The sequence below is a fragment of the Schistocerca americana genome, chromosome 6 (genome assembly GCF_021461395.2).
Source record: "Schistocerca americana isolate TAMUIC-IGC-003095 chromosome 6, iqSchAmer2.1, whole genome shotgun sequence".
In the NCBI taxonomy this organism is placed as follows: Eukaryota; Metazoa; Arthropoda; class Insecta; order Orthoptera; family Acrididae; genus Schistocerca; species Schistocerca americana.
The window spans coordinates 511,530,347-512,683,779 of NC_060124.1; the positions used below are offsets into that span (position 1 = coordinate 511,530,347).

Sequence of the window (1,153,433 nt, forward strand, 5' to 3'; positions counted from 1 at the left end):
ACGTCGAGAAATCTAAAAAGATATGACTGTCGGGAGGACCATCTCAGAATACAGAAAATACAAAACAATGATCGGTGAAATTTAAAGCAAGGGTGATAACACTCAGAGAACAATGCGAATTCCACTGTTAAATGTAGAAGAGAGGGCTGATTCGTGGAAAGAGTACATAGAGGGCCTACTTGAGAGGGAGGAGTTACTTATGACGCGATAGAAGGAACAGGAGTCGATAGGGAACATACTGCGTATCCGGTATTAGAATCGTAGTATATTTGGATGACTTAAAATCAAATAAGGCAGAGGGTATAAATATTGTTACATGAGAATTTCTATAATCACTGTTGGAAGTGGCTACAAAATGACAGTTCACGATGGTGTGTAGAATGTATGAGACTGGCGATATGCCGTCAGAATTTGGGAGAAACATTATCCACACCATTACAAAGAACGCAAGAGCCGACAAACACGAGATTTATCGCACTCTCCGCTTCAAATTGCTGACAAGAATAATATACAGGAAAATGGAAAATAAAACTGAGGATCAGTTACATGACGATCACTTTGACTTTCGGAAAGGTAAAAGCACCAGAGAGGCAGTTCGGACGTTGCGGTTGCTAATAGAAGCGAGACTGAAGACATATCAGTACACGTTCGCTGGACCTGGAAAATGTGTCCGACGCTGTAAAATGGTGCCAGATGCTCAAACGTCTGAGAAAAACTCTAGGGAAAACGAGTAGTGTTCAATAGGTACAAGACAGAAGAGAAAACAGTAGGTATGGGAGATCAAGAACCAGGTGCTCGGATTAAAAAAGATTTCACACAGGAATGTAGTCTTTCATCTGGACTGTCCACCATACAAATCGAAGAATCAATGACGGAAATAAAGGAAAGATACAAGAATAGGATTAATATTTTAAGTTCAAATCAATGATAAGCTTCATTGATGACATTTCTGTCCTGAGTGAAAGTGATAAGGAATTACTGGCTGTGTTGAATGTAATGAACAGTCTAGTGCATAAAGGATATCAGTTGAGAGTAAATAGAAGGAAGACAAAAGTAATGAGAAGCAGCAGAAACGAGAGTACCGGGAAACTCAACATCATAATTGCTAATCACAAAGTAGATGAAGTTAAAGATGTCTGGCACTAGGCAGCAGGATAAACCATGATGGGTGGAGCTACGAGGACATAAAAAGCAGACTAACAATGGCGTAAAGGGCAAGCAGAGTCTACTAGTATCAAACATAGGAAGAAATGTCTTAGAATGTATTTTGGCCACAAAATTGTATGGTAGTGCATTATGGATTGTGGGAAAACTAGAACAGAAGAACAATGAAGTATCTGAGACGTGACGCTACAGGAGAGTGCTGAAATTTTCGTGGGGTGATCATGTACAGAAATGAGAGGTCTCTCCACAGAATATATGGAAAACGCTGAGGAGTAGAAGGGACAGAATGATAGGACACCCGTTAAGAGACCAGGGAATATATCCATGGAATTAGAGGTATCTGTGAAGGATAAAAGCTATAGAGGAAGAGAGAAGTTGAAATGTATCCCGCAAATAACTGAGTATGTGGGTTGATAGTGCTAGTCTGAGATGAAAATTTTGGCATAGGAGAGGAATTCGCGGTAGGCCACATCAAATACTCAGAGAACTAATGACTCAAAAACAATAATAGGAGTATCATATCTATCCTCTCCACTCTTACTACCCCTCTACAGCTTCCACCTACCTCCTGCATTTCCCCCTGCTCTTCCATCTCTTTGCCCATTTCCTCCTCTCCCTCTGTCTCTCCACCATCGCGCCTCTCTTCCTGTTCATCTCCTGTCCCCCCCCCCCTCTCTCTCTTTCTCTCTCTCTCTCCCTTTCTGTCCATCCCTCCATATACATCCCTTACTAACCTCTATCCTACTCACCCTATTCTACCTTTAACCCAATTTTTCTGTCCATTCCCTCATCTATCCATCTCAACCTTCCCCCAACCATGTCCTTCTGCACATGTTGCGTCTGCAGAACTGGTTGATAAGGGTTGCCAATTGTACTCCAACAACACACTGCCAGGCAGGGCAGTCTAAAAGTCAGGGGACACAAACCTTCATCACAAATCAGTCCATGCATTAGTAAAAGCTGCAGTGTGATAGGCATGTGTGTGCATGCATGTGTGCATGTGTGGATGCATGGTGAGAGTGTATGTGTGTGTGTGTGTGTGTGTGTGTGTGTGTGTGTGTGTGTGTGTGTGTGTGTGTGCGTGCGTGTGTGTACTTTCAATCGAAAAGGATTCATTTGAAAGCTAGCTCTCTTTTTGTGTGTGCCTGTCGATGACTCAACATCTCTGCTATTTGGTGAGTTGTCTATTTGAATCCAAGGGTATTAACGAAAATCAGAGCATGATTCCCATACAGATAGAGAGCCTCTACAGTACTGTTCGAGTTTACGTGGAATACAAACTGAGCTGAGATAAGAATGGAAATTCGGATTGCGGAGGGAGGTGTGCTGGAGTAGTCCATCCTGTTGTACACAGACAATATGCCGGGGTGGCGCAGTGGTTAGCACATCAGCCTAGTAAACATGCGTGAAAATATTTAATTGCTAGAGAACTACTAAAGTATTTTTAAACTACATCTCTGAAAATAAATATTTTTCTTATCGGCTCCTAAAAAATTCATGTCATATTTTTGGAAAAGCAACCCCCATAAGAAATGAAAATTTTTTTTTAAATTTCCTTATAACTTTTTCAAATCTATATCAGCGAAAATTAGTTTTTAAATTATTGGTTCGGTTTAAAGATATATGTCTTAGGGGACGGAAGATTCTGTAGAAATATCACCTCAAGAACTCGAAAAGCGTGATCAACAGAAACCTCAACAAAGAGCTGACGGTATCGCTTTTAGCAGAAGTACATTAGGAGAAAACCATGCTTTTGTGGACTTAATAAGCGTGAAATGCTTAGAACACGTGAACCGCATAAAGATTTGATTAAAGAACCACAAAATAGTAGTCTGTGAAGACCACACAGTCTACAAGAGTGAAGCAAATAATGGTTCAAATGACTGCGAGCACTATGGGACTTAACTTCTGAGGTCATCAGCTCCGTAGAACTTAGAGCTACTTAAACCTAACTAACCTAAGGAAATCACACACATCCACGCCCGAAGCAGGATTCGAACGTGCGACCGTAGCGGTCGTGCGGTTCGAGACTGTAGCACCTAGAACTGCTCGGCCACCTCAGTCGGCAAAGTGAAGCAGCAGGCACTAAAAGAAAGAGAAACGATGTTACTAAAAGTGTCGGTAAATTCTTGCACAATTTCCATCATATTTTACATGACATTCTAATAAATGTTCTGCGGACGTAGGTTTCATATTTTTAGTATGTACGGCTGAAGCGTTGCTCGATTGACAGCTCGTGCCACGTTTCCTGGAACACAATCCTGGCTCGGCACGTTCGCCGAGCGTGGCGCTGAGGCCGTTTTTCCGGCAGATGCAGTCAGTGAATCACAAAGGACAGCGCATGTCTGCTGGCAACGGACCGGCTGTTCGTTCTACCGCTCGCGTGACGTACAAGTTTGTCCGGCTGAGTATCTTCCGGACACAAGGGACGTGTACCGAAAATGGGAGTGGATACATTATTTGTTCGGTCGACCCAGTCTGCGCGTCGAGCGATTGGTTGTCGTCATCCGCACATCTCCTAGCGACTCCAAGCTTTTCCACTGTTTGTCATCACCCAGCGGCTTTTTATTCTCAGTGAGCTAACTCTAGTTCATTGCTTCGGTTCCGATAGTAAGCGGCATTCGTAAAGACTGATTTTGCTCCCCGCTGTTAGCGTCATAGTTGTGACTGGTTCGCTTGCTGCAGCTGTTCGTGTTCTGCTGCTTCTGTATTGTACTCAGTTCAGCCTTCCATTACTGTTCTACCTTGTTCCTGTGTCTGACCAGGCATTTTGAGGAGCGTGTAACTCGTATCGAAACATAAGTGTTTCCATCTGGTAATTGTCATAGAGCTATGATTTCATTGTTTGTTGAAATTATTGGGCCTTTGTAAATTTCTTTTATGTTCAATGTGTCATAAGTCATGACGTTCAAACCACTTTGTTGCGTCATTTGGATCCCAAAAGCTAATGCGCCTTGTGGGCGCAAATCTTAAGTATCAGGTGTAAGTAAGTGTGTGCGGTTGCTTTAGTCATTTACCTCATTAACATTTAGCGACTTTTCACAACTGTTTTGTCTACCCTGCCAGAGTGTAATCTGATGGCTTAAGTTTTTTCGTGTTTTACTTTAAAGTTACTTCTCTTTCCTTCACATTTCTTCAAATTTCTCTTCAATACGCGTTCTTTAAAATATGCGTAAGTTTCTTCTAACGATACTACCGTAAATCTGTTCATCAAATATTTACATGTATTTGAACTTTAATTGCACTGAATAACAAATTTGAAGTGAAAGTTTGTTTGTGCCTTGGGGCGTGTTCCCGCTGGTTGCTATAATACTAACGTGCCTTGAAACATACTAATCATATCCTCTGAGAGGATTTCGAAGTTTGACCGCGCGTGTGTCTAACGGACAATGGTATCGGAATATAATTTCGAATTTGGTGCAATAACATATAAAAAAACGGGCTTTAATGTTGCAAGTTAACAAAAGTGGTAAAATCATAAATTAATGAAGAAAATGAACGTTCGCCAGCACAATGGTACATTAATTTGCAAATATATATTTGAGAAAATGAAAAATTAGCTACTGAAGTTACTTTTGTTGAGATTTCCCTTTGAATAACAAGCAGGATACCAACTGACACAGTGCACTCTGTACTGTGTGTAGCAACAGTTACTAATAACACACACACCAGTAAATTGTGGAGAGTAACTTTGGACAGAGCTCATACTAATGACAACCACACTCAAGAGCATTACTTAACAAATACTGAAATGTCACTGCATGAATTTCGGAACTAAATTTGGACATGAGGGACTTTCATCTTCATTAACATGAAAAACACAAATAAAGATGACTAACGTCATAAATACACTGTTTAAGCTCCTCTAGATATAGCAGTTTTTCTTAGTAACAGTAATAGTTCAGTTTTTTCTTAATAGGTTTAGAATGTCATGGTGGTCCATAAATTAGTATAGTTTCACTAGTCAAAGCTCTTGGATTATTACAGTAGTAAAGACTAACTATAGAAGGTAATAATTCACTTCACTTGGAGTAGTTCATAAATTACTTTGCAAGACAATAAAATACAACACTGGGATTAATTAGCTTCAGAAAACGAACTTTTCACGATGAGGAGCAAAAATACACATTCTTTAAAAAGTGCAAAAGTTTACTCTAACAATAATATCGAAAATCTGGTTATCAAAGATTTACATGTATTTGAACTTTAACTGCACTGAATAACAAATTTGACATGAAAGTGTGTAAATTGAATGATTTTCAGTTTCTTACGTTTATTTTGGTATAAAATGATACAAAATCATCATCTTCATAATTATTTAGCTCTAGTTTTTTCTAAAGTAGTCTATATTTTTGTACAAATAACTCACTAACTAATATATGCATTCATGTTGCAAGATTCAATATAACATACTTTAAGTGAATAATTACTTGAATTACATTATGTGTTATGCGTTGATAAATTTCAGTGCCATTCTTGATCTACAAAAGGAAATTATTTAAAAAGTTAAGATAATATTACATGAATGAAAATACTTTGTAAGTCTACTTCGTACCAGAACTATGTAAAGCACAAAAAATATATATAAATTAATCAGTCACAAATGTACACTCCTGGAAATAGAAATAGGAACACCGTGAATTCATTGTCCCAGGAAGGGGAAACTTTATTGACACATTCCTGGGGTCAGATACATCACATGATCACACTGACAGAACCACAGGCACATAGACACAGGCAACAGAGCATGCACAATATCGGCACTAGTACAGTGTATATCCACCTTTCGCAGCAATGCAGGCTGCTATTCTACCATGGAGACGATCGTAGAGATGCTGGATGTAGTCCTGTGGAACGGCTTGCCATGCCATTTCCACCTGGCGCCTCAGTTGGAGCAGCGTTCGTGCTGGACGTGCAGACCGCGTGAGACGACGCTTCATCCAGTCCCAAACATGCTCAATGGGGGACAGATCCGGAGATCTTGCTGGCCAGGGTAGTTGACTTACACCTTCTAGAGCACGTTGGGTGGCACGGGATACATGCGGACGTGCATTGTCCTGTTGGAACAGCAAGTTCCCTTGCCGGTCTAGGAATGGTAGAACGATGGGTTCGATGACGGTTTGGATGTACCGTGCACTATTCAGTGTCCCCTCGACGATCACCAGTGGTGTACGGCCAGTGTAGGAGATCGCTCCCCACACCATGATGCCGGGTGTTGGCCCTGTGTGCCTCGGTCGTATGCAGTCCTGATTGTGGCGCTCACCTGCACGGCGCCAAACACGCATACGACCATCATTGGCACCAAGGCAGAAGCGACTCTCATCGCTGAAGACGACACGTCTCCATTCGTCCCTCCATTCACGCCTGTCGCGACACCACTGGAGGCGGGCTGCACGATGTTGGGGCGTGAGCGGAAGACGGCCTAACGGTGTGCGGGACCGTAGCCCAGCTTCATGGAGACGGTTGCGAATGGTCCTCGCCGATACCCCAGGAGCAACGGTGTCCCTAATTTGCTGGGAAGTGGCAGTGCGGTCCCCTACGGCACTGCGTAGGATCCTACGGTCTTGGCGTGCATCCGTGCGTCGCTGCGGTCCGGTCCCAGGTCGACGAGCACGTGCACCTTCCGCCGACCACTGGCGACAACATCGATGTACTGTGGAGACCTCACGCCCCACGTGTTGAGCAATTCGGCGGTACGTCCACCCGGCCTCCCACATGCCCACTATACGCCCTCGCTCAAAGTCCATCAACTGCACATACGGTTCACGTCCACGCTGTCGCGGCATGCTACCAGTGTTAAAGACTGCGATGGAGCTCCGTATGCCACGGCAAACTGGCTGACACTGACGGCGGCGGTGCACAAATGCTGCGCAGCTAGCGCCATTCGACGGCCAACACCGCGGTTCCTGGTGTGTCCGCTGTGCCGTGCGTGTGATCATTGCTTGTACAGCCCTCTCGCAGTGTCCGGAGAAAGTATGGTGGGTCTGATACACCGGTGTCAATGTGTTCTTTTTTCCATTTCCAGGAGTGTATATAAAGGATTAAAAATGTTAAATGTCCATATCTACATAATATACAATTACATATTCTGTTCAGAGATAAATTTAGAAGATTAACGTTTTCGCTTGGCGTGACGTTCATACACATACTCGGGAACATCCCCTATAACAGTCCAATAGTAACCTGCTAAAATAGTAGGGCTCCACTTTCCGGCATACCTCTTCTCAAATGTGCCAATATCCACATTAAATTGCTCCCCATGTTGGTCACTTACTGCACCACAGTCTTTGGGGAAGAAGTCAAAATGACATTGTGCAACGAAGATGTTCATAACATGACATGTTACCTACAATCTCCTTGTAATTTATTGCTCGTTAGCTCCCTAAGATCTGTAAAGAGACTGTTTTAAAATATTCCCATGCATGCTTCTCATTACCTAGTATGATTCCGTCAAAGGTACGGTATCTAAAATGCTTTGGAATCTGTGGGCCTGCAAAGATGCCCTCCTTTACTTTGGCATCACTTCAGTAATGGAATTTTTGCCTTAAGTACTTAAACGTGTCACCATCGTTCATTCCCTCAACGAAGTTTTCCATAAGACCCAACTTGATGTGCAAGGGCGGGAGCAGAATCTTTTTAGGGTCTACTAGAGGTTCTTTATACCAGGCTGAAGAGATTTAGTGGTGGGCCATTCCTGTTTTGTGTAACGAGATGCACGAGCTATGCTATCCCATTCAGAGAAAGCAGCAACATTTATTATACCCTAACTGCATACCTAATTGCAGTGCAGCCACTTTCAAGTCACCACAGATCTGCCATTGACAGTTATTATACTTGATGGCTTCTAGGACAATTTTCATGTTTTGGTATGACTCTTTCATATGCATGCTATGCCGAACGGGAAAAGAAGGAAGCTGATTACCAATTTGTAAAAGCACTGCCTTTAAGCACTACTTTGACTCATCAACATTGTAATTAGTTCTGATAGCCTTCATTAGACCATGTATGCCTACACATGTCACAAGACAATCTTTCATGTTAAAATAGGAATAAATTGTTGCTCTTTTATGTGGTAGAATGAAACATTTAGATTGCTTTCCAGAAAATTGAGATGCTGCAATCTTGATTCTAAAGTGTAAGCCTCATTTTTAGAGAGCTGCAAATCTCTAATGAGATCACTTAACTCATTTTGAGACAATTTTTGTGCATCATCAGTTAATGATATATTTGGTAGAAACTCTGGATCTTGTGATGTACATGGTTTAGGACATTTAGAATCTCTATCAGAAGTAATCTCGTACTCTGTTAGTGGTTCAAGCTTTGGCAATCCTTCACCAGGTACAACAGGACGTATGGCAGATGGAATGTTAGGATAGATCACTGTCCGCTTCTTCTTCCAAGATATTCCCTTTTTCATAGGAGAAACCATACAAAAAGCAGCAGTCACTGACAGGGTTAGTTGGCTCACACTAGATCATGGGGACTGCAAAGGGCATTGAATGTCATTTCCCATACATCCAGTTCCTGAGGTTGCTGGCACAAGTGTTGCAGATCCTATGTGGAGCCAAGAGTTTATCCTGATCACCTATTTTGCACCCAAAATAACAACTGTAAGCTTCTTTAACCAATGGAGTTATTTGCTTTATTTGTGAAGCAAATGTCACTTCTCCACACACATATTAAGTGTGCCATCACTGTTAACACAAAATCGTGGCTTCCTTGTTAACTTCAATAGCAGTCAACTTGAACAATTGGTAGTTAATCAGAAAACAAATGTGCAAAAATTATTACATGGATTAATAAAGTCACTGAAGTTGAAGAGGAGGGAGACAAGAAGGTCACTAAAATTGGTATCAAAATGTTTATATCCAAAATACTGCACACAAGTAGTACCAGGGACAATAGCATAACCCATTGTTAATAGTTACTATGACTTTGACAAACCATTAAATATTTGATTTTAAACTTAATATAAAAATCTGTATATAATGATCCCACTTTAATAGATCAGTGTAAATGAAAACTAGAGTTAATTTTCAATTGTCTTTGTGATATTCGCGATCAGCATATTAGAATTGATAGGAATTGGTTATGTCCATGCGATTTACATTTTCATTGCTGCACAGTGTTACCTGTGAAGCAGGTATTCTTTGCAATAATATTTACGAAATCTTGCACTGTAATCCTGCAAAACTAAATTTTATAATAAACTAAGGAAACTTTAGAAAAAGCCTATCTGACTTCAATTGACAAAAAATCACTTTTAAACACATGAATGCAAGAATTGTTCATTTAAGTCAGGATACTCGGTTTAAGTACCACGTAGGTGAGGACACTATGTAGGTTGTGATCAGGATTGAAAATATGGTTGCAGGCACGAATTTATATTATATGTGATTATTATTGAAACCACACTAAAATTAACTCGTCCATGCCCATTACTTAGTGCATGAAGTTCATGAAGGAGGGGCGCAGTTTGGTGGCAGGTGCAATGGCAGCTAACTACAGCTCTTGTTCGAATGCTCTATAAAGTCGATTCTGGCGTCCGATTTTCAAAATATTAGAGCCATTCTATAATGCTGTGAATACCAAATAATAGTGAGATCCACATCCGAGGCAAATCCCTTACAATGCAGCTTGTAATTGCCTCTCTCAGCACCATCGAGGTGTACCACGATAAAACTAGCCACATACTGTTTGTCGTTCACACAAAGGAGAAGCTCAGTTCGACCGCCAAACCCACGTCTTACATCGCGCCGTGCCACATCCGTTTCAGAGGGACTTCCTTACAGCAATTACATGTTACAAATACGATTGCTCTAAGCATGAACCAATCTTCAACAAACATATTCTTTTACAAACATAATCATGTTATAATAATTTACAATTCCAACATATTCTTTTGCTTTTTGCATATATACATTACAAAATTATAATTTTGCTCCCATGGATCAAGGAGTTAAAACAACAAAATACACACTTCATAAATTGCAGATACGCAGTTACATAAAATAAACCTACTCCCAAGCGATATAAGTGATACACATGCCCCATTTTTATTTGAGGTTTCCTGACAGGGATACAGCAATGAAACATCAGTAACAGTTCAAAACGATGTTGAACGCCAAAAAGTTTTCTTTCTTCAAATGTATTACACAACAAATATTTCACGTAACTTTTTGTATAAAACACTGTTTCGTCAAGTGCTAAAACATAATATTTGTCACATTCAGAAAAGGTGTACTATTCTATACATATGTCCATGTTGTGAAAAACATATATAGGAATTTACATATTACTTACATTACACAATATTTTCATTTGAATGATAAAATGTGTCAATATTTTTAATGCTTTCTTTTCACATGGTTTGTCCATACCTAGCTTTTACTGTATGATCGTTAAGAAACTATGTTTTGTCTGCTTTAAATATTCATGCAGTTCATCATGAAAAACTTAACACTCAATACACTATATAAACTTTTTATCACTGCCTCTTCAATATTCTATGCAGTTCACTTTTATTTTCAATTTCAGCTCTTGTCTGCTTATAGACATATTTGGCAGTCCTCGTGACTATGCTGCAAGTATTCGATCTATACAGTCCTTATGTATGTCATAATCTGAGCTTAGAGAGATATATCAGTAGTTTAACATTTTTAATGTTGCCACTTAATACTCATTTATGTGGATGTAAGGTTTTAAATCTACAATGTTATGAACACCTAATGGCTTCTTTGACTTAGGGTGAACAAGATAAGAAAGATTAGTGTGCGGAGTTTCTAGCACCATTCGAAATATATTTGAACTTCGAAATTTCTTGGTTTATTTCGCTAGATTTTTCGTGAGCTATTATGAGAACAAAATCGCCAATTTTGAATTTGCTCACTTTAAAGCCCTTATCGTACCTTTTGGATCTGGCTCAGCTTCTAGTTTCAATCTTTTTCTTATTAAGTCTTTTTTCTACCTCAGATCGAGTTCTACACGGGTTGGAAATTGTTTGTTTAATTATATTTTTGCTATTACGATTAAGTAGAGTTTCCTTGGGTTTAAATCCTGTAGTTTCATGGTGGAAAGCATCCATTACAATTTCAAAGTCTGCAAAAAACCTGCTCCATGCCTTATGATTGTGGTGACAGTAAGTTTGTCACAATTCACATAGATCGCGCATATAGTGCTTCAATTGATTGCTTGCAGGATGGTATGACAAAATGTATTTCTCTTGAATGCCATTCTGTTCCATCCCTTCCATCCATATTTTTTAAATGAATTGGGGTCCATTATCTGACAGTACTTCCTTTGGTTTTCCCATCGCATTGAAATATTCAGTCATTCTATTAAATACTGGTTTTGCAGTACCTTTCCTAATGGGAAAAAGTTTCATAAACTTCGAAAATACTTCTTATTCCACTAAAATGTAGGTACAATTTCTGGAATTTCCACAGACAATAAGTCAAGAGTATCTTCCAGTACATTGTTTTGCATGTTACCTTGGTTGGTTCGATTGTGACCTTTGCCATCTGGCAAATATCACATGACTTAATTCGATCTGTTACTTTCTTTGTTGCACTGATATTTATTGTTATGTTAAAGAATTTTTCGCTACTTTTTAAGACCACAGTGTCCTAAGGCGAGGTGAAAAAAGTAAATTACTTCGGTCTAAAAATTGAGATGGCCAACACACTTTCCACTCCTCTCTTTTCACATCTTTGCATTTGTTTAGAATATCTTTGAAGCTCTTAAAAAATGGTTCAAATGGCTCTGAGCACTGTGGGACTCAACTGCTGTGGTCATAAGTCCCCTAGAACTTAGAACTACTTAAACCTAACTAACCTAAGGACAGCACACAACACCCAGCCATCACGAGGCAGAGAAAATCCCTGACCCCGCCGGGAATCGAACCCGGGAACCCGGGCGTGGGAAGCGAGAACGCTACCGCACGACCACGAGATGCGGGCAATGAAGCTCTTATAATACTTACTAATTTCAGGATATTTGGTATTATTAAAATTTACTTTAACTGACTTCCTGATTTCTTCATTTTGGTAGTACCTCAAATTTTTGCAAATCTGCTAGATTTTATTTTTCCCATGCACTTCTTTGAGTAACCTCCTACGGAAAGCGCAGTCTTCTACTTTGGCACAGTGTCTATCCCTTCGCGTAGTCTGGATAGAGCTTCTGCTATATGAATGTCACTTCCTTCAACGTAGAAAATTTCGAAGTCAAACAGGGAAAGGTAAAGTGCCCAACGGCTAAATCTGCCGGTAAATAAGCAGCAGTCTTTGGAAACCTCAACATTTTGTGATCAGTATGTATAATTGCTTTATGCCCCCACAAATATTTTCGAAACTCCTTCAAACCCCATATGCCGGCTAGAGCTTCTTTTTCTAAAATGGTTTAATTTCTTACGTAGTTAGTCAGGGTTTGACCAGTAAAAGCTATTGTCCTATGTTTCATTTCTACTGTATCTATGTTTTCTCTGATTATTTCTATGCCGATTCCATATGCGTTGCTACCAGTACTCAAAACAGGGTGATGGAAGATATTGTTCCTTATCAATTAATTTTTCAAATGTTTGAAGTCTTGTAGGCATTCCTCTGTCCACATAAATTCACTATGTTAAGTAACCCATTTGAATGAGGGCTATTAAATGCTTGCCCCTTCGCAAATTTGCGGTAAAATCCGCAGAGATTTTAATTGCTTTCGGTTCTTAGGTGGTGGGCATTTTTCCATGGCATTTAACTTCTCTGGGTCCTTCCTAGTTCCAGAAGCGGTAATAATATGTCCCAATAATTTTTTTCCTGTTTTACGAATTCGCACTTCTTCAGTTTCAGTGTCATCCTTGCTGCTTGAGGAGCAGAAAAGGTTTTCTCTGATAATTCGCAGTGTTCTTTCCAATTTTCCGTGGTGATCAATAAGTCGTCCACGTATGTGGCCGGTCTGGCACTTAGTTCCCTTCCTAACACGGAATCGAAAGCCCTAGTAAAGACTGAGACGCAAATACTAATACCAAAGGAACACCTTTGTATTGGTAACACGTGCCTGCAAATAGAAATCTGGTATACTTCCGAGACTCTTTATGCGATGGAATTTGCCAATACCCCACCTCAGATCTAAGCTAAGCAAATACCGCACATTGTGGAACTCTTGCAACAGTTCATCAAAATATTCTTGACGATCTGCTTCTCTTTTGACCATATTGTTTAGTGTTCGTACGTCGATTACTACTCGCATGCCTCCACCTTTCTTGTTTCTAATAGTGAGAGGGGTATTATACTCACTATAGCTCCTGTCGATAATTCCCAATTCAATTGTTTTGTCGATTTCCGCCTGCACAGCTTCTCTCTTAGCTTGAGGTACTGGATAAGGTTTCAAGAAAAATGGTTCACGTTCTATTGCTTCAATACAGTATTCAAAATTCTTTGCTACTCACGGTTGATCTGAAAACACTTCCTGGCTGTTAAAATGTTAAACAGACCGGCTTTCTGTTCTGATATAAGTACCTGCATCTCTTCAATAATTTCTCTGAAAGTTTCTAATTTATGTCATGAATTATTACGTTCTTTACATGGTAGATTTCGTATAAATTGGAGAATCCATCATTTCCAGGGTCTAATTCTAATAGCAATGAATCAGCTTCGGTGTCTTGTGAAATGTCGTTCTCCTCAAATCCAACTTCCAGAATACCAGATTTGTCATTAATTTGCCGGCCGCAGCGGCCGTGTGGTTAAAGGCGCTGCAGTCTGGAGCCGCGAGACCGCTACGGTCGCAGGTTCGAATCTTGCCTCGGCATGGATGTTTGTGATGTCCTTAGGTTAGATAGGTTTAACTAGTTCTAAGTTCTAGGGGACTAATGACCTCAGCAGTTGAGTCCCATAGTGCTCAGAGCCACTTTTGTTATTAATTTCGACAGTCCCACTACTGCAGTCAATGAATAACTTCTCGTCATCTAACCAGTTGATACCTAAAATCATCTCAGTATTCGATTCAGGAATGCCCAGGAAGTCTGTTCAAATTGTTGCCCATTAATTTCAAATTCCACCAACACTTGTCTTCTAATAGGCTTGCTGGATTTGTCAGCTGCCCCTACAACTTTCACGCCATTTACTGACATCATAACTAACCCAGGTTTATTGGATATGGGTTGAAAGGAAGATTGTGAAGTGGCACTGATCTGGGATCCAGTCTCTAAAAGTACTTGCAATTAAATACTGTAAATTGCGACTGGGATTGTAGTTTGTTTCATCATCCTATTTTCTGAATTATCGTGTTCCTCTCATAACAAATCTTGTTCGACCGTCCACTTGCTTCAAGATATATTATTTACTGGCAAATCGCATATGTCTGGGGCTTCTTCGGTTTTCTGATTTCTACGTGTCTCACAGCTCTAATCATACCCTGCCATAGTATCATATCATTTGGTGGTTCTTTCTTTTTTGGTTCGGTATTTACTGCCAGATTTTATTTGGATAAGAATTCATTTTGCTTTTCAGGGACATTTTCCATTTAACTCTTAGACGACGAGCATGCTCCTCTTTTTAACTTTAGTCACTTTTCTTATTTTCAAAATTTCGATTCTTTCCAAAAATTTCTATTTCATTTTCAGTCACAGTCATTTCTTCAATATCGGATTTGATGACATCAACCGTAACTTCATATTTAGTACAATCGTCGTGGATTTCAGTGGTTTGCATATACTCATCTGAATCTATGGTGTCTTGACCATCAACAACAGCTAATTGTGAAAGTCTTTCGTCAGCAGGATCACCTCATTTGCAATACCGAGGATTCATCCTTCTCCGGATTCCTATGTATACTGACCATTTTTCTGTTTCTAGCACCAGTTTCTTTAACATCAGCAGCTCGTGAGCTTTCTGTGACACCTTCCCCCATCTTTTAGAGGTTTCCACTTTAGTTTCTCCCATTTATTCATTCCCCGGTCATATAATGCATTTTAAAATCTTCCCACGCATATTGCTTTAAAAAGTATAACAAATCATTACAACACTCTGCGATCCCTGAAGACTCTTTTTATCACAAATTGTCTGTCTTTGCTTGGTTGTCGATGCTTTCGCTTTTACTTAACAATATGTCCGATTCCTTTCCCATTTGCGTGATATTTCCCACGAAAACAGGTCCATTGAATTCCTTTGTGCCCCTGTAGCAAGCTTGCCCGCACTGTTGTTCTGCATATACTATTCTGTGGCACTGCTCTGCCACTTACTTGTGTCTTAAGTTCACTTTGTTTTGGCTGGTATGGTTTCTTTAGTTTGGGCCTGTAGTATTTGTCTGCGCAAATCTGGTCCGTAAAACACGTAGACCTTACTTTTCCACGTCATGTTGGTTTTCATAGTTTTGCGGTGCAAATCCTCTACCATGGAACGACATGTTACCGCCATCTCTCCCTCTACCTCTATGCATTATATTTATGCAGTAACGACCCTTCTCACACGGTTCATTACTCTTGTGATAATCACGATTCGGGTTGTTATTATTTTGACGATAATGATGGTTCCCTCTTCAGTGCCCCTCGTCTTCCACCCATCCCAAAAACGACAAGAAGCTTATGTGATTACTTTTCACATAATGTTTCGAATCCTCTGGGAGCTTTATCCATAGTTCCCACACTATTTCAGGTTCCGTTTGTATGCTTCTCAAGTGTGTCAGTTTCCAATAACACATTTCACAAAACTCTTCTTTGAGTTTCTGCCTCTGTTGTCATATAACCTGGTCATGATAAATTCCCGCCATAGGCAGTCCTGTTTATGTTCTGACCAGTATTCCTCTATACATTTCTGGTTAAATTCGCCAAATGACATTTTTTCTGTATCCAAATGTAGTCCCCATTTTTTCATATCAACGGCTTATGCGCTAATGACCGCACTGACCTTTCTCTGGTCTGTTACATGAGAGGGACAGTTCCTTACACCGTTTTTCAAAAACTCTTATGGGTGCCATCCACTATGCCTTTTTGCCAGATCGAATCGTTCTTCGCCCTCTAGCAATTTGCTATACGTTATTCTATCAGTGGCATCATTGAATGTTTCTTTTACTTTCCGTTCAAGGTCACTCACTTTACTTTGAATTTGGGAAGAATTCTGTTCCACTTCTTTTCGCATGTTTTCACTCGTATTCTCAGTTCCTTTTCTGAATCATTAACCTTGTGTCTCAAATCAGAAATGTCGGTTTCAAATTTGTTTACTAATTCCATTTTGAAGCCGAAAACGTTTTCATCAACTTTTGTTACAACCAGAGGTTCTACAGTGTCTTGAATCTTCATTGTTTCGGTACTGAACCAATTGTTGACGTCATTAATCTCTCCCTGCATAGTGGCGACATTGTTACTGATAGTATATATTTCAGTTTTTAAGTCCTTGGTTGCATTATTCACAACACCTATTACTGAGTCAACTGTTTCGATATGTTTACTGATTTTTAACACCTTCAGTTTTAATTTGATGGTTAAAATTACTATCTTGTGCTGCATTATGTCCAGATAACAGTTTTAACAAATCGTTCATGCACATTGGTTTCTTGCTATCTTGTTCTAAGGTTTCCTCATACCCACATTCTACCTCTCGTGTTTTGCTCGACCCACTTTCGACTTTCGATGAATTGAACATATCGATCAAGTCATTAACATAACCACATACTTCATTCGTGTCGTTCTTAATATACTATATGACCAAAAGTATCTGGACACCTACAAAAACATACATTTCACATATTAGGTGCATTGTGCAGCCACCTACTGCCAGGTACTCCATATCAGCGACCTAGTCATTAGACATCGTGAGAGAGCAGAATGGGGCACTCGGCGGAACTCACGGACTCCGAACGTGGTCAGGTGATCGGGTGTCACTCGTGTCATACGTCTGTACGCGAGATTTTCACACTCCTAAACATCCCTAGGTCCACTGTTTCCGATGTGATAGTGAAGTGAAAACGTGAAGGGACATGTACAACACAAAAACGTACAGGGCGACTTCGCCTGTTGACTGACGGAGACTGCAGACACTTGAAGAGAGTCATAATGTGTAATAGGCAGACATCCATCCAGACCATCACACAGGAATTTCAAATTGCATTAGGGTCCACTGCAAGTACTATCACAGTTAGGCGGGAGGTGAGAAAACTTGGATTTCATGGTCGAGCGATTACTTATAAAGCACACATCACACCGGTAAATGCTAAACGATGCCTCGCTTGATGTAAGGAACGTAAACATTGGACGATTGAACAGTAGAAAAACGTTTATGGAGCCACGAATCACGATACATAATGTGGCGATCCAATGGCAGGGTGTGGTTATGCCGAATGCCTGGAGAACGTTATCTGCCAGCTTGTGTAGTGACAACAGTAAAATTCGGAGGCGGTGGTGTTATGGCGTGGTCCTGTTTTTCATGGAGAGGGCTTGCACTCCTTGTTGTTTTGCGTGGTACTATCACAGCACAGGCCTACATCGATGTCTGAAGCACCTTCTTCCTTCCCACTGTTGAAGAGCAATTAGGGGATGGCGATTGAATCTTTCAACACAGTCGAGCACCTGTTCATAATGCACAGCATGTGGCGAACTGGTTACACGACAACAACATCCCTCTAATGGACTGGCCTGCACAGAGTCCTGACCTGAAACCTATAGAGCACCTTTGGGATGTTTCGGAACGTCGACTTCGTGCCAGGCCTCACCGACCGACATCGATACCTCTTTTCAGTGCAGCACTCCTTGAAGAATGGGCTGCCATTCTCCAAGAAACCTTGCAGCATATGATTGAACGTACGCCTGCGAGAGTGGAAGCTGTCATCAAGGCTAAGGGTGGGCCAACACCATACTGAATTCCAGCATTACCGATGGAGGGCGCCATGAACTTTTAACTCATTTTCAGCCAAGTGCCAGAATACTTTCGATCACTTACTGTACCCTGTTCTATATTCGACAAGGACAGCATCTGAATTTGATCGTTGACGTACGTATGGTACTCAACGTAAGCCTTTTGCCGTCCCGCTCGGTCATTGTGCTCTCATCTGGTGAATTACTGTCACCTATTTCAGATGGTACTTTGTTTCGCTCGTTCTGACCTACTGTCGCCTTCTTATCCATTTTAATTTTGTTAACACTGTATATCATACATTTTAAAGACCTGTCAGTTTTTCTGTTCATTATTTTCTCCGATCTGTTCCAAGTTCGCGCTGCTGGACATTCAATGCAAGTGTTATAGTTATTTTACGGTCATATTTATGCTACAATCTGCATTTTAGTGATTAAAACTGAGGAACGACCTAAGAGGCGGCGCTACATACAATACTAACGTGCCGTTAAACACGCTAATGTTAACCTCTTAAGTATTTCGAAGGTTGACCGCTCTTGTGTCTAATGGACGAGGATATCGGACTATAATTTCGAATTTGGTGAAATAACAGGAGATCCAAACGTGATTTACTCTTGGGAGATAACGAGAGTGGTAAAGTCATAAATGAACGAAAGAAATGAACAGTCGCCAAGCCAATTAGCCACATTGATTTGAAAATATATACACTCCTGGAAATGGAAAAAAGAACACATTGACACCGGTGTGTCAGACCAACCATACTTGCTCCGGACACTGCGAGAGGGCTGTACAAGCAATGATCACACGCACGGCACAGCGGACACACCAGGAACCGCGGTGTTGGCCGTCGAATGGCGCTAGCTGCGCAGCATTTGTGCACCGCCGCCGTCAGTGTCAGCCAGTTTGCCGTGGCATACGGAGCTCCATCGCAGTCTTTAACACTGGTAGCATGCCGCGACAGCGTGGACGTGAACCGTATGTGCAGTTGACGGACTTTGAGCGAGGGCGTATAGTGAGCATGCGGGAGGCCGGGTGGACGTACCGCCGAATTGCTCAACACGTGGGGCGTGAGGTCTCCACAGTACATCGATGTTGTCGCCAGTGGTCGGCGGAAGGTGCACGTGCCCGTCGACCTGGGACCGGACCGCAGCGACGCACGGATGCACGCCAAGACCGTAGGATCCTACGCAGTGCCGTAGGGGACCGCACCGCCACTTCCCAGCAAATTAGGGACACTGTTGCTCCTGGAGTATCGGCGAGGACCATTCGCAACCGTCTCCATGAAGCTGGGCTACGGTCCCGCACACCGTTAGGCCATCTTCCGCTCACGCCCCAACATCGTGCAGCCCGCCTCCAGTGGTGTCGCGACAGGCGTGAATGGAGGGACGAATGGAGACGTGTCGTCTTCAGCGATGAGAGTCGCTTCTGCCTTGGTGCCAATGATGGTCGTATGCGTGTTTGGCGCCGTGCAGGTGAGCGCCACAATCAGGACTGCATACGACCGAGGCACACAGGGCCAACACCCGGCATCATGGTGTGGGGAGCGATCTCCTACACTGGCCGTACACCACTGGTGATCGTCGAGGGGACACTGAATAGTGCACGGTACATCCAAACCGTCATCGAACCCATCGTTCTACCATTCCTAGACCGGCAAGGGAACTTGCTGTTCCAACAGGACAATGCACGTCCGCATGTATCCCGTGCCACCCAACTTGCTCTAGAAGGTGTAAGTCAACTACCCTGGCCAGCAAGATCTCCGGATCTGTCCCCCATTGAGCATGTTTGGGACTGGATGAAGCGTCGTCTCACGCAGTCTGCACGTCCAGCACGAACGCTGGTCCAACTGAGGCGCCAGGTGGAAATGGCATGGCAAGCCGTTCCACAGGACTACATCCAGCATCTCTACGATCGTCTCCATGGGAGAATAGCAGCCTGCATTGCTGCGAAAGGTGGATATACACTATACTAGTGCCGACATTGTGCATGCTCTGTAGCCTGTGTCTATGTGCCTGTGGTTCTGTCAGTGTGATCATGTGATGTATCTGACCCCAGGAATGTGTCAATAAAGTTTCCCCTTCCTGGGACAATGAATTCACGGTGTTCTTATTTCAATTTCCAGGAGTGTATTTGAGAAAATGGAATATTAGTTATTGAAGTTACTTTTGTTGAGATTTCCCTATGAATAGCAAACAGGATAGGAACTAACACAGTGCACTTTGGACTGTGTGTAGCAGCAGTTACTAATAAAACACACACACACACACACACACACACACACACACACACACACACACACACTAGTAAATTATGGAGAGTAAATTTGCACAGAGCTCATACTAATGACAGCCACACTCAAGAGCATTGCTTGATCAGATTCTGAAATATCACTGCATGAACTGCATAATTAAATTTGGACATGAGGGGCTTCTATCTTGACTCAAATGAAAAACACAAATAAAGATTACTAACGTCATAAATACACTGTTTAAGCTTCTCTACATATATTAGTTTTCCTTAGTAACAGTAATAGTGCAGTTTCTACTTAATAGGTGTACAATATGATGGGCACCCAGAAACTGGTATAGTTTCACAAGTCAAAGCTCTTCGATTATTAGAATAGTAAAGACTATCTCTAAAAGATAATCATTCACTTCACTTGGAGTAGTTCATAAATTAATTTGCAAGACAGTAAAATACATGACTGGGATTAATTAACTTCAGAAAAGGAACTTTTCGTGATGGATACAAAAAATACACTTTCTTTAAAATGAGCATAATTTTTCTTCTAACAATGCAAACGTAAATTTGTTCATTAAAGGTTCATATGTATTTGAACTCAAATTTCCTGTGAACCAGGTATTCTTTGCAATGATATTTACACAATCTTACAGTGTAATCCCACAAAACTATATTTTATAATAAACTAAGGGTACATTAGTAAAAGCCTATTGAACTTCACTTGAGAAATAATCACTTTTAAATACTTGAATGCCAGAACTGTTCGTTTAAATCAGGATACTCAGTTTTAGTAGCACATAGGTGAAGACCCTGCGTAGGTTCGTGATCAGGACCGAAAATACGGTTCCAGACACGAATTTATGTTTTATGTGACTGTTATTGAAACAACACAAAAATTAACCCGTCCATGCCCATTACTTAAAGTATGAAGTTCGTGAAGCGGTGGCGAAGATTGGTGGCAGGTGTAATGACGGCTAACTGTACTCAGGGCACTTGATGTTCGAATGATCTATAAATTCTATTTTGGCGTCGGATTTTCAACATATTAGAGCCATTCTATAATGCTGTGAATACCAAATAATAGTGAGATCCACATTCAAGGCAAATCCCTTATAATGCAGCTTCCAGTAGCCTCTCTTAGCACTGTCGAGGTGTACCGTGCTAAGTGTAGCCACATACTGCGTGTCGTTCACACAAAGGAGACACTCAGCGCGACCGCCAAAACCACGTTTTACATCGCGCCATGCCACTTCCATTGCGAAGGGACCTCCCTGCAGTGATTCCATGTTACAAATACGATTTCGCTAAGCATGAACCAGCTTTTAACAAACATTCTTTTTTATAAACATCTTCATATAATAATCATTTACAAGCTCTTTTCATATGTACATTACAAAACTCAAATTTTCTTTCCATAGGTCAAGGAATTTTAACAGCTAAAAATGGCTCTGAGCACTATGGGACTTAACATCTGTGGTCATCAGTCCCCTAGAACTTAGAACTACTTAAACCTAACTAACCTAAGGACATGACCCACATCCATGCCCGAGGCGGGATTCGAACCTGCGACCGTAGCAGTAGCGCGGTTCCGGACTGCGCGCCTAGAACCGCTAGACCACCGCGGCCGGCTTTTAACAACACATAATACACACTTCATAAACTGCAGATACACAGTTACATAAAATAAACCTACTCTTAATCGATCTAAGTGTTAAATTGCTTAGAAAAAACGGAATGTGGTGAACAGCCTATCGATCCTGCCCTAAGCAGTTTCGAGTCCTTCCGTCTGGACAGCAATTACCGAAAAGTGTTGGTTTCATATCAAACAGCTCTAATAGTTTTTTCTTTCCGTTTAATGAAATCCTTTTTCGATACATCTGAATTATTTGTTGTATTTAGTTGAAAATACTGTAAACGCTTTTGTGATCTGACTTTTTTGATGACTGTTTCTTAGAAACTTTGAAAAGACTTACGTAATTTCTGTTGATGAATGTTATCGTCCTTCTCTTACTGAAATTATCTGTAATCATTTCGACAATAGTAACCAGTGACATCCAAAGTTTGTTTATTTTTGAAAAGAGAATAACATTTGTTGTAAATTTTTATTTTATGTGTCTTGTTCCCACGAATGAGTTTTGGAGCGTTGAGAGATAGTGTATGAATTACTATTGTAACTCTTCTGTTGTTTGATCTCACTGAAATGTTTCATAACAGTGTTGATCGGTTATCAATAGTTGCTCTGAAATTGTTTTACCTAATTGCGTAGTTTTGTCTTAATGTGTCAGGTTCCTGTTGACCTAAAGGTTAAACTTACTTTTCTTGAGGATTGTTAGTAAAAATATTGATGCGAATGATGTTCAGTCCCTATTTTGCCTGCCCTTCTCCCAGGAAACCTGACGTCTGTAGCGCATGCATTCTGGTATCAAAGTGTGCCTTCGCGCGCTCAGCTGTACCGTATGCTGACGCAAGTTACCAATTGGTTGCGTAGAGTTGAAGACATAGCTTCCCACTTCTAACCAGCGGCTGATCAACATAATAGAGTGATAAATTTTCAGATTAGTCTGGGTGCCTTCGAGAAAGGGATTAGTACTCAGTGAACTGCAGTATATGGCGGTTACCGAAAACGATACCATTTCTCCAGGGCCCAGAAGTGGCGATACAGTGAACCCGCAGTCCCTGTTTGTTAAATTACCTAATCCGTTCTTGATTGTGTTGTGAGGAATACAATTCCTTGCTATCGATAATCAACGGGAATTGATGTTCTTTTTCTTTTTTTTTTTTTTTTATTTTTTTTTTATTTTTACTGCTACCTTAGAAGTTTTTAAAATGTCGTGGGAAGCAGTTTCTCAGCTGATTTATCCCATGTGTTAATGGTCCTTGGCAGAAATGGTCGCTGAGGTTCCAGCGAGGAAAGGTTTTTAAGTGAATTTGGCGCCCACGTGCTAAGTAGAGCTGTACAAACTCCTAGAGCTGTACAAACTCCCCTTACAGCCTGCTTGCCCCTAGCTCCTCTGCAACCATTCATGCAGGTAAGCCTGCCGCGACGTAAACACAAGAGTGCGCGTGTACTGAGGCATAGTGGGTAATGCGGCCGACTTGGTATCCCGCAAGCCCGGGCTACCTGGGTTCCCGCGGGCCTGCCAAGCTTCGCGGGACCCGCTCAGCTTGCTGCGCCTGACAACAGGTTGCGCTGTCAAGCTACTGTGACTAGAGTAGCCAGGCAGTTAGCCCGCAGTTCATTTATCGCAACGGTGGGGGCAGCTCAATGAATAGGTCGAACTTTAGTGAGGTTGCAAAAAAAAATGACAACTGGCGAATACATGCTGGTAACGAAACTGAGCATGAGTGCCGCATGGGAAACGTTTTCGTGGGTTTATGAGGCCGCTTCAAATAAATCGGTAGGTGTGTCTCAATGCAAACTATGTAAAAAGCTCTTAAGTACTTATTCGGGAACCTCGAGTATGTTACGACATGTGTGCAAATTTGACACGCAGTTCCCTCACTTCGTAAATATCTTGAAAGAGGACAGAGATTTAGTGGCCGGAAAGTGCGTCGCAATGTGTGCTAAAGACCTGAGACCATTTAGCAGTATAGCGGGGGAAGGATTTCTTAATTTAGGGCAGACACTGATCGACATTGCTAAAAAATATGGCTCAGTTGATATTAAAAATATTATGCCTTCCCGAGTGACAGTAGCTAGGAAAGTTCAAACCTCAGCTGATAAAGTGGACAGCAAAATGCTGCCAGATATATTGCATGCGATTCGTTCTGGTATATGTGCCAGTACAATTAATCTATGGACAGACAATTACAAAGGGGTGAATTACATGTCCGTGACAATTCATTACATTAATTCGGATTGGCGTTTGAATAAATATGTACTGGTGTGCTCTGCGTTTCCTGACTGGCTAGAATATTTGAAAAGAGTTGGAAAATCGCTTAGAAACTATGGGTGTTTCTCGTGAAGACATTGCCAAAATTACGTTAGTCGCAGACCAGGGCAGTAACATTGTCAAAGCTCTCGAAATATTACAGCGTCTTCCATGCATGGCTCGTAGTATAAACACAGTCTTGAAACATGTTCTGAGTGAACAGTTTTTGAAAGAAAATGTTCCATATACACTCCTGGAAATTGAAATAAGAACACCGTGAATTCATTGTCCCAGGAAGGGGAAACTTTATTGACACATTCCTGGGGTCAGATACATCACATGATCACACTGACAGAACCACAGGCACGTAGACACAGGCAACAGAGCATGCACAATGTCAGCACTAGTACAGTGTGTATCCACCTTTCGAAGCAATGCAGGCTGCTATTCTCCCATGGAGACGATCGTAGAGATGCTGGATGTAGTCCTGTGGAACGGCTTGCCATGCCATTTCCACCTGGCGCCTCAGTTGGACCAGCGTTCGTGCTGGACGTGCAGACCGCGTGAGACGACGCTTCATCCAGTCCCAAACATGCTCAATGGGGCACAGATCCGGAGATCTTGCTGGCCAGGGTAGTTGACTTACACCTTCTAGAGCAAGTTGGGTGGCACGGGATACATGCGGACGTGCATTGTCCTGTTGGAACAGCAAGTTCCCTTGCCGGTCTAGGAATGGTAGAACGATGGGTTCGATGACGGTTTGGATGTACCGTGCACTATTCAGTGTCCCCTCGACGATCACCAGTGGTGTACGGCCAGTGTAGGAGATCGCTCCCCACACCATGATGCCGGGTGTTGGCCCTGTGTGCCTCGGTCGTATGCAGTCCTGATTGTGGCGCTCACCTGCACGGCGCCAAACACGCATACGACCATCATTGGCACCAAGGCAGAAGCGACTCTCATCGCTGAAGACGACACGTCTCCATTCGTCCCTCCATTCACGCCTGTCGCGACACCACTGGAGGCGGGCTGCACGATGTTGGGGCGTGAGCGGAAGACGGCCTAACGGTGTGCGGGACCGTAGCCCAGCTTCATGGAGACGGTTGCGAATGGTCCTCGCCGATACCCCAGGAGCAACAGTGTCCCTAATTTGCTGGGAAGTGGCGGTGCGGTCCCCTACGGCACTGCGTAGGATCCTACGGTCTTGGCGTGCATCCGTGCGTCGCTGCGGTCCGGTCCCAGGTCGACGGGCACGTGCACCTTCCGCCGACCACTGGCGACAACATCGATGTACTGTGGAGACCTCACGCCCCACGTGTTGAGCAATTCGGCGGTACGTCCACCCGGCCTCCCGCATGCTCACTATACGCCCTCGCTCAAAGTCCGTCAACTGCACATACGGTTCACTTCCACGCTGTCGCGGCATGCTACCAGTGTTAAAGACTGCGATGGAGCTCCGTATGCCACGGCAAACTGGCTGACACTGACGGCGGCGGTGCACAAATGTTGCGCAGCTAGCGCCATTCGACGGCCAACACCGCGGTTCCTGGTGTGTCCGCTGTGCCGTGCGTGTGATCATTGCTTGTACAGCCCTCTCGCAGTGTCCGGAGCAAGTATGGTGGGTCTGACACACCGGTGTCAATGTGTTCTTTCTTCCATTTCCAGGAGTGTATATTAGCCATTCTTAATACAGTGCGGGCTACGGTTTCCTACTTCATGAGAAGAGTGTGTGAGACTGAACTCATCTTTAAAGGAGTGGGTTTCAAATCGTTGGAATAGTTATTTTGACATGTTTGTATCAGTCCGTTCTCAGATTGATTCAGTGAAGGCTGTCTTACATAACGAAGGTGCCTCTGATAAGATGCTGGGTTATGACCACCATATAAATGGCCAGCTTATATAATTTCTTAAGCCGTTTAAAGAAGCCACAGTTGATCTAGAAAGTGAAAAGTAGCCAACCGTACATTTAGTTCTACCGTGGTTTTATGCCTTAAAAGCTCACTGTACTGTACGGGATAACGATGAAGAGGTTTGTAATTTTAATCCATCTGAATATTATAGAACCACTTGTGAAATACGTATGTTGATTAAATGTATTTTCGGGACATGAAACCTTTGAAACAAGCTGCCGGTGCCTTCCTAGAACAGAAAATGTGCGTTAGTATGTTGCATAAAACTGCAATGTTTATGGTGCCTAACTACCGCACATTAAGAAAGTTAACCCAGGATGAAAATATTGATGTTTACCAAGCAGCACGACAGATAAGGTTCAAATGGCTCTGAGCACTATGGGACTCAACTGCTGAGGTCATTAGTCCCCTAGAACTTAGAACTAGTTAAACCTAACTAACCTAAGGACATCACAAACATCCATGCCCGAGGCAGGATTCGAACCTGCGACCGTAGCGGTCTTGCGGTTCCAGACTGCAGCGCCTTTAACCGCACGGCCACTTCGGCCGGCCACGACAGATATGTGCTGAAGGTAAGCTCCTAATATAATGCATATATTCTTCATCTACATGTACATGGGTACTCTGCAATTCACACGCAAGTGCTTGGTTGAGGGTTCCTCGAACCACTTTCACTTATTTGTCTCCTATTCCCGAATTTCGCGCGGCATAAAACACCTACATCTCTCCGTCTGAGCGCTGCTTTTTTGTATGTTATTCTGATGGTCATTTTTTCCAATGTAGAAGGGACTCAACAATATATCTTCGAATTCGGAGGTGTAAGTTGGTGATCGCAATTTCATATATAGATAGATACCACCACGTCAAAAAACGCCATTGTTGTAATAATTCCCACCCAAACTCCTGTATAATATCCGCGACACTCTTTCCCCTGTTTCACGATAATACCAAACGAGCTGCCCTTCTTTAGACCCCTTCGACCTCCTCCATCAATCGTACCAGAAAAGGCTCTTCAACTGCGTAGTAATGCTCCAAAAGAGTGTTTTGTCATTAAAACGCCTAAAACATTTTCTGTGTGTCCATTCCTATATAAGTAGGTCGTAATTGTAATCAGAAGTATTGAGTAGAACCTACAGCCTTTAGATTTGACTGGTTGATCTTGTAAACGAAGTTTAACGGATTTAGTTTAGTACACACACGGATGACCTCGCTCTTTTCATTATTTATTGCCAACTGCTAATATTCACACCAAAAATATATATCTTATTTAAATCGTCCTGCAGTTAGTTTTGATCTTCTGGTGACATTACTGGACGATAAATGATAGCATCATTTAAAAACTATTATAATTTCAGCTATGTATGGTATGATCTTCACACTATTCTGCAAATATTAATTGGAACCTGTATAGTTTCAGTACAAATGCCCAATCACAGCACCCAAGAAATAAATCCAGGACCGTACAAAATGGCGAAATTTGAGGACCTGGCAGAAGAGTCTCCTCTCCTACATGATGAAGTCAGCAGATACTTGCAAGAACACTGTGTGAACGACGGAGATATTCTACAGTGGTGGAAAAATAACTCCCAACGACTTCCTCGACTTGCGTGTGTGGCAAGAAAGATATTAAATATACCAGCCACTAGTGCCTCTAGTGAGAGAATTTTTAGCTGCACTGGAAATATAATTAGCGAAAAACGATCACGTCTTAATGCAGACAGACTTAACGATCTCGTCATAATTAATTCAAAGAATAATCAGCAGCACATTAACAATACAGTAGAAAATTAAACAGGAAACTATGAGCTTAGTGCTAATTTACTAATTAAGAGTGCAGTTTTTCTTTCTTGTGCTTTCTGGGCGTCAATTTCTGAGATAGAAATTTTGTAATGCATACAGTTCATTTTTATTTTAGACTAAGCTTTTTGATTTCAGTCCTCCCAAGTGACATTTATTATTGTTTATAAACCACTTTCTGTTACTTGTGTTTGCAAAAGTAGCCCAATATTTTTCGGAGTATCTGGATTGGCCTAAATAATACTTTCAGGGGAACTGAAGGAAAATTTGTAAATATTTTATATTGAAAAGTGTACTGCAAAATAAAACATTTGTGGATTAAGGCAATACACATTATGAGTTTAAATTATAATTTATTTTGTTGAGTTCCACACACACTGCGAAATGTAATTTTATTCCTGTATTTCTATATTAAGGGGAATCCCGCAAGCAGGGTCAAGATGCTGATGACCTAGACACTAAAAATGCTTTTAAAATGAAGAGCGTCTTTTTCCACGAATGTATTGTAGTACGAATACAACGGAAACTCTTAGCCACTCTCCACAACGTCTACGTCTGCGTCATGAGGGTTCAGACTCGTCGTTTACGACTGTGTTGTGAGGGTCTACAGTCGTTGTTTAGGTTTGTATCATGCAAGTAAACACTCGTCGTTTAAGTCTGCATCATGACGGTCCGAACTATGGTCCCTCATGATGGATACCTATACTACAAGTGTGGACTCTCATGACGCAAACGTAGACGCCGCGAAAAATGGCTCAGAGTCGCCATTATATTCCCCATACCATAGTTTTTGGACGAACTGGATACGAAACAAGTGCTTCGATTTTGTTAAAAAGCATTTTGGGATTTTAGAACGATTTTGCAACTTCGAATGAATTCACAGAACCAGTAAAATACATCCTGGAAAAGTAGTTAAATACATGTATAACATATGTCATACTTGGCTGAAACGTACTATAGTTAAAGAATCTAGACTTCCAAAATCTTAATTTGGTTCTCACTGCAGTGCAGTGGTTATCAGGGGCGTAGATAATTTATTCTTCTGGGGAGGGGACCAATCTTCATTTTGGTCGGTGGAGGTTCACTTCTTTAGTACAAATATCCATCCGTTTCAGTGTTGAAAACTGCAACACAGACTGCATTGCGTTCCACTAAAACAAAAAACACTATGTTCATGGGCTCGGGGGGGGGGGGGGGGGGGGGGACACCCCTGCTCCCCCACCCCGTTATCTACGCCCCTGGTGGTTGTCTGTATAGCTTTTAGTGTACAAAGGAGCTCCAATTTCAGTGATTGTTCTGTGAATATCCAGCATTGGGAGATTGTGAAGTCTCGAAGAAATCCTTTTATATTTGACAACTAGCTGAAAGCGTTGCCTGGGCATTTATTTATTCCATATCCTCCTAGTCCATCTCCCCTCCCCTATTTTCTCTCTATACATTTATTCCTCTCCCATTATCTCTCTGTTCACCTCACCCCCCTCCCCACCCCTTGGCCCATCTCCCCCCACCATCTATCCTTCTCGTCATCTTTCTGTCGGACTCCGCCACCGCAGTTCATCTCCTCTTCACCTATCTATAAAAACTCATATATATCTGTCAACTTTTGTGGTGATCAGTGAATCAGTGTCAAAGTTTAATGCTAGTTAGCATTTGTTGTAATACTTTTTGATACGCAACATTGAAAGTTTTGTTTTCTGGTGCGTAAACAAATGATGTTGAAGGTGTCCCGAGAGGGGAATATGCGACATACAATTGGTCATGTGAAAAACATGATTTTCAAGATTGATGCCACAAACATATGACGACTGCCCTTGCGATTTATCTATGGACATGGCAAATGCAAGCTGCACTGGAAATTATAACCGTTTAAAGTCAAATGCCACGTCGGTCGGAATCACAGTGATACGTGGAATCAAACTGTCTTCACATTTGTACTTTTCTTTAAAAATTGTCGCTTCGATTACGTTGTTCTTTAATTTCTTCACCGCAAGCCGTGGCTGGTTTACCTTTCGCAACATAATGATTGCCTATCCGACTTAGTTGCAGATTGGGAGGCGGTAATGCGGGAAAACCCATCGAATTTAAAAATTCCGTAGGATAGTTGACTACATCATCTTGGTCAGTAACGGAATAAACCGACTTGTATGTCATCAATTCGCCAGGTATCATATTTTGAATCTGAAAATTCATTTCGTTAACATCAAGGATTTTGCAGCCAATATAACACGTTCACTCAACCATAAATGGTTTGCGACTGTTAAACGACATTTGCTGCGCACGAATTGTCAAACACGATGACTGTGAATGTGTCAGACATCTCTCAAATTTAAAAAATATCATAAACATTTCGTTTAAAAAAAGTATGTATATATACATATATACACACATAGTATACAGAGAAGTTGCAGCATTAGAAAATTGTAGCGAAATGCAGGAAGATCTGCAGCGGATAGGCACTTGGTGCAGGGAGTGGCAACTGACCCTTAACATAGACAAATGTAATGTATTGCGAATACATAGAAAGAAGGATCCTTTATTGTATGATTATATGATAGCGGAACAAACACTGGTAGCAGTTACTTCTGTGAAATATCTGGGAGTATGCGTGCGGAACGATTTGAAGTGGAATGATCATATAAAATTAATTGTTGGTAAGGCGGGTACCAGGTTGAGATTCATTGGGAGAGTGCTTAGAAAATGTAGTCCATCAACAAAGGAGGTGGCTTACAAAACACTCGTTCGACCTATACTTGAGTATTGCTCATCAGTGTGGGATCCGTACCAGATCGGTCTGACGGAGGAGATAGAGAAGATCCAAAGAAGAGCGGCGCGTTTCTTCACAGGGTTATTTGGTAACCGTGATTGCGTTATGGAGATGTTTAATAAACTCAAGTGGCAGACTCTGCAAGAGAGGCGCTCTGCATCGCGGTGTAGCTTGCTCGCCAGGTTTCGAGAGGGTGCGTTTACTGGATGAGGTATCGAATATATTGCTTCCCCCTACTTATACCTCCCGAGGAGATCACGAATGTAAAATTAGAGAGATTCGAGCGCGCACGGAGGCTTTCAGACAGTCGTTCTTCCCGCGAACCATACGCGACTGGAACAGGAAAGGGAAGTAATGACAGTGGCACGTAAAGTGCCCTCCGCCACACACCGTTGGGTGGCTTGCGGAGTATCAATGTAGATGTAGATGTAGATATATATACAAATGGAAACATGTGTACATGATCCAACTTTCATGGTAACCCGCAAAGGATGTCAAAATCTTTTGTAAGGTGCTCTATTCCATGTACTGTCCGAAATATTATGTAGACATTGATGCTCCTTGTCCTGAGAATTACGAACACAGCAAAAAAAAAATGAATAAATAAATTGCCGAATTGGTCCAGCCGTTCTCGAGTTTTGCGCTTATCAACACAGTTGGCAATTCATTTTTATTTATATAGACAATAAGCCCGAAATATACGCGTGAAGGAAGAATGTACAAATAAAACCCAATACTTTTTGACCTGAAATTAATATATATGATGCTGGGGTTTGTGTTTTGGTGCTCAGGTAAAATAAAAACTTTTAATTATCGTTCATAATACGTCAATGACGCGGACAGACTAAACGGCTGCGTAGCGCAGCTCAGCAGTAATATGGGCAGGCAAGCAAGTTTCCCGCAACCTGCCCGGGTTGGGCGTGCTCCTACCGGTTGCTTAGAAAAGAAGTAGTGTGGTGAACAGCGTATCAGGACTGACCTAAGTAATTTGGGGTCCGTTCGTCAGGACCACGTTGCCCGACGCGTGGCGATTTTTATATCAAGCAGCTTTAACTGTTTTTCTTTCCCTTTAATGAACTGCTTTTTACGTAAACCTGATTTATTTGTTGTATTTTAGTCAAATTCTAAAGAGGTTTGTGACCTGCCTGTTTTAAAGACATTCTTCTTAGAACCCTTCAACAGATTGTTATGCAATTTCAGCTGGTGAATTATTCTCTTGCTTCTCTGACTGAAATTTGCCACAAACATTTTGACAGTAGCAACCAGTGGCACTCAAAATTTGTATATTTTTGGAAAGAGTATAACATTTATTGTAAATTTGAACTTTAACACTTCATATTCCCATGAATGACTTTTGGAGAGTTGACAGCAAGTATTTGAATTAACACTGTAACTTATTAGTTGTTTGATACCACTGAAATATATGATAACTTTGTTCATCAATTATGACTAATTGTTCTTGAATTGTTTTATCTAATTGCATAGTTTTGTTTTAATATATCAAGGTCCTGTTGACCTAATTGTTATACTATTCATGAGAAGTGTTTATAAAAATCTTGGTACAAATGTTGTTATTTTGACCAGTCCATCAAATCCCAGGCAACATGGTGCCAATTTTATTTAAAAGTAAAAGTTACGAAACCTTCTTGACTGATTTTCTTTACGATTTTATCCAATACTCTATTAAACGTTCAGGGGCTAAAAAAAATGGCATGCTCTTTTAATATTTGTTTGTGATACACCATTATCTATTTAATAATAGATGAAGGAGTAACGTCTTTGGAATAAATTTCGCGAAGTTCTTCACAGACGTACTTTAAATTTTGACTCTACACTCTATGAAAAACTTGGATGCACATGGCCTATATCCTCTTTCATATATGTACAATACAAATATATATAACAGAGAAATTGTTATTAGCAAAAACCTCTAAATATCCTGACTGAATTATATAAATTTTTTACACTGTAGTCTAATAAATACCTGGACTGATATTGGGCTAGATACTTTTAAAGATATATGGTAAAAGTTTTGTGCAAAATTCTCAAAAACTTCTAGACCAGTTTACTTCATATTCTTACACAGAACCCTACCAGATTTTGGGTTGGCATAGACCACATATCTGCAATATAATACGTAATGTATCTGTACTTCTGTAAACAGACAAGTCCTTCTTACCAAAACCCTCGAAAATTTCTTGACAGGTTTACCTCAAATTATTACACAACGCTCTACTAAATGATCAGACGTGCGTAGTCTATGTATTTTTAAATATATAATGTATGTAAATTGTAAGACATTTCCAGGGCAGATGTGGACTCTGACCACAATCTATTGGTTATGAACTGTAGATTAAAACTGAAGAAACTGAAAAAAGGTGGGAATTTAAGGATATGGGACTTGGATAAACTGACTAAACCAGAGGTTGTACAGATTTTGAGGGAGAGCATAAGGAAACAATTGACAGAAATGGGGAAAAGAAATACAGTAGAAGAAGAGTGGGTTGAGGATGGGATGAGGTAGTGAAGGTAGCTGAGAATAAAGTAGGTAAAAAGACGAGAGCTACTAGAAATCCTTTGGTAACAAAAGAAATAATGAACTTAACTGATGAAAGGAGAAAATATAAAAATGCAGTAAATGAAGCAGGCAAAAAGGAATACAAAAGTCTCAAAAATGAGATCGACAGGAGGTGCAAAATGGCTAAGCAGGGATGGCTAGAGGACAAATGTAAGGATGTAGAGGCTTATCTCACCAGGGGTAAGATAGATACTGCCTACAGGAAAATTAAAGAGACCCTTGGAGAAAAGAGAACCACTTGTATGAATACCAAGAGCTCAGATGGAAACCCGGTTCTAAACGAAGAAGGGAAAGCATAAAGGTGGAAGGAGTATATTGAGGATCTATACAAGCGCGATGTACTGGAGGACACTATTTTGGAATGGAAGTGGATGTAGGGAGATATGATACTGCGTGAAGAGCTCGACAGAGCACTGAAAGACCTGAGTCGAAACAAAGCCCCGGTAGTAGACAACATTCAATTAGAACTACTGACGGCCTTGGGAGAGCCAGTCCTGACAAAACTGTACCATCTGATGGGCAAGATGTATGAGACAGGCGAAATACCTTCAGACTTCAAGAAGAATATAATAATTCCAATCCCAAAGAAAGCAGGTGTTGACAGATGTGAAAATTACCGAACTATCAGTTTAATAAGTCATGGCTGCAAAATACTAACGCGAATTCTTTACAGACGAATGGAAAAACTAGTAGAAGTCAACCTCAGGGAAGATCAGTTTGGATTCCGTAGAAATGTTGGAACACGTGAGGCAATACTGACTCTACGACATACCTTAGAAGAAAGATTAAGGAAAGGCAAACCTACCTTTTTTGCATTTGTAGACTTAGAGAAAGCTATTGACAATGTTGATTGGAATACTCTCTTTCAAATTCTGAAGGTCGCAGAGGTAAAATACAGCGAGCGAAAGGCTATTTACAATTTGTACAGAAACCAGATGGCAGTTATAAGAGTCGAGGGACACGAAAGGGAAGCAGTAGTTGGGAAGGGAGTGAGACAGGGTTGTACCATATCCCCGATGTTATTCAATCTGTATATTGAGCAAGCAATGAAGAAAACAAAAGAAAAATTTGGAGCCGGTATTAAAATCCATTGAGACGAAATAAAAACTTTGAGGTTCGTCGATGACATTGTAATTCTGTTACAGGCAGCAAAGGACTTGGAAGAACGGTTGAACGGAATGGACAGTGTCTTGAAAGGAGCATATAAGATGAACATCAACAAAAGCAAAACGCGGATAATGGAATGTAGTCGAATTAAGTCGGGTGATGCTAAGGGACTTAGATTAGGAATGGAGACACTTAAAGTAGTAAAGGAATTTTGCTATTTGGGGAGCAAAATAACTGATGATGGTCGAAGTAGAGAGGATATAAAATGGAAACTGGCAATGGCAAGGAAAGCGTTTCTGAAGAAGAGAAATTTGTTAACATCGAGTATAGATTTAAGGAAGTCGTTTCTGAAAGTATTTGTATGGAGTGTAGCCATGTGTGGAAGAGAAACATGGACGATAACTAGTTTGGACAAGAAGAGAACAGAAGCTTTTGAAATGTGGTGCTACAGAAAAATGCTGAGGATTAGGTGGGTAGATCACATAACTAATGTGGTTTGGGGAGAAGAGAAGTTTGTGGCACAACTTGACTAGAAAAAGGGATCGATTGATAGGACATGTTCTGAGGCAGTTTAGTATTGGAGGGCAGTGTGGAAGGTACAAATCGTAGAGGGACACCAAGAGATGAATACACTAAGCAGATTCAGAAGGATGGAGGTTGCCGTACTTACTGGGAGATGATGAAGCTTGCACAGGATAGAGTAGCATGGAGAGCTACATCAAACCAGCCTCAGGACTGAAGACGACAACAACAACAATGTATGTAAATATATATGCAATATTGAAAGAGGAGAAGTTGTCAGGTAGTCTCGAAAAGTTATTGAGCAATTTACTTCAAATTTTTGCATAAGACTCTATTAACGATTTAGGTAGAGAAACAGAGCCTCTACATATTTTGAAATCTACTGTACGTGTTTTCTGTTAAAACTGACTGTGAGAAAAAAACTTAAGCCAATAAACAAATTGTTCTACCTTAGAATAAGTTTGAACAAATGTTTTATATCTTGTAAATGACATGCACACAATGGTGAGGAGAAGTGGGCTTCAAAGTCGTGCAGCAACTGTCATTGTGGGAGAGGTGGACAGGAGCAACGATAATTATGGAACGAGTTAACATGATAAAAATGGAAAATATACTTAAATTGTATTTTCCAAGTGCATGAAGATTCATTACAAATAAAGGAGCAAGAAATATGTCCAGCTGCCACAATGTCAATAGGATGAGGCTCTCTCAAGTATGACCAAACGGTGGTGTCTGAGCTGTCACTAGATGGTGTCAGCATAGCTCCATGTAGCCAAGAGCCCCCAAGTACGAGTGTTGTGTCTGTCTGCTGCCAGACATCCTGCATTGCGGTGGCAAGATGTGCTCATAGTCTGACAGAAACTTGCAATTCTGCTGTCAGTGTTGACGCCTGTAGGGTGGAATGAGACATGCGATAGTGTGCCGGCGTACACTGGTGCCAGCACACCATGCACCACAGAGACCAATGACAAGATTCGCTGGAAACGCGCCGCGAACACCCTCTCAGCCGTGTCGGACTGGAGGACCAGTTGGTTCGAGTTTGCAGGTTAGTCAGTTAGCTCGAGCAGGTTACGTCTGGTAGTTTGCGTCCGTTCCCCGTAGAGTTCCAGCATATCACTAGGACTGAGCCATAGACTTAGTGTCTAGCACAGAGACAGGTATTACATGGAAGCATTGCAGTGAACACAACGAACATCTACCTCAACAGCAGGCTGCGTGCACTATACAGAAGAGAGCTTGTACCTCAGCACACAGAACATTAAATATCTCTTTGTTTATGAATAAAGAACCCTGTTATTAATTGCGTGCAATTTGTGTTACAGAACGAAGATATCCGCCACAAACCAACATCCTCTCCTTGGTTCCCATGGTACTGCTCTACAGAGAGACCGAGACGACACAAAAGCGACTAAAGAGAATACAGCAGAAACCACAGCACACGCAACAATGTGCCACTTCGCTTTGTTTCTCGAAATCGGTTTTAACAAAATCAGGGCAGTTGAGCTAATGGCTTATTGGCTTTTGATCAGAGCACTACTACAGAACCTGAATCGTCCCAACTTTCAAAATCAGATTAAAACCTTGTGAAATACTGTCATTGACGTCACTATCCTTACAGATCGACCAGTTGGAGAGGTCTCTCTCACGTCACGTATACCAACGATCCCAATCGATTTAATCACAGCAGTCAATTCTGCCTTTCCTGCTGCACTAAACCACCATCCTGCTTGTAGCGCGGTTCTGTGTTTTAAATAAAGACTGCCGCATTTAGCGCACTATTTGTTTACGATATTTTGGGAGTGCATATAAGGCACTTTCGACGATGACCTGTTAAAAAGAATCTTCATCACCAGAGGATACATCTTCCAGTGGTGTGAAACTGGTCGTGACTTAATAAAAAGTTTTCTACAGCCATTGCTGAATATTTCTTTCAAAATATGGAAGTTTGACTGCGGTTGCCACAATTTAAAGTAACGTATCACTATATTGCCTTTGGAGTACTTTTTCTTTTTTCGGGCTCGATGGTTTAACCACTTGCACTCAAGGACAGACTACTCTGTACAATGAGCGTATTCACACAAAAACTGTTACAGAAAAATACTGGTATGGGTATCACAGTACTAGGACTCTTGCAGAGCACAGTTGTGATAAAACAGAGCCGAAATACTCGAACAGCTCAAAGTCGGCGCTGGAATAACAATATCGTTGAGATCTGAAGTACTGTATAATTGTCTGACAATGTGTGGGTTTTCTGGAGGCGAACGAAAAGAGTAATAAAATTGAAGAAGCAGCTATAAATTGGCAAAAATAAAAATCACAAGACAGGGACATTTTTGATAATTCCCCGCATTTTAGAGAAAAGCACGTAACGCCAGCCGTACACAAATGTTGCGGTGTTACAGTACTCTCTGTATAGCGGCATAGACAGTGTAGTGGTACAGGCGAGAATACAGTTACCGTAAGATAAGGAAAGTATCGGGACTATATTAAGTAAATAAGTTATATTTAATTACCGTAAAAACATATCAGTGTTTTAGGCCATATTAAATAATTGAAAAATAAACAAGCACTTACTCAAAATCGAAAGACGTAAATTACATTTAATTTCTTTAAAAATATGAATATTCTTGCGTGTTTGAAAGATAAATCCCTTAATTTCTTACAGTAATATGTAAATGTACGCTTCACACTAACCTCTTTGTGGCTACATAGCATTAAGCCACACCAGACCCGTTGCGAAACACTACTCTGCCGCACAGATGGAAGTTTTAGTAACTATGGAGTACTGCTCATGTGCACAGCGCGCGTTTGCAACGATGGCATATTACAAAAGATTGGGTAATTTTGTTTGAGCTGAACGCACTTCACTGTACGGACTGGAGTGCCATCTTACAAACTAGATGAAGAAACATTCTTCTAGCAGGATGGTGCAACAAGCCATACTGTTGCATTAGGAACGGTTTGATTTAGAGTCGTATTCCCTGATCGTTTCATCGGCATAAACATTCCATTAGCACCACGTTGACCACATTTATCGGATCCAGGCTTTTTCCTTTCGGATTACCTCAGGTATATGGATGATTTGAAGCAGCAAGAAATAAACAACATTCCGTTGGAGATACTACGCCATGTCATCGGCGGAATTATCCAAAGACTCTGACAATGTATGTGAAGCCAATAACGCCATCCGAGTGATAGAGTACTGAACAAGCAATGGCATTCTCAGTAAACTATTCCATCCCAATAACATATCTGGAATACAGGGGACTAAATTCAGTTATATTGAAGAAATCAGTCTTGATCAGTAAATAGAAGATAATGTATTAGCGCCGGCAGGTGTATCTCTATGCGGATCATCTTCAGACCATAGGGCATCTCCTCCTGTGATTGGTGGAGGCGCTGAGCGGAGCCGAACTGTACGCCAAGAGGCAGCAGTCAGTGCATGTGTCTCTTGGCATACAATTCGGTTCCGCTCAGCGCATCCGCGCATCACAGAAGTGGATGCCTTATTGTCTGAAGATGATCCGTATAGATTTAAAGTGGTTGCCACTAATAGGCTACCTTCAATTTTGTGTTAAAGATAGATTTTTTCGATAAATATTAGATATTCACCTGATGTAGGGGAGAGTGTTGTATTTTGGAACTTTCACCTCAATCCAGTCCGCAGTGGAGCCCACACAAATTATATAAATTGGTGTATTTGTGTGTGTGTGTGTGTGTGTGTGTGTGAACCGATTTCAACAAAACGTAGTACACATATGCCTTACTGGGAGGCAACAATTGCTGTGCAGGTAAGAACTACCTACCTGTCGTAGTTCAGAAGATATGGTCTCATAAATAATGAGATGCGTGGATATCTGCCGCATCGTGCATGACATTTAAATGCGTTACATCAAATTATAAATGGTTCAAATGGCTCTGAGCACTATGGGACTTAACTTCTGAGGTCATCAGTCCCCTAGAAATTAGAACCACTTAAGCCTAACTAACCTAAGGCCATCATACACATCAATACCCGAGGCAGGATTCGAACCTGCGACCGTAGCGGTCGCGCAGTTCCAGACTGCAGCGCCTAGAACCGCTCGGCCACTACGGCCAGCTGCGTTACATCTTTGCTACTACATGTATTCCCAACAAGTTTCGCAGACAATATCCACATGTGCCGCTAAATGCACCTACAAAATTATATTATGGTACCACATACGCGAAAGAACTTGCCCCCCTTCTAACAGCCGTGTGCCGCAAGTCTCTAGAGGAACAGAAGGTTCCAAATGATTGGAAAAGAGCACAGGTAGTCCCAGTCTTCAGGAAGGGTCGTCGAGGAGATGCGCAAAACTGTAGACCTATATCTCTGACTTCGATCTGTTGTAGAATTTTAGAAGAGGTTTTTTGCTCGTGTATCATGTCGTTTTTGGAAACCCGGAATCTACTGTGTAGGAATCAACATGGATTCCGGAAACAGCGATCGTGTGAGACCCAACTCGATTTATTTGTTCATGAGTCTCAGAAAATAATAGATACAGGCTCCCAGGTAGATACTATTTTCCTTGACTTCCGGAAGGCGTTCGATACAGTTCCGCACTGTCGCCTGATAAACAAAGTAAGAGCCTACGGAGTATGAGACAAGCTGTGTGGCTGGATTGAACAGTTTTTAGCAAACAGAACACAGCATGTTGTTATCAATGGAGGGACGTCTACAGACGTTAAAGTAACCTCTGGCATGCCACAGGGGAGTGTTATGGGACCACTGCTTTTCACAATATATATAAATGACCTAGTAGATAGTGTCGGAAGTTCCATGCGGCTTTTCGCGGATGATGCTGTAGTATACAGAGAAGTTGCGGCATTAGAAAATTGTAGCGAAATACAGGAAGATCTGCAGCGGATAGGCACTTGGTGCAGGGAGTGGCAACTGACCCTTAACATAGATAAATGTAATGTATTGCGAATACATAGGAAGATGGATCCTATATTGTATGATTGTATGATAGCGGAACAAACACTGGTAGCAGTTACTTCTGTAAAATATCTGGGAGTATGCGTGCGGAACGATTTGAAGTGGAATGATAATATAAAATTAATTGTTGGTAAGGCGGGTACCAGGTTGAGATTCATTGGGAGAGTCTTTAGAAAATGCAGTCCATCAACAAAGGAGGTGGCTTACAAAACACTCGTTCGACCTATACTTGAGTATTGCTCATCAGTGTGGGATCCGTACCATATCGGGTTGACGGAGGAGATAGAGAAGATCAAAAGAAGAGCGGCGCGTTTCGTCACAGGGTTATTTGGTAACCGTGATAGCGTTACGGAGATGTTTAGCAAACTCAAGTGGCAGACTCTGCAAGAGAGACGCTCTGCATCGCGGTGTAGCTTGCGCGCCAAGTTTCGAGAGGGTGCGTTTCTGGATGAGGTATCGAATATATTGCTTCCCCCTACTTATACCTCCCGAGGAGATCACGAATGTACAATTAGAGAGATTCGAGCACGCACGGAGGCTTTCAGACAGTCGTTCTTCCCGCGAACCATACGCGACTGGAAAAGAAAAGGGAGGTAATGACAGTGGCACGTAAAGTGGCCTCCGCCACCTACCGATAGGTGGCTTGCGGAGTATAAATGTAGACGTAGATGTAGATGTAGAACGGAGGAGATATAACGTCATAGGCACCGAGGTACGTAAAAAACTGCCGCATTATGCATGATGTTTAAATTTATTACCTCTATTCTACGGTCTCTATTCGCCGCACCTTTTGTAGATAGTATCGACAGGTTCCGCTAAATGTACCTACAAAATTGTATCATTTTATTATACAAAGATGAACAGATATGACGTCATAAACTCTGAGAAGCGTGAAAAGATGCCGCATCATGCATGGTGTTTTCATTCATTTGTTCTTTACGTCCATAGTCGAGTCAACTTAAATCCCAGACAGTTGGCAACGCTTTTAACATCTTTCAGTCCCGAAGCGCAAACGTAGAACTGTGCGGAGACGTTATAATAGAGATGTTTAAAAAACCGCGTTGTAGACATGTGAAGCAGCTTTGCCCGGCCTAAAGCAAGTGTCCAGTATTACGTTTCTCAATTTGAATACTGTGCTTGTACATTTGTACATTACGTTTTTTCTTTGAACGACTGATTCATAATTTCAAAGGTATTCCCACGAATACATGGAAACGAAACTTTTACGATACTTCACTTCAAATACAGTTCGTTGTTTGTTCCGTCTCTAATAGAAAAGTAGCAAAATAAATACTTGGGTAATGCCGGGTGTGCCAACTAGTTTTAATATATTTTCAGTTCCATTTTGAAGTTATGGCATTCATTTTCTGTGTACTGTAGCGTTTTTCTGACACTACAAAAATTACTCTTTAAAAGTAAGATACTTCAAGTTGTGAAAAACCATTCCAAGGGACATCATGGTCATGTACCTAGAAACACGTAATCTATTCAAATTTTAAAATGTTACAGTTGATAAAGTCTTTGCAACACAGCATTTAAGAGTCTATATATTACATATTAATCTACTCACATCATTAAATATTATGTGATATCAAATTAAGGGTAGGTACCATCAAAAACTAATTATAATTTAACCAAGTTTTGTAACAGTAGCTTTTAATAACGAACACAAATTTCGACGTACGTGACACGGAAAATTGACGTTAAAGGAAACTGTCGACACATGGAAGAAACTCAGTTAAATTGCAAATATTACGTGTTCCAGAAGAAGATCCTCTTCTGCTTCAAGGTACGAGTACAAGAAGATGCATTACAGACGAAGTGTGGTTCAATGGTCCACAAGTTACGTACCTAGCTTTAAGAATATACTGAAAAATTATCCATATTCCCCAGTTTGCTTAATGTATTGTACGGGACTTAAATATGTGAAACTCGTAATATTTACAAACGCAGCCTAAAACGCCTCATGTGTCACAACAAAATGCCTGAAACTCTTTATGACGGTGTCCAGTGCGCATTTTCATCTTATTCTAAAATCAATCACTTGATTGAAACACCGATGAGACGCCCGCTAAACCCGCTGGGCAGAATAGATAATAGGACTGTGGAAAGGTGTCAAAAGTTGAGGTCAGATTCTTCTTCTAATTGTCATTTATTGTAATTTAGCAGCTCTTTCACGGCTGAAGGCCTTCAACAAAACATCGTAACAAAATAAAATTCCAATTAAGATAGCAATAAAATAATTCAATAAAAAACGACATACGCCATGTCCAATACCATTGGCTGAGGTCCACAATTAAACTTCAAAATTTCAAAAATATATTAGCATAATCTTTACAGGAAGAAGGCCGCAGTGTTTAAGCTTGAAAGATACATTTAAATATTAATTTTGCAACATTTTAAGATAACAAAACAAATAACAATAAGTCTAAAATTTAAAGTATCTGACAACAGATGATTAAACACCGGTGGCACTCAGAAAGCCTCCAGGGAGGTCGGTCTGTCCTCATTCACTTAGGCGAGACAGGTGTTACGCCCAACTATACTTGATCCGTCGGAACCCAACCAGGGGTCAGCCACTTGCTTGCCGCCAATCGGTACATGAGATTTCGAACACCAAATCTCCCCAACAGCGAACCACCGAAACGAACCACCACAAGATGAATGGACGTGGCTAGGGTAGTTTAAACTACTACTCAACCCTGACGTCCTGGGTCGGCGAACCACGAAGCTAGTAGCGATCGGACAGCTCCACACACGCTGCTACATTGCGTAGGGCCCGGCAGCAGACCCAGGCGACTGCACCGCACGGAGATGTCTTCACTGGCTCGTACGAACCGACCGACTGCCTGCTGGTCCGTCGCGACTGCTGCCCCGTCGCCATTGCACTGCTGGTGCGCCTCCGATTCACTTGCAGACACACACGACGGCGGAAATACTGACTCGGACCCAACCATGCAGAGGAAACACCCCCACTGGCTAAACGACATCCCTGCACAGGAAAGGAGCGATCCAGAGCCAAAACGCGTCGTCCGGTAGGACGACCGACTGACGATCCAGCAAGACCGTGGCCCGGCTCAAGTGACGCGTGACGGCAATGGTCGGGCGAGCCATGTCGACGCAGACCTCACTGCTGTTCCAACCCGACTGCACTAGTGCCGCATTGCAACTCCCCGTCTGGCAGGTCCGAACTGCGCTGCAGACGCGTTCCAACTGACTAGCAGACCCGAACTCACGACGCGAACTGACGACCAACTCTATTATAACAGACCACGAGCGGGAAGTAACAGCAGTCAAGCAAAGATACTACGAGAGGGGACATGGCGATACGCGCTGCTAGCGCCGCTCACGATCAAGAAAAGCAGCAACTCAGTGACAGTAGTACTTTAAATTAACGTAGTAAGGTGGAAGTACGTTAAAAACAGGGTGTAAAATAGGTGATTGCGGGAACACGAGCCACACACGGCTCAACCGACTAAGTAAAGTTATGTGTCCTGGATAGACCGCCCTCCAGGTAAAGTACTCTTTCCTTCAATAGATTCATGTAAACAGCAAAGTTATTTAAGCTTCCTGTTTGTGTGCATGCATCTAATCTTCCCGTTCGACTACCTCAGCCTTTTATTGCTCGTGTTGAAACAAATGAAAAGTAAAAAGTATCAGTACACGTGCCTTATGGATCCGCGGGAATGGATTAAAATGCCATGTATAGTTTTGCAGTGGACCTACTGCAGAAGATTTTTACGTCTTAGTGGAATCAGTCTCGATCAGCTCTGGAATATCCCGATAACAACTACCATATCTAGGTGTGTTGATCACAAGGGATGGTGAAAACCTGGGACACAGCGTGTATCGAAAACTAACACACACGGACCGATACCTGCACAAATTGTCAAATCACCACCATAGCCAGAAAAAAAGGCATGATTAATACGCCTGTAACGCGAGAAGGACGAATATACGAACCGCAAAACCTGAGAAGCGAAATCTGCATCTACATCTACGTCCATACTCCGCAAGCCACCCGTCGGTGTGTGGCGAAGTGCACCTTGAGTACCTCTATCGGTTCTCCCTTCTATTCCAATCTCACATTGTTTGCGGAATGAAAGATAGTCGGTATGCCTGAGTGTGGGCTCTGATCTCTATGATTTTATCCACATGGTCTCTTCGCGAGATATACGTAGGAAGGAGCAACATACTGCTTGACTCCTCGGTGAAGGTATGTTCTCAAAACTTCAACAAAAGCCCGTACCGAGTCTTGCAGAGTCTTCCAATGGAGTTTATCTATCATCCCCGTAACGCTTTAACGATTACTAAATGACCCTGTAACGAAGAGCGCTGCTCTCCGTTGGACCTTCACTATCTCTTCTATCAGCCCTGTCTGGTACGGATCCCACACCGGTGAGCAGTATTCAAGCAGTGGGCGAACAAGTGTACTGTAACTTACTTCCTTCGTTTTCGGTCTGCAATTCTTTAGGATTCTTCCAATGATTCTCAGTCTGGCATCTGCATTACCGACGATTAATTTTATATGGTCATTCCATTTTAAGTCACTCCTAATGCTTACTCCCAGATAATTTATGGAATTAACTGCTTCCAGTTGCTGACCTGCTATATTGTAACTAAATGATAAAGGATCTTTCTTTCTGTGTATTCGCAGCACATTACACTTGTCTACATTGAGGTTCAATTGCCATTCCCTGCACCATGCGTCAATACGTTGCAGATCCTCCTGCATTTCAGTACAGTTTTCCATTGTTATAACCTCTCTATATACCACAGTATCATCCGCAAAAAGCCTCAGTGAACTCCCGATGTTATCCACAAGGTCTTATGATACTCCACAAGGTCTTATGATACTCCCCTGCGGCACACTTGAAATCACTGTTACTTCGGGCCGCGCGGGATTAGCCGAGCGGACTAGGGCGCTGCAGTCATGGACTGTGCGGCTGGTCCCGGCGGAGGTTCGAGCCCTCCCTCGGGCATGGGTGTGTGTGTTTGTCCTTAGGATAATTTATGTCATGTAGTGTGTAAGCTTAGGGACTGATGACCTTACCAATTAAGTCCCATAAGATTTCACACACACATTTTTTTACTTCGGAAGACTTCTCTCCATTGAGAATGACATGCAGCGTTCTGTTATCTAGGAACTCTTCAATCCAATCATACAATTGGTCTGATAGTCCTTATGGTCTTGCTTTGTTCGTTAAACGACTGTGGGGTACTGTATCAAACGCCTTGCGCAACAACTGGAAAGTGTTCTGAGGAGCAATGGATACCCTACCAGTTATATTGTAACAAAGTCAAACACTATGTGAAGTGACACATACGGAAAAAGAAATGTCTGATACGGCCTTTCTGCCATATGTTGCCAGAGCGATGCACGGAAAAGGCGTCATATTGCTCAAACAAAGCGTAGAGGCTATTTGCACACCAACAAATAAGATCAAAGAGTGTCTCAGATCGGCATAGGAGAAAAGGGACCCACTTGCAATGTCAGGAATATACCGCATACCATGCAGATACGGGAAAGCTTATGTTGGAATGACTGGACGATATATCAACAACAGGATCACGGAACATTGCAGGTTGGGGCAGGTGCAGAAATCGGCCGTGACAGAGCACGCGCTGTGTGAGGTCGACACGGGACTTCTGGCTGTACAGAAGATCTATTACACCCATTTCTTCAGAAACGCTATAGACACTAACACTAGAATAGCTTCAACAAGAAAGAAGAAAGCCTCAAGGTAAACCCATCCAGGATTCCCGTCCTACACAGAACGTCCTTTGCAGATAGCAAGAGGAGAACCGCACCGGAATTGACCACGAAGAAGCTCTGGATGTTGGCGCTCCAGGTACATATAGTCTGCGGCCGCGAGCTCGGCTCCAGTCCACCACCAGCAATGAAGGGTGAAGCTTTGACAAAGCCGACCACTCATGCTGGCTAAACGTCAGCAAAGTAACCACGCAAATTTCGGCCGAAGTACCCGAGACAGAAGGCACATTGTCAACAAGTGGCGACGTAAGTCTTAACAATTTTGTAACCTAGGATATAATTGTGTCAAAAGGAAACCTATGTGTACCGGCGCTGAGACCTTTACGCAACAGTGCCCGACCATCCAGTATAGCTAATTCAGACGCTTAAGTACCTAGGACTAATGGTCACAAAGAAACACCTCAAAAACTTCGCTCCCCACCTACTACCTATCTAAAACATAGATTGCAGTAGAATAGTACTACTAACTGGCATAGCAAGTGGGCTAATTACCACGACCATAATATCCTCATTTGCGCCCACCGCACCTATGCAGTTTAAGTATGGATCTCTGATTTTTGTAAGTTCTTGAGCAACATGTTGTGCCGTCGCTACCAGCATGTGCCTTCAGGCACCTCTACCCTGTACCAGCTTTTAGGTTCACACGCCTACACAATCACCTTGAATATCTCTGTCTAGAGCACATAATCACACATGCCTCAATATTATCTGTCAGCGTCTCCCCTTCAAATATGCCAATTCCCTTATTATTACAGTAAGCGCTCGTTTTTCCGAATGCTTATCAGCCGTAACCCTTCTTTCGTCCTTTCCCACTGCTTTTCCTTTTCTGTATCAACGCCAGTATCAACAACACCAGGAGATTCTGAAACAGGAACAACAGCAAGTTTACCAGCATATGTTGTGTTCCTAGACACATACCTTAAACCAACTCCTACCATCTAAACACCTTTTTTGAGCCAGGGTAACCGGTTTCGGTCTGCAAAACCATCCTGGGTTCACGGCTGCATCTGATGTGAGGAGAAGTGCAATTTGGTACAGGTACCAGTGGGCGTTACACCGCGACTCCGTGCATCGACTTCTCATTTCGCCTGCAGCTTTGCTCAGAGGATGTTCTTATAGACAGAAAACCGCTACCACAACTACAAATAAAATTTATCGGCATGGAAAATGTTGTTGTTAAAACATTAGGTACGATTTCTCACGTTCCAAAATTAAAAATTGTGATTCTAAACCGGCCAGGGTGGCCGAGCGTTCCTAGGCGCTACAGTCTCGAACCGCGCGACCGCTACGGTTGCAGGTTCGAATCCTGCCTCGAGCATGGATGTGTGTGATGTCCTTAGGTTAATTAGGTTTAAGTAGTTCTACGTTCTAGGGGACTGATAACCTTAGAAGTTAAGTCCCACTGAGTCCCATAGTGTTCAGCGCCATTTGAACCATTTTTTGCGATTCTATATATTATGAGGAGAAACTTCTATATAATCATACTCTCTGAGAATTGATCGTTGATGGAAGTACCATTCCCAGACCCAATGCCTTCATATATCTGTGTCTCTCAAGTATAAGCCATAATCATTCCAGCAGAGACAACAACCCATAAATATGAGAGATATCTACGAATATTTTCTAATCTCACAATGGTCGCTTTACAACCCTTTATCATTTGTATTGTTTTGAACTTAAGTTTTTGAGAAAGCCTGCATACGTTTGTCCCCATTCGTAAGAAAATGGAACTTGGGAGGAGAAGGCGAATTCATGGCGCAGTTGTTCCTTCCGTGTTTCCAGAAACGACATGGTCTTCATAAGCAGCAGTTGGAAAATTCCTTTCTTCGCAGATATTCATGAGGTAAGGAACTTCCGTAAACGTCTGAAAGTACCTCCTGGATGTGAATGCAGTACAGAACGTAAACCGCGCGCCGTCTCACCTAACTTTTGCGCTGCGGTCTTGCAGCGACGCAGCAAGTTTCCCCGGCGGGGACTTAATTTAGGCCCGAAAAGGGCGACAGCTTTGTGTTTACGACTCATTACCTGCCAAAGGACGTTCCCCGGGAGCGCGCCATTCACCGGCCACAGGCGTGGGTGTTTCAGCCGCTGCGCTGCCCTCTGCACACTCATCTCCAGCCGCAGCTACTCTGGAAAGTGGTGCACCTGCTGCATCGTAAGATGGAAAACTCCACGTCTCTCACGACTGTGTTTTTCTTGCATTAGATTTGTAGTTATAAATCATTTCCAAATGAGTGACTATTTAGACTTAATTACTTATGTCTTCTGCTCTATTCATCGAACATACTTGGCTTCCACCATAGTAATGTGGCACTAAGAGAACCCATTACCACTGAAAGTACAACCAAATCAAAAACACTCTCAGACGCTTATATTTGAAATTTTCTTTTCTTTTTGCTTATGTGTAAGCAAAATAAAGTTTGAATTATACATGGCAGAATGCGTTTTTGGATTCACGTTTTAAATTACACAGCCGAATTCAGTCTACCATTCTGTATAAATATGGACTTACAAAGACTTGAAAGTCTTATCAGGTGGTTTGATGGAATGTAACAACTGTGTAGCCTCGTAACAGGATCAGACAGTGCTAAGCAAGTGCTGTGGTTAGCTGATGGAGACACAGATTAGCACCAATTTAAAATTATTAAAGGCTTTATAATATTTCACTAAACTAAGAAGACGGCGCATGGCAATGGTTTCATGTTCAGTTTCACTAATTTGTTGTCCGCCACCGTAGCTGAGTGGACAGCGCACTGGGTTCTCATGCCGGGGGGCTCGGGTTAGATTCCCGGCTGTGTTGGAAATTTTCTCCACTCAGAGACTGGGTGTATATGTCGCCTTCCACCTCACCGACACGCAAGTCGCCGAAGTGGCGTCATCGCAAAAGACTTCCACCAGGCGAACAGGTCTATCCACCATGAGACCCTCGCCACACGACATATCATTTCACTAATCTGCTTTTAACTCTGGTCTAGTCTTGAACACAGTGAACGACAACTACGATCACTTGTCGAATGTCCAGTTCGACTCTTCTAGGCGGCGACCGTAGGCTCTCCCGATAGTGTCTTAAGGTACTATTGATAGTGTGTTATACTAATTGGTGATGGTGCAGCGACGTTGATAGATCAGATATATATACCGACGTCGCAAGCCGACGATGAAGAGGTAGAAAAAGTATATAAGGACATCGAACGGCTAGTTCAGTACGTAAGGAGCGATGAAAATCTAACAGTTATGGGGGACTGGAATGCGGTTATATGGGAGAGAGTATAAGTAACGGTTACGGCAGATTATGGGCTTGAAATTAGGAATGAGACAACAAGAGGACTAATTGAGTTCTGCAGAAAATTTCAGGTAGTAATAGCAGATACTCTGTTCAAGAATCACAAAAGGAGGACCTAAGCTTCTACAAGGGTGAGCATGGTCAGGCAAAGATTCCGGAATCAGACACTGGACTGTAAGCCGTATCCAAAAGCATATGTACACTCACATAACAATGTAGTAGTGATGAAGAGTAGGCTGAAGATTAAGAGGCTAGTCAGGCAGAATCAAAGTGCAGAAAGATGCGGCGTGGAAGTACTAAGAAACGAAGGGATAAGTTTGAAGTTCTCTGAGGTTGTAGGTACTGTGATAAGCAATAGCTCAGAAGGCAATTCAGATGAAGAGGAATGGATATCTCCGAAAAGGGTGATCACTGAATTTGGAAAGGAAAACATGGGTACAAGGAAGATAACTGTAAAGAAATAACGGATAACTCAAGAAATTCTTCAGCTGACAGATGAAGGAAGGAATTAGAAAAATGTTCAAAGAAATTCAGAAATGCAGAAATACAAATCGCTTAGGAATTAAATAAATAGGAACTTCAGGCAAGCTAAGGCGAAACGGTTACATGAAAAATGTGAAGAAATCGAAAAAGAAATGACCGACGGAAGGACTGCCTTAGAGTAATCAAAACAACATTCGCTTAAATTAGAAGTAAGAATGGTAACATTAAAAGCACAATGGTAATCATCCTGCTAAATGCAGAGGAGAGAGCGGACAGGTGAAAAAAGTACATTGAAGGCCTCTATGAAGGGGAATACATGTCTGATGACACAAGAGAAGAAGAAAAAGGAGTCGATAGGAAAGAGATAGGGAATCCAGCACTAGAATCAGACTTTAAAAGACCTTTGAAAGACTTAAAATCGAATGAGTCGCTCAATGGCTCTACTACCGAGGCACCTCGTAGTGTATCCGACGCAGTGGATCCGCTCTCACAGAAGAGTGAGTGGTGGGATGGTAACGTTCTCGCGGAACTCGAGGCGGAGGGCCAATGTGGAGACTGGTCGGTCGCCTGGGCTCCCCCATACACCCTGTGAGTGGAGAGGTGGCTGCTTCTTCTGCAGGGTCCGAGCACGCACAGTGGGGGCGGTGGTTGTTAGTTATCGGATTCTCCAACGGTAGGCACGTCATGGAGCCCCTTAGGGTGATAGCGTTCAGAGCTTGAAAGAAAGCCAGTGTTTACTCCGTATGTCGGCCGGGGGGGGGGGAGGGGGGGGCTCTTCATCCAAGATGCAGAGGCGGCCATGCCTGCAGCTATCGAGCGTGCAGGGTGCAGTCGTCTGCAAATTACGACTCACGTCGGAACCAACGTAGCCTGTTACACGACTTCTGAGGCCATCCTCAGTTCATACAGGTGGCTGGCGGAAGTTTGACGGCTGCTGGCCCAATGTGTAGGGTGCAAACAGAGCTCGCAACTTGCATCATTGTTCCCAGAGTTGATTGGGGTCCTTTGGCTTAGAGTCGACGGGACGATCTCAACCAAACGATTCAACGACAATGCTACGGTCGTGGCTGCAGATTTCTAGACGTGCGTTACCGCTGGGGATTTATACGAGGTGCGGCTAGAAAAAAACCGGACTGATGCTGGAAAAAACATTTATTTACAATTTCATGTTATCTCCTTCAATGTACTCTCCTCCTCGGTCTCTACACCGCTCCATACCAATTTTCCACTGTTCATAGCAATGCTGCAGATCATTTTCGATAAGTCCATACATTACCTCCGTCGCTTTTTCTTTTACTGCTTCAACAGTCTCAAATCTAGTTCCTTTCAAAGCTGACTTGACTTTAGGGAAAAGAAAAAAGTCACAGGGGGCCAAATCAGGTGAGTAGGGTGGATGATCTAAGATGGGAATGTTGTGTTTTGCCAAAAACGTCTTCACTGACAACGCACTGTGAGCTGGGGCATTGTCTTGGTGAAGGATCCATGACTTTTTTCTCCACAAATCGTTCCGTTTTCTCCGTACTCGCTCACGTAGGGTAGCCAGGACGCTAATGTAGTAATGCTGATTCACTGTTTGTCCCTCTGGTACCGAATCAATGTGCACAATCTCTTTGATGTCAAAAAAAAAAAAAAAAAAAAAAAAAAAAAAAAAAAAAAAAAAAAAAAAAAAAAACAATCATCATTGCCTTGAATTTCGATTTTGACATTCGTACTTTTTTTTTGTCTTGGAGAACCAGGAGTTTTCCAATGCATCGATTGGCGTTTAGTTTCGGGATCGTAAGTAAAAAACCACGATTCATCGCAAGCAATAACATTTTGTAAGAAGGTGGGATCACTTTCAATGTTTTCCAGGATGTCAGAACAAATCATTCTTCGGCGTTCCTTCTGTTCAATTGTGAGACACTTTGGAACCATTTTTGAACACACTTTGTTCATGTTGAAACTTTCATGAAGAATCTGCCTAACACTTTCCTTGTCAACTCCTGTTAACTCAGACACTGCTCTGATTGTTAAACGGCGATCTTGTCGAACAAGTTTACCGATTTTTTCAATGTTTGCATCAGTTTTTGCTGACAGTGGTCTGCCAGTGCGAGTGTCATCACTGGTGTCTTCGCGGCCATCTTTAAATCGTTTAAACCACTCAAACACTTGTGTTCGCGATAAACAATCATCGCCGTACACTTGTTGTAACATTACAAACGTTTCACTTGCAGATTTTCCTAGTTTGAAACAAAATTTGATGTTAACACGCTGTTCTTTCTGTACACTCAACATTTTCCGACGCACAGACAAAACGTCAACTACTTAAAACAGACGCCACGGGCAGACTGAGTGCAGGAGGCAGATGAAACTCGAGCAGTAGGCGGAGCGAGAGTCACGTGACAGGCCACGCGACTTTCAGCCTTATTGCATTCGTTTTATTGTTTCACCAGTACTAGTCCGGTTATTTTCTAGCCACACCTCGTAGAACTCCCCTTGATAAGTCCGGAATGCACTACACAAAGGAAGCAGCTACTCGGGTAGCAAAGTACTTGTGGAGAGCACATAAGGGTTTTATGGCTAGGCCGTAGTTTTACATACTCTGATGAACACTCGCCACTCGATACGCAGCAAGATAAGTCAGACCGTGTTCGGAGTAAAGACAGTCCAAATTTTATCTGTACACTCTCGAACTATTCGTAACAAAGTGCCCGAATTTACCGCCCTCAATGAAAGCTCTCCCGCGAAAATTATTCACGGGACTGTGAGCTGGCTCAGATCCGGAGTGGAAATCTCGGAGATATTTAGCGAGTCATGGAATGTGTATCGAAAAGACTGATTAGAAGCCGGAGTCGGGGGAGTGTTCACTGCAGCTTAAAAAAATAGTGTCTCTGTTGAGGTCGGTGTTGAGTGTGACAGCGAACTTACCTGGTCACGTAGAACAGTTCTAGGTGAAACTAAGCTAATTGGTGGATATTTTTAACATCTAGCCGATTCTGCTGTGACAGTTCTAGAACCATTTGAAGTATACCTACGGTCAGTAGCTCGTAAAAACCCAGATCATGCATTACTAGCTGGAGGTGACTTTAGCATAATAAGGACAGACTATCATGGCTATGGATTCATTACAGGGGGTACTGGCAGACAGCCATGTGAAGTGCTTTTGAACAAGTTCTCTGAAAACTGTCTTGAGCAGCTAGTTTGGCAGACCATATGCAATGGAAATATCTTAGACCTTGTAGCTACAAATAGGCCCAACCTTATTGATAACCTTAGTATAGAAACGGGGATTGGCGATCATCACGTCAATATTTTAGCTGTGCATACTAAACATAATAAACTAGTTAAGAAGGCTACAAGAGTGGGTTATTAGCAAATTACTTAGACAGTGAACTGATACCACTTAGTTCGAGTAAGATTGGTGAAGAGCAATTACGGACAACGTTTAAGAAGGCTGTAAATCGTAGTCTGAATAATTATGTGTACCAGTAAGTGGATTAAGAACGGAAAAAACCAGCGCGGTTTAAAAACGAGATTCGGAAAATTTTAAGGAAGCAGGTCCTGTTGCACTCTCGGTTCAAAATACATCTGGCAGCGAACCCGTAAACATTCTGGTCGTTTGTAAAATCGCTAATTGTGTGTAAGGCTTCCATCCAGTCACTTGTTGAACAGTTTAGAGTGGCAGTTGAAGATAGCAAAACGAAAGCTGAAGTTTTAAATTTCACGTTCAAGAAATCGATCTTGCGATAAGAATCGTGAAAACATACCGTAGTTTGACCAAGGAATAAATTTCTGTCTTGACGACATCGTAAGAAGCATCTCCGGCCCAGAGAAACAACTGAAGGAGTTGAAAGCAAGTAAGTCACCAGGTCGGGATGGAATACCAAATCGGGTTTTCAAACGGTACTCTACGTCCGTGGCCCTTACTTAGCTTGCATTTATCGTGAATCTCTAGTCCAGCGCAAAGTCCAAGAGAAGAAAAAGGAGCGGGTGACTCCATTGCATAAGAAGGACAAAAGAAGGGACAAGCATAATTGGACCAACATCCATAATATCTGTGTGCTGCAGAATCCTTGAACATATTATCAGTGCAAATATAATTAATATTCTTGAGACCGAAGAGCTTTTGTCCACGAATCAGCATGGTTTTAGAAACCATCGATCGTATAAAACTCAGTTGCCCTTTCTTTACGTGATATACTGCGAACCACGAATGAAGCGCAACAGGCAGATTCCATATTCCTAGTCTTCCGGAAAGCGTTTGACAGGGTGCTCTATTGCAGGCTGTTAAAGAAGGTACGAGCATATGGAACAGGTTCATAAATATGTGAGTGGCTTGCAGACTTCTTAAGTTACAGAACACAGTAAGTTGTCCTCGACGGTGTATGTTCATCGATAGGAGTGCCCCGGATGATGGATGGATTGAGAGGGTTGTATGGGCGCACTACGGCAAGGTCTTCAGCGCCCGCTCAGTAACAGATTGAGACGGGTGTCAAGAAAATACTCAGAACAGTAAGTTAAAACAGAACGTAAAACACAGGTAACAAGCTTGGAAAAATACGTTCCTACCCACACCGAAGCGTGGGACGAAGCATGCCGTCAGCAGTAAATCATGGACAACACAGGAAGAAAGCGGCAGAGGGAGATAAAACAATATAGCAGACGGAAGTGGCTGGCTGACCGCAAGGAAAAAAGGGAGGAGCCAGCCACTTTGTAATACACTAAAATCTCCAGCCTAAAAGTTTAGGCCAGAGTCCTGACACATCACAATACTTTAAAACCCTAGACACACACATCTTATCCTTAGCTAAAACACAGGGCAGATCCCCATCAACTTGTGCTTCTGCCCTTGGATCACGGTATAAAATGCAGTATGTTCAAATGTGCCGGACGGAGATGTGCACACCACAAGTATCACAAAACGGGGGATCCTCCCGCCGTAATAGAAAGCTATGTGTCAGAGGACAGTGCACAATCCCAAGACGCGTGAGGGTCACTTCTTCCCGCCTGAGCAACCGGCAGGAGGAACGCCACGGCCGAGTTGTCGACTTTAACAACTGCAGTTTATTGGCCGTCACCCCCAGCCATTCTTCCTCCCTCAACTCCATGAACTTCTTGTGGAGTGCGGAAATGACAGACTGCAAGGGAATAGGATACTGGACCACATCCTGCTCTCTGCCGGTCTACTTGGCAGCCCGATCGGCTTGTTCATTGCCCCATATTGCTACATGCCCAGGCACGCAGCAGAAGGACACCTCCTTACCGCGCCATTGTAGCAAGTACAGTTGGTCATGTGTCAGCTGGACCATCTCCTCAGTTGGGTACAGATTCTGCAATGACTGTAAGGCACTAAGAGAATCGGAGCAAAGGAGAAATCGATTGCCCCGAACACAATTCATCTGCTCCAGTGCCTTCAGAATCGCGTGGAACTCGGCTGCGAAAACGGTATATTCATCAGGGAGGTGAATCCGGGTAACATGATCAGGGAACACAACAGTACAGCCAAGTAAATTCCCTTGTTTGGAGCCATCACTGTAAACGACGGTAAAACCGTGATGCATTTCTAAAATGTTAAAAACCCGAGATTGGAATGGAAAATCTGGAAGCTGGGGAAGCTTAATAGAATAGCTGTTATTTCCTGAATACAAAAATGATTCACCTGACGGGGAGGGCACCAACCTGCGTTTGTTTTCTAGTGATGCTGTGTTGTACGGTAATGTGCCGAAGTGGGAAAACTGTATGTAGATATAAGAGGAATTGGACCAAATTTCTAGCTGGTGTGATGAACTGCAGTTAGCTCTAAATGTAGAAAAATGTAATTTAGTGCCAATGAGTAGACAAAACAAACCCGTAATGTTCGGATACAGCATTAGTAGTGCCCTGCTTGACACAGTAACTTCCTTTAAATAACTGGTCCTAACGCTGCAAAGAAATATGAAATCGAACGAGCGTGTGGAGATTGTGGCAGAAAAGGCAAACAATCGACTTCGGATTTATTAGAAGAGTTCTAGGAAAGAGTGGTTCTTCTGAAAAGGAGACCGCATGTAGGACCCAGTGCGACCTGTTCTTGAGAGCTGCACTAGTGTTTGGGGGCAGTACTAGGTCAAATTAAAGGAAGACATCGAAGCAGTTCAGCAGCCGGCTGCTAGATTTGTTTCTGTCAGGTTCGAACAACAGTAAATATTACGGAGATGCTTCGAGAACTGAAGTGGGAATCCCTGGATGGAAGCCAACGTTCTTTTCCGGGAATGGTACCGAGGGAATTCACAGAACTATCATTTGAAACTGACTGCAGAGCGATTCTGTTGCCTTTAACATACACCGCTCGTAAGGACAACGAAGATAAAATGCGAGAAATTAGGTCTCATACGGAAGCATATAGACAGCCGTTTATCCCTCGTTCTATTTGCGTGTTGAGTGCGAAAGGGAATGAGTAGTAGTGGTACATGGCACCGACCGCCACGCGTCGTGAGATGGATTGCGGAGTGTCGATGTAGATGTAGACCTAAACGATTTTTCAAGTTGCTATGTGAAATCTATGATACTGGCACTGTACATCATGCTTTCGGATTGGTGACGTCCTGTCTGATCGCTTTGAGCAGGAGAACGGTGTCGCTCAGGGTAGCGCTTTAAGTGTGACTCTCTTTGCATCGCTATTAATAGCATTACGTCCATAGTGAAAAGTCCTGTCCAGTGTTCCTTGTTTTTGGATGATTTCTCTTTGTTTTGCTCGTCTTCAAGCCTTGCAACGACAACGCGTCAGTTGCAACTTACTATTAGACGTTTGGATGACTGGGCGCGGGCGAGTGGTTTTAAGTTTTCCACCGAGAAGCCTGTATGTGTTCTTTTTAACCGTTCTCGTTCGATTTTAACCTTTCCTGAGTTGAGGATGAGGGACACTATTCTTACTTTTAAAGACACGGTGTGATATCTGGGGCTCATTTTTGACTCAAAGCTCACGTGGTTACCTCATCTTAAAGGCCTGAAACAGCGGTCGCTTCAGGCTTTAAGTATTTTAAAATATCTAAGCCACAGTACATGGGGAGCTAACAGGACTTGTCAACTCCAGTTTTACAGGGCGTTTGTGCGATTTCGGCTCGATTATGGGTGCACGGTGTACGGGTCTGCGAGGCCTTCTTACTTAAAGATGTTGGACGTTGTGCGCTATGAAAGGCTTCGGTTGGGCACTGGGGCATTCCGAACTAGCCCCATACCAAGCCTCTGTGCAGAGGCTGGTGAACCGCCACTTCATATGCGGCGACGGCTACTTACAGTACGGCAGGCGCATAAAACTTTGTCCACACCATACACACCTGCATACCACACCATTGCTCATCCTCCTCTGGCACGGTTCTTTCATAACCGGGACCGTGCGACGAAGCCCTATGGGATTCGGGGACAGGATTGCCTCGCTGCGATGTCTATGGCTGGTCTTCGTGTTTTACGTCGCGGTTGGAGCAGATCTCCACCTTGGCTCCTCCGGACACCCAAACTTATTTTAGGCTTGACTAATTTTAAGAAAGATAGCACACCAGATTTTACATTTCAGTGTCTGTTTTTTAACATTTTAGATGTGAATCACGGTTTCACTGTCTTTACACCGATGGCTCCAAACAGGAGAATTTCCTTGGCTGTTCTGTAGTGTTCCCTGATCAAGTTACCCGGATTCGCCTCCCTGCTGAATATACCGTTTTCGCAGCGGAGCTCCACGCGATCCTGAAGGCACGGGAGCAGATGAATCGTGTTCGGGGCGATCGATTTCTTCTCTGCTCCGATTCTCTTAGTGCCTTACAATCACTGCAGAACCTGTGCCCGACTGAGGAGATGGTCCAGCTGAAACATGACCAACTGTACTTGCTCCAACGGCTGGGTGCCTGGTTATGTAGGAATATGGGGCAATGACCAGGCCGATCGGGCTGCCAAGGAGGCCTGCAGAGAGCAGGATGTGGTCCAGTGTTCTATCCCCGTGCAGTCAGTCATCGCTGCACTCCACAGGAAGTGCATGGCGTTGTGGGAGGACGAATGGCTGGCGGTGACGGCCAATAAACTGCGGTTGGTAAAGTCAACCACTCGGCCGTGGCGTTCCTCCTGCCGGTTGCTCAGGCGGGAAGAGGTGGCCCTCACACGACTTCGGATCGGGCACTGTCCTCTCACACATAGCTTTTTATTACGGCGGGAGGATCCTCCGCTTTGTGATGCTTGTGGTGTGCACATCTCTGTACAGCATATTTTAATAGACTGCATTTTATACCGTGATGCAAGGGCGGAAGCACAAGTTGATGGGGATCTGCCTTCTGTTTTAGCTAATGATGAGACGTGTGTGTCTAGGGTTTTTAATTTTTGTGATGTGTCTGGACTCTGGCCTAAACTTTTAGGCTGGAGGTTTTAGTGTATTGCAGAGTGGCTGACTCCTCCCCTTTTTTCCTTGCGGTCAGCCAGCCAATTCCATCTGCTACATTGTTTTAGCTACCTCTATCATTTTCTTCCTGTGTTGTCCATGATTTACTGCTGACACCCTTCTTCATCCCACGCTTCGGTGTGGGTGAGCACTTATTTTTCAACGATTGTTCCCCGTGTTTTATGTTCCGTTTTATATTCCTGTTCTGGGATTTTTCTTGACACCCGTCTATGTTACTGAACGGGCGCTGAAGACCTTGCTGTCGTGCGCCGAAAAAACCCCTCTACTACTACTACTAATATCATCCACTAAGTTCCGAATATCACAAGGGTACATAAGTAAGTAAAATATCGCACAATCAGCATAACATCTCATACATCCAAGCAGCTGAAGAGAACGGCATACAGAAAACGGAAAAGAAGACTGACTATCTGTTAGATGGCGAGCAGTTGGGTTTTACGGAAGATAAACGCACCAAAGAGGCAGTTATGACCTTGTGCTTTATAACGGAAGCAGTTCAAAAGATCTGTCGATCTAGAAAAACCGTTCAGTAATGTGAAATGGTGCAAGATGTTCGAAACTGCGACAAAAGTAGGGGTAACCTCTTGGGAAAGAGGGTAATACACAATATCTATGAGTACCAAGAGGGAACAATATGACAGTATGACCAAAAACAAATTGCTTCAATTAAATAGTTTGTAAAACAGGGATGCAGTTTTTGCCCTTACTGTACAATCAAAGACGCATTGGAGGAAAGATTCAGGAGCGCAATTGAAAGTCATGGTGAAATGTATCACAACCTTAGTGAAAGTGAAGAAAAATTACAAGATCTGCTGATTGGAATGAACCGTGTAATCAGTACAGAATATGAGTTGAGAGTAAGTTGAAGAATGATGGAAGTAATGAGAAGCAGCAGAAATGAGAACAGCGAGAAACGTAACAAAAGTTTTCCTGGTCACGATATAGATGAAGTTAAGTAATTCTGCAACATAGGCGTCAGAATGACCCATGAGGGATGGAGGAAGGAGGACATATGAAAGCAGCCTAGTACTGGAAAATTTGGCTTTCCTAGCCAAGAGAAGTTTACTAGTATCAAATCCAGGCCTCAATCTGAGGAAAATTTTGTGAGAATTACGTTTGGCGCGTAGCATTGTACGGTAGTGAAACATGAATTGTGGAATAACAAGAAAAGATTAGATGTATTTGAGACTTGGTGCTACTGCAGGATTTTGAAAATTAGGTGGACTGATGATGTAAGGAATGATAGGGTTCTCCGGAGAATCGGTAAGAAAAGGAATATATCGAAAACACTGACACGAAAAAGGGACAGAATGGTAGGACATTTATTAAGACATCACGGAATAACTTCAGTGTTACTAGAGAGAGGTAGAGAGGATAAACATTGTAGAGGAAGATAGAGATTGAAGTACATACAGCAAATAATTCAGGATATGAGGTTGCAGATGCTTCTCTGAGATGAAGAAATTGACGAAGGAGAGGAATTCGTGGCGCCTGCATCAAACCGGTAAGAAGGCTGATGATCCAAGAAAATGGCGGAAACACAACAGGGATCCTTTCCTGTGGGCCCTCTGCTGGAGGCCAGCCTTAACACAGATCCACCTGAGACCTGGGGAGCTTGGCGCTCTTCTATGTAAGTGCATGGTGATATGTTTGTCAGGCAAGTTATGTCACAATGACGTTATATAACCAGGCATGTGTAACTTACGAACTGCATATATTACAACCTTCTCAATTAAATGGCGGAGAATAGAAACATGCACCTCAAGAGTAATGAAGGCATATTACTCTCATGTTTAGCTTGGCTATGTGTCAGATATTTTAAATCATTAAAGTATTAGAGATCAGAGAAGTGGCTTCCAGAGATAGTTACGCCCTGACAAGCTTAATTAAATGTTGTTGACATCATCATAATAGTGTTGTGACTGTGGTCAAAGTCGTTATTTCTCAATGGTTGTGTAAGGTATAAAACAAAAGTTTTTAGTATATATGCAAAGTGACAGTATAATAAAAATATCTATAATCGCTTTCTAGAACATGATTAAGAGTGAACACCATATGCTGTTGTACTGGAACCTTTTGTAATATGAAGGCTTACAATCATAAATATAACTTAGGCCTGAATATAGTTAGAAATTAGATGCTGGGATTAAAGTATTAAAGTATGTTATTTCTTTGACCTGCTGTGTCACAAAGTACAAAATTACTCATAATTATCTTTTGTACCATGAATTCAATTCAATAATTTGCTTTTAATCTGCTAATGCATCGTGGAACATTTTAAAATCTTATTTTCGGTAGATGTTCTTGCAAACCGTTGGCAAATATTCCCTAATCTACAAATATAGACTAAGATATGTCATGAGCCTATTATTGAGTACACTCCCCAATATGTCAATCTTACTACTTTTCTTGCTTGTAACTTGAAATTACCACTGAAAGTATCAACTTTGGTACCAGTGTATAATTCACTGCTTTTTATTTATTCAATGTCTTTTAGTACACGAGAAAAGAAAAACAAGTCATATTACTATGAAAGATTTGACGCCGTCTGAAACAACTGTCCTATAAAAGTATGCACTGACATGTATGCTATTTTCTCTTGTGTTTCGAATGTCTGTATTTACACTACATGAGGTGCTTGCTGTAGTTCTGCCCACTTTTACACAACGTTTGGCCCACCTCAACAAATCAGAAAGCGTCGCGAACACAAATTTCTGTTCTCAAATCAGATTATATGAACGAGACAGACCAACACATTTAAATTTTCGCATGACCTTATATTTACGGTCAGTTTATCTGAGAGGCCAAGCTAAGAAATTTTCTTGAACAACTGTTTTTTACGTAGCCTCATATGATGCATAGGAAATACGTGCCCATCAGGTATAAAACACCTGTCAGATGCATAAATTGGCAATACTTTACTTTTTTGTCATCTTCTTTACTGAAATTAGATGTTTCAGTCAAACAACAGACTATCGTCAAACTACCATGGACCGAACCTGGATACAAAAGTGCAATTGAAAAAACTGTGGCTATTGTTTTTTTTTCACAAACAAGTATCCAACACAACCAAGTTACAGTAGCATTCTCACAAAATATGAAATTGTACATCAGTTGCATTTGGTGATATTTGTTGGAGAGAGCTGTATGACTCACTTTATCTATAATGTCAAATACTTAGGAGTTGCCAGCTAAAGAAAACAATGATCCGTGATACAAAAGCAATTGTGCAATGCAACTCATATCCAGACAACAGAAACTTCTGTTGGAAGAAAAACTATCATTGAGAGAACACAGATCTTCGACTTTGCAATCTTAATAGAATTTAGTCGTTGTGTTATTCTCGAAAGGACTTATCGCAGGCATCTGAAGCAAACATAGAATGTGGAAGATCAGAACTCGATACTGACGAAGCAATTCCTACAAGTACTTATAACAAAAATTCCTCTGGCTGCTTTTCCCGTTGAGGACATTGTTATAGTTCCATCGTAAATTCCATTTGTCAATCGAGATGCCCAGCTAAACTGCGAAGCTTAAAGCGATTGCAAAAAGATGCTCCCAGCAGTGATGTCATAAGCATAGCGGGCCGTCATGGAGGACTTTGGACCATTAACTGTCAAAAGCAATGAGAATTCATCAATAAGGATACGTGCGTTGGGCCAGCCAAACCAGTCCAGCGTGGACAGTGTAGTGCCATCGATGAAGAATTGCTCTCCACTGCCACTACTGACAACGCATGTGAGGAAGCTACTATTGCTAGTTCTGCATGTATCTTGTCTTCAGACTTTAAAAGACTAATACCTCTATAACTGACACTCATCCTGCAGTCCCCTATTTTAAATAATGGCACACCAACTGCAGTGTGATGATCTTATGGTGTGTTACTGAATTTAAAATTAGTATCCACAAAATTTAATAGGCTTTAGAGTAATGAGTCAGTTTTAGAAGGTTATGTAGAAGGGAGGAGGAAGCGAGGAAAGAAGAGATTTCAGATACTGGATGACGTGATGGACGGTACAACCTACAGCAGCCTTAAGAAGGAAGCAATGGATCGAAGAAAATGGAGAGACGAAAGACCTGCTAATATAGCAGAAAACTGATGATGAGAGTAAAGTCCCTGAAGAATATTTAAATAGTTCCATACTAAGATTGTCCTCCCCTGAGGATTATCTGCTTTATGATGCCTTTAACACAGACTTTAGTTCTCTCATTGATATAAGTTCAACACTCTCATCACTAAACGCAGATTTCACATTTCCCTCATCAACTATCAACAAATTTCGGAAATAAATCAGCCACCCATTTCTCGAAATGGCACTAATCTGAGCCACATCTCTTTCATATTAAGTAAATTGTTCTTGCATCTTATAGTTTATTTCACCCATAAAATTTTCCAAGTTTTATTTTATTTCCCTTCCCTCTCTTCTGATAACTGTTGTGTGCCTCTTGTATACGATGTAGTCTACTTTGCCCGATTGCAGATTTTTCTAGAATGCTTGTATCTTACATTTTACGGGGAAATATCAAGGGCACCGCAGGACTTGTCAAACACATTCTGAGTGACGTTAAAGAAAATACTAAGTATCCTAAATTATCGGAAATAGTTGAGGTAAATTATGTTTCCGTTAACATAACTTGTATGACAAGATAATCATTCCTATTTTCAATTACCACTGAATCAAAACATAATACGAGTGTACGAGTGGAGATACGTTGAATACATTGTCCCCTAAGAGTGAATTTGACAGCACGGGTCTTAGGAACAGAGCATTACTTGCATTACGTTTATCGTCTGTGTGGGTGGCGGATTCTACGTTCACAACTGGAACCGTGGTTGTATATATCTTTTGAAGCATCCAGCGGCTCCAGCAGACTGTCATGTCTGCACCGTAACCAAGTCAATATGCAGAGACTGCATCTACAGTGAAGATCAACACCCACAAGGAGAACGCCTCAACGTAGAGCAACAGATTTGCCCTAAATTTGGCAGTTTGCTTTGTACAACCAAAAATGAATAATGATAGAAACTTAAAAATGAACTGAAATTTGTGATGCAGCTGGGACCTGAACCCAGGTCTTCGTGTTCACTAGGGAGATGTATTAGCCACTACACCACGGCAGCAGTATGACTAACACAGCTCCATGGACAACCCTGGTTCAACGTCCTCCGTAACGCAAACTTCAGTTCACGTCTTGAGCACATTTTCTCCTCTGTGAAACATCACTACTGCCGAGGCTCTCCAGTATTGGCATAGCACGCCAGCATTGGATATAATGGGGGTAATCCTGCCTGTACCTCAGGCGTAGGTCTGTTATAATTAAATTTTCCTTGAGACATTTGAGTCTCAACTTTACCTACGATAATGGCAGAAGTTTAAGAACCAAGCTTAAATTTGTGACACAACCGGGGATTGAACCTGGCTCTCCTTATTTACTAGGCAGATGTGTTAGTCATCACACCACGGCTGTTTGTACGCTAATGTACACTGAGATTCATGAGATATTTTAGTTATTCAGTTAGGCAAGGGGAATGTTTTCTTCTTACTTTTCCGGGCTTTAAGGGGCATATTTGTCATATAGTTGAGTAAGTTTGTTAGTAAGCCCATTAAAGTTTTTGTTTATATCGAAGAAACGAATATCAAACGTCCCCCAAACCACTTTTTGCATCTCAGTTGCAAGTCCAGAAAAGTTTATGAGTTTGAAGTCTTGGTATGATATCAACTGCGGTTTCTCTCTGGGACATTCTATCGAGTACGTCAAGAAAATTATGTCGTAGGATCTCATGCCAGTTGCCGAGATTTGAGAAGTACTCTCTTTGGGGGTTTCGCTGCAAATATATCTATGAGCGTGTGACTACTATTTGTAAGGTAGGTAGGAGAAAGCCGAAGTAGCACCCGCTTAAATTTTGCACTGGGTGGCTCACTGTTAGGAAAATTTATGTTCGAGTCACCAACTATAATTATATACTCTTATCTCGATTCGAGACTTGAAAGAGCAGTTGTAAAGCTGGCAATCCGCCTTCTTTAGAAGGTTAGTATAGCACACATAACAGGAACGTTCTGTTAATGGAAGTTCTCTATGAATGCATATTCCACTTGTTTCTCTTGATTGTTGTTGGATGAGCGTGGCGCAGTACGTGACAGTTCGGAGCGTATATGCAGCTCTCCATCATCTGCTACATCTGTATTAGGAATGTGTAGCCGTCTAAATTTACCGAACTTGTGAGAATACTTGGTTTGAGCCAGGTCTCCGAATGAAGTGCCATATGGATTTCTATATACTGAAATGTATGGAAGAGCTCGTCGAGAATAGGTGGCACCTAAAAGACATCTGAGTGTGTAATATGTAGCTAAGTCCTTTCGGGCTCGAAGCTCGCTAGGATGCTATGATGCTAATGGACTTTGGCGACGCTGGGCATTGAGGGTGGGGAAATAATGTATTCCGGAGTGTGCTCTGTTTAAGAACATTAATTATTTACTCCACACGGAATTTTCCTCTGTGCAAATTTTTCCACTTAAATAAAACAATGAATCACTCAAGTAAAGAAGTATCTCTCTTGTATGGAAGTAAGCCCTTAATCGCTCTTAATTTGTAGGGCCTACTCATGAAGCCACTTTTCCAAATCAATGATGCAGATTTAAAACACTATAACCAGTCAGAAAAGTCAAATTGTATACACTAAATTGAATGAATGTACGGAATTAAAAGTGTTTGTATTCAAATATGTCTCCCTCCCCCCCATTAACCATGGCACTTGCCTTTGGTGGGGAGGCTTCCGTGCCTCAAGCGATACAGCTAGCCGTACCGTAGGTGCAAACAAAACGGAGGGGTATCGGCTGGAAGGCCAGACAAACGCGTGATTCCTGAAGACGGCAGCAGCCTTTCAGTAGTTGCAAGGGCGACGTTCTGGATCACTGACTGATGTGGCCTTGTAACACAACCCAAACGGCCTTGCTGTGCTGGTACTGCGAACGGCTAAAAGCAAGGGGAAACCACAGCCGTAATTCGTCCCGAGGGCATGCAGCTCTACTCTATGGTTAAATGATGATGGCATCCTCTTAGGTAAAATATCCCGGAAGTAAAATAGTCCCGCATTCCGATCTCTGGGTGGAGACTACTCAGGAGGACGTCGTTATCAGGAGAAAGAAAACTGGCGTCCTGCGGATCGGAGCGTGAAATGTCAGATCCTTTAATCGGGCAGGTAGGTTAGAAAATTTAAAAAGGGAAATTGATAGGTTAAAGTTAAATGTGGTAGGAACTAGAGAAGTTAGATGGCAGGAGGAACAAGACTTTTTGTCAGGTGAATACAGGGTTATAAATACAAAATTAAATAGGGATAATGCAAGAGTAGGTATAATAATGAATAAATAAAGAGGACCGCGGGTAAGCTACTACGAACAGTATAATGAATGCATTACTGTTGCCAAGATAGATACTAAGCCCATGCCTACCACGGCAGTACAAGTTTGTATGCCAAATGGCTCCACAGATGATGAAGGAAGAAATGTACGATACGATAAAAGAAATTATTTACATAGTGAAGGAAGACGATGTAAGTAGGCTGTTTAGGTTTTTATGTTGGTAACGCCACGTAGCGCTCTGTATGAAAATCACTGACTGTGCTGTGTGCAGTCTGTGTGGCTGGTTGGACTCATTGTTGGAATATTCGTTTGTGTAGTGTTGGACAGTTGGATGTGAACAGCGCGTAGCGTTGTGCAGTTGGAGGTGAGCCGCCAGCAGTGGTGCATGTGGAGACAGAGATGCCAGAGTCTTGAGCGGACGATCTAGACGTGTGTCCATCAGAAAAAGGAAATTTGTTTAATTGGATGTCACAAAAGTATTTTTGAACGCTTTTAAGGTAAATACATTGTTTGTTCTCTATCAAAATCTTTCATTTGCTAACTATGCCTATCGGTAGTTAGTGCCTTCAGTAGTTAGAATCTTTTACTTAGCTGGCAGTGTTGGCGCTCACTGTATTGCAGTAGTTCGAGTAACGTAGATCTTTCTGAGGTAAGTGATTCATGAAAGGTGTAGGCTATTGTTAGTCAAGGCCGTTCTTTTGTAGGGATTATTGAAAGTCAGATTGCGTTACGCTAAAATAAAAATTGTGTGTCAGTTTAGTGATGATCAGAATAAGTAAAGAGAGAACTGTCTGAGTACGTTCAGTTTTTCTCAGCTGCCTTTGTATCAAATAACGTAGAAGTTTACCAGCACAGTAATTTATAATTTTTCTAAGGGGACGTTTCAACGAAAATTTATTAATCATGGAGGGACTGGAATTCGATAGTAGGTAAAGGAAGAGAAGGAAAAGTAGTAGATGAATGTGGAATGGGGTAAGGAATGAAAGAGAAAGCCGCCTGGTAGAATTTTGCACATAGCATAACTTAATCATAGCTAACATTTGTTTTAAGATTCATGAAAGAAGAATGTATACGTGAATAGGCCTAGAGACACAGGATGGTTTCAGATAGATTATATAATGGTACGAAAGAGTTTTAGGTAGCAGGTTTTAAATTGTAAGACATTTCCAGCGGAAGATATGTACCCTGACCACAGTTTATTGGTTATGAATTGTAGATTAAAACTGAAGAAACTGAGAAAAGGTTGGAATTTAAGGAGTTGGAACCAGAACAAACTAAAGGAACCAGAGGTTGTAGGGGGTATCAGAGAGAGCATTAAGGAAGATTGACAAGACCGGGAGAAATAAATACAGTAGAAGAAGAAAGAGTAGCTTTGAGAGATGAAATAGTGAAGGCAGCAGAGGGCCAAGTAGGTAAAAGGACGAGGGCTAGTAGAAATCTATAGGTAACAGAAGAGATATTGAATTTAGTTGACGAAAGGAGAAAATACAAAAACGCAGTAAATGAAGCAGGTGACGAGGAATACAAACGTCTCGAAAATGAGATCGAGAGGAAATGCAAAACAGTTAAGCAGGTATAGTTGGAGAACAAATATAAGGATGCAGAGGCATAAGTTACTATAAGTAAAATAGATACTGCCAAAAGGAAAATTAAGGAGACCTTTGGAGAGAAGGGAACAACCTATATGAATATCAAGAGCTCATATGGAAAACCAGCTCTAAGCAAAGAAGGGAAAGCAGAAAGGTGAAAGTAGTATATAGAGGTCAATACAAGGCAATGTACTTCAGGGCAATATTATGGAAACGGAAGAGGACGAAGATGAAGATGAAATAGGAGATATGACAATGCCTGAAGAATTTGACAGAGCACTGAAAGACCCAAGTCGAAACAGCCCTGGGAGTAGACAACATTTAACTACAACTGCTGACAGCCTTCAGAGAGCCAGCCATGACAAAACTCTACCACTTGGTGAGCAAGATGTATGAGACGGGTGAAATAGACTCAGACGTCGACAAGAATATAGCAATACCAACCCCAAAGAAAGCAGGTGTTGACTATTTTGGAAATTACTGAACTATCAGTTTAATAGGTCACGGCCGAAAAATACTAACGCGAATACTTTACAGACGGATGGAAACACTGGTGGACGCCGTCCTGTGGGAAGATCAGTTTGGATTCCATAGAATTGTTGGAACATTCGAGGCACTACTGCCCCTACGACTTATCTTAGAAGACAGATTAAGGAAAGGTAAACATACATTTCTAGCATTTGTAGACTTAGAGAAAGCTTTTGACAATGTTGACTGGGTTACTCTCTTTCAAATTCCGAAGGTATCAGGTAAGATACAAGGAGCGAAGGGTTACTTACGATTTGTACAGAAACCAGATTGCAGTTATAAGAGTCGAGGGGCATGAAAGGGAAGCGTTGGTTGGGAAGGGAGTGAGAGAGGGTTGTAGCCTATCCCTGATGGACAAAAGAAAAATTTTGAGTAGGAAATAAAATCCATGACGAAGAAATAAAGACTATGAGATTTGCGGATGACATTGACATTCTGTTAGAGGCAGCAAAGGACCTGGAAGATCAGATGAACGGAATGGACCACGTCTTGAAAGTAGGACATAAGATGAACATCAACAAAAGCAAAACGAGGATATTGGAGTGTAGTCGAATTAAATCAGATGATACTGACGGAATTAGATTAAGAAATGAGACACTTAAAGTAGTACATGAGTTTTGCTATTTGTGCAGCAAAATAACAGATGATGGCCAAAGTGGAGAGGATATAAAATGTTGACTGGCAATTGTAAGGAAAGCGTTTCTGAAGAAGAGACGTTTGTTAATATTGGCTATAGATTTAAGTGTCACGAAGTCTCTTCAGAAGGTGTTTGTGTGGAGTTTAGCCAAGTAGGGAAGTGAAACATGGACGATAAAAGTTTAGATAAGAAGTGAATAGAAGCTTTTGAAATGTTGTGCTTCTAAACAATGCCAAAGATTAGATGAGTAGATCACGTGGCTAATGAGGAGGTACTCAGTAGAACTGGGGAGAAGAGGGATTTGTGGCACAACTTGACTAGATGAAGGTATCAGTTGGTAGGATAGGTTCTGAGGCATCAAGGGAGCATCTACTTAGTATTTTAGGGAAGTGTAGAGGGTAAAAATCGTACAGGGAGACCTAGGGATGAATACACCAAGCAGATGCAGAGGGATGTGGGTTGCAGTAGTTACTCGGAAATGAAGAGGCTTGCCGAGGATAGTCTCTGGACTGAAGTCCAAAACAGAACAACATATTCAAATGAGCATGCTAAATGTGAAAGTTGCAAACATAATAGCCCAATTATTATTAACCATTATGTTTATTTACTACACCAAATTTACTACACATATGAACTGCACAGTGACAGCTGGTCTTTGTACATATTTTTGTCCTGCCTTCCGTAATTTATTGGCTCTAAACAGATCATTTTGAATTAAATATTTGGAAAAATAGCTTGTATAACTGTTCTCACTTTCTCATCTAATAAAAATGAAATCAACAAAAATCAAGTTTAACTAGGTGGATCCTGTTCCGTGAATTAAATTATAGACGTAAAGCCAAGCTGATTAGGATTATCACTACAATGAGATACAAAGGCGGTTCCCATTTATTGTGACAGTAATGTCATACTGAAATGGGTAAAATTAAATAGCAGGCCCCATTACATTTGGGAATTGGTTCCTCGGTGTCCAGGACATAACTGTTGGAGAAACAGACTATTAGCGACAGAGGAAAATCTTAAACGTTTAAACACTGCTCTGCAGTGAGTATGAATGCCAGCAGCCCAGGAAAGAGAAGAAAAGTGCGACTTAGGAATAAAATATCCGACTACATCAGCTAGATTGTGTAATTATTTACATGCTATTTGAAAGCACTCATTGCTTTTAAACTGTTCGAGACAAGTTGGCAATTAACAGTATATTCCACACCTTGCAGAGTGTTCTATGTTTGGTGAATAAATCATGATTCAGACTCATGTACAATGTCACCATTAAACCATTCCGTGACAAAATATTTTTTGCATCTTTGCATCAAACTCCTTTAAAGCATAATTTCGGAACAGTTCTTTAGGGGTGCATATTAATCAGGCTTTTGACAAGACTCAATAACCACAAAGTTTAGACAACAGTATTTAAGCGCCATTAGTACTGTTTTGTCCAAAGGAAAGAGACGAAGAACTGCGAGGCAGTTTTGCGCCCCACCTTTAAGCCACTGGGATATATTACCTAGCATTTGTAGACTGGCAAAATAAAAAGAAGTCAGACTTTGTTGTTAGTTCACTTCATGCGATTCTGTCGTCACAAATAATACTGTTTCCACGATTTACAGGAAATATTAAATCTGTGCTACAAAGGAGATTATCTGTCTCTCCACTGCACCAGAGGAAAAATGAAATGCCTCCGGCTCAGGTGACAAATTGCATTCTGTCTGGCAAAGGTAAGGTAAACCTGCCGCAGGAGTGACACACCTTTGCTCTGCTTGCCCTGGCGCACAATTTTCCTGGCGTTCCACGTGCGTCGCTAGTCGCACTCTTGTCCGCTGTGTGCCGGGTGGTATATACTGACAGGGGGCTACGTTACGCTTGTGTCCGGCGCGAGCCACAGGGCAGCCGACCGGCCGTGTAATCTTGTGTTGCGCTACAGTGCTATTGATCTCGGTCCCCGCAGCTTCCTGGCCCACCTTTCGGATCATACTGAATCGCGCTGGGGACGCGTACTGGCAGCTTTTTTGACACTGTGCTCTACATTCAGTAACAGTTTGTGACGAACTGATAAATTAGTCCCTGTGCATCAAAGAAGCTGTAACAATACGTACTGTGCAGACTTCTGCCTCACAAAGGTCATTCCTGGTATGAAAGACGGCTTAATAATTGACTCATTAGCAAATAACGGTGTCACGGAATGGATAACTTATTTTCAATTTCTACCTTACACCGACTTTGAAGCTACAATAAAAAAGAGATATTGGAAGAAAGGAATTCGTTCTGGGAAATCTTTCAAGTGAAGAGAGAGGACGCCGCTTTTTCAGGGACTCGACCGCTCATTACTAAAGGACCATAGCATTAAGAGTTCAAATTTGCCCGTAATAATGGACATCGTTCATAAGAATGCGAAATCTCTGAGGATGCTACTCCTCACATAAGCATAGAATCAAAATGTCAACCAGTCCATATTCCGAAAGCTTATCCTCCAGAGCTTGCTGATCTGTATCACCTAATGCTCGGTATTCGCCGTTACCCCAGTTAGCAGGTGGAACAACACAATGAATTCTTCAGACCGGGCATTCCTGCACCCACACGTGTCGCGAACCGCAGGCGACAGCCGAAAATCTATTAATTGTACTAGAAGAAACAAACATTTGTCCGTAAAACCTGATTGTTTGTTATCTCAGCTTTAAATCTCGACAATCTCCTGTGGTTCAATGGCCGAACGAAGTCTTTCAATTGGACGCCACGGCAGCGACTTGTATGTCGCTAATCTACCATATTTGAATAACTAGGGAAAGGGGTCTTGCAGTTTAAACTCAACTTCGAACCACCTGTCCCCACTGCGAACTCCTCACGTCTGAGGAAATTTCTATATTTCTTTATGTTGTCCATCTCAGTTGGATGATCTACAGTTTTTGGTACAGTGGTCATCGGTTTCGGGCTAACACGCCAATTCTCGAAGCACTCACCTTGTTATAAACCGTAACTATGCACAAAATGTGACGCCAAAAGGTACGAATAACTGCAGAAAGTCAAACCGTCGGCAACAAGTAAAGTCATTGGTATTAGCCAATGTGTCTGCTGTTCCTAGCTAGTTGCTTGCCTTCGGAACAGGAGTCACAGAGGTTATTATCAACGAGAGTACTTGTTGCCCACAGTTTGGCTTTCTGGACAGAAGTTATTCGTGCCTTTTGGCATCTTACCGTATGAATAGTTACGGTTACTAACAAGGTGTGTGGTTTGAGAATGAGCATGTCAGCCCCAAACGGCTAACCACAGCAGAAAAATGTCAGTATTCATGCAACTGAGACGGACAAAATAAATAAATTACGAAGTTTCCTTAGTACTGAACAGTTTCGGAACTAATATCCCATGGCAGTATTCCTCGAATCAGCAACTCGTCACATCGTTGAGCGGTGAAGGCTACATGAAAGAAGTTCTAACAGGATTCTGTCCCATGACATATCAATTATCAGGCATGCGCATCACCATGAGATCTACATCTACATCTACAGGAATACTCTGCAAATTCACAATTAACTGTCTGGCAAACAGTCCCTTGAAGAACTTTCAAGCTCTTTCTCTACTGTTACATTCTCTAACAGCGGTCACGAAGAACGAACATTTGAATCCTGCTGAGCGAGATCTGATATCCCTTATTTTGCCACGATAATCTTTTTCCTAAGTGGGTTGACGTGAGTAAAATAGTTCGTTTTCGGAAGAAAATGTTGGTGATCGAAATTTCCTGAAAACATCTCGCCGCAACGAAAACTGCCTTTGTTTTAACGATTACCACCCCAACTCACTTATCATATCCGTGGCGCTCTCTAGTCTATTTCGTGATAATACAAACCAACTGGCCCTTCTTTTCCTCTGTCAGTCCTATTTCATACGGATCCCGCACTGTGCAGCATCACACAAGACTAACAGGCAAGCGTGGTGCAGGCCGTCTCTGCAGTAGTCTAGACCTGTTACACCACCTAAGTGTTCATTAACCGTGTAACCGAAATCTGACGGATTTCAAGGCCATTATTTGTATTGTGAGCCAAAAATCTGCTATATTCAAAACTATTCATTGAGATGTTACTCTCTGGTGCTATATTTCGGCTCCATGGCCATTGTCAAGCTATCTGCAAATTATGTCAAGTTGTTAGTGTATTTATCTATGTCTATTCGTAACTATTAACTGGTTTGTATACATTTGTCGTAATACTTACTTCCATAATGCATCGTTAACGCTGTCGCTGTCTAATATCTTCCATGGCAGCGTAACATGGGTATAGCACATAGTAAGTTGTTCTCTCGATATGTATAGTCTCAGCAGTGTAACTTGTTCCTGAGCAGTATTCGCTAAGACCTATTTAATATTTACACGCAGTAATACAAGGTATTGCCAATAGCCTTGCCGCGGTGGTAACATCGGTTCCCGTCACAGCACCGAACGTAAGCACTGCCGAGGGCTGTTGGCAAGCGGGGTGCACTCAGCCCTTGTAAGGCAAAGTGAGGAGCTGCTTGATCGAGAAGTAGCGGCTTCGGTCTCATAAACTGACATACGGCCGAGAGAGCGGTTTACTGACCATATGACCATCCATGTAAGATTTCAGTGACGTCTATGATCTGAGGATGACGTGGCTGCCAGGCGGTACCGTTGAGCCTTCATGGCCTGTTCGGGAGGAGTTTAGTTTAGTTTCACTACAAGGTATTCGACAGCGACAGTGTTAACGATGTACTACGGAAGTAAGTACTACAACAATTATATATAAAACTCTTATTAGTTACGAATAGACATAGATAGATGCACTAACCTTTCATTGTATGCAGATATCTTGACAATGACCACGGTGCCGATATAAGCTTATAGCGACCAAAAAATAATATCTGAATGAAGTCTTAGAATATACATATAATGTCCTCACATCTCTAGCGCTGCAGACCCAAAAGGATTTAGAAAGGATTCCTTTTAGTACTCACGTCGATTTCACAATTTTCGTTATTCAGATTCTGTTGCCACTTTGCACCCTACGGATAGCTTGTCTAAATGATTTTGCAATCGGTTTTGATCTTCCCATTACTTTATTTGACGGTAAATGACAGCATTACTTGCAAACAGTCTAAGAGGACTGCTCGAAGTGTCTCCCAAATCGTTTATATAGATCAGGAACGACGGAGGATCTAATCGTTTATATAGATTAGGCAACATATCACTTCTGTTTTAATCGATGACTTTCTGTCAATTACTACTTTCTAACAGGAAACATTCAATCGAGCCGCACAGTTGAGAGGAAACTTCATAGGCGCGCAATTGGTTTAAAAGTCTCTTGTGAAGAACGCCGTCGAAAACCTTCTGGAAATCTAGTAATGTGGGAACAGTTTGAGGTCCCTTGTCGATAGCGCTCATTACTTCGTGTAAGAAAAGGCCAAATTCTGTTTCACAAGAAAGACATTTTCTGAATCCGCGCTATTTGACAACAGATCGTTTTGTTCGAGTCAACACATAACATGTTCGAAAATCATCCTGAAAGTTTGTCTGCAATTCAGCAAATTACTCCTCTTTCCGATCACCAGGCCCGACATTTGTCTCTAATGACCCCATAAAGCGAACTGTTACTCTCAGTTAAGAACTTCGTCAGCTGAAGTCTTAGGTTCACTTCTTAGAGGAGAACACAATGATTTTATTTCAATATTCTTCGGAGGGACGATATGTAATTAGAATGATGAGCGGTAGGTGATACTGTCTTTAATTGAGCGGATTATTCCTATAACCAGACCCTATAAAACGTACTAAGACTGTGTTGGCCGGCCGAAGTGGTCGTGCGGTTAAAGGCGCTGCAGTCTGGAACCGCGAGACCGCTACGGTCGCAGGTTCGAATCCTGCCTCGGGCATGGATGTTTGTGATGTCCTTAGGTTAGTTAGGTTTAACTAGTTCTAAGTTCTAGGGGACTAATGACCTCAGCAGTTGAGTCCCATAGTGCTCAGAGCCATTTGAACCATTTTTGAACTGTGTCATGAACTTCGTCAGCACAAGACTAGTGTTCAGTTGGTAAAGGAGAAGATAACGAAAAATTATATTTTCATGTTCCTCGTGATTCCGAATTATGCGAACGATGTATCAAAAACAGACGGAAATGTATAACAGAATTATTAAGCGTGTAATCACATTAAATAAATTTGTAATTAGCTAAATAGGAGAATAATTGTAGATTTCTGTTCATTCTTCCTCTACCGTAATTCGCTTTCAACTACATAGGGCAGGCTAGCTACAGCTGTTTTGCCATTCTTGAGACGTACATAAAACGCAATATTTTCAGAGAGATATGTGATTTCAAAAAATGGTTCAAATGGCTCTGAGTACTATGGGACTTAACATCTATGGTCATCAGTCCACTAAAACTTAGAACTACTTAAACTTTACTAACCTAAGGACATCACACACATCCATGACCTAGACAGGAATCGAACCTGCGACCGTAGTGGTAACGCGGTTACAGACAGAAGCGCCTAGAACCGCACGGCGACAACGGCCGGCATATGTGATTCACTTGGGATTATTTCTTCCTCTACTTGTAACAATACTATGAGACTTGGTTGCCAACAACAAAAGTTCTTGCTGCTGTTGTAGTCTTGTGAAAATGTTGATGGTGCTGTTGAAGGAACTCGGACTGATGCTAATAGTAATACTGTGACAATTTCTTCTGGTGGCGATTGTGATCCAAGCAGCAAATTTGAAACAGGTGTGTGTCAGACTTTAATTACCTACTGGTAATAATAAAAAAATCTGAACATTTCTGAATGGTTTGATGCGGCCCGTTAAGAATTCCTCTTCTGTGCGAACTTTTCGTCTCAGAATGGCATATGCAACCTTCACCTCAAATATCTGCTGGGTATATTGCAGTCGCAGCCTTCGTCTACAGCTTTTATGCTCTTCGGCTCTCTCTAGTTCTATGGAAGTTATGCCCTGATGTCTTAATACATCTCCGATCATCCTGTCTCACCTCGTTGTCAGTGTTTTTTATAAACTCCTCTCATCGCCGATTCTGCGGAAAACCACCTCATTCTTTATGTTATCAGTCCACCTGAATTACAAAATAGTCGCACCACATCTCAAATGCTTTGATTCTCTTCTGTTCTAGTTTTCTTAGAATCCATGTGCCACTACCATACTGTTCTCCACTGTTCTCCAAACATACATGATCAGAAATTTCATCCTCAGATTGTCTTACATTTGATATCATTATGTTATCTTGGCCAGGAAAACCATTTTTGCTAGTGGTAATTTGCTTCTGATATCGCCCTTGCTCCATCCATCATAGGCTACTTTGGTTCCAAGTTAGCAGAATTCGTAAACTACTTCCATTTCGTGATTCCAGATTGTCATGTTATGTTTCTCGCTATACTCATTTTTCAATTTTTTATCACTTTCATCCTCCTTCGATGTACTATCAGTAAATATTCTGGTTTCTTTGCACAGTTAATTCTATTTGAAAAGTACTGTTATTTTCCTTCACTTTCATTGAGGGCAGCATTGTCATCAGCGAATCTTATCACTGATATCCGTTTACTTTGAATCTTAATCCCAATCTTGAAACTTTCTTTTGTTTCAGTCATTTCTCCTTCGGTGTATGGAGTGAACAGTAGGGCCAAAAGACGGTATGCCTATGTTACATAACTTTTAATCCGAGATCTTCATTCTTGGTCTTCCATTGTTATTGCTCCCTCTCGTTACTTGTACATGTAGTATACTTCCGGTTTTTCCCTATGGTTTACCCAAATTTTTCTCAAAATTTCTCATGTCTTGCAGCATTTTACTTGACCGAATGATTTTACCAGGTCGAGAAATCTTGTGAAGGTGTCTATTTTTGTTCAGTCTTGCTTCCATGATCTACAGCAACGTCTTAACTACCTTTCTGATGCCTTTACCTTTCCTCAGCCAAACTGATCGTCTTGTCACAGATTCTCAGTTTGCCTTTGAAGATTTCTGTATCTTATTCTTAGCAGCAACTTGGACGCATGGTTATTAAGCTTATTGTGCGATTATTTTCGCACAAGTCTGCTCTTGCTATCTTCGGAATTACGTGGATGATGTTTTAACGAAAGTCTGACGGTACATCATCAGTCTCATACATTCTACGAACCAAGTGAATAGTTGTTTTGTTGCCGCTTTCTTGATTTATTTTACAAATTCCGATGCAGTATTATCTATCCCTTCTGTCACCATTAAATTTGAATCCGTCCAAAGCCGTTTTAAATTCTAGTACTGGATCCTCTCTTTCCCGTCGACTCCTGTGTCTTCTTCTTCACTGTTCCCTTCCCTGTACCTATGTCTTTTTTCCCAATTCTGTGACTGCGCTTTTTAGACATATTCATTCCTCTTCAACTGAACTGCCACCTGAGGTATTCATTATCGCTGTATCTCTAGCCCCAGAGAACTTGAAGCGTACCTCTTCATTCTTCAGTACTTTCGTATTCACTTCTCCACGCGTTGACTCTTCCTGAGTAATCTCTTAAATTACAACCTACTCTTCATCATTACTAAATTGTGATCTGAGTCCATATCTGCTCTGGATACGCCCTACAGTCCAATATCTGATTTCGGAATCTCTGCCAGAACATGATGTAAAGTAACGGGAAGCTTCCCGTGTCCCCCGTTCTTTTCCAAGCATAGCTCAACCTCTTGTGATCCTTCAACAGAATATTCTCTATTACTAATTGAAATCGTTGCGGAACTCAATTAAGACATGCGCAGAAAATCGGGCTTACCTTCAAATGCGAAAGCTTACAGATAAATGTTGCCATCTGCTGCTGGATACTGGAACTATCAAAACTGACATTGGTCTCACCCCTAAATATCGTACCCAGCAACAGATGGCAACACTTATCTAAGCTCTTACATTCGAGTGTTAGCCCCTTTATTCCTTGCATGTTTTCAATTAGTCTTACTCCTCTCTCATTCCTGCTACCATGCCCATATTCTTCTGCAATCCTTTCTTCTGCTTCTTCCCTTAGAACACCATTCCAATCCCCCATGACAATCACATTTTCGTCTCCCTTTACGCACTGATTTGCCCGTTGCATAACATCATAACTTTATCTCTTCCTCTTCTGCTTGTGACGTCGAAATGTGTAATTGAAATGTTGTTGTTGGCGTTCGTTCACTGTCGATTCTGATGAGAAGATTCTTACCACTCAGTTGTTCACAATAATACATTCTCTGCCCTAACTCCCTATTCATAACGAATCCTACCCCATTTATACGATTTGTTGATGCATCAACATGTGGTCCCCAATTACACAATAATTTTATATTCAATCAAAAATATGAAAGATATACTCATTTCGGGAGTAACATAGGTAATCGTTAATGGGTAATAAGCGTTTCTGTAGGTTACCATTCACTGCTGTGAAACACTGCTGACATAGTACCGAAGTAACACCACCTAACGCAGAACTGGAGGTCTATGAAACTATAATAAATAAAAACATCACTGTCAAGCAGAAATGCTCAGAGGAGGTCTACGAAACTGTAATAAATAAAAACATCACTGTGAAACAAAAATGCTCAGACGAACACGTCTACTGAGTCACCCAGTTCAGCTAGAAGTGATTCTAGAACATCTCTGCTAGCGCAGAACACTCCTCTGTTCTTAAGAGTGGGGAAAGAGAATTGTTGAGTTTTAAAATGTACATAAAAATTTTCTGCTCCCCTCCTAAGTTTCTCATTCTTGTCTGAATCTGTCTCTTTCTCCCTCGTCTCTACCACCATGCTATACAGAGAACAGCTTCTCCGCTCAAAAAATATGGGTGGGGGGGGGGGGGGGGGAGATTCTTTCTGTTTGAAGGTACCATGCACTCTCTCGCTTCAGGTTTGGCCCCTTTGTACCCTTCTTGTTGTTGTTATATTCTCTGTCGTCTCTATAACGACGTTGACTATTGAACGATTCCTCTTTTAAAAAAAAGGATTCGACGGGTTTGAAACCCCCACCGAAAATTCCGTCCCGTGCTTACTGTGGCCTGTTCCCTTCTCTGTCTTCACGCTGCTTTAATTTTAGGACATTAACACAGTCAGCGACGATGCTCATGGAATGCAGAATAAAGGAAATAAAAAATGCGTCCATAGGAACAAAGGAAATAAAACACAAAGCTTGGGCCATCTTCTCCCCAGAGATTATCGCACAGTCTTGCCAGAATAAATAATTAGCGTGGCAGAATAGATAACGGTGCATGAAACAAGATGCGAAACTGGCAAATTAATTCGTTATACGAAGGGGACCGACAGACGCCTTTCAACACAGTCCATCTGGAATCGTAGACGTATACTGTTCTCTTCCGCAATCACGTTTCTCAATGTCTCGTTTCGGCGGTCATAGAAAATTGAGAGAAAGAGCAGTAGTACGATTTGACACTCATGTATTTTTATTGGTAGTTTTATTTTCAACAATTTTGGTTTAGGCTGAACTGTATTGACTCCGCACCAATTGAACATATAGCCATAATTAATTTTGGCACATCTACTAGGAGCTGCACCACGTTGTACAGGAGAGAGAGAGCATTTGGACGGGACAGGCATGGTGTTGACATCCTTTAGGAGCCGTTGAAATATTACGCTTAGGATTTTATGAATATAGAGGTACAAAATTTCTTGTTCGGAGTACAAATGGCCTCACCAATGTTGGTTTGTTAGGCAGTGACGGCGGTCATAAGAAGGTTTAATTTTGTTGTGGAAACAAACTCCGATGAAAAAAGTACATGAATAAAACCACGTTATTGCTATGTGAAACCTGGTGCCAGAGACAGTTCGTGCTTCGAGCCGAAGAGTTTCAGCGACAGCCAGCAGTAAATTTCTGATTTGACCTCCATTGCTTGCTATTGGCTACGCAGAACGGGCGTAAAGTCTGCACGCTGTCAGCAGATCGTGTTCCACATAAACAAACTTTGGTAAAGCTACTATTCTTCTCGGCATTTAGGCCACAATGAATTGAACATTACAGGATAATATAAAATAAAACATTAAAAATAAAATAATCAACTTGAAATACCTTCCAAACTGGCTTAGTGTCCTGCATATGCACCATCTCACTGCTAAAACAGTTGTAAATTGTTTTGTACTGTTGCCGGATAATTAAGTCAAAACTGTCTGAAGGTGTGTACAATTTGTTCGAAACTTGTCACAATATATTACATTGTTACAAACGCTAATTTTACAGGTAGCAATACAAAATGGTTGGTTCAAATGGCTCTGAACACTATGGGAAATAACTTCTAAGGTCACCAGTCCCCTAGAACTTAGAACTACTTAAACCTAACTAACCTAAGGACATCACACACATCCACGCCCGATGCAGGATTCGAAACTGCGACCGTAACGGTCGAGCTGTTCCAGACTGTAGCGCCTAGAACCGCTCGGCCACCCCAGCCGGCAGCAATACAAAACAAGTAATTTATTGGTATCGGTCACGCTATACAGACGTAGAAACGCTGCCTCCAATTAATTAATCGAGATTCACCTGTCAATGGCCATTAAAATGGGGATTTGAAAATAACCAGCACAGCCTTTTTTCATAACTTCAGTCTACAATAATAAAAAATCGATTTATCTGAGCTTTTTTTTGAAAGCGGGACATGAGCACTGGAAGGAGAGATCGAAAATTGTGGGCTGTAACTGAGAGGCACGATTGGATGCCGCCCTCTTCCACCAACACCTTTCACGTCGCCGGTATTGCCGTGGGCACTCTATATAAGACAGGGTGAACGACGGTTATTGGCGGCTGCCTGGGCGACCGCCACACGTTTGCGCGAATACAATAGCGCCGCGCAGCGACGAGGCAGCGGGTGATAGAGCATGCGCCGAGGTCTCAATATTTCAACGATAAATGCTACACTACTGGCCATTAAAACTGCTACGCCACGAAGATGACGTGCTACAGACGCGAAGTTTAACCGACAGGAAGAAGATGCTGTGATATGCAAATGATTAGCTTTTCAGAGCATTCACACAAGGTGGGCGCCGGTGGTGAAATCTACAACGTGCTAACATCAGGAAAGTTTCCAACCGATTTCTCACACACATACAGCAGTTGACCGGCGTTGCCTGGTGAAACGTCGTTGTGATGCCTCGTGTAAGGAGGAGAAATGCGTAGCATCACGTTTCCGGCTTTGATAAAGGTCGGATTGTAGCCTATCGCGATTGCGGTTTATGGTATCGCGACATTGCTGCTCGCATTGGTCGAGATCCAATGATTGTTAGCAGAATATGGAATCGGTGGGTTCAGGAGCGCCATGCTGGATCCCAACGGCCTCGTATCACTAGCAATCGAGATGGCAGGCATCTTATCCGCACGGCTGTAACGGATCGTGCAGCCACGTCTCGATCCCTGAGTCAACAGATGGGGACGTTTGCAAGACAACAACCATCTGCACGAAAGTTTGACGACGTTTGCAGCAGCATCGACTATCAGCTCGGAGACCATGGCTGCGGTTACCCTTGACTCTGCATCACAGACAGGAGCGCCTGCGATGATGTACTCAACGACGAACTTGGGTGTACGAGTGGCAAAACATTTTTTCGGATGAGTCCAGGTTCTGTTTACAGCATCATGATGGTCGCATCCGTGTTTGGTGACATCGCGGTGAATGCACATTGGAAGCGTGTATTCGTCATCGTCATACTGGTGTATCACCCGGCATGATGGTATGGGGTGCCGTTGGTTACACGTCTCGGTCACCTCTTGTTCGCATTCACGGCACTTTGAACAGTGGACGTTACATTTCAGATGTGTTACGAGCCGTGGCTCTACCCTTCATTCGATCCCTGCGAAACCCTACATTTCAGCAGCATAATGCGTGACCGCATGTTGTAGGTCCTGTACGGGCCTTTCTAGATACAGAAAATGTTCGACTGCTGCCCTGGCCAGCACATTCTCGAGATCTCTCACCAATTGAACACGTCTGGTCAATGGTGGCCGAGCAACTGGCTCGTCACAATACGCCAGTCACTACTCTTGATGGGCTGTGGTATCATGTTGAAGCTGCATGGGCAGCTGTGCCTGTACATGCCATTCCAGCTCTGTTTGACTCAATGCCCAGGCGTATCAAGGCTGTTATTACGGCCAGAGGTGGTTGTTCTGGGTACTGATTTCTCAGGATCTATGCACCCAAATTGCGTGGAAATGTAATCACATGTCAGTTCTTGTATAGTATATTTGTCCAATAAACGCACGTTTATCATCTGCATTTCATCTTGGTGTAGCAATTTTAATGGCCAGTAGAGTACATGACTCCTTGCTTGTCGCGTGGAATGTGTAGCCTCTTACTAGTCAACGACTGCTGTCCCCTTTTAAACCCGTTTGGATTTAACGATAAATGCTTCTAAACTGAAACTGTGTAGCAGATATGCGTAAACACATCTAGCTATTAGCTACAGATCCTCCACTTATTGCTCCTGCGCTAGAGACCATGACGACGCATGCTCAGTCAAATACGTTATGAAATGTATTATTACAGTATAAAGATATACAGTATTAAGATATAGGAATATGTAAACACATGCTCTGAGCTACATCAGAATACCGACGTCAATGTAAATCATCCATGTAACTTTTATTGAGGAGTGTGCCACTTTCTTCGCAGTTAAACTAGTCTGTCGCCATGTAATACAATCTCTACATGCGCATCGTGCACAGTGCTTAAAGGTCAGTTCGTTTCGAAAAGATTCTCCCGCTTTCACAACACTTTCTCTTAGATAAGAAGTTGTATGCTGCTTGATCACGTGATTACTGGAAGAGGCCTCCCTTGGCCGGCCGAAGTGGCCGTGCGGTTAAAGGCGCTGCAGTGTGGAACCGCAAGACCGCTACGGTCGCAGGTTCGAATCCTGCCTCGGGCATGGATGTTTGTGATGTCCTTAGGTTAGTTAGGTTTAACTAGTTCTAAATTCTAGGGGACTAATGACCTCAGCAGTTGAGTCCCATAGTGCTCAGAGCCATTTGAACCTTTTTTTTTTTTTTTTTTTTGAAGCCTCCCTTGTGCAACAATCTCGTAGGCTCGTGCATCTACATTTTTCCACAGCTGCTCCAAGAACGGATTCACCAAAAGATACGAACTGTTCTCGCATTGCATCGTTGACCTCAAAAGTAGCCGAATCTCACGATGTGCTATTTTTTTGCAGGGTTTTAGAAAGACTCCGTGTATGTGACTACCCTGCCGGCCATTTTGGGTGAAATCATTAACTTGACTTTAATTGTCGCGAGGATGTTTATCGCGCGATTGTTGTGGGTTGCTCAGAAGAGCTTCTGTGAACTTGGGAAGGGAGGAGACGAAATACTGGCAGCTGTACTTAGGTAGTTCAGTTGGCAGAGCATTTGCATGCGAAGAACAGAGGTCTCGAGTCTCGGTTCGGCAAACAGCTTTAATCTGCCAGAGTGAAAATCTCGTTCAGGTTTATGAGACATAGTTTTGTAAAAAAAGATAAATTATTTTTAAACGCCTATTGCTGTAATCCAAAAACGTGAAATTTACAGATATCGGCAAAAAAATTGTGTTGTTTAGGGTCACCCAAAATAATTTGAATCCTCCTGGCGATTGGTGCATGTGAATCATTCATTGTGGGGTGGATATCTTTTGCTGTTCCAGAGTGAATGAGGGAGCGCTTTTAGAGTTACGGGACGAGTTTATCCACATGCATCTACACTAGACAAAACACCTTACCGTTTGTCGTGGAGCATTCTTATGTTACCAAAACCATTTCCCTCTATCCTAATTAAACTAGCAGATTGTGCGACTGATGAACGACTTTATTAAGTCTCCAATATTAACTCAAATTGCGCCGTTTTTTGTCGTAGTTTTTTCCCAAAAAATGTGTGGACTAAGTAACATGTTGCACTCTTTTCTAGCAACATACCAGCAGTATATCTACAGGGCCTTGGGAACAGTTCAGGCTTCCGCGACTAGTTGGTAATTTTCAAGTGACACCACAGAATTTGACCAGGCGATGGGGCTGGGCTGGAATTTAAACATCTAAGACGACAGCAGCCACGCTCCTTATCGGTCACGTGACCAGCCGCACCCTACTCGTCTGCACGTGACGTACCATATGCTCCCCTTCTCCTCCACGATCCCCATCCTGCTCCCGATCAGCTTTCCGGCCAGTTTGAGAGTAGTACTAAAAACAACAAATGGAGCCTAGTATTTCAGCGGGGATTAAAACTAAATCACTATGTAGCACTAGAGCACTCATCTCGGCTGTGTTTAGAGGCAGCCAAATGATTCTTTTTTTTTTGTTTTGAGATACTGGCATTTCATCTCTGTCTCTTTGATGATAATCTTTGGTTCTGATTTGTCTGTTTTTGTTCCAGCAATGTCTTTAGTCATGTTGGGTTGAATGTAAAAATAGCAGACTTTCTCCTTGTTTATGACGGAAATATGCAGTTTAAGCGATGCTTCGCAATCAAAAAATCGTGTCAAAGAATGCTCTTCTCAGAACGAGTTCTCATTCTGCAGGGTAGTGTGCACTGATCTGAATCATCCCGGCAAACAAAAACCGTGGATCCTCAAAGCAAGTGCTGATCCCCTCACAAGGAATGAAAATGAACTTCAGCCAAGAGCGGAAAGTAGGCGATGTGCTGCCGGAAGTAAAGATGTGAGGGCGGGTCATAAGTCGTGTTTGAATAGCTCAACCAATACAGCACTTGCAAACGTTATGCAGGGATCGCAGTTGTGAGTCAGTGTCCGGCCCACAGAAAATTTGCTGAAATCGTCTTTATCAGTTTGTTTGCCTGTTGGTTATGTTGCGTAAATGTGTTTTTAACATCACACACAGACACATACACTCGTGCATACACACACACACACACACACACACACACACACACACACACACACACACAATTATGTGAACTCTCCAATTAAGCACTTAGGACAAAGTTAGTTAGCCGGCGGGGTGGCTGAGCGGTTTTAGGCGCCACGGTCTGGAACCGCGCTTCCGCTGCGGTAGCAGGTACGAATCCTGCCTCGGGCATGGTTGTGTGTGATGTCCTTAGGTTAGTTAGGTTTAAGTAGTTCTAATTTGTAGGGGACTGATGACCTCAGAAATTAAGTCCCATAGTGCTCAGAGCCATTTGAACCCGTTTTGAACAAATTTTGTTAGTGTAGTAATCCTAGCCTGACTGAGCTTACAACTGCAGAAAAGACATGTTGGCTAAAATACACGCTTAGCATTCGAACAGAGGAGCAAATAGGCAGTCTGTCGCTTGTTGTTTGTTGCTTATCTTGGAAGTATTCCTTGCTCGACACGTGTGCAAGTTAAACATTAGAATAGAACTTCGGAATGTGGGCAGCAGCAGCCGTCAAACGTCAGCGTCAACGGAAGTAAAAGGAACCACAATACAGTGGTGAATGTTGATTCCTTTATTGTAATAACCGGTTTCACAACATTAATACAGTAATCGTAGTCAAAAATCAAACCCCTAAAGATGGTGAACCGTCAAAATAAATAAAACATGACGTCGTGGTGGATAGTGTGGTAGCAAGATACGTCGATAGAGTTCAAAGAAAGGCAGCACGTTTTGTATTATCGCGAAACATGGGAGAGAGTGTCACAGAAATGATACAGGATATGGGCTGGAGATCATTAAAAGATCTACGGGATCTTCTCACGAAATTCCAATCACCAACTTTCTCCTCCGAATGCGAAAATATTTTGTTGACACCGACCTACATAGGGAGGAACGAACACCGCGATAAAATAAGGGAAATTAGACCTCGTGCGGAAAGATATAGGTATTCATTCTTTCCGCGCGCTGTACGAGATTGGAATAATAGAGAAGTGTGAAGGTGGTTCGATGAACCCTCTTCCAGGCACTTAAATGTGATTTGCAGAGTATCCATGTAAATGTAGATGAAGATGTAGAACGAGCATTTTTTGTGGAAAGTTCATCTGCCTTTCGCAGGACATTTTGAAGTTGGCTCTAATTTTGCTTACCAACAATCTCGGGTGAACAATCTGTCCGAAGATGGCTACAGGAATTTGTGGCACTTACTTTGTAGGTATCTGTAACAGTGTTCTGTGTCATCGTAACCTATATCGCTACTCAACAAAGGGGTTTTTCTTTTATTTAGCCGAGTACAAGTTGTCACAGTAAACTCGTTGATGATGCGTCCCGCCAAGACGAGATCTTCTTACGATGATACAGCAGCATATATTGATGAACACTGTGCAATATTTTCTGACGTTTCCAATGGCTACGCCAGATGCTGCGGCCATGATGTTAATTGAGAAGTTCAAATGGTTCAAATGGCTCTGAGCACAATGGGACTTAACTTCTGAGGTCATCAGTCCCCTAAAAATTAGAACTACTTAAGCCTAACTAACCTAAGGACATCACACACATCCATGCCCAAGGCAGGATTCGAACCTGCGACCATAGCGATCTCGCGGTTCCAGACTGTAGCGCCTAGAACCGCTTGGCCACTCCGGCCGGCAGTTGCGAAGTGTTTACAGTAATTGTGGTTCCCTTTCGGGGTTGAAAGCTCAATTTTTAGACGCGTAATTATATGTCCAGTGATCAGAAGCCGCTATAAAGGGTATACAGGGAAACCTTTAATTTGTTTCATATAAACCCCGGTTTATTCATAGTTTTCTAGATATTCTGGGGTTATAACAAGAGTCGCTTTTCTCAGTTTCGGATTAAGAGCGCACTGTCCGTCATTTCTGTTCAGCATACTAGGCGTATAATTTTCCCATCGAGTTCAGCGTCCGAGGACTTTGGTCCAGGTAGTCACATGCACACTTCTGCCCAGGGACACCCGCCACGAAATAGAATACGTGCTTCGCTTCATGAATGCCGCCCACGCGGAGATGCGCTTCCTCCATTTTTCTCTGGCAGTTCTCGGCCAAACTCATCCTCTGGGTTGGAATTTCTACGTCTTTCCAAACAATACTATTAACTGTTCGTAGTTTTCACAATTGTTTCGTACACTTTTCATGGTTTCATACATTACACATTTTTACCTTAACCAATACTTTTGCGTCTGTTTAAGATAATGTTGATGACTGTCTGTGCCCTTAACAGAAGTGTTGATTGCGGTACAGAGTAATAGCATGTCATACACACAGTAGCAGAGATGTCCCCGTTTTTTCCTCTACTGTTCTTCCAACATCAGTATAGGCACACTGGGAAAAAATTAGATACAGCGGACGTAAAGCTCATTACTTGTAACAATGCCGCTGGTCTTGATAATTCGCTCAATTTGTCAAGCAAGAGAGTTTTCACGTGTCTTCAGGTGTGCCATATCCATCTGCAACTCATTGATGTTTAGAAGCCATAGCACCACCGGACTGTGTGGATTCTGATTGCTGTTTTCACCTGCAGATCTCAGTCGACCCAGACATTCGCTATGGGATTAAGTTCGTTTGGTATAGAGGGAAAGTCGAGATGTGGTAGTGCGCCCGTGTGTCTCTCACTGAGTGGCCGAGCGGTTCTAGGCACTTCAGTCTGGAACCGCGCGACCGCAACGGTCGCAGATTCGAATCCTGCCTCGGGCATGGATGTGTATGATGTCCTTAGGTTAGTTAGGTTTAAGTAGTTCTAGGGGACTGATGGCCTCAGATGTTAAGTCCCATAGTGCTCAGAGCCATTTGAACCATTTTTTGTCTCTCACTGAACCAACACCGACTCCCTACCGCTAGCATGAGGACGCTGTCACCAGATATCACGCCACTCACTTGCGTCTACGGACCGGAAGAACTTCTCATAAAGCGTCCCACTCCCTATTGTGTACCGTTATCACTCTCTTTCCTACCGAATCTAATATTCGTACGTCAGGGGATGTTTCCAGATGAGTAAACCGAACAACAGTACTACAGTTCTTTACCCAGTTCTTAGTTTATTTTCAGTACAAAAACTCTGCAAACCAAACTCACACCTTCAGCTGTCAAAACAAGACCCACGGGGCTTTAAATGTATTTTCAGTCCATGTAACAACTGTTGCGATTTTACTGCTACAGTTTGCTATAATCGACCCATTTCCGACTTTACGTAGCACTGCATAGTCTATACAAGACAGTGACAATATGCTACGTAGCACATGGCCAATAATTAGTAGCACAGTAGTAGAACAACATGACTGTGCTGACTGGTGTGCGAACGCCATCTACGAAGTCCCAATAAATTATAATAAATTTCTTAGGGTCCTAGACCGCGTCATATTGTCAAGCAAACAAACGTTTTGGGAATTTTTTCAAGTACTTAGCGATACTACCTATAAAACACAAATATTCATGCTAGTAACTGACAATTAATTTGTTAAAAATACGAGACAGGCTAAAGTTAGATAATATGGTTCAATATGATGAGAATTTTAAGTGATTAAACACTATTAATAACACGCACGGAAACTTTAGAATTGTAGTGTTCTGAATTCCTGTTTCGGAAGCTGGTGAATTTTGCATTATTGCCAATGTTATAATGAATACAATAGAGGCGGTAGTATCTTTGATTCCGATTCTGTAAGGATTCTCTGTATCTGTGGATTTTAAGATAATTGTAGGATATAAAAATTGTGCAAACGTCTGTTAATTATGGGTAAACATGGAGGCAGCAAAGTACATAAATTAGAGAATCAGTCCGAAAACAGGTAAACTGGTGACATGACAAAATAAACTGATGTTTAAAATTAATAAGTTCCTAAAAGAATTAAATCCACATCAGATACAAAAAACAATGAACTACATATTCAACATTGTTTCATTAACCAAGAAAAAGGTAGCGCTAAGAACACTCCCAAAAGACTAGTGCGAAACTCGTAAGCATGTCGATCGTTAAATTTCCTACTGAAAGTAAGATAAGCCCAGAATGCGTTACTTTCCACATCCTCAACGAAAAACTCTACAAATATGACATTACATACGTTTGTGTTAATGATAGCTACTAATTATACAACAGTGTAAAAATCCTTGAAAAGCTTCAAAAAGTACTGAAAGTGACGCCATGGTTAAATAGTCACACGGGTGCCAAGTCTTATTAAGAAACGCTTGGGTACTTGTCAAACTGCGGTTTGACTGAGTTCTTTTTCTCACTCTTTGGTTTTGAAGTGGGAAACACTTCGGCATGAGCAACGTATTTGTATCCAACTTTAAGCCAAAGCTAATTTCTTACGAGTCACAACGTTTACGACGACATACTCTCTGAACTATGTATCATCCAATAATATAATTTTGCAGGTGCATCTGCTGTGGAACCTGTCTGCAGAATAACTTGTAAATGCAGTTAGCAGTAAAGACGCAATAAAGCGTCATGCGTGATGCTGACGTTTTGGCTCACGAACAGCCAAAATGTAGTAAGAATCTTCTCTCCTATCGTTATCTTTTTGGAAGCTATTACCAAGAAAAACTTTCATCTATGATTCAAATTATGCGTGAACGTTTTTAAAGGTCGCTAAGTGCTCTTTTTTTCAAATATGGGATGAATGATTACCGTGAGCCGGCCGCTGTGACCGAGCGTTTCTAGGTGCCTCAGTTCGGAACCATGCTGCATCTACGGTCGCAGGTAAGAATCCTGTCTCGGGCATGGATGTGTGTGATGTAATTAGGTTGGTTAGGTTTAAGTAGTTCTAAGTCTAGGGGAATGATGACCTCAGATTTTAAGTCCCATAGTGCTTAGAGCCATTTGAGTTTTGCTAACACTTGGTTCAAGAATAATAAAAGAAGGTTGTATACATGGAAGAATTCTGGAGATACTAGAAGGTATCAGATAGATTATATAATGGTAAGACAGATTTAGGAACCAGGTTTTAAATTGTAAGACATTTCCAGGGGCAGATATGAACTCTGACCACAATCTTTTGGTTATGAACTGTAGACTAAAACTAAAGAAACGGCAAAATGGTGGGAATTTAAGGAGATGGGACCTGGATAAACTGACTAAACCAGAGGTTGTACAGAGTTTCAGGGAGGGAATAAGGGAACAATTGACAGGAATGGGGGAAAGAAATACAGTAGAAGAAGAATGGGTAGCTCTGAGGAATGAAGTAGTGAAGGCAGCAGAGGATCAAGTAAGTAAGAAGAGGAGTGCTAGTAGAAATCCTTGGGTAACAGTAGAATTATTGAATTTAATTGATGAAAGGGGAAAATATAAAAATGCAGTAAATGAAGCAGGCAAAAAGGAATACAAATGCCTCAAAAATGAGATCTACAGGAAGTGCAAAATGGCTAAGCAGGGATGGCTAGAGGACAAATGTAAGGATGTAGAGACTTATTTCACTTGGGGTAAGATAGATACTGCCTACAGGAAAATTGGGGAGACCACCGGAGAAAAGAGAACCACATGTATGAATATCAAGAGCTCAGATGGAAACCCAGTTCTAAGCAAAGAAGGGAAAGCAGAAAGGTGGAAGGAGTGTATAGAGGGTCTACACAAGGGCGATGTACTTGAGGACAATATTATGGAAATGGAAGAGGATGTAGATGAAGATGAAATGGGAGATACGATACTGCGTGAAGAGTTTGACGGAGCACTGAAAGACTTACGTCGCAACAAAGCTCCGGGACTAGACAACATTCAATTAGAACTACTGACAGCCTTGGGAGAGCTAGTCCTGACAAAACTCTACCATCTGGTGAGCAAGATGTATGAAACAGGCGAAATACCCTCAGACTTCAAGAAGAATATAATAATACCAATCCCAAAGAAAGCAAGTGTTGACAGATGTGAAAATTACCGAACTATTAGTTTAATATGTCACAGCTGCAAAATACTAACACGAACTCTTTGCAGACGAATGGAAAAACTGGTAGAAGCCGACCCCAGGGAAGATCAGGCTGGATTCCATAGAAATTTTGGAACACGTGAGGCAATACTGACCTTACGACTGATCTTAGAAGAGAGATTAAGGAAAGGCAAACCTACGTTTCTCGCATTTGTAGACTTAGGGAAAGCTTTTGATAATGTTGACTGGAATACTTTCTTTCAAATTATAAAGGTGGCAGGAGTAAAATACAGGGAGCGAAAGTCTATTAACAATTTGTACAGAAACCAGATGGCAGTTATAAGAGTCGAGGGGCATGAAAGGGAAGCAGTGGTTTGGAAGGGAGTGAGACAGGGTTGTAGCTATCGGCGATGTTATTCAATCTGTATACTGAGCAAGCAGTAAAGGAAACAAAATAAAATTGCGGAGTACGTATTAAAATCCATGGAGAAGAAATGAAAACTTTGAGGTTCGCTGATGACATTGTTATTCTCTCAGAGACAGCAATGTACTTGGACGAGCATTTGTACAGAATGGACGGCCTCTTGAAAGGAAGGTATAAGATGAACATCAACAAAAGCAAAACGAGGATAATGGAATGTAGTCGAATTAAATCGGGTGATGCCGAGGGAATTAGATTAGGAAAGGAGGGACGTAAAGTAGTAAAAGAGTTTTGCTATTTGGGGAGCAAAATAAATGATGATGGTCGAAGTAGAGAGGATATAAAATGTAGACTGGCAATGGCAAGAAAAGTGTTTCTGAAGAACAGAAATTTGTTAACATCGAGTGTAGATTGGCAGGACATGTTCTGAGGCATCAAGGGCTAACAAATTTAGCACTGGAGGGCAGCGTGGATGGTAAAAATCGTAGAGGGAGACCAAGAGATTCAAGACCAAGCAGATTCAGAAGGATGTAGGTTGCAGTACGTACTGGGAGATGAAGAAGCTTGCACAGGATAGAGTAGCATGGGGAGCTGCATCAAACCAGTCTCAGGACTGAAGACCACAACAACATACCGTGAATTAGGCTGCATCACGACGTTTGTAAAGTGTCTAACAGAAATACTTAACTTACTGTGTTAAAGTCCGCAGCTCGTGGTCTAGCGGTAACGATCTCGCTTTCGGAGCACGGGGTCCCGAATTCGATTCCCGGCGGAGTCAGGGATTTTTACCTGCCTCGAGATGACTGGGTGTTGTTATGTTGTCTTCATCATCATCATTCATCCACATTACGGTCGGAGGAAGGCAATGGCAAACCACCTCTGCTAGGATCTTGCCTAGTACGGCGGTGCTGGTCTCCCGCATCGTCCCCTACGCTCTGTCAAGGAGTATGGGACCTCATCATCATTGTGGTAAATGTTTATCGCAGGATTATATCTATTAAGAATAGATTTTAACGCCACATTAAATTTTTAATTTCGGTCAGTAAACATGTAAGAAAACGTAAAAAAAAATTGTGAGTCTCTGAAGACCTCTGCATGGGCAAACTGCAACTTGAATTTCGTTTTAGCAGTCTAGTGATGTAGATTTGTTTTCCCTTCTTGATATTAGAGTTGCCATTTGTATAAAGACCCTGTATTTATCCATGAATGTTGATTATATTCTTTTGCCGTTCAAGTTTAATATAGTTACATAAGCACGAATCGTGTTTTAAAGAAGCGTCTATTAATATGGCTTGGTGTTGCAAAGGTACGTCAGGACGGCGTACATGCCACAGTATACGATGGAATTAAATATCACATCACATTCATTACATTTGCCTGGTGGAGATATTTTCATTTCAAATCTCTAATTATTCACTCGTGAGTTCTACGAGTCGCATTCATGCAAAATTTCCAATTTCTATTAAATGTAGCTTTCTTCTAATATACATGCGTTCTCAACACTAAGGTTGAGCCACGCGGGGTAGCCGCGCGGTCTAGGGCGTTTTGCCACCGTTCATGTGGTTCGCCCCGTCGGAGATTCTAGTCCTCCTTCGGGTGTATATTGTCCTTAGCATAAGTTAGTTTAAGTTAGATTAAGTAGTGTGTAAGCCTAGGGACCAATGACCTCAGCAGTTTGATCCCACAGGAACTTACCACTACCTACCTACCACTAATGCTGACCACTGCTTTATTTTAGTAGGCATTGGAGATGTTAGGTTTTTACCTTCGTGCTACTGTTGATCTGTTCGTAACTCAAACAAGTCATTGTGAGAGATGGAAGAAACGGTAAAGGACAGAAAAATTCCTGGAACACACCGTTGCTTGAACCAGTGTCCTTCATATTTATAGTCACGTAATTACCGATTTACTTTAATAGTGGCAACTATTTATTGACAGCTCATACAAAATAGATACGTTACTGGCCTTCAAAGTAGTCACCATCATTGTGTATAACCCGTTGCCAGCGATGTGGAAGTCGTAGGAGACTCTTAGCAGGACCAGTTGTGTTGACAGTTGGAGCGGCTCCGTCTGTTGCCCGACGAATTTGTAACTGTTCTGAAGGGATGACCTGAAGTGTTCTCTTCAGTTTAGAAATGGAGTTGAACGTACGAGGGCTTAAGTCAGGGGAGTGCAGCCCCACCAGTCAAACAAATCAGTAACGGCTTGCACTGTACGTGCTTAAGCATTGTCCTGCAAAATGATGGTCAGGTCCTGCAGATAGTGTCATCACTTCGACCTCCTAGAGACAGACGGAGCCATATCAGGTGAATAAGGCGGGTGTGGCAACAATTTACACCTACGTTCGTGTAATTTTGGCATGGCGATGGCACGTGCGCTTCTGATCCAGCGTCAAGAGTCGCGGCACCCATTTTGCAAATATTTTTTTCATTTCTAATTCTTCAGTGAAAATGTGATATACCAACGCTTCATGCAATCACAAATTCATGGAAGCAAATAGACAAGAATTGGGAAGTGTGACACATAAAACGCAGATGGGTCACTCATATCCATAAGCACTATTTCGTGACTGTAACAGTTGAAAAATTTTGTTGCCCCACGTGGTACCATGACAATCAATCTGGTGACGTTATAACACTACTGATATGCAAAGTTTTTAAGTGGAGTGTGTTGACAGTACTTCTCCAGTTCCACCGTCGATTCTGCGAAGAACAACATCTCAATCGTTTCGATTCACTTCTATTTCAGTTTTCCTAGAGAAAATGTTTCCTTGCAATACTGTGCTGTGCTCCGAAGTCATATTCTCAAAAATATCTGCGTTTGGTACCAGTAAACTTCTTTCGGCCAGAAAACGCCTTCTTTGCCTGTGGAAGGCTGCTTGTTATATCCTTCTTTCTTGGTTCGTCCGTAGTTTTGCTTTCAAGGTAATGGAATTCCTCCACTTCGTTCATTTTGTGTTCCCCAATAAACTTCTCGCTAATCTTGTTTTTGCTACTCTTCGTTACATTCGTCTTCCTTCATTTTACTCTCTGTCCATATTCTGTACTCATTACTCTGTTCTATCCACTCAGCAAGTGCTGTAATTGTTCTTCACTTTCACGGACGGTAAATATACCTTATTATATTATCATTGATATTCTGCCAGCCTGAATATGAATTCCACTCCTAAACCTTTCTTTTATTTCCGTCATTGCTTCTTCACAGTATCGACTAAACACCCTTCTTAATCCGAGCACTCGTTCTACATCTACGTATGTACTTCGCACTCTACCGCACGCCACATGGCGGAGGGTATCACATACCAATAGTAGTCATACCCTTTCCCGTTCAATTTGAAAACAGAGCGAGGGAAAACGACTATCTATGAGCCCTGATATCTCTTATCCTCGTGGTCCTTACGCTCAATGTATGCTGAAGATATTAGAATGTTCTGCAGTCAATTCCAAATGCTGGTTCTCTACATTTTTTATATAGTGTTCCTCACAAAGGATTTCGTCTTTCCTCTAGGGATTCTAATTTGATCACACAAAGCACCTTGGTAGCACTTGGGTTCCATTCTAACCTACTAGCAACGAATCTAGCAGCCTGCCTCTGAACTGCTTCGATGACTTCCTTTACTCCGACTTGGTACGGATCCCAAACACTGGAGCAGCACTCGCGAACAGGTGGTAGTAGCGTCCTATATACGGTTTTCCTTTACACATGAACACTCTTCTCTATAATTCTCCCAATAAAGCGAAGTCCACCATTCGCCTTTCCTACTACAGTTCACACAAGCTCGTTCCATTTCATATCGCTTTGCAACGTTACGCCCAGATATGTAAACGAAGTGAGTGTCAAGCAGGACGCTGATAACGCTGTATACGAAACACAAACTAGAAACTTCGATCCCTTACCGTATATCACAACGTCATCAGCAAACTATCGCAGATTGCTACCTACCATCGTCGTGTATATTTCATTTTTATCGTGCTTACAAAGCTACGAGCAGTTTTTCGGCGGTTTTTACGTGCTCTGTGGTTGGAGACTCGGAGATATTTCTCGCAGGAAGTGTGTCAGGGAGCGACTCCGAACCTCCCCACGCGCTCCGGGCCGCCTTTCGCAGAAGCTCTCAGCGTCCGGATCGTAGACAGGAGCGTCGCGACGGCGTCAGACGAGCCGACAGCCCGTCACGTGGCTTATGACGTCATGCAGTGTGACCTGCATCCTCGCGGCCGCCGCCACCGCAGGTGGCGCAATCGATACCAACGGCGTGGCTCGCCCCACAGTTGCACTCCGCCCGGCCTTTGTTTGCTTGTTTATTGGGCAGTCACCTGTCGCGGAGGTTGACAAGAACCTCAGCGAACGCCGTATGAACGCTTTAATAGCAGCGCTAGGCAACTGGTACCAGAATGTCTCGGCTGTTTTGTACCCAGAGCGCATGTCGAATGTCTTACGCCCACAAGTACGAAAGAATTAACGCTTCGATGATCGAGATTCTAGTTTTAGCAATTCAGTGTCTTTTAAAACTTGCTAACTGTCTTCAGTTGGCATTGTATTAGGTTGGTGCATAAGGTCGTTGCGATTTTTTTTTTCCACGTTGGTATTCGGTTGCTATGGGTTTACTTATCGAACGGCATTTATTATTTTAAATCCACTGTTGCTGTTTGAGTTCGAATATTGTCATTTTGTCACCTGGCAATAATGAGCGGAGCTTTATATGCTATAAAATGGAGGGTCATAACCATTTCAGACATTTTCTTCTGTTTGAGCACGTTAGGGCGATGACAGCAGAGGGGGCAGCCAGAAACATTTGCGATGTGTGTGGGGTGAAAGCAATTGGACAAAGCAAGGCAAGGAAATGGATTCCTCGTTTTAAGGAGGATCGTGTGGACCTTGCTGACAATGTTGAGGAAGACGTTCGAGTTTTCATGAAGACCCTTTAAAAGCACTAATCCACAATGACTCACATCATTGTATTCGAGAACTGGAAGATTTGATGAACTGTTATCATTCCACCATCGTGCGACATTTTTCGGCAATGGGGAATGTCCAAAGACCGGATGTATGTGTACTCTAAAATCACAGTAATCATAAGGTGGCAACATATGCATCTCCGCTAGCTCATCATCAGTTGGTTCTTGAACACCGACCATTCCTATCCTTTATTGTTACTGCTGTTGAGAAATCGTGTCTTTGTGCCAACATAATGAAGGAAAGGAATGGTTGAGCCCAAAAAAACAGCAGCTTTCAGTACAACAACGAAAGATAAATGTTATCGGCTGGTGGAACAGCGGCGGTGCGGTGTAATACGAATTGCTTCCCCCGAGGTGTAACCATCACTGCTGACATTTACTGTCAACAATTGAGACGTCTTACTGACGCAGTCCAAAAACTACGAGTAGGATGACTGGGCGAAGTGGTGCTGTTCCATCCCACCCGCATTATGCAAGACTGACAAGAAGCACTATACAGGAGCTGGGTTGGACGTCATTCCACACCTGCCTTATTCACCTGATCGTGTGAGATCACATTTGCACCTCTTCCTCTCACTAATAACCTTGAAGAAGCTACATTTCCACATGAAAATACGTTCCAAACGTAGCTGGACGAGCTCCTCGCCTGAAAACCACGTGATCTCTACACTCGCACAATCGAAAAACTACCCCAGAGGTGTAAGACGGTTCTAAATAGTGAAGGAGAATATGTTGTTGACGACGAAAATCTTTGTTATCTGTAACTGTTGTGTTTATTAAGCTAATGGGAAAACTCTACCAACTTATGCATCAACCCAGTAGATACCGTAACACCTCTCCCTACCTTCATTGTTCCTATACATCATTTTCTACATTTCTATCTACACGTTCGCGGCCACTCAGCAATTCACACTTCAGTAATTGACAGAGGATTCATAGAACCAGTTTCTCCATCGTTTGACTATTGAATTGTACGTACGAAAAAATGAACATTTAAATTTTTGCGTGCGAGCTATGGTTTCCCTTATCAAATTACAATGCTTTGTCCCTTTGCAGGTGAGTCATTTAGCCCTATGAAGGTGAAGCCCTACGTCAGTCGTAAATGGTAAGGAATCCATACCGCACAGTAATAATCCAGAAGAAACCGAACAAGCATAGTGCAGGCACTCTCTTTACTGAATATAATGCATCTCGTAAATGCTGTGGCAATAACATGCAAGCTTTAGTTCACCTTCCCATAACATTTCCTGTTTGATCCTTCTAATTTAACTTATTTCTAATTGTAACGCATAGGTATTTATCTGAATTGACAACCTTTAAATATGTATGATCTAACGTCCGCTTACATCGGCCATCCATGAATCTCTTTAGTTTCCTGCTGCCTATAAGGAAGTGGTCCTGTCCGACATATCGGAACCCATCCTGAAATTTTTTATGCAGAAAGAAGCTTGTGATAGCGATTTTTACAGCCCTTCTTGCTTACTGCGCGATAGGCCATGACAAGAGAACGTTGCACCGCGTAGTGCTAATATCTGGAGTGAGTCACGCGAATTAGAAGCACCTAAACGGTATAAAAAAGTCATATATCTTTCTTGTTTCTAACAAGACTGATATCATATAGATAATGAAACTGTGGCATAGGTAATTCCTACAAATGTGACTTATGGGGTAAAATAAATCAAGGCAGTGTTTGATGCTACGTTACAGACGACTTCAATCAATTGGGCTTTCAATTTACTGAAATGAAATATTTCTTACCCACGCACCAGTTTACAACAATTTCTGTAGGACAGCTTTTGTGATAATGTTTGAATAGTGCATGTTTTACTAAAAATGAAACATTCCTTGTTTATTCCCCATAGTAGCCACAATAAAGCTAAGTATCATTCGGAAAACGAAAACAAATGTTTTGCTTACACGTGGAAAATTAAAAATTAATGCCTTCAGGAACATCACAGTAATTACTAGTGTTCTTTAGACAAAATTCCGGTGGAGTGAGAAATAGTTCTGGGTTTTGATCTTCTTATTGATCCACGTACCGAGAATACTTAAAACAACCCATAAAATGTGCAGATGCAAATTGACAATGTAAAAATAATAGAAATTTAAGAATAATGTTCTCCTGATAAACTTCAAATGTAAATTTTATTGTGAACCAATTCCTTAAAAGTACTTTTCGTAGTCTAAAAAATTCTTTATTGGTTGTTCCACATGGAATCTAACATTTATCAATAGTATTTTCGTCATCCTCCTGAAAGACGTATTCTTGTGTACAGGCTAAGAATCCAACAAAAACAGTTTCTGCAACTGGCTAGAGACCATTTCGAATAAAATGTTAATTATTCTTTCCTATTTTTCCAGATTGTGACTGATCGATAATATTTTTGCCACTCATCAGTCCTTTTCTATATTTTTGGCCCTAAAATCGAGGCCTCTGAAGACAGATATAAAACTGTGGAAACAATAATCTTCTCACACTTGTCACTCACTGTTGTATAGGAATGTTTCATAACATTAAGCGATTGCACAACAGACCAGACTCAGTTTTTTTGACCTGAAAATGATAATGTGCGATATGCCCGTAGTTCTTTCATGAAACCAAACTGATCAGCACTCGACACACCAAAGATGGGGATAACAGCAAGCTTTGTCTTCACTACAGCTCGGGATTAATGTCATCTCCCGTACACTTCTACTTGAAGCAAACACCGCTCTTTAGCGGCTCCCTGTACGAGTTCTTTAGTTTGTCTAAACATGTGTCAGAATACTTGAAATCAGCAGTGGTTCGGAGGGCCCAGTGCCATAGATCACCATAGGTAAAAATGCAGTGCCTATCATGATAAGCTCTATAAGGTTCATATCTCAAGAAAACTCGAGAGGACCGTAATTCATGTTGTTTATTCAAGTTTACGTGGTTAGTAAATGGTGTGGGGGGGAGGGGAGGCGGGGAGACTAGGGGTGGGCTAACAGGACTTTGTGGCAATACTGTGCAGTAAATTTTTGGACAGTTTTGCGAGTTTCATTTTGTGAAATGTTTATTTTTTCGAGTAACCTTTCCAATTACACAGCTTACGGTCAGATTTAACGAAGGAAAGCCGTGTTATCACAGTGTTTAATATTTGTTAATTAGAAATAATATTAACATTAATATTAATTCAGTCAGGACAAAAGCAAGTGGCAATTATGATATTATGGATATTATATAAGTTCCAAATCTGAGTAAACAGTAACTTAGTATAATTGTTTCAGAGAAACTAAACTGCAATTCGCTTTACAGATTACGATCGCATCGAGTCATATTATCTGTTTACCGATGCACCGTCAACCAAGGCTACGCACTTGCCATGTTGAGCATAGCTAGTTCATTATGGTTCCAGTAAGGGTGTACATTTCTCCATCTGCTTGGCAACCTATGAATTTCGCAATGTTCAACATTTTTGTAATATACTTGTAGTGTGTCCTAGCAGCTAAAATACTGACTGGTTCTGTCTTTAGAAATATTGTTTCTGTATGAAGAAAAACGTACGGGTACATTTCGACATGTAGGTATGGACCATATCCTTGTTAGCAATAAGCTTAGGGTGATTTGAAGAAGAAAATACAGGTGATCGACAGAATAAAGCTACAGTGGGGGAGAAACCTTATATAAATATTTTCGAAAATTGTTTTAGTAAAGCAACTTCCCGCCACGCAGTGTTACGACTCGCTAGGCCGTGCGCGGCGGCGGCAGCATGACAATGGGTCTGTGGCAAAAAGCGTCCAAAGACCAACATAATCTTGTAAAGATCTCATTTTAGCTCCGTATGCATCAGCTGCTGATTTGTGTAAGTACCAGACAGTCGTAGTGATATTAGTTGTACTTGGCCAGTGTATTTAATATCGCCAGAAATATTTAATAGTCGGGGATTATAGGGCGCCGCGCGGGATTAGCCGAGCGGTCCCAGGCGCTGCAGTCGTGGACTGTGCGGCTGGTCGCGGCGGAGGTTCGAGTCCTCCCTCGGGCATGGGTGTGTGTGTTTGTCCTTAGGATAATTTAGGTTAAGTAGTGTGTAAACTTAGGGACTGATGACCTTAGCAGTTAAGTCCCATAAGATTTCACACACATTTGAACACATTTTTGATAATATGGCGCAGTGCTTGTAACGTCAATTTAATGAATACACGTTCAAGGATTTTTATTGACTTCAGGAATATTACTTGAGAAATTATTTACTTTTTGTAATTGGCAGTGAAATCTGGTTTCGCAGGACAGAGCGGCTCAGGTTCTGGAAAGGGGCCAAGGTCAATTACTGTTAGTTATAGGAGAGCACATACAACTTTATTCCTCAAACCAATGCACAGTTTTCTCTTTAAAAACGACAAAGATCAGTTCACGGCTGAGATCCCAAGTAACTTTTCCAGAATATGTTTAAATGAGTGCCTTTAAAACACCCGGATTTAGAGTAACAGCTGAAGGCCTTACTTAAGTAAAATTACATTATCTTGTCGGCAAAAGGCCGAAAAAATATTTCAGTTCAACTAAGGAAATTCTTTACAAGCCAAGCATTTACAAATTCCGGCTGAAGACCATATTAAGGAAAATTCAAGTTAATTCTTTCGCTGACAGCCAATTATAAAAAAAATTTCTTTACATAATTAAAGAGAGACTTTAAATAAAAGCTTTTACACATACAACAGAACAACATCATAAAAAACTTGAAGTACCTTGTCAGCTGAAGGCCAAAACAATTACTCAAAAATAATTAAAGACAACTTTAAGATTAACATTTACAGAACACGGCTGAAGGCCATTTCAAGAATTCAATGTAATTAAAGAGAAACCATACAGACATGGATTTACATATTAAAGCCACAGATTCTGAAACAAACGCGGCTGAAGGCCTAAATACTGAGAAACAAGAGTCTTCAATGAAACACGACTGAAATCCTAATCTTAAAGTTGTTATGAAATTCGGCTGAAGGCCACATACTGAGCACAAAATAGAAAAAATTGATACACGGCTGACGGCCCGGCACAGTACCTCCGACCAAATAAATTGACAATCACAAACAACAAATAGTGGTGCTCAGAAGTGTTTCAAGCTTCGGTCAGGGGAGGAAACTGTAACCACAGTTTAGGTGAGACAGACAGCCAAGCATCACACTGAACCATCGGCTTGCAGCACAACGACCTACGGACGGCTGATGAACCAACCAACAGCCTAATTAATTCCCTTACACCTAACCAACAGCATGGCAAACCAAAGTAACGACGAAGACAAGGATCGCAGCAAGGTTATGTCTTAATATGGTTCAAATGACTGAGCACTATGCGACTTAACTTCAGAGGTCATCAGTCCCCTAGAACTTAGAACTACTTAAACCTAACTAACCTGAGGACATCACAAACATCCATGCCCGACGTAGGATTCGAACCTGCGACCGTAGCGGTCGCGCGGTTCCAGACTGAAGCGCCTAGAACCGCTCGGCCACTCTGGCCGGCACCACTCTCTTTCTCTAGGAGGTCCTATGTGAAAATAGCAATTTCTATTTGCATGATATTGGAAAATGAACGTGTGTGTTCTTTTCTACTTATTTGTTTTTTCTTATTTCTTTTGCTTATTGCTATAATTCATTCCTTGGATTATATTGCTGCGGTATGAATATCTGAGGATGTACGTCTGGAGTACAGCATTGTATGGTAGTGAAACATGGACTGTGGGAAAACCGGAACAGAAGAGAATCGAAGCATTTGAGATGTGGTGCTATAGACGAATGTTGAAAATTAGGTGGACTGATAAGGTAAGGAATGAGGAGGTTCTACGCAGAATCGGAGAGGAAAGGAATATGTGGAAAACACTGATAAGGAGAAGGGACAGGATGATAGGACATCTGCTAAGACATGAGGGAATGACTTCCATGGTACTAGAGGGAGCTGTAGAGGGCAAAAACTGTAGAGGAAGACAGAGATTGGAATACGTCAAGAAAATAATCGAGGACGTAGGTTGCAAGTGCTACTCTGAGATTAAGAGGTTAGCACAGGAAAGGGGAAAGGAATTCGTTTAGGGCCGCATCAAACCAGTCAATAGACTGATGACCAAAAAAAAAAAAAAAAAATGAATATACAAAGCTGATTCCGAATTCGACATTACGAATTCCGCCGACACTTGCAGATTTATTACTTTACTTTTTTGTTTGGCTGGGGGTGTGGGGGTGTTTGGGGGGGGGGGCATCAACAGACCTGTTCACTTATTCGTCTAATGTGAAGTAAACGTGCATCTTTCAACAAAACCGCTAAGCATACTTGTAAATCGATAGTGTGGGAAGGTGTGTCGGATTATCAGTGCTATGTAAGATGTTCTTCCATAAAGTACATTTCTCTGGAGTAGAAAACAGAAAACAAAATTATCTCAAAGGTTTACTGGAAGAAATGCAGGAACCTCTATGTTTCAACATATTCACCACCGTAAATCAGGCATTTGTCATAACGTTGGACCTACTTTCGTATCCTTGTGTCATAGAGGACTTCTGTTTGTGACTGGAACTGATGTGTGACACCACATCTCTGCCTCTCTGTCAGTCTGAAAATTCTGATTTCAACCGAGAGGAATTTTCAGAGATCAGATCAGAACTTCTCAGTCACTGGAATGAACTAATTCTTTTTCAGGACTCACCACTAATCATTCATCCACAAAAATAAATGAATGGAGGAGGCTCAGGAGGTGGATGGAGAGAGGGCGAAGAGAAGATGCGCAAAAGGAGTTGGTCAGAGAGATGAGGATGAGGGTATGGACAGAGTATGAAAAGGGGGAAATGGGTAGCAGGGCAGTTGGGGGAGATGGATAGAAAAAGAGAAAGAGAACTTGGACAGAGAAAGGGGAGGAAAATATGGTCGGGAAGATAGGTGGAGGATGTAGATAAAGAGATGTGGTAGGTGGTGATGGAGAGAGAGAGGAAGTGGAAAGTAGGCAATTACAGGCACAGGTGGGAGTCAGAAGTGGACGGAGAGTCGGGTGGAGTAAGAGTTGGAAACAGTTACGGCGATATAATTGTGTCAGTCATGTACACGAGTGAAGTTGGAGGCAAAGGCTATGTATTAGCCTCTTGACGTAATCGCGAATAATAATTAATCATTGTTTGTACATTCACAGACACACAATCCTTCTGGAAATATAAATAGAATATTGTTTTAACATAATAGCTGATATATTCATTTACTTTCCTTAAATCTAATGGACTTTAGTTAGTTTTACATTGTCTACTGAGCAACAAATATACTAAGAAATTTAGAAACTCGTGATCAAGATGTTTGAGACAGACGAAATACCCTCAATCTTCAAGAAGAATATAATAATTCCAATCCCAAAGAAAGCAGGTGACGACAGGTGTGAAAATTACCGAACTATTAGTTTAATAAGTCATGGCTGCAAAATACTAACACGAATTCTTTACAGACGAATGGAAAAACTGGTAGAAACCGAACTCGGGGAAGATCAGTTTGGATTCGGTAGAAATATTGGAACACGCGAGGGAATACTGACCTTACGACTTATCTTAGAAGATAAATTAAAGAATGTCAAACCTACGTTTCTAGCATCTGCAGACTTGGAGAAAGATCTTGAACATGTTGACTGGAATACTCTCTTTCAAATTCTGAAGGTGACAGGAGTGAAATATAGGAAACGAAAGGCTATTTATAATTTCTACAGAAGCCAGATGGCAGTTATAAGAGTAGGGCTGCATGAAAGGGAAGCTGGGGTTGAGAAGGGAGTGAGACAGTGTTGTAGCCAATTTCCCCCCCCCCCCCCATGTTATTTAGTCCGTATATTGAGCAAGCAGTAAAGGAAACAAAAGATAAATTTGGAGCAGGAATTAAAATCCACGGAGAAGAAATAAAAACTTTGATGTTTTCTGATGACACTGTAATTGTGTCAGAGACAGCGAAGAATCTGGAAGAGCAGTTGAACGGAATAGACAGGGTCTTGATAGGAGGATGTAAGATGAACATCAACAGAAGCAAAACGAGGATAATGCAATGTAATTGAATGAAGTAAAGTGATGTTGAGGGGATTCGATCAGTAAATGAGACACTTAAGGTAGTAGATGAGATTTGGTATTTGGGGAGCAAAGTAACTGATGATGATCGAAGTAGAGAGGATATAAAATGTAGACTGGCTATGGCAAGGAAAGCGTTTCTGAAGAAGAGAAATTTGTTAGCATCTAGTATAGATTTAAGTGTCAGGAAATCTTTTCTGAATGTATTTGTAGGGGGTGTAGCCATGTATGGAAGTGAAACTTGGATGATAAATAGTTTAGACGAGAAGAGAATAGAAACTTTCGAAATTTGGTACTACAGAAGAATGTTGAAAATGAGATGGGTAGATCACGTAAGTAATGAGGCGTTACTGAAAAGAATTGGGGAGAAGAGGAAATTGTGGCAGAACGTCACTAAAAGAAGGGACCGGTTGGTAGGACACATTCTGAGGCATCAAGGGATCACCAATTTAGTACCGGAGTGTATCGTTGAGGATAAAAATAGTAGGGGTTGACCAAGAGATGAATACACTAGCGAGATTCAGAAGGATATTGGTTGCAGTAGATACTCAGAGATGAAGAAGCTTGCACAGGAGAGAGTAGAATGGAGAACTGCATCAAAGTAGTCTCCGGACTGAAGACCACAACATCAACAACATTAATCCTATTAAAAACATGTGTTAAAATTTCCCTGTTTAAATCCGCCGATGCCAACAATGTTCTCAGTATGCTTTATACACAAAACGTATAGTGAGTGCCACACATCTGTGTTTGTAGGGCCTTTTACCAGCAGTTACCAGAATAACAGGCCCTTAAAGGACATACTAGAAGAATAAATGCAATGGGTACGCTGGATGAAAATTGACCTTTGATCTTTAGGTTGCCGCATGCCGTGTCAGGTCTGTGGTGAGGACAGCGGCTGGTTTGTGGTTTGGGGACAAAAAATAAAAGAGGCAATTGTTATTTACCCCAAGGCTGCCTTGTTGACCTAGTACGTTTATCTGTGTTCTGTTCTGGAAAGTTTGATCCCTGCCATGGACGAATATTTGACCCCTGCACCGAAAATATTGCACTTTATAGATGGAAAACACTGTCAATGTTATTTATCAAAATACGTAAAGATTTATTAGATAATCGTATTGAACAGACGTGGCTTTGTTATTGACACTGCTGGTGTTCCTTAGAGGTTAAAGTACTCTTACCGGCCAAATTTGACTGAAGTGCTATCTTTGAACCTGTTTGGAACAATGGGTCTCTCAAACTAAGTACCACAATCTTACATCTACGTCTAAATTGCATTCCGATTGGTGCCAGGACTTAAAATTTCTCATTACATAATAGAGGGCCGTACAAACTCTTGGGAAGTTGTTGTAAATTCTCAAACAAGGCAGCGAATTCCAATACCGCGGTGATTCCTGTTCAACTGTGACAGGATATCTTTCCTCAATGTGGCTGACTTGGGTGGTTACCAGTGCCAAGTTGACTGACTTGTTGCTAGCGTCTGAAGTGACGGTTTCCTGGCTCAAAGCCCTGTGTGTGACTGTAGGATCACCTAAACCCTCACATGCCCACTTGAACCACGACTAGGACTATTTAGCATGAATGTCAACAAGCACATCATCTTATCGTTTCCATAAAAATCTAATAAAATTGATGCCATCGCCACAATATTTCTATCCATCCAGTCCTATGTACAGCTTGTCTTACTAGAGATGTGTGTACCACATCCACTAGCAGTCAATAATGAAAGACTATTCGTACTTGGTACTATAAAATAAATAAAATAAAATAAAATAAAATATTAATTATTTTTATCTGTATGATTGGCTCTCCTATGAGTCGTCAGGTTTTGATTATTCGGTATCAGACGCTTGACAATGGCTTTTTCGTAAAGGCAATGTTACTCGTACTTGACCGTGAAATAAAACTGAAATAATCGGACTTCGTAATTAAATCGTTTCCAAAGACTGCTGCGGTAGGTGCGGACTCATAAACTAAATCTCAATATTACAACAATTTGCCAGCCATGCCAAAACGTCGTACAGAGGTGATTGTCTACTAAACAAAAAATTACACAGTTAGTTAAATCAGATATATTCAATGAATAAGCCTACAGTTCATAATCCTACTTACTTTTATAAATATAAATTCTTTACAGAATCGAGTGCCTAGTATGGTTGCAACTCGCAGTAATTTTCTATATCATGAAATATGGCGGTGTGCCAGACAATAAACTAAAATACGTGCTTCTCGCAGCACTTCAACGAGAGCTCTTCCTTTTTTTTAATCAAACATACGAGTAACGTAAATGTACTTTTGTTTTATCAGCGACACAGCGCTGCAGTTGTGTGCCATAGGCTTTATTTATTTGTCACTGATTATTTATTTAATTAATATCTCGCGTTTCCGAGGAAACTCACGCTCGGCATGCAAATGTGCCTTTATATTGCCCCCTGAATTGCGAGGCGAAAGGACACACCCGCAGGCGAGCAATTCACCTAAAGGCACAAGAAATTCTAAGTTATCTACAACTATTTACATGACTTACATTATACTGTATATTATATACAAAATTTGAATGACGCGCGTGCGCCGAAAAAGTTCTTATGTTGGCAAAACAGAGTGCGCGCATGCGCAGAAGCGTCTGTGTAACTACGGCACTGCCATTATTTCGTAAATTTAGATCACGCGGCACAGTATTGCAGTTCATATTGTTCGTGTGCGCGCGCATTTCTTAGTCGTTGCACAAAGAAAATATTCCACCAAGATTACATATGAAGACTACATTCTATGACAGGTAACTTAGTTTTAAAATTACAATATTTGTTATGATACAATACAACTTTAGATTGTTGAATGTTCTTAGTTACATAGCATTGCAATGAAATGCTTCAACGAAAAATGTTCTGTTGTTTCAGGTGCGTTGACCTATACACATGGTGTCGTTATCACAGTTCATATTCATCTGCTGCACAATAATTTTTTATAGGTTAGTATCGTCGTGGTAAAGTTTTTTGATCACAGTAACATCGTTGTATAACAACGTGATTAATACATAAGCGTGTCCATTTCCTATTTCCATTATAGTCGTTGTGATGCAGTTCGTTGTGACAAAAAGCATTGTTTGTTACAGATCAGACGTGACCCGTCGAGTAATTGGTCCACGTGCAGTTCGTTTTTTTTTTTTTTTTTACATTCCGTGGAAGCTTGGTTGCAGAACCTCGGACGGCACATAGCTGGCGTCGATCCTTGGACAGTCCAGGTAAGAGTGTCCGTCACATTTCGAGAACATTTCATTCCCTGAAGTTCCAACCAAAACTCTCCCACCCGTCGTGTTGTTTTCTGGACAGGCACTTTGTGTCCATTTAATCCAGTTAACATCTTGAAGTTGGGTACTGTAGTAATGTCACTAGACGATGCACGAATTATTCACTTCACGTTTTCAGTTTTTTTTGCTGAATATAGCTCACCTAAATGTTCGTTAATGTCCGTGAACAGAGGTTCACTATGCAATGTCTTTTTGGCACTCGTTTTGTTCAAATTTTTACATGATACATCAGTTAAAAAAAATAAGTAATTATACATACACACGTCACATATTTTCTTAGCATAAACATAATACAGTTGCACATAAACATGTTTACATCATCATTACATAGCTATAGGTTATTACATTGTGTCACATTTGATTACATGAATTGCATCCTCTTTAGCGGTTTTGCTGGGATATTATCGATGTTTTTTGTGATGTCATCTGAAATTAAGATAGGTTAGACACAACATTCATTACATCAGTAGGCAAGACCAGGCTTTTTCGCTACTCAATAAATATTCAAAATAGTAAGAGAGAGAAAATGTTCGATTCCTCGCGTTTTGTGCGTGTGTGTAGAGTGTCTGTGTGGCCTTGACTACTGATAGATGCTTTTCGTGTTGAGAGATGTGCGTCTAATCTATTTCTCAAAGTAAAAGATCGCTTCACAGATGACGTCTGTCAGTTCGTCAGGTGTCATATCAAGTCAGTGGTACCTACAATAACAAATGTTCCGTGAAAAATTATCATGTCATTCACTGCTACGTAATCATAAATTTTACTTTAATATTCAGTCTTCTCGGTGGTGCCGCGGCGTTGAAAGAAAAGTTCTTCTGTCTTCAACTGCGTCACTGGAACCGCTGAAATGAAAATTTCTATACTACTTATAATCTATGTTGTAATTTGTTTTAGTTCTTGCCACACAGCAGGTCGTTGAGATAACGGTACGTTATATGTCTTATGGTAGAAGATCTTGTGAGGCTTAACTTCAATCTTGTACACATACGTGTTGATAACACCTAATCGTTTGGTAAAAACTTGTAAATATTTGGATAACACTTCCTGTAGTTTTATACGTTCATGTACACTGAGAGCTGTAGCTTCACTTATCTTATGATCAAGCAATGTTTTCAAGTCCATTAGCTCTGTGTCAGATGGGTGTGTTTGCATGTCTTGAATGTCTTTGTCAAGTACTAACTGAACCTTGTACCCTGTACAGTGTTTGTCATGCTTTAGAGTTCTCCTGTCCAAATCAATAATAATTACCCTGCTTTTATCATTTAAAATACATTTACCTTTGGAGAAGTCTATAATGCAGTCCTTCTCGCTCATAATATCTATTCCTAATATGCAATTAGTCACAAGGTTTTGTACAACCAGGAATGGCCATTGTACGGTTCCATTACCTATTTTAACGTTTACAAAAACTTGCTTCGTAACCCTACATGACTTATTACCTAGTGCAGTAGTTATTTTACAGTTTTGGGCAGGAAACTCAGGCACAGGTTCCAATTCACACATCTTTTTATAAAAATTAAAAGATAAAACGCTCACAGCTGCACCTGTATCTAGGATAATAGTAGTTGGAATCCCACCTACTACACCAGTAGTGGATGCTAAAACAATTTCATTTGTGTTTAAACGACATTGTGTACTGTCTTGTAAAAGTTCATCTGATATATTGTTATTGTGGTTGTATCTTATAAATAAAACAGGTAGTTTTTGTTTAGAATTACTCGGCATATCATTATTCTGTTGTTCAAGTGTGGTGTCAAATAACTGATTAACATTGAAGCCGCCCCCCAAGGATTCTTCAGCCACGACCTGGGGCAAAGTAGTGACTGTTTCTAGTTTGTTGGATTAGCATTTGTACTAGGTACTGACACAGATTGAGGTTGTGCATCAGGTGTCATTTCTATTATATTCACATTCGGATATTGCCTATTATGATCTCCAAACTTTTGCGGTTGTTGTTGCTGTTGCGCATTATAACTTACCTGTCGGTCGTAAGGTATGCTCCAATTTTGACCTGGTGGCTGCTGTGGTAAAGCAGAGTTTGAATGAAAGTACTGATCGTTACGAGTCCAACCTTGATGCTGTCTTGGCTCGTAGTTATTATTATTTCTATTTCTGTTTGTGTTTTTGTTATTACCTTTGTATCCGTTGTTACCGTTGCAGTTATTACCGCGGTGCCTTTTGTATGGATTGCCGCATGAAATGTTATTACTGTTGTAACTATTGTTCGTATTGGAATACGCGTGTTGATTTTGATTTCCGTACTGAGACGGCATGTGAGTTTGCTGTTTTTGTTGTACCGCGTATCCAACTGTGGGCGCGCCAGAATTGTGTTGGCAAGCCTGCATGTTTTGCATACCACTAGTGTAAACATTGTGGCTGCTGTTTTGCCGCGCGAAGCGCTGATCTTCAAGTAACATGTCAACCGAATCTAAAGCTGTTAAAAAATAATCTGAATCGTCATCCGGGATATGTAGAAGTTTTTCCTTAATGTTGAAAGGCAATTTGGCCTTCAACGCTCGGAGTACATCACGTGTTGCGACTGGTTCGTCTAAAAAATGACCCATGTTCAAGTATTTTTCAAAATATCTACGTAAGTTACCATTTTTACTGTTAAAAGTTTCAGGTTCTAAAATTTGTCTTCTGAGTCGCTCCTGGACGGACTGCGACCAGAATTTGTTCAGAAAAGCACGCTCAAACTCACTGTACGTGGTACATACGTCAGCTTGACTGTATGCCCAGACAGCTGCATCGCCTTGGATGTAACCGACAATATATGAAATCTTTTTCCGGTCACTCCAAGTGCGTGGAAATGCGTTACTAAAAGATTTGAGAAAAATCACCGGATGAATGGTTCGTTTTTCTGGGATAAAAATCTGAAATTGCCTGTGTTTTATTAAGCTTTCTTCTTCCTTTGCATTATGATATGGATTTGTTCCACTGTAATTACTGCAATGCTCAGCTGGCGAGTAATTACGATAATGTTGCTGTGGTTTACCATGATAATAGCTTGTGTTTGTGGTTGCACGTCGTGGTATGTGTTGTAGTCGTGGTGTGTTTTGTTCTTGTGTGTTTGTGGTGTGCGGTATGTGTGCGTCATACTCGAATGTATATTGGTTTCTGAACTGTACATTTTGACTGATATTTTCGTTACATTCAGACTGTGGTTGATCGGTGAATTGTCTCATGGGTGCAGTGACGGATTGTACTGCGTCACTAATCAGCTGTTTGTTATTAGTGATGTATTCCGCTACGGAGTCGTGCACAATTGTTGGTAAATTTTCACGTATGCATCTATCAAAATGTTTGTCTTTGTTCTCTACCCAATCATGAAATTCTTTATTAATATTTTGAAAATGAGCTGTGGCATCAGATTGTAAGATGTCAGTCAGGTGTTGTTCAACATCGTCAAATTTATTCTGCACGTCAGTAATTCGTTTTTCAAGGTTGTCGTGTACTGAAGGATATGTTTGAATTTGTTCAGTAAGAGCTTCACACGTGACATTAAGGTTTTTTAATTGTGTCTGTAAAAGTGCTACGTCATTTGTAGTCTTTTCTTGTCTCGTATTAAGCTTGGAAAATTTCGTACTGAGTTCAGTCATCTGTTTGGTCAGTGTGGCGTCTATAAGTTCCACACGCTTACATAAAGTGTCATTAGCTGTCTTGAGTGCTATGAGATCAGATTTGATTCCGTCATTTTGTGTCTTTAACTGTTCATTTTGCATCTGTAAGGTTGCCATGTTTTCGGCGTTTTGCTTCATTAGCATTTGTAACATGTCGGCAATGTTTACCGTTTGCAAGGTCTCTGCCCCCGCCGCGTCATTAGACGTGACGTCATGCATTAACATGGGCTCTGATTGAGACTTTGAAATTTTTGTGGTGGAAGGCCTATTGTCAAAATTTTCGTCAACACTCGCGTCAATGTTTGATGAATCGTCACTACCGGTTGCTGTCGTAAAGTCATTTTCTAACATTTGTCTCTCGTCCGAGTCGGATTGCGTCTGAATAGTACGTCTTTGCTGTTCCATTTTTGCGTATTGTTTTCTAGTTATTACCATGCCACACGTGATATATGTTTCAAGAAAATATTTGACACTGATTTTAAAATAAAATACAGTTGAGTATGAATCGATCGTAGCAACAATGGCTGTCTGTTAATTTAAAAATATAAACTGAATTTGAGATTATTGGTAATGGCTGCTGGCCATGTTACATGATATCGTACAGAAGTCGGCCATATTGTACACTCGTGTATTGGTATTGTTGCATACGTTATTGTTTAAGGAAAAATACTGAGAATGGAATTTATCACTGAAACTGTTATGCGGAAAAGAAACACTACAGAATTTTACTGAAAAGCTAATACACTGAATTATACGTCTGGTCAAGCCTGCTAATGCAAAGATGCTGCGTCTTACCTTATTTTGCTGGAAGCTTCTTTGCGTCTTCCTGCAAAATTTTATAATTGGCAAATATCTTCTGATTTTTTTTTTATTTCTCATATAGTCAAGTCCAGGACCAGAAGGTTGATTTTTCACATGAAACAAAGAGAACAATGTAACAAATGACAAAATAACAAGTCCGACACGCAGTCGCCAATATAAAATAAATAAAATAAAATAAAATAAAATAAAATATTAATTATTTTTTATCTGTATGATTGGCTCTCCTATGAGTCGTCAGGTTTTGATTATTCGGTATCAGACGCTTGACAATGGCTTTTTCGTAAAGGCAATGTTACTCGTACTTGACCGTGAAATAAAACTGAAATAATCGGACTTCGTAATTAAATCGTTTCCAAAGACTGCTGCGGTAGGTGCGGACTCATAAACTAAATCTCAATATTACAACAATTTGCCAGCCATGCCAAAACGTCGTACAGAGGTGATTGTCTACTAAACAAAAAATTACACAGTTAGTTAAATCAGATATATTCAATGAATAAGCCTACAGTTCATAATCCTACTTACTTTTATAAATATAAATTCTTTACAGAATCGAGTGCCTAGTATGGTTGCAACTCGCAGTAATTTTCTATATCATGAAATATGGCGGTGTGCCAGACAATAAACTAAAATACGTGCTTCTCGCAGCACTTCAACGAGAGCTCTTCCTTTTTTTTAATCAAACATACGAGTAACGTAAATGTACTTTTGTTTTATCAGCGACACAGCGCTGCAGTTGTGTGCCATAGGCTTTATTTATTTGTCACTGATTATTTATTTAATTAATATCTCGCGTTTCCGAGGAAACTCACGCTCGGCATGCAAATGTGCCTTTATAGTACCAGTCTGATATCAGTAAAATCTGTACTTGTACATCACGTTAAAGAAATTTCGGCGAACGTTTAATCAATTTTAAGCTTTAACCAGCAATCATGACATCACACGGGCAAAATCATGTCATTCCTGCAATGGAGTTTCGGCTTGGTGTTCTGGATGGTCCGAGGCACCCAGAATTTTACCTCATTTGCTTATTAGGTACCGTGCCTTACTGAATGTGAAGTTGGAAGATGCAATTCTGCGTTTTATCAGGTTATAGATAGTGTGACTTATTTATGTTTCCATATTCTTATCTGCTCTCGTTTAACTTGTTTGTTTGTAGATCTAAAATGCTGAGTTCATTTAGAAATTTCCCTTATTAATTAGAGAATGCTATCTGGCCAGGTGAGAAAAATTATATTCCTTCAGTCTTCCTAACGAGTTCAGTCAATATACCATAAAATTAGTTTCAGTTTTTGGTGACAGCTTTCTGTTATTTACAATTAATGAAATGATGCGGACTATTATTCCATGGTCGATTTCACCTAAAAACCCAACGTTTCGACCCAATCTGTTGAGAACATATTGAACTACAGACGACCCAGGATGTGAATAGGAAATTCAAAGAAGCTACGGTCCCCCTTGGGAACGTCCTGAGCAGATGGAAGGATGGGATAGAGTTTCAGAGGCCGATAAAAACAGTGGAGGATGTCTGAAGAATTTTGAAACACTGCACAAAAGCAGTGATTGGATATTAGACTTAATTGACGAGAAACTGGGCAATATGACAGAAATGGCTGAAAATGACGCTTAATGGCTCCAACAGACTGAATCTGACTTGGACACACTAGATAAATAAGTAGAGGGACCAGACACATCCCGGGCAAGGAAGCGAGTTCTGCCCATCCGCGTTTACTGCCAAGCTGTAACAGGAAGCTGTCCTTACGACATGGGTGACAGACTTGCGAATCTCCAGGGACAAGTTGCAGCAGGTGATTGCGGAATTCTGAAGTGGCGGTTTCATGGCTCTAATCCTTACGCATGGCTGTAGTAGCACTGAAGCCCACAAGTGTCCACTCGAGTCGTGAGTACACCGTCCTTTCTTTTCCATAGCAGTGTCAGGAACTCGGTACCATCTCCCCAATACTCGTATTTCTATCGATCCAGTCCAGAGTACTGTCCTATTTGACATTGTGTGAGCTACATCCACCAATAATAAAAGACTGTTCAGACTTGATCCCAACCAGATAACAAATTGCGCATTTGTATGCCATATCAGAGAAATTTTGTCGGCGTTCCTGTCACTTTCAATATTAAAAGCATATTAAAATCGTCACTTGGCAACAGAGATTGAGCTTGGGATGGAGTACAGAGAATATTTTATCATTCGCGTCCTGGCTTTCGTCGCATGCTGATAACGAAGTTTGAAGATGTGTCACTTTTGCTGTACCACAGCATGCGTAACGATATTTCAGTCAGTATTTTGAGCAACCTCCACGAGAACTCATTTATTCGTGCTTCGAAGTTATGTAAAGCCTCTCGTTAATTGGGAAATGCGAGCCGCTCGTATGAGGAACTCATATTTCAGTGTCCCAAGGATTTCAATCAAAGTCTTGCACAATAGCTTCATTTATTTCATATTAGTTTTCTGTGTTTTTTTCATTTGTTTTTTAAGAGTAACGTGGCAGCAAGATTTCATGTTGCTCTTTACAACTAAACAAAAAACTGGTAATTTTTAAATCGACTTCTACTTGTGAACACTATTTTCTACAGCTTCTCCCACGTTTAGGCGACTTATTAACAAACATAACTAGGTGTGCTCTGAGTAGATGATTTCATTGTAGTTGTATTTCCATTGTGCAAAACGGCCAAATACTGATGGCAGTGATACATAATATGTAAATATTTTGAACAAAATGACGAGAAGGTGGCAGTCACACGTTTTATTGCAGAGCTGAAAATAACCTATTGATGAATTGCTTTAAACAAACAAACACACTGTCACGTATAGTCTCCGAGACACATTGTAGGGATGTCATTGCAGTCATCAGGTGGAAGGCTTGATGCTGTGCTATGAGTGTGAGTAGTAGTTTTGTCGTTGGACCACTTTCCACACCGATCTCCACAGATCTCTCTAAGGCACACAGATGTATGATCTCTAACCAGCTGATGAAAGTTCGATCATTCACCAAAAGTTGAACAAATCTTCAAAGAAACCACAAATTGTTTACATTATTTGTCAAAATAAGTGAAGATAGATTCTATCAAGAATACTACATTAACAAAAGATAAGTGTAAAAGATGAGCCAGATAATGGTTCAAATGACTAAGCACTATGGGACTTAACAGCTGAGGTCATCAGTCCCCTAGAACTTAGAACTACTTAAACCTAACTAACCTAAGGACGTCACACACATCCATGCCCGAGGCAGGATTCGAACCTGCGACCGTAGCGTTCGCGCGGTTCCAGACTGAAGCGCCTGGAACCGCTCGGCCACACCGATGAGCCAGAAGTAGGGGATTTTACTTTATTATGTGAGCTTTCAAACGGCAACTTCATTTTTCTTGTTACGGCCAAGCCACGGTCGGCAGTGTTACCTGCCCGTAAATTCTTTTGTCTCACTGTTTAGCAACAGGAAGTCAGCACCGAGGAAGGCCACCTTAGCCACGCGCTTCCCTCACATGCTGACGAGGTAACGTCACCCCAGGCGTCGCTTAGCAGGCGACGCTCTGGAAAATTCCATGCCGCCGACACGGTTTGCTCGGTCCTGACCAATCAGGCGGAGGAAGCTGCATGGTGCGTCGAATATACCCGGCCGCCAGTCGCCGGGCTCGCTCTCATGTATTCTTGCTCACCCGCGAGTCGGACGCGCGCCCTGTAGCAGTGAATATCTCCCGCTTCTCCCGGTGCTGCGGCACTGAGGATTTAGTTTTGGCAGACGACAACTTTCGTAAGCTTCGCGAACTATGTCTCGCCAAACTCTGGCTCACCCTCACCTCCCTAGGCCCATGTGACCACCTTTCTAACATGCTTTCGCTAATAGATGGCCTTTGCCTAAATTATGTCCTATTCATTTCATAGCGCCCACCGTCTGCCCATACGCCCATCCTGTACATAAGGTAAGGTAGAAAATGTCTGTTCACCTGACATAGACATTATAGTAACATAATTAGAAAATGTCAATCAAACACTGTTAAAAAGGAATTAGAAACAAAATGATGCAAATATGCCTCACAATATTGATTCAGAGCGTCTGGTGGAAGGAACCAGCACCGCAAAAGAATCAAGAACCAGCAAAATATTCTTGCCCAGGGTGCACTATTTTAAAAAGAAATGAGAAAGCTTATTCGACTGTTTAGTAGTGCTATCACTAACATTTCACTTTCATAGAATATAGTCAAACACGATCTGCACTCCACACAAACATGAAATTCTGTTTTTCCCACAAGAAAATCAATTAAATAATCACTGTCACAGACTGAATTATAAAGGGATACTACCATCCATCCGTGTGTGTGTGTGTGTGTGTGTGTGTGTGTGTGTGTGTGTGTGTGTGTGTGTGTGTGTGTATCAAAAAAGAATATTGAGTTCCCGCAGTAAATCGAAGGAACACGCAGCATGAGAATATATTATGATCATATAACACCAGAAAATATAGATAACATATGAGAAGCGTGTGTAAGACGCAAATGAAATGCACAGCTGGGAGCCATCTCACCCTATCTGACCAAGTTACATATTACGACTACATGAATGCCACATCCATCCACATAGTACAAGATAAAACGGTAAAGCGATCCCTTCTCTTTCGAACATGTGGTTTCCAACCGAAATTTGGCTACTAACGATATTGGCTCCCGCAGGTCAAAGTCCCTGAACCAACCGACATATGGCATGCTAGGCGGAATAATGACAACATGCAATGGCCGGTCAAAAGGGACATCTAGTTGGTGCTTCGAAATACAAACGACTCACGCGGGGCGTGACTGCGCGCTGAATGCATTACAGCGACGCAAGGTATCCCCAAAACCAATGTAGGCGCAATCTACATCGTGGTGAACTAATGATCACCGTTGTGGCACCTCCTTTTCTTTTCTCCCGGTAACTCAATGAAACATCTTAACACAAGCTTTAATAAAAATTTAATCCTAGCGTTATCGGCGATGAGGAACCGGAGAATATGAATCACCCACAAGCTTCACTTAAATTTGTATCTATTGCAACACAACCAGTTACGACACCAACAATTATGTGTTGCAATTGGTTAGGTAGGTCACAGCTATACTGGCAACAATTCACAGAAAACAGATTAAGGCATGCAATTTTGAAAATTTAAATTCTGCCAAAATTAGGGAATAAACAGTTAAACTGAACAACAACTTGATTCAGCTTTGACTGGTATACATCACAGCACTGAAACATTTTTTGACGAGATAAATCGTAGAACACGGAGATCTAAGCAAATTCACGTGTTACAGGAAGCCAGATCAGTTAGTTTAATTTGAAAGTGATATTTCAGTGGGATTACTCAAACACTAAATAAGACAGTATAAATCTAACAACCATTAAAAAGGGGCATATACGTTAAATGAGTTTTGCATTAAATTTGCATACATTAAATGAGAAAGTAATAAATGAATTTTGCTATTTGGGAGCAAAATAACTGATGATGGTCGAAGTAGAGAGGACATAAAATGTAGACTGGCAATGGCAAGGAAAGCGTTTCTGAAGAAGAGAAATTTATTAACATCGAGTATAGATTTAAGTGTCAGGAAGTCTTATCTGAAAGTATTTGCATGGAGTGTAGCCATGTATGGAAGTGAAACGTGGACGATAAATAGTTTACACAAAAAGAGAATAGAAGCTTTCGAAATGTGGTGCTACAGAAGAATTCTGAAGATTAGATGGGTAGATCACATAACTAATGAGGAGATACTGAATATAATAGGGAAGAAGAAAAATTTGTGGCACAACTTGACTAGAAGAAGGGATCGTTGGTAGGACATATTATGAGGCATCAAAGGATCACCAATTTAGTATCGGAGGGTAGCGCGGAAGTTAAAAATCGTAGAGGGAGACCAAGAGATGAATACACTAAACAGATTCAGGAGGATGTAGGTTGCAGTAGGTACAGGGAGATGAAGAAGCTTGCATAGGATAGCATGGAGAGCTGCATCAAACCAGTCTCTCGACTGAAGACCACAACAACATACATTAAATCATAGAAAAGGGACAATGAAATTAAAGATATCATAAATATATATAAATACGCTTCTAAAACAACTCTGTTTCGCCCTGAACAATTCAGCATATAACAGGGGTTACAAATTTGCCGGCCAGTGTGGCCACGCGGTTAAGGGCGCTTGAGTCTGGCACCACGCGACCGCTACGGTCGCAGGTTCGAATCCTGCCTCGGGCATGGATGTGTTTGATGTCCTTAGGTTAGTTAGGTTTAAGTAGTTCTAAGTTGTAGGGGACTGGTGACCTCAGATGTTAAGTCCCATAGTGCTCAGAGCCATTTACAAATTTCTCCTAAAAACCATCACTTTGGGATCACATTGGCCTTACTTATACTCTCAAATCTATATAAAATTGTATATAAGATCAATGGAATCCTAATGTACTAGCGATGGCCTAAAGCAAGCTTGAGGAATTAAACCCCTCCCTAAAGCTGAGGCAGGTAAAGAAAGGGTAAGATTGACCTCCACAAAGTACTAAACTCATTAATTGACCAGAGCCCAAAAGAAACAACGCATGTCAAAACCTCATTTCCTGGGCGGGACAAACTGTACATAATGTCAAGAATAAAACAGTTATGTAACTAATTACTTAAAATCTCATAGAAAACTGCATAAACAAGTTACACAAATGAAAATTAAAAATCACCTTTATCTTGGTTGCTGGACGTGCGTCTTGAGTGGTATGGGACGTCGAGGTTATCGACTCAAACAAATCCAAGGCGCAACCACAAGACAACAAGATTTCATTTCTAATACATTGGGCTGAATGTTAACACTGAAATGCACCCAACAGCACACAGTGGAAGAAACGGAAGAGAATACTAAAGCATCTGATAGGAACAGTCAACCGTAGTCACGACGACTAACTTCGGCAATGTGGCCGGGTTACTGAATCACCGTTTTAGCGGATTGTTAATGTCAACTATCGCTGAACAAAGCTGTATGATAGGTCTTACTTTGATTGATGCCCAATCCGACGAATAGCTATCGGTACCGAGACACAGTCTTGCTTCCACACCAGCAAAATAGGGAAAACAGCACTGATAGAATTTCCATAACGCCTTGAATCAGACACCTTTATTCAGACCCGAAGCTAGTAACCTTATCGTGGCCACGTCCACTCTAGGCATATAACGTCGACAACCTTCTTCGCACTACTCCCGACCATTCGCCACTCCACGCCCCCCGCTGCATGTGCAATGAGGAACCGCTTCAAGCAGAGTACACAGCGCCCTCTTGGGATCGCTAGTGGCTGGAATTGAAATTAACGCTGCAAGCGGCATTAAGAGGCAGAGGAATCGAACTGTGAAGAACACACAGTTCAACAGTCTCCTTTCTAATATGGTATTCCATCACCTGGATTAAATCTTAATTGAAACTCCGCTACTGAAAACTGCGAGATTTACTCAGTTTATCCCAAGGATAATATTGCTCTCCTGAAACCAATTATATTAGTATAATTCGCTGACCAGTACATCAATCGACTCCAAACTCAAAGCTCAACTACCTTAAAAAACCGGCATTAACTATAAAGGAATACAATGGAAGAGCATATTTGCATATGTTAACAATATTCTGTTATACTTTATGGCTATCTACATGATACACAGTAGCCAGCATCGATGCCGTAGTACTTCATTTCTAATTTCACTTCATTTCTCTGTACAGAAAAGTTGGGAGTGTTGGGAACTCCTTCGTCCCCCACGCTTCTGTGACATTATAATCAAATTTTCAGACTAATTCACAACGTATAAAAATCACATTTCACATCATTTAGGCAGTCATATTTTCATTATTATTCAGTGTAATGTTCATCTGTACGTAATTTTGTGTGATCTCTTAACTACGTGGAACATTATTATTATTTTAAGCTGTGTATAGAGAGGTGGGCTCACGCTTTCCAACACATTTTGTTAATAACCTGCGAGTTTTAAAATATGTTGATGTGGACTACGTCACTTCATGAACTATTCAAAAGAATCACGTCAAAAAAAAAAAAAACAAAAAAAAAAAAAAAAAAATGAGAAACAAAGTATATTTTCTTTTATTACGTGATAAGGCACAACCAATCTATGAAATGTTCAGCAGCCTAAAAGCTCCTTTCTACATGTTTCTCCGTTACATAATCCGCTTAAGACTTTCCGTTGTCGCCTGGTGTCTTCCACGAGCACAGAATTCATTAATTACTCTTAACACACGTATTCACAATGATCATTCTTTCAAAAAAAAACGGCTCTGAGCCCTATGGGACTTAACATCATAGGTCATCAGTCCCCTAGAACTAAGAACTACTTAAACCTAACTAACCTAAGGACATCACACACATCCATGCCCGATGCAGGATTCGAATCTGCGACCGTAGCAGCAGCGCGGTTACAGACTGAAGCGCCTAGAACTGCTCGGCCACTCCGGCCGGCTCATTCTTTTACCCCCTCCATGTTCTCCATATAGTATTCCTTTCTTCTAAGCTATTAACATAAGTTATCAAGCTAAACGGTAAGTTCTTGCTCACAAACGAGTGGTTATTCTATAATAGAATAACGCGAATTGAATTCATGATTGTAAAAGAAAAATTTAGCGATTAGTTTAACAGGAATTTCGTTCTCTCGTTATTACCATCGAAAAGTTTCCACGAAGTGAAAGCACTAGAGCAGCCTTAGGCGTTATTATTGTGTACTCGGAAAAGAAACATCTGTCGCTGCGCGTTAGTATCATGGGAATTATGGCTCTCCAACGCGGGTGATGGTGCTTTTGCGACAGAAATAGCTTTTGCACAGTTCCCCGCTTTACAAAGTCAATTTCGCTCCATTCTACCAACACCACTTAACTTAATGCTGATTACGTACAAGCAAAATTGAATTATGCTCTCACTTTAATTAATTAATTGAAAGCACTTTACTTAGGCGATGTGAAAGTAACTTGCCATTGTTGTACTGCTCTGCACAAGACATAGCCCCTTGCTTGAATGAAAACAGAATTAAAATGATATCTTCGCTGCAAAGTTGCATTCACGAAAATGAGGTAACTGTTTCCGCACAAGAAATATTCCTTCCCTTGTAAGTCAGCCTCGCTCCAAAATTTTTAGTGTTATTAACTCAGCGAACGCGAGTATCTGCCTCAGGTGGCACAACGACCTTTAGGGTTTAGTGTACAAATAAGCCACCACACTCTGCATGTTATACGCTTTATTTCACTTATTTTACTCTACAGACGAGATCATCTTGAGGTATTCATTGCCCTGATTTATGTGGCATTATTTAAAGTTTTGTTTAGGGGAAGAAAAATGGTGTTTGCTTGCAGAATGGATCCGAAAGGAGCTGATGAAACAAGACGGTTTGTTGTGTGAGAAATATATTTTTATGTACAAATATCTTCCACAAAAAATTTAATATTGTAACTTATTAAAAATAACGTGTAAGGTTTCACGCATGTGGTGTATTAGCTTTGATTTCTCACATAATTTCTCGGAGTTTCACTGTCGTACAGAGAAAAGCATCCTCGTTCTCCGATGCTTGTTGCCTCCGGCTCTCTGTAGTGTTATATACTTCTCGTAATTTAGCAAGATTAACTGTGGACGATGAGGTGTCGTCTAAGAACAGAGGAATTGGTCACCTTAAAGAATTGCTCACCATAACGAACGTAATTAACAAGTATGTCCTTCGAGCTACCGTTGGGCAATAAAGGTGCTTCCGATATTAGAGGGCTGTCTTACTTAATGCTATTCAACCACAAGAAAAATATCAGATGCTAATTTCGAAAGATGGGTTCGCAGTAGTATCACCGTATTGGCGAATCAGAGATATAATTCTCATTTTCACAAAACTTCGCAATATTCAATTTGACGAAGGCAGATGGATATTATTTTTTTAATAACAAATACCAAAAAGGCTCCCTTCTCCAGTGACTGACAAAATCGTGCAATAAAAAGTAATAATTAAAACAAATAAAAGTTGGAAATTATAAAAAAATACAGTTCCTACAGCCCAGTTGAAGATGTTTGTATCTATCTACGTATTTCTCATTACAGCGAACCTTCTCGTTACATATGCATCTTTGAGACTCTTTCTGCAGGAAAACCACATTTCTCTCTCCATTAACTTTCAGCAAAGTTGAATAAAAGTCAGCAAATCATCCCATAAACACTATTTGGCAGAATTTGAAATAGTCACTTCGCAAAATGGGAGAACGGAAGAAAGCAGATAACATAAAATAACATTAAAATAATTTGTAGAATATACAAGTCCTCAATTTTTCTGCTTTATAAAAAGGTGACTAAACGGCCTGGTATTTCTTCCACCTCAGCAACAAAACTTTGAAGCACTTTATATATTAATATATTTCTTACGAATTTTAAAACATATATTTTAATTTTCAAATAAATTACATTTTACCCTCTAGCATTCCAGATAATTGCTATAACGATGGAGAAGTGTGTATGGTCTTTAGAGAAAGAAAAAGTCTAACAAGGAGTCGAACATCAGATCACCAGGTAGTTCAGTGCAGGTTGAATGAAAAAAAAAAAAAAAAAAAAAGCACATGCATAGAGGAATGTACATGAATCAATTATATTTTCTAAGTGAATGACACGCGAAAAGCAATTGCAGCAGCATAAGCGCTCGCATATAAATGTTTCTTGTTTAGCATGATAATTTTTATAATTTCAAGATTATTAAAATACTGATTTTTGTGTTCCTCTACAAAATCTTATCCAAAGTACCGACCCCTGATAACGTATTTCAAGGATCAGCTCGTAGAGGTTTACTTGTACTATCTGGGTGAAGCAACTCGTGTGAAAAGCGTGTAGGTTCGCGACGAGATCAGTTAAATTTTGCTTGTTGAAGCCAATTAGAGTCAAGCCACTTGTTTGGCTTACAATTGAGTTTGTTGTCTTTGAAACGCGCGATTAGTTAGTGATCACCCGTATATTTTTAAGAGAATAGTATTCCGCATGAAAAAGGAGGCAGTTTCTCTGTCCGGAGGCTGCCATCAATTTAAATAACACAGTAAACACAAGTTAATGGACAAATAAATGAAAAGAGTGATAAGAAGAGGCATGTCCTCAAAGAAGAAGTCAATTAGTTTGTCTTTGAGATAATTAAAAATTTAATAAGAATTTGACGATAAAGAATAAATGAAACTTGTAGCTGACTTTATAAGAGGAGACTGAAAAGCAGTCTGAAGTGGAAGACGTAAATTTTAACTGGTAGGCAAGAGAGAGCCATAAGGAAAATGATCGACAGCAGTCCTGTACCGGGCGTGACCATTAGATTAAGAATATACATGTATATATAAGCAAGTTTTGTAAATATTATTAGTCAAGGTATCTTGTTATCCTTCTGTGAAATTGTTATTTTTGCAAAGAGAAAGTGAGATGAAGGACGACGTTTATTTCACGAACGCCTATCAAAGTCAATGTGAAAATTTGTGCGTCAGAATCGAGTCTCTGTCACGACTCTTTATACCACACCTTGCAACGTGTGCAACGATCAGTGAATAAGTATCGTTCGCCATGCAGCCCTCGCAAGCCAGCAAAATAACTTCTTTCCACTTACCTGTGAGTCCTTCACGGACAGTTGACAAGTGGTACGACGAGATGATTTCGTGCAGGCTTCCTCGGTGAAGCAACAGCAGCAATCCTCAAACAACGTGCTTTAAACGCAGCACGTCATCGGCACATTCGTTCGTCCTCTGCGACAGAAGCTGTTGTAGTACCTCCGCCCTTCACAGCTGTTTGTTCTTCCGTCTCTGAGGACTGAACTGCCATTGCAGAACATTCCATACGGAACAAAGTCCTTTTGGTGTTTCCAAGGCCCTTTGGCGGCCGCACACACAATGTCTGAAAGCGACTGCACGATCCCCAGGCGCATACCTGGATGGTGTTACACTGTCGACCTCCTGCCGAATATAGCATCGCTTCACAATTCGCCCCTCAAACAGAGTAGAGGGAACGAAAATGTTACCCTTGCATACACACGGAATCTATGAATTCTAACTGCATGGAAGTGCTACGAAAAGAAATCAGTGAAGAAACATTACCCCAGAAACTCATACTCAATCAAATATTGACTGAAAACCAAACCGCAGCTAATATCGAAAGAAAAACTCATTAACTCTAATATGATTAATGTCCATGCGAAATTTAATGTGAGGAGAACACAACACACCATAACAAGTAAAAGATATACACACATCAAAAAAAGCTTTGCTTCACCCTATTTCCCAGAACTCCTGAAGATAGACGTTGACTGTTGATATTGTATCACAGACACAATCCCATTGACTGTTCAGAGACGACACTACAACTGCTCAAAAATGTAAACAACCATGCACGAGCAACACCTGTTACACGGAGGGTGCCCGACAGCCGTTCAGTTAATCATTCCACCAGGAAGGAAGTAAATGGCTAGTGTTGTCTGTACTTCAACCACGTGGTTCGATCGCGTCCACATTGTTACTTGGTGCCTGGAAATGCTCTCAAAAAGGGAAGTGAACAGGCGTCAAAAAGTGAACCAAACTGATATTGTTCGGACATGGAGGAAATACAGAGAGACGGGAACTGTCTATGACATGCTTCGCTCAGGCCACCCAAAGGCTACTACTACAGTATGGAATATGGCGTGGAGGAACCCTAACAGTAACGCCACCACATTGAATAATGCTTTTCGTGCAGCCACAGGACGTCGTGTTACGACTCAAACTGTGCGAAATAGGCTGCATTATATGATGTGCAGCTTCACTCCCGACGTCCATGGCGAGATCCATCTTTCCAACCACGACACCACGCAGCGCAGTACAGATTGGCCCAAAACATGCCTAATGTACCGATCAGGATTAGCAACACGTTCTCATCACTGATGAGTATTGCGTATGCCTTCAACCAGACAATCGTCGGAGACTTGTTTGCGGCAACCCAGTCGGGCTGAATGCCTCAGACACACTATCCAGCGAGTGCAGCAACGTGGGAGGTACCCTGACGTTTTTGGTGGCATTATGTGGTGCCGACGTATGCCGCTGGTGGTCATGGAAGGCGCCGTGACGGATCTACGATACATAAATGCCATCCTCCGACCGATAGTGCAACCACATCGGCAACATTTTGGCGAGGCATTCGTCTTCATGAACGACTATTCGTGCCCACATCGTGCACATCTTGTGACTGACATCCTTCAGGATAACGACATCGCTCGACTAGAATGGCCAGCATGTTCTCCGGACGTGAAACTTGTTGAACATGCCTGGGATGGACTGGAAAGGGCTGCTAATGGACGTGACCCACCAACCACTCTGAGGAACCTACGCCGAATCGCCGTTGAGGAGTGGGCCTATCTGGAGCTTCAGTGCCGTGATGCACTTGTGGACGGTATGGCATGATGAATAGAGGCATAAGTTGTTATGTTTCTATAAAAAATATTTATATTTTGATAAATTACTATTCTCTTGTGATGATTAAAAATCTTTTGTGACTTTTGCACCACTTCTTGGCGGGAAGAGCAAAGACTTTTCTAAAAACTGAAGTACTGTATGTGATAGTTTATATGTCACCTGAAATCGTTTGCAGAAGGCGTAGCGATCTCAAGATCAAGAACAGAGTTCGCAAATGCTTTTATTCAAGTCTTTGATCACAATATCATTTCTTTAGACGATAACCGGTTTCAGTCCGCAATGATCATCTTCAGATCTTTTTTACACCATGTCATAAAGTGATAGGGCCGTAATGGCATCGTCAAAACACGTAAATAGCACAGCATCGTCACATAGATCTATGTAACGATTCTGTGCTGATTATATTTACATGTTTTAACGATGTCATTATGGCCTTATCACTTTAGGACATGGTGTAAATAAATTCTGAAGATGGTCATTACGGACTGAAACCGGTCATTGTCACTTTAGAACATGGTGTAAAAATGATCTGAAGATGGTCATTACCGACTGAAACCGGTCATTGTCTAAATAATTTCTATTGAGATCAAAGACTGGAATAAAAAACATTTGGTAGTATTGGATCACTGTTTGTATACGTGACTATGTCGTAGTTGGTGAAACAGAGTTCGCATGGCCACTTAATTTATTTGTGTCGTGATCATTTTAGATCACGACCGGATATGAGACGTAGCACCTACGAACAGAGAAACCTAAGGGACCAGACAGAGCTGCAAATTTTCTTTGCTATACTACACCACACGTTAAAAGAAATTTGATTTAAATCACAAACAAGGTAAATGGCAATGCGCCTTCTGCCTTAACTACGACGTTTGCCGACATACAGTTGGTCCCTGGTAGCTGTATGAAAACTGTAAGAAAACACCGTTATTTCCGTTGTCATTAATAGGGGATGGATAGCATAGAAATACTTTAAGTAATAAGCAGGCACTGGAGCATTTGAGAGCACAATAACCAATTTAATTACCTTAGTCAGTATTGCTAACAGCAGGCTCCGTACAGTTTCAATGTTCTATCTTGCTGGCTGTTTCTTTAAATAAAGTCTTTTAACATTTTCGACATTTCATCTTAGCTGCACACATAAATTCTTACATAGCACTGAACAAGAGTAATATTTTATAATAACAAATTAGTGATTGCGGATCACGCCATTCGTGTCCGCAGTCTTTAAAAAAGATATCAGGACTATGGTAACAGAAGAGGATTACAGTTCTTCAGCTACCAAAAAATAAGAATCACAAATTATCGCTATCGATATAATTTATGAACAGTTCGTATTCTGCGCCGTGGCGCGTAAGATATTCTTTGAAACATCAGGTGGTCGCTGCTCAGCGACGATCTGAGAAATTTTTACACAAATTGTATTGCTTTTATGAGACTGCATGGTTAGATTATCGAATGTAAGTTTATTTAAGCTATCAAAACAGATACTAATATTACACTGCCTCCCGTGAGGAGGGGAGTAACCCGGAGGTATTACTTCCGTCCTCATGTCACTTGTAATATTAGTGGCTTTTAATACATGTCTATTGCTGAAACTGGGTAGTCATATAGTACTATACACTTGAAGTTTCATAAATTTACCATAATAGAAAAAATGTTCATTGTTAAGAGTATTGGAAAAAATTGTCTTTGTGCAGTTCATCTGCATCTATGTTTTCGTCACAGGGTTTCTTAACGTCTATAACAACATGGAAAGTATTACTATTCACAATAAAGAGCTATATACATTAAGTGGGGATGACGGGCATTGTCGCAGAGAAAAAAAATACATGAACATAGAAGTACCTATATAATCCTAAAATGCTTACAAACTAAGAAATTGATATGACATTTTCATTATTCTTTCACATGTTTTCCAAATGTTCAATGTCTCTACAAGCTCGATTGGCTCGCGTTTATTTCATCGTAATATTCCTTCTTATTTTACACACATTTTACACTGGTTTGTGGATCACACTACGTCGTCGAATTGTCTGTCAAGAATCGCTCACGATGGGAGTCTATTTTCTATCACTTCACTGAACGGAATTTGCCATTCTCCCTCAACTCATGGAATATGGAACATAAATAGAAAATACTCTCCATTAGCATTACTTAAAATTATCGGTTTATTTACAATGGGTTCAGGGTGGGTCTGGATCATTTCTTTCTTTCTTTCTTTACGCATTGATTTCTGCTCTTGTTTATGACAGCAGTTAAGGCAAATATCAACCTCGTTCTGACCGTGACGGTTATTTATTCTAGTCGTGACCATTTTATTCTTTGCCTAATACAAATCGTTCTCTTTCAGTCTCTAAAATATGATGTTTGCTATATATATTATAGCGTCCCCAGTGCTATATTACGAAAAGACTTAATAAACAGTATTTATAAAGAAGAGACATTTAAAAATTGAATAATATATTTTTATCATGTAGCAGTAAAATAATAATTTCTCTATTTAAGTTTCGATTGCAAAGAAATAATTTATGACAAAATGATCTAAAGAGGTGACAAGATACGCTCTTTTGTCAATTTTTTAGTCGTCTTCACTTCCTCTCTTGTCTTGGTTGTGTGTAGACGGACATCTTGCGAGTGCTGGCAAATGTAAGCATATTTGTATGACTAAAGCAGATAATACATTGATTCAATATTACTGTGCACTTTTAATTTGTAACAAGTGATCCCGATTTCATGTCCGCCTTCCTTGAATTAACCTGCATTCAAGTAATTTACAGTTCAACAATCGCAGCGGCCGATGCAGCCAACGACGCCATTACGTGGCGATATTAACTTATGAAAAATTTACGGAAGCAAAATACTCGCCCGCTATTAACATAATATTAATTTTTCTCCACAGCCGCACGAAGTTGCAGAAAATACGTAGCTTTAAGATTCTTATTTTCAGTACCATAGCCGAGAGCCAGAGCCAGGACTCCGACTACAATACAATGGTTAACGGAGGTAAGAAAAATACTCTCGCGCGTGTGTGGGCCGCAATTGTAATTAATAACTAAAGATCTTTTGCTTTAAAGTGAACTAACTAGCCGAGGAAATTAATATAGAAAGTTTATTACATTGTTCAGCTTGTATGCACATACTTTAAGATTCAGCGAGTCTAACGTTCATTAACGTAGCAAATAATTTGAGATTAATATTGTTAAAAATGAGAACTTCAGGAAAGCATTTAACCGTAAATCAAATTTGAATGAAATATCATTTTTGTTAAGGCCCACCACGTAAGTCGGCAACAATCAAAAAATTATAATAACAATAATAATATACACTCCTGGAAATGGAAAAAAGAACACATTGACACCGGTGTGTCAGACCCACCATACTTGCTCCGGACACTGCGAAAGGGCTGTACAAGCAATGATCACACGCACGGCACAGTGGACACACCAGGAACCGCGGTGTTGGCCGTCGAATGGCGCTAGCTGCGCAGCATTTGTGCACCGCCGCCGTCAGTGTCAGCCAGTTTGCCGTGGCATACGGAGCTCCATCGCAGTCTTTAACACTGGTAGCATGCCGCGACAGCGTGGACGTGAACCGTATGTGCAGTTGACGGACTTTGAGCGAGGGCGTATAGTGGGCATGCGGGAGGCCGGGTGGACGTACCGCCGAATTGCTCAACACGTGGGGCGTGAGGTCTCCACAGTACATCGATGTTGTCGCCAGTGGTCGGCGGAAGGTGCACGTGCCCGTCGACCTGGGACCGGACCGCAGCGATGCACGGATGCACGCCAAGACCGTAGGATCCTACGCAGTGCCGTAGGGGACCGCACCGCCACTTCCCAGCAAATTAGGGACACTGTTGCTCCTGGGGTATCGGCGAGGACCATTCGCAACCGTCTCCATGAAGCTGGGCTACGGTCCCGCACACCGTTAGGCCGTCTTCCGCTCACGCCCCAACATCGTGCAGCCCGCCTCCAGTGGTGTCGCGACAGGCGTGAATGGAGGGACGAATGGAGACGTGTCGTCTTCAGCGATGAGAGTCGCTTCTGCCTTGGTGCCAATGATGGTCGTATGCGTGTCTGGCGCCGTGCAGGTGAGCGCCACAATCAGGACTGCATACGACCGAGGCACACAGGGCCAACACCCGGCATCATGGTGTGAGGAGCGATCTCCTACACTGGCCGTACACCACTGGTGATGGTCGAGGGGACACTGAATAGTGCACGGTACATCCAAACCGTCATCGAACCCATCGTTCTACCATTCCTAGACCGGCAAGGTAACTTGCTGTTCCAACAGGACAATGCACGTCCGCATGTATCCCGTGCCACCCAACGTGCTCTAGAAGGTGTAAGTCAACTACCCTGACCAGCAAGATCTCCGGATCTGTCCCCCATTGAGCATGTTTGGGACTGGATGAAGCGTCGTCTCACGCGGTCTGCACGTCCAGCACGAACGCTGGTCCAACTGAGGCGCCAGGTGGAAATGGCATGGCAAGCCGTTCCACAGGACTACATCCAGCATCTCTACGATCGTCTCCATGGGAGAATAGCAGCCTGCATTGCTGCGAAAGGTTGATATACACTGTACTAGTGCCGACATTGTGCATGCTCTGTTGCCTGTGTCTATGTGCCTGTGGCCTGTCAGTGTGATCATGTGATGTATCTGACCCCAGGAATGTGTCAAGAAAGTGTCCCCTTCCTGGGACAATGAATTCACGGCGTTCTTATTTCAATTTCCAGGAGTGTATTAAATTACGACGGCCGACGGACGCGAGAACATATAGAACAATATCCTTCAAAGTAGTATGATGTCTCAATTATTGTCGAAGCGAGTCACGCGGACCCTGCCATAAAGTTTCAAATATCCATTGTTTCGTCATACGCCGCTGCACGGCAATGTTGACGGACCAACACCGGCCAGTATCGCGCGCGCAAATGTCTATTTGGGTGTGTGTTGTGTTGTCAGCCGGTGACGTGCTGCGTTTAAAGCACGTTGTTTGAGGATTGCTGTTGTTGCTGCACCGAGGAAGCCTGCACGAAATCATCTCGTCGTACCACTTGTCAACTGTCCATAAAGGACTCACAGGTAAGTGAAAAGAAGATATTTTACTGGATTGCGAGGGCTGCATGGCGAAAGATACTTATTCACTGACCGTTGCACAGGTTGCAAGGTGTGGTATAAAGAGTCCTGAAACAGACTCGCTTTTGACGCACAAATTTTCACATTCACTTTGATAGGCGTTCGTGAACTAAACGTCGTCCTTCATCTCAATTTCTCTTTGCAAAAATAACAATCTCGACGCTTTATGATTAGGCTTTTCTGTGAGGATCTGCTTAACTTTTCTCCATTTTGGATCAGTATCTTGGAGATCTCGGATATCTTTACACAACTGAAGAAAATATTTTCTGTGGATCGGGTCTTTCATTAAGAGTATCCGGTAATTAGACATTTTTTCCACTAACTCGATGGTTTCTGGCAGTCCTCCCGGTGATCGGGATAAAGCGTCGGCAATGATACCATCAACGATATCGATTTGGAACAAACAGGATCCAATGCCCAAAAACGAAGCATCGGACGTAATATCAAATTCTTTATCCATCTTAGGATGATTAAGAATATTGCTTTTAAAAAGACCAATCTTAATTTGTTCAAACCCTTTCCGACACTCAGAATCCCAATTCCAAAACACATTCTTTCTTAAGATGTTATGAAGAGCTTCATTGTTCATTGCCTGACAAGATATGAAACGTCTGAAAAATGACGCAATGCCTAAAAAACCTTTCAACTGTCTTTTCGTTGTGGGTGTGGGAAAATTCTTAATCGCTGCCAACTTCTCAATATCGGGCCTAATCCCTATCGCTGTGATATGATACGTCCTAAGAACTGGATCTCACTCTTACTGAATTTTGACTTATGAAGATTGACTGTGACTCCATAATTTATAAATCTCTTAAATACTTTCTTCAGTGTCATCACATGGTCTTCCCATGTTTTCGAAGCTATTAGGACGTCATCCACATACACAGTTACTTCATCCAATAACTCCGGTCCTAAAACATAGTCTAACGCTGAAATAAAAACTCCAGAACTGACATTCAGTCCAAAGGGCATGACTGTAAAGTGATAAGATCGGCCTGAAAATATGAATGCCACGTATTTTCTTCACTCAGGCGATAATCTTACCTGCCAGACACTTTTTTAATCCAATTGTGCTGATCAATTTAACTCCATTAAAGTTCTTCAAGGGTTTCGGGTCTCGTTCGAATCGACACTATTATTTTGTTTATCAGCCTTGCGTCTAAAACTAATCTCACACTTCCATCAGATTTTAAAACTGATAACAAGGAACTCGAATACGGAGGAAGTGACGGCTCAATCACATTCCAGAGTAACATTTTCCTAATCTCACGTTCGACAGTTTCACGTCGTGATTGGGGAACTGCGTAGCTCGTTTTGCAGTAGGTCTTACGGGGAGGTACGTCCATACGGTACTCATATCCCTTTATTACTCCAGGTCTGTGTGAGAAAATCTGCATATGACTAACTAGCAAGTCTAAAAGATCACTCCTTTCATCCTTAGTCAAACCAGTCGCTTCAAAAGCTTTGTGATCTAACTCAGTCGTGTCAGGTAGTAAGTCAACATAATCGTCCTCACAAACATCTACAAGACTGGTTTCGTCATCTGCCCGCCCGTAACTTCGTCTGTCAGTGAAGTACCGCACCTTAAATTGACTTTTGCTAAGCACTGGTTTCACCTTGCTGCGTAACAACGTTATTGTTACCTCCTGCTGGTTCACCGTTAATCTACAAGTCCCATTTTCACTGTCAGTTTTTGCTTTTGTCAGTCTGAGAAACTCCATTCCAAGGACGCATGGTACCGATAGGTTCTTTACTATAAGAAAATAGCACATAACAGAAATAGAGTTAATACTTACTTGAAGTTGCGCTTACAAGATTACACGCTGTGTCATAGGCCCTATTGCTCCAGACACTGTACAGCCTTGTATAGGGAGCGATAAAACCTTGCTCACTGAAGAAATTTGTTGAACAAAAATGAAGATACCCATGCGGAGTTGCTAGTCTCCCATTGGGCACCTCCCCAGGTGGCGGATTGGGGAATGTTCACCTGATATGGTGGACACTGGGGAAATAATATACCCGGGGCGGACCAAAACTAGCAAAACAATAACTGCTGCCTTGCAGTTGGGAGTTGGGTCTCCAAAGGTTAAGGGAAGAAAACCCTGTTAAAAATCACCCATCCCCTGGTAGGGGTTGGACGCAGGGTTGACAGCCCGCTCTGTAAAAAACAACTGTTGCGAAACTTCTACAAAATATACCCGGACAGATGAAGGAAGACGGACCTGGCATGGTAAAGGACAAAGGGGATGGAATACATGTAAATGAAGGAGGGAAAATAAGGAAGAAAAATAAAAGGCGTAGATCAGATCTATATAATGGTACTTGGAATGTGAGATCCCTATATCGACCAGGAGCACTGAAAGTAATACTTGATCAAATAATGAGTCTTAAGCAAAGTATAATACCACTACAATAAATTAGATGGAGTTATAGAAAAGTGGCGAATATATTCTATAGCTGCAGTGAAAGAAATCACCAGCTGGGGAGAGGATTTGTTGTACATCATCAATTAAAGCATTTGGTAATAGGGTTTACACCCATTAGTCCAAGATTATCAACACTCAGGATAAAGGGGAAATTCTTTACCTATTCCATAATTAATGCCCATGCACCAACAGAAGGATCCGAAGAAGAAGAGAAAGAAGTATTCTATGAATCTTTGGAAAGAGTATATGATGAGTGCCCAGGGCATGATATTAAAATAATAGCTGGAGACCTAAATGCTCAGGTGGGGAAAGAACAGATTTATAGACCGATAATTGGCCCCCACAGCAAACACGCAACAAGTAATGATACCGGAACAAGGCTTATACAGTTCGCAGCATCTAGAAATATGGTAATAGGATCAACAATGTTCCCACATAAAGAAATTCATAAGGTAACATGGAACTCACCTGATGGAAACACAGTAAACCGGATCGACCATGTGTTGATAGATGTGAGACACAAATCGAACCTATTGGACGTGAGGAGTCTCAGAGGCCTAAACATAGATACAGATCATTTTCTGGTTTGGGCACGGGTGAGGGCAAGGATATCTAACGCAGTGAAAGAAGACCGACCCTGGGCACAGAAATATAACAACTTTAGAATCAGTGGAAGTAAGAGAACAGTATCAGGAGAAGATAACTCGGATTCTGGAAAACGCTGGAGAATATAACAATATTGAAGATCAGTGGGAAGCGATAAAAACGACGGTGGAGACATCGGCAAGAGAGATACTTTGAATTGGTACAAGACAAGTAAGACCATCGTGGTTTGATACTGAATGCGAAATAATAACTGAAGAAAAGACCAAAGCATATAGAAGGACACTGCGATCACACTGTATGAGGAGGATAGTAGGAGAATACAAAGTAAAATGGAGGATTGAAAAGAGGACTCACCAAAGAAAAAAGAGAATGGATGAAAGCAAGTGTCAAAGGAATGGAGCTCATGAGAAGCAAAAATGAAATAATAAAGTTCTATAGAGAGCTGAATGCGGCACGGAAGCCTTTCGGTAGCAAAACAAACTTAATAAAAGAGGAGACAGGGAATATAATAAGTGAAGGGAAGGGAATATGCGAAAGATGGCGCAGATATTTTGATAGTTTCCTGAACCCTAGATTAACTATTACCAGGAACCCAACAGACACGAATGGGGAAGAAGACCTAGACAACAACACCCCCCCACCAAATGTAGAAGAAGTGAAAACTGCCATGAAGAAATTGAAAAACAACAAGCCGGCAGGGATAGATGGTATTCCAGCAGAACTGTTTGAGCAAGGAGGCAGAGAGCTGCAACGAAGCCTTCTGAAAATGGTCACCAGAATATGGGAAGAGGAGAAAATACCCCAGCAATGGAAAGAGGGTATGGTATGTCCTATATATAAGAAAGGAGATAAGATGGAGTGTGGCAATTACAGAGGGATCACACTACTTAATTAGGGATATAAAATACTCTCTAATATACTATTCGACACAATACTCCCAACCATACAGAGGGAGACGGGGCTTTACCAATGCGGTTTCCTTCCTGGGAAGTCAACCATAGATCAAATATTCACCTTTAGGACAAATCCTGGAAAAAGCAAACAAATACGGAGTTGGCATGCATCACCTCTTTATAGATTTCAAAGCAGCTTATGATAGCATAAGTAGAGAGCAGTTACATCAAGCTCTAGATGAACTGGGTATCTCTAGAAAGTTGGTAAGGCTGGTGAGAATGACAATGAGCGAAACACAAGGTAGTGTAAGAATAGGAGGAATGATGTCCAACACATTGAGTACTAAAAATGGAGTGCGACTAGGGGATGCATTGGCATGTCTTCTCTTTAATGCCGCCCTGGAGAAGGTGATGAGAAACGCAAACCTTCTGAACAGAGGAACGATGTATGAATCGGTGCAGATACTGACCTACGCAGATGACAGATATAATAGCAAGAACCTAAAAAGCAATGGAAGAGACATTTACAGCTCTTGAACAGGCCAGTAGGAACATGGGGTTAATCATTAATGAACAAAAAACAAAATATATGGCAGCTGGAAAAGCACATAGAGAAAATATGCCAAATGTAATAAAAATGGGCAATTAGACATTTGAGAGAGTTGAACATTTCAAGTATCTGGGCTCGACAGTTACACATCTAAATGATACCTCCTTTGAAATTAAGCAGAGATTAATACTGGCCAACAGAGCTTATTTTGCCCTAACAAGACTTCTATCCTCAAGGCTCCTGACTCGTACCTCTAAATTAGCTATGTATAAATCACTTATACGACCAGTGCTTACATATGCCTCTGAAGCCTGGACATTAACAGCTAAAGACATCGAAACACTGGATGCATTTGAAAGAAAGGTACTTATACGATTTATCGGTCCAATCTGTGAAAAAGGAAGATGGAGGAGGAGATACAATCATGAGTTGTATACAATATACAAAGACCAACCCATCAGAAGGATAGCGAAATCATCCAGACTGAGGTGGGCGGGACATGTGGCTCGCATGAATGATACAGAAGTACCAAAAAGAATATTACAAGGAAAGCCAGGAGGGCAGAGAGGACGTGGTCGACCAAGAGCCAGATAGGAAGATGGAGTAATCGAAGATCTTAGGAAGATGGGCTATAGAAACTGGAGAGTGTTGGCAAAGGACCGAGAGAGATGGAAGGAAATTATAGAAGAGGCCAAGGCTCATCATCAGCTGTAGAGCCAAGAAAGAAGAAACATGAAGATAAAACATGAACATTGGCTCCCGTATCAATAATAGTGGTTATGGGCATGTTGACTATTGGAGTCTTGGTAGAAGCCTGAACTGCATTTGGGTTATGAGTGTTGGTGGGTCGTTCATTTCAGTATGGTTATGCACTGTCTCTGTCGGTCTGTGGTATGACGTGTGATCAAGTGGAGTGCTGTAATGAATTTTCCTGTTGTAATTTCGGTATGGGGAGTGATTCCATTCGCTACCCATCGTATGTGAGGGACTTTCCACTTTGTTTTTTAGTGTCTGCACCTTTTCAGTGACCTGCTGCTTCCATTGAGGAAGGTTTTGGGCCAAAGTTCGCTTTAACTGTCTTAGCTCAGATAACACGGTGTCTCCCGATTTTTCTGGTTTCGCCAAAAGATCATAAGTAGCTAGTTCCTTCAGTTCTGTCTTTACCTTTCTTTCCTATCAGATGGTCTTTGGCTTTTACCGATTCTGTGTAGTGGTCGGATAACGCCTGGGCGTGAGAATTTATCGTCATTTTTACCTGCTGCTCTATGTCAAGTGATTCTACTTGTTTCGTGAAATCATCTATCTCCTTTCCCATATCTCAGCCTCAACCTGTTTACGGATCTCAGTTTTTACTGCTTCGATTTGCCCATTTATTTCCGATTTGACCTCGCCCAATTGCGTATTCAGATCAGTTTCCAAGTCGGTAGTTATTTCAGTGTCAAATTTTCCATTTAGCACTTCACATTTTTCATTTACCGCATCAAATTGTTTATTTAAATCGCTGAAAGCTCGCATTAGTTCTTTTTTGTTTCCCTCCTCTCGTTCAGCTCTCTCTCTTGCTTTTCGTTCCTTTTCTAACCACAATTGTTCCTTTTCCTGATTTCTCTTTTCCTTTGCTAATCACAATTTTTTCTTTTCCCTATCATTATTTGCTATCCAGTTTTGGATTTGAAGGAGCGTTGCATTCGTATCTACAGTTGGGTTGCTACCCGCGGGAATCGTTTGAATTGTTTAGTCTGTGCCAATCATATCACCGGCGTTAGCCTCCGCCTCCACTCGCGTGCTAATTGCAAGTGAGCGCAACGAATATTGAGTGCTGTTCATATCGTCGCTGTCACCTGCGTCGGGATTAATTTCTGTTTACCCTCCGCCATCCCGCGTTGTCTGTTTGTCAACAGAATTACGTCAGCTACAACTGATCTGCAACGCGGTTCGTCTGCCTTGCTTGTGACGTCAGGTCATATGCTGTCTGTCAAGTATGGGAGTTGCACTCGCCTAACAAACGACTGTGAACTGAAGCGGAGAAGACAAGATGGAAGACGAACACACTAAACAACTGAATTAGCATAGAGCGCTAGCATTTTACATGTAACACGACGCCATATGTACACATTGAAATCGGTAATGGGATTTAGACATTACATTGCAAATCTTACTAAATTTTGACTAAAAAAGAATTTCAGCTGATTTTTAAATGTGCAGATGGAAATATAAAGAAGAATACCAGTGTAGCTCGAAAGACAACTGTACTACTCAAGGGTCACAACTGCATGTGAAAATTTTTTCGTAACTTATGTTTGATGTCTTGAAAGTCGGCAACTGGGTGTAAAATTTCTCCGTTATCCGCCGTCGGCTTGTCTTCCGTCTTTAAAATTTTCGTCCACAATTTTTTAAGCGCGTTGCGTGCAGATGAAAAATAAATCTATAGTTAGATACAGCAAGAGGATTGATTTTCAGCCGAGTCCCTGTTCGGGCCAATTGTGGTGTTTAATATATATATATATATATATATATATATATATATATATATATATATATATATATATATATATATATTCTCTTGTGAAGATAAAAAAATCTGTTGTGAGTTTTGCACCACTTCTTGGCTGGAACAACAAAGGCTTTTCAAAAAATTAAGTACTGTGATAGTTTATATGTCACCCGAAATCATTTGCAGAAGGCGTAGCGTTCTCAAGATCAAGAACAAAGTTCGCATTGCCACTTAATTTATTTGTGTCGTGATCATGCTCGATCACGACCGGATATGAGACATAGCAACTACGAGTAGAGAAACCTAAGGGGCCAGTCAGAGCTGGAAATTTTCTTTGCTATACCACACCCCACGTCAAAAGAAATTGGATTTAAATCACAAACAAGGTAAATGGCTATGCACCTTCTGCCTTAACTACGACGTTTGCCGACATGCAGTTGGTCCCTGGTAGCTGTATGAAAACTATAAGAAAACACCGTTATTTCTGTTGCCATTAATAGGGGATGGATAGCATAGAAATACTTTAAGTAATAAGCAGGCATTACAGCATTTGAGAGCACAATAACCAATTTAATTACCTTAGTCAGTATTGATAACAATAGGCTCAGTACAGTTTCAATGTTTTATCTTGCTGGCTGTTTCTTTAAAGTCCTTTAACATTTTCGAAATTTCATCTTAGCTGCACACATAAATTCTTACATAGCACTGAACAATAGTAATATTTTATATTAACAAATTAGTGATTGCAAACCACGCCAAATACGCGTCCGCAGTTTTTAAAAAATATATCAGGACTGTGGTAACAGAAGAGGATTACAGTTCTTCAACTGTCAAAAAATAAGACACACAAAATATCGCTATCGATATAATTTATGAACAATTCGTATTCAGCGCCGTTGCGAGTAAGACATTCTTTGACATCAGGTGGTCGCTGCTCAGCGGCGATCTGAGAAATTTTTACACAAATAGTATGGCTTTTATAAGCCTGCATGGTTAGATTATCGAATCTAAGTTTAATTAAGCTATCGAAACAGATAATTACAACATCAATGCAAGAGGACGTGCTGCTGGGTATTAGAGGTACTGTTGTGTACAGCAATCTGGCCCTCCACCTCTGAAGGTCTCGCTGTATGGTGGTACAGCATGCAGTGTGTGATTTTCATGAGCAACAAACGTGCGTAAATGATGTTTTTGTTGATCTCTTTTCCAATTTTCTGTAGAGCTTCCGGAAATATCGGAACTGAGGTGATACAAAACTATTTTTATGTGTGTATACAAGGTTAACTAATACAATATTGTTACCAGTTATGTATTTTCTACTTTGATTACATATAACTTTTAGTTAAGACAAATGATTATTTGCGTCAATTACACTGCTATGAAAAATTATAACTGGCCCGGTAGCCATGCATCTTAAACAGCCACTTCTGGGAGGGGGATATGTGCTGGCCCAGATCGATATAACGAGGAGGGTTGGGGACCCAGCCAGTCTGAATGTGGTTTTTAGGCGGATTCTCAAAATTACCTCTCTGTAAAGTAGGATAGATGGTGACCTTTAGCGTCTCTGCCGAAAAGCACAATGCTGGAGCACGCACAAATACTTCGAAGCACACCGTTAATTGTACACTATGTGATCAAAAGTACCCGGACACCTTGCTGAAAATCACTTACAGGTTCGTGGCGCCCTCCATCGGTAATACTGAAATTCAGTATGGTGTAGGCTCACCCTTAGCCTTGATGGCAGCTTCCACTCTCGCAGGCATATGTTCAGTCAGCTGCTGGAAGGTTTATTGGGGAATGACATCCCATTCTTCACGAAGTGCTGCACTGAGGAGAGGTATCGATGTCGGTCGGTGAGGCCTTGCACGAAGCAGATGTCCCAAAACATCACAAAGGTGTTGTATAGGATTCAGGTCAGGATTCTGCGCAGGCCAGTCCATTAAGGGATGTTATTGTCGTGTAACCACTCCACCACATGCAGTGCATTATGAAGAGATGCTCCATCGTGTTGCAAGATGCAATCGCCATCCTTGAATTGCTCTTCAACCGTGGAAAGCAAGAAGTAGCTTAAAACATCAATGTAGGCCTGTGCTGTGATAGTACCACGCAAAACTACAAGGGGTGCAAGCTCCCTCCATGAAAAACACGACCACACTATAACACCACCGCCTCCGAATTTTACTGTTGCCACTACACACGGTCTGAGATGACGTTCACCTATTATTCGCCATACCCACACCCTGCCATCGGATCGCCACAATGTGTACCGTGATTCGTCACTCCACACAACGTTGCTCAACTTTTCAATCGTCCAATGTTTACGCTCCTGACACCAAGCGAGGCGTTGTTTGGCATTTACCGGCATGATGTGTGGCTTATGAGCAGCCATTCGACCATAAAATCCAAGTTTTTCTCATCTCCCGCCTAACTGTCATAGTACTTGCAGTGGACCCTGATGCAGTTTGGAATTCCTGTGTGATGGTCTGGATAGATGTCTGCCTACAACACATTACGACCCTCTTCAACTGTTGGCGGTTTCTGTCAGTCAAGAAACGAGGTAGGCCTGGACACATTGGTGCTGTACGTGTCCCTTCACGTTTCCACTTCACTATCACGTCAGAAACAGTGGACCTAGAGATGTTTAGGAGTGTGAAAATCTCGCGTACAGATTTACGACGCTAGTGACACCCAGTCACCTGACCACGTTCGAAGTCCATGAGTTCTGCGGAGCGCCCCATTCTGCTCTCACGATGTCTAATGACTACTGAGATGGCTGATATGAATTAAATGTCAGTAGGTGGCATCCTAATACACCTAATATGAAAAACGTATGCTATTTGGGGGTGTGTTGTTACTTTTGAGCACATAGTGTACATCGGTGAACACGGAGCTCCACAGCAGATCACCGCTATGTGTTCACATGTTGACTCAATGATATCGTCAGTGACAATTGCAGTAGGCGGAGGAAAATCGGGATTCGTCTGTGAAGCAGTGGAAGCCTATCACCTCTACGGAAGAATCACATTTTTGCTGTACTAGGTCGATGGCCGCCTTCACAAACGCCGTCATCGAGGTGGACAGCGGCCTCCAACATGCAGTGCGCCACGGATGCTGGCTGGTGTGAGCATTATCTACTGCACTTACATGGTGGTACCTGTGGTAGCACCCGGAGACCTGCTGACAGCTGCGAACCACCTGCATTCCGTCATGCTTGATGTTTTCCCCGAAGGCGATGTCATCTTTCAGTAATGTAACTGCTTGTTCGGCTCTTGCGTACGTTCCAACAGCGCTATGACTCGCGCTGAGGGTTCATCTATACCTTGAATACCGTCTGCCATAGCGGACAACAACCGAGCAAACAAGGGAAACTCGTAAACGAACTGGTCGCCACTGAAGTATCTGTGCTAGCAGAATAGAAATGCGGAAAACACAAGTACGAGAACAATTTATTGGACCCCCCCCCAAACGCAACAAAAGAACAACAAATATAAAATCGCAAATAATAATAACAGAAAACACTAGACTCTTCACAGGGAGCAAACACAATTAACAATTCCGCAGTGTCAAGAGGTTCATCGACTATACCACGTTCATCTACAAGAAATCAGCCAAATAGAAGAGGCATATGGCCGTGGCTACCGGGGCGGCAGCTCGTTATCCTTCCAAGTGGTGCGTCGAACTGCCTTGCCGGCAGTGCGCCGCCTTGTAAACCCCTTGGCGTATATCTCTGCCGGAACTATCTGCGATCACATGCCTGGCGTATCAAAGTAGTTCCCGGGCTAGCTGCGACCTCTGATGGGGCTGTTCTACATCTACATCTACACGGATACTCTGCAAATCACATTTAAGTGCTTGGCAGAGGGTTCATCTAAACACCTTCTCTTTTATTCCAGTCTCGTATAGCTCGCGGAAGGAATGAATACCTATACCTTTCCGTACGAGCTCTGATTTCCATTATTTTATCGTGGTGATCGCTCCTCCCTATGTAGGTCCTTGTCAAAAAAACATTTTCGCATTCGCAGGAGAAAGTTGGTGATTAGAATTTCGTGAAAAGATTTCGTCGCAACGAAAAACGCCTTTCTTTTAACGATTTTCAGCCGAAATCCTGTATCATTTCTGTGACACTCTCTCCTATATTTCGCGATAATACGAAACGTCCAGCCTTTCTTTGAACTTTTTCGATGTACTCCGTCAGTCCTACCTGGTAAGGATCTCACACCGCGCAGCAGTATTCTAAAAGAGGACGGACAAACGTGGTGTAGGCAGACTCCTTAGTAGGTCTGTTACATTTTCTAAGTGTCCTGCCAATAAAACGCAGCCTTTGGTTCACCTTCCCCACAACATTTTCTATTTTTTCTTTCCAATTTTTAGTTGTTCGTCATAGTAATACCTACGTATTTATTTGAATTCACGGCATTTAGATTGGACTGATTTATCGTGTGGATGACCTCACACTTTTCGTTATTTAGGGTCAACTGCCACTTTTCGCACCATTCAGATATTTTTTCTAAATCGTTTTGCAGTTTGTTTTGATCTTCTGATGACTTTATTAGTCGATAAACGACAGCGTTATCTGCAAACAACCGAAGACGGCTGCTCAGATTGTCTCCCAAATCGTTTCTATAGATAAGGAACAGAAAAAGGGCCAATAACACTACCTGGGGGAACGCCTGAAATCACTTCCGTTTTACTCGATGACTTTCCGTCAATTACTACGAGCTGTGACATCTCTGACAGGAAATCGCAAATCCAGTCACATGACTGAGACGATATTCCATAAGCACGCAATTTTACTACCAGCCGCTTGTGTGGTACAGTGTCAAAATCCTTCCGAAAATCCAGGAATACGGAATCGATCAGAAATCCCTTGTCAACAGCACTCAGCAATTCATGTGAATAAAGAGCTAGTTGTGTTTCAGAGGAATAATGTTTTCTAAACCCATGCTGACCGTGTGTCAATAGACCGTTTCCTTCGAGGTAATTCGTAATGTTATAACACAATACATGTTCTAAAATCCTGCTGCATAGCGACGTTAACGATATGGGCCTGTAATTTAGTGGATTACTCCTACTACCTTACTTGAATATTGGTGTGACCTGTGCAACTTTCCAGTCTTTGGGTACGGATCTTTCGTCGAGCGGACTGTTGTATATGATCGTTAAGTATGGAGCTAATACATCAGCATACTCCGAAAGGAACCTAACTGGTATACAGTCTGGACCAGAAGACTTGCTTTTATTAAGTGATTGAAGTTGCTTTACTACTCCGAGGATATTTACTTCTACGTTACTCATGTTGGAAGCTGTTCTCGATTCGAATTCTGGAATATTTACTTCGTCTTCTTTTGTGAAGGCATTTCGGAAGGCTGTGTTTTGTAAATCTTCTTTGGCAGCACTGTCTTCGATAGTATCTCTATTGTTATCGCGCAGAGGAGGCATTGATTGTTTCTTGCCGCTAACATACTTCACATACGACCAGAATCTCTTTGGATTTTCTGCCAGGTCTCGAGACAAAGTCTCGTTGTGGAAAGTGTTATAGGCGTCTCGCATTGAACTCCGCGCAAAGTTTCCAGCTTCTGTAAAGGATGTCCAATATTGGGGATTTTACGTATGTTTGAATTTGGTTTGTTTGTTTCGTTGTTTCTGCAGCAGTGTTCTAACCCGTTTTGTGTACCAAGGAGGATCAGCTCCGTCGTTTGTTAGTTTATTTGGTATAAATATCTCAACTGCTGCCGATACTATTTCTTTGAATTTAAGCCACATCTGGTCTACACTTATGTTATTAATTTGGAATGAGTAGAGATTGTCTCTCAGGGAAGCGTCAAGTGAATTTGTATCTGATTTTTTGAATAGGTATATTTTTAGCTTATTTTTCGAGGATTTGGGGCTTACAATATTCAGTCTCGCTACGACAACCCTGTGTTCACTAATCCCTATATCGGTTTTGATGCTGGTTTTTAACTCAGGATTATTTGTTGCTAAGAGGCTCTACGAATTGGTAGTGATCCCTGGCGACTGGTGTTGTGTTGTGGTCGCCGGTAAGTAAGTGTTTTGACAACACAGACTACGTTGTTTTTTCTGTTGAATGTATGCCCTGTGTTGCAGGCATCCCGTGTTGGTTGCACGTGATGTGAGATGCCAGTGCAGTTGAAGCTATGATGCATGATGTAGGCGGCCATAACATATACCTCATAGTCTTAATGCTGGTGTGTATGATTCAGACACTCACTATAGCGCTGTTTAATAGCTATACACAACAGATCTTAAAGTTCATGAGTAGGTTTATGAATTACATACAGCTACTTATGTGAATTTGATTACAGAAAAGGACATTAGTTGTGGTTTCAAAAGAAACATTTTAATTTGTGAACAGCGTAGTTTAATATGTTTCAAAGGCACCAAAGCACAATTTTCTGGTATGGTCATAGTCACATTCAATCAGTACCATAGCGAAACTGTGGATGCTATAGGCATCCAAAACGCAACACTTGAGGAAATGCAGAGTGCACATTTAACACATACCCCACATTGCACTCACCTAGTGCTTCATCTAGATCTACCTCTACATGGTTACTCTACAATTCACACTTAAATGCCTGGCAGAGGGTTCATCGAACCATTTTCTTGATACTTCTCTACCATTCCACTCTCGAAATGCGCGTGGGAAAAAGGAACACGTAAACCTTTCCGTTCGAGCTCTGATTACTCTCTTTCTATTATGATGATGATTTCTCCCTACGTAGGTGGGTGTCAACAAAACATTTGCGCATTCAGAAGAGAAAGTTTGTGATTGAAATTTCGTAAATAGATCTCGTCGCAAAGAAAACCGCCTTTCTTTCAGTGACTGTCACCCCAACTCGCGTATCATATCAGTGACACTCTCACCCCTATTGCGTGATAACACGAAACGAGCTGCCCTTCTTTGCACTTTTTCGATGTCCTCCGTCAATCCTACATGGTAAGGATCCCACACCGTGCAGCAATATTCCAGCAGAGGACGAACAAGTGTAATGTAGGCTGTCTCTTTAGTGGGTTTGTCGCCTCCTAAGTGTTCTGGTCGGTCTTAAATTGCTCGTAATTGTTATTCCTAGGTATTTAGTCGAATTGACAACCCTTAGAATTGTGCGATTTATCATATACCCAAAATTTAACAGATCTCTTTTAGTAGTCATGCGGATGACCTCGCACTTTTCTTTGTTTAGTGCAAATTACCACATTTCGCGCCATTCATAAATTCTCTCTAGATCATTTTGTAATTGTAATTGATTGTCTGATGATTTTACTAGACGGTAAATTACAGCGTCATCTGGAAATAATCCGAGGGGGCTGCTCAGATTGTCACCTAGATCATTTATGTAAATCAGGAACAGCAGAGGGCCTATGAAACTACCTTGCGGAACGCCAGATATCACTTCTGTTCTACTTGATGATTTGCCGTCTATCACTAAGAACTGTGACCTCTCTGACAGGAAATCACGAATCCAGTCACACAACTGAGACGATACTCCATATGCACGCAATTTGATTAATAGTCGCTTGGGAGGAACGGTATCAAAGCCTTCTGGAAATCTACGAATATGGAATCGAAATGAGATCCCTTGTCGACAGCACTCATTACTTCATAGGAAAAAAGAGCTAGCTGTGTTGCACAAGGACGATATTTTCTGAATCCGTGTTGGTTGTGTGTCAATAAGTCGTTTTCTTCTAGGTGATTCATAATGTTCGGGTACAGTACATGCTCCAAAAAATAAAGTTCAAATGTGTGTGAAATCTTACGGGACTTAACTGCTAAGGTGATCAGTCCCTAAGCTTACACACTACATAACCTAAATTATCCTAAGAACAGACACATACACCCAAGCCCGAGGGAGGACTCGAACCTCCGCCGGAAACAGCCGCACAGTCCATGCCTGCTATGCTCCAAAATCCTAATACAAATTGAGGTCAGTGATATGGTTCTGAAATTCGTTGGGTTACTCCTACTTCCTTTCTTGAATATTGGTGCTAAGAAAGGCTCTATTGTGTCTGCATACTCTGAAAGGAACCTGATTGGTATAGCATATGGGCCGGAAGACTTGCCTTTCTTAAGTGATTTGAGTTGTTTCGCAACACCTAAGATAGCTACTTTTATGTCACTCATGCTAACAGCTGTTCTGGTTTCGAATTATGGAATATTTAGTTTTTCTTCTTTCGTGAAGGAATTATGGAGAACTGCGTTCAGTAACTCCGCTGTAGTGGCACCATCATCGGTAACATTTCCGTGACTATCGCGCAGTGACAGTGTTGACTGTTTTTGGCCACTGGTGTACTTTACATACGACAAGAATCTCTTTGGGTTTTCTACCATATTTTGAGACAATGTTTCATTGTGGAAACTATTAAAAGCATCTCGCATTGACGTCCGCACTAAATTTCGAGCTTCCGTGAGACTTAGCCAGTCTTGGGGATTCTGCATTCTTCTGAATTTTGCAGGCTTTTTTCGTTGCTTCTGTAACAGTGTGCTGACGTGTTTTGTGTACCATGGTGGATCAGTCCCGTCTCTTATTAACTTATGCGGTATGAATCTATGTACTGCTGTTGATACTGTATCTTTGAATTTGAGCCATATCTGGTCTACACATACACAATTAGCTTGGAAGGAATGGAGACACTCTCTCAGGAAGGCATCAAGCGATCTTTTATCTACTGTTTTAAATAGATATATTTTGCGTTTATTTTTAGTTGCTTTGGTTGATATGGTTTTGAGCCATGCTACAATGACCTTGTGTTCACTGATTCCTGTATCCGTCATGACGCTCTCTATTAGATCTGTATTGTTTGTGGCTCAGAGGTGAAGTGTGTTTTCGCGCCCATTTACAATTCGTGTGGGCTCATGAACTAATTGTTCAAAGTAATTCTCAGAGAAAGCATTTAGTTCAATTTCGGAAGATGTTTTCGGTTTTCCACGGGCTTCGAACATATATTTTCGCCAACAAATCGAGTGCAGATTGACGTCTCCACCAATTATTGCTGTATGAGTGGGATTCTTATCCGTAATGAGAATCAAGTTTTCTTTGAAGCGTTCAGCTATTATATAATCTTTGTCGGGGGATCGGTAGAGAGAGCCAGCTATTTTTTTTTTTTTTTTTTTTTTTTTTGGTACGGCTGTTGAGTGTAACCTCTACCCAATTCGCAAGATTTACGTATGTCAACTTCAATACAACATAAACTGCTACCAGGAGACACAAACACGCCACCACCTACTTCATTTAATTTATCCTTTCTGAACACTGTTTGCCCCACTGTAAAAATTTCGACAGAATTTATCTCCAGCTTTAGCGAGCTTAATGTTCCTATAACGATTTCAGCTTCAGAACTTTCTATCAGCGCTTGAAGATCTGGCACTTTTCCAACACAGCTACGACAATTTACAATTTACAACAAATTTGGCCGATTTTCGTCGTTTCTTAGCCCTGTACCCTTCGAGACTGGAGCCCTTTTTGATCTTTCCCCAGACTGTCTAACCTAAAAAACCGTCCAGTCCACGCCACATAGTCCCTAGTACCCGTGTAGCCGCTTCCTGTGTGTAGTGGGCCCCTGACCTATTTCGCGGAACCCGAAACCCCACCACCCTATGACGCAAATCGAAGAATCTGTAGCCTACACATGCGCAGAAACGTCTGAGCCGCTGGTTCAGGCCCTCCACTCGGCTCTGTACCAAACGTTCGCAATCGGTCCTGTCGACAATGCTGCAGATGCTGCATGAAGCAAATTTTACACAGACAAGTACCCTCAATCACGTGGTGTTCAGCAGACACTGCTTTGTTCAGAATATCTGCCTCAAATTTAATACTCAATACATCGTTTGCTGTAAGTATAACATTTTTAGTTTTACAGATTGTATTTGCAAAGACTGCCCTTTACATGAATCAGAGTCTTACATCTGGAGCACCACAGAGTGTATGCTATCCACGGATAATCTTTTTCACGCCAATGGTTCAAACCATCATCATAAAGAAAATTCAATGTTTCATCAACATTACCAGTGTGGAAGTACCCCTTTGCACTTATCTCTTTTGGTCGCTGCTTGGTAACAACAGCCTACTAACACACACACACACACACACACACACACACACACACACACACACACACACATTCCCTTCCGAGGAAGGCTTGTGTACTAGTTTAAGCATTTAGATTTTTGTCAAAACCTGGGTGCTATTGACTTGTTTATCTTTCCAAATATTTATATGGGCATCTTCAGTGTTCATTAATATACTGTCCAAACTAATGAAGCATCTGATTATTTGGTTCTGACCATACTGATATTTGGGAAACGCCCACTTGCAGGCCATTGTTCAGCAAACAGCTTCCTCTATCTTTGCTTCCGGGCCAGTTTGTTCCATTACCTCTCACACCGCAAGCTTGAGCTCTTCTTCAATGAAAAGCAGCTATCCTCTAACAATTTTATACTTATTGTCTCGCCAACACTTGTATTTGAATGCTCTATTCGTTAGGATTCTGGTATTATATCGATCCAACGAAGACTGGGCACACTACCCCCGGAGTTTAGCTTGCAAATTTCTGAAGTACTAAGACAACGGATTCATATTTAAGATGGTGGTTCTAATCACCATCCAGCTTTCCAGTGATTGCTATAAACCCTTGAGGCGACTCCTGGGATTTTTCCCTTGGAAAGACGCTGTCTGCTCCCCTATAAATTGTTTCCCAATCTGAGCACGGTCTCAAGTGTCTTCGTAGGTGACAGAGTGTTGAATCCAAATTGTATATCCGCAAGAACAACACCGAAACGAAATACCCTCACAAATATTATTTACAACTTTACATCATCATTCACTTAGCAATAGCTTCATTCCTCACAATAAAATGAAACAACTGATCTACTGCAGTTATTAAGTACTAAGTTATAGAATAATGCATCAAACTGGAGAGAAAGTATTGTATAATAATAAAACAGAGACATCTGACGAACAGTTGTGTCCACGTTTCTCATTCGTGGAACATTTCCAATGACTATGAACTGCTTACTAATTCACACCCATAGGAAAGAAAAAACCTAAAAGTTAGTGGGAGGTGTTCATTTCGGTTTCAGAATAGATAAAATCAGTTCTGAATTAAGATTTAGTGATATCAGCGTCAAAAAGGAGATTTTTAATACATTCATTATATTTGTGAACAAGATGGGCCGGAATAGGATGTTAGGAATTCTGAGATGAATGATGGTGACGGAAATGTCAGTGTATATTCCATATATTCCACAACAAATTGGGAACGAAGGAATTTCGACGACAACGAATTCATTTTCAATGACATTGGACTACAGGATGAAGCAAAGGATGCAATAACGTTCATTAACTGTCACGGAGTGTGCAGATGGAGCGACTTACCATGGAAAGATCACATAAAGTCCTGTCAATGGGTACATCAAAGCTGGCGCAAAATCATATGCGACAATTGTTGTTCATAATGGCATGTTCCAGGACTGTCTTTCTCAGCGTCCACCAGTCCACCATGGAAAACACGTTGCCGACTACATCAAAACAAAGTCAGCGTCCTGGTGTTTGCGATACAACTTTTCCAGGTGCCTTTGAAGCACACAGTTGCTTGTGTACAGACAGGAATCGGCCCATCGTTTGTCTTTGAAGCTGTGGGTACGGTGCTGGCTTGAAAATGCTGGGTGATTGCGGGATGCCGTGGTTCACAAGGAAAGAAATGTCCTTCGTACTAGGCGCAGGAAGTATACTTTTAAATTAACAATCTATCCAGAAAATGCTCTTGGTGCAAAAGGTGCAAGCTCACAGATCGCGTCAATGTGAGACCAACACAGGGGCGACAAGATGCTGCTTCTAGTCTGCAGGTTATCAGGGCAGGAACAAAAAAAGGCATTCCAGGCAGCCACCGACTGATTGAACATTTCGTTCCAGGAAATACACATAACGATCTGCCGGTGGTCAGCTACCAACAAAGAAGAAAGCCAGTAGCGTAGGTTTCTACTTTTTTTTCCTTTATTGAGTTTCGACTCCCCCCTAGTGGGCGAGGGGGGAGGAGGGGGAGGGTGCACCAGCTTAGCACGCCGCTCTTCAGCATACAGATTTTTTAAAACAGAAAGAAGATAATAAATAATCAAAGCAGGCTATTAAAATTGTGACTTAAATTGTAAAATGGCGGAAAATTGTGGAAGTTAAAACATAAAAGAAAGGGTTGGCGATTCTAATAAAATTCACAGGAAGCATACAGCTAAAATAGTAGACAGATAACTAAAAAAAAAAAACAGGGCGACATTCTGGTTTCTGTTTGCAAGAGATATAAAAAACACACCCAGCGACAGTATGATTTTTGTTTGCAACACTTTGGAAAAGACGCTCAACACTTAACACTCACTTAAAACACTGCACTAAAAAGTTGGCACAAAGATGACACACAACAGCCAAGGGCAGATGGGGAGGACCTGGACAGATGAGGGGAAAAAAGCGGATAGGGGAGGAAAACTAAAGTGACAGAGGGGGAGGACTCATAAGGGGGGGGGGCACAGGGCAGACGCGAGAGGGAGTGGGGAAAGGCGGTGAAGGGGAGAGCAAAAAGGACTCAGGGGAGAGAAGGGAGGCAGAGAGAGGGTAGGCAGTGGAAAAAACAGGATGGAAGGGGGGGAGAGGGAGCCTGGGGAAAGGACAGAGGAAGGGAGGGGGAGTGAGGGTCAGAGTTGATATGAGGGATAAACGGAGGGAGAGAGGGCATCATCCGGGAGGGGAGTCGACGGAGTCCACCTTGGGGAAGGAGATGAAGGGTGTAGAGGTGAAGGGCAGGAGGGACACAACGGTGAAGGGGCAGCAGAGGGTTGGGATTGGAGAGGAGAGAAGCAATCAGGGGATGAGGGGGATCAAGGCGGTGGGAGGTATACGTTTCTAGAGGATTACAACTATCCATGGACTTGAGCAGACTGCCTTAGCACAGGGGAATGAAACACACATATACCCATTTACGAATCGTAACTCACATCCTAGCCAACAGAAACGTGAGAAATACATTTTACGACATTTTATGTGAGTGTTGTGCTCATTACCTTATTTGAACACGGCATCTCAAGACGAAAAACTGGCCAGTCACCTCCAGTCCAGCCAAGTGCCATTTACCAAGTGTACCGTGTACCTGCAGAGCAGACCAGCCAGAGCCTTTCTTGTACCAGTCTGGTCACGATAGGCCAAGCTGCGGCTACCGTTCGGTCGAGTCCTTTTGACCACGCCTGTCGCTGGCCATGGACCAACGTCGCTAAATCCCAGCAAACTACAGACAAGCACACACGGCTTGGACGTAGAGCTCTAACTGCAATTCCAATTTAGATTCCCTCGTTTCAAAAATCCACTTTCCACAATTTAAGGCAGGATGATGGTGCCCATACACACCAAATTTCACAGGCAAATTGCAGATTCCTCCCTTTTATGTGCGTTATTTTGAACACTGAAGAAAATGGAGCATACACGCATTTTCACGTCGCTGACCCATCGTTAGCTGTTGTTTCTTAATGTGATAATCATGTACAACTGTATGGCACAGGCTATATTTTCCTTAAGCATTTTCTCATTTCTTAAAATATCTGTTCATGTCAGCTTAATGTCTATTACACCTAGCATCACAGAAATAGAATATTAACCACATTTTAAGTTCATGACAGAGTGCTAAGGTCAACTCTGTCATAGGATACCTCCTCACTTTCGGACTCTCTTAAGATAATCAAATTCCTTTTCACCTAAAAAGTCTCCTAAGGCTGCCACACAGCAACACAGATGAGTTGTAAATATCAACTTAATTCTATGTGTCACTTTATAAATTCGGTAACGTAGTTGATTTTGTTATCATTCCGTTACAAGATCTTGCCACAACGAAAACACGCCTGATAACCGCTCCAACTCGCGAATCACATCCGTGGTGGTCTCTCCATCACTTCCACCCAGCCAGCCGCACATCATTGATATCAAATTGATAGAATTATTATTAAAATTGATCATAAGAGTCATTCTACATGGTAAGCAACTTTTTTCCTTCAGTCGGATTACAGTCACTAAGTAGCTCAAATCGAAATCTCTGAGGGGAAGACGATGTTCTTTTCAATGAACACTATTGAGAAAATTTTGTGTTCAGGTTTCGACAGGTTGTCCAACGGGCCGACTTACCACTAAATCTGAGGGGAGGGGGGATGGGGATTTTCCCTTGTAAGAATAAGCAGTATCGCTTACCCGCCATGTTCTCACGAATCACCCAGTCTTTGATACACAGCATTTGAATCCACCAGATTTTGACGGAAAGGGACGTCCCCCGCCAAGTCTCATAGCTCTGCTTATTCTGTCTAAGTCCCGTTATGTTCTGACAACACTGTTTCCTTAGTTACAAGGGTGTCTTGCTCTCCACCCTTCACTGACGAGGTAGAAGCTATCACAACGAGAATAATAGAAACTAATGTTCAGGGAGGAATTCACCACCCTGTTGATGCTTCCGTCCAGATACACTTTTTTATGATTGGTGTTGCTTCTAGTGATTTGTAGTCAATGATGTAAGAGAACAGCAGCAAGTTTTTCGGCTGTTTTAGATTCAATAGTTACATGTATCACAACACACACCTATCCTCAAATGATGTGTAGTTTGCTGTAGCTTACCGGTATCATAACCATGCTATAGACACTAACCTACATCCGAATACGTATTCCGCAAACCATTGCACGGTTAGTGCTATGTCGTAGCAGTATTATCGGTTTCTTCTTTCCGTTTCCAGTCACATGCGTGACGACCGAGTAAAAACTAATGTATGTGTGCCTCTGTAAATGTCATAATACCCTCTATGATCGCTACGCCGGATATACGTTTTAAATGACCAAGAAATCCTTATTGCTTCACCTTTACTATAGAAGCACTGCTACAAAGAAAGACTGGTACATCTGCAACTCTTCGATGCCGAATGACTGTCTATAAATATGTCCCAATACGTGTCCTAATCTCATTTATACTATTATAATGATCACTATGCTGGATATGCGACAAAATCATGTATTAGCATCTTCGTTGAATGCATAGTGTGAGCTGAAGTGTTGGCAGAAGAACCAACACTTGCTAGGGGAGGCCGAAATGCACGCGTTTAATTACACGCTGACTGGCGTGAGGTCTGGAACAGTTAAGGGAATTAATAGTAGCAAATAAAGTACGTAGTTGATATAATACTTAACTTTAATCCACAATTGGTGTACACCGCTCTTGACGGTACATGTTATAATCTCAATATCAAATGCTATGGCGCCTTGCTAGGTCGTAGCGAATGACGTAGCTGAAGGCTATGCTAACTATCGTCTCGGCAAATGAGAGCGTAGATGTCAGTGATCCATCTCTGCCTAAGACGCCTGTACAACTGGGGCGAGTGCTGGTAAGTCTCTCTAGACCTGCCGTGTGGTGGCGCTCGGTCTGCAATCACTGACAGTGGCGACACGCGGGTCCGACGTATACTAACGGACCGCGGCCGATTTAAAGGCTACCACCTAGCAAGTGTGGTGTCTGGCGGTGACACCACATGAGCCATGGCCGCCTTGATTCATGCCGTTTGTTCTTTGGCATTGTGCCACCATCGAGTGCAGGATACTACTACTGCTGTACTATCTTTGGTGTGACCGCTATATTTCCGTGTGGTGGTGCGTGCGGCAGTCAGCCGGTTGGGACAGAGCATAGAGGAAGTCCCCACAGCGGGAGGTCGGGCCGGGACCGCTGGCGTCATCCACACACGGTTGGATTGTTTGGCGGTAGCTGCGAGAGCTACAAAGTTCGCTGCCCACCGAAACTGGACACTAAAGTTCACTGATCAGCTAACCTATTATGAAACCACAACTGCTGTGACATCTCTTCGTTCATTGCCCGTTGTTGCTCCCTGGGCCGTTGCAGCTAGCAGCAACATATGGTGTGTTGGAGTCAGCGAAATTTTGCAGCCATCTTCCAGTATGGTCTTTAACTATTAAGTTGGTTGTTACTTATCAGTGAAGTGCACCAGCGGCATTTTCTGCCTTGTGGCCGTTACCACCCCCATTACCTGCCCTGGTCATTAGCGTTGTTTTCCGGCAGTGTGTTTTCTTCGCTGTGTTGATGCTGCCCAGCACGGCATGTAGTTCGACAGCCTTTTAGTTGTTTGTTAATTTTCTTTCCTTAAGAGTGGTTATTGTGCCTTGGCTGGTTTTATATGCCAATTTTGAAGACTTAGTGTGGTTGGTATATTTGTCCTCAGCTGACATTTTCCATTGTCGTACCTTTGGTCGTGCTGAAGGGAATTGATTTGGTTTTTGGTCGGTCCTTCAGCCGTCCCTGGGTCGGGTTGCCATCCAATTATTCAACCTTACTCTTGGCTGCCTGTCTCATCTCACCTTACGTTAGTGCTACATACTCAGGTCGACCCTTGGAACACCTCTGAGCACGACTGTTCTTTTGGTTTTAGATTGTGATTTTCATTTTAGTCTGATGCACTCAGCCGGCTGGTGTGGCCGAGCGGTTCTAGTCGCTTCAGTGTGGAACCGTACGACCGCTACGGTCACAGGTTCGAATCCTGCCTCGCGCATGGATGTGTGTGATGTCCTTAGGTTACTAAGGTTTAAGTAGTTCTAAGTTCTAGGGGACTGATGACCGCAGATGTTAAGGCCCACAGTGCTCAGAGCCATTTGAACCATTTGTGACGCACTGTGCAAGGCCTTCAGCTGTCTATTGATTTAGTTTATTTTAATTTTACAATAAGGCCTTCAGCCACCTAAAATTAAAATTTGAAAATTGAGTTGTTTAGAAACTAAATTTTGAAAGTTTGTTCTATCCGAAATTAGTGTTATCCAGGCCTTAATCCCTGAATTGTTCAATGTCCAGTGTGTGGCCCTCATCCGAGCTTTTACTTGAATATTTTTAAGATAAGTTGAAGATTGAGTTGTTGAATAACTAAAATTTTGAAGGTTTGTTCTATCTGAAGTTCTTGTTATCCAGGCCCTAAGTTCTGAGTTGTTCAATGTCCAGTGTATGGCCTTCAGCTGAGGTTTTACGTGAAATATTTTTAAGATAACGCCTTTTTTTAGGCGTCTTAAATTAAAATTTTGCTAATTGATTGGTTTAAAACAAATTTTCTTAAAAAATTTACTCTATCTAAAATTCTTGTAATCCAGGCCCTAAGCCCTGAGTCGTTCAATGTCTTGTGTGTGGCCTGCAGCCGAGTATTTACGTGATATATATATATATATATATATATATATATATATATATATATATATATATATATATATATATATATATATCTTGTTTCTTGTTTTTGGTGTGGTTTTGGGCCTTCAGCCCAAGAGGTATTGCAAGTTTTCTTAACTAGGCCTTCAACCGTATTATTTTAATTCGATCCTTTTAAGGCAATGTGTTCTTAGGAAAATAAAGTTTGTGTGTTTTGTGCACCTAACAGTAACTGGTTATGGCCCTCTAAACAACCATAACAACTCAATCTTGCGAAACCAGATTTCAACTGTTTCATGGGAAATGCATTACCCGTTTTTCAGTTGCGATATAGCTCCATAACACAATCCTAACAGCATCACAGAGCTTACAACACGCACACTATCCATTGAATCGTTTACATTGGTGTAACAGCCACGCACCTCCATGCACATTTCAGAGCTACGAAAAGAGTGGCGAAAGATTCAGCGTGTAATCATAATTTCGTTCAGTTTTCCTCCTTGTACTCTTCCGGAGTGGAACGGCAGTATCTCGCCAATAACAGTTTTTTTGTATGATTTGAATTCTAAATGCTCTGTGATGATTTTCGAGGTGTTGATTTTAACTTAGCAACACCTAACCCCTACATAAACGATCTCCCAACCACACACAACGATGGCAATCTACACGGATGACACAGCCATCCTCGCGCAAGATTGGAAACCATCCAACATTACGTCACGCCTACAGACTGCACTCAGAGTGGCTGAGCCTTGGTTGGAGAAATGGCGTGTTAGAGTAAACGTCGACAAGTGCGAAGCCGTTCTGTTCACTAGAAGACCGAAGCAACTGCGCAAACACCGCTACTGCAGACCAATAACTCTACATGCATGCCCAATACGTTTCCGTGAGAAAGTCAAATACCTCGGTGTCTGGCTGGACCGGAAATTACTCTGGGGGGACCACATACAACACATGACCAACCGAGCTAGCGCGAGGCTCAAACAGCTCTATCCTATGCTCAACAGGCGTAGCACACTGAACAGAAGGGTGTCGAGGTCCATGTACACGACACTTATCCGACCCCTGATGACGTACGCAGCTCCTGTCTGGGGAGACGCTGCGCCTACACGCCTGCGCCGTCTGCAGCTCATACAAAACAAAGTACTCAAAATCATAAGCAATGCTCCACGATACACACGCATCACGGACCTTCACCGGGAATACCGACTTGAGACTCTCACGGAGGTAATCCACAAACTTATCACAAGACTATACAGAAACTCCAGACATTTGCAGAACCGGTTTATTCTGAATCTGGGGAACTACGACCACAACCATAGATGGAAACATGAAAGACCAAAAGACATACTTGTAAGGACCTAACATCTATGGCCAAACATACGCAAACATAACGGTACAGGCGAGCCCCTCTTAATCAGACGCCATTACTGGATATCCAGCTGGAATAGACTGCCGAATAACTGGCACCACGCAGGGAAGCCGTACCGTACACCGCATGCAGACAATCTCCACACATCCCCCATCTATGGCTGATCTCCCACTACTGTATAACGATCTTGATTGTTCCAGGAATGTAGCGGCTGCAGCAACTGGGATAAATCACCATCGCTTGCCACGGTAATGATGCATGATACCTTCACTAACAAATCCAACCTTGCATGAACTATCGCAGCTAGTAAGCCACTACTGCTCTTACTACCCATCCCACTGTCGCAGAGGTTTTTTTCCCACGGCACGAGCCATGGCACTTGTTTCCCTCTGCTCTTCAAATCGCCACCCTCACTCGCGTTTCGTCCACTATCTATCACCTGATGGACCGTGTTAATGCGTAGTCTTACCCAGACGCACGGATAACATCACAGCCCAGCATCCTGTGATCTACTTGCTAGATAACTAACATGTTTACGGAGGTGACAGTAGAACGTTTGGTTTGGTCACCACGTTGGTGCGGGCGTGGAGGGGCCCCATCTCTTAAAAAACCAAGCACAGTGAATTATGACGCATTATCACTGTTGCTGTTGGAGACAGGAATGTCAAGGAATAATGTGTACTTTATGTTTAACTGCCCCTCGATCTACATGGTAGTTTGCCACACAGCTTCTCCCATTCCATTTGAACGAGTCTCACATTCATACCTCTCATTCTCCATCTCCACAATAACTTTGAGGCCCAATAGCTGTTAAATGATATGTACAGGTGAACTGTAACATCGATTCAACAGCTCAAAACACCATAGTTACACATCTGTATGTCCCTCTTTTCAGAGAGGGAAGCGGTACTCGGCTGTTCGGTACAGGATGCCAAATCAGACACATTTCAGCCGTCTAATTTCCAAAATGTTATTTTATTTAGCTACCAGTTTTGGTGATTTACTACACCAGCAGCCGATATAAGGCAGATGATGGTTGAAGTGATCGCTACATCAAGCAGAAATCTGCAGATACCAGTATTCGAATGCTGGCCCCTATTTTGACCGGAACCGTCGTTGGAATCTTCCAACACGTCAATCAGGGGGCTCAAAATGGCGTAGTAAATCACCGAAATGGTAGACAAATAAAATAACTGTTAGGAAATTAGACAGTCGAAAGGTGTTTTATTCGACATCCTCTACATAGTCACTGTCCACCAATCATGTGAGCCCACATCAGTTCATGCTACATGGCTTAGCCATGAAGCAAAAGCATCATGTGGATGCTGCTAGGATAATATAGGATGGCACACTCCATTCGAATATGTAACAAAAAGGAAATTAATCTCTGAGAAAGACGACTTGCTTCTCTCAGAAGCATAAGGATGGATTGGGATATGCGTTGAAGTTCACAGAAAACCTTTTTTTGCTCAATCAGTGCATGAGGTGGGGATGGAAGGGTAATTTATAATACTGGTGCGATATATCGATAATCATGCACTTATGACGTATATGTTTTATCTGTAGGACGTCCGCAAGTGTTACAGTTGTCAGAAGTACGCGGAAAGATCTGGTTTGACAGATACTCTTAATGTAACTAAATTTGTGGCACATAAGTAGGACTAGAAATGCCGCACACCGTCGACGGAAGCATTAACCACAGTAAAATTCCTAGCGTTCAGCATATGGAGCGACCTGAAGACCCTTACATATGTTGTCGTCAGGCTCATTTGCTGGAATTTTACAGAAAGCAACTCTATACTGAGGGCTGATAGCCGATAAGCTAAGGCAGAAGAATATGTTAGGCCCAAATTCATTTGCATGGTATTTTAAGGAGTTTAATCCACTCATTAAAAAGTGGAAGTGTTGTAGGCGAGTGACCGTAATTCCCGTCGGCATGTCACCTGCAGACTGTGACACTATAATACGGATCGAGGTGTAAGATGCACTACGGTGAGAGCTGTTGCTGATGGAAATATCGAGACTGTCATGGTCTGGCGTATTTGCTGGCTAATTCGCTTTCGATGTAAGACAGTCGAATAAGCGTGTAGGTATTGGATTTTCTTCTAAAAAATTAACTGTGCTGTGCATGCGCAAACTACCAAATGGATATATACATTTCTAGATGAAATACTGTATCATGGTCGGTCCACTCTCGAAGAGCACGTGGGTGGAAAAATGAGCAATGTTATGACAGCCCTGAAATCCTCAGTGAATTTTTTATGCCTATAAATGGACAGACTGACATCTTAATAGGTAAACTAGATGTACGTGTACCTCTACGTGCTTACTTCCCAAGCCATGGTATAGTGCCTTCACTTGAGCGCTGAATTTTCGTATTTTATGTTTATGGTCGTTACACAAAATGAATGTTGGCAGCAGTAGAACCCTCTTCCAGTCAGCTTCAAATGTCGGTTCTCTAAATTTTTGTAATGGTGTTCCTCGAAAGGAACATCGTCGTCACTCCAGGGACTTCGATTTATCTACCTGGTGACAATAATCTGACTGCAGGTGAAGAAAAAATTACTCACCATGCAGAGGGACTCTTGTGATCAATTTGAATAATCAGTTAATCAACTTGATATTAATGGCGTGCCGCCGACCGAGTGGAAGCGATGCTGAGAGGGTCACGGATATAATTCGTCAGTTGGTGCAGTTATCAGGCGTGTTTATTTTATTTTCATTTTTTTTTCGTGAGAACTTTTAACAAAATTTCAATCTACCACGTGCACAGGGAGATCTCGTTATCGTAATAAAATCAACTATATTACCGAGTGTATAAAGTGACAAATAGAACTGACCTAATATTTAAAAATGAGTTTAATATTCTAGTCTTGTGATGCAGGACATAGCAGATACGAAGTCGAAATTAACAGATATTTTTAAGGAATGAGACAACGCTCATAAGAAATGTAACCTCTGCCGTACAGTTGTACGGGAAATTCACTCTAAGAATCAACACGTAACGATACTTCAGCGATGTGAAAATGCTTGTATGCTCAGATTTCTTCTATGATCGAAAATAACAGGCAGAAAAGGGAGGAAATACATTTTGCATTTTAAATTTAAGGTGTATGGACAACAAGATCCCCGTCTCAAATCGAGTAAAGTAGTTTCTTAAAATGAAGAGTGAATGTCAGATGCAGAATTGTACCTGCTTATCTCCCAGTGAGCTAAGAGTTAGTGTCGTCAGTAGAGAGATAGCAGCAGATGTGGTCACGAGAGTACGGCCGACCAAAAGCCTGTCATGACCAAGCAGGTACAACGAAAGGCTCCTACTAGCTGGCTTTGCAGATACATGGTACACTTAGTAGATGGTATTGTGTTGGACTGGAGGCGAAGGCCAACTTTTTTCATATTGAGATACCGTGTTCAAGCAAGAAAACGAGCACTACAATTGTAAATCATACAACGTATTTCCCACTTTTCTTTTGAGCAGGTTGCAACTGGCTTCCCCTAGATAGGTAGAAGTGTGTTTCACTCCCCTGTCCCTCGAAATCCCGCTCGGGATCGTGGACAGAAGTAATGCTTTAGACACGTGCACTGCCTGTTTTGTTCTTTGTCGGCAGATGAGCACCTGCATTTCGCTATTTTTATTTCCCAGACTTAAACGTTCACTAACGCAGTGGCTGCTTCAAAAGACCTTTCCAGGAAGACGATGTCGCTCCGTGCACAGCGGCCCTGGCCAGTCTTGTTTTGTTCCAGCCCCGACAGCACACAGACCAGAAGCGGCGCCTTGTGGCCGTTGTATCACACGTTCTTTGATGTGACCTGTGCCCTTGAAGCGGTTGCATCAAAGGCATTTCCTGGAAGGAGTGCTCAATTAACAATATACATCCTGCGTTCTGTTTTAAGAATGCTTCTCGCTTGTGTACTACTCCATCACCTGCGTGTTTGAGCTAGCTGACCTGTAGTGGCAACCTCAAAGACCTTCCCAGAAGGACCAACAAATATGGGGCATTTACTGCGTCCGGACACACATCGGCGCCTGCTTCAAAGGCATCTAAAATGTTACATGGCAGACACCAGGACGCTGACCTTGGTGCGTATGTAGCCAACACTCGAAAATATAGGAAAATCACCCAATGGCCTTCCAAACCAACAGCAAAGCACAGTCTGAGCGGTTGTTCCCGCCAATTTCTGAGTTGTGGATCATGGGGAGGGGAGGGTTGGTGTGACAGGAGAGAGGACTGGGGATTTTACAAAGGATGAGTGGATTTCCCAGATGGGGTGGATGGTAATTAATTGATTAGGGGGCAGGCAGCGGAAGTGGGAGGGGGTTCCACGGTACTGAATAAATTGAAACTAGTGTAGAAATTGCTTTATTTCAATACGAGCATCACAGAATGGTTTACTGTGAGAATTCAGTGAGTGTAATTTCCTAGAAGAGTCGCTCAATTTCTGTTGCTCCTTCATAAGTCTAGTGCAAATTCTAGGAAAGGAAAAGTAGTGAGATTGGACCTCACACGAAGATTTGCCATCAATCCTCCTTCCCTCACTGCTTTTGCGTGTGGAATACAGAAGCAGTGAGGGGAGTGGGGGGGGGGGGGGGGGGGGGGGGAGGTGGAAGTGACTGTGCTATACAAACTCTGCCACAAACAATATTGTGGCTTAGGGAGTATAGACATAATGTAGACTTGTGTATAAAAGTAACACGTAACAATGATATGTAACTGAAAAGAACAAAATAGCTCTTTTAATATGAAAATTATGGAAGATAGGTTGACAGGAAAAATGAAAGTACTGGGTTAAGTAGGAAACAATCTACATCACTCAACTGCTGCGAACACCCAGCTAAAGATTGTCTAATAGCTTTCAGGTGCAACAGAAATTTGATTTTCAGAATTTTTCATGTAACTGTTGACCAAATTAGAAAAATTTAAATGCTGTTGTGGTCCACACGTTAATAGGCATAACCTTAGGTTAGAGGTTTAACACAACGTACAGACATCAAAAAATGTATTACATCAGCTCGGTTCCAGGAGTTCCGGAATCTGAACAGAAAATTGGAATAGAGGTCAACATAAATGTCACTTCTGCCCTTTTTATTGCTCATGAAAACCACACATTGCATGTTGCACCACCATACAGCGAGACCTTCAGGGGTGGTGGTCCAGATTGCTGTACACACCGGTATCTCTAATACCCAGTAGCACGCCCTCTTGCATTCATGCTTGCCTGTATTCGTCCTGGCATACTATCCACAAGTGCATCAAAGCACTGTTGGTCCAGATTGTCCCACTCCTCAACGGCGTTTCGACGTAGATCCCGCAGATTGCAGATTGGTTGGTGGATGACGTAGATCCCGCAGATTGGTTGGTGGATCACGTTGTCCATAAACAGCCCTTTTCAATCTATCCCAGGCATGTTCGATAGGGTTCATGTCTGGGAACATGCTGGCCACTCTAGTCAAGCAATGTCATTATCCTGATGGAAGTCATTCACAAGATGTGCACGAAGGGGGCACAAATAGTCATCCATGAAGACGACTGCCTTGCCAGTATGCTGCCGATTTGGTTGGACTATCTGTCGGAGGATGGCATTCAAGTATTGTACAGCCGTTTCGGCGCCTTCCATGACCACCAGCGGCGTACGTCGGTCCCACATAATGCCACTCCAAAACAGCAGGGAACCTCCACTTCTCTGCACTCGCTGGATAGTGTGTCTAAGGCGTTCAGCCTGACCGGATTGCCTCCAATCACGTCTCCGACGATTTTCTGGTTCTAGGCATATGCGACACTCATCGGTGAACACAACCTGATGCGAATGCTGAGCGGTCAATTCGGCATGTTGTTGGGCCCATCTGTAGGCGCTGCGTGGTTGCGAAGATGGTTCAAAATGGCTCTGAGCACTATGCGTCTTAACTTCTGAGGTCGTCAGTCGCCTAGAACTTAGAACAAATTAAACCTAACTAAGGACATCACACACATCCATGCCCGAGGCAGGATTCGAACCTGCGACCGGAGCGGTCGCTCGGTTCCAGACTGTAGCGCCTAGAACTGCACGGCCACTCCGGCCGGCTGCGAAGATGGACATCGCCATGGATGTTGGGAGTGAAGTTGCGCATCATGCAGTCTATTGTGCATAGTTTGAGTCGTAACACGACGTCTTGTAGTTTCACGAAATGCATTATTCAACATGGTAGCGTTGCTGTCAGGGTTCCTCCGAGCCAGAGTCCGTAGGTAGCGGTCATCCACTGCAGTAGTACCCCTTGAGCGGCCTGAGCGAGGCATGTCATCGACAGTTTCTCTATCTCCGAACAATATCGCTTTGGTTCATTTCGAGACGCCTCGACCCTTCCCTTGTTGAGAGCCCTTCCTGGCACAAAGTAACAATGCGGACGCGATCGTGCCGCGGTAATGACCGTCTAAGCATGACTGAACTGCAGACAACACGAGCCGTTTACCTCTTTCCTGGTGGGATGACTGTAACTGATCAGCTGGGAGCCCCTCCGTCTAATAGGAGCTGCTCATGCTTGGTTGTTTACATCATCGGGAGCGTTTAGTGACATCTCTGAATAGTCAAAGGGACTGTGTCTGTGATACAAAATCCACAGTCAAAGTCTACCTTCAGGAGTTCTTGGAACTGTGGTGAAGCAAAACTTTTTTTGGTATATGGATAAGGTATTAACCTGAATATCGTGTATTGAGGCAAAATAAGTAACGGCGCGTATAGTTCCAGTACCTTTAGTGGCTTCCTACAAACGTTACACATGATTTATAACCAATTAGAAACATTTACTTGCTCACAGACCACATAAATTAATGGAAGGGGAAAAGATTAACGCTTACTAAATTGCTGCTGAAGTATAGTTTCAGGCATGACATATTAACTTGTTATTTCATTACTACTAACAGTATTAGCTACACTGTTTCCAGATAGTACCCATACAAAAGGCCGTAAAGAATATGCGACAATCTCAAGGACAAGATTAGTCTATGCAACCGAGCGAGGTGGCGCAGTGGTTAGACGCTGGATTCGCGTTCGGGAGGACGACGGTTCAATCCCGCGTCTGGCCATCCGGATTTAGGTTTTCCATGATTTCCCTAAATCACTCCAGGCAAATGCCGGGATGGTTCCTCTGAAAAGGCACGGCCGACTTCCTTCCCCATCCTTCCCTAATCCGATGAGACCGATGACCACGCTGTCTGGTCTCCTTCCCGAAAACAACCAACCAGATCAGTCTATGCAGACGTTACGAAACACCTATGTGACAGCAAAGGGTGCCAAAACATCCTCTGGTGGCAGCTTAGACATGTATTCTGGCACGCTACCGATCATACAGGTACCGAAAGACATCGTGCAATAAACTGTTCCAAGCATGTTACGCGGTTTCTTGTAATTCGGCAATGGTCCTTGCAGACCACAGAGTAAGAGTAAGACCCCACTTCAGTTGGCGAGAGATATAGTGATCCGCCATACGTGTTCAATTGGCGAGAGATAAAGGGATTTTGCTGGCTACAGCAGTTGTTCTACAACATGAAGAGCACGACTCTGAGAAGCCGTATGTGGACGTGCATTGTCCAGCTGAAAAAGCACCTTCCTGTGGAATAAATAGCAATAGCATGAGGACAACAGTCCATGCATTCATGCAAGTACTGGTTACTTCACCCTCCAGAAATATGACAGCTAGTTGCAGCTATGCCACTCTCCAGATATCGATTCTGACATGTGCATGGGGGCTTAATTAAATTTTATGCAAATAATTTTAATTTTAGTAGCTGTCTGTCCGATTGCGAAGTCTCGTAACCGGTTGGCCCTGACTGGTATTTGTACGCAATCTGACTGCATAGAACAACAACAAAGAATGAAACGAAATTTCCGTTAACACAATTAATTAATTAAGTCCCCAGCAACTATGAAACAACAAGGCGCAAGTGTCGCTGTTCTGTGTGTGGAAGTGTGATTCAACGTACACATCTGGCACGGTTCTTCCTCAATACGACAAGATATTTTAAATACCATTTATACTGAAGTAATTAAAAAAACAGAAATACTATAATTGCACATAGAAACCAAAAATACAGTGTAATACAAGAACACGAGCCAGTTGCTTTGTTGACTGAACCTGTGACAAGAGGCATTATTGTTTAAGACATTGAAATAATACAAAGAAAAGGAATTTTTTTACCTTCATATGTATTGACGAAAAGCACACTCTGATCATTACAGCATCCCCAATCCCACAATATTTGGTGTCTAGCCCATCAAAACAATATGACAACATCTGAACAAGCACTCTCCATGGGAACATCTCAACAATGACTCACCACTGCTACTTCTCTACAAGCACTGCCTACTGCTACTTTTCAGCACTGCCAGTGGAGGTGGCGGAATAAAACTCTTTGGCGCAATCTCTGGCGCTGTGGCTCAGTGTAGCCACCTTTCATATGCCCCTCCTCCACGGGCCAGAATTTGATGGTATTTTTGCCAGCATTGGTGGTGAAAATACCACCAAATTCGTCCAAAAAATACAGACAAAAATTAAAAAGTAATATTATGAAGTAAATATCACATAACTAAATAAATTTTGGCTTTGCACTGACCCTTCAATAACCTAATATATAAAATACAGCAAGGAATACAAATGCTTGCATACATGTGATTTTACATAATAGTTTACACAAGCATCATGTGGTTAAACAATTCAATCAATAGCGTCAGCCATGACGAATAGGTGCGGGTAAGAGTCTCATAATATCTCATAAACAGTAAACACACAAAAAATCAGTTCTTACAAATATTCACATAAAACCCTTTCAATAGTTCAATAAACAAGTAGGACTCAGAGTAGTTGACAATTCCAACAGTAGCACCCAGCAATGATCAATAGGTGCAAATAGCAGTCTCATAACATTTCATCAGCAGTATTTAAACAGCTTCAACAGTGGCACCCAAAAATGGCGAGCAGGCGCAGATACCAGCAAGTGATATTATTTCAGTAGAAGCAGTCCATCAGTGGCACCTAGCAATGTTGAACAGGTGCAGACACCAACAAGTGACATTATTTCAGTAGAAGCAGTCCATCAGTGGTACCCAGTAATGTTGAGCAGGTGCAGACAGCAACAAGTGACATTATTTCAGTAGAAGCAGTTCCATCAGTGGCACCCAGCAATGTTGAGCAGGTGCAGACACCAACAAGTGACATCATTTCAGCAGAAGAAGTCATCAGTGGTACCCAGTAATGTTGAGCAGGTGCAGACACTAACAAGTGACATCATTTCAGCAGAAGCAGTCCATCAGTGGCACCCAGCAATGTGGAACAGGTGCAAGTAACAGTCCATAATATTCACTATCACTAATCAGACAGTTCATCAGAATTTATCAGCAGAAATTAAACATTTCCAAGTGGCACCCAGCAATGTTGAATAGGTGAAAGCACGAACAACAGTTTGAAGGCACACACAATTGCTTTTACACAATTATTATCAATGCTCTTACACTAAACATACAAATTATAATAAACACACAAATGATATCAGATAATTGTCATATTAACTATTACAATACACAAATGACAGTAAACCTATAATATTTATGGGTGTCAGTGCAAGCCACAACAAACAAGTAAAATAATATTTAGGAGATAGGTCGGTACCAATTATTAGGGATTAGGAAAGGAAAACACACAAAACACACTCACTCACCTCTCATCCACTTTAAGTACTACTGTGTAATTGAATAGTGTTAACTGTGTAAATGCAATTCTGTCAAAGATTTGATGTTCGACATGTGTATCAAGTAGTAGTGGCAGCAGTGTATAACAGTCAATAATAGTTAGTCAACGTCATAGTCATCATGTCAAGGCCAATGTTTGCCAAGCCAAATCAAATGTACTGTTGCTGAACAACTGTCAGTGTGCCAAGATATGCAAATACTTCCTATCTCCAAAAAAAAGTATATACTGCTTAGTGATTTAACAAAGTGTGTGTGTAGACAATCTTCCTTCTACTTGAGTGTTCTAATCTGCCATCTTCATCCTCCTTGTTCCATATAAACCAACAAAAGAAAATATGCTCCTCACTTACTTTACCTCTTATCCACCAAAACTCCAATAATCATCAGCATCACATAATCTCAATTCTTTAATAATACCTCTTGCATCGATACATATAAACCTTATCGTCAATATCATTTACCTTACCTCTTGTCCACCGAAACTCCAATAATCAACTTCACACAATCTCAATACCTCAATAATACCTCTTCAATACGTCGACACATATAATCCTTATTACCAATATCATTTCACTTCCATAACAACTCTTTCCTCTAGTCAGTCTCCTCGAACAAGTACAGACAAAATCCTAGTGCAAACTTCAATTTATCATCCCATGCAATCCTAAGACACAATGTCCACACACAAACTCTGTGTAGTCCATCAGACCCAAATCTTCTGCTCATTATGAATTATAAAATAAATTTTGGTTACCTTGTCCATCATTAAATAAAAGAAATGCATACATGACCTCTAACAGTCTTTAGTTTGGATAACTCTCAGTAAGTAAGTACGAGTATGGAGTGTTAATGATGGTAATATTTCACAGTGTGTACACCACTTCAAGAATCATGGCAAAACAGAAGCAAACATGTGGAGTTTTCTTGTGTCAAGTGTCACTTGCTATTTCAATTGCTCGCGAAGAATGCAGTGTAATAACTGTCAATGGTCTAAACCTAGTGTTGGTATGTCATGTCGTTAGCCTCCTTCCTATTAGCATAAATTTATACAGCTTCCATAAAACCTCCAGCTCATGTGACTTCAATGAAGTTTCCTGTACCAATGTCGTTCGTAGAATTATAGTAGTTCATTTTCTTATCTTAAAATATAAGACACTGAGCGTAAGCAAAACATGCAACAGTGAGACAATATACCAGTAGAGAACATAATGTCAACAAGTGGATGCAGCACAATTCCTACAACGAGGCTCTGCCAAGCGAACAATCTATAATTAATACCATAGTGTGACATAAACTCCATGTACATACACCGTATATCAGCATTTATATACACCAAATTAAAGAGTAGTTATGACAACAAACAGAAATGTATAAATATGCAATCCACACGCAAAACAGCAAATATGTATCTTACATAATAAACAGGTCATTAGCATCACATCAGCATAAGCAAATAAATGTCCATATGTAATCTTAATAAGTAAACATGAAGGCGCAAGCAGATACATCACAAAGTATAACCTACATACATAACCATATCAGCACAACTAATCAGGTGACAATTATAATTTAAGTAAATCAGCACAGCAGGCACATAATAAAAAAAATGTGACATCAGTAAAAAAGCATAGCAGCCAAGCGATGCATAATATACATAAGTAACAACCCTGTTCATTAATCAATCATTGTCAAAATCAGTTAATGTACGCAAGCACGTCGCTTCACAAGTAAATTCATAGAACATAAAATTTAGCACAAAGTATGAATCACGTAATCGCGAGCAGCAAATTACGTCTAAAGTACATACCTAAGTGGAAATATGTTATCTGAAAAATAAAGTCAATTAATAGTTACCTTTTTAGTTTACTAGTTTCTTCTTCGAAAATACATTCTCCCTGAAATTTTCTCGATAGCAAGTCCTCTTAACGTCGGACACACACAGAATTTACTTGAAGGTCTCAAATATTTTATACAACCGTATCCTGAAAAATATTGAACGTTAATAACATAATTTATCTAGCCTCTATAGCTTTATACTGAATTTATTCGGAGAAATTAGGCTGTGTATTTGTTTACGGCTGTCAGTGCATTCGCACTGAGCGCTGGATCAGCTACGCGTGACGTAGGAAGTAATTGTTTGCTGTCAACGACTGCCTTGTGCGCCGCGCAGACTTGACTGTTGCTTTGAGTATGTACTCCCTTAGAGCGCCGAGATTTAAGAGTTTCTACTTCCACAGCGTTATCATGAATAATTTTGCGAACTCTGTATGGACCGTTATAAAGCAGAAAAAATTTGCGACACAAGCCTTTTCCTTTGTGAGACAAACGGTGAGACTTAATTAACACCTTTTGACCAACTGACAAGGTTTTTAAACGACCAGGACGTTTAGCTGATTTCTCTCTTCTAGCAGCCGCAGATGCAATATTTTGTAGAGCCAGGTTGACAACTTCAGAATGCCGCAGTTTCCGTGAAGGCGGAAAAGGAACGATTTCAGAAATGCGATTTGTTGGTGCTTTATTTTTTAATATCAATGTGGGCGGTAAAGAAGTTGAATCATTAGGGAGTTCATTCAGAATGTTTTGAAAAATATGAAGATACTGATCCCAAGTTCTGTGATTCTGATGACAATAAAGTCGACACAATTTATTGATTTCCTTCATCCATCTCTCTGAAGCGTTAGATTGAGGGTGAAAAAGTGAAATGAAAATTGGTTTAATTTTACGACGCCGTAGAGTACGAAGCCAAATTTTAGAGCAAAACTGTGATCCATTATCTGATATAACCTTATCAACATGACCCACTTCTTTAAGAAAATGTTTGATGAAAGCGTTAGATACTGAACGAGCTGTTGCTTTGCGTAAAGGTGTAAAACATACATATTTTGATGTAAATTCCACTGCTACTAAAATGTACGCAAAACCGTTAGTAGAACGAACCACTGGAGAGAACAATTCGACTGCAGCCATGTCCTTTAATTTTGCTGGAATGATAGGAAACAACGGTGCTCTGTGAGAAATAGTTGGCGGCTTAGCCTTTTGACATAATTTGCATTTGACAAGAACAGATCGAATACGTTTTTCCATATTACTGAAGTAGCAATTTTCTCATAATTTATGAAAGCATTTTCTGGGACCAAAGTGTGCGTAACTGAAATGTGTATACCAAATCAATTTATTAACCCACTCATCAGGAATGCAAATTATCCAAACAGAGTTGTCGACCGATTTTCGTTTAAAAAGAATATCATTGCGAAATAAATAATACTGTCTAATCGCTACGCTTTCCTTTGTCCTCCACTTCTCCTTAATGTCCTTCCAGATTGGATCCTTATCTTGCTCCTTAGCGATGTCCTGGAGCGAAGACGAAATAAAATTCTCAAACGCAACACCTTGAATATACATCAAAAAATAATTTTCTTTGCAGTCCTCTTCAGCACTTTGTTTCAAACCCATAGGTGCACGTGATAAAGCATCAGCAATAATATTTGAAGATCCCTGAATGGAAGCAATACTAAAGTCAAATTCCTGTAGATACAGCGCCCATCGTGACAATCTTCCATGAGTTAATTTTGTTGACATAAGAAATTCCAGAGCTCGATGATCGGTGTAAACCGTAGTATGTCTGCCAAACAAAAATATGCGAAATTTTGTGAAAGCCCATACAACAGCCAAAGCCTCAAGTTCCGTAATCGAATAGTTCTTTTCTGATTTAGAGAGAACACGACTTCCAAATGCAATAGTTTTCTGTACTACAACGCCGTTTTCTTCTGTTTCTTGAAATAAATGTGCACCTACGACTTTGTATGATGAGTCCGTCGCCAAACAAAAATCTTTAGATAAATCCGGATGTGAAAGAAGTGGAGCAGCAACTAAAGCATCACGAAGTTGTTCAAATTCTGACTGAGCTCCCTCATCCCAACACCAATTAGAATTCTTTCCAGATAGTTCACATAAACGAGGTGTGGCCAAATCGTCCAATTTAACAAAGCGTTTAAGAAAATTACAGACACCAAGGAAACTACGAACATCACGTTTTGTAGTAGGAACAGCATAATTACGAATAGCATCTAGTTTCTCTGGATCAGGAAGAATACCTTCTGTAGAAATAATATGACCAAGAAATTTCACCTGAGAACGACCAAATTCAGATTTTTCCAAGTTCACTGTAAAGCCAACTCTTGCAAAAATACGTAATAATGAATCCAAAATTTTGTTATGCTTACTCCAAGAACGTTTAGCAATAAGAATATCGTCAACATATGAAGTAATATTGTCACGAAGATAAACAGGTAAAATTTCGTTTAAACTACGAATGAATGCCGCTGAAGATAGAGTAAGTCGAAACGGTAATTTCCGAAATTGATAACAGTTACCAAAGGCTAAAAAGGCAGTGTATTTTCTACAATCCGGGTGGAGGTCTACATGCCAAAAACTTGCGCGCATATCAATCGTGGATTAAACTTTAATTCCATGGAAATGTTGAAGAAGTTCATCTAAATTTTGTGGACGGTCAGTTTCAGGAATGAAGATATTATTTATCTGCCTGGAATCCAGAACCAAACGAATTGACCCATCCTTTTTAAGAACGACGTGTAATGGGCTGGTATAAGGACTGACTGCTGGCTCAATAATGCCTTGATCTAACATGTTTTGAAGTTCACTCTTAACCTTGTCTCTGTAAGCCAAAGGAATAGCGTACGTTTTCCCCCGAAGTGGTGTGTGTCCTTTTACTTTAAATAAATATTGTAAGCCTTGTATTGTTCCTGTGTGATGACTAAATACTGTAGCATGTGAAGTCAAAATTTGGTGCAGATCTTCTCTTGCAACGTCATCTGGCACTTCAGCTTCCTTAACCTTTTCATTAATTAATTCTTCGCTATTAATTATATCATCCATCGCTTCTCTGTATCTATTGTCATTGTCATGAATGAACACATTGTCGTCATAATGCTCAGCGAAAACATCAGAAGTAAAAAACCTTAAGCATTTTGTGTCTGATACAGATTTTGTTAAACACTCGAAAAATTTCAAACTTTTCGGCATTCCGGCAACAGTCAAATTCACACTTCCTTCTTTAAAGTTTAAAATTGCCTTATGTGCGTTAAGAAACTCCATACCTAACATAATTTGTGTACTGAGTAATGGAACAATAATAGAATTAGCAGAAAATTCGTATCCTTGACAAATGAAATTTAAGTTGGTCTGTTGTTTGACTTCCACACTTTTTCCAGAAATAGCGCCTCGAATTGTAGTTTTAGAAACAGGTAACACAGGACAGGCAATAGATCTTACACATATACGAAAAACTGATTCACTAATGACATTCAATGGGCTCCCAGAATCTAAAACTGCAGTGAACTTATTCTTACCCACACATACTTCAATAACAGGATGTAAAAATGCGTCTACATTATTTTCCTTTTCGTCTAGCAAAATGTCTCTCATGTCTTCCAGGCGTACGTAGTGTAAAGTCGTAGTGTCATTACTTTCTGAACCGTCTATATTGCTGCCAGAAGCCGAAGCTACAAGTCATTGTCGATTTCTTGCGTCATGTCTTTGATTATTCGCGTCATTTCGCGGATCAATTTCTACGATTTGCACTTGTCTCTCTGAAGTTCTGTCACGTGGAGGATGCCAATTAGGTCCTTCCTGTCTGTTGGATGCAAATTCTTGGTTGTGTCTGTTATTAAAATTTCTATTTTCCTGTCTATCTGCATGACTGCTTCTTGTGTAATTTCGACTGTCACTTCTGAAATTATTGTTGTATCTACTACCCTGGTTATTTCTGTGTTAAGAATTTCTATTACTGTATGAATAATTTCTGTCTTGATGATACCGATTACTGTTTCCGTATGATTGATCATTCCGGTAGGAATTACCGTTATTATAATTGTCTGTGTAATTTCTGTTAGAACGTCTGTTATTGTCATAAGGCTGGTATCTATTGTCCTGTCTGTTTCGTCTGTCATTCTCAAAATTACCCACATAACGTCCGTTCCGATCACTATCCCTTTTCTCTGAAAATCTATTGTAATTACTGTTACTGAAAAAATTACAAGAAGTCTCGTCGTCGTTGTCATACTCAAGTTCTTGTAGCAACGTCTTAAAAGTCTCAATGTCGTCTTTACATCTTCCGGCTAAAGCAATTTGTCTTATCGATTGTGGCAGCTTAGTTAAACAAATGCGAATTAATTCAGTCGGGCTATAAGGGTTGGACAGGAATTGATTCTTTCGAATCATGTCTTCAAAGTATTCTGCTGGCGTGCGGAACTCAGACTGTTTAAAATTACGCTGCATAATAAGACTATGTTTGACTCTGTCTTGCGTGTTTTCGGACCAATATGCCGATAGAAATGCATGATAAAAATCATTTAGTGGCCAATTTGGTGAAAGTGCGTACATAAATTGATCTAACCATGAACATGGATGTATGTCGTTCTTAGAATCGCGAAAGATCTTAAATTTCCGAACAGATAAGAAGTGTTTATAGTCAAAGTTTTCTCCTCGTGGCGACAGAGACCTACCGCGTCTGTCCCATTCCTAATGACGATTATTGTCAAGTTCGCGCGCCTGGCGCTCTCTTGTTGCATCTCGTAAATGAAACAAATAATTTTCTTCAAACCCCTCTGCTATCTGTGATTCTAATTTCTGCTGCTGTCTTTTCCTACGATTTCGCCTTCAATTTGTTTGACTTGCTTTTGTAATGCCTCAAATTCCTTTTTAAAGCGTTCATTAAATTTTCCTTGATTTTCAACATGTTTATTAATGTTCTGGTACTCTTCGGTTTCTGCAAATGGCAATGGAGCTGTATCATCTGAATCTCTGTTCCCATTTAAACTAAGACTTGTCAACTTATCTGAAATCTCCTCAACTCTTTCCGATAAGTCACCTATTTTTTCTTTCTGTTTATTTACGTCTTCCGTAAGTGTCGTGACTCGGGTTTCAGTATTGACACATTTAGTAGTTAACTGTTCATACTGTTCTGTTAGGTTATTTATTCTGTTATTTGGTACGGATTCCTCGATTCTTTCAAATATTTCTTCCTTATCGTGTGCACGTTGTAAATTTAACTCTGAAAATTTTTGTACTATCACGCGATCTCTTTCTTCCTGTTCTCTATCCTGTTCCCTTTGTCTGATTTCTATTGAAATTAATCTGTTATTGTGAGCATTCAAAATCGGTTGTACTTCTTCTCTAATTTCTTTCTTTAATTCATCTTTCATGTTTCTGAAGTATGTCCCTATCCATGAGTCTAACCGTGTTTCCATTGTTCCCATATCAGTTTCTAACCGTGTTGCCAAAGTTCCCATCTCCCTTTTTAATTCAGATCCCAACTGTGTTTCCATTGTTCCCATATCAATTTTAATTGTTCCTATCTCTGTTTTAATTGTTCCTATTTGTGATCCCAGTGAGTCTAACCGTGTTTCCATTGTTCCCATACCTGTTGTAATTGTTCCTATTTGTGATCCCAAATTTAATATTGCACTTATCAACTGCTCCATATTAACTGGTTCGAAACTCTTTTCACCCCTAACATTTCCCGCAAAATCAACTTCTTTCGTCATAGCTGCAAAGCTATCTTTGTTCGATGCTATTCCAAAATCTTCTGTCGTTAATCTCGTATTCTGAAAATTTGTTGATTGTGAAAAATTTTGAACTGTTTCCGGACTATTTTCCCGACTTATTAAATTGTTTTCCACTTCATTATTCATCATCCTGTTCTCCTGTGTTGGCGAGTTCGCCATGTCAACAATTTCGTTATTCTGACTATCCATCATTTTTGCCTTTTTCATCGATCGCGTAATCACTTACAAAACATACAAAACTCGTCACTATACGAAAATTACACACAATGAGACTTTATCTACAACAATACCATTCACACGAAATGTTGCCCGACAAACACGCCTAACGAACAATTAAAACCTTCACAATTGCACAAAATTGTCAGACCTGTATACAAGACATCAAAAATTAAATTCTGCCAATATACCATTAAAAGAATGACAAGACAACTACAAATGTTCAGTTACCAAATCTACACATGCAATATAGACTACAGTTACTAAATTACAAATTACTTCAACAATACTACTGTCTGCTAATTTTACTATCAGAATAATTCCAAGGGACGATCCGAAGCAGCGGTCGCCACGTGCATGGGGGCTTAATTAAATTTTATGCAAATAATTTTAATTTTAGTAGCTGTCTGTCCGATTACGAAGTCTCGTAACCGGTTGGCTCTGACTGGTATTTGTACGCAATCTGACTGCATAGAACAACAACAAAGAATGAAACGAAATTTCCGTTAACACAATTAATTAATTAAGTCCCCAGCAACTATGAAAGCTATGAAACAACAAGGCACAAGTGTCGCTGTTCTGTGTGTGGAAGTGTGATTCAACGTACACATCTGGCACGGTTCTTCCTCAATACGACAAGATATTTTAAATACCATTTATACTGAAGTAATTAAAAAAAATAAACAGAAATACTATAATTGCACATAGAAACCAGAAATACAGTCTAATACAAGAACACGAGCCAGATGCTTTGTTGACTGAACCTGTGACCAAGAGGCATTATTGTTTAAGACATTGAAATAATACAAAAAAAGGAATTTTTTTACCTTCATATATATTGACGAAAAGCGCACTCTGATCATTACAGCATCCCCAATCCAACAATATCTGGTGTCTAGCCCATCAAAACAATATGACAACACCTGAACAAGCACTCTCCATGGGAACTTCTCAACAACGACTCACCACTGCTACTTCTCAGCAAGCACTGCCTACAGCTACTTCTCAGCACTGCCAGTGGAGGCGGCGGAATAAAACTCTTTGGCGCAATCTCTGGCGCTGTGGCTCAGTGTAGCCACATTTCACATGGGACCTGTGTATTGTGGACGAATGCAATCTTGAATGGCAGCTCATCAAGCATACTCCATACGCGTTTACGTCTATCATTTGCAAACAGACAGAACCTAATTTCATCACTTAAGACAGCAAAGCTCCGTTCCACTCTCCAGTTTTTCACGACAACATTCTAGCCATGCTCGGCGATAACGTGGTGTCAGTAGTAGCCTCGCCAGAGGCCCATGTGATCTTAATCCTGCTGGAGGCCGGCCGCTGTGACCGAGCGGTTCTAGGCGCACCGCGCAACCGCTACGGTATCAGGTTCGAATCCTGCCTCTGGCATGGATGTGTGTGATGTCGTTAGGTTAGTTAGGTTTGAGTAGTTCTAAGTTCTAGGGGACTGATGACCTCAGATGTTAAGACCCATAGTGCTCAGAGCCATTTGAACCATTAGAACCTGCTGGAAGTATATGATGCCCAATGCTCCCTGGTGACACAGCAGGTATAACATGTGCCAGGATATGGCCAGTTGATCACATTCGAGCGGCCACTGCTGGCCGCACATCCCGTCGATCTTGACGTACGTCTGCACTACGCTGACAACCAGAATGTGGTCTACAGGTGTTGGAATGTTCCACAGACCACTGTTTAAAACAGAGCAGCAGTACCCCACTGGTACATTGTGCGCAACATCCAGCTTCCTGCAGATCCGCAATGCGACCCCGATCAAATGGCTGAAGCTGTTCAACAGGAGTAGGTACACATCGATAAACTGTGATTGCACTCTATAACGAATGGTGCAAACACTGTTCGCCAGTGCACTCATCATCACAGCTACTGCTTGCCGGGAGAACAGAAAGTCTACAGACGGGACCCCTGAGCGCCGTGTGATCGCCGATCCGGTGACACGTTAATCACCTACTCTATAAACCCTCAGTGTCGAAATAACATTCCCTGATGTCGCTCAACATGGTCCTAGAGCGTGCTGCATTTTTTACCGACACTACATATCACTGAATGTGCTTGCAAAATTATATCATTGTGCAACACATAGCTCAGGAGATACCAGGTCACGAACATCGATATGCGTGATAAATTAGGCTTTGTACATGGAAGTTCGATTCCTTAAAGAATCGGGCGTGGGAGCGTTACTGATACACATACATTGGCTCAGTCATATATCAATGGAAAAAAGGCTTTCTGGAACGAAAGATCCCTACAGCTTTGTATACCAACATGTAGATGAGGAAGATAATCTTGACAGTGTACAAATAGAGAGCAGGTTTGTGGATGTGGTGTCACCGCAAGACACCACACTTGCTAGGTGGTAGCTTTAAATCGGCCGCGGTCCGTTAGTATACGCCGGACCCGCGCGTCGCCACTATCAGTGATTGCAGACTGAGCGCCGCCACACGACTGATGAAGTATTCAACTAAAACTAAATAACAATAAAATAATTGTAACTTCGCCATTGCCGGTCCCAAGCCCGTATCCTCATCTTACAAGTGATGAGGGAGGAGAAGGGGGAGGAGTACCAACCTCGTAAAAAAAACCTGGGTCCATCTGGCTCCGGATGGTAGCACCCTGTGAGGGCCCCTGCCTAGGGTTACGGGTGAAAACCGGTCAACGGTCTCATAGGCGGATGAGGAATTTTTAACTCCCAACGGCTGAGAGAGCGGAGGAACCAAAAATCTATAACTGCAAGCGTCTGTACCCAGATTGGGCGGCTTGTGGGCAGCGTCTGTTACTCATGTTAGAGGCGGCTGTTTCAAGAAACCTTCTAACGCTAACAACGTTAGTCGTATTCCTGGTAGGTTACGCAAGTAATCTCCCCAACTTTGAAGAATTTCAACAGTTACAATCTTAACGCATGATGGAAATGTCTTTCAATAACGAAACTACCCCAGGTGGCCAATCCACCGTCGGCAACGACGCAAGCAGACCCAAGGATTCCGGGGAGTCTGCAACACCATGCAAATCCAACAAGATTAAACCCAGAAAAATATTCAACATAGCAACTCTCAACATAAACTCCCTTCTCAAAGTGGGAAAACTTAAGCACCTTACAGACCAGTTACACACTGAAGACATACAAATTGTGGCGCTACAAGAAACTCGCTTCACTGATGAAAACACATCTGAATCAAACAAATTCAGAATATTTATAGGAAAACCTGGAAAAATTGTAATGAAGAAATGCCGTCAGCTTGGCACAGCTTTTGCTGTAAACACAGAAATTCTTAACTCTGTCGAACATTTTTGGTCAACATCATCGAGAACATCTTTCCTCACTTTTCGATGTGCAAATAAAAAATACACATTAATCAATGTTCACGCTTCCACAAATGACAAAAATAATGCTAAAAATGGGGAAGAAACAGATGAATTCTGGGAAAACCTTAAGGATCATATATCAGAAATCCCAGAAAACAATGCAAAAATACTTCTAGGAGATTTTAACGCTCGGATTGGAAAAGAAAAGAAATTCGGCGATATTGTCGGCAACTTTCCCGCACACAAACGAACCAACAAAAAAAATGGAGAAAGGTTAATTATGCTCTGTAAGCAGTTTAAACTCAAGCTAATGTCAACACGTTTTAAACATCTTCCCAGAAAACAAAAAACCGTGGTATCTCCAATAAAGAGTATCGGAGAATTTCAAACAGATCACGTTGCCATCCCCTCCAAATGTGAAAAAGTAATATTGAACACACGTGTCCGAAAATCTCTAAACCTGGATTCCGATCATTATCTCACGAAAATAAAAACTAAACTAATCCCACAAAACAAACAGAAAAGCAGAAACGGTGAATATAAAAACAGAAATAAAATAAATTTTGATCTTACAACCCTGAGAAATTACAACCTTAAGTCCAACTCTAACCTCAAGGATTTTCAGAAAAAAGTAAAGACATTCTCCCCTTCACAAAACCTCCAAGAATTTCAGAACAACTTGATTGAGGCAACAGAAACAACCTTTCCAAAAAAGAGCAAACCGAGACACCCGTGGTGGAACAGCAACTGTAATGAAGTTCTGCATGAAAGACTTAAAGCCTGGAAAAAGTGGAACTCACATAAAACTGAAAACAACTTTGATGAATTTAAGCAAGCCAGAAAGAATGCCTCGAAAACTATTCGCAACACCAAGAGACAATATGAAAAAACAACAACCGGACTCAATCGAAGAGAATTTCAAGAAATGCAACACGGCAGCTTGGTACAAAACATTCAATCAGAAACTCCGAGGATACCAGTCCCCTTGCCTAAGCCTTATGAGAAATAATAAGACTCTCGCCACCAACAATACTGAAAACTGTGAAATCCTGGCTGAATATTTTGAGACACTCCTAAACTGCCAAACACCCATCTAGACTCTCAGTTTTACGCAACCAGAAACATTACCAACACATTCAACACCTCCGACACTAGAGGAAATCACAAACGCAATCAAACAGGAAAGCATGTGGAGAAGACACTATTACAGCAGAAATGCTCAAGCTTGGGGGAGAAACATCAGTAGAAGCACTACACAAAGAACTTGAACAAGTATGGGAATCCAAGAAAATCCCAAGTCACTGGAAAACTGCCCTAATTCACCCTTTGTTTAAAAAAGGTGACAAAAGGGATGTTAACAACTATCGTCGAATATCGCTTCTCCCAGTCCCATACAAAATTCTATCAAAAGCCCTGCTCAATCGTGTATCACCAATTATAGAGAGAAAACTTGGAGAATATCAACCCACAACTCACATAAAACTGAAAACAACTTTGATGAATTTAAGCAAGCCAGAAAGAATGCTTCGAAAACTATTCGCAATACCAAGAGACAATATGAAAAACAACAACCCGACTCAATCGAAGAGAATTTCAAGAAATGCAACACGGCAGCTTGGTACAAAACATTCAATCAGAAACTCCGAGGATACCAGTCCCCCTGCCTAAGCCTTATGAGAAATAATAAGACTCTCGCCACCAACAATACAAAGATCGTGCGCCGAACAAATTTTTAACCTCAAAACAACAATGAACTATTTATCTACAAGGAGCAAGAAATATTTCATGACATTCATTGATTTCAAAAAAGCTTATGACTCAATCGATAGGGACACACTCATCAAAACACTTCGAGAATATGAAATAGATGAAACAACAATCACCATAATCAAAGAAACATTAACAAATACAACATCAAAAGTAAAATTCCAAGGAGAAATTTCACGGCATTTCGAGGTCAAAACCGGCGTCAGACAAGGAGATGCGCTGTCCCCGGTACTCTTCAACTGTGTTCTGGATAAAGTCATAGCAGAATGGAGAAAACTCACGCAAAAACATGGAGTTGAGAAAGTCCAAATTGGAGGGAAGTGCTACAAAGCCATTGAAACCAACTGTTTTGCCTTCGCTGACGATCTCGCCTGTTTAGCTTACACACAAAAAGACACAATAAAACAAATAAAATTACTTAAAGAAACCGCTGAAAAAGCAGGCTTGCAAATTTAATTTGAAAAGACAGAAATCATTACAAATATCAAAAATCCACCAAAGAAAATAACTACGAAATACGGGAAAATACAGGTATCTAAACATTTTAAATATCTTGGTGAACTAATTCAACCTCTGGCAAAAGGTCATCCAGCCTGCAGGGCTAGAATACAAAAACTAGAGACAGCAACTCACTACTGCAGACAAATGTATTCAAAAAAATGTATATCCAAAAACATTAAACTCAGACACTACCAGACTGTCATTAGACCGCAGATACTATATGCATCAGAAACACTGGCAAATTTTACATACGCAGAACACATAGAAAATCGTGAAAGAAGAATTGTGAGGACAATTCTTGGACACAGGAAAATAACAGATGATCAAGGCAAGCCTATATACAGACTAAAAAGCAACAAAGAAGTGTATACGAAGTGCAGCAAAATTACAGACGAAATTAGAAAAAGAAGATGCTCCTTTTATGCTCACATCATGAGGATGAACCCGAATAGGCTTACAAAACAAATATTTTCGTACATCGCAAATCTAAAAAATAAAAATATATGGTTTATCAACACAGAAAGAGATCTAAAAGAAATGGACATAGATCAGGAAACAATAATTAACAGAAACCTTTTTAGAAAAAAACTGAATTCATTCACGGGTTTCGGTGTGAAAATTAAGAAGACTTGTGGAACTAAATGGTCTGAAGAGAGAAAAGCCGCCTTCAGCGCAAGAATGAAAGAAGTGTGGACTGAGAGAAAGAAGACTTCCCAGAAGCGCAAGAAATAGCTGTTTTCACGGTCTTTAACGGCCAAATTTGTATAGTAATAATAAAATAATTGTGGTAGGAACTCTTGTCAGAAGGAATGATAATAATGACCTATCCACAGTGCTGTCGAGAAACAGTTAACAAGATGCCGGAAGGAGCATCAAAGGAGAACAATTATGGAAGTAGGGAAAGAATAGGAAAACCTTCCGTAGAGTGTGTGTAGAAGTCATATAACATAAAAAATATTAGCGTCGTATTATAAGAATGAAGTCGCATCAAACCAGCTAAAAGACCAATTAGCGAAAATATCCATGCAATCTTGTACTAAACGTTGTAAGTTTCCTTTTTTAATTTATTTTTTATTTTATGCGTCTAGTTCAGTAGGATCGAATTGAGGAACAAGTCTCCAAAGTCATCAAACGTTTCAGAACGTGAAACTACAACTTGAAAGTAATAACAGATAAAATAGAATGTTTATGAATCCAAAAAAAAGAAAAAAAAGAAAAAAGAAAAAGAAAACACGCCACAGATTTATGCAAACGCAATCAACAATATAACACAGTAATCAGCTTCATTTTTCAAGGAACTCCTCGACAGAGTAGGAGTGACCCATGAGGAAACTCTTCACTTTGGATTTGAAAGCACCTGGATTGCTGCTAAGATTTTTGAATTCTTGTGGTAGCTTGTTGAAAATTGATGCAGCAATATACCACACAACATACAGCGCAAAAGTAAAGTCCTATCCAGATGCAGATTAGATTTCTGTCTAGTGTTAACTGAGTGCAAGCTGCTAATTCTTAGGAGTTAACAAGAAATGACAATAAAGAATATTGTCGCAGAAGAAGGAACCCTTAGGGCTGATGAATGCAGTGTTCTCACGACCAGCCGCATCTACTTCGATCTGCCAGTATCCGGAGTACATGTCCATGGTTGAGAAAAACTTAGCCCCCTTCAGAGAATCTAGTGTATCGTAAATTCGTGGAAGAGGGTAAACGTCCTTCTTAGTTATCTTATTAAGCTTCCTGTAGTCAACACAAAAGCGCCAACTACAATTCTTCTTCCTGACGAGGACCACTGGTGACGACCATGGGCTCTGCAAAGTCTGAATGATGTCATTCTTCATCATTTTCTCTACTCCGTCGAGAATTATTCGACGTTCCGTTGCTGACACACGGTATGCTCTCTGGCTTATTGGTTGATGATCTCCAGTGCTAATCCGGTGTTTCACCGTCGATTTGTCTAATTTGCTCTTCACCTGTGGACTGAAGCATTCAGAGAACTCTTACAGAATGGCAAGTAGCTTCTTCCGCTGTTCCTTAGCGAGATTTGGTGATAGCATAGGTATAAGATCTTGTCTCTTAGTGGTAGCACTAATTTAGCCCACATACTCGGCATGGGAGGATTCTATGACGCTCAGCTGTTCTGCAATTAACGGCTCAGCGTTTGCTACGCACATGCGTGTTGTAAGGATCTGCGGTTCTCGGCAACAGTTAACTATCTAGCCAATCCGTTCTTAAGCGTGACGACAGAGGCTGGGTGACCAAGTTACTCTCCAGTGGTATGCTTCTCTTACATTCCACTACCAGACGCATGGCATGACACATTTCAGTTACCTTCTTAGTGCTGACAGCAGGAATGATCACTTCATCCAGCACATACTCTCCACACACTCGGATGCACATCTTCCTGTCCACAGTATCTCGTCTAATCTAGCTTAATCTTCGAGCGAATACAATCTAAAATTGCCTGAGAAGCTTTCAAAAAGTCCCATCCGACAATGACGTCATGACTACATTCTTGTAAGACGATGAATTCTAAGGGCTGTGTATGGCCACTTATACCCACACGAATGGTACATCTTCCTGTAGGTTTTAAATATTTCCCATTAGCCACCTTCAGCAGAGATTCTTTGTTGTTGGCGAGTGCGGTTTTCTGCAACTGGCGACGGTACTTCTCCGAAATGACTGAGCATGATGCTCCAGAGTCCACAAGAGCTTGGGCTGGTCGGCGAACCATGAGGATATCGACGTAGTTTCCTATCATTTTTGTAGTGATCGACGGCGGTGGATTTTTCTCTTCGGCGGCCTCGCCTCCAAGGAACGTTGCACCCATTAGTTTTCCAGGTTGTGGCGGCTTGGTAATTGGCTGGAGCTTCTAAAAGGCGATGGAGACCTTCATCGGCATGTTGGGGAGCGTCTTCTCCAGCGGCTAGCTTGCGGCGATGGTGACCTACGTCGTCCTGCACCCACACCTTCTTGTCACTTCGTCGTCCCGAAGTTGGCATCGGCTAAGATCGGTCTGCTGTCTTCTGGCGCGGGCGTCATCAAATATCCGCCGCCTTTCTCGTCAATAGCGCACTACGTGTCCCGGTCGCCCGCAATGGAAACATACTGGTTGGTTATCCTGGGTCCTCCAGACGTCAGTCTTTCTTGGCGCCCACACAGGTTCCTCGTGCGGCATTGTAGGAACGTAACTCTGCCCGGGTCTTGAACTTTTCACCGATTTAAAGGTAAATGAATAACGAGAGATTGGGTTCAATGTCTGTTCCACTTCCTCCCTTAAGACCTCTTGAAGCGTTTTGGTTTTTTGCTCGCTGTGCAATCCGAGTACCTTCTCAACTTCCCCTCTCACTATCTGACGAAGAAAACTGAAATCGGCTGTTTCCTCCGTCACAGACATCGGTACGACCTTTGGAAGCCGTTCAAACTCCTTGCGTGTGATTCTTTTTTGATGCATTGTCTCGATATACTTGCACCATTTTATGTAATCGACTGCTGCCGAAACTTCCTTCATGTGTAGGGCTTCAACATGTCCTCAGCAACATTCCTCATGAGATGTGCCACTTATCTTCCTCCTTCATTCTAGGATCCTCTATTTTACACGGCTCCAAGACGTTTTGAATGTAGGATGCTGTAGTTTCTCCTGGACGCTGTGCCCCGCACTTTAATTTATCTTCCGCCTTGCACTTCAGTCGTTGTGTGTCGCCGAAATACTTGCGCAGTTACTCCTGGAATACTTCACAGCTTGTGAACTTTTCCTCGTTGTTCTCCTACCACTGCTTAGCAGTGCCCTCCAAGTAGAAAAATACGTTAGCCAAACACACAGTGCCATCCCATTTGTTAAATTTGACTATGACTTGTTTCGATCTTGGCCATCGTCACCAGAGAACCCTAAATGATGTCTCATGTGGTGGCAGACAGTTGCTGTCATCGTAGCGTCCTCCTCTTCTTCTGTCTCCGGTAGACTGCGATCTGCTCAATATGGGTCGAACTCGGGTTTCTCGGCACATAAACGGCGGCTCTGTCGTGGCCTGATGGTCGTCGATAATGTGCGCTATCACAAGTTCGAATACCCGGCGCCTCCACCAGAGTAATGTCACGTAGAAGAACGTGTAATTAGATGAATGACGAATACTAACTTCACTTATCGAAGGTTTATTCAGCACTTGTACATACAAGAGCACGGAGCGAACTGCCTCCAGCTAGGCAACTTTCGAACGGATGTTGGATAATCTTCTACGACACCTGAAGTGGACGATGTGTCTTTGTTATTAAGATGACATTATAGTGTTCTCAGAGACATTTGGTGAACATACACTCCTGGAAATGGAAAAAAGAACACATTGACACCGGTGTGTCAGACCCACCATACTTGCTCCGGACACTGCGAGAGGGCTGTACAAGCAATGATCACACGCACGGCACAGCGGACACACCAGGAACCGCGGTGTTGGCCGTCGAATGGCGCTAGCTGCGCAGCATTTGTGCACCTCCGCCGTCAGTGTCAGCCAGTTTGCCGTGGCATACGGAGCTCCATCGCAGTCTTTAACACTGGTAGCATGCCGCGACAGCGTGGACGTGAACCGTATGTGCAGTTGACGGACTTTGAGCGAGGGCGTATAGTGGGCATGCGGGAGGCCGGGTGGACGTACCGCCGAATTGCTCAACACGTGGGGCGTGAGGTCTCCACAGTACATCGATGTTGTCGCCAGTGGTCGGCGGAAGGTGCACGTGCCCGTCGACCTGGGACCGGACCGCAGCGACGCACGGATGCACGCCAAGACCGTAGGATCCTACGCAGTGCCGTAGGGGACCGCACCGCCACTTCCCAGCAAATTAGGGACACTGTTGCTCCTGGGGTATCGGCGAGGACCATTCGCAACCGTCTCCATGAAGCTGGGCTACGGTCCCGCACACCGTTAGGCCGTCTTCCGCTCACGCCCCAACATCGTGCAGCCCGCCTCCAGTGGTGTCGCGACAGGCGTGAATGGAGGGACGAATGGAGACGTGTCGTCTTCAGCGATGAGAGTCACTTCTGCCTTGGTGCCAATGATGGTCGTATGCGTGTTTGGCGCCGTGCAGGTGAGCGCCACAATCAGGACTGCATACGACCGAGGCACACAGGGCCAACACCCGGCATCATGGTGAGGAGAGCGATCTCCTACACTGGCCGTACACCACTGGTGATCGTCGAGGGGACACTGAATAGTGCACGGTACATCCAAACCGTCATCGAACCCATCGTTCTACCATTCCTAGACCGGCAAGGGAACTTGCTGTTCCAACAGGACAATGCACGTCCGCATGTATCCCGTGCCACCCAACGTGCTCTAGAAGGTGTAAGTCAACTACCCTGGCCAGCAAGATCTCCGGATCTGTCCCCCATTGAGCATGTTTGGGACTGGATGAAGCGTCGTCTCACGCGGTCTGCACGTCCAACACGAACGCTGGTCCAACTGAGGCGCCAGGTGGAAATGGCATGGCAAGCCGTTCCACAGGACTACATCCAGCATCTCTACGATCGTCTGCATGGGAGAATAGCAGCCTGCATTGCTGCGAAAGGTGGATATACACTGTACTAGTGCCGACATTGTGCATGCTCTGTTGCCTGTGTCTATGTGCCTGTGGTTCTGTCAGTGTGATCATGTGATGTATCTGACCCCAGGAATGTGTCAATAAAGTTTCCCCTTCCTGGGACAATGAATTCACGGTGTTCTTATTTCAATTTCCAGGAGTATATAAAAAGGTTCGTTCTTAAATGTCTCCATCAAGGCGGACTGAAACTTAATCCAAGAAAGTGTCTCTTTGGAGCAAAAGAAATCATAATACTTGGACTCCTTGTGTCAAACGAAAGTTTGCAGTCAGACCCAGAAGAGGAGAGAGCTATAACGGAATTTCCTGTTCCTAACAGTATTAGAGATTTGAGAAGCTTCCTCGGATTACTTATTACCGTCGTTTTATCAAAGACTTTTGTATCAAAGCCAGGCTACTCCAATAGTTGTTAAAAGCTGATGGTAAATTTATCTGGGGTTGTGCTCAACAAGATTCTTTCGATGTTCGAAGGTCTGACGACTGACCCTGTACTTGGTCTGTATGATGAGAGATCGCTTCAGAACTACACACAGATGCCAGTGGGTATGGCATCGGTGTTGTTCTGATGCAAATTTCGGATGGAAAAGAGAAGGTTATAGCCTATGCTTGTAGGACACTTACAAAAGCCGAGAGAACCTACTCAGCTGGAGAAAGAGAATGTCTTTCTGTAATCTGGGTCATGTGCAGATTTCGACACTATCTCTATGGAAGGCCATTCTCAGTTGTTACAGACTATCATTCACTTTGTTGGTTGACAGGTCTTAAGGATCCAACTGGATGACTCGCCAGGTGGGCACTATGTGTTCAAGTGTATGGCATTACCATAGTGTACAAAAGTGGAAAAAAACACTAAGATGCCGACTGTCTCTCAAGAAACCCTGTGCAAGACCATCAAGTCTTTGATAAAGATAGTGACTGTCTCGCTGCACTCCAGGATCTCTCTGCTGAGCAGAAGAAGGACGCCAAGATACCTACAATTATGCTTGCCTTAAATCGGTCAGAGGATGTGAGAGGACAGTTTTAGGTATTTAATGGATTACTTTGCAAGAAAAAATTTGATCCGTTTGGAAAGACGTGGTTACCAGTGGTTCCTAAACACATGCCCTTAGATGTTCTACAGAAATTCCAAGACACACCTGAGGCCGGACATTTAGGATTTATTAAGACATACGATAAAATCTGCTAGAGGTTTTTCTGGCAAGGTTTATTTAGGAGTGTCCGTCATTATGCGTCGCACTGTCGAGAGTGCCAGAGGAGAAAGGCAGTTCCTCAGAAACCACCTGGCCGGCTCTTACCAATTCCTCCAGCCGAAACGCCTTTCCAGCGTGTTGGGATTGACTATTTCGGACGATTTCCAACGTCTGCTAGTGGCAATAGATGGATTATTGTTTGCACAGATTATCTGACACGCTATGCCATTACAAAAGCCGTGAAATTAGCCGACGCATTCAAGGCAGCCAAATTCATTGTAGAGGACATTGTATTAAAACACGGTGCCCCAAGATCGTTAGTTACGAATAGAGGGAAAGTTTTTCAGTCGAATCTTGTGACAGAGATAAACCGTCGGTGCAACATTACTCGTCACATGACGACCGCCTACCGTCTTACTCACTGAACGCCCTAATAAGACGTTGGCCGACTTGCTATCAATGTTCGTCAATGCTGAGCAGAGCAACTGGGATGAGGTGCTACCATTCGTGACTGCCTACAACATCGCCAAACATGACACCACAGGGTTTACGCCATTTTTCCTGGTGCATGGGTGTGAGGCGCCGACGACGATGGACACTGTGTTTCCGTTACATCGTGATGACGTGGTTGACGACTACATCGGCCAGCTGTTAACCAGAGAGGCGGAAGATCAGCAGTTAGCTCGACTTCGCACGCTGCAGGCTCAGGAAAACGATTACCTGAGGTATGACGCGAGCCACCGCCCTGTTGTCTACCAGCCTAGTGACCTCGTCTGGATCTTCACTCCTGTTCGGTAGGTTGGTCTCTCTGAGATACTCCTCAGGCGCTACTTTGGACCTTATATGGTTGTAAGACAGTTGTCTGATGTTACGTATGAAGAAGATTTCGAGTCAGATACAAGACTAAGAAAGATAAGAGATACGGTCCACGTCCTTCGAATGAAGCCCTACAAGGATCCTGCAACATAGGGCAAATTCTAAGCCCCAGAAACGGGCAACAAGCAGAAAGGTGGCGAAGAGCGGAGCGGCAAAGGAAGTTCTAAGAAGGTCACCGCCAGGGCGAACATCAGTCATCGGGAGTCGGAGTATGCAGGACGGATGACTCGTTCCCGAAGTAGGAGGACACCGAGGAGCTGTTCTCTTATGGACGCAGCAATGTCACAGGAGACGCTCTGTAGCATTGTCATTGTGGTGTAGCGGTTATAATACTAGACCGTTGCATGGAGGCTCGTGAGTTCAAAAGTCATCTGAACTATAAAATTTTAATTTCTACATTAGGTTCCAGGTCCTTCTAGAAATATCAACAAATATCAAGAATCATTATACTGGAATGTTCTGTAACTGTATATATACCGTATGTGTTCTGGCCGGAGGCAGTTCGCTCCGCGCTCTTGTATGTACAAGTGCTGAATAAACCTTCGTTAAGTGAAATTAGTATTCGTCATTCATGTAATTATACCTTCTTCTACGTGACAATATATATATTCAGAGGCCAATGTCAAAATATCCAGACTAGTGAACAGGGCCGACAAGAGTTTCGAGAACTTACAGCACTTATTGCCGGAACCGCCCGTTTCTGAGTCAAAAATATCCTTCGAGAATGGGAAGTACTACTCCAAAATATAGTACCATACGTCATAAACGAATGAAAACAAGCAAAGTAGACTACTTTTTGTGTCAAACTATCACTTACTTCAGATACCATTCGAATAGCAAAATTGGTAACATTAAGTCTTTGAAGAAGATCCTGAACGTGGGCTTCCCATGCCAGTTTACTATTTATCTGGACACCGATAAATTTCAACTCTTCAGTCTCACTAATCATATGCCCATTTTGTGAAATTAAATCGTCGGCTTTTCGTGAAGTGTGTGTTAGAGCCGGCCGCTGTGGCCAAGCGGTTCTAGGCGCGTCAATCCGGAACCGCGCGACTGCTACGGTCGCAGGTTCGAATCCTGCCTCGGGCATGGATATGTGTGATGTCCATAAGTTAGGTTTAAGTAGTTCTAAGTTCTAGGGGACTGATGACCTCAGATGTTAAGTCCCATAGTGCTCAGAGCCATTTGAACTTTTTTTTGTGTGTTGGACGTCAATATATCAGGAAATGTCTACTGTTTTTCTTCAACCGGTTTATATTCATCTTCCAGTCTAATCGTTCGTAGCTCATATCATTACTGAACAAATCCTTTGTTTTCTGTGAATCTTTTTTTTGTGCACTGTACTTGTCATTGGTGGAGACTGAAGGTTTAAAAACATCTGTTGGCTCTGTTTACTCTTACACAATAGAGACGACATTCTGATGCCACTCTGCTGCATCGTAAAATTCAAGTGAGCACCCTCCCGCTCTCCTGTATGTGACCTTATGACCTTTGGTGCAGCCTGTTTAAAGAGGTAAGTACATTCGCTATCACAGTCTGATATCTCATTCGCAAACTGTTATTCTTTCCCATTTTCTTCCAATCGAACCCGCATTCTCTGCTACCATAATAATTGTTTTTATGTAGAAGAACAAAGTTTTTCGTCAGCAGTCATAATTGTTCACGAAAGACCGTTTGTGTTCCATTCGAATCTTTCCGAAGCGCTCTGAAGCCGCATTGAAAATTGTGAGGGGGCGTTCCATTTTCAGTGCTGGTAAATTGCGATATCTGTCGTTTCATGCAGCAATTACTGTATTCAGAAATTTTCTATTGTAAGTCAGGAATATGTAAATATTTTGCTTTGTTTTCGACGTTACGTCGTGGCTACAAGGTATGACACACTTTGTTCTTATTTTACGCAGAAGACGTTGTTATACCGTTGAATCACGCATTTCTACACGACGAGAGGAAGTGCTATTAGGTTTACCGTCCACTCGAGGAAGAGTGTAGTACAGACAGAGCGTACGTCCGAACCGAGGGAGGGTGGTGAGGAAATAGGTAGTATTCCGTTCAGAGCAAAACACTTCGCATTTCCTTACACGATTTAGGTAAATTAGGGCAATCCTAACTCTCGGTAGCCGGAAGGAGCCGAAAGGCCGAGTGTGAACAGCTGGGAGTGGAAACTGCGGGTAAGATCATATTTACCCAGAAAAGGTCGAAATGTTTCATTTTCCTCCAGGTCAGCGCACCTAGTAACAGAAAACAATAAAATTTACCCATGTTTATAGCCGTCTGTCTTAACACATATACATAAAAATAAAATCAATTTTTTGATAAGCGCTAAATAATTTACAAAACTTGCATTAGTGCAACTCATTTGCAATACGCAGCTAGAGTCTGTCATCATCAGTCTTGACATGCACACCGCCTGGTAAGGTGATGCAATTTTACAGTTTTTCCAGGGCATTTCTTTGTTCATACATGGCAACTGATCATTTCTAATATCTTCCTTAATATATACACTATTATACACAGAACTCTGAATAAAAAAATTGTAATCCGGTATAGTATGATAATAGTAAATGGAAGAACTATTAACATTATAGCTACAGACTACACTGAGGTGACAATAGTCTTGGGAAATCTCCTAACATTCTGCCGGAAATCCTTTTGTCGGCGAAATGAAACTCAACGTTGCATGGACTCAACAAGTCGTTGGAAATTGTCTGCAGAAATGTTCCGCTATGTTCTCTCTATAGCTGTCCATAATTACGAATGTGCTACTGGTGGAGGATTTGGTGCATGGGTCGGCCTCTCGATTACGTTTCATAAATGTTCAACGGGATTCATGTTGGGCAATCAGCGTGGCCAAATCACTCGCTTGAATTGTCTACAATGTTCTTCAAACCAATCGTGAAAAAATGTGGCCCGCTAACATGGTGCATTGTCATCCATAAAAATTACATCGTAGTAAAGTCCATGAATGGCTGCAAATGGTAGCCAAACATAACCATTTTCAGTCAATGATCGGTTCTCTTGGGCCACAGTTCACTCCACGTAAACATAGTCTACGCCATCATGGAGCCATCACCAGCTCGTAAAGAGCCTTATTGATAACTTGGATCCACGGCTTCGTAGGGTCTGCACCACACCCGAACCCCATCAGCAGCTCCTACCAACCTAAAATGGGACTTATCTGACCAGGCCACGGTTTTCCAGTCGTCTACGTTCCAACCAATAAGTTCACGAGCCCAGAAAAGGTAGTGCCGGCGATGTCGTGACGCTAGCAAAGCGCTCGCGTCAGTCATCTGTTGGCATTGCATATTAACGCCAAATTTCTAACGGATACGTTCATCGAACGTCCCACGAAGGCTTCTGCGGTTACAGTGTTGCTTGCCTATTAGCACAGACTAATCTACGCAAACGCCGCTGCTTTCAGTCGTTAAGTGAAGGTCATCGGCCACTGCATTGTCCGTGGTGAGCGGTAACGCCTGAAACATGTTATTCTCGTCACACTCTTGACATTGTTGATCTCCTAATACTGAATTCCCTAACGATTTCCGAAATGGAATATCCCATGCGTCTAGCTCGAACTACCATTCCGCGTTCAAAGTCCGTTAATTCACGCCTATCGGCCATAATCATTTCGGAAACCTTTTCACGTGAGTCAGCTGAGTACAAATGACAGCTCCACCAATGCACTGCCCTTTCGTTCCTTCTGTACACAGTACCGCCGCCATCTCTAAATACCACATCGCCATCCCATGACTTTTGTCAGCTCAGTGTACAACTAAAACCACTGTAGTCACAAAAGAGACTAACTTTAGACTAAGCTATACAGAACAAACACTTAAAGAAAATAATGCCGACACCAATATCGGTACACATATTGGGTACATATAAACGTACATATGAATCAGCGACTTCTGTTGACATTGATTTAATGTCTAATATTTTTTCCGAGTTTAGGTAAGGAAAGAGTGAATTTATATTTCATAAATAAGCTGTCATTCTGAAATCCACTTAACTGAAGTTGTTTACGACGTAAGAGGAAATATATATAAGAGAAAATAGCATGTCTCAAAATATTGCTATGATTATGTACGAGGATTTCCTTGCATGACAGGTTCGTTAAGCGGCATTTGCCGATATAGAAACCTTAAATGAACTTTCATCGATTGTGGCGGATCCGGTTTCGTGACTTTAATTACTTATAAATGATATTTCATGCAGATCAAAAAAGTATTTAAAACCAGTTACCTACTGCCAGTGTAACATATTGTTTGCTCTCAAAAATGATTATTCCGGATAATATTTGACACTCTGCTAAAGAAATCTCCACTAGACGTTGTGTATAAATGTTGTCTGTAAAGTCGTGTGAGTGGCACTAAATTGCATATCATTTTTCAGATTTTACATAACTATTACTTAAGATGGAAGCGCATTTCTCTAGCAAAGGGAACATTTAGTCACAAAATGCTACCCGCGAACAACACTGACGTATGTCTCCTATTAATAAATCGTCCGAAATAATTAGGCTCCATACATTAGCAAACAAGAAATTGATATCACGTAGCGTGCTGTGAACACTATTTTTAAAGATTCAACCTGAGCTGAATTCTGTGTTTTAAAGTAGATTCGGGATCTCCGTTGCACATTTATTTCCATTCATTTATATCTAACAACACTTATGTTTGTTAAAATTCTCGATTCAAAACTGCCGCGGAGATATTTTTGCTAAGATGGCGGCAGACCGACGATAGTCAGTTTGTCTATTGTTAGTCTTGAGTCCTTTTATGTAAAGTTAGCATAATCAGATAAAAGTCTTTAAGCCTTTTGTTCTCTATTCTTTAGCATTTAAAATTATTCTCAATGAAAAGTGTTTCATATGTTTATACGAGCTACTAGTAAACTCCGCTGTAAGTTACTAGCGCTAATGGCTGCGTTCCTAATTGTGGAGCTGAAAATTAACACTTAAAAACATTCATTAGATTGGATTACACTTGAAATAAATACAAATCCGCGTCTAGACAACAGCGAGGCTATTTTTCAAATAATAATTAACAATATAGTTATAGGTTTTCTCTTTGCAGACCTCACACGTCTCACGTCCGAACAGTTCATCGGTTAGCACAGGAAGAACAACTGAACCACAATTATCACAGATAACAAAAGAAGATTATAATTGTCGTTGTCTATGAATGTAGGTCGCTGATAATTGTTGTAATTCACACATAAATTAACTTATCAGAGAAATAATGAAATAACTATTGTCATTTTTACACGATACAGTCTTTTTTATACGTAGTATCGATAATATTTGTTGAAGTTTGCACACTTAGTTCATTTTAACATCTTGTGGCTAGGACATAGTGTCGTGGATATTACACGGTGTAATAAAATTTCTGTGTTCCTACCTGTTTGTATTCGCTGATCACTAAATGAATGCATCTGATTCAGTGTTTAATGCGGTAAAACCGTAAGCCATTATTATGATACAAATTAAATGTGATACATATTATATTACTAAGGCGAACATGGTATTTGTAAAGCGAACGTCTGATTTTCTGATCTAGTAGTTCCTTTACCTTCTACAGAAATTGGGATGATTAAAAACGATTCCATTTCAGCAGCTGAAATTTGTTTGTAAACATTAATAATAAAGGAAGTAAACAACAATTCATGTCACTATCTTTTTCTTCCCATTTTTCATTTCTGAAGACCAAATAGCAATTTCTTGTGTCTTCTGTACTAATCGCACCATGTGCACTACAGATATATCACGTAACCCTGTCTACATTAAACGTTAACCTTTTGACACTAAATTCGTATTGAGGCATGTGACTGACAATCTTGTCAGAAAACAATATTCGCTTTCATTAACACTTATTATCATTTGTGCTAATGGACGTGAATGTTACAAACGAAATCGAAGAAGTATCCTTTTCACACGATGGCCATATGACCCTGAATTTATTGCTTCACTTTTCTCTGTCGCTTGCTGTTTTACGCCGATATTTTTGGAGAATTAACAATAGCTCCCAATACATTTTGTCACATGTGAGTGACCTCTTCTTCATTGCTCAGAAAGTGTGCGGTAGTTGAGCTCAGACAGTGACCAAGATCTTTATCACTAAGCTCTACTGCTACTTCAATGTCCTATTTTGAAACTGAAAGCTCCAGTGCTCTTCCGGAAAGGTGACAATAATCTAAACGGCTCTTTCATTTGAAAACTTCGTTACTAAGATGTTGATTTGAACACTGATTTTCTGTGTCGGAATACGAAATGCGTGCCACCTTGTGAAAATTTGAATATGGTCAGAGGTGTAAACAACGACAAATAAAGATATTTTTCTACTTTCACATTATTAGAGATTATTTTTACTTCCACGGACACAGAAAAATTAGCTATGGAAACTGAAAAGGGTACAGGAAGTTAATTGATGATGAGAGAAGAAAGTTCTCTGAACCTTTCTTTCATCGATGTTGCAAAAGTTCTAATGATAAAGCAGATTCCATTTTTAGCCACTTTTCTCATAAAAAGGATAATTTGTTATTTCTTGAGCTGTGGGACGAAGTTATGGATAGTAGTGCGAGAAGCAGGATATCTCTGTCTTTCTCTCGCGGTGTCTGAAAGGTTAAACTCGCTCGTAAAAGGAAATATTAACGACATAATGTCACAGGAGAAGCACTCTGCCCTCTCCTTTTCTTTAACGCCAGGCTACCGCGGGAGAAATGTCTTCATCCGATTTAATGGCCACCACAAGCATTCTTCTCACGTTTAGCCCTGCTCCCTTCTAGTTCTCTTTCTTTCTATATACCTCGTCCCTCCTCGCCTCTCGATCTCTCTCTACCTCTCTTTCTCTCTCGTTCCCTCTCTCCATTTCTCCCCAGTCTTCCTGACTCTCGCTCTCGTCCATTCTTTCTCCCTCACTTCCAGTTTCCTTGCTCAGATCGCCACGGTTCGCCGAATTTATTTCCCTGCCTTCCACCCCTCTTCATCCTCACTCTACCCCCCTCCCCCCACCACCACCACCCACCTCTTCACGCCTCCCCACCCACACTTTTCTCAGATGTACCCCTGAGAGCCACATCTCATAGTCGAGTTTCGCGGGCGATGCAAAACTCCTAAATGGTCTTTTCGCCTTTGGCGGACTCCGGCCCTAGATGCGGGAGCTGGTGTGAATACGCAGACAACAGCCTGCCAAATGGAATATTTATGGATGAGCCTCGCAGGGTCCAGCGATGGGCTTCTTCGCGAAGCGGGGCGTCCCTGGAGCCGCGAGGCTGCGAATTTGCAAGTTACAACAATTCTGGCGGTGATTCATATTCATGTCCATCTGGGACGGCGGTATTCAATACTCGTCCCCTTCTCCCCGCGTGGTTTCCATTGATATAGGCGCTCCCTACGGGTAGAGGTGGGAAGAAGCACACGGTTGGGGCGGCCTGAAAAGTCTGCATTGTCTTCAGCTGCGAACTTCGCGAGGATTCACTACAAGACTCTTCAGAATGTATTAAGGAATGGCTATTTAGGGAAGACCGAGAGGAAAATGTAGTTTCAGCGTGATGGGTCAGTATGGGCTCTTTATAAAAATTTCACAAAATGTATGTACCCGATTACCAGTTAGATGAAAACTGTTTAATAAAGATACGCAGAAACTTCGTTTTAATATTTATCATTGACTATTAACAATCCCGTATTTCGCTGCTTTCACGGCCTACTTCTATTATTTTAAGCTTAAATCTCCTGTTTTACCATTTTATATATCTTTCGTTGTTACAGACTGTTAGTCGCTAACATGATTATTAATGCCTTCTCAGTACATTCGACCGGTACCTGCTAAACACATTCACTTCTTTAAATAATGTTATTTGTTTCGTCATGTGTGTGTGGTGAAATTGTACGTAGCTGCTTTGCAGTTTCTGAGGGTTTGCTCATTTCCTCGTTACAGCTGCAATAAAATACGTTTTTCTCACCAGACGAGTTTCGCTTTATTGAGGTAAAACACCATCAGTAGTCTGTAATGAAAGATACTTACAATTTGACTTGTTTTTCAGATCGAAAAACAGTTCGGGAAAAATTCGTTGTTTTTTGCTTACGGCGGTTTCTGCCTGGTTTCTCGCCTACATCAAGAGATGCACTTTTATTTACAAAGCAGCGTACGAGGTGGTTCTGTAAATGTAGTATACCCAATGTGATTCCACATCTGCTATTTACATATTAAAACAAATTTTCTTCGTGAATTTGATGTAAAACTTACTTGCTGTCTTTGTTATTCATTTTTACTTGTTTTGAAGTTAGCTGGTTTTTGCCTTATTATTGATAAAATGTAGAAACGTACTATATAAACTACATTTGTTGAACCGCTGCTAACGATGCTGTGTAAATAAAACAGAAAAGCATATTTTCTAAATTTCTTTTAAATTTCAGTAGGTTTCGGACGAAAAAAAAAATTATACGTAGAAGCTATTCCGGAAGATGATAGTCCAACAGCAAATAAATTAACTGTAAGCATTAAATTTATGAAGTGCAGCTGCTGTTATCATCGGATGTTGTAACTTTATTAGACGTATACGCTTTTAGCAATGTTGCAACATACTACGGTGACAGCGTAGATCCGTCAACACAGTTAATAGTAATACAAAGAATTTCTATCGATCTTGAAAACTTGATTCTTCAAGAATAGTGTAACTCTAATATCGCCCCCAACTACTGACACTATGTCAATGTCAATATATGAAACCATAGTACTCGTCAGTCACTTTAAGCCAGGGATACACATGCACCAGAGACGTTGATCGGCGGCACTGAAGATGCAGAAATCGAACTGTGGGACGCGTTCGATCCATGCTGGGATATCGATATATCATTATTAACTACAGTGTAGCGATATTTATGCGAGTTCGATAAAGGAAGCACCACATTCCATAACTTGTCCCCGATGACACCGTTGTCTCTGTTAACTAAATTTTTCGTTAAACGAGTTTCAGCTGCTTTTTCACCACCGACTCCCAAAAACAAGATGTCGACGCTAGAATTTCGCATAGAGTGCTCTGCCACAGCAGATGTATTCGACAGTAAGAGCTGGCTAAGGTAGTGAAAGAGGCTGCCGAAATTTTCTTGGCATAGAATTTCATACACATACCACCATGGTTTCAACCTGGGAAAAAAAACAAACAAAAATAAACAATGGAATCTGGCGGTTTCTTTAATAAACTGACAATGACGTCGCTAGAGGGCAGCTTTCAAAGATACAGCGATATCCTACCATGGCACAGTTTCAATTATGAATACACTTTTCCACTGATGAACGTTTCTGGCGTTTGAGTATCTGTGGCTTAAAACGACGGAACGAATCTGTCAGACAGTCTGTCGTCTCAGTCTGAAGATAGCCGGAAGGTAAGCCGCCGAAATATTAAAATAAGAAGGAACAGTTTGCGGTGCTTTCACTCCCGAAATGTAGTTGATCAGCTATAGCGCCGCAAGAAATGAAGGTGAGAATAGTTCTAAACATGTTTGTGTTTTTGGTTTTAGCGTCAGGCTTCTACTAGTAAGTTAATATTAGTCGTTGGCACCCCAGTTACGGAAGGATTTGACAGTTTATGGCAACACTTATGATTTTATGCGGTACTTTCCTCACATTTCTGTCGAAAATAAACTGTATTATTTGTCTTCTACAGTGCTTTGTTTTCTACGTTTTCCATGTTTGCACGCACATTTCGTTGCGTAAACTTTACATGTTGGGAAGTGTATGTTTACTCTTTTCTCTCTCTCTCTCTCTCTCTCTCTCTCTCTCTCTCTCTCTCTCTGTAGAATTGCCAACTGCCTCAGCTTGTTCTTCTGACGTCATTTAACTGTGTTATGACGACTGTACCGTTGTTCACTTATCCTTTGTTCCCTACGTGGTTTCTTATCTGTCAATGTGTGGTGTAGGCGAACACCGTAGGAACGGGGTACCACACGGCGAGAAATCAGTAGCAATAGTCGTCACAGCATTCTGTCTATCTCTAACATATTTGATACAAATGAAAATGTCTGTTTTTAGTATTTTCGGAAATTCGTTTTAGATTCTTTAGATGCCGCTAGCGGCAACTGCCTGTCCTATGTCAACCTTTTCATCTCAGAGTAGCACTTGCACAACCCACCAGTTATTTGTTGCTTACATTCCTATATCTGTCTTCCCCTGCAGTTTTTACCATCAGCTACCCTGATGTTACTCCCCAACGTATCAACACATGTCCCATTGTCCAAGCCCGTTATTCTTAGTACTATCTTCCACTAGTTCCTTTCCCCGCCGTTTTAGCGGGAACATCCTAGTTTCTTAACAAGTCATGCAATTTTCCCCACCCTTCTATAACGTCACGTCTTAAAATCTTCGATTCTCATCTTTTGTGGTTTTTCCATAGTCTAACTAACATAAAATTGGGCTCCAGGTGCACATTTCTCAGAAATATTTTCCTCGTATTAAAGCCGATGTTGTGGCCAAGAAAACAATCTTTTCCTAGGCTAGTCGTTTTATGTCCTCTTTGCTTCATCCATCACGTGTTGTTTCACCTCCAGGGTAGGAGAACAACTTCTTGGTCCTCAATTTTGATCTTCGTTGTATCTTTAATCTCTTTTTTATCAGTCCTCGTTACGTTGGTGTTTCTTCCGTTTGTTCTGAGTCTGTACTGTGTGTACTTGTGAATGTCCATTAATTCAGCTAGTCCTACAATTGTTCCTAAATTTCACAGAGGTTGGGAATGACATCACCGAATCCAGTCGTTCATATCATTTCTCCCCGAATTTCAATCTCATTTCAGAAGCTTCTTTATTTCCGTCATTCCTTCTTCGGTGTATAGACTGGGCAGTAGGGGCAAAGACTGCATCTCTGCCTTTACGACCATTTTAAGCTGACAACTTCCTTCTTGATTATCCATTCTTAGTCTGTCGTTTCGCTATTTGTACATATTGTGCAGCCGACAATTATGCTTCTGAAATTTCAAATACCTTGCAACATTTTTAACTTTGTTACGAGTTAAATGATCATTCACCTTTCTGATACTTTATATTTTTCCTGAATCAAGTTTGCTTTAACTTCCCAGCTTTTCCTAAGTTACGTTGCTCTAGGCCTCTCTTTTCATGGATGTTTCTCCGTGAATCATACCTGCATTTGAAAACTCGTGAGCAAAATACTCACTAGTATACATCTGTTAATACTGTAGGTGGAATGTGGTCTAAGAATAATTTCAGATGGACTTTGAATTTAAAACACATCCGGTACTATAAAAGTGGCGAACAATATTAATTGAGTGTTGACGCTCTCTATTGGTTTCAGCCGGATTTCATCGTCCTGACGTGGGGTCTAAAAGCCGCTGTATCTGATGTTACCTCAGTACTGACGTGATTTTGCATCTCGAAGATGGCGGCCAGTTTCACTGTTTAAATATAAAAAAGAAAAAAAGTCTAGCCAGGACAACGAAATGAGGCTGCGTACCCGTGAAGAGCATCAATATCATCCCAGGAAAATATACCTAATCACAATAATAACTGGTAACGAACTGCCGTGTTTGTCTTTAGTACGTCCTTGCAAAACAAAATATGAGATTAAGCATTTAAATGAATGGCTTGCCCACCAGCAAATTCTTAACAAAGCAATCATCGAGCGGAGCACCAGCATCGCTTACTCATCTTAATGCAGCGGCATCTTGACATAAGAACGCGCTTGAAATGCCCTAAATAGATTCACAGACAAATATTTTAACTCTTTCATTCAACAAAAGTCACTGCCATGCGAAGACGCTACCACTGATTAGTTGTTTTGAACGCTCGGCGTAATGTCCAGATAGTGCTAACACTTGCGATAGTACTTTGTTAGCACCGACGCTAACATTTCGCGAGGGTCAGTTTACGCACCTTTCAGCGATTAGTCACCTGACGGGTGCGGCTGGACTGCATGTCAAGGCGTTATCTGTCACGCTTCTCCAGTCTCGTGTGCTTCCTTGATGTAAACTGCGCACGCCAATCCCAAACTAACAAACTAATGAATTTTTATTTGTTATTAAGTTGCAGTTTACATGCGTAGGTCTCATTCTCTAATTTATGCTTTAATTTGCGATTAACACAGATCTGCGTACACTGAAATTTTAATAAACTGTTGTTGTTGTGGTCTTCAGTCCTGAGACTGGTTTGATGCAGCTCTCCATGCTACTCTATCCTGTGCAAGCTTTTTCATCTCCCAGTACCTACTGCAACCTACATCCTTCTGAATCTGCTTAGTGTATTCATCTCTTGGTCTCCCTCTACGATTTTTACCCGCCACGCTGCCCTCCAATACTAAATTGGTGATCCCTTGATGCCTCAGAACATGTCCTACCAACCGATCCCTTCTTCTGGTCAAGTTGTACCACAAACTTCTCTTCTCCCCAATCCTATTCAATACTTCCTCATTAGTTATGTGATCTACCCATCTAATCTTCAGCATTCTTCTGTAGCACCACATTTCGAAAGCTTCTATTCCCTTCTTGTCCAAACTATTTATCGTCCATGTTTCACTTCCATACATGGCTACACTCCATACGAATACTTTCAGAAATGACTTCCTGACACTTAAATCAATACTGGATGCTAACAAATTTCTCTTCTTCAGAAACGATTTCCTTGCCATTGCCAGCCTACATTTTATATCCTCTCTACTTCGACCATCATCAGTTATTTTGCTCCCCAAATAGCAAAACTCCTTTACTACTTTAAGTGCCTCATTTCCTAATCTAATTCCCTCAGCATCACCCGACTTAATTAGACTACATTTCATTAGCCTTGTTTTGCTTTTGTTGATGTTCATGTTAAATCCTCCTTTCAAGACACTGTCTATTCCATTCAACTGCTCTTCCAAGTCCTTTGCTGTCTCTGACAAAATTACAATGTCATCGGCGAACCTCAAAGTTTTTATTTCTTCTCCCTGAATTTTAATACCTACTCCGAATTTTTCTTTTGTTTCCTTTACTGCTTGCTCAATATACAGATTGAACAACATCGGGGAGAGGCTACAACCCTGTCTTACTCCCTTCCCAACCACTGCTTCCCTCTCATGTCCCTCGACTCTTATAACTGCCATCTGGTTTCTGTACAAATTGTAAATAGCCTTTCGCTCCCTGTATTTTACCCCTGCCACCTTTAGAATTTGAAAGAGAATATTCCAGTCACCATTGTGAAAAGCTTTCTCTAAGTCTACAAATGCAAGAAACGTAGGTTTGCCTTTCCTTAATCTTTCTTCTAACATAAGTCGTAAGGTCAGTATTGCCTCACGTGTTCCAGTGTTTCTACGGAATCCAAACTGATCTTCCCTGAGGTTCACATCTACTATTTTTTCCATTCGTTTGTAAAGAATCCGCGTTAGTATTTTGCAGCCTTGACTTATTAAACTGATAGTTCGGTAATTTTCACATCTATCAACACCTGCTTTCTTTGGGATTGGAATTATTATAGTCTTCTTGAAGTCTGAAGGTATTTCGCCTGTTTCATACATCTTGCTCACCAGATGGTAGAATTTTGTCAGGGCTGGCTCTCCCAAGGCCGTCAGTAGTTCCAATGGAATGTTGTCTACTCCGGGGGCCTTGTTTCGACTCAGGTCTTTCAGTGCTCTGTCAAACTCTTCACGCAGTATCATATCTCCTATTTCATCTTCATCTACATCCTCTTCCATTCCATAATATTGTCCTCAAGTACATCGCCCTTGTATAGACCCTCTATATGCTCCTTCCACCTTTCTGCTTTCCCTTCTTTGCTTAGAACCGGGTTTCCATCTGAGCTCTTGATATTCATACAAGTCGTTCTCTTATCTCCAAAGGTCTCTCTAATTTTCCTGTAGGCAGTATCTATCTTACCCCTAGTGAGATAGGCCTCTACATCCTTACATTTGTCCTCTAGCCATCCCTGCTTAGCCATTTTGCACTTCCTGTCGATCTCATTTTTGAGACGTTTGTATTCCTTTTTGCCTGCTTCATTTAATGCATTTTTGTATTATCTCCTTTCATCAATTAAATTCAATATTCCTTCTGTTACCCAAGGATTTCTACTAGCCCTCGTCTTTTTACCTACTTGATCCTCTGCTGCCTTCGCTACTTCGTCCCTCAAAGCTACCCATTCTTCTTCTACTGTATTTCTTTCCCCCATTCCTGTCAATTGTTCCCTTATGCTCTCCCTGAAACTCTGTACAACCTCTGGTTCTTTCAGTTTATCCACGTCCCATCTCCTTAAATTCCCATCTTTTTGCAGTTTCTTCAGTTTTAATCTACAGGTCATAACCAATAGATTGTGGTCAGAGTCCACATCTGCCCCTGGAAATGTCTTACAATTTAAAACCTGTTTCCTAAATCTCTGTCTTACCATTATATAATCTATCTGATACCTTTTAGTACCTCCAGGGTTCTTCCATGTATACAACCTTCTTTCATGATTCTTAAACCAAGTGTTAGTTATGATTATGTTGTGCTCTGTGCAAAATTCTACCAGGCGGCTTCCTCTTTCACTTCTTAGCCCCAATCCATATTCACCTACTATGTTTCCTTCTCTCCCTTTTCCTACACTCGAATTCCAGTCACCCATGACTATTAAATTTTCGTCTCCCTTCACAATCTGAATAATTTCTTTTATTTCATCATACATTTCTTCAAGTTCTTCGACATCTGCAGAGCTCGTTCGCATATAAGCTTGTACTACTGTGGTAGGTGTGGGCTTTGTATCTATCTTGGCCACAATAATGCGCTCACTATGCTGTTTGTAGTAGCTTACCCGCATTCCTATTTTCCTATTCATTATTAAACCTACTCCTGCATTACCCCTATTTGATTTTGTGTTTATAACCCTGTAGTCGCCTGACCAGAGTCTTGTTCCTCCTGCCACCGTACTTCACTAATCCCACTATATCTAACTTCAACCTATCCATTTCCCTTTTTAAATTTTCTAACCTACCTGCCTGATTAAGGGATCTAACATTCCACGCTCCGATCCGTAGAACGCCAGGTTTCTTTCTCCTGATAACGACATCCTCTTGAGTAGTCCCCGCCCGGAGATCCGAATGGGGGACTATTTTACCTCCGGAATATTTTACCCAAGAGGACGCCATCATCATTTAATCATACAGTAAAGTTGCATGCCCTCGGGAAAAATTACGACTGTAGTTTCCCCTTGCTTTCAGCCGTTCGCAGTACCAGCACAGCAAGGCCGTTTTGGTTATTGTTACAAGGCCAGATCAGTCAATCATCCAGACTGTTGCCCTTGCAACTACTGAAAAGGCTGCTGCCCCTCTTCAGGAACCACACGTTTGTCTGGCCTCTCAACAGATACCCCTCCGTTGTGGTTGCACCTACGGTACGGCTATCTGTATCGCTGAGGCACGCAAGCCTCCCCACCAACGGCAAGGTCCATGGTTCATGGGGGGGGGGGGGGGGGGGGGGGGATAAACTGTTAGAACAACCTTATGTCAGCGATACTTCAATATATTGTTCAACAGCCCACCTCTGGTCATTCATCTACGACAGTGTCATTCCAAGTGTTTCCCACGCTACGGAAGGTCTATATGCGTCAAGCCTCTTCAAGAAAATTCGAGAGAGAAGCTTTTTCCCCGCGCATCTGGTACCCTAACCCAGGGGCGAGCACATGGGCAAGAACGTTCGCGGGTGCCCCGGTGAGCCCTCATTGCACGGCTGCGGACGCTATGAGCCTGCAGTGCCCTCTCTACCTCTCTGCTAACATCGTTCGTTTGTTAAGGGGGGACGTTGATTTAAAACACACACTATTTCAACAATGCACCAAATCCACAGTTTTGGAGATATGGTAATGAGATGTTGTACCACACTTTACATGAATGTAACACATTTACAAATAAAATCCTTTGATTATATGTATTCAACACTTTTTAATGATATTTGAAGTTTTATTTTCAAAAAATGAAGTATATACCTTTTTCTCAGAAAGTATTCAAGAGATTTCTACAAAAAATTCTCTGTTTCAGAACTTTATATGTTGTAAGCTTCTCTCAAGAGGTTTTTGGAATAGGTCAAATAGGAGAATTTTCATACTTTTTTAATTGTAATTCGACAAGTACAATTTTAAATTCATACAAAATTCCAAGCACTTTGCAACATATCTCAGCTGGCAATTAGAATTTCAAAATTTGCTCTTTGCGACAACGTTTATTGGGTTTACAGAAATGTGTGTACAAAATTTCATAACTCTAGCATTCATAGAATCTAAGGGAAAGGTACACAAACTTTAAAAAACAAACTTTCCAGGAAACACAATTTAAAGTTCAACCAAACTTTTTTCCTTATGTCACTTCTTCAGAAGGCACCACATATGTACTCTGGGTCATCTTTCCCTTCAAGGCTTCTCGTCTGGTTTCTTGTTGTCTGTCTTCTTTCCTTTACCAGGTCTTCAACTGTCAGCTGCAGAGACGCGCTGTAAATCTGTTTTTCGCAGGATGTCTTGAGTAAAATTTCCTATCATGAAGCCCATTCTTTCTAATACCTTCATCCTCCCGACGTTCCCATCATTATATTCAATAACTGCATCATAAGTTGCAATTATGACAACTGTAGCAGATGCAAATGTGTTTTTAGGGCATCGTTTCCATATGAGTGAATTTAGAGACTCATATGGATTTTGGGTTTTGCCATGAACACACTATTTGAGAAGTACAGAATAGGCTAAAGGTGAACTGTAAAACCAAAGAGTATGTATCACGGCTATCTAGATGTATCCCGAACACGTTTGGTTGAAAGTAACACACACAATCGTTGTTCACTAAGCTGGTATTGAACGGCTGCTTCAAAACGTGGGAGTGGCGGAAAGGCCGCATCACACTTTTAATTAATTTTCAGGCACTTCGGATGCGATTTCAACATTGAAACTTTGGGATCCTATTGTCCATGAATTGTACTAACAAATAAAATGTAAATCGAAAATTGACATTTTTGGTCAATTTCATCAACGTCCCTCATTAATGACACGCGAGCCGCAAGACAGTTTTTTCTTCTTCGCGTTGTTAGTGTTGTCAAGTGTCGAAATCCCATTGGTAATAGTGGTAGAACCTAATTAGCGAGAAGAAAATAGCTGAGGAGTAGGTTAGATCCTCGACAAGAAAATTATGACCCCCCCCCGAGGATGTTAGATGTCTCATGTCCAACTGATCTCTCAAAGGAACTGATCCACTTGCGTACTGCTTAGACATCGACGAACGATGCTTTCGAGAACGTTCTTTTTGTTAAAATAATATTGCTGTTGTGGATGAAGCTACTTTCAAAAAGCTCAATCCTGCGCTTTTCGAATGTTACAGGAGTTACAAGTGCACAATGACCGAATGCTTCAATAACGTTTTTACTGTGCTACAGTCTTTATTACAAAACTTCAGTAACATATTTAGTGACTTAAATCGATTTGAAACTGATTTTAGTACACTACTGGCCATTAAAACTGCTACACGACGAAGATGACGTGCTATAGACGCCAAATTTATCCGACGGGAAGAAGATGCTGTGATATGCAAATGATTAGCTTTTCAGAGCATTCACACAAGGTTGGCGCCGGTGGCGACGCCTACAACGTGGTGACATGAGGAATGTTTCCAACCGATTTCTCATACACAAACAGCAGTTGACTGGCGTTGTCTGGTGGAACGTTGTTGTGTTGCCTCGTGTAAGGAGGAGAAATGCGTACCATCACGCTTCCGACTTTGATAAAGGTCGGATTGTAGCCTACCGCGATTACGGTTTATCGTATCGCGACACTGCTGCTCACGTTGGTCGTGATCCAATGACTGTTAGCAGAATATGGAATCGGTGGGTTCAGAAGCGTAATACGGAACGCCGTGCTGCATCCCAACTGCCTCGTACCACTAGCAGTCGAGATGACAGGCATTTTATCCGCATGGCTGTAACGGATCGTGCAGCCACGTCTCGATCCCTGAGTCAACAGATGGGGACGTTTGCAAGGCAACAACCATCTGCACGAATAGTCCGACGACGTTTGCAGCAGTATGGACTATCAGCTCGAAGACCATGGCTGCGGTTACCCTTGACGCTGCATCAAAGACAGGAGCGGCTGCGATGGTGTACTCAACGACGAACCTGGGTGCACGAATAGCAAAACGTTTTTTCGGATGAATCAAGATTCTGTTTACAGCATCATGATGGTCACATCCGTGTTTGGTGACATCGCGGTGAACGCATATTTGGAAGCGTGTATTCGTCATAGCCTTATTGTCGTATCACCCGGCGTGATGGTATGGGGTGCCATTGGTTACACGTCACCTCTTTTCGCATTGACGGCACTTTGAACAGTGGACGTTACATTTCAGATGTGTTACGACCCGTGACTCTACCCTTCATTCGATCCCTGCGAAACCCTGCATTTCAGCGGGATAATGCACGACCGCACGTTGCAGGTCCTGTACGGGCCTTTCTGGATACATAAAATGTTCGACTGCCGCCCTGGCCAGCACATTCTCCAGATCTCTCACCAATTGAAAACGTCTGGTTAATGGTGGCCGATCAACTGGCTCGTCACAACACGCCAGTCACTACTCTTGATGAACCGTTGTATCGTGTTGAAGCTGCATGGGCAGCTGTACTTGTACATGCCATCCAAGCTCTGTTTGACTCAATTGCCCAGGCGTATGAACACCGTTATTACGGCCAGAGGTGGTAGTTCTGGATACTGATTTCTCAGGATCTATGCACCCAAATTGCGTGAAAATGTAATCACATGTCAGTTCTAGTATAATATATTTGTACAATGAATACCCGTTTATCATCTGCATTTCCTCTTGGTGTAGCAATTTTTGTGGCCAGTAGTGTATTTTTGCATCTCCTTTTGCAGTGGGCGTTCGAAGTGCGCTCCCAGATCTCAGTTGGGGCTTAGTGCCGTTTGTAACATTACGTCTATGTGAGCGAGTTATCCATCCACCTAGGCATGATATTGAGGAGAGATGAATTTGTTTAACAGCTGAACGAGAGCCCAGGGAGCAGGGGTACCCCAACGATCCTGCCTAGTTGATGGTTACTTGCCAGCCATGTGCAGAGACGAACAGCGTCATCAGAAACGGGTCAATCCCAGCGCTGGGAATTTGGACGGCTGTCACCCGCACGCCCTTTGTGCAACAGATAACACTAAGGAAACGGTGGATTGTTATACGGTCTCAAAGATGACTAAGTTACAGACCTCTGAACACCGACAATGTCACAGTAACGGACTAAAGCAAATTTGAATACATCGGCGATCTCAGATGAATGGGGCGCATCTAATGACACAACAGTATTTCAGTACGTTTAAACCTACAGAAGTTAATTTTTCACAGTGAATAAACATTTTCACAAGGAACTTATGAATTAACAACTACCGAGCGACGTGGCGTATTCGGAAGGACGACGCTTAAAACCCGGGTCCGGCCATCCCGATTTAGGCTTTCCGTGATTTCCCTAAATCGCTTCAGGCAAAAGCCGGGACGGTTCCTTTCAATGGGCACGGCCGACTTCCTTTTCCATCCTTCCCTAATCCTATGGGACCGATGACCAATCCCCTATCCCCCAAACCAATCAACTCACTGACCAATTAACAACTTTTAAACACTTCACGTGAGTTTCTACAAACGTTACATCAGATGATAGAATTGCACTGTAGCTAACGTATCTGAAAACTATTTGTATTTTCATTATTGATTTATGTTTTTCATAACATTGTCATTACGCAATGTTTATCAGAATATCGTATTCTTCACATTAACGTAGCAAATGAAGACAGCATGAATCCCTCATATTTTTTCGTACTTGTTATATTATTTAATGATCAGTTTACTATTTTGCCAGTAACTGCATTTAAAATGTTGTCTACATTTAAATTTTGAGTGTTATTAAGAAACTGCGCTAATTTTAAAAGTGATCAATTGCATGTCTTAGCGGACACTGCAATTGAAAAGAGAAGGTGTGAACAATTGCTTAAAAATATTTAACACTAGTCTGTTGTCGTTTACTGTGACCACACTTGCGAAGGAATGGTGGCTTATTTATTTATGAACTAACTGTTACTTGTATTTAAAGTAAATGATGTGAATGCGACCGAATTCTTATAACATGCCTTTTATTTATGTATCGTTGTTTATATAATAGTTTAGTACGGATAAGTGTTCATGTTGACTCAGTTCATGTCTCTAGAACTTGAGAACGATATATTTTAGATGCTGATGGTCTTCAGCCAATGGAAAAGCAGCGGAACACTGCGGGAGTGAAGTGGAGACTGGGACTTAACGAGTGAAGAAAATGGCTCAAATGGCTCTGAGCACAATGGGACTTAACATCTGAGGTCATCAGTCCCCTAGACTTAGAACTACTTAAACCTAACTAACCTAAGGACATCACACACATCCATGGCCGAGGCAGGGTTCGAACCTGCGACCGTAGCAGCAGCACGGCTCCAGACTGTTGCGCTAGAGCAGCTCGGCCACAACGGCCGGCTTACGAGTGAAGAGCTCAAGCGAGTGAGCCTGCCGACTTCGTGTCGAATGTTTCAAGAAGACAGACCTGCCTGGCGTAACGTGCCTGATTCAGTCATATAGGTGACTGATTGTGGCAGGTGAATGGCCGCTACCATTCGAAGAGACTTTATTTTGTGAAGAGTCTGAATGTGCTCCCAATTCAGACTAACTTCTGCCGCTTTATTTACAGAACTGAGAGCAGACCGAGTGTGAGTAACTATTCTTTGTATCATACGTGTTTATTTGTGAATCATAATGTTCAAGTTCGAACTATTTTGAGGTGGTGGATCTGTCGTGTACAGTGATCACGAAACTGACTTAGTCTTTTCGTATCTTTGATGGCTACTAAGTTTAGAAATTTTGCCACCATTTTCGTTACGCTCTCAGCATAACTTTACTGAATTTAGTGAGGGTATTTTCTGTGTTGTAACTGAATATCGTAGGACCACTTCCATTTTATTTGAGATGTCCTTCCTTGAATAAACATTATTCAACACAAATATCAGTATTTTACGGACTTTGGAATAGAATATTTATATAAAATTATCCGTTTATCTTTTATTTCGTATGTGTGTATATTTTATGAACTAGCAATTCTAGTCCGTACATAGACTATTCGATCGAAGGATCACGGCTAAGGGGTTATTATTTGATTATTTGCAGAGAATTAGAAGGGGGGGTGGGGCATCAAAGGAGATGAGCGCCGCTCGACCCTAAGACTACAGCGAGGTATTCTTTTAAACGGAGCTGTGCGTAGCCCACATACCTAGAATACAAGTAACCACAGGCAGAGACGCGACTGGTTTGCTCGTATGGACTGCTATTTAGAAGAGCAACTACAATATGCAGTAACCGTTAGGTACTATCGGACGTTCAGCGTAGTCGTGAGCTCAGGTAGACGTTCCGCACTGCACAAAATATTGAAATGTTTTACAAGAACGCCTGTCGAGAACAGTTCCCGTAGTTTTTTCGGTATGATCGAGACCACATATTTGGGTGAAAGTATTTTTTTAACGTTCAAATGACGAAAATCGAAGCTTAGGAGTAGTCTTACTGACGTTCATCTGATTGCAACAGTTTGTTTGACGACACGTCGTATCACTCCAAAGAACGAGACGTTCCTTTTAACAGCTGTGTATTGAATTATACTGCTGCTCTGCAGCACTGTACTCATGGTTCCATATTTGTTTGTATGTCGCCGTGTTGTGACTCTACCGGACTGTAGATGGTCAACCGCTGTTCAGTCATCTGCTGGTCTCATCTGAACTTGCCTTCATTTTTTCTTCGAACGAAGCTATCAGACGGCAGTCGAACATAGCGTGCGAGCTGATCGAACAGGGAAAAACGTCAAAAATAAAATTTCATGCACTGACAAACACACGAAGACACGACTGTTTTACGGCCTAATAAATGGCATGCAAAGCCCTATGTGAATAAATGGCGCATAAAAGCATGCACAGTAACGTAAATTCATTAGTTTTGCTTCACGAGAAAAATGTTATATGCTAAATGTTATTATTTTCTTTATTCGATGCCACTTTTGTAGAACACAAGATTGGTCCTTTTAGGCTCCACTTCATCAAACACCATGCACATGTTGTATTGCGTCGTAAGGATTTATTGCGTTGCCATCCTGTGATAACTACGACAGTGCGAAGAATACATCTCGCTTCCCTACAACATCGAGCGTCAGCTGTCGGTCGTGTATCATCGGCAGTCTTCCGTTCTGTACGCGGGGAAGAGAGAGAGAGAGAGCTCCACGCGCATCGTGCTTGCACGGCGGCACACTTCTGTGTGTAGTTCTGTAAGTGTGCAGTGTGTAGTTCTGTAAGGTAATAGAAGGGAGGACGACATGTTTACACACACATCAGAAAAAGTTCGGCATTACACCGGTTCTCACAACTCCTGAAGATAGACGTTGACTCTGGATATTGTCTCACAGACACAATCCCTTTGACTGTTCAGAGATGTCACTAAACCCGTCCAAAGACGTAACATCCATACATGAGCAGCGCCTATTAGGCGGAGGGGGGTCGAACAGCCGATCAGTTTCAGTCATTCCACCAGGGAGTAAGTAAACGGCTCGTGTTGTCTGTAGTTTAACCATGCCTAGACGCTCGATACTGCGGTTCGATCCCGTCCGCATTGTTACTTTCTGGCAGGAAGGGCTCTCATCAAGGGAAGTGTCCAGGAGTCTCGGAGTGAACCAAAGCGATGTTGTTCCCAGATGGAGTAGATACAGAGAGACAGGAACTGGCGATGACATGCCTCGCTCAGGCCGCCCAAGGGCTACTACAGCAGTGACACAAATGCAGCAGTGGATGACCGCTACCTATGGATTATGGCTCGATGGAACTCCGACAGCAACGCCACAATGTTGAATAATGCTTTTCGTGCAGCCACACGACGTCGTGTTACGATTCAAACTGTGCACAATAGGCTGCACGATGCGCAACGTCACTCCCGACGGCCATGCCGATGTCCATCTCTGAAACCATGACACCTTGAAACGCAGTACAGTTGCGCCCAACAACATGCCGAATTGACCGCTCAGGATTCGCATCACGTTCTCTTCATCGATGAGTGCCGCATATGCCTTCATCCAGACAACCGTTGGAGACGTGTTTGGAGGCAACCCGGTCAAGCTGAACGCATTACAGACACATTGTCCAGCAAGTGCAGCAAGGTGGAGGTTCCCTGCTATTTTGGGATGGCATTATGTTGGGCCGATGTAGGCCGGAGGTGGTCATGGAAGGCTCCGTAACGGTTGTACGATACGTGATTGGCATCCTCCGACCGCTAGTGTAACTATATTGGCAGTATATTGGCGAGGAGGTTGTCGTCATGGACGACGATTCGCGCCTCCGTTGTGCACATCTCGTGAATGACTTCCTTCAGGATAACGACATCGCTCGACTACAGTGGCCAGCATTTTCTACAGACATGAACCCTATCGAACATGCCTGACATTGATTGAAAAGAGCTGTTTATGGACGACATGATCTACCAAACAACTCTGACGGATCTACGTCAAATCACCGTTCAGAAGCGGGACAATCTGGACCAACAGTGCCTTGATGAACTTGTGGACAGTGTGCGACGACCAGTACAGGCATGCATGACTGGAAGAGGGCGTGCTACTGGGTATTAGAGATACCGGTGTGTACAGCAACCTGGACCACCACCCCTGAAGGTCTCGCTGTAAGGCGGTGCAACATGCAGCGTGTGATTTTCAAGAGCAATAGAAGTGGCAGAAATTATATTTATGTTGACTCTATTCCAGTTCTCCGTACAGGTTCCGGAACTCTCGGAACCGAGGTGATGTAAAACATTGATGTGTGTATAATACTACAGCGTAGCTGCTACGGTTATATCTTCGAGACTACATGTCAAAATTCTGTGGCTGCGCTTTTTTGGATGTCTATTGTTCTTCAACTCAACGGAGGTATTCATTATCACTTTATCTACAGAGAACTTCAAACACACACACACACACAAGTCCTTAATATTTCAGTGCCTCACTTCCTTCCATACTGATTCTTGTGTAAAAGACAAGATATCGAAGGAAAACAACATTTCTGACGATTGAGACACCTTAAGGCATAATATAATGGCTTTGCTGAAGAATCTGACTGATGAGAAGGATGTTAGACACTTGATGAAGTAATGTTGGCATGAGCTTGGAATTCCTATTTCAATGAAACATGGGATTTAGACAGCCTTAAGATAATGATGATGGTGCAAAAGGTCTGGATTACTTGTGGGTATTCGACCCTCATCCCATCGAATGCAGCTATAGCAGCATAGCTACTGCTGCCCTCCATTTAGTACAGAGGAACGATCCTGCCCTTGCCAAAGACAATGCATCGCATGGCAAAGCTCGATAGTTTCTTTATAGGATTGGCAGCAGCTGGCAGCTAATAGCCATCCACAGTGAGTCCATTATCTGCCCTGAAGAATGCATTTGTGTCATGGATTTTCCCCAGGTGGGACATGGCTCCCCACCCCCTCCCCAACCTACCTCTCCCCCGCCACCCACTTGCCCCTTTGCCAGGAATTTCGAACATTGATGGTAATTTCAAATTTTGGTGGTGTACCGAGGCTGTGCTGACGTCCTATCGCCCCTCCCCCGCAGGAATCGGAGGGAAATTCAAAATGGTGGGTGCCCTTTCCAGGAGTCGAATCACAGTCCTTTTCGGCAGAAAGCCACAGTGCACCTTCCTCCCTCCCCCCCCCCCCCCTTGCCACCACCACTACACAGGGAAACGGTCAGCCGCTGTCCAGCTGCAGGAGAGATAGGTTACGTTAATGTATTTTACTTATGTTGGATGGGAAACTCAAGGTCGGTCTTAAATGCGTAATTAATCATAAAGATCCGTGGTACAAATCTTTATGATTAGCGCACCTAAAGTCGCAATACAGTTTAAAAACTGGCGATGTCATACAACAGATGTTATCCTGTTGGGAGAAAACTTCACAACAGCGATCGAAACTAGATGTACACACACTCATAATAAATGGTAACTCAACATCTATCTTCTCCACTTGTAAACTGGTGGTAAAAATACTGGAGTGGAATGTACTATCTTCATTTTTGGTGGGGAACATGTTCAACTGCTGTGGTCTTGGTGTTGGACAGAGAGGAGATTAATAAGTGTATTTTGTGTACGCACACATCTGAGGACTATGTCTATAGGAAGAGGGTGATAAGGGACGAGTATAGGGAAAATACTTTTCAGCAAATAATGGTGATGCCGCAGGATGGACTGATTATGCATTTGACACCTCATAGAGGCTACTGCCTGTGGTGGAGCTGTTTGCCTTTCTGGAATGGGCAGTCAATCCACAATGCAGGAGACGACGTCGCGCCCCTGCAGCCATCCGTTTTTGCTAACCACATATGTGTCTCGTTGTTTGCCATCGGAGTTTGCTACAGACGCTTCCCAATGCATTGCTCAACAATCACCCCGCAGCCCTGGTGCCCCAAACTCAAATACTCAAATAAACGGTGCTCTCCCTATATCTCGACAACTTTGTCCTATTCCATTGTACCCGAGAGATCACCTTGGTATAGCTACTGAGTAACGTGTGCTCTGATACACAGTTGGGAGGGATATAGCATCAAACCACCTCTGAAGTGTCAGAAAGGCCAATACACGCTATCACATCAGATGGAAAATGATTCACCTAATTACACATCTCAACTCTCATGAAAAAACATCAGATATCTAAACGACTGTTCGTAATGCAACACATGTACTGGAAAATGAGAAAAATCATTGTAATAATACAACTACCGCAAAAACCGAGCCCAAAAGGTGACGCTATGAGAGATGGGCAATAGCCAGACGGATGGGTTTCGAAACATTTTACGTAAATCAACTGTGCTATAAGTAGTTGAATATTATTTCAGTGTCTGGAGTTAGTAGCAAAAACGTACCTGGAAGAGGGAAATGATCGTACAGCATAAACACATGCGCTTCTAAGACTACACAGTTCTGCACTTAAAAACGATGTGATGTTAATGTCATATGCTTTCCAAAGTGTTTGTCATGCGGAATAGAACGCTCTTACTGCTCTAATGCAAAACATATGTGTCCAACATCTGACATATATAACCACCATGCAAGTTTTGTACCACAGTCACCATGATAACAAACTTTAATTTGATAAAACCATTTCCTTCCATACTATTCTCGTGACCTACAAAGTAACCAAGCTCTTCTGCACTAAGAAGGTATCGTCGGTGCAAATACACCGCTCTAACTGCTTATAAACCATCTAGAACGAAGTCAAGAGAGAGCTGTTCTGTTTCTTGGGAAATTAACGGATTTTAAACGTCTTTTTAAGTCAGAAACGTACGTACCCTGAATCACATTTTCCATGACACTCGTGCTGATTAGTGGCAGTAGCAGTTCTGACGGATGCAGCCATGCTTCGCTAGGAAATACAACGAGAAAGAACGACATGAATATTTTCGTTAGTTGACACACTGAATTACCTTCCGCATGAAAATGCATACAAAGAAACAGCATCTTCTTATGAGGGAGTAAACACCACTAGCAGCAGCCAAAGGAGATGCCACAGTGCTACTGCTGTTCACAGTAAGAAAACCATGGCCCTCGTAGCTTTCGTCTTGCACACAGAAGCAAGGTAGTTTTGTTCATGTGTAGGATAGTATGGCAATTTCGTCTTAACACCACGTCTCTAGAGTATCAACTTCTCAAACTGTTAAGGCAGTATATGTGGCATCATTCCTACAGAACACGGAAGGGAGTGGCTTAAGTTGGTTAAACACAATGAGTCATCTCCTTATCAGTTAAATATCATTGCTTGTGAGAACCAACCCTAATTCTGTAATACCCATATTCGACTGTATGTGTGAGAAGACTGTCCTGGATTGGTGGTGGTGGTTGGTGGTTAGTGTTTAACGTCCCGTCGACAGCGAGGTCATTAGAGACGGAGCGCAAGCTCGGGTTAGGGAAGGATTGGGAAGGAAATCGGCCGTGCCCTTTCAAAGGAACCATCCCGGCATTTGCCTGAAACGATTTAGGGAAATCACAGAAAACCTAAATCAGGATGGCTGGAGACGGGATTGAACCGTCGTCCTCCCGAATGCGAGTCCAGTGTGCTAACCACTGCGCCACCTCGCTCGGTCCTGGATTGGTATACATACGTTTCACCTGGCTTGGTTCAGCGCTTCTTTGTAATATATGTATCGCCTTTGTTGAAGTATGTGTTACAAAAGCCCACGTACTTGATAGGGGAAGGGGGAATTAAAACTGAATGCAAATATAGCATAATTTTTTATCGTTTCGCGGTCTTGAGCGCCTGGGTACCCCCAACCCACCTCAACTCCCAGCATTTCAGTGTTTTTTCTCTTTTTATGTATTCTCATTCTATTAATGTAATTTAGCTGGGTTTTCGCGATTTTACATGTTTCTTCGTTTTTCCCTCAATTTTACACATTCGCCATAAATTTACCCTAATTATATCAAATTTTCTTAGATTTTTTAGGATTTTGTGTCATTTTTAATGTGTTTCGATAGTTTTACATATGTATATGGTAATATTGCTGACATACCAATGCGTTGTTTGATTTCATAAAAGGATATTTGCTTGTCTTATACACGAACCTACCAAACAATCCTAAGACCTTCCCTCTTACCTGTGCTCTACATGCATGCATTTTGGATAGCACGATCATGGGAAGCATAGTAACACTCGCTTTGTACATTGTTGAGTTTCAGCGAGTGGTGCAGATGACTAATACAAAGGACACTCTAACTCCGGAAATAATTCCGTGTAGTACTATGACACGTAAGAGAGCTTGTCTGCAGACTCATATAGTGATGCAGTTCATGCAAACTCGAAGTCTGCAAACAGTTCTACATGAATATTTCACTTCCACTCTGACGCCTAAGAATCTGCAACAGGGAGTTAACATGTGTACGGGGTTAATTTCTGTTTCTGCTTGGATCTCTTTCCCGTAAGTACGAGGGTTGGAACTTAAGTAGTGGCAACCATTTATTTACAGCTCGTATTCAGAACAGCTACGTTCCCACAACCCTGCCAGAAAATCTATAAACTTCAGATTTAGTGCATATTTTTTACCCTGGTAGTAAGTTATTCGTTAGTTTACAGTGTATCGACTGCACTTAGCATCCTGGATCGTAAGAGTTCCCTTCCCCTATTTACAGAATGCGTCTCCCTAGCAGCATAATTTACAGAAGAACAGCTAGCAACTTCAAACATCCGTCACTGACGTCTCTACACACATACACACAGAGCTATACATGAATATTGCCAATCACGAAGTCTCAATTTCAACCACTTTCACGCTATTTTCGACAGTGCCACAACCCTGCCAATAGCGAAATACCCTCCACAAAACGGTTCTGTAGGGGCTCTAAGTACATTCAGATTCCTCTTTCTAAACAGTATAAGACCTTTGATGCAAGTTACATTACCGATATTTTGTAAAACTATATTCTAGATTCTCCAGTATCAACAACTGAACAAGGCATCCTGCTACAGCTATCATATCTCCATTTACTCCATCGGTGTATTTCCAGGTGAAGTATGGCTCCATCCATCAAAACAGCCACTACCACTAATAAGTGTGGTGTCACCGCCAGACACCACACTTGCTAGGTGGTAGCCTTTAAATCAGCCGCGGTCCATTAGTATACGTCGGACCTGCGTGTCGCCACTATCAGTGATTGCAGACCGAGCGCCGCCACACGGCAGGTCTAGAGAGGCTTCCTAGCACTCGCCCCAGTTGTACAACCGACTTTGCTAGCGATGGTTCACTGACAAAATACGCTCTTATTTGCCGAGACGATAGTTAGCATAGCCTTCAGCTGCGTCGTTTGCTACGACCTAGCAAGGCGCCATTATCAGTTGCTATTGATATTGTAAATAATGTACAGACAAGAGCTACGTTCAACATTAATTGATTAAAGTTAAGTATTCCACCAGCTACATCCTTTTTTTCTAATCTAACTTCCTTGTCCTGTTCCAGACCTCACGCCAGCCTGCGTGAGCTAAAACGCGTGCCTTTCGGCTTCCTCCAAACTCCGTGGGTTGGCTCCTGCCAATCCACAACAGAACGACTGACTTAGGAAATGTGACTGAGGGTACCTACGTTTCTGACTTACAATGACGTTTAAAATCCATGAATTTCCTAAGAGACAGAACTGCTGTCTCTCGACTTAGTTGTAAATGGTTTATAAGCAGTTAGAGTGGAGGATTTATAGCAACGATGTCTTCGTAGTCAGGAAGAGCTCGCTCAGTTCCTAGGATACCAGAATCGTGCAGAAGGAAGTAGTTTTATCAAATTAACGTATGGTGACTGTGATACAATACTTACAGGGTGGTTGTATGTCAGATGTTGGACATATATACTTTACATTAGAGAATTAAGAGCGTTGCATTCCGCATGAATAATACGTCGGAAACCACATGGCTTTAAAATTACATCGTTTTTAAGTGCAGAACTATGTAGCCTTAGGAGTGCATGTGTTTATGCTCTACAACCGTTCTCTTTTGCCAGTACCTTCCTGCTACTGACCTCAGACACTGGACTCATACTCCACTATTGATAGCACAGTAATATGTTTCGATCTCCATCCCTCTGCATGCTGCGCATCTCTCCTGCTGTCGCCTTTTGGGCTCGGTTTTTGCGGTATCTGTATTTCTACAATGATCTTTCTCAATTCCCAGTACATGTGTGGCATTACGAACCGTCATTTACGAGTTCTGATGTTATTTACGACAGTTCAGATGTGTAATTAGGTGAATCATTCTTCTCATTAGTTGTGGTAGCGTGTATTGGCCTTCCTAACACTTCAGTAATAGGTTGCTCCTATATCCCTTCTTACTATGTGTCACTGTACGAGTTACTCAGCAGCTTTACCAAGGTTACCTCTCCAGGGCAGTGGAACAGAGTAAAGAGAGCACTGTTTATTTGAATTTTGAGCACCGATTGTCGAGTAATGGAATGGGAGGCTTCGGGAACGAACTCTGATGTCAAACAGTGAGACACTCACGCGGTCGGTAAAAAATGATGGCTGTGGGTGCGCAAAGTCATCTGCTTCATCGTGGATTCTCTGGCTACTTCAGAAGGATAAACAGCACCAGAACAGGCAATAGTCTCTATGAGTTATGAAATGCATTTTCAATCTGTCTCGCCACATCACCATTATTTGTTGAATATTCCCCCCTACGCTCACCTCCTTCCATTCTTCATGTAGGAGGCTATAGACACAGTCCTCAACTGGGTGCTTAAAGGTAATACACTTATTAAACTCCTCTCTGTCCAACACCAACATCTCACCAGTTGAACACATTTCCATTCCAGTTTCTTTCCCCACCAGCTCACAAATGGGGAAGAGAAATGTATTTCGACGTTCAGAGTTACTATTTATTTGGGTAAGTCTGAAATTAGTTTCGAGTGGTAGTGTAAATTTTTGTTCCCAGTTGTATGATATCGTCAATTTTTGAGGTATATTGCGATTCCAGGAGCTCCTTGTCTAGCGCTATGGATATAAATGTGTAATTATCACGGATGTTTATGATTAATTACTTAATTAGAGCCGACTTCTACTTCAGTTTGTCACCAAAAATAAATAAAGTACGCTAACCTAACATCCCTCTCCTGCAGCAGGGACAGAGGCTGACCTCTTCCCTGTGTAGCGGGAGGGGGTGGGGGTTACTTTGCTTTCCAGCCGGAAAGACCTGGGATTGAGGTACGATATATTTTGAATTTCTCCCGAAGTTCCCGTTGAGGGGTCGGGATGGGACGTCAGCATAGCCTTGGGATAAAGAAATTCACGTCAATTTTGAAATTCCCACCATTTTTTCAATTTCTCGAAAATGCCGGAATTTCCGCCTGAGGGCTGGTGTGGGGTGAGGGAGGGGGGACAGGGTCGTATCGAAGGGGAGGGGAGTGGAGGGAGGGGGAGAGGTCGGGAACCCATGTGCCGGCTGGGGAAAGCTGATGACGTCATATGTGGTTGGGGGTAATTAATCGATGAATTGATGACTTTGATATCAACTTGAGGAAGTAAGGCCACCCTGAATATATAGATAATTTTATATGTGGTACCCTAATATGAACAAACATTAGTGTGTTGGTTGCTTTTCCTCTGCGTTCAAAAGTCTCCCGCAAAAATGCCACTACAAACTTTATGACTTGATGTTTCCGTCATGGTCGTAACTGCTCCACTAAGTTGACTACGCCTCTCGGTGTGGGCTAGCCGTTTTGCGTGCACGCTTCTAGTACCAGATGTGTTGTCCAGGGGAAACTAAGCAATAATGGCTTGCAGCGGAGTATGCGTTGACATGAAACTTCCTGGCAGATTAAAACTACGTGCCGGACCGAGACTCGAAATCGGGACCTTTGTATTTCGCGGGCAAGTGCTGTACCAACTGAGGTACCCAAGCACGACTCACGGCCCGTCCTCACAGCTCTCCTGCGAAACCCTGCAGAACTAGCACTCCTGAGAGAAAGGATATTGCGGGGACATGACTTAGCCACAGCCTGGGGGATGTTTCCAGAATGAGATTTTCACTCTGCAGGAGAGCTTCTGTAAAGTTTGGAATCTAGGCGACGAGATACTGGCAGAAGTAAGGCTTTGAGGACGGGGGTGAGTCGTGCTTGGGTAGCTCAGTTGGTAGAGCACTTGCCCGCGAAATACAAAGGTCCCGAGTTCGAGTCTCGGTCCGGCACACAGTTTCAATCTGCCAAGAAGTTTCAATAATGGCTTGCTCTTTCCACAGGTACTAACCAAAGAAAAAAATATCACCCGTAATAGCCATAATTAATAGTCTGAGAATGAAGTAAATACTGATGAAATGTTGTTCAGTACCATTAGAAATGTGACCATTACACTCTGTGTATTTTAAAAATGAAGTAAATACTGACGAAATGTTGTTCAAAACCATTAGAAATGTGAGAATTACACTCTGTGTATTTAAATTATTTTTCAGAGAAAATGGGTCATTTGTTCCAGAGAAAAATCTTCACATATTGATCAGTTCAATAGCGCGATGTGAACTTCGGGCCGTTTTGCAAGGAGTTACTCGGTTTGGCATTAACTGATAGAGTCGTTCGATGTCCTTCGCGCGGTATATTGACAAATTGTTTCCAATTGGTGCGTTAGATCGTCAAAATACTGAGATGATTGGAGGGCTCTGCGGCATAACCCTCCAAATGTACTCAACTGGGGAAAGCTTTGAGTATGTCGGTGACCAAGGAATTATTTGGCAACGAGAAGACAAGCAGAAGACACCCTCACCGGGTGTGAGCGAGCATTATCGTGCTGAAATGTTAGCACTGAATAGCTTGCCACGAAGGGCAACAAAGCGGGGTATAGAATATCGTCGATGTACCGCTGTTCTGTAAGGGTGCCGTGGATGACAACAAAAGGGGTTGTTGATGTTCGTCATATAATCTCCTTTCCGTACGCTATCCTTCTTCCTCCTCTTCTCCTTCTTCTTCTTCTGGTGACTAGGGCTTCCCACGTTTGTTGGCCTCATTACATGGATATACTGGACCAACTATCCATTCTGTTCAATTTCTCTTCAAAGCCTTTTTCGCCTATGACAGAATTACATTGTTACAGACAAACATAAAATTATTATTTTCTCTCACTGAACTTCGATTCCCTTTCCAAATTTCTCCTTATTCTCCGTTAGTGCTTGCGCAGTGTACAGATTGAACAAAATAAGAGGTAGGCTACAACACTGTGTCACTAGCTTCTCTACTACTGTAGCTTTTTCATGACCTTCGGCTATTATGATTCCAGTCTAGTGTTTGTGAAAGTTTTAAATAACCTTTTGCGCCATGTATTGTATTCCTGCTACCTTCAAAATTTCAAAGAGGATATCCCAGTCAACACCGTCAAAAGCCTTATCTAAATCTACTACTGCTTCCTTCAATTAACATATCTTCTCAGATGAGTCTTGCGGTAATTATTGCCTCAAGTGTTCATACATTAGTTTGGAATACAAACTGATCTTCCCTGAATTTCTATTCTGCCAGTTTTTGCATTATTTTGTAAATAAACGAAGCCCTGAGTTTCACAACTGCTCAAGTCCGATTTAGTAAGCCCTCATATAATAAGTAAACACTTCATAACTTTTCAAAATTGAATCTTAGCACTTTAATTTCTTTTCTAATAAAATGTGTCCCTTTAAGAATTAAACACAAATGACTAAATTTAGTGATCATTTGCACCTTTTGTACAATAAATTAATATGGTGGACTAGTGTTGTGAAACGCCAATACATCGTGTTTACGTCCTAGTGATACAAGTCGTGGATTAAGTGGATTGTTGGTACGTACAGCAACTAAAGAAAACAATAAAACTAAAAGAGAACAACATGGCAATAATTTTTATAGTATACAGAACAATAGACCGGACGTCAGTCACATCTCACAGTAAAACATATCCACATTTTAAGAGTCCCAGTCTTCGTTTCTTGACTCTTCAACATTAACACTTTTAATCTGTCCATAAGATTTTGAAAGTGAGGACGATGTTCAGGGTTAACAGAAGGCAGGTATTTTATGAACATTTTCGCTTTATGAACTTTGATTGGGAGTTCAGTCTCAAATGCCTTCTTCAACTAACGTATTTCAACGTTGCCTTTCAAGAGAAACGTTTCACTTAGAAAACGATGCTGTGCTAGTAGTTATGAGGCTTTATCTGTATTCCATTGATCTGTAACTGATCACCTTACATTGCCTTTGAGAGGGGGATTCAGTCCTTCGTTTTTAAAAATTAATCTTGGAATCCTTTGTCACATGCTGTTCTACACCAATAATGTTAACGTTCTTAGAGGAGTTCTTCATCATCGTAATTCCTCTGCAGTGTAAACAACGTCCTGTTTTCGTTTCGTGTGCGCCATTTACGCAAAAGATATGTCAGAGGACGTGTAAGAATGCCCTCTTGTGCCCACAGGTGACGAATGTAGTTGATCCTACCCTTTTGTGTCAAATGGCCGAAGTATTTCACGACAGTGTATTTCTGTCTTGAGTCACACATGCATTTGTAAACACATAGTCTTTTGATACTGATGTCGGTTATGAAGTGATCCAGGAAGGAGGTAACTTCATTTTAACCTTTCTTTCCAAGTAACTCTTTATGTGAGAACGTTGTAATGATCCCATCAGAAAAGCGGTGTATTCCAAAATTGATGACTCACAACTTTCTTGCGTAGAACATCTCCGTAATAGGAAAGTGGGTATTAGGAATGAATAGACACAACTGTCTTGCGTAGATCGTCACCGTAATAGAGATGTGAGAATAAGATCTATTTAGCATAAATTCAAAGACTATAGCTTCTGACTTGCAATGATAATTCCCTCCTTCCGTTACTAATATTTCACGTTCCTTCACTGCACTCATGTTGGTATCCCACTACCATTCTGGGCGTCTTTGCTGGTCACCGGGGCTCTGTTCGAAGTGGGTGTCATCGCTCCAGATAGTTTTACTTCAATGAGATTTCACGCTCAAGAAGTGTCGTCCGCCATATGGTCTGGGCTGTCACCTCTTTTCATAGAAGGACTCGTTTAGTCGTCATACGCAAAGCGCTTACAGAACAGCGCTATACCGCTGATATTCTACGCCCCGTTTCGTTGACCTCCTTGAAAGCCATCCTGGTGTACATATCAGCAAGATATTGCCTGCCAGCAAAAGGTGAGGGTTTCCACTGCTTACCATCGGGCATGTCAAGCCCTGCCTTGGCCAACACGATCTGCGGATCTCTCCCCAAAATGCACAAAATGAGTCTAGTTTATCGACACAGAATCAAATAGGTGTAATCCAGGAGGAGGTCCAACAACAAATAATAAAATAGGAATGCAGGCAAGTTACTATAAACAGCGAGTGGAAGAAACTATCGCATCCACGGCAGACGCGAAGCCAACACCCGCAACAATAGCACACATTTATATGCCAACCAGTTACACAGATGAGGAAACTATTGAAAGAATGAATTTTGATATAACAGAAATTATAGTTAAGGGAGGCGGAAATTTAATTATGACTGCGTAAGAGAATTCGAAAGAAGGGAAAAGAAGCGAGGGGAAGGTAGTAGGAGAAAATGGTCTGGGGAAAAGAAATGAAAGAGGAAACTGTTGTGTTGGCAGAAGAGCCAACACCGTGTTACAACTGGAGGCCGAAATGCACGCGTTTTAGCTCACGCAGTCTGGCGTGATTAGGGAAGAACTATACTGACGTGAGGTCTGGAACATGACAAGGAATGAGAGTTCAAAAATCTGACATACTTAGTTTGATACTTAACTTTAATCCGTTAATGAGGAACGTCGCTCTTGACGGTACATGATTCACAATATTATCTGTTCAGAATAGTAACTGAATATGACGCCTTGCTAGGTCGTAGCAAATGACGTAGCTGAAGGCTATGATATACTGTCGTCTCGGCAAATGAGAGCGTATGTAGACAGTGAACCATCGCTAGCAAAGTCGGCTGTACAACTGGGACGAGTTCTAGGGAGTCACTCTAGACTAGACCTGTCGTGTGGCAGCGCTCGGTCTGCAATCACTGATTAGTGGCGACACGCGGGTCCGACGTATACTAACGGACCGCGGCCGATTTAAAGGCCACCACCTAGGAAGTGTGGTGTCTTGCGGTGACACCACAAAAACCACTTAGTAGAACTTCACATGTACATTAATTTAATCATAACCAAGCATTTTGTTAAAGCCCAAGGTTAAATTACCAAGAATTATTACCTAAAGACAAAAAATTTTGCGCGAAGGTAATTAAATTCTTCAGGAAACTCGGTCCAAGAAGCAGAATACAGCGAAAAACGTTCCCAAACTTCGAAAATTGTTTTTTTTTTTTAATTCATAAAAGATTCTAGCTATAAATAAAATGTGTTCAATAAGAAAGAAGTAGGGTTAAAAACGATGTATCGTTTTATTGAAGTATAGATTTATTTGCTACGTTTCTAGATATGTCGAGAACATCGTTAAAAATCTCCTTAACATGCACGTTGACATGTCTTTAGTATTAATTTTTCCGTACTTTCTGTTTACTTTAAGTATAGCCCATGGTAAATCAAAAAAGGACCAGTTTGAAAAATTAAAATATAGCAATTACTTTTAGAGATGTATCTATTTATTCAATGGAAGGCGCCCTCGGTAATTGGCCAGACCTTCTCAGCGGATGGCCCTACACTAACAGTTCTCAGATTGTTTCCTGTAAAGTTGTTTTCATAAAATAGTGAGGTAGTTAGTTTCAAAAAGCACGTCCAACGAAAGTTCCACTCCTTCCAAGTTTTTATAAAGCACTACAACTAACGAAATCGTAAAAATTATTTAACAGTATCGTACCAAAACGCTTCGTGAAGGAAATAAGCGTAAAGCTTTTACTGTAGGGCCATCCGCTTAGAAGATCTGGCCAATTACAGAGAGCGCCATTTCTTCAAAATTTTAAATATGTCGAAAAATAATTAATATATTTTAATTGTTCAGATGGATACTTTGTTGAGTTACACAGAGCTATCCTTACAGTAAAATATAAACGCCGTGTGGCTAGGGCCTCCCATCGGGCGACAGTTCGCCTGGTGCAAATCTTTCGAGTTGACGCCACTTCGGTTACTTGCGTGTCGATGAGAACGAAAGGATGGTGTTAAGCACAACACAACACACAGTCGCTGCGCGGAGAAAATCTCCTACCCACACGGGAATCGAAACCGGGACGTTAGGTATGAAATTCCGTCGCGCTGACCACTCAGCTATCAGGGGCGGACATCGTTACAGTAAAGAGCAAGTATGGGTACGTGAAAGTTAACTAAGTTTTGGACGTGAATATTAACAAAACTTATAAAGGCTTTCTCGAAACATCTAGAAACATAACAAAAAACTCTATTTAACATTTAATTTCCTATGAGCTCACATATTTTGTTGTTGGGTATTAATTTTTGCAATCACTTTTGCATAATACTTGGATTGGCACCGTTAAAAGTTAGTTTAACAGTAATAAAAGAAGGTTGTATACGTGGAAGGGATTTCACGGCTTCATACGGATTATTTAACGTTAGCAGAAAGATTTAGAAGTAGGTTTTAAACTGTGATACCTCTACAAGGACAGATGTGAACTCTGACAATAACTTGTTGCTTATGAACTGGAGATTAAAGCTGAATAAAATATTATTAAATGTAGGAATGGAATGAGACAGGATCTGGATAACCTGAGAAAATTTAAGGTTTTCGAGATTTGAAGAGGGATCATTAGACAACTTTGGTCTGCACCACGGGATAGGAATACAATCGAAGTCGAATGTCTGAGAAATGAGAGATGAACTAAGGAAGACGTCGTGGGATCACGTAGGTAAAATGTCCAAAGCCACAAAAATTCTTCGATAATGAACGAGGTAGTGAATGCGAAGAAAGGAGAGAATGTATTAAATCAAGAAATGAAGTAAAAGTTAATAAAAGTGCCAAAAATATTTAAATTGGCAAGAAATGCAAAACGATTGAGCAGCAATGGCTTGACAACGAAAGTTAGACTCTAGGAACATGCATACCCAAGGGACATATAGATGTAACCTATAGAAAACAAAAGAGCCCTTTAAAAATAAGAGTAGCTGTTGTGTGAACGTCAAGGGCTCAGTACTAAGCAAAGAAGAGAGAGGAGAAAGGTGGAAGGAATCTATAGAGGATGTCGATACGAAAAACCAGCTAAAGGACGATACACACTGAGGCGACAAGCTCTTGAGTTACCGATATGCGCATATGTACATGGCCGTAGTATCGCCAACACAAAGTATAAAAGGGCCGCCGTCTGGCAGAGCTGCCATGTGGATTCAGGTGATTCCTGTGAAAAGGTTTCTGACGTGATTATGACCGCACAACGGGAATTAGCAGACTCTGAACGCGAAATAGTAGTTTCAGCTAGACGGATGAGGCATTCCATTTCGGAAATCGTTAGAGAATTAGATATTCCCCAATCAACAGTGTCAAGAGTGTACCGAGAGCAACATATCTGAGGTATTACCTCTCACCACAGACAACGTAGTGGCCGACAGCTACCACTTAACGACCGAGATAGCGGCGTTTGCGTAGAGTTGTCAGTGCTAGCAGACAAGCAACACTGTGCGGAATACTCGCAGAAATCAACTTGGAACATACAATTAACGTATTCATTATGAAAGTGTATGGAAATTAGGCGTTACTGGGCTACAGCAGAAGACGACCAGCCCGTTTGCCTTTGCTAACAGAACATAACCTGCAGCGCCTCTATCGGGCCCGTGACAATATCGGTTGAACTCTGGACAACAGGAAAACCGTGGCCTGGTCCGATGAACCCGATTTCAGTTGGTAAGAGCTGATGGTATGCCTCGAGTGTGGGCACACCCCATGAAGCCATAGACCCCATTTGTCGACAAGGCACTTGATGGCTCCATAATGGTGTGGGCTGTGTTTACATGGAGTGGACTGGGTCGTCCGGTCCAATTGAACCCATAGTTGACTGGAAATGACTATGTTCAGCTACTTCGAGGACATTTGCAACTATTCATGGACTTCATGTCCCCCACACGGCGACTGAATTTATATGGGTAGCAAAGTGACATGTCACGAGACCACAATTACTGTTCGGGTTTGGTCTGAGGAACATTCTGGACAGCTGGCCACCCAGAGCGGCCGACATGAATCCCAACGAATATTTGTTGTACATAATCGAAAGGTAACTTCGTGCACAAAATCCTGCATCGGCAGGACTTTCGTAATTATGCACGGTTGTAGAGGCACCATGGCCCATTAGTTCTGCAAGGAACTTCCCACGGCTTGTTGAGTCCATGTCACGTCAAGGTGCTGCACAACGCCGGGAAAAAGGAATTCTCACACGATATTAGCAGGTGGCCCAAGACTTTCGTCACCTCAGTGTAATACGTATAACAAAGTTTTTGCATTACCACATTATTTCGAAATTAGTGTCACGGGAAACAAAACTTTGCTCTAAGGGTTTCGTTTACATTTGTTTGCAATTTTCCAAATCACATAATGAAATAAAATATATTGCACAATAACAAAGTCAGTTGTTTCGCATGGGAGGTTCTTCACATCACTTGCGAGCAACGTCAATAAATGGTGGAATATGGTAAAAATAAACGCAATAATTAACACAAATAATATATTCATAAAATCCGTGAATCAATCATCTCAGATGTCCTGGTACTTCCCAAGGGTAGTCTTTGTTCATAATGTAAGCCTTTACAGCTGACCGTCACTGAGGCATACTTCGTCCGACCTCCGATCCCACCTTGATATAATCCAGCCCCTACAAGATTACTTCTCACTTCTCTGAACAATTTTTGGCAGAATCTTTAGCCCTCTTAAAAATCCGTCTTGTTACCCTGTCCTCATCGATCTAAAACTAATATTATTTAATGTTTAATCGCGGTTTTTTTCTAATTAACTAGATGAAGCTTTCATTTCAATGCTATAGTTCTTCCCTTATTACTAATAACAATACCTTTACTTCAACGTCTTCGGTCTTCGTGGAAATTTTTGGCTAACAGGTCGACTGATTTTTCTTTTCAAATATCGACAAACGCATGGTGGGACAACATTGTATTAATCCTGTATCAGTAAGATTAATAAGCCTTAGTTACTGTGTGTTTCGTATGAACGTAGACATATTTGATTTTAAAGTTAGAGGCAGCCCTGAAAAGATCCAACGTAGTAACGTGCTAATTACAAAGGCAGAGGAGAAATAAGAGTTACCGTGTAGGGTCTTGGATGACAAAGTGCGCTACGCGCATGTCCCATTAGGGAAATGCACAAAGTCGTATTTACATTTTTAACGATGCAGGCTGCGCATCGCGTTTGAAAAGCTGTATCACTCCCGTCCATGAAACGAGACGAGTAAAAGAATGAAACAAAGGGAGCCACGTGAAGCTACGCGTGATTTTGACGCTTTCAGTCAGAGAGCCTGCTCATCTTTGAAGTCGGATTACATTTTACGCTACCAAAGAAATGAGCTCGCCATCTTTCCTGCATACGGGAGAACAGCATTCAAAGTTAAGAACATCATCAAAATAGGATAGCAAAAGCATTACGCAGTACTCTACCTTCTTTCTGCTAGGTATTATTGTGAAGCAGTGGTTCACTCACTATCCAAATAATGCTGTAAGAACTGACATAATGGCACTAGGAAGCCATACGACACATAGGGCAGCAAACGCATTACGCAGTACTCTAGCTTCTTTCTGCTACGTATTAATGTAAAACAGTGATTTACTTAAAAATCAAATAATACTGTAAGGATGGACATAATATCACAAGAAAAACATACGACACGCTTTTGTCACTAGTAAACTTTCCCTTTTCCAGGATCGGTGAATATAACATCATATTCCCATTACTGGTTTGGCACTTCATAGCCATCTGCAGACGTGGAACATTCACGACAAAAAATGTTTCAATTTAGGTTATCACTCTGTAAAAATGATTGTCGACAATGACAGACGGTATCAGTACACATCTTTGCGCTTTTATTAAAATGTACATGAACATCGATGAAAATGTGGTTTATCATTATCAACTTTAATGAATGAAGAACTATTTTCCGTACTCTGGAAGAAACAATTCTTGTTAATATTCCACCTTCTCCGATGGCAAAAACATGCCGAAATCAGGAGTGTGAATATGTCATAATAAAAATAGACCTCGATTTTGTGGAAAATTTTAGTAACAAGTAAGTTCCACTATATATTACGAACTTTGTTGCAGAGATACGAGTGTAAGTCCTTGATTAGCATAGCTTCTAGTACAACCACTTTATATATATGCGTAAAAAAATAAATAAATAAAAATTAAAACGAATACTTTACAGCACAAGCTTGTTGGAAATACATTTATTGAGATAACCTCTACAAACACAAATGAGGTGTAACATATCAAACTAGAGTGAAGAGAGTAATGTATTAATTCTGAATAGATTGAATACCACCCGGAAAGACATATTGCCTGCTTGTGCAGGAACATATTTCTATCGTCGGATGTAGTATACGTGACTTACTGTAGGGTACCAAAAGATCTTCTATTTACGTTAGCCTCATATTGCTAAATGCTTTCTCAAGTACGTTTACAAAGGTCCCCTATATACTTAAGTTTGTGAGGTAAGGTACACAGTTTAACCGCCCAATATGTGTCTGCTAAAAATAACAATTTGCATTCGCTTCAGTTCTTGTTAGAAAGTCATCATGGTGGAACATGGGGACCGTAGGACCGTAGAGTACTTTTAGAAGAAGGTATCACTCCGTTGATTTACTGAGAAAAGTTCTACTCTTGGAACCTCAGCAAAGACTGACAGTGGTCTCTTGCACCAATGTAGATGGCTTATAGAAACTTAATTTAGCATGTCATCAATAAGCTACAAATCACAGTTGCTCAGCATAGAGTCCGCATGAGAGGAGTATATTGAATTGCATAATTACAGGAGTTTCATCATAAAATGCTCAGAGGAAACCACTAACTTGTGCTTGATGCGGATAACTCAGCTGCTCTCCCGAAAGATACTTCACTTCAAAATATTAAACTTGTTTTCCTTTCTTCCAACAGATACGATAACTCCACATGAACCGTATGGAATTTAAAAAATGAATCAATTTTGTCTCAGGCTCCTGGTTCAACTGTATCTGTAATACATTGTTGTCTTGAGATCTGTGGAGCTGTTGTACTTTCTGGAATTTAAAAAATGAATCAATTTTGTCTCAGGCTCCTGGTTCAACTGTATCTGTAATACATTGTTGTCTTGGGATCTGTGGAGCTGTTGTACTTTCTGGGCGCACAGAGTTTTCTTTTCAGCTGCTTGGGAGGCTGCAGGGCCTCATGTTATAGAAAACTGGTCCAGAAGACCTGAGATTTGGTAGTTAGTTTATCATTCTACTGCATTATTACGGGGAAATGTTTCTCTTGTGTAGAGGACGAACATAAATGTCTCTATTCCTGACATATTCGTCACGAGAGGTTCCACAACTATGCTGAAATCATGTGTCGTCTATTTTGCCGTCACAGACGAAAATTTATTTTTCTAATGTGTCTAGTTTCGATAAATGTTCATCATCTCGTGATCTATGTAGTTGCATAAGCAGCCCGCCGTACTCTTGTTGAACTACAGAAAACTGTATTCTATAGCGAAGGATTAGAAGGTTTCCGCTTGATGGAGTTTCAGCATATATGCAACGTAAAGCGACTCCATTGCGGATATACAAGCACCGACATGTTGTCAATGGGTTAGTGTGTCATTTGTGTCTTTTCGACGTGCGTGCGGTAAATGTGGAGACGATAATTACGACGACGTTATTACCAGGTGCGTCAAAACAGGACCAACATGCTGTTTTTCTTTTCTTGGCTGCCTATGGAGCGCCGGCAGAAAATCATCGGAGAACGAAGTAGGCAGTATGTCTGTCGAAAACCATCGTTGTGGAATGATCCGCCAAGGGCTGCAGCTGCTTCATGATAACGCGCGTCCCCTTATCGCAAATGTCGTGAGGCAGAGAGATACTCGAAAAGACTGCATATGGTTCTGATCTCTCTCCATGAAATTATCACGACTTCCTTAAAAGGGATTTAAAGCATGAACATTTCTGTTGGAAGAGGATTTGCAGTAGGCAGTTACAAATCTCTTCACACAGAAGGTTACAGTGTTTTACCAAACCTCTGTGTTCAAACACGTATATTGGGATGATTGTGTCAGAGCTCAGGACGATTTTCTCTGATTACCATATAGATTATTGATTGTACGGCCTTCGAACGGAAAGTTTTTGATCCTCCCTTATACTATCCTCTACATCAGTCACTCTACACTCTTGAATGGTCAAATCCGATGTGTTATTTTATCAGTAACACTCTCTGTGTATTGTCTCTAGGGCCACAGTCCGCCATGATAAATTACAATTCAGGCAGTGGACTCCATGACGGAGTACTCAAAGTCCACAGTTCACCGTTTGCATTTTATTTGTGGCTTAGGCATAATCTACAAAGTGTAAGATAATAATTGAATACAATAACCACGAGTCGGCGGAAGAAAATTACCGTGCGAATATGAAAGCATTGCATCAGGTTCACTACGATCTTATCAGGAAATGTATGTGGCAGAATCAAAGGCCCTTACACTTTACCAGCAAATTAACGCATGCTATGATACTTGTCAGAAGTGGAGTGGGAGAACTGGGCTGACTGCATGCAATATATTTCACAACACTTCATGTTACTGAAGTCTTGTTGTGGCCTTCTGTCCGAAGACTGAACTGGTGCAACTCGACACATTGTGTATCTTATGCAAGCCTCTTCGTATCTGGATAACTACTCCATCCTCTATCCATTTGAATCTGTTTTCAATACTCATACAGAAATTTTTGTCCCTCTACACTTCCATCCATTATCAAACTGACTATCCTCCATGTCTCAGGATGTGTTCTTTCAGCTGATCCCTTTTATTCAAACTGTGTCATAATGTTCTTTTCTCTTCTGTTCGGTACTTTCTCGTTGGTTATTCTCGTTTCTCTTCTGTTCGGTACTTCCTCGTAGGCTACCTAGTCTTCAGCATTCTAATGCAACATCACATTATAGAAGCTTATATTCTATTCGTGTCTGAACCACTCATTGTCCACGTTTCACTTTTACAACGTTACACTAAATACAAATTCCTCAGAGAACACTTACCACCACTTAAATACATATTAGATGCTACAAATTCATCTTCTTCTGCACAAGCGATTTTCTTGCTGGTGTCAGCCTACATTTTATATCCTCTCTCTGCTTCAGCCATCATAAGTTGTTTTTCTGTCCAATAGAAAAATTCATCTCCTTCTTCTGTTGTATCATTTCCCAATCTAATTCCTCAAAATTGACTCATTTAGTTCGACTACATTCTATTGCTTCATTTGTATTTGTTGATGTTCGTCATATAATCTCCTTTCCGTACGCTAACCTTCTTCATCTTCTTCTCCTTCTTCTTCTTCTGGTGACTAGATTTTCCCACGTTCGTTGGCCTCATTACATGGATATTCTGGACCAACTATCCATTCTGTTCAATTTCTCTTCAAAGCCTTTTTCGTCTATGACAGAATTACATTGTTATAGACAAACGTAAAATTATTATTTTCTCTCACTGAACTTCGATTCCCTTTCCAAATTTCTCCTTAGTCTCCGTTACTGCTTGCGCAGTGTATAGATTGAACAAAATAAGAGGGAGGCTACAACACTGTGTCACTAGCTTCTCTACTACTGTAGCTTTTTCATGACCTTCGGCTATTACGATTCCAGTCTAGTGTTTGTGAAAGTTTTAAATAACCTTTCGCGCCATATATTTTATTCCTGCTACCTTCAAAGTTTCAAAGAGGATATTCCAGTCAACACCGTCAAAAGCCTTATCTAAATCTACTACTGCTTCCTTCAATTAACCTATCTTCTCAGATGAGTCTTGCGGTAATTATTGCCTCAAGTATTCATACATTTCTCTGGAATGCAAACTAATCTTCCCTGAATTCGGATTCTGGCAGTTTTTGCATTATTTTGTAAATAAATGAAGCCCTGAGTTTCATAACTGCTCAAGTCCTATTTCGTAAGCCCTCATACAATAAGTAAAAACTTCATAACTTTTAAAAATTGAATCTTAGCACTTTAATTTCTTTACTAATAAAATGTGTCCCTTTAAGAATCAAACGCAAATGACTAAATTTAGTTATCATTAGCACCTTTTGTACAATAAATTAATATGGTAGACTAGTGTTGTGAAACGCCAATACATCGTGTTTACGTCCCAGTGATACAAGTCGTGGATTAAGTGGATTGTTGGTACGCACAGCATCTAAAGAAGACAATAAAACTAAAAGAGTACAACATGGCAATACTTGTTATAGGATACAGAACAATAGACTGGACGTCAGCCACATCTTACAGTAAAACATATCCACATTTTAAGAGTCCCAGTCTTCGTTTCTTGACTCTTCAACATTAACACTTTTAATCCGTCCATAAGATTTTGAAAGTAAGGACGATGTTCAGGGTTAACAGAAGTTAGGTATTTTATGAACTTTTTCGTTTTATGAACTTTGATTGGGAGTTGAGTCTCAAATGCCTTATTCAACTAACGTATTTCAACGTTGCCTTTCAAGAGAAACGTTAGAAAACGATGGTGTGCTAGTAGTAATGAGGCTTTATCTGTATTCCATTGATCTGTAACTGGTCACCTTACATTGCCTTTGAGAGGGGGATTCAGTCCTTCATTTTTAAAAATTAATCTTGGAATCCTTTGTCACATGCTGTTCTACACAAATAATGTTAACGTTCTTAGAGGAGTTCTTCATCATCGTAATTCCTCTGCAGTGTAAACAACGTCCTGCTTTCGTTTCGTGTGCGCCATTTACGCAAAAGATATATCAGACGACGTGTAAGAATACCCTCTTGTGCCCACATGTGACGAATGTAGTTGATCCTACCCTTTTGTGTCAAATGGCCGAAGTATTTCACGACAGTGTATTTCTGTTTTGTGTCACACATGCGTTTGTAAACACATAGTCTTTTGATACTGATGTCAATTATGAAGTGATCCAGGAAGGAGGTAACTTCATTTTAACCTTTCTTTTCAATTAACTCTTTATGTGAGAACGTTGTAATGATCCCATTAGAAAAGCGGTGTATTCCAAAATTGAAGACTCACAACTTTCTTGCGTAGAACATCTCCGTAATAGGAAAGTGTGTATTAGGAATGAATAGACACAACTGTCTTGCGTAGAACGTCACCGTAATAGAAGTGTGAGAATAAGATCTATTTAGCATAAATTCAAAGGCTGTAGCTTCTGACTTACAATGATCATTCCCTCCTTCCGTTACTAATATTTCACATTCCTTCACTGCATTATAAAAAAGCTTTGCCTTAGCTTCGCAGACTTGAAGTTCAGCTTTTAGTTTCTACCTCACTGCTGATACTTTCTGTCACTAAATTTTCAACAGAAATTTTTCAAACGCAATACATACATCAACTCGTGACCTCACAAATGCAGATTACAATTTTTTATAAACTTTTAAAAATTGTTTATACGTCACTTTTGGTGTCACATTTACATTCTTCCTTTTAAAGATAGATAGGCCCCCGGCTCATACTTTTGTATATATGCCTCTTTTTTTGAACATTCGATTCGAAACTACGGTACCTCGTTTCTCTCTTAGGTTTTCCGTAATGGGTGACTCTACGGGGAAATGATTTAATATGATTCAACATTTAAATTTTCAGTTCAGGAAGTAAGCATCTCGCTTCTCGTCGACCACCTGTCTGTCGTATGGGGATGACATTTCCTGCAGACGTAAGTTACCAATCCGATGTACAGAGAAAAAAGTTTGCTTGCAAATAATTTTTTCAGTATCACCACACTTAATCTGAAACAAAGTACAAACATAACATTTATAAAGTTACATAGTTTATTATTATATTACTGTGGAAATACAAAGAAATGAAAATAACACATTGCAAAATTACCACAGTGGTCAAACATGCCATTACTATCGCGGTAGTGAAACACATCGGAATGAGTCTTTGTTGCTTCGACTTTTCTGTTTCGGCGTCCTTGTGGAACTGATGCAGAAATCAAACCGACTAGGTACGTATCCTGCGGATCTTTTGCAGACATGGCGTTGAATTTGTGTAGTACATCTGTTTTAAAAGCTTCAGAGAATGTTGTCATACATGTACGTCTACAACTGAAAACCGGAGAAATTACCTACTACAACAAGCTGCGTAATATTCTCTAATACTAAACAGAATTACAGCCCAATGATCTTGATTTGCACTGCTGACTGAGCAGTGCATTATCATGTTATTCAAAGTTACTTAGTTACAGTCTGGTCATGTAACTCTCTTTGGTTATTCCTTGCCTCAGTGTTCATTACTCGTTTACCACAGGTAATATTCTTCTCCCATATATTTGCCTTCCACTCACTTGACCGTGATGTCTTTCGTGACACATGCGACGTCACTATCTGATTCTTCGATTATTATATACAATAAATAACTTCCTCTGCTTTAGAACACGCGACAACGAGGCGTCTGATTAGCTGCCAGCAAACAAAGACGACAGCTTGGCGATGGTTCCCGCCATAATATCCAAGATCTTTGCTTCCCGCCACCTGACAACTGCCATGCAGCGGTACACTCTTGTGCTGTTATGATGCTCAGATACACAGTACTCTTGTGTGGCCGCATGTCTTACGTAATAAAACAAGTTCTGTACTTACGTAGTTTTGTAGCAAACACCATAACGTAGGCTAAATGTTCGAAACTTGTGTTAGTCGATCTTCATTAGTTAGAACTCAGCAAGACGAATACAGTGATACATATAACTCATACAGTGACAAAACATGGAACTGCACAGTTATGATACAGGGGGCTTCAAAGTGCGTCGATCTTTTGCTACCATTACTTATTAAACTGATGCTATCTTAGTTTCAACACCTGTCGGCAACTGCCTTCTTTGTAATTGGAATTATTTGCACCAGCTGGAATAGTTTTACAATAACTGGCCCTCCCAAGGACGTCAATGATTCTGAGGGAATGTCGTCCGGTCAATAAGCCTTGCTTCTATTTACATTTTTCAGTGCGCTTCCAAATACTTCTCGCAGTATCGTATACCCTACCTCATCTTCCTCTTCTCCTTCTGCACGCGTCAACAAAAATTTTGCCTCACCCCGATAAGTCGTGCAGATGTGTTGCCGTTGTGAGAGATCCTGTTCCGATAAGAAAGTCACTCTTGGAGTTGTTTGTAAGCAAACACAGAGATACGAGTGCTGCTTACAGATATAATGCTGGCACTCCACTGATTTGCAGCATTTCTCCTGTAAGTAAGGCACTAGTAGGAATGCTTGAGAGATGTGTATGAACCGCAGGGTAAACATCATCATGCGACGAAGGACAATGGCGATCAATGATGGGTTCCTTATGATCACGTTACCCGCAGATGACTTAGCCAGAGAAGTTCCTCGATGTGTGCACCGGAGACAAAGTGCAGTCCTGGAATGGACTGACAGGTAATGTTAAGGACTTACATCACACAGGTCGACTACGTTCGACAGTACACAAGATGATCGGTATCTACAACTTTTGAGTCAAAGAAAGCGTGAGCAACATGTTTCATAACTAAATTTGGCGTTCGAAGAGGATATAGGATTTCATACATTGCACCAAACAATTAGGACACGATTTCATAATGCGAGCCTCCATTCCCAACGACCATGGGTAGCGCCACGTCGTATACCACAACACTATGGACTCCGTTACGGAAGGGTAAGAAGTTATGCAGAATGAATGCTCCGGGACTGGCGTTGAGCATTGTTTATTGACTATACTCGGATCGGTTTGTGCGCTGATAATCCCAGACAACATATCTGAGGACAGTCCATACGCCTCATCAATGTGTCCCACATGTATTACAAAGTAGTGATGGAGTGGTGTTTCGGGATAGCATTACATGGACCACCATAAACCTCTCGTGTCTATTGAGTGCGGTCCCGCTACTCTAAGATACATCTACATATATATCTACATATATACTCCGCTAGCCACCAAGCGGTGTGTGGTGGAGGGCACAATTCGCGCCAAAGTCTTATTGCCCCCCCCCCCCCCCCCCTCTGTTCCACTCGCGTATCGCGCGAGGGAAAAATGACTCTCTGAGCGCCTCAGTACGAGCTCTTATTTCCCTTATCTTTAAATCGTGATCATTGCGCGATTTGGAAGTTGGTGGTAATAATAAATGCTCTACATTGCTAGTAATAATATATGCTCTACATCCTCGGTGAAGATCGGATTTCGGAATTTAGTGAGCAGCGCCTTCTGTTTAGCGCGCCGTCTATCTGCAAGTGTGTCCCACTTCAAACTTTCTGTGACATTTGTAACGCTCTCGCGATGGCTAAATGTACCAGTCACGACTCTTGCCGCTCTTCTTTGGACCTTCTCAATCTCCCTTACCCAACTGGTAATGGTCCCCATACGGACGAACAATACTCCAAGAGTAGACGAACTAACGTATTGTAAGCCAATTCCTCTGTTGAATGGCTGCATCGCTACAGGATTCTACCAATAAACCGCAATCTAGAGTTCGCCTTACCTGTTACTTGTGTAATCTTATCATTCCATCTGAGATCATTTCGAATAGTCACACCCAGATACTTGACGGACGTTACTGCTTCCAAAGGCTGGGCATTTATTTTGTACTCGTACATTAATGGGGATTTTCGCCTTGTTATATGCAGTAGGCTACACTCACTAATACTGAGAGATAACTGCCAGTCATTACACCAAATATTTATTTTCTGCAAATCCTCATTGATTTGTTCACAACTTCATGTGATACTACTTTCCTGTAGACTACAGCATCATCGGCAAACAGTCTAAGGTCGCTGTCAATACCATCAACCAGATCGTATATGTAAACAGTAAAAAGCAGAGGACCTATTACGCTGCCCTGGAGCACACCTGAAGTTGCTCTTGTTTCTGTTGAAGTCACCCCATTCAGCACGACATACTGCTCCCTGTCTGATAGAAAACTTTCTATCCAACCGCATATGTCATCGGATAGACCGTAAGCATGCACTTTTTGTAGCAAGCGACAGTGCGAAACTGAGTGGAACGCCTTTCGAAAGTCGAGAAATATGGCATCAAACTGGGAGCCGGTATTTAGAGCCTGTTGTATATCATGCACAAAGAGGGCCAGCTGTGTCTCGCATGACCGCTATTTCCAAAAACCGTGCTGGTTTCTGCAGGTCATTATGTCTGATCACCATGATTCTACAACAAATCGATGTCAGTGAAATTGGCCCGTGATTACGTGCATCCGATTTTCTACCCATTTTATAGATTGCCATGACCTGGGCGTTCTTCCAGTCCCGTGGAACTTTCCACCATTCCAGTGATCTCTGACAGATGACGGATAAGAGTGGTGCAATATTTGTAGCATAGTCAACATAAAATCTTACGGGGGTACCGTCTGGGCCAGATGCCTTCCTGGCTTCTAAGGATCTTAACTGTTTTACAATCCCAGACACACTAAACACTATGTCAGCCATCCTTTCGTTTGTTCGATAACTGAAAGGGGTAGTGGTGAGATCCAGGTACGATATTCTGCAAGGAAAAAATTTTGGTGACAATTTCATATTGACGGATGAGCCTTGCGTGTTCATCGTGCTGTTCTCGTGAACACGTTCCTTCATCATGCTAGGATCACTAGAATGGAGTGGCCTGTTTGTTCCTCAAACATGGATCCAACAGAACGTGTGTGGAGTCGGATGAAATGAGCTGTTTTTGGACGCAGACATCATTTACGTACAATTTGGCCACGGCTAACTTGATGATTTTATCGACGGTGTGCCACAACGGATCCAAGCCTACATGCGATTAATCTGCGATTTCTTTATTTCTACCATAGCTATGTCTGATTATGACGTATCGAAACGGGTCAGTAAATTAAAATTCTCTGTTCATCGTGTGCCGCCTATCCTCAAAATAATCGTTATCGACTAACGACTTCTACATTAAATATTTACGTGATACTGTCTTGGCTAAACAGTGTCTTCACGGTAGTCAGGGGCTCCCACATCTATACCATTTGTTTCACCCCATGGTGTCCTTCATACCTCAACAGAGAATTTAGAAATTTCTTCCCCAGTTTCATGTTGCTTGGTAGTACGAAACATTTTTACAGTTTGAGATAGGTTACTTTACTGGAGACAACGTAATTCGGAAAAATTTCTAGTTCTAACCAGTCTCCATAGTCAATATTAACAAATGCTTATGCGACAGGGAAGTAGCTTGTTCAAAGAAGAAATTTTCACCGCAAATGGAGTAAAGATGGAGGAAAACAAATTCTGATTGCACCAGTACTCTGGGTTACATTCCAAACCACGTCGCCGTTAGTCATGGAGTGATATTTCTGATGGTGGTACGTCCATCACGTAGAGCTATCGAGCCTCTGAGCATCCTTAGCGTTATTTGAAGGAGTGAGCCATGTGCTGTCAGTGGTATCATCCTCTTCTTTTTCTCACCATACTACACACACATAACACCACAGTATACATACACATACATTGCAGTCGCCTACTCACATGAAATACACTTAAGATACAACTCGCACTCACTGGGAGAAAAGATGTAATGGTACTCAGAGGAAGGAAATCTCTCGTGATCTCCAGCCCAACATCATCGTCTAATCTTGTTTTCTTTCTTCCATGTAGTTGGTGTCAGCAAAGTACATCAATAACTACCGACTGACTATTCGGTTTGACTACCAGCATACTTAAAATCATCAGCAATTCACAACTAGGTGGCAGTGTTCTTGACGCCAGTAAATACTTTATTACGCATATTACCAATCAAGAACAGAGATAAGTGCTTTTTAAACTTTGAAACTCCTGCTGAATTTCAAGCCTCTACAAGACCAATCACCCAGTATTAATCTCCACTCTGTGGGCAATCAACAAACCTCATATAGTCCTCGAATAAATAGGAGATGAGGTACTGGCTGAAGTGAAGCACTCAGTTGGTAGAACACTTGCTCGCAGAAGACCAAGATCCCATGTTCGAATCCCCGTCTGGTACCCAGTTTTAATCTGCGAGGAAGCTATGTATACTTTTCATTAACCCACAAATCAGAGTAAAGGTTACAACAACACATGAACATCTGCTTTGGAGGGAATTCATAACTACACAAATAATTCATTTCAAATGACCTCTTATTCACAGTTTTCACTACATCCACAAATAAAATAATCGTGTCATCTACCTCAAACACTATTCAGTTCCACCATAGTTCAGCGACATCAATGATTACACATAATCAACCACTACTGGAGAGAACCCTTCTCATGATCTGATTCAAAATAATTCACTCAACACAACTTTTTAATGGTTCACTGCCTGAATCACAACAAATTTACTTGCATTGATAATGGATATTCAAACTCATGGTTTCAAGAAATTTTTCATGAGGTAACCCTCAACACATGGCAATAATTCAAGCAAAGTAAAATCTTACATCATCAATTCATTTTCATTAGACATTTATCTACACACACTTTCACATCAACCTCGCTTCACATTATAGTGCCAGTCATCCTCAGTGTGCACATACAGTAATTAATTAATGATTAAACAGGCAAAATATTCTTCAGATCACGTGCATCAGTCATATGGGAAACATGTAGCTGGCAAACAAAAATTTGCTTATCTGCATACAGTAATAGAAACATCACCTATGTAAACAGATGAAAAGCCAGACATTCTGAAAAAGAACAAACAGTCTATGCCTAGATATCATCCATTCAAAGCAGTAATTCTCACTATACCGAAACTTGGGTACTCATAACTATGTGTCACAATTGAATGCTCAAAATAAAAAAGCATCATGTAGCTACACCTGTCTTCATCGTACAAACTTCTGGTACATTCAACACCACCGCTTCAAAATATTATTCATGAGCGCATTGGTCAGGAATTGTGGCTACTGAAAAATATATACTCATCAAACCGAATATAACACACAAAGGAAATGCTGCATAAAGAATGTAGGGAATTACCTAATTAGTTAATAAAGATAAATTTAAGAAGGTACACAACATCATATGGTAAGCACACTCCAAATAAATTACCATGTAAAACGTCACACCATAACATCAGTAATCCTTAAACTAAAAATAAAATTGTACGTTTCCTCACTAATCTTACACTTTAACAACAAAGGCTGTCTGCAACACAGTGAAAATGATGTTGTACACATTCACAAAAAGACTTTACTAGCTCATAATAGGAACGCAGTATACATGAGCATCAGAAATTATGGTACCTCCACAATTCCTGACAGTGAGCCCTGCGCTGCATGTAGTACAAACCTAATCATTACACCTCACTTTTCTCCAAATGAGTTCCAAATGTTTCACTTGTGGTACTACACGATTTGATGCAGGGTAGAATACCTGTTGAATACTTATCTCAGCATGCGTATCAACTCCCAAAGACACAAGGATTCCATTTCGTCTGCTATTGTCACAATAATGCAAATCAGACACTGTCTCACAATCATCTGACAATGGGAGAAAACATAGTTTTCATATAAGACATGACAGATTTTGAAGCTTTATCCTATACGGCATAGCATCCACAAACATACCAAAGCTGAGAACTTATAACACTGTACTGTGTCACGTGTTATATTAACATACAGTTTATTACCGATTATAGTATTAACACACAGTTAATGTTACCCTCTGGGAAGATTTCAGTCAACAGGTCTCACCTTACCTAATTGATTTGGGTTATCGAATCTGAATTTAGTGCTATAGAAGAAACTAGAAAGCTAAAGATTGAAATTTAGGAAACGTTTTAAGTAACCAAGTCTGCTTAAATGAAATAAAAACGGTCGCTAGCCTAATAAGGCATAGTGATGTGAAACATTACTTTTATATAATCTGTGTAGTGTTATTGTAAAGGAAAGCTACGACAACTTCTTTCCCAAAGAAGTGCAATTAACTCTACCATAATAAGACAAATGGTACAGTGATCCTGGTATATATAAATAGTATATGAAGTTCTCACAGAAACAGTTAACAGCTTAATCTCTTCTCAATAGTAATACTTTGCCATATACAAATTATCTCATCATCAAATTTTGTGAAACACACTACCATACAAAATTGAACATGGACATAGTCCTGTTTAAATAGTTACTTTTCATATAGCACAAATATAATTAAATGTCACTTGCAATAGGATTTTTACACTCATTAAGAAGTAATATTGTTTCTGTTTTTATAGATAAGAGCAATTACAGTAAATTTATCTTCTATGAGCAAAATTATTGCTGGGGGCTCTCAAACTGACTTTCCAATTTTTATCACACAAAGTACACAACATTTAAACTTTACTTCAACTGCAATTAATATATTCATTATTCAAGCAGGTTTATTCATTTTAAGCAACTCAAAATTGGGGCCCCTTAAACTGTCCAATACCATAAAGCAAACTAAACACACAACTGCAAGATGCAAATGTTGGCATTATTCTTTCACTAATTTCACTCATCTTGCATGGCTTTTAAAACAGTTATTGCTGGCAGTTTTCTCTACATAATTTTAAGTATGACTTTAAGTGCATTTACACTCTAATTTCAAAACAACGTGCTGTCTTATTACCATTAACACACCAGTAATTTTCACTAACAGAATTTAATGCAGTTAATCTTTATAAATCTCAAACACTTTGAAATAAAGCAAATAAATCACTACGGCAGTTTTCATGAATGCAACACTAACTTAATCCCTTAACTTCAACTGAAACCACAGTATCTCTAGATACCTTATTGCATTCTGAATTATTCAAATAATCAACCATTTACTTTCGTTAGATTTTAACACACAGGGTAATCTGATATCAGTATTTATGTGGAGTGAATCCTAAGAGGTATCATGAGAGGAACCAAATCAAGGATTGGACACAAGTTTCAGATAATGTGCCTGATTATTGCAAATTAAACAACAATTAAATGTATTGTTTCATTGTCAGAAAAAATTCTGACCTCTTATAACTGCCAAAGTGATCGCGCAATAGCGGTGGTGCGTACGTAACGGCAACTGGTCTCTCCTCTGGATGTAATTGACTCTATTATCTTATTCTTGGCGACGACATTTCCCACATTAGAGCCTTTTCCATTAATAGAGCACCATTTTATAGCTGATCCCACATCAGAGACCTTTCCATATTAATCCAGGTTGTGGATGCCATCTTCGGCACTTGCTCAGTTCACTCTATTGCTCCTCAGACTAAACTGTCCAGTAGCTAGCTGCCGACTGACTGTGCTCTCTAACTTGGCGCCAAGACTGAGCGCCACATCCACCTTTTCCTAGGGCGCCAACTAACTTCCGTCACAGATGGGACATACTGTTGCTTTTCATTTTATACAGTGCAAGTCCCTAGGTATGAACCAGGATATAAATAGTTGCAAGCAAACATATTTAATAAAATCCCAACATTTAAATACATTAATAACTCAAAATAAATTAACCATAAATGAATACTACTTTTCTGCAATTAATACAAAGAATTTAAATGGTAAAGAGAAAACATTTTACACAACTTTCCTCTTCGTTACAATAGGTCAAAGACATTACCTAGTAAAAAATACGTACTTGACATTAAATAGGATTAATCAGTAAAAAATATTTATAGTATTAATTTTGGGGTTACAAACTCACCTAGCTTCTCAAAACTTTGGTTCAGCGTCCCCTTATTTACATTAACACATAGGTCAGGCTGTACACCAACCGTTAGTGCTCCTGACTCACCAGCTGTCCCCACAATCACATCATCATACATATCATGTCGTATATTTACTGTCAGCAATCCTAATTCAGATTCATCATTGAATTCAACTTTAACGTGTAGTGTGTAGTCAGTCTTCCCCTGAATAGTTTTGACTTACACAAAATCACAAACACAGACGGGCACTGTGCCATTTAAAATCTGCCAAGCAACATCAGCCAGTTGAGGAAGAGAAGTTGACGAGTCATCAAACCTCTTAACTGTTTGCTTAATTTCTTCCCCACTCTCCAATATTTTTTTCTCAGAACTAACATGTAATTCGTTAAAATTCTTTTCTAAACACTGTAATCATGCAGAATGACTCGGTATGTGTTCCTGAATTTGAGTAAAATTTTCCTGTCTATGCATCACCTTACACCTCTCTGATAAATATGCATTACTCTTTTCACATTCCTTCCTTAAAGTTTCGAAGTACCCCTGTGACTGTTTATTATGTTCGGTAACAACTTCCTGAAATTTAATGTGACCTTTGACAGTGGTAAGTGTACGTTCAACACAAGAAATTCTCGCCGCAGAATATGAATGTACCCTTCCCTTAGCTGTGTCCTAAAAACACCGAATTCCTTCGCATTATCTCCACCAACGTTTTCAAATTTTTGTTCTAAACTCCGAATTCATCCTTGTAAAGCAATAACATTAGCCTGCTTTTCCCTTTAATTTGCTTTTAACTTCTCAGTTTACTTCCTGGCGAGGGTCTCTATTTTCTGTGACAATTCTTAACTGATTTCTTTGTTAATGTCGTTTATTGTCAATATCGAGGGATATGAAAGGGAAGCAGTGGTTGGGAAGGGAGTAAGACAGGGTTGTAGCCTCTTCCCGATGTTATTCAATCTGTATATTGAGCAAGCAGTAAAGGAAACAAAAGAAAAATTCGGAGTAGGTATTAAAATCCATGGAGAAGAAATAAAAACTTTTAGGTTCGCCGATGACATTGTAATTCTGTCAGAGACAGCAAAGGACTTGGAAGAGCAGTTGAATGGAATGGACAGTGTCTTGAAAGGAGGATATAAGATGAACATAAACAAAAGCAAAACGAGGATAATGGAATGTAGTCGAATTCAGTCGGGTGATGCTGAGGGAATTAGATTAGGAAATGAGACACTTAAAGTAGTAAAGGAGTTTTGCTATTTGGGGAGCAAAATAACTGATGATGGTAGAAGTAGAGAGGATATAAAATGTAGACTGGCAATGGCAAGGAAAGAGTTTCTGAAGAAGAGAAATTTGTTAACATCGAGTATAGATTTAAGTGTCAGGAAGTCATTTATGAAAGTATTTGTATGGAGTGTAGCCATGTATGGAAGTGAAACATGGACGATAAATAGTTTGGACAAGAAGAGAATAGAAGCTTTCGAAATGTGGTGCTACAGAAGAATGCTGAAGATTAGATGGGTAGATCACATAAGTAATGAGGAAGTATTGAATAGGATTGGGGAGAAGAGAAGTTTGTGGCACAACTTGACCAGAAGAAGGGATCGGTTGGTAGGACATGTTCTGAGGCATCAAGGGATCACCAATTTAGTATTGGAGGGCAGCGTGGGGGTAAAAATCGTAGAGGGAGACCAAGAGATGAATACACTAAGCAGATTCAGAAGGATGTAGGTTGCAGTAGGTACTGGGAGATGAAGAGGCTTGCAGAGGATAGAGTAGCATGGAGAGCTGCATCAAACCAGTCTCAGGACTGAAGACCACAACAACAACAACACATTGTCAATATTACGATACTGGTAAAGGTCTCTACCACGAACACGTTATGCCAACACATGACTTGCGAGCCTTGTCAGGTCACTGTTAGGTTTGAAAAACGGATTGCCATGAATGTAGGTCCGAATATACACGGAATAAAAAAATGCCCTTTCATATACAGTTTTTAGTTCCATGAAACAAATTGGTAATGCGATCATACTCCACAAATTCTGTAGAATATTATGTTGACAGAGAATGCATACTTTCGCAGCTGTTTTTAGTACCCTTCGTAACAGAAAAATGAATTTATTTGAATCTACGTAATCCCAGCATTTATCTTACCAATTATGAAATTGTGTAACGCACCATGGTTTACAGCTCCGTGCAATGCTGTGAGCATGTGGGTACCGTCTGTTGCAGCAGATCACTAGTACAAGTCATCGACTAAACATACTTCCGGCTCCGCCTCCGTAACGGCGTTGTTAGCGTCAAGGATTGCTAACCCAAGATGCTCGGGTTCGATTTTCGCAGGGTCGGAGATTTTATCCGTTTGGGGAGTGGGTGTTGTCTTCACGCTCATTTCTTAATAAGTGACACTTCCCTATTGAGATCGCTGTACGGGAACGTCCCGAAAACCTGTGAATTGTAAAAAAAGTGGATATTACTGCACTTCACGCAGAATAAGTAGCGTTGCCACAGCCTGTTCCGTCAACACAGACACTTTCCTTTTGTACTGAAAATTTATGCAGAGAAAGTTATCTACGCTGTTCGCAATAACTGATGATAGTTTTCATGTCAATTTCGGTAGCAAAACCATAAATTTTGAGCAATTCCTGAAGGTAAGCAGCACGTTTCGCATCGATTGATTGTTGACAATTACTGAATGCAGGTCTGCAGAAACTCGTCTGTGTAGGAAAGTGTTTGGCAAGGTAATATTGATTCGGCAGTGTACTTAAATGTAAATTCATATAACTGACGTAAGAAAAAAAATCAAACTACAATTGCACCTGTAATGTTAGAGATCAAAAAACAGATGTGCAACGGAAGAGCTACAAGTACGAAAATCAATCAAAGTAAATTCATTGCGAATCTCTAATCATTGACAAATACTCAATGACAGCAAGTGTGATGAAACTGGCTGTTCTGTTGACAGCAGAGAGATTCTGTACCGAACGTCGAAACACATTCTCCTAACAAAGACACAAAGAGCTGATTTCCGCATGTGAAACACGTGTCCTAATTTTGGAAGTTCAGTAACTTTGCGATGCGAATGGAGAAAATAATTGTAAATGAGTCATGCTCTCGATCTGAATGACAAAAGCATATTGTAAGTGTGCGCTTCCGGAATGCAGCCACATAAAACAGCACCGTACGCAGCCACAATTCAAAATAAGCGCTACTCCGAGCATTCCAGAACACTAATTGCTTCAGCAAACACGCAACGCAGGAATCCCGGCAAGGAGGGTCGCTACCTGAATGGGTGGCTCAGCTGGAACTCGAAGAAAACTTCCTGAATATGTCACAGACTGATCCAAGGTAAATTCAGTTGCTCAGAAACGAGAAACGAGGTACAAAATTGAGTCTTTATAGCAGCAAATGCGGTAACTAATACATATAACTGAATAGTGAAAATAGCAAATAAAATATTGAAAGTTGTAGAAGTAATAGCGAACTCTTAGTCTAGTAAATCTACTGAGCAAACATCTTTGTACGTTCCTTAATAATCAGCATAAGAGCAATGCTCGCCCAGAAGATGAACTAATAAATCACAGGTGTTGGACCGAAATATAATTCAGAATGCATCACCAAGGGAAAGGCTCCATTATTTTCCCCGCCTACCAAACATGTATGGCCTCTTACAGTGCTCTATTATCTATAACACCTCAAATTTTTTGCTGGAGATGTACTCAGGGAACACTACTGTGCTTCAGTGTTACCTCTACAGCCGCCTAGGAATGTTAAATCTTTCTCTGATTTACTTCCGTTTTTCTATGTACTTCCTAACACGCATCTCTAAAGCCTGTACAAAACAGTTAAAGCATTACATTCCGAAACCACGTAACCGTCTCCCATTGCGACGCGTAAGTTTGAAATTTTGCTCGATATTACCTACAACCTTCCTATGTGCCAAGTACGCCTAGATGGATCGGCAACCCAACCAGACACTGAAGCATCACGGGGCTGTATACGAACAGATTGTTGCCTCCAGGGACTGCGTCGATCACAAGAAGGACGTCACACGGCAGGACAAGGTCCTCCGAGTCAGGGACCTATATCCTCCTCCGTGTCACGTGTGTGAAGGTGAATCGGCACGAATGCTTGTGCGTCCCGACTACAGAGGGCGGTGGAAGCCAACATGTCGGCAATTCGCTCCACCGAAGCTCAATTCATGCGCCGGCTTTTAGCAGCCCATCATTCAGAGCTCGATCGGAAAGCACCGCAGCGGGACCTACGACTTTCCAGCTATATCCCGAGACGTACTTATCGGCCACCTACGCCAACGCTTAACCTTCCTCGTTAGGGTTTATCGATAGCTTAGTCTTCACGTCCCACTACGTTCATTTACTGTGTTCATGGCATATGCCTGTTAGTGTCTGAGAAGTTGTATTTTCTTATTTATTCTTTTTGTAGAAGTGTTCTTTCTTTGTTATTAAAGCTCTCTGCTGTGGTTGTAATAACATTTTTTTATGTTTGCCTGTGTCTTATTATTGCTTATCATGCATCTCCCGGTGGGAGATATAGCACTATGTAATGACGCAAAAGCGTGGCGCACTGGACGTCACCCAAGGGCTCGGCGATGCATCTAATTGCTAGGTATCGACACATGCGAAAAAAAAAAGGATCAGAGCTCAGAAATTCATGTAAGGGCTTAATGATGTCACATTGGGTCCAACGTCACTGTTGACGTGTCAGACGATGCGAAGGTCGTCATACCCACTCTTACCCACACTGCATACCTTCTTTAATGGGGGCCAGAACCGCGACGACTGACGTCTAAATCACCCGGTTTTCTTACGTACTGCTGTTGGGACGTTGACTCCAACTCACTTCACCATCTAAAAAGACCGTTTCAAAGTAATGAGCAACAGGACGATGTTCTTCACAACCTTTCACACTGCTAATATCCCTATTATGATTCAGCCCTTCTCTGAAGACACAGTGAGCCAGAAACGACACTGAAGGCGATTTCCAAATGGGGGAGACACTGCCAAATGCGTTAATAAAACGGTGAACGGTCCTTCTAAGAGGCCCAAGTTTGGTAGCACACTTGGTGTCACGTACGCACCTGTGTCGAACACTTTGAAAACGTACCTCTACAGAGCCAACACATTACGTAGTCATGGGTGTCCTCTCGCAAGCACGCACGTGACACCCTTCCGAATACAAATGCCCACTTACACTGGCGGGAAAACGGAGGGCTGAGTACACTTTACAGCTTCGGATCACGGTCCAATAGTACTGAATTATTCCTTATGTTCCCATCCTGTACGGTAGAACAGAAAATTGTGGTTATACTGCACTACAGAGCGTTGTGATCACGGTTCAGTTAGGCTGCTGGTTCAAGATATCTATAGAGAAGAGTAGAATCGTCCAGAGTGTGTCAGCAATGCGAAATGGTAGCTACGAGGGCAGTTCAATAAGTAATGCAACACATTTTTTTTCTCGGCCAATTTTGGTTGAAAAAACCGGAAATTTCTAGTGGAATATTTTCAAACATTCCCGCTTGGTCTCGTATAGTTTCATTAACTTCCGACAGGTGGCAGCGCTGTACGAAGCTGTTAAAATGGCGTCTGTAACGGATGTGCGTTGCAAACAACGGGCAGTGATCGAGTTTCTTTTGGCGGAAAACCAGGGCATCTCAGATATTCATAGGCGCTTGCAGAATGTCTACGGTGATCTGGCAGTGGACAAAAGCACGGTGAGTCGTTGGGCAAAGCGTGTGTCATCATTGCCGCAAGGTCAAGCAAGACTGTCTGATCTCCCGCGTGCGGGCCGGCCGTGCACAGCTGTGACTCCTGCAATGGCGGAGCGTGCGAACACACTCGTTCGAGATGATCGACGGATCACCATCAAACAACTCAGTGCTCAACTTGACATCTCTGTTGGTAGTGCTGTCACAATTGTTCACCAGTTGGGATATTCAAAGGTTTGTTCCCGCTGGGTCCCTCGTTGTCTAACCGAACACCATAAAGAGCAAAGGAGAACCATCTGTGCGGAATTGCTTGCTCGTCATGTGGCTGAGGGTGACAATTTCTTGTCAAAGATTGTTACAGGCGATGAAACATGGGTTCATCACTTCGAACCTGAAACAAAACGGCAATCAATGGAGTGGCGCCACACCCACTCCCCTACCAAGAAAAAGTTTAAAGCCATACTCTCAGCCGGTAAAGTCATGGTTACAGTCTTCTGGGACGCTGAAGGGGTTATTCTGTTCGATGTCCTTCCCCATGGACAAACGATCAACTCTGAAGTGTATTGTGCTACTCTTCAGAAAGTGAAGAAACGACTTCAGCGTGTTCGTAGGCACAAAAATGTGAACGAACTTCTCCTTCTTCATGACAACGCAAGACCTCACACAAGTCTTCGCACCCGAAAGGAGCTCACAAAACTTCAGTGGACTGTTCTTCCTCATGCACCCTACAGCCCCGATCTCACACCGTCGGATTTCCATATGTTTGGCCCAATGAAGGACGCAATCCGTGGGAGGCACTACGCGGATGATGAAGAAGTTATTGATGCAGTACGACGTTGGCTCCGACATCGACCAGTGGAATGGTACCGTGCAGGCATACAGGCCCTCATTTCAAGGTGGCGTAAGGCCGTAGCATTGAATGGAGATTACGTTGAAAAATAGTGTTGTGTAGCTAAAAGATTGGGGAATAATCTGGTGTATTTCAATGCTGAATAAAACAACCCCTGTTTCAGAAAAAAATGTGTTGCATTACTTATTGAACTGCCCTCGTAGAACGTCGTCCTGCTGCTCATCGCACTCCGACTGTCGTTTGCGACGGCGAAATGTGTGGCAGTCAACGCTACAAGGAATGAGCTGGTGTGACTGACGCCCTTTATCCCACCACATGAGGAGTTTCCGTAACTATTCCGAGTGACAATGTGTCTGAAATGATTTCCTCAGCCACCCTTAAGAATACCGTGTTGTTCTGAGCTCCATCGGAGAGGCGTCAAAGGAAGGGGTGAATTGCTTATAAGAAGTGGTGTGACAACCTTCCTATCGCCTGATATGTCCACGGTGTCAATGGGCAGAACTGTGGTAAAATTTGGTCCCAATGCGACGTCATTAATTCACCTCACATGAACCGCCCTCTGGCCGTTTCATCGCTTGTGCCGAAACCTTGCTGTTTTAAGTGTCGTCGAACCAGAGATCGTGGTCCAAATGGCAGAGCACCATACTTTTAAGCCATTACAGAAAAAGCTGTAGGTACCATTGAGCCTCATTCCATCCTTCTACGTCGCAATGGGAGACAATATGTTGTTTCTAAAAAGTGACTCTTCAATTATCTCAGGTATTGTAAATCACCTGCTGTGTGCGTGTTGCGTCTTTCATTAGTAATCAAAATGTTGTGCGTCCCTGCTTCTAACTCACCTACAGCGTAAATTTTCGATAAGCAGTAGCTTCATCAGTATCGGTGCCGAAATATTGTGGCATAAGAAATAACAACTGTTTTGCCATTGGCAGCTTCGATGAGGGTGGAAGTGCTGACAGAATTTCTCGGTAATTTCTTGCTTTGAGGTGGGAGACGACCTCTGAAAGGCGAAACAATCAGCTGAGGATGAAAAAGAAACCGAAAACATTGCATTATCAATGCCTATTCACATGACATTTGGCCTGTAATTGAAGAAGTGACCTGATGATCTCCCCATTTGCAAATTATTCCGAATTAATTCCCCATTCAGATTTTCAAAAAGGGACTTTCAACGGTTACATAACTATGAGAAAAATATTCAATTACCAACGAAAGTGTAACACTCTATGAGTCCATTCATGGAATGCTAGAAAATGTAAAACGAGGGGAAACTAGAAAATCTGACACAAGGAATGCTCAGCCTATATTCCGCGGTGACCAGTTAAATGACATGCCACTAGGTGAAAGACGCAAAACATGTCAGCTCCATTTTTTTCCATTTCTTATCATTAATTCTAAATGTCTTCTTTGAGGATAGGCCGGTTAAGGTTTTTGAATAACGTGTGTTCACATACTGATGTGATCATTTGACTGTTGGGTCTGCTCTGCTCTCTATATTTATCCACTGAATCTGTGAGTGTGGCTGCTCTGCGAGGAGCCACACAAGGTCGGGCCAGAGAGTTCCCGGAAGGCAGCCAGTCGTTGACAATAACGGGCTGCCGAAAGAGGCGACCAATGGAGAATGGTCTGCGGTACGCTTTTGTATCAGCCTTGGTGAAGAGGCCAGTGGTCCGGCAGAAGTTTGGAGCGACTGGCTGGCAGTGTCGTAGAATAATTCTACTGCTGAATGCGGCGAGCTGGTCGCCGTCTCAGCACCAGTCATGTTCATTGTGAGGGTGGCGGTTTCAGAAGTAGATATCTGACTCTGTGGCCCCACACGCAGAAGCTGTTGTGCAGTTCTCAGGTACAGTTTCTCACGCCTTCGTCTTCCCGTGCATGGCATAAAAGAGCGAGATGATTGTAGGACTGCAGATGGTTGATGCTTACGTTATAAAGCGGCGTTCAAATTTGGCGGCAAGTCTCTCCATTGGAGCTGGATTTTGTATGGCGTTCTTGGAAGGGTTGTTCGCTGCATACAGTACGAAGGCGATATGCACATATGATGCCGCACACAGCCACGATTGGATGTGTAGGAGCTCGGAGCGGCGAGGTGCGCTAATTTTCCAGCATTGGTGCGCAGAGGAGTGTTTTTCAAGAAGAATCATCTGGGCCACCAGAGACAGAGATGTCATGGCCTCTCTCTAGGGCCATCAGAGAGTTTCATCGTGAAGACCAGTCTACATAGGACTGATTACTATCACTGTAACCCGTACAGAGTTTCGCAGTTCCATTTCGTAATAGTCGATCGGAAAAAGTTATCTTCTGAATCCGTGACTTTTCGGAGAAACTTTCCGCGGTCACAGCTCATATAGGAGGTCAGCAATCGGTTTGCATCGTATAGAGCGACTCAGTGTGGATGAATGTCTACAGATTACTCGAATTCACAATCTGACGAAGTGTTAGCAACATCGACAAAGTAGGGACTCGTTCCTTCATGCAGACGCGCTCAGCTACGCGCACCATTGTGTTGTGGGCAGAGTAGGGATTATCTGCATGTGTAAATTTGGCGACAGATAATCAAATAATCTTGCTCTGCACCTGCTCCACAACGTAGTCGAGTTTTCAATCTACTTGAAATTTCATCCTGCTCGCAATAGAATGTAGGGAACTGAGGTTTCACAGTAAATCCTCGTTAGACCTTGACAACAGCTCATTCTCATATACTTCTTTCGTCGGTTATAGTACAGAATCGTTACGTTGTATATTGAATTCTCTCTTATCCTAGGATAATAATTCATATAGTGATTACCATTTCAGAAGTTAAGGCACCACGTTTAATTTATTATCCCTGAACCACAAATTTTTTGGGATATTAATTGATGAAAGTATTAGCACAATAAATCATGGCCCAGGTTTCAACTCTTGAACTGTCCACTCGAGGGCCTGAATAGTTTCTTTCAGAGTTAATTATTATCCACAGTGTGATACGAAAAGTTGCAGCTAAGTGGGGAAGATTGTACTTGCTTTTCTGATACAAATTTCTACGAAATCAGGAGAACATCCGACCTCTCCACCCAGAACCTCGCAGAAGATAAGCATACAGCTGTCTCCCTCCGCAGCCTTCACCGCTCTACTGAAGTCAAACAGAAAATACGTTGGAATTTTCCGACTTCTCCACTCAGCCCTTCATTTTCTAGCGTCCACAGCTCCATTCACCATCTTCAAATCACGAAAAGACAATACGTAAACTGAAATAGCAACAGTAAACAGCGCATAAAAAATGGCAATCCAAGAGAAACCAACCGGAATACCAACTTGCAAAACAAAAACGCTCCGAACTTGTGCACCAACTTATTCGTTAGTTTTCCATATTTACTTTTCATTATCTTTGGGAATGCCATCATGTTTGTCATAATTCCGGTTTTCTCAAAGCCAGTGTGTAAGCCTACTTTTTGAGCTTGTTCTTTCAATAATTCTACGTGTCTAGCGGCTGCTTGCATCGAGTCTGTAAATGCTATATAGTCCATTTGTGAGTTGTCCCTTTTGTAATCTAACTCCGTCATTGATTTGGTTCCCTGCTATTACTATTGTTATTATTATACCTGTAATTCTTGTTACGATGTTTTGCTCATTGTACTATATAAACTGTAATCATGACTCATTGATAAATCTGACAAGAAGTCAGAAAATGGCTAAAGGCTATAATCTTCACTGGTGAAGTGAATACATAAATATATTCAGCGAGAAGCAGCTTGGGCCGTTGGAAGGCGACAAGCAGAACCAACAACGACATCAGTAGCGTGTCTGCAGTTTGCAAGAACGGCGGTGTCTGCGACGCGGTCTTTATCGGCTGGCGCCCACGGGCTCTACGAGACGATCCGTGCGCGCGGCCGTCAGCTGGGGGCACGACGGGGGCGGCTGACGCGGCGCTGTCTCAGCGCGGTCCCGCATCCCGCCCCCGCGCCCACCGCCAACCCCCAGCCTCGGCGTCAGCTCCAGCACCAGCCTCGGCAGCAGCCGCTTACAGGCGTCCTCAACGACGCCCCGCCGCCGTCGGCGACGCTGGCTATCGAGCGCAACGTCGCCACTGGGCGCCACGGATGGCGGTTGGCGGCTGCCGAGGTGCCAGGCGATGACGCAAGCGTTTCCAGCTGAATGTCGAAATAAGACGGTATGTTTGCATATCCGACACGCAGGTACTGGGTAGTTATGTTACGTTCCCCATACTGGCAGTCCAAATTAGATAGGGTACGTAACAACATTTTACACATAAACTTTCACGACCGACGTCTTCATTAATTAAAACTTCCGGGCTGAATTGTCGTGGTCCATATATAAAACTTCTTCTCCTTCCTGATGAGAGTAATCGACATCTAAATTTTTTGGGATGTATTGGTTATTAAACGGGCAGATGGGACTTTAGGGCACAAAGTATATAGGAAAGACACACATACACACCGATATTTACCTACATAAGGATTCGAATCAAATTGTTCAAATGGCTCTGAGCACTATCTGACGTAACATCTGTGGTAATCAGTCCGCTAGAATTTAGAACTACTTAAACCTAACTAACCTAAGGACATCACGTACATCCATGCCCGAGGCAGGATTCGAACTTGCGACCGTAGCGGTCTCACGGTTCCGATTCGAATCATCATCCTAGACAGAAGAGAGGAGTCATAAAAACTTAAGTGGATAGGGCTAATAACATCTGTGAGCCAATTTATTTGCAAGATGAATTAAGCCATTTGCGAACGGCTTTCAGGGGAAATGGGTACACTGACAACGAAATAGATCGAGCACTCCACCCTAGAAGAAAAGTGTCCGAAAATACACGACAACAACAAACATCGGTTGGAAAAGTTTTTCTTCCATTTATTCATAGCATCACGGACCGTATTGGGAGAGATTTGGCCAAGTTTCAAGTGGAGACAATCTTCCGACCTACCAAGAAAATTAGTGAAAGTTTAAGATCGGTGAAAGACGCACGACACCCCTTAGCTACCCTAGGTGTGTATAAAATTCTGTGTAGCTGTGGCATGGTTTATATTGGAACAACTAAAAGGAGTGTTAATACCCGCCTAACGAAACACAAAAGGAACTGTAGACTGGGACAAATTGACAAATCAGCTGTAGCGGAACACGTTTTCAAAGACGGTGATCACGAAATAAAATTTAGTGAGACAAACGTGATAGCTAGGACCTCACATTATTCTACCCGCATGTATACAGAAGCTATAGAGATCTACAAGCAAGAAAATAATTTTAATAAAAAAGAAGAAGGATTAGAACTAGACAAGATATGGCGGTCGACTTTGTACCAACGAAGTGACAATCGAATACCTGTAATCGAGAGAGGTGGCACTAGCCAGAGATAGTTTTAAAGTCAAAAGTACGTGATTAGTGGTGGAGCCTTCTAATAAGGGAACCTCCCCATTGCACCCCCCCTCAGATTTAGTTATAAGTTGGCATTATGGATAGGCCTTGAAAAACTGAACACAGATCAATCGAGATAACAGGTAGAAGTTGTCTGTAACTATGAAAAAAAAAAAGCAAGTTATACAAACTGAGTAGTCTATGTGCAAGATAGGCAACATCAAGGAAAGTGTAAGCGAAGGAGTGCCGTGGTCACGTGGTTAGTGTGAGCAGCTACGGCACGAGAGGTCCTTGGTTCAAATCTTCCCTTGAGTGAAAAGTTTACTCTCTTTATTTTCGCTAATTTATGATCTGTCGATTCGTTCATTGACGTCCCTGGTCACTGTAATAAGTTTAGTGTCCGTGTTTTGCGACCGCACCGCAAAACCGTGCGATTAGTAGACGAAATGGGAACCGAAAACATTTGATCTCAAGGTCATAGGTCAACCGATTCCTCCACAGAAAAACATGTGTTGTGTACATAGTTCCGCGTAGTCAGCGCGTACACAACTTTCACAATAGAGCGCGCCCCGCTAAGCACAACAGCGCAGGCGCAGCTCTCGTCCATCTCCGCACTACGAGATGGCGCTGTCTTAGAGACGGACCAAATTCTGCTTCCGCCGATCCGCGTATTAATATGTCACACAGCCAATGAGATTGCTGCTAACGTAGAACACCTACAAATCCATAATCCGTCCCATCCCCTGTTATGCCAGTCCTGCCTGGATATCTGCCCCCCCCCCCAAATTCTACAAGTCCCTCCAGATCCTTGAGCGTCATGCACTCCGCCTCGCCTTCCGTATACACCTCCCATCCCCCACGCAGATCCTCTATGATCTCATTCCTTTCCCCCATCTGCTACTATTCCTCGAACATTTCCACATCCTCTACACCTCCCGCCGTCTTGAACCCCCTCACCCCCTGGTTGCTCCTCTCCTCTCCGATCCCCGCCCCCTGCCCCGTCTTCACCGTTGTGTCCCCCCTACCCTCCATCTCTAGACCCTACATCTCCTTTCCCAAGGTGGCTTCCATCTACTCCCCCTCCTGGATGATGCCCTCTCTCCCTCCATTTATCCCTCCTATCAACTCTGATCCTCACTCCCCCTCCTTTCCTCTGTCCTTTTCCCGGGCTCCCTCTCCCCCCCTTCCATCCTCTTTCTTCCCCTCCTCCCCTCTCTTTGACCCCTTCTCTCCACCGCATCCCTTTACATTTCCTTCCTCTGCCTCCTCTCATTCTCTCCCGCATCTGCCCTTCTCCCATCTTTATTAGTCCTCTCCCTCCTTGGTTCCCCCCACCTTTTCCCTTTTTCCTCTCCTCCCTCCTTGTCTTTCCCCCTACTCCAGGTCCCCACCCCATCTGCCTTGGGTCAGGAGTGCCATATTTGTGCCGCCTTTTTCGTGCAGTGTTTTACAGTGTGTTTTTCCAGTGCGTGCTCCGTGTTGTGTCTTTTGGGCAGTGTAGCGAACAGCCATCACACTGTCGCTGGGTGTGGTTTTTATCACTTGCGAACAGAAACCAGACTGTCGCCATGTTTTTTAATAGTGTGTCTCCTATGTTACTTGTCTGATTCCTGTGTATTTTATCAACATTGCCGTCCCCTTTTGCTTTCTGTTTCAACTTTCCGCATTTTTACGCCATTTTCCACTTTAAATCACCATTTTATCGCCTGTTTTTTTTCTTGTTTCTTTCTTCTTCCTTTTTTAAAAAAAAAGTCTGTAGGCTTGCGACCGAACCGCCGGAAACTTTCCATCAGTAAATGGGGTATGTTCTCAACTGACTCGGTTTTTTTTTAACCCCTCCACTGACGGACTGACCCGCTTCCTAATTCCGTATGTATAAAGCCAATATGGACTTGTAGCTGTCACGCCTTTGCGCTTACTGCTACGTATTTAAACCGTAAATAGCTCAGTCCTAATGGTAAGAGGTAGTAGTGAATTCACGTTATTAATCTTTGAAGACAGCACAGCTGCCACAAGCTCAGCTCACTTTTACTCCACTCCTACCCTCGCCATTGCACCACATTAACTAGGTGCTACATGGACCTTGCTAAATTCACTTGCGTATACATTTTTTTGACCGTTACTCGCCAGTATTTACCTAATGATTAGTACACTCCTAACTGGACTATTTCCCAAAGAGCTGTGATGATTGAACGGGTTCGATCCACGGCCTACAGTGCCCTACAGTTCACACGGTAACACTGCCTACCTGACCCACTTAACTTGGTCATGAGCTTATGTATCCAATCACCACTGCTAGCAGCAGTGGGTAATCCTATCAGCATGACGAGAGCAGCAGACTTACCGTCGAATCCTCCTGAAAATACTTATAACTACGGTCGCCAGCTCTGAAGGAGCAAAAGAATAAATCAATTTTTTGGCTCGTTTCAAAGTGAAACGGCTCGAGTTGAATTTAAACTTAATTCTGAATATTACTATTTCTGACCATTCTAGGTGATTCTACAAAGCAAATACTCTCTCAATTTCTGTGAGTTGGCTTGGTAATTACCACCAAGACAATTTAAGCAACTTAGGTTAACAAACTTCTACCCTTCAACTTATTTAATGATTTTGGGATATTACTCTTTGGACAATTGCTATAGAATTAGTTAAGTGACTTTATTTGAAAGGTTACTCAGAAAAATTTAAGTAACTATAAATAGGCGACTCATTCTGGTGTGACCATTGCTCTTTTCAACATTCTTAAACGCTAAAGTATTCTGCAACCAAAAGAATTGTAAATGAAAGAGGCGATGGTGGCCTCAGTCTGATTTCACTACACTATGTTTCAGGTTACTACACTTTACAATGAACAACATGCGTCGTAATTTTACTCATTACTATATTCTGTCCTCTGCACTTGCACAAAAGAAAACTGGTATTCTCCTTTTACATGTATACAAAGTTCGACTTAACAATTGCAAGCAGTCTTGCCTTGGGTAGACGTGTCGGTGCTGGTGGTGAGATGCATGTGGCTAACGCAGCTCTTCACGCCTCATGCCCTCAATGGCGGCTGGAACTACGAGCTGTAGCACTCGTATAAGCTACTGCACGTCCGCCATAAAATCTGGGCACAGGAACTCTTACAATCAGCCCCAGTGGCATAGAGACGGCTTCGACAACCATTCGTCGCGTTCTACTCAACAAACGGCGACGATATTCTCCTCTTCGCTGTTGCACAATCACTTTTGCCTGAGCACAGTTATGCACGTCCGGTCACGTCAACACTCCCCAGGCTATCCCATTGTTCAGTCCCTGTGTCTCCAGCTACCTCTAGCTACGCTCGTATCACCAAGAGTGGGGGCGTTCCCCTACCACCTTTTCACCGAAATCATTTAGTATTTAAGAATATTTATATTTATTACCCTGGAGTTCATACCAGTCATAATAATTTACTACTAGCGCTTTATAACATTAAATCATACAGTAATAGCTTATAATTGCCAAGAAAAAGAATACATTTGACTCCGAGAGCTTAGTGCATTGTCTGAGAGGCAACGCTAATTCCCAGTTTCGCCAATAGATGGCATCAGGGTGCACTCCCTGGCAGTCTCACACCAGCGCGCCCATTTCCGACGCGTGGGCTCCAAATTACTGTCAGCCCACCATCATTTCAGTTCCGTTACACATGCCCCACTTCTTATTGAAGTATCTAACAGTGATAATTCAATAAGAAGTCTCTCCTATAATTAATCTGAAATTTTCGTTAAGCTTTTTACCAAGGGTTTTCCCTTTCTTACTGATACACCTCGGTACTTATATTACTTATTTGAAATTAAACACCAATTCCTTCTATCTTTCCTGCTAAACATTACATAAATGATTTACATATATTCTTTCCAATTTTCTTACTTCTAAACACAGTACACTTTAAACATCTTTTTTACAAAAATTTTAAATACACTTCTTTTATCTCAGGCAAGTAAAACACACGTTATGCGCCTATTACTTTAGAGCCCGTCCTTTTCACTTTACCTCCTCACTTTTCTACCTCTTCCACAACACTTATTTACACATCTATTAAGGCTTTCTTAGAAGCTCAGTCTTTCCCAGTCTGTTTAGTCTCTACTTAAACTAGAAGTTTCATTAGAATACTGCAACATATTTTAGTGAACATTTACCTTTCACATAGAACAAAAGAAACAAAACTATTTACATATTGGTTTACTTTAATATTTATTTATATATTTAATTTCAATCTGGTAGAATTCGTGGTTCATACCTTTTGAGATCCACTATGTTTCTTACTCCCAGGCGTTTGCCTGTTAATGGGTACTCTAAATAATAAGCGTTCACATTGGGTATGGACACTATTTTAAATGGTCCATTATATATATATTTAAATTTGCTGATCTCGTTATTAATTTCACTTGACTTTTCATGTGTTTTTACAAGAACGAGATCACCTATTTTGAATTTAGGATTCCTTACTTTTTCGTCATGATGACGAATTCTCGCATCTGCTTGTTTTCTCATCTTGTCTTTTACTAAGTTCTTTTTACTATCATAATCTAATTCAACTCTATCTGGAAATTCTAGTAGGTCTTCTACTAGACTTTTACTTCTCGTCTTTTTCAGGATTTCTTTTGGAGTAAATCCAGTGCTCTCGTTTGTTAATGAATTCATGATTTCTTCGAATTCACTCACATACATGCCCCACTTCTTGTGGTTACTATGGCAGTACGTCCTAAATAACCGACCTATCTCACGCATATATCTTTCTGCCGGATTGCTTGATGGGTGATAAGCTGAGATATGGACCACTTCTACCTGTTTCTCAGTTATCCCATCCTTCCACATTTTTGAGCAAAACTGAACACCATTATCTGATAGTATTCTCTTTGGCTTCCCTACTTTCACAAAATAATCACACACCATTTTATCATACACAGCTCTTGCAGTAGCTTTTCTCAAGGGATATAGCTTTATATACTTTGAGAAAAGTTCAACTGCTACAAATATGTATACAAAACCCCCCATGGTTTTCGGTAATGGTCCAAAGATATCTACTGCTACTATTTCTAATACTTCATCAGGTTTTATTGATTACATGGGCCCTTGATTAGTTGCATTTGTTACTTTCGCCTTTTGGCATAGATCACAAGATCTTATCCTCTGTGCTACCCTTCGTGCCATGTTGTTAAAAGTAATGCATTCATCTAACTTATCGGTACACTTCCGTGCACCACAATGGCCATATGCCAAGTGAACATAATCTATCAGCACTTCAGTGTGTTGTTCCGGCCAACATACTCTCCACTTCCCTGGATTATTTAATCTTTGAAGATACAATACACCTTTATGTATTTTATATGAAGCCCTTATGTTAGTTGCGTCCAGATTGTCAAACTTGACCTTTACCGACTTGAGTGCATCATCATCACTTTGATATCTTCGCATATTCCGACATATTTCCCTAATTTTTTCTCTCCCTTCCGCTTTTTTGAAGTAATTCACCTCAAAAACATCTTCCCTATTCTTTACACTTTCTAGTGTGTCACATCCTTCCGGTAATCTCGACAAAGCATCCGGTACTGCATGTTCTTTCCCTTTAACATACTTGATCTCTATATCAAATTGTTGTAAAAACAGCGCCCATCTGGTCAACCTGTTATGTAACAATCTGTAGTCCTTCAAAAATATTAAAGCTTTGTGGTCTGTATGGACCACAGTCTTATGCCCCCATAAGAAAAGTTGAAATTTCCTAAAACCCCATACTATAGCTAAAGCCTCCTTCTCTGAAACCGTATAGTTTCTTTCGTACTTAGACATGGTTCTACTCGCAAATGCTATTTGTCTATGAGTTTTTTCCCCATCTATCATTACCTCCTGAAATATGGATACTCCCAACCCATAATCTGAACTATCTGTTGCCATGTGGAATGGTTCACACAGGTCAGGGTGCCATAACTTTATGTTTTTAGCCAAATTGTCTTTTAGCCGGTTGAATGCTGTTTCACATTCCTCAGTCCACATATACACACTGTTCTTCTTAAGTAGGTTGTTCAGATGTGGGCTATTGAACACCTGATCATCCACATACTTACGATAAAGGAACAAAGTCCTATAAACGACTTTAGTTGTTTTTTATTCTTGGGAGCCGGACAATTTCTTATTGCTTTGACTTTATCGGGATCCTTTCCAATTCCCTCTGGTGTTACTATGTGACCTAAAAACTTCATTTCTTTCTTCACAAACTCGCATTTTTTCAGGTTCAGGGTCATTCCTCCTTTAATTAAAGCTTTGAACACCCTGTCGCATAACTCCATGTGCTCTTCCCATGTCCTTGTAGCAATTAACAGATCATCTAAATAAACCGTGATTAGCGAACTAAGTTCACTCCCTAAAATTTTGTCTAAAGCCCGAATGAACACTGAAACGGAAGTATTTAGGCCAAATGGTACCACTGTGAAATGGTAGCATTTGCCGTTGAATAAAAATGCCGTGTACTTCCTAGACTCCTCACTTCATGGGATTTGCCAGTATCCTGCAGTTGGGTCTAAACTAGTCATGTACTTTACACCATTAAACTTCTGCAATAAATTATCTATGTTCTCTGGACGATCCAACTCCCTCTTCACTACTTTATTCAGAGTACGAGCATCTATCACTATTCGTACACTTCCATCCTTCTTACCTACTATCACTAGTGGGTTATTATATAGGCTAGAACTCCGTTCAATGACCCCACATGAAACCATTTTATATATTTCTTTTTGAACTGCTTCTTTCTTAGACAAGGGTACATTATATGGTGATTTAAAGAAAGGTTCATGCTCTTCTACCTCCATGCAGTACTCATAATTTATCACTCGTCCCGGTTTGTCCGAAAATACTTCCTGATTTTCTTTCAGAATTTGCCATAGATCCTCCCTTTGGGCATCAGATAGTCCTTCCGTTTTTTCCACTACATTTCGAAGGAGTGCCTCCTTATTTCCATCTTCAACTATCTGCCTCACCAGAAACCAATCGAATTTTTGACCTATTCCTGAATCATGATCATCTCTAAATTCTACCCATCTCAGCTGGTTCTCTTCCATTACTCTAGATGATTCAAATGGTATTTCTAATACCGCACTATCAACTTTAAAACTATTATCCCTTTGTCACAATCTATAATTACTTTCTGTTTTATTAACCAGTCAACGCCTAAAATGATCTCGGCACTGAGCTCTGGAACTACTAAAAATGCATTCGAAAATTGCTTGTTTTTTATCTTAAATTCCATCATCACTTGATGTTTAACAGTTTTACTACATTTCCCTGTCGCCCCTATCACTTTAACACCTGTTACTGGCATCATGACTACTCCTCGTTGCTCTTTGATCATCTCAAAAAATTTGTGCGAAATAGCACTTATTTGAGCACCTGTATCCAACAATACATATAAATCGTACCCACATACATTAATGGGCAGGATTGTTTGCATCCTATTGTCCTCTTTCATACTTTCTTTATCTTCCCATAATAAATCCTTTTCCACCGCCAAGTCTTGCCATATTATTTTTCCGGTTTTTATACTGACCATTCCATCTGGAGGTTTCTTTCTCCTTTTCATCCTAAATTCTTTCACCACTTTTTCCAGTAATCCTTCGTCTAGGCTCTTTAATGCCATCTCATTCTCATTCGAATCTGTCATGCCTGAACTCTCAGTTGCGGGATCGGAAACTTCCTCTACTTCTTTTTCTCCCTGGATGCTTTCTGATGATTCTGACGATAATTCCTCCTCCTTAGAAACATGACCTTCTTCGGATTCAAATAATTCTCGCAAATTATAATCCCTTTCTCTACTTTCCCTTTGTTGGATAGTGCATTCGCCATTCTTACTTTCATTATTTTCCCCTACTAATGGAATTCCAGTCTCACTCAACTCATCTGCTTCAGTACTACAGGGATCACAACACTCTTTCTCTTGGTTAGATACACTTTCTCTAATTTCTTTAAAAGAATCTTCATCACAGTCATGTACTCTTGCTGTCACTAAGTACACATCATAATCGGTATGGCTCTCTAACACTGTCATATTCGGGTCCAAACTAATCACTTGAGTGGAAGATCTTTCTAATTGTGCTGGCTGGCTTTTGAGCTGATGTACATATTCTGCATACGAGGTAATTTCTGAATCGGCATGTGTCTCTGCACTATGCCCCTTTTTCTTATCCACCCTTTCCTCTTTAATTACTTCTCGATGCGATTCGTCGACTATTCGTACGAACCTTTTACCATAAATCACATCACTCCTACCTTGCCCCTGCCTCTCTGCACAGTTGCCATCCCTACCGACAAACAACGCCTTCTCTGACTCTTCCACATCAATTCGTCACTCTGACCTCGAATTGTACTTATTTCATTCACGTGAGCCTTCACATCCGACCGATATTCTTTTCCTACTTCATTTCCTTTAATAATTCCTCCCTGCTCTCTCTCCTCTGTTTGTATCCCTGCATTATAGTTCGCAAAGTTTCGTTTATGTAACTGCTCTTCAGGCGAACGACGCACTATCCTACTATAGTACTGACTACTCCGATCTTCCCTATATTTGGGCCATTTCTTTCTTTCCGCGCGCGTTAGGCCCTTGACCTGCGCGGTATTTAGTTTTCCTGATTTTGATAATGCATCCCGTTTCCCTGATAGTGTCCTCTCCCTCGCTGAGAGTTACCTCCTCGACCTCTTCCTCTCATCATATTAATTTGTGGTTCATTCCTACCATCTTTTACTATTCCATCCTGATTTCTGAAACCTCGAAACTCTCTAGTTTCTGGCCACCTATCTTCATTCTCGATTTTTTCTAAAAATTCATCGAATGTTCGATGAGTGCCTCCTACATAACGCTTTGAATCGTCAGGTAGCTTTTTCCACAACTCCCACACTATCTCCGATTCTGATCTACGATCTTTAAGATACTCCAAACGCTTGAACCATCCTTCACAGTATTCTTTCATGAGCCCACGCCCATGTTCTGGCATTCTGGCGACAACGAATTCTCTCCACAACCTATCCCTCTGTTGTGTGCCCCAGAATTCCTCAAGGAACTTTTCTTTGAAGTCTGTAAACTTCAAATTGTCGATATCCAAATTCAATCCCCAACGTTTAGCATGACCTGCTAAAGCGTCTATTACTAAATTAATTTTTTCTTTATCCGACATGTCTGTTGGTAAGACACGTTCACAAATTTTTATAAAATCCATTGGATGCCATCCACCTTGTTTCTTTTGAGGATCGTATTTTTCCTCCCTACTCAGTATTTCCGATTTTTGCATTACCAATGGGATACCACTACAGTTAAGAAACGTCTGATTCTGAACTTGCTGACTTAACAATTTTGTCCCATTACGCAGTGTATTTTCCTGCTCCTGCACACATGCATCAAAACTCAACATGGTATTGCGCAGTGTTTCAATATCAGCTGCCGTTTCTTTAACAATCTCTTTCTTTACAACTGGTACTATCACCTGTAATTTACTTTCAATTATCGGTTCTAATTTTTCACTAACCAAAGGTTCCACTGATTTCTCTATTTTCTGAATTTCGGTATCAAATCTTTTCTCTATTTCTGTGACTTTTCTCTGAACATTTGTTATTTCAGCCCTAATGCTATTTACTGATTTGTTTACCTCTGTGATACGTTGGCTTTGCGTATTCAAAATATCTAAATTAGCTTTTATTTTACCAGATAGGTTTTCATCCAGTTGGGATATATGACTAGCCATTTCTGCTTTCAAACTAGCATTCCCTTCTCGAATTTGCGCCATCATACTATTTAACAAACTTGTTAATTCCATATCTTATCCCTTGTGACTTGCATCCACAGATACATTGGGCCCACTTTTCACTACCTTTGGTTTCACTTCCCGTTCCTCCTGTTTTGTGGGTGTGGATTCATCTATAGGATTTTCCAACCCTACAACAGTATCTATGGTCCCTAATTCTGGGTCTGACCTTGTAATGTTTTCGTCTTGCTTGTTACTATTCGACTCCATCTTATGCTGCTGTATTTCGTGCCTAATAGAAATGTTTATTAAACCAAGTATTACTTGTTTAACTCCTACTATTGGACTTTCTGTTGCTGCTTTGCAGGTTATCGTCTTGAACTTACCAATTGTGGTATAATTGTCTACAACAGAATTTTAAATTTAAAATTTTCTTGAAACTACAAGTTTATATAAAACACTTTTATTGGGTCCATTATTCTACAAAATTGGTAAGTCCTGTCACGGTCGCCACATGCGACCGAACCACCGAATCTTTCCATCAGTAAATGGGGTATGTTGTCAACTGACTCGGTTTTTTTTTAACCCCTCCACTGATGGACTGACCCGCTTCCTAATTCCGTATGTATAAAGCCAATACGGACTTGTAGCTGTCACGCCTTTGCGCTTACTGCTACGTATTTAAACCGTAAATAGCTCAGTCCTAATGGTAAGAGGTAGTAGTGAATTCACGTTATTAATCTTTGAAGACAGCACAGCTGCCACAAGCTCAGCTCACTTTTACTCCACTCCTACCCTCGCCATTGCACCACATTAACTAGGTGCTACATGGACCTTGCTAAATTCACTTGCGTATACATTTTTTTGACCGTTACTCGCCAGTATTTACCTAATGAATAGTACACTCCTAACCGGACTATTTCCCAAAGAGCTGTGATGATTGAACGGGTTCGATCCACGGCCTACAGTGCCCTACAGTTCACACGGTAACACTGCCTACCTGACCCACTTAACTTGGTCGTGAGCTTATGTATCCAATCACCACTGCTAGCAGCAGTGGGTAATCCTATCAGCACGACGAGAGCAGCAGACTTACCATCGAATCCTCCTGAAAATACTTATAACTACGGTCGCCAGCTCTGAAGGAGCAAAAGAATAAATCAATTTTTTGGCTCGTTTCAAAGTGAAACGGCTCGAGTTGAATTTAAACTTAATTCTGATTATTACTATTTCTGACCATTCTAGGTGATTCTACCAAGCAAATACTCTCTCAATTTCTGTGAGTTGGCTTGGTAATTACCACCAAGACAATTTAAGCAACTTAGGTTAACAAACTTCTACCCTTCAACTTATTTAATGATTTTGGGATATTACTCTTTGGACAATTGCTATAGAATTAGTTAAGTGACTTTACTTGAAGGGTTACTCAGAAAAATTTAAGTAACTATAAATAGGTGACTCATTCTGGTGTGACCATTGCTCTTTTCAACATTCTTAAACGCTAAAGTATTCTACAACCAAAAGAATTGTAAATGAAAGAGGCGATGGTGGCCTCAGTCTGATTTCACTACACTATGTTTCAGGTTACTACACTTTACAATGAACAACATGCGTCGTAATTTTACTCATTACTATATTCTATCCTCTGCACTTGCACAAAAGAAAACTGGTATTCTCCTTTTACATAAATACAAAGTTTGACTTAACAATTGCAAGCAGTCTTGCCTTGGGTAGACGTGTCGGTGCTGGTGGTGAGATGCATGTGGCTAACGCAGCTCTTCACGCCTCATGCCCTCAATGGCGGCTGGAACTACGAGCTGTAGCACTCGTATAAGCTACTGCACGTCCGCCATAAAATCTGGGCACAGGAACTCTTACAATCAGCCCCAGTGGCATAGAGACGGCTTCGACAACCATTCGTCGCGTTCTACTCCACAAACGGCGACGATATTCTCCTCTTCGCTGTTGCACAATCACTTTTGCGTGAGCACAGTTATGCACGTCCGGTCACGTCAACACTCCCCAGGCCATCCCATTGTTCAGTCCCTGTGTCTCCAGCTACCTCTAGCTACGCTCGTATCACCAAGAGTGGGGGCGTTCCCCTACCACCTTTTCACCGAAATCATTTAGTATTTAAGAATATTTATATTTATTACCCTGGAGTTTATACCAGTCATAATAATTTACTACTAGCGGTTTATAACATTAAATCATACAGTAATAGCTTATAATTGCCAAGAAAAAGAATACATTTGACTCCGAGAGCTTAGTGCATTGTCTGAGAGGCAGCGCTAATTCCCAGTTTCGCCAATAGATGCCATCAGGGTGCACTCCCTGGCAGTCTCACACCAGCGCGCCCGTTTCCGACGCGCGGGCTCCAAATTACTGTCAGCCCACCATCATTTCAGTTCCGTTACAGGCTGTAGAGCAGCATAGTAAGCTGCTGCCAGCCCGCCCCCTTCGGGGGAAATTGAATATCAATAAAGGAAAAAAAAACTCCGATTAGTCAGTCTGCATTAGTCTGTAGTCAAGTTTCAGTCTGCGCTTAATAAGATTATCATATTCCGGTACATAGCCATGAAGGGAAGTGTATAGACGCTTTGTCATGTATCAGAGATATGTGAGAATAAGATTAGCGTACCAAGACCAGAGGAACTTCAGATTATCAATTGTAAATAGCACCCAGAACCAAGTTAAGTTATTTTTATGCTTTTTATTATTTTAATAAATGTGTGTGAAAATGAATCAAGTTCTGTTTAAAGTTGGTCACTGTCAATCTGCTACTCTAAGCGTGCAAGTGGCATTTCTATCGCCTGATCTAACGGCAGAAGATAAACATGCCACGATAAGACCGCGAGACATATTGCTGACACTCGCCTACTTCGTTAGAGCGACAAATAAAATAATCTGATGGTGTGTGTACCAAAGGTCATACAGTACGCACCCCCTACGCACACCACAACATGTCTGATATATTCCATACGACACTAGTGATGGCATGTGCGTCACATGACAGGAATATGTTGTCGACCCACCTAACTTGTACACTTAGCGAATGGGTAAAAAGATTCTTCTACCTTTCCCGATTTAGGTTTTCTTGTGGATGTGATAATCACTCCCAAAAAAGTGATGAAAACATAAGAGTTTGTCACATAAACTGCAACAAATGAATGCAACAGTTTCACAGTTGCACATTTTTCCCTTTCTCTGTCAAAACATATGTTTTTAACGTTTTCAAATTTTTCCGTGTGTAGACCGTCAAATCCTGCATATGTCCAAGCAAATCTGAACAGGTCCTGGAAATTTGGAGAGCGAAGTTGATCATGTGTGAGCGCCTGAACTTTTATAATTGTCTGAAGATAAAAAAAATTAAACTTCTCACTCGAGGGCAGACTTGAACCAAGGACCTCTCTTTCCGCAGCTGCTCACACTAACCACCGGACCACGGCGCTCCTGAATTGACATTATCCTTGATGTTGCCTATCTTGCACATGGACTACTCAGTTTGTATATTTTGCTTATTTTTTTCATAGTTCCATACAACTTCTTCCGGTTTTCTCGATTGATCTGTGTTCAGTTTTTCAAGGCCTATCCACTGTGCCAACTTATAACTAAATCTGAGGGGAGTGCGATGGGAAGGTTCCCTTGTAAGTGCTCTATATAAGCGGGACCTCCAGCGCCTAGCAGCCAGTTGCCGACTCACCTCAGAAGATGTTGCCCGCAGTAGGCAACGAAACGTCAGGAAGGAGAAGAAGTTTCATATGTGGACCAAGGCAATTCAGCCGGGAAGTTTTAATTAATGAACATCTTACTCACTCCAGTACCGTTAATGTCACCATCGCCTATGTTCCATGTCAACGTGCAATATCACCTCATAGACAACAGATGGCAGCACGAGAAGCGAAGGGTATACAAAGCGCGTCAGGGTTGGTGGGGGTTGGGGGGTACGCGGTAAAGAGTGCAGTCAACGGAGCGCTTTCTCTGACGTCCGAAACGGAGTGATCATCGGCCAACGGACCGAGGACGGGAGCGTTCATGGAAAGGCTATTCGAGCGCCGCCCCAGTGGAGGTATATCGTGCATAGCAACACGGCGCTATCCAAAACCGGCACCAATGCAACTTTGGTGCACGAAGGGGCATGGATGACACAGATGAAAAACGAGTGCAGAGATTTGTACGGACGAACAGACGTGCAAATGTTGAGCAACTAAATGCCCAGATGAATCAAGGGGCTACCAACTGAGTCTCTTCGACGGCGGTTCACTGAACGTCACTGAGTATGGATCTGGACAGCAGGCACTTGGTTTACACATCCATGCTGATTGCTGTTCACCGGCGACTCGACGTTGTAACCTTACATAAGGTTTCAATCGTGGTAATAGTAAGAAATGCCCCGAAAGTAATTTAATAGCGAAGTTTCAATTCCGAGTAATGCATAGTGTCATGTTGGGTTGGTAGAGTAACAGCAAGCGTTAATGCGTGACGTTACGCTGAATCGAAATTTGATATGTCGAAACGTATTGTATGCACCTCGATAGTAATATTTGTGGCTTTTAATTTGATTATTTATTTGAAAGCTATTGAAATAATGGTGCATGATATGAGTAAAACTCATATGACTATTACATCGTATTCTCAGTGATATAATAGTGATTTGACATAGACTTGACAATATTATTTCTTTGATAACGACAGAGATGTTAGCACTCTATCAAGTTACCCTGGTGCGCGATAAGTGAATTTCGTGTTTTGGTCCTAATTGATTGCGTAGAGGGCAATTATAATTAATTATTGAGTCTCTTGAATGGTAAAAGGAAGAGAGAGAGAGAGAGAGAGGGAAACAAAAAGGAATACGCTAGCTGTCCAAATAAAGGTCACATCTTGCGGACTTTATCAGCGAGGCGCGAGGCGCGATATATGTTACGAAGGATCGCGCTGCAGCATCGGTGTAGACTTCGCCTAAAACGAAGAATGATTACCTATAACAATTAGATCGTAAGTCGTTTTTAGAAAGCATATTATTCTCAACTGACTTTTAATTAACTTTTACGAAAGATAATCAATTCGCGAGAGAAAAGACAATTTCAGGAATTAGATTTGATTGTATGGTTGCACAGCAACGTATCAACAGTCTTTGGTTACTTTTAGCTGGAACTGAGTTACAAGTTGCAAATCTCATACACACACTATAAAACTATAAAAATTGGCATTAATTATGATTTATTTCGGAATGAATGTGATTTGTTTTAGCCAAATTGGGACCTCAACAAACTACAGCACATGAAAAGACAATTCATGGGTTGCGTCTCATTTCAGTAGACAACCAACCGTAGAAACTACAATTTCACATCCATGTTATCACTTTTGTCAAAACAGTGACAGTTTTTTTTTTTCGTTTCCTGCCGTACTCAAACGAAGGCTATCAATTGGAAGTTCTTAGTGTTTTGTTGTGTATCATAATTTCGAAAAGATAATAATATGTTCCCCTTCCCCACTGCCTCGAACATACGACCCTGAGGATTTGCCGAGCGTTTAAAGAAGAAAGAAGAGAGAACCAAAACAACCACAACCACTACCGACGGCGACAACGAAGGAGACAACGGGAGAAAATGGCCACCTGTCGCCTTTCAGTGGACGTTGTATCCACAACGTCCACTGAAAGGCGACAGGTGGCCATTTTCAGATCAATCACGTTTTATGCTCCATTTTGCGACAGATGGCCATTGGCGTGTACGACCCTGCAACAATCGTCGGAATGATTCAGGAGGAAGAAGGTGTATCATTGTTTTGTGAATATTTTCGTGGCGTTCCCTGCGTGGTCTCGTCTTTCTGGGAGGCATAAAAGGTCAACACAAGTATGCATATGTGTCCTCGGTAACCACGTTTACCCCTGCGTGGAGTTTGTTTCTTCCTTGGCACGATGTATCTGCCAGCAGGACGATGCAATGTGTTTTACAGCTCATAGTGTGCGTACTTGATTTGAAGAGCACGGGGGTGAGTTTTTCGTACTCCCCTAGCCACCAATCCCCCCCCCCCCCCCCACATTAAAACCCAACCAAGAAACCGTAGGAAAATCTCGATGGACCTCTTCGCACCACGAATCCTTAACCAAGGAATCTAGTGTTGCTTGCCACGGCACTGGAGTTGACGTGGATACAGATCCCCGTCGACATCTTCCAGGCAGCCGTTCTAGGCGCTTCAGTCTGGAACTGAGCGACCGCTACGGTCGCAGGTACGAATCCTGTCTCGGGCATGGATGTGTGTGATGTACTTAGGTTGGTTAGGTTTCAGTCGTTCTGAGTTCTAGGGGACTGATGACCTCAGATGTTAAGCCCCATAGTGATCAGAGCCATTTGAACCATATCTTCCAGAAACTCACACACTCTCATTCTACAGGTCCGACCTGCAAAAGGTGGTTATCCGAGCCGTTGACCGGTGGTCACATGAACATGACTGAACTGTGTAATTACGATCCAGGAAGATTTTCGACTTAAGTATGAGTAGCGCCAGCAGTACAGGAAACTACTGATAAATTTCAAAACGGAGTCATAGTTGAAGACGAACAAGAAATAAAAACTCTCAGACCAGAAGATCTTTAATTTAAAGTAATATAAGACTTCGTGTACAGCTAGCCATACAGGAAACCACGCAGAAATTTGGATAAGAAATTACAGTTTAAGGAGCAGATGAATTAATTCTGTGAGAGATGTCAAAGGGCTTAGTAGTCCAGTTGAACGATACGGCTAGTGTCTCGAAAAATAGTAAAGCCGTGGTAACAAAGCGTTAGATTATATCAGTCGAATCAGTCGACGCGAAGGGAGGTAGACAAGAAAAGTGAGACACTAAAAGGAGCAAATGAGTTTGCCCCTTTGCCAGCGTGTTTAGTAACAAAGGCTGAAGTGGAGAAAATATAAGTTACAGGTTGGTGATATCAAGAAAAGCGTGAACGAAAAATAAATTTAATATCGTATTTATCCGCCGATACCAGGCAGCGACTGTCAATTAAAACATTCTCCCCTGTAAGGGAATAACATTATGTGTATATGACTACAGGTTGTCACTCAGGACCGACGATATACAGAAGCCTGGGCCTGGCTATTAGACCTTGACGGACAGCAAAATCGATTCAGGTAACCATTCGCGTAAAGTGGGAAATCCGGGTTCGAGTCCCGATCTGGCATAAATTTCATTGCCCTCATTCTCTTACACAGCTGATGGCTGTTCGTATTCGTAACTGAGACTACATTTCACGTAAATAAATCGTAGGAAGTCTTTCCCGAAATTTTTGTATCGCTTATAGCCTTCTGCGGAAGTGAAATGAGGACGGTAATAGCATATAAGTTCTTGAAATGTGGCGTTACAGGAGAATACTGAAAATTAGAGAAATATCAAGTGGTACTGAAATCTATGGCACTCAGTAACAGTCAGTCTGTCGAAGGAGTGAAATATGGGAGTTAAAAATTCTAGACACAGTCGAAGCCTTGAACTATAGTGAGAATGTTCAAGTGGAAGTAGGTTGCGATAGTTTTCCAAAGGTGAAGAGGTTAGCACAGGACAGACTAGGGCGGCTCAGTCCAGACTGCTCGCTGAAGACCACAGCAACAACGGCACTTTCAATCAAGTAACACTTTTTTTGTCGATTCATTTTGCATTCCCTAGCCGAGAACGTAAGGTGAATATTGTCGTTAATTCCTGTCTGGAGAATCCGATATTAATTAAGATGGCGAAATTCCCTGTGCTATGCGAAAGTTTCCGATCTTACAGCGACTGCCCTGTGACATGGAAATTTTCTTGATGCTATCGGTGTTTCAAATGGCTCTGAGCACTGGGGGACTTAACTTCTGAGGTCATCAGTCCCCTAGAACTTAGAACTACTTAAACCTAACTAACCTAAGGACATCAGACACATCCATGCCCGAGGCAGGATTCGAACCTGTGACCGTAGCAGTCGCGCGGTTCCGATCTGAAGCGCCTGGAACCGCTCGGCCACCGCTGCCGGCTATCGGTGTTTCCCACTGTGGAATTTCCCAGCACTAGCTGTTGTGTCCCTAGTATATTGCCTGAAATGTTTGTCTGAATTATTTATACGCCAAGAAAGCAGTGACTCAACAACACATACGCTTGTTTCTAATACGAACGCCTGTCCTTTCCTCAAGTGTTCCCAAGTGTTTGTGGTTCGACAGCATGTGTGACCCAGAATTTATAGTTCGACAGCATCTCTCTTGCTATATGTCAGACTTGCATGTGGCAATCCTTTCCAAGGGAACCAAACACTTTTGTTAACCCACACTTTTCTGGCCTTCAGAAGAGACCTATCAGCAGGTTGCGGAGGCCTAAGTGTCTCCTCTCGTTTTGAGCGCCTGATGGCAAAGTAGTACAGTTCTTATCTTTTTTACTTGAGTCAACACTTCTGATTTGTTTGATGCGGACCGCCACGAATTCCTCTCCCGCGCCAAACTGTTCGTCTCAGAGTAGGACTAAACCTTTCGTTCTCTATTATTTATTGAATGTATTCCAGTCTCAGTCCTTCTCGCTTCCTTTACAGTTTCTGCCCTCTGTAACACCCTGTGGTTACACGGAAGTTATTCTCTAATATCTTAAAACGTGTGCTACTGTCGAATACTCTCTTCTTATCATTGTTTTCCACATGTTCCTTTCTTCACAGATTAGCTATTAGCCCACACTAATTTTTAAAATTCTTCTGTGGTACCTCATCTCCTGCGCTTCGATTCTCGTCTGTTTCGGTTTTCCTACAATCCATAATTCACTGTCATACAATGCTGTGCTTCAAACTAACAATGTGAGAAACGTTTTCCTCTAATAAGCCCTATGTTTGGTAACAGCAGACTTCTTTTGGCCTGGAATGTACTCTTCCTCGTTTCTACGTCCTGCTTGCTTCGTTCTTCATGGACTGTTTTGCTTCCAAAGTAGGAGACTTCATTACTTTTGTCTACTTGTGTCCACCAATTTTAAAGTTCAGCTTTTCGTTGCTCTTATTTCTGCCCCTTCTCATAACTTATATCTACCTTCGGTTTACTCACAATCCATATTCTGTACTAGTTAGATTTTGTTTTCTATTCAACTGACTTTATAATTCTTCTACAACTTCACTGATGATAGCAATGTTACCAGCGAATGTCGTCATTGATATTCTTTCAGCCTGAATTTTGAACCGCTATTGCTTTTTCCATCTGTAGACTCAACAGTGGAGGTAAAAGACCCTCGGGCATGGGCGTGTGGGTCGTCCTTGGCGTAAGTTAGGTTAAATTAGATTGAGTAGTGTGTAAGCCTAGGGACCGATGACCTTAGCAGTTTGGTCCCATCGTCCGTACGACAAATTTCCAAAAATTTTTCTATAGCTTACTACAGCTTTTCTCAGAATTTCGAACATTTCGCAACATTTTATGTTGTCGAACGCTTCTTCTTGCCGACAGATCCTATGAACTTGTCTTCATTCTTCTTCAGTCTTGCTTCCTACACTAGTATTCCACAGTTCCCACATATTCCAAATAAATCCGACACTGACGCAGTTAAAAGCATTGCTTTCCTGTAGAGAAGATTCTAATTTTTGACAATGCTGACTAGAATATACTTTTTGAAATTGTAAATGTGGCATGGATAAATTACAGGGATCGGAAAATTACCAACAACTTGTTTGGAAGCAGGTTTTAATTACAATAGTCGAAAAACAAATGACAATCGGTAGTTTAAAAATGGAGTGGCGCAGATTTATAGCCTCTTTATAAATCTACATTCAGAAGCAAGACTGCTGTTGATGTATCTTTGTTTGAATATGAATGAATCCTTCAGCTACACTGATGGGCCAAAACATTGTGATCACATGCCATCGCAAGATTGTGTGCTGCCTGGTGACGCACAGGGCACGTGATGCGTTAAGAAGAGTTTTTGAGCGGAGCGGAGACGAATCGGGAACCATTCTAGCGACGATAAGTGGCGTAAATTTGGAAATTCGCCGACCTAAGTGACTCTGGCAAATAGGCAGATTGTTACGACCCAGTGCCTGGGAGAGAGCATTTCAGGAACGGTGAAACGGCGAATAGGCGACAAGAAGTCAGCAGCAGCAGAGCCGAAAGGACGAGCAGCAGATCAGCAGCAGTACTTATCTCATAAACCGCAAATTAATTTATTAATTTAGTTTTTATTTTTTGTTCGCGTGATTCTGCAAAGAAGTGAACTGTACGAGTATATTTTAGTGTGTAGGCAGTGATTAGTAAATTAATTATAGTTTTTGTGTTTGCGTAAGTCTTGTGAATATCCTTGTGTAGGGCGGCTTGCTAGTATGTATTTTCCCGCCGCAAGAAAATCCGACAAGCCACTAAGTTTTAATTTTTTGCTAGTAGACAGCATGCACTTTAGATCAGTGTATTATAGTCTGGATATTTATCTCTTGTAGCAATTTTTCGGTAAACAGGGTTTCTAATAACAGGTATCTGTAAATACATCAACTTCAGTAGATATATTTATTTCTGTTTAATAGCCTACGGTCTCAGAGTACAGTGAGAAATCTTCACAGCAACTTTTAGTGTTACTTTATTCTCCTTTGATATATTTTCAAACTCAGTAGCGCCATTTGAGACCTTATATATATTTTAAACGCAGTATGATGTGGCTAGGGATTGTACTAGTTGTGAGTGGACATAAGGAGAGTTGGATGCTGTCCGTAAACTGCTGGGAGCTGCTTTGGCTACCGTCGACAAGCTTCTAGCTAATGCTCAAAGTTGCGGTGACGTCGGGGCGCCAGTGACGAGACCTGCGAAACCTTTGGTGCCACTGGAACCCCTGGTGACGCGGACGTCGCTGCGGCTTCTGATACGCAACATGTAACCGGTCCGTCCTCATTCCAGACTGGATGACAGACAGTGGTGGGTTCGCGTGTCACTGGGCGGAAGGCGAAAGAGTGAGCAGGCCGAGCGGCTGGCTCCCTACGTCTTAGCAACAGGTACGAGGTGCTACCCAGTGTTGATGATTGAGTCAGCACGGGATGCCTCTCCTGTTGGGCCAACGGTCGATATTCCTGCCCCGTCCAGATAACTACAGAAGGGGTGGAAATGCTAGTCATTGGGAGCTCCAATGTTATGCGGGTGATGGAGCCCCTCTGGAAGATAGCAGGCAAGGTGGGAAAAGAATTCCAGTGTGCATTAACTATTTTGCCGTGAGGTCTCATCCGTAATGTGGATGAGGCCCTGCCGGTGGCTATCGAGCGCACTGGGTGCTACCGGTAGCATGTAGTGGCACATGTCGGCACGAATGACATCTGCCGCTTGGATCTTGAGGCCATCCTCGGCTCCTTTCGGCGTCTGACTGATTTGCTGAAGGCACCTAGCAACGCACGCGGGGTTCATGCTAAACTATTTGTAGCATCGTACCCATGGTTGATAGCGGTCCTCTGGTTTGGAGAAGAATGGACGGTCTAAACCAGAGGCTTAGACGACTCTGCGACGGCATCGGATGCGAATTTCTCGACCTCCGCTATCAGGTACAGAATTGTAGGCTTTCCCTTACTAGGTCAGGCGTGCACTACACGCTGGAAGCGGCCAGTAGGGTAGCGGAGTACGAGTGGCGTGCACATGGGGCTATTTTAGGTTAGGAAACCCCTCCGTTGGGAGCAAAGACGATTTGCCTGTTAAATCAGCCACAGCGACCTCACAGAATCTATGTCCTCGCAGATCAGAAAAGATTTATATGATTTTATTAAACTGCAGGAGCATCCAAGGAAAGGTTCCAGAATTAGTATCGCTTACTGAAGGAGATAATGCACATAAACTATTGGAAACAGAAAGATGGTTGAAACCAGACGCCAGTGACAACGAAATCCTAAGTTCAGACTGGAATGTTTATTGTAAGGGTAGGTTAGCCGCCAGTGGTGGCGGCGTGTTTATTGCAGTAAAAAATTCGTTAAAATCTTGCGAGGTTATCACGGATCCCGAATGTCAATTAATCTGGGTGAAATTGAGTGTCCATGAACGGTCAAAAATGGTGATCGGATGCTTCTGTAGACCACCTGGGTCAGGATCTATAGTTGTAGAGCGCTTCAGACAGAACTTGCAGACTATCATTAGCAATTTGCATGATAATGCCGTTGTAATAGGGGGTGACTTCAACTTGCCAAGTATAGATTGAGAGTGTTATGCCATCAAAACTGGTGCCAGAGACAGGGAATCGACTGGCATTGTTCTGGATGTCTTGTCCGAAAATTTTCTTGAACAGATAGTTACAGAACCAGGGAATCGTGTGGCATTGTTCTGGGTGACTTGTCTGAAAATTACCTTGAGCAGATAGTTATAGAACCAACTCGTGAGGGTAACGTCTTAGACCTCCTGGCAACATACAGACCAGAACTTATCGAATCAGTTAATGTAGCGGGAGGTATCGGTGATCATAAGGCTGTGACAGCATCTATGACGACGAGTCCTGCAAGGAATGTTAAGAAACGTGGGAAGATATATTTGCTCATCAATGGTGACAGGATACAAATTTCAGAATATCTCAGCCGTCAGCATCAAATATTCGGTGATGAGGACGAAGATATGGAGAAGAAATGAAAAAAAATTCAAAGGGATCGTTCAATATGTTCTGGACAAGTATGTTCTGAGTAAGGTTTTAAGGGATGGGAAAGATCCACCGTGGTTTAATAGCCGTGTTAGAAAAGCGCCACGTAAACAAATAGCACTTCATCTCATATTCAAGAGAAGTAAAAACCTAGCTAACAAACAAAAGCTGAACGAAGAGAAAATGAGCGTAAGGAGAGCAATGAGAGAAGCGTTCAGTGATTTTGAAAGTAACCGACCTGAGTAAAAACCCTAAGAAATTTTGGTAGTATGTAAAATCAATAATTGGCTCAAAATCGTCTATTCATTCTCTCAGCCACCACACCGACACCGAAACGGAATATAACAGGGAGCAGGCCGAAATACTGAATTCGGCCTTCCGAAGCTGTTTCATCGCGGAAGATCATAACACTCTCCCTCCTTTCAATCGTCGTACGAACATCGAAATGCCAGATATTGAGATAAGCGATCGAAGGACTGAAAAGCAGCTACAATCGCTTCGTAGTGGAAAGGCTTCAGGACCAGGTGAGGTACCTATAAGATTCTATAAAGATTATGCGAAAGAACTTGCTCCCCTTCTAGCAGTAACTTGTCGTAGATCGCTTTGGCAACAGAAGGTACCTAATGACTAGAGAAAAGCGCAGATCATTCCCGTTTTTAAGAAAGGCCGTAAGACAGATCGACACAATTATAGATCTATATCGTTGACGTCAGTCTGTTGTAGAATTATGGAGAATGTTTTATGCTCAGGAAATATAACGTTTTGGGAAAATGAACATCTCCTCTATAAAAATCAACATGGATTCCGCAAACAGAGATCCTGTGAAACTCAGCTCCCTCTGTTCCTCCATGACATCCACAGCGCAGTGGACAACGGCGCTCGGGTTGATGCCGTGTTCCTCGACTTCTGTAAGGCATTTGACACCGTCCCGCATTGCCGTTTAATGAAAAAAAAATACAAGCTTACGGAGTATCTGAGTAGATTTGTAATTGGATTCAAGACTTTCTTGCAGACAGAACTCAACACGTCGCTCTTAACGGAAATAAATCGACAGAAGTAAAGGTAATATCCGGAGTACCAAAAGGAAGTGTGATAGGACCGTTGCTGTTTACAGTATATATAAATGATCTAGTAGCAAGCGTCGGATGCTCTTTAAGGCTATTAGCAGATGATGCAGTTGTCTATTCCAAAGTAGCAACGCCAGAAGATAGTAATAATTTGCAGAACGACCTGCAGAGAAGTGATGAATGATGCAGACTCCGGCAGTTGACCCTGAACGTAAATAAATGTAACATATTGAGAGTACATAACAGAAGGAATCCGCTACTGTACAGCTACATTACTGACGACAAACAGTTGGAGACAGAGTCTGTCGTAAAATATCTAGGCGTAACTATCCAGAGCGACCTTATGTGGAATGACCATATAAAACAGATAGTGGGAAACGTAGACGCCAGACTCAGGTTCATCGGCAGAATCTTAAGGAAATGTAACTCATACACGAAAGCAGTGGCTTATAAGGGTCTTGTTCGCCCGATTCTTGAGTATTGTTCATTTTCCTGGGATTCCTATCAGGCATGACTGATAGAGGAGATAGAGAACATCCAACGAAGAGCGGGGCATTTCGTCACGGAATCGTTTAGCTGGCGAGAGAGCATTACGGAGATACTAAACAAACTCCACTATCACACGTTATAAGAGAGGCGTTGTGCATCACGGAGAGATTTGCTATTGAAATTTCTGAACAGCACTTTTCAGGAGGAGTCGGTCAACATATTACTTCCCCTCACATACATCTCGCGTATTGACCAATAGGAGAAAAATCGAGAAGTTAGAGCCAATACGGAGGCTTACCGGAAATCATTCTTCCCACGCACTATCCGCTAGTGGAGCAGTTTTGAAGAGAAACGGCCGCTGGACCTGATGGGATACCAGCTCGATTTTACACAGTGTACGCGGAGGAACTTGCCCCCCTTCTTGCAGCGGTGTACCGTAGGTCTCTAGAACAGCGTAGCGTTCCAAAAGATTGGGAAAGGGCACAGGTCATCTCCGTTTTCAAGAAGAGACGTCGAACAGATGTGCAGAGTTATAGACCTATATCTCTAACGTCGATCAGTTGTAGAATTTTGGAATACTTATTATGTTTGAGTATAATGACTTTTCTGGAGACTAGAAATCTACTCTGTAGCAATCAGCATGGGTTTCGAAAAAGATGATCTTGTGACACCCAGCTCGCGCTATTCGTCCACGAGACTCAGAGGGAGATAGATACGGGTTCCCAGGTAGATGCCTTGTTTATTGACTTCCACAAGGCGTTTGATACAGTTCCCCATAGTCGTTTAATGAGCAAAGCAAGAGCTTATTGACTTTCAGCCCAATTGTGTGATTGGATTGAAGAGTTCCTAGATAACAGAACGCAGCATATCATTCTCAATGGAGAGAAGTCTTTCGAAGTAAGAGTGATTTCAGGTGTGCCGCAGGGGAGTGTCGTAGGACCGTTGCTATTCACAATGTATATAAATGACCTTGTGGATATCATCGGAAGTTCACTGAGGCTTTTTGCAGATGATGCTGTAGTATATCGTGAGGTTGTAACAATGGAAAATCGCACTCAAATGCAGGAGGATCTGCAACGAATTGACGCATGGTGCAGGGTATGGCAATTGAATCTCAATGTAGACACGTGTAATGTGTTGCGAATACATAGAAAGAAAGATCATTTATCATTTAGCTAGAATATCGCGGGTCAGCAACTGGAAGCAGTTAATTCCATAAATTATCTGGGAGTTGGCATTAGGAGTGATTTAAAATGGATTAACCACATAAAATTAATCGTCGGTAAAGCATATGCCAGACTGAGATTCATTGGGAGAATCCTAAGGAAATGCAATCCGAAAGCAAAGGAAGTAGGTTACAATACACTTGTTTGCCCCCTGCTTGAATACTGCTCACCGTTGTGGCATCCGTACGAGACAGGGCTAACAGAAGAGATAGAGAAGATCCAACGGAGAGCAGCGTGCTTCGTTACAGGATCATTTAGTAATCGCGAAAGCGTTGCGGAGATGATAGATAAACTCCAGTGGAAAACTCTGCAAGAGAGACGCTCAGTAGCTCGGTATGGGCTTTTGTTGAAGTTTCAAGTACATACCTTCACCGAGGAGTCAAGCAGTATATTGCTCCCTCCTACGTATATCTGGCGAAGAGACCAAGAGGAGTACATACCTTTACCAAAGAGTCAAGCAGTTTGTTGCTCCCTGCTATGTATATCTCGCGAAGAGACCATGAGGATAAAATCAGAGAGATTAGAGCCCACACAGAGGCATACCGACAATCTTTCTTTCACAAACAATACGAACTGCAATAGAAGAGGGAACCGATAGAGGTACTCAGAGTACCCTCCGCCACACACCGTCAGGTGGCTTGCAGAGTATGGATGTAGATGTAGAAGGAGTACAGTGCTGGCGCAGGCACAAGTGTTTTAGTGCGCACCATTCAGTGCACATTGTTGAACACGGTTTTCCGTGCCCAGCAACATCGTGAATTATGATTACAGTGAGAGCAGGATCATCGAGGTTGGACCGCGGATCAATGGAATTATGTCACCTGGTCGGATGAATCCCGTATACTGTTAAACTAGGTCGGCGGTCGTGTCCAGATGCGCCATCATCCAGGCGAATGGCTGCTTGAAACATGCAGCGCTCCAAGCACACAGACCGATGGGGGCAGTATTGTGTTACAGGTGAGATTTACCTGGCATTCCAGTGGACCTGCGGTAGTAATCTAAGCCACCATGACAGCTATGGTCTAGGTGAACTTTATTAGGGACCCCCTGTAATTGTATATCTTTGACGTCTTCCAGCAGGATATCTGTCCGCGTCACAAGACCAGAATCGTGCTGTGGTGGGTTCAAGAGCATGATAGTGAACTCACGCGATGTATTGGCCATCAAATTCGGCTTATCTGAACCGCATGAAACTCAACTGGGACGCTATTGGGCGGCATATCCGCACCTACAAACCTACCGCCCGTAAATTACTGGTAGTGTGTGATCCACGCGGAGGAATCTGGTGCCACAAACCTCTGGGATCCTGTCAAGTACTTGTCCGTTCCAGTAACTGACCAACACGCTCTTAAGTAGGTGGTCACAATGTCTGGGCTCATCAGTGTATATTTAAAGGTAATGTTTTATTAGGTATCAATTTAGATGCTTGAGGGACCAGTCTACGGTAAACCGGCTAAATACCATTGAACGATTCATGCGTACTACTGAAGAAGCCGCGGTTGAGTTCTCTGCTGTTTCCAAGACGATGGAGCACGGTGGACAGGCTGTTCGACAATAGGACTTTTGACAAGATTTCGATACAACGACATGTCGATATCGCACCAAGAAATCTATCGATGCACATGGGATTGTTTCTTTCCATGGATATATCGATATATTGATATCGGAATGATGATATTGAGTATTTTTATATTTTTTCTGCAATTTTTGATACTATTAGGAACCGTTCGTTTGAAATTGTTGTAGAACATAATTTTACTTCCACTATGTGAAGGTGTCTTACCGCTATTTCTGCTTTCATACTTCCAGTCTTCCTCTTTGACTGTATGAAGCAAATATAGGTGCCAAAAATAGGAAGAATTGCTGACGTAATCGGCTCTCGGCGCTATCAGCAGGAACTGCAACGTTTAGCTTCACATCGCAATTTTGACAGTACAACTGCTACGTCGATGGCGTTTTCAGAAATGCAAAGATAGGGAACTTGACATGAAGTGTTCCATACAAATTCAATGTGCGACGAAACCGAACGGCGGACCCATCGGACACCTTCTACTGTGCCACTTACATGCATTTGCCATTGTTAGTAAAGTTGTTATCGCCAAGCGTGAACGTGCATCGTTTTCCTTTCAGTTCTTGCTCTAAGGATTATAAGCAGGCTGCTAGTTTGTTGATCTAGAGAATATCCACTAATAAATCAATACTTAAATATAGACCTCTAAAACAATCATATTTACAATGTGCAGCCGATGTTTTTATAAACCACTATGTTGAAATTTCTTACGTCGAAATGTGGACACTTTCTTAATATCGATGTATCGGACTCCCGATAAAATGTCAACAGTCCTAGTCGGCAATCTGGGCGTTAATGACACAACGTTAGCGGCACAAGCATGTATTACATCAATGTTACAATCTCGTATTATCCTCTGTGTTGGCGCCCCAGCCAGTCGCAGTGAAGCGCTCGACCTCGTGACGTGCTGGCGCTGTCTCAGCGATCTCTGGAGTATGTCATCATATGGCGTCCTCTGAGATAATCACTGTGTCGGTGGCAGCAGGCCTCGTTAGCAGCCAGAGTAGCCCGTCCAACAGGTGTGCCTGTCCATAACGGAGGCAGTGTACTACCAGAGCACTCTAGTAGACATATAAAGCGAGTGTTCGGTAATGTCTCAGCAGCTCTACACGTTGTGGAGATGAACAACAGCATAGCCCTTCCACCCAGGAAGGTTGGGGGATGTCGATGACTGCTTGGGGGTTCTAATGAGGGCACCAGCAGTCAGCATGCAGCCCTCCTGGATTCCGTTAAAGATGATTTAGTGCTTCGGAAGCCTGGGGTTTACAAGATCCGCTGTGAGTGTGGCCTTTCATGCATCGGACAGACTACAAGTACAGTCCAGGAGAGATGCAAAGAACACCGGCTCTTACATCCGAATAAATCTGCGGTGGCAGAGCACTGCATAGACACTGGGCACTCTGCGGTGTATGATAATCGAAATTTTAGCCTCAGGTTCATCTTTCTAGGATTCAGTAGTGAGCCGGCCGCGGTAGCCGAGCGGTTCTAGGCGCTTCAGTCCGGAACCGCGCTGCTGCTACTTTCGAAGGTTCGAATCCTGCCTCGGGCATGGATGTGTGTGATGTCCTTAGGTTAGTTAGGTTTAAGTAGTTCTAAGTCCAGGGGACTAATGACCTCAGATGTTAAGTGCCATAGTGCTTAGAGCCATTTGAACCATTTGATTCAGAAGTGAAAGAAGCCATTGAAATTCGGTGGGCGACGAATTTAATTAATAGAGATGGCTGATTCAGCTTGGACTAATCATGGAATCCGCCACTTTCTGTAACAAACTCACAAAGACGTAATGACGGTGCAGCTCGCAGTGATACATCGATATCACCGTGTGGATCGACCGCTGAGCCAAAAAATGGTTCAAATGGCTCTGAGCACTGTGGGACTTAACTGCTGTTGTCATCAGTCCCCTAGGACTTAGAACTACTTAAACCTAATTAGCCTAACGACATCACACACATCCATGGCGAGGCAGGATTCGAACCTGCGACCGTAGCAGTCACGCGGTTCCAGACTGTAGCGCCTAGAACCGCTCGGCCACTCCGGCCGGCACCGCTGAGCCATAGATCTAATTCTGTGCATATCTCATACCTCTTTGCCGCCGATCAACGTCTCTGGCGCCTTTATATCTGTAGCGGCATGCACAGTGGTGCATTCCGGTGGTTTAAAAGGACGGAGCAAGTGCTGGAGCGTCATTCACCTCGGCTAACTCTGAAGATGGCTGGACGGTATACAGAAGAATTATTAGAAGAAGAAAGGAAATTTATGCGTCTGCAGCCCGAAATTTTATACAACAATCTTTGCTCCGCGAAAATGTAAAGATGCAAAGCTTTCGTTCCGTTCATAATCCTGTGTTGTCTCCGTTGAGTCCTTATTTTGTCATAAGTTTACCAGCTTGCTCTACGTTAAACTCTTTTATATCTGTTACTACTATTTATAACAGGCTATCAAAAAGTTTCGATTCGTGTGCATTGCTACGGCTTGTATGCAATCCAGCGTGACTTTGATGTGACCGATATGTATGAGGGGTTAGTGTGGCCTTCGAATGGAAACTTCTTGATCGCCCCTGAAATTCTCATGTTTCACAAGGGTAGACGCCAATCAGGTGGTGTTTTTAATCCGTTTTTCCGGTACGTCATCTGGTACGTTTTATTTGACACAAAAGTTTACTTTGATTTTCTCAAAACACACATCCCTAAATTTATGCTTTCACTACAACAATTTACAGCACAACCACATACAATTCACTGGTCGTTATGTGCGGTAGCTCAATTATTCAGTAGCTACTTATATTTTTCTTGTTACATCCGCCTTCCTTGCGCTCCTTGACTGTTTTTGTTCATTGACAATGATGCTGAAACAGTGAAGGTGGTTCTACTTTCGCGATAATGGTTTCTTGGCAACATGTAACAGTAGACTAACATCAGCATCTGCACTTCCTTATCTCCAACACCTTTCCAGGAATCCTGCCACGCGCAAGGTCAAGGAAGGAAGGGGAGGGAATGCCCCCTGGAGTCCTGTACACCACCGCAAATATTGCATGCTGCACCCACTGCTTGGAGCGCCTCTGCTCTACAGCCAAATATGGTAAAGTCTCTGAACTGCCGAAAAAGATATAACTATGTTTGCGATACTGACTTTAAAAATTTTTATTTAAGGGGTGTGCACCAGTCATATCAGGCAAATAAACAGACTGAATGTAACTAATAACGCCTGCTTGTGACAAAAGTCGCATAAACCCTCATTTAAAATGTCTACGAGGACAAAGCTAACGCATCGTGTCAAAAAACGATGCTAAAGATTGTCAGTTATTGCAATTATTACAAATGACACAGACCTACTGGAGTTTACGCTCAGTAACAGCAATCTCTCTAAAAGCCTTTTAGACTTAATAAGCATATTATCATTGCTCACTATGTTCTAAAAATAAGTCAGAAACGTTAATAACGCAATGTTAATGTTATAGTGGTACCTAAATACCTAAAGAGCGTATTCAGGCTGTGCAGTAGCATTTCCGGAAACTATGGGTCGCAAAGATAAAAATCCTTAACCAATTACACCGCCCCAAACACAAATGCAACACAGTTGCTTCGTTATGGAAGGAATGAAGAAATAAGGAAGAAATAAGGAAGAAATAAGGTATTTTTATCAACAAATATTATTTAGACTATTTTAGAAGAACCAGTATGTCCGTAAACACACGACCAGAGACAGTAATAGTGAGAGATGTGACATCTCCAAAAACAGTCAGAATCGATATCTCCGAGAAACGACATACAGTATATTAAGGGACATCTCACACTTTCTAAACACAAATTTTATATCATCACATCTACACTTTCTGTATAACACACTAAAATACATGTTTATCGTAATACAAACAAAATCGCTACAGAAATTCGTTTTTATACTCCTTGAACGCACAAACAGCCACCATAATGCGCCTAACACCTAACGCCAGACATTGTATGACCACCCGCCATTGCTATAAATGCTAAAAGAAACATCGTAATATGTATTAAAATTATGTTATTCCTTATAACGCACAGATATTTAGACATATATGTGGAAGCAGTCGTTTTCTAAAAAATTTGCGGGTAGTAGCCTGAAATAACGGTAGAATTCTACTCATCCACGATGTAGCCTTGGCTGAGATATACGCTTAGCTAACTGAAATCTTTCCGTATCTCCTGGCTCTTTACAGGTTTACCTTCTGCTCTTGTTGTTCCTGAACAGACTCTTCACTGTTACTAGCTGAAATTTATTACCAAACCCAAGTAGTCCTTCAGCTTTCTCATTTCTAGTACCGAGGCCATATTCTCCCGTAACCCTCTCTTCGGCTCCTTCCCCTACAATCGGATTCCATTAGCCCGTGACTATTAGATTTTCATCTCCCTTTACGCACTGAATTCCCCGTTCAGTATCCTCATATACCTTCTCTTCCTCTTCATCTTCTGCTTGTGACTTCGGCATGTGACACCCAGATTACGTTGTCGGTGTTGATTTGCTGTCGATTCTGATGAGAACCACCCTATCACTGTACTGTTCACAGTAACTCACTTTCTGACCTATCTTCTTATTCATAACGAATCCTATTCCCGTTGTACCATTATAGGCCACTGTTGATATTACCTGCGCTCATCTCACTAGAAATCCTTGTCTTCTTTCCATTTCACTTCACTGAAACCCACTATTCCTAGACTGAGCTTGAGCATTTCCCTTTTCAGATTTTGTAGCTTCCCTACCATGTTTAAACTTCTGCCATTCCATGCCCTAATTCATAGAAAGTTATTCATTCGCTGGTTATCCAATCTTTTTCTCATGGTCACCTCCCCGTTGTTAGACCCCTCCCAGAGTTTCAAACGGCGGACGGTTCCAGAATGTATTGTCAATGGGGACATCATCATGACACTTAGGCCACAATTCCTGTGGATACGCATTATGTGTATTTAATTCAGTGGTTTCCATTGCCTTCTGCATCCTCATACCTTGGTCATTGCTAATTCTTACACCTTTAGGGGCAGCTTCAGTGATTCCTTACCCTCTGTCCTCCACCCTCCGTGACTAGATCGTTGGCAGAATGAGAGTAACTTCTTATGCTGGAAGTCTTCGGTCGCCAATGCTGATGGCTGAGTTTGTTCTGATTACTTGCCAAAGACGCTGCCCCTTGAACACTGGTAATTTTTTTTTTTACATACATTCCATTAAATACTTCAAATCATGTCGTCCACATCAATGTATTTTTAAGCTCGTTGTTTATTATCAAAATGTTTTGGAAAGCATGAGCGCACCTCTCTTTATGACAGCTTAACTCACCTTTGTGACAGGCCAGATTAAGAATGATATGTCACACGCGTAACGGGTCACACATAATTATGTCCAGGTGAAAAAATGACAGAAGCTGAAGGAATGAATTAGGATTTGGGCGATGGCTGGGATCTGAACCAAGGTCTCCTTGCTTACAGGGCAGGTATGTTAACCATTGCACCACCACAGTGGTGTAGGTGAGACAGCTGCGTGGACATTCCTAGTCTAGTGCCTACCACAACGCAAGCTTCAATTCAGTTCTTCCTCTTATTTTCCCCTGATCTGCTGTGTAAATGATGTGAAATGTGATTTTTATATATTGTGTATTAGCTTTCTACGTTAGCTCTAATTTTTCGAATTTTTTTGTCTTGCTTATTTCCCCAATTGTATGTTGGGGGAAGTAAAATGTTGTCCTACTCTGCATGAAAAGTGTTCTTTTGCAATCTACGAGGGTCATTCAATAACTAAGGAGGCAAATTGGTCTGGAGAAAAAACATTTATTTTTACAAAACAATACTTTTTCTACTTTTCAACATAATCCCCTTGAACATGTATGCACTTGTTCCAACGGGCAACAACCTTTTTTATTGCGGCTGTAAAGAACTCTCTATCTTGCTGTCTGAACCAATTTCCCACAAACGAGTTCACTTCCTTGTTGTCCTGGAACCTCTCCTTCAGTGCACCAGACAAATGGAAGTCACTAGGTGCTAAATCAGGACTCTAAGGGGGATGAGGCAGTACCTCCCAGTCCATTTTGTAGATGGTTTCACGGGTTACTTCAGGACATGCGTTGTCATGCTGGAGGATCACACCTCTCCTCTGAGATCCACGACGTCTCTCTCTCATGGCTGGCTTCACCGTGTTTAAAAGCAAATCCGAGTAGTACTGGCTATTCACTGTACGTTTCTCTTCGAGATAATCACAAAAAACTGGACCTTCAGCATCCCAAATCACCGTCAACATGACTTTTCCTGCTGATGCTAGGGTCCTGAGTTATTTCTTGACAGGTGAGTTGGTGTGCTTCCACTCCATGCTTCGTCTTTTTGATTATGGCTGATAATAGCGAACCCAAGTTGCATCACAAGCTAAAATTTTGTTGAGAAGGTGCTCACTTTCTCTTTCATAACGTTCCCTTAGCTCTGTGCACGCTGTCAACCTTGTTTCTTATTGTGGCCGTGTCAACTGTTTTGGAATCCATCTTTCACATGTTTTGCGGTATTTCAGCATATGAACTGTACCAGTACTAACTTTAACCTTACCAACTATCATTTCCACAGTCACACAGCGGTCGGGACGAATAACGGCATCAATTCGACTTTAAAGTGAGGGAGTTCAAGCTGCAACTGGTCAGAAAGAATGTTGTCGGTCAGTCAGTGGGTCGCGACCATTTTTGAACTGCTCTACCCATCGGTAAAATTTTGTCCGATTCATACAACCTTCACCATAAAATTTAGACGTTCTACATATATATTCATTCGTTTCTCGCATTCAGCAAGTAAAAAACGAATTACAAAACGTTGTTCAACTATTGTGGACATTTCAAGCGGACTCGCCATCTTTAAATGTATTTTTGAGGTTATAAACAAACCAATGTTGATACATCAACTGATCAGCGATGCCAACTTAAAGCCATAAAAGTACGAAACTTGCCCTACTAACATTTTTTCCCCAGAGCAATTTATCTCTTTAATTATTGAATGGCCCTCGCAAATAGTAAATCTCTCTACGATACACAACGCCCCCTTGTAAAATCTGCTCTTAGTGACTGTTCAGCACCTCTGTAAGGTTTTCGTCCAACTAAACGATGCCCTGATGAAACACGCCGCTCTTCGTTAGGTCTTCTGTATCTCTTCTATCTGTCCTACCTAGTACGCATTCCATATTAATGAGCAATACTGAAGAGTCGGCCACACAAGAGCCTTATAAACCATGTCCTTCGTCGATATGTTACATTCACCGAAGGTTCTTCCTATGAATCTCTATCTAGTGTATGCTTTTCCTACTGTTTGTTTTAGTGGTCACTCCACTTAAGGTCGCGCTGAGTAGTTACTCCTAGATATTTTACAGTAGATAATGTTTCTAGCAGTTCGCCAACAATAGGGTCATCGTACAGTAGTCGATTTCATTCTCTATGTTTGCGCAATGTGTTACATTTATTGACGTTCTGAGTCAGGTGCCAGAGCCTGCAAACCTCATAAAATTTCCGTTGCTTTCCACTAGGTCATTTATGTACTCTGTAAACAGTAACGATCTCATCACTTTTCCTAGTGGTACTCGGGAAATTACCTTTACATCTGTCGGCATCAGTCTGATTTTGTTTGTGGAGGAATATAGCGAGCTGAGTTTGACAGGGTCGCTGTTTCTGGAATCCATGTTGACTTTTATAGAGGTTTTAGTTGTCCAAAAACATCATTATTCTTGACCTTAAAACATGTTCCACAGTTAAAACATGATCCAGAGTTCTACAACAGACAGACTCAGAGTATATAGGCCAATAATTATGTGCAACTATTCTACAGCCCATGTTGGAAACGCTTTTTTCGTCAGAATCGTTTTCAGATAAAACGCCAGATGCAGAACTATTGTCATTTCTTTGCGTGCATTTTAAATAACTATAAGGTAGGTTTTTTCTGCTGAGAAATTCGAGAATTCCTGGTGATCCTAAATATGTTCAGAGGAATTACATTGTTAGACCATAAAAAGTGAGATTTTATATCCTCGCTGCACGTATCCTCTCAGTAAGTTAGGCTGCGACATGTTTTCAGATCATATCAAGAGATAAGAATCTGCTGAATGCAACATTGAATTCACTTAAATACAAAATCAAGCGCCCATATATCTCACTGGCCTGCGAAAGTTTTCTGCTTCTAAGTATATCAACCACATAGCAATTAGAGGTTAAATTTCATTCATGCGTCAAGATTTAGTATAAAAACGGTACATCTTCTGGCTATTTTCACTGAAGTCGTACTATTTACATACTCAGTTTAAGCTCAAGAAGGAGTTAGAGTTTTCAATTAAACAAAATTTTCTTAGAGATCTTGCAGGAGTATGGGGAATGATCGAATAGAACCATATTTTTGATTTTACTATATTTGCGAATAAATAATCCTCTTTTGTATTTATTCTTATCTGTTCAAAGTTCTTGTATACGGGTTTCCTATGTCAGTAAATACCGTCTACTCAAATAGTAACAGCTAGTGCTGACACTGAGTTTTATATGTTCCTTTAATATGATATTGCTACTATTAAGAACTGTGCGTCACTACGAAATATTTATTCAAGCAGTAAAACACAGTTTCAACTGGAGTTTTATATTTACTCTTGATATGACTTGTATCTATTATGAACCGTAACAGTGCATAACACTTTTTTTTTTACTTCCAATGTCGTAATGCGTTATTGTGGACTGTTGCTATATATTGTCAATAATACTCGATGATTTTTTCTTCTTTACAATCGACATGATGTTTGTCAGTGCCGGCCGGAGTGGCCGAGCGGTTCTAGGCGCTACAGCGCTACAGTCTGGAATCGCGTGACCGCTACGGTCGCAAGTTCGAATCCTGCCTCGGGCATGGATGTGTGTGATGCCCTTACATTGGTTAGGTTTACGTAGTTCTAAGTTCTAGGGGACTGATGACCTTAGCAGTTAAGTCCCATAGTGCTCAGAGCCATTTGTTTGTCAGTGATTCGCATTGCTTTTCAGTTTTGGAAACAATGTATTGTCTTGTATAATATATTTTTGTGGTGTGTATACAGTGGGATGAAGATATTGACAGATATGGCTAGTAACTTTGTAATAATGAACAGTTTACCTACTTTCTTTCAATCTGCCTCGTCTTTTGCGACTGCCACTTGCATTTCACGTTGCGTCGCACGCTCTCTGACACGCTCTGCAGTTGTTTATGGTCCCAGCTGTGTTAACGACAGTGAGAAGGTGGCGAGCAGGGCTGAAGTGCGCGCAGGGTTCGGAGGGCGGCCGTGCATGGCTTCCGCCCTCGGTCGCTCGCTGCTCACCGCGGTATTGCGGAGGAAATTTGCAATCACATTTCAGGACCGAAATTATATTCCCCTCGATGCTGCAGACGGATACGACGCTCGGAAATTGGCAGTTACATGGAAGGCAATCGCGTGGGTGTGAAGTGGCATTTCCTCGCCGACGTGTTACGGGTTTCATGTGGCGCCGGCGAGTGCAGATTATACTCCACTAGGTCCGGTATCAGCAGTCCAAATAATTCATGATTTTACGCCTACACTGAAGGACCGTAAAATGACACGAAAATCATAATCGTCAGTGGTGTAGTATCGATCTGACATCTTCTGTGTTATTGTTACCCTTTTCCATGCACCTGTCCACGCAGTTTTACCCAGTGCAAGTAACCTTCATCTCCACAAAATCATTGCGAGTGACAACCATTTGAAGCAGCTTCCTGTAAACGATCTTTTGTCTCCCTTTACAATCTTTACATCCACTCCCCTCCCAAAACCACCTTTTCCTCCTTAATAATTATTCCCTGAAACCTTAGGATGTATTCTGTCAACCCGCCTCTCCTTTTAGTCAAGTAGGAACATATTTCTTTTCTCCCTGTTTCGATTAAGTATCTCTTCATCACGTATGGTACCATCCCATCAAATTTATGATTTTCTCGTAGCGCCCAGATTCATAAAGTTATATTCTAGCCTTGTTTCTACCGTTTATTATGCAAGTGGCATACATAATGTTTGATTCCAGACAAGTATTTTCAGAAAATAATTCCTAACATAAAATTAAAATTTTATGCTGATAATTTTTTTTTATATATGTTCCTGTTAAGACAGACTACATTTAGTATCGTCTTTGTATCTCGCATCGTCAGTTATTTTGATGCCAAAAAAGCCAAACTCAAGAATTGTCTATAGTGTCTCATTTCCTTTTCTATTTCCCTCAACATCATCTGACATAATGTTTTATTTATTTTCACATTTCAATCTTTTTCCAACACATTATTGCCTCCATTCAACTGCTAATTCAGTTCCTCTGTCTACGCAGACACGACTACCCTGTCAGCGGTAAACGAAGCTTTTGTTTATTCCCTTCTAGTTTAATGTCTTTCCTAAGTCTCCTTGCTAACCTTTAGCGCTTGTTGTATGATCAGATTGAATAAAATGGAGGGTGGTTTACACCACCATATTTCTCTCTTATAATACTTGTACAAAATTAACTGCCTACATCGCACTGCCATAAGGCAAAGAAGTAATTACGTGACACTCATGTTTTAAATATGATCAGAAAGAAGACATGCATATTAAAATACAGCGTACACATTGTGATTCACGAAGATACGCAAATATTTTAATATGTTGTTCTACAAGTAAAACTAAAGAAAAAAGTTCATACAAACATAGTTCACCAAGTGTTTAGTTACGGAGGTACGTCGAATTAAAGATTTTGCCTGAAATTTAGCAAATTCGCTAACATGAACCCATCTAAAAGCTGTACGTGGTGAAAGTAAATCACAATTTCCGTTTATTTTGTTGGTTTTGTTCTGGTGAATCTAATAAAACATGTCCCAGACGAGTATCTGCAATAGTTTTCCGGAACATCCAGAGAAGCAAAGATTATTGTACAAGTAAATTTGTTTACTTTCCATTAAGAATGTAGAAACGTTTATGCCATTGTTGGCAACAGTTAGTTACTTGTTTCAGTCGTTTCCTAACCTTGAAACGAGCTAGTTTTCTGTATTGTTCAGTGAAAGACCATAATAGCAACAGTGTATTTAAGTGAAACCACATACCAACTGTTGTAGTTTGTAGATTATTTACGGAATAGGGATGCCTTTCAAATTCACGACAGAGGAATACAATTTTATGCTCTTTATTTATGACAAATGTTATGTTAATGCTACGGCTGCAGAAAAAGAATATGGCATACGTTATTCAACTCGGAGGATTTCGAATGCACGAACCATTAGTGGAGTACTTCGAATGTTACGGGAGAGAGGTTCTCTACCTGGCTTTCATAGTCTGGATGTTGTGGAAAACTACTGCGGGAGAAAACGGGACCTAGAATATCGCCGACTAACGCTGTACTGTAAGGATGCTGCGCATGACAATCGAAGGAGTCCTGCTACAGTAGTCAGCAGCCATTTTGCATCCGGGATGCCATACCTCAGCTAGAACGTATTTTGGTGTGTAGAATCCGAATGTACCTTTCAAAATGTTCTAGCACGTAACATTTTTGAGTTTTTAAGATTTTTAATTATTGTATTCAGTATTTCACTTTTTGCTGTTCTTCTGTTTTCATGTTTAAATGTTTGTTTTTTATTGGCAGAGGAGAGCTAGAAGATCTACAAATCTCTAGTAAATGGTTGGTGTGGTAATCCAGCGGTGTGAAAGAGATCCTCAGTGAGTGTTTCCTGTGGAAGATAGTGAAAACTTTTTGTGTTTAAAATGGCAACTAGTAAACCTCGTTGCTGTCCAAGCCACCCCGACAACTTTTTTTATGTGTGTGGGAAATCCACTCCAAAAGCCCATAGAAAAGCAGTCACTGATTTGGTTAAGAAGGCATATAAATTGTATTTTGTTTGTCCTGTTGGTGATCAAGATAAAATTTTGCACCTCATATTGCCTGCATAACCTGTACTGCAACCTTAACCGAGTGGTTGAAAAGAAAACGTTGAGCCATGCCGTTCGCTGTTCCGATGGTGTGGTGTGAGCCTAATGGCCTGTTCCTGCCTGTAACTTGAAAGCCACGGAACCAGGCACCATGTCAAGTGAATCAGAAAGTATTGAACGTATAGAAGAGTACTGCCCTAAGTATCATGACACTTCGTCTCAGCTCTTTAATCAAAAGGAATTAAACGATTTGGTTCGCAATCTAAGACTTTCGAAACAGCAAACTGAACTCTTTGGGTCGAGACTGCAACAACGGAACCTTTCCTGTTTCAGATCAAGAGGTGTTTCCTTCATCAATATTTCGATATGCGGAATTCAATGTGTGTATTTAGAGACGTCAATGGTCTGATGATGCTGCTAGGTACAACATAATCCACAGAATTGGTGACTATTTATGACTCCAGTAAAACCAGCTGAAAGCAGTACCACTGCATAATGGCAATGCATTTCCATCGGTACCTGTGGCTTAGCAGTAGACATGAAAGAAACTTATAAAACCATGGCTTTGCTGCTAGATACAATGAAATGTAAGGATTATGAACGGCAGCTTTGACTGTGATTTAGAAGTTGTTGCACTCCTTACAAGTTTACAGGCTGGATTCACGAAATGCTGCTGCTTTTAGTCCCTTTGGGACAGCCGTGACACCAAGAACTACTATACAGTCAAAGAATGGCCTATAAGGAAGTCATATGTTCCTGGAAACATAAATGTGAACAATATCCCGTTGGTTGAGCCAGACAAAATCATTTTGCCTCCCATTCATATCAAGTAGGGACTTATCAAGAACTCAGTAAAACATTTGGATAAAGAAGGTGAGGCCTTTAATCACTTAAAAGAAAAGTTCTCCAAATTAAGTGAGGCAAAGGGTATATTTGGTGGAACACAAATAAGAAAATTGCTAAAACATCCAACCTTTAATACCAAACTCACAGATATCCAATTAGATGCTTGGTCTTCTTTTAAAGCAATTGTGAAGGGCTTTTTGGGTAGTAAAAAAGACAAAAACTGTGTTACCATAGTTGGACAACTGTAAGAACATGGTATGTATAATCTCAATTTGATTTCTTCCCGGAAAATTTGGGAGTCGTAAGGGATGAGCATGGTAAACGCTTTCACCAAGACATTCTTACCATGGAAAACCGTTACCAAGGAGACTGGAGCCCTCTGATGCTGGGTGCTTACTGGTGGGGTCTTGTTAGGGAGAGTGATGAAACGGCGAACAAAAGAAGAGCTCCGTCGTCGCATTTTTCAAAATCCAAATACGATTAAAGGCGAAAATACCTTCTGAACTAATTTGGACGTTTTACTCGCATCATGCCCATATATACATAGAAAATAGTATTGATTTTAAACATTCTGAATGCGAATTTTTGTTTGAGTTAATTGTGTCAGTTTTCGTTATTATCATTTTTTATTCTGTTGTGTATCTAGGAAATGTGACTGATTTTAAAAGTGTGTTCAGCACCCCAAAATTAGGTAAATCCACCAATTTACAAACCAGATACGGAAAATTTTTTTAAAATTGTTAACTAGTGCTATCAGAGAAAATAGAATCCAAGACCATCACTCCTGGCTGTTGGGCAGTATGCCGGGTGATAGACTTCCCACCGCTGTACGGGCGTCTCCAGATACATTTTCGTTCTGTAATCTCATTGACTGAAGTATAATAGTCTTAATACTGAGACCACACGACCAGTGAAGACGTGTCTGGGGACGCAGTGGTATATCAACCAGGCTGTCGTCCACCGTACAGCCCGATAACCAAGAGTGATGGTCTGGCATGACATTTTTTCACAGCAGGACCCCTTTGGTAGCCATCCGCGGCCCCTCTTACAACACAGCCTTTCGTGGACGCTATTCTAGGTTCAGTTCTGTTGTCCTTAATGGCAAGCCATCCTGGGCTTACATTTTAGCAAGGTAATGCCGGGCTGCACACAGAAATAGTTTCTACTGCTTTTGTTCGTGGTTGCCAACACCTACCTTGGCCAACAAATTCTCCAAATCTGTTCCTAATTCAAAAATGTGCGGAGCACTTTTGGCAGTACCTCAAACCAGTTCGGGACTTTGACGATTTAACGCGCCAGTTGGGCAGAACTTGTGCTCGATATCTCTCAAAAGACATCCAGCAACTCGGTCAATCAGTGTCGATCCGAATAACTACTTGCGTAAAGGTCGGAGCTGGACCAAGGATTTACTGAGTTACTCAATTTGTGAAGCCCTTTCTCTTGAATAAATCATCCAATTTTTCGAAATTATAGTAATTTGTTTGTCCGTCATGTACATCACATCTACAGATTTATATCCCATCGGGATAATTCCTTCGTGGGTGGTCGGTAAATTTTTTTCCATTTTTTTTGCCTTAGAGAGTAATTACCTTGGATGGTAGGGCAGGGGTTAGCAGTGTGGAGGCACACTCGACAGAAGCATGTTTCATCATCGTGTGAATACCCAGAACAAGTGTTTCTGTGGGTTACCAAAGATATCTATGGCTTACCAAACCGGCTTAAAGCGTGTGCTGGGGCATTTCCTATGATAATGACATGGACTAATTCCTTCCCATTCTTGGGCAACTCGAGCTTGAGCTCCATTTCTAGTGACCAAGTCGTCGATGCAACGTTAAAACTTTATTTCACTGATTCATTAACATGACGCTACCGTGTATAATACACATTGGTATCGGTGGCACACATTCTCGCGTACCTGTTTGGAAAGACACGTTGCGTGACGTGACGTGTCTCACTGAAGCCTCTTTAGTTTTTGGCAGCCAGTCAGACTCTTTCCACTAGGATTTTCTTTGAACCCGGCGGGTTAGTGTGGCCATTCGTTGCGTCTTGCTCTTCAATTAGCTGTATTCGGGCACGTGGTTGCTGGTTTGCTGTCTTATATCATGTTACAACAAATACGTTGCTGACTTCGCTGCATGATGTCGTCTTAAGACATTCGAGACGGTGCCGGAATCTCACTCGTGCACGGACATAGCCACTAGCCAGTACCCAAGTGAGACTCGAGCGCCATCTCGGAAGGGTCAACATCACAAGAACACAATCACCTTGCTCGTTACTGTTGCAATAACTTGAAATCACTGGCACTTTACGCTGCTTTACAGGTCTAAGTATGTCCCAGTCACTGGAATTGTCCTCAGAACCACAAAAACATTCATTTACACGGGCATCCGCATTTTCATTCTCACTGGGAACACCTGAAGCACAGTCGTCAGAAACGAGTGACAGGTGGCCTGCTTCCAGTGCTTTGGAAGTCACAAGCTATTCTTTCTACTGACTTCATACGAATTTTTACAACCACCCTCTGCAATTCTGGACCGTCATTGTCCGTCACTATATGAGGGCAACCTAGATCTTGGTTTAGCCGTGTTCTTTTGCATTTGCACTTTACAATCGCATTACCTGCAGTCGGCCTGGGTAGCTGTAGAGGGGTTGATATGTCCCTGATGTATCTGTTACTCAGCCGGAATCCAATGGCTAGTCCATGTCCGATGTCACTGACTGCTTCTAAAAGACACATTCATCTGTTACTGCTTCTCTAATGCCTTTATACTGGCGTTTCTGCCGCTCATGACATGCGATGGTCAACTGCGCTTTAAAATAAGGGTGTCCGGATACCTCTGATCAACTAGTGTAATCGACGACGTTCATTGTACGTAGTGCTACGAGATGAAGAGACTGGCTGGCGTAAGAGAGGAAACATTAGTTGCCCTAACGCAGCAAACTAGATGAATGACGAAAAGAAAATGTTGCTTGAATACTCACATGACTGTGGAATTCTGACTTTTCTCACTGGGAAACCTTCATTATTAATAGAGAATTAAATGTGTGGTGTCATATCAAATGACGATCTATGATTACTACACTACTGGCCATTAAAATTGCTACACCACCAAGATGACGTGCTAAAGACGCGAAATTTAACCGACAGGAAGAAGATGCTGTGCAGCCACATCTCCATCCCTGAGTCAACAGATGGGGACGTTTGCAAGACAACAACCATATGCACGAACAGTTCGACGACGTTTGCAGCGGCATGGACTATCAGCTCGGAGACCATGGCTGCGGTTACCCTTGACGCTGCATCACAGACAGGAGCGCCTGCGATGATGTACTCAACGACGAACCTTCCTGCACGAACGTCATTTTTCCGGATGAATCCAGGTTCTGTTTACAGCTTCATGATGGTCGCATCCATGTGTTTGGTGACATCGCGGTGAACGCACATTGGAAGCGTGTATTCTTTATCGCCATACTGGGGTATCACCCGGCGTGATGGTATGGGGTGCCATTGGTTACACATCTCGGTCACCTCCTGTTCGCATTGACGGCAGTTTCAACAGTGGACGTTACATTTCAGATGTGTTACGACCCGTGGCTCTACCCTTTATTCGATTCCTGCGAAACCCTACACTTCAGCAGGATAATGCACGACCGCATGTTGCAGGTCCTGTACGGGCCTTTCTGGATACAGAAAATGGTAGACTGCTGCCCTGGCCAGCACATTCTCCAGATCTCTCACCAACTGAAAACGTCTGGTCAATGGTGGCCGAGCAACTGGCCCGTCACAATACGCCAGTCACTACTCTTGATGAACTGTGGAATGGTGTTGAACCTGCATGGGCAGCTTTACCTGTACACGCCATCAAAGCTCTGTTTGACTGAATGCCCAGGAGTATCAAGGCCGTTATTACGGCCAGAGGTGGTTGTTCTGGGTACTGATTTCTCAGGATCTTTGCACCCAAATTGCGTGAAAATTTAATCACATATGAGTTCTGATATAATATATATGTCCACTGAATACCCGTTTATCATCTGCATTTCTGCTTGTTGTAGGAATTTTAACGACCAGTTGTGTATATAATGCGCAAATGAGGGACGGAAAACCGTGAGTGAAATGGTGAGGTTCAGTTTTACTGCTCTACCACACGCCCCAGGAGTCGTCATTTTGTGCCGAGGGAGCGCAGTGTCCATTATGGCTGTTCACGTTTTCATTAGCCCAGCAGCCGGGCAGCTTGTTACTTCCATTCACTCCAAACATCAGCGAACGAGGCAATCTGACGCTCGATCAATATCGCTAATTGAAGTGACCGTCTATTATGTACAGGTACAGTTGAAATAGAGTCTAACACTGTGTGCAAAGTTGCACGCAGTGCCAGATTAACTAGCATGCCATCCAACACATACTGCAGTTTTAATATTACGGAGCAAAATCTTCGAAACACTTTGCCGTTTAAAATATATAGAATTTTTCTCTGCTATAATTTGCTATCCAGTTCACATTGTTTGGACTATAATCAGGAAATAGAATACTCATTTTACCAGTTTTTGTCAAATATTTGATCGATAGTTTTACGTTATACCCCACTGAGGAGCTCTATAATAAGTTTCCTCCATTCTTCTTAAAAATGCTCTTAATCTTCTTACTGAAGTTTCTCTTCCATTCCTCGACGAGAATCTGCATGCATGAGTGTCATAAAGTCATCTGTATGCCAATTTCTTGCAGGTGTCTTTTACTTTCAAAAAGACAAAATTTTCTTCAAACACACACATCCACACACACACATGACTGACGAAAAAGTCATCTATATTCGGTTGTCACTGTAACTTCGTATATGTACACCGCTATGACAGGCAGAATAAGCGCCCGGAAATATTAACGCGCTGTTCTTGTTTCATATTGATAGCTGACCTGGCAGGGTATATAAGGGCGGTGAACAGCGTCGGATGTTCAGCGATCGGAGATCCCTCAGTCTCGTGTGATTCAGCGTTATCAGCAATTGTTCGTTTGAAACGGGTCTCATTATGGGTCTGCCTTTGGCCGTCTGGTCGGTTGGTGCAATATCCACGTTTGCGAGGTAATGGTATGTGACAATGGGCTGATGTTGGTCTATAATGGAATTCTCATCTTCAAGATTCTGTTCAACCGTGTGTAACCACCAAAACTGAGGGACGCCGTTATTGTGCACCAGGCACATCGTAATCACTTCACATTTACACCTGATATCCGAGAAGAGGTGGCGGACTCCTTGCAACATTCAGTGTCACCCTGCTACAATCTTCAGCGACTAGCAGCAGTCACACAAGGGAATTAATGTCCCATACGTTGGTTGCCATTAGCACCAAAATGCAAATGGCTGCATTTGAAGTGGTGCCGTGATCAGGAAGCATGTACTGCCGACAAATGGGTTCGCATTGTGTTATCACGGATAATAATCATTGCCGACCTCCTAGACAGAGGTCTCCGTCTTCCAATGTTTTAGAGAGTTCAGACGAGTTACTCCTGACATGATGAACTGGAAGAGCCCCAAGTACGAGTCAGGTCAGACCGTTATTGACTGAGGGAACTTTGTTGGCGCAAGTGTATGTCATGGTCATTCCGCTCCACACCTGTAGCCTCTTACAGGGCAGTATAGTTATGTCACGTTTTAGCAGGATAACTCTTGGCCACACAAGTCACGAATCTCCATGAATATAGCCGGCCGGGGTGGCCGTAAGGTTCTAGGCGCTACAGTCTGGAGCCGAGCGACCGCTACGGTCGCAGGTTCGAATCCTGCCTCGGGCATGGATGTGTGTGATGTCCATTAGGTTTTTTCTTTTTTTTGGTCATCAGTCTACTGACTGGTTTGATGCGGCCCGCCACGAATTCCTTTCCTGTGCTAACATCTTCATCTCAGAGTAGCACTTGTAACCTACGTCCTCAATTATTTGCTTGACGTATTCCAATCTCTGTCTTCCTCTACAGTTTTTGCCCTCTACCGCTCCCTCTAGTACCATGGAAGTCATTCCCTCATGTCTTAGCAGATGTCCTATCATCCTGTCCCGTCTCCTTATCAGTGTTTTCCACATATTCCTTTCGATTCTGCGTAGAACCTCCTCATTCCTTACCTTATCAGTCCACCTAATTTTCAACATTCGTCTGTAGCACCACATCTCAAATGCTCCGATTCTCTTCTGTTCCGGTTTTCCCACAGTCCATGTTTCACTACCATACAATGCTGTAATCCAGTCGTACATCCTCAGAAATTTCTTCCTCAAATTAAGGCCGGTATTTGATATTAGTAGACTTCTCTTGGCCAGAAATACCTTTTTGGCCATAGCGAGTCTGCTTTTGATGTCCTCCTTGCTCCGTCCGTCATTGGTTATTTTACTGCCTAGGTAGCAGAATTCCTTAACTTCATTGACTTCGTGACCATCAATCCTGATGTTAAGTTTCTCGCTGTTCTCATTTCTACTACTTCTCATTACCTTCGTCTTTCTCCGATTTACTCTCAAACCATACTGTGTACTCATTAGACTGTTCATTCCGTTCAGCAGATCATTTAATTCTTCTTCACTTTCACTCAGGATAGCAATGTCATCAGCGAATCGTATCATTGATATCCTTTCACCTTGTATTTTTATTCCACTCCTGAACCTTTCTTTTATTTCCATCTTCGCTTCCTCGATATACAGATTGAAGAGTAGGGGCGAAAGGCTACAGCCTTGTCTTACACCCTTCTTAATACGAGCACTTCGTTCTTGATCGTCCACTCTTATAATTCCCTCTTGGTTATTGTACATATTGTATATGACCCGTCTCTCCCTATAGCTTACCCCTACTTTTTTCAGAATGTCGAACAGCTTGCATCATTTTATATTGTCGAACGCTTTTTCCAGGTCGACAAATCCTATGAAAGTGTCTTGATTTTTCTTTAGCCTTGCTTCCATTATTAGCCGTAACGTCAGAATTGCCTCTCTCGTCCCTTTACTTTTCCTAAAGCCAAACTGATCGTCACCTAGCGCATTCTCAATTTTCTTTTCCATTCTTCTGTATATTATTCGTGTAAGCAGCTTCGATGCGTGAGTTGTTAAGCTGATTGTGCGATAATTCTCGCACTTGTCAGCTCTTGCCGTCTTCGGAATTGTGTGGATGGTGCTTTTCCGAAAGTCAGACGGTATATCGCCAGACTCATATATTCTACTCACCAACGTGAATAGTCGTTTCGTTGCCACTTCCCCCAGTGATTTTAGAAATTCTGATGGAATGTCATCTATCCCTTCTGCCTTATTTGACCGTAAGTCCTCCAAAGCTCTTTTAAATTCCCATTCCAATACTGGATCCCCTATCTCTTCTAAATCGACTCCTGTTTCTTCTTCTATCACATCAGACAAATCTTCACCCTCATAGAGGCTTTCAATGTATTCTTTCCACATATCTGCTCTCTCCTCTGCATTTAATAGTGGAATTCCCGTTGCACTCTTAATGTTACCACCGTTGCTTTTAATGTCACCAAAGGTTGTTTTGACTTTCCTGTATGCTGAGTCTGTCCTTCCGACAATCTTATCTTTTTCGATGTCTTCACATTTTTCCTGCAGCCATTTCGTCTTAGCTTCCCTGCACTTCCTATTTATTTCATTCCTCAGCGACTTGTATTTCTGTATTCCTGACTTTCCCGGAACATGTTTGTACTTCCTCCTTTCATCAATCAACAGAAGTATTTCTTCTGTTACCCATGGTTTCCTCGCAGCTGCCTTCTTTGTACCTATGTTTTCCTTCCCAACTTCTGTGATGGTCCTTTTTAGAGATGTCAATTTCTCTTCAACTGTATTGCCTACTGCGCTATTACTTATTGCTGTAAATATAGCGTTAGAGAACTTCAAACACATCTCGTCATTCCTTAGTACTTCCGTATCCCACTTCTTTGCGTATTGATTCTTCCTGACTAATGTCTTGAACTTCAGCCTGCTCTTCATCACTACTATTTCGTGATCTGTGTCTATATCTGCTCCTGGGTACGCCTTAGAATCCAGTATCTGATTTCGGAATCTCTGTCTGACCATGATGTAATCTAATTGAAATCTTCCCGTTTCTCCCGGCCTTTTCCAAGTATACCTCCTCCTCTTGTGATTCTTGAACAGGGTATTAGCTATTACTAGCTGAAACTTGTTACAGAATTCAATTAGTCTTTCTCCTCTTTCATTCCTTGTCTCAAGCCCATATTCTCCTGTAACCTTTTCTTCTACTCCTTCCCCTACAACTGCATTCCAGTCGCCCATGACTATTAGATTTTCGTCCCCCTTTACATACTGCATTACCCTTTCAATATCCTCATACACTTTCTCTATCTGTTCATCTTCAGCTTGCGACGTCGGCATGTATACCTGAACTATCGTTGTCGGTGTCGGTCTGCTGTCGATTCTGACTCATCTGACCAGAAATCCTTGTCTTCCTTCCACTTCACTTCACTTCACTGACCCCTACTATATCTAGATTGAGCCTTTGCATTTCCCTTTTCAGATTTACTAGTTTCCCTACCACGTTCAAGCTTCTGACATTCCACGACCCGATTCGTAGAACGTTATCCTTTCGTTGATAATTCAATCTTTTTCTCATGGTAACCTCCCCCTTGGCAGTCCCCTCCCGGAGATCCGGATGGGGGACTTTTCCGGAATCTTTTGCCAATGGAGAGATCATCATGACACTTCTTCAATTACAGGCCACATGTCCTGTGGATACACGTTACATGTCTTTAATGCAATAGTTTCCATTGCCTTCTGCATCCTCATGTCGTTGATCATTGCTGATTCTTCCGCCTTTAGGGGCAATCTCCCACCCCTAGGACAAGAGTGCCCTGAACCTCTATCCGCTCCTCCGCCCTCTTTGACAAGGCCGTTGGGAGAAATGAGACTGACTTCTTATGCCGGAAGTCTTCGGCCGCCAATGCTGATTATTTATCAAAATTCAGGCAGTGGCGGGGATCGAACCCGGGACCGAAGACGTTTTGATTATGAATCAAAGGCGCTACCCCTAGACCACGGGTACTTGGGCTAGTTAGGTTTAATTAGTTGTAAGTTCTAGGCGACTGATGACCTCAGAAGTTAAGTCGCATAGTGCTCAGAGCCATTTTTCTCCATGAATATTCTTCGTGATGGCGAGGTACTCCAGTGGCGTAAAAGATTCCAATGTCAGCCAGTGACAGAACATCATAGGACCGGCACAGGCACCAGTTCCGTCCCATAGCACAGTATCAATGATTTAAATCAAATATTTACTTCATTTGTTGATTAATAATTATAGCTATTAGAAGTAGTATCTTTCTACTTTGGTTACTGACCCCAAGCGCTTGGAAAGGGCCAGCCATTTTCGGTTATTTCCCCGTGGACAGTAGGTTAGGTGTTGAAGTCGATGCAAAACACGTCCATACTGGCAGGTATAGTCCACCTCGTGTGCAGTTACGACCATGCAGAAAACATCAGGTAGTCAATTATGTGAAGTGTTCGCTGTCTGCGGTCTCACCAGACAACTCTTCGCCGGTCAGTGGGACACAGTTCGAAGAGGGACCGAACAACAAAGAAAATTAGTCCAATCAATGAGATTCCAGGCCGAAGACGCGTCTGGAGAAGCCCTGGGTCTTGGTAGGATACCAACAACGGTCGGACAACCTGCAATGATGAACTGGGTTGCCATTTCTTTTCATAAAAGGATCCCTATGGATGTCATCCGCGGCACTGTCAACGCTATTCTGCCCCGTTTTGTTGCTCTTTATGGCAAGCCATCCTGGGCTTACAGTTTAGCAAGATAATGCCCACCTCCACACTGCAATAGCTTCTGCTGGTTGTCTTCGTGCTTTCCAAACTACACCTTGGGCAGTATAGTCGCTGGATTTCTCCCCTATTGACAATGTTTGGAGCATTATAAACAGGGTGCTCCAACAAGCTTGGGGTTCTGACCATCTAAAGCGCCAGTCAGAGTTTGGTACGATATCCCTCAGGACGACATCCAACAGCTCTGCCAATCAATGCAAGCCTAATGACTGCTTACGTAAGTGCCAAAGGTAAACCAATGCTTAATTTACTTTCTCAATTTGTAAAGCTCTTTCTCTTGAATGAATGAAATGATGGTACAATATATTTTACAACAACGAGCAGATCAAATATGCTACTTTAAGTTTTAAATTATCCTTGGTGATAACGTAAAATGTGGATATTATTTGCAGCATATCGGGGTTCCGCAGTACAATCACACAAATATGTAAATTTGTCTTTACTTCCACTGATATTACAAGGCGAAGTATTCTTTTGGATAGCATGACATCATTCGTTGGCAGTAATTTGACACTAAAATTTCTGTCGTTCCCAAATGCCATCCACGTAGAGTAATTCTTCCTTTTTGATTTTCAGTATCATTTAGTAGTGATAAAGAGTACGCTGAGAAGTTTAAGAGATTAGTGATGAAGAATCAGTACACAAGCACATGAGATACGAAAGTACTAAGGAATGAAGATATACGCTTGAATTTCTCTGAGGCTATAGATACTGCAATGAGGAATACGTCAATAGCCAGTTCAGTTGAAGAGGAGTGGACATATCTAAAAAGCGAAATGACAGACGTTTTGGGAAGAAAAACAAAGATACGAAGTAGTTAACTGAGAATTAACCATGGGTAACAGAAGAAGTACTTCAGTGGAGCGATGAAAAAAGGAAGCGCAAATATGTTCAACATAATTCAGGTGCACAGAAATACAAGTCGCTGAGGAATGAAATAAGTTAGAAGTTCAGGGAAGCTAAGAGGGAATGGATGCGTGAAACACGTCAAGAAATTAAAGAAGACATTATTGTCGGAAGGGCTGACCAAGTGCACAGAAAATAAAAAACAAACTTCGGTGAAATGAAAACCAAGGGTCGTAACATTAAGAGTGCAATGGGAATTAAATGCAGAGGAGAGAGCGGATAGGTAGAAAAAGTACATTAAAGGCCTGTGTGACGGCGAAGATTTGTCTGATGTGATAGAAAAGCAAACGGGAGTCAGTATGCAGGATGGGGCAAATAAAAGTGGCCTGTGCGAGAGGATACGATCTGCGGCAGAGATAAGGGAGGGAGAAAGAGCTACAGATGTTTTCAACACGGTGGAGCAACTGCCCCTACAGCTGGCCGAACCTTGGAGCATATTTAGACAACCTTCACGCCTAACAGATTTGTTAGTAGATATCAGTTTGGTCACGGCCCAAGCTGGCTACCCAGGTAACTTCATTTGTCAGTGCACGATTACTTTCCGTGGGGAGTCCTCAAATCGAAGATGTATCGCAACGACCCTCATTGTCTTCAAGAACCTCAGCAGAACATTTCGGACGGGGCTGCAACAGTTCCAGCAGTCCATCTTCGACCCACCTTCAGTAACTTGCTGACTTGTGCCCAAAGGCTCCATGACAGATGAATGGTGGTCACTTTCAACATATGCTGTGTTCAGGTTAGTACTGTTTTTTCTTTCCTTTGCTGGGTTTCTTTATACCCTGGAACTCTGTTCCCTAGGCCGCTTTTATTTGCCCCACACTATAGAAAGGATACGGGATCGGGTATTAGAATCAGAATTTAAAAGAGTTTTGGAAGACATAAGATCAAACACTCCGTATGGGATAGATAACATTGCATCAGAATTTCTAAATGCGTTGGGGTAAAGTGGCATCAAAACTACTATTCACGTTGGTGCGCAGCATGTATGAATCTGGGGATATATCATCTGACTTTCGGTAAAGTACCATCACGTCACTTCCGGAGACTGCAAGAGCGGAAAAGTGCGAGAATTATCGCACAACCAGCTTAACAGTTCACGCGTCCAAGATGCTGATAAGAATAATATGCAGAAGAAAGGAAAAGAAAATTGACGGTGTGTTAGATGACCAGTTTGGCCTTATGAAATGTAAAGGCACAAGAGAGGCAGTTCTATTGTGGTGGTTGATGATGGAAACAAGACTAAAGAAAAATCAAGACCCATTCGCAAGATTTATCGATCTGGAAAAACCATTCGAAAATGTAAAATGGTGCAAGGTGTTCGAAATTCTGAGGAAAATAGGGGTAAGCCATAGGGAGAAACGAGTAATATACAACATGTACAAGAGCCTATAGGGAATAATAAGAGTGGAAGAATATCAACAAAGTGCTTGGATTAACAAGGATGTATGACAGGTATTCAGAGTTTTGCGCCTACTTTTCAGTCTACACATCAACGAAGCAATGGCGGAGATAAAAGAAAATTTCAAAAGATGTCAATAATAGGATTCCTTATGACATTACTACCCTCAGTGAAAGTGAAGATGGATTACAGGATATGCTGAATGTAATGAACAGTCTAATAAGCACAAAATAATGATTGGGAGTAAATCGAAGAAAGACGAAAGTAATGAGAAGTAGCAAAAATGAGAACGCAAATAACCTAACATTAGGATTGATGGTGACGAAGTAGATGAATTAAGGAATTTTGCTGCCTAGGCAGTAAAATAACCAATGACGAACGGAGCAAGGAGGACGTCATAAGCAGACCAACACTGGCAGAAAAGGCATTACCCGCCAAGAAATGTATACTAGCATCAGACATAGGCTTTAATTGAGGTAGAAATTTCTGACAGCTAATGTTCGGCGCACAACATTGTATGATAGTGAAACATGGACTGTGGAAAACTCAGAAAAGAAGAAAATAAAAGTATTTGATTTGTGATGCTACAGAGAGTGTTGAAAATTAGGTGGACTGATAAGGTACTGAATGAAGAGGTTCTGCGCAGAATCGGAGAGGAAAGGAATAGGTGAAAAACACAGACAGCAGGAAGGGACAGGGTGATAGGACAAATGTTAAGACAACAGGGAATGGCTTCCATGGTAGTAGAGGTAGCTGTACAGGGTAAAAATTATAGAGGAAGACACAGGTTGGAATACATCTAGCAAATAATTGAGGACGCAGATTGCAAGCGCTACTCTGAGATGAAGAGTTTGACACAGGAGAGGAAATCGCGATGGGTTGGATCGAACCAGTCAGAAGACTGATGATTCGAAAAAAATTATGATTTATTGATCTATCTCCAATTAATTAGCTTTCCGATACGTACATCTCTTTTGGTATGGTAATTGTGTTGTAGTGTGCGCTTGTAGTACGCAGATATTTCGTTATATCTGTTCCTGGCGATTCTGTAGGCTTTCCGCAATTTAGAGATTCTCTATTTAATTCACGATTTAATCTTGACCTTTGGATAGTTTCATATAGTTATAACGATTAGTTACTTCAGTTTGTCCAGAACAGAAATGTTTTCAACAGTTAAAATCAGAGATAAACAATATACTGCACAGGAATAATCCGTACATAAAAGCGGGCTGAGACGCCCAGCTAAACCCGCAGGACAGGACAGGTAGTTTAAATTGTGGAAAGGGGTCAAAATAAGGGGCTGTCAGTTACACACGAACATACAACTTTGTAATTTGATCAAACATTACAAACCCCTAAAAAAAGTCTTTTTTAACACACGGCCTTAATCTTTGGAACTTAATTACCGGCTGAAAGCCACTTTAATTTAAAAGCGTCTGAAGGCCAATAACTTAAAAAGCAAGTATAATCAGAAATTTAAAAGGTAAGCCTTATCTTAAAACAGTTCTTTATTTAGTCTCAAGACCCAAAGAATCTGAGATTTTCAGAGCAAATAATATGAATTCAAAATTGGCTGAAAGTCCAACACTTAAGGCTAAACAACATTAATTTTTTTAAATAAACCAAAGGCCTTACGTGAAACAGTTTTTAGTTAGGAAACACTCAACCAAAACAGAAATTTAAAAGCCAAAACCTTATCTTTAAACAGTTCCTTAGTTAGACTGAAGGCCAAAAGATTCAGACACTTCAAGAGCAAACAATTTAAATTCAAATCGGCTGAAGGCATAACACTTAAAACTCCATAACATTAATTAAAAAAAAAACCAAATGCCTTACATGAATCAGTTCTTTAATTTAAGCTGAAGGCCTAAAGGACAAAACAACTTAAACTCAAATCCGGCTGAATTCAACATCATTAAAACCTTTAAATTCAAAAGGTCTTATGTGAAAAATTTCTTTACATTGGGCTGAAGGATTAAAGAATTTGACGCCTTAAGGGCAAAACAACCTTATTTTTTTAAAAATCGGCTAGGAGCCACACAAGTACAAACAGCAGAACAAATAAAAAATAAAGGCAGTATACCCAAGGGCGCTAAGATGTTCGAGGGTCGGCCTGGAATTCAAAGCCGGCCAGTGTGGCCGAGCGGTTCTAGGCGCTTCAGTCTGGAACCGCGCGACCGCTACGGTCGCACGTTCGAATCCTGCCTCGGGCATGGATATGTGTGATGTCCTTAGGTTAGTTAGGTTTAAGTAGTTCTACGTTCTAGGGGACTGATGACCTCCGATGCTGTCCCATAGTTCTCAGAGCCATTTGAACCATTTTTTTGGAATACAAACACTAACGCTCGCTTCGGTGAGACAGGCAGTTGGACCAACCATTCACGATCTGACGACAACCCAACCGACCGACAGTCAACGGACCCACCGACAAGATAACTTCAATTTCACCCGACCAGGGCTCAACAGGGAGTTCAACGGAACAACGCAGCAGATATTGGCGTCCACAACCAATCATACATGGGGCTGTCAAACCACATACCGTTCTGGACAGCAACAACACGATGAGCAAACTACACTGCCTGAAATTTACGTAAACGGCCAGGGCAGGTAACCGGAACGTTAACGGCCACAAGGTAGAAGATTCCGCTGGTGCACTTCAATTCAAATAACCAAATAAAGTCCACCGGAGGATGGCTAGAATTTTCCAATTTAAAAACCACGTTGTTGCTCGCGGGAATATCCCAACAGCTGACAACGAACTCCAAACGACACAATGGAACAGTCTTGACTTGCTGTTAGATTAAATCAAAACTCAACTTCGTGTCCAGGGTCGGTGAGCCACGGACCTCGTAGCAATGGGAACAGCTCCACTATGACACCGCGCAGAGACCGCCAGCCCCCGGCCAAACTACGTCCCGCGGAGAATTCCTCGCTGCTCCACGCCAACTGACCGACTACCCAGGCTCTGAACCTGTGAATGGCCAAATACACGTCGGCTGATGAGACGACCAAACGAACGACCAACCAACGGTCGTCCCGCTGCCGTCTCCCTCCGTCGGACCGTTCATGTGTGTCGCCAGCGGTCGGCGAGCACTAACCGTCCTCGTCTTCACGGCTGCTGCGTCCCGACTGCACTGCTGGTCCGACCCGAACTGATTGCCAGACACACGACGAACCGGAAATACTATCGGTCGCTCCAGAGATGGTACTGCAGTGCACTTATCGATACGCGCTTCTGCTGCCGGTCACGGGCAAGTAAGGCGGGAAGTTAGAGACGCCGGTAAATGGAATAAGAAAAGGAGGCGGCAGTACCGTAATAGAAGATGACAAACAATAAATGGGATAAACGCGAGCTGTGCACAACTCACGAGCACAGCAAGATAATAATGAAAAACTTATTCCAATAGGGTTCAAATTTTCCTAGATAATTATCTTAGTCCAGGCATCATTACAGCTGAGCGCCAATTAAGAAACATAATCGCAATTTCTGTCAGTAATAACCTTACAAGCAGACACCAGAATCACGCTAAGTAAGTAAGACTAGCAACTACCAATGAATGGTCTGATGCGGCCCGTCAAGTTGTGCCTCTCCTGCGCCAACCTGTTTTTCTCTGAGTAGCTCTTGTACTCTATGTACTCTGTTTTTCCTTTCTACACATCCCTCTAGTACCGTGAAAGATATTGCTTGACGTCTTAACGTAAGTCTTATCATGACGTCCTCATTGTTGCAAGTGTCTTCCTTATGTTCCCTTCTTCGCCGATTCTGCAGGGATCTCTTCACTCCTAATCGTATCAGTCTATCCAATTTTCAACATTCTTCTGTAGCATCACATCTGAACTGCTTCTATTCTCTTCTGTTCCAGTTTCTCCACATTCCATGATTCGCAACCCTACAATGCTATCTTGTAAACGCATCTTCTCAGAAATTTTTTCCTCCAATTAAAGCTGATACAAGTAAACCTTTCTTCGATAGGAACCCCCTCTTTGGATGTGGTAGTCTGCTTTTTATATCCGCCTCACTTCGTGCGTCATGGATTACTTTTCTTCCAAAGTTTCAGAATACCCTAAGTTTGTCTACTTCTTGAACACCAATATCCACATTAATCTTTTCGGAATTCTCATTTCCGATACTTCTCTTTACCTATGCCTTTTTGCCGTTCATCCGTCTTTCCCTAGTGCTTACTCCTATTTTTCTCGGAAGTTTCAACATCTTGCTGCATTTTAATTTGTCGAAAGATTTTTCTGGGCTGAGAAACCCTATGTACGTGTCGTGATTTTTCTTCATTCTTGTTTTTTGTTATCAATTGCAACGTCAGAACAGCTTGTCTGGTCGTTTACTTTTATTAAGCCAAACCGATCGGCATCTAATAGAGCCGCCTCAACTTTGGTTGGTTGGCTGGTTTGTAGGATTGAAGGGACCAGACTACTAGGGCCATAGGTGCAGCCTCAACTTTTTTTCCATTTTTCTGTATATTATTCTTGTCAGCAGCTTGGCTGCACGAGCTGTTGAACTGGTTGTACGATTGATCACGCACTGATCATCTCTTGTTGCCTTCGGCCTAATATGGATGATGAAAGTATAATGCTGTGTCGCTAGTCTCTGATGGATTCTACACACCAACATGAAGAGTCTTTTGGGTGGCATTTGCCACATTGTTTTTTATAAGTTTTGGTGGATTGTTATCATTCGCTTTTGCCTTACTTGACCTCAAGCCTTCCCCAGTCATTTTAAATTCTGACTCTGATCCTCTGTCTCTTCCGCATCAATAACAATTTCTTCTCTTTTTTTTTTATCGCTTCATCAGACGAATACCCCCCCCCCCCCCTATAGAATCCTTCAATGCACTCTTTTCACCTATTCATTGTCCCAACACATTCTTGATATCGCTGCCATTTCTTTTTATTTCAGCGATGGTTATTTTAGATTTTCTATATACTGAGCTATTTCTTCCGGCGACCATTTCTTTTTCATTCTCTACACTGCAGCCAATTCGTCCTGGCTACGCTGCACTATATTCCTAAGTATTTTACCGTTTCTGGCGCTGAACATTTCTGTACTTTCTCCTTTCGTCTTAACTCGAGGTATTTACGTGTTCTTCGCAGTTAGCTTCCTTGTTCCCATGTTTGCCAGTGGAAAGTCTGCGATTGTCCTGCTCAGAGTTGTCACTTTCAACTGAACTGCCTACTGTTGAATCCTTATCGCAGTATCCACATACTTAGCGAACTCAAAATTCGTCGTCGTTCCTCAGTACTTGGGGGTCGCACTTCCTTGCACGTTTATTATACTGGAAGTGTGTATTAAACTTCAACCTACGCATGATTACTAAAGAAAGAGATACATTCCCCTAAAATCTCCAATGACTGTCCGAACAGTGCTAACGGACTACACAAGTATACAACCACAGACAAAAGAAAGCAGCACAACACAGAAAACATTTATGCCTATACATAATTACAGAATCACACTCTATCTTACCTCAACAATCACAGTGTAATAAAACGTAACTCTTTTATGCACTACGGCACTTTTGTGTAGTGCATAATCTCCCATCACAAAATTTATAACTTCTGCACCGTCTTTGAAAACAGTACATCAGGCGCCATGACTTGGCCACGTCCGGCATTCGCTGCACGAATATTTCTTTCTGCATAAAAGCCTAACAGCTGTCCACAGTTAGATGTTGGTGGCAAAAGCACAACACCTGCTTGTCTGCATATCTCTGTAGTATCAAACTCTCCATCGTCCCTCTTCTCTGTGTGTGGGCTGCCATCTTATTCTGGACACCAGAGAAAGACACTGTCCGCTATATGGGCAGATATTGTCCAAGTACAGCTTGAACACTCTGCCCGGCTCCAAGACGATCACATTCCAGTCTCTCTCTCACTTGCTGGCACTTAACGGACTCCTTGCTCCGCCACGCCTGCAGCACCTTCCGCAGGTAACTGCTGCCAACTCCTTGCCTAGCCACACAAATAAAAGACAGCTATGGACGGCGCGCCACTTTGTCCACTACCAAGACAGCAGCCTTCGATGCTTCTTCTTCTTCTTCTTGCGTTACGGCCTTTGTACGACCACGGGTAGCCCCTTCGTGGGCTGCATTTTCCTCTTCTTCTCCCAGACCTCTTCATTCTTTCTCTTCTTCTCTTCCGCTCTTCTTCCGAGATCTTCAGTTTCCGTTTCTCCTGGTGTCTCCACCGGTGACATTCTAATCTATTCCTGTATTTTTCTGTGTCATTAATCTCCGGCATATTTGTCGATGTATATTTGTTTCTCCGATTTTCCTTTCCTTCGACCTTGATCCCCAATTCCAACCAGTCCTTCCGAAGTTCAACAACCCACTTGGTTCCTGTCTTTGCCCTTGTCCTCCCTGTTGTTTCCTACACTATCTAGTCATTCTGTCCATACTCATCCTAACTACATGCCCAGCAAACCTTGCAATTTTGAGTCTGATTTCCCCGGATATTGTTCTCATGTTCCGGTACAATTCTTCTCTAGGTCTTCGCATCCACCTCTCTCCACCTCTTTTGGGACCTAGTATTTTTCTCGGTATTTTTCTCTCTGCTTTCTCTAGTTGTTCTGCCCCATTTCTTCCTAGTGTCATCGTCTCAGCAGCATATAATACTGCATTCCTCACCGTTGCCTTGTAGTGGCTTATCTTTGCCTCTGTGGATATATTCTTTTTATTGTATATCTCTCTCGTCATGCAGAAGGCTGACCTCATCCTCTTTATCCTCTCTGTTATTCCCCCCTTGGTCCTGTTCCTTCCTGTTATAAATTTTCCCAGGTATTTAAATTTGTCCACCATTTGCACAGTGCCTTCCGGTGTTTCCCACTCTGCAGTGGTGTTTAATGTCTTTGTCTTGTTATAGGCGATCCTCAGTCCCACCTTTCTGGCTACCTTACTTAAGTTGTCGAGTTGTGTCTTTGCGTCTTCTTCCGTCTCACTTACTATTGCTATGTCATCTGCAAAGGCTAGGCAGTCCACTTGAGCCCTGTTATCCTTTTTGTCTATCACATGGGTCTTTGGTATTTCCATTTCCTCGTTTATTGCTCTCCAATGCCTGATCACTTCGTCCAGTGCTATATTGAACAACAATGGTAACAATCCATCTCCCTGTTTAACACCAGTCTTGATCTCAAATTCTTCTGACAGTGCTCCTCTGAATCTCATCCTTGCTTTTGTGTCGGTCAGAATTTCTTTTATGAGTTATTGTGTAGTTCCATCAAGCCTTCGATGCTTGCACAAAACAGTATCATCTGGCAGTTCTTCCTGCTGTCTGCGTGTACTCCTTGGCAAACTACGCCGACAAAAATGTGTAGTGAGCAAACGATTAAGTCCCCAGCAACGCCGCACAATTTCTCAGCCGCTGCCACGGCGACCAGTGCTGTTAGCCCAAGTCGCTGTCACCTCTTCTTCTGACTCTGGCAAAACGTCGGCTGTTAGACAATTACCTGGTCCCCGACGATGCGCGACAACATTTTCAGCCAATCCATAACGGCACTAGTGCTGGTCTCGACGATGATGGTTCCTGTCTATAGCGCAGAATGTTTTTCTTCTGACTCGAGCACACCCTAGGTCTGCCCACCGACGAACCAGACAACTTTCGGGGTGGCACCAATGCCTAGACCACGCTGACATGCTGCAGGATCGTCATCCATTTTCACTGCGGTCCCGTTGCTGGCCCCTGACGATGTCGCCAGTTGCTGTAGTCACAGTAGGCTGACTACTCGTGTGTTGTGCGGACGAGAAGAGCTCAGAGTGGTTCCGCTCCAGTTCATACGCTACCAGACGCGCCCTCTGGCTGGACTCCGAGCGCCAGATCGGCGCTGTTAGGGTGGGAAGACACGCCTGTCACGAAGTTCAGTTTCATAAGAAATAAGATCTCCACACTCTGTTAAATACTCTAAAGCATGTTTTATTAAAGTATTTCATGCAGTTTCTTTATGCATGCTTTGAATTTGCTTAGAACCTTTTCCATTAATCCATGCCTTTCATTGAACTTCCCACATACCCACTTTACTTAAGTGTCCCATCTTTATCACTTTTTATTAATCTCTCTAAATTCTTATGCGGTTTTACGTGCTCGACATGTTCCTCAATAATCTTGTAGTCGGATACTATCGGATTATTTCTCTTTTTTTATAGGTCTCTGTTTATCTACGTTTAAAGAGAACTTTCATTCAATACACGATGTGGAATGCTTGTCGATGTTGTTGAGTAGTTTCTTACGAATGTCCAACAATCACACTTAAGTGCACAGCAGCATCGGCAGTGGGCAATTTAATAGTGCTGCTAATCCTATCTGGTAAATCTATATTCAGAACAGAAGAGTATCGGACACGCTGTTACTTCCACTTCCGTAAAACATTCACCATCTAGCATTCTATTAATCAAATACTCCTCTAACCCATCACACATTTGTGTACTCGTAAGCAGTCGAAGATTTGTCAGTGTTCAACGCCTTCCGCAAATACTGAAGCTCGAATCTACCTGTTTCATTGGATCTATTGTTTCACATATGTGTATGAATGAAGCAAGTTGTGTTTCTGTTGTGTCTAGGCAAGACAGCCTAGACACAATGCGAGGAAGCCGAAAGGCACGCGCTATAAGCTTACGCAGGATGGCATGAGGTCTGAAACAGGATACGTAATGAATGATATAAAGAAACGTACGTAGCTTCTGGAATACTTAACTTTAATCCATCCTTGGTACATCGCTATTGACGAGACAAGTGAGACTCTTTAGATACAAGCTATGTAAGGCTAATGGCGCCTTGCTAGGTCGTAGCCATTGACTTAGCTGAAGGCTATTCTAACTATCTGCTCTGCAAATGAGCGAGGCTTCGTCAGTGTGCATCGCTAGCTACGTCGTCCGTACAACTGGGGCGAGTGCTAGTACGTCTCTCTAGGCCTGCCGTGTGGTGGCGCTCGGTCTGCTATCACTGAAAGTGGCGACACGCGGGTCCGACATGTACTAATGGACCGCGGCCGATTTAAAGCTACCACCTAGCAAGTGTGGTGTCTGGCGGTGACACCACAGTTTCACACGAGTGATTTTCTTTGAAATTGTCTAGTATCCTGCAAGAGACTGACTTCAGCGACATTGGTCTGTAAACGGTGATTACAATCACTTATTGTTAACACAAGGAGGAGCAAACTACGCGCCTTACTGGTGCCTCGGTTCTTTTGGATACGCATGAGATTCCCTATAAGTCTGTGCCAGGAAACGAGCGCATTCCGTGGCGTATTCAATAGAAGATCTATCTTGATTTACGTCATGGACTGTGCCTTGTTCTCTTTCATTAGACGTGACTGTTTTCCGAAATCGAGAGCGCCAATACTGATATACCTCACTTGTGAGACTGTGCGGCGACCAAACAACGGTATGGTGAAATCTTCGTAATTGGACATATTTTAAAATGTGGAATTTTGCGTTTTGTGCGCTATCTTCAATTTCAAAAGAGTATGTCCCCACGAAATTATGAATGAAAGGTTTGGACTCGTTCATTGACATTACGTGCAGCCAGAACTTAGGATCTGGTCGTATTCGAGCGGCGGTCAAAGCTAAGTTAGAGAAGGTGGCGGTTCCATACGTCCTTCAAAATGGCATCCATAGTGGAGATGAGCAGCGAGTCGTTGAGTTTCTTTTGGTGCAGAGCATCACAGAGACTCTTAGGCACTTGCAGAATATCTATAACAACCTGTCAATGAGCAAAAGCACCGTGAGTCGTCGGGTGAGGCGGTCGCATCATCGCTACAAAATCACGCTATCCTGTCCCATCTCCCACGAGCCGGCCGGCGAAATACAGCTGTGACTCCTGCGGACATTCTCATTAGAGGTGATCGACGAATCACAATGAAATACCTCGCTGTACCTAAATGTCTATGTTGGCAGTGCTGACTTACTCGTCATCCAGTTGTGGTACTGAAACGAATGACCATCGGTGCGGAATTGTTTGTGAGTTACGAGGCTGGTTGTTACAATTATTTAGTCGAACATCGTCACAGGCGATGAAACGTTGTTTCATCACCTCTAACCAGAAACAAAGTGCAATCCATGGAGCGGCACCACATCACCTTTCCTCTGGAAAAAAAAGAAAAGAAAATCGGACACGCACCATGAGTCGATAAAGACTTGGCGACGGCATTCTGGGACTCTTAAAGGGCTAGGCTTTGTTTCTGTCCCTTCCCAAGGTATAACGATCGGTTCTGAAGTGTATTGCGCTACCCTTAGGAAGCTGAAGAAACAACTTCGAAGTGTTCGCCACCACAAAAATGAAAACGAACTGCTTCTGTATGACAGTGCAAAGCCTCACACAAATCTGCACACTAGAGAGGAGCTCAGAAAACTTCATTCGACTGTTCATCCTCATCCACCCGGCACCCCGGATCTCGCACCTTCCGACTTCCATATACTAGGCGTAATGAAGGATGCGACTCTGTACTCAACAGTACATGGATGTTGGGGAGATTATTGCTGCAGCAAGGCATTTGTTCCAACGGGCATATAGGCTCTTGCAGTAAGTTGATGCAAGACTGTCGCATTGAACGGAGATTATATTGAAAAAGAGTTCTTTTAACCAAAAGAGTAATTAATGAGTATTAGTGAAATCGATGGTGTTGAAAGTTTCAGTGAATGTGATGTGATTACCTGTAGTACTTTCAATGGTTTTAAAGTTTGTAACAGAAACGTATGTGCTTCTTAATTTATTGCAAATATAGATTTTGTTGCAAGAACCCATAGTAGATGTAACGTTGGCCATGATGACGCAATTTATGTGTGGTGCAAAGGACATGATGAGTGTGTGTGGAAATGTTGTTCGTGTTCAGGAAGCGATTCTTCTTCGTGTAGTAGCTCTCAGGGGCACCCTGGGATTCTCTCTCTGTGAGGCACCCCTGTGCCTCTCTGTAAGTCGCAGGTCGATTGCTTATGATTGCGCAACACAGAGCTGTATGACGTAAGGCGCGCCACGGATACTGCAGTATGTCCACCGAGCTCGACTGAATAAAACCAACCAGGCACAAAATGTGTTGCATTACTTATTGAAAGTCCCTCATATCTTCCATAAGGCGTTAACTTTGAAAATTATTGTAAACTTCACGCTAGGTCCTTCTTTAGTGTGCACGACCTGCTACTGACTTTCCTCTGTCAGTTTACCTACAGTCTCTTTTGTGGTGAGAGTATAGTAGTATGTTTTTCGCAATAGCGCCATTATACCGAGGTGGGGCTCTGCCTTCCTTTAATACCTCACTTCGAACGTAGTTATGCAGACCGCGATTTGTTAGGCTTCTCAACTTCAACCACAATTGTTCCGTGTTTGCGGATACGAACTAAATGTCCACTAAATCAGTTGGTAATGACTAGCAGTTCGACCAAACACATATAAGCCGGCCGGAGTGGCCGAGCGGTTAAAGGCGCTACAGTCTGGAACCGCACGATCGCTACGGCCGCAGGTTCGAATCCTGCCTCGGGCGTGGATGTGTGTGATGTCCTTAGGTTAGTTAGGTTTATGTAGTTCTAAGTTCTAGGGGACTTATGACCGCAGCAGTTGAGTCCCATAGTGCTCAGAGTCATTTTTTGAAACACATATAAATACTATTGTGTCCTAACTTTTTTCCTTTGGAGATTTTCCGCCATCTACCATGTTGCAAGTGTCCTGCAGCTATCGCCGCATCCCGTATCCCTGTCGCCAGATGCCACGATCTCGCCCTCCCTCCTCATTCTCTTCCGTCTTAGATAACACATAGCTACATTTTGCCTGCTCTTCCTGTTCTTCTCCTTCCAATAGATTGCCATGAAGTTAAATCTTTTGCCCATCTGTCTTCATCCATTCTTTTCACATGTCCAAATCTTCCTAGGTATATTTCTTCTATTTTACCCGTATTACTATTATGATTCTGTGCCCTTTCTCTTTATTTCCTCATTTTTACACGTGGTCAAGTCGGGAAACTCTACAGCATCTTCTCGGGTGGTCCATTTATAAAGCTCTAAGTATCTTTTTATTTCTTTCTGTGAGTTCCTAGCACTCGTTCCCATAGATTGTTATTGATTCCACGATGGATTTGTGTAAGTGAATTTTAAACTCGTTTTGAGGATCAAAGTACAGGGATTAATTTTTGGATAGCCGTCTTTCCCTGCTTGATCAAACGAAAAGACTACAAAGAACGAAACTTGTCTAGCTTGAAGGGGGAAACCAGATGGCGCCATTATTTGCCTGGTAGATGGCGCTGCCATAGGTCAAACGGGTATCAACTGTGTTTTTTTAAATAGGAACCGCCATGTTATTACATATTCGTGTAGTACGTAAAAGAAATATGATTGTTTTAGTTGGACCACTTTTTTCGCTTTGTGATAGATGGCACTGTAATAGTCACAAACGTATAAGTACGTGGTATCACGTAACATTCCGCCAGTGCGGACGGTATTTGCTTCGTGATACATTACCCGTGTTAAAATGGACCGTTTACCAATTGCGGAAAAGGTCGATATCGTGTTAATGTTTCGTTATTGTGATCAAAATGCCCAACGTGCATGTGCTATGTATGCTGCTCGGTAACCTGGACGACATCATCCATGTGTCCGGACCTTTGCCGGCCGAAGTGGCCGAGCGGTTAAAGGCGCTACAGTCTGGAACCGCACGACCGCGACGGTCGCAGGTTCGAATCCTGCCTCGCGCATGGATGTGTGTGATGTCCTTAGGTTAGTTAGGTTTAAGTAGTTCTAAGTTCTAGGGGACTTATGACCACAGCAGTTGAGTCCCATAGTGCTCAGAGCCATTTGAACCATTTTGTCCGGACCTTTCGCCGGATAGTTACGTTAGTTAAGGTTGGTTGGTTGGTTGGTTGTTTCGGGGAAGGAGACCAGACAGCGAGGTCATCGGTTTCATCGGATTATGGAAGGACGGGGAAGGAAGACGGCCGTGCCCTTTGAAAGGAACCATCCCGGCATTTGCCTGGAGCAATTTAGGGAAATTACGGAAAACCTAAATCAGGATGGCCGGACGCGGGATTGAACCGTCGTCCTCCCGAATGCGAGTCCAGTGTCTAACCACTGCGCCACCTCGCTCGGTGTTAGTTAAGGAAACAGGAAGTGTTCGGCCACATGAGAAACGTCAACCACGACCTGCAACAAATGATGATGCCCAAGTAGGTGTTTTAGCTACTGTCGCGGCTAATCCGCGCATCAGTAGCTGACAAATTGCGCGAGAATCGGGAATCTCAAAAACGTCTGTGCTGAGAATGCAACATCAACATCGATTGCACTCGTACCATATTTCTATGCACCGGGAATTGCATGGCGACGACTTTGAACGTCGTGTACAGTTCTGCCACTGGGCAGAAGAGAAATTACGAGACGATGACAGATTTTTTGCACGCGTTCTATATAGCGACGAAGCGTCATTCACCAACAGCGGTAACGTAATCTGGCATAATATGCACTATTGGCCAACGGAAAATCCACGATGGCTGCGACAAGTGGAACGTCAGCAACTTTGGCGGGTTAATGTATGGTGCGGCGTTATGGGAGGAAGGATAATTGGCCCCCACTTTATCGATGGCAGTCTAAATGGTGCAATGTATGCTGATTTCCTACGTAATGTTCTACCGATGTTACTACAAGATGTTTCAATGCATGACAGAATGGCGATGTACTTCCAACATGATGGATGTCCGGCATATAGCTCGCGTGCAGTTGAAGCGGTATTGAATAGCATATTTCATGACAGGTGGATTGGTCGTCGAAGCACCATACTATGACCCGCACGTTCACCGGATCTGACGTCCCCGGATTTCTTTCTGTGGGGAAAGTTGAAGGATATTTGCTATCGCGATCCACCGACAACACCTGACAACATGCGTCAGCGCATTGTCACTGCATGTGCGAATATTACCGAAGGCGAACTACTCGCTGTTGAGAGGAATGTCGTTACACGGACTGCCAAATGCATTGAGATTGACGGACATTATTTTGAGCATTTATTGCATTAATGTGTTATTTACAGGTAATTACGTTGTAACAGCAAGCGTTCTCAGAAATAATAAGTTCACAAAGGTACATGTATCACATTGGAACAACCGAAATAAAATGTTCAAACGTACCTACGTTCTGTATTTTTATTTAAAATACTTATGTGTTACCAACTGTACTTCTAAAATTGTGAGCCATATGTTTGTATTACAGAGCCATCAATCACAAAGTGAAAAAAGTGATCCAACTAAAACATTCCTATTTCTTTACTTACTACACGAATATGTAATAAAAATGGGGGTACCTATTAAAAAAAACTTTGTTGGTACCCCTTTGACCTATGGCAATTCCATCTAGCGGGCCAACCATAGCACCATCTGGTTTCCCCCTTCAAGCCAGACAAGTTTCGTTCTATGTAGTATTTTCGTCTGACGCTTAATTCGTGAGATATTTGGCTCGGTGACGATCAATGGACCACCATATATATATATATATATATATATATATATATATATATATATATATATATATATATATATATATATAATGTGTGTGTGTGTGTGTGTGTGTGTATGTGTATGGTGTGTGGTGTGTGTGTGTTCAGAAGAAACAGAATATCTTGAATGACTACCGATGGTACGTTCTCGTATTCACAGGACTTAGAAATTAGTACGCTCTGCACATATGATTAGATGATTAGCATTTGAACCATATCGGCTCACGGGTTTAAGGTCAACATCGACATCGCGTCTCAACCATCTACCGATATTATGTGTCTGAGGCTGTCGCTGTCGCTATAAGCCGTAGGTAATGGATCAGTGTTACTTGATCAGACGTGCAGGATGCCTCGCAGAAGTATATGGGTCAAGTCACGCCACCAAGACCACCCCACGAGAGGATCGAACGGCACTGGAGGGATGATGTACAACCACCATTGGTCTGGCGCAGCCGTGGACCAGTTTAACACATTGTACACTATCAGGGGTGACAGTCTGTCGCCGTTCATTACGGCGTGGGTTACATGACATTCGTCCACTTTCCTGTCTACCTTCTACCAACGTGCAGACATATCCTAGATGCAATGGTGTATGAAACAACATCACGGGTTCAGGAATGGCATCTGATAGTGTTTTCAGTCGAATCCAGGTGGTGTCTGTCTGAAAATGATGGTTGCATTTTTGTTCGCCTTTGACAGGGGGGGCGGTATTACAGTGACTGCATTCACACAATACATACAGAGCCAACTCAAGGCCTTAGCGTACGTTTACACTGCCTGTGGTGCGTTGCGATGCGGCGCGACGCGATGCGAGGCATAACGGCCAAAGCGATGCAATGCGATGGAGCGTTCACATTGCACACGATACAGCGAGCGCGCGCGATCTGGCCAGCAATTGAGCAGTCTCAGCACGATATCGTTTTTCCTCGACCCAGTAAATTCTTTTTTATTAGAAAACAGTTCTCTGAGAATTCAACACAGTCGTGAATGGGTGCATGAAATCAACAAGGAGTGGAGGGCTTTAGGAGAATTTCATCATTTGTACAGTGACTTGAGAAAAGATGAGCATAAATTTTGGAATTATTTCAGAATGAGCACAGAGACATTTGATTATATAGTGTTGTCTGTTTCAAATAGATTACAGAAGCAAAACACAAATTTCAGAATGGCTATTACCCCTGAAGAGAAAGTTATGGTCACCATCAAGTAAGTACACAATATTAAGTTTACAGCAATCATTTTATTATGAAAAATTTACAAATTATGATAGATTCAAACTTTCTTTCAATAAATTTTGACGTAGTTGACTATGAGAAGTAAAATACATCACAGTTTTCAGAATCTTGGTGGATTGAAATAACAATGACATCGGGTTGAATTTCAGAAATGACTATTTCATTTTGCGGATTTCCAGCAATTACGATTTCAACTGGATTGTCAGGTGCATAGGGTGACGTCATCGAATGTGCAGTGGAAGTGGTTGATTGTTCCAATTCTTCCAAAAGAACCTACTGAATTTTTATCCTCGCTCTCAACTGAGCTGCTGGTGATAGTTTTCATATTGCTGGCAGCAAACTCACTACAAAACGATAGCTGTCATCTTGCGTTTCTGATTTCGACATTTTCTGCTCAATTAGCTTCAACTTTTGTTTATCTATATTTAGCAACTCAGAGCTTGTCGATTTCTTGGATCTCTTGCTTTGGTCTGTGTGTAGGGTGGGTGAGGGAGGAGGCATCGAAACGCTATTCCCTGAACTTACAGACACTCTTGAAGAGCTGGCTTGGTTGGTGTCATCAGCTGAAACACTCTCTCTCTCTCTGTAAGAGCTGGTGAGAATGGTACATCGTCGTGTGCGTCATCGTGTTGCGATGCTATTCTTTTACTGTGATGAACATTAGTCTTTGTCTTCCGTGGCGTCATTATGTCAGTCTGGAAGGTCATTAGCTCGTACCACGGCCAATTGGACTGGAAAGGCAGCATGCCACCTTCATCTCCTGAACGTTCAGCACCAGTTTTTTTTTTACTTCAGAGCGGAAAGTGTCACGTAGGTTCTTTCATTTATTCTTCAGTACCTCGCCTGAAAATACAGACGTGAAAATATGCGTAAATAATTAAGTACACTGTATACTTAATACATTTTTTGTCCTTAGCAAATTAACTGCAAAACCTACGAAGATCCTACACATCCTTCAATTACGCTCATTTCATTCTTTTTCAGATATTTATCGGTTGGGATATCTTTCCATGCACTGTCACAGTCGTTTCGGATGGGTCTAACTACAGTCGCACAATGTGTGCATGAAACGTGCGCCACAATATATGAAATTCTGAGCCCTGTACACCTGCCTTCTCCTACTATACCACTGCTTCAAACCGCTGCAAAACACATGTGTGCCAACTGGAATTTTCCGAATTGTGTGGGGGCCATTGATGGTAAGCATGTTCGGGTTAAGTGTCCCCCTCATTCTGGGACAATGTATTACAACTACAAAAAATATTTTTCGCTTGCCTTACTAGATGTAGCCGATGCTAACTGCAGATTAATAGCAGTTGACATTGGAAGCTATGGCAAGCAATCAGATGGTGGCACATTTACAGCAAGTAACTTGTACGGTAATATTTTGAACGAAACTGAAAACTGGCCTCCACTGCAAGAACTATTAGGTACTTCAGCAAAAACCCCATTAGTGCTGGTTGGAGATGAAGCCTTTCCACTGCTGGAAAACTTAATGCGCCCTTTCCCTGGACTGTCACTGACTGAGGAAGAGAGGCTATTTAACAGGAGGCTATCGAGGGCTAGAATGGTGGTGGAACGCACTTTCGGAATTATGGCCCGCAAGTGGCGTCTTCTCCGAAAGGAAATTGAAATTTCTGTAGAACATGCAGACATTATTATTCAGTCCATCTGCCTTCAATTGTCTATTGACCACGACATAACAGAACACAGTGCTTTAACAGCAAGCTTCCAAAATGACAGAGCAAACAGTAGTGCTTCAAGATGAGCGAGGAGTGTCAGAGAGGCCTTCAAAAACTATGTCAACAGTAATTAATGCAAATGTATTTCATGTGGAAATTATCAAATTCTGTAACTAATGTAACGTCATTTCATTACCAAAATACTGTAATAATATCTATATACAATTAAAATTAGAAAATAAACGAAGTTGTTTGTGTTACTCATTTCTTGGAGTCTTGTAGCTCTTCATTTTATTTTATTTTTTTTTTGTACTTACTGTCAGTTCCACAATCTTCAGCTATTTCATTCCATGCTTGACGAACAAAATCCCTATTGTGGTAATATTTATTTTTCTGGTCCCACAACACTGGGCGTTCACGCACATTGTTAATTAGTCTTTCGACGTCCATCGCAAGCAAGCAATATCTCCAGACGCAAGCGCAAACAAGCAATCGCTCCAAACACTCGCGCGAAACGCAAACTCGGTTGCGACTACAGCGGAGTCATCGCATCGCACCGCATCATATCGCTCGGCTCAGCCTGCAGTCTAAACGGGCACCACTCTGTTGCCACTGTTAAACCAAGCCTGCCCATTGTCACGCGATTTCAGTGCGTCATCGCTCCGCTCGGCTCGGCATGACATCGCATCGCATCGCGGGCAGTGTAAATTTAGCATTATGGTGTCAGGTGTTGTTGGGCACAACCAGAAATCACAGCTGGTGCGTGTTCAGGGCATCGAGACCAATGTGACTTACGTGAATGACATCCTGGGACACGCGAGATTGGAACGGAAGAGAAGCAGCTTAAAGGTGGTTCGCCAGCCGTTGTGGCCGAGCGGTTCTAGTCGCTTCAGTCTGGAACCGCGCGACCGCTACAGTCGCAGGTTCGAATCCTGCCTCGGGCATGGATGCGTGTGATGTCCTAAGGTTCGTTAGGTTTAAGTAGTTCTAAGTTCTAGGAGATTGGTGACCTCAGATGTTAAGTACCATAGTGCTCTAAGCCATTTGAACCATTTTGAAAGGTGGTACCTTCAACGTTCCGTCTGGCACTTAGCTGTGAATTGGAGCTGTCCTAGTGTCACAAAAGTCATGGGATACCTCCTAATACAGTATTTGACCTCCTTTTGTCCAGTGTAGTGCACAGTGGATAAAGTGTTGGGATGGTACAGCCGTGTTCAAAATTATCCGAACTACCTGATTTCCATTTCGCCTGATTCGCATGCAACCCACATAAGCCAGCTGTCTAGCAGGTCCTCTAATTGCTCCTCGGTACAGTCGTTTGACTATTGAAAATGGTTCCATCAAGCCATCACTAGAAAACACTGCACTGTATCGCAATAACTCAAGATGTAAAGCAATACCATGATACTACAAATATCAGAGAACACCTTATCACAGATAAGACTGTCCTTAAGGCTTGAAAGCTCACATTTATTGCAATAAATGACATACCTGAAATGTTAACACTCTCATTATTACGTCAGATACGTAATGCACGTAGTAAGTTCGTAGTATTCATGATTTCCTCTTCAAAGTAACATACTGTACTTATTATTGAACACTAAACGACATTAAAAATTTAAGTTATTCGCTAGCAGCTAGATGAGAACATGTATGAACTTCAAATGACCCGGCGAACAGTCTCGTTCAGCATATGGATTCAAACGCAGGTCATGCAGGCTAAGCAAAGACTTCGTGACTGACGGAAACTAACAGTCGTTCCCGACTAGGCATACAGAGAGTGATATACCTCGGTTTTAGACAGTATCAGTTAGCAAATATCAACTTTAAATTACATAACGTAAACATTTTTAACGGACCCTATATCTTACCCAGCATGTATTGTCACTGTTAATGATCTACGGGAGATGTTAAATATTGCTTCTTCACAAGTAACTTACTTGAAATGCCGTGAGGTAAAGCTTTGTGTTCTACAGTTTCGAACCCAGAACCTAATCGGATTGTTATCTAACCACAATAAACTGTGATATAACGGATTTTCTCGGCAGCAGAAAGATGTTTTAACTGAAGTGACGAGAGGAAACATTATTTTTTTTCCTTCCCAGGACTCCAATTCGGCACCTATCGCTGATATATTCTAAAGAAAGCGAGCGTTAAATATGGGTTTGCGACATGTGAACCTGTTTGAACTAGAAATTATATGACGAAGAGTTCGGTGCTGACTCGTAATCGAACCCCACACATATCGTTGTTGACCAAACACAAAGTGAAATCAGCTACCGAATTTTTCTCCACCAGCAGCTCGGAATAACATCCTTAAAGAGATCTTACAAATGGTTCTGTCTCTCACTGGGAGTGAAAACCGACAGATAACATTAGTGTTGACAACGAATGAAAATACACTAAATGTCAAAATTATTATCCACCAGCAGATAGGTGTTCTCATGCTAGAGCTTGGTAATACATAGTGAAAACTTTAGTGCCGGGCCAGGATTCGATACCATTCACGCGCAATATGTGGAGATGTTGAGGAATCTGCAGTTTTGAACAAACAACAAATAATATTTAAGTTGTAGTGTCATGAAGGAATCAAATTCCGCGTTAAGGGCGCTCTGAGTTGCATTCCTAGTTCAGAAACAATTTTATCGACATTCAGAACCTCAAATAAAAGATGGAAAAAGTGTCCTGTGACCCTACATAGCGTTTGTTTCGTCACTGGAAATAAATAACTAATATGATATGGCTACTGGTGATAGATTTTCTACACGCTGCCACTCCTCATTTTATTGTGGTTCAACCTAACGTCTACTTGGTACAGAAGGAATATCATGATTAATGTGAATTTCAGAGGCTCAATTCCATTATACCTTTTTCACTTGGCGTAGTCAGAAGAGAATAGAGTCTCTCTCTCCCTATCAAAAATCATCGGTAGAAGTTGGAATCAAACTCAGACCATAAGTATATGAACCGACCATCAATGCAACAGACCACCAAATCCTCTCCTCTGTGTCATTTTTCTATCATAACGCCGTTGCGCCACACTGGATGAGGATTCTGACTCAGAGGCTCCCGGTAGTGGTTTGCAGCGTGTTCAGTACATTCATTTTCATGGTTGACCGAATAGCCATGAACTAGCTGCCTCAGCTACCCAGTGCATACATTCGACTACATTTTGTAATCACCGAAATAAAATCATGTAACTGCCACCTACACAGAACTGCCAACAGTATAAGTTGCAGAAATTTAAATGAGAAGTGTTCCTTTCCACTTGAGCTACTCTATTGCGCTATCTGTTTGTTGAAAACGTCATGCAGTGCAAAAGAAAAGCTGTAACTATCTGTCTCTCAGAAGTCTTGATCCCGCCATATGCATTATCTCACAGGACAGTGGAATGCGGAAGTTGTGGAGGAACTGTTGTTGACTTCTGGAGCTGCTGTAGCTACACGTTAGCTGGTAGTGTAACGGTAAGCGTCGTGCACTGTAGAGAAAACTTCGCGAGTTCGAGTATATTCAGTGCTACATTTATTAAAACGCAATTCAGCTGTCTGCTGAAGTTATCAATCCAATGGAACTTTGAACATAATTCCCCTCACTGCTCAACCCAAAATAGTCGCATGTGGAAAAAGGGCTAACTTCTGTCACATTTTGTTCTTTTCAGGTTTAATAGACAGCCAGGCAGCAGATGGATCTCCAAACTCTTACATTATGTATGGGGAGAGTGCATCATGCCAAAATACGTCAGAAAAGTATTGTCTACATTAGCTGTCGTGTGGTAGTGGCATTTTATGCTTCTTCAAAACATGTTTGACAGCTTTAACTCAGAACAAGCATTCTACATGCATGTAATCAATAAACTGCATGTGCATTGTCACACTATAGTAGATAGCATCAGAGAATGCGTTGATGATTAATTTCTATCTCATGTTTACTATTGTTTTAACAACATTAAAAGAAACTTTACGAAACCTGTGCACTGTATTATAAGAAATGAAATAAAACTATTCACGATAACCCTACGATGAATGTCTGTTTCAATAAAACTGAGTATCTGTCCACAAGCATACCTCTATCGTCACGAATTAGTAAAATACTAATCACTTAGATTTCGATTGGGTCTGTGCTTAATTGGTATGCTGTGTCATACTCAACAGGTATGCAAATGTGGAATTTCATAAATAAAGTTATGTATTCCTAAAAACCCAACATTTGCTTGTCAGCACTGGAAAGAGGTGTTACCTGTTGTGCAGCTTTGTAAGTTTTCACCATTGCATTATGAACCGAAAGTATTATCTTGTGCTTTCCTTATCGATGTTTGATCTGACTGCTTGTAGCTCTTTCACAGAAGGGACAAAAACGTTGTAGTCAGCGAGACTGGAACCTCAAACCATAACAAACGCTTTTACATAGGTCAGCACGTTACCACAGAGCTAGCGAAGAGGTATGAGTCTGGGGTTTCTGTTAAAAGGCCAATAGTGGCTATAACTCGTAAACCGCTATTTAAAGGACGATAGTAGTTGCAATTTCCACACGCAACGACTTTCCTGGGCTGAAAACTGCAAATTTACAATCTCTTTTTACACCTCAAGCGATAATAGATTATTCAGTGAAAATGACAGGAAAAATTAAGTGAAATTTGAGCCTTAATTCCGTGGACACCAGGAAGTAACTCCTCGACCACAGAGTTGCCAAGCTTACCTTGCCTTGTTACCAAATCTTAGCTGCAATACCAGCAAGAGGAAGACGAACCGATGTGTTCCTACAGCAGGCTGGGAAGTGACCATAGCTGGTGTCTCAAAGACGTTGCTGCCACGGCCTGGAATACGTAATGCATCTGATTCGCATTTCTGTAACTAGGTTTATGGACTGGATCGTAGTTATTAATAATACTCGGAATAAGAGATTCATTCACGGACGTTTTCGTGCCTGGCCGATAGGAGAGCGCAACAAACAAATAAGAATGAGAGAGAAAATGAAAAAATGTTGTAAAGAAACTGAATCACAGTATGTAAAGAAATCTTTCATTAAAATGAAAAGTCCTACATCATTACTAAATGTCATATTCATGATCTATGGAACAAGAATTTATCTAATCAAATCTAATCTACTCTAAACTATTCATATTGGTGACTAGCCATGAAATCATGAATTACGGAAATTTTCACCAATATCCATAACCAAATCTAAACTTGAGAATAGAAAACGACAGTTTTTATAATATACCGGGACTCCCATGAAGACCCTTTCGTCCCTGTTAACTAACCACGAAAGATATCTGATATACCTCCATTCAGAAGCAACAAGTGTGTATGCATGTAAAGATGAAGCGCATGATGTGAAGTTCTGTGACGAAGATACGAACCAGCTGCAAATAAGGATACAAATTTTTGTGCCTGAGCGACAATCGAACCGCTCACCTACTGTCCTTTTTTTATCATCCAGAAATATAGCTTAAGTATCAATTGCTTACTCACCAACTGTAAGAATTGTGCGTGTTTGACTAGAAATAACGACACCTATTGCGATTGTTGGCAACACATGAACAGACATTAAAAATGCAGGTTAATTTTCACTAGCCGGCCGGTATGCACGTGATAGGGCTTGAAACGAAATTATGAATATTTTTGTACTGTATCGGGATTCGGACCCACATACTTACCTTTGGAGGAGACCTAGAGAAGATTTCATTCTTGGGAAAAGAAATAAAATGATTCAACTATACTATTCCGAGAGATTCAGATCCTCGAAAGAGGAGATACATATTCGAATCACAGTCCAGCACCAAATTTTTCAGTGTCTCCAGTTCATTCAAGTACAAGTAAAATAGGAGCCCTGTTCCTTTAAATGGCCTATGTCAATTCCAATGGCTCTGCCCGGTTGGTAATAATGGAACGTGATGTTTAATGCGGATTCTGGATTATAACGTCTTCCGCTTGACGTTACCAGGGGTAAAGTAAATCTGTTTGTGCATCTTAAAAATAAATGCCTGAACCCACGCATTTCATCTGTGATAGTTCGTTCCACCTGAGCATTGTGGCCACATTTCCCAGCCCCAGGAGTGTGCTGTAACGGATGATGTGCTTAGCTTACAAAATTAGTCATGGGGCAAAAAATGCGAGTCTCTTAAATGGTTAAGTAGAAGCAAGATTCTGACACGGAAATTGTGCTATTCTCATGTCAGCAGGATGTAAAGACACTTCTAGGCATCATAGCCTCAATATGAAGCCATTTTGAAATGTTCACTACTTCAGCAAATTTCTTAGTTCGAGATAATCCACTGTGAAGTGTGAAGTTACCGGATAATTCGATTATTACCGTTATTCTTACTATCATTTTCTTCATACTGCTGCTGGAACACATGTGATTGAAGATCATTTAATGCCTTTTGGTCATTATAGAAGTAGTTGCCCAAGAACATGTTCTTTTCCTGTCTACGGAATCCTTTTAATTTTAATACCAAACATCAGAAAGTACTGGTAGATTACATTAAATCTAAAGTAACTGATGAAGAAGTTACTTGATAACAAAAACGCGCTGCCTTTCTTCATTTACTTGCGCCCAGAAGTGGCTGTCGAATACTGCCAAACCAAAAGCCAAGGGATCTTACTGCCTTTCGATATACGTCGCTGTCAGTTCTTCCATATGATTTGATCGACGTGACCTGTTTCAGGTTGTGTATGACAGAGAATGCTTTAGAAAATCAAATGTTTTCCTTTGCAATAAACAGAAAGATCTTCATTCTAAGTTATCCAAGTTCAAAATTTTCGCAATATTAGCTCAAATTTAATATTCGCTTCTATAATGTAGGAAAGTATTTCACAGTTGCAAAACCTGCATCCGATTCATTGACCTTACACTTAGTCGCTGACCATAAATTCTAGCTCAGAGTGATACCAGTTTAAGCAACCTAATGTAGCGAAGACTGTTTGCCAGTGCTCTTTTTCACCGGAAAATATCCAATTCACTCATTGGGCTGCATAAGTACACTGTAACAGTGATTTCTGTGTGTATGCAATACATATGGATTGTAGAATTTAGTAGTGCTATCTGATCCACTTCTGTATACAATATGCCTGACCTAAGCGGGTCCTTTATCATTACAGGCCCTGGGTAGTGCAGCATCATAATGACAACAGTACTGTGCTTATGCTGACAACCTCACTGTTCGTTTTACCTGATTTTGTAATCATTTAAATAAAACATGACCTTCCAGTGGGAGACATTTCGTCCCCCTTTTCTTCTGTGAAATTTGTCAGTAAGCTTTTTGCTTTCCGACCAGCGAAATGCGGCAGAGTACGGCCGGTAAACGATTCACAAATAACGATTTTACCGTTAAGACGATTTCTTTGAACACTGTCGTAGCTGAAGGAATTTAGTTTCTTCTTAAATCGTCTTATGCAGCAACGTTCACAGATATCTCAAATAGGAAAAGCTCTGTATTCAGGTACAAAGGTTGTAAAACAAACTTCCCACAGTTTGTGTCAGGTTGATCCTTCCGTCTGATAGCACTGCGTAAGTATTTTGTCTAAGACGTATCGTAAGTAGTGTTACTGTAGCTGTGGGAATAATTGGTTGAAAACGAGTTTAACACCAATGGGTACAGCACTGCTAACTATTCAAATTGCGCCGGCTGGAGTGGCCGAACATTTCTAGGCGCTACAGTCTGGAACTGCGCGACCGCTACGGTCGCAGATTCGAATCCTGCCTTGGACATGGATGTGTGCGATGTCCATAGGTTAGTTAGGTTTAAGTAGTTCTAAGTTCTAGGGGACTAATGACCACAGCAGTTAAGTCCCATAGTGGTCAGAGACATTTTATTCAAAATGATTATCAAAATACACTCCTGGAAATGGAAAAAAGAACACATTGACACCGGTGTGTCAGACCCACCATACTTGCTCCGGACACTGCGAGAGGGCTGTACAAGCAATGATCACACGCACGGCATAGCGGACACACCAGGAACCGCGGTGTTGGCCGTCGAATGGTGCTAGCTGCGCAGCATTTGTGCACCGCCGCCGTCAGTGTCAGCCAGTTTGCCGTGGCATACGGAGCTCCATCGCAGTCTTTAACACTGGTAGCATGCCGCGACAGCGTGGACGTGAACCGTATGTGCAGTTGACGGACTTTGAGCGAGGGCGTATAGTGGGCATGCGGGAGGCCGGGTGGACGTACCGCCGAATTGCTCAACACGTGGGGCGTGAGGTCTCCACAGTACATCAATGTTGTCGCCAGTGGTCGGCGGAAGGTGCACGTGCCCGTCGACCTGGGACCGGAACGCAGCGACGCACGGATGCACGCCAAGACCGTAGGATCCTACGCAGTGCCGTAGGGGACCGCACCGCCACTTCCCAGCAAATTAGGGACGCTGTTGCTCCTGGGGTATCGGCGAGGACCATTCGCAACCGTCTCCATGAAGCTGGGCTACGGTCCAGCACACCGTTGGGCCGTCTTCCACTCACGCCCCAACATCGTGCAGCCCGCCTCCAGTGGTGTCGCGACAGGCGTGAATGGAGGGACGAATGGAGACGTGTCGTCTTCAGCGATGAGAGTCGCTTCTGCCTTGGTGCCAATGATGGTCGTATGCGTGTTTGGCGCCGTGCAGGTGAGCGCCACAATCAGGACTGCATACGACCGAGGCACACAGGGCCAACACCCGGCATCATGGTGTGGGGAGCGATCTCCTACACTGGCCGTACACCACTGGTGATCGTCGAGGGGACACTGAATAGTGCACGGTACATCCAAACCGTCATCGAACCCATCGTTCTACCATTCCTAGACCGGCAAGGGAACTTGCTGTTCCAACAGGACAATGCACGTCCGCATGTATCCCGTGCCACCCAACGTACTCTAGAAGGTGTAAGTCAACTACCCTGGCCAGCAAGATCTCCAGATCTGTCCCCCATTGAGCATGTTTGGGACTGGATGAAGCGTCGTCTCACGCGGTCTGCACGTCCAGCACGAACACTGGTCCAACTGAGGCGCCAGGTGGAAATGGCATGGCAAGTCGTTCCACAGGACTACATCCAGCATCTCTACGATCGTCTCCATGGGAGAATAGCAGCCTGCATTGCTGCGAAAGGTGGATATACACTGTACTAGTGCCAACATTGTGCATGCTCTGTTGCCTGTGTCTATGTGCCTGTGGTTCTGTCAGTGTGATCATGTGATGTATCTGACCCCAGGAATGTGTCAATAAAGTTTCCCCTCCCTGGGACAATGAATTCACGGTGTTCTTATTTCAATTTCCAGGAGTGTAAATCTGAGTTAATCCACAAACTGAGGCGTATTTATAATATTGAAGCTAGACTGTCTATCCTTGTCTCCCTTGACTGAGCATTGGAAGGCGATTACACCCACATATACAATACTATGAATACTTCGAACGCTATAGTTAACATTGCTGTCAAACTATTTTTTTTAATTATTCTGGGTCCTTAGAGTGCAATATATATATTGTAGATACAGTCTTAGACAAAAAAAATAAAATAAAATTGACCGCCGAGATGTTCACGTAAGGTGGACAATACGGTCGTGTTACCCTCAGAATTCTATGTCCGGCAATATGCTCGATCTTGCCACATTGTAGACTGTGGCACTTCCCGGAGGAAGTCTTGACCGCAGTCTGAGTGCATCACTCTTGACTTTGACAGTAGTTTTGAGGTAAAACCTGAGACTAGCTGATATGAAGTCTGGCAACTGAAAGCACACGTTGACAAAACTTTCATCGCCCCCTTTCCTCTCGGGGCTGAAGCTATGAGTGTAATTCAAGCGAAACAAAATATATTTCGCTTTCTGTCACATTTGTAAGAAGAGTTTGTTTCAACAATATTTTAGCGAGAGATTTCTTGGCTGACCATCTGCTTCTGAACACTGCATGCGTCTGAGTTCTCTGGGACCGGTTTGCTGCCTACCGCCGGGGGCTGAGTCACTGCGCTGCCTCGCCTTTTGCCGAAAACATCTGCTCCACTCCTCACTCTCGACGATGTAAAATGCTTTCATGTTATTGAGTGGTGATCCATAAAATCTGTCTACGATTTATGTTTCTCACCCGATAGCAATGGAGGGCCAAAACCGTTTTTAAATCATGAGTATTTTATTACACTAGTATGCAGTACATCAATGTGGCACATAATTAATTTCATTGTTTCTGATCCAGTGCACTGTAATTAAAGCGTCACATCCTGTTCTTTTTCTTTTCACAGGAGATTCTGCAAATAATTTATTTTTGTCATGGATCCATATGTGTTAGTCAAGGCATAGAGAGTAGATGCAATCTAATGTCTTTGGTTTCTTTCTTTGATTCCCTATAGTAAATGGATGCGAAACATTGAGTCAATACATCTCAGAACCTACTCTATAGCTACTCAGGGAAATTGCTTCTTTTGAGGTCCACACAGTAATTTATGGAGAAAGGAACGCCCTTCAAAAGTGATATTTAAAATATTCAGTTGGATCTAAGGCGACAAAATTGCCCATATTTGAAGCTACCCAGAGAAAAAGTAAGCTGCTAGAGCTGCTGTTAGCAAATGTCTGCAAAGAGTTCCTAATTGCAACTATGTAAATATACCATAAGGCCATATAGTAATCAAGAGGTTCATTTCCTTCATAATTATCACCCTGGCATGTGAGTCTTAAGTGAAGAACTTCCACATTCCACTGTGCTGTGGGATAATGCATATGGCCGGATTTCGACTTCTGAGAGACAGACAGTTACAGATTTTCTTTTGCACTGCACGACGTTTTCAACAAACAGATAGCGCAATAGGGATAGTGGAAAGGAACACTTCCTATTTAAATTTCTGCATCCTACACTGTTGGCAGTTCTGTGTAGGTGGCAGTTACGTGATTTTATTTCGGTGATTACAAAATAGAGTCGAATATATGCACTGGGTAGCCGAGGCAGCTAGTTCATGGAGATTCTGTCAACCAAGTAAATGAATGTACTGAACATGCTGCAAACCACTACAGGGATCCTGTGTGTCAGAATTCTCATCCAGTGTGGCACAACGGTGTTATGGTAGAAAAATGAGTCACAGAGATGAGGATTTGGTGTTTCAGTTCCGTTTGTGCCACGCTAGTGTACACTCGTACCTCGTGTCCGCTCCATTGCAGCATAAACAAGCCGCAAACTAGTTCATTTTCTTTGTGTTTTCTTGTGTTTCTCGTTACAAGGTACATCGTCGTCGTGTCTTCATGATGCAGTGTTTTTCACAGTCTTTTGTGTCTTATTTTTGTTGGTTTCGACCGCTGAATAACAGTTTAACATGGAAAGAAACGTTACCAGGAAGTGCACCCTACGTTTTGAATTTGATAAGTCCACCAGAAATGTTCAGGAAAATTCCTTGGAAATCCACGATTGGATCGTTGATGTCATTGGAATTACGTCCGATCAAGTCCATACGGCCTTCTTCGACACAGATCAATACTGTTTTTTTCGTGAAGCTATTAAATCCTGTGATCCTGGATAAGATCCAGTTGAAATTTAGAGGGACTGCAGAATTCCGACATCGGGACTCTTCGGTGAGTATTGTGACTATTTGCAATGCTGGAATAGAGTACAAGAGTGTTCGTGTTTTCAACCTGCAACTGGAGGTAAAAAATTGTTTTCTCAAAGACGTTTTATCGCAATATAGAGACGTGAAACAAATTCGGCACGAACGGTGGTCTCCACAGCACAAATTTCAGAGCTATAGTGGTGTTCGTTCAGTAGAGATGCAAATCAAGGTAAACATTCCCTCCCACGTCTTTGTTTGTGCTTATAAGGTCTATGACGTATGCAGTGGCCAGGTGGAGACCTGTTTCATTTGTAACGAAAGTGGACACACGCACCAAAAGGAGAGTTTTTGTTCTAAAAAGTTCTTTACCACAGTGAAAAATTCTCACGTTAGCTGATTTAGTGACTACAAACCAGGTGACAGATGTTGTAGCAACGACACCCGGTGTCAGTACTCAAGATTGTGCGGTAGTGGCCCCTGCGGAGTTCCCACCATTACCACAGAAAGAAATACCGGCACAGGCTCCCTTTAAAAAGCTTACAGCTTCTGTTAACCCGGCGGCACCGAACAAAGTGATGAGGATAGTCCGAATGAACACTCCTCACACAAAGATCGGGATACCAGTAAAAATGCCAGTTTTGTGGCGTCTGAACTTCAAGTTTCGGCTACCAACATAAACATTTTCACCTAATCAGTCCTACTCTCGGCGGTAAACAACACGCCTGGTGCGCCTGAACCGCAGCAACGGGAAGAAAACAATTTAAAGTCCAGCAACCACAACAAGTAGAGCCAGGACGTAAACAAACAGAATGTAGTCGTGAGCCGGTGGAGAGTGAAAGTAAGCATACCGGCCGACATCAACATAGCTTCCATAATAAACACGGGCGGGGAAGCGAGTGTTGATAAACACGCGGTCAGTGAGAGTGTTGGAAGAAGTAGTGAGCCACCGCAGAGCAAGTCGGTTGAAGCGTAGGCAAAGGACGTAGCGGCAGGTGAGATGAACTCCGACATCTTCCGCGACCCCCCACCCCCACCTTCTGCAGAAGGATCCGGCACCAGTCGGAGGCGTAGCAACGAAGTACAACCCAATGTAAACGTTACGCGGAAAAAGAACAAAAACACTGACATTGCTGCTGAAGCCAATGACAGTCAAGAAGCAAGCGGACAGGTCGAACCGACAATGGATTGGTACGAGGGCACGAAAGTTCAACTCATGGAAGAAAGATAGTCATATACACATAAGACACTGATGCAAGCATACAAAGTACTGACACAGAACGTTAACGGTATTAAGATGTCCACACTCTGCCAAACTAACCTGTGTTAATTTCGAAAAGTATTTGACCCATTTCTGAAAAAACTATTTGATGCAGGACGTTAATATTATTACTGTATGTTACATGATGCTAATAGAGTCAACTGCACTAAAATCTAATTTATCCATTGTATAGTTTTTAAGAAATACTTTTTTAAATTTATTAACTAAAAATATTAAGTTTTTTTCTGCAGAAAATATTTTTTTGTGAACTTTCTAGTTGGGGGAATGTTAATGACTGTTGTACCAGAGGTGGCTTTTTGTATTATGCAGAGTCTCTGCAAATTTCATTCATTTATCTATGATAGTTTCTGATATAATGGGGCATATGTACTGAAAATTTTAGTTTGCAGGAAATTGACCTTAAAGAAAAAACTTCAGAAATTTGTCACAGTTAAAACTCTCCTGCTGCATATCATGGCCCTTCTTTGGTCTCTAGCAGGTCTTCTAGCCTCTTTTTCACCTTCCTGGATGTTTGTCTTGCTTTCATGGCCATATTAGATGCAGACGTCTGCATCGGCTATCCTCATTTTAATGCAATGTTGCAGTCCAGTGATCATATTTTCACCAGAATTAATTACAAGCTTTTTCAGTACCCGACACTTTCCAGTATTACCGCAATTGAATGTAATAACAGCATCATGAACTCCTAGTTTCATTGTATGCATGCCTACAAATACAGTTTTAGGAAGGCGGTTCCAAATTATGCTGTTGAAACATTCATTTGGGTTTTGTGTCTGCCCATGCGAACATTTCCTTAGAAAGTCAGGATGAGCCAAGTCCCTGAAAATAGGTTTAATTGCTGTAATAACAGCAGCAGGAAGAGAATTCTGGTGAGAATATGATTCTGCAGTTACCTGGGCCCTATTGTATTTGCACCACGAATTTTCTCCTGATGGACACAATCCATGACATGGCTTATCATCAGTAGAGGACTTATGGAAGAATATGGTCCAAACATCTCTCTTCATTGCCTCCAGATTTTCTTTATTTCTCCTAACTGCCTGCCCATAGTATACCTGCAAGTTTCCTATAACACATACTCACAATCACACTTGAACAAAACAAACAGTGTGTTTGAAAGTGTGTTGTTTACAAATAGCAGAAACAAAAGAATACCGACTGTAGCATTCCAAGGATAGCCAACACACTCGGGAGTAAAAAAAAAATCCCTAATGTGTATTGTAGGGGATATAAAGATCTAAAATATATGCAGAAAAGTGAGTGATTGAAAAGTTGGTGTGGCACATTGTAAGTAGGCTGTTTATGTTTTCTCTATGTAAGTAGGCTGTTTAGGTTTTTTATTGGTAACGCCACCTCAATATGAAAATCACTGGCTGTGCTGTGTGCAGTCTGTGGCTGCTTTGCATTGTTGTAATACTCGCCATTGTAGTGTTAGGCAGCTGGCTGTGAACAGCGCGTAGCGTTGCGCAGTTGGAGGTGAGCCGCCAGCAGTGGTGGATGTGGGGAGAGAGATGGCGGAGTTTTGAAATTTGCCATGAACTGATATATATATTATGACTTGTGATGATATCAAGGTAAATACATTGTTTGTTTTCTATTAATATCTTTCATTTGCTAACTATCCCTATGAGTAGTTAGTGCCTTCCGTAGTTAGAATCTTTTATTTAGCTGGCAGTAGTGGCGCTCGCTGTATTGCAGTAGCTTGAGCAGCGAAGATTTTTGTGAGGTAAGTGATTTGTGAAAGGTATAGTTTAATGTTAGTCAGGGCCATTCTTTTGTAGGGAATTTTGAAAGTCAGATTGCGTTGCGCTAAAAATATTGTATGTCAGTTTAAGGACAGTCTCGTATAAATTGTTCACAGGGGACGTTTCATATGTCGACCCTTAGCCTAGGATACCTCACTGGAATCTTCTGATTTTTTCTTGTAGTTTGTGTATTTAGTGTAGCTTTTGTTTATTGCTAGCGCGTAATTGTAGAGAGAATCTCCTTTGTAGTTGTAGCCTTTCATTGTTGTACAGTAAAACAGTTGTGGCACGCATATAGATTTGCACCAAGTATTTCGCAGCTGTAATTAACTAGATATTATTTTCAGTGCTATGTTAATGTGTTCTCTTATTTTTGCTCTTCAAATTGTGTTTTTCTGTGTTATCGTGTGAAATATTGTGACAATTATGGCGTGTGAAAAACGTAATACTAGGCTCCAAAGTAAACTGAGAAATGACAGTGAAGACGAAAGCAGTGTGTTAGCGCCACCGAGTAGTGAATTAACTGATGTTCAAAGTAGTAATTTGGTAATTGTGAATAGGGAAATGGAGCGGGCTGCAAACAATGGTGTAGACAGTGAAACAGGTAGTGAACAGGGAAGCATTATCGATCGATCGGTCGGCAACAGCTCGCCTCAGGAATCCGAAATGACAGGACACAATTTCGCAAATACTGTAGATTCAGGTTTTGGGTCATCACCGTTTTCTCAAATAAGTCAAGACACATTTTCTGCTTGTCAAAATGTGAATGTTGTCGGTGCAAATGCACTGCCGAAAAGCGTAGAGAAACAGATTCCAGACACTAATACATTATTATTGCAATTAATGCAACAAATGGAACAAAATCAGAGACAAACACAGCAACAGTTAGACACAGTGGAACAAAATCTCAAAAAGTTAGACACAATGGAACAACACCAGAGACAAACACAGCAACAGTTAGACGCAATGGAACAAAATCTTCACACCACGCTTACTTTGTGTACCATGTGTTTGGCAAGCACAAGGAACCCTAGCTAATATGGTATTTGCTTATACAACTTTACACATCGGTACCATATTTCTCTAACACACAAATTACACAGCTATCTGATCATTTCACTGAGAGATAAACATTTTTTTACTACGTCAGTGACACATGTTTACGTAATTACACCGTTGGATAACTTCACACTTATGAAACTGTATTTTGTCTGTACTTTGTGAAATGCTCATATTTTTCGGAATCATTGTGATACTATGAGAGCTTTGAATGATGTATTTGGTATGAGATCATGATTTTTAAAGTACGTTTGAGGCAGCTGACACTTTTGACATGAGCAGAGAATTTTTTAGGCTTAGAAATTATTGGAGGAAGTTACGACGATTTTGAGATTTGACTGAAGTGTTATGATGTTATTATTACGACGACGATGTGTACTATGCTGTTGAGGTATGTTTATGATAAATAAGCTGATGCTATATGAGGAATCTGATTATGCTATGTAGCTATTATGATGAAATATTGAAGACGTGTTGATGAATATGAATATGTATATGAGTAATAAGGTAAGGAATAAGGAGTAGGGGTTAGGGACTCTGATTTATGAAAAGGTTGTTGGAAACCAAGAATCGTACTTTAAGAGTTATGAAATGTGTGTGTATATGCATGAATGTATTACAATGCAGACGAAAATTTTTTGGACACTGTTATATTCATAGGATTTTGTTTCTACAGATTTGCAACGCTAATTCTTGACCTGTGAAATATTTTTAAATGAGACTGCAACGGTAGCAGAATCTCCTGTCGTAAATATTTCCGTACGAAAGTTAAGTGACCACCTGCACGTAATGCGTCGCGGGCACCCAGCTGTGTCAGACGCCTGGAGAAAAAGCCATTATTGCGAGCCCTTTTCAGCGGCACAGGTAGAAAAAAAAAGGGGACGTGGGACGTGTCAAACACCTGGAGAACAAGCCATTAGGGTGTGCCTTTCATCGCTAATGCAACACCCTCGTTACTTGAAAACATATGATTACTCGCACTTTGTGCTAATTGCTGAAATGCTTATGAATTGATGGGAAATATTCGTACATCTGCACACCTGATTATGACAAGTGTCTTTCTATGAGAGTTGAGAGCTACTGACTTACGAAATGCCACATGACTATTGAATGATATTTTTATACTTTGCTTTTCATAGTTGCTTATTTCACTTGATATCTGGTTTCCAGCTGTGTTGCAGCATTGCTTTTATAAAATAAAATGCATTTGCTAATGTGAACACTTTCTGTCAACAGATCTATTAAATAATTATTTTATGATCCACATTCTTTAAAAAAGGAGCACTTGGAAAGGAAAGAACAATAAGAAGGAACTAGTAACTGCATTCATAATTTTCTTTTCAAGTAATTGGTAACTTTTTGGTAGAGTAACTTCTTGTGGTGCACCACTTTAATTACATAGATATTAAGATGTAAATATATACATTTCCCTTATCTGCATTGTTGTTTAGTGTAATATTTTTTCTGCTTGCGCTATGTCATGTTTAGGTATAAGTTGCTGCTGTTTGCCAGGCATAGTGTTATTGAATTTGACTTTTGCTAATTTATACTGTAGCTTGCTTTGCAATTTTCCATTTTTTTCATTGCTGTTTATAATAATTGTTTTACGTGCTGCTGCATTGCCTCGTCCCTTAGTTTAGCATCTGAGCTCAGTAGATTTAAGTTAGCTTAAGAGGGGGTAGACTATATGAGAAACTGACTATGGAGAATAGGTAAAGAATGCATTGCGAAGTTATATAAAAAGGATTTGGGCCCAAATGAGTATTGTACAATCAGAAATAATTATTTTGAAAGAAATATGAACAGAATACAGAAAGCATGCTTGGATAAGATTTTTTTGGTGGAAGCAAAGGTTGAAATAAGACGAAAGACCTATGGAATGAAGTTTTGGGATGGACTGCAGTACCAAATGTTACACTGAAAACGAACCCTGTCCTTTCCTTTTGTGTTATCCCAGTACGTGTTTGTGTACCCTTGTGTATTTGTTTTCTTCCTGTCTCTGTGTAGTTTCATAGAATTTTTTTCTCTTTTAATATTACGCTACATTCACTATGATGAGGAGTACTGTTATCCTCAAATATAATTGGCATTAATAATATGTTATTTACTTTGTAAAGATGTTAGACATTATTCATTCTGTTTAAATGCTCATGTGTGAAGTTGATGTTTCAATAATTATTCTGATCTTCTATGTATGTACTCATGTCATAATTCCTGTAACACTGACGTATATGTCTATTTCTATTCTTTTGTAAAGCCCCTATTACTTCAAATGTTATCTATATTGTTATGTTCTTTAATGATGTATTTTGTACCTTTGTAATTGTATTTTCATGTTGTAAATTTATAAAATTGTAATTGACACCAGATCATCTTATTATTAACTTGTAAGTTACATTTCACTGCACACGTTTCTGTTGGTCATAGTATATGGACAATATGTGAGAAGTTGGGACTGTTAGTGTTTGCACGTGTGTTTATAATTCAGCAAGGGACTGGATAACAGCATTGCTGGTTCTAAGGACAATTCCAGAAACTTTGTGAGTGCACAAGTGGTGGTTTATGGACTTGCTATATTATCTGCAAGACTCTTCAATGGTGATTGTGCACCTGCACAGTCACAACAGATGGCTGCTGGCTATTTCTACAAGGACTGCAGTGGGTCTGCACCTCTGGTGGCCCACCAATACCATTATCTCTACAAGGACTGCAGTGGGTCTGCACCTCTGGTGGCCCACCAATATCGTAATCTCTACCAGGACTACAGTGGGTCTGCATCTATGATGACCCACCAACGCCATTATTTTTACAAGGACTGCAGAGGGTCTGCACCTCTGGTGGTCCACCAATACCGTAATCTCTACAAGGACTACAGTGGGTCTGCACCTCTGGTGGCCCACCAATACCGTAATCTCTACCAGGACTACAGTGGGTCTGCTCTGTGATGACCTACCTACCAATATTCTTCAAAACTTTGACTGACTCTGCAGTGGGTTTGCTCCATTGTGGCCCATTACCTGTCAGCATGTCAAGAGTCAGCACTGTCTTTCCATTGGAAGGACAACACTACTTCTTCAAGACTGCATGGAAATCCACTACTTCTGTGTGCATTGTCTTTTACTGCTCAGACTTTGAGAAAAGAAACGGCAGTTTCACTGTGATGAACAATGTGGACTGTCTTTATGGACTGTGAGAAATTTTGATCTTTTGACCTACATAATATTAATAAGTGTGTGCATTTTATATCTTTGTTACTGTAATTGTGAAAATTTTTTGTCAAATCTGTATTGGCCAGTGCCCAACACCATTTGTAAAAAATTTTGTGGGCAGCATGGGGGCTATGTAAGTAGGCTGTTTATGTTTTCTCTATGTAAGTAGGCTGTTTAGGTTTTTTATTGGTAACGCCACCTCAATATGAAAATCACTGGCTGTGCTGTGTGCAGTCTGTGGCTGCTTTGCATTGTTGTAATACTCGCCATTGTAGTGTTAGGCAGCTGGCTGTGAACAGCGCGTAGCGTTGCGCAGTTGGAGGTGAGCCGCCAGCAGTGGTGGATGTGGGGAGAGAGATGGCGGAGTTTAGAAATTTGCCATGAACTGATATATATATTATGACTTGTGATGATATCAAGGTAAATACATTGTTTGTTCTCTATTAATATCTTTCATTTGCTAACTATCCCTATGAGTAGTTAGTGCCTTCCGTAGTTAGAATCTTTTATTTAGCTGGCAGTAGTGGCGCTCGCTGTATTGCAGTAGCTTGAGCAGCGAAGATTTTTGTGAGGTAAGTGATTTGTGAAAGGTATAGTTTAATGTTAGTCAGGGCCATTCTTTTGTAGGGAATTTTGAAAGTCAGATTGCGTTGCGCTAAAAATATTGTATGTCAGTTTAAGGACAGTCTCGTATAAATTGTTCAAAGGGGACGTTTCATAAAAAGTGAGTGATTGAAAAGTTGGTGTGGCACATAAACACACGTGGTAGGAAAATGCTCTTCTAATGCTCGAAAAAAATTTTTTCAGCAAAATCCTTTACAGTGTACTTAAATAAAACCTTAATCTATTGAAATATGATGAAAACTGAAAATCGATTTTTTTCGACCTGAACACGGTGTGGTCCAATTAAAACAGATTTGGATATCGCAGCTTTACAGCAATTACTCTATGAATCTGAGGCCGACATTGCATTTTTGCAAGCAGTTGTTTTTACGGTTCTGTATATATATGACCTTAAAACCATAGAATACGTAACTGTAGAAGACAGTGCATCAACAGCTATTTTAATACGGGAAGGCATTCCAGTTAAAGACATTGAGCTGTTAGAATCCGGCAGAGGTATCGGCTGTACAATATATGAAGTGACTGAAGTAAATTTATACGCACCTTCCGATAGCACCAAAAAAGTCGAACGTTCCAAATACTTCAAGGAAGATATTATTTATCTTTTTCGATAAACCCTGCACTACCTCATTTTAGGCGGCGATTTCAATTGTGTCCTGCATGAGAAATATCAGTCTCCAAAATACAACTACTGCAATCAATTACATGATCTTGTGAAACACCTTAGGCTCAAAGACGCTTGAGAACTAAAATTTCCCACCCTAGTGTGATATATGATTTCTACCTCCACTTCGTCCAGTCGTCTTGACCGAGTGTACATCACTGACAGCCTCTGTGACCGAATTCTTGCAGCTGATTTTATTCCGACCGCTATCTCCTATCACTGTGCAGTTTGTATAACCATCAATTCGGACAAACAACCAACGAAACTGTACAGAAACCTGTGGATGCTAAACGTATCGCTTTTACGAGACAAGGAGCTGGACGATGAATTTAGGGCAGCGTGGAATGCTTGCCTGCCGGCTGTTGGTGGCCGAGCCGTTCTAGGCGCTACAGTCTGGAACCGCGCGACCGCTACAGTCGCAGGTTCGAATCCTGCCTCGGGCATGAATGTGTTTGATGTCCTTAGGTTGGTTAGGCTTAATTAGCTCTAAGTTCTAGGCTACTGATGACCTCAGATGTTAAGTCCCATAGTGCTCAGAGCCATTTGAACCACATTCCATAGGCATCCATCCGAAGTAGACTGGTGGATTAATAGTGCAAAACGGAAACTACGCCAGTGTCTAATGTTTTATGGAAGACAGAAAGCAGGAGACAGTAGACTACTGAATTTTATTATTCTGTTTTAAGGGAACTATATGATAACTCTTGTGATATAAACGCGTCTCTGTCACGAATAAAAAACATCAAAGCTAAAATCATTGGTGTGAAACGTAACTAAGTGTAAGGACTCAAGATAAAGTCTAAAACTCATTCTGTGCTGGAAGATGAAATAACATCCATGTATGACCTCATCAAACATAAGTCAAATCGTAGGAGGACCTTCATTGATGAGGTGCTGACAAGCAATGGCAGAGTATTATCCAATGAAACTGACATCGTCCACGAACTGCAACAACATTATGGGAACTTACATTCTGAAGAACGTGTTGACAAGGATTCACCAGCTGTAATTGTCAGAACATTACCCAGTGCCTTTACTAGTACCGACAATAATAAACTTTTAGTCGATTATACTAAAGATGACTTTTAAAGCTGATTAGCAAATCCACTGCCCATAAAAGTCCAGCACGAGCCGGATTACCGAAGGAATTTTATTATAAATTTTGGAACGTCCTAGGGTCTACTTTTACTACATTTTTAAATGGGATAATAAAAGGAGTGACCATCCCAAGGAATGTTAAGGAAGGGAAAATTGTTTTAGTGCCTAAGACCAGGGCACAGCACCGCATCGACAATTTCAAGCCGATTACTTTATTAAATTTTGACTACAAAATCGTTGCCAGGGCAATCAACAGTCGACTGTCTCCACTAATCCGCAAAATCTTCGCAGACATCAGTCCTGCTTCCCTGGCCGGACAGTCCTGATGACGGTTTCACAATACAGAGACAATTCAGCAGCCTCAGTAACTAATTTGAAATGTGCATTACTCTTCAGTGATTTCCATAAGACCTTTGATATTGTCAGCTACCGATATGTGGTACACATTATGAAACAAATTGGCTTTGAGGAGATGGTCACAGGACTAACAGCACGAATAACCATCAATGGTCAGCTGACACAGACAATAAATATTGAGAGAGGCTTTCCACAGGGCTGTCGCCTATCCATGTTGTTGTTTGTCCTGTCATTGGAGCCACTGCTGAGGAGAATAAATAATACACTATCCGGCCTTTCAATTTCCGGTGTACCTTTCAGTGTAAGAGCTTACGCTGATGACGTGGGAGTACTCATTCGACGAGACTCTGAAACAAAAATCCTGAAAGAGCGAACTAGAAAAATACAGTGTTGCTTCAGGAGCGAAGTTCAACATTGTGAAATTTAAATTAATGAATATCAGAGGTTCTGCCGACTTAGCCATACCATTGGCCGAAACCGTGGACCAACACAAAACTCTAGGCCTTACACTCTATAGATGTCCATTAAAAATGGCGACAAAGAACTGGAGAGTGACCATCAACAAAATAGATGGCACCACATTAGAAGCTAGCTGGAGATCAGTGAATATAATTGAAGCAGTACGAATTGTTAGCACCCACCATTTCTTCAAAGCATACTATGTGGTTCAGGTGTTTCCCATATCCAAAATGCAAACGAAGATAGCAATGCAGCTTGCAGCCACATATGTATGGAGAGGGCATATCTTTAAACTCACTTATGCTACTATCACCAAACCACGATTGACAGGCGGTCTTGAATTAATTGATTTAAATAGGAAAGCCACTGCATTGTATCCAAAAAGAATTAACAGTATAATAAATGAGAACCCAAACTCCATCACAACTAAGCTTTTCACCATACTTAGCCATAAAAGTATGTACCCGCCGTTTAATATCCAAAATATCAACTTCAATCTCAAACATGTTCACATATTCTATCTTGAGATGAGCTACTTAGGGCATAATACCGTGAGAATCGCTTCTTTAAGCACAACGAAAATAATTCGATATTGGCAAAATGACAAGCCTAACAACATCACCAATAAGCACACATATGTCAACTGGGCAACGGTTTGGAGCAACCTGCACCTGAAGATCCACACATCAGAAGTCTCATCCACCTGGTACCGAGTGGTCAATGAACTCATACCGACCAACGAGAAGTTTCATCGCATCGGCGTCAGTGACACATACAGATGCCTTCAGTGTGGGCTGACGGACTCCCTGCTCCACAGATTCGCCTTTAGTGAACACGTCCACAACTAGACATGGATGAGGAAAAGACTCCCTGTACTCACCAGAAGCTCTGAAACAACGTATACGTCGGAGATACCCCTGTGGCCCGATACAGCCTTCTATCCGAAAATAACACGATTATGTGGCTGTTAGGTAACTACGTGAAGCATATTATCAACGAAAACAGAGTCGACAACCTAACAAGTTTCCAATCTTACATGGAAATTGAAAGATGGAGAACTACACAAATAAGCGACGAGAAAAAGCACTTCAGCAACATGTAAGCCGTGATATTTGAATTCATGGCATAGGTTAATAAAAGTGAAGTATTTTTTTCTTTCACTGAAAAGCGTAGTCCTTTTACTTTCCCTTGACACTGAATATTCAGTTTTATTTTCCAAAAATGCAAAAGTTTGTTTTTACATTCCTTATTTAAAATGTCATTAAGCACTATTAAATAAGAATGCTGAAATGAAAGAGCGACAGGATCTACTCGTTTCACATGAAGAAGCCTATTTAATTCCACAAGTGATGGGACAGCAAAAAGAGGAGAAATGTATTTATTTTCTTTCTTTCCTCTTATCAGTTCTTTTGTGAAGAAATCCCTGTCCAACACAAATCTTTACCTCACGGCATTTCAAGTAAGTTACTTGTGAAGAAGCAATATTCAACATCTCTCGTAGTTCGTTAACAGAGACAATAGTTGCTGAGTAGGAATTCACGTCTGTTAAAAATGTTTACGTTATGTAATTTAAGGCTGATATTTGCTAAGTGATACTGTCTTAAACCGAGGTATACCACTTTCTGTATGCCTAGTCAGGAATGACTGTTAGTTTCCGTCAGTCACGAAATCTTTGCTTAGTCTGCATGACCTGGATTTGAATCCATATGCAGAACGAGACATTTCCTCATGTCATTTGGAGCTCATACATATTCTGAACTAGCTGCTCTTGAACAACTTAAATTTTTAATGTCATTTTGAGTTAAATTATAAGTACAGTATATTTCTTTGAATAGGAAATCATGAATACGACGAACTTATTACGTGCATTACCTATCTGACGTAATAATGAGAGTGGTAACATTTCAGGTATGTCATTTATTGTAATTAAAGTGAGCTTACCACCCCAAAGGACAGTCTTATCTGTGATAAGGTGTTCCCTGATATTTGTAGTATCGTGGTATTACTTTACATCTTGAGTCACTGCGATACAGACCAGTGTATTCTAGTCGTGGGTGACTTTCAATAGTGAAACGACTGTACCAATTAGAGGACCTGCTAGACAGCTGCGTTATGCGGGTTGCATGCGAATCAGGCAAAATGCAATTAAGGCCGTTCGGATACTTTTGATTATGACTGTACAACCAATCACTTGTATTCACAATACGATGACTATTACTGCACTATCCGTTTGCTCTCACACTTCGAATTCCCGGAAGGCTCAGACATCAAGCACTTACAAAAGAAATTATACCTACAAAAACCCCAAAATATTTTAACTGTATCCTTTCTGTGTTGCAGTACGTTAGTACTATAACAAACTGGAACATATGATGCCAGTTTTTTCATCAATCACTATAGATACAAATGCCACTGTTTCATTTTATTGTGAAATATATTCTCTGCACATTTCCAGTACTTTTTGTACTTCCTACAACGTCCCACAGCAAAATTCAGATCACTCAAGATGGAATTTCAGTAGTGAGGTATTTGGTGGCGCTGCGCTTCATTAGGTCCATAACAATAACCCTGTAAATGCTAAGACATAAGATTCATTATGTTCATTTTGCTATGACCATTGACGGTGGCGATTTTGGTGGTGAATTTCATTCGGTCCATGACAATTCATGGAAGATCTGAGTGACCCATGTGACTACACAGGAGAACAATTTCATCTTCCGTGCCCCGCAGGAAGCAACCGGCGCTACACCGACTTCAATGGATCGGTCGTGCTTCTTTTCTAGTCATCTTCTTCTGAGTTGTTTGATGTGGCTTGCCACGAATACCTCTCCTGCGCCAGCCTCTTCATTTCGGTGTAACACTTGCAAGCTACGTCTTCCATTATTTGTTGGATGTATTCCAGTCTCTGTCTTCCTCTACTGTTTTTACCCTCTACAGCTTCCTCTAGTGCCATGGAAGTTATTCCCGATTCTCAACAGATGTCCTACCATCATGTCCATTCCTCTTGTCAGTATTTCCATATATTCCTTTCCTCGGCAGTTCTGCGGGGAACCTCCTCATTCCTTGCCTTAACATTCCACCTAATTTTCAAAATTCTTCTGTAGCACCACATCTCAAATGCTTCGAGTATATTTTTCCTGGTTTTCCCACAGTCCATATTTCACTGGCACATAATTCTTGCAGTCTTCGGAACTGAATGGATGATGTGGTTCTCGAAAGTTAGACGGTATATGGCGAGATTCATACGTTCTACACACCATCGTCAATAGTCGTTTTGTTGTAACTTCATCCAAGGATTCGAGAAATTTTGATGGAATTTTATCTATCCCTTCTGCCTTATTTGACTTTGTCTTCCACAGATCATTTCAAGTAAATTTCCAATAATGGATCCACTATTTCTTCTATATCGACTCCCGTTTCTTCTTCTATCACATAAAACAAATCTTCCCCCTCATATAGACATTTACCCTAATGTTTACACCTGTCCGATTTCTCCTCTGCATTTAACAGTGGAATGCCCATTTCACTCTTAATATTATGGGTTCAAATGGCTCCGAGCACTATTGGACTTAACATCTGAGGTCATCAGTCCCCTAAAACCCAGAACTACTTAAACCTAACTAACCCAAGGACATCACACACATCCATCCCGAGGCAGGATTCGAGCCTGCGACCGTAGTAGTCGCGTGGTTCTTAATGTTACGGTCCTGGCTTTCAGTTCCAGCGAAAGTTGTTTTGACTTTCCTATATGCTGAGTCAGTCCTCCTGACAATCATTTCGTCTTCTATTTCTACGTATTTGTAATGCAGTCATTTCGCCTTTGTTTCCCTCTACTTCCTATTTATCTCAATCCTAAGTGACATGTATTTATGTATTATTGAGTTTCCTTGAACATTTTTGAGCTTCCTTCTGTCATCTATCAACAGAGATATATCTTTTATTACCCATGGTTTATTCGCAGTTACCTCCTTTGTACCTATGTTTTTCTTTACAACTTCAGTGATTGCAATTTCTAGAGATGACTATTCCTCTTCATGAGCTGTTTCTTATCGTAGTACCTAGAGCCTCAGAGAACTTCAAGGGTACCGTTTCATTCCTTAGTACTCCCGTATTCCACTCCTTTGTGCACTGACTCGTCCTGACTAGTCACTTAAACCTTAGCTTACATTTCATCTCAACTAAATTGTGATCTGTATGTATATCTACTCCTGGATACTCTTTATTATCCAATATCTGAATCCGGAATTTCTGAGTGACCACGATGTAATCTAACTGAAATTTTCCTGATGTCCGGCCTTTTCTAATTATACAACCTCCTCTTGTGATTCTTGAACAGAGTATTCGCGGTTACTAGCTGAAATTTATTGCGGAACTCAATAAATCGTTCTCCTCCTTCATTCATAGTACCAAGCCCAAAGTCTCCCATAACCCTTTCTTCTAATCGTTCTCCTACAATAGCATTCGAATTCCTTACGACTATAACATTTTCGTTTCCCTCGACGTACTCAATTACCCGTTCAGTATCCTCATATTCCTTCTCTGTCTCTTCATCTTCGGTTTGCGATGTCCGCATGTAGACCTGAACTATCGTGGTCGATGTTGATTTGCTATCGATTCTGGTAAGCATAACCCTATCACTGAGCTGTTCACACTAACACACTCTCTGCCCTACCTTGTTATTCATAACGAGTCCTACTCCCATTGTACCATTTTCTGCTGCTGTTGATGTTATCCTACACTCATCAGACCAGAAATCCTAGTCTTCTTTCTGTTTCACTTCACTTACCCCTACTATATCAAGACTGAGTCTTTGCACTTCCCTTTTCAGCGCCTACGACTTCCAAACTTCTGACATTCCATGCCTCGATTCGGTCAACGTTATCCTTTCGTTGGTTATTCAATCATTTTCTCCCTTCCCGGAGATCCGAATAGTGGACTATGCCGGAATCTTATGCGAATGTAGAGACCATCGTGTCGCTTTTCAGCTGCATACCACATGTGCCGTGGATAAACGTTTTGTGTCTTTAATGCAGTGGTTTCTAGTGCCTTCTGAAACCTCACGGCGTTGACCATTGCTGGTTCTTTCGACTTTATGGGCAGCTTCCCTCTCCAAGTCAGTCGTATGCCCTGAACCTCTGTCCGCCCTCTTTGACAAGACCGTTGGTTAAATGAGTGGAGGATTATTATGCCGGAAGTCTCCGGCCACCAGTGCTGATGCGATTTATTCAGAATTTATGTGATGGCGGGGTTCGAACGTACTACCTAGGACGTTTTGATTACTAATGAAAGACGCTTTCCTAAATAATAGGTTACTAAATCGTTACTCCAGGACGATCACAGAGAAAAATAATTTGGTGAGAACTTTATAATATTCTCTCTTGTATCTTACCAGAAAACTGGCATGGAACATTCACTTCTTTTTGCTTGCCATGGTCAGTATTTCATGTGTGTGCGTTAACCGTTATCGTTTGTTGTGAAGTTATGATATTTAGCTTGAGTCGAACGACATTGTCTTAGTCTGTACAAAATGTTTTACTATATCACTTCAGCTGGTAGACTTTTACAATCATTGTTTGTTTCTATTTAGTTATATGATACCTTTGGGAATGACAAAGGAGGACACAGTTTCTGCATCCCTTAACCCCTAGAATCTTTTATTGATATTCTCTGTAAATGTTTGAGAATATAATTGGCATCTTCCGTGAACTGATACCCACATCTTATTACTTGTTTAAATCGGTGTTTTAAACGATCTAAACACTTCTCTTTGTTATTTTTGCTTTCTGTTACAGTTATGCATTATTCAAAGTCCTGACTAATTCTTATGACTATTCCAAAGGCTTTCTAGGGCTGGTTACGCCAGCACTATTGAACCCGAGATAAACCTCATTAATTGTCAGGTAGTAAAAATTTTACAATTCATTCAGTTCTTAAGAGCCTTTTGCTGTTTCCTAATTTGTCATATGTTGTTTTGATATTGAACTGAATTAATATTCTTGTGTGGTTAAATGTTGAGATACATTTTCAAGAAATTCTAAGTCTGTTGTTTCGTTAGAGGGCTCAGTTAAAAACATTTTGTGCCGATAGCCTTGTCAAAATTAGTCGTGGGATCTTACAAGTTACCACTTGCCTGTCTACTATCTATCTCTGAGCCACCATGATCATATGTTCCTAGAAAGCTACTACGTGAAAGTAGTGGCCAAGCGGTTCTAGGAGCTTCCGTCTGGAACCGCCCGACCGCTACGGTCGCATGTTCGAATCCTGCGTCGGGCATGGATGTGTGTGATGTCCTTAAGTTAGTTAGGTTTAAGTAGTTCTAGGGGACTGATGACCTCAGAAGTTATGTCCCATAGTGCTCAGAGCTATTTGAACCGTTTTATTACGTGACAGCAGCTTTCAATAGCCAGTCGCTGCCTTTTTTTATTTATTTTTTCATCATTATGTCTCTCTAGTGAGTAACATAACTAATTATGTTCGTACATTCATTGATGCTAGTCTGGCTACAAATTCATTGTTCCTGATGTGGAAAAGTTAAACACGTTATTTATGTGATTGTGTGAAATGTCGTGCCTGTGTTTACCGAAGACATGTTAAGTCCGATATGATATGTTTATTGAAACATATGGAATTCGAAATAGGAGAAACTGGAGATATAATGGCGAATTTCTTAAAACACGTTATTTCACACATTTCAAAATTAAATCAATTTGTGCATTGTTTCTGAAAGTTTGAAGGAATGCGGCGAAGTAACAATGTAGCTACTAGAATATCAGGCTCAAAAAACGCAGATCAAGCGAAAAGCAGAGTCTGCGGAGACTGACGGCTACCAAGCTTAAATTGATGGGTTAGCGGCGAGAGAGTGGTGTCTCAGAGAGGAAAGAAATACGACCACACTGGACTAGAAAAGGTAAGTGGTACTATCTGGTGTAGAAAAACAGTTGCATGTTTCAGCCATCAAACCGTTACACCCATGTTGAAATTGACCAAACAGAAAATGTAATTCGCTCCTAATTTTTAACGGTTCTAATTTATGGTGTCATTACTGGCTGCAGTCAATCAAATTGCACAATTTTACTTCACCATACCTGAGACACGATTGATCAGCTTCGTGAGTAACATTCATTATCCACGTAGATCTTAGCATCTGATCTCCATTCGCGAATGTAGACGAAAATCAGTCGAAGTAACTCTATGCAGTAAGGATGTTCCTCATAATCGTGTAAAGGCCACGATTCCTTATTGCAACCATTCTTTCTTATTTCGTGCTGCATCGGTAGGTCTTAATGATTATGACTTGTGGTTTCCTCCAGAAAAACTTCCATTTTCTCCATCACACACAGTTTTGACGATGTCTCACCAAACCCGTCTAGAAACGAATGTTTTCTAATTGGAATTTTTTACAAGAAATATTTGAGATTTATGAGGCATGTTTGATCTGGATACAACACCACAAGAAGCAGTCACAAGATTCAATAATCAAAAGTGAACAGTTGGTAGCTAGATTCATAGTTTATCTTTATACTGTTCCTCCAATTATGCAGATTAATAACATAATACGTAGATTAAGTTTTAACTACTATAAACGAGGTCGTTTTTCTCTCTTGGCGACTGACATACACTCTGGGAACCTTTGTTAAATCCGATACGCAGTTGGTCAGCGTCTGTAGCTGTTTTGACCTCTGTTTGCCGTTCAGTTGACCCCGGACACATGAATGCATAAAGCATATGACAGCGTCGTGGTGACTTCGAAAAGCGCCAAGCGGAAGACAAATACAAAAATATATGTGTATTTTCGTATCCAATATTTCACATGTGAAGTAAAATCTAAGTAACACTGTATTTCCACTACACACTTATTTATAGATATTAACAGTTGTGGAAAAATGGTTATTCGCAGGTTTTTGCCGTTGATGAGACTGCCACAGGCCTTCTCTGCTCTACGAAAACGTTCTGTATTCACTTTCCTTCATTATTCAGATATTAAGTGAAATATTCAGATTTATGCTTAACGAAGCTGAAATTATTAGATTAGTTGTGGCATCCTACAAGTAACCTGGTGTATGGTAATAACCTATCTCTTCCGAGTCGACAGCAGTTTAAGATCCGAGAAGCAGCCTGTTAGTTCCACCTTCTTGAACGGCTATTATTTCGGTTGAAGGGCTGCATTTCTACGTCACTACGAAATTATATTAGCCAAATTACAATTCAGTCTCCTTCTCTTCCGAGAGGCAATTTGTGCTTGCCGCAGTTGATTGCGTTAGTTAATTCTGTTGCCCTCTCCTCTCTCAACCCCGTGGTTTACGACCAGATTCTTCCGCTGCTTTTCGACCACAAAACATTTCGTCCTGCAATAACGCTTCATCTCCATTATTAGCAGTGTTTTCCGTTTTATGCTATTTAGACCGCAATGGTTGTCCATAAATATCCTCGAGTTATAGAAATGCGAAAATGTGCATCACGCGAAAATTTAAATAAATCGTGACCTATCTCATTCATGCTCAGTACATTACACTGATCACAGTTAAAAGTTACACATTTCCTGAGCGTTTTTAAAACGATTCTTCACTTCAATTACAGTATTTGTTTTTCCATTTTCTAGCGCTTACGCTTCATTCATTTTTATTAAAATACACTTATTTCTCTTAAATCGCTTCTGTTTAGCTATTTTATATTTATATTGCGTCAGTTCTGCAAATTTCTGTTTACGATACCTAAATAAAAACTAATGAACCATTTGGTCTTAGGTACTCTCATGTAATGCTACACTTCAGACAAATCGTTCCCAAAATACTGAGAGTCCTGCTTAAACGTATAATAATATGAACTGTAATAACTTGAGAAATAATTGAGATATTTATTGATTGTATGTTTCTAAGAATGTGGTAACTGAAATCTAATACACCTCGTTATGCGCACCATTGGCAGCACAACTAAAATCAAATACGTATTAAACGTCTCTCCAGGTCTTTATAAACACTGGAGTCGTTACGTTTGCAATAGCTACACGAATACGATGCCACAGATCTAGTAGATAACTAACTGGCGTCTAACGCACTAAATTCTTGATGAAGCTCCACAGAAAAGAATCAAGTTCGGCAATGTCTGGACTTCTACAGGTCCAAGCAGTCGAAAAATGTCCTCTCCCAGTCCAGTGCTTGGGGAACTATGATCCAAGAATGTTCGCGGAAAGTCATAGTGCAACATCTTGTTCAAAGATCATGTCACGAGGAAGTTGTGGCACAGCACACAGCTCCATTACGTCTGCGTATGTTGTTGCGTAAACTGTTGGTTCTACGAAGAAGAATGGGCCTATAACGTGTAAGGAGAAAACGGGTTTATACTAATGTTTGTCCAAATAAGACCAGTGTAAAGGTAAACGCAACGGCTTGATTAATACGCGTCACATATGAAACGACTTGGAAGTAAGTAAATACGCATGTGATACCTAAGAAAATATGAAAGAAGTAGAATTTTGATACGGTATTTAAAAATAAATGTCCACGTACATGTTTCGTGACTATTGGAGACAATGCTACTATCCTTGCTGTTGTGTTCTGTTTAATCACATGTCCGATATTATAACAGTGGGGATAGGTACTGAACAAGACTGCTAGAAAATCGTTACAATTTTTCAAATATGAAAAAACGAGTGCATTATTCGAATGCAGAGCGTTTTGTTCTCAAAGGATAACCAAACGACAACATTTTCAATACATATCACAAATGGATTTTGCTGGAACAGAATAGTCAGGAATGCAGAAATGACTACCCAAAGTTAATGAAATCTAAGCTAATATAAGTTATGTACTTAAGAAAATAAAAAAATAAGAAAAATGCACAGATAAATCATTCATAGAAAACACGTTAGAGAGTAGTATATACATCTGCCACGAAGACAATTGTTTTGCACAGTTAAAATATGGACGCATACTTCTCAAAACTAAATCGAATAGTTATCACTTACATTATCAGCTAAAGCAACAGTTATATCTCGTGAAAGTTGGATAAATCCTGCCCTCCGTAATGAGATCGAACAAAACACCTTAAGGTCATTAGCCATCATGTGGCATTATATGGATTAAACACTGAAAGAGGTTCAGCCTGAGGTAAACTGTCAGCTTTCGATTACCAACTTTCAGTCAGTTCCCAAAATTGATAATGCTGCCGAAAAATAGAAGGCTTAGCAGCAAGCAGGTGTGAACACTGGCTTCCATATACACTCCATAACCTGTGAATCCTACAAGGCAATCAAACAGAAACAAATGCAATTAACTCTGAATTTCCCATCGTGATCACTTTAACTCCAACATAGTTCTACTTTTTAAATTTTACTGTATTATACGGCTTACAGTATTGTTCTTCCATTGTTTCACACTTTTAAAATTTTGACACGTACTTTACGTTGAATACTTTTAGTTTCTAAAACGATTCCATTTATTCTAGTCTTATCTGCAAACTTTTACTTACGCGACATGTTTCGATTACTTGTGACTTACTTCAGATATGAAACAGAGTAAAACTAAAAATGTACTGTCTAATACAATCTAAGAAGTAGAAAAGAGTTGTATCTAAATATAGACTTTACCTAGGTAGTTCCTTCAGTAAACCAACTTGTCAGTCAGAATCTCATATCGTAGTACTATATTTTGCAACTGCAGTCAGGGTTTTCATCAGGTATCTGATAGCGGTATGGGAGAGAGGAGGAGGATAGTGGGAAAGAAGGGAGGGAGAAGTGGAGCGATGTTAATGGGGAGAGGAGAAAGGAAAGAATGGTCCGAATGTCACGAGTTTAACAACAGGGTCTTGCTGAAATTGTATAATTATGTAAAACTTATCTTTGAAATTGTAAACCTGTAGAACAAATGACGTGTAAACTGTAAAAGGCATAAAACAGTAAATTTATAATATCGATCGACAAGAACTGAGAGCAGTGAAAGAGCCATTGGAAAGAGGAGTAGCGACAGTGATAGGGATTTAATGGGTCTAACAATAGAGGGTCTTAGAGTCAAATTGAAAAAAAACGAGTTATGTGAACATTTTCCGTTAAAATATTAAAAACGTAGACCAATGGATGTATAAAACTGTAAAAGGGATAAAATAGTAAATTATCAAAAAAGAAATAGAGTAACTAAAACTCAGTGTCATGAAATATTAACTGTGAAACACTGAAAGCATAAAACCATTAAGTCCCATTCTGAAAGTATAAAAAGTAACTTTTTACAAAAATTCTAGGTAAGGTAATAAAAGCATTGGACAATGGATGTATAAATAGTAAACGACGTAAATACAGTGAAACTGTAGAAATGGAATTTTGTAGAGTACCTAGAATTGAGTGGAGTGCCATCAAATATTACAAATTTTAAAAATTGAAAGAATAAAACCATGAATACCATTAAAAAACAAATTGTAAATGTAAAACAACATGCAGCAACTCAAGTTAGAGGGAACAGGATGAAGCAGTTATAGTTGATATAGCTGACTGCAATTGTTTCTGCTTGGTGGCGTTGTACGGTGCGCAGTTGTACATCAACTAAAACGTTCGCTGCAGTTGTGAAACTCAGTAATCTGATGTGAGGTTATAAACAGATAAACTGGGTTGCTGAAGCAGCTACTTAGGTGAATTCTACATTTATGCACCGTTCTCTACCACTTCCTGTAATGTATTAGATGGTACATGTTTAGTTTTACTTGATTTCAGATCTGAGGACGGTCCAGAGTGATCGCAACATATCATGCAATTAGAAATGTGCAACTGATACTGGAAAATAAAGGAGAATTTTCTTAAAATATAAATACAGTTGCTCCTTCTTTCCCAACTGATATGTCAGCTGATATATAGTAGTAGTAGCTTTACTCATCCTGCTGTGACTCGCCGATCGTTCAAAGTGCCGACGCGCAGTTACGCGCGTCCTCTACATTCGGCGCTGTTTGCCAACCATGCAGCAGCAGTGCCACCTAAGCGGCCAACCAGCCAGCAGCCGCTAGACATGGACTCAGTTATGATTTGTTAAACTGTACACACGTCTTATTCTGTTTACTTGATATGTGACTTTCATGTATTGCGTCTTCCTTGAAATATATTTGTTCAACTTGAAGTTATTATACATCCATTGATCTCTTTTTGCAAGGATATAGGACATGTCAAAGTATTTACAAATTTAGATAAATTTAAAATAAGCTAATTCGTATACACATATATTTACAGACTTCTAGTTAGAGACAATAATTAGATTTACTCCTGGCACATAATACTTTTCTTACAAGTAAGTTATGAAATAATATAATGCCACACTGTTCACTCATATCTCACCATCAGTCACTGCACACACTATGCACACATTGTTTCAAAACACTTCACTCACTACACACACACACACACACACACACACACACATGACGTGCACGCACACAAACTGAGTCAGCATCCCTCCATAGTGAGTTAGATGTTGAGCTCAGAAAGAGGAGGAGATGTTAGTATTGTGCTATGCATAGCTTGGGGTAAGTATATCTAGAAAGGAAAAAAGTAGGTAAAAAACATAAGGGGAAAGTGTTATGTGGAATGTTGGATATTTTATAAACACTATTATTATTATTTATTTGTATAAAATTTTTTATCAAACACCTGTATTTTAGCTAAGTAATCCTTCAATGTATAAAATGTAGTACATAACAGGTACTTTTTAGTTGCCTTTTTAAATAAGTGTATTTTTGCTATATCTTCAATCTCGTTTGGTAATTTATTGTACAGTTTTATGCCTAATGCAATTTTGAGTTTTATCTTCTTTTTTTGGTAAATGTAAGTTGAGTCTATCTATTGTTGCATGGTCATGGACAGAGCTGTTTGTGCAGTAATTACCAATGTTATTTCTATGTGTACAACTGACGGCTAAATGTGTTCAAATGGATCAGTAGAATCTGCAGTGTTTTGAACAGGTGTTTACAATGAGCTCGACTAGTATTTTTGGTTATTATTATGACTCTTTTCTGGAGTTTGAAAATTGTGTTCATATTTTGTGCATTTGTTCGCCAAAAAAGAATGCCATAGCTAAGAATTGAATGTACATATGAATAACACGTAACTGAAAGACACTGCATGTTACACACTGATGATAGGATTATAAGGGCATAACGTGCGGATGACATTCTGTTTGCAAGTATCTTGGTGTGTTCACACCACTTCAGCTGCGAATCAATATTTATTCCAAGAAATTTTGCATTTGTTACACAGTCTATAGAGGTGCCATCTACATTTAATTTAACATTGACATTTTTCGGCTTTAAACGGAAATTCATGGCATTAGTTTTATTTATGTTCAATGTCACTTTATAGCTTATTGACCAATCATAGACTTCCTTGAGAATTTTATTTGCTTTCTCGGCACAGAGTTCTCTTGTTCTCACAGTGATTATAATGTTGCTGTCATCAGCAAACCGAATTTTTTCACCATGAGTAACACTACTGGGAAAATCATTCATATACATCAGGAACAATATTGGTCCTAATATATTACCTAGCAGAACCCCTATATTAATGTATTTTATTTCTGATAATTGTTTTACTAAATGTTTGGATCTATTTGAAGTATGTGCTACTTGAAGTATCTGCTTTCTTTGTACCCTATCTGTTAGGTATGATCGAAACCGTTCATTAGCTACTCCTCTTATTCCTAATGCTTTTAACTTATTTAATAGAGTCTTGTGGTCAACTGTATCGAACGCCTTAGAAGGATCCAAAATCATGCCTGTGACACTCATCTTTATCAAGAGCATCAAGTACAACTTTTGTGATTTCTGCTCTGGCTAACTCTGTAGTTTTGCCACTTCAGAAACCAAACTGTGATTCACTTAAAAGATTGTATTTATTCAGGTAATTCATTGATCAGTCTTTCATAATTGCTTCTATTATTTTTGAGAGTGGTGACAGCATTTTCTGTTTCTTCAGCATTATCTTTCTTAAGCAAAGGTACAAATCTTGTATGTTTTAACTGTTCTGGAAATGTCCCTGATGTGAAGGATTCATTTATTATATTTGTTAAGGGGTCTTATATAATTCCTATGCGCTTTTTCAGTACAAACATCGGTACTTCATCTATTCCTACTGATATTTTATTTTTTAGTCTCTGAACAGTTTTATTGACTTCTTTCTCTGTGGTTGGAAGTAACATCATTGTATTTAGTGCAACATTACTTACAGGTGTTATATTTGTTTGGCGAAATTTTTTCTGTACCGTCTCTGCAACAACTGAAAATTGCTAATCTACATAGTTTGCTAAGTGTTGTGGATCATTTATTACCTTATCCTTCTCCCTTAGCAGTACATTATTCTGCATTTGTTTGACTCTCCCGGTTTCCTTTCCATAACATCCCAGACTGCTTTGCTTTTATTCTCTACATTATGTATTATTTTGTCATTAAATGACTTTTTGCAGCAATCTGCACCTTCCTATACATTTTTTGTATATATGAAAGAAATTAAAGAATTCTGGATGATTGCGAATCTTTTTCATGGAACTGAGGTGTTTAAGTGTTTGGGAGGACTTCTTAATACCTGCTCTTATCCATCTGTTTTGTGAGATGTTGATATAGACATGCATACTTTTCGAAATGCCTTTTCAGAGTTCAATATAAACCATGTGGAGATCTTCACATTCACATTGGTTTCCTTATACACTTAATCCCAGCTTTGTTTTTCTACTTCTTTTGAAAATTTTTTTTATTCTTATGTATAATAGATGTCGTTTGTAGGCTTGTGGTTGAGGGAATGATTCGATGCCTGATTTTACTGTTATTTGACAGAGATGGGGAAATGTGTAATGGCAGTGACACACCAAAATCACAATTGTAGTGCGTTGTAGTTGCTACGTATTTTATTAAATTCAAAAGCATTATAAAATCACAATCAGAATAATACAGGAGACTGCCTTAAAAGGCCAGATCACTTGGAGAAATAACAAATAACTTTCTTTAACCGCAACAAGACCCATAAAACTTGAAATTTGAATATGACTAGGTAAATATACTCAGGTAAAGCTTCACTTAAACACTACAAATGTCCATAAAATCCCCATCAGAACTCTCATTACTGCCAATCAGCTGAGGAACAGATTAAGGGTAAGGACACAGATCTTTTAAGGTTTGGCTAGCCAACTTTCCTAAACAAACTATATACAAGTGATTAAAACAATTAGGGAGGTGCTTTAATTTTGAACAACCAATCTTCAAATTTACTTGCTCAGTTGACTAATGAACACTATTCTTAGAGTGATTACAACTAGACATGACCAAATGACCATACCCCTAAAATGGGGTTGCTTCAATATTGGGTGTGAATTAGCGATAGACGCGAGCAGAACAAGGGTTCAAATCAAGACGAGAGATCCACGAGACAGGAATGACACAGAAATGTACTCAACTTTGCATTGCCACTGAACTTCAGTTGCTATAATTCTCCACCGGAAAGATGGAATCACGCAACCGTGACAACATAACCCAAGATGTAAAGGAGAGGACAGGGCCTTAAATATCTCTCTGCTCCCGTGGTGCTCTGCTCCCAGTGTGCTCGCGTCGACCACTGCCAGTTATCTGTAACAAGACACATCAATGGTAGACAATATTCTGAGACATAAACTACACAATCTTATCTAGAGAACAGGTGATCAATACAACCGAATAGAAACAAATTAGCCTCCGTGAAATACTTGGCCAGTGCCAACCCTTAAACTTTGATTAATCACTAAAAAAATCATGCCTCAAAATTAAGATGACAAGAATGATCTCGGTGCACAATTACACGACAAACTACCAAATGAACTACAAGTTAGAATAGAGGACGTATCTCCGCGTGACTTGAAGCACCGGAGCCGGATTTACTCACTACTCGTTGCACTTCTAGCTACGTCTCTAACCAAGCTTCATGTCGGTTGGTTGGGCGTAGCCACACTTCCTCAACTGCCGTCAAGATAGTTAGTCATGACACAGAGGTAAGTGATAAACAACTAAAACAATTCCAGAGGATTTTTAGTTCACTGTCATATTCAATTAAGCCGCACGCAACCCACCAAGCAACTCGGCGACTCCAATTCAATCGGCCGGCGTAGCTTATAACAGACTCAAAGGAGCTTGTCCTCCCCACCTTCAGGAAAACCAAATCACCATGGGCGGTGGATCTTCCCTCACGACTCAACACGCCGTAGACGCTGGGCCCGCTCCTGCGTTGTCCGACTCGTCCGCTTGCCGTCCTGCCTACGTACACAGTCCAACTTGACTCTCGCTCACCTCCGATCCCGACACACCTCCCCAGCAGAGCGCATGCGCTTCCGTTAAATCCGCGCCGCCAAAGACGAGCCGAAGACAAATAAGCATCGAAGTCGACTCAAAGATCAACATGACGATCGATGAAAACTGGCGCCAGAAACGCACCGGCTCAGATGGTCTGATAGTCAGACATCTTTTACAGCTACATCACATTTTTCCCTGTCCATATTTGTGGCCACATAGTCAGTTGTAGTAACCCTTGTTGCACTAACCAATAGGGACATGCCAAAACTTTGAAGGATGTTCATGAAGGGGCTGCTGGAATCGTTTATTATATTAGTGTCGATGTTAATGTTATATTCAAAGTGTTTGTCTTCACTTACTGTACTGAGGTCATGTCTTGATTTGAACTCAGTTCCTTTTCTGATATAAATATATGATCCTCCACTCCTTGAAGTAGTTCTGCAGTAGGAGTTTGCCTTTTGATACAATGACAATACTAAATGTTGGATTTCTGTGTCTCTACACCAGTAATCAGCAATACCAACTACAGTGCAGTTCAAAGAATGGAGATCAACTTCTAAAAGTTGTATTTTATTTTTTATTGATTGCATGTTTTTATGGACGATTGTTAAGCCTTTGAAAACGAAAATTGGGGATGTGACAGACGACGATCAATTTGGCTTTATGTTAGGTAAGTAAGGCAGTTACGTCAACTGAGGCAGTTGACGTATAGCTTGAAGCAAGACGTAAGATCAGTCAACACTTTCATAGGATTTGTAGACCTGGAAAAGCATTCGACAGCGTAGAATAGTGCAGGATGTTCGAAAATCTGGAGAAAATAGGATCAAGCTATAAGGAATGATGGCTAACATACAATATGTACAAGAACCAAGGGTGGGAGGCAAAGGAAGAAGTTTTCGGTCTCGAAACGGTATAAGGCAGGCATGCAGTCTTGCTGCCCAACTGTTCAACCTGTACTTCGACGAAGCAACAACGGTAAAAGAGGAAAGGTTACGGAGTGAGATTAAAATTCAAAATAAAAGGATATGAAGGTTCGCTGATGACGTTGCTATTCTCAGTGAAAGAGTACAAGATTTACGGGATCTGCTGAAAGGAATGAAAAGTAGAGTCTGTGCAGAATGTGAACTGAGAGTTATCCGAAGAAAGAAGAAAGTAATGAGAAGAATGAGAAATGAGAACAGCGAGAAATTTAACACCTAGTTACCACTAAATAAAAATAGTTGAATATTTCTGCTGCGTTGGAGGTAAAATGACCAATGACGGAGAGGCAAAATAACCAAAGATGGACGAAGCAAGTGGGGCATAAAACGGCACACTAGCACAGACGCAAAAGGTATTTACGGCCAAGACAAGTCAACTTGTACCAAACATAGGCCTTAATTTCAGAAATAAATTTGTGATAATGTATATTTGGAGTACCGCTCTATATGGTAGTGAATCATGTACCGTGGAAATCAGGAACAGAAAAGAGTCGAAGCAAATGAGATGTAGTGCTACAGAAGATTACTGAAAATTAGGTGGACTGATAAAGTAAAGAATGAGGAGATTCTCCGCAGAATCGATGAATAGGGGAACAAATGGTAAGCACTGAGAAGAGGAAGGAACAATATCATAGGAGATGTGTTAAAACATCAAGGAATAACTTCTATGGCACTCCAGGGACTGCAGAGAGTACAGAGAGTAAACAGACTAGGATACATCCAACAAATAATAGTGGACGTACCGAATAAGTGTTATTCTGTGATGAAGAGTTTGGAACAGGAGAGAAACTGGCGCTGGACGCATGAAATCAGTCAGAAGACTGATGGCAATATTATGTTTATGATCACCATGGGCAGCTGTGCAAGCTATACAACGTCATCACATGCCATCCACAGAGTTATTAAAGAGTTCCTCCACCAGCGCGGATGACAACTGAAGTTTCTGTTTTCTTTTAATCCCTCTAGTGATTCATGGTTTTAATATCCTTTCTGATTAGGTTATGTGAAAAGTTAATTTCAGATAATGATGTGAATTTGTCATTGAACAGGTTAAATTTTATGTTATCATTTGGTTCATTATAAATTTCACTCCATGTTATCTCTTGCATACTATTCATAAAAACATTTGTCCTTGAGTCGTTAATTATTCTAACTGATACCACCAAGGAGTAGCCATACAGTGAGGCACTATGTTGTTCACCCTAACTAACAGAGTATAATGATCAGAGAGAGAAATTGCTACTGAGCAAACATTTATTTTCTTGTTTTGAGCTTCACCAAAGGAATCATCATCAATTAGGATCCTACTGACTTTCTCTTCTTGCGTTATAAAGTTAATACTGAGATCTAGTTGTGGGCTCCAAATAAAGTTTCCAGATCATTTCTCCTATCAGAAGCCTTTAGTAAATCTACATTTAAGTCACCACAGACTGCTTGCAGCTGTCTAACAAGTTGAATAGTATGGAATCCAGATTACTCATAAGCATCTCAACATTTTCGAGTGGGTATCTGCACACTGTCACAAGCACACACTTCTGTGTCCTGATCACTGCAATGTCTACTGGTCTCAATGTTTCTGAACTTGTGTTCTCTCTTAATATATGTAACAACTCCTCTTTTTCCAAAAGTACTCCTGCATGACCAAGCTGCCACAGTGTAGTGTTCTGTATGTAAGTTATCTAAACCTGTGGTGATGTGGTGCTCAGATAGGGACAGAATGTCTATCTTTTAAGACCTCTCTTAATTTTCCTAAGAGACAAATTATTTGACTTTATTACTCAGTCCTTTAATATTTTGAAGAAATAGACTAACCTTTCTTTCCAGTACGTTGGGCTCTTCTGTGAATCCTGATTCTAACTTAAAACAGGCACCTCTCTGACAACTGTAACCGCAGGGATCTTCCTTTGTGTGATGACTGTCGCACGTATATTATCTACAAGGTCAGCTAATATACCTTGCCCTCTCCAGTTCAGGTGTATGCAGTGTCTACTACATCCCCATTTGCCATTGATAGGCAACAGGCACTGCAATCGTAAGAGATTTCGTTTCAGCCAGCAGGAGCAACAGTCACACGACTCACAGAAGTGGTAACTCAGGACTGGTCAAGGCGCCTTAGGACCTCCACAAAACGCACTTTTGTGTGTGTAGCTGCTGTTCCTATTCCATGCAGACCACCCGTGATGCCTTCATTACTGTCGTTAGCCAGGCTGTTCCTGCTCCACGTACTACAATAATCTGATCCTCTTTGCCAAAATCTTTCCAATGTCACCTGGCTAAGACTTGCACTTGGCCACACAGCAGTTGTGTCCTGGAACCCAGTTACTAATTTTTCGTGTACCATCAATCGCATGGCTACTAACTAAAGTGCACGTCATTTATGTTGGCGGCCGAGTTTAGGTTCGTTCTGCGCATCTGACGTCAAAAAATACAGTCAGCCAATGAACAGAGAACGATGTTGCCAGGTCTCGACTGCAGAGCAGAGCACGGATGAGTGTCTTCAGTTTTAGAAACGTTGAGTCATAAACAAAGTAATAGAACAAAAGCAATGTCTTGATAGCAGAATTTCTTTTTTGAAAGTTTGGAAAAACCATTCTTTATACCAATTGCTTCATTTTCTATTAATTAGTTAAACCAAACAAGCAATAAGACTCTTAATTCAGGCGATAGCAAGGAAAGGTGTTTGTATCAATTTCACGAACCGCTTTTTCGCAATAAAGAACAGCGGTAATTGTTTATTTCCTATTGTACTTCGACGAAGTGCGAGTAATTCATAGGCATACCAACAGTGTTTGTCAGAATTTTGCGTGACCTGTTAGAGTCCTTATGGAAAGACGTTGCAGGACGAGCTCCGCTAGCGTGACGGTTAAAGCGTTGGGTTAGTAAGCGATAGGTAAAGAGTTCAAACCTTGTGCTAAATATTTTTTTTATTTTAAAACAATATCGAAGTGTCTTACTTCATGAATTTTATTCTTTTGAATGCAATTTTTTGAAATTTCTAGTGCTTTGTCTCTTCATTAACCCTTTCGCTGCTGCAGTCACGTGCTCCCCGCATTCCGCGCTGTGCGCGATTTTTTCATCACTGCACTGCTCGCCTGTGCAGACACATGGTGTTCCCACTGCTTTGACACACTTATCATTCGATTTCACAAAAACTATTTGGCCCAAAAATTAGATTTTTACACATCTTGACTGATACCTTCCCCCCATAAATGACTTAATTTTGTTTCGATGTTTAACCCAGTTATTGTGCAGCATTAAATGTAGTAAACCATTGCACCAAATTTTGTTGAGTTTGCAGAGGTAAAAGTCTATAGCGTATACTTTCCGTATGGTCGATTTTAGTTGCCACAATGTTGAGAATGAAATGTGGACAAGGTACCTAAATTTCATATAAAATTTACTGTATAAAAATATCTCATTTAATTTAAGTACCACATAGGTGTCGTATGTAATATTGAGAAATATTCCGTCTTTCGCGACTGTAATAAAAGTTTTATTTACACCGGGCGCGTTTGGCTTTATTTTAAAGCACTTTAGTCAGTCAAAGGAAGTGGGGGGAAGGTATCAGTCAAGAAGATGTGTAAAAATCTAATTTTTGGGCCAAATAGTTTTTGTGGAATCGAATGATAAGTGTGTCAAAGCAGTCGGAAACACCATGTGTCAGCACAGGCGAGCAGTGCAGTGACAAAATCGCGCACACCTCGGAATGCGGGGAGCACGTCTCTGTAGTAGCGAAAGGGTTAATGCGGCCGTGGTGGCTTTACTTCATAAACTGCGCGCTCCCCCCTAAACGTAAGCTTGCGAACTATACTATACTACGGCGCTGTTTCTGTTGGCGCGTGCGTCGTGTGCAACTGGCAACGCAGCAATCTCCCGCGTCTGGGCGGGCATGCGCGAGCCGCCAAGATAAAAGAATTCAACTATAGCAGCAAGACACTTCTCTTCCTATTCTCTTTAAGCAGCGACCTGCACTGAGTTTCTTTGCTAGCAGTCTGCAGCAGCCTACCGCGACCTACATGTGTATGGGGCTCTTTTCCTCTTGCTTCAGGTAGCGAGTCAAATTTATTCGATACTGTAAACTCAAATGTAGATGAAGAAGCTGATGAGCTGTACCCCTTTCGTCCATTATTTGTTATCTTTACCCTATGCCTACGATCTTTTCCCCCTTCATCCTATCTAGTTCAAATGTTTCGTGTTCTAATTCAGCCTGAAAGGCACAATCCGTAACCTTTTCCTCCTGTTCAGCGATCTCTTGTCTTTTTTGCATAGCCTACAGTTCCATGGGAGAGCCTATGAAGTTCCCCATTTAGATTCCGACGACAGTCACCCAAGGAAATTCTGACCTACTGTCTACACATACCACTCCCTTTGCGACTGTCCTATGACAGCATCCACACTTACCATACGTGGAAATACAGTTTAGACACTTAAAAGTAGAATTAAATCACTTAACACACTTTATGCTACACGAATTTCGAGCCACAAAAATTAGGTCTACAGGTTAGTGCTTCAGGTGTACGATACAAGGTAAATAGTTAATTATTTCCGCTTACAACAAGAACTTAGCACTCATTTCGTTACAGTATATGTTAATTAACTAAACCACAATAGAATGGAACTTTTAGTGTAACTTTAATGTACGGAAACTGGATGTGCGGAGAGTACTACTGCCAAAGTATCTAAATCAAACGACTGAAGATGTACGGTACTCTACTTTCCCGAAATATGAACTTAGCAGTGAATGGACAAACAAAGTAATTTTCTGGAATGATAAACAGGTCATTTAATTGCGTTTCTCTAAGTTAACTACGCAAAAACGTAAACAAGAACACGGTTATAGGCGGGCCTTACGATCTTTTCGTGTTTTCTGGAATAACACGCCAAAAAGTGATGTCCTTGGTAGTAAGCTGAAGAAACACACTAATACACGTAGTTAATGTCTAATTTTTCATAAACTAAATGTTATTGCAATCAAAATAACTTACGTTTACGAGAGTGCAAAAACTCAAGCACCTGGGCTGATGCAGGACTGCTATACTGTTGACACATACATCTACATAGACATTTACATCAAAATGCATATTTTGGAAACCAGTACTAAGTGCAAGGCGGAGGGTATTTAGCATGGTATCATGATTTAGGATTTCTTCCCTCTCCAGTAGCGTCTGGAGCGAGGGACAATGACAGCTTATGTACCTTTGCGCTATCTGTAACTTGTCTAAACTTGCCTTCATGGTCCCTATATGCAAGATAGAGATACGAAGACTGTCTCTAAATTCTTCACTTGATACTGTTTCTTGTAACTAGATAAATAGGCTTCCAAGGAATAAATGCAGTCTATCTTCAAGGTCTGTCAGATAAGGTTCTTCAATATTGGCGTTAAGCTCTTCGCCGAGTCAGACACCCGTTAGCATTCGTACCAGACTTCTTTGTATACGTTCAATATTTCATGTTAGCCCACCTGAGTAATATTCGGAGATGGCAAGCACAAATTAGTTGGAAGCAGTCTCCTACGTTTCCGGGCGGATTAGTGTCGAGTTCTGGTGTGCCGGCCAATCTGTGGATGGTTTTCCATTCGGTTTTTCATCTGCCTCGGCGAATGCGGGCTGGTTCCCCTTACTCCGCCTCAGTTACACTATGTCGGCGATTTCTGCGCAAACACTGTCTCCACGTACGCGTACACCACAATTACTCTACCACGCAAACATTTGGAGTTACACTTGTCTGGTGTGAGACGTTCCCGTGGGGGTCCACTGGTGGCCGAACCGCACAATAACCCTTGGTTCGGTGTGGGGTGGCGGTGGGGTGAGTGGACTGATGTGAGGTTGTGAACCACTGAGGGCTACGGTGGGTACGAAGCCTCTTCGTTGTTTGTAGGTCCCCAGGTCAATACAATACAATCTCCTATGTACACTGACTGCATTTCTCTAATATCCTACCAATGAGCCGTAGTGTTCCTCGAAAGCTATTTCTACTGGCACAAAAAAGTGTTTAGTTCAAGAATTTATTTTTAAATGGTGTCATAGTCCGGCGCCTATAAATGTTGAAAACTACTTCCATCTGCTACATTTTCTGCTAACAAATAGCGAAAACTGTACATCCATAGATTTACTGGTACTGGGTATTTCTGTGTTGCCCTGCTTCAACCACCTCGTCCTATGTGTTGCACTTCATAACTGTCCTCTGCTTTCAGCTAATTTATTGCCACTTATTTTCACAGTACTTAGAGAATCAGGAACGCGAGAATATTTGGCGCATCTGGTGAGGATGGTAGCGGCCGCATTGGCGGCTGATGCCGGTCACGAACAGAGAACATACGCTCCTGCGGAACGAAGCAGTAGCCACCTAAATTATGCACCGCCCGGCGCCTACGGTGCTCCGTGTAGGCTGCCTGCGCTTCACTTTCAGTGGGAGCATCTGAGCACGCTGCATTCATCACGTTGTGACCTGGATTTGGGACTGGCACGGCCCTGAAATAACTGCTATTGGCAGCTTTCATGTATAATATCAGCATCAAAGAATACAACTGCAACATTAAATTCTAAAAGGCTAAAACTATTTTACGCATACGACATAACACGCCAATTTTTTTACATAAATATCAACAAATCATTAAAACCTGTACGTGGAGCTAATAACGGAATAGCCCTGAACAGTTTTATGAGATAGAAATGTACGTGCATCTGTGATAGCAGCCACTTCAAATTTTAAATGAGACAACAGATTTGCAAAACAGGAGGTTTTTGGACAACCGTCACATTTTAAGTAACATATGAATCAGTTAACGCAAGGGGTTACTTTGAGTATCTCGACAGATGGAAATTGATACTTTATGTAATGATGACTGTTGTATTTTGTGATTTTTCAAAACGATGGTATATTTTATGCCACAGTAACGAAAGTAATTGACTGTGTTAGTGACGTTATTGTAAGAAGTTTTAACAGTTTTAACAGATTTGGGGAGTTTGTTTTTAGGCAGCCGCAGTTATATTGTATTAATATTATGATCTATGAAACGCAAGTTTAGTTCGCTGATATTTGGCCATGTTATAAAAACCACATTATGTTTTAGGTAGTAAGAACTATTGTTTTCATACTGATGAAATTATGGTGACTTTCTTATTTACGATATATAGGGCCTACTGTTGAACACAAGTGGTCAATTTTACCACTGGCATGAATTTTAATAAAACCTCGACGCATTTTATGCAGCAATAGCGGCTCCACATTTTTGGGAGCCTCATGGTTCCCAAACAGCTGTGTCAATAGCTTTACTACACTTGTGCTGCGAAAGAGATTTGCTGTATACTATATTTTCTCCTGATTTGTAGTTGAACTGAGATTATGCTTTGTGAAATGACACTTACTAGTGGTTATGGGCAGTCATATATCTGATTAGGTCGTTAGAGCATACCTGAAAATGGTCTATTTATGACTTAAACTGGGTGTGCAATAAAGTAATCAATATGATTGTGTGAAGTCACGATTTTTTGTAAAATTTCTAGAAACTGTAAATCATTGACTCCTCAAAATAATGTGATTCTACAACTGGTTCTGTTTGTAGCGTTATGGTAATCAGTTTTAACTTACATTTTTTACTTTAGCAATAATAACAAGGCTCGTAATGCACGCATTACACTTATAAGACGTCTGTAGCAAATTCATTGACTCTCCTTAAAAAGTCACAATGTAAACTTATTCTTTGAACATTGTTGCTACATTTTTGTATTGACTGTGACTACTACCCTAACAGAGAAAGGACACGTTGTGCCGTTAAATACATTACGCAAAGACTGAGAAGCGTTTTGCTACAGCAGAAATGTTACAAAATACGTTACTGTATGCAGTATGTTACGTGTTGGAGTGCCCCAGGGAAATGTGTTAGTGACGCCGTCGTTATTTATATACATAAATGTAAATCTGGCTATTAATTTGTATTACTGGCGTTTTCTCTCAAAATTAATACTACATTCATCAATCCGTTGAGTAGTTTCCTTTTGGTACTCTGATCGCAGAACTACGTCGCTAACTTTTTTTTAATAATTAGTGCCCTTTACAATTTACAATACTGTTACATCTTAACTACGCGACATACAAACACATTTCTCTTTGTACGCTTGTGATCACCACATATTGTCTAATATGTGAGTTATTCATTCCTTCATACCATGTTCTAGAAGTGAAGTCTATTATTACTAACCAACATGTCCTGGATCACAATTTCGACAAGAACTACTGCTTATATTTTCAACAAAAATGATCAGCAATGACGCGGAAGGCTTCCTTTTTTAAGTTGTCATCCGCACTAGGCCAATGACCTTGTGAAAAAAGACAGAAGAGCGGATAGTGTTTCGTGGCACGCTGTTGTGCTTGGACTGGGAAAGTGCCGCTATTCCGGGAGAATCAGCAAAGATCAATGGCATTAGGATACAGAAGCCAATGGAAGCCACTGTGTAAAAGAGTGTGCCGTTTCTCATATTTAATGGAGTAGTTGAACATATTTCGCTAAACTGTTAGCTATTGCAACATCCCGATCACGAGCGCTTAAACACAGTAATAATGCAATTCTAGGTCAGATAAACGTCCATTAAATACCGGACAAGACGCAATGGGTAAGTGATTAAACTGTCTATTTTTTGTTCTAAATGTATATCTGGTTACATGTTAAATAAAGCTCTTCCCTACTTAAAAGTAATAGAACCCAGTAGGTTGTCCTCTACGGAGAGTGGGCAGAAATCTGCGGTTGTTTGCTGATGATGCTGTGGTGTGCGGTAAGATGTCGAATTGAGTGACTGTAGGAAGACACCAGACGACTTATACCAAGTTGCTAGTTGTTGTGGTGAACGGCAGCTAACTCTAAATGTGGAACAATGTAAGTTAATAAGGATGATACTGTATTACTAGTGGCCTGCTTGATACAGTCAAGTTGTTTACATATCTTGTCGCAACGCTGCAAAGCGATATGAAATGGAACAAGCATGTGAGATCTGTGGTAGGGAAAGCGAATGGACGACTTCGGTTTATAGGGAAAATTCTAGGAAAGAGTGGTTCACCTGTAAAGAAGCCCGCATATTGTACGCTGGTGAGATCTGTTATTCAGTATTATTCGAGAGTTTGGGAACTGTGTCACGCCGGCTTGAAGAAGGACATTGAAGCAATTCAGGAGCGGGCTGCTAGATTTGTTACCGGTAGGTTCCAACAACATATAATTTTTATGGAGATGGTTCGTTAACCCAAATGGGAACCCCTGGAGGGAAGGCGACTTTCTTTTTGAGAAACGCTATAGAGAAAGTCTGGAGATTCGGCATTTGATTCTGACGGCCGAATGATTCCACAGCCACCAACATTCATTGCGCATAAGGACCACGAAGATAAGATTAGGATTCACACGGAGGCATACAGACAGTCATTTTTCCCTTCCTCTATTTGCGAGTGGAACAAGAAAGGAACTGTCTAGTAGTGGTACACAGAACTCTCAGTCACGCACCTTGCAGAGGCTTGTGTATCAGCTATGTAGATGCAGATGTAGTAAGGTTTAGGGATCAACGAATCGATATTAGTTCCTAGAAATAAACATGCCTCTCTAGATTCACGTAATATTCCTCAACTAAAATTCTACAATGCATATAACAGACTGAAAATCCGTACAGTTACTTTATGAAAGCTCGGTAAAAACGAAGAAATACTGGAATGACGATATTCAACGCATGTTCTCGAAAACAAACATTACTAGCACTACATCTTGTAATCTCTGGCTGAGCCATTATTATTTTACTCAATAAATTCATTGAAATAAACTAACCTGCTCCAACTAACATCAGATTTCATTCCGATATTTACACACTGCAACGACTGACTCACGCATGTTTTCAGTGGAATCTTTAGAAAATGGTGTTGGTGTCTGGACGGTTTTTGCTAACTGATTTACTGTAATGCTGCCAACACCGCGCAGACTGAATGACCAGGTACTTCTTTCCCCAGCGAGTCTTATCACTGCAGGAAGGAGTGTTACTTGCCTAAATGGTTTTCAAAAATATTGACACCCGGTTCATCCCTCACTTGTAGCTTTATTCTGTCGCTCAGCTATACATATGTTTTTTTCCATATCTCCCTAGCCTAATGTCGTAGTAGGAGCGAGTAATAGAGGTACACGGACGGTCAATGGAAATGCCTGAATTCTGTTGTTGAAGCTGACTGACTGAAAGGATTTAACTCCAAATGATTTCGTGGAATGGTTTATGAGCTCGTGTAGTCGGAAGTTAACCAGGAGTTATCACGAATCCAGGACTGGAGTCGAGAGCGATGTAGCGCGCAGCAAACGTCATAAAAGTGCCGTGTGTACGAAGTCGGTAGCGGGTGATCAATAAAGTTGTTCCCGTGCTACAGACAACCGAAAGATATAGCCTGTGTGTGTTTTTTTTCCATGTGAGAATGGGACGGGTTGAGCGGCTTCGTGGTTTTTGCTAGCAAACGTCTGACATAATGAGCGAGCACCTGTTCGGCATGTAAAAGCCTGACACCTAAACGTGGAGACCTCAGACAGATGTAGGTGGTGTTTGACGTTGGTGAGGTGGACTTGGCGAAACAATACATTCCATTTGTCATAAGTGCGAACTTGAAGTGAGATGATTCGTTTGTGTCCTTCTCCATGCAAGGCGGCAGCCAATCCACCTTTCACGTGATTTTGTAGTTTAACAGGTCTGGCAGAATATTTTTTTTTCTGAACTGTATGAGTTTCCACATACTTCCGTCATGCAAGGGTAGAAGATCACGCTGGGAACCGAATTCGTTTCTGGTGGAATTTTAGCTTCATTTTTATTATACTCAGTATTCAGCACCGTTCCTAAACCTGGATAATTGCTAAACTGCATGAATGCAGATGTAATCGCAAACATATGTGCATATGTAGATTCAGGTGGAGTTCCTTTGTTCAGCTATGAAGCAGGGCTGGGAACAGCCGTTGAGTTTAATATTTTGAAGGTGGCTTGGGCTATCGGAGCGTCTGTCTGTCGAGATATTCTTTATACATGGCCTCTCAATTGGTCTCCTGGGACCCTACCGCAAGCCAAGCGCCTGTTAAAATTGTAGACCTTGAACAAATAGAATATTCTGAGAGAGGGAATCAGGCGCTGTGTCTCCTATCTTTTGACTGGAGGAGATGCCTGGTACCACTGAAAAAATTCGTCCCCCCTTCCCCTGTCCATATAGCCCTATAGCCGAAGAGGTAGTCTTTCGAACGGAGTAGCAGCCACAGCACTGGATTCTGGTGACTATGACGAGCCGTTTCTGTGCGCACAAGGAAGATGGTTTTGGACGGGATTTAGTTTAGATTTTCGTGTTTTTTTTAAATCTATTGTGAGATGTATTACGGGGTCTCATGAGTGATAACTTTACGGTTGTTTAAATAAATTCAGATAGGGCCGACTTTGTTCTTTATCCGGTTACGATTCACCACATGCATCGTGATCCCGATTACATTTCGTGCTTGTACATTTCTGACAGAGTCCACCAATAAACTTTCCGGTTAAGTCTGGGCAACAGTAAGTCGCGTAATCTGCTACGCGTGCCGCACACCGCTCGGGGTGTGGTCGACTTAGCGCTACTGAAAGGAAACTCAGTGGATTAGACGAGGCGCTATTTTCATACTAGTTTAGCTAAAAGTACTTTCCGTCTTTAAATGGCAGCGATTTGTATAGTCATTCTCCACAACAAGTGGTCAAGCTTCTTTACCGTGTCTCCACGCATTGTTTTTGTCCATTGCATAACTGAGGTATGGTGACGGCTCAATTAGCGTGGTTGCAATACCTAACTATGCTGCAGTCGGAATCACCAACTTGCTGAGTGTAGTTCTCGCACGGTTGTCAAGAGCAGATGAAAGTATGAGATCGCTTACAACCCAACGGTCACGGAACTCACGGATCCAAAATCGTCGCCAGCCACTCAACAGCGGATCATTAGTACCCACGAAAACACTATCACAAAATGGTCTTAAACAGACAGATGGATACTGCGCTCTAAATCTACACGTATGCTCTACAAACCGAAGTGAATGGCAAAGGGTGCCTCTCATTGAAAGACGTATCCCGTTCCATTCACGTATAGAGCTCTCTGTCCGCACTATAAATAGTCTGTTCTTAGCGATCCTTACGGGAGCGACTAATGCGGTGTTGACCGTTACATTGTTGCATTTTCCTAAATTATTTACTCAATAAATAAGTGTCATGTGACTAGAGCCTCCCGTCGGGTACACCGTTCGCCGGGTGCAAGTCTTTCGATTTGACGCCAATTCGCCGACTTGCGCGTCGATGGGGGTGAAATGATGATGATTAGGACAACACGACACCCAGTCCTTGAGCGGAGAAAATCTCCGACCCAGCTGGGAATCGAAACCGGGCCTTTAGGATTGACATTCTGTCGCGCTGACCACTCAGCTACCGGGGACGAACGTTTACTTAATGCTGATTCGTGAAACTCCGTAAGTAAATTCACGGTGGATTCTGTCTTCAAGCGACTGCCAGTTCACGCTCTCCAGTGGATGAAACAGACGTGTGACCATTCAGGCTGTCCTTTTCTTCTATACGTCCATATCTATATCGTGTGCGTCCCACACGCTTGACTTACGTTTTAGGATGGGTCACACGACTGTGGACACGTTGCATTTTTCTGGTACTATTCCAATGCCAGTTGCTTTATTACAAGTCAGCCTATGTGATCATTCGATTTCATACACCTAAAAATTACTACATCCTAGTATAGACAGGGTGTATAAAAACATGTGTCCTTCCACACTTTACATACTTTGTGGACAGCTCGTGGCGTGTTCCGTATTTGGCCGAAATTAATTTAACATACGCTTCCTCCGAACATCGTCTTTAGCCACAAGAGGTGAGCACATCAAGGATTTCAAAGGTTCCCAAAGGAAAGACTTTATTGCATTCAAATATGGCGATCCGGCATTTTAGCTAAACAAGTACGAAACTATCATTCCGTCTGGTCCACCTCGACCTACCCACAACCTACTCGGAAACTATCGAGATACTAGAGAAACGTCAGTGTAAAGTGAGACGGAGCAGCATCGTCCATAAATGACAATCCTTGTATGACGTCTAGAGATACAGCATGAAGTAAATGAGTCAGAGAAATTCCACATTCTTTTATCCTTTAAGACTTTGCGGAAAGAAGAAGGGGACAATGAGATGGCCACCAATATTTCCCCATGCCACACATTGGGATTGAAACTGTCTTTCTTGTCATTCTTCATGAGAGTTCTCATACGCCTAGACGTGATTGCTATGGTCCGATGGTCTGATCACCTGAAAAGCCAGGCTTGCCAGTTAATGATGATGATGTCTGGTTTGTCGGACGCTCAACTGCGCGGACATCGGCGCCCGTACAAAGGCTCAATGTTTGCACACTCCAATATTTAATTCATCCAATCTAGCAACTTTTACGAATGATGATGAAATGATGAGGAGGAAACAAACACCCAGTCCCCGTTCAGAGAAAATCCCAAACCGGGCCGGGAATTGAACCCGGGACCCCGTCAGCCAGAGGCAGTGACGCTACCCACTAGACCACGAGCTGCGAACTTGTTAGCTAAGAGGATAAATGACAAGTACTGCAGAAACACAGAAATCTGTCCTAACATCCATTGACAGAAAGTTGTTTCTGTCTAAAAATTTGCCTCATTTAATACTCCCATCCACTGATGTCTATATGTGTATAGAAGATACTGATGCAGCACCTTCCAGAACGCCTTCACTTCTCGCTCTTATCATTGCACTTCCAGATGGAATTTCATCCACAGTGAGAAACACGTTCTCAGGTGTTCGTACATCCGTACATCGCGTGCTATCCCACAATCTACAACTCTATTATCAGATGAGCTTGTCTCTCTGAAGCGTTGGTGGGATCGCAGCAACATTACTTCAAAAGGTAACTGCGTCCCGGGTTAACGTTTAGCATAAAGTTGACATGCTGCGACGTATTACCTAAAACACACAATAACCGTGCTGACGTTGTGAAACTGTGTTCGGGACTGTAATGTATTCATCTACAGCATCAGTTGAAACTACAACCAAGATGATAGGTTCATACTATCTAATTTTCTGGAATCGCTTGAAGGCGATTTAGATAAATCATGGAAAACCTGAATCAGGATGGCCGGACGCGGATTTGAACCGCCGTCCTCTCGAATGCGAGTCCAGTGTGCTAACCACTGCGCCATCTAGCTCGGAAAATGTATGGGGTGAGAAAGCTGTTGTGCAATAGGAGAATTTGTGACATATCTCCGAGTGAACTCGATTTTGTAAAAGGCAGCCAGTAATGGCGTTGAGTATTAAATTTATTGGTAATTTGTTTTGTGGAAAGAAATCGTATTTTATACCCATTGAATTTTATTTAGTTTCGAAGTTACGAGATTTGTGGTCTAATTTACTTTTGGAAATCTGATTCGCTGAGATTAGAGATAATGAGATTGTATAAGTGGTCGAGACGATCTAAATGTCTGCCTAACATACTAGCCAATAAGAATTCAGCATTTCCCACGCTCAGGGCTTTGTGCCTACGATCTGTGACACGATGTAGTCGCTCAGAAGCCGTCATCTGCTAAACACCTATGTTAAACAGCGCTGATAAAAGTTGTGTCAAAATTAAGGCACACGCTCGTTTGGTCGGTTCTCGTGCAGTTAACGAAAAGCGACTACAGTGTTTGGAACTTTGTGACAGTTTGAGCTTCGTTAGTGGTTTATCTTAGGAGACAATCGCGTGTCAACATTTCATGCCGTACGTGAATTCCGAGTGGCGTGTTTCGTGCAGATTACAAGAAACCAACTGAACGAATTAATGTGTTAACTCGCAAGTTGTCGTGGGTCAGTGACTGTTAAGAACGTTCGAAATATCGGGTCAGACTAAATATCTTCTGGTTGCTTTCAGGTGTGAACTTGTAAAAGAGACAGTCAGTTACATTGCATAACTGATGTCGGGATATTAAATAAGGACTTGACAGTCATTTTCCTTGTTTTGAAGACAATTAACCAATTTAATGGAAATTTTAGGCATTTTTTCAAACGAATCCTGCAAGAATCGCGAACGCTCGATAGTTGAACTAACTTTCAGCTCTAACCCATGAGCTGGAGCTATGCGGTCTTTGTGTTGTAGATATTTAGTCAAATTATCGTCAACGCTGCTTTTGGCAGCTAAACCAGTGTCTACGATCGCAGAGTGATAAGGCAGACAAACTGGAACTTACCCAGGGATTTGGACTGATTCTTTAAAGAATAGTGAGAGAACAACCGGACCTGCCGCAACAGTAGTTTCCCGTGCCAAAACATCATATGTGTTGTCCTGCTCAGATACAGTGTTACAGATTGGCAGTGGGAATAACACGTCACAAATAAAACATTGCTAATAAAGACCTAAACATTCTACAGAGATCTGCCTAACAGGTATACCATAAGTAGACTATATGAAACGCACCTGCCAACAGCTCCAAGCAGATGCATGGTGCTAGAATAACAACTCGCTTACTGCAATTCGCTGGGACCATTGCGACAACACATCTGATCCCTTTGGTGTCCGGAAGCGTTGGGCCCATCCTGCGGTCAATCAGCGAGTGATCCCAATGCCCGTACGATTTTGGTGGTAGCTACTGACTGCTGATGACCACATCACAAGGAATGACGTAGTCTGTCCCCGCGTGTATATAAAGATTAAATCAAGTCAAATCATTACATTTCAAAAAGACTTCTCATATATCAGGTGTCTTATACGGAGATATGTTTGAGAACATGAGCACACTCCTCCACAGGTTGCCCATAACCCATGTGATCACGAAGGCAGCCAAATGCGTACTGAGCAGTAGACTTGTTTTCACCCACCCAGAGGCCACATGAACGTCACCACCTGAACAGTCCAGTGGTGACATTATTGATATTTGATACCTGGGAAACCACCTCTGCACTCAAGTCTCGACTTCCTGTTTGTGTGTGAACCAACGTCCTTAAACGCATGAATGGGGTTTTCCATTCCTCCTCAGAATGCTACGCTCCTAATCGCATCTGCTGGTGACGAAGGGAAAGTTCATACAACTGCGATATAGTAAATGGTGGTAAATATACTATTCACTATCCTATCCAACCAATTGTACAATAATTTACAGGAGTCAAACGGATCGCTTAAAACACTCATCACCACCTTACTATGATTTTTCATTGTATTTTTAATGTTTCAGACTAGCACGCAAACATTATGCAAATCAAGTAACAAAACTGCTGTCACATATCGATCGCAGCGCTAAATATAATCGAGGTCTTAAATGCATCGATGTTTGAGAATACGAGTACAAGTACCCTTCGCCAGCATAACGTTTCCACTAAACATATCTGGCGAAAAAAACTTCTAATCGCACACACACATGTGGTTGCAAAGCGTGAGCTGTAAACCAAATTCGGCCACGATAGCAGTTGCGGTCACAATAGATCCACAGGTGCAACAGAGATAGTCGCCGTGGGCGCCAAACTGTCAACTGGTCACTTCACATGACGGGGAATAATCGTTCGCGCTAATACCACTTATATTGTGGCACAACTTGACCAGAAGAAGGGATCGGTTCGTAGGACATGTTCTGAGGCATCAAGGGATCACCAATTTAGTATTGGAGGGCAGCGTGGAGGGTAAAAATCATAGGGGGAGACCAAGAGATGAATACACTAAGCAGATTCAGAAGGATGTAGGTTGCAGTAGGTACTGGGAGATGAAGAAGCTTGCACAGGATAGAGTAGCATGGAGAGCTGCATCAAACCAGTCTCAGGACTGAAGACCACAACAACAACAACAACAACATTGAATCTTCTCACGCAAGCCCTATGTCCACTTGTTTCTTTACCAGCACACACACACTATTCGGCCATCCAGAGGGCGCCGTCACCAACACTTGCACCTCCACTGCTGGCAAGAGCCGACAAGTTTCAGCGTTCCTTTGAGATGCCGCTCGTACGAGGCTAAGCCATATCTCCCTGGGCACTGAAATATTTGACATATAGATCTAACCGTAGTTCAACACTGACATAGACTCCCCACATTAATTCAACTTCACCAAATCCGAAATTGTGATGTCGTTGTCCATACACCTACCATTTTTCTTGTAAAATGTACATTTATTCCTTTTATACCAATTATTTTCGAAATTAGAACAAATCCGACTATACACGCGTTTTCCCGTATAAAGTATCGTTGCTTGTTGTGAAAATCCAGTACAACAGTAATACAAGGGCTATATTTCCTCTGATACCACTTATATTGAATCTTCTCACGCAACATATATGTCCAATTCTTTCTTTACTAGCATACTGACAAGGTCACTACTCGGTAAGAGGCTAGTTTTTATCTGCTTAATACCTCATAAGAATACAGTATTAAATTTATTTTAGCTCATGACGGAGTGCTGAGAGCATGCTGTACTGTCAGATTAATACTATGTTGTGTTGTAGAAGTCTTCAGTCCACAGACTGGTTTGATGCAGCTCTCCATGCTACTCTATCCTGTGCAAGCTTCTTCATCTCCCAGTACCTACTGCAACCTACATCCTTCTGAATTTGTTTAGTGTATTCATCTCCCTGTCTCCCTCTACGATTTTTACTCTCCGCACTTCCCTCCAGTACTAAATCGATGATCTCCTGATGCCTCAGAACGTGTCCTACCAATCGATCCCTTCTTCTAGTCAAGCTACGCCACAAATTCCTCTTCATTCGTTACGTAATCTACCCATCTAATCTTCCGCATTCTTCTGTAGCACCACATTTCGAAAGCTTCTATTCTCACCTTCTCTAAACTATTTATCGTCCATGTCTCACTTCCATAAGTGGCTACACTCCAAACGAATACTTTCAGAATAGACTTCCAGACATTTAAATCTATTCTCGATGTTAAAAAATGTCTCTTCTTCAAAAACACTTTCCTTGCCATTGCCAGTCTACATTTAATATCCTGTTTACTTCGATCATTATCAGTTATTTTGCTCCTCAAATAGCAAAATTCATCTACCATTTTAAGTGTCTCATTTCTCAATCTAACTCTCTCAGCACCATCTGATTTAATTAGACTAAATTCCATTAGCCTCGTTTTGCTTTTGTTGATGTTTGTCTTGTACCCTCCTTTCAAGACACTTTCCATTCCGTTCAACTACTCTTTTAGGTCCTTTGCAGTCTCTGACAGAATTACACTTTCATCAGCAAACCCCAAAGTTTTTATTTCTTCACCATGGATTTTAATTCCTACTCCAAAATTTTCTCATGTTTCCTTTACTGCTCGCTCAATATACAGATTGAATAACATCGAGGATAGGCTACAATACTGTCTCACTCCCTTTCCAATCACTGCTTTCCTTTCGTGCCCCTCGACTCTTATGACTGACGTCTCGTTGCTGTACAGATTATAAATAACATTTTGCTCTCTGTATTTTATCCCTGTTTAATTTTTTTTTTGTGGAATCTAAAATTTAAAAACCTCTCTCACGCCGGCCGCATTTAGCTTCACTGATCAGGATAGTAAAAACATGAGTATGTTAAGGGAATTTTCATTCACAAAGCAGGCTTATCACATTCACACAGTTCAATACTGTTCTACTCTGATTAAATTGAGCTTTACTGAAATTCCATAAGGCAGTGAAGCAATTTCGAAGTCTCGGTGCGACGAAAATTGTCAGTCGATCTCCTGGAAACATTTGCAATAATTATTAACTTTCGGTGATCACATGGGGAAGACCGGAGATCTGCTGGTAAGACCGTGTTAGCCTCTATATTTGAAGTAACTGGATATCTTGAGCATACAAAACGGCAGGTTCGTCCAGTGTAAATCAAGCGTTCCCCACTGATCCCGTGCAACACAGTGTAGTAAGCAGACACTGTCAATAATAATCAGTTAAATAATACGCGAACACACTTACTTTAGTTTAGTTCATGTATTAAATTCCTTCTCATACAGAATCTCATCAAGATGGCGACTATTTCAACAATACATACATATACATCCTCCTTCTTTCACGACTAATCGGCAAGAAGCCCTTCATTCTTTTCATAAGAGAAAACATAGATAGCAGAGAAGCTATTCCATGGAGTAAATGGACGCTCCAAGGAATAATTGGGCTTGAAACTACTTTGCATTGATAATCGGTAAGATAAGAAGAGATATTTCGAGATATGTACTGAGTTATATAATTTATAAAATTTCTGAAAATATCGCGTAGAGACCGCTGCATGAGACATTACATCGCCCCTCGGAGCGAGCAAAGTTGATATGTATCCACTTTGCGAGCTAACTATTGGCTAAGCTAACTCGTTAGAATTTGTGGAACATACGTTCCTATAAATTTTAAGAAGTTAGTAAGATTTTTTTGATTACAAGAATTGAAAGAGATTTGGTATCTTCGCTACCTAGATACCTAGTTGTTGCTTTCACGTGTACTGGGGCATACCCGCATCCCAGGTACACAACCAGGGGAGATGGACTTATATAGTTGTTAATCAGGTCTACCTATTCAGGAACTGGCCTTCACAGGGAAACCCTGGAAAACCTGGAGGCTTAGACCCCAACAAGGTATCACAGATGATAGGAAAGACAGAATAATTTAGAAATTTGAGAGATATTTTAGAATTCATAGGAAAGATAAAATCTGCCTCATAGCCAAAAAAAAAATCTTTACACATGTAAATTTTTTTCAATCTTCTGAAAATTTTTCTTCATCGATGTTTTTCTGAACTGCGGTGAAACTGATCGAACAGGAACATGGGACACGGCACGGAGGACTGGCGTCGCATTGGCGTAGCGGACAGGAGACGTAACGGGTTTGAGAGACCAGAAGGAACCTCAGGAACAGGTACTCAGTATTGTGGCATGAAACAATCGAAATTCGTCTAAGGAATGGTCAACTAAAGATTCCTGGAAGAGAAGGGTTAGTCGAATTTCTCGAGATTCATTTTGAACTGAAATATGGACCTGATCCATCCAATCTTCCATCTGAGGAATGGGAAAATCCATTCGTCTTATACTTTCCACACCTAGGTGCCTTAATCGATACTGTAGTCGCACAATATCACAACTCCAGATCGGAAAACAATTTTGAAAACATGGATAATTTCATCCATCTTCTTGAATAAGCCGAAAGGTTCTAATCCTGGTTTTAATTATTTATTATTATTTTTTTTTCGTTGGCTTTTCCAGGTGGAAGTAGATCTGAATCTTTCCTAATTTGGTTTCAAGTACGAATGTGGATAGCATGTCAGAATGTTAAAAACTTTATTATTTGAAACTATTTCCAAAAAAATTATATCTTACTCATACATGATTAAAATGAAATTTTGCTGAAAGAGAACGTTTAATTAAGTCTTGCTGCATGACCTCTCCAGCTGAAATTAATCTTTGTTATTATTGATTGACGATCAAATTTTTCTCTTTTATACTCCGATTGCCGCATTTTCTCATGAACATATATGAATGAAATATAACAATGAACAAACAAAAAAAAACTGCGAGTCTTCATATCTGTGGACAGTAGCAATCGATTCCAATTTCCTAACGCGGTTCATTTGTTCTCCTGTGAACTGTCAGTTTACAAACACTAACTTCACACGCAAGCGCCGTATTCGATCATATAGTTTCAGTAAACTTATTCTCACTGCAGATTAACACTCCCTGAATGTATATTATTTCACATGCACAAGTTCCTTTGGTGATCATTGTGTAGACAGATAATCCGTAAGTGTTCACAGCAGCAATAGCTACAGTTCCACTTACTTTTCTAAATATTCCTATACTATCACAGAAGCAATCGCTTACTCTTCATTAAACTATCACAGATGCTTGGCACGCTGTCGTTTAACCTATCACAGTAGCTGAGGCATACTGTCCTTCGCACCTCAATTTTTTTTTCAACACCCAAATACTTCATACAGACTTTTCATTTAATTTGAAACACTTTCCTTAAAAGTACCTCTTTACGTCTACATGGGGAAATAATCCTTTTATTCTTCCAGAATCTGGATATGCTAATAAATGAGGACCAGGATTCGGTATATCAACTATTATGGACCTGTAAAAATTAGATTCTATTTTCTGATGGTCTTCTTCAACCTTGATGACTTAATGTGTCTTCTTAAAAGAATTTTCTGTCCGATATTGAAGGTCTGAATCCGTTTGATGTTTCTGTCATGGATTTCCTTTCGCTGTCTTGCTTTCTCCGTAATATTAATCAGAGCATTGCGAATTTTTTCTTCCCATGACATTTTGGTGTCCTCGAGTTTAGGCAAAAATTTCTTTCGTTATCTCTGAACATCAGTTCATTCGGGGTAAAGTCTGTAGAACTATGAGGTAAATTATTATAAATCTGCTCAAACTCGGTCAAATAGTTTATCCAAGTAGTTTGTTTATCATGACAGTACGTTCTCATGAATCTGTTTAGTTCTCGAAAAACCCGTTCTATTAAATTCCCTTGTGGATGATAGCAAGATGTAAATATCTGTTTTATTCCTAGTTGTGATACTAATTTTCTCCATAAATATCTTCGCATTGTCAGAGATTATAGATTTTGGAATCCCTGCATGAGGAATGTAGTCATTTACAAACTTTACTGCGGCAGCTCTTGCAGTTGCTGATTTTATAGGATATAGTTTAACATATTTTGTAAACACATCACAGAATCCAGTAATGTACTTAACACCACCTCTGGCTCTAGGAAGTGGTCCACAAATATCACATGATATAAGTGATCTTGGTGCTTCAGGTATTATTGAGTGAAGCGCAATTTTACTTCCCTTGTTGTCCGGCTTAGCCTTTTGACAGAGAACAGATTTCTGTATGACTTTGTGCACTTTTCGCCTTATATTTGGGAAGTAACAATAATATCTATTCTTATTAGCACACTTTACAACACCAACATGACCCCAGGTCAAATGTGTAAACCAAATTAATCGTTCTTCATATTCTACGGGTATGCAGACACACAACTTTGGATACTCAGCCTTCCCAGATTTAAAAAATAAAGTATTATTCACAAGCCGGTAGTATTCCATATTGACCATAGGATTTTGTTGATTGAATTGTCGTATTATAGCATTCCATCGTCGATCCTTCTTCTGAAGCTGAGCCATTGTCTTACATAAATGAATATAATATAACTTGTAATTATTTTCTTAAAGAAGAAGCACTGGAAATTCTGTCTTATTATTTACATCCAGTTCAGGTGTTATTCCTTCTGGAGATCTTGACAACCCCTCAGCTATAATATTTTCTTTTCCGGCTACATGAATAGTTTGAAACTGATATTCTTGCAGCGCCAGCGTCCACCTTGACAAGCGAGGATGCAGCAACTGACAAGTTTGTAAAAAGGCTAGTGATTGGTGGTCACAATAAACGGCTATCCTTGAGCCATACATAATAATTAAACCTTTTCAAAGACCAAATGACTGCTAAAGCTTCCAATTCCGTAGTGGTATACGTTCTTTCACAGGTGGATAAAACTCTGCTAGCAAATGCAATTGGACAAAAGGTTTTTACACCATCGATGTACCTAATTTGAAGTAAACAAGATCCTAATCCCACATCAGATGAATCAGTGGCTGAACAGAATCCGACATTCATATCAGGGTGGTATAATAACGGAGCATTTATCAGTTGATCCTTAATCTCACAAAAAGCCTTTTCACAATCATTAGACCACTGCCATGGTACATCTTTCCTCAGGAGCCGGTTTAGTGCTACAGAGTTCGCTTGAGTTTTAATAAATCGACGAAAAAATGAAGCCAAGCCTATAAAGCCTTTCAGTTGTCTTCTGTTTCTTGGAGTTAGAAATTTTTTTATCGCACTAATCTTCGCTTCTGTTGGAAGAATGCCTTTTGCATTAATCATATGTCCTAAGAATTTAATTCTCTGTAGAGAAAATTGGGTTTTTTTAGATTTGCAGTTATACCAGTTTGTTTGAACACAGCAAAAATCCTCCTAATAAGTTGTACATGTTCCTCGCAAGTTTTAGTGGCAATTAATAGATCGTCCACAAAAATTGTTATTCGACTACGTAGTTCTGGTTCTAGGGCATAGTCCAACGCAAAAATAAAAACTCCAGAGCTGATATTGAGACCAAACGGAACGACCTTGAACTGATAGCTTCTCCCTCCATATATAAAAGCAGTATATTTTCTTGAGTCCTTGTCTAACTGGACTTGCCAGAACAAATTTCTCAAATCAATACTGTTTAAATAGGATACATCTCGAAATTTCTGCACTAACTCATCGATGTTCTCCGGATGTGTGCGCACAGGTACTATAATTTTGTTAATTTCCCTTGCATCTAATACCAATCGAACTTTTACTCCTGGCTTCGGTACAACAAGCAACGGAGAACAATATAGGCTGTTCGACGGTTCAATAAGATTCCAGTTTAACATTTTTTGTATCTCTTCCTGAACTAGTTGTTTTAATCGCCAGGGAATGGGATAGTGTGTGCGGCAAAATGTCTTATGGGTCTTAACCTGTAATGTAGAAACATATCCTCTAATAATGCCGGGCTTTTCATCGAAAATTGACTCACATTCTGTTAATATATTGAATAATTGTTCCCTCTGACTATCCATTAGGCAGTCTGACTCAGCAATCTTCGACTGTTTGTCTGAAATCCTCTACTTGAACTGACTTGATCGGTAGTCGATACCTATTATTATTTTCAGCACAAATCAACTGCACAGCAGCACCACGGAAATATCGCTCATACACTGCCTCCTTTCTCAGTAAGATCAGTGTAACAAATTTATCTTCGATTTTAAAATGCACCTTTCCTTCTACCTAGTCCAACTTGCAATTGCAGGCTTGCAAAGTTCCAATGCCAAGAATACAATCTACTAACAACTTTTCCACTACAAGGAATGTGCATTGTTTAGCTACATTTCCCAATTTTATCTCTATAAGCGTTTGTATCTTGACGTTCCTGGATTTTGCTCCCACTGCACCTATAACTCGGCAATTTTGTACTGGTAGGACAGGGATTTCCTTAATTTTACTAATTCTGCGAAACAAAGTTCCGGATACTACGTCTGTAGATGAAGCTGTGTCCAATACAACATTGGTTAAAACTCCTCGCACTTCTGTGATGATCTCAGACCCAGGAACCCTTTTATCTTCGACTACACAGGCCTCTAAGTCTCTCGTCAATTCATTTGTCATTAATTCGCCTTCGTTATATCTCAACATTGCCACGGAATTAATTTCGTTTAAAACAGGTTTGCCCCTTTTGTATTCCCCGGCCGGCTTTACGCAGCATAGAGCGGCCCTCTTCAGTTTAAATGTCGATTATTATTTCCTCTTGAATCATCTACTACTTCTCTTATGACTGGTTGTTGTTGATGACTGGTTGAGTTAGTTGCTTCAAATCGAGGGTCAGAATTTCTGTACGCATTATTATTATTTGAAAACTGATGGTTCTGATAATCTCTAGCATTTCCAAACATTGAGTTGTATCTGCGACCTGTTCGATTGTCTCTGAATCTGCCCCTGGCAGCACTGTTATTGAAATTTCCATTTCCGTTGCAATTGTTTCCGTTGAATCTCTGACTATTCCTAGTATAATAGCTATTAAATCCGTTTCCGTTCCGATTTGCGTTTGGCGCCTCAATCGCTCTCCTCTGCATAACCGGTTGTCTTGGCCGATATTCATCTTCCTCGATCATATATATAGTGTCAAGCGTAGTCATGAAAGAGTCAAGGTCATGCTCATTAATATACAGCATTCTATTTCTGATGCTGGCCGGAAGTCGAGATTTTAATATGCCAATCACGTCTTGTAGAGGCATAGGCTTATCCCAATACCGCGATTTGTTTATACATTTCTCAAAAAATTTCTTTAAAGACCCACGTGAAAAGGAAAAAGGTTCCGGGTATAATACCTCCTGCCTTAAACGTTCCTGTACTCCTTCGGACCAGTATTTGGATAAAAATGCTCGTTCAAAATCTTCATATGTGTCCCAAGTTGCTATCATATCAGATGCCCATATAGCTCCTGACCCCTGAATATAACCGGTCACGAAACTAACCTTTTGCCACTCACTCCAATTCTTTGGCAATACTCCCCTAAAACTTCTTATAAACACTACGGGATGAACATTTTTCTTGTCTGGGTTGTAGATCTGGAATTGATGTTGTTTCAGCATTTTCTCCTCAGTATTGCTTTTACAATTACAGTCATTATGACTACCCTCATAGTGTTGTGATTGAGATGAACATTTTTCTTGTCTGGGTTGTAGATCTGGAATTGATGTTGTTTCAGCGTTTTCTCCTCAGTATTGCTTTTACAATTACAGTCATTATGACTACCCTCATAGTGTTGTGATTGATGTTGATTGCAAAAACGAACGTGTGCATTTATGTCCCCGTCTGTTTCAGCGTTTTCTCCTCAGTATTGCTTTTACAATTACAGTCTTTATGACTACCCTCATAGTGTTGTGATTGATGTTGATTGCAAAAGCGAACGTGTGCATTTATGTCCCTGTCTGTACTTGATCGGTTGCATAATGTAGCTTCATTGATAGATCTTGTTATGGGTTCAATTCCTTTCGTGGAACACAAATCTTCTCGAGACAGATTTAAGGATCTCTCAATGTTTTCTTTCCATTGTTAAAGTTCTTCGCCTAGTTGTTCTCTGGCTTCTCGAAAACCTTCATCAAATAAATTTTCTTCAGAACTGCCGATTATAGATTGTATAACTGCTCTGACCGTATGTTTTTTTTTTTTTTTTTTTTTTTTTTAAATGGACTTGTAGTCCGGGGTGATATGTTACAATACAGCATCACCGGTCTATTGCGGTCTAACTGTGTTGGTGAGGCAGTAAATTTCCACAGGGCAGTGACTCCGTCACTGCAATTCACTTTGGAGGTGTGGCGGTGGGACTTGTAGTCCCGTACCACCCTCTGACGGTGATAGTACTACATGAGTCAGGCAGAAGAATTTTGCCTAACATGTGCAGGTGAAGGTGTGGCGGTGGGACTTGTGGTCCCGTACGCCAGGGCAGGGATGGTGCTGACCGTATGTTCAATATTGTCTGAAGAAATGCTTTGCCTTTCCAAACTTAACTGCGAGAATTTTCCCGCGAGAATGTTTACCTTATGATCAACCTCGTCTTGTCTCTCCTTTATGTTATTTATGGATTTATCCAAATTTTGGATGTCTTTCGGGATATTGTCTTGTGATTGCCTCAAATCCTGCATATCTGCTGACATCTCATTTACTTATTGCTTTAATTCATCTTGAACTTCAACTAATACCGGAATTACCGCCATAGAACATTGCATCTGTTCTTGTGCTTGAACTATCTGTGGGATTGACTAGACCTGCTCTTTAATAGTATCAAGCTTAGTAGCAACATACTCGGTTAGCTCTAGGCGTAACTTCTTCGCATTTTCATTACACTGCTGAGTGACTTGCTCAATTTGAGCAGCTTATTTTAATTGTGTCTTTTCATTCTGAATTTTCAATTATTCCGCAATTTTATTTAATTTATCATCAAGTTTCTGAAAACTGTCTACTAATTTATTATTTAATTCTGCTTGATTAGCTCCTAATTGCTCCTGGACTTTCACTTGATTGGCTGCTAATTGTTCATTCAATTCTCTTTCAGTCTCTATTTGCGCTTTAGCTAAGTCTGTTACATGTTTGGATAACAGTGTTAACTGCTGCATGATTTCAGTCAATGGGTTTATTTCGCCCTGCTCAGATGACATCGAAACACTTAAGCTTTGTTGTGGGGCCTGACTAATGCTGCCGCTAGGCACTACTTCAGTTAAGCTAGCGTCCAATGTTTCACTAACCTCAGAAACAGCTGAGGGCTGTTGTGATTCGCTCTGCTGTTGCACTGCCATTTAATAAGCCGCCCTAGTAAGAACCATTAATACACAGAACAACAAATATATAAAGTCACTTGCATCTGAGTTAATAATGTCACTGACCTAAACTTTGCATAATACTCACTTATAATAAACTCTTCTTGTCTAAAGTTCAACCTACCATTCACTTAATCAATCTGATTCAAACCGATAGACATTTAAATAGTTATTCTAAATTTCTATCTACAAAAATTTAATTGTATATTGTCTGGCCTGAACGACGTTCTCGTAAGTTGTGGCGAAATTGTGACTTCTGGAACAAGCCTCGTCTTCTTTTCTCTCGTGCATATGCAACATAAAATTCACACAATGTTTAAGTAATGCTCAAAAATGTGTCCTGTCATGGTCGCCAAATTTAATATTTTTTTTGTGGAATCTAAAATTTAAAAACCTCTCTCACGCCGGTCGCATTTAGCTTCACTGATCAGGATAGTAAAAACATGCGTATGTTAAGGGAATTTTCATTCACAAAGCAGGATTATCACATTCACACAGTTCAATACTGTTCTATCCTGATGAAATTGAGCTTAACTTAAATTCCATAAGGCAGTGAAACAATTTCGAAGTCTCGGTGCGACGAAAATTGTCAGTCGATCTCCTGGAAACATTTGCAATAATTATTAACTTTCGGTGATCACATGGGGAAGACCGGAGATCTGCTGGTAAGACCGTGTTAGCCTGTTTATCTGAAGTAACTGGATATCTTAAGCATACAAAACGACAGGTTCGTCCAGTGTAAATCAGACGTTCCCCACTGATCCCGTGCAACACAGCGTAGTAAGCAGACACTGTCAATAATAATCAGTTAAATAATACGCGAACACACTTACTTTAGTTTGGTTCATGTATTAAATACCTTCTCATACAGAATCTCATCAAGATGGCGACTAGCTCAACAATACATACATATACATCCCCCTTCTTTCACGACTAATCGGCAAGAAGTCCTTCATTATTTTCGTAAGAGAAACATAGATAGCAGAGAAGCTATTCCATGGAGTAAATGGACGTTCAAAGGAATAATTGGGCTTTAAACTACTTTGCATTGATAATCGGTAAGATAAGAAGAGATATTTCGAGATATGTACTGAGTTACATAATTTATAAAATTTCTGAAAATATCGCGTAGAGACCGCTGCAAGGGACATGACACCTGCCACCTTCAGGATTTAAAAGATAGTATTCCAGTAAAGATTGTCAAAATCCATTTCTGTGTCTACAAATTATGGAAACGTATGTTTGTCTTCTCTTAATCTATCTTCTAAGATAAGTTGGAGGGTCAGTATGGCCTCGCGTGTTCCTACATTTCTACAGAGTACCAACCGATCTTTGCCGAGGTCGGCTTCTACCAGTTTTTCCATTCACCTGCAAAGAATTCATGTTAGTATTTCGCAGTAGTGACTTATTCAACTGGTACTTCGGTAATTTTCAGACCTGTCGAAATCTGCTGTCTTTGGGATTGGAATTATTATATTCTTCTTGAAGTCTGAGAGTATTTCGCCTGTCTCACCAGACAGTAGAGATTTGTCATGACTGGCACTCCCAAGGCTATCAGTAGTTTTAATGGAATGTTGTCTACTCCCAACGCCTTGTTTCGATATCGGTCTTTCAGTTCTCTGTCAAATTCTTCACGCAGTATCATACCTCCCATTTCATCTTCATCTACGACCTCTTCCATTTCCTTAATATACCCCTCAAGTAAATCGCCCTTGTATAGATCATCTATATACTCCTTCCACCTCTCTGCTTTCCCTTCTTTGCTTTGAAGTGGTTTTCCATCTGAGCTCTTTATACTCATACATGCGGTTCTCCTTTCCCCAAAGTTCTTTTTAATTTTCCCGTAGGCGGTACCTATGTTACCCTAGTGATATATGCCTCTACATCCTTACGTTTGTCCTCTAGCCATCGCTGCTTAGCCATTTTACACTTCTTATTGATCTCAGTTTTGAGACATTTGTATTCCTTTTCGCCTGCTTCAATTATTGGATTTTTCTGCATTTTTATATTTTCCCCTTTCATCAATTAAATTCAATACCTCTTCTCTTACCGAAGGATTTATAGCAGCCCTCTCCTTTGTACCTACATGATCCTCTGCTGCCTTCACTATTTCATCTGTCAAAGCTACCTATTCATCTTCTATTGCACTTCTTTCTCCTGTTCTTGTCAATCGTTCCCCAATGCTCTTTCTGAAAGTCTCTGCAACCTCAAGTCTTTCATCTTATCCAGGTTCCATCTCCATAAATTCTTATCTCTTTGCAGTTTCTTCAATTATAATCTACACTTCATAACCAACAAGTTGTGTTCAGAGTCCCCATCTTGAAATCGTTGTTCCGAAACCTCTGTCTTACCATTATATAATCTATCTGAAACCTTCTCTAGGCCTCTTCCAAGTGTGCAGCCTTCTTTCATGATTCTTGAACCAAGTGCTAGCTATGATTAAGTTTTGCTCTGTGCAAAATTCTACCAGGCGGCTTCCTCTTTCATTCCTTACCCTCAGTCCACATTCATCTACTACTTTTCCTTCTATTCTTTTTCCTATTACCGAATTCCAGTCCCGCATGACTATTAAATTTTCGTCTTCCTTCATTATGCAAATAATTTCTTTTGCCGCATCATATATTTCTTCAATCTGTACAGCACCTGGGATCTAGCTGGCATAGAAACTTGTACTACTGTGGTAGGTGTGGGCTTCGTGTCTGTCTTGGCTACAATAAGGCGTTCGCTGTGCTGTTCGTAGAAGCTCATCCGCGCTCCTATTTTTTTATTTATTATTAAACCTACTCCTGCTTTACCCTATCCGATTTTGTGTTTATAGCCATGCATTCATCTGACCATAAGTCTTGTTCCTCCTGCCACCGAACTTCACTAATTTCAACTATATCTATATTCTAACCTACATGCCCGATTAGGGGATTTGACATACCACGCTCCGATTCGTAGAACTCCAGTTTTCTTTTTCCTGATAACACGTCGTCCTGAGTAGTCCCCGTCCGTAGGCTGCGTAATATTTTATCCAAGAGGATGCCATCGTCATTCAACCACACAGTACAGCTGCATGGAAGCCCATTTTGGTTAATGTTACAAGGCCAGATCAGCCAGTCATCCAGACTGTTGCCCCTGCAACTACTGAAAATCTGCTTCCTCTCTTCAGGAACCACGTGTATCACTTTATAAATTCTGCAATATAGTCGATTATTTTAGAATGGTCATCTCTCCATGTGTAGGTGGGAGACTGAAGTCTCGTTAAAAGACCTCACGGCAACGAAAAAACCCCTGATTACTGATTCAACTCGCGATTCATGTCAGTAGAACTCTCACTCTCGCTACCACCTGTCCTGCGGTATACCATATCAAATTGATTGACTAGTTAAATTGATCATGAGAGTCCCTTTCATTGGCGAGTAATTTTTTTCTTGCAGTTGGATTACACTCAATGGCAAATCTCTGGAGGGGAGAGGGGGGTGGAGGTGATCACCCTGTTGAGAACCGACATGTAAAGCTGACTGCAGAACGATTCCACAGCCACCAACATTCATGTCGCATACGGACCACAAAGATAAGATACTAGAAATAAACACTCATGTGAAGGTATATGGACAGTTTCTTTCTCTTGGTCTATTTGCGATGGAAGAGGAAAGAAAATGACTGGTAGTTGTACAGGTATTCACTCCGCTACGTACCATACGACAGCCTGTAATTTATTGACCTAGATGTAAATTTACTCTACCTATTAAGATGTCAGTTCGCCCATTTATAGACACATGAAAGTAACAGAAGAATGTTGTTTCCTATTTATCAAGAAAACGAAAAACGAAACTACTGCTGCTGAATGTCTCTCAGTGGAAACCTTCGTAATAGCTACTAATTTTCTCATTGCAATTACTTCGCGTGACATATGTTAGAGGTTGTAATATATCTGACCTCACTACTTAGAAGCTCACCTCTAACTCAGAGTATCGCTTACCTGCCGCTTTCTCACGAATCTATCAGTCATCAGTATATAGCATTTGAATTCACCTGACTTCGACAAATGCCGGCCGGTGTGGCCGAGCGGTTCTAGGCGCTTCAGTCTGGAACCGCGCGACTGCTACGGTCGCAGATTCGAATTCCGCCTCGGGCATGGATGTGTGTGATGTCCTTAGGTTAGTTAGGTTTAAGTAGTTCTAAGTTATAGGGGACTGATGACCTCAGGAGTTAAGTTGGCTGGTTCAAATTGCTCTGAGCACTATGGGACTCAACTGCTGTGGTCATAAGTCCCCTAGAACTTAGAACTACGTAAACCTAACTAACCTAAGGACATCACACACATCCATGCCCGAGGCAGGATTCGAACCTGCGACCGTAGCGGTCGTGCGGTTCCAGACTGTAGCGCCTTTAACCGCTCGGCCACTCCGGCCGGCCAGGAGTTAAGTCTCATAGTGCTCAGAGCCATTTGAACCATTTGAACTTAGACAAATAAGGTATGCCCCCGCCAAGTCATAGACTGCTGCTAATTCTCTCGAAATCCTATCACGTTCCGACAACACTGTTCCGTTAGTCAGAAGGCTGTCTAGTCCTCTACTTGTCACTGACTAGGTAGACAGCTGTCACAATGACAAAAGTAGCACACAAACGTACAAGAGGAAATTCATAATCATGCAGAGTACACGCAGATTGTACTAAGGAATTCAGAAGCATAACACACAGTTCATGGACATCGAATGACAGTCTATAATGTCTCCTTGTCATGTCCTAATCTCCTTTATCGTATTCCTGTGACTACTACCTACAAATACCGTTACGTAATGGTGCCAGATTCTTCGTTGACAGAATAGCACTTCTTTCTCTCTCTTCTCGTTATTTTATTATCTTCCAAGAAGTAAAACTACGAACTATAAAAACTTCGCTAACGTCACTTGGGAAACAATTCCATAAGATTTTACCGCGTCTCTCTCTTCGATAACAAATACCGTCTGCGTGTTCACATCTACCACATGTGGAGATCCCATTAAACATACATGTTTTGGTTCATTGGAGCAGATGGCCAGTGACCGAAGTCACTTCCACGGACATGTGTAAAGTTCTGTCGCCTATACTGGAGGAAGACCGTATCCCACAGACGATCAATCACAATAGAGGGTTCTTGTGTTGTTGTTTCATGAGCAGTTTGACACATTGTTTTTCTGTGCTGTAATACACTGAAGCAGTGTATGACTCCAGCTGTGCACACAGTCATACATTTTGTTTTTTTTACCATTACTTTAAGGTCTGACAAGAGCCGATGTTTGTTATCGACAAAATTGTGGAAGACATCGCAATATGTGGAAGCTGGAAGATTTTGCGGCGTTGTGGAGAGTTTACAAACAGGTGTCTGAGGGTGATGACCTCTACATTTTAATCTCATCGTCTACAGTGACGGTGTAGCAGATCTCTCAGTGCGTTGATCAAGAGAATGTTCCCTCATATTGGCGCGGCATATCACACCCAGCTATATGATCAATGTTTCAGTGTCCTAGGTGGCGGTCATCATGAGCGCCAACTCTTTCGGCACTGTATTTCGTGTTTATGCCTTACAAGGCATAACCACATGTGGAGCAAGGGGGTATTCTGCAGGACTTAAACCTACAGAGCATGGATAGTATGGTCCATCAGTTGTTAATCACATCAATGGAGGAATGGAAAGATTATCATACGACCAAGCGAGCATATAAGTGCCCTCGCCATTCCACTTTTTTGCCGTATTTACCTCAATTTTCCGTATTTTCCATCAATGTTCGTAATTTTACAAGTTTTTTTTCTATTATTTCTATGCATTTTGCCCAAATACTCGAGGTCCAAACCACCACTATCGACGACTTGACACGTCAACAAAACGTCTCATCATGTAGATGTGATCCTATCAGCCAATGACATTGCAGGTTGGTTCTCAATTTCTGTATCATTGTTAAACCACCTCCTCCATTACTTTGCGAGTGTCATATACATGTGGACATACTGCGAACCCAGTACACTGCTCTCAACACTTTATACACTATTGCTTCTTAGTGCAGGAAATAGCCATCAACAGAAAGGTGGTGCAAAAAGTACATTTCTTGCCTGCTCACTTTATGAATTCAGTAATATTTTATTACAATGTGCCATCTCCTCATATATGGATAAAGCGTATTGGTGATATAACAGACAATTAGGAAGAAGAAGAAGAAACATGGTTTATGCATGGGAGCTCCCGATGGAAGGAGTTTGAAATATTTTACGTAACTCACTTGTGCTAACAATTCTATAGTATTGTTGTAGTGTTTAGATTCCATACAAAAGGGTACTGGAAAGAGACAAATGATCATAAACATACACTCCTAAGGATACGTGGTTGTGCACTTAAGCATGTTATAGCAGTGGGGTTTCCAATGCATCAGTCGCATGGAATGAAAAATTGTTAACACTCCAATGCTAGAAATATATTTCAACACATGATATACATCCACTCTGCAAGTTTTCTATCCCACTTCCTATGGTGAGAAACTTTAAGACAGTAAAACCTCTACCTTTCACACCAAAAAAAGGACAATAAAATAAAATAATAGAAAAATTCTTAGTGATACATGCACTATAAAGCATTCCGGAGGTGTATAGCATCCACTGTTCACATCTGATTACAGTTCGTAATTAACGCTATGCTGGTATCAGTCATATAAGATGATCAACAGCAAAGGAGAATGCATGAAACGACGACGTCTTATGAGGAACTAGACAAACGCATAACAGCGGTGTTCTGTATGTTGAATTACAAGCCACACTGCATTAACTGTGTGGACAGAACAATGTATTCTACACACTTCTGTCAAGCAAATGTATACACAGGGATTGCAGTGCCTTACAAACTCCTGTCTCTAACTTATAAACGCTGGAGTTATGAAACTGAAGACACGATTTGTGTCCAAGCTGTGGCATGGAAATGGAGTACCTCGCACCCATCTTCGTTCGTATAGAGGATGGTGCCAAAATAGGTTTCCCATAGTTTTCGTTGATGTGATTCATTACACATGAGTGTGAAGGCCTGTGTTCAGCGTCGTATGGGGAGGTTTGCTGTTAACTATTGCATGTGATAGCGCTGTAAGTCACGCGCAGAAAAGCTTTATTAAAGTCTATAAAGTGGTTGCCTATAAGTCTGGAGTCACACTTTGGTTTGTTGTCCGACTTCTATAAACCTATTACTCTACATTTAGTGGTCGTCCACATTTAGTCATGTTCCTCTTGCTATCACACTCTCGTTCCCGTGCACAGGAATTTTCCTACGCCAAGTACACGTGTAAATACTCCGTCATTCACCCTCATTTTCCAAGCGGTTCAGAGTATTTTGCCTCAGATTATAAGTATTTTATGACAATTCGTAATGTAACCGATTTCTGTCACTTCTGCTCATGCGATCATAACATTACTTCTGACCATATATTGTAAAACCGCTTGTAAATCAAGTACAGCTGTCAACACCTAGCTCCACTGCGCTATTTTTGTGTATATATGTTGCGTGTATTCGGTCTGTGACTTGGCGGGACACACAGCTTACTTGTGAAATCACGTTCATTCAAATGCTATATATTCAAGACTGGAGGATTTGAGAATACGGCAGTAAGCGATAGTCTGACGAAAGGGGACTTTCTTCTATGTATTGTGATTTTGTGGTGTCACCGGCAGACACCACACTTGCTAGGTGGTAGCCTTTTAAATCGGCCGCGGCCCGCTAGTATACGACGGACCCGCGTGTCGCCACTGTCAGTAATTGCAGACCGAGCGCCGCCACACGGTAGGTCTTGAGAGACTTACTAGCACTCGCCCCAGTTGTACAGCCGACGTTGCTAGCCATGGTTCACTGAGAATTACGCTCTCAATTGCTGAGACGATAGTTAGCAGAGCCTTCAGCTAAGTCAATTGCTACGACCTAGCAAGGCGCCAATTATCCATGTACAGTAACAAGACCGATGTTCACCAATTGTGGATTAAAGTTAAGTATTCCAGCAGCTACGTACTTTTCTTTATAGCATTCCTTACGTATCCTGTTTCAGACCTCACGCCAGCCTGCGTGAGTTTAAGCGCGTGCCTTTCGGTTACCCGCCACTGTGGACTGGCTGTCTTGTCAGTCCACAACATTTTTGGCGACGAGTCTCAAAAGAGGCTTTAGCGTTCGTATTGCTCTAATTTACTTGTGTCATGGCTTCGCCACAATCTCCAGATGTACTGTCCGAATTTTATCGCTTGCAGAATCAGCAGACGCAGGCGTTATTGGATGCCCTTGGACAGCTCGCCCAGGGTCAACGTGCAATGCAAAACGATGCGGCAGCCGCCGCTTCACCGCTACCGCAGCCACAACACACAGTTGCACCACCGTTTCGTCCATTTGATGCAAAAATGGAAACCTGGACGGAGTGGTCACACCAATTTGGATTTCACCTCGCCGCCTACAGAATTCAAGGTAACGAGCGGCAGCCTCATTTATTGGCGTGTGTAGGGGTGCAAACGTACCGCGTGATAGTGAAATTATTTCCCCGACGCGACGTAGCAACTCTGCACTACGAAGAAATTTTGTCTGCTTTAGATGCCTATTTCAAGGAATCAGTTAATGTAGTTGCAAAACGGTATACCTTCTTTCGTACAAAACGTACGGCCGGTCAAACTAATCGGGAGTGTGTTGCAACTTTGCAAGGCCTTACCAGGGATTGTGCTTTTGAGTGTGAATGTGGACTCCCTTATTCAGATACTATGGTACGTGATGCGATTGCACAGAACGTTTCTGATGTTCGTATACGGGAGCAAATTTTGAAACTAGTCAATCCCTCCCTTCAACAAGTGATGGACATATTGTATAGGCAAGACACACTTGACTTTGCTCAGGAATCATTTGCTACTTCGCCAGATGTGTGTCACATTAACCGGCCCGCCGGGCGAGCTGCACGGAACTGTAAACAGCCCTCGCGCACGTCCGCGCAGCCACGTGTCCTGCGCCAGCATGCAAATGCAGTGAATTCATGTCCGCGGTGTGCTACTAGACATTCGCGTGAGAATTGCCCGTCACGCCAAGCTCTTTGCTTTTTCTGTAATAAAAAAGGACATGTTCAGAGTGTTTGCCAGAAAAAGCTCCGATCGGACACTCACGACCATTCCAGGCCCTTTGCTTCACGCCGGGATCGAACCAAGAATACTCAGGCTCGTGAACCTTCGCCCATGGACATTCATGTAGTTAATTCCACTCCGCCCAGTGCCACTCTCTCTAACGGTGACTATGTTCGTCCCACAAAAAGTGTGCGTCGACATCGACTGAAATCACGTCAAGTCGCAAGTGATTCTGTACCAGTGTCTGTTCCCGTAGCACAAAACCGTCGCTATTGTCGTCAGCAGGACAATAAACTTTTTGTAGACTTGGACATTAATGGCAACGTGATCCCATTCCAGCTCAATACCGGAGCTGCAGTTTCATTGCTCAATAAAGACACCTACAAACAACTGGGCACACCCCCGTTGCGTGCCGCAAATGTTACGCTAACTACACATTCAGGTCACAAGATCCCTGTGTTAGGACAGTGCAGCCTTCTTGCAACATACAAGGGACAAACAAAACCTGTGTCATTTTACGTACTTCGTTCTTCTTCTGCAGTGAACTTGTTTGGTTTAGATTTATTTCAGATGTTCAACTTGTCTATAGTAAATCAGGTCCTATCAGTGAACCAGACTGTGCCTTCAGCCAGTGTTTCTTGTCTATGTGAAGAATTTGCAGACATTTTTGCATCGGGCCTTGGTTGCGCTAAGAACATGAAGCACATTTGGAACAGAAAGTAAACGCGCAACCGAAATTTTTCAGAGTGCGCAATGTTCCCCACGCATTGCGTGATGAGGTCGCAAGAACATTACACGATTTAGAATCACAAGGTGTAATTGAATGTGTGCAGGCTTCTCTCTGGGCCTCACCATTAGTAATTTTGCCAAGACCCTCCGGAAAATTGAGACTTTGCGTGGACTTCAAGGCAACAGTCAATCCACAACTAGTGATTGCCACTTATCCTTTACCCCAACCGGAAGATCTTTTTGACAAACTATGCCCGGGTAAATATTTTGCTAAGTTGTACCTCGCAGATGCGTACTTGCAAATACCGGTGGACGAAGAATCCCAGCGCGTATTGGTGGATAACACGCATCTTGGTTTATATCGATTCAAGAGACTGCCATTCGGGTGTGCATCCGCCCCTGCATTGTTTCAGCAATATCTGCACACTGTTAGTGCGTCAGTCCCTACTGCAGCAAACTATCTGGACGATATTGTGATCTCCGGAAAGACAGAACACAAACATTTAGCCAACCTCCGAACATTATTTCAGGTCTTGCGACAAATTGGTCTTCGCTTGCGGAAGGACAAATGTGTGTTTTTTGCTCGTTACTTACCATATTTGGGACATGTAATCAATGCCCAAGGTATACATCCGAGTCCAGAGCACCTGGGTGCCATACAAGACTTGCCTTCGCCGCAGAATTTCAAGCAGCTGCAGAGTGTGCTGGGTAAAATAAATTACTATCATCGCTTTCGGCGCAATGCCTCCTCCATTTCAGCTCTGCTTCATCGCTTACGCCGTAAAGGTGTTCCGTTTGTCTGGACGACGGAATGCGAAAGCGCCTTTCGCCAGTTGAAATCGGCGTTGCTTTCTAATACTTCCCTTACGACATTCGATCCCCAGAAACCACTTTTGTTGATGGTAGATGCATCGGATTTCGGGATCGGTGCTGTGCTTGCGCACAAAGATGGATCGCACGATCGCCTTATTGCCTTTGCGTCCAAATTGCTCTCGTCTGCGCAAAGAAATTATTCACAGATCGAGAAAGAAGCATTGGCTCTCGTATTTGGTGTTACTAAGTTTCACGATTTCTTGTATGATCGTCACTTTACCATTATCACAGACCACAAACCTTTGACATCGCTTTTTCGTCCGAACAAGCCTGTACCTCCACGTACAGTGCAGAAATTCATTCGCTGGTCTATTTTCCTCTCGCAGTACCGCTACGATATCTTGTATCGGTCCACTGCTAAGCACGGAAACGCCGATGCGTTGTCCCGTTTGCCTGTTGCTGAGGATAGAGCATTCGATTCCTCTGAACTTGCTTGCATGTTCATTGATGCGGAAACCGATGACGTGGTCGAATCGTTTCCGATTGATTTTCGTCGTGTAGCTACAGCCACAGCTGCTGACCCTGCCCTTGCTACCGTTTTGCGTTTTGTTGCTCCGCAATGGCCCTTGTCACAAAGTCACGGATCGAGGATCCATTGGTTCACAGATTTTTCGCTAACGAGGAGAGACTTTTTGTGCGACGTGGTGTTTTGTTGTGGCTTTCTGATAATGATCAGTCCAGGGTCGTCGTCTCACGATCGTTACAGTCCTCTGTCTTACGGCTTCTCCACCAAGGAGATTGGGGTATAGTGCGCACGAAACAACTTGCTCGTCAGCACTGTACTTGGTTCGGAATCGATGCAGCGATTACGAATATGTGCTCTTCTTGCATGGCGTGTGCCGAACAACAATCCGCACCACCGCGGAAATTCTTTGCATGGCCAAAAGCCACTTCCCCTTGGCAACGCTTGCACATCGATTTTGCTGGTCCATTCTGGAATGCTCGATGGTTGGTTGTTGTCGATTCCTTCAGCAAATTTCTTTTTGTTGTCCGATGCCTTCCACGACGTCATCTGCCACCATCCAAGCGCTGTCCGCTATCTTTTGCATTGAAGGTCTTCCACAGACTATAGTTTCCGACAATGGCCCACAATTCATGTCCGCAGAATTTCAGTCATTCTGCAAGGCCAATGGTATTCAACATCTGACATCCGCGCCGTTTTCGCCTCAGTCAAACGGTGCCGCTGAACGATTGGTCCGGACTTTCAAGTCACAGATGTTGAAGTTAAAAGGGTCGCATTCTCGGAAGGACGCGTTGTTGCTCTTTTTGTCCTCGTATCGCTCTCAGCCCCGAGATGGTCGCTCGCCGGCTGAGTTGCTTCACGGTCGTCCTCATCGAACCTTGATGTCTTTGCTGCATCCGCCACATCAGGTTCCTGTGCAGCGGCAGGCGCCTGCTTTAGCTCCAGGCGACGTTGTCTATTATCGCAACTGTCGCGGTTCACAGCGTTGGTTCGCAGAGCGCATTCTTCGCTGCCTCGGCCGCGCTATGTATCTGGTTTTGGGGGCCTCTGGTGAGGTGCGTCGGCATCTCAATCAGCTGCGCCTCTGTCGTCGCCTGGGTTCTGACGCTCCCCGTCTGCTTTCAGCGACGGTGCCGTCCGGTCAGCGCCCTGGGGACCCATCTACTGGCTCGCCTCATCCCCAGGTGTTACCGACGCTGCCTTCCATTTTGCCCCATGGCGACGCGCCGCCGCCGCCGCCGCCGCCGCCGCCGCCGCCGCCGCCTGTTCTCCCGCCGGCGCCGCCCGCAGTGGACGCGTCGCTGCAGCCGCCGGGCGCCTCCCTGGGTCACGCGCCGCCGTTCGCTTCCCGGGACCAGCTGTCCTCCGGCTTGGAACTCTTGCCCGCTCCGGACCAGATGTCATCTTCGCCCGTCGGGTGCTCCGACTCGATGGAGGTCGACCCGTCGGCCCCTCCTGACTATCTTCGGGTGCATACACCTCATGTTGGCGTGCACCCCGGACTAGGTTTTCAGGCGTTTCCTAGCTCCCCTCGGACCGAATGGCCGGGTGCGGGTGGGACAGCCTCGCCTGTTGTTAGGCTCCCCACCTCGTCGCATACGCCAACATGGGGTCCTCCCCACGGCGGGCGGAAGCCTTATAACACCACCGTTCGCCGATTTGCGGGGGAGGAATGTTGTGTCACCGCCAGACACCACACTTGCTAGGTGGTAGCCTTTTAAATCGGCCGCGGTCCGCTAGTATATGACGGACCCGCGTGTCGCCACTGTCAGTAATTGCAGACCGTGCGCCGCCACACGGTAGGTCTAGAGAGACTTACTAGCACTCGCCCCAGTTGTACAGCCGACGTTGCTAGCCATGGTTCACTGAGAATTACGCTCTCAATTGCCGAGACGATAGTTAGGATAGCCTTCAGCTAAGTCACTTGTTACGACCTAGCAAGGCGCCAATTATCCTTTGCTATGTATCTAATGAAGCATGTACAGTAACAAGACCAATGTTCACCAATTGTGGATTTAAGTTAAGTATTCCAGCAGCTATGTACTTTTCTTTATAGCATTCATTACGTATCCTGTTTCAGACCTCACGCCAGCCTGCGTGAGTTTAAGCGCGTGCCTTTCGGTTACCCGTCACTGTGGACTGGCTGTCTTGTCAGTCCACTACAGATTTAAACATATCACAGCCTCTGACATACGTCACACAGAATGTCTGCAGTGAAAAAATTAGTGGCTAATAAGAAAGTTTTCACCAAGAAATAATAAGCAGCAGAAGTTACATCTTTTCTTTGCTCAATAAATAAGAGACAATATTCTTCTGTGAGTTTTTTGTGCCTGTAAATGTATGAGCTGATATCTTAATAGATAGAGTAAATTTACCTCTTTATCTATACGTACCCTCGCAAGGTGTCATATGGTGCGTGGCAGAGGTGTACCCTACACTCTTCTAGTCATTTTCTTTTCTATTCCACTCGCAAAAAGAGTGAAGGAAAGAGAGACAGTCTACGAGGGTTGGAACGTAAATAATGGCAACTATTTATTCACAACCGATACAAAAGAGTTACATGTTTGCACCTGGAACTACCACAAGAAAATTACTCACCATGCAAAGGGGCTCTCATCATCAGTATAATTAATTGGTCAGTCAATCTAATGTTAATGACGTTCCGGAAGGCGGGTTTCAGCGAAGATGGTAGTACGACTGATATGACCCCTAAGTTGAATCGGTAACCACGCGTTTTTTTCTTTTTTTCGATCTTTTAACGAAATTTCGTTCTCCACCTACACATGGAAGGACTCCCATTGCAATAAAATTAGCTATATTAACGAATTTATGAGGTGACGCCATATTATACGCATAGTACAGCATAGTCTTAGCAATCCGTCATGTATTTAATATTCATGTCCTGTGATGCATGACGTAACGGTTATCAAGCTGATAAGAACGGATATTCTATTGAAGGATGAGACAGTACTTAAAGAAAATATAGCCTATGTCCTACTGTTGTACTGGAAGTTCACAACAGTTAACTATACTTTAGTTAAGGGCAAACGTTTGTTTGGTCCAATGTCTCCCGTCTTCAAAAGTAACTCATACAAAAGGAAGGAACCTACATTTCGCTTGAGAAATTCTGGGTATATGGACTACAACATCTCTGTTTCGGGTTGGATCAAGTGGGATTTCTTAAGTCGGGCGTTTATGTCAGTGTGGGATTGCAGTTAGAACTATACGTTCATTTCACACCTGTTTGTCTCGCTCGACCACATCCAGAGGCCGACAAAAGCAGCGGCTTAGAGTCGTGCAGCGGCAGGTAGTAGGACTGCTGCGACCTGTCGGCCCTTGCCTGCAGCGGTGGGGACAAGCGCTGGCGGCGGCGCCCTCTGGATGGCTTCATAGTGAACTAGTCAGCATGCTGGGAAAGTGGCGATAGAAGCAGACGTGCGTTTTGACTAAGAAGTTTCTATTTGACGAGTTTTTGGGCGGTGCTATTCTTCCACCTCTTGTAAACTGAACAGTTGAGAGCTGGGTAGCCACGGCAACAGTCTCCCTAGCCCCTGAGCATCTGGTGCGGCCACAACTGCCGGCGTCGCCAGCGCGGCTGTGGCTCTCCGGCAATCGGCGAACAGTGCCCTCTTCGCCATCATGAATGTGTGCGATCGAAAGGTGATTTGCCATATATGTTTGGTTGAAACGTTGAGGTGTATGTGCATGCTTGTGGTAAGCGTATTGTCATATCGCTGGCTTAGTTGCGGAGTATCATTGCGGGCAGCGCGTTTGCAGAGTCGAGCACGGGACACCGAATTGTTATACTGTGCTGTGGGTAGGTCTGCATGTGAGAGGCATTGTTATTACGGAAGTTCGAGTGTTGCTACAAGTGCTATTATAGTAAAGTGATGAAATATGCAATCGATTCAGAGGAAAGTGCGCAATGATGTAATTTAAAATGAGCAGTGCCGCCGATATCGTATTTGTGTCTCCTCTCGTTGCGTGTCACACCGTGCATCAATTATCCGCGCCGTTCGGCCTCTCAGAATGAACTAACGTCGATCAGCAATATACACTCCTGGAAATGGAAAAAAGAACACATTGACACCGGTTTGTCAGACCCACCATACTTGCTCCGGACACTGCGAGAGGGCTGTACAAGCAATGATCACTCGCACGGCACAGCGGACACATCGGGAACCGCGGTGTTGGCCGTCGAATGGCGCTAGCTGCGCAGCATTTGTGCACCGCCGCCGTCAGTGTCAGCCAGTTTGCCGTGGCATACGGAGCTCCATCGCAGTCTTTAACACTGGTAGCATGCCGCGACAGCGTGGACGTGAACCGTATGTGCAGTTGACGGACTTTGAGCGAGGGCGTATAGTGGGCATGCGGAAGGCCGGGTGGACGTACCGCCGAATTGCTCAACACGTGGGGCGTGAGGTCTCCACAGTACATCGATGTTGTCGCCAGTGGTCGGCGGAAGGTGCACGTGCCTGCCGACCTGGGACCGGACCGCAGCGACGCACGGATGCACGCCAAGACCGTGGGATCCTACGCAGTGCCGTAGGGGACCGCACCGCCACTTCCCAGCAAATTAGGGACACTGTTGCTCCTGGGGTATCGGCGAGGACCATTCGCAACCGTCTCCATGAAGCTGGGCTACGGTCCCGCACACCGTTAGGCCGTCTTCCGCTCACGCCCCAACATCGTGCAGCCCGCCTCCAGTGGTGTCGCGACAGGCGTGAATGGAGGCACGAATGGAGACGTGTCGTCTTCAGCGATGAGAGTCGCTTCTGCCTTGGTGCCAATGATGGTCGTATGCGTGTTTGGCGCCGTGCAGGTGAGCGCCACAATCAGGACTGCATACGACCGAGGCACACAGGGCCAACACCCGGCATCATGGTGTGGGGAGCGATCTCCTACACTGGCCGTACACCACTGGTGATCGTCGAGGGGACACTGATTAGTGCACGGTATATCCAAACCGTCATCGAACCCATCGTTCTACCATTCCTAGACCGGCAAGAGAACTTGCTGTTCCAACAGGACAATGCACGTCCGCATGTATCCCGTGCACCCAACGTGCTCTAGAAGGTGTGAGACAACTACCCTGGCCAGCAAGATCTCCGGATCTGTCCCCCATTGAGCATGTTTGGGACTGGATGAAGCGTCGTCTCACGCGGTCTGCACGTCCAGCACGAACGCTGGTCCAACTGAGGCGCCAGGTGGAAATGGCATGGCAAGCCGTTCCACAGGACTACATCCAGCATCTCCACGATCGTCTCCATGGGAGAATAGCAGCCTGCATTGCTGCGAAAGGTGGATATACACTGTACTAGTGCCGACATTGTGCATGCTCTGTTGCCTGTGTCTATGTGCCTGTGGTTCTGTCAGTGTGATCATGTGATGTATCTGACCCCAGGAATGTGTCAATAAGGTTTCCCCTTCCTGGGACAATGAATTCACGGTGTTCTTATTTCAATTTCCAGGAGTGTAGTTTACCACGAAAGAGAGCATTCAAGTGCCAATGTCTTGCAGTGAGCGTGAGAGCGTGCGTTCGGTCATCGCGTTGCGCATCATCAACAATCACCCGCGTTGCGACGTTACGAGCACGTTCGTACAAATGAGGACTGAGGACTGAAAAATTAACTCTATGAACAGTGTTATATCATTACTATTGTCAAGGAGGACTGATACTAAATATCTACGTATGCATGACGAGCGTAAGAACTTTCGCTCGATTATTCGGCCTCCGCATCTTCAACCATCCGCGTTGTGTCGGTTACGCGTACGCTGGTCCAAGTGCTGTTGTGGACAGATAATCATCAAAAATGCTAATAGGGAGACATACTTATGACGTAGAATGTAAACAGTGCAACCTACAACTTTCTTATCGTCTCATAATGTAGTTGTTCATACCAGACGTAGTACAGTGTCGTCTTTAATGTTGAGTGCTCCCCTAAATCCGCTTGAATATTTAGATACATAATTTTAGGAAAGCCTGCAGCAGTGTGGAGCAGAACAGCACTACCTCCGCGGGATTATCAGGTACGTGGTGTGGACAGGGCGCACAGTCAAGAAACGCGAAGCGAGAACCAGTCAAGAGAGACACCCCCCCCCCCCCCCCTCCCCCGCCATTTGTATCACCGGTCGTGTTACATTGTGTTCTCAAACTTTTGTGCGTGCAAGACCTCGTGTACATTCAGCACTACGACCTACTTGTGGCAGAAATTTATTTGCTTGATTTGCTTAACGTTTACGTGTGATTTTCAAGCGTTGAAAGCATGTTTTATTACTAGTATCATCGTAAGGTGGTGGTGAGTATTTTAAGTTTTCTAATTAATCCCTGTAAATTATTAATTAACTAACTTGGTCAGATAGTGCAAATCGACTATTTCCGCCATTTTTATATTACAATTGCGCGAGCTCTCCCTTTGCCAATAGGAATACAGCATTTTGAGGAGGGATGAAAAACTCCGTCTGCATGTTTGAAGACATTGGGTCACACACAAATAGGAAGTAATCACTTGATAGTAGAGGTGGTGTCCCAGTTATAAAATATCAAAGGACGCTAACTTCTGCTCTGCAATTCAGGTACCGATGGTCGAGTACCCTCTGTGTAGGTGAATAGCGAACTGCTGCCAAGTGTTCTATTGACTGCCTTCGTGATGGCATGGATATGGACAATGCCTGGAGGAGGGTGCTATTGTTGTCAAATGTCTTTGCGTACAAGACCCTCAGTAGATGACGAGTGTTTTTGAAATTTAATTAATTGATTTTCTTTCATCTGTCCATGCATGTGGGGATGGACCACGTCACTCTTTGTGATGTGATCACAAGTAAGTACTTCCTACCAATGTCTCTTGGAGCACTGTGACCACTTGCTAGTTGTCCATAGGCCTGGCCGGCCGCGGTGGTCGAGCGGCTCTAGACGCTTCAGTCTGGAACCGCGAGACCGCTACGGTCGCAGGTTCGAATCCTGCCTCGGGCATGGATGTGTGTGATGTCCTTAGGATAGTTAGGTTTAAGTAGTTCTAAGTTCTAGGGGACTAATGACCTTAGATGTTAAGTCCCATAGTGCTTAGAGACATTTTGTATGGGCCTGAGCACAAAGATTTCGGACACTATGGGAAGCAGACGTGTTGGCGTGCAATAAGGTTCAAATGGCTCTGCGCACTATGCGACTTAACTTCTGAGGTCATCAGTCGCCTAGAACTTAGAACTAATTAAACCTAACTAACCTAAGGACATCACACACATCCATGCCCGAGGCAGGATTCGAACCTGCGACCGTAGCGGTCACGCGGTTCCAGACTGAAGCGCCTTTAACCGCACGGCCACACCGGCCGGCGTGCAATAAAGGAGTTCATTTTCTAGAACCATGCATCTGCTCGGACACGTTAGTGTGCTCATGTTTTATAGGGTCTGTTGTCGTATATATGTTAGGCATAGCTTTTTGCAATCTTTATCTATTGTTTAGGTCTTTATTAGCGGTGTATTTTGTGATATCTGTAGCACTGTAATCAAAGCAGGATATCACATCTAATGTTTGCGGCATTGGATAGCTAATGTTGTCTACCGTCTCCTACCTATTGGCACAATCACATAAAAGGTTACCTCCACCTGGCACTTTGTTCTGGGATTAATGCGAATTCCATTCTGCATGCCATATGAGACATTCCTGTGTGTGCCACTCTTGCGACATCCGGATATGGGAACACAAGCAAGGTGGATGGTGCGGCTGTGCTTCCTGGCATGTCTGTCATGTCGTGCGTGCAAAGATGTTATTTGTACGATTTCACCCCAGATATTGGTTTGTTGGTGGAGGAGGGTCCTCGTGTAGTCACGTGTTGATGCATGTAAGACATCGGTACGTGAAAAGTACTTTTCCCCCAAATTGCAATATTCCACACTGTCAATCAATTTGATAAGATATATCTCACCAAATATGTAAGCAATCAATCAATCAAAAGTGTACCAATATTTCTGAGCAACTGATGGGTTGTGGGATCAATGCAGTAAGTATTTTGACCTAACTACACCAATATCCACAAGTAGGATTTAAGGTGATGTCATAAGAGTCGAGTTACCGCCATTGAGTTATTTCCCATTGGAGAGGAGCCTTGCTCCCACAGACTGATTAAGTAAAGAATATACAGCAATATATTATTGACATTGATTTTAATTTCATGTTGTGAGATGCTTCCTCTCCAGCAGACTTTCTGTGTCTTTTTCCCACCAGTTTCTATATTGGGTGGGGGGAAGGAGGACTGATGTGGGGAAGTGTATAGGAGGGATGGGAGATTTCCCAGGAAGTAGAAGAATGGCTCAGAACTGAAAAACTGTCCTTTTTCTCAGAGGGGTGGGGGGAGGAGTAGTAGTAGTAGGAGGAGAATGGGTGCTGTTTCTTAGAAGGAGTAATTATCTCCAGAGGGTTGTAAATCGATCCTCAGCGAGTCAGAAAGCAATTAGCACAACAGTAGGTTAAGGGGTGGAGGGGGATAATTTGCCTCTGAATGTATGGTTGCCCTGAATGTCTCTAAGCTGCACAAACAAAGTGTCATACAAATATCTTTACCCCACGACTAGTGACAGCGTTCTCCAAAAGGAGAACTGTCTTGTATTGGTTTGAGATTCATGTTAGTGAACTCGCTCTGATGTTTTGGTCGCCCAGAAACTGTCGGACGTGAGGTCCATGCCCACAAACCCTCGGCCCATAATTTACCGTAATTGTGTTGCCTGAGCAACAGCATCTCAGGGTAAAAATCTATCAATGATTTGTTGAATCCATGCCATGTAGAATAGCTTCTGTATTCCATTCCAGATATAGAATGCTATTTAGATGGTTCAGATGGCACTGAGCACTGTGGGACTTAACATCTGAGGTCATCAGTCCCCTAGACTTAGAACTACTTAAACCTAACCAACCTAACGACATCACACACATCCATGCCCGAGACAGAATTCGAACCTGCAACCGTAGCAGCAGCGTGGTTCCGGACTAAACCGCCTAGAACCGCTTAGCCACAACAGCCGGATATGCTATTTACAAGCTGGTCATAATCGGATGGTTTCCAAGGCAATGTGGGGAAGAGAATTTCAGCATGAAAGGAGGAAGGATAATGTGAACATATAAAGTATTATCATGCCTCACCCTTTAGTATCATATATGTTACCGCGGGTTTATATGTTTCGATTCAGTCTACGTTGACGCCATCTAGTTGAGCCACTTGAGTCGTATGTCGTATGGTACATCCTTGCCCCCCATCACATGATTCACATTCTGAAAGCAGATGGCCGCTGGCATGCCATAAAGCACAAAGAAGGTAAATTAAACATGTCTATCAATTGTTATTACTTCAGATGCTCTTATATCTTGTTTAAAATGCCTTCCAGTACTTGAAAGTGACATTACTATTACTAACGAACAGTTTTCTGCATGGTATAACCCATGATACTGGGACTCTATATCTACAATTATGTTTGTTAGCTGTGGTGTAACCGCCAGACACCCCACTTGCTAGGTGGTAGCCTTTAAATCGGCCGCGGTCCGTTAGTATACGTCGAACCCGCGTGTCGCCACTATCAGTGATTGCAGACCGAGCGCCGCCACACGGCAGGTCTAGAGAGACTTCCTAGCACTCGCCCCAGTTGTACAGCCGACTTTGCTAGCGATGGTTCACTGACAAAATACGCTCTTATTTGCCGAGACGATAGTTAGCATAGCCTTCAGCTACATCATTTGCTACGACCTAGCAAGGCGCCATTACCAGTTACTATTGATGCTGTAAAATATGTACCGTCAAGAGCGATGTTCACCAATTATGGATTCCAGCAGCTACGTACGTTTTTTGCTAGTCTCACTTCCTTGACCCGTTCCAGACCTCAGGCCAGCCTGTGTGAGCTAAAACGCGTGTCTTTCGGCTTCCTCTCGTAGTGGGTTGCCTCTCTTGCCAATCCACAACATTTGGCGACGAGGCCAATTCGCGTTCGTAACTATACTGCCCTGATTTACTTGTGTAATGGCTTCGCCACAATCTCCAGATGTACTGTCCGAATTTTATCGCTTCCAGAATCAGCAGACGCAGGCCTTACTGGATGCCATTGGACAGCTCGTCCAGGGTCAACGTGCAAGGCAAAACGATGCGGCAGCCGCCGCTACACCGCTCACACAGCCACAACACGCAGTTGCACTAACTTTTCGTCCTTTTGATGCTGCACTGGAAAGCTGGACGGAGTGGTCACTCCAATTTGGATTTCATCTCGCCGCCTACAGAATTCAAGGTAACAAGCGGCAGCCTTTCTTATTGTCCTCTGTAGGAGTGACCACGTACCGTGTGATAGTCAAATTATTTCCCCAATGCGACGTAGCAACTCTGTCCTGCGAAGAAATTTTGTCTGCATTAGATGCATATTTCAAAGAATCAGTCAAAGTAGTTGCGAAAAGGTATACCTTCTTTCGTACAAAACGTACGGCAGGTCAGACTAATAGGGAGTGGGTTGCAACCTGGCAAGGCCTTACTAGGGATTGTGCTTTTGAGTGTCAGTGTGGACTCCCTTATTCAGATACTATGGAACGTGATGCAATTGCACAGAACGTTTCTGATGTTCGTAACCGTGAACAGATTTTGAAACTAGTCAATCCCACCCTTCAACAGGTGAAGGATATATTGGATCGGCAGGACACACTTGACTTTGCTCAGGAATCATTTGAAACGTCGCCACCCGTGTGTCAGGTTAACTGGCCCGCCGGGCGAGCTGCACGGAATGGTAAACAGTCCAGTCCCGCCTGGCTCTCGGCCACGTGTACCGCGCTGGCAAGCCAATGCAGTGAAATCATGCCCGCGGTGTGCTACTAGACATTCGCGTGAGAATTGCCCGTCACGCCAAGCTATTTGCTTTTTCTGTAATAAAAAAGGACATGTTCAAAGTGTTTGCCAGAAGAAGCTCAGATCGGAAGCTCAAATCCATTCCAGGCCCTTCGCTTCGCGCCGGAATCGGAATCGAACCAAGGATACTCAGGCTCGCAACACTTCGCCCATGGAAATTCATACAGTTCATTCCACTCCGCCCAGTGCCACTCTCTCTAACAGTGACTGTGATAGTCCCACACATAGTGTGCGTCGACGTCGCCGGAACTCCCGTCAAGTCGCAAGTGCTTCTGTACAAGTGATTTTGTACCAGTGTCGGTTCACGTTGCTCGAGACAGTCGCTCTTGTCGTCAGCAGGACAATAAACTTTTTGTAGATTTGGACATTAACGGCAAAGTGATACCGTTCCAGCTCGACACTGGGTCTGCAGTTCCACTGATCAATCAAGACACTTACAAACAGCTGGGCAAACCTCCGTTGCGTGCCGCAAATGTTCAGTGGTTATTCAGGACAAGCGATCCCTGTGTTAGGACAGTGCAGCCTTCTTGCAACATACAAAGGATAAACAAAACTTGTGTCATTTTACATCCTTCGTTCTTCTGCTGCAGTGAACTTGTTTGGTTTAGATTTATTTCAGTTGTTTAACTTGTCTATAGTCAATCAAGTCCTATCAGTGAACCAGACTGTGCCTTCAGACAGTGTTTCTCGTCTATGTGCCGAATTTGCAGACATTTTTGCACCGGGCCTTGGTTGCGCTAAGAACTATAAAGCACATTTGGAACTGAAAGTCAACGCGCAACCGAAATTTTTCAGAGCGCACAATGTTCCCCACGCATTGCGTGATGAGGTCGCAAAAACATTACACGATTTGGAATCACATGGTGTAATTGAACGTGTGCAGGCTTCTCTCTAGGCATCACCCTTACTAATTTTGCAAAAACCTTCCGGAAAATTGAGACTTTGAGTGGACTTCACGGCAACAGTGAATCCACAACTAGTGACTGCAACTTTTCCTTTACCCCGCCTGGAAGATCTTTTTGACAAACTGTGCCCGGGTAAATACACTCCTGGAAATGGAAAAAAGAACACATTGACACTGGTGTGTCAGACCCACCATACTTGCTCCGGACACTGCGAGAGGGCTGTACAAGCAATGATCACACGCACAGCACAGCGGACACACCAGGAACCGCGGTGTTGGCCGTCGAATGGCGCTAGCTGCGCAGCATTTGTGCACCGCCGCCGTCAGTGTCAGCCAGTTTGCCGTGGCATACGGAGCTCCATCGCAGTCTTTAACACTGGTAGCATGCCGCGACAGCATGGACGTGAACCGTATGTGTAGTTGACGGACTTTGAGCGAGGGCGTATAGTGGGCATGCGGGAGGCCGGGTGGACGTACCGCCGAATTGCTCAACACGTGGGGCGTTAGGTCTCCACAGTACATCGATGTTGTCGCCAGTGGTCGGCGGAAGGTGCACGTGCCCGTCGACCTGGGACCGGACCGCAGCGACGCACGGATGCACGCCAAGACCGTTGGATACTACGCAGTGCCGTAGGGGACCGCACCGCCACTTCCCAGCAAATTAGGGACACTGTTGCTCCTGGGGTGTCGGCGAGGACCATTCGCAACCGTCTCCATGAAGCTGGGCTACGGTTCCGCACACCGTTAGGCCGTCTTCCGCTCACGCCCCAACATGTGCAGCCCGCCTCCAGTGGTGTCGCGACAGGCGTGAATGGAGGGACGAATGGAGACGTGTCGTCTTCAGCGATGAGAGTCGCTCCTGCCTTGGTGCCAATGATGGTCGTATGCGTGTTTGGTGCCGTGCAGGTGAGCGCCACAATCAGGACTGCATACGACCGAGGCACACAGGGCCGACACCCGGCATCATGGTGTGGGGAGCGATCTCCTACACTGGCCGTACACCACTGGTAATCGTCGAGGGGACACTGAATAGTGCACGGTACATCCAAACCGTCATCGAACCCATCGTTCTACCATTCCTAGACCGGCAAGGGAACTTGCTGTTCCAACAGGACAATGCACGTCCGCATGTATCCCGTGCCACCCAACGTGCTCTAGAAGGTGTAAGTCAACTACCCTGGCCAGCAAGATCTCCAGATCTGTCCCCCATTGAGCATGTTTGGGACTGGATGAAGCGTCGTCTCACGCGGTCTGCACGTCCAGCACGAACGCTGGTCCAACTGAGGCGCCAGGTGGAAATGGCATGGCAAGCCGTTCCACAGGACTACATCCAGCATCTCTACGATCGTCTCCATGGGAGAATAGCAGCCTGCATTGCTGCGAAAGGTGGATATACACTGTACTAGTGCCGACATTGTGCATGCTCTGTTGCCTGTGTCTATGTGCCTGTGGTTCTGTCAGTGTGATCATGTGATGTATCTGACCCCAGGAATGTGTCAATAAAGTTTCCCCTTCCTGGGACAATGAATTCACGGTGTTCTTATTTCAATTTCCAGTAGTGTATTTTTCGAAGTTGGACCTAGCAGATGCGTACTTGCAAATACCGGTGGACGAAGAATCTCAGCGCGTTTTGGTGGTTAACACGCACCTTGGTTTGTATCGATTCAAACGACTGCCATTCAGGTTTGCATCCCCCCCTGCATTGTTTTGGCAATATCTACAAACTGTTTGTACGTCGGTCCCCACTGCAGCAAACTATCTGGACGATATTGTGATCGCCGGAAAGACGGAAGAAGAACATTTAGCCAATCTCAGAACATTATTTCAGGTCTTGCGACAAAATGGTCTTCGCTTGCGGAAGGACAAATGTGTGTTTTTTGCTAGTGACTTACCCTATCTGGGACATGTACTCAATGCCCAAGGCATACATCCCAGTCCAGAGCACCTCCGTGCCATACAAGACTTGCCTTTGCCGCAGAATTTGAAGCAGCTACAGAGTGTGCTGGGAAAAATCAATTACTATAACAGATATGTGCCACATGCCTCTTCCATTTAAGCTCCGCGTCATCGCTTACGCCGTAAAGCTGTTCCGTTCGTCTGGGCGACGGAATGCGAACGCGCCTTTCATCAGTTGAAATCGGCGTTGCTTTCCAATCCTTGCCTTACGCCATTCGATCCCCGGAAGCCCCTTTTGTTGATGGTGGATGCATCGGATTTCGGGATCGGTGCTGTGCTTGCGCACAAAGATGGATCGCACGATCGCCCTATTGCCTTTGTATCCAAATTGCTCTCGTCTGCGCAAAGAAATTATTCACAGATCGAGAAAGAAGCATTGGCTCTCGTATTTGGTGTTACAAAGTTTCATGATTTCTTGTATGGTCGTCACTTTACCATCATCACAGACCACAAACCTTTGACATCGCTTTTTCATCCGACCAAGCCTGTACCTCCACGTACAGCGCAGAAATTCATTCGCTGGTCTATTTTCCTCTCGCAGTACCGCTACGATATCTTGTATCGGTCCACTGCTAAGCACGGAAACGCCGATGCGTTGTCCCGTTTGCCTGTTGCTGAGGATAGAGCATTCGATTCCTCCGAACTTGCTTGCATGTTCATTGATTCGGAAACCGATGACGTGGTCGAATCGTTTCCGATTGATTTTCGTCGTGTAGCTACAGCCACAGCTGCCGACCCTGTCCTTGCTACCGTTCTGCGTTTTGTTGCTACGCAATGGCCCTTGTCAAAGTCACGGATCGGGGATCCGTTGGTTCGCCGATTTTTTGCTCACAAGGAGAGACTTTTTTTACGACGTTGTGTTTTGCTGTTGCGTTCTGATAATGATCAGTCCACGGTCGTGGTCCCACTTTCGTTGCAGTCCTCTGTCTTACGGCTTCTCCACCAAGGACATTGGGGTATAGTGAGAACGAAACAACTTGCTCGTCAGCACTGTACTTGGTTCGGAATCGATGCGATTACGAATATGTGCTCTTCTTGCATGGTGTGTGCCGCACAACAATCAGCACCACCGCGGAAATTCTTGGCATGGCCAAAAGCCAGTTCCCCTTGGCAACGCTTAGACATCGATTTTGCAGGTCCATTCTGGAATGCTCGATGGTTGGTTGTGGCAGATTCATTCAGTATTTTCCTTTTGTTGTCCGGATGTCTTCCACGACGTCATCTGCCACCATCCAGGCGTTATCTGCTATCTTTTGCATTGAAGGTCTTCCACAGACTATTGTTTCCTACAATGGCCCACAATTCATGTCCGCAGAATTTCAGTCATTCTGCAAGGCCAATGGTATTCAACATATGACGTCCGCGCCGTTTTCGCCACAGTCAAACGGTGCCGCTGAACGATTGGTCAGGACTTTCAAGTCACAGATGTTGAAGTTGAAAGAGTCACATTCTCGGGAGGACGCGTTATTGCTCTTTTTGTCCTCGTATCGCTCTCAGCCCCGAGATGGTCGCTCGCCGGCTGAGTTGCTCCACGGTCGCACTCGTCGAACCTTAATGTCTTTACTACATCCGCCGCATCAGGTACCTGTGCAGCGGCAGACACCTGCTTTTGCTCCAGGCGACGTTGTCTACTATCGCAACTATCGAGGTTCACGGCGTTGGCTCGAAGGGCGCATTCTTCGCTGCCTCGGCCGCGCTATGTATCTGGTTTTGGGGGCCTCTGGTGAGGTGCGTCGGCATCTCAATCAGCTGCGCCTCTGTCGTCGCACGGGTTCTGCCGCTCCCCGTCTGCTTTCAGCGACGGTGCCGTCCGCTCAGCGCCCTGAGGACCCATCTACTGGCTCGCCTCAGCCCCACGTGTTACCGACGCTCCCCGGCCCGATGGAGGTCGACCTTTCGGCCCCTCCTGTCTCTCTACGGGCGCATACACCGCAAGTTGGCGTGCACCCTGGAGCAGGTTTTCAGGCGTTTCCTAGCTCCCCACGGTCCGAATGGCAAGGTGCGTGTGGCACAGCCTCGCCTGTAGTTAGGCTCCCCACCTCGTCGCATACGTCAACATGGGGTTCTCCCCAAGGCGGGCGGAAGCCATATGCCACAACTGTCCGCCGATTTGCGGGGGAGGAATGTGGTGTCACCGCCAGACACCACACTTGCTAGGTGGTAGCTTTTATATCGGCCGCGGTCCGTTAGCATACGTCGGACCCGCGTGTCGCCACTATCAGTGATTGCAGACCGAGCGTCGCCACACGGCAGGTCTAGAGAGACTTCCTAGCACTCGCTCCAGTTGTACAGTCGACTTTGCTAGCGATGGTTCACTGACAAAATACGCCCTCATTTGCCGAGACGATAGTTAGCATAGCCTTCAGCTACGTCATTTGCTACGACCTAGCAAGGCGCCATTACCAGTTACTATTGATGCTGTAAAACGTGTACCGTCAAGAGCGATGTTCACCAGTTATGGATTAAAGTTAAGTATTCCAGCAGCTACGTACGTTTTTTGCTAGTCTCATTTCCTTGACCTGTTCCAGACCTCAGGCCAGCCTGCGTGAGCTAAAACGCGTGCCTTTCGACTTCCTCTCATAGTGGGTTGGCTCTCTTGCCAATCCACAACATTAGCCATACCAGTTTGTAGGTGCTCATGAACTACTTACGTCTAATTATCATGCTTCTCACATCAAAATATTGGAAGCGTGTGTTTCCTTACGTTGACAAAGTGTATAATTGAGGTTATATTAATACTGTAATTGTCTGCTGGCTTGGCTGAAAATGAAATTCTGGCTCCGATGGAAGTGATAGATCCAAATATTTCTGATGCGGAATGGTCTGAAGATGAAGACGATGCTGCCTCAACTTTCCAGGAGGCAAGTCCCCAGCAGATGAGATATCATCAAAATCTGTAGATGATTCTGTGTCTCATCAGAAATGCAGACTAAAATGTGGTTTCACAGGACGGAAGGGTCTTACCTTCATTAGTTAAACAGAATGCAAGGTATTTTTATACATGACGAGTGATCGGAACTGCTTCTTGATTTTTCAAAGTATGTAGTCAAAGAACTATATTAGCAGAAGTTGAAGCTTAAATATGCAACGTAAGAACATAATATGTATTTCCTTTTGTGTGTATTATGCAATAGTTGAGTCCCCAAGTACCAGAAACGATACCATACGTAAAATCTTACTGCAGGGTGTACTCAGCCCTTGTGAGGCAAACTGAGGAGCTACTTGACTGAGATGTAGCGGCTCTGGTCTCGGAAACTGACATACGGCCTGGAGAGCGATGGGTTGACCACATACCGCTCCATACCCGCATCCACTGACGCCTGTGGGCTGAGTATAACTCGGCGGGCGGTCGGTATCGTTGGGCCTTCATGGCATGTTCGGGAGGAGTTTAGATTTTTTTAGTAAAATCTTATTAAAAATAAATATTGGAGAAATAAAAATATTTTGGGCTGATTTATCCATATAGTAGCCCAGGAATTAAAACAGGAGAGTATATGTGCCTTCAAAATGCAGGAGATTATAGAAAGTGCAAAGCTACTGTAACCGGTTTCTCAGCAGACGTCAACGGAAGAAGTTGCAGGCAAAAAATTAATTTTAGTTTCCATCTCATGAGCGTAGTTACCTTAAAGACATTTTGGTTGGTGATTTTTCGATTACCGCCTACAGTCACAAAGTGATGCTCAACGTCAGTGAAACAGTATTCTTTAATGTCGATTAAAAAATCCCACGTTTCTCCCGAATGGAAGTGACATTACCAGTCCGACAGTCGGCACATTGTCTCCATTAATTTAGGTTTCATTAAGAACACTGGGTGCCGACAGCAAGAAATACGAGCACTTTCCCAAGTCAATTACAAATAATAAATCCAATGCAATAAATGCTTTTTTTACTTCATAAGGAATGTATAAGTTACCTCAGATAATATACTCATGCACTGTTCCGGACAAACTAATTAAATTGAGAAAGGCAACATTTGCTTGAGCATTAGAGACAAAGAACGATAACCTCCTGCAGCGCACTTTGTATCAACTTCGTAATTACAAAGCCCATTTAAAATTATGTTGCTCTTTTCGGTGATCAAAGGACTTTCCGTATTCCCTCGAAAGCAACTGTAAAAGAACTGTCTTCCACAGGGCACTGCAAAGCAGAACGTGCAAACGTATGGCTTAATTTTCCTTCAGTTCTTTCTATTACACATTTGTCTCGTGAAGCTGTGTTCCGTCTTTGTAATTGCATGAAAGGCAGATTGTTTCTTGCCATATGCGTTTCGCTTCTATTATTAATAAAGCATCTTCAGTGGCCTGTAACGTATGTTTGGTTTTTTATATATAATAAACGTTTTATATAGTAGTTGCAAGTACGTTACAACGTTACATTTTCTCGTGTTATTCTCCTGCATTTCAGTATTGCAACACGAGTATAGTGAGGTTAAATTTTCGTTTAGTGTTGGCTACGAATTCCATTGTTCTTAATTCACGTGTTTCGGCATTGAGATATCTTTACTGTTCTTCATAGTCGAGATACCGATTCGACAACATTTATTTCCACACTTCGCTTGTACTTTTCACTGTTTATTGAATGTGCGTGTGTTACGAACGTCATTGTGTGTTTATGTTTCGTGTTGTTTTTCTGTGGTGTATGCGTGGTTTGATATTGTTCGTAATTGTTTGTGTGTGTGTGTGGGGGGGTCTTGTTATGTATGAGGGTATTAATCTTTTTGTGAGTGTGTTATTGTTTGTGTGAGTGGATTTTTTTTTCACCATGCAAAAAAGAGTACAAAAGCAAATACTTTTCATGCATATAACAGTAAAGAGGGAGACCAATAATCACACATTTTACAACTTCAGAAAGCCAACAATAAGGAACACAGACGTGTCAAGTCCAACCACCCACAAAATCAAAAATTAGCGGTCTACGACACCAGATAAACAAATTAAATAATGACCCACTCAGCAAAAAAATACGAAAAGGAGTTACAAACAATTCGACTGCTAGCCACGAACAATGGTCATAGATCCCATATAGTAAAAAGGCTGAACCACAAAATAAGACCACAACTAATGAAAACTGAAAACAAGCAGAGAACACAAACACCACAGAATCCCGCAAACAATGTAGACAGTACAGTACATGCAAACACAAAACAGTAACATTTTCTAAGCTACATATAAAGAATACTGCATAATAAACTTGTTGTAGCTGGGATTCACAGTCAAAAATTATTTTTGAAAGACATCATCTTTACAGCAGTGACTGTTATAAGTTTTTATTATTTTATTGTATGTAATAAAAACTTATAACAGTCACTCGCGTAAAGATGATGCCCTTAAAAAAATTCCATAATAAGCTGGAAGTAGAAAAATAGAGATTCTACCATTTCTAGAGATTTGAAACATCATGGACACTAACCATCCACCATTCAATATGACATGAAAATTACTAGAGCGAACAATTATAACAGAGAAATCATGACATAACAGGGTTAACTTCCTTACACATAGAACCCTTGTAATGAAAAGAAACTAATTAATGAGCAGCGACGAAAAGGAATAACTCAGTGATTATGTTAGACACTAACACAATAACAAACAATTTAAAACGTAGCCAGACTATATATAATCCTCCCCCCCGCCCCCCCTCTCTCTCTCTCTCTCTCTCTCTCTCTCTATCTCTCTCTCTCTCTGTCTCACATACACACAAACACACACACACACACAAACACACACACACACACACACACACACGCACGCAGAACACACAGAAATACATAAGATGAAAAAAAATATCACACCATATATGCACAAGGCCTACAAAAGACGAAAGATAAACACTGAGTTACAGTTGGAAATTTACGCGTTGTAAACACACACACATTTAATACACAGTGAAAAGCGCAACTTAAGTGTTGAAATAAATGTGGTCGAAAAACGTCGAAAATCGACATCTGGAGTACGCAGACCGGGTAAAGACATCTCCAGGACGACATACACGAATTAACAACACTGGAAATCGCAAGTAACACCAAACGATAATTTAACCCCATGAAGATTGTCCTGTAAAAGTTGTTTGTACCCTGTAAAAAAGAATAACCACACAAAACGTAATATTGTAACATACATGTAAATAACGTATATTTACAAGTCACTGTGGAGGCAACATACACAAAAGAAGCGATATGCATATGGCGAAAAGCAAATTCCCACTTGATTAGTTGCAAAAACTGAAAATACTTCCATGAATTCTGAAGCAACTAAGGAACGACGAAAAACGAACAATTCACGAACACAAATTTGATTTTCTAAATGTTACAGAACAGCAAAATTTCTCTGTCTTTTCCTAATAGAGAAAACAAATCAATCTACCTTTTATTGTATACTAATATCATACACAAAAATGTCTATGATGTGAACTCCTAAATTTGATTTCAACTTTACTTTCTTTTTTACGCTTAATTAATTAGAAACACACGAATGGAAAGGAAGTTAAGCTTAGGAAAGTAGATGATTAATTATCAGACTGTAAAGAGCTAAAAATATCGTCCAGTTTGTATTTTCAAGATTGAAAGAAAACATTTAAATACCACAAAGCACCTGAAGAGAGGAGTTTGTATACGTGGGTCGGAGAGTGGAGTGCGTAAGATTTGCAGACGATATGGTTCTGATGACAGAGAGTGCAAGAGAAATGGAACAAATGTTAGATGATCTAAGCACAAAATTAGAGGGATATTGAATGAAGATTAACAAGAAGGAAACGAAAAGCAAGTTAATTGGAGGAAAGGAGAGAAAATGCCGTATGAAAATAGGGGGAGAGGAAATAGAGCAAGTGAATGATTTAAATTACTTGGGAAGCGTAATAATGGATGATATGTATTGATCAACAGAAATTAGGAAAAAAATTGCAATCGCAAAAAAAGGATTCAAGAGGAAACAGAAATTACTCTGTGGACTACTGAACAAAGATCTGAGGAAAAGACTTACCAAGTGTTACATATGGAGCGTTGCACTGTATGTTGTGGAGACCTAGGCATCGAGGAAGGAAGACGAAAAAAAGATTGGAGGCATGATTGATGTAGATATGGAGAAGAATGGAAAAACTGAAATGGGGAGACCGATAGTGGAATGAAGAAGTATTAAGAAGAGTTGGAGAAGAAAGAAACATGCTGAAAGTCATTAAAAATGAGAAAACGGAACTGGGTTGGACATTGTTTGAGGAGAGACTGTTTATTGAAGGAAGGAATAGAAGGAATGGTGGAGGGAAAAAAGGGGAAGAGGAAACAGAGGAGGTCAAATGCTGGGCAATATCCAAGGAGGCAGATATTCAGAAATGAAAAGACTGGATATGGAGAGAGAAAAGTGGAAGAGTCTCAACCTGTACGACTGAATACCTATTACTACTACTACTGCTACTACTACTACCACCTAACTCTTCAACGCTTTTGTGAAAATACTTAATATAATTAAGGTGTCATGAAAAGCAATACATCGAAAATTTTCTCAGTAATGCAAATTATAATGTATAATGTAAGAGTGGTAAACTTAAATTACCATGTCTTATGCAGTGTCATTGTCCATTTCAGTACTGGGACCCTCATAAAATGTTTGGAAACTTTGCGACATTCTTTCTTTATTTTGATCACAGCCTCGAACTTATTTCATTCAATGCAATAGCCCCAATAGGGAAGACTAGAGAACTGGGTAGCCTACTTTGCCTTTGAGATTACTGGGCTTTTTGAGCATGACTGAATATACGTTAAACTGTCCATAAACGTGTATAAGGTCCCTTATGTTGCGCACGCCAATAACAAGCCGTATAGTTACTAGACGAAAATTTAACATTCCCTTGAGCAGCAACAGTCTGCCCAGTGGTTTCACGATTAAAGCAATTTAGCCCTTCATATACATGACTCCACAGTCGCTGCAAACATCATACACTGCTTTTATTTATGGCCGGCCGGGGTGACCGAGCGGTTCTGGGCGCTACAGTCTGGAACCGCGCAACCGTTAGGGTCGCAGGTTCCAATCCTGCCTCGGGCGTGGATGTGTGTGATGTCCTTAGGTGAGTTAGGTTTAAGTGGTTCTAAGTTCTAGGGGGACTGATGACCTCAGAAGTTAAGTCCCATAGTGCTCAGAGCCATTTGAACCATTTTTTTGTTTATTTTTGAAGTATACGTTTTATTTAATGCTTTTGAAATTAGCTAGTTTCGTGTCCTTGGGAATTTTCAAAATATCTGGTCGAAAAATAGAAAAAATAAAATCGAAAATATGCATAAATTTTTCACACATCTCAATGTTTTGCCTCACAGTGAATAGCTGCAGTCAGGTAATATCTTATCTTCCACACATTCATGTGGAGGAAGCTTTATCCAATGCCGTCCTTGACAAACGTTTATTATGATCATGTTGGTAATTACATTAAAAATGTAAAATATGAAAGTCAATTCGTATCACCGTCAAACGACTAAAGATGTGAATTTAACATGCGAAATGAGAAAAGCGCAACGCTTACGCAGGTTTTCTTAGTGTTGTAGTAACGCTTAGTAATAACATAAGTTAGTTTTACATTTCAGATAAAACTACACTTAAAGAGATCAACTTCGTTAAGCCAGTTGGCATAAAAATCAGCGAATTCAGCTACTCGATTGTGACGCCAGAGATGGAAAAAGTAGCTTATCCAAAAATAAATAAACACTTGATCAATTATATACTTCACAAGCTAAATATAAAAGCTCTGCAGAACATTTCCTAAGAGAAACTTGATTAATTCGGAAATATGTGAAGTTTAAAAAAGTGAGGGAGACGCAGGAGTGTATAATTGTTTACTGTGTATGTGGGTTCGAAAGAGACACCCAAAATGCAATAAACACTATCGTTCTGTAACATTATAGAGCTTGACGCGCTCACAAAATTGTTATAATTGTGGAAGGAAGGTCTGTCTCGTCCAGTTCTTCTCCTGATCGATAGGCGACTGAATGCAATGGTCCCATAGCCAGTGAGTCCATTTTCATATAGATGTTGTATATTATCTTGCAGATTAGAATCTCCTAAAACTCTAGCGCAAATAACAAGCAAACCATCAGAAGTGGTACACAGGTATGCAACAGTATATCGAAATGAAATTCTTTCGTTTATCGAGGAATCATATACTATTTGTGGCAAGAAGGTCCATTATAAAATTGTTAGTAATTACATCTTACGCTGTTGGTGGCAGAAGGGACCATTATAAAAAAAAAGGTATATCTGATAAAATTTTGAGTAAGAATACGCATTCCAAGCACGACGAAAAAAAAAAAACAGCATAAAGTTACAGATGTTTCTACGACAAATAAAAACTGTGCACAAACCGTTTGTTTTCTGACTCTGCTCATAAGACGTTCCTTACCCAAGTTCATGTAATATGTGCAGTGCGTCGTTAGTCTCTTTACTGACATGGCACTTGGTATGCAGGTGAAACTTACTCGTGAATGATGGGGTGTTGCTATCGTTAATAAGACAGTATTCTCCCAATATTGTGTTAAATGTTGTGTCCGCCGGTAAGATGTTTAAATAGTCACATATGCCACAGTTGATTTTATGTATAACATAGTCGATAAATTTTTACGTTTCTATGTGACGTGCAGGATTACCTTCCATAAGGAGCTGCTAGATCGAAAAGTGATGTGCACTCGCGTGCTGTGAAACAAGCGAGCTATTCTATCAGATATTATTCCGCTGCATGGGAGTACAGGGTGTCATGGTTTTTCCTTGGTGCCTCATTCTATGCAAAGAGGAATTTCTGTATTCAAATATTTGTGTTCATGTTTCTTTTTCTTTCTGATCACTTGATCGATTACGTTGCCTTCGTTCTTAATAAACGCAAGTCCTCTGTTCCAGATTGTATACCATTTAGATTCCTTTTAGAGTATGCTAATGCAAGAGCTCCATACTTCGCAATCATGTACTACCGCACGCTCGACGAAAGATCCGTATCTAAAGACTAGAAACTTACATAGATCACACTAGTACTCAAGAAAAGAAATAGGAGTAATACGCTGAATTAAAGGTCAGTATCACCAACGTAGATTTTCAGCAGGATTTTGGAACATATCCTGTGTTCGAACATTATGAATCACCTGGAAGAAAATGATCTATTGACAAAAAGTCAGCATAGATTCAGAGAATATCGTTCCTGTAAAACACAACTATTTACTCACGCGAAGTAATGAGTGCTATCGACAGGGGTCTTAAATTTATTCTATGTTTCCGGATTTGCAGAAGGCTTTGGTTGCCGTCCCTGACAAGCGACTTTTAATCAGATCGCGTTTCTATGGATTTGTACGACTGGATCCGTCATTTACTGTCAGAAAGGTCACAGTTCGTTGTAACTAACCCAGTCATAGAGTAACGCGGTAGTGATATCTGGCGTACCCCAAAAAATTGTCATTGGCCCTCTGCTGTTCCTAATATATGTAAACGTTTTAGGAGCCAATCTGAGCAGCCCTCTTTGATGTTTTGCAGATGATCGTCTGGTAAAGTCATCAGATGATCAGTCAATTGCAAAATAATTTACACAAGATATCTGTATGGTTCCAAAATTGGAAATTGACTCCAAATACGTGGTGCATTCAGGTTCCAAGGCCTCCGATTTTTTTCCTAATTAACTACTCACCCGAAATCGATGAAACTGGCGTTACTTCTCGACGTAATCGCCCTGCAGACGTACACATTTTTCAGAACGCTGACACCATGATTCCATGGCAGCGGCGAAGGCTTCTTTAGGAGTCTGTTTTGACCACTGGAAAATCGCTGAGGCAATAGCAGCACGGCTGGTGAATGTGCGGCCACGGAGAGTGTCTTTCATTGTTGGAAAAAGCCAAAAGTCACTAGGAGCCAGGTCAGGTGAGTAGGGAGCATGAGGAATCACTTCAGAGTTGTTATCACGAAGAAACTGTTGCGTAACGTTAGCTCGATGTGCGGGTGCGTTGTCTTGGTGAAACAGCACACGCGCAACCCTTCCCGGACGTTTTTGATGCAGTGCAGGAAAGAATTTGTTCTTCAAAACATTTTCGTAGGATGCACCTGTTACAGTAGTGCCCTTTGGAACGCAATGGGTAAAGATTACGCCCTCGCTGCCCCAGAAAATGGACACCATCATTTTTTCAGCACTGGCGGTTACCCGAAATTTTTTTGGTGGCGGTGAATCTGTGTGCTTCCATTGAGCTGACTGGCGCTTTGTTTCTGGATTGAAAAATGGCATCCACGTCTCATCCACTGTCACAACCGACGAAAAGAAAGTCCCATTCGTGCTGTCGTTGCGCGTTAACATTGCTTGGCAACATGCCACACGGGCAGCCATGTGGTCGTCCGTCAGCATTCGTGGCACCCACCTGGATGACACTTTCCGCATTTTCAGGTCGTCATGCAGGATTGTGTGCACAGAACCCACAGAAATGCCAACTCTGGAGGCGATCTGTTCAACAGTCATTCGGCGATCCCCCAAAACAATTCTCTCCACTTTCTCGATCATGTCGTCAGACCGGCTTGTGCGAGCCCCAGGTTGTTTCGGTTTGTTGTCACACGATGTTCTGCCTTCATTAGACTGTCGCACCCACGAACGCACTTTCGACACATCCATAACTCCATCACCACATGTCTCCTTCAACTGTCGATGAATTTCCATTGGTTTCACACCACGCAAATTCAGAAAACGAATGATTGCACGCTGTTGAAGAAAGGAAAACGTCGCCATTTTAAGTATTTAAAACAGTTCTCTTTCTCGCCACTGGCGGTAAAATTCCATCTGCCATACGGTGCTGCCATCTCTGGGACGTATTGACAATGAACACGGCCTCATTTTAAAACAATGCGCATGTTTCTATCTCTTTCCAGTCCGGAGAAAAAAAATCGGAGGCCTTAGAACTTGAATGCACCTCGTAATAAAATGTCATCCACATGAGTACCAAAAGCAATCCGCAAAATTTCGGTTTCACGATAGATCAAACAAATCTAAAATTTGTAAATTCAGTTAAATACGTAGGCATTAAAATTACGAATAGCTTAAACTAGGAAGATCACATAGAAAATATAGTAGGCAAGGCTAACGCAAGACTTAGATATATTTACAGAACACTTAGAAGATGTAACAGCTCTGCCAAGGAGACTCCCTGCACTAAGCTTGTCTGTCCTCTTCCGGAGTATTGCTGATCAGCATGCAGATAGGACTGACGGAGGACATCGAAAAAGTTGAAAGAAGGGCATCTCGTTTCGTATCATCCCGAATCAGGAGAGAGAGAGAGAGTCATAGATATGATAAGTGAGTTGAGGTGGCAACCATTAAAAGAAAGAAGTTTTTCGTTGCGGCAAGACCTTTTCAGGGAATTTCAGTCACCAACTTTCTTCTCTGAATGTGCGCCAACCTACATAGGGAGAAATAATCATTGCAATAAAGTAAAAGAAATCAGAGATTGCATGGAAAGCTTGAAGAGTTCGGTCTTTCTGCGCAGTGTTCAAGAGTGGAACGGTAGAGAAATGGTGTGAAGGTAATTCTATGGACTCTCTGCACGTCACTTAATTCTGAATTTAAGCGTAGTCATGTAGATGTAGATGTAGACGTATCCGTTCGCAATAACGACGTCTATCAGTATTAAGAAATAATTATTAATCTCTTCTTCACTTTTGGCATAGTACGCTAGCAAACATTGATTTGAATCGTAGATTCAATTGGAACAAGGCCAGAAGTTGTGCTGGAATGAGAGGGCTCCCATGGAATATATCTGTGTATACCATGTGACTGGGATCTTGTGGCCGGAGTGGCCGAGCGGTTCTAGGCGCTTCAGTCTGCAACCGAGCGACCACTACGGTCGCAGGTTCGAATCCTGCCTCGGGCATGGATGTGTGTGATGTCCTTAGGTTAGTTAGGTTTAAGTAGTTCTGAGTTCTAGGGGACTGGTGACCTCAGCTGTTAAGTCCCATAGTGCGCAGAGCCATTTTAACCATTTAGGACCTCGTCAGATAGTCTGTGCGGCAATACATGCGTTCCAGGATGAGATTTTCACTCTGCAGCAGAGTGTGCGCTGATATGAAACTTCCTCGCAGATTGAAACTGTGTGCCGGACCGAGACTCGAACTCGGTACCTTTGCCTTTCACGGGCAAGTGCTCTACCAGCTGAGCTACCCAAGCGCGCCTGACGCCCCTGTCCTCACAGCTTTACTTCTGCCAGTACCTCGTCTCCTACTTTCCAAACTTTACAGAACCTAACCTGCGAACCTTGCAGAACTAGCACTCCTGAAAGAAAGGATATTGCGGACACATGGCTTGGCCACAGCCTGGCGGATGTTTCCAGAATGAGATTTTCAATTTGCAGCGCAGTGTGCGCTGATATGAAACTTCCTGGCAGACTAAAACTATGTGCCGGACCGAGATTCGAACTCGGGACCTTTGTCTTTCGCGGGCAAGTGTTCTACCAGGAGAGCTTCTGTAATGTTTGGAAAGTAGGAGACGAGTTTACGAAATGAACCTTGAGCATGCCACATGGTGTGTCGTTTGAACCTCGAATCGCCAAAATCTGTCGCCACCTGAGTCAACTGCAGCGGATAATGTATCGGTGACAGCAGCCACTGTCCACTATCGCCTATTATCAATGAAAATACTCTGCTACTCATTGGCATTGCAACACAACGAGGGATATGGTTCAAATGGCTCTGAGCACTTTGGGACTTATGAGGTCATCAGTCCCCTAGAACTTAGATATACTTAAACCTAACTAACCTAAGGACATCACACACATCCATGCTCGAGGCAGGATTCGCACCTGCGACTGTAGCGGTCGCGCGGCTCCAGATTGTTGCGCCTAGAAACGCTCGGCCACTCCGGCCGCCCGCGACGGATAAGAAATAACGAAACGACACTTATTGTACTTGTACACAACAGCATTAAGAATATTTTTTTTAATTTGTATAAGCACAGGCTACGATACTGACTAGACAGAGCTGCCATCTCTGGAAGCAAAAACAGTTCCAAGCCGGCCCGACATTGAGTTGAACTGAACTCTGCTGAAATAAATAAGGGTACGCAATTCAATGGTGCTTGACATAGATGCCGATGTCATCAATCGGAGTGATTATGACTGTTAGTATCATCGTAACTTACAAGTCAGGAGAATTGTTGGTCTTTGTAACGACATTGATCAGTAAAGCACGAACAAGAGCGGTCTTGAGTTATCTTGTTGAAAGTTAACATCACAGAGACCTCAAAGACAGAGCACAACAACCGACTATCACACGACAGAAATTTAAGGTTTACTCTCGACACTAGCAGTTACGCGAATCAGAGGTGAAGGTGCTTGTGTATCACATTAGTGCATTATTAGAGATCCAGAATTAAAACAAGTCAACTGATAACAATATCTGGTTGTAACGATACTGATGTGCATTACGTAATGACGAAAGTTGCTGTAATATGATGTGCTACTGTCTACTAATGTAGCTCGATGAAATCTGGCTCACACAACTGTTACAATATAGTAAAGCGTGTAACTGAAAGAAATACCCAATGACGCTGACAGAAGTTACACGTTTTTCTTGGCTGCATTACGTCTTCCCGCCTCCGGCCATATGAAGGTACGTCCATCGTCCATTGTCGAACGTCTTTGTTTTTGGTTGTCCATGTGCAATTGTTTCGGGAGGCATAAAGTTGCAATGCCATGCTGACATCCCAATCTTTGACCACTGTACAGCACAGGATGGCAGCCAGTCAAGGAATATTTTAGGAAATTGGTTTAAGAAATTTATTTCAAAGGCCCAGTGGAATCTTTACAAGTTTTCTCCGAGAGTAATTCACGCCGTGTCTAAGTGACACAAGTCGCTTGCCTTTCAAAACCGAGGCGGTTGTGTCCAGTTAAAGCTGCTGACAGGAGACGCCGTGAGCCCTCTGCTGAAACTGCCAGCGAATTCACGGCCACTGATTTTAGCCAATAGCGTGCGCGGGATACCGATCACGTGTGTGGACGCTCGAGCGTCCTGCGGGGCAGAACACACTTGCTTCTCGCCCTTGTAATCCAGACCTCGAGCAGAACAGACGTCTTTTTGGAAGTCAGAGCCTCCGGCACTGCCTTTCGCGACCGGCCACCACCGTAAGTTAACGTGAACCACTTCCCCTTCCGTTGCCCATTTTGAATTAATTATTCTACCTCATAGTCTGGCCTAAACCTGCTAACTTACGACCCATGGCGCGCCCTTTGTACTCCGTACATTGAAATATATCCTGTTCATTATACTTAATTTCCTGTTTTGTCATTTAACGGCAGCCCTGGATACCCACTATCAAATCCTGACCGCTCGACCTCCTGCACACTGCAGCCACGAGGCATATTTAACAGCCTTCTTCTCCCATCCCTGCGAAGCTATACATTAACATCGGTTGCAAAAATCCCTCGTAAATTTCCCCTAACTTTACAATTAGTGTCAGAAGTGGAATGTAACAAATATATCCCTCCTTCCTGGCACGTATAACTTTACAGTACATTCACTAGTCAACGTTAAAAATATGCTTTATTCCTTCCCCATGAGCGACTTCCCAGTTGTGCATTCGGACATAACTTCATTTTTATAGATAGCAAGGCGCGACAGCGTAGAACAGCACATATGTTGGAGCTCTTCGACGCGTTGAGGAGAGGTACCTACAGCACGTCACCACGCCCCAATGGCCTGCCAACCATAGTCAACCACGTTGGAGGAGTAACGCCCTACCACACCAACTCATTAACCATGCGGCCTGCATAGGAGCACTCTGCAGAGCGAGTACAGCCGTCTGAGGTGATCACACACCCTGTTAAGAACCATGTTACATGTTTTATGATATCCAGGGAACCGTCATAAATAGTGGTGACTTCTCTTAATTATTCTCCTCCAGTAAAAGTGTAAATTCTGTTCGTCTCATTACGTATTTTCTCTAGTTACCTGCTGTGTTATCATGTAGCAGAACTTTCTATTCATGGTACATGGCAGTGACGGATCATGAGAAAGCTACATTCGTCTTCATGTATTTCACACCAGTGTATTCGTAGGAATATGAAATGCAATGATGACACAGCCTCAGCCCTAAGCAAGAAAGGTATCAGTGTTCGGTTGGTCGGTACGTTTGACAACGAATATGCCAGACGCCAGACTTTTGAAACAGAGCATCTATAGGGATGATTCTTTACGAATCTATCGCTTACCCCACCTTAGATATATTCAAATGTTTGAGAGATAACAATATTTGGCTGAAAAAGTGCACTACTGGCCATTAAAATTGCTACACCACGAAGATGACGTGCTACAGACGCGAAATGTAACCGACAGGAGGAAAATGCTGTGATATGCAAACGAATAGTTTTCAGAGCATTCACATAAGGTTGGCGCCGGTGGCGACACATACAACGTGCTGGCATGAAGGGAGTTTCCACCCGATTTCTCATAGACAAACAGCAGTTGACCGGCGTAACCTGGTGAAACGTTGTTATGATACCTCGTGTAAGGAGGAGAAGTGCGTACCATCACATTTCCGACTTTGATAAAGGTCGGATTGTAGCCTGTCGCGATTGCGGTTCACCGTATCGCGACATTGCTGCTCGCGTTGGTCGAGATCCAATGACTATTAGCAGAATATGGAATCGGTGGGTTCAGGAGGGTAATACGGAACGCTGTGCTGGATCCCAACGGCCTCATATCACCAGCAGTCGAGATGACAGGCATCTTATCCGCATGGCTGTAACGGATCGTGCAGCCACGTCTCGATCCCTGAGTCAACAGATGGGGACGTTTGCAAGACAACAACCATCTGCACTAACAGTTGGACGACGTTTGGAGCAGCATGGACTATCAGCTCGGAGACCATGGCTGCGGTTACCCTTGACGCTGCATCACAGACAGGAGCGCCTGCGATAGTGTACTCAACGACGAAACTGGGTCCACGAATGGCAAAACGCCATTTATTCGGATAAATCCAGGTTCTGTTTACAGCATCATGATGGTCGCATCCTTGTTTGGCGACATCGCGGTGAACGCACATTGGAAGCGTGTATTCGTCATCGCCATACTGGCGTATCACCCGGCCTGATGGTACGGGATGCCACTGGTCACCTCTTGTTCGCATTGACGGCACATTGAACAGTGGACGTTACATTTCAGATGTGTTACGACCCGTGGCTCTACCCTTCATTTGATCCCTGCGAAACCCTACATTTCAGCAGGATAATGCACGACCGCATGTTGCAGGTCCTGTACGGGCCTTTCTGGATACAGAAAATGTTCGACTGCTGCCATAGCCAGCACATTCTCCAGATCTCTCACCAATTGAAAACGTCTGGTCAATAGTGGCCGAGCAACTGGCTCGTCACAATACGCCAGTCACTACTCTTGATGAACTGTGCTATTGTGATGAAGCTGCATGGGCAGCTGTGCCTGTACACGCCATCAAAGCTCTGTTTGACTCAATGCCCAGGCGTATCAAGGCCGATATTATGGCCTGAGTTGGTTGGTCTGGGTACTTATTTCTCAGTATCTATGCACCCAAATTGCGTGAAAATGTACTCATATGTCAGTTCTAGTATAATATATTTGTTCAATGAATACCCGTTTATCATCTGCATTTCTTCTTGGTGTAGCAATTTTAATGCCAGTAGTGTATATTGGACGTATACAAAGGAGGGCTGTGAGATTGGTCAAAGGATTGTTGTGTTTGGGAGAACGTGACGGAAATGTTGAAAATGTTGAACTGGCAGACACTTGAAGATAGACGCCATGACTTCGCGAAAGCATTACGGAGTTTCAACCACCAGAAGTATGTGAAGAATATGGAGATAATGTTCAGCGCACCATGATTAGTGCTGTCTTCCCTCTACGCGTGGGTAACCGTTTGTAGTAATTACATGTATGGTGTCTATTCTTTCAGACATGTTCGAAAGTCGACATTAGGCAGTCCTATTGTCCCGACCGCAAGCGCGTTTGGAACAGGAAGAGGTTGTACCAGTGACACTAGAGTGGGCTTCTGTCTGAATGGATCGCCATGGCACATTGTTTCAGAAAGACTACAATCCTACTTAGGTTCGACAACGAATATGCCAGCCCCCAGGCTTTTGAAGTAGAGCGTTTGTTGAGGAATGGAGTTCGTTTACCTGCTACCGATCTCATTGGGGTACCCATTTTAAGCAGCAAAAGTTACGTCAAGGTGACCGATGAAGCTGCTTGTGAAAGAACTATTGCCTCTGCTCAAAGAGAGCTTAAATTTCGGCACTCTGCTGGACATGTCAGCGAAATGACAGTGGCTCTTTCGGGCTTGGGGATGAGGGTCATTCGGATCTTTGAACTGCCGCTTGAGGAAACAGAATACGTGGTTACTGAATCCCCGCGACCATATGGAGCGGTACTCAGCCACATGCCTTCACGCTGGGCGAGTACAGTATAGATCCCGACAGGTGCGGATCGTCCTTAACAAACATGTTCCTGCAAACTTATGTATGAGGATGTCGAGCTATCGTGATTTACGATGGCCAGCCGCGGAGATGTTCTGGCTGTTGTGGAGATGGATATTTTCGCTCGGAGTGCGTACAAGGCCGCGTCATGCAGCTGCCCCATTAGGAAATGTAACGGTGAGAAGCTCCCACGCAGTTGCCTACGACGTACGTGTCGGTGGCCCGAAGTGTCGTTTTCCGAGTTCGGTGCCACGAACATGTTGATGCAAGAGCGGACAGATTTAGCGGAGCAGAGACATGTCAGGGAGTATACCCTTACACCCCGCTCACAGCAGACTAGAGAGGAACCTAACACAGCCTCACAAGTAGCAAGACGCGGAAGTGGAGTTCGAGAAAGTGGCAGCAGCAATGGATCAACGAATGTTTCATGAGCAACGTTAGGCGTCAGAGGTCAGAGTTCGAGATCAAACATCTCTGAAGCGTAGCAAAAAGCGTCGTCATAATTCGGGCGACATGTTTTCCCCTAGCCTAGGGAACACAGAATATCTTCGAGCCGAAGAGACATCTGACGTGGAACACGTCCCTTTAGAGGACGTCGAAAGGATTCCTTCGGATGGTTATCGGATGCTCTACCTTTCAGATATCCCTATTCCTTCACAACGTCCGGCTGGGTAATGCCAACGGGGTGTCAGTGAGAGCGTCCTGACATTTACAACGAAATGTTGCAGTGTCTGATTTTGGAACTGATAACCAAAGTAACTCAGCAGAGCGAGTCAAATAGGTATCGGAGGTAGCAGCCCCTCTTGATGCCGGTTGTCTTACAGGACGAAACGATGGATGGAAGCCAGTAAGGGGGCAATCCTCTGCGCACGAATGCTGGAAATAGCCTCTGAATTTTGCAGTGACTTTACATGAGCGTGACAACAACATCGAACCAAGCATATAAGGTGTGAACTGTGCATATTATTATCGTACGATAGCCTTCGCAGTTGCAACCTTTCCGGGACATGATCTACATGACAGATGTGGTTATTCTGCTGTTCCACGTAACCTGCAATGCTGCTCTATCAGACATGCTTTGTTAAAACATTTACCCATCTCCAACTCCAGACGTAGCTCGCTGCACAGCGATCCTAGTCCGGAAAGGGATTACAGTGTGTGACCTCGATTGTCTCCCTTTGGCCAGGCTTGGCGATGACCATGAACGCCATTCGTGCCGTCAACACCTATGCACCATCCGAATTTGACAATCGACGGGCGCGTGTGCAGTACTACTCGGTGCAGACTGCGTCCCTATTCCGTGGCATGTATGATTACATCTTGGCAGGTGCGGATTTTAATTGTCTTCTCACACCAAAGGGTCACAAATGGTTCAAATGGCTCTGAGCACTATGGGACTTAACTTCTGAGATAATCAGTCCCCTAGAACTTAGAACTACTTAAACCTGACTAACCTTAGGACATCACACACATCCATGCCCGAGGCAGGATTCGAACCTGCGACCATAGCGGTCGCACGCCTCCAGACCTTAGCACCTAGAACCGCTCGGCCACTCCGGCTGCACCAAAGAGTCACAACCTGACTTTTAAAGTCCTGCTATGCCCTGCACTAGATCTATCGAGGAATGACGCTAATGGACATATGGGAAGAAGACCATGGAGAGAGCGAGGGCTAAATATTTTTTACCAAGCGTTCATCGAGTAGACTGGATCGGATTAATATTTCTGACTGATTAGGAGATGATGTGCTGACTGGTGAACTTGGCCCACAGCTCTTATGCATCACTTTTCGTATTTATGCACATTAACCCTCCCACGACAGCAGGTTTGGCGGAATCGCAGTTCGTGGAGACTTAAATCATGCTTATTGAGATTGCAGAGGCGTGAGAGATATGCACTCGCAGTCCCCCGGTGTTTCGTAGGTTTCTTTCATGGTGACCGCAAACGACAGGGGCAAAGTAGGACGGCTCCGAAATACAGTTGAATATTACTACATGGTGCTTCGTAACGTGGCCTTCAGGGATCCATCCCCCGATCGTCTAGCGGAATTCCATCGCTTTCAGGCGTGCATTTTATGGATCACGAGACGTCGATTGGAGGGACTTTCCGGTACGGTCGCAGGTTCGAATCCTGCCTCTGGCATGGATGTTTGTGATGTCCTTAGGTTAGTTAGGTTTAACTAGTTCTAAGTTCTAGGGGACTAATGACCTCAGCAGTTGAGTCCCATAGTGCTCAGAACCATTTGAACCATTTGGAGGGACTTTCATTCCGTGCTCGATGCTTGGACAACGGCGATAGAGAATGAATTTCCATGCATCATATGTACAGGGAACGTGCATGTAATCGCCAATCGTTGATCACAGTGCCACATGATGGGATGATAGGCTTTTTAAGTCACAACAGCACATTGCTCCTGGATTTATGGAGCATTGCCGTCTCCTTCTCGCTAGGACGCTGATGGACCATCGAATGGGAGACGACATATTGCGACAGGTTCACACAAGGGTGGATGGTTCGCATGCAGCGGCGTTACAGGAACAAGGAAGCTGACATCAGGATGGCAGTCAAGAAGTAGACGTTGCAAAAATCCTCCGGACCAGATGGGCTGACACTCGAATTTAATGGTGAGTTTGTGGATCTAATGATGTCGCAATCGGTGACGATGTATAATGAGCTATTGAGCTCTGACGCGAACGTCCCGTCGCAATTCATAGCGAGAATGCTTACGCCAATACCGAAATAGGCAGGGAGTGTCAGCGCCCAACAATTTTGACAGCTCACGATGCTCAATAGTGAGTACAATATCTTTGCACGAATGTTGGTGGTAAGGCTCAAGACTGTAGTATCCAAGTCACTACCACCAGACCAGGCTTGTCTAGGGGTTCGGAGCAACATCGTAGGTGAATACCGTGACATCATTGCCCTGATGAAAGCATGTCTCATGTGAGCGGCGTCCATATCAGTGGATTTTGATCTTGCCTTTGACAGGATCAGCCACGATTTTCTTGACTTGACCATGAGGTATATGGCGAGGTAGCCACGATTCTTGTTTATACCTCAGGCAAGGATATACTTTGTCGATGGTGCTGTTTGGCTTGGTTCAAATGGCTCTGAGCACTATGGGACTTAACATCTGAGGTCATCAATCCCCTAGAACTTAGAACTACTTAAACCAAACTAACCTACGGACATCACACACATCCATGCCCGAGGCAGGATTCAAACCGGCGACCGTAGCAGTCGCACGGTTTCGGACTGAAGCGCCTGGAACCGCACGGCCACCGAGGCCGGCAGTGCTGTTTGCAACTGCGCTCGAACCACTGATGCAGACTTCAACAGACTCTTACAGGCGTCCGCCTCCGTGCGAGTTCCATCACGATATGCGCATATGCCGATGATTTAATGATACTCACCCGATCGGAAAACGAAGTAGATCACGTGGTTGCCCTGCTTACTAAATACGGCGTGGCGGCGAACAGCGGGGTCATTACGAATAAAACTAAGATTAATGATATCGGCAGCTCTGCACAATCCGTTTACGGTGGCGTACATAATGCGATGCTTAGAGCGTTTGTTCATCCGATCGCTATGGCCGTGAGCGGCGGCGAGCTACCGGCGTCTGCTCCAGCACACACGCAAGAGTTCACTCCGGACACACGACCTGCTCCAAAGGGTGGAATACACTAACGTTCGTCTTGTCTCACAACTGTCACACCTGGTGCAGCTACTGCCAGTGCCAGATGGTACTGCTGAGAGTTTAGTGGCGGACTATAGATACTATGTCAACCAAGGGATACTGTTTAAGGTCAAATACGAAACTTTAACTTTACCGCACCATTCTGGAGGACTTAATCTCACGAATGTGCGGCACAACCCTCTCGCTCTATACCTGCGAGTGACGGAACGGCTCTTTAACCGACGGCAATACGTCATCACGTCGGGGATCCTGGACGTCCTTCTTACAGCGTCCTTTGAACCGCTGGTGGCTGTAGGCACAATATCGCCTTCCTTTTCCAAGTCGCACGTTTCTGGTTATGTTCAGTTTTAAACACTTCCACGAGGTTCCACGACCACTCTTGATACGTATAAGTGATTGAGGAGTTATCACGTTGGCAATGTTGTCGAACTAAATATCCAACAAGGGATTGGCGGCAGTTTCGGCGAGCTGTCCATACGTCTCTCCTCGCCAAGGCGGCGAGATTCTCTTGGAACACATTTATCAACCGCAAGCCGGTCTCACGCCTACGGTTGTACGACATTCGCATGGTCAATTCCCACTCTGCCTCATATGTGGTGGCGGTGAGGTTAGGTGACGGGTGTTTGGCGGCTGAAACAACGTATGATGGCACTCCACCAACTCACCAACGACTCTGTGATCGCGACGGAGACTTTATTCTCAACTGATGCGGTCTTTAAACGCCCCTCCCCTTCCCCCACAGAAACTGTAGGCTGTCCGCTTGATTGAAGGACACGCATAGTATTACGTACTCTCGCGGTTGGCTATGAGAGTTATTGGCTCTATATACACTCGTTCATCTAAAATTGACAACGTCACTTCGGTCCTATATTTCTTTCTTCTCTTTATCAGATGTTACAGCTCTTTTTCTCGTGGGATATAAAAATTGAATTAAAAGGGAAAAGATTTAAATTAAGTTACAATGTTTCCTTCCCGCTGTCTTTCCCTTATCCTGTTAGCAGACGGGGACACCGTGGCCAGCGCTCTAAGCTCGATTCCTGACCACTCTCCCCCACGACCTACTACACAAAAATAATCGCCAGAAAAAAAGCGGTAAAGGCAGAAAAAGACGATTAATCCAACCGTTATAGAGAACCGAACATGCAGATTCGAGTTTTGGTCTGGTCACAGATTTATAGGTGCAGTTCTTCAATTATTTTAACGCTCAAGGCAACTGTTTATGCACATTTCCCTTTGGTTTTGTAAAATTGGAAATTTGTGGTAAGTCCTATGGGCTCAAACTGCTGAGGTCATCGGTCTCTAAGCTTAAACCCTCCCTCGGGCATGGTTGTTTGTGTTGTCCTTTTTGTAAGTTAGATTAAGAACTTACACAAAGGACGACACACACACTCATGCCAAGGGATGACTCGAACCTCCGACGGGGGGAGCCGCTCGATCCGCGACAAGGCGCCTGAGACCGCGCGCCTACATCGCGTGGCTTTAGTTTTGTGATCAGGTCAATTACACGTGTCATAAAATGTATTATGACACTGTTATTTCTAAGCATTTTAATGTCTCCTAAACACATTCTAGTATTATTTTTTTTGCGCTCTTCGGTCATCATTTAAATGTGGGAAAATGTAAAAAAATGTTTAAAGACATAGTACAATGTATAAATCTTCACATATGTGATTCTTTTGCATTTTTTCGTTAACGTAAGAGCTAGAGTGCACAGAAATTAAGTGATTCAGAAAATTTGTAAGAAGGAATAGAAAACAGCAAGTGGCGATGGAGAAGTACAATTCATCGTTCCTTAGAAGTTCTGGTCATTAGCGGCGAGACACTTTCTCAGGTGAACAACTATGGGGACAGGAAACGCTTATCCGCTGTTTGCCGTTACTCTTCTCAGCTCATATAAATGAACTTCAACCAACGTATATCAGTCATTGCCCAGTTTCTGCATCTACATCCATACTCTGCAAACTACCGTGCTCGCTGGAGGGTACTGATATTGCGCTAGTTATTAGGGCTTTTTTCCCGTTCCATTCACGTATGGAGCGCAGAATGATTGTTGAAAAGCCTCTGTGAGTGCTGTAACTAGTTTGGGAGCGATACATAGGGGAATGTAGTATACTCTGAGAGCCATGATTCAAAGCCGGTTCCTAAAAGTTTGGGAATTCGCTTTCTCGGAATAGTTACACCTGTCTTCAAGAGTCTGTCAGTTTCATTCTCTTAACATCTCTGTAAGACTCTCCTGCTGGTCAGACAAACTTGTGACCAATCGTGGCGCCCTTTTCTGTATCCGTTCACCGTCGCATCAGTGATTTGTAAGCAATTCCTTTGTATACTGGTTACATACCCTAGTATTCTACCAATAAACCAAAGTCTGCTACGTGCTTTACTCACTATTGAGTCCATATGGTATCACCATTTTCAGTTTCTAAAGTGTTACACTTAGTTTACCGTTTCTAGTTGTGACTCACTGATATTATAGTCATAAGATACTACGTTTTTCGTTTTGTGAAATATACAGTTTTACTTTTCTGCATATTAAGGCAAGTTGAAAGTCTTTGTGCCACTTTGAAATCCAGTCAAGATCTGGCAGAATATCTGTGCAGTTTATTTCAGACTGTGCTTCGTTGGAAAAAAATTTGCGGTTAGTATTATTGTCAGCAAGGTCATTAATATACAATATTAATAACAAAGGACGGAATCCACTTCCCTGGGGCACAGCCCAAGTTACCTCTACATCTGTCTATGACTCTCCATCCAAGACAACTTACGCGTCCTCTTTACCGGGAAACACTCAATCGAGCCACAAATTTCGGTCTGATACCCTATATGAGCGTACTTTTGATAATAAGCAGAGGTTTGGTCCGTGGAAGATGTGTTTAATGCTCCTCTGTGAGTGACATCATACTATATACCAAACTCCAGATTTCTATTGTATGCAGTTGGTTTCACAATGTTCGTTCGGAAACAGGTTGACATGCACCTACAGCGACAACTCCGGTCGGGTTTGAAACTGTAACAATGAATACGCAGATAAAATCCGTTGCGCACCATCCACAATTTTTCGCCGTTTAATATCTGTTGATAACATGTAATATAATTTCTGAATCTGTCAGTTTTATTACAGAAACTATATTTAATATGTAATGTATGTAATAGTGTATTTATTTGTCAACGTACATGTTTGATTGTAGTTGTGATGTAAATATTGTGGACTGCTGGGTAATCGCCAAGGGAACTTTGTTTAAATGTATCGATAGCAACGACGAAATGGCATTAGCTGTGCCGTTGTTTATCTTCGTGTATGGAGAGTCCCTATCGCCCTGCGATCAAAGAGAAGACACAGCAGCTTGAGTCTTGAAAGAATGCGGAATTGTTTGTTGGGCGCTCCTGCAGACGCGGTACGCAATTACGATCGGGCCAATTTAGACCCACCTACAGCGAGTATTGAGAGAACGATCGGAATGGAGAGGTGGAGGAATCTGCAATTCTAACTGTTGCCTGTTCCATAATTATCAGTGGCTCTGGAGACGACTCGTGGTTTTCAACGAGCAGCAGCAGCATCAACCTGGCATTGTCGTCGGCTAAATTATTTTCCATCCGCATGGCTATAACATCTCAAGACTGTTAACTGGGACAGTACTGTTTTGTTATTTTCCTTAGACATTATTACGAAGCAGGGTCTCTTTCCTTTCCATGGAATCACCGAGTTTCGTAAAAATATGAAAACTGATTAACTATTTACTGCCAGTTTTGTTTGCGTGCTAATGACCCGTTTCAGTCTACGAGGGTTGGAACTTTAATAGCGGCAACTATTAATTTACAGCTCGTACAAAATAGATACGTGTTTCAAAGTTTTACTGACCTTCAAAGTAGTCGCCAGTATTGTGTATAACCAGTTTCCAGCGATGTGGAAGTCGTAGGATAAAGTCGTAGGATACTCTTAGCAGTGCCAGTTGTGTTGACAGTTCGAGCGGCGCGGTCTACTGCCCGACGAATTTGTAGCAGTTCTGGAGCGAATACCGTGAAGTGTTTCCTTCAGTTTAGAAATCGAGTTGAACTTCTGTCTCTAAGCTGGTAGTAGGCTGTATTCCAAAAATGAACAACATTGAGACAGAAGTGATGACAATTTCTGCAGGACCTGACAAACATTTTGCAGGACAATGCTCAAGAACGTACAGTGCAAGCTGTTACTGATTCGTTTGACTGATGGGGTTGATAAGTGCTATACCACCTACTGCACTCCCATAAGGTAGGACCTCGTGAGTTCAACTCGATTTGTAAACTGAAGGAAACACTTCACGGCATTCGCTCCAGAACTGCTACAAATTCGTCGGGCAGTAGGCCGCGCCGCTCGAACTGTCAACGCAAGTGGCTCTGCTAAGAGTATCCTAAGACTTCCACACCGCTGGCATCAGGTTCTACACAATGCTGGTGACTACTTTGAAGGTCAGTAAAGCTTTGAAACACGTATCAATTTTGTACGAGCTGTAAATAAATATTTGCCACTATTAAAGTTCCAAACTCGTAAATTTTATTGCCTCAGTAGCGTTCATTATTGTATTGCATTCCAGAGTCTTAAGTAATTTGCAATTTAGAGTATTAACTTCACTCAGTTAAGATAACGTAAAATTTCACTAGCAAAACTAATAGATAAAGACACTGGAAAAATTAAGAGTGCACATTTTCATTTATTCTATATGTCGTTTAGCGAGTGACTTCCGCGGCTCTGTAGATATTTTATTGTTTTTATGTTAAAAGTAAATCAGTTGTTCATTCGCTTAAATTCAATTCTGTGTTTCAATAAATAAAATTAAATTGCTTGCCTTTACAAATTTTGTATTACGCTACGCTGAGGTTACTGAAAGTTATTTTTTACGTAATCACGTTTCATTTACGCTCAGTCATTTATTTAACCAGCAACTTCATTTACCTTTGCTTTCAAAATTTAGTATTTCAGATTAAGTTACTGCAAACGTAGTGCTCCCTGGATTCATTAATTTTATCTTGAACTGTTGTTACTAACCGGTATTATTTTCCTTCAGTAACGATTGCCTTACACACTGTAAAATTTCATTAGGCATACGCAATCACGGTTATTTATATCCTAATGCAATAGGTCGATTAGGAATGGGGAGGATGCAAAACGACTGACACTGATATTTCATACACTTGTATCCAGTCACTGTCGGTTAGGCTATAGTTGCACGTAGCTGCGAGTATTACACCATTCTCTATAAACACGTTAATCAGGCCGGGTTGATACATAACAGGATACCGGGCAAGTTTTTTCAGGGTTTCATCGGTTCACCCAAACACGATACGTCTTTCTGCCATTCTGTAAGCCGGCCGCTGTGGCCGAGCGTTTCTAGACGCTTCAGTCCGGAAACGCGCTGCTGCTACGGTCAGAGGTTCGAATCCTGCCTCCTTAGATTAGTTAGGTTTAAGTAGTTCTAAGTTCTAGGGGACTGATGATCTCAGATGTTAAGTCTCATAGTGCTCAGAGCCATTTGAACCATTCTGTCACCTCTCCACGTCCACCTACCCTAACCCTGGCAATACCAACGCATTTTCCATAATGCTTATGCTGGTACGTTATGGCTAACACAACAAATTTAAAAACATAAATTTCTTAAATTGTTGTTTACTTTTACCCAAAAGATACTGTTTAAAGAGATACTGATGCGTAAGTAAGGTCCTGAACCTCAAAATATTGAATATGACATTCGTTGTAGAAAGTGATTTCTGTTGCTAAGACCTAAGTTTAATTGAAAAATTTAAAATATTTGTGGAGTCTTGTAGAAGAATTCACTATAAACCAAAGGTATTTTTTCAAAATTTTAAAATGTTAACAAATTACTAGATTACAATTATTTCAAATAATGATGATGATAAACTCCCATACTCCTTTACAGAGCATAGGGGAACGATGCGGGAGAAAGGTAGGCATAAAATAAGGCCTTCTCTCTTGGTATTGCGAGGCATTAAGAATGTCACATTTTTTTCCGACATAAACGTGCCGGAAAATGTCCCAACTACTTACTGAAAATACCCCAATTAACTACAGACATCTGTGAATGTGGAGCGATCGGTACCTCTAGGTGTATAGCCTTCAGGCGAAAAGCAATTTTAACAATAAAATCGCCACCCCAAATCACATTGTCTGGGAGTGCGTCAGTAGAAAATATGTTACAGAGTAGGATATGAACGTCTTTGCTAAGACATCACAATAAAAAATTAGGAGCTGTAGCACAACCTAAACTTGTTGACACCTCAAATATCAGTTTACGAACTGCAAGTCTACTTGGCCGATAGACAGCAAAGAAGAAGCTGTACATCGTGACACTAAGATGGACAGTGGCAGAACATCTAACTACAATGACTTTGGGGAAGCAGCGAGAAGATTGTATAGCTTTACAACACATTATCCACATTACTTTTCTTTGCACTTTCAATATTATTTTCAGTTTATACATGTACACATTTAACATTTTCCCGTCGTAAGTCTTGTTAAGAATACTTATTACATACTAAAACCGACATTGTCAGCAATGAAGTAGACCCACTGATAAAGTGAAGTTCGTCTGTTAAAGACAGTTTATAGCCAAAGATACTGTCGGATTCGTGCTAACATTGTTAGAACGCGAGACCGCGCACAGAGAAGAAATGGAAGTTAACTGTGCATGGAGTCGGGCAGAAGTAACCGTGAATGCGCTCCCTGAGCGTAAGTGTGAACTTCGTGCTGTTGGAATGTTAGGAAAGGAATTATGAAGATAATGGGCATGAATAGTGTGGGCCACAGCGCAACATTTATTTGAGAAGAATTTCAGTGCTATTAAAGGCAGAAGAGTACTCTGTGGCCAAGTATATTGAACTTTGCACGTAAATGGAAGAAAAGTCTCATGCCTAGTAACTGTTATCAAATCATTACGTCGCACCTACAGAAGCTCCAACACAACGTAAGAAGTATACAAATATAAAAAACCTGCCAGCGTAGCATTATCAGTTATTAAATAAACTGTTTTTGTCAACTGTAGTTCCTGAGCAGTGTTAATAATTTGTCCACGTTATTACTACCAACAGTAGGATTCTTACGCTATCTCTATGACAACCCGTGTCACGTTATTAAAATATACTTGTAGATAAAGTCTAATATGAAAAATTTACTACGCCATACAATAAATTTTAAATTTTCAGTTTCAGTGAAAAGAGAAACGTAACAATGTTCCGTAACTGAAAGTATTGTTTCAGTTTTGCAAATTGAACTACCTTCATTATCTTTCTGAGAAGCGATTATTTATCAAAAACAATTTGCCTGGCAAAACAACAGTGCACAGAATAATTCAACAGTACTATATAATTTTATGTAATTCTGTATCGATTGAAAATCTTGGCTTTCCTACTTTCCAAGTTGCCCATTGTAATTGCTGTTAATTGTAACATATTCAGTGTTCCGTTGTTACATTTCTAGTAACGAGTTTTGTTTAGTGGAATGAAATGATTAGTGAAACACGAAGAGAGTGAACATTAAAGTGAAGTAACGTTCCTTTGTTATTACTACGTTACATGCTTAAATTACTAAATTACTTTTAATTTTTTAGTGTCCACAAATGTTCAGTGTCACGGTAATTAATTTGAGGATATTTTGGTAACCTACTGCCTTTTCAACCGAGGTTTTGTCGGGCATTTACCGTTGTGGCTAAAGTACATTTCAGTTATTGTAATCATTTCAATTCAATCAGTTCCATAATTTTCTAATTAAATAACGTTTCTAATTAAACGGTGTAGCCACCCTATAATTGCGTTACCTACTACAGCTTTGGTAGTTTTTAATCTATAATTAATAATATTTTCATTAACTAATTGAAATCAGTCAACACATTTGCAAAGTTGCAATAGGTCAGTCACACAGGCAATAAAAAAAATATAGCCTACCTGGACCATGTTCTCATTTTCAAAACACAGTTACACTTTATTTTTGCTGTCATTGGTATTAGCACATTCGGTGACACTGTTTTCTGCAGTTTGTCGGTGCCGATTCCTTTGAATTGATGCCTTTTCCGAAACTACATAACACTATGTCGTTAAATACAGAGGTTACACGTACCTGTAACATGACAGGGCATCAGTTACAAAATGAGCTTCAAGAGGAATGAGGAAGGATTTACTGATAACCTAATAGCCATCTCCCAATCTTTAAACCTGAGAAATATAGCAACAGAGGCCCCGTGGATCCTGCATTTTCCTAGGCAACCCATGGGGTAACAATCATAACAAAATGGCGATATCTGGTTTTGCTTCCCATAACAAGTTCAGTAGTGTAGTGTAGTGTTGTGCTGTCTAATATAGTGTTCTACAGTGTAATCTGTAATTGTAAAGTACGCTACAAATATTTGTGGTAGCACTGTGATATAGTGCTACACACCATTTGCCCGCTCCCTTAGCTGATTGGTCAGTACTTCTACTGTTATGCAGTGGGCCCGGGTTCGATTCTCGGCCGGGAACTAGGTGTTGCGTTGTCCTCGTCATCATTTCATCGTCATCGACATGCAAGTCGCCCAGTCTGGCGTCAACTGAACAGACACACTACCATCAATGCAATACCATCGTTTTTCCAGTGAGAATATATCTGTGCGCCAGCTGGTCCAGGAATAGTATGCAAATTTTCAGTTTTTTAGTAGATAATCTAGGTCGGTTTTTTCCTTAAACAACATGATGTGGAGTTATACTAACACAGCTGCCACACTATATTAAAAAATTATGTTTTATTCTCATATATACTCTTTGCATGCAACAGTTGGATATATCCTATACCTAAATAACAAACTAAAAACAGTAAATAAATAACAAATAACGGCACGTGCAAGCCACTTTTTTGCCATGATTTGGATCTGCACCACGTGACCATGTACACCGCTCCAAATGTCGGTAATGCCTTATGTTAAGGGAGTTAGTAATATTTCGTTCTTTGAACTTATCTCCGAGGGGAACATCGTCTCAACAATTTAAGTAGTTGCTGTTAATATACTGAGTGACTGGGCACAGACACTAGGCACCCATCCTGGATGTGTGGGTTCAAAATCATGGTTAACGACTCAAATATAGATTTCGGGTGGCTTCGCAAAATACATTACGGAGAATCACGGGACGGCTCCTTTTAATGAATTCGCGCAGCTGCCTTCTCCGTGCTTGTCATGTCGTTGGCGTGCACGGTTTCTGGTGACCAAGGACTGTGTGAAGTTAAATCCTGTTCTACCTTTTCCTTTCTTATTGGGTGCAGTATCCGTTAAGAGCTGAATTGTGGACTTTCCGCATCTTCTTCGAATCTTCGTGACGTCCTTCACACGCTCTTGTCCTCTATTCCAGAGTCTCTGTGAACGGTTTTCCGATAATTGAATGCAGTGACGCCCTTTATTACGTCAGTTAAATTGTCTGTTGTGGAAGGTATTAGGTTTAATGTTGAAGTAATTTCGCATCCATTCCCTGGAGAATGTTTTGTCGGAATTAAGGTAGCCCGCTACGTTGTATATTACTATTGCACAGCTGTCAAGGGAATTACAAAGCGCTCTCTAGATAACCTGATGCGAGGTGGTTAGATAAGCTATGCATTCGCTAAACACCCCGTTATGAGAACTACCCATTAACTGAATGAAACACTTTAATAAAGCTATCGAAACTACAAAGGAAAGCGTTTGGACGGTTCTCTTAACCAATTTTCTACCAGATATATCTCCTGTACTTTAATAAGTACTTGAAATCAATGTGTGATTATTATTCATTTTATATCTTCCTTCCTTGTGCACACTCCAATTCATGTTCTTCTATACTACAGCTGGCTTAACCACACCATTAGAAACAATATTTGAGGGTAAATGAAGCAGAATATTTTATATTCTTAGTTTTTACATTCATTACATCTTGAACTGGAGGTCCATGTTACAGATGTTCAACGTCTAACGTCCGTAACTCTAGTTATGTGAATAATACCAGACTTTGGAGACGAAACATTCAATAAGCTGACTTATTTTACCCTAGTCATTCAGTATTATCTTATGAGTTCATATTCCGAGGTAACTCGTCATTGAAGACGGGATACGGGGGCGTCTAATGAATGTAATATATTGTGCCAGAATGAGATTTTCACTCTGCAGTGGAGTGTGCGCTGAAATGGAACTCCCTGGCAGATTAAAACTGTGTGCCGGAGCGAGACTCGAACTCGGGCCCTTTGTTTCTCGTGGGCAAGTGTTCCATGAATTTTTTTCCCAAGCCCATGTTTTTATAAAAATGCGAATGTTGAAAAAAAATTGGAAGTCTCGAGGCGCGAACCACCGCCCTAACATGCAACTTCATAAAGATCAGTGGCGCTACGCTATTTGGACTTGAACCCGGGATCACCTGCTTACACGCGCTATCCGACTGAGCAACTATCTTTTTTTTAGGAACGAAATAAAATGAAAAAAGAAAATAGTTGGTATATGCAGGATTTGAATCCGGGTCTGCTAACTAGCGGTATATGCTTTAGACCAGTTTCGTTTTTATTTTATTTTATTTTTATTTTTTATTTTTCTTTATTTTTTTCCACACAGGAAACACATCGAAATAAACACTCAAATGGCAGTGTATTCCTTCAAACACTCAAATGGCAGTGTATTCCTTCAAAAACCGAAAATCTTCACTCAGCTATTTTTTTGAAAGCACTTATTGCTTATTGAACGCAATCAGTTAAAATAAAACAAAAGAAGTCATATCGACAAAAACAAAAGGGTTAAATCAGAAAAACGCATGTGAAGGAATGAGGCGTTAATTTTAACGTGCCCACACCACCTTCCCTCCGTCACTTCTACATCGTGAAACATATAAATCCAACAAGAGTGTCCTCAAAAAAAAGGTGGAATGTCAACTCATCCAACGCCTTGTCGATGAAAAACAAGATACAGCATATTAGAAAAAAGTTCGTGGTAACGGGACATCCTGAGCCACCTCCAATGGGCTGTGGCCACATATCGGGAAAAGGCACACGTATCTGCGTCATATCCACTCACCATCACGCAGTGGGCATAATGGCCAACAAGTCACGTGGTGGCATTTTTCTTCGATCGCTGAAAGAAGGTTGAATAGGGATGCACGAGAATCTCCCCCGAGATCTCCGCCTCCGACGTCCTGAGGAGAGAAGACAGTTGTCGGCAAGGCCATCTCCAATGGTCATGACCGCAGGAGATCAACCGATGACATAATGTATCAGTTTCATTGCAACGAAGGCAACGATCCGTCACATCGAGACCAATACGAAAAAGTCGCACGTTGGTAGGTACAATATCATGAACAACTTGGTACCGCGAGGACGCCACTTCATCAGGAAAATCGGGAGGCTAATGTTAGACCAAAAAATTTTCCAATTCGTTTCTGGCGACAGGGCTTCTACAGAGGGAATACTATGAGGAATTGGTCAGCTGCTTAACAGCATTTTAGGTAGAGATTCGCTTGGGAAAGGATATTTACTCCTAAATAACTGACCTCAAGAAAAAATTCCTTAACGTTCCGTAGTTTATAACTAATCTTGCCAGCATTTACAGGAGGTGTTAAACTCGCCGGTCAGATACAGTCATAAAGGCGAGCTGCAAGTGACTGGGGGACTCGTTGCCATGTTAAAACTGTCCGACGGATGAATAAGGCATAAGCCTTAACCCGAATGTCACGGAGGCCATAACCTCCCAGCAGACGGGGTCGCGCCATGACCCCATAACGCACGAAAAATATGGAGTTCCGCGAGATAAACCTGCCAGTTAAACTTTGCAACTTGCGGTGTATCATCGCAGAAATGGGAAAGAATTGCGCAATAAAATAAGCCTTACTTAACACATACGTTTCCATGGCCGGGCCTTATGAAGAAGTGAGAGAGAGCGACCCTCGTGTTCATTGATTGCTCCCTCAATTTTATCCGTGACAGACTTCTAGCCATCTTAGCGGACAACTATCAATTACAACACCCAACGATCTATATCGGGTGACCTTCAAAGCCCATGGAATATCGACAGCGTCAAATTCTAGCAAACTGAGTAAGCGACATTTCTGGTCATTCAACCGACAAAAGGCATCCATAACTTCCTTAAGCAGTGGTATATCATCATTGATACGAAAAAGAACCATAACGTCATCAGCATATGCACGAACGGTAAACCTTTCTCCAAATAGCGACCAGCCACCCAAACGAGCAGCTATAGTTCGCAATAAGGGTTCCAGAAACAGCACGTAGGCGACATAGATAATGGACTCCCTTGAACGACGCCCAGACACACCATTTACACCAATGGACGCCCGAACACACGATTAGAGAGCTAAACAGCCGTCGTAAAGCATCGTTAAAACGAACAGTCTTCAATACTCACATAAGGAATCCATTTATTTTAACGCGCTCGAAAGATTGTTGAAAATCAGTGAAAAGCAAAGCGATTAGCATTGGAATGGTGGAAGCAATCGAAATTAAATCACGACATTCAGAAATGGGAGTCAGGAGAGTACGACACGGAAGACAACTTTGATGGCTCGCGATGATGGTAGCCAACAATACCGATAGTCGGCTATTGACCGTTCGCGTCACCAGTTTATAATCATAGTTGAAGAGGGTTATCGGGCGGACCTGATCCACACGCAAACGTCCTGGCTTTATGGGGGTCAGGACAATTTTAGCAACCTTAAAGCTTCGCGTGAGAAGGCCTCCGTGGAATACTTCATTCACCATGGAAGTTATCGTATGCCCTATCAGGGGCCAAAATCGAATATAAAATTCTTTGGGAGGGAGAACTAGCCACCATATCAAGTATGTCATCGCGATGGAGTACAGAGAAAAACTTTTCCTGGAGAGCTGGCGTAACAACACAATCAAGGAGGGAGGTGAAATCAACAGATGGTGGACCGTCTTAATCCACTTCAGTATAAAGTTCGTAATAGTACTGGTAAAGTTCACGCATGATATCAGATTGGGAGGACCACTCACGACCATCTAGAGAACGAATAATAGAAAGACACGTCCTGTGACATCGCTTGTGAAGCCGGAGAAGATGATAGAGAGAGGTCAATTCATCCTGTACGATTGAATGAGGGGCCGGCCGGAGTGGCCGAGCAGTCTGCAATCGCGCGACCGCTACGGTCGCAGGTTTGAATCCTACCTCGGGCATGGATGTGTTGATGTCCTTAGGTTAGTTAGGTTTAAGTAGTTCTAAGTTCTAAGGGACTGATGACTCCGACGTTAAGTCCCATAGTGCTCAGAGCCATTTGAACCATTTTTTGATTGAATTAGGCTGGAAAAGCAATCGGACACCATCCACACCGCCTTCACACGTGGACGTCGACGACACTCAAAGGAGCATCACGAGCATTGAAATCCTTGGTCTAGCAGGACAGAGCGGATGAGGTTATATTTGTGGAAAGTGGCCAAAATAAATTACTGTCAGTTGCACTAACATATAAACTTTATTTGTTAAAACACACAATGACGCAAGCAAGAATCAGAAACTCTCAACGTTTTAACGAAAGACCTCCTTCGATTTAATTTAGATCGGCTGAAGGCCACATCGAAAATCAAAGGCACAAGGCCTAAGCAAGGAACTGAGGTACAGGAGTTCTTCTGGAGGTTTCATTTCTTTAGAAAAAGTTTTTATCCTCAATATAAATCGGCTGAAAGCCTTAGCTTAAATTTTTCCCGTAGAACTCGACTTAAGGTCTCACATTGAATAAGAACAGTGTTTCGGCTTGAGGCCGAGACAAAGATTTTCATGTTTGATCTAAATAGGCTGAAAATTCGGCTGAAGGCCGCATTTCAACAAAACAAAATAACGGCTCAAGGCCCAGGAAGAAGAGCTTTCAGTTTGAAAATGCTGAAGGCCTTATATTAAAATACACTCCTGGAAATTGAAATAAGAACACCGTGAATTCATTGTCCCAGGAAGGGGAAACTTTATTGACACATTCCTGGGGTCAGATACATCACATGATCACACTGACAGAACCACAGGCACATAGACACAGGCAACAGAGCATGCACAATGTCGGCACTAGTACAGTGTATACCCACCTTTCGCAGCAATGCAGGCTGCTATTCTCCCATGGAGACGATCGTAGAGATGCTGGATGTAGTCCTGTGGAACGGCTTGCCATGCCATTTCCACCTGGCGCCTCAGTTGGACCAGCGTTCGTGCTGGACGTGCAGACCGCGTGAGACGACGCTTCATCCAGTCCCAAACATGCTCAATAGGGGACAGATCCGGAGATCTTGCTGGCCAGGGTAGTTGACTTACACCTTCTAGAGCACGTTGGGTGGCACGGGATACATGCGGACGTGCGTTGTCCTGTTGGAACAGCAAGTTCCCTTGCCGGTCTAGGAATGGTAGAACGATGGGTTCGATGACGGTTTGGATGTACCGTGCACTATTCAGTGTCCCCTCGACGATCACCAGTGGTGTACGGCCAGTGTAGGAGATCGCTCCCCACACCATGATGCCGGGTGTTGGCCCTGTGTGCCTCGGTCGTATGCAGTCCTGATTGTGGCGCTCACCTGCACGGCGCCAAACACGCATACGACCATCGTTGGCACCAAGGCAGAAGCGACTCTCATCGCTGAAGACGACACGTCTCCATTCGTCCCTCCATTCACGCCTGTCGCGACACCACTGGAGGCGGGCTGCACGATGTTGGGGCGTGAGCGGAAGACGGCCTAACGGTGTGCGGGACCGTAGCCCAGCTTCATGGAGACGGTTGCGAATGGTCCTCGCCAATACCCCAGGAGCAACAGTGTCCCTAATTTGCTGGGAAGTGGCGGTGCGGTCCCCTACGGCACTGCGTAGGATCCTACGGTCTTGGCGTGCATCCGTGCGTCGCTGCGGTCCGGTCCCAGGTCGACGGGCACGTGCACCTTCCGCCGACCACTGGCGACAACATCGATGTACTGTGGAGACCTCACGCCCCACGTGTTGAGCAATTCGGCGGTACGTCCACCCGGCCTCCCGCATGCCCACTATACGCCCTCGCTCGAAGTCCGTCAACTGCACATACGGTTCACGTCCACGCTGTCGCGGCATGCTACCAGTGTTAAAGACTGCGATGGAGCTCCGTATGCCACGGCAAACTGGCTGACACTGGCGGCGGCGGTGCACAAATGCTGCGCAGCTAGCGCCATTCGACGGCCAACACCGCGGTTCCTGGTGTGTCCGCTGTGCCGTGCGTGTGATCATTGCTTGTACAGCCCTCCCGCAGTGTCCGGAGCAAGTATGGTGGGCCTGACACACCGGTGTCAATGTGTTCTTTTTTCCATTTCCAGGAGTGTATTTCGTGTAAAACTCGCCTGAAGGTCTCGTACTAAGATCTTATGACTTAAGAACAAAACAAGAATTTTGAAGTTTTAATTTTAGAGAGATTAAAATTCGGCTGAAGGCCACACACCATGTAGAATAAAATTTCACGGCTTAAGACCTAAAGGGAAGAGCTTATAAATTTCAACTAAAATAGGCTAAAGGCTTTATCCTAAAATGCTTCACATAAAACTCGGCTGAAGGCCACATACGAAACCCAAACAATCTCACGGCTTAATGCCCAGACAAATACGTTTCCTATTTTTAATTTAAGCTGGAAAACTTTGCTGAAGGCCAAATACAAACAAGAAAATATTTCTTACGGCGTAAGACCTAGACGTAATTTTTCAACTTTTGATTTGAAAAGGCTGAAAACTCAGCTGAAGACCACATACCAACTTGCGACAAATTTATGGCTTTAAGGCCTAGGCACAAGGAAGTTTCAATTTTAATTCTGAAAGGGTGAAACACGGCTGAAGCCCACATACCAAACAAGAAACAATTTTTTTTATGGCTTAAGGTCTAAGAAGAAAAGCTATGCAATTTTTATAAGCTAAAATTCGGCTGAAGGCCACACACAGTAATTAAGTCTAAAAGGTAAATCACTACGTAAAACACAAGGAGCGACGCTCAGAAGGTTCCAAGGATCGGCCTGGGGAGGTAACACTAACGCACTTTTAGGTAAGACAGGCAGCCAGACGGACAACCTCTTAATCGTAACGCAACCCAACCGAAAGCCAGCCAACGAACCAACCAACTAGGTCAGTTCTTCTCCACCTGACCATCAAAACGACAACAAGATGTCAATGGCAGAACGTTCTGAATATTGGTGCCCAATGCAGCCAAGTCAGAATGAATTCCCAAAAGCACCAACAATACCTCAGCTTTCGAACTACACGCCGTGCTGGAGAGCATCAACACGACTGCCGAAAACTGCATCAACGATCAGGGCAGGTCACCGGAACGTCAACGGCCATGAGGCAGAAGATACCGCTGGTACACTTCATTAATGACGGAATGATTTAAATTAAGTTAAACACCACACAAGAAGACAGCTGCAATTCTAGCCGACTTCAATACACTCAAGCTGTTGCTCGTGGGAATCTCCCAGAAAGCGACAACCAGGATCAAAGGATGAGATGTGATAGCAGTTGAGGCTTGATAGTAGGTTAAGTGAGCACTCAACTTTAGTGTCCAGGATCGGTGGGCGACGAGCTTCGTAACCCTTGCAAAAAGCGCCTCACATCTTCAACCGCGCGTGCACGCCGCCAGTGGCTCCGGCCTGACCATGGACCACGAGACTTCCTCGCTGCTCTGCCCCAACTGACCGACTGCCCAACACCCGGGAACGGTCAAAGGACCAAATACACGTCGGCCGAAGTGGCGACCGACCGAACGACGAACCAACAGTCTTTGCCATTCAAATTACGTGTGTCGGCAATGGTCGCTCGAATCTTGGCTGTCCGAAACTGAGTGCAGATCCAACCTGACTCGATGTCCATCCGGAATTCGGAGACACGGCAACCTGGGCACCCTGGCTTGAACCCATCCATGCAGAGGTAACTCTTTCCCATTGGCCGCAACATCTCTGCACAAGGAAGGAACCGACCCACGTCCAGCACAATGACCAAGTGACGAGGCCCAGAAATGATCAATCCGTCGGACAGTTCATATACGTCGCCAGAAGTCGGCGAACACTGCTGTTGGCTCCTCACCGGCGATCCGTCCCCGACTTCATTGCTGCAGCGTCCCGTCCGAACTGCGAACACACGACATCCCAGAAATACTATCGGTCGCTCCAGAGATGGTACGACAGTGCACATATCGATAAGCGCTGCTGCTGCCACTCACGGGCAGGTAAGACAGGAAGTTAGTGACGCCAGTAAATGGAATAAGAAAACGAGGCGACAGTACCGTACGAGAAGATGACAGTAAACGGCATGAACACTGCTCAAGCATTATCGTGAAGATCGCGAAGGGCTGCATAATAAAATTCCGTAGTGCGCTTTATTTGAGCCGCTTTTTCAGCACTAAAATGCTTGAGTGTATTTCGAATCGGGGGATTAGCAAAGGTAACCCACCATTCTAGAAGTCAGGAATAACGCGCCTGGCTCTAGGTTGTCCGCCGCCATACGTCTGCGATGATACCTTCCAGAGAGCGGTCAGTGAGATGGAGAGTGTTTAACCTCCATAAAGGGCGCGAAAGATGGACCGGCTGCGGGACGTGGTCAAATGTCATTGAAACATCACAGTGATCAGTGAACTGGCGGGAATTACATCAATCGATAGGAGTTGACTACATATGGGGTCAGCTAAATAAAAGCGGTCCAATCGGCTACTTGAAGTAGTTGTAAAAAACATAAACCGCACCAGTGTAGGATATCTGCAAACCCAAGCACCCTGGAGATGAAAGGACGACAGCATAACATTAAGTTCACGACAAAATATACAGGGTTATTACAAATGATTGAAGCGATTTCACAGCTCTACAATTACTTTATTATTTGAGATATTTTCACAATGCTGTGCACACACATAGAAAAACTCAAAGTCTTTTTAGGCATTCACAAATGTTCGATATGTGCCCCTGTAGTGATTCGGCAGACATCAAGCCGATAATCAAGTTCCTCCCACACTCGGCGCAGCATGTCCCCATCAATGAGTTCGAGAGCATCGTTGATGCGAGCTCGCAGTTCTGGCACGTTTCTTGGTAGAGGAGGTTTAAACACTTTACCATTAAGAAAAAATGTTGTTTCATCACTGAAAACAAGTTTCGCACTGAACGCATCCTCTTCCATGAGCTGTTGCAACCGCGCCGAAAATTCAAAGCGTTTGACTTTGTCATCGGGTGTCAGGGCTTGTAGCAATTGTAAACGGTAAGGCCTCTGCTTTATCCTTTTCCGTAACATTTTCCAAACCGTCGGCTGTGGTACGTTTAGCTCCCTGCTTGCTTTATTCGTCGACTTCCGCGGGCTGCGCGTGAAACTTGCCCGCACGCGTTCAACCGTTTCTTCGCTCACTGCAGGCCGACCCGTTGATTTCCCCTTACAGAGGCACCAGAAGCTTTAAACTGCGCATACCATCGCCGAATGGAGTTAGCAGTTGGTGGATCGTTGTTGAACTTCGTCCTGAAGTGTCGTTGCACTGTTATGACCGACTGATGTGAGTGCGTTTCAAGCACGACATACGCTTTCTCGGCTCCTGTCGCCATTTTGTCTCACTGCGCTCTCGAGCGCTCTGGCGGCAGAAACCTGAAGTGCGGCTTCAGCCGAACAAAACTTTATGAGTTTTTCTACGTATCTGTAGTGTGTCGTGACCATATGTCAATGAATGGAGCTACAGTGAGTTTATGAAATCGCTTCAATCATTTGAAATAGCCCTGTATAATTGCGGGGGTCTGACCTACACGGCGTAAGACGCAGTTAAAATCGCCTCCCAACAAAACCTTGCGCGGGTTCCGGCGGAGTAAATAAACAACTTCTTCCCTATAAAACCGCGCGCGATCGGATGAACGACCGGATCCAGACGGAGCGTAAAGAAAAATTAAGGTGAGGTCATAAAAACTACAGCCTATACCGCGACCATCATCTAGGATTTCGAAGTCCGTCAGCGGGATTCCATCTCGATAAAGCAAAGCCATACCGGTAGACCTTTGAGGCGCGATTTTGAAAAACATAGAGTATCCTGGAAGACAAAACACATCAAATAATACCTCTAGTAAACACACGATATCAACTTGGTAATCGTAAGTAAACTGGCGTAGCGCAGCAAGCCGTAATTGGGAACGTACCTATTAACGTTGAGGGTTATAAATGAATATGCCTGCATCCGTTAACACATGTACGGTCAACAAAACAACACTAACGAGAAAGCACTCATCACGTCCATTCCTCCTCAACGTCCGGAGGCGGGGGAAGGAGGGTATAATCCTAATCCTCCGCACCGGGCGCCGAGGAATCCTCGTTTTTCTTTTTATGACACGCCGCTGCACGTACAGGTTGAAAACGCTGATTCACACCACTCCGTGAAAACATACTCTCTTGATGTGGAGGGGTTGGGGGCACGTCAAGCTCCGATTTGATAGAGGAGCCATCGCCACTGCACTCGTCGGAAATCGGGGAGCACAACTCAGAATGACTAACAGCAACAACAGGTACAGTAGAAACAGGTAATGCGGTCCCGGTGTCTGATGGCATCTTCTGATCATCAGGAAGAGAACCCGTAGAATCCTGTTGTTCCACCATCTGAGCGTGGAGAAGGGGTGGTATTGCACTGGAAGACTGGCCAGCAGGCAACGTCTCTGCGGGAACATCGGAAATTACGGGAACCGTCACGACTACGGGGGAAGTGGGGGATGCAGATTCTACACACATTTCAACATCAACAGAAGCAGCTACATCATCTCTGGTAATACTGGAATCACAATTAACGTCAGTAGGTTGCAAGTGCTACTCTGAGATGAAGAGGTTAGCACAGGAAAGGAATTCGTGGCGGGCCGCATCAAACCAGTCAGTAGACTGGTTACCAAAAAAAAAAAAAAAAAAAAAAAAGGCAACTCATTACCGCCAGAAGGTGCACCGTCTGCCAACGCCGTATCAGGAGAACGAGACTGGAGTGGGGCGTCCTGTACCGCCCTCAGTCCGCCGGTGTTTGACATGCGCTGCAGGAGCCGTCGTCCCATCATGGAGAGAGGCTGCACTGGGAAGCGTTGGCAACGGTGGAAATTCGCGAGGACTAGGGGGTAACGTTGCCCCTACATCGCTTAAAGCTGGAGACTGACAACTGACTGCGAAGATAAGGGAAGACGTTTCTGGTAAGACGATGTCAGAACAGTAGTACGGAGCGGACAATCAGATCTGAGACGACCGCCTTCGTTACAGAGAAAACATGTTCCTTCTAGCCCTGCGTACGTAACATCGACTTCGTAACCACAAATAGTTAAGTGGGAAGGAATATTTTTTTGAACGCACATGTCCACAGCCCGGATACAATTATAACACTGGAAGCGATGTTGTGCTGACCAGCGTTCCCATCGGATATGCCATATTACTCCAAACGGAAGCTACGCTGTTTTAAGAAATCAATCGTCCACTTCAGGAGGGAGATTATAAATTCCAACCGGAATATACTCGAGTGCCCCATTTTCAAGGAGGACTTGAATAACGGAACCATCGCGATGTGTAAACAACACTTTAGAACGAATCCGGAAGAGAAGCCGTTCTACTTGAACAGGATCACAAAACTTCACAAAGAATGCATACAAATCAGAATTAAAGTAAGCAGTATCTACCTGAAAAGGTGTAAGACGGATAACATCAGAGAGCCAATCCTGAATTTCTAAGGAGCCAGGTTGAACGCGACGCGTACTCTTGTCAAAATTGAAACGAACAGTAGCTCGATGAGGAACAGATTTAGGAGACGCGACAGACACCATGGCGCGGGCAGAAAACACCGCCGTCAAGAGGAAAGCGACAACATTAATTTTAATTTTCATAATTAACAGCCTCAGTTGCACCGTTTACCTAGAATTTACCTAGGTTTCAGTCGGGATAACCCAACCTTCTTCAGAATAACCGCCGGCCGGAGTGGCCTTGCGGTTCTAGGCGCTACAGTCTGGAACCGCGCGACCGCTACGGTCGCAGGTTCGAATCCTGCCTCGGGCATGGATGTGTGATGTCCTTAGGTTAGTTAGGTTTAAGTAGTTCTAAGTTCTAGGGGACTGATAACTTCAGATGTTAAGTCCCATAGTGCTCAGAGCCATTTGAACCATTTTCAGAATAACAGTAACTACCCTTTGTCCATAGTGGACATCGTCAAGCTAAAACTACAAATCCATAAATCATCGTCAGACTATAAAACTGACGATGATTTATGAATTTGTAGTTTTAGCTTGACGATGTCCACTATGGACACACGGTAGTTACTGTTATCCTGAAGAAGGTTGGGTTATCCCGACTGAAACCTAGGTTCAAATGGTTCAGAACTATGGGATTTAACTACTAAGGTCATCAGTTCCCTAGAACTTAGAAGTACTTAAACCTAACTAACCTATCACACACATCCATGCCTGAGGCAGCATTCGTACCTGCGACCATAGCGGTCACGCGGTTCCAGACTGTAGCGCCTAGAACCGCTCGGCCACCCAGGCCGGCGAAACCTAGGTGAATTCTAGGCAAACGGCGCAACCGAGGCTGTTAATTAATAAAATTAATATTTACACAGTGGCTGACAGGGCCGCGAAATGTTGAAGATATTTAAAGACGACAACAAACTCCGCTACAGAACTACGATGTGACTCCGGCCGATACACCAACAAGACTGAGAAGCTTTGACACAAGCGGCGCTGCGGCACAGGCGGAATTTAACTACAACCTACTCGCTCGACGCGCAAGGCGCCACTGGTCAACTTTGCCGCAGCCATTCCTCTGCAGTATCGTTTCTTCCAGGAGTGCTAGTTCTGCAAAGGTTTGCAGAAGAGCTTCTGTGAAGTTTGGAAGGTAGAAGACGAGGTACTGGCGGAGGTATAGGTATGAGGAGAGAACATGAATCGTGCTTGGATAGCTTAATTGATAGAGCACATGCCCGCGAAAGGCAAAGGTCCTGAGTTCGAGTCTCGGTCCGGCACATAGTTATAATCTGCCAGGAAGTTTAATATATTGTGTCCATTCATGAAGATCATCTAGATCTTTTAGACCACTCTTTCAACAATTTTGCATACTAACAAGAGCCTTATAATACATTTACTAATTTTGTGTAGTTTGTTAACTTTGTTGAGTTTCAAAATGAGAGAACCGATCATAAATAATGGAATGAGAAATAATGTACATTGTCATTAACCAGACTTAGTGTAATAAGTTATTCAGTCATACAAATCTTAAATTTTAGAAACTTTCAAAGATAACTAAATGAAATTCAACACAACCTGAAACCACATCTTCTTGGCAACTGCTTCAAATCCATAGAAGAATTTTTGAATGTGTAGTAGTATGCAATGCTTGAGTTTTTAAAGAGCGAGAGAGAGAGAGAGAGAGAGAGAGAGAATATGTTGCCATATTTTTCTCTGGTAACGTGTAGGAATTGTAAGGCTTCCTGACTTGCCTACTGACATATAACTTTTTATTCTTTACTTAAGTGATAGCGTTCACTTAATGTGTACTGCAGTGTTTTTCTCAAATTATAAAAACTACTCCTGAAAAGTAACCTTTCTCTAGATGTGAAAAATTGATCAAAGGTACAGCATAGTCCCATACCTAGGAACAAGTTTTCTATTCAATTTGAAAACTATTGTAATCTAGAAAAGCTTGTCACTACTGTATTCAGTAGCTTATATGTTACATTGTTATTCTACTATCCACCAATAATAAGTAAATGAAATCAAGTTAAGAAGTTTACCTATAATCAGTTACAGGCTGGAAACATTTTAAAATATAAGTTATTGTCAGACACAAATTTCCTTTTCCAAGGCAAAGGAGAATTGTTAAAATATTTCCGTGGCGGAAAATATTCCGTTTCATTGTAACGAATGGTGCACGACTGACTCAGCACACCTTAATCATTTACACGTTATGTAACTAGTTTTGGAATGTATAGAATTTTACTCACTATAAAAATCTTATAATTGAAGAATAGACAATATCCTCGAAATAGCTTTAATATACAGTGCGGTACTTAAATACGCATAACTCGTAACATTTACTGCGCTGCACTAAACACAACCTCACGTCCCACGATAACCAAAACGATATAAAATGTCGCAAACTGCTTCTAGCGATCTCCATAGAGCGTTCCTTCATGTGATTCTAAAACCGCACACTAGACTAACATTTCTATTTTTTATCTAGTGTAGACAAATTACAAAGTTTAACAATGATAAAGTGTTTCAGGCGTATCGTTGTGTTCGTGAAGCGTTTGAAACGTTCGATGTAAACTGAATAAACATTCAGCGTCGTTCCGTCACTATGCAATGGATGTAACGGAAACTCATCTTACAGAATGTAGATAACGCTTGGCCTACCATTCCTTAGGCATGAATCGAATGAGATGCATGACTTGTGGAGGTATGGCAGACAGTGAATAGGTAAAGAGGCAGACTGCATTAGTGACAATACTGCTGAAGATAGTCAGATGAATATTCCTTTGGGTCAAGTTTGTGATTGTATGGACAAATTCAGTCGCCTGGTTAGGTAATAGGAAACGAAACGTAGCAACGTTCGTTCATTTTGAAACTTCAGCTCCCTTCGAAACGTATGCGTCAGGGTAGCAATTTTCTTTTCGTGATAAGAGTTTGGTCATCTGAATTTGTGATATCGGCTGAAATTTACCTGAGAATGTTCGAAACGTTGAGGTAAACAGTGGTAAAACGTGGAAACTGTTATAAATGGACCGAAGAATACCACTCGATTAATACATCTGTTACCATTATTGAACTAATTGAATATTTAATTGGAGTCTCAACCGACTCGCTGCTTAAACGTATAAATTACGTCTAAATTTGACCATAACAACTGCTTAATGATAGTAATCTGACGGAGCCTTCGGTAATTCAGGACGACCTTAACTACCACAAAACGCTTTCGAGGTAGGTTCCGAGCCTGTAGACTTACGTCCATAAAGACAACGATTTTCTCATTAGTTCCCGAGTTAACAACTTTTAACAGAAAGTAATGACTGCTGATCGTCTTATAAGGTGAAGTATGACGAGGACTAGTACGAAAAGTAGACAGCAGTTATAACACCTCAAGGGCTTCAAGGATAGACTGTAGTTCAGAAGGGAAACTTTGCAGCAATACCTCTTATAAGAGACGAGGGTAAGTCAATTATTATCCGCAATTTAGTTATATTTTTGTTTATTTTGGTAGTACTGCCGTTTTACGTTGATGACGCATGCTTTGTTTATTTGTTGTTATATCTTTGCAGTTTTCAAGCTGTTACGTTAGTTTCGTTATCGCTGTCGTGCTGTTAATCATAGCTGCTTTGTTGTCTATTTGCACCAAAGAAGAGCAACGTTCAGTGATCCATTTTTTGTGGTCGGAAGTCGTATCAGGAGCCGAAATTCATCGAAGACTTTCGGCACAATACGGGAACAGTGTTTTGCCACAACGTGGTGTCTACGAATGGATTGAAAAATTCCGAAATGGTCGCGCAGATGTTACGCGCGATGAGACGACCGTTTACCACCACAAATGTTTACGTGAAATGATTCTCTTAGACAGACGATTAACTTTTGACCAAATGGCACATCGTCTGGCAAATTAGTCATCGACAACAACCTTGGGGTTCATAAAGTTCGTGCAAAATGGGTCCCAAAAAACTCACACAGTTGCATAAACAAACACGCTTGGTCATCTGCAATAAACATTTGGATCGCTATGGTAATGAAGGGGAAAACTTCTTAGACAGGATCATTACTAGTGCAGAAATATGAATCCATCATTACGAGCCGGAGAGGAAACGGCAGAGTATGTAATGGAAACATCCAAATTCGCCATGCAAGAAAAAGTTCAAGACCCAATCGTCCGCAGGAAAACTGATGCTTACGATTTTTTTGGGACGCACAAGGTCCAGTACTGGAACATTATGGAGAAAGGGGCACAACAATAAACAGGGTACGTTACACTGAGATGCTTACTGCCAGGCTAAAGCCTGCAATTCGAAGCAAACGCCGAGGATTGCTGTCAAAAGATGTTGTGTTGTTACACGACAATGTCCGTCCGCGTACTGCTGTCCACACTGCTGAAACGCTCCAGAAATTCAAATTTGAAGTACTGGATCATCCTCCATATAGTCCCGATTTTGCCCCTTCTATCACTTGTTTGGTCCTCTCAAACAGACATTGAAGGGACGTCGATTCGGCTCGGACGAAGCAGTGAAAGAAGCGGTGCATTCCTGGCTCGCAGCTCAACTGAGAATCTTCTTTTATGAGGGCATCAGGAAGCTTGTACAACCAAGTGCGTTGAAACGCAAGGAGACTATGTCGAAAAATGATGTTCTTGTAAGTTTCCGGTTCGATTACAATAAAATTTTCTGACTATTTTGAGAATAATAATTGACTTATCCTCGCAATTAAGGAAGTTGTGTCGTATGACTCCCTTGAGACTGTTGTTCCTACTGCAAAAGGTTCAAGAAGATCTATTATATCTTGTACAGCTAAGTAATTTTCTACAGTGATGTTACGCAGTGCTTTTCAGCTTTCAGTGATCGCAATCTCGAGCTCACTTAGTACTTCCAAAATTCTTTTGAGGCTGTGACAGGAGCTGTTTCATTGATTCGGTAACTTTTGTATCAGTCTCAGTTCTTTTTTGTTTGCTCTTTTTTGAACATTGCGCAGTTTATCACTAGCTAGTGTAGATTTATGAGAGAAAGTCACAATAGCCTCTGTTTTCAATAAATTTTATATATTTCTGCATTAAAATAATCTTGTACCGTTAACCTGACAATGTGTCCGAAATTTTGCATTGTACTGTCAAAAGAATTTTTTCTACGTCTTCTTATCTGAAAAATTATTTTCATATTTAAAAAAATAATTCTCATAAAAATGGACCAATATATTACTTATCGATGTTACGTTGAGCTTCAGCGTCTTAGAAGCATGGGGAACCAGGAAGAGGAAGGAAAAGAAGAAGACGGTTACCATAAGAATAGGGATGCGAGAGGGGAAATTTTACTGGTCTATCATGCAATGCTGCTACCTTATGCGCAGGTTTGCTGATGAACTGCAGCAGGCAGGTACGGCATAAACTGCACAATGGAGTAATGAGATTGAAACTGCGTTGAAGAGACCAGTTGGGTAAGTACTCAGTACAAAACAAAAGGGCCATCACTCTACCGAAGTGCTACAGCTGCTACATCGCTGAGATCGGCAGCACTCGTGATCTTAGCGCAGTCGACATAAAGCGGGTAGCTTGTTGAAGTTTTGTAGGGTGTTTCGCCTTTCGTCGAGGGAAGCTCACGGAGCGGTATAAAGAGCACAATACGGTATTAATGAAGGATAAGAAAGGTGCAGCGAGAGACAGCAGTGCTGGCGCTTTCACCCACCACACCGATCTATTCCTATGAGTATAATACACCCGCTCCGCTCAAAGTTTGCACTTGACGGAACCTGACTAACAGCGTTTGGTCGGCTTCCACTGCACAATAGCTGCGAGTTTTCCATTACCACTGGAAAGTTCCGACTCAGTTACTACGGCCCATATTTACAACTTGCTAAGGTTAGTCATTTTGGGCACATAGATGTGGTGTCACCGCCAGACACCACACTTGCTAGGTGGTAGCTTTTAATTCGGCCGCGGTCCGTTAGTATACGTCGGACCCGCGTGTCGCCACTATCAGTGATTGCAGACCGAGCGCCGCCACACGGCAGGTCTAGAGAGACTTCCTAGCACTCGCCCCAGTTGTACAGCCGACTTTGCTAGCGATGGTTCACTGACAAAATACGCTCTCATTTGCCGAGACGGTAGTTAGCATAGCCTTCAGCTACGTCATTTGCTACGACCTAGCAAGGCGCTATTATCAGTTACTATTGATATTGTAAATAATGTACAGACAAGAGCTACGTTCAGCATTAATGGAATAAAGTTAAGTATTCTACCAGTTACCTCCATTTTTCTAAGTTATTATTTCCTTGTCCTGTTCCAGACCTCACGCCAGCCTGCGTGAGCTTAAACGCGTGCCTTTCGCCTTCCTCTCAATTTAGAGGGTTGGTCTCCTGCCAATCCACAACAATAGATGCAATAATATTAATGCTATTATATGAGCACCGGAAGTTTTAATTCTGTTCCGATTCGCTAACTCAATGGAAGCATTTGCGTAGAAATCGCACACCAAAGCACGTTGTTCATATACTCGGAAGACAGCAACGCAGTAATTGTAGTGCCACTGCCAGCTGATTTTTCTGTTGTTGTTGTTGCTGTGGTCTTAAGTCCAGAGACTGGTTTGATGCAGCTCTCCATGCTACTCTATCCTGTGCAAGCTGCTTCATCTCTCAGTACCTACTGCAGCCTACATCCCTCTAAATCTGTTTAGTTATTCACCTCTTGGTCTCCCTCTACGATGTTTACCCTCCGCGCTGCCCTCCTATACTAAATTAGTGATCCCTTGATGCATCAGAATATGCCCTTCCAACCAATCCCTTCTTCTAGTCAAGTTGTGCCACAAATTTCTCTTCTCTCCATTTCCATTCAATACCTCCTCATTAGTTATGTGATCTACCCATCTAAGCTTCAGCATTCTTCTGTAGCGCCACATTTCGAAAGCTTCTATTCTCTTTTTGTCTAAACTATTTATCGTCTACGTTTCACTTACATGGCTACACTCCATATAAATACTTTCAGAAACGACTTTCTGACACTTAAATTTGTACTCGATGTTAACAAATTTCTCTTTTTTTCAGAATCGCTTTCCTTGCCATTGCCAATCTACATTTTATATCCTCTCTACTTCGACCATCATCCGTTATTTTGCTCCCCAAATAGCAAAACTCCTTTACTACTTTAAGTGTCTCATTTCCTAATGTATTTCCCTCAGCATCACCCGATTTAATTCGACTGCATTCCATACCCTCGTTTTCCTTTTGTTGATGTTCATCTTACATCATCCTTTCAAGACACTGTCCATTCCGTTTAGCTGCTCTTCCAGGTCCTTTGCTGTCTCTGACAGAACTGCAGTGCCACCGGCGAACCTCAAAGTTTTAATTTCTTCTCCATGGATTTTAATTCCTACTCCAAATTTTTCTTTTGTTTCTTTTGCTGCTTGCTCAATATACAGATTGAATAATATCGGGGATAGGCTACAACCCTGTCTCACACCCTTCCCAACCACTGCTTCCCTTTCATGCCCCTCGACTCTTATAACTGCCATCTGGTTTCTGTACAAATTGTAAATAGCCTTTCACTCCCCGTATTTTACTCCTGCCTCCTGCTGTATTAATTTTGGTCCGGACGGTGCTGAGGTTCGCATTCGTTTCTCACTTCCTAGCCTGCTACCGCACAAACTCTCAAGGGAAAACCTTGGCCGCGGAGGTAAAAGTGTTTGGAAAATGGATAAGAAAATATATTGAGCATTTTGTAACGCTGTTATTCAATGATTTGTTACGGTTGGTAGTGACCGTAAACAGAACACGAATGACTCGAGGGCTTCAAATTTCTGTCGCGGGGAGAGCGGGGGGCGAAGCTGCCAAGAAAAACTTACGCCGACTTGACTAACTCCGTCATGTACCGATCACGAGAATGAAACGAACTCAGTATGGCACTGACGAGTCAAAGAAACAAACAGTGTATGACCTGCACATTTTGTCACTTTTAATGTGGGTGAAACTAATTTTTCATCCATTATAAAGTGGTAAGTCAGTGGCAGTATGACTTCATTTGCATCGATATTCCACATGTCCATTGTAACACTAAAAATATTTCATTTCATAAGGGCTTTTTCTAATTTTTTTCTCTCTTCCAATGGTTTTGAGATCAGTAAACATTTATGTGTGGTTTCATTTGGCAATTCATATCTGCTGTCTAAGGCATAAGCAATTTTTTTCAAAGCGTGATGTTCGGAACTTCTGTACGCCAGCATATCGATAGCAATTATTTGTGAATAAAGAGAATCAAGTTCTTGTTTTTGCTTCTGAACCGACATCATACAACTGACTTCTGTTACAATAATTTTTTATAGAGCTTCACGATTCTTTCTGTTGCACCTCATGCGCTTGATGTAGCTCGCTTGTTGATCCCACACCATTCAATTCTATTAATAATCCGTGGTTCTCTAGTTTTTCACCATCATACCTTTTCAGTGATATCTTAAATTAGTCCTGTTCTCTGATCATGTTTATAATCTACAATGCACACTTGACAAACTGACCATTATACCCCGCTTTCTTGAAAAAAATTCCATACAGATCATTGATTTTTACGGTTCATTTTCAAAACAATACCAGAAAACTCTATTTACGCTCGTCTAAGAAAAACTAAATAATCTTGGAAGCGCGGAATTTACTAGGCGAACAGAGACTATTGATGACGTTCGGAAACTACTGAGCGTTTGAAATCGGCAAAATTCGGAATACTTTCGTGGCGAATGTGCTCTTTGTCCCACTGCTGCCAATGACAGCGAATCAACAGGTGTGGCACTATAATTGCTCGAGGAAGAATAATGCTGTTGTCGTGTGGCGCTTAAATAACAAAATGATTGACGAAGTAGTCACTGTTAGCACATTGAGGCCATCTCCTACGATACCGGGAAGAGCTACAAGCTTTGGAGGCAGCGTTCTTCCTCGTGACGCTCGAAAAAATATTAATCAGGTTGCAGAATGCTGTAAACTCGAAAAATTGAAAAAATAAAACTAATGGTGAGCTAATTCACCCGCAACATACGTTTCAAACAAGGGGTTTCAGCATTAACGGGAAAAAGCTTAAGAAATTTCTACAGAATTTGGAGTTTTGTAGAAAAATTCCAGGACATTCACCGTCAACTCTTGGCAAGAAGAGGTTAGTTTTGTCTCACATCCACTGAAGCATTCACATTTCGCGTGATTTACTTATGAATATGCACTGCAATGCTGTGAAAGCAGATAGCACGTAAATACAGCTGTATATTTTAATGATTAAACCCAGCCAACATACAAATAAAAAAACTTGACACTCGACGTTTTGTGCTTTTACTGTATTCAGTTTTGCGGGAGCTGGTGTGTCCTTGAAGGAACAAGCAATGTTAATCGAACACAATACGAGCAACCAACATATGAATGAATTTCGTGCTTCTGCAAAAGCAGAACCGACGTAGGGTCATTACGATTGGGTCAGTGTTTTGTGTTTTAGAATCACTTTACACATTAAGATGTACAACTGAAAACACTTCTCAGTACAATGAGGACTCAGAAACGGAAGTGAACAGTAGCAGGTGTATTTAATTAATAACGACAATAATTGTATTTATTTTAAAATGCATTATACAGTATAATGGCAAACAAATAACAAATCTTGAAAATATCTTTTTTTCTTATACTAACTGCTTTGCATTACAACAGCCTTATTTACATTTGTATTCCTTGCTACAAGTAAGTAAGCTCACACATTTTAAGATGACAATCTTTATAATGCGCACTCAGGAATCCGAGGCATTTACGTGTGTAGTCTTTACCATAAGCATCTGATCGGTACGAGACGCTCACAACCGTGAGTTGTCAACATTGGAAGAAAAACAAGAAAATTCCGTCTCTCACGCCCCCTCTGCCCACAGAGACCAATCAATTAACAACATAGTTTAAAAATGGTTCAAATGGCTCTGAGCACTACGGGACATAAGATCTGAGGTCATCAGTCCCCTAGACTTAGAACTACTTAAACCTAACTAACCTAAGGACATCACACACATCCATGCCCGAGGCAGGATTCGAACCTGCGACCGTAGCAGCAGCGCGGTTCCGGACTGAAGAGCCTAGAACCGCTCGCAACATAATTCAGAAACAACATAGACTGGGTAAGAAGCCACCATATTTGGGTTGATTAAATACCGCCATACAATCTATTTTCCTTCTGAAATCCAAACGCAACGGAGGTAATTACAACCGACAATTTCTCAGGCGCCAGTGTCAAAAGAATTATATTGTAAACGATAGGACTATCGATAGTTAAACCAGACTATCGATAGTTAAACCAGACTACCGATAGTGACGATAGCGCAGATACTATCGATTAATCAACATTTTATCGATGTTTAAGTAACAGTAACTTAGCCCCTAGCTATCTGCGCGCGACTGCATCTGGCCGCGGAGGAGTGCCCTGCTACCAGCTGTCCAAGCCGGCCGCGGTAGCCGAGCGGTTCAAAGCGCTTCAGTCTGGGACCGCGCGACTGGTGCGGTCGCAGGTTCGAATCCTGCCTCTGACATGGATGTGCGTGATGTCCTTAGGTCAGTTAGGTTTAAGTAGTTCTACGTTCTAGGAGGCTGATGACCTCAGATGTTAAGTCCCAAAGTGCTCAGAGCCGTTTGAACCATTTGAACCATTCGAACCAGCTGTCGAAGGAGCCAGCGCCAGAGCGATGGTGACGGGATCGCTCGGCGAGTCAGGTAACGCGGAGTCAAGAACGCAACGTACCGTCAGCGTGGAATGTGTTAACGCTTTCGGCTGAGATACCGAGAAGCTAAACGGTTTTAAGCAAATACCGGAATGAACTTCTTATCAGCTTAAAACTGTGTGCCGGACCGTAAATCGAACTCGGGACCTTTTTCTTTCTCGAGCAAGTGCTCTACCACTTTCTCGCGAAAGATTTAATTTGGCGGTAAGTTTCATATCAGAGCACTCTCCGCTGCAGAGTCAAAATTTCATTCTGGAAATACCGGAATCGTTTATGGTGTAGGCAATCGGAATCGCCTCACTCTAAAGCGACGACAGCTTCAAAGCTTCTTCTAGAAAGAGCACCAAACATACACTAAGGACGCTAACCACCAGAACCGCCCCATCGTTCAGCGGCTACTTCAGAGCCATCCTTGCAGCTGGGGGTGAGTTGTGAGGGGATGCAACCATGAACCGCCTCACCCTGAAGCTGCAGTTTCAAAGGTCTTCCTGGAAAAATAATAGAGAACATGTACTCTCAACGACAAAGAACGATGCTTCCACGAACCCCTCCATTCTTCAAAGATATCCATGAATCTGAGGAAAATTGTAAAGCTGGCTGCTTTGATACAGATAACAAAACTCACTCCTGGGAGGGGGGGCAGAATGCTGACGAAGACCGTGGTAGAACTCGTGGGTTAAAACAGCCGCGGCTTTGATGTAGATGGCTTTCCCGGTACTCTTCAATTTATCTCGTTGTCAGACTACTTCTATGAAGAGTCTAAAAGTATGCATTTATCCTGTATATGAGTGAGAACTGGTAGTTGGTTCGAATCAACAATTTATTTCAAAGAAGACATACGCTCACAAAAGGTGTCCCGGTTGAAGTCTCTGCTTATCAGATGCGAACTGGACTGCTAGGTCCGTCGTGTGAGCTGCAGCTACAATTCCGCCAAATACCGCTCAATCTTTCTGCTGCACAGTACTGCCGCAAGACAGAAGGGTCCATGGGAAAACACTTGTGCACGAGATACTTGCGAAGAGTAAGCCGTAAGACAGTGAGGAAATACCAGACCGCAGCCGCTCACACGTCTCACAGGGGGCAGGGGCATTTACAAGGCCACCTAGCTGGAGTCGCTGGCGGAACTTGTTTCCTAGATGTCCTCTCGTATGTCTATCGTCAAGTGTAGTCATATTTAATGGAAGTGCCGAGGACCATCATTCCACATCGAATATCATCTGCCACAAACCATTATTCAGTGCCGACGATTATTCACTTTCCACTCCACCCCTCTGACATCACGCTTTACATACTGTATACTAGTCTAAAATACTGAAGCAAGCGTTGCATGCACTGAAGCCGAGAACTAAATGTACCGTACGCTTAACAGTTGAACAGTTGCTATGTCAGAGAGTGAGGTGTACCAATTGATTTAGTAAAAGTGTTAGAATGATGAAGGAAGTAGTAATAATAAAATTAACCTCTAACGATCATTTGCTGCAGGAAGTACCATTACCTTGTATATAAAAATAATCATGGATACTTATTTATCTTCGTTTAATAAACAGAAGGCAATTTGTCGTAAAATACAGGGCTATTACAAATGATTGAAGCGATTTCATAAATTCACTGTGGCTCCATTCATTGACATATGGTCACGACACACTACAGATACGTAGAAAAACTCATAAAGTTTTTTTCGGCTGAAACCGCACTTCAGGTTTCTGCTGCCAGAGCGCTCGAGAGTGCAGTGAGACAAAATGGCGACAGGAGCCGAGAAAGCGTATGTCGTGCTTGAAATGCACTCACATCAGTCAGTCATAATAGTGCAACGACACTTCAGGACGAAGTTCAACAAAGATCCACCAACTGCTAACTCCATTCGGCGATGGTATGCGCAGCTTAAAGCTTCTGGATGCCTCTGTAAGGGGAAATCAACGGGTCGGCCTGCAGTGACGGAAGAAACGGTTGAACGCGTGCGGGCAAGTTTCACGCGTAGCCCGCGGAAGTCGCCGAATAAAGCAAGCAGGGAGCTAAACGTACCACAGCCGACGGTTTGGAAAATCTTACGGAAAAGGCTAAAGCAGAAGCCTTACCGTTTACAATTGCTACAAGCCCTGACACCCGATGACAAAGTCAAACGCTTTGAATTTTCGGCGCGGTTGCAACAGCTCATGGAAGAGGATGCGTTCAGTGCGAAACTTGTTTTCAGTGATGAAACAACATTTTTTCTTAATGGTAAAGTGTTTAAACCTCCTCTACCAAGAAACGTGCCAGAACTGCGAGCTCGCATCAACGATGCTTTCGAACTCATTGATGGGGACATGCTGCGCCGAGGGTGAGAGGAACTTGATTATCGGCTTGATGTCTGCCGAATCACTAAAGGGGCACATATCGAACATTTGTGAATGCCTAAAAAAACGTTTTGAGTTTTTGCATGTGTGTGCAAAGCATTGTGGAAATATCTCAAATAATAAAGTTATTGTAGAGCTGTGAAATCGCTTCAATCATTTGTAATAACCCTGTAGTGTGTCAGTTAAGCTTGTTTAATAAGACAAAGTTTAATAAATTCAGAATATTTCCCACATACATATATTTATTTTCCTCAGCGTACTTACCGTGATGATGAACGCATTTCTCCCAAGGAGAAAGCGGTTTGCTGATTTCATCACTATAGAATGTCTGACCTCGCCTCTGTTAATGTCTAAGGTGGTCGGATAACTCACCCCTTTTAAAATAGATTACCTAACAGCTAACCTTATTCATAGGTTAGTCACCTAACTACCAGCTCTTATTCACACCGTAGTTTCAAATTAATCTTTAGCTGCGAACACTGCAATTTCGGTGGTCTGTATAGACATCACCTCCGTTTGAAAAATGAGATATTCGAGCTGTACTGTTCTTCAACCATTTTACTTTCGTCGGGTAACACACTTCAAAAGCTGAAAGCCAACTTAGTTTAACCTAACTCCGTAGCTATCCACATACTCATCCGATAAACCAATAACTTATGGTAACGACACGCTCCTATATATCAAAGGCATCGTCTTAATGTACACACAGAAGACTCGAAGTAAACAACCAGTAGCGTAAACACGTAAGTATAAGGTGGGGGAGAACTAGATGCTGATGGCTACTGAGTTATTAACAAAAAACCATTATTATTAGAAATACACACTCCACATTTGTCCTCGGTACAATAATAACAGTGGATGTTGGACGTTAAACTTCTAGCACGAATCCCCTCTCACATATCATTACAGCTCCAACAACACAATGTTATCGATGACAAATCACAAATACGTAATTTACGAGCCTAATACCTCAGAGAGGAACGGTTGCAGTGTCTTTCTGCACAGTGCGATTGTACTAAGAGAAGAAACATTATGAGACAGATCTGCAGCAACTCGGGTTATGTTTTCTATCATATTAGGACTCAGTAAAAAATTTAAAAAAGGGCTCCTGGCAACGAATTTACTGTAACGCAAGACAGACTCGTACAGCGTTTCCTTCGTAGAAGGAAAAGGAGCTACGAACAATCAATACTTTTTACGAGTATAAGGCTGCTGACTGTTTTTTGGCTGCAACACACTCCTTACTAAGCGGATGACTTCTATGTCTAATATTTCTTCTGAACTGTACATACGTAAGCAGTGAACTGTTAGTAAAAAATAGACTTCTGTGGAAGTAGTTCTTGCGATAATTCTAGACTACAGTCATTAAAACAACCTGGTAAGGGTCACAGACATTTGATGACATTCCGTATGCACCAAGATAAACCTAAAACCGTTATGTACTGTTACTGATTCGAAGACGAATGGCAGCTAACATCATACTGACAACACAATTGTGTAGTGGAACCATGAAGCATCTGGAAAGACGATTTGTCTATCAACAATATTCGTTAGAGCAAATGAAAGCGAGTCTCGTATTCTTGATTCTATAGGAAGTAACGTGGGCAGATGTGAAGATTTCAATCATCCGGCTGAGTAACTCCTAATTTCACCATTAGTTCAGCTAATAGTATAGATGTTTTGTGTAATCGACTAAAACTACAGGTTTACTTTTTTTACAAAGTATTGTAGGTTCTGATTATCCTTTTTGTAAAAGTAGAGTATCAATGTTTGCATCCTACCATTACCGAATAATCCATTAAAACTAAATTTTACACAACATATACACATTCAGCTAAAAAATATGAGATGTATTCGAATTTTAGGAGTCATAACCTGAAAGACGTCACGACCATTTCCATTACTCAACTTCAGTAGGTAAATTGCGGAACGAACTTAGGAGGAAAGGGAGGTCCCAGGGTAGATCGGAGGGGAGGTAAGTCTAGTCCTAAGCTGGTTAGTTTATGTGCAGCTGCCCCCACACTCTCATGATGTGATCTTTCGGAGTTGATTTTTGCAGCAGTTATGTTGTTACAATAACTTTCTCAAATGCCAGTGCGTGAGTAGCATTATGACCAGTTTTTTAATGAGTGTTGTTTTTTGACAATGATTTCAATTTTCAGTGTAGTAGTGTGTGTTGGCCTTGCCACACTTCAGTAACATTTTACTGCCCTATACCTTCTTGCCATGTATCTGCGCACGAGTTCCTCAACAGCTATTCACTTGCAGATCACTAGGAGGCAACTCTTCCTACACTTCAGTTTGCAGTCTTATCCATTTTCACCATACATATGGGTACAAGTTCCTGAGTACCTATTTCATTTGTGGATCGACAGGAGGCTACTCTTCCTGCACTTCCGTGACAGTTTGTTGTCCTATACCTTCTTACCATGTATCTATGTACAAGTTCCTCAGCAGCTTTAACAAGGCGACCTCTCGGGGGAAGAGAAATAGGACGAAGCTGTCGAGTAATAAAGAGAAGACCATTTGAAGCCCTAGCCCCAGGGCTGCAGGGTGTTTGTAGAACAGGGCATAGAGCAATGCAGTGGGGGCCATCTGTAGCGCACTCCGACGTCAAATGGCGAGACACACACATGCAGTCGGAGAAAAGGGATGGCGGTGACTGCAAGAAGTCGTCTCCTGCACTGTAGATTGACTGGCCATTTTAGAAACATGCATATCTCCAGAACAGGTAATAGTCTCTTTTCTTCTCCTTTTTTTTGGGGGGTCATCAGTCTTCTGACAGGTTTGATGCGACCCGCCACGAATTCCTCTCCTGTGCTAACCGCTTCATCTCAGAGTAGCACTTGCAACCTGCGTCCTCAATTATTTGCTGGATGTATTCCAATCTCTGTATTTCTCCACAGTTTTTGCCTTCTACAGCTCTCTCTAGTACCATGGGAGTCTTTCCATCGTGTCTTAACAGATATCCTGTCATCCTTGTCCCTTCTCCTTATCAGTGTTTTCCACATCTTCCTTTCCTCTCCGATTCTGCTCAGAACCTCCTCATTCCTTACCTTAACAGTCCACCAAATTTTCAACATTCGTCTGTAGCACCACATCTCAAATGCTTCGCTTCTCTTCTGTTCTGGTTTCCCCACAGTCCATGTTTCACTACCATATAATGCTGTACTAAGTGCTGTCCTCAAATTAAGCCCGATATTTGATATTAGTAGACTTCTCTTGGCCGCGAATGTCCTTTTTGCCATTGCTAGTCTGCTTTTGATATAATCCTTGCTCCGTCCGTCACTCACTAGGTAACAGTTTCTTAACTTCATCTATTTCGTGACCATCGGTCCTGATATTAAGTTTCTCGCTGTTCTCGTTTCTGCTGCTTCTCATTACTTTCGTCTTTCTTCGTTTTACTCTCAATCCATACTCTGTACTCATTAGACTGTTCATTCCATTCAGCAGATCATGTAATTCTTCTTCACTTTCACTCAGGAGTGCAACGTCATCAGCGAATCGTAACATTGGTATCCTTTCACCTTGAATTTTATTTCAACTCCTGATCCTGTCTTTTATTTCCATCATTCCTTCCTCTACGTACAGATTGAACCGTAGGGGCGAAAGACTAAATCCTTGTCTTACACCCATTTTAATACGAGCATTTCGTTCTTGGTCGTCAACTCTTAGTATTCCCTGTTGGCTGTTGTACATATTGTATATGCACCCGTACTTTTCTCAGAATTTTGAGCATCTTGCACCATTTTCCATTGTCGAACGCTTTTCCCAGGACGACAAATCCTATGAACGTTTCTTGATTTTTCTTTAGATTTGCTTCCATTATTAACCGCAACGTCAGAGTTGCCTCTCTCGTGCCTTTACCTTTCCTAAAGCCAAACTGATCGTCATCTAGCACATCCTCAATTTTATTTTCCATTCTTCTGTGTATTATTCTTGTCAGCAACTTGGATCCATGAGCTGTTAAGCTGATTGTCTGATAAGTGTCGCAGTTGTCAGCTCTTGACGTCTTCGGAATTACGTGCATGATGTTTTTCCGAAAGTCAGATGGTATGTTGCCAGACTCATCTATTCTACACACCAACGTGAATAGTCGCTTTTCGCCACTTCCCCCAACGATTTTTGAAATTCTGATAAAATGTTATCTATCCCTTCTGCTTTATTTGATCCTTAAGTCCTCCAAAGAGCTTTTAAATTCTGATTGTAATACCGGGTCCCCTATCTCTTCTAAATCGACTCCTGCTTCTTCTTCTATCACATCAGACAAATCTTCCCCTCATAGCATCTAATATAGGCTTTCAATGTATTCTTTCCACCTATCTGCACTCTCGTCTACATTTAGCAGTGGAATTTCTGTTGCAGTCTTAATGTTATCACCCTTGCTTTTAATATCACCGATGGTTGTTTTCGCTTTCCTGTATACTGAGTCAGTCCCACCGACAAGCATTTCTTTTAAGATTTCTTCACATTTTTCTTGCACCCGTTTCGTCTTAGCTTCCTTGCACTTCCTAGCTATTTCATTCCTCAGCGACTTGTATTTCTGTATTCCTGAGTCTCCCGGAACATGATTGTACTTTCTCCTTTCATCGATCAATTGAAGTATTTCTACTGTTATCCTTGGTTTCTTCGCCGTTATCTCATGTTTTCCTTCCCAACTTCTGTTATCGCCATTTTTATTGATGTCCGTTTCTCTTCAACTGTACTGCCTACTGAGATATTCCTTATTGCTGTATCTATAACCTTAGAGAACTTCAAGCGCATCTCGTCATTCCTTAGTACTTCTGTATCCCACTTGTTTGCGTATTAATTCTTCCTGACTAATGTCTGAAACTTCAGCCTACTCTTAATCACCACTATGTTGTAATCCGAAATTACATCTGCTCCTGGGTACGCCTTATAATCCAGTATCTGATTTCGGAATCTCTGTCTGACCATGATGTAATCTAATTGAAATCTTCCCGTATCACCCGGCCTTTTCCAAGCATAGGTCCTCCTCTTGTGACTGCTGAACAGAGTATTAGCTATTAGTAGCTGAAGTTTATTACATAACTAAATTAATCTTTCTCCTCTCTCATTCTTTGTCCCAAGCCCATATTCCCCTGTAACCGTTTCTTCTACGGATTCCTCTACAACTGCATTCCAGTCTCCCATTAGTACAAGATTTTCATCTCCATTCACATGCTGTATTATCCTTTCAGTATCCTCATATACTTTCTCTGTCTCTTCCTCTTCAGCTTGCGACGACGGTATGTACACCTGATCTATCGTTGTCGGTGTTTGTTTGCTGTCGATTCTGATAATAATAATCCTATCACTGAACTGTTCACAGTAGCACACTCTCTGCCCTACCTTCCTATTCATTACGAATCCTACTCCCGTTATACCATTTCCTGCTGCTGTTGATATTACCTATACTCATCTCACCAGAGATCCTTGTCTTCTTTCCACTTCACTTTACTGACCCTTACTGTATCTAGATTGAGCCTTTGCATTTCCCTTTTCAGTTTTTAGTCCATCTCACCACAGCGTCATTATTTACTGAAAAGAATTCTTTCTGCCCTTGTACATTCTCGCCTCCTTCCATTCCTCGCACACGAGACTATGAACACAGTACGCAGCCGTATGCTTGCAGGTGAATACACTTAGTAAACTTCTCTCTATCCAACACCAACTGAACACATTTCCTGCCAAAAATAGAGACAATACCTTGCAGTCCAGCCGACGATTCACAAGTTGGGTGCGGGACAACGGCTTTAGGATAGTTTTGAGCACCCTGTGGTGGGGATATTGTGGACAAGAGCAGTCGGGTGTTCAAAATTTGAGCAGAACATACACATGTGTGATAGAAAAAAGTATGGGCGTGGGGTGACGGAAAGCGGTGTCTGGGGCCGGCGAAATGTGGGGGAGTTTGTAGGCAGCTGTAGGACAATCCTGCAGCAGGATAACACCACCAAGAGCTCATTTTCCACCGAAATAAATAAATAAATAAAGACTGTAACCCCCTCTCCAGCAGCTCAGCATAGATTGAGTCTTTTCCTTGCCGATTCACAAGTGGTTGAGTGCGGGAAGGGAAAATATGAGGGGGAGCCGAACAACGCCCTCTCATGGTTATATTCTGAACCAGGACTCCAAAATTTAAAAGTCGCTCAATTTTTTTTTAAATTTGTCATCGTTCTGAATTTAATTAAGTTGCATACGAATGAATGACTTTGTGAACCAATTTAACTGTGATGTTGTCACGTCTACATCGCAGGGAGAAGGTGGGGAGACCACCCAAGAAGAGCCGCCATTTTTGTTAGATTTGACTAAACTGCAGAGTGCACTGGGACGAACTCTTTGCTCCCCTACTGCTACCCCTCACTTCTTATACTAGCGGGGACGGCCCTCGTGACATCTACCCATCAGTTGCACACTATGTAGGAGTGTCCAGAGACTTTTGATTAATTTACGTGGTGCTCAAGAAAATAAGAACAGCACTTACTTAAATGCGATAAAAGAATTTATTTTGTATTTAATACTACGGTTATTTGGAGGTAGGATGTAATATGTGGAAGACTGTTTGCAACTGTGGCGTAGCGAGTGTAGATGGTGAGCAGGTAATTTCACGCGAATGCACAGAGCCTGTCCATGACAGAGCAATCTTCCCAATAAATGCATTACTACTGTCATCTACATAAAACGTTTGTGAAGGGAATTTTCCACCTGTAGACGATACTCCTAGCTGTCCAGCCGTTCGAATTTAATGTATCGCAAATATAAACCAGTTATCTCTTCAGTGCGGAAACTAAATCAGTTTTACTGTGAATTAGAACCCAAAAAAAAATAAAGTTTTATTTTAACATTAAATCGAGCTTGCACAAACGTATTTACAACGTAATCAGTGTTTCAACATGCCTTGCTTGTCAGATTCAGCCATCGCAGCTCAGTAACGTGCTCCTGGTTGTGTGAACACATTAGAATGAAAATAATGACATACCGGAACGTTTTGCAGAGTAACACGGTCAACAAACAGAAGAACTTAATTCATACTTAGTAAGATACTGTGTGAACCTAATGTGTTACTAACCGTTATCCAAAGTTAAGGGATAACCGTACAATACAGTTCAGGTTCTCTTTACATACTTACTGAGATGTAAAAGATACAGAACAACAAAATTCATGAATCTGTTCTCATACTATGCATAAAATCGTCTCGGTCATAGAGGTGGATCAAGTCTGAGTTAGAACTCAAGCTTTTGTAGACATTCACCATCTTCAGTGGCTGATTGTGTGCAGCTTTCGGACATGCCAATCCCAACCTAGATGACGTTATTCTAGCAATAGTAAGTTAGGCTGTGCAAGGACACCCCCCCCCCCCCCCCGCGCCATTTGTACTGCATCTCCACAAGTATTCCACTTTGGCCAGTGAGTCCGTACGGGATGGTATAAGACGAGTACAGCATGACTTGCCGTACTTCCGAGTTTTGTGGATGAACCGTGGATTTAATGTCAAAGAATATTCTTAAAATTTTATTTTATTTACTAGTGATTCATCAAGAAAACATTTAATCACACTATGTGAGCGTGGAAGTAGTTGCCAGGGAGTAACTGATGAAATCATAAACAAATGGTAGTTTATTCACTTTAATGGTGATTAAAGCATTTTTTAAAAGAAACAGATTTAAAATTATAATGAGAAAGCACCCCCTAAATATCAAGTTACAATTTATTCAGAGGCAGAAAGAACAAATTTTTGACTGTATGAGCTTTCGGGCTGAGAACCTTGCCGCTCCCTTTTGACACGCCCGTAGTCACGACCGCTCACAATAACCTCTAAAAGACTACGCTGGTGCAAATCTGCAACACACCAGATTACTTTAAACTAAAAGTTTTAACAATTAACACAAGCACACAAACTATTTACACCGTAGGAGGGAAGGAAATGGTACAAACCACTAAAATTAAAAGATTAACTTGCCACCGAAGGTGCAACTTGATTTTAACTTCTAAGAAAAGTCTTAAGTGGAAGGGTGGCAACTTTATATACTAGAATGACCATTTAAATAAAAGCCCATGAAATACAATCTTATATAAAATTACACAAGGTTGGCCAAACGAGTTAACATGCTTTACAGTACACATATACCGCCTCTCAAGATGATAGGCAAGATCAAAACATATTTCAATAATTAGGCCGTTACACTCCAAGCAATAAATTCATTAACGCACCGAATCCGACAAACATGACAGAGGCAGCTCCGAACGACAGACATACTAGCACTCCGACCGACAATCTGACCGATTTCCAACCGTCAGATCCAACTGTACTAACAACAGAGAATATTGGCTGATGTCGAGTAAACCAAGATACCTACACCTTATAACTCGGCTTCACCAAGATCAAGGCATCAAACACCACTTCAGACAAGTTTAAAAGAATACAGATAACACAAGTCACAACTGTCAAATCACTACAGAAGACGGCTGCAGGTTCTAGACAACAACACACACCACTTGTTATCACACTCGTGAACGGCTGAGGAAACAACAATCCACAAATAACAAACAAATCGTAACAATTGAGATTTAAAAAGAAGTCACTAATTACTCAGCTTGAGGATCCTGCTTCGGAGGAAAGCGAGAAGTCGCTCTCGCAGCTAGCGCCTCCAAATGCAACAGCGCGTGCCCGCCGCGAAAAGCCCCGACCTGTCTTCGCGCTGTGGAGACTACGTCGCTGCTCAGTTCCCACGAACCAACGAGGTCCAACCACATCCCGACTCGGCAAATGGTGTTCATCCTGAGGATCCGAGACGTCGTCGACTAAGACGACCGGCCGAGCAGACGACCAACGGCAGCCCGCTTTCGCCCACAGCGGTCCTGGCGAATACTAACACCATACGGACCCGACTGTTGCTGGCTGCCAACTCTTCCCGACTGATACTGGTGTCAGCGCTCAGCAGACCACATGCCGACCGATCGACCACGGTCCCGGCGCGTACTTCCACCATGCTGACCTGCCTGCTGCTGACTGCCAGCTCGTGCAACAGCGGAGTAACGACGAACCCGACTCAGTCCACAACCCAACAGCGACTGAGACATAGAGCCGACTGACTAACATGCGAGTATCTGCCTTCCGACTGACTCTGTCGACTCACTGATCCGACTCCCAGACTAACCCCAGACTGACTGACTGGCGAGCTCATCACGCCCCTTAAATGCACGCGAACTGGGAAACTTTCCCCTTTCCCACCAGAGGGAGACACCAAAGCTGCGATTGCCACAGCGGCGCCACCGTCAGAAACGGACGGCGACTGCTTCACACTACGCGCTGCGGCGCGCTATTCAAAACAGCAATTTTTACCACGGTTCAGTGGAGATTAATGTAATCTGTGTCATCGTGTAGGATTCTTTCTACCTGTTTTTCCGAGAAAGTGGGGATGTCCCTCGAAAAATCACTACAGCGCCGTCAGGTTCTCTGTAAAATGCACTTCTACTTCCAGCGATTCTAAGTGATGAAGCGGGAAGCTATATTATCAAAAGGAATGCCATTACGGTGTATGTATTTACTATACACCGTAAGCTGATAATATCGACACACTTAATGATTAACTGAAAACTAACAATTTCAAGAGAGCGTAATCTTACGGCAGAACTAGATCGGAAGGCATCCTATCGGTGCTTCACGACTACGAAGCGGAGCCTGTATCCCGTACTTGCGAGGGACATAGATGACGAAGGACCTCAGGTACATGTTTTAATTGGTAAAGTGATGACAGTTCGTGATTTGAATACACACTGGACAATCATCGTTGATGATAGTTCTTATCAGTTAAAGCAGGCTGAGAACTTTACCTAGCCACGCCTGCCTTTACTCTGCGGCATTCTGTAATAACTCCCTGTATTATACGACTTAGCATTACATACACAAGAGGATGAAACTTAAAAGTTGTGATTCCGTTGTGTGAATCTCTAATCGACTTAATTAAATACAGCTTCATAAGACTATCGGACATTTCATTTAGTTTTATATTTTAATAGTTTTAACATCTGTATATAAATACCGTACTGTCTGAATTGGTCAGTCAGCTATGTACCCGTAGCTACACTCGTGGTATTTCGTAGATGTTCGTACGTTCTCGTTACATTAACCACTATTCATTTATTTATTCAGATGAAAGATTTCTGGCTTTGTCAGATTGTTTTCAGAAAGTGCTTAAGACCTGTGGACTTCTCCTAATATCTGTATTAGGAAAAATAAGTTTGACTACCAAATATTTATTCGCCTACATCACTTGCGTCGTGCCAGAATGATTGTAGTTTTCTTAGATACCTCGCTGTTTAAATAACGGGAGTTCTCACGTCGAGCCGTAGCACCTCTCACCACCGCACCACCCTCCACTGGCAACCCCAAATTGTTGTACGAGCTCCTTCAGCCAGCGTGGGATGTGAAATTTTACTCCAGACTGCGTGCGTTCTGGAGTACTGCTTTATTGACTGAATGCTACATGATATCAGCAGAAGCGATAGAAATTTGTAAGACTGGAACATAAGGAACTAACACGTGACTTAAACAGAAGGGGTAGTTTACAACTGTTACTGCAGAAGTGATGAACGTGGGTCGTTCTATAAGTAATGCCCCACTTTCTTTCTTTTCAGAACATATTTATTGCTAGGAGTCAGAATTTGGTGACCATACACATCAACATGTCTAGTACATATCCTACTTTTTTACGTAGTCTTCATCACGTTCTGTGGCCGTGCGCCAACGTTGTGGGAAGAGCATGTATTCCCTGCTGTTAAAAGCTCTTGCCCTCTAGCCGTAGCCATGTTTCCACTGCACGTCTGGACTCTCGTCTTCTTCAAACTGTGTGTTTCCCGTAGAGGATCTTTAAGCAGACCAAAGAGATGGAAGTCCGAGGATGCAAGGTTTTGACAGTAGGGTGGATGAGGCAGTGATGTCCAACCCAATTTGGCGATGTGTTCATGGTTTCTCAGATTTGTGTGTTGGTGTACATTATCGTGTTCGAGCAAGATTTCTGCTGGATTCTTGTCCGATCGAACACGTCGGAAACGGTTCTTGACTTTATTCAGTCTCTTCACGTATGCCTCTGAATCGATGGTTGATCCTCTGGGCATCACATCCACGAGAATGACGCCATCACAATCAAAGAAGACTGTCAACACGACTTTTCCGGCAGAGGGGGTTGCCTTGAATTTCTTCTTTTTTGATGAATGAGGATGATGCCACTCCGGCGCAAAGTGGTACACCCAAATTTTGTCCCCCGTAACGATCCGTGACAGAAAGTCCTCTCCGTCGGTCTCAAAACGCTCCTACAATTCACATGAAATGGCCTTTCTTTGAATCTTGCGTCCGCCGTGAGCACTCGTGGAACCCATCGTGAGCACCTCTTTGAATATCTGAAAGCCTCGATCATTGCAGACGCACTTCCAATGCTGACTGACAACTGTAGAGCCAATTGTCGAGTTTTAATGCTCTGGTAGGCACGAATACGGCATCCGCACGATTCAGCACGTCCGGAGCAGTGGCTGTTACAGGACGTCACGGGCGTAGCTGATCAAGGAGCTCTGTTTCTGCATTTCCTCTGGCTGTGACTTTCTTTACCATCACCCAACTGTAATCATATCAACTGCAGCATAGCAATACAATGCACACAAACGTTTATGGTTGTTCACTAAGGTTTCTTTATCTCCACACAAGAATTCAATGACAGCACGAGCCTTGTAACGTGAGTATGTAGACGCTATTTTGACTCTGTACTTCCGCTCTGCCATCTGCCAGAGCAGTTCGAAGCTTCACCGGCGCACAGAACAAACATCAAATGTGAAGCACTAATAAGGGCGTTTGTTTGTGTATATTAACGGCTTTTTTTTTAAAATTTCGGGCGTTACTTATTGAACGACCCAAGTAAATGGCGAGTGTTCTAGGTTCAGGTGAGCCACTCGGAAGCAGGTCAAGGTTAAACAGGCTCAACAGCGAAGGGTTACTGGGTCTAGCTACTGTAACGACAGGTCTGCAGCTGCGGCTGCTGCGGGCGGTGACTATGGCCTGCTTACAGCTCTGGACTGTGGCGGTTTTAATCCGTTTGCAATCACAATCCATTGCCTTTGCTACTGAACTGCAGTTTGTCGTTGAAATGCCTGGGCTAGCAGGTCAGAGAGGGCCAAAATGAGTTCCTGTCAGCTGCACCCAACATACAAACTTTATTTATCAGCACACAGTATTACAACAAGGATTTAAAACACTCAAAACTTTAATAGACCTCATTTAATTGACTTTAGATTGGCTGAAGGCCACATTCAAAATCCAAGGCACAAGACTTAAGGAAACTGAAACACAAGGTTCTTCTGGATATTTCATCCAGGAATATTTTCTAAATCTTCAATGTAATCGGCTGAAGGCCTTAGCAATTTAATTTTAGTGGATGGAGGTCGCATATTAAGCAATAAGAGGAGTGTTTCAATCCAACGGCAGAGGGCCTAATCTTAAAACAATTGAAGCAAATTCGGCTGATAGCCCCATACAAAAACATCACGACCATATGCCTTAAGGGCAAGACAAGAACATTAATTTAAGAGAAACTTGGCTGAAGGCCACACATCATCAAAATAATTTAACGGCTAAAGGCTTTAAAAGATTTGATGTAAAATTTCTATGGTGGAGAGATAAAAATTTCCGTAAATGTCTTCTAAAGAAGGGGTTTAGTGTTTAAGTTTCTTGTTACAGTTGTGCGAGTAAGATAGACTTGTGGACATTTGTAGAAATGGTAATCCTTTTGAGATGTATGTCAGATACTTCTGTGGGCACCGGTGAATCAGTAAAAGCCTGAGGGCTGGAGAATCTTTGTGTGCTCTTATGAATCTGTCATGAACTCCTACTAATGTTTCAAGACACATAGGTGCTTTAGGGAAACATTAAAAGTAATTACAGAAGAATCAATCAAATCTGCAACAGTGGAAACAGTAAAAGAAAATTATGGTAACAGTAATTTAGAGGCATCAGATTATCTCCATGCCCTACAAAAATACTTCGAATTATTAATAGCAGCGATGTTATCTTGCAATATCTTTCTCAGGAAAACTTACGGCGCCTGGAACTGGTTATGAATGCCTCTGTTCACTATTTCTGTGACATCGACTCCTTATCACATTTCACCTCCATACGCAGAGCTATCCAGGCTATTTGCAGATAAGCGCAAAGTTTTCCATACTATCTGCCTCCTGTACTGTCTTATCAACGTGAGCCTTCTCTCACATCTCTCCTCAGTCTTAACGCTCTTGTCTGAAAGACATGGCAGAAACATCTGTCCCACCGAAGCAAAATCCTTTCAGTTCCACTCGGCTATTCAGCCACTTTCTTGAAGTCCTTCTCAGTAGCAGGAAGCCGATTCTGGTGTAACCTCCTGCATTATAATAAGAACTGAATAACATCAGCTTCAGAAGACAATCCGATGCAGTCACCTTAAATTTTCCTTCCCCAGAACTTGATAAATCAAAAAACATCTATTTGGAACACCTATCATACTTCTTTATATCTGCCACTAATATTACTGTTGTTATTGTCATTATTATTATTATCATCAGTAGTGGCATAAGCATCAGCATGAAAAGAAGACTGCCACCATTAACTCTATTAGCTCTTCATCAGGATCTGCTGAAACTTTCTTTATAAAAACATAAGTCATTTTATAACTAGTTGTCATATTAAAATTGTTAGGTAACTATGAGGCAAAAAATTACTGTAAATGAGAAAACCTGGTAAGAGGTGAGCCTGATGGCCTTAATCAGATTGGGTTGTTAAAGAAATAAATAAAATGAACGTTCACAGGTAGACAAAAAGAAGGGGAAGAAGCAAACACTGGAAACCCGCTCATCACCGGCAAAAAATGCTCTCTAGCAGAATCAGAAGGAAACAGAGAAGAGGAGGGTAAACGAATATAAGATCATCTAGATCAATAAAAACTGGTCGAAGTTCTTCAAAAAAACTGATTCAAAATCGTCACTGTCGTAAATGTAAAGAATAGTGCCGAGAGAAATGATGGGGTTTTGGATGTGTAGAACGTTACGTCGGTAAGCACTGCTGAAGAATTTCATGATGATCTGATGCCCTATTGAGTGCATATTGTTCTCTGCCTGTGGAGGAAATAGCACGCATTTAAAACTTTTGCAATCTCGCTGTTCTCGTGATAGTCTTAAGAGTGACAGTGCATTTATATCTGCAGTGATGTACAAGCAGAATCTTGATAAACCGATTACAAAAAGATTGAAAGGAATTTGCATTTTTCCGTTACAGAATACTGTTTCCCAAAACCCCTTTAAGTAGATTTTTAGTCCATTGCTTAGAAAATTTAGAAAATCAGAAAATTGGAAGCACCGCTGTTAGATGTCCAGCAGCCCACCAGTAATCGCCTGTTCCCGGTTCATTAAAGAACCGTGCACCCATGTGTGAAATAACTCGAATTTAAAAAACCGAATTTTTTGTTGCACCTCAACATTAATGTAATATGTCTGGAATTATGTGTGGTACAATGATATAACACTATAGCTGCATGCAGTGGCAAGCACATACTGTCTGCAAGATGTGCTGCGAATCGAAATAGTAGTAAAGAAATAAAAACAAAACCATGATGACTGATGCTGAAGTTTTGTTGCCTGAACAACGAAAATATAATGAGCGATTAACTTCTTTAGTTTCTTTATTTTCAATATATTTGTGTCTCTGCGGCGGGAGGGTAGGGGGCGTTATGTATCAAAAATTTCGAAAACCGTTGAAATAACATATAAATTTGTTGTAAAGCCGTAAGTACTCTCAATCGAAAATACTGCATGAATGCAGTCTGGATAGCTTTCACTCTTGACTCTTCACTCTGCCTCAAGACATACATACAGTATGTAACTTTAATATTTGTCTCATTGTGATAAACCTGTAATGGAAACTTATACCTGTTAACGATTAAATTATGACCCCATTCTAATTTTCTTAAACTCGGTCAATCATTGTATGAAAGGCTGAAAATCAAAATCTTGTTGCTCGTGGAAGCCGTTAGATATACAACCTGAATACAGGCTGGGTATGTGTCTTCGACGTTTATTGATACAGGATAAACGCACTTGGAGATAACGCTTCAGTACCAAAGTGTGAGCTGAATAAGCATGTACGAAGCACTAGAATTTATCATGAAAAATAAAAATATGCAACAAAACTTGTCAGCTGGAGAATAGACTCTGATTGATGAAATATTTGGTATATTTTGTCTAATATAATAATGCAACAGTATCAGTAAGAGCATATTGAAAGAACATTGCAGTATGAAAAATAGTGCAGTTGTAAACCTGTCTGATAGATTGGTATTTTTGCGATCAGCATCTCTGAAACTTGCATAATTCCCTTTGGAGAGACACTTATACTATTTACTAAAGAAAATTAGATATGTTTCCCATACTACAAACTAAATGTTGGCTGACTCTGACAATATGTACATAAGACTGTTCTTTACCTGTATCAATCTGTGATACGAAATGATGATTACTGAAATGTACAAATGTGTCTATGATGATAGAGTTAACATTTCCTGTGATGCGTGATAAGTGACAAACAATATCAACACTTGTCATGATTACTAAACATTTTAGTGATATTTGTAATGACCTGAAGCAGAACTATACTCATTTTATTTGGTCTTTAACATTACGTTCGACAACCCAACATTTTCTGTCAAGACTTTAGCACGACTTGGCAACCTGAAGATGATGTAGGAACAAAAACGACTGTAACACGATAAATTTGTAATAGCTCAGCTGAGGGAATTTCGATTAACCAAGACCATTACTGTACGTAAGACTTCACAAAAAGGTCTTATAGCCAACAAAAATATATTCCATAATGTAACAAGACTAGATACTTGAAGATGAGGCTACAAAACCCTCGGTAAAACCGCCGTAACTCACGCCGGAACAAGTAAATGATAGAACTGGCATTATCAAGTGTGTTTTATTTCATTTTCTTTTGTAAGCCTCAGAAACTTAAGATCCAGTTTTAATGTTATTAAAGAGCTCATATTGCTTTACCGCGACTTCGATGACATATTCTTCTCGTCTCCTCGAACGGCAAGAAAGAACGCAGCGGTACTCAAGTGTTTGTTAATTGCTCCTGGTAATGTGATACGAGCTGTTTCCTGCGCTGCGTGAAACTACTGGTCGATTCCACTGGGCGCGAGGTCGCCGAGCGCTGGCGGGCCAATTTCCCACGGGGCTACTCTGTCGACCTCTGCAGCAGAGGGAAAAGCAGAGACATTGTGTGTGTATGTGTGTGTGTGAGTGAGGCAGACAGAGAGAGAGAGAGAGAGAGAGCGAGAGACTTGGCAGCCGGTCGGAACGTCACAAAGGAAACATACATAGCAGAGTTAGGACAAAAATTATTTGCCACTTCCTGTTGGCAGCAGCAGAAATATATTAAAAAAAGAGTTTCACATGGAATGGTGAATTTACTTCTGTTCATATATGTTGTCCACTAGAACAGTTGTTCCAAAACTACCTGAGCGAAGTGTCACTTTAGATAGCACCCGCCCCAACGCCATAACCCGTTCAGCCACATCACCACATCATCAACATTAGCATCTAACTATACTTTACTTTTGAAATGACGAAAGAAAAATTATATTTAGTTCTTGTAGGTGTTTTATGAAACCACGAACTAAAGAGTCAGTGAAATAATTGGTACTGCCCACACTGAGCTGACAAAACTCTTGGGATAGTGATATGCAGATATACAGATGGCTGTAGTATCGCATACACAAGGTATCAAAGAGCAGTGCAATGACAGTGCTGTCATTATTACTCAGGTGTTTAATGTTAAAAGGTTTCCGAAGTGATGTTAGTCATACCACGGAAAATAACAGACTTCGAAAGCAGACTCGTACTTGGAGTTAGACGCATGGGACATTCCATTTCGGAAATCTTTAAGGAATTCAGTGTTCCGAGACCCGCAGTGTCAACAGCATGCCGAGAATATCAGGTTGTAGTCATTACTTCTCACGACAGGAAGTGCAGTAGCCGATGACATTCACTTAACGGCCGAGAGCAGTGGCTTTTGCACAGAGTTGCAAGTTCTAAAAGACCAGCAGCACCTCGTGAAATGACCGCATAAATCAATATGGGCAGCACGTCGAACGTATCCGATAGGACAGTGAGCGAAATATGGCGTTAATGGGCCATGACAGCAGCCGACAGACGCGAGTGCATTTGCTAATAGCAAGACATCCCTGCAGTGGCTCTCCTGGGCTCTTGACCACATCGGGTGGATCCTAGACGTCATTAAAACGGTCTCCTGGTCAGACTAGTCCCGATTTCAATTGGTAAGGGCTGATGGTAGAGTTCGAGTGTGGCGTAGACCCCACGAAGTCATGGACTCAAGTTGTTAACAGGGCACTGTGCAAGATATTTGGCTCCATATTGGTGTGGGTTGTGTTTATAACGAATGGAATGTGTTCTCTGGCCCAACTAAATAGACCATTGGCTGGACATTGTTATATTTGGCTACTTGCAGCCATTCATGGTCTTCATTATTATGGATGACAATGCGCCATGTCACCAGGCCACAACTGTTCGCGATTTGATTGGAGAACGTTCTGGACAGTTCGAGCTAATGATCTGAATACCCAGATCAGTAGAGATGAATTCCATCGAACACTTTTGGAACACAATGGAGAGGTCAGTTCGTGCAAAATTCTGAATCGGCAACACTTCCTCAATGATGGTCGGCTATAGAGACAGCATGGCTCGGTGTTTCTGCAGGGGGCTTCACACAACCTGTCGAGTGCGTGTGACAGCGCGTTGCTGCACTCTGTGGGACAAAAGTATGTCCAACAGCGTATTGAGAGATACCCCGTGACATTTGTCACTTGTGAGTATTTCTAACAGTCTTTTACTGTAGAATAATGGAGCAGTTCTTAGTGTATTGCAAGTGCCACGTATGTCTCCTCTTCATGTAACTACCCACATTGAGGTAGAGTCTTGTTCAAATATGTACCACCTCTGTGCCTGTTCTCTCCCTAGAGATACTTGCTTCACCCACAATATGCACCCCCATTGTAAGTCCATCAGCTGACAATGCGTGCAGCACACTTACTGTTTAGAAATCATTTTATTGCTTGATTCCTTACTTCTGAACTGGCAGAAATTGAAAACTTCCAGCGAGCCAATACCTTGTGTTCGACCACTACCACTAATTACAGTATAATAATATACTGACTAGCCACATTAATGTGACCACCTATCAAAAGCCTGAATAACCAGCTTCCGCAGTGTGGTCCACTGCAAGACGTGATGGAAGGCTGTCAACGAGTTTCTGGAAGGTACCGACAGAGATGTGGAGGCGACTCCAGTGCTATGGTCAGCTGCATTAAGTTTCTCGTTTGTGGATCCTTGGTGCGAACAGCCTGATTGATGTGGTCCTACTGACCGTCGATTCGGTTTAGGTCCAGCGGTTTAGTTTCAAGGTGAACCGTGAATTTACTTTCAAAACCTTTTCTTAAGAATTTACTTTATTTACTAGCGATTCATCAGTAACATTAACACATTTAATCGCACTATGTGAGCGTGGAAGTAGTTGCCAGTGGGTAACTGATGAAAACAAATCAAATTTCTTTCAACAAATGGAAATTTTATTCCTAAAAGCCTTTTTCTTTTAGAAACAGATTTAAAATTATAATCAGTAAACACCCTCTCAATTCCAAGTTACAATTTATTCAGAGGCAGAAAGAACATATTTTTGACAGCATGAGCTTTCGGGCTGAGAACCTTGCCGCTCCCTTTTGACACGACCGTAGTCACGACCGCCCACAACATTCTCTCTGAAAGACTACACTGGTGCAAATCTGCAATACACCAGATTACCTTAAACTAAAAATTTTAACAACTCACACAAGCACATAAACTATAGACCCCGTAGAAGGGATGGAAATGGTACAAAACACTAACATTAAAAGATTAACTTGGTATTAAAAAAAGGTCTTACGGTGGAAGGGTGGCAACTTTATATACTAAAATGACCATTTAAATAAAAACAGACGAAAGTCTTACATAAAATACACAAGGTTGGTCAAACATTCTCTACGTTATCATATACCGCCTCTCAAGACGATAGGCAAGATAAATACGTATTTCAAGAATTTGGCCGTTACACTTCAAGTAATAAATTCGTTAACACCGAATCCGACAAACATGACAGAGGCAGCTATTAACGTACGGCAGACCGACAGACAGACAGACAGAAATTAGCTGCCAAACAAAAGCGGACGGGAGACAGCCGAACAAGCTGGGGACGAGAGACTGACCAAGAAAACAAGTAGAATTTAACAAGTAAATGAAACAACATAGCACGAATCACGTAACTTCTAATAAATTGCGATGTCCGGCAAAGACCTGGCGCAGCATCCCCAAAACACTCTCCCGAACTGTCCGCTGCCTGCCGCTTCAACGGACGCAGGAAGGCCAGCCGATCTCCCGTCTCACGGCGCCGGCGCTGCAGCTCGCACCGGCTAAACCGATGTCGTGGGTTGACTCCTGTTGTTCTCGTGTCGGCCGCGAAGCCACCACCCCTCGCTATACGGCGCGGCCCACTGGACTGACGTGGCGACCTCACATGCGCCGACGCTCAAGACGGACAAGTCAAGTTGTGTCCCAGCGCGCGACCGACCAACCGATCGATCCAACCGCCAATGACCATTGCCTGAACAAACTCGAGCAGACTGGGGGCCTAACACATACTAGCACTCCGGACGACAGACAGACACTGAAACTTCCTGGCAGATTAAAACTGTGCACCCGACCGAGACTCGAATTCGGAACCTTTGCCTTTCGCGGGCTAGTGCTCTACCATCTGAGCTACCGAAGCACGACTCACGCCCGGTCCTCACAGCTTTACTTCTGCCAGTATCTCGTCTCCTACCTTCCAAACTTTACAGAAGCTCTCCTGCGAACACTGACTGCCCCACACTGACCCAGCTGACCAACCGACCAACTGGCGAGCTCATAGCGCCCCTTAAATGAACGTGAACAGGCAACCTTTCCCATTTCCCACCAGAGGTAGACACCAAAGCTGCGATTGCCACAGCGGCGCCACCGCCAGAAACGGAGGGCGCCTGCTTCATCCATCGCGCTGTGGCGCGCTCTCCAAAACAGCAGTTCTTACCACGGCCACAGGGGAGTACAGTAAACTCAGCCTGGTGCTCTGCGAGCCATGATCATACACTGTGCGAGCTGTGTTACACGATGCGTTGTCCTACTCGTAAAAGCAATCCTAAAACTAAACTCCGTCCGAACAGGCCTTGGAAGGCCCAGCGGCACCGACCGGCCGCCGTGTCATCCTCAGGCACAGGCGTCACTGGATGAGGATATGGAGGGGCATGTGGTCAGCACACCGCTCTCCCAGCCGTACGTCAGTTTACGAGACCGGAGCCGCTACGTCTCAATCAAGTAGCTCCTCAGTTTGCCTCACAAGGGCTGAGTGCACCCGCTTGGCAACAGCGCTCGGCAGACCGGATGATCCCCATCCAAATGCTAGCACAGCCCGACACCGCTTAACTTCGATGATCTGACGGGAACCGGTGTTACCACTGCTACAAGGCCGTTTACTAAAAGCAATCCTGCCGATGAAGAATAAACTGGATGTGGCAGTGGACCTGACCACTAGTAGAGATGGATACTCGATGTGCTGGGCCTTTCAGAATGACGAGATCACACTCGTAATGTCATAGAAACATTCCCAAGCCATAACGCTATCTGCTGTTTGCAAGGGCTTTTGCTTTCAGGCTTTCCACACTGTACTTAATGAGTTCGAATTTTCTCATGGAGCATAAAACGCGAATCATCTGAAAGAGATACCTGTTGCGACTCAGTGGACTTCCGGTTCCGGTAGTGGCGTGCAAGCTCCAGCCTTCGTCGCCAATGAACAGCAGTCTGCATGAGTGCATGAGCCAGGCGACTGCTTCTTAAGCCCATATACAGTGTGTTACAGAAAGGTACGGCCAAACTTCCAGGAAACATTCCTCACACACAAATAAAGAAAAGATGTTATGTGGACACGTGTCCGGAAACGCTTACTTTCCATTTTAGAGCTCATTTTATTACTTCTCTTCAAATCACATTAATCATGGAATGGAAACACACAGCAACAGAACGTACCAGCGTGACTTCAAACACTTTGTTACAGGAAATGTTCAAAATGTCCTCCGTTAGTGAGGATACATGCATCCACCCTCCGTCGCATGGAATCCCTGATGCGCTGATGCAGCCCTGGAGAATGGCGTATTGTATCACAGCCGTCCACAATACGAGCACGAAGAGTCTCTACATTTGGTACCGGGGTTGCGTAGACAAGAACTTTCAAATGCCCCCATAAATGAAAGTCAAGAGGGTTGAGGTCAGGAGAGCGTGGAGGCCATGGAATTGGTCCGCCTCTACCAATCCATCGGTCACCGAATCTGTTGTTAAGAAGCGTACGAACACTTAGACTGAAATGTGCAGGAGCTCCATCGGGCATGAACCACATGTTGTGTCGTACTTGTAAAGGCACAAGTTCTAGCAGCACAGGTAGAGTATCCCATATGAAATCATGATAACGTGCTCCATTGAGCGTAGGTGGAAGAACATGCGGCCCAATCAAGACATCACCAACAATGTCTGCCCAAACGTTCAGAGAAAATCTGTGTTGATGACGTGATTGCACAATTGCGTGCGGATTCTCGTCGGTTCACACATGTTGATTGTGAAAATTTACAATTGGAATGAAGCCTCATCCGTAAAGAGAACATCTGCCATGAAATTAGGATTGACACATTGTTGGATTAAACATTCGCAGAAGTGTACCCGTGGAGGCCAATCAGCTGCTGATAGTGCCTGCACACGCCGTACATGGTACGGAAACAACTGGTTCTCCCGTAGCACTCTCCATACAGTGACGTGGTCAACGGAACCTTGTACAGCAGCAACTTCTCTGACGCTGACATTAGGATTATCGTCAACTGCACGAAGAATTGCCTCGTCCATTGCAGGTGTCCTCGTCGTTCTAGGTCTTCTCCAGTCGCGAGTCATAGGCTGGAATGTTGCGTGCTCCCTAAGACGCCGATCAATTGCTTCGAACGTCTTCCTGTCGGGACACCTTCGTTCTGGAAATCTGTCTCGAAACGAACGTACCGCGCCACGGCTATTGCCCCATGCTAATCCATACATCAAATGGGCATCTGCCAACTCCGCATTTGTAAACACTGCACTGACTGCAAAACCAAGTTCGTGATGAACACTAACCTATTGATGCTACGTACTGATGTGCTTGATGCTAGTACTGTAGAGCAATGAGTCGCATGTCAACACAAGCACTGAAGTGAACATTATCTTCCTTCAATTGGGCCAACTGGCGGTGAATCGGGGAAGTAGAGTACACACTGACGAAACTAAAATGAGCTCTAACATGAAAATTAAGCGTTTCCGGACACATTTCCACATAACATCTTTTCTTTATTTGTGTGTGAGGAATGTTTCCTGAAAGTTTGGCCGTACCGTTTTGTAACACCCTGTATAGCCACGTTCGCTAACGGTCGCTGAGGAGACAATATTGGTAACTGCTTCGTTCATATCGGCGCTCGGTTGCTCAGCAGTTTTACATCTAATCGCGAGGCACATCTCTGCAGCCATTGCTCACCACGGCCATCTGTGGTCTGTGGTGCACCACAGTTACCTAGGCGCCGATTTTGAATAGCGCCATTCAACACACATTGTATACTCGTATTCCAACCACGTAGGCACGCAAGCATTTTACAGACTTGTCCGTTTCGGAGATGATGCCACCCTTGGCCCGAAAGCCAATCATCACGCCCTTTTGGACTTCGGATAAATCGCTGTGTTTCCGCATTACGACGATTACGCTGCTTCCTGGATCGCCACAGAATATTTCGTTGCTCATGCTGCCACCTGTTGTGTTTGAGTGGTCGATGCACATTGATGTCGAACTTCATCAGGAGTCACATTAATGTGAGTGAATCCTGTGATACCGTAAGGTCCCTAGACCGAAGAGGTAAAACTGCATAGTTAGCATGGTCTTGTGCTGTCAAGTACCTAGTTTATCTGTTTTGAAGTGAATATTTAAGCAATATCAGCTCAGTTGCGGTAACTACTAAGAACGCAAAGAAAGTATTTTCAAGATATGTTGATGCATGTGTGTCTCAAGTTTAGTGTCATAGACGCATGGTATGGGGTAATAAGTATGTGTGTGGTGGTTGAAGATTTGCAGAAGATGTTCATACATTCGTTTCACCGTTTGTAGCTCAAATGGTTCAAATGGCTCTGAGCAGAATTATCATTATTTTCAGCCGTAATGGCTATATTTGTGCACTGTGACTGTGTGGGATAATTATTTATTCCAAATTTCTGCTACCAGTCACCTTTCATTTTATGCTTAATCTAACATAATGCATCGCGTTTCGAACATGTTCTGTTCATCTTCAGGCGTTTATACATACATATATACATGTAGAGAAATGTTACTTAAAATAAAGTCTTAAACTAGATTAATCTAGAACTCTTTGTCCATTGTTTTTTACTGTAGCTAATGGTGTGGCATTTCGGCGGAAGGAGGGGGGGCAGTTTATGGCTAGAAATCGAAATCAGTGATGTTTTCTGCTGGTTTTCTTCTTTGTGGTTGACTACGTATATCACAGCCTGTATAGGATGCAGATAGATTTGCATCAATTATGTGTCACGAAAATAGTGTGAAAGGCTTTTATATGACAGTTGACCACTTACAGTTACATCATCTTGCTGCTTCACTTGCATCACCGGTGTAATGGCGGAGCTGTTGATTGACGTTACACTATTGCACATTATATTTTGTCACTGACTGTCAACGTAATTCACTGCACAAATTGCTTCGACGTTATACACACAACACAAGATGGCGGGCTGTAGCATTTGAGTCTGTATCAATTAGCGTCGTTTTGTATCGATATTCTTGGTACTGACAGATTTGTAGTCAATTATTTTCATTGACATATATTGAATCTATAGAGTTAGAAAATGAGCAAACCAGAAATCATAGAACTTGTAGATGTACTTGATCTAGTGCTCCCACATAATTACTTCTCTTTTAACAATAAAATTTACCAGCAGGACCAAGGACTAGCAACGGGAAGCCCTCTCAGTGGCCTATTAGCTGAAATATTTATCAACCACATAGAAAATAAAATTCTAACACTAAATTACAACATCACAAACAAATTTAAATTCTATAAGAGATACGTCGATGACACTCTCATTCTATTTGATGGCTCAAAGGATGAAGTGACAAACCTTTTTAAAAAATTCAATAGCCTACATAAAAATATTCAGTTCATCTTTGAACAGGAAGAAGACAACACCATGCCTTTTCCTGACATAAAAATATCAAAACAGAACCAAAAGGTAGCTTTCAATGTTTACAGAAAACCTTTCAGCACTGACACCACTATACCAAATTCCTCAACACATCCCTCCTCCCACAAAAAAGCTGCTTATAGATCAATGCTGTACAGAGCACATATATTTCCACTTCAACATACAGAACTAGAACAACAAATAGAAACCATAACATATACTACAATAAACAATGGATATGACACTTCTCTAATTAATACCATGTCACAAACTCATCATTGTGGCCAAGACAGACACGAAGCCCATGCCCACTACAGTAGCACAAGTTTACATGCCAACGAGCAATGATGAAACGTATAATGAGATAAAAGAAATCATTCAGGTAGTGAAGGGAGACGAAAATTTAGTAGTCATGGGTGACTGGAATTCGAGAGTAGGCAAACGGAGAGAAGGAAGCATAGTAGGTGAATATGGATTGGGGCTAAGAAATGAAAGAGGAAGCCATCTGGTAGAATTTTGCACAGACCACAACTTAATCATAGCTAACACTTGGTTCAAGAATCATAAGAGAAGGTTGTATACGTGGAAGAATCCTGGAGATACTAGAAGGTATCAGATAGATTATATAATTGTAAGACAGAGATTTAGGAACCAGGTTTTAAATTGTAAGACATTTCGACGGGCAGATGTGGACTCTGACCACCATCTATTGGTTATGAACTGTAGATTAAAACTGAAGAAACTGCAAAAAGGTGGGAATTTAAGGAGATGGGACCTAGACAAACTGAAAAAACCAGAGGTTGTACAGAGTTTCGGGGAGAGCATAAGGGAACAATTGACAGGAATGGGGGATAGAAATACAGTAGAAGAAAAATACTTAGCTCTGAGGGATGAAGTAGTGAAGGTAGCAGAGGATCAAGCAGGTAAAAAGACGAGGGCTAGTAGAAATCCTAGAGTAACAGAAGAAATATTGAATTTAATTGTTGAAAGGAGAAAATATAAAAACGCAGTAAATGAAGCAGGCAAAAAGGAATACAAACGTCTCAAAAATAAGATCGACAGGAAGTGCAAAATGGCTAAGCAGGGATGGCTAGTGGACAAGTGTAAGGATGTAGAGGCTTATCTCAGTAGGGGTAAGATAGATACTGCCTACAGGAAAATTAAAGAGACCTTTGGAGAAAAGAGAGCCATTTGTATGAATATCAAGATCTTAGATGGAAACCCAGTTATAAACAAAGAAGGGAAAGCAGAAAGGTGGAAGGAGTATATAGAGGGTCTATACAAGGGCGATGTACTTGAGGACAACTTTATTGAACTGGAAGAGGATGTAGATGAAAATGAAATGAGAGATACGATACTGCGTGATTAGTTTGAGACAGGACTGAAAGACCTAAGTCGAAACAAGGCCCCAGGAGTAGACAACATTCCATTAGAACGACCGACGGCCTTGGGAGAGCCAGTCCTGCCAAAACTCTACCATCTGGTGAGGAAGATGTATGATACGGGCGAAATACCCTCAGACTTCAAGAAGAATATAATAAATCCAATCCCAAAGACAGATGTGAAAATTACCGAACTATCAGTTTAATAAGTCACGGCTGCAAAATACTAACACGAATTTTCTACAGACGAATGGAAAAACTGGTAGAAGCCGACATTGGGGAAGATCAGTTTGGATTCCGCAGAAATGTTGGAACACGTGAGGCAATACTGACCTTACGACTTATCTTAGAAGAAAGATTAAGGAAAGGCAAACCTACATTTCTGGCATTTGTAGACTTGCAGAAAGTTTTTGACAATGTTGACTGGAATACTCTCTTTCAAATTCTAAAGGTAGCAGGGGTAAAATACAGGGACCGAAAGGCTATTTACAATTTGTACAGAAACCAGATGGCAGTTATAAGAGTCGAGGAACATCAAAAGGAAGCAGTGGTTGGGAAGGGAGTGAGACAGGGTTGTATCCTCTCTCCGATGTCATTTAATCTCTATATTGAGCAAGCATTGAAGGAATCAAAAGAAAAATTCGGAGTAGGTATTAAAATCAATGGAGAAGAAATAAAAACTTTGAGGTTTGCTGATGACATTGTAATATTGTCACAGACAGCAAAGGACTTGGAAGAGCAGTTGATCGGAATGGACAGTGTCTTGAAAGGAGGATATAAGATGAACAACAACAAAAGCAAAACGAGGATAATGGAATGTAGTCAAATTAAATCGGGTGATGCTGAGGAAATTAGATTAGGAAATGAGACACTTAAAGTAGTAAAGGAGATTTTCTATTTGGGGAGCAAAATAACTGATGATGGTCGAAGTAGAGAGGATATAAAATGTAGACTGGCAGTGGCAAGGAAAGTGTTTCTGAAGAAGAGAAATTTGTTTGTATCGAGTATAGATTTATGTGTTGGAAGTCGTTTCTGAAAGTATTTGTACGGAGTGTAGCCATGTATGGAAGTGAAACGTGGACGATAAATAGTTTGGACAAGAAGAGAACAGAAGTTCTCGAAATGTGGTGCTACAGAAGAATTCTGAAGATTAGATGGGTATATCACATAACTAATGAGGAGGCTTTGAATAGAATTGGGGAGAAAAGGAGTTTGTGGCACAACTTGACAAGAAGAAGGGACCGGTTGGCAGGACATGTTCTGAGGCATCAAGGGATCACAAATTTAGCATTGGAGGGCACCGTGGAGGGTAAAAATCGTAGAGGGGGACCAAGAGATGAATACACTAAGCAGATTCAGAAGGATGTAGGATGCAGTAAGTAATGGGAGATGAAGAAGCTTGCACAGGATAGAGAAGCATGGAGACCTGCATCAAACCAGTCTCAGGACTGAAGACCACAACAACAACAGATAAAAAATAAACTGAACAAACAACATCAAACTACACTCACAACTGGCAGTGCCCCAGCAGCCAAATATGTAAAAATGCCATATCTTGGAATAGTATCTGACAAATTAGCAAGACTATTCAAAACACAGAAGTAAAAATCAGCTTCTGCGCCAACAACAACCTAAGTAGGAGGCTTATTCATAATATAAAACCACCTGATACAAGTCTTTATGCGTCTAGCATTTACAACATTACGTGCAGCCAATGTACTAAATATTATATCGGCCAAACAGAAATTTCAGAACACGATTCAAATAACATTTAGACTGCTACAGGCTTGACAAATGTAACAAATCAGCAGTAGCAACTAATATTAAAGACACAGGCCACCCTTTGAAAATCGAAGACAACCTCGAAATTTTACAGAAAATAGAAAAAAGTAAAGGATTGGATATCACGGAAGAAATGGGAATTTGCATACATAACACAATGCATGCAGATAACATTCTTAATGAAATAAGCGTATTTAAAACCTCAAAATTCTTCAGCAGTCTTGAGCCAGTTCTAACTCAATTGATTCTAGGTATGTCAATGTAAATAATTGACTACAAATCTGTCAGTACCAAGAATATCGATACAAAACCTCGCTAATCGATACAGACTCAAATGGTACAGCACGCCATCTCGTGTTGTGTGTATAAGGTCGAAGCAATTTATGCAGTGAATTACGTTGGCAGCCAGTGACAAAATATAATGTGCAATAGTGTAACGTCAATCAACAGCTCCGCCATTACACCGGTGATGCAAGTGAAGCAGCAAGATGATGAAATTGTAAGTGATCAACTGTCATATAAAAGCCTTTCACACTATTTTCGTGACACAAAACTGATGCAAATCTATCTGCATCCTATACAGGCTGTGATATACATAGTCAACCACAAAGAAGAAAACCAGCAGAAGACATCACTGATTTCGATTTCTAGCCATAAACTGCCCCCCCTCCTTCCCCCAAATGCCACACCAGCAGCTACAGTAAAAAACAATGGACAAAGAGTTCTAGATTAACTTAGTTTAAGACTGTTTATTTTAAGTTACATTTCTCTACATGTATATATGTATAAACGCCTGAAGATGAACAGAACATGTTCGAAACGCGCTGCATTATGTTAGATTAAGCATAAAATAAAAGGTGACTGGTAGCGGAAATTTGAAATAAATAAAAAAGGCTCTGAGCGCTATGGGACTTAACATCTGAGGTCATCAATCCCCTACAACGTAGCACTACTAAGTAACCTAAGAACAACACACACATCCTTGCCCGAGGCAGGATTCGAACCTGCGACCGTAGCAGTCGCGCAATTACGGACTGAAGAGCCTAGAACCGCTTGCCACCACATTTTGTAGCATGTTAACTACAGAATTTTGGAGAAAATATATTTATTCTAACTTATTCAACGAAAACTATAGTGTTACAAAATAGTGGTCGGAGTAACGATATTTTAAAATAATTTAGTTTAGTTTCCGAATCACGACAGCATCCTTCGGCTTTTCCCTGACTGAAAACATCGTTTTATCGCTTCAGGTCGGGAGCCACCCCAATAGAATTTAAATTCTTGGAGCAGCTCGGAAATTTAATAGTGCATACATGACAACAAGCGGAAATGGGCAGCTGGCCATTAAACGCGATACACCGTGGAAGCGGCACTGAAAAAACGTCACGTTGTGTCCTTCGTGCTTGGAAACGCAAGTAATTAGCATTGCCGTAAAGCCACACGAAGTAGATAGGAGAAACACCACTTACGTTCTGTGTATGAACGGCGGGTTTTTCACTCAGAAATTGCCTTTGAGAATGGTTCGTTTGTAAGAAGATCATGTTAAGCCTTGTTTAAGATGGGCAAGCTTCTTCCAGCACCTGTCGGAATTAGACGGTTACACTATAGTGGCCTACCGAGAGTACAGTTTATCGTTCCGCGATTCTGCTTCTGGTCAAAGTCAGGATAGCACTCATGTCATGCGAATGTAGAATTGATGGATTCGGGAGGGCCACACTTAACATAATACAGAACATCATACGTTTAGCTCCCGAGAGGCAGGCATGTTGGTCGCTCAGCTACGCAGGACCATACAGCTTCTTCTCCTAGCTTTAGTTGGGACACGGGATTTTTCGCAGCAAGCTATGTATTAACGTCGATAACGCAATGATATCTGGATCATTATGTGCTGCCTCACGACGAAGACTGTTACAGCTGCCACTGAACTGATAGTAGAGAGCACGTCGACAATGGTGTGCCTGACTTATTAGTCGGTTAACACTTCGCACGTAGGAGCTGGTTTCCTCCTGTCAACAGCACTCAGCGTCACTTCCGAACTATTCTTTGTCGCCGGACTGCCGTAATAAATAGTCATTTCACTTCCTTTGTTTGGCTTGAGTTGTGCAGGGAACGCGGATATTTCGTTATCGCCTTTGTGCATCTGTTGGTTTCAAGTGGCTATCCTGTATGTCTAACCTCTTCAATCAGTAGGTACACGTAAGTGTACTTTGAGTTTTCACTTCATGAAGTTAATAAACGGCTTTCACCTCCTCAAGACCTTTATGACACATTCGTGTAGGTTTCAGACTGTGCTGCTAGATAGCACTACAATCCGTTGACACTGCCACTTCCCATATTTGAAATATACGGTTAGGGCGAGTGACTGCCCACAGCGCGCACTCTGTATGAATTTCGAAATAATACGTTATATCATGCATTACATTTGCTTTATTTGTTGCTTTTGATACTCTAAAAGTCTTATATATTTTATTGCTATATGTCACCACTAGAATTATTTCTTATGTTGACTACAGCAGATTTCGCATTCGATGTGCACATACGTGTACTTGCACTTTCTGCGCTTCTAGTAGCTTCTTTTATTTTGGTTCAGGAAAACCTCACTATTATGTAATGCTTTAGCTATAAGTAAACTATGTGATCAAAAGAATCGGGACACCTATCTGAAAATTACTTACAAGTGCATGGCGCCCTCCATTGGTAATGCTAGAATGCAGTATGGTGCTGGTCCACCCTTACACTTGGTGACAGCTTCCACTCTAGCAGGCATACGTTCAATCAGGTGCTGGAAGGTTTCTTGGGGAATAGCAGCCCATTCCTCACGGAGCAGAGGTATCGATGTCGGTCGGTGAGGCTTGGCACGAAGTCGACGTTCCAAAATATCCCAAAGGTATACTGTAGGATTCAGGTCGGGACTCTGTGCAGGCTAGTCCATTACAGGGATGTTATTGTCGTGTAACCACTCCGTCACAGGACGCGGATTATGAACAGGTGCTCGAGCGTGTTGAAAGATGCAATCGCCATCCCCCAATTGCTCTTCAACAGCCGGAAGCAAGAAGGTGCTTGAAACATCAGTGTAGGCATGTTGCTGTTATAGTGCCACGCAAAACAACAAGGGGTGCAAGCCTCCTCCATGTAAAACACGACCACACCATAACACCACAGCCTCCGAAATTTACTGTTGGCACTACACACGCTGGCAGATGACGTTCACCGTTCATTCACCACACCCACACCCAGTCATCGGATCACCACATTGTGTACCTTGATTCGTCACCCCACATAACGTTTTTCCACTGTTCAATGGTCCAATGTTTACGCTCCTTACACCAAGCGAGGCGTCGTTTGACATTTACCGGCGTGATGTGTGGCTTATGAGGAGCCGCTCGACCATGAAAGTCAGGTTTTCTCACCTCCCGCCTAACTGTCGTAGTACTTGCAGTGGATCCTGATGCAGTTTGGAATTCCTGTGTGATGGTCTGGATTGGTGTCCGCCTATTACACATTACGACCCTCTTCAACTGTCGGCGGTCTCTGTCAGTCAACAGACGAGGTCGGCCTCGCTGTACGTGTCCCTTCACGTTTCTATTTCACTATCACACCGGAAACAGTGGATCTTGGGATGTATAGGAGTGTGGAAATCTCGCGTACAGACGTATGAGACAAGTGACACCAACTCACCTAACCACGGTCGAAGTCCGTGAGTTCTGCAGACCGCACCATTCTGCTCTCTCACGATGTCCAATGACTACTGAGGTCTCTGATACGGAGTGCCTGGCAGTAGGTGGCAGCACAATGCACCTAATATGAAAAACGTAAATTTTTGGGGTGTCCGGATACTTTTGTTCACATAGTGTATCTTGACTTTAAGAAAAAGACTGTCATAGCGTCATCACTTAATGCATGTTATTATTTTCAGTTATCAACGATGAAGAAATGCGTCGTATGCTGGAGGAGAGTGATTTCAGTCTGTTATTACGTTATCCTGCTGTGTTGAAAATAAGCCACATTTTACTTGTAAGTAATGGTCAGGTTCTCAAAAAAAATGTAGGTCAAATAATGGAACAAAAGGTGAGCCGTCTGACTGTTTAACCATTATATAGATTTAACTATTGTTAAAATTTGGCTTATGTATTAAGGATTTTTACGAAAGAAGGAGTACCAAACTGTAATAGTTTGTCCCTAACAAAATTTATTTTGAACTGAGATAATGAGCTCTCTAGCTGTGGCTGAATGGGAGAGCTCCGACAGTTCTAGATCCAATGATAATACACCAAAGAGAAGAAATGTTGTCTCCCAGCCAAGCAAACTAAATCAGCATGACTAGATTGAACACCTTCCCCAATACGCATAGGTGAAAAATTTCTCTAAATGTTGTTATGAATGGTACAGAGCCCTGTACAACAAGTGTAACATATATATGTGTGTACTACGTCTTAAGATTTCGACAAAACTTGGGTAAATGGAGGTTATACTGTTATGGAAGTTTGAATGATAACGAATGAGGTACGGCACTCCCCAATGACAAAGATGACAGAACAGTTCTTTTACAGGCTGCTACCTGTCATGGCTTTATTTCCGTCTGTCAGCCGATTTTCACATGGGAAAACATCGGAGAACTATGAAGAAAAGAGTCATGAAACATATTTAATTGATTCGAAAATACTCTAATACCAAGTTTACATACCAAAACAGTAATTACCCCAACAATGCCCCGAACTCCTCCTTTTTAATGGATACGGCATTATCCCGTCATCTCGAGAAGAAGGCATTATTCAGCTGATACGACATCACAAAGATACTGAGAATGATACACTGAAAAAAAGTAGAAATACTAGAACTGTAGTCCCTTCATGAGACACTATTCATGACATACTTTATCGACAATGCAGCTTATAAATACGGACATAGAGCCATAAGACTATCACCTTACTACCGCCGCTATGGATATAATTTTGATAGAAGTGAAAGGAAGCGTTGCATGCGAAAGTGAAAGGATTACTCTGAGTAACGTTGAGAAAGTAGCTTTTGAGGGCCCTCGAAAATATCGCCGAAATGTGCTAGAGGGCTGCTTTCATGTGTACAAAGTGAGTAAGAGACGAAGCGCTGAATAATGAATGTTTCTCGAAGACAGTTTGACTTAACTTATAATCGCTTCCAGCTGGTCATACACTTTGGAAAGCTACAGTGACTCCGAAATGAGTTCTATCTATCCTCTTTCGGGCAACGCTGCTGCCTACCAATCCATGGAAGTATGCACACAAGAAAAGTTTCTTTATTTTTCAACAGTAGGCTTTATTTCTACGTGGCGAATGCCAATCAAAACTGTTTATCAGTTGGTGACATGTTACCTAGTGAAGCCAGTGTGAGGATTGTTCCAGGTAACCAATGAAAGCGAGAAGTTACGGTTTGATTTTAGCGCTGAAATTGAAATTTCTTCTGCATTGAGTCGCTGAGACGAAAGCGGGCTTGATTAACAGTTCTGCCGCAGTTTGTTGACCACTGTTTTCTCATATACATTTCACATCAAAAGGCTATGTTTAGGTTATGAGTTTAAATTCGTTGCTACAAAACACGTATGCCCCGCTGCACTTATTAGTCACATAAAAATCATCTTGGAAAAGGCCGGGAGATACGGGAAGATTTCAATTAGATTACATCATGGTCAGACAGAGATTCCGAAATCAGATACTGGATTGTAAGGCGTACCCAGGAGCAGATATAGACTCAGATCACAATATAGTAGTGATGAAGAGTAGGCTGAAGTTCAAGACATTAGTCAGGAAGAATCAATACGCAAAGAAGTGGGATACGGAAGTACTAAGGAATGACGAGATACGTTTGAAGTTCTCTAACGCTATAGGTACAGCAATAAGGAATAGCACAGTAGACAGTACAGTTGAAGAGGAATGGACATCTCTAAAAAGGGCCATCACAGAAGTTGGGAAGGAAAACATAGGTACAAAGAAGGTAGCTGCGAAGAAACCATGGGTAACAAAAGAAATACTTCAGTTGATTGATGAAAGGAGGAAGTACAAACATGTTCCGGGAAAATCAGGAATACAGAAATACAAGTCGCTGAGGAATGAAATACATAGGAAGTGCAGGGAAGCTAAGACGAAATGGCTGCAGGAAAAATGTGAAGACATCGAAAAAGATATGATTGTCGGAAGGACAGACTCAGCATACAGGAAAGTCAAAACAACCTTTGGTGACATTAAAAGCAACGGTGGTAATATTAAGAGTGCAACGGGGATCCCACTGTTAAATGCAGAAGACAGAGCAGATAGGTGGAAAGAATACATTGAAAGCCTCTATGAGGTTGAAGATTTGTCTGATGTGATAGAAGAAGAAACAGGAGTCGATTTAGAAGAGATAGGGGATCCAGTATTAGAATCGGAATTTAAAAGAGCTTTGGAGGACTTACGGTCAAATAAGGCAGAAGGGATAGATAACATTCCATCAGAATTTCTAAAATCATTGGGGGAAGCGGCAACAAAACGACTATTCACGTTGGTGTGTAGAATATTTGAGTCTGGCGACATACCATCTGACTTTCGGAAAAGCATCATCCACACAATTCCGAAGACGGCAAGAGCTGACAAGTGCGAGAATTATCGCACAATCAGCTTAACAGCTCATGCATCGAAGCTGCTTACAAGAGTAATATACAGAAGAATGGAAAAGAAAATTGAGAATGCGCTAGGTGACGATCAGTTTGGCTTTAGGAAAAGTAAAGGGACGAGAGAGGCAATTCTGACGTTACGGTTAATAATGGAAGCAAGGCTAAAGAAAAATCAAGACACTTTCATAGGATTTGTCGACCTGGAAAAAGCGTTCGACAATATAAAATGGTGCAAGCTGTTCGAGATTCTGAAAAAGTAGGGGTAAGCTATAGGGAGAGACAGGTCATATACAATATGTAGAACAACCAAGAGGGAATAACAAGAGTGGACGATCAAGACCGAAGTGCTCGTATTAAGAAGGGTGTAAGACAAGGCTGTAGCCTTTCGCCCCTACTTTTCAATCTCTACATCGAGGAAGCAATGATGGAAATAAAAGAAAGGTTCAGGAGTGGAATTAAAATACAAGGTGAAAGGATATCAATGATACGATTCGCTGATGACATTGCTATCCTGAGTGAAAGTGAAGAAGAATTAAATGATCTGCTGAACGGAATGAACAGCCTAATGAGTACACAGTATGGTTTGAGAGTGAATCGGAGAAAGACGAAGGTAATGAGAAGTAGTGGAAATGAGAACAGCGAGAAACTTAACATCAGGATTGATGGTCACGAAGTCAATGAAGTTAAGGAATTCTGCTACCTAGGCAGTAAAATAACCAATGACGGATGGAGCAAGGAGGACATCAAAAGCAGACTCGCTATGGCAAAAAAGGCATTTCTGGCCAAGAGAAGTCTACTAATATCAAATACCGGCCCTAATTTGAGGAAGAAATTTCTGAGGATGTACGTCTGGAGTACAGCATTGTATGGTAGTGCAACATGGACTGTGGGAAAACCGGAACAGAAGAGAATCGAAGCATTTGAGATGTGGTGCTACAGACGAATGTTGAAAATTAGGTGGACTGATAAGGTAAGGAATGCGGAGGTTCAACGCAGAATCGGAGAGGAAAGGAATATGTGGAAAACACTGATAAGGAGACGGGACAGGATGATAGGACATCTGCTAAGACATGAGGGAATGACTTCCATGGTACTAGAGGGAGCGGTAGAGGGCAAAAACTGTAGAGGAAGACAGAGTTTGGAATACGTCAAGCAAATAATTGAGGACGTAGGTTGCAAGTACTACTCTGAGGAGAAGAGGTTAGCACAGGAAAGGAATTCGTGGCGGGCCGCATCAAACCCGTCAGTAGACTGATGACCAAAAAAAAAAAAAAATCATCTGTCGACAGAGCATCACGGGTTCCCGTCATATGTCAAGGCAGCTGCTGCCAAAATCGCTCAGCGTTACACATAACAGCACTGGGGAATTGACCCGACCTGTAACCGAGCGGTAGCCAGCAGCCGATGTGGCAACACTGTAGCGACAGAAGACAAGCAACAATTATTCTTAAACAGAAACTGCAATTCTTGACGATTTCTGCTTCTGCATACAGCATCATGTTAGACGTATCAATGGACTCTCAAAGAGAACGAAGACTGGCAGACAGAACGGCAGAGAATCGGGCGCTTCGGCAGTAGCGGCATTAAAACTGGGCTAGGGCGTGGCGTCAGAGAAACGATCCGTCATTGATTCGGTAAATGCACATCTGACACACATTCAATAAACACCGGTTCTGGCTAACCAAGAATTGAAGACCAATTTAATAACAAGTTTTTCATTTCCTAAAGCCACACACATTCGTCTTTTGCAACCTGAAATTATAATTTCGCACGTTGTGGAACGGAGATTAAAGCCACAAAACTACCTTCTACGAGCACTGGAGTGTGTGTTCAAAAAGATTACTTTTGCATCTGTTGCTTGTGGTGTAAAAGGTAGAAGAATGGAATGATAACCTGAAGTTGCCGAGTTCAAAGCAATATGTATCCTTCTTTTTAATCGTTTGTGTGAATTCAGAAAACGAAATCAAATGCGGGAGAAATGAAATAGCTGCCCTTATTGCACATCAAATTCGTTACAATTCAAACAGTGGTGAAAGATGTGGTGTCTTGCGGCAGACAAAATATATGAATCACAAAAGCAACATTTGCAGAGCTATTCTTAAAAGACAGTATAGAGAACGAAACCATTACCAATTCAGCGTAAGAAATGTTATAAATTAGTACAGCTACACCTAACGCTTACAATCCCTAACTATTTAAAGAAGTGGTTGCGATTTCCCAATGAATTAACGAGGGAATATTTGGACCAAGCGAAATCGAGTAAGGGTGTAACGGGTACACCTACATACAGTCATCAGAGCTCTCACAAATGGGCAATATTAACACTCTCACAAATGGGCAATATTAACAAAATTAGTAACACAACATATTACCAAATTAGTAATACAACGTTACAGGATCACCTAACTGTCAGAATATGTTAACTATAGTCTATTAGGTTTGCCCACAATTGAGAGCTTTCAGAGGAGTGTGAACTCAGATGTTCACATCACGACTAGTGACATAAGGGCAGTTAATGGGTTATAAAATCGGTATAGTTCGTCGAACACAAACCAAACATCGTGGCAGAAAAGAATGAAATTGTAAAACCCATGATTCATTCTATCTTTCAGTCGCCTACCTATTTAGACAAAATATTACGTCCATCGCATGTACCTAATAACTGTTCCACTTTCAATTCCAACGATTGTGTACGATGTAGCACGAAGTGGACATTGTCATATGCAGTTCCACAGAAGTTCCCGTGGCAGAAATGACTCCAGTCCCTTCGTGGGGCTTAAAGTATTATTCATGTTTTCGTCACATTCGGTTTATGCCTTGACCACGAATTCTGGGACACTGCATGTCGTGTGGATTCCCCTGCGGTTATTTACAGTCACATTAAGAATAGAGTAACTGTCCCAAAAAGAAACGACGAGAAGGGGGAAATGAGGAAGAAGATGGAGATGTGAGCTCCAATCTTGTGATGGACCATCATGGCAACAATAGTATGTTACACAGAATGGTGGGAGAAGTCTTGGGAAGCCTTTGAACAATAGCAGAACTATAATTTCTAGTAACAAACATAACAAATAGACACAGATGCACAAACGAATACACCACTAGATGTCATTACCGATGCCCTCAGTTCAACTCGAACCAGTGACCTCTGCTTAAGTCCAATAAGCTCGTGATGTTGACTGTGGATGGATATCTGCAACTGAAGTGTTTTCAGAGGTGTTTATGGCTTTTATCAGACGCAGCATATTGATTCTATTTGATTTACCTCTCTTGTCATGCTTATAATGCAGAAGGCATTTAACGAAATTTTCTTTGACCACAAGGCCTGTAATCCAATGTAAGCATATCTGCAGCTGCACAGGATTCAACGAACACATGCAGTATGCAGATGAATTGCCTTACTATCTACAACAGCGTGACATGCATTATATATATGTCAGCTGTAGCTGCTTCGAGTACACCTGATTCTCTTTGCTTTCGCTTAAGAAATCTATGTTTGACACTCTCGTGCTACAGTGCTTCAACCTTGGACCAGATTCGAGCTTGACACTTCCTTTTCGCCTTAGTTCCATCGGCAATAAGGGGTTGGCTAGATAGACTTTTTCCCTATAACTTTTAAAGACATCAGACTCAGACACATGTCAGTTATAGCCGCTATCTACTAGAATTAGCAACTTCAAAGTACAGTGACCAATTACTTACTCAAATTGAAGCAAGGTTCTTAAGAAATCGTTCTCAAATTTTTGGTCAGGGACAAACACAGACGAACATAAACTCAAGACAAAATCGCCCACGGCCCCTGATGGAGCGTCTCTGTGTTGACCCACGCGGACTCCACAGGCTAATGCCACATGGGACAGGTCTGTCACCTTAGCGTTCCTTTTGACGGCGTGAGCATACGACCGGTTAGCAGAAATAACATCGCAGGTAGTCAGATGCAATGGCTCAAAGGGAGCGTTCAGTTCGAGGAAGACTCATCGCTCTCAATGAAGAAAGCACGATTTCGATTAGAACTGGTGGCAGGAGATATGGCGTGCCACACACTACAACAAAGAGATGGTGGAAGAATTACGTTGAAAGAGGCACTACCAGCACAATTCCTGGCTCCCGGTAGGAAGAAGCTGCGCACACAGCGGTAGGACACACAGATTTTGTATAAGATCAAACAGTTTCCCTTCCTAAAAGCAAAGGAATACGACGAGAGACCAACTTCTCCGGTTCCGATGACACAGTTCCCCGGGGGCTGATGGAAGCTGGACCGTATTTACGAAGATCCGCTGTAAAACAGAAACTCGTGGAATAAAATATGTTATACTGGCAGACGTTCGCAGAGCTCCGTCTGAAAACGGCGTGGGAGAACATAACTTTCACTAACGTGAAAGCGTTTCCCACGATCAACGACGATCCAAGAGAAGTTTACCGGCTGCAAAGGGCAAGACATTGCGGAGAATATGTAGTGACGACAAGAAGAAGTGGCCCGCAACTGCTTTCCAGAAGAGGTTAGATTTCTGCGAGATCAGGAATGCTTCAAAGAAAAAAATGGCTCTGAGCACTCTGGGACTCAACTGCTGAGGTCATTAGTCCCCTAGAACTTAGAACTAGTTAAACCTAACTAACCTAAGGACATCACAAACATCCATGCCCGAGGCAGGATTCGAACCTGCGACCGTAGCGGCCTTGCGGTTCCAGGCTGCAGCGCCTTTAACCGCACGGCCACATCGGCCGGCGCTTCAAAGAAAGAAAGGAACAATTGACAGCAGGCAGTATGCCCACATATTGAAGAACGTGTGCGGCCTGAGTGCGAATGCTGTGTAGTGAAGAGAATTCACACTACAAGAAGACCATTCAACTGAGTATAAGTCTGCGTTTGTTCAGCAACACCTTTCCAACATGACTGATGTCAGAAATATTGGGGGATTCTGGACAAAATATTAGAGCACTGAAAGCATTTTATTTTCTTGAAATGTTCATCGGGTCAATAATCTGTCAGTGAGAACCAGTGAAACATCACGAGGGAAGGGAAAAATATCGAAATTGATGTAAGAAAATATGAGATAGTTTTCCTTTAAGTTACCATTTTAACACAAATATATGTTCTGAGTTTTGTATTACCTTCATTTGCTCTGCCTACATAGGTAAAAATTAATAAATTTAATTAATTAGAGCTATTTATAGTCATTTAATATTCATGTCACTCTTCCCCTCTATTTACCCTTGCTAGATCCCCCTAAAAATATGTAAAACGTATCTTATGATAATTATTCACCTTTAATTGCCAGCCCCCCACCTCTCTCTCACTTTCTCTCTCTCTCTCTCTCTCTCTCTCTCTCTCTCTCTCTCTCTTTCTCCCTCTCTCTCTCTCCCCTCCCCCCCCCCCCACACATGCATATATATATATATATATATATATATATATATATATATATATATATATATATATATATAGGTCATAACATCCAGAGAGTCGCAGAAAAAAGTGAGTAATTTCAGTAGCAAATAATTTCTCCACACGACTATTTGGGATTTATGAGACTGGAAAAGCTACATGGCGAGTATGGGAGGACTGAAAGAAGTCTCATGCCCCGTGCCCAAGCGTAGAGTTTCATCAGAGGGTCACGACTCCTGTTGGCTTGCTTTTATTAAGTGGAGAGGTGCGAAACTTTACGGCAGTATCACGCAGTAGTGATGGCCAATCGGCAGTTTTGTAGTTCAAAGTAGAGACGTGGAAAATGGGAACATAGAAGAGGTTAGTGGTCTTAATCGAAGGCAGTACATCGTGAAAATCACTAAGAGTAAGCGGCTTATTAAGATGAGTATGATCTATATTGTTTCCTGTGACTGTTGGATGTTATTTGTTTTATTGCTTTGTACATTGGTCTGTCGAACTTCCCTTTATTTTTCGAGTTTTTGCGGTATTCTGTTCCGGAGTTAAGTGGAGAAAGTTGGAGCAAATAACGGGAGTTGATTTGCGTTATTAATATCGTTGAGCTGTAAAAATAACGTATCATTTTGTTTGACCGGCTACTGTGTTGTTCCGAAATTTTTAATGACATTGCAGGATGCTAGACGATGTTAAGTGAGGAATGTTTCTGTTTCATATTTCTACTTCCTTAGGATTTTTCTTGTATATATATGATTATGTCATCTGGTAGGTGCCAGTTTTCGTTTCTATCTGCTGACAGTAAATGTGCTGAAGAGCTGTTCTGAAGGCGCAATTAAAACTATATATCATGTAGATACTTTATTACTCTTTTGAGATATATTGAATGCTTTAACAGTTCAGATCAAACAACGAGCGCACATTTCTCGCAGACTGCCTCATAATGCAGCAGCCTGTTCTAGGAATTACTCCTCCATGAATCTCACATAAATGTTGTGAAGGACTAGAGACGTCGTTAGTATGATACCATCAGGCAATAAATTAAGAAAGTACAGCACTGGTTGCACGGCATTGTTTTGCAACTGTGCCTCACTCCCTGCTAGGTGAACCTCTTATTGTTGTTTCCATCCCTCTCCCATTATGAGTGGACAACTTATTCATCTGAACATTTTCGCTTTTATGGACATGCATCAGTAATGGTTCTTTTGTAATTATTATTAGGGTGAAGCTAATTTTCATTGTTCTGATTATTGTACGCTGAATGACAATTTTACTTTAGAATGACATATTAAATATGACATCGGAAACAGTGGACCTAGGGATGTGTAGGAATGTAGAAATCTGGCGTGAATGACATAAGTGACACCCATTTATCAGACCACGTTCGACGGCCGTGGGTACCGTGGAGCCTCCCATTTTGCTCTCTCACGATGTGTAATGGCTACTGAGGTCGCTGATAGGGAGTACCTGGCAGTAGGTAGCAGCACTATGCACCTAATGTGAAAAAAGTACGTTTTGGGGGTGTCGGATACTTTTGATCACGTAGTGTATGTAATGTATATCAGGGTCTTTTTGTTTTGGTGTGAATATCAAGCATTTTTTTTATGTCCAGGGGTTGAGTCCAGGAATAGACTTTTGACCTTTCAGGATTCCATCCACGAAACCAGTTGGTATTCTATCCACAGTTCCCAATACAGAGGGAACTTCAATTCCCACAGTCATCCTTGAGGTGAATTTGTATTGCTTTAACAGTATGTGTTAATGTCTCATAATATCTGTGTGAATGTAGGATGCTTAAAAACTCTTGAATGTGCCAGATGTGTGACATGTTCGGGTCGTAAGACAGTCCATCTTCATACTGCGAATGTTAACTGAATCCCGTGTCGCTGCAGCTAGGCTTGGATTGGAGCCCGTGTGCTCTAAGAAAATTTTTTTATAAGGATTCGACATCAGCATGACAAGAAAGATAAATCAAATCGGATCAACATGCTATGTCTAATGTAAGTCACAAACACCTTCGAAAACACCTCAGACACAGCCATCCATCCTCAGTCAGAGCGACTAGTATAGTACAGTTAAGCTGAGGTCGGCAGTTCGAGTTGAACCCAGTGAATGAGTGATGACATCCTGTGGTGTATTAGCTTGTTTATCTATGTCTGTTTGTGATGTTTGTTGCTAGCAATTAGAGTTCCACTATTATTGTAAGGCCTCCCACCACTTCTTCCACTGCTCTGTGTCCTGTACTATTCTTGCCATGATGGTATAACAAAGAACTGCAGCTCACCTCGCTATCGCCTCCCTCGCTTCGCTTCCTGTTGTTCTTTTTTGGGGCACTTAGTCTGTTGTTAATTTAAATTATAAGATCATAAGAAATACGCTATTGGCATGCTGCGCATTACGTTTTTGTTTTAACTTGTGCAGCCAGAGGAGTTTCGGTTTAGTTACTTCAGTATGAGTCCTGAAATACACTCCTGGAAATTGAAATAAGAACACCGTGAATTCATTGTCCCAGGAAGGGGAAACTTTATTGACACATTCCTGGGGTCAGATACATCACATGATCACACTGACAGAACTACAGGCACTTAGACACAGGCAACAGAGCATGCACAATGTCGGCACTAGTACAGTGTATATCCACCTGTCCCAGCAATGCAGGCTGCTATTCTCCCATGGAGACGATCGTAGAGATGCTGGATGTAGTCCTGTGGAACGGCTTGCCATGCCATTTCCACCTGGCGCCTCAGTTGGACCAGCGTTCGTGCTGGACGTGCAGACCGCGTGAGACGACGCTTCATCCAGTCCCAAACATGCTCAATGGGGGACAGATCCGGAGATCTTGCTGGCCAGGGTAGTTGACTTACACCTTCTAGAGCACGTTGGGTGGCACGGGATACATGCGGACGTGCATTGTCCTGTTGGAACAGCAAGTTCCCTTGCCGGTCTAGGAATGGTAGAACGATGGGTTCGATGACGGTTTGGATGTACCGTGCACTATTCAGTGTCCCCTCGACGATCACCAGTGTTGTACGGCCAGTGTAGAAGATCGCTCCCCACACCATGATGCCGGGTGTTGGCCCTGTGTGCCTCGGTCGTATGCAGTCCTGATTGTGGCGCTCACCTGCACGGCGCCAAACACGCATACGACCATCATTGGCACCAAGGCAGAAGCGACTCTCATCGCTGAAGACGACACGTCTCCATTCGTCCCTCCATTCACGCCTGTCGCGACACCACTGGAGGCGGGCTGCACGATGTTGGGGCGTGAGCGGAAGACGGCCTAACGGTGTGCGGGACCGTAGCCCAGCTTCATGGAGACGGTTGCGAATGGTCCTCGCCGATACCCCAGGAGCAACAGTGTCCCTAATTTGCTGGGAAGTGGCGGTACGGTCCCCTACGGCACTGCGTAGGATCCTACGGTCTTGGCGTGCATCCGTGCGTCGCTGCGGTCCGGTCCCTGGTCGACGGGCACGTGCACCTTCCGCCGACCACTGGCGACAACATCGATGTACTGTGGAGACCTCACGCCCCACGTGTTGAGCAATTCGGCGGTACGTCCACCCGGCCTCCCGCATGCCCACTATACGCCCTCGCTCAAAGTCCGTCAACTGCACATACGGTTCACGTCCACGCTGTCGCGGCATGCTACCAGTGTTAAAGACTGCGATGGAGCTCCGTATGCCACGGCAAACTGGCTGACACTGACGGCGGCGGTGCACAAATGCTGCGCAGCTAGCGCCATTCGACGGCCAACACCGCGGTTCCTGGTGTGTCCGCTGTGCCGTGCGTGTGATCATTGCTTGTACAGCCCTCTCGCAGTGTCCGGAGCAAGTATGGTGGGTCTGACACACCGGTGTCAATGTGTTCTTTTTTCCATTTCCAGGAGTGTATTACACGATTTTTTCGTTTCCATATGTAGAATGTCGTCTGCATATATAGATTATGGAGTTAACGCAGTACATTCAGGTACTCACAGATCAGGTTCTACTTCATTATTTTGTAGGCGTTGATCTGTAATTACTTTTGCATTTTATTATAAGAAACACTATGAACGTTTTAAAATCTGTAAGCTATATGTACAAACGACAAACTGCGTATGCAGACGAAAGAAACGTGTAATATTACAAGACAAGCACTGAAGATGCTTGCAATTAAGGCGAAACGCGTCTAGGTGCACAAGATAAATAAAAGAACTTAATGTGCAGCACGCAAAAGGGGTTTTTCTTCTGAACTATAGTAATTTATGTGTAGCTGCTGCGAAAATGGCCAGTACAAAAAACTTGTTAAGTTAATTGTACGTAATACCAGGAGACCCGCGGAATATGCAGTGTCCCAGAATTCGCTTTCAAGACTAAAATGTATATGACGAAAACCTAAATAGTGTGAACCTAGGCAAAAAATGGAGACTTTTTCGCCATAGAAAAGTTTCTGGATGTGCGTTTCACAGTGTCGACTTTATATTGGACCGTACACACTCATGGTAATGGAAAGTGGAATAATATTTCGGCACATGTTACAGATGAGATTTGTTGGTATGTAATTGAGCTTTGGGATGCAATATTTTATCTAACTAGGCCAGCGACTAAACGATACAGCGAATTAGGAGTTTTGCTGTTTCCATTCCTTAGAACGATGTTTGGTTTGTGTTTAAGGAACTGGAACGGTCACAAAACTCATTCATTTCAATTACGTCAGTGCTCGAGATGCGAATGCCTGAGTTCAAACTTCCCTGAAATCTTTTAATTGTGAACTTAATTTTTCTAGTAATCTGTAAGAGACTTAATGGATTATAGTTAATATTTTCTGACAATTAGGTGATCGACTAACGTTGTGTTACTAATTTGGCAATTCTGCCCATTCATGAGAGCTCTAATGGCTGTATGTAGGTTCACAAGTACTTGTACATCTTCACTCGTTCGTTCTTGTTCGAAGTATTCTGTCGCTAATTTACTGGAAAATTGTAGCCATTGCTTTAAAGAGTTAGGAGAGAAAGTATCAGGTGTTGCGGTACTAATTTTTAACATTTCTTACGCTGAGCTGGTAATGGTTTCATCTTCTACTCTATCTTCTACCTACTACATCCACATCGATACTACGCAAGCCACGGTTCGGTGCGTGGCGGAAGTTACCCTGTATCACTACTAGTTATATCCTTCTCTGTTCCAGTCGCAAATAGATCGAGGGAAAAACGAGTGTCTATATGCCCCCGTATGAGCCCTAATTTGTCGTCTCTTATCATCGTAGTCCTTGCGCACGATGTATGTTGGCGTAGGTAGAATCATTTGGCATTCAGCTTCAGATGCCGGTTCTCTAAATTTCCTCTATACCGTTTCTCGAAAAGAACGTCGCCTTCTCTCCAGTGATTTCTATTTGAGTTCCCAAAGCACCTCTGTAACACTTAAGTGTTGTTTGAACCTTACCGGTAACAAGTCTAGCAGTCTCCCCCTGAAATGCTTCGATGTCTTCCTTCAATATGACACGGTACGGATCCTAAATACCCTAGCATTATCCGCAAATATGTCACACCAGCGTCCTATGTGCGGTCTCCTTCACAGGTAAACCACTCTTTCCTCAAATTATCCTAATAAACCACTCGCCTTTCCTGTCCCGCTTCTCACATGCTCGTTCCATTTCAAATCGATTTGCAACGTTACACCCACGTATTTAAGCGACTTGACTGTGTCAAGCAGGACACTAATAATACTGTATCCGTACATTACAGGTTTGTTCTTCCTGCTCATCCGCATAACTTAATCTTTAAGGATAGCTCTCCAAATATTGGTTTTTAGGTTTTATATTTTCTCCACAATAAAATATCACATCTTTCGCGACTTCTGCTAAATATGGAAAGTTATTTGAACTATAGCGAAGTTGATATGCGTAAGGGCAGTGTTGTGTCTAGACAAGAAAGCCTAGGCACAATGATAGGAAGCCGAAAGGCACGCGCTTAAACTCACGCAGGCTGGCGTGAGGTCTGAAACAGGTTACGTAATAAATGCTATAAAGAAAAGTACGTAGCTTCTGGAATACTTAACTTTAATCCACAATTGTAGAACATCGCTCTTGATGATACATGTTATAACCACAATATATATAGCAAAGGATTATGGCGCCTTGCTAGGTCGTAGCACTTGTAGCTGATGGCTATGCTAACTATCGTCTCGGCAAATGAGAGCGTAGTTGTCAGCGAACCATTGCTATGAACATCGGCTGTACAACTGGGGCGAGTGCCAGGACGTCTCTCTAGACCTGCCGTGTGGTGGCGCTCGGTCTGCAATTACTGACAGTGGCGACACGCGGGTCCGGCGTATACTAATGGACCGATGCCGATTTAAAGGCTACCACCTAGCAAGTGTGGTGTCTGGCGGTGACACCACAGGCAGCTATTTCATTTCTCTCCCAATCAATTTCATAATTTCGGTAGACATTCCCTACAATGTCGCCGCCTTTTTTTCTATAAATTCGCATAAACGATAAAAAAAGGAACATGTAGCTTTGAACTCGGCACCTCCAGATTATCATATCATCCACACCCTTTTCGCCATGAGCAACATCTATGAAAGTAATCTTTTTGAACACAAGACTCCATATACTCATACAACGTAATTTACTGGCCTTAATCTTCGTTTCATAAAGTGCGAAGTTATAATTTCAAGTTACAGAAGACGAATATGAGCAGCTTCATAAAATAAAACACTTGTTTGTAAAAATGCTCTTCCATTTTAGTTAGCCTGAATGTTAGATACTAAGCCTATGCAAGTCCATTCTTAGACTATTCATAGCCTCTGTACCGCATATTTATTGGTATCTAGGTGCCGTCACTGTAATTGGAACATTCAGTCAGATATGTAATCTGTGTCGTAGAGTAAGAAATCCTTAGTGAGCGTCAGATATCTCGCCTTTACTGAATCGATGACCCTCTTCGTCTCCCTGACGTCATAGACAGGCCCGGTTTTGATGCTGGTATTGCCCAATGGTCTGATTTTTCTGGTGTTTTGTTCACAGTGGCCCATTCTCCTATTTTTATGGTTTGTTTGTGTGTCTACATTCACTGGCTTTGGGTACTGTCTGAGAAATGTGTTGCGAAAATAGTTACTTGTAAAGGGAAAAATTTTAAAGTCATGCTTGACGCTAAAGTTTTATTGCATGAGCAGCGAAAATACAATACGCGGATTAACATTCTTGCTTTCATTACTTTCAGTGTATGTGTGTGGAGGGGTGGAGGGGAGGGGTAGGGACAGAGGGTGTTATCGATAAAATTACGTGTACTGTTGGTTGGAAGTTCCAAAGTGCTCTCATTCTCAAATACTGCATGAATATAGTATGGGTGATTTGCGCGCCTTGAGGTATACTCCCTCAAGACGTATACACAGTATGTAGAATGAGATTTTCACTCTGCAGCAGAGTGTGCGCTGATATGAAACTTCCTGGCAGATTAAGACTGTGTGCCGGACCGAGACTCGAACTCAGGACCTTTGCCTTTCGTGGGCAAGTGCTCTACCGACATTTTTTTTTATCTCTGTAAGGTGATATGGCATAGGTCATCCGTCGATCCATTGTACAGCTTGGAAACCCATTCAGGGAATATTCGTTCACATTTTTGTTGAACGCAGTTGGTTTTACCATCCTGTATTAAAACATTTCCTTTTATCAATAGTGCAATTTATAAACAATGTTTTGTGAGTAGAATAAAATTTCCAATGCTAAACTTAACTGCTTTTTCGACGTTATTTTACCAGCTAACTAAAAATAGGAAATCCTTGAACCCCTTCCACTAAATTTAGTTAGTATTAAGATTCTTTTACGGGGAATGCAGTGGAGCTGACGCTTAAATCATTCACTATTTGGTTATATCATCGCTAGTCTCACTGAACTCTTCTGAATTCTACATGTCATGTGTGGTCTGGTGTCTCCTTACCAGCAACAGGTCCGAGGTTCAAACTAGACAATTCCCTAAAAAACACGCTCAGAGCGTCGTTGCGTGAAAGTGGTAGGGAGACACGATATAGAACAAACAGACACCACGCAGAATGTTAGATCTCATTTTGTTCGTTTTCGTTCGTTGTATCTTTTCTAGACGGACGTCGAAAGACACCCGTTTCAGTTTGTTGTTGATCCATTAACTCAGTTTATTTTCTTACAGACGGCAGCTGGCCCTCTGACCGAACACGCTGAGCTACCGTGCCGGCGCCAACTGAGCTACCCAAGCACAACTCACGCCCCGTCCTCACAGCTTTACTTCTGCCAGTACCTCGTCTCCTACTTTCCAAACTTTACAGAAGCCCTCCTGCGAAACTTTCAGAATTAGCACTCCTGAAAGAAAGGATATTGCGGAGACATGGCTTAGCCACAGCCTGGGGGATGTTTCCAGAATGAGATTTTCACTCTGCAGCGGAGATGCGCTGATATGAAACTTTCTGCCACATTAAAACTGTGTGCTGGATCTAGACTCGAACTCGGGACCTTTGCCTTTCGAGAGCAAGTGCTCTACCAATCTCCGCTGCAGAGTGAAAATGTCATTCTGGAAACATCCCCCAGGCTGTGGCTAAGCCATGTCTCCGCAATATTCTTTCTTTCAGGAGAGCTAGTTCTTCAAGGTTCCCAGGGAGCTTCTCTAAAGTTTGGAAGGTAGGAGACGAGGTACTGGCAGAAGTAAAGCTGTGAGGACGGGGCGTGAGTCGTGCTTGGGTAGCGCAGTTGGTAGGGCACTTGCCCGCGAAAGGTGAAGGTCCCGAGTTCAAGACTGGGTCCGGCCCACAGTTTTAATCTGCCAGGAAGTTACACAATATGTAGGTTTAATACTTCCCTTATCGAGTTAAACCTACAACGAAAGATTAAAACAGTCAATGAGCATATTTTTTCAGTTCATTCAATAATAATATGAAGTGCTGAAAATCAAACTTTTGTTGCTCATTGAAGCCTTTGCTATGATACCTGAAGTTGGAAATGGGTGACTGTTTTTCCCATTTTTTGATGTAAAATAAATTCATTTGGAGATAATGCTTCAGTAGTATCTTGTGGGTGTAATGAGCTTGTGTGAAGCAATGGAATTTATTATTTTTTATTTATTTATGCATTTATTTAAACTAAAAATATGCAAGAAAAGTTGTTAACCGGAAAAAATAAACTCCAACTCATTAAATACTTGGCAAGTGTTGTCTAATACAATAATGAAACCGTATCAGTAAGAGAATATTCCAAGTCCAGTGTAGAATGCAAGATAGCATAGTTGCAAGTTATCCAATGCCTTGATATTTTTGGGATTGGCATCTCTCAAACTTCCATAATTTCATCTCCTTAAAAGCCTACGAAGTTTACAACTCAGCTGAAGTCTTTGTTAATTGCTCCTGGTAATTTGAGCCCAGCTGTTTCTTGCGCTGCGTGTTACCGTCGGTCGACTACACTGGATGCAAGCTTCCCGATCACTGGCCGTACCAATTTCCCATGGGGCTACTCTATCGACCTCTCCAGTAGAGGGAAAGGCAAATATATGGTCTGTGTGTGTCTGTGTGTGTGCGCGTGTGTTTGTGTATGTTTGCATGTGTCAGGCAGAGAGAGAGCGAAAAAACGAAAGATGGAAAGAGAGGGAGAGAGAGAGAGAGAGAGAGAGAGAGTGGGAAAGAAGAGGAGGGAGTGAGAGAGTAGGAGAGAGTTGAAGGGAGTGGAGTGTCACGAAGGAAACATGCACAGCTGTAATATGGCAAAAATTTCCTGTTTCCCAATGACAGCAGCAGGAAGATTTAAAAAAATGTGTCACATTCGGTAAGAGCAGAGGTGAATTTACTTTTGTACTTACTTGTTATCCACTATAAGAGTGGTTCCCAACGCTTCTAATGTGACATTAGCTACTACTTGTCCGCCCCCCCCTGCACAACTTCCTCTCTGCGACAATCGTCTACATTAGCCTTTAATTAAGCTGTAAAATGAAAAATAGTTTTCTTTGAAAATATTTAGTTTTCAAAGGACGAACAAAACTGATGTTTGGTTTTCATAGGTGCTTTATTAAACCACGGACTAATGAGCCAGTGAGACAATTGCCTCTGTTTAAATCTAACAGTCGTTTATTGTAGAACGATGAAGCAATTCCAGTGCATTCCAAGTGGTACTTACATCCCCTCCTATCCACATTGTGACTAGACACTTGTTGCAAAAACATGCTTCCTCTGTGCCTATCGTCTCCCTATCGATATCTGCTTCACCCACATTGTAAATCCATCAAGTGAAAACTATATTGATCAGTTGTGCCTTCCAGAATGACGACATCACCCAGGGAGTGCCCTCTATTCTGGTCTCTTCCGACAATTATTGCAAGTGTTTGTTTTCAGGTTCTAATATTTCTGGCGTATTCAGCCATCATATTAGGCTCCAAGAAGCTGTTCCTAGGGCAGTGGAGATGCAAGAAGTATATAGATGATGAAATGCGAATGTCTTCACTTTTTAATATAAATATCTCTCAACAGCTGTCTATCAGTCAGTCATTTTGGAATTATTAAAAACAATTTAAATCAAAAACAAAAGACTGACGAAATTGCAGACGAAGCACTTCGGAAGCGTTGGGGTCATGCCTTTCCTGGTATGGCGCGCGAAGTGTTTCGGGCTGTTCGTCACTCTGGATTAGGCAGTCGAGAAAAATAGACATGTTTTCTGTCGTAGGATGTGTTTCCAATTTCTATTTAAGTTCCTGTTCGTCACTCTGGATTAGGCAGTCGAGATGTACAGTCATGTTGTCTGTGCCAGGATGTGTTTACCAGTATTCAGTATTAAATGATTCACTCCGGTAGTCATGAGGCACAGACAAGTGCCACAAATAGTGTAAAGATACATTTTCGTAAACATAGTGTTTGATCATGTACTTTGCTGTATCAGAAGAATTAAGATCATGTAGTGTTCTCGTGTGGCTATATTAAAATGCGCGAGTGGCATCCCAAAGAAGTGATACATTACTTCAGAACAGAACCTCGCTAAAAATCAGTTTCAGCCCCAAGATACAGAACCTACGACCTGCGTGCTGTTTTCTGCGCTGGGGACATCAACCTGAAGACAGCGGGTTAGTGAACCATAACAGAACCTTCGTATTCCACACAGTGCAGTGGAAACAACTAGGCGCCTCACGTGTACTGCACGCACAGAACAAATGTGTTCAGTGACAGGTCATCTGCAGTAATGCAGAGGAGGTAAAGGAGGATGATCGTTATTAACACCAACAATCAATTCATTCTTCCTTTCTTGCCGTAAGGTGCACAACAATGGCCAATGTGATTCACCTGAAAATGCCACCAGCCGCCACACTGTGGACGTCCAGTTGTGTTATTGTTGCGGATATTCCCGTCTTCGTCGCCTATAAACAGCGGTTAGCATGACTGCATGAGTCAGGCTCCTGCTGCGGCGGTCCATACACAGCCACGTTCAGTGAACTGTCCGAGGAAACACTGTTGGCAGCACCTTGGTTCGCCTGGGCAGTCAGTTGCTCAAGAGTTGCACGTCTGTTCACCCGTACGCATCTGTGCAGCCATCAATCACATCTGTCGTCTATGGTCAGTAATGTATCATAGTTGCCACGGCGCCAATTTTTCATAGTGCCATTTCGCAATGCACTATATATTTCAATCACAGCAGCACGTGAGCAGTTTAAAAACAGCCTTTTCAGAGTAGCTTCCACCCTTGAGCCGATAGCCATTGATCTTGCCCTACAGAATACGAGATAAATCGCTGCGTTTCCGCTTCAGACCGTACACAGGGGTCTTGATTTATGCAGACTGAAAAAAATAACTTGGTAAGTAAACAAAATTGAAAAATATATATATATATTGTAGGTAAGAATGGCTATTAGTAGTCTTCAACTGCACTATCTAAGAGAGGCATATATATATATATATATATATATATATATATATATATATATATATATATATATATAGTTTGTAGCTATTGATTGTTTCCCTTCAATGAAGCCCTACATTATTTTATTTTATTTTTCAGCGACAATGAGTAAATGACTCATAACAGATGATGATATATATATGTATAATGCACTTATGGACGAGTTGAACCAGTAAGACGATTCATTTGCAGACCTAAATCCAGATGAAGATCCTGATTTTGTCGAAATATGGGAACCACCAGGTACGGAAGAGACTGGAGAAAACGATGATGACAGTCAAGGTAGTTCTTCCAACTCAAACATCCTTGTAGGTAAGAATGGCTATTAGTAGTCTTCAACTGCACTATCTAAGAGAGGCAGAACTAAATCCAGAACTATAGTTACTCAGCTCCCAGGACCAAAGGGTCAAGCAAGGTCTATTTCTAACCCAATTGAAGCATGGCAGTTATTAGTGCCAGATGAAATGCTGGACATGATTGTCACATATACGAACAACAAAATTACTCGCTAACGTTCTTCAGTCGGAAATCCGGAAAGTAGCCACAACACTACAAAAATATTGTATAGCTAAGAGCTTCCATTGGACACTTGTATCTCTGCAGTGTAAACAAGTCTGCTCACACAAATTTAGAAGAACTTTGGTCTCCTAAATTTGTCAAAGTCTTGTTTCGCGCTACAATGTCATATTGGTGATTTCAGTTTTTGACTAGTTTGATGACAAAGAAACACGTATACAAAGAAAACAGTAAGATAAATTTGCACCCATTCGGGACATCAAGACTGAATTTGTTCATAACTGCAAATCCCTATACACCCCTCTCGAATACTGGATAATAGACGACCAGCTAATGGGCTGTCGTGGCAGATGCCCACTCAGAATACATATTTCTTCAAAGCCAGAGAAATAGGCAATTAAAAGATATCAGAACCCATTCATGACACTAATATTAACTTGACTGTTGACAACTGGTTTTCATCAGGTCCTCTTTATCAAAAAAAAAAAAATTATTGAAAACTTTCGTATGACATTGTCGGAGCCTATAAGAAAAAATAAACGTGATATATCACAATCATTTTTGTATTCTCAAAATGTCAGAAAAACACAATTGGCGTTTGATGTGAATAAAACGCAACTGTCATATGCGAAAAAAATAAGAATAATGTTGTGCTCTTGCTGTCTACCAAGCGCTACTCAAACGACATCGACAAAACAAAAATAAAACCTGAAATGATAATCCCATACTTTAAAACAAAAAGTAGTACTGACACTTTTGATCAGCTGTGCAAAACTTTCACCACTGCACATGGAACATGAAGATGGCCTACAAGGGTTTTCTGTGGTATTTTAGATCAAAGTGGGATAAACGCCATGCTTCTGCTTACTCATTCTAGCCCTGAAGTAAAGAAGCCACGAAGGAAATTTCTGCATGAACTGGCATGGAACTTAATTGCGCCTCACCTAAGGACTAGATTGAATATACGTGCACTATGAAGGAACGTGAACTGTAGAAGAAATATTGAAAACAGATATTGTGGCTCCAGACAGACCAGAACCTCTAACTAACAAAGTGAGATGTCCACTGTGTTCAAGAGAAAGGGACAGAAAAACAAAAATGTATTTCCAGGATCGTAATATGGGATCTGTGATGAACATAAAGCGCTAATTTTTACCAGGTGTGCTCATTGACAATAAAAATGCTGACTGATATATTAGTTGTCGTTTATCACTTGATCCTAATATACATTAATTTCATCTTTCTTATGTTTACTTGCACAAATATACTAAAATAGTAATTTGTAAACACTCTATGCCAAAACATTCTGTAAATTCAAACAGTCCGTTGCATTATATTACTTTATACATTCGAGTTCAGACTCACGTTGAGTTTATACATTAAAAAAGTAAATATATACCAACTCATTTTTAGTATAGTTTTGAAGTGTATCATGTACCAAATTTGTAAATACCATATGTTACTCATTGAAATAACTAAAGTCAAGTAAGACGTTCTGTTGCATCATACAGATTCAAATATGAGAAAGATAAACATAAAGAAATACTAAACATTATTTATTAATAGTTCTTCACATATTTTATACATACCATCTGTTAGCCATTGCTGTAATAATAACAAAAATAGCTACAGGTAACTACACAGTTATTTACAATGTCCCATATACATAACACAGTCCAATTTCTGTATTAATGAGCTTGGAACACATGATATGTGATAACATGGACTGTTATTGCACGTTGACGTGAAACATCGGCGTTGCTTACATTAGTGTGACTGGACTGTGTGATACTGTGTAGGCCCTACAGTGACGTGGCAGAAACTGCATAGTGAAGGCTGTGTTGTGGAGCCAAGTAGCTCGTTTATTGTTGTGAAGAGAATACTGAAGCAATTTCTGGTCCACTGCGGTAAGCACCAGCAACGCGAAGAAAGGATTTTCATGAGATATTGAGGCGTATAAGTTTTTATATTAGTATCTTAGCTGCATAGTACTAAACACAAAGTATACGTATATTGGATAGATTGTAAGATTTTTCTTTCATTCTTTTTACGAGCTTGAACTGCCATCACATTGTGTCACATGCCAATGATAGTATTTTAAAAAAAGTGTTAAGAAGTAGTGATAATAGTAATGATCTTTTAAAAATGATTTAGTGTCCGAAACATGATAGGAACCAACGCAGTAGAATATAAATTTTTGGAACAGCTAGGAAATGTAGTAGTGCACACGTTACAATAAGCGGAAATGGACAGCTGGCCATTAAACACGATACACCGTGGATACGGCATGCAATAAACGTCACGAAGTTCTTGAATATGTAAATAATTAGCCTTGAAATGCAGTCACATTAAGTAGATAGGAATAACACCATCTGTCTTCTGTGTACGAGCAGTGGGTTTCTCTTTAAGGAAATTCCATTTGAGCATGGGTCGTCTGCAAGAAGATCACGTTATGCCTCGTGCAAGATGGACAAGCTTCTTCCAGCACGTGTCGGAATTAGACAGTGGCACTACTGCGTCATACCGAGAGGTTGGCTTATGGTTCACCGATACTGCTGCTCGTGAACCTCGAGATACCATGAATGTCATGCGAATATGGAAACGAACGATTCAGCAGGACGATAGTCAACACCACGCACAACTTCATACAGCCAAGACCGTAGCCAAAGGGGGCAGGCGGGGTCCAAGGAGGGTGCCCACCCCCGTCCTCCCCCCCTATCTACAACGCGAATGAAATTACTCACCATCTAGTCACCGTGTAGTGAAATTGAAAGTCGTATTGATTTTCAGTCATACAACGAAAAAGGAATATGCACTATCAACAGTTATTAAGGGCAACGATCGATTTAAACTATCTATACATGTGTAGTACCATTGGCCATCCCCCATCCCTGTTTCAATCAAGACCAATTGTTGGTCTTGTTTAAGAATAGTTGTTCGTTTGTTAATCAGTTCAGTTCTTACTTCCTGTTGAATTTAAAGTAAGTGCTAACGTTTATTGTTTTTGTGCTGTGTGCTATCTATAACAGTGTAACGTTAGCACTAGATTCGTTATTTGGAGGTTGGTAGAATTTTGATATTGCAATACTTCAGTGCTTCACAAAGCAGAAGAGCGGTAAATATCATCACAAGTTCCACTAAATTAAAATCAGTCATTAAAAGTACGTTTGGATCTGTCTATGTCACCCAAAAATTACGTGGATCAAAAAAAATATCGTCCAAACGACGATGGTTGCATTTCTTTAAAAGATTTGCTCAGAATTCTATTATTAGTAGACCAAATGTCAAAATCTGGTCACCTGGGCGGAACTAACTTATAAAAATCAGTATCGACACGCAGAGATGGTGAGAGTTGTTTTGGAGAGCAGAAAGGGTATAAAATGACGGCACGTTCTATGATTCGTTCGTTGCCAAAATATTTTTTCGGTGGGCTGCTTGAATTCGTCCCAGACCCTACCCCTTTCGTCCAAAATCTATTTATGTTCTTGTTGTACTACAATAACTGTAGCCAGCAATTCCATGCACAGGTAAATATTAAAATATGCATGCATTCATGGCCTATCAAATGACTAAACATATACAATTAAAGGAAGAACATACAACATCAGAATTCGGTCTTTTGTTGTGATGCATTTTATTTTCTTTTCAAACAATGTACAACATCCAGTTTTTTCCAAATTTTCCAACGGCTTGGCTTAGCTCTGCGTGTTGGGCAGCTAAACCACCAAGCCCTTGATTCAGGAGGCTAGGTGGTTTGAATCCATCCGCCGGCAAACTTGAAAATGGTTTTCTGTTGTTTCCCATTTTCAGTTTAGGCCAATGTCGGGGCTGGTTCCTTCTTATTGGCCATGGCCAGATGCTTCCGAATGCCATTCTTCCCTGACAGATTCCAGTTCCCTTAAAGATTCAGCCCCTCCGCTTAAATGAAAAGAGGTAAATCGAAGGTGAGTCGAGCAACTCTATGGAAACTCCTCCCCCTAAAAGCCATATGATCAGTAAATAATAATCCAAATTCTCCTCATTTATGTTCATATATTTGTCTGCAGGAACATTCTTTAATGCAGAAAACGATGTTGCGTACTTTTCAAGCAGTGAAAGATGTAAACTTAAATGAGGAAATTTGGTAAAGTATAAGTTTGAATGATTCCAAATCCTTTGCATTTTCGCCACCAAAAGTTGTTCTAGCCTTCTATCGACCAGAGAGGTTTCTGTTTCAAAACCCTGTCGGTAATAATCACAGCACCGTAAAAAATTTGCGCTCGTCCGTTCCTGATCACTTCCTCAGCTCAAGTCTACACCGAAAAAAGAGGAGTGGAAAATGACCTTGGAGGATGAAGGGAGACTGCAGCATGACTACTTCTTAGTGGTTTGTCAAAATACAGCACTACAAGTCTCCAATTGGAGAAAATTTCGACATCGTTGTCGAATAGAATGGTTGATCGTCCTTTACGGAAATTTAGAGTATAAGCGAAAAACATGAACCTTCTGAAGGTCTTCTTTAACAAATCTCAGCCCCTCCTTTCCAAATTCCTGGCGACGTCCTTGATATGGCGAGTTCCCGAGGAAAAGGCATCTTCTTCGGTCGGCTGTGCAACTTCGACGAGCATAATCATTTCCTGTGAGTTAGGAACCTTTTTTGTGGAAGTCCATGCATCCACACCGCACACCGACAGTGAAACAATGTCTGTACTATTAAGTACTGCCCGTTAGACCAGTGTCGCATCTTCACAGCTTCCACTGACACGGTAGTAGGGACTAAGACGCCGACACCGGTGCGCCTAACAGCAACACTAAAGTATGATTAAACTTAGCTTGTTGGTTGACATTTCACGCTTTGAAGCTCTTCTCCTCCAATCACAGCGCTCAGCGTCACGCACGAATTGTTCACAGGTGCCAAACTGCTACACTAAATTTTCAGTTTACTTCCATAGTTTGGCGGTGGCTGTGAATCGAATGTGTGTATTTCTTTACAATCGTTGTGCACTTGCTTTTTTGTTGTGGTTATGATGTCTGATGAAATGCAAAATAGCAGGAACAAGCGGGACAAGAAACTGCGTGTACGTGGTAGTCACGACTATTCGTGCAATTTGCGGGAATATTTTGACAGGGAGGCGGAGAATGGGGTATCTCTCTTAACACTTCCTAAATACTCACACGAACCGTAGCTCCGAAACGATCATACATCGTACTGATTAAGAAAAATCAAAAGAAAGAAAATGTACCAAGAGCCTCTTCATGCGCTGGGCAAGGAGAAGTACACTCCTGGAAATTGAAATAAGAACACCGTGAATTCATTGTCCCAGGAAGGGGAAACTTTATTGACACATTCCTGGGGTCAGATACATCACATTATCACACTGACAGAACCACAGGCACATAGACACAGGCAACAGAGCATGCACAATGTCGGCACTAGTACAGTGTATATCCACCTATCGCAGCAATGCAGGCTGCTATTCTCCCATGGAGACAATCGTAGAGATGCTGGATGTAGTCCTGTGGAACGGCTTGCCATGCCATTTCCACCTGCCGCCTCAGTTGGACCAGCGTTCGTGCTGGACGTGCAGACCGCGTGAGACGACGCTTCATCCAGTCCCAAACATGCTCAATGGGGGACAGATCCGGAGATCTTGCTGGCCAGGGTAGTTGACTTACACCTTCTAGAGCACGTTGGGTGGCACGGGATACATGCGGACGTGCATTGTCCTGTTGGAGCAGCAAGTTTCCTTGCCGGTCTAGGAATGGTAGAACGATGGGTTCGATGACGGTTTGGATGTACCGTGCACTATTCAGTGTCCCCTCGACGATCACCAGTGGTGTACGGCCAGTGTAGGAGATCGCTCCCCACACCATGATGCCGGGTGTTGGCCCTGTGTGCCTCGGTCGTATGCAGTCCTGATTTTGGCGCTCACCTGCACGGCGCCAAACACGCTTACGACCATCATTGGCACCAAGGCAGAAGCGAATCTCATCGCTGAAGACGACACGTCTCCATTCGTCCCTCCATTCACGCCTGTCGCGACACCACTGGAGGTGGGCTGCACGATGGTGGGGCGTGAGCGAAAGACGGCCTAACGGTGTGGGGGACCGTAGCCCAGCTTCATGGAGAGGGTTGCGAATGGTCCTCGCCGATACCCCAGGAGCAACAGTGTCCCTAATTTGCTGGGAAGTGGCGGTGCGGTCCCCTACGGCACTGCGTAGGATCCTACGGTCTTGGCGTGCATCCGTGCGTCGCTGCGGTCCGGTCCCAGGTCGACGGGCACGTGCACCTTCCGCCGACCACTGGCGACAACATCGATGTACTGTGGAGACCTCACGCCCCACGTGTTGAGCAATTCGGCGATACGTCCACCCGGCCTCCCGCATGCCCACTATACGCTCTCGCTCAAAGTCCGTCAACGGCACATACGGTTCACGTCCACGCTGTCGCGGCATGCTACCAGTGTTAAAGACTGCGATGGAGCTCCGTATGCCACGGCAAACTGGCTGACACTGACGGCGGCGGTGCACAAATGCTGCGCAGCTAGCGCCATTCGACGGCCAACACCGCGGTTCCTGGTGTGTCCGCTGTGCCGTGCGTGTGATCATTGCTTGTACAGCCCTCTCGCAGTGTCCGGAGCAAGTATGGTGGGTCTGACACACCGGTGTCAATGTGTTCTTTTTTCCATTTCCAGGAGTGTATTCATAAACGCGTAACAGAACTAATTCCTTTCGTACGAGATTCGATTCGGCACCACGTATACTGCACAAATATTCTGAAGCGACAAAAGAAAGTGGTAGGAGCATGCCTATTCAAATAGAGATGCAGGTAAACATGCAGAATACGGCGCCTGGTCGGCCAAGCCTATGTAAGACAACAAGTGTCTGGCGCAGTTGTTAGATCGGTTACTGCTGCTACAATGGCAGGTTAACAAGATTTAAGTGAGTTTCAACGTGGTGTTATAGTGGGCTCACGAGCGATGAGATACATCATCTCCGAGGTAGCGATGAAGTGGGGATTTTTCCGTACGACCATTTCGCGAGCGTACCTCGAATATCAGGAATCCGCTGCGACCGGAAAAATATCCTGCGAGAACGGGACCAACTACGACTGAAGACAGTCGTTCAACGCGACAGAAGTGCAACCCTTCCGCAAAGTGCTGAAGATTTCAGTGCTGGGCCATCACCAAGTGTCAGCGTGCGAACCATTCAATGAAACATCATCGATAAGGGCTTTCGGAGCCGAAGGCCCACCCGTGTACCCTTGATGACTCAACAACACAAAGCCTCACGCCTCGTCTGGGCTCGTCGACACCGACATTGGACAACTGAAAACCTGTTGCCTTGTCGGACGAGTCTCATTTCAAGTGTGTCAAGCGGATGGCCGTGTATGGATATGGAGACAACCTCATGAAGCCATGGGTCCTGCATGTAAGCAGGGGACTGTCCAAGCTGGTGAAGGCTTCGTAATGGTGTGGGGTGTACGCAATTGGAGAGATGTGGGTCTCCTGATACGTCTAGATACTCTGACAGGTGAAACGTACGTAAACATCCTGTCTGATCACCTGCATCCTATCATGTCCATTGTGCATTCCGAGAGACTTGGGCAATCCAGTAGGACAATGTTACACGCCACACGTCCAGAATTGCTACAGAATGGCTCCAGGAACAGTTTTCTGAGTTTAAACACTTCCGCTGGCCACCAGACTCCTCAGACGTGTACATTATTGAGCATATCTGGGATGCCTTGCAGTTGGCTGTTCAGAAGGGCTCTCCGCCCCCCGTACTCTTATTATGGACAGCCCTGCAGGATTCATGGCATCAGTTCCCTGCAGTACTACTTCAGACATTAGCCGAGTCCGTGCCACGTCGTGTTGCAGCACTTCTGCGTGCTCACGGGGATCCCTACATTATATTTGGCAGGTGTACCAGTTTCTTTCGTTCTTCAGTTTATTATCATCACAGAGATCAGTCTGCTCTAACAACGTTGGGTGAGACCGAACTGCTTGAAGGCAACAAATCATAGTCGCGAATGATATGGCAGAGTCCAGGTTTTGAATACAGGAATATCTCAGGCCGTAAAATGTTGATAGAACGAGCAGACATAGCCGTGGGGCTACTCATAAAAGATATTAATTTCGAAGACGTTGTTTGGACTGACGAAATATGGGTGAATGCTAGTCATACAGTTACCAAAGTTTGGACTGACGACGGAGGAGAAGATATGACACTCCCCACGGGGACGTTGCTACCTAACACAGCTTTATTCCCAGCTATCAGCTGCTTTTCAAATCTAAGAAAACGTTAGAGAACCATGAAGTAATGAGACATGAAACTTTTTTAATTGTTTCCAAAATACTATGTTACCAAGTTCAGAAACTCTTGCAGTAATCATCGTAACAATATTCCAAACCGCTCTGTTCTGAAGCATAAGGCTCCTACCCGGTCATCTTGAAAGGAAGACTATATTCAGTGGTTACGACAACAAGAAATTACTGTGGATGACATACTGAAAAAAGTAGGATTACGGGAACTTGTGTTTCTTCATGAGGCACAATTCCAGACTACGTTATTAACGATGTACTTTATAAATACGGACAAAGAATCGTAAGACTACCATTTTATCTCTGGCACTTTAATACAATTGAACTTATTTGGGCACACGTGAAAGAGCACATTGCAGGCTAAAATAAAAAAAAAACTACTCCTACTTAAGTTGAGAAACTAATCTGAAAATGTCACTGAAATGGACTGGAGGTCTGTTTTGATGCATACAAAGCGAGTGAATGACGAAACGTAGACTAATGGAAGTTTCTTGAAGATAGCATGAATGATCTTATAATTGCATCCAGCTGGTCATCGCCTCATGAAGGTTCCATTGAGTCGTAAACTGAGCAGACAATGCAGCTGCCCAACAAATCGATGGAAGTATGTACACAGAATACGTTTCCTTACCTTGCAACAGTACGCTTTTACGTGGCGCCTATAGCCTGTGAACGACAGCCCATCAGGACTCTCCATCATCTGTTGTTGACACAGTCCCTTTGGCTAGTCTAAGGATAGTTTCAGGTACCTAAAGAAAGCGAGAAATTGCATTATGCTTTTAGCGCCGAAACTGAAATTTTTCTGCGTTGAGTTTGCTCGTAAAGGCTAAGTATAATCGATGAGTACAAAGAAAGCGTGATTAATAACTCTGCCGTAGGTTGCTGACTGCTGATTTCTCGGATACATTTCACATCACGAGGTGGTGAATAGGTTATGTTGTTGTTGAAGGGCGCTGTATGAGGCCATTGGTTATGTTACGACATGAGTTTAAATTCGTGGCTGCAAAACACGTCGTCTGCCGCTGTTCAGTTTTTAGCCACATAAAATCAGTAACCGACATAGCATCTCGCGTTTCCGTCATACGTCAAGGAGGTTACGGCCAACATTGCCTCGCGTTATGGTAATAGCACAAGTGAAGTAACGTGTCATATTGGTGTGTCACCTATAACCGAGAGGCTGCTGGGAACCGGAATCCGATGTGGCAACACTGTAGCAGGCGTCATGCGACAGAGGTCAAGAACAATTGATTTCTGGCTATATCTACTTCTGTGTACAGTGGATACAGTTAAGCATGGAATCTCAGAGGAGAATGAAGACTGGCAGATCGCTTTATTTTTCATCGTCAAATGGTCTCAACACCTAGTTTGATGGTGTGGGTGCCACTGGATACACAATCGATACGCTCTGGGTCGTACTGCCTTTAATTTGGACAGTAACTGTTACATTTCTGACGTGTTAAGGATGATTTCTGTGCCCTGTCTTCGAAGCTTCTGTGGCGTTATCTTTAAGCGAGATAACGCAGCACCACATAGAGCCCATGATCTCCTTACCCATACCGATATAGAGAGTGCTCGAATGTTGCCTAGATCAGTATGTTAACCAGATCTGTCTGCTAATGCTCACCAGTCACTAAGGTTAATTTACACTGACATAAAGTCTAAGCAACATAATTTGATGTAGCCACTTCAATTAGCAAAGTTCCATTCGGTGGCGAGGTGTGGAAGAGCCGTCGTTTCTCGCACAGGAGGCAGCTCTGAGCACATAGTTTCGCACCATGTTCTCCTTTAAATTAAGATGATTTTGTCAATTACACTTCCTACATTACAGTAAACGCCCAATTCGTAAAAATTTATTACTTCCTATACTTTCTGCTGGTGTAATTTTAATGGTGAGCAATGTATTACAAGTATGATGTTTGTATAGGTATGCTACAATCTGAAACTAAGTACACTGTTTTGTCTTGTCCCGGTCGTTATATTATATGATGAGCAGTTAAATATAGGGAAATATATTAGTATATGTTGTTGGCTAATATTTAGTGTTAATGTGCTACAGCGGACAGAGAAATTGAAACAGGTTCACGTACAGGGAGTGTCAGCAATGAGCCGAGTAAGACAGGGCTCAAATAGAGAGTCCATATTGAAAGAAGTGTAGACGTTACTGACCAACCCAAATCAAGGAAGACACAAATGGCTTCATTACCCGTATCTTTGTTCAGCAGTGTGGAGGAGAAAGCAAGTTACACAGCAGAACATTAGAATTAGGAACAGCATTAATTTCTTTAATTCATGAATGACCACTATCGCAGGCACCACTTGCTGCAGCAATGCGCAACTGCGTTATCTCTCCTACTTCACGTAAAGCACATAGAAAGTCCGAACACAGTACAACATTATGCACAGCACATGCACTGAGGTGACAAAAAATACGAGACACCTCGCAATAACGTGTTGGACCTCCTTTTGCTCGGCATTGTGCAACAACTCCATGTGACGTTGTGGCAAAACAAGCGCTGTATCATTTGAGAGATACAGAGGCGAGCGAGTGTGGCAGTAGCTAACCCAGTACACTACTAGTAGCTCCACGTCACCACAACGCATCTTTGCGTAGCACACAAGTATTGCACTATAAATTAAGTATGAAATTAAAAGTTAAAGTTGCTTTTCCAAACTTTGTCAGCATGTGCTTTACTATATTAATGTTTAAACTGTCAAATCTCAGATTAATCAGATGAATATTTTTCTCTAAACACTTTGTTTTAAGAAAAAATTAAATGGCTCTAAATAATAAAGATAGGAAGCCAAAAACTGGTGATAATGTGCAGATGTATGTCAAAATTAATGGGTACAAGTCTTAAGGTGATTAAAGCAGTAGTTTGGTCAGAATCCATGTTTTTAAGAATAATTGAAGGCGCTAAATATTAGACTCAGAAACATGAAACTCAGTTCAACATAAAAATAATAATAATGTAAGCCCATTGAGCTACCTCTAATAGTTTTCGAGTAATTTGCAGAAAACTAAAGTTGTATCAAAAACGTCCTTATTTGTAGTAGATTAAGTATCTGTTACATTAATGCTAGAAAGTTCTAACTTTAGCATGTGATGAAACGTATTAAATAATAGAGCTATAAAAAGTTTCAAGGCCTGACTGTAAATACTAACCAATACAAGGCCTCTTAAAGTTGTAGTTGAGAGGTCATGTTCTACTGTAAGTTTTGTTCTAAAAATTCTAGAAGGCAAAGTTTAAATGCAGGTGAGCTAAAACGTTTATGTGATTTTATTCAATGTAACTCCATTTATACAAAAATTACGAAGATTCTAAACTGGTACACAGAAGTGTTATAAAATATGTGTCCGAGAAAGCGGCTGTGTAGAGGCTACTACCGTGGTCATGGAGCGGATGACAGCAGGTGTTCCCTTGGCTGTCCGCTGCGCCACATACATAAATAAATACAGCCAGAGAGGGAAGAGGAGTCTTCACTTCGCACCCAGCCACCGTACGATCTGCGTCAGTCAAACGCCGCAGTACGCGCTGCCTCGGATGACGTAAGAGACAGGCTGTTACCAAACGCATATTTTCTGTAATAATAGAATGTGAACTCGCGAGGACTGCACACCGTCCTGGATCGCTTAGATTTCGCGGAAGTAACTGTTAGCATTCCGTCCCTAAAGTTAACAAATACGCGTGGCAAATGGAGACAGTTATTTTTCACTTTTGTGGCGAGCAAATATTTTGATTATCAGAAGTAAAGGCGAAAATACTGCTCATAGTGCTGTTTAAGTTAGAGAGATTTATTATTAGTATTAACATAATGAATATTACAGTGTTGTATGTGTGAAGCTTTACTAAATATATCTGTCAGTTAGAACTCAAAATCTTCGTTTATGATGATAGTCCTGATCCCGCTGGGGAAATAGAGAATAGAAACATTTCTTTCAGTGGGATGGACAAGAATGTGGACTTGCAGACTGGGAACTATGGTTAGTATGTTCTCCACCGCTTTCTGGCTGAGCACAGAAATAGTTTCCAGGCTTTCGTAAAAGAAGGCGAACAGGATTCTAATATTTCCAGCTTATGATTACCTATGGCATTATTATTGATATTATTACTAACTCGCAGCCCCACAACACGTGCGCCACGCTGTTTCTATAGACGTCCACAATTGCCAAAGTATTACCGGCGCAAAATTTTGTGCACAAACTGACCTCTCGATTACGTACCATGAATGGTCGATGCGATTATGGTAGGCGACCTGTGTGGCAAAATCATTCGCTCGAATTGCCCACAATGTTCTTCAACCAAATTGTGAACAGTTGTGTCTCGCTGACATGTCGCATTGTCATCTACAAAAATTCCATCGTTGTTTCGGAACATGAAGTCCATGTATGGCTGCAGTTGGTTTGAAACTCAGAGGACCCAGTCCGTTCCCTGAAAACACAGCCCACGCCAATATGGAGCCACGACCAGCCTGCACAGTGTGTTGTTAACAACTTGGGTCCATGATTTCCTAGGGTCTGAGCCACACTCCAACCGTACCATCAGCTCCTACTAACTGAAGCTGGGACTCATTTCAGGCCACGATTTTCCAGTCGTCTAGGGTCCAACCCATTTGGTCACAAGCCCAGGAGAGGCTCTGCACGCGATGTCGTTCTGTTAGCAAGGCAGTTACGTCGGTCGTCTGTAGTCACAGCCCATTAGGCCTAATTTTGCCCTATTCTCCTAAAGGATAAGTTCGTCGTAGTGCCACATGGATTTATGCTGTTATTTGATGTAGTGCTCTTTTTCTGTTAGCAATTATAATCGGACTTTATGTGAAAGCCGTCGGTCGATGCGTTGTCCGTGGTGAGAGGTCATGCCTGAAATTTGATACTCTCGGCACACTCTTGACACTGTGGATCTTGGAATAATGAATTCCTTAACGACTTCTGAAATGAAACGCCCCATGCGTCCAACTCCAACTATCATTCAGTTATCAAAATCAGGTAAGCCCTTCGTGTGGCCAAGGTCAAGGCAGAAAACTTTTCACATTAATCACCAGAGTACAAATGAGAGATTCGCCAATGCACTGCTCTTTTGTACCCCGTGTACGTGATACTACAGTTATCTGTGCCTGTGTAAATCGCTATCCCTTAGTGTAGAGCAGGGCTTAACAACTGGCCGGTTTTGAGCGCGAGTACTCGCGTCTGCTCAGGCACGTGCTCGCGAGCAGGTGCAAGGTGGTGGAGTAGGGTGGGAGGGGAGGGAGGGGAAATGCGCGCGCACGCTTGACTAGGGCCGCAGCGTGCCTATTGAATTCGCGCCGACTGTGTAACGTTTAAAGAACTACGATCAGCTCTAACAGTCACTTCGCTGGTTAAAAATCATGTCAAGTCGCCGTTGTGTAACTCCAACCATGCTTTCGCAGTTCAACCCCCATTGGGAGGAACTGTATCTGTTTACAGAAAAAGATGGTGTTGCAAAATGTTTAGTATATCACAAAACGCTGAATTCTTTTAGAAAATTTAATTTGCAGCGGCATTATATGTCGTACCACGCGAAAGACTACGGAAGTGGAAAATGTGATGGACCAGATCGTGCACAGGAAGTTATTAAACTTAAAAGGAAGCTATGCGAAGAAGATCTGGAAGACGAAGAAAACTCAACTGAAGCAGCTCTCAGAGTGAGTTACAAAATTGCTTTGGTTTTAGCAAAATCCCTGCGCCCCTTCACTGATGGCGATTTAATAAAAGAATGTTTGGTACTTGCAGCGGAACATTTGTGTCCATCTCAAGTTGAACAGTTTCGGATTGTGCCATTATCTAACATGACCATTATGCGTCGCATACAGGACATGGAAGACGACGTCCAGAGCCAGCTTGCAAATATCTGTAAGGATTTTATAGCGTATTCTCTAGCTCTGGACGAAAGTGTTGATATCACTGGAACAGCGCAGCTTGCTATATTTATTAGAGGTGTTAACAGAGATCTTCAGGTGAGGGAAGAGCTCCTCGATGTAGTAGCTATGAAGAACACTACAACCGGCGGGGATATTTTAAGTAGTGTTGAAGAAAGTGTTGAAAATATAGGACTGACGTGGAATTCTTTAGTTTCAGTGTCTACAGACGGTGCACCAGCGATGACAGGGAAAAAATCAGGTTTCGTTGCGCTGTTGAAGGAGAAAATGCAAAAACTGACCGTGCCGAATGAAATAAGGGGCGTTCATTGTGTGATCCACCAGGAAAACTTATGTGCAAAGAGTATCACTCTAAAAAATGTGATGAGTGTTGTTCGTACAACCAATTATATAAGGAAGCATAGATCGAATACGAGCTTTTCAAATGAAATTGACACTTTGGGTGAGTCAGCTGGAAACAGGAAATCTAGCTCATTTTCCTAAATTATCATCCATGCAAGATGTTCACAAAGACTGTGAACGTTATTCACATAGTTTAGTTACCCTTAAGGAAGAATTTGATCAACGCTTTCAAGATCTGACAGCACTAGACAGTGATTTTGATCTGTTCTCCTCTCCATATTCAGCGAATATTGAAGAGATTTGTCCTGAGCTGCAACTAGAAATTATTGACCTGCAGTGTGACAGAGAATACAGAGACAAATTTCAGAACAAGAAAAACATTTTGGAATTCTACAGACACTTCCCTCAGGATAGATTTCCTCGTTTGCACAAACTGGCTGCTACAGTAATATCAATGTTCGGTTCCACGTATGTTTGTGAACAACTGTTCTCTGCAATGAAATGTAAAAAGACGCGCCTGAGAAACGCATTGTCTGATCGAAATTTAAACTGTACGCTGCGCCTACAATGCACAAGAACAATTACTCCGAACATAGACGCAATTGTAAAGGGCACAAAGTACAAGATAACCGAGAATCCCACACTTCAGTGACACCTTTTATTGTGTAACAGTTCACAAATTAATACGAATGTAGATGCATACACTAAACTAATAAAACTATGTGGGACGTGTACATTCTCCTTCATTTGTTTCACTTGTTGCAGTAATAATTCGCGAGTGATATCCCTGCAGGTGGCCGCGGATTTACATTGACTGGCGGCAGCTGTTGTATGTCCCACGTGACTCTCCCCACTCTCCGCTCTGGTCCGGTAGTGGGGGTAGCGTGCTCGCGCTGCTCCGTGCTCGCGCCTTGCTGCTCACAGCTTGCTCCGCGAGCACGTATGTTGTGAAGCGCTGGTGTAGAGCTAAACATATGGATGCTGTAAGACCATCTTCAGTGGTTAGTGACTTCGCCAGTTGAATTATTGTTATAACACGGACGACAGTAGAGAAAATGGAAACAGACTGTACTGTGGCATTTTAGATAGGCAAATAAATCACTACGCGTGTTAGCAACACTGTACATCCGGTAAATGCTGTACATCTAAAATTCACTGTACACCGGTGAACCGAGTCAAGCTGAATGCATGCTACTCTTTGCTTTAATTTTTACAGGATCAGTAGCGTACTTTAATAGGCAACAATGAATACTATACACTGGCATGCTATTTGTATCATATTGCGGACCGAGTGAAATACGAAACAATGTTCACTGATTGGATCAAAAACACTGCTTTAAGAAAGGACTTCCACCTTCATGGGGCATAATCTAATGAACAAATTGTCTACGCTGGATGTAACGCTTCGGCACGTATTGAATTTTGGATTACTCACGTCACTTCGTTTCACCCACGCAAGTAAACAAACGCTGATCACATCGAACAGAACTTTACAAAACATCGGGTTGAGGTAAAATTGCCGGTCGTGGTGGCCTAACGGTTCTAGTCGCTCCAGTCTGGAACCGCGCGACCACTACGGTCGCAGGTTCGAATCCTGCCTCGAGCATGGATGTGTGTGATGTCCTTAGGTTAGTTAGGTTTAAGTAGTTCTAAGTTCTAGGCGACTGATGACCTCAGATGTTAAGCCCCATAGTGCACAGAGCTATTCGAACCATTTGAGGTAAAATTATTCCATTCCAAGATTGTGTTAATAGGTGCAACTTTAAGCATACTATATTGCACTTGAATAGTAGCCGCGCCAACTTCAAATGTAGCACACGCTCGTGGTATTCGCTTAAAAGCCAAAAGCGAAACGCTTACCCTATACTGCCTGCTATTCTGTTAGAAGTTCACAGAACCTTGCCATTTGATCGCCCCTATAGTCTAACTGTTTCAGTGACATAGGTCACGTTGACTTTAATATTCCTGTGCCTAACTTCCAAGAATAATTACGAGGTTAAATAAGCTCATATTAAGCTTCAACACACGCACACTTCGTCTAACACCTTTGTAAACGTATTCAAGGATATTAGCGTAGGAATGAAAAATTTATATGCTCGTAACTAATTTCGTTACTAGTAACCATAATGCTGTGCGGAATACCTCTCGTATAATTATATCTTCCAAACGAATGAAATAACAATTTGACGGCATCGTAATCTGTTAATGCAAATATTTCTCATGAGTAGTTTTTATACAGAAAGCTCGTCTTTGGACCAGCCATCTGAATAATCAATAATTCTTGCCTCTCATAGTTTCAATATAAATCAAACCTAAATTGGTGTGAGCTACGTTCTTTTAAAGCTCACAGGATTCTATCGCTGTCCCTTTACTTCATGTAACTTAAAAATCCGCCGAATAAATATGACAAATTCCTGTAACGTTAAATTAATTTTCTTCAAAAAAAGGAAGTCCTATATCTTTACTCCAATGTGCATACGACTAATCAAGGTTAAAGAATGGTATTGTGGTTTAAAGCGTACAAATCCTTTCTCCAACCTCAGTGATATATGTAATTATTCGTCAGCGGTATAACGCTTGCCAGCTCCATACTTGGCAGACTGGCTAATGGTACCCTGTCTATTTGTTAACAATTACTTTTTTTGTTATTTCTTACACTCTTATTGGCAATTTTATTTCTTTCCATAATTAAAAACCACATTTTAGTATCTTTGGGTTTCCCACAAAGCTTCTAACTGTTTTGGCATGGAAAATCATTAATTATTTAAACATTTACTTTCTTTCCTTTGTATCAATGGACATTTAGTAGGCTTCAATTTATTAATAATACAGAATGTATTTTCTTTTCTTTAAAACAACAATGTTTTACATCTCTTTCACAATACAGTCGTACGTTGATAGGACACGAGTGCTGGCAACTCCCTGACAAGCGAACTGAATATAAATAAAATAAATAAAAATAAACCACTAAAGGTCATCGGCACTTCAACTCGGACATTAACAGGTTAGACTACAGAGTCACTACGGCCACTGAAAGACTATATCTCGCATAAGACGCCAATTCAGGCAACTCGTAACTTTCTATTCATAGTGACCAACTGTATTTGCTCAGTCAAATGGTTGAATTGGTACTCTTTTAGTTACGGAGACGGCGTGATAAAATCTTGAAATGTGAGTCGCAAAATTACATAAATAATCAACTGCTGTTAGCCTGTAATGTTCTGATCATTTGTAAATTCTGTCTGACAAAAAAATCACCTGATCATGCCATGGATCTACAATATCATATACTGCCCACAAATCTACAATCGACCCACAATGTATTCTAACCAAAAATCTTTGAGCGAACTCCTCCACCATTCAAAAGTCCAATAGCAGTTCAAATGCATTCAGTATTACAGACTTTAATTACATTAAATTACCATCAAATCAACCTGTAATAGATTAAGTTCTTGACACTCAGACTTCGGAAACGCTTTCACATCTCTCTCGCGGAAACTGCTTGATATTGCCCTATACAGACAAGCTCTTTACTAACCAGCAAGCCACGCTTCTAACATGGCTTATCGGATAAGCGATGCTGATTTCAATATGTGGTTGGCGCACTACCACAATTCTAGAGGCCAACTCCAGACTGGCCACTACGTCTTCTGATTGACTGACACTAAAGCCAAAACTTAACGATTCATCTCTCAAGTTCGAACCGTACTGATCATAATCCCTATGTTAGTTTCATTCGAAACCATTTTCCAAGCAAATGAACACGTATTACCACCACATTTAACAATTAGGTTATTATTGTATACAGCCGCCCGTCGATGCTGGTGTGAACAGGTGTGTGATTCCTTATTCGGTGCGACCTAGCCGAGCGATCTGGCACAGTGGTCAGCACAGTAGACTCACATTCTGGAGGAAGACGATTCATATCCGTTTTCAGCCATTCATATTTAGGTTTCCCGTGGTTTCGCTTAATCACTGCAGCAAATGGATCCTTTGAAAGGGCACCACAGATTTCCGTTCCGCCCTTCACCGCATCAGAGCTTGTGCTCCGTCTCTAATGACCTTGATGTCGACGGGTTGTTAAACCCTAATCTTCCTTTCTTTTCGGAGCGGCCTTAGGTTTTGCTTTCCCACAAATTGCCTCCTCGCCACAGTACGACTGCATCACATTGCTTCCACTGCTAAAACATTAGAAAGCAAACACACATAGGACACCCACAATACACATATTTACATTTAACACACTTATTAGTATTTCTTTCACCTACAGTTGACAACCCGTGCGGCTGAGGCGAACAACTCGAATGCAAAATTTGCTCTTGAAAATTTTGGAGACTTACAAGTTCTGTATATAAAGAGCAGATGAAATGTAGTCTGACACGTTCTACGCAAGGCACAACTTACAAGCATAGTGCTGTAATAGAATTATTGGTTGCGAAAACAAAACCATGGCGATAGTCCATACACTATTGTGTGGGTTATGAGGTAATGATACAGCTTATTGGATATCCTTAACGCTATAGGTAAGGTAATTTAAAGCGTCAGGAGGTACAGAAACTGATGCGGATCATCGGTCACGTTCGAGACGCAGCTCAACAGCTGCGTCTGCGGTGTGAGTCACTAACTATTGCCACCTAGAATAACTCCGAAAGTATGATAGGAGATGAAAAGTTGCTAGGACAAAAGTTGCGTGGGACAACGGGGACCATGATATGACTTTGGTTTTTCGTTGCTAGGTGGAGTCGCTTCAGAGATATGAAGGTGCACTTTGTTTTTTTTTTGTTTTTTTAAATAGAATGCTATAATTTAGTTCTTATTTCCTGATAACGGCTATCGAGACGAATCCAGTGATATGTAACACTAAGGTCTTTGAAGGTCAACGAAGGTCAGAAAGGTGATATGGACATCCATTTACAGCAGGTGTTCGAAGTGATGACCATTGGTATCAATGAAGTGCTACAATCTTCTTGTCATGGATTGAGTGGTTTTCCTTATCACATCGGCACTTATCGAAGGACGTGCTTTGACAGTTCTCTCTCGTATATCCTCAGGTGTAGTTGGAACGTCTTTACAAACAACGTCTTTTACGAATCCCCACAAGATAAAATCCAGAGGCGTCAAGTCTGGCGAAAGAGCCGGCCACGACACATCTCCTCCGCGTCCAATCCAACGTCTGGAAATTGTCTCTGCAGCTTATTTCTAGCCGTCGGCGAAAAATATCCCGGACACCCATCGTATTGATACCACATTCCTTTCCTTGCTCCTAAAGGTACTTCTTCCAGTAACAGACCTAAAGTTTCTTGCGGGATTGTGGAGTACTTCCTACAATTAAGATTTCATTCGATGAAATAGGAGCCTATAATTATGTCCTCCCGAATACCACACCACACATTCATCGACCACGGTTTTTGGTATGCAACTTTCTGCAGCCAACATGGATAATGCATGTTATGCATGTTATGCAAATTAACATTTCCATGGGTCCTGAATGTAGCCCCGTCAGTAAATAAAATCAAATTATTAAAAGCCCATCGGCAGAATTCAATGCGATGCATGCAATCCGTAACAGTTAATTCTTGGTGGAGACTGATATGGTAAGGATGATATTTATGGCGATGCAGAACACGAACAACACTACTCTGGTTCATGCCAGATTCTCTCGCGATTTGACGCGAACTAACACAAGGATCTCGAAGCATTGGGGCAACAGTACCAATTTACGTTTCCTCGTTAGTAATTTTCCTTTGCCGGATATGTTTCCGGTGCGTTAAAGATCGAGTTGTTCTCATCTTATCATACACATATTTAAATATGCAACGTGTAGGGTGAGTACGTTGAGGATATCTTTCAGCGTATAAGTCTCTAGCTCTCACTGAACTTCATTGGCCTTCTCCGTAAACGACATGCATATCGACTTGTTGTTCGAAAGAATACACCATTCGCATTCGCTTGATTCGACGATACTAGTCTTACCGTTCCTATTAGTGTTGTATTGCGAAACTGTCGAACGGTGTTTACATGTCAATGGCACGTTAGATGGATACGCGGTATTCGGCGAATATTTACTATTTGCACGATATACGAGACAGAATTGTCAGAGCACGTGCTTCGATTAGTGTCGAAATGATAAGGAAAACCACTCAATCCATGATAAGAAGATTGCAGCACTGCATTGATACCAATGGTGCCGGATATGTTTCCGGTGCGTTAAAGATCGAGTTGTTGTCATCTTATCATACACATATTTAAATATGCAGCGTGTAGGGTGAGTACGTTGAGGATATCTTTCAGCGTATAAGTCTCTAGCTCTCACTGAACTTCATTGGCCTTCTCCGTAAACGACATGCATATCTACTTGTTGTTCGAAAGAATACACCATTCGCATTCGCTTGATTCGACGATACTAGTCTTACCGTTCCTATTAGTGTTGTATTGCGAAACTGTCGAACGGTGTTTACATGTCAATGGCACGTTAGATGGATACGCGGTATTCGGCGAATATTTACTATTTGCACGATATACGAGACAGAATTGTCAGAGCACGTGCTTCGATTAGTGTCGAAATGATAAGGAAAACCACTCAGTCCATGATAAGAAGATTGCAGCACTGCATTGATACCAATGGTCATCACTACGAACACCTTCTGTAAATGGACGTCGATGCCACCTTTTTGATCTTCGTTGACCTTCAAAGACCTGGATTTGTCTCGATAGCCGCTTTCAGAAATTAAGTACCAAACTATAGCATCCCACTTAAAAAAACAAAGTGGACCTTCATATCTCTGACGCAACCCCACCTAGCATCTACGGTCAACAGTCCCCTAGAACTTAGAACTACTTAAACCTAACTAACCTAAGGATATCACACAACACCCAATCTTCACGAGGCAGAGAAAATCCCTGACCCCGCCGGGAATCGAACCCGGGAACCCGGGCGTAGGAAGCGTGAACGCTACCGCACGACCACGAGCTGCGGACTCCCACCTAGCAACATGAAACCAACGACATATTATGTCCCCCGTTGTCCCTTGCAACATTTGTCCTACAAAATTTTCAGCTACTATCATACTTTCGGAGTTAAACTAGGTGGCACTAGTTAGCGACTCACCTTGTATAGTTTTTGGTGAACATAGGGCGCGTGCGTTGGTTGAGACTCATGGATATTTTAAGCTGTGCTGAGGATGAGATCAACGAATACAAACAATAAACCAAAAGATTTGAATAAAATCCTTTTCATTTGAACTGTTGGACCAGATACAGCCAATGGAGAGGCCATTCTGTCAGCGATTGTTACCGGCGACGAAACCTTGGTACATAGCTACGAGCTAAGAACAAAGTGGTAGTCACGGAGTGCCACTACTACCAAACACGAAGAAATTATCCCTACTGGCAAAGTCAGGATGACAATCTTTTGAGCTAGGTATGGTTTCATCCTCTCGAATGTGTTGGCAGACGAACCGATTCAGACGTATATGCAAAGACTCAACAGAAGCAAGAAATGTTTCCGACCTGATTGGTCTGCCGAGAAGTGAAAACAAATATTGCTCCAACACGGCGTTGCTCACTCACACATGGGGCTCAGAAACAGCGAACACATCGCCATATTAGATTGGACATCATTCCATCGCCAACACTATATCCCCTATATTACCACCTGTTTGGGCCACTTAAGGATCTTATGCGTGGGACCCACTTTGCAAATAGTGACATCGTAATTCAAGCACTGAGAACTTGACTGCCAGCGCGCATCAAGGGCTTTCAAAACAGAAAACATGTCTGTACGCAGCGCTGGTGGGTCCAGTCGACAGTGGATGGTATTCTATCCAGAGCTCGCCTATGCCGATAACTGAAACGGTAAGTGTGCTTCCTCAGTGAAAGAACTTTGGGAAGTATAATTACGTATTTCAGCATTCCGTCTGTCGTGCTCTTTCTCGGTGGTACCCCAGAGTGCTGTACACGTGCAGTGCTCTGACCAGCAGGTCCCGGGCTGCGGTTCGTTGCTCTCCTGTGGGTCGGCCACGTGCCTCGTATTTCTGCCTGGATGTTTCATTCATGGTTTCCGTGCCGCGGGTGCGATATTGCCTGCAGGTGGCTGGCTCTGCAAACGCCTTCCTGTGCCTCTCCTCCTTCCCCCCCCCCCCCCCCCCAACCACCCCACCCCCTCTATGCGCTTCCCGCCACCCATCATTTTGGGTGTGCCTCTCAGAAATTTCACATCCGCTGCGTATCATCCTTTACATCCAGCAGATGCTGCGCTATACATCTGAAAACATAGCCCTTGTGGAATATATCAACATGGTTTACACTTGTGCGCAAAATTTTAACACAGTGGTTCCTAAACCATCTGAGACTACAGGGTTATTACAAATGATTGAAGCGATTTCACAGCTCTACAATAACTTTATTATTTGAGATGTTTTCACAATGCTTTGCACAGACATACAAAAGCTCAAAAAGTTTTTTTAGGCATTCACAAATGTTCGATATCTGCTCCTTTAGTGATTCGGCAGACATCAAGCCGATAATCAAGTTCCTCCCACACTCGGCGCAGCATGTCCCCATCAATGAGTTTGAAAGCATCGTTGATGCGAGCTCGCAGTTCTGGCACGTTTCTTGGTAGAGGAGGTTTAAACACTGAGTCTTTCACATAACCCCACAGAAAAAAATCGCATGGGGTTAAGTCGGGAGAGCGTGAAGGCCATGACATGAATTGCTGATCATGATCACCACCACGACCGATCCATCGGTTTTCCAATCTCCTGTTTAAGAAATGCCGAACATCATGATGGAAGTGCGGTGGAGCACCATCCTGTTGAAAGATGAAGTCGGCACTGTCGGTCTCCAGTTGTGGCATGAGCCAATTTTCCAGCATGTCCAGATACACGTGTCCTGTAACGTTTTTTTCGCCGAAGAAAAAGGGGCCGTAAACTTTAAACCGTGAGATTGCAAAAAACACGTTAACTTTTGGTGAACTGCGAATTTGCTGCACGAATGCGTGAGGATTCTCTACTGCCCAGATTCGCACATTGTGTCTGTTCACTTCACCATTAAGAAAAAATGTTGCTTCATCACTGAAAACAAGTTTCGCACTGAACGCATCCTCTTCCATGAGCTGTTGCAACCGCGCCGAAAATTCAAAGCGTTTGACTTTGTCATCGGGTGTCAGGGCTTGTAGCAATTGTAAACGGTAAGGCTTCTGCTTTAGCCTTTCCCGTAAGATTTTCCAAACCGTCGGCTGTGGTACGTTTAGCTCCCTGCTTGCTTTATTCGTCGACTTCCGCGGGCTACGCGTGAAACTTGCCCGCACGCGTTCAACCGTTTCTTCGCTCACTGCAGGCCGACCCGTTGATTTCCTCTTACAGAGGCATCCAGAAGCTTTAAACTGCGCATACCATCGCCGAATGGAGTTAGCAGTTGGTGGATCTTTGTTGAACTTCGTCCTGAAGTGTCGTTGCACTGTTATGACTGACTGATGTGAGTGCATTTCAAGCACGACATCGCTTTCTCGGCTCCTGTCGCCATTTTGTCTCACTGCGCTCTCGAGCGCTCTGGCGGCAGAAACCTGAAGTGCGGCTTCAGCCGAACAAAACTTTATGAGTTTTTCTACGTATCTGTAGTGTGTTGTGACCATATGTAAATGAATGGAGCTACAGTGAATTTATGAAATGGCTTCAATCATTTGTAATAGCCCTGTATTATTTCTAAACGAAGTTAAAGGTCAGCCAATATTCACAGAAAGTTTAATAACTAACTAACCTTTGTACACACAGTGATTCTGCTACCCCTACCTATGGGTATTATGCAACCTGCAACACCTTCAAAAACCCACAAGACTTTCTCATTCTCTCGCTCGCTACTAGCAAATTGTTAGTCCTACAGAAAACAATGAACAAGATCTTCTTTAGGATATGTGATTTAACTAAATTTTGTACTGAGATACATTTCCGACAGAGGCCATAGTTCTGAATTATTCAGGAAAAACCCACTAAAATGTAACTTTCAAACTCCTTTTTCTTGAATAACTCAAAAACCGTGGCCTCCAGACAAAACGTATCCTGTTACAAAATTTAATTACATTGTATTTCCTATAAAAAGTTTCTATTAATTTTTTCTGTAGGTGTAATAGCTTGCAGGCAGCGAGCGAGAGGATATGAATGTATTGGGGGGGGGGGGGATATTTGCAGTCGTTGCTTATTGCATAAAACCCTAAGGATGCAGTAGCTAGCCCCTCCAGCTAGCCGCGCGGTCTATCGCGCTGCTTCCCGAGTGGGAAGGCGTGCGGGTCCCCAGCAAGAATCCTTCTGGCGAGCTAGTGTCGAGGTCCGGTGTGCTGGCAAGCGTATGGATGGTTTATGGTTTTTAAGGCTCTGTTCCATTTACCTTGGCGAATGTGGGCTGGTTCCCCCTTTCCGCCTCAGTTACACTATGTCGGCGATTGCTGCGCAAACACTGTCTCCATGTACTCGTACACCATAATTACTCTACCACCCAACATTTGGGGCACACTCGTCTGGTATGAGACGATCCGGGGGAGGGGGGGGGGAGTTGTCCACTGGTGGGGGCCGAACCGCACAATAACCCTGTGTTTGGTGTAGGGCAGAGTGGGGTGGCTGGAGTGCTGTGGCTTGCTGTGGGGTTGTGGACCACTGAGGGCTACGGTGGGACGAAGCCTCTCCGTCATTCTATGTTCCCAGTTTACTACACAATACACAGTACAATGGGGTAGCTGAATCAGTTAATAAATTTACAAGAGACCCCTGTGGAAGGAACCAGAAACGTATCAGCTGCATGAAGGCATATGAAGCAACGGATGTAAATTCTAAAGTTAACGCCTTTATAAGTAATCTAGTCTCAGTCTTTAAACGCTTCTTCCCAACGAAAACTACGAAATATGACACCAGTGCTGCATCAAAATAACGTGGATAACAAAAAACATTACAGAAATACAGGACAATACGTAATACTCGAGATAATCACGGGTGTTCTGCTATTTTCACATTACTGAAGCTATAGACGTTTATAGAGAATGGTTGCAACAAAATTATCAAACTTGCTTGTTGTGTCAGGGAGTAATAATTCTGAAAATAAAATCAAAACGTTATGGAGCATAGTTAAAAGGGAACTGAATAGTCTGTCGATAAGCTAGATAATCTAATAGTGGAATATAAAGACCAAATAGACCAAGACATCAAACACATAACAAATCTCTTAAACAGTGGCCTTAAAAATATAGCTGAGAAATTCGGTACGGGCTGCTGAAGAAAGAAAGTAATGGGATACACCATTCAGTCACATTAGTACGACCACCTGTCAAAATCCCTAATTTGCCACATTTTGCGACGCGAACTGCTTCGAGACGTGTAGGAAGAGAGTCAATGAGCTTCTGAAAGGTGCCGACAACGTCGTGGAGCCATGCCGACTCCACTGCCATGGTCAGCTGCGTTAGGCACGGTGCGAACAGCCCAATCGAAGTGATCCCTCGGATTCCCGATCTGGCTTAGATTCGGGAATCTTGGTGGCCAGGGGAGTACTTACTCTGGTGCTCTTCGAGGCGCGCATTTACACTGCGAGTAGTGTGACCCAATTTGTCCTGCCGGTACATTCCATCGCGCCGTGTAAAAGCCAACTGCATATGGGGGTGGGCTTGGTCCCCAGAGATACGAGTAAATCCATACTTGTGTTGATCCTCTACGACTTCCAGAATGACGAGATCACCGGGGGAATGCCTCTGACCTGCACTCTTCCAACGATTGTTGCAATTTGATTCTCTTTCAGACGATTCACGCTGTAAACACCAATGTGCATGTGTCTTCTGGAGCATAAATCGCGATTCTTCCGAAAAGACCACCTGTCGCCATTCGTGCAAATTCCAGCGTTTGTCGCTGATGAACAGCTACCTGCTTTGCAGGCCCATACGCAGAAACGTTCGCTGAAGTGTCGTTGAGAATTCAATGCTGGTAGCTTCTTGGTTCATCTGGGTGTTCAGTTGCTCAAGAGCAGCTAGTATATTCACCTGTACAATTCACCGCAGCCGTTGTTCATCCCGGCCGTCAAAATGGCTCTGAGCACTGTGCGACTTAACTTCTGAGGTCATCAGTCGCCTAGAACTTAGAACTAATTAAACCTAACTAACCTAAGGACATCACACACACCCATGCCCGAGGCAGGATTCGAACCTACGACCGTAGCGGTCGCTCGGCTCCAGACTGTAGCGCCTAGAACCGCACGGCCACTCCGGCCGGCATCCCGGCCGTCTCTGGTTTTTGGTGCACCACAACTGCCTCGGCGCAGATTTTGGATAGCGCCATTTAGCCACGCACTTTGACCACAGCGGCTGGTCGTTTAAATCGCTCGGTTTCCGCATTGCTACTACGACTGAATCTTTTCTGCGTCCCCCCGAAAAAAAAATTTCAAATGTGTGTGAAATATTATGGGACTTAACTGCGAAGGTCATCAGTCCCTAAGCTTACACATTACTTAACCTAAATTATCCTAAGTACAAACACGCACACCCATGCCCGAGGGGGGACTCGAACCTCCGCCGGGACCAGCCGCACAGTCCATGACTGCAGCACCATACACGGCTCGGCCAATCCCGCGCGGCCGTCCTCCCGCCACGTCTTATTCATCTTCAAGTGCCAGTGCTGTCACCTGATGTCTGCGAGTTTAGGGCGCTCAACTACAGTGGTCATTAGCGCCCAGACTAAATTATGAATGCACTGCGAGGCACAATGTTAAAACAGCAACTAAAAAGGGCAACACTATAAAAGGCACATTGACAAAAGAGAACTGCATAATCAAATGTCCTTAGACAGGTTTGTCGAGTGGATAAAACGAAGAACGCGAGCAGCTGCTCCTGGGTCATCCGCCAAAAATTTCATCCAGAGTACATAGCAGGCCAAGATCAATGCGCAGTGTATTAAAATTCGAACAGAACGTTAAAATGTGGCGTAGCGTCAGCAATTGCCCAGATGGGCAGAACGGCGCCGGCGCAGCCGCCAGAAGATGGCGGTGGCTGAACCGGCAGTGTCCAATTCGTAACCGGGCCAAAATGACCTCCTCCCGCCTAGAACGGCGTGAAGAGGTCGTCAAAGCCGTGGGGAGAGGTTTCAAGGCCCGAAGCATGTTTTCAGTAACTGTAGACCAATCGGCATGCCACAGCAATAAAATGCGCTGACAAATGACTCTGTTAAAATCTTTTGAAGGCACACAACAAGAAGCTGTCCGAGGCTGGAGCACCACAGCCTCGGCCTCAGCATCTGCAGCTCCGTTCCCATGGATACCGACATGGCCAGGAATTCACATAAGGGTAATCGGAGAACCGTCGTCCGCCAGCTGCTGAAGAGAGCGTTGGATCCGGTGCACGAAAGGGTGAACCGGATACGGATCACTGAGGCTCTGGATGGCGCTCAGGGAATCAGAGCAGATGACATAAGCAGAATGTCGGTGGCGGCGGATGTATAGAACAGCCTGATAGAGGGAAAATAGCTCAGCTGTGAAGACCGAACAATGGCCATGGAGCCGGTATCTGAAACTGTGTGCCCCGACAATAAAAGAACACCCGACACCGCCATTGCTCTTAGAGCCATCTGTATAAATGAAGATCGTGTTAATGAACAAACTGCGAGCGGTATACCGAAGCAGGGGTAATCTCCTTTGGGAGCGTGCTGAGGTCAAGGTGAACGCGAACTTCAGCCTGGAGCCAAGGTGGCGTTTGGCTCTCGCCCTCTCTAAAGATTGCAGGGAGTGGAAAATCAAGTTGCTGAAGGAGGCGACAAAAGCGAACTCCAGGGTGTAGCAGGGCAGATACATACAACCCGTATTGACGGTCGAGAGAGTCGTGAAAAAAGGAACGATAGGACGGGTGGTCGGGTATTGATAATAGCCGACAGACGAACCGACAAAGCAGTATGTTGCGCTGGTAGGTCAGTGGCAATTCACCGGCTTCAGCATGAAGACTCTTGACGGGTCTAGTATAGAACATAGGCGGTGATCATGTTAATGTGACTGGAGCGGGTACTTCGATTAGCAAAAACATCATGATCACTTGATGAATAACGTGCCAGTCACCGAACGAGGTGGAGCAATAGTGGGGACACTAGACTCGCATTCTGGAGGACGACGATTCAAATCTGCGTCCGGTCACCCTGATATAGGTTTTCCGCGATTACCCTTAATCACTTAAAGCAAATGTCAGAATGGTTCCTTCGAGCGGACGCGGCCGCTTTCCTTCCCATTTTTTCATAATCCGAGCTTCTGCTCGTTCTCTAATGACCTCGTTGTTGACAGTACGTTAAGCACCAATCTCCTACCTCCTCCTCTAGTGCCAGTCCACCAACACAATACGACACCCATTCTTCGTGACATGGATTTGACAAGTCGTTGGTAGTTTCATAGTGTTTGGTACCATATATCAACTCAGAGGTTCCAGTAAATTGCGGGCCTTTCGATTTGGGAGGAGAGCTGGTGCCCGATAGAGACCTGGATGTGTTCCACTTAGTTCACTGCCAAGAAGCTCAAGCCACCAGGACAATTACCCTACCAGTAGATAACATCGACGGGAATACCCTGACAGGATGGGTCCGCTATAATGTTCATGTAGTCCACAGATGTCATTGTGCCTTCAAATGGTTCAAATGGCTCTGAGCACTATGGGACTTAACATCTGAGATCCTCAGTCCCCTAGACTTAGAACTACTTAAACCTAACTAACCTAAGGACATCACACTCATCCATGCCCGAGGCAGGATTCGTACCTGCGACAGTAGCAACAGCTCTGTTCCTGACTGAATCACCTAGAACCGCTCGGTCACAGCGGCCGGCCATTGTGCCTTCGATTACTACATCAGCTTTCATGGAAGCACAGGGGAATGTCGACGGTGTCAGTGGTGTAGTGCGCGTTTCGTGCAGCCATTCACATGAGTGAAAGATTATCAGGACTCGACGGCCCATTTAGTGTACTAAGAAACGTCACGCATTCGAGCAAGCGTCACGTTTCCATCGATCCACTGTCAACTCCAGGTGATTCCCTACCCACCGCAGTCGTAATGGACGCGATTGTCGGTTCAGAATCGGAACATGTAGAACTCCTCTGCTGTGGTGCCCCATGTTCATCCATGTGCACTGAGTGGTGCGCTGTGCATCATTTGTGTCTACACCAGAATCATACTCTGTCGTTCGATCTACGACACGTCGCCGTCTGTCCTGTTCTACAGAGTAGGCTTCTCCTCCCATGACATTCTGTGTTGAGGCGTGGAAGTCCAACGTGTTGTCACCCGCACGTACTTTCACAGTCCATAAACCACTTTCCATAAATGCTCACGTCAGCAGCATACAGTCATCTGACCAGCTTCGTCCTCCCTAAACAGTGGTGCATAAGAATCCGTCCTTTGTTAACTTTGCTTACATCAGTCTATTTTCTTATTTGTGACCTATTTATTTATCTGCTTTACATGTCCGTCGAACACAATCAGCTGGTATCCAATACAGTGGATGGTAGTCACAATGTTTTGGCTGCATGTGTTGGTTATGTTGCACCTGGTAGTATAATGAAACTGGCGTAATCCGAGTGCTGCATTTTGGGCTGTATACATCGCAGGATGCCCAAACATTGTAGTTATGTTCATTAATCGTTGCACTTGCACTGAAGACTGCAATTACTCACAATCTTGAGATCATTATGCATTTCATAAACCGGTCACATGATAATTTCAAAACGTAATGCTTGGTGCGGGTACTGTGACGAAAAGACGGAACATGCTTTATTGCGTCGCCACGACTATTGGTTATCTGGCGATTTGGATCTAAAAAAGAATTCTGTACTTACTGTGACACTATGGGCGTCTTTATTGTTATTAGTCATCTACAGTTCCCATTGTGATGGACAGTTGGTAGCTAATTATTCATTTTTCGCGATATATGTATATATATATATACACCATAGTCACGAAACTTTTCCAGCATTCAGCATGTGCTGTACAACTGTTGCTTGTTGCAGAGATGTTGTTACGAAGATATAGGACAGGCCTACTTTGCTCAGAAACATTATTTGTTTATTATTTGATCCATAAGAATCCGTCCTTGTTAAATTTGCTTATATTAGTCTATTTTCTTATTTGTGACCTATTTATACTGGCAGAATTCACTACAATTTTTGAGATCAGCCACTTACCGTTTTCTCAAATCTGAGTGAGATTATAGTACGTACCTCTTGTTGACATGTAAATTGACACAGTCTAGAAAAAGCATGAATACGTGAGATATAAGGCTATGGCTTAGCTCTAGGTGCTTACTGTACAGCTGTGAATTGAGAACATCTTCGTTTCTGTAAAGAGATTTGATTTTAGTTTTTACCTAATAGTTTCACATTGTGTTTTTACATATAGTACGTAATTTATTCCACGCTGGGATTTCACTTTTGACATCTATGCAGTTAGGATATAAAGAGAGGGGCTAGAGGGGAGTCCGTTGGGCGTGACGAGAGGGGTGTTGGTTAACTCATTAGCTCTTCTGAACTAATGGGTCTTCGATATCCTGAAGGAGAAATTTGTATCCCAGCTCAATCTGGTCATTACATTCTGCTCTATGCTGTTTGCAGAGGGCTGTGTTGGGCAAGATGTGTTGCAACGCTGGATTTGTTCAGGCTGTTAAGATGGAATACAACCATGTTGTTGTTGTTGTTGTTGTTGTGGTCTTCAGTCCTGAGACTGGTTTGATGCAGCTCTCCATGCTACTCTATCCTGTGCAAGCTTTTTCATCTCCCAGTACCTACTGCAACCTACATCCTTCTGAATCTGCTTAGTGTATTCATCTCTTGGTCTCCCTCTACGATTTTTACCCTCCACGCTGCCCTCCAATACTAAATTGGTGATCCCTTGATGCCTCAGAACATGTCCTACCAACCGATCCCTTCTTCTGGTCAAGTTGTGCCACAAACTTCTCTTCTCCCCACTCCTATTCAATACGTCCTCATTAGTTACGTGATCTACCCATCTAATCTTCAGCATTCTTCTGTAGCACCACATTTCGAAAGCTTCTATTCTCTTCTTGTCCAAACTATTTATCGTCCATGTTTCACTTCCATACATGGCTACACTCCATACGAATACTTTCAGAAATGACTTCCTGACACTTAAATCTATACTCGATGTTAACAAATTTCTCTTCTTCAGAAACGCTTTCCTTGCCATTGCCAGCCTACATTTTATATCCTCTCTACTTCGACCATCATCAGTTATTTTGCTCCCCAAATAGCAAAACTCCTTTACTACTTTAAGTGCCTCATTTCCTAATCTAATTCCCTCAGCATCACCCGACTTGATTAGACTACATTCCATTATCCTTGTTTTGCTTTTGTTGATGTTCATCTTATATCCTCCTTTCAAGACACTGTCCATTCCATTCAACTGCTCTTCCAAGTCCTTTGCTGTCTCTGACAGAATTACAATGTCATCGGCGAACCTCAAAGTTTTTATTTCTTCTCCATGAATTTTAATACCTACTCCGAATTTTTCTTTTGTTTCCTTTACTGCTTGCTCAATATACAGATTGAACAACATCGGGGAGAGGCTACAACCCTGTCTTACTCCCTTCCCAACCACTGCTTCCCTTTCATGTCCCTCGACTCTTATAACTGCCATCTAGTTTCTGTACAAATTGTAAATAGCCTTTCGCTCACTGTATTTTACCCCTGCCACCTTTAGAATTTGAAAGAGAGTATTCCAGTCAACATTGTCAAAAGCTTTCTCTAAGTCTACAAATGCTAGAAACGTAGGTTTGCCTTTCCTTAACCTTTCTTCTAAGATAAGTCGTAAGGTCAGTATTGCCTCACGTGTTCCAACATTTCTGCGGAATCCAAACTGATCTTCGCCGAGTTCGGCTTCTACCAGTTTTTCCATTCGTCTGTAAGGAATTGGCGTTAATATTTTACAGCTGTGACTTATTAAGCTGATATTTCGGTAATTTTCACATCTGTCAACACCTGCTTTCTTTGGGATTGGAATTATTATATTCTTCTTGAAGTCTGAGGGTATTTCGCCTGTTTCATACATCTTGCTCACCAGATGGTAGAGTTTTGTCAGGACTGGCTCTCCGACGGCCGTCAGTAGTTCCAATGGAATATTGTCTACTCCGGGGGCCTTGTTTCGACTCAGGTCTTTCAGTGCTCTGTCAAACTCTTCACGCAGTATCATATCTCCCATTTCATCTTCATCTACATCCTCTTCCATTTCCATAATATTGTCCTCAAGTACATCGCCCTTGTATAGACCCTCTATGTACTCCTTCCACCTTTCTGCTTTCCCTTCTTTGCTTAGAACTGGGTTTCCATCTGAGCTCTTGATATTCATACAAGTCGTTCTCTTATCTCCAAAGGTCTCTTTAATTTTCCTGTAGGCGGTATCTATCTTACCCCTAGTGAGATAGGCCTCTACATCCTTACATTTGTCCTCTAGCCATCCCTGCTTAGCCATTTTGCACTTCCTGTCGATCTCATTTTTGAGACGTTTGTATTCCTTTTTGCCTGTTTCACTTACTGCATTTTTATATTTTCTCCTTTCATCAATTAAATTCAATATTTCTTCTGTTACCCAAGGATTTCTACTAGCCCTAGTCTTTTTACCTACTTGATCCTCTGCTGCCTTCACTACTTCATCCCTCAAAGCTACCCATTCTTCTTCTACTGCATTTATTTCCCCCATTCCTGTCAATTGCTCCCTTATGCTCTCCCTGAATCTCTGTACAACCTCTGGTTCTTTTAGTTTATCCAGGTCCCATCTCCTTAAATTCCCACCTTTTTGCAGTTTCTTCAGTTTTAATCTACAGGTCATAACCAATAGATTGTGGTCAGAGTCCACATCTGCCCCTGGAAATGTCTTACAATTTAAAACCTGGTTCCTAAATCTCTGTCTTACCATTATATAATCTATCTGATACCTTTTAGTATCTCCAGGGTTCTTCCATGTATACAACCTTCTTTCATGATTCTTAAACCAAGTGTTAGTTATGATTATGTTGTGCTCTGTGCAAAATTCGACCAGGCGGCTTCCTCTTTCATTTCTGTCCCCCAATCCATATTCACCTACTACGTTTCCTTCTCTCCCTTTTCCTACACTCGAATTCCAGTCACCCATGACTATTAAATTTTCGTCTCCCTTCACAATCTGAATAATTTCTTTTATTTCATCATACATTTCTTCAATTTCTTCGTCATCTGCAGAGCTAGTTGGCATATAAACTTGTACTACTGTAGTAGGCGTGGGCTTCGTATCTATCTTGGCCACAATAATGCGTTCACTATGCTGTTTGTAGTAGCTTACCCGCATTCCTATTTTCCTATTCATTATTAAACCTACTCCTGCATTACCCCTATTTGATTTTGTGTTTATAACCCTGTAGTCACCTGACCAGAAGTCTTGTTCCTCCTGCCACCGAACTTCACTAATTCCCACTATATCTAACTTCAACCTATCCATTTCCCTTTTTAAATTTTCTAACCTACCTGCCCGATTAAGGGATCTGACATTCCAAGCTCCGATCCGTAGAACGCCAGTTTTCTTTCTCCTGATAACGACATCCTCTTGAGTAGTCCCCGCCCAGAGATCCGAATGGGGGACTATTTTACCTCCGGAATATTTTACCCAAGAGGACGCCATCATCATGTAATCATACAGTAAAGCTGCATGCCCTCGGGAAAAATTACGGCTGTAGTTTCCCCTTGCTTTCAGCCGTTCGCAGTACCAGCACAGCAAGGCCGTTTTGGTTATTGTTACAAGGCCAGATCAGTCAATCATCCAGACTGTTGCCCTTGCAACTACTGAAAAGGCTGCTGCCCCTGTTCAGGAACCACACGTTTGTCTGGCCTCTCAACAGATACCCCTCCATTGTGGTTGCACCTACGGTACGGCTATCTGTATCGCTGAGGCACGCAAGCCTCCCCACCAACGGCAAGGTCCATGGTTCATGGGGGGGAATACAACCATGTCCTCTTCAAATTCTGATGTGATGCTTCTACCAGTCTCTCCGATGTAGAAGCCTGGACATGACTTGAGAATGAGTTTGTAGATACCTGACTTTTGATACTGCTGTAAAGTGATTTTGGTATCATGTATGATTTTATTCTGTATTTCATTGTTGATAAAGAACTTTATTTTTATGTTGTATCTGTTGAAGATGTTGGCAATTTGGCGAAAAATCTTCCCTAGGAAAGGCAGGCTTACAAATGTCTTGTTGCTTATGGATGGTTATACAACAATTGGTTGGTTTAATTTTATTATGTAGATTAGTTTATCTATTACACCAAGATTGTATCCATTGTTAGAGGCAGTCGATTTAATTATTTATATTTCTTTGTCTTTTACTTGTATCCGTTGGGATTTTAAGTATGTGATTAACTATTGCCCCGAAGAATTTTTTTTTATGTTAGTCTATGTTTCAAGGAAAGTTATGCTTGAGTTATGCTTTAGTGGACTCATTGAAAAAAGGAAGCTGTAATTTTAATTTTTATTGGAGATTTTTTAATCAAGATAGTTAATGCCATCTGGTGTTTGACGCTCTACAACGAATTTTTCGTGGTTCCATTGAACAGAATGTCATGAACATAGGGTTTGTAGAAAAGTAGCTCAATCTTCAGTTGAGGTTCGGATCTAAAAAAAAGTTGTTTTCGAAGTTGTTAATACATATGTCTGCTAGCAAGCCTGCAAGACTATTACCCATTGGCAACCTGTCTTGCTGAATGTAACATTTGTTGAGCAGGAAGTAGTTGTGTAATAACAGACGTTCTAGGATGAGGCCATATATTTCAGCTCTTCGCATTACATACTTTGAGATACGCATGTCTATGGAGAATATCTTTAACTTTCCTGGTAGCTTGGACTGTTGATGGAACTAACAATGGGAGGTACTGGAGAATTTGGTTACTGATCTTAGTTTGTGACCTCAGTTTTGGTGCTGATGGGTTTATCGCTATGCAGTGCCTTCCTTCTATTGGTGGCAACAGGAAGTTGCTGTTTTAAGTAAAATTTTACTTTTATCTTAGAGTAAGGAGGTGGTGTCGCATCTTACTTCTTTTATGTTATTATTTCTGAAAAATTCGTGCGTTTTGTTATTATATTCTGATTCATATATGACTGCTGTCTTGCCCTTGTCTGCTCTAACAAGAAGGGCATTTTAGGTTGAAAGTTTCTTGTTTTTGCCACATAATTCCCAATGTTCAACATAGAACTTGTTGTTATGGTCTTTATTTGTCGTATAATGTTGTTTGCTTACGAACTACAGCTTTTTTTTCATTTTGTTAGATTAGAGTGTCTTTCATTTAACATGGATGCAATATTGTGCTTAAGTTCTTTGCTTAACACCTTTAATTCCTTGCTGCTGAGGCATCTTTCAGCATTTTCTACTCGAGAAAAAATACTGGCAGAGTTCACTGCATTTTTGTGATCAGGCACTTACCTTTTTCTCATGTCTGAGTGAGATGATAGCACGTTTCTTGTTGACGTATAAATTGACATAGTCTAGAGAAAGCACGAATACGTGCGATATAAGGTTGCGGCTTAGCTCGAGGAACGTACTGTACAGCTGTGAATCGAGAACATCTTCGTTTCTGCAAAGAGATTTTATTTCAGTTTTTACCCTAATAGTTTCACATTGTGCTTTTACCTCATAGGTGACATGTTTTGACTCTTTATTTTTATTCTGACGTAGTTTGGAGTCAGGTTTCTGAGAGACTCTTTTTGTTAAATGTTATTGTAAGGATGGGTTTCGTCATATTAAGTTTACGTTTCCAAAATTTCGTTGTTCTGATTATCTGGTGTGGTAGCAACAAATTTAACATATCGACTACCGATGCGTAAGAGCTCGTGACCGTTTATTCGCCCTACAAATACAGAGAACTGCAACCAATCAATAATAATTCCACATCCCACCACCAAGTGAAAATATGACGCTGTAGGCAGTCAAGATGTGAAACGTTTCCTGTTTAAACGTCAATATGCTGTTTCAGCTTGTGAAGTGACGGTTGCTGTAAATGATTAAAAAGACTGAAGTTTTCTGTAAGAACTCAATGGTTATTGAGAAGAAAGACTATGCAGTGCTGGTAAAGATGTTTTATCACAACTGCACCAACAGCAGCGCTGCATTGCTGTAATATCGGCTGCATAAGCAGCTGCGAAGAAGCCTCATGTCAATAAATGGGACTCCTACGGTCGCAGGTTCGAATCCTGCCTCGGGCATGGGTGTGTGTGATGTCCTTAGGTTAGTTAGGTTTAAGTAGTTCTAAGTTCTAGGGGACTTATGACCTAAGATGTTGAGTCCCATAGTGCTCAGAGCCATTTGAACCATTTGTCAATAAATGGGCCAAGGACTATGATCAAGAAGTCTGAAGTAACAGGTACATTAAGTGGCGCAGCTGGTAGATGCAAGGGGCCCATTCCCGTGGCAGTTGTTGATGAAGTTGCTGTAGCTATAGCCGACTGCACAGCACAAGCTTCAAATCTAGCAGTCAGTGCTGGAGCTGTGTCGCAGGGAATTGTCTCTCTCATGATCAACAGTTCAGAAGATTTTGCGGTGCATTTTCGACTGGTACTGGAACTATTATTTTCTTTCCAGCATACTCTGTGAGAGCACCGATAAATGAAGATATCTACTGTGCTACATCGTCTTGCAATGAAAGCAGCTCACACTGCAGCTCTCGGAACACCGTAAGTTTAATTATAACCACACAGTATGTATTGATTGACTGAAGTTAGTGTTTTGATCAAAATGGCGAGTGAGCTAGATGATTGGAGTGGTCGGGCTAGGCCGTCAAATAGAAAATCATTCGCACAATAAGAATTTTTTTTTAAAATAAGCCAGCACTGCGTTCATAGGAAACAAAACACAGAAAGGTACCCAAAGGTTTCCAATGCAATTATAAATGTCGGTAGGTGTCCCATGCGCTTTCTTTTAAGCTGAACCGAATGTGGACGGACTAGAATCGCCGTCCTACAATACGCTGGCTAAATAGTGCAGTCACTAGTACTTCTAAAACATACGAATAGAATAATTTAACAAACACACAACTGTGGCAAAGTGGTTCCAGATGCTTCAGTCTGGAACCGCACGAACGCCTCTATCGCAGGTTCGAATCCTGCCTCGGGCATGGATGTGTGTAATGTCCTTACGTTAGTTAGGCTTAAGTAGTTCTAAATTCTAGGGGACTGACGACCTCAAATGTTATATCCCATAGTGCTCAGAGCCATTTGAACCATTTGAACAAACACACAGTAAACAGTTCACAGAAGCAGGAGGCTCTTGAAAGTTCCACAACACATTTCATTGCCTGTAGCCAGAAAGATATGTAAATGCTTTCTTGATATTAATGAATGATTTAAATTTTATACATAAGAATAAATTAAAACAATGTGTTTGCATCTAGTCCCGATAGCTATTATCTCTTGAGTAATAACCACCAACAACAACAGCAACAAATCCTGGTAAACCTAGTGCAAGCGTAACAAAAACAGGATGAAAGTTGCAACAAACGGTGCAGGTGACGGAAGGCTCACGAAACAGAACCAAACAAAGGTGTAGCATCGACTAGAACAAGCTAGATTGTTCACATAATAAAGATCTTAAAACCGGACACACTCAGTGAGCAACGTCATACCAGCTGTACCTCTCAGGTCTACTCTCCCCACAAACCCCAGTACTCCAATGAAAACATAGCCAGCTTAAACCAAGAGCAGATAACAGTTAATTCCAATCCCAATAACAAGAACAAAATAGGTGGTGGAAGCAGTTTATCGGCAAAAAATGAATAATCAACTCTTTTCAAGCTTTTCTGAACCAGTAACATACACCAAGTAAGACAACGACTGCAGCACAATGGGAAGTGAAGTTGTGGCAAATAGCACTAAATAGGCTGTGCGGTATGTTAAAGTCAGCTCTGTGACACCAACGCACAGCAACAGGCAATGTTCTGAGTTAAGTTCATTTCGGGGAAGAGGGTCTGTCCAAAGGGGAAACTGGTACATATCAATCTTCATTTGGCCGCGCCCCGCGACCCGACGATTCCTTCGCTCGATGTACAGCTCCACACTTCACCTCCTTTCCGCACATTTGCATAGGAACCGACGCCGGCATCGTACACGTGGCCAAACGCTGCTCTGAACGCACACACTCAGTTTGTCCGCTCGCAATGGGCTCTTCGCTGTTGTTGTAGGCTGGAACCTTCCTTCTTGACCGCTGTCAACATTTAGAAAACTAATACTTCACGGAATAATCTAGGTAAAGAGGTACAAATTGACATGCGTGCTTGAAACCTCATTGTGTTTTACTGAAGTCCAAAAAGGTGCACAAAATAACTAACAGATAGTTCTTCGCAATATACAACAGCGATAGTTACCATAACAGATGATTTTTAGCAAAGACTATGATCTTTTAGCAAGTTCTCAATACGTCGACCGTCATTCATCAACAATACCTCTTCTTCAAGGGACGCTGTTATGAACAACACTTTACAACATATCAGTACATATGGCGAGAAACTGCAGCCGGATGTGGTCTTTTAGCGTCTCTATGACGTCGGGCGATCGCGGACTTCAGATATTCCCACAACGAATAATCACACAGATAGAGGTCTGAAGATATATGAGATCAAGCGCGGAAGTGGCGGCTCAACACGGGACCCTCACCAAACGATATGTGCAAGAGATTTTTCGTAAGTGTAGCAAAATGCCGTGAAGCGCCATCCTCCGTAAATGTCGTACCTTCCGGGAGGTATTTATCAGCTAGGTTAACGATGATGTGATTCTTTAACATATCGGCGTATCTCACACCCGTCGCGCTGACAATTTCAAAAGCAACACTCCCCTTTTCCTCGAAGAATCATGTGGTAAATCCCGACCACACCATGATTTGCCGTCATGTAGCGGAATTTTCACGACAGTTCTAGGATTTTTAGTAGCCCAGATCCTGCAGTTGTGGGTGCAGACACACCCTCGAAGTGTGAAATGGGCCTCGTCGGTCCACAACGCCTTAGACAACCATCCGTCATCTTCCCCCATTTCTTCAAGTACCCACACCTAGAATGCTGTGAAATGCCGATGTCCGCAGCTCGTGGTCGTGCGGTAGCGTTCTCGCTTCCCACGCCCGGGTTCCCGGGTTCGATTCCCGGCGGGGTCAGGGATTTTCTCTGCCTCGTGATGACTGGGTGTTGTGTGATGTCCTTAGGTTAGTTAGGTTTAAGTAGTTCTAAGTTCTAGGGGACTGATGACCACAGCTGTTAAGTCCCATAGTGCTCAGAGCCATTTGAACCATTTTTGAAATGCCGAGGCGACATCCGACTTCACGAGTGCTAACTTCACCACGCGGAGATGAATCCGCCAAAGTCAAAATTTCTGTCTGAACTGTCTGAGCAATAGTAGGACTTGTGTGTGGTTGCCCACTAAGGGGCTGATCCTCTAAACAACCCATGGTTTCGAACTTCGTGATCAAAAAAATGGTTCAAATGGCTCTGAGCACTATGGGACTTAACAACTGAGGACATCAGTCCCCTAGAACTTAGAACTAATTAAACCTAACTAACCTAAGGACACTACACACATCCATGCACGAGGCAGGATTCGAACCTGCGACCGTAGCAGCAGCTCGGTTCACAACTGAAGCGCCTAGAACCGCTCGGCCACTCCGGCCGGTTTTAGTGATCATTTTACCTATTCGAATGCCCTTGTTATGGCGATAGGATCGTAAAGATGCAGTAGTGGATTCCGCATAATGGTTGTAAAGCTTCACAAATAGTGTTTTTTTCTGGTAAAGTCAACACGCTGCGACTGCTGGCGGATCTGACTCATTACAGCTCATTTCATATAAGCATCTCATGCGGTGTCACTAACGTGCTGCTGTACAGCGCCCTCTGTTGGCCAGTTTTTGCACTCATTGTTGGTTTAACTAAAACGGTATGTCATGTGTGCCACTTTTTACCTCTCTACCTATGTTACTCCGTGAATTAGTACGATTTCAAATGCTAACGAACTTCTGGATCATGTTGTACATCCAGTACAATTTCCTACTCTGGGGAGGCTGTCATTCTTGTGCATTATTTCAGTCATTTCGCCGCACGGGGTAGCTGCGCGGTATCACGGTTCACGCGGCTTCCCCCGTCGGAGGGCGAGTCCTCCCTTGGGCATGGTATCTGTTGTCCTTAGTGTAAGATTAAGTAGTGTGTAAGCATAGGGACCGATGACCTCAGCAGTTTGGTCCCATAAGAACATACCACAAAATTCCAATTTTCATTCGCTTCCTTGTACACTACTGGCCATTAAAATTGCTACACCAAGAATAAATTCAGATGATAAACGGGTATTCATTGGACAAATATATTATACTAGAACTGACATGTGACTTAATTTTCACGCAATTTGGGTGCATAGATCCTGAGAAATCAATACCCAGAACAACAACCTCTGGCCTTAATAACGGCCGGCCGGTGTGGCCGTCTGGTTAAAGGAGCTTCAGTCTGGAAACGCGTCACCGCTACGGTCGCAGGTTCGAATCCTGCCTCGGGCATGGATGAGTGTGATGTCCTTAGGTTAGTTAGGTTTAATTAGTTCTAAGTTCTAGGCGACTGATGACCTCAGAAGTTAAGTCGCATAGTGCTCAGAGCCAGCCGAGCCTTAATAACGGCCTTGATACGCCTGGGAATTGAGTCAAACACAGCTTGGATGGCGTGTACAGGTACAGCTGCCCATGCAGCTTCAACACGATATCACAGTTCATCAAGAGTAGTCACTGGCGTATTGTGACGAGCCAGTTCCTCGGCCACCATTGACCAGACGATTTCAACTCATGACAGATCTGGAGAATGTGCAGGCTAGGGCAGCAGTCGAACATATTCTGTATCCAGAAAGGCCCGTACTGGACCTGCAACATGCGGTCGTGCACTATCCTGCTGTAATGTAGGGTTTCGCAGGGATCGAATGAAGGGTAGAGCCACGGGTCGTAACACATCTGAAATGTGATTAAAGTGACGTCAATTTGAACAAGAGGTGACCGAGACGTGTAACCAATGGCACCCCATACTATCACGCCGGGTGATACGCCAGTATGGCGAAGACGAATACGCGCTCCCAATGTGCGTTCACCGCGATGTCGCCAAGCACGGATGCGACCATCATGATGCTGTAAACAGAACCTGGATTCATCAGTAAAAGTGACGTTTTGCCATTCGTGCACCCAGGTTCGTCGTTGAGTGCACCATCGCAGATGCTCCTGTCTGTGATGCACCGTCAAGGGTAACCGCAGCCATAGCCTCCGAGCTGATAGTTCATGGTGCTGCAAATGTCGTCGAACTGTTCGTGCAGATGGTTGCTGTCTTGCAAAAGTCTCCATATGTTGACTCAGGGATCAAGACGATCCGTCACAGCTATGCGGATAGCCGGCCGATATGGCCGAGCGGTTCTAGGTGCTTCAGTCTGGAACCGCGCGACTGCTACGGTCGCAGGTTCGAATCCTGCCTCGGGCATGGATGTGTGTGATGTTCTTAGGTTAGTTAGGTTTAAGTAGTTCTAAGTTCTAGGGGACTGATGACCTCAGATGTTAAGTCCCATAGTGCTCAGAGCCATTTGAACCATGCGGATAAGATGCCTGTCGTCTCGACTGCTAGTGATACGAGGCCGTTGGGATCGAGCACGCCGTTTCGTATTACCCTCCTGAAAAAATTGATTCCATATTCTGCTAACAATCATTGGATCTTGACCAACGCAAGCAGCAATGTCGAGATACGACAAACCGCAATCGCGATAGGCTACAATCCGACCTTTATCAAAGTCGGAAATGTGAAGGTACGCACTTGTCGTCCTTACACGAGGCATCACAACAACGTTTCACCAGGCAACGCCGGTCAACTGCTGTTCGTGTATGAGAAATCGGTTGGAAACTTTCCTCATGTCAGCACGTTGTAGGTGTCGCCACCGGCGCCAACCTTGAGTGAATGCTCTGAAAAGCTAATCATTTGCATATCGCAACATCTTCTTCCTGTCGGTTAAAATTCGCCTCTGTAGCATGTCATCTTCGTGGTGTAGCAATTTTAATGGCCAGTAGTGTATTTCTCCAACGTGCTGCTCGTGGGTTGGTTTCCTCAGGTAATGACGTCGGTTTCATTTTTTAGTTCCTGCGACTGCACCTCGCCGGCATCACGGTGACCAACCGTTGACCCGCAGAAGAGCCGGGATTCAGCAGGCCTCAGGGCCTTCCACAGGGCTGGCGACCGACTGCCTTCCACAACAATTACCGGCCCCGTGACGCAGGCAGGCGGACGCCCTCCACTGTGCCTCAGTGGCCATTAATCCGCTCGGCGGCCCCAGCGGACATCGATTTCCGACCTCTCCTCTGGTCTTGCCTTCCAGCTCTCAGCCCGGCCAGTGCCTCCTCCGATGAGCGCCTTAATTCCCTGGGCCACGGCAGCAAGTAAGCTGGGCGGAAGAAACGAAGCTAGACTGCGGACGTTCCGGCTCACGTTGCTTTCTCCGATCCAGCCTGCGCCATTATCTGCTACTTTCTTCGTGGGAATAGTAAGCCAACCAGTGTGCAGGTGATTCTCTCCGCAATGACCAGTTCCTAAAAAAAACACTCTAGGTTTCATCGTCAACAGACAAAGAAAAATCAAATAATTTTAATGTAAGGTAGTCAAGGATCCTTCAACTTCAGAGCTAGCAACAAAGGTTTTTCCTAGTAAATATATCTATATCGAATACTGTATAAATAAAGCAGAAGATGAACCCGTTGTAAGACAAATTAAATAGCAAGGCAATAAAATATTGAAAATTTGAAATAAAGAAACTGAGGAAAGAATTAAAAATTAACAAGGGGCATACGAATATTTTCTGCAATAACTTACTGTTCAAGCAAGAGAAAGCCATACACTGATGACAAATACACCAAAATCTCTAATAAAAATGCTCACTTATATCGGTGGGATAAATTTGTAGAACACTTACGTATGGCAGAAAAAGACTTCGCTTTCAAATTATTAAAACACTTAAATATGTATGTGAAAAATTTACCACAAGTAAATTTAATAAGTCATGAACAATAGAATTTTTTGGTGTAACTCAAGGCAAGTAGTCATTACGAAAAAATAACTGACTGTGTTAACACAGATTTAATTTGAATACGAAGTGTGGAAGATGTAATTAAAACCAAAAATGCAAGAAACGCCAAAAGCTGACGTGATTAATATACAGCTGATTCTGTGTTACTGCTTAAGTTTAGAATTTTGTATCTGATCAATACCTGTTGACTAAACACTAAAATTTTGAAAGCATGGTTTACTACAAAAGTGGTGTCGCTGTTTAAAAATAGGGGTTTTCTGCCAAGCTTCAGAGTACGGAGGCATCAAAATCGTAAACACAGCTTATAAAATATATTTAGATGTATTTAATAGTAGATTAAAGATTGTTACATAAATATTACCTCTAGAACAAAAACCGACTTCAAAAGAGGAACGAAATTAGAATCATATATTAACACCTTCAGCTGCTGACGGGCGTTGATATATATTAATGGGGACAGGTGAAAATGTGAGTCCCGACCAGGACTCGAACCCGGGATCTTGCTTACATGGTAGATGATCTATCCATCTGAGCCACGGCGTGTGCAAAGAATATTGCGACTGCAGGGACTATCTCGCTCACGCCTCCCGCGAGACCCACATTCTCACCTTATATGTCCACACATTACATTCGTAGTATCCCTACTCAGCACACTCATTACTTGTGGAAGACATTCTTACCAAGTCCCGCAAGAGTTCGGTAATATGTGTGTATCCGCACAGATGAAGAGTGTCATGGCCGGTATTGCCAGAACTATATACTTATATGGATATGGTGTCTGTTCTTTTGGTCATGTCCGAAAGAACAGTCACTATATCCATATAAGTATATCGAAAGTGGAAGGTCTGGTAGCGATAATACAGAAAATAAGAGAATTTAGTTGACCAACCTACCTAGTTTTCACGGATTTTGAAAACCCTTTGGCAGGAGGCATAAAGAAAGCCCCTGGATAAATAACAGCAATACTTGGCTACCAAAATCACGTAATAAACTGTAAAATGCGCCTGTATAATGAAATTAAATTACATCTGACGTCTCCAATAACATTGGGGAAAAGATTTTGATAAACCAATGTGGAGACAAGGGTGCATTTTATTAAATATTCATATAAATGACCCCATCCGAAAATCGAAATATAGTTCACTAGAAGGATTTTTTTTTGTGGTCATCGATCTTCTCACTGGTTTGATGTGACCCACCACTAATTCCTCTCCTGTGCAGTCTCTTCATCTCAGAGTAGCACTTGCAACCTACGTCCTCAATTATTTGCTGGATGTATTCCAATCTCTGTCTTCCTCTACATTCTTTGCCCTCTACAGCTCCCTCTAGTACTATATAAGTCATTCCCTCATTTCTTACCAGATGTCCTGTCATCCTGTCCCTTTTCCTTATCGATGTTTTCTACATGTTCCTTTCCTCTACGATTCTGCGCATGACCTCTTCATTCCCTGCCTTATCAGCCCACCTAATTTTCAGCATTCGTCTGTAGCACTACATCTCCATTGCTTCGATTCTCTTCTGTTCTGGTTTTCCAACAGTCCATGTTTCACTACCATACAATACTGCGCTCCAAACTTACATTCTCAGAAATTTCTTCCTCATATTAAGGCTTATGTTTGATACTGGTAGACTTCTCTTGCCCAGGAATGACCTTTTTGGCAGTGATACACTACTTTTGATGTCTTCCTTGCTCCGTCCGTCATCGGTTATTTTGCTGTCTAGGTAGGAGAATTCCTTAACTACTTCGTGACCATCAATACTGATGTTAAGTTTCTCTGCTACATCTCATTACTTTCGATTTACTCTCAATCCATATTCTGCACTCTTTAAACCGCCCATTCCATTCAGGAGAACGTGCAATTCTTCTTTACTTTCACTCAGGATAGCAATGTCATCAGCGAATCATATCTTTAATACCCTTCCACCTTGAATTTTAATCCCAGTCTTGAACCTTTCTTTTATTGCCATCATTGCTTCTTCGGTGTACAGATCGAACAGTGGGGCCGAAATACTACATCCTAGTCTTACACCCTTTTTAATCCGAGTACTTCATTTTTGGTCGTCCACTCTTATTATTTCCTCTCGGCTCTTGTGCATGTTGTATATCTCCCGTCTCTCCTTGCAGCTTACCATATTTTCCTCAGAATTTCGAACATCTTGCACCATTTTACATTGTCTAAAATTTTAAAAATGTCGTAACGTGGGAAATACCCGGGATGAAACAAAACTGTAACAGAAGATCAAATTTTGCGACAAGTTCAGCATTTCAGTTACCTAGTAAGCTATATTACTTTCATGGTAAGTGTGTAGATACTAAATTACAGACACAGAGATCACGTGTGGCACTGTCAGTTAAACAATTAAAACTATACGGAGAGACACAAAAATGAAATTCCATAAGGTGATGACTTATTTGTTCATTATACGGCAGTGAAACCTCAGTTATAAAGAGCAAACTTCTAGCTATGTTCAGGGAAATGAAATGATATCCTAACGGGTAGTCAGAGGTTGCAATACGTTGGACGGCTTTCCTAATGACAACACTAGCCACCGAACGGAATATATTTGTACCAAACGAAAAAATTAATATGAATATAGTGAAGACTGGAAGCAACATCTAGAATGAAGCAAAGAAATAAGGATTCTGAGTATGGCCTTCCAATACAAAGGAAAAAGGGACGAGGATCGGCCAGTTGACAGGTGGAACTGCGGCCAGAAAGTGTCGTAATACTTAATGCGCGAAAGGCGGGAAAAGAAGAGAAATAATAATATTAGTGCTCGACAAGGATTTAGTATATATTTCAGCGAAGATCGATTTTAGTTTTCAATAAAGCTTTCAACACACGGTTGTAACTAATAGTTTACTTAAAAGACCACTTGATCACTGTGTTTCAGCAGGAACTTGCACTTTATTGGTCATACATCAGACAACAGTCAACCTGTCCAGACAAGTATATAATTTACGTCAAACGGGAATATCGAATTAATATGACTCCTAACAACTACAATTCTTTTTTCAAATCAAATCTTGAATGTGTTCAATTTCCAAATAGAGTAATTGTAATTTTGAACTGGTACATCACATAAAACAATATTTTACTAGGCAAAACAGAGATATTCAGGCCATTATTTAGTAACAATTTATGATATGTTGTAGAGCAACCCGGAGAACTAAGGGATCCACATAGTGGATTTCGTATCCTGGATCCTCTTTTCGAAAGCTACTGACGGAGGGATACAACAGAGGAGCAAAATTCTACATAGTTCTTCTTCCGGGTTTCTCCTTAGGAAAGATGAGTCTAGCTCGTGCACTGAAGCAGTGGCACGAGAAAACGAGGAGTCTTGTTCCCCAACGAGGCGTTTCACCTTTATTTAGGCTTCTTCTAACTGGCTTGCGGAAGAAAACCAAAATTCCATATTAGTGGCGTCACCCCACTTAATGAGACAGGATTACCATAAAATATAGAAGAACTTACTGGTATTTTGTCGGATTACCAGGAAAATATAAAAGAACTTACTGGTATTTTATAGCGATGGGTACATGAGATACAGGACATAGAAATATCCCAGAAGGTAAATTTCTCTTTCAAGTCTTTAAAAACAGGACGCGGTGTTCTATAAATTTGTAATAGAACACAGGATGATCGAAAGGCATTTAAAAAAATATGTAATCCTTTTGGTCCCTAAATTGACAACCCAGACTAAAAATAAGAAAGAAGCAGCCCATTACCTTATTACATCATGTGGCGCAGCCCAGTACAAACCAAAACCCAAAAGATACTGAGTTTGTTATGCCTGAACATTGCATCTCCATCGGCCATTCAATCGAGTATGATAAAATAATGCTGTCGGCCACTGTAATATCTTTTTTGACTTCATTATCAAAGACTATACTAAACTAAACTCCTCCCGAACAGGCCACGAAGGCCGAACGGTACCGACCGGCCGCCGTGTCATCCTCAGCCAACAGGCGTCACGGGATGCGCATGTGGAGGGTCATGTGATTGGCACACCGCTCTCCGGGCGTATATCAGTTTACGAGACCGGAGTCGCTACTTCTCAATCAAGTAGCTCCTCAGTTTGCCTCAGAAGGGTTGAGTGCATCCCTCTTGCCAACAGCGCTCGACAGACCGGATGGTCACCCATCCAAATGCTAGCCCAGCCGGACAGCGCTTAACTTCGATGATCTGACGGTAACCGGTGTTACCACTACAGCAAGGCCGTCAGCTTTCATTATTAAAGAATCCGCGGAAATAACGACGGCTGAAAATCTGTTGAACAGTAACAGCGGATTCCAGTTTGATAACGTGTGGAATTTTACAATCTCCATGATTTGCACAAGTCGGAGATTGTCCAGTGCGCCGACGACCGCAGCGAACGGCTGTATCGAGAACAGTTGTCCCACCGCCCAAGGCGCTGACGCCGGATGGTGGGTTCCGTCTGTCAACTTGATTTCGACAAAGGCTCAGAGTACTCACAGCGTGATACACAGGATATTAAGGAAAAGTCTAGAATATTTTGGCAGGTGGCAGTGCCCACCAAAATAATGGATAAGTATCTAGTAAACATAAGCCCTAAAACACATAGCTTAAGAAAATAAAGGTACAAATGACTCTGAGCACTATGGGACTTAACATCTGAGGTCATCAGTCCCCTAGAACTTAGAACTACTTAAACCTTACTAACCTAAGGACATCACACACGTCCATGCCCGAGGTAGGAATAGAACCTGCGACCGTAGTGGTCGCGCGGTTCCAGACTGAAGCAGCTACAACCGTTCGGCCACAGCGGCCGGCACATAGCTTAAGAGCAAAGAGCAATTGTTTATTTTCGATACTGTGGAACACATCTCTTCTAATGCAAGCTCTTCGGTTTCTATGATTTGGGAATATGTTTCTTTTTCTTTTTTTTTTTTTTGGTCATCAGTCTACTGACTGGTTTGATGGGGCCCGCCACGAATTCCTTTCCTGTGCTAACCTCTTCATCTCAGAGTAGCACTTGCAACCTACGTCCTCAATAATTTGCTTGACATATTCCAATCTCTGTCTTCCTCTACAGTTTTTGCCCTCTACAGCTCCCTCTAGTACCATGGAAGTCATTCCCTCATGTCTTAGCAGATGTCCTATCATCCTGTCCTTTCTCCTTATCAGTGTTTTCCACATGTTCCTTTCCTCTCCGATTCTTCGTAGAACCTCCTCATTCCTTACCTTATCAGTCCACCTAATTTTCAACATTCGTCTATAGCACCACGTCACAAATGCTTCGACTCTCTTCTGTCCCGGTTTTCCCACAGTCCATGTTTCACTCCCATACAATGCTATGCTCCAGACGTACATCCTCAGAAATTTCTTCCTCAAATTAAGTCCGGTATTTGATATTAGTAGACTTCTCTTGGCCAGAAATACCTTTTTTGCCATAGCGAGTCTGCTTTTGATGTCCTCCTTGCTCCCTCCGTCATTGGTTATTTTACCGCCTAGGTAGCAGAATTCCTTAACTTCATTGACTTCGTGGCCATCAATCCTGATGTTAAGTTTCTCGCTGTTCTCATTTCTACTACTTCTCATTACCTTCGTCTTTCTCCGATTTACTCTCAAACCATACTGTGTACTCATTAGACTTCATTCCGTTCAGGAGATCATTTAATTCTTCTTCACTTTCACTCAGGATAGCAATGTCATCAGCGAATCGTACCATTGATATCCTTTCACCTTGTATTTTAATTCCACTCCTGAACCTTTCTTTTATTTCCATCATTGTTTCTTCGATGTACAGATTGAAGAGTAGGGGCGAAAGGCTACAGCCTTGTCTTACACCCTTCTTAATACGAGCACTTCGTTCTTGATCGTCCACTCTTATTATTCCCTCTTGGTTGTTGTACATATTGTATATGACCCGTCTCTCCCTATAGCTTACCCCTACTTTTTTCAGAATCTCGAACAGCTTGCATCATTTTATATTGTCGAACGCTTTTTCCAGGTCGACAAATCCTATGAAAGTGTCTTGATTTTTCTTTAGCCTTGCTTCCATTATTAGCCGTAACGTCAGAATTGCCTCTCTCGTCCCTTTACTTTCCCTAAAGCCAAACTGATCGTCACCTAGTGCATTCTCAATTTTCTTTTCCATTCTTCTGTATATTGTTCTTGTAAGCAGCTTCGATGCATGAGCTGTTAAGCTGATTGTGCGATAATTCTCGCACTTGTCAGCTCTTGCCGTCTTCGGAATTGTGTGGATGATGCTTTTCCGAAAGTCAGATGGTATATCGCCAGACTCATATATTCTACACACCAACGTGAATAGTCGTTTTGTTGCCACTTCCCCCAATGTTTTTAGAAATTCTGGTGGAATGTTATCTATCCCTTCTGCCTTATTTGACCGTAAGTCCTCCAAAGCTCTTTTAAATTCCGATTCTAATACTGGATCCCCTATCTCTTCTAAATCGACTCCTGTTTCTTCTTCTATCACATCAGACAAATCGTCACCCTCATAGAGGGTTTCAACGTATTCTTTCCACCTATCTACTCTCTCCTCTGCATTTAACAGTGGATTTCCCGTTGCACTCTTAATGTTACCACCGTTGCTTTTAATGCCACCAAAGGTTGTTTTGACTGTACGCTGAGTCTGTCCTTCCGACAATCATACCTTTTTCGATGTCTTCACATTTTTCCTGCAGCCATTTCGTCTTAGCATCTTGGCACTTCCTATTTATTTCATTCCTCAGCGACTTGTACTCCTGATTTTCCCGGAACATGTTTGTACTTCCTCCTTTCATCAATCAACTGAAGTATATCTTCTGTTACCCATGGTTTCTTCACAGCTACCTTCTTTGTACCTGTGTTTTCCTTCCCAACTTCTGTGATGGCCCTTTTTAGAGATGTCCATTCCTCTTCAACTGTACTGCCTACTGCGCTATTCCTTATTGCTGTATCTATAGCGTTAGAGAACTTCAAACGTATCTCGTCATTCCTTAGTACTTCCGTATCCCATTTCTTTGCGTATTGATTCTTCCTGACTAATGTCTTGAACTTCAGCCTACTCTTCATCACTACTATATTGTGATCTGAGTCTATATCTGATCCTGGGTACGCCTTACAATCCAGTATCTGATTTCGGAATCTCTGTCTGACCATGATTTGATCTAATTGAGATCTTCCCGTATCTCCCGGCCTTTTCCAAGTATACCTCCTCCTCTTGTGATTCTTGAACAGGGTATTCGCCATTACTAGCTGAAACTTGTTACAGATCTCAATTAGTCTTTCTCCTCTTTCATTCCTTGTCCGAAGTCCATGTTCTCCTGTAACCTTTTCTTCTACTCCTTCCCCAACAACTGCATTCCAGTCGCCCATGACTATTAAATTTTCGTCCCCCTTTACATACTGCATTACCCTTTCAATATCCTCATACACTTTCTCTATCTGTTCATCTTCAGCTTGCGACGTCGGCATGTATACCTGAACTATCGTTGTCGGTGTTGGTCTGCTGTCGATTCTGATTAGAACAACCCGGTCACTGAACTGTTCACAGTAACACACCCTCTGCCCTACCGTCGTATTCATAACGAATCCTACATCTGTTATACCATTTTCTGCTGCTGTTGATATTACCCGATACTCATCTGACGAGAAATCCTTGTCTTCCTTCCACTTCACTTCACTGACCCCTACTATATCTAGTTTGAGCCTTTGCATTTCCCTTTTCAGATTTTCTAGTTTCCCTATCACGTTCAAGCTTCTGACATTCTACGCCCCGACTCGTAGAACGTTATCCTTTCGTAGATTATTCAGTCTTTTTCTCATGGTAACCTCCCCCTCGGCAGTCCCCTCCCGGAGATCCGACTATTCCGGATTCTTTTGCCAATGGAGAGATCATCATGACACTTCTTCAATTACAGGCCACATGTCCTGTGGATACACGTTACGTGTCTTTAATGCAGTGGTTCCCATTGCCTTCTGCATCCTCATGTCGTTGATCATTGCTGATTCTTCCGCCTTTAGGGGCAATTTCCCACCCCTAGGACAAGAGAGTGCCCTGAACCTCTATCCGCTCCTCCGCCCTCTTTGACAAGGCCGTTGGCAGAATGAGGCTGACATCTTATGCCGGAACTCTTCGGCCGCCAATGCTGATTATTTATCAAAATTTAGGCAGTGGCGGGGATCGAACCTGGCACCGAAGACGTTTTGATTATGAATCAAAGACGCTACCCCTAGATTACGGGTAGATGTAGTGTGGACCAAAACAAGAAAAAATGTTCATTATATGTGGATTCTACGTTAAGAACTATGAGCATTTGTCCAGTAGCAGTGATGTGTTTCACAGTAACAAATATGAACAAGTGCTCATATCTCTTAAGCTATACACTTTAGAGCCCACGCTTACTGGCGACCTTCTCTCTTTTTTTTCCATCCTCCTTCTACCAATATATGGAATGTTTAAGGGTTTACAGCAGAAGAAACACCTTTCATAATATCAAAGCTGAACAAGTGCTCATAGCTCTTCAGGTATGCATTTTGCAGCCAATGTTTACTAGACTTTTTTTCGTTTTGATGGATACTATCACATCGCAAAACATTCGACATTTTTGGCGCCCTATGTATTGCGGAACAGAGGACGTATTCGGCAGTCATCGATGGTTCACCTGAGGATGACTGACAGGTTCCCAGTCGAAATGCCTTGGGTCGTAGTCGACGATGACCGGCTACAAGCACGAAATTCCTTCAAACAGCATTACAACAGCTGACAGCGACGGAGGCCATATTGACGTATATCGGGTGACAGCTCAACGGTACAGTGGGCTTGCCGTTGGATTGGTATACACTGCACGCGGCCAAAGACGGCTGGGGGGACGTACAAAAGCCCCGAATCGAACCAAAGACTCTCGAAGACTGATCAGAATGTCATCCGATTGACGCACAATGAAACGCATCTCCTAGGAGGAAGTCTGGTATCACCAGGGCTAGGTCTGAGATCACCAAGGCTAACTGACGAGTAGTAGACCAGCGGCTTCATCTAGTTGATCGATCTGTTCGGTGAAGCATTAGCTGCTTGGATGCACATCTGATAGATGAATGGCACGGAAACAGCGCAAGACTGATGGAATGAGCTGCCAGCTGAACTTTGGACATAAATACCGGATAGCTGTAATTAAAGCGCAGCTACTCATGGAGATACAGTGTGGGCGAAACTTGGTACATATTCAGATTTTTAGTGCGGGGCTGATTTATACTTTAAAAAAGTTAGTTCTGTTTTTTTTTCTTTTTTTTTTTTGCCCACCAGGTGCAAATCTGGCGCTGTGAATGCAAGAAAGACGAAGAGAAATGTTTCCATATATAATGGATTAGGAACCGGACGTGGCAGAAAAGGTTAAAAAAGTGTATAATGTTAATTTTTTTATTGGGTCTTTCTCAAATTGTTCAATATGAGGACCAGAGACGTTGACGAAATGCTCCATTCTTAAAACAACGTGATCAACAGTTGCTCGCAATAGGTCCGGTGGAATTGCAGAACTTGTTCCTGTATACTGGCCTTTATATCAGGTACTGATCGAACAGTCATTGGCAAACGCATTCTTTTATATATCCCTGGATTCAAAAGTCACATAGATTCAGATCAGATAATCTTGCATATGGAAAAATATGGGAAAACATTTTCGTGGGAGGTTCCATTGAGCAGATCTTTCACTGAGAGCGCGACATGAAGTGTTGCTCATCTTGCAGGAAAACTGTGGTTTCCACAGAGTAGCGCTCTTCCAAAGCAGAATTCACTGTTGTGCAGGGAGGTATCGTCAACGTGCGTCACGCTACACCTAACAGAACCTCTCAGTGTATTCTCTTCAAAGAAGAACAAACGGAGAGTAACGTCCTGGTGAATCCACACCACACAGTCACATACAGCGAGAGCAATGGCTCTCTGTGCACAACACGCGGTCTGACAGCACTTCAAAGTCGGCAATTCTATTCCCTGTAGTGTAAAATGCGGCTCGTCACTCTATAGAATATCACCCTGCCGCATGTCATCAACTTCGATCCGTGCCAAAAACCGAAGAGAAACTTCAGAACACTGTTGCGGATCGGAAGGTATCAGTTGCTGCACCGTCTGTGTCTTGTGTACGTACAAGTGTAAAGCAGACCGCTAAACATTCCGTTCCTCTGACCATGGTTTGGACAATTCTCATGACAATGCACGAGCACCAGCGCTGCTCGTGGCACGTGGTGCGTGGTCAATTACAGATGCAAGGTGGCTATAATTTCGCACCTAAACAAGCACTCATCCACATTCATTGCCGTGCTCTACAACCACATTAGGTATTATTTGATAATAGTACATCGTATATATGAATGTAAACGAGACTGACATTGTCATCTACGACTTGCAAATAATTGTTAATGCTTATTGCTTGAAAGTTGACGGAGTGTCTTTATTATAAAAACGGCGTAATGAATGATTGCCTAAACAAGTAGATGTTGGAACGCCAGTGGAAATGAAACAGTTGGCGGAACTGAAGCCCTGGGTGGAAGGCCCACACAGGTGTGTTCAAAAATGTGTGTGAAATCTTATGGGACTTAACTGCTAAGGTCATCAATCCCTAAGCTTACACGCTACTTAACCTAAATTATCCTAAGGACCAACACACACACCCATGCCCGAGGGAGGACTCGAACCTCCACCAGGATCAGCCGCACAGTCCATGACTGTAACGTGCCCTTAGCGCTAGGATTTCACCCGGAACAAGTCCCGCCCATTCACCCCCCTCCACGCCTATCCATAGTGTAAGGCCCTCCCCTAAACGGCCGCCAGTTCCGCAAACTGGAAGCTACAACAAAGTTGTCATCGTCGCAGTCCAACACGTGTTATACTGTGATGAAATTCAGTAACGATAAGAAATTTAAGCTTTTCTGGATAGTAATCTAATATGAATCTGCATTATTAAAGAAATAAAAATATTTATAGAGAATTGAAAGCATCGCCAGCAATAGAAAACAGAAAATAACGTGATGTTATTTAAGGGCAATAAGAAGAAATTTTCATTAACTAATTCACTTACTATAATACGTTTATTTGAGGGAAACAGCAGAGCAAACATACAATGCGAAAACAATGGTCTTGAATCTGTCACGTCGGCAGTAAAGCCACGGATGCACTCGAATAACTCTGTTGTCTAAAATATAGAAATAAGTGAAGGTTGTTTTGTTCATGTAGGCCCTCATAGTAGCTCACGAAAATTAAAGAATATAAGAATGTCATAAAGTAGAAATGCCTAATGAAAGCAGTAAGATATTTGCATGTATGACATATTTCGTTAGTATTTGCATGGGTAATGGGTAAATTTTAACTTGTAAATTCTTCCAGTACCATACCTGCGCATTATAAACGAGGTTACAAAGAATTGTAGCTGTTTCTGTGTGATTAGTGACCTATATGCTGTTGCAAACGTCTCAGGAAAATAATGTGTCGTTATTCTTTGTCCTGTCTGTTTTTAACCAAAAGATTTATTAATTTCGTAAATGCCATTCAAACCATTTAAAAAAAAATAATAATGTGATGTTTATGTTTGTCACAGAGCAGTTATGGAGGAAATATATGCTGCGGTGTTTCATGGCTGTAAAACTTCCTTCATGCTGTGCTAGCTCTTCTTTCACCCCTAAAATTTTTCAGCAAAACTATTCAGTGAATAGCACGCGAAATCAGCTTGGATCGATCTAGCAACAACAAAGTAATTTTTATGCCCTCTGGAAGTATAGTGAACATTGGTGCTTGTTTCACATATACCGTCTGAGTTCTGAAACAAGTGTCAAGTATACTGTGGTTCCTCTTTCTCCAAACAAATTATTCTTTGAGGGTAGGTTTATCCTGTTTTAGCTTTGGGTGCTTTTCCTCACATAGAAGTATGTTTCTTCATAGGCTATTCACCTGGATACTGAGTTCTCGTATTTAAAGAATTCAGTGCTACATTGTTTTCTGTTATGTTTGCTGTGGAAGTACCTGGCACAGCTGAGGCCAATGGTGCACATTTCTTGTAATGTGTCTTTTAACTACCTGGGAAAATTTAAGACCTAGCAAGATATTAATGTAACATTCACTCCAAGTGCAGCCGAACGCGGTAAGCCACGTGGGTCAACTGAAGCGATGCCCAGGCGCCGAACAAAGACCGGGAAAATCGGGGGTGAGTGGGCGGGACTTGTTCCGGGTGAAATCCTAGCGCTAACGATTCCTATGACTGTAGCGCCCGAGACCGCTCGGCTAATCCCGCGCGGCACACAGGTAGCAAGGTGGACGTCGTAGCACCTAAGCGCTGGAGCACAATAGAATCGCGACCGGCCAGATTGTAGCCGAACCGGAAGGATTATACGTCAGAAACTACGAAGATCTTGGACGCAGGTGAGAGGAACGAAGAAGCGGCACCTCGGAAACCACGCAGGCTGGGTTATTTCCAAGGAGTTTAACTCAGAAGCATACCATTGTACGAGTATAGGTTTTTCCTCGCAAACTTTCCGTGCTGGACGACAAAAGACTAAAATATGGTTGGTCAGCGTTCGGAAGAATCTGTAGAGAGGGAGAATATTCCGTGGTTTCGGGAATATGAGTCGTTTTCGTGGGTTATGGTGGGGAGCCTAACCTTTCTGGGAAGCCAGCGCTGGAGAGACAAGGTCTTCAGTTGTGAGCGCCCGTGTGTGACGGTCGCCCGATATCAGCTTTTGTTGGTACAGACAAACTTGCTGTCTTTGCTCTCAGTAGAGTTTATAGTTAGAGCAGTTAGGAACTGTACTGTTGCGAACCTATACGATTCTGGACTTCAACTCCGGGTTGGAAGTCGTCGGTGAGTACGCAGCGTTATGTGATTGAGAGCACTTCTTCTGCCTATACCTACGTTGAGACGTTATTAACTCCGTCCTTGTGGCTGGGAATTCGCGTTTCTCGTATGTAGAACACAGAGAGGAGAAGACAGTATTAGGGTGTATTAGTCAGAGGACCGCCTTCTGCCGTCCTAGTGTTTGAAAGAGTTTTATTTTGTAACTGGAGTTCTTCCATTGACGCAGATATGTAAATGAACCAGCACGCCGACGTACCAGATGCAGTACATACGGTGATACCGCAAATTGCTTCGACTTATTAGGGCTATAAAGCTAAACAACTGTGATCACATTGGTTTATTTCCACTGAGGTTCCACACCATTGTAGATCATCTTTGAAAGTAGTGTCTTCTAATGTTTGGTACGTAGATTATGTCAGTCATTTCGCGTTATTTATGTTAGATAGCGTGGCCATAAAATGGGGCAGAGTTGGGCAATTTACAATAATTTTACTTAGGGAATATAGACATTCGTCATAAAGGGTGCTTTTTTTAAATCTGCAATAAACGTATAATAAGAAACAACGTTTGTGATTTAGTAGTATTAGTTGCCTTCATGATTCATTTATGTTTTGATTGTAATTTATGGAATTAAGAGATCCTAAGATCTGCTTCAGGGGGTAGTCACACAGGGCCAAATCATCATTTTACCGTTTATTATTTTCCGTTGTCCACACTCATTTTACATCCGCCGGGAGTAGCATCTTGGACAGCAATATCAAGCTCCCCAGTTACATCCACTGGGATAGGATGCCTTTCTCTTCCATGTGCCGCAAAAAGTTCACCAATGCTTTCGAATTTTCATTGATGTGCGAGGTGGCGCAGTGGTTAACACACTGGACTCGCATTCGGGAGGATGACGGTTCGAACCCGCTTCCAGCCGCCTTGATTTATATTTTCCGTGATTTCCTTTAATCGCTTCAGGCAAACGCCGGAATGATTCCTTTGAAAGGGCGAGGCCGATTTCCTTCAAAATCCTCCCCTAATCCGACTTTCTGCTGCCTCCCTAACGACTTTTGTTTTCTACGGGACGTTAAACACTAATCTCCTTCTCCTCGAATTTCATTATCATCCTTTTTCAATTATTTAATGACAGCACGCCTCTCCTCAGATCTTTCAGCCGGCAATATCTGTCAGTGTAGCACTGTAATTGCTGTCGTTCACATACAAACAGTTTCACTAACAGCGTATATTCTCTCTTCGCAATAAGCCTACTGTTCACTCACGTTACGGCTTGTCAAACGACAGCATGGATGTCATACCGACTTACTAACAGTGTGGAGTACCAGCTTTGCACCTGGTGGCCGTAACTGAAACTAAAGCTTTTTCCATTGTAGGTCGTTTCCGATTTAACGCATGAGCATATCTACCAAGTTTCACTGCCACACGTTAATTACAGCCCACGCTGCACCGCCGTGAGCAGCTGCACTTTAATTATAACCACCCGTTACTTGCTCCAGCCGGAGTGTTGTGACAGCGGCTTGGTTCTCATCACGAAGCTGGCTGTGAAACTTTGTTTTGCTACAGAACGTCGCAGCCCAGCCCCACCGCTACAGTATAGTGCTGCATTGCAGAATGCTATGGGAATACCACCGCAGTGCCCAAACACTAAGCTACGGAGGTGGCTGGCTCCCATACCCGTCGGGCGAGTCATCTGCCCTAGAACGATGCCGAAACACAGTTAAGGGCTTCACTATTGGTGGATGAAAAACTGTCATTAGCATCGTTTACTTTAACGATCTTGCTTCCCATAATTAATTAATGGCAGACTGGATAGGACAGAGGGCCTCGAATTGTATGTATAAATGGGTATACTCCATTGAAGTCTGTATCTGTATCTGATGAAATTAATGTGCTTGATAGCAAATCCATACAAGCAATTTTGATTAAAACCGTAGGACAGCGAAAGGTCTCACTTAAATTTCTTTTATCGACGTGTTTCACTTGACACGCACGGAATCCTCATAAATTAGGTAGTAAAGGACCATTACCTGAAAGATCATACATGTTTACTTTCATTTCAAAATTAAGTGTTAATTATACTTACGGCGGTAATGTTTGTTTCTTGTTACAGGTGTATAAGGAAATCCATGAAATTCATGTTCAGCTGTCTCTCATTCAACAATTCCGGCACAAGCATTGTGTGAGCTATATCCTCCCCTCCCCACCCCACCCCCACCCCCACCCCCTCTCCAGGAGAGAGGTTAATGTGTTGTGTGGGCTAGAGGAAACCATACCATCAATTACTGTGCAGCGAGAGTTTGTGTCCCGTTATAGAAATAAAGCACCTGATCTCAAGTTAATCAGAACATGGATGGAAACTTTTTAGCAAAGAAGTCGGTTCAGAAACGGACAAGCAGCGGCAGACCATATGTTTTGGAGGAGACCTTGCGGGCGGTTCAAACGGCCTTCACGAGGTCTCCACAGAAATTGATTATACAAACGTTCCGGTAGCTTCAAGTGTCAAAGAGTAGAGTGCATACAGTGGTTCGCAATCACCTTAAATTGTATGCATTCAATGATCAAATTCTTCAGACATCACAACCAGAAGATCGCTCGACTGTGAACAATTTGCAATGGGCATGCTGAACCGCTTGAATGACGACAATGGTTTCTTGAAGCGTTTATATTTTTCCGATGATGATACATTTCGTGCTTGTTGCTCAGTTAACCGTCACAATGGCCAGATCTGGGGACCATAAAATTGATATGTCGTACGAGAATACATTCGGGACAGTCCAAAGTGTAAAGTGTGGTGTATATTAATGTTTGATCGAGTAACTGGCCAATTTTTCTTCCTTGACAACAATGTAAATGGATCTGTTTACCTAAGTATGTTGGTGAATTATGCCGTTCACCATCTACAGAATACGCAAGACACTATAATCTTTCAGCAATATAGCGCTTCTCCCTACTGACCTCTAAAAGACCGCGTTTTTCTTAATGAAACCTTCTCCAACAGGTGAACTGGCAGACATGGTCCAATTCCACGGCCTGACGTTAACCCTGAGATTTCTTTCTTAGGGGCTATGTGAAATATACAAAACATAAATTTCTGATACTGTGAGACTGCATCAACGGATCAGAGATGCCATTGGCCAAATCACACGAGACGTGTGAAGGCGGAGCGTCAGTGTCCGTGGAGTATAAACGTGTCGTGTGGGAAGTAAACCATCAGTTCATAGGCATGCTTTTCGTAGGCGGAACACTGAATGTGCACAGGTATATCAGCCTCTTAAAAGACCATCTTCCACGGTTGCTAGAAGACGTTTCTCTGTAGACTAGGAGAACGTGAGGTACCAACACGATGGCCGTCAAGCCATTTTTTGCACGGAGTACTATAGCATGTCTTCATGAACTGTCTCCATATCATTGGATTGGACGCAGGGGACCTGTATCCTGGCCGGCCCGTTCCCCTGATGTGACACCTGTGGACTTTCTTTCTGTGGGAAAAGCTGAAAGACGCTGTCTGCAATTACATACCAACTACACCCGATGAAATGCAACGACGCATTACTGCAGCCTGATCGCACACCTCCACTGAAATGTTAGCACGTGTGCTGCAGTCGTTCGATACCAGACTGGAAGCGTATACTGGTGCTGCGTGTGTTGATTATGAACACAACCTGTGATGGTCAGTTGCCTCGTTACTGGCCAGAATACACATAACTAGTGTATGCACTTGTGTCGTTCTTTAGTGCGCTACCACAGGCGTCGTACAAGTGCCGGTGAGGGAACTTTTCAAAATAAGAAATTTCGTAAACTACTCGCACTAGAATCCCGAACGAACACCACTGGCATTCTGATTCACCCCACTTGAAGTCTGTTAGTCATTTAAGAAAGTGTATATTTGCACAAAAATACAGTTTCTAAGTATTATTACAATCTGTTTATTAGCTGACTATATGTGCGCCTGACTACAAATCCATCCTGTGAAAAACAGCTCATCAATAGCATTTTCCACAACCCGCAACACTTGCGTGGAAGTTTTAGGTTATTCACCCTGTATAACGTTTGTAGTGGGCCTGATAGTCACCAGGCGAATCGTCAGAGACTCCTGATTTCATATTATGTTTATTCCTTTACTTAGAAACCTGTCTCCGTTTGCAACAACGAAAAATTACACTAATAGAATTCAGTTTTTCATATTATACCAGTGGTTTCGTTTAGAAACAAATGAACAAAGTTTAGCAACATGCAAATAAAGTAAACTGTTATCTGCTCCTACAATGGTTCATTTCGTAAAGAGACAATTGTAACTGTAAGGTGGGCATCACCTACATTCTTAGTAGGTCTGTTTGGAAAAATAACACCTTTATAAAATTACTGTATTCCCCATGACCCATGCCACGTTGTGGTAGCTTACGTACATCTACGGTGCGTGCAACCACAACGGAGGGGGGGGGGGGGGGGTATTTGTAGAAACGCCAGACACCGACGTGAATCCTGAGGAGGGGCAGCAACCTGTTTACTATTTGCCTGGACAGCAGTCTGGATGATTGACTGATCTGGATATCCTTCTTCTGGTACTGCAAATGGCTGAAAGCAAGGGTAAACTACACTACTTATTTTTCCTGTGGGCATGCTGCGCTACTGCTTGGTTGGATGAAGATAGCATCCTCCTGAGTAAAATATTCCGAAGGTAAAACAGACCTACATTCGGATCTCCACGCAGGTAATACTCAGGAGGATGTCGTCATCAGGAAAAACAAAACTTCCATTGAACGAATCCAAGTGTAGAATGTTAGTTCAGTTAAAAGGTGAGTAGAGGTTTATAAATACAAAATCAATAACGAATAAAGAAAAAGTACTGCGGAAAGCTACTATGAACAGCATAGTGAGCCTATTAACGTAACCAACACGCACAAATTAGCACTGTTTTATATGCAAACTTCGTAGCAAATAATGAAGAGAGTGAGGGAATGTACGATAAGGCAAAAGGAATTATTCAGATAATTAAGGGAAACATCATGAGGGAGATTGGAATTCGACAGCAGGGAACGGTATAGATAGTAGAATAACTGGAGAAATTGGACTGGGGGGGGAAGGAATGAAAGAGGAAGCCGCCTGGTAGGATTTTGGGCAGAGCGTCATTTATTCACCGCTTTGTCATAGTTTGAGACTGTGGATTGTGCCCACAGATTGTTGTTTAAGAATTGCAGATTAATAATACATAAACTGCAGAACTGTAGGAAATTATGGAAATGAGGCTTGGGTAAGTTAAGAAAACCGGAGGCTGTTGAGAGTGTCAGAGGTATCATTAGCCAACGATTGACTGAAACAAGGGTATAAATACAGTAGAAGATGAGTGGGTAACTCAGCGGGATGAAATAGTGAAGCAGCAGATGATCATGTTATGATGCGAGTCGGTACCCATTATGTTCTCAGAATCCAATGTTACATTCTAGTTGCTAATGATAAATCGACGGAAGATGGCCAAAGGGATCAGTCACCGTAGGAATCTGGACAAGGAAGCAAACGATCAGTTCACACAAGGGAACTGTAAATAAATATACTGTACTAAACTTTTGTGAGAAGAAATGCTACACTGTTGACAACTTGTAGCTGCCGTGACTAGCTAAAAGCAGAGGCCCACCATAAGCGTGCTTCTATGTACAATGAATGTCTGCTGGTAGAGCTAGCTATCAGCAACCCGGTGTAACGTTTGACACCAACCAGCGACACAGAAGTAACCTCGACTAGATGCAATATCGGGGTGGCGGCTTCTGCAGTACAAGTAGGCTAGATACATAAAAAGACAAAGCCCAGTGGAAGTTCGTGGATGACACGGGAGAACTGAATATAATTGACAAAAGGAGGAAATGCCAAAATGGAGCAAATGAAGCTTTAAAGATTAATCAAAGAGTCCTTCAAAGAAAATGGTAGTGGCTGGATTAATATCAAGAGCTCAAACGGAAAACCAGTATTCAGCAAAGAAGGGAAGCCTGAAAGGTGTAAGAAATATATACAACGTAATGTACTTGCAGGCTATATCATGGAAAGCGAACAGGAAGTAGATGAAGACGAGATGCGAGATAGGATACTGAGAGAAGAATTTGACAGAGCGCTGAGAGACCAGAGTTGAAACAAGACCACTGGATTAGACGACATTCCATCTAAACTACTGACGTCAATGGGAAAGCCAGCCGTGACGAAACTATTACACTGGTGTGCAAAATGTATGACACATTGAAAATAACCTCACACTTCAGAAATAGTTTTGTAATTTCAGTTTCAAAGAAACCAGGTTCTGACTATTGTGACTATCACCGGACTGTCAGTTTACTAAGTCATGGCCACAAAATAAAGACACGAACCGTTTACAGAAGGACAGAATGTTGGTAGAAGCCAACCTTGTGTGGAAGTTCAGTTTGGGTTCCGGAGAAATGTAGGAATGCGCAAGGCACTACTGGTCCAACGACTTCTCTTAGAAGACAGGTTGAAGTAAGGCAAACTTGTGGTTATAGGATGTGCAGATTTAGAGAAAGTTTTTGAAAATGTTTGCTGAAATATATTCTTTGAAATTCTGAAAGTGGTACGACTAAAATACAAGTACGTAAAGATTAGTTACAACAAGTTGTGAAATCAGGTTGCTGTTGTAGGGGTCGAAGGACATGAAAAGGGAAGAAGTGATTGAGAAGGGAGTGAGGTAGGTGTGTAACATATTCTCTATGCTGTTCAGTCTGTACATTGAGCGGACAGTAAAGGAAACCGGGATAAACGGAATTAAGTGTTATGAAGATGAAATAAAAACTTTGAGGTTTGCCGATGACGTTGAACTGTCAGAGACAGCAAAGTACTTGGAACAGTTGAACGGAATGGACAGTGCCTTGAGAGGAGGATATAAAATGAACATCAACAAAATAAAAAAAGGCTAATGAAACGTACTGGAATTAAATCAGGGGATGTTGAGGGAATTGGATTAGTAAATGAGACACTGAGAGTAGTAGGTCAGTTTTTCTATTTTGGACAGCAAAATGACTTATGGCGGCCGAAGTAGAGAGAAAATAAAATGTAGACTGGCAATGGCAAGAAAAGCGTTTCTGAAAAATGTGTGAACATTGTATATAGATTTGTGTCTTAGGAAGTAATTAGTGAATGTATTTTCTGAGCGTAGTCTTGTATGCAAGCGAAACGTGGATGATAAAGCATTGAGGCTTCATTCGTTTGTCTACTATTGAAGTATATTCCAACAATGGAAACAATGTTTTGGAGCTTTAGTGTCATGACTTGCCGTTGGGTGCAGGTACTTGTACAGTAACGTAGAGTAGAAATGCAAGGGTCAGTGTGCATTACAGCTGCAGACAGTGAACATGGGTCTGGAAGAAGTGAGCAGGCTGTTACTCGCAAAAACTGTTTTATCAAAACAAGCAGTAGTACTGATACTGCTCTTCGAGAGTTTCGACGCATTGAAGGAATACGGAGTGGTCCTCTTTGCGCGCCAGAGTTGAAGAACACGATTCGAAAGTTCGAATTAACTGGCGATTTTAGGATCGCTCCTGGAAAAGGCCGAAGGCTAAGTGCACCACGAATTATTGAAGAAGTTACTGTCGCCATGGCTGAGAATGCTGGACGCAATGTGCGATCTTCGATCAGTGCACGACCTCTGTCATGACAGCTGACCATTCCATCTTGCAACGTTCGGAAAGTGCTGCGAGCAATTGAGAAATGGTAACCGTACAAACTTCCAGTCTGTCGTGGAAGCAGTGGTCGTCGCATTGAAACGACGTTTATAACATGGAACTTAAAAACTGTACGCAATTAAAAAAATTTAACCTTTTCTCATTGTAGAAATAAAATTGTGTTTATTTCAATGGTTTATTCTTTATTTCTCTTCCGAGTGTCCTTACAAATGTTTCCACAGAGTTTCGTTGCCAACATTCACTCGTTTCTCATGGGGGCCCTCTCAAGTAACGAAAGTTTCATTACAACAGTCCTTCACTTCTCAGGATGCTCCTGTCTTTTTGTACCCTGAGTATTTTATCTTTCATTACTACAGCAAATTCTGACAATGTTAAGTTTGTCAACGATGAATGCGTATGTGTGCAGTAAGACGGGTATAAATAAGTAAAGGCATTGTTGTTTTGAACAATGGAATAATTATTTATGTGGAATGGAAGGAAGGGGGAGCGCATGTCATTGCTAAAACTCGTTTATAATGCTATTCACGTGTATTCAGATCACTGTTTTCTACCTATGGATTTCATAAACTTTGTGTTTCTTCTCGAAATAAGACGATGAAACTGTAGCCACACTTTCGCACGTATCTGATAGTGTTGTACTCATATGAATATTGTGTTTCGGAATGTGGCCCTTCATATTTGGTAGAAGACGCAGATCAAACATCATAACAGTACATGGTATGCTGTGTAATTGTGATTTCAAACGTAGATAATGAAATGGAAGAGAAAACCCCTACCTCAACAGGAATGGCATGCTGAATGTAATATAGGTACTTGACTCCAGGACCAACAACGTTTGCCGCTTCTCGCATTAGGAATGAATACTCATCTTCCAAATTTTTCCTTCCTCCATTAGTTAAGAAGATAATAAAGATAGATATCAATGCTGAAGGAATGCATCAATAAGGAGATAGGTGGGAATAAAATATATTCCTGACCTAGAGGCTTCCATACACTGCTGTTATTAGCAGGAGTTTATAAGTCACATGACAAGTCTGCTGAAAGTTTATGGGATGAAGACAATGGTCACCCAATTTTCAGAACTACAATGTCACTAGAAACGTTCCAAAATTATATCAAGGGTTATTTTTTATGACCATGAGATAAGGCTACGCAGACGTGAACAAGATGATTTTCCACTTATAAGGGATTTGTCGGAAAAATGGGTAGAGATATTACCACTTATACAATCCCATTATGTTTTGTTTCAGTAGATGAGACATCTTACAAGAGGAAATGCTGCAGGAGGTGCTGTAGAGAGAAGTACATCACTTGAATCTGTACCCTCCACACCTGAAGAAAATTATGCTAAGACGAAGAAGAGCAGCAAATGTCATATGTGGAAAAACTGGTAAAAAAAGTTGAATGAAGTGTGCTAACTGAAAAAGGGTTCACTTTCAACAAACCTCTCACATACAAATCTAAAACCTTTTGGTAAGAGATAGGCATAGGGTGGTAAAAGCGCTCACGTCATTTTTATGTTCGATAATTGTACTGTTGTACTGTTCTCTTACGCAGTTTTAATGATTAATACATTAAACTATCTAAATTATAACTTTATTTATAATTTTTATGTAGAAATGTCTAAAAGTACATTTTCTGGGAACAGAAAAGAGCTGGGTGTTTTTTGACCCAAATATCTTGAGTACATGCGCAAAATTAACGCAATAGGAGAATTAATGGCACCTGGTATAAAATTCGCTGGTTGCAAGTGATGCATGAGCCATGTTTGGTAGAAATTGCTTCAGGCGTTCCGAGATGAGATCATATGTCATCGTCCCTGCACCCCACTCTTCTTCCCACATACGCGGTCGCGCACACACGCAGGGGAAAAACGATTTTAGTACTATATTGTCAATGAGCCTATCGACGCAAAAGCGTATGGATTCGTTACCAATATCGGTCCTTATCGAATAATCAGGAAAAATTTAAATCACTCCGTTAATCTACCTTCCCCTTCTATTTCTCTCTTCCTTCTTCCACGTGCTTCATTACACCTTGCTCCTCTTTCACCAGCCTCCTCACATCCTGTACCTCTTCCAGTACATACGCGATGTCCTTCTTTTATACCCTCTCTCTCTCTCTCTCTCTCTCTCTCTCTCTCTCTCTCTCTCTCTCTCTCTCTCTCTCTAACCAGCCTCTTCAAATACTGTTCCGCTTTCTCTTTCCCATTACCCTTCTCCAGTTTCCACCTACCTCCTACACCCACCCTTCTTCCAACTTTGCTCCGTCGGTCTCTTCCTCCCCTCCCTCTCTGACCATCTTACTGCTGCTCTCCGCTCTTAAGATGCTTTCCCCTCCTTCTCTTACCCGCCCCCCCTCCTTTGTCCATCATATTTCAGCCTATCTCCTTCATTCACTCTCTATCCATCTCTTCTTCCCCCCCTCCCCCCCCCCTCTCACTGCACAATTCCTCCTTCCCATCTCTCTGCCCATCTCCTCCTCATCCATCTCGTCTCTCTCTTCCATTTCCTTCTTCATCTCTATGACATTCACAGCCTTCACCTGTCTCTATCGCCTCTGCCCCATTTCTGCATCCCTTCCTTCCCCTCTCTCTGTCCACTTCCTCTAATGTCTTTCTCTCTTCCTCACCTCTCTGTCTATCTCCTCACCGCCTCTCTGTCGATCTCCTCCCCCCCCCCTCTCTACCCATCTCCTCCTCTCGCCTTCTCCCTCTGTATACCCGCTTCCACTCTCTGTTTATCTCCTCCTCTCTCTCTCTGTTCATAGCAGTGTCACGCGGCGAGGACTCACTGCTAGTCAGGCACATGCAAGGTGCATGTCGTCTCAGTGAGCGTGCTGTCCGTGGGTAGAATGGGAATGGCGTGTAATGTATCTGAGTTTGACCGAGGGCAGATTGTGATGACACAGAGGCTCGACATGAGCGTTTCGGAAACTGCGCAACTTGTCAGGTGTTCGAGGAGTGCTGTGATGGGCGTCTTCAACACGTGGTGAAACCTATATATAATCATGTCCAGATGTCGTGGGGTTGGGTGGCCACCCCTCATTGCAGATGTCAGACATCGTAGGATGGGCATACTGGTAAAACAGGACAGGCAGCGAACTATGGCGGAACTAACATCAGACTTTAATGCTGGGCAGAGTACAAATGTGTATGAACATGCAGTGCACCAAACATTGCTAATGATGGGCCTCCGCAGGCGACGACCGATCATGTGCCCATCTCAACACCATGACATCGGCAACTAAGACTGCAGTGGGAACATGACCATCGGCACTGGACATTGGCGCAGTGGCACAGAGCGCTACTTGGTTTGATGAATCACGATAAAATCTTCATCATGCCGATGGGATGGCGCGAATTCGTCGTCTTCCAGGCGAACAGCTCCTTGGCACCTGTACTGCGTGACAGAGACAAGCTGGCGATGGTTCTATTATGTTCTCTGAAGCATTCACATGCGCATCCATGGCTCCAGGGGAGCTCGTGGAAGGCACCATGACGGCAAAGGAGTATCGTACACTGGTTTCAGACCACGTATACCCCTTCATGACTATCATGTTTCCTGACCGCAGTGGCATATTTCAGCAAGGTAGTGAGCCAGGTCGTAAGTCAGGAACATGATGGAGTGGTTCGAGGAACACAGTGGAGGGTTCCAGTTGATGTGCTGGCTCGCCAACACGTCAGATCTGAACCCGATCGAAAACATCATGAATGTGATTGACCGTGGCTTTAGAGATGGGAATTAGGTGACTTGTGTGCACAGATGTGGTGCCAACTCCCTCCAGAGACCTACCAAAGACTCACTGCTTCTATGCCACTATGCGTTGCTTGTGTTATCCATGCCAGAAGTGGACATGCCAGCTGTTAGGTAGGGGGATATAACGTTCCGGCTAACTTGACGTTAGGCATGTAAGTAAAGGAAAAGAAAAGTTTTGAAGTTAAGTTCTCTGGAAGTCGCTAAGTGATCTCATTATCAAACAGTGGGTAACTATAGTCTGGCTAATTTGTGCTCTGTGTGTAAGAAATTATATATCCCGAAATGCTCAATGTAGGTACTGTCTCCAAAATGTGTGTGAATAAAGTTAATAGCAGAAAAATAATAAATTAAAATTAGATGTCTTTTGCGGCAGTTTTGTAGCCTGGACGGCGACAATGAAGTAAGCGATATTTTTTTTTTCTTTTTACCATTTTGTGGGAGATTTCAGCAACACTGATGTTCCATTAAGGTTTAAAATTATGGGTGAAATTTGTTGCAAGTCGCTATGTGTTCCCATTGTCAGCCACCGTGGATGAGTGGTCATTTAGGCTGACCCCCATGCAAGGGAGCTTGGTTCGAATCTCGGTCCTGGCATGGTGTTTTCCTTGGTGGGAAGACTCGTATGTGATACACTTAAGCTAGCGAGGCCAACTGAGGAGCTACTCTACAGAAGAGTAGCAATTCCAAGGTCAGGAAAACCGGGAACTGCGAGAGCTATGTACTTACCACGTGATCCTCCATATCGGATCTGATGACGCTCCTGACAGAGGATGACATGATGGTCGGTCGGGCCCGACTGGACCGCCTAAGGCCAGAACACAGAACTTTAAATACCTATCCACCCACCTTTAAGCGCGCTGTTTATCAAACACTACACGAATAGAGTCTGTGTATTTGTACGCGGTGCATTACGCTTCTTTTTAACCCCCATTCTCACCTCTTTGGCAGCGAGGTGGCTCTCACTCCCAGAAGGCTTCTTTCCGGATAGCAAATGATATGTGAACTATTCTGACTGAAATCGATCCAATAATGTAGGAGGGGATGTTGAACAGACATACATACATGCAAACAGGGGATATGAAAACCCTAGAAACAGAACAGATTACCATGCCTAATAAAGTGTAGGGAAACCGTTGGCATTCTCAAGTCTCGGTATAGATAAATATAGTTCCCTTATGAGTTTTCAACGAAAGCTTACGCCATTCTTCCTGTAAAATAGTGGCACATTCAGGTAACGGTATAGAAGTTCTTGTGAAACACACCCAGCTCTTTACTCAAACGAAGTGTTGAGTGCTGTCTCCCTGGGATTTCAAATTGATTCCGTGTTTTTAGATTTCCAGAAGGCTTTTGATGCAGTACCTAACAAGTGGCTTGTAACCGGAATCCGTGCTTATGAAATATCGTCTCAGTTACGCGACTGAATTCGTGATTTCCTGTCAGAGAGGTCAACTAAATATCTAGGAATTACAACTACGAACAACTTAAACTGCGAAGAAAATACTATGGGGGAGGCGAAGCAAAGACTGCGTATTTTTGGCAGAATCCTTAGAAAATGCAACTGATATAATAAAGAGTTTGCTTACTCTACACTTGTCCTTTCCCTTTTGGAGTACTGCTGCGCGGTCTAAAATCCTTACCAAATAGGCTTAACGGAGTACATCGAGAAAGTTCAAAGAAGGGCAGCACGTTTTGTATTATCGATAAATAGCGGACAGACTGTCACGTATATGATACAGGATTTGGTTTGGACATCATTACAGCAAAGGCGTTTCTTCTTGTGGTGCAATCTTCTCACGAAATTTCTATCACCAAATTTCTCCTCCGAATGCGAAAATATTTTGTTGACCTCGACCTACACAGGGAGAAACGGTCATCACAGTTAAATCAGGGAAATCACAGCTGTGGAGGCCAGGGGACATGTGACAGTTCACACTCGTGCCTACAAATCCTATCTTTGACGATGGCAGTTGAGTGAATAGTGGCTATATCGTCTTCGAACACAGGAGCGCCGTTGAGAAACAAACATTATACCAAGGGTGGATCTGATCAGCCAATAACATAACCCTTGGCAGTAACGCGACCTTTAAGAGTAACCAAGGAGCTCGTGGTATACCAAGATGGCTATACAAATCATCACCGAACCCCGCCATGTTTCACTCTTGGGACAGATACTCGGCTAACAAATTCAAAACCATGTGCAACATAACACATCCGACCTAACGAGTTTTTCCATTGCTTGCCATGAGTGAGAAGTGTATAACTTGTCGTAGAATTGTTAGTTCCGAGGTGTGGTGTGAGGGTTGTTGCAGTTTCTTTTATGTGGGTGACTGTAGCGCCCTTCAGGCGGAACTAGCTAAAGCGAAACAAGATCTGGAAAGGTTACGGGGGGATAAGGGAAAAGAGGGCGGGGAAGCGACAACAGGTTATAGAAGAATAGGAATTGGACGTTCTCAGACAGTGTGGTTGTGAATGTGGAAAACAGGTTTTACTTGTTGTCACAGTTGTAAACTGATGAGCCACAAATAGATGCAAGTGTAGACACGACACGACAAACTTTCAAAAAGTGTTAGAAGAGTTAGAAGACAGAAAAAGCTGTGAAGAAGAAGAAAGGTTTGTTGTTAGGTAGTTCACATGGTAGAGGCGTTGGTCAACTGTTACAGGATGAACTAGGGCCAGGTTACCAGATGGCAAGTTTTTTAAACCTAGTGCCAATCTGAGTTAGGTGATAATGTAGGTTCACTTTGCAAACACTTCACAGGGGAAGACGTCGTGGTAATAATGGACGGGGCGGGCAACAGCATAGATGGGAACCCTAATTATTCCACTGAGAGTGACCTGGTAAAGATAGCTTCAGTGACGAGACATACTGCTGTTTGGCTTGTGTCTGTTCTGAGGCGCCATGACAGGCCTTGTTTAAACTCTTCTGTTACGAGAGTTAATTTAGAGGTGGAACGGCTGCTTGGATGAGATATGCGGTCTCATACCAGTGTGGTTCCTGTTGAGTCTATCAGCAGGTGGGACTATGCTAGGCATGGCCTTCACCTTAACAGGATACGGAAGGGAAAACTGTCTGGCCTAATAGTAGATAACTTGGGGGGGGGGGGGGAGTGGGTGCTCTGTCTCAAATGATAGAGAACCAGTGTTTACAAGTGACAAATTTTCGAATGTGTGTGGATTCCTAAGGGACCAATCTGCTGAGGCCATCAGCCCCTACACTGCTTAAACTCGGTGAGGGGGGGGGGGGGGGGCGCAATACGTGACATGGCGCCTCAAACCGAGCGGCCACTCCACTCCGCGCGGCTACAATTGACAGATCAGCAGTCTTTTTTAGGGTAGGGAGGGCAGAAGCAAAACATGTTCAGAGACAGGCTGAAATGACATTTACATTGACAAAACAGGCAGCCAGAAACCAAATATTAATGTACACAATTCATGCAGACAGCCTCTGATTGAAACTAGAGATATTAAAAAATTGGCAAGAAACTTAGGTTCATCCAATTGTAATTCAGACAGTGCACAAAATCAGTTTTCGTTATTGCATCAGAATATCCGAGGACTAAGGGGTAAGCTTAATGAGTTGCTTATTTGTGTTGAATAATTAGAGTTGAGCAACCAGTTGATATAATCTGCCTCTCTGAACATCACGTGACCACTGGTTTCGATATGTGAAATGTTACAGGATTCAAGTTAGCTTCTTCTGTAGAGAAAATATGAAGGAAGGAGGAGTTGCCACATTTTTCAGAAACTGTTTTGATTTCAAGAATACTGATATTAATAAATTTTGCTCAGAGCAGCACTTACAAGCTTGTGCAACAGAAGTAGTATTTCAAAAGTCCTTTATAATAGTAGGTATACAGGGTGTTACAAAAAGATACGGCCAAACTTTCAGGAAACATTCCTCACACACAAATAAAGAAAAGATGTTACGTGGACATAAGTCCGGAAACGCTTAATTTCCATGTTAGAGCTCATTTTAGTTTCGTCAGTTTGTATTGTACTTCCTCGATTCACCGCCAGTTGGCCCAATTGAAGGAAGGTAATGTTGACTTCGGTGATTGTGTTGACATGCGACTCATTACTCTACAGTACTAGCATCAAGCACATCAGTTCGTAGCATCAACGGGTTAGTGTTCATCACGAACGTGGTTTTGCAGTCAGTGCAATGCTTACAAATTCGGAGTTGGCAGATGCCCATTTGATGTATGGATTAGCACGGGGCAATAGCCGTGGCGCGGTACGTTTGTATCGAGACAGATTTCCAGAACGAAAGTGTCCAGACAGGAAGACGTTCGAAACAGTAAATCGGCGTCTTAGGGAGCACGGTACATTCCAGCCTATGACTCGCGACTGGGGAAGACCTAGAACGACGAGGACACCTGCAATGGACGAGGTAATTCTTCGTGCAGTTGACGATAACCCTAATGTCAGCGTCAGAGAAGTTGCTGCTGTACAAGGTAACGTTGACCACGTCGCTGCATGGAGAGTGCTACGGGAAAACCAGTTATTTCCGCACCATGTGCAGCGTGTGCAGGCACTGTCAGCAACTGATTGGCCTCCACGGGTACACTTCTGCGAATGGTTCATCCAACAATGTGTCAATCCTCATTTCAGTGCAAATGTTCTCTTTACGGATGAGGCTTCATTCCAACGTGATCAAATTGTAAATTTACACAATCAACATGTGTGGGCAGACGACAATCCGCACGCAATTGTGCAATCACGTTATCAACACAGATTTTCTGTGAACGTTTGAGCAGGCATTGTTGGTGATGTCTTGATTGGGACCCATGTTCTTCCACCTACGCTCAATGGAGCACGTTATCATGATTTCATACGGGATACTCTACCTGTGCTCCTAGAACTTGTGCCTTTGCAAGAACGACACAACATGTGGTTAATGCACGATGCAGCTTCTGCACATTTCAGTCGAAGTGTTAGTACGGTTCGCAACAACAGATTCGGTGACCGATGGATTGGTAGAGGCGGACCAATTCCATGGCCTCCACACTCTCCTGACCTCAACCCTCTTGACTTTCATTTGTGGGGGCATTTGAAAGCTCTTGTCTACGCAACCCCGGTGCCAAATGTAGAGACTCTTCGTGCTCGTATTGTAGACGGCTGTGATACAATACGCCATTCTCCAGGGCTGCATCAGCGCATCAGGGATTCCGTGCGACGGAGGGTGGATGCATGTATCCTCGCTAACGGTGGACATTTTGAACATTTCCTGTAACAAAGTGTTTGAAGTCACGCTGGTACGTTATGTTGCTGTGTGTTTCCATTCCATGATTAATGTGATTTGAAGAGAAGTAATAAAATGAGCTCTAACATGGAAAGTAAGCGTTTCCGGACACATGTCCACATAACATATTTTCTTTCTTTGTGTGTGAGGAATGTTTCCTGAAAGTTTGGCCGTACCTTTTTGTAACACCCTGTATACAGAGCACCTTCAGGAAATTATAACATCTTCATAAAAATTCTCGAAGCTCTGCTGTCCCATCTCATGGTAAACAAAACAAGGAAATAGTGGTTGGTGGTGATTTTTATGTGGATTTATTGAAAAACTCTGCCAGTGAACAATTATTGCAGTCAATAACATTATAATTCAATTTAGTTCCTACTGTGAACTTTGTTACTAGCATATGTAAATACTCTGAGGTTGCTGTTTATAATATCTTTGTAGACTAATCTAGGGAAAAAAGTCATATCACAAAACCCATAGTAAATGGGCTATCTGATCATGACATGCAGCATCTTGTGTTAAATGTTGAAACTCGTCAGGATACAAAATCTATTACATCTGAGTAATAAATAATTCAAAAACTGAGAAATTCAGGAAATTGCTCAAAGGTATGAATTGAATAGATGTTTACAATATTTCTGACTCAAATGGAAAATACAAAGCATTCATTAATAAAATTACCTCCACTCTTGAAAATTTTTTCTATTAAAGGTAATTCAAATCACACAAAAGTCAAAAAATAAACCGTGTGTTACACAAGGAATAAAGATATCATGTGTTACAAAAAGGAGACTGTATCTACTATCTAGAAACAGCTCTGGTGTTAGAATTGTAATGCATTACAAAGAATACAGCAAAATACTGAAGCGAGTAATCCAGAATTAGAAGCAGCTTTATTATGAGAAAAAGAGCAGTACATCAGGCAACAAAATAAAACCTATATGGGATATAGTGAAGACAGAGGCATTTGGGTCCAAAAAGAAAGAGGAACAGATAGCTCTAAAAATAAATAAGACTTTGCTAAAAAGTACATGTAGTGTTGCAAACCCCTTAAGCTAGTATTTCATTTCTGTTACTGACAGCTTGGGATTATCAGGCTCTATGAACAGTGCAATGGAGTATCTGAGACCAGCCTTAAAAAATAACTTCAGTAAAATGGAAATGACACGCACATCTCCCAAAGAAGTAGCATCCACCATGAAATCCTTAAAATCTACATATTCTAATGGGTATGATAACATATCAACGAAGTTAATCAAAGAGTGCTCATGCGGGTTCAGTTCTATCTTATTTGTGCAATCAATCTCTTATCAGTGGAAAATTTCCAGACTGGCTAAAATGTTCTGAATTTAAGCCTCTTTACAAGGAGGAGTATAAAGATAACTCAAAAATATTTGAAAATATTGTGTTCAAGCATCTCCTTAAGCATCTGACTGCAAATAATATTCTGTCCAAGTCACAGTTTGAATTTCGTAAGGGTTCTGATATAGAGACAGCTACACTCCTGGAAATTGAAATAAGAACACCGTGAAATCATTGTTCCAGGAAGGGGAAACTTTATTGACACATTCCTGGGGTCAGATACATCACATGATCACACTGACAGAACCACAGGCACATAGACACAGGCAACAGAGCATGCACAATGTCGGCACAAGTACAGTGTATATCCACCTTTCGCAGCAATGCAGGCTGCTATTCTCCCATGGAGACGATCGTAGAGATGCTGGATGTAGTCCTGTGGAACGGCTCGCCATGCCATTTCCACCTGGCGCCTCAGTTGGACCAGTGTTCGTGCTGGACGTGCAGACCGCGTGAGACGACGCTTCATCCAGTCCCAAACATGCTCAATGGGGGACGGGTACGGAGATCTTGCTGGCCAGGGTAGTTGACTTACACCTTCTAGAGCACGTTGGGTGGCACGGGATACATGCGGACGTGCATTGTCCTGTTGGAACAGCAAGTTCCCTTGCCGGTCTAGGAATGGTAGAACGATGGGTTCGATGACGGTTTGGATGTACCGTGCACTATTCAGTGTCCCCTCGACGATCACCAGTGGTGTACGGCCAGTGTAGGAGATCGCTCCCCACACCATGATGCCGGGTGTTGGCCCTGTGTGCCTCAGTCGTATGCAGTCCTGATTGTGGCGCTCACCTGCACGGCGCCAAACACGCATACGACCATCATTGGCACCAAGGCAGAAGCGACTCCCATCGCTGAAGACGACACGTCTCCATTCGTCCCTCCATTCACGCCTGTCGCGACACCACTGGAGGCGGGCTGCACGATGTTGGGGCGTGAGCGGAAGACGGCCTAACGGTGTGCGGGACCGTAGCCCAGCTTCATGGAGACGGTTGCGAATGGTCCTCGCCGATACCCCAGGAGCAACAGTGTCCCTAATTTGCTGGGAAGTGGCGGTGCGGTCCCCTACGGCACTGCGTAGGATCCTACGGTCTTGGCGCGCATCCGTGCGTCGCTGCGGTCCGGTCCCAGGTCGACGGGCACGTGCACCTTCCGCCGACCACTGGCGACAACATCGATGTACTGTGGAGACCTCACGCCCCACGTGTTGAGCAATTCGGCGGTACGTCCACCCGGCCTCCCGCATGCCCACTATACGCCCTCGCTCAAAGTCCGTCAACTGCACATACGGTTCACCAGTGTTAAAGACTGCGATGGAGCTCCGTATGCCACGGCAAACTGGCTGACACTGACGGCGGCGGTGCACAAATGCTGCGCAGCTAGCGCCATTCGACGGCCAACACCGCGGTTCCTGGTGTGTCCGCTGTGCCGTGCGTGTGATCATTGCTTGTACAGCCCTCTCGCAGTGTCCGGAGCAAGTATGGTGGGTCTGACACACCGGTGTCAATGTGTTCTTTTTTCCATTTCCAGGAGTGTATTTACACTTACAGTGAGAACGTACTTAATTCATTCGATAGTAAATTAGAGGCTACTGGCATTTTCTGTGGCTGTCAAAATCCTTTGACTGTGTGAACCACAGCATAAATTAGAATATTACAGTGTCGCTGGCAATGCTGCGAAATGGTATGAGTCTTATCTGTCTACCAGGAAACAAAGGGTGTTGTTGCGAAATACCTGTGTAGTGAGCAGTCAGTAATCATATTACCTGTTCCAGTTTACCTCATTGTATTCACCTATTTAGACAATCTCCTACAAGCGATCAGGGTAGTAAGTATTATATTCTAATGTTTTATGTTTTTATTTTATACTTTCTGACATGTTCACACCCACGAGGATCATCTAATTTTTTGGGTGTATGGAACTAAAACCGAATCTAATCTAATACTCGTAGTCCAGGTTTTATGTCTTTGGCACCACGTTTTCCTGTTATGGCCATTTGCCCCTCTGATGAGTGGTTTTGGAATTCCAGCGTTCCTGCAATTCCCTGAATAAGGAGCTCGCTTCATGTTTTTCTGGTGCTGACGGGTTTCACGAATGGAACATTTAGACGACTCTGTACAGAGCGTGATGGTTCGAGAGCTCGTCTGCTCTGTAAAGTAGGGTGCTTGGTGATCTGTTGCATCACTGCCGAAAGAGCACAATTCTGGTGCATGCACAAGTGTTTCGGAGCATACCGTTCATCGTACATTGTTAAACGTGGAGCTCCGGAACAGGCTGGTGGGAGAAGTATTATAGTCTGGGAGACACGGTCCTGCACTTGCATGGGACCCAAGGTTGTTATCGAAGACGCTCTGACAGCTGCGAACCACCTGCATCCCTTAATGCTTGATGTCTTTCCCGACTGCGATGTCACCTTCCCCGTGTCTCGGTGCCAGAACCGTGCTAAAATGGTTTGAGGATCATTACAGTGAACATACGCTGATGGCGCGGCAATCAAATTTGCCTGAAGTAAATCCTGTGGAAACCATCTGGGTCGCTCTCAAGCGACGTCACCGTCTACGCATATCAACAGCCCGTTGTTTATGCGAAGACCTCTGATACCACATACCTCCACTAACCTACCAACAAACTGTCGGATCCCTGATACGCAGAATCAGTGATGTATTTCGTTCCAAAGACGGACAAACAAGCTACTAAACAGACGGTCAAACTGTTTTGGCTCGTCGAGGTATTCTATACGGTGACTCTTGAAACACCAACACTTTGGCTACGAGTAGCACCAATTTGGCCACTTTGGAACTCACTTAGTTCCGTCGTAATACACTGAACACCACACAGAACACTATTCTGGCTAAGGACTTTGCACAGTTGCAATTATAAGCCGGCCGTTGTGGCCGAACGGTTCTGGGCGCTTCAGTCTGGAACCGCGCTCCTGCTACGATCGTAGGTTCAAATCCTGCCTCGGGCATGGATGTGTGTGATGTCCTTAGATTAGTTAGGTTTAAGTAGTTCTACGTTCTAGGGGACTGATGACCACAGCAGTTAAGTCCCATAGTGCTCAGAGCCATTTGAACCATTTTTGCAATTATAACATCGCAACTTGCACGCTTGGCTAGCATCTTCATTTGTGTTAAAGTATGCATTTCTTGTTTTCATATTTTTACATTCAATTAAATTAAGAATGATTGAAATTAAATTGAGTTATATAAATATAAAATTAATATAACTGGATTTAATTCCAATAATTCTTAATTTAAACAAATTAATTTTATATCAATTTTTGTGCAATAGAAAATCTTTCTTAGCTATCAAACAGGTAAAAAGACAAGGTCTAGTCGGAAACCTTGGATAGCACAGGACATACTGAATTTAAAAAACGAAAGGGGATAATATAAAAATGCAGTAGATGAAGAGACTATAAAGATGTATCAAAAATAAGACAGACAAAAAGTGTAAAATGGTTAAATTTGAATATCTAGAGGTCAAATACAAGGCTATAAGAGCTAACTTAAGAAGGAGGCCGATAGAGGCCAGCTATAGGTAAATTAAAAGAGTATACAGAGAATCAGCTATATGAATATCAAGAGTTCAGATGGCAAGCCATTGCTAAGCAAAGATGGGAAAGCTGAAAGATAGAAAGATTATTTAGAAGCAGTTCCAAGCTCCTTCTCGTTCTAAATACATAGATCACGATCACATGGTGTCAAATTAAGATAACCTGTAGTATCTATCAACTGAATTTTGAGCACTCGTCGGTTGACTGTGAGAAAAGGCACAGTGTTACAACTAGATTTGTGAATTTTTTCAGTTTCTGTACCACTAACAATGTTTGAGAGCAGAGTAACTTTGCTACGAATAATCATCTTGGGGTTGAAGCTCTTTTCTTCTGTGTTTGCTTTAGAAATATGTATGGTTTTGGATAGGGTCCGCCTCTCTCTCTCTCTCTCTCTCTCTCTCTCTCTCTCTCTGTCTCTCTCTCTCTGTCTCTGTCTCTCTCCCTTTTCACACACATACTCAAAGAGAAAAAAAATCGCCAACACCTCTGAAAGATTCAGAACAACCGTCAGGAACACCTTCAACTGTTCCACTGTCAGCCATCTTGTTTATACACCTTCAATTTGTTCCACTGCCCGCCATGTTTGTTTTCACAGCTGGTAAAGCAGGGAAAAAATCACAGTGACAGTGACAGTGATAGCTCCATATATTGTGTTTGACAGTGATGGAGATGATTAAAAGGAAAATGTAAGTGAAACGTTATGTAAATAGACATACACATAGAATTAAATAATTTCAGACATAGAAATAAGAAGTTTTCAAATCGTAATTTCGGCTTAAGCAATTTGTCTACTTTAAGGTATAAGTGGTTGCAGATGACAAACTGTGAAAAAAGAAGCGGTTACTGTAGAACCACAACACATCAGAAAAAACACACCATGTGGTAAAAAGGTATAAATTCGTAATTTATATGTTTTTTCAGATAGCTGTAATTAAGATTTTAAAACTAGTAGCTACATGTATACAAACAACAAAGAACACTCTTCATCTTTACCAGATGGAAAATAAAAGCCACTGAAGACGCTGCAACTGCAATCAAATATGTTTTGGTTAAAAAACAAAAAATATGTTCTGCTAAAGGCGGGCCCTATCGGAAAACATACATATTTCCTACGAATATTTGTATTGGATACTCTTCAAAGAGAGATTTAAACATTACACCAAGAGCGTGTCAGGTAAGGCACCAATCGGCAAAAGAGCAGAAGTCCATATCACTTATTTCATGTTCATTTACTATCACTTTGAAAATCATTCAAATAGTTTCATAAGCTAACTACTACATTTACTTTAATCTGCAGATAGGAAAGAAGAAGCGTTAGAAGAGGAAAGTGACAGTAGTTCATTGTGCTAGTTGTCACCCATCTATACCCGCTTTGTTACCACAGCAACCACATCTCACATTGTTGCTACGAATGAATATGTTCTCCTATGCTACGTTACGATTACGAAGGCTACGCTACATATTTTACATCTCCTCACAGCAGATAACTTGATTTTTGAAATTGTTGAATATTTTCACTTACTTACAAAATGTATTTACACAACGGAATAAGCATTTTTGTTGTGTAAATTGTTTATGGATTTTGAATATGAATAGGTCCAGTGACCTCTCCCCTAAATTTTGAGAAAAATTTAATATTATCCGTGAATATTTACAAGTTATGTAGTTAACTGCTTTTCAAGTTCAGTGGATTTTTATTATTTAATATTCTGAAATGTTTCAAAATACAAAACAAAAAATTCTGCTGAATTTGCCTAATAGTTCACTACATAATTTGTAAATATTCACGAATATCGGAGACATTGCTATTCATATTAAAAAAAAAATACATAGGAAAAAATTCTTATTTCGTTGTCTAAATACAATCTCTAATTAATGGGTATATTAAGATTACATTTTCTGCTTGTATAGCATCCAGTGTAAGTCAAGTTCCCTAAAATAGATGTATGTAGATTACATTAGCTAATATTTCCGAGTGTACAGGTTGTCTTCATTTCTGTCATGTGTTGTTGTTGTCTTCAGTCCTAAGACTGGTTTGATGCAGCTCTCCATGCTGCTCTGTCCTGTGCAAGCTTCTTCATCTCCCAGTACTTACTGCAACCTACATCCTTCTGAATCTGGTTAGTGTATTCATCTCTTGGTCTCCCTCTACGATTTTTACTCTCCACGCTGCCCTCCCTATACTAAATTTGTGACCCCTTGATGCCTCAGAACATGTGCTACACACCGGTCCCTTCTTCTTGTCAAGTTGTGCCGCAAACTCCTCATCTCCCCAATTCTATTCAATACCTCCTCATTAGTTATGTGATCTACCCATCTAATCTTCAGCATTCTTCTGTAGCACCACATTTCGAAAGCTTCTTTTCTCCTCTTGTCCAAACTAGTTATCGTCCATGTTTCACTTCCATACATGGCTACACTCCATACAATTACTTTCAAAAACGACTTCCTGACACTTAAATCTATACTCGATGTTAACAAATTTCTCTTCTTCAGAAACGCTTTCCTTGCCGTTGCCAGTCTACACTTTATATCCTCTCTACTTCGACCACCATCAGTTATTTTGCTCCCCAAATAGCAAATCTCCTTTACTACTTTAAGTGTCTCATTTCCTAATCTAATTTCCTCAGTATCACCCGACTTAATTCGACTACATTCCACTATCCTCGTTTTGCTTTTGTTGATGTTCGTCTAATATCCTCCTTTCAAGACACTGTCCATTCCGTTCAACTGCTCTTCCAAGACCTTTGCTGTCTCTGACAGAATTACAATGTCATCGGCGAACCTCAACATTTTTATTTCTTGTCCATGGACTTTATATACCTACTCCGAATTTTTCTTTTCTTTACTGCTTGCTCAATATACAGATTGAATAACATCGGGGACAGGCTATAACCCTGTCTCACTCCCTTCCCAACAACTGCCTCCCTTTGATGCCCCTCGACTCTTGTAACTGCCATCTGGTTTCTATACAAATTGTAAATAGCCTTTCGCTCCCTGTATTTTACCCTTGCCACCTTCAGAATTTGAAAGAGAGTATTCCAGTCAACATTGTCAAAAGCTTTCTCTACGTCTACAAATGCTAGAAACGTAGGTTTGCCTTTTCTTAATCTAGCTTCTAAGATAAGTCGTAGGGTCAGCACTGCCTCGCGTGTTCCAGCATTTCTGCAGAATACAAACTGATCTTCGCCGAGGTCGGCTTCTACCAGTTTTTCCATTCGTCTGTAAAGAATTCGCGTTAATATTTTGCAGCTGTGACTTATTAAACTGATAGTTCGGTAATTTTCACATCTGTCAACACCTGCTTTCTTTGGGATTGGAATTATTATATTCTTCTTGAAGTCTGAGGGTATTTCGCCTGTCTCATACATCTTGCTCACCAGATGGTAGAGTTTTGTCAGGACTAGCTCTCCCAAGGCCGTCAGTAGTTCCAATGGAATGTTGTCTACTCTGGGGCCTTGTTTCGACTCAGGTCTTTCAGTGCTCTGTCAAACTCTTCACGCAGCATCGTATCTCCCATTTCATCTTCATCTACATCCTCTTCCATTTCCATAATATTGTCCTCGAGTACATCGCCCTTGTGTAGACCCTCTATATACTCCTTTCACCTTTCTGCTTTCCCTTCTTTGCTTAGAACTGGGTTTCCATCTGAGCTCTTGATATTCATACAAGTGACTCTCTTTTCTCCAAAGGCCTCTTTAATTTTCCTGTAGGCAGTATCTATCTTACCCCTAGTGAGATAAGCCTCTACATCCTTACATTTATCCTCTAGCCATCCCTGCTTAGCCATTTTGCACTTCCTGTCGATCTCATTTTTGAGACGTTTGTATTCCCTTTTGCCTGCTTCATTTACTGCGTTTTATATTTTCTCCTTTCATCAATTAAATTCAATATTTCTTCTGTTACCGAAGGATTTCTACTAGCCCTCGTTTTTTTCCCTACTTGGTCCTCTGCTGCCTTCACTACTTCATCCCTCAGAGCTACCCATTCTTCTTCTACTGTATTTCTTTCCCCCATTCCTGTCAATTGTTCCCTTATGCTCTCCCTGAAACTCTGTACAACCTCTGGTTTAGTCAGTTTATCCAAGACCCATTTCCTTAAATTCCCACCTTTTTGCAGTTTCTTCAGTTTTAATCTACAGTTCATAACAAATAGATAGTCCACATCTGCCCCTGGAAATGTCTTACAATTTAAAACCTGGTTCCTAAATCTCTGTCTTACCATTATATAATCTATCTGATACTTTATCTCCAGGTTTCTTCCATGTATACAACCTTCTTTTATGATTCTTGAACCAAGTGTTAGCTATGATTAAGTTATGCTCTGTGCAAAATTCTACCAGACGGCTTCCTCTTTCATTTCTCTCCCCCAATCCATATTCACCCACTATGTTTCCTTCTCACCCTTTTCGTACTCTCGAATTCCAGTCACCCATGACTATTAAATTTTTGTCTCCCTTCACTACCTGAATAATTTCTTTTATCTCATTATACATTTCATCAATTTCTTCATCATCTGTAGAGCTAGTTGGCATATAAACCTGTACTACTGTAGTAGGCATGGGCTTCGTGTCTATCTTGGCCACAACAATACGTTCACTATGCTGTTGGTAGTAGCTTACCCGCATTCCTATTTTTTCATTCATTATTAAACCTTCTCCTGCATTACCCCTATTTGATTTTGTATTTATAACCCTGTATTCACCTGACCAAAAGTCTTGTTCCTCCTGCCACCGAACTTCACTCATTCCCACTATATCTAACTTCAACCTTAGCCATTTCCTTTTTTATATTTTCTAACCTACCTGCCCGATTATGGGATGTGATATTCCACGCTCCTATCCGTAGAACGCCAGTTTTCTTTCTCCTGATAACGACGTCTTCTTGAGTAGTCCCCGTGTTTCATATACGAAATAAAAATACTCACGTAATCCAATATTCTTCTATTTACGTATATGCAGGCAGCATTGTTTCGTATGCAAAGTATTACTTTCACCATGTGCAACATCACAAGCAAAATGGAGTGATTATAACGAGTTCGTTTGCGTAGCGGTCTTCCGCAGCAAGCACAGAAATAGTTGTTTCGTCAGTAAAAACTTCCTTTTTATTCTGCACTGTATTTTATTTCTCACAGACGACTTTCGCCTTTGTCGCTTTATGGTGTCATCAGTGGGATCTAGAATGACACAGTTTTGTTTTGATATGTGTCATTTGTAGATAATAAAACAGTTCACGTTTCGCTTTTTATGTAAATAAGTGATTACTTACAGTTCTCGCGTTTTTGGTTGATATCTGCGTTTCTTTTCCTCTGGACACCTGCTGGAGATGGCACTACAGCTCTATTTACGAAACATATGGATGTTTTTATGTTCTAAATTTTTTTCTTCTCAATTTTCACATTGTTTGCCCTTATTGTTGTGATACACTATCAGTCTTTTGTTACTAATTATAGATCTTCGATAAAATATCTAATCACTACAAATTTACACACATGAGACATCATTCGAGTACTAAAATCCATGTATGTTCCGATCCTCTAAGTGCCCTAAACTTTCTAAAACACTTGTAACCAGTAGATAAAGTAGTCGAAAAGATCCAGAGCACCCTCCTCCAGCTACAAAGGCTGGTAGGGAGGTGACTTTCTGCTGTGTGCCAGGGCACTTGGGTATTCCTGGGATCGAAAGGGCAGATGTAGCAACCGAGGCGGACGGCCTCGCTGGAAGGTTGAGTGGCTGTAAGTGACAGGCAGTAAGCCCCGTCTAAAAACAGCTCATAATACGGCCGTGGCCTATCTCCTTCCAGCTATGTGGATGGCTTTTTCTTTTTTTTCTTTATTGTCATTTTGAAATCTGTATACAGGCAGGCCTGCAGCAGCATACTACGGCGCTCTTTGGCCGCAGGGAAACACAAAGATACAAGGAAGACAATTAGAGAAAAAAGGTGGTGGACATATAAACGGAGACAAACACTTTTTAAAATACAAGGTGCCGTTCACGGGCGTAGAGTCCAAGATAAAATTGTTCAGACACTAGGACACAGACAGAAACGAAAATTGTCACACGTGAACGTAGGTGCACAAAACGAATAACACTGAACCACTTAAGCACAAATCGACGGCACACACAGAACACGAGGAGTTGATCTCCGGCACGCGAATGTTCACTAACCGTGTACGATTCTGGGGACCTGCCAGGAGAGGAGGAGGGGGGTGGGAGAGGGAGAGGGGAGAGCAGATGCCATGGGCAGGGGAGACAGGGGGAGGGGAGGTAGGGGGAGGGGAAGCCCGGGGGAAGAGGGGTGGAGGGAGGGGACGGGGGAAAAGGAAAGAGAAGGGAGGGAGGGTGCCTAAAGGAAAGGACACAGGAAGTGGGGGGGCGAGGGTCAAAGTTGACAGGAAGGGTAGATGGAGGGGAGGAGGACATATCAGGGAGGGGGAGCTGGCGGAAGCCACCTTGGGAGAGGGTAAGGAGGGTGGAGAGATGGAAACCGGACGGGACGTGGGAACACAGGCGCGGCAGTGGGCGGGGGTGGGAGAGGATGGGTGAGAGAAGCGGATGAGGAGGATCGAGATTGCGGGAGGTGTACAGGATCCGTATCCTTTCAAGGAAAAGGAGGAGATGGGGGAAGGGGATGAGATCGTACAGGATCTGGATGGGGGAGGGGAGACGGATGCGATAGGCGAGGTGGAGAGCATGGCGTTCAAGGATTTGGAGGGATTTATAAAAGGTAGGGGGGCGGAGATCCAGGCCAGATGGGTGTAACAAAGGATAGGGCGGATGAGGGATTTATAAGAGTGGAGGATGGTGGAGGGATTCAGACCCCACATACAGCCAGAAAGGAGCTTGAGGAGATGGAGTCGGGAGCATGCCTTGGCTTGGATTGTCCGGAGATGGGGAGTCCAGGAGAGGCGACGGTCGAGGGTAACGCCAAGGTACTGAAGGGTGGGAGTGAGGGCGATGGGACGGCCATAGATGGTGAGATAGAAATCAAGGAGGCGGAAGGAAGGGGTGGTTTTGCCTTCAATGATCGCCTGGGTTTTGGAGGGATTGACCTTGAGCAACCACTGGTTGCACCAAGCAGTGAACCGGTCAAGATGGGATTGGAGAAGGTGTTGGGAGCGCTGCAGGTTGGGGGCAAGGGCAAGGAAGTGTCCATTATAATTATCCGAGCTGTTATGCTGTGGTCGGTGGATGAATTCTGTGGTGATTCCTAACGTTTCGTCTCTGACTGCGGGAGACATCTTCAAGGGGGTCCGTAGCTTGATGGAAGGTCCAACACACACACTGGCTCGCTACTGACTGCCAGTGTGTGTGTTGGACGTTCCATCAAGCTACGGACCCCCTTGAAGATGTCTCCCGCAGTCGGAGACGAAACGTTGGGAATCACCACAGAATTCATCAACCGACCACGGCATAACAGCCCAGATAATTATAATGGACATGATATTTCCGGCCATGAAAGTTTACATTTTAGTATAAGGGCAAGGAAGGCGGTGTCATCGGCAAACTCGAGAAGGTGGACAAGGGGTGACGGTGGCGGCATGTCCACAGTGTAAGAAAGGTACAGAAGGGGGGAGAGGATGGAGCCTTGTGACACACCAGCTGAGGGGAAAAAGGTGTAGGAATCTGTGTTATGAATGGTGACATAGGAAGGACGGCGGGAGAGAAAGGAGCCGATCAGACAGACGTAGTTAATGGGAAGGGCGAAGGTTTGGAGCTTGAAGAGGAGACCGGAATGCCATATGCATTCATAAGCTCGTTCGAGGTCCAGGGAGAGGAAGATTGCGGAGCGACGGGAATTAAGCTGGTCGGAAAGGAGATGAGTGAGGTGAAGGAGAAGGTCGTCAGAAGGACGGCCGAAAGCCACACTGGGTAACGGGAAGGAGGCGGTGCTGGCGGAGATGCTGCTGGATGCGTTGGGTGAGGAGAGATTCCAGGACCTTGCTGAAGACCGAGGTAAGGCTGATGGGATGGTAGGAGGAGACGGGGGACGGCAGTTTGCCAGGTTTAAGGAACATTAGGATATGGGAGGTTTTCCACAGGTCAGGGTAGTAACCGGTGGACAGGACTACATTGTAGAGCCTGGCCAAGGTGGAGAGGAAAGAGACAGGAGCTTCACGAAGGTGACGGTAGGTGATACGATCGTGACCAGGAGCGGTGTTGCGTTTTGTGCTGAGTGTAGCATTGAGATCTTGTGTAGTGATAGTGGCATTGAGTTCCATGTGTGCAATGTTGTCCAAGTACTGGAAACCAGGTGCGAGGGGAGGGACAGTGGTGTCAGTTCGATCGCAGAAATCCGGGAGTAATCGAACTGGGGATCATCGGGGATGGAAAATACATCAGAGAGGTAGGAGGCAAAGTGATTGGCCTTACTAAGGGTGTCAGGGAAGGGGTGATCATCATGGAGAAGAGGATAGTAGGAGGAGGGTTTAGTTCTGGTAAGGCGACGGAAGACTGACCAGAACTAGGACGAGTTGATGGCTAGCGTAGCATTTAAACAGGTGCATGTCTGTCACCAGTCCCGGCGTTTCTTAGCCATGAGCAAATTACTAATGTGTCACTGGAGTTGCCAGTGGCGTCGTAGTGTGTCCGGGTCATGCGTGTGGAGGAAGGCATGGTAGAGACAGCGGGATTCATGAAGCAGGAGGACGGCCTGTAGGGGTAAGGTAGGATGGTGGGAGTGGATGGTGACAGTAGGGACGTGGGCCTCCACGGCCTCAGACAAGGTCTGCTGGAGAAAGGAGGTGGCATGGGTGACATTGTCAGGGTGGTGGTAGGTGAAGGGGTGGCTAATGACCTGGGTGGAGAGGGTAACCCGGTAGGCATTCCAGTTGGCACGGAAATAGTCATGGACGTACTTAGGGGGAGGGTCATTACGAGGGTCAGGGCGGCGGCGACGACCGTCTGAAACTGTGAGGAGGACAGAGAGATGGTCGCTACCAATAGGCTCCAGGACATCCACCGTTATGCGGCCAAGGAGATTGGGGGAGGAGAGGATAACATTGGGAGTGGAGTTGGATTCGGGACGGGTGTGCTGGGGGATGGGGAGGAGGTCGCCTTGAAGGGAGGAGAGGAAACGATGCCACCGCCGTAACTGGGCGGCGGAACGACTATGGATGTTGAGGTCGGCGGCGATCACGGAGGAGGAGAAGGTACGGTCAATGTGGGAGAGGAAGTCGAAGGGAATAGGGGCGTTAGGGCGTACATAGATGGTGGCGCAGGTAACGGTAAGGCCAGGGAAGAAGAGACTGAGGATCAGGTGTTCAATGGGGTCGGGAAGGAGAGGTTGGAGCCGAACGGGGATCTGGTGGTGGTGACCAATGGCAACTCCGCCACGCGCAATCCGGAAGGGATTATCGGAGCGGTGAAGGAGGTAGGGTGAAGTGTGGATGGTGTGGTGGGGTTGGAGGAAGGTTTCATTGAGAAGGAAGGCATCCACGCAGTGGGTGGCAAGCGTGTGCAGGAAGATGTTCTTGTTGGCGGGAAGGGAGCGGATGTTGTTGTAAAGGATACGGTGCTGTCGCGCCATGACTGGGACTGAAACGAGGGTGTCAAGACGGGAGAAGGTGAAATGGGCCTGGTTGTTGAAGTAGGTGGTGTAAATTTTTAGGTGGAAAACGGAGTGGGCGGCGAGGGAGATCTGTTGGAAGGTGTGGGGGCGCTGAAAAGGATGAACATTCTGAAGGACTATGGTGAGGAATCTGATGATGTCCTCAGCAGTAGGTGGTGGGCGAAGGGGATTGCCAGGAGGGGTGGAGGCGTCCAGAGGGCGGACAGGAATGGTGAGTTCAGGAGTGGTAGGAGAGGGTCGGGCCTTACATTTCTGGGAGTAAGTAGGATGAGGGAGGTTACAGGTATTGCAGGAGAGGGGGGACTGGAGATTGGGGCATTGCCGTAAGAAGTGGGCTTGTCTACAGTGCGGGTAGGTGGGGGCCTCGTGGCACTCAGATATCATGTGTGCATCATACCGTAAGCACCTCTGGCACGGAGGGATTGAGGAGGGGAACAGGAGGGGTCAACTTTATAATGTTGGTTAAAAAGGAGGGCACCCACCTTCAGGAGACGGTCTATGGAGGGGGCGTGCTCGGAAAAGACCCGCATAAGGCGGGTGGGGCCGGCAGCATTGTGGATGCGACGAACCGCACGCACCTCCAGATGGGGATGTGCCTGAAGCTCCGCCAACACCTCCTCCTCCGTGATCGTTGGACTAAGCTGAGTAATCACGACGGTGAGGGTTGGCGGGCGATGCGGGGGTTGGGGTTGGCGGGAGGGAGGCGGGGAAGGAGCAAAGGTGAGGGAGGCATGAGGGCCAAAGTGGGTGACAGGGATGCAAGAAAGGAGGTCTGCGTGGAGGGTAGGGCTGGGGAAGGAGATGAGCACCGAATCACGGCGAGGAGCGAGGAGGAAGATGGGGACACCAGGAAAATTCTGGTGAAGGAAGAGGGTGAGGTTCCGGGCTTCAAGATGGGAGGGATCAGGGCGGGAGAGGAGGTAGTGGTAGGAGGAGGGGGTAGAGGAGAAGGAGGAGGGGGCAGGGACAGGTGGGGAGACATCCATGGCATCATGGGTGGGGGAAGGGGGACGAGGCGGAGCCTTTTTGGGAGTAGAGGGGGCAGGAGTGCCACTGGGGCACTTGACGGCGGCGGAGGAGGTATGGGGGTTGGGAGCGACTGGAATGTAGCGGGGAGTGGCAGGTCCCGGTGCTCCCCTCCCCTGTTCCTCTCCTCCTGCCCCCGACTCCTCAGTCATTGGCATCTTTTTTCTCCCCTCTCCCCCACCTCCCCTTCTACCCCTCTTGGCAGGTCCCCGGACTCGCACACGTTACGTGGACATTCGCGCGCCGGAGGTCGCCGCCATCAGTGTTTTGTGTGTTTAGTGTTTAGTGTTTAGTGTTCACTGTCCCCTCCATCGTTCACCAGTGCCATCATCATCTTCAGTGGTTGTGCGTCGTCTTATCAGCTAGCAGTGTGGATTATCGACGAATGTGAACGGCTCCGTGATTCTCTATGTGTCTCCTGTTTTATTGCCCACCGCTCTGTGACTTATGCGTCTTCTCCCTGTTTTTGCTGCTTGTGTCTTCTATGGCTGAAGAGCAGCGTAGTGTGCTGCTGACAGCCTGCCTGTTGTACAGGTTTTAAAATAACAATAAAGTAAAAAAAAAAAAAAAATTTACAACAGTTCTTCACATAAGATAAAACTGATTTCATCATTCTCACTCTTTAGTAAAACGCCTATTCAGTAAAAGGATCTTCAGAACATTTGAATTACGAAACATAAAACAAAAAGGAGAAAAGCATCGTACTAGAAGTATTGCATGTTCTCCTGTAGATTCACCCAATCGAATAAACTCACTTCTCGAAAGGAGTACTCTTATATTTACATAAAATCGAGTATTATAGTATACACCTATATTAAACTAACAAGAAAATATCATAACCTATTGAAAACGCATATGTTAAAAAGAAATACATGTAGTGGGACGCGAACCGCTACCACAAAACGCATACTGTTACAAATCCTACCTCACAACGCTTATTGTTGCAAATCTGTTACGCTACTCACTGCGCTTAACCCACCACAGAGCTGTGGTAGCCAATTCTAGCACGTCACTATAGTCTGAAAGCTTTAATCGTAGCTAAGTTACTAACTGAAATTTAATTATGACAAATTGTACCCAGCACAATGCGTTTTTGATGGATCCTCGATGTGCCCTTGCCTTCAAATGGCATAATCTCGCAATAATCAAGCTACAATAATTCTTTTATAAAAAAATCATACAATTAATGATGGGTTTTCGAAAGATCCTCAATCTGCTGGTGCCCAAAAACGGGATTATATATATATATCTTCAAGTGAATGCCAATATGACGCCTCACGACTCAGTACTTAAGGGAAATGGCGTTCTGCCATCTTATTGGTCAAATTTCAGACGCATGTTCAGAATATCTGACATATAAGATATTTCTTTGCACGTTCGGAAAGCCTCCCCAACGTGCTCTTCCACGCAGTGACGTCAGAAACTCGGCCTGTTCAACGCTCAAAGTTCAGATGCTCGGTCCGTCTGTCGACGCCTTTACTCGTCCCCGCGTAGATCACACTCTTGTGACGCGTGACTTCTTGCTCCGGCTAGAAGACCCTCCAACATGTAATGCTTGTGCCGCACAGATCATTTTCAGCCACATTTTATTAGACTATATTTCATTGTCAGACAAGAGGGTAGTGGCAGATTTGCCGTCAGACCTGCCTTCGGTTTCCATCGAATGTTGACAGATTTTTAAAGTTTTGTGAATTTTCCGACATTTTGCGCAAGACCTTAGGAAGATCGTCTTAATGTGTTGACGGTATGACTGGCTCACACAATCTTTTTATAAGTGGCCAGCCGGTCAAGTTTTCCTGTGCCGTTGTTTTAACTCCTCGTCGTTTTACTTGTATTTAATCCCTGGTATAGCGCCATTTACCCTTTCCCCATAGTCTTAAGGCGTGTGAGATAAGTGTGATTCTGTGAGTCAATACGAGTGAGGCGGGACTGAGGGGATGAGTCTTTTTGTGCATTCCATTTTCTTTGTGTGTAACCATTTTACGATTTTACTGGATGGCAGTAACGCATGGAACTCGAAGGAGACTGTTTTGTTGTAAAGTCGTTCATAAAGGCTACAAAAATTTTTGTAAAATAAATTATTAAATTATAGACTTAGAGAGGAAGCTGATCGCCATATTAAAGAAAAACGCACGTTAAACGGAAAATACACTTACTTTTCTTCATACCACATTCACAGCGCGCTTGGTATGCACAGTTTTCCCAAACTGACTCTTTGATCCAACAACAAGCAAATGCGACAATGCTCTTTGGAATAGACAACACAGGCAGGACCATTGTTTTGTCCAGTAATGCCAGCTCTCTGAAACCAATACTAGCAAGTGGAACTTCACTCTTTTCTCAAGTTATTGAAGGTGTGGTTGTACCATTTTCAGGCATATACACTAAAGGAACCACATCCTATGGTAACTTAGTGTACGAATACATTTCCTGGAGTATTTATTTGGCTGCTATCATACACATAACAATAAAAAAAAAATATTCTGCCATATATGATAACCGCGCAGCCTAATCGCTCTATGGTACGACACTGAGTACTTTAAGTAGCCTACAGTACTTATCACCGTACTTAGCACAAAAGGTTTTTTAGACCATCACACCTGGAGGACCCTCAAGAGACAGAGACATAGGGAGAAAATGGGACTCCGGAACATCAAAAAGAAAAAAAAGGGCTCAGATGATTACATCCAACCAAGGTATATGTTCGAGTATAATGAATTTCTTAAGAAATCTTCAAGTGTAACTGCTCCAGTGGCCTCCGATGAAGCTCTTATCCAAGTGTCTTTAGTTTCTGAAACAGAACTAGCTTCAGGGTCGAATGAATCTGTTACTCTTTCTCGTACAGCATCAGAGTTGAATGAAACTGCTCTGATCCGAGATTGTGAGCGAATAAAGACTTCAGGAGTGGTAATTAAGAGCAAACCTTCATATAAGAGAGTCATTTATAGAATTAGATCCGGGGAAGTGGGTATTTCCGGTAACAGATTCTCAGCGTCATGATTTAATTCAAAATGGTTCTCTACAAAACCTAGAGAAACCTGAAGAAAGTTACCCCACAGATGCCAATAAAAGACTATTAGCCGGTCGAAGTGGCCGTGCGGTTAAAGGCGCTGCAGTGTGGAACCGCGAGACCGCTACGGTCGCAGGCTCGACTCCTGCCTCGGGCATGGATGTTTGTGATGTCCTTAGGTTAGTTAGGTTTAACTAGTTCAAAGTTCTAGGGTACTAATGACCTCAGCAGTTGAGTCCCATAGTGCTCAGAGCCATTTGAACCAAAAGACTATTAATAAATTTCAGTTTACTAGAAAATTGAGTAACAGCGAAAAGCAACATCACAGATGGTTAGCTTACTCCGTATCTCAAGACAAAGTCTCTCCAAAAGGAACTGAACCGGGTACATTCCAGCTGTTTGCTGTAGAAAATTTTCCTTTAACACAAGGCAAGAGATTGGATTCTTCAGGTGCTGTGATAGATAGAAGTGCTTATTTTGTATACAGTGCATTTACAAGGGGCTGTATTTCTTTTTTAGTAGTGTACTGTGATGCCAAGGTACACTGTGCTAATGTGAAGTATTATTGTTATTGCTTCATAGACTGCGCAAGGAGCAGGGCACTTATTTTGGTTATTGTGAGCAAAAGCACGTAGGGCAGCTACATAGGGCAGCTACGAAAGATGTTCTGACACATGCGGGTCTGAATGTTACGTTTGGGTGCAGAACTGCTGCCAGCTGTGTTGGTGATGAATACATTCTACAGGCATGACGTCACCATTGCGCCTGGGTGAAGGAGGAGGGGGTTCGTGGCGACGAGCCAGCAACGACCCGTGAGTGATGGCAGAGAAATATTCACGAACAAGGTCAGCTGATCTCCAACGCTGTTTAACCTGAGATCCCAGTAGACCTCCTCAGCGCCCCTGACATCGAAAACTCAGTGACGGCGCTAGGCGAAAAGTAATCGTCGGCAATGAATCAGCTTTGCGAGTCCCCTTTCGCTTTCCAGTCACAAATAAAATGTTTAATTAAATGAGCTGAATTATACTCTGACAATAATTAAGCACAAATTTTATTGTTATAACGTACACGGATTTTTGCAATGACAAAAATTACGTTAAAGAAATACACATTAAAGTAAACTAAACTTACGACTTTCGTCCCACAGATTTTTTTTTTTTTTTAAGATAACGTCGTAGTTAATACCACCCACTATTTCCGCTTCAATTGATAGTACTGACAACGCAAATAGTCTTTCTTGGAACACCGTGCTTCTTAAGTATGTGTAAATCAACATTAATTTTGAGTAACTTCTCTCGGTAGAAGCTGTACTGTCCGGAACAGTGAGTATTATGCCCTAAAACCTTCATTTCTGTCCTTGCAACCTCCGTCTTCTCTAAGTTCATTGTAATCCCCACATTCTGGAATTGCTGTAATGCTTCTTCTGTGATGGACAAATATTTTTTCTAACGTCACTATCTACAAACTGATATCGTCAATGTAATTCATCACCTTCCTTCATACTTCTTCTCCCAGTGTTTGATCTAAAGGGCGTTTAATGCGCATTGTGTCACTTTAAATTGGTAACATCAGCCGCTAAAGAGAAGTGCCGTACATTTGCGACAACTACGGTCCAGGTCCTGCAGTCTTTTTGCGCTTTTCTACAATCCTCCTGAAACTACGATTATTCTATTGTTCCTAGTTGTCTTTGACGAGAAGCTTCCCTTTACTAAAATCAAGACTAAAATATTTCTCTGTGAGAAAGCCACTCCCACCCCTAAACTAACGTTTAGCTCTTGGACAGTCAACACTTTCTTTGCATATGAAACAATGCTGACTGCTTATAAATAGACGAATTGAGTACTTTCGTGCTGTATAGAAAAGAAATGAAGGCAGCCTGGATACGTGAAAATATTAGCTGACGTCCTTTACATACTCAACCATTTTAGAAACTTGACCTACACTAGATGTAATACAGACAGAAAAAGCAATTCTTAATGTTCGTATCTATTTACAAAACGCATTTAGACCACTGTATAAGAATTTTCTGCGATGAAAATGTTTTTCTTTAATATCAGTATTACTGTCACCGAGATTTTGGGAACAGTCTAATGATATTTGTGAGTACTTACAGCTCTTGTAGTTAACTACTGTACTTAGCTATTTCAGTGGAGTTTTTTTTATTTACTATTGTGAAACATATCTATTCCAAAAAAGTGTTTCGAAATTGAGCTGCGGGAAAATGCAAGGCATGTAGCGCAGTCTTCATAATCGTTAGATAACACCTCTCTCCGATCTTGAATGTTATTAAAGCTTTCCCCAATATTGGTTTACTTTTGTTCCCTGTGACACTAAAGGTGATGATGCACTGATCTCGCTACCTGTCTCTGAAAAATAGGAGTATCTACCTTCATTCGGTGTATCTAAGTCTCAAAACTAGGCACCCCACCCATGATATTGCTTTGTGTCACAAATCTTGCCTTAAACCCCTCAGGTTTTCAAATTTTATGGTCGCAATCTGCACTGACTCGTTCTCGATGTTCAGTCAAATCGAACCAGTCAAGAGCTTCTTTCAGTTTACCGACTGTTGATATGTTGACATACGTCCTCCACAATTATTCGTTTCCAGCAATCAGTTTGCTGACCTCCTTCCATAATTTATGAATTTCCGACAAGCCTTTCGCTAGTATTCTTCGTGTGTAAGTTGATCACTTGAGCTGCCTGCATGCAGAAGTAGGGGGGAGACAGATGCCGTCTACAGGTAAATTAAAGAGAGAAAAAGTAAGCAGCTATATGAATGTCAAGATTTCTTGTACATAGTGGAGATTTGTACCAACGAGAAGAATCGAATCCAGGTCACTTGCTTACTACGCACGTGAATAACTCACTAAGCTAACTTGGGGCAGCGGTTCAGACACCTGCACGAATTATCCTGGCACGCCTCCCTCCTCCATCCAAATTCTCATTGCCATTCCAGTCTACTTTAAATTCACCCTTCTACATGAAAAGAATTGCCGAGGCCCCCCATGTTCCGAAAGAGCACCTCAGCATCGAAGGGAAATGGGGAATCCCGCCTGAAACCAACGTGCACATTCTTATACAGATGAAATGACATAATGTCAGAGATTTTACTAGTCTCACACAGATATGAACTTAAAATATACTGGGGCAGCAGCAAGAATTTGGATCGTGGAGGGAGGCATGTCAGGGTAATCCGTGCAGTTGTGTGAACCGCTGCGCCAAAGTCGCTTATTGGCTAACGCACCCGACTGGTAAGCGCGAGACCTAGGTTCGATTCCCGGTCTTAGTACAAATTTTCACTCGCAGCTTCAGTCTGTAAACATAAAATTGTATCTGCATGAGGTCAGTAAAATCTCTGAAACTGTGTCATTACATCGAGAGTTCAGGTGGCATGCCAGTGCTTAGCAAATATGGGAAAACTGAAAGATACAGGGAATATTTAGAAGCAGTTGGAGCCCCTTAACTTTCTAAATTCGCAGAGCGCTATCACACGGTGTCACAGCTAGATGGTTTACAATATCTCTCAACTGAATTGAAAGCACTGATGACTTGATTACGAAAAAAAGTGTAGTGTGATACTACTAGACTTTAGTTAATACTTTCTTGTCACACTCTTTCAGTCCGTGTGCCACGAAACAACTGTCTAAGAGCAGAGCATCATTGCTACGAATATTTGTACTGGATACGCTACAGAGAGCGATTCAAACATTACGCGGAGAGGGTGTTGCCAATGCAATAGTCGGCGAAAGAGGAAAAGTCATTATTACTTATTTCTTGTTCATTTAGTGCGTCTCTGGGAAATAATTCAAATTGTTTTACAAGCTACCTAGTACAATTACCTTGATCTGCAGATTGGAAAGAAGAAGTGAAGAGGAGTGGAGTTTCAAATGAGGAAAAAAACTGTGCTCACTTGGGGGCTACTCTAGTATACCAAAACATAGAGCTATTGCCTCCTCATGCAAAAGTGTGCAATTTTTACTTCAACAAAGTTAGCTACTCTTCTGCGTGCAAAGAAACTTTTATTCTCCTTAACCTTACTCTTTTCCAGTAATCTCTAGTTATCAATTTAATAAACACAAACTGTCCACATTCCCGAACGCAGTGACCTTTCATAATTCCTGTACACCAAAGACTACCTTCAGACTTGCTGTAAGCTTGCATCACTAGTTCTCCACACTAATGCCCACAAAGTGCGCCATGCAGTAACGAAAAATAGACTTATAAACTTGTAGCAACCAGCATTTCTCATGCCACCCATCAGTATATTATATAGAATTTTTGGACAGTTGTAACAAGCTGCTGAATATCTTAAATCTTTCTGTAACATTACTCAACTGCACTTTATTATTTACTGTTTGATTACCAGAATAGTTCTCAAGAAACTGGGCTTGAAAACTTAATTTCTGGATCACTGATTCTAGCTGATCTTCCTGTTCAGATGGTAACGCACTATTAGGTTTCATAAAATTCATTATCTTACCCATTCCTTGTATATTCATTACATCCATGAGAGAGTTTTGTACCACTGACATAAGTAGTGTAGAGAATAGACCTGAAAACAGGCCAAGCACATATTCGCAGATAGGGATGGAGAGTTCTGTACCACTCTATTCCCATCTGTGAATATGCGCTTGGCCTCTTTTAGGGTCTATTCTCTACCCTACTTGTGTCAGTTTCCAACTCTATTAACACATATTGAGAAATTTCTGTTGGGGATAGGGTTTCATCCTGTATTATTTTTGTTTCTTCATCTATTATTTCATTGTGTCCTAAATTTTTATTTAGGGCTGGATTAACACTTTCACTTACTGCTGGAATGTTTACTAACTGATTTACCATCATTACCTGACAACTGTTCTCAGAATCTGGATTTGTTGCAGCCTCCTGACTTACCACTGCATCAACGTTTCCGTTTTCTACAGGTAAATTTCTAATGTGTTTGTGTTCGTTAGGTTCAAATCTCCAAATGTGTGTGAAATCTTATGGGACTTAGCTGCTGAGGTCATCAGTCCCTAAGCTTACACACTACTTAACCAAAACTATCCTAAGGACAAACACACACACCCATGCCCGAGGGAGGACTCGAAACTCCGCCGGGACCATCCGCACAGTCCATGACTGCAGCGACCTAGACCGCTCGGCTAATCCCGCGCGGCGTGCTCATTAGGTGAAAACTATGATTATTGTTCTCATTATAAACTAGAACTTTGCCTATCAATGTACTAAAAGTTCAAGTCTCTACTGGAGTGGTTATTAATTTATCTATATTTACTACCTGATAACTATACTTTCAGTTGTCAGAACTTGGCTGGTCACTATTCAGTGTTTCACACTCTCAAGACTCTATTCTCCAGCTTCTAATTAAAATCAATAATATTCTCTATTTTCTCTTCCTATTCCTTAATACTCTCATCATATCAATTACAAACCTCATCTAGTACTTCCCTTATTGATTCGCCGGCCGGTGTGGCCGAGCGGTTATAGGCGCTTCAGTCTAGAACCGCGCGATCGCTACGGTCGCAGGTTCGAATCCTGTCTCGGGCTTGGATGTGTGTGATGTCCGTAGGTTAGTTAGGTTTAAGTAGTTCTAAGTTCTAGGGGACTGATGACCTCAGATGTTAAGTCCCATAGTGCTCAGAGCCATTTGAACCTTATTGATTCGGCAGCGCAATTTCGAACTGACATGTCCGTCACTGAAACTGTATCAGATTAAACAATTTTACCAGTCATTGACCTACAGTAGATTTATTATTTATCTATAAACATGGTAAACTTTTTCTTATTTTAAAAGGTGAATCATAATTAATAGCCTGAGCGCATGCAGTTGAAAGTACGCTGTACTAGAAGCGACGAAGTCTCAGTAAACACGAGCTTTAAAATGCACATCTTAAGAGCTATGAGCACTTGTTCGTCTTCGATGTTGTTACACAAATCTCTTATACTGAAAGCTCTTTGCCTTCCGTACTTTGGGAGGAGGTCGAAAACACGAAGAAAATGTCCAGCACACGTGGGCTCTAAAACGCATACCGTGAGAGCTATGAGCACTTGCTCTACATCTACATTCTACATTTATACTCCACAAGCCACCCAACGGTGTGTGGCGGAGGGCACTTTACATGCCACTGTCATTACCACCCTTTCCTGTTCCAGTCGCGTATGGTTCGCGGGAAGAACGACTGCCGGAAAGCCTCCGTGCACGCTCGAATCTCTCTAATTTGTTCAGTAGCGTAGATTAACAAGAGCTCGTGGCTCTTAAGCTATGCACCTTAGAACCCATGGACACTCTTTTCTTACTTTGGTCCATACTATCACCTCTCATAATATGGAAAGAATAGAAACTGCGGTAGAAGGGACTTCTTTCACAGTGTCGAAGATGAAGAAGTGCTCATGGCTCTTAAGGCACGCGAGTTAAAGCCCATGTTTACTGAAAATTTTTTGCTTTTAGTATCGTGTACTTTCAACTGGTTGCGTTTCCCTCATTATTTATGACACATTCCTTTTACAGGGAGTTTGTTTTTACTCGGAACAACTAAATACCTCGAAAAATACGATTCGTACGTAAAAAAAAAGTTGCAGATGAAAAGTTAATATTTTCAAAGGAGACATCTGTGAAATTCAGTTTTTCTGGTTTTTGCAATTAACAACCGATTCATTTGATTGTACATCACATTTTCAATAACAATATAAATTTCTTTGGAGATTTAAATGTCAAACCGAAGGAGTTTAATTGGTGAAAACAGTTATGTACTGTTTAAAACAATTGATACATTTGTTAAAAATTTAATTCAGTATTGCTAATTTTGTCCTAGAAAATGCTTCTACGTTTAAAAATTGAAATGGCTAACCATGGAAGTTCTTCTACTCTAAATACTTCTGAACGATTATAAACAGTTCACATTTATGTTAAAAATTTAAATTTGTTTCACAAATTTGATTGTACAATTAAACATTTGAAATGCCTTTAAATATGTAGGAAGGTTTACATGGTGTCCGTTTCCCGTCTACAGTAAAGGCACACACATCCACACTAACATCGCACGGAACAGGCTACCTTTATGCCGAGTTCCATCCTCGGTCAACTGAATCTTGATGTCTTGTTGTGTACTGTACTAACGACATCAAATGCGATACCATTTTTCTCCATTTGACACTATACCAGATCAAATGTTATTGCATATCCACTGTGCACAACTGTACGAACCGAAAATGTTAGCCGGCCGGTGTGGCCGTGCGATTCTAGGCGCTTCAGTCTGGAAGCGGGTGACCGCTACGGTTGCAGGTTCGAATCCTGCCTCGGGCACGTATGTGTGTGATGTCCTTAGGTCAGTTGGGTTTAAGTAGTTCTAAGTTCTAGGGGACAGATGACCACAGATATTAAGTCCCATAGTGCTCAGAGCCATTTTTTTTTCGAAAATGTTAGTTTTCCTACAAATACCCATACTTCTATACTGATTTCCACTTCTGTACTGACATATTAAAATTTGTGCTAGACCAGCTCTCTATCACGGATTTCCCGTTGATCGAGAGCGGTCGCCTTAACCACTCTGGCTATCCGTGCACAATCATTGGACCCACCCAAACTTCCGTGCGTCACGATGAGTTCATCCTTACACCGTAGACCACTGAAACCATCCACTAATGCTCGTAACATTAATTGATACCTGCAACAAGGTGAATGAGACAACGAGGAATTGAAACCAGCGCTTTTATCGTCGTGTGCCCGCCTGGGTTTGTAATGCTTACATGTATTTCTGGTAGAACAGACAAGGTTGGCGATCCACAGTTGCCGGCCGAAGTGGCCGTGCGGTTAAAGGCGCTTCAGTCTGGAACCGCAAGACCGCTACGGTCGCAGGTTCGAATCCTGCCTCGGGCATGGATGTTTGTGATGTCCTTAGGTTAGTTAGGTTTAACTAGTTCTAAGTTCTAGGGGACTAATGACCTCAGAAGTTGAGTCCCATAGTGCTCAGAGCCATTTGAACCATTTTTTTGATCCACATTTGTGTTAAATACACTGACGGGAAAAAAGTCGCAACATCAGAAAGGTGCTGTGTGACACAAAAGAAAGTTGATAGGTGTGTTTCTTCATGTGACACATGATTTCTACTCAGATTTTGCGCCAGACGCATAAGAATGGCTCTGGTAGTGTCACTAGGTGGATGCAAGTCAGGTTTGCTTTAAATACACGCTGTAACGGTCGTGAGAATTAGTTACCTTTGAGATTCGAAGTGGTCAGTTGGTGTTAGTCAAGAATGGCTTTAAGGGGCTCCGGATCGCCCTATACTTGCAATGTTAAAATAACGCTTATAAATTACATCTTTCCTCACAAAGTATTTGAGGTAGGAAGTTGAACTTTTTACAGATTATTTATTGGAATATGGGCTACAACTCAACACATGGATTTTAAAAAATTTTAGTTCAGTTGTTAAAGATGATTTTTTTCAATTGTAATGAAAATTCACAACATTTTTTTGCAATTTTTTATTTATATAATCAAAAATATACAGTTTTTTGTAAAAAGGCTGTGTTAAACTATGCAGAAGGTACTGTGTAACATTTACTGAAAGTTTGAAACAAATATGTTTGGAAGATCCTTAGAAAACATGTAATTAGTATGAGAAAATAAAAGTTTTGGGAATCGAGCGACAAAGATTGGATTAACTTTTTAGTGCATTCCAGGTCCATAGGATGGATTATCTTCATCCTCTGCAAACTCCTCCTCCAGCTTCCTCTTGTTCCTCTTCCTGTTTACTCTTGCTTGTATTTCTAGACTCTTTACAGCCCTGTCTGCAGCCCGAAGGCGTTCCTTGTCTAAAGCAAGCATCGCTCGTTGCTGTGTTCGTAGATTTTGCTACCATTTTCTTCAGTTGCAGTTACTGCAACACTGTTCCAAAAGGTGGTCATGTATGAACACTTATCACATTTCAGTTGTATTTCACTAGCAAGTCCTACGTGCTTTATTATGGAGAGTTCCAGACCAACTTCACTACAATGAATACATCTTACACAGTTTGAAAAAATTCCTTTGAGAACCGACATATCAAATATTTCATTCACATCCGATTCGCCCATAAAACATTCATAGTTTTCACTCATTGAACCAAGCTTCTTCTGTGAAGTATTTTCTTTCCCACTTTGACTGCTATGGGCAGTTGTACTTGAGAGGTTAGGTTCACTCACTTGGTTATCGTCTTTATTGTTTACAGTAATAACACATACCTTTGGCTTTCCAACATTTCTCCTTCTCTTAAAAGCCTTCAGAGGATTTCTAATAACTTTACTTTGACTCATTATTATACTTCAACAAAACAGAGACTCAAGAAACAGAATTAATTACGAATATTTTCGGGATAACAACAGAGTAAATAAACATGAAACAATCGACAGTCACACCAGCGATATATATTGAACCATCACAGGTTACAGTAATAACACATACCTTTGGCTTTCCAACATTTCTCCTTTTCTCAAAAGCCTTCAGAGGATTTCTAATAACTTTACTTTTACTCATTATTATACTTCAACAAAACAGAGACTCAAGAAACAGAATTAATTACGAATATTTTCGGGATAACAACAGAGTAAATAAACATGAAACAATCGACAATCACACCAGCGATATATATTGAACCATCACAGGTTAGCCACAACACATACTTTATCTCACATCACTAAAATGTACCTGATGAACACGGACGTTAATAATAACACCATTTGACACCAGTTTAACAGCGCCACAGTGGGTCACGCCCATGTAGAACACATTTTAAAAAAAATTAAAAATATTTGTAGTCTTCGGAATTGAATAAATTGTATATCTATTAAAAGGTAATAGTCTGCAGATTCAGAAAACGCAAAAAAGTAAAAATTGAACTTTTCATGATTTTGAGCCTTTCCGGAGCCCCTTAAGGCAACAAATACGCCATTATCAACACCTCACTGAATTTGAACGTGGTCGCGTAATACTGCTACGAGAAGCTGGATGTTCCTTCTGGGATACTGCAGAAAGCGTTGGGAGCAATGTAGCCACTGCACGAGACTTCTGGCAACTGCGGTCCCCAGAATGTACAGTAACAAGAAGACCGGACACGTAGCACTAGCGAAAGAGATGACCATCGAGTTCAGCATATGCTTCTGGTGCATCGTACTGCATCTGCAGCAGCAAGCTGAGTTGCAGCTGACATCACAGTGAGACAACGAACTGTTACAAATTGGTTACTTCAAGGACAGCTTCCAGCCAGTGCCTAGTAGCTTGCATTCCACTGCCATTTTCGACTTCAGTCGTGCCACTGGAGAGTAACGAGATCTGTTACGTTTTCTGATGAAATCTTGTTGTGTCTAGGTGCCAGTGATAGGCGTGTCTTGATAGGTAGTAGACATTATGAGATCCTGCAACCAACTTGTTTGCGTGCTAGACATACTGGAGCTACACCTGGAGTTATGGTCTGGGGTGTGACTTCGTATGACAGCATATGCACTCTCGTGTTTAGCCCCACAGAGCAAAACTATACATCAGTGTGGTGATTAGATCTGTTGCGCTGCCATTCATTAACAGCAATCCACAGGGTGTTTTCCAACAGGATAACGGTCGCCCATATACCGCTGTTGTAACCCAACATTTACTACACAGTGTCGACATGTTGTCTTGACCTGCTCGGCCTGCCGCTGTGGTCCAGCAGTTCTAGGCGCTTCAGTCCGGAACCGCGCGCCTGCTACGGTCGCAGGTTCGAATCCTGCCTCGGGCATGAATGTGTGTGATGTCCTTAGGTTAGTTTAAGTAGTTCTAAGTCTAGGGGACTGATGACCTCAGATGTTAAGTCCCATAGTGCTTAGAGCCATTTTTTATTGACCTGCTCGATCGCAAGATTTGTCTCCCAGGGAGCACATATGGGACATCATCGCATGACAACTTTAGAGTTATCGACAAACAGCATTAACCGTCTCTGTATTGACCGATCTAGGGCAACAGGCATAGAACTCCGTTCCACAAACTGGTTTCCGTCATCTGTATAACACAATGCAACCGCGTTTGCATGCTTCCATTCAACATCCTGGTGATTAGGCAGGTTATTACTGTACCAGCATTTCACATACGCCATTGCTTATCTCGCACTTACATTAACCTGTAAGGTTCAGTGGTAATAGCTTAAATATGTTACCTAGACAAACTTATTTACGAAACTCATCATTCTACATTAATTATCTTTTTTGTTGCGATTTTTTCTCGTCAGTGTAATTTCGAAATTATTTCGCAAGAAATTTAGTTCCGACTTGTCTAATTAGATGAGTACTTAATATCGCAGATGTCAAGGATTTCACACTCACCGAAATAATTTCTAAACGATTTCGTACAGCTTTGGGTCGTCAACAACGTCTGTTCATTCAGACATGCATGTAAACATTTCCTTATTTTATGAGTACTATTCTGTTCGAAAAGTATAGTACATTAGTTTGCCTTAAATTTTCACCCTTATTTACGTGTGTTTTCTTCGTATATGTGATTATTTTTGACATTCTTCCGACAAGGTATAATAACCTACACATTTGTACACAACCCTCACTATCTTGTTGTTAAAGTTCCCTTCATTGAAATTCAATGTCCCTGGTTTGTGAAACTCATACTATAATACACTCTCACCTATTTACAGCATTTTGTAACCAAAAAATATCAATATACGTTGCTACTCGCCAAGCTTCACTTGTACCCTCTGAACGTGTTTCCCCTCTTTCCTTGACTCAAGTGTCGATAACTGAACATTTTCTTAAAAGTTGTTAAGTAAACTTCATTTTGACCAATTTTTAAATTGTTTTATACGTTACAAGACGCCTTTGTTATCTGACAATGTAAACAACAAATTTCCTTCCGTGGGGTTCCATTCACTGATATACATTTATTATTGGTGTAAGTATTACCTGCTCGCTACACTGCTTCAGTAAATCTGTTTGTTCTCATTATTTTCTACGCTTGTGCAGATATGAGAGTGTCCTGTGTATTTTCTGGAGATTTTCCGAAGCCTTCGAGTATGAGCCTAGAAAGAAGATAAAAGAAATAAATGAGAGGAGCAACTCCATTTACTATCGGCGGAAGCCGCTTTCACTGGGTTATTACCGAATATTATGATGAAGCAGTCCTCTGGGGCATTGTACCTCCATAATCCTTCGCTGCAGAGCCGATCAGAAAATTGCATCTCAAAGTTCGTTGTGCTTCTGAGCCCACTCGGCAGTTATAACGCATAGCGAGGTGGAGATACTCAATTGTAGATGTTTATTCACTACCGGACTACTGTTATTGCTGAATACGTGTTTTTGCACGGAAGTTTATTAGACTCTGTGTCACGGCGACATACGTTTGCCAAATTATCTGTGTCGTGTACAGATTTATTGAAACATTTGCAAAGATGGTAACTGTAGGGAACACGTCATCGAATAAACAGTAGACAAGTTTTGCAGTTGCTCTTTTATATTTTGCTTTGGAATTTGCAAACTAATCCCATTCCTAACTTTTTTCTAGATTTCCACGAATGTACGTACCAAGAATAACTTGGCATCAAAGTAGTACAATAATAATCATATGAAATGATGCTATGAAGCATAATTAAAATATCCAGCGTATAGAGCGATTTTTATTTTTTCATTCAGTCAGAATTATGTTGACAGGTGATTGGCTTTAACTGTCTTCAACTGTCACTTTCCAGTTGCTGCGTAGCAGGACCATTACATTCATCCTTAACCGTCAATGACTAGAGATAAATCAAATATCAAGAGAAGCATAAAAGAAAAAGTATTCCTCCTCCTTTTTCAGGAACGAGATGCTTTATAGGTGCTATATCAGATTTTCTGCTTGTTTCTAACTGAACCATAAAAAAGTTACAAAGAAAGGACATAGAATAAAATGCAATAAAGGTTTAACAGCTTTTACTTTTGATACTGTAAACTCAGTAAATTAAATTAAAAAAGAAATTATTGATTTTATGCTGGAAACAGTAGAGTTATTCCGTATTGTTTATAGGGTTAGTGAGATAAATCTGAAGTATACAGGCATTATACGTAATATATAGCACATAAAGGGGCATACTGCTGTAATAAAAAAATTTTTATCCCATAGACAATGATTTTAAATATCTGATAGCCAACAAAGTAAAATTTGAAAACAAAGAGAAAAAAATCCTCCTTGAAAAATTCCTCCATTGCGTAGCATAATTTCTATTACTGTAATGTGTTAGAGGTGATGTGTAGGATTTACTAACTCACATTTGCACATTTACAAAAAATTTAAAAAGTTAAATAAAACGTTACAGCCGGCCGGAGTGGCCGTGCGGTTCTAGGCGGTACATTCTGGAGCCGAGCGACCGCTACGATCGCAGGTTCGAATCCTGCCTCGGGCATGGATGTGTGTGATGTCCTTAGGTTAGTTAGGTTTAATTAGTCCTAAGTTCTAGGCGACTGATGACCTCAGAAGTTAAGTCGCATAGTGCTCAGTCCTATTTGAACAACTGAAAACGTTACAAGTGTTGAGCATATAGTCGTATTTACAAATTAATTTGGGATAGGAACGTAAAATAACTCGTTCCACTTCATTACGATTTGTCGTGCAAATTTATGCACCCTGGCACACGAAACTAACTCACTAAGGAACTAACTGACTAACAAAACTAACTGAGAAGATAACGTTTCGCTAGGCCTTTTTGCCCCTTTTACTTCTGAAGCGGGGGAAAATGCTGTTAATTATCACGTTTCTACAGCATCTAACTTGTTCAAAGTCTATTCACGAGAAATGTTGTTGATCGTTAGATCTGTACAGGATCTAGCTTATTAAAAGTCTATTCTTACAGTATAGATACGGCTTTTTCTTTCAAGTGCAAAGAAGAGTAAACTTTGTAGCTGCTCCAACATGCGAGCGCGATACCTATAGCTGCCCTTTTGAGAAACAGCAGTCTCTTATATTCACTCCACACAAGTGAAATGTTTGCCCTTGTCCTTTGTTGGAAGTCATACTGTACGCCAATCTCTCCGGAAATTCGAGCCTTTTGAAGCTAAATCATAAAGTAGGTGAACTGAATGAAATTATTGGAATGAATACTAACTTCCGATTAATATTTCCTCTTCTATAATGTTGTTTAAAAGCTATTCTGCGAGGACGTACCAGTAACTCTGAATAAACTTACGAATTTTGTTGGTAAATTTCCGTTTCCGTCTTGTTTTATCATTGTATCAATGGACTCAGATATTTTCTCTCCCTCTTGTGTCGCTCATTAGTTTGCCAAAATACTTCATTATCAATTATTTTTGAAGTTATGTTGGGAGGAGTGCGATCGTGTTTAATATTATAAGAAAAGAGTTCATCAAGATGGCAACAAAGGAGTTCATCAAGCTCGCAGTCCGCCCACCGGTAGCTGAGTGGTCAGGGCGACAGAACGTCAATCCTAAGGGCCCGGGTTCGATTCCCGGCTGGGTCGGAGATTTTCTCCGCTCAAAGACTGGGTGTTGTGTTGTCGCCGGCCGGAGTGGCCCAGCGGTTCTAGGAAATACAGTCTGAAGACGCGCAAGTCGCCGCAGTGACGACAACGGTCTACTCGACGGGAAGCCCTAGTCACATGACATTTCCATCAAGATCGCAACAAATGTTTATTTATCATTGATGGTCATTACTTATTGCTAGAACTGGTGGCTCACACAATCATTCTGGTCCGCCTGTCTTGTCTACGTTGTACAACTCATCGGTTTAGATGATTTTGAGGAATAATTATCCTTACCATACGTTATTGCCCAAGTTGTATTTGGAAACACCCGAGAACTGAATGACATTTGGAAACACTCATTAACATTCAGCAAGGGTTCGTAATAGGACAGCAACGTTATACGAAAGTCTAGAATTCTTCCTTTGGAAAAATCATTTATGGAAGGAAATAAGTGACGCCCTGGAGATCACCACGTTGTGATGGCGAACACTTCATTCTTTTCTCCACAACCTCCATTGCTGTCACCGTACAACCAAACTAGTGGACATCCGGGAACCAACGGCAGCACCAGACACAGGAACCACAGACCAGTGGTGGGTAGTTTTGGACGTATCATTAACTTTTATACATACATATTTGATAATTTGGTACGTCTAAGATTTATATCTGCTTCTTGCAGTTAACGTCCACCTAACCCTCTGATTTCATGATTTTTACGACTTTAATATTATTTGGCAAGGGAACCCGCATTCTTGTAAAGCTTTGCCGACGGTTTTAAGGATCCCACTCCATGCAGCAGTATTCTAAAAGAGGACGGACAAGCGTAATGTAGGCAATCTCTTTAGTAAGTCTGTTACATTTTTTAACACAAAGAAAGAAAATATGTTATGTGGACATGTGTCCGGAAACGCTTACTTTCCATGTTGGAGCTCATTTTATTACTTCTCTTCAAAACGCATTAATCATGGAATGGAAACACGCAGCAACAGAACGTGCCAGCGTGACTTCAAACACGTTGTTACAGGAAATGTTCAAAATGTCCTCCGTTAGCGAGGATACATGCATCCACCCTCCGTCGCATGGAATCCCCGATGCGCTGATGCAGCCCTGGAGAAGGGCGTATTGTATCATAGACATCCACAATACGAGAACGAAGAGTCTCTACATTTGGTACCGGGGTTGCGTAGACAAGAGCTTTCAAATGCCCCCATAAATGAAAGCCAAGAGGGTTGAGGTCAGGAGAGCGTGGAGGCCATGGAATTGGTCCACCTCTACCAATCCATCAGTCACCTAATCAGTTGTTCAGAAACGTAAGAACACTTCGACTAAAATGTGCAGGAGCTCCATCGTGCATGAACCACATGTTGTGTCGTACTTGTAAAGGCACAAGTTCTAGCAGCACAGGTAGAGTATCCCGTATGAAATCATGGCAGTGAATCGAGGAAGAACAGTACATACTGACAAAACTAAAATGAGCTCTAACACGGAAATTAAGCGTTTCCGGACACATGCCCACATAACATCTTTTCTTTATTTGTGTGTGAGGAATGTTTCCTGAAACTTTGGCCGTACCTTGTTGTAACACCCTGTATAGTGCATCTCATAATCAGAATGTAAAGATCACGGTCATCTTATCGTCATTCACTGCAATTGGTAGAGTCTTATATCTAGCAATCCGCTTTTCTGGTATTGGATTGCATCATTATTGACGATAAATTTTTGACCATTCCGACTCGTAAGGAAAAGACATGAGGTTGGCAGACTCTTGTTTCGTAATCTTTGCTGAACACCGGTAACTTTCGGTCCTTCCGAGTCAGAGGCAGTGTGAATCTCATAAGGCGGAAACATTCAATAAGGAAAGTGATCTACATCTACATGTACATGGATAATCTTCAAATTACATTTAAGTGCGTGGCAGAGGGTTCATCCCCGTTCTTAACGGGGTACGATAGATTAAAATTGAACTGATCAAACATGTTCCGTCATATCTTGTCATCGGCGGATGTAGGGCGATCATTATGTATGACGGTCAGCCACGCACTTGCTCTGGTTGTGGCCAAGTAGGGCACGTCCGGTCGGATTGTCTCCGACGACGGCTTACTCAAATCCCGACAGGTGAATCTATGACTCCTTCTACGGTGACGACCCTTCCTCTGAATTACGCCGAAGATACACGGGCAGCAACCTTTTCCGATGCTGACGACATTAGTCCGATAGCCGCCCCCGATGGCGAGACCAAAATGGCTTCTGCAGTACAGGATCCGGCCTCTACAACGGCGCACCCACCTGAAGATAATCACCGACCGACCTTGCAAGAAGGCGTGGATGCCAGAATGGACATTGACCCACGGGTTGTGCCGACAGCGGCTTTTCTTCCAGATACCGGAGCAGCTGACGACATCCACCCACATTCAGATACTGAAACACACGTCCGTAAACAGCGTTCCCCGCGAAAACACAAGAGACGGCGGCGTGCTCCATCGGACGAGTGTTTGCAGCGATCGTTTGACATGGACTGTGGAAATTCCGATGACGGTACCGGCGGTACGGAGGCCGCTGTAACTTCAAACTCAACGGATCGCCGTGGTGACGGCTTCAGCCCCTCCGACCCCACAGAACAGCAGGATCACAAGCAGACAGCCGCTGCCGATTCCCAGCCAGCAGAGCCGATGGAGTCAGCGCCGAGTGCCGCAGCAGCCACTAACAGCCACCAACAGCCGATGGTCTTTCATGGCGACTGGGCGGACGACTGTGAGGAACACTCCACGCCCATCGTGTCGGACGACACGGGGGGAAATTTAGCCCACCAGTGTTGATCCTTTCCCGCCGTCAGTTACAGTGACGAGACAGCCTTACAAGGGTATTGATGGCCAACACGGATGCTGTGGATAGACCTCAAACTTATCGCGTTGCAACTATAAACATCAACACTATACGGACGCGCGCTAAGTTATCCTTGCTTCTGGATATGTTGAACTCTGCTTCCATCGACATAGCCCTTCTCCAGGAAGTGTACGTCGACGACTTCCCAGGCATGTACGGTTACGATGCTTGCGTCCCTCCGGCTTCCCCAACAGGCAGCGGTGTCGCTGTACTTCTTCGGGAAGGGATAGTGGCGGACGATATCCTGTTTCCGCCTGGGGCAAGAGGAATGGCACTCAGTACTGGGTGTCCGCCTTACCAATATCTACGCACCTTCCGGGACGGACAAACGTCGCGAACGTTCACGATTCTTTACGGAAGACGTCGCCCCGCTCTTCCAAGGCCGCCACGACCATCTGGTGTTTGGAGGTGACTACAATTGCGTACTGGAGCCCAGAGATCAGCTCCCACGACATAATCCGTGCCCGGAACTCGAGGCGCTAATTCGGGACCTGCAGATGGTGGACACTTGGGAACATCTTCACGGCCACCGACCGGGATTCACGCACTTCACGAGTCACTCTTCCAGTCGTATCGATCGGATTTATGTCTCACGCTCTCTCGCCGCTGGCACACAGGATGCGGAACTGTGGCCTGCAGCATTCTCGGACCACTCAGCTTACATTTGTGCCGTCACCCTGCGGCGGCAACAAGTGTGGAGAAGCCGCAGCCCGTGGAAATTAAATATCGCTCACCTGTCGTACCCGGATTGCCGCCAAGCCGTTGAGGATACGTGGCATTCGTATGAAAATCGCCTCCGTGCATATCCCACAACGATCCGCTGGTGGTTGGACAGCGCCAAACCGGCATTGAGGCGAACGTTGATAACCTACGGTAGTGACCACGCTACTTGGCGAAGACATACACTCGACTTTTACTTCCGGGTCCTGCGCGACTGCGATGCTATGGCGCCGTCTCCCGAACGACAAACGGTGATCCACCGTGCTAAGGCTCAGATCCTCGCTCATATGCGACGCCACCTAGAGGGGGTAGTCATCCGCTCGAGGACGCAGGATCGGATACCGAGCGAACGCCCGTCAATGTTCCACGTTCTTCGTGAACGTAAACGACGCCAACGAGCGCTGATACGCTTCATCGACACGGAGGACGGTCATCGCCTCACCACGCAACAAGACATAAACACAGCGTTCTACAATCATTATTCCCAACTCTGTTCCGCTCAGACCCCTGATCCGACAGCACTGGAGGACGTCTCTCAGACGATTTACGGCACCGTCACCCCGACAATGGAAGCGGCCTTGATGGAAGAAATTACAAAAGAAGAAGTGATCGACGCCATTAGAAAAGGAGCTGTTAACAAGTCTACGGGTCCTGATGGCCTCCCCTTGGAATTTTACCGGACTTTTCAATATTTATTAGCCTCCCGATGTCGCGAACTCCTATCCCCGGACGTGCCGCTCCCTGCGGCCCTTGTGGAAGGGATGATTATTCCTATTCACAAACCGTCCGGTGGCTCACGACTGCAGGACTACCGCCCGTTGACGCTATTGAACTGCGACTTTAAGATCTTTTCTCGACTGTTGGCGGCGCGGATACGCCAGACCCTACGAAATGTTATCTCACCCGATCAAACGTCATTAGGAGGCGACAATAATATTCAAACAGCACTCAGTGAATATCGTGACTTGATCTCACTGGCGAGGGCATGTCGTCTGAAGGGTGCACTGGCGGCAATCGATTTTAGTCAAGCTTCCGACCGAGTGGACCACGACTATTTGGAAGCGGTCCTCCAACATATGCGGTACCCACAGCCATTCGTCACTGTCGTCATGCGACTACTCCGTGGCGCGACATCCAAGGTGATCGTCAACGGCCGACCTTCCCAGCCCCTCACCATTTCTCGATCGATACGCCAAGGCTGCCCTCTGTCCACTTTACTTTACGCTGTGGCCATGGAACCTCTCCTCTGCGGCCTGCGCCAACAACTAACGGGTATGACGTTACGAGGCCACACTTTCCGGTGTAAAGCGTACGCTGACGACCTGGTGATTGTCATCCGCAAAGGTGGCGACACCGCTAGCGCACTAAATTGGATAACGATATATGGAATGGTCACTGGTAGTCGTATCAACGTCGCAAAACCGGTGGCGATGAACATCGAGGTCGGATTGTCTGAGAACAGTGTCACCCCCTTACAGCTCAGAGATAGTTTGAAATGTCTCGGCATTGATTTTACAGACGATATACGACGGACCGCTGCTCACAACTTTCGAAGGCTTTTACGGAATGTTCGGACTGGAATTGCCAACAACCGCCTACGAGCCCTGGACATCGTCCAACGGACCCAGTATGTTAACACACATTTAGCGTCACGCATTCCGCACATCGCCCAGATATTACCTATACCGGTGATGTTAGCTCGCCGTATACTTGCGGCTTTTGGGTCCTTCGCGAGTTCAGGAATGCTTTTCAAGATCAAATATGAGACTCTCACCCTTCCCCCGGATCGGGGAGGGCTTGGCCTTTATCACGTTCATGACAGAGCGGTCGCCCTATTTGTGAGCACATTAGTCAAACTGTGGCACCGCCGTCCGGACAGTCTGACGAGTTTGTTAATAGAAGAACTAACACCGCCCTCATTGTTGCCACCTGTGCCGACAAACCACGTCCCCTCCTCGCTCTTCTACATCGGTGTCTTTTACCTCGAACTCAGTTATGTTTGACTTGCCTTACCAGCGACTCAACTGGCGACGGCAAAGACGGTTTATCGGGTCCTGCAATGTGGACGACCCGATAACGTCGTGGAGAGGAAGCACCCGAAAGTCAACTGGCGAGTAGTGTGGAGGACAATTCACCACGTAACACTGGACACTGACGTCACGGCGATGTGGTATATCACTGTCAACGGTAAGCAGGTGACCAAATCAAGGCTACATGCGATCCACGTGGTAGACTCACCCACGTGCACGAGCTGTGGCGTTCAAGACAACGACGAACACCGTCTTAGCTGTGGCGAGTCTGCGGCAGTGTGGCACTTAGTGAGGCAAATGTCAGCATACTTCCTTCGAGTGACGCCGAATCATATCGACACCAAGACTATCTTATTCCCGAATGAGACGTATTACCCACGCACTAAAACTAATGCAATGACATGGCTTCGTGGACATGCAGTGCATTATTTGTTTCAAGACGGCACTAAGGACACTTTAGACTTTTGGAACTATTTGCAGGAACGACATTGCAAGATCCTCCGTAACCCTAAGTATAGACAATATTTTTCCAATTTTTTGTGGAGTGCGTTCCACGACCCTCCACGTAGCTGGAACATCACGGGTAAGAGAAGCTAAAATTACAATACGATGATAGAACACTACACGGTACGACGTGGGATCTACTTTCATCATTACGAGAAGTCATACCTGGATGATACAGCAGATGGAGAGTTTCGTTGTGAACCCTCACACTCTGTAGCAGTATTTGCCCCATTTCCTCTTTTTGTCCCCGGTGCGAAAAGGTCTTCGCAGTTTTAGTTTCCCCATCCGGTGCAAGATGTAGCACTGGTTAATGGTGGTATGGATTCCACCCTTCAGTTTTGTTTCATGGTTTCCTTCGCCCCGCACTTTGCTCTATTTCTTTATGCCTTTTTCTACAACTCGATGCAAAGAGTGTACTTACTAGTTTTCAATTCCTTACTGTTAAAAAAAATAAAAAATAAAAATAAATCTAAAAAGTGAAAAAAAATTAAAAAACATTAAAATTAATAAATGAATAAATAAAATTAAAAAAAATCACAATAATACACCAACTGCATCCTTTGTACCACTTTACATCCCCAGGATGGGAGGGGGGAGACATCGTGGACAGGCCTCGGGTCGCGACCCCTGCCCATCTTGCCTCCGCCAGCCCACTACCTGAATCATCTCCCAAAAAATAAAAAAAATAAAAATAACAAAAAAATATAAAAAACAAAACAAAGAAGGGGCTGTGTTTTAATTCATAATCAAAACGTCTTCAGTCCCGAGTTCGATCCCCGCCACTGCCTAATTTTTGATAAATAATCAGCATTGGCGGCCGAAGACTTCCGGCTTAAGAAGTCAGCCTCATTCTGCCAACGGCCTTGTCAAGAGGGCGGAGGAGCGGATAGAGGTTCAGGGCACTCTCTTGTCCTAGGGGTGGGAAATTGCCCCTAAAGGCGGAAGAATCAGCAGTGATCAACGACATGAGGATGCAGAAGGCAATGGAAACCACTGCATAAAAGACACATAGCGTGTATCCACAGGACATGTGGCCTGTAATTGAGGAAGTGTCATGATGATCTCTCCATTGGCAAAAGATTCCGGAATTGTCCCCCGTTCGGATCTTCGGGAGGGGACTGCCAAGGGGGAGGTTACCATGAGAAAAAGATTGAATAATCTACGAAAGGGTAACGTTCTACGAGTCGGGGCGTAGAATGTCAGAAGCTTGAACGTGGTAGGGAAACTAGTTAATCTGAAAAGGGAAATGCAAAGGCTCAATCTAGATATAGTAGGGGTCAGTGAAGTGAAGTGGAAGGAAGACAAGGATTTCTGGTCAGATGAGTATCGGGTAATATCAACAGCAGCAGAAAATGGCATAACAGGTGTAGGATTCGTTATGAATACGACGGTAGGGCAGAGGGTGTGTTACTGTGAACAGTTCAGTGACCGGGTTGTTCTAATCAGAATCGACAGCAGACCAACACCGACAACGATAGTTCAGTTATACATGCCGACGTCGCAAGCTGAAGATGAACAGATAGAGAAAGTGTATGAGGATATTGAAAGGGTAATGCAGTATGTAAAAGGGGACGAAAATCTAATAGTCATGGGCAACTGGAATGCAGTTGTAGGGGAAGGAGTAGAAGAAAAGGTTACAGGAGAATATGGGCTTGGGACAAGGAATGAAAGAGGAGATAGACTAATTCAGTTCTGTAACAAGTTTCAGTTAGTAATGGCGAATACCCTGTTGGAGAATCACAAGAGGAGGAGGTATACTTGCAAAAAGGCCGGGAGTTACGGGAAGATTTCAATTATATTACATCATGGTCAGACAGAGATTCCGAAATCAGATACTGGATTGTAAGGCGTACCCACGAGCAGATATAGACTCAGATCACAATACAGTAGTGATGAAGAGTAGGCTGAAGTTCAAGACATTAGTCAGGAAGAATCAATACGCAAAGAAGTGGGATACGGAAGTACTAAGGAATGACGAGATACGTTTGATGTTCCCTAGCGCTATAGATACAGCAATAAGGAATAGCGCAGTACGCAGTACAGTTGAAGAGGAATGGACATCTCTAAAAAGGGCCATCACAGAAGTTGGGAAGGAAAACATAGGTACAAAGAAGGTAGCTGCGAAGAAACCATGGGTAACAGAAGAAATACTTCAGTTGATTGATGATAGGAGGAAGTACAAACATGTTCCGGGAAAATCAGGAATACAGAAATACAAGTCGCTGAGGAATGAAATAAACAGGAAGTGCAGGGAAGCTAAGAAGAAATGGTTGCAGGAAAAATGTGAAGACATCGAAAAAGATATGATTGTCGGAAGGACAGACTCAGCATACAGGAAAGTCAAAACAACCTTTGGTGACATTAAAAGCAACGGTGGTAACATTAAGAGTGCAGCGGGAATTCCATTGTTAAATGCAGAGGAGAAAGCAGATAGGTGGAAAGAATACATCGAAAGCCTCTATCAGGGTGAAGATTTGTCTGATGTGATAGAAGAAGAAACAGGAGTCGATTTAGAAGAGATAGGGGATCCAGTATTAGAATCGGAATTTAAAAGAGCTTTGGAGGACTTACGGTCAAATAAGGCAGAAGGGATGGATAACACTCCATCAGAATTTCTAAAATCACTGTGGGAAGTGGCAACAAAACGACTATTCACGTTGGTGTGTAGAATATATGAGTCTGGCGACATACCATCTGACTTTCGGAAAAGCATCATCCACACAATTCCGAAGACGGCAAGAGCTGACAAGTGCGAGAATTATCGCACGGCCGGCCTGAGTGGCCGAGCGGTTCTAGGCGCTACAGTCTGGAACCGCGCGACCGCTGCGGTCGCAGGTTCGAATCCTGCCTCGGGCATGGATGTGTGTGATGTCCTTAGGTTAGGTAGGTTTAAGTAGTTCTAAGTTCTAGGGGACTGATGACCTCAGAAGTTAAGTCCCATAGTGCTTAGAGCCATTTTTTGAATTATCGCACAATCAGCTTAACAGCTCATGCATCGAAGCTGCTTACAAGAATAATATACAGAAGAATGGAAAAGAACATTGAGAATGCGCTAGGTGACGATCAGTTTGACTTTAGGAAAAGTAAAGGGACGAGAGAGGCAATTCTGACGTTACGGCTAATAATGGAAGCAAGGCTAAACAAAAATCAGGACACTTTCATAGGATTTGTCGACCTGGAAAAAGCGTTCGACAATATAAAATGGTGCAAGCTGTTCGAGATTCTGAAAAAAGTAGGGGTAAGGTGTAGGGAGACACGGGTCATATACAATATGTACAACAACCAAGATGGAATAATAAGAGTGGAAGATCAAGAACGAAGAGCTCGTATTAAGAAGGGTGTAAGACAAGGCTGTAGCCTTTCACCCCTACTCTTTAATCTGTACATCGACGAAGCAATGATGGAAATAAAAGAGAGGTTCAGGAGTGGAATTAAAATACAAGGTGAAAGGATATCAATGATACGATTCGCTGATGACATTGCTATCCTGAGTGAAAGTGAAGAAGAATTAAATGATCTGCTGAACGGAATGAACAGTCTAATGTGTACACAGTATGGTTTGAGAGTAAATCGAAGAAAGACGAAGGTAACGAGAAGTAGTATAAATGAGAACAGCGAGAAACTTAACATCAGGATCGATGGTCACGAAGTCAATGAAGGAATTCTGCTACCTAGGCAGTAAAATAACCAATGACGGACAGAGCAAGGAGGACATCAAAAGCAGACTCGCTATGGCAAAAAAGGCATTTCTGGCCAAGAGAAGTCTACTAATATCATATACTGGCCTTAATTTGAGGAAGAAATTTCTGAGGATGTACATCTGGAGTACAGCATTGTATGGTAGTGAAACATGGACTGTGGGAAAACCGGAACAGAAGAGAATCGAAGCATTTGAGATGTGGTGCTATAGACGAATGTTGAAAATTAGGTGGACTGATAAGGTAAGGAATGAGGAGGTTCTACGCAGAATCGGAGAGGAAAGGAATATGTGGAAAACACTGGTAAGGAGAAGGGACAGGATGATAGGACATCTGCTAAGACATGAGGGAATGACTTCCATGGTACTAGAGGGAGCAGTAGAGGGCAAAAACTATAGAGGAAGACAGAGATTGGAATACGTCAAGCAAATAATTGAGGACGTAGGTTGCAAGTGCTACTCTGAGATGAAGAGGTTAGGAAAGGAATTCGTGGCGGGCCGCATCAAAAAAAAAAAAAAAGAAAAAGCTGAGTGCAACAGTTCGTGGCGGCTGGATAGTCACCCACCCAAGTGCCGGCCACGCCCAACAGCGCTTAACTTCGGTGATCTCACGGAACCGGTGTACCCACTGCGGCAAGGCCGTCGCCTATTAGATACTAGGCAGACAGTAACTTAATAATATTGCTCATTTATGAGCAATATAGTTGCAGCTGGCAGGTGAAGCGTGTATGCAGCCGTCATCTGCTTATTGCTGCTCGTGGACAGCGGGACCAAATACACTCCTGGAAATTGAAATAAGAACACCGTGAATTCATTGTCCCAGGAAGGGGAAACTTTATTGACATATTCCTGGGGTCAGATACATCACATGATCACACTAACAGAACCACAGGCACATAGACACAGGCAACAGAGCATGCACAATGTCGGCACTAGTACAGTGTATATCCACCTTTCGCAGCAAGGCAGGCTGCTATTCTCCCATGGAGACGATCGTAGAGATGCTGGATGTAGTCCTGTGGAACGGCTTGCCATGCCATTTCCACCTGGCGCCTCAGTTGGACCAGCGTTCGTGCTGGACGTGCAGACCGCGTGAGACGACGCTTCATCCAGTCCCAAACATGCTCAATGGGCGACAGATCCGGAGATCTTGCTGGCCAGGGTAGTTGACTTACACCTTCTAGAGCACGTTGGGTGGCACGGGATACATGCGGACGTGCATTGTCCTGTTGGAACAGCAAGTTCCCTTGCCGTTCTAGGAATGGTAGAACGATGGGTTCGATGACGGTTTGGATGTACCGTGCACTATTCAGTGTTCCCTCGACGATCACCAGTGGTGTACGGCCAGTGTTGGAGATCGCTCCCCACACCATGATGCCGGGTGTTGGCCCTGTGTGCCTCGGTCGTATGCAGTCCTGATTGTGGCGCTCACCTGCACGGCGCCAAACACGCATACGACCATCATTGGCACCAAGGCAGAAGCGACTCTCATCGCTGAAGACGACACGTCTCCATTCGTCCCTCCATTCACGCCTGTCGCGACACCACTGGAGGCGGGCTGCACGATGTTGGGGCGTGAGCGGAAGACGGCCTAACGGTGTGCGGGACCGTAGCCCAGCTTCATGGAGACGGTTGCGAATGGTCCTCGCCGATACCCCAGGACCAACAGTGTCCCTAATTTGCTGGGAAGTGGCGGTGCGGTCACCTACGGCACTGCGTACGATCCTACGGTCTTGGCGTGCATCCGTGCGTTGCTGCGGTCCGGTCCCAGGTCGACGGGCACGTGCACCTTCCGCCGACCACTGGCGACAACATCGATGTACTGTGGAGACCTCACGCCCCACGTGTTGAGCAATTCGGCGTTACGTCCATTCGGCCTCTCGCATGCCCACTATACGCCCTCACTCAAAGTCCGTCAACTGCACATACGGTTCACGTCCACGCTGTCGCGGCATGCTACCAGTGTTAAAGACTGCGATGGAGCTCCGTATGCCGCGGCAAACTGGCTGACACTGACGGCGGCGGTGCACAAATGCTGCGCAGCTAGCGCCATTCGACGGCCAACACCGCGGTTCCTGGTGTGTCCGCTGTGCCGTGCGTGTGATCATTGCTTCTACAGCCCTCTCGCAGTGTCCGGAGCAAGTATGGTGGGTCTGACACACCGGTGTCAATGTGTTCTTTTTTCCATTTCTAGGAGTGTATATCGAGAGCCCTGGCGAACTAAGGAAGTAAGAGCGGGCTTATAAATACAACTTGATTTGTCCCTTGTACTCTGAGATGAATCAGTGTAAACTGTTGTTTTCCTAACTAATACAAACTGTTCTACAATGTATATAATTTTGCGGACCACGAAGGCCAATGTCTAGGAGATTTGGGTTGTCTAACGCTTGAAAAAATTAGAAAATGTCAACAGTCCCATAGGCTCCAGATGCATCCAAGGATAAAACTTTAAGATAACATTTCGTTGAAAGATTTTTTTTGTGCATTATCAGAATACTTAAACAGGAAATGGTTTTTCTTCGTTTCCGAAAGCCATACTTCGGCAATGAAAAAACTGCATTATCTTCCAAACATTACTCAGAAGCTAACATGAGAGGAGTCCAAATGTCTTTTCTAAGCACTATTGCCGTGGGGCTGGGTGATGTGCACCTGACGTTGTAAGATCTTTACCAGGCTTCAGTATAGGAACGACAATCTGTGTGGGCCGTTCTCGAAGAATTCCTGGTCTCTAACATGGCATTAAAAACCTGCAACAGAATATCATTTCGTTCCTATAGGTACGTTGAATGTCATACGGTAATTTCTTTGATCAGCTTTAGGTTCCGTTACTAGTATATTTAAGTATCATTCTTGGCTTTTGGATTTTAAACATTCGTAAGTAATTCGCTAGAAGCCTGTGATTCTTCATGAATGCTACTTTCAAACTGTAATGTTTCTCTTCTGCTGGTCGTATTGCAGTGATGTACGTGAAGTCTTAAACCAAATGTTTTACAAACTTCGGCGCAGAGGTTTATTGTTGATACTTCATTTCATGACCAGATACCTGAAAGTTGCTTTTTTGTTGTAATCCTTTCATGGTAATTTTTCGAAGAATATTTCCTTTGGAGTTCAAGGATTCATTTTGCTTTGGCATCGTCTTTCCTATAGCTGGAAACATTTCGCGAGTATTCTTGTGCTTGTATGGGCTAAATATTTGCCTTGAGCCAGTACGTGTGAATATCAGACTTCCGCCATCGCACAACTCGATGTTTAGGATTTCCTGCCACCATCTTCTGACTGATGAAAGCTCACGCGGCAGCACTGATAAGATTTAGTTTCACTGTAGCTACTGTGGTGCCTATCTGACAGATAGAAGCTTTTGGTAACTGGACAAGTTTTCATTCATTACGTTTCATCTCAATTTTGGTTGTGTTTAATATCAATTGGTCATGTATGAGCTAAGCTGTTCACGGTAAATACTTTCGTAATCGTTTAAGATATCGTAGTTCTGTTTCCACTAACATCATTGTGAGAAAATTAACGCCGGCCGCAGTGGCCGTGCGGTTCTAGGCGCTGCAGTCTGGAACCGCGAGACCGCTACGATCGCAGGATCGAATCCTGCCTCGGGCATGGATGTGTGTGATGTCCTTAGGTTAGTTAGGTTTAACTAGTTCTAAGTTCTAGGGGACTAATGACCTCAGAAGTTGAGTCCCATAGTGCTCAGAGCCATGTGAACCATGTTTTGAGAAAATTAATGACTCAAATTCTTTTTTCATAGCCATATTAACCACAGAAATGTTGCTGTAAACTTTGCTTTTTCCAACAGAATTAGATTAATTTCCGCTGCCATTATCGTACACCTAAAATAAAATGCGGATGTTTGCCTAAACGATAAGGACATATCACTTCATGTTATAATACTGCCGTCTTCTGAAGAAGATAGATTTATATCTATTGAAACCTAGGTAAAGATTACTTTATCCTTTGCAACTGGTCGGCTGTTCTTAGTCTGATTTCCTAAAATAAAAGTATTCGACGCGTTTTACTCTTACAAATCCGATTAGGTCTTAATCTGGTTTTAACATGAATCCGATTGCTGACTAATGCGTAAGTTGGTGATCTCATACCCACATAAGGAGGAAATAGTTGTGGCACCGCATTGATACCGGTATAAAAGGAGCACAGAGGAAACGTAGCTTTCTACTTGTCCGTGTCTTCCACGTGTGTCGAGTGCTGGTTGCTACGAAAAAATACATGTATTTCACAAACCAAGGAAAACCAGACATGCGACTTCTTTATGGAGGAAAGCAGCAAAACCCCGCATTCTGGTTCAGGCGGGCCAGTCTGGAGCCACCGACGACCGTGTCATCCTCTGCCAGTGACATTCAGAAGCGGTATAGAGGGGAATGGCACCGCTCTCCCGGCCGCTGCTGGCTTTCTTGACCTTAAAACCCTACTTCCCAGTCAAGTTGCTCTTTAACTGGCATGACGAGGCCGAGCGCACTTCGTTTCAGCCCTCCCACAAAGGAGGTACCGGGAATCGAACTAGACTCCTCCATATAACAGCCAATCACGCTGTCCACTTTCTTTTCTCTCCATCCTCCTCTACAACCCCACCTTACACTCACGAACTTCGCCTTCTTCAGTGTATAATTCTCGAGTCATGAAAATGGTCTTGTTATTTCTGTTCCCTGGTAAGTTCCTTTTTCTCCTTATGATTGTCAGTTTCTGTTCTTGACGTATTACTATAATATTTCAAGTTGTACGTATATGGGAAATTGATCATATTAGGAAATTAAACTGTTTCTTGTTGATTAAAGGAAAAAAAGAAATGAATGGATAAATAAAAAGAATACGTGGAAGGGGCATGGAAAGTTCTCTTCAGTCCTGAAATAAACTGTTATTTAGTAAGGCATTCATCGTAAAATAACTTAAAACTACGTTTGACATGTGGCGTTGAATTTCTTAATTCTCTTATTCTCTGCCTCTCAATTCTTACAAAGTTAAAAAAAAAAAGAAACCTCCAGCTATGTGTCACATTCAGTTACAATCTAGTGGTCAAAGCTCTCCACCGACCATAGTATAACATTTTGTTTTTTTAGAGGATAGTGTCTCCTCTTTGGCTTTAAACTTCGTTTATCTCTGTATACCATTGATCTGTTCGACTCTTTAAAGCAAGTTTAATACACAGGGTGTTTCAAAAATGACCGGTATATTTGAAACGGCAATAAAAACTAAACGAGCAGCGATAGAAATACGCCGTTTGTTGCAATATGCTTGGGACAACAGTACATTTTCAGGCAGACAAACTTTCGAAATTACAGTAGTTACAATTGTCAACAACAGATGGCGCTGCAGTCTAGGAAACTCTATAGTACGATATTTTCCACATATCCACCATGCGTAGCAATAATATGGCGTAGTCTCTGAATGAAATTACCCGAAACCTTTGACAACGTGTCTGGCGGAATGGCTTCACATGCAGATGAGATGTACTGCTTCAGCTGTTCAATTGTTTCTGGATTCTGGCGGTACACCTGGTCTTTCAAGTGTTCCCACAGAAAGAAGTCACAGGGGTTCATATCTGGCGAATAGGGAGGCCAATCCACGCCGCCTCCTGTATGTTTCGGATAGCCCAAAGCAATCGCACGTTCATCGAAATATTCATTCAGGAAATTAAAGACGTCGGCCGTGCGAGGTGCCCGAGCACCATCTTGCATAAACCACGAGGTGTTCGCAGTGTCGTCTAAGGCGGTTTGTACCGCCACAAATTCGCGAAGAACGTCCAGATAGCGTGATGCAGTAATCGTTTCGGATCTGAAAAATGGGCCAATGATTCCTTTGGAAGAAATGGCGGCCCAGACCAGTACTTTTTGAGGATGCAGGGACGATGGGACTGCAACATGGGGCTTTTCGGTTCCCCATATGCGCCAGTTCTGTTTATTGACGAAGCCGTCCAGGTAAAAATAAGCTTCGTCAGTAAATCAAATGCTGCCCACATGCATATCGCCGTCATCAATCCTGTGCACTATATCGTTGCGAATGTATCTCGTGCAGCAATGGTAGCGGCGCTGAGGGGTTGCCGCGTTTGAATTTTGTATGGATAGAGGTGTAAACTCTGGCGCATGAGACGATACGTGGACGTTGGCGTCATTTGGACCGCAGCTGCAACACGGCGAACGGAAACCCGAGGCCGCTGTTGGATCACCTGCTGCACTAGCTGCACGTTGCCCTCTGTGGTTGCCTTACGCGGTCGCCCTACCTTTCCAGCACGTTCATCCGTCACGTTCCCAGTCCGTTGAAATTTTTCAAACAGATCCTTTATTGTATCGCTTTTCGGTCCTTTGGTTACATTAAACCTCCGTTGAAAACTTCGTCTTGTTGCAACAACACTGTGTTCTAGGCGGTGGAATTCCAACACCAGAAAAATCCTCTGTTCTAAGGAATAAACCATGTTGTCTACAGCACACTTGCACGTTGTGAACAGCACACGCTTACAGCAGAAAGACGACGTACAGAATGGCGCACCCACAGACTGCGTTGTCTTCTATATCTTTCACATCACTTGCAGCGCCATCTGTTGTTGAAAATTGTAACTACTGTAATTTCGAAAGTTTGTCCGCCTGAAAATGTACTGTTGTCCCAAGCATATTGCAACAAACGGTGTATTTCTATCGCTGCTCGTTTAGTTTTTATTGCCGTTTCAAATATACCGGTCATTTTTGAAACACCCTGTAAGTCTACAGGTGTATCAGCTCGTATTTCACGCACAGGAATATATGCGCAGCTTCTCTTATTCTTCACTATAAGAACATTTTATGGAGCGCATGAGGTGGCGTTATTATTTAACAGTATTTATTTCTAAATTCCCCACTTTACAACAGTAGCTGACGTGCACCTTTCTTTGTAGGCTCTGGTAGAACCTGGAGCAAAAATGTAACCGTAAACAACTGCTGAATCATCCTCAGATGACACGTCCTTCGCCTTCCAGTTTGGCACGTCGACCAACCACTTGTAGACAAATGTGATCAGTACGAGCTTTAAATGAAACATTTCTTCATTATTGTGCCACTGTCAGTAGATTTCTTAGCTATGTGGAGCCGGAGCGCCCACCCGTCTTAGGTGACGGTTCCGTATAAAAACACGAACTTCCGCGCAGGATAGCAGTCACCTTCATGTTCAAAACAGATAAATCTAGAGTTGTAAATACTGCAACTCCTCCGAAACTATTGTTCAGATTTTGGAAAGTGGAAATCCGTTGAATTTATCTCTTACAACTATGATACTAGTAGACGAAATAATTAGTATAGTTTCATTTGAAATTAGGAGTTGATACCGTCATCTCTGTAATTGACACAGCTATGGAAAAAGACTATAATAAATTTACAATTTATTTCTGTGATGGTAGTGTGAGATGTGTTGAGTTGAGAAGACGTGTGCCCATTTAGGCATATTGTTCAATAACAGTGCAAAACGTGCGTTTAAAACCGAAACCCAATAAAGAGAAGAAGCAACAATTAAAAATTTCCAATAAAGAGGGGAAACACCAACTGAAAATTTATTGTCAGAATGTGTAATGACCATAGTGCATAAAATTTATAAAAAAAGTGTAACATCACTTATATGGTTGACCAATAACTGTACAAATTTCCTGTAAGAAGGTATAACAGCAGAACAGAATCTAAGGAAACAGTGTACTGTCTACATCTCTTTAAAAATATCGACATTAACAGACACTCCCATACAGTTTGTATTTAAAGCTAGCAGTTACAGCAAATGAACGTCAAATTAGCAAAGAAGTTGTGAAAGTTCCCAGTAAAATACATAATAATCAAAAGAACCCCCCAAAAATGTAACTGAGAATCGTTCCTTAAAAATAAAAAAAAAGCAGAGTCACGCCCATTCAATAGGCCACTGATAACACAAGATCACTTAACATCAATTAAAAATGGATCGCTAGCTTCTGTAGTAGACAAGTTTACTTTTGTGTTAGCAGTGTTACGAGTGGAGGCTGAAATCCACGCGTTTTAGCTCAGGCAGGCTGACGTGAAGAGAGAAGAACTATATGGACATGAGGTCTAGATCATGACAAGGAATGAGAATTCAGAAAGTGGACGTAATTAGTTTGATACTTAACTTTAATACATTAATGATCAACGTCGCTCTTGACGGTACATGATTCACAATATTATCTGTTCAGAATACATTCATGAAGATAGTAATTGTAGTAACTGAATATGGCGCCTTGCTAGGTCGTAGGAAATGACGTAGCTGAAGGTTATGCTAACCTGTCGTCTCTGCAAATGAGAGCGTATGTAGTCAGTGAACCATCGCTAGCAAAGTCGGCTGTACAACTGGGGCGCGTGCTAGGGAGTCTCTCTAGACTAGACCTGTCGTGTGGCGGCGCTCGGTCTGCAATCACTGATAGTGGCGACACGCGGGTCCGACGTATACTGACGGACCGCGGCCGATTTAAAGGCTACCACCTAGCAAGTGTGGTTTCTGGCGCTGACACTACATTTACCTTGTTTGATTAGACAATGGCAACCGTAACCCAGTGCTGCTTGGCACAATCCACGCTCTTGTCATCTGAATATCCCCCCCCCCACCTCCTCCCGCCCCCACTCACCCATCCAAAAAACCGACGCACAACGAAGGAATTATCCGAATGTGACGGAAATCGGTAAATATGCTGTACGTGCGCAGACAAAAAACGGATTACAATTTCAGAAAAAATTGTATGACTTATTGAAAAGAAAGAGACCACAAATTTAGCAAGTCAATAACTCATTGGTCCAGTTCTGACCCTTATGTAACCAGTTCTTCGCCTTAGCACTGATTGACACAGTTTGGATGTACTCCTGAGGGATATCGTGCCAAATTCTGACCAAGTGGCGGGTTAGATCCCTTAAATACCAAGCCGTTAAGAGGCGTTACCCATGATGCTCCAAACATTATCAATTGGGGAGATACCCGGCGACGTTGCTGCCCAAGGTAGGGTCTTTAAAGTACGAAGACAAAGAATAGAAATTCTCGACGCGTGAGGGCGGGCATCACTTTGCTAAAATGTAAGCCCAAAATGGCTTGCGGTGAAGGGCAACAAAACGGGTAGTAGAATAACGTCGACGCACCGCTGTGTTGTAAGGGAGCCGCAGATGACAACCAAAGAGATCCTTCTATGAAATGCGTCCGTACCTCAGACCACCAGTCCCTGTTGTCTGGCCCTACGGCGGGCCAAAGTCAGGCTTGTGTCTCATCACTGTGTGGGGCGCCTCCAGACACGTCATGGCTGGTCATCGGGGCTCAGTTCGAAGCGAGACTCTTCACTGTAGAAGACCAGTCAATGAGATTCCAGACTACATGTGCCTGACAGCACTGCAAACGGTGTTGGTGGTGTACTGAGATCAATGGTGGTCGGCGCAAGAGGCGTGGCCGTCAGCTCAGCCCTCTTTGTGTGAGTGGCCTATTAACGGTCGTTGTGGTCACTGAATCATCAGTTGAACAATGTTAGTGATGAATCTGGGACCGTGACTGCCTCTCTGACGATTCCTCGGTTGTCACATTGTCGTCTCTCAACGTCTATCGCTTGCTTCATGACACTGTGTTCGGCCACGGCTTACCCATACCCGCCAAACCCATCGAATAGTTGCGTTGCTCCTGTTCAAATGTCGAACGACTCGCCGATTTCTCCAACTGGCTTCTTTGAACCCAACTACACGTCCTCTATCATATCCAGACAGCTGCCTATATTGTTCGCCCGCTTGTCTCCAGGCATATTTAGTCCAACTGAGTACACGGGATGAAATCAGCAACAAATTTATGCCTTGGTATCGACATGTCCCCTGCTTACTGCCTTTGCTGGTTGCACGATGAAACAGCGCTACAGTGGTATACATGCATCCATTGGCTGCCAAAGATTACAAATTTGCATTTAATAAGTTACATAAAACTGTAACCAGTCACTTTTTTGAATAATTGTGTCTCCTTCCATGAACCGGTTTTAGAACCTTTTGAGGTTCATCTTCAGTTGATTCCTGGAGGTTATATCGCTATTTATAGCATAATGCTGGGCGCTGGCTCTGTGACAAGAAGATGAAACACGCTTTAATGTATCGCCATGCCCATTGTTTATCTGTCGATATGGAGGTGAATTTAGTTTTTTACTTACTGCGACAGTAAGGGCGGATTTTTTATGTTAGTGTCCATCTGTCTGCTTCCATTTGATGGCCAGTTGGTGTATCACTTCGCACACTTTTATACAGTCTATATTCATTTACACTCATAAGTGTAAAACACTCATAAGTGTGAAACATAAAGTTTCATTAACTTTGCAAGCATGTGCTGTACAACTGCTGATTGTAACAAAGATCTTGACAAAAAGATATGGCATAGGATTTTGTTCTGTTTTACATGTATTAAAGTCGATATAGGGGCAAATATTTTAATCAGACTGGCGATAACATGAGAGCACAAAATAAAATAAACAAATAACTGAATTACTATAAGAACAAACTTCAAGTGATCTGATATCTTATTCCTATTCGTATATCAACTTATAATACGATCAGTTTACAGCAAATATTTAATCGAGATTGGCATTAACATGAATAGCCAGGAGTAAAAAATACAGAGTTGTCGTATTTGCAAGGAGATACAGCTTAAACAAAAGAAAAATTCGGAGTACGTATTAAAATCCATGGAGCAGAAATAAAAGCTTTAAGGTTCGCTGATGACATTGTAATTCTGTCAGAGACAGCAAAGGACTTGGAAGAGCAGTTGAACGGAATGGACAGTGTCTTGAAAGAAGGATACAAGGTGAACATAAAAAAAAAAAAACGAGGATAATGGAATGTAGTTGAATTAAGTCGGGTGATGCTGAGTGAATTAGATTAGGAAATGAGACACTTAAAGTAGTAAATGAGGTTTGCTATTTGGGGAGCAAAATAACGGATGATGGTCGAAGTAGAGAGGATATAAAATGTAGACTGGCAATGGCACGGAAAGCGTTCCTAAAGAAGAGAAATTTGTTAACATCGAGTATAGATTTAAGTGTCAGGAAGTCGTTTCTGAAAGTATTTGTAAGGAGTGTAGCCATGTATGGAAGTGAAACATGGACGATAAATAGTTTGGACAAGAAGAGAATAGAAGCTTTCGAGATGTGGTGCTACAGAAGAATGATGAAGATTAGATGGGTATATCACATAACTAATGATGGGGTATTGAACAGAATTGGGGAGGAGTTTGTGGCACAACTTTACTAGAAGACGGAATCGGTTGATAGGACATGTTCTGAGGCATCAAGGGATCACCAACTTAGTATTGGAGGGCAGCGTGAAAGGTAAAAATCGTAGAGGGAGACCAAGAGATGAGTACACTAAGCAGATTCAGAAGGATGTAGGTTGCAGTAGGTACTGGGAGATGAAGAAGCCTGTACAGGATAGAGTAGCTTGGAGAGCTGCATCAAACCAGTCTCAGGACTGAAGACCACAACAACAGCTATTTGTATGACCATTGCCTTTATATTTAAATCTAAATTTTAAATAGTAACTAATCTTCAAATGAACCGTTGATTTATTTCTGATGTTACGTTAATACGAGCTGGAGTATTAGTAAGAGTAGATCCTGCTTATTTTAGCTGAAGGTAATATGTATAAAATGTATGGTGTTTGTGATAGACTAAAGTTGTTTGTATGACTGTGCACTTTATATTTAAAAACTAAGAACAAAAGTCCAAGTGAAGTGTTGATTTGTTTTTGTTCTTGCAATAATGTAATCTGTAATATTGCTAAAGGCAGATCTTGCTCCTTCCAGCTAGAGGTAATATGTATAAAAATAATGATTTATTTTTACAGTATAGGGCTTAACCATTTAAAAATATAGTACAGGTTTTATTATGTGGTAAGATATTTACATTGACACCAGTGTAGTTAGGATATAAGGAGTGGGATGGGGGAGGGGGCGGGTTAGGGAGCGGGGTGATGTGGGCAGGCGGTTAGGGTTCGTTGAGTGGGTACTTGTTTTCAACTAGTAAATCTTCAAAGTTCTGAAGTAAAAATTTGTCTCTCAGTTCAGTTTGGTCATTGAGTACGTAGTCAGATGCTCTATTTGTGTAGATAAATATTTTAATTTCTTCAAGAAGGTCAAGTACTGTGCCTTTGTTGGTAAAATGGAGTATTTGCATTTTCGTCGGTAAATGCATGACATCGATTTGTGACCAATTTGCATAACTCTTTCTTTTTAGTGTACTTGAACAAAACACATCCGTCTAGGGTCTAAAATCAGGTGTTGACTGGAGAATCTGTGGGTGGGTCCCACATCTGGCCACGTCGGATGATGCAGCAAACTTTTCCTGTCCAATGTAGGTCGTCTCTCTGACGATAGGTCGTTGGCTGCTAGACAGGAATTGAGAACTCGGAAGGGAGAAACTATGAAGCAAATTATTTCCTCGTTCTCACTTTTTAGGAAAATCCTAAGGTCATTCCAACTCGAATACAGTGCTTCTAACGCAGCAGAATCGTTACAACATACGAAATACGAAACTTAAAACGAGAAAGTGCAAATATCTTACTACGAGTAGTGCAAGCTGCCTTGTAGATAAACCCAATAGAGCAGACTTATACCTCAGAAAGGGCGCACTTATATTTACATAGTATCGGAAATCAAAGAATATACTTATGTTAAACAAATAAGAACGTTGTAGCGGCTACAGTGGGAGCTATTATTGACACAAACAATGCAGGAGAGAAGTAGCGATGATTGGTGGCAGGAATCCAAAATCATCTGTACAAAACACTTTCTAATTAATAGAAAACTTTATTCTGTTAAGGGAAGAAACATAACTTGATTCCTGCGTTTCCCGTGCCTAATGTGCGTCCTACATGCAATTATATTACTCGCTATTACTACTCGCAGAACGAACGCTACGTAAAGTCTTCCTATTAGTACTGGAGCTCTCGAAGTTTGCGGCCGAACTGGGCCAACCAGCGATGGGCAGCCGATTAAGTCAGGGCTAACAGGGGGCGCTGAACTCTGTCTTCCTTGAGGTGTGGCGCTGCCTGCTCTGTCCATTGGTGCGCAGGTCGGCACATTCTTGATGCCTTTTCGCGACGCTGCGCTGGTCGGTGTGCAGTCGATGTCATAGGGCTGCACAAATAAAGTATCACAACCTAATAAAGCACGCGAAAATAAGTAAAAAAAAGTCGAGATCCACTGATACGCAATCCAGCAACATAACATCTGTTATTTTACCGTACTGTATCTCTACACCTTACGCCGCATTGTCCATGAATGACCCACTTCGCATCTTACCATCTCATGAAACGTTGAATCGTATATATGCTATTAACTGATATTTCATTATAACAACTTGTACCAAGAAAGATGCGTTATTTATGGATCCCCAGTGCGTCGTTGCCTTGAAATGGCGTACTTTCATAATATGCAAGTTGCAGTAATTATTTAGCTTCCAATATGACGGTTCTCATCATTTTCTTACAACAAATGGTATATATAACGACGGGTTTTCGTGAGATCCTCAATCTTTTGCCGCTTATAAACGACGTATACTGACAGCAAAAATGGCGCCTCGACGCTCTCCAGATGGGATCATGTGACGTAGATAGCGTTCTTGCATCTCATTGGTCTTCGTTGGAACACAGGTTCAGAATATCTGACATACTAGATATTGCTCTCCCAGATGTGCTTTCCCACGCTATGACGTCAGAAACACGGCGCGCTGAATGCTCAGCGTTCGAAAGCACGGTCTGTGTGCTGACGCCTTTGGGCGGCTCGCGTATGTGACGTACTTGGATAGTTTCAGTTTCGGTCTGAACAGAAGAACGATATCTCAAACGTTGCAGGAAATATGTGAGGTAGCAGCTTACCTGGATCACTCAATAACATTTAACTTTGCACTCAAAAGCACAAGCTAGTGATGAACGCTGATTTTCGCTGGTGTGGCGTCCAAACCAGTATAGGAAACCTATCATTTAATTTGATTAAATTAAATTCTTCCGTTACGTCGAGGATGGCTTCTTCATAGACCTCGTTTATTTCACAGGCCTGCTATTAATTACGGACATTAAAGTCCCCACTTATTAAAAATGGAGAATCTTACAGATCAATGTCTATTATTCTGTCGCTTGGAAATATGTGTGCAGCATAAATATGTATACTATGAGGCGAAAACCATAGAGAATCTTATTAACAGCTACCCCGCCTTTCACGTCTTGTTTTCCTTCACGGCAATATGATACCCTTAAAAATTAATATTTAATTCCGATTTGAAACATGTCTCACAAATCACAGCGATCGCGATAAAAATATTATGAGTGTCCACATTTAGATTGCAAAACAGTGGTTTACCTGTAAAATTTTCTTCAATAGAATACTTATAATGTTTTTTTCCTCTACATATTAATAAGAAAATACTAGCAGTTGTCTGTTGTGTAACTAATGAGCCAATAAATTTCGTGTTTGGTGACTAGGCTTGTCTTGTATGTCCAGCGACTAGTTTCTCATGTTTTTAAATAGTTTATGGCTTCCTTACATTTTATGGTGAAATATTAAATATATTCGTTTACCTCTGACTTTTAATATTAATAAATTTGGGAAGGGGCCGAAGGAAGGGTGGTGGGGAGGGGGGGGGGGGGAAATTTGCGGCAGTGGATCCCAATAGAAAATCACTTCGGCACTGAACAGCAGGGTATCTTCGACCCTGGAGTAAGATCGCTCGTCTTCTCTCCACCACTCAGTCACCGCAATCTCCGCGAGTGGTCTGCGAACTACACTACTGCCATTAAAATTGCTACACCACGAAGATGACGTGCTACAGACGCGAAATTTAACCGACAGGAAGAAGATGCTGTGATATGCAAATGATTAGATTTTCAGAGCATTCACACAAGGTTGGCGCCAGTGGCGACACTTACAACGTGCTGACATGAGGAAAGTTGCCAACCGATTTGTCATACACAAACAGCAGTTGACCGGATTTGCCTGGTGAAACGTTGTAGTGATGCCTCGTGTAAGGAGGAGAAATGCGTACCATCACATTTCTGACTTTGATAATGGTCGGATTGTAGCCTATCGCGATTGCGGTTTATCGTATCGCGACATTGCTGCTCGCTTTGCTCGAGATACAATGACTGTTAGCAGAATATGGAATCGGTGGGTTCAGGAGGGTAATACGGAACGCCGTGTTGGATCCCAACGGCCTCGTATCGCTAGCAGTCGAGATGACAGGCACCTTATCCGTATGGTTGTAACGGATCGTGCAGCCACGTCTCGATCCCTGAGACAACAGAAGGGGACGTATGCAAGACAACAACCATCTGCACGAACAGTTCGACGTCGTTTGCAGCAGCATGGACTATCAGCTCGGAGACCATGGCTGCGCTTACCCTTGACGCTGCGTCACAGACAGGAGCGCCTGCGAATGAATCCAGGTTCTGTTTACAGCATCATGATGGTCGGGTGCTTGTTTGGCGACATCGCAGTGAACGCACATTGGAAGCGTGTATTCGTCATCACCATACTGGCGTATCACCCGGCGTGATGGTATGGGGTGCCATTGGTTACTCGTCTCGGTCACCTCTTGGTCGCATTGACGGCACTTAGAACCGTGGACGCTACATTTCAGACGTGTTACGACCCGTGTCTCTACCCTTCATTCGATCCCTGCGAAACCCTACATTACAGCAGGATAATGCACGACCGCATGTTGCAGGTCCTGTACGGGCCTTTACGGATACAGAAAATGTTCGACTGCTGCCCTGGCCAGCATATTCTCCAGATCTCACACCAATTGAAAATGCCTGGTCAATGGCGTCCGGGGACGCAATCACTTCAACAGAGATTGGCATGACACACCCCAGCCTCAGCTGAAGCGTCGCATCAGTCATCTACGCCGCACCATCAAGGCTGCACTTGCTGCCCACCGTATACGCTAGTGGGAGGAGAAGCTTGCCTCAGTTGATCCTGTGGCTGACACATGGGAGATTGTCCTCTCCCTCACTCGGCATCGCCCACAACTGCCGCCACTCACAACCACAGACGGACCTGCCTACACACTTGCAGCTAAAGCAGATGCCCTGGCGACGACTTTTGAGACAAACTGCCGGCCACTTTTGGAACCAGTCAACTGGAGAACGTCCAAACTGTTGAGACCAGACTTGCTGCCTTCCTCAGTGGAGACCATAGTGACATCATCATTGTACCGACGTCGGAACGAGAGGTCACTGAACACATTAGACGACTGCCCCAGAAGAAGGCCCCAGGGCATGACAACATTGATGGGAGAGTCCTCCGCATGCTGCCCAGGGTAGCCATCTTGTATGTAGTAGCTCTCTTCAATGCCATATTTGAACAAATGCGACTCCCAGATGCTTGGAAGAAGTTATGGCGGTCCCGAAATTGGGCAAAAAACAGGACCTTACCGGCGAATTATCGCCCCATCAGCGTCCTCCCGACGTTGAGCAAAGTGTTCGAGAGAATCCCACTATCCAGATTCGGCCGGCTGCTTCACCAGGACATCATCCCACGGGAGCAGTTTCGATTCCGTCAGCATCACTCTACCACTCAGCAATTATTCCTCGTCGTCAACACTGGCCTTCAACAACCGTGAGTTTTGCGGCCTTGTCCTGCTTGATGTGCCAAAGGATTCTGACACCGTATGGCACCAAGGCCTGCTCTACAAGCTGTTCCACATCGGCATCCCATTGTGCTTCGTCCGCCTACTTGCCATCTACCTCGAGGGGCGTACCTTTGTCGTCCGGGTTGCCACTACGATTTCTCCTGTTCGCCAAGTCCTGCTGGAGTACCTCAAGGGAGCGTTCTTGGTCCGATCTTGTGCAAAATATACGCTTACGACCTGCCAGTTTCCCCGAGAGTCGGTCGCGCCATCTACGCAGATGAGACGTTTACAAACCGCACTGCAAGACCTCGAGCGTTGGACTGCCGACTGGAGGATCGGCTTCAACGCCACCAAAACGCAGGGGATGATCCTTACCCGCCCTCGCCCACCTGACGCGCAACCACTGGTTCTTTGTAACCAGCCCATCACCTGGACAACGACTGCCACATATCTTGGAGTCCTCCTCCCTCCTCCCTGTGCAGGTAATCTGCTAAATGACCCGGTCTCACACAGACATTGGTACACAGCAGCAAAGGTTGTATGATGCGGGATACGGCGATTAGGATATTTCTTGTTGATAAACCCACTGTGCAGCTCGTCCGTTATGGTATGCTACGTAGTACGCACCAACCGTATCGGTGTACTCACTCCAGATGTATCGCTCCATTAGTAAACAGAGACAATGCACTACTACACTGGTGGACAGCAGTTGCCTACAACTGAAGAGCGTAAAACGGCCTCCACCTGTTTAAATATTCCTTATAGGAAAAATTGACATTAGGGAAAAATATTTGTTTTGACGTCCCCTACAACCTCCCAGAGTTTGTCGGTTTAAATACTTTTCATCCTGTATAACGTAATACATTATGAACTCGTCCCAAGCCTACAGAATTGCAACACTGAACATAAACAGCATACGCAGTTCAGTGAAATCAAATAGCTTGAAGGACTTCCTATGTGCAGCAAATACTGATATTATTTTACTTCAAGAACTGAAGGGCATATTATTACAAGCATATGTGGATGTAACTCTGTAATTAATGCGGGAACCGGAAGCCAGTTGGGGACGTCAATACTAACGAAGGAAGATAGAACAGTCGAGCACGTTTAAAAACATACAAATAATAGAGGGTCGCTTGCACCATACAAAACACCTGGATCATTAGCGTGCATGCCCCACCCAGCAGCAGCAAACGTAGCAATAGAGAAGAGTTTTTTAAACGTGAGATTGGTCCTCTCTTCGGAGTGCACCATGATAATACTACTTTTGCTGGCGGTTTTAATTCTGTCTTGAGTCCAAAAGATCAAGTTTCAAATTCTGACTCTTCTGCTGAATTAGAATACATAATTAAAGAGTGAGTTTTAATTGACATGTAGGAGCACAGAAACAGCGATGCTCCTGGTTTGACATCTATCAGAAATTGCTCGGCAATTCGCTTATGTCACATAGACGTATCTAATAACTTAACGAATTAGCCCTGCAGAAGGAAGTATACCTCACTAGCTTTACTGATCATGCTGCAGTTATTTGCACAATTATCGTGGAGAATCAGGGCAGATAACGAGCTAGAGGTTACTCGAAATTAAACGAGTGACAGAAGATGCCGAATACTGTAAGCGTTTCAGCAAAACTTGCCAGGATTGTGAAAGTAAGCTCACTTCCTATGCCTCTGCTATGATTCGGTGTCTTAAATGCGCGAAGCCGATGTTGAGGAAAATGTCAGTTGACTATTCGCGAGAAAAGTGCTTCTGTTACACGAAACCAGCCGAATTTTGTTTCTAGTGATTGCGGGACCTCTACAGATTCGACGCGACAGTCGTTGAAAATTATGTCGCTATTAAGACAGTCAAATAAAAAATTTTAGCTTTGAAGTAGAACAGTTGGAAAGTTCCCAAATTCGTGCGAGAATGCTGGATGTTGTTTTACGTGAAGAAACTTCGATATTTCGCGCTATGCGAGAAACGAGGAGAGGATAAATAATAACCGAAATTAAAAGAACAGACGGTACTGTTCTCACAACGCAGTACGAAATTAAAAAGGAAATTTATGAGCATCTGGCAACCCTTATGTCGGGCAGTGCTGCTAATGACGAAGCACAAGACTCTCTGTTACAAACTCTTTCAGGGAAACTTAACACTGACGCATCTCGGAGTCTTACAGTAAACATTGACGATGACGATCTGGTGTCTGCCATCGCGCAGAGCCAAAGACAAGTCAGCAGGTCCAGATGCCATTCTGACAGTTTTACCAGGCTTTCCAGGCGGAAATATAAATTGCTCGTCATATGTAACATATTAATGAATGCTATCATTGAAATATCGAAGCAATTCCTAGAAGGCATTCTCGTGATAGTCCCGAAATACCCATGGAGAGCTACAGTAAACATCCTGAGTCCTATTACTCTTTTGAATAGTGATTATAAAATTATGGCGCGCATAATTGCTTGAAGACTAAAAATGATTACGTGCGAAATCACCTGAACTTATCAAAGCAATGTGGGTAGGGACAGATGAATTATTCAAACTGTGTGTAACTGTGCTCTTCAAGTTACAATAATGCTGGTTGACTTCGAAAAGGCCGTAACAAGGTGAGCCATCACTACCTTCTCATAACAATGGCCGGAATGGATTTTCCCCTATCTTTTGTCAACATCATTGGTCGGATTCTATAGAACTGCTCATCAAAAATTATGGTCAATGGTCATATTACCAGGAATCTTGATTTTATCAGTTCTGTGCGCTAAGGCTGATCAATGTAGTTGACTTTGTTACAGGGCTGAGCATACAATGCTAGAAAATCACCTGTTAAGCGTACACAGAAGGACATTGCAGGTCATCATCAAAAACCAATTCGCTTCCGCCTCGTAGTTAAACAAAACTAAATCAAGCATCACGAATACAGAGTGTGAAATATCTCTACGTAACTTGGAACCGTTAAATGTGGTCACCCATATGCGAAGTCTAGTTATCGATTATAGGTCCAGAATAAAGCATACTATAACTGAAGTGCGACTGCTACGGTCGCAGGTTCGAATCCTGCCTCGGGCATGGATGTGTGTGATGTCCTTAGGTTAGTTAGGTTTAAGTAGTTCTAAGTTCTAGGGGACTAATGACCGCAGCAGTTGAGTCCTATAGTGCTCAGAGCCATTTGAACCATTACTATAACTGAAAACCCCATCAAAATCCTCTCAAGCGTGCCAGCCAGTGTCAAAGATGCGTGAAGCGTGAGAAAACTTGCTGATATCCAAAAGATAGCCCTAGCATAATTGTCCATAATTTCTAACATCAGTTATGTAGCACAGGTTTTACCCAAACCGCGTGAAAAGGCAGCAACGATTCTGTCGGCTTTGGGCCGCTTCGTGAGTCGTGATAACATTTTCAGAGTGAAGTTTAACGCATTAACTCTCTCCGACGAAAATGGGGAGGGGGCTATAGCTCAGTACACGTAAACTGTAAAAGCAGACAAAATACAATTTAACGTCCAGCATACTGGACAGATCACCACGGCTTCTTTGCACTCACCTAGATATGTGGGGCACATTTCTCATGACTTTACTATTTGTAAAAAGTTCTTAATACAACTTGTCTACATTCAAATCAGAGTCCATGTGACGACTTACAAAAGTTGAAGACACGTATAAGAAAGTAATGAAAGCTGGAAGCAGAAATGTGATTGAAGAAAAATACCCTCATTATGATTTGAAAGTAATCTGACAAAACATCAGTGCTCGTGACTTACCAACAAACGTGAACGCTTGCTTCAAGGCACAAAAGTAGTCAAATTAACAGAAACTTCAGGCCATTCATATAGCAGATTCGCCAATTTGTGAATATTGCGGCTTAATAAATACCGAAAGATGTAGATTTACGTGCACTACAGGGAAGAAAATCTGGCAACTCATCAGGCAAACGTAAGCCAGAATAACCCGGACAGGAGCCAACCATATCACGACTGCAGAATTTTGAAATCCAATAATTACCAAAAACCAAAGTTGTAAACTGGCTAAAACACTTAATAGTATATTACTCATGACTGAAGAACACAAAAACAAAAAAGTTCTCCAACCATATCTTGTCCTTCAACAACACAATCTAATGAAGAAAAAAGATTGTAAGAAACAATTTGCCAACTTTCTATACGTACGATTGTCTGGAACTTAGTGACCATTTTGAAACGAAACAGGCCGAGACAGAAGACCTTAATAGCAAACCTATGTTGATTTATCTCTTCATATGCGTCTTTTTCACGGTGTCCTTGAAGGCAACAGATATTACCAATGTAAGTCTCAGATCAGAAGCTCTTTTATTTCGTTTAGTAGCTTTTTTCGAGAAGAACTTAGTAATGACGAGAGAAGAAGCCGTCCATATTTTCGCTGTTCTTATTTTTAATTCTGTGAACATTTATATCAACCAGAAGAAGCTATTAACTAAATTTCTGCTCTTCTGCGATACCTTCGTCGTCATGTGGAGCAGCCCAGATGGTGGCACGGAGCTTTCGGCGAGTGGCTTGGTCAGACTTAAGAGAAGTTAATTTCTGAAAAGAAACCTCGGGAGACCGATGCACCGGATGAATAATCAACACACTGTGGAATAAACTGGCAAACAAATATCCACGAAGACAAACAGTGAAGCAGTCATTGGGCCGAAACTGTTCCCGTGCAGCGATGGACAAGGCCGAAAAACGAAGAGAGATATACTTTATAAGAGTGGTTAGCATCGTGGCTTCTTAATTTTTCGCTCAGTGTTCGAGACCCCATTACTCTTTTCATTTGTCTACGCGCATTCGTAGAAGATTACTACGTGAATGTGTCTTATCAAATTAGTGGATACAAGGGCGTTACAGTGATCGTTAAATTTCAACTTAATTTAACAGTAAGTATCACATATTTACTATACAAATTGTGTGTGTGAATGTCGCATGTAGAGGGTTGCAAACTTTTTAAATTCTCATATTCCGATATTTCATTCTCGTATCAGTTTATATATTAATTCTTGCATTTCATTCATATGTTTATTCTTCAGGAAGATTCGGTGCATTCAAGAATGGTGCATTTCCTTGGATTGTACCGATCATAGAAACATTCGAAACGAAGATATTCTGAATACCACGAACATCGCACGAAGGCTAGTTTTCCGGTGAAATTTATTCCTATAAATCACACAGGGACTACGTTGCACCAATGTACACTGGAAAACATTCATGCAAAAATCTTCTACAGACATAGGTATATAAATGAAAAAAAGGTAATAATCAGGCTTTGTACATGTGTTGCAAAATCAACAAACTGCGACACTAGCCACTGTGCAACCATGTCATGTTAACGTAGCGTGCGGGAAAAGGCACATTCAGTAACTGGAAAACACAGTGAAAACTTTGACCATTATTTTTTCAGAAACGGTGGAGTACCTATCAATAAGCCGAGATACTTGTTAACTTATTTTGACGTTTCTTACACTTAGCGAAGTTTCTGGGAAATAAGGTTCCCGTGTTCCTTGTGTTAATGTCTTGCAACTTACTTTCCACATAATTTCAAAGCTTAATATTTTTTCTCGCTGACAACGCCCATGCAATGATGAAAGGGAAAAAAAATGATCGCTTTCTACACTTTCGCTATTTATGGAGTAAACACCCACATAAAGCATGAGGTTTAAATTTATATCTTCTTTACTATTAACTGTATCGTGACACATTTTGCAGATAATTTTTACATACACTACTGTACGTACCAGAAAAAAATGCACCATTGTACGACACATTGTTGAAGAGATATGACATCCTCAACATTTAGTGAGTGAAAAACTACCGCATCGAGCAAGACGTTTAAATTTATTACTTTCTTGCTACTATCTCTATTCGTAACACCTTTTGCGGGTAGTAACCACATTTGCTACTGTATGTACCTACAAAAAAATATCAATCTACGACACAGTGCAGGAGATATGACGTCAAATACAGAAATGTACAAAACAGCTGCCACCTCGTGCTTGACGTTCTATGATATTACTTGTCTGGTAATAACTCTAACCGCAACACATTTCGCAAACAGTATCTGGATATGCGGCTGAATGTACCTAGAAAAATACATCATTTTATGCAGATAGTTCAGGAGATGCGATGTCATAGCTGCCTGAAAGTGAAACTGCAGGGCGAAATTCGCTAGACATAAGATGAATCATGTCTCCAAATACACTTGAAATATGTTACATGTATGTGTAACAAATATGACATGTGTGTATGCGACCAAAGCCACGGGTAAAGAGCTCATCCTAAGCCCCTGGAACGATTTCAGTCAAATTTGGTACATGTATTAGCTACAACCTGGAAAGATATATTGCAGGCGTAAGATCCATCGGCCACCTGTAGGGGTGAGTGTGGTAACATGGAGAGAGAAGGGAGGACGACGAGATGGATCGACAGCGAAGGGGAAGGAGGGGATAGACGTGGATAGAAGAATTAGAAAATGGACAGAGGTATGAGAGGGGGAAATGGATAGAGAGAGGAGAGGGATGAGAAACACATAGAAAGGGAAGAGGATGAGGTGGACAGGAGGGGAAGAAAAGATAGGCAGAAAGACGGGGGAGGAGGAGGAGGAGGAGGAAATGGACAGAGAATTAGAAGAGGAGGAGATGGTGACAGAGAGAGGAAATAAGAAGATGGACACAGAAAGGAAAGGGGAGGTGATGAACAGGAAGGGAGGAAGAGATGGATTGAGAGAGGGAGAAGAGGAGATTGACGAAAAGAACAGTAAGAGACAGTGGAATTTGAAGGACGAGGAGCAGACTGACAGATTGGAAAGGAGCAGATTGACAGAGAGAGAGGAAGGAGGAGATGGACAGAGAGAGGGGTGGGAGGACATTGACAGAGAGTGGAGGACGGAGGAGATAGACAAAAATATGAAGATGGATGGAGAGAGGGTGAAGGAGGAGATAAACTAATAGGAGACTGGAATAAATTAATACCGGGGCAACGCCGGGTACTCAGCTATTCTGTTCTACATTTTCCACACATCTGATATTAATCAAGTTCCTTCGGCATTCTGGTTTCGCTTGGAAAATAATTGGTTAATGAATCTGGCAGTTCTCTTTGCGTACATGAAAAGAAGATGAAACAGTCGACTTTGTATCGTTTTCTTTAATTTAATTTACACTGCTTCTCAGTCTATCATTGTAATTGAAGTAACACTAACAGGCACAGTATCTGTCAAGATTGTTTTTACTTGTGGTTTGAAGTACGTTACATTACGCAAGGGAGGTAAACCGCTGCTGTAACACAGTTCCTGTTGAATCAGTCATCGCTTTTATTCGATAATTTCTTTACTTCTGTTTGCCACTTGTATTTCTTGAAACTGTCTCCTCAGCTAAAGTTTGCTTCTCAGCTTAAAATTTGTGGTGTTGACGTCCGTATTCAAGAGCTCGGTGCCTTCGTTCTGGTTAATGAGCGCCACAGCCTCACTCACAGCTGCGTGTCATCCCTCCTGTATTGCTAATACAGTAGTTCAGCTACATCAGGCCGTGCAACGGGATATCCACGTGACCCGTATTGTCTGTTAATTACTGTTCGCTAAAAGAGACAATATATTACACAAACACTGCTGCACAATGCAACGGCAGTAAAAAGTCAAAGAACAGTCTTGTGGTGCGCCGATAATTGGTAATTCTGTTGTGTTAGTTATGTGGTGCATTGAGAAAGAAATAACAAACAGCAATCATGAAAAAAGTTATTTATGTAGTTAAATGATTAATTAACAACAAAAACACTGAATGGGGTATGGTTATTATATGTATTATTTCCAACTAATAAACGACGAATTCCAATTATTTAAATTACGTAGGGCCTGTGCGCACGTAAAGCAGAAGTCGAGAGCCACTACTACAATTATTGTTAAAGTCACCAGAACTTCATATTAACACCTTCTGCAGCTAAACGAAAAATATCTCTGTCTATGAAGAAACGCTATTGTTGAAAACGTTTGTCGTGAGGTAGTAAACAAATAACCAAGGAAACAATGTAAGGTTGCTTAACAGATGTCTATGTAATTGTGCAGGATTATACATGCGTAATTTATTTCAACTTCAAATGCAGCAATATTTAGTTTATTTTTGTAACCAAAGCCTGTAGAATAACGCACATTTGTACAAAAAAAAAAAAGGAAAAATAGATTAATTAGTTGGTTGATCACGGGGAGAGGACCAAACAGCGAGATCACCGGTGCCATAGTGTTAGGGATGGATTGGGAAGGAGGTCGGCCGTGCCCTTTCAAAGGAACCATCTCGGCATCTTCCTGAAGCGATTTAGGGAAATCACGGGCAACCTAAATCAGGATACTGGTTTCAACCGTCGTCCTCCCGAACTTGAGTCCAGTGTGCTTAACGCTGCGGCACCTCACTCGGTAGAGTTAATTAGTAATTATATTGAATGACAAGTTCACAAGCCAATCCTAGTTAGTTTGTGGTATTACGCCGACGTAAAGATGACTTGATTAGAGGATGTCTGTGTTGTGGAAAGATTGCTGGCAGTAGCATAACAGGAGCCACAGAGACGTATCAGAATTAGTGAGGATGTATACATCTACATCTACGTTTATACTCCGCAAGCCACTCAACGGTGTGTGGCGGAGGGCACTTTACGTGCCACTGTCATTACCTCCCTTTCCTGTTCCAGTCGCGTATAGTTCGCGGGAAGAACGACTGTCTGAAAGCCTCCGTGCGCGCTCTAATCTCTCTAATTTTACATTCGTGATCTCCTCGGGAGGTATAAGTAGGGGGAAGCAATATATTCGATACCTCATCCAGAAACGCACCCTCTCGAAACCTGGCGAGCAAGCTACACCGCGATGTAGAGCGCCTCTCTTGCAGAGTCTGCCACTTGAGTTTATTAAACATCTCCGTAACGCTATCACGGTTACCAAATAACCCTGTGACGAAACGCGCCGCTCTTCTTTGGATCTTCTCTATCTCCTCCGTCAAACCGATCTGGTACGGATCCCACACTGATGAGCAATACTCAAGTATAGGTCGAACGAGTGTTTTGTAAGCCACCTCCTTTGTTGATGGACTTCATTTTCTAAGCACTCTCCCAATGAATCTCAACCTGGTACCCGCCTTACCAACAATTAATTTTATATGATCATTCCACTTCAAATCGTTCCGCACGCATACTCCCAGATATTTTACAGAAGTAACTGCTACCAGTGTTTGTTCCGCTATCATATAATCATACAATAAAGGATCCTTCTTTCTATGTATTCGCAATACATTACATTTGTCTATGTTAAGGGTCAGTTGCCACTCCCTGCACCAAGTGCCTATCCGCTGCAGATCTTCCTGCATTTCGCTACAATTTTCTAATGCTGCAACTTCTCTGTATACTACAGCATCATCCGCGAAAAGCCGCATGGCTTAGTAAGAATCCAGGTACAGAGGAAACCAAATTGGAAACAAGATTGAGCAAGATTAACGAGCTGCTCGTCCACGACTTGAAGGCCTAATGGATGTCGCCGGCCACAGTCTCATCCTCTATCTTGCAGCGTCACCCGCAGACGGTATGGAGGGGCATGTGGTCAGCACACCGCTCTCCCAGCTGTTTCGCCGACCTTCCAGAGTGTGCAGCAGCTATATCTCGTTCAAAGAGTTGCTCAATTAGAATCTCAGGCTCAGTGCATCCCCTACTAATCCTCCCACCAAGCAAAAATCCTTGTCGCTGGTCGGCCGATGTGGCGGAGCGGTTCTAGGAGCTTCAGTCTGGAACCGCGCGACCGCTACGGTCGCAGGTTCGAATCCTACCTGGGACATGGATGTGTGTGATGTCCTTAGGATAGTTAGGTTTAAGTAGTCCTAAGTTCTAGGGAACTGATGACCTCAGATGTTAAGACCCATAGTGATCACAGCCATTTGAACCATTTGAACCTTGTTGCTGTCTGGAATCGAAACAGGTTCCTCCACATGATAGCTTTCTACGCTGACCACTGAGATACAGAAGTCTACAAGCTACGTTCAAAAAAAAAAAAAAAAAATCGGGAGATACATACAAATTACGATAACAAAGGAGAGTTATCGACAAAGGAACCCAATGTGCTAACAAATTCGTAAAAGAAAATGTGCCGTCGATAGTTACGATGCCACAACGAAGGTGCACGCTCTCGTAAGTTGACACTACGACGTAAGACTAACTACGCCGACCACAGCACCCTCTGACCGACGCTTTGGAGCTCAGGGAGTGCCGTCTTGATTTCAGCCCATTTCATCAAGAGCAGACGCCCTGTAAATACCGCTTCTACTATCGAGTGGGCTAGCTTACTGTTGAGACTTTGTATCAGTTACGTTCAGTTACAGTTTGGTCAGCAACGAGTATTTGTTAGTTTTGAGGTTATACAGAGCAGTCATCCTAACTTCACAGGATTAGATATGGACTACGGCTTCACACCTACATGCTCATCCTAGCCAAAGTTATCTATGCATTTGATATTTACTTCTGTTTTCGACTCTATTAAAAGTGTTAAAGTTACATGTAATACCGAAGTGCTTCACCTCTCCTGCTTATACTCGCTTCCTTCACTCTCGCTCTATACTACAGACGCAGTTCACTGGAGCAAACCTACGCACCGCTTATCCAGGCGGTATACAGAAGAAAATGCTCGTATTTAGGCACTGGGGAAACCATATTGCAAAAATCTAATTGGCATTTCAACGAATATGGTAGAAGGCCCTTTATGTAACGCTGAGAAAGAAATATTCAGAATACGGAATGGACAAATTTCAATCATCAGTTGCTATCCATTCCTAAGCACGTCGACATCCCAAATGGAATTTTTGCTAAACACTCAAATTGTATCCATTTTTGGAGCAATACACACAATACTATTTGATCTAGTTTTAATCATATCATTTACTAAGAGTATCCTGTTAGATTGGAACATTCTACAGGGCTATTACAAATGATTTGAAGCGATTTCATAAGTTCACTGTAGCTCCATTCACTGACATATGGTCACGACACACTACAGATACGTAGAAAAACTCATAAAGTTTTGTTCGGCTGAAGCCGCACTTCAGGTTTCTGCCGCCAGAGCGCTCGAGAGCGCAGTGAGACAAAATGGCGGCAGGAGGCGACAAAGCGTATGTCGTGCTTGAAATGCACTCACATCAGTCAGTCATAACAGTGCAATGACACTTCAGGACGAAGTTCAACAAAGATCCACCCACTGCTAACTCCATTCGGCGATGGTATGCGCAGTTTAAAGCTTCTGGATGCCTCTGTAAGGGGAAATCAACGGGTCGGCCTGCAGTGAGCGAAGAAACGGTTGAAAGCGTGCGGGCAAGTTTCACGCGTAGCCCGCGGAAGTCGACGAATAAAGCAAGCAGGGAGCTAAACGTACCACAGCCGACGGTTTGGAAAATCTTACGGAAAAGGCTAAAGCAGAAGCCTTACCGTTTACATTTACTACAAGCCCTGACACCTGATGACAAAGTCAAACGCTTTGAATTTTCGGCGCGGTTGCAACAGCTCATGGAGGAGGATGCGTTCAGTGCGAGACTTGTTTTCAGTGATGAAGCAACATTTTTTCTTAATGGTGAAGTGAACAGACACAATGTGCGAATCTGGGCGGTAGAGAATCCTCACGCATTCGTGCAGCAAATTCGCAATCCACCAAAAGTTAGCGTGTTTTGTGCAATCTCACGGTTTGAAGTTTACGGCCCCTTTTTCTTCTGCGAAAAAAAACGTTACAGGACACGTCTATCTGGACGTGCTGGAAAATTGGCTCATGCTACAACTGGAGACCGACAGCGCCGACTTCATCTTTCAACAGGATGGTGCTCCACCACACTTTCATAATGATGTTCGGCATTTCTTAAACAGGAGATTGGAAAACCGATGGATCGGTCGTGGTGGAGATCATGATGAGCAATTCATGTCATGGCCTCCTCGCTCTCCCGACTTAACCCCATGCGATTTCTTTCCGTGGGGTTATGTGAAAGATTCAGTGTTTAAACCTCCTCTACCAAGAAACGTGCCAGAACTGCGAGCTCGCATCAACGATGGTTTCAAACTCATTGATGGGGACATGCTGCGCCGAGTGTGGGAGGAACTTGATTATCGGCTTGATGTCTGCCGAATCACTAAAGGGGCACATATCGAACACTTGTGAATGCCTAAAAAAACTTTTTGAGTTTTTGTATGTGTGTGCAAAGCATTGTGAAAATATCTCAAATAATAAAGTTATTGTAGAGCTGTGAAATCGCTTCAATCATTTGTAATAAACCTGTATATGTTATTTGCAAAAGTCCCCTAGAACTTAGAACTACTTAAACCTAACTAACCTAAGGACAGCACACACATCCATTCCCGAGGCAGGATTCGAACCTGCGACCGTAGTAGTCGCGCGATTCCGGACTGAAGCGCCTAGAACCGCGGGCCACCACGGCCAGCTAGGTCAGGGTCGTGACCTCGTGGGTTCCTCATGTTCGCCAGTGCTACTTAACTATCAGTGATGAAACCAACGTTCCGATCAGGATCTGCTGTTACTTTCTTTTTTTCCAGAGACACTTATGTATTGTCATGACTGCATTGCTAAGCATGACATTACGTCATAATTTTTAAGACCATTGATATAAGTTGTCTCTTACGGTGGAAGGTGTAGGAAACTTTATTTGTAATAGGTTACTATGGTGGAGGGATCTGCTGATTTCTATTTCTTCTCACAGTGTGTGCCATGATTCGTAGCCCTCAGCGAATGGAGTGTGCACTCTTGTTTTCCTTCTGCTGCACATAGGTCGTGTGGTGGCACTTGCTCGTCGGTAGCGCCCGCGTCTCATGATTATTGGTGCGGCCTGCTGGACTGTGAGGGCTGGCAGCCAGGATGGGGCACCCGTTAGTCCATTGTTAGGGTGTATTTATACTTCGATGACTTCCCTGAACTTTCATTTCAATATCCACGGCTTTTTGGCAAGTAGGCCTACGCACCATTCGTGAAGTTTATTCATTTGCCGCAGCCTTTCTGGCGTTTGGCCGCTGAAGATCTGTTCTGCCCAAGTCGAATGTAGCGTTTGTGCTCCGGTATTCGCGTTGCTATTGTCCTGCCGGATTCGCCGTTGTAGACTTATCCAAACTTATATTCCATCTTATACACACCTGTACTGGGCAGAGCATCTACTTTTTCTTTGGTGGAGCCTAGAACATCGTGGATCTTGCGGCTGCTGTAGAAGGCCGATTCCTACGTGAGCGACAGAAGCGAGCAACAGCGGGCGACGGCTTCAGGCGACAAGACGCAACTGCAGATGTAGTTACGCAAGTGACCTAGGTGAGCGACATCTGTGTCGCTGCCTGTCTCCCGCTGCAACTGGCGAGGTTTGAATTCACACGTGTTTGAATCTTGTCGCTGCAGCTCGCGCGACACAGAGCAACAGCCACGTGTCTTCTAGGCACAGCAGTGGAGCGGACGCGGCGGCTGCTATGAATTACTTAACATCCCATTTTAAGAAAACTATTAGGTGAAAGAAATTGATTCTTCCGCAACCTATAGCTTGATATTCTTAAATGATAAAGGTCATAATTTATTTTGATTATTCGTCATAGTTACTGTGCTGCACGAAATTGAGTACATGGCTGTACGAAATTTTTAAGAATTTGCATAGGTAAAACCACATTGTGCAGACTTTCTGTGTAGTTCGTTTAAGGCCATACAGTATTGCGTATGAAATGTAACCAATATACCTATATACCAATATACCTTGACATATTGCTTGTTATATCCGCGGACAGCTCACTCGCAGCGCGTCCGAACCTTTCCTGCGCTTCGGAAATCAAGTGGTCGTAAAAATCGACGTATCTTATAAAAAGGTTCAAGATTTCGAAACGACGGATTTTGGTAATGACAGCACGCAGAAAGGACTATTTTATTATATGATTAACACTCGATAGGTTTTTTTAAACAAGTGAGCAGAGGGAATACAAGACCCCCTATAACTTACACCATGATGTTTTGTCGAAATTTTCATAGCCAAACAAAGGGAGAGAAACACGTAAACAGGGTATCAAAGAGTGCAGCATGAGGTCTAGTTTGGCATTATAATATTTAACTGCTTGTAAGTAATCAGGGTAATGAACGAAAACTTAATTAATAAGCTGAGGAAAAATTGAAATATTTCACGAAAAGCTGCTGTAAATGAAATGTCAATACAGTCATCTGCTGAAGACCTAGATATTTTACACATAAAAAGAAACGCTGGTGCGATATTTAAATGTTAAAAAGGCTTCCTTCGAATCAAGTACGTCAGGAAGGCAAACGAGGAGTCAGTAACACTGTGCTTTCTGAATAAAACTTGAAATTGAAAAATGGAACAAATCGGTCAAATATTTTATGGAATGATTTGTGTAAAATAAATAAGTAGATCAGAGAAACGGTCTATATTCCTTTCAATGATGCTCGAAATCATGAACAGAAAATGAGGTCCACCCAATGTTTCCCTAATATTTTTTATTTCAAACTCTTAGACCAATCATTACACAAAACGTTTGACTTTCTTTTCAAAAACTTTGTATATTTTCCTTATACAGACTATTTAGAGTTTCTAGGCGCTTCAGTCCGGAACCACGCTGCTGGTACGATCGCAGGTTCGAATCCTGCTTCGGGCATGGATGTGTGTGATGTCCTTATGTTAGTTAGGTTTAAGCAGTTGTAAGTCTAGTGGACTGGTGACCTCAGATGTTAAGTCCCATAGTGCTCAGAGCCATTTGAGCCTATTTAGAGTAATTGCAACGCTTGGCCTTAACAACGCCTGCTGACGAATTACATTCACAATGTCAAATATCTGCAAAATTTCATGGTTCATTGTAATTTATTAGGAAATAAATGTGTGTAATATACTGGGATCGGTGTGAAGATCAAGTTCTTTGGCAAGACGTTAAAAATATTCTTAGCGATGCAGTGGGAACAGTATACATAAAACTTAGTATACAGAATCGTAATTGAGTCAGTAAAAATGTGAAAATTTGAACTTGGGACCTTTCCCTCAGACGTAATTACGAACTGCATACGGTACCCCTACACTACAGGTACCTGTTTTTTTTATCTTATTTTGTTCGTTATAGTTTGTTCTATGTGTTCAGGGCGGACGTCCTATGACGTCCGATCAAGTTCTTCGTTGATATATTCACTCAGTTTTTTTATTACACAGGTGAGCTAACCCTCTGAGCGTGCCTGTTTTCCACAGATGTCATTCTTTGTCCTTATCTTTGTATTTGACGTAGTTAGCCATGTAATAATCATTGCTCCACATTTATTGGCTGTTAAAAGTTCTTGATGATGTAAAGAAAACCATTCGTATTTAATTTGTTGATGAGATAGTCGAATGCTCCTCTGCTCATTCACTTGTATTCGAAGAACATGTCTGGTGATCTTCGTAGCTGACGATACTTATGAAATTCTGCATGGAGATTCCTCCATTTGCAAATTTCATGCAGAGCATTCCTTTTCACTTTGTTTTCTTAAGTAAACCAAATTTTGTAGCCTTAATTTCCAGCTACAGTACTCTACAGTTTAGGGGCGCCGTTTTATAAAGACAGCTGTTTGGCTCTAAGCAGCCATCCTGTAGCGCGACATTGTCGCTCGCACGCAGGACACACAAGGTTGTCGCCCGATGCTGCTGCCTGTCGCTGGAGTGTCGCGTATCCAGAAGTCGCTCGCTATCGCTCGCTTCTGTCGCTCACGTAGGACACGGCCTAATGGACACCAACCCAGTGAAGGATTTACCAATTCGGTCCGTGACATTCGCACTGATAGCAGCAATTTATCGATTTCCTACCTTTCCTGCATCTGTTTTCGTTGCCATGGTTCTGCTGATCGATTCGGGGTTGTACCTATGGGTCAAGGACGCTGTTCGCAGCCTTTTGAGCAAACAGGTTCCGGGTGCTGACTGTGGCTGACTGTCGCTGAGCCAGATGCTGTCGCCTGTCCTGTTTCAGAGGAAACCACTCAGCCTGCATGACCCGGCAATCACAGAGAGTGGGATTATTGATATTTGGGAGCTCCAACGAAGGTGCGTTATGGGGCCCCTTCGGATTTGGCAGCCAAGAAGGAAAGAAAAGCAATGTGCACTCCGTGTGCATACTGGGTGGAGTCATTCCAGATGTGGAAAGGTTCCTCCCAGATGCCATGAAGAGCACAGAGTGCAGCCAACTGCAGGTGGTTGCTCATGTTGGTACCAATGATGTGTGTCACTTTGGATCAGAAGAGATTCTTTCTGGTCTTGAGCGGCTAACACAAATGGTAAAGGCTGCCAGTCTTGCTTGCAAGATGAAAGCAGAGCTGACCATTTGCAGCATATTCGACAGGACCAATTGCGGACCTCTGCTACAGAGCCACGTGGAGTGTCTGAATCGGAGGCTCAGACGGGTCTGCGACTGTGTAGGCTGCAGATTCCTCGACATGCGCCAAAGGTTGGTTGGGTTTCGGGTTCTGCTGAACAGGTCACGTGTGCACTATACGCAGGAGGCGGCTACACGGGTAGGAGGCGGTGTGTGGCGTGGCCTGGGTGGTTTTTTTAGATTAGAGGGTCTCGGGAAAACACAAGAAGGGCTTCAGTCACAAAGGATGCGGGCCGCACACAGAAAGAACGTAGATACAGGAACAGTTGCTATAACAGTTGTGAATTGTCGTAGTGTAATCTCCCCACGGAAAATTACCCTCTACCACGCAATAATTAATAATGGGCAATCAAATCATCCACATTTATTTACGTTTGAAAAGTATCTGATCAGATTTTCTAGTAATATATGCGCCGACAGCTCGTCGACGCCAAGGTATTTTTCTAGTACGTTTATTCTTTGGAACAACAGAGGTACAGAAATGTATGCTCCATGGTTATTATAGGGGAGAAAGGAACAGCTTCGGAAGTATCGGTTGGAAGATTTGCGGATTGCTAAAAGAGATTTATTTACTCTTCTTCGCGCTAAAGCGAGCTAGGAAAGTTTGTGCCGCTAGCGTGATAGATAAAGAGAAAGAAAAACCTGTAAAAGAAAATTACATGAGACTTGGAACCAACAGAAAACGGAACATGTACGGAAATGGATTCAATATACAATTTTCCTCAGAAATAAGGTTTGTGACCATTTTATTCTAGAGTGAATGACGAATGAGTCCTCTGTCTGAACCATTGATGATTGTCTGGGCCCTGTAATTAATTGGGAAGTTTCAGCTGTGACGAAGAGAGCCTGCAATCTCTGAGTTTTTTTGAAATCGTCCAAAAAGGCTTCGTCCACATCTGAAATTTTAGATCTGTCGTAAACTGAACGAATTGTTCAAACGATCGATTTTCCCAACTGAATGCAGCACTTAATAATAATAACAAATGTAAAGATCTTTTCTAGCAAGCCAGCCGCTGAATATTAAGACGAAGGGCTCCACCAGAGATTCTACTAGGCTGATTTCACGTAAATAATATAGTTAAACTGTACACAGATAAAGGACGGAGAGAGAGAGAGAGAGAGAGAGAGAGAGAGAGCGAATGAAATTCGAGAAATTACTCAGAATCCTCCATTAGCATAATTGTTTGTCTGTCTTTTCACGGATCAGCCTAATAAGAAAACACGAAGCCCTGACTTTATTGTACCGATTTATGTGTGAGGGTGAAAGAGCGATAAAGGCGACAGATACACTTCTGTACAGACAAAACATTACACCAAGTTAGCGGCAAGCTGCATTCATATAGACTTTCATCATTTACAGAGTAGAATTCATTATAATGGCGACCGTGACAGGACACGTTTTTGGACGTTGTTAAAATAATTTTGTTCTCTGTTTCATGTGAACTACGACGAGACAACTTAACTTGGAAAAGAGAAGAAATAATCGCAGCCAAATTAAGTGCATCTACAAATAAAAGCAGCACGCTGGGCGCAGAAAAATAGGCCAGATCTATAATTTTTTATTAAAGCTTGCTAGTATTGAGGAAGTAGACGTAGATTTGAACATTTACTAATTGTGTTCATGCCAGACGTAGTTTGATTGACCTGCCCTAGTTGCATTTACCTGTATAAGTACTATAAGAAAGTAGCCACAGAAGTATTCTTGTGTGAAGGGAGATATATACATATTGACTGTAGAACGTTTATATGGTTTTAACTAGGGCAATGTTTAAGATGAGTCAAGCAGAGCAGAGCAACACGCAACAGCCTTCAGCTGTTAGCACGGATAATAGTGATGCAGTAAGAAGTGTTATAGAACCGATCGCTACAGATAGCGCGATAGAACGCCCTGTAGACACGGCTGGAGATGTAACAGCAAGTACGCAACATGGATTAGATCCATTGGTCATTATCATGAGGCAGATGCAGATGTTAACTGACACCATGAATAATATGAATACGAAATTAGCCTCAGTTACTGAGGGGCAAGAAAATCTAAAAATTGACATTAACGCGAAGTTCGCCTCAGTTAATGAGGGGCAGGAAAATCTGAAAGCTGAGATTAAGCAGCAGTTACAGGACAGTTTTTTCGAATTAGAGCAGCGGATAGAGGCGAAGACAAAGGAACTTAAAGATCAGGCCGAAGAGACGGAGCGAAAATTAACTGCACAAATAGAATTGGTGAAAGCTCAATGTGAGGAATCTACTCACCGCGTACGTGTAGAAATGAAGGAGTATGTGGCGATTAACATAGATACCGTACGCGAACAGATGGAAATGGTTCCGCAGTTAGTACAAAAGCAAGATGCCATGTCATGTGCAATTGCGCAACTTCCTGAATTGGCACGTACGCAGACGAACCTAAAGGAAAGTGTGGAACATCTGACAGAACGTCAAGACGTAATAGATCACCAGATTAATGTATTAACGGGTAAATTATCCGAAATCACATTAGAAAACAAAAGGCTAATGTGTGAAAACGTTGAGCAAAATGTTAAAGCAGCATTCCAGAGTCTATGTGGCAAACAGGAAGAGAATTTGTTTGCGAAAGGACTTGAGGAAGTGCGACAGCAGTTAGGGGCTGATTTCGAGCATTGGAAACAAACGATAGCAGAGTCGATACGCGTTTCACAACAAGGCTCAGAACAAATGAATACAGGCCAGCAGCAGAAGTCGGCAGCGACGATAGAGCCAGTTACTGCACATTCGCACACAATACCGACTTGTGTGAGAAACTCGAATATTAAATTGCCACGAGCTAGTTGTTCGCGTGAAGTTTTATCCGACGGAGATTACGAAAGTCTTTGCCATGCTGAAGAAAAAATGATAAAGCATCGGCAATTTCAGATTTTTAACACTGACAAAAGGGGGGTTCATCCGATTGTTTTTATTCGAAGTTTTAGAGGAGTGCTACCCAGAAATTGGTCGGAGTGGCAGAAGATCAGTTTCGTTACGGGATATATACAAGGTTCGGGGGCGATCTGGGCCTCGGACATGACTTCTGTATGCTCGACATATGACGATTTTGAGAAAGCGTTTTTAGCAAAGTTCTGGTCAGAAGGGGTACAGGAACGCCTAAGGCAGGAGGTGCTCTACCCAGAGCCATTCTCTTTTTCAAAAGGAAGCCTTAGGAAGTATTTTGAAAAAATATATAAATAAAACTAGATATTGGGACAGACCTATGCCTTTGCCAGACATAATAAACATACTTAAGGCAAGATTACCAACTAACTTCCGGAATCAATTAATTGACGGGAACGATAAAGACCTGGAGTCGTTCCTCACGACGTTAGATCATATAGACATTATAGAAGAGAGCAACCAGAAAGCCCGTAACAACAGATTCCAGTATAGGGAGATAGAACCTCCGCCAAATGGTAGGCAAGGGAACGCACAGAGATCGATAAACAGTGGAGAAATCCCTCAAAATTTCAACAATAATACCGGCAATAGTCTTGCGAGGGGCTATCCAAGGAACAACAGGAATGGGAAAAGATACAATCCCGTATGGGGGAACGAAAGGAATTTCAGACCGCAAGCCTGGAACAATAACGATAACAGAAAGTGGAATCAACCGGGGGGAATAAACTCAAACAACCAACATCAGTGGGGACGGACATCTACGAATCAACCGGTAATTACCGAAGTGACGGACGATGTCAACCACCAGGCGAATCAAAATCCAACAAACTTGTAAGGACCCACTCGTGCCCCGGAGGAGCGGTCAACAATTGGTTGAGGGGCAACAGGATATGTGTACCAATGCTAACGTATAATGATGGACGATTACTGGCAGATGAATTGACCGAGGACTTAGAACTCCAAGATGAGGATAAGGAACAGGTGGCAGTAGCCGAAGTGCAAGTCATTTTAGAGACTGTACCGATAGTGGCGGTTTTAGACACAGCTGCAACCACAAACGTTATTTCGGAGGCTCTATTCAACAAGATCAGAAATATAAGACGAGTACCAATTTTTCCAGTTCAAAATTGCAGAATAATAGGCGCCGTTGGGGCTAGATCGGCTAATGTAAAAGTGCAGTCACTACTTAGTGTAGAAGTCGGAAATGTAGCAATATTAAGCACATTCCTTGTTGTGAAAAATTTGGTGGTAGACTGCATTATCGGAGTCGACAGCCTACGTCAATACGGATGCAGAATAGATTTTAAAACAGGAAAAATTTGGTTAAATGCAAATAAACAAGAAATTGAGTTGGACTTGTTGAAAAAAGAAAGCCTTACCAGAAAATATACACTCCTGGAAATTGAAATAAGAACACCGTGACTTCATTGTCCCAGGAAGGGGAAACTTTATTGACACATTCCTGGGGTCAGATACATCACATGATCACACTGACAGAACCACAGGCACATAGACACAGGCAACAGAGCATGCACAATGTCGGCACTAGTACAGTGTATATCCACCTTGCGCAGCAATGCAGACTGCTATTCTCCCATGGAGACGATCGTAGAGATGCTGGATGTAGTCCTGTGGAACGGCTTGCCATGCCATTTCCACCTGGCGCCTCAGTTGGACCAGCGTTTGTGCTGGACGTGCAGACCGCGTGAGACGACGCTTCATCCAGTCCCAAACATGCTCAATGGGGGACAGATCCGGAGATCTTGCTGGCCAGTGTAGTTGACTTACACCTTCTAGAGCACGTTGGGTGGCACGGGACACACGCGGACGTGCATTGTCCTGTTGGAACAGCAAGTTTCCTTGCCGGTCTAGGAATGGTAGAATGATGGGTTCGATGACGGTTTGGATGTACCGTGCACTATTCAGTGTCCCCTCGACGATCACCAGTGGTGTACGGCCAGTGTAGGAGATCGCTCCCCACACCATGATGCCGGGTGTTGGCCCTGTGTGCTTCGGTCGTATGCAGTCCTGATTGTGGCGCTCACCTGCACGGCGCCAAACACGCATACGACCATCATTGGCACCAAGGCAGAAGCGACTCTCATCGCTGAAGACGACACGTCTCCATTCGTCCCTCCATTCACGCCTGTCGCGACACCACTGGAGGCGGGCTGCACGATGTTGGGGCGTGAGCGGAAGACGGCCTAACGGTGTGCGGGACCGTAGGCCAGCTTCATGGAGACGGTTGCGAATGGTCCTAGCCGATACCCCAGAAGCAACAGTGTCCCTAATTTGCTGGGAAGTGGCGGTGCGGTCCCCTACGGCACTGTGTAGGATCCTACGGTCTTGGCGTGCATCCGTGCGTCGCTGCGGTCCGGTCCCAGGTCGACGGGCACGTGCACCTTCCGCCGACCACTGGCGACAACATCGATGTACTGTGGAGACCTCACGCCCCACATGTTGAGCAATTCGGCGGTACGTCCACCCGGCCTCCCGCATGCCCACTATACGCCCTCGCTCAAAGTCCGTCAACTGCACATACGGTTCACGTCCACGCTGTCGCGGCATGCTACCAGTGTTAAAGACTGCGATGGAGCTCCGTATGCCACGGCAAACTGGCTGACACTGACGGCGGCGGTGCACAAATGCTGCGCAGCTAGCGCCATTCGACGGCCAACACCGCGGTTCCTGGTGTGTCCGCTGTGCCGTGCGTGTGATCATTGCTTGTACAGCCCTCTCGCAGTGTCCGGAGCAAGTATGGTGGGTCTGACACACCGGTGTCAATGTGTTCTTTTTTCCATTTCCAGGAGTGTAATAGTGGGATCAGTGTGCAAGTAATCAGGACTGCACAAAATTCTAAACAGCACGTAAATAATGAGTTCCAAGTCAAAGGAGACTTCGGTCAATTAGTGTATGAGAAGTTAAATGAATCCGACTGCATTATTGAAGAGCAGAAGAAGCAGCTCAAAGAATTATTATTAGTGTATGAAAACGTGTTTGACGAAAGGCCAGGAGTTATTAAGGGATACATATGCCATCTCTACGTTAAGCCACACGAAACGTATTGTAGAACTTTCTATCCTGTTCCCTGGAGATTAAAGGCTCAAGTTCAAAAAGAAATAGATCGGATGTTGAAATGGGGTTTGATCGAACCCTCTACAAGCCCATACTGCTCCCCATTGTTGGTCGTGCGAAAAGCAAAATGAACGCTCGTAAAAAACGTAACAATAAACTGTGTGTGTAGTGATAGAAACCTTTAAATTGAAATAGTTAATCAGTGACATAGAGTATAGAAATAGTGACTAACTATTATTATCGAGTGTTGTAAAGAAGATAGTGGAGATAGGCTTCACCTGTGGTTTGGGTGAACATAGAACTTTAGCATTGCTAATGTCATCAAGAATGATTAAGGATCTAACTGACCTTCAAGAAGAATGAAATGTTTCCCGCAAATGACGCGGAATAATCAAAAGAGGTTCCGTGTGAATATTCATATATAATCTCATGTGAATGCTTACATGTGTAAACGTGTGAAGGGATGTGTTGTGGTAGTGAATCGTGAGTGACGGTTAACGCCGCAAAGATAATTTCCCGCGCAAAACAGTTGACGTCGGCGCGAGAATTAAAATCGATATAGACGATACAGATATGCTTTGTAAGAGACTCGCACCAAACGCGAGGATAAACTGATTCATGTTGAACTCTAAAAGGAATAGGTGTTATAATTAGAAGTTAAGAGTTTTTAATTTATTAATGAATGATTAAAGAAAGTAATATTCATAGATTCAGTAGTAATTTAATGGTTCGTGTTCGTTTGGGAATTTTGTGTGAAAAATCCATTTCCATATATGAGCATGGATGAACACCGTATGAATCAGAGAGTAATTGAAAGAAGCGAATCCGCATTCCTCAATGCTAATAACTTTTACATTTCAGCACTCAAGCGAAGAAATATATGTATTTAGAATAAAAAGTTTTGAGTATAGCTAAATTATATGACTTATCAAGGAAATATGGATGATGTCTTGGTAAAAAATGAACTACACTTTCCATTATTCGATGATTTGAATCCAAAATCTATAGTAAGTTACATGAATCCTTTAAATTACGAAGAACAAATCAGTGATAGAAAATGTGTTAGAACTTTTGGACTTATAAGCACAAGTGGGGAGGCAAAGTCAAAAGGAGTATTCAAAAGGGAGTAAATCGGATGATGCTTTTGGCAACATCATTAGTTAATGGTTGAATTCCTTGAAGTACGTCGTAACAAAAAGGATCCATGAAGCCATAAGGATTTTGCTTTCAAAAAGGAGAATCTTGGACGGTGCAACCTAATCAGTTCTCTTACAGGAAGAGTTTCCCTTTTGGTCATTGCTAATTCTTTTGGAATGAATGTTGCATGTGAATTCGAGTATCCCTGTCCCTTCTACTCTTCCCATTGTGGGCCGCGTAGAAGATCAACTCCAAAGGGGGCCGCGTAGAAGACCGACGACAAATGTGGACGTCGGGGACATGCAAGACCCGGGGGAGTTTACCACCGCAAGATATTGTACCAGGAGCAAGATTGTAAAACGAGAATTCACGTTATTCATTGTAAAACGTTTTGTTTTGCTAGAGGCACAAACCACTCTTCTCCAAATCGTGATACAAATTGATCCCTGTTTTTCCTTTAGAGATGAATTTCAAAATTATTTTTGTTCTTCTACAGGCTTTCCTATCTTCTATGTACCGTAGGCTGGGGGTCTAGGCTTAAGAGGTTTTCCAAGGTTTCCCTGCTTAAGAAAGTTCCCGAATGGGTAGACCCTGATAACAGTTTCATGAAAGATGATCTTCCTTGGTTGTGCACAGCAAACATAACACCTAGACGCACGTAAAAGCAATACAGCCGCGGTACCTGTCTCTTCATTTCTTCTGTCTTCAACATTTCTTTTCTTCGTCTGTCGCAAAAATAATATTCTTTTCCAGTCGGAGGACTGACAATCATCACTTCCGGGTTATCCACGATAATAGATAGCTCGCGAAGTGTGTTCGGTAAAAAAAAATTTAGCTCACAAACTTCGCTCGCTGCGAGGGGCATTGTAATCTCCCCACGGAAAATTACCCTCTACCACGCAATAATTAATAATGGTCAATCAAATCATCCACATTTATTTACGTTTAAAAAGTATCTGATCAGATTTTCTAGTAATATATGCGCCGACAGCTCGTCGACGCCAAGGTATTTTTCTAGTACGTTTATTCTTTGGAACAACAGAGGTACAGAAATGTATGCTCCATGGTTATTATAGGGGAGAAAGGAACAGCTTCGGAAGTATCGGTTGGAAGATTTGCGGATTGCTAAAAGAGATTTATTTGCTCTTCTTCGCGCTAAAGCGAGCTAGGAAAGTTTGTGCCGCTAGCGTGATAGATAAAGAGAAAGAAAAACCTGTAAAAGAAAATTACATGAGACTTGACCAGGTTTGTGACCATTTTATTCTAGAGCGAATGACGAATGAGTCCTCTGTCTGAACCATTGATGATTGTCTGGGCCCTGTAATTAATTGGGAAGTTTCAGCTGTGACGAAGAGAGCCTGCAATCTCTGAGTTTTTTTGAAATCGTCCAAAAAGGCTTCGTCCACATCTGAAATTTTAGATCTGTCGTAAACTGAACGAATTGTTCAAACGATCGATTTTCCCAACTGAATGCAGCGCTTAATAATAATAACAAATGTAAAGATCTTTTCTAGCAAGCCAGCCGCTGAATATTAAGACGAAGAGCTCCACCAGAGATTCTACTAGGCTGATTTCACGTAAATAATATAGTTAAACTGTACACAGATAAAGGACAGAGAGAGAGAGAGAGAGAGAGAGAGAGAGAGAGAGAGCGAATGAAATTCGAGAAATTACTCAGAATCCTCCATTAGCATAATTGTTTGTCTGTCTTTTCACGGATCAGCCTAATAAGAAAACACGAAGCCCTGACTTTATTGTACCGATTTATGTGTGAGGGTGAAAGAGCGATAAAGGCGACAGATACACTTCTGTACAGACAAAACATTACACCAAGTTAGCGGCAAGCTGCATTCATATAGACTTTCATCATTTACAGAGTAGAATTCATTATAGTAGCTGTGTTGTTAAAGTACCAGAGCTCCAAGCGATAATAGAAAGCACTGATGCTCAAATCGTTATAATCGCTGAAAGCTGGCTAAAGTCGGATATAAGCTCAGCCAAGATTTTTGCGAAGAACCTAACGGTTTTCCGAAGAATAGGCTAAACATGGTTCGCAGTGGCGTGTTTTTTGCTTATAGAAGTAGTTTAACTTGTCGCGATATTGAAGTAAATACTTCCTATGAGTTAGTATGGGCAGAGGTCACTGATGGCAACCGGAATAAAATAATAATGGGATTCTTTTACCGACCTCCCAATCCAGATGATACAGTTGCTGAAAGGTTGAAATAAGACTGGAGTTTGATTTCAAACACGCACCCGACTCATACGATTACAGTTGGTGGTGACTTTAATTTACCCTCGATGTGTTGGCGAAAATACATGTTTAATTCCGGAGGAACGCATTAAATATCATCCGAAATTGTGTTAAACGTATTCTCTGAAAACTATTTCGTGCATTTAGTTCAAGAGCCCACGCGAATAGTAAACGGTTGTGAAAACACGGTTGACCTGTTAGCAACAAATAAAAAAATGGCTCTGAGCACTATGGGACTCAACTGCTGGGGTCATTAGTCCCCTAGAACTTAGAACTAGTTAAACCTAACTAACCTAAGAACATCACAAACATCCATGCCCGAGGCAGGATTCGAACCTGCGACCGTAGCGGTCTTGCGGTTCCAGACTGCAGCGCCTTTAACCGCACGGCCACTTCGGCCGGCTAGCAACAAATAATCCTGAGTTAATTATGAGCATCAAAACCGGTACAGAGATTAATGCGCACAGAGTTGTCGTAGCGAAACTCAATATCGTAATCCACAAATCTTCCCAAAATAAATGAAAAATGTACCAATTCAGAAAAGCAGATAAAAATTCACCTGACGCCTTCCTGAGAGACAATCTCCACTCATTTTAAACTAATAATATAAGTGTAGACCAGATGTGTCTTGAATTCAAAGAAATAATATCGGCAGCAACTGAGAGATTTATACCAAATAAATTAACAAACGACGGAGCTGGTCCTTCTTGGTACACAAAATGGATTAGAACACTGTTGCAGAAACAAAGAAACAAACATGCAAAATTTAAACAGACGCAAAATCCCTAAGACTGAAGATCTTTTACAGAAGCTCGAAATTTAGCTCTGACTTCAATGCCAGATGATTGTAACAGTTTCCACAATGAAACTTTCTCTCGAAACCTGGCAGAAAATGCAAAAAGATTCTGCTCGTATGTGAAGTATGTTAGCGGCAAGAAACAATCAGTGCCTGCTTTGTGAGATAACAATGGAAATCTATGGAAGACAGTGCTGCCAAAGCAGAGTTACTAAACACAGCCTTTCGAAATTACTTCACAAAGGAAGACGAAGTAAATATTCCAGAATTCGAATCGAGAACGGCTGCCAACATGAGTAACGTAGAAGTAAATATCATCAGAGTAGTGAAGCAACTTAAATCACTTAATATAAGCAAGTCTTCTGGCCCAAACTGTCTACCAATTAGGTTCATTTCGGAGTATGCTGATACATTAGCTCCATACTTAGCACTCATATACAACCGTTCGTTCGACGAAAGATCCGTACCAAACAGCCTGGAAAGTAACACAGGTAACACCAATATTCAGGAAAGGTAGTAGGAGTAACCCACTAAATTACAGGCCCATATCGTTAAAGTCGATATGCAGCATGATTTTGGAACATATATTGTGTTCGAACATTATGAATTACCTCGAAACACAACTAGCTCTTTATTCACATGAAGTGTTGAGTGCTATTGACAAGGGATTTCAGATCGATTCCGTATTGCTGGATTTCCGGAAGGCTTTTGACACTGTACCACACAAGCGGCTTGTAGCGAAATTGCGTGCTTATGGAATATCGTCTCGGTTATGTGACTGTATTTGCGATATCCTGTCAGAGAGGTCACAGTTCGTAGTAATTGACGGAAAGTCATCGAGTAAAACAGAAGTTTCTGGCGTTCCCCAAGGTAGTGTTATAAGCCCTTTGCTGTTCCTTATCTATATAAACTATTTGGGAGACAACCTTCGGTTGCAGAGTGAAAATCTCATTCTGGAAACCTTCGGTTGTTTGCATATGACGCTGTCGTTTATCGACTAATAAAGTCATCAGAAGAGCAAACCAAATACAAAACGATTTAGAAAATATATCTGAATGGTGTGGAAATTTTGCAGTTGACATTAAATAACAGAAAGTGTGAGGTCAACCACGTCAGTGCTAAAAGGTTAGACGATAAATCAGTTTAATCTAAAAGCCGTAAATTCAACTAAATACCTAGGTATTACAATTAGGAGCTACTTAAACTTGAAGGAACACATCGATAATGTTGTGGGGAAGGCTGACTAAAGTCTGCGTTATATTTGCAGGACACTACTAAAATGAAACAGATCTACTAAGGAGACTGCCTACACTACGCTTGTCCGTTCTCTTTTAGAATACTGCTGCGCGGTGTGAGATCCTTACCAGATAGAACTGACGGAGTACATCGAAAAAGTTCAATGAAGGGCTGCACGTTTTGTATTATCGCGAAATATGGGAGAGACTGTCATAGAAATGATACAGGATTTGGGCTGAACATCATTAAAAGAAAGGCGTTTTTCGATGCAACGGAATCTTCTCAAGAAATTCCAATCACCAACTTTCTCCTCCGAATGAGAAAACATTTTGTTGACATCGACCTACATAGGGAAAAACGATTACCACTTTCAAATAACGGAAATCAGAGCTCGTATGGAAAGATATAGGTGTTCATTCTTTCCGCGCGCTATACGAGATTACGAGATTGGAATAATACAGGGTTGTTAAGGTCGTTCGATGAACACTCTGACAGGCACTTAAATGTGATTTGCAGAGTATCCATGTAGATGTAGATGTAGGTATTAAATTGTGTGCTCCACTTGGGCGCTGCGGATGGATAGCCGAACTATTCCGTGTTAGATGGTGGTTGGATGGGGCATATAAATACTTTTAAATATAGACAGGCAGAAAACTGACAATCTGCAGCCAGCAGGGCGCCTACCGTACGTGAAGGATGTTACGGACCGCCGTGGTAAACACCTCCACTTTGTTGTGCATAGTATTTGCAGACGCATAAACCACTACATCAGTTGACTGAACGTCATGAAGGCTCCATAGAACCATAAGCGGCGGTAGACGGTGTGATCAGTAAAGATCTGAATGTGCAAGATCACGAATTTGCGTCTTCTGGGAATGTAAGGGGCCAAATTTACCACGTAGGTTTTAGCACCTGAAGGCAGGCTCCTCTCACAGTGTCCTCCCACGACCTTGGCCACTCACTGTCTATTCAGACTTATTGTATAAAGGGCGGTCTATCGTAGCCTCACATTCAACACTCAGTACTTAAAGAATGTGATTTTACAGTGAAGTAACAACGCTCATGGAATAGCGATATGCACATATGCAAATGTCAGTAGTATGGCGTGCACAGGGTAAAAAAGGGCAGTGCATTGGTGTTATTTGTACTCATGCAGTTCATGTGAAAAGGTTTCCGCCGTTATTATGGCCGCACGGTGAGAACTAACAGCTTTTGAACGCGGAATGGTAGTTGGATGTAGATGTGTATCACAGTCCATTTAGGAAATCTTTAGGGAATTCGGATTCTGAGATCCACAGTCTCATGAGTGTGCCAGCAATACCAAATTTCAGGCACTACCTCTCACCACATACATCGCAGTGATCGACGGCCATCACTTCACTACTGAAAGCAGCGACATTTGGAGTGGAGTTGCCAGTGCTAACAGACAAGCAACACTGTGAAATGAAGGCAGAAATCGATTTGGGACATACGATGAAACTACAAATTATGACAGTGCGGTAAATTTTGACTTTAATGGGCTCTGCCAGCAGATGAGTGACGCCAGTGCCTTTGCTAATACCACGACAATGCCTACAGCCCCTCTTCTAGGTTCGTGGCCATATCGGTAGTATCCTATATGACAGGAAAATCGTGGTCTGGTCAGATGAGAGTCCCGGCTGCAGTTGATAAAAATTGGTAGGAGGATAATCATCTTGGGGTTGAAGCTCTTGAAACAAGTACAAGTACAATCAGACAAATAGCAGTAGAGAATGGATATGACTCAAACACTACACATAAACTCAAACACAAAATTAAAACAAAATTAAAAAGGACACCCAACACACAAAAACAAGAGCCTCCTCATCAACTTACCAACACACAGAACCCACTCATGAGCACACATGAACAGGAAACATCCACAATGACAAACAGGTGGTACACTCTCACCTACAACAACAAAGCAGTCCACAGAATAGGCAACATATTTAAAAAAACAAGTGCTAAAAATACCCTACAGGACAGACAACTCAACACAGAGAAAACTAAGGACAACCAACACAAGCACAGACAAATACAACACATCTGGTATTTACCAACTAACGTGCCAGGACTGCAAAGCAGTTTATATAGGGCAGACAAGCAGAAACTTTAAAACCAGATACTCAGAACACAGAAGAGCATTAAAAAGTGACAGCTATCATTCCACCATTGCTGAACACCACATGGATGAACAACATAAACCAACAAACATCAATACAGATTTGAAAATTCTCATATGCAGCAACAGCCTTCCACAAAAACTAATAATTGAAGAAAATTATCAAATACAAAAAGCCGTAGTGGAAGGCAAACAAGTGATAAATGAATACACAGCTCTCTGCAATGGCACTCTTTTCTCTGCCCTCAGAGAATTATTAGACAAGACCAACCTATAGAGCTCTCACCCTCCCCCCCCCCCCCACCCAATTTCACCCCCTCTTCACCACCCCAACGCCCACAACACACACACACACACACACACACACACACACACACACACACAAATCCTAAAACCTAATGTCACACTCACTCTCTCTTTTTCTCTCTCTCTCTCTCTCTCTCTCTCTCTCTCTCTCTCCCTTTTCACACTTTCACACACACACACACACAAATCACGGACACCTCTGAAAGCTTCAGAACAACCACCAGGAACACTTTAAACTGTTCCACTGTCAGCCTTCTTGTTTTTACCCCTTCGACTGTTCCCTTGCCAGGGATGTTTGTTTTTACAGCTGGTAAACAGTGAAACTGTGACCGTGACAGTGGCAGTGGCAACGCAATATATACTGTTTGACAGTGATGAAGAATAAAACGAAAATATAAGTGAAACATTATGTAAACAGCCCACACACATAGAATTAAATAATTTCAGGCATAGAAATAACACGTTTTCAAATCGTAATTTTAGCTTAAAAATTTATGTGCTTTAAAGTATAAGTGGTTGCAGATGACAAATTGTGGAACAAAACGGTCACTGTAGAAACACAACACATCAGAAAAACCATACCATGTGGTAAAAAAGTATGAATTCATAATCTATTAGTTTTTTTTTTCAAATATCTGTAACTACGATTTAAAAACTAATAGCTACATGTATACAAACAGGAAAGTACACTCTTTATCTTTAACAGATGAAAAATAAAAGCTTACTGAAGATGCTGCAACTGCTGTGAAACATGTTTGGGTTAAAGGACAAAACTGTGTTTTGCTAAAGGCAGACCCTACCGAAAACCATACGTACCAAAAACATACGCGCTGATAGGAGGGTTCGAGTGTGGTTCAGGAACACGAAGCCATGGACCCAAGTCCTCAACGAGGCATCGTGCAAGCTGCCGGCGGTTCCGTAATGGTGTGGACTGTGATTAAATAGAATCTACTGGGTTTTCTTGTTCAACTGAACCGATCACGGACTGGAAATGTTTACGTTCGGCTACTTTGTGACCATTTGCAGCCATTCATGGACTTCATGTTCCCAAACAAAGATGGAATTTTTATGGATGACAATGACCCACGTCACTGGGCCACAATTATTCCCATTTGGTTTGAGGAACATTCTGGATTATTCGAGCGAATGATTTGGTCACCCAAATCGCCAGACATTAATCCTCTCGAACATTTGTGGGGCATAATCGAGGGGTCAATTAGCGCAGAACATCCTGCTCTATCAACATTTTCGAAATTATGGACGGCTATAAGGGCAGCATCGCTCAGTATTTCTGCATGGGACTCCAAACGACTTTGTTGAGTCCACGCCACGCCCATCTGCTGCACTACTCCGGGCAAAAGGAGGTCCGACACGATATTAGGAGGCATCCCATGAATTTGGTCACCCCATTTTATGTTAAATTTATATTTACTGTGAATACATAACTCACTTTTTCTTGCCATTCGATCCGTTCCGTCATTAAACTGACAGTCATTGTGAATCCATTGACATCCACTGTGAATGAGATTTATTTCAGGAAATGCTCTTATAAACTGTAGAATGGCGGTTCCTGTTTTGACTAACTAGTCATTATCAGTATGTTGTTGACGTGGCCTTCAGTGCAAAGACTGGTTCGAAGCAGTTCTCAACTTAAGTCCATCCCGTGGTAGCCTCTTCACGCGCGAATAACAACAGGATCGTACAACTGTAGAAGCCTTCGTAGCTTCGTTTCCCTCGACACTTTTTTGTCCCCACATTGGCCTCCATCACCAAATAATTTTTGCCTCGGGATACGTTCTATCAAACGATCTCTTCTTTTTGTCAAATTGTGCGACAATTTTATTCCTAGAGTTGATTGACTAACTTTAATTACACGATGTACCCTCCTAATCATCAGCATTCATCTGTAGCCCTACATTTCAAAAGCTTCTACTCTTTTCTGGCCTGATCTGGTTATCGTCAAGTTTAAGTTCAGCACAAGGCAGAACTCCAGGAAAATACCTTATGAAATGATTTTTTTAACATCTAAATTTATGTTACGTCTGTTCAAATTACATTTTCTTGTAAATCATTTTCTGGTTACAGCTTATCTGCATTTTACATGATCCAGTCGCATTAATGTGACTACAGCTTATGTTCGAAGTCAACGTGCAGTGACAGACGACAGGTGGTAGCACCATCAGTGGAGGGTAAATAAGACGTGTCGGAGGCACGCGGATAAACAGGGCAGTCATTGTCGTAAGGCGGGAACGCAGCAATTTACACGATGTCGAAAAGGGTATGATCATTGGCTTTCGGGAACCATTTTCGAAATTGCTAATTTTATGAACCGTCGTGGTTAAACTACGGTGTGCATGATAAAATGGCACTATCATAAAGTGGCTCCGGGGCAACTGTGGTGCACCAGCGGTCATAGATGACAGGAGCTAACGAAGGCTGTGGCGATGTGAATGGGCGGATAGACGTTTAACTGTTGAGCAGCTGACAGCCCAGGTGCACCAGTTGGCTTCCAACAATGTCTCCTCAACGAACGTTGCTGCGTTTGAGCCTCTGCAGCCGACGCCTGATATACGCACCCATGCTCACTGCTGATCATCGGCGACGAAGGCTGATTTCCAGGTCAGTACCACAACTGTATATGCGCTGAGGGGTGACAGGTAGCCTTTTCTGGTGAATCGCGTGTTATGCTACTTTGGACAGATGGTGGTTGTCGTGTACTGCGTGAAACGTCTGAAATCAGACAAGGAAGGAGAGTTACAGTCTGGAGAATGCTTTCATGGCATTTCGTGGGTTATCACGTAATTCGTGAAGGCACAATGGGTCAACATAAATTTTCATTTATCTCTGGGGACGATGTCCACCCCTAAATACCGTCTGATTTTCCTCAGCACAATGGCGTCTATCAGCAAGGCATTGCTACTTGTCACACACCTTGCAGTATACCTGCGTGATTCGAAGAGCGCCAGGACGAGTCTACCGTACCCATGTGACCACCAAAAAGCACGTAATGAAACCCAATCGAGAATCTGTGAGACCACAATGATAGCCCGCTATTCGCGACATGGACACTCATCCGAGCATTTAGCGCTGCTGGGCACGGCACTGGATTCGACAGTGGCCGGCCGTTGTGGCCGAGCGGTTCTAGGTGCTTCAGTCCGGAACCGCGAGTCCGCTACAGTCGCAGGTTCGAATCCTGCCTCGGGCATGGATGTGTGTGATGTCCTTAGGTTAGTTAGGTTTAAGTAGTTCTAAGTTCTAGGGGACTGATGACCTCAGATGTTAACTCCCATAGTGCTCAGAGCCATTTGAACCATTTGAACCATTCGGCAATGGTCCACATCCCTGTCTGCACCTTCCAGAACTTCACTCTGAATCTCTTCCTCCGTGTCTCGCAGTGGTTCGCGTTGCAAAACACGGCTATTCAGGTTTCAGCATCACCTGATGTACTTCGACTACGTTCTGTTATTCTTGCTCTGTTTTTGTCGATGTTGAACTTATGATAGCATTTCTAGGCACCATCGCTTCCCTTCAGCTGCTTCTCCAAGTTCTTTATTGTCTCTGACCGAGTGAGAATTCGCTGGCTAACTTAAATTTTGTATTTCGTCTCCCTGATCTTCAGTTCATCCACAAAAATTTTCTTTGGTTCGGTTTCTCGGTCCAAAGACTGTAGAACATAGGGGATAGGCAACCTACCTCCCTCACTCCCTTGTCAATTACTGCTTGTCTTTCGTGGCCTTCGACTCTTGTAATAGCTGTCTCGTTTCTGTATAAGTTGTAAAAACCCTTCCTTCCCGATGTTTTATCTCTGCTACGTTTAGAATTTCGGAGAGTGTATTCCAGTGAACATCGTGAAACCTTTCTTCTAACTGTGGTATCGCTAGTTCCGATGTCACAACGTAGGTTGGCACTACGAGAGCGGAAGATCTTCGCTGACCACAGCGCCCACTAGCCGACACTGTGCAGCTCTACGAGTGCCGCTCCACTTTCGCCCAGTTCCTGAATAGCAGACGGCCGACAACCATCGCTTTAGCTTAGCTTGCTATTGAGACTTTCTTATCTGGACTTTGGCTGCACACCTACGTGCTCATCACCTAAAGTTATGTAACATGTTTGCATATGTTTATACTATTGTAAAAACCACTTTTAGTTTACTTGCAGTTTCGACGTGCTTTGCCTCACCTGCTCCTACTCTCTTCCTTTCATTCTGCCTCTTCGGCAGATTTCAGGAGCAGACCCACGCGCCGCCTTCCAGGCGGGATGCAAAACTAACCTACAAATGTATAAGCTCGTGACAATATTTTGTAACGATGATTTATTAAATTCTTAGTTCCTTACTATTCAGACCTGACAGCACTTGCCTTCTATGGAATTTGAATTATTACATTCCTGTCAAGTGTGCGTACAATTCTCCTTTATCATATATCTCAGAGGCTAGGTGGAATAGTTCCGTCATCGCATACTCTGCCAAGGATCTCAATAATTTTGAGGATGTCGTCTGCTCCAAGGCCAGGAACGTTGCTCCAATTTATCTTTCAACGCTCTGTCGAATTCTTCCCATCTCATCTTCAATTACTTCCTTCTTCCTTTCTGTAGCTTTGTCATCACTTTAATCCCCTTGTACAGTGGTTCTGTATACTCTTCAGCCTTACTGCTTTTCCTTCTTTACTCAGCGTGCTCAGTCTTGCTTTAGCATTTGAACTATGGAATTCATACAGCTACTTCCCTTTCCTTCAAAACTTCCTTCTAGCTACCATGTAGTTCAGAGAGGTATTTTTCTGAATCAAAGCATGCTAGGAGCCGACGTTGTCATGAGTCTTGTACTTGAGGCCTCTCGTAGCATTTTCTAAATTAGACAACGTAAAGTTCATAGATGATCTGTTACACTGACAACTACGGTAAAAAGGTACGAAAGCGTAATCTATTTTATATGGAGCTCAATCGTGAACTTAAAACCACAAACAATATCCTTCTCAGACAGACATTTGGACCTATCAGAGACGAAGGAGGCTCTTTAAGCCTTGTTGTTGTTGTGGTCTTCAGTCTTGAGACTGGTTTGATGCAGCTCTCCATGCTGCTCTATCCTTTGCAAGCATCTTCATCTCCCAGTACCTACTGCAACCTACATATTTCTGAATCTGCTTAGTGTATTCATCTCTTGGTCTCCCTCTACGATTTTACCCTCCACACTGCCCTCCAATACTAAATTGGTGATCCCTTGGTGCCTCAGAACATGTCCTACCAACCGATCCTTTCTTCTAGTCAAGTTCTGCCAAAACCTCCTCTTCTCCCCAATTCTATTCAATACCTCCTCATTAGTTATGTGATCTACCTATCTAATCTTCAGCATTCTTCTGTAGCACCACATTTCGAAAGCTTCTATTCTCTTCTTGTCCAAACTGTTTATCGTCCATGTTTCACTTCCATGCATCGCTGCACTGCATACAAATACTTTCAGAAACGATTTCCTGACAGTTAAATCTATACTCGATGTTAACAAATTTCTCTTCTTCAGAAACGCTTTCCTTGCCATTACCAGTCTACATTTTATATCCTCTCTACTTCGACCATTATTAGTTATTTTGCTCCCCAAATAGCAAAACTCCTTTCCTACTTTAAGTGTCTCATTTCCTAATCTAATTCCCTGAGCATCATCCGACTTAATTCGACTACATTAGATTATCCTTGTTTTGCTTTTGTTGATGTTCATCTTATATCCTCCTTTCAAGACACTGTCCATTCCGTTCAACTGCTCCTCCAAGTCCTTTGCTGTCTCTGACAGAATTAGAATGGCATCGGTGAACCTAAGGTTTTTATTTCTTCTCCATGGATTTTAATTCCTACTCCGAATTTTTCTCTTGTTTCCTTTACTGCTTGCTCAATATACAGATTGAAGCCTATAAAGGGATATATGCGGGAAACGAACGCTTCAGAACACACAGAAGCAAAAATTACAGAAAAATGAGTAACGCGATGTAATATGAAGAGAGTGGGAAATTACAAATGAAGTTTTGAAAGGAATTATGCATGAAATGTCTCCAAGAGGAAGACCAAGCCAAAGGTAGTCTGATAACACTATAAAATACTCTGCTGTGAAACCCGAAATATTGAAAGTTGCTACATCGACAGAAAAATGCCGCATATTCGTTGATCGGGTGAGTAGTGGTGAACACTCCAACTGCAGATAGCTATGAGATTATGGACATGTTGTGAAGTTAACGCAATCGTCCGTGAAAGTAATGCAATTGCATTTTCTTCTGTAACGAGCTGAATCATTGGATAAATATTTCACAGAATTGTTTCAGCGTCATATGTGTGTGTAGGCTCGAATTCTTGATCAGCCTTGAACATTAAAGAGACCTGTGCTCAGTAAAAGACATAGTTTTTGTTAGTGTTACTAGTGTTACTGGAATTTACAAATCTCTGAATGCGGTGGCAGAAACAGTGGCCAGGTACTCTTTGAGAACGCTACACCGAGTATCAGTGCCATATTAAATGTTACGGCTTCTAACACAGGCTCAAAAATAAACATTCGATCGTATCTGAAGAACTATCTCATGCCTTGCATCTGCGTTCTAGGACGCTGTTAACACCAAACTGCGCCACAACTTTGACTGAGTCAGCTGTTACACTCTCAGTGGTGCATAGAAATAAGTGCTTGATGGTGAAATCCTACAGAGAAATAAACTGTATTTTCTGTCATATAACAAAAACAGTATCTTTACTAAAGTTCCTACATAACAGACATAAACACATAAACATAATTTCTGGTAACTTGTGGAAGATCTGCCATGTCTTGTCGTCCTCACGACACAATCCGCCCAACTATAGAAAGAACTCACAGTGTACAGACAACATCTACAAATCTGGCGTAGCAAGACACACGTGAGATATTTATCCAAGAACGTCCTCGCGGAGAACTATGTTCTCATACGCAGTGAAAGTAATATGTACAGGCATAACAGAACCTACGTCAAGCTTTTATTTGACTCAGGTATCATGTTCAAGAATTCTCGTTTGCGGATTGAACGACATCCATTTTGTAAAACGTAGCAGTAAGAATATGACAGGAGTAATGGTAATGTTTCATATATGAATACGGCGGTGGCTCTAGGTAGATGAAACACAAAGATATCAAGAGGACAATGCTAAACGGCAGACCACCATGGTCTGAGAGTTTATGCTGTCTGTAAACCTGTCTCGCACTAATCAATACGCTCGCAGCCCAGCCAGGGGGCACATATTTCGATAACGCACCTATTTCTATAAATATCCATGTGACGCTCTACGCACATTTTTAACTCAGGGGCATGAGATGAATGTACGTGGATAGGCGCCCCCAAACTGATCGAACTACCACTTAGACAGACTCTCAAAACATGTAACGGATGGATGTCAACACGTGAACTCCCTGTGTCTTTTTCCTGACGAGGCAACACATTCACGTATAGGCTACCCTGATGGGCTACTGAATTATAAGTAGCTGCTGTGACTGATAGAGTGTGCTCCTGTGACCGCGGCGAATGAAACAGTTCGGGGCCTCACTTTAACTAGTGTTCTCAGTACTTAAATTTGCCGTCAGTATGACTGTCGCGTGTTCGATCGGAAAGACGCATTACAGCAATGTATTTTACTGATCGTGGCTATCTGACATGTCGGACATCTCCAAGGTCACTCAGGTTCTTGGCTTTTTAATATTTCAAGGTGTTAAATTAAGAGTATGGTCTCCTACATCAGAGAAAACCACAGCACAATTTTTTTTTCCTTGTATGGACATCTGTATGCTTGGTAGTGTGCTATTTTTAGTATTATTTGTGCTAATCTCACGTCAGCTACAGGGTTTCGACAAATGAATGAAACACCGCAAGAAACGCATGTCTGTACGTAAATCCAGATGGTAGCCAAACCTGCTACTGGCGCTGTTGTATTTGACCACGAACGACGACTGTACGACGTACTAAACATGTTGTAAGCGTTAGTCGTGGTCAGAACAATGTTTTGTATAGTTGCGAGTGCATTACGTCCTATTTAGGTAAATTCGAACATGAAGCCAAAGCAAAATTTCAGAGTACTGAGACTTTACATACAACGAATTTCGATAGTGTTTAAAAAAAAAGTGTGCAGGCCAACTAACTTACCGGCCGATGGCCATGCAACCATTACAATTGATGAAGGTGCGTTAGGATTTGGCAGAAATTTGTTTAATACGCCAGAAATCCATAAGTCATCTCCACAGCACAATTTCCAAGGAAACACTGGCTGAACTTTTACTAAAGGTCGTCTCAAGAGGTTTATTCAAAAATGCGTGGGGGGAGGCGGGCGACACTTGATTCAACAGAAACCACATACAACAAACCACACACAGTTTAAGAAACTGAAAAAAACTAAACGATGCATATACTTAAGCCCAGAGAAGCAAATAACGGCAGCAGCCGATCAAGTGCACAGTCAGGATGGGCTCCCGGAGGGCAGGTCGGTAAATAAACGAATGTCAAATAATTATCACAAAGGCGATTTGTTCGAAAAATAGCAAATGACAGCTGGCCAGCTGCATTACCAAACTAGATATTGTGCTGTGTTAGGCACAATAATTTAGGTAGGCACTAGCCTATTGAGTTGGTAGGATTACCCTGTCTATGTATGTGGAACTCCTCTCAGGAGGAAAGAGGATTAATCTGTAGAAAGGACAGACTTTTAAGAGGAAAATCAATGGTTCTGGGGGGAGAGGACGGTTGCACGGAGACAGAACTAACGTGGGCGTGTGTGGAAGGCAGGGTGCTAAGCGAGTGCGCCGATGTTACTTGATGGAAGCTGCCCTGGCAAGAGCGGATTTCCTCGTGCACGGAGGTACTAAGAGACACGGAGACTAAAGACAGACAGCGATGCGTATAACGTATCTCAAGTGGCCAGATGCATGAAGTGTTAACACAGCTGCAAGGTTAATACAAACGTTTGCAAAACATACTGTTATTAGCTTATATTATAGGCTCGTCATCTTGGACGAACATTAACTTATCGCTTGTTGGTGTCATATTGATCATCCTTGTTGTTAAAGCCTCGTCTTCTGCGCATTGTATAGCCTGGTATTTAGAAACTAAATGGTTGGTTTTGTGTGTTGTGAGTTACAGAGATGCATGAAGTGAGGGGTCACAAATTAGGGAATCGTTATTGCTCGTTTGTGTTTAGTTGTTTATTAATCACGCTGATAAAAAGCGCCTGCAAGGAATGTGGTCTCAAATGGCTGTAGTTTAAGCTATTTGCCCTCTAAAAATGGTTATTTCTGATGTCTGATACTAACCAGTTTCAAGTGTAGGAGCTGAGATTGTCTTGTATTTATGTGAACTGAGGTCGAGGGACCATAACGTTGGACAAGTTGTGTGAAGGAGCAGCTGTGGTGGCACAACCAGACGTTACTAAAAGGGAAGCAATGTTGTATTTCTAACTGTATCACAACCAATGTAACAGAACGTTAAGATCATTTGGTTATCACTGAGTCCTCTATAAGTACTAAACAAATTTTGTATATTCACTTGTATATGCAGCTGTACATTCTCGTAATTTAAAAGATTTCGTAGTTGATTCGGCTTTGCTTATTCTGCCTCATGAGTAAGAGTGGAAAGGACGCAGTTGATTACTGGTTTTAAAAAATTTTAAAGTAACTGAAATTCCTAATGAAAGACAATAACTGAAAGACTCAGCTCCGAATCTACGATATTTCCGAATCGGGACAAAAACTCCCTCCCCCCCCCCCCCCCCTCTTTCCATCTAGAGTGTTTGAGATAGGAAGTCAAAAATTAAAAAAATCAATTTTTCAAAAATATGTTCATTTTGTAGCGCACATCTTCCTGAAGATTTTAATATAGCCCGCCGCGGTGGCCGAGCGCTTGTAGGCACTTCAGTCCGGAACCGCGCGGCTGCTACTGTCACAGGTTCGAATCCTGCCTCGGGCGTGGATGTGTGTGATGTCCTTAGGTTAGCTAGGTTTAAGTAATTCTAAGTTTTAGGGGATTGATGACCTCAGATGTTAAGTCCCATAGTGCTCAGAGCCATTTGAACCATTTTAATACATAAAACATATATGTTCGAGGAAATGTGGTACATGTTATTTGGTCTTAAGTGTGCCAAAATGTAGTGCCAAGCCTCTTATTTGTAACTGGGGGAGTAAGAAGTCTTCAGAAAATTTGCACTCCTTGTTGCCCATTAGCTAATAACTTTCTCTTTTGTCTGGCATAAAATTAAATATAGGAAACGTAAAACCAGTAAAGACAAGTGACAAGCAAGACCGTACACAATTCTTCAGTCCTTAGGTCCCAGCATTTTTTTCTTTCTGATCTTGCTACAGCTTTACACAGCGCGCTTTCCTTTCTGCGAAAGAATCTGTTACCTCACCAAAGTTCGTCATACGTTTTGCTACATGAAAAATCAAAATATCGGTGTCTAATACAGAAACAGCTGTTAATACGATTAGTACCCACTGTCTGCTAGATAAAACGAAATTTGCCTTCTAATATTGCAGCGACAGTAACACGCGCGAAATAAGCGCGACTGTTTTGGCACAATTGGTCATTTTTATAACACAACAGAATATAATTCACGAAGTACCATCAAATGCCTATTAAGCCTCCTACAGACAAAAAATATATGTCGGAAAATAGTTTCACATTTCGTTCTTACGCTCTAGTTTCACAAGCAAGAGATCGAAAAGTAGTTGTACGAAATTTTTGTATGAATTAGTATTCGTCATATTCTTCCATATAATTTGTCTGATGTCCCCGTTTCTTCTCCTTCCTCGTTCTGACAAATAGTATTGTCATTACTAATTCTTTAACTATTCCTGCCATTGTCAAAACCTATTCTCCGGTTAACTTCGCTAACCATGCCAGAATCACCAGTTTAGTTATCCTGCGTTTATTCTCCAGTTAGGCTTTATTACGTGTTCGTACAAAGCGTTTTCCGCGCTATTCCGAGAATAGAACTTAAGTGGCAGCTGACCGGGGACTGTACAACTGGTCCTTACTAGCGTAGCGATCTGGCAAAAATTTCCTGACAAAATTTCATTTTTTTTAATACACCAAGACGATAATATGTAATCTTTCGTACCTGTTATTCCTGTTGGTCGTTTATTTCCACTCTGGTAGTCTGAATCTATGCATTGCGCTAACAATTATAACAACGCTGATCATGTGCAGACCCATTCACCCACACAGACAAACAGTGACTGGCATTCACTCGTTCGGGTTTATTCGGCTGAGCTCGTATATCCCCATCCCCTACCGTCTGCGGGGAAGTTTTCTATTTCTAGATGCATCGGGGATTCCCCTGGCAGAGACTTCAAGCACAATATGCACGCATTCAAAATCAACTTATGATTCGTTCAGAAATCAGCTTAGAATGTGTTCAAAAATGTTCAAAAACCAACAGAGATGCGTTTCAAAATCCCCCCTAGATCTGGACCTGGAAATACGTACGTAGAATGTTCAGTTTTTCAGATGTTGAATTGTAAATTTTTTTATTTCCCCAAGGGAACAGTTTCATTGGACGTGTTTTCGCCGTATTGAATAACTGTATTGAGTATTGTTGTTGGATGATCAGTGACCAAGTGTCGTATGACACTGTAATTTTAAAATAAATGATGTAGTATTAAGGTTATCCCAACTCAAACAATCACTCCTACCTTTTCCATTGTGGATGAGCTACTTGTAACAGTACCTTCCGACAAACATGCTACGATATGTGTATATCTGTTTGGTGAATGTCACCGGTTCCACTGAGGCAATGTGACTGTACTTCACGTAAATGGACATTTGGAGAAAGGGAAAAGAAGTTTTTGTTGTGCGACTTGTGAATTATAAATTATTTCAAGACTGCGTACGTCTCCGCGATGTATAACAAATAATAAAGATAGGAAATTATTTTTGTAAAAACACAAATATCCATGTAATTAACAAAACACAGTTTGTGGGTATGATCTCTGTGTAACATAGGCCATGAAGATCAGAGACAATGCTTTGATTGAACGAGCTCTCCTGGTTTTTTTTCGTCTGGAGGTAGGCCTCCATTGTAGCGCTGGATAACATTTAATGTGAGTTTGGTTGTAATTTAGAAAATTATACTTATAATTGTAATTGGAAAGTGTGTATTATTGAGTTATTTGTCACCTCTCATGATCGTAACCATTAATTTTAATTAACAAAGTTTTTACAGAACTTCGTAGTGCAGGGAGCTTATCTCCCCTAGCAGGATTTAGTCGGCCATTACACTGACGATTCATAATATTAAATGTAAATGCAAGAGACTTCTCAGTTTTGGTCATCGATTAATTTCAATGTTAAAAAGCGTAGTAATAAATTTCAGTTACTAAAATCCACAGCACTGAATGAGTTCAGTACGTTTCAATTTGGCCGCCTAACGGCAGATGAGATTCTCCCCAGTTTTGCCTTGCAAATAATGAACAAGAAATATTGAAAATCATTACATTCCGCAATATTTCAGTTAATCTTTATGTAGTTTGGTACATAAATAACCAGTAGCCCCTGAGACCCATATTAGTAATTATAGTTTGCGTAAGAATACAAATTTTTTTCTTTTCTAAATAGCAGCGTTCACGGAAACTATTTATTAGAAGGTGGTGAGTCGCTCGTTGCGTTTAAAAAATATTGTATCGTACGTACTTCGGGGCAGCCGATGTCCGCACGAGTGTTATCGTGATATAAGTTAATTACAAGTCTCATGCTGGCCCACAATATTTAAAGCCACCCCAACCAAAATCATTAAATATATAATTAAAAAATAAAAATATATAATTATCCCGTGATAAAGTGGCTACACACGCATACATATACACAGTTATACCGTGATAGCATACAGTGAGGTCACAGGTACACAACGCATTAAATAATGGCTAATCTCTCCTGTAAAACAGACATATGGACAGAGTTAAACATTATTGTACTTAAATCTAAACCAATGCGTAGCAAAAATTGGTATGACAAGCACTGAATGTATAAAAAAAAGAAAAGAAAGCGGAAATATAAAGTCAACTGGGCAATTAGAAAGCTCTACATAGTATTGGAATGATATGCCAAATGGATCAGAGACCGAGAAACATTGAATTAACACTGCTTGCGTTAGAACACAAGACACTGGGCTACATGTAAGGCAGGCGTTCTACATTTTAACCGTAACGGTAGGGTACCCTTAACACTACTTTCATAAAATACAAGACACTTTAAGCAAGACTAGCAAGCATACCATAAAAAAATCACGCAAGTAATCTATAGACTGAAATGAAAGAAAGCTTGCCTCACGCGCACTGCAAGCTCACCACGTTGTTCAAATTTTGAAATTTGATGAGCTTTGACCACAATTCGCTAAAATGTAGCATCAATATACAAACCAGCACCTTTATCCCACAATACCACACCAGAGTAATGACACAAATATCAAGACTAAGCGAAAAATGGTTCAAATGGCTCTGAGTACTATGGGACTTAACTTCTGAGGTCATCAGTCCCATAGAACTTAGAACTACTTCAACTTAATAAGGTGACCATCCGTACCGTTTTTCGGGACAGTCCCGATTTCTGTGTGTCTGCCCCAATTTTTTCAGAGGTAATTCGGGACACTTGTTTGTCCCAAATTAACAATCATGACCCAATTTGTCCCGATTTAGACATTCATTTGACCTGTATCGGTATATTGTATTATTAGTTTTAGTTATGGTGGGAAATTGTTTGACAAGAGGGTACGACAAATTGTCGAAACCGTTATCAAACTGTTTCTACTGTGCAAACACATGTTGGCCGCAGCTCGAACAGCTAATGGGCACTCAGAGACAACGGCAACTCGGAAAAAGTCGCACTCGAACGCATTCGCGCGGTCGAGACGGTTCTAACCGTAACTCGAACAGAAAAAGGAAGATATCTGCAAATTTTCTGATAGCCATGGAAGAGGCAGAGGAGGTTTTATGGCAAACATGCAGACGAAATACAAAGTAACTCGAACAGACGAACAGCAATATACGCTCTCGTTGACTTTGGCGTCGCCAAGGCAGTATATACTGGTCTCTAGAATACTACCATTTGTCATCTGTGTGCGCCATATTATATCAGATTGTATTTTGTGTTACGTCGTGTTATGGTATATTACGTTTGATAAGTTTAGTTGTTTTTCCTCGTCAATAACAATAACAACATTACTTCGCAAGAATGAGTTCAAAGAAGCGCAAGTGCTCCTTCAATGAACAATTGAAGAAAGAATTTCCGTTCATCAGTGACATTAGTTCTTCGGACTCAAAAGGAAAGGTGAGGTGCAACCCATGTGCTTCTAGTTCCTCACTAAGTCACAGTGGACGTGGTGATATACAACTACATTTAAAAAGTGACAAACATAAAAGAGCAGTCTCTGCAGCAGCGTCTAGTGCAACATTAAAGTCATTTTTTACATCAGAGAAACTTTGTGTTCAGGAGGAGAGGTTAGTTGCAACTGAGGGCGTTTTTGCGTATCATACAATTCAGCACAATCATAGTTTCAGATCTATGGACTGTACATCGAAGCTTCTTCAAGCGACATTAGAGCCTAAATTTGCTTGTGCACGTACAAAAGCAGAGGCAATAATTGTGAATGTGTTAGCTCCTCATGCATTAGATATTTTGCGACGTGATTTAGAAAAAGTGACATTTATTTTACTTCTGCATGATGCATCTAACCACAAAGAGATTAAGGTCTTTCCTATCCTCGTCAGATATTTTGATTACAAAACTGATGTAAAAGTAAGATTATTACAATTAAAATCGTTGCCTGGGGAAACTACTACTGTTAGTGGCTATTTGCCAGACTGCCTCAGAGAAAACAGCCTAGAAGAAAAAGTTGTTGGACTGTGTGCTGATAACACTAATTGCAATTTTGGAGGTGCTGAAAGAAAAGGTCAGAATAATGTTTTTACTAAACTACAAGTGGAACTCGGTCATAGACTGATAGGCGTTGGTTGTGCTGCTCATATATTGCATAATACGATTCGAGCAGCTACTGATATTTTGCCTGTAGATATAGAAATGGTAGTTTCCAAAATATTTCGGTATTTCAAATCATATACGCTGAGAGTTGAAACTCTGAAGGACTTTTGCAGCTTGGTTGAAACAGATTTTGCAATGATTTTGGGTTATGCTCAAACAAGATGGTTAGGACTGTTGCCTGCTGTTGAGCGAGTCATCAAAATGTTGAAACCACACTAAAATCATACTTCCAATCAGAAAAAAAGTGTCCATTGTTATTTCAAAACTTCTTTCAAAACCCTTTGCCTGAAGTATGGCTATACTTTGTTCACAGTCAGGCTTCATCATTTCATGAAGCAGTTAAAAAATTGAAGGACAGTCAATCACTATATTTGAAGTGGCTGATTGTATTAGTAAGTTGAAAACTACATTGCAGTCCAAAATTGAAGACCAATTCCCTCAAGAGTTAAAAAAATTCTTGAAGTTCTTGAAACAGAGGTAGGTCTGCTTCCAGCAGAAGTAAAGAGTTTTCATGGTGCTGTATTATTTTTCTATGAAACTGCTCTATCCTACTTAAAAAAGTGGACTGAAAAAAGTTTCCAGGACTTGGACTGACACAATTGGGTTACCTTGAATCAAATACCTGTATGGGATGACATTGAAAGAATTTCTTCTCTAGTTAGCGAAACTTTGCCATATGTTTGTAGAAAATGTAATGTATGATGAGTATGTCAGTGTCAAACAGTTTGTAACCACTGAGAAAATCATTGAATGGACTGCTAACAATACTATTCCAGGTCAAAGATGGGTTGAGATGATTTCTCATTTCAGCCAGAATCATGTGCCATTCTCAAATGTGCTCAAGCTACTAGAGTTTCCTTTCTGCCTTCCTGGCACTAATGCTGCTACTGAAAGGGTATTTTCCCACATGAACAATATATGGACAAGTGACAAAACACAGTTGGCTGTAGAAACTACGAAAGCAATGTTAGTAAGTAGAATAAATTATGATGACACTTGTGTCGAGTTTTTTCATATGTTGTTGAAAAACACAGACTTGATAAAGAAAATTCACAGCACTGATAAATACAGGTGACCTGATCACACTTATTCTTCTTAGAAGGTATTAATAAACTGCAAATGTGCTTTTCTTTGTAACAAATTTAATTGATATTTTGTATTTATTACATTTAATTGAAACCTTCTTCTCATATAATAAATAAATATAGCCTATTTTTTAAAAAAAATTTAATGTTTCCCGGATTTCGGCCTAGGAAATATGTTAATGTTCCGAATTAGAGTCTACAAAATATGGTCACCTCAAAACCTAACTAACCTAAGGATATGGAACACATCCATGCCTGAGGCAGGATTCGAACCTGCGACCGTAGCGGTCGCGCGGTTCCATACTGTAGCGCGTAGAACCGCTCAGCCACCCCGGCCGGCTATGCGAAAAGTACCAGGCTGTAGTTGAATTAAAAGTGCCTGTTACCAAAAGATCTCACCACAGTCCACAATATGTGCAGACAATAGTTTCCCCGCTCAGGGTCGCTTCCTCCAACGGTCGAATAAATGGATTCAAATGGCTCTGAGCACTATGCGACTCAACTGCTGAGGTCATCAGTCGCCTAGAACTTAGAACTAATTAAACCTAACTAACCTAAGGACAGCACACAACACCCAGCCATCACGAGGCAGAGAAAATCCCTGACCCCGCCGGGAATCGAACCCGGGAACCCGGGCGTGGGAAGCGAGAACGCTACCGCACGACCACGAGATGCGGGCAACGGTCGAATATCTGACGGTTGAATACTCGACTGCCGTGGTGGCGCCGGCAACACTCTGCAGGGCGCAGTGCCGCCTTCCAGCAACGTTCGGCCAAATTGGAAAGCTCACACGCTCTCGATAAACGTGACATCGAACTGCCGCTACTGCCAATCAGCTATCAATGAGCAGAGCCCTGCATCCACGACTTCCAGCAACGTTCGGCCAAATTGGAAAGCTCACACGCTCTCGATAAACGTGACATCGAACTGCCGCTACTGCCAACCAGTTATCAATGAGCAGAGCCCTGCATCCACGACTTCTGGTGGTACGTGCACCCTCTTTCAGCCAAGCGTCCTCTGGTCTCCCAACAACGGACCACAGAAAAACGCAGGACAGATACAACCTAGAGTAGGATCTTAAAGACATCAGGTGTGCATGGCACAATCCTGCCACCCTTCAGCTGGAGCCTGAGGGGGATTGTGGCAAGGTATGGGAATATTTGTGAGAAGATCACACAACGTCCTGGTTCCCAGTGGTGATCTTCGGCTGGTTGACATAAGCCCTGGTTAATTTACTGGTGGAGAATTAACTCTTATTTATATATACTGATTATTCTTGACGATTCCTTTAAACGTCAACCTGCTCATCATCGCCAACATGACTGCCAGCCTAAAATGACAGGTGGTTTGACTAAACATAATCTGTGACGCGGCCGAAATCCTTGGATTCTAGTGAGGGAACCGGGCACATTAGTATTCCACTCGGTGCTTTAAACAATATTTCCATAGATTTCGCGTTGACAACATTTATGTCTGTCCTCTGCACTGAAACAACGACTGTTTTATCCATATTGCTAACTTCCTAAAATGTTGCCAAGTTATTGAAAATAAATTCCAATTTATTAAGCTGAAGTTAGATACTCAAGTTGAAATGATCGCCTCTAGGCGGCCGTTGTGGCCGAGTGGTCCTAGGCGCTTCAGTCCGGAACCTCGCTGCTGCTGCGGTCGCAGGTTCGAATCCTGCCTCGAGCATGGATGTGTGTGGTGTCCTTAGATTAGTTAGGTTTAAGTAGTTCTAAGTCTATGGGCCTGATAACCTCACATGTTAAGTCCCACAGTGCTCCGAGCCATTTGAACCATTTTTCGACCGCCTCTAGGTTCCTTGTGAATTACGATGGGTGTGGTTTTGAGAAATCACCGAAACAACCATCTGTAACACACCTTTTTCTTCTATAAGAGAGTCAGCTGCTGTATTAGGAATTGAGAATTCTCCTTTTTCCAACTTTTTTCACTCTGAAAGCATGGTATGTGGAGCAATCTCCTCTCACTCTGTCTATTTTTATGAGTACACGATATCTATACCTGCAACAAGCAAACACTGCCAAACTACTAAAATAACTGCCCAGATTTTGGTGACCATCATTGACATTTCTGACTAAAACCGATCTGGAGAAAGACAACTTGTACCTAACCTTAGTGACAGAGAAGAAAATTGTGCGTCTGTTATAAAATAACATAAAATAATTGGGATACAAAAATTTTGATGAATAGAGAGTGAAAAATGAGAGATGATACTTACAGCTGAAAAAATATAATAATGCAAATAAAACCCAGAAACGATCTTCAGCAACCACAAATTGTGCACACCCTACACAGACCACGCGAATCAGTAACTTGTGACTATCAGCCCCACTCTCCCTAATGTGTGTTTTACGCCCTCGATCTCCTCACAGGCGCATTGTGCGCAGATAGTGTTTTTCGAATCTCAGGTCTCGTGACAGGCCGCGATGTAAGCCGGAGTCCCAGTACTATCGCACAGTCAGCGCAGTGTATGCTCTGCACACAGTGAAAGAGTCCTTCCTGAATGAATGCTAGTCAGCCTGGCTCTGTCACACACAGTCAGTCATAAACCATACAGAGATTTATCTGTCATACACCAGAAGCATGTGACTTAATACATCACAGTGCGTCAATACGACAGGGTTCTAAAGACAGTGATATTAGCCCGGTCTTAGGATGTGTACACAACGCACTGAGTGACAGTAAGACTGAGCTGGAGAAAGGAGTAAGTTGTCCTAACGAATGATAAATCAATGAACATGACCTGGTGCTATTGCACCACTGACGTAAACAGGCAGTGCCTGAAGCTCATGTTCTGGAATACTCAGGTCAACACCTTTAGGTTTCACGCTAAGTATCTGCCTCTAAAATGTGATGAGGACTGTGACATAGGGTCTAGAGACCTCTATAAACCCCTCCACCCACCAGCCCCCCACACGGCCGACCCTCTACCCATCCACTGAGTGGCTCTACAGAGGAGAAATTTCATGATAAAATAAAATAATTTTGCCTTTAGAACGTCTACAATTTCGAGATTGTTCATTGAATTAGAGCAATAGTACTGCACTAGATACGCCTTTAGTTTTCTGTTAAAGTAGTAGTAGTACCAGCTAGAGATGGGGAACTCACTGCAGTAGTCATTCAGAGAGACAGATACTTTTATGGAGTGAGCGTCCAGTGATCCGTAAAAGGTGAGCGGCAGCTCTCTGATTTCAAAATGTCACTCCAATTACGTAAAAATTAATAACTACACTACTGGACATTAAAACTGCTACACCACTAAGATGACGCGCTACAGACGCGCAATTTAACCGACAGGAAGAAAATGCTGTGATAGGCAAATGATTAGCTTTTCAGAGCATTCACACAAGGCTGGCACCGATGGCGACACCTACAACGTCCTGAAATGAGGAAAGTTTCCAACCGATTCCTCATACACAAACAGCAGTTGACCGGTGTTGCCTGGCGAAACGTTGTTGTCATGCCTCGTGTAAGGGGGAGAAATGCGTACCATCACGTTTCCGACTTTGATAAAGGTAGGTTTGTAGCCTATCGCGATTGCAGTTTATCGTATCGCGACATTGCTGCCCGCGTTGGTCGAGATCCAATGACTATTAACAGAATATGGAGTCGGTGGGTTCAGGAGGGTAATACGGAACGCTGTGCTGGATCCCAACGGCCTCGTATCACTAGCAGTCGAGATGACAGGCATCTTATCCGCATGGCTGTAACGGATCGTGCAGCCACGTCTCGATCCCTGAGTCAACAGATGGGGACGTCTGCAAAACAACAACTATCTGCACGAACAGTTCGACGACGTTTGCAGCAGCATGGACTATCAGCTCAGAGACTATGGCTGCGGTTACCCTTGACGCTGCATCACAGACAGGAGCGCCAGCGATGGTGTACTCATGACGAATCTGGGTTCACGAATGTCAAAACGTCATTTCTTCGGATGAATCCAGGTTCTGTTTACAGCATCATGATGGTCGCATTCGTGTTTGGCGACATTGCGGTGAACGCACATTGGAAGCGTGTATTCGTCATCGCCATACTGGCGTATCACCCGGCCTGATGGTATGGGGTGACATTGGTTACACGTCTCGGTCACCTCTTGCTTGCGTTCACGGCACTTTGAACAGTGGACGTTACATTTCAGATGTGTTACGAACCGTCGCTCTACTCTTCAATCGATCCCAGCCAAACCTTACATTTGAGGAGGGTAATGTACGACCGCATGTTGCAGGTCCTGTACGGGCCTTTCAGGATACAGAAAATGTTCGACTGCTGCCCTCGCCAGAACATTCTCCAGATCTCTCACCAACTGAAAACGTCTGGTCGATGATGGCCGAGCAACTGCCTCGTTACAATACGCCAGTCACTACTCTTGATGAACTGTGGTATCTTGTTGAAGCTACATGGGCAGCTATACCTGTACACACCATCCAAGCTCTGTTTGACTCAATGTCCAGGCGTACCAAAGCCGTTATTGTGGCCAGAGGTGGTTGTCCTGGGTACTGATTTCTCAGTATCTATGCACCCAAATTGCGTGAAAATGTAATCACATGTCAGTTCTAGTATAATATATTGGTCCAATGAATACCCGTTTATCATCTGCATTTCTTCTTGGTGTAGCAATTGTAATGGCCAGTAGTGTAAGATACCAGGGCAAGCAGCTGCAACAGTGTTCCGTGTAACATGCTGAATTACTGACTATGGCATAAGCCGTTACAGTCATAAACGTCTCCCAAGCTGTAGAAGAACTCGCTATAGACCAAGCCTGGCCAAGCAGACCAAGCCTGGCCAAACAGCGCTCCTGAGCATGAACGCTCCAGCTGCGCTCTCGCCTAGAGCTCTCTCAGTGCAGTGGTAAGTGCGGCTCTTCTGCATAAATACTAGAGAATATGCCGTTAAATTCTGAGCAGTTTGCCTCGTTTATTTATTATTTAGATTTCATGTCACACCAAATTTTAAATGTAGAGCCTGGATAAATCTGAACCTGTTTGTCTTCGAAACCGATAAAGAAATGAACAAAATTTTCAAGGTTGTTCGAGACCTTGATCTTAGGAATACATTGTAAAATTTCCAGCCATTTACTGTTCATAGCCGTCTTGGAAGCCGAGGCGTGGTTTTGATCCACTGGTGGCATTAAAATCATAGTAAAAAACACTTTTTGCGTTTTTACGATGAAGTGCCCATGAACCAATGGTGTCTCGAGAAGTCATAAGAAGGCCACCATAGACCACGTCAAATGCAAAAAGAACCAACCGATTTACTCCATTCACATAAGTAGGCGGAAGTGTGAAACATTCATATTTCGACTCTGTACTGTAGGATAGCGACACTAAGACGATCCTTCTGTTGGGTATACAAATGGTCTCTAGCCCAAGGGATATCCAAAACACTTCACCCTGCCTTCTCGATACCAATAGAATCCGAGATATGAGCACCGGAGAATCTCGTTTTCGTGCCAGGCGTTTTGGAGCATATTCGGTGCGCATGCTTACACATGCATACCGACATTAACATGTAATCTGTGGAGAAGGCTGGTAACCAGTTCCGATGTAGCCAAAAGCTGTTGCTCCCTATATGTGATGTCGTGAGTCATACGACCATATCGCCACCTGACAGATCGATCCGCCGGATGCGATTCTCTCGATAAACAGAACAGAATACCGTTTGTGTTAGCCAGAGTACGCAGCCTTCGCAGTACTTATGCCCGCCGCGAGGCGCCGCTAAGTCAATTCATGTGCAGCAGGAGAGTAGTGTAGTGCAGTTGTGCCAGTCTACAGTTCGTAGCCGCGCTCAGTGGTCAGCCAGCGCCGATGCTAGTCATCGTCTGCAGCTCGGTCATTGCTGCCATCAAGTCTTTGCAGCTCTGTTCCAAGTTAGTCCTCAAAGTCACCGGATTCGACATTCAAGATTACGAGAGATTAATTCGTCACTGCAAGTTTTGTAACTTGTAAATTATGTCATTCTACAGACGCTTAGTCTAGTCGCGTCTTCTGTAATTGTCAACCAACTGCTCATGAACTGCAACGAAGTTAAGTAATAAATACTTTCTTATTTTGTACTCCTGCTAATTAATTGTGTTTTCCTGTTGTAGATACCAAGGACTCTTGGCAAAGTAGAACCCACGTTTCCTCCTCCTTGGCTACCTCATATTTGCCACCTTATGTTGATGGACTCGATTATGGTGAAAGATCGAGAGCCATCACTATAGGAGTGAATGGGACAAGTAGGGAGAACGCTCGAAGCGCTGCATAGCGAGCAGTGTCAGACGGCTTCCGTTTGACTTCGGAGACTGCATCAAGTTGCCGGAGAGAGTTCCGTTCCGCGCCCCCTGTGGTTTCCGCGCTTCCGCTGTTATCAACTTTCCCCACCACTGCGTCCTTGACGCCGGCTTTGGCTGCCGGACCGCCACCCTCCCTTACAGTAGTTGGTGATGAGGGATGGAGGGGGTGTGGGTGGGGGGCTAGGGGAGGGACTTGCAGTCGGATTCAATTTATCAGTTACCTGAGTGCTGAACGTCAATTTCGCCAAGTTAGAGGGAATGCCGTCTGCGCTGTAGCGGACGACCAGTGGGGGGACTGCAGCCAAACGTAGTTAACAGGCGCGAGGGCCGCGCGTCTGGTAGGGGTGTCGGAATGAGGGGGAAGGGGATGCTGGTGACGTTTGATGACAGCCGCGGGAGATACCAAGCGCAGCCGGCTGCAAGCGCTTCCCGACGCTCAAAAATATTCCCGCTTCTTTGCGAAAAAGGGAGTGACATCTATTGGACACAGACTGTCAAAAGATATTTTTAATTTAGAATTCAACTCTGAGACGCAAGTGAAATGCCAGTGAGTTGTCTTCTTATAAGTAAGGAGGAGAACAAACTTCGGGTACGATGCACTAGAGCAAGGAGTGAAAGAACTCCCTTATCTGTTAACTGACACAGTAGATCAGGCACCCTAATCACGAGTTGACACACGTATATTTTCGACCGAGTGTGGTCATTAACAAAGGGAGAGACTCTGAGCAAGAGTTTGGGACCTCTCTTTGCAGCTAACATCACTGCCAGAATGTAAATTAGTATACCCGTGTAGAGGTTTCAGATTCACCCGAGATGTATTGTTGCAACAGTGCCTATGAAGTACGAGGTGCGGCTAGAAAAAAACCAGACTGATGCTGGAAAAAACATTTATTTACAATTATTTACAATTTCATGTTATCTCCTTCAATGTACTCTCCTCCTCGGTCTCTACACCGCTCCATACGAATTTTCCACTGTTCATAGCAATGCTGCAGATCATTTGCGGTAAGTCCATACATTACTTCCGTCGCTTTTTCTTTTACTGCTTCAACAGTCTCAAATCTAGTTCCTTTCAAAGCTGACTTGACTTTAGGGAAAAGAAAAAAGTCACAGGGGGCCAAATCAGGTGAGTCGGGTGGATGATCTAAGATGGGAATGTTGTGTTTTGCCAAAAACGTCTTCACTAACAACGCACTGTGAGCTGGGGCATTGTCTTGGTGAAGGATCCATGACTTTTTTCTCCACAAATCGTTCCGTTTTCTCCGTACTAGCTCACGTAGGGTAGCCAGGACGCTAATGTAGTAATGCTGATTCACTGTTTGTCCCTCTGGTACCCAATCAATGTGCACAATCCCTTTGATGTCAAAAAAAACAATCATCATTGCCTTGAATTTCGATTTTGACATTCGTGCTTCTTTTTGTCGTGGAGAACCAGGAGTTTTCTAATGCATCGATTGGCGTTTAGTTTCGGGATCGTAAGTAAAATACCACGATTCATCGCAAGTAATAACATTTTGTAAGAAGGTGGGATCACTTTCCATGTTTTCCAGGATGTCAGAACAAATCATTCTTCGGCGTTCCTTCTGTTGAATTGTGAGACACTTTGGAACCATTTTTGAACACACTTTGTTCATGTTGAAACTTTCATGAAGAATCTGCCTAACACTTTCCTTGTCAACTCCTGTTAACTCAGGCACTGCTCTGATTGTTAAACGGCGATCTTGTCGAACAAGTTTACCGATTTCTTCAATGTTTGCATCAGTTTTTGCTGACAATGGTCTGCCAGTGCGAGTGTCATCACTGGTGTCTTCGCGGCCATCTTTAAATCGTTTAATCCACTCAAACACTTGTGTTCGCGATAAACAATCATCGCCGTACACTTGTTGTAACATTACAAACGTTTCACTTGCAGATTTTCCTGGTTTGAAACAAAATTTGATGTTAACACGCTGCTCTTTCTGTACACTCAACATTTTCCGACGCACAGACAAAACGTCAACTACTTAAAACAGACGCCACGGGCATACTGAGTGCAGGAGGCAGATGAAACTCGAGCAGTAGGCGGAGCGAGAGTCACCTGACAGGCCACGCGACTTCCAGCCTTATTGCATTCGTTCTATTGTTTCACCAGTACTAGTCCGGTTTTTTTCTAGCCACACCTCGTACATGAAATGATTGAATTTAAAGATCAATAGCACAAGTGGTTCAGCGGTACCAGGTATCTAACCATGCTGCAACACCCATATACACTGGAACACCAAACAATCTAGTATACGCATGCGTATTCAAATGCGGAGATATGTAAACAGGCAGAATACGGTCCAGCGGTCGACAACGCCCATTTAAGACAACAAGTGCCTGGCGTAATTGTTAGATCGGTTACTGCTGCTACAATGGCAGATTATGAAGATTTAAGTGAGTTTGAACGTAGTGTTATAGTCGGCGCACAAGCGATGGGACACAGCATCTCCGAGGTAGCGACGAAGTGGGAATTTTCCCGTACGACCATTTTACGGGAGTACCGTGAATATCAGGAATACGGTAAAACTTCAGATCTCTGACATAGTTGCGGCCGGAAAAAGATCCTGCAAGAACGGGACCAACGACGACTGAAGAGAATCGTTCAATGTGACAGAAGTGCAACACTCATGCAAACTGCTGCAGATTTCAATGCTATACCATACAAGTGTCAGCGCGTGAACCATTCAACGAAACATCATTGATAGGAGCTTTTGGAGCCGGAACCTACTCGTCTACCCATGTTGACTGCACGACAGAAAGCTTTGCGCTTCGCCTGGGCCTGTCAACACTGACATTCGACTGCTGATGACTGGAAGCATGCTGCCTGGTAGGACGATTCTCGTTTCAAATTGTATCGAGCGGATCGACGTGTGAGGGTATGGAGACAACCTCATCAATCCATGAACCCTGCATGTCAGCAGGGTCTGTTCAAGCTGCTGGAGGCTCTGTAATGGTGTGGGGCGCGTGCAGTTGTAGTGATATGGGACCCCTGATACGTCTAGATACGAATCTGAAGTGACACGCATGTAAACATCCTATCTGATCATCTGTATCCATTCATATCCATTGTGCATTCCGACGTACTTGGGCAATTCCAGCAGGACAATGCAACAGCCTACATGTCCAGAATTGCTGCAGAGTGGTTCCAGGAACACTATTCTGAGTTCAAACACCTCCGCTGGCCATCAGACTCCCCAGACATGAACATTATTGAGCATATCTGGGATGACTTGCAATGTGCTGTTCGGAAGAGATCTCCACCCTAACGGATTCACGGTGTCATTTCCCTGGATCACTAATTCAGACATTAGTCGAGTCCATTCCACGTCGTGTTGCGACACTTCTGCGTGCTCGCGGGGGCCCCACGCGACAGTAAGTAGGTGTACCAGTTTCTTCGGCTCTTCAGTGTAAGCATGTGGTGTAGCCTCGATGGGTGCCAATGCAGACGTTAACTCTGGCATCCAGTCGACCTTATGGATGGTGAATACTGTTCTAGGATATTTTATGCCTCGCCTGATAGAATTTTTCAAGTTGTTTTTCAAGAGTTGTCAGCCGACGAGTCGCACAAGGTACTTCTCATGAGTTTATGGCGGGTCATGGCCCATCGAACATAGGCCGGTGTGAGGTGGAGGTTGCACCATTAAGTAGTGGTTTAGACTTTGTACACATGCACTGTTTGTGTTTTCACTTTTATTCGTTTATAAATGTATAGCTATGGTGTTGTTTTAATCATTGACAAAGGTCTTCTTAGGCACTTGTGGGTTTTATTGTTCTGAAGAAGGTGTAGTTATCTACGCCGAACCCTAGGTTAACACTAGGTGCTTTTTACGCAATCGAGGCGGGTTTCTAGTTTCTTAATATATTAACTAACGATTGCTGACACGCTGCGATGTTGAAGGTTCTTACTTCTCGTGCCATCGTATCCCACACGTCCTCGATTCGAAACAAGTCTGAAGATCATGGTGGTTAGGAAAGTTGCTGCATGTCTTGCAGAACACCTTGAGTTTCACGGGCAATGTGTAGGGGCGCATTATCCTGTTGGAGCAACACATTACCTTCCTGTCGCTAGAACGACACAGTAACGTGTCTAAAAACACTCTACACGTACCGAGCGCTGGTCAGCGTCGCTTCCGGAAACACTAGGAATACCACAAGGTCTGTGATGAGGCCAGTTTATGTTGGACGAAAGCACTCTACGAGACAGCGCTCACCAAATCTGCGTTGTACTCGCAAATAGTCGCTTTCGTTAGGGCAGAATATGCTTGCATCGATGGAGACGACGGCGTGCCATTCGATCTTCCAAGTCATCCTCTGAAGGCACCAGTCGAGACGTACACTTAGATGCTGTAGCGTGGGTGGAAGACGGGCTAGAGTTGTGCGTGACCGTAGAAACTTTACCGTGCTTTTCAGCTTTACAGCAAAGCGTCGCAGATTTCGGCTCACCCTGTAGTCAGTTCATTGATACATATGGATAATTAATGTTGTCCTGCTATACATCCTAGAGGCACTCCTGACGGTACCTTTGATGAACATTCGCCGTCTGGGACCACGTATTGGGTTCTGTTATATAAAAAGTCTTCAACCAACTCACATATCCGAGTACCTAGTCCGTATGCTTCGTTAACAGTACGCATTAGGGGACTGTGTTAAACGGGATATTGTGAGAGAAGAAAGGCAAACTGAGTTTCGCACGGCTCTAATTTCATGCTGATTTGAGAAGACAGGAAATTGTGTCCTTTTCTATTAATTTTATTTCGAAGCGCGTAAATCTTTATACACAAATTTACCGTCGATAAAAACTGGAGAAGAAGGAGGCAGAATTATTACATATTGGAGAGCAATGTTAAGGAGTCTGCTTTCTAACACGATCATTATGACAGAATTTACATATTTCGCCAAACTGGCGTCGACAGTTACAACTCGCTAGAAATTTGAATGGTTCCTTCTGCAGGAGGTGCAATGACACGAAACATTACCACATTTTGGTCGGTTGGTGAGTAATAGCTATGGGTGGAATGCACTGTTAGCATTTGTGTTCCAGAAGCCAGGACTTAGCCACAGCTCTTCCCAGCGGTTGGTACTAGACCTATTTTTTGAGGTCGGAAGCTTACTGAAAAATTGTTACTCAGAGGTTATATGACTTCATTGTACGCCAGCCTGAGTTATATTCGCACAGATTTCAGCTGTTACTGTTGCATGGTACATTACGAAAACGCTGACAGAGATCGTGATATGATAGAGACTCACTGTCCATCACCTCCGACAGAATCTCGTAATGCAATTTACAGTTTGTGAGTGCAACTGTAACGTGCGGCAGGCTACCAAATGCTGCAATCCGACATCTGCAACGCCATGTGATAATATGTCACTGAAAAACACGCTCGGTTTTAATTCCGTTGCGAAGGGATTGGTTTGGTGACGTGTCGTTTTGCATGTCATTCACGTCCCATTGTACGCCGACGTATATGTTGTGTCTGTGCGAGTTTTCTCTCATCCATTTAGATTTCTCCGATCTCTGATTTATTTTCAAGTTATCCGCCCAAAGTACACAAATGTACGGTGAACCACTGTGAATAACTATTACCCAGCTTTAGTGGTGTAACAGTAATGCCTGTTGTTTTTAATTAATTGTCAGTACATACTACGTATTTCATTACCTCAGCTAACTTCTTGGCATCTATGTTACTGTCTCTCTCTTGTACACGTAGAATCAGTGCAGTTGTATGGGCTCCTGTTTGCTATGTGAATTAGCCCTTTGACTACCACTGGGATGACTGTGTCCCACTATAGACCATCAGGAAACCAATGGAAACTTGTTATTGCATGTCATTGCTACAAATCAATGTCCCGCTGGTAAAATAAATCCCGTTAACAGTTTGCAGAATTCTTATAATAACATATTCCATATTGCAAATTTATTCCATTTAAAACAAATACGGAGAGTGATCGAAAAATAATTATTGTTCTCATTTCCTCCGAAAACTAACTCTGCGGATTCGGTATACACTTCGGTGACCACGGCTGGAGCAGAACAAGGAAAGATATAGTATAATGAATTTAGTTTAAATGACATATCCGTCTGACGGCCAGATAAAATGCTACCGTTACCTGCTTTCATGTTTGTCAGGTTCACAGTCGTTGTTGGGGAGCAGATACGTTTCGTGACGGTGGATCGCGATAATATGAATTACAGTGCGACAAAATTTTTTGCAGTACACAAAAATCACTGATCGGACTTCGTGCAGGAAAGTCAGAATGCATAATACTGGTTTTTCAACATATACGTCGGCGTACAATGGTGACATGTAAAACGACACGTCACCAAACCAATCCCTTCGCAAGGTAATTAAAACCAAAACATAATTAATTTCTGGGCAAGGTAGTACCAATAGAATCTCAGGCAATTGCTATGAAAGAGAGGCTCACATTTATATAACTGTTAAGATTATTACTTGAAATAGCAAAAGTATTACAAAAGAGCGTCCTCACATTATGGCGAACAGAAGACAGACGAAATATAGGAGGCGAGTCGTGCCTCAGTTATTTTTAAAGAAGAAAATTGAAAATCACAGAAACGATGGCTGTAGATTAATTGCAGTGGCAATAAACAGTTCTATCTTTGCTGTGTAAGAACTAATTAATTAATTACGTGTAGGTTATCCTTTCTTAAAACTTCATTGTTCACCCTCTGTCCCGTATCTACGCAGCGTGTTAGTTCGCGCCCGCATACAGGAAAGCAAATGAACTGATTTGCAAAGCGGGCTGCTGTCGCGCTTGCCCACACAACTGATCACACTTACTGACGTTTGCCGCGTCACTAATTGTGCCCATATTTAGCCGCTGTAATATGAGTTACAAGTTTGGAGAGATGCTCCATCCACAGAAGTGTGTCTATTTCATGTATGTACTGAGCACTAGCGCAATCGTTTTCTGAATACCGGGAGGTTCTCATGAATAAACCTTCACGTCCACCACTACCTGTTATGAAAAACGAAATAGCGTGAAACATTTTTTTCGTATTGTTCGTTGTGAACAGACATTTATTAAAGTAACCAAACATAAATATCTTTCAGTCCGAAAGATCTTGGTAGTGAAAGCATTAACTTTATTTCAGTACACGTAACTTCTCTACAATAACCGATTTTCTCTGCAGTAACGACTGTTCACCCTCCTCAGTCTCGTAAGTCTTTGTACTGCGACCGCTGGCAAGTTGATATGGAAGTGATAGCCTTCCAAGGTCAAACGTGAGAGCTAAATCAAATTACATATCCATCTGCATTAGAAATCAAAACGAAAACGGACGGGCAGAGGGCCATTGTATTTACAAAGGATATACGAATTTTTAGCATATTGCAGCCCCGTCAGCAACTGTGATAGACTAATGTATTGAAGAATCCGCCTCAGTTACGAAAATTTTCTGGTCTCTATCCAAGTTTCGGCTAGAATAATCTAGCCTTCTTCAGAAGCATTAAAATTACTGTAACATGCCCGAGTAAGGCACAGTCAACATTAAAAATTGAAACCCATAGTACCGTGGTACCATGTCGGGGGGGTGAGCTGGTTGGTCCTCGTCCTGCCCCTGGATTACTATTCAAGGTGTGAATAGTAAACTGAACGCCAGCGCCTAGCGATGGCCAAACGCCTCTGTGCCTCCCGGCCTAGCCAGATATGCAACAAGAAGAAGCGTAAGCGCGATCATCACCAAGAAAAGGTGAAACACACACTGATTGTGTGTCGAGTTAATATAGAAGGTTACAGTGGAGCGAAAGGAGATCTACTGCCCGAAATCATGAACGACAATAAAGTGGACGTCTTTGCATTGCAAGAAACCCACCTAACGGATGACAACATCTCCAAGATCAAAGTACATGGCTTCACGACAGTTGCCTATGGTGGGCACAAACAACATGGCATAGCCACCCTGGTAAGGAACAACCTGTCGAGCAACAAAACAAAAGTAAAGAGTAGCAAAGACTTCATTGTGGGAATCAAGGTGAACGACATGACGATATTTAATGTGTACAAGCCACCCTCCAGCTCTTGGTCTCAATCCATGCTCCCTGTGACACTCCACCCCTCTATCTACATAGGAGACTTCAACTCTCATCACTTCAAGTGGGGATATAACAAGAACAACAGTGATGGCGTCTGTCTGGCAGACTGGGCTGAATCCAACAACTACCACCTTCTGTACGTTGCCAGAGATAAGCCCACTTTTCACTCGAGTGCATGGAAGACCAAAACTACTCCCGACTTATGTTTCGTGTCCAGCACAAATACAGGAGCAGCAGTGCTAGCATCACGGACAGTACTAAACCGCCTGCCTAGAAGCCAACACTGCCAAGTCTTAACAAAAATAGGCCTACAGCTACAAATTGTAACGAACCCTCCGATCCCACTTTGGAATCTGAGAAAATCCAACTGGCAAGCGTATCGAGAAAACGTGAAGAAAACGATAACGAGAATACCACCTACTACTGCAAACTATTCACGCTTTTGTAAGTTACTGATCCACGCCCCCCCAGGAGCCAGAAAATACCCCATCCCATGCTGGTCTGAAGAATAAAGCAACCTACTGGAAGAATTTAACAGAGCAGAAGATGAGGGCACTGCTCAGGCTCTTACCGACCTACTGGACGAGGAACGAAAACAAAGATGGTACAAGCTGATGGAACAAACGGACTTCACACATTCACGCCGTAAAAGCTGGAGTCTCATGAGAAAGCTGGGAGGAGCCAACCACAGGAAGTCAGCAGACGCCTGTATCCACACAAACAAAATCAGCAAGAAACTCAGACATACGCTAAGATAACAGTGACTCCTGAGCAAAGAAAAAACATAAAAGCTCATATGGCTGTGGCACTGCAGGAATGTGAAGAAAAAGCCGACATGTCCACGGCCGCAGTCCAAGGAGAAGAGGTGAAGATGGCACGCCAACTCACACGGGCACGGAAGGCAGCTGGACCAGACAACATCCTCCCTGAATTTTTGAAAAATCTTGGACCAAAAGCACTGAAATGGCTATGCAAACTATTCACGAGAAAAATGGAAACCTATGAAATCCCCAGAGAATGGAAAACTGCCAAAATCATTCCCATAGTTAAAGCAGGGAAGAGTGGAATTGACGCAGGGAACTTCAGGTCAATCTCATTACTGCGCATAACCTAGGAACTGTTTGAAAGGATACTGTTGGAAAGACTTAAACCAGTACTGGAAGAACAACTACCGGTGGAGCAATCAGGTTTTAGACAAGGAAGAAGCTGCTGCGACCAGGTGCTGGCACTTACCACACACATTGAACGAGGCTTTCAGGAAAACAAGAAAACAGGGATAGTCCTCATAGACTTGACATCAGCGTACGACACTGTATGGCTAAATGGTCTCAGGTTAAAACTGGCAAAGATAGTCAAATGCAAAACAACGTTGAAGCTCATGAACAACATGCTGACCGAAAGGAAGTTCAGGGGCAAATTAAATGGTGAAACCAGTAAGTGCCATACCCTAAAAAATGGTCTTCCGCAAGGATCAGTCTTACCTCCCTGGCTCTTCAACATCTGTATAGCAGATTTGCCTGATCTGCACTCACGTAAATTTGCCTACGCAGATGATTTAGCTATTACAGCGCAAAGTAACTCGTTTGAAAAACTGGAATCAACACTAAATGAAGATCTAGCTACACTGAAAAAATACTACGACACATGGCATCTAAAAATCAATGTGGCAAAAACAGTAAGCACAGTCATGCATCTAAACAAGGAGGAAGCGAGAAGGGAACTGGGCCTGGTTATAAATGGTAAAGTTGTCAGCCACGAGAATTTCCCAAAATATCTCGTTATTAAGCTAGATCGCAGCATGACTTTCAGACAATACCTAAATGATACTGCCCAAGAGCTAAAGACGAGAAATAACCTGCTCAACAGCCTGGCAGGCACCACTTGGGGTTGTGATGCTGCCACTCTACGAACTGCTGCACTGGCACTGGTGTATAGCGCTGCAGAATACTGTGCCGCAGTCTGGAGCAGAAGCCCGCACGCCAAAAAAGTGCATGTACAACTAAATGCCACTCTGAGAACCGTCACCGGCAGTCTCAGGCCAACCCCCGTTGAGTGGCTTCCGGTGCTGGCAAACATCTTTGGTGTGACATCATAAGCGAGTGACTGCGTTTGAGATCGCTCTCTAAGTTTTCATATATTTTTGGTTTCACATACATATTTTAACGAATTTTGTGATAATATTTACTATATAAGTGACGTATTAGTGGTTTCTTCATTCACCTCCGCCTTTCTTGTGTTGTGACCTGATATTCGTGAGTGTTTCGTATCGAGCAGCTTAACCTCTTGCCTGTGTTTACATTCCGCGCTGACCAGTTGCAGTTGTAGCGGCGCATCAAAAGCTAAGTACTAATTAATTGTTTGTGTATAGTGGTTTATTTAGAAACTTTAGTAGTCTTCAACCGGTGTTCTTGGTGTTTTCTGGTGAAATAATTTCAGAAGAACCTTTTGGGAACTGTTTTCAGCTTCGTTACTGTGTCATTAGACGTTTGATTCTCTTTCTGTATTAGTCTTTTGTTATATTCACATTTGTTGTTTATTAATACTGTTAATAATAGTAGTTACTTCCCTTGTAGAGTAAGTTTGTGATTATTGTAGTCAGGTTTTTAACATCTTCTTATTGTAGTAGCGGAACTTAGAAAAAGTAAAATTTTACCATGAGTGAGAAGTGTGGGCTTTTCCGTAGGTTCGTGAGTAGTCGATTGCAGTGTGAGACTTGTTCGAAGTATTTTCACTGGGGGAATGCAGTGGGGAAGCCAGTGGGCATTCTGGTGAGATCCTCTCCTGGAACTGCAGGTTATGTAGCAAGAGTAAGTTGATAGAGGAGCAGGAGCGTAAGATCTGTGCCCTTCAGGTGCAGTTGAAAAACGCACAGGAGGAGCTAGATAGGATGAGGAGGGAGAAGGGGGTTGGGGAATGGGAGCTGGCTGTTGGCAAGAGATCTGCTAGTAGAAGAAGATTTTCAGATAGTTTTACTATTGGTGTTTACAATAGATATGACCAACCGTCAGAGTCTAGTGGAGAGCAATCTCTAGTGGCTGTAGATGTAGGAAGTATGCAGCAGACCTCAGTGGTTACTGTGCCTAGAACAGTTGCAAAGTCGAAGAGAAAGAAGAAGGTTCCGCTGTTAGGTAGTTCTCATGGCAGAGGTGTAGGCCAGCAGCTGCAGGAAGTGCTGGGGAGTGAGTACCAGGTCACCAGCTTTGCTAAGCCAAATGCAGGGTTGGCTCAGGTGACTGTTAACATAGCGGGGCTATGTAGGGATTTTACTAAAGAGGATTAGGTAGTGATTGTGGGTGGGGCTGGCAATAGTATTGATAGGGATGGGGAGTATGATATAGATGGTGACCTGGAAAAGATAGCCACTCAGACTGGCAACACGAATGTGCATTTTGTGGAACTGTTTCAGCGTCGCGATCGGCCTCATCTTAATACAGCCGTCAGGCGTAATAACATGAGACTTGGGGGTGCGCTGGTGACAGAAAGCATGGGTCACATTTCAGTGGTGTCGGTGGAGTCTATCATCAGGACGGGTTTCACTAGACATGGTCTGCACCTCAACAGGTATGGGAAGGGGAGGTTGGCAAAGCTTATAGGCGACAGCATAGGTGGGGTAGGTGGGATCACTCATGGGAAAATTCCTGCAGTAGTGGCTGCACCTTTTTTAGATTGAAGTCAGCTGATAGGTATTCCTGCTTAAGGGAAGTCTCTCTAACAAGGGAACCGCTTTTGACAAAGCTTAGGTATCTGAGTAATGAGGGAATTAGTATATTTCATCAAAATATACAAGATATTAGAGACAAAATTAGTGAACTGCTTATAGATGTTGACTCTGAAATTATTGGTATATCTGAACACTTCTTAAATAAGGAGACAATTCAGAGGCTTCCTTTACCAGGATACAGGTTGGCTGGCAGCTTTTCTAGTAGCTCTTTGCGATGTGGGGGAGTAGCCATGTATGTGAAAAACGGCATCCCATTTGAGTCAATTGATGTTTCAAAGTACTACACTGAAAAGGTGTTTGAATGTTGTGCAGGTGTGGTTAAATTTAATAGAGCTAAACTTCTATCTGTTGTTATTTATAGATCCCCAGACGCCGATTTCACAACATTTTTGCTAAAGCTAGAGGAGGTTCTTCGTTCACTTTATAGGAAATACAAAAAGTTTGTTATATGTGGTGACTTCAATATTAATTGTATAAAGATTGTGCAAGGAAAAGGATGCTGGTAGACCTCCTTAATTTATATAATCTTATGCAAACCGTATTCTTTCCAATGAGAATGCAAGGGATCAGTATAACAATCATAGACATTTTGGTTCATTTCTCATTACTAAAAGGGCATTCTGTTAACAAAAAGGTGAATGGCCTTTCAGATCATGATGCACAAATTTTAACTCTAAAAGATTTCTGTGCTGCAACACATGTTGAATATAGTTATCAACTGTGTAGGAAAGCTGATCCAGTTGCTGTAGAGACCTTTGTAAAGCTTATCAAGGAACAAGAGTGGCAAGATGTTTATAGCGCTGATACAGCAGACGATAAATATAATGCTTTTCTCAATACTTTTCTCGTGCTCTTTGAAAGTTGCTTTCCGTTAGAACGTTCAAAACAGGGTACTAGCACAACCAGGCAGCGTGAATTGCTGACTATGGGGATAAGAATATCTTGTAGAACAAAGTGTCAGTTATATCAAAACGTTAGAAACAGTCAAAATCTAAATGCAGCAGCCCATTACAGACAGTATTGTAAGGTGCTTAAAAATGTTATTAGCAAGGCAAAAAGTAAGTGGTATGCAGATAGAATAGCTAAGTCTCAGGATAAAGTTAAAACCATATGGTCAGTCGTAAAGGAAGTGGCTGGTCTGCAGAGACAGGTCGAGGATATAGAATCAGTGCCTAGTGGGAATGTTCGTGTTACTGATAAGTCGCATATATGTACAGTATTTAATAATCACTTTCTGAATACAGCAGGTGAACTAAATAGAAACCTAGTCCCAAAAGGGAATCATTTAGCGCTCTTAGAAAAAAGTGTTCCGAGACTGTTACCTGAAATGCTCCACCATTATACTGACAACAGTGAGATTGACTTAATAATTAAATCACTAAAGACCAAGAACTCTCATGGATATGACGGGGAATCTAGCAGAATACTGAAGTATTGTTCTGTGTATGTTAGCCCAGTACTTAGCCATATCTGTAACTTTTCCTTTAGGAGTGGTCAGTTTCCTGACCGATTAAAGTACTCTGTAGTGAAGCCACTTTATAAAAAGGGAGACAGGGATAATGTTGACAACTTTAGACCTATTTCCATGCCATCGGTATTTGCTAAAGTTATCGACAAGGTTGTATATACAAGGTTACTGGAGCATTTAAATTCACATAATTTGCTGTCAAATGTACAGTTTGGTTTTAGAAATGGTTTAACAACTGAAAATGCTATATTCTCTTTTCTCTGTGCGGTTTTGGACGGATTAAATAAAAGGTTGCGAACGCTAGGTGTTTTCTTTGATTTAACGATGGCTTTTGACTGTGTTGACCACAAAATATTACTGTATAAGTTGGACCATTATGGAGTAAGGGGAGTAGCTTACAATTGGTTCGCCTCTTACTTTAAGAACAGAAAACAGAAGGTAATTCTCCGCAATATTGAGAGTGGTAGTGGTGTTCAGTCGCAATGGGGCACTGTTAAGTGGGGCATTCCCCAAGGGTCGGTGCTGGGGCCACTGCTCTTTGTTATTTATATAAATGATATTCCTTCTAGTATTACAGGTGATTCAAAAACATTTCTGTTTGCTGATGACACCAGCTTGGTAGTGAAGGATCTTGTGTGCAATATCGAAACAATATCAAATAATGTAGTTCATGAAATAAGTTCGTGGCTTGTGAAAAACAATTTGATGCTAAATCACAGTAAGACTCAGTTTTTACAGTTTCTAACTCAAAATTCAACAAGAACCGATATTTTGATCAGACAGAATGGGCATATTATAAGCGAGACGGAACAGTTCAAGTTCCTAGGCGTTCGGATAGATAGTAAGCTGTTGTGGAAAGCCCATGTCCAGGATCTTGTTCAGAAACTAAATGCTGCTTTATTTATATTAGAGCAGTATCTGAAATAAGTGACAGTTCAACAAGAAAAATAGTCTACTTCGCATATTTTCATACGCTTATGTCGTATGGTATTATTTTTTGGGGTAATTCTTCTGATTCAAAAAGGGTATTTTTGGCTCAAAAACGGGCTGTTCGAGCTATATGTGGTGTAAGTTCGAGAACCTCTTGTCGACCCCTATTCAATAGTCTGGGAATTCTGACATTGCCCTCACAGTATATATTTTCTTTAATGTCGTTTGTTGTTAGCAATAATAGCCTATTCCCAACAGTTAGCAGCTTTCACTCAGTTAATACTAGGCAGAAATCAAATCTGTATGTGGAATGCACTTCCTTGACTGTTGTGCAGAAAGGAGTGCAGTATTCTGCTGCATCCATTTTCAATAAGCTACCACAAGAACTCAAAAATCTTAGCAGTAGCCCAAAGTCTTTTAAGTCTAAACTGAAGAGTTTCCTCATGGCTCACTCCTTCTGTTCTGTCGAGGAGCTCCTGGACGAGCTAATAAATTAAGCAAATTCCAGTGTTACATTGTTGATTTTCTTTATTTAAACTTACGACTTGTCGTCTGAATATGTTTTTATATTTCATTTTATCTGTTTCTACTATCGTGTTATAATTTCATGTATTGACTCGTTCCATGACCATGGAGATTTCTCCTTAATTTGGTCCCACGGAACAATAAATAAATAAATAAATAAATAAAGTAACAGAGTTTTCCTAATATCAGTTGCCTTACAAATGCAGGTGAGTTAGAAATGGCTGTCCGGTGGTTTAAACATAAATACGAAACAAAGAAAAACGATATAATCCTAGAATAAGGCTACAGAAGACAAACTAAATTGCTCGTTAAAAATTAACTGATGTTCCTGCCATGAAAAATATATTGTATACTAGGAGTTACCTGACAAAAAGTCTAACAAGTTATTTGATTACAGAAACAATACCGCTGACCGAAAAAATGACATGCGACGAATGAGCAGTGAGCTGCCAAAGTAGTAGAATCGTAAGCCGTAGCGTAACTAGTGCAAAATTGTACCGTACAGTACTACGACGAATCCCACGTAAAATGCAATCATACACAAGATTGGAAATCTGAAAGAATCCATTTAACGATGGAAATGTTTTGCTGCGTCGACAGATCACAATAAACGGCAAACTCTTCGAAATTTGATCGTCACGCAGCTCACAACACACAAGAGAGCGCAGACAGAAGCTGCGAATCGCCAACAAATCTTCAATGATCGACAAATAAATTGGCTAACGTAGTAGAGACATCGCCTTTCACAGCAAGCACAGAAGATGTTTCCCGTACGGATAAGACATCATACCGTAAAATGAAAAAGTACTTGTATTACTGTTTGCTGCCCAACTATACATACGATTTGATTTTCCGGAAAAGCGAAACTTGCGTGCCTCGAAGCCAAAAGATCGAAACCTGGTAGAATGACAGGAAATTTCAGTTTCTGTTTACCATGATTTCACCCCACAACGATGTGAAGATTCGTCCAGGATGACACGTGGTTTCTATTAACGTCCAATCGAAGGATTCCACCAGGCTGTTGAATTACACTACTGGCCATTAAAGTTGCTACACCAAGAAGAAATACCGAGCGAGGTGGCGCAGTGGTTAGACACTGGACTCGCATTCGGGAGGACGACGGTTCAATCCCGCGTCCGGCCATCCTGATTTAGGTTTTCCGTGTTTTCCCTAAATCACTCCAGGCACATGCCGGGATGGTTCCTCTGAAAGGGCACGGCCGACTTCCTTCCCCATCCTTCCCTAATTCGATGAGACCGATGACCACGCTGTCTGGTCTCCTTCCCCAAACAACCAAAAACCAAGAAGAAATGCAGATGATAAACGGGTACTCATTGGACAAATATATAATACTAGAACTGATACGTGAATACATTTTCACGCAATGTGGGTGCATAGATCCTGAGAAATCAGTACCCAGAACAACCACCTCTGGCCATAATAACAGCCTTGATACGCCTGGGCATTGAGTCAAACAGAGCTTGGATGGCGTGTACAGGTAAAGTTGCCCATGCAGCTTCAACACGATACCACAGTTCATCAAGAGTAGTGACTGGCGTATTGTGACGACCCAGTTGCTCGGCCACCATTGACCTGACGATTTCAGTTGGTGAGAGACCTGGAGAATGTGCTGGCGAGGAGAGCAGTCGAACATTTTCTGTATCCAGAAAGGCCCGTACAGGACCTGCATCATGCGGACGGGCATTCTCCTGCTGAAATGTAGGGTTTCGCAGGGATCGAATGAAGGGTAGAGCCACGGGTCGTAACACTTCTGAAATGTAACGTCCACTGTTCAAAGTGCCGTCAATGCGAACAAGAGGTGACCGAGACGTGTAACCAATGGCACCCCATACCAACACGCCGGGTGATACGCCAGTATGGCGATGACTAATACACGCTTCCAACGTGCGTTCACCGCGATGTCACCAAACACGCATGCGACCATCATGATGCTGTAAACAGAACCCGGATTAATCCGAAAAAATTACGTTTTGCCACCCGTGCACCCAGGTTCGTCATGAGTACACCATCGCAGGCGCTCCTGTCTGCGATGCAGCGTCAAGGGTAACCTCAGCCATGGTCTCCGGGCTGATAGTCCATGCTGCTGCAAACGTCGTCTAACTATTCGTGCAGACGGTGTTGTCTTGCAGACGTCTCCGTCTGTTGACTCAGGGATCGAGACGTGGCTGCACGATCCGTTACAGCCATGCGGATAAGATGCCTATCATCTCGACTCCTAGTGACACGAGGCCGTTGGGATCCAGCACGGCGTTCCGTATTACCCTCCTGAACCCACCGATTCCATATTCTGCTAACAGTCATTGTATCTCGACCAACGCGAGCAGCAGTGTCGCGATACGATAAACCGCAATCGCGATAGGCTACAATCCGACCTTTATCAAAGTCGGAAACGTGATGGTATGCATTTCTCCTCCTTACACGAGGCATCACAACAACGTTTCACCAGGCAACGCCGGTCAGCTGCCGTTTACGTATGAGAAATCGGTTGGAAAGTTTCCTCATATCAGCACGTTGTAGGTGTCGCCACCGGTGCAATCCTTGTGTGAATGCTCTGGAAAGCTAATCATTTGTATATCACAGCATCTTCTTCCTGGCCCGCATCTCGTGGTCGTGCGGTAGCGTTCTCGCTTCCCACGCCCGGGTTCCCGGGTTCGATTCCCGGCGGGGTCAGGGATTTTCTCTGCCTCGTGATGGCTGGGTGTTGTGTGCTGTCCTTAGGTTAGTTAGGTTTAATTAGTTCTAAGTTCTAGGCGACTGATGACCTCAGCAGTTGAGTCGCATAGTGCTCAGAGCCATTTGATCTTCTTCCTGTCGGTTAAATTTCGCGTCTGTAGCACGTCATCTTCGTGGTTTAGCAACTTTAAAGGCCAGTAGTGTACATACTACGGGTATTAAGCGGGAAATCAAATGCAAATTAAGAAGGAAATTGTGAGTGCTTACTTCAGGAGTATAACTTAGATTGAAAATAAAACGAGGGCTGTAGGAAATCCAAAGAGGAAGAAACTGGAAGCATTGCTAGAAATTAAATGAACAATTTCGGTGTAAATGAAAAAGAGAAAATCAGTACGCGAGGAAAGTAGCCTGTGGAGGCCCATCAACTTAACGAAGGGACGGGTCAGTGGAACAATTTTCAGAGCGACAAGGAACAGTTAACTTTGCAATGATCGGAAGTAGCAGGGGAAAAAATAGGGCCAAACAGAGACGAGAATATACAAAAGGTAGAAGATCCTGGATGTAGTTGTTTGTTAGAGATGAGAGATTTCCACAAGTCAGGTAAAGATGGTCTATAGCAACAATCACGTCAAAAGGCTAATGACTTAACGAAAAGATGATAAAAAATAATAAAAATTGATAAGGTATTAATGCTAGAACTGATTCCCATATTTATCAAAACTTCTTTAATATTTCGATGTTATAACGAAAATCTAGTCAGAAGTCTTGGCCAAAATAATGGTGAGAGTCGTGTGTGAGAGCCATCTCACAACACTCTCACACCCTCCGGATTAACACCTATTGTGAGGAGTCATTTTTCTGCGATAATGTTTTTTTTTAATTATTTCAAGAGGTACAGCGTTCATTTCTAAGGCACTACACTGTGCGTGTGCAAGAACAGTTACTATAGCCAGAATGCGTGTTGAACTGTCGTGCTCTGAAAAAAGCACCTAGATTCTGTGGACGTACTATTCAATTACATTTGAAGAGAATATGTAGCGCTTTTACATGTTGACGCATTCTACCTTGCTATGTGGACCATAAAACGCGTTTGATATATGGATCTTTGACACACACACACACACACACACACACACACACACACACACACTGTCTGACAAGAAAAGTGATGCACCCTGAAAGTGAGGAGGAAACGAATGGTAACTTCACGAGTAGTGGTGGTACGTGATGTGTGATGTTAGTTCAATGATTACACAGTCGAGTCAAATTTACAATGAATTTGGCAATACGAGCCTACACATTAGTATTACACTGCACACATCTGACCAGAAAGCATGCATTGATGCGATTGGAAAGGATTCCACATTGCCGTTGTATCTTCTGCTGAGACAAACTGCCAAACAGCTGTTCGAATTGATCCTTGACATCCTGGATACTGGTACGTGGAGGAAGCTGGCTTCTGATGTGTGTCCCACATACGTTCTGTTGGGAACAGATCTCCGGATATTGCTGGCCACTGTAGTACCGCAACGTCACGCAAGTGCCTTGAGTGCAAGCACTGTCCAGTTGAAAAATCCGCCACGATACTGTCGCATGAGAGATAAAATACGATTTGTTTGACATACTAACTATTTCTTGAAATTCTTCCATTGGTCCGTGTACTCAGACAAAACAAGAATATTGGACTGTGATCCCCCTTGATGCAAAACATATCTGTTATTTACTTACTTATTTCCAAACTACACTCATGCTCATAACTTAAGGATAATGCTGATATATTGTGAAACAACGCTCTGGTGGGCTGTTAGCAGGTATAAATCACTTCAAGGTATGACCATGCGGTGCATTTGACTTGCGGTCGTCGCACGATGGCGCTGGCAGCAGTCCACACACGCAGAGGTGTGTTGGTGCATGTCAGAGTACGGTGCAGCGAGTAATTGTGCAGACGTTTTAAGACGTGATAATGGTGACTGTGTGATGAAAATGGCTCAAAGAACACATATTGATGACTTTATAAGGGGTAGAATACTAGGGCGACTGGAGGCTGGTCAAACACAGCAGGTTGTAGCATGGGCCCTCCGTGTGCCATAAAGTGTGATCTCAAGATTATGGCAACGATTCCAGCAGACAGGGAACGTGTCTAGGCGCTAACGTACGGGACGTCCACAGTGTACAACATCACAAGAAGTTCGATATCTCACCATCAGTGCCCGCAGACGGCCCCAGAGTGCAGCAGGTAGCCTTGCTCGGGACCTTACCGCAGCCACTGGAACAGTTGTCTCCAGGAACACAGTCTACAGACGACTGAACAGACATGGTTTATTCACCCGGAGACCTGCAAGGTGCATTCCACTGACCCCTGGTCACAGGAGAGCCCGTAAAGACTGGTGTCAAGAACACAGTACATGATCATTGGAACAGTGGTCCCAGGTTATGTCCTTGAAAGGGACCTGTATGGAGGTCGTGGTTTGATGGTGTGAGGTGGGATTATGATTGGTGCACGTACACCCCTGCATGTCTTTGAAAGAGGAACTGCAGGAGGTCAGGTGTATCGGGACGTCATTTTGCACCAGTATGTCAGCCTTTTCAGGGGTGCTGTGGGTCCCACCTTCCTCTTGGTGGATGATAACGCACGGCCCCATCGAGCTGCCATCGTGGAGGAGGCCCTTGAAACAGAAGGTATCAGGCGAATGGAGTGGCCTGCCTGTTCTCCAGACCTAAACCCCATCGAGCACGTCTTGGATGCTCTCGGTCGACGAATCGCTGCACGTCTTCAAACCCCTACGACACTTCAGGAGCTACGAAAGGCAGTGGTGCAAGAATGGGAGGCTATACCCCAGCAGCTGCTCGACCACCTGATCCAGAGTATGCCAACCCGTTGTGGGGCCTGTGTACGTGTGCATGGTGATCATATTCCATATTGATGTAGGGGTACATGCGCAGGAAACCGTGGCGTTTTGTAGCACATGTGTTTCGGGACGGTTTTCTCAACTTATCACCAATGCCGTCGACTTACAGATTTGTGTCGTGTATGTTCCCTTTGTGCCTATGCTATTAGCGTCAGATTTGTGTAGTGCCACGTTGTGTGGCACCACATCCTGCAATTATCCTTAATTTAGGAGCATGAGTGTAGTTTCTCTGATAATATCGCCATCATCAGTGTGTTCTTCAATTCTAAAACACCGCAAAAACAAAATAGTTAAAAAAATTGTAAGATACTATCACACGTATACTGTTTGATTCTAAAATATTGCCTTCTGTGAATAGTTTCATAATACCTAATTTAGTTTACGCACATGACACCAGGAATGAAACCGCTGTGCTTCTGAAAAATATTGGAAGAGCGAGAGCTTTCCCCAGGTCACCACTAAACTAGCTGATGATGGGGAACAATTCAGACAGAGCCTCTTTCCTTGTTTAGAGCGTCTAGCGTAATTGCCACTTCGCCAGTTCTTTCGTGTCAGCGCCTAAGGTACACGTTACACGTATGCCACGTCAGCTTCTGTGCGTAATAGCGAGAAGGTGGTTCAGGGCGGGGTACTGCATCATTCACTAATGACGCCCTACACTCCATCTCGTAACCACTGCTACAAACTACGATAATGGGATGTACCTCATCACTTCACCTCTTAACAGAGGGCCCTGGTTTTCGATTGTATTGACTTAGAAGCTTAAATTCTTTACACCGTCAAGGAACCGCTGACCTTAGTATCTGACACAAGGTTCAACTTGACACCACTGCCTGCTCCTGAGAAAAAGGGGTCGTAACACACGCAATATCAAGAGGGGGGAGAGGAAGTACGTCATACCCTCTTGTTGAAAATATTGTAATCTAGTTAACTGTGCTAGAACGGAAAATTCTGAATTAATTATTAATTGTTTTTTTAAATTCTTCTACCATATTCTATGCGTGTTTTCAATTTTTCGGTTAAACTTAACCCAAAAATTTTCGACTTAGTAGTACTGTCGTGCTCAAATGTATCCGAACGACCTGAATTGCATTTCGCCTCATTCGCATGCAACCCACATAACGCAGCTGTCTTGCAGGTCCTCTAATCGCTCCTTGGTACAGTCGTTTGGCTATTGAAAATGGTTCAAACAAGTCACCACTAGAAAACTCTGCTCTATATCGCAATACCTCAAGATGTAAAGTAATACCACGATACTACAAATATCGGGGAACACCTTATCACAGATAAGACTGTCCTGAAGGCTTTTAAGCTCACATTTATCGCAATAAATGACATTCCTGAAATGTTACCACTCTCATTATTACGACAGATAGGTAACGTACGTAGTAAGTTCGTCGTATTCATGATCTCCTCTTCAAAGTAACATACCATACTTGTTAATTAACACAAAATGACATTAAAAATTTAAGTTATTCACGAGCAGCTAGTTGAGAATATGTATGAACTTCAAATGACACGACGAACCGTCTCGCTCTGCATATAGATTCAAACCCACGTCATGCAGACTAAGATTTCGTGACTGACGGAAACTAACAGTCATTCCTGACTAGGCATACAGAGAGTGATATACCTCGATTCTAGACAGTATCAGTTAGCAAACGTCAACTTTAAATTGTAAACATTTTTAGCGGACGTGAATTCCTACCCAGCATGTATTGTCCCTGATAACGATCTACGAGAGATGTTAAACAATGCTTCTTCACAAGTAACTTACTTGAAATGCCGTGAGGTAAAGCTTTGTGTTGGACAGGGATTCCAACTGAGAAATTAATCGGATTGATATCGAAACACAACCAACTGTGACATATCGGATTTCCTCACCAGTAGATAGATGTTTTAACTGAAATGACGAGAAGAAACATTAATTTTCCTTCCCAGGAATCCAACCCGGCACCTATCGCTGTTATAGTGTAGAGAAAACGAACGTTAAATATGGGTTTGTTGCACCAGCAGCGACATGTGAGCATTTTTGAAGTAGAAAAAATATGATGAAGAGTTCAGTGCTGACTGGAAATCGAACCCCACACATATCGTTTTTGACTACACACAAAGAGACGTCAGCTACCAAATTTTTCTCTGCCAGTAGCTCGGATTAACATCCTTGAACTTACAGTGATCTCTCAAATAGTTCTGTGTCTCACTGGGAGTCAAAAACGTCAGATATCGTTAGTGTTGACAACGAATGAGAACGCATAAAAATGAAAATCACTGTCCACCAGCAGATAGGGGTTCTCATGCTAGAGCTTGACAATACATAATGAAAACTTTAGTGCCGGGCCAGGATTCGAACCCATTCACGCGCAATATGTGTAGATGTTGAGGAATCTGCAGTTTTGAACAAACAACAAATAGTAGTCGAGCTGTATTATCACGAAGGGATCAAATTCCGCGTTAAGAGCGGTCTGAGTTGCATTCCCAGTTCAGAACCAATTTTATCGACATACAGAAGGTCAAATAAAAGATGGAATAAGTGTCCTGTGACCCTACATAGCGTCTGTTTCGTCGCTAGAAATAAATAACTAGTATAAGAAAGGTTACTGGTGATAGAGTTCCGACATTTCGCCACTCCTGACTTTATTGTGGTTCAACCTAACGTCTACTTGGTAGAGAAGGAATGTCATGTTTAACATGAATGTCAGACCACAATGCCATTATACCTTCTTCTTTTGGCGTAGCAAAAGAGAATAGAATTTGTCTCTCCCTATTAAAAAATCATCGGTGGAAGCTGGAATCGAACCCATACCATACTCATAAGAACCTATTACCAATCCAACAGACCACCAAACCCTTTTCTGCGACATTCGTTTTTCTATCATAACACCATTGCGGCACACCCGAAGAGAATTCTGACACACAGGCACCCTGTAGTGGTTTGTAGCATGTTCAGTACATTCATTTACTTGGTTGACCGAATCATCATGAACTAGCTGCCTCGGCTACCCAGTGCATACATTCGACTCTATTTTGTAATCACCGAAATAAAATCACGTAACTGTCACCTACATAGAACTGTCAACAGTGTAGGATGCATAAATTTAAATAGGAAGTGTTCCTTTCCATTTCAGCTACTCTATTGCGCTATCTGTTTGTTGAAAACGTCATGCAGTGCAAAAGAAAAGCTGTAACTGTCTGTCTCTCAGAAAACTAGATCCGGCAATATGCATTATCTCACAGCACTGCGAAATGCGGAATTTCTGGAGGAACTGTTGTGGACTTGTGGAGGGGCTGTTGTTACCTGATAGCTAGCTAGTATTGTAGTGGTAAGCGTCGCACACTTTAGTTAAGACGTCGCGAGTTCTATTACATTTGCTGCTACATTTTTTTAAAACGCAATTCTGCTGTCTCCTGAAGTTATCCATTTAATGTAACTTTGAACATAATTCCCTTCACTTCTCAACCCAAAACAGCTGCATGTGGAAAAAGGGCTAATGTCTTGCGACATTTTGTTCTTTTTAGGTTTAATAGACAGCCAGGCAGCAGATGCATCTCAAAGCTTTTGTATTATGTATGGGGAGAGCGCATCGTGCCCAAATACGTCAGAAAAGTATTTTCTACATTAGCTGTCGTGTGGTAGTGGCATTTTATTCTTATTCAAACATTGTTTGACAGCTTTAACTCAGAACAAGTTTTCTACATGCATGTAACCAATAAACTGCATACTCAAGAGGTATGCAAATGTGGCATTTCATAAATATAGTTATGTATTTCTAGAAACTCAAAATTTGCTTGTCAGCAGCGGAAAGAGGCGTTACCTGTTGTGCAGCACTGTAAGATTTTCACCATTGCACTATGAGCCGAAAGTATTTTGTTGCGATTTCCTTATTGATGTTTGATCTGACTACTTTTAGCTCTTTCACAGAAGGGGTAAAAACGTTGTACTCAGTGAGACTGGAACTGTGAACCATAAGAGGCGCTTTTTCACAGGTCAGTACGTTACCACAGAGCTGGCGAACAAGTATGGGTGTGCGTTTCCTCTTACGCGGCCAGTAGTGGCTAGAACTCACAAACCGCTATTTAACGGACGAGATTAATTGCGATTTCCACTTGCAACGACTTTCCTGGGCTGAAAACCGTAAGTTTACAATCTTTTGTTAGACCTCAAGTGATAATAGCTGAGATTATTGAATGAAAATGACAACTCGTCGATTACAGAGTTGCCAAACATACGATGCCTTGTTGCCAAATCTCAGTTACAGTACCAGCAGGAAGAAGACGAACCGATGTGATCCTTCAGCGGGCTGAGAAATGACCGTAGCTGGTGTCTCCAAGTCGCAGCTGCTACGGCCTGGTATACGTAATGTGACTGATTCGCGTTTCTGTAACTAGGTTTAGAGACTGGAGCGTAGTTACTAAAAATACTCAGAATTGACTGAAAATTAAGCGTCATAAATGAGTAACTCTCATGCTTGTTTTTATATTTCCTTCGCAAGTGTACTCAAAACTAAGAAACCCATTCACAGGCGTTTTCGTGTCTCTCCGATAGTCGAGCACAACAAGCAAATAAAAAAAAATGTTTGTGTGTGTGTGTGTGTGTGTGTGTGTGTGTGTGTGTGTGTGCGTGTGTGTGTGTGTGTGTGTGTGTGTGTGTGTGTGTGTGTGACAGAGAGAGAGAGAGATAGAGGGAGAGAGAGAGTGAGAGAGAGGGAGAGAGGAAGAGCGAGAGAAATAAAAAAGATTGAGAGAGAGAGAGAGAGAGAGTGTGTGTGTGTGTGTGTGTGTGTGTGTGTGTGTGTGTAAAAAATTTGATCATGGTATGTAAAGAAATCTTTGATTTAAAATGACACGTTCCACATCATTACGAAATGTCGTATTCATGATCTATGGAACAAGAATTAATCTCATATAATCTAATCACATCATATTGATGACTAGCCATGAAGAGTCATGAATTACCGAATTTTTTGCCAATATCAGTAACCAAATCTAAACTTGAAAATAAAAGACGACGATTTTTGTAATAAACTGGGACCCCTATCAAGACCCTTTCGTCCCTGTTAGCTAACCACGAAAGATGTCTGAGATACCTCCAATCTAAAGTAACAAAGTGTGCATGCATTTAAAGATGATGTGCAAGGTGTGAAGTTCTGTGACGGAGATACGAACCCAACACGTAATCGGATTGTTAACTAAGAAAAATCAAATGTTATCGGTTTTTCTTACGAGCTGCTAGGTATTTGAATCTAAAATAAGGATACAAAGTTTTGTGCCTAAGCGACAATCGAACTGCATACCCACGGTGCATCCACGAGTATAGCTTAAGTATCAGTTGCTTACTCACCAACAGTGAGATGTGTGCGTGTTTGACAAGAAATAATTGCGATTGTTGGCAACAGATGAACTGACATTAAAAATGCACGTTAATTTTCACTAGCAGGTGGGTGTGCACTTCATAGGGCTTGAAATGAAATTATGAATATTTTTGTACTGGATCCTTTGGACGAGACCTAGAGAAGATTGCAGTCTTGGGAAAAGGAACGAGATGATCGAACTATACTGTTCTGAGAGATTCAGATCCTCGAATGAGGAGATACGAATTCGAATCTCAGTCCAGCACCAAATTTTTCAACGTCTCTAGTTCAGTCAAGTACAAGTAAAATAAGAGATCTGTTCCTTTAAATGACTATCGGTTCTTCAAATAAATGAAAATTTTCTAATGTAAGTGAGTTTACTGGCGGCTGTATTTCTGTTTGCTATGACTTCCGCTATGTCATTTCCAACGTAAACCGGCTCTGCCCAGTTGGTAATGAAGGAACGTGATGTTTAATGCGGATTATGGATTATAACGTATTTCTCTTGAGGTTACCAGAGGTAAAATAAATCTGTTTCTGCCTCTTACAAGTAAATTCCTAAACCCACGCACTGCACCTCTGATAATTCGTTCCACCAGACCATTGTTGCCACATTTCCCAGCCTCAAGAGTGTGCTGAAACGGATGATGTGCTTAGCTTACAAAATTAGTCACGGTGGAAAAAATGCGAGTCTATTAAATGGTTCAGTAAAAGTAAATTTCTGACGCGGAGATTATGCTATTCTCATGTCAGCAGGATGTAAAGACTCTTCTAGGCACCATAGGCACGAAGTAAAGCCATTTTGAATTTTCACAAATTGAGCAAATTTCTTAGTTCGAGAAAATCCACTGTGAAGTGTGAAGTCACCGGATAATTCGATTATTATCGTCATTATTACAATCATTTTATTCATACCGCTGCTGGAATACACGTGCTTGAAGATCATTTAACGCCAGTGAAAGAACCTGTTCTTGGAAAACTACTTCTATTGTGACCAAAAGGCATGAATACGACATTTCGTAATGATGTGGAACGTGTCATTTTAAATGAAAGATTTCTTTACATACCATGATTAAATTTTTTACACACACTCACTCTCTCTCTCTCATTCTCTTTTATTTCTCTCTCTCTCCCTCTCTCTCTCTCTCTCTCTCACTCTCTCTTTCCCTCTATCTCTCTCTCTCTGTCACACACACACACACACACACACACACACACACACACACACACGCACACGCACACACCCACCCACACACACACACACACACACACACACAAGCACACACGCACACACACAAACATTATTTTTTTTATTTTTATTTGTTTGTTGTGCTCGGCTATCGGCGAGACACGAAAACGCCTGTGAATGGGTTTCTTAGTTTTGAGTACACTTGCGAAAGAAATATAAAAACAACTATGAGAGTTACTGATTTATGATGCTTAGTTTTCAGTCAATTCTGAGTATTTTTAGTAACTACACTCCAGTTCCTAAACCTAGTTACAGAAATGCGAATCAGTCACATTACGTATACCAGGCCGTAGCAGCTGCGACTTGGAGACACCAGCTACGGTCATTTCTCAGCCCGCTGAAGGATCACATCGGTTCGTCTTCTTCCTGCTGGTACTGTAACTGAGATTTGGCAACAAGGCATCGTATGTTTGGCAACTCTGTAATCGACGAGTTGTCATTTTCATTCAATAATCTCAGCTATTATCACTTGAGGTCTAACAAAAGATTGTAAACTTACGGTTTTCAGCCCAGGAAAGTCGTTGCAAGTGGAAATCGCAACTAATCTCGTCCGTTAAATAGCGGTTTGTGAGTTCTAGCCACTACTGGCCGCGTAAGAGGAAACGCACACCCATACTTGTTCGCCAGCTCTGTGGTAACGTACTGACCTGTGAAAAAGCGCCTCTTATGGTTCACAGTTCCAGTCTCACTGACTACGACGTTTTTACCCCTTCTGTGAAAGAGCTACAAGTAGTCTGATCAAACATCAATAAGGAAATCGCAACAAAACACTTTCGGCTCATAGTGAAATGGTGAAAAACTTACAATGCTGCACAACAGGTAACGCCTCTTTCCGCTGCTGACATGCAAATTTTGGGTTTCTAGAAATACATAACTATATTTATGAAATGCCACATTTGCATGCCTCTTGAGTATGACACGGCATACCAATTAAACACAGACCCAATCTAAATCCAAGCGAGTAGCATTTTACTAATTCGTGTCGATAGAGGCATGCTTGTGTACAGATACTCAGTTTTATTAAAACAGACTTTTGTCGTAAGGTTATCGTGGGTAGTTTTATTTCATTTCTTGTAATACAGTGCACACTTTTCGTAAGGTTTCCTTTAGTGTTGTTGAAACAATAGTAAACATGAGAGCGAAATTAATCATCAACGATGTATGTGAATTCTCTGAAGTTATCTATAACGGTCTGACGATGCACATGCAGTTTATTGGTTACATGCATGTAGAAAACTTGTTCTGAGTTAAAGCTGTCAAACAATGTTTGAACAAGAATAAAATGCCACTACCACACGACAGCTAATGTAGAAAATACTTTTCTGACGTGTTTGGGCATGAAGCGCTCTCCCCGTACATAATACAAAAGCTTCGAGATGCATCTGCTGCCTGGCTGTCTATTAAACCTGAAAAAATCAAAATGTCACAGAAGTTAACCCTTTTTCCACATGCGACTATTTTGGGTTGAGAAGTGAAGGGTGTGGTGTCACCGCCAGACACCATACTTGCTAGGTGGTAGCCCTTAAATCGGCCGCGCTCCGGTAGGATACGTCGGACCCGCGTGTCGCCACTATCAGTGATTGCAGACCGAGCACCGCCACACGGAAGGTCTAGAGAGACTTCCTAGCACTCGCCCCAGTTGTACAACCGACTTTGCTAGCGATCGTTCACTGACAAAATACGTTCTCATTTGCCGAGACGATAGTTAGCATAGCCTTCAGCTACGTCATTTGCTACGACCTAGCAAGTCGCCATTATCAGTTGCTGTTGACATTGTGAAGAATGTACAGACAAGAGCTACGTTCAACATTGATGGATTAAAGTTAAGTATTCCACCAAGTACCACCTTTTTTCTGAAGTCTGAATTCCTTGTCCTGTTCCAGACCTCACGCCAGCCTGCGTGACCTTAAACGCGTGCCTTTCGGCTCCCTCCAAACTCCGTGGGTTGTCTCCTGCCAATCCACAACAAAGGGAATTATGTTCAAAGTTCCATTAGATTGGTAACTTCAGCAGACGACAGAATTGCGTGTTAAAAAAATTTAGTAGTAAATGTATTCGAACTCGCGACATCTTATCTATGGTGCACGACACTTACCATTACGCTACTAGCTCACACATAGCTACAACACCTCCAGAGCTGAACAATAATTCTTCCAGAACTTCTCCATACCACAGCGCTGCGAGATATTGCAAATGGCCGGGTCTAGACTTCTCAGAGAACTTACTACGTGCATTACCTATCTGACGTAATAATGAGTGTGGTAACATTTCAGGTATGTCATTTATTACAATTAATGTGAGCTTAAAAGCCTTAAGGACAGTCTTATCTGTGATAAGGTGTTCCCTGATATTTGTAGCATCGTGGTATTACTTTACATCATGACTTACTGCGATACAGAGCAGTGTTTTCTAGTGGTGACATGTTGAAACCCTTTTCATTAGTCAAACGACTGTACCAAGGAGCGATTAGAGGACCTGCTAGACAGCCGCGTTATGCCAGTTGCATGCGAATCAGGCGAAATGCAGTTCAGGTCGTTCGGATACTTTTGAGTATGACTGTACATCTCACAGTCCCCAACGAATACCATATTCAACATTTTCAGGTTCAGAACCATACTTACACATCAATATATCTTTAGAAACTATTTTCTAATTAAAAGTCAACTACATTAGCGTTTATAGAATATTTTTAGCGGGGGCATAAGGTAACTGCCTCCTTGGTGTTACACATTACTGAAAACGCGTCTTAGGAGGGTGTTGAAATATACTTTCAGTGTCTGGACCCTACGGTCACATCAGTAGCTCTATAAAAAGTACGTTGTTAATAGAAGTCAACAACAATATAAATCATTGTCGTAAGTTTTTTTAAGGGTGTCATTGCCAGTTATGGAAAATGCGCTGGTATTGCTTGGGCAGACGGACAGCCCGACGGACAACAAGGTGATCTCATACAGCTCTGTTTTTACCAATTAATGTAGGGGTTGGGTTGTTGGGTTGCTTGGTGGAAGAGACGAAACTGCGAGGTCATCGGTTTCATCGGATTAGGGAAGGATGGGGAAGCAAGTCGGCCGTGCCCTTTCAAAGTAACCATCCCAGCATTTGCCTGGAGCCATTTAGGAAAGTCACGGAAAATCTAAATCAGGACGGCCGGACGTGGGATTGAACCGCCGTCCTCCCGAATGCGAGTCCAGTGTGCTAACCACTGCGCCACCTCGCTCGGTAATTAATGTAGGGAACCCTATTTTTTTATCCACCTTCCTACTATTTCCTTCTAAATTACTAACATTCTATTACCATCCTCTGTTTACTTTCACTAATTTACTTTCTCTTTAACAAATTGCTGTCGCTTTTTACTTTTTTAATAACGAAAAGTATATTTGCTTGTTATATGAACAATTTCTGTTAGGGCATGGAAAATCGTAACATGTTAGATGTATTTGTAAAACATTACGCAATAGATCTTCAAATAGGCAATGAACGAACCGCAATGAAATAAAATTAAATGGTATACTCTGGAAACGATGCAAAGTGAAATCTTGGTCAGGATTCCTCAAGCTGGCCGTGATGAGATTCATTGAAGTTGCGTGTCCCATAAATACAATATTCAACATTCACGCCAACGTCCAGTTCAAGATGTTATAGCCGATAATATCGAAGAGGTGTGGCACGAAGAATTACTCCATTCACTGCGACGACAGGAACTCCCTCTTCCACCAGAGAGGCTGTTTTCTCATTACTAATGACTGTAGAATCTGTCAAAGAGTTTTCTCTCCCGCTTGCTACCATATAAACGGTAACTCCTGTATCATTTACAAATTATTATGCATTAGCCACCACTTTTCACTATTCACCACACACACACACACACACACACACACACACACACACACATACACACACACTGAAGTGTGTGTGTGTGTGTGTGTGTGTGTGTGTGTGTGTGTGTGTGTGTGTGTGTGTGAGAGAGAGAGAGAGAGAGAGAGAGAGAGAGAGAGAGAGAGAGAGAGAGAGAGAGAATGACGGCTATAAAGCAGAATTGCGCCAGGAACAAAGAGAACTGGAGGTGAATGTAAATTTTTGTTGTCGGCAGAAAGCCGAAAGGTACAGCTCCACGCTAGTAAATGCGAAAGAAATAAGTGAGAACGGACGATATACATGTTGATGTACGTAATTAGAAACGCTTTTTAGCAAATCAAAAGCACGTTTGACTTTTGCAATGCGCTGAGGTACGAGAAAATGAAGATAACATTGGCCGAATGGCACATTGTGCGATCTATGGACACAACAGAAGCAAGCGCTGTTGAGTCCTATCTATCGTCACTCTGCTGGGAACCTCTTACGTAAATTGAAAGACTAAACATTACTGCTACAGTGAGTGCTGATAGTAACATTAAATAAATTAACACGCAATTGATCGAAGTAAAAACATATTCCCTTACGCAAACTGTTGAGTGTTGACCGGCAGCTATCTTGAGCCTTATGGCGTCATTTGAATGCGATATGGAGACAGCCATGACAAAAACGGTTTCACATGGTGTGCAAAATATATGAGGTAGGGAAAATACGGTCACACTGCAAGAAAAATGTAATAATAGCAATTCCAAGGATAGCAGGTGCTGACAGTTTAACTAATCATGGTTACAAAATACTGACGCGAATTATTTACAGACAAATAACAAACTGGTAGAGGCCGAACTTGGGGGAGATCAGTTTGCTTTCCAAAGAAACATAGGAACACCCGAGGCAATACTGACACTACGATAGATCAGAGATTACAGAAGGACGGACGTGTGCTTATAGCATTTGAAGACTTTGAGAAATCTTTTGACAATGTTGACTGGAATACACTCTTTGAAATTCTGAAGGCAGCAGGGGTACAGTATAGGAATCAACAGGTTATTTACAACTTGTACAGACACCAGACTGCTGTTTAAGAGTCGAAGGACATGAAGGGAAGTAGTGGTTCAGAAGAGAGTGATGCAGGATTGTAGCATATCCCCGATTATCTTCAGTCTGTATACTGAGCAACGAGTCAAGGCAGCTGAAGAGAAATTTAGAGAAGGAGTTAAATATCAGCAAGAAGAAATATAATACTGATGACATTGTAATTCTGTCAGAGACAGCAAAGGACTTGGAAGAGCAGCTGAACGGAATGGATGGTTAAAAGGAGGATATATCACGAATATCAACAAAATCAAGAGGAGGGCAATGGAATGTAGTAGAATTAAAGCAGGCGATGCTAAGGGAACTAGATTAGGGTATGACTCACTGAAACATAATGATATTCGGTCTGTGGGACGCTCAACTGCACGTTTATTAGACCCATACCAATTCCCAGTCTTCTCACTGTCCATTCTCGCCATTTACTCTAATGATGAGGGAGTGATGAGGCCCCACCTAATGCCTATTCCCGGGCGGAGAAAATGCCCAATCCAAACAGGAATCGAACCCGCGATCCCATGACACAGTGGCAGCGACGCTAGCAACTAAACAACGAACTGCGGACTCACTGAAAGCAGATGAATTTTTCTATTTGGGCTGTAAAATACTCATGATGGCTGATGAATTAACGAAAAAGGTATAAAATGTAGACTGTCGCCGGCCGTTGTGGTCGAGCTTTTCTAGGCGCTTCAGTCCGGAACCGCGCGACCGCTAGGCCTAGGGCATGGATGTGTGTGATGTCCTTAGGTTAGTTAGGTTTAAGTAGTTCTAAGTTCTAGGGAACTGATGACCTCTGATGTTAAGTGCCATAGTGCTCAGAGCCATTTGTATACTGTCAACAGCGAAGATACAGTTTCTGAAGAAGAAAAATATTGCATCGAATGTAAATTTAATTACGGCCATCAGGCCGTCTCTCACAGTGGACAAATGTTTCACAATTACAGTGTGTTGTTTACATTATAGTTATCAGCGAAATAATAATTTGAATATGACAGATAATGCTGAAATGACTTTGGTGTTTATAGTGGCAAAGTGAGTAAATAACGCTAACTATGAACTAATAAAATCAATACTGGCAATACTTGTACTATTTTTACTACTGTCGCTAATACTGACAACAGTTATACTGACGAAAGTAATAATAACATTAATGACAATAGTAACAGTAATGATAGCTGCAGATATAAAAGGAGTTTATAGGTGTACAAAATAAATGTTTTCTGATATAACGAATGCTGGGAAAAGGAAAATTGAGAAGTCTCCGCCAGTAACAATACTGGGAAATCAGGAAGATGTGATTGGCAAGAAGGATCTACAAGAGTAGAAAGTGCGTGCAGCGACAATGGTAAGCACTATTGTTGCTTTAGCACAGACATGGGCAAACTTTAGTGATCCTCGGACCTGATTCACACATAAGGGGCAGTCAAATGAAAACCGAACACCGCCGTAATAGACAGTCCGCCCGACCGGTAGCCACTTAGTTGTTGCGCTTCGATATTATCAAATGGTTCAAATGGCTCTCAGCACTATGGGACTTAACATCTGTGGTCATCAGTCCCCTAGAACTTAGAACTACTTAAACCTAACTAACCTAAGGACATCACACACATCCATGCCCGAGGCAGGATTCGAACCTGCGACCGTAGCAGTCGGACTGAGCGCCTAGAACCGCTAGACCACCGCGGCCGGGGCGATATTATCACCGCTGTGATAGTGGAAGGCGTAGGTACACGAAGTTGTTGGGTTATGATCTTAGTTGTTAGCGGACTTGAGTGTGGTCGTCCTACAGTCTTACACAGAAGAGCAAAAGAAAGTGGTACACGTGCCTAATATCGTGTAGGGACCCAGTGAGCATGCAGAAGTGTCACAACACGACGTGACATGGATTCGACTAATGGCTGACGTACTGCTGGAGGGAACTGACACAATGAATTCCGCAGGGCTGTCGAGTACGAGGGGTGGAGATCTATTCTGAACAGCACATTGTAAGGCAACCCAGATAGGCTCAATAACGCTCATGTCTGGGGAGTTTGGTGGCCAGAGGAAGTGTTTAAACTCAAAAGAGTGTTGCTGGAGCAACTCTGTAGCAATTCTAGATGTGTGGAGTGTCGCATTGTCCTGCTGAAATTGCCCAAGTCCTTCGGAATGCGCAATGGACATTAACGGATGCAGGTGATCAGACAGGATGTTTACGTACGTTTCAACTGTCAGAGTCGTATCTAGACCTATCAGTGGTCCGACATCACTCCAACTGCACACGCCCCACACCATTACAGAGCCTCCACCAGTTTGAACAATCCCCTGGTCACATGCAGGGTCCATGGATTCATTAGGTTGTCTTCATACTCATACACGTGCATCCGCTCGACACAATTTGGAACGAGACCAGCCAAAATGTTTCCAGTCATCAAAAATCTAATTTCAGTGATGACGGGCCCAGCCGAGGCTAAAGCTTTGTGACGTGCAGTCATCAAGGGTACACGAGTGGACCTTCGGCTCCGAAAGCCGATGTTTCGTTGAGTGGTTCACACGCTGACACTTGTTGATGGTCCAGCATTGCAATCTGCAGCATTTCTGTCACGTTGTACGATTGTCTTCAGTCGTCGCTGGTCACTTTCTTGCAGAATCTTTCTCTGGCCGCCGCGATGTCGGAGATTTGATGATTTACCGGATTCCTGATATTCACGGTATACTCGTGAAACGGTCATACGGGAAAATCTCCACTTCATCGCTACCTCGGAGATGCTGTGTCCCATCGCTCGTGCGCCGACTGTAACACCACGTTCAGACTCACTTAAATATTGATAACCTTCCACTGCAGCAACAGTAACCGATCTAACAACTGCGCCAGACACTTGTTGTCTTATATAGGGTTTGCCGATCGGAGCGCCGCATTCTGCCTGTTAACATATCTCTGTATTTGAATACGCTTGGCTATACCAGTTTCTTTGGCCGTTCAGTGTAGTATCGCGTTGCTAACGCTAACGATTCGACTAGCGTTCAGACAGCAGTGAAGCATACATAGTCTGCATTCGTCGGCCGCTGGCTTCACTGACTTAGGTGGTCATATACACTCCTGGATATGGAAAAAAGAACACATTGACACCGGTGTGTCAGACCCACCATACTTGCTCCGGACACTGCGAGAGGGCTGTACAAGCAATGATCACACGCACGGCACAGCGGACACACCAGGAACCGCGGTGTTGGCCTTCGAATGGCGCTAGCTGCGCAGCATTTGTGCACCGCCGCCGTCAGTGTCAGCCAGTTTGCCGTGGCATACGGAGCTCCATCGCAGTCTTTAACACTGGTAGCATGCCGCGACAGCGTGGACGTGAACCGTATGTGCAGTTGACGGACTTTGAGCGAGGGCGTATAGTGGGCATGCGGGAGGCCGGGTGGACGTACCGCCGAATTGCTCAACACGTGGGGCGTGAGGTCTCCACAGTACATCGATGTTGTCGCCAGTGGTCGGCGGAAGGTGCACGTGCCCGTCGACCTGGGACCGGACCGCAGCGACGCACGGATGCACGCCAAGACCGTAGGATCCTACGCAGTGCCATAGGGGACCGCACCACCACTTCCCAGCAAATTAGGGACACTGTTGCTCCTGGGGTATCGGCGAGGACCATTCGCAACCGTCTCCATGAAGCTGGGCTACGGTCCCGCACACCGTTAGGCCGTCTTCCGCTCACGCCTCAACATCGTGCAGCCCGCCTCCAGTGGTGTCGCGACAGGCGTGAATGGAGGGACGAATGGAGACGTGTCGTCTTCAGCGATGAGAGTCGCTTCTGCCTTGGTGCCAATGATGGTCGTATGCGTGTTTGGCGCCGTGCAGGTGAGCGCCACAATCAGGACTGCATACGGCCGAGGCACACAGGGCCAACACCCGGCATCATGGTGTGGGGAGCGATCTCCTACACTGGCCGTACACCACTGGTGATCGTCGAGGGGACACTGAATAGTGCACGGTACATCCAAACCGTCATCGAACCCATCGTCCTACCATTCCTAGACCGGCAAGGGAACTTGCTGTTCCAACAGGACAATGCACGTCCGCATGTATCCCGTGCCACCCAACGTGCTCTAGAAGGTGTAAGTCAACTACCCTGGCCAGCAAGATCTCCGGATCTGTCCCCCATTGAGCATGTTTGGGACTGGATGAAGCGTCGTCTCACGCGGTCTGCACGTCCAGCACGAACGCTGGTCCAACTGAGGCGCCAGGTGGAAATGGCATGGCAAGCCGTTCCACAGGACTACATCCAGCATCTCTACGATCGTCTCCATGGGAGAATAGCAGCCTGCATTGCTGCGAAAGGTGGATATACACTGTACTAGTGCCGACATTGTGCATGCTCTGTTGCCTGTGTCTATGTGCCTGTGGTTCTGTCAGTGTGATCATGTGATGTATCTGACCCCAGGAATGTGTCAATAAAGTTTCCCCTTCCTGGGACAATGAATTCACGGTGTTCTTATTTCAATTTCCAGGAGTGTAGAAAGTTACTCGAGCGTGGAACCACACTCAGACGAAGGCAAAGTTACAGCGATTTCGTTGGGAAACACTACAAGTACTTCCGTACAGCCCGGATCTTTGACCGTGTGATTTTCACATCTTTTGCTACCTGCAGATAGACATGTGTGGCCGTCGGTTTCACTCGGACGAGGGAGTGCAAGGGTGGATGCGGTTGCGGACCCATCAGTGGCTGTCCGCTTTCTACTAGACAGGAACTGATTGTCTCCTCACCCAGTGGGATAAGTGTCTTATCACGTGTCGTAATTACTTTTTAATGGAACCATTCTACGGTCCGTTGTGCCAGATGTTCGTCTGTCATTTGATTACCCCTCATACTTACTTAACCTCACGGGCTGCGTCATCACGTGAAAACATCGCTCCTAGCACATAAAGTCAAAATTGCAGCGGCAGAATGGTTAACTTCGTGCGGTAACGGACCGATACAAATATCACCAATTTCCCGACACGCCTCAATAGCAAGTTGAGTCTCTATATACGTGTTTTTGAGAATACGTGCGGTTTTTGATCACCCGAAATTTTTTCCACGGATCGGATTGGAGCCGATCGGGTGTCATGCTTTCCGTGGGCCGCTGATTGCCCACAAGTGCTATGATAGGTATGTCATTTGCCATCTTCTAAAGCTGTAAATGTTGTTCAGTTCTCTATGTAATGCGGCAGATTATTCCAGAGCGGGGTTCCTGCTACTGAAATGGACTTCGAGAAAATGCCTGAAAGACGGATTGGGACAGGAATTTTGTAACGAAGGGAACAGCTGTTCCTGCCATGTTGTTCGTACGAGAGCGTTAAGTTTGAGGAGAGATATGGAGGACAGTGGATGTTTATAGAGCAGTAGAGATGACAGAGGGTATGGAAATCTCTGCGCTTGTCTGCACGCAGCCAAGATAGCTTTGCACGTGATGATTAAATATGATCAAAGAATCAAACACAGGCATTCCAAACAGTTACAAGCGCCGAGAGTTTTCTAAAGAAATGCCTTGCTGGATAACGTCGCAGTAATCAGTAACTCGAAATACAAATATTAGTACAAGCTTATTTTCGGGCGAGAGGTAAGAGTTTTTTATATTTTTGTACGGCATGGAGAGATGCCGGTGTCTTCTTACACCTAGCAGTTACGTGCTCAGTCCAATGTAGATTTTCGTCTATTATAACGTCTAGGTTCTTCGCTGAAGGAGAGAAGTTGATATTTGTCCCATTTAGGGTTAAAGATGGCAAATATTCCCGACAATTCGTGCTAATGAGCTTAGAATAAGCAACCAGTATCGCCTGCGTTTTCAAAGAGGTTCTTATTCTACGCCCATTTTCGTAGTGCACACATATCGGTACTGAGATTCTCGATAGCTGTCTTTAGGTTTATTGGTTTTTCTCTTGGATGCAACTGGAGGTCATCAGAGAACATGTCGTATCTACAGTAGGACAAACCTGATAACACATCATTGAAGTACAGTGAAAAGAGAATAGGAGGCTTTACCAAGGTCTAAGAAGCACATGATAGTCGCTTTTGTGCATACGTGGCAAGCTTCTGGTCTTCTGTTGCCTTTATTCAGGCAGCGCTTTTCCTATGATGTTAACAGAAACCTGACTGGTATCCGTTAGATAGTTTGTTAACTTGTCATGGACTTCGTATTCCAAGGCGTTGGACAGTCAAGAAGAATGCAAATATGTCGGTAATGTATGGCTGCTGTGGCAACGTCCTTTTTATGTCATGGCTTTACTTGCTCTGTTTCCGGACTTCAGAGGAAATACTTGTGGTTAAGGAGTGATTGAAGATACTTGTTGTAGTGGACAGTAGTAGTTCAGTAATAAGCTTCGTCACTTAAGCTGTGATGCCATGGTGTCCAGTTGATAGTAATCTGATGAGTATGGTGGCGTTTTTGACTGTACTGCATGTAACATGCTTTAGATAGAATTTTCCTTGCCTACAATCGTTTACCCCATGAATTAATCAATGAGTTTCTGTTTCGTCTGTGGTTCAGTTGTGGTTGTAGGTTCTTCTACGGGGACAGTGCCATCAGCCGCGACTCTACTTTACGTATACGGGGACCGCGTAAGTTTTCCCATATAACAGCAGGTCTGATTCTGATTTCGGTTAATGTGCTGACTTTTCTCTTTCTCGCAGCCCGACTGACTCTCTTCCGCTTCTGCTTGCATGTAATATGATTTTCAGGCGTGGGGCACAGTTTTCATGCCACATAATCAGCGTCTCTGAAATTCGAGAGCTGTTTTAGTTCTGCACTCAGCCAGGATGGAGGTTTTTTTCTTACTTTTCGCCGGCCGCTGTGGTCGAGCGATTCTAGGCGCTTCAGTCCGGAACCACGCGGCTGCTATGGTCGAAGGTTCGAATCCTGCCTCGGGCATGGATGTGTGTGATGTCCTTAGTTTAGTTAGGTTTAAGTAGTTCTACGTCTAGGGGACTGATGACCTCAGATGTTAAGTCCCATAGTGCTTAGAGCCATTTGAACCATTTTTCTTACTTTTCCAGCCTTTGAGGGAGCATATTTGTCATATTACTGAGTAAATTTGTTAGTAAATCCACGAAGATTTTCGTTTATGTTCGATAAGGGAATAAGAGACGTCCCCAAACTGTTTCTTGCACCTCAGTTTCAAGTTCAGATAAATTAATGCATTTCAAGTCTCGGTACGTAGTCACTTGCGGTTTCTTTCTGGGACATTCCAGCGAGTACGTTATGAAAATTATGTCAAGAGGAGATATACCAGGTGCAAAAATTTGAGAGGTATGAATTACTCCGTTTGGGGATTTCGTTGCAGATATATGTTCGAGAATTTAGCTACTGTTCGTATGATGGATAGGAGCGAACTGAAGTAGCGGCAAGTTTGAATATCAAAGCAGCGACTTATATTTTACGCTGTAAGAGCTACTGTAAATAAAATTTTTGTTAGTGTCACCAGCTGCAATTATACGCTCATGTGTCGATTCGAGACTTGAAAGAGCAGTTTCTAAATAAGGAAACCGGTCTCTTTAGGTGGTTTGTAGACGACGTATAACAGTCACTTCCTGTTAAGGGATCTGATCTCTATGAAAGTATGTTCCACTTGTTTCTCTCTTCATTAGTGTTGGAAGAGTGTAGCACAGTAGATGATAAATCAGAGAGTAAGTACAGCACAAATCCTCCCTCTCGTCTGTTATATCTGTCGTATCTTAGAAAGATCTAGCCGTCTGAATTTACCGAACTTGTGGGAATGCTTGGTTTGTGGAGGAAGGGACATTAGAGTCATTTGAGACGCAGCAGATACTCATGTTACTGAAGGATGGGGAAGGAACCAATCCAGCATCTACCTGGAACAATTTAGGAAAATAACGGAAAAACTAAATACGCCCGGTCGAACAGAGATTTGAACCACTGTCCTCCCGAATGCGAGTCCACTGTGCTCAATCACTGTGCCACCTTGCTCTGACAGAATTATTACATAGATGTCCACGTCTACAAATATACGGAAGAACTTGGTGAGGTGATCTGGTAGAGAATGAACATTTGCGTGTGCAGCGTGGAGGTTGGCACACTTTGGATCAAAGCTCGTGAGGGAGCCACTGCTGAACATCAGCGGTTCCGGGTGAGGGCTGGCGGGGGATCGATGAGTAGCAAAGAGCGCTGAGAAACAGGAGCATGGATTCCTGGAAGTGAAAGTGGCAGCTGCCTCCGGAGAGGATGGATGTATTATGGGCAAGGCCAGTGGGCTTCTCAGTGGTCGTTAAAAGATGACTGGCGACAGGTAAGGAAACTCGGTAAACAAAGTTAGAACAATCTGTTTGCGACAGTACTGAAAGGAAGATAAACGGAACGAAAACAGAGTGTACTATTAATGGCGCAAATGATGAGTAACAATATAAATATGATAATAAACTGTTAAATGAAAATTGAAGTAGGACTAAGTTGGACAGTAAATCATAAATTAAAAAAGAAAATCAATAAAAAACAGGAATTAGTTATGAAGTAAAACAAAACAGTTGACACATTAGTTAAGTTGTAGTTAACTACAGCTACAATAACAATATCAACATACAAATTAGCTACAGCAAGAGTTTGTCTGGTGTAAAGCCTTGTAGGGAAGTGTATGTGGGTGATAGCAGTTCAGGCAAGAAGAGAATAGAAGCTTAGGAATATGGTGCTACAAAAGAACGTTGAAGATTAGGTGGATAGAGGAAATACTGAAGAGAACTATGGAGAAAGAAATTTGTAGCATAACTTGACTGAATATGACACTTTCTGAGACACCAAGGAATCACATATTTAGTGTTAGAGGGAAGGGCGGGGATGAGGGTAAAAATTATAGACAGAGACCAAGAGAGGAATACTGTAAAAAGGTTCAAATGGATGTAGGCTGTAGCAGTTATTCAGAGGTGAAGAAGCGTGCACAGGATAGACTGGTGTGTACAAGCAGGTATGATGTCAACACACCAATCTTTCAACCGTTGTTGACTTCACAAAAATTGTAGGCGCTACTTCTCACTAAGTAGTACTGTGTTGGGCACGCATAAATGTATTATATCAGTCATGTCAAGGAGATTAACAAAACAACAGAGTTGCCGTTCTGAGTAAATGTTCAGAAATTTACACAGGTTCTTATTAAATATCTTGAAACTTGCTTCAAGGCCAGACGCGTCTCTTAAGTGCTTTAAAGGAGTATCATTGTGGAAGATACAGTACTCTTACGAAGACCCTGACCACTCATATTGTTCATTGTGGTCGTCTCGTTCATTTTTACAACATTATTTTACGTAGCTAACTGTTACCATTGTGTCTTTATTTTCACGGTGGAGGGGGAAGGGGTGCTTAATTTATGCAATAGGACGCCTGATGTTGGCAGGAAAGAATTATCAGAAAAGTGGTAAGTGTAATACGAGCCCATGAAGAACTTACGTTTAATGTAATTCCTGACTTCACACCAAACTAATGTGAATCATATTTAACAAACAGAATGCTAAAATTGTACCGAGTAACTGGAAAAATGTTTAAAAGGTAGAAAATTTTAGTGACAGGAGAAATCAAAAAGACAATCCTAAAGAATTCAGTTTTGTGTTCTCTCCTCTTCATTAAATATGTAAATGACATTCCACTTAACATTCAACCAGCAAAATTAAAATCTTTTGCAGACTACACTACTGTTCTAATAAAACCCATTAGAGAGAAGGCAACAAAAGAGCTTGGTAGAGATATTTTTCGAATATCTCTGAAACTGAATTCTCCCTTAATTTTAAGAAAACATACTACATTCAGTTCTTAACAAATAGAGTCTTAGCAAGAATTTATGTATCATATGGACAGTAGTCAGTAAGTAGGGTAGAAAGTTCTGAATTTTTGGGTGTACATATTAATGAAAACATGACCTGGAAGAAACATATTACAGTGCTTCTCAGACAGTTAAATTCAGCTAGTTTTGCTCTTTGTGTAATTGCTAATCTCTGAATAACCGAACTAACCTCCTGAAATATTTTGCAGATTTCCACTAAATAATGTGTTATGGAATAATTTTCTGCGGTAATTCATCAGTTAGGAAGGAAGTATTTATTGCGCAAAAGCGAACAGTAGCAATAATATGTGTTGTTAATCCGCAGTCGTGCTGTAGGTTCCTGTTTGACGACCTAGGCGTTTTAAGAACACGTATACTCACTAGTGACGTTCGTCATAAATAATCCATCACAATGTGAGAATAGTATTGACATCCACACCTACAACATTTGAGTGAGAAGTGACATTTATTACCAATTATTGAAGTTGTGAGTTTCTCAGAAAGCAATACGCAGCTACAAAAATCGTTGATGATTTGCCCAGTAACAGAAAATCTGACAGGCAGCAAAGCAATCTTCAAATTGAGCCTGAAATCATTTCTTCTAGACACTTCTTTCTAATTCTTGGACGATTTTCTGTTCAAAAACTGGTATCGCGTAAGAAAAAAGGAATGTAGTTGTATGAGTAGAGTTGAAAATAGTGTTAACTCAAAAATTAAATGCATGCCTCTAAACTGACTCGTTTCACACCATTTCGATAAAACAGTCGTTCAAATGATCTATACAACATGTGACTGACTATCTAAGTGCCTCAGTACTGCATGAGACTGAGAGGAAATAGGTGCTGCTACGACTGGCATGTAGCCCGCGTTAACAATGGAGAATCTGAAACATTGGACTCTCTACTTATCGATCAGGTACAAGGCAGAGAATATACTACGAAGAGTTCATATTTCGTGCTTTCTTTACAGGTAGGCTGGGGTTTGCACAGAAAGCAAAAACAGTTACAACATGGGGGCTGGGGCAAATACTCGAGGCAAGAGAGACTTGACGTCAGCTTTAGAATCCGTGTTGGACGAGAACTGAACATGCCATTCCTAAAACACTACGTATCTAGACTTTCTGATTTCGAGAAAACACATAAATATATTTGAAGTCATGCATCAGTATTGAGTATCGTAGTGCAAACCGTACAAGAAAATTAGTGTATTCTACAGTCAGTCGGGAGGAAGCTACAATTCTGTGAACTGTGAACCTTTTGGCAACGATTTCCGAGACCAGTTTTCTCGTTCACCGTATTTCTTATTTTATTTTTTTATTTACACCTCAAGCTCCATGGGAGCAAATCTCCAAGGTCATGGAACCTGTCAGTGCACGAAATTGCAACATTAAATTAATAACAGATAAAAGTAAAATGTTTGTGAACTCGAAAAAAGTCAGTCCATAAGTTTAAGTAAACGCAATCAACAATACAATAAGAATCAGCTTAATCTTTCAAAGAACTCCACGACATAATAAAAGGACTGACCCATGAGGAAATTCTTCAGTTTCGGTTTGAATGCGTCTGTATTACTGCTAAGATTTTTGAATTCGAGTGGTAGCTTATTGAAAATGGATGCAGCAGTATACTGCACACCTTTCTGCACAAGAGTTAAGGAAGTCCGATCCAAAAACAGGTTTGATTTCTGCCGAGTATTAACCGAGTGAAAGCTGCTTATTCTTGGGAATAAGCTAATGTTGTTAACAATAAATGACAGTAAGGAATATATACATTGAGAGGCCAATGTCAAAATATCTAGACTCGTGAACAGGGGTCGACAAGAGGTTCATGAACTTACACCACTTATTACCCGAACCGCCCGTTCCTGAGCCAAAAATATCCTTTTAGAATGGGAAGAGTTACCCAAAAATATAATACCATATGACATAAGCGAATGAAAATATGCAAAGTACACTATTTTTCGTGTCGAACGATCACTCACTTCTGATACCGTTCGAAAAGTAAAAGTGTCAGTATTAAGTCTTTAAACAAGATCCTGAACATAGGCTTTCCACAGCAGCTTACTATCCACCTGATTACGTAGAAATTTGAACTGTTCAGTTTCACTAATCATATTCCCGTTTTGTGAAATTAAAACGTCAGGTTTTGTTGAACTCGGTGTTAGAAACTGTAAAAACTGAGTCTTACTGTGATTTAGTGTTTGTTAATTTTCTACAAGCCATGAACTTAGGTCATGTACTGCACTATTTGAAACCGAGCCAATGTTGCACTCAGCATCCTTTACTACCAAGCTACTGTAAGCAAACAGAAATATTGTAGAGTTATCCGTAGTATCATTTATATAAATAAGGAACAGGAGTGACCCCAACATTGATCGCTGGAGAACCCTCCACTTGACAGTACCCCACGCAGACCCCACATCACAGCTGTTATCGAAACATTGTGAATAATGACTTTTGCTGCCGGTTGTTAAAGTAAAGGGTGAAACAATTGTGAGCTACTCCCCATATTCCGTAATGTTCCAACTTCTGGAGCAATATTTTGTGATCAACACAATCAAATACCTTAGTTAAACAACAAAAAATGCCACGTGTTCGAAACATATTGTTTAGCCCATCCAGCACCTCACAGAGAAAAGAGAATATAGCATTTTCAGTTAACTACTTCTAAAGCCTAACTGTACATTTGACATCAAATCGTTCGATGTAAAATGATCAATTATCCTTATATACACAGCCTTTTCAATAACTTTTGCAAACACTGATGGCATTTAAATAGGTCTAAAATTATCTACATTATCCCTTCCTCCCTTTCGATGAAGAGGCTTTACTGCTGAGTACTTTAATCGCTCAGGAAACTGACCATTCCTAAAGGATAAATTACAAATATGGCTAAATACATGGCTAACAGGTGCAGCACAGCACTTTAGTATTCTCATAGACACTCCGTCATAACCATGAGAGTCCTTAGTCTTCAGTGATTTAATTATTGACTCAATCTCCCTTTTGTCTGTATCACAGAGGAGTATTTCAGACATCAATCTCGGAAAGGCATTCGCCAAGAAAGTTATACGATACGATGTAGAAACTAAATTTTATTTAAGTCACCGGCAGTGCTCAGAAAGTCATTGTTAAATACTGTACATATACCTGATTTATCAGTAACAGAAATAATTTTACTACGAACGGACTTTATATCGTCAACTTTGTGCTGCTGACCAGACACTTCCTTCACAACTGAGCATATAGTTTCAATTTTATCCTGTGAATTAGCTATTCCATTTGTATACCACATATAATTTGCCTTCCTAATAACATTTCTAAGCACCTTACAATACTGTCTGCAGTGGGCTACTGTAGGTTGATCGTGACTACTTCTAACGTTCTGATATAATCCCTGCTTTGTTCTACATGATATCCTTATCCCACTAGTCAGCCATCCGGGCTGCCTATTACTGCTACTACCCCGTTTAGAGTGTTCAAATGGAAAGCAGCTCTCAAACAGCATGAGAAATGTCTCAACGAAAGCATTGTATTCATCATCTATGTTATCGGCACTATAAACATCCTGCCACTCTTGACAAGGTTTAAAAAACTCTCTATTGCTGTTGGATTAACTTTCCTACATAGTTTTTAATTAAATATGGCATTTGTTTGAGTTCAAAAGCCTTTTAGTGTTAAAATTTGTGCATCATTGTCTGAAAGGCCATTCACACGTTTACTAACAGATTGCCTACCTAGTAACGAAGAGTGAATAAAAATATTGTCTATGGCTGTGCTACAGTTCCCCTCCACCCTAGCTGGAAAAAATACAGTTTGCATCAGATCATATGAATTTAGGAGATCTAACAACATCCTGTTCCTTGCACCATCATATACAAAATTGATATTGAAGTCACCACATATAACTAATTTCTGGTACGTCCTACAAAGTGAATCATGAACCCTCTCTATCTTGAGCAGAAATGCTCTGAAGTCGGAGTTAGGGGACCTATAAACAACAACAATTAGAAGTTTAGTTTCACTAAATTCAACTGCCACTGCACAACATTCAAATACCTCTTCAGTGCAGTGTAGTGATACGTCTATGGACTCAAATGAAATACTGTTTTTACCTACAAAGCCACTCCCCGACAATGCAAGGAAGTCATTGAGAAATAGCCAGCTAATCTGTATCCTGGTAAAGGAAGCCTCTGAATTGTCGAACTATTTAAGTGGTGCTCTGATATACCAATAATTTCAGAGTCAACCTCTATAAGCAGTTCACTAACTTTATGTCTAAGACCTCTTATATTTTAATGAAATATGCTAATTCCTTCTCTACTTGGAAACATTACATCCTCGGGAGGTGAGCCCTTAGTTAGAGGGACTTTCCTTTAAGCAGGTATACCTATCAGCTGACTTAAGTCTAAAAAAGGTGCAGCTCTAACACCAACTACTACAGGAATTTTTCGATGAGTGATCCCACCACCACCCACTACACTGCCACCTATAATTTTTCCCAGCCTTCCCTCCCCGTGCCTATTCATGTGCAGGTCATGCCTAGTAAAACCCGATCTACTGATAGACCCAAGTGGCACCACTGAGATGTGACCCATGTCCTCTGCCATCAGCGCCCTCCCCAGCCCAATGTTAACGCGCCTAACCGCCGCATTAAGGTGAGGCCGATCAGGACGCTGAAACAGTTACACGAAATGCACATCACTGCCACCAGTTTCAGTAGCTATCTTTAGCAGGTCACAATTGGAAAGTCACAATAGAAAAGAAGATTTGGATAACACGGTTGTGTTGGACATCCTTGCATACCTAAAAGCAATGGGATGTGAAATGGGAAGTAAAATTCAGAAGGCCAGGTCAGAAATGGGAAATAAAATTCAAAAGACCAGGTCTGAATTGGGAAGCCTAATAAAAAAGGGGAATGATGAAGTTCGCTCTGAAATGGGAAGTAAAATTCAAAACATTAGTGCCGAAATGGGAAGTAAAATTCAAAACGTTAGTGCTGAAATCGGAAGTAAAACTCCAAACCTTAGTGTCAGATTCAGTCGATAAAACATGAAACGAGAGAAGCTAAAAATTGGGTAGTGATGCTCCGAACAAAACTAGAACGAGAGGTTTCGGAGGTCAGAAGAACCGCGAACGAGGCGCTATTACTAGCGAGGAGGGCAAAGCAGATAGCTCTTGAAACATTAGAGAAGACAGAAAATACGACAAAGGTAGATAGAGGTGCATTAACTTGCAGAGGCGCTTGAAACAAACAGGAATAACGCAGCTGCAAACAGAAATTGCGCTAAATAAGGCACAGACCGTGGAGCTCTCACAATCTAAACAAAACATAGAAAGTGAAATTAAGCAATTATCTCAGGAAGTCAGGTCGCAGCCTAGTCAAAAAACACATCTCAGAAAAGAAATAGTAGGCGATCTGGGATAACAGAAACCGAAAGAGCCAGTTCAAACTCAGAACGATCATGTCCAAGCCCATTACAATACTAGAATGTGTTCGAATGTAAGAGTTACTCGTCAACTGCAGAGTGAAAGCGTATCTGCAGAGCAGCGAAATATCGCTAGAGAGATGGCCCCCGCGTCTACACAGGGCACGACTGGGTCGCAAATTGCGAATACGGAGAACAGCGATGAGATATTTCCTATTCATAATTGTTACCCAATAATGCGCACCACGGGACATTTTTTCAGAGATGAAAACGTGACGGGGAGTAGAAGAGAGGTTGTCCAAGGTACCGGTAGACAAGAAACGTTAGGCAGAGCGGGAAGAAATTCTAACGAAATTTTCGATTTTAAGCGCTTTATCTCTGTACGAAAATTCCAATATTGCGAAGACGAAGACTTGCTACAAATATTAGTTGTCGCAGTAAATGTAAACGCAGTTTGTCAAACAACGCTCTAGAAAATAAGATTTTTGAAATGTTTATAGAGTGTACATGTTAGGGAAACACTAAACTTTGACAATCAGTTTGTAAAATGACGTCTTTTTTTTTAATGCAAGACAAGTGCATAAATATGACCAATTAATATTACACACGATGTTTCACAGAATTCTACATAATTTTATAATGACCAATATATAACCTCTAGAATAACTGACATTACTGCTTGTTTTGCATACTATGGGCTAAATGAAGCACATGCAATTTATTGGATGACCTCTTTGAAAAGATCAGGGTACTTTAATAATTCTTGCCTCATCCTATATCTTAGGGATGGATGAATGACAGAGAGCATTGTCCTTAAGTTTAGAGAAAGATGGAAACTGCCATTTTAGAAAGAGCATAAAAAAGTTTTTTAAATGTTAGTTAAATTTATTTTGATAACATGGGTTATTGTATATTCCAACTGTCATGTCTCGAAAAGTTGTTCCAAACGTAAGGAGCAGACAGATTAAATTATAAACATGTAGTAAATAAATTTATTGCAGTAAGCCCATTAATGGACGCAGAATGACTGTAGAAAAACATATCATCTTTCAGTTTTTCCTCTGCCCCCATATTCTTATTAGTTCACCTGTACAGACAATTGAAGGTTATATTATTTTATACTGGATGAGATAATACTATAAGAATTACGCTATCCTAGTACAAAATAGTTCATTAAGTGGTGGTATTGTAAGGCGGCTATAATTTCAAACCTTACAAGTACTCATCTACATACTTTGACATTATTTACAACCAGAATTAGGTATCATTTGGTAGGTTGTACATCGTATATATGAATATTTAAATAAGACTGACACTTTGTAGATAGTTGTTAACGCTTATTCCATGAAAGGTGATGGAGTGTCTTTATTATCAAAACTGCGAAGTGTATGATATCCTATACTAGTAGAGGTAGGAACGCCAGTGGGAATGAAATGGCAGGCGTAACTCAAGCCCTGGGTGGAAAAGCTTGCACAAGAATGTTTGTCCTGCTTAACACAGGAAGTAGTCAAGACGGACAATCTGGGTACATGAGAGCTGAAGCACAATACAGCGGCGGCCAGCCGGTTTTGTAGTTAGGCCAGAAGGATAACCGGATAATACTTCGGTGACTCTGAAACTCTTGAATGCAGCAGAGTGGAACGATTGAGCGCTGCCTTGGAAATCACGCAGGCTGGGTTATTTCGGAGGATTTTTACTCTGAGAAGCGTACCATTGTATGTATTATTAATTAACGAGGATAGGTATTACCTCGTAAACTTTCTGCGCTGGACGACAAAAGGTTAAAATATGGTTGGTCGGCGATCCGAAGAATCAGTAGAGAGGGATAATATTCCGTGACTTCGAGAATATGATTTGCCTTCTGCAGTTATGAGGGAGGGGAGCCGAGATTTGCTGGGAAGCCAGCGGTGGAGAGAAGGAAGCCTTCCGTTTTGAGCGCCTGTGTTTGATGGTCACTCAGTATCAGCTTTTGTTGGTACAGACGGACTTGCTGTCTTTGCTCTCAAGAGATTTTATAGTTAGAACAGTACTGTACTGTTTTAAACTTTTAGGATTCTGGACTTCGCCTCCGGGTAGGGAGTCGTCGTTGAGTATGCAGTGTTCAGTGATTGAGAGCACTTCTTCTGTCTATACTCACTTTGAGACATTATCTGAATTCCGTCCTTGTGGCTGGGAGTTCGCGTTACTCATCTGTAGAACACAGAGAAGACAGTATTAGATTATACTAGTCAGAGGACCGTCTTCTGCTGTCCAAATGCTTGAATGTGGTTTCCTTTAACTTTTTGTGGCTGTAGTTCTTCCGTCATCGCAGATGTGTATGAGAACCATCACTCCGATGCACTGGACGCAGTACATATGGTGATATTGCTAACAGCTTCACTTATTAGGGCTCTAAAACTTAACAGCTGTGATCACGTTAATTTTATTTCCACTGAGGTTGCACACCACTGTGAATCATCTTTGAAAGTAGTGTCTTCTACTGTTTGGTATATAGATGATGTCAGCGATCTCGCATTATTTATATTAGATCGTGTAGCCATAAAAAGGGGCATATTTGGGCAATTGACCACTCATATTAGTTAGGAAATCCATTTGTATCTCTTTATGTCAATTGGACATCGAAAATCCACGCTAAGTGTATAAGCAGAAACAGCATTTATCATTTGTAGTTACTAGTTTCCTTAATCATTCATTTATGTTTATGTTGTAATTTATATGTTAAAGAGCAAGAAGGAGGATATAATATCACCATTAAGAGGTCCTAAGATCTGCTTCAGGGGGTAGTCAGACAGGGCCAAATCTTCATTTTCACGTTCAGTATTTTCCGTCGCGCCTATTCATTTTTCACCCACCTGGAGTAGCATCTTGGACCTTAACAACTGTTCAAATGTGAGTAATTCTGTGTTCCATGCTGAAAATCTCCTCTGGGAATATTCTATCGTTTTCTCATGAGACTGTTCTACACCAGCTTCAGTCGTGATCCATAACATACGAAGGGGGCCCAAATATAACCGGAATTTTTGTTATTTTGTATCGCTTCCCTACCAAAGTTTGCTTCACCTGTGCGACCAAAAAAAAGTTTCCAGAATGAGATTTTCACTCTGTAGCAGAGAGTGCGCTGATGTGAAACTTCCTGGCATATTAAAACTGTGTGCCGGACAGAGACTTGAACTCATGATCTTTGCCTCTCGCGGGCAAGTGGTCTACCATCTGAGCTACCCAAGCAGGACTCACGACTTGTCCTCATAGCCTCAATTCTGCGAGTACCTCGTTAGATGGAGCTTTATCGTAGTGGAGCAATCTCCACTGTCCTGGCCGTTTACGCAGGACACTCTCTCGTAATCTACGTAACACGTCGAGATAGAAATGTTTGTTCATTGTTTGTCCTAAAGGAACGAAATCCTTGTGGACAACGTCATTGACATAAAGAATAACAGTGTTTTCACATTGTATCGCACCTGAAGCGCTTGCTTCGATCATGGTGATGTTTGAGTCTTTCGCTGGGTGGACGCTTGATTGACTCCGGACCGCAGCTGTAACACGAGCTCTCATCCCCAGTCGCACTCCTTTTAAGACAATTTGAATCGTTCTGCACTTCGCTCTTCAAACTGCGGCAAATATTCACGCGGTTTTCTCTTTGGTCATCTTTGAGCAAGTTAGGAACAAATTTTGCTGACACCTGTCTCGTGTGGAAATCTTCAGTTAAAATTCGCAGGACCATGTTCCATGACACTCTTGTTTCCTCAGAAATTTGGTCAATGGTCCTTCGACGATCTTCGTGAACTGCGCGTTTAATTATGGCAACATTTTCATCATTTGTTCCTCTCAACGACAGCGACATGGCATATCTTCAGCTGACATGTTGCAACGTTTGGAAAGAGAAGACCATTGTAGACCTGTTTTTTCCCAAAGCAGCAGCATTAAAGGTTGGTCGAAGCATCCCAATAGTCCCGGCTGCTGTTTTCTGAAAATAAATAAACAAATATAATTCACACAGACTCTTTTTCTCCTTCTTGTCGACCATGTCATTAATCGCTGAAATGTTGAAATAGGAACGCTAACAACAGAAGACTGCAAAGAAACCCCTTAATTCGATTTACGCCAGATTACTGGGTGACGTGGAAGACCCTAGACTAATACCAATGCGTAATTACAACGGCCGTAAGCACAACAGTTCGATTCCAGTGTTTTGGGTCAACCCATGTATGCTAGGGCGGTGGCGTTATATTGAGATGAGGCTGATTACAATCCTGACGGTGTAAGAAATTCTCACCATGGGTACATAGCTTGCAAGTGGAGGAGGAGTGTGCCGTAGTGATCTTTGTCAGCAATGTCTAATTTGAAATCTCTTTGTACTGTCTCATGTCCTGTGGAACTGGCACGCTGTTCGTCTCGAATGAGGCGAATTTTGAAATAGGTCCCCCCTCCCTTCCTGACACCATTATAGAGAACCTTGGTATATACTGACATCTTGTTTCACAAAACGCTGCTCTCTCGTTGCCACCACCACCACCAACAACACATGCTCATTATTTATTATACTTTACATGCGGCAAGCATCTCGGTTACCTGCTCTAAAACAGTCCCACTTACGTCTCCTGACAGGCTAGTCTTGAAACTGTTGTTGGGCTTGTAAGATGGCTTGCGCCACAATATCAAGAAGCAGCATTTCGGCAACACTTCCCACTAGAGACTCAAGCAGCGCAATCAGTTGCTGCCGCCGCTCTGTGTCCATCAAGGTCACTAGAGATCAATCAATGAGTCTCATGCAGAAGGGCGCAGAATGAATCTGTGCTGGATTCATCATTGGAAACTCACCGAATTTGCCTGACGTGTTACACAAACAACTGGAAACCCAAATCAAGATGAAATTTTCAGTTTCTGAAGTATTTCCAGTTAGTCTTCTGGCCTAACTACAAAACCGGCTGGCCGCCGCTATATTGTGCTTCAGCACTCAGGTGACCCGATCGTCCGTCTTGACTACTTCATGTTTATGCAGGACGAACTCACCTGACCGGGCGTTTCCACCCAGGGCTTGAGTTACCCAAGGAAGTAAGAGAAGTTATGTTGTAATCCATGAGAATAAAATTAATCGTATGCAACTGCACCCTTTCAGTTTGATAAAAAAAGTTTTAAGTTACTGTTCCGGAGTTAAATGAAGTAGAGCAGAAGCTTTAATCAGTTACAGACGGACTGGGTGATCTACTTAGGTTTGTTGGATCAGTTCTAAAAATATAGAACACAGATTCAACAGCGAGCAACGTAGAAAAATAAATTGTGAACCTTTGTTCACTGCTAATGTAGTATTTAGTATCCAAAGACGTTAAATTATCGGAGGAAGTCAGAAACAGCACCAGGTATATTGTGCTACGTTTGCAACAGGAAGTATACTCCGTAGGAAATCATTACGAAAGCCACTTTCTTCGTAAGAATTTCTCGGAGATACATTGTTTTGCAAGTGAATGATTGTTTAATATACTGCAAGATGAGTTTAATGGGTCCATGGTCTACTTTGAAGAAAGATCACATACAGCTAGAATATAAATTACGGCTGGCAGTCCTAGCTCTCTCGCTTCATTTCTGAGTGCAACACTAAAGAATGTGATGAACAATTTCACGAAATACGTGTCCGCCATCCATTCTACTGTGGCTTGCTACATCTGTACATATTTGGCGGTAACGTAAAAAACTTGTTTTTTATGCCGGGACGAAATGGACCTTTCATAAATCAGCTAGAAAATATTACCCACGTAATCACTCCCCAAACAGCAGTTCCTCGGAAGAAATTCCTTAATATGAGGTTTAATGTTATCTTTAATATCTGCCTATCAAACTTCATGGAAGATGAAAACTGTGTGCCGGACCGCACCTTAATACGCTACGCAACACAATGAAGTGACCATTTTTTCTTTTCGAAACCCCGTAACTGTCGTTCAGACGCATAAGTTTGAAATGTGGCACAAAGATCCAGATATCCTTCCTTTGTAATGGGGAAAAAATGTGGTGTCCTGCAACGTCACCCTTGAGCTGAAAGATGCTTCAAACTGAAAGGTGTCGACGTACATGGAGGAAAGGTCAGAGCTCGCAAGTTCGTGTGACGTGTAAAGTGGTTTAATGATGTCATGTTGGCACCAATTTTCACAATATTTTTGCCCAATGCCAACCACGGATGAGATACACGATGCGAAGGTCCCGCTCGCCCTCTACTCCACATTTCACGCCTTCTTTTGCCGCCTCTGCGGCAGAGGTCAGAAAGGCGACACGCAACGTCGAAGTCAAGCGGTTTTCTGATGGGTCGCCAAGGGAAGTATTCACACACACTGCCTCTCACAATTTCAACGAAAAGGCCTCAAGGTGTGGCACAAAGGGCTTCAATGAAACCACCGCTTTCTTTCTAATGTTGATTCCCCGCACTTCGCAGTCGGAAACGACTGTTGGCAGTGCGATGAGTTGCAGGAAGACGTTCTTGACAACCGTTGGCGCTGTTGGCACCTCTTGCATGATTGAACCTTGCTCGATGAACATCACGATGCTGCATCACTACTGAAAGTCATCGTATCCCTTTTTAATGCAGCCCGACCGCTAATTTTGCTCTCGTGTGCAGGGTAGATCCGTTAGAGACCATTCGAAACCAAGCGACGAAATCTGAACGTGAGGTGAAGCAGAAAAGGGTCATTATGCTGCCTCAGTTCTCCTATTCCACGCTCTCGTGTGGTGTCTTCCAGGAGGAGAACGAATCTGACACATACGTGAACAAAATAGCAAAGGGTCTCTCTAAGAGCAGTCCTGCAGCCACCTTTCACCCCTCCATACAGTACAGCAAAACCCTCGATGTCACACGCCCAAGTTTATTGGGAATTAAAAGATGTGCCTTAACAGAGAAAAGCTGCAAAGTGGTGCGAGGATATAATTGGTAGGTAGTCACTTTTCACACCTCTGAGGCCAATTTCCTGCCTGCGGGTTCCTAGGAGTATTTCGCAGGTTTTCTTTGTAAAGGCTCATTTTTAAAATGCTGAATAAACATGGGTGGATGCCACCAACGGTGTTGCTGAACCGGGGGTGGGAGGGCGGGGGGGGGGGGGGGGAGAGGAGTCTTAGACGGACGCTTTGCTATTTTATTCGCGCATGTGTCGATGTCGCACCCCTCTGTGATCACACTGAAAAAGCAAAGCAGAAGGGCACTTTGCTGAATCAGATCACGTTCAGATTTCGTCGAATGGTTCTGACCGGTCCCTAGTGGTTTCATGCTCCACTCCAGAGAAAAAATTGCGGTCACACTGCACTCCAAAAGACGAGAACACGTTGAATGGAGCTGCAACCTCGTGATGTCCGTCGAGAGGGGTTAAATGGCACAGCAGATGTTAAGAGCACGAAAGATTGTCAACAATATCTTTCTATTGCTCAAAGCACTGCGAACTATCGTTTTCGACGGCGAAATGTCTGAAAATCAACGTCCGAAGGAAAGTGGTGGGTTCACTGACGCTCATTATCCCATCCCCTGAGCCCTTCTCGTTTCGATTTTGAAAAGCGGGGTGTCTGAAATACAGGGTGTCCGAAAAGTCTGATTACATAAATTTATAACTCACGCTAGAAGTAAGATACAAATATGAAACTGGTGTCCAATTGTTTACAAACTACCAAAGTTTTTTTTCACACGTCAGTAAACTTCCACTTCCATTGTTGCCCAATGACAGTACACGTCGATATGACTTCGCGGTCGAAATGCTATCACGTATTGAGGACGATGATGGTTATCTCAGACGAATTGCCTTTTCCGACGAAGCGACCTTTTCTGTCGGTGGAGTAGTGAATCACCATAATGTGCGCATTTGGGATTCACAACCCCCTGGCGAGGTCATGGAGTGCACCAGACGCAGTCCAAAGGTGAATGTTTGGTGCGCGCTATTGCACGATCGAATTATCGGGCCATTCTTCTTCGCTGAGGCTACCATCACATCTGCAGTGTATCCGGACATGTTGCAACTGTATGCTGTTGCTCAGCTGCTTCAGTATCACCCCGATGTATTGTTTCAGCAAGACGGTGCACCGCCTCATTGGGGTTTGGACGTCCGTGCCTATCTCGATATGACCTTTCCTGGGCTATGGATTGATCGTGATGGGCCAACGGTTTGGCCTCCACGCCCTCCTGACGTAACCCCATTAGACTTCTTTTTATGGGGTTATGTCAAGGACGAGGTCTACCGAACACGTTTACCAGATCTTGAAACCCTGCGGCAACGGATAACCACAGTCGGTGAATCGATCCCTCCAGTGGTGTTAGCTAACGTGTGGACGGAAATTGAATATCGCCTAGATGTGCTACGTGCTACCAAGGGTGCTCATGTGGAAGTTTACTGATGTGTGAAAAAAACTTTGATAGTTTGTTAACAATTAGACACCAGTTTCATATTTGCATCTTACTTCTAGCCTGAGTTATGAGTTTATGTAATCAGGGAAAGACTTTTCGGACACCCTGTATTTTCCTTGGCCGCCCGTAAGAAAACCACTGGGCTCCAACGCTGGGTGTTGCGGTTCTGACCTCCATCGCAGAAGCGGCAAGAGAATGGGGAAATGTGGTTAAAAGATGCTGGAACGACCTGCCTATCGTGTTACACGTCCACGGTGGCATTGGACAGAATTTTGGTGAAATTTCGTGCCAACATGATGTCATTAACCCACTTTACACGTCAAATGAAATTCTGAGCTCTGGTCTTTTTTCTACATTGTGGACATTTTGGTGTTTGAAGGTCGTCGAGTCCGAAGGTAATGTCATTGGACGCCACGCTTTCGCCCCATTGCAAAAGCGGATTGTAGGAACCTCTGAGCCAAATTTCAAACTCGTATGTTGGAATGGGAGACAATTATGGAATTTCCAAAAAGTAATCCTTTAATTATGTTGCGCAGTATATTAATTTCGTGGAGCGGCCAGAGGTTCGTTGAAACGGGTAGTTAGTGACAGACGTATTGGAGTACAGTAGTCGTGTGCCCTATTTGACGGAACGTGTGTTTTTGTTGTGTATTTCTAAAGTCGCGCGTTGATGATTCCATAATACTGGATGCTGACAAAATAACTTCCGCACCACACGAAATTTTTTTAGCATTTGATATCAATTATAACTTTTACTGTTCTCCAAATTGTGAATATTAATCTTTATTGCAGAAACTATAATTAATATGTTGTGGACGTAATATTGTATTTACTTCTGTCTGAACATAACATATTGAAACTATAATGTAAATTGATGGGTAAGAGCCAAGGGAAATTTATTTTGATGTGCCGATAGCAAACGACATTTCAGTAGACGGGTAGTTGGTGACAGACCTACTGGGGTACAGGAGTCGTGTGCCCTATTTGACGGAACGTGTGTTTCAGTTATGCATTTCTAAAGTCGCGCGTTGGTTGTTCCATAACATAGGACGCAGATAAAATACCTTTTGCCCCACACGAAATTTTTTTAGCATTTGATATCAATTATAACTTGTACTGTACTCCAAATTGTAAATATTAAGCTTTATTGCATAAACTATAGCAAATACGTTGTGGACGTAATATTGTATTTATTTCATTCTGAACATAATATATTGAAATTATAATGTAAATTGATGGGTAAGAGCTAAGGGTAATTTATTTTAATGTGCCGATAGCAACGACGAAATTTAAATAGCTGCTCCACTGTTTATCTTTGCGAATGGAGAGTCTCTGTCGCACTGCGAGCAGGGCGGAAGCAGAGATGCTTGAGTGATGAAAGAGTGAAGTATTTGCTGGGCGCTTCCGCAGCCGTGGCGTCCAGCTACGAGGGGCGTTTGAAAAGTCCGTGCAAAGTCCGAGAGATGGCACCACCGGCGCGTATCAAGGTCATGTTTAGTGAGTAGCATCTTTGGAAAGAAAGCACACAAAGTTCCAGCCATATTGGTCTATATCTTTGCGTTTGTCATTCGTGTGAATCAAGGAAGTCGGGTGATTGTCAGAAAATTGAAGAAGAAGAATTTCGTGTGGTGATTAAACATTAATTTATGAATGGCAAAACGCCTCAAGATACTAAAGAGAAGCATGATAAACATTACGGTGACTCTACACCTTAAATTAGAACAGTTTATAAGTGGTTTCAAAATTTTCGGTGTGGCAAAATGGGCAGAAGTGATGCTGAACGTTCTGGACACCCTGTGGAGATTACGACTCCAGAAATCATTGATAAAATCCATGTTATGGTGATGGATGACAGAAGAGTGAGCATCTCGAATGAGTGGGTACATAATATTTTGCATAAACATTTGGACATGAGAAAGCTATCCGCAAGATGGGCTCCGCGATTGCTCATGCTTGACCAAAAACTGAATCGTGTGAAGCATTGCGAGGTTAGTTTGCAGCTGTTCAGGAAGAATCCGCAGGACTTCGACCGTCGTTTCGTCACTGTGGATGAAACATGGATACATTACTATACTCCTGAGACCAAATAACAATCTAAACAATGGGTTACCAAGGGAGGATGTGCACCAAAAAAGGCGAAGACCAATCCTTCGGCCGGAAAGGTTATGGCGACTGTCTTTTGGGATTCGCAAGGGATAATCGTCATCGACTATCTAGAAAAGGGTAAAACTGTTACAGGTGCATATTATTCATCGTTATTGGTCCGTTTGAAAACCGAGCTGCAAGAAAAACACAGGCGATTGGGTCGCAAAAACGTCTTTTCCATCACGACATTGCACGAGCACACACCTCATCAGTTGTGGTCGCAAAATTAATGGATTCCAACTAATTCACATCCCCCTATTCTCCAGACATGGTTCCCTCGGACTGCTGTTTGTTCCCCAATTTGAAGAAATGACTGGCGGGACAAAGATTTTATTCAAACGAGGAGGTGACTGCAACAACTATTAGCTATTTTGCAGAGTTGGACAATTCCTGTTATTCGGAAGGGATCAACAAATTAGAACAGCATTGGCCAAAGTGTATGATTCTAAAAGGAGCCTATGTCGCAAAATAAAAATGGTTTACCCCTAACACGTAAGCAGTTTTTATTTTTGCATGGACTTTTGAAGCGCCGCTCGTATGGTCACACCAGTGTATGCGCACCAAATTCGTTAACCCGCGAGCATTGAGAGGTCGGTGGGAGTGGAGAGGCGAAGGAAGCTGCAATTCTAATTACTTCCTGTCCCATAACTATCCGTGACTCTGGAGACGACTCGGGGATCTCATCCAGCAGCAGCAACAGCATCAGCAGCAACAGCGGCGGCCCACCATTGTCGTCGGCTACATTCTTCGTCATCCACACAGGTACATCGTAAGACCGTAGAGTGCCAGATTATGGTTCAAATGGCTCTGAGCGCTATGGGACTTAACTGCTGAGGTCATCAGTCCCCTAGAACTTAGAACTACTTAAACCTAACTAACCTAAGGACATCACACACATCCATGCCCGAGGCAGGATTCGAACCTGCGACCGTAGCGGTCGTGCGGTTCCAGACTGTAGCGTGTAGAACCGCTTGGCCACTCCGACCGGCTGACAGATTATACAGGCGTTACGCAGTGACATTTCTTCCACAAAGTATGACTATCTTGAGTAATAACCCGCAATAATTAAAACCTGTAGGACACTTGTTTGTCACTGTTGTGTCGTAAGAATATGAATATTAATTAATTATTTACTGCTCATTTGTTTGTTTGGTGGTGACAAGGTTCAGTTAAATTTTCAGCCTCAGTAACTGCTCTTTCTTGTATTTCATAACAGAGGCTTAACTAATTTGTGAATTTTGAGTTTTAACTTCATTCACTTAAAGTAACTCTAAATTTCGCTGCAAAAACTAATGACTACAGTTACAGCACAAATTAAGAGTGCACCGTTACATTTATCCAGTATTTAGCTTACCGAGTGACTTCTACTGGCTTTATAGGTATTTCATTGTTGTTGTTTTAAAAGCAAAATTAGTTGCTCATTTGCTTAAAGTAAATTCGATTAAATCTTTCATAATCAACCTTATTTTGCCACGCGTGTCATTATTTTCTTAAATTTCTAAATTTCTTTGCCATTACCTTTCTTAAGATTCTGGAGACCGTTTAACGATCGCCTTTGAGCTAATCAATACTTTTTCGTTATCAGTACTTTTTGTGTTAAATACTACGTGGTGCCCTGTTTTCCCCACGTGTGGTTCGTGAGCGGTTGCACTACATTCCACCCAATTCAAAATTAACATCAGTATTTAGATCAGGCTTAGAACAGATTTTTTCTTCAGAAGGGTCTGTTGTACACTTTCCTCCTACTAACCGGTATGTTTCCTTCTGTACGAGACTCTTAATCACCGTAAAATTTCGTTACGCATACGCGATCACGATCGAGAATATCGCAATCCAATGGGTGGATTAGGACGGAGGAGGTTACAATCCTTTGACATTAACCAACACACTCATTGCAATACGAAGACTTACAGAATCCGAAGTATGTTCTCGAGTCAGGCGTGCTTCGACACTTTCCGATTTTTGTCGGCGAGTGTTGTGGAGTAGTGCGCGCGGAATTGTTCGTTAGACACAAACACACACACACACACACACACACACACACACACACACACACACACACACACACGCACGCACCTCAGAGAGTGAAACCGTTAGCTTCCAGGAGGCGGTGGTCGATAAATGTGAGGGAGTTAGATGGGATTACTTCATTCCAATGAATTCGTTTGATTGTGGGCAAGTTTGAGAACGATGTTTTTGTGTGGCTCTGAGCACACTGACTTTAAACTGCATTCCGGTTTTGTTGTTGCTGTGATTATCGAATAGAGTTGGGGCAACTGGAGGTAGAATATGAACAGTTGGCGGCCAAGTCTGATCACGGAATCCTCCTGCAAGTATTTTAATTGCTACACGAGTGTGGTAGTTCACATAGCAATAACGAGAAGTTTAATCAAATCCTGCGGGTCAAACCTACGAAGGCGTCCCTTATTTTGAGAGTATTTCATTTGTACAGCAGTATAGAAAATTCATGTGTGTTCGTCAATAAACGTTTACAGTTAAGACCTCTGAGCAGTACGTCACGTAATTCCTCTCGCGCACGGCACATCGTCGATAGTACCCGAGTCCTGATCACAGCCACAACAGCGACTTCGCGCGACTCCGCGGAAGCTCCGAAACAAAGAGGGAAGGATCGTTTCGGTGAGAGCAGTTCCTCCAAATATTATTCAGATCATGGTTCAAGCAAATAACGAATAAATTACGTAACGTATGAAATCCTTTTACATTTAACTACTAATGTACAGAAATGGTATAACAGGAATAACTTGTGTGTAACTGGTTTTATGGATGTAAAAAGTGTATATACGATGTGTTTTCTTTCGGATATGTCCGAAAGAACAGACACCATTTTGACCCAGTAGCCATTATGAATCAAGACCCAAAGGAATTAGAGACACCGACTGTGAGGAGGCATTGATTTAAATCAGTGAGGAAAGTAGAAACTTTTTGCAAGACCGGGATCCGAATCCGGGTCTCCTGCTTACTAGCCAGATGATCAGACCACTAAGCCATACGGACACAGTGGTCATCGCAACTCCACAACATACCTTAGCATGCCTCTCGTCAAGTGCAGATTGTCAATTTGTCCACATACTACTAATGTAATAAACAGGTGCCCCTTGCCCATTATCCTCATAACTCGTGGCATTTCACCGATTCGCGTAAGAGTTCGAGCCTGTTGTACATTGGCACTCAAGATATCATTGGCCGCCTTCGCTTTGATTAAATTTTCTTTTGGACATGACCGAAATAACAGACACCATTTTGGTCCAGCAGTCACTATGAATTAAGAAACAAAGGAACTGCAGAAATGGCTGTGTGAATGCGGAAAGTTGAAATATTGTGCCGGTCCAGGATTTGAACCAATAACTAGGAAGCACACTGGGCGCTTGTGGCCTGCTAGAACATTTGCTCTGAAAACGACTGTCAGTTCTACAGTAGTGGTAGATCATTCCTCAGCCTGTTTAAAAAAAGCCCCATTTCGTTGTTTTCGGATCTATGCACAAACAGCCTCCACCCTTTGACCATTTCCGCATTGTCTTCGTTGGTGTCGGAACTTGCAAGTAACTCCTATTCTACCCATACGTTGTTTGCGGTTAGTGTGAACCAGGGTGTCATTCTTAACTATCTGCCAACCTAAAGATGAGTGGTATGGATTTTCACGATACTGTAGTTTCTCAGTAGTTACAATTATCTTTTGGTAATTAGTACCTATGAAAGACCAATGGGACCACAACCAAAAATGTCAGCGAGGACAAGGATCGCAGCAGGACTGTGTTTTAATAACTGGCGTCTAAATACCGTCAGGGCACAATAATCACTCAAAGAAAAAGGGAGAACAACATCAAGCTGTCGAACGACACGCCATGCCGGACAACATTAACACAGCGAGGGAAACACACTGCTGGAAAACTACGCTAACTACCAGCGCAGGTAACCTGAACGTTAACAGCCACAAGGCAGAAGATACCGCTGGTGCACTTCACTAATAAATTATAATCACTTCAAAAGTTAAACTACTACTACTGCTCCTGCTCCTACTCCTAATAGGCAAATAATGATAAAAATGACTTGTTAGTCATTGTATCAAGGGAAGGGAGCATGGGATTACCACAAGGATGGATCTTGTTTCAGCGGCTGCTTAACAATTGTAGCGTTTAGGTAGTGCACTGATGCATGGATAAATTAGATGACATAATTAATATTGACATTCTCACATTAGATACCTCACCATTGACCTTTGATACGAATTTGGTCAATTGCCGGTCTTGGCTGCCAAAGAACAAATGTAAATATCACCATCTAAAACGGTAGTAGTACTCTCTATACGTAGGTCCTATAATATAATTAAAATCCAGATGTGGCGTCTTGTTTTTACAGTTACACACATTGTAAAATACCATACTTGGGAAAGAATTTTGATGTCAAACTGCTTTGGGCAGCCCTAACAATAAATGCAAATGATTCCTTAATATAATAAGAGCCACCGCAGGCATAAATTGCCTGTGTATAGTTACAAGTCAATAATTAAACACGAGTAGGCTATGGTAGCATCTTCTATGCCCCAGAAAGCCCCAATATTCACTCTAAAACACACAGAACAAAGAGCAAAGCGCTGCTTACAGGTACAACGAGCTTCACACTGACGAACGCCCTGTTATTGAAAGCGTGAGGACTGCAGCTTCACCTCAGGAGAAGGTTCTTAGTAGCCGAATTTGTAAGTAAGCAGAGCTAGTTCAAGTGATCACCAGAGTTAGAGGATATAGGGGTGTTAGTATCCACTAGATCACTTGCCGCTACGGGATCAACAAGCGGGCACCTTCTTAGTTCCCAAGTCTTTCATAGATACTAATTACCAAAAGATAATTGCAACTGCTGAGAAACTACAGTATCGTGAAAATCCATACCACTCATCTTTAGGTTCGCAGACAGTTAAGAATGACACCCTGGTTCACACTAACCGCAAACAACGTATGAAGAGCATAGGAGTTAAGTTCTGACACCAACGAAGACAGTGCAGAAATGGTCAAAGGGTGGAGGCTGTTTGTGCATAGATCCAAAAACAACGAAATGGGGCTTTTTTTAAACAGAACACACACAACTTTATTGTTCAAACCAATGCACAGTTTTCTCTTTAAAACAACAAAGACCAATTCACCGCTCAGGGCCCAAGTAACTTCTCCAGAATAAGTTCAAATGACTGCTCTTAAAACACCAGCATTTTGAGTAACGGCTGAAGGCCTTACTTAAGTAAAATTACAATGTCTTCTCAGCTAAAGGCCAAAATAATATTTCAGATCTACTAAAGAAATTCTTTAAAAGCCAAGCACTTACAAATTCCAGTTAAAGGCCATATTAAGGAAAATTCAAGTTAATTCTTCGGCTGAAAGCCCAATAAAAATAATTTTCTTTACATAATAAAAAAGAGGCTTTAAACATAAGCTTTTACACAGTACAACAGAAAAACATCTTAAGAAAACTTGAAATATCTTGTCGGCTCAAGGCCCAAACAATTGCTCAAGAATAATTAAACCTTTACAGATCACTGCTGAAAGCCGATTTAAGAATTCAAGATAATTTAAGAGAAGTCTTACAGAGAAGGATTTATATATTAAAGCCACAGATTTTGAAAAAAACGTGGCTAAAGGCTTAAATACAGAGCAACAAGAATTTTAAGTAAAACGCTGCTAAAGGCCTAATCTTAAAATAGTTGTCATGAAGCTCGGCTAACGCCCATATACCAAACATAAAACAGACAACATTAACACACGGCTGAAGGCCTCGCACAGTACCTGCGACCCAATAAAATGACAATCACAAAACAACAAACAGTGATGCTCAGAAGGGTTCAAAGGGTCGGCCTGGGGAGGAAACTGTAACAACAGTTTAGGTGAGACAGGCAGCCAAGTGTAACACTAAATAATCGGGTGTCAACACGACCTAGGGACGGCTGACGAACCAACAAACAACCCAATCAATTCCCTTCCACCAGACTAAAGGGGCGACAACCAAAAATATCAGCGAGAACGAGGATAGCAGCAGGACTATGTCTTAATAATTGGCGTCTAAACACAGTCAAGGCACAATAACCACTCAAAGAAAAAGGGTGAACAACATCAAGCTGTCGAACTACACGCCGCGCCGGACAGCATCAACACGGCGGGGAAAACGTACTGCCAGAAAACTACGCTAACGACCAGGGCAGGTAACCAGAACGTTAACGGCCCCAAGGGAGAAGATACTTCTGGTGCACTTCAGTAATAAATTATATTCACCATACAGGAATACGGGTGCAAAATTTTGCCGACTACAGCACACCATCATGTTGCTGCTTGCGGGAACAGCCCAGGAAGCAACAACCAGTAATCAACGAAGAGATGCCACAGCAGTTGAGATTTCATAACTGGTTCACTGATTACTCAACTCCAGTATGCAGGTTCGGTGGGCGACGAACTTTGCAGATCTCGCAGCTAGTCGCAGCTAGTGCCACACAACTCCGACTGCGCGTGCACGCCACCAGTGGCTGTGCCCTGACCTCACGCCGTGGAGACTTCCTCGCTGCTCCATCGCAACCGACCAACTGCTACTCCAGTACGCAGACAGCATTCATCTGCTCAGCACAAATCACAGAAGCTACACACAGCCCCACGTAAACACTTGCACCAAGAACTCCAACAGTCCTAAAATCAATCACTGTGGAACAACAAGGACGAGTCACAAGTCGACACACGCAGAGAGTTTCCATAAGCGGTCGGCGACCAAATATACGTCGTCCGATGAGACGACCGACCGAACGACCAACCAAGGTCGTCCCAACTCACGTTATGAGTGTTGGCAACGGTCGGGCGAGTCTTGGATGTCCGGAGCTCACTGCAGCTCCAACCCGGCTCAACTCGATGTCCGTTCGGAACTCGGAGACACGGCGATTGGGCACATTGGCTCGGACCCACCCATGCAGAGGTAACTCTTGCCCATGGGCCACGACATCTCTGCAGAAGGAAGGAACCGATCCACGTCCGTCAGGATGACCAACTCACGAGGCCCAGAAACAGACAAAAGACCAAATACAAGTCGCCCAATGAGACGACCAACCGAACGACTAATCAGCGGTCGTTGCCCCTCCAATCTCTTTCCGTTGGACAGTTCATGTGTGTGGCCAGCGGTCGGCAAGTACTGGCTGCCCGCGCCTTACTGGCGCTCCGTCCCCGACTGCACTGCTGGCCCGTTCCCCAACTGAACCTCACTGCTGCTGCGTCCGGACAGACTTTCAGGCACACGACGACCCGGAAACACTATTGGTCGCTCCAGAGATGACATGGCAGTGCACTTATCCATAACCGCTGCTGCTGCCACTCACGAGCAGGTAAGGCAGGAAGTTTCTGATGCCAGTAAATGAAATAAGAAAACGAGGAGACAGTACCATAAGAAAAGATTACAAACAATAAACGGGATGAACACGAGCCGCGCACGGCTCAATCATAAGCTGCAACACCAAAGCAACTATTTCTTGCACGCAATTGATCTCAAATCGATTTCATATTCCTACATCCAGAAGGCTTTTGATACCGTTCCTCACAAGCGATTATTAATCAAATTGCGTGCATATGGAGTATCGTCTGAGTTGTGTGACTGGATTCGTGATTTCCTCTCAGAGAGGTCACAGTTCGTAGTGACAGACGGTAAATCATCGAGTAGAACAAATGTGATATCTGGCGTTCCGCAAGGTAGTGTCATAGGCCCACTGTTGTTCCTGATTTACGTAAAAGATCTAAGTTATAACCTGAGCAGCCCCTTAGATTGTTTGCAGGTAACGCTGTAATTTACCGTTTAGTAAAATCATCAGAAAATAAATTCCAATTACATAATGGTCTAGAGAGAATTTCTGTATGGTGCGAAAAGTGCCAACTGGCACTAAACAAAGAAAAGTGCGAGGTCATCCTCATGGGTACTAAAGGAAATTCGATAAATTTTGAGTATACTATAAATCGCACAAATCTAATTGGACTGTCAATTGGACTAAATACCTAGGAACTACAATTACGAACAACTTCAATTGGAAAGACCACGTCGATAATATTGTGGGGAAGGTGAAACAAAGACTGAGCTCTATTCTCGGAACACTTAGAAGCTGCGACAAACCCACTAAAGAGACTGCCTACATTACACTTGTCCGTCCTCTGCTGGAATATTGCTGTGCAATATGGGATCCTTACCAGGTAGGACTGACGGAGAACATCGAAAAAGTGTAAGGAAGGGGCGGCTCGTTTCGTGTCATCGCGCAATAGGGGTGGGAGCATCACTGATACGATACGCGGGTTGTGATGGCAATCACTGAAACAAAGGCGGTTTCCTTTGCGGCGAGATCTGTTTACTAAAAATCCAATCGCCACCTTTCTCTACCTAATGCGAAAATATTTTGTTGACACCCGCCTACGTAGGGAGAAATGATCATCATAATAAAATAAGAGAAATCAGAGCCCCAACGGAAATATTTAGGTGTTCCTTTTTCCCACGCGCAATTCGAGAGTGGAATGGTAGAGAAGTAGCATGAAAATGGTTCGATGAAGCCTCTGCCAGGCACTTAAGTGTGAATTGCAGAGTAACCGTGTAGATATAGATGTAGATGCAATAGTTAAGCATATTGACTGATTACACGACATTGCGACTATGCGGGTAAAGCGGCATCGTGGTATTTTTGGTAACTGACAAATAAACTCTCAAAATATGCTATAAGAATGAGATGACCCTAGCCGTATTTTGACAAAACTCTTCTTGTGATATAATTATGTTTGAAGTCTCCACTCTTCTCGTAAATCAAAGATAGAATTCAACACTTCGGTGTATTCCAAATCGTTTGCTTCACATGGATAAGATCGCAATCAACAAATAATGGTATTTTGTGGTTACTTGATATTCCCTGTCCCACAAATCTAGTGGTAGACAGTCAGTGTTAACAGTTACAGCTACACTTCAACCCAATTCATTTGAAGTAAGTAAAATCCGAATTCTTAAATATTACATTTAATTTAGAAATTAAGAAACAAAACGTTTCTTGAATTTCTTCATAAAGATGAAAGGTTCTTTAAGTCAGTATTTACATCATCCTTCGTTTACGAGTATTGTTGGCTATGCTGATTATGTATTGTTTGGTGAATATCAGGGGCCAGAGATGGATGAGAAATAGAAGTTTTGGTACTGAAGATGATGTAGGCTTATTCAGGAGAGCTATGAAAAGAAAGTGGGATAGGAAACATGGGCCAGTGGGCCTTGAACAAAGCTGCTGGAAAGAGAATGACTCGAATGGGGAGAATAGCATGCTTAACATGGAAAACTCGGAAGAGTATTCTATTAAAGCAGGAAATATGCTCATATCTCATGTTGCGGTTAGGGGAAGTAATTCTAGTAGTAGCTGCAATTGGAGTCAGTTTTGCTGGAAGTGTTATGTGTTTGGAGGTATTCACTTTGGGAGAGGAGAGGAAGGTAGTTAATAAGCTCGTAGAGAAATCGTCTGAGGAAGCTAATGCGACAGTGCAAAACTATGCAGAGTGTACTGAGGATCTGAAAGGAGTGTATAACTTACGCTCATTGGGAATCCAGGCATCAGTAACATAAAAGGTGGTATGTGCGCAAAAGGCTTTGAAGCTGTGCAAGGTGGCAAAACGATGCAGTCCCCATGTTTGCCTTGTTTGTAGTTTCAGTTTGCTGTAAGGTTTCCAATGTACGTTACGTGGGGTGGGGTTTCCAAGTTAGTCTACAATGTAGTATAAATCCGAGGCATTTTTATGTGCTGGACAGGGGAGAAGAGGCCATAGGTTAGAAGTTGTTAGTACATACAGCCGAAAACAATGAAACAGGATAGTTGTAAACGGGAAAACTACAGTTTTGTGGACGGTGGAGGCCAACAAGATGTGGATGCTTATGCGGATCAGCTATATAAAGGATATATGGAATGGAGAGACGAGATATCCTGCAGTAAGGCGGAATATACTGGAATAGGTACTGTTTGTTTTTAAACAAGATGGGCGACTGGATCGTAACGGTGAAAAGAGGCGAGCATTGTTTACTGGGGTTAAGTATACCAGTAGTCTGAAACGAGTAATTGGGTTCTCATAACGAACAGAAGACACAGTGACGGGTAGATTCATGCGTATTGAGTTTCTGGGATAGCAGATCTTAAGGCAATGAAGTTGGCATAGCTACAACTTAGGTCAGTAAGGATGAATATGGTTCTGCGTCGATGTTTCTGGATGGATTCTAGTACGTTACATTCGGAGTCCATGTGGAATATTGTAGTCAGGCTGATGGGTTTCGAGGAGGAAATGTCTAGTGCAGTTTTGTTGGGGCTACGAAAGGGAAGAAAGGTGGAGGTATCCGCAACTCAAGGTAGTGTCATTTGGAAAGGATTACGCTGTGGAAAGTGGTAAGAGTTTATCGAAAGGAGCGTGTACATTCTTTCGGATGACAAAGAGTAATGGAGTTGTGACTGGAAGAAGTGATTTGTGTTTGTGAAGTACTTTTTGATGTATTGTACCGTGATTGACGTATTATGTTCCGTTTTGTTATCTGGAAGCTTTGAGCAAGGGGCTAAAACTGACATGTCAGGAGGTTCATAGATTATGGGAAGTAAGGAGCAATCAAAGTGTGGTGGTTATGGGTTGTAAATATATCTCAATCTTAGAAGATGAAATTATTTACCAAGATTAGACTGTCCAATGAAGGTTGAGTATATAGCGGAATTAGACTCTAGAATTGTTGGGAGTTGGGCGACGGAAGGCCGTTGAGCTATTATGAGAGGAGTTTGTGGTAATTGTAATATAGAAGCTCGTGCATATATGGCATCAATCTTGAAGATTATTACTATTTAAAAAATTTGTTATATGCTCTGTATTTGTTGCTGGCTTGATCACGAAAATGCAGGAAAGGGTAATATAATGCATGGTCTTTGTATAGCGGCAGAAAAGCGCTTGACTAGGGAAAGGAGCAGTGAAGATAGATGGGTTTCGCTGGTAACTGGTAATATAATAGGAAAGGTATACTGTTATGATAGAGGAAGTCAAGTAGTTTGGGAGGATGTCAGGATTTAAGAGTTGTGCAGGTAAGGGTTCACATTTGTAATGGGAGTGTGAGGATTATTTGATGAGAATGGGTATTGCAAATGGCTTGTGGAATGACATGAATGATTTTCATGTGACCAACAGCAAGTCGGTCTCCTGCTATAAGAAAGAAGGGTGTCAGATCAGAGTGTGATATAATGGAAAGTTAAAACAATACGACATCGCTGAAAAAGGGTCTCACTGAGGATGAAGGTATGGACATGGTGTAGCGGGAGGGTATACGAATTAAGATTTTTTTTTTTTTTAACAAGAAGGGAATATACATTGTGGAAAAGGAAATTGCTCTGAAGTCACGCCGTGGTAATACTAATCGGAGTTGGTCACGATTTATGTGGATTGGAGGCATTTAAAACAAACTTGCAAGGTGGTTGAAATCGCAACAAACTTGGTTGCAGAGAGCTGGTGTGGGAACTGAGATTAAGTTCAAAATGGGAAGAAAAAGATATTCCTTGATTCATTAGACATTTTAAGTCCTTCAGAATAATACTTTTATCAGTTGTGTGTGGGGAGTAGTAATTAGCCTGAACAGTAGTATATACAGGCCTGATTGGAAAGGAGTTTGGTTTCTTTAATAATTAATTACTTTGGGGGGCGGGGGGGGGCACATAAATAGCTGTTTGTGAGGCATTTGGGCAAGTAGGGAACAAATGGTTCAAATGGCTCTGAGCACTATGGGACTTAACATCTATGGTCATCAGTCCCCTAGAACTAAGAACTACTTAAATCTAACTACCTAAGGACATCACACAACACCCAGCCATCACGAGGCAGAGAAAATCCCCTGACCCCGCCGAGAATCGAACCCGGGAACCCGGGCGTAGGAAGCGAGAACGCTACCTCACGACCACGAGCTGCGGGCCAAGTAGGGAACAGAAGCACAACTTAGGATGCCCATCATCAATAAAAATTTTTGAACATGGGTGTAGATCTTTGATGCTTACACAACGGCAGTATTATTCTTGTACAGAAGGGATAGTAAAATATTTTACTAATCAAGCCACCTATACATGATGAGTCAAAAATGATTTTACAACTTTGGAATGATACAGAAATTTATCAAGATAAGCTACAGAATCGATAGATGTATCATTTTGTAGCAAGCTGGCTCAAGTTTGATTCACGTAGTGCTTCAGTACCACATTCCACCACCACAAGCGCCAGCGTAGTGCGCTGTCAAAATTGATGCTTTCACTGCTGCGGAGCGTGCTCGGCGTGTGTTTTGGTTTCATGAAACGAACTCTCCAACAACTGTTAGGCGTAAATTTCGTACCGAAAACGCTAAAGAACCTCCAAGCAGTCCCATAGTTAATACATTTTGTACCATTACCAAATAGAAAGTGCATGCCCTTCCTTCTTCATGGAGGAAAATGTCACTGATGTGTATTAGGAAATGCTTGAAAACATTTTTTATTACCCAGACCGATTAAGAGGACCTAGTTGGGGTGATTTACAACCTGCAGCACGGTGCACCAGCTCATTTCCTCACAGAAATTCGAGAGTTCCTCGATAATCTCTTCCTAGGTCAGTAGATTGGACGTGAAGGGTCAATCGCGTGCCCACCTTACTATCCACACCATTGGATATCTTTCTGTGGAGTTTCATTGAAGACCGTGGGCATATCCCACCGCTACCAAGAAGTTCAGCCGACATGAAAAATCGAATCAATGCTGCCACTGCACAAACTACACTCGATTAGCGGCGACGGGCGAGGGAAGAAACTGGTTACCAGTGTGATAAAATGTTCTCGGGTTTCCAACAGTGTCAGTTGCTTAAAACTACAGAAGCTTTCAGCGGAGCACTCCTTAGCCATTGTCAAGTGGTTTGACAATGGCCAAGGAGTGCTTGGCCGAAAGCTCGTGTAGTTTTAAGAAATTGACGCGACTGGTTGGAAACCCGAGAACATTTCATTCAATTTTATCGCCGCGAGGCTCTGCGTTCATACATTACCAGTGTGATGTTTGTCTCACCGGAAATGGTAGTCACAATGAACCGAAATAACACGTGACACTTTCATGTGAAACTTGAGCTTGATTGCTACAAAAAGAAACAGCTACCGATTTAATAAGTTGTATCAATAAACATTGATATCGTTCCAAAGTTGTAAAGTCCTTTTTGACTCCAGCTGCATTTTCATAATTACTGATACACACTCCTGGAAATTGGAATAAGAACACCGTGAATTCATTGTCCCAGGAAGGGGAAACTTTATTGACACATGCCTGGGGTCAGATACATCACATGATCACACTGACAGAACCACAGGCACATAGACACAGGCAACAGAACATGCACAATGTCGGCACTAGTACAGTGTATATCCACCTTTCGCAGCAATGCAGGCTGCTATTCTCCCATGGAGACGATCGTAGAGATGCTGGATGTAGTCCTGTGGAACGGCTTGCCATGCCATTTCCACCTGGCGCCTCAGCTGGACCAGCGTTCGTGCTGGACGTGCAGACCGCGTGAGACGACGCTTCATCCAGTCCCAAACATGCTCAATGGGGGACAGATCCGGAGATCTTGCTGGCCAGGGTAGTTGACTTACACCTTCTAGAGCACGTTGGGTGGCACAGGATACATGCGAACGTGCATTGTCCTGTTGGAACAGCAAGTTCCCTTGCCGGTCTAGGAATGGTAGAACGATGGGTTCGATGACGGTTTGGATGTACCGTGCACTATTCAGTGTCCCCTCGACGATCACCAGTGGTGTACGGCCAGTGTAGGAGATCGCTCCCCACACCATGATGCCGGGTGTTGGCCCTGTGTGCCTCGGTCGTATGCAGTTCTGATTGTGGCGCTCACCTGCACGGCGCCAAACACGCATACGACCATCATTGGCACCAAGGCAGAAGCGACTCTCATCGCTGAAGACGACACGTCTCCATTCGTCCCTCCATTCACGCCTGTCGCGACACCTCTGGAGGCGGGCTGCACGATGTTGGGGCGTGAGCGGAAGACGGCCTAACGGTGTGCGGGACCGTAGCCCAGCTTCATGGGGACGGTTGTGAATGGTCCTCGCCGATACCCCGGGAGCAACAGTGTCCCTAATTTGCTGGGAAGTGGCGGTGCGGTCCCCTACGGCACTGTGTAGGATCCTACGGTCTTGGCGTGCATCCGTGCGTCGCTGCGGTCCGGTCCCAGGTCTACGGGCACGTGCACCTTCCGCCGACCACTGGCGACAACATCGATGTACTGTGGAGACCTCACGCCCCACGTGTTGAGCAATTTGGCGGTACGTCCACCCGGCCTCCCGCATGCCCACTATACGCCCTCGCTCAAAGTCCGTCAACTGCACATACGGTTCACGTCCACGCTGTCGCGGCATGCTACCAGTGTTAAAGACTGCGATGGAGCTCCGTATGCCACGGCAAACTGGCTGACACTGACGGCGGCGGTGCACAAATGCTGCGCAGCTAGCGCCATTCGAAGGCCAACACCGCGGTTCCTGGTGTGTCCGCTGTGCCGTGCGTGTGATCATTGCTTGTGCAGCCCTCTCGCAGTGTCCGGAGCAAGTATGGTGGGTCTGACACACCGGTGTCAATGTGTTCTTTTTTCCATTTCCAGGAATGTACACGTGCAGAGAAAGCTTCAGTTTTCGACACTGGTTGTTTGTGGAGTCCAGAAGAGAAGACATGCTTTATCCTAGGAAAACGTGGCTGAGTCACCAACCTTCAGCACCATCGAGTTCCTCCGAGTTCTTCAGCCGACACAGACGCAGCTCGGGTGTCACGCTGGTGCTGCTGGTAGAACTGCTCGAGGTGCGACAGGGGCGGCAGCTGTGGCTGCAGCTGGGGCCGCACGATGACTCCGATGTGGTCGGCGCGCTGACAATTGCTGGCAGTCAGCAGCAACGAGCAGCGAGTGGCAGGGAGGAGCTCCCAACCTTCTTGCAACCACAGTACTGGCAAGCCACGGCAGTGTCTGTGTTCTCAAAGTCGAGGGCCACGTGCTCGTTTGTGAGGCGAGGTTCTATCCTCCCACAAACACTACACTGTAGCCCAATGCAAATGGTAGTATGGATGTTGTCTAACCCCCCCATTTTATTAGCGTTTCTTCTATGGACCTCCCATCTCCCTTTACAGCTCATTCATTCACTTTGAGTTTTGCGGTACTGATTTCTGACTGGAAATGGTGAAAAACGGTCCCATCAACATGTGTCAGGAAGTGGACGGTATGCGTGCAGTGATAACAAGTCGTCCCGGAACACAGTACAGAGCTGCATCACATCCACGTCACAACAGATGTTCAAAGTGACGTCCGTCAGATGAAAGGCATGCGTTGCTTTGTCGGTAAAGACGGCTGCTAACAGACATCTCATAAATGTGATGGTCTGGTGCAAAAACCATCGGCACAATCCTTCCTGTAGAAGGCAACCCGCAGACAATCCTTGCACTCGTTGTAGATGATAAGGGTTGTAGCAGTTCTCATGCAGCATACACATAATTCTATTTCGGCTACCGCCATGTTGGAGGGCCATTTGCCTGGAGCTTGTGCTAGGGTCATCTCAATATACTGTAGTACCCAGTTCTCCAAAGCTGATGGACACACCGTCCACCGTCTACTGCACGTTCGTCTCTCTGAAAGATCCCATGGTCATACAAACGGCCAAAAAAAGGCTTTAAGTGTTGTGTGATGTGGTTGGTGTCTGTGAGGGTACGTGTTTTGCTATAGCCGTGCTGCCTCTCGACCATTTCCATCTGCTTTGTCATACTAAACACCATCTCGGTTTGTTCCCGCTATGAATACCGGAACATTCTGCTGCTTGCAGTACGTTGCGTCAATCACACAGATTGGAGCACACATGGAACAAGCGGCACGTGATCAGAGAAACTGTCAGTAGTCAGCGCCATCCTGCTTGCTACAAAATGACACATCTATCGATTCTGTAGGTTATCTCAATAAATTTCTGTATCATTCCAAAGTTGCAAAATCATTTTGGCTCACCTTATATCCATTGTATCTTTTTTCCTGAACTTCCAGCCAGGAATCCACCCCTGCTATCGTGGGTGTAATGTATGCCTCAAAACAAGAGCAAGACGTTAAATAAAGTTTTGTCTGAAAATGCCTTGTTTCATGGTTATGCAGTAGAGTAGGGATCACAACGGAAACACAGCAACAAATAATTATTTCTCGTAAGAAAAAAAAACCGACGTGAATGAAACCGTAAATTCAACTACGAACTGCAAGTTTACCCAAGCATGTGTTAAAAGTAATACCCATGAAGACGAAGACAGAGACGTGCTCGACTTCTTACCGATCTCAGAATGTTATAGGCTCCATTCATCTCCATCTGCACAGCTGCGCAGCTGCTTTCAATTCGCTGTTGCATTTTGTGTTACATTTTCAATTGCAAAGCAATACATGAACTCCTTCAGACGGCCCTACTTATTGGGGTAAGCAACTTTGAGATACTCTCTTGCCTCCTGACTGAAATGTGTAGGGCCACCATCGACTAAGCAACATCACTCAATGTGGAGGCGAACACGACACACCCAAAATCCTGTACTGTTCCCATATGTATTGCCTCCAACAAATGACATTACGCATTATAACTGGGAAATAAAACTGTTTCAGACAAAACTTTATTTAACATTTTACTCTTGCCTTGATCCTTTCTTATACATGTGAAATGTGTTCATTCACTCATCAGACTATATAATTTAACCCCATTTTACTTTTATTTTCATCGGTGCAACACACACACGAAATATGTACAGCTACTCATGATTCTACATCTACATCTACATCGATACTCTGCAAATCACATTTACGTTCCTGGCAGAAGATTCATCGAACCACCTTCACAATTCTCGATTTTTCCAATCTCGTATAGCGCGGGGAAAGAACGAACGCCTATACCTTTCCGCCTGAACTCTTATTTCCCGTATTTTATCATGGAGATCGCTTCGCCCTATGTATATCGGCGTCAACAAAATATTTTCATTCGGAGGAGAAAGTTGGTGATTGAAATTTCGCAAGAAGATTCAGCCGCAATGAAAAACGCCTTTGTTTAATGATAGCTACCCCAAATCTTGTATCATTTCAGTGAAATTCTCTCCCCTATTCCGCACTAATACAAAACGTGCTGCCCTTCTTTGAGCTTTCTCGATGTACTCCGTCAATTCTATCTGGTGAGGATCCCACACCGCACAGCACTATTCTAAAAGAGGACCGATGTGCGTAGTGTAGCCAGTCTCGTTAGCAGATGTGTCATATTTTCTAAGTGTCCTGCCCATGAAACGCAGTCTTTGGTTAGCATTCCCCACAACATTTTCTAAGCGTTCATTCTAATTTAAGTTGTTCGAAAGAGTAATTCCTAGGTATTTAGTTGAAATTACGGCCTTTAAATTTGACTGATTTATCGTGTAATCGAAGTTGAAATCCCTTTTCAATTGCACTCAACACTTCGTGCGAGTAAAGAGCTAGTTGTGTTTCACTAGACCCGAGTTCAAATGGTTCAAATGGCTCTGAGCACTATGGGACTTAACTTCTAAGGTCATCAGTCCCCTAGAACTTAGAACTACTTAAACCTAACTAACCTAAGGACATCACACACATCCATGCCCGAGGCAGGATTCGAACCTGCGACCGTAGCGGTCGCGCGGTTCCAGACTGTAGCACCTAGAACCACTCGGCCACTCCGGCCGGCTTAGATCCGAGTTGACTGTGTGACAATAGAGAGTTTTCTTCGAGGTATTCATAATGTTCGAACACAATATATGTTTCAAAATCCTGTTTTATATCGCCGTTAATGATATGGACCTGTAAATCAGTGGGTTACTCCTACTACCTTCTTGAATAATGGTGTGACCTGCGCAACTTTCCTCTCTTTGGGTACGGATATTTCGACGAGCGAACTGTTGTAAATAATTGTTAAGTATGGAACTATTGCATCAGCATACTCTGAAAGGAACCTAACTGGTATACAGTCTGGACCAGAAGACCTGCTTTTATTAAGTGATTTAAGTTGCTTCACTAATCCGAGGATATCTACTTCTACCTTACTCATGTTGGCAGCTGTTCTTGATTCGAATTCTCGAATATTTACTTCGTCTTCTTTGGTGAACGACTTTCGGAAAGTTGTGTTTAGTAACTCTGCTTTGGCAGCACTGTCTTCGATACTATCTGCACTGCTATCGTGCTGAGAAGGCATTAATTGTGTCTTGGCGCACAGTGTTCTCTCATACTGTGCATACGTCCAGAATCTCTTTGGATTTTCTACCAGGTTTCGAGACGAAGTTTCGTTGTGGAAACTATTATAAGCATCTCTCATTGAAGTCTGCGCTAAATTTCGAGCTTCCGTAAAAGATCGCCAATCTTGGGGATTTTGAGTCTGTTTAAATTTGACATGTTTGCTTCGTTGTTTCTGCAACAGTGTTCTCACCCGTTTTGTGTAGCGAGGAGGATCAGCTCCATTATTTGTTAATTTATTTGGTATAAATCTCTCAACTGCTGCCGATACTATTTCTTTGAATTCAAGCCACATCTGGTCTAAATTTAAATTGTTAATTTGGAAGGATTGGAGATTGTCTCTCAGGAAGCCGTCAAATCAATTTTTATTATTCGTTTACTTTTGGAGGATTTGGAGGTTACAGCTTTCATTCACGCTACGACAATCCTGTGTTCACTAATCCCTGTATTCGTTTTGATGCTCGTTATTAACTCAGTAATATTTTTTGCTATGACGTCAAGTGTGTTTTCACAACCGTTTACTATTCTCGTGGGCTCATGATCGAAATACTCGAAATAATTGTCAGAAAATGCGTTTAGGACAATTTCGGATGATGTTTTATGCGTACCTCCGAAATTAGACACGTATTTTCGCAAAAATATCGAGGGTAAATTAAAGTCACCACTAAGTATAATTGTATGAGTCAGGCACGTGTTTGAAATCAGGCTCAAGTTTTCTTTGAAGTTTTCATGAGTCGTATCACCTGAGTTGGGAGATCGGTAAAAGGATCTAATTATTATTTTACCCCGGTTTCCTAGAATGATCTCTGCCCATACCAACTCAAAGGAACTATCTACTTCACTTTCGGGACAAGTTAAACTACTTACAACAGCAACAAACACTCCTCCGCCTACTGTGTTTAGCTTATCCTTCGGAACACCGTTAGGTTCTTCGCAAAAATTTCGCCTGAACTTATGTCCGGCTTTGGCCAGAGTTGAATGCCTATAACGATATGAGGATCAATGTTTTCAACGAGCGCTTCGAGCTCTGGCACTTTCCCAACACAGCTACGACGATTTACAACTGTTATACCAATGTTTCCTGTATCTACGTTCTTCCTGTGTTTGACCTGCACCCTTTGTGACTGAAACCCGTTTTGTGTTTTCCCGAGACCCTCTAACCTAAAAAGTTGCCCAGTCCACGTAACACGGTTCCTGCTACCCGTGTAGCCACCTCCTGCGTGTAGTGGACACCTGAGCTATTCAGCGGAACCCAAAACCCAACCATCCTACGGCGCAAGTCGAGAAACCTGCAGCCTACACGGTGGCAGAACCGTCTGAGCCTCTGATTCAGACCCTCCAATCGGCTCTGTACCAGAGGTCCGCAATCGGTCCTGTCGACTATACTGGAAATTTTCAGCTTTGCTTTCATCTCGCAAGCAAGGCTGGCAGCCTTTATCAGTTGTTTCAGTCGCTCGAAACCAGAGATAATCTCGTCCGACCACATGATTGGTACAGACGTGAGCCACCACCTGCATTTGGCTGCACCCTGTGCTCTTCATGGCATCCGGAAGAACTCGTTCCACGTCTGGAATGACTCTACCCGATATGCACATTCGCTTTCTTCCCCTTCTCGACAGCCATGTCCCTAATGGGCCCCGTAACGCTCTTAGCGATGGAGCTCCAAATATCAATAAACCCGCCCTCTGTGATTGCCCCGATCTAGGAGGCTGAGAGGTTTCCTCTGGAACAGGACAGGCAGCTGCATCTGGCTGAGCGACTGCCTATATATACAAGGTGACCTGTTATCCTGACCACCCTAAATAACTGTTAGCAGTAAAGATAGAAATTACAATATGTTTCAAGCAAATGTTCTTTAGCCGTCAGGGGGACATCAATCAGCATGGTTGCCTTCGTTGCAACTTTCCTTACTTTTTTTTTTTTTTTTTTTTTTACAAATATATGAACAGCGGTATGACTTTTTTAAATGGCACCCTGGATTTTTTTTGTTAATTCATTTCCTCTCGTAAAGACCTGTTCAAAAATATATCACAGTGTACCATTCACTGAAACACAACGTTATTAATTACATAACACAACACTGACGTTGACGTTCCCAGCGCTTAGTGCAGGTACTCGGGGTAATGGAACACATCCACGTGGTGACGTCCACAGAGGACAAATGTAAATGTTAAGTATAATGCACGCCCGTCATTCCGTCAACCATTGCCAGTTGAAGAGTTGTGTGAGTAATATGTACACCAACGAAGAGAAGGTAGAAATGCTACTCATCTATTGTGAATGTAAGTTAGTAGAACAATAGTTTCATTACTGTTTTCTTATGTAAAGGTACATATAGTACAGTAATTTAGTCATTTTTAGTTCTGTTGTGTAGAGTAGGCATACAGTAAGGGTGTCCTTCGTACAAACTGGATCGACATAACATTTCTTTTATTGTTGTTGTTGTTGATGATGCTGTTGTAGCTGAATGTAGACGAAATGCTACACAGGCAGCGGAACTGTACAGAGAGCGATATCCTGAAAAGAACCCACCTTCCCGACGGACATTTTCTCTTATTTTTGCGACGCTTCAGGAAAGGGAAGTTTCAACCCACGACAACGCAATCGTCGCAGCACTCGCAGAGACGAAGCTGCCGAAGTTCTCGCTTTCGTTGCTATGAACCCACATGTGAGCAAGCGACAGCCTGAACGCGAGATTGGCATTCCTATAACCTGTGTACATCGTATTCTTACACGTCATCGGTTCCATCCTTACCATGTACACCTACATCAAGAATTGTATGGGAATGATTTACAGAATCGTGTACAGTTCTGTCAATGGGCACATCAGCAAATCCTTGCCTACCCGAACTTCTTCTCCAGTGCTCTATTTACCAATGCATGTTCCTTCTCAAACAAAGGACAACCCACGATGGCTTAGACCGGTGGAACATCAGCATCAAGGGAGAGTTGACGTCTTGTGTGAGATGCTTGGTACTACAATTAGTGCCCCTTATTTCATCAATGGTAGTCTAGACGGCACAGCGTATGCCAATTTCCTCAGTCGAATTCTTAATCCTCTTCTGGATGAAGTGCCGCTAAGAACCAGAACGCTTATGTGCTATCAACACGATTGATGTCCAGCACATAATGCCTTGCGTGCACGTCGTGCTCTGAACCGAAGGTATTCTGCCAGATGTATTGGTCGAGTAGGAACAGTTACTTGGCCTGCTAGGTCTCCTGATTTAAATCCTCTGGACTTTGGGGATGCATTAAGACGTTGTCTGTCGCGATATTCCAACAACTCCAGAGGAGTGCTTGCTTGTATCTCTCTTCAGCAGGCAACACTGGAAGCAGTATATAATTATTTCATTCAACGAGTGCGCCGGTGTATCGGTGTCCAGAGTCACCACTTTGAGCACCTTTGAATGTTCTACTCCTGGGCAATGGTACAGGAGAATCAAAGTCAATTTTGTGTTATATTTTTACTTGGTTTTCATTTGTTTTCTGACAACTCCAGCAAGTGGACGAGTTTGTGATCCCGGGTTCAAAGCCAGTGTTGTATTATGTAATTAATAACGTTGTGTTTCAGTGAATGTCATATTGAGATACATTTTTGAATAGGTCTTTAGGAGAGAAAATGAATTACCGAATAAAAAATACAGGGTGCCAATTAAAAAAGGCATACAGCTGTTCATATCTTCGTAAAAAACAAAGCTGCAACGAATTCAGTCATGCTCATTGATGTCTCCGTGACGGCTAAAGAATAATTGCGTGAAACATTTTGTAACTTGCATCTGGACAAATAGGTATTTAGGGTGGTCAAGGTAAATGGGACACCCTGTATATTACAAGGTGATTCACGAAGATATGCAAATATTTTAATATGTTATTCTATAAGCAAAACTAAAGAGAAAAGTTCTTATAAACATAGGTCCTCAAATGTTTAGTTACGGAGTTAGAGCTAATACAACATTTTGCCTGAAATTTAGCAACTTCGCTAATATAAAACCATCGCAAAACTATACAAGGTTAAATTAAAGCACTATTCAATTAAATTTGTTGTTATTGGTCTGATTAATCTAAAAAAATATTTCCCAGACGTGTATCTGCTGTAGTTTTCCAGAACATCCAGAGAAGCAAAGATTATTATTCATGTAAATCTGTTTACTTTCCGTTAAGAATGTAGAAACGTTTATGTCATTGTTGGAAATCGTTAGTGCACTGAACTTGGTGGAGATATTTTTGAACATTTATTGTGAATGTATTGTGAAATTGTATGTACACTGTACAACTTCCTTAACTCTGAGCTTTTTTTTTTCGATTTAACACGAATTCACATGTATTAATAAAGGCAGATTATCTGGCACCTTCATACAGTTTCAGTAAACGTTTTTACCATCACATTTTCAAAACAAAATTCTCTACAACTTCTGTTGAAAAGTTTGTACAATTGTGTGGAATTTAAAAAACAAATTGGGCCTAGTAGTTAACAAATTAAAAATTGTACGAAGTTACTTCTTTGCTTCTCTGGATATTCTGGAAAACTAATGCATATATACGTTTGGGACATAGCTCCGTAACTAAACATATGCGACCTGTGTTTATATGAACTTTTTTCATTAGTTTTATTAGTAGAATAACATATTAAAACACTAGCATATCTTAATGAATCAGTCTATAACTGAATGAGTGAAATAGTGAAATCAAAAATCATCTATCTCTACAATAATTGCTTATCTTTGTCTAATGGCACGTCAATGAAATAGTCTGTCTCTTTAGAAACACAATTTTTTTTATTATTTTTTATTTCCATCATTGTAAATTGAATGAAACTTTGACTAATTCATAATTTTATTGTAATTCTTATTTTGAAATATTTTAATTTTTTGTTCTTTTTTAATGAAGCTAGAAAACGGAAGTTATTTATTTTTTAACTAAACATATGAATCTCTTTCTTTGTGTGAAGATAAATTATCGGCAGTAGCTCTGGCCAAGCATTCTACCACAGCAAGGGCTGCACATTCATGCCACTTTACTGAACGCAACACCGCGCTGAGCGTCAGTATGGATTAATATGGCAGTGGAATGTGAGTCTTCGCTGAGTGAAGGAGGTGACCTGAAGTTGGAACCAACGCTGGAGTGTGTTCAGCAGCAGACGAGACTCCGTGTACAGAGTTGGGCATGCATCGCATGCTGGTCGTTATTGTTTATGTAGCTGAGTGACTGGCTCAAAGAGTTGTCAGATGATTGCAGCCACATAAACTGGTGGATTGTATGGCTGCCGTCATCTTGAAGATGGACAGGTGCGTCAGCGGAGACGTGGGGCATGAAGACGACCAGCAAGAAGGTATTGCAGCTAAGATCTTCCTAACGGGGCAACTAGCTGGATAAGATGAAGCATGGAGTTCGTGCAACAAATCAGCGTAGGAAGACATGTGGCGTCTGTGATCTGGGCTTGCAGTGGCTCACTCTCAAAAGGGGGTGTTGGTTTCAGTTTGGACTAGCAGATGGTGCTCAGCTTCGTGGTTCCAGGGCACATGGTGCTGACATAACGCATTTTGTTATCAGGTGCAGTGTGTGTGTTCGACTAGGATGACTGATGCAGTTTGCGCCAGTAGCGTTCAGTGCAGTCTTTTGTATTGGAGACGGCTGTGTCAGCCATGCTCAATTAGAATTATGGAGGAAGTCACACTGCCGTTACCGTGAGGCCACTATAGGATCAAGTGTGTTAAATCCTAAGAATCGGTCCTTTATTGCTTTGTTGTGGTCAATGAAATTTTTATCTGGCTTTACCTCTGGAGTTGATGCATTAGTTGTCCTCATTTATTGTTGGCTTTGATAGCCACGGAGGTCGTTTGGATCAGTGAGTTTTATCATTTACGTACAAAGTAGTAGTTTAGGGTGTTGACTTATAGTGAGCAATATTTTGACATATTGATTCCTCAGAAAAGATTTGATTATTTTGTGTTTTCTTTGTCATTCTTCTACAGCTGCACAATTATTTACTGTACACTCTTTGCACCCCCCTATTATAAAGTAGACGACATTCTGCTTTCACCGTGTGTTCTGTTGCGGTAGATGTTAAGTTTTTCGTTTGTCTAAGTTCAGCACTGGATATCGTACATACGCTCACCATGAGTATGCGGTGAATTACTTGAGTTTAATTAATAAATGTATTTAAAACTGCTTAATGATTTACGCCTATTCAGCACTGACCACTTTCCATATCCACCGTTGATGCGCCACACTTTGAGTTAACAACTATACATTTGAGATTAAATTGTTAATGAAATAAAACAAGTAAAAATTTTCTATTTTTCACTATTTTTATTTTCTCCCTACCAGCAGCCGGTATTTGGTTTAAGGGTCTCAATGATTTTAGTTTATACTGCTGTTTTGGTATTCAGTCAACGCTCTGACAAGCTACCGCAGCAGCCTCAAACCTGTTGAAGTCTTCACCACACTTCATCCTCAACATTAATTCCCTACTTTAAGACTGGTTTTCTTTGTACGTCCAGAATTTTTTTGTTATTCCCCTTCCCCACTCCGTCTGAAATAAGATTTTAATATACTTCCGAAATTTTTTGTGGTCCTGTTTTCTACATATGTTGAACTTTTCTTCATTTTCGTTAGTACAACGTTACTTAACGCAATTTCCAAATTATCATAAAACGAAGTCATTATTTTATGCTGGAAACAAAACTCTCGGGGAAAATTAGGTTATTACTGTTAATATGATGAAAGCTACCCACTTTCTAATTTCTTTCAACATCTCCTGATCTCCTGAATTAGTCAAACGATGATGTAGTGTGTCGCCACGGTTGCACTTCATACACTTATTTGTATCTCTTACACCAACTGACTTTATGATTTACTTCTTGCCGGACTCCACAACCTCAATAAAACTGAAAAAGAATGTTATTTCACTGGGATGTGTTTTAAAATATTTTATTTGCGCTACTAGTTTCAGACACCCTCATTCTCAAGTGCAAAGAAAAAAACTCGTAACACATACAGTAACACAAGAGAACATACATGGTTTAAGTATTTGTATCCTGTTCATGAAGCATGTCTTGACAGCTGTCGTAAAAGATTCTGGGTCAGCGCCTGTGTGCAGTATTGATTCAAATGGTTCAAATGGCTCTAAGCACTATGGGACTTAACTTCTGAGGTCATCAGTCCCCTAGAACTTAGAACTACTTAAACCTAACTAACCTAAGGACATCACACACATCCATGCCCGAGGCAGGATTCGAACCTGCGACCGTAGCGGTCATGCGGTTCCACACAGAAGCGCCTAGAACAACTTGGCCACAGCGGCCGGCTGTGCAGTATTGACTTGTGTATATAAATGTCCATCTCTCCCAAATACCTGTTAGTATAAGACCGAGATAAATTCTGAAATCGTATCGAAAGTACAGTAAGATTCTTGTATTTTTATTCTCTGATTTACAATTTTCGCAAGCAGTCACGCACACGTGACTGCTACATGAACGGTGTATATAATGTGATTTTTAGTAAACATTATGGTTCTTTCGTGTTTCTGGCTAGATGTGACGGTTTAAATAAGTAGTAATCACATTTTTCTAGAAAGCACTTTGCTTTTCATGTACTTCATGTCCTAGAAGATGACCATTGACAACTGTGCTGTGGGCAAATATGCGTGCCACGCAATTTTTTAACGAACTGACAAAGGTGTTTCCCCATCGATTACTATAGATAACTAGTATGTTAATTTAACGCTACATCCAATATAATTACATAACCTTCATGTTTCCGCTATCTTTTTTATTGTGGTGTGTCTTCCTGTGCATTTATATGCGTCTGAGAAAGGACAGTGTCAGAAACTATATGTGCAAATACACAAGAGAACATTATGACCACCTACCTAACAGCCAGGATGTCCACCTTTGGCACGGACAACAGAGGTGACGCAACGTTGCATAGAAGGAGTCAGGCCTTGGTGGGCCGTTGGAGGGAGTTGCACCACATCTACACACACAGGTCACGTAATTCCCGTAAATACCGCGGAGGGGGCCAATGAGCTCTGAGGCCACATTCACTCACATCCCAGATGTGCTCGAGTGGGTTCAGATATGGTGAGTTGAGGAGCCAGCACACCAACTGGAACTCGCCACTGTGTTCCTCGAATCACTCCATCACACACACGCCTCGTGATATGGCGCATTATCTTGTTGAAAAATGCCTCTGCCAAAAGAAAACATGACTGTCATGAAAGGGTGCAAGTGGTTTGGAACCAATATAAGATACTGCTTGGCCGTCACGATGCCTCGAACGATCTCCACTGGCCCCATGGATGCCCACGTGAATGTTCCCCTTAGAATTATGGAGCTGCCGCCGGCTTGTCTGCATCCCGCAGTACAGGTGCCAGGGAGCAGTTTCCCTGTAAGACGACGGATTCAATTCCTCTCATCGGCATGATGAAGAAGGTATCGGTATTCATCAGACCATACAAAGCTCTACCACTGCACCAACGTCCAGTCCAATCGTCGAGTGCCCGTTTTAGTCGTAATGTCCAATCTCATGGAACATGCGTGGGTCGTCGGCTGCAGAGGCCCATCATTAGTAGAGTTCGGTGCACTGTGTGTTCAGACACACCTATGCTACTTGAAAAAATTTTATAAATTTAAAGAGTGTGTTTCATGAATAACATTGGAGTTTTCTGAAGTATGGCGGTGAGACCAAGAACCTGTGTTTAGTTTTTAACATTTACCTCTGAGTTGCTACTTTAAAAATGCCTTCTTGTCAAATACATATGCAAACAGCGCTTATATTTTTTGTCTTGTACCCTACAGGCAGTCAAAATTTTCCCTACGTACATAGCCTTCCTTGGACAGTACTTCACATTTTATTATTTTCACTTTTCGTATGATGTTCAGACCTCTTAAGTGGTTGGCAATAAGACTCCTCTGACTCCCTCCATCACAGTTCAATTCGCAATTATTGCTCTAAGTGGATCTTTGTAAAATGTTACATATAACAACATACGATGTTTGACACGATTGACAAACTACATATGTGGGTTTTCGTGTACGTTGATGCTCAGAAAGGAACTTTTCGCCTCATTTACCTTCGGACTGCAGTCTTTCAATAAAGCTGTACACTTTCCGCTAGCTCCTGTAGATTTTCACTATTTCTGACTACAGCATCTATGTCACCAACATACGGACTATCGTTATGTGGTGTTAACCGAAGAACGGGGTACCAAAGAGAGGTTGGTACCGCACACCAAAACTATAGGAGAGTTAGTTGCTACACGTTGCAATGCTGAATGAGAAACTCGAGCGTGACACCTCCTACGCTTCTCCACGCCGCTGCAATGGCTCGTCCACTTACTGCTCAGCAGAGGAATGCCCACCACATTTTGAAGTCAACGATCGAGATGACATAATCGTCTTAGATAGGCCACCAATGTGGTAAGTGTCTTGGGCGCAACATTATATCAGTTACTCTTCCAGTGAAGAGTCTGTGAATTTCTCTGTATCAAGTGATACTTAAGCGTTCATTCATATGTATATGGTAATAAAGTGAACCACTTCTTGTAGTTCACTCAAACTCCATGTTTGAGCGGCCACAATAAATGTCCCTAACCGAAATTGGTCAGTTCCATTCACAGCATATTGAACGCCAGCTGCTCACTGTTCAGCAACTACTCTCCAAGTAGCACCGCAATGGGTTACTGGACAAAAAGTTCACCCATACCATAGTCAAGAAGAAGAATAGTTGGAATATTGGGCGAAATATGACGCCCATTTTGCCACTCAACATAACGGGTACGGAGTGCAATGCTTTCCTTTTATCGAAAGTTGGCGTTATCGTCTACCACCTGTATGTAAAAGTGTTTGCAGATACTAGTCCCTAATCAGTCAAGTACGATAACAGTTATGTACAGCTGTATCATCATTACGATAGTCAGATCCGTTCGCAGCAGCAAGGTTTTTCGTTTCAAGCAGCGGCCTGCACAAACACTGAAACAGTGATTCCTGAACTCAGAAGGTGAACAAGGCATTGTAAATTTAAGTGTTCTTGTGGCACGAATTACAGTGATATCATGTTAAATGATTCAGTCACACAGAATATATCAGATGAATATATAGAGGGTGCAATTCGAAAGCTGCCAGATCCTCATCTAAAAACAGTACTGTTTATTGTAGAATCACAAACTTTTGTGGACTCAGCAGAGGTTGGTTTTGGGGTTCCATATATCTGTAGTTCATATTGCGTAAGAGAGTCCTCTAAAGTGTAAAAGTGATTAAACATAGGCCTCGAACTAACAGTAAGTGTAAAACGAAAACTATCAGTCTTGTGGTATGTGAAGTGCGGTGCAAACTTCTATGAAGAAGTCTTGTCTTTGGTACTTTTTGAATCATGACCAGAGGGCTTGTCATCGTTGTGATGCAAAATGCTCCCAATGTTGGGGACTAGGTCGCATTCCAACTGTATGTCTATGTGGCAACGCAGGCTCAGCAAACAGATGCCAGCGGGCGAACACATTGGCGTGACAAAACTGTCAACTGGTGCATATGGTTATTGAATAGCCATTAACAACGACACAAACCAAATCTCGCACTTCTGCATTGCAGAAATCTTCAGCCGCAATACACAGGCCAGCGAATAGGCGTTTTGTTTAGTTGGGAGTGGAACAACAAACAATCAAATTACAGTTCGACACTGGTGCTTCTGTTTCTTTAACAAATGAAATCAGATATGACTGACTCAGAAGCCTACCACTACTGCAGCCTGTTTCTATTTATGCCTCCTGAGGATTTAGCAAATGTAGACCGTTTCTTTCACGCTCTTTCTGCACCTAGTCCAAAGTGGAACAAAAGAAAGTGTTCCTTCTTCCAGGAAAAACTGAACTAGAAAAACTGAACTACCGTAATTAGTACACAGGTTATTCGTCCCACAACATCACACTTGCCTGCAATTAAAGATATACAGGCACCCCGTAACAGTAAGGAGATCCAATCAGTCATGTTGAAGCTTACATATTATATTACATTTATTCACAACCCTGAGCAAATTTTTGCGTCACTAAACTGACTGCACCATAAACATTTTCCTTTTGTGTGGTCCAAATAATAAGAGAATACATTTCAGCAATCCAAGGATGCGTTATTATGTTGTCGGTGTTTGAGTCATTTCGATCCAGCTAAGCTTGTCGTGTCGGTTGTGGATGCATCTTCTTATGGCATCGGAGCTGTGTTCTTCCATAAAATTGGTTCTGCTACTAGACCTATTGCTTTTGCCTCAAAAACTTTTAACAAAGCAGAGTGTAACAACAGTCAGCTTACAAAAGATGCACTCGCCGTTATATATGGTATTACGAACATCCAGCAGAGTTTGTAGGGTCGAAAGTTCTATTGGCTGACAGATTATCGGTCACTGATGGCGTTGTTCACTCCTGCCAAACCCATCCCACGAAGACAGAGCTAAAGCTGCTACGTTGGGCTCTGACACTGTCTAATCATCAGCATGAGTTGTTATTCAGACACAATGCCCAACATTCAAAACCTAACTTGTTGTCTCAGTTAACACTCGGAACCAACACACAGTGAATACGTCTCAGTAAACACGTTTTCAACTAGATTCTCAGGATTTTGAAAGTCTTCACAATTTTCCTCTGGATTTTCGGCATGTTGCCACAACAGTTCCTTCTAGCGCACTGTTCAGATTGCTTTACAATACATATATCATGGGTGGGCATTCGTTTTAAAGGAAAATCCCGACCCAGCGGCGCGTCGCTGTTTTTCGCGTCGTCACGCGTTATTCGTGAGATCACGTGTTCTGCTGTTGCGTACAGAGAACGACGATGCGCGCGTTTCGATTCCTCACTCTCTTCAGGGGGAAGTTTTGTCTTTGTTGCATCAAGGTCATTGGGGCATAGTTCGCACGAAGCATCGTGCCAGGTGTCATTGTACTTGGCAAGCTTTGAATACCCATATTTACCAAATGACATCTCATTGCAAAGTTTGAGTGGAACATCAGTCAGCTCTGACGCAATGCTGTTTAAAGTGAGGACGTACGTCCGGGCCATGGCAACGTATTCGTATTGATTTCTTCTGTCCGTTGTAGTACTCCGTCTTCAGGTCACGAGTGGCCTACCGGGACCATCCGACCGCCGTGTCATCCTCTGACGAGGATGCGGATAGGAGGGGCGTGGGATCAGCACACCACTCTCCCGGTCGTTATGATGGTATTCTTGACCGGAGCCGCTACTGTTCGGTCGAGTAGCTTCTCAATTGACATCACGAGGCTGAGTGCCCTCCGAAAAATGGCAACAGCGCATGGTGGCCGGGATGGTCACCCATCCAAGTGCCGGCCACACCCGACAGCGCTTAACTTCGATGTATCCACTGGAGCAAGGCCGTCGTGTGTACATTATGGAACATGAAAATTATTGTTTGTGGTAGACGCTTACAATAAATTTAGTTTGGTTGTCCCCATGACACCCACCATTATTGCAAGTACGTATCGGTTTTATCTTCTATTATTTATCTTGAAGGTGTTTCTGAGGTCGTTGCCTCGGACAATGGGCCACATTCCACGCCAGCCGATTTCTAATAGTGTTGCGCCGCCAATGGCATACAACTGGACCCTTTCACCTTCAGTCAAACTATGAAGCTGGACGCCTTGTTCGTTAGTTGAAAAGTCACATGGAGAAGTTTCGTTCCTCCTATACACGGGGACAAGCTTTAAAATTATTTTCTGTCCTCCTGCCACTTCTGGCCACGTGGCAGGAAGTCGCCGGCAGAATTCTTAAACGGTTGTGGACGCCATACCTGTTGCATCTTCTGTGACCGCCGCGGGAACACTTCGTTCCGCCAGGCCAGACAAAGTTTCACCATCAAGATAATGTCTTCTACAAAGTTTTTGGAAGAAAAAAACAGCGTTAGGAGTGTGGGATCCTTACGAAAGCTACTGGACGTGCTTCTTACGTCATCCAAGGCTCTACTGTGTCGCAACGGCACCAAAACCAGTTGCGGTGCGCATCTGAGTATGTCAGTGGTTGTGCTGCAGAGCGTTTATTCACAGATCCAGCACATCGCTGAGGTCGACACCAGCCGCCGCTGCCATCTCTCCGTTGGTCGTGGCCACCACCATTCACGATGGTATACGTGGAGGAAAACTTCCCGCCGCCGCCGCCGCCGACTGCCGACTTTGGCGTCCGTCACACACCCTCAACCAATGTCTGTGGGTATGCTGCCCCTTATAGATCACCAAGACGCATCAGAAGTTCACTTCGCTGTTCAGCTGACCACAATGTCTGCCTCTCTGTATGTGAGCAATCAGCCTGTGACTGGTTTTTCGGTTGGTGTTACCACTCACTCGCAGTTTGGTTACCGGAATGCGTCTTCTCATCTGCGTCCACATTTAATACGCCCCTGCTCCCCATATCGTCGCGTCACATGCACACGCCCTGCACGATGATGATGTAGAGAACGGGGTTGGGGGGGCGGGGGAGGTGGAAGGGGTGTTGGCCAAAGAGTGGGCAGCCAAAGCAGTGTTGGCTGGCATTCTGCACTTAAACCACAGAACACAGAAGGGAATAGGCGCTACATTCTGCACCGACGAAAGAAAACACCGGCATAGCCTCGCTCACCTCCGTTCGCTTAAGAAACTAAAATTCACGTGTTATAGTTTCTCAATTTCCTCTCTGAGCAAACCCAAAACACATCGTTCTGCCGGCCCGTGCATGTTTGTATAGCACAACAGGTTATACCAAAGGCCTTTACTCCACCTAATTCGGCATCCACTTATTTTAATAGGGGTTCTATTGCAATAACGTAATAACATCATTGATAGAGGACTCCCTGGTGAGTCTCTGCTCTGTTTCGATACATTTGGTGAAGTACCCGTTATTGGTACTTTAGTTTTTATTCTTTTCACTATGTTATTCAGTACCTCGGCGTAATCGTCATTATTGTCGAAATGTGTCAACGTCATGACTGCAAATTCGTGGTTCTCCCTATCACATGCATTCCGAAAGTCTGTGAACGATACACAATATTCTGCAGATGATAATATGGTCCTAATCGCTATTTTGTCCCTGTATTCGCACGCAGCCTTGAAAAGCTGCATCCAAGAATAACTCCCTGATGTCGGCAACTACGTTTTCCAGCACTCGTCGCAACTACGTTTCCGTTAGTAGCGCGAGTATTCTATAGTCGGTGTTCATTAGGTATATAGGTCTCATTTTATTTATCACTTTTAAACATCTATACCACTTTTTTGGAGGAAGGAGTAATATTATGACGCTATCTTTGAACTCCGTTCAGACGTATTCTCCGTTTATGACTTCGTTCATGGCCTCGGTTAATGTTTCTCCTATTATAGGTTTTGTAAAACTGTTGACAATATGCCAGGTCCCGGAAACTACTTGAGTGGTGATTTGTTATCTATATCCGAAACATCACTGTCTGAAATTTCACTTTCGATGTTCCTATTGTCAATTTCGCTTAGTAAATACTCTAATTCAGTGCCATGTATTAGGCTTGGCGTGTAAAGCGAATCCTACTGGTTCACGAATTATAAGTGGCTGTAGAATCCATACGCCTCAGCTGATGTCTTTCTCTTAAATCAAAATGCTGTTATCTTCCACATGCAAATTCTCGATGACATTTCGGTATCGTTTTTCTTCAAGTTCTATGAGGTAGTTCATTGATGCGTTTTCTTCTTCGAGAATTGTTTGAAATTTGTATCATTATTTCAAAAATTTTAATTACCTTCTTTTGATATTTATCGATTGTGCAATCATCTTCTTTACGTTTATTTGTAACTTCCTCATACATCAGCGTGTTCTACAGTTCTCGTAAACCAGGACAGTTAAATTCAGTTTGGTCATTTGACCATCCTGGGGTTGTCTCACCTGCAGACAATGAACATAGTTATCCTTTCCATGTACACATTCCTCCATTGTACATTCGAAGCCCAACAGCAGCTCGTCTCTAGGGTTTGCTGCGTTTATAAAGTATTACGAGCGAGTAAAATACTTTTGAATTTCCATAAAGAGCGGTCTCAATATTTATTTTATTTTCTTTGGCAGTGAAAATTTAATACTCCATCTAATACGTATGTTTTTGAATAGAGTCCGCCTTTAGCAAAACACAATTTGTTTTTTCACCAAAACTTGTTTCACTGCAGTTGCAGCTTCTTCAGTGGGCTTTTACTTAATGGCTGCTAAAGATAAAGAATGTTGTTTACTGTCTGTATACATGTAACTATTAATTTTTAAATGGTAGTTACAGATATTTGAAAAAAACACGTAAAATTATAAATTCATACCTTTTTACTACATGGTGTGGTTTTTCTGATATGTTGTGTTTCTACAGTGACTGTTTCGTTCCGCAGTTTGTCATCTGCAACCACTTAAACCTTAAAGTAGATAAATTGTTTAAGCCAAAATTACGATTTCAAAATTGTTATTTCTATGCCTGAAATTAATTAATTCTATGTGTGCGTGTGTGTGTGTGTGTGTGTGTGTGTGTGAGTTTGTGTGTGTGTGGGGGGGGGGGGGGGTTGGTGTGTGTGTGTCTATTTACATTATATTTCACTTACGTTTTCTTTTTCCTCATCTTCGTCACTGTCAAATACTATATATTGAGATGCCACTGTCACTGTCACTGTTTCACTGTTTACCAGCTGTAAAAACAAACATGGCGGACAGTAGAATAGTTGAAGGTGTAAAAACAAGATGGCTGACAGTGGAACAGTTGGAGGTGTTCCTGGCTGTTTTTCAGAATTTCTCAGAGGTGTCTGTTAATTTTGTGTGTGTGTGGTTTGTGAAAAGGGAGATAGAGAGAGACAGAGAGAGAGTTTTCTTTGTGTGTGTGGGGGGGAGGAGGGCGGGGGGGAGGGGGGGGGCTCTATAGGTTGGTCTTGTCAAACAATTCTTTGAGGGCAGAAAACAGAGTTCCATTGCAGAGAGCTGTGTATTCATTTACCACTTCTTTTCCTTCCACTATAGCTTTTTGTATCTGATAATTTTCTGCAATTATTAGTTTTTGTGGGGGGCTGTTGCTGCATTTGAGAATTTTGAAATCGGTATTGGTGTTTGTTGGGTTATGTTTCTTCTCCATGAGGTGTTCACCAATTGTGCTGTGACAGCTGTTACTTTTTAATGCTCTTCTGTGTTCTGTGTGTCTGGTATTTACGTTTCAGCTTGTCTGCCCTACATAAACTGATTTGCAGTCCTGACACACACACACACACACACACACACACACACACACACACAAAACTACTGTCACACACACTCTCTCTCTCTCTCTCTCTCTCTATATATATATATATATATATATATATATATATATATATATATATATATATATATAAAAAGCCCACTAAATATGATGCAACTGCAGTGAAACACGTTTGGGTGAAAACAAAATTGTGTTTGGCTAAAGGCGGATCCTATCCAAAAACATACATATTGTTAAAGAAAACACGGTAAAAGGAGCTTCAACCCTAAGATGATTATTCTATCTAATACTTAATATCTTGATTGTCCTGAGAGATTGTTGCCTCTACTTCGATCGTGCTGACTTTATTATGTTCATTTTGATGTTGCATTTATTCTGTCGATTTTGCTTTGCCATCTGCTGGAGGATTACACGTATTTAACAGCCATATTACTGTAGGCAGATATTCTCGTTTCATATTTCTCATTAGTGTCTCAAATGATTTTGAAAAATTAGGTGTGGGACGTTGTTCCTACTTACGACTCAACTCTAGTCACTTTAAAAAGATTTTCTTTCATTAAATATGGAACATCCTTAGAATCCGCTTTTCACTTTCTTCACTGGCGTTATTTCCCTACCTTATCGGTTGTAGTAGCAGACACATTTATAATTAATTCGTCCATTTCCTGCTCGCCGTTTCCTTTGGGTGGCGTTTATTCATTTCGACCACCTCCTGCTAACTGGAAATTTCCACTTGTGCAGTCCGTGCACGCACAGCACCTGCATATAGTAATTTCAAACTGACAGCCTGCACTGGAGCGATACCTTTCCAGTAGTAAGCTGAGATTCTCGCCTTCTGCTTCACTCTACGTTGACGTGGCCACGGGAGATACCGACAGCGTTGCCACCCGTTCTTTATACTAATATTTTACGCGTCGTTTCGGGCAAATGTTCTTTTTACTTCATGGGAGGGATATAGTACGTGAAAGTACTTTATTTCACACAGTTCATTTCTCTTTAGGATTCATTTTTTGTAAATCATTGAAAGACCACATATTTTATAGTAATTTTGTGTGTAACGGATCGGCTGAGCAACTGGACCATGAACACACCACACGTTTATGACAGCAGCCTGACATCAAATGTCAATATCATCAATTTCAAAGTTTCCTGTCAGTGTTTCTGTTGACAAGGAGAGAGAGCCTATTAATTTCGTATTCTCCGCAACTAGTAAGTACCGCATATGAGTGTGCTACATTCTGTAGAATTAGTACATATCTCTCTGTGGTTTATTTACTAGCACTTCACGAAAAGTTAGCAGGTGCCCTTGTAATCTTCCCCCTCTTTCCTATTCCATCCATTGTCCACATTAGTCTTTTATGGATATTTGAGAGGAGGGAAGATTAGAATAACCTTTCTAGTTTACTTAGCTTTTCATGTAGAGTTGGCTCCAGTTCTTCTTGTCTACGGATCCGATTCTTGAAGCTGAAAATGTCACTTTTAGGTTCTCACGGTTGGATTGATATAAACAAATTTGAAGATGGTTGTTGTAGGATTTTTGTTTTTACGTTAGTATATTTTCTCACATTTTAGTATATCATACATTCTTTTTATTTTTCACGGTAACAAACTCAAAATAACATTGTTCGCACAAAATACAAAAATATGTCCGATCACTCCAGAGGTGTGCTTACGACACTCACTCTGCGGAAATATCCATATTCCGAAGGGTTTACAATTTTTCTTAACAAATGAATTTCTGCTAGTTTCTGTTACATTATTACTTTCGATTATTACTTCATAAATGAATCCAGAAATATAGTAACTAGTAGTGCAATGCGTAATTAATAACAGAAGTTTTAAGTGTGCCAGTAGTTCGATATTTCAAAAGTTTCTAAAAAAATTATTTTAACTGTACATTCAGAACTAGTACCTATCGGTTGTAGCACCGAGACTAAAACATTTTATAAAGTAATTCATTTTTCATCAATTTTAGCTTTAAATACAAGGTGCCGTGTATAAAATTAAATGAAAGTTTTCAGAAAAGTAACTGAGATAATGCTGACCTGTCCAAAATTTGAAAAATAATACTGGTATCGACAACTATTGTTTAGGAAAAATAATGCTACAGGTGGATGTCCCGTTACAGCCTCAGTATTGGTCATAAATTTCGTCTCCTTACGAGACGACAGATGTCAAATTTAAGGATTTCAGTTTGTCTGCTGAGAGACAGACTGAGCACTATGAAGCTCGACTTTTCAGTTTTATAGATTTTGGCAGCAGTGAATTAGGGTAAAGTAAACTGAATACTCCCTGTACACTTATCATGATGTGGATGAAGTAGACAGTGAACGTATTAATAACGAAGAAAAACGCGCTAAGAAAGATAACACGAATACAAAAGATAAAACTATTGCATACGTATAAAATTCAATTACAGATCGAACATGCTACCGGGCAAGGTGGCGCAGTGGTATGCACACAAGACTCGCATTTGAGAGGAGGCGGATCAAACCCGCTTCCGGTCATCCAGATTAAGGTTTTCTGTGGTTTCCCTAAATCACTCCAGACAAATGCCGGAATGGTTCCCTTGAAAGGGCTTGGCCCAATTTCTTCCCCATCGTTGACACAATATGAGACTATGTTACGTCTCTAAAAACCTCGATGACGACGTGAGGTTAAACCCAGCCTTCCTTCCATGCTGTTTTGTTAACTAATGGTAGACGAAACTAATACACTACTGGCCATTAAATTTTGCTACACCGAGAAGAAATGCAGATGATAAACTGGTATACATTGGACAAGTATATTATGCTAGAACCGACATGTGATTACATTTTCACGCAATTTAGGTGCATAGATTCTGAGAAATCAGTACCCAGAACAACCACCTCTGGCCCTAATAGCAGCCTTGATACGCCTGGGCATTGAGTCAAACAGAGCTTGGATGGTATGTACAGGTACAGCTGCCCACGTAGCTTCAACACGATACCACAGTTCATCAAGAGCAGTGACTGGCGTATTGTGACGAGCCAGTTGCTCGGCCACCATTGACCAGACGTTTTCAACTGGTGAGAGATCTGGAGAATGAGCTGACCAGGCAGGTGTCGAACATCTTCTGTATCCAGAAAGGCCCGTACAGGACCTGCAACAGACGGTCGTGCATTATCCTGCTGAAATGTAGGGTTTCGCAGGGATCGAATGAGTGGTAGAGCCACGGGGCGTAACACATCTGAAATGTAACGTCCACTGTTCAAAGTGCTGTCAATGCGAACAGGAGGTGACCGAGACGTGTAACCAATGGCACCCCATACCATCGCACCCGGTGATACGCTAGTATGACGATGACGAATACACGCTTCAAATGTGCGTTCATCGTTATGTCACCAAACACGGATGCGACCATCATGATGCTGTAAACAGAACCAGGATTCATTCGCAAAAAGGACCTTTTGTCATTCGTGCACCCGAGTTCGTCATTGAGTTCACTATCGCAGGCGCTCATGTCTGTGATCCAGCGTCAAGGGTAACCGCAGCCACGGTCTCCTAGCTGATACTCTATGCTGATGCTGCTGGAAACGTCATCGAACTGTTCGTGCAGATGGTTGATGTCTTGCAAACGTCCCCATCTGTTGTCTCAGGGATCGAGACGTGGCTGCGTGATCCGTTACAGCCATGTGGATAATATGTCTGTCATCTCGACTGCTAGTGATACAAGACCGTTGGGATTCAGCACGGCGTTCCGTATTACCCTCCTGAACCCACCGATTCCATATTCTGCTAAAAGTCATTGGATCTCGACCAACGCGAGCAGCAATGTCGCGATACGATAAACCGCAATCGCGATAGGCTACAATCCGACCTTTATCAAAGTCGGAAACGTGATGGTGCGGATTTCTCCACCTTACATGAGGCATCAAAACAACGTTTCACCAGGCAACGCCGGTCAACTGCTGTTAGTGTATGAGAAATCGGTTGGAAACCTTTCTAATGTCCGCACGTTGTTGGTGTCGCCACCGGCGCTAATCTTGTGTGAATGCTCAGAAAAGCTAATCATTTGCATTCACAAGATCTTCTTGCTGTCGGTCAAATTTCGCGTCTGTAGCACGTCACCTTCGTTGTGTAGCAGTTTTAATGGCCAGTAGTGTATAATGGAAAATGCGAATTATATGAAATTACATTTACAGTTTCTGCTGCTGGAATAGGGCAGGCGAATGGAAAAAAGTCTTTCGTTCTAGCATATGATGTGTACATGGATTTGTACGTTTGTTTACGATTACGGTTGTTAGCTTCACGGGTAGTTGGAGAGAGACGAGGTGAAATATTTATTCTTATTACTTTCAGTTTAAGCAACACCTGGAAACAGAGCATCACAAATAAAAAGAATTATGTGGAATGCTTGAGAAATTCCTGAACTCTACCTCTGCTTCCACATCTAGAAGTTCATCTTGCAGTAATTACGAAAATGTTGCTGTAGTTGAACTAGCCTTAACCCTGCAGAACATAATGTGTCCTTTAACAGTATGGACTCGATTGTAGGGCAGAATAAAATTATTTACGTTGATTCAAATACAGCGTCAATTGAGTATGGCTGGAACGAAAACGGAATCTCCAGTTACGGAGATGTAGGGCCCATATACTATTCAAAGTGCAATACATGGTCTAAAGACGAGTAATTTATTTTATTACTGACAAAAGCATGGAAATATAAAAGTGTGTCCATTAGTGGTACAAAGCTGCACAGTCAGAAACGACTTTCGGAATAAGTTAACAGATTTTTATCAAATTAATGAAGAGCCTGCTGACAGCATGTTTCGAGCATTTCGTAAGTCCGTGCAACAATACAAAAAATCTTTTCATAATGTAACTGGGCTAAGTGCTGTCACAACACAAATTGTAGTTTTCCAGTTACCTGTTCTTTATTTACAACGATTTGATTAACAAAGCGCATCACTGCATCAGACATGCCATGAGTCTGTTTCATTTGATACAAAGAATGTAATTTTGAAAAACTATGCTAGTTTCTCTCAATATATCACAAAAAGAGAAGACTTGAAAGAGAAATTGTAGTACTAGTGGATGGAGACTTCATGAAGTGATACACTACGTGGGTATAAGATGGCTCTCTCTTTTGCCCTGCATGTATACATCATTATTAAATTGGAAAGCTGTTAGAGGTTATTTTGTAAACTTAGGACAGTTGTCCAACGGTTTTGAAAAACTTATTGATGCTTAATACTGACAGTGATGTGACTGAAATTTACTTGCATTCCTGTAGCCACATTTAAATTTCTTTAATAAAACATCAAAATGCCTGGAAGGAAACTGCAATAAATTTTTGGGTGTATGAAGTATCATGCACAATCCCAAAAGCAGACTAAAAAAAGAAAATAATAATTGTTCTTTGGATAAGGAACAGAGAAAATTAAAATACTGTCCTCACCTGAACTGACAAGTAAAAGTGACTGAAATTTTTTATTGTTTGCTTTCAAAGTTTCAGAGTACCTATATAAATGGTTTGATTTTAGTGACAAACTGATCTTTTACACTAAGTAATACCAATTTAAAAATCAGTTTTGAATTTGAACATAGCTGAAAACATAAAGCTGCAATAGCTCAGTTTAAACATGGGTGATGTTTATAGGGAAATGGTATTATTAAACAAATTATATGATCAAATATAATACCTCTGATGGTACTGTAGAGTTATCTACTGCACAAAAAAATCAACAAGTACTTAATCAGGCAAATGATGTTTTTAAAAATTTGAACAAGTTAGTTTTAATACCTACTGGAAATTCACGGAGATAATTTTTTTCAGCGTGTATTAAGTGGGACGACAAAAGAAATAAAGCTTCTCTGAGCTTGATAATAAATTAATTATTTAGTTATCTTAAATACAGAACGCAACGTTGCTGTGAGTATTTTTAGCAGTGACTGTTATTTCTTAAATATTGCTAAAATTATGTCTTTACAAACCGATGTACTTTGTTTGCTCAAAAAAAGACGACAACCCTAGTTACAGATCGGACCTTTGGATGGCTGGCAGGCCATAATAAATGACTAGAGCACGAAACCCAGTATGCACTCAAGAAGGAATGTGTCACTGTGCTTCTGCCTTCACTTGATGAACACCATTCAGAACTGGAACTTCACGAGCCTCATCTCTCTGCAACGTTAGAAATTGTCCTGCTGTATTTTTTAAGAGAAGTATTTAATTTTTTGACAGGAATTTCAAATGAAAGTTCAAAAACGCTTAGTACTCTGACATGGAGTCCGGCTTGTGTTATAATTATATCACTGATGGTTATCACTGATGGTCCCAACTGAATGAGTGAATTTAATGATACTACAAGATTTATTTACTGTCACGCAGCATCAATCAGGATTTTTCTGTTAGATATAGGCAGCATTTTCGACAAAAGGCAAATGGACACGAACAATATCGTATACAATTTTCTTAACTTTGTAATTTTTCATCCTATCTATGTAATTATGTAGTTATGTAGTTCTCAATTCGTTCGAGCAATCAATCATTCATAATAGGAAACACAGTCATAACTCAGTAGCTCAAAATGATTCAGAAATTTTACTTGTTAGAATGGCATCAGGCGATGATTCTTCTTCTCTCCAGGCTCGTGCTTTGCGGCAGTCTGCTAATCTGTACAAATAAAATGCCTCGTATTTTTGGGAGCGTTGTATAATCATTCGGGAAACCTCGGATCAAGCGGATATTTGGCTTTGATGAAGTTTAACCCTCCGAAGAAGTAATGGAGCTCTTGGATTATTAAATGCAGGTTCGTATCCAGTCTTTCGTAAGTTCCCTTCTGATTAACAACTACGCAATATATCGATGAATATCATTAATTCTCAAATGTCAAATAATGTAAATTGTTACACACCTTTTGTATGAAGGAGCAATATATATATATATATATATATATATATATATATATATATATATATATAGTGTCTGATATATATATATATATATATATATATATATAGTGTTTGATATATAGTGTTTGATATATATATATATATATATATATATATATATATATATATCCCTTTTAATCGTACGATTTCGTATCAGTTATCTTTTGTCATAAATCTCAATATTCGGATTACAATTCTTCAAACAATGCTCAGGCTAATCGGCACGAAGACAATCTCTGAAGCTTTTTTCTAACAACCACCAGAGAGAGTACTACAAAGAATAATTATGCGCTAATGGCACAGCTATTGTATGAAACTACTTTGCGCATGGATTCGGCGAGTATGAAGATAGAAAATTAGTGAACCTCATTCAAGGGTAGAATTTTATCAGAATAATTCATCGAATATAAAGAGATATTACAACTTCCCTAAGCAACCAAGTTTTGAATTCAATAACTTTATTAACTTTGAGTACATTGTGGGAGTATATAGTGATCAATTGTATTACAAATATTTACTATCAAAAACAGTCTTGATCACAAATTATTTATTCCGGTGACCGGTTTAGACCACAACTGAGGTCATCTTCGCAGCAATGAGGAAGAACCTCCTTCTGATGGTAAACCTCCAGAAGGAGGGTCTTACTCATTGGTCTCAAGATGAGCACAGTTGTGGTCGAAACCGGTCACCGGAATACATAATTTGTGACCAAAACTGTTTTTGATAGTAAATATCTATAACTTTAGGTCGGATACAGTTTCGATCAAAGTACAATTTTACATCATGTCTTCTCTGGCAGGTAACTGAACTCATTTTGCTTGCTACACTGCACCGCTATTAACAGCAGGCAGCTACCTAGGCAGCAGCACGGCAGTCGAAGCTGTCGCAGTCGTCTATCGGTGCTAGAACACGTTTGTCACACACGGTGGCCGATCTGTGCCTTTCTTCTCGCCGACATCACACTGAAAAGTAGAAGTGTGGATGCTGTGTAAGCCATTCACCTGATACATCTGTTTTATTAGAGCCACCAAATGAGGACAAAGTCGCAGTGGAAAGGTTGTAGCTGGCGACCCTGTACTTCGTGGGAATTAAATATAGTGTTTGAAATAAAGATCAATGGCACACATTTTATGTAATTTTAGTTGCATTCTCCGTATTTGATATGGAGAAGACAGTAGTGAGACTACCTAGTAAATCTTTGTAGGTAAGAGAGCATGATACAGGTAAGATTAGAGAGTCTGATACACGAAAAATTAAATAAGGTGTGAACGTGACAAAAGAGATGGAATATACGTGTTAGGAATTGCGTATGACTGCACTGCAGCGGAAAAAGTGGGCTGAACTGTTCATCTGGGACGGGAAAGATAGTATAGGTCACAGTAATTGGAATAGCTAGATCGATGGAGATATTTCCTGGTGTTGGGGAGGCAAGCGTTCTAAATTACTCCAGAGAAAAAATTTTAGTATAGGAGGCGAATGGAAAGTGGAATGCGTTGCTTAATATGTAATATATGATTTGGTTCCGAAATATGACGGACGTAATGGTGCACTGCATTTCAAGTTTTTAAAACTATATAACTGCACGTGGTGTTCCTGAAGGGGTGGAAACTTCGACAATCAGTACAGTTTACAGATGGAAGATATCATGTGCTATTTTCCTTGCGTTTTCTGCTGACGCTATCAAGCATTACGCAGTCTGGTAAGGCTGGATCTACGCAACTTTTCAACAAACATCTTCTAATCATCTCCATGAATATATACAAACTCTGCATCTATTTAAAAAAAGATGAAAATTACTGCACATCCCATAAGAATCTTTTCACTTAAGTGCTTGGAGGTAGCTGCATCGAATCCTGTTGGTGTAACAAAATTTTACAGCCAGCACAGTGTCGACAAGTGGAGGAGATGTGTCGGCCTGCTGTTACTGATGTCGAGGGTATGTAAATGCTGGCTTGATTTTCAAAAATTCCCTGCACTGTCTCACGTACTGTGGCACTTTGTTGTGAAATAATTCTATTGAATTATCCGAGACTTTTGTCAGTCTAAGATCCACAGCAAGATCATGTCGATTGCTTCGGATGCGAATTTTGTCTGAGGTAAAACCGAAAATTTTACGTAATAAAAGCACGTTCTTATGTAACATAAAGGACACTTTCCGTCACTCCATCGTGATCAACCGACACGTATTGCCAAATGCATTGAGGTTGACGGACATCATTCTGAGCATTTATTGCATTAATGTGGTATGTACAGGTAATGACGCTGTAACAGCATGCGTTCTCAGAAATTATAAGTTCACAAAAGTACATGTATAACATTGGAACAACCGAAATAAAATGTTCAAATGTACCTACGTTCTGTATCCTGTAACCAACTGTTTGTCTAAAATTGTGAGCCACATGTTTGTGACTATTAAAAAAATCGTTCAAATGACTCTGAGCACTATGGGACTTAACTTCTGAGGTCATCAGTCCCCTAGAACTTAGAACTACTTAAACCTAACTAACCTAAGGAAATCATACACACCCATGCCCGAAGCAGGATTAGAACCTGCGACCGTAGCGGTCGCGCGGTTCCAGACTGTAGCGCCTAGAACCGCTCGGGCACCTCGGCCGGCTGTGACTATTACAGAGCCATCTATCACAAAGCGAAAAAAAGGGATCCAACTAAAACATTCATATTTCTTTACGTACTACACGAATATGTAATAAGAAATGGGGGTTCTCATAAAAAAAAAAACGCATTTGATATCCTTTTGAGCTATGGCAGCGCCATCTAGCGGGCCAACCATAGCACCATCTGATTTCCCCCTTCAAGCTAGACGAGTTTCGCTCTTTGTAGTTTTTCCGTTTGATGCTTATTTCGTGAGATATCTGGCCCGGTCACTATCAATGGGCCACCCTGTATATATATATAATCTGTTTTTTTTTTTAAGTAATTCAAGTTCTCGTATTTGCTTTCTCTTCAGAAATTATTCTGAGGTTTGCGATATATGTTGGAGCTCAGAACGAACACTTGTTCAGATTTATATAATAGGGTTTGAGTTGGATAGCTGCCATAAAATAACGGGGCGCTGCTTATCTTAGTTTTGACATTTTTTAGAAACGCCTTTTGAAGCAATGGAAGGACTTCAGTCGAACAATGAAGCCCATATGCCTCGATTCTAATTACCTGCTGCATTTAAAAGACTGTAGTTAAATTACTGTTAATTAGTTAAAACATCGATAAAGATACGTCGATAACTTTTCCCAGACAAAATCCAGTTTCAGTTTTATAATACTCAGATGAGACGGACTGGCTTGATATACCTAAAAATAAGATTCTATTTCGCTTTTACAATGGAATTTTTGTAAAGGTGTCTGGTTTTTTACACGTTTTTTATATTTTTAGGCCGTTTTCAAACCGATTCAATTGATATATTATAAACAATTTTAATAGAGTTGGATAAAAGAATAGAAAGACCGCGAGAAACGCTCGCTTGAACATAAACACAGATTCTGGCCAAGCCTGCAGTTTGCACCTGCGCAGTGACCTCAGTACGTCGTTGGAAGTGCCAGCCGTGTTTAGAACGAGTTCCGCTGTGAGTGCATTATGTCGGAGCTGAGTGAGACAGTTCCTGGAAAAATTGCTGGTGCTTGTATGGTGGCTGCTTTCTTAACAATGGCAGCTGAAATGTTTACTGCACCGTTTCGCAGATTTCTACCGAATACTGGAAATGTCGAGAAACATCGACCACCAAGTCAAAACCTGGACGAAAGTGTTTGTTGAGGGAGTGTGACGGGCTGTTACTGAAGAGGATTGTGACGCAAAATAAAAAGGCCACAGCTGTAAAAGCCGCCGCATAACTAAATGTCGCACTCGCGAACTGTCTCAGCACCAAAACAACGAGAAAGGGGCTCCGAAAACACTTTTCCTGCTGCAACCGTGGCCTCTGGATTTCTTGCTGAGGTGGTTTTTGTAATGGCTGCGCTGCTAGCCAAATGCTGATACCTGTGCTGAGAGATGGCTTTCCGGCCGATATTACTTATCAGAAGAAAACTTCTGGGTTAAACTGATTTTTGCACATATTACTGTCGGAGATATTCACTCCATTACTTTTCATTATGTAACATAGGTTCTGCGTTGCATCAAAATAAATAAAACGTAGCCAAGCTTTTAAAGATTTTGTGGAGGTGAAATGAAATTGCGTAAACTTTGTGTATAGTTGTTTTTAGCACATACATTGCAGCAAATGAAATGTAAATAGAGTAGCAAAACTTTATTTAAAAATGAGAGCAAAATTAAAACTCGTTTCTTTCTCGAGTTTTTGGGTTTTATATCCGAAAGACGGTAGCGCGCGACGCGTCCATTCCGTCCTTGCGCATCACGAAAGTCATAGGTCACAACAGTCGTCATATCTCATAGATATACAAAATGCCGAAACAAGGTTTATTTTGCAAATGATAGCACGCAATGAATCACGTATGTTGTGTGATAAGTACTCGATACTTTTTTATTCACCGAAGTATGGAAGTACACTACTGGCCATTAAAATTGCTACACCGCAAAGATGGCGTGCTGCAGACACGAAATTTAACCGACAGGAAGAAGATGCTGTAATATGCAAACGATTAGCTTTTCAGAGCATTCATACAAGTTTGGCACCGGTGGCGACACCTACAACTTGCTGACATGAGGAAAGTTTCCAACCGATTCCTCATACACAAACAGCAGTTGACCGGCGTTGAGTGGTCATACGTTGTTGTGATGCCTCGTGTAAGGAGGAGAAATGCGTACCATCATGTTTCCGACTTTGATAAAGGTCGGATTGTAGCCTATTGCGATTGCGGTTTATCGTATCGCGACATTGCTGCTCGCGTTTGTCGAGTCCCAAGGACTGTTAGCAGAATATGGAATCTGTGGGTTCAGGAGGGTAATACGGAACGCCGTGCAGGATCCCAACGGTCTCGTATCACTAGCAGTCGAGATGACAGGCATCTTATCCGCATGGCTGTAACGAATCGTGCAGCCACGTCTCGATCCCTGAGTCAACATATGGGGACGTTTGCAAGACTAGAACAATATGCACGAACAGTTCGACGACGTTTACAGCAGCATGGACTATCAGCTCGGAGACCATGACTGCGGTTACCCTCGACGCTGCATCACAGACAGGAACGCCTGCGATGGTGTACTCAACGATGAACCTGTGTGCACGAGTGGCAAAACGTCCTTTTTTCGGATGAATCCAGGTTCTGTTTACAGCATCATGATGGTCGCATCCGTGTTTGGCGACATCACGGTGAACGCACATTGGAAGCGTGTATTCGTCATCCCCATACCGGCGTATCACCCGGCGTGATGGTATGAGGTTTCATTGGTTACACTTCTCGGTCACCTCCTGTTCGCATTGACGGCACTTTGAACAGTGGACGTTATATTTCAGATGTGTTACGACCCGTGGCTCTACCCTTCATTCGATCTCTGCTAAACACTACATTTCAGCAGGATAATGCACCACCGCATGTTGCAGGTCCTGTACGCGCCGTTCTGGATACAGAAAATGTTCGACTGCTGCTCTGGCCAGCACATTCTCCAGATCTTCCACCAATTGAAAACGTCTGGTCAATGGTGGCCGAGCAGCTGGCTCGTCACAATACGCCAGTCACTACTCTTGATGAACTGTGGTATCATGTTGAAGCTGCATGGCCATCTGTAACTGTACACGCCATCCAAGCTCTGTTTGACTCAATGCCCAGGCGTATCAAGGCTGTTATTACGGCCAGAGGTGGTTGTTCTGGGTACTGATTTCTCAGTATCTATGCACCCAAATTGCGTGAAAATGTAATCACATGTCAGTTCTAGTGTAATTTATTTGTCCAATGAATACCCGTTTATCATCTGCATTTCTTCTTGGTGTAGCAATTTTAATGGCCAGTAGTGTAACTCTTCTGGATCATTGAGAGGTCGGTGGCTCAGGACGCTTACAGACGTCCATAGCACTGTAGGGAAACCCAAGTGGCATGTGTATCCACGTCCACAGCACCTGGTGGAAGGCGTAGCAGGATGTGTAAACGTACCGGCAGCAGCGAAACGGTTAAACAGGGAGTTGCGGGGGGACCTAAATTCCAAAGCCACTAATCAGCGATGCAATTGCTCATAACAGGGAAACATTCTGATAAAGCCGTAAAATCATAACCGTGGGGCAGTGATAAAAGGTCATTTGGTAGGATGAGTCTTGTTGCACACTATTTCAGACTTCTTGATGATTTTACATTCCAAGACTAAGAGATGGTAGGGTAAACATTTCGTGGCATACGGAGAGCCGATGGTTACTCTGCAAAGTCGCATTACTGCCAATGATTATGCGACCATTTTGGCTGAGCAGGTTCATCCCGTGGTAGAATATTTGCTCCACAACGGTGAGTTTGTCCTTCTAAGATGACGGGGCCCCTGCTCACAAAGCTCACATATCTCAGGACTGGCTTTGTAAGCATTAGAATTAATTGACACATCCCCTCCCCCGTTCTTGGTGCCCTCAGGCACCATACACTTATCTCAGTATTAATAAGCCTTTGTGGTCTACTTTAAGAGAGAAGGATGCCTGATCACTCTACATCTGCGTTATCGTTCCTTGAACTCGGTAGTATTTTGCAGGAAGAACGGTACAGGATTCCCTTGACAAACATACAGCACCTACTAGAGGTTGAAAATCCGCTTCAGTTGTACATTTCTTTTATTATCAACACCGTTTTCGGGCTCTCTTAAGCCCATCCTTCGGTGTCGCAACTGTGCTGTGGTCCCCGAGCACCGCAGTGGACGTGTACTGGGCGCGGTGTGCTACCTATGAGCGCAGAACAGGGAGTACAGCACTTGTGCTTATCCATTCCGAGACGACTGGATTATTGTGCATCTGGTTTTTCTATATTTTGTTCACTGTGCGTACATCTATATTTGAGAATAGCCAGTTTCTGAATGTATTATATACCCAGTCCTGACAAAAATCTACCATCTGGTGAGCAAAATGTATGAGACAGGCGAAATACCCTCAGACTTCAGGAAGAATATAATAATTCCAATCCCAAAGAAAGCAGGTGTTGACCGATGTGAAAATTACCGATCTACCAGTTTAATAAGCCACGGCTGCAAAATACTAACACGAATTCTTTACAGACGAATGGAAAAACTAATAGAAGCCGACCTCGGGCAAGATCAGTTTGGATTCCGTAGAAATGTTGGAACACGTGAGGCAATACTGACCTTACGACTTATCTTAGAAAATAGATTAAGGAAAGACAAACCTACGTTTCTAGCATTTGTAGACTTAGAGAAAGCTTCTAACAATGTTGACTGGAATACTCTCTTCCAAATTCTAAAGGTGGCAGGGGTAAAGTACAGGGAGCGAAAGGCTATTTACAATTTGTACAGAAACCAGATGGCAGTTATAACAGTCGAGGAGCATGAAAGGGAAGCAGTGGTTGGGAAGGGAGTGAGACAGGGTTGTAGCCTATCCCCTATGGTATTGAATCTCTATATTGAGCAAGCAGTAAAGGAAGCAAAAGAAAAATTCGGTTTAGGAATTAAAATCCATGGAGAAGAAATAAAAACTTTGAGGTTCACTGATGACATTGTAATTCTGTCAGAGACAGCAAAGGACTTGGAAGAGCAGTTGAACGGAATGGACAGTGTCTGGAAAGGAGGATATAAATTGAACATCATCAAAAGCAAAACGAAGATAATGGAATATAGTCGATTTAAGTCGGGTGATTCTGAGGGAATTAGATTAGGAAATGAGACACTTAAAGTAGTAAAGGAGTTTTGCTATTTGGGGAGCAAAGTAACTGATGATAGTCGAAGTAGAGAGGATATAAAATGTAGACTCAAGGAAAGCGTTTCTGAAGAAGAGAAATTAGTTAACATCGAGTGCAGATTTAAATGTCAGGAAGTCCTTTCTGAAAGTATTTGTATGGAGTGTAGCCATGTATGGAAGTGAAACGTGGACGATAAATAGTTTAGGCAAGAAGAGAATAGAAGCTTTCGAAATGTGGTGCTACAGAAGAATACTGAAGATTAGATGGGTAGATCACATAACTAGTGAGGAGGTATTGAATAGAATTGGGGAGAAGAGAAGTTTGTGGCACAACTTGACCAGAAGAAGGGATCGGTTGGTAGGACATGTTCTGAGGCATCAAGGGATCACCAATTTAGTATTGGAGGGCAGCGTGGAGGATAAAAATCGTAGAGGGAGACCAAGAGATGAATACACTAAGCAGATTCAGAAGGATGTAGGCTGCAGTACGTACTGGGAGATGAAGCAGCTTGCACAGAATAGAGTAGCATGCAGAGCTGCATCAAACCAGTCTCAGGACTGAAGACCACAACAACAACAATCATCCATTTACTGTACCATCAGCATAACTCATAATTATATGCTCAGTTTTGTTCACAAGACTCTTTGCAATTCTAATGAGGGAATTGTTTGGGCCATAGGAATGACGTCACATTCCACAAGTTTAAAAGCAGCAGACTATGCTGTAAGTGGACAGGGAGGGTTCACACGATGACGAAGTGTCTACTAAGTAGACGCTTTGACAGCTACAGTGTGTGCAATTTTCAAGGTGGTGTTGTATTATTTTTTTCTAACGTGAGGATAAGAACACTGAAGCTATATTCGGGGGTCGTCCACGAAGTAATACCGACTTTCTTTTTCTACAACTGACATCAATATTGCGAATGCAAAACGTAAGGTACAAATCTACAGTTCCATCAAAACATAGCACATCTCTAGAACCGCCATGGTTTCGGCACGCAAACCCTGTGCTTGCATGAGTGCAACATCTCTCTCGCTTGGTCGCACATTTCCACCACCGCCACGACATACTGTATGAGCATGTGGAGTGAGAAGAGGGTAAACCACTAATGTGCAGCAATTAAACGGCAATGCATTCGCACTGCTTTCGACTTGGTTTTTTATTTCATAATTATCGACAGCATAAATCACAAACAAAACAAATTTTCAGTACTATGTATTTACACTGGTGCAGTGAAGAAGTGATCTGGTGTTTACCAGGTTCAAACTGTTGGGAAACTGACAGACACAGAAATTTCACAGATTTTTGCACTCAGACTATCCGTAATCGTTACTTATTTAGTTCCATATTCGAATAAAGTCTTTGACACACGTGTGTTAATAGAAATATTTTATCACGTTTGCAACTTCATTCCTCTTTCCAAGGGGAACAATGTACACGTCCTGGACAGTTGAAACGTTAAAAATATTCATTTACATCGGAATTACACTGTAGCTCAATGCGTTCCGCGTTTTCGCGTTCTTTTAATAACACATATACGAAAAGAGCCGCGAAATATCTGTTATTAATGCCGTGCTTTGAATTTCTTTATCATCATTACATTTTAACAAAGCAAAATATATATATATTGAGATCTTATTGTTCTGTATCTGGCCTACAATTAAAGGAACGTTTTTTCGTGACTGTAACTCACTCTAAAAATCAACATATCTTCCCTACTTTATAGTTATTGAAAATTGAAATTACTTGGTTATGAACACTGATGTTACAGTTCGTATGATCGTTCAACAACAAAATTTTGCAGTGGATTTTGTTTCTCGGTAAAACACCATTCAATACCACGACTAGCACAAGAACATGAGACTCTTATTAAAAAAAAATACGTTTTCACTATAAAGTTTGCCAGACCAGAACGGAGCACAGCAAGATTCCTATTAGATTTTGACGGTACATTAACTTATTTGTACTGTGAGTTATATACTACCAGCAGCCCGCGTCAACCTGCAACACATCATAAAATCTGTTGATCTGCACTGCAAGTCTGGAAGCTAGAAGAAATAATATTATTTTACTGTTACTTTACCGCTTCCTTGCGGTATGATAGACTATATTGGAAGTCGTTTGAATACGCCGCGGCAGCGGCTTTTTCGTTCGCCACGCAGCTCAGCACCACAGATAATATTTATATAACTGAAAAATGTCTCAACAGGATGGGATAATAGGCAAGCAAGCTTTAACAATTAATAATGCAAGTTTTCATTTACATAACTCTATTAAAACGTTTAAATATTTCACTTTTTTACACACCTTTATGAATTCACACGTAATGGCGTACATCTCTTAGTCTCGACAAAAGAATGCTACACTAGCGTTCGCTACTACGACACAGGATATCTTACTCGTTCGACTCCCAGATGAAGAAGACAAAGAAATTGCTATTCGTCACGTATTATATACTAGTTACTTATTTTAATCTTTGTTCGACATTTATCGTCTGTGGCGGTTTCATTACTCGCCGACGCAGATATTCTCAAAAATAAATAATAAAAAAAATACAAAATTTTATACAATAACACAATACGATACATATAATTTTCTCGTTACTACATAATATGTTGTTTTTGTTTCTTACTAGACGTTACAGTGTGTACACCAGTTACACTTAACTCACCTGGCAGAGAACCACAATGAGTGCCGTCCACTGTCGCTAATCCTTTGTTTCTGCTTTGACATCATAAGAGACGGAGAACAATCTATGCTAGGCAAGGGAGTGGAAGGAATAGCCAATTGGCTCGTCACGAAAACCAATCCGGCATTAGGGAAAAAACTGGAAATCCAAAATCACCTGCCAAGCTAAGACGGACTGGGGAAGACCAATCAAAGTTTTACTGGCAGGACACTTATAAGATGCAAAAGGACTACCAAAGGGACTGCCTACGCTACGCTTGTCCGTCCTCTCCGAGAGTACTGCTGCTGAATAGGTATCCTTGCCATATACGATAGACGGAGGACATTGGAAATGTTCAAAGGAGGGTGGCTCGTTTTATTTTGTTGCAAAAGAGGGGAGAGTGTGCCACGGATATGTTATGCGAATTGGGATGGTAATCATTACAATGCGGTTATCGTTGCAGTTTGTTTTGTTGAAGTGTCAATCACCCACTTTCTCCTCCGAAAGTGAAAACATTTTGTTGACTCCCAACTACATAGGGATAAATGACCATCCGAAGATAATAGGAGAAATCAGAGTTTTCAGGGAAAGATTTATGTGCTCGCTTTCCCAGCTCGCTGTTCGAGTGTGGACAGAAGATAGTCTGAAGCTGCCCCGATGAACCTCTAGGGGCATTTACTTGTGAACTGCAGAGTGGTCATGTAGCTGCATTAACTGTGGGCTGCGGCGTTCTAACCCGTCGATAAACTAAATAGTGGTAGAGACAATGCCAGTGAGAATTTGAACAACTAAAGAAAACGTTGGCTATCGCCATAACATCGAATTATCAAAACCTGAATTAACTCTCCGGTTTTGTATTGGAAGCTAGAGACTGTATTCATTTGTGGGTGTCACATTCAATCGTTCACCGTGTGAATTACATTCAAAATGTGTGAGAAACATTTGATTTCAATCTCCCATTTCTTAGCTTCCCATAATACCTCACCAGCTTCGTGGGAGTTTCGGCTGCCGCTGAGCTTCAATTGTCAGTGTACGACGATACTCCATTTGAACTGCCACCTACCTGAGAAAGCAATGTCTTTATTCCACAATACAAGATGACACAGTACAAAAGTTAATACAAAATTAGACTTATTTTGTAATGCACCTTGAGGAAGGTGTTATTAAAATACAAGGCCCATTTGCTGCGTCTTCCTAGTGCGCCACACATCAGTTAGTAGTATAATATAGAAATGAAGTAACAAACATGCGCCTTAGGAATGTAACGTGACGAACGGAGGGAAAACGTGAAAGAAAGCAGCGGTAGCGCAACCAGATGGACAAGGCCAGGTGATGCGAGATGAAACTATGCATCTGAAACGGTGTATTCGCCGTCAGGACAGGAGTGTCTGGTAGACTGAAAACGTACTTTGAAGGTGTACACATGTCGAGGAATTAGGGTATTGAAAAAGGACGTACGATTCAGTAACTGAGGCGAAAAATTACAAAGACGAGCAGTAGTGTACTTAGCATACTGCTGACTTAATTAAACTACTCTGCAAGTGAGCCGTGTGTGCCTCGCGTTCGTGCCATGTCTCTCTTTCTACATTCTGTTTCTACTGTACTGCCACATCGTTTTGTTAACTCAATTACAGGTGTTACTGAGTTGCTGCCTTTCCCGTGAGCGGCACCTACAGCACTTATCGACATATGCCCCGCCGTATTATCTTTGCTGGACTGCTATTACTTCCCGGTTGGTGTGTCGTGAGTTGGTCTTTGGCAGTGAGTTACGAGATGCATTCAAGTTCTAAGGCCTCCGATTTTTTTTCTCCGGACTGGAAAGAGATAGAAACATGCGCATTCTTTTAAAATGAGGCAGCGTTCATTGTCAATACGTCCCAGAGATGGCAGCACCGTACGGCAGATGGAATTTTACCGCCAGCGGCGAGAATTAGAACTGTTTTAAATACTTAAAATGGCGACGTGTTCCTTACTTGAACAGCGTACAATCATTCGTTTTCTGAATTTGCGTGGTGTGAAACCAATTGAAATTCATGGACAGTTGAAGGAGACATGTGGTGATGGAGTTATGGATGTGTCGAAAGTGCGTTCGTGGGTGCGACAGTTTAATGAAGGCACATCGTGTGACAACAAACCGAAACAACCTCGGGCTCGCACAAGCCGGTCTGACGACATGATCGAGAAAGTGGAGAGAATTGTTTTGGGGGATCGCCGAATGACTGTTGAACAGATCGCCTCCAGAGTTGGCATTTCTGTGAGTTCTGTGCACACAATCCTGCATGACGACCTGAAAATGCGAAAAGTGTCATCCAGGTGGGTGCCACGCATGCTGACGGACAGCCACATGGCTGCCCGTGTGGCATGTTGCCAAGCAATGTTGACGCGCAACGACAGCATGAATGAGAGTTTCTTTTCGTCGGTTGTGACAATGGATGAGACGTGGATGCCATTTTTCTATCCAGAAACAAAGCGCCAGTCAGCTCAATGGAAGCACACAGATTCACCGCCACCAAAAAAATTTCGGGTAACCGCCAGTGCTGAAAAAATGATGGTGTCCATGTTCTGGGACAGTGAGGGCGTAATCCTTACCCATTGCGTTCCAAAGGGCACTACGGTAACAGGTGCATCCTACGAAAATGTTTTGAAGAACAAATTCCTTCCTGCCCTGCAACAAAAACGTCCGGGAAGGGCTGCGCGTGTGCTGTTTCACCAAGACAACGCACCCGCACATCGAGCTAACGTTACGCAACAGTTTCTTCGTGATAACAACGTTGAAGTGATTCCTCATGCTCCCTATTCACCTGACCTGGCTCCTAGTGACTTTTGGCTTTTTCCAACAATGAAAGACACTCTCCGTGGCCGTACATTCACCAGCCGTGCTGCTATTGCCTCAGCGATTTTCCAGTGGTCAAAACAGACTCCTACAGAAGCCTTCACCGCTGCCATGGAATCATGGCGTCAGCGTTGTGAAAAATGTGTACGTCTGCAGGGCGATTACGTCGAGAAGTAACGCCAGTTTCATCGATTTCGGGTGAGTAGCTAATTAGAAAAAAAAAATCGGAGGCCTTAGAACTTGAATGCACCTCGTACAACGCTCCAGAAGTGGAGTTCGGACCTGGCAGTCGGACGGTTTGGACGCGGCAGCAGTCGGTCGGTTTGGAGCGCCAGTGAGGTTCGGATGGCCATGACTCGCCCGACTGTTGTCGGCACACACGTTTCCAATTGGGACGGTCTTGGTTGATCGCCGGTTGGTGTTACTGGACCACGTGATTGCTCGCCGATCGTTTATGCGTTGGAGATGTGTGTGTCTCAACTCGTGTTTCGTCCTCGTCACTGCATAGTCACTGGTTTTACCATTGGTCGCGGTTTTGTCCAAGAGTTTGTGATATTGTGTGTAGCTTGTGGTGTCGACTGCCCAGTTACTTTAGTGCAGTTTCCTTGCTGATGTGTAGCTGTTGGTCGGATGGCGCAAACGCGACGTAGCACCAGTGGGGCATGCAGCGTCCAGAAGGTGCAGATAGCCATCACTTGCCCGACGATTGCCGACACACAGGTTTTGAGTGGGGACGTCCTTGGTTGACCGTCGCTCGGTCGTCTTCTTAGACGACGTGTATTTGGCCGGCGATTGCTTATGGGTTGGCTGTGTGCGCCGACTCGTGGTTCGTCCTCGTTATTGCACAGTCACTGCCGTCAGCATCGTCTAGCCCTTGTCCAGATGTTCGTGGCGCTATGTGTAGTTATGTGATTTTCACTGACAAGTTTATTTAAGTGTTGTCGCCGTACTGCTTCTTAGTTAGTCGGTCGTTTGATTAAACGACGTGGGGTTTTGGGTCGTCCACCCCTTTTGGGTTGTTTGGGATCTGTTCTTGTTTGGTTCCACAGTCCATGCTGTCAGTATCGTTGGAATTCTGGTGCAAGTGCGGAGCGGAACCTTGGTGCAAGTGTGGAGCGGAACTCACATTGAGCATTGGCCTGTTGACGATCTGTCGGTTGGGTTGCCGTCGGATTGAGGATGATTGCGCCTGTCTCACCTAAGTGAACGTTAGTATTTCAAGTGCTGGCCGACCCCCCGAAACATCTGAGCGCCGTTAGCTGCATTGCGTTTTCTTATTTTCTGTTGAGTGTGTTTGTATGGCTCATAGCCGATGGTTTTGAATTGTTTTGAATTGCTTTTAGCTGTGTTTTAAGTCATGGGACTTTCAACCGTTTTTGAATTAAAGTTCTTGTTTTTTGAGCATGAGACTGTTTGGGCCTTCAGCCTAATTGAAAACAAGACTTTCTGCTGGTTTTTTTTTCAATTTAATTTTACTTTGAGTCTTAAATCATGGGCCTTCAGCCATCTTTGAATTAAACTTGTTTGCTTGTCAAGTGTTAGATTTGTCGGGCCTTCAGCCAAGTTATAGAACTTACTTACGTGAGGCCTTCTGCCTTCTAAAAAGTCTGTTTTGGGTCAGAATCTTAAGTTAATGGCTTTCAGCCGTTTTTAAATTTAAGCGTTTGTGACCTTAAGGCTTAAGATAATGTGGCCTATTCAGCCGATAACTAAGTTCAAAATTTGTGCTGTAATATTTGGTCAAATAATAAAGTTACATGTGTTCATGTGTAACTGACAGCCGCTCATTTACGCCCCTTTCCACAATTCCAAGTACCTGCTCTGTCCTGCATGTTAGCAGGACGTCTCAGCAAGTAAATAACGCGATACAACAGAAACTAGCCACTTGAGAAGTGAACATATAACGAACAATTGTATCTTCAAAAGGAAGAGGTCATGGTTGGTCACCGTAACTTGAGCTTCGTAGTTGAACTGCAGGATTTTGTACAAGGATATACACAAAGCAACAGACAGCAAACGATGCATGGTAAACGTGACTCGCTTAAAGATGATATAGTCTAGAATGCGATAGAACTTAAATAATTTAAGGTAAAACCCAACGCGTGCTAAATGCTGAGAATTAGAACCGTCGGAAACACATTACACATCTCTCTGAGAAATCTCCACCTGGGGATTAACAAAATAATCTAGTGTGATCAAAAATGCATGACAGTTACCCCGACCGATTTTCATCGTTGCTATTATGACTCAATGTGACCATCATATCAACATACAATAATTGTTGTGTGAGGAAGACTTTAACCTTTCGTTACTTTGATCCTCTTGCATTATGTACCATAACTATAAGTTCCGGTAAATCTGCTACGTACAGAATCCCTCCATAGAGTCGTCATGTGCATTTTCTCTGATGTTTCAGTAGATATCTGCAATTTTATTTCTGCATTGTGTAGATGCGGTCTGTGCAAGCAGGTACAGCTCCTCACTTGTTTGTTCAACGTCAACTGTCAACAGAAAGCTCTAGTCTGTTTGACATTACAAATGAAATGATTTTTAAATAGGAATTTTACATGCCAGACCGATAGAGCGGATCAAAATTCGTCTATTGCGGTGTTCGTTTTATCGCTATGTATTAACAGTTATAGTGAAACACGAAGGATAACCGGTACTCTAGCAGAGGCTGACCAGCGCCATTGGGTGTATGCAGTAGGCAGTGAGGGGCAGGCCGGGCCGCCAGTAGCTTTTATAGCACTGGTTATTCTTTGCATTTTACGGTCCCTGTTAATACGTATCGATAAGACGTATATCACACTAGATAAACATGACTCCGCTTTGCCGAATGAGCATATAAACTTCCTCTCTTAAAATTTATTTTGTTTGTAATGACAAACAAACTGACGCCGTCTGTTGACTCTGGCCGTCGCATGAAACCTGTGATGACTGTTATTCGTTTGAGTCGATTCCATCTACTCTTTGCAAAAACAATATTGCAAATATCTGTCCAAATCCCAGAATAAATGCGCTTGACGACTCTTTAGGAGAGATACCCGGCGTATACCGGTATATGTTGTGAGATTTCATTTTCTGGGTGTCATTTCCCCTGTGACTGATATTTCCTCACATTATTTGCTTTCAGTTGTAATTTTTGGTTCAAATGGCTCTGAGCACTATGGGACTTAACATCTGAGGTCATCAGTCCCCTAGAACTTAGAACTACTTAAACCGAACTAACCTAAGGACAGCACACACATCCATGCCCGAGGCAGGATTCGAAACTGCGACCTAGCAGTCGCGCGGTTCCGGACTGAAGTGCCTAGAACCGCTCGGTCACCGCGGCCGGCGCAATTTTTGGGCCTGTAAAGCTGTGCCTTAATGTACTGTGCGTTGTAGATGGTGAACAATTTCGTAGTTTATTTCTAAATTTATTTCAGTACGTCTGCTTATTAATTATTCCCTTCCAATATGCATTCGCTGGTGCACTCATCACTGACAGCTAAAGTCCACGGCCAAAGAATAAATAAATAAAGGAATATCTGTTATGAGCTTGATTAACTGGCACTGGTGATTAATGGTTTCTATTAGTTTCGTATGTTAGTGAAACATAGACTGTGGGAAAACGGGAACAGATGAGAATCGAAGCATTTGAGATGTGGTGCTACAGACGACTGTTGAAAATTAGGTGAAATGGTAAGGTAAGAATCGAGGATTTTCTGCGCAAAATCGGAGAGGAAAGGAATATGTGGAAAACACTGTCAAGAAGAAGGGACATGATGAAAAGACATCTGTTAAGTCAGCAGGGAATGACTTCCATGGTGCTAGAGGGAGCTGTGGAAGGCAGAACTGTAGAGGATGACAGAGATTGGAATACACCCAGCAAATAATTGGGGACGTAGCTTGCAAGTGGGATGAAGAGGTGAAGAGGTTGGCAAAGGAGAGGTAAGAATGATGACTCAAGGAGTAGTTCTGTTGCTTCGTAAATCGTCGTTCTTCCTGCTCCAGCGCTTTCATACATTTTCCAGTCTGACGCTGATAACTCAGAATGAATTCAACTTTTTGGACACATTCACATCGCACTGTCCACGATGTAGCCAATGGTAGTTTTAACTAACGAATTAACGTGAGAAAGGTAATCAAACAAATAATGTGGACAGCGGATATCAGCTAACGTTTCCCAGGAACAATTCCACGCGATGTCTTTAACAGTAAATGGGAATAATAAAAGATACTGTCGGTCATGGCACAAAAGCTGGCAGAAGTATAGCTGTGAGTACCGGGCGTGAGTCGTGCTTCGGTAGCTCAGATGGTAGAGCACTTGCCCGCGAAAGGCAAAGGTCCCGAGTTCGAGTCTCGGTCGGGCACACAGTTTTAATCTGCCAGGAAGTTTCATATCAGCGCACACTCCGCTGCAGAGTGGAAATCTCATTCTAAAAGCGAAGAAGTTTGACTCATAACCCCCGGGTCAGTGTCAACTCTTATTAAAAACAACTGTATTAATGGTTTAACGTAAACCAGTATAAAAACATGACTGCTTTCATAACTTCTGCCCGTTGACCTCTGCATGAAGGGAAATGCATGTGAGAACAACACATTCATCTGTTAGAAAAGTGTGTATCTTACACCATCTTGCAACTGTGCTGTAACGCTAGCTGCTTGGACGGTGTTTATACTCTCAAAAGCAAACCGCAATTTGTAGTAACCGAGAAACAGCCACGCAGCGTTGTGGAAGTTCTAGGCAAGTACATCGCTTGTAAATATCCATTGTAGCCACTAGGTTTTTATTGTTTCTCGCCGTGCGGCATATAGTCAGCTTATTCGTACAAATAGCACACAGACGTGATACAGTTTTCCAGATCGTTACTGTTACGTCTTATCTCTTTCACGCATTACCTTGCTATTGGAGGCGAAGGTCTGCAACGGCAGAATGTCTCGACAGGTGTGACCCTCTGCTGCCAACAGAGCCGCCACACAGGTTGGCAACGGTTAACCAAGCATAATAAGTTTGTGTAATGATACTGCTGCAATTCCATGTCGTCTAGGACGCCCACAGAATGCCTTGTCTGCGCCCTCCTTTTCTTCCACATAACGGAAAGGTACCTCCACGATGTGTAGCGTCTGTCCAGGGTTGAATTTAAGTTTGCCTCTAGAACAGACGGTCAGAGACTAGAGACTAAATACAGGTGGGATTTCATATATCATGGATTCGTTAGATTAATTGTTAAACATGTCTTGCAAATATTTCTTGTTGTCTTAACGTAACATTTCTGTAATCCTTTCTTGGGATTCCACTGCAAGTTACGTACCCAGCACAGCAACTTCTTTGGCATAAGGGGCATCAACTTCTTTAGAGGTAATTCGCAACAGGCGATTTAATCCAAGCACAAGAATGATGTCGATACCAGTACTTAAGTCTTCCTATATGCTATAGTGATGCTATATGCAAGTTCTTCATTACTGTTAGCGCATACAACGCATCCACCGAGTAAACGCAGAAACCTTGCGCTTCTAGTGCGGCCAAGAACTCCTCAATGACGACATTTGTTCTACTGGTAAGTTCAACAACGCCAATTTTCTGCAAACTTAGAATCTTGAATCTGTTTCCAACCGATTAAGAGATTCTGGAGTCATCAATGTGAACATGGATTTCCTTGAGACATTGCCTTAAAAACTGAACACACATTTCGTTACTTACTGGGACTCCCGTTAGACAAGAATGTCGGTTGTTACCTCCAATACTCGGACCTTAACGCTAGTCCGTTGTGCACAGTACAGAGCAGCGCTCCGTTTCGAACAAAAACAGTACTGTAGTCCTTAACGCTACCTATGGCACCCAAGCTTTTGATAACTTTAAAAATGTTGGACATATTTATGCTTCTTAAAATATGTAAACTCTTGTTCCAAGGTGCTACTCCAGGCGGGTGTAAAATGAATGTGCGCAACGGAAAATAATAAAGGCTAAAATGATGATTTGGCCCTGAAGCAGATCTTACGATTTCTTAATTCCATAATTTACAATCTAAATATAAATGAATGCGGAAGGCAACTAATACTACTAAATGATATACGTTGTTTCTTATTATATGTTTATTGCAGATTAAAAAACACCCTTTACGACAAATGTCTATATTTTCTAAGTAAAATTATTAATCAATTGCCCAACTCTCCTCCCTTTTATGGCCACGCGGTCTAACATAAATAACGCGAAATGACTGACGCTGTTTACGTACCAAACACTAGATGACACTACTTTCAAAGATGATCTACAGTGATATGGAACCTCAGTGGAAATAAACTAACGTTATCACAGCTGTTTAGCTTTATAGCCCTAATAAGCCGAGGCAATTTGCGATATCACCGTATGTACTGCGTCTGGTGCGTCGGTGTAATGGTTCTCGTACACGTCTGCGTCGATGAAAGAACTCCAGCCACAAAAAAAACCTCTTTCAAACACTAGGACGACAGAAGACGGTCCTCTGACTACTATACTGTAATACTGTCTTCTCCTCTCTGTGTTCTACAGACGAGGAACGCGAGCTCCCAGCCAAAAGGACGGAGTTCAGATAATGTCTCAACGTAAGCATAGGCAGAGGAAGACCTCTCAATTACTGAACGCTGCGTAGTCAACGACGACTTCCAACGTGGAGGTGAAATCCGGAATCGTATAGGTTCTCAATAGTACAGTGCCTAACTGTTGTAACTATAAACTCTCCTGAGAGCAAAGACAGCAAGTCCGTCTGTATCAACGAAGCTGATACCGAGCGACCGTCACACATGGGCGCTCACAACGGAAGGCATCGTCTCTCCACCGCTGGCTTCTCAGCAAGGCCTGGCTCCCCACTCGCGTACTTCCGAAAACGAACCTTATTCCCGAATTCACGGAATACTCTCCCTCTCTAAAGATTCTTCCGGACGCCGACCAACCATATTTAAGTCATGTCAAGAGCGGAAAGTTTGCGTGTAAAAACCTATACTCGTACGATGGTACACTTCTGAGTAAAAACCCCGCGTAAATAACCCAGCCTGCGTGATTTCCAAGGTGATGTTTCCTCGCTCCTCTCAGCTGCGTCGAAGATTTTTGTACTTTCCGAAGTATAATCCTTCCTGTCGGGCTACAACACCGCACAGTCGCGACTCTATTGTGCTCCAGCTCTCAGGTGTCCCAAGGTCTGTTTCGGTAATTTCTGTGTTCAAGCACGACCAACACACCTGTGTGGGCCTTCCACCCAGGGCTTGAGTTCCCTCTGCCGTTTCATTTGTACTGTCGTTCCAACCTCTACTACTGTAGGCAATCATTCATTACGCCGTTCTGATAATTAAGACACTCCCTCACCTTTCATGCAATAAGCGTTAACAATTATTTACAAGACGTACGTGACAACGTCAGTGTCCTTTATGTATTCATATATACGATGTACAACCTATCACATTACAACTAATTGTGTATGTAGATCACGGCAAAGTATGTGGATGAGTGCTTATAAGGTGCGAAATTATATCCACCTTACATTGTATGTGTGTGTGTGTGTGTGTGTGTGTGTGTGTGTGTGTGTGTGGCAAACTGAGGAGCTGCTGAACTGATAAGCAGAGTCACTGGTCTCGTAAACTGACATACGGCCGTAAGAGCCGTGTGTTGATTATATGCCCCTCTTTATCCGCATCCAATGACGCCAGTGGGCTGAGCATGAAACGAAGATCTGTTCGGATGGAGTTTAGTTTATATGGTTGGTGACTGGAAAAATCTGAACCACTACTATGTCGTCCTCACTTGTGAAGGACGACTAAGTTACGTAACAAGGGGATTTAAACTCAAATTTATTTTATGCTCGTAATACATAATTCAAATGTTCAAATATGTGTGAGTTCCTAAGGGACCAAACTGCCAAGCTCATCTGACCCTAGACTTACCCACTACTTAAATTAAAACTAACTTATCCTAGGAACAACACACACACACACCCATGCTCGAGGGAGGACTCGAACCTCCTGTGGGAGGGCCCGCGCAATCCGTGACATGGCGCCTCAAACTACACGGCCACTGCGCGCGGCAACACATAATTCTAAAGGCATGGGCGACGTCAGCAACGCATAATTTTCAGCGCTATATCTGCACGCAGAGAATCTTCTTGGAGTATTCTGCACTGTTTAACTCGTGTAGCAGGACAGTAATCCACTCCATAGTGAACAGTTGCCATTAAATGCCATTTACTACTATACTTGTTGCTTGGACAATATTGCAGTTCACATTATCATTCATATTAATTCCTGGTATTTGTGGATAAACAACTGCTTACAAGAATTTGTTACAGTATCAGGAATCAACATCTTAAGACCAATTAGTAGCGAATTACGAAAACCTGTTTCTTTGACATACGGGCTTTTGGCTTTTAACTCTTATCTTTTGGTGATCATGTGGAATACGTGAAATTTACAACCTATCAAGCGTATAGCACTCGTGCTGCTGGAAGTCTGCCCTCGACGATCATTTCCAACTTAATAGGGAAACCTTTGCATGACGTGGCCGAGTTAATTGAGGCAACCTTGCTCTTATTAGCCAAGATTGTTTTAAATTTCACATCAACTCATTTTACGAGGAGAAAATGCTGCAATGCATCTGAAAGTCTGATAAATTACGTGAAAAGAAGAGCGAGATCACTGAACTCACAGATTTTTCATTAAGTTGTAGAAACAAGAGCATTATTCCTGAGTCTGGGTCTACTGCCACTAAAAATAACAAAGACACAAAACAACCATTGCACTGGTACGAGATATTATTCCTTTTATCGGTGTGGAATGGATTCTGTGTCTTGGGTTATATTTCACCTACATTTAGAAGTGGCAGCAAGAACGTCGTCGTTTTCTTTGGACTGAGTGGATGATGGAGTGTAGTTCGACAGCCTTGGTGTTAGTTTATATCTTTGAGTGTTTATTTTGCCTTGGCTGTATTGAGATGCCAATTATCAAGACGTAGTGCTGCTGCGCTGTTCGTCCTCGCTGATATTTTCGGTTGTCGGGCCGTTGGTCGGGTGGAAGGTAATTGATTAGGTTGTTGGTAGGTTCGTCAGTCGTCTCTAGGTCGTGCTGCCACACGATTATTTAATGTTGCGCTTGGCTGCCTGTCTCACCTAAACTGCTGTTAGACTTTCCTCCCCAGGGCGACCTTGGAACACTACTGAGCACCACTGTTCGATGGTTTGTAATTGTGATTTTCTTTTGTCGCAAGTCCTGTGCCAGGCCTTCAGCCGTGCATTAATTTGGTCTGTTCTATGTTTAGTCTATGGCCTTCAGCCGAACCTTATGTGAAGTGTTTTAAGATTAGGCCTTCAGCCGTGTTATATTCAAAATTCTGTTTGCTCTGTACTTAGGCCTTCAGCCGCGTTTGTTTCAAAATCTGTGGCTTTCAGCCGTAATGTGTAAATTCCTGTCTGTAAGGTTTCTCATTAATTATCTTGAATTCTTAAAGCGGCCTTCAGCCGTACTGTGTAAGCGATTATCTTAAAGTTTGTATTTAATTATTCTGAATTATTGTTTGGGCCTTCAGCCGTCAAGATATTTCAAGTTCTCTTAAAATGGTTTTCTCTTGTAATGGCTAAACGCTGGTCTTTGAAGGTTGCGTTTTATTATGTTGAAATATTTTTGGGATTTCAGCCGAGGAATTAATTTAAATTTTCCTTAATATGGCTTTTAGCCGAAATTTGTAAATGCTTGCCTTTTAAAGAATTTCCTTTGCTAATGAGAAATATTATTTTAGCCTTTAGCCGAGAAGATATTTTAATTTTACTTACGTAAGGCCTTCAGCCGTTTGTCTAAAGCCGTATGTTTAAAAAGGAATTATTTAAACTTGGTTATTGAGAAGTTACTTGGGCCTTCAACCGTGAATTGATCCTTGTTGTTTTAAAGAGGAAACTGCATTTTGCTTTGGAGGAATAAAGTTGTTTATTGTTGTGTAACTAACAGTAACTAATATTTGCCTCTTTCCACAGCCTGATTCTGATCCGCTCTGTATTGCGAAAGCGGATTTCAGTGTACTTTACCAATTCTGATGTTAAGTTTCTCGTTGTTCTCATTTCTGCTACTTCTCATTACTTTCATCTTTCTTCTATTTACTCTCAGTCCATATTCCTTATTGTCCTATCCTGTCCACTCGCCTAATACAGGGAGCCAGGGGGCTGTTTCTCTGATAGCTACACAACAATTCAAGCAAGTTTTATTAATGGAGTTTATTACAGTAAATTTAATTGACAATACTTAACTCTGACATTTTACAAAGATGGGTCGCAAGCAAATGTCGACATGCAAATAATCAATGTCCTACGATGTATACAATTTCCATGCAAGCAAATAAGGCAGTTCGCAAGTCGCGGCTAAAGTGTTTGTCTCGCGGCTCGTCTTCTAAAGCGCTCGTCTTCTAGTGCGGCCGCGACTAGGTGGAGCTGCGCTTATATCCTCTTCGTATAGGGACCGCTCCTGTCGTGGTGTCGTCCTAGTCAGCGTACTATTGGCTGGCGTCGTTTCACAGCCCTCTCTACTGTAACATTCTAGACCGACGTGCCGGGGCTTGATGTTACGCCAGAACACTTCCCCAGCTGGCTGTTATTCCATTCAACAAATCCCGTAATTCTTCCTCACTTTCATTGATAGCAATGTCATAAGCGAATTTTATCATTGAACTACTTTTACCCCGAATTCAATCTCGTGCTTCAGTCTTTATTTCCGTCATTGCTTCTTCCATGTACAGACTGAACAGTAGGGGCGAAAGACTATGTGCCCGTCTTAGGCCCTTTCTAATCCGACAACTTCTTTCTTGTTCTCCCACTCTTATCGTTCCCCCTTGATTCTTGTACATATTAGGTACTACCCTCCTTTCCCTACAGTTTACCCCTATTTTTTTCAGAATTTCTAACATCTCGCCGGCCACGGTGGCCGAGCGGTTCTAGGCGCTTCAGTCCGGAACCGCGCGACTGCTACGGTGGCAGGTTCGAATCCTACCTCGGGCATGGGTGTGTGTGATGTCCTTAGGTTAGTTCCGTTTAAGTAGTTCTAAGTTCTAGGGGACTGATGACCTCAGATGTTAAGTCCCATAGTGCTCAGAGCCATTTTTCTAACATCTTGTCCCATTTTACAAAGTCGAACGCTTTTTCCAGGTTGAAAAACCTTACCAACATGTTTGATTTTTCTTCATATTTGCTTCCATTTTCAGCCGAAAAGTCAGGACTGCCTCTTAGGTACCTTCACTTTCCCTAAGGTCAAACTGATCCTCATCTAACAGATCCTCAATTTTCTTTTGCTTCCTTCTGTGTAGTATTCTTTTCAGCAACTTGGATGCATGAGCTGTTAACTTGGTTGTGCGATAATTCTCACACCTGTCAGTTCTTTCAGTCTTCGGAATTGTGTGGATAATGTTTTACCGAAAGTCAGATGATATGTCACCACACTCGTACATTCTGCACAACAACGTCAATAGTCTTTTGTTGCCACTTCCCCATCGATTTTAGAAATTCCGATGGAATGTTATCCGTCCCTTCCGCCTTACTTTACGTTAGGTCATCCAAAGCTCTTTTAAATCCTCATTCTAATGCCGAATGCCCTATCTCTTCCATTTCGACTCCTGTTTCTTCTTCTCTCACGTCATCAGACAAGTATTACCCCTCGTACAGGCCTCCAGTGTATTCTTTCCACCTACCCGCTCTCTCATTTTCATTTATCAGTGGAATTCCCATGGCGCTCTGAATGTTATCAACTTTTCTTCTAATTTCACGAGAGGTTATTTAGACTTTTCCATATGCTGAGTCACTTCTTCCAGCAACCATTGCTTTCTCTGTTCTTTCACTTTCTTCACGCAGTTCAAATGGTTCAAATGGCTCTGAGCACTATGGGACTCACCTTCTGAGGTCATTAGTCCCCTAGAACTTAGAACTAGTTAAACCTAACTAACCTAAGGACATCACACACATCCATGCCCGAGGCAGGATTAGAACCTGCGAACGGCTCTACGACAATAGCAGAGCGGCAAATCACCGGCAGGTAGGAAAGAGCAGTTACGCAGCAGTCACCGGTGCGGTGTTTGAGGCGGTGCCACACGAGTGCATTGTCTGCGCAACTGCAGCCGTGGGGTGCTGTACGCAGGCAGGTCGCCAAAGCATAGAGCTACACGCAGCAACGCGGAAATCCGAAACTTGTGTCATCCGCTGCGCTAGCAAAAACATTTGTAGTACGTGAATGAAGTTCGTCTTACCGGTAAATACCAATTTTTTTTCGTAAAAGATTGAAAACAAGTTTTTTACACTATGCCATCTTTCTCATTCCATTTTAAGGAAAATACTCTGTAAAAAGTTTTCTACTTCCTCATCCTATGGTCTCACATCGTAAAACTGGTTACAGACTGGCTATATATTCTTTATTGGTCATTTGGCCACTGTTACCACGGTACTTCGAGATTAAGTAACTCATAATATGCAATTTGAAGATTGTGTTGTGAACCACAATGACTCTGACATTTTAGGTTGTCAACTGCTGCGTGCGAACTGAAGCTATGGTATAGAATCATATCTATCTCTTAAATCCAGTAAATCGGCCGTAATTACTGGTGATTCTATGTGCAGCACTGTACCGTTCTTGGGGTCCATTGTGCTGTTCTACGCCGTGAAAAATAACAAGGTGACTCAAATTTTACAAACGCTCAAGACACCGAAACGAAACTGTTGACCATGGGCGAACTGTTTTCGAAAAGGTTGATACTCAAAACTTCTTTATTCCTTCTCATATTGTTGTGGCAACAAGTCTGTTTTCCAATCAGTTTAATACTTTTCATACTGAATTGACACTTTGTAAAAAAAAAATTGTCCAGGTGCGAGAAGGACCCGCGTTCTGAGGGTTTCATACGAACTACGTTATGTACATAGGCAGTTCATCCATCCCAGGAGTCGAGAAGTTGTTGATCATTACATGTTATAAATATTGATTCTGGAAAGGTATCTATCCTGAGAATTTCAAGATGTTTGTGGATGTATTAATTTTAAGTTGAAGTTGGATAATAAATGGCACAAGATATATTTTTTCGTGTGGTGTAATTGAAAATTCACAGTTTTCGTTTTTTTTCTCAGTGAAGCCTTCTCTCTGGCCAAATTTCATGATTCTATGTCAACGGGAAGCGCACTACAGGTTTTTACGAGTGGGTTTGCGAATATCAAAATACACTCCTGGAAATGGAAAAAAGAACACATTGACACCGGTGTGTCAGACCCACCATACTTGCTCCGGACACTGCGAGAGGGCTGTACAAGCAATGATCACACGCACGGCACAGCGGACACACCAGGAACCGCGGTGTTGGCCGTCGAATGGCGCTAGCTGCGCAGCATTTGTGCACCGCCGCCGTCAGTGTCAGCCAGTTTGCCGTGGCATACGGAGCTCCATCGCAGTCTTTAACACTGGTAGCATGCCGCGACAGCGTGGACGTGAACCGTATGTTCAGTTGACGGACTTTGAGCGAGGGCGTATAGTGGGCATGCGGGAGGCCGGGTGGACGTACCGCCGAATTGCTCAACACGTGTGGCGTGAGGTCTCCACAGTACATCGATGTTGTCGCCAGTGGTCGGCGGAAGGTGCACGTGCCCGTCGACCTGGGACCGGACCGCAGCGACGCACGGATGCACGCCAAGACCGTAGGATCCTACGCAGTGCCGTAGGGGACCGCACCGCCACTTCCCAGCAAATTAGGGACACTGTTGCTCCTGGGGTATCGGCGAGGACCATTCGCAACCGTCTCCATGAAGCTGGGCTACGGTCCAACATCGTGCAGCCCGCCTCCAGTGGTGTCGCGACAGGCGTGAATGGTGGGACAAATGGAGACGTGTCGTCTTCAGCGATGAGAGTCGCTTCTGCCTTGGGGCCAATGATGGTCGTATGCGTGTTTGGCGCCGTGCAGGTGAGCGCCACAATCAGGACTGCATACGACCGAGGCACACAGGGCCAACACCCGGCATCATGGTGTGGGGAGCGATCTCCTACACTGGCCGTACACCACTGGTGATCGTCGAGGGGACACTGAATAGTGCACGGTACATCCAAACCGTCATCGAACCCATCGTTCTACCATTCCTAGACCGGCAAGGGAACTTGCTGTTCCAACAGGACAATGCACGTCCGCATGTATCCCGTGCCACCCAACGTGCTCTAGAAGGTGTAAGTCAACTACCCTGGCCAGCAAGATCTCCGGATCTGTCCCCCATTGAGCATGTTTGGGACTGGATGAAGCGTCGTCTCACGCGGTCTGCACGTCCAGCACGAACGCTGGTCCAATTGAGGCGCCAGGTGGAAATGGCATGGCAAGCCGTTCCACAGGACTACATCCAGCATCTCTACGATCGTCTCCATGGGAATAGCAGCCTGCATTGCTGCGAAAGGTGGATATACACTGTACTAGTGCCGACATTGTGCATGCTCTGTTGCCTGTGTCTATGTGCCTGTGGTTCTGTCAGTGTGATCATGTGATGTATCTGACCCCAGGAATGTGTCAATAAAGTTTCCCCTTCCTGGGACAATGAATTCACGGTGTTCTTATTTCAATTTCCAGGAGTGTATGTGACAAATGGCAGTATCTTTTGACTGCTTTAACTTAGAGGCTTACATTTATTATAACGCCAAGAGAATATAGACTTCAGTATGTAATATAAATGTCAAATTGATATGTCCTTCCACTCCTGAGGAAAAGAGGTCTTAACAGACGGATAGACCGACAGACTGACAGACAGATGGACAACAAAGTGATCCTGTGAGGATCTCGTTTTTACCGACTGAGTAACCCAACCCTAAAAATGAAGTGCAGTGTCTTGGTAGGAGAGCAAGAGTCTGAGGTGTTACACAACCGGAAAATATGACCTCTCATACGCATTTAACATCAAAATATACAGTTTCGTTCTTTTGTAGACGTGCCTTGACTCTATTTTTCAACTGTTGTACCCTTTATGACACCCGAAACGCATTAAACAAAGCAACTGAGCTTGACTTATAGTATCGCAGTCCAGAGATACATTTACACCAGGGTCTAATGTGCATGATTTCTTTCGTCTTTCATTTTAATTGATATACATTTCACTCTATGAGATTACATTTTATCTACAGCGAACATACAGCCTGATTCATACGATGGAAGACGAACTAAAGCATTAATGACATTTCATCATTAAATGGGCGCAGCAAAGAAGGCAGAATATTTTGCGTCACTGCCGCCTGCCTGACGATTCATTACATTTATTGCAAATATGTACAGTCAGACAGCAAATAAAATACAAAGTAGAATATTAACCTACAACAAGCATTTTACACAGGATCTATTCAGGTGTTCAGCTGATAACAGACCACTTTTGCATAACCTCCTCAGATATCCGACTAATCATAGTCTTCGAACATTTGTGAACTGTCTTGTCTTTCTCGTCGACTTCAGTTTTGTTTCTTTTTTAAAAGACATCACTGGGCTCTTTAGAAATCACTGCGTAACATGCATTTCTGTAAATTTATTTATCATGTGGCTAAAAAAGCTAGAGTTGTTGTACTATCATTCTGACTAATGTAGGCGTTTGTAAAAACTCGGCATTAATGATGCTTCCCCAAATAAAATTTGTAAACATGCTAAGCAAAATGAATCACAAATGTCCCGTTGCAATCCCGACGGCGTTCTGGAACCCGGCAATACGATTTCGTTTCCACCTGGGTGGTTGCTGAAATATGTTAATACTACCAAGAAAATTTCATGATTCGCCACATCCTAGACATGAAGTTTTAATCACCACCCAAACTACGATCGTGAATTTTGGTTTCATACCAGCTCTACATATCCACCTTTTAATGCGACACGTTTTTGTCTGACACTGGAGAAGTCTGCGTTTTGGCTGGTCAGGAAAATTTCCGTCTCAAAAATCTGCTCGTCTTTCTGGAAATGTCTGTCATGCAATGATTTCTTCAGCAGAGGATAGAGAAGAAAGTCATTGTGTACCATGTCAGGAGGAAAAGGCTGATGCGGTTAAAATTGGTAGACTGAAGAAACAGGAGGTGTGACTAAATCCAGTGCATAATTGTCTGTGGCGTTTACAGCCTTCCTAACTCCTCAGGGGATGTCGGTAGCATTATACTGTGAATGTTGGCTCTTTACAAGTATGATCTGTTAGCACCACACCTCTGCAGTTCCAAAACACATCATCACCTAGACCGTTTGTGGATGAATCTTCACCTTACCTGGCGATTTTGAACGCCCATGTTTTTAGCGTCTGCTTTGTCCCTTTGTCCCGGGACCTTAGCGGCAAGCCCAGGAGTCGTTAATGGTCAATAGCCGAATAAAGAAATCGCCTGGATTGGTCTAACGCAACTGCAACATTTCCACTGATGCCTTGACCCTGCTGGCTTTCTGAATGGGTGTGAGCAGTGCAGGAAACTAGCGGGTGGCAATCGTTGTCCTGTTTGAAACTTTAAGCAAGGTGTTGAAAACAGTTCCATGACTGAATTTCACTTTTTCCACAATAATCTCGACTCTGTACGACGGTCTTTAAGCATCAGGACCCACACTTGTTTTGCGAATCCTGGTTCTTCTCAGAGATATACTCTTTCACTGTGTTCTTCGTCATTCAAGCCGCACTGGTCAACTAAAATCAGTGTCATATGACGGGGCATTGCTACCGTACACCTCCACCAGCTCAACAGCGTAGCGTTGCTCCCCTTCAAATGTTGAAAACTAAATACTGCACTAAACTCAGCTTTACACGGAGCTGAAGAGAGTCACAGGATACCCCCAAATATTGTGTCAGACCCCCTTTTGACTGGCATAATGCAGCAGCTAAACGTGGCATGGACTCTGTTACAGCCACGAGCGACCGGCGAGCGGTGCATGGTAGAGAATGCATACGCAAAGCCGCCAGGCGGAAGAGTCGGTGGAGATATCACTAACAAAAAAGACACAGGCCAGACGAACATGTAGGGGACCACAGACACTACAGCGGCCGGAGTGGCCAATCGGTTCTCGGCGCTACAGTCTGGAACCGCGCGACCGCTACGGTCGCAGGTTAGAATCCTGCCTGGGCATGGATATGTGTGATGTCTTTAGGTTAGTTAGGTTTAAGTAGTTCTAAGTTCTAGGGGACTGATGACCTCAGAAGTTAAGTCCCATAGTGCTCAGAGCCATTTTGAACCACAGACACTACTGCCGACCAGGACACAACACGAGGCAACCAAGCAAGAACTGAGGTGATGAACATGGCGAGACATCAACGACGCAGGGACTCTCCAAACAACGACTGTATTGAAATCCCTGGGCTAGCAGGACACAGCGGATGAGGTTGTATTTGTGGAAAGGGGTCAAAATAAGTTACTGTCAGTTGCACTCAAAATATAAACTTTATTTCTTAAAGCAATCACACAAGCAAAAATCAAAAACTCTCAAGCTTTTAACGAAAGACCTCCTTTGATTTGATTTAGATCGGCTGAAGGCCACATCGAAAATGCAATGCACACGGCCTAAGCAATGAATCGAGGTACAGGAGTTTTTCTGGAGGTTTCACTTCTTTAGAAAAAAAAATTTTTATCTTCAATATAAATAGGCTGAAGGCTTTAGCTTAAATTTTTCCCATAGAACTCGGCTGAAGGTCTCTCATTAATCAAGAACAGTGTTGCAGCTCAAAGCCGAGACAAAGATTTTCAATGTTTAATCTAAATAGGCTGAAAACTCGGCTGAAGGCCGCATATCAACAAAACAATTTAACGGCTTAAGGCCTAGGAAGAAGAGCTTTGAATTTGAAAAGGCTGAAGGACTTATCTTACAATATTTCGTTTAAAACTCAGCTGAAGGCCTCATACTAAAGAATAACAATCTTATGACTTAAGGGCAAGACAAGGATTTTGAATTTTTAACTTAAGAGAGACTAAAATTCGGCTGAAGGCCACATACCATGCAGAAAACCATTTTACGGCTTAAGGGTTAAAGGGAGGAGCTTCTAAATTTCAACTAAAATAGGCTAAAGGCCTTATCCTAAAATGCTTCACATAAATCTCGGCTGAAGGACGCATACGAAACCAAAACAATCTCATGGCTTAAAGCGCAGACAAAGAAATTTCCAATTATTTATTTAAGCTGGAAAACTCGGCTGAAGACCACATACAACTAGAAAATTTTTCTTACGGCTTAAGGCCTAGACAAAAGTTTTTGACTTTTGATTTGAAAAGGCTGAAAACTTGTCTGAAGGCCACATACCAACTTGAAACAAATTTACGGCTTAAGGCTTAGGCACAAGGAATATTCAATTTTAATTTTGAAGGGCTGAAACTCGGCTGAAGGCCACAAACCAAATAAGAAACAATTTTTTTTTTTACGGCTTAAAGCCTAAGAAGGAAAGCCTTGCAATTTTAATAAGCTAAAACTCGGCTGAAGGCCACACAGAGTACTTAAGACTGAAAAGGAAATCACTCTGTAAAACACAAGGAGCGGCGCTCAGAAGATTCCAAGTGTCGGCCTGGGAAGATAAGACTAACGCACTTTTAGGTGAGACAGGCAGCCAGACCGACAACCTCTTCATCGAAAGGCAACCCAAGCGAAAGCCAGCAGACGAACCAACTAACAAGATCAGTTCTGCTCCACGGACCAGCAACGACAACAAGATGTCAATAGCACAACGCTCTGGATACTGGTACCGAATCCAGTCAAGTCAGAATAAACGCCCAAAACTACCAACAACACCTCATCTGTCGAACCACACGCCGTGCTGGACAGCATCAACATGACGAGGAAAATACACTGCCGAAAACTACGTCAACGACCAGGGCAGGTAACCGGAACGTCAACGGCCATAAGGCAGAAGATACCACTGGTAAACTTAATTAATGAGGGAATGAATTAAATTAAATTAAACACTACACAGGAAGACGGCTGCAATTCTAGCCCACTTCAGTGCACGCACACTTTTGCTCGCGGGAATCTCCCAGAAAGCGACAACCAGTATCAAACGATGAGATGTAATAGCAGTTGAGGCTTGATAGTAGGTTAAGTGAGCACTCAACTTTAGTGTCCAGGATCGGTGAGCGACGAACTTCGTAGCACTCGCATGAAGCGCCTCACAACTCCAACTGCGCTCGCACGCCGCCAGTGGCTCCGGCCTGAGTACGCGCTACGGAGACTTCCTCGCTGCTCTGCCTCAACCAACCGACTTCGCAGCCCAGAAACGGTGAAAGGTCCCAGTATACGTCGGCCGATGAGACGACCAACCGAACGACCAACCACCAGTCATCCTGCTCCAATCTCCCTCCGTCGGACAGTTCATGTGTGCTGCCAGCGGCCGGCGAGCACTGGCTGTCCGCGCCACACCGGCGCTCCGCCCCCGACTTCACTGCTGCTGCGTCCCGACTCCCAACTCCTGGTCCGTCTCCAACGGACTTCCACACATGCGACGATCCTGGAATACTATCTGTCGCTCCAGAGATGGTACGCTAGTGCACTTATCGATAAGCGCTGCTGCTGCCACTCAGGGGCAAGTGAGGCACAAGTTAGTGACGCCAGTAAACAGAATAAGAAAACGAGGCGGTAGTACCGTAAAAGAAGATGACAGACAAATGGCATGAACACGAGCCGCGCACGGCTCCAGTATGTATCTCAGCACATGGAACTGGAGTACCAAATTGCAGGGGTAGCGTCGCGCGGCTGCTTGATTACATGACTGCGGGAAACGCGATTGGCCGTAGACTTCACGTGGTACGGAGAATGACTAACCAGCACAGCAATAATCGCGGAGCAGGCGCGCGCTGGAGCACAGAGACCCTGGTGGGTACCAGGTCCATACCCTCCGCCGTACATCCGACTTCCGCGCCCTCAGACTCAACAAGTCATTGGAAGCCACCTGCTGAAATACTGAGCCATGCTGCCTCTATAGATGTCCACACTTGGGAAGTTGTCGCTGTTGCAGGATTTTGGGCACGTATTGACTTGTCGATTATGTCCCACAAATGTTCGATGGGGCTAATGTCGGGCCATTTAAGTGGCCAAACCATTCGTTCGAATTTCCCAAAATGTTCTGAAAACCTGTCACGAACAACTGTGGCCCAATGATATGGTACACTGTGATCAATAAATTCCATCATTGTTTGGGAACTTGGAGTCGTTGTATGGCATCAAATGTCCTTCAAGTAGCCAAACACAATCATTTCCAAGTCAATAACCGGTTCAGTTGGACCAAACGGCCCAGTCCATTCCATTTAAACACTGTCCACACTACTATGGGCCACCATCAGCCTGAACAGTTTTTGACAGCTTGGCTCCATGTCTTCGTGAGGTCTGCACCACACCCGAACCCCATCATCAGGTCTTAAACATTGAAATTGGGGCTCGCCTGGTCACGCCACTGTTTCCCAGTCGTCGAGAGTCCAGCCGATATGGTCATGAGCCCAGGAGAGGCGTTGCTGGCAATGTCGTGCGGTTAGCAAAGACACTCGCATCTGAAGTCTGCTGGAATAGCCAATTAACATCAGATTTCGGCGCACTGGCACTGTCCTAACGGATGCGTTCGTCGTACGTCCTACATTGGTTTCTGCGTCTGTTTCATGCTGTGTTGCGTGATATTAGCACTGACAACTCTACACAAATGGCGAGGCTCTCGGTCGTTAAGTGAAGACCGTTGGCCATTTTGTTGTCCATGGTCACAGGTGATGCCTGAAATTTGGCATTCCCTGCACACTCTGGATACTGTAGATAGTGGTATATTGAATTCCCTAAGGTTTCCGAAATGGAATGTCTTATGCGTCTAGTTCCAACTACCGTTAAGCGTTCAAAGTCTGTTGACTCCCGTCGTGCGGCCACAATCACTTCGGACTCACTTGACTCATCTGAGTACAAAAGACAGCTCGACCAGTACACCGCCCTCTTATACCCCATGTACGTGACACTAGCGCCATCTGTATATGTGCGTATCGCTGTCCAATGACTTCTGTCACATCGCTGTCCAATGACTTCTGTCACCTAACTATATAGTTTGGGAATGCCATTTAGTTTTTAATATTCTAACGGCGTGCCACGGATCTTGGGGCAGGGATATCCCTGTGGACCAGTACTGCTGACGATTATCTGCACACAAACAAAAAATAATTATGTAACATCAATTTGCGAGGTGATAGTTAAAACTCAGGACTCCACCCGTCAGGGTAGCCGAGAGCGCTAACGCACAGCTTCCGGGACTCGGGTAGAAGCAGCGGCCCCGGATCGAATCCGCCCAGTGGACTGACGACGACGGCTGGTGTGCCGGCCGGCCTGGATGTGGTTTTTAGGCGGTTTTCCACATCCTACAAGGTGAATACCAGGCTGGTCCCCACGTCAGGCCTCAGTTACACGACTCGCTGACATTTGAAATACATTCACACCATTTTACGATTTACACTAGATGCACACAGCTGGGGTACACTACTTCCATCCCAGGGGTATGGGGTGGCGGCAGGAAGGGCCTCCGGCCACCCCTTAAAATTAACCATGCCAATTCCGTCCTTAACCCTGCCGACCCTGCGCACAATGCGGGATAAAGGCAGTAGCAAAAGAAAGAAAAAGAGTTAAAACTCAGGACTCCCTTCACGTACTTGTATTATCCTATTCTTGTAATCCCAATACAAGTCCTTTTATCTGCTATCATCATATCTAACGTGACCTTACAAACGTATAGACACAAACACGAAGAACTGAGAACGCATTAGCACTGCCGTACCGCTCGTGTGGTCCGTGCAATAACAAGTGGTGGCCAATTGCACTGTGACTACTGCCATGTTATTTGCGTTCCACAACAGAGACAGCGGCTTGGGGGGTGGAGAAGCAACCCATGTAAGGAGATTGTGCTCAATTCAATATGTAGTAAATTATGAGCTGCAGGTATTTTTTGTCATTTGTGAAAGACATTTAACTGCATTAACCATTTTAATTACATCATTTAACTGCGTGAACCATTTTAATTACATCAACATACTAAGACTTTACTGGCACTGCCGACCGGAGTAGCCGAGCGGTTCTAGGCGCTACAGTCTGGAAACACGCGACCGCTACGGTCGCGGGTTCGAGTCCTACCTCGGGCATGGATGTGTGTGATGTCCTTAGACTGGTTAGGTTTAAGTAGTTCTAAGTTCTAGGGGACTGATGACCTCAGATGTTAAGTCCCATAGTGCTCAGAGCGATTTGAACCATTTTTTTTTTTCACTGGCACTGCTATATAATGGTTCTCTCGAACAGGAAACAACGGTTGTCAGACATCAGTGAATTAAGCTATCAGTCATCATAGGTTTGGGAAGTCCCACAATGGTTCATCTTAGGCCACACGCAAAATTTCTTCTACTTGTAAATGATGCAATTACTGCACTAAATATCAAATAGAGTATAATTTCAGGAAGTGTTACTAATAACATTTTCACAGGTTATTAATAAACGGTTCATAGCCAACTCACTGTCATTAAGTTTTGCAAACATTCTCTATGTAACTTTCATTCTCGATTTCTTTTGGGATATATTGAATAGTAGTGGAACGTTCTTTAGAAATTAAATTGCAATTCTTTGAATGAAGTGGTGTAATGTTCTTTATGCTTTTCTTCTGGCTTCCTTTGAATGAATGACTGAACTGAGGATGCGTACAAAACTAGAGTTACCGTGTACCGTGGTGTGCGTACTCTGCGTTATTATTAGCAAAAACTTTATACTAAATGATTGGGCAATGCAACTCCCAATACCAGTAAAGAAATACAATCACTGCAAAATACATTCAGCATCTTAGGTACTGAAACCCCTGGCTCTGTTCAAAACTAATAACTTTGGTGCCTGTGCACATAATAAATAAATAACATTGTCTTAACTCTAAAGCAGCAACAGTGGATCGCGATATATTACGGTCTGTCATGAAGAAGAATAAAACATACTAACTACAGGCTCAGCGGTGTGCAATGCTGGCCGTAATAGCTTGAAATGTACATGAACTTCTTTTGGCTGATAAATGAAAACATTTCAGAAAAATTCCATCCCTTTGAAAAACATGTGAAATGAACAGGGAGGCTGTAGTGATTTGGGAGAATTACTAACACTGCCCTTTTCAATAGTGAAATTATATTCGAAGTTACGTTTGGCTTTCCAAAACTTCTGACAATTGAAATTACATTACTCAGAAAACTATATCCTTTTTACTAAGTGAGTCACAAACAATGAGATTTATGCAGCAAGTATTATGTAACCTCACTAAAAAAGCGTAAAGACAAATCATCAAATTATGTATGCCTGTGATAACAAATCTTAGAAACCTTACAAAAGGGAAATATCTAACTAGACTATACAACAAATCTGTTTACATATATTCTGGTATTTCTCAACATAAAACTGTTACCAGTTGTCAGCCAATTCATTTACACTAAAGCCCAGGCGAAACGAAAGTCACAAAAATTTTACTTCTTTACCTTACTTGCGAGAAGACTTCTGCTTCCACGTTTATATTTCCAATAATAAATGTACTAGTAATTCCTACATTATAATCTTACACTTCGTCGCTTGATAGAGCGCACTTCGTACTGCATCCCCTTTCACTCACAGACATCGTGTATAATATAACAGTTTCATTTTAGTTTACATTAGCATCATTACAATATTCGCGTGCCACATATAAGTGTCCCCCAGTTGACTTCTTTCACCTACAAGAAGTTCTGACCATGTAAGAGGTTTCCACTCATCATATACATGATGTCTGTAGAAGCGCACATAGAACAGGCTGACAATGTTATGTGCTAGCGATTACGAATTGATAATAGTTATTAAATATGACAGTTATTGAAGTAATATATTCAAACATTTCGATAAATGGTTTTGATTTATTTCAAAACGAAAGAAAGACAAAAATTAGATTGTCTGCTTTACATATTGTGTTATCCATTCCCTGTCTCCTGTGGCATCTGCTTATGTCGTAGGCATTTATATCTGAACTAAAGCTGTTGATATTGGTTTGCTTTCGATCATGATTAGAATAATCACATCGATGAACAGTTTATAGTAACAAACCTTTTGCCCTACTTTTTTATTCATAAATAATACTACTCCGGTACAACATTTTCTGATGCTGTTGTTAACACACTGTGTTCGCCTGGCCATAATTCTATATCTGTTTTTCCATTTCACATCGCTGAACCCTACTACGTCTTGATTCAGCCTTTCCATTTCACCATTTTAGATATTCTAGCTTCCCTAGCACAATAGGCTCTCAACATTTCACGCCCTGACTCATTGTATGTTACCCTTTCGTTGATTTTTTAGTCTTTTCCTTATGGTCATCTCGTTTATGGTACACCACTCCCGAGGATCCGAACGGTGACTAATCCGGAATTTTTAGCCAATGGAGAGGCCATCGGGAAGCAGTTTTCGGTGACTCGTAGCTTTTGTTATGGAAACACATTATGTGTATATAATGGAGTGGTTTCCATTACCTTCTGCATCCTCATGACTTTGACGATTGCTGATTCTTCCAGCCTTTAGAGAGAGCTTCCTACCACAAGAGCAGGAGGTTGCCTCAAAATTTTGCCCGCCCTCCGCTCTCTCTGACAAGACCTTCGGCAAAATGGGGATGACTGCTTACATGTTAATACTTTTGGCACTAACGCTGATGATTTCTATTCAAAATCTAAGCAGTAGACTGGATCTACCCGAAGACATAGGAACGTTTCGACCAGTTCTTACATAGGCCAGACGTTACCCACGGGAAACTCTAATTTGGTGTTGACTATATAGGTCCTACGAGAAACAATAATCCACCCCAAAGCACGGAATGCAGTTGAGTGTTAAAACAATAGTGGAAAAATTAAATATATCTGATGTGTAATTTCAACAGAAACTGTACCGATACTATGCAAACGCTCCAGCCCGTTCGGCTAACGTCATAATGACGTCACTGCAGTTAATGATTACGCAAACAGTGACCGTTCAACAAACTGCCGACGTACAGCCGACGCGCATCAATTAACCCGAGAACAGAGGTCGCAAATTACGTTACAGCGCGTCAGACACATACTGCCAAACAGCATGAAGGCATATTTCATGAGTCACTACTGTGATCGACTGGCGTATTTATCACGGGGGAAAACCTGACAGGAACACCGTGGCGTTAGAGAATATAGTTTCACGCAGCATTCGTACGGGAATAAACGGTTTCTTCCAACTAATTTCACGTGACTCATTTTTGTTCCAAAGCTGCCTGGTATCGTTTAGTATTTTAGACAATGAATGAAGTTGATCGTGAGATATATTCGTCTTTTTTCAATTGTTGCTTTAGTTTAGTTCTCGATAAACGTGAGGATATCTTTCTTACACTACCACATGTGTACTTCACTAATAAATCAGAATTTTAAGTTTCACGTCATTAACGTTTTAAAATACAGTTATCCAACATAACATGAGATAATTTTCCTTTATTTATGATCGTTCATTACGTATAGTTGTAGATAAAGATTAATGACGATGAACAGTTTTCCCCATCTGATTTCCTTCCTAGCAAAGTGCTTACAGGATGTTGGCGTATTTGCGTCGATTAAACCTTGGCATGACTTTACCATTTCACAAGATGGCTCCGAGCTTAAACTCATTTTTCAAAACTTGCCATTGACGCGTGCAATGTACATTTGCGCAATGCACATCAGTTATTGAAAGAAGGTGTACGAGCTCTAACAGAACGGTAAGAGGCATAACTCACTCGACTGGTGTATAAAAAATGTTATTGAAAACTAGTTTTCATCATATTCGCCATCAACAGTAATCTTCATTTCGTGTAACAGTTTCACATCTTCTTCTCGCCTATCCTCATTTAAGGAACACATAAAGAAAATACGTGTTTCACAGCGATGAATGAAAAAAATAAATAAACTAAACGTGGTAATTTTTTTCGTTAAATCCAGCGTTGAACACGTGGATGAACTGCTTCCTCCCCTACATTAGTTTACCGTACGTCTTACCGATTAAACTGCTATCGGTTAAATCCTGGAAACCTAGGAGAAATAATAACGAATTATCTCCGAATTACTATCACGAAAATTGCTGATGATGTTTGCGTATCAATTTCGATAGTACACGAAATGTTTTGATTGTATGGGATGTGGAACGTGTGGCATCAAAGTGTGTTCAAAAATTTCTAACAAAAACTGCGACAAATGCAAGTTTCTCAGGAGTTTCATGTTTTGCACCACCGTAATGTACCTGTTTACACTTCATTGTTCATAAATTTTGATCAAAAACAATATTTTAATGATGCTCAAACTTACAAAAAAAATGGCTCTGAGCACTATGGGACTTAAACTTCTGAGGTCATCAGTCCCCTAGAACTTAGAACTACTTAAACCTAACTAACCTAAGGACATCACACACATCCATGCCCGAGGCAGGATTCGAAACTGCGACCGTAGCGGTCGTGCGGTTGCAGATTGAAGCCCCCAGAACCGCTCGGCCACCCTGGCCGGCTGCTCCAACTTACAGATTTGTCAGATATTGCCGCATGTGATTTCTTATATTCACAAAAATGAAGATAACCGTAAAGAGCCATCGGTTTATGGCGTCGCTAAGAGAACTAAATCTATCCCAAATATCCAGTTTCAGAAGTGTTTCGAGAATTGGGAACAGCACCGGGCTAATTGTATCATGTCTAATGGGGATTATTTTGAATGGCATTACATTTATGTAAACGAATAAATAACACTCTCCGAGAAGTATAAAACACCTCGTATATCTACTCCCGGAATTTGGGAATCTCTGCCTTCCTACGTTGTAACCCAACCGTAATTTTAGTATGGGATCCCCGCTGGCAAGTACACTGGCAGATATTTTCATCGATCATTAGGAAAATAAATTCTTCTTAGCCCGCCCTGAAATTAATGCCTGTATAACTTACTACAAACGACATGTTGATAGCGTTCTGGTCTTATTCTGTGGCTCGTAAAAGATACTAACCAGTTCGCAACTGCTTTTAGCAATAGGTACAGTAACGTTACTTTTACTGTTGAACACCAAGAATAAACAGGAATACGTTTTTGGAATTGATCATAAATCTACAACTTCTGACGTTATTATTACTGCCTCATCGTATCATCCTACATAAAATGGAAGACCTGTAATAAACAGGCTCTTTAACTGCCGTTAGGTCCCGATGAAGTGAAAAGTAATTTCACTGGCCCGTAATAACTGCTACCACAGCATGGTAGTCGATAAAATTTATAATTTCAAGATGTCTAAAAGATGACAATAGCCACTAAGCGAGGAACAACAGAATAATCAATTCGTATTGACTCCCTTCTGCGGCCAGGTCTCATATAAGCACAGTATACGACATTAACACAATGCAAGGCTCATACCAGAACGGTGACATATACAAAATTTACTGCTCTAAGATTACCTACACTGGACTAAGGGGAAGGAACTTTAAAACGCCATAAAAGGAACATAGAGGATTCAAAAGGAAAATCCTTACAATAAATCGACTTTCGCAGCTCATCTCATGCATGACAGTCACACGGTGCATCTACCAAAAACAACCTCGTCTGTACTGTAGGAATACAGTTTTTCTTTATTGTTGTTTCATCACCCCCACCCCACATGAGTGGTAGTGGTGTGTCAGCGGTGCCACATTCCGCTCTTCAACCAAGAACTTTAAAGACTAAAACAAAGTATTAAGATGTGGGAAATTCACTTATGGTATTAAACCTATAAACGGAATCAGTTTTGTTGGCATTTGTGTAATAAATAGACTTGACTTTTGAAAAAAATTAAGAGCAGGGGAAACTAAATTTTATACTTTAAAAACTTATCACAGGAAAGATGATATTCTTCTAAGAAGCAGCACTGCACTGTCACTTACAAGCTAAAGGACCTGCACTGGGAGAAAAATATTTGGTAGTGTGTGCGTACGTATGTGTGTGTGTGTGTGTGTGTGTGTGTGTGTGTGTGTGTGTGTGTGTGTAGGAAAATAACGGCGTCCATTAGGTAGGGAACTATCGAGATTAAGGAAGATGTGTGGGTGGATAGTGGGATGACCAAAGGGGAGAAGGTGTTTGGTGTGTGGGCAGTGCAGTGGTAGCAAATGGAGAAGGTATGGGGAAAGACGGCGAGGGAAAGTGCGGAGCCGTGATGTGGAGTGAGGTAGGCGCAGAAAACCCATAGTTAGTTGTTGTTAGTTGTTGTTGCTGTTGTCTTCAGTCCTGAGACTGGTTTGATGCAGCTCTCCATGCTACTCTATCCTGAGCAAGCTTCTTCATCTCCCAGTACTTACTGCAACCTACATCCTTCTGAATCTGCTTAGTGTATTCATCTCTTGGTCTCCCTCTACGATTTTTACCCTCCACGCTGCCCTCCAATGCTAAATTTGTGATCCCTTGATGCCTCAGAACATGTCCTACCAACCGGTCCCTTCTTCTTGTCAAGTTGTGCCACAAACTCCTCTTCTCCCCAATTCTATTCAGTACCTCCTCATTAGTTATGTGATCTACCCATCTAATCTTCATCATTCTTCTGTAGCACCACATTTCGAAAGCTTCTATTCTCTTCTTCTCCAAACTATTTATCGTCCATGTTTCACTTCCATACATGGGTACACTCCATACAAATACTTTCAGAAACGACTTCCTGACACTTAAATCTATGCTCGATACTAACAAATTTCTGTTCATCAGAAACACTTTCCTTGCCATTGCCAGTCTACATTTTATATCCTCTCTACTTCGAGCATCATCAGTTATTTTGCTCCCCAAAATCGCAAAACTCCTTTACTACTTTAAGTGTCTCATTTCCTAATCTAATTCCCTCAGCACCACCAGACTTAATTCGACTACATTCCATTATCCTTTTTTTGCTTTTGTTGATGTTCATCTTATATCCTCCTTTCAAGACACTGTCCATTCCGTTCAACTGCTCTTCCAAGTCCTTTGCCGTCTCTGACAGAATTACAATGTCATCGGCAAACCTCAACGTTTTTAAATCTTCTCCATGGACTTTAATACCTACTCCGCATTTTTCTTTTGTTTCCTTTACTGCTTGCTCAGTATACAGATTGAATAACGTCAGGGACAGGCTACAACCCTGTCTCACTCCTTTCCCAACCGCTGCTTCCCTTTCATGCCCCTCGACGTTTATAACTGCTATCTCGTTTCTGTACAAATTGTAAACAGCCTCTCGCTCCCTGTATTTTACCGCTGCCACCTTTAGAATTTGAAAGAGAGTATTCCAGTCAACACTGTCAAAAGCTTTCTCTAATTCTACAAATGCTAGAAATGTAGGTTTGCCTTTCCTTAATCTATTCTCTAAGATAAGTCGTAGGGTCAGTATTGCCTCACGTGTGCCAATATTTCTGCGGAATCCAAACTGATCTTCGCCGAGGTCGGCTTCTACAAGTTTTTCCATTCGTCTGTAAAGAATTCGCGTTAGTATTTTACAGCTGGGACTTATTAAACTGATAGTTCGGTAATTTTCACATCTGTCAACACCTGATTTCTTTGGGATTGGAATTATTATATTCTTCTTGAAGTCTGAAGGTATTTCGCCTGTCTCATACATCTTGCTCACCAGATGGTAGAGTTTGTCAGGACTGGCTCTCCCAAGGCCGTCAGTGGTTCCAATGGAATGTTGTCTGCTCCCGGGGCCTTGTTTCGACTCAGGTCTTTCAGTGGTTTGTCAAACTCTTCACGCAGTATCGTATCTCCCATTTCATCTTCATCTACATCCTCTTCCATTTCCATAATACTGTCCTCAAGTAAATCGCCCTTGTATAGACCCTCTATATACTCCTTACACCTTTCTGCTTTCCCTTCTTTGCTTAGAACTGGGTTTCCATCTGAGCTCTTGATATTCAGACAAGTGGCTCTCTTTTCTCCAAAGGTCTCTTTAATTTTCCTGTAGGCAGTATCTATCCTACCCCTAGTGAGATAAGCCTCTACATCCTTACATTTGTCCTGTAGCCATCCCTGCTTAGCCATTTTGCACTTCCTGTCGATCTCATTTTTGAGACGTTTGTATTCACTTTTGCCTGCTTCAGTTACTGCGTTTTTATATTTTCTCCCACAGTTAGTAGGATCAATAAATATTGGGGCAGATCTCATCTGCGAGAGGCAGTCGGTTGAAGTTGCATTGGGATATAATACTGAACGCTTGCAGGGGTAGGGATTGTGTAAAGGCGCGGCAGCACACTTGGATTGGTCATCAGAAGGGAAAAATGCGGTTATAGTAACGTAGTTTACTTTTAGTGTAAGATTTGGGAGATGTTCGAAGTTGGTGAGGAGGAGTGGGGAATTGATGAGTTGATAAGAGGATCCACGGATGCGGAAGTCAGGTTAGTGCATCATGTTCAAGGATTTGGAGAGACTTGTACAACACAGGTGGCCTGACACCCATGCAGTACTTGAATAGGAGAAGATGGGTCGGATCAAGAATTTGCAGGTGTGGAGGACTGTGGAGGGCTGCTATCCAGTTCTTGTCTGGTTATCTTGTTAGATAATTATTAGGTGAGGTTTCCATGTTAGTTGCCCATCGATGGTTTGTCTGAGATATAGTAGCGTGAAAGTTACTTAGATTGGGCAGACGTAAAAGGTTCTTAGAAGTTGTGGAAGTTGAAGGTGTGAACGATTCGCCCTATAATCATTGCCTGGGTTTTGAAGGAGTTGATCCTGAGGAGTCATTGATTACACCAAGAAGCAGACTGTTTGTGGCAGGGTTGGAGGGCTGGTTGGGATTTCATGAGTGTAGTATACAGGACGAGGAAAGCAGTGTCACATGTGTACTAAAGGAGAAGGACTGGTGGAGGTGATGTGAGGTTGTCAGCAGTGTTTAGGAGATAAAGGAGAGGAGAGAGGATGGGGTCTTGTGGTACACATGTAGTGTGTGGAGGGTATGTGAGTTGGTATTGTCAATAGCGAAAAAGAATTGGCAACTAGGTAGGGAGAATGCAATAAGGCAGATTTAGTAAATTGGAAGTATGTAAGTCTGGTGTCTGAGAAGGAGAAGGGAATGTCGTAAACAGCCATAAGCTTTCTCCAGGTCGAGAGAGACAAAGACAGCGGAAATACGGTTGTTGAGCTGGTGGAAAAGGCTATGAGAGAGGTACAGGAGCTGGTCGTTAGAAGAGAAGTTCGGACATAATTCACTCTAGTTAATGGGAAGGAGATGGTGTTGGTTCAGTTGCTGATGGACTGGGTATCTTGCTAAATACTGTAGTGAGGCAAATGGTGGGGTAGGAGATATCATTTGAGGGTTTCATCAGGGAAGAAATTTGGCGGAAGCCACACTGTTTAACGACAAGGAGGTGGTGTTGGTTCCGGTGTTGATAGATGCTTTAGGAGAGCAGACATTGCTAAATGCTGCTGTGAGGCATGTGGGGTAGTAGGAGGAGTTATCACTTTGTGCAGTTTGAGGTAAATGGAGGATTTTGGAGGTTTTCCACATTTCAGGATAGTAACCGTGGTGAGGATAGTGATGTGAAGGGTTACATGGGTGACTAAAAAGGGGAGGGTGCTTTCTTTGAGGTGTCGATTGGCAATGTGGTCTTGGCCAGAGGAAGTGTTGCTTTTTTTGTGATGTCGTGTGCTGTGATTGGTATATTTAATTCTGTTTGTGGTATTTTGTCCAAGTAGTGGAATAAGGAAGCCGTGGGTGGGACAGTCATATTTGAGCGCTCATAGATTGTAAGGAACAAGGAGTACCCAGAATAATGGCTGTCATGAATTGAATGTCAGAGAGACAGAATTCAAGATGGTCATCTCAGGTTGTCAAGTATGGAGTGACTGTTGTGAAGGAGCTGGTAGTGGTGGGTGAAATAACCGCCATTGAGTGAATGGAATGGTTTTCAGCACTTAGACGCGTTAAGGGGAGCAGGAGGTTGTCAAATCCAAAAAACTACAATTTTCTTTTGTGGGATCAAAAATTAATTGGAACATTCCTCTTTAATGCAGACTTTCAATTATTGTTCTACTCGCCCTAGAAGTGGAGTTATTACCATTTTTCTCCCACCCTGCAGAGGAAATGGGCGGGGCCACTGAATGCATCTGACATCCGCTCGTGACTTTTGGCGAACTACTTGGCATTTTCTCGTCCTGAAGTTGAATATTTCCTTATGTTACCCATACAGCGAGTGTGCAAGTGTTGGCTAGATTGTTTTCTCTGACAAATGAAGCACAAAGAGCGCCGAACATGGTCTCTTTGTTACTGATTGTTTCGAATTACTTCAGTGTCATCTTCTGATTACGATGGAACATTTTAGTAATCAAATATATAAGAAGAGAGAGAACATAGGGAAAAGAAAATTAATAGTAATAGGAACTTGTGGTACTGTAATTACGGAAACAGTGCGTTCTTCTGCTAAGCAACAAATGGCTGGGCGTTGCCGTGAGACATCTTCTAGCAAGAAGGTGACTGGTGGAAGTGACAGATTTTGTGAATATGTGAGTGGCAGTGACAGTGAATACTGGACTGTTTTCTTCTGTGTTGAAAGAAAGTGTTCTGTGCAACATTTGTTTAAGTGTAGGAGTGGGACTAGAGATAACAAAGCACTTCGGTTTAGCTTGTGAGCGACGAGGATAATCTGCACATGATGCAAGTATGAAGCGACGTTCTACAATTCGCTTGCCAGTTTCTTTGGTGAAAACGGGCGATCTAAAGTGTTTGATCTGATTGTTCGACTTGTATATGGTCTTCGATCCATCGGAAAAGGGTGTGCTGCTGGTAAACTGTTTTGTGGTATTATGAACTTGCCATGGCCTCCAAGCCAATTTCGGTACTACTGTGAACTGATAGGTTCCTCTGTTAAAGATGTGGCTTTGAAAACCATGAAGGAAGCAGTGGAGGAATCTCTAGAAATGAGCGGTGATTCTAGGGACTTGGTAGTGGTATTGGGTGGTTCCTGGAAGAAGAGTGGTCATAAATCCCTGAATGGGGTCGTAACTGGTGCATGCGGTGATAGTTCAAAAGTGATAGATGTTGCAACACTGTCAAAACACTGTAGGTGCAAAAATAAAGTCAAAGGAGAGCACAGCGCTACCTGTGAGGCAAATTTTAGTGGATGAAGTGGAGCAAAGGAACTGGAAGGAGTGAAACCAATTTTTGAACGTTCAGATCTCAGATACAACGTTAGGTACAAATACTACCTCGGGGATGGTGACTCCAAAGGTTTCAAGACTATAGAGGAACTGAAACCATATGAAAATGAATTTCTAGTTGAGAAGTTGGAATCCATTACATCTACATCTACATCTACATGACTACTCTGCAATTCACATTTAAGTGCTTGGCAGAGGGTTCGTCGAACCACAATCATACTATCTCTCTACCATTCCACTCCCGAACAGCGCGCGGGAAAAACGAACACCTAAACCTTTCTGTTCGAGCTCTGATTTCTGTTATTTTATTTTGATGATCATTCCTACCTATGTAGGTTGGGCTCAAGAAAATATTTTCGCATTCGGAAGAGAAAGTTGGTGACTGAAATTTCGTAAATAGATCTCGCCGCGACGAAAAACGTCTTTGCTGTAATGACTTCCATCCCAATTCTCGTATCATATCTGCCACACTCTCTCCCCTACTACGTGATAATACAAAAAGAGCTGCCCTTTTTTGCACCGTTTCGATGTCCTCCGTCAATCCCATCTGGTAAGGATCCCACACCGCGCAGCAATATTCCAACAGAGGACGAACGAGTGTAGTGTAAGCCGTCTCTTTGGTGGACTTGTTGCATCTTCTAAGTGTCCTGCCAATGAAACGCAACCTTTGGCTCGCCTTCCCCACAACATTATCTATGTGGTCTTTCCAACTGAAGTTGTTCGTAATTTTAACACCCAGGTACTTAGTTGAATTGACAGCCTTGAGAATTGTACTATTTATCGAGTAATCGAATTCCAACGGATTTCTTTTGGAACTCATGTGGATCACCTCACACTTTTAATTATTTAGCGTCAACTGCCACCTGCCACATCATACAGCAATCTTTTCTAAATCGCTTTGCAACTGATACTGGTCTTCGGATGACCTTACTAGACGGTAAATTACAGCATCATCTGCGAACAACCTAAGAGAACTGCTCAGGTTGTCACCCATGTCATTTATATAGATCAGGAACAGCAGAGGTCCCAGGACGTTTCCCTGGGGAACACCTGATATCACTTCAGTTTTACTCGATGATTTGCCGTCTTTACTACGAACTGCGACCTTCCTGATAGGAAATCACGAATCCAGTCGCACAACTGAGACGATACCCCATAGGCCCACAGCTTGATTAGAAGTCGCTTGTGAGGAACGGTGTCAAAAGCTTTCCGGAAATCTAGAAATACGGAATCAACTTGAGATCCCCTGTCGATAGCGGCCATTACTTCGTGCGAATAAAGAGCTAGCTGCGTTGCACAAGAACGATGTTTTCTGAAACCATGCTGATTACGTATCAATAGATCGTTCACTTCGAGGTGATTCATAATGTTTGAATACAGTATATGCTCCAAAACCCTACTGCAAACCGACATCAATGATATAGGTCTGTAGTTAGATGGATTACTCCTACTACTCTTCTTAAACACTGGTGCAAAAACATGTGGTTGAACAGCTTCGAAGGCTCAAACAAATTTTGGGTTCAAGAAAGGTCAGTGATGGAAAGTCAATTGGAGGGAGAGGCAGGCTTACTGATGAGGTGATTGAATGTCTGCAGAGATAGTATGGATATGATACAAGGCAAAATACTAGTAATGCTAGTGACATGCGAAAAGCGGTGTGGGCATTGTTCCTTCATACTTCCTCTTCCAATGAATGCCCTCAACACAACCTGTGCCCAAAAGATTCGTGGTGCAAGTATAATGCCAAAAAGGACAATGGTCACAAGCATAGCTTGCCAGTAGCTGTGATAAACGCAATAAAATCAATTTTTCATGACACAGCCAGAATTGTTACACAAATGTCTATGCATGCAGAATCCTAATGGGACCGTTAACAATTTCATTTAGATAGCGACTCCTAAAATGGTGTTTGTTAGCACAGAAACACTACACTTTGGCATTTATGATTCACTAGCAACCTACAACCAAAGGAACACTGTAAAGCGTGAAGTATTGAGGGCATTAGGAATTCCGGGTGGGGTGAACACTATACAAGCACTAAGAAATATTGACAGATTGAGGCTAAGAGGAGCAGAAACAAGAGAACGGGATATGAAATATGATGGAAAATTTTTGGATGTTTGTGGTAAGTTCCTGTGGGACCAAACTGCTGAGGTCATCGGTCCCTAGGCTTACCCACTACTCAACCTAACTTAAACTGACTTACGCTAACGACAACACACACACACCCATGCTGGAGGGAGGACTCGAGCCTACGATGGGGGGAGTCGCTCGAACTGTGGCTAGGCGCCCAAGACCACATGCCAACCCCAAGTGGCGAAATATGATGGAACAACAGGCCGGAAAAGAAGACCAGGAAGGAAGCTTTTGGATGATGAAGAAGAAGACCCTGATAATCCATCCTATAGTGCAGGAACGTATTGAGAAACTCTGACGGCCACTTCCTGTAAATTAGAATTTTTCAATGTAAGGAACTTTTTTTCAAAATCCACCTAAGCTAGGCGGATGAAATTTTTATACAATAAACTTACAGTGTAACACATCCATTTGGCAATATGTTCAGTAGTTTCATTGATTAAACAAAGCAATTTTTTGTAAAAAAGTTGGGTCATTAATAAAAAAATTATTGAAAGGAAACTAGAAAAGATACTCCAATACCCCTCCATCATAACTGCAATACAAAATCACTCTATATGTTGAAAAAATTTCAAATTTTTCTACTTGGTAGATTATTCATAAATGTTCATGAAACTTTGTGATTTTAACAGGGGCAGCATAGGCACCTCCGGCTCTCCTTGATGAGAACAGTAGCGCACAATATGGTTTATGTCTGGCGCAAGTCCCAGCGTTTTTCTAGCGTTTAATAAATTCCCAATGCACCCCTATTTGTCGGTGGCGTGTGACTGTGTCCCGGTTACGCGTTATTTATGCCCATCAGAAAAGGGTGTAAACGACAGAAGGCCCTCGACGAGCGGTGTGCAGTGAGAAACAGCAATTTAAACTGTATCGTAGCTGCATTCAAATAACCGTAAACATGTAACTCTTCAGGCTTTCCAGGCGATCTAATGACATGTTGGGTTGTCGGGTGTTCTGCCGGATATCAGCGTCGTACTTGCACGATATTTCGGTCACGTAGCTCGTAACCTTCATCAGGTGCGACTTGAGAAGACGTCTTGAAGCTGGTGAACCGACACGTGTCAGTCTGTGGCACTTCCCTTGTGTGTCATAGGTATAGCCCACTATCACTCCCACAGTCACAAAAATTCCATACAGTTTTTTGCTCTCCCATGGAGAGAAAATTCATGAATCGACCGCGATCAGCGACCCCATTAACGACTTAAGCAAGTACTGGCATGACCCCTGCTGCTGTATGTAAATGAGATAGGAGTCGTTCCCGAGACGGCGTTATAAAGAGATCCAGAGTATTTTAGACTTACCGTGTACAGACCCTTCCGAGGGCATGTTTATAGGTTGTGTGGGACGCAACGGTTAGAAATTTTTACTTACAGGCCTCCATAGGGTGCTCTGCCAAATTCCCTGAATACGCCGTCAAGATACACTGATCCAAACTGTATTTTTGCCGAAATGAACTGAATTCGAGAGCACCGCTGGAGACGTTGAGATCCAACTGGGACCGTAAACATTTTATCTGCGATGATTCACTTAGGACAAGGATGCAATCTTTCGCCACTACTATTCACTTTATACAGTGAAGCAATGGTGAAATAAGCACGCCCGGTTGGCCGTGCGGTCTGACGCACGGCTTTCCGGGCGGGAAGGAGCGCCTGGTCCCCGGCACGAATCCGCCCGGAGGACTTGTGTCGAGGTCCGGTGAGCCGGCCAGTCTGTGGACGGTTTTTAGGCGGTTTTCCATCTGCCTCGGCGAATGCGGGCTGGTTCCTCTTATTCCGCCTCAGTTACACTATGTCAGCGATTAATGCGCAAACAAGTTCTCCACGTACGCGTACACCACCATTACTCTACCACGCAAACATAGGGTCTACACTCGTCTGGTGTGAGACGTTCCCTGGGGGGTCCACCGGGGGCTGAACCGCACAATAACCATGGGTTCGGTGTGGGGCGGCGGAGGGGTGGAGTGGACTGCGGTAGTCGTCGTGGGGTTGTGGACCACTGCGGCTGCGGCGGGGACGGAGCCTCTCCGTCGTTTGTAGGTCCCCGGTTAACATACAATACAATACAATACAATGGTGAAGTAAAAGGAAGGTCCAGGAGTGGGATTAAAATTGAGGATGAAAGATGAGGCGGTGGTGCTGTGGCTGTGTTGGAAGCGGTAAGGTGCTCGTCATTGTGCTGGATCCCAACGGCCTCGTATCACTAGCAGTCGAGACGACAGGCATCTTATCCACATGGCTGTAACGGATCGTGCTGCCACGTCTCGATCCCTGAGTCAGCAGATGGGGAAGTTTTCAAGACCACAACCATCTGCACGAACAGTTCGACGACGTTTGCAGCAGCATGGGCTATCAACTCGGACCCATGGCTGCGGTTACCCTTGACGCTGCGTCACAGACAGGAGCGCTTGTGATGGTGTACTCAACGACGAACCTGGGTTTACGAATGGCAAAACTTCATTTTTTCGGATGAATCCAGGTTCTGTTTACAGCATCATGGCGGCCGCATCCGTGTTTGGCAACATCGCGGTGAACGCACATTGGAAGCGTGTATTCGTCGTCGACATACTGGCGTATCACTCGGCTGCATGGGCAGCTGTACCTGTACACGCCATCCAAGCTCTGTTTGACTCAATGCCCAGACGTATCGAAGCCGTTATTACGGCCAGACGGGGCTGTTCTGGGTACTGATTTCTCAGGATCTATGCACCAAAACTGTGTGAAAATGTAATCACATGTCAGTTCTAGTATAATATATTTGTCCAATGAATACCCGTTTATCATCTGCATTTCTTCTTGGAGTAGCAATTTTAATTGCCAGTAGTGTAATTTAAGACATGGTATCCGGCGCTCAAGGCACCACACAGTTCAACAAAAGCGGCCTTGAAGGCAAGAAATCCTGCTCCTTCATGCAATTGGGATCCTAATGCCGTTGACATTCACTTACATCCTTAGCAAGCTAAATTAAGTCTAGCCTGATCTACCAACAGGACTTCTCTTAAATCCACAAAGTTCGACACAGAGCCACAACTGACTTCTGCTTCATCTTAATCAAAGTACACCAGGCACACCGTCACCACTAAGGCTGTAGAGTAATTCAGTGGCACACTGTTACACCCAAAACACCAGGGATGCTCTTTCACGAACAAACATATCTTCAAGCACCAGCATTCTCACCGTGTTCTGGATACCGAACGGAGTGCAAATTCCTCAATGGTTGGTGCTGCGTTTGCGGCCTCGCGTATGAGCGTTAACTGCCCACTTTCCACTGCCGCGCACATGCCTTGCAGAAGCATCTCTGCCTTCCTCGCCAAACCCAGCCTGCCCCATGTCAACACCGACCTGCAGCACAAAAAGTTCACATATGTGTGAAATCTTATGGGACTTAGCTGCTGAGGTCATCAGTCCCTAAGCTTACACACTACTTAACCTAAATTATCCTAAGGACAAACACACACAACCATGCCCGAGGGAGGACTCGAACCTCTGCCGGGACCAGCCGCAAAGACCATGAGTGAAGCGCATCAGACCGCTCGGCTAATCCCGCGCGTCGACCTGCGGCACACTCAAGCCACTAACCACACCAGCTACTACTTCCTGTGGTCGACTTCCTCCAAATCCAGCACGGCATGCCTCTAAATACGCATCTCACGGGCCACCACAGCGGTCTCCCCGCTTAAGTCCCAGGCTCCACCCAACCAAAAATGGTCGAAGCAAAGAAGACTCAAAAAGCAGATATAACATGTAAAGAGGGCATTCCCAGGCAAAAGAAGCCTACTAGTATCAAATGTCAGCCTCAATTTGAGGAAGAAATTTCTGGGAGTGGACGTCTGGAGCACAGCAAGTACGGAAATGAAACACGAACTGTGGGAAAACTGGAAAAGAAGGAAATCGAAGAGTTAGATGTATGGTGTTGTACAAGGATGTTGAAAATTAAGTGGAATGATAAGCTAACAAATGAGGAGGTTCCTCGCAGCTTCAGCAAGGAAAAGATCATAAGGAGAACACTGACGAATGGAAAGGACAGGATTATATGACAGATGTCAAGACGTCAGAAAGTAATACCCACATGCACATCTGAGAGAACAGACGTTGTTGACAACAGACAGCCGTGTGAAATTAGCTCGAAATAAATTCGCTGAGCGGGAGTACCTTGCATTGGTTGTACAAGGCATATTTACGGATATACAGGGTGATAGACACTTCTAGAGCTGGTAGAGGGGACTAAGTAAATCAACTTTACATATGAACCCAGGTTCAGAAACCTCAAAGTTACCTGTAAATGTATATATAAACACAGTGATTCCGTGATGATATTACAGTCATTCAAGGATGATGAAGACGGATAAATGCATCAGTTTGAGGTGAGGGCCGGAAGTCCCTCGTTCGGAATTGAACGAGTCGAAAGTTAAAAGCGAAAATCATTCTGATATCTCTGACACTGGAATACGTGTACAGATTCTGTGTTTGCTACGAATGTAGGCAAGTGTCAGAAGTCGTAGGGTGGACCAAGACAAGAAAAAATTTCAGGTAAATATGGGCTCTAAAATCCGTACCTGAGCAGCTACGACCACTTGTTCATCTTCGCTAGTATGAAACACATCTCCTCTTTTGAACATATGCTCTTAGGGTGAGCATTTTAGAGCCCCTGTTTACTAGACACTTTTTCTTGTTTTGGTCCATACTATCACCTCTGAAAGCTGTGTACCCTACGTTCTTAGCAACAACAGTTTTGGTACGTGTATTGTACTGTCAGAGGCCGGCCGGTGTGGCCGAGCGGTTCTAGGTGCTTCAGTCTGGAACCGTGCGACCGCTACGGTCGCAGGTTCGAATCCTGCCTGGGGCATGGATGTGTGTGATATCCTTAGGTTAGTTAGGTTTAAGTAGTTCTAAGTTCTAGGGGACTGATGGCCTCAGATAATAAGTCCCATAATGCTCAGAACCATTTGAACCATTTTGAGCCACTGACAGAGGTATCAGAACGGTTTTCGCTTACAACTTTCGACTCGTTCGTTTTCGGGTCAGGGTCCTTTGGATCAAATTGATACATTTATCCTTGTCCATCTTCCTAGAAAACTTCTGTCATCACGGAATCGCATGATTTATAGACGCATAATAGTATGTCTAAACCTAAAACAGCCTATGCCAAGATATTCGGGTTCAGCAAATTTATTTCAAATTAGTTAGAAAGTAACTGCAGAGAGTATAGAATATAGAGAAACACAAGGAATGGAATGTTTCGAGCAAACGACTGAGGAGTTTGATGCTCGTTCTACTGTAAGATAAGGAGACTGGCATAGGAATGGACGTGGTGGCAGGCTGCATCGTCAAAAGACTGATGCACCACGACAATGAAAAACTTCATTTGTACCCTGCTCCTAGCTATATTGTATGCTGCAGATAAACGAAATCCTGATAATCGATAACACTGTTCTCCGTCTACAGACACAGCGGCAGCAGTAGCGGTTTGAGGAGGGTTCGTATCACGTAGTAATTCCATGAAATTAATCGTCTCCAGGAACAAACAAGCATTAAGTAACTTTGATACCATCGGGAACCGTTGCGCACAGCGACCGTAATTGTAAGGATGGCGAGGGGTACAGCAGTCAGTGGTAGACCCATTATTTTCTATAATCCACGCAAATCTAGATTTCGGCTGTAAGTAACCATCTTCAGTGCATCTTCGTTACAATTCAACAGACTTGAGGAAGTTCATGTAATCATATGTTCTTACAGGTGTGTATGCCGAAGGGTCTGAGGGAAGCATGCTTGCGTGTGATACTGTGACACAATCGTAGGAAGGGTGGCATGGTTTGTGGAACAAGAATCTGCAGCCAATGAAGACAAGAACTCTCCTATTACGTCTAATGTTTTCGTGGTCTACGATAGTTTACAAAGAAAGACCGAACATTGCTTATAATATCTTTCTTCCTCACCACACTACATTTTAAGCACTGTACAACTCAAAGTACTTACCTTCACTGGTATTTTACCAATCTTTAGGTTTCTTCCCTTTTTTAGAAACCTTCCTGCAACGTACTTTCTGTGTGGCACGCAGGTCCCTTGTCGCATTGTCCTGAATCTCCTCTAAGGTTACGGTCGCAGGTTCGAATCCTGCCTCGGGCATGGATGTGTGTGATGTCCTTAGGTTAGTTAGGTTTAAGTAGTTCTAAGTTCTAGATGACTGATGACCACAGCAGTTGAGTCCCATAGTGCTCAGAGCCATCCTCTAAAGTTTGGAAATATAGTTTTAAGTCTGGGTTAGTTCAGGAGAACACGGTGGTTGGAGCACAGCGGAAGCCTGATGTTTTGCCAGGTAGTGTGCTCAAGGACCCGCGCGGGTGTCAACACAATGTCGTCAGGTAACAATCAAGTCTGATTTTCCTACAGTTGAGGCCTCTTCGAGCCACACATCTGTCAAGCGCGTTAACAGACTTTCCTGTTTACCGTCTGCCGTTTGACCAGGTGGTACAAACTCCTGATGGATATTGACTTTGATATAAAAAAAAAGAGTGATCGGCTCGTGTGCTTCTTCTGGACATGGTGGCCAAGCAGGCCGTTTGTCCGCTACTACCAGAACAGCCTAAGCAATCAAACGTTACTGTGATAATTTGACCACGTTTGTAAGAAAATTCATACACACACACACACACACACACACACACACACACAGACACACACACACACATACACAGAGAGAGAGAGAGAGAGAGAGGGAGAGAAGAGGTTCTTCAAGCTCTTTCACTGTCATTTTGTCACTAATCCGACGAAGAGCTTGTGGATGCGCTCATGGTGGTGACTGCAGCTTGGCAGCTAACGGTAACAGCCTGTTGTGCGCTCAGTAGCTGCAGTGCGCTCTCTCTCTTCCGGTTGAGGGGCTATTTCAGAGGTTCGTTCTTTTTTTTTTTTTTTTCAATGCCTCTAATATTTCTAGCATGTAGAATTCTTGTGTGTCTTTCTGGCTCATGACGTAAGTTCTCCCCAGTTATTCGGCAAACAGACTTGCTGCCGTATTTGGGTGGTTCTTGGTGACAGCTGCTCATATTTTTTTATATTAACAGCATCTTCCGTCGGTTCTTGGTAGAACAACAGTATAATAAATGAAAAGAACTAGTTTACTTTCCTCCTACATTACAACTACTGTGGAACAAAAGCAAACTAATGCTTTTCATTTATAACTTTCTTTTTCCCTTCATTTACCTGCCTGAGTATAAGGGACAGGCCGGATGAGAGTTCTCAGGCCCTTTGTGGCCTGTGTTCTACTTTCGATTTACGTTATTTACAAACTTTTATGTTTTACATAACGCGATTATTATACATTCCCTGATAGTTACTATTTTATTTTATTTTATTTTACACAGGTTATTTCCAAAAAATTGTATAGTGTTACTCTGAAGGCGTGAGCTTTACAATTTAGTTCTGTTTTTAAATATGTTCTATTTAGTTTTACAGATCTTTTTGTTACTGTATTCTACATCTAGGTTTATAGTATTTGTGCCTATTTCAGTTGTTTTAGCTGTTAGCAGTGATAACCTCTGTCATTGAGTTTACTGAAGTCTAACACCAAGTTCTAAACATTAAAGTTGTAAGCTTTTTGAGGTAAGAACAACAACTGTATGAGCTATAAATATTTTTGGTCTAATGATGCAATCTTATCACAGAAGAACACGCAATTACACAGTTTACAACGTAACAATTTTACGACAGTTGTGAAAAAAACGCATCTCGTCCTCAGAAAGTGAAACAATCCTAAACAGCACAATAGCAAAATTACAACGAGAAGTTTCTTTACAAAATTATTCTTACGGCTATGTCATGATGTTGGCTGTACTATGATAAGTCATCCGATTCCGGTTCAAAATTTGGTACTATTTAGAATGACAATCAAGTCTACGGAGGATGGTTAGTTTTGTGACCGGTTGAACGAAAGATTACCCAAGGTCACTCGAGTCTACAGTGGACGCAAGCTGGTGAACCAACAAGTTTACACCTCTACTCGCAGTATTTACCTTAGCTGCGATGAGTTGTCATCTGAATGGCTGCTTTCGCCCACTGAAATTCCCATAAAAGCTAATCAAGCCTTTGCTGATTTTTTTCCTGTGTTTCTCATGATGCAAGAAAAAAAATACTCATCCCTAGTCTTGGAATATGGTGACATGCACATGCATGGGGGCTGGAGCAGCGTGCATATTAAAATGTCCTCTCAGTCCTCGCAAGAACAATTAAGTAACTGGCTGGTTCGTTACTCCACAGTTGGAGCTCAACAACAGTTCAGCTAATATGCAGCTGAATGTCAGCCACAGTGAACACACTGTTCACACAAATTTCTCCTCTGCGCCGTACAGAGCATTATGTGCCCCGTTCTGCACTTGACGCCAGTTCAGAGAATAGTCCACGAAAATTTCGCTCTTGTCTTTCACGTAGCCGAACTCTCTCCCCACCTGGGTTCTTTCGTTCTCCATGTCACGGATTTTTTTCGACCAATGGGAGTGTTCCTCTTATTTTGTGGAAACTCTCTCTGCGAATCGCAAGGGCCCTACCATTGAACTGCGTCGAGATCTCGGCACTCTACTCCTTCCTAGTTCGTTTCCGCCTAAAAGTTACATGCGTACAGAACATGTGTACCAGTCACTGTTCACGTGATCAACAGTGTCACTGGTTTTGACGTATCCATTTGGAATTCTGAAACGCGGTTTTCTAAAGCTTCTTTCTGTCCTACTTCTGGAGGCCCACTACTTGCTCTCCAGTATGCGTCACCTGTCCGGTCGCTAAGCCCCCTAACAGCTTTCTGTATTGCCTCCTGTGGCGTGGCCTCTGCTTCTGCCCACGCCTGTTTCCACACAAAATGTTTCCTCTCGCTGCTTGTTTCAGCTTCTGCTCATTGACATACTTCATATAGGAGCCGTGTGTTAATACCATCGATTGAGTACATACTTATAGGCAAATCTGCTTATGACTGCAGAAGTAAGTTAGGTGTCATATTCACCTTCCCATTACACTGTATAAAACTCTTATGTGACGTGCGAAAATGACCTACATTTATTCTGCCATCTTACATATCCTCCTCCTTCTGTGTTCAGTTTTGAGCTGGGTCAATCAATGATTGAGAAATTGATTGAAGTCAGTGCAAAATTGTTTGCAACTGCTGAATGTAGAAATTGACATATTTACTGATCAACTTCCTATTTTAATATTTTGTACATCTTAAACAGTGGTTCGATCTAGTCTCCTTATCATGTATACGGATTTGAGCTCTTAATTGATGTCCTTTTTTCATTCAAAATTTAACATTCTTTCAAATTTTCTGATTTTTATACAATTCTATTTAATTAATCTAAGATCTTTTTCTTTCAGTGCAGTTGTCTACATTTTAATTTTAATTTCAATTCAAACAGTTTGAGCTTATCTATAAATTTGTACCAACCCTAAAATTTTTTAACTTTGAGACTGATCTATTTTCTTTCACTACTTAATTTATATTAAAAGATGACAGATATGCACTGAAGTTGAGGGAACCTTCATTTAACATTATCCTCCCCTTTTTTCAATATCTCCAGCTTTCATATCAATTATAAAATAAGAAAGTTTCATTTATTATAATAAAACTTTAAGATTTATTTTAAACTCAACCAAATGATTCCCATGACTTTACGGGCACAATCCTATTCATAAACATGTTTATATTCCCCAAAAATCTTAAGTCTATGCATTATAACTTTACAAAAATTTTCAGATTTGCCATTTACAAACATATTAAATTTCTAATCCTACTAATTACTTTACCAAATTTAAACGGACATCGTAGAATACCTAAGCCCATTCATATTTATCTATCCTCTATTTTTGACAAACCTATCACACATTAGAATCTCAACCTGCAGAGAAATGATAACTTTAGATTTTCTTAATTGAAACATGTCGAAAAATATTAAATACAAGGAAATATTATCGCTGTGTCAAGATAAAAATTTTAAATGCATCGCAAATAAGGATCTGTTGCTAACACATAAAAGTCTTCAAACTCAAGTATTTTTAAACACAAATGCAAAAACTATCTTTCCTTCAGTTTGTTCGGATACTAGTCTGTCACAGACAGTTATTTCTCCTAAATATTTACCAAGGTTCATTGAAATCGTCCCTTTCCTTTTCATGTGTTACAACGTGTTCCCATTGCACATGGAATAACGGTTGGCCATGGGCCTCACCTTGTCTTTGTTGAGCATGGAATGACGATCGGCCGTGTGCCTCGCCACGTCTCCACTGACCATGCTAAATCTGTAATTAAGTCTTGATCGGCCAGGTCAAGTCAGGACAGGGCAGGCATCTCGCGGTTAATTGTGTAAAGAACCTCTATTATTATGCGTTTTAGTTATTCTCATCTACTGCGATGCATACGGGGCGGGGAGCAAAGGTGGAGCTTATTAGTACGTTGCCCATTTCGCCGTTTATGTCCTCGTAGTTGTCATTTGCGTTGTTTGCTGTTATAAGGACCGGATATATGTATTTGTATTTTGGTTTGGTCGTGGGACGTGGTCATTGGATGAGTAGGGAGAACATCTTTAGTCTGTTTTTCATTACGTGACGTCTGTATCTGTTACGAAGGTTGGCAAGTACTGTTTACAGGGGAAAGACCTCCACTACAATGTACACGCCTGTTCTGGGAGTAGCCAAGTGGGTTCAATGTACAGTTCTTGGCCGTGTGACAATTGCTGGAAGTTCATCCTTTGCTTCTTTACATTAATATAAACATATTTTATACTGGGCGCTTTTATTAAGGGATATATAACGTTGCCTATACTGTTTTATGTCTGGTGTCCATACAGTTTTCCATTGCTAATGTCTGTAAATAGTACAACATTGTTGGTGCTTGTAGTTAGCGATTTCTAAAGGTTTCCTTAAGGATCGTCCATCATACAATTGGGTAAGTACCTGAATGAAATTTAATGAAATTCACTTTTGTAGCCTCTAATTAATGGTACAGGTTCTTCCAATTAATTCTGTACAAACTTTTCAAGTTTTTACCCCAAATAAATCTCATCCTGCAGGGTCCTTACACCTTTAATCATATATTGCTTATTTGTAGGTATTAACAACCAATGCCAATTACTATAAGTGTCTGGTTTGCATTAAGTTCTTTTTATATGTTTTCCCTCACCTGAAGCAGTTTTACATATCTGAAATTAAATTTTCTTCTACTATTACAGTTTTTGGTGTGGGCGCCAATTGTTGACATGGAGTGGGCCAAAGAGCTGTAAACTACGTCTTACATTTCTAAGAGTTATTGAGTTTATAACTTATATGCTGCTGGATTAAATAAAATACTTCCGTTATAGGCATTCTCAGCATCTAAGATATCATCTAAGAAGCAGAGATACCTGCCTGAAGATCTTCCTGCTACAGTTAAACATGTAAATAATGGTCCTTCAAAGAACGCTGCAGCCAAAAAATACATCACAAGAGCGGCAATCCAGTTTGATATGAAACAGGATGTTATAAAAACAAGTCAAGGAGCTATGCCAATCCTTTCTGAAAAGCAACGGATAGTCGACAGATGCAATAATGGTTTCCTACGCGTGTGCAAGATATCATACTGAGTCTAAAGGAGATTCTAGAAATGAACGAGAGGGAAAATCCTTTCAAAAAAAAAAATACTCCTGGACTTGGTAGTTATCGAGTGTTTCTTCGTAGACACGCAAAGATAACATATGGAACTAGTGAAGCTGTGACGGCAGCTAGTAGCTGTGAGAGTGAGAAGTGCATTCGTTATTGGTTCACACAAATTAGTCAGTGCCTTAACGATGAAAGTCGTTTGTGTATTATAAGATCTAACAACAGTATTTCATGATGAAGAGACATCTTCTTCATTTGATCCACAAAGCAGTAAAGTGAAGGGACCAAGGCGCGCTAAAAATGTGTATGAAATCGAAAGAAGAAAGACCAAGACTTCAATTACAGTCTTCATTTTCTGCATTAGAATTGATGGTCGCAGCAATGGTAGTTTTTCCATATCAGAGCATTCCTACGGATATTCTGCGTTCTGCTCCGGATTCATCGAGTACTATATTTGCTTCATTTATCAAAAACAATAATATCAAATCCCCAATAATACTTTTTGTTGACGGCCATAAAAATCATCTAACGTGTCAGGTGTGATTGGTGCCCCCAGTTTGGAATTTTAATTGCAGCTCTTCATCCTTATGCCACCCGCTTTATACAATCTGCAGGCGAAGGAGCATTTAGGCCAAATAAAGAAGGGTCGACGAGAGGAGTTGTTGGGTGGCGGAACTATAATCCTGAAAAAGACATGACTAAGAGTCACTTCTCTCCTCTCTTGAAAGCTGTCTTAGACAAACATGTGAAACCAGAGAACCTAAACAATGATACCTGTGCCTCTGGTCCAGTCCATTGGAATGCAGACGGACTGGTTTCACAAAATATCTTGGCAGTTCAAATGTTGGACGTGTGACAACAAAAGCAAATGAAGTGGGCGAAATATGCCAGTTAGATATTGAAACTAATATGGTTGGAAATGAGTTACTGCGAAAGTCTGCCAACATAGAAAATGAATGTACAGAGGAACATACAGATGAATTTTACATTGTATTTCGTATGTGGAATGAAATATTTAATAAAAGCATCCAACAAACTGTATCAGCTATAGTTCAAGAAGGTAGAGTAGTGACTGACCAAGAGAAACAGCGATGTAGCAGCACTGCTAATGAAACCACCATCGTCCTAGGGACTACTGATACAGCTACAAATATAAGTGAAGTAATAACCCAGGAACCAACCAGTCTTTCATAGCCCATTGGGAAGAGGATTTTACTGTAACACAAAACAGTACAGAAGAAATAGAAGAAGCCACTTTACCAGGAGGTGTAAATTCTTATACAATACGAGATGACTCTACCCCCATGAACCATGGACCTTGCCGTTGGTGGGGAGGCTTGCGTGCCTCAGCGATACAGATGGTCGTACCGTAGGTGCAACCACAACGGAGGGGTACCTGTTGTGAGGCCAGACAAACGTGTGGTTCCTGAAGAGGGGCAGCAGCCTTCTCAGTAGTTGCAGGGGCAACAGTCTGGATGATTGACTGATCTGGCCTTGCAACACTAACCAAAACGGTCTTGCTGTGCTGGTACTGCGAACGGCTGAAAGCAAGGGGAAACTAAAGCCGTAATTTTTCCGGAGGGCATGCAGCTTTACTGTATGGTTAAATGATGATGGCGTCCTCTTGGGTAAAATATTCCGGAGGTAAAATAGTCCCCCATTCGGATTTCCGGGCGGGGACTACTCAAGAGGACGTCGTTATCAGGAGAAAGAAAACGGGCGTTCTACGGATCGGAGCGTGGGATGTCAGATCCCTTAATCGGGTAGGTAGGTTTGAAAATTTAAAAAGGGAAATGGATAGGTTGAAGTTAGATATAGCGGGAATTAGTGAAGTTCGGTGGCAGGAGGAACAAGACATTTGGTCAGGTGAATACAGGGTTATAAATACAAAATCAAATAGAGGTAATGCAGGAGTAGGTTTAATAATGAATAAAAGAATAGGAGTGCGGGTAAGCTACTACCAACAGCATAGTGAACGCATTATTGTGGCCAAGCTAGACACGAAGAGCATGCCTAATACAGTAGTTTATATGCCAACTAGCTCTGAAGATGAAGAAATTGATGAAATGTATGATGAGATAAAAGAAATTATTCAGGAAGTGAAGGGAGACGAAAATTTAATAGTCATGGGTGACTGGAATTCGAGAGTAGGAAAAGGGAGAGAAGGAAACATAGTGGGTGAATATGAATTGGGGGAGAGAAATGAAAGAGGAAGCCGTCTGGTAGAATTTTTCACAGAGCATAACTTAATCATAGCTAACACTTGGTTCAAGAATCATAAACGAAGGTTGTATACATGGAAGAATCCTGGAGATACTACAAGGTATCAGATAGATTATATAATGGTAAGACAGAGATTTAGGAAGCAGGTTTTAAATTGTAAGACATTTCCAGGGGCAGATGTGGACTCTGACAGCAATCTATTCGTTATGAACTGTAGATTAAAACTGAAGAAACTGCAAAAAGGTGGGAATTTAAGGAGATGGGACCTGGATAAACTGTCTAAACCAGAGGTTGTACAGAGTCTCGGGGAGAGAATAGTGGAACAATTGACAGGAATAGGGGAAAGAAATACAGTAGAAGAAGAATGGATAGCTCTGAAGGATGAAGTAGTGAAGGCAGCAGAGGATCAAGTAGGTAAAAAGACGAGGGCTAGTAGAAATCCTTGTGTAACAGAAGAAATATTGAATTTAATTGATGAAAGGAGAAAATATAAAAACGCAGGCAAAAGGAAATACAAACGTCTCAAAAATGGGATCGACAGGAAGTGCCAAATGGCAAAGCAGGGATGGCTAGAGGACAAATGTAAGGATGTAGAGGCTTATCTCACTAGGGGTAAGATAGATACTGCCTACAGGAAAATTAAAGAGACCTTTGAGGAAAAGAGAGCCATTTGTACGAATATCAAGAGCTCAGATGGAAACCTAGTTCTAAGCAAAGAAGGGAAAGCACAAAGGTGGAAGGAGTATATAGAGGGTCTATACAAGGGCGATTTACTTGAGGACAATATTATGGAAATGGAAGAGGATATAGATCAAGATGAAATGGGAGATACGATACTGCGTGAAGAGTTTGACAGAGCACTGAAAGACCTGAGTCGAAACAAGGCCCAGGGAGTAGACAACATTCCATTGGAACTACTGACGGCCTTGGGATAGCAAGTCCTGACAAAACTCTACCATCTTGTGAGCAGGATGTATGAGACAGGCGAAATACCCTCAGACATCAAGAAGAATATAATAATTCCAATCCCAAAGAAAGCAGGTGCTGACAGATGTGAAATTTACCGAACTATCAGTTTAATAAGTCCCAGCTGTAAAATACTAACGCGAATTCTTTACAGACGAATGGAAAAACTGGCAGAAGCCTACATCGGCGTAGATCAGTCTGGATTCCGCAGAAATGCTGGAACACGTGAGGCAATACTGACCCTACGACTTATCTTAGAAAACAGATTAAGGAAAGGCAAACCTACGTTTCTAGCAATTGTGGACTTAGAGAAAGCTTTTGACAATGTTGACTGGAATACTCTCTTCCAAATTCTAAAGGTGGCAGGGGTAAAATACAGGGAGCGAAAGGCTATTTACAATTTGTACAGAAACCAGATGGCAGTTATAAGAGTCGAGGGGGATTAAAGGGAAGCAGCGGTTGGGAAGGGAGTGAGACAGGGTTGTAGCCTGTCCCCGATGTTATTCGATCTGTATATTGAGCAAGCAGTAAAGGAAACAAAAGAAAAATTCGGAGTAGGTATTAAAGTCCATGGAGAAGAAATAAAAACGTTGAGGTTCGCCGATGACATTGTAATTCTGTCAGAGACAGCAAAGGACTTGGAAGAGCAGTTGAACGGAATGGACAGTGTATTGAAAGGAGGATATAAGATGAACACCAACAAAAGCAAAACGCGGATAATGGAATGTAGGCGAATTAAGTTGGGGGATGCTGAGGGTATGGAGTAAATGAGACACTGAAAGTAGTAAAGGAGTTTTGCTATTTGGGGAGCAAAATAACTGATGATGCTCGAAGTAGAGAGGATATAAAATGTAGACTGGCAGTGGCAAGGAAAGCGTGTCTGCAGAACAGAAATTTGTTAACATTGAGTATAGATTTAAGTGCCAGGAAGTCGTTTCTGAAAGTATTTGTATGGAGTGTAGCCATGTATGGAAGTGAAACATGGACGACAAATAGTTTGGAGAAGAAGAGAATAGAAGCTTTCGAAATGTGGTGCTACAGAAGAATGCTGAAGATTTCATGGGTAGATCACATAACTAATGAGGAGGTATTGAATAGAATTGGGGAGAAGAGGAGTTTGTGGCACAACTTGACAAGAAGAAGAAGGTTGGTAGGACATGTTCTGAGGCATCAAGGGATCACAAATATAGCATTGGATGGCAGCGTGGAGGGTTATAATTGTAGAGGGAGAGCAAGAGATGAATACACTAAGCAGATTCAGAAGGATGTAGGTTGCAGTAAGTACTTGCACAGGATAGAGTAGCATGGAGAGCTGCATCAAACCAGTCTCGGGACTGAAGATAACAACAACAAAACGAGATGACTGTGCACCAAATCAAGGCACCTTTACCAGTGTAGCACAAGTTGCTTCTTGCTCTGGAAAATCATACATACTCCCCACGATTACATGAAATTTTGGAGTGGCTTGAATGACCTGTGGGAAAAGGAAAGCGACAAATACAACAATTTCCTTTTGTTCGTGAAGCGAAGCGTGGAAAATAACTCAAAAGAAAAGGCAATAAAGGGCCTACTAATAACTCTACAGAAATTGGCGCAGGAAGTATGAAATCCTGTAAGGAAGGCCTTTGTTATATGTGCGCTAGAAATGTCAGTCCACATAACGAAGACTCATTAAAGTGCTCCATGTGTAACAAACTTTTCCATGTAGAGTGTCTCCAAAAAAGTTATCAGGTACATATACCGGAAGCTGAAGTGAATAAGACAGATTCAAATGGTAGTTTAATATGTGAGGAGACTGAATAAATAACCGAATGGTTTCTATTGCCATTAACATCTTCGTTTTGACGAAGCTGTCAAAAACTGTACAAAGTAGTGCCAATTACTGTACCTTACCTGTCAACAACCGTGTTTTTGGGATTTTTATTTCATTTAGTAAAAAATGTCTTTGAAAAGAATAAAGTCCTTGATTAAAACAACTCAACATGTATACTAAACATCAACGAATTAAATAAACATTACAGATATTCAGTTGGAAAATAGATGAGCCCACAAATTTTCCTTAACCCTGCCCCCAACTGTGGGTTGCCCCATATTTTAACTACTGGTGCTGTTGCATGTTGTATTACCGGTCTTGTACGTGTTAATGGCTGCGGGCGTACTGCATCCGAGGAAGTGTGATCAGTACTCGTCTTTGAAGATTTTGTCTAGCGTGTGCTTAACTTAGATGTTCAAAGTTAGGCATTTGTGCAGGTGGATTCCTCGGTATTTTGTCGTGACAGAGAGGGCGAATCTCCATTGTAGGAGGTTGAGTCTTGCCTGGGTTAGGTTTTAATCGCCTTTGCTTCATCTGTGTCTCCAGTCGGTATAGGTATAGGGTGAAAATTACTGATTTACATGAAATAAAATCGTCATAAATTCTGAAACGTTTGCTTTAGGATGTTCAAACTACACGGTTGGCCACGTGGCATGACTGGAATTAGTATGCGTATGCATGGTTTGGTGACGAAGCCACTTTCATTTGGATGGATCCGTCAATAAGCAAAATTGGCGCATTTGGGGGACTGAGAATCCGCATTTCATGATAGAGAAGTCTCTTGAGACTCACCGGGTGACTGTGTGGTGTGCAGTGTCCAGTCACAGAATAACCGGTGCGATATTCGTCGATGGCAAAGTGACTACCAAACGGTATGTGAAGGTTTTGGAAGACGATTTCATTCCCATTATCCAAAGTGACCCTGCTTTCGACAAGATGTGGTTCATGCAAGACGCAGCTCGATCTCATCGATGCAGGAGTGTATTTAATGTCCGGGAGGACCACTCTGGGGACCCCATGCTGGCTCTGGCATACCCAGAGGCCACTAGCATGAGCCTCGATTGGCCGTCACATTCTCTGGATCTGATCACATGCGTGAGCCGTGCGCGGCTCTCTGTCATGCCGTTTATTGCTCGTCATCTTGTTTTTGTTGTTCTGTCGCCTCTTTTTATTTTAATTCGATTTACTGGCGTCAGTAGGTTGCTGGTTTGCTTGCCCGTGAGTGGCAGCAGCAGCGCTTATCGATAAGTGCACTGTCGTACTATTTCTGGAGCAATCGCTAGTATTTTCCGGGTCATCGTGTCTGCAGTTCAGTCGGGGACGGAGCGCCAGTGGGGTGCGGGCAGCCAGTACTTGCCGACCGCTGGTCATACACTTGGCCTGTCCGACGGAAGGAGATTGGAGCGGGAACGACCGCCGGTTGGTCGTTCGGTCGGTTGTCTCATCGGGCGACGTGTGTTTGGTCTTTTGACCGTTTCTGGGCCTCGTCAGTTGGTCATCTTGCCGGATGTGGGTCAGGTCCTTCCTTGAGCAGAGATGTCGTGGCCAATGGGCAAGTGTTACCTCTCTATGATCAGGTCCGAGCCAGTGTTCCCGTGTCGCCGTGTCTCCGAGTTCCGAACGGACATCGAGTTGAGCCGGGTTGGAGCATGTAACATTATTTGAAGAACATTTAACTCTTCCACAACAGATCTTTCTGAGATTCTCTGATTTCGGAGTTACCGCCAATTTCAAAAATCCAAATTCGCCAAGAGAGAAGTGAAGTTTTTAGGACATCTGATTTCTTCGGAAGGAATCTCTCCTGATCCCAGCAAGATAACAGCTATAAAAATTTTCCCGTACCTTGCACTAAAAGGCAATTAAAAGGTTTCATCGGATTAACCTCATTCTTTCGTAGCTTCATTCCAGATCAATCAATGAATCATCCAGCGCTGTTGAATTTACTCAAGAAAAACGTCCACTGGATGTGGACTTCTGAATATCAAAATGCCTTGCAGAAAATCAAAGCAGCTCTTCTAACGTGTAACATTTTAAGTCTTCCGAACATGAGTTTAGATTTCTGCATTTCTTGCGATGCATAATTTCAAGGATTGGGTGCTTGATTATTTCAAATAGAATAACTGGTGGCCAGGATGAAACCAAAATAATCAGTTTGGCCAGTCGAGTACTAACCTAGCGTTGAGATCATATTCGGTAACTGAATTAGAAGGATTCGCGGTTGTGTGTGCTTTTCTTCATTTTAATTACTATATCTATGGACGTAAAATCAAGGTATACTTAGATCATCAAGCACTAAGCTTTCTACTCTCTTGCAAACTTTATCATCCTAGGCTTACGCGATGGTGCCTGTTCTTACAAGAGTATGATTTTGAAATTATTTACGTAAAAGGCAAGTGTAACATTATTGCTGATGCATTGTCACGTATACCGGAAGGATTGACGAAGCCTACTGAATTAATAGAACAGATTTCTAGTCACAAGATACTTCTCATGAAAGATCCTCTGCGTCGAAGTTATTTTCTTCGTCTTTGCCGTCAAATGAACGCTCTTCAAGACACAGATCGCAACTGGTTAAAAATTAAACAGCTTCTTCAAAATAGTCCCAATCACTTGTTGTCGAAATTTTATGAAATACATAATGAAGTTTGGTTCCATCTAACTTCTCTTTTGACAAGGAGGTGGTGTGTCTGTATTCCTAAAGATTATGTTGAACATCTCATCTGGTACACTCACCTTTCCTGGGGTCATTATGACCCAGAGAAATATAAACGCCAAATTTCAGCATATTGTTATGTACTTAATCTTTACACGAAAGTTCACAAGCTGTTAAGAAATTGCTCCATTTGTCAAAATGCGAAACGTTTAAATCTATCAAATGCCTTACCTTCAAACCCGATACGAATTGAAAGATCAAACCAAATCGTCAGTTTAGATTATGCAGGTCCGCTTCCTCAGGGAAGAGGAGGTGTGAAGTATTTGGTGGTATTGTTACATCTTTTTACCAAGGATGTAAGACTCTATGCAATGAAGTCATCTAACGCACTTCCACTGATAAGACGAATTGAAAAGGACTATTTTCCTCGCTTTGGCAAACCTGAAACCATGTTATCCGATAACGCATCAACTTTTGTACGAAAAAGGTGGAGAAATTTTCTTGCAACCAACAACATCAGGCAAATTTTAATATCCCGATATAGACCGCAGAGTAATCCCACAGAGAGAATCTTCAAAGAGTTCAATCGTTTCATACGAACTTATATTCCAAACCAGCAGACTCGCTGAACTGATTTCGTCACATCCTTTGAAGAGATTGTCAATAACCTACCTCACACATCAACAGGTTTCACACCATATGAACTAGTTTCTAAACGACTATAAAGAAATGAAAGGGTGAACCCTATTCCGAAATTATAACACCCTGAAGTAACATTAGACGACAAGTTAAGGCAAGTTCTCATATCTTTAACCACTCATGCCAACCTAAGAGAAAAGGCGCATGACACACATTAGCAAAGTTTTATCGTATCGTACAAACGAATGAGTGCTGTTAAAGACCCACTTCAAACCATCTTTGATTCATCACAAGAATGGCAAGTGGCAGCACTTATATGAAGGATCATTTATTATCCTAAGAAAGCCGCATATATATATAAATCCAAACAATCCTCAGTATTGTTATAAAGGGTTTAATAAAATTGCAATTAAAACTGGTATCTAAATATCAATGGCTGATTCCATCAGTTGCATTGGCATTTATAGAACGAATACATATAACAAACTTTAATCATTTGATATTTTATAAAAGTGAAAACAATCAAAAATGAAATATTAACAATACTTTGGATATTTTTACTAATTACAGAAGATTCACACTGACGTGAACATTCCTACCAATTACAGGACCTACACTCTTCAATATAATTTCTGTGTACTAATTATCTTATTGGTAACTATTCCACAACTACATGCTTATCTACACACCTATAGTACTTACGCCAGAAATTTTCTGTTTATGGTCGAAAATATTTTTTCTAAATCGGTTTTAATGGACGGTTACGTCTCAATAACCCACAAAAGGATTTGTGCAACTAAAAGTTGAACAATGCCTTTTCTGAAATATCTACGCAACAGTACACATTGTACAATAAATTGGAGGAACAGTCATTTTACTTATGGTATGACATAAATCCTGTGTTTGATTAAACATGTAAATTAATATAAAGCGTTATGCAAAAATTATTACTCAATAGTACAAGGAAAGAACAGGTTGGTTCTTAACTGAATGAGCTAACATGTAACTTTGAGTCTCAAAACTAGTACAAAATTCCTAAGTGTAAATGCATTAATCTCTGTACTTTACATAAGTATTCAGAATTCAGTACATTGACTGTTTTGTAGAGAATCTTGAAGTTTTCAGTACTCAGATTGCTTTGTGGGTAATCTTGAAGTTTGCAGTACGCAGACTGCTTTATAGGATGAAATGTCTGACCAATGACCAAGCTTACTATTTTTCATTTGTCAAGAACACTTCCAACGCCTCCTTCCCACCTTTACAAGTATTCAAACATTAACGAAAGCATTTTTTTCAGGAATATATGCGCAACGTAGTTGCTTTTCCCTTAACAGTAAGTGCAAGCATATAACAGAATGGTACGTAAGAATGCGGTTACATATTACTCTGAGTGACAATATACAGTAGCTTGAATAAGTGACTAATACATCATACTAGTGTTTTGTAAGTGATTGAAACATCACAACAGTTATGTGGTTGGGCCTTAGACATAGGTAAGTGTTCACCTCTTGGGTGTCAATACACAATAAATTAATTATGCGTGACTGGTACGTCACGACAAAAATATGAATAGAAATTATACATTTGTAAGTTGGTTTGAGCGCTATATTTAAAACATATTTACATAAATTCAGTATCTTCAATAGTGCAGAAAAGCTAGCTTGTTCCCTGGATCCTCCTATAAAATAGGCTTTAGTCACTGACATGGTAAATGACAAGGGTCTCAGCAATAGAGACATATGCATGTGGACAGAGGGAAGGATAGCTTGGTACTCTGATGAGAAGTAAGAAATGAAATAGAAGATTCGGAGTGTTGGAGTTGAAGAAGAAAAGATGACAGACACCACAGACGGGAAACCCCCTTACCTCGCTCCCCAGGACCCCCTACTGTTCCAGTACTTCACTATGGCACTGGAGGGTGAAGTGTGTTCGGCATTCCCTACAGAACGGACTTTCCACAGCTTCACCTTCCGTCCCTTAAAATTAACCCCAACACTCCGTACTGACTGATCGACAAAGGGTAAACAATTAGTATTGTGCAAGACAGAGTAAATGACAAATATAACACTGTGTTGAATAATTCAAGTAACAAATGCTGGATATAACCAGTTGACTTACAAGCAGTCCCTCTAATATCTGCATTTGATTAAACATAATTAATTACATAAACATGAAAATTTTGAAAGCTGTGACATATCTGATACATAAACATGGAAAAACTTAAGCGAGGTACAGAATTACTGTGTTACTATGATACTTGTTGCAGCTCAAACATAAAGTAGTACATAAACATGAAAATATAGAAATAAGGTACACAAATATCACATTGAATTACTGCATATCCCATGTCAATAAATAAAGTGAGATGCCTCTTTGGGGGGGGGGGGGGAAATCATCCAAGTGTTATAACGTTCACATTATGAAAAGTACTTTCTTATGCATCAGTATATTTGCTAAAAATCATAAAGCCAAGTGTGAAAATAAAAAAAAATTTGTCACATTTTCAAAATTAAGTAGGAGGCAGGTCTGAGATACAAGATTTAATTTTCTGGATTCTCATTCAAACATCATATATGTTCTCCTCTCAACTGACAAGGCATAGGTAAGTCCAAGGACTATTTGGTGCAGTGCTTGTAACAAAATTATTTCAAGCGGCAACTCATATAAACAAACAGAAGCAAGTTTGAGATTATCTTGACAATGAGCGATTACAGAGAATTAGGTTGTATGTGACATTATATCATGGTATAATGTATGTTAACACATCGCTAGCTCTAACTTTGTGCCCATAAGTTGTAGATCTAATGAAAGTAATATACTTCTTTTGAAGGGAAAAGAGCAGTGATAATGAGTGGTTACTATGAACCATGTTGCACGTGACAGTGTATCATTGTTTTAAACTAGAGGTAGAAGATATTTCAAGCAGCAGCACGTATGAATAAAACACTCGTAAGTTACAGAATACATTGACAATAGGTAATTATAAAGAATTATATTGCATGTAACAGTATATCATTGTATTAAGTCTAGATAGACCAGATTAAACAGATGACGATAGTGTGCATCGTATCATGTAAAGATAGTTGTCAAGCAACTTACAACAAACAGTAATTGTTAGCCTTTCAGACATCTATTTTCATGGAAATATTATGCCAGCTTACAACTGTTCAAATTCACCAAGACATAATGACTATAGACAAGCAATTAAAGGACACGTATAAAAATGTAGTGTCTGAACCTTAACATGACGACCAAATGCATGTGGACATGAATTTATAATAACGTGTGAACTGAAAAGGTGATAACTCCATGGACACTTGTGGAATTCCGCGTGTGAAGTAATGTTATAAGTACTTGTACCCCGAAACTACGATGCGAAGCCGAACAGTACAAGCGAATAGGTGTTGTACTTACCTCAACCGGCACTGTACACCCTTCTACGGAAATAACCTTCGACACAGATGCGGAAGTTGTCGTTTCTGTCTGCTCCTGTATTTCGTAGTCGATGAACGTGTGTAAAACTTACAGCACGGCTTGTAGTAACCAAATGCTCTGCTTCTCGCAGAATACTGCAGCCAGCGTTGTCGAACCGTCAAGCTATTATCATGTGACTATGACAAACTGACCTAACACTGTGTACGCTGCGCGCTCAACAATCCACATTCCTTTGCACAACGAGCGTGGTCGCCAAATGTGTTTGAAATAATACCAGAATAAACTATGATAAAACAATAAGTTAAGCACTCATATACCTTATGAAATTATAAAGACACTAATAATAAAAATCTTAAACTCGACTTTGACAATTGCTTCCAAATTCATAGGCCAGGCCAAGTAATAACGAAACGTATCAACAAAAAATAAAACAACAAAGTTGAAACAATACGAATGCTGAACACTCATAAAATAATGAGACTTTATGTACATAAAAAAATGTTATCCTTATTTAATCCAATTTCCTTTTAGACCAAGTTATCAGTAAGTAAGCACATACTAATACAGATTTTGTATTTTCATGTATGGGAACATGAATGGAAGCTCGAACATGTGTCACGTGAAATAGAGACCGCCACCAAACGGCTGAACGCGTTGTAGAACCAGTCTTCCATTTCCTGATCCACGACGTATTCCCAACGGACCATCACGTCCAGACAACCACTTTAACCATCACAGTGAAAGTGATGCCCTAATTTTCCTCCACTGTGGAAGTGCAATGAATTTCCTCACTCATGTACAGTGGTATCATTTTTACCCGAAGTTCTGTCACTCCTAATGCAAGTTAGACCTACCCAAGTGTAGTTACATCTTTTTTTTTAAGTACGTCATGAAAGCCATAAATCAGTAAAAAACTATGTGTTTACCGCAAGAAATCTTCGTCGAATCCACGACAAAAATGTTCCTGTAAATGTCACGGTAGAACAAGAATGTCAGTTCTCTGTAATATATTCTTCCAAGAGTTCACAATACACCAAGACTTCCTGTGAAGTCAAATAATTTATTTTTTTATGATTTTAATATTTGTTATGGCATTTATTATGTACCTATGTATGTATATCTTGGTCCTAATTTCATTGTCTCTTACAGAGAAATGAACATATGTTATCTTAGTATAATACATTAGAAAGAGTACAAGTCAATCATCATGTAATTACTCTGTAAACAAGTCAGAATTAATTAATGTGTACGAATATATTTACCTTTTATTCCTTTTGTCAACTACTTTTTTTAATGTCATATGTGAGGTTTATTGTAAGGAATTTCAACGAATAATCCTAACTTGTTTCATGAAAGAATTAAAATTACGATCACACTTGAGTCGCGATGATCCTCGAGGAGTCACCGCTCCTCACGCGGGAAGCAATGTAATATTATTGGATTTTAGGTACTTTGCAAATGAGATATTTGTCATAAAAGAAAGGAACAGCTATCGGGCTGTAGTTCGTAAAGAAATTAAACATCACAGCGCATGTGTAAGGAGACGAAATGCTTTATAATGTTCGTCTACACAAAGACGCGCGTCCAGCGTTAAAATACTTCAAATAAACACTATGAGCAACTGGGCGCAGATATTCAAATCATTGCCACAGCGCTCGGTAGCAATAAGCTGCGAAACAGTTGAACCAACAATCAATCATTTGTTAAGAAATGTTCTAGAGACTTCATTACCTTTTTATGTTTGGTCGCCGACTTGTTAAGACGTGTTGTGTAGCACCGCTACAAGTTTTATTTTATTTAGTATCAAAAACCATGTAAATCACCAAGCAAAGCACTTTGGTAAACAGTGTGGCGCTAAAAAGTACTTTTTCTCACGCCAGAACATTTAATTTTTAAGAAATTTCGGACAGACAAAAGCAGCGATTGTTGAACTGCTCCTTGTATGAGAGAAACAGAAAAATGTCAGTTTTGTATTCATTGTGTATTTGTTAATGTCTATTAGTTTAACGTCTTTGTTCTTTGAGAAGATACTGATGCTTCACTTTATAGGAAATCTCTGCTTATTCTTTTCTTTAAACTTACCGCGATTTTTCTATGTATGTAAGCATTGTTACAGGTTCGCTCTTCATCGCGGTATATCGATTGTATTCGGGAGGACATTAATGTGTTCAATTTCCAGTCTGATAACTTTTTTCAGAATTTGACTGTTTTGCATTCATTTCCATTTTTTTTTTTTATTATTCATATAGGTCCCTTACGTATTTTCATCGAAGATTCTGATTGCGTGAAGACAGTCCGGGTCAAAGGTCAGTCACGAAACCACTTTCGCGTAATCAAACCTTACGTCTCCTGAACACAACCGAGAACCGACGCATCGGCGACCATCCATTAATTTTTCTCTCTTTCCAAGTCGTACCAAAATCGGAAAAGCAGAACTGGCGTGAGTACGCAGTCTAGTGTTATAGGTAGCATTCTCTATCTTGTCGGCAAACATTGCCAGACATTATCATCATTACTGCTATATTTGATTAAATGTGTGTGAATAGCAAAATCTGTAACACTAGAAGCTGCAGTGAACTCCGGACAGCCAAGACTCGCCCGACCGTTGCCGACACTCATAACTTGAGTGTGGACGACCTGGGTTGGTCGTTCGGTCGATCGTCTCATCGGACGACGTGTACGAGGTGCGGCTAGAAAAAAACCGGACTGATGCTGGAAAAAACATTTATTTACAATTATTTACAATTTCATGTTATGTCCTTCAATGTACTCTCCTCCTCGGTCTCTGCACCGCTCCATACGAATTTTCCACTGTTCAAAGCAATGCTGCAGATCATTTTCGGTAAGTCCATACATTACTTCCGTCGCTTTTTCTTTTACTGCTTCAACAGTCTCAAATCTAGTTCCTTTCAAAGCTGACTTGACTTTAGGGAAAAGAAAAAAGTCACAGGTGGCCAAATCAGGTGAGTAGGGAGGATGATCTAAGATGGGAATGTTGTGTTTTGCCAAAATCGTCTTCACTGACAACGCACTGTGAGCTGGGGCATTGTCTTGGTGAAGGATCCATGACTTTTTTCTCCACAAATCGTTCCGTTTTCTCCGTACTCGCTCACGTAGGGTAGCCAGGACGCTAATGTAGTAATGGTGATTCACTGTTTGTCCCTCTGGTACCCAATCAATGTGCACAAACCCTTTGATGTCAAAAAAAAAAACAATCATCATTGCCTTGAATTCCGATTTTGACATTCGTGCTTTTTTTTGTCGTGGAGAACCAGGAGCTTTCCAATGCATCGATTGGCGTTTAGTTTCGGGATCGTAAGTAAAAAACCACGATTCATCGCAAGTAATAACATTTTGTAAGAAGGTGGGATCACTTGCAATGTTTTCCAGGATGTCAGAACAACTTTCATGAAGAATCTGCGTAACACTTTCCTTGTCAACTCCTGTTAACTCAGACACTGCTCTGATTGTTAAACGGCGATCTTGTCGAACCAGTTTACCGATTTTTTCAATGTTTGCATCAGTTTTTGCTGACAATGGTCTGCCAGTGCGAGTGTCATCACTGGTGTCTTCGCGGCCATCTTTAAATCGTTTAAACCACTCAAACACTTGTGTTAGCGATAAACAATCATCGCCGTACACTTGTTGTAACATTACAAACGTTTCACTTGCAGATTTTCCTAGTTTGAAACAAAATTTGATGTTAACACGCTGTTCTTTCTGTACACTCAACATTTTCCGACGCGCAGACAAAACGTCAACTACTTAAAACAGACGCCACGGGCAGACTGAATGCAGGAGGCTGATGAAACTCGAGCAGTAGGCGGAGCGAGAGTCACGTGACAGGCCACGCGAGTTTCAGCCTTATTGCATTCGTTTTATTGTTTCACCAGTACTAGTCCGGTTTTTTTCTAGCCACACCTCGTATTTGGTCGCCGACCGCTACTGAAACTCTGTGTGTGTGTGTGACTTGACATTTCTCCTTGTTGTTCCACGGTGATTGGTTTTAGGATTGTCGGAGTTCTTGGTGCAAGTGTTTACGTGGAAAGGTGTGTAGCTTCTGTGATTTCCGCTGAGCAGATGAATGCTGTCTGCGTACTGGAGTAGCCAGTCGGTCGGTTGCAACATAGCAGGGAACTGATTAGGTTAAAGGTTGGTTCGACAGGCGTCCCTAGGTCGTGCTGCCAGCCGATTATTTAGTGTTACGCTTGGCTGCCTGTCTCGCCTAAATTGTTGTTAGAGTTTCCTCCCCAGGCCGACCCATGGAACACTTCTGAGCACCACTGTTCTGCTGTTTGTGATTGTGATTTTCTTATGTCGCACGTACTGCGCCAAGCCTGCAGCCGTGTATTAATTTTGTCTGTTCTATGTTCAGTACATGGACCTCAAAAAAATATTCAAATGTGTGTGAAATCTTATGGGACTTAACTGCTAAGGTCATCAGTTCCTAATCTTACACACCACTTAACCTAAATTATCCTAAGGACAAACACACACACCCATGCCCGATGGAGGACTTGAACCTCCGCCGGGACCAGCCGCACAGTCCATGACTGCAGCACCTGAGACCGCTCGGCTAACCCTGCGCGGCATGGTCTTCAAAAATGGCTCTGAGCACTATGCGACTTAACTTCTGAGGTAATCAGTTACCTAGAACTTAGAACTAATTAAACATAACTAAACTAAGGACATCACACACATCCATGCCCGAGGCAGGATTCGGACCTGCGACCGTAGCGGTCGCTCGGTTCCTGACTGCAGCGCCTGGAACCGCACGGTCACTCCGGCTGGCCATGGTCTTCAGCCGAACCTCATGTGAAGTATTTTAAGATTAGGATTTCGGCCGTGTTTTGTTTAAAATTCTTGTTTTCTCTGTATTTAGGCATTCAGCTGCGTTTGTTTTAAAATTTGTGGGTTTCAGACGTAGTGTGTAAATTCCCATCTGTAAGGTTTCTCTTTAATTATCCTGAATTCTTAAAATGGCCTTCAGCCGTACTGTATAAATGCTTATCTTAAGGTTTGTCAGCTTATCTTGGGCCTTCAGCCGTCAAGATATTTCAAGTTTTCTTAAGATGCTTTTCTGTTGTACTGTGTAAATGCTTGCCTTTAAAGGTTACCTTTTATTATGTTGAAATATTGTTGGGCTTTCAGCCGAGGAATTAATTTTGATTTTCCTTAATATGGCTTTTAGCCGAAATTTGTAAATACTTGCCTTTTAAGAATTTCCTTTGCTGATTTGTAATATTAATTGGGCCTTTAGCGGAGAGTATATTTTAATTTTATTTAATTAAGGCCTTTAGCCGTTTCTCAAAAATTCTTGTGTTTTAAAAGGAATTATTTAAACTTTATTATTGAGAAGTTACTTGGGCCCTCAGCCGTGAATTGATCCTTGTTGTTTTAAAGAGAAAACTGTACATTGGGTTTCGAGGAATAAAGTTCTGTGATCTTGTGTAACTAACAGTGAGTGACTTTGGCCCCTTTCCACAACCTGATCCGCTCTGTCCTGCGAAACCAGAATTCAATGCAATTGATTTTTGTGGCGCTATATTAAACAGAAGGTGTACATCAATAACCCCAAAACCGTTGCTGAGCGGAAAACAGCCATTTAGGAGGTCATCGAAACATCTGTGTTCGGACACTTCTGCGAGTCATGCAGAATTTCGCTATTCCTTTGCGCTTCACCATCACATTATAATCAATGATGGCAGGCGTACTGAACATATCATAACGTAAATCCGATTATGTGTAGTGACTTTAGAATGGTGAATAAAGTGTGTGGATGCAGTAGTTTGTAACAAATTTACGCTTTTGTCATATAGTTCAATAATTTCTGTACCTACTAGTCTGTCTCTGAATTAATGCAGTCGATGGTGCTGAGGACGACTAATCTGTGTCGTCGGCGTACATGGATGGATATCTGTTAGGTCTGGTTACTCTGCTCGTGTCGGCGTCCTATATGGATTGGCCGTTGCCCCCTCCATCACTCCGCTCCTGTCACTATACATGCAAGTGCATGTGCAAGTGGAAACTGCAGGCCCCAGTCTCTGTGCTATTGCCGTCTGTTCACTGTGCGAGAAATCTTCTATTGACCACTGACGGGAGACGAAGTGACTTTTATCCACCTTTGGATAGCATACAATCGTCCCCCTAGCAATGCACGGTGCATGTACGTTACTGATATCTGTGCACTAATTTTAACAAAGTGATCTATGTCACGAGAGGAAAGCCGGTGTTTTGTCTGATGAACTACCTTCAATTTCAACAACAATGAGATGAATATAGTAAGGTATCATAACTGAAATCTTAGTTTGTCTAATTCATCACATGTCTTTCCACATCTACATCTACACCATGAAAACCCTTGTGAATTGCATGGCAGAGGGTTGTTCCCAATGAAGCCCGCATTAGGACTTTTCCCATTACATTCGTGTCTGAAATGCATTTGTGCCTACTGTAATTAGTTTCATGGTCCCAGCAAGAGCAGTATATAGGTGACTGCAGTGTATTTCTCAGTATAGGTTCTGAAAATTCAGGCTTTCATCGGGTAGACGGCGTCTGCCTTCAAGTGTCTGTAATTCAGACATTTCAGAATTCCCATGACCTTTTTTTCTGCATAGAGCATATTGACCATTTGTGCTGCACTATCTTCAAAATTTTCAGCATCCCCCCTCACTCCTGTTTGACATGGGTCCACGTAATAAAGCACTACCATAGGAAGAACATGAAATGTATTCACAGTTGCGATTAGGGACAACCATCAATTGCGTCATTGAATGACGACAGTTCAAAAATTAATCCGGACCGGGACTCGAACCCAGTTCTCCCGCTTATCGCGAGTGGTCGACCTGCCATTTGACTAACCGAGCACGACTCATGGCCAGCCCAAGCTTCCAATGGCGTCAACCACGTCACTACAACCGGTACTCGTGCATTCATTATGAATACTCCCGTACAGGGGAGACATTTTACTTGAAAGGCGCTTGCCCGGTGTCGCCTGATAAATACAACACTGCAGTGCCTGTGTTATTCCGCATTACGATTCAATGTTCTTTCGAACATGCGTGCATGTCCGAAGAAACACTGCATCGTAATTCGAAATAACACAGGCATTGCAGTACCGTGCGACAGGAAGAGTCGCACCGACAGTTTTGTAGGCAACTCGATTTTTAGACTGATTAAAGATAGCCAATATCTCACCAATTAAGCGAAGCCTCTTGATTTAAGTGTGTTAGAATCTATGTGAATTTTCTGTTCCATATCCCCACAGATTTTCGAACCGAGATATTTGTACAAATTGCCCTATTCCCACTCTAATTCATTGGTATTGTAATCATAGCATGCAACATTTTTATGTTTTGTGAAATACTCAGTTTTACATTTGTGAACAGTTAAAGCAAGTTCCAAGTTCTCGGCACTGCTTTCGATTTAAATCAAATGGCTCCAAGCATTATGGGACTTAACATCTAAGGTCATTAGTCACCTAGCCTTAGAACTACTTAAACCTAAGTAACCTAAAGACATCACACACATCGATGCCCGACGCCGGATTCGAACCTGCGACCGTAGCAGCAGAGCAGCGCGGTTCCGGACTGAAGCGCCTAGAACCGCTCGGACACAAAGGTCGGCCACTGCTTTCAATTCCTTCTAAGCTCTGACGTGAACGTGCAGCTCTGTTAACATACAGGATTTGGATATAACTATGGAAACACTAAAAATCAACACATTACCAAACCTAATATGATATAGGAAACACGTTGGCATTCAAATCAGCTCCCAGTCATACAGGAATAGATGAATATAGGTTTAGAAAAACAGTGGCAACGCCAGGTGTGATGATCTCGATAACAGTCACGCAACCTTCTCTCCAAAGGAGACCACAAAGGCTCAATAATATTGAGATGTGGTGACTGTGGTAGCCAGGTTTAGGCCTGACGGTTGATCCCAGTTGATCCTCGAGCTCACAAAACAAGTCCAGGATGATGCGAGCAGCGTGTACAGGGGCCTTGTCGTCTTCGGACAAAGCATTACCACTGGGAAACAAACATTTTACCGTGGAATGGATGTCATAAGCCAAAATGGTCGTACAGTCGTTGGCAGTAATGCGACTGTGCAAGAGTTACAATGGTGCACATGGAATACCACGATATGGCTGCCCAAACCACCACCGAAGATGATGATGTTTGTATATGGGGCGCTCAACTGCGCGGTCATCAGCGCCTGTACAAAGACCCAATTTTTAAACAGTCCAATTTTTACACAATTCGATCGTGCCACTGACACGATGATGATAATGATGATGAAATGATGAGGACAACACAAACACTCAGTCCCTCCGCAGAGAAAATCTCCAACCTGGCAGGGAATCGCAGCCGGAACCCCGTGATCCAAGGCAACAACCCTAGCCACTAGACCACGAGCTGCGGACCAAATCATCACCGAAACCCCGTCATGTTTCACACTGGGAACGTAAACGCGACCGGAAGTTGGAAATGCTCTGAGACAATAGTCATCCTTCTGTTACACCATGGGCCAGATTTTAGGGCTTTGCCACCAACTTTTCCGGTTAGGGGAACTGCATCACTGATGACTGGTTTTGGGATTCCAGCTCGACCTACAGTTCCATGCTTATGCAGTTCCCTTCGTGTTATTTTCGTGCTCCAGTTTTCGGGATTACGACACTCAACTCTGTAGTAACTTTTGCAGCTGTCATCCTCTTATTTTTCGTCACAATTCTTTTCATTGAGCGTCTGTCAAGATCACTCAAAACACACTTTCGTCTTCGTGGGCGATTAGCGAATGATGTTCCTCTGCTTTCCCTGCATCTGTAAACCTTCGATACGATTCCTGTTGAAACAAGAAACATTTCGACTTGCTTCAAATGGTTCAAATGGCTCTGAGCACTATGGGACTCAACTTCTGAGGTCATTAGTCCCCTAGAACTTAGAACTAGTTAAACCTAACTAACCTAAGGACATCACAAACATCCATGCCCGAGGCAGGATTCGAACCTGCGACCGTAGCGGTCTTGCGGATCCAGACTGCAGCGCCTTTAACCGCACGGCCACTTCGGCCAGCACTCCCTTGCTTACGAAAGCATACATGAATAACTTTCCCATGGTCGAACTCAATCGGTTTCGACATAAAGCACTCACACCTACATAGAGCAGTGTTCTGACAACTGCTGACACTTGCAGCGTATTGATGGCATTGCGCAGATGCTGTTTCCGGCAAAATACGGTACAACGATCTATTTTAGCATATGCATTTATGTTCGAACATAAATTTCTGGGAGTGCTTCCATGTACTACATTATTCCTTCATTACAGATGAATCATCATCTGCAGAATGTCCGATATTCGCTGGCCGCGGTGGCCGAGCGGTTCTAGGAGTTTCAGTCCGGAACTACGCGATTGGTACGGTCGCAGGTTCGAATCCTGTCTCGGGCATGGATGTGTGTGTTGTCCTTAGGTTAGTTAGGTTCAAGTAGTTCTAAGTTCTAGGGGACTGATGACCTCCGATGTTAATTCCCATAGTGCTCAGAGCCGTTTGAACCATTTGTCTGAGCTTCATATTATTTGATAAGACATTGATACAAAACGTACTTCCCAACTTCAAGCCAGAGGTAACTTCTATGTCTGCTGACGGCATTCCCACCATAATATCATGCTCTCGTCTCCAACCCCATTCAACCTCACCCCCCTCCCCCACTAATAAATCTTATATCACAGATATTGGGTTGGGGTTGTTTGGAGGAGGAGACCAGATAGCGAGGTCATCGGTCTCATCGGAATAGGGAATGAAGTAGGCCGTGCCCTTTCAAAGGAACCATCCCTCATTTGCCTGGAGCGATTTAGGGAAATCACGGAAAACCTAAATCAGCATGGCCGGAAGCAGGGCTGAACCGTCGTCCTCCCGAATGTGAGTCCAGTGGGCTAACCACTGCGCCACTTCGCTCGGTGTGTAACAGACATTTCTTGGATACATAATGTAGACGTACTTTCTTTAGTAACCATGGGTGTGCTACTTAGTGAAATTTTTTTTCTTGCAATTAGAAGTATATCTAATTTTCTTGATCCATGGCTTTCAGGGTGGCAGTGGAGAAGATCGCGTGTTTGGTTCCACATGAAGGAGGCTCTCCGAATCCTTGCTGGTTGGCATGGGGGAGCTCAGTCTCTTCGATATACCTCATTCCACTCACTTACTAGCCAGCCACAATTTTAGGGCTTACATTCTTACTTGGTATTATAGCTACGGATTTCATACACTAACCGTTGAGTTAGTTTTATGTTTCTAGTGTTACTGTGTGAACGCGTGAATAAATGTTAGTGAAATGGGACAGAATGGTTCTGACGTCGCTCACAAAGTTTTATCTCATCCTAGGCTGTTTCAAATATTTTAACCAAAGCCGCGTAAAGAAATGTAGGCGCATTGACGGCTTCAACCCTTTGCTCTCTTTCCACAATACCTTAACAGATATATTATTTTATCACAAGGCAACGTAACGCAATTTTAATACTCGGTTACATATGTAATCAAGATTGTAATTACTTATACATCCTTAATCACTTTTATTTACTTGGTGTTCTAAAATGAATTTACCGTAATGAAACTGATGAATTTGGTTTGTTATTTCATGTAAATTTAACTGTCTGTAATTTATGTTTGTAAAGTGCTTACAGTTTGACTCAATAATATAGTTTTATCCGTACTTAGTTTTTATTCATGGTTGAATAACAAGTGAAAGGCGTTAGTCTATGCTGGGACTAAGTCACGTAATGCTGGACAATTGAGAACGTGTCGTTAGTACAAAAAGTGGTCTTTTCGTGGAAGGAAAATCAATTTTTTGAATGAAATTTTCACTCTGCAGCGGAGTGTGTGCTAATATGAAACATCCTGGCAGATTAAAACTGTGTGCCCGACCGAGACTCGAACTCGGGACTTTCGCCTTTTTGGAGTAAGTGCTCCACCGACTGAGCTACCCAAGCACGAGTCACGCAAGGTACTGGCGGAATTCAGGCTCTAAAGACAGGGTAGCCCAATCGGTAAAGCACTTGCACGCGAAAGGTAAAAGTCCCGAGTTCGAGTCTCTGCCCAGTACACTGTTTTAATCTGCCAGGAAGTTTCAAAGCAGTTTTCGTTTGTGGGAAATCGTAAGATTTTAAGAGGAGAAGAGAAGTATTGTTCTCAGATGGAGGGTGGTTTATAAGCATCTGGAGACAAAGGAAACATAGAATTTTCTGTAGAACAACTGTTGCAATAAAACACTAAATTTTGGACAGCGGGCCTGGTCCAGTACATTTAACAAAGAAGTCGCAAGAGGGGATGAAGAAATCAAGGAACCCGATTTCCAAGACAGAATATGTATCGAGAAATCAATGCTGAAGACAACAGGGAAGCAAGACTAACAGTGCGCTAAGCTAGGAAGAGGTGAACCAGAAGCGATGTCATCACAAAACGCGAGTATACTGTGAATTAAGTTACGTGGTGTACCGAGCTATTATCCTCTTTATTTTAATAGAGGACAGACGGTACTACGTCTGGACTGTGGGCTGTTTTACGATAAGTGACTATCCATCTTCTGTATTTTTTGTATTGGAATGTCAGTGGACTATCTGTTGTAAAATTAGTTATTGTGTGGGCGAAAGCGTACGGTATCAACGTTAATTATGTAACGTTACCATACTTAAATGCATCGATACTTGGGCGTCTATTGCTAAGTCTGCAAGAAACTGTGTTTGCTTATCATCCCGCTACATGCCAGTCGAACACCATTTAGAAAAGGGTTCGATAGTTCGTCCTAAAGAGAGAGTTCTGCGACTGGACAACGAATCAGAGTGATTGCTAGAATTACGTGGCAATTTTTTTTTTGTCAGTTATTATCTTATTGCTAAGATAGCTCGCACTGCCTTGTCCTGTTCCTGTGAACCGTCGAACATCTGCAACTCGATGACACCAGAGATTGTCAGCAAGGACGATGGCATCTGGGTGGGACAAGAAAATATTACAGTGGTTCATTTCTGGTTTCAAACAATGTTTTGCATCTCAATAAGAATAATTACGTTGCAGATTCACGTTTGAGAGGGACCACTGAAAATCAAATCAGTTAACCAGAAGACGAACTGGACACTCAGTATACTCGGTAAGTACATTCGTTTGCAATAATGCAAATTCACTTATACTTAACGAGAGCAAAATTACAATTATGCAATACCGAGGTGTATGACAATAGGTGATATATATTACTGTCTCTTTGAGCTTTAAATTACGGAAGGGGTTCTATGAATTTAAACAAGCCAGGTCAGTTCAAACGTCAGCGAGTTTATTGTATAAAAGCTAATACATTAATACCCCATCAGTACTTCGGCAGAAAAGTCTTATTCTTAGTGTCATTCAGATTATCACATAACGTATAGATTAATCAGTAAACATAAACTGTTCACTTTAGTTTATACACTCTTGGCCTCACATTGTAAAAAATATACTCTCGTGTAATCACATACAGCGATAATTTTCGGAGAATCTGAAAAAATGGGTTATCTTTGAAGCAATACTATATACGTAGATCATTCATATTTTATATTTGTAGTTGTCGCTTTCATGTAAATGTGTATGTCAGTATGTGAGTGTTTTACGTTGTCTGTGGCAGATCACGGTAGGAGGAAGGCTGGTAGCGAATATGTCCTACAAAACCATCAATCTAGCACTGAATAATTTTGGAGAAGCTGAGACAAGCTAACGGTCTGCCATTTAAAGAGATAGTCCCCAACATGAGGTGTTCAGCAGCAGAGTTTGCAAAACGCGTAATGTATGTACGAACAGTTAGTAACAGCACGTCACACTTTAAATATTTTGCTTGCTATGGACAGTGAAGAAGTAGCATTAGGATATGTGTCACTGGCAGTGGCTTCCATCAGTATTCTGGCACACACCACAGATGTTCAAGCGTATGGGAACATTGGTGCATTTTGTATAGGCAGTTACATGTGGCGGTACATCATCATAATTTCTAAAGAGCAATTTAAGAGTTTTATAGACATCACCAGAAATCATGCCGTGCAAACATCAGTGTGAAAACAGTTGAATTCGAATACTAAGAAACCACACAAGTTCATTTTTTGACAAAACATGTACCAAAGATGTGTGCTTTCTCAAATTTTCATGTTGTCAGCACCGTTTTGAACACATCGAATACTCGACATGTGCATATATATGCTAACAAAATCTATGACCGAAGGTGACTTCTACCATTCCTAAACAAAGAAGAAATCATCCAGCATTCGTAAATTGGCATATGCAATTGTCCATCATGTACCAAAGAATGAACTATGTGTCGAACATAATTCATAAGAGAATGGATAAGCCATGCACGGCTCGTGTTCGTGCCATTTATTGTTTGTCATCTTCTATTACGGTACTGCCGCCTAGTTTTCTTGTTCCATTCACTGGCGTCACTAACTTCCTGCCTTACTTGTCCGTGAGCGGCAGCAGCAGCAGCAGCGCGTCTCGATAAGTGCACTGTCGTTCCGTCTCTTGAGCGACCGACAGTATGTCCGGGTCGTCATGTGTCTGGCAGTCAGTTGGAGATGGACCAGCAGTGCAGTCGGGATGCAGTTGCAGTGAAGTCGGGGACGGAGCGCCGGTGAGACGCGGACAGCCAGTGCTCGCCGACCGCTGGCGACACACATGAACTGTCCGACGGAGGGAGATTGGACCGGGACGACCATTGATTGGTCGTTCGATTGGTCGTCTCACCGGCCGACGTATATTTGGTCCTTTCACCGTTTTCGCGCTTGGGCAGTCGGTCGGTTGACGTGGAGCAGCGAGGAAATCTCCGTTGTGCGTACTCTAGCCGGGGCCGCTGGCAATGTGCGGTTGGAGCGTGAGGTGCTGCTTGCGAGTGCTACGAAGTTCGTCGCCCACAGATCTTGGACATGAAAGTTGGGTCCTCGCTGAACCTACTATCGAGCCTCAACTGTTTACATTTTTTCGTTTGATCCTGGTTGTTGCTTTTGGGACATTCCCCTGGGCAACAACTTGTATGTATTCAAGTCGGCTAAGATTCCAGCCGTCTTCCTGTGGAGTTTCAATTTATTCCCTATTACTGAAGTTGGCCAGAGGTATCTTCTGCCTTGTGGCCGTTGACGTTCCAGTTACCTGCCCTGGTCGTTGACGTAATTTTCGGCAGTGTATTTTCCTCGTCGTATTGTTGCTGTCCAGTGCAGCGTTTAGTTCGACAGCTGTGGTGTTGTTAGTCGTTGTGGGCGCCAATATTCTGTGCCTCCCACAGAAATCTTGTGGTCGTTTTGCTGGTTGCGTGGAGAGGAACTGATATTGTTGGTTGGTCGGTCGGCTGTCAATCGGTTGGGTTGCCTTCAGATTAAGAACTCGTTGGACAAAATATGGCTCTGAGCACTATACGACTTAACTTCTGAGGTCATCAGTCGCCTAGAACTGAAAACTAATTAAACCTAACTAACCTAAGGACATCATACACATCCGTGCCCGAGGCAGGATTCGAACCTGCGACCGTAGCGGTCGCTCGGCTCCAGACTGTAGCGCCTAGAATCGCACGGCCACTCCGGCCAGCAGTCGTTGGACAGGCTGCCTGTCTGACCTAAATGGGCGTTAGTGTTACAATCCCAGGCCGACCCTTGGAAACTTTTGAGCACCGTTCTTTGTGTGTTACATAGTAATTTCCCTGTTTGGGTTTTAGTTATTTGGTTGATGGGTGGCCTCCAGCCGAGTATCAATATCTCTTAAATTAATGATCTTGTCTTGCCCTTAAGGCATGAGATTGTTATTCTTTTATATGGGGTCTTCAGCCGAATTTAACAAGAGATGTTTTAAGATAAGACCTTCTGCCTTTTAAATTGAAACCCTTTTCTAGGCCTTAAGCCGTTAAACATATTTTGTTGATATGTGGCCTTCAGCCGAGTATTAAGGGGCTCCAGAAAGGCTCAAAATCATGAAAAGTTCAATTTTTACTTTTTTGCGTTTTTCTGAATCTGCCGACTATTACCTTTTAATAGATATATAATTTATTCAATTCCGAAGACTACAACCATTTTTAAATTTTTTTTGAAATGTGTTCTACATAGGCGTGACCCACTGTGGCGCTGATAAACTGCTGTCAAATGGTGTTATTATTAACGTCCGTGTTCATCAGGTACATTTTTGTGATGTGAGATAAAGTATGTGTTGTGGCTAACCTGTGATGGTTCAATATATATCGCTGGTGTGATTGTCGATTGTTTCATGTTTATTTACTCTGTCGTTATCTCGAAAATATTCGTAATTAATTCTGTTTCTTGAGTCTCTGTTTTGTTGAAGTATAATAATGAGTAAAGGTAAAGTTATTACAAATCCTCTGAAGGCTTTTAAGAAAAGGATAAATGTTGGAAAGCCAAAGGTATGTGTTATTACTGTAAACAATAAAGACGATAACCAAATGAGTGAACCTAACCTCTCAAGTACACCTGCCCATAGCAGTCAAAGTGGGAAAGAAAATACTTCACAGAAGAAGCTTGGTTCTATGAGTGAAAACTATGAATGTTTTATGGGCGAATCGGATGTGAATGAAATATTTGATATGTCGGTTCTCAAAGGAATTTTTTTAAACTGTGTAAGATGTATTCATGGTAGTGAAGTTGGTCTGGAACTCTCCACAATAAAGCACGTAGGACTTGCTAGTGAAATACAACTGAAATGTGATAAGTGTTCATACATGACCACCTTTTGAAACAGTGTTGCAGTAACTGCAACTGAAGAAAATGGTAGCAAAATCTACGAACACAACAACGAGCGATGCTTGCTTTAGACAATGAACACCTTCGAGCTGCAGACAGGGCTGTAAAGAGTCTAGAAATACAAGCAAGAGTAAACAGGAGGAGAAACAAGAGGAAGCTGGAGGAGGAGTTTGCAGAGGATGAAGATAATCCATCCTATGGACCTGGAATGCACTAAAAAGTTAATACAATCTTTGTCGCTCGATTCCCAAAACTTTTATTTTCTCATACTAATTACACGTTTTCTAAGGATCTTCCAAACATATTTGTTTCATACTTTCAGTAAATGTTACACAGTACCTTCTGCATAATTTAACAAAGCCTTTTTCCAAAAAACTGTATATTTTTGAATATATAAATAAAAAATTGCAAGAAAATGTTGTGCATTTTCATTACAATTGAAAAAAAAATCATCTTTAATAACTGAACTAAAATTTTGTAAAATCCCTGTGTTAAGTTGCAGCCCATATTCCAATAAATAATCTGTAAAAAGTTCAACTTCCTACCTCAAATACTTTGTGAGGAAAGATGTAATTTATAAGCGTTATTTTAACATTGCAAGTATAGGGCGTTCTGGAGCCCCTTAATATCTCTTAAATTAATGTTCCTGTCTTTCTCTTAAGGCATAAGATTGTTGTTCTTTATCTAGGCCTACAGCCGAATTTTATATGAAAAATATTTAAGATACGGCCTTCTCGCTTTTAAAATTGAAACTCTTCTTTCTAGGGCTTAAGCTGTTAAATTATTTGCTGATGTGCGGCCTTCACCCGAGTTTTAATATCTCTCAAATTAATTTTATTCTCTTGTCCTTAAGGCATAAGATTGTTATGCTTTTGTATGGGGCCCTCAGCCGAATTTTGCATGAAATGTTTTAAGATAAGGCCTTCTGCCTTTTGATTGAAACTCTTCTTATTGCTTGATATACGGCCTCCAGCCAAGCTCCACTAAAATTAAATTGGTAAGGCCTTCAGCCTATTTAGATTGAAGATTTAGAAAATACTCTTGGGTGAAACCTCCAGAAGCACCTTGTATTTCAATTTCTTGCTTAGGCCTCTTGTCTTGGATTTTGAGTGTGGCCTACAGCCGATCTAAAGTTAATCAAAGGAGGTCGATTAAATTTTTTAGTGTTTTGCATCCTTGTTGTAATACTGTGTGTTGATAAATAAAGTTTGTATATTGAGTGCTACTGGCAGCAACTTATTTTGGCCCCTTTCCAGAACCTAATCCGCTCTGTCCTGCTAGCCCAGGCATTTCAATGGACAAGAGGCATAATGTGTTTCACTTTTATCCATATTAACAAAGAAGTATGAGTCAGATAATGGCTTATACTAGCTTAATACAAAATATTGAGAAATCTCACAGGTTCACTAAATAAATTTTAACTCACAAGAAAATGTATTATAATATTTTACACTGTACTGGCATTCCCCTCTCTACATTCATTTTCACGAAAAATGAGAAAGAAACCGGAATCTTGTATTTTTTTAAGACCTGGATTGTGTTTTGTATCTCCTGAAAAGTTTAGAATTGATGACACGTCTGGTTTCTCAGTATTCCCATTTTGTTAATCTATGCTACCTTATTAGAAGTCAAAGCGTTACTTGTAGAAAGAAAAACTGTAAAACGAACTTTTTCACCAAATGGTTCATCTTGTGTTCATCGTCGACGTTCTGTTCTTCCTTTATGACAACAGTTAATAACCACGAAATATATTTCTTTGGACAGCGTTTCTGTGATGTAAGGAACATATTCTACTTTCTATGCTTCATACTATCGCTTTCACCTACTCTCCAATAAAGTAATGAAAACAAATTCAACATTCCCTTTCTCTAGAAAACCAGCAAAAGAATTTCCTTTAAAGATTCTTAATGCATCGTCATTATCGTATCTACTTCATGTTCGTCACTCTGATTAGTTGCATGCACTATGTTGCTATTGGCACAGTTTGTAGAGGGAAGAAATCACTTGTTATCACGGGGAAGATACATAACAGCACATAATTTCTTAAAACTGGAGTAAAATATGATCGTTGCTGACAGAACGCTGCAGCAGAGGGAATTCCTAGTATTCTGTTAATCTTCTTTATTTCCTTGCATCTTATGATTTATCTTTTTTTACATGAATAGAAAATAGCAGCATGAAAAAAGTGAATCCTATTTCATTTATTTATACAACATTGATGTTCAGAGGGAAAGAAACAAATGGGGAAACGACTTGTTTTTATTTTTTGTGTCACCTATCTTCGTTTGTACTGTAATGATACATCACTAACAAGGCGTCAGTACTGCTTCTTAGTTTATCTGAAATAAATCACTACGTGAACCAAGAGTAATCATCTTCAGGCATTCATGCTTCATCTCACCAGTAACAACGGAAGGATTACTGTATGCTACAAACTCCGAGTAAAAGCATGAATAGTTTTCACAGTGTATATCAGCAGTACAACGTGGAGTTCTTATACCGCTTTAGCGCAACGTGAGAAAAGCATATTTGTTGCTACCTATGCTGGGTGAAAATGTATGTAGGAAATGACATATGACCTATTAATTTCTCGCGACACTTTAGAAGTTGTGTATTCTGAATGAGAAAATGAGACTGCTTTTAATTCTGATCAAATGCTGTTGCCTAGACACGTTATGTTCCTGCAGCAATGTTAGAAATACGTTTGTCAAGCAGTTCATCGATTGCAAATTCATAAAGCTTTTTATTTCAAACACAGCTGGGTGCGCAGTTTTCAAAAGAATCTTACTTGCATCAATTTAATTATGTAAGCTATCTTCAGACTATTTTCTCTTGTTGTGCATGACATCCAGTATGCAAAGTATCCATCGCCCACTTGGCTTCCACATTTTGAGCAGATATCAGTAGACTGATTCCTCTCGCCCATACACTAACTCTTTTGCCAAATTACATTTCAGTCTAGCCCTATAGTTCCTCTTACAATTTCTCATGTGCTAACTCTTCCTACTGGTTCCCACCGCTAATCTCTTTCATTCTCCAAGACGAGAAGGGATGGAACAGAGAAGGGAAAAGGTCGACGTCAGAACCTCGCATGTAATACATTAGTGAGTTCGTACGAGCCCCATCTGCGCTGGGGACGTGACCAACTTTTTAATGAAATTCTCTGTCACGCTGAAGAGAAATGGAGCGAGAGTAGAGGAAACTGTAATCTGTTGAACTCATGACTTGTGGGCGAGGGAGTTTCCACGCCGTGGCTCAAATCGAAATCGCCGACAAATTACATCCAAAGAGTAAATAAGTTCGGTGACCAGACTGGGCGGAGTCCATATCTGGCTCTTGTAACGCTGAATTTGTAATAATTAAATACTCTATCGCAGCTTTATGTGGACTTATATTAAAGTTGATAAGACATTATTATAATTATCTTTTGCTACTTTATGTGGAATCCCTTGTTTCTTCGGAAAGGTGCACTCGACTGTTTGCACAGAACACCGAATTACAAGAAGTGCATATCCCATGTTATGATAATGAAACAAAGAACGACAGCAGCACTCCTAGTAGCCTGGTAGTGAACTTCGAATACTGAAAAAATGTGGTGCGCAAATTCGTATTCTTGCTTTGCGATCTCCGAGTATTAGTTTATAATATTTTACATCTACACTCTATGGGCGGGCCTTATAGTCAGGTCGTAAAGTGAGTACTTTATTTTTTGACCTTATAAAGTTATATATCCGAGAAATCTCAACTGAAACCTAAGTTTAACTTCTGATAGCTGGGGTTCACAGTCACGTAAAATTTTATAAATTACATCGTACCTTTTGGCTGTAAAATTATCTGTTTTTAAAACCGAATATCGCAAGTGTGATGATTATGAAGTGGAAATAATCGCACTTTAGCACCTGTTAAAACAGGAGCAGTTTTTATTGAGTTCTGTTCCTGATTACGATTTAATGTGTATTGCACTCTATGAAATGCATTGTAAATATGTTACTCGTGTTCTGCTCAACTTTTGGTCATCCATAATACAGTATTGGGTGGCGTAAATGATTTCATATTTCCTTTTTTCATATGAAACGGAAGTTCGTTTCGTCACATGGTATTCTGCAGACTCACGTCTGTTTGTTAGTGCTTACGGACCCGTATGTTGCCGGAATGTGTTTGAAGGTTATTAACTGGTTCTGTACTACAAATAATACCTTTTATCAGAAATAAATGTACAAGGCTCATCCTGTATTGTAATGAGAGGATGAGTCTTGTACATCCATTTCTGCTAAAATGTGTTGTTTCTAGTACAGAACCAGTTAATAACCAGCAAACACATTCCGGCAACTATTGATGTACTTTTAGCATTTGCAAGGAAGAATGTTCTCTTCACTAAGATTGCAAAGCATGCTCAACTGCATCAACAGTCATACTCTGCAAATCACTGTGAACTGCACTCGGTGGCAAGAAGCAAAACCATTCAAAGCAGAATTACGTATATACTCATTTTGTGACAGGGTGTAATAAAGTTGAATACCAGCTCGGCCAAAAATCTGCTAACATGGAATCCTCCATTAAATGTGAGAATTAAAACTGACGCGAAAAAAATAATGTCGAATAAAAGCAATTGTGGTAACCCTCGTAGCCACCGTTATGCAACACAATAATGTACTGAGGGCTGTTGCCTCTCAAAGAGATTCGCAACCCATTGTGAGAGACGCAGGATAAACGAAGGACCACGATATAAGGACACCATGTTTGCTGTCAGCCACATTTTTTAGTGTATTTCTTTTTTAAAAAAATATTTATATTTTGATTAGATTATTATTCTCTTGTGAAAATTCAGAAATTTGTTGTGATTTTTGCATAACTTCTTTGCGGGAAGAGCAAAGACTTTTCAAAAAACTTAAGTACTGTAAGTGATAGTTTATATTTCGCCTGAAATCGTTTGCAGAAGGCGTAGCGTTCTCAAGATTAAGAACAGAGTTCGCATTGCCACTTAATTTATTTGTGTCGTGATCATGTTCGATCACTACCAGATATGAGACATAGCAACTACGAACAGTGAAACCAAAGGGACCAGACAGAACTGGAAATTTTCTTTGCTATTCTGCACCACACATTAAAAGAAGTTGGATTTAAATAACAACCAAGGTAAATAGCAATGCGCCTTCTGCCTTAACTATGACGTTTGCCGACATGCAGTCAGTCCCTCGTAGCTGTATGAAAACTTTAAAAACATCGTTATTTCTGTTTCTATTAATAGGAAATGGATAGTATAGACATACTTTAAGTAATAAGTAGGCACTACAGCATTTGAGAACACAATAACCAATTTAATTATCTTAGTCAGTATTTCTAACAATAGGATCCGTACATTTCAATTTTATACCTTGCTGGCTGTTTCTTTAAATAAAGTCCTTTAACATTTTCGACATTTCATCTTAGCTGCACACATAACTTCTTATATAGCACTGCACAATAGTAATATTTTATAATAACTAATTAGTGATTGCGGACCACGCCATATACGCGTCCGCCGTCTTTAAAAAATATCACGACTGTGTTAACAGAAGAGGATTACAATTCTTCAACTGTCAAAAATAAGAAACACAAAATATCTCTATCGATATAATTTATGAACAATTCGTATTCCGCGCCGTGGCGCGTAAGGTATTCTTTGAAATATCAGGTGGTCGCTGCTCAGCGACGATCTAAGATATTTTTACACAGATGGGTTTTATGAACCTGCGCGGTTAGATTATTAAATGTAAGTTTGTTTAAGCTTTCGAAACAGGTACTAATATTAAAACTTTCCGCAGCCTCCATGTAACAAATGGCACCAGTTTCGCTGATAGCGGTGCGAGAAGCACCAGAATTAACACTACCATCACGGGTAGCGGTTTTTCTTCTGTAGATCACGTGCCAGTCGATCATTGTGGAAGTATGGTAGCGTCGGATGGCTGTAAAGGACACCACCCGGCCAACCAGAGCCGTTTTGCGTCAGTGGTAACTCTGGACCAAGCGACGATCGAATAGTTGGTCCCTCAATCTGAGCTCCTATCATCACAGCCCAGTCCACCTCTCGTAGTCAGGTCTTAGTCTTCACACCATGTCTTGCCTGAGTTCTCTGCAGTAGCCACTGACGACTTTAATCCGAGTGGTGTTCGAATCGTCACTTCGAGCCTCGTTCACGTTTACGTACTGCCACCGATACCTATGCTCTGAGCAGCATCCCGAGTCTTCATTCAGCACCTTGGGCTAGCTCTCCACGCTGAGCTTGGCCTTGGCCGCACCTGAGGCCCATCTGTGTGCAACTCACCATCACTCATGGAGAACACCTGAACACCTGCCACATCCGACGCAGCCATCTCTTCACAGCAGCCACGCTTCTTCCGATTGGCCACAAGCTTCCGCCTCACCAAGAACTCTCTCCTCAGCCATCCTCGCACCCTACAAATCTCCTCTGATGTGGCCGCACTGATGTTGCAGTCACAACTTTCCCAGTGCTGAGTGCTTATCAGTGATAGTATTGATTCAGATCGTAGTATTGATTCAAATTCGAATTACTTTTTAGTTGTATTCCGTTGTTGGGGATAGATAAAGTTCATTTATTCTTGCTTCTTTAGTGTAGCTCTCTCGACCATGACCCAAAATTTGGTAATGAGGAGTAAATTTCTTACTATAAGTGGTTACTGGATTTTATTGTGCTTCGCCTACTCACCCATTGTAGCTACTCATCACTGTATACCACTCAGGATAGTTTCAATTTCTTTTTATTTTTTCTCTCACTCCATACTTCAGTCTCATTTTAGTATGACCTTGCCACCTTTGACTGTATAGCGAAGTTGCTCCTGCTACAGTACATGCAGTGCAACATGGAACTTCTTCATTGTTGGATAGGACAATACGTTCAGATCTAGGCTTTAAGAAATACAAATGACTCCTTGGTTTATCATGAACATGAAATTAAAAAAGCGAGTACCAATAAGAAGCTAGTATAACTCGTAAGAATAATGTTAAAATGTGTTTTCTTTTGGCATCAGTATTGTACCTGGTTGATCCTGATAAGTGTAAAATTCTTTATGAAACTGGTAACTACAGAGAATACATCAAAAAATTAAAGATCGGAACTGACCCAATATAAGATCCAATTAAAATTTATGATATATCTAAATGTAAACTCAGTACATCCATTAATGTACACGCATACGATGAGAAGCACGCAGTACATCCATTAGATCTAACTTAATATTCAAAGGAAAACACATACGTGTACTCTAAACGAAATATGGTAATAATTATTACTATTTTTGGAATAAGAATATTTCTGGTTTAGTTCGACCGCAGTACACATCACATCACGCAAAAATAGATACGTGTGAAATGTGTGCGCTACACTTTACTTGAGAAGATAATCTAAATATGCACAAGGATAGTTATTCAAAAATGAGCTAGTTAAAATTACACTACCTGATGAAACTGAATACATGGAATTTGTAAACTGCAAATATGCAATGCTTGTTCCACTTGTAATCTCTGCTGATGTTTTACATTTCCTTTTGAAGATGAATACTTGCAAATCGAATCCAAATGAATCATCTACAACTGAATACCAAAAACAGCAACCCTCAGGCTTTTGTTATTAGGTAAAATACATTCATGGACTTTACAAAGAGCCACTGATATATAATTGCCATGATTTACTGATATAATAAAAAATGAGGCTGAAACAATTGGACATGGTTCTTTACAAACTGCCCCAGTGATTGACCTAACAAAGTAATAACAAAAACGAATTCAATATAAAGCTAAATGATGTCTACAGTGTGAAGCACCTTTTACATTAGAGAGTAAAAAGACATATAATCACGATCATCTCACAGCAGATTACATTGCTCCGACATGTAACGTACATAATCTTAAACTTCAATAACAAATGTTTGTATCTGTATTCTTACACAATAACGCTGACTATGACTAATACTTTATTGTCAAAGAGTTTGGATGTGGTGATAAGGAGATTTATTTTATTCCAAATACTGAAGAGCACTCTATAAGCTTTGGTAAGCAAGCAAGTAGCTTAAAATGTTTCTTTTTTTTTTATACTGTCAGACCCATGCAATCATTATACAACAAGCTAGCATCAAATTTATCATTGAACAATTCTTTATGCGTCAAGTGAATCTGGTTACTAGGAAGGGTTTTTATGCATATGAGTATATCAATGTTTATAAGAGATAGAATGAAATCCAGCTTCCACCTATGAAATCATTCTATAGTAAGCTGAATGAATGTAATGTGAATGATGTGATGTTACTGTGAAATAGGTCTGATACAAGAGCTGTGGATGAATATCATATTTTCTCTAAAAACTAATGTGCTATTATTTGCAGATGTATTGTGTTTGAAAATTTTAGAAATATGTTATTACATCTAATGGAACACAGGGTGCATTACACTGCAACCGATTTGTTATGGGATGAAATGTTGAAAATGACTACAGAACCACTTGAATTATTACATAGTTGTATTCCAGTATTTGAAAACTAAACAAAAGGTGGCATATCACAGTGTTGTAAGAGGTATGTTAAAGCAAATAATATATGTTTGAAAGATAATGACCAAGAATGACCTTTCCTGATGTATTTAGATTCAAATAATTTAAATTGGTTTGCAACGTCGAATTCTAACTTAAAGTGATTTAAATATTGATGTGAATAGATAACTGATAATTAAAGTACTGGAAATATACCTGAAGTAGACCTGAAGTGTCCAAAAGAAGCTACAAGGAAAACATAAGATTTTCCCATTAGCACCTGACGATAAGCAGAAACTATTAACTACATTACACATTAAACATCATTACATTGCTCATTAAGAATATGACTAGTATGTCTTTAGGAATGACAAAGGTACATAGTGCCCTAATATTCAGACAAAGTCAATGATTGAAAAAGTATGTTGACTTTACTGCATAGATGTGAAAGACACCTATCAATGAATTTCAAAAGGATCTTTATAAGTTAATGAACAGCTCTCTCGTTGGGGAAGATTCTCGAAATTATATGCAACGCAATGAACATAAAATTCGTTTCAGATGGTAGAAAAGTGTGGTAAACCAATAGCTGAACAAATTTTACGCGTAGAACATTATTTATGCAATTCAAATTATGATACGTATGAATAGTACAATTATGTTACACAGGAATACAATTAATTTCCATAAACTGGTCTACGTTGATGAAGTAACTTTAAAAATATAAGTTCAAAGACAGTTTGGAAACAGATAAATATAAATTATTTTGTACTAAACAGGTAGTTTCAAGCTTGTAGAGTAGGAGATCTTGGGACAAAAGAATGTTTAACCACCAACATAAAAGAAACTTATTTATTGGACTAATGTCCGCCCCGATAGCTGAGGGATCAGCACGACGGATTGCCATCCTGCGGGCTCAGGTTCAATTCCCGGATGGGTCGGGGATTTTCTCCGCTCAGGGACTGGTGTTGTACTGTCTTCATCATCATTTCACCCCTAAACGGCGCGCATGTCGCCCAATGTCGCGTCGAATGTAATAATACCTGCACCAAGGCGGCCGGACCTGCCCCACAAGGGGCCTCCCAGCCAATGACACCAAACGCTCATTTCCATTTCCATTGTACTAATTACAAGAGATTGGCAGTTTCAAAATTACAACTTGCAGATATCTCTTTATTTTAAACAATGCATTCATTTACTTTGGTTTCCAAACAGTGACAGTTTAATTTTGCATTTAAATGAACTTTAGTAAACCAAATATAAACAGTTTTTAAGAAAAACGGTATAAGAAATAAAAAAAGCAGACGTTTAAAGCTTTCGACTTTCAAAGGTTTCGCAATTTTATTAACCTTGAAGTAAAATAAAAAAAAGAAGATCTCCAAAATTTATCATCAAATTTAAGTCTTTTAAAAAGTGAGCAATGAAATGGCAAGTAGACCAATCCCTTTAGCAGTAAGTACAAAACAGGCGACTCGCTCCCAAAGGAGCCCCATTTACATGGCGGCATTTACTTTAGAGTGAGCCCTCGGATTATAACACTTATACATGCCACCTTTACAGCTTCCAGTTTGGCCTTACATAAATTTTAGTAATTCAATTCCAGCACATAGTAATAGCTCCTACAAACGACTGTTAAGGCACTTGCAATAACTAAGTAATATGATTAAAATAATTTTAACCTTGAAACCATCAGCGGTTGGTGTAATTAGCAGAATTAAAGCAAATAAGGATTACCCTCTTTAGTATTTGGCATGGACCTCAAATCATGCGAAAGTATTTTATCTACAGGATGATCTTTCCTGACTGAATGAAGCTCTCCTCTCCTATAGTTTTGATCTGGTTTACTTCTTTTAGACTCGTGACATCGACATACTAATTTCATGATGTCCTTATAAAGATCTGACAGAGCCAAGTACTTTTTAATGTACTTAATGGTTTTATAAGGACCAAAATGTCCTCAACTGACTCATGAAAATATTTGAAAACCAGATATACTAGTTCTGTAGGCAGACAGACATCGTTTTTATCAAAAGCTGTTTTAAAACACAAAAGTCCCCATTGCGTAGAATAGCTTGGAACGTCAACATCATTTGTTGTCTAATTTCCGTGAGCCATAGCTCTTCCTCTTGTCACTCCCTCAGGTTTACAGAAAGGGCTGGAATTTCACTAAGTACCCCAGCCTCCCATGCCTGTTCTATACCGGTTACATTTCCATTCACCAATGCAGCATACTTCTGAATTAGTTTTCTATCCCATTGCTATGTTCCACCTTGAAACTAAATGCTAGTATTCTAATGACCCAGAAAGCAAGCGTACCCGTTTTTCTGGGACGCACTACAGCAATGAAAGAGCTTGGTTGTTAGTTTCAAGTATGAATTGCTCATGTTACTTTAGAGTGGGCCATCGGATTATGACACTTATACATGCCACCTTTACAGCTTCCACTTTGGCCTCGAGCTCATAAATAGAATATTTCTGTTTGGCCACTCTCAGTCATATATGAGGTGCATTCAAGTTCTAAGTCCTCCGATTTTTTTTCTCCGGACTGAAAAGACATAGAAACATGCGCATTGTTTTAAAATGAGGCCGCGTTCATTGTCAATACGTCCCAGAGATGGCAGCACCATACGGCAGATGGAATTTTACCGCCAGCCACGAGAATGAGAACTGTTTTAAATACTTAAAATGGCGACGGTTTCCCTACTTGAACAGCGTGCAATCATTCGTTTTCTGAATTTGCATGGTGTGAAACCGATTGAAATTCATCGACAGTTGAAGGAGAAATGTGATGATAGAGTTATGGATGTGTCGAAACTGCATTCGTCGGTGCAACAGTTTAATGAAGGCAGAACATCGTGTGACAACAAACCGAAACAACCTCGGGCTCGCACAAGCCGGTCTGACGACATGATCGAGAAAGTGGAGAGAATTGTTTTGGGGATCGCCGAATGACTGTTGAACAGATCGCCTCCAGAGTTGGCATTTCTGTGGGTTCTGTGCACACAATCCTGCATGACGACTTGAAAATGCGAAAAGTGTCATCCAGGTGGGTGCCACGAATGCTGACGGACGACCACATGGCTGCCTGTGTGGCATGTTGCCAAGCAATGTTGACACGCAACGACAGCATGAATGGGAGTTTCTTTTCGTCGGTTGTGACAATGGATGAGACGTGGATGCCATTTTTCAATCCAGAGTCAAAGCGCCAGTCAGCTCAATGGAAGAACACAGATTCACCGCCACCAAAAAAATTTCGGGTAACCGCCAGTGCTGAAAAAATGATGGTGTCCATGTTCTGGGACAGTGAGGGCGTAATCCTTACCCATTGCGTTCCAAAGGGCACTACGGTAACAGGTGCATCCTACGAAAATGTTTTGAAGAACAAATTCCTTCCTGCACTGCATCAAAAACGTTCGGGAAGGGCTGCGCATGTGCTGTTTCACCAAGACAACGCACCCGCACATCGAGCTCACGTTACGCAACAGTTTCTTCGTGATAACAACTTTGAAGTGATTCCTCATGCTCCCTACTCACCTGACCTGGTTCCTAGTGACTTTTGGCTTTTTCCAGCAATGAAAGACACTCTCCGTGGCCGCACATTCACCAGTGGTGCTGCTATTGCCTCAGCGATTTTCCAGTGATCAAAACAGACTCCTAAAGAAGCCTTCGCTGCGGCCATGGAATCATGACGTCAGCGTTGTGAAAAATGTGTACGTCTGTAGGGCGATTACGTCGAGAAGTAACGCCAGTTTCATCGATTTCGGGTGAGTAGTTAATTGGAAAAAAAATCGGAGGCCTTAGAACTTGAATGCACCTCGTAGAAGCAAGAGCAGTAGCCTTCGTTGTCTGTACTAATAATGCAGCCAGCCTAAAATTTGAAACTTCCGTTTGGGGGATAATATCATGTTAAAAATCTGGAACAACAAAAAACGGTGCACTTGCTTGGGTCTGTTTTAGGCCTTCAAAAGCTACTCTAAAGCTTTTGGTCCACCTGAAACTTTCGTTTATTCGCCTCTGTTGGTTCAATGGCCCAACTAGTTCTGCGAAGTTTGGCACAAATTTCCTAAAAAGCTCTACCAGCGAAATTAAGTACACAACTCATTTTCACCACGACAAAGGGAGAAACTGATGAGTACTTTGAGTTCTTTCCTGATCCATCTTAACTCGCGTAGAAGAGGAAACTACATGTTGAAGAAAGGAAATTCACCACCTGGATAGATCCACTTTGGAGTATTTTACAGTTAACCCAGCTTCTAGAAATCTATTCAAACTTTTCTGCACATGTCTAAAATCTTCTCAAAAGGTTTACTGTGTACTACCACATCATCGAGGTAATTATAGACAAATTTGTACTTCAGATCCCCTAACACAGAATCTAATAATGTAGACAAAACTACGGCTCCTGTGGCTAAACCAGAAGGTACCCATTACATCCGTACAAGTTCTAATCCGTTGCAAAAGTTTTAATTGCTTTTGACTCATCGGCTAATGGGACATGGTGGTACGCCTGCTTCCAATCCAGCATCATAAAATTCTGAGCGCCTGCAAATTATGTAAAGCAGTTATGCAAGTCAGGAAGAGGCACCAGACTCTAACACAACCTTCTGGTTAAATAGACTATAATCTACTACCGGTTTCAATCCCTCCCCTCTCGGCTTTTTACTGAAAATAGCTGCGACGCGTAAGTCGACACAGAGGACCTAATTACTCCGTCTCTTAACTGTTGATCAATTATATTCCTTATCTCTTTCACCTTTAGCTGTGTAAGCCTATATGGTGACTGCAAAACAGGTGCATGATCGGTTATCACGAGCTAATATTTTATTGCATCTGTCACACCGAGTTTATCCGTCAAAAGGTCAGGAAACAGTTCTAAAATCTTTAACAAACAACATGTTATTCTTTTCCTCTAAATTATCTACCTTGAAACCCGTGTCACGTGCACTGACATTAGAAACCCACTCAAGTCCACCATGCGTACACAAGAAAAAATTATCAGGCAGATACTTGACCATATAACATTTGCAGCTGTAGTTTGAACCACACTAAGTTTTTATCAAAAATCAAAACCAAATAAAACCGACGTTCACAAACCTTTCACACCAATAAATTCAACAGGATATGCCAACAACTGAATTTCACGTCTAATTTTAACATTCGCCATTACTGCCAATTCTTGTCCGTTGACTGAATGTCACAAGGTGAGGCAACTAGATAATATTCGCGAACATACTGTAACACTTGAGATGTTACTACCAGAATCCACTAGCGCACACATTGGTTCATGGTTAAGAGTCAAGCAGACAGATAGCAAAACAAACTCATGACACCGCCTTATCATTCTTACAACTCCCGATAAGACCACTCATGTCTTCTAATTTTGCCGTTATCCTTCTGGCATCAGCTAGTTTTTTTAACTTTCTAAGGCACTGTAAAGTCACATACCAAATGGCACTTTTGCCGGCGCACATAATACAACATTTCCTCGCGTGTCTTTTGCTTAGCAATTCTCTGCGGCAGAAATTCTTCCACCACATGTGTTTCGAGATTATCCAAGTTAGTTACACACTGACAGTCACAAAACTGAATTTTCTCAATTTGAAGAACCATCTTATCTAAAACCATAAAACCTCTCGGTCTTTCAACAAACAGAAGACATATACGGTACTCAGGTCGTAAACCTCAAAAATATCTGTAATTATGTCTGCTTCCTATAATTTTATGCAAGTAAACATTCAGTGTAATGCACCAGCGGCTCATTTCCGCTTTTTACCTGGTAACACAGCTGCGTCACTATCTCGTGACAAATGACCCTACTAGACAAATGACCTAATAATGACTTCCGAAATACGAACATGGAGACACTATTATTAATTGCTTCACAAACAAGTGGCGTAACTTGTTTTGCACTAGAGAATACACTACTTGAAAAACCAAATAATCTCGAATTTTTTTGTTACTCTGGAATATCAGGTATACCAAGCTCGCTTGTAAATCATTTTATTGATAACCGGTTTCGAAATATCGTGCTGTCATTATCGGATCTTAACAGAAGTCCATGACCTCTACAAACTTACAAGTGACATAATGCTGTTCTGTCGTTTTATAATATCAGGTAGCAAGGAACATAAGCATGTCAAACATAAAATAACACCAAAATAAAACGCACATCATATTTCACCGATGTCCTGGCGCATTCGTTCAGTTAATACCACAGTCGCCATAGTGGCGTTAAGTGAACGATTGAGCTAGGACATTAGTGCGACATAACGTATGTTTTATCTCTGAGGTATTTTGTGTTTCACATGCTAATGTCACTCGCTACATTTTAATGTAAAACGACGCGATGTCATTATGTGATTTGCAAGTTCGTAAGGATCATGAACTTAATGTGTTAGAAGATCGGATGATGACAGCACAGATCAGTCGGAACTGGTAAGCAATAAAAGAGTACCTGATACTTCAGAGTAATATAAATTACCTATTACTCGCTGATTGGTATCTATGGACACACTCTGAATGTTCTGCACCACTGACGATAGTGGATTCGGAAATTTACTGAAACATGCTCATCCTGTTCCCCTGACTTTTTTTTTTTTTTTTTTTTTTTTTTTTTTTTTTTTTTTTTTTTTTTTAGTGCCTAACTCCCTCTTCACGACTCAGTTGCTCAAGTAGCGACCCTAACCCTTAAGACCTAATCCCACTTTTCCAGACGATGACGCTAGCTGAACCAACTCTCTTTTTAAAACTTCAATTCATGTAATTTGCTCTGGAACTTTATAAACTTTAGTTAAACCCTGGAGAATGTTTCCTGTGCGCGCCAACTGAGACTGAATCCTAAAAGCTTGAGCTTTGGTGGAAACACTGTCATGAAATAATCCAGAGTTAGTCTGTACACCAGACAAGGGAGTGTCACAAACAGTGCAGGTGTCACCCATCTCATTTAGCATCAGCGCATTTAACACCAGCCGACAGTCCAACGTCACACGTAATCATTGGCTTTAAAAAAATGGTTCAAACGGCTCTGAGCACTATGGGACTCAACATCTGAGGTCATCAATCCCCTAGAACTTAGAACTACTTAAACCTAACTAACCTGCCCGAGGCAGGATTCGAACCTGCGACCGTAGCGGTCACGTGGTTCCAAACTGAAGCGCCTAGAACCGCACGGCCACACCGGCCGGCAATCATTGGCTTAAATTCGCCACATTATCTTCAGCTGGGACATCCCATATGCCCAAATTTACTGTAAGTAAATTCATTCCCCCCACAGGATGTATTATTTTAACGTCATCGCCCGTATATCATCATCCAATCTGTTTTGAATCTTCCATCACTAATATGTCGTCATCATGAATGTAACTATCATCAGTATGTTAATAGGTACATTAGTTTCATTCAATAAGTTGATTACCTGGGTGCCTAATAACACTGTGCAACAATGAAAATGTAAATCGAATGAAAATAGCCAATCCCTATCAATTTCAATGTACTGATCGCGATTATCACGATGACCATTCAAAATTAGCTCTAGTTTTCATTTTACACTGTTTTATTATAGTGAGATAACTATGTACGGATTTTTATGTTAAGTTTAAAATCAAATATTATAATGGTTTGTCAAAGTCATAACAACTAGTAACAAAGGATTATGTTATTGCCTCTGGTCTTACTTGTGTGCAATATTTTGGATATAAACATTTTGATACAAATTTTAGTGATCTTTCTGTCTCCCTCCTCTGCAACTTCAGTGGCTTTATTTATGCATGTAATAATTTTTGCACATTTGCTCCCAGATTAACTACCAGTTGTTAAAGTTGACTGCTACTGAAGTGAACAAAAATGCTACGACTTTGTGTCAACAGTGTTGACAGATTTTGCTATGTGTGGGGAGAAGTGACATTTACTTCAGAGAAACAGCAAATAATTCAATTGATTAAAAAAGCTTACAGTTGTTATTTTAGGCACAAAATAGGTTATCAGGATAAACCCTGTGCTTCACATATGATCGGCAACACTTGTGCCAGCAACCTCAGGAATTGGATGCATGGGAAAGGACGTTCAATGCCCTTTGCGGTGCCCATGATCTGACGTGAGCCAACTAACCATGTAAGTGACTGATACTTTTGTATGGTTTGTCCTAGTAAGAAGGGAATATCTAAGAAGAAGCGGACAGTGATCTATCCTAACATTCCATCTGCCATACGTCCAGTTCCACACGGGGAAGGATTGCCAATACCTGAACCACCGACAGAGTACCTGTCGGGATACAGAATCTCTTGAACCATGTACATCACAAGATCCAGAGTATCTTCCAAATATATCAACTGATGATCCACAAAAATTATCTCAAAATTATTTAAGTGATCTCATGAGCGTTTTGGAGCTCTCTAAAACTAAGGCTGAGATTTTTTGCATCAAGATTGCAGCAGCTCAATTGTCTGGAAAGCAATGTAAATGTTTCATCCTACCGCAGAAGACAGCAACAATTCAGTCCTCTTTTTAACATGCAAGATAGTCTTGTGGCATGTGCTGACATAAATGGTCTAATGAAGGCTCTCAGAATGAACTACAACACTGATGAGTGGAGACACATTAGGTGATTCATCAAAGTTGAGCTTAAAAGCAGTGCTTTTACATATAGGTAATGAGCTTACTTCTATTCCAGTTGGGCATAGTGTGCATATGAGTCATAACAAAAGATGAAATTTTTACTAGAAGCCGTCAACTATAACGACTCTCAATGGCAGATTTGTGGTGACTTGAAAGTGATTGCACTGCTATTAGATATGCAGTTAGGGTATACTAAATATTGCCGTTTTCTCTGTGAATAGGATAGCAGAGCTCGTGCATCGCATTACATTAAACATGAATGGCCCACCAGAAAATCTCTTCAACCATGAATAAAGAACATTAAGATTGAACCTCTAGTAGACCATAAAAAGATTCTGCTTACACCCTTGCTCATCAAGTTGGGTCTTATGAAAAACTTTGTTAAGAGAATGATCAAAAATGGTGACGCATTTAAGGACTTAAGGCAAAAAGTCCCTTACTTATGTAATGTCAGGAGGGCATCTCTGTAAGCCCACAGATTCGAGAGCTTTTTAGAGACCATACTTTTGATGGAATCACACAAGGTGATGAGAAGCATGCATGGGAACGTTTTAAGAGAGTCTATTTACTGTTCTTAGGGAACAAACGAGCAATAAATTACAAGGAGATTGTAGATAATATGTTGTCATCTAATGAAAAACATGTCGTTGAAAATGCATTTCTTACATAGTCATCTTGACTTCTTCCCCAAAGATTGTGGTGAAGTAAGTGATGAACATGGGAAGCGATTTCATCACGTTAATGGGCAATCACTTTTTGATCTAACAACAAAAGCATTTGCTAGCGATAGGCGTTCAGATCATATTGCTATGCTAAATGCAATCCAAACTTGGAAAGATGCTTGGATGAATAGTGAAACTGCTTTTTATTAGCATACAATAGTTTCAATGCTAACATCATGGAAATAACATGATTTAGTTTCTCAATATTCGTCATCAAACGCACTTTAAGCTGTAAGTGGAGTTAATGTGATGCAACAAATTTTTATGCATTATGATAAATTTAATGCATGGTACAAAGATCGAAATAAGCGTTGAGTAGTTTATAATTGATTTTCATAGTGCATATAAGCTGGCCACTTGTATTTTGACAAGTAAAACATACTTTATAAGTGGCATTGTTTAATTAGAAGCTTCAGTGTGCTTGCAAAGTGTGGTCAGATACCGAACTTCGTTCGTCAGCAAGTGATGCTTAACCTGTAAGTTTTCAAAATGTTCAAATGTGTGTGTGAAATCTTATGGGACACACACCCATGCCCGAGGGAGGACTCGTACCTCCACCGGGACCAGCCGCACGGTCCATGACTGCAGCGCCTAAGACCGCTTGGCTAGTCCCGCGCGGCTGTAAGTTTTATCAGTATTGCCCTTATGCAAGCTGTGCATTCTCTCCTCTCTTTTTTTACTGTTACGAAACGTTTAAATTACGACAGAAGTGTCACATGTACTTTGTGCCCAGAGTCTTACATATTTTGATACATAATTTTATTTTAGAGCAAAGACTGAATTTTTAATTTTTTGATCAGACGTCTGCGGTGCAAAGAGGTATTGAAATTTTATCTCTATGTGTCGAAGCTTGTATTCCACTGTCTTCAGCCATCTTTACATATGAACTTACTTTTGGGTATTACGAAAGAATGTAGTGGAAGTGATACAGCGCAATAAAGTCACTGTTAAACCGTCTTCTTCCCTGCAAACTTGGTGTTTGGTGATAAAAAGTAAAATTTATCTGCTTGATGGACGTTTTGAAAATGAATATAACATTGCGACAAATGACGTATACGTTAGGGGTCTTTTTGCCTTCTTCCTCCTAATATGTTTCTTGTTCAATTTTGTTTTTCTTCATATCGTCATTTATGGCTAATATAACATTAACTGCATTCTTCCAGTTGCTGCCAGTGATGCTTGCTTGTTTAGCATATTTTAGAGAACTTGCTTTTTGTGCAGTTACAAGCCTATTGAGGTCAATCTTGATACGTAGCTTCATTTAGGCCTTAAAATGAAATGTCAACTAATAACCTAGGATGTTATTTTTACCAGCATGTTTTTGCAACAACCTAGATGTGGAAATAGCATATGTGAGCCTCCAGATATATTTTGGACTTCAGTTTTGACAGGTGTGTGTGTGTGTGTGTGTGTGTGTGTGTGTGTGTGTGTGTGTGTGTGTGTTGAAATAGGATAGTGACACCTGATGTAAATGTTGCATTATTTGTATATTCTTCACATTTGTCCTGTTTGGGGGCGTCCTACATTAATATGAAAACACAAGCAAAAAACTTCAAACTTTACCGGTTTCAGCAAACTACGCTGTCATCTTCCTGATCATATACGCTATTCTTTGGAGTGTAGTGAATAAGATCCATGGATGGCAACAAAGTTTGCTGAAACCGGTAATCTAAATAAATGCTCCACAAAAGCCATAGGGTTGCTTGAACATTTTTGTTTCTCTTTTCACTCCATTTTTCGTGTTGTTGGCGTATCTTTGTAGACATTTTACATGTTGAGAAAACATTGTGACATTTGACAAGCCTCTCAGAACAATTTAGACGTGTAAATACCTAATTTGAGGGTTCATTGTGCCTTACACTAAGTCTGGTACAGAGAACGAACCATGGACATTCGCGAGCCCTACATAGCCTGTAAGCTCATTCCATAATATTTTGTGAGTGTTGCGAGGAGGAGGTGGTGGGGGCGGGGTTGGATTTTTGTATGCATCTGTGTGTGTGCGTGTGTGTGTGTGCGTGTGTGTGTGTGTGTGTGTGTGTGTGTGTGTGGGAAGGGGGGAGGGGATGCGTGCGCATGGATGGGTGGGTTTGTGGGTAGGTAGGCGGGTGCGTGACAGTGGATATGTGCGGAAGTTGCTGACGTATTTTAGTTGTGTAACTACCGCAAGCTACAGCCATTACATATTAGTTGATATGTACAGTATTTGACATAAAAATATTGTCCATATTTTGATAGACGATAAAGTTCTTTCTGATATTTTTGAACCTGACCAGTACATACTGCCTCATGTGTTTCATTTTAATGGCCAGTAAATTACTTCATGTGATTGGCTGTTTCGTCGTAAAATCTTGCACTGTGATTGCAGGAGAGTAGCTTGGCTTACCGCCCAATTGTTGACATCATAGATAAGGAGGCATTGCTCGTCACGTGATAGATGTGGGTGGGCGTGGCTTGTGACGTCCTGAGTTAGCTCCTGGCATGTAGCCAACCAGACAGCCAAAGTGGCCCAGGTTGTGCTACATTCATTAAGGCTCTCATCAATCAAAATTTAATCTACGAGATTGGTGTGAAAATGTAATGCGACAATCATCGCATCCGATTCAACTTGAACATGAGTCTCTGATCAGTGGCAAATTACGTAAAAGGAACCGGCGAAGGACATGCTACAGTGCACCTAGACCTATTGTATTTCTCTCTGTAACTGATTTAGCCGCTGAATACGGATTGGGGAGGTTGAGGGTCAATACAAGTCTATTAACTGAACTGCGTGGTTATTTCCATCACACTACATGTAAGAAAGATAAAAATGTGGCAACCTAAGCTATAGGCCTATCCGAATTGTCTGCGCACGTCTGACAGGGGCTGATAACTTTTTTCATCGGGCGTTCTATGTTTGTCAATGTGCATTTTATGGAGATTTTGCTGTCACCGTCGAGCAGCGTTATTAGCTGACAGCCTTTGAAGCGGCAGGCAGCTCTCTTCTCAGATATGAGAAGTGCCCACCCTTTGCAGAAAAATTCCGGCAGAATTTTTGAGCTATGGGCACTTTAAAATCTCATTATTCATCTCCGTCAGTTTCTAGCCTACAATACGCCAGACTGCGAGATAGAATTACGTTAAGATCCGTCGGCTTCCAGCAATTTATCTCCAGCGCTGGTCTTCAAATTCGGTTTTACGTTATGGTTTTCGACTCTCTGTTACAGGAGACGTCTGCTGGAGTGCGTTCGGCGGCGCCGTATTTCTTCCGTTATTAATTTAAAGTTCCTCGTTTTCCAAGCCGGGTAGTTGGTCGAAACGCTGAGCTCTTTCGATGACTGTCACTGTGATCACATTCTTCGACTAACTCAGCGCCTTATCTCTGTTTTTTTTTTTTCATGTTGCTTTTCTTTTTTACTCTTCATCGTCAATTTCATTCCATTACTTAAGTGGGGGGCATTACTGCTCTGGAACCATACAAAGTTATACACATATAAGCCGAATATATTTTTCAAAAAGGCATACGGTACACATGTGATTATTCAAATTTACATATGGACGCTGTTGTTATGGTTATTATTTGTTGAAGTGGTATCGCGAAGGGGTTGTTATCATTTTTTGGTGTTGTTGACAGTGCCACAGCCGCTTCTTCAGGTGATGATGCTGATAGTGCTAGAGATTGTATTTCAAGAGATGACGATGATAATATTGGTAGTGGTACTCCAGGTATTGGCTGATAATGATGATGCTGCAGCTGGTGTTCCGGGTGATGATTTTGATAATGGTGCTGGAGCTGATACTTCTGATGTCGCTGATGATGATGATGTTAAGCTAGTACTCTAGGTGGTGATGATGATGCTGTAGCTGGTACTCCTGTCGATACCGCTGATTGTGATGTTGCATCTGGTACTCCAGGAGATGTTGATGACGACGATGCTGTTGACAATCTAAGTAATGCTAAGATATTGCTCTTCCAGGTACTGGAGGATGTTGTTGCGCAGACAGAATCACTGGTAGAATAAGAACAGTTCCTCTTCGCAGTAGACGAGTGAAACAGGAGAAAGGACGACGGTATAGGACTATGGGATATGTGAGGTGTGTAATGTAGATTAAACTAGCTGGAAATACGGTTTAACTTGCCGAAAAGAGGAGGAGATAACTAATGCCGAATGTCTGAGGTTTATTCGTTGATTGTTTCTTCTAGCTGAAATATCTTGTGAAGTAATCTTACGCGTGGGACATGACGACAGAATTTATTGCATGTTTCTTTCAATGTCTTGCAGCTGTTTTAGGCTTTTTCTTTTCGCTTTTCTTACTCATCTGGCCAGGATGGCATCAGACATGTGAAAAGCAGGTCGTAGCAAGGTTGCCGTGTTACATATGGTTTCTAGTCGTCATCCGTGCTTATCTCTTGTACGAGTCCAATCTCAACCGGAATGTCAGTACTTTCAACTTGATTACAAGCTTGTTGATATTTAAACTCACTGTTTCGCAGTTATTATTGTACAAAATTAGTTTATGACCACTCTACCGTCGTTGAGATGTTTTCTGTGTGTTTATGATCATATACTCATCCAGTTCGCTTAGTAAGTCTATGTTTGGGTCATTATTTTCTTATGTCTGAAGTCCTGTTATGTTTCCCTTCGGTCCATGTCAGTACAGTTCCTGAATTTTTGGTTTGTTGGAGCTGCTACTGCTGTATTGCCTTTTATTTTTCTTAATTTCCATTTTTTTATTTATTAACTTCAGGTAAAGATCATGTCACCAGAAATAACTATGCCACGAAATGAAAGAAAAAGGATATTTGTTTGTCTTCATAACATTATATAAAAGGGAATATACTACATAAGAAAATTTAATAAAGAGTAGAGAACTACTGTCCCAGATAATTTTACTTTCCTCTGACAGTGGCGTTGCAATAAAAGGCACAAATTTGTAATAATGAAACATAAAAAAGCTCCTCATATTTTAAATTTCCTCCTTACTAAGACAGATCAAATGGTGAATACATTTGGCAACAGTTCAATTAAGGGAAAAAAGAGCTATTCTAAGAGAAAAATAATCCTTAATTTTTAAATATTGTATTTAAATCTACATCTATACTCTTAGAGACACCTTATGGTGAGTGATGGAAGGTACTTTGTGTATTATTGTTACATCCCCATTCCTGTTCCATTCGCGAATAGCATGTGGGAAGTACGACTGCTGCTAAGTGCCCATGGTAACTCGAATCGCTCTAGTTTTATATTCATGGCCTTTTCGCGAGATATACGCAGGAGGAAGAAATGTATTATTCGATTCTTCTAGAAACGTACGCTCTTACAATTTTAACAGCAAACCACACCGTAGTGCATAACGCTTCTCTTGTAACATCTGCCACTATAGCTACTGAGCAACTCAGTGACGTTTTTGCCCTTGGTAAGCGAACCTGTAAACAAATGTGCTGCTATTCTTTGGTTATTAATTATTTTCTCTGCCAATCCTATCTGGTACGGAACCCATAGTGACTAGCAATAATCACGTACTGGTCGAACGAGGGTTTCGTGAGTTGCTTCCTGTCTGTGTGGATCCTGAAATTCCTCCAACGAACTTCAGTCTGACATCTGCCTTACGTGCGATTATTCATACCTGGTCGTTCCACTTAAAATCGCTGCGTACGCGTATCCCTACAAGTTAAATGGATGTGATTGCTTCCAGTGATTTTTCTGCACGCATGTAATCGTACAATAATGGCTTTCTGGCAATTTATGGATAATACGATAAATTCGTTTATGTCGATGGTCAACTGCCAGTCCTTGCACGAAGCCTCGATCCTGCACAGATCCTCCTGCAGTTCGTTACAATTTTCTAGCGCTCCGACTTCGAAAACACTCGTGGAACTTCCGGCGTTATCCACGACGTCAATTTTATATACATAGACTTTGTGATCATAAGTATCCAGCACCCTCCAAAAACAGACGTTTTGCATATTAGGTGCATTGTGCTCCCACCTACTGCCAGGTACTCCATATCAGCGACCTCAGTAGTCATCGCGAGAGAGCAGAATGGGGCGCTCCGCGGAAGTCACGGACTTCGAATGTCCTCAGGTGACTGGGTGTAACTTGTGTCATACGTCTGTGTGTGTGTGTGTGTGTGTGTGTGTGTGTGTGTGTGTGTGTATGTGTGTGTAATCTTATGGGACTTAACTGCTAAGGTCATCAGTCCCTAAGCTTACACACTATTTAACCTAAATTAGCCCAAGGACAAACACAGACACCCATGCCCGAGGGAGGTCTCGAACCTCCGCCGGGACCAGCCGCACAGTCCAAGACTGCCATACGTCTGTATGTGATATTTCCACACTCATAAACATCCATAAGTCCACTGTTTCCGATGTGTTAGTGAAGTGGAAACGTGAAGGGACACGTACAGAACAAAAGCGTACAGGCCGACCTCGTCTGTTGACTGACAGAGACCGCCGACAGTTGAAGAGGGCCGTAATGTGTAATAGGCAGACATCTATTCACACCATCACACAGGAATTCCAAACTACATCAGGATCCACGTCAAGTATTATGACAGTGACAAGCGGTAGGTGAGAAAACTTGGATTCCATGGTCGAGCGGCTTCTCATAAGCCACTTATCACGCCGGCAAATGCTAAACGATGCCTCGCTTGGTGTAAGGAGCGTAAACATTGGACGACTGGCCAGTGGAAAAACATTGTGTGGAGTGACGAATCTCGGTACACAATGTGGCGCTCCGATGGCAGAATGTGGGTATGGTGAATACCCGGTGAACGTCATCTGGCACCGTGTGTAGTGCCAAAAGTAATACTCGGAGGCGGTGGTGTTATGGTGTGGTCGTGTCTTTCATGGAGAGGGCTTTGCATTCCTTGTTGTTTTGCGTGGCACTATCACGGCTAAGGCCTACATTGATGTTTTACGAACCTTCTTGCTTAGCACTGTTGGAGAGCAATTCGGGGGTGGCGATTGCATCTTTCAACACGATTGAGCACATGTTCATAACGCACGACCTGTGGAGGAGTGGTTACACGACAATAACATCCCTGTAATGGACTGGCCTGCACAGAGTCCTAACCTTAATCCTATAGAACACCTTTGAGATGTTTTGGAACACCTACTTAGTGCCAGGCCTCACCGACCAACATCGATACATCTCCTCAGTGCTGTATTCTGTGAAGAATGGGCTGCCATTCCCTAAGAAACATTCCTGCACCTGACTGAACGTATGCCTGCCAAACTGGAAGGGTACGGGTGGGCCAAAACCATATTGAATTCCAGCATTACCGATGGGGGGCCCTAGGAACTTCTTGTTCTCCGCCAGGTGCCCGAATACTTTTGATCACATAATGTGTATCTAAGGACTTCTCTGTTGTTAAGAATAACTTGATGGGTTCCATTTGCTAAGAGCTCTTCGAGCTAATCACACAGTTGCTCAGATATTCCGTACATTGATATTAGTGTAATTATTCTAGGATAGTCGTATTTATCATATTCTGTTAGTATCTGTACGAAGACGTCTTCAACGAGGTAGGAAGCGCATCTTAGACAGGGTATTCATTTAATAAATGTGTCCTTACATCAGTATTCACATGACCTGCTCTCAGTTTGTTAATAATAACAATTTCATTTCTCGTGAGGATCCAGTTGAGAAACCAAGGGTGACGTAGAACCCGATGCTTGATCGCCCAGTACCATCGGCCTTTTGTGTTATGCTCCATGTCCGATAACACTGTACATTCTAAAAATTTTGAATGCTTGGTGTTCCGCAACTTTCAGATATTTATCACAGGACATTTCTATGCATCATGAGCTGCACTAGAAAATTTTATTTCGCAAAAACTGTTTTCATAACCAATCATCACAAGTAAATTAGCCACATTGTCGAATCTGAGCTTAAGTCTTATCTTATTCGTACCTACTTTTATATCAGCAAATTTATTTTTCCAGTCGTTGCTTTCTTTAAATAAGTGTCGGGCTATAGCCACAGGATGAAGTTTGAGGAAAGGTACGATTCCACCAGGCTCCATTTTGAATGTAGCCCTTTAGAACGAGGTGTTTCCTAAATTTGTCGAGGCTCTGGCGTCCATCCAGAAGAAAGTGACATAGGATGAAGTTTTCCCACTTTTTCATATTTATTCTCAATATAGAAAACACACAAATCCTCATCAGAGTGGTCATAGTGATCGTTTCTGGCAATTTTTATTGCGCTACTGCCTTGAAATAGCTGAATGTTACAGTGAGAAATGTCGCCGACACTGTTAATTTTACTGCAATTGCTACCGTAATTCGAAGTATTACATAAGCTTGCGATCAATCAGAGTATCTCTGTTTTCGAGCTGGATACAACATCTCGCTGTGCTAACCTCTTCATCACATAGTAGCACATGCAACCCACGTCCTAAATTATCTGATGGATGTATTCTTATCTCTGTCTTCCTCTACAATTTTTGCCCTCTACAGTTCCCTCTAGTAGCATGGAAGTCATTCCCTCATGTCTTAATAGACGTCTTATCATCCTACCTCTTCTCGTTATCAGCGTATTCCATACATTCCTTTCCTCTCCGATTCTGCGCCGAACCTCCTCATTCCTTATCAGACTACCTAACTTTCGATATTCGTCTGTAGCACCACATTTCAAATGCCTCGATTCTCTTTTGTCACAGTTTTCCCACAGTCCGTGTTTCACTGCCATACAATTCCTGACGTACATTCTCAGAAATTTCTTCCTCAAATTAAGGTCGATATTTGATGCTAGTAGACCTCTCTTGGCCAGGAAAGCCTTTTGTGCCATTTCTAGTCTGCTTTTGATGTCCTACTTGCTCCGTCCGTCATTGGTTATTTTACTGCCTAGGTAGCAGAATAACTTCATCTACTTCGTCACCATCAATCCTGACGTTAAGTTTCTCGCTCTCATCATTTCTACTTCTTGTCATTACCTTTGTCTTTCTTCCATTTACTCTCAATCCGTACTCTGTACTCATTAGGCTGCTCATTCCGTTCAGTAGATCATGTAATTTGTCTTCACTTTCACTTAGGAATGCAATGTCACCAGAGAATTATATCGTTGATATCCTTTCACCTTGAATGTTAATTCACTCCTCAACCTTTATTTTAGTTCCATCACTGCTTCTTCGATGCACAGATCGAACAGTAGGGGCGAAAGACTACATCCCCGTCCTACACCTTTTTTAATCAGAGCGTTTTTGGTCGTCCACTCTTATTATTCCCTCTTAGGTCTTGCACGTATTCTATCTTACCCGTCTCTCCATGTACCTTACCCTTATTTTTCTCAGAAGTTCGAGCATTTTTCACCATTTTACACTGTCGAACAATTTCTTCGGGTAGACAAAGCCTACGAACGTGTCTTGATTTTTCCTTAGTCTTGCTTCCATTATGAACCGCAACGTCAGAATTGCCTCTCTCGTGCTTTTACCTTTCCTAAAGCCAAACTGATCGTCATTTAGCGCAGCCTCATATTTTTTTCCATTCTTCTGTATGTTATTCTCGCAAGCAACCTGGTGGCATGAGCTGTTAAGCTGATCGTGCGGTAATTCTCGCACTTGTCCGCTCTTGCAGTCTTCGGAATTGTGTGAAGATGCTTTTCCGAAAGTCAGATGGTATGTCGCCGGACTCATACATTCTACACACCAACGTGAATAGTCGTATTGTTGCCACTTCCCCCAATGATTTTAGAAATTCTGATGGAATGTTATCCATCCATTCTGCCATATTTGATCTTAAGTACTCCAGAACTCTCTTAAATTCTGATTCTAATACTGGATCTCCGATCTCTTCTAAATCGACTCCTGTTTCTTCTTCTATCACATCAGACGAATCTTACCCCTCATAGAGGATTTCAATGTATTCTCTCCACCTATTTGCCCTCTCCTCTGTATTTAACAATGGAATTTCTGTTGCACTCTTAATGTTATCACCCTTGCTTTTAAAGTCACCGAAGGTTGTTTTGACTTTCCTGTTAGTTGATTCTGTCCTTCCGACAATCATTTCTTTTTCGATGTCTTCACATTTTTCCTCCAGCCATTTCGTCTTAGCTTTCCGCAGTTCCTATTTATTTCATTCCTCGGCGACTTGTATTTCTTTATTCCTGAGTTTCCCAGAACATTTTTGTACTTCCTCCTTTCATCGTTCAGTCGAAGTATTTCATGTGTTACCTTCGGTTTCTTCGCAGTTACCGTTTTTGTATCTATGTTTTTATTCCCAGCTTCTGTGTTTACCCATTTTTGAGATGTCCATTCCTCTTCAACTGCACTGCCTACTTAGCTATTCCTTATAGCTCTATCTATAGCCTCAGAGAACTTCAACCGTATCTCGTCATTTTTTGGTACTTCCGTATCCCACTTCTTTGCTTATTGATTCTTCCTGTCTAATGTCTTAAATCAGCCTACTCCTCTCCGCTACTATATTGTTATCTGAGTGTATATCTGCTCCTGGGTACGCCTTACAATCCAGTATCTGATTTCGGAATCTCTCTCTCACCATGATCTAACTGAAATCTTCCCGTATCACCCGGTCTTTTCCAAGTACACCTCCTCCTCTTGTGATTCTTGAACAGAGTATTCGCTACTACTAGTTGAAACTTGTTACAGAACTCAATTAGTCTTTCTCCTCTCTCATTCCTTGCCCCATCCCCATATTCTCCTGTAATCTTTTCTTCTACTCCTTCCCCTAAAATTGCTTTCCAGTCTGCCATGACTACTAGATTTTCATCTCCCTTTACATACTGTATTCATCTTTCAATATCCTCATACACATTCTCTAGCTCTTCATCCTCAGCTTGCGACGTGGGTGTGTATACCTGAACCATCGTTGTCAACGTTGATTTTCTGTCGATTCTGATAAGAACAACCCTATCACTGAACTGTTCGCAGTAACACACTCTCTGCCCTTCGTTGCTATTCATAACGAATCTACTCCCGTTATACCATTTTCTGCTGCTGTTGATATTACCCTATACTCATCTGACCAGAAATCCTTGTCTTCTTTCCATTTCATTCCACTGACCCCTACTATATCTAGATTGAGCCTTTGCATTTCCGTTTTTAGATTTTCCCTATCATCTTCAAGCTTCTAACATTCCACGCCCCGACTCGTAGAAAGTTATCCTTCCGATGAATATTCGATCTTTTTCTCATGGTAACCTGCCCCTTGGCAGTCCTCTCCCAGAGATCCGAATGGGGGTCTACTCCGGAATCTGTTGCCAATGGAGAGATCATCATGAGATGTCTTCAATTACAGGCCAGATGTCCCGTAGATACACGTTACGTGTCTTTAATGCAGTGGTTTTCATTGCCTTCTGCATCCTCATGTCGTTGATCATTGCTGATTCTTCCGCCTATAGGGGCAGTTTCCCACCCCTAGGACAAGAGAGTGCCCTGATCCTCCGGACCCCCTCGCCGTCTTTGACAAGGCCGTTGGCAGAATGAGGCTGACTTCTTATGCCGGAAGTATTCGACCGCCAATGCTGATTATTAATCATAATTTAATCAGCGAGGGGATTCGAACCCCAGACCGGAAGCGTATTGATTATTAATCAAAGACACTACCCCTAGACTACTTTAGCTAACGTAATCTCTACTAGACTGCAAAGTATTTCAAAACATTTTCTTGGAATATTTAGGTTGAAAAATTCAGAATTTGTTGTGGAACATGGTGAAATATTCCTGCTTCATCCTATATCGTTTCATGAAGTTCCGATAGGTAGCGGCGCTTTGCGTAACCTTCAAAATGGCTTCCGTAACGGAGTTGCAATCCAAGCACAGAGCTGTGTTTGAGTTTCTGTTGTCGGGAAACCAGAGCTTCGCAAATATTCGTAGGCGCTTGCAGAATGTCTACGCAGATCTGGCAGTAAACAAAAGTACGGTGAGTCGTTCACCGAGGCGTCTGTCATCATTGCAACAATGTTGTGCAGACCTGCCATATCTTCCGCATATAACTGGAACTCCTGCAATGTTGGAACCTGCGGACACTCATTTGAGGTTATCGACGGATCACAGTCAAGTACATCGCTGCACAACTGGACGTTTTTGTCGGTAGTGCCGACTGACACGTTCGCCAGATAGATTCCTTGCCACCTAACGACTATAAAGGGCAAGGGAGGACAATATGTGCGGTATTTCTTGCGCATTACGAAGGTGATCGTGATAATTTTTTGTCGAACATCGTTACAGGTGATGAAAGATATTTCATCACTTCGAACTGCAAGCGAAACGGCTTTACATGGAGCGGCGCCACACCATCTCTCCTCCGAAGAAACAGTTCAAAGCCTCGCCATCAGCCGGTAAAGTCATGACGGCTGCCTTCTGGAGCTCTGAAGAGCTATTCTGTTTTATATTCTCCTTCATGATGTAACGATCAACTCTGAAGTTTACTGTGCCTGTCTTAGGGAACTGAAGAAACGATTTCAACACATTCGTCGGCACAAAAGTGTGAACGAGCTTCTCCTTCTCCATGACAACGCAAGGCCTACACAAGTCTGCACACCCGAGAGGAACTCACAAAATTTCATTGGCCTATACTTCCTCATCCACCCTACAGCCCGGATCTCGCACCTTCCGAATTCCGTCTGTTTGGCCCAATGAAGGATGAACTCCGCGCGAATCAGTATGTGGACGATGTGGAGGTTACCGATGCAGCAAGCCGTTGGCACCGACGTCGACCACTAGGGTGATAGCACGCGGGCATATACTCCCTCCCAGTAAGGTAGCGTAAGTACGTCGCATTCAACGTCGTTTTCTAGACAAAAGAGTGGGGAATAATGTAGTTTTTGTAATGCTGAATAAAACCAACCTATTTTCAGAAAAAAGTCTGTTGCATCACTTATTAAACCCCTCTCGTACATATACAATCTTGCACCTGCTGTGCTGGTTCAGAAGTAATGCTAGTTTTGCTTTTTTATTACGAAGGCACTCACTGGTATTTACTCTGTCCAATGCGGTGTAGTAAGAGGATCGCAGGAGAGCTTCTGTAAAGTTTGGAAGGTAAGAGACGAGGTACTGGCGGAAAAAAGCTGTCACGGACGGAGCGTGAGTCGTGCTTGGGTAGCTCAGTTGGTAGGGCACTTGCCCGCGAAAGGCAAAGGTCCCGAGTTCGAGTCTCGTTCCGGCACACAGTTTATCTGCAGGAAGTGTCAAGTGGCTTTTGTTGCACTTACGCTTGCTACGTGCTGCTGGCGTTGCCTGCATTTGCTGTTGCCAGCAGTGTTGTGGACGCACTCCTGCTTACTGTCGTTATCTTAGTTCCCGCTGCGGCTGCGTGGGACAATGGCACTCCCCACGGTGGTGTGGCAACAGCTCCGGAGCGGCAGACTTCTGCTGTTGTATTTGTGTTACCACTGCCAACAGTTTCCCGCTTCTAAGAAACTGTTGAGCTGCAATTCACGGAGTTGCAGTTGCTACTGTTGGGTCTGCATCTTGTATAACAGAAATACATGACAGACTGATGCTCGTTGATTTCCTATGGGTGGCACGGCTGATACTTTTCAAAAATGGTTCAAATGGCTCTAAGCACTATGGGACTCAACATCTTAGGTCATAAGTCCCCTAGAACTTAGAACTACTTAAACCTAACTAACCTAAGGACATCACAAACACCCATGCCCGAGGCAGGATTCGAACCTGCGACCGTAGCAGCCTCGCGGTTCCGGACTGCAGCGCCAGAACCGCACGGCCACCGCGGCCGGCTCTGATACTTTTATTTACACGTATCTCTTTCAAATAGCAACGTTTCTTAAACTTTGTGTGCAGAACCGTGGATTCCTTGAAAGTCACTCACTCAAGAGTTCGGCGAAATGTACGCTCCTCTTTTCATAGATTGTAAGGTAGTGACAAAAATTCATACAGAGTAATGCCTCTATGATATTAAAAAGATATATTATCAGCTAATCCACGGTTTCACTTAATTAAGATGCGTGTTCAGGAAGTACACTGAAGTGGCAAAAGCCGTACTATACGTCCTAATATCATTTGGGATCTCCTTTTCCCGGCGTAGTGCAGGAATTCGACGTGGCATGGGCTCAAAAAGTCGCTGGAAACCCCCTGCAGGAGTACTGAGCCATGCTGCCTCTATAGCAATCCGTAATTGCAATAGTGTTGGCGGTGCCGGATGTTGACCACGAACTGACCTCTCGATTATGTCCCATAAATGTTCGATGAGATTCTTGTCGGGCGATCTGGGTGACCAGTTCCTTCGCTCGAGTTCTCCAGTATGTTCTTCAATCAAATTGCGAACAGATATGGCCCCGTGACATGTTGCATTTTCATCCATAACAATTCCGTTGTCCATTAGTGGCTGAAAATGGCCTCCAAGTAGCCGAAAATAAAAATTTCCAGTCAGTGATGAGCTCGGTTGGACCAGAGCACCCAGTCTTCCCCATGTCAAGATAGCTCACATCGTTATGGAGCTTCCACCAGCTTGCACAGTGCCTGTTGACGATTTGGGTCCACGGTGTGTATGGAACACTCGAACCATACCATCAGTTCTTACCAACTGAAATCGGGACTCATCTGACCACGCCAAGGGGTTCCAGTTGTGTCGGGTCCAATCGATTTGGTCAGGAGCCCAAGAAACGCGCTGCAGACGATGTCCATAACATAAAGGCACTCGCGTCGGTCATCTGCTGCAATAGCCTATTAACACTAAATTTCACAGCATTGTCCTAACGGATACGTTCGTCGTGCGTTCCACATTGATTTCTGTGTTTATTTCACTCAGTATTGCTTGTCTGCTAGCACTGACAACTCTATGCAACGCCGCTGCTCATCGTCGTGAGATGGGGAGCCGTTGGTCAGTGCGTTGTCCGTGGCGAGAGGTAATGCCTGCTTCTCGCTTCCCACGCCCGGATTCCTGGGTTCGATTCCCGGCGGGGTCAGGGATATTCTCTGCCTCGTGATGACTGGGTGATGTCCTTAGTTTAGTTAGGTTTAAGTAGTTCTAGGTTCTAGGGGACTGATGATCATAGATGTTAAGTCCCATAGTGCTCAGAACCATTTTAACCATTTTTTTTATAATGCCTGAAATTCGTTATTCTCGGCACACTCTTGACACTGTGGATCTAGAAACATTTGATTCCCTAACTACTTTCCAAATGGAACTACTATTCCGGGTTCAAAGTCTGTTAATTCCACTCGGCTGGACTTAATCACGTCGGAGACCTGTTCGCATGAATCACCTGAGTACAAATGAGAGCTCCACTAATAAACTGTTGTTTTTTAACTTGTGTACGTGGTACTTCCGTCATCTATACATGTACATATCGATGCACCGCGACTTTTGTAACCTCAGGGTAAGTACCATTTCTTTCTATTGCCATCGCAGCACTAGCGTCATAGTGTTCAGGGCTTTCACATTCGCCTCTGTTGTTCAGTGTCTTTCCACTGACGCCATTACAGCCGGACTGTGTTGCGTTTAAATTTTTTACAGATCTTTTAAAATGTTTAAGACAATCTCTCAACGCTCCAACTGTAAAGTGCGTTGTGTAAAACGATTTTGGAACGCAAGGAACGCTTAGGCGGCTGAAATTCATCGACAGCTTGCAGAGATTTATGGTGACAATGTACTGACTCATGAAATCGTGAGAAAGGAGGGTGAGACATTCCAAAATCAGACCAAACAATGTTCATGAAGAAGCAATGTTCATGACGAAGCTCAGAGTGTGTGGCCTTCTGTTGTCAATGATAATTTGGTTGGTAAGGTGAAAGAGAATATTCGTGAAAAGAGACGGTTGACAATACGAATGCTTTGTTATTAGTTGCCATATATTTTAAAAACTGTTATGCCTCACAAATCGCTTAAAATTTCGCAAATTGTGTTACCGTTGGGTTCTGAAAATGCTTACGGATGTCCACAAAACAAACCAACTTGCCAGTCCTCTGACATTTCACCCGATCCAGTAATTCGGAATACGAATTCTTGTACAGAAATGTGACCGATGATGATGCTTGGGTCTCTCGCGTCACTCCAGAATCGAAACAACAGTCGATGGGGTGGAGCCACTCACGATCCCCAAAAAACAAAAATTCAAAACAACGTTGTCGGGACAAAAATTATGTGTACTGTGTTTGGGACAGGGAGGCAATTTAGCTTGTTGAGTTCCTTCACGGGGGTGCAACGGTCATTGCGGTACGATATTGTGAAATATTGAGAAAACTTCAGCGCGAAATTCAAAATAAAAGGCTGCGAATGCTCAGTCAAGGCACTGTGTTGCCTGGAATCAAGACACGTTCCCACTCTGCTGGTGTCACTCAAAACCTTATTCATCAATTCGGTTGGGAGCAGTTCGATCACCCGCCGCACAGCCCAAGGTTCAAATGGTTCAAATGGCTCTGAGCACTATGCGACTTAACTTCTGAGGTCATCAGTCGCCTAGAGCTTAGAACTAATTAAACTTAACTAACCTAAGGACATCACTCACATCCATGCCCGAGGCAGGATTCGAACCTGCGACCGTAGCGGTCACTCGGTTACAGACTGTAGCGTCTAGAACCGCACGGCCACTCCGGCCGGCGCCCAGCCCCAGTCTCGCTCCTTCTGACTACCTCTTGTTCTTCTGCTTGAAGCTTGATTTTGGAGAAAGATATTTCGACAGCAATGATGACGCAAAAAACGGTGTGAAGCGGTGACTGTCTTCACTGGCGGTATCTTTCTATGAAGCGAGCGTAGAATACTTGGTTTCCCGCTATGACAAATGTCTGAACAATTGTGGCAACTACACAGAAAAATAGTTTTATAAATGCTCCTTCTTATACAAATATTTGTTTTCAAGTCAAAATGTACTATTGCGTTTTTTTCTTCAAAACGGTACTTCCTTTCCGGATTTGCCTCGTACTTTAGATAGCCAGTACAATTGCGGCACGGACAGCGAACAGGTCTGTACTTAAGAGGGAAAAAGCCTTCGACAATGTAAAATGGTGCAAGATGTTCGAAATTCTGAGAAAAATAGATGTAAGCTATAGGGAGAGACGAGTAATATACAGCATGAACAAGAGCCAAGAGGGAATAATAAAAGTGCACGACCAAGAACGAAGTGCTCCGATTAAAAAGGGTGTAAGACGGGGATGTAGTCTTTCCCCCCAACTGTTAAATCTGCACATCGAAGGAGCAATGATGGAAATAAAAGAAACGTTCAGGAATGGAATGAAAATTCAAGGCGAAAGGATGTCAGTGATACGATTCACTGATGGCATTGACATCCTGAACAAGAGTGAAAAAGAATTACATGAACTACTGAACGGAATGAACCACCTAATGAGTACAGAATAAAGATTGAGAGTAAATCGAAGAAAGAGGAATGTAATGAGAAGTAGCAGAAATGAGAACATCGAGAAACTTAACATCAAGATTGATGGTGACCAAGTAGATGAAGTTAATTCAGCTGCCAAGGTAGTAAAGTAACCAATGACGGACGGAGTAAGGAAGACAACAAAATCAGTCTATCACTGGCAAAAAGGGCATTCCTGGGCAGTAGAGGTCTACTAGTATCAAACATAGGCCTTCATTTGAGGAAGAAATTTCCGAGAATGTACGTCTGGAGTACAGCATTGTATGGTAGTGAAACATGGAACAGAAGAAATTGCATCATTTGAGATGTGGAGCTACAGAAGAATTTAGAAAATTAGGTAGACTGATAATATAAGGAATGAGGAGGTTCTGCATAGAATCGGAGAGGAAAGGAGTATGTGGAAAACACTGTTAAGGAGAAGGGACAGGATGATAGGACATCTGTTAAGACATGAGAGAATGACATCCATACATCTACATCTACATCTATACTCCGCGAGCCACCTTACGGTGTGTGGCGGAGGGTACTTATTGTACCACTATCTGATCCCCCCTTCCCTGTTCCATTCACGAATTGTGCGTGGGAAGAACGACTGCTTGTAAGTCTCCGTATTTGCTCTAATTTCTCGGATCTTTTCGTTGTGATCATTACGCGAGATATATGTGGGCGGTAGTAATATGTTGCCCATCTCTTCCCGGAATGTGCTCTCTCGTAATTTCGATAATAAACCTCTCCGTATTTCGTAACGCCTTTCTTGAAGTGTCCGCCACTGGAGCTTGTTCAGCATCTCCGTAACGCTCTCGCGCTGACTAAATGTCCCCATGACGAATCGCGCTGCTTTTCGCTGGATCATGTCTATCTCTTCTATTAATCCAACCTGGTAAGGGTCCCATACTGATGAGCAATACTCAAGAATCGGACGAACAAGCGTTTTGTAAGCTACTTCTTTCGTCGATGAGTCACATTTTCTTAGAATTCTTCCTATGAATCTCAACCTGGCGCCTGCTTTTCCCACTATTTGTTTTATGTGATCATTCCACTTCAGATCGCTCCGGATAGTAACTCCTAAGTATTTTACGGTCGTTACCGCTTCCAATGATTTACCACCTATGGCATAATCGTACTGGAATGGATTTCTGCCCCTATGTATGCGCATTATATTACATTTATCTACGTTTAGGGAAAGCTGCCAGCTGTCGCACCATGCATTAATCCTCTGCAGGTCCTCCTGCAGTACGTACGAGTCTTCTGATGTTGCTACTTTCTTGTAGACAACCGTGTCATCTGCAAATAGCCTCACGGAGCTACCGATGTTGTCAACTAAGTCATTTATGTATATTGTAAACAATAAAGGTCCTATCACGCTTCCCTGCGGTACTCCCGAAATTACCTCTACATCTGCAGATTTTGAACCGTTAAGAATGACATGTTGTGTTCTTTCTTCTAGGAAATCCTGAATCCAATCACAAACCTGGTCCGATATTCCGTAAGCTCGTATTTTTTTCACTAAACGTAAGTGCGGAACCGTATCAAATGCCTTCCTGAAGTCCAGGAATACGGCATCAATCTGCTCGCCAGTGTCTACGGCACTGTGAATTTCTGGGGCAAATAGGGCGAGCTGAGTTTCACATGATCTCTGTTTGCGGAATCCATGTTGGTTATGATGAAGGAGATTTGTATTATCTAAGAACGTCATAATACGAGAACACAAAACATGTTCCATTATTCTACAACAGATTGACGTAAGCGAAATAGGCCTATAATTATTCGCATCTGATTTATGACCCTTCTTGAAAATGGGAACGACCTGCGCTTTCTTCCAGTCGCTAGGTACTTTACGTTCTTCCAGCGATCTACGATAAATTGCTGATAGAAAGGGGGCAAGTTCTTTAGCATAATCACTGTAGAATCTTAAGGGTATCTCGTCTGGTCCGGATGCTTTTCCGCTACTAAGTGATAGCAGTTGTTTTTCAATTCCGATATCGTTTATTTCAATAATATATTACGAGAGGGAACTGTAGACGGCAAAAACTGTAGAGGAAGTCAGAGATTGGAATACATCTAGCAAGTAATTGAGGACGTAAGTTGCAAGTGCCTCTGAGATGAAGAGGTTGTACAGGAGTGGAGTTCGTGGAGGGCCGCATCAAACCAGTCCGAACACTGATGACCCAAACGAAAGGGGGGGGGGGGGTATGTAATGGATTTTAGTCCAAAAAAATCGATTTTTCAAAAATATTATCTATTAATCTAAGTTGTGTGTGAATTTTATCGTGACAGCAGCTTTAAAATGCCTTTAAATTGTTAAACTGATTAACTCTACACTGGCGGCCACTCCCATCTTTTCCGACATTTGAGAAACTGCTTGCTTCAGCGGAATTTTTGTTTGTGTGAAGGTTCTTTTCTTTCGATATCTTTGGATGACATCTATACCTCTGGCTGACATCTATATGTTTGCCTGAAAACTTTCTTGCATGTAGTTTATTTACGTTTTGACAGTACTAACACATATTAGTAGGTGTAAGGTTGAATTCGCAAATCTTTACGTGTAAGTCAAGATTTATGCATAATGTGTGGTGGAGAATATGTGTTTAGGAAACGAAGGTTTCACGGAAATCGGTTTACAATCAAAAAAGAGGAAGCATCTCGAAATGTAGAACAGAAGCTCTCAGCTTCAGCTTAGAAACTTGGGACAGGTGAGTAGTACAGGTGCGTGAATAATGTTGATATGGTTTCCTCTGCATTCAGACATTGATTTAGAGCTTCTCTGCCAGGCGATAAAGTTTTCATGTTCATATGTTAGCTGTAAAAATACGGAATACATTATTGTTGTTGAAGAAAGAAAAGTGGAAATAGCTTGTGATTTTAAATTAATTTGTAATTCGTGTGGCTATGAATTTTCATTTTCCTCCTCCAAAAACACTGACATTAGTAAAAAAATGGCTCTGAGCACTATGGGACTCAACTGCTGTGGTCATCAGTCCCCTAGAACTCAGAACTACTTAAACCTAACCAACCGAAGGACATCACACACATCCATGCCCGAGGCAGGATTCGAACCTGCGGCCGGCCGAAGTGGCCGTGCGGTTAAAGGCGCTGCAGTCTGGAACCGCAAGACCGCTCCGGTCGCAGGTTCGAATCCTGCCTCGGGCATGGATGTTTGTGATGTCTTTAGGTTAGTTAGGTTTAACTAGTTCTAAGTTCTAGGGGACTAATGACCTCAGCAGTTGAGTCCCATAGTGCTCAGAGCCATTTGAACCATTTTCGAACCTGCGACCGTAGCAGCAGTGCGGCTCCGGACTGGAGCGCCTAGAACGGCACGGCCAGCGCGGCCGGCACTGACATTAGTACCTATGAAAGCAATTTTAGGTTAGCATATGCTCTGAGATGCCTTTGACAGGGCGGGGAAGGATGTAATTTATTGTGTGGTTTTCTAAACATGGCACCACATTGCGCAAGGTTTGAAAAAAGAAATAAATGTCTGATTTTGTATGCGATACTGCCGAAGTATCTATGAAGAAAGCAGTGGAGGAATTGGAGGAAATAAACAAAAAAGTATTAGATCCTGGGGTAGATATTCATGACAGTGAATCTCCTACAAATGTTACTGACCTGTGTTTGTGTGTCTGTAGATGACATCAGGATGAAAAAGGGTCAGACATCTCTGTATGGGGTTGCTTCTGTATTGGTATTGACTCAGGTAAAGTTTTAGATGTAGAAATTATTTCTAAATACTGCCACCAGTGTGCAACAAGGAAAATGTCCAGCAATAAAGACAGTGAGAAACAGTGGCAAGAAAAGCATGCTCTAAAAATTATAGTGGCTTAAGTGGGGGAATGGAGTCCGTATTCACATAAACACTCATTACCAGAACCTGTTATGAATACAATTAAGCCCACAATCAGGTTTCTTACAAACCCTGATTTATTGAGGAATTGTGTTCACTTAAAGACACAAAATGCAAATGAAAGCCTTAATAATTTAATTTGGATTAGATGCTCAAAAAGGACATTCTGTGGACTTGAACTACTCAAAATAGATGTCTATGATGCATTTTTATGTTACAATAACGGAAATAATGGCAGAACTGAAGTGCTGAAGAAGAGTTGGTATAGATCCTAGTGTGTTTACAACAACTATCTGCCAGTCTCTTAAATGTGATTTGCAGAGTATCCATGTAGATGTAAATGTAGATGAAAGCATTTTAAGCCATCGACGAGAGCAGGCTCAAAAAAGCTAACAGATCAGTGTCTTACCTACAAATACAGGCCAGGTAGATTCCAAGAGGAGAAAAGAGAAACCTAGAGGATGAGTATCAGTACGGAGGATTTCAAAATTGATTTAAGCTTATTACATGTAGAAGTACGAGAAGAAAGTCTTTGAACTTCATTTTCTCTGTTTTACTTTCCTACGTTATTAGAAGCCTTTTGTCAAAAAGTATATGCGCTAATGCTATGAAATTTTCATGAACTGTTCGCAACGTGTTGCTGCTTCCCTGGAACTAAAAAATACGGTATCCTCTAATTACATACTGATTTTTAGATGATTGTATATAGAAAAGAAGTTGATTTTGGATGGGAGGATTAAAATCTCTGTTATTGATACAATTTGTAGCATAAAATAGTAACTGTAGTTCAGTGGTCTTATAACCTTCTTAGGACACTACAAAAAATTTTCAGACTATTTGCACGATTAGAATTTGAGTTCTGGTTTTTTATACAAAAGACAATAAAAAAATTAAAAATTAAAGTTTCCGGCAAAATATTAATCCCGCATGTTTCATTATATTTTTCCGTTAAAATACAGCTCTCTTTCTTTACACATGCAAAATTTTAGATTTGTACATTTATAAATATGGCTGTAATGATTTTTCAATAAATGCTTACATTTTCCGTTACATCCCCCCTTAAGGGAGACCAGATGGCCTACTCAACAACGGGGGAACGACTTTACAAGGTGCGACTGTAGCAGGCCAGTCAAACCTCCGCTGTCGTCCGTCACTCAGTGCAGTACCTGCGTCCACTGGGGACCATATCACTGTGTCACCTGTTATCATGAAGATGAGCCGCATTACGCTTTGTAGCTCTCATCTGCGTATATGTCCGACCCCGGTAGCTGAGTGGTCAGTGTGACAGACTGTCAATCCTCAGGACCCGGGTTCGATTCCCTGCTGGGTCGGAGATTTTCTCCGCTCAGGGACTGGGTGTTGTGTTGTCCTAATCATCATCATTTCACCCCATCGACGCGCAGGTCGCCGAAGTGGTGTCAAATCGAAAGACCTGCACCAGGCGAACGGTCTGCCCGACGGGAGGCCCTAGCCACACATTTCCATCTGCGTGTATAAAGAAGAGTATCTGTACGCTTGTTTCTTTTGAAGAACAACAATTTCATTCCTAGCTTGATAAAATTTCGTTCACTTGATCTAAAAGAACACGGTCTGCATAAAATATCAAACTCCCCTCTCTTCCTTTCCCTCCCCTTTACGAACATTATCGACTTAAAAGATATTGTTTTTTGCATTCTTCTTGCATCCACTACGGCCAACTGTGGACCATGTGGAATATGTACTTAGAGGATTTATTGTTTTGTATGAGATTCTTCTTCTTGCCTCCCTCGTACTTTCTCATACCATCGTACTGCTGTTATTTTTTCTGCTTGATGCCGATTCTTCCTCGTTTCTTTACTTTTTCTCGAAAACTATTCAAGTTTATTTCGGTTCCGACTAATGCTCCGTTTTTAATGTCTTCTTGTTGACCTCACCTAAAAATGTCCGCCTGCTTAGCTCGATAGTAACGTGGTTGCCTCCCATACACTGGGCCCGCGTTTGATTCGCGGCCGGGTTGAAGATTTTCTCCGCTCGGGGACTGGGTGTTGGGTTGTCCTCATCATCGACCGCAAGTCGCCCAATGTGGCGCCGACTGAAATCAGACTTGCACTTCGGGTCCAAACTCGAATGGGACCTCCCGGCCAACAATGCCATAAGATCATTTTATTTACCTAAGACTTTTGGATTTTTAATTTGTAGCTACCATTTTCGTCAACGGTGTGTCCCAGAAATTTTTTAAGAATTCTCCTGTCTCTTTACTCCATTTTTTCCCGTTTCTCCTACTTTATGTGTGCAAGTTCATTTTGTTGCCTAGAGAGCTTGCGGATTTATAGCCGTTTCATACCGTCTAATTTTCGCATTAATGACGAGTGATTTTTATTGTGTTTGTCCTCGGAAACTTGATATGCCGTCACCATGTTCTGCGATCTGCCATTGTTTGCTTCTTTGCTGAGCCCATTGGCTTGAATGATTTTTTCGCGGCACTTTCTCTTATCGGGAACACTATCTAAATGCTGCACCACAAAAAAGTGGGTCAGATTAAGGGGGTGTCCAGTAATTACGTGAAGCGATTTTGGTGAGAGGTCATGATATCTGGCTCGCCCTCTACCCGCAACGCCCTAATTTCACTTGAGTTTCTCAAAATGTGTACTAACCGTGTGTTTCTGTACGGGTATTACGGTTTAAAATTAGGATTGAACTACTTTTTTACTTTAATGTGTGACTCCGAAAGATAGAGTAATGAAGAAATAAACAATACAAAATGTTGTGGAATAGGGAAAAAGAGAAAAGAGGGATGGAAGCTCAACGAATACGGTACACAAAAACCAATACCGAAAATAATGGGAACAAAATCCAGAGTTCCGTGGATGGATTGCACCCCTTAAACATTACATATGTGAATTGGGTATTGTGTGTGGCACATACCTGTTTTCACTACAGAACCGTCGGTGGTGAAAACCCAAGTAGAAAGTGCTCGAGTATTCCCCTTCGAATCACGGTCTCCCGATGTTTATAAAATACAAAGGTATTTACCCTATCGTACTAAGGAATGCCAGAGTAGTCCGGGCCTTTCTCTCCGCCCCTTCTCTGGGAGCTGTTTGATCTCAAGCTGAACGTGCAGCACAAAGCCTACCTTTTTAGGTAATCTCTGCTTCAATGTGCTTAATAACTTTGTCATTCCTTCCTGGCACCATTTCTTCATCTCGAACACGTGTCCTTTCACGCATGCAGCATAATAAACATGATAACTCACACTGAACGAGTGACAGCGTTGACTGAGCACCTAGAATAACGGAAGAAAGCGTAAACACAGCAGGGCATGACCTATCCGCGCTTGGCTGCCTCCCGGCTCCTACGTCGTAGCGTTTCCCGAGTCACGAATTTGTCCGCCGGTGGCGGCTGAACCATCTACAGGCTACTGTGGTACTTTATTGGGGTTCGCATGGCTGTGATATAATTATTGTGAAAGATCTAGCCATATTTTAGTGGAGATACGAGTTTTACTTAATTTTTGTCGCAATTTTACACTGTGCCTTGCGGAAAAAATTACGTGACATTTGCCGAGACCGCCCCCTCCCCCACGGGACAATGTTAGAGGTTCGGCCCGACCCCTTCACCCCCCCACCGAAGCTCCTCACGTAATTAATCAACGCACCTTAATACGCGAAAAGTCCGGCTACTATCACTTGACCAGTAACTGTCGCGAGAGTTTATCTCACCTTCTTTTCAGCATCCACAACTCAAGCTGTTGGTATGATACTATAAAAAAGTAGAAATACGGAATGTAATCTGATGTAACACGAGTGTTTACACTCGCAGGCACTGAGAAGATGGAAGCAGCTGCGCTCACAAACACTGACTGACGGGACTGTTGTTTTCGCTCTACATCTCGTGGTTCAGGACTTTTTCCACGTCTCTCACGTAAAATGTGTCAGAGCTTTTTCTTTGCGAGGTTTACATGTGCGCGGAGGACCTATCTACCTATCTGAGATGGAGTTATAGCCAACGGAATTTGCGAGTGGGAAATACAGTACGTTCTCCGTCAACTTGACGTGAAGTATTGTGAGCTCTGTGGTATTGTAGTCTCGGGAAGGATGGAGGAAGAACATTTAGCTAATCTACAGGCCCTGAACCGATGGAGGTCGACCCTTCGGCCCCTCCCATAGCTATAAGGGCGCCGACATCTCATGTTGGCGTGCACCCTGGGGGAGGTTTACAGGCATTTCCTCTCTCCCCGCCGTCCGAATGGAGGGGTGCGGGTGGCACAACCTCGCCTGAAGTTCGGCTCCCCACCTCCTCGCATACGTCAGCATGGTGTCCTCCCCCAGGCGGTCGCAAGCCGTATCCCACGGCCGTTTGCCGATTTGCTGGGGAGGATTGTGGTGTCACCGCAAGGCATCACACTGGCTGGGTTGTAGGCTTCAAATCGGCCGCGGTCCGTCAGTACACATAGGACCCGCGAGTCGCCACTGTTGACGCTAGCAGACCGAGCGCCGCCAACTCGGCTGGTCTTACGAGACAAGCTAGCGCACTGGCCAGTTCTACAGCCGACTTTAATAGGAATGGTTCAGTTGTTATAGCTTCAGAGATCTCATTTGCAGAAACGCTAGTTAGCATAGCCTTCAGCTAGGTCAGTAGCCATAACCTAGCCAGGCGCGACATACATTATGCATTGACAATTGATCTATATGTGTGAGGCAATCAGAATTGCATAGAAGTATTCGCAGTTCAGTCTATAACTGCACTTGTAAATATTATTGTACAAAGTCAAGATCGACGTTCACCGCTGATGCTGATTTAAAGCTAAGTATTTAATTGTATTCCTGTCTATTGACTTTCTAATCACCTAAGATGCTCCAGATACATCCCGTCAAGTATAGTTGATAGATCCTTTCGTCAGCCTACGTGATCAACGCCTGCAATTAATGGCCACACCTCGTGATCATACTAAGAGTAAAATTGAGTGACTCAGCCTGGTCACCCTTTTTCCATGAGGACCATATTTCCGCCTCATACATAACAAGTTTTACAGCTGTCATTTCACTGATCCAGTGGCTGGGTCTTGGGCTTTCGCTACAAACGCACCACTGCTGGTGTTGAGTCAGTCTAATTGATATGGAGCCTGCGACGACTGGCAGGTAGCCAGCTTGACGACACGGAGCTGGTATTGTTCTGGGGTCTGTTCTTTGTGGAACGCGGTTGTGATCTTGGAAACCCCGTTGACCACTCACGGTATTTTGGGCGCTATCGTCCCCAGATCCGTTGCAAGAACTATCATCCAGTGTTGACTGTGGACTGTGTCGCTATCCATTATTTGAGAAATTTTGTCAGTTTGTAATGCAACGGAAAAAGTCTGCTACTACTGGGACCTATAACCTCCTCTAAAAGCGGTTAAAAATATACGCCTTTTTTTGCTACACACAAAAACCACAAAAAGAAGACAAAACAATTCAATTAACTGAATACGATTTCAATGGGCTTCATAAATTTCTTAACGCAATTTTGTCAAAAACTGACATATTGAGCCCGTGGCTGAGCACAAAATATAGGGTGACTCTTACTGGTTGCTGGACTCTTCTGTGTAAGAGTCAACCTATATTTCTTAACGAAATAAGTTCCACACAGATCATCCGTAGAACAGGTTTGTTCGCTGCAGACAAATGTGTGGAGCATGTTATGTCAATTTCGCAGAGGGTACAAGGTACTCTTGTATTCAAGTCGCATTTTATTTCTTTGTATTCCAATTTCACAATGTTGTACCGCGTCTGCAGATATCATGCAGCATTCAGTCAGTAAAGCGGTAGAGAAGAGGGCTTATAGTCGGGAGTAAGGTTTCAGTGGACGATGGTGTGAGGCGCTGTGGCTAAACATGAGAACGCCCGTTATGTCAGCAGCGAGGTACTTACGGTAAGCACAGATACTCTAGCTCGAAGCCAGTAACTTTGCTTAATAAATATATGCTGATAAAAGACGTTTTTCCGATATAGATATTAAGAGAAGCCTACAGATCATGAGTACTTTCTTGCAACAATAAAACAACGCCAATATTCGAGCATCTTAATAAATAAATAAATAATGTTTAAGCAAAGGAAAACCCACGAACGGCTACGAAATATCACCAGTGTAAGTAAGGAGTACAGGATGCAGGCTACTCGCCATAGTCGGCAATCGCCTTCCGATCTAGTCCTGTCGTAAGACCTTACTCTCAGGCAATTGTTTTCAGTTAATCATTATCGGCTGTGTCGACATCAGTTTATGGGGTTTAGTAAGTAAATTTATCATAATGGCATCCTTTTTGAATGTTATTTCCAATAATAGAGCTTCCCAATTTATCACTTATAATCACGGGACGTAGACTTGCACATTACAGAGAATCCCACTGCAGTGGTAATGCTTCTGCGAGGGACATAATCTTAGAGAGCTTCTCGGGAAAGCAGGTAGAAAGTGTACTACTGGACGACTCTGTAACATAGTCAAAGAACGTACAGTCTTAAAGCACGTCCAGACGTCCAGTGATACCGTACGTCTATTGTACCATCCTCTATGCACGTACTGGCTACACATAAGACACTTCTGGAGGTTGAGTGCAAGTAGTGGCGTGGGGGGGAGGGGGGGGGGGGGTTTCAAGATTAGACTTCAAAAAGAAACTCAGAATAATGAGAGTATTAAAAATGAGCTACGTGTTGTTTGGAGATCTATGGGTAAAAGACCTGACAGTGACTTCTGTAGAAACTCCTGATTAATAAGTGTCTCATAAGCCCGACGGCTAGCCGCGCGCTCTAACGCGCTGCTTCCCCAGAGGGAAAGCGCGTCGGTCCCCGGCACGAATCCGCCTGGCGGATTAGTATCGAGTTCCTGTGTGCCAGCCAGCCTGTGGATGGTTTTTAAGAATACAGGATACTTATAAATGGTGGAAAATTGAAATTTTCTTTTTGACTTTTTCAAATTCTATAGTCTTTCCTGATTACATTGATATATACATTATAGGGTTTCAAATGAAAAATGGCCTATATATACAAAATTTTAAATTTACGGTCATATATGCCGCCACGCCCCCTTTATTTCTGTTACAGTAACTATTATTATTTCGAAAAAAACTGTGAACTTTCTGTTTCCAGTGATATACGTAAGATACATTGTATATTTTGGTACCAGTGCAGGTTTCTAGTGTCTGTAAATGATTATCTTTGCTAGTATTTACTTTTGTTTCACTGAAGCAATTTGTTCACGTGCTACTGAATGTTTGTTGACCAAGTGCTACATATATTTGTGGAAGTACATATCCTGCAGTGTGCAATAAATACGAACTATGCCATGGATCAAGAAATTCAATAAAGGATATTCTGTGATAACCAGTTCACAAACAAAGCAAGCCACAGTGTTGATAGTAACCTACGTATCAGTTGTTCAGGGAAGGAACTCCCACATGGCACGCCTCCTGGTGATTCAAATTTTTGTGTTAACAATGACGCTGTTTGTAGTGGATTTGTTGTTGGTGGTGTGGGCACCTTATCTTCTTTGATAAAGAAAGTGGCGAAATGTAAACAATGTGATGGTGTAGGCTGTCTGGAAATAACTGAACAACAAATTAACAGGAAGGGTTTAGCGTCAAAATTAGTTGTTCTGTGTAGATCCTGCAATAAATCTACCTCGAAAATGACTTCGAACGTTGTGCATAATTCATATGATGTGAATTTGAAGTTAGTGTATGCAATGAGTGCAATAGGAAAAGGAAAATAGGCTGCTCAAACGTTTTATGGTTAGATGGACCTTCCTCCTCCTCCCAGTAGGTATAGCAAGTACATAAAAATACATTTAGTTGCCTTGATGGTTGTGTCTAACGCTTCTATGAAACGTGCAGTAGATAAACTGTAAATATTAGTGGAACCAGGACATTGCTGTTGCACTTGATGGGACATGGCAACGCCGAGGACATTGTTCCTTGAATGGTGTTGTAAGTGCTACTTCTCTGGAGTATGGAAAAGTTGTTAATGTTGTGTGCTTATCTAAGTATTGACGCACCTGCCGTGGTAACATCTACGGACATATCGAACATCAGTGTTCTAAGAATTATGATGATTACAGTGCAGGTATGGAGTATGGTGGAGCTCTACAAATATTTCAGAGGTCGGTGCCTGTTTACAACGTTAGATATACGAAATACCTTGGCGATGTGGACTCTAAAGCTTTCAACAAAATTAATGAGTTCAGTGTTTATGGTGATACCTTGGTAACAAAATAGGAGTGTTGTCGACATCTGCAAAAGAGGGTGGGTGCTAGATTGAGGAAGCTACGAAGAGAAATGAAAGGAAAGTTGCTATCTGATGGGAAGTCTCTGTCTGGCCGAGGCAGACTGACAGAAACTGAAATAGACCTTCTTCAGCGTTACAATGAACTGGCCATTAGAAGAAATGCAGCTCTGAATGATGTTGCAGCAATGAGAAAATCTGTATGGGCCACCTACTTTCATAATTTGTCACGGATGACCACCCTTTTCACGGGCTTTTCCCTAAAGGGAAAGTGGTTACCAAAAAGCAAAAGGAAGTGTTCCAATATACCAACATACGCATTCTGTTCCTGAGCCTGTTATGAATGAAATAAAACCAACTTTTAGAGAACTGAGTGACCCCGTTTTGCACAGTAAATGTCTTCATGTGGGCACTCAGAATACAAATGAAAGTTTCAACCATTCCATATGGGAAAGATTGCCAAAGAATGTTTTTGTAGGATTAAATACATTAAAAGTTGGTGTACTAGATGCAGTGATATGTTTCAGTGATGGAGTAATAGGAAGGTTGGAAGTCCTGAGAAATTTAGGCATAAAATGTGGCTCTAACATGGAAGATAAACTGCTTGCGTGTGACAGACAACAGGTGTATGAAGCTGAAAGATTCGCTCTTCAAGTTACCAAAGAAGCAAGAAGTGCTAAAAGGAACGCCAAGAGGAAGCATGAAGATGAAGAAACGCTGCAGGATGAATACTATGCTTTAGGAATGTTCTGAAGTACAATTAAATTGGACTCATATCTTCATTCGCAATTTCCTGCAAGTCGTATTTTTCGGAATTCACGTACAAATATTTCCTAAAGTTTGTAAAGCAATGCTCTAATTTTTTTCTGTAACTTGCAATAGTCCATACTTAGGTAGTAGACTTAAGTTTTATTGCAGAATCAACTAAATTATAGAAGACATAACATTTTTATTGGGAAAAATTATAAAAATTAAGTTGTAAGATGTGATATTTTTTATCCTTGTAATATACATAACAGGTGAAATTAAATAGGTCTAGTACCTCAGCCATCATGTCATGCACATCTGGTAAAAATTTGGTCTCCTTCAAGTGTATAACATTGGATTAAACGGTACCTCAATTTGAGGAAGGATTTTGGAAAAAATGGCATCAGTTTCTTTTTAATTTTTTAATAACCATAAGCAGGTTCAAAAATATTCAAAATACTTCTAATTTGTTTAGAAAGTATGCTGCATTACCTGATAGCAACAAAAAGTCTGTAAGACATATACATTATAAACAGAGCCTGAAAGAAATAGGTGTTGATTTTTGCATAAAATTGACCTGAAAAAGTATCCTGTATCCTTAAGGCGGTTTTCCATCTGCCTCGGTGAAAGCGGGCTGGTTCCCCTTATTCCTCCTCAGTTACACTATGTCGACATTGCTGCGCAAACACTGTCTCCATGTATGCGTACACCATAATTACTCCACCACGCAAACATCTGGGGTACGCTCGTTTGGTGTGAGACGTTCCTGGAGGGGGGGGATGTCCACTGGGGGCCGAGCTGCACTACAACCCTGGGTTCGGTGTGGGGCGGCGGCGAGGTGAGTGGACTGCTGTGGCCTGTTGTGGGGTTGTGAACCACTGAGGGGTATGGTGGGACAAAGCCTCTCTGTCGTTTCTAGGTCCCCTATTCAATACACAATACACAAATGTCTGATAGATATTTAGAGCACTTTGATAAACATGTAAATAAAAAAGAAACCTCTCAAATCTCTATATTGAAGGTCACATTCCGCATTGTCTATTAAAATTCATAGATGGTTGCAATAAAATAAACTCACTGCAAGCAGGATGAAGAGTTACGAGTATATCTTTGGAGAGTCGCCTTAGGGCAAACATATAATTTATTATTTCTAATTTTCATTGAGGAATTCCACTTGTTTCAAACAAAACTAATGGCATTGTTAAGTTTGTTCCTAAGCAGCGAAAATATTAGAGAAGTTTTTAAATAGCTTCTGGAAATGACAGCCGACTATACTCCCTTTTATGAGACATCTGTTTATAATAAAGAAGTGAAAGAAATAATTCAGAAAAACAGTTCGTTTTTTGTAATATTTTCTAGAACGACTATTTAAAATAAGGGAGATCCGCCTATTAAACAACAGTAGACGGAAGTTCTCCATATTTTCAAACTAAAATCAGATTTCTGTGCAATAGCGTGCTTTTTCCCTACTGAATGATTGTTTTGCTGTACCAAATGATTTAAAAGCTGTCGATGATGAAACAAGTAAATGCCTTGACGATAAGTTTGAGGTGAAACGGCTGAAGAATGTTCGTAGTATTTACTCCCACTTCTCAGTTCGTCTGCTGTGTAATTTAATCTGCGTGAAATGTGTTAGACAGGTGTATGACGATTTATACGTTTACTCCAAGATTTCAACCTGTAATTCGCACCGTGAGCCGACAGCGCCGCCAAGCCTGTCCCTGGGTGTAGCACCGGTCGTGTGAAGACACAAGGGGCAGTCGCGTGTACCACAAGTCTGTGTGACGTCATCAAGGTAGTGTTCGTGGCCAACGATAAACACTTATCAAAGCCCTTTGGTCAGTTCTTTGGCACAGTAGTAGGGAAGACTTTAGCAAAGATCTTCGACAGAAGAAGTTCGCCATTGCATACATGCCACTTCCCTTCCTTTAGTGCATTTAAGCTACAAAATGTAGAAGTATATTTGGTGGGTGGCTACCACCACAGTGATCGTTCCTAAGTGTGATGAATACGGAAATTTTTCATAACATGAAACACTCTGACTACAAAAACCATAATCAACCGATGGACTCTTACAGAGAAATAACTGCAGTAATCAGTTGCACCGGGATCGATGCACTTGGATGATATTGTGCTTACGTATAAAAAGAAGGCATGTAGAAGCAGATGAAGATGTGAAGAGCCAAGAGTGTTCAAAGTGTATGTGAATAAAATAAATGTATTTATTTGTACTCTGGATAATCCAACTTAACCTTCATAAATTCCTCCTTAGGTGATTTGTGTATGGGTTCGCATCTTTCTGTAATAACACGTAAAATGTTACAGTGTGGGATTCGAGTACTATTTAACAAGCAGGAATAACTTTTGCCTGTAGCTAAAAATCTTGACCTAACTATGACAGGGTCATTACCAGAAATAGCATTCCTCATATAAATAATGAAGTACTGCGCCAGTTACGTATTTTTTCACGATTTGTACGAAGCTTTGCGAGAAATTGTTCTCGTAACCGAGTACAAATATTTACGTAAATGTTTTAAATGAGTTTTACGAAAATCGCACAAAAGGAATCTGTGTGATTGCAGTAAACCATAAAAATACAGCTGCAGGGAAGTGAGGCAGAACTACACACGTATGAAGACCATATAAAATACCTATGTAAGAGTTTTCCCTTGATAATGAGAATAAACTCTTAAAACGCGTCGTATTCAGCGTGAAGAAATACGTAACTAGTGCCGTGTTTCATCATTTAAATTGTGAATGGCACATCTGGAAACTTTCTAAAAACATTGATTATGAAGAATGAAAGTAAGGAATGGTATTTCCTAAATGAGTATCATGTATGCTGATATGAAGAGACCCTTTCATAAATTATTTTTTGTTGTTCTTTATGATCTCGCACTGTAGCTCACGAAGCATATTCTGGTGAACAATTCGAGCTCTTTTTTCCGCTATCCATGGCTCCACCCACAATCGTTTCCATCCCTTTCACATTGCAAGCAATGCACTCACCACCAACATCGCAGCTTTAACTGTTCGGCTTCCATTCCTGAACAACAACGACGAAAAACTTTACAATCGTGTAACAGCTCAGTGAAACAGTTATGTCAAAGAAGTTTTTGACGAAATCTCTGACAAGATAATGTTGCTGTTGTGGTCTTCAGTCCTGAGACTGATCTGATGCAGCTCTCCATGCTACTCTATCCTGTGCAAATGGTTCAAATGGCTCTGAGCACTATGCGACTTAACTTCTGAGGTCATCAGTCGCCTAGAAGTTAGAACTAATTAAACCTAACTAACCTAAAGACATCACACACATCCATGCCCGAGGCAGGATTCGAACCTGCGACCGTAGCGGTCGCTCGGCTCCAGACTGTAGCGCCTAGAACCGCACGGCCACTTCGGCCGGCTATCCTGTGCAAGCTTACTCATCTCCCAGTACCAACTGCAGCCTACATCCTTCTGAATCTGCTTATTGTATTCATCACTTGGTCTCCCTCTACGATTTTTACCCTCCACGCTGCCCTCCAATACTAAATTGGTGATCCCTCGATGCATCAGAACATGTCCTACCAACCGATCCCTTCTTCTCGTCAAGTTGTGCCACAAACTCCTCTTTTCCCCAATTCTATTCAATACCTCCTCATTAGTTATGTGATCTACCCATCTAATCTTCAGCATTCTTCTGTAGCACCACATTTCGAAAGCTTCTATTCTCTTCTTGTCTAAACTACTTATCGTCCACGTTTCACTTCCATACATGGCTACACTCCATACAACTACTTTCAGAAACGACTTCCTGCCACTTAAATCTATACTCGATGTTAACAAATTTTTCTTCTGCAGAAACGCTTTCCTTGCCATTGCCAGTCGACATTTTATATCCTCTTTACTTCGACCATCACCAGTTATTTTGCTCCCCAAGTAGCAAAACTCCTTTACCACTTTAAGTGTCTCATGTTCTAATCTATTTCCCTCAACATCACCCGACTTAATTCGACTACATTCCATTATCCTCATTTTGCTTTTATTGATGTTCATCTTATACCGTCCTTTCAAGACACTGTCCATTCCGTTCAACTGCTCTTCCAAGTCCTTTGCTGTCTCTGGCAGAATTACAATGTCATCGGCGAACCTCAAAGTTTTTATTTCTTCTCCACAGATTTTAATAACTACTCCGAATTTTTCTTTTGTTTCCTTCACTGCTTGCTCAATATACAGTTGAATAACATCGGGGAGAGGCTACAACCCTGTCTCACTCCCTTCCCAACCACTGCTTGTCTTTCATGTCCCTCGACTCTTCTAACTGCCATCTGGTTTCTGTACAAATTGTAAATAACCTTTCGCTCCCTGTATTTTACCCCTGCCACCTTCAGAATTTGAAATAGAGTATTCCAGTCAATATTGTCAACTGCTTTCTCTAAGTCTACAAATGCTAGAAACGTAGGTTTGCCTTTCCTTAATCTTTCTTCTAAGATAAGTGGTAGAGTCAGTATTGCCTCACGTGTTCCAACATTTCTAGGGAATCCAAACTGATCTTCCCCGAGGTCGGCTTCTACCAGTTTTTCCATTCGTCTGTAAATAATTCGCGTTAGTACTTTGCAGCTGTGACTTACACAGAGTAATTTGGCCTCAGGCCTCAAGGATTTGTGTCGGTCGGCAATAACACTACATTGCTGACGTCACACAGACATACGCTGAGGTCTCCATTCACGAAGACGGAGGCTAAGTGCTCGCTGCAGTTAGTGTGGCGCCGCCTGTGCTCTGCTGTTTACACTCTGCCCCACCACTCACCTTAACATCACCGCTTGTGCCATGAGCGCCCTCGTATTTGACTTCCGCAGCTCCCGCATGAGAACTGGTGAGAGAACCTGGTTAACTGCCGTGCGGGTCAGAGGTTCCGACAAACTCACTCCCTGCGGTCGTCATCGGTACTCCTGTAGGAGGCGAACAGCAGGCGCCTGACGACCGAGGCAAGTGGAGCAGACGGTTGTTTGTCCGGAGCAGAGCCAACCACGGGAGACGCCTCGATCAGAAAATTGCGATACTGTAGCTGGAGACTATGAGAAAATGGAGAAGGCGACGATGTCACGAGATTTTCAAAATGTCTACTATGATACACGTTAGGTGCGATACAAACATACATTTCTCCTGGGAACAGTGCCAGATCCGTAATCGGCAAGTAAATTACCTTCAGCGCTGTTAAAATGGTGTGGCTGAGTGTTTAGGTACCATACTACGGGTATAAAGCTTACAGTTTCGATCCCCAGGCAATCTCAACGTATTTTTCACCTTCCTTTCTGCTCATGATTTTGGGATTACCTTTTCACATCAAAACAGTCACCAACTTTTAGCAGTTATTACAAAAGTTAAGAACCAAAATGATTTTTATATGCAAAAGTTATAATTTTTTATGAGTCAACGGAGGGTGTAATGTCGGTAAAATATTTTCTTTTAATATAACTAGCCACTGCTACAATGTTTTTGTATTCACAGAGAATAACATGTGTCGCATTGTACTTTGTTTGCTTTTTCTTGCTTTCCACGTCAAAAACAAATTTAATTCTGTTACTTTACATTCAACTTCTCTCCTCAAACCCTTAGATATTCCTCTGATTGATTCAGCCACTTACTCGAGTTCAAACGGCTTAAGATGACTCGAAACGCCTTTCAAAATGTAAGTTTCTATCTGATGCGATAGCTATCAACGCCATTATTCGAAAATGTAAGTTTGTGGCCCCTAGCATCACTGTATTAGTGTCTCTGCATGGTAGCTGCACAAACTTATGTGTGAGACTCCCGTAGCATTTGGCAGACATGAGAAGGCATAAGCCTGTTACTACCCTGCACGTTGTTATGCTTTTGCGCGAAGAGGTAGGCTAATTTAAACACTGGTTAAGGAGGGTTTAATTGGAAGGGCCGTTTGCTTGTGTGTTACGGAGTGTCACAAAGAATGAGTATTGTGCCAACGTATAGCCGGCTGCTGTGGCTGAGCAGTTCTAGGAACTTCCGTCCGGAACCGTGCTGCTGCTACGGTCGCAGGTTCGAATCCTGCCTCGGGCGTGGATGTTTGTGAAGTCCTTAGGTTAGTTAGGTTTAAGTAGTTCTAAGTCTAGGGGACTGATGACCTCAAATGCTAAGTCCCATAGTGCTTAGAGCCATTACAACCATTTTTTGAGCCAACGTATAGGAATACACACAGATACACATTCGAGGAGAATGGCGGCGGAGATGACATAGTACATAAGTTCCAACAGTTCTGAAATGTTATATGCAGCAACTGAAGGAATTATATGTCGACGTGAAAACGCATATTCATCCCCGCAAATACCACAGACAAGTGTGCTGCTTCGGACTGCTGTGTAGAAATAAACAGAAAATTTAAAAATACATAGATATAAGGAAGGCCGGAAATTCTGCCATTAAATAACGAGCGCCAGCCTCCTTCTCTTTGATCTATTAACTTCACGAAAATAAATTTTATACCTTCATGCTGCTGCCTTGTCATCTGATACGGTCATACTGGCATCCGCTAAGCTGCGGTCGATGTATTCGCCTGTGGTGTCGGTAGCTTCCTTGCCGCGTGGCGAAAATGCGAGAGTTCCACTTGCACAAGCGCCGGACAGAGGATCGGTTTTTGGTAGGAATTGGCCACGGAGTCTATTGTCGGCGAACGCATCAACATCGCCCATGCATAGTACAGTCACCAACTTAGAAAGGTGATGGGTTTCTCAACTTCGAGCTGGCTATTGATTAATAGCCACATTCAGTCTCTTCGGTTCCTTGCCGGTCTGGAACATATCCAAGTGGTAGATGCATGTTCTAATCCGGTCGCGAATGCAGTTCATCGAAGTGTATCTGCTGTGAGAGTCTTGCATTTGACGGAATTTAATATTGAGCTTACACTGATCGAGATACATCATAATGGTGCTCATTTGTACCTAAGCGAGTGTACATAACTAACTGCGTGGGAGAAATTTCATAGTGTTCATGCATGATCGGCTGTCTCATCATTTACCTGTCGACGAAGGTTTATTCTTGTGACTGATGCTTATAATTCAGGTGACAATCACAATGGTACAGTATGTTAGATTTATGGATTCCTATTGTTTTAAGATGGTAAAGTAAGTACTAATAGTAATTTTTGTGATCCTCTCAGTTAATTTCCCTCTAAATATGCACCCTGGGTGGGATGTTGTTGCAAACTTCACGTTGTTTTTAACTGCCTGAGGTGACCGCTGACTGTGCTAAAGTTCTTATTGTGGTGTCTTTGTGGATATGGGTTGTCTTGGGGAGTGTATTTAGCTAACGATAACAGTTGAAAATAAATTTCTCGGTTGCGGTGCTCTAGGTATTAGTTGGTTCTCGTTTCAAATGTGTACAACTGTGCCAAATGAGACGTCTCGTTAATGGAGTTACTGGAGCACTGGCTGGCTAATTTCATGGATGCTGTTGAGTTGCGGAAAAGGCGCAACTGTAGTACCTTTAGTTATATGTAATATTTTCAGATGTTAGGAAATGTGGAGTAATTTTTTTCTTTTTTTTTTTTTTGGCCGGCCAGAGTGGCCGAGCGGTTCTAGGCGCTACAGTCTGGAGCCGCACGACCGCTACGGTCGCAGGGTTCGAATCCTGCCTCGAGCATGGATGTGTGTGCTGTCCTTACATTAGTTAGGTTAAAGTAGTTCTAGGTTCTAGGGGATTGATGACCTCATAAGTTAAGTCACATAGTGCTCAGAGCCATCAATGTTTTTTCTTGCTTTAGAGCTCTAAAACCCAATTGTTTTATTGTTCCTGTTCATACCTGGTGGAACAACCCTTCCGAACCTGAGCACAATGTAAATAGGCTTATACCAGCATCTGGACGAACTTTTTTGGCTGAGTCCTTGACGTCCTTCGTCGGTTATTTACTTTCTACACCTAATTCCTGTAAACTAATCTGTAACCTTGCAAAGAATAAGATGTGCAGTAGCAATACGCAAATCTTGCTCTCCAAGCCGAAAAAAAGTAAAGGCTGATGGTCTGCTGGTAATAAACAAGTGTTTTGTTACCTATTCCGATGCAGGACTTTCGACGTAACATTGCTCCGCCGACTTAAAGATTACATTGCTCTCATTTTCAAGGGGCTATACAGTTGGCCTCACTGGATGGACGTCTTTCAAGACCTTCCCACAGGATAATGTTTCGAGATGGTACATGGGACTCAAACCCGGAACCTTGGCGCTACTAGCCAAAAATGCTAACAACTAGACAAGGTTTACTGTTGTCGCTGTGTCATTACGTGCTACTGTTATGACATTACACTACTAGAAAGGTCGTCTATCAAGCGAAAAGAAAAATGTGTAATGGCTACTGGAGAAGAGACACTTCGACCGATGTAGAAACTGAAAATACAATAAAATCAGCCAGCATAGATTCAGACGAAGTGTCCGCATTGTCATCCGTGACTCAATCAGCAGACAACGGAAAACAACAGACACTGCAGTGGCAAACAGCGACGTCACCGGAAAATGCATATTTACGGCTACAGACAGGGAAGCATTGAAGACAGACAAGATACGACGAACCGCACATGACGTTTCTATTCTTGTTCTAGTAGGCACCTTTTCAGTGGCGCCTAAAGACGTGTAGCATGTGACACTGCTTCTCTTGTATAGGTGCTGGAGTGTACAGCCTTACTGTCTCCCCCGCTTCTCGGTCATAAACACGTCTGAGCAGTCAGCTCGGCCAGGTAACCAATTCGTCCTGCCGAGCAATACACCACATAAGGCTTGTTTCTTAACAAGTCGTCAGAGTTCTGGCTGGTTTGATACGGCTCGCCACGAATTCCTCTCTTGCGCCAACTTTCTCATCTCAGAGTAGCACGTGCTCCCTAAGTCCGCAATTATTTGCTAGATATATTCCAATCTCTGTCTGCCTCTACAGATTTTGCCCTCTACAGCTCCCGCTACTTCCATGAAAGTTATTCCGTGATGTCTTAACAAATTTTGTCCTGTCCTTTCTTCTTCTCACTACTTTACATATATTCTTTTCCTCACCATTTCTGTGGAGAACCTCATTGCATAACATATCAGTCCCTTCAATTTAAAAAATTCTTCTGTAGCACCACATCTCAATTGCTTCGATTCTCTTCTATTCCGGTTTTCCCACAGTCCATGTTTTACTACCATACAATGCTGTGCTCCAAACGTACATTCTCAGCAATTTCTTCTCCAAGTTAACAGTTGTGTTTGAAATTAGTAAACTTTTCTTGCACAGGAATACAGAATTCCTAAACTCCATCTATTTCGTCATCATCTGTTATGATGTTATGATGTTATGTTTCTTCTGTTCTCTTTTTTGCTACTTGTTGTTACTTTCGTCTTCCTTCGATATACTCTTAACCCATATTCTATGCTCATTAGAGTGTTCATTTCATTCAGTAGATCCAGTAATTTTGTAGGGAGCGCACTGTGCTCATGTGGGAGCGATCTAGATACTTGTAAAACAATAAACGCCGGCTGAAGTGGCCGAGCCGTTCTAGACGTTACAGTCTGGAACCGCGCGACCGCTACAGTCGCAGGTTCGAATCCTGCCTCGGGCTTGGATGTGTATGGTGTCCTTAGGTTGGTTAGCTTTAAGTAGTTCTAGGTTCTAGGGGACTGATGACCTCAGAAGTTAAGTCCCATGGTGCTCAGAGCCATTTAAACCAAAACAATAAACTGGTAGCCAAGAACGCAGAAATTCTTTTTATTCCATGATTACCGGTTTCGGCGAAACTAAAGCCGTCATCATCGGATCTTAGGACACATACAGGTTACAACATCAAAGCAAACAATGGTGATATTAATAGTTGCCGAAACCGGTAATCATGGAATAAAAAGAATTCCTGCAATCTTGGTTACCAGTTTATTGTTCTACAAGATCCAGTTATTCTTCTTCACTTTCACTTACGTTAGAAATGTCCCAGCAAGTGTAATCTCAGCAAGTGTAATCACTGATATCCTCTAAAATTGAACTTTAATTCCACTCTTGAGGCTTTCTTTTCTCTGCTGCATTGCTTCCTCATTGTATAAATTGTACAGTAGGAGCGAAGAATTACATCCCTGTCTTAAATACTTTTCAATCCAAGTATTTCGTTCTTAGTCTTCCATTTCAATTGTTCCTCTTGGCTCCGTCTTCTTCTACAGCTTACAGCTGTTCTTCTCATAATTTCGAACGTCTTTCACCATTTGACATCGTCGAACACCTTTTTCATGTCGACATATCTCTTAAGCGTGTCTTGAAATTTTTTTAGCCTTGCTTCCATTATCAAATGCAATTTCAGGATTGCATCTCTGGTGCCTTTACCTTTGCTTAGCCACAATGATCGTCATCTAACTGATCCTCAATTTTCTTTTCCACTCGTCTGTATATTCTTCTTCTCAGCATCTTGGATAAATGAGCTGTTAAACTGATTGTGAGATATTTATCTCACTTGTCAGCTCTTGCGAGCTTCAGAATTCTGTGGATGATGTTCTTTCTGAAAGTCAGATGGTATACCGCCAGACTCATATATTCTACACACCAGCATGAATAGCCGTTTTGTCGCCACTTACCCGATTCTTTTAGAAAGTCTGATGAAATATTAGCTATCCCTTCTGCCTTATTTGATCTTAAGTCTTTCAAAGAGTCTTTTAATTCTAATAGGACCCCTTATATCTTCCCTGTCGAGTACTCTTTCTTTTATCACATCATTAGAGAAGTGTTGCCCCCCTAGTAGAGACGTTCAGTGTACTATTTCAACGTTTCTGCTGTATGCTCTGCATTTAACAGTGGAATTCTCATAGCTCTCACCCTTGCTTCTCAAAATCTTAATATGGCTGCGAAACAGCAACATTATAGATCTGATGAGGTTGAAAAATCAGCCAACAGTTTGCAAATAAATGTTTACTAGCCCTTTACCAAGGTTTCGATATTTGTAAAAATATCTTCCTCACAATTAATGGCCTTATTACATCACACGACGGCACAATAGATTAGATGAAGCCGAGCTGCTCTTGTCATAAACGAAACTGATAAAACAAAATTATTGCAAGCCATGGCTTTAGATAGCGCCAGATTACATATATCGTATTTGAGAACGACTATTCATTAGTAAATGACTATAGGTACAGGCTCCTGTCAACATAAAATTGTAAAAGCGTCACAGGACAAAATATTTGAATAAGTTACATGTACCTTATGCCAGGGACCAAGTCAAACTGCTGTAATTCTGAAGATTTTTTACAAATATCAGAACCACGTTAAAGGGTTAATAAACCTTTATTTGCAACTGGTTGGGTGATTCTACACCCTCTTCACCCTTGCTTTTAATTTCACCGAAGGTTATTTTGAATTTTCTATATGCTCTGTCCTTCTGACAATAATTTCTTTTTCGATTTCTTTACAGTTTTCGTACACCCATTTCGCCGTACTTTGCCTGGCCTCCCTATTTATTTCATTCCTAAATGACTTGAAATCTTGTATTCCTGATTTCCCTGGATTTTTCTTTTACTGCCTGGGTTCACCGACGAATTGAAATATTTCTTCTGTTACCTATGGTTACTTCGCAGTTACCTTCTTTCTACCTACGTTTTTCTCTCTAACTTGTGTGACCGCCCACTGTGAACTCGCTACTGAGCTGTTCCTTGTAAAAGTATCTATAGCCTTAGAAGTCCGCAGCTCGAGGTCCTGCGGTAGCGTTCTCACTTCCCGCGCGCGGGATCCCGAGTTCGGTTCCCGGTGGGGTCAGGGACTTTTCCTGCCTCGAGGTGACTGGGTGTTGTTGTGTTGTCTTCAGCTTCATCATTCATCCTCATTACGGTCGGAGGAAGGCAATGGCAAACCACCTCCGCTAGGACCTTGCCTGGTCGGAGGTGCGGGTCTCCCGCATCGTTCCTACGCACCTCGGAGTGTGGGACTTCATCATCATCATAGCCTTAGAGAACTTCAAGCGTATCTATTCATTCCTAAGGGACTTCTGTATCACTGTTCTTTGGGTATTAATTCTTCCTGAACAGTCTCTTAAACTTCAGCCAACTCTTCATCACTACTAAATTATTATGTGGATCTGTATCTGCTCCTGGGTACGCCTTATCTGATTTCGGAATCTCTGTCTGACCATAAAGTAATCTAAATGAAACTTTTCCGTATCTCCCGGCCTTTTTCAAGCATATCTCCTCTTATGAATCTTGAACAGAGTAATCGCTATTACTAACAGAAATTTACTGCAGACGTGAATTAGCCTTTCTCCTCTCTTATTCCTAGTACAAATCTCACATTCTCTTGTAACACTTTCTTCTAATCCTTCCCCTACAACCTCATTTCAGTCCCCAAAGGCTATTAGATTTTCATCACTCTTTACCAGTTTAGTATTCTTATACACTTTCTCTCTCTTCATGTTCACTTTTCGACATCGGCAAGTATTCTTGAACTGTCGTTGTCGGTGTTAGTTTTCTGTTGATTCTGATGGAAACAACGTTATCACTTAACTATTCACAGTAACTCTATCTACTCTAACCTCCTAACCTTAACGAACCCTGCTCCCATTATACCATTTTCTGCTGGTGTTAGAATTACCCTGTACTCATCTGACCAGAAAACATTGTCTTCTTGCCATTTCACTTCACTGACCCTCCTATATCTAGATGATCCTCAGAATAAGGGTACAATTCGCAAAATAAATGTTGCATGTTGAAGAAAGTTTAATATTAAACGTTTTGATCCAGGAATACGTTATGATTTCAGCACATCAGCTCGGTTATAATTTAATTCTACCGGAAACGGTCCATGCGTCTACCGTGAGGGGCAGTATATGCAGTATGTGGTAACCGTGTCACCAGCAAACATTTCGAGACTTGTATTTTGTGTCATTAGTAGTGTTACGTTGCTGCATACTATCAGAGTCTCCGTATAGTCGCTCCAATGGAGCCGATAATAATAAACATAGACATCACAGAGAGTGTCACTGTGAGTCAAAGTGATGCTTCTAGAATTTGGAACAAATTTCTAGCGAAGGATAAATTGAGGATTGTCAAAGAAAAGGCCACGGGAACAAAATCAACAGGGGTGCAGGAGCGATATTTGCGTATAACGCCAAGCAGAAGCCCTCATTACAATGCTACACGTCTACGGCGTCAGTTCCAAACAGCTACAGGAGCGCAGGTGTCAACACAAACAATGCGAAACAGGCTCAGTGAGCAGGGATTACGTGCCAGAAGACTGCGCAAGATTCATTTCCTAGATCGGGTGCGGAGAGGGACTAGCGTCGGAGGGGCAGGAAATCACTCTTTGTCGGATAGGCAGCAGTGTGGCACAACGCTCTTTTCTAATGAGACTAATGAGACCTGTATCAGCCCCCATCTGACAATAGTGATATTCGTGTGTGGAGCCAACGAGGCCTCCATCCAATTAAGATGGTTCTGTCATAATATGAGGTAAATCATGTTTGGCCGCAAGACACTCCTTGTGCCAATACGTCGGCGGCCGACATCAAAAATGGTTCAAATGGCTCGGAGCACTATGGGACTTAACGTCTGAGGTCATCAGTCCCCTAGAACTTAGAACTACTTAAACCTAACTAACCTAAGGACATCACACACATCCATGCCCGAGGCAGGATTCGAACCTGCGACCGTAGTGGTCTCGCGGTTCCAGACTGAAGCGTCTAGAACCGCACGGCCACACCGGTCGGCGGCCGACATCACTGCACGAATTTGTGTTTCCAGTTTGTCAACATATTGCAGCGGGATTCATGCCGATGGACGACAGTGCACGCCCTGATTGTTACAACCTTGTGAACATCTTCCTAGTGCAGCACAGAATCAGATGGAACGGCCTCCATATTCTCCTACATAGATCATGCCAAAACGAGTGGTTTGCGATCGTTCTGTCCCACCAGAGACCGTATAGCACCTCATGGAGACATGTGTGAAGTAATGAGTCACTATCCAAAAAGATTACGCCAAAGCAAGTTCAAAAGTCTCTCCAACTAGAGAAGGGCCAGCTGTTTCCTAAACAAAGTGTTATGCCAGATGACAGTAATCGGAAAGTGTATTGTTTGCAGTGGAATCTTTTGTAAGGTTTTGTTCTTCTTTTTTTGCTTGTGTTTATCCAGAGCAAATGTATCTTCTTATGCAACACAAGCAACTCTAGAAGTCAATTTTGAAAAATGAAGAAACCGCAGGACAGTTCCTTAGTTCAAAAATCTTTTATTGCGTGCAGAATCGGTTTCGGAACACTTAAAGTTCCATCACCCAGTGTAAAAAATGAGATCACTTCATCATCTGAGGTCATCCTCACCCCAGTGTTGTCAGGGAGACAAGGGTTCGTGTGAAAAGGGTCGCGCAGAAATGGGTATCGGTTTGTTATGGAATTTCCGTAGCTTTTACGCTCCTGACACGGAATCTTTGTTTCCATGACAACATCGGGGTGAGGGTGACCTCAGATGATTAAGTGATTTCATTTTTTACGCCAGATGATGGGACTTTAAGTGTTCCAATAATGGTAGTGTACACAATGAAAGATTGAGGTGAAGCAACTGTCCTGCGGTTTCTTCACTTTTCAAAAAAACTTCCTTATTTTTCGTTTTTTTTTTTTTGTGGCTGTACTGACAGAAAGAAGTCAGTTTTGTTTCCTATTACGATCAATAATTTAATTTTATTAACAGGCGACAAAAACTGGTAGATTTTCAGTGACTCACGTCCGATATATATGACATAAAAATTCATGCGAGTAACTTCTGTTCTAACAATAATGATAAACTTATCGAGGGACAAACGAATGTACAATCAAAATCCCTTAATCTAATATGCATCTACGTCTAGATATAAATCTATACTCTGAAAAGCACTGTGATGTGCGTGGCACTCTGTACGAGTTATGATGTTTCACGCTCCATTCACGAATGAGCGTAGGAGAAATGAATGTTTAAATACCTTCGTGCATAATGTCATTATTTAATCTTGTCCCCTACGAGAGCGATGCGTAGGGGTTGTAGTGTATTCCTGAAGTCATTGTTTAAAGTCGGTCCTTAAAATTTCCTAAGTAGGCTTTCTAGTGATAGTTATCTTCAAGAGTATGTCTGTTCACTTTCTTCAGCATCTCTGTGACAATCTCCCACAGATCAAACAAACCTGTGACCATTCGTGCTGCCTTTCTCTGTACACGTTCAATACCCTATGTTAGTCCTCTTCGATATGGGTGCCACAAACTTGAACAAAATTCGAGGATGGGTTGCACGACTGATTTTTAAGTTATTTGCTTTGTAGAGTGCATTTCTCCAGAATTCTACCAATAAACCGAAGTTTACCATCTGCTTTACGCCGCATAATGCTACACCCAGGTGTTTGTAAGAGGAAATAACCAACATCTGCATCACTTTGAAAAAAAAATGGTTCAAATGGCTCTGAGCACTATGGGACTTAACATCTTAGGTCATCAGTCCCCTAGAACTTAGAACTACTTAAACCTAACTAACCTAAGGACATCACACACATCCATGCCCGAGGCAGGATTCGAACCTGCGACCGTAGCAGTCCCGCGGTTCCGGACTGCAGCGCCTAGAACCGCACGGCCACCGCGGCCGGCGCCATCACTTTCAAACCTTCACAAGATGTGACTAATGTTTATGCAGCTTCTTTGTGACAGTACTTCATTGGAGATGACTGCGTCATCTGCAAAATTTCTGAGGTAAGTATTAGCACTGTCTGCAAGGTCGTTAATATAACACTTGAACAGTATGGGTCTCAACACACTTTCCTGGAGCACACCTGTCGAAGATACTCAATCTAAGGTACCTTGCTGTGACCTCCCTACCAAAAAATCCTCACTGCAGTCACAAATTTCGCCTGATACTCAATCAATCGCATTTTATATAATAAGCGAAGATGTGGTATTAAGTCAAATCCTTTTAGGAAATGAAGACGTACCGCATCTATCTAACTGCCTTGATCCAAAGCTTGCAGTATGTCATATGAGAAAAGTGCGAGTGGTGCTTCACATGATCGATGTTGCCGGGTGTCCGTGCTGGTTGGCATGGAGGAGTTCATTTCATGACTGATACCTCATTATATTTGAGCTCAGAATATGTTCTAAGATTGTACGACAAACCAATGTCAAGGATAAGGGACGCTAGATTTGTGGATCACTTCTACCACCCTTGTTGTAAACGGGTGTGTCTTGTGCTTTCTTCCACCTACTGGGCACGGTTTCTAATTCGAAGGATAGATAACAGAGGGGCTAACTCAGCTCCAGATTCAGTACAGAATATGATAGGAATTAAGTCGGACCCTGGAGTTTGGTCGATTTCAGCTGCATTTCACTAAATTTTTCAGTAATACAGGGATTGAATTGGGTCAGTTCTCCTATATATTCTTTTGTAAAGGAGCACATGAAAACGGAGTTAAGCATTTAAAAGTGTCCCCAAGAACGACGAGAGCTAACTGGTTCATTAAGAAGGAGCTATGCAAGATGATCGTGAAAAGAAACAGTTGTAGCTGAAGTGGAAACTTTTGTAAGTTCTTTTTTTTTTCTTTTTTGCTAATGTTTATCTGAGCCGTGCACGGCTCGTGTCCATGCCATTAATTGTTTGTCATCTTCTATTACGGTACCGCCGCCTCGTTTTCTTATTCCATTTACTGGCGTCACTAGCTTCCTGCCTTACCTGCCCGTGAGTGGCAGCAGCAGCGCGTATCGGTAAGTGCACTGTCGTACCATTTCTGGAGCGACCTATAGTATTTCCGGGTCGTTGTGTGTCTGGAGGTCAGATGGAGACGGACCAGAAGGGCAGTCGAGCACGGAGCAGCGTCGGGCACGGAGCGCCAGTGTGGTGCGGACAGCCAGTAGTAGCCGACCGCTGGCCACACACAAGAACTGTCAGTCGGAAGGCAGACAGTCGCATGTTGGTCAGTCGGCTCTGAGTCTCAGTCGGTTTTGGGTTGGGGACTGAGTCGGGTTCGTCGTTATTCGGTGGTTGGAAGAGTTGGTAGTCAGTAGCAGTCAGGTCCGCAAGGTGCAAGTACGCGCCAGGACTGTGGTCGACGCAGACGGAAGGCCGTTGGTCGGTCGGTCGGTCGGCTGGTCGTCTGATAGTGACATGTGGACTGCTGAGCACTGACTCCAGTACCAGTCGGGGAAGAGTTCGCAGTTGGCAGCCAGCAACAGTCGGGTCCGTATGATGTTAGTATTCGCTGGGATCGCTGTCGGCGAAGGTGGGCTGCCGTTGGTCGTTTCCTCGGCCGGTCGCCTCAGTCGACGAAGTCTTGGATCCTCAGGACGAACACCATTTTCCGAGCTGGGATGTGGATGGACCTTGTTTGTTCGTTGGAACTGAGCAGCGACGCAGTCTCCACAGCGCGAAGACAGGCCGCGGCTTTTGGCGGCGGGCACGCGCTGTTACATTTCGAGGCGCTAGCTGCGAGAGCGACTTTTCGCTTTCTTCCGATGCAGGATCCTCAAGTTGAGTAATTAGTTACCTGTTCTCAAAACTCGGCTGTTACGATTTGTTCGTCATTTGCGAATTGTTGTTTCATCAGCCGTTGACGCGTGTGATAACAAATCGTGTGTTTTGTTGCCTAGCATCTGCAACCTCCCGTAGTGACTTGACAGTTGTGGCTTGTGTTTTCCGTATTCTTTTAAGCTTGTCTTGAGTGGTGTTTGATTCTTTGATCACGGTGAGGCCGAGTTTGAAGTTATTGGTATCTTGGTTTTCTCTTCATCGGCGGATATTTTCCATTATCTGTGCAGTTGAATCTGACCGTTGGAAATCGATCAGATTCGAAGTCGGTCTTTCCCTTGGTTATGTTGTCTTCCGATTTGTCGGTCTGGCTGCCTGTCTCACATAACGTGCGTTACTGTTACCTTCCCAGGCCAGCCCTTGGAACCTTCTGAGCGCCGCTCCTTGTGTTTTACATAGTGATTTCCTTTTTAGTCTTAAGCACTCTGTGTGGCCTTCAGCCGAGTTTTAGCTTATTAAAATTGCAAGGCTTTTCTTTTAGGCCTTAAGCCGTAAAATTGTTTTCTGCATGGTGTGTGGCTTCAGCCGAGTTTTAATCTCTATTGAATTAAGAATTCAAAATCCTTCTCTTGGCCTTAAGCCACGAGATTGTTATTCTTTAGTATGAGGCCTTCACCAAAGTTTTACACGAAATATTTTAAGATAAGGCCTTCAGCCTTTTCAAATTGAAAGCTCTTCTTCCTAGCCCTTAAGCCGTTAAGTTGTTTTATTTTTTTTATTCGCGGACTTCAGCCGAGTTTTCAGCCTACTTACGTTAAAAATTGCAAATGTTTGTGTGGGCCTTAAGCCACAACACTGTTCTTGATTAATGCGTGGCCTTCAGCCGAGTTCTATGGGAAAAATTTAAGCGAAGGCTTCAGCCTATTTATATTGAGAATAAATTGTTTCTTTTGTAAAGAAGTGAAACCTCCAGAAGAACTCCTGTACCTAATTTCCTTGCTTAGGCCTTGTGCCTTGGATTTTCGATGTGGCCTTCAGCCGATCTTAATTAAATCAAAGGAGGTCTTTCGTTAAAACCTTGAGAGTTTTGATTCTTGCTTGTGTGATTGTGTTTTTTAACAAATAAAGTTTATATGTTGAGTGCAACTGACAGTAACTTATTTTGGCCCCTTTCCACAAATATAACCTCATCCGCTCTGTCCTGCTAGCCGAGGGATTTCATTATCAAGTAGACATTTGCTTATCTTCTTTATTTTTTCTTATACCTGACAGAACAAAATCATTTTCATTTACTGTTACGTCCAGTATTGACAACAAAGCTGTATGCTACATTTATTTTGTCGATTGTATACATGTTTTCGTTAAATTCACGTGTCCTCGGTTCCTCAACTCAGCCAGGAGTACGGTTAGGAGGGAAAGCCACGGTGAACAAGCGGTACAGCATGCAGACGGCTGCACCGTCGGCGCCCCTGCTGCGGCCTGCGGTGTTTGCCGTCCCTAAACAAGACCTCGCGCCTACCCTTTGTGGTCAGCCGCTTGTTTTCCGCTCGAGGACTTCTCAGCAAACGGGCCCACGCAGACGCCGACGTACAAAACACACTCGGCAGCCGCGTCCGTCCGTCAGCTAGATGTTTCTCTCTTTGTGCACGCAGTACCAAAAACACGGAAACGGGTTTCTTACACCCAATGAAGGAAAATATTGTTGTTTACGCATACAGCGTGTTAGAAAAGGTAGTACAGGTCAAAGCTAAATATGTTGTTGTTGTTGTGGTCTTCAGTCCAGAGACTGGTTTTATGCAGCTCTCCATGCTACTCTATCCTGTACAAGCTTCTGCATCTACTAGTACCTACTGCAACCTACATCCTTCTGCATCTGCTTAGCGTATTCATCTCTTGGTCTCCCTCAACGACTTTTACCCTCCGTGTCGCCCTCCAATACTAAATTGGTGATCCCTTTATGCCTCAGAATATGTCCTACCACCCGATCCCTTCTTCTAGTCAAGTTGTGCCACATATTTCTCCTCTCCCCAATTCTATTTAATACCTCTTTATTAGTTATGTGATCTACCCATCTCATCTTCAGCATCATTCTGTAGCACCACATTTCGAAAGCTTCTATTCCGTTTTTGTCTGACCTATTTATCGTCCACGTTTCACTTCCATACATGGCTACACTCCGTACAAATACTTTCAGAAAAGACTTCCTGACACTTAAATCTATAATCGATGTTAACAAATTTCTCTTCTTCAGAAACGCCGTCCTTGCCATTGCCAGTCTACATTTTACATCCTCTCTACTTCGACCATCATCAGTTATTTTGCTCCCCAAATATCAAAACTCTTTTACTACTTTAAGCGTCTCATTTCCTAATCTAATTCCCGCAGCATCACCCGATTTAATTCGACCACATTCCGTTATCCTCGTTTTGCTTTTGTTGACGTTCATCTTATATCCTCCTTTCAAGACACTGTCCATTAGGTTCAACTGCTCTTCCAAGCCCTTTGCTGTCTCTGACAGAATTACAATGCCATCGGCGAACCTCAAAGTTTTTATTTCATCTCCATGGATTCCAACTCCGAATTTTTCTTCTGTTTCCTTTACTGCTTGCTCAGCTAAATATAAAGGCTCCCTAAAAATCTGCAGGGAAAGTGATTCTTGTTGAGACTAGTGTACATTTTTAACGTAAAAGGACTCGCTCCTATAACGTAAAGGGCAGCGCAGAAGGCGGGGCGGAGGGTGGGGGCTAGGCCTGGATGAAATCCGCGCGGCAGATTAACGACCATTGGTTGGTATAGGGCAAGCCTGACGGTGCATTTTAGGTGGTTACCCACACCTGTTTAGGCTTATTCTGGGTTGGTTCCCAACTTCTACTGCAAAGAGTACAAGACAGAAGCAGTTAAAATACGATGTAACGAAGAACAAGATTTACAGACAGATGGCACAAGAAACTTCCTGCGCTTAGGTTACCTTGAAATGAGAATTGAGAGTCTCAACAATTTTAGCACCTGATCGAAATCGATACTGGCAAGCTATTGGTCAGGAGAATTCCAAGACCGTATCAAAATTTCTAAGTAGTGTCTCAGACCAAACACACAAAAAGGAGCGGTCAGGGGACGGGTGTTTACGTATGTAGAGAGAGAAGGGTCAATAAAAACATTTCTTATTTACTTAATAAAGTAGTTTCAGGGGTAAGACAAGGCTGCAACCTGTCTCCACTGTTGTTCATATTATTTATGGATCATATGTTGAAAACGATAGACTGGCTGGATGTGATTAAGATATGTGAACACAAAATAAGCAATCTCGCATATGCGGATGACTTAGTTGTGATGGCAGATTCGAATGAAGGTTTGCCAAGTAATATTTCAGAGCTAGATCAGAAATATAAGGACTATGGTATGAAGATTAGCATCTCCAAATCGAAAGTAATGTCAGTGGGAAAGAAATATAAACCGGATGAGTGCCAAATAGGACGAACAAAGTTAGAACAGGTGGACGGTTTCAAGTACATAGGATGCTTATTCTCACAGGATGGCAACATAGTGAAAGAACTGGAAGCGAGGTGTAGCAAATCTAATGCAGTGTGAGCTCAACTACGATCTACTCTCTTCTGCAAGAAGGAAGTCAGTACCAAGACTAAGTTATCTGTGCACCGTTCAATCTTTCGACCAACTTTGTTGTATGGGAGCGAAAGCTGGGTGGATTCAGGTTAGTTTATCAATAAGATTGAGGTTACGGATATGAAAGTAGCCAGGATGATTGCAGGTACTAGTAGATGGGAACAATGGCAGGAGGGTGTCCACAATGAGGAAATCAAAGAAAAACTGGGAATGAACTCTATAGAAGTAGCAGTCAGGGCTAACAGTCTTAGATGGTGGGGTCATGTTACACGCATGGGAGAAGCAAGGTTACCCAAGAGACTCACGGGTTCAGCAGTAGAGGGTAGGAGGAGTCGGGGTATACCAAGGAGAAGGTACCTGGATTCGGTTAAGAATGATTTTGAAGTAATAGGCTTAACATCAGAAGAGGCACCAATGTTAGCACTGAACAGGGGATCACGGAGGAATTTTATAAGGGGGACTATGCTCTAGACCCTACCCCTATGAACCATGGACCTTGCCGTTGGTGGGGAGGCTTGCGTGCCTCAGCGATAAGGATGGCCGTACCGTAGGTGCAACCATAACGGAGGGGTATCTGTTGGGAGGCCAGACAAACGTGTGGTTCCTGAAGAGGAGCAGCAGCCTTTTCAGTAGTTGCAGGGGCAACAGTCTGGATGATTGACTGATCTGGCCTTGCAAACTAACTTAAACAGCCTTGCTGTGCTGGTACTGCAAACGGCTGAAAGCAAGGGGAAACTGCAGCCGTAATTTTTCCGTAGGGCATGCAGCTTTACTGTATGGTTAAATGATGATGGCGTCCTCTTGGGTAAAATATTCCCGAGGTAAAATAGTCCCCCATTTGGATCTCCGGGCGGGGACTACTCCAGAGGACGTCGTTAGCAGGAGAAAGAAAACTGGCGTTCTACGGATAGGAGCGTGGAATGTCAGATCCCCTAATCGGGCAGGTAGATTAGAAAATTTAAAAAGGTAAACGGATAGGTTAAAGTTAGATATAGTGCGAATTAATGAAGTTCGGTGGCAGGAGGAACAAGACTTTTGGTCAGGTGAATACACGGTTATAAATACAAAATCAAATAGGGGTAATGAAGGAGTAGGTTTAATAATGAAAAAAAAATAGGAGTGCGGGTAAGCTACTACCAACAGCATAGTGAACGCATTATTATGGCCAAAATAGACACGAAGCTCATGCCTACTACAGTAGTACAAGTTTATATGCCAACTAGTTCTGCAGATGATGAAGAAATTGATGAAATGTATGATGAGATAAAAGAAATTATTCAGGTAGTGAAGGGAGACGAAAATTTAATAGTCATGGGTGACTGGAATTCGAGAGTAGGAAATGGGAGAGAACGGAACATAGTGGGTGAATACGGATTGAGGGAGAGAAATGAAAGAGGAAGCAGTCTGGTAGAATTTTGCACAGAGCATAACTTAATCACAGCTAACACTTGGTTCAAGAATCATAAAAGAAGGCTGTACACGTGGAAGAAGCCTGGAGATACTAGAAGGTATCAGATAGATTATACGTATAATGGTAAGACAGAGATTTAGGAACCTGGTTTTAAATTGTAAGACATTTCCAGGGGCAGATGTGGACTCTGACCACAATCTATTGCTTATGAACTGTAGATTAAAACTGAAGAAACTGCAAAAAGGTGGGAATTTAAGGAGATGGGACCTGGATAAACTGACTAAACCAGAGGTTGTACAGAGTTTCAGGGAGAGCATAAGGGAACAATTGACAGGTATGGGGGAAGAAATACTGTAGAAGAAGAATGGGTAGCTTTGAGAGATGAAGTAGTGAAGGCAGCAGAGGATCAAGTAGGTAAAAAGACGAGGGCTGGTAGAAATCGTTGGGTAACAGAAGAAATAGTGTATTTAATTGATGAAAGGAGAAAATATAAAAACGCAGTAAATGAAGAAGGGAAATGGGAATACAAACGTCTCAAAAATGAGATCGACAGGAAGTGCAAAATGGCTAAGCAGGGATGGCTAGAGGACAAATGTAAGTATTTAGAGGCTTATCTCGATAGGGCTAAAATAGATACTGCCTACAGGAAAATTAAAGAGACCTTTGGAGATAAGAGAGCCACTTGTATGAATATCAAGAGCTCAGATGGAAACCCAGTTCTAAGCAAAGAAGGGAAAGCAGAAAGGTGGAAGGAGTATATAGAGGGTCTATACAAGGGCGATGAACTTGAGGACAATATTATGGAAATGGAAGAGGATGTATATGAAGATGAAATGGGAGATACGATACTGTGTGAAGAGTTTGACAGAGCATACCATTGGAACTACTGACGGCCTTGGGAGAGCCAGTCCTGACAAAACTCTACCATCTGGTGAGCAAGATGTATGAGACAGGCGAAATTCCCTCAAGCTTCAAGAAGAATAGAATAATTCCAATCCCAAAGAAAGCAGGTGTTGACAGATGTGAAAATTAACGAATTAGCAGTTTAATAAGTCACAGCTGCAAAATACTAACTCGAATTCTTTACAGACGAATGGAAAAACTGGTAGAAACCGACCTCGGCGAAGATCAGTTCGGATTCCGTAGAAATATTGGAACACGTGAGGCAATACCGACCCTACGATTTATCTTAGAAAATAGATTAAGGAAAGGCAAACCTACATTTCTTGCATTTGTAGACTTAGAGAAAGCTTTTGACAATGTTGACTGGAATATTCTCTTTCAAATTCTGAAAGTGCCAGGGGTAAAATACAGGGAGCGAAAGGCTATTTACAATTTGTACAGAAACCAGATGGCAGTTATAAGATTCGAGGGGCATGAAAGGGAAGCAGCTGTTGGGAAGGGAGTAAGACAGGGTTGTAGCCTCTCCCCGATGTTGTTCAATCTGTATATTGAGCAAGCAGTAAAGGAAACAAAAGAAAAATTCGGAGTAGGTATTAAAGTCCATGGAGAAGAAATAAAAACGTTGAGGTTCGCCGATGACATTGTAATTCTGTCAGAGACAGCAAAGGACTTGGAAGAGCAGTTGAACGGAATGGACAGTGTCATGAAAGGAGGATATAAGATGAATATCAACAAAAGCAAAACGAGGATAATGGAATGTAGAGGGAATTAGATTAGGAAATGAGACACTTAAAGTACTAAAGGAGTTTTGCTATTTGGGGAGCAAAATAACTGATGATGCTCGAAGTAGAGAGGATATCAAATGTAGACTGGCAATGGCAAGGAAAGCGTTTCTGAAGAGAAGAAATTTGTTAACATCGAGCATAGGTTTAACTGTCAGGAAGTCGTTTCTGAAAGTATTTGTATGGAGTGTAGCCATGTATGGAAGTGAAATATGGACGATAAATAGTTTGGACAAGAAGAGAATAGAAGCTTTCGAAATGTTGTGCTACAGAAGAATGCTGAAGATTAGATGGGTACATCACATAACTAATGTGGGGGTACTGAATAGAATGGGGGGGGGGGGGGAGAAGTTTGTGGCACAACTTGACAAGAAGAAGGGACCGGTTGGTAGGACATGTTCTGAGGCATAAAGGGATCACCAATTTAGTATTGGTGGGCAGCGTGGAGGGTAAAAATCGTAGAGGGAGACCAAGAGATGAATACAATAAGCAGATTCAGAAGGATGTAGGATGTAGTAAGTACTGGGAGATGAAGAAGCTTGTACAGGATAGAGTATCATGGAGAGCTGCATCAAACCAGTCTCAGGACTGAAGACAACAACAACAACAACATGCTCTAGACTGAACGCTGAAAGGCATAATCAGTCTTAAATTATGATGATGATGATGATTACTGGACTGCAACTCATATTTTTCGCCTAATTACAGTAATAATCGTCTGTTACGCTCTTGAGGAAAATGAATGCACTGTACGTTCAAATGGCAAAATGATATCCGTATTCCAACCTGCAATTCACTAAAAAAGGAAACTGGCAATCATGAACAAGTTACTTAGCAAGTGAATTACTGGCAAGCATGGACAAGCTACTTAGCAAGTGAATTACTGTGTTAAATGTGTGACATCAAGAATTTGAGATGTTAAAAGTCAGAGAAACTTTAGAAAAGCTTTGAAAATGTATATATGTAAAATTTATTCAAAGTCGCTGAGGGCTGGATGAATAAATCCCGCGTAATTTGAGCGTCGTAAGTTACGCTATATTAAGCCATGTACACAAATTCTAAATTTAATGCTTAACTTCCAGTGTTACATCTTTAAACTGACACCCTTTGATGAGAAGTATTTGAAACTTTTATATTCGGGTCAATATTTACACTGACGAGGTAAAAGTCATGAGATAGCGATACACACATAAACACATGGCTGTAGTGTCGCGTACACAAGGTATAAAAGGGCAGTGAATTGGCGCAGGTGACATCTGTACTTAACAGACTCTTAACACGAAATGGTAGATGGAGTTAGAAGCATGGGATATTCCATTTCGATAATGGTTAAGGAATTCGATACGACGAGTTCCATAGTGTCAAGAGAGTGCCGGGAATACTCGTACACTATTTCATGAATTACTTCTCATCATGGCCGATCGGGGTGGCTGAGCGGTTCTGGGTGCTACAGTCTGGAACCGCGCGACTGCTACGGTCGCAGGTTCGAATCCTGCCTCGGGTATGGATGTGTGTGATGTCCTTAGGTTAGTTATGTTTAAGTAGTTCTAAGTTCTAGGGGACTGATGACCTCAGAAGTTAAGTCCCATAGTGCTCAGAGCTATTTGAACCATTTTTGAACCTCTCATCATGGAAAACGCAGCGGCCGGCGTCCTTCACTTAACGACCGAAAGCAGCAACATGCGTAGAGTTGTCAATACTAACAGACATGTAACACTACGTAAAACGATGTAGTACCTACGACAAACGTATTCGTTAGGACAGTGCGGTAAAATTTGGCGTTAATGGGCTATAGCGGCAGACGATCGACGTGAGTGCCCTTGCTAAGAGCACGACGTCGACTGCAGCGCCTCTCCAGGGCTGCTGACCGTACCGGTTGGACCCTAGGCGACTGGTCAGATGAGTCCCGAGTTCAGTTGTTAAGAGCCGATGAAGAAAATGACCTCACGAAACCATGGACTCAAGCAGGCAACAAGGCACTGTGCAAGCCGGTGGTGGCTCCATAATGGTGGGGGTTGTGGTTACATCAGATTAGATTAAGTTTTCTTTCCAGACACCCAAAAATGACATGATTCTCGTGAGTGTAGAACGACTCAGAAAGTGTAATACGAAAAACATAAAACATTTGAATATAATACTCACCGCCCTGATCATTTGTCATGAGACTGTCAAAATAAGTGCACGCATTACAGTAAATGGAAACTGCTAATATTTTAAGAATTAATACACTGTCAGAATGAAACATAGTTATGCACTTTTAATAAATTTATCATACACAAAATAACTCGACTGCTCTGATCAAGAGCTGTCAAAACTGAAATCTAACACACAATTTTACTCAGGCTGGTTGAATAATTCCTGTTAAGATACTCATCTATAGAGCAGAAAGAGTTGCCTATCAAAAGGTCTTTCAAACTTTTGTTCAAATTGTGCTTTGACCGAAATCAAGTCTTTAATGGTTGCCTCGAGTTTATTGAAAATGTCTGTTCCTGTATATTGGCTCCCTGTTTGGACCAGGGTAAGTGATTTTAGGTCTTTATGAAATCCGTTCTTATTTATAGTATTGATGCTACGTATTGAGCTATTGATTGGAAATAGAGACATATTTTTTTGCAACAGATTTCATTAAGGAATAAATGTACTGAGAAGCCGCGCTTAGAACACAAAGATCCTTGAACAGTTTTCTACATGATGTCCTTGAATTTCACCACAAATGAGTTTTATTACACGCTTTTGCACGCTAAAAACTTTTGCTCTGTTTAACCAGTTACCACAGAATATCATCCCATATGACATAACAGATTGAAAGTAAGCAAAGTATGCAAGGATTTATTTTATATTTATATCTCCTGCCTCAGTCGTCATTCTCACTGCAAATACAGACTTGTTGAGGCTCTTCAGCAATTCTGTGGTATGCTCTTCCCACGCGTTTATCGAGTTGTAATCCCAGAAATTTAACAATGCCAACCTTTTCTGTCTGCATGTCTTCATATGTTACACACAAGTTCTGAGCTGCGTAACGTAGGTTTTTTTCAAAGTTTAATGACAGTGAATTGCCTTTAAACCATTTACTAATGACACTAAAAATTTTATTAGCAGCCTTTTCTAAATCTGTACTTGCTACTTATAGCATTGTTTGTATCATCTGCAAACAAAACTAAATTATCATTTGGAAATTTAACAGACGAGAGGTTATTAATTTACGCAAGAAAAAGCAGCGGACCCAAGATGGAACACCACATGTAATTAATTCCCAATCAGTGAAGACTGAGTGCTTACTGTACAGGTATTTCGCAACAACACCTTCTGTTTCCTTTTAGTTACGTAAGACTCGAACCATTTCGCAGCACTGCCAGTGACGCCATAATATTGTAATTTCCTTAAGAGGATCCTATGATTCAGTCAGTCAAAGGCTTTTGACAGGTCACAGAAAATGTCAGAAGCCTCTAATTTGTTATCTAATGAATTCTTAATGTACGTGTAAACATCTTTCTCTATGTTATAAACCTTAAGAAACTCAGACTGTGACTTGAATAATATATTATTTTAAGTCAAATGCTTAAGGAGACGCTTGAACATAACCTTCTACAAAACTTTTGAAAAGGCCGGAAAAAATGAAATTGGTCAATAGTTTGATGGTATCTCTTTTGTTTTCCTTCTTGTAGAGAGGCTTAATTTCAGCATATTTTAGCCAGTCTGGAAATATTCCACTGATATGAGATTGATTACAGAACTTAAGACAGAACTCAACTCACATGAACACTCTTTGATATGTTATCATAATCATTAGAATACCTAGATTCTAAGGATTTTATGGTGGATGCTACTTCTTTGGAAGATTTTTCATTTACATTTTACTGGTTATTTGTAAATACTGGCCTCAAATACTCCATTGCACCGTTCACCGAACCTGATAACCCTACGCAGTCAGTAACAAAGACAAAGCAGTTGTTGAAGAGGTTCGGAGCACTACATGCACTTGTTACCAATGTTTCATAATGATCTTTTCTTCATAACAAAGCTGCTTAAATTTCTGGATTACTTGCTTCAATATTCTGCAGTAATCTTAAGGATTTATGGACAGCCCTGCAGGGTTCATGGCGTCAGTTCCCTCCAACACTACTTCAGACATTAGTACAGTCATTGCCACTTCGTGTTGCATCACTCCTCCTTGCTCGCTGGGGCTCTACACAATATTAGGAAGGTGTACCAGTTTCTTTGGCTCTTCAATCTAGTAATTTTCCTCTCCCCGTCTCTTATTATTGACCATAGAGGTAGAACGTGTATATTATGTTCCTGGCCCACCGGCCGTGTCAAAAATTACGTGCGAAAGTGTGACACTCGTTTGAAAATTGTCGTCGGATATTAATAATCAATATATATTATAAAAGTGTACAATTTGTTTGCCGATAAAACTCCAAAACAAGTCCCAGTACGATCAAGGGTGTTATTCAAGGGTGTTATATGGTATGGTAGCCCTCTAACCCCATACATGAAGAAGGTTAGCCTTTTTACCTGGTGTGCTTCTGAGTATATAAGGGCTGGGAAGTTTCGGATTCTAGAAATTTCTAGAACATTCCAGACCATTATAGAGTATTCTGGAACATTCCAGAGTATTCGAGAGCATTCCACAACATTCCAGAAGGTTCCGGAATGTTCCACAGTGGTCCTGGATATTCTGGAATGTTCGGTGATAGTCCGGAAAACTCGGGAAGGTTCCAGAATGTTCGGGAACATCCCGGAACCTCATAGCCCAGATCATTGTGGAACATTCCAGACCACTGCAGAATATGGTGGAATACTCTGCAACATTGTGGACCATTCTAAGCCTTTTCGGTATGTTCTGGAATTCGCCACTGAAATGGCTACCCCTGGTTTGGGGTGAATAAAGCAAGTCGCGTCGTGGGTTCCAACGTCGGTTTCTTATCAGTGACGAAGGGAGGAACCAAAAAAGCAGTGGAGTGATTGAATAAAAGCAAACAGTGAAGTGTGAGCAGTGAAAGTGAATAATCTGTGAAAAGTATGTAATGTGTGCTTAGTGTATTTGTTAATTAAAATTTGATTTGATTAATTTTTAGACAATTGTCAAACATAAAAGAGGAGGAAATGTTGTCAGTTCTGAAGCAAAACGGCGAAAACCAAAAGGACAGTGGAAAAACGAAACCAACAAAGAGTGCGAAACACGTTTAAATTCGCAACGAACGAGAATTAGCACCTTGAGAACCAGAGAAACCGAAGAACAACGAAATGAACGTATTGAAGAATCAACAATTGCGACACAGTCTCATAATAAAAGCCTGCCAACTGAAGCCAGCCGTGACAATGTTACCCTACGGGAAGCGCGGACGAGGACAAGTAAACAGTACAACCTAACAAATGAATCATTCCGCTACAACCCGACTAAAGAATACAACGAACACAAACACGTCGTAATCGGAAAAGCTGATAACATTTGCCAATTTTGCAACACGAGAAAATTCAGTAGAGAAACACCAGGATTTTTTTTTTGCATGGATGGAAAAATTCGATTACCACCACTGCAAGCACCTCCGCAGGAACTTTTACGTAATACGACCGGAGAAACTACAGAATCAAAACACTTTCTTCCAAATATAAAAGCGTACAACGCCTGCTTCCAAAAGACCCCTTTCGGTGTCATTTTGATCAACACTAACAAAGATGAAATCGATTATGTTGTTTCCGCCCAAGGACTAATCTATCGCGGCTGGTCCCGGCGGAGGTTCGAGACCTCCCTCGGGCATGGGTGTGTGTGTTTGTCCTTCGGATAGTTTAGGTTAAGTAGTGTGTAAGCTTAGGCACTGATGACCTTAGCAATTAAGTCCCATAAGATTTCACACACATTTCAACATTTTTGAACAAATTTATCACAACGTGGGATCATCGCTACCACTACCCTACAAAGACCATAAATTCCTGCAAGTATATGTCATCGGAAATGAAGAAGTAGAAGTTGAACAATGATGCACAATTATCAATGGACTGAGACGAGAAGTACTCCGAGATGTACAGACGATCTTACACGAACAGAAACTAATGGTTCGCATATTCAGACCAGCATTAGATAAATGATTTCTGATGACTATAAAGTTATAATTCGAACCGACAAAAGACCACCTGGAAAATACGAATGTCGATTTAATACACCTCAGATAGACGAAGTCGCCATCGTAATTGTGAAAACACAAACCGTGACATAATTGTACAACGAAGAAGAGCAGAACTACAACACGTTGTAGAAACACACTGTTCATATGATTCCCTCCACTATCCATTAATATTTCTGCACGGAGAAGAGGTGTATCATTTCAATGTGAAACAAATCCAACCTCAAACAGGTGAACAAACAAACAAAAATGTCACTTCCGAGGAGCACTATGTTTCCCGCTTAACGACCAGAGACAATGAAACAAGCAATCACACTCTCAACACTTGTCGTTTATTCCAATAATTCCATGTAGATAGAAGTGGAACGGACGCTTTACCTAAGAGTGAATCAGAAATAAATTTTGCCCGAAAGAATACATTCACCTTTCAATGAATCATATATGACGGAAACACTGACGACTTTGGAAGAATGGTAATCATGCCCTCATCATATATAGGAAGTCCGACACACATGCACGAATACACTCAAGATGTCATGAACTACAGAAGATAATTTGGACGACCTGACCTCTTCATAACATTCACATGCAACTCGTTGTGGCCAGGAATCAGAAATCAAAGAACAACTGAGATATGGACAAGACCCCATACATCGACACGATATAATCGCCCGAATTTTCCAACAAAAACAAATCAGATTTATTGATGTCATCCCTAAATACCACATCTTTGGAATCGTTAAATAATGTATGTACACAATTTAACGGCAATAACGTGAACTGTCTCACTCACAAAATCTCACATGGCTACTTGCAGAATTCATCCCATGGATGTCGAATAAATAATCCAAGCGGAATATCCCAGGACAAGAAGATCCAGAACTGTACGTCATAGTAGCGAAAAACATGAATTACGGACCATGCAGGCCATTAAACCCCAATTCTGGAAAATTTGCAAAAAAGTACCCAAAACCATACCTGAACTACACACAAACCGAAGTTGATGGCTATCCCAAATACCGAAGATGATCACCCAAAAACGGTGGCTTCGCAGCAAAATTACGAATACGAGGCAGCGACGAACTGGAAGTAGATAATCAGTGAATAGTACCACGTAACACACTACTTTCCAAGATGTTCCAAGCACATATAAACGTAGAAGCCGGCCAGAGTGGCCGAGCTGTTCTAGGCGCTACAGTCTGGAACCGCGCTAACGCTACGGTCGCAGGTTCGAATCCTGCCTCGGGCATGGATGTGTGTGATGTCCTTATGTTGGTTGGGTTTAAGTAGTTCTAAGTTCTAGGAGACTGATGACCTCAGAAGTTAAGTCCCATAGTGCTCAGAGCCATTTGAACCATTTAAACGTGGAATACTACAATTCAGTGTAATCCGTTAAATACACTCCTGGAAATGGAAAAAAAGAACACATTGACACCGGTGTGTCAGACCCACCATACTTGCTCCGGACACTGCGAGAGGGCTGTACAAGCAATGATCACACGCACGGCACAGTGGACACACCAGGAACCGCGGTGTTGGCCGTCGAATGGCGCTAGCTGCGCAGCATTTGTGCACCGCCGCCGTCAGTGTCAGCCAGTTTGCCGTGGCATACGGAGCTCCATCGCAGTCTTTAACACTGGTAGCATGCCGCGACAGCGTGGACGTGAACCGTATGTGCAGTTGACGGACTTTGAGCGAGGGCGTATAGTGGGCATGCGGGAGGCCGTGAGGACGTACCGCCGAATTGCTCAACACGTGGGGCGTGAGGTCTCCACAGTACATCGATGTTGTCGCCAGTGGTCGGCGGAAGGTGTACGTGCCCGTCGACCTGGGACCGGACCGCAGCGACGCACAGATGCACGCCAAGACCGTAGGATCCTACGCAGTGCCGTAGGGGACCGCACCGCCACTTCCCAGCAAATTAGGGACACTGTTGCTCCTGGGGTATCGGCGAGGACCATTCGCAACCGTCACCATGAAGCTGGGCTACGGTCCCGCACACCGTTAGGCCGTCTTCCGCTCACGCCGCAACATCGTGCAGCCCGCCTCCAGTGGTGTCGCGACAGGCGTGAATGGAGGGACGAATGGAGACGTGTCGTCTTCAGCGATGAGAGTCGCTTCTGCCTTGGTGCCAATGATGGTCGTATGCATGTTTGGCGCCGTGCAGGTGAGCGCCACAATCAGGACTGCATACGACCGAGGCACACAGGGCCAAAACCCGGCATCATGGTGTGGGGAGCGATCTCCTACACTGGCCGTACACCACTGGTGATCGTCGAGGGGACACTGAATAGTGCACGGTACATCCAAACCGTCATCGAATCCATCGTTCTACCATTCCTAGACCGGCAAGGGAACTTGCTGTTCCAACAGGAGAATGCACGTCCGCATGTATCCCGTGCCACCCAACGTGCTCTAGAAGGTGTAAGTCAACTACCCTGGCCAGCAAGATCTCCGGATCTGTCCCCCATTGCGCATGTTTGGGACTGGATGAAGCGTCGTCTCACGCGGTCTGCACGTCCAGCACGAACGCTGGTCCAACTGAGGCACCAGGTGGAAATGGCATGGCAAGCCGTTCCACAGGACTACATCCAGCATCTCTACGATCGCCTCCATGGGAGAATAGCAGCCTGCATTGCTGCGAAAGGTGGATATACACTGTACTAGTGCCGACATTGTGCATGCTCTGTTGCCTGTGTCTATGTGACTGTGGGTCTGTCAGTGTGATCATGTGATGTATCTGACCCCAGGAATGCGTCAATTAAGTTTCCCCTTCCTGGGACAATGAATTCACGGTGTTCTTATTTCAATTTCCAGGAGTGTATGTCTGTAACTATACGAACAAAGGTAGTGACATGGCATTATTTTGGACAGCCAAAGAAAGCGAACAACAAAACAGAAACGACGACATCTTCGTGTAAGGGATATACATCAACAGTAACTAAGCAGCGTGGCGTATATTTGGTTTTCCCATACACGAACGCGACCCAGGTGTGAAACATCTAGCAGTACATATAATTGCGTAGGCTTCCGCGGCCAGAGTCAGTCAACATAAAAGTTTTCTGGGTTTGGTACCGCGTCATAATGTAAAAACTACTGCTGCTATAGAAAAGCCAACGTTTCGGCCACGATTGCAGCGGCCTTCTTCTGGGTCTAGCAGTACGTTTGGAAAATGGACAGAGAGTTTACTTCACAGAAGACACCATCAGAAAAATTGCAAACGAACCACCTCAGAACACTACATTAACAGCTTTTACCAACAGTGCCATGCATTATCATATGTCAACGTCCCTAACTATTGTATGTGGAACACAACAGGAACAATCTTTCGACGACGAAAAGAAGGAATGCCAGTTGACGATGATACAGGAATCATGAAAACTGGCGCACTAGGTCGAGTATACAACTTACATCCGAATGACACGAAATGTTTCTATTTCTGGATGTTGCAGCACCAAATAGGGGGCTAAACAAGTTTCAGATCTCAAGACTGTTGACGGCTTCCTATGTCAGACTATAGAGAAGCATGCCAATGCTTAGCAACTACTGGAAAACGACAACCATTGAGAATGAACACAAGAAGAAACGTTACCTACAGCTTCAGCTGAACAGATGAGAGATTCTAACAATATGTAACCCATCGAATCCAAAACAGCTACGAGACTTCCTCAAAGTGAATATGAGTGACGACAAGCTCATCCTGAACTGATCATCGAATTCAAGAACGACAGTGAAACATTCATTCGCTCAGAAGATAATGTTTAACAATAAACAACGAGGAGTGCTTAGTATAACAACTAGCGATGCAGACACCACGAGAAGATTCTGTCAGTGTGCTAAACTTCGAAAGCACAAATGAAAGCTACCACGTAAACGAACTACTTCAATACATTTCTCACAACAAATCTCTCCTCACTGACAATCAAAAGGGAATCTACAATGCTATCATGGACCGAATCTACTACGACACTGGCGGAATTATTTGCCTGGGCCCACCAGACAGCACCAGGAAAATGTTTCTAAGAAATCTATTGTTTGTGAAAATACGTGCTAAAAACACATCGCACTTGCACTGGAATCATCCGGCATGGAATTAGGACGAATTGCCCATTCCGCCCTACAACTAAAGTTGTATATATCCGAAGAACAATTCCCTGCTTGTAAACTCTCAAGATCATCTGGGCGGGGTCAATTTCTAAGGCAAGTTAAAATTATCTTACTCTGACAAATACACAATGGCACATAAAAAACACTCGAAGCCATGCGCAGAACATTATACGATTTGCGAGAAAACTCTGAAGTGATGGGAGGAGCTCTACTCACACTCTCAGGGGGTTTCCGACAACCACTTCTAGCTCTCTCCAAGTCAACACCAGCAGACGAAGTCAATGCATACTTAAAAAAATTCACATCTCTGGCCACACATGGAAACTCTGGGACTAACAGGAAATATGAGAGTTGAACAATCGAAAGACGAAAAAACAGCACATTTTGCTCAACATCTTTTACGAACAAGCGAAGGCACATATTCTACTGACCAGACGACCAGCCTCATTAAACTTAACATTTATTTCTGCTACATAGCCACTGCTGCAAATTAACTCTTCGACCAAATTTATCCAAACGTTGTTCGGAACTAAACCAATACGGGCTGGCTATTGGAAAGGACAATTTTGGCAACTAAAAATAATACTGTCGACGATATCAATTTTAATATTCAAAAGAAAATTCCCGGCGAGGAGAGAATATACAAATCGATCGATACGACGCTAAACGGTGAAGACAGTGTAAACATCCTTCCCGAATTTCTAAATTCTTTGCAAGTAGCAATGCCATTACAATGACTTCGACTTAAAACTGGATCTCGGATCATAGTATTCAGAAATCTCAACCCATCAAAACTGTGTAATGGAACAAGGATGATAGTCAAACGGCTATCGAATAAAATCATCAAAGGCGAACTTACGACTGGAAAGTACAAAGGCCACACTCAACATATCCGCGAAATACTACTAATCTCTACTGAATTGCCATTCCAATTAAAAAAACTGCAATTTACAAACAAATTAGTCTATAGTTTTACAATTAATAAAGGGCAAGGACAAACTTTAAAATACTGCGGAATCAACCTCAAAGACTCCTGCTTCTCTCACGAACTATAAGTAGCTTGCTGTCGAGTGGGAAATTCGAAAAAATTGTACATATATAAAAAAATGAAAAATATTGTTTACAAACAAGTACTGTAAATAGAATATGCTTCCAGTAATTTCTTTTATCTCTGATACTCTGAAGTTCATTCTTTTATTCCAACTGCCACACAATCTCATATCAACTCCCTGAGTGAAGCCGGGTACTACAGCTAGTACTAGAGTAATGTGTATAGATTCGCATCCGAACTCAGTTTCTAAGAACTGTTACCAGTTTGTGATAGCAGTTCATTTTGTATCCTGCCTGGAAGGCGGCGCGTGGGTTGGATCAGGAAAGGGTAAAACCCGTCGGTACTTCTGTGTGAACTTAAATCCCCTTTACTCAAGCACTAAGAATACATAACTTGGAATGAGGTGCCAAGCTGAAGCGAGGTATCCTGGCTGGCTGCACCTGATGAAGTGGGCTGAAACAGTCTTGGAGCTCACAGACCTCGACAGCACCGGCTAGTAGTGCCAACCTTGCAGAGCGAAACTGCATTGTGGCATCATAGCTATCGACACTACATCCCTCCCCCCTGGAATGACGGACCGTTGTTCAGGGGGCGGACAGCGGAACTGCCGGGGCACGCTGTCCACCCGCGACCCCGAATTGCGCGCGAGGGGGCGAGGAAAACGCCCCGTGGAAAACCTGCCCAGGCCATGCACAGCTACTGGGTATGCTTCAATGAGGAGGCGGAGCAACGACCTCCATGGGCGACGGCGATGGCGGCAGCGGCGGCGTGACGGCAGCCTCAGCGTCCATCGGTTCTGGCACCGCGGAGGAAGGCGGCAGCGGCGGCGGCGGCGGCGGCGGGCGGCGTCCTTCCGGAGCAGTGTAACCGGACTGGAAGCGGCGACGACTGGAGGTGCGCCCACGGAGGAGGCGCCGTCGGTGGAATGGTGGGCCGTGGCGACGGAAGCTGCGAAGCCTCCAATTCTGCAGGAAAACAAACAGCGGCAGAAAACAGAGGACGGCAGAAACGAATCTGGTTCCGGTGTCGCTTAAGGGGCTCCGGAACTCCCTATACTTGCAATGTTAAAATAACGCTTATAAATTACATCTTTCCTCACAAAGTATTTGAGGTAGGAAGTTGAACTTTTTACAGATTATTTATTGGAATATGGGCTACAACTTAACACAGGGATTTTACAAAACTTTAGTTCAGTTATTGAAGATGATTTTTTTTTCAATTGTAATGAAAATTCACAACATTTTTTTGCAATTTTTTATTTATATATTCAAAAATATACAGTTTTTGGAAAAAGGCTGTGTTAAATTATGCAGAAGGTACTGTGTAACATTTACTGAAAGTTTGAAACAAATATGTTTGGAAGATCCTTAGAAAACATGTAATTAGTATGAGAAAATAAAAGTTTTGGGAATCGAGCGACAAAGATTGGATTAACATTTTAGTGCATTCCAGGTCCACAGGATGGATTATCTTCATCCTCTGCAAACTCCTCCTCCAGCTTCCTCTTGTTCCTCCTCCTGTTTACTCTTGCTTGTATTTCTAGACTCTTTACAGCCCTGTCTGCAGCCCAAAGGCGTTCCTTGTCTAGAGCAAGCATCGCTCATTGTTGTGTTCATAGATTTTGCTACCATTTTCTTCAGTTGCAGTTACTGCAACACTGTTCCAAAAGGTGGTCATGTATGAACACTTATCACATTTCAGTTGTATTTCACTAGCAAGTCCTACGTGCTTTATTATGGAGAGTTCCAGACCAACCTCACTACAATGAATACATCTTACACAGTTTGAAAAAATTCCTTTGAGAACCGACGTATCAAATATATCATTCACATCCGATTCGCCCATAAAACATTCATAGTTTTCACTCATTGAACCAAGCTTCTTCTGTGAAGTATTTTCTTTCCCACTTTGACTGCTATGGGCAGGTGTACTTGAGAGGTTAGGTTCACTAACTTGGTTATCGTCTTTATTGTTTACAGAAATAACACATACCTTTGGCTTTCCAACATTTCTCCTTTTCTTAAAAGCCTTCAGAGGATTTCTAATAACTTTACTTTTACTCATTATTATACTTCAACAAAACAGAGACTCAAGAAACAGAATTAATTACGAATATTTTCGAGATAACGAAAGAGTAAATAAACATTAAACGATCGACAATCACACCAGCGATATATATTGAACCATCACAGGTTAACCACAACACATACTTTATCTCACATCACTAAAATGTACCTGATGAACACGGACGTTAATAATAACACCATTTGACAGCAGTTTAACAGCGCCACAGTGAGTCACGCCCATGTAGAACACATTTCAAAAAAAAATTTAAAAATAGTTGTAGTCTTCGGAATTCAATAAATTATATATCTATTAAAAGGTAATAGTCTGCAGATTCAGAAAACGCAAAAAAGTAAAAATTGAACTTTTCATGATTTTGAGCCTTTCCGGAGCCCCTTAACAGTGCCGGAGGGACCAGACACGACAAATAAGGCGCGGCCAAGCTGGCGAACAATGCGCCCCTGCTCCCAGTGCTGCCTGCCAGAGAAAACGCGATAGAACACCAAATCATGCGGCGCCAAGCCAGAACGAGGCGAAGCAGCGGGAGCGTGCAGCGGCGGGTGTAACAGCTGCAGTAGCGACCGATGGGCGCGGCCGTGTAGCAGTTCCGCTGGGGAATGGGTGCCGCGCGGCTGGGAGCGATAGGAAGCAAGGTAAGTCCAGAGCGCGCGCTAGGGAGAGTACGTGGCGCGCAACTTGCTCATCCGTGACTTAAATGTACGCAACAAACGATCAGCCTCGCCGTTCGACTGGGGATGGAACGGCGCTGAGAACAGACGGCGAATCCCATTAGCAACACAGAACGCTTCAAACTCTGAGGACACGAATTGGGGGCCCTTGTCGGAGACAATAACTTCAGGAAGGCCCTCAATGCAAAAAATAGATGTCAACGCCCGAATAGTGCTGGCAGAGGTAGTAGAAGACATAGGTGCAACAAAAAGAAAGTTGCTGTACGCATCAATAACTATCAACCAGTGGGTGTCATAGAAAGGACCTGCAAAATCAACATGAACGCGCTGCCAGGGTGCAGTAGGAGTCGGCCAGGGAAAGAAGTGCTGGCGGGGAGCAGATTGATGCTCCGCGCAAGAGCGACAGTTAGCAAGCAAACTCTCAACATCTTTATCAACGCAGACCCAAGTGCAGTGACGACGCGCTAATTGCTTCGTCCGCACTATACCCCAATGACCAGCGTGCAGCAATCGGAGGATTTCCGGCTGCAACGAACGAGGTACAACCACACGAGACTGATCATTGTCAGTTTGTAACAAGATGACACCGTTGTGTACAGACAAGTTGTGACGTTGCGGAAAGTAATGTCGAACAAGTGAATCACGAATTTGCGTAGCAGATGGACGCCATTGAGTACGAATATACTGCAAAAGGATCTGCAAAGAAGCATCGGCGGCTGTCACGGCAGCAATGCGACGAAAATCCATCGGATAACTAACAGCTAGGTCCTTATTTTGCGAATCAATAAACATACAGGACAGTTCGGAAGAATCAAAAACTTCGTCAGGACCGATAGGTTGACAAGACAGACCATCAGCATTGCCATGCTGGGCCGTAGGCCGAAACAAAATTTCGTAATTGTAGATGGACAAAAACAAAGACCAACGTTGCAACTTTTGGGCAGTACGGGCCGGAACTGGCTTTGAAGGGTGGAACAACGACGTCAAAGGCTTATGGTCGGTGACCAAACAGAACTTTCGAACGTACAAAAAAAACATGAAACTTAGTTACTGTATACAGGGTGTTACAGAAAGGTACGGCCAAACTTTAAGGAAACATTCCCCACACACAAAGAAAGAAAATATATTGTGTGGACATGTGTCCGGAAACTTTTACTTTCCATGTTAGAGCTCATTTTATTACTTCTCTTCAAATCACATTAATCATGGAATGGAAACACACAGCAACAGAACGTACCAGCGTGACTTCAAACACTTTGTTACAGGAAATGTTCAAAATGTCCTCCGTTAGCGAGGATACATGCATCCACCCTCCGTCGCATGGAATCCCTGATGCGCTGATGCAGCCCTGGAGAATGGCGTATTGTATCACAGCCGTCCACAATACGAGCACGTAGAGTCTCTACATTTGGTACCGGGGTTGCGTAGACAAGAGCTTTCAAATGCACCCATAAATGAAAGTCAAGAGGGTTGCGGTCAGGAGAGCGTGGAAGCCATGGAATTGGTCCGCCTCTACCAATCCATCGGTCACCGAATCTGTTGTTGAGAAGCGCACGAACACTTCGACTGAAATGTGCAGGAGCTCCATCGTGCATGAACCACATGTTGTGTGGCACATGTTCTAGCAGCACAGGTAGAGTATCCCGTATGAAATCATGGCGGTGAATCGAGGAAGTACAGTACATACTGACGAAACTAAAATGAGCTCTAACATGGAAATAAAGCGTTTCCGGACACATGTCCACATAACATCTTTTCTTTATTTGTGTGTGATGAATGTTTCCTGAAAGTTTGGCCGTACCTTTTTGTAAAAACCTGTATGCAAAAGCGAAAGATTCTTTCTCGATTTGAGAATAGTTTTGCTGGGCAGAATTGAACAACTTAGGCGCAAAGGCGATCGGGCGATCGAAAGAATTATTGCGGTGTGAGAGAACCGCTCCGATGCCGTGAGAAGATGCATCGAGAGCCAAAACAACTGGTTTGGAGGGATCGAAAGGAATGAAACAGCAATCACTCAACAAAGCATATTTGAGCTTGTGGAAAGCAGTGTCACACTCCGAAGACCAAACAAAAGGAACGTTCTTACGCAGAAGGCGATGCAAAGGCGCTGCAATCTGTGCTGCATTTGGTATAAACTGAACATAATATGTGATTTTGCCCAACAAAAACTGAAGTTCTTTCAAGTTCCTGGGCGCTGGCAAGTTTCTAATCGCACAGAGATGTGACGGCGAGTGGTGGATACCCTGTCCATTAATCATGTTCTAAATACTGTGTCTCAGTTTGAAAAAATTTGCACTTGTCTCTGTTACGCTTTAGTCCTGCCTGCAGAAGTACAGTAAATAAGGCACGCAAATTCTGCAAATGTTCGTCAGGGGTGCGACCTGATACAACTATATCGCCCAGATAATTGGAACAACCAGGGACAGTGGCACAGAACTGCTGCAAGTAAGACTGAAAAATAGCAGGAGCCGAAGCACAACAGAACGGAAGGCGGCGAAACTTGAACAATCCAAGCTGGGTGTTGATCACAAAATAGCGCTGCTTCTGTCCGTCGAGCGGAATATGGAAGTATGCGTCCCGCAAGTCAATCGTGGAAAAGAATTTACCCGCACCAAGCTCAGCAAAAATGTCTTCAATCCTGACGTTGAACGCTGGCCGGCGTCTGAGGCGCCGAATTAGCTGCAGTTTGACCAGTCCATTTATGGCAGCAAGCAGCTGCGTCATTTTCTGAGCCTGAAAACGTACAAGATTGGACAGCGAAGCCTGTTCCTGCAGCGAAGCCATGGTTACACGGGGAAATCACAAAAAGTTAAAGCAGTACCGAGCAAAAACGGTAATGATAGGAAGGGACAGGGGAGTCCTCGTCGCCCAACTTTTGTATCCCGCCTGGAAGTCGGCGCGTGGGTTGGACCAGAAAAGGGTAAAACAAGTCGGCACTGCCGTATGAATTTAAATCCCCTTTACTATAGCAATAAGAATACGTAACTTGGAATGAGGTGCGAAGCTGAAGCGAAGTATCCTGGCTGGCTGCACATGATGGAATGGGCTGAAGCAGTCGGGGAGCTCGTAGACCTCGACAGCACCGGCTAGAAGGTGCTGTCGTCGGTTTCTCTCGTAGTGCCAACCTAGCAGAGCGGAACTATATAGAGGCATCGTAGCTATCGATACTACAGTTCACATCCTGATTACGTCTGATTTCGGAACGTCGGAGATATTTTTTATATCTCGTAATCAAAATCCTAGAAGAATTTAGTTCAGATTCCTCGGTATCTTTGTTCGAAACCTGCCACATTCGTCCGCGGTAACTACTGACAATAATCGCGGCGTTCGAACTTGGCTTTATTATATCGAGCTTTGAATCCAATATCATGCCATGTTTCGGAGTTGTCATGATTGTGGCATCACCAGATAGGCTTCTAAATAAGGTAGGTGTTAGTGCCTTCGCCGGCCGGAGTGACCGAGCGGTTCTAGGCGCTGGAACCACGCGACCGCTACGGTCGCAGGTTCGAATCCTGCCTCGGGCATGGATGTGTGTGATGTCCTTAGGTAAGTTAGGTTTAAGTAGTTCAAAGTTCTAGGGGACTGATGACCCCAGAAGTTAAGTCCCATAGTGCTCAGAGCCATTTTTTTTGTTAGTGCCTTCACAACATAAACGTGCAAATTAGCAACGACGGAGATAGTTTCCTTCTTAAGTAAATCCTCATCGTCAGATAGTGGGTGGTAACTGAAGAAGAAATTTCTCAAACACGATGGAGTACCTGAATGATTCGTGAAGTGCGACAATGTCATTATAAGACTTACTAAATGATGCTAAAGGTTACTGCAGAGGAGCATATCAAAATTAATACTGGCATAATATTTTAGACATATTTTTAAAATGTTCTGCGCCCGGAAGACGAAAAGTTCCCATTCAGCTCCACAGGATAGCTGTCAGAGTATACCCAACGCATTTGTCACGTTATCAGGCGACTTAAAAACCTATTATTTAGCCACATCGCGATTGGAAAACCACTTAAAGGTCTTCCTAACAAATTATAACCCATATACATAATTGTGGCCATTCCAAAATGATTTCTACACCGTCCACTTGACTGTCAAACGAAAATGCTATATCTATATATTCAAGAGTTTATTAACCACTACTGTGCGTATAATACTGAACGAGTATCCTGGGACCCGGGGCGAGGACCCAGGTTCTCTTTAAGGTCACCTACCTAATGCCTTTGATTATCAATATTTCGCGTACTTATTGGCCGAATTTAAATATTTAAAATGCTGTCATGATCTACTCATTAAAAGGCATAATCTTATGTAAAATTTTAGCAGAATAACAAAAGTATTGCAGTTTTTTAATTTATCATATGGCGACAACAGAAAATACTGTGAAATACATACACTGAAGCTCCAAAGAAACTGGTACATCTGCTTAATATCGTACAGGGCCCCCGCGAGCACATAGAAGTGCCGCAACACGACATGGTATGGGATCGACTAATGTCCGAAGTAGTTCGGGGGGAGGGGGGGCGGGGGGAACTGACGCCATGAATCCTTCAGGGCTGTTCATAAATCCGTAAGAGTACGAGGGAGCGTAGATCTCTCCTGAACAGTATTTTACAAGGCGACGCAGATATGCTCAATTATGTTCATGTCTGGTGGTCAGCGGAAGTGTTTAAACTCAGAAGAGTGTAGCAACTCTGGACGTGTGGGGTGTCGCATTGTCACGCTGGAATTACCCAAGTTCGTCGGAATCGACAATGGACGTGAACGAATGCAGGTGACCAGACAGGATGCTTACGTATCTGTCACCTGTCAGAGTCCTATTTAGACGTATCAGGAGTCCCGTATAACTCAAACTGTACACGCCCCACACCGTTACAGAGCCTCCACCAGCCTGAACAGTCATCTGCTGACATGCAGGGTCCATGGATTCATGAGGTTGTCTCCATACCCATACAAATCCATCCGCTCGATGGACAACTTTAAATGAGACTCTTCCGACCAAGCAACATGTTTCCAACATCAACAGTCCAATGTCGGTGTTGACGGGCCCACGCGAGGTGTAAAGAGTTTTGTCGTGCAGTTGCCAATTGAGTGGGCCTTCGGCTCCGAAAGCCCATATCGATAATGTTTCCTTGAATGGTTCGCACGCTGACAATGATAGCGCAGCATTGGAATCTGCAGCAATTTGTGGAAGGTTTGTACTTCTGTCACGTTCAACGATTCTCTTCAGTCGTCGTTGATCCAGTTCTTGCTGTATCTTTTTCCTGCCGCAGGTATGGCGGAAATTCGATGCTTTACCGGATTCATGATATTCACGGTACACTCGTGAAATGGTCGTACGGGAAAAAGCCCGCTTCATCGCTATTTCGGAGATGCTGTGTCCCATCGCTCGTCCGCCGACTATAACACCATGTTCAAACTCGCTTAACTCTTAATAACCTGTCATTGCAGCAGTAGTAACACACCTAACAACTGCGCCAGACACTTGTTTTGTTATACTGACGTTGCCAACCGCAGCACCGTATTCTGCCTGTTAACATATCTTTGTATTTGAATACGCATGGCTATATTAGTTTCTTTGGTTCAAAAATGGCTCTGAGCACTATGCGACTCAACTGCTGAGGTCATTAGTCCCCTAGAACTTAGAACTAGCTAAACCTAACTAACCTAAGGACATCACACACATCCATGCCCGAGGCAGGATTCGAACCTGCGACCGTAGCGGTCTCGCGGTTTCAGACTACAGCGCCAGAACCGCGCGGCCACTTCGACCGGCAGTTTCTTTGGCGCTTCAGTGTAGTTTGCTATCATAGGATTAAGTGTTTAGAAACAAAACCAATATATTTAAATTCTAAAAATTAATAATTTAATAATACCAACAAGGACAACACTTAAACCATAAAATTAGGACTGTTATTTAAAATAGGTACATTTAATCAAAGTTCAATATCGAATGAATGAAGCGAATAATTGCAGAGGACGCAGAATTAATACAGTCACTTTCTCAGAGGGCAGTCTCTGACATTATGCTGACAATGATAGCCCAGCATTGAAATCTGCAGCAATTTGTGAAAGGCCCCACAATCGCAAGTTGGAGAAGTTAGGAGTGCTACTTGAGCATTACACCCGCTGGGACCAGTTCTTACCCTGTTCAATCTTCTCCACTCACTTCTCCTAGATCAAATATTGGTAGATAGATCTTGAACACCTTGTTGTTTTATTGTTGCAAGATGCCATCTCTTTGGTCACTGTTCTTCCATGTCAAACGTGTCCCTGTTTCCACCATTATGCCACAGCGCAATGCGTGATATCAAACACTCTGGAGAAGGGTGATTTAGTACTATATGAATTGGAATGTCTTTGAGGTAGTCATGTTGATCCAGCTCCCTTCATTCTCGATTGGTTGCTTCTTGGCGGCGAAATTCAGGTGGAAGAATTTTTTTGATGGTGTGCAGCCAATGGATGACTGTGAACTTCTGTGTGCCCGCAATAGTTCTTTGATTCATTCAGATGGATGTCTACTTTCCTTGTAAGAGTACTGTGGTGCCATAGCGAGGCGCAATATTCAGCTGCAGGATGTTCTAGTGTCAAAGCTGCTGTGCATACAGTGAACATTTCGGCACCCCAGGTTGTGCTAGCCATTGTTTTTCGTGATGTCATTACAGGTCTTTAGCTGCTGGCTAGTATTCTACAGGCATCTTTCGGATGCTAAAGACCGATCCAGAGTGACACCAAGGTATTTATGCTGGAATTGAGTCTAATCCCCTGTTGACACTGATCTGCTGGTTTGCAGTTCTGTTGTTTAGGTGGAATGCGCAGACTACTTTCTTGGTTGCTTTTAGTAGGATTCTCCATGTTTTTAATATGTGCTGAGAGTTTGTAAATCACTAGACAATATATTTTCTCCTTCCTGAAGTGCGGTGGTTTGTGTGGCTATTGCAAGGTCATTGGCATAGCAAAACGTTTTTTTACTAATGTTTGGCCTATCGAAGATGAACAGTTTAAAGAACGAGGATGCTGGAACTGATCCTTAGAGAATCCTATTCTTTACTCTGATTTTGTCCATCGCTAATCTTGAAGTAACGGCTGTTTAACATTTCCTACGTGTGTTGTCAGTTTCTTAATTGGGATGTGCTTTTTCGGCTTCTGCAGCTGTACATGTAACCATACAGTACGAGATGCTGCCGACAGATCAATGACGGCGACCGATGTCTTTACTTTCTTCTATAATCCGGCCTCCTTACAGGATGTCAGGGCTAGAATCCATTCACAGCAGCTCCGATAGCAGTCTGATATGTTGAAGTTATGTTGTTCATTATTCCTTGAATTCTGTTAAGAATAAGTTATTACAAAAGTGTGAAGCACACGCTCAGCAGCGCAATTCGACGATAACTTCGGGCGTCATCTGGATCTGAAGGTTGCTGTGTATGTGCAATCTTGAACTGTTGCTCTTTTTCAGTCTCGAGTGTATCGTTTTAGAACCTCCCAAACCAAGTTCTTCCACATTCGTGAGCATGTTTATTAAATTCAAGGAATATGCCGTCCAGTCCTAATGCTTTCACATTTTCAGTATTTGCATACCTTTCATAAAATGGACCTGTTAAGGTTCTGTTGTCATGAAGGTAGCCACTGATTTCATTAAGTCTTTACTTTACCCTTTCTTCAGTGCTTCAGTATACGAGGATCTTCTCGGATCTTGATTTTATGTTGATGCCAGTTCTATGGCGTTATCTCCCGTTGCTGATTGCAGATACTGGTTGTGTTGCCAAGTTTCGTTAATAATGCCCATGCCTTTCTGCTTGAATGAGCGAAATTTAAACTGGAAGTTAAGTCCATCCATTTCTGCTTTCTCGCTTTGTTTAGCTATTCTATATTCTCTTACCAGTGTCAAGTTTTTGAGTTTGGTAGTATTCCACTTATATGTTTTCTATTGTGTATATCCCAGCAAGGGATGTAACGTTCTCCTGAATCCTTAAGATATATTATTTTGGCTGGCCCCATAATGACCCGCACAAATCTCTTTTAGTTTTCTGCTCTTTGGGGCATCCAACGTAAGCTGCTGTCAGTCATCTGTACATATTGCTCCTGAAATTCCATCTTGACTTGTTAATGGAATTTATGATGGGTATCTCAAACTCTGTTTTAATTATTATGGAGCAGTGCTGGCTTCTAGGGAAACTTTTTAGAACTTATATTGTATGACTCAAAGGAAGTGTGTTTTCGTCAGTGGAGAGAAAGTACATCTCAGCAATAATCAGTGTGCCATCTAGCAGCGCGAAAGATTTTCTTTCCATTGGCGTCGTAGCTAAGACAGAGTTTTTCTCCTTCTGCTCGTCCTACTAGTTCATCTACATTTTCATCACTAACCCCAGATTGTATGATGGCTGTTAAAGTCACCTAAATATATATACCGCTAAGGTACAAATTGTAACACTGGAAGAGGGCCTCTGGACGTTCTGTGGTTTGTACTCTAAACAACAGTTAATCCGCTCAACTCCAGAGTAATAACTTCTATGGCTCTAATCTCTTGGCAACACACTCCCCTAATATCACGTTGGCCATTTAATAATTACATGATACCGAAGCGTATAGATGATGACAGGTATCCCATCATTCTGTATCTTGCAGCATTACCCTTTGTTATCTTCATTTAGATCGGATTGTTGGAGAGCTGTGATATCGGTATTGTGATCAAGGTCAGTTTCCTGAAGTATTCACATCTGTCTTTTGATAGTCCTTCCATACTGATTTGTAAAATATGGATACTTGGTCCTAAATTCTACGTAATCTTTGTTTGGTTCTGCGAAGAACATTTGTTGCAGTTGTAAGAAAATGAAACAGCTATAGCCGTCTTTATGTTGTCATTTGTTATGTAGTTAGAAGTTTCATCGCTTCAGTGTACCATCTTTAGGACTTAGTTGATGCTGAAGGGGTTATCACGACCCATGTATATGATGCATCAGTGGCCAACAACTGGTTTACGCCGATTATCTGTAGCTGTGATGTTGTCTCTCCAACCATCAAATGTCAAATGTTGACAGCTGATGGTTAGAGAGACGACAACAGTTGACGGACGATATCACATTTACAGGTAGTCTGCGCAAACCAGTTGTTGGCCTCTGATGCATCGTATACATGGATGCTGATAACCCCTTCAGCATGAATGGAAATGGAATGAGCGTTTGGCGTCATTGGCCGGGAGGCCCCTTACGGAGCATTCAGCATCAATAAAGACCTGGAGATGGTGCACCGAAATTGGTAACTACACAATAAATGACAACATAAGGACGGCTGCAGATGTTCCATTTTCTTACAATAGTGAACGGCCGTAGTCCTAGAGAATTCCTCACACAAGGATGGTTATACAAAAATTTGTTGCAGTTTGTTTTATTGCGCTGCAGTCTTGAACAGCCATGAGAGGTCTACGATCTAGAATGGCTGCCATTGGTGTGGACTTCTCGCCGTCCTGCCTTAGCAGTCCGTTGCCCAGGGTACACCACCCTGGAGGTTGTCTACGCGTGCCACTCATTACAATTGAAACTGTGTGTTTATTTCGAAGCAACGTAACTGAAGGCGTGCAAATGCCTGGACGTTCTTCATCCAGTATTTGAGAAAGAGAGCACTTACCGACTCCCAACAAATTGTAACAAATATTTTCGAACACATTCGAAAATACTTTCACCCCAACACCATCCACAAAATGATCAATGGAGAAAATTTTATGCTCTGTACATTTTCGCTAGTGATGCAGCAAAACAGCAGCATCATGCACGACATTTTAATTTCTTACTTCTTTACTACTAACTCCATTCACAACACAGATTGCAGACTATATCCTCACAAACCAATGAATTCACATGGAAAATTAAACCATTGTACGAAGCAGAGCTCAAGAGACATGACGTCATAAATATTTGAGTGGGTGAAAAACTAGCTTTTTCTTAAAAATTATCGCGCCGTAAAGCTTCAATACTAGACATAACGTCTTAATTTATTACGCATTTATTATTGCTCCACTCGCAACACGCTTTGCATACGGTATCTACATATATCACTGAATGTACCTGCTGAATTATGCCAATTTACGACACATAGGTCAGTATATACAACTATATAAACATTGAGATCCGTGAAAACTAAGTACCGTTAAAGAGGGAGCGCCAATTATCCAGTTTATATACATCCAGTGCTTCATAATGTGATGACTTAGCAACTTACTACAAACTTAAGACATGATTTCAACCTTTTTCTAAACTTTTTCTCGCTTACACGCTTCAAGCAAAATGTTTAACACGATAACTCAAATGTATTCAGACGTTTAAAGATGCTTTATTCACGGGAATTCGAATCGGGGTTTACTGATATGAGCTAAGAGGGGGCGGGCGGGGGTGCAATGGGCCGGCCGAAGTGGCCGTGCGGTTAAAGGCGCTGCAGTCTGGAACCGCAAGACCGCTACGGTCGCAGGTTCTAATCCTGCCTCGGGCATGGATGTTTGTGATGTCCTTAGGTTAGTTAGGTTTAACTAGTTCTAAGTTCTAGGGGACTAATGACTTCAGCAATTGAGTCCCATAGTGCTCAGAGCCATTTGAACCATTTTTTTGGGGGTGCAATGCATAGGTTAATGCCGATATAATTTGTAGATTTCACGAGGAATTCTTCTGGGTACATTCGCTGCTAGTCGAGATCTAATAAACGTTTCGCGTTACTTAACTGGTAACGGAATGATACGTCCTTGGTCGGGCAGGATTCGAGTTTGGTTCATGAAGTTCATTTTTTCTGCGGGGTAGAAAGGAGGGAGGGGGGAGGGGAAACTGCCCCGTTTTGGCTACACCCATGTGTGTTTGGCATAACTTTCACATAATGCACGTCATCGAATGTTATTGTCTGTTGTCTGCAACTGGATGACTGGCTTCATGCCCTGCACGACTACTGCAACCTACAGGGTGACGTAAACATCATCTAACATTTGAAAATGCATTGATTCCAGGAATGATGTAGGTAAAGAGGTAAAACTTGACAAACATGCCTGAAACTAGATGTTTTATTGACACCAAAAAGGAGTGCAAAAAACCGATTAACAGACGGCTATGGACAGCAACACTTCAGTGAATCACATGAGAACACCCATAACTGCATAATTTGGGCTACCGTAAAACCTAGGTCTGTTTTGGAAACCCCACAGCATGACGATAAAGTCAGAATTCCGTAAGGTTCAAATGGTTCAAATGGCTCTGAGCACTATGGGACTTAACTGCTGAGGTCATCAGTCCCCTAGAACTTAGAACTACTTAAACCTAACTAACTTAAGGACATCACACACATCCATCCCCGAAGTAGGATTCGAACCTGCGACCGTAGCGGTCGCCCGGTTCCAGACTGTAGCGCCTAGAACCGCTCGGCCACTCCGGCCGGCAATTCCGTAAGGATTTGTCACATTAATCGTGATCGGGCCCTTTTTCTTTTCAAACTGTAAGCTTAATGGGAGCAAGGTACGCCCGTGTGTTGCAAAATCGCAATATCACTTGCGTGGCTGAAAACACCTGCTGGAAGCTACGATTTTTATGCAGGATGGCGCTCCACCCCGTATTTCTACATGTGTGTGAAAGTGAACGTCATATGGGGAGGATCATATGCTGAGCCTCTATGTGCATCACGCTTGGCCTCCCTGTATCGCGACAAGGTAGCGGTCTAGAAGTTCATCGATGCTTGAGAAAGTCTGTTCAGTCAGCTAACATGTAGGTGGCCAACTGGAAGTTTGAAAGAGTTATGGAACTTGGTCGGAAAATAATCGAACGAAGGCAAGACTTGAATAACTACAATAGGATAATGAATGAAAGCACACTACTTCTAATTGCAAGATTCCTTAGAGGGAGGTACGCAGCCCAGTATGGACCCAAGTACAGCCGTAGCCAGTAGTACAAGTCCAGGCCGTGGGTGTGGCCTACACAGACGTCAGTCTTGGACTGCTGTCTGTACTGAACTCTCCCACGGGCTACGCCGCCTCCGCATTTTTACTGTGCGGCACGCCACGCCGCTCCTTCCACGTTGGTGCTTCCGGACAGCGCCCGGCGGGGTCTTGTGTAGGGTCATATACGGTCACCGCCAATGCGCTGCCACGCCTCTTGGCTTGACTTGTGAGCTCAAGTGATACATCACGAGTCTACGTAACATTTCCGGGCAACACCCAAACCAACGCCCTTCCTGTGGAGTCTGGCTTGTACTCGGAGTACTTTCTAGAAACCTTATTCGTTCTGGCTGCTGTTCTGCTGCTTTCTAGGGGTTGTATTTTGTAAATATGCGAGACCTGGTCCCAAACCTCAATCTATGTAATTATTGGTTGTGGGGTTACGTGAAGTCGCAAGTCTACCGCAACTGTCCGACCTCATTAGGGATGCTAAAAGAAAACATCCAATGGCAATTTCTTCCCATACATGCTGATATGCTGCACAGTGCCGTTCGCAACATTTCCCTCGACTGTAGGTATTGTTCAGCATTTGTTATAGATAACATCTTTGCTAAAAATTGTTATGCCAATTATTGCTCTATCATATGAAGCGTCATCTGTTGGCCATTTTGTGCACTTTTTTTGGTTTCAGTAGAACCCCTTGTCTTTTAAAGCACGTGCGTCGCGTCAATTTTTACCTCTCTACCTATGTTATTCAGTGAGAAATTGAAGTTTCAATGGTTAACGGACTTCAGGGTCACTCTTCACATCCACTTGGTCCTGCTTACTACAGTCAAGTCTCCTGAAATTTTTACCTTCCACATTTACTTCCATTACCAACCTGACTATACCGCCTGATTCCTCAAGATGTGTCATGTCAAGCAGTCCCTTCTTCTAGGCATGTTGCACCGTAAACTTATTTCGCCTGCTTAATGTTATTTTCGAATGTGATTGTTTCGCTGAAGCGTCGTCTGAATCACATTAAAAGAACGTTGACACGCAGTAGGGTGCACAGTGCTATACATAAGTACACTTAATTTGACGACACACCTGTGCATCTCCATTGTTTTAATATGATTCTCATCACACACATATATAACGAAGTAATCAGGAAAAACTAGGAGGAATTCGAGTCATCATAGTAGTTATTGGTTGCACTAGCAACAACGGAGAAGGACTGTTCGTAAAAACGCATAAATTTGTCTCGGGTATTCTAGTTTACATTGCTAAAACTAAACATTGCTACCGAGAGAACAACACGCAGTAATAAAAAAGTGGATGTATATAAAAGATTCTGTAGAGGATACTGGGCATAAGTGACTTATAAACTGAGACAATGAATCGGTGAAGAAAGAAATGAGGAACGTGTTCAGTGTAGTCAGTCTGTGTACCACCTCTCTGACGTGATTTCGATTATTGGTGCCATTTTAACATCTTTACTGTTAAAGCAGTAACCGTCAGACGCTACTAGCTTCACCAATATCGGCCCCGGAATTCTCGATACAGCGGCAGCTTTATACCTACTACGAAGTCTTGTGATTACATTCCAGCGAAGGTCTAATATTGATTAGTAAATTATTGTATATTAAATCGATTTGCTAATTCGCTGTGTTGGAAAAACATGGGCTTTACTTCACCTGTTTGTGCTGCCACACCGTCAGTTCCTGTGGTGGTAGATGGGAGTGGTGGTGCAAGATCAAGAGGTATGTGCAACAACATTCGAAATAAATATTTCCTTTCTTATCATCACAAGAGCGTGTATTAAAAACAAACACCAATCAAGAGAGGAAAGTGGTGAGCAATAATTTTAAAAAAAGCACAACACCACTTACGTGGAAGGTTAAACAATTTATAAAATTGAAGTTCACAATTAACAAATCAGAATTAAAGGAAGTAGCACTGAGATCTTACGTTTGTAAACACGTAAGTTTTAAAACAACATCAATATCCAGAGCTCTCACATGCAGTTCGAGTTTCAGGTTGACAGTTGCGCGAAACCAACTTCAGTTCTTGATAGAACACTGTAATTTGTATGGGGCTTTCAAGGACCTTCCACTTGCACTAAACCTCCAGAAATGTCCCAGTGCAGCCAGTGAGTCCGCAGCGGATGATATGAGGCGTACGTACAGTATGACTGGCCGTGCTATTCCATACGAGTTTTGCGGAGAATAAGACAATCCGTCTTGGACTATTTTAGTGAGTCGTCGTGTAAGATTCCTTGTTTTGCCGAGAAGCTCTCGGAGTTTGTCCCTCGCAGAAGCATTATCAGCGCCATGCAGTTCTCATTAAAGTGCAATTTTACTTCCCGCCATTCTAAGTGATGAAGTGGGAAGCTATGTTTTTCTGAATAACGTTCAACAGGGATGCCATTATAATGCCATTATAATGTATTTACTTACTAAACGCCATAAACTGATAATATCGAGACAATGATTAAATGAAACCAACAATTTCACGAGAGCATGGTTGTCGTGTTGGCAGGAGCCAACACCGTGTTACTAATGGAGGCCGAAATCCACGCGTTTTAGCTCACGCAGGCTGGCGTGAGGAGGGAAAAACTATACTGACGTGAGGTCTGGAACATGACAAGGAATTAGAATTCAGAAAGCGGACGTAATTAGTTTGATACTTAACTTTAATCCATTAATGATGAACGTCGCTCTTGACGGTACACGATTCACAATATTATCTGTTCAGAATATATTCGTAGTAACTGAATATGGCGCCTTGTTAGGTCGTAGCAAATGACGTAGCTGAAGGTTATGCTAAACTGTCGTCTCTGCAAACGAGAGCGTATGTAGTCAGTGAACCATCGCTAGCAAAGTCGCTGTACAACTGTGGCGAGTGCTAGGGAGTCTCTCTAGACTAGACCTGTATTGTGGCGGCGCTCGGTCTGCAATCACTGATAGTGGCGACACGCGGGTCCGACGTATACTAACGGACCGCGGCCGATTTAAAGCTACCACCTAGAAATTGTGGTGTCTGGCGGTGACACCACAATGGTATTACGACAGAACTAGGTCGGAAGGCAGCCTAGTGACGAATATGGCACGTAGCCTCTACCCCGTACTTACACTCGTGATATTTTGTAGCCGATCGTACATTCTCGTTAGCTTGAACAGTATTCATTTATTTATTAAGATGATCGATTCCTGAAGTTATTTTTGTAAAAATGTATTATTGACCTGCAGCTTTCTCTTAATATTTGTACTGGAAAGTGACTTCTGTTGGCAAATACTTATTAAGTAGGATTAGTTTCTTCGCGTGTTATTAACTGTATGAAATGATAATTGAATATCCTAAGCTGTCGACAGGCGTTGATATACATCAAAGAGGACAGCTGAAAATGTGTGCCCCGACCTGGACGCGAACCCGGAATCTCCTGCTTACATGGCAGACGCTCTATCCAGCTGAGCCACCGAGGGTACAGAGGGTAGTGCGACTGCAGGGATTTGTCCCTTGCACGCTCCCCGTGAGACCCACATTCCCAACTTAATGTCCACATACTACATTCGTAGTGCCCCTGCCCATTACACTCATTACTCGCGGCTGACAATCTTATCCAATCCCGTGAGAATTCGACATTGCGTGTGCATCCAGCACCGAAGAAGGCCAATGGCTGGTTAGCCTTAACTATATGAAGATAGTATCTGTTCTTTCGAACATGTCCGAAAGAACAGATACCATCTCCATGATAGCAAATGTGGTTTTCCTACGTAGTACGTCGTTGTTGACGTGACGGGCGTTCTCACGTCTTGCCACAGCGCCTCACACTACAGTCCACTGGCAACGCCATATGGTCCCATTGCTCCTTCAGCCAGCGAGGGAACTGAAATATTACACCCGATTGTGTGCGTCCTCCATTACACACAACTCCCTGTAGCTGAACGTTCCGCGATCTTTACAGTGTGAATGCCGGATGGCAACTGCACGTGAGCAGAGAGGTAACGTTCAGTGCTTATACACTCCTGGAAATGGAAAAAAGAACACATTGACACCGGTGTGTCAGACCCACCATACTTGCTCCGGACACTGCGAGAGGGCTGTACAAGCAATGATCACACGCACGGCACAGCGGACACACCAGGAACCGCGGTGTTGGCCGTCGAATGGCGCTAGCTGCGCAGCATTTGTGCACCGCCGCCGTCAGTGTCAGCCAGTTTGCCGTGGCATACGGAGCTCCATCGCAGTCTTTAACACTGGTAGCATGCCGCGACAGCGTGGACGTGAACCGTATGTGCAGTTGACGGACTTTGAGCGAGGGCGTATAGTGGGCATGCGGGAGGCCGGGTGGACGTACCGCCGAATTGCTCAACACGTGGGGCGTGAGGTCTCCACAGTACATCGATGTTGTCGCCAGTGGTCGGCGGAAGGTGCACGTGCCCGTCGACCTGGGACCGGACCGCAGCGACGCACGGATGCACGCCAAGACCGTAGGATCCTACGCAGTGCCGTAGGGGACCGCACCGCCACTTCCCAGCAAATTAGGGACACTGTTGCTCCTGGGGTATCGGCGAGGACCATTCGCAACCGTCTCCATGAAGCTGGGCTACGGTCCCGCACACCGTTAGGCCGTCTTCCGCTCACGCCCCAACATCGTGCAGCCCGCCTCCAGTGGTGTCGCGACAGGCGTGAATGGAGGGACGAATGGAGACGTGTCGTCTTCAGCGATGAGAGTCGCTTCTGCCTTGGTGCCAATGATGGTCGTATGCGTGTTTGGCGCCGTGCAGGTGAGCGCCTCAATCAGGACTGCATACGACCGAGGCACACAGGGCCAACACCCGGCATCATGGTGTGGGGAGCGATCTCCTACACTGGCCGTACACCACTGGTGATCGTTGAGGGGACACTGAATAGTGCACGGTACATCCAAACCGTCATCGAACCCATCGTTCTACCATTCCTAGACCGGCAAGGGAACTTGCTGTTCCAACAGGACAATGCACGTCCGCATGTATCCCAGGCCACCGAACGTGCTCTAGAAGGTGTAAGTCAACTACCCTGGCCAGCAAGATCTCCGGATCTGTCCCCCATTGAGCATGTTTGGGACTGGATGAAGCGTCGTCTCACGCGGTCTGCACGTCCAGCACGAACGCTGGTCCAACTGAGGCGCCAGGTGGAAATGGCATGGCAAGCCGTTCCACAGGACTACATCCAGCATCTCTACGATCGTCTCCATGGGAGAATAGCAGCCTGCATTGCTGCGAAAGGTGGATATACACTGTACTAGTGCCGACATTGTGCATGCTCTGTTGCCTGTGTCTATGTGCCTGTGGTTCTGTCAGTGTGATCATGTGATGTATCTGACCCCAGGAGTGTGTCAATAAAGTTTCCCCTTCCTGGGACAATGAATTCACGGTGTTCTTATTTCAATTTCCAGGAGTGTACATTTTGCTGCCTTAGGTCTGTCACGTTTGTCAGTTTGTGAGTTTTTCCGTGTTCGTATTACTAGTGCGCAGGGACTTAGGATTGAAATTATCTCGCCTATTGGTACTTCAAAACTAAAAGGCAGAAAACTGAATAGTCAGCCTCGGGGAAATTGTACATAACGTTTTAATTCTTATGGATGTTGAGTCCAGTTAGCGAAGGAAAATTCCGGTGCAGCATGTTCAACTGGGAGCCCAAGTGTCCACAAGCGTTTCGCGTAGCACACTATCCAGGTAATTAAAAGGAAAGGCAGGCTATCGGAATCTGGTGGAGGCGGAGGCGGAGGCCGGAAATTTGTAACTCCGGGCTATAGATATCGATAGGTTTGATGATGCCGTTGCTAAGACAATTGTTTGCAACTTCATATCTGTCCGAAAAACGAGTGGCTGCAGTAGATTGAATTTAACAGTAGTTGAAAGAAACTATAGAGCTTCAAGGTAGGAACACTAGCTTAAGGCGGTTGTTAGAGAAATTATTTTACCTCTCGAAAAAAAAAAGAAAAAAGAAAGACGGCTCATATTGTTATAGAAAAGCAACGTCCTAGATAAAATAATTGCTTATTTGAAGCCATTAAAAATGTAGAAAGGAAAACATGGATTTTTTACGATGACGAAACTTTCATATGACAATCATACGTAATGTTGTGGATTGGCAGGAGCCAACCCACGGGGTTTGGTGGAAGCCGAAAGGCACGTGTTTAAGCTCACGCAGGCTGGCGTGAGGTCTGGAACATGACAAGGTATTTAGACTTCAGAAAAAAGGTGATACTTGGTGGATTACTTAACTTTTAATCCATTAATGTTGAATGTAGCTCTTGTCTGTACATTGTTTACAATATCAATAGCAACTGATAGTGGCGCCTTGCTAGGTCGTAGCAAATGACGTAGCTGAAGGCTATGCTAACTATCGTCTCGGCAAATGAGAGCGTATTTTGTCAGTGAACCATCCCTAGCAAAGTCGGTTGTACAACTGGGGCGAGTGCTAGGAAGTCTCTCTAGACCTGCCGTGTGGCGGCGCTCGGTCTGCAATCACTGATAGTGGCGACACGCGGGTCCGACGTATACTACCGGACCGCGGCCGATTTAAAGGCTACCACCTAGCAAGTGTGGTGTCTGGCAGTGACACCACACGTAATTGCGAAATTAAAGAGTTATAATGCAACTCGCGGTCTCCTCAAATCTGTATCACTGGGACAACGCCTAATAACAGCTCATACCCGCGGCGAAAAAGAGTTTATTCGGAAAGCGCTTGTCATGCGGAAGTCAAAGCAAGCAACGAGAAATTACCACAACCACATAAACCAACAAAATTACAAAAAGTGGTAGAGTGAAAAGGTGGTTCCCATTTTTAAAACCTAATTCTGTACTAGCACGCGACAATGTTACGTATCAAAACGTCAAAATAACCATAGCTCCAATGTTAAATTCCACTGAAGAAAGTGGCTGACAAAGTAACGTATCCTACTCTCCGATGATAAGCTGAAAACTATTCTATAGGAGCTTGTTTGAAGAATCAGTTCAAGGATTACCGAATATTCCGTCAATAAGACTCTACAAACTGCTGGTCAAGTTGCTTTAGGGCTTCCCCCTTAGCATCCAGAACGAAATCCAACATAGAATATTTGATCTATTGTGAAACACATGGAGGCTTTCAAGGATATTCTCTGGAACGCAACATTCGTAATATATTAGTGTGAGGAGAAATTTAATTGACTGAAGAAGATTAGATTCCGTTGTGCGAGCATGTTAAAAATACTGGGCGAGATTACACATAACAAGAAACCTCTATCGACTGTGAAATACCTGAAGAGCCAAAGAAGCTGGTACACCTGCCTAATATCGTTTAGTGCTCCAATGAGCACGCAGAAATGCCTTAAAACGACGTGTGATGGACTCGATAAATGTCTGAAGTAGAGCTGGAGGGAATTGACAGCATGAATCCTGCAGGGCTGTCCATAAATCCGTAAGAGTACGAAGGGGGGGGGGGGGGGGGGGGGGAGGAGATCTCTTCTGAACAGCACGCTGCAAGGCAACCAACATATGCTCAATAATGTTCATACATGGGGAGTATGTTGGTCAGCGGAAGTGTTTAAATTCAGAGAAGTGTTCTTGGAGCCACCCTGTAGCAGTTCTAATCGTGTGGGGTGTTGTGTTGTCCTGCTGGAGTTGCCCAAGTCCGTCGGAATGCACAAGGGACATGAATGGATGTAGGTGATCAGACGGGATGCTTACGTACATTTCACCTCCGACTGCACACGCCCCACAACGTTAAGAGCGTCCACCAGCTTGAAAAATCCCCTGTCGACGTGCAGGGTCTATTGATTCATAAGGTTGTCTCCATACCCGTCCATGACCATCCGTTCGATACAATTTGAAACGAGTCTCGTCCGACCAGGCAGCATGTTTCCAGTCAGCAACAGTCCAATGTCGGTATTGACGGGCGTAAAGCCTTGCAGTCATCAAGAGTACACGAGTGGGCCTTCGGCTCCGAAAGCCCATAGCGATGAGGTTTCGCTGAATAGTTCCCACGCTGAGACTTGATGATGGCCCAGCGTTGAAATCTGCAGCAATTTGCGGAAGGGTTGCACTTCAGTCACGTTTAACAATTGTCTTCAGTTGTTGTTGGTCCCGTTCTTGCAGTATCTTTTTCCGGCCGCAGCGATGTCGGGGATTTGATGTTTTACCGAATTCCTGATATTCACGGTACATTCGTGAAATGGTCGCACGGGAAAATCCCCACTTCATCACTATCTCCAAAATACTGTGTCCCATCGCTCGTGCGCCGTCTATAACACCACGTTCAAACTCACTTAAGTATTGATAACCTGCCATCGCAGCAGCAGTAACCGATCTAACAACTGCACCAGACACTTGTTGTCTTACATAGGCGCTGCCTACCGTAGCGCAGTTTTCTGCCTGTTTACATATCTCTGTATTTGGTTCAAATGGCTCTGAGCACTATGGGACTTTACTTCTGAGGTCATCAGTCTCCTAGAACTTAGAACTACTTAAACCTAACTAACCTAAGGACATCATACACATCCATGCCCGAGGCAAGGATTCTAACCTGCGACCGTAGCGCTCGCGCGGTTCCAGACTGCAGCGCCTAGAACCGCTCGACCACCCTGGCCGGCCTCTCTGTATTTGAATACGCGTGCCTATACCAATTTCTTTGGCGCTTCAGTGCAGATGAAATAATACGTTTAGGTGGCGTAGATAGCGATAGCCGATGTGATTACCGTGACACTGACCCTGAAGATAACGGGATACTTGAAGGAGTAACCGAGCTGCCCGATAGTGACTGAGAGCGAGTACTCGCATCAGTGTATTTTCAGCTCGCATACGTTTGTACCGAACTCCGCAACTGTCCTCCCTGTCACCCATGCTTTCAGATATCTGGAGGGGAATGTACCGCTGTACTTACCGAACGCGACTTGATATCTTCAGATGCGTTACAAAATTTTAAAAGTGCAACATAAGGAAATAAAGTGTGGTTTTAACAAAAGGGGTATGTTACAAGGGTCACCAAATACACTGATAACAACGCAAGAGCCAAGAACTAGGTAATCAATCATTACCGTCCTTCTCGAAAGTATAAACAGAAACTGCCATTCAGTAGGACACACGAACTGAGATCTTGCACTATGTATTGGCAATGAATAGGAAATTATTGTATAAAAATACTTTTTAACGTATCGAAACCGAGGTTAACTAGCTAATTATTCACATGATGTGTTGAGTGCTGTTGACAAGGGATTTCAGATCGATTCCGTATTTCTGGATTTCTGGAAGGCTTTTGACACTGTACCACACAAGCGGCTCATAGAGAAATTGCGTGCTTATGGAATATAGTCTCAGTTATGTGACTGGATTTGTGATTTCCTGTCAGAGAGGTCAAGGTTCGAAGTAATTGACGGAAAGTCATCGAGTAAAACAGAAACGATTTCTGGCGTTCCCGAACGTAGTGTTATAGGCCCTTTGCTGTTCCTTATCTATATAAACGATTTGGGAGACAATCTAAGCACCCGTCTTCGGTTGTTTGCAGATGACGCTGCCGTTTATCGACTAATAAAGTCATCAGAAGATCAAAACAAACTGCAAAACGATTTTGAACAAATATCGGAATGGTGCGAAAAGTGGCAGTTGACCCTAAATAACGAAAAGTGTGAGGTCATCCACATGAGTGCTAAAAGGAACTCGTTAAACTTCGGTTACACGCTAAATCAGTCTAATCTAAATCCCGTAAATTCAACTAAATACCTAGGTATTACAATTACGAATAACTTAAACTGGAGGGAACACATAGAAAATGTTATGGGGAAGGCTAACCAAAGACTGTGTTTTATTGGCAGGACACTTAGAAAATGTAACAGACCTACTACTAAGGAGACTGCCTACACAACGCTTGTCCGTCCTCTTTTAGAATACTGCTGCGCGGCGTGGGATCCTTACCAGATAGGATTGACGGAGTACATCGAAAAAGTTCAAAGAAAGGCAGCAAGTTTTGTATTATCACGAAATATGGGAGAGAGTGTCACAGGAATGATACAGTATTTGGACTGGACATCATTATAAGAAAGGCGTTTTTCGTTGTGACGGAGTCTTCTCACGAAATTCCAGTCAGCATCTTTCTCCTCCGAATGCGAAAATATTTTGTTGACACCGACGTACATAGGGAGGAACGATCATCATAATAAAATAAGGGAAATCAGAGCTCATACGGAGAGATATAGGTGTTCATTCTAGCCGCGCGCTATACGAGATTGGAATAATATAGAATTGTGATGGAACGATCATCATAATAAAATAAGGGAAATCAGAGCTCGTACGGAGAGATATAGGTGTTCATTCTAGCCGCGCGCTATACGAGATTGGAATAATAGAGAATTATGAAGGAACGATCATCATAATAAAATAAGGGAAATCAGAGCTCGTACGGAGAGATATAGGTGTTCATTCTAGCCGCGCGCTATACGAGATTGGAATAATAGAGAATTATGAAGGTGGTTAGATGAACCCTCTGCAAGGCACTTAAATGTGATTTGCAGAGTATCCATGTAGATGCAGATGTCCGCAAATCAATGCACGCTGGTCTATAACATGTTTCCCGCGAGGCAAGAATCCAATACACCTGAAGTCCACAACCTCTAACCACAGCTGGAAATCATATGCAGACTGAAAATGCGTTGATGGGTCCCACTTGTCACCGAACCAAGACACATAGCGAACTGCGCCCGCACAGCTCAGGCCATCCATGAAAGCTGCGCCGTCAACGGAACGTTTTGTCTTTCTGTTGTCAACGACGTCAACACTACTCCGGCACTGTGCGAAAGGCGCGCGGCAGCCACTGCCCCGGTATTCATTGAGACTCGAGGCGTGACGGAACTGAATCGTCTCAATTACAATAATAAAAAGCAAAAACTGACACTGTCACTCGAGACAGTAATTAGATGTCTATTTCAGATAATTGAAAAAGAGGGATTTTTTAATTTAGGCATAAATTTTTAAAAACTTAATTGTGGACCCCATTTTGATGGTTCAAATGGCTCTGAGCACTATGGGACTTACATCTATGGTCATCAGTCCCCTGGAACTTTGAACTACTCAAACCTAACTAACCTAAGGACATCACACAACACCCAGTCATCACGAGACAGAGAAAATCCCTGACCCCGCCGGGAATCGAACCCGGGAACCCGGCATTTCGATGGGTATGGGCTTTGACGAGCTGTGGAAAGGATGAGTCCTCGTAAGTTGACTGTGTAGTGGGACATTTGTGATACCGTAATGTCAGAGGTGCGTCTTTTGCCAAATGGTGTACATACTCGAGGAGGAAGAAACAAACAGCAAAAGTGGTAAGGCATTGGCGAATCGTGATGGAGAACATTAATCAAAAGCAACCCATCATTTATGCCATTAAAGGGGCCGTATTAATTTTGGGTCCGGTAACAACAACCGCCCTAAGCAGTCTGCTATGAATTATGTGCTACTGCATAACTAACTGCTGTCCTAAGTTATCATTTTATATTTATGTAATGATTACAAATGAGGAATAGTGAATAGTTTGGTACGCACATGTACACTGATGGGAACTGTATGAATACGCTTACATCTATGATATGTAAAAAATGTAATGCACAGATGGAAACATTTTGTAATGTTTCATGTAACGTTGAGCTTTCACTGAGGCGACTGAAGTCATAGGATAGCGATACGCCCATATACAGATGGCATTGGTATCCTATTCGCAAGATACAAAAGGGCAGTGCGTACAAAAGGGCAGTGCGTTGGTGGAGTGGTCACCTGTACTCAGGTGATTCATGTGGAAAGTTTTCCGACGTGATTATAACCACACGACGGGAACTAACGAACTTTTAACGCGGAATGATAGTCTGGGCTAGACGCAGCGGACATTTCATTTAGTACATCGTTACGGAATTCAGTATTCTGAGATCCATAGTGTCAAGCGTGGGCCGAGAATACCACATTTCAGGCATTACCACTCACCATGGGCATTCAGTGACCGATGGCCTTCACTTAACGACCGACAGCGGCGCTAATAGACAAGTAACACTTCGTGAAGTTACCGCAGAAATCAGTGTCGGTCCTACGACGAACGTACCCGTTAGGACCAGCGTTCCGAACAGTGCAATCTGGCTGGTACATATACCACAATTTAAGACAGTGCACGAACATACGATACACCCTTCGAATCGCCTGTCTATTGTAGGATGAATTCAAGATTTCGTCTCGTGTATTGATTTAATTGTGGTTTACTTAATTTTTGACTATTTATTTTGCAAATATGGTTCTGAGTAGCCTATTTGCTGGTCTGTCCAGCCGTGGGATTCCCCAGTTTCATTACGCTGCAGCTGCATAAGTCAGATTAGGTTATTCCTCGCGAAGAATCCCTTGGGAAATCACCGTATTGATTGCTTTGCATCCTGCGCGGTGCTCATGCAAAAGTAGAAAGGATTACACTTAAATTACTGGCTTAGGTGAGAACAGTGAGTGATTTATAATGTGTTAAGTACTTTAAAGAAATCTACAGCGGGCATATTCAAATGTAAGAGGCGAAAATAAAAATATAGAAAAGTCTGGGAAACTATTACTGAATTTAATGGTTAGGTGCGCATTGGTGAAATGAACGATGAAAGGGAGATATAAAATCCGTGACATAACTTCTTGACATAACTTCTGTGTCTGAACTGGGATATGTTAAAAATTCTTTCTAAAAGTGAAAATCATGTCAAAAAAGAGAAGATGGTGTCATCTAAAAGACACACAATTTTGAGCACATTTGTGAAATTAGCTACAACTGATGCATCTTTAGATAATCAGGCTCACATTGCTGAAATTAAATTGGTAGCATTCGTGGCAGAACAAAATCTTCCTTTCAATGTTGTTGATCACCTGCAGGGAGTAGTTAAGAGTTGCTGTCCTCATTCTAAAACCGCCGACGCTGTAGCTTTGCGTCGCACTAAATGTTCCCATACCGTAAACAACGTAATGTGAGAGAGCCGTAAGAACGAAATTGCAGCAAAACTGAGACACAGAATTCAGTATTTTTACTGACGAATCACAGACGTAGTATCTATTAATACGTCGTATTTCGTGATTAGATGTTTTGGTAAAGACACAAATAAAATTGAAAGTAAGTTTGGAATGTTTGTGAAATTTTTAAGCAGGATGAATATAACAAGCCAAATGAAGATACATCAAGCAAAAACCTTTTTCTAATCGAAAGCTTTCATTTTTTGAATACAGCGTTTCTGAAAACAATATTATAGGATTTTATTCTGGTGGTTGTAATTCTACGATGGGGTCAAGAAACTCTGTTGCTATTCTGTTAACTGAAAAATGTTTTGGACTAATTATTCTCCAACGTATATGTTACTAGATTTACATATGTGCCAGCAAAGCACGTAAATGTCTTCCCAGATGTTGTGAAGACCTAGAGGGGAACATTCATAAGCTAAGCTAGTGCTAAGAGACAAGTACAATGCATGAATCTCAAAAGTGTTTAGATATCAAAATTCATAAATCGTTGCATCCATCACAAACAAGATGGCTGCCTTTGCGGGCTGTTTTAGTGAGTATTTTAGAACAGCTGAATACTTCGCGTCTTTATTTTGATTCTGAACACCTTGAGGAGAGGCTGGCTGCGGCAGAAGAAATTCACCGACCCTCAATGACAATGTTTTAGAAGTATGTTATTTTTGGGCCTATATTTTACCGAAATTCACAGATTTAAATAAGTATTTCCAGAGTGGTAAAGTTGTTATTGACTTCCATCAGAAGATGGTAGAAGGGGAGAAGCAAATGTTGCTTTGTTATACAGACCTTCAATATGTCGTAACCAATAAATTCATTGACATTTACCCCAACAATCGGCCAAAGTTTCTTCCCGACAGCCAAATATATTTAGGAGTTGAGGTTCTGATTAAGGTAATTCAGAAACCTGAAATGTATAATAACTGGTATGCCGTGAAAGACTTTTACCGCGGATGTGTGGGTTTTATGCAGACGGGACGTTCAGAATTGAAAAATAGATATAACTTTGATGATGATTTATCGCCATTGTTTGCAGTTTTGACGCCTAAAAGAGCTCTTTAAAACGAAGTTAGAGAAAAATCTCTCTCTCTTGTACCTATTACGTCAAAATTGTCAAAAATAATCTCTCTAGATGATAAGCATCACCAAAAAATTAGGATGACTGGAGGAAACATCCTATCGTAAGAATAGACGACAATATTAAGTACTCTTCAGAAGTGAACGCTTTTGGGGAGAACATACTCAACATAAAAACTTCATTTGACGAGAGTAAATCCCCAGTCCTTCCAGAGTTTGCGCTCTCATGTTCATCCCTTCCATATGCAAATGTTGACTGCGAAAGGGTTTTTAGTAATATGAATCTTATAAAAGAGAAAAATAGGTAGGGGCTCGTTACTTCCACAGTGAATGGTTGTTTGCTTGCCAGCCAATGTGTGAGGAGCAGCAGCTCATACAAAAATTTTGTTCCTATCAAAAATATGCTCAGTAGCGTGAGGAAAATGCAGTTATATTTGCGGCCATTCTCTCACATTTCTTGTGTTCCTGACGCTCCCAGAGGAGAAATAAGGTGATGATGATAATGATGATTATGCATTCCAATTTTAAGTTTCTTCTAAGGTAACTAAATAACGAAATAATTTTTATAAAATTTTATGAACCATATTTACTTTTTATAAATTGTTTGCTAAGAAAAAGTTAAAAACCAATGGCATTAAAATGTGACAAAGTTAACGTGAAATAATCGTACACCCCTCTTTTTATCTGGTAGCAGTATAAAGCCCCGAGCGAGGAGGGGCATGAATTCTTCCCAATGCACTGCAACAATCATAATACCACTCCAATTTTGTTATTCCTTATGATAAGCATGTAAGTGAAAATAAGTTTAGAAAAGGATTGAAATTACGCATAAGTTTGTTGGAAGTCGCTAAATGGTTACAGGTAGATAATCTTTGCTCCATTTAATGCAGAAGTTCGTTTTTGGGCCATCTCATTATTTCTGACGCCATATCTCCTGAACCATTTGCTGTACAGAGATATTATGTTGCTGGTGCATTCAGTGATATATGTAAGTACTATATGCAAAATGTTTTGCGAATGGCATTAGTAGTAAAGAAGTCATATGTTAACCGTCATGCCCGCCTGAAGTTTTACTGCACGCCTATGTAAGCAGAAGCTTGTTTGTCACACGTCTACGTGTCTATCACGTCATATCCCCCTGACCTATGTGCCGTACAGGGATATATTTTTGCAGGTGCATTCCGTGATATATCTTAATACTGCCTGCAAAGTGTGTTGCCAATAGCATTAATAGTAAAGAAGTAAAAAATTAAAACGTCATGGCAGATGCCTCATGGACAGCGAAAATGTAGTAAGCGATAAACTCTTTTCTTTCCATCATTTTGCGGAAGTTGTCAGCGAGAACAATTTTCGTAAAGGTTTGAAGTTATATGTCAAGTTTTTTGGTAGTCGCTAAGTGTTATCATTTCCGAGCAATGGATGAACGAAATGGGAATATTTGAGCGCCATCAGCTTCAAGCCAAATGCTTAGTTTCTAGCTGCTATACTTATATTATAGTGTTAAACTTAGCTTAGTCTTAATGAGTAGATTACGACAGAAAGTTAAATTTTTAAATTCTGTCAATAATAACGCGCAATATTGAAAATGAACTATTTGTTACCCCTGTAAGCCGTTAGGTAGGCCATCTGTAACAAAATATCAATAACAGACACCAGAAACGGACTTTATATTGTAGAGGGTACGTATGTACGATCCCACAACGAATATCTACGATGGTTTCAACGCAATACGAGATACAGTAACGCTGAAAGGTTGCAACGCTACAAAGGACAGTGCGGTGAAATCTGGAGTTAATCGGCTATGGCAGCAGACGACTGACGCGAGTGCATTTGCTAACAGCACGACATCACCTACAATACCTTCCCTGTTTACCTAATCGTACCGGTTAGACCGTGCACGATTGAAAACCAATGACCTCATCAGATGAGTCCCGATTTCAGTTGATAGTAGCCGACGGTAGTGTTCGAGTGTGGAGCAGACTCCACGAAGTCATGGACCCAAGTTGCCAACAAGGCCCTTGTAAGCTGTGGTAGCTCCGTAATCGTGTGGGCTGTAGAATGGACTGGGTCACCTACCCCAACTGAACCGATCACTGACTGGAAATGGTTACGTTCGACTATCTGGAGGCCGCATGCACCCATTCATGGACTGCATGTTCCCCACAACGATGTAATTTTTACGGATGACAATGGGCCCTGTCAGATCATCGAAGTTAAACGCTGTCGGGCTGGGCTAGCACTTGGATGGGTGACCATCGGGTCTGCGAATGCTGTTGGCAAGTGGGCTGCACTCAGCCCTTGTAAGACAAACTGAAGAGCTACTTGATTGAGAAGTAAGGACTGCGGTCTCATAAACTGACATACGGCGGAGACAGCGGTTGGTGACCACATGCCCCTTCATATCCGCACCGAGTGACGCCTGTAGGCTGAAGATATACGACGGCCTGTCAGTACCGTTGGGCCTTCATGGGCTGTTCGGGCGGAGTTTAGTTTTTCGAACGCGCCGTGTCACTGACCACAGTTGTTCGCTACTGGGCAGTTCCAGCGAATAATTCGGCCACCCAGATCACTCGACATCAATCTCATCAATCTTTTATGGGACATAATCGAGAAGTCAGTTCGTGCACAAAATCTTGCGCCGGCAACACAATTATGGACGGCTACAGAGGCAGCTCAATATTTCTCCAGCGGACTTCCAACAATGGCTCACTCAGTCCATGCTACGACGAGTTGCTGCACTACAGTACGTAAAAGGAGTCAGATGCAATGTCAGGAGGTATCCCATTACTTTTCTCACCTTATTGTATACGTACAGTAATGGAAGTACATATAATTTTTCCCTTTGGTAACATCACAAACTCTGTTGTAGGCCATGGTTTGAAAATGGACGTGACGGTGCGAAACTAGTCACCACAAAGAAATTACTATTATCGCTACTATGGCGGATACTGGAAGAAAATCAAACCAATTATGAGTCACGCTCGGAGCTGTGGGGTGTACCAGGAAATTATGTTTAACTGAAGATGTATATGAGTCATTAAATACTGCTATTTACCTATCAGTTCCTTATAATACAACTTCCGAGTTTCAGCTCGAGTTTTGGCACTCAGTTTTAATTTTCCCGGAATTTTCATACCAGTGCACACTCTGCTCGAGAGTGAAAATCACATTCTGGAGCCACAACCTCGTTCCACTCTTATACGACGGTTGGAACTTGAATAGTGGCTACTATTTATTTACTGCTCGTGGAAAATAGATACGTGTTTCAAAGTTTTACTGACCTTCAAAGTAGTCACCAGCATTGTGGATTACCCGTTGCCAGCGATGTGGAAGTCGTAGGATACTCTTAGCAGTGCCAGTTGTGTTGACAGTTCGAGTGGCGCGGTCTATTATTGCCCGACGAATTTGTAGCATTTCTGAAGCGAATGCCGTGAAGTGTTTCCTTCACTTTAGAAATCGAGTTGAACTCACGAGGGCTTAAGTCAGGGGAGTGCAGTATGTGCACTTGGCAGCCCCATCAGTCAAACAAATCGGTAACAGCTTGCACTGTACGTGCTTGAGCATTGTCCAGCTACGTAATGGTCTCAGGTCCTGCAGAAAGTGTCATCACTTCTGTTTCTATGCTGCTCATTTTTGGAACACAACCGACGCACCCGTATTTTCATACAGCAAACATTAACTTGGGGTGAAGTATATTGTAATAAATCAGAAGGTTCCAATAAATATGGATACTCAATAGAGCCGGTTACAATTTCTAATCTGTGGTTACAAGCTGCCATTGACTTCAGTATGATATATTAACCTGGTTAGTGAAAGCATATTAGAAATGTAAACTTTTCCCTTAAGTCATTATTTAAACTGGATCAAATTTCACTTATTCTGTTAAAAAATATTTTAGTATGAAGGACGTAGGTCACTGAGTTAACGGTAGCCAGTAACGTTTCTTCACATACCGGACTCCCCATACTGGCACGAAAAACTAAAATGGTTATCTCGATCACTTGACGTAAATTAGAAATAACGCCGTATCAGCACTCTCGGTTCTCTCACATTTATCTCAGATGGAAACCATTCGTGCGGCAGATGTTTCTTCTGTAATTCTTTTAAAAAGCATGGGCGTTCCAGTAAAAGGAAATTCTCATTACTTTTTCAGATTAAAAAGGACTTAACTCGGTGCGCTGCGAGTGATGTCAAACAGCCGCTATATTGGCAAACAACAGTATTTGCAGTTAATATTTTTCGCTCTACAGTCAGATTCCCTCAATACTCTGATTGAGCAAATCCCTGCGCGAGCCCTACTCGATACGTTAGCACGTTGTGGAATCGTTATTTGCAGAAAAATACGCAAGTGCTTGTATCGAATGTTTCGATGACTTTTCACGTGAGTTCCAGTGTGCCATAAGAGACGTCACAAACGGAACAAGAGTACTTCACTAAAAAAGTTTTCTCGAGGAATAAAATTCGTTTTGTTTTCGCTCTCTTTCTATTAGCCATTCAGTACAGCCTTTTGATTTCATCCCATTGGGGCGAGAACTATTGTTTATTCATATAGCAGACTATAGCAGTCCTCTTCTGAATTGGATTTCTTAATATATGAATGAACTCTTGCTTTTATAGAATGTGGCACTTCATCAGTGATTAAGACTTATACTGAAAACCGAAGTTACACCATGTTCAAAGAAATATCCACCATAACCATTCTCCCGAGCCACAACATTATGGCTGACTACAACCTGAGATTTGGCTGTGAATTTAATAATGCAAATCATGTGCCTAGTAGATCATACATTTACTCTCAAGCATATTTACTGAAAAAAAAACTCAGCACAGCAAAAGTAGGAATTAGTCACACCAAATACAATATCGATTGGACAAAAACATCAAAACACAGCGAGAATTGCATGCTTGCTCATAAATTCAGAAGTCAAGACAAGCCAGCAGATTGCGTTGTTGTATTTGTTCGCGAAAGGAACCTGTGAAGGGTGTTCAGTTTTTTGCAATTGTCCGTTGTGGCCAGGACAGAGTAGTGTACTTCTTGGTGAGTTCGAACGAGGGCAAATTTTTGGTGCTCATGTGGTGGGTGCTACTGTAACCAAGGGAGCCGAAGTGTTTGATGTTTCACGCTGCACAGTATCGAAGATTTACTCTGCATATGGGGAAAGCTGAGAAAAATCGTCCGCTAAGTCACAACGGGTGGTCGTAACAGACGATAACTGAAGAGAAATGTGACGAAATATAAGAGGACGACAGCTTCAAGTCATTGCACAACTGAATGTAGCACTCGTGAAAACTGTCAGTACCAGAGCAACACGAAGGGAATTCCATGGGGGAATTGTAGGGTGAGTTGGAATTCCAAAACCACCCATTAATAATACAGACGCCCGTAACAGGAAAAAAAAAACATTGTGCCCGAGCAGTAACACTTTGACTACGTAGAAATGGAAGAATGTCGTTTGGTCAGATGAGCATTTTTCACATGGTTTTCAATTGCTGGCCGAGTTTACGTCCCAGAAGTGATTATATATAGGGCGTCAACAAAAATATGAGCACTTATTCCTTTACAATAGTATGAAACATGTTCGAAGTCTTTGCTTTCCGAATTTTGGGAGGAGAAAGTAACATTGGATCTAAATCTCATGCTTTAAGAGCTATGAGCACCTGTTCATCTTCAATAGTCTGAAACACGTCTCTTCTACTAAACAAGTGCTCATAATTCTTAAGGTATGCATTTGTCACACCGCATACATCAAGTCTATAGCTTAGTTCTTCCCAAGTGTTGATAAGTGTGTCTTCAGTGATTGTAGCAACAGCTGCTTCAATCCGGTTTTTAATTCTAGAGCATTGGCTCTTCCCTCAGTTGGAAGAAGATGAGCCAGAGAACTTCGTTTTCCAGCAAGATGGTGCACCACCTCACTGACATAGCCAAGTACGTGACTGGTGGAACTTCACTGGACCCAGTAGCTGGATAGGCCGCAAGGGGCCCAATGACAGCGCTTGCTTTGCATGGCCTCCACGTTCACACGACCTAACGCCAAGTGATTTTTTCCTTTGGGGCTTCATCAAGGATCCTGTGTGCGTGCCTCCACTACCAGCAGACCTCCCTGAATTAAGACCAGGATTAAAGCAGCTGTTGCTACTATCACTGAAGGCACACTAATCAACGTTTGGGAAGAGCTTGCCTATAGACTTGATGTGTGCCGTGTGACAAATGGTGCTCACATTGAACATTTATAAGGTTATTGGTAAAACTGTTCGAGTTGCTCTTTCATTTTACATATCATTTATAACTGTAAGTTTAATATAATAAATATTATAAAGCGTTAAAACCCCGATATTCATTTATAAACACCTTGTGTATATATAGATGAGGAGCCCAAGAAACTGGTAAACCTGCCTAATATCGTATAGGGCTCCCACGAGCACGTGGAAGTGCTAGTGTCGGAGCACGACTTGATATCGACTGATGTCTGAAGTAGTGTCGGAGGGAATTGACACCATGAATCCTGTAGGGTCGTCCATAAATCCGCAAGGGTACAAGGGGGTAGAGAACTCTTCTGAACACCACGTAGCAAAGCATCCCAGATATGCTGAATAATGTTCATGTCTGGAGAGTCTGGTGGCCAGTGGAAATGTTTAAACTGAGAAGAGTGTAGCAGGAGCCACTCTGTAGCAATACTGGAGTATGAGGTGTCGCATTATCCTGTTGGAATTGCCCAAGTCCGTCGGAAAGCACAATAGACATGAAAATGGATGCTACTGATCAGACAGCGTGCTTACGTATGTGTCACCTGTCAGAATAGTATCTACACGTATCAAGGGTTCTATATCACTCCAACTGCACCCACCCACACCATTACAGAGCTTGAAAAGTCCCCCGTTGACATGCAGGGACAATGGATTCATGAGGTTGTCTCCATACCCGTACACGTCCATCCGCTCGATACAATTTGAAAGGAGAGTCGACCAGGCAACATGTCTCCAGTCATCAACAGTCCTATGTCGGTATTGACGGGTCCAGGCCAGACATAGAGCTTTGGGTCGTGCAGTCATGAAGGGTACACGAGTGGCCCTTCTGCTCCGAAAGCCCTTATCGATGATGATTCGTTGAATGGTTCGCCCGCTAACACTTGTTGATGGCCCAGCATTAAGATCAGCAGCAATTTGCAGAAGGGTTGCGCTTCTGTCACGTTGAATAATTCTCTTGAGTCGTCGTTGGTCGCGTTCTTGTTGCAACACCTTTTTCCGGCCGCAGCGGTGTGGAAGATTTGATGTCTTTCCGGATATCTGATATTCACGGTACACTCGTGAAATGGTCGTGCGGGAAAATTCCACTTCGTCGCTACGTCAGAGATGCTTAGTCCTATCGCTCGTGTGGCGACTATAACACCACTTTCAAACTCACTTAAATCTTGATAACTTACCATTTTAGCAGCAGTAACCGATCCAACAACTACGCCAGACACTTGTTCTCTTACACAGGCGTTGCAGACCTCTGCGCCGTATACTGCCTGTTTCCATATCTCTGTATTTGAATACGTATGCCTATACTTCTTTGGCGCTTGAGTGTATATATATCTGTAAATACACGTATAGACACACACAGAGAGAGAGAGAGAGAGAGAGAGAGAGAGAGAGAGAGAGAGAAGGAGGGAGGATGATAGAGAGAGGGAGGATGATAGAGAGAGGGGGAGAGAGAGAGAGAGAGAGAGATTGGTTGGTTGGTTGGTTGGTGTGGGGAAGGAGACCAGAAGCGTGGTCATCGGTCTCATCGGATTAGGGAAGGATGGGGAAGGAAGTCGGCCGTGCCCTTTCAGAGGAACCATCCCGGCATTTGCCTGGAGCGATTTAGGGAAATCACGGAAAACCTAAATCAGGATGGCCGGACGCGGGATTGAACCGTCGTCCTTCCGAATGCGAGTCCAGTGTGTATCCACTGCGCCACCTCGCTCGGTGAGAGAGAGAGAGAGAGAGAGAGCGACACATCTCATATTTCTGAGTCCTGTTTCTCTCTGGCACTAACTAGACCGATTGTTAAATTCTCAGTTTCCCAGCAGTAGAACATTCCTTGATGTTAAGTCGTGACTGAAGGAATTTCTTAGAGAAGTCTGAAGTTTCCGGTCCACCCGCAGAGAAAAATCCAATAGGTACTGTAGCTTCTACGAATGTCCGATTCACACCTTGCTTGCAACTGTCTGCACTAAAATTTGATCTGGGCGTTCTCCCGCGCAGAGCAAAACGTCACGTGTTTTCTCAAAACTCGAGTGGAAGTGAGGCAGTCACTTCTTTTCCTGTCTTTCAGCTAATTCATTAGTGAATGCACAGGAACGCAAAGGAACTCTCGAAAAGAATCAGCTTGGGCGGGGGGCTTCTGACTGGTTTAATGCGGCCCGCCACTAATTCCTCTCCTCTGCCAACCTCTTCATCTCAGAGTAGCACTTGCAACCTACATTATTTCCTATATATATTCCAGTCTGTGTCTTCCTCTGCAGTTTTTGCCCTCTACAGTTTCCTCTAGTACCATGGATGTCATTCCCTCATGTCTTAACAGATGTCCTATCATCCTGTCCCTTCTCCTAATCAGTGTTTTTCACATATTCCATATTCCTTTCCTCTCCGTTTCTGCGCACAACCTCCTCATTCCTTGCCTTATCACTCCACCTAATATTCAACATTCGTCTGTAGTGCCACATCTCAGATGCTTCGATTTTCTTCTGTTCCAGTTTTCCCCCAATCCATGTTCACTACCATTCAATGCTGTACTCCAGACGTATATTCTCAGAAATTTCTTCCTCAAGTTGACTATGTTTGATACTAGTAGACTCTTCTTGGTCAGGAATGCATTTTTTTCCCAGTTCTAGTCTGCTTCATCCATCATTGGTCATTTTACTGCCTGGATAGTAGAATTCCTTAAATTAATACACTTCGTGACCATCAATTCTGACGTTAACAATTTACAAAACGGAAAGTTGCCATTCCCATATAGCGGAGATGCTGAGTCGCTGAGTCGCAGATAGGCACAACAAAAAGACTTACCAACATTCCATCCTGGATTTTCCTTTGTTTGATAATCCTGATGTTAATTTTTTTCGCTGTTCTCATTTCTGGTACTATTTATTATTTTCGTCTTTCTTCGATTTACTCTCAGTCCACATTCTGTACTCATTAGACTGTTTATTCCAGTCCACTCTTATTATTCCCTCTTGGCTCTTGCATGTATTGTATCTTACCCGTCTCTCCCTATAGCTTACCCCTATTTTTCTCAGAATTTCTAACATTTTGAACCATTTTAGGCTGTCAAACGTGTTCTCTAGGTCTACAAAGGATATGAATGTGTTTCGATTTTTCTTTAGTCTTGCTTCCATTTACAATCGCGTTGTCAGAATTGCCTCTCTCCTGCTTTTACCTTTTCTAAAGTCAAACTGATCGTCGTCTAGTACATCCTCAGTTTCCTTCTCCATTCTTATATATACTGTTTTTGTAAGTAACTTGGATGCATGAGCTCCTAAGCTGATTGTGTAACAATTGTCGCACTTGGCAGCTCGTGCTGTCTTCGGAATTGCGTGGATGATATTTCTTCTAAAGTCAGATGGTATGTCGCCAGGCTCATACATTCTACACACCAACGTGAATAGTTGTTTTGTTGCCACTTCCCCCCAACGATTTTAGAAATTCTGATGCAATGTTATCTATCCCCTCTGCTTATACGATTCTAAGCCCTCCAAAGCTCTTTTAAATTCTGATTCTAGTACTGGATCCCCTTTCTCTTCTAAATCGTATCCTGTTTCTTCTCCTGCCACATCAGACAAGTCTTCCCCCAGATAGAGGCTTTCAGTGTATTCTTGCCACCTATCCGCTCTGTCGTCTGCATTTAACAGTGGAATTCTCGTTGCGCTCTGAATGTTATCGCCCTTGCTTTTAATGTCACCGAAGGTTGTTTTGACTTTCCTGTAAGCTGAATCTGTCCTTCCGGCAATCATTTCTTTCTCGATTTCTTCTCATTTTTCATGTAGCCATTTCGTCTTAGTTTCCCTGCAATTCCTATTTATTTCATTCCTCAGTGAGATGTATTTATGTATTCCTGAGTTTCCCGGGACATTTTTGTCCTTTCTCCTTTCATCGATTAACTGAATTATTTCTTCTGTTAACCATGGTTTCATCATAATTACCTTCTTTGTACCTTTCCAACTCTGTGATGCCCTTCTTTTAGAGATGTCCATTCGTCTACAGCTGCACTGCCTACTGAGATGTTCCTTACTGTTGTATCTATAGCCTTAGAGCACTTGCAGCATATCTCGTCATTTGTTAGTACTTCCGTATCCCATTTTAATGCATATTGGTTCTTCCCTACCAATGTCACAAACTTCTGCCTATTCTTTATTACTACTGCATTGTGATGTGAGTCTGTATCTGCTCCTGGGTGCGCCTTACAATGCAGTATCTAATTTCGGAATCTCTGTCTGACCATGATGTAGTCTAACAGGCCTTTTCCTCTTGTGATTCTTGAACAGAGTATTCCCTATTACTAGGTGAAATGTATTAGAGAACTCAATTAGTCATTCCCCTCTCTCATTCCTTGTCCCAAACCCATATTCTCCAGTAATCTTTTCTTCTACCCCTTCCCCGACAATTGCATTCCACTCCCCCATGATTATTAGATTTTCATCTCCCTTTACGCACTGTATTATCCTGTCAATATCCTCATACACTTTCTCTATCTCTTCATCTTCAGCTTGCGACGTCGGCATGTATACCTGAATTATCGTTGTCGGTGTTGGCTTTTTGTCGACTTTAATAAGAACAACCCCATCACTGAACTGTTCACAGTAACACACTCTCTGCACTCCCACCCTATTCATAACGAATCCTACTCCCGTTATTCCATTTTCTGCTGCTGTTGATATTACCCTATACTCATCTGACGACAAATACTTGTCTTCTTTCCATTCCACTTCACTGCCCCTACTATATCTAGATTGAGCCTTTCATTTCCCTTTTTAGATTTTCTATTATGCCTACCACGTTCAGTGGTGACCTATTCTGGAAACTTTGGTCAATGGAGAGATCATGGTGACTTTTTTTCAATTACAGCCCACATGTCCTGTGTATATATGTTACGTGCCTTTAATGCGTGGTTTCCTTTGCCTTCTGCATTCTTGTGCCGTTGATCATTGCTGATTCTTCCGCCTTTAGGGGTAGTTTCCCACCCCTAGGACAAGAGAGTGCCCTGAGCCTCTGTCAGCACCTCCGCCCTCTTTGACCGAGGTCGTTGGCACAATCGGGGTGACTTCTTATGCGGGATGTCTTAGGCCGCCAACGTTGATTATTAATCAAAATTTTAGCAGTGGCGGGATTCTTACCCGGGACCGAGGACCTTTTGATTACTACGCCTAGACCAATGGTCCACCAGACTAATACATTAAAACTTAGTGCCTCGAGCATGTATTACGAACAGGCGCTCAAGACTGTTAAACAGGTCAATAACTTTAATTATTAGGAGGCCGTGAGACTGAATGATGCCTAAGTTCCAATGCTGAGAAAGGTATAAGCCATTCTTCCAATAGCAATGAAGGACGACGACAACCGACATTGGGCAGTTGCGATCGCCTTTTCAAAAGATATGGCGCCACGCCTGTGCAAGGGAAACGGTAAACAGCATCGATTACAGTCAGTAGCGAGACCAGGTGTGACTTGAACATCCATACAAGCTACATACGCCCCTTGCAAAAGTCCTCCCCAAGTGAAGACGAAATGCTGGATTTCTCCACGCTAGTCATTCGATCACGCTTAGTACCGCGGGATACTTTAAAAAAAGTGTCTGGATAGAGCATCTCTGCAGCTTTAGATTTAAAGAATTGTGCCTTACTGTTTACTACAGACAATATTTCCTTATATCATCTGCATATGAAATTTTAGCCCATATCACAGAAATGAAATGAGGCTGAACTCTCCGCAACGCTATGTTACACTCGTCCTTCAATGGCTGATCTCACATTACTTATTTCCCTGGACGTTCGTTCCTAGCAGACTATGGACTGGACTCTATAAGGAGAGCAATTTTCTCTGAACCCGGAAACGTGTTTCAGACGTATGCTGCACTACTGTACAAAACAAATTGTTCATTGGCAAACAGGGCAGTTAAAAGTAATCACATTACCATAAGCTTCCCAATCGCCATATAAATGCTAACCGATTTTAAGGAAATTACTTGTTCACTAGATCAAGTTGTATTTCAACGTTCCCTAAAGCCTGTTATGGACAACAACTTATGAAATATCGCTTTGCATTAAGATATCCTGATATCTGGGGGGCAATTATGAATAATGTTGCCAATGAGTAAACCCAAAGGAAACATACAACTACAGAGGTTCAGGGTCCAACGCAATGCCATCGTTTGTGTATTCGTGACGTTGCGGTTTCGTGAGTCCATGTTATCCATCAGTACGTTGAACAGATACATCTGTGTTACTGTTCACAACAGAAATTGCTATTCTTCTTATTGTTACTAGAAGCAGGTTCAGTTTGTAGAGAAGCAGTACATAGTTCACTGTCCTCATTAACACTATGTATTAGAGAAATGAACTATTGGGAAATCACTTGGGATGTGACAACTCGTGTTCTAATGCTTAGCACAAAACAAATGGCCCTCACTCAGAAAGTACAGTACACAAATGAGAAGTGCAGCCATGCCGAACTACCTGTAATGATTTGATTTTTACATGTTTAACTACTAAGTTAACTTATAAACCTGCTATATGCTTGTGTAATAATGATACCAACGGCAAATAATTGAAGATCTTGGATGGAACGTAACAATACTATGAAAAGGATGGTTGCTAATCACCATTTAGCTGGGATGCTTAGTCGCAGGCAGGCACAACGAAAGGACCGTCGGAAAGTGAGCTTTCAGCTAATAAGGCCTTCTCCGAAAACAGACGACATACACAAACATACACACATACATACATACATACACACACACACACACACACACACACACACACACGCACTCACGCAAATGCAACTCCCACAAACATGACCATAGACTCTGGCAGCTGAAGCCAGACAGTGAGCAGTAACACAAGATGGGAAAGGCAACTGTGTGACGGAGGTAAGGAGGAGGCTGGGGTGGGCAGGGAGAGGGATAGCAGGGTAGGGGTTGGGGACGGTACAGTACTGCTCTCTGGGAGCATGCATGGACGAGGTGGAGTCGGGAGGTTAGACAGAGGGCGGGAGAGAGTGTGTGGGTGTGGGGTAGCGGAAAAGCAGAGTAGTAAAACGATCGAGGGTGCAGTGATGGAATAGAGTGCTGTGTAGTGCTGCAGTGGGAACAGGGAAGGGGCTAGATATGTAAGTACGATGATTAACAGAGGTTGAGGCCAGGAGGATTATGGGAATGTAGGATATGTTGCAGAGAGAGTGCCCACATTGCAATTCAGAAATGCTGGTGATGGTATGAGGCAGTCATTGAAATGAAGACCGTCATGTTGGGCATCGTGCTCAGCAATGGGATGGTCCACCAGTTTCTTGGACACAGTTTATCAATGGCCATTTATGTAGACAGACAGCTTGTTTGTTGTTATGCCCACAAGGAATGCAGAGCGATGCTTGCTGCTTAGTTTGTATATCACATTACTGGTTTTATAGATAGCCCTTCCTTTGATGGGATAGGTGATGTTTCTGACTGGTCTGGTGTAGTTGGTGGTGGGGGGACAGATCTTGCATCAAGTTCTATTAGATGGATATGAGCCTTGAATCGATAAGTTGGGAGCAGGGTTGTGTAGAGATGGACAGGAATACTGTGTAGGTTCGTTGAGCAGCAGACTTCCACTGTGGGAGGGGTGGGAAGGATAGTGGGTAGGAGATTTCTCATTTCAGGGAACTCCAAAACGTAGTTGAAACCCTGGCAACTAATGTAATTCAGTTGCTCCAGTCCTGGTGCTACTGAGTCACGAGGGGAATATTCCTCTGTGGCTCTGTGGCCAGACAATAGGACTTTGGGGGGATGGTGGATGACTGGAAAGATAAAGCATGGGAGCTCTGTTTTTGTACAAAGTTGGGAAAGTAATTATGACTTGAAGGGCTCAGTGAGACCCCTCTGTATATTTCCAGAGAACCTGCTCATCACTATAAATGTGATGGCCACAGGTGTCTTGGCTGTATAAAAGGCATTACCTACAATCAACCTGGTGTATGGCTATAGGCATGCATATGGCACCATCCTGTGCTAACCTACTCATAAGGTATCTAGAGGAGTCCTTCCTAAACACCCAAACTCCTCACCTGATTCCGATTTGCTGATGATATCTTCATGATCTGGATCGAGAGTGAGGACATCCTATCCACATTTCTTCAGAAACTCAACAACTTCTCCCCTTTGCTTCACCTGGACCTACTCCACCCAACATACCACCTTCGCTGGCTGTTGTGGCCTGAACGGTTCTAGGCGCTTCAGTCCAGAACTGCACTGCTGCTACAGTTGCAGGTTCGAATCCTGCCTCGGGCATGGATATGTGTGATGTCCTTAGGTTATTTAGGCTTAAGTAGTTCTAAGTCTAGGGGACCGATGACCTCAGATGCAAGTCCCATAGTGCTCAGTGCCATTTGAACCATTTGAAACCACCTTCCTTGATGTTGATGTTCACCTCAAAGATGGCTACATCAGTACCTCTACCCACATCAAATTCACCAACCAGCAGCAATACCTCAATTTCGACAGCTTCCACCCACTCCATACCATGCAGCCTAGCCACCCATGGCTACTGTATCTCCAGTGACAAACAGTCCCTCTCGAAATATATTGTGGTTCTCACTGAGGCCTTCACAGACCATTATTACCCTCCCAACATTGTACAAAACGATTCTCCCACGCCCTAACTTTCCAGTCATCCATCGCACCTCATCCACTGCACCCAAAGTCCCACCGCCCAACTGCAGAAGAACATTCGCATCATGATTCAGTACCACCCAGAGCTGGAGTAACTGAAATACATTCTACAGCCTGCTTTATGGCTCATATCTAATAGACCTTGATGTAAGACCTGTCCCATACAGCCCTCAGACCACAAACATCACCTACCCATAAAACTGTAAAACCAGTCATGTGATCTACAACCTAAGCTGCATAGCTCGTTGGCATGACAACCAAAAAGCTGTCCATCTGCAAAAATGGCCACTGACAAACTGTGGCCAAGAAACTGAAGACCCACTCCATTTCTGAGCATGTTGTCGAACACCATGCAATGTTCTTCATTTTAATGACTGATTCACATCCTGAAGCATCTAGATCCTTCCCACCAATACCAGCTTTCCTGAACTGTGCAGTTGGAAACTCTGCCTGCAATTTATCCTAAATCTCCGTAGCCGTCCTGAACTCAATCTCCGTTATCCACTGTCCTTGCCCATCTAGCTCCTTTCCCGTTCCCATTGCAGCATTACACAGCCCTCTATGCCACCAACACACCCTTAATCCTTTTACTTCTCTCCTTTTATGCAACCCCCCCCCTCTGCCAATCCTATGTCTACCTCCTGAATAAACTTAGCTGCTCTACCCTCTCTCCACCTTATCCCTGTACACTCCCACAAGCACACTTTACCGTCTCCCACCTCCACTCTGCCATCCCTCCCCATCCCCACACCAGGCTTCACCTGCGCCCCCCCCCCCCACCTCCCCAGCACCCTGTTGTCGCTCCCCTGCTGCTCACAATCTGGCTTCAGTTGCCAGAGACTATGGACATGTCATGTGTGTGTGAGACTGGCGTTTGTGTGCGTGTGTGTGTGTGTGTGTGTGTGTGTGTGTGTGTGTGTTTCATGTGTGTGTGACTGGCGTTTGCATGCGTGTGTGTGTGTGTGTGTGTGTGTGTGTATGTGTGTGTGTGTGTGTGTGTGTGTGTGTGTGTTTTGTCTATTTTCGATAGGCCCTTGGCCAAAAGCTCACTTTGACCGTCTTTTTGGCGTACCTGTATGTCACTGATCATCTCCATTACGGTGAGTAGCAACTACTGAGCAGCAACTATCCTTTTCATAACATAAATACTAACAGTAGTAATGTTAAAGTTATGATATGAATACTTCTTATATTAGTTGATATGTTCTGTAGGAAGTTAATAGTGCAAGGAAAACTGAGAAGTATTCAATACAGCAGTGTGTAACTATATACGCATAGCACTTTTTAAAATAAGTTATTGTTACGGAACACTTTTTTGGGTCATCAGTTCACTGACTGGTTTGATGTGTCCCATCACGACTTCAACTTAGAGTAGCATTTCTAACCAAGGTCTTCATGTATTTGCTATAGTTCTTCCAATCCTTGACTTCTCCTACAGTGTTTCTCCTCGTCAGCTTTCTCTAGTAACCTGCAGAATACTCCCTTATGTCTCTAGACATGTTCAATCATGGTATTTCTTTTTTGTTGTTAGTATTTCTCATATGTTCTTTTCCTCGCCGATCCTGTGACGAACCTCAAGTGACTGCCTAGTTTTCAGCTTCCTTCTGTAGTACCACATCTCAAACACTACAATTACCTTCTCTTCTGATTGACCCAAACTCCAAGATTTACTTCCATATAATAAAGTGCTCGAAAGGCACAGTCTTAGACTTGAAACAAAGCAGCAGGTCGACGGCAGCTGACACTAAGTTAGAGTCGTTCACTTAAGACAGCAAGAAAACAGTCCGCCACTCAGAATTCAAAGTCCAGCCATACGGAGAATTTGGTAACACTATCCGATGCAGAAATGTCTGCAGGAAGTGTTGTCTTCGTCGAGAGTTGTTACGTACCGTATCAGCTCACGGTCTAATTGTAAACGCTGGGCAATGCGGACACAAACTAATGAGTTCGGCCACTCCTTCCTTTTCCTTTGAGAACAACACTTCGCCTGTCAGATAATATTATTTGTCTTCTCTTCAATCTAAAGTTATTGTCTGTTCGAAGACAATTCGCTTCACTTTCTAACCCACCATTAATAGCAGAAACTTCCAGAAACAATTCCGTAAAACAGATCTTGTCTGCGTCAAGATCAGAACAGTTTACTCACGAGAGTTACCTCGCCCTACAGCGGCAGGCTGCTACTTGCTACCGCCCACACGCCTCCCACCGTTTGATGTCAGTGCCATCCGACAAGGTGACCACCGTTGTGCGGCGCTATGAGCGTTTATCAACTGCCACTTTCTTATTCCAAGTTCTAGTATTTATCTTGCAGTTACATATTGGAGTTCGCTTAGTTGAAATTTCCGAACTCGTGTAAGTGTTGTAAAATAGAGTCGTAAGTGGAAAAAGAACTTAGAATCTTTATATTGTGTGTGTGGGGCGAATGATTTTGCACAAAATGAGTCAGATTTTTTTTTTTCAAGGGAGATGGTTCTGGGATGAATGATTTTTCACATTCAGGAAGTCTCGACAACTGACAAATGAAATAAACTTCGAATATTTAACCGTTTTCATTCACTAGGGCCGGCCGCTGTGGCCGAGCGCTTCTAGGCGCTTCAGTCTGGAACCGTGCGACCGCTACCGTCGCAGGTTCGAATCCTGCCTCGGGCATGGATGTGTGTGATGTCCTTAGGTTAGTTAGGTTTAAGTAGTTCTAAGTTCTAGGGGACTGATAACGTCTGATGTTAGGTCCCATAGTGCTCAGAGCCATTTGAACCATTCACTAGGCAAGGACCAGAAGTCGTGTTTGGGAGCACCATATGCTAATTCAAAGCAAAAGGATGACAATTACTACATTTTTGCTTGAACGTAATCAGTTCGCTCACTCAGCAGTCCCATGTACTACTGTTGCTGGTGATGCGTTATGATGCCTTTATTTTAAGTTCTTAGGAATATATTAACAGCTGAGGTCTAACAAAAGATATAAACTCCAGCAAAAGGTAGTGTGAACATAATTTTTTTCGTCTGGTGGCTCAAAAAGGATCTCGTGCACTACGTGGGTGTGTCCACGGCAGCTGACATTTGTTGCCAACAATTTAGGCACATTTCAGTCATAGTGTGAAAAAAACGAAAGAAAAAACCTACCGCCAAAGCTGCTTAATTCACAAACAAAAGAATTCAGGAGACTTCTGGAAGTCATCGCTCATGCGGTTATTATTTTGATCTTATGCCCTCAAACGTTTACGTTCTGTCCTTTGCTGACGTCAGATACATTTCAATCTGTTTTAAAATAGGCTTTAAGCTACGTTTCCGCAATATAAAATCGATTTTGTCCATCAATCCGAGATATACGGCGGAAAGACTCTGCATAACATTTGTTCTTCCGACATGTCACTTCGTCGAACGTTACGTTTCGTGACACTAGTTAATCAAATGGCGGAGTATGAATTGCTCCTCAAATTTCATTCCAGGGGTTGTATCTCGCGTCCGAAGTGCTGTGGCTCACATATTCGTCTGTCGCACGTTGTGAGCGTACTAGTAATGTTTTCGTGTAGTGGTTCTTACCGAATAACTCTCAAGAAAATTCTTTTTCAGTCGAAAATGCAATCCAAACTTGGTTTGTTGGCATCATGTTGACAAGTTTCCTACAGTGCAAAGAATTGGTAAACATGTAACATTGTCAGATTGGTTTAGATAATGTGAGAGAATATATTGTCGATTAATTTCCTCTTGTCTTTAAATTTGTTTTGAATAAATTAAAGGAAACGCTACTGAAATATACACTATACCAATACAAATGAAATGCAACTTACCACAATAACTTTACGACGAATGTCTATTTTGATAAAACATAAAATATCTGTAACTCAACAGTGCCTATATCGGCATGGATTAGTAAGATATTATGCGCTTCGGAAGCATCTATGTTTGTTTGCTGTCCTATGTCATGGCTTTTGATAAATGATTTGTGTAATGAGAAAAACCAAAAATTTTGTACGTAAAAATGGAAAGAGGCATTATCAGTTGCATGGTATCAAGATAGTTTCTGCTTCCACTGTGAGGTACTGGAAGTAGTGAGACGACTCTTGATGGAGAAGTTTTCTTAAGTTTTCCTTTTTTTGCGGTGAACCTTCATCCTCTCCTCTTTGGCCCCATCTTAGGCTCGTTGCAAAACTGCCTCACTCAAGCCTGTAGCTCGTCATTATATTTCGTCGCGGAAATTGTTCTGATGTGTCTTCTAGTCTCTTTAAGTACCTTGAGGTAGAGGATGAGCTTCTTCATGAAAAACATAGTAAGCACTTCTTCATACAAATAAATAAAATAACCTCTTCGCGAAACGAAAAATAAATAAATTTCCTCAGAAAGCTAAGAATCGTCATCTTGGGAAACGAAGAAATCATGACGCATTATTCTGGAAGACAATTGGAAAGAAAATTCTAAAGAAACAATAGCCATTCCTCTTGAAGCAAAAAAACATCCTGAAAAAATATAACAGGACAAAGACTCTTGATGTGAAATTTTCTTGAGAGAAAACAATTAGTCTCCATGAAGAGTAGAAAAAAATAACTGTATAAGAACGTCAGTCTACCTGACAGAGAGGCTTCCAAAAATTGCAGATAAATTCTTAGATTTCTGTTGTAAATTTTCTTTAATAGCCAGTGTTGCTGACTTCAGTAGTCTCGAAAACTCGTTATAAATGGGCTGTAAGTCGAGAGCACGTAAGAGACAAAGTGAGCCACTTATTGCATACAGTGAGCTGTTCCGCTATGCAGCCCGATAGAAGTGCCAAATGCTTGTAACAGATTTTCTATTATTTCTGATGAAGCTACCGTGCTGGTAATATGGACCAATCTTTCACGCGCCCGCGTTGACGTTTTGTTTTGATCGGCATATACGGAGCCCTGCTCTAGGGTGTCTTGTAGAGCACAATTAGTGCAATACAGGTCCAGCGTCATTATAGCACGAAATAGCTTCTCTCGTGTCACCACTTCGTCATTGCCAACATCGTACCCTTGTGACTTGACTACAGTGGGCAGAAAAGATTGATGGAAATTAATCCACATACGCACCCAGTTCGTTCTAGGGCTGAAGCTCTGTCTTGGATACGGAGGAGGTGACTTCAAGACTATTGTAAAATATAGCCGTGGATAGGCGTAAGTTCTTCTCACGAATATATCACATAAACAATGTGGTTTGCCTAGATATGGAAAGGGGAACTGAGCTATACCTGTGTTTGGGGCGACATGTCTGGGTGGCCGTAGTGGAGCATAAAAGTTTTTCTGACGAAATTTTTTGTCGATTGAAAGTTGCCGCACATCTCCTTTATGAACACGATACGAAAATAAATCCGCGGATTTAGTAGACCAGTCCGTTCGAAATGGAGTTGCTATAACCTCGAACGGCAACTCCAGAATATTTTCTGACCATAAGGTTTACGCTCCAAGTTATAGGATCTGCTTTGGGGTATTAGATACTACAGGATAAACGGACGCTACTTGTTGTAACTTGGGTATCACATACGTATTTGTGAATTGTGTTGTCTGTAAGCAATCCATTTACCATCGTCGTTGTTCCCGTATTGCACATCCCATTAAGCACATTCTAATTTGCCCGTTTCTTTGATAAATAATCTGACACTCCGCCAGAATGCACATTGCTAGCTGTCTGCGTCCTGTAACACTCGGAAGCCATTTCGTATGAAGTGGAGGACTTCCACGCACCACTTGTAAGGTGGCGGATTTGTCCTTGTTACGAACTGTCCTTGTTAAGAAACACTCCAATGTCGTGATCTCATCTTCACTGATTGTTTGAACCAATGAGAGATTGTGGAAGTTTGTAGTCACATCCTGGTATTAAGCTTGATGAATTCCGTGCACTTCCATAGGAGAATGCAGATAATGAAACTGTCGTAAGAGATAGCAAGAACTGCGGCATTCGTCTCATATTGTCCCAGTGATGGTCAGAAACAAATAGATCGCAACGTGAAAGACGAGATTTAGTAGCAATTAGCGCCTGAAACTACTTTCTGGACTCAAAATCATAAAACGATATCCTTGTGTCACAAGCTAAGTGAAAGTCACGAAAATTATTCAATGGACATGAAACGAATAATCTAGTGAATTTAGCAAGATGATTCTGTGCCGCCCAGGAAGTAACTAGTCGGTCACAGAGTTGCGAAACTTATTCTTTGTTGTTGTCAATATTCAGTTATACTACCAGCAGGAAGAATACCAGTCGATGGATGGGCCCGTATATTCCCAATATTTTTTCAACTACTGCAGGAGCCCTTTCCCATCCTCATCGGCACCCCTCCCTCCATGCGATTTCTATAATTTTGGAGCCCTGAAGAAATATGCTCGTCTAATATTCAGCTGACGACCGCTTGTAGATGATGCTGTCGTTAACCGTAACAAGGGTGACGTCCTCCACATGAGTACTAAAAATTCCATTAATTTCTGATACATGATAAATCATTAAAATTTAAAGATTAACGATTCATCTAATAATTTAGGGATTGCAAATATGAACAAGTTAGATTTGAACTATCATACAGAAAATGTTGTGAGGAGTGGAAGCAAAGGTTGCGTTTTTTTGGCAGAACATTCACAACATGCAATGAATCTCCTAAAGACACTCCCTATGCTACGAATTCCCGTCCTCTTCAGTATTACTGCTGCGCTATATGGAATCCTTACCGTATAGGACTGGAGGGGAACTACGAAAAAGTACAAACAGCAGCAGCTCGTTAGATATCATCGCAAAATAGCGGAGAGAGTTCACCCGTATGATACACGAATTGGGGTGGCAATCGTTAAATGGAACTCGTTATTCGTTGAGGCGAAATCTTTACACGGAATTTCTTCGGCGCATGCGAAAATATTTAGTTGGCTCCCACCTACATAGAGAGAAATTACCACAATATTACAATGAGAGAAATCAGAGCTCGCACGAAAGATTAAAGTGTCCGTTCTTCCTAAGTGCTGTTCGTGAGTGGAACGTGTAACGCTTGTTATACGCGGTCTGAACAGACAAAAATTTACTGAAGATCTTTCCGATCAAATAATGTCCAAAGACGGACTAATCTCGGGGAGAGACAAATCAGTAAGTTCACATATTTTGCTTATTTTCATTCAATAATGTCATCTGGAATGATCTTCTGGGGTAACTCAGTAATAAAGAAAGTCTTCATTGCGCAAAAGCGTGCTGTAACAATAATGCGCGGTGCACACCCAGTCATTTTGTAGACATCTGACCGCTGCTTCACACCACATTATTCCTCATGAAGTTTGTAGTAAATGGTTCATTACAGTTCAAAAGGAGCAATGATGTACATAATTACACTACCAGAAGCAAAAATGACATTGATTACTCCTCATTTAGATTGTCTGTAGCACAGAAAGGGGGCTAATGCTGGAACAAAAATTTTTGATCACTTACCCAGTGATATAAAACTAAAATTTGAAAAGAAACTGTAAGTTTTTCCTTTACAATCCCTTCCATTCCACGGAAGAATTTTTGTTACCGTAATTCCTAAAAGGTGGTATGTAAGAATTACTAAGGCACATCTCTACATCTATTTTCTTTTTGTAATTAAAAAACTAAAAAATAAAACATAGAAAAGCTTAGAGACTTTCTGAATGTAGCCGTGTATATATAAATTAATTTTCGATGTGAATGTAAAATGACTCGTTCCACGTCTTTACGATCTCTCGTGCAAAACGATCCAGGGAACATGTAACTAACTAAATAACAAACTAACATTAACTTAAAGCTGTTTCAGATCGCATAAGACGCGCTTTACATCGGTGTGGAAGAGAATAACCTTTCAGTTATTAATAAGAGTTGCCTCAGAATAGAATAATTTTCTCTAGGACCATTAATCAGGACAATGAACACAAACTAGTTCTTGTTGAATTAACAGACTTGGTTAAAATAATTCTACCACCGAGAAATTTAAGATTGCAAGTAAGCCAATTTCTGTTCGCAGTTGCACATAGGACTTCATCCAATACAAATATGCAAGTTCTATGTGACAAATACAGATAACATTATCCGAATGAGACGCCCGCAACTGCGGTTAAATAGACCGCGACCAATCCGGGTAATTCTATTCACCGAACACTAAACTATTGAAACATAACAACAGGATTAAAATGATGTACCACAACACAATACATTGTCTTCATCATAACTTATTTAACATACCGTACATGAAAAAATTTCTAGCATTTGTAGACTTAGAGAAAGCTTTTGACAATGTTAACTGGAATACTCTCTTTCAAATTCTGAAGGTGGCAGGGGTAAAACACAGGGAGCGAAAGGCTATTTACAATTTGTACAGAAACCAGATGGCAGTTATAAGAGTCGAGGGGCATGAAAGGGAAGCAGTGGTTGTGAAAGGAGTGAGACAGGGTTGTAGCCTCTCCCCGATGTTATTCAATCTGTATATTGAGCAAGCAGTAAAGGAAACAAAAGAAAAATTCGGAGTAGGTATTAAAATTCATGGAGAACAAGAAAAAACTTTGAGGTTTGCCGATGACATTGTAATTCTGTCAGAGACAGCAAAGGACGTGGAAGAGCAGTTGAACGGAATGGACAGTGTCTTGAAAGGAACATCAACAAAAGCAAAACGAGGATAATGGAATGTAGTCAAATTAAGTCGGGTGATGCTGAGGGAATTAGGTTAGGAAATGAGACACTTAAAGTAGTAAAGGAGTTTTGCTATTTAGGGAGTAAAATAACTGATCATGGTCGAAGTAGAGAGGATATAAAATGTAGACTGGCAATGGCAAGGAAAGCGTTTCTGAAGAAGAGAAATTTGTTAACATCGAGTATAGATTTAAGTGTCAGGAAGTCGTTTCTGAAAGTATTTGTATGGAGTGTAGCCATGTATGGAAGTGAAACGTGGACGATAACTAGTTTGGACAAGAAGAGAATAGAAGCTTTCGAAATGTGGTGCTGCAGAAGAATGCTGAAGATTAGATGGGTAGATCACATAACTAATGAGGAGGTATTGAATAGAATTGGGGAGAAGAGGAGTTTGTGGCACAACTTGACAAGAAGAAGGGATCGGTTGGTAGGACATGTCCTGAGGCATCAAGGGATCACAAGTTTAGCATTGGAGGGCAGCGTGAGGGGTAAAAATCGTAGAGGGAGACCAAGAGATGAATACACTAAGCAGATTCAGAAGAATGTAGGTTGCAGTAGATACTGGGAGATGAAGGAGCTTGCACAGGATAGAGCAGCATGGAGAGCTGCATCAAACCAGTCTCAGGACTGAAGACCACAACAACAACACATGACAAAAAAAAAGCCGTCCGCGGTGGTCTAACGGTTCTAGGCGCTCAGTCCGGAACCGTGCGACCGCTACGGTCGCAGGTTCGAATCCTGCCTCGGGCATGAATGTGTGTGATGTCCTTAGGTTAGTTAGGTTTAAGTAGTTCTAAGTTCTAGGGGACTGATGACCACAGATGTTAAGTCCCTTAGTACTCAGAGCCATTTGAACCATGAAAAAAAAATAACCATGGGATAGCGCTATGAAGTTCTAAAGATGGCGGGTTTATCGCGTACACAAGTTATAAAAGGGCAACTCATAGGCGGGGCTGTCATTCGAACTCAGGCGATTTATGTGAAAAGGTGTCCGACGCGATTAAGGTCGCACGACGGGAATTACCAGACTTCGAACTCGGAGTGACAGTAGGAGCTAGACGCATGGGACATTCTGTGGTGTCACCGCCAGACACCACACTTGCTAGGTGGTAGCCTTTAAATCGGCCGCGGTCCGTTAGTGTACGTCGGACCCGCGTGTCGCCATTGTCAGTGATTGCAGACCGAGCGCCACCACACGGCAGGTCTAGAGAGACTTCCTAGCACTCGCCCCAGTTGTACAGCCGACTTTGCTAGGAAAGGTTCACTGACAAATACGCTCTCATTTGCCGAGACGATAGTTAGCATAGCCTTCAGCTACGTCATTTGCTACGACGTAGCAAGGCGCCATTATCAAAAGATATTTAACTTGTGATGCCTGTACCGTCAGACCGATGTACACCACTTATGGATTAAAGTTAAGTACTCTACCAGTTACCTCCTGTTTTGCTAGTCTTATTTCTCTGGCCTGTTCCAGACCTCACGCCAGTCTGCGTGTAATTAAGCGCGTGCATTTCGGCCTCCTCTAGCAACACGGTGTATGCTCTTCTGCCAACACTTCACATTCCATTTCGAAAATCGTGAGTGAGTTCACTATTAAAACATCCATAGTGTCAAGATGTGCCGAGGCTACCAAATTTCAGGCATCACCTCTCACCGTGGACAACACGGTGGCCGACAGACTTTACTTAAAGACCGAGAGCAGCGGCGTTTGCGTAGAGTTGGCAGTACTAACAGATAAGCAACTATGCATGAAATTACAACAGAAATCAATGTGGGACGTACGACGAACGTATCCGCTAGTAAATTTGGCGGCAGCGGACTATCGCAGCAGACGACGGACGCAACTGCCTTTAGTAACAGCCTCTCCTGGGTTCGTGACCATATCGAGTGGAACCTAGACGACTGGAAAAGCGAGACTAGGCCAGATGAAACCCGATTTCAGTTAATAGGAGTTAATACTTGGGATTGAATGTGGAGCAGGCCCCACGAAACCATGAACCCATATTGTCCACAAGGCACTGTGCAAGTAGACGGTGGCTAGGTAAAACGATATTCACGATGTCAGGGTGTATACCATGACTTTTGTGAACTCAGTGTATATCGTTTCAATTGAAAGTCAAAGATTCTCTTGTCTTATTCATGGAGAAAATTACTCGCAAGGGGAGGCCGCCAATTGTGAAATTCAGATTCGATTCATACTGCGCATAATAAAAGCTCATGGCCAGAGGTGTAATGTGGCAAAGCACCAAGATGCACTTCTCAGCCGTTGTCGAGAAAATCGACAGTTAAAAGAAACCGTTGCGGTGAAATATTCCCTACGATTAATAATTTTCTACAGCGTCGTGGCGCAGCGGTCAGCGCTCGGGTTCGTAATCCGAAGGTCGCCGGATCGAATCTCGCGCCATGCAAATTTTTTTATAAACTATTAATGAATTGCTTATGCATGCTGGTGAAAGCGGATCGCTCTACAATTGTACCGCCTCCATTTTTCCGTTTTTTTAACAGGGTGTACCAAAGATCTCTCGTCCGCACTGATCTTCGACGATGTTATAAGTTGCGCTAGGGACCGCATCTACCTTATTTCGAAGTTAGCAGGCATCTACGCTGTTATGCGGCGGCTCGTTTCGGCCCATTCAACATCTGTCCTTCAAGTGTAACGAGCGAGTAACGGAGTTTATATTTCATACATGCCGCAGCAAATTTGTGTTCGTGGGGTCTCTATTCTAATTCGAACGTTTGCCTTGCGCTATACGTATTCGTTTCGGAATACCGTTTCTACGTCTTCCGTTAACTATACGTGGTTAACATTATGACGACAATTAATAACATTTGTGAAATACAACTTTGTTTGCGGAAAACATAATGATGTTCGAAGTCGCCAGTTTTTCCACGACAAACGACTTTCAACAACTTATTATATGCATAATTGTTGCAACTGATTGCCGGGAATTATATATATATATACACATTTGAATTACAAAAAACAAATACTAAAAAAAAAGAGTTGCATGGCGCGAGATTCGATCCGGAGACCTTCGGATTACGATCCCGAGCGCTTACCGCTGCGCCACTACGCTGTAGAAAATCATAAATCGTAGAGAGTATTTCACCGCAACGGTTTCTTTTAACTGTCGATTTTCTCGACAACGGCTGAGAAGTGCATCTTGGTGCTTTGCCACATTACACCTCTGGCCATGAGCTTTTATTATGCGCAGTATGAATCGAATCTGAATTTCACAATTGGCGGCCTCCCCTTGTCAGCTTTGTTATAAGCCCAACTATTATCCGCGTCCGTTGCTCATAATAACAGTAGCTATTACACAGATGAGCCAAAGAAAATGGAACATCTGTTTAATATTGTGTACGGCCTCCGCCAGCACGCAGAAGTGCCGCAGCACCACATGGCATGGACTCGACTAATGTCTCAAGCAGCGCTGGAGTTAACTGATCCCATGAATCCCGCTGGGCTGTCCATAAATTCGTAAGTGTACCATTGCGTGGAGATATCTTCTGAACAGCACGTTGCAAGCCATCCCAAATATGTTCAAAAAATATGTGTGAAATCTTATGGGACTTAACTGCTAAGGTCATCAGTCCCTAAGCTTACACACTACTTAACCTAAACTATCCTAAGGACAAACACACACACACCCATACCCGAGGGAGGACTCGAACCTCCGCCGGGATCAGCCGCACAGTTCATGACTGCAGTGCCTGAGACCGTTCGGCTAATCCCGCGCGGCTCAGATATGTTCAATAATGTTCATGTCTGGAGAGTCTGGAAGCCAGCGGAAGTGTTTAAACTCAGAAAAGCGTTCCTGGAGCCACTCTGTAGAAATTCTGGACTGTAGGGTGTCGCGTTATCCTGCCGGAATTGCCCAAGTCCATCGGAATGCACAATGGACTTGAACGGACGCAGTTAATCAGACTAGAAGCTTACGTACCTGTCAGAGTCGTACATAGACTTATCAGGTGTCCCCACATCACTCCAACAGCTCACGCCCCACACCATTACGGAGCCTCCACCAGCTTTAACAGTCCCATGCTCTTATGCAGGGTCCATGGATTTATGCGGTTGTCTCCATACGCAAACAGCCGGCCGGTGTGGTCGAGCAGTTCTAGGCGCTTCAGTGTGGAACCGCGCGACCGCTACGGTCGCAGGTTTGAATCCTGCCTCGGGCATGGATATGTGTGATGTCCTTAAGTTAGTTAAGTTTAAGTAGTTCTTAAGTTCTAGGGGACTGATGACCTCAGATGTTAAGTCCCATAGTGCTCAGAGCCATTTGAACCATTTTCCATACGCATACTTGTCCATCAGCTTGAAACATTTTCAAACGAGACACGTCCGACCAGGCAACTTGTATCCAGTCCTCAGCACTCCATTGTCGGTGTTGCGGGCCCAGGCGAGGCGTAAAGCTTTCTCTCGTGGAGTCATCGAGGGTACACGAGTGGGCCTTCGCCTCCGAACGCCTCTATTGATGATGTTTCATTGAACGGTTTGCATGCCGACTCTTTTTATTGGCCAAGAATTAAAATCTGCACCAATTTGCGGAAGGATTGTACATCTGTCACTTTGAACGATTCTCTTCAGTTGTCGTCGGTTCCGTACTTGCAGGGTCTTTTTCCGGCCATAGCGATGTCGCAGGTTTGATGTTTTACCGGATTCCTGATATTCACGATACACTCGTGAAATTGTCGTACCGGAATATCCACATTTCATCGCTACCTCGAAGATGCTGTGTTCCATCGCTCGTGCGCCGACTATAACATCACGTTCAAACCGACTTAAATCTTGGTAATCTGCCATTGTAGCAGCAATAACCGATCTAACAACTGCACAAGACATAAGCTGTCTTATATAGGCGTTGCCGACCACAGCGCCGTATTCCGTCTGTTTACATATCTCTGAATACGCATGCCTATACCAGTTTCTTTGGCGCTTCAGTGTATACCCACTTCAACAGAACATCTCTATCTTCTCGAATTAAGTTTTTCAGACTAAGAAAGAAAAGGAAAAAAATGTCACTGAGACCTTACACTGCCTCTTTGATTGAGACACAGGAACGGTTACATTTCAGTGGCGAACTGAAAACATGTTTCATTATAACGTGATCTACGTAGTGGGATAGGTGAGTTTACGATTTTCTCTTATTGCCAGTGTCATGTTTTCCCACGTGAATTTCTGAATCAACATGACTGACAGAGGGGCTTAATTAATTTTTCTCACTCCATTTGCATGGCGACAGCAGGAAAACCCTGAGAACAAAAACTGCAGTGGGACCATAAGATCTTTTTTCTGTTTTGTGCAACAACTTAGCACTGCGTTGAGAACATGTCCTCTGTTACGTTTTCACTAATCGCGTAAATGTTTCTTATTTACTATATAGATATAAAAATGAGTCTTTTTGGCACACGTAGCTTACAATTGACACTACAGGATTTTCATTTTTACAAAATGTACGATCGATTTGTCACGATTATAAGTGTCATTTTGGTTACCTTTAATAACTTGCAACAAGAGGACGGATTATTGACTTTGTATAATAATTTTTAAAGAGTTTTTGATTGAAATGAGTGCTGATAGTTGCGTTGTCGACGATCTACAGGTTACAAAGGACTGCAGACGACCCAGAGAACCAGCATCGGACAGCAGAACTATCTAGCATAGGTTTTTGGACTCAGTGCACGAGACACCTTAAGGCAATTCAGGATAGAATACCAGAAGATGGCGCAGATGTCCATGTTGGATACATTACATGAAAGGGTGCGTGTGTATGCGAATTCGAACAGTTTGCCACATGAAGCACAATGTTTATACAGCAATAAAACAAAATGGTTCAAATAGCTCTAAGCACTATGGGACTTGATATCTGAGGTCATCAGGCCCCTAGACATAGAACTACTTAAACCTAACTAACCTAAGGACATCACACACATCCATGCCCGAGGCAGGATCCGAACCTGCGACCGAAGCAGTCGCGCGGTTCCAGGCTGAAGCGCCAAGAAACCAGTCGCCGGCCGCGGTGGCCTAGCGGTTCATGTGACCCGCCCACATCTCCTGTGGCAATAGACTTATATTGGACGTTCTCTACTTTTCGTTGTATATACAGGGTGTTACAAAAAGGTACGGCCAAACTTTCAGGAAACATTCCTCACACACAAATAAAGAATAAATGTTATGTGGACATGTGTCCGGAAACGCTTGATTTCCATGTTAGAGCTCAATTTAGTTTCGTCAGTATGTACTGTACTTCCTCGATTCACCGCCAGTTGGCCCAGTTGAAGGAAGGTAATGTTGACTTCGGTGCTTGTGTTGGCATGCGACTCATTGCTCTACAGTACTAGCATCAACAGGTTAGTGTTCATCACGAACGTGGTTTTGCAGTCAGTGCAATGTTTACAAATGCGGAGTTGGCAGATGCCCATTTGATGTATGGATTAGCACGGGGCAATAGCCGTGGTGCGGTACCTTTGTATGAGACAGATTTCCAGAACGAAGGTGTCCCGACGGGAAGACGTTCGAAGCAATTGATCGGCGTCTTAGGAAGCACGGAACATTCCAGCCTATGACTCGCCACTGGGGAAGACCTAGAACCACGAGGACACCTGCAATGGACGAGGCAATTCTTCGTGCAGTTGACGATAACCCTAATGTCAGCGTCAGAGAAGTTGCTGCTGTACAAGGTAACGTTGACCACGTCACTGTATGGAGAGTGCTACGGGAGAACCAGTTGTTTCCGTACCATGTCCAGCGTGTGCAGGCACTATCAGCAGCGGATTGGCCTCCAGGGTACACTTCTGCGAATGGTTCATCCAACAGTGTGTCAATCCTCATTTCAGTGCAAATGTTCTCTTTACGGATGAGGCTTCATTCCAACGTGATCAAATTGCAAATTTTCAAAATCAACATATGTGGGCTGACGAGAATCCGCACGCAATTGTGCAATCACGTCATCAACACAGATTTTCTGTGAACGTTTGGGCAGGCATTGTTGGTGATGTCTTGATTGGGCCCCATGTTCTTCCACCTACGCTCAATGGAGCACATTATCATGATTTCATACGGGATACTCTACCTGTGCTGCTAGAACATGTGCCTTTACAAGTACGACACAACATGTGGTTCATGCACGATGGAGCTCCTGCACATTTCAGTCGAAGTGTTCGTACGCTTCTCAACAACAGATTCGGTGACCGATGGATTGGTAGAGGCGGACCAATTCCATGGCCTCCACACTCTCCTGACCTCAACCCTCTTGACTTTCATTTATGGGGGCATTTGAAAGCTCTTGTCTACGCAACCCCGGTACCAAATGTAGAGACTCTTCGTGCTCGTACTGTGGACGGCTATGATACAATACGCCATCCTCCAGGGCTCCATCAGCGCATCAGGGATTCCATGCGACGGAGAGTGGGTGCATGTATCCTCGCTAACGGAGGACATTTTGAACATTTCCTGTAACAAATTGTTTGAAGTCACGCTGGTACGATCTGTTGCTGTGTGTTTCCATTCCATGATTAATGTGATTTGAAGAGAAGTAATAAAATGAGCTCTAACATGGAAAGCAAGCGTTTCCGGACACATGTCCACATAACATATTTTCTTTCATTGTGTGTGAGGAATGTTTCCTGAAAGTTTGGCCGTACCTTTTTGTAACACCCTGTATATTCCAGCCATACTCATACCCCAAACATTTTTGTCCTCTAGTACAATGGAAGATATTCACTGATACCCTATATTACTTTCCTCGCTGATCCGTTAGAAAAACCTCTCGATTTATTATGTCATCAGTCCAATAGACTTTAATGATTCTTCTCTGAGTAGCTGAATGGTAGTTGACACGGTGGTTCAGCCGCGTTCGGTCTGGAGACTAGCCATCGTCTGTAATAAAAAAAGCTGAGAGAACTCATACTACGTCCTTACAGAACGGTTCTCCCAACAGAAGGAAGTCGACGAATAAATAGACTGAAAGAAGAAAAAAAGTGGTTATCGCCGTCGTGTCTGCGCTGAAGTTCCCGGTTTGTTGTTCCTGTTACCTGTTCAAATATCTTATAACGCAGCGAGGTACGTAATGGGATCCACTAAACCTCGTGAGGCTGAATGAGGGGCTGCTTGCACAAATAAGCAGTGGCACCAGTGAGATTCCTCTACTGACAACAACGGCTGGAGGGACTGTCAACATGCTGATCAAATGTACCACAATCATAGGCTGCTCCTCGGGCAGCGCTGTAGGCAGCAGTCGGAATCAGTCTTTTTAATCATGTTCTTGTGCCACAAAGTCTCAAACGCTCTGATGCTCCTCTTTTCTGGTTTCGTCACAGTTTATTATTCTCTGATAAACAATGCATCCTCAGACACCTCAGACATTCTTTCTGGGATTTGGCTATTCTTGAAATTCGGTGCTTCGAACGAACAAATAATCCGTGAATAGTGTTTATCTTTGTTCCGGCGTATCGACAAGCGCCGGCACGAAGATGACTAACGCAAGAGCACAGAAGACTGTGAGACGATGTCAGCCAATAGCCTGCTGACTAGAGCCGCGCCACGACAGAATAGACCTCTATACGAACAGAATATAAGCGCCGCTCCTGCCAGGCTCGGGGACAGTAGAGGACAGTAAAAGGCAGTAGGAGAGTCTTTGTTCGAACTATGCTGTTTTTTGCCCATAATAGTCTGCAACTGCTGTCTTTTCACCGTTGTGGGTTATTACCCTCCTAAATTAGAGGAATTGGTTCAGTTCGTGGACTAAGTATTTCCTCACAATTCCAGCTTTTTCTAGTTTGCTCTAAATCCAATTTTTTTGTTCAGAACACTCTTCATTCCATTCAGTAGAACCTCTGATTCTTAATTACATTCACAGATAATAGAAAATATCATTTGCGATTCTCATCCTTAATCCCCTTTCACCATGAACTGAAATCCAACTTTTGAACCTATTTAGCCGTGCGCGGCTCGCGCTCAGGACGTTTATTGCTCGTCATCTCGTTTTTGTGTCTCTGTCGCCTCTTTTTTTCTTTAATTCGATTTACTGGCGTCACTAGGGTGCAGGTTTGCTTCCCCGTCAGTGGCAGCTGCAGGGCTTACCAATAAGTGCACTGTCGTACCATCTCTGGAGCGACCGCCAGTATTTCCGGGTCGTCGTCTGTCTGGAGTACAGTTGGAAGCTGAGTCGGGACGGAGCAGCACTGAAGTTCAGTCGGGGACGGAGCACCAGTGAGATGCGGACAGCCAGTGCTCGCCGACAGCTGGCGACACACATGTTCTGTCCGACGGAAGGAGATTGGAGCAGGACGACCGTTGGTTGGTCGTTCGGTTCGTCGTCTCATCGGGCGACGTGTATTTGGTCTTCTGCCCGTTTCTGGGCCTCGTCAGTTGGTCATCTTGCTGGACGTGGGTCGGTTCCTTCCTTGTGCAGAGATCTCGTGGCCAATGGGCAAGAGTTACCTCTGCATGGCTGGGTCTGAGCCAGTGTGCCCGGGTCGCCGTGTCTCCGAATTCCGAAAGGACATTGAGTCGGGTCGGAGCTGCAGTCAGCTACGGACAACCGAGACTCGTCCGACCGTTGCCGACACACGTGACTTCAGTGGGAACGACCGGGGATGGTCGTTAGGTCGGTCGTCTCATTGGACGACGTGTATTTGGTCGCCGACCGATCGTGGAAACTCTCTGTGTGTCGATTTCATTCGTCCTTGTTGTTCCACAGTGATTGCTTTTATGATGGTTCGAGTTCTTGTGCAAGTGCGTTTACGTGGAACCGTGTGTAGCTTCTGTGATTTCCACTGAGCAGATGAATACTGTCTGCGTACTGGAGTACAGTTGGAAGCTGAGTCGGGACGGAGCAGCACTGAAGTTCAGTCGGGGACGGATGCGCTAGACATGCTCTGTCAGTACTACGCCGACAATCAACTCAAGCCGAATCCTAGCAAAACACAAGTTTGCGACTTCCATCTCCGTAACAAGCAGGCATCCCGTAAGCTGCGTGTCGTCTGGAAGGACACACTCCTGGAACACTGCGTTAACCCCAAATACCTAGGAGTAATCCTAGACAGGGCTCTGACGTATAAACAGCACTGTATTAACACCAAAATGAAGGTGAGCGGCAGAAATAATATTCTTCGGGAAATAACGAACTCCTCCTGGGGCGCAAAGCCAGAGGTAGTGAGGACCACAGCACTAGCAGTTTGCTTCCCAGCGGGCGAATATGCAAGCAGTGTCTGGTACAACTCTACCCACGCTAAACAGGTCGACATTGCTCTGAACGAGACCTGCAGGCTCGTCACTGGATGTCTGAAACCGACGCCAACAGACAAGCTCTACCATCTTGCTGGGATTGCACCTCCTGCAGTGCGAAGCGGCAGCCTATAGTGAAAGAGCGAGAGCTGAGATGGCAGAGAGCCACCCCCTCCACAAAACTCAGCCAGCCACCAAACGCTTGAAATCTAGACGCAGTTTTCTCAGAGCAACCGAAGATTTTAGCGACCAACCTGGATCTAGGGTGGAGGGATGGAAGCGGTCGGGAGAAGGGCACTGGATGGAACCAAAGGAAGAATTGGCACCAGGTTACGATGAGGATTGGGTGGTCTGGAGATCACTAAACAGGCTACGCACCAACACTGCACGGTCAAGAGATAACCTTCTGAAGTGGGGATATTCTACTACATCTAATCTCTGCGACTGTGGAGAGGTGCAGACGACCCAGCACATGTATAACTGCCCGGAATGTCCTTCACACTGCACTTTAGAGGATCTGATGTTGGCGACCCCAAATGCTGTCGACGTAGCCCGCTTATGGGCCAAATGCCTATAACATTTTGTTTCTGTGCACACATATATGTATATATATTTTATATATATTTTCATATGCCTGTAATTAATTTTTTTTCTGTGTGCTATTCATTTTTTTTATATTCCTGTATCCATGGCGCTTCTGACACGAACAAAAAAAAACTGGAGTAGTCAGTGGGTCGGATGAAACAGAGCAGCGAGTGCGTCGAGTGGAAGGGAATTGATTGGGCTGTTGTTTGGTTCTTCAGCCCCTCCCTAGGTCCTTTTGCCACCCGGTTGTTTGGTGTTACGCTTGGCTGCCTGTCTCACCTAAACTGTTGTTAGAGTTTCCTCCCCAGGCCGACCCTTGGAACAAATCCGAGCACCACAGTATGTTGTTTGTGATTGTCATTTTATTTGGTCGCAGGTTCTGTGCCAGGCCTTCAGACGTGTATTGATATTATCTGTTTTATGTTTACTATAGGGCCTTCAGATAAACCTCATGTCAAGTGTTTTAAGTTAGGCCTTCATCCGTGTTTTATTTAAAATTCTTGTTGCTCTGTATCTAGGCCTCCAGTGGCCATTGTTTCAAAATCTGTGGCTTTAATATGTAAATCCTTGTCTGTAAGGTTTCTCTTTAATTATCTTGAATTCTTGAAACGGCCTTCAGCCGTGTTCTGTAAATGTTAAAGTGGTCTTTAATTATTCTTGAGTAATTATTTAGGCTTTCAGCCGACAAAATACTTCAAGTTTTCTTAAGATGTTTCACTGTTGTACTGTGTAAAAGCTTATCTTTAAAGCCTCTCTCATTATGTAAAGAAAAATTTTTATTTAGCTTTTGCGGAAGAATTAACTTGAATTGACCTTAATATGGTCTTTAGCAGGAATTTTTAAATGCTTGGCTTTCAAAGAATTTCGTTAGCTGATCTGAAATATTATTTCGGCCTTTAGCCTAGAAGATATCGTAATTTTACTTAAGTAAGGCCTTCAGCCGTTACTCTAAATCCTAATGTTTTGGAAGGAATTATTTAAACTTATTGTGGAGAAGTTTCTTGGGCCCTCAGCCGTTAATTGATCTTGCTGTTTTAAAGAGAAAACTGTGCTTTGGTTCGAGTCATAAAGTTGCGTGTGTGTTCTTCTATAACTAGCATTAATTGACCTTGCCCCCTTCCCACAACCTGATCCGCCCTGTCCTGCGAAACCAGATTTCACCTTTTCTTCTTTGTTTCAGTCATAGCTTCTTTGTCATACACATGTAGGTAAGTGGGTTGAACCGTAGATGGGAAAGACTGTATCCATGGCTTGTGCGTTTTTTAATCCTATCTTTCCTCTGTTGGTCCCCCATTCTTATTATTCTCTTCTGCTTCTAACACATATTGCGTTTACCGGCATACACCTATATTTCCGATATTTTCAAACATCTTGTCCGAATTAACATTTTACACTACTGGTCATTAAAGTTGCTACACCAAGAAGAAATGCAGATGATAAATGGGTATTCATTGGACAAATATATTATACTAGAACTGATATGTGATTACATTTTCACGAAATCTGCGTGCATAGATCCTGAGAAATCAGTACCCAGAACAACCATCTGTAGCCGTAATAACGGCCTTGATAGGCCTGGGCATTGAGTCAAACAGAGCTTGGATGGTGTGGACAGGTACAGCTGCCCATGCAGCTTCAACACGATACCACAGTTCATCGAGAGTAGTAACTGGCGTATTGTGACGAGCCAGTTGCCCGCCCACCATTGAACAGACGTTTTCAATTGGTGAGAGATCTGGAGAATGTGCTGGCCATGGCAGCAGTCGAACATTTTCTGTATCCAGAAGGGCCCGTATAGGGCCTGCAATATGCGGTCGTGCATTATGCTGCTGAAATGTAGGGTTTCGCAGGGATCGAATGAAGGGTAGAGCCACGGGTCGTAACACATGTGAAATGTAACTTCCACTGTTCAAAGTGGGGTCAATGCGAACAAGAGGTGACCGATACGTGTAACCATTGCCACCCCATACCAACACGCCGGGTGATACGCCAGTATGGCGATGACGAGTACACGCTTCCAATGTGCGTTCACCGAAATGTCGCCAAACACGGATGCAACCATCAGGATGCTGTAAACAGAACCTGGATTCATCCGAAAAAATGACATTTTGCCATTCGTGCATCCAGGTTAGTCGTTGAGTACACCATTGCAGGCGCTCCTGTCTGTGATGCAGCGTCAGGTGTAACTGCAGCCATAGTCTCCAAGATGATAGTCCATGCTGCTGCAAACGTCGTCGACCTGTTCGTGCAGATGGTTGTTGTCTTGCAAACGTCCTCATCTCTTGACTCAGGGATCGAGACGTGGCTGCACGATCCGTTACAGCCATGCGGATAAGATGCCTGTCATCTCGACTGCTAGTGATACGAGGCCGTTGGGATCCAGCACGGCGTTCCGTATTACCCTCCTGAACCCACCGATTCCATATTCTGCTAACATTCAATGGATCTCGACCAACGCGAGCAGCAATGTCGCGATACGATAAACCGCAATCGCGATAGGCTACAATCCGACCTTTATCAAAATCGGGAACGTGATGGTACGCATTTCTCCTGCTGTTAAAGTATGAGAAATCGGTTGGAAACTTTCCTCATGTCAGCACGTTGTAGGTGTCGCCACCGGCGGCAAGCTTGTGTGAATGCTCTGGAAAGCTATTCATTTGCATATCACAGCATCTTCTTCCTGTCGGTTAAATTTCGCGTCTGTAGCACGTCATCTTCGTGGTGTAGCAATTTTAATGGGCAGTAGTGTTCATTTTTCTACGTGTACAAACACCTTAGGCAGGCACAAACAGGCGGACTGTAACCTGAAGCAGATGATCTGCAAAGGGCTTTTCGTGGAACTATCACAAACACTTTGCGAAATGGGATAACTTGCTATACAGAAATACGGGTAATTTCAGAATTTAAAAAATATTGTTTCAGTTCAAATAGTCTGCTCTACGTGACAAATATTGCGGACATCTCTTATAAGCTAGCAGCAATGGCGCTGGATCTCCTGAAGCAGGGACTCCGGCAACAAGAGGGGAAATAAGGCGAAGCGCTCCCCGGATCGATACCTCAGGGGCCGTATACGCGCTCGCACGCAGCTGCCGGCTGTATCATTCTGCGCGCGGCGCTGCGGCCGGCCCCTGAGAGCTAAACAAATTATTCCCGGGGCCGTCGCACCAGGGGCGGCCCGGGGCGCCATCGTTAGCGGCTTCAACAACTTGTTAGGCCGCCATTAGCTGATTAATGGCCGGCGCTGCCTGCAAGTGCCTCCACCACGCGCATCCTCCCACCCCTCCGGGGCTTCGTCCAGCCGCGCTGTCGCTGATTGATTATGACGGGCATTAGCGCCGCTCTGGCATCGCTTTCGTCCCTTGCGGCGGCCGACAGTAACTGCCGAGCAGACAATTGCGCGCCTCTCATTGTCCCGGAATATCAGTGCTGTATCTGCCACTCTGGGGCCGCCTCTCACTGTATGCTTTCTCTACTGTCACACCTGCTGTAATGAACACGTACGTGTCGTCTGTGCTAGAAACAACCAGCGGAAGCAAATATCCGAAACTCAGCGCCACGAATCGCACAACTGATTACTAGTTTCACGTTATCATTGCCTTTTATGAATTTTTTTTTCTTCAGCACTAACAGATACCCTACCCGTCATTAAAAAACACACATACGCGTCAAAAACAAAATGCCGTTGAGTCTCTCCAGAAAATCTTTGAAAAAAATATGGATAAATGAAACAATAGTAGGCGAATGAAAGATGGACGTAATTCACTTAATCCATGATAAAGGGCCCACAGCAGACCCCAATAAATGTTCAAATGTGTGTGAGTACTTAAGGAACCAAACTGCAGACGTCATCGGTCCGTAGAATTACACACTGCCGCGCGGGGTTAGCCGAGCGGTCTAAGGCGCTGCAGTCGTGGACTGTGCGGCTGATCCCGCTGGAGGTTCGAGTCCTCCCTCGGGCATGGGTGTGTGTGTGTTTGTCCTTAGGATAATTTAGGTTAAGTGGTGTGTAAGCTAAGGGACTGATGACTTTAGCAGTAAAGTCCCATAAGATTTCACACACATTTTAGAATTACACACAACTTAAACTATCGTAAACTAAACTATGCCAAGAACAACACACACTTCCATGCCCGAGGGAGGACTCGAACCTCCGACGGGAGGAGATCCCAACAGCCAAAGAGGGATCTCACTCGTAGGCGTAACATAATTTTTTTCTGTAAGGTCCTACTAAATAGAGCAGAACCCCAACTAGACTATCAACTTGAAGAACACGGAGCGGTTTTCAGGGAACGAAGATCCTGCCCGAAACAAGTCCCACACCCCATAAACCTCAGGACCTACAGGGAATCCCTCATCTCAACACTAAAAGAACTAAACCCAGACGTCACGAACCAAACCAACACACAGTCAACAAGAGGGAGAACTCTCCGACACCTTTGAGATAAAAACTATTGCGCCGCAAGGAGATGGACTCTCCTCACTGTTTTGAGTGGAGCACGGACTCCTATCATGGAATGCGACTAGGAACAAAAAACAAAAGTATCGAAATTAAATGATTAGCTTTTGGAGAGAATAGAGACGATATGGCCCTCGTAGCCGAGACCTGGTAAAAACGCAAAGGCGAAGGACAGAGCCTCGTACGAAAACAAGCAGAAAAACACGTCTCAAAACACCCTTTGAAAAGATCAAAACCCGCGTCCGGCCGTCCTGATTTAGGTTTTCAGTCATTCCCCAAAATCGCTTCAGGCAAATGCCGGGATAGTTCCTTTGAAAGGGCAAGGCCAACTTCCTTCCCGATCCTTCATAGTCCAACGGGACCGATGACCTTGCTGTTTGGTCTCCTTCCCCCAACCAACCAACCAACCAAAAGATCGAAATAACGAGAAACATAAATAACCAACCGAAATATTTGAAAGTGGAGAAAAAATAGAAATGTTCTCCTTCCACCTATCCGCTCTCTCCTTGCATTTAATAGTGGAATTCCCACTAGACTCTTAATCTTACCAGCGTTGCCTTTAATTTCACGGGAGGTTGTTTTGGCTTTTCTATATGTTGAGTCAGTCCTTCCGACAACTATTTCCTTTTCGCTTTCTTTGTAGCTTCATTCCAGTCCCGTATTATCATCTCCCTTTGCGTATTGTATTACCCTTTCTCTATCCCTTCATCTTCAGCTTGCGACGTCGGCATGTATATCTGAACTAACGATGTCGGTGTTGGTTTGCTGTCGATTCTGATAAGAACAACCCTATCACTAAACTGTTCACGGTAACACAGTCTCTGCCCTACCTTCCTATTCACAATGAATCCTACTCCAGTTATTCCATTTTCTGCTGCTGTTGATATTGCCCTATACTCATCTAACCAGAAATTCTTCTTTCCATTTCACTTCACTGACCCCTACCATATCTGCAGTGAGCCTTAGCATTTCCCTTTTCAGATTTTCTAGTTTCCCTAACACATTCAAGCTTCTGACATTCCACGCCCCGACTCGTAGAACATTATCCTTTTGACGTTGATTGTTCAATCTTTTTCTCATGGTCCCTTCCCCCTTGACAGTCCCCTCCCGGAGGTCCGAATGGGGACTATTCCGGAATCTTTTGCCAATGGATAGATCATCATGACACTTTTTCAGTTACAGACAACATGTCCTTTGGTTACACGCTATACGTCTTTAATTCAATGGTTTCCATTGCCTTCTACATCCTCATGCCGTTGATTACTGCTGATTCTTCCGCATTTAGGGACATTTTCCCACCCGAAGGGCAAGAGAGTTTCCTGAATCTTTGTCAGCTCCTCCGTCCTCTTTTATAAGACCGTTGGCAGAATGAGGGTGACTTCTTATGCCGGGAGCCTTCGGCCGCCAGTACTGTTTATTAATTAAAACTTAGGCGGTGGCGGGGTTCGAACGTGGGACCGAGGCCGTTTTGATTACTAATCAAAGACGCTACTCCTAGATTTGGGGTGGAGTTCTGATCTGATACCCTTTACTCAAAAAGAATATCAAGCCTGCCCTTTCCTAAAATACTTCACCTTTTGGACGGTTTCCATCGTCCGGTTCCCTCTGTAGTTTGCTGCTGCCTCAACGATGATGTCCTTAACACACTTTCTCTTTGCTCTTCTCGGAGTCAGTTGGGTAGCTCTTCGACCCTTCTCAGATCGTCTTTTATCCTGCACTAGATCTGTCTCCCGCAGTCACTTACCCTGGCTTCGCGATTCCGTGATAAAGCAGCAAATCCCATTTTCTTGCCAACTGTGTTTGCCTTGATTCTTTTCTTTGCTGTGTCAGTCAATGAGACGCTGATGTCTTCTTGTATTTGTTCAGAGTCCTCACTGCCGTCCGATTCACCGAGTGAGTCGAAGCGGTTCTTAAGTTGCACCTAATATTCGATCTCTGTTCCTTCGCCTTTTTTGCCTTTCAACACCGTATCTGACAGCCTTCTGAAATTACCCTGGTCTTCCTTGTACACCTTATTTGTAACATGCCTCTGACCAGAAAGTGGTCACTTCCACAATCCGCATCCCGGTTACTCCTATGTCCGACACCCATATCTGCCTCTAACACAGTGACGGAAAAAAATCGTAACATCAAGGACTGAGCGGCATAAACGAAAGTTGATACGCGCATTGCTACATCTGATGTCTATTCAGATGATGTCTATTCAGATTTTAGGCCAATCTGATAAGAGTGGGGCTAGTAACGCCACCATGACGGCCTCCCGGGACTAGCCGAGCGGTCTGAGGCGCTGCAGTCATGGACTGTGCGGCTGATCCCGGTGGAGGTTCGAGTCCTCCCTCGGGCATGAGTGTGTGTGTTTGTCCTTAGGATAATTTAGGTCAAGTAGTGTGTAAGCTTAGGGACTGATGACCTTAGCAGTTAAGTCCCATAAGAATTCACACACATTTGAACGTTTTGCCACCATGAGGTTTTAAATGAGATTTGCTTTTAATATATGCTGTAAAGTTAGTGAGCGTTAGTAACCTTTGAGGCTGGACGTGGTGAGTTGATGTTAGTCAAGAACGCCTTTGAGGTGACAGAGACGGCGATTCATAACTTCCTTGCAGATGTAACTCAGTAAGCCGCTCATACCAGAACAGAATCGACGGATGCAAAGGTAATATCGGGAGTACTACAAGAGACTGTTATAGGGCCGTTACTGTTTACAATTAATATTAATAATCTTGTGGATAATGTTGGAGACCCCGTGGTCTGGTCACGGAAGATGCTGTTTTCTGTTAATACTGCCACATGTATATCTATCTATACCACCCCAGCACTCTTGCAGCACTCGTTTTCTCCTCACCATCTACTGGCGTCTCTACCGTTATCCAGACAGTTCCTCGCTAAATTCCCATCACGGAGACACTTGTAACATGTAATAGTATCCCGGCTGCGTTCCAGTGTTTCTTCAGAACGTTGCTCAAAATGGATCTGGGCACTATGGGACTTAATATCTGAGGTCATCAGTCCCCTAGAACTTAGAACTACTTAAACCTAAATAACCTAAGGACATCACACACATCCATGCCCGAGGCAAGATTCCAACCTGCGACCGTAGCGGTCACGCGGTTCCACACCGAAGCGCCTAGAACCGCTCGGCCACTACGGCCGGCCCAAAACGTTGCACAACGATCTATAGTACTTCTATCAATTCATTTCGAGCTCAGACGGATGTTTGTTACAAATTATCTAACAAAACTGTGCATACGGCAGTATTTCCTCCCGTAGTATCTGGTCAGAAACAATTGGCACTAACAATTGATAACGTTGAAAATGGGACAACACAAGCAGTTTCCCTTATCTAGCAGTAGGAGTAAGAAATGTCTTCACTGCTCCTAAACAACAAGACACCTCCCTCAAATAACAACCCTACCAAGGGGTTAGGCAACGTATTACAGATTTCGTTCGTACTTGAAAGGGATCTGGTGCTCATTGCTTCATTATATTCTAGCTCTTTCTCAGGGTAACTTCCACGGTTGTAATATATTTTGTTGTCCTACTCAATAGTACATGGCTATGCTTGTGCAGACCTTTCCCTTGCTCCATCAGGAAGGATATGGTTTCCTGAAACTTCTCCATCCCCTTGATGCTGTACAAATCGACAGATCTATTCACACAAGACAGATCCACGTCCTAATTCTACTGATCTGTGAATGCAATGGTTCACTGACTTCTAATACATTGATTACAGATGAGCTCCGATAAGGCCAACAACATGGGAAAGGTGGCCACAACTTCTGCCAGCTATGGGGCAGAAGAGCGAATAGAGGTTCATGGCACTCTCTTGCCCTTGGGATGGGAAACTGCCACTAAAGGAAGAATCAGCAATGATCAACAGCAGGATGATGCAGAAGGCAATGGAACCAATGCATGCAGGACACACCATGTGCATCCACAGGTCATGTAGCCTGTAATTGAATAGTGTCATGATGGAAAAATATTACGGAATTCGAATCTTCTGGAGGAGATGCCAGGGGGGAGGTAACGATGAGAAAAAGATTGTATAACTAACGAAAGGATATCTTTTTACGAGTAGGAGGATTGAATATCAAAAGTTTGAAAGTGGTAGGGAAGTTATCATCACCATCGTCTTGGACAGTTTGCAGCCACTGGCCGGGTCTGTATGGAAGATAGGCCTCTCAATCGCCTTGTGTCTTGCCACCATCTCTCCGTCTTCGCCTTGATCCAGTCTTCTCCTTTCTTCTGGACGCATTTCTCTACTCCTTTCAGCCATCTGTCTCTCGGCCTTTCTCTTGGTCTCTTTCCTTCCAGTTTCATCTCGTGTATCCTTCTGGATATCCTCTGCTCCTCCATTCTCTTAACATGTCCGTACCATCTCAGCCTCGATTTCTCCATCTCCTCCTGTAATGGTTCCATCTTCATTAACTCTCTGATCTTCTCATTTCTTAACCTGTCTGTCTTTGTCACTCCAATACTGTTTCTCAAGAATTTCATCTCACTAGCTTGTACTTTGCTTTTCTCTCTTCCTTTCATAACACAGGTTTCTGAAGCATATGTCAGGATCGGGACATAGTATGCCCGGTATATAACCTTTTTACTGATTTGAGGTACATCTTTGCTCCGTATCAGGCTTCTGATACTCTTCTACATCTACATTGATACTCCGCAAGCCACCCAACGGTGTGTGGCGGAGGGCACTTTACGTGCCACTGTCATTACCTCCCTTTCCTGTTCCAGTCGCGTATGGTTCGCGGGAAGAACGACTGTCTGAAAGCCTCCGTGCGCGCTCTAATCTCTCTAATTTTACATTCGTGATCTCCTCGGGAGGTATAAGTAGGGGGAAGCAATATATTCGATACCTCATCCAGAAACGCACCCTCTCGAAACCTGGCGAGCAAGCTACACCGCGATGCAGAGCGCCTCTCTTGCAGAGTCTGCCACTTGAGTTTATTAAACATCTCCGTAACGCTATCACGGTTACCAAATAACCCTGTGACGAAACGCACCGCTCTTCTTTGGATCTTCTCTATCTCCTCCGTCAGACCGATCTGGTACGGATCCCACACTGACGAGCAATACTCAAGTATAGGTCGAACGAGTGTTTTGTAAGCCACCTCCTTTGTTGATGGACTACATTTTCTAAGCACTCTCCCAATGAATCTCAACCTGGTACCCGCCTTACCAACAGTTAATTTTGTATGATCATTCCACTTCAAATCGTTCCGCACGCATACTCCCAGATATTTTACAGAAGTAACTGCTACCAGTGTTTGTTCCGCTATCATATAATCATACAATAAAGGATCCTTCTTTCTATGTATTCGCAATACATTACATTTGTCTATGTTAAGGGTCAGTTGCCACTCCCTGCACCAAGTGCCTATCCGCTGCAGATCTTCCTGCATTTCGCTACAATTTTCTAATGCTGCAACTTCTCTGTATACTACAGCATCATCCGCGAAAAGCCGCATGGAACTTTCGACACTATCTACTAAGTCATTTATATATATTGTGAAAAGCAATGGTCCCATAACACTCCCCTGTGGCACGCCAGAGGTTACTTTAACGTCTGTAGACGTCTCTCCATTGATAACAACATGCTGTGTTCTGTTTGCTAAAAACTCTTCAATCCAGCCACACAGCTGGTCTGATATTCCGTAGGCTCTTACTTTGTTTATCAGGCGACAGTGCGGAACTGTATCGAACGCCTTCCGGAAGTCAAGAAAAATAGCATCTACCTGGGAGCCTGTATCTAATATTTTCTGGGTCTCATGAACAAATAAAGCGAGTTGGGTCTCACACGATCGCTGTTTCCGGAATCCATGTTGATTCCTACAAAGTAGATTCTGGGTTTCCAGAAATGACATGATACGCGAGCAGAAAACATGTTCTAAAATTCTACAAGAGATCGACGTAAGAGATATAGGTCTATAGTTTTGCGCATCTGCTCGACGACCCTTCTTGAAGACTGGGACTATCTGTGCTCTTTTCCAATCATTTGTAACCCTCCGTTCCTCTAGAGACTTGTGGTACACGGCTGTTAGAAGGGGGGCAAGTTCTTTCGCGTACTCTGTGTAGAATCGAATTGGTATCCCGTCAGGTCCAGTGGACTTTCCTCTATTGAGTGCTTCTGTTTTTCTCCCCCGCTCGCTTATTTCTCTGTCGTTTGTTCCGCTTTCCTGTATCAGGCTTCCTAGGCACTAAACTCTCCACTCTCATCAATCCTTCAATTGCCCCCCCCCCCCCCCCCAAATTGTTATTCCAGTTGTTCCTCTCTCCTTCTTTCTTGTTGTGATAATCATGTCACTCTTACCTATAGTAAATATCATGTGATATTCTTGTACTGTTCGTTCCCATACGTCCAGCTGCTCTTGTACTTCCTTCTCCTTATTCCCCCAAATCACCAGATCATCTGCAAACACCATAGCTTCCATCTTCCTTTCGTGAATTACTTGTGTAACTGTACTCATTGTATCATCCATCACTACAATGAAGAGTAATGGTGAAAGTGCACTCCCCTGCCTCAAGACATTCTTATGTTCAATCCAGGCTGATCTCTCTCGTCCCACTTTCACGTAGCTCACACTTCCATGGTACATTTCCCTTATCCTCCAAATAATATGTTTTGCTACTCCTCTATTCTCCAGGGCTTTCCACACTTGCTTCTACGTACACTATCATACGCTTTTTCAATGTACAGGAAGGTCATTAGTAGATCTATTCCATATTCATAGTGCTGTTCCTGCAGTCGTCTTACAGCAAGAATTAGATCCAGCGTGGACCTTCCTGTTCTGAAGCCATGTTGCTCTTCTCTCATTCTTCCTTGTAATTTTGCCCGAATCCGTGCTTCCAAAATTTTCTCAAAAATCTTTGCACCATGACTCATCAGTGTTATCCCCTGATAGTTCTTGCACTCTTTTCGATTGTCCTTCTTAAACATCGGGACGGTTGTTCCCTTCTTCCAGTCTTCTGGGATCATCTTCTGACTCCACACAATTTTCATTACCCTATATAGCCATTGTATCCCCACCTCTCCTGCTGCTCTCACCATCTCTACACTTAGCTCATCCAGACCTGATGACTTACCTCCCTTCATCTAGCCCAATGCCTCTTCCACTTCTCCCCATGTAAGGTCTTTTTCTAATTGCTGTTCCTCCTCTTTTTTCTCTTCGGCTTGTTCCTCCTCATCCGGCTCTCCATTCGGGTTCAGGAGTTCTTCAAAATACTCCTTCCACATATTCTTGAGTTAATCCTTATTCTCTATATCTTGTCCACTTTTGTTCACCATACGAGCATGATCTGTAGTACTGTTCTTCGTCTTACTTTAAATCATCCCATATAACACCTTTTTCGAACACTATCCTCCTCCATCATTCTGGTCCACTGTCCCTTCCACTTTCTTCTTTCCTCCACCACCACTCTTTTTGCTTCTTTCTCTTTTGCCTGATACTCTTCTCTTGTCTATACTGTTCTCTTCTGGAGCCATACCCTAAAGGCTCTATTCTAAGGAAGTTATAAAACCTGAAAAGGGTAATTCTAACACTCAGTCTAGATATGATGGGGTCAGTGAAACAAAACGGAAAGAAAGCAAGGTCTTCTGGCCAGATGATTATAGGGGAATATCAACAGCAGCAGAAAATGGTATAAGGGGAGTAGGAATCGTTAAGGATAGGAGGGTAGGGCAGAGAGTTACTGTGAACAGTTCAGTGACAGGGTTGTTCACATCAGAATCGACAGCAAACCAACACCGACAACGATAGTTCATGTATACATGCCGACGTCACAAGTGTAAGCTGGAGTGGTAGAGAAAGTATATGAGGACACTGAATGGGAATTCAGTACTTCTAGGGAGATGAAAATCTAATGGTCTTGGGGGACTAGAATGAGACTTTAGGGGAAGGAGTAAAAGAAAGGGTTAAGGGAGGGTATAGGCTTCGAAGTAGGGAGGAGAGAAGAGATAGTTTAATTGTGTTCTGTAATAAATTTCAGTTAGTAATAGTGAATACTTTGTTCAAGAATCAAAAGAGAAGGTGGTGTACTTTGAAAAGGCCAAGAGATACGGGAAGATTTCAGTTACATTACATCAATGTCAGACAGAGATTCCTAAATCAGATACTGGACTGTAAGCCATACCCAGGAGCAGATGTAGACGCAGATCACAATTTAATAGTGAAGAAAAGTGGGCTGAAGTTTAAGAGTTTAGACAGGAAGAATCAATACGCAAAGAAGTGGAATGGGAAGCACTAAGGAATAAAAAGATGCGCTTCAAGTTCTCTAAGGATATAGACACTGCAATAAGTAATAGCTCAGTAGCCAGTACAGTTGAAGAAGAATGGACGTCTCTAAAAATAGCATTCAGAGAATTTGGTACAAAAAAGGTAAATGCGAAGAAACCATGGATGACATAAGAAATATTTCAGTTGATCGATGAATCAAGGAATTACGAAAATGTTCACGGTAATTCAGGATTACAGTAATATTAGTCTCTGAGGAATGATATAACTAGGAAGTGCAGGGAAGCTTGGACAAAATGGCTGCATGAAAAATTTGAAGGAATCGAAAAGGTAATGATTATCTGAAGGATTGATTCAGCTTATAAGAAAGTCAAAACAATTTTCGGTGAAAGTAAAGTCAAGAACACATAATAATCACGCACACCGTCACACAAACAACAAACCTACTAATTATGAATTAAGAAAGACAATTATTTGTACAGTTTTTAATTCTATCAGTTTATAGCAACTGCAAAATGGTACGTTCTGCTTGAATCAGTGCAAAATGTTTATGAGAGTGTACTAGAACAATAATCCGGTAACAGACGGCTCAATTTTGCTCATTTTGAAGAACAGTTGTGCCGACACTGACAACAACTCTATTTCTTGAGAAACTCCACTTATTGTCATCGTAATCGTGCTTTAGCGGCAATGTAACATTGATAATTCCGTAGTGTCCTTCCTCTTCTCCAAATATTCCCGTATAGTGCCGTATTTCAGGTAAATTTCCCTTGTGCATTCCTTTATCATTACAAGCACGTGGTGCGAGAGTGTACCTCCAGTACAGCTATATTAAATTGTTACACGTGCTAAATTTGCTTTCACTACATATTCGATAGTTCCTACATTACTAAACTTTTTAACCATGTCCTTACAGGTGTTTTATCCATGATTCTAACTAGTCATTCTGCTGTGTCTCGTTGGGATTTGATTACGGGCTTTTCTGAAGTTCCCCTTATTGGGGTTGCCTTACGATTCTTGTGGGGGGATGAAACTTGCTTTTGTGTTTTATTGACCTTTCCCCATAGATTTTCACAATGTTCATCGGTAAACCACTAATAAAAATGGTTCAAATGGCTCTAAACACTATAGAACTTAACATCTGAGGTCATCAGTCCCCTAGACTTGGAACTACTTAAACCTAACTAACCTAAGGACCTCACCCAAATCCATGCTCGAGGCAAAATTCGAACCTGCTACCGCATCAGCATCGCGGTTCCGGTAATCATTAATACAAGGGCATTGATGACCTTGCTGTTTAGCACCCTCTGCCATAAATCATCAGCAGCAGCATCGTCAACATTATTAATCTTTTTAAAGAGTTGATCAATAAAATAATAGCATCAGCATTTATGAGTTTCTTCATGCAAGAAAATGACAACATTCGTGCAAATAGTTACTTAGGTTTCTAATAGATGACGTTACCTGTTACATTCACAGAATACTGGCGCCTACTTTCAAATATCTCAAACTCCATATGAACTGAGATTTACAAATGGACGAATATAATTTACACCTTGTCTTCGATGTTTTAAAAGTGAGTGTATTTAAATGTGTGTTACTGTCTGTACTTAACTATGTCATTACGCGGTAGACGCTCAGAAATCCATGGCTTGTTTCACATGCATTGACAACCATCCACAAAGCATTCCCAAATTTCATCAATGCAGTCAATAGGGTTGGAATACACCGAAGATTTTAAATACCTCCCCCCCCCCCCACACACACACACAAAACAATCCAACGGGTTCAAGTCGGGAAACGTAGGAGGCTTTGGTAGTTCGAGCCACGACCGATACACTTGTCCAAGATTGGCGCTACGTGTCCTGGTGCACCATCAGGTACTTATCACGTAATGATCCTGACTTGTCGCGACGTTGCCCCTGCAAGTTCGACAATACGTCATACATCTCAGCTCCGAGGGTTGTCCGCTTGTCAAACATCCACTTCAAGCCGAAAAGCAGGTATTGTGGTCTTCCACTAGGCAGCAGTCACTGACAGATGTCACTGGTCACGGCAAATTACTTGCTTCGGCGACGCACTTGACCGAAAACAGATCGCAGTACATCCTGCCGCTGGATAGTATTTAGGCTAGCGCACAGATATCCATCGCCAGTTCAGTGCAAGTCAAGCTCCAGTTCGGACATCTGGCTGCGCGCCGACGAAGCTACTGATGGACCTGTACTTGTAGTTGTGAATGTTGTAAAATTTTGCTTAAATTGTTTTTGTAGTCCACTGACTGCGGGCAGTTCTACGGAAGCTTTAACTCCATGCATACGTAGGAGAATGTAAATCTTTCGTTGAACCCTAACTCCGTCCTAAGACGAATATTCCATTTGAACTTTGCTTCAAGATGGTCTTAGTGATACTTTCCGTTGTGTGACACACCCGTTGTGTAAATTACAGTCTCCAACCAGCGACTTTCATGTTCTAAATCCTGTATTATTATTCATCTTAGTACACCAACAGTGTTTCTCCTTTTTGGAAATAAACTTTTCGAAGAGTCTGTGACATAGTTTGGGCCGCCTACGGCGGTTTCTTTCATCCTTTTACCGTAAGGAACATCAAATAGTCTATTATCTTGCTTCTGTTGCAGGAGATCAAACATGGCACATGCCAAGGTAAGAAATTTAGCCGTACTGGGTACACTGCTGGTTTCTTGAACTGTGTTTATTAAGATTATTTTCTTGGTTTGTTGTCCTTAACTCTCTCCTTTCTTCTCTACCTATAATAGCGAAGCATCTGTATAACAGTATTTCTAGTATTTCTACATTTCCATACGGCAGGCCAGGAGTATTTCACTCGTGACCATGTCTCTCCATCGAGAATGACAAAATAACTTATGTGTCTTAAAGATACCGACCATTATTCTCCAGTTTTGAAAATTAATTAAGCGGCTTATCTCTCGCTCATGTGCTGAGTTGGAATAGCTGACATCTTCAACATTCAATAGTTTCATCTCATCGGGGTATTATAATTATTATGTCTCAAAACTTCATTTAACGGACATCCACAGTTACAAGTCTGGATTATGAGTAAAAACCACCGCTGCAGCTGTGTGACTACTTTATTTAAAAGTACAAACAGTTTTGTTGCGTAAGTTACACCATCAGGTGAAGTCAATTATAAATCAGGTGAACTCGATTACAACATCAGGTGAAATCAATTACAACATTATGCTGGAGTACAGCTCATATTAAACTTTTCCCCTGTTTCCTATTTCACTCCAGTCTAAAAACTATGTCGTGCAACTCAAAGTTTTTTCTCATGCAACCCGCAAGCCACGGCTGAAGGCAGTCAAGTGCAAGCAGTATTTCCTTAACTTCCAAAAAACATTTGACTCAGTACTACGCCAACGCTTATAGTAAAAAATACCATCAAATGGGATATCAAACAAGATTTTTGATTGGACTGATAATTTATTGATGGGGTGGAAACCGCATCTTACCTCTGAGAGACAATTAACTTAAGACATGCCTCAGAGAAAGTGTTTTTCTACCTTTGGCTCTTACTTTATATATAAATACGTGAAAAAAGGTATACAAACATCAAACAAATTTTTACAAGATTTAAAAATTGCACAAAGACTGTCAATTTGCTGCAAAATGTAAACAAATGTAAAATTCTGCTCTTCACAGAACGCAAAAAGTAGCGTCGTATCACTACAAAATCCGGTTCTAGGCGCTCAGTCAGGAACCGCGCGACTGCTACGGTCGCAGGTTCGAATCCTGCCTCGGGCATGGATGTGTGTGGTGTCCTTAGGTTAGTTAGGTTTAAGTAGTTCTAAGTTCTAGGGGACTTATGACCACAGATGTTGCGTCCCATAGTGCTCAGAGCCATTTGAACCATTGTAAACTACAAAATCATTGAGTGGCAACCGTAATCAGTCAACTCACACAGTTTTCTAGGTGTAACAATGTGTGAGAATATGAATCCTAGGTTCAGTCTACCTAAAGCAGATGGCAGCCTCCGGTTCATTGTCAGAATACTGTGAAAATGCAAACAAACTGTGAAGGCGATGGCTTACAGACACCTATGCGACCCATGCTAGAGTACTTCTCTCAAGTATGTGGGGCCCAGTGGAACAGGACTAACAAAGAATACTGAACGTATACAAAAAAGGATAGTATGGATGGCCACAGGGTAGTCTGGCCAATGAATGAAGATCACGGGAACATTGCAAAACTTGAAATGGCAAATGCCTGAAGGACTTGAATTAGATGAAGAATCTAGGAATACACTACACCTCCATTGATATCTTTTACTTAGGGACCGCGAAAACTGATTACAATGCGCGCGGGTGGAATCAGTTATCGCGCTCGATACGCAATTAGAACGCTAAAAAACTGTCACATGTCGTGCTATGCTATTCACAGTGATATGCAGAACATGTACGTAGATGTAGATTTAACTGAATTTACACCACTTTTTGTAAATTAAGGAAGCAAATAATGATAACAACAGAAAACTGCGCAGGATAAAATTAACCTAATTTTTCGATAATATTACACAGAAACATTCAAAATTGAAAATGCAGTTCCATAAAAAACAATTTGTGTTAGAAAATAGAATATATTTTAAAGGTGCAGTCACTTTTGTATAAGTAACACTAGTGACAAGCCTGGTGACCTAGTGGCCTAAATCAAATGCAGCAATATGTCACGGAAGTTGAAAACCCGTTAATGACATTATTGGAAAGCTTTTCATGGCATTTTTAGAGACTAGAGAGACAGGTATAAACAGAGAGGGAGAGAGAGAGGGAGAGAGAGAGAGAGAGAGAGACACGTCGTCCACTATGTTGCATTGCAGCGGATTAAATCCTACACGTCGCTAAGAAGGTATTAGTGACGGCAAGGAAATAAAATGTTATTTCACAGGAAATAATTGACGAAGGAAACTATCTTACGATTGTGCGGCAATGGAGTTTGCTTGATGTGGATGGACAGCCATGAGCAGATCTCAGAAATACCCAATCCTCACTTAACCTCAAATTGTGTGGATTAGAGTCTACCAACAGATGGCCGAAAAAAATACTATGTCGACTAATCCCTTTCGACCGCACAACAACAAATCGCAAATCGCTGTTTTTGGTGGGGTTTTGAAAGGCCATTATTTCCGTGAGAGGCTTTCTTTCTGTCTCTCTCAACAACGCGCGGATGCTCCGAACTTGACATTTAGCAGTACCACCTTCCTTTTTGAAAAAAAGCGATGGGCTTTCAAACTGCGACGATGAAATGTTGACTGGTACCTGTAAATCTTGTTTCTCTTCGGCTTACAGAAAAACATTTTTAATTAGTGACTAACAATGGAAACACTGCTGCTGAGGATGACTCAGACAAGAAAAGATAAAAATAGCGTGACGTGAAACTTCTATTCCTCGTACCCGTGCGGTCCTTGATAAACCACCCGTCCTTATTGTTGAATTTATCACACCATTTCATGAGACATTGTTCCTAAGGTATACCATAGACGTTAGTTCAAAATTGTGGCTTCGTTTACAAAACGACATATCTTTTTGCATGATAGTAACTATTTCACCCGCCGGCCGAAGTGGCCGCGCGATTCTGGCGCTGCAGTCTGGAACCGCGAGACCGCTACGGTCGCAGGTTCGAATCCTGCCTCGGGCATGGATGTGTGTGATGTCCTTAGGTTAGTTAGGTTTAACTAGTTCTAAGTTCTAGGGGACTAATGACCTCAGCAGTTGAGTCCCATAGTGCTCAGAGCCATTTGAACCATTTTTTTGAACTATTTCACCTCAAGATGGAATAACCCCAATATTCCCAAACACTGCCAGTGAATGTCTTTGTACACGAACGTGTTGCTTCCGAATACCTCCGGGCCACTGAGAAGGCATTGGGTGATACTTTTCCCTACAGACGAAAATATCGACACTGAATTAGGCGGGCTTTTTTGCAAGACATGTAACGTCTTTTCTTTAATAATATATTTAATAAATATGGTAGGTCGAGAGTGTTCCAATCGATTTTGATTAGATTGCTTGCTTTCTCCAGTTGTATCAAAGTAAAACAAAATTTAACTATTCAAGGCAACTTACGTAAATAATCAAATATATTTTCTTCAAGCGAAATGAGATGTATTTTCTCCACTGAAAACTTCCGGGCTGAGAGACGGTGGTAGACACGTAAAACTGTTCTCCGACATTTCGTTTCCTACTATGGGAGTGAACTTCGGAAGTGAGACGGCAACAGGAACAGTGGCTCGAACGACTATCGAGTTTATAGAGCCTCATAGAGGACGCCATCATCCGTCAAGTGATGCCCATTGGCTGATTATCTGTGGCTTGCGCCATCCTTCTCGACTAAAAGTTGGCGCAAAATCGGCAGCCATACTTTGTCTAATACCTTGTTATTTACTGTAAAATTTATTATGGTGTTTGTGCATCTCTATGCCAACCTCGTTTGAGGGCGCTGGATTGAGCGTTGTCGTTGCTGATACTCTCGTCTCACTGCACGCTATTTAGTGGTTCCCATCTCGCAAGACATATTCAGTTAAAACCGGACGGAGTGGCCGAGCGCTTCTAGGCGCTGCAGACTGGAAGCGCGCGACCGCTACGGTCGCAGGTTCAAATGCTGCATCGGGTATGGATGTGTGTGATGTCCTTAGGTTAGTTAGGTTTAACTAGTTCTAAGTTCTAAGGGACTGATGACCTCAGAAGTCAAGTCCCATAGTGCTCAGAACCATTTGAATCATGTTCAGTTAAAGCCGATTTGTCATTATTTACCAGGCGGCAATTCCTTCTGTGTCGGGCGAAGCGGGTGCCAATGTACACTCGCCTAACACAGCATTGAATTTTGTACACCCCGGCTGTCGCTTATGGATGCTGTACATCTTTTGGCGTTCTTAAGCATTCTTTCTTTCCTCTTCGTGGGCCTGAAGATCGTTTCAAGCCCATACTTGGCCAAATCTTGCCTTATCTATAAGCTCGTTAAGAAATGGGAGGAAATGTTTCTCAGCTGGTGGCCGTTGTTTCTCTATAGTTAGAGTCTGGTAACATCAGCATCAGACTTCCGGTAAAATATCATCCATACAATCGCGAGCAAGAGAAGGTAAGTTCGAGAACTACTGCATAATCAGTTTAACGGTTCACGGATCCAAGTTACTGAGAATAATAGTACGCAGAAGAATGGAAAAAAAACTGAGGGTCCCTTAGATGACGAGAAGACTAGTAGTTCGGCTTTCGGAAAGATGAGAGCACGAGAGAAGCAGTCGTGACGTTCCGCTTGATAATGGAAGCAAGGCTTAAGAACATTCAAGAGACTTTCATAAGACTTGTGATTTGTCGACCTGGGAAAAGCGTTCGGCAGTGTAAATTCGCCGAAATGGTTAAAAAATGATAATAAGAAAGGGCCTCCCTTCTCCTCTTACAGTCCTCCTTTCGCTCACCAACATCGCCTTCTATGTCATGTCTTCTCCGCCATTGTAATGGAAAATAATAGTCTCCTTATAAGTCTTCATTGTGAAACTCTTCCTTTCTGGTGAATAAAATCTTTCTGAAATTAAATCCTTCAGCTTATCGCGAGGTCCTGTTGAAGGTCAGCTTATTGTCTGAATCTCAATTATAAATAAATATTACTTTCTGGGAAAAAAAGTAAAATAAAATTAAAAAAACTTCCGCTCATTGTTGTTCTCTCAAATTGAGAGGGAGACTGTCTTCTTGGGAAAAGGGGAAAAACAAAAATAAATCGTACTGGTAAATCAAAATCTTGTCGACAAAATGTTTAAACAAAGCACCCTGAGATACCTCCCATTTTCTTTAGCATGAGAAGGATGCTATACAGAAGACAATTACTTGCTATTCTCGAACGATTCGATAAGACCCAGCGCGTGTTCCTCTTTAGTTCGTCCGGTCTCAGGTTGTTTTGTCGTACTTCGTAATGAATTGAGTGGATTAGAAAACTTTCAACGACCGAGGATTATGTCGAGGCAATCCCTTATCCACCCTCTGCATCTGGGATTTTGGTTTAGCTTCGAATACACTCTGATTAAAATCTGAATCAAGTCCAGGTATGAATGAGATTTTTTTCTGCTTAGGAAAGCACAAAGAGTCCTAGTAACCAAGCGATGCTGTTATTTCTGGTTCTTGGGTGCCAGTGCCAGTCCGGTTTTTCGATACGACCTCTCATAATTAATTAAGGATTCGTACCGACGATACTGTTCGCCTTTTTTGCTGATCCATTTGCATGCCCGGAATTGTGCCTTGCACAAAAAGCTGGGGGAATCGAATTCAATGATTCGGCATCCGCTGCATAGGATTGTTTGCGACAAGTGTATCCTGTGCAGTTTTTTCTTTGCTGGTAGGCATCTTCCACGGTATTTTATTCAAACTCACTGGAAGAAGTCGGCGCCGGAGATTTAAAACAGTACACGTGTATCAAATCGCAAAGTACCTACAATTTGCCGTCCAGAGCTGTATTCGTTACATATCGGTAACTTTCGTATCGACCGTCCTTTATTTACGACTGCCACCAACTTCAGAGATCTATAGTACACCCAAGATAAATTGAGCTTTGTTACGAAGCTGTGGTCGGTACACTGCGTTTTGTGTACGACACATCTCAGTAGCAGCGTAGCGAAGTTTTACGATATATGTGTCAATGAAAAATAAATAACGTAACTTGTTTTAACATGAGCGTCTTTATAATGTGATTTCACGAAACCTTGTTTCATCCGAGTCGTAATTTATGCCATAGCTGCTGATCAATTGCGTGACCGGCGCACGCATGGCTTAAAGTTTACAGCTTTTCCAGAGGATAGAAAACATCGTTCCCCTCACTGGCGTCCGAAAGTGGCGGCAAGAGAGAGGATCCCCTCCCCTTCCTTCTGTAATATGGAGTACAGAGTTTTTATTCATTACAGAATTTCTATACACTTCTAGGAGTGATTTCTAGTAATTCCACAATTTTAGCCAATCGCACGCAGTGAGACAATACTATATAAATAAGCATCCTCTGTTTAGAAAGTGTTCTACCAGATACTGAATTATCGAGCACGGTGGTCTTTCGTTTTGAGTCGTTCTCCCTTCATTAATGGTCAGCACGCTACTGTCCCGCGGTTCAAATGAAGGCTGAAGATAAGCCGCTCTCGTGTGAAGTGGCGACTTCCTTTAGAGGCTTCTGAGTGTTCTTGCCGAGCTCCCTAAGAGCCGTCCCCCTAATTCACCCTCGCAATCATCGACAATATCTAAACACAGCGGTTCGCGGAACAATTGAAAGAAAAACAGCCCTCGGTCACTATTTTTAACGAATTAACCCGGTTTCAACACTGCTAGGAGTGTCTTCAAATGGTTCAAATGGCTCTGAGCACTATGGGACTCAACTGCTGAGGTCATTAGTCCCCTAGAACTTAGAACTAGTTAAACCTAACTAACCTAAAGACATCACAAACATCCATGCCCGAGGCAGGATTCGAACCTGCGACCGTAGCGGTCTTGCGGTTCCAGACTGCAGCGCCTTTAACCGCACGGCCACTTCGGCCGGCTAGGAGTGTCTTCCTCAGAATTTAAATCAAAGAATGGTCTATATTCTGTAACATGGTCACAGAATTATGACTAAAAAAGTATGATAAAGTACGGAATCATCGTGAAAGACTGGTAGTACTTATATGTCATTTATAAAATAATAAATATGCCAAAACGGCATTAGTCACAAAGATATTTAAGATAACCTGCACCACACAAGTAACGAGCAGCCCTTAGTGGCTCGCCATCACAGTTTCCTTTATCTTAAATATCTTTGTGACTAATGCCGTTTTGGCATATTTATTATTTTATAAATGACATATAAGTACTGCCAGTCTTTCACGATGATTTCGTACTTCCTATCATACGTCATTCTGTGACCATGTTATAGAATATAGATCATTCTTTGATTTAAATTCTGAGGAAGACACTCCTAGCAGTGTTGAAACCGGGTTAATTCCTTAAAAATAGTGACCGAGGGCTGTTTTTCTTTCAATTGTAATTATTCACTGTCTCTGAACGTGCAGCCATGTACAAAATTTTGCGGTTCTTGGAGCATTGTTTTGTACATAGGAGGCCGTGTACGGTACCGTGTGCACTGCGCTATTCCCTAATCATCACCTTCACAGCAGCTTTGTTGTCTTCCTTACTAGAAGACATCTAAGAGTACGTTTCATACTTCTTTTTAATTTATTGGCTTTCGCAGGTCCTGTTTTGACAACTAAGAGAACATATTAGTGTAGGTCTTAGTCTGGAGCGAAGTTACAAAGACTTAACAAAGGACAATTTCCCAAATAAAACAATTTTTACGTTCACAGTATCCTTGAAAGGAGTAAGAAGTATGATGATGGAACACAGAATACGTAGAGGTAGTTTGCTGTAAAAATCCTAATGATAACACAGTAAGAAATCATAAAACGCCCCTGGAACACATTTGTGATATGCGAATTTAGACTTTCTCTGCGGATCTCGATGATGAAGTCTTCTCGGGGTGTCACCTGAGTCAAGGCGCCGTTTTCCGGCAAAGTTTCAACAAATTTCCTACTTGTCATCTTCAGGCGAAGTGGAGATGACAAGTAGGAAACTTGTTGGAAACTTGCCGCAAAACGACGCCTTGACTCGGCTGATAACCCGAGAAGATTTCATCACACTTGGGATATTCCCAGTTTCTCCATTTCATAATGCTGGAAGAAGTGTAGCCTACTTAAGGAAGCTTGGTGAGTTAGTATAGTGTATTATGTCTATTTAAGAACAAGGGAACGTTACTACCAGGTCTGGTCAGTCAGACTCGAAACGAGGATAATCCTGTGGACTTCAATAGGCTAAAGCCGGAAACAACGACCACTCACATTTTGCGAGGTTGGCAAGAGTCGGCGACTAATGTTTTATATAGGAAACAATTCGTCACAAGCCATCATTTGAACCCATTTTTGAACAATTTGGACTTGTATTATACGGCTATCACGGGAAGATGACAGGGCCGTAAATTTTACACTGTCGGGAGAGTTCTTTAGCAGTCTTTTCTCTTTTGTGGAAATATTCACTTCCGATGTGCATCTTCCCATATTCTCAATTTGAATCCGCGGGACGAAGACTATACAGTAATATCACAATAAATATACTGTGTTGTGTGTCATGGGATTTCTCAACTCACAGTACTGATTAGGTTCACTACGCAATTTTCTACACTTATTTGACGTCTGGATTTGCACTGAATGGGTACCAGTATTTCTCATAATTATCCCAACTATGCACTAGAAATGTAGCATGCTGTGACATACGTAATTGATTGTTTACTGTCGGTAAAGCTAAGTGTTTCCTGAGACAACACGGGTCAAAAATATTATAACACTGACAAATTCTTATCTGAAGCAACACGGTGGTATGATTTTTGTTTTATAATAGCACAAATACCTATAAATTTATCAATCACTGACATTTTTGATAAGCACAGTTTTTTCGTGCTTTTCTTTTTGTGAACCGAAAGCAATAAGAAAAAAAAGGATCAAATGGCTCTGACCACTAAGGGACTTAACTGCTGAGGTCATCAGTCCCCTAGAACTTAGAACTACTTAAACTTAACTATCCTAAGGACATCACACACATCCATGCTCGAGGCAGGATTTGAATTTGGGACCGTAGCGGTCTCGCGGTTCCAGACTAAAGCGTCTAAAACCCCTCGGCCACCCCGGCCGGCAATAAGAAAAGCCCTGGACCTAAAATTCATGTTAAAGCTCGTAAATTGTAATTGTGAAATTTTTACAAAACAACGGAAGTTGTAGAGTGGATTCCACACATGCAGATTGGTCCTATTTTACAAATTTTGCAAATGTTGCAGCTGAATATAAGCATTTCCATTGCCTCGTCGGAGGTGGTTGCTGGACGCGTATTTGGCTCCCGTTTCCTGAGTACTGGTTGCCTTTCTTTCAGTCCTTCACTTTTTTATCATCTGAATTATTTTCAATAATTCCTTGGTGCTCATTAGCTTCTGTTCCAGCTTTCTCCGACTCTTTTCGTATGATCTTTCTAGTTTCTTGTCTTTCGTCGCAGTATGTTCTGTTTGAGTCCATGTCTCTTTCCATAATCTCAGAATCTGTGATTTCCCTTATGAGAAACATCTACGGCTGTTGTAGTAACTTTTTATCCGCTGATACCGTGGCTTTAACTGATGTCTCTATTTGTTGTGAAATTTTTATGTGATGATCTCGGGGTACTTCACTTTTGGAGTTAACTGGTTTGCCTCGATCCGAAACGATGGCGTGCTCTTGTCCTGATAACATTGCCTGGCTAATAAGTTAGACACTGTTCTCCAAAACCGGGCGAAATGTGGTCGAGTCGTCCCGGATAACCGCGAGCAAAGTTGCGCGTGTGTTATCCCATTGTTCGCGGTGACTCTGTTGTTTATTATCTGGTGGAATGATACCTTCCCTTGAACAAGAGGGTTTGTTTTACTCTTGAAGACCTGCACTGGTCCTCTGTGCATACTTCTGAAACATTTCATTGCTCTTGGGTTGTAATATTTTAAAAAAAATACTTTCAGAGACAGCATTGCATTTAAATATTTATTTCGTATTGATGATCGGTTTCAACAGTGCTGTCGTTATCTAATCTCATCTTTTTCAAAATTATGCCATATATCTTGACAATAAGGCGTAATTCTGAAAAAAAGATGATGTCCGAAGACTACATCAAAGTACTGTTGAAACCGGACATCAGCTCAAAATAAATATATAAATTCGATGGTGGCTTTGAAGTATTCCTTCAAATATTACAGGTAGGCCCCTGATCAGAATGTCTGTAATATATTGTCGGATTCTTTATGAATTTTGCTTGATACGTTTCTTCAGTTTGCTTATTAATGTGGCATGTTGCTGTTGGTATCGCCCTGTACTCTTCTGACCATAAATCCTCCTCCTCGAAGTCTCTAGATTGAGGCATTTCATTTTTAATTTCAGATCACCTAACTTCCCTATTACATACAGATTTCTGACGTTCCTCGATCTTGCGTATGTTTGCAGGTAGTGATATTCAGCCGCCAAGTAATTGTTAAAATTCATGATGAAACCTTCAGCTGTCATTTATTTTGCACAATTTGTTACTAGTTTCGGTCAATGTCCATTATCAAGCTTTGCTGCTATAAACGGCAGGATAGTTAATTTTGTTCAAATTACGGTTTAACTTTCTTGCCATTTGTGCCAGTTAGGCTTGATAACGGCCACTGACCGAAACTGGTAGCGTATTGTGAAAAATAAATGACTGCTGAAGGTTTCACCATGAACTTTGACAGCTCCGCGACCCGGCTGAAGAACATTGCCCTTTCGTTGGTTATTTAATCTTGTTCTCATGGTCGCCTTCCCCTAGGCGGTCCTTTATCGGATATCAGAGTGGTGGACTTGTCCGGAATCTTTTGAAAATGGAGAGATCATCATGACACGTTTTCAGTTGCAGGCTACGTATCCTGTGGATGTACATTATGTGTCTTTAACGCAGTGGTTTCTGTTGCCTTCTGCATCCTCACGCCATCGATCATTGCGGATTCTTCCACCTTCTAGGCACAGTTTCCAACCCTAGGAGCAAGTGTGTGCCCTCAATCTGCGTCCGCTTCTCCGCCCTCTTTGACAAGGTTGTTGGCAGAATGAGGGTGATTTCTTAACCGGAAATTTTTTTCAGAACTGAAGCAGTGGTCAGTTTCGAATACTGGTCCGAAGACGTTTTTGTTATTAGTCAAAGACGATACCGCTCCCCCCTTTTTCTTTTTCTTTTACGAGAGATCTCGAACTCCCGACTTCATAAATGAAACCAAAATAAAATCTATCCCTACTTGGCACCGTCAATTTTACCCTACCACAAAAAAATGGAAAAAATGGACTGCCCCTAATCAGGCGCTCCCCTGACAATTTCCAAAAGTTCTCCCAATATGACAGGCTTCATTGCTCTAACGTTCTTTTTTCTTTTTTTTTCCGAGTCATCAGTCTCGGAATACTGGTTTCATCCAGTTCACAATACTGCTCTATCCTGTGCAAAACCTCTTCATCGAATAACTGCTGCAACTTACATTTTTCTGAATCTGCTTACTATATTCAGCTGTTTATCTTCCTCTACAGTTTTTACTCCCAGACGTCCCACCAATACTAAATTAGTAATCCCTTGCTGTCTCAGAATGTGTTCTATGGACCGATCCTTTCTTCTATTCAGGTCTATTCAGTACCTCCTCATTAGTTAGAAGATCTATAAATCTAATCTTAAGCATTTCAAAACTTCTATTGTTCCTGTCTCTAAACTGTATATTGTCCATACAGAGCTACACTCCACACAAATAATTTCAGAAAAAATTTCCTTATGTTTTAAATCTACACTGAAGAGCCAAAGAAACTGGTACACCAGCCTAATATCGTGGACGGCCCCCGCCAGCACGCAGAAGTGCCGCAACACGACGTGGGGTAGAGTTGACTATTGTCTGAAGCAGTGCTGGAGGGAACTGACACCATGAACATTGCAGGGCTGTCCATAAATCTGTAAGAGTATGAGAGGGTAAAGATACCTTCAGAATAGCACATTGCAAGGCATCCCAGATATATTCAATAATGGTCCTGTCTGGGGAGTTTGGTGGCCAGCGGAAAAGCAGAAGAGTGTTCCTAGAGACACTTTGTAGCAATTCTGGATGTGTGGGGTGTCGCATTGTCCTGCTGGAATTGCCCAGGTCTTTCAGAGAGCACAGTATACATGAACGGATAAATCCGCAAGAGTACGAGTGGGCAGAGATCCCTTCTGAACAGCACGTTGCAAGGCATCCCAGATAAGCTCAATAATGTTCATGTCTGGTGAGTCTGGTGGCCAGCGGAGGTGTTTAAACTCAGAAGAGTGTTCCTGGAGCTACTCTGTAGCTATCCCGGACGTGTGAGGTGTCGCATTGTCCTGCTGGAATCACCACAATCAAATGTTCAAATAGCGTGAATTCCTAGGTGACCAAACTGCTGAGGTCATCGGTCCCTTGACTTACACACTACTTAAACTAAAGTAAACTAACTTATGCTAAGAACATCACACACACCCGTGCCCGAGAGAGGACTCGAACCTCTGGTAGGGCGGGGGGGGGGGGGAGGGGGCGGCGCAATCCGTGACATTGTGCCTCAGACCGCGCGACCACTCCACACTCCACTGCACAATGGACATAAATGGATGCAGGTGGACAGGATGCTTTACGCACGTGTCACCTGTCAGAGTCGTATCTAAATGTATCAGGGGTCCCATATCACTCCAACTGCAAACGCCGCACAACATTAGAGAGCCTCCACTAGCTTGAACAGTCCCCTGCTGACACGCAGAGCCAATGGATTCGTGAGCTTATCTCCATACCCGTATACGTCCTTCAGCTCGATACAATTTGAAACGAGACTCGTCCGACCAGGCAACATGTTTCCAGTCATCAACAGTCCAATGTCGGTAATGACGGGCCCAGGCGAGGCGTAAAGCTTTGTCTCGTGCAGTCATCAAGGGTACACGAGTGTGCCTCCGGCTCCTAAAGCCCATATGGATGACGTTTCATCAAATGGTTCGCACGCTGAATTTGTTGATGGCCCAGCATTGAAATCTACAGCAATTTGCTCAAGGGTTGCAATTCTGTCACGTTGAACGATTCTCTTCAGTCGTCGTTGGTCCCGCTCTTGCAGGATCTTTTTCCGGCTCCAGCGATGTCGGAGATTTGATGATTTACCGGATTCCTGATATTAACGGTACACTCGTGAAATGGTCGTAAGGGAAAATCCCCACTTCATTGCTACCTTGGAGGTGCTGTGTCCCATCGCTCGTGCGCCGACTATAACACCACGTTCAAACTCACTTAAATCTTGATAGATTGCTATTGTCGCAGCAGTAACCCATCTAACAACTGCGCCAGACGCTTGTTGTTTCATAAAGGCGCTGCCGACCTCAGCATCGTATTCTGCCTATTTACATAACTCTGTATCTGAATCGCATGTGTATACCAGTTTCTTTGGCCCTTCAGTGCATAATTGCTGTTAACAAATTTCTCTTCTTCAGAATTGATTTTCTTGCTATTTCCAGTCTGCATTCTGTATTCTCTCCACTTCGACCGTCATCAGTTATTTCGCTGCCCACATAAGAAAACTCGTCTACTCCTTTCTGTGTCTCGTTTCCTCATCTAATTCCCACAGCATCACCTGATTTAATTCGACAACATTGCATTATCCTTGTGTTTTACTGTTGGTAGTGTTCATCTGACATTCTTCTTTCAAGATACTGTCAATTCCTTACAGCTGCTCTTTCAAATCCTTTGCTGCCTCTGGCAGAATTACAATGTCGTCGACTAACCTCAGAATTTTTATTTCTTCTCTCTGCATTTCTACTGCTTGCTCAATGCCACTCTCTTCTCAACTATGGGTTCCCTTTCCCTCTTGTCGATTCTTATAACTGCAATCTGGTTTTCATACAAGTTGTAAATAGTCTTCCGCTTCCTGAATTTTTACCTACTGCCTTCAGAATTTCGAAGAGAGTATTCTAGTCAATATTGTCAAAAATTTCTTTAAATCTACAAGTGCTGTAGATTTCTTTCACTAACGTATCGTATAAGACTAGTCGTAGGTTGAGTATCCCTCACGTGTTTAAACATTTCTCTGGAATCCAAACTGATCTTCCCCAAGGTCGGTTTCTACCACTTTTTCTATTTTTCAGGAAAGAATTCGTGTCAGTATTTTGTAACCAGAACCTATTAAACTGATAGTTCAATAATCTTCGCACCTGTCACCACCTACTTTCTGTGGAATTGCAATTGGGGAATTCTTCTTGAAGTCTGAGGGTATTTCGTCTGTGTCACACAATAGCTAGCGACAGGGCGAGAGAGAACAGAAATATAAAGATATCCACACATCACCCTTTCAGTCTGACCCACTCTGACCACGGAACGAACCATCAGGATACACTGATGTTCTCCTGTTACCCGATATCCTCCTTCGCAATAAACTCTCTAATATTGACACCGACCCAAAAATTCTCGATGTCGCCAGTCCAGTTGTTAAATCCAATCAGCATTCTCTCGCCACACACCAGGCTGTCTCGCGTGAACTCCGCCCTCGCAGGTGATGTTGACCTCTCGCTCGCTGAACACCGAGAGACACCGCCCACTAACAAAAACTGGTTCAAATGGCTCTGAGCACTATGGGACTTACCTTCTGAGGTCATCAGTTCCCTAGAACTTAGAACTACTTAAACCTAACTAACGTAAGGATATCACACACATCCACGCTCGAGGCAGGATTCTAACCTGCGACCACTAACAACGTCGGTCGCACCGACCGATCCCACCCGACGCTCACACCAAAGTCGTTACTGCAGCTCACGTGTTTAACGAAGCGATCTTCCAGCGCTGTGGCTGGCAGCGGAAATTGCAAGTGGTTGCGCGCATGGTACCGGCTAGTATCTTCACAACAACCTCCACGACGTTCTTGCCGAGGACGGCAATGAGAGAGTTCCTACATAACAGAACGCAGCGTGTCATTCTCAATGGAGAGAAGTCTTCCGAAGTAAGAGTGATTTCAGGTGTGCCGCAGGGGAGTGTCATAGGTACGATGCTGTCCACAATATGTATAAATGACCTTGTGGATAACATCGGAAGTTCATTGAAGCTTTTTGCAGATGATGCTGTAGTACATCGAGAGGTTGTAACAATGGAAAATTGTACTGAAATGCGGGAGGATCTGCAACGAATTGACGCATGATACAGGGAATGGCAACTGAATCTCAATGTAGACAAGTGTAATGTGCTGCGAATACAAAGAAAGAAAGATCCTTTATTATTTAGCTACAATATAGCAGGTCAGCAACTGGAAGCAGTTAATTACATAAATTATCTGGGAGTAGGTTTTAGGAGTGATTTAAAATGGAATGACCTTATAAAATTAATCGTCGGTAAAGCAGATGCCAGACTGAGAATCAATGAAAGAATCCTATGGAAATGCAGTCCGAAAACAAAGGAAGTAGGTCATAGTACACTTGTTCGCCCACTGCTTGAATACTGCTCACTGGTGTGGGCTCCGTACCAGATAACGTTTATAGATGAGATAGATAAGATCCAACGGAAAGCAGCGCGCTTCGTTACAGGATCATTTAGTAATCGCTAAAGCGTTAAGGAGATGATAGATAAACTCCAGTGGAAGACTTTGCAAGAGAGACCCTCAGTAGCTCGGTACGGGCTTTTGTTGAAGTTTCGAGAACATACCTTCACCGAGGAGTCAAACAGTATATTGCTCCCTCCTACGTATATCTCGCGAGGAGACCATGAGGATAAAATCAGAGAGATTAGAGCCCACACAGAGGCATACTGACAATCCTTCTTTCCACGAACAATACGAAACTGGAATAGAAGGGAGAACCGATAGAGGTACTCAAGGTACCCTCCGCCACACACCGTCAAGTGGATTTCGGAGGATGGATGTAAATGTAGTAGATGTAGATTTGTGCGTCTGTTCCCATTCGCTGAGCATGGGATCCTATGTTTTATGTTAGACACTTAATAATTCGTTTCAGCTTCATTTGGAAAGTTTACCTCTATACAACCTTGAAAGTGAGGTGCTTATGACAGTAAGGACGTATTATAAAGGCACCGAGTCACCATACTGAAACGATTGAATTGTTCAAAGAGCAGCTATCTGTGTAAAGGATAGTTGATTCAACTGAGATTCTGAGATTTATTGCGATATGGAAGCAGTTGTTTTGTCGATTTCTCTCAAGCGGACAAAGTGACTCGGAGGCCAGTGCTGTATCCACCGTGTCACCTCGGTAGCTGTTGGTCAACAAAGTGCGCATTTCTATAACCGTACACTCGTAAATCTGTACAACATCTGGATACATTACACGTTTTATAGCTATAATGGGAGCAGTAACCTAGAGCTCTCAAATTTGGGAAGCTACAAAAACCCGCCAGCAAGCGTTTTAACTAATGTACCCTCTACGTATTCTCGCTGTGAATGGAATCAGGTGCTCATCTGCCGCCGCCGGTACTCGCGCCGACGCGGACCAGCCGCAGACGGGATTGCAGACTGGGTGAGCAGCATCATGGCCCGCAGCAGACGCGTCGCGGCCGCACATTAACAGGGCAACCAGACAGGCGGTGGGCGTCTGCCGGAGGCTCGTGATTGATTATGACGGCCGCTAATGGCCGGGGACCCTGACGCCCTCTGAAAGCCGGAATCAAGCGCGCGCGGCTTAAAGCGGATCTGCGGGCCCAGTCCGCACAGACTGGAGCGGCGACGAGACGGGCCGACAGACAATGGCACTGTGCGCCGGAGCGTCAAAACACGCGCTTTGACGCCCCGCTTACAACAATCAGTGGTTCACGACACTCGTCAAGCGCCTCTGCACACAGTGTATTATACGCTGATTACTGGAACATTACCTTCAGTCTCCATCCCCTTCCGTTCCTGCACGTGCAGACTCCGTGTGCAGAACTCGACACTCAGCATCTACATCTACATCTACATGGTTACTCTGCAATTCACACTTAAGTGCATGACAAAGTGTTCATCGAACCATTTTCATACTACTTTCAACCGTGATTAATTTTCAAAGAATATTCTTAAGAATTTATTTTATTTACTAGCGATTCATCAAGAACATTAACACATTTAATCGCACTATGTAAGCATGGAAGTAGTTGCCAGGGAGTAACTGATGAAATCATAACCAAATTCCCTTTAACAAATGGGAATTTTATTCACTTTAATAGTACGTAAAAGTTTTTTTTTAAGAAACAGATTTAAAATTATAATCAGCAAGCACCCTTTAAATATCAAAGTTACAATTCATTCAGAGGCAGAAAGAAACAAGTTTTGACTATATGAGCTTTCGGGCAGAGAACCTTGCCGGCCCCTTTTGACATGGCCGTAGTTACGACCGCTCACAACAGCCTCTGAAAGACTACACTGGTGCAAATCTGCAACACACCACATTACTTTAAACTAAGAACTTTAATAATTTACACAAGCACACGAACTATGCACCCCCACCCCCTTTCCCTCCCCCCCGGAGGAGGGATGAAAATGGTACAAAACACTAACAATTAAAATATCAACCTTGCCACAGAAGGTGCAACTTGATTTTAACTTCTAAGAAAAGTTTTACGGTGAAAGGGTGGCAACTTTACATACTAAAATGATCATTTAAATAAAAGCCCATGAAATGCAATCTTATATAAAATTCTACATGGTTGGCCAAACAATAATTAAGATGCTCGACAGTACACAAATACCGCCTCTCAACATCATAGACAATAATATCAAAGTGCCCAAAGATCAAAACATATTTCAGGTATTAGGCCGTTACACGGACATGTCATCTTGTGTCTCAGTGCGCGACCGACCAACCGATCGATCCAAATGCCAATGACCATTGCATACGGAAGAGAAAGTTGGTGATTGAATTTTCGTAAATAGATCTCTCCGCAAAGAAAACCGCCTTTGTCTCAGTGACTGCCACCCCAACTCACTTATCATATCAGTGACACGCTAACCCCTGTTGCGCGATATCACGAAACGAGCTGCCCTTCTTTGCACTTTTTCGATGTCCTCCGTCAATCCTACCTGGTAAGGATCCCACATCGCGCAGCAAATTTCCAGCAGAGGACGGACAAGTGTAATGAAGGTTGTCTTTTTAGTGGGTTTGTCGCATCTTCTAAGTGTTCTGCCAACAAAGCGCAGTCTTTGTTTCGGCTACCCCACAATATTATCTCGTGGTCTTTCCAGTTTAAGTTGCTCGTAATTGTAATTCCTAGGTATTTAGTCGAATTGACAACCCTCAGATTTGTGCGATTTATCGTATACCCAAAATTTGTCGGATTTCTTTTAGTACCCATGTGGATGACCTCGCACTTTTCTTTGTTTAGTGTCAATTGCCACTTTTCGCACCATACATAAATTCTCTCTAGATCATTTAGTAATTGGAATTGATCGTCTGATGATTTTACTAGACGGTATATTACAGCGTCATCTGCAAACAATCTAAGGGGCTGCAACCTATATCATTTATGTAAATCAGGAACAGCAGAGGGCCTATGACAGTACCTTGCGGAACGTCAGATATCAATTCTGTTCTACTCGATGATTTACCGTCTATCACTATCAACTGTGCCCTTTGGGGAAGGAGACCAGACAGCGAGGTCATCTGTCTCATCGGATTAGGGAAGGATGGGGAAGGAAGTCGGCCGTGCCCTTTCAGAGGAACCATCCCGGCATTTGCCTGGAGTGATTGAGAGAAATCACGGAAAACCTAAATCAGGATGGCCGGACGCGAACTGTGCCCTCTCTGAGAGGAAATCACGAATCCAGTCATATATCTGAGACGATACTCCATGTGCAGGCAATTTGTTAATAGTCGCTTGTGAGCAACGGTATCAAATCCTTCTGGAAACCTAAGAATATGGAATCGATCTGAGATTCCTTGTCGACAGCACTCATTACTCCATGGGAATAAAGAGCTATATGTGTTGCACAAGAACGATATTTTCCGAATCCATGTTTGTTTTGTATCAATAAGTCATTTTCTTCAAGGTGATTTATAATGTTCGAGTACAGTATACGCTCTCCTACTGCAAATTGAGGTCAGTGATATGGGTCTGTAATTCAATGGGTTACTCCTATTTACTTTCTTGAATATTGGTGTGACCTGTCCTACTTTCCAGTCTTTAGGAACAGACCTTTAGTCAAGTGAGCGGTTGCACATGATTGCTAAGAAAGGCGATATTGTGTCTGCATACTCTGAAAGGAACCTGATTGGTATACCATCTGGACCCGAAGACTTGCCTTTCTTAAGTCATTTGAGTTGTTTGGAAACACCTAAGATATCTACTTTTATGTCACTCATGCTAACAGCTGTTCTGGTTTCGAATTCTGGAATATTTACTTCGTCTTCTCTCGTGAAGGAATTACGGGAAACTGTATTTAGTAACTCTATAGAGGCACCATCATCGGTAACATTTCCATCGCTATCGCGCAGTGACGGACGCACTATAGTGTTGTATCAATTCTGATCGACCCCCATTCCCAACGTGACTGACCTAATTCACGAGTGTACGACCGGATCAAGGAGTCCAATGGACACAATATTTGGATAAACAATGACGTTGGTATCATCAGGTTCGGTGATTCGGTGATCAGTTGGACAGCCTCGGGACGGCCGTGCTTTACACGCACTGAGGTGACAAAAGTCATAGGAAACCTTCCAATATCGCGTCGGACCTCCTTCTTCCCGGCATAGTTCAGCAGCTCGACGTGGAAATGTACTCAACCCTGCTGGAATATTCAGCCATTCTGCCTCTGTAGCAGTCTATATATGCGAAAGTTTTAGCGGTGCAGGATTTTGTGCACGAACAGTTCTCTGGAGTATGTCCCATAAATGTTCGATGGGATTCACATTGAGCCATCTCGGAGGCCAAAGCACTTCCTGCAAATGTCCAGAATGTTCTTCAAATCAATCAGGACAGTTGCGACCTGAACACATGGCGCATTGTATCCGTACAAATTCCATCGTTTTTTGGGAACATGAAGTCCACTAGTGGATGAAAATGGTCTCCAGATAGCTGAACACGAGCCAGAGATCCCAGTCCGATACATGTAAACACAGTCTACACTATTATGGAGCCACCACCAGATTGCACACTGTCTTGTTGACAGCCTTGGTCCATAGCTTCTTGGGGTCTGCTACACACTCGAACGCTATCACCGACTGAAATCGGCATTCAAGTGACCACGCCACGGTTTTCCAGACGTCTAGGGTCCAACAGATGTGGTTACGAACCCAGGACAGGCGTTACAGGTAATGTCGTGCTGTTAGCAAAGACACACGCGTCGATCATCTGCTGCCGTATTACATTAACGCCAAATTTCGAAGCACAGTCGTCACGGATACGTTCGTCGTACGCCCCACATTGATTTCTGTGGTTATTTCACGCAGTCTTGCTTGACCGTTAGTACTGATAACTCAACACAGATGCCGCTGTTTTCGGTCGTTAAGTGAAGGCCGTCGACCACTGCATTGTCCGTGGTGGGAGGCAACGCCTGAAATTTGGCATTCTCGTTACACTCTTGACACTGTGGATTTCGGAATACTGAATTCGCTAACGATTTCCGAAATGGAATGTTCAAGCATCTAGCTCTAACTACCATTCCGCGTTCAAAGTCTGGTAATTCCCATCGTGCAGCCGTATTCACGTAGGAAAGCTTTTCACATGAATATCCTGCATACAAATGACAGTTCTGCCAATTCAGCCTTTTATACCTCGTGTACGTCATACCACCGCTATCTATGTAGTGGCCGAGCGATTCTAGGCGCTTCAGTCTGGAACCTCGTGACTACTACGGTCGCAGGTTCGAATCCTGCCTCGGGCATGGACGTGTGTGATGTCCTTAGGTTGGTTAGGTTTAAGTTGTTCTAAGTTCTAGGGGACTGGTGACCTCAGATGTTAAGTCCCATAGTGCTCAGAGCCATTTGAACCTTCTGTATACATGTGCTTATCGCTACTCCCATGACTTCTGTCACCTCACTGCTGTGCACCGTTGACTGATGAGCAAAACATTATGACTACTGCTTAACGTGAGACTCAGGGCCGACTGGTGGCGTTGAGTTATGTGACGTCTTGAAGAAAATATATAAGTGGAACAGAGACAAATGGGGCATCGATCTAGAGACAATGCGGATGGCAAAGAGGGCTGAGCTCTGACATAAAAGATTTCGATAAATGGCAGATTGTTATGGTCCGTCACAAAGAAACTAGAAAACTAGCACTTTGGAAATGGCGAAACTGAATTAAACTATAAGGAACATCAGCTTCCATGGGACCAGTGGTACTAGTCAAAGGCACCACAACAACTATGGACGACGCAAACTTTTCTGCGGATCGCCTGCATCCGTTCTTGCTTGGTGAGTACCCTTATGGCGTTGACAACTTCCAGCAGGGTAACTATCCCTGTCACTGAGGCAGAGTCATGCAATACTGGTTCAAGGAGAATGATGCTCAAATCAAGCTTATTTTTTGACCGCCAAATTTTCGTGATCTGAATCAGATAAAACATATCCGGGATATCACCAGGAACCATTTGAGCGTCCACAAACCTCCAGATCGTAGTTTACGAACTGTCTGGCTATGCGCAGACACCATGTGTCATATACTTCAAGAAACGCCAGGACATGTTGAATTCGTGGCATACAGAATCTATGTTATATTGGGTTCCAAAAACGTACCAACACGTTACTAAGCAGGTGGTGATAATGTTTCGGTTCATCAGTACACAGGGGGAGTCACTAACTATTGCCACCAAGAATAACTCCGAAAGAATTATAGAAGCTGAAATGTTTGTTGAACAAAAGTTGCATCGGTCGCTTCAGAGATATGAATTTCAGCTTTGTTTATTTTTTTTTTTATGGGATGCTATAGTTTGGTACTTATTTTCTGATAGCGGCTATCGGGACGAATCCAAACGGTGGCATGAACGCCCATTTACAGCAGATGTTGGGGTGATGCAATCTTCTTATCATGGACTGTACTTATCGAAGACATGCTCTGACAATTCTCTCTCGCATATCTTCTGGTGTAGTTGGAACGTCTTTATAAACAATGTCTTCTACGAATCCCCACAATAAAAATTCCAGAGGGGCCAAGTCTGGCGAACTAGCCGGCCACGACACATCTCCTCCGCGTCCAATCGAACGATTTGGGAATTGTCTCTGCAACTCATTTCTAGCCATAAGCGAAAAATGTGCCGGGCACCCATTGTGTTGATATCACATTCTGTTCCTTGTTCCTAAACGTATTTCTTCCAATAACAGACCTAATCTTTCTTGCAGGAATGTGGTGTGCTTCCTAACATTAAGACTTCCTTCGATTAAATAGTGGCCTATAATTTTGTCCTCCAGAATCCCACAACGTACATTCACCGACCACGGTTTTTGGTGTGCAACTTGCCCCAGCCAACATGGATTTTCAGTTGCGCAATAATGCATGTAATGAAAATTAACATTTCCATGGTTCGTGAATGTAACCTCGTCAGTAAATATAATCAAATTAATAAATGTGACATCCCTATGAATCTGAAGTTGAGCCCATCGGCAGAAATCATTGCGACACATACATCCGTACCAGTTAATTCTTGGTGGAGACTGATATGGTAAGGATGATATTTATGGCGATGCAGAACACGTACAACACTATTCTGGCTCATGCCAGATTCCCTTGCGACCTGACGCGAACTAACACAAGGATCTCGAACCACCGTGGCAAGAGTAAAAATTTCCGTTTCCTCGTTGGTAACTTTCCTTTGCCGGATATGTTTCCGATGCGTTAAAGATGCAGCTCAATTTATCATACACATATTTAAATGTACGACCTTTAGGGTGAGTACGTTGAGGATATCTTTCAAAGTATAAGTCTCTAAATCTCAGTGAATTTCGTTGGCATTCTCCGTTAATGAGAGTCATATCGACTTGTTCTTCGAAGGAATACATCATTCACATTCGCTTGATTCGACGATACTAGTCCTACCGTTACTGTTAGTGTTGTATTGCGAAACCGTCGAATGATGTTTACATGTCAACGGCACGTTTAATGGATACGCCGTATTCGGCGAATATTTACTATTTGCACGATATACGAGAGAGAATTGTCAGATCCTGTCCTTCAGTAACTGCCGAAGTGATAAGGAATACCACGCAGTCCATGACTAGAAGATTGCAGCACTGCATTGATGCAGTGGTCATCACTTCGAACACCTACTGTAACCTTTTTGACCTTCGTTGACATTCAAAGACCTTACTGATACAAATCATTGAAATCGTCTCGATAGCCGCTATCAGGAAATAAGTACCAAACTATAGGATCCCATTAAAAAAAAAAGTGGTCCTTCATATCTCAGACGTGACCCCACCTAGAAATAAAAAGCCAAGGTCGTATTATGGCCCCCATTGTCCCATGCAGCATTTGTATCACAATCTTTTTTCAGCCACTATCATACTTTCGGAGTTATTCTAGGTGGAAATAGTTAGTGACTCACCCGTATGTTGGTCATACCCAGGAGACATCACGGTATATCAGTGTAGCAGCATAACAACCCATCTATCTTTGCCATGACATCGGTTTGGGGAGGAAAATAGTCCACACGTATGCAATACCCAGATGAAGCTACTCATTGATCATTAGATCCCGTACTGTGAAATACGTAGACCTGTAGCCAGCGTCGGGTTTCATTGTAATTACGAAAATTTATTGTACTAGTAATGTGATAGGCTGATTTTGTTCTCGAAGATATAACTCATGCGTAATGTTAAGCTTAATTTTCAAGGAACATATGTAATTGTTGCTGAGATCACCCATTCCTAACGTTAATACACCTTGCTGTACTAAATCTCCGTATAGTTAGAGGGCAGGACACCAGAGGAGTGGACGGGGTATACCGTTAGGAAGGGTTGGAACAAGTCAGCGACTGGGGATTCGGTTGCCCGTAAGAATTTGTATAGGCGAAGACCGCACTCCGTTTTCCCGAAGTCTTTCAGGTGGGCCAGCGGTTTCTCTGAGGGCATTAACACTTACTCGAATTGTAGACGCCTTGGCTCGTATGATCTGTCATTCATCCTCCGCAGTTCTGCGAGGCCGCGGTATTATGTACTGAGCGTCTGCAAAGCTGCTATTGACCATCCCGCATAGGGGGCGTCCGGTCGGCAGGCGGTGAAAGTGTGCGACTCTGGGCACTTCGCCAAGATAAGATCACTTCGTAACGTTAGGCTTGACGACGCTTCGCTGGAGTTGGTACTGAAAACACAGTACACATTCATCGGAGCTCGCAACTTCCTGAAAAAGATGACTATATCGCATCTACTTCTACATCTACATACATACTCCGCAATCCACCATACGGTGCGTGGCGGAGGGTACCTCGTACCACAACTAGCATCTTCTCTCCCTGTTCCACTCCCAAACAGAACGAGGGAAAAATGACTGCCTATATGCCTCTGTACGAGCCCTAATCTCGCTTATCTTATCTTTGTGGTCTCTCCTCGAAATATAAGTTGGCGGCAGTAAAATTGTACTGCAGTCAGCCTCAAATGCTGGTTCTCTAAATTTCCTCAGTAGCGATTCACGAAAAGAACGCCTCCTTTCCTCCAGAGACGCCCACTCGACTTCCTGAAGCGTTTCCGTAACACTCGCGTGATGATCAAATCTACTAGTAACAAATCTAGCTGCCCGCCTCTGAACTGCTTCTATGTCCTCCCTCAGTCCGACCTGACAGGGACCCTAAACACTCGAGCAGTACTCAAGAATAGGCCGTATTAGTGTTTTATAAGCGGTCTCCTTTACAGATGAACTACATCTTCCCAAAATTCTGCCAATGAACCGAAGACGACTATCCGCCTTCCCAACAACTGTCACTACATGCTTGTCCCACTTCATGCCGCTCTGCAATGTTACGCCCAAATATTTAATCGACGTGACTGCGTCAAGCGCTACACTACTAATGGAGTATTCAGACATTACAGCATTCTTTTTCCTATTCATCTGCATTAATTTACATTTATCCATATTGAGAGTTAGCTGTCATTCTTTACACCAATCACAAATCCTCTCCAAGTCATCTTGTATCCCCCTACAGTCACTCGACGACAACACCTTCCAGTACACCACAGCATCATCAGCAAACAGCCGCACATTGCTATCCACTCTATTCAAAAGATCATTTATGTAGATAGAAAACAACAGAGGACCTACCACACTTCCCTGGGGCACTCCAGATGATACCCTCACCTCTGATGAACACTCACCATCGAGGACAACGTACTGGGTTCTATTACTTAAGAAGTCTTCGAGCCACTCACGTATTTGGGAACCAACCCCATATGCTCGTACCTTAGTTAGGTGTCTGCAATGGGGCACCGAGTCAAACGCTTTCCGGAAGTCAAGGAATATGGCATCCGTCTGATACCCTTCATCCATGGTTCGCAAGATATCATGTGAAAAAAGGGCGAGTTGCGTTTCGCAGGAGCGATGTTTTCTAAGGCCGTGCTGATGCATGGACAGCAACTTCTCTGTCTCAAGGAAATTCATTATATTCGAACTCAGAATATGTTCGAGAATCTTGAGGCGCGCCATGTTTAACACGAGGTTTCCGACTGACAGAGCTTTGAGATGTCCACATAGACTGCTCATTAGCAATTTTGGTGGCGTCGTGAGGACAGAAGCAGAGAGCGCAAGTTTTTACAGACATGAGAGACAGAAGTGACACGGTCTTCTTCAGGGTCTTTAAGTACGGAAACGTCTGCGCAGACTCTTGACGACGAGACAGCATAGGGCGAAAGGTACTTAGCACATCATCGCCCATGCCACTTCACCTCTGCGTCGTGGGGAGCAAGCGAAACTCACGAGGGAATAAGCATGCTTTGATCTCACTTGGTATCACATATCAAGGTCTGTCCTTGACCTCTTCGCCATGACTTGCTTGTTGGTTTCCTCGCCTGCTTATCCACCAGACGTCCCAAATAGATGCAGTTATCACGATCAGAAATAACTCGCGATTAAATTCGATTATACTGTGCGCGAACGTACAGGGGAAATTCCATCCTTTTACAAGCCGTACCGCTCACATTTAAGGTACTTATTTCCATGAACTCAGATTCTGCACTCATTTCTTCTAAAAGAGAGAATTTGTTTATTGTCTTGTGATAACCTACATTCATCTAACTTGTCAGTAAATCATCATGTTTCCAAAGCCTTGTTTCATTCCAGTAGACATCTGTCGCCACTGCTACTCTTGCATTTATTTAATTTCTTGCAAGACCCTCAGCAGTGGTGTGAGGCATTACCTCACACCACGGACCTTTGCAGCCATGTCGCCAAAAAACGATGGAATTTTTATGGATAACAGTGTGCCGCCGTTGGTTTGAAGAACACCCTGGATATTTCGAGCAAATGATTTTGCCACCCAAATCTCCAGACGTGAATTCCATCGAACATTTATCTGACGTAATCGAGAGGCCAGTTCCTGAACAAAATCCTGCATCGGAAACATAATGGACGGCTGTAGAGGTAGGATGGCTCAGTATTGCTGCAGGGGCTTCCGACGACTTGTGGAGTCCATGCCACGTCCAGTTGTTACACTGCGCCGAGCAAAAGGAGGTCCGACACCACATAAGGAGCTACCTCACGACCTTTGTTACTTCGGTGTATCATAAATACTGTATTCGAACATCATTGGAAAGTTTCTCACAGCTATCCGCATTAAGTTATATTTACCCACTTTTAAATCAAAGCGTCTTTAATGACACCAAATAGAAATTCGGTCTGAGTTTGTAATGTTATGTGTGCCTCACTGCTTTTTTTTAAGCAAATTTGTGCCTGATTTTATTCTGAAAAGCTCAGTAATGTATGTAAATACCGTAAATGTAAATGTGATTTAAAAATTTCTTGAAGTGAAGTGAAGCGCAGCTGGACAGCAAGAAACTCTTTAGCGCGCAATCCTCGCAACGATAGTAGTTGTGAATCTTTGAGTATCGACTCTGAAAAAAATACAGTTGCTTTATTAAAAAAGAGGACTGTTAATCTGTATCTTGTGGAAAGAGGACGTGTTGCTAGACCGTCGCTCAGAACGTATTGTTACATTTAATGAAAATTGATATTTTAGTGCCGGCCGGAGTGGCCGAGCGGTTAAAGGCGCTACAGTCTGGAACCGCACGACCGCTACGGTCGCAGGTTCGAATCCTGCCTCGGGCATGGATGTGTGTGATGTCCTTAGGTTAGTTAGGTTTAAGTAGTTCTAAGTTCTAGGGGACTTATGACCACGGCAGTTGAGTCCCATAGTGCTCAGAGCCATTTTCTTTTTATATTTTAGTGATAAAACCGAGTAAAGTATGTGTAAGAGTTGCCAAACATTTATGTATACAAACTTTCTGGAAGTGAAGAATAGAAATATCTTGTTTTTGGAAAAGGAGGTGAACTTCATTGTCTCGCCGTCTATCAATCGATAGCATTCTAAGTGTACAAAATTCACTAAAATTCATGAAAAGAAATGCATTCTCTATAGTTTTCGTTCAATAAGTAACAACCTCTCATAATTTCTTAATTACAGTAATTGGATTATGTTCTTGTACAATAGTATGGTGCTGAACTCCACTGACCAATTTTGATGTAGCAGTACGTGGAGACCGAGCGAGGTGGCGCAGTCGTTAGTACACTGGACTCGCATTCGGGAGGACGACGGTTCAATCCCACGTCCGGTCATTCTGATTTAGGTTTTCCTTGATTTCCCTAAATCGCTCCAGGCAAATGCCGGGACGGTTTCTTTGAAAGGGCACGGCCGACTTCCTTCCCCATCCTTCCCTAATCCAATGAGACCGATGACCTCGCTGTTTGGTCTCTTCCCCCAAACAACCCAACCCCCAGGACGTGTAGTTTGAAGGAAGTTTGTGTACCAAGCAATCTCCTTTTCTCACGAAAAGCAGATTGCTGTTTAATCTTATTTACTTACAACAGTCGTCCCTTAGGTATGAAAAGCTACGAAAACTTGCGCTCAAAGCTATCCGCAATACGGCCAAGTAACTAAGAGAGTCGTATTTTAAACCTTAAAGAACAATAACTTCCTCCAAATTATAATACGTCACCAACTGGTGCAGAAGCTGATCATTCAAAGAGGCAGCAACCGAAATTCAGGTACCAGTTACGACTTACAGTAAAAATCTCAATCAAAAATCAATCTCTCTCTCTCTCTCTCTCTCTCTCCAAACATATATATAAATATTCAGATTATTAAGATGAAATTCATTTTATAGGTTGTCGTACATCATCTTAATGGTAGTCGGTAATGACTCCTACCTGTACACAACAGTATGTAAGGTGAGGTTCCTGATTCTGGTCCTGGACCAGAACATAGCTTCAATGTCCCACGAAAATTCAACTTCTGTTTCACGCAGACACTGCCAACTGCTTGGAAACGACTGCTTTCTCAGTCACAATTAGATCGCTTCCGGTTGCTAGCTGCACTATTCGCCTCCTGCCGTATCTCCTCCAACAGCTCCCGGGCGTTTCTCGCCAACACCAGGGCGAAGCCGCGCATCTGCAATTCAGATGCAGCGGCCACGGGCGGACGAAGCCGCAGCGGCCGCGACGGCAGACCGACTGCCTCTCCTTGGAGTTGTCTGCGAATATTCCGAGAGAGAGAGAGAAGGAGGAAACCCCCGCTGCACATTGTGGCGGGTGGACGCAGACGCGAGGAACGGCGCATGCCTCTGCCAGCACAGTAGAGTACGAACAAAGGGCGCGGAATACGATAAACAGCCGCACAAGTTGGTAATCGCTAGGAACAGTTGGAATTCGCAGTTGTGCAACGTCAACGCTCTTTCTTTCCTCCAACTTTTTGTAGGTTCTTATACACACAAAGAAATTATGTACATTCAGTGACGTGGGGAGGAGACGAACTCTGATGAGCAGTTTTGTATTCGTCTCTCACGCCTCCGAGTCGTACAGTAAACCTGGAGCAGCCCTCAGTTCATAAAATGTCAGTGTCAACTCGGTGCTCCTGTATAATTGTCTAGGGCTTCTGTCAAATTCTATAAATCTATATTCATATCAATTCCTTAAAAAATTAATAAAGCCAAAATTAACAAAATGCAATCTCACTATTCTCCCTTGTGAGTCTGCAGACAGCCTTAACTATACAGGAATAAAAGCCTGCTACACACAAGGACCACACGGCAAATGACCAGAGTAAATTTCATTCGTCAGCGCCATCTACCGTGTCAACTATGCATTTCCGAACATCTGTTAATGGGACCTTATTTTGCTCCATTTCTGGTCAGGAAATGCCTCACTAGAAATGAAGAAAAAAAGACCTATTAACAGGTGTTTGGAAATGCATCATTTCCTCGGTAGATGGCGCTGACGAATGAAAGTTACCCTGAGCACGTGCCGTGTGTTCCTTGTGTGTAGCAAGCTGTGTGATTGACTCAGCATACTATAAGCAACAGACTGGTCCAGTATTCAAGGCAGGAACAAGCCGAGGCCGGCCGGGGTGGCCGAGCGCTTCTAGGCGCTACAGTCTGGAACCGCACATCCGCTACAATCGCAGGTTCGAATCCTGCCTCGGACATGGATGTGTATGATGTCCTTAGGTTAGTTAGGTTTAAGTACGAGGGCGGTTCAGAAAGTAACCTCCGATTGGTCACAGTGCGGGTTGTGGGGGGAGTAGCGACGCCATCTGTGCGTTCACGGACTCAACAGGTCAGTCGGCATCAAGCCGTGGTCGAGTGAACGTCGTACCTGCGCTAGTTTAGTTTTTGTGGCAGTTTGAAATGTGTGCTGCAATAGAAAACCCCGCCAAATGTGAAGTGCGTGCTGTCATAAGGTTTTTTACAGCCAAAGGATATTCTGCAGCAGCTATTCATCGTGAGCTTTGTGCCATGTACGGACCAAGAGTTATGAGTGAAGGAGTTGTCCGTGAATGGGTACGTTTATTTAAAAGTGGACGAGAAAACGTTCATGATGAAGAGAGGAGTGGTAGACCATCATTGGTGACTGACGAACTCGTTCAGACAGTTGATGCAAAAGTTCGTGAAAATCGACGTTTCTCAATGTCGGAGTTGTCTACTGGTTTTCCACAGATTTCTAAGACTCTCTTGTACGAGATAGTGACAGCAAGATTGGGTTACCGTAAGTTCTGTGCACGATGGGTGCCCAAAATTCTTACCGACCACCACAAAACTCAAAGAATGGCCTCTGCATTAGACTTTCTGTCACGTTATGAGGACGAAGGAGAACCATTGTTAAACAGAATCGTGACCGGTGACGAAACCTGGATTAAGTACGTGAACCCTGAGACAAAAGAACAATCAAAGATGTGAGCACATTCAAATTCGCCTACCAAACCAAGAAAAGCCTTGCAAGATTTTTCTGCCAGAAAACTGATGGCAACGGTGTTTTGGGATGCCAAAGGGGTGTTGTTGGTTGAATTCATGGAACGTGGTACGACCATTAATCAAGACGTGTACTGTGAAACAATAAAAAAGTTACGAGGGCTTTACAGAACAAACACCGTGGTATGCTGACTTCCGGTATCGTTTTTTTGCACGATAACGCCCGTCCTTCCTCTGCTCGCAGAACAACGGCCCTTCTTGAGTCCTTCAAGTGGGACGTTATCAACCATCCACCTTACAGCCCAGACCTGGCGCCAAGTGATTATCACCTCTTCATGCATTTGAAGAAATGGCTCGGGTCACAGCGGTTTGATGACGACGAAGAGCTCAAAGATGCGGTCACAGGCTGGCTCCAGGCACAAGCGGGTGATTTTTATGCAGAAGGAATTTCAAAGCTTGTGAAGAGATACGATAAGTACCTCAATCGCTATGGAGACTATGTAGAAAAATAGTGCAAAGATGTAGTTGTAAGATGTATATAATAAAATATTTTTATTTAACTTGGTGTATTTTTTTTAAATCAACCAGAGGTTACTTTCTGAACGGCCCTCGTAGTTCTAATTTCTAGGGGACTGATGACCTCAGAAGTTAACTCCCATAGTGCTCAGAGCCATTTTTCTTAACAAGCCGAGTGGGTGTTAGTGCAACGCCCAGAAGATGGTCGAGATGCTGCACGGCTATTCCAAAACATGTACCCTCACAGACACCAGCATCACACAACATTTCAAGCCCTTTTTGGGCTTTTGTGTGATGATGGGTCCTTTCAGATACACGAACATGCAGGAAGACGGCGGACTGTGCGTACACTAGATTTGAAGGGCAGGGTTCTACAGGATATTGAGATGAACCTTAGTACAAGCTCCAGGTAAGTCGCCCACCAACGTGGTGTCAGACAGCATACGATTTTGTGTGTCCTGCATGACAACCGGTAGTGGCACCACCGTTTACGATAGGGAAAGTTAGTTCTGTGCAATATTCTGAGTATAAGTTACAGCCAGATGCAGGCCAGATTGCAGTGAGTTATGCATACCAACGGTTGCGAAGTGGAATGGAGGCCACAGGGCCGTCGAACCGTTGAAAAGCGTAAATGCAGCGGTTTTCATCGCGCAAGTTACTGGCAGAAGGGGCCCACTGGCGCAACCTAGGTGAGGTGAGTACATGGAGTGGTGCGTTAGCAATACAGGGGCGCACTGCTGAGTATAAAAATGTGCCGTTTTCTAACGAGAGTCGTTCACGAGTGGCAGCTCTCTGGGACAGCGGGGCGTGTCACACCGCCAGCTACACTCAGCAGCAGATGGGGTGGCAGCGTTCCAGTCCACAGTGGGTAGCTGGTTCGACCCTCTGAGGCCGATGTGGGGTGCATAGCCAGCCAGCCAGTGGCGAGCCACTCCTCGGCTCTCTACCATGGGTAAGTGTCCTGGCTCCTAATACACACTGGAGGCATCCCGAGGCGAGGGCTGCAGATTTGGACGCTGGATGGTGGGCGCTTGTGGTCGCCGTGATCTCAGTTACGTCAGCGAGGAAGGATGCAGTGGGGCTACTCGGCGGCTCCCAGCAGAGCACCGCTGAGTCAATGGAGAGGAAGACTGCGGAGTTGGCTGCCGGCGCAGCCCTGACGACACGGTCCTACAAGGCCAACACACAGCATCGCGTTGCACTGGGTCGCTGGGGCGGTGGCCTCAGCATTTCTTGGCCCTGCGACGCGGACCGAGGTGAACGGGGCACTGTAGTGGGACCAAATAAATCATTCAGAAAGCTTGGCCAAGTCTTAATACGGTGCCTTCTATCTCTTCCCGCTTCATTTGGCCATTCTGATACATTTGGTGGCAGAAGCTGCCACTACGCCTCTATGGGATCGATTTTGTGGGTGGCTTTTGCACCAGACCATCACAATTTCTGCCATCAGTCCTCTTTACCGATGAAGTAACCTTCACCAGAATTGGCATCGTCAATCTATGTAATCGTCATCTTTGCGTTACAGACAATCCTCGGGGAATGGTTGAGGCAGCTCATCAGCATCTGTTCAGCATCAATGTGAGGCGACCACATACTTGGACTGGTTAGTATTTCACAGCGCCTCGATGGAGGAACGTGTCTGGACTTCTTATGGAGTACGCTGCCTGAGCTGCTTGAGAATGTGTCTTTAGCAATACAACAGGTTACGAGGTTAGTGCACGACGGAGCACAACCCCACTTCCCCAATGCAGTATACCGACATCTCAACAACATCTTCCACGGACGTTGAATAGGAAGAAGAGAAGGTGGTGAGACGACGACGGCCAATGGTGCGCTGATGAGGACCGCACCACGACAGGAGTGGCCTCCACAGAAGAGAATATAAGCGCCGATCCTTCCAGCCTCGGCCGCTAGGTATTCGGACAGTATTAGCACGGCCTAGCAGAGATTGCTAGGATAGCAGTGATGTGTGATCCATATCCATTGCTTAGTTGGACATTGTCTAGGTCGAAGAACATTACTTATGTGCATGTTGCCCATCGCTTGCGACACAGCTGTAAAACCTAAGTTAAGTATTGTCACTCTTCTTAGTTGTAATAAAAACTATTAATGTTATTTTCTTGCATTTTTGTATAGAATTACAAGAATGCAGCATCCTTTAGGCACTCTATAAGTGATGAGTGGGCAGGACCACACATTCGGCGGCGAGTATCCGCCGAACCCCGCGCCTGACGGCCACGGAATTCTGTTTTTTTGCAGGCGCCTTAATTCTCTCGTATCTTCACTTTGCGGGGCGCTTATTGCTTTCACTGTTTCTTGTCGTTTTTGTTTAATCCATGGTTTCAGGTGGACGTTGCAGAAAATTTTCTTGCTTCTAATTTTGATTGCCTGCCTTGTCTGTATGTTGCACTTGTCTCTTCCAACATGACCACCCCACCTGTCCCGCCGCCTGCTCAGGTGCCACACTCGCAAGCGTTAGATGCCACACAGCTAATGCAGATGTTTCACTTCCAGACGCAGCAAAGTTCCACGTTACTCAACAAGGGGCGCCCGTCGGAACAAGCACCATATACACCAACTCCTACTGCTATACTACCTTTTCGACAATTCTGTGAACAAGAAAGAGGAATGGCTCAAGTGGTTGTCCCAATATGAAGCACACATCATCGCGACAGTGTACCAGGGACTGTTAAACTTCCCTGTCTGCTATCTACAGTAGGAAGTGCAGTGATTAGGCTCCTACAAAAATTTTTCCCTAACACCAGTCCGGGTGAACTTCGTTATGAACAGGCGGTACAATCGTTAACTGATTATTATGACAAACAAGTGAATCTGGTAGCAGCTCGAAATCAATTCTTTAATTGCAAACAACGGCCAAAACGGACTTATTGCAAGTGGGTAACAGATTTGCAGGGTATGACAAGGAAATTAAAAATCAAATGGCTTGCTGTGCTTTACATTCAGATGTTTTGTTGCGTGATGCGATCGTGCACAAAAAAGGGCCTGATGTCAAACTCAGGGAGCAAATTTAGAAACAGTCCGATCCATCATTTCAGCAAATATTAGATCAGTACGATTCCGTTGCCCAGGCGGCTGATAAATTTGAGCAGCCAGCTATTTGCCGGGTTGAGTCCCTTGCCTGCAATCGCCCCATTCTGCACCAGCGGTTTGCACTAGCCACGCCGAATAAACAACGTTCCACACCGCATAAACACTTCGTTAAACAGGCGACTACACAGGTGAACATACCTAGGCTGAGACCTGGTGGTCAAGGAAGGCAGGATTCGGTTACGATTGTGGACGGGGCCATAACCAGTTACTATTGGCTGGCTTTCCATTTAATCACACACAATTTATTTAAAATCAACCACAAATTAAAACAATGGCAATAATTTAAGAATTGTTTCGCGGCTGAAGGCCTTAATGGCAATAAACTAAGAATTGTTTAACTTGCTGTAACGCCAAGAATGGCAATTATATTAAAAAAATTTAGAAACATACAATAAACAGCAAATATAATAACAAGGTTAATTCAAAAGAACAAGCACAGATCACCAAACAGGTGAGACAAATGATGCATCTTGATAATACAATAATAAAATAATAACTCAATAATAAACACAAGGGCTAGTCACAGACGGTGCTCCAGGAATCGACCTCTGAGTGGATCAGACCAGAAACACTTTTTCGAACGATGAGAAAGGCAGCCAAGAGTTGCATTCACTTCACAAGATCGTAACTCAGACTAGTGGCAGTCTAACGAATTACTAATGATAATCTGCTGAAGCTACCTAACGTCCTATAAGCAATGCGACGATGGAACACCACGCCAAAGCCGGAACCGGTGGTCAGCACTACGTCCTCAGAAAGCTGTGTTTAGTGCTTCCCAAAGGAGAAAGGAACCACTAGAGTAGAAGAAACAGCAACCGACAAAAAAATCAAGGAAATTGTCAAAACAACACGCCTTACCGGACAGCAGCGGCAAGGCGAGGAAACGTACACGGCCGTTACATACATTAAGCTCAAGGGCAGGTTACTGGGGCGTTAGCAGTCACCAGGCAGGAAAATATCGCTGGTTGAACTTAACAAATAGTAACACATAGAATGCAGCAATTAGTAACAAGAAGTCGAGGAAAGCCAATTAGATCCGCCTTCTCCGAAGCACTCCACTCGCTGCTCTTCGTCTCGGCGACACTGCGAGCAGCAACGCGAACCCAAGTCACTGGATAAATGCGAGATCTCACAATGGTGGAGATTTCACTGCTAGGATTAAAATCCACTCAATTTAAGGCTTGTTGGATTCGGTTAACGACTAGGTCGTGTATCCTAGCGACCACAGCCCTTCCATCCGGCAGTGCATGCTTGCCACCAGCGATCCTAGCGTGTTCCCGCACTGCCCTCTTGGCTCCTCCGGAGTCCCCAACGGAACTCCTTACTCACACGACCCGGAAGAACAATGAAGTCACCCAAAGATAGGGATACGCCCGCATCTCGTGGTCGTGCGGTAGCGTTCTCGCTTCCCACGCCCGGGTTCCCGGGTTCGATTCCCGGCGGGGTCAGGGATTTTCTCTGCCTCGTGATGGCTGGGTGTTGTGTGATGTCCTTAGGTTAGTTAGGTTTAAGTAGTTCTAAGTTCTAGGGGACTGATGACCATAGATGTTAAGTCCCATAGTGCTCAGAGCCATTTGAACCATTTTTTGATAGGGATACAGCAACTACATATCGATAACACCGTTACTGCCACTAGTGGACAGGCAACACTTGCCAGTCAACACAAGAAGAATACAAACAACCGAAACCATGTCAACTAAACGATACAGTCTGGCCTCCAACAGTGGACGGAAACCTACAACAGCACCAACGCGAGCCGCAGCACGGCTCATAAGCTAAGTCTTACCCTAGGGTTATTCACAGCACAAACATTAAGACTGCCCCTCCCGACAAGCTACGTGTTTCACTTGTGGTAGGAAAGGACGCGTAAAATCCTTATTTTTGCAACGGAACAAACATAAGAATTCGGCCCACTCACAAAAATCTAGTCACAAGGCGCATGTCACTAATGCAGTATATTCAAAGTCTCCAACAGGCGCCTTGTCACGGTCCGTGCGGCTCCCACCGTCGGAGGTTTGAGTCCTCCCTCGGGCATGGGTGTGTGTATTGTCTTTAGCATAAGTTAGTTTAAGTTAGATTAAGTAGTGTGTCGGCTTAGGGACCGATGACCTCTGCAGTTTGGTCCCATAAGACCTTACCACAAAAATTTCTAACAGGCATTCGCAAAACTAGCAAGCGTGCAGTCACTTCAGTGATATGCCACTCAAACAAACTTTCTGTTCGTTTACTTCTTTGTGGGAAACATGTGAAATTTCAGCACATTCCTCCATCATCCTCCACCCCTGTCTAACTCAAGCACACAATTGATGGCTTATAATGGACAAGACATTCCCGTTCTCGGAAAACATACTTTGCCTGCTATGTATCGCTCGCCTATGCGAAGAGTAACTTTTACAGTGCTACAATCACACGAGTGTGAGAACATATTTGGTCTTGATTCCTTTGATTTGTTTGGTATTGACGTTCAGGACAATGTGACGTCAGCGTCTGCATTCAATGCAAAAGACAGTGGAGCTCGCTTGCTCAAAGAATTCCCGGAATTCTTTTCTGAAGGTTTAGGCAAAGCTAACAATTCTGTTGCACGTATTACACTGAAAGACAATGCTCAGCTGAAATTTTACCAGGCCAGAACTGTTCTCATTGCATTACAGGACAAAGTCGCTGCTGAAAAAGATTTGCAAGATAGCGGAGTTATTGCGCCCCTGTCACCTAGTCAATGAGCAAGACCACTGGTTTTGCTCCTCAAACAATCAGGTCGCATTCGCCTCTGTGTTGTCATCAAGTCTACAGTCAACCCACAAACTGTCATTGATACTTAAACATTGCCACGCCCAAAGGATCTTATGGACATATTAGGGGCTGAACGCTAGTTTTCAAAAACTAATTTGTGCGGTGCGTGTCTTCAAACACCGCTCAATGAAGAATCCCAAAAAGTGTATGTAGTAAATACACATTTGGACTTATTTAAATATTTGCGTTTGCCTTTTGGCAGTGCTTCCGCACCCGCCATTTTCCAACAGCAGACTGCATAAGTGCCAAACTGTTCAAACTACTTGGACGATACTGTCGTAGCGGGTCGTACACCTGAAGAACATGCTGAAAATTTTGAGTGCTTTGTTTTGTGTGTTGTCTGATACACGACTGTAGACTGCACAAGTGTGATTTTTTTTACAACTGAGGTGCAGTATCTTGGTCATGCCATAAACAGTCAAGGTGTACGTACTCCTCTGCCGCATTTGTTAGCCATACGAGTCTTTCCAGTTCCTCCCAATATCACAGAATTGAAGTCGGTTTTGGAGGAAATGAAGTATTACATTCGGTTCATACCGAATGTTGCGCAACTTGCGGCTCCATTGCATCGCTTGCTTCGCATGAACGTCCCCTTTATTTGGACAGATGAGTGCCAAGTAGCTCTACAGAAACTTGAAGATGCATTGCTCAGATATCGTTGCTTGGTTTACTTTGCTCCTGAAAAACCAGTTGTATTGCAAGTTGATGCTTCCTCTTACGGAATCGGTGCAGTGCTTTCGCACAGAATTGATGGTAGTGAGAGGCCTATTGCTTTCGCATCAAAAATTTTGTCTAAAGGGCAGTGTAACTAGTCGCAAATTGAAAAAGAGGCGTTTGCTATTGTGTATGGTGTCACCAAATTTCACCATTATTTCTATGGCAGAAAATTCTGCGTAGTAACGGATCACAAGCCTTTGTAGTCCTTGTTTTGTCCGACGAAACCGGTTCCTGTACGAACTGTCCAAAAATTGCAAAGATGGGCTTTGTTGTTGTCTTGATACCAGTACGAGATTGTGTAGCGCCTAACACCTCAACATGGTAATGCAAACGCTCTTTCACGTCTTCCGATAGGCCCCGATACAGACTTTGACGCATCTGCTGCATCTTGTTGTCACATCGATACTCAGGATTCTTAATTGTTACAGTCTTTCTCGTTGAACTATAAGAAGATTTCACGGGCCACGGAAACTGATTCAGATTTGAAGATTTTGCTCAAGTACATCTGCATCTACGTACATACTCCGCAATCCACCATACGGTGCATGGCGGAGGGTACCTCGTACCACAACTAGCATCTTCTCTTCCTGTTCCACTCCCAAACAGAACGAGGGAAAAATGACTGCCTATATGCCTTATCTTTGTGGTCTTTCCACGAAATGTAAGTTGGCGGCAGTAAAATTGTACTGCAGTCAGCTTCAAATTCTGGTTCTCTAAATTTCCTCAGTAGCGATTCACGAAAAGAACGCCTCCTTTCCTCTAGAGACTCCCACCCGAGTTCCTGAAGCATTTCCGTAACACTCGCGTGATGATCAAAGCTACCAGTAACAAATCTAGCTGCCCGCCTCTGAATTGCTTCTGTGTCCTCCCTCAATCCGACCTGATAGGGATCCCAAACGCTCGGGCAGTACTCAAGAATAGGTCGTATTAGTGTTTTATAAGCGGTCTCCTTTACGGATGAACTACATCTTCCCAAAATTCTACCAATGAACCGAATCACGACTATCCGCCTTCCCCGCAACTGCCATTACTTGCTTGTCCCACTTCATATCGCTCTGCAAAGTTACGCCCAAATATTTAATCGACGTGACTGTGTCAAGCGCTACACTACTAATGGAGTACTCAAACATTACGGGATTCTTTTTCCTATTCATCTGCATTAATTTACATTTATCTATATTTAGAGTTAGCTGCCATTCTTTACACCAGTCACAAGTCCTGTCCAAGTCATCTTGTATCTTCCTACAGTCACTCAACGACGACACCTTCCCGTACAACACAGCATCATCAGCAAACAGCCACACATTGCTATCCACCCTATCCAAAAGATCATTTATGTAGATAGAAAACAACAGCGGAACTACCACACTTCCCTGGGGCACTCCAGATGATACCCTCACCTCCGATGAACACTCACCATCGAGGACAACGTAGTGGGTTCTACTACTTAAGAAATCCCACATCTTGGCCTCGTTCCTTGCAAAGAATAAAGCACTTCGCAGTGACCCGATACTTTGTCGGCAGAACCTTGCTGTACAGAAAGGTGTGATTCTTCTTCAAAATGACTGGACAGTCACGTCTGTTGATCCCCAAAGCTTTGCAAAAAGAAGTGTTGCAGTTACCTCACCATGGACACCAGGTGAATGTTCGTACGAAACACTTAGCACGTCGGCACTGTACTTGGCAGGGTTTGACAACCAAATAGAACCGATGACGTCACAGTGTCACGCATGTGTGGAAAATCAGCCCGCTCTGCAACAAAAATTCTCTGTTTGGCCTAAGTCGCAGTCACCATGGCAACATGTGCACATAGACTTTGCGAGACCTTTTTGGAACACTTGTTGGTTGATTGTGGTTGACTCGTACAGCAAGTTTCCTTTTGCTGTGTCAATGAACTTGACAGCGTCACATAGCACAGCTCAGGTGTTGTCCTCTATTTCTTTGCGTCGAAGGTTTACCTGAAGTCATAGTGTCAGACAACAGCCCTCGGTTCACATCAAATGAATTTGAAACATTCTGTGAACGCAGTGGCATGCATCTAAGTAGTGCAGTGTTCCGTCCACAGTCAAACGGCGAAGCGGAATATTTTGTCATAACCTTCCAGCAGCAGATGGCCGAACTTCTCTCCGTACACACCAGGGATCAAGCATTGCAACTGTTCCTCGCCTCATTTTGTTCGCACCGGCTAGATGGACCATCGCTTTCGGCATTGCTTCACGGCCGCCGCCATCGGACGCTGCTCAACCTGTTCCATCCTCGTCAGCATCCGGCGCTGAAGGAAGGCCACAAGGATTTTAGCGGCAGACGAGGGGCGCGAGGCGTGATCGTCCGTAGAGTTGGTGCTTGCATGTATCTTCTTTCAGGTCCCGATGGCTTGCAGCGCCGCCATCCAAATCAACTTCGCCTCTGTTATGTACACGACGATCTTTCAGTCTCTCTTTCCCCAGATTCACGGATCCAGATGACGGTGCGGCCACAGCAGCCGCCAGAGGGTGTTCTCACGGCACCACGGGACGACCCCATGCAGCCTTCACATCCTCCGCCTCCTCTCGTCCTACCGATGGAGCTGAACCCGCCGACAAGGCAGCAAAAGCCGCCTTCTTCACCTGTTTCATAGCGTAAGGAGGTGAGCGCGTACCCGTCGTTTCCCGGGGGCGTTTACGCCAGAGCGCAAGCCGGATGGTGGGGTACGGTCGGAAGCTTGACGTCCCCTACAGCCAGAGCTTCTGGCCCGGTGGTACGCCCACACTCGTGCCTTCCCCGCCGTGGTCACACACCCTACACAAAGACGGTCCGTCGCTTTAGGGGGGAGGGGGGGAGGAGGATTGTCCTGGTGTAACCACAAGCGCCGGAACGAAGATAAAGAGCCGGCCGGAGTGGCCGAGCGGTTCTAGGCGCTACAGTTTGGAACCGCGCGACTGCTACGGTCGCAGGATCGAATCCTGCCTCGGGCATGGATGTGTGTGATGTCCTTAGGTTAGTTAAGTTTAAGTAGTTCTACGTTCTAGGGGACTGATGACCACAGATGTTAAGTCCCTTAGTGCTCAGAGCCATTTTGAAGATAAAGAGCGCAAGAGAAGAGAAGGCGGTGAGACGTAGTCCAATGGTGCTCTGATTACGATCGCACCACGACGGAAGTGGCCTCCTCAAGAAGAGAATTTAAGCGCCGATCCTGCCAGCCTCGGCCCCTCAGTATTCAGACAGTATTAGCACGCTCTAGCAGAGAGTGCTACGATAGCAGTGACGTGTGTCCATATACAATATTTACACTACTGGCCATTAAAGTCGCCACACCAAGAAGAAATGCAGATGATAAACGGGTACTCACTGGACAAATATACTAGAACTGACATGTGATTATATTTTCACCCAGTTTGGGTGCATAGATCCTGAGAAATCAGTACACAGAACAACCATCTCTGGCCGTAATAACGGCCTTCATACGCCTGGGAATTGAGTCAAATAGAGCTTAGATTGTGTGCACAGGTACAGCTGCCCATGCAGCTTCAACACGATACCACAGTTCATCAAGAGTGGTAACTGGCGTATTGTGGCGAGCCAGTTGCTCGGCCACCATTGACCAGACGTTATCAATTGGTCAGAGATCTGGAGAATGTGCTGGCCAGGGCAGTAGTCGATCATTTTCTGTATCCAGAAAGGCCCGTACAGGACCTGCAACATGCGGTCGGGCATTATCCTGCTGAAATGTAAGGTTTCGCCGGGATCCAATTAAGGGTAGAGCAATGGGCCGTAACACAGCTGAAATGTAACGTCCACTGTTCAAACTGGCGTCAATGCAAACAATAGGTGACCGAGACGTGTAACCAATGGCACCCCATACCATCACGCCAGGTGATATGCCAGTATGGCGATGACGAATACGCGCTTCCAATGTGCGTTCACCGCGATGTCGCCAAACACGGATGCGACCATCACGATGCTGTAAACAGAACCTGGATTCATCCGAAAAAATGACATTTTGCCATTCGTGCACCCAGGTTCGTCGTTGAGTGCACCTTCGCAGGGACTCCTGTTTGTGATACAGCGTCAAGGGTAACCGCAACCATGGTTCCGAGCTGATAGTCCATGCTGTTGCAAGCCTCGTCGAACTGTTCGTGCAGATGTTTGTTGTCTTGCAAACGTCCCCATCTGTTGACTCAGGGATCGAGACGTGGCTGCACGATCCGTTACAGCCATGCGAATAAGATACCTGTCATCTCGACTGCTACTGATACGAGGCCGTTGGGATCCAGCACGGCGTTACGTATTACCCTCCTGAACCCACAGATTCCATATTCTGCTAACAGTCATTGGATCTCGACCAACGCGAGCAGCAATGTTGCGATACGACAAATCGCAATCGCGATAGGCTACAATGCGCCCTTTATCAAAGTCGGAAACGTGATGGTACGCATTTCTCCTCCTTATACGAGACATTACAACAACGTTTCACCAGTCAACGCCGGTCAATTGCTGTTTATGTATGAGAAATCGGTTGGAAACTTTCCTCATGTCAGCACGTTGTAGGTGTCGCCAACGGCGCCAACCTTTTGTGAATGCTCTGAAAAGCTAATCATTTACATATTACATCATCTTCTTCCTGTCGATTAAATTTCGCTTCTGTAGCACATCATCTTCGTGGTGTAGCAATTTTAATGGCGAGTAGTGTACTTGGAGTTGTCTATAGCGGAGAACATTACTTATTTGCCTGTTGCCCATCGCTTGCGACACAGTTGTAAAGCCTCAGTTAAGTATTGTCAGTTTTCTTTGTTGTAATAAAAACTATTAACGTTATTGGCTTGAACTGTTGTATAGCATTACGAGAACGGAGCATCCTTTTGGCACCCTATAAGCGACGAGTGGGGAGGACTCCATGCCCTGCTAGACTACCGGACTTAAACATCCTGGTTTTTTTACCGTTGGGGGCATCTGAAAAGAGTTACGTACGCTGAACCAGTTCCTGATGTACAGACCCTTTAGCAGAGTGTTCACGATGCCATTGACGTTTTTGGACAGGAGCTGAAACTTGCGAAAAATGCGGCAATCGATGATGCGACGTGTGAACGTGTGCACTGCATCCCATGGAGGCCACTTTGAACATCTGTTGCGACATGTATAATGCGATGCAGCTCTGTAGTACATAGTACAGGTCGATTTATTGTTGTTACGCACATACCGTCCATTTCTGGACACATGTTCTTAGGATCTTTTTTTCACCATTTCCAGTCAGGAATCCGTTCCTGTAGTTTGTCGGTTTTATTAATGTTCACACTGTATATAGCGAAATGGAACATTTTGTTTCATTTAATATCTGTTAGATTAGCCAAACAGAAACTTCCATGTATGAATTTGTCATATCTCCTCGAAATTATCTCTCAAAGCCACAAATCAAAACATATGAATGAAATGTCGATTAGCTGCCGTTTCAAAACTCTCGAAGTTACTTACCTTAGTTGTGCTGAAAATAATTTTATAATCCAGAAAAGTGTTCTTTTTCAGTACCTACTACGAGCATAAATGGTTTTTAGGTAAAAACTTTCTTGGATTAGGTACGAAAATATTTAGTTTGAGTACCTCCACGTAGGAACTGGGCTACGGGGCAGGCTTGCTCTCTTCTACCATCTGACAAAATTGATAATTTGGCTGATTGAATTTGGTAAAGATGTTAATTTGAATAATGATAACGGACTTGCACTAAATTTACAATTATTATTGTCCTCCAAAATTTACAAAATCCTTACAAAGTTCAACTGATTAACGCACAAACACCTGCTGCTTTCTGCATAGTCATACAAATATTGATTCCTTAATATACAAATGAAAATGATGTGAGAAATGCAATGTTTAACTGATGAATGAAGTATCGACTTATTACATTCGATCACGAATTAAATTCGTTTTATAAACACAGCAAGATCCACCAAACATTGATCGAAGCCGACTGCGTCAGTCTGGTATACATTCTGCAAGAAGACTACGCAACCACACTGCTACAATGTAACTTACCAATTCGTAAAAAAAAAAAAGTACACATTATCCTTGTGTTGCTGAGCAAACGAATAGAGCGAGGTGGCGCAGTGGTTAGCACACTCGACTCGCATTCGGGAGAACGACGGCTAAAACCCAGCCAACCTGATTTAGGTTTGCCGTGATTTCCCTAAATCACTTCAGGAAAACGCCGAAAGGTTCCTTTGCAAGGACGCGCCCTACGTCTTTCACCGTCCTGCCTAATCCGATGAGACCGATGACCTCGCTGTTTGGTCCCCTACCCCGAATCAACCAACCAACCATCCAACCCGCAAACGAATAGAGCGGAACGGTATATACTTCTTGTTGACACACCCTCAATATGAAGTCATTACAACACTCATGTACAGCTCCCTCTCTCTCTCCCTTTCATTGCACCTTATTGTAGTAACGCTCATTATCAATTGTTACCAATCCCACGCCTTCTGTCGACAGCAGCGTCAAAAAAAAAAAAAAGTAAATTTGTGGTAAGGGCTATTGGACCAAACTGCTCGGGGCATCTGTTCCTAGGCTTACGCACTACTTAATCTAACTTAAACTGACTTACGCTAAGGACAACACACACACACCCATGCCTGAGGGAGGACTCGAACCTGCGACGGGGAGAGCCGCACGATCCGCGACAAGACGCCCTAGACCGCACGGCTACCCCACGGGGCAACAACAGCGTCTAAACGGAATACATCAGACAGTTGTCTGACCATCACATAAAGCACGTCGCGACCACTTCCCAGCCAGCACTCTCTGACTGCTGGCAGCCACAACAGTACATATACTCCGACTGACTGTTGGACTCCAGCTGACTTCCTCGTTTCGAAACTAGTCTCCTGCAGTAAGGTGACCACGCCCTCTGTATTTATTATGAAACTGGTATCTGTACAGGTATCATTGGTGATTTTGCAGCTCTAGAAGACCGAAATTATAATGAAGTCTAGACCTTTAGCTGCTTATAGGCGTTGATAAATATCAAGGGGGACACTTTTTTTTTTTTCACTTGCCGCCCTGATTTTACGACCCACCACCTAAGTGCTTAAGGTGGGTCTATTTTGACCACTTGGCCGCTACGACCGGTGTGCGGACACTGATGTAGTTGATGAAACTCACACCAGTTCCCGCATCCGGTCGCACCGTTGCCCGTGTCCCGCCACGTGGAGGCGGGTCTGTGCTTTTTTTTTTTTCTTTACTTTGGCAGCTTTCCCAAAACCGATTTAACAAAATTTTTACAAAAATTAATTTTGAATTGGAAGAAGGAAATACAAGGAATAGTTTAGTCTGAAGAGGAGAAAAGACGATAGGAAAGGAAGAGATGATAGTCCCACCACCGTAGGGGACTGAGGATGAGCGCCTTGGCATTTATCTTCAAGCCTCTGATCCTCAGTCTCCTAACCTTAGCCTAGGAAGTTCTGTTCTATTCTATTTATGGCGTTTGATATCTCTATTTATGTTCTATCTGGTTACTTGTATACAGGTTTAGAGTGCCGTGGTAGCTGATGGCAATTGCGACGGTGCGCCGACACTGTTTATGTCTAATTTTATACATTAATCTATTGTCAGTTTTAGGTCTACTTATGTAAGTCTATTGCATGTCAGTTGTTTTATATTGAGACTTAGTTAAGTTCTTCCACACTATGGTGTCTGTCGGGGTGCTGCATATAGGTTTATTGTCTGTGTGGTCTTCTGTTCCTGTACTCTTTGTGGCATTCGTCAGAAATTTTGTCTGTTAGTGCGTTCAGTATGTCCCAAAGTTCAGGTGTTCTGATCGCATCGTATATGTGTTCCTCTGTCTGTAGGTGTTGTATTCCAGGTGTGTTCCTGTGCTGTCTGTATTTCCCGCAGAATAGGATTGTGTGTTCGGGGGTTCCCATACCTCCACATGTACACGTTGATGTGTCTCTAAGACTCACGCGATTTAAGTGCGTGGGATAAGGTCCGTGGCCAGTCAAGAAATGCACCATGCCGCGGCTAGGATCGGCATGTTTCATTCTTAATCTTTCCGTTATGTTCGGAAAAAATGTATAGACTCTCCGTCCCTTATCACTTGTGCCCCATTCCTGTTGCTATGTGTCGATTATCCATTTTTTGAGGTCCCGCTTATTGTTCAGCGGGGAACCAGTCAATATGTTGACCTGGTCTAGTCTACCCATCTTTAACCAGTACAGAGCGGCCCGATATTTGATTGTGATATCTATCGGGAAGATTCCTAGCACGACACACAGTGCTTCAACTGATGTAGTGCCGAAGGCTCCCGATAGTCGCAGAAGGACGCTTCTCTGCCCTCGCCTAACCGCTGTTCTGTTTGTGGCGAGGTTGAGTCTGTGCGCCCATGTACTGGCCGCAAAGCTTAGCACTGATTCGAAGAGTGCGCAGTGGTAAGTTCGTGTGACCGACAGAGGAAGTCTGTATTGTCCTGAATTAATCCTTGCCAGTTTATGTAGTATTTTTCCTGCCTTGTCTGTTGTTATTCTGATGTGTTCATGGAAATTCAGTTTCTCATCTATGTATACGCCCAAGTAGCGGGTTACCGTCATTCTCTTTATGTTGTTGTTCAGTATTTTAATAGATGGATTGCGTCTGAGTTGCCCTTTGAGCAGTGTGTATGTTGTTTTGTTGCCCGCTATCTTGAGCTTGTTTGTGTTGCACCATTGTGTTATTGTTTGCAGTGTGCCACTCGCCTTCTCCTCTAGCTGGGCTCTTGTATTTGCTGAGATAACCACCAGTAGGTCATCTGCATAGGCGACAGCACCGTCTGTCCTCATATCCTCCTCCAGCAGTTGCAGGAGAGGTTCAAAAATTATGTCCCAGAAGATGGGTCCACAGATCGATCCCTGCGGACATCCCTTGGTAATTTTCCTTATTACCTTCCGGTTGCCCACGCGCCATTCCACTAGTCTGTCTCTGCAGTAGTCTAAAAGACTGTTGTATAGGGCTGCGGGTACTTCCATCTGGCTAACCTCAGAAACAGTGCTGGCCACCACAGGTTGTCAAATGCTCCTGCGATGTCTATCATGATTGCCAAAGAGTATGTTTTATCTGTGTTTTGTGTAATTTCTAAAGCTCTGTTTATTGCATCATCGATGCTTTTCCCTTTCCGAAATCCAAACTGGTGGGGATTCATTCCAAGTAGGGTTCTGTGAGCCTGCAAGCGGTCACACAGTAGCCTCTCTTGGATTTTTGCCATGGTGTTTATGAGGCATATTGGTCTGTAGGATTTCGGATCTGATTGGTCTCTGTCTGATGATTTTCGTATGATGACTGCATTTGAGGTTTTCCAGACTGTCGGTACACGGCCTAGGCTTAAGGCGTCGTTTAGTAATTCTGTTAAGTATGGGGTGATCTCTGGTGCTAGCCTCTTAAGCACTTCTGCATGGATCCTGTCGGGTCCAAATGCTTTTTTATTCTTTAGCTCTCTTATCGCTACCGCAACTTCCTCGTGCGCAAAGGGACAGGTGACGGCGTCGGTGTTATACTGTTCATGAAGTTCTTGTCTGAGTGTGATCTGTTCCTGTGTGTCTGAGTCTGTGGCATCTTCCGGGAGGAGTTTGTTCAGCAGATATTGTGCTGTGTTTCTCCATCCCACTGTCATTGTGCCGTCATCCTGCCGTAGCGTGCTTAATGCCAATGGGGTCTTTATTTTTCTGTCAGGATCTTGTATTGTTCCCCCCAGATATTCTGTTGTGTGTGTGTGGTCAAGTAGCTCTCCCAATGTTGTTTCCTGGTCTGAAATAATGTCTTTTTGAAGAGTTCTTTGGCTTCCCTATATGCAGCTAGTCTTAGTAGTTTGTCTCTTTGTATCCATGTCCTCTGGTATAGTTTTCGTTTCCTTGTCATGTCACGTTTGAGTCTGGTTAATTCGTCTGACCATGGTGTTTCCCGTTGTTTGCTGTGTGTGTGCGTAGGTATTGCTGTTTCTTGTGCTGTTTGGATGATTTGTGTCAGTTTGTGTGCTCTGTAGTCCACGCTTCCCTGTATGTTGTATATATTCTGATTTCGAACAATTTGTTGTAGTCTGTCCCAATTCGCTCTTTTAAAGTTGAAGTGTGTTGTATTGTGTGTGGTGCGATAATTGTTTGTTGTGAGACTTATTTCTATTATGTTGTGATCACTTGTGGTCAGAGAGTCGTGTATGGTCCATCTTTGCAGTCGTCCTAATGTTCTGTCATTCGCCAGAGTAATATCGATTTTGGTGGCAGATCCGCCTGCACCTCTGTATGTAGGTGTAGGTCCGTCTTCATTTATAATATGTAGTTGTGTCTCCTGTATGACGTCGTTGACTTTCCGTCCTCTGTCGTCCGTTCTGTCCGAGTGCCATAGTGTGGATTTAGCGTTGATATCTGCACATATAATTAGGTTCTTATTTCTAGAGTACTCAGCAATGTCTTGTATCATATGTAGGTATGGCTCTATGTCGTCACTGTACTGTGCGTATAGTGATGAGACCACCCATGTGTCTCGACCCTTAGTTATTTCTGCCGTGGCCAGATGACTGTTACATAGCTGCGTAATCTTAGTGATATTTAAAGTTTTGTTGAGGACAACTATGGCAGCCTTGTAGTTTCGTCTGTCTGAGATTGTGACAGCGTCCCAGGGTAGGTTAGTTAAGTTTCCCTGGGTTGTCACATAAGGTTCTTGCAGGCAGAGAATATCCGCCTGCAAGTCCAGAGCTACTCGCGGCAGTTCTGCACTAACGAGTGTGCTTCTATTAGCATTAAGTTGTATTATTTTCATGGGTGTTTCACATGAAGGTAGAATTTGTGTCCTGTTTGCGAGTAGTCAAAGTCAGTTCTGCCATGTGCCCTCACTTGGTCCTTGTACACTTGGTGTGGGTTATATGTTTCCCCCCTCCGACTACACGCTAGTATGACTAATTTTTCTAGCTCTGCTGGGTCTGTAGGTATGTTTGCGGTCTTTAAAGTCATTCTGTCAGATTGTTCAGTGGTCGGGAAGCATACATAGCTGCCTAGTGGGTGAAGTAGTCTGGTTAGCAGTCTTTGTGCTGTGATGAAAGTATCCTTATATTCTAGCCTACTTAGTCTTAAGTTTAGTTCTACATTGTTGTAGTCAGCATGCCATGGTGTTTGGCCGACTTTTCCCTTCTGCTCTTTTTTCTACATATGGGATGATTCCGCTATATTTATCTCGAAGTGCAGATGTCACCGGTGTGGTGTCTTGTTCCGTCTTCAATGGTGGTGAGGCTGATGAGCTGCTACCTGCGGCTCTTCTTCTTTCACCTTTACTTTTTCTTATGTTTACACTACCTATTGCACTGTCGTCACCTTTCTTTTTGCTATCACTATCTGTACACTCATCGTCACTATCGTGATCACCCGTAAGTAGGTTTGTGTCAAGGACTACTACCTTTTTCTTATATGTCTCGTTACATCCGGTCATCTGTTGTGTTTCATTATGTTGTTGAGGTGTTATGCGTTGTTGTGTATGATCTGCAGGGTTAATTATCCCTCCAGATACAAAATTCACTGGTTTTATATATCCTATACATCTTTTTGTATTATACCTTTTTGGTGTGTTGTCGTTTATTCTTTCTTCGCTGCTAGCTTTGGCATAGTCAGGTGTTGCGTGAGATTTCTGTGTATTGTCCATTTGTTCGTTTTCCGTGTGTTTGTTTAGGTTTACAGACTTGTCTGTGTTCGTGTTTGTTTGTGTGCTATTGTTTTGTATTTGATCGGTGTTGCTGTGTGCATTGTATAGCACTTCAAATTCCAGCTCGTCAATTCTCGCCTGCAGTGATTGCTGGTAGCTGACCCAGTATTGCATCTTTTTAAGTTGTTTGGCTATGTTATAATGTATAGCTCCATTAAGTACCATGTCGTCGATGAAGTCCATCCCCATCAAGGGGGACAGCTGAAAAAGGTGTGCCCCGGCCGGGACATGAACCCAGGACCTCCTCCTTACATGGCAGACGCTCTATCTGACTGAGCCAACGAGCCACAACGCCTGTAAGCACCTAAGGGTCTAGATTTCGTTATAATTTCATTCTTCTACAGCTGCAAGATAACCAATTAAATCTGTACAGATACCAGCTTCATATAGATAAGGCTTACCTCCCAATGATAACCATCATTGCGGATGCACTCATATTGTCCGAACTCTTACGGGAATCGGTAGACTGACTGCCGCGAGTTGGTTGGTTGGTTGATTTGATGGATAAAGGGACCAAACTACAAGGTCATCAGTCCCTTGTTCCTGTCGCAAACAAGGGTCAGGGTAAAATAATTCCCAATGTATGGTTGGGAAAGTTAAAGAGGGAAAAGGAAGATGGAACCACACTTAAAAGTAAAACGAGTGACATGAACAAAAACCAGGGAAGATGTACACCATAAGGTATCGTAGAAGAGGCATTAAAACCATAGCGCAGATGGTCTGGACTGGCTGATCATAATATAAAAGGGGATGAGCCAGCCACTCTGCAACACTTTAAAATGTTCACCACAAAAGGCAAGGCGAAAGGAACACATGTAGGGAAAAGACAAACAGAAAGATGAACGATTGCAAACAAAGGGTGACGGAATTAAAAGGGAGGGAGGGTGGAGGCCCTTGAAAGAAGGCCAAACACCTGCCCTTAGATAGTATGATAAAAAACCCCTTCATGAATCGTAAAACTAAATCTGCCATTGAGGAATCGTCACCCAACACCGAGGGTAGGGTGCTCGGAAGATCAGAAGGGCGCGGTAGAGCAGCTAAAAGTGGGCAGTCAAGTAAGATGTGCACGACAGTGAGAAGGGAGCCACAGCAACACTGAGGTGGATCCTCACGACGGAGAAGGTAGCCATGTGTTAGCCATGTACGGACAATGCGGAGCCGACAAAGGACAACAGATTTCCTGCAAGTGGCTCGCATGGATGACCGCCACACATTGGTCGTCTCCTTGATAGCACGGAGTTTATTTGGTGTGGTCAGGTTGCGCCATTCAGTGTCCCAAATCGCGAAAACTTCGCAGTAGAAGACTGCTCGCAAATCAGTCTCTGGGAGGCCAATGTCTAGAGATGGTTTACTGGTGGCCTGTTTCGCAAGTTGGTCAACAAGTTCATTGCCCGGTATCCCAACATGGCCTGGGGTCCAAAGAAGGTCACTGAGCGTCCTCTCCTGTAGAGGGCACAAAGAGACTCCTGGATTAACAATGCTAAATGATGCCTAGGGAAGCACTGGTCAAGGGCTTGTAGGCTGCTTAAGGAGTCACTACAAATGACGTAGGACTCACCAGAGCAGGAGCAGATATGTTCAAGAGCGCGGTAGATGACAACCAGCTCTGCAGTGAATACGCTGCAGCCAACCAACAAGGAGCGTTGTTCAGTATGGTCAATGTGAGTGTAAGTAAAGCCAACATGAGCATCGACCAATGAGCCATCAGTGTAGATGATTTCTGTGCCTCCAAACTAGCCATGAACAGAGAGAAAATTCTGGCAGAGGACCTCAGGTGGGACTGAGCCTTTGGGGCCAAGCAGTAGGTCCAGCCGAAGCTGCGGCCGAGGTATTGACCATGGAGGGGTACGGAAATGAGTCTGCAGGAAAGGTGGTAGGGGGGAAGCGTCAAGGTCATAAAGAAGTGACCAGACATGGACAGTGAAGGGATTCCCAATTCTGGGCCGCCATTGCGGGAGATGGACTGCTGTGTTGGGGAAAAGAAGATGGTAATTTGGGTGGCGAGGTGAACTATGGATGTGTGCGGTATAGTTTGCGAGCAATAGTTACCGCCGGAGCCGCAATGGAGGAACGCCCGCTTCTACAAGGAGGCTGTTCACGGGGCTACATCGAAAGGCTCCTGTAGCGAGGTGAACTCCACAGTGGTGGACAGGGTCTAGTAGACGCAGTACAGAAGGGGCAGCTGAACCATACACCCCACTCCCGTAATCAACACGGGACTGTGCAACGACTTGGTACAGCCGCAGTAGTGTACAATGATCAGCACCCCAGTCGGCGTGGCTCAGGCTTTGAAGTAGATTGAGATGCCGCCAGCACTTGTCTTTAAGCTGACGAATATGGGGAAGCCAACTTAAGCGGGCATCAAAGACCAGTTCCAGGAAGCACTATGTCTAGTAGTTGGTCATCGAGGTAAAGTTCGGGATGGGGGTGGATGGTACGATGGTGACAGAAGTGCATCACACAAGTTTTGGCAGCCGAAAACTGGAAGCCATGATTGAGGGCCCATGACTGCACCTTCTGTGTAGCTCCCTGAAGACAGCTTCAGCTACAACAGTAGAAGAGAAGCAGAAAGAAATACAAAAATCATCAGCATAGAGGAGTGGAGAGACTGACGGTCCTACTGCTGGTGCAAGACCATTGACTGCAATTAGAAAGAGGGGGACGCTCAGGACAGAGCCCTGCAGGACCCCATTCTCCTGTGTATGGAGTGCGCTATGGGAAGTACCAACGCGAACTCTGAAAGTGCGGTAGGATAAAAAGTTCTGTATAAAAATCGGGAGTGGGGTCTTCGGGGCAGAGTAGCGAGAATGTGGTGTCGCCAAGTAGTATCGTAGGCCTTCGCGAGATCGGAAAGGACGGCGATGAGGTGTTGTCGCCGGGAAAAGGCTGACCAAATGGCTGACTCCAAGTACACCAAGTTGTCGATGGTGGAACGTCCTTGGCGAAAACCGCCCTGGGACGGAGCCAGGAAGTCCGAAGACTCAAGGAGACAACTCAGCCGCCGGCTCACCATGCATTCGAGCAACTTGCAAAGAACGTTGGTGAGGCTAATGGGGCAGTAGCTGTCTACCTCCAGTGGGTTCTTGCCAGGCTTCATAACGGGGATTACGATGCTTTCCTGCCATTGCGACAGGAACTCACCTGCAACCCAGATATGGTTGTAACGGTCAAGAAGGCGTCGCTGGCAGTCCACTGAGAGGTGTTTGAGCATCTGACAGTGGATGCGATCAGGCCCAGGAGCTGTATCAGGGCAAGTGGCTAGGGCACTTTGGAATTCCCACTCACTGAATGGAACAGGGTGGCATGTGTGAAATGAAAGGCTCTGACGTTCCAACTGCTCTTTCAGGGAGCGGAAGGCCAGTGAGTAATTCACAGAAGTGCAACTCCGAGCAAAATGCTCGACTAAGCAGTTTGCAATTGTGTCGGAGTCAGTACAGACTGCTCCAATCAGTGAAAGTGCAGGGATGCTGATGGGGGTCCGATAGCCATAGAGGCGCCTAATCTTGGCCGAAACCTGCGATGGAGAGGTACGGAGGCCAATGGTGGAGACATATGTTTCCCAGCACTCCTGCTTCCAATGGTGAATGAGGTGGCGGGCTCGCGCACGGAGTCATTTAAAGGGAATGAGGTGTTCCAATGAGGGATGCCGCTTGTGATGCTGGAGGGCCCGCCTGCGATCTTTAATCGCCTTAGTGACCTCTGGCGACCACCAAGGCACAGTCCTCTGCCGAGGGGACCCAGAATAACAGGGAATGGCAGATTCTGTGGCAGTAACGATGCTGGTGGTGACCAAGTGAACCACCGCATCAATGGCGTCATTGGAAAGAGGCTCAATAGTGGCAATGGAGGCGAACAAGTCCCAGTCAGCCTTATTCATAGCCCATCTGCAGAGGCGCCCAGAGGAGTGACGCTGTGGCCGTGACAGAAAGCTCGGAAAGTGGTCACTACCGCACAAGTCACGATGCACACTCCATTGGACAGATGGTAATAGGCTAGGGCTGCAGATCGAAAGGTCGATGGCTGAGAATGTGCCATGCACCACACTGCAATGTGTGAAGGCACCATTATTTAAAAGGGAAAGGTCGAGCTGTGCCAATACTTGCTCAACAATGCTGCCTCGGCCTGTTGCCTCTGATCCACCCCACAGAGGATTATGGGCGTTGAAGTCACCCAGTAACAGAAAAGGTGGCGGCCATTGAGCTATCAATGCAGCCAGGACATGCTGCGGGACATCGCCATCTGGTGGAAGATAGAGACTGCAGACAGTAACAGCCTGAGGCGTCCACACCCGGACAGCAAAAACCTCCAGAGGAGGTGTTTGTAGAGGGACAGACTCTCTGTAAAGAGAGTGAAGGATGTAGATGCAGATGCCACCAGAGACCCTTTCATAAGCTGCCCGGTTCCTATAATAACCCCGATAGCCATGGAGGGCAGGGGTTCGAATCGCCGGAAACCAAGTTTCTTGAAGAGCAATCCAGAGGAAAGGGTGAAGGCTGAGAAGTTGTCGGAGCTCAGCAAGATGGCGGAAAAAACCGCTGCAGCTCCACTGGAGGAGGGCATTGTCCATGGCCGAGAAATGCGTGAAGGTACTGGGGAGGCAGATTACGCCGCTGGGTCACCTGCTGCCACCGATTGAGTACCTGTGCAAGTGCTATCCATTGTGTCTGAGGGACCAGCGAGATGTAGGTCCTCAGCGGCCGCCAGAATCTCCACCTCATACTCAGATGCAGAGCTTGAAGGTTGCTGTGGGGTGGGTGCCAACGCAAGTTCCTTGGCCTTAGAGGTCTTGTTCTTGGTCTTCTCTCGCTGCTCCTTGGGTTTCACTGGCTGGGAGGGCTTCACTGATTCAGTCTCTGGAACAGAGGAGGATCGCGAAGCCCTATGACCAGCTGCTTGTGGGCACTTATGCCACTGTCAGGCTTCATCCTTCCGGCCCGTGGAAACTTGGGAAGGGAGAGGGACTGAAGGGACCCCTTGTGAGCGAGAGGAGCCGAAGAAGTTGGACGCTTCTCCAGCTTAGAAGCGGGGATGGATGTCTCCGATGGTTGGGGGGGGGGGGGGATGTTGCTCCCGAGGTAGGTGGCGCAGGATCAACAGGGTGGGTCGTGCCCCCCATGGGCAAGGGGGCATGTGGAGCTGTACAGCTCTGCGATCCGACTGGAATTCGCTGAACTGATGGGGCTTGCATGGTGGTTGTAGCGGCAGCGTATAAAGAAGTCATTCGCACAGGATGTAGGCGTTAATATTTCCTCTTAGCCTCAGTATAGGTCAGACGTTCCAGGGTCTTATATTCCATGATTTTCCGCTCTTTCTGTAAGATCCTGCAATCTGGCGAGCAAGGTGAATGATGCTCTCCGCAGTTGAAACAGATGGGAGGCGGGGCACATGGAGTATTGGGATGTGATGGGCGTCCGCAGTCGTGACATGTGAGGCTGGAAGAACAGCAGGAAGACATATGGCCAAACTTCCAGTACTTAAAGCACCGCATCAGGGGAGGGATATAAGGCTTGACATCACAGTGGTAGACAATCACCTTGACCTTCTCCAGTAATGTATCACCCTCGAAGGCCAAGATGAAGACACTGGTAGCAATCTGATTATCCTTCGGATCCCGATGAACGCGCCAGGCGAAATGAACGACTCGACGCTCTAAATTGGCGCGCAGATCGTCATCAGACTGCAAAAGAAGGCTCCTATGGAAGATAATACCCTGGACCATATTTAAACTCATATGTGGTGTGATGGTAATGGAAAAGTCCCCAAATTTGTCACAAGCAAGTAACCTTCGTGACTGGGCAGAGCATGCCGTTTTTATCAATACTGACCCAGAGCGCATTTTGGACAAGCCCTCCACCTCCCCAAACTTGTCCTCTAAATGCTCTACGAAGAACTGAGGCTTTGCTGACATGAAAGACACCCCATCAGCTCTCGTACAAACTAGGAACCGGGGCGAATAAGTGTCACTGCCATCCTGAGACTTAAACTCCTCCCACAGTGTGGCCAGGGAGGGAGCGTTTTGGGATTGTCTTTCTGAGCGTTAAATTGAGCCCGAGAACGCTTAGAGACATGAAGGCTGGCCACCAGCGAGAGATGATGTACCACGCTTCATTGCGGGTCATCTGCCCTGATGCGACCCACTCTGACCAAGGGCCCTCCCCACGGGCGCCATCGAGCCTCAGCAAGGGCCACCTGGCAGGATGGCCATTGCCGGGAGTCCCGATGCTCCAGGGAGAGAGGGATCTACTCCTTGGCATACGTGGGAGTTAACGGCGCAGGCATCAGCAGAGCGATCCCTGTGTTGTCAGAGGGGTACAACCAATAGCGTACATGGCGGCCCCACCACAATCGACTGGCTACCGTGCTGGATATTAGGTGCAAGGAAGTCCATTGTCGTCGTCTCCGCAAAAACCAACACTGCACAGTGCATAGCGGAAATCGCACCCAGGAAGGTATCCCCGCGTTAGAGATGGAGAAGAGCAGGACAGCAATGCGACGACGAGAAAGCTGGTGAAAGGTCTCAATGCACGATGGACACAACGCACCATGCAAGGCGCCCTTCCCCAATTGGCTCGCTCTTCGGAAGGATTTGGAAATATGGAGGTCAAACCCGAGACGGGACCATCACATATAGGCCGAAACGTGTGAGACTCCTTTTAGTCGCCTCTTACGACAGGCAGGAATACCTCAGGCCTCCTATTCTTGCCCCCAAACCCGCAGGGGAATGCCGCGAGTAATTAATATGGTGGGCAAGGGCACTACAAATGTAGTGTGTGGACAGAAAGAGAGTGTGGGTCTCACGAGGAGCGTGCCAGATAGAAGTCCCTACAGTCGCACTATCGTCTGTGTCTTTGGTGGCTCAGTCTTGGCCGAGTCAGTTCCGTTTCACCCGCGCTAGTGAGTGGACGCTGTTGACTGCTGTGTGGCACTTCCGTGTTTACATCGTTGTACTTGTGCTTCACCGCGTGCTGTCCGTCCGTTAATCTCCGTGTTCGTTCATATTCGTTGTGATCTGATCGCTCCTTCTGGTCGTGCTGCTGCTAATTCGAATTTCGGTTGCTTAACCGAAATTGCGTCTCTGGATTAACCATGGCTACAAACCCCTGGTATTTGCTTTTGAAAAGGAATCCCGTCCTGTTTGGCCGACATCCCTGGAAATAGATGACTGGATTACCCAGGTAACTGGTCTCAGTTCTGAAACAATCCATTCCTGGCAATTGGATCAAGAAAAATATTGTGTTTTTGTCAAGTTATTCAGTGCTGCGACTGTTGATAAAGTGTTACGAAAGTGGGGCTATGAAGTAGATTTTGTGCATAGAAATTGTTATAAAGGTTTCCAAATATAGAGCTGGCATACATTATAAAACCGTTCGTGTCTTGAATCTTCCCATTGAAATTGCAAATTATAAGATTAAGAAAGCTCTTTCAAACTACGGGGATGCTAAATCAATTGCAAATGAAAGATGGTCCCCTCGCTTTAAACTACAGTGTTTCAACGAGGTCCGGTGTGTAGAGATAGACGTTAAGACGAATATTCCTTCTCACGTAACTGTTTGTGCGTATAAGGCACAAATTGTTTGTACAGGTCAGGAAGCTAAAAAAATGGTTCAAATGGCTCTGAGCACTATGGGACTTAACTTCTGAGGTCATCTGAACTACTTAAACCTAACTAACCTAAGAATATCACATACATCCATGCCCGAGGCAGGATTCGAACCTGCGGCCGTAGCGGTCGCGCGGTTCCAGACTGTAGCGCCTAGAACCGCTCGGCCACTTCGGCCAGCTCAGGAAGCTACATGTCATGCATGTAACGAAACCGGCCACTTCAGGTAGGAATGTCCGCGGCGAACGGTTGTTCTTAAAAGTAATCTGATACAGACTTACAACCTTTTCAGGTATACGTTATGTACACTACCGCGTAAATAATGTGTATAATGTCCAAATTTTGACAAATAGTGGGTAATTAGGAATAATTAAGTATGAAAATGAATAAAACTGAAAATGTCCAAAGGAAAAAGACATGAAGGCATCACTGATAGTACAAATACAAAAGAAACATGCTCCTCTAGCAATGAAATAAAATTCAAGTCGGGGGCGACACCTGATCACCACCCGACGTTCGATAGAGCAAGAGAGTCATCTATCGACCCGTTCTCCAGACGTTGGCGTAAGACTGGGGCGTCTTCTCGAAAATAACTAAGGTTCCATTAAGTGCGTTCGATGTCTGTCTCAGCTTACTTCGTCGATCTCATCTCTCACCCGTCACACCCTATCTGGCCGGCGGGTCGGTAAATGTCCGCCGCAGGTAATTAGCGAAGTGTTGCCTATATTTCTTAAGCTTTTGCAGCTTCGCGTGTCCATACAGGAGAAAATGCCAACAATCTATTTTGTCCTTTTCCGATTCGTTGTAGACGTAGCCCACAACCATTTCCCGTTCCCATGTCACTGCGTTTGTTTTATGGACCGGAAAATCAGATTCATGGGGGAAAAAAGAGTGTGTCCGATGAAATTGTGTGAGGGGCGGTACGTAACAGGAACGCCAATATCTTTCGTGCCAAGTGCCACAACGGAGCCGCCCCACAGAATGCTAAACGATGTTCATCAGGGTCCACTGTCGCACAGCTTAAACATAATGGAGCGTCTGCCAAACGAATCGCATGCCGCCGTTGGTTCGTTGCGAACCTTCTGTTTACCACCACATACCATGTTGGGCGTACCGACGTTCGGAGGTAAACGTTCCGTAGAACGCGCCATATCTGTCGCCACTTCTTGTCTGGGTACTCCTTTTCCAGGGTATTCCCGGGGCACCGGCGCAGTAATATTTGGTACAAATCTAGCGTTGTCGGTAGTCGTATTGCTGGGAAGACTTCTCTGAAATAGCTAAGCTCCAAAAAGAAAGACTTGAAATGTGACACATTATATGTGAAATATGGCCCGCATTGACTGGGGGGCACCATTGAAGTGGGCGCCAGTGTGTCGGCCAACGCACCTGAGATACTGCGAAATTGACCGTGCCACTGTCGAAAAACCGTACTGACGAATAATGCCCGTGCCTTTTCATATACTTAAATATCTTCAACATTTCGCGGCCCTGTCAGCAACTGTATAAATATTAATTTTAATTTTAATAATGAACAGACTCAGTTGTACCGTTTACCTAGAAATTTACCTAGGTTTCAGTCGGGATAACCCAACCTTCTTCAGAATAACAGTATATATCGTTTCTCCATAGTGGTTATTGTCAAACTAAAACTACACATCCATAAATTATCGTCAGAATGTAAAACTTATGGCACTTTCTCGGCCCCACTTCACGACCGCGATGCGGCAGCCACAAGTGCTGTACTGGAACTGACCGTAGCGTCATGAGGCCCGCCTATGCGGACACAGTACTTTGCGCCTGCGCATAAACTGTATGATAGTTACTTGTTGGGACAAGACGTGAACAAAACTCCTGACCTTAAATTTACTAGTAAAGTGAAATAAAAGGTATAGCTGAGGAAAAGGGCATATTTGTTAACCGGTACAGAACATACTTAGATAGACTGTATTAACATTTATGAAACATTCATTGGTCATGATGTGAGGAAGACATGTGCTTACAAGGTATGGCCTGTCTAGGAAAATTTTGTGCATTAGCACGAAGTTTGATCACCTAAAAAGAACTTGGGAGTGGGAAGGTTAATATAAAGCCAGCATCCTCATTATTACGACTACGTCTAGAAATTTTTTTTAAGACGTAATTGTTAAGCACTTGCTTAGCTATGGTTACAAATCATGAACATCCCATTGACTTAAATGGTCATGATTGAAGTGATGAACAAGTCTATATCTAATCTGTAACATCCGGCAATATGGGCCATATAAATTAGATGGTCATTATTCAAGATTAGTATATTTGACCTGAAATGGTCTAGAATCAAGTCAAAAACTAATGTACTTGCCTGATTGAGCTTCTTGGTGAAGTTATGGCTATGAGTTGCAGAAAACACTCTAGTAGGGGATAATGTGGCGGCAATGGGGTACTCAATTTGCCTTCATGGAGGTGATCCACACACATACTGTAGAAACTGTGTATAGACCACTGCGATCATAATTCGGACCTGTAGACCACTGCCATTGAACTTAGGGAATGACAGCGGAACTATGCTTAAAGCTAAAGTGTGACTTCGCGAACATCGCTCTGGTAAACACACTTAATATAATTGGCCTTCATACGTCAATATGTGCTTAAAGAACTAATCTAAATTATGGGAGGATGAAGGGAAACGGTTAATTATGATGTGATTTGGCGAGCAACACTCCAAGGACACCTTTAAGCGTCATTGAGTATGATCAATTCAAACTGATCCGGCTAGTCTGAACCAAAATTTCGGATCCAGCAGATTGTGGAAAGGTGACGTTACCTTCTCGTGATACTTATATGGATATGACTGCCATTAATTAAGTTAATAAAAACTTGTATGACTAGGTGATAGCACCACTGCTGTCATATATACATAGTATTGACCACAATCGGTCATGTTGAAGAATTATGTGTAGCACCTATATTCTGTAAAGGGGTAGTGACTTTGTGATCGCCATTCCGGTTTCTACACGTGTATGCTATTGACCGACGAAGTTATTATCCACTAATTAAATGGTTCAAATCGCTCTGAGCACTATGCGACTTAACTGCTGAGGTCAACAGGCGCCTAGAACTTAGAATTAATTAAACCTAACTAACCTAAGGAAATTACACACATCCATGTCCGAGACAGGATTCGAACCTGCGACCGTAGCGATCGCTCGGCTCCAGACTGTAGCGCCCAGAACCGCACGGCCACTCCGGCAGGCCACTAATTAAATCAAGTGTTGAAACCGTTCTTAACTCTAGAACGTGCAAACTGAAAATCGATTGACCATCTGTGTGCATGTTCAAGGTGTTCTATACGCCTAATACTAACCATTTACGCTGCTACCCTATATAATAATGAATTATTAATTAGGTAACTGAATATTCCTACATAACTAATAACCAACTTCATAGATGGGTCCAAAAATTTTTACGGTGTCAATGTAATATATCGATCTATTCAACCTACGGGAGTACAGACATACGTTGGCAATTGTAAAGCATACCCCGCATTAACATTACAGTGGATGAAATAATGGTTGTAAACTTTCAAAGAAGATCCTATTTCGCAGCTGCAGCTGGTCGTTAAGAAGGTTTTTTTTGTCATGTAGTAAATGTTTAAAAATTTGCATTTCCTCTAACATGTCTAACCTAGCACCTTTCACTTCACTATGCAAGAGCTGAGTATCGGGTGGCGGTTTGTACGAGTGAGCCCATTGCACCAAATGTTCGGCAAATGTCGAGCCACGTGTGCAATCTCCAGTTTTAGTCGGAATATGCTTCTTGTTCAAAATGGTTCAAATGGCTCTGAGCACTATGGGACTTAAATTCTATGGTCATCAGTCCCCTAGAACTTAGAACTACTTAAACCTAACTAACCTAAGGACAGCACACAACACCCAGTCATCACGAGGCAAAGAAAATCCCTGACCCCGCCGGGAATCGAACCCGGGAACCCGGGCGCGGGAACGCTACCGCACGACCACGAGCTGCGGACTATGCTTCTTGTACCTTGTTAATAAGGCTCTTCCTGTTTGGCCAATATAAAATGTCTGACATTCGCCACAAGTGATCGTGTATACTTCGGATAATGACAATTTATCTTTAGGCTTTTTTAAACTATGAATCAGATTCTCCTGAAGACTATTATTAGTGGAAAAAACTGTCTTCAATCCTTGGTTTTTCAAAAGGCGCCCGATTTTATACGAAACTTTGCCTATAAAAGGAATAGGTACTATAGCAGACGGAGTAACATCTGTCGCGGTGCCAAACGTAGAAGCTGTCATCGTTCTGTTATTGTTTAGTTTCTCGTTATAGAGCCGTCTCACAATTTCGGGCTCATATCCGTTATTTCGGGCTATTGTTTCAAGAGTTATCAATTAGTGTTCCAAGGCTTCCGCGGATGATGGAACCGACATCGCTCTGTGTAAGCTAGAATGAAAAAATATCATTTTATGCGCTAGCGGGTGCGCCGAATCAGCAGGTATAATATTATCCCAAAACGTTCATTTCCTACATATGTCATATTCTATGTGATTAACTACTATATATATCGTCAGATCTAAGTAGTTCAATGTCCTATTGGGTGACTCCTTCTCAAGAGTAAAATTAATTTTCTCGTGGAGATCGTTAAAGGCTAAAAATATCTGATTTATGTCTTCTTGGGACCCGTCAATTATCAAGGGAATATCATCTACGTATCTTGCATAGATCTGTATTTTCTTGGCTACTTCTACATTACAGCAAAAAATTGAGATTCCATCACGTTCATAAAAACCTCAGAAAGAATGCCTGCTAGCGGGCTACCCATTGCTAACCCGTATGGCTGGCAATACTAATTATCATTGAAAGAAAAATAGTTACATTTCAGAACAATGTGCAGGAGATTCATGAGGTCGTCCATTTCAAGATCTGGTAACTTCTTATAAAAACGTAAGTTGTGCTGTGAAATATTTAAAGACTGATCTATAGGTATATTCGTGTAGAGGCTGGTGATGTCTAAGGAAGCCAGCTTTGATGTGCCATGGCATTAATTTATTAATTTAATTTAATTAATTTATTAACCAACTCGGCATAATTTTTGATCGAATAATTTTTCTCGAAGACAAAATTGTCTTTGATTTTATAATTTAGACACCGGGCCAGTTTATGGTACGCACTATTCATACTGTCCACAATCGGACGGATCGGGTGGGGTTTTTATGAAACTTAAACTGACTGCTTAGTATGGGTGGCTTCGGGTTCATATTCAGAAGCCATTTCTTTTGAAACGTTCCTATCAATTTATTAGTATTCTGTAGACCTGTTCTTATCTCCTTCTGTAATGCTTGAGTAGGATCTGAATCCATGGGAGTTATACCACTTTGATCGAAAAATGCCTGTGTTTTCTCTATATATTCCGCTTTGGACGCTATGACTAGTGAGTTCCTCTTATCGTCCTTTGTAATTAAAGCGCTTTTCTTCTGCAGTTTGCTGTTAATTCTTTCTGCTGTTCTATATATGTAAGGTTTTGATTGAGCAACTGATAGTTCGTTTTCCATGAACATACAGGATACATAGTCTAATCGTGTTTGAACATTCTTCGGTGCTTTCGCACGTTCTAAACCTAATTTAAATATACATAAAATATAAATACATATAAATATATATAAAATTGTTTACCACGTACGGTTTTCTAATCGCAGGTAAAACATTGAATTTCAGCCCTTTAGAAAGTAACTGCGTTTCAGCCTGTGAAAACACGATGTCAGTTTTATTAATGACACGTTCGTAGAACGTGGCTGTCAAACCTGTATTGCTGCTCCTTCCTTGTTGACTACCGCTAATAATCCCCTTCGACAAATTTGACAGCTTTTTCGCGTGTCGTGCTGCGATTTCTTCTTTCTGTTTAGCTATGTATTCATTGACTCGTGCCCACAATTCATCTATTTGATAGTTGTAGCGTACTCAAAAATATTTCGATGATTCAAGAAATAGCATATAGGCTTTCTCATTTAACCTATCTTTCTTTGTATACAATTCCGCAATTCTGTTATTGAGAATCTGCGCAATGAACTTCTTTTTGAATATCGTCTACTTATAGCACAATTTTCCTAAATATCCGTTTACGAATTTTGGGGTGACGCTGTTTTGTTTGCACTTGTTAATAAATAGAATTGCCACACTAGTACTCGCAATTTTTAACATTGTATCTAAATACTTGTCGGCCGCATCGGAAACTTCAGCAGGTAAGAACTTAAATATCTTGAAAATTTCGGGGTCCTGTCAGCAACTGTATACATATTAATCTTAATTTTAATAATGAACAGCCTCAGTTGCACCGTTTACCTAGGTTTCAGTCGGGATAACCCAACCTTCTTCAGAACAACAGTATATATCGTTTGTCCATAGTGGACATCCTGGGTGTTGTGTGATGTCCTTAGGTTAGTTAGGTTTAAGTATTTCTAAGTTCTAGGGGACTGATGACCATAGATGTTAAGTCCCATAGTGCTCAGAGCCATTTGAACCATAGTGGACATCATCAAACTAAAACTACAAATCCATAAATTATCGTCAGAATTTACAAAGCAACGCTCGTCTGAAATTCAGCTTGCCCTTTTCTCACATGTAATCTTAAGAACCGCGGATGAAACCCAACAGGCAGATTCCACACTCCTAGAATTCCGAAAAGCTTTTGACGCTGTGCGCTAGTCACTGCAGGCTGTTCACGTAGGTACGAGAGTACGAGTTAGGTTCCCAGACATGTGAGTAGCTCGGAGACTTCTTAAGTTACAGATCCCAGTACGTCGTCCTCCACGACGAGTGTTTATCAGAGACAAGGTTATCGTCACGAGTGCTCGAGGCAAGTGTGATAGGACCGCTTTTATTCTCTGTGTTGTATAAATAAATGATCTGGGGCACAGGATGGGCAGCAGTCTGCCGCTGTTTGTTGATGATGCTGTCGTGTGCGCGAAGGTGTCGTCGATGAGTTACTGTAGGGGAATTCAGGATGACTTACAAGGGGAGGCCACGACGTTTGGAACGCGGATTTACTGCGAACTTCGTACACTCGTAGTACTGCATGAGGACAACAAAATGTGTAAGCAAGTAGCTCGTACTTCTCAAGCGTTATTGAGAAAATCGCAAGGTAATTCCGGTCGTCAAACATATACCTGTGCATGGCCATTTTTAGCATGAAGTGGCAGCAGCCGGAAAAAAAAGTGGTTAGCGTTCAAGCCCCGTAATCGCTGGATCGCTGGATTGAGTCCCGTTAGCCAGTTTTTTTTGTTTCTAATACAGTCATACGTGTAATCGGACGAACTTTTATTAAAATTACGATATTTGACAGTCTACAAATTATTATTATCACAAATAATATAATATTCACAACTATCGACTAGTAAACGACCAAACGCATAAAGTGATACTGAAAACGTATGCTTGTCCGTCATTTGAGAATACCCTTATACCTGGAAGGGGCCCGAAACTACTTGTTACGTCCAAGTTTTGACAGGCACAGACGGCTTTCGAAAGATGCACAATTAATCGTCGCTTTCGACATTACAAGTTGCAGGATGGTATTTTTCGTAAAAACATGGAAAACATTAAGTTAAACGGCACCAGCTGCATTGAATAAACGCTATGTTTCCGCACACCCAAGGTCTTTTGAGGTTTTCCGCGGAAAAATAAACCTCGTTAATGTTTTCAAAAACTTATCATTCGGCCGATAATTTGGGAGCAAACCATGCATAACGCAGCATTTCCTTAAATATTGCCGGCCGGAGTGGCCGAGTGGTTCCAGGCGCTTCAGTCTGGAACCGCGCGACCGCTACGGTCGCAGGTTCGAATCCTGCCTCGGGCATGGATGTGTGTGATGTCCTTAGGTTAGTTAGGTTTAAGTAGTTCTAAGTTCCAGGGGACTGATGACCTCAGACGTTAAGTCCCATAGTGTTCAGAGACATTTGAACCATTTTGAACCTTAAATATTGGCGCTGATAATTGGTCATGCAGTGACGAGTGTATTTTAATAGCGTCTTCACGAGAAGTAATTTCTCGTTCTCTTTCGATTAAACACGAACAATTTTGAGAACACGGACAAGCATATATTTTCAGTATCACTTTAGGCCGTTGGTCGTTTAGTAGTCGATAGCTATGAATATTATTTTATTTGTGATAATAAAAATTTGTAGACTGCCAACTAACGTAACTTTAATAATAATAAAAATAGTAAAGAATATGACTGTGTTGAAAATAAAAAAAACTGACGAACGGGACTCGATTCAGCGATTACGGTGCTTGAACGCTAACCACTTTTTTTGTTTTTTTGTTCGATATAGTTTGTTGCCTTTGGCCTGGGCGGACGTCACAACACATCCGTTCAAGTTTATCGTTGATTCCTTGACTCAGTTTTTTTTCTATCACAGAGAACACGCAGCCCTCTGATCGAATACGCTGAGCTACCGTGACGGAACCACTCGGTTGCCGCCGCTTCGGGGTAGAAATGGCCACGCCAGGTATATATTTGACGACCGCAATTATTTTGCGATTTTCTCAATAACGCTTTAGAAGTACGCGCTACTGCTTACACATTTCGTTGTCCTCACGGAGTACTACGAGTGTACGAAGTTTGCAGTAAATCCGCTTTCCAAACGTGGAATGGTTCAAATGGCTCTGAGCACTATGGGACTTAACATCTATGGTCATCAGTCCCCTAGAACTTAGAACTACTTAAACCTAACTAACCTAAGGACATCACACACATCCATGCCCGAGGCAGGATTCGAACCTGCGACCGTAGCGGTCACGCGGTTTCAGACTGAAGCGCCTAGAACCGCACGGCCACACCGGCCGGCTTTCCAAACGTCGTGGCGTCCCCTTGTTAGAAAGAATTTATAGTTGGTGTGAAGAAATGTAGCTTTCTCTAAATGTAGAAAAATGTAAGTTAATGCGGATGAGTAGGAAAAACAATCCTGTGACGTTCGTACACAGCATTATTAGCATGCTGCTTGACACTGTCACATATATTAAATATCTTGGCGTAAAGTTGCAGACCGATATGAAATGGAACGAGTACGTCAGATTGATAGTAGAAAAGGTGAATGGTCTAACTTTGGTTTATTGGGAGAATTTTGGGAAACAGTGGCTTATCTATAAAGGTAGTATAACACACTAGTGCGACCCGTTTTCGAGTACTATTAAGGTGTTTGACGCTCCCACCAGGTTGGATTAAAGGAGGACATCGAAGGAGTTCAGACGTGTGCTGCTAGATTTGTTACGGGTAGATTTGATAAGCGCGCAACTATTACGGAGATGCTTCGTGAACTGAAATGGGAATCCCTGGAGGGAAGAAGACATTCTTTTAGCGCAGCGTATTTAAGACATTTAGAGAAGCGGTATTTGAAGTCGACTGGAGAACTATCCGACCTATATTCTAAGTAAGCATCACGTAGATAAGATTCGAGACTAGGGCTCATACGGAGGCTTATAGATAGCCTTTTTCCACTCGAGTGGAACAGGAAGGAAATGACTATAGTGGCAAGTTGCACATTCCCTCGTGCGCAGTGTGATGGCTTGCAGATTGTCTTTGATGAACTTACGGCGCGTGCGCATTAACTGCGACTGTGTCGCAACTCGTGAGATGTTTTGAATGTCACAGTTTATCGAAATTATACTCGTACCGCAGCTGATGCAGTTAACACCGTGTACACTTAATACAGTAGAAGACTAATGAAAGGTCTGTGAGTTTGATTCACAGCGATATGGCGCAGAACCAGTTTGCTGGCCAACGATCCTTTAGACGGTTCGACCGTTTTGCAAAACGTTAAACCTCACTTCCAAATAGATTCATTCGGGCTGTCGCCCAAAGCACAAATGCAGCCTCGTAATGGACTTGGCTCGCTCCCGAGTTGTAATTAGCGGAACGCGTTCTGCATCGCGCGGATTAAAGAGGGCGGCGAAAGCAGGGGGAGGGAGAGCTTCCGGTGACACCTGTTAATGCAGAACTGCTCGGTGGGCGAGGCTTTTATTGCAAGGTTTAGTCGGCGGCGACACGGCGCAATTAGTAGCCAACAAGCTCTGTCCGGCGATTTATGGCCTACCTGCAAGATAGCCGCCGCTTCGGCAGGCGGGGCAGACATTCGGCACAGCTCGCAATAAAGGGCATTAGCGACCGCACTAAATCTCCCTCCTGCCAGAGTACACGCCACGGCAAACTCTGGCTCGGACAATGCCGGGGAGGGTCTGTGGTAGTTCCGAACCGGCCGGCAGGCCATTCTTTCCGGCCATTGAATGCTGTCGATGCTCGTTTCGTTAATGGCTAAAGGCCGTCTCTCCGGCCTTTATTCTCTAAGTGGCTACATGTAGCGATTTACGTAAATCGCGGCCGTATCATAACTGGGATTGCACAGCCTGGTTGTAACACAAGGGTGTAGCATAAACTTATTTTCTTTTCATGTAGACGCAATTACAGAACCACTTTTCTACACTCAGGAGCCAAAGAAACTGTTATACCTGCCTAACGTCGTGTAGGGCCCTCGCGAGCACGCAGAAGTGCTGTAACAGGACGATGTATGGACTTGACTAATGTCTGAAATAGTGCTGGAGGAAAGTGACACCGTGAATCTGTAAGAGTGCCAGGAAGTGGAGATCTCTTCTGAACAGCACGTTGCAAGGCATCCCAGATATGCACAATGACGGTCATGTCCGGGGAGTTTAGTGGCCAGCAGAAGTGTTCAAGCCGGCCGAAGTGGCCGTGCGGTTAAAGGCGCTGCAGTCTGGAACCGCAAGACCGCTACGGTCGCAGGTTCGAATCCTGCCTCGGGCATGGATGTTTGTGATGTCCTTAGGTTAGTTAGGTTTAACTAGTTCTAAGTTCTAGGGGACTAATGACCTCAGCAGTTGAGTCCCATAGTGCTCAGAGCCATTTTTGAAGTGTTCAAACTCAGAAGAGTGTAGCAATTCTGGACGTGTGGGGTGTCGCATTGTCCTGCTGGAATTGCCCAAGTTCATCGGAATGCGAAATGGACATGAATGGATGCAGGTAATCAGACAGGAAGGTTACGTACGTGTCACCTGTCAAGAGCCGTATCTAGACGCCAACTGCACACGTCCCACACCATCACAGAGCCTCCACCAGCTTGAACAACCCCTACTGACATGCTGCGTGCATGGATTCATGAGGTTGTCTCCATACACGTACACATCCATCCGTTCGACACAATCTGAAACAAGACGTCCGACCAGGCAACACGTTTCCAGTTATAAACAGTCCAGTGTTGGTGTTGACGGGTCCAGCCGAGTCGTAAAACTTTGTGCAGTCATCAAACGTACACGAGTGGGACTTCGGCTCCGAAAGCCGATATCGATGGTGTTTCGTTAATGGTTCGCACGCTGACATTTATTGATGGTCCAGCATTGAAATGTGCAGCAATTTGCGGAAGGGTTGCACTTGTGTCATGTAGAACGATTCTCTTCAGTCATCGTCGGTTCCGTTCTTGCAGGATCTTTTTCCAGCCGCAGCGATGTTTTGCCGACGGGAATCCCGATATTCGCAGTACACCAGCGAAATGGTAGCACGGAAAAATCCCCCACTTCATCGCTACCTCGGAGATGCTGTGTCCCATCGCTCGTGCGCTGACTATAACACCACGTTCAAACTCACATCTTGATCACCTGCTATTGTAGCAGCTGTAACCGATCTAAGAACAGCGCCAGACACTTGTCTTACATAGGCGTTGCCTAAGGCAGCGTCGTATTCTGCCTGTTTACGTACCTCTGTATTTGAATACGCATGCTTATACCAGTTTCTTTGGCGCTTCAGTGTATTACCATCATGCCTTGTCTCAACTAGAATTGTAGTTATCTATAATAGTGTATCGTCTGAAGAAAGCTGCTCAAATATTCGGATCCTCGTAAGGTTTCAAATCGCTCCAAAGATTGGCAGATTACTTTAATTCTTGATAAATGTGATGTAGCTCACAAAACGAGAAAAGTAGTATAATTTCACTCCTAGAAGATTAAGGGCGAAGACTTTGGTATCAAAGTGCCAGACCAACAAAATATTGATATCAAAGAAACAAATCATTTTATTTTTAACGCCTGCGCTCCAAGAAAATAAATTCTGTGCTAATTTGTAGCCGTTAGGCTTAACAATGAAACAATAAATTCATCACACGCCCCAGTTTATAAGGGGCCTCATCGCTTCAGGATGACACGGCGGTCGGTCGGTACCGTTGGGCCTTCCGAGACCTCTTCGGACGGAGGAGCTTATAAGCGGCCATCAAATGAAAACGAGACTCATGGTAAAAAGCAAGTAAACTGTTTATTACCTCAAAAATATTTTCCATAACTGTTAATACAATTATCCCAGTGTGAGGCAGGACGGTAAGTGCCTTCATGGATAAACGACAGCAGTTGCCTAGGGAATCATGATTGCAGCCCACCGTGCACGTCTTCTTCCGAAGCGAATCGACGGCCACGGATGCCGTTCTTCAGTGGTCCAAAAATATGGAAATCACATAAGAAGAGATCGGGACTGTATGGACGATGTGTAACGGCTTCCCAGTGAAACTATTGCAGCGTAGTCGGAACACCTTAGGTACGTGTGGGCAGACGTTATCCTTCAATAGAATGATACCGCCCGTCAATAATCCTGGACGTTTGGACTTGAGGGCGTGCTTCAGGAAAGTGTCCAAGTGGTTGGACAGCATTTTCCTGTTGCAGGATGACGCCCGGCCATATGTCGCCAAAGTTGTTTCCAATTACGCTTCAGGAGTGTCACTGGGAAGCCGTTACACATCCTCCATACAGTCCAGAACTCTTCCCATGCAATTCCCATACTTTCGGGGCTCTGATGTCTTATCTCACAGTAGGATAAATTTATTAAGAGCTATGGCGATTACTTTTGAAACAGCAAAAGGTTTTTTACTTTTTTCCGGCTTTCTTGCTTTCATTTGACTTTCAACTGAGGAACGGGGCTCAGTCACCCAGACTGGACGCACACTGTGACCTGCAAACCTGACAATTTCACGCTGTAAACTGGCCGTACATGATGAGTAGAACATTCTAAGATAGTTCTCATTAAAAATGGAAATGAATGCAAGGTACACAATAAAATATATAAAAATAGCTTACTTTACAGTGCACTAAGAAAAAAAATTCGTGATCAGAATTCTGAGTAACATTAGTAAGCATCTGATAATGTTAAGTGAAAGAAACATTAACATCCAACAACCATTAAACGGCAGTAATTATCTTTGATAGCGAAGTAACATCATATTTACGTAATAAAACGCTTCTTAAACGGTATAACAGTGATTCACGATCTCTTTTAACAGTCTAGCAGGACAGAAAATATCTTGAACATACAGCCAGAGGCGGATTACGCTGGCACAACACTGAAAGAAAATGAAGTCGGGCTAGCCACATAAAAACATACCGTCCTCTGACTATCATTTACAGTCCCGTATGGAGAACCTAGTAATAAGCAACACTGATGTAGAGAAACAACTGAAAGAGTTGAATCGCAAGGTCCTCATGGATTCCCCGTTCGGTTTTACAAAGAGTACTCTACGGCACGCTCCCCTTGCTTAGGTTGCATTTATTGCGAATCTGTTGTCCGGTGCAAAGTTCCAAGCGACTGGAAAAAAGCGCAAGTGATTCCTGTACAAAAGAAGCATAAAATAACGGACCCTCAAAATTATAGATCGATATCTTTAACGTCGGTTTGCTGCAGAGTCGTTGAACATATTCTCAGTTCGAATATAATAACTTTCCTATAGAGGGAAAAGATTCTATCCACAAATCAACAAGGTTTTAGAAAACATCGCTTGCATGAAACTCACCTTTCCCTTTCCTCACACGATGTACTGCGAACTATGGATGAAGGGAAACAAGCAGATTCCACATTTCTAGATTTCCGGAAAGCATTTGACACGGGGCTCCATTATATGTTGTTAACAAAGGTACAGGCATATGGAATAAGTTTACAAATACGTAAGTGCTTCGAAGACTTCTTAAGTAACAGGACCCAGTACATCATCCTCGGTGGTGCGTGTTTATCAGTAACAAGGGTATCGTTAGGAGATCTACATCTACATTTATACTCCGCAAGCCACCCAACGGTGTGGGGTGGAGGGCACTTTACGTGCCACTGTCATTACCTCCCTTCCCTGTTGCTGTCGCGAATGGGTCGCGGGAAGAACGACTGCCGGAAAGCCTCCGTGCGCGCTCGAATCTCTCTGATTTTACATTCGTGATCTCCTCTGGAGGTATAAGTAGGGGGAAGGAATATATTTGATACCTCATCCAGAAACGCACCCTCTCGAAACCTGGCGAGCAAGCTACACCGCGATGCAAAGCGCCTCTCTTGCAGAGTCTGCCACTAGAGTTTGCTAAACATATCCGTAACGGTGTCACGTCTACCAAATAACCCTGTGCTGAAACACGCCGCTCTTCTTTGGATCTTCTCTATCTCCTCTATCACCCCGACCAGGTACGGATCCCACGCTGATGAGCAATTCACAAGTACAGGTCGAACGAGTGTTTTGTAAGCCACCTCCTTTGTTGATGGACTACATTTTCTAAGGACTCTCGCAATGAATCTCAACCTGGTACCCGCCTTACCAACAGTTAATTTTAAATGATCATTACACTTCAAATCGTTCCGTACACATACCCCCAGATATTTTACCGAAGTAACTGCTACCAGTGTTTGTTCCGCTATCATATAATCATGCAATAAAGGATCATTCTTTCTATGTATTCGCAATACATTACATTTGTCTATGTTAAGGGTCAGTTGCCACTCCCTGCACCAAGCACCTATCCGCTGCAGATCTTCCTGCATTTCGCTGCAATTTTCTAATGCTGCAACTTCTCTATATACTACAGCATCATCCGCGAAAAGCAGCATGGAACTTCCGACACTATCTGCTAGGCCATTTATGTGTATTGTGAAAAGCAATGGTCCCATAACACTCCCCTGTGGCACGCCAGGGGTTACTTTAACGTCTGTAGACGTCTCTCCATTGAGAACAACATACTGTGTTCTGTTTGCTAAAGACTCTTCAATCCAGCCACACAGCTGGTCTGATATTCCGTACGTTCTTACTTTGTTTATCAGGCGACAGTGCGGAACTGTATCGAACGCCTTCCGGAAGTCAAGGAAAATGGCATCAACCTGGGAGTCTGTATCTAATATTTTCTGGGTCTCATGAACAACTATCGCTGTTTCCGGAATCCATGTTGATTCCTACAGAGTAGATTCTGGGTTTAAATGACATGATACGCGAGCAAAAAACGTGTTCTAAAATTCTACAACAGATCGATGTCAGAGATATAGGCCTATAGTTTTGCGCAGCTGCTCGACGACCCTTCTTGAAAACTGGAACTACCTGCGCTCTACCGAGCGAGGTGGCGCAGTGGTTAGACACTGGACTCGCATTCGGGAGGACGACGGTTCAATCCCGCGTCCGGCCATCCTGATTTAGGTTTCCCGTGATTTCCCTAAATCGCTCCAGGCAAATGCCGGGATGGTTCCTTTCAAAGGGCACGGCCGACTTCCTTCCCCTTCCTTCCCTAATCCGATGAGACCGATGACCTCGCTGTCTGGTCTCCTTCCTCGAAACAACCAACCAACCAACCTGCGCTCTTTTCCAATCATTTGGAACCTTCCGTTCCTCTAGAGACTTGCGGTCCAATGGACTTTCCTCTGTTGAGTGATTTCAGTTGCTTTTCTATTCCTTGGACACTTATTTCGATGTCAGACATTTTTTCGTTCGTGCGAGAATTTAGAGAAGGAATTGCAATGCGGTCTTCCTCTGTGAAACAGCTTTGGAAAAATGTGTTTAGCATTTCACCTTTACGCGTGTCATCATCTGTTTCAATGCCAGAGTGTCTGGATATGCTGTTTCGATCCACTTACTGATTTAACGTAAGACCAGAACTTCCTAGGATTGTCTGTCAAGTCGGTACATAGAATTTTACTTTCGAATTCACTGAACGCTTCACGCATAGCTCTCCTTACACTACTATGACATCCTTTAGCTTTTGTTTGTCTGAGAGGTTTTGGTTACGTTTAAATTTGCAGTGAAGCTCTCTTTGCTTTCGCAGTAGTTTCCTGACTTTGTTGTTGAACCACGGTGGGTTTTTCCCGCCCCTCACAGTTTTACTCGGCACGTACCTGTCTAAAACGCATTTTACGATTGCCTTGAACTTTTTCCATAAACACTCAACATTGTCACTGTCGGAACAGAAAGGGAAGTGCGATAGGATCACTGTTATTTGCTATACACAAGCAGGATTTGTGGACAGCGTAAGCAACAGTCTGTGTTGTTTTCTGAAGATGCTGTGGTCTGTGGGAAGGTGTCCTCTTTGGGTGACAGTAGGAGGATACAAGATGACTTAGACAAAATCTTTAGTTGGTGTGATGAATGGCAGCTAGCTCTAAAGGTACATAAGTGTAAGTTAATGCCGGTGAATAGGAAAAACAAACCCGTACTGTTTGGGTACAGCATTGGTAGCGTCCTGCATGACACAGTCCCTTCGTTTAAATATCTTTTGGTAACGTTGGAAAGCGGTATGAAATGAGACGAGCATGCGAGGTTTGTGCTAGGGAAGGTGAGTGGTCGACTTCGGTTTATTGGGTGAATTTTAGCAACATGTGATTGATCTGCAAAGCAAACCATCTACATAGAAGATTGATAGCAAAACACGTGTGTCGCCTGTCCTAGAAAAGTATTCAAGTGTGTGAGACCCATAACAAATAGACTTAACAGATGAATAGAAGGTACACAAAGATGAGCTACACGAATGATGACATGTATATTTGATACTGAAACACTTGAATGCTTGAAGATAGAAGCCAAATGTCCCGCTAATACCTGCTTTCAAACTTCTCACAACGAGCTTTAAGAGAGGAATATAGGTGTATACTACAACACCATACGTAAGGTGGAAAGAAATTTAGACTAATAACTGCTTGCACAGGAGCGCTAAACCTTTGAGCCCCAGTGGTTTTTCCCTCAACTGATCAATTTATTAATTCTGTTTTGACATACCAGTAGCATGGCACCACCGATGCTAAGAAAGCCTTGAATCTGAGCTTTTGTTGCATGGGTGATTTCATGCTAAAGGCACTGGTACTTCAAAGTAAAATGAATGCAGTGTTGGGTTGCAAAACAAACCACTGGGTCTCAAAGGATTAAGCAATCTTTCTTCAGTCCATATAGTAAAGGAGGCACTGTTCACTTCACACTACTTTTCTCAGTGTGGATGTAGACATAGAATGGTCTCTTCCCGGTCCACGAAGCACAGCTGACGTACAGCGAACAAAGTATTGACTCTACATATCCCCAAAACTAATTCACTAATAGACTGATACGGTCTGCCTATAATAAAGATATATGATTAATCCAAGTCAGTCACTTTTATCCATTGACAAAAATCGTACATCTACAAAAAAAGTATGAAGAGACGTGTTGCGGAACAAACAGGAATAAATCCAAGGTTCTTAATGTAAGATTATTGTACTTTTATACACACTCGCCTAGCGACCCCCCACTGCTTCGCTCGGGTGACACTGCGTGTCTCTGGCCAGACAACTTGTCCGGCATAGCGGTAATAAATTATGTACCTAAACCTTCCTCGTGAATCAGTCTATTAGTGAAAACCGTATAAAAATGTAACCATTTATTAAGTGGTTTTTGCCTATAGTATACATCTATAATTTTACACGCAGTACCGACGTGTTTTACCTCACATGCTCCTACTCGCTTCCATCCTTCGGCCAACCTTTCAGTTTTCAGGAGCAGACCCACGCGCCGCCTTCCAGGTGGGATACAAAACAAACCTCCCTTCGTAAATTGATCTACACTCCTGGAAATTGAAATAAGAACACCGTGAATTCATTGTCCCAGGAAGGGGAAACTTTATTGACACATTCCTGGGGTCAGATACATCACATGATCACACTGACAGAACCACAGGCACATAGACACAGGCAACAGAGCATGCACAATGTCGGCACTAGTACAGTGTATATCCACCTTTCGCAGCAATGCAGGCTGCTATTCTCCCATGGAGACGATCGTAGAGATGCTGGATGTAGTCCTGTGGAACGGCTTGCCATGCCATTTCCACCTGGCGCCTCAGTTGGACCAGCAGACCGCGTGAGACGACGCTTCATCCAGTCCCAAACATGCTCAATGGGGGACAGATCCGGAGATCTTGCTGGCCAGGGTAGTTGACTTAACCCTTCTAGAGCACGTTGGGTGGCACGGGATACATGCGGACGTGCATTGTCCTGTTGGAACAGCAAGTTCCCTTGCCGGTCTAGGAATGGTAGAACGATGGATTCGATGACGGTTTGGATGTACCGTGCACTATTCAGTGTCCCCTCGACGATCACCAGTGGTGTACGGCCAGTGTAGGAGATCGCTCCCCACACCATGATGCCGGGTTTTGGCCCTGTGCCTCGGTCGTATGCAGTCCTGATTGTGGCGCTCACCTGCACGGCGCCAAACACGCATACGACCATCATTGGCACCAAGGCAGAAGCGACTCTCATCGCTGAAGACGACACGTCTCCATTCGTCCCTCCATTCACGCCTGTCGCTACACCACTGGAGGCGGGCTGCACGATGTTGGGGCGTGAGCGGAAGACGGCCTAACGGTGTGCGGGACCGTAGCCCAGCTTCATGGAGACGGTTGCGAATGGTCCTCGCCGATACCCCAGGAGCAACAGTGTCCCTAATTTGCTGGGAAGTGGCGGTGCGGTCCCCTACGGCACTGCGTAGGATCTTACGGTCTTGGCGTGCATCCGTGCGTCGCTGCGGTCTGGTCCCAGGTCGACGGGCACGTGCACCTTCCGCCGACCACTGGCGACAACATCGATGTACTGTGGAGACCTCACGCCCCACGTGTTGAGCAATTCGGCGGTACGTCCACCCGGCCTCCCGCATGCCCACTATACGCCCTCGCTCAAAGTCCGTCAACTGCACATACGGTTCACGTCCACGCTGTCGCGGCATGCTACCAGTGTTAAAGACTGCGATGGAGCTCCGTATGCCACGGCAAACTGGCTGACACTGACGGCGGCGGTGCACAAATGCTGCGCAGCTAGCGCCATTCGACGGCCAACACCGCGGTTCCTGGTGTGTCCGCTGTGCCGTGCGTGTGATCATTGCTTGTACAGCCCTCTCGCATTGTCCGGAGCAAGTATGGTGGGTCTGACACACCGGTGTCAATGTGTTCTTTTTTCCATTTCCAGGAGTGTATATATTAGAGGAAACCGTATCAGAGCCCCTACATTAGTTCCTCATTTTAGCCTTTACAGACAAACAAAAAACGTGGCGGGGGCCTGTATGATATACACTTCTCCGCAAAACTTACGGTCGAGGTGCATGCACTGAGGTGACAAAAGTCATGGGATACCACCTAATTTCGTGTCCGACAGCCTTTTGGCCAGCGTAGTGCAGCAAATCGACCTGACATGGACTCAACAAGCCGATGGCAGTCCCTTGCACAAATATTCAGCCATGCTGTCTCTATAGCCGTCCATAACTGCGAAACTGTTGCCAGTGTAGGATTTTGTGCACCAACTGACCTCTCGATCATGTTCCATAAAAGTTCATTGGGATTCATTCCGGACGCTCGGAACGTTCAGAATGTTCTTCAAACAAATCGCAAACAATTGTGGCCAAGTGGCATGACAATTTACCGTCGATAAAAATGCCATCTTTTTTTTTTTTTTTTTCGAGAACATGAAGTTCATGACTGACTGCAAAAGGTCTCCAAGCAGCCGAACATAAACATTTCCAATAAATAATCGCTTCAGTTAGACCAGTGGACCCAGTCCATTCCATGTAAACAAAGTGTGGAGCCAGTACCAGCTTTCACAGTGCCTTGTTGACAAATTGGGTCCATGGCTTCGTGGGGTCTGCGCCTCATTCGAGCTCTATCATCATCTCTCAGCAACTGAAGTCGGGATTTATCTGACCAGGCCATCGTTTACCACTCATATAGGGTCCAACCGATATGATCACGAGCCCCTGAGAGGCGCTGCAGGCGATGTCGTGCTGTTAGCAAAGACACTCGCATCGGTCGTCTGCTGCCATAGACCATTTATACCAAATTTCGCCGCACTGTCCTAACGGATACGTTCTTCGTACGTCCCACATTGATTTCTGCAGTAGCCGGCCGAAGTGGCCGTGCGGTTAAAGGCGCTGCAGTCTGGAACCGCAAGACCGCTACGGTCGCAGGTTCGAATCCTGCCTCGGGCATGGATGTGTGTGATGTCCTTAGGTTAGTTAGGTTTAACTAGTTCTAAGTTCTAGGGGACTAATGACCTCAGCAGTTGAGTCCCTTAGTGCTCAGAGCCATTTGAACCATTTGATTTCTGCAGTGATCAGGGGCCCAGGAGAGGCACTTTGAGCGATGTCATAATTCGTTAAAACGAAGTTTCGCCGCACTGTCCGAACGCATAGCTTCGTCGTACGACCCACATGGTTCCTGCGGTTGTTTCACGCCGTACTGCGTGTCTATAAGCACTGCATCTCTACGCAAACGCCGCAACTCCCGGTCGTCGGGAAGTCCATCGGAGGCTGCTCTGTCCGACGTGAGTGGTAATGCCTGAAATCTGATATTTTCGGCACACTCTTGACACTGTGGGTCTCGGAATACTGAATTCCCTAAAGATTTTCAAAATTAAATGTCTCACGCATCTTGCTCCAACTAGCACTCCCTGTCAAAGTCTATTAAATACTGTCGTGCGACCATAATTATGCCGGAAACCTTTTCACGTGAATAACATGACAATTGACAGCTCCGCTAATGCGGTGTAGTTTTATATCCCATGTACGCGATACTGCCGCAATATCTTGAAACATCTCTGTTAGCTTAATTTCATATTGTTTAACTTGTATTTCGTGCTGTTGCGTTCAATTATTTGTAATTTAGTTTTGTACTTCGTGTTCGTCCCCATTCAGCGGAACACAATTACATTAATAAGCCGTGGTAAAAAAAAACTCCTGTTTTGAAGAGCGCGCCGCAGCGCGTTGTGTGAAGCATTCGCCCTCCGTTTCTGGCGGTGGCGCCGCTGTGGCAATCGCAGCTTTGGTGTCTCCCTTTGGTGGGTAAGGGGAAAAGTTGCCTGTTCACGTATATTTAAGGGGTGCTATGAGCTAGTCAGTCGGTCAGTCTGGGTTTCTGGAGTCAGTCTGGGGTCAGTCTCTCGTCCCCAACGTGCTCGTCTGTCTCTCGTCCGAATTTGTGGCGCAGTGAGAGAACTCAACGAGTGGTCGCCCAGTCGGGGGCTTAGTTCCTGCATCTGAGTCTGCGCGTTAGGCCGCCAGTCTGCTCGAGTTGCTCAGGCAACGGTCATTGGCGTTTGGATCGATCGGTTGGTCGGTCGCGCACTGAGATACAAGATGACTTGTCCGCTTTGAGCGTCGGCGCTTGTGAGGTTGCCACGTGAGTCCAGTGGGCCGCGCCGTATAGCGAGAGGTAGTGGCTTCGCGGCCGACACGAGAGCAACAGGAGTCAACCCACGGCATCGGTCTGGCCGGTGCGAGCTGCGACGCCGTGAGACGGGAGATAGGCGCGCTTTCCTGCGTCCGTTGAAGCGGCTGACAGCGGACGGTTCGGGAGAGCGTTTTGGGGGTGCTGCGCCAGGTCTTTGCCAGAAATCGCAGTTTATTAGAAGTTAAGTGATTGGTGATATGTTGTTTCATTTACTTGTTAAATTCTACTTGTTTTCTTGGTAAGGTCACCAGCCGCTCTGTTTTGGGGTCGTTCCACCATTCTTCTCCGTTTACCCACCCGCGGGAAGGTGGTTATTTATGAATTGGGTGGTCCGTTTTTCCCTTGTGGAGTAGGGAAGGCTAGAGAATTTATTGCTTGAAGTGTAACGGCCTAATTCCTGAAATATGTTTTTATGTTGCCTATCATCTTCGGAGGCGATATATGTGTACTGTAGAGCATGTTTGGCCAACCTTGTATAATTTTATGTAAGGTTGCATTTCATGGGCTTTTATTTAAATGGTCATTTTAGTACATAAAGTTGCCATCCTTCCACCGTAAGACTTTTCTTAGAAGTTAAAATCAAGTTTCACCTTCGGTGGCAAGTTAATCTTTTAATTTTAGTGTTTTGTACCATTTTCATCCCTCCTATGGGGTGCATAGTTTGTGTGCTTGTGTGAATTGTTAAAACTTTTACTTTAAGGTAATCTGGTGTGTTGCAGATTTGCACCTGTGTAGTCTTTCAGAGGTTGTTGTGAGCGGTCGTGACTACGGCCGTGTCAAAAGGGAGCGACAAGGTTCTCAGCCCGAAAGCTCATACACTCATAAATTTGTTTCTTTCTGCCTCTGCATAAATTGTAACTTCATATTTAGAGGGTGCTTTCTGCTCATAATTTAAAATAAAAAAATGCTAGCTTTTAGAAATAAAATTCCTATTTGTTAAAAGCAATTTCATTTGGATTTCATCAGTTATCCCCTGTCAACTACTTCCACCCTCATGTAGTGTGATTAAATGTGTTAATGTTCTTGATGAATCGCTAGTAAATAAAGTAAATTCTTAAGAAAAAGTTTTGAAAGTAAATTCACGGTTCAATTAAAGTACCAAGTTTTCCAGTAAGCTTCTAATACTATGCACATTACCTGCATCTTGTGCTCCCAAATTTTCTTTCTTTCCTTACCATCAGTATGAATGAGTGAGTGAGAGTGGATGTTGAATATGTCTTATATATGATAGCAGTACAGCATCTGGCTCTGTGCTGTGTTAGCAACAATGTAGCCATCGTAGCTTTCTCAGTCAGGACAAAGAGATTTGTGCACTTTCGGTAGTCATCCACAGTAGTTAAGTTGGAGGCGGAAAGGACCCCTCTGGTCTCTTCCGCCTACCTGGCGGTAGTTCGTTGCAGGGAGAGAGTGCTCGCGGTATTCGGGCCTGGGCCACTGGTGAGTGGAGACTTATTAAAAGCGAATTGGCGCTGATGCGCGTAATAATGTGTGATGGTGTGTAGCTACAGTAACTGACGTACACATTTGGTCTGCTAGTTCATTTTAAAATTCAATAGCCGAATTTTTACATTTTTCAGAGTGTAGTTCAAAATGGTTCAAATGGCTCTGAGCACTATGGGACTCAACTGCTGAGGTCATTAGTCCCCTAGAACTTAGAACTAGTTAAACCTAACTAACCTAAGGACATCACAAACATCCATGCCCGAGGCAGGATTCGAACCTGCGACCGTAGCGGTCCTGCGGCTCCAGACTGCAGCGCCTTTAACCGCACGGCCACTTCGGCCGGCTACAGTGTAGTCACGAGTACATTTTCCGTATTTACTTTATCCCGATATCTGCTCTGTGCAAGCAGAACACGTGGTGTAGGAAGTTCGTTACTCAGCGTAGGTTTCAAATTCGGTTATCTGATTTTTCTGTTTATTCGAATGTATATTCAAATGGTTCAGATGGCTCTGAGCACTATGGGACTTAACATCTCAGGTCATCAGTCCCCTGGAACTTAGAACTACTTAAACCTAACTAATCTAAGGACATCACGCACATCCATGCCCGAGGCAGGATTCGAACCTGCGACCGTAGTGGTCGCGCGGTTCCAGACTGAAGCGCCTAGAACCGCTCGGCCACATCGGCCGGCGAATGTATGTGCAACTTCTCTCGTGGGTATGCGTTTTATATCTTCTACACTTAATTTTGTTTCAGTTGTAAGCTTGTGTAGCTTTGTTCATACCACGTGGCGGTAATTCCACCGTGTGTAATTTCAGTGTCCGTCTTGGATACGTTTTGTTCACAATTCTGTATAATATTTTATTGCTATTTTTATGTATACGTTTTGCATTTTTATTCTTGAAGTTCTCACGACTCTTAGTAATTTAGCTTTGTTCATGCATATTCAACGGCATCTGCAGGTGTTTCACGCCAGCGTAGCTTTCTTTCATGTGCCAGATGATGCAGATAAATTTCATTGTCGGAAAGCGTTCCATAGTATTCGTATTCACAATAATTTAATCATAGCGATTGGGATGAACCTCTTAGTCGTTGACTTATTGTGAAGGGCAAAATTATTTTTATCTCTATTCTTGTGTGTGTATGAATGTAGTATGTTTGTGTGTGTGTGTGTGTGTGTGTGTTTTTTTTTATATCATTCGTATGGCTAGGGCCCCCCATCAGGCAGACCGTTCGCCGGGCGCCGGTCTTTGAATCTGACGCCGCTTCGGCGACCTGCAGTCGTTGAGGATGATAGGATGATGATGAGGACAGCACAACACCCAGCCCATGGGAGGAAAAAATTCCCGACCCAGCCAGGAATCGAACCCGGGGCCAGAGGATTGATAATCCGTCAGCTACTGTGGCTGGACCATATGTTTGTGTGAACTTCCCACATGCGCCTAAGATTTTTTCATTTATCTCCGCAATTACCTCAGCATTCAATATAATAACAATACACGTGAGTTAATTAATTAAATAACAGGCGACTACACATCATAGTTTACAATTACTTCGTGGATTTTTAATGTGTCTTAATTTAATATACTATGTTAAACTGTGATGACTGTTTCTTAAATAACCCTTTTGTAAAATTATTTTTAACACATCCCACCTGGCGTTTCTGATGCGCAAAAGGCACGCCTTACATTTGTACACTTTTGTCTGATTATCTTATTCTTTTTGTTGAGGCTTAAGCTCCTGCTTGCACGAAGTATTTGATTTAACGTCTATACATAAATTGTTCCCATATGTTCGTTCTATATATTGACTTGGAGCTCTTTGTTAATATTAATACGTTAATTATGCCTACCAGTACAGCGATTTACTCAGTTCTTATATTAAATTTTCCCAATTTTTATTAAATTGGGTGGTGACCCAGCATAATTTTATGGTACACGATACTTACAGTAGAGTTCCACAGTGACAAACTTCCCCCACTTTCTGTTAGCAAATCACTTTCCAGATAACCGTTCACCCACTAGGAACCATTTACCGTATATGTGCATGTCACTGTCCCATTACTTCTGTCGCCTCAGTGAATTTATCTGTTCAGCAACACAAGGTAATGTACACTTTGTCTTTACGACATGCCGCGTGACACTGCTTACATCTTCTTGACGAATGTGTAGCAGACTGGCACTAACAGCTACGATCATTGTGTGAAGGGTTCTGCTGTGTTTATCAACTGAATTTTTTCGCGATCGGGTGCAGTAAGCCGGTACTTCACTCAACAGATATGTCTTGCACATCTTACACAATTTTTAAAGTTGTATTAAGTAATCGATCTTTGAGCAGTAGTAATTTGTGCATTAATCAGTTCAAGCCTTACTCAGTTCAACTGTGTAAAGCTTTTGTTAATTTTAAAGGAAGTAATAAAGATAAAGTGAATACAAATTTCATATTAATATTACAGTTAAAATTTAAGCAACTGAAACATCAGTTTCATCAGCTAGAAGAAAAGAGCAAGCATGAGACGTAGTCCAGTGCCTACGTGGAAGTACTTAAATTTTATATTCTCGTGCCTAACGCTGGAAGTCTTTTCAATCAAGAAAGGTTGTGAATGAATGGCTCCCAATGATCTCCAATTAGCCGGATATAACCATTTCCAGTCAATGATCGGTTCAGTTGTATCAGAGGTCCCAGACCATTCCACGTAAACACCGCCAACACCATTATGGATCACCACCAGCTTGCACAATGCTCCCTTGGTGACTTGTACCCATGACTTCACCGGGTCTGCGCCGCATTCGAACCCTGTCGCCAGCTCATACCAAGTGCAATCGGGACTCATCTGACCAGGCCACGGTTTTACAGTCTCATCTAGGGTCCAAACGATATGTTCATGAGCCTAGTACAGGCGCTATAAGCGATGTCGTGCTTTTAGCAAAGGCACTCGCTTCTGTCGTCTGCTTCCATTGCCCATTAACTACTATTTTCACCTCACTACCAGCACGGATACGGTATACGTTCGTCGTACGTCTCACATTGATTTCTGCGGTTACTTCACGCAGTGTTACTTGCCTCTTAAGACTGACAACTCTACGCAAACGCCGCTGCACTCGGTCGTTAAATGAAGGCCGTCAGCCACTCCATTGTCCGTAGCGAGAGATAATGCCTGAAATTTGATATTCTCGCCACACTCTTGACTCTCTGGATCTCGTAGTATCGAATTCCCGAACGATTTCCGACATGGGCTGTCCCACGTGTCTATCTCTAACCACCGTTCTGCAATCTAAGTCTGTTGATTCCCGTCGTGAGTCCATAACCACTTCGGAAACCTTTCCCCATGAATTACCTGACCAGAAGTCTGCCTGCCTCGTTTGGTGGTAATGTGCTCACCCCCCAAGCAAGTGGGCCCGGGTTCGATTCCCGGCCGGGTTGGAGATTTTCCCCGCTCGGGGACTGGGTGCTGTGTTGTCCTCAACATCATTTCATCCTCATCACCGGCGCACAAGTCACCCAATGTGGCGCAGGATGAAATAAGACTTGCACTTGACGTCCGAACTTCCCCAAATAGGGGCCTCCCGGCCAACGATGCCATACGCCCATTTCCATTTTTACCTGGCTGAAACGACAGCTCCACCAATCCACAGCACTTTATACCTTACGTGCGCAATATTACCGCCATTTGTACACGTGCATATAGCTATCCCATGGCATTTTATTTGCCACATTAGTGTATAGTAACATGACTTTTTCACTGCTGGCTTTAAGGGAAATCAAAGTGCTGTAGCAAGTTACCAGATGGCTCCCAATCGCACACGAGGGTTGGAAGTCACAAGGTGTTAGGTCAGCGTGTCTGTAGCGCCAAATAGGACTACGTCCGCTACGCGAGGCAGGTGACGGAACGGGAAAAGTCAGTGCGTGTGTCAGTCAGCTAGCAGTTACGGTGCACTCTGGTGGTAGTCATTACAACATGGTCTGCATACAACATACGCGGAAGCAAAGGGAACTTCACAGCAAACATAAATATAGCCAAAGCCTTGCAGACAAACAAAAATTACGCGAAGCGAAATGTAGTGTGAGGAGGGCTATGCGAGAGGCGTTCAATGAATTCGAAAGTAAAGTTCTATGTGCTGACTTGGCAGAAAATCCTAAGAAATTTTGGTCTTATGTCAAAGCGGTAGGTGGATCAAAACAAAATGTCCAGAGACTCTGTGACCAAAATGGTACTGAAACAGAGGATGACAGACTAAAGGCCGAAATACTAAATGTCTTTTTCCAAAGCTGTTTCACAGAGGAAGATTACACTGTAGTTCCTTCTCTAGATTGTCGGACGGATGACAAAATGGTAGATATCGAAATAGACGACAGATGGATAGAGAAACAATTAAAATCGCTCAAAAGAGGAAAGGCCGCTGGACCTGATGGGATACCAGTTCGATTTTACACATTGTACGCGAAGGAACTTGCTCCCCTTCTTGCAGCGGTGTACCGTACGTCTCTAGAAGAGCGTAGCGTTCCAAAGGATTGGAAAAGGGCACACGTCATCCCCGTTTTCATGAAGGGACGTCGAACAGATGTGCAGAACTGTAGATCTATATCTCTAACGTCGATCAGTTGTAGAATTTTCGAACACGTACTACGTTCGAGTATAATGACTTTTCTGAAGACTAGAAATCTACTCTATATGACTTAGCATGGGTGTCGAAAAAGACGATCGTGTGAAATCCAGCTCACGCTATTCGTCCACGAGACTCAGAGGGCCATAGACGCGGGTTCCCAGGCAGATGCCGTGTTTCTTGACTTCCGCAAGGCGTTCGATAAAGTTCCCCACAGTCATTTAATGAACAAAGTAAGAGCATATGGGCTATCAGACCAATTGTGTGATTGGATTGAAGAGTTCCTAGATAACAGAACGCCGCATGTCATTCTCAATGGAGAGAACTCTTCCGAAGTAAGAGTGATTTCAGGTGTGCCGCAGGGGAGTGTCGTAGGACCGTTGCTATTCAGAATATACATAAATGACCTTGTGAATAACATCGGAAGTTCACTGAGGCTTTTCGGGTATATCGAGAGTTTGTAACAATGGAAAATTGTACTGAAATGCAGGAGGACCTGGAGCGAATTGACTCATGGTGCAGGGAATGGCAATTGAATCTCAATGTAGACAAGTGTAATGTGCTGCGAATACATATTAATAAAGATCCATTATCATTTAGCTACAACATAGCAGGTCATCAACTGGAAGCAGTTAATTCCATAAATTATCTGGGAGCAGGCATTACGAGTGATTTAAAATGGAATGATCATATAAAGTTGATCGTTGGTAAATCAGATGCCAGACTAAGATTCATTGGAAGAATCCTAAGGAAATGCAATCCGAAAACAAAGTAAGTAGGTTACAGTACACTTGTTCGCCCATTGCTTGAATACTGGTCACCAGTGTGGGATCCATACCACATAGGGTTGATAGAAGAGATAGAGGAGATCCAACGGAGTGTAGCGAACTTCGTTACAGGATCATTTAGTAATCGCGAAAGCGTTACGAAGATGACAGATAAACTCCAGTGGAAAACTCTGCATGAGAGACGCTCAGTAGCTCGGTACGGGCTTTTGTTGAAGTTTCGAGAACATACCTTCACCGAGGAGTCAAGCAGTATATTGCTCCCTCCTATGTATATCTCGCGAAGAGACTATGAGGATAAAATCAGAAAGATTAGAGCCTACACAGAAGCATAACGACTTCCTTTCCACTAAATGGTTCAAATGGCTCTGAGCACTATGGGACTTAATTTCTAAGGTCATCAGTCCCCTAGAACTTAGAACTACTTAAACCTAACTAACCTAAGGACATCACACACATCCATGCCCGAGGCAGGATTCGAACCTGCGACCGTAGCGGTCGCGCGGTTCCAGACTGTAGCGCCTAGAACCGCTCGGCCACACCGGCCCGCCCTTTCCACTAACAATACGAGACTGGAATAGAAGGGAGAAACGATAGAGGTACTCAAGGTACCCTCCGCCATACACCGTCAGGTGGCTTGCGGAGTATGGATGTAAATGTAGATGTGGATAACTTCACACACGGAAGAATCATCGGGAAACTGGAAGCAGAATGATTTGTGACGTGTGTACGCCAGAAATTTGCAATTTCTCATAGAAGTGTTCTACACGCATAGGGGGCGTTCCGGGTCACAGGCACTGCTGCCTGAGGGACAGGAGGTAGTCAACTACGGTCAACAACAACAACAGCAGCAGACGACCGCTAAATTGTGCAACAGGCAAGAAGGAACCCACGTCGAACAACGGGTGTACCTGTAACCACGATCAACAGGACTGCAATGGGTGCAGTGACATGCTCCACAGTGGTACAGCGACTGCATGGTGTGATCTCATTCCCCTATGCAAATGGAAATGAGCGTTTGGCGTCATTGGCCGGGAGGCCCTTGACGGGATAGGTCCGGCCGCCTTGGTGCATGTCTTGATTACATTCAACTCCACGTTGGGTGACCTGCGCGTCGGATGGGGAAGATCCTCGACCCAGCCAGGAATCGAACCCGGGCCCCTTAGGACGGCGGTCCGTCACTCGGACCATTCAGTTATCGTGGCGGACTCTTTCCCCGATGACCCGTACGTTGTGTACCGTTGACGGTCGCACGTCGCTGGCACTATTAGCGATTGTGCTAAGAGGATAGGGACTCGACCAACGATGACTGGGGCTCCACACTTCTCTGGGATGAGAGCGGATTTATTTCGAGTAGTGGTTCTGGACGTCCCATCACATGGCAACAAGTGGCAGCACGTAATACTCTAGGAACGTTTTCGAACACAACACAATCGTAGCGGCGGGCGAGGTCTAATGGTGTATTTATTTATTTATTTACACGTCAAGTTGCGTAGGACCAAATTGAGGAGCAAACCTCCAAGGTCATGGAACGTGACAGTACATGAAATTACAACTGACAATAACAGATAAAAATAAATGTTTGTGAACCCGAAAAAAAGTCAGTCCATAAGTTTAAGTAAACGCAATCAACAAAACAATAAGAATCAGCACAATTTTTCAAGGAACTCCTCAATAGAATAGAAGGAGTGACCCATGAGGAAACTCTTCAGTTTCGATTAGAAGGCGCGAGGATTACTGCTAAGATTTTTTAATTCGAGTGGTAGCTTATTGAAAATGGATGCAGCAGTACACTGCACACATTTTTGCACAAGAGCTAAGGAAGTCCGATGCAAATGCAGGTTTGATTTCCACCGAGTATTAACCGAGTGAAAGCTGCTTATTCTTGGGAATAAGCTCATATTGTTAACAGGAACTGACAGTAAGGAATATATATATTGAGAGGTCAATGTCATAATGCCCAGGCTCTTGAAAAGGGGTCGAGAAGAGGTTCGTGAACTTACACCACTTACTGGCCGAACCGCCCGTTTCTGAGCCAAAAATATCCTTTTAGAACGGGAAGAGTTACCCCAAAATATAATACCATACGACATAAGCCATTGAAAATAAGCAAAGTAGACTAACTTACGTGTCTCACTCACTTTTGATGCCGTTCGAATAGTAAAAATGGCAGTATTAAGTCTCTGAACAAGATGCTGAACATGGGCTTTCCACGACAGCTTACTATCTATCTGAACACCTAGGAATTTGAACTGTTCAATTTCACTAATTATATACCCGTTCTGTGAAATTAAAACGTCAGGTTTTGATTAATTGTGTGTTATAAACTGTAAAAACTGAGTCTCACTGTGATTTAACGTCAGTTAATTTTCTACAAGCCATGAACTTAGGACATGTACTGCACTAATTGAAACCGAGCCAATGTTGCACACAACATCCTTTACTACGAATCTAGTGTCATCACCAAACAGAAATATTTTAGAGTTACCCATAATACTAGAGGGCATATCATTTATATAAATAAGGAACAGGAGTGGCCCCAACACTGATCCCTGGGGCACCCTCCACTTGACAGTACCCCACTCAGACCCCGCATCACAGCCATTATCAACATTGTGAATAATGACATTTTGATGCCTGTTGCTAAGGTAAGAGGTGAACCAATTGTGATCTTCTCCCCGTATTCCGTAATGGTCTAACTTTTGGAGCAATATTTTCTGACAAACACAATCAAATGCCTTAGTTAAATCAAAAAATATGCCAAGCGTTCGAAAACTTTTCTTCAGCCCATCCAGTACCTCACAAAGTAAAGAGAATGTAGCATTTTCAGTTGTTAAACGACTTCTAAAGCCGAACTGTACATTTGATAGCAAATCGTGTGATAGGAAATAATCAGTCATCCTTACATACATAGCATTTTTAAAAACTTTTGCAAACGCTGATGGCATAGAAATAGGACTAAAATTATCTACATTACTCCCTTTCTCCCATTTTATAAAACGGCTTTACTACTGAGTACTTTAATCGCTCAGGAAACTGACCATTCCTGAAGGAAACATTACAAATATGGCTAAATTCAGGGCTAACATGTACAGCACAGTGCTTTAATATTCTGCTAGACACTCCATCATAACTATGAGAGTCCTTAGTGTTCAGTGATTTAATTATTGAATTAACCTCCCTCTTGTCTGTATCACAGAGGAGTATTTCAGACATCAATCTCGAAGAGTGAGTAGGGTGTCATAATGTTGCGTGGGCGTTCTGACCTCAGAGTCTTAGGACAGGGTAGACTCACTGGTCATAGTTATTGTGACAATTTTCTCTTTTAGGGGTGCATATGGCCCTGCCGTCATTTTTGTGGATGACAATGCACCAGCGCATCGAACAGCCTAGGCGGAGGAGCTCTAACGAGGAACCCCATAAATGCGAGGTCGCAAGCTCAATCTTTATTAAGGCTCTTTTGATAGTGTGTGTTAATGATTATGACAAGAAAAAATGTTAGCCGCTAATGAATTATAACGTGCGTCAGAAGGCCGACAGAAAATGAGTGTCAGGGAGGTGATCAACCTTTTGTGGAATGTATGTATTACACTTCACAAAATGGACATCGTCGACATTCAAGAAATTTTCAAAACAAACCATTAATTACACCATGAGAATCGTGTGAAAAATGGCGCTCACTGTGATCACAAAGGTTCGCACCATCAAGATCGAAGGTGAACTCCTTGGGAGTTACAGACCGTGCAGGACGTTCAGCTAAATATCCACTCTTAAAGAATGCATATAGAACGATATTGGTGTAACGGACTGAAGAGAACTGATGGAATGAGATGGCATGCAACCAAAGATCAAATAGCCTGTCGGGGAGCATACTGTGAAACTGTCTGTTCTTTAAGGCGTTCCTGTAGATAGTTCGGTAATTTGTTTTATACGCATGGAAAAAAAAACATCGAGAGGCTGAATATTTCCAATAGTTCCAGACAGTATGAATTGCAATGTCACACACTTTTCAGGGCACACAGTTTTGATCTAAAGGAGTATCATGTCCATAAGCAGAGTAGGACTGAACCAAAAGCAAGTTATTCTGACCAGATATTGGCCAAAATCAGTGTTCATACCATAGTTGCAGGTCTCTTACGCCCATTTTTTCACTCTTTCCTGCTGGACGCACATATTCCTTTCTGCCCTTGCAAAATCACACCCACGAGAGAGAATCGTAGGGGGCAGAGCATCTCCAATTTCTCGCAGCATAATGTATAACTTTCAAGCCGGTTCATCATCCAGATCAACATTCTTCATAACTGTATATGAATGCTTCAAGCCATTGTTGTTACTTGATCTCGACAGAACTCTCTTGGTACGTCTAATTCCCAGGGTTGCTTTCATAAGCATTTCCTCTCCAAATCTCGATTGGTCGGATCTGAAATCAAATTCCTTGCTGAACGATGGGATATCTTTTTTTTTATCTCATCTACAAATTTTCTTGCCTATTCTGCATTATGCTGTGCATTGTCAGGTTGATGGTTTGTTTAAATTTTTGTTATCTTACGTATTCCAATTCTATAGCACTGTTTGAAGTTATGAAACCATCCACTGCCTACCTTGAAATCACTATAATCTATGTCATGCGACGTTTGATGTGCGTGACGTAGTAGGTCCCTATCATCCATGCCCTATAAATTGTATTGAGCATTCTTGAAACGCGCAGACACCAGTTTTTATGACAAGTGTGCCTAGTCCTCACTTCAGCATCCGTATATTTTCTTAGGTACTACACGGTCATATTTACTATGCTGCGGATGATATTACATGCAAGTAAATGTGTTTAATAACCGCTCCTTGGAAAACGATTGTCCTTAACTACGTTTCACTGGAGACGGCTTTTCTGGTTCCCTGCCCGACAAGGATGATGAACTACATGTCTCGACAGTTGTTCCAGTATCACTTTCACTTGTTATCGTCGTCGTTGTATTTCTCATGTACATTTTCTGCACATTAGAGCGTATACAACACCACACATTCCACTGACTCCTCTTGCAGAAACGCTAATATTTCACGTGCCACTTCTTTCTCACTCTGTGGAATACCATGGGTTCATTTATCATGAAATATCTTCTGCAACTGTTGTTGTAGTATAACTCAATGTTTGCTTTGTCTATCGTTGCCATTGCTCTGTTTTGTGCAATATGAACGTCACTAGCATTGTAGCACTGTTGTGAGTCACTCGTCGACTAAGCAGGTCAACTGTTCTCCTTAGCCTTATGCTGTGCTCACCACTGTATGCCTCCAGACCTGCTCCCTGTTGCAATTAGCAGCCAATATTGTGGTACCATGGTAGACAATAAGTGGGGCATCGAATCCCGTAAACATCATTGGCGTTTTGCGACTTCGCACTCTCGGGGTTCCTTGTTAGAACGAGAGGATATTCGGCGAATGGACTGGCCTGCCCATTCCCCTGAGTTACATTCCAGCCAGCGTATGTCTGCAGCTCGTGCACATGTACCGACGACCAGCCACCAGTTGTCATCCGCGCTGGTGGAAGAATGGAACGCGCTGCCCTAAGAACTCGTTAGCAACCTTGCGAGAGTATGTTGCACAGCAAACAGCTGTCCGTCGTGATCCCACACCCCATCTAGAAACAGGTCCCGCCTCTTATTATGTCCAGTAGACCATTTTAAACGTTGTATCTTTGAATAAAAGTGTCATTTCTGTTCGTCTCATTGTGTGTTTCTTTCATTTGGCTTCTATTTCATACCGTAGCAGTTCTTTCTATGTATGGACCAAGTTTCATCGAACTACGTTACTTAGCAGTGACACATGACACGAAAGCTTCTTTCGTACTAATGTTTTGCTCACCACTGTACATAAATATTTAGTGTCAGATGTGTATAGGTTCTTGTAAAGCTTCGCTGCCCTCTGGAGTTGCGGCACCTGTTTACGTTACTGATTTTCTCTGTAACTGACTATCTCATAGCTTCCATCACTGCCACGAGATTTCACCCCAAAAGCCAACTAAACATGGAAAAGATAATAACAAATGTACGAGTAGTATACAGTTATCATTAGACAGTGGTAATAAACTGTACACACAAATCTTTCTCGTGAGTCAGTCTTTTAGTGAGAAACGTTTTAAACTCCCTACAGTAGCTCCTGAGACTACCTCTACGTACAGACATAGAAACGGGGAGGGGAGCTTTAGTTTATAATATTTTCGTATGATTACTATACTCTCACTCACAGTGTTATGTAAAGAAATAACATGATTTATTCCACAAAGAACTCTTGAATATGATTTTTTTTCCTTGTGGCAAATCCCTCTTATTCTATACAGTATTTCCACATACTCAGTTAAAGCCTTTTACTGTAGTGTATTATTCAATCCTATATACAAACAAATATTTTCCGTGTTTTTTTACAGTTCTCTATTTTTAACAACACTTAGTTAATTATGGTGTTTCTCGTTCTATGAATGAGTATCGTTGGCTCGTATGGTCGTACAGATTGTAATTTAAATAAATAAATACACTGAAGAAAAAAATTTGGCATTTTTTGGTAAGTTTCTATGGAACCAAACTGCTAATGTCATCAGTCTCTAGGCTTACACACTGTGGTGTCACCGCCAGATACCACACTTGCTAGGTGGTAGCTTTAAATCGGCCGCGGTCCATTAGTACATGTCGGACCCGCGTGTCGCCACTGTGTGATCGCAGACCGAGCGCCACCACAAGGCAGGTCTCGAGATACGGACTAGCACTCGACCCCAGTTGTACGACGACTTTGCTAGCGACTACACTGACGAAGCCTTTCTCTCATTTGCCGAGAGACAGTTAGAATAGCCTTCAGCTAAGTCAATGGCTACAACCTAGCAAGGCGCCATTAGCCTTACATAGTTTGATAGTTATCGTATGAAATGTCTCATCAAGAACGATGTATACAACAACGATATTAAAAGTTAAGTATTCCAGCAGCTACATACTTTTCTTTATAACATTAATAAGTATCCTGTTTCAGACCTCTATCTAGCCTACTTGAGATTACGCGTGCCTTTCGGCTACTTCAGTGTGGCGTAGCTGTCTTGTTACGCCACAACAGTTGGCGACGATTTAACGGAAAGGGTCTTGTTCTTTCTAATTGCTTACATTTACTTGTGTCATGGCTTCGCCAGATGTACTGTCCCAATTTTATCGCTTGCAAAATCTGCAGACGCAGGCGTTATTGGATGCCCTTGGACAGCTTGTCCAGGGTTAACGTGCACTGCAACACGATGCGGCAGCCGCCGCTTCACCGCTCCCTCAGCCACAACTCTCAGTTGCACCGCCTTTTAGGCCGTTTGACCTAACGCAAGAGACATGGACTAAGTGGTCACGCCAGTTTGGATTTCATCTCGCTGCCTACAGAATTCAAGGTAATGAGCGGCAGCCTCACTTATTATCCTGTGTCGGTGTGTCCACCTACCGTGTGATAGTGAAATTGTTTCCCCGACGCGACGTAGCAACTCTGTCCTACGAAGAAATTTTGTCGGCATTTGACGCCTATTTCAAAGAAACAGTTAATGTAGTTGCAAAAAGGTATACGTTCTTTCGTACAAAACCTACGGCCGGTCAAACTAATAGGGAGTGGGTTGCAACATTGCAAGGCCTTACACGGGATTGTGCTTTTGAGTGTGAATGTGGACTCCCTTATTCAGATACAATGGTACGTGATGCAATTGCACAGAACGTTTCTGATGTTCGTATACGGGAGCAAATTTTGAAACTAGTTAATCCCTCCCTTCAACAAGTGATAGACATATTGGATAGACAAGACACGCTTGACTTTGCTCAGGACTCATTTGCATCTTCGCCAGCCGTGTGTAACATTAACCGGCCCGCCGGGCGCGCTGCGCGGCCCGGAAAACTGCCCTCGCGCACGTCCGCACAGCTGCCGCCATGCTCTAAACCAGGTGTTCCGCATCAGCAAACAAATGCAGTGAAATCATGCCCGCAGTGTGCTACTAGACATTCGCGTGAAAATTGCCCATCACGCCAAGCTATTTGCTTTTTCTGTCATAAGAAAGGACATGTTCAAAGTGTTTGCCAGAAAAAGCTCAGATCAGACAATCACAACCATTCCAGGCATTTTGCTTCGCGCCGGAATCGAACCAAGAATACTCAGGCTCGTGAACTTTCGCCCATGGACATTCATATAGTTAATTCCACCCCGTCCAGTGCCACTGTCTCTAACAGTGACTGTGTTCATCCCACAAAAAGTGTGCGTCGACGTCGCCGGAAATCACGTCAATTAGCAAGTGATTCTGTACCAGTGTGTGTTCAAATTGCACAAAACAGTCGCTCTTGTCGTCAGCAGGACAATAAACTTTTTGTAGATTTGGACTTTAAAGGCAAGGTCATACCATTCCAGATCGATACCGGAGCTGCAGTTTCATTGCTCAATCAAGACACGTACAAACAACTGGGCAAACCTCCGTTGCGTGCCGCAAATGTTCAGTTACATAGTTATTCAGGACAGCTTATCCCTGTGTTAGGACAGTGCACTCTTCTTGCAACATACAAGGGACAAACAAAACTTGTCATTTTACGTTCTTCGTTCTTCTGCTGCAGTGAACTTGTTTGGTTTAGATTTATTTCAGTTGTTTAACATGTCTATCGTAAATCAGGTCCTATCAGTGAATCAGACTGTGCCTTCAGACAGTGTTTCTCGTCTGTGTGCAGAATTTGCAGACATTTTTGCACCTGGCCTTGGTTGCGCTAGGAATTATGAAGCACATTTGGAACTGAAAGTCAACGCGTAACCGAAATTTTTCAGAGCGCGCAATGTTCCTCACGCATTGCGTGTTGAGCTCGCAAGAACATTAAACGATTTAGAATCACAAGGTGTAATTGAACGTGTGCAAGCTTCTCTCTGGGCCTCACCCTTAGTAATTTTCCCAAAACCTTCTGGAAAACTGAGACTTTGTGTGGACTTCAAGGCAACAGTGAATCCACAACTCGTGATTGCAACTTTTCCCTTACCTCGCCCGGAAGATCTTTTTGACAAACTGTGCCCGGGTAAATACTTTTCGAAGTTCGACCTAGCTGATGCGTACTTGCAAATCCCAGTGGACGCCGAATCCCAGCGCGTCTTGGTGGTTAACACGCATCTTGGTTTGTACCGATTCAAAAGACTGCCATTCGGGTGTGCATCCGCCCCTGCATTGTTTCAGCAATATTTACAAACTGTTTGTGCGTCGGTCCCTACTGCTGCGAACTATCTGGACGATATTGTGATCTCCGGAAAGACAGCCGACGAGCATTTAGCACACCTACGAACATTATTTCAGGTATTGCGACAAAATGATCTTCGCTTGCAGAAGGACAAATGTGTGTTTTTTGCTCGGGACTTGCCGTATTTGGGACATGTCATCAGTGCCCAAGGCATACATCCGAGTCCAGAGCATCTCCGTGCCATACAAGATTTGCCTTCACCACGGAATGTGAAGCAGCTACAGAGTGTGTTGGGTAAAATTAACTATTATCATCGCTTTCTGCGCAATGCCTCTTCCATTTCAGCCCCGCTTCATCGATTACGCCGTAAGGGTGTTCCGTTCGTCTGGACGACGGAATGCGAACGCGCCTTTCGCCAGTTGAAATCGGCGTTGCTTTCTAATACTTGCCTTACGCCATTCGATCCCCAGAAACCCCTTTTGATGATGGTAGATGCATCGGATTTCGGGATCGGTGCTGTGCTTGCGCACAAAGTTGGCTCGCATGATCGCCCTATTGCCTTTGCGTCAAAATTGCTCTCGTCTGCGCAAAGAAATTACTCACAGATAGAGAAAGAAGCTTTGGCTCTCGTGTTTGGTGTTACTAAGTTCCATGATTTCTTGTATGGTCGTCACTTTACCATCATCACGGACCACAAACCTTTGACGTCGCTTTTTCATCCGAACAAGCCTGTACCTCCGCGTACAGCGCAGAAATTCATTCGCTGGTCTATTTTCCTCTCGCAGTACCGCTACGATATCTTGTATCGGTCCACTGCTAAGCACGGAAACCCCGATACGTTGTCCCGCTTGCCTGTTGCTGAGGATAAAGCATTCGATTCTTCCGAACTTGCTTGCATGTTCATTGATTCGGAAACTGATGACGTGGTCGACTCCCTTCCGATTGATTTTCGTCGTGTAGCTACAGCCACAGCTGCTGACCCGGTCCTTGCTACCGTTTTGCGTTTTGTTGCTACGCAATGGCCTTTGTCAAAGTCACGGATCGAGGATCCGTTGGTTCGCCGATTTTTTGCTCACAAGGAGAGACTTTTTGTTCGACGTGGTGTTTTGTTGTTGCGTTCTGATAATGATCAATCCAGAGTCGTGATCCCACGTTCGTTACAGTCCTCTGTCTTACGGCTTCTTCACCAAGGACATTGGGGTATAGTGCGAACGAAACAACTTGCTCGTCAGCACTGTACTTGGTTCGGAATCGATGCTGCGATTACGAATATGTGTTCTTCTTGCATGGCGTGTGCCGAACAACCATCCGCACCGCCACGGAAAGTCTTTGCATGGCCAAAAGCCACTTCCCCTTGGCAACACTTGCACATCGATTTTGCTGGTCCATTCTGGAATGCTCGATGGTTGGTTCTGGTAGATGCCTTCAGTAATTTTCCTTTTGTTGTCCGGATGTCTTCCACGACGTCCTCTACCACCATCCAAGCGTTGTCTGCTATCTTTTGCATTGAAGGTCTTCCGCAGACTATTGTTTCCGGCAATGGTCCACAATTCATGTCCGCAGAATTTCAGTCATTCTGCCAGGCCAATGATATTCAACATCTGACATCCGCGCCGTTTTCGCCTCAGTCAAACGGTGCCGCTGAACGATTGGTCCGGACTTTCAAGTCGCAGATGTTGAAGTTGAAAGAGTCGCATTCTCGGGAGGACGCGTTGTTGCTCTTTTTGTCATCGTATCGCTCTCAGCCCCGAGATGGTCGCTTGCCGGCTGAGTTGCTCCACAGTCGTCCTCATCGAACCTTGATGTCTTTGCTGCACCCGCCGCATCAGGTTCCTGTGCAGCGGCAGACTTCTGCTTTTGCTCCAGGCGACGTTGTATTCTATCGCAACTATCGAGGTTCACGGCGTTGGCTCGCAGGGCGCATTCTTCGCTGCCTCGGCCGCGCGATGTATTTGGTTTTGGGGGCCTCTGGTGAGGTGCGTCGGCATCTCAATCAGTTGCGCCTCTGTCGTCGCACGGGTTCTGCCGCTCCCCGTCTGCTTTCAGCGACGGTGCCGTCCGGTCAGCACCCTGGGGACCCATCTACTGGCTCGCCTCATCCCCAGGTGTTACCGACGATGCCTTCCATTTTGCCCCATGGCGACGCGCCGCTGCCGCCTCCGCCGCCGCCGCCTGTCCTCCAGCCGGCGCCGCCCGCAGTGGACGCTTCGCTGCAGCCGCCAAGCGCCTCCCTGGGTCACGCGCCGCCGATCGCTTCCCGTGACCAGCTGTCCTCCGCCATGGAACTCTTGCCCGCTCCGGACCACATGACGTCATCGCGCGTCGGGTACCCCGACGCAATGGAGGTCGACCCTTCGGCCCCTCCTGTCTCTTTACGGGCGCATACACCGCATGTTGACGTGCACCCTAGAGTAGGTTTTCAGGCGTTTCCTAGCTCCCCTCGGACCGAATGGCCGGGTGCAGGTGGCACAGCCTCGCCTGTTGTTAGGCTCCCCACCTCATCGCATACGTCAACATGGGGTCCTCCCCACGGCGGGCGGAAGCCTTATCACACGACCGTTCGCCGATTTGCGGGGAAGGAATGTGGTGTCACCGCCAGACACCACACTTGCTAGGTGGTAGCTTAAATCGGCCGCGGTCCATTTAGTACATGTCGGACCCGCGTGTCGCCACTGTGTGATCGCAGACCGAGCGCCACCACAAGGCAGGTCTCGAGATACGGACTAGCACTCGACCCCAGTTGTACGACGACTTTGCTAGCGACTACACTGACGAAGCCTTTCTCTCATTTGCCGAGAGACAGTTAGAATAGCCTTCAGCTAAGTCAATGGCTACGACCTAGCAAGGCGCCATTAGCCTTACATAGTTTGATAGTTATCGTATGAAATGTCTCATCAAGAACGATGTATACAACAACGATATTAAAAGTTAAGTATTCCAGCAGCTACATAGTTTTCTGTATAACATTAATAAGTATCCTGTTTCAGACCTCTATCTAGCCTACTTGAGATTACGCGTGCCTTTCGGCTCTACTTCAGTGTGGCGTAGCTGTCTTGTTACGCCACAACACTCACTACTTGCTATAACTTAAACTAAAGCTAAGGAAACAAACACGCCCATGCCCAAGGGAGGACTCGGACCTCCGACGGGGGGCAGCCGTGCGAAAAGTGAGAAGGTGACAGACCGCACGGCTACCCCGTGCGGCTACACTGAAGAGCCAAATAAACTGGTGTACCTGCCTAACATCGTGTAGGGCCCCCGCGAGCACGCATAAGGACCGCAGCACGATTTGACATGGACTCAACTAATGTCTGAAGTACTGCAGGAAGGAACTGATACCATGAATCCTGCACGGCTGTCCATAAATCCGTAACAGTACGAGGGGTTGGAGATGTCTTCTGAACAGCACTTTGCAAGGCATCCCAGATATGCTCAATAATGTTCATGTCTGGGGAGTTTGGTGGCCAGAGGAAGTGTTTAAACTCAGAAGAGCGTTCCTGGAGCCACTCTGTAGCAATTCTGGGCGTGTGAGTTCTCGCATTGTAATGCTGGAATTGCCAAAGTCCGTCGGAATGCACAATGAACATAAAGGGATGCAGATGATCAGACAAGATGCTTACGTACGTGTCAGCTGTCAGAGTCGTATTTAGTGTCAGGGGTCCCATATCACTCCGACTACACACGCCATACATGATTACAGAGCATCCACCAACTTGAACAGTCCCCTGCTAACATGCACAGTCCGTGGATTCATGAGGTTATCTCCATACCCGTACACGTCCATCCGCTCGATACAATTTGAAACGAGACTCGTCCGACCAGGCAACATGTTTCCAGTCATCAACAATGCAATATCGGTGTTGACGGGCCCAGGCGAGGCGTAGAGATTTGTGTCGTGCAGTCATCAAGTATACACGAGTGGGCCTTTGGCTCCTAAAGCCCATATCGATTATGTTTCATTGAATGGCTCGCACGCTGAAACTTGTGGACCAGCACTAAAATCTGCAGTAATTTGTGGAAGGTTTGCACTTCTGTCACGTTGAACGATTCTCTTCAATCGTCGTTGGGCCCGTTCTTGTAGGATCTTTTTCCGGCCGCAGCGATGTAGGAAATTTGATGTTTTACCAGTTTCCTGATATTCACGGTACACTTGTGAATGATGTTTTACCGGTTTCATGGCATTTACGATACACTCAGTGCTACCTCGGAGATGGTGTGTCCCATCACTCGTGCGCCGACTATAACGCCATGTTCAAACTCAGTTAAATCTTAGTAACCTGCCATTGTAGTAGCAGTAACCGATCTAACAACTGCGCCAGACACTTGCTGTGTTATGTACAGAGACGTCGCCGACTGCAGCGTCATATTCTGCCTGTTTACATATCTCTGTATTTGAATACGCATAGCTGTACCAGTTTCTTTAGCGCTTCAGTGTAAAGTAGCACATTTGAAATACGACACTGAGCTGCCCTAAGTTAATATATACAGCTAGTTTGGAATTTACCAGGATAGCGAGAAATTCTGTACTCATCTGTTTTTAGCTGCCTTAAAAAGTTTTGCTTAACTTAACAAGAAAAACCAAGAAAACCTACTTGATAATGATTAATTTCAGCTATCATAGTTCTGGTTATGCTTCTGCACTGTTTGTCCCTTGCCTTTGACTGTAAAATTCTTTGTTCAAATATCGCACTATTGCGTTTTCGGCTGTATGGACATTATTAGGTTCAAATACTACAAAACTCAAAACACAGAGTGTATACGAAAAGTGGCGTTAACATCAAGGTATGCATGTGCAAATAGAAATTCTTAAAACAGCAGTATATTATTTACATTGTGGTTTAACACAGTCATGTCAAAACCTATAAATCATCTGACACATATATATATATATATATATATATATATATATATATATATGTGTGTGTGTGTGTGTGTGTGTGTGTGTGTGTGATCTTCTCATTCGTGGGTTGTGTCGTTTAACAGTAGGACAGCGGCATTATTGAAAGAGAGTGAGACATTGTACATCATGAAAATGGCGCTAATCATACATACTTTTATCGTCGTTATCATCTTTTACATGAATACATCAAATGCCTACTCCTGTACATTACACACGTAACAAATGAGATAGTTTGT

General features: G+C 42.6%; 2 non-coding genes across 2 annotated transcripts; one reads left to right on the forward strand and one right to left on the reverse strand.

The window, feature by feature from the left end:
• Positions 1 to 375,052: 375,052 nt before the first annotated feature.
• Trnaa-cgc lies at positions 375,053 to 375,125 on the reverse strand. The gene has a single exon. It is a non-coding gene; the product is annotated as a tRNA-Ala (tRNA).
• Positions 375,126 to 635,513: 260,388 nt separating this feature from the next.
• Positions 635,514 to 635,597, forward strand: Trnas-gga. Its single transcript is given in 2 exon segments — positions 635,514 to 635,553; positions 635,563 to 635,597. It is a non-coding gene; the product is annotated as a tRNA-Ser (tRNA).
• Positions 635,598 to 1,153,433: the final 517,836 nt, after the last annotated feature.